The sequence below is a fragment of the Pelodiscus sinensis genome, chromosome 32, assembly GCF_049634645.1.
Source record: "Pelodiscus sinensis isolate JC-2024 chromosome 32, ASM4963464v1, whole genome shotgun sequence".
Taxonomy (NCBI): Eukaryota; Metazoa; Chordata; order Testudines; family Trionychidae; genus Pelodiscus; species Pelodiscus sinensis.
Window position 1 is genome coordinate 9,146,460 of NC_134742.1, and position 1,125,679 is coordinate 10,272,138.

Sequence of the window (1,125,679 nt, forward strand, 5' to 3'; positions counted from 1 at the left end):
GCTAATGTGAAATGGGATGAAAACATCAACAGACGTGAAAATTTTGGTACTAAGTGAGAGATCACTGAATTCAGAATATGATCTTTGACTTTGTGTTAGTCATTCCAAAGGATAAAATGTGAATATTTGGTTGTGTAAGTCAGTAATAAACCTCAAGAATTATCACATTATCAACCTAACTTGTACATGTTGTCTACACTTACAGATAGCACTGATGGGTACACAAGAACTGTTAATAATCGATCCATTGGGTGAAGAGCTGAGCTATGAAAGAAAATTTCTTAGAAACTGGAGGTGAATGCTAAGATTTATGTGTTCAGTGATCCTACGCTGTTGGTATTTAAATAGTTCAGAGTTATGTATCAATAGTGAGAGTATTATATTCCTGTTTGCAGCAAAGAATCTCGTAAAGACCATGTTCTCGTACTGAATGTGCTTACTGATGTCATAGCAGTGAACTTATGTTATTTGAATCTAGATTAATAATTCATATCATTTGTACACGAGGCATTTGAATGATGCATAGATCAGTAGGTGTTATCCATATGGGGCACAGCAAAGCAGGTGATACATTCTGTAGTAGTGACAGATATCTGATATCAAAAGTGATTATGTATGTGTACAGAAGTATGTTTGTATAAAATGAGAAATACGTCATATATATCATTAATTAGAGATAGCTTAAAAAGAATTTACTCAATGTACAGAAAATAAAAGAAAAATACTGAAGATAAAATAGATGTTATAAGGAGTGACATAATTGCTTCCACTAATATTTCAGAAACTTCATCAAAGTAGAAGAGAGACTATCATTATCAAAATGGAAGAGTCAAATTATAAATCGTAAGAGACAAATTGATGGGCACAACTGCGGACCACTCATCATAAAGGTTAGTAACAAAACATTGTCTGTATTGTTTCCTATTTTTGTGTCATTAGCAGAGGTGGTAGTAAATGAAAAAGAATACTGGTTGAACTGCAAAGGCATCCTTGCCAAAGTGTGTGGGCTGTGCTCTGGGACTTCATAATTGCTGTTGCCGTCACAGCATACTCTAATCGATGTTAATTATGACATGTTTTCTAAACAGAAGTCTTGTTAGTTTGCAGAAACGTATTTGAAGCTGAAAAACATCAGTTCTGTGGACATATCAGAGGCGGCAAATAATGAGTTTAGAAGAGACATAGCAATTCTTCTAATGAAGGAGTCAGGTAATTATTTAATCACATGCTCGATGGACTCATTAAGCACATGACAAGGCAATAGGAAGTGTTTAAATAGGTGGTGTAAAACACAGTCAACCTAATACCCCTAAAGTTTGAGAGCACAGGTTTGGGTATGTAATGCTGACCATGCAACAATAATATCAGTAAATACCAAACACCTTAGATTTTGCGAATTGTTACTATTGTTATAAAAGTGTAAGAAATAAACCGGTCTACTTTATATTCAGATGTAGTGGAGTTACAGTTTATAAACAGAAGATAAAAACAAATTAAATAAATAAAAACACATGACTACTTTAAGATTAAAACAGTAACCAATAATGCTGTAGTAGCATGTAGAGTGCTGTTCATTAAATATTTTGCATGTAATTGCTATGTATTTATTTTGCAGAAAGCATAGAAGAATTCTGCATATATTGCAATAGGATAAACTGTGAAAAGAAAAGTGAGGAATGCACTATGGTAAGATAATACGGATGTGTATATATCACATGCCCTAATCTTTTTAATATTATCGAATTTGATACAAACCCGAGAACACTACACGTTTCCAGAGGTGAACAAACTGCGGTACATAGGACACATATGGAATGCGTAAACATTCTGCCTTGACCTAGAGATGACGGTCATGTAATAGCCTCGAACTCTGAACACCCTCCCCTGCCTCATCTGCTCACCTTGCCAAAAGCGTTCTAGCAGTTCTAGGCATAGGGACTGCATTGCACAGCGTAATGGCTTGTTACAGCCATGAAGCACTGCTGCCAGTCCTGTGGCTCAGAGGACAGAGAGCAGGATGGCTGAATAAGGTTTGGAGGTAACACTGGACAGACAGGAAGCAGACCAGAGGTGGTTGGATGGGAGGGAGTTCTGAGTTTTGGAGTCACGGCGTATGATTTCAGAGTGGGCTGAATTGGGGCGGGGAACATATTTTATAAGGAGTCAAAGATTTCCGGACATGTCAATGAATAAAATTTGGAAACCATAATGTGACTCTCATAAAAAATTGTTATCAAACAGCACTGATAGCAACATCTTAGGAAAAGATTACATGAGGAAGGAATGCCATGATTGCGTAGAAAGTATGTGTTACATTATAAGTTGTGTGAGTTATTTTTCTTGTCTGTCACTTACCAAAGCTCCAGTGTGATTCCTGCAAGAGGTGGGCACATATTCCGTGCATTCCGGAAGGAATCAATGCAGAAACGCTAAATGATGAGAAGACAGACTACAAGTGCCAAAAATGTTCATAGTGCAGTTCTACTTCATAAAGATGACAAAATATGTAAACAGATTATGATACTATGAAATAATACATTTTTAAAGTATGAATTATATTTATCAGAATTTGCGTTGTTGTGTATGTATAATGCAAATTAACACGAAATACGGAAGCATCCCCTGAGTGCGTTAGCAAGGAGGTAGCAAATTGAGAGATTTTTCTACCAAAAAACACAGTTCCTCTGAATTTGCAACCAGCCAGCAAAGGTAGCAATTCCTGAGCAGTTGTACCGAATGTCATGTATGTATGACAAACTGTGACGGTCACAAAAACTGAGAGGTTTCACTTTTTGACTATACACCGGATTGCAACTGTCTTATAGGTAATAGGACAGGGATTATGGGGAATAAAGGGTCTAAGATAGATCCAAAAACCCCATTGGGTAAAATGCTGCAGATTTATAGTCAGCCAGGGAAATTGCCAGCAGGTCTTAAGCTCAGGAGGCTGGCAAAGCTCACACACGCGTGGAATGAATATACTTATGTAGAATCAGAATTACAATTCCCAGTTCAAGGTACCTTTCAATTAGAGAAATTAAATTATTTCTGCCAATTGTTTCAGTTTTTCATTTGAGTCCTTTAGGCTAGCCATTATGGATTTCTCTCTTAATTTAGAGGCCTGATCATCCCAGAGATGCCAATAATTCATCTGGGAGGGGTGACTGGACTCTAAGACACCCTTTAAATAAAGGAGAAATCTGACTCCTCTAAAGTTTGTCCACCTCCGTATGTTCCTACAACAAGCGCGCCCAGCAGAATCTACCCATCCATCTCGAAACCCCCAGCTCCGCTGCCAGACCCACCTGAAGATCTATTGGACCTGTGGGTCCCCAATTTCCCGGCTCCCCTTCCCACCGACCTGCCCCAGCATCAGCAAGTATTGCTTACCGATCATTCAGCTGCATCAGCCCAATTTGAATCCCCCGCACATACTCACACCTCTGCAGGGGCAGTGGGGAATGTCAACCTGGCCAATAAAACTTCGGATTGTGAGCACACTCAGAGTCCAGTAATTCTGAAGCGGTCAGAAGTCTCCTCAAAAATGCAGCAGCGGACATTGACAAAAGACTTAAAGGACCTGGGGTTTGTTATAACTAAAATAGATCCCCAAAATAACTCAGTGACTATAAGTAATGAAGTAAATAAGGATGTGATTATTGAAGTTGGACCTAAAAGTTTTCCTGGACTGTTTAAAGAGAATATTAATCTTTTCCCACTAAGACAATTTCCTAATCCAGCAGGGGGTGCCCCAGCACTTAGCCACGTCCCCTGGACACCTAATGACATCATGAATTTTAGACTTACTCTCCCAAAAATGAGAGGATCCTGTGGGCTTGCAAAGGGAGTTGCGCCAGATTTTTGAAGTTTATCAGCCTACCCACAGAGACATGCTACTCTCGGGAATAATGGAACCCCATGAGAAGCAAGCTCTTTACACCCAAGCAAGGCGAGGCCCAGGGGATACTCCTGCCCACCTGGGTGAGCAATGGCCCCAAGATTTGCCAGGAATTCCTGCTACTGCTGCAGAACGTACCAGGCTAGCAAATGACCGTACAGGTCTCCTAAATGCAATTACCGAAATGGTTCCAGTGCAAACTGATTGGTCTAAAGTATATAACTGCAAACAGAAGCCAGATGAAAGCCCTATTGATTTTCAGGCAAGGCTCTTTGCAGCCATGAGGCAGTATAGCACCTTTAACCCAAATGATGCCAATATGCGCACTATGGTAGTAACCACCTTTCTGCAGAATTTAAGACCAGAAATTGGGGACAAGATTATTAATATGATTGGATGGAAAATGGAAACTACTGAGAAAATTTTGGAAGCTGCAACTCAGTTCTTTGACAACTTGCAAATAGAAAAACAAAAGAAAAAGGAACTTAAAAATACCCTAATGGCACTACAAATACAAGATTTACAAGGCCACGGGCAACCAAAAGGTCAGAGGGAAGGCCCAAACAGACCCCGGCGTGGCCCCCAACCTAATGATGTGTGTAATTACTGTGGTGGGTTTGGCCATTGGAAAAATGAATGCCGTAAAAGACGTCATTGGAAAAATGAATGCCGTAAAAGACGACAAACTAGATTTAACCAGGGCCCCAACAGACAGTCCGGACCATCGCCACAAGGACAGAGGTGGCCCAATACTAACCCCTTTCCAGCAGGTGCACCCAACAGAGACTACCCTCCGGAGGACCGACAAAGGAGTAATCCATTCTGACTATGCCAAGAGGTTACTGATAAAACATTGCAATGCTCTGTTACCTTCTGTCTCTTTCTGCTACACCTGATGTCTTAGTTTCATTTTCTGTTAATGGAAACAAACATGAATTTCTAATTGATACTGGTGCCTCTCTTTCCACAAGAAGAGAGGATGAAGCTCCCAGTCTGGCCAGAACTGGAGAAATAGTAAATGCTGTGGGGATGGGGGGAGTAACTATACCCCATGCAATGAGTGAACCGTGTTCCTTAACCATTGGGCTTTTGACAGAGGAACATGCCTTTGTTATCTCCCAGTACGCCTGTAAACTTGATGACTGTGTCTACACTGGGCCACTTATTCCGGAAAATCAGCTGCTTTACCGGAATAAGTTGCGAGCTGTCTACACTGGCCCTTGAATTTCCAGAAAAGCAATGATGATCTACTGTGTAAAAAATCAGCTGCTATTCTGGAAAAACTATGCTGCTCCCGCTCGGGCATAAGTCCTTATTCCGGAACACTGTTCCGGAAATGGGCCAGTGTAGACAGCCCAGTAGTCTTTTCCGGAAAAAAGCCCCGATCGCGAAAATGATCGGGGCTCTTTTCCGGAAAAGCGCGTCTACATTGGCACAGACGCTTTTCCGGAATAAGGGCTTTTCCGGAAAAGCAGCCTGCCAATGTAGACGCTCCTTTTCCGGAAAAACTGAAAACGGAATAGTATTCCGTTTTAAGCAGTTCTGGAAATTCATGCCAGCGTAGACACAGCCGATGGGTAGAGATCTGCTGTGTAAATTGAATGCTACAGTTTATTGTTTCCCTGAAGGGGTCTTTGTTGATATACCTCATAATCGGGCACCAAATTTCCTCATGATGTTAACAGACAGACAAGGTATAGACCCAGACTCCAAACTGGAGAGTGTGGAGCTGGACCAGGTACCAACGTCTTTGTGGGCTTCTCACTCCAATGAAGTTGGGAAACTGTTAACAGCAGAGCCTGTACGGATCAGGTATAAACACGGCCGGCCTTACCCTCGAGTGTCTCAGTACCCCTTGTCCCAGGAAGCGGAGGAGGGCATAGCGCCTGTAATCTCCTCCCTGTTGGAACAAGGAGTGCTCATAAGAACGCAGTCTGTGTGTAATACCCCAATACTTCCGGTCAAAAAGGAGGGGAAATTTGATGATCAAGGGAGACAGATCTATAGATTTGTGCAGGACCCAAGAGCTGTAAATCAGTTTGTTATCCCCAGATTTCCTGTGGTTCCTAATCCGCCGTTAGGGCCAATCTCTCGGGGAGTACCTCCAGCCCAGAGAGCGCTACCGACACCAGGGAACCCCACAGACATAGTACGGGGACCCCACCGCCCCACGCCCCAACACCAATCACAAGGGCTGCCGGCTTTAGGCCGATTAGAACTTGCCGGCAACAAGCAATTCCCGTCTCCCTGCTCTCAGACCGCTGCTCCAGCGACTCCCCCTCCCCCCTCTGGACCAGTAGTGATGACTCGGCATCCTCCCCCTCATATGTTCCTGACCCCCTGCCTCCCCGTACCCGCCCGAGGTATCCCCCACCCAGCGACGAGTTCCAGGGGCTCGTGCTCATCGAGTTCCTGATCCCCAAGAACCGCCCCGCCTGCCCGTGCTGTTCCACCTACAAAGGGCTCACAACCACCACCTCTCTGCACCAACACATCAGGCAACTGCACAAAAAGAAGATGGGCTTCCGCTGTGCCCACTGTGCCAAGCCCTTCCTAGCCTTAGCAGGGTGTAAGGTCCACCAGACACGGTGCCCCGCCCTTCCTAGGGGAACACCTGCCAACTCACCCCCAGACCACAAACCCTCCCCGGACCGCTTAGCTGTGACCTCGCCCCCACCAACCACGCATGTCACTCCAAGCCAGGAGCCCGTTATCCCCCAAGTTCCAAACAGCCACGGGTCCTCCTCTAGCCGCAGTACCGCCATTAGCGGCAGGCCTCCCAGGCCCTCAAGAATTCCCACCTTCCTTCAGCCCCACCAGCGAACCGCAGCCTCCGTCAGCCTCGCCATCCTGTCCCAGACGGTTCGGGAATACATCCGAGGCGTAAGACTCAACGTGGCGGAGAGACGGACCAGCGCCCCTCCGCGGCTCCAGCCCTACTGCCCTCCTTCACGAGACAACACCACCAGGCGCCGACCCGGCCAGAGGGAGGGACCCAGCCCGGCTCGTGGGAGAGACACCGCCAGCAGATCTAGTACTGGACCCGCCGGCGACACCGCTCGCCCGCCTCCTGCTCCAGACCGCAGACCCGCCGCACGCCACGACGACCGGCGCTCTGCTCTGTACGCTCCAGAGCAGCGCCGCGCCACCGCACACGCCTCTCCGACTCCCGACCCAGAGGAACACCGGGCCCCCGCCGCCTCACCCGCCGTACCCAAGACTGCACAACCAGACAGCCAGCGGGTGAGGGGCAACCAAGAATGCACTGCCACCGCCTGGCAGCTCCTCTGGATAGAGGAATTAACGAACACAAACTCCTTTCACGACCTAGAAGACATGGTCAAAAGACTTACGGAGGAGCTAGCAGACCCGATGCCGAACCCGCCATAGACAACGGAAAAGACGATCCCCAGACCGACACGGTAGCTGCCACCCGCCTCCAGCGCTTGTACCGATCCAACCGTCCCAAGGCGATGAGGGAGATCCTCGAGGAACCCTCGCCGTTCTGCGACGTTCCCGTAGACCGCCTGCACGCCTATTTCACCGACATCTTCAACTGCGCGGCATACCCCGAGACCCACCGCCCAGACTGCTTGCCTCGGCTGCCTCGTATTGACTCCGCAGACGACCTGGAGCGTGACTTTACCCCTAAAGAGGTGTTTGCCAGGCTCGCCAGGACCTCCAACACGGCACCAGGGAAGGACGGCATCAGGTACCAGGTGTTCAAGAAACGTGACCCTGGTTGCCTCGTAGTCGCCACAGTCTTCAACCTATGCAAGCGGTTCCGGCGTATCCCCAGCGCCTGGAAGTCGTCCATGACGGTCCTGCTTTACAAGAAGGGCGACAGACAAGACCCCGGGAATTGGAGACCCATCTCCCTCTCCAGCACCATTTACAAACTTTACACCAGCTGCCTCGCCGCGAGACTTACGGACTGGGCGGTAAGCGGAGGCACCATCAGCGCCGCCCAGAAGGGCTTCATGTCCTGCGAGGGGTGCTACGAGCACAACTACGTGCTACAGGCGGCCATCCAGTCAGCCAGACGGCGGCAAAAGCAGTGCGCTATGGCTTGGCTGGACTTCACCAACGCCTTCGGGTCCATCCCCCACCACCTCATCTTCGACACCCTGTGGGAATTCGGCCTTCCGGACTTTTTCCTCCACCTCCTCCAAGACTTATACAGTGACTGCACTACCACCATCCACGCCGAAGAAGGCGAGAGCACCCCCATCCTCCTCAGACGCGGGGTCAAACAGGGCTGCCCCCTCAGCCCCATCGTATTCAACCTGGCCATGGAACCGCTCCTGCGCGCCATGGCGAATAGCCCCACCGGCTTCAATCTATACGGCGAAAAGATCAGCGCCCTGGCCTACGCCGACGACCTCGTCCTCCTGGCCGACAACCCAGAGGGCCTCCGCGTACTCCTGGAGGTCGCAAGCCGTGCGGCCGAATGGATGGGCCTGCGCTTCAACGCCAGGAAGTGCACCTCTCTGCACATCTCCGGCGACGCCGGCGCCCCGGTAAACCCGACGCAGTTCCAGATCCAGGGGGAGCCCATGACCGCCCTGGCCGACGGCGAATCCTACCTGCACTTCGGCACGCCGACCGGCATCCGCGTCCAACAGACCCCGTCGGAAACCATCGACGGGATTCTCGAGGACGCCAAGAAAATAGACTGCTCCCTACTCACCCCTTGGCAGAAAATCGACGCCCTGAACGCTTTCCTCATTCCCCGCATCCCCTTCGCCCTCAGGGGCTCGGCCGTTGCCAAGGGTCCCCTGACCAAGACAGACCGCGCCATCAGGCATCTGGCCCGGAAGTGGCTCTACCTCCCCCAAAGGGCTAGCTCGGACATAATCTACATCTCGCACAGGCAAAGGGGTGCCAACGTTCCACGCATGGGAGACCTGTGCGATATCGCAACCGTGACCCACACCTTCGTCTCCTGACGTGCCCAGACCGCAGAGTGCCGACCATCGCGAACGCTGCCCTGAAAGAGACCGTTGGCAAGCGCGCCGCCAGGGCCCCCGCTCCACAGGACATCGTCGCCTTCCTCAACGGTTCCCTCAAGAACCACCTAGGCAGGCAAGGGGGAGAATTGTCCTCCCTCTGGTCTTGCGCCGCCACCTGGGGAAGAGGATTGGCTGCCGCTGGACCTGGGCGGAGGACCGGGAAAAGATGGGCATCCTGATCCCGCCCATCAACTCCGAACAGAACACGGTCGTCACGCCGCCCGCCCGGAAACTATTGGAGAGGGTCCTGAACTCCACACTCTGCTGCCTCTACGCCGAGAACCTGAAGAGGAAGCCAAACAAGGGCAAGGTTTTCGAGGTATCCAGCAAGTGGGCCGCCAGCAACCACTTCCTTTCCGGGGCGGAGCTTCACCCGCTTCGCCGACTGGCACTTCGTCCACAGGGCCCGCCTCAACTGAGTCCCCCTAAAGAGAGCCGCCTGCGTTGGCGGCCGGGACAAACGGTGCAGACCCTATGGCTACGACGAGACCCTGCCCCACGTCCTCTGCGGCTGTCAAGCACACTCGAGGGCATGGGTACTGTGCCTCAATGCCATCTAGGCCTGCATAGTCAAGGCCCTGCCTCCGACCTCGGGCACCATTACGCAGGACTCCCCCGTCCCGGGCGGAAACAGCCTCCTCCGGCCGGACATCGTCATCACCAACGAGGAGGCGAAAAAGATCATCACGATGGACATGTCCGTCCCCTTCTAGAACCGGTCGGCGGCGTTTCGGGCAGCCCGTCTCGGGAAGATCGTGAAGTACACACCCCTGGCGGACACCCTGAGGGTAAGGGGCTATTCCGTCAAGATCTACACCCTGCTCATGGGGGCACTGGGCTCATGGGACCCGTAGAACGAGCCGGTGCTGGAAGCTTGCGGCATCGGGAAGAGGTACGCCGGCCTCATGAGACGGCTGATGGTCTCAGACACCAGCCGGTGGTCCCGTGATATTTACAGGGAGAACGTCACGGGCCACCTGCCAATACCAGGACACACAGGACAGCTAAACCGCACGGGACAATGGGAAGGTTTTTTTTGTGTGTGTGGGGGTCTCCGGTCCACCTCCTTCCCCCTTCTTTTTCCCCCTCCCACAAGAGTGAGTTCGTGGCCCACCCCTGAGTGCAGTCCACAAACGTGCCAGAGGACAGGGATGAAGAAGAAGAGGACGCCGCGGGACCCGACTGACTCTGGGACTTTGATACTAGTCAGGACTTTACCCCTCGGACTTTGAAACTGGGCCTTGGTGCTTGGACTGCTTCAACTGGCCTTTGAACTGCAACCCCGCTGGCCACAGCGAGTCTAAATGGCTGTCACTTGCTATGGGGGTCCGACAGGGGCCCCTCCAGGGGCAACTAAGCCCGAGGGCCCCTTCCCCCTCCGGCAGCTGCAATAGGAAACCCAGACAGGACAAGGATGTGGCAGAAGAGGAAGCCGTGGGACAAAAAGGACTCTGTCACTTGACACCAGGAGAGAGTTTCTATGGGCGGGGGAGGGGGAGGAGGCGGTGTTGGTTTTTCTACTGCTCCCCCTCTCTCCAAGGGCTAAGCCAAAAAACGCTTCCCATAGCTCCAGAGGACAAGAAAGCGGAAGAAGAGGACGCCGAGGGACAAGCAAGTTTTAAGGACTCAGTGTCATTGGACACCAGGGGAGGGTTTTTTGGGGGGTTTCCATGTCCCCCCCCTTTCTTTTCCCACCCCATGGGGTCTCACACAGATACCTTTCCCCGATAACCTATTGGGGATACTAGAAATAGGGAACACGGTGGGGCGTTCAATCACCCTAACCACGCCAAGAGGGAACGGAGGAAGCATTGGCCTTACCACTATGTGCGGTTCCCAAATACCTACCCACTCACTCAATTGGGACAAAAGCCTGACAAGGGTCAGGCCCCGGGAGAGCCAAAGCTCTGCCCATTCAAAGGGTCTCACGCATATACCTTTCCCCAATAATCCATTGGGGATATTAGTGTAAGGCACACGGTGGGGTGCCCAATCTCCCTAACTTATAGTTCCACCTCTTAAAAACCATTAGGCCTCCTGTCCAGGGAGAGCGCTCCCACCCAACTCCTTACACACTCGACAGCCCTTCACAGTAGAGAGTAAAAACAGCAATATGGAAGCAAGTGTGTGTGTGCGCGTGTATATATCTATATATGTAAAATGGAGCAATAAGTCGTGGCAATTAAGTAAATACAGATAGAAAGGATTTGTATCTGTACAGAAACTGTAAAAAAAAAAAGAAGAAAGTAAAGCTCATTTACACAGTCCACTAAGTACTCTGTAAAAGTTTCAGATACTTCAAATGATTAATGAGCAACTCCCCATCTGATTGGAAGAGTAAAATTGTTCAGCGCAATAGACAAAGCGATGGCCACAACTGCGGAGCACTCATCTTGAAGGTTTTGAATACCAAATTGCCACTATCATTTGTTATGTGTGTGTAATTGAGGGGTGAAAGTAAATGCTGAAGATTACTGGTGTGCACCGCGCCACCATCCTTGCCAAGGTGTGTGGGGTAGGTTGAGCCCTCAGAAAGGGTGGGGTCTTAGGCGGACGGCGTGGGGCTGGGGGGCCAGATTCCCTACGGCAGGGCTGCAGATGCGGGGAGACGTAAAGGGGGCAGCGACGTGAAAGCATAAAGCACTGCCACAGCAGCACTGTTAAGGTCAGCCATGTACGGGCCGGAACCGTGGCCAGTTCTTACCGGCATGCTGGCCCGGCCCACTTTCACTTCGGGTAATTATTATACATTTTCTAAATAGCATTCTTAGTTGGCAGAAGTGTATTTGCAGCAGAAAGACATCAGTTCAGTAGAAACATCACAAGAGGCTAATACTGAGTTTAGAAGACAACTAGCAATTGTTCTAATGAAGGAGTCAGGTAATAACATTCTCCCGTGTACTATAGACTCATTAGGCACATAAGATAACTGTCTGTTACGTAACATAATTCTGGTTATCTTAATACCCCTAAAGTGGGGGGTCTCAAGCGTTTGGTTCTGTAATGGTGACTATTCGTCAATAGTATGTTTAAGTACCAAAAAAATTAGGATGGGGTGAATAGTTGCTATTGATAGACCAGTTAAATAAAATTGGATATTTTTATATCCCGATGCAGTAAAGTAAAACTGTGAGAAAATAGGACACAAGAAAAAATATGTTCAAACCAGTGACTGGATTAAAACATTGGACAATAATTAACTCAGGATTTGCACTGAGCATTAGTCATAACATAATCAGCATATATTGATTTGTTTCAGAAAGCGTGGAGGACTACTGCATATACTGCAGCCTTGTTCGTTGTGAAAAGGAAAGTGAGGATTGCAGGGTGGTAAGAAACACAGAACTGTATCAGAAACGCATGCCATAGCCTGCTTAAGAATCAGGATTCTTGTGAAAATTCCAGTCAGTCAACATTTCCATCATGGTGATAGGCCAGAGGTTAGCAAAGTGCGGTCCACGGGCCACTTCTGGCCTGCAGGACCATTCTACCCGGCTCTTAGGCTCCCGGCCCCTTCCCTTCCCCCAGCCTACGAGCAGCAGATCCAGCACAGGACCAGAACCAACTGGGAGACCCGCCATCACCTCCAGACCGGCTCACCACCACGACTGTAGCAGCATGGACAGCAATGCCTACAACCAACAGAGCCTTCGCCAGTTGGACTACACCCGCCCAGGCTCCAGGTCCATCCCTAACGCTCCCAAAGAAGGCCACACCCCGCCAGCACCCATCAGCACATATGCCCTGCACTCCAGGAGGAACCGATCACGAAATCCCCAAGAGCCCCGTTTGCTCGGCATGGCCCCACATCACCCAGGAGGCACAGAGGGAGCACCAACCTGCCACCTGTGGATTCCCACCTTGCAGCTGCACAGACCCACAACCCACCGCCGCAATCTCCTTGATGCACAGGTGTAGACACATTTAAGAGCCGGTTAGACAGACACCTGTCAGGGAGGATCTTGACTGTGCCTGGTCCTGCCACAAGGGCAGGGGACTAGACTGAATGACCTTTTGAAGTCCCTTCCAGTTCTTGTGTTCTATGATTCTATAACTTGTCAATCTTAGAACCAGCCTCTTGTAATTTCTCCCCCCCCCCCCCCCCACACACACTCAGTTCTACACCTATCACCCAATGGAATATTAATGCATTTTACTTTTCCAACCTACTTCTACTACAGCTTGTGCATCCGGGTGCTTCTATTTTGTAGACAATGGAAATCACATTTGTACATGATTTAACACAATCCAGTTACATGTGTTCATTGTTTGCATGCACTCATCTGGGGCACTGTGTGACTGATCATATGCATCATGTACCCTCAATCCCTGTAACCCTCCCCCAACCCAAGCCTCTCCCAGATCCCCTATTGTTTTTATATATTGTTTCAGGAGCAACACACATGACAAGTGTACATTTCCTTAATAAAATATTTCAATCTGTAGGAATGAGCTACTGGGATCACTTTCTGACTGGCAGGGGTAAGGAACTGCTCTTGTAAGATATTGCTACTGGAGGTAGCCGTTCTAAACAGTCCTTTGTATAGAAAAGCTGCTTATAGGACTGTGCTACTGCTAGCAGTTACTAACATGTCTGACAGTAACAAACTAAGACATTGCTACCAAATGTAGCACAGTCCTACAGGGAGCAGTTACACAGTATGAAGTGTAGTAAACAGCTAGGCTACAGCTACACTGCAGGGTGTCTAGACTGCACGTGCATTCTTGCACAAGTAAATTTACATTATAGGGTCCAAAAACAAAGCTTCTTCCAGAAGAGTTATTCCTCTCCCCATGAGGAATAAGCCCCTTGGTGCAACAGCTCTTCTGCAAGAAGGCAGTGTAGACAGGCAACATAATTTTCTTGCACAAGAAAGCCCTATGGCTCTAATGGCCATCAGAGCTTTCTTGCGCAAGAGAGCGTCCACACTGCCATGGACACTCTTCCGCAAAAGCACATCTCTTGCGCAAGAGCCCATGGCAGTGTGGACACGCTCTTGTGGAAGACCCTTTGCACAAGAACTCTTCTGCAGAACAGTTCTTGCGCAAGAAGCCTGTAGTGTAGACGTAGCTGTATTGTCAAACCCTAATACCAGATCTAGCAAACTTCTGTAGGCTCAGCGCCTGTTATGTTTCAGGCTTCTCTCCCAGGGCTCCAGTTCAGGATTACATGGAATACAGCACACTTCTTGCTTACAACACTGAGGTTTGGTTTTTTGCAGGCATTTTACACCATTGACTCAGTTAGCTTGCTGTCCAAAGCGCTTGCAGACTGCCCCCAATTTGTTATCTGTCATTCACAGCCTTTACAAGTGCACTCTCTAAGCAGGGGTCGGCAACTGTTTTAAAAAAAGAGCCAAACTACATGAAATTTCAGAGCAACTGGTCAACAAAGAGCCATATAAGAATGCTCATTTGCATGACTGAAAATATAGGACTAAATATTATTGATCATTGACATGAGGAATAGCAGCATAAATGAAACATTGTACTCACAGACCATTTCATGGGTCTTCTGCTGTTGGCACCTTTCTGCACATCTCTTTGACATTGACATTGTAACTGGTCAAATCCAGCCTCACTCCTGCAGTCAGCGGTCTTCGGTCAATCTTACGGCAAGGGTTGGACATATGGGGGTGCAGGAGTTTGGATTGGGGTGTACCAGGAGCTCAGGTCAAGGGGGTTGGATGTACGATGGCCTCAGGGCACAGGTTTGGAGTGTTTGGGGGTGCAGGAGTTTTATGGTACTGCATTCAGATGGGGGCTGGGCCCCTATTGGGGGCTTGCTGGCCAGGCATCATTTTTAAATAAAGCAAAATGTTTCAACACTGTGTCTATCTGTGGCGGGGGTAGGAAACCTTTTATTCCAGTTAGGAGCCACTGCCCCATAGGAAAAAAGATATCAGTTGGGGACCATACAAGTGAGCAGCAAAAAACCAAACAACCCCCCCCCCTCCAGAAACCCACAACTCTCACAGAGGTGGTCCCCAATTGAGACACCTCACTCCCCTGATACTCCAGCCTTATGGCCAGTGGAGGTGACAGGGGGAGGAGATTCAAGATTAACTCTTCTGAGGTGCCAAAGTTAGTGGATTTTGGCTTCTGGCTCTGGGGTGGGGGCCAAAAGTAAGGGGCCGGTGTGTGGGACCAGGCTGCCAGTGAGCGAGAGAGGGATGCAGAATCTGGAGGGGAAATAGGGTGCAGGAGCAGTTGTCTGGCCGGGGGCAGTAACAGGGTGTAGGTGGCTGCCTGGATAGGAGGATGGGGTGGGGGGGAGAAAGAGAGAAGTAGGAGGAGCAGGGTGCTCGTGGGAGTCTGCCCAGGTTTGGAGGGCGACCCAGGGTCTGGGGGAGCAGAGGGAGGGAATTGGGGGGCAGAGAACTGGGGAAAGGAAGTTGGGGGGCCAAGGGAGAAGCAAAAGGAGGGGCTGGGGGGGGAGGGGCTGGGGGGCTGGACGCGGGCTGGGGGGGGCTGGGCTGGAGCCGGACACTCACCAGCGAGACGCGCAGCTGGACCCGTTTCTCCGACAAGAGCTGCTTGGCCATGCGCTCCGGGATTAAAAGCCTGAGGGGAGCGCTGATTGGTGTATCTCGCAGCTGCCATTGTCCAGCTTCGGCCAATGGGCTTGGGCTGGGGGCGGGAGCAGTGCGCGTGAAACAAAGGGCCCCGCAGAGGCGGGACACGCGGGGGGGGCGGGGCTGCCTGGGGGCTGCGGCTGCCTCGTGGCCCGATCCAGGCAGCGCGGGGCGTTTTGTCCCGTCCGCTGCTGCGCCTGCGCGGGCTGCCTGCTGCGGGGGCGGGGCGCGAGCTTCGAAATCGCCGCGTCGGGCTCCCGCGCGGGCCCCAGGCTGCCGACCCTGCTCCGAAGCCTCCGTGCGCGGCTTTAGACCCGGGGCGGGGCGGGGCTTTGGGCTGCAGGAGGGGGCGGGGCGCAGGCGGGGCTGTGACCTGGTGCAATGTGGGGAGCAGAGTCTGGGGGCCAGGAGCCGGCTCTGGCTGGGAGCTTCTGACCAGGAGCTGCCTGGAGGAGCAGCCCAACAGCCCCCAGAGGGTTTGGGGCTGGGACCCGAGGCAGGGCTGCACACGCGCAGGAGGCAGGGAGCCTGGCCGAGGCGCCTTTGGACCCCGAGCCGGTGCCGGTGCTGGCAGCTGACCAGATCTGGCAGGTTTGGGAGTCATATCCACCACCCGGACCACATTCCCCCCAGGCAATACTTAGTCCTGTCATAGGTGCAGGGACCTGGCCTAGGAAGTGAAAGTGTAACCGTGTACACCCATAACTGATGAGCCGGGCCCTCCCCCTGGGGTTCCCAGAGGGCATGGGCCCCCCCAGGTATTTTCAGTGGGGTGCAGGAACACAAAAGGCAGGAATCCTTCCCAGGGCTCTTTGGACCACAAGACAGTGCTGGTGGCAGGCCAGATCCTGCACCGCATTTTGTCTCCCACCCCAGTCTAGATAATATTTAGTTCAGTCTTGAGCGTAGGTGTCTGGACTAGAGATGTGAATGTTTAACTGTGTACACTGGTAACCGAGGTGCCCCTCACCACTCAGCTTCAGGTAAGGGCCAGGTGGGGGCACAATGGAGCAGGCGGCAGCAGGCAAGCCCAGGAGTGTCCCAAGCAGAATCAGTCAAGCCAAGCCCAGCAGAGGGGAATCCATCCAGCGCTGAGATGCCCAGGCACTGAGGAGGAGCTATATACAGGAGTGCCAGCCGGCCAGCCAACCAAGTTTTGGCTTCAGGAAGCAACAGCTCTGGCCTGAGCAGTATGCACACCACCTCCCCGCCACACAGACACCCCTACCCCTGTTGCCTGGAAGTTGCTCCTAGGTGACTCTGGCCAGAGCCACATCTCTTGGGCAAGATGAGAGGTGGTTGCTGTGTGGTAGTGACATAGGCCTGGGACATGGATTTTCTGCCTTTTGGCTAAATTCAAGTGAACTATGACACGGGTCAGAGGCATAAGACATCTGGCAACTATCAGGCTATGTCTACACTGCAGGCTTTTTGTGCAAGAGTTCTTGTGCAAAAGGTGTTTCGGAAGAGCGTGTCCACAGTGCCACATGCTTTTGAGCAAGAGCGTCCATGCCAGTGTGGAAGCTGTCTTGCCAAGAAACACCTGTTGCCTGTCTACACTGCCTTCTGTAGAAGAGCTCTTGCTTTCTAGCGCTTTACTGTAAATTTACTTACGCAAGAACACATGTCCAGTGTAGACGCTCTGCAAATTTTTGCACAAAGACTGCAGTGTAGACATAGCTCCAGAGTCATGAACATGCAGAGCTCTCTGAAAGGACTAGCACCTTGAGGATGGTTCTCCAGGACCTTGCCCACTCTGCAGCAGGAGGATGCTGGGAGGAGAGCTCCCCCAATGCTGGACCACCCTGCTGCTCTGGAGATGACTGTCCCAGGAGGAGCTTCCCCCACACTCCAACCAGGAGGTTGCCTGCTGCCCTCCTCACGGTCCAGGAGCCAGAAGCTACTAGCTGCTCTCCCTGCCAGGGAGCAGGACCTGGAAGCCGCCCGCTACTCCAGTAAGGACAGACACCAGAGGAACTGTCCCTCCTGTTCAGCCTGGGACCCGGAATCTGCTTATTGCCCTGGGCTGCCAGAGGAAACCTCCTCTCCCAGCCCCCACAGACCAGGACTGGGATCTTTCCTGCAGCCAGCCTGAACACCTGCCTGATGTGACCTTGTCATTCCCCATGAAGGAGGAGATTTGAGGGGTGGGGTCCTGCACCTCAGGACACGAGTCAGCTACAGGAGGTGACACTGTCAACTGAGGAAGGGGTGACTCTGCCCCTCCCCTCCCCCCAAGCCAACTAATAGATTTATCAGCCCCATGATCAGGAGACCAGCCCCACCTCCAGTATCCCCACTCTGATATGCTTATTAGAAGCACACGGGATCTTTCAGGGGAAAAGGCAAAATGCCTCATTTATTGAAAATACAGTAGAAAGCCACACACACACACACACACACACACGCAATTTCCAGTCTGTTGCTCGCCTTCACTAGTCAGCCAACTCAGTGAAGTACGAGGCTCGGGACCAGGTTCCTTTCAGTCTGGGCTGAGATCCCCACGGAAGTGGCAGACGAACCCGAAGTCTGTGGCAAAGCAGCTTCTTCTCATAGCAGCTTCCTGGCATTGGGACCAGTGGACTTTGCATTACGAGGCTCTAATCAGCCGCTGCTTGGTGAGTGCTTGTTTTCCCAAGTTGTTGTTCTTCTCCCTTATCTGTTGTCCCATCAGGCTGGTTTCGGTCCCCCAGCTTGTCTTGATTGACAACTGCCTGCCTTCCTCCTTCAGGGTCGTCAGTATGCCCCCTTCCCACGTGTCGATGAGGTTCTGGTGTCTTATCGTCCATCTCGGTCCCTTCCTAGAACATCTGGCAACGGCCTTCCTGCTTCCCTCCTAACACACACATTCCTCAGTCACACCACAGGGAGCTTTCATTGACATAGAAACAATATCAGCATTTGAGTAAGGACATCCAGGTACAGTATTAACAGACACTGAGCTTTCTTCACACTATTTTCCTCAGGTCTGAGTTCGAGTACTAATCATAAGGGTCTGACCTTGTCCTTAACATGAGCTACAAAGACAAGCAATTTGCCTAATGCTACACTATTACAACTTAAACATGGCTAAAAATAGAATTTTTGCTACTTTTCACTCCTCAAGAACAATTCTTGAGTGGGTCACACTGTTTCATTGCAACATACTGAGAACCAATTGGAGCATGTGGTTGTCATTTAACAAACAAACATTCTCTTTATCCAACAGCACATTCCCTCAAGGAAAATACACAACAATATTAATACAATTCATAGGGGGTGAAATACAATGGATAACATGCCTTTAGAGACCATCCTGCAGAGACATCACACCAGGCCATTTTTTCAGAGTTAGCAATTCTCAACACATCTGCCTTTGCGTGTAGTCTTTTAAGGACTGGTTTTCCTGTATCCTTCTGGCTCTGCTGCAAAAACTGAGTCACCAGAGTTGGTCAGTAGGTGGTCAGTCCAATCATGCCAATCCAGACCAAGGGAAATAGAGAAATTAACCAAGGTGGCAGTCACAGCGCTCTGTACTCTATTGTTGGTACATAGTAGGTGTGATTGCTGGTATATAACATGCTAGCAATGCATTTTCATTCATTCATTGGTGGCTGGATAATAGTCCCATGTTTCCAAAATTCACATCCTGGGAAAATGTCACACACATTGCCCATTATTAAAAAAAGTGTGTCCCGTTCTCACTCCTCCCAAACACATGTGCCGAATGATGTATCCTGCTACACGGTTCTGTGGGGACAGGTAGGGATAAGCAAGACCCATTTCTGAGGACTCCATTCTGTGCACCCTCCAGTGTCCAATAATTTCTGCTCTTTCCCAGCCCACTTACCTATAATCCCTGGTAGCCAAAAAGATCCCAAGGTCAATTTTGGGAGCGGGCTCACTTTCCATAATTCTGTCCCCACAGACTGTTGGTGAGCAATGTTAACAAATGATTTCATCTAACAACAAATCAGGCCTAACCATGCTAGAGACATATTAGATCCACTCATACTATAACCATTAGACAATGACTTCTCCCATTATTTTAAAAGAAGCGTTAACACTGAGATTTTCAGATATTACCCAGTACATTTCAAGTTGAGTCATGCCAAGCTAACGATTGGCATTTCTGTGCATCCTAAAGCTAAGGAAGTTTTGTTTCCAATTATACAACAGCCAGCTGGTGGTGTTTAGCCACTGCCACATGTTCCATGTGGCTTTTAGGTTTCCCAAACCCACTGAGCCAAGTCCGTATTGGTGTCCATTTGCTTGCGAGTGAGACTTTCTTGAAAGTGGGATCAAGAGCTTTGCTTATTTTTCAATTATCAGTTTTCATTTCCACCAGTAATGGATTTAACAGGACTTTTGTTGAGCTTACTCTGGGTCAAGCCATTTAGGTTTCTGTATTTCAACTGTTCTTTGGAACGGTCTCTGGCCCCAGTTTTGGTACAGCGAGGTCACCACTGGTTATTGAACAATGTCCCACAATTACTATAAGCATGGTACTTGATTTTACATGCCTGTCCCACTCATAGGGGCTACGTCTGGACTACAGGTTTTTGTCGACAGAGGCTATGTCGACAGATACGGTCGAGAAAGAGCATCTAGACTACAGTCAGTTATGTCGACAAACCAAGCTGCTTTTTCAACAGTGTAGACGCTCCCTTTTGAAAAAGCTGTGTGGATGCAATGACAAAAGGCATTATTCCTTGTAGAATGCGGTTTACCGCCGTCGACAGAACGCGGCAGTAGTGTAGATGCAGGTATTGTCTTGTCAACAAAACCCTGTAGTCTAGACACACCCAGGGTGACAACTGGTCGCTCGTATGGTATCTACAGTCTGCCCCTCCTATTAACCCTTTACTGCCTAATGCAGTACGATTTAACAATACACAACAAAGCTAGCGATAAGACAAACACCACACAACAGAAAAACAAACAAAATGGTCTTCGTCGCGACAGTTGATAGATGGGTCTTCTTCAGCTGGTACCAGCTTTTACTGATTTTCTGAAAAACAAAAAGAACATTTTCTACCCCTTTTGGGGAGGGGTGGAGGGTCAGATTTTTTGTAAAAGAAAGGAATATTTCAAGCAATATTTTTGCTGACTCCTGTTTTGCCTGAAGTTACCCTCTTGCTTACATATGTTTGTCCTTAGGCAGGCCAAGTTTCAAGGGCTTCTGCCGTTGAAGGATGTAGAACGAAATATTTCACTGTTTAATTAGTAACCCCATGAGGTGTTGTGCCTCAGTTACCCTCTTATACAGCAGACCAGGTTTGTGGTGCCAAGCTTGAAGATTATTCACAGGTAGTAAAGGAGACGCTTTACTGCTATAGCAGTGGTCCCCAACCTTTTGAGGTTGTCGGGCGCCAGGGGACATGGCCGTTTGCCTGCCGGGCGCCAGGGGGCGGGGCCCCCCCATAGCCGCGCGCCCGGGGCCGGCACTCCCCCCGTCCCGCCGAGTGCCGCGCGCCCGGGGCTCCCCCCGCCGCGCACCCGGTGCCGGCTCTCCCCCCGCCCCGGCCGAGTGCCGCGTGCCCGGCGCTCCCCCCGCCAAGCGCGCTCCCCCCGCAAGCGCCCATGCGCCATGTACCCGGGACCAAGCCAGCCCCGAGCACCTGGCGGGCGCATTGAAATGCCCCCGCGGGTGCCATGGCGCCCGCAGGCACCGTGTTGGGGACCACGGTGCTATAGGGTCTCTCCCCCCCCCCACCCCCCCACTTTCCTTAGCGTTAGGTGTTTCCCAGTTACCATTTTGGAATGCAAAAAAGGTTTTTTCTTCCCAAAAGAGAAGGATATACATCAGGGCTGGCCAACCCATGGCTCAAGATGCATGCGGCTTTTTGGTTAATGAAACGTGGCTCTTGTTTTGAGTGACGTTCCTGGACCGTTCATGGCTGGCTGCTCTGTGCATGTGCCCTCAGGCCTGGAGGGAGAAGTGTGGGGCAGCGGCAGCAGGTCTAGGATCCAGGCATTGGGTTAGAGCAGGGGGCACACCTGGCTCTGGGGAACAGAGGTGGGACTGGGTTACAGCAAGGGGCTGGGAGTGCCTGGCTCTGGGGGTGATGGAGGAGGGAGACTGGGTTAGACTGGGGGGGGGGGGGGGAAGAGGGTTCCTGTCTCTGGGGGGAGAGGAGGAAGATTGGGTTACAGCGAGTGGGGGGGAGGGGGAAGGCAGAGGGGTGAGGCTGAAACACCTAAAACTCTTAAAGCTTCATGGATGCAGAATAAGGCAGCCAACACAGATGTCGTATTTAAATTCCAGGGGAAAAAGAATCAGCAGCCAACAGATTGTAGAATAGTAGGACTGGAAGGGACCTCAAGAGGTCATCCAGTCCAGTCCCCTGCCCTCGCGGCAGGACTAAGTACTGTCTAGACCATCCCTGACAGACATTTATCTAACCTACTCTGAAATATCTCCACAGATGGAGATTCCACAACCTCCCTGGGCAATTTATTCCAGTGTTTAACCACCCTGACTGTTAGGAACTTTTTCCTAACATCCAACCTAAACCTCCCTTGCTGCAGTTTAAGCCCAGTGCTTCTTGTTCTATCCTCAGAGGCCAAGATGAACAAGTTCTCCCTCCTACTTATGACACCCTTTTAGATACCTGAAAATGGCTATCATGTCCCCCCTCAGTCTTCTCTTTTCTATACTAAAGAAACCCAATTCTTTCAGCCTTCCCTCATAGCTCATGTTCTCTAGACCTTTAATCATTCTTGTTGCTCTTCTCTGGACCCTCTCCAATTTCTCAACATCTTTCTTGAAACGTGGTGCCCAGAATGGGACACAATACTCCAACTGAGGCCTAACCAGCAGAGTAGAGCAGAAGAATGACTTCTCATGTTTTGCTCACAACACACCTGTTAATGCATCTCAGAATCATGTTTGCTTTTTTTGTGCAACAGCACCACACTGCTGACTCATTCAGCTTGTGGTCCACTTTAACCCCTAGATCCCTGTCTGCCGTTCTCCTTCCTAGATAGTCGCTTCCCATTCTGTATGTGAGAAACTGATTGTTCCTTCCTAAGTGGAGCACTTTGCATTTGTCTTCATTGACCTTCATCCTGTTTACCTCAGGTCATTTCTCCAATCTGTCCAGATCACTTTGAATTAGGACCCTATACTCCAAAAAAGTTGCAACCCCTCCCGGCTTGGTATCATCTTGAAACTTAATAAGCGTACTTTCTATGCCAATATCTAAACCTCTCATATTTGCAGTCTGGGACAGACCAGAATTTTTAGAACTATACAAAAAAGCCATAATCTTCATAAAAAAAATGAGGAAGCCATATTAGTCATCAACAAGCTGGAGTGAAACAGGAACTTCAAATTGGGCTAATTTACTTCTTAATTCAGTTTCATTAAAAAAACCTCACAGGACATAATAGGGCAGTAGTGTTAAATTTACAGTACATGGTGGGGATTTACGCCCAACTGATGCATAGGCTGATTGTGTCTGATGCCATCAGGTGGTTCTGGGACATTTACACCGAGCAAGTCACGGGCCACCGCCAGTACCGTGACTAGTGACCCACCTAGCCTCCCGGACACCGCGCTCGCCTCGCAACACTGGACCGCCTTACCGCATTAGCACTGGACCTCTGGATGGGGACTCACGGGTGCAGCTTGCACTCTGGACTTGAAAGGACTTACTGTTTTGGTGGTGGTGGCTGTATTTTCTGCTGTGGACTTGGTGGGGCTGCGGGCCACACCTGCAAGGACCTTTACCCCAGGCACATCAAGGATTTTTATTATTTTTATTATTAAAAGGACTGCCCTCTCGTGGACTGGTCAAAAGTCCAATATACTCTTGTCTATTAACTCTAACCACGATTTGTGTATCTGGGGCTAGATGGGTTTCTTACATAGTTACTTAATACCGTTTGCTGTGTAATGTGCTCATGCTCCCTCAGAGCCTGCACCATGAGCTGCACCTGCTCCACGATGGCCTCCCAGAATGGACCAACAAAGCCTAAGACCCTTGTGCTGGAGCTAGCCATCACCAGAGTCAACAGCCGAGACCTGGCTGAAGCCTGCTGCGGAGAAGATCGCTTCCAGGACGACCCCTTCACTCCCACCATTCGCCCGCTGCTCTCAAGAAGGAACAGGATACACTATAGACGCCGGACTTGGGACGCCTGCTGCAATGCTAGACTGGGAATCTGCCTGCTGCCTCCCCAACACCGGACTCTGACCTTGCCTGCCGCCCTGCTGCCTCCTCCGCACCGGACTGGGACCTGAGAGCTGCTCCGCACTCTGCTGCCTTGAGGGGGACAGCCCCCGGTCGATTTCCCCCACTAGACCTGGGCTCTACCTCCTGTTCCACTGCTCCCCCGAACCTGAACCAGGTCCTGAGAGCAAGCCTGCACCCTGGTGCCCCGGTGCAGATGGACTTTTCTGGCCCTGGACTTGACTTGCTGCCCCACCGACCCCCCAGCGCCCGTCTTGGATGAGGGCAACACTCTGCTGCCTGCTGCCCCAGAGAGGTTGAGCGCCTCTGGTCTTTCCCAACTGAACCTGGATCTCACCTGCTGCCCTCCTGCTCCACCGATGCCAGTCCAGACACCGAACTCAGCTGACCATAGCCCCGTGTCCGGGATGAGGAACTGAGCTCTGGATGCTGCCGAGGTACTTACGGCCCCTTTGTACACAAGCTCCCACAGCCACTCCCCAGCGATTCGATGGGTCACCAGCCTGAAGCCCTTTTACCTGGACTTCCCCCATACCCGACCACACCCTCCTCTGCCCGCACTGCTTCCCTTTCCATGGGATGAAGATGCCAGAGGCCCTCAGCAAGCATGTGCGGGCAACGCACAGGAAGAGGATCACCTTCCACTGCGAGCCCTGCCATGCCCTCTTCGACATGCAGAACCGGTGCAAGCGCCACCAGGACTCCGCCTGCAGAGGCCCCCCCGCTTGTGTGGCTCCCACGGTCCCGATCCGCCTGGTCCCAACGATGCCCTTCTCCCCGGAACTCCTGGTGCTGGATGGAGCCATCCCCCTCCCAAGACCGGAGTCCCCCGCTGTGCGGATTGCTGCCATGCCCTGAACCAGCCCTTCAACTGACAGCCCCGAAACACGAGCTCCCCCTGCGCGCTTCAGCCCCATGACAAGCTCCAGCCATGCGCTCCCCACCGCTGCGCCAGGGAATGGCCCGTCCTCGGGGATCCCCACCCTCACTCCTGCTGGCCAGAAGACGCCTCCTTTGCTGATCGTCAAAGACATCTCTGACCGCCTGGACCAACTACTTTCCCACGTCGGGAATGTGACCGGTTCTCGCAAGATCAGCGCTCCCCCGCAAGCAACCGGGCCCAGATCGTCCGCCGGCAGACCCAGCCTCCCTCCCGAGACCGTCGGCAGCCCCACACAACTCCTTTCCATGCACCTCCTCAGCCTCCACAGGGATCCCTGCAAGGACATGAGACGGCGCCGAGACCTGCACCTCCCAAGGCCCCCCCCACCCACCGGCGGAAGACTGGCAGTCACCCCTGTGCTCCCAGGGTACCTGAGCATCCGGGTCCCAGCCCTGGCTCCTTCAACACTGCTACCCCGCCACAGCGCCCAGACAAGCTTCCTACACCTCTGCAAGCTGCTCTGGAGCCCGAGAAGACGTGTTGCGGAGGGGAGATGTGCCCGCGAGTGAACCGCCACCGCCTGGCAACTTCTCTGGCGGGGGGGCTGGCCGCGATCAACTACAACGACGACTTGGTGGCCGCCACAGAACACCAGACAAGACCTGTCCATGGATGCCAACAACGGCCGGAAGCATTGGCAAGGTGTTGCCTGTCGCCCACGACTTCCGGACCGACCCCCAGCACCAGAGCCGGCAGACGAGGTGACGCCGGCTGTCCTGATGACCCAGTTTCTGCCAACCGCCGAAGGGCCACGAGAGAGATCCTGGAGGGATCCCCGACGCACTGCGCCATCCCCTCAGAGGAGTTCCACTCCTCCTTCGCGGCCGTATCTGAGAAGGAACCCCCACCCCCAGGACCAGCCTAGACCAGACTGTCTTCCCCGGCTGCCGACGACCTGGACGGGGACTTCACGCCTCAGGAGGTACAGGCCAGGCTGAGGAGGACCACCAACACAGCCCCAGGGAAGGACGGTATCCGGTACCCCGTCTCAAGCAATATGACCCTGAATGCTTGGTCCTTGCCACCCTCTTCACCATCTTGGGGTGCACCTTCCTCTGCTGCCTCCGAGGGCTCCGATATAACCGGAAGCTCTTTTTTATCCACTAGACGGGCATTCTACAAGACATCTCAGAGCTGCCGGAGTTCTACCAGGAACTCCTCCAGACCTGGAAGCTGTTTTCAGCGACCAGGTCCGTTGTGCGTGCAGGTGGCAGAGTCCTCCCTCTGCGCGCTGGAGGTTGATTCGGGTAGAAGCCACCTCTGGACTATGATGGAGGGACTGGGTGGATCCCCAAGGGCTCGCTCAGCGCATGGGGCTCTCCGCCCCCCAAAACCCTCTGCCCCTACTCCAGGAGGTGAAGGCGGCCTTGCCGCAGACGGCTCTCGACTTCCTGCAGCGGTCCGCGCGAGAGGGTACACCCCGCCTCTTCCTTCCTGCAAACCCTCCATCCCTTCTTATTGGGCCCCTGTTCTGTGGGCCCCCCCTGAACTCCCCAACAGCTGCAAAATCTGCAACCAGTTTGCTTTCGAACCGCGCCTAGAGAACATTTGTACACGTACGAGATCCATACTCTGCATTTCCCCCACCCTGGTATCCCACCCTGATACTAACTGGCAGGACTATTTAAGACCTGTTGAGGGTGGGAGACCCCGATTGGCCAGCGTCTATTCCACCCTAGTTCCACGGCCCATCAGGGACTTTAGTTGGCGGTTCCTCCATGGAGCCGGGAGCACAGGCGTGTACTTGGCGCGGTTCACCCCCATCCTGGACACCTGCCCCTTTTGCGGCAGCAGGGAAAACCTGGCTCATACTCATCTTGAACGCACCAGGCTGCAGCCCCTATTCCAGCTCCTCCAGAACCTCTTATTGAGGTTCTGGCTGCACTTCTCCTCCACACATTTTCATCTATGCACACCCTATCGGTGTCCCCACAAAGTCATGGGACCTCCTCGTCAACCTCCTCCTGGCTTTTGCTAAAGCCACCATATATAACACCAGGGAGAGGATGCTGGACGAGGGGCTTCCCTGAGACTGTGGAGCCTATTTTCGTTCCTTCCTCGTGTCACGTATCCGGGAAGAGTTCCTCTGGGCGGCGTCCACTGGCTCCCTTGACCACTTTGAGGAGCAGTGGGCACTGTCCGGTGTTCTCTGCTCAGTGTCCCCATCTGGTTCCCTTTTTTTGAACCTGTAACCTGCACCCCCCTCCCTTTAGTCATCATTTGTCCCCAATAATCAGTTGAGCCTGGGTCTAATTATTCTTCCCTCAAGGCTGGGGGGTGGGACCTTGAGCTGTGCCCACCCACCTCCCCATGGTCTCAAATAGGTTCTTCATCTGCAAGGGACTGCGGCGCAGCCTCAGAGCCTGGAAGCAGTCCCTGACTGTCTCCTGCACAAGAAGGGTGACCGTGACGACCCTGGCAACTGGAGACCCATTGCGCTAAGCAGCACCCTATACAAACTGTACGCCAGCTGCTTAATGGACAGGATCACAGTGGCGCCGTCAGCTCCTCGCAGGGCTTCCTTTCCTGCGAGGGCTGCTATGAACACAATTTCCTGTTCGAAGGGGCCATTGCGGAGACGAGGAGATCCTAGGGTCAGTGCGCGGTGGCCTGGCTGGACCTGTCGAATGCCTTCGACTCTGTCCCCCACCACCACATCTTCGACATCCTCACGGACTACGAGACCCCGGACGGCTTCCTGACCGTCCTTCGTGACCTCTACGACGATTGCATCAGCGACCGGATCCACGAGTACCCCGAGCCCAGCGCCGACATCCACCACCCAAGAGGTCAGCAAAGAGCACCAAGTTACCATAAGTCGACGAGCAGCCAGTGGCCCCGCCCCACCACCACCTTCCATCGAATCACTCAACGACCTCGACTTTCTCGATCAGTCGCTACAGGGACGACGCCAACCCCGGGAACGAATTGCCACCGCCTGGCAGCTCCACTGGCAGTCGATATTGGCCGAGGCATCATCCTTCCCCGACTTGGAAACTGCCATCGGCGAACTCACAGCCGAACTCTCAGAAGAAGCCCGACCGGCAGGAAGGCAACCAATTACAAGACCCCACCAGGGCCGTAATGCCCCCCACCACGAGGCCAGAACGCACCGAGACCCGCGACAGCACCACGAGAGGAGAGGAGAGACGGAGGAGGAGACGCTGCCCGCCGCAACAACCCAGCCGCCGCTACCCGCCTCCAACACCTCTACAGAGCCAGCCGCCCCAAGGCAATGAGAGAAGTCCTCCAGGAGAGGCCGGACTTCTGCTCCATCCCCGCACCGCAACTCCATGAATACTTCTCCAATGTCTTCGCCCAAAACACCTACACCGCCGCACTACGACCAGACTGCCTGCCCCGACTACCACGAGTTATACCGTCAGAAGCCCTAGAGTCGGACTTTGCCCCCTCAGAGGTATCCGCCCAGCTGATGAGAACTTCCAACACTGCCCCGGGAAAAGATGGCATAAACTACCAGCTCCTGAAGAAGCGTGACCCAGGTTGCCTGGTGCTCACGGCAATCTACAACCAGTGCATGAAGCACCAACGTATCCCCAAAACCTGGAAAGAATCGATGACTGTCCTATCTTACAAAAAAGGGAACAGGAACGATGCGGGTAACTGGAGGCCCATCTCTCTCTCAAGTACCATCTACAAACTGTACACCAGCTGCCTGGCAGCAAGGATTACAAACTGGGCGATGGAAGGAGGGGCCATCAGTACCTCACAAAAAGGCTTCATGTCGTGCGAAGGGTGCTATGAGCACAACTTCATTCTTCAATCAGCCATCCACTCGTCCAGGCGGAACCGCAAGGAGCTAGCGGTGGCCTGGCTCGATCTGACAAACGCATTTGGTTCCATCCCCCATCAACACATCATCTCCACCCTCAAAGAATTCGGCATGCCAGACACCTTCCTGAACCTCCTGAGCGACCTCTACAGGAACTGCTCCACTACCATTAGAGCGGAAACCGGAGAAACTCCCCCCATCCCCATCAAGCGAGGCGTCAGACAGGGATGCCCACTCAGCCCAATCATCTTCAACCTGGCCATGGAACCTCTTCTTCCGGGAATCACTGCCAACCCAGCGGGCTTCACGCTCCATGGCCACAAAATTAACATCCTGGCCTACGCGGACGACCTGGTCCTCCTGGCAGAGTGCACGTCGGGCCTCCAACAACTTCTCGACATTGCTGGCCAAGCAGCAGAGTGGATGGGGCTCTCCTTCAATGAAAAAAAATGCGCCTCCCTCCACACCCTGGGTAATAACGAAGACGCAGTGAGACCCACTCAACTCAAGATCCAAGGACGGCCCATGGTGGCTCTGAAGGAGGGTGAGTCCTACCAACACCTGGGCACGCCAACCGGGGTCAGGGTCCAGCAGACCCCCTCACAGACTCTCGACTCCATCCTTAGCGACGCAAAGAAGCTCGATGACTCCCTGCTGACCCCATGGCAGAAAATTGACGCCCTCAACACCTTCCTCCTACCCCGCATCCCCTTTGCTCTTCGGGGCTCGGCGGTGGCCAAAAGCCCCCTAACCAAAGCAGACAAAGCCATCCGGAGCCTGGTTAAGAAATGGCTCTACCTGCCTCAGCGGGCGGCTACAGACATAATTTACATTCCCTACAGGCAAGGAGGGGCCAATGTCTGTCGCCTGGGAGACCTTTGCGACGTGGCCACCATCACTCACGCATACCGCCTCCTCACGTGCCCGGACAACAGAGTTAGCGCCATCGCCCAGGCAGCAGTAACAGAAACCACCCGCCGGCGCATCACCAGGAACCCCACCCAACAAGACATAGCAACATACCTCAGTGGCTCACTGGAGGCAGAGTTTGGAAGGGAAGGAGGCGACCTCTCCTCCCTCTGGTCCCGCGCCCGTGTAGCCACTCGCCGCCTCAAGAAACGACTCGGCTGCCACTGGAGCTGGGACGAGGCCCGATCCACTCTTGGCTTTGTCATCCCCCACATCGGCTCAGAAAGACGCACCACCATCACCCCACAAACCAGGAAATTCATAGAAAGACTGCTCGAGACGTCCCTGCGCCACCACTACATACACAATCTAAAACAAAAACCAGACCAGGGCAGGGTCTTTGAAGTGAGCAGCCGGTGGGACGCCAGCAACCATTTCATGCAACGAGGCAACTTCACCCGCTTCGCAGACTGGCGCTTCATCCATAGAGCGCGCCTCAACTGCGTCCCCCTCAATGCGGCCATTCGCCACGGGAACCGGGATAAACGCTGCAGGCGGTGCGGAAACTATGACGAGACCCTTCTCCACGTCCTCTGCGGTTGCACGACCCACTCAACAGCCTGGAAACTACGCCACAACGCCATCCAAGCCCGTATAGTAAAGGCGCTCCCCCCAACACTTGGCACGGTGCTCGAGGACGCCGTCATCCCAGGGTCAAACTGCTCCCTCCGTCCGGACATTGTGATTACTCAAGAAGAAACTAAGAAAATCACAATGGTCGAGGTGTCCGTCCCCTTCGAGAACCGGCCAGCTGCACTCCAGGCGGCCCGCTTAAGAAAAATTGCAAAATACTCCGGGCTGGTGGACACTTTGCGGTCACAAGGTTACACGGTGGACCTCTACGTCCTGCTAGTGGGGGCGCTGGGCTCCTGGGACCCCAAAAATGAGGCAACCCTGGAGGCGTGTAACATCGGGAAAAAATACGCTAACCTGATGCGCCGCCTGATGGTTTCAGACACTATCCGGTGGTCCCGGGACATTTACATCGAACATGTCACTGGCCACCGCCAATTCCAACTCCCAGAACCACAGCCCACCTGAACCTCAAGGATCAATTAGAATAGCAATGTGTGCCACCACCCCCCCTCCCCCCCCCCCGTGTGCATGTAGTTATTGAGTGAGTCCAATTGTCTAGGTCCCGCAACCGCCCCCCGTCCCCCGTAACTCTGCCACTACCCCATCCCTACCCTAACTTCCCCTACTAATACCTAATATATACTTAAAAAAAAAAAAAATCCCCCGGGTGTGTAACACGACCTGACCAAGAGGACACGGATGCAGCTGAAGAGGACGCCGTGGGACCCACTCCTGTCTCCGGAAATACTCCCCTGGTAACCAACCTCTTAACCCTTGTGCTTCGTCTCTCGGCGCCGATCCTGGGCCCGTATCGTGCCCCGCCTGGTCAGCCATTACTTTCCACACTCAACTTATCCACCATTTACTTGCTCAGGGGGGTTTCCTATCCCCCCTCCAGGCGGGAGCAACAACGAGGACCAGGATACGGTAATAAGGGAAGCCAAGGGACACGGAAGTCGGGGAACTGAAGGTCTACTATGCTTATGCCTACACATTCTCAACACAGAAACCAGGAGCAGATCGTGGATTACACCCAGGGCATAGGTCTGATTAGTATGGGTGTGTCAGTACCCCCCAACCACTAGACTCCCCGCCCCTACTAACCCCCCTACCCTACCCCCCGGGCCATTCCACAATCCAACTCTTGTCCTGTACATATGGAGGAATGTCTGCGAGTGTGACTGTGTAGGTTTAAGTATGTATGTACGTATGATTGAATTGTACCTCCCCTCCCGCTCCCCAAAATATAGATCGCTAGAACCTCCACCGACTCCAAGTCACAAACTAGGCACGCTTGCCCTCCCACAACGGACAGCCCCCTCAATTGGTCCTATGATCCCCACATTCACTCCCAGGCACACTGACCCTGCGTACGCCCCCACAACCCAACCAATGGTGCGATGCTCACCCTACCGAATCCAAACCCAACCCACTTAAACTACCAGTTCAACCTCAGAATGAGCACCGCCACCAAACCCCCATCCGCTACCCAGATAACCACCCCATTGGCCGTCTACATCCGGGGCCCCACACCCCCCCTTGTTTCCATTCACTTTGGGCTTCTAACTAGCCACACTCCAAACCCCCCCGCCCCAAGCCTCCCCCTCCCTCAGGAACTACCTATTCTTCGCACTCCCCAACGAAAGGCCTAGGTCATCATTCCAAAGGAGGAAGGCACCCCACCAATGGGCCCCCCGGGGGGGCCCAATCGCCCCACCACGGGCCATAAACCCAGGCCCCCAGGGCATAGATCCCCCCTACCACCGTACCTCAAGCCGGCTACCGGATGTACCCATTCTCTCAGTCCTACTTGTTACTCAAAATTGTCTATCACAATTTATGTATTGTTTGTCTTTAAAAATTCTCTAAATAAACGTCAATCTGTTCTTCGTGGGACCACCAGAAGACCCCCCCCAGGACAATTGGATCATCCCTGCACTTTCATCTGGTTGCTGAAACTTCCGCTGCATTGGCTCTGCATTCCCATCAGGCTCCTGCTTCACCTTTGAGATCCTCCGCTGCGCTGGCTCTGCAAGCACCCCCTGCCTTGGCTGAACCCCGGCTTGTGCTCCGCTGCGCTAGCTCTGCAACACAGGCTCCTCGCTACGCCCCGCTGTGCTGGCTCTGCATCTGCTTTGCCCCTGAGACCCTCCGCTGCGCTGGCTCTGCAACCCGGTAAATTGACCTTCCACTCTGGTCAGTTTCACTCCTGTCTATTTGTCTCGGCTCCCTCTGTACCCCAGCGGCCATTACCACGTGGCTGACCCCCCCTCCCGCCCCCCCTCTGCTGCTCCACTTCCCCCATTGTATTGGTTCCTATCTAGTCAATTTCACTCCCGTTCGTTCTATCCCCGCTGGCTCTGCAACCCTTTCCACTCTGGTCAGTTTCACTTCGGTCTATTTCATTCCCGTCCCCCGCTGCGCTGGCTCTGCAACCCCAGTAAGCTAACTTCCCACTCTGGTCAGTTTCACTCCTGTCTATTTGTCTCGGCTCCCTCTGTACCCCAGCGGCCATTGCCACGTGGCTGACCGCCCGCCCCCCCCCCCCCCCGCTGCTCCGCTTCCCCCATTGTATTGGTTCCTATCTAGTCAATTTCACTCCCGTTCGTTCTATCCCCGCTGGCTCTGCAACCCGAGTAAATTAACTTTCCACTCTGGTCAGTTTCACTTCTGTCTATTTCATTCTCGTCCCCCGCTGCGCCTCTGCTGCTCAGCTACCCCCTCCTTTTTGTTCTGGCTTCGCTCTGGAATCGTTGTTTCACTTTCGTCTATCACTGCAACCCACCTCACTACTAAGTTTTACTTTCTGATTTTGTTTCGCTTTTGTCTATTACCATTTGCTTGCGGTTTTTGTCTGCTTATCTCACTCTAGTCAGTTTCATTCTCATCAGTCTTGCTCTCGTCAGTTTCACCCTCGTCTGTTGCACCTTCGCTTCCTGTCCCGCCTGCCTGTGGGTCCCCCAGCCCCGAGCTCCTGACTAAGCCCCCGCTCCGTTTCCCCCGCGGGCGGCTTTATTACCTTCGGTTCCTTCCGTGTCCCGGTGGCCATTGCCACGTGGCCCGCCCCCCCGCCTCCCGTCCCTGCTGCTCAGCCACCCCCCCTCTTTTTTTATTATTATTTATTCTTCTTTGTTGACTTTGCTTGGGGATTTGGTTTCACTTTCGACCGTTACCGCAGCCTCACTTGCTGTTCTTAAACTCTGGTGTGGTTGGGGTCTGTGCTGTTGTGTCTCGCCGGTGCTGCTTCCCGTGGCTGCTGTTGGCTGTTAATGCTCTGTCTTTCTGGGCTAACTGTTGGGAGTGCGCTCTGAGACTAACACTGCTGTCACGGGCGCTCAGTCTCTCCCGCGGGCGGCTTGCTCCTCCTCCCGGCGGCCATTGCCACATGGCCAGCCCCCCGCCCTCCACCGCCTCTGCTGCTCGGCTAACCCCCCTCCTTTCTTCCTTTTTTGGCCTTTGCCTTGGGATCTTTGCTTCACTTTCATCTATTACCATAACCCACATTGCTGCTAAACCTTACTTTCTGATTCTATTTCACTTTCGTCTGTTGCCACTTGTTGCGGTTTCTGTCTGCTTGCTCGCCTGTCTATTGGTCCACATTTCTCTCTCCCCTCCCCTCTGGCCCCTGCCCCTGTACTGATTTTCCTCCGCTTCACACTGACTCTACCTCCTCCCGCCGGTTGGTCCACTGACCCCCTGTCTGACACGGTTGGGGTTTGTGCTGCCGTCTCTCGCTGGTGCTGCTCCCTGTGGCTGCTGTTGGCTGCTGATTCAGGTGTTTTACTGAGCTGACTACTGGGGTTGTGCGTTGGGGCAATCGTTATCGTTGCTAAATATTGTAGTACCTGGCGATTTCTCCAACGCAGACCCCCCTGCCCTCTGAGAGGCCGCCTCCTGACCCCCGGTCCCCTCTGGGACCACCGCAGCCAGAAGCCCCCTGCCCTGTTCCCCTCCCCCCCGGTCGGGTGTCTCTGTGTTCTATCTTTCAGCATGTCGAGACGCCCTGCCAGCCCCGCGAATGCCGCGTCGGGAGACTCCAGCTCCTCCGACTGCTTCCTGTGGCGACCTGTCCGGATGGGAACCAGACGGCACCTGCCAGGCCTGATGCCCAGTGACCTGCCCAGAGCCCGGACACCACCAGATGCCAGAGGGCCCCCCCGAGAGCCGTGCGACGTCCAACACCCCGTGGCCGGAGACTCGATACCATCGTTCCAGCCCCCGCCGGTTCCAGATGCCAGTTCCAGCCCAGCCCGGTGTGGCCCTGCCGCCATGCCACCCGCGGTCCTTTCCTCCCTCCCTTCCTCCGCTGTCGACTGGGCGCTCCCGCTAGACCTGGACAGCAACTTTGCCCCCTGCTTTGCTGGGTCCGGGGTGTCCCCTATTGGAGGGGACACCGACCGATTTAACCATGTCTGGACCCCGCACCAGGAGGAGATCGCCCTGCTAAGCCCCCCCCAAACGCTGCTACCTGTAATTCCTTCCCCACCCTTGACCTGGGACTTAGTCTGCCGGCCCAACACTGCCAGCCCCATCCTGCCTGAGGCCCTGGAGGTGTGGTCATCCTCGTGGCCCCCTCCATCTCCAGTCCCTACCCCTGCCACATTAGGACTACAGCCCCAGTCTCCCCTGAGCTCCAATACCTCCCCCCTACGCTCTGACCCAGGCACCGCCAGCCCGGAACAATCTCCCCGGGCGGCCCAGAGCGACCAGCCATCCCCAACCCACGCTCCCGCTCCTGCCCGCACGGCTACCGCTCCGAGCACGGCTACCACCGCTGTTGCCTCGTATGCCGATGCCGTTAGGGCCAATCTCTCAGGGAGTACCTCCAGCTCAGAGACTGCTACCGACCCCAGGGGACCCCGCAGACATAGCACGGGGACCCCACCGCCCCACGTCCCGACACCAGTCACAAGGGCTGCCGGCTTGAGACCGATTAGAACATGCCGGCAGCAAGCAATTCCCGTCTCACTGCTCTCGGAGCGCTGCTCCAGTGACTCCCCCTCCCCCATCTGGTCAGGTAGTGACGACTCGGCGTCCTCCCCCTCCTATGTTCCTGACCCCCTGCCTCCCCGTACTCGCCCGAGGCGGGAACCCCGTATCCCCCCACCCAGCGACGAGTTCCAGGGGCTCGCGCTTATCAAGTTCCCGATCCCTAAGAATCGCCCCGCCTGCCCATGCTGCTCCACCTACAAGGGGCTCACAACCACCACCTCTCTGCGCCAGCACATCAGGCAAGTGCACAAAAAGAAGGTGGGCTTCCGCTGTGCCCACTGTGCCAAGCCCTTCTTAGCCCTAGCGGGGTGTAAGGTCCACCAGTCACGGTGCCCCGCCCTCCCTAGGGGAACACCTGCCAGCTCACTCCTAGAGCAAGGACCCTCCCCAGACCGCTTAGCCACAACCTCGCCCCCACCAACCACGCCTGCCCCTCCAAGCCAGGAGCCCGTCATCCCCCAAGACCCAAACAGCCACGGGTCCTCTTCTAGCCGCAGTACCGCCGTTAGTGGCAGGCCCCCTAGGCCCTCCAGAATCCCCACCCTCCTCCAGCCCCACCAGCAAACCGCAGCCTCCGTCAGCCTCGCCAACCTGTCCCAGACGGTTCGGGAATACGTCCGAGGCGTGAGACTCAACGTGGCGGAGAGACGGACCAGCGCCCCTCCCCGGCTCCAGCCCTACTGCCCTCCCTCACGAGACAACACCACCAGGTGCCGACCCGGCCAGAGGGAGGGACCCAGCCAGGCTCGTGGAGGAGACATCACCAGCAGTCGCCCTCCTGCCGCCCCCAGTAGTCGCCATAACGCACCCAGATCCGGTACCTCTCGCCCGCCTCCTGTTCCAGACCACAGACCCGCCGCACGCCGCGACGACCCTCGCCCTGCTCTGGACGCCCCAGAGCAGCGCCGCACCACCGTGCACACCCCTCTGACTCCTGCCGCCCCCAGTAGTCGCCACGGCGCACCCAGATCCAGCGCCGGACCCGACGCCGACACCGCTCTCCCGCCTCCTGCTCCAGACCGCAGACCCACCGCACGCCGCGACGACCTGCGCTCTGCTCTGGACGCTCCAGAGCAGCGCCGCGCCACCGCACACGCCTCCCCGACTCCCGACCCAGGGGAACACCGGGCCCCTGCCGCCTCACCCGCCGTACCCGCGACTGCACAACCAGACAGCCAGCGGGTGAGGGGCAACCGAGAGCTCACTGCCACCGCCTGGCAGCTCCTCTGGATAGAGGAACTGAGAGACACAAACTCCTTCCGTGACCTGGAAGACGTGGTCAAAAGATTCACGGAGGAGCTAGCAGAGGGACTCGTGCCCGACGAACAAGCCCCGACCCGTACGCAGCACCCCCGACGCGGACCCCCAGCACCGAGACCTGACACCGAACCCGCCATAAACAGAAGAAACGATCGCCAGACCGACACGGTAGCCACCACCCGCCTCCAGCGCCTGTACCAGTCCAACCGTCCCAAGGCGATAAGGGAGATCCTCGAGGAACCCTCGCCATTCTGCGACGTTCCCGCAGACCGCCTACACGCTTACTTTACCGATGTCTTTGACCGCGCAGCATGCCCCGAGACCCACCGCCCAGACTGCTTGCCCCGGCTGCCTCGTGTCGACTCCGCAGACGACCTGGAGCGTGACTTTACCCCTAAAGAGGTGTTTGCCAGGCTCGCCAGGACCTCCAACACGGCACCGGGGAAAGACGGCATCAGGTACCAGGTGTTCAAGAAGCGTGACCCTGGTTGCCTCGTACTCGCCGCCATCTTCAACCTGTGCAAGCAGTTCCGGCGTATCCCCAGCGCCTGGAAGTCGTCCATGACGGTTCTGCTCTACAAGAAGGGCGACCGGCAAGACCCCGGGAACTGGAGACCCATCTCCCTCTCCAGCACCATTTACAAACTTTACACCAGCTGCCTCGCCGCGAGACTTACGGACTGGGCGGTGAGCGGAGGTGCCATCAGCGCCGCACAGAAGGGCTTCATGTCCTGCGAGGGGTGCTACGAGCACAACTACGTGCTACAGGCGGCCATCCAGTCAGCCAGACGGCGGCAAAAGCAGTGCGCCATGGCTTGGCTGGACCTCTCCAACGCCTTCGGGTCCATCCCCCACCACCTCATCTTCGACACACTGCGGGAATTCGGCCTTCCGGACTTTTTCCTCCACCTACTCAGAGACTTATACAGTGACTGTACCATCACCATCCGCGCCGAAGAAGGCGAGACCGCCCCCATCCTCCTCAGGCGGGGGGTCAAACAGGGCTGCCCCCTCAGCCCCATCGTATTCAACCTGGCCATGGAACCGCTCCTGCGCGCCATGGCGAATAGCCCCGCCGGCTTCAACTTGTACGGCGAAAAGATCAGCGCCCTGGCCTACGCCGACGACCTCATCCTCCTGGCCGACAACCCAGAGGACCTCCGCGTACTCCTGGAGGTCGCCAGCCGTGCGGCCGAATGGATGGGCCTGCGCTTCAACGCCAGGAAGTGCGCCCCTCTGCACATCTCTGGCAACGCCGGCGCCCCGGTACACCCGACGCAGTTCCTGATCCAGGGGGAACCCATGACCACCCTGGCCGACGGCGAATCCTACTTACACCTCAGCACGCCGACCGGCATCCGCGTCCAACAGACCCCGACGGCAACCATCGACGGGATTCTCGAGGACGCCAAAAAGATCGACGGCTCCCTGCTCGCCCCTTGGCAAAAGATCAACACCTTAAACACCTTCCTCATCCCCCGCATCCCCTTCGCTCTCAGGGGCTCTGCTGTCGCCAAGGGGCCACTGAACAAGGCAGACCGCGCCATCCGGCAGCTGGTCCGGAAATGGCTCTACCTTCCCCAAAGGGCCAGCTCCGACATCGTGTACATCTCGCACAGGCAAGGGGGTGCCAACATCCCGCGCATGGAAGACCTGTGCGACATCGCCGTCGTGACACACGCCTTCCGCCTCCTGACCTGCTCAGACCGTAGAGTGCGCACCATCGCGAGCGCCGCCCTGGAAGAGACCATCGGCAAGCGCGCCGCCAGGGCCCCCGCTCCGCAAGACATTGTCGCCTTCCTCAACGGTTCTCTTGAGAACAACCTAGGATGGCAAGGGGGAGAATTGTCCTCCCTCTGGTCCCGTGCCCGCGCCGCCACCCGCCACCTGGGGAAGAGGATCGGCTGTCGCTGGACCTGGGAGGAGGAACGAGGCGAGATGGGCATCCTGATCCCGCGCGGAAACTCCGACCAGAACACGGTCGTCACGCCGCCCGCCCGAAAGATGCTGGAAAGAGTCCTGAAATCCACCCTCCGCTGCCTCTACGCCGCGAACCTGAAAAAGAAACCAGACCAGGGCAAGGTGTTTGAGGTATCCAGCAAGTGGACCGCCAGCAACCACTTCCTTTCCGGGGGGAGCTTCACCCGCTTCGCCGACTGGCACTTCGTTCACAGGGCCCGCCTCAACTGCGTCCCCCTCAACGGAGCCGTCCGCTTCGGCAACCGGGACAAGCGATGCAGACGCTGCGGTTTCGAGAACGAGACCCTGCCCCACGTCCTCTGCGGCTGCGAGACGCACTCCGAGGCCTGGAAACTGCGTCACAACGCCATCCAGGCCCGCGTCGTCAAGGCCCTGCCTCCGACCCTGGGCACCGTCGCGCAGGACTCCGTCGTCCCGGGCACCAACAGCCTCCTCCGTCCGGACATCGTTATCACTAACGAGGAGGCGAAAAAGATCGTCATGGTGGACGTGTCTGTCCCCTTCGAGAACCAGTCTGCGGCGTTCCGGGCGGCCCGTCTGCGAAAGATCGCCAAATACACGCCGCTGGCGGACACCCTGAGGGCGAGAGGGTACACGGTCGAGATCTACGCCCTGCTCGTCGGAGCGCTGGGGTCGTGGGACCCCCAGAACAAACCGGTGCTGGAAGCCTGCGGCATCGGAAGGAGGTACGCCGGCCTCATGAGGCGGCTTATGGTCTCCGACACCATCCGGTGGTCCCGCGACATCTACACCGAGCACGTCACGGGCCACCGCCAGTACCACAACGCGCAGGAACACTGAAGAGCACGGGACTTTGGGAGGGTTTTTTGTGGGGGGTCTCCAGTCCACGTCCTTCCCCCCTCTTTTTCCCTCCCACGAGACTGAGCCTTTGGCCCACCCCCGGGTGCGGTCCACAACCGTGCCAGAGGACAGGGATGCGGAAGAAGACGACGCCGCGGGACCCGACTGACTCTGAGGACTCTTGATACGGAGTCAGGACTTTGCCCCCTTGAACTTGAGACTTTGGAACTGGACCTTTGTTTTTGGACTTTGAAACTTTCTTGGAACTTTGTAACTGGACCTTTTTGGACTTTGATATCGAGTCTGGATTCTACCTCCTTGGACTTTGAGACTCTAAAACCGGACCTTGGTGCTCGGACTATTTCAATGGGCCTCTGGACTACATCCCCCGCTAGCCACAGCGGGACCAGCTGACTGTCGCTCGCCACAGGGATCAACAGGGGCCCCTCTAGGGGCAATTTACCCCCCCCCCCCGAGGGCTCCTCCCCCCCGGCAGGCGCAGCAATGAGGCCAGAGAGGACAAGGACGCGGCGGAAGAGGAAGCCGAGGGACGAAAAAGGACTCTGTCACTTGACACCAGGGGAGGGCTTGTTTGGGGGGTGTTGGCTCTGCTACCGCTCCCCCTCTCTCCCCAAGGACAATGCCTAAAACCGTTCCAGAGGACAAGGGAGCCGAAGAAGAGGACATCGAGGGACAAGGAAGGACTAAGGACTCGGTGTCGTTGGACACCAGGGGAGGGTTTTTTCCAGGGGGTCTCCCATGTTCCCCCTTTTTTCCCTCCCCAGGGGCTGAGTTACAACCGCCCCTCACATGCCCCGAGAGGGAACCAAGGGCCCATCGGCCCTCCCGAAACGTGCAATCCCCAGTGCACACCATTTTCCCCACTCTGTCCATTGGGACACACCCAGGGACCCCTGGGCCCCCCAGCAAAAACCCTGATACGGGTCAGACCCCGGGAGAGCCAAGCTCTGCCCACCCACGGGGTCCCACACACCTATCTCTTCCCCACAACCCATTGGGGATATCGACACAGGGCACGGTAGGGGGTTCACTCACCCTAACCCTACCCAGCCGCAACCCTGACAAGGGTCAGACCCTGGGAGAGCCAAAGCTCTGCCCATCCAAAGGGTCTCTCACATACCTTTCCCCAGCAATCCAGCGGGGATGCTAGACTAGGGCACACGGTGGGGCGCTCCACCTCCCTAAAACTTGCAGCTGCAGCAACTCAAACCCTCCAGATCGCCTATGCAGGGAAAGCGCCCCCACCCAACACCTTATGCGCTACGCAGACCTTCACCAAACCACCTCTTATTCACGTCCAGGGGCCTCCATGCCTCCCCCATTACTACCTCCGGGTTCCTCAACAACAGAACACCGTAACTCCCCCCCCCCATCGTCCCACGGGATCTACGTATACTCTGTACTCCCCACGCCAGGGGCACGACCGGCATCCCGGACGACGGGGATACCCCGCCAGCGGGTCTCACCCTAACCCCAAACCCGACCCCGGACGTACTCATTTGCTTGTAAACCACTAAATGCATGTTTACCGTTTGCTTGTCAAACATTATCTCAAAGTCAATCTGTTCTTATCAGTTTAAGCCGCAGTAGGTTTAATAAAGTTATGAACAGACAGTACACCTGTGTCGGGGGTTCGGTCTTCTCGTCATCTTGCTCTTCTCGGTGCTCGGGTCCCCTGATCGGCATTCGCGTGGCGGTCGCAGCGGACAACGCTGGAAACACGTCCCAACGGTCCCTGAACGCGCACCCAATCCGGGTAAGAAACTGAGCCAGCTCCCCCTTCGGAGCTTCCTCGAGACCCCACTTTCCGCTCCCTGACTTCCCCGGCTCCTTTTTCTCAATCTTCCTCCCTGTCCCAATCTCTCCATACCCCCTCTCCCGCCACTCTGTCTCTTGGCTCAGTTTCTGTTTCTCTCTCTGCACACTAACTCTTGCCCTCCCCCCCCCCCAGAGCTTCTCCCCACAATCTCCCTCTGTCCAGTCTCCACCTTGACTTCCCCACTCCTTGCCATTTTGTTTTCCGGCTCGGCTTCTGTTTCTCCCCAGCCCCTATAACCTCCTTCCAAGCTAGTTCCTGGCCTCCCCAGAGCTCTAACCCTCTGCACTCCTCCCCAGAGTCAGCTCTAGTCCAGACATGTCTCTCCCCCTAGGTTAACCCTTTCCTCTCCCTCACCTGCCCCCCCCCCCCGGACTACCTGCCCAGCGGTTAATGCCACGAGGCCAGCCTCCCCCCCTAAGTGGGATCGGCGGGCCTCTGAGTGACTGCCCCCCCAGTCTTCCCCACTGCTTTAATCTTCCCCTTCTCTTTAATCCACCCTTTCTCACGTTCTCCCGCTTATACTTGACTTCATCCAGGGCTGTTCCCCCAGGCGACTGTAAGCCCGGGCCCCCAAACAGCCCCCCCCCTCGGATCCCCCAATTCCCGCTTTCGCCGGCGGCGGGCCCGTCCCCCACATGGCCGGCCCCCCCCCCGCCGAGTCTCGCAGCTTGCTGCACTGCCGCCGCTTGCCCTGCCCGGTCACCGCCGCTGCTGCGGCGCCACCATGTCTGGGCTCCCCGGGACCTATCCCAGCCCACAGACCGTGCCCCTCGATCCCGGGCCTGTGACCGGCTACCCCTTGGCCCCCCCCCTTCCTGTGCGCCGGCAGCTGGCCCCCCTTCCCCCACGTGGCCAGCCACCCCGCCAAGTCTCGTGGCTTGTTTAACTGCTGCTGTTTTCTCTGTGTGAAAGGAAGGTATTGAGGCCTACTTAGAATATGTCAAATGAGCACCAGTTTAATTGTAAGTGGAAAGGAAAGGCAGCACTCTCAGATACAGGAGATAAAAATAAAAACAAAATTTGATTGGTTGACCAACAATAACCCCGCTTTTAGGGAAGTAAGTAACTCAGACAGCAGTATGCAACAAAGTGCTGATTACCCCAAATGGAGCAGACGAAAGTTTTTTGTAAGGGCAGAATGAGACAACAAAAATCTAACGTCAGCAATTGTCAGGCGAGTGGAGAAGTACCAAAATACCGGAACAGGGTATATAAGGTGGGCTGAAACAGACCACGAGCGGACGGGTTGCGAATCCGAAAAGCCAGGTCTGATCAACCAGGGCTCCCTCCCCGGCGCTGAATCTCGCTGCCGTACATAAGCTCCGAAAGGGGAACAAATAAGCTCCGAAAGGGGAACGAACACCAGTCGTAAGTTGCAACGAAAAATCCAAAGAAAGGAAAAACATAAAGAAAAGAATATCTCCTGAATCTAAGCAATGCTTCTATCTTTCTTAACGTGAGTATTATATAACTGTTAACTCCATAAATTTCTTAAAGGTAACTCAGGAGGGTATATCAGTAGGAGAAGTTGTTATTTCTTGTTATTTTTAACTGTACTGTTTTTCTACTTTTTCTTTGTATATTATATTGTCTTAAAAGAATCAAAAATAATGAATTGATTTAAATGGAAAATTGATTATAAAGTAAATAGAAAAAATAAATAACCTGTTTGACCCTAAAAAGAAGTATTCCTCTCTCTGTGGTTTCAAATCCTTTAAAGAACCAAACCCAGTTACCAAAACGACGTAGACACCGTGACGCACGCCTACCGCCTCCTGACGTGCCCAGATCAAAGGGTAAGCGCCATCGCCCAGGCTGCAGTGAAAGAGACCACCCGTCGTAGCATCGCCAGGGCCCCCAACCAGAAAGACATGGCCACCTACCTCAGCGGCTCGCTAGAAGCGGAATTCGGAAGGGAAGGAGGCGACCTGTCCTCCCTCTGGTCCCGTGCCCGCGTTGCCACCCGCAGTTTAAAGAAGAGACTTGGCTGCCACTGGGTATGGGAGGACGCCCCCCCAGACAGGATGGCTCTGTGCTTTATCTTTCAGCATAATGAGATGCCCTGTTAGCCCCCGGAATGCCACTTCCAGGCACCTCAAGAGACTGTGCAAAGCCCTTCTTAACCCTGGCAGGGTGTAAGGCCCACCAAAGACGGTACCCTGCCCTCCCTATGGGGACACCTCCCCACTCCCCTCCAAACCAAGATACTCCCCCAGATACCTTAGCTGTGACCTTGCCTCCACCAACCACGCCTGATACTCCGAGCCAGGGACCTGATATCACCCAAGGACCAAATAGCCATGGGTCCTCCCCTAGCCGCAGCACCACCACTAACAGCAAGCTTCCCAAACCCTCCAGAATCCCCACCTTCCTCCGGCCCCCCCAGCGAACCGCAGCATCCGTCGGCCTCGCCAACCTGTCTCAGACAGTCCGGGACTATATCCAAGGCATAAGGCGCAACGTGGTAGAGAGACGGACCAGCCCTCCTGCCCTCCCTCACAGGACAACAAAGCCAGGCACCGACCCGACCAGAGAGACAGACCCAGCCCGGCTCCAGGGGGAGACGTCACCAGCAGCCACCCTACTACTGCCCCCAGGAGTCCCCACAGCGCACCCTGATCCAGTACCAGACCCACCATCGACACCGCCCGCCTGATTCCTGCTCAAGACCTCAGACCCGCCGCACACCACGAAGACCTGCGCTATGCTCTGGATGCACCAGAACAGCGCCACACCACCCTACGAACCTCCCCGCGTCCCGATCAGGGGGAACACCGGACTCCCGCCGCCTCACGCGCCGTACCCACAACCGCAGAACCAGACAGCCAGCGGGTGAGGGGCCATCGAGAGCGCACCGCCACCGCGTGGCAGCTCCTCTGGACAGAGGAGTTGACGGACATAAAATCCTTCCAAGATCTGGAAGAAGTGATTAAAAGACTAACGGAGGAGCTGGCAGACGGACTCGCACCTGATGGACGAGACCCAGCCTGTACACAGAATCCCAGCCGCAGACCCCCAGCACCGAGACCCAATACCAAACCCGTCGTCGATGGAAGGGGAGACGCAGACCACCAGACCGACAGGGTAGCTGCCACCGCCTCCAGCGCCTGAACCAGGTTAACAGTCCTAAGGCGATGAGGGAGATAGAGGAACCCTAGCCGTTCTGCGACATTCCCGCAGACCGCCTGCACGCCTACTTCACTAAGGTATTCGAGCAGCGTGCCCCGATACCTGTCACCCAGATTGCTTGCCCCAGCTGCCTCGTGTTGACCCTGCAGATGACCTGGAATGCGACTTTACCCCCAAAGAAGTGTTTGCCGGGCTTGCGAGGACCTCCAACACCGCACCGGGAAAAGACGGCATCAAGTACCGTGGCCAGTTCTTACCGGCATGCTGGCCCGGCCCACTTTCACTTCTGGTAATTATTATACATGTTCTAAATAGCATTCTTAGTTGGCAGAAGTGTATTTGCAGCAGAAAGACATCAGTTCAGTAGAAACATCACAAGAGGCTAATACTGAGTTTAGAAGACAACTAGCAATTGTTCTAATGAAGGAGTCAGGTAATAACATTCTCCCGTGTACTATAGACTCATTAGGCACATAAGATAACTGTCTGTTACTAACATAATTCTGGTTATCTTAATACCCCTGAAGTGGGGGGTCTCAAGCGTTTGGTTCTGTAATGGTGACAATTCATCAATAGTATGTTTAAGTACCAAAAAAATTAGGATGGGGTGAATAGTTGCTATTGATAGACCAGTTAAATAAAATTGGATATTTTTATATCCCGATGCAGTAAAGTAAAACTGTGAGAAAATAGGACACAAGAAAGAAAAAATATGTTCAAACCAGTGACTGGATTAAAACATTGACAATAATTAACTCAGGATTTGCACTGAGCATTAGTCATAACAATCAGCATATATTGATTTGTTTCAGAAAGCGTGGAGGACTACTGCATATACTGCAGCCTTGTTGGTTGTGAAAAGGAAAGTGAGGATTGCAGGGTGGTAAGAAACGCAGAACTGTATCAGAAACGCATGCCATAGCCTGCTTAAGAATCAGGATTCTTGTGAAAATTCCAGTCAGTCAACATTTCCATCATGGTGACAGGCCAGAGGTTAGCAAAGTGCGGTCCACGGGCCAATTCTGGCCTGCAGGACCATTCTACCCGGCTCTTGCGCTCCCGGCCCCTTCCCTTCCCCCAGCCCACGAGCAGCAGATCCAGCACAGGACCAGAACCAACTGGGAGAACCGCCATCACCTCCAGACCGGCTCACCACCACGACTGTAGCAGCATGGACAGCAATGCCTACAACCAACAGAGCCTTCGCCAGTTGGACTACACTCACCCAGGCTCCAGGTCCATCCCTATCGCTCCCAAAGAAGGCCACACCCCGCCAGCACCCAGCAGCACATATGCCCTGCACTCCAGGAGGAACCGATCACGAAATCCCCAAGAGCCCCGTTTGCTCGGCATGGCCCCACATCACCCAGGAGGCACAGAGGAAGCACCAACCTGCCACCTGTGGATTCCCACCTTGCAGCTGCACAGACCCACAACCCACCGCCGCATTCTCCTTGATGCACAGGTGTAGACACATTTAAGAGCCGGTTAGACAGACACCTGTCAGGGAGGATCTTGACTGTGCCTGGTCCTGCCACAAGAGCAGGGGACTGGACTGAATGACCTTTTTAAGTCCCTTCCAGTTCTTGTGTTCTATGATTCTATAACTTGTCAATCTTAGAACCAGCCTCTTGTAAGTTCTCTCCTCCCCCCCACCCCCCACTCAGTTCTACACCTGTCACCCAATGGAATATTAATGCATTTTACTTTTCCAACCTACTTCTACTACAGCTTGTGCATCTGGGTGCTTCTATTTTGTAGACAATGGAAATCACATTTGTACATGATTTAACACAATCCAGTTACATGTGTTAGTTGTTTGCATGCACTCATCTGGGGCACTGTGTGACTGATCATATGCATCATGTACCCTCAATCCCTGTAATCCTCCCCCAACCCAAGCCTCTCCCAGATCCCCTATTGTTTTTATATATTGTTTCAGGAGCAAAACACATGACAAGTGTACATTTCCTTAATAAAATATTTCAATCTGTAGGAATGAGCTACTGGGATCACTTTCTGACTGGCAGGGGTAAGGAACTGCTCTTGTAAGATATTGCTACTGGAGGTAGCAGTTCTAAACAGTCCTTTGTATAGAACAGCTGCTTATAGGACTGTGCTACTGCTAGCAGTTACTAACATGTCTGACAGTAACAAACTGTTATTCTAAGACATTGCTACCAAATGTAGCACAGTCCTACAGGGAGCAGTTACACAGTATGAAGTGTAGTCAACAGCTAGGCTACAGCTACACTGCAGGGTGTCTAGACTGCACGTGCATTCTTGCACAAGTAAATTTACATTATAGGGTCCAAAAACAAATCTTCTTCCAGAAGAGTTATTCCTCTCCCCATGAGGAATAAGCCCCTTGGTGCAACAGCTCTTCTGCAAGAAGGCAGTGTAGACAGGCAACATAATTTTCTTGCACAAGAAAGCCCTATGGCTCAAATGGCCATCAGAGCTTTCTTGCGCAAGAGAGCATCCACACTGCCACGGACACTCTTCCGCAAAAGCACATCTCTTGCGCAAGAGCCCATGGCAGTTCTTGCGCAAGAAGCCTGTAGTGTAGACGTAGCTGTATTGTCAAACCCTAATACCAGATCTAGCAAACTTCTGTAGGCTCAGCGCCTGTTATGTTTCAGGCTTCTCTCCCAGGGCTCCAGTTCAGGATTACATGGAATACAGCACACTTCTTGCTTACAACACTGAGGTTTGGTTTTTTGCAGGCATTTTACACCATTGACTCAGTTAGCTTGCTGTCCAAAGTGCTTGCAGACCGCCCCCAATGTGTTATCGGTCATTCACAGCCTTTACAAGTGCGCTCTCTAAGCAGGGGTCGGCAACTGTTTTAAAAAAAGAGCCAAACTACATGAAATTTCAGAGCAACTGGTCAACAAAGAGCCATAAAAGAATGCTCATTTGCATGACTGAAAATATAGGACTCAATATTATTGATCATTGACATGAGGAATAGCAGCATAAATGAAACATTGTACTCACAGACCATTTCATGGGACTTCTGCTGTTGGCACCTTTTTGCACATCTCTTTGACATTGACATTGTAACTGGTCAAATCCAGCCTCACTCCTGCAGTCAGCGGTCTTCGGTCAATCTTACGGCAAGGGTTGGAGGTATGGGGGTGCAGGAGTTTGGATTGGGGTGTACCAGGAGCTCAGGTCAAGGGGGTTGGATGTACGATGGCCTCAGGACACAGGTTTGGAGCGTTTGGGGGTGCAGGAGTGTTATGGTACTGCATTCAGATGGGGGCTGGGCCCCAACTGGGGGCTTCCTGGCCAGGCATCATTTTTAAATAAAGCAAAATGTTTCAACACTGTGTCTATCTGTGGCAGGGGTAGGAAACCTTTTTTCAGTTAGGAGCCACTGCCCCATAGGAAAAGAGATATCAGTTGGGGACCATACAAGAGAGCAGCAAAAAACAAAACAACCCCCCCCCTCCAGAAACCCACAACTCTCACAGAGGTGGTCCCCAATTAAGACACCTCACTCCCCTGATACTCCAGCCTTATGGCCAGTGGAGGTGACAGGGGGAGGAGATTCAAGATTAACTCTTTGGAGGTTCCAAAGCTAGTGGATTTTGGCTTCTGGCTCTGGGGTGGGGGCCAAAAGTAAGGGGCCGGTGTGTGGGACCAGGCTGCCAGTGAGCGAGAGAGGGATGCAGAATCTGGAGGGGAAATAGGGTGCAGGAGCAGGTGTCTGGCCGGGGGCAGTAACAGGGTGTAGGTGGCTGCCTGGATAGGAGGATGGGGTGGGGGGGAGAAAGAGAGAAGTAGGAGGAGCAGGGTGCTCGTGGGAGTCTGCCCAGGTTTGGAGGGCGACCCAGGGTCTGGGGGAGCAGAGGGAGGGAATTGGGGGGCAGAGAACTGGGGAAAGGAAGTGGGGGGCAAGGGAGAAGCGAAAAGAGGGGCTGGGGGGCTGGACGCGGGCTGGGGGGGGGAGGGGCTGGGGGGCTGGACGCGGGCTGGGGGGGCGGAGGGGAAGGAGCTGGAGCCGGACACTCACCAGCGAGACGCGCAGCTGGACCCGTTTCTCCGACAAGAGCTGCTTGGCCATGCGCTCCGGGATTAAAAGCCTGAGGGCAGCGCTGATTGGTGTATCTCGCAGCTGCCATTGTCCAGCTCCGGCCAATGGGCTTGGGCTGGGGGCGGGAGCAATGCGCGTGAAACAAAGGGCCCCGCAGAGGCGGGACACGCGGGGGGGGGGGGGGGCGGGGCTGCCTGGGGGCTGCGGCTGCCTCGTGGCCCGATCCAGGCAGCGCGGGGCGTTTTGTCCCGTCCGCTGCTGCGCCTGCGCGGGCTGCGCTGGTGCGGGGGCGGGGCGCGAGCTTCGAAATCGCCGCGTCGGGCTCCCGCGCGGGCCCCAGGCTGCCGACCCTGCTCCGAAGCCTCCGTGCGCGGCTTTAGACCCGGGGCGGGGCGGGGCTTTGGGCTGCAGGAGGGGGCGGGGCGCAGGCGGGGCTGTGACCTGGTGCAATGTGGGGAGCAGAGTCTGGGGGCCAGGAGCCGGCTCTGGCTGGGAGCTTCTGACCAGGAGCTGCCTGGAGGAGCAGCCCAACAGCCCCCAGAGGGTTTGGGGCTGGGACCCGAGGCAGGGCTGCACACGCGCAGGAGGCAGGGAGCCTGGCCAAGGCGCGTTTGGACCCCGAGCCGGTGCCGGTGGTGGCAGCTGACCAGATCTGGCAGGTTTGGGAGTCATATCCACCACCCGGACCCCATTCCCCCCAGGCAATACTTAGTCCTGTCACAGGTGCAGAGGCCTGGCCTAGGGAAGTGAAAGTGTAACCGTGTACACCCATAACTGATGAGCCGGGCCCTCCCCCTGGGGTTCCCAGAGGGCATGGGCCCCCCCAGGTATTTTCAGTGGGGTGCAGGAACACAAAAGGCAGGAATCCTTCCCAGGGCTCTCTTTGGACCACAAGACAGTGCTGGTGGCAGGCCAGATCCTGCACCTCATTTTGTCTCCCACCCCAGTCTAGATAATATTTAGTTCAGTCTTGAGCGTAGGCATCTGGACTAGAGATGTGAATGTTTAACTTTGTACACGGGTAATCGAGGAGCCTGGGTTTATTGGTTAACCGTTCTCAGTTATATGCAGACTCCCAGTAAGTGCTTGTAAGCCAGCTTTTTGTGCATATCAGCTCCTAGGGGACAAGAGAAATCCAACTGTTGGGAATCTTTCGGAAAGGGCTAGACCCCGAAATAGAAAAAGATCAAGTGATGGTTAATGAAACAGACCCAGGAAATGACACAGTTGCATGGCAGCTACATGGAGTGTATCCCTAGCTGTGTCTGGAGTGATACGGCGCTAGCAAGAGCTTTGGCACAGGATGCAAAGTGCAGGCTGGGACTAGGATGTGAGATAGCAGGTAATAGAATAGTCAAGTGATCACCTGCATTCTTACCCATTACTCATCTATTCTAAAGTCCCTGGTGTGCTCCAGCCCCATTCCCAGGCTATGTCTACACTCACAGCTTTTCGTGCCAGAAATGTGTAAAGGAGGCTAAGCGTGGAATATTGCTGAACCTCATTTGCATACATAATGAGCCACCATTTTTGCAGAAGAGGCTCTTGCGCCAGAAGGAGCTGTCTACGCTGCTCCTTCTTGCTCTACAAAACCCCCTTGCACAATGCCATTACGCCAGTTACTTCTCAGGAATAACTGCAATGTGCAAAAGGGTTTTTTTTCCCCCCAAGAAGGGTCAATGTAGACAGTTCCTTCTGGCACAAGAAGCCGAGTGTAGACATACCCCCTGAGCACTTGGTTGAGACGGTCTGTGAGTGGAGCCGGTTAAAAACCAGTTTCCCACACAATCTGGCTGCCTACTACCCTCTGCTGCTGCCTCTGATACTTCCAGGAGTGATGCACCTCCCCTCAGGGAATCACTGTGTGGTGCCAAAAAATAGACAAATAATGAAGAAAAAAATAAACTGGCTGCAGGCATCTGCTTGTATGGAGAAAAGGGAAGCAAAGAGAAGAGAAACAGAGCAGGAAAAGAAAGATGGGGAGAAGGACTTCAAAGAACATCAATCTCTGAGAATGGGTGGGTGGGATGCTCCTCGCCACTCAGCTTCAGGTAAGGGCCAAGTGGGGGCACAATGGAGCAGGCAGCAGCAGGCAAGCCCAGGAGCGTCCCAAGCAGAATCAGTCAAGCCAAGCCCAGCAGAGGGGAATCCGGCCAGCACTGAGATGCCCAGGCACTGAGGAGGAGCTTTATACAGGCGTGCCAGCTGGCCAGCCAACCAAGTCCTGGCTTCAGGAAGCAACAGCCCTGGCCGGAGCAGTATGCACACCACCTCCCCCCCTTCTCACACACACACACACAAACACACACACACACACCCCTACCCCTGTTGCCTGGAAGTCGCTTCTGGGTGACTCTGGCCAGAGCCACATCGCTTGGGCAAGATGAGAGGTGGTTGCTGTGTGGTAGTGACATAGGCCTGGGACATGGATTTTCTGCCTTTTGGCTAAATTCAAGTGAACTATGACACGGGTCAGAGGCATAAGACATCTGGCAACTATCAGGCTATGTCTACACTGCAGGCTTTTTGTGCAAGAGTTCTTGTGCAAAAGGTGTTTCGGAAGAGCGTGTCCACAGTGCCACATGCTTTTCAGCAAGAGCGTCCATGCCAGTGTGGAAGCTCTCTTGCGCAAGAAACACCTGTTGCCTGTCTACACTGCCTTCTGTGGAAGAGCTCTTGCTTTCTAGTGCTTTACTGTAAATTTACTTACGCAAGAACACACGTCCAGTGTAGACGCTCTGCAAATTTTTGCACAAAGACTGCAGTGTAGACATAGCGCCAGAGTCATGAACATGCAGAGCTCTCTGAAAGGACCAGCACCTTGAGGATGGTTCTCCACGACCTTGCCCACTCTGCAGCAGGAGGATGCTGAGAGGAGAGCTCCCCCAATGCTCGACCACCCTGCTGCTCTGGAGATGACTGTCCCAGGAGGAGCTTCCCCCACACTCCAACCAGGAGGTTACCTGCTGCCCTCCTCACGGTCCAGGAGCCAGAAGCTACTAGCTGCGCTCCCTGGCAGGGAGCAGGACCTGGAAGCCGCCCGCTACTCCAGTAAGGACAGACACCAGAGGAACTGTCCCTCCTGTTCAGCCTGGTACCCGGAATCTGCTTATTGCCCTGGGCTGCCAGAGGAAACCTCTCCCAGCCCCCACAGACCAGGACTGGGATCTTTCCTGCAGCCAGCCTGAACACGTGCCTGATGTGACCTTGTCATTCCCCATGAAGGAGGAGATTTGAGGGGTGGGGTCCTGCACCTCAGGACACGAGTCAGCTACAGGAGGTGACACTGTCAGCTGAGGAAGGGGTGACTCTGCCCCTCCCCCCAAGGCAACTAATAGATTTATCAGCCCCATGATCAGGAGACCAGCCCCACCTCCAGTATCCCCACTCTGATATGCTTATTAGAAGCACACGGGATCTTTCAGGGGAAAAGGCAAAATGCCTCATTTATTGAAAATACAGTAGAAAGCCACACACACACACACACACACACACACACACACACACACACAATTTCCAGTCTGTTGCTCGCCTTCACTAGTCAGCCAACTCAGTGAAGTACGAGGCTCGGGACCAGGTTCCTTTCAGTCTGGGCTGAGATCCCCATGGAAGTGGCAGACGAACCCGAAGTCTGTGGCAAAGCAGCTTCTTCTCAGAGCAGCTTCCTGGCATTGGGACCAGCGGACTTTGCATCACGAGGCTCTAATCAGCCGCTGCTTGGTGAGTGCTTGTTTTCCCAAGTTGTTGTTGTTCTCCCTTATCTGTTGTCCCATCAGGCTGGTTTCGGTCCCTCAAGCTTGTCTTGATTGACAACTGCCTGCCTTCCTCCTTCAGGGTCGTCAGTATGCCCCCTTCCCACGTGTCGATGAGGTTCTGGTGTCTTATCGTCCATCTCGGTCCCTTCCTAGAACATCTGGCGATGGCCTTCCTGCTTCCCTCCTAACACTCACATTCCTCAGTCACACCACAGGGAGCTTTCATTGACATAGCAACAATATCAGCATTTGAGTAAGGACATCCAGGTACAGTATTAACAGTCACTGAGCTTTCTTCACAATATTTTCCTCAGGTCTGAGTTTGAGTACTAATCATAAGGGTCTGTCCTTGTCCTTAACATGAGCTACAAAGACAAGCAATTTGCCTAATGCTACACTATTACAACTTAAACATGGCTAAAAATAGAATTTTTGCTACTTTTCACTCCTCAAGAACAATTCTTGAGTGGGTCACACTGTTTCATTGCAACATACTGAGAACCAATTGGAGCATGTGGTTGTCATTTAACAAACAAACATTCTCTTTATCCAACAGCACATTCCCTCAAGGAAAATACACAACAATATTAATACAATTCATAGGGGGTGAAATACAATGGATAACATGCCTTTAGAGACCATCCTGCAGAAACATCACACCAGGCCATTTTTCAGAGTTAGCAATTCTCAACACATCTGCCTTTGCGTGTAGTCTTTTAAGGACTGGTTTTCCTGTATCCTTCTGGCTCTGCTGCAAAAACTGAGTCACCAGAGTTGGTCAGTACGTGGTCAGTCCAATCATGCCAATCCAGACCAAGGGAAATAGAGAAATTAACCAAGGTGGCAGTCACAGCGCTCTGTACTCTATTGTTGGTACATAGTAGGTGTGATAGCTGGTATATAACATGCTAGCAATGCATTTTCATTCATTCATTGGTGGCTGGATAATAGTCCCATGTTTCCAAAATTCACATCCTGGGAAAATGTCACACACATTGCCCATTATTAAAAAAAGTGTGTCCCGTTCTCACTCCTCCCAAACACATGTGCCGAATGATGTATCCTGCTACACGGTTCTGTGGGGACAGGTAGGGATAAGCAAGACCCATTTCTGAGGACTCCATTCTGTGCACCCTCCAGTGTCCAATAATTTCTGCTCTTTCCCAGCCCACTTACCTATAATCCCTGGTAGCCAAAAAGATCCCAAGGTCAATTTTGGGAGCGGGCTCACTTTCCATAATTCTGTCCCCACAGACTGTTGGTGAGCAATGTTAACAAATGATTTCATCTAACAACAAATCAGGCCTAACCATGCTAGAGACATATTAGATCCACTCATACTATAACCATTAGACAATGACTTCTCCCATTATTTTAAAAGATGTGTTAACACTGAGATTTTCAGATATTACCCAGTACATTTCAAGTTGAGTCATGCCAAGCTAACGATTGGCATTTCTGTGCATCCTAAAGCTAAGGAAGTTTTGTTTCCAATTATACAACAGCCAGCTGGTGGTGTTTAGCCACTGCCACATGTTCCATGTGGCTTTTAGGTTTCCCAAACCCACTGAGCCAAGTCCGTATTGGTGTCCATTTGCTTGCGAGTGAGACTTTCTTGAAAGTGGGATCAAGAGCTTTGCTTATTTTTTAATTATCAGTTTTCATTTCCACCAGTAATGGATTTAACAGGACTTTTGTTGAGCTTACTCTGGGTCAAGCCATTTAGGTTTCTGTATTTCAACTGTTCTTTGGAACGGTCTCTGGCCCCAGTCTTGGTACAGCGAGGTCACCACTGGTTATTGAACAATGTCCCACAATTACTATAAGCATGGTACTTGATTTTACATGCCTGTCCCACTCATAGGGGCTACGTCTGGACTACAGGTTTGTCGACAGAGGCTATGTCGACAGATACGGTCGAGAAAGAGCATCTAGACTACAGTCAGTTATGTCGACAAACCAAGCTGCTTTTTCAACAGTGTAGACGCTCCCTTTTGAAAAAGCTGTGTGGATGCAATGACAAAAGGCATTATTCCTTGTAGAATGCGGTTTACCGCTGTCGACAGAACACGGCAGTAGTGTAGATGCAGGTATTGTCTTATCAACAAAACCCTGTAGTCTAGACACACCCAGGGTGACAACTGGTCGTTCGTATGGTATCTACAGTCTGCCCCTCCTATTAACACTTTACTGCCTAATGCAGTATGATTTAACAATACACAACAAAGCTAGCGATAAGACAAACACACAACAGAAAAACAAACAAAATAGTCTTCGTCGCGACAGTTGATAGATGAGTCTTCTTCAGCTGGTACCAGCTTTTACTGATTTTCTGAAAAACAAAAAGAACATTTTCTACCCCTTCGAGGGGTGGAGGGTCAGATTTTTTGTAAAAGAAAGGAATATTTCAAGCAATATTTTTGCTGACTCCTGTTTTGCCTGAAGTTACCCTCTTGCTTACATATGTTTGTCCTTAGGCAGGCCAAGTTTCAAGGGCTTCTGCCGTTGAAGGATTTAGAACGAAATATTTCACTGTTGAATTAGTAACCCCATGAGGTGTTGTGCCTCAGTTACCCTCTTATACAGCAGACCAGGTTTGTGGTGCCAAGCTTGAAGATTTTTCACAGGTAGTAACGGAGACGCTTTACTGCTATAGGGTCGTCCCCCCCCCCCCCCCACTTTCCTTAGCCTTAGGTGTTTCCCAGTTACCATTTTGGAATGCAAAAAAGGTTTTTTCTTCCCAAAAGAGAAGGATATACATCAGGGCTGGCCAACCCATGGCTCAAGATGCATGCGGCTCTTTGGTTAATGAAACGCGGCTCTTGTTCTGAGTGATGTACCTGGACTGTTCATGGCTGGCTGCTCTGTGCATGTGCCCTCAGGCCTGGAGGGAGAAGTGGGTGGCAGCGGCAGCAGGTCTAGGATCCAGGCATTGGGTTAGAGCAGGGGGCACACCTGGCTCTGGGGGACAGGAGTGGGACTGGGTTACAGCAAGGGGCTGGGAGTGCCTGGCTCTGGGGGTGATGGAGGAGGGAGACTGGGTTAGACTGCGGGGGGTTCCTGTCTCTGGGGGGAGAGGAGGAAGATTGGGTTACAGCGAGTGGGGGGGGGGAAGGCTGAGGGGTGAGGCTGAAACACCTAAAACTCTTAAAGCTTCATGGATGCAGAATAAGGCAGCCAACACAGATGTCGTATTTAAATTCCAGGGGAAAAAGAATCAGCAGCCAACAGATTGTAGAATAGTAGGACTGGAAGGGACCTCAAGAGGTCATCAAGTCCAGTCCCCTGCCCTCGCGGCAGGACCAAGTACTGTCTAGACCATCCCTGACAGACATTTATCTAACCTACTCTGAAATATCTCCACAGATGGAGATTCCACAGCCTCCCTGGGCAATTTATTCCAGTGTTTAACCACCCTGACTGTTAGGAACTTTCTCCTAACATCCAACCTAAACCTCCCTTGCTGCAGTTCAAGCCCAGTGCTTCTTGTTCTATCCTCAGAGGCCAAGATGAACAATTTCTCCCTCCTGCTTATGACACCCTTTTAGATACCTGAAAACAGCTATCACATCCCCTCTCAGTCTTCTCTTTTCTAACCTAACAAACCAATTCTTTCAGCCTTCCCTCATAGCTCATGTTCTCTAGACCTTTAATCATTCTTGTTGCTCTTCTCTGGACCCTCTCCAATTTCTCCACATCTTTCTTGAAATGTGGTGCCCAGAACGGGACACAATACTCCAACTGAGGCCTAACCAGCAGAGTAGAGCGGAAGAACGACTTCTCGTGTTTTGCTCACAACACACCTGTTAATGCATCTCAGAATCATGTTTGCTTTTTTTGTGCAACAGCACCACACTGCTGACTCATTCAGCTTGTGGTCCACTTTAACCCCTAGATCCCTGTCTGCCGTACTCCTTCCTAGATAGTCGCTTCCCCTTCTGTATGTGAGAAACTGATTGTTCCTTCCTAAGTGGAGCACTTTGCATTTGTCTTCATTGAACTTCATCCTGCTGCTGGTTCCCCTTTTCTGGCCCTGGACTTGACTTGCTGCCCCACTGACCCCCCAGCGCCGGTCTTGGATGAGGGCAACGCTCTGCTGCCTGCTGCCCCAGAGAGATTGGGCGCCGCTGGTCTTTCCCGACTGAACCTGGATCTCACCTGTTGCCCTCCTGCTCCACCGATGCCAGTCCAGACACCGAGCTCAGCTGACCATAGCTCGGTGTGCTGGAGAAGAAACTGAGCTCTGGATGCTGCCGAGGTACCTACGGCCCCTTTGTACACAAGCTCCCACAGCGATGCCCCAGCAATTCGATGGGTCACCAACCTGAAGCCCTTTTACCTGGACTTCCCCATACCCGACCACACCCTCCTCTGCCCGCACTGCTTCCCTTTCCATGGGATGAAGACGCTGGAGGCCCTCAGCAAGCACGTGTGAGCAGCGCACAGGAAGAGGATCGCCTTCCGCTGCGAGCCCTGCCATGCCCTCTTCGACATGCAGAACCGGTGCAAGCGCCACCAGGACTCTGCCTGCAGAGGCCCCCCCGCTTGTGTGGCTCCCACGGTCCCGATCCGCCTGGTCCCAACGATGCCCTTCTCCCCGGAACTCCTGGTGCTGGATGGAGCCATCCCCATCCCAAGACCGGAGTCCCCCGCTGTGCGGATTGCTGCCATGCCCTGAACCAGCCCTTCAACTGACAGCCCCGAAACACGAGCTCCCCCTGCGCGCTTCAGCCCCATGACAAGCTCCAGCCATGCGCTCCCCACCGCTGCGCCAGGGAATGGCCCGTCCTCGGGGATCCCCACCCTCACTCCTGCTGGCCAGAAGACGCCTCCTTCGCTGATTGTCAAAGACATCTCTGACCGCCTGGACCAACTACTGTCCCACGTCGGGAATGTGACCGGTTCTCGCAAGATCAGCGCTCCCCCGCAAGCAACCGGGCCCAGATCGTCCGCCGGCAGACCCAGCCTCCCTCCCGAGACCGTCGGCAGCCCCACACAACTCCTTTCCATGCACCTCCTCAGCCTCCACAGGGATCCCTGCAAGGACATGAGACGGCGCCGAGACCTGCACCTCCCAAGGCCCCCCCCACCCACCGGCGGAAGACTGGCAGTCACCCCTGTGCTCCCAGGGTACCTGAGCATCCGGGTCCCAGCCCTGGCTCCTTCAACACTGCTACCCCGCCACAGCGCCCAGACAAGCTTCCTACACCTCTGCAAGCTGCTCTGGAGCCCAAAAAGACGTGTTGCGGAGGGGAGATGTGCCCGCGAGTGAACCGCCACCGCCTGGCAACTTCTCTGGCGGGGGGGGCTGGCCGCGATCAACTACTACGACGACTTGGTGGCCGCCACAGAGCACCAGACAAGACCTGTCCATGGATGCCAACAACGGCCGGAAGCATTGGCAAGGTGTTGCCTGTCGCCCACGACTTCCGGACCGACCCCCAGCACCAGAGCCGGCAGACGAGGTGACGCCGGCTGTCCTGATGACCCAGTTTCTGCCAACCGCCGAAGGGCCACGAGAGAGATCCTGGAGGGATCCCCGACGCACTGCGCCATCCCCTCAGAGGAGTTCCACTCCTCCTTCGCGGCCGTATCTGAGAAGGAACCCCCACCCCCAGGACCAGCCTAGACCAGACTGTCTTCCCCGGCTGCCGACGACCTGGACGGGGACTTCACGCCTCAGGAGGTACAGGCCAGGCTGAGGAGGACCACCAACACAGCCCCGGGGAAGGACGGTATCCGGTACCCCGTCTCAAGCAATATGACCCTGAATGCTTAGTCCTTGCCACCCTCTTCACCATCTTGGGGTGCACCTTCCTCTGCTGCCTCCGAGGGCTCCGATATAACCGGCAGCTCTTTTTTATCCACTAGACGGGCGTTCTACAAGACATCTCAGAGCTGCCGGAGTTCTACCAGGAACTCCTCCAGACCTGGAAGCTGTTTTCAGTGACCAGGTCCGTTGTGCGTGCAGGTGGCGGAGTCCTCCCTCGGTGCGCTGGAGGTTGATTCAGGTAGAAGCCACCTCTGGACTATGATGGAGGGACTGGGTGGATCCCCAAGGGCTCGCTCAGCGCATGGGGCTCTCTACCCGCCAAAACCCTCTGCCCCTACTCCAGGAGGTGAAGGCGGCCTTGCCGCAGACGGCTCTCGACTTCCTGCAGCGGTCCGTGCGAGAGGGTACATCCCGCCTCTTCCTTCCTGCAAACCCTCCATCCCTTCTTATTGGGCCCCTGTTTTGTGGGCCCCCCCTGGACTCCCTATCTTTGGACCCCCAACAGCTGCAAAATCTGCAACCAGTTTGCTTTCGAACCGCGCCTAGAGAACATCTGTACACGTACGAGATCCATACTCTGCATTTCCCCCACCCTGGTATCCCACCCTGATACTAACTGGCAGGACTATTTAAGACCTGTTGAGGGTGGGAGACCCCGGTTGGCCAGCGTCTATTCCACCCTAGTTCCACGGCCCATCGGGGACGTTAGTTGGCGGTTCCTCCATGGAGCCATGAGCACAGGCGCGTACTTGGCGTGGTTCACCCCCATCCCGGACACCTGCCCCTTTTTCGGCAGCAGGGAAAACCTGACTCATACTCATCTTGAACGCACCAGGCTGCAGCCCCTATTCCAGCTCCTCCAGAACCTCTTATTGAGGTTCTGGCTGCACTTCTCCTCCACACATTTTCATCTATGCACACCCTATCGGTGTCCCCACAAAGTCATGGGACCTCCTCGTCAACCTCCTCCTGGCTTTTGCTAAAGCCACCATATATAACACCAGGGAGAGGATGCTGGACGAGGGGCTTCCCTGAGACTGTGGAGCCTATTTTCGTTCCTTCCTAGTGTCACGTATCCGGGAAGAGTTCCTCTGGGCGGCGTCCACTGGCTCCCTTGACCACTTCGAGGAGCAGTGGGCACTGTCCGGTGTTCTCTGCTCGGTGTCCCCATTTGGTTCCCTTTTTTTGAACCTGTAACCTGCACCCCCCTCCCTTTAGTCATCATTTGTCCCCAATAATCAGTTGAGCCTGGGTCTAATTATTCTTCCCGCAAGGCTGGGGGGTGGGACCTTGAGCTGTGCCCACCCACCTCCCCATGGTCTCAAATAGGCTCTTCATCTGCAAGGGACTGCGGCGCAGCCTCAGAGCCTGGAAGCAGTCCCTGACTGTCTCCTGCACAAGAAGGGTGACCGTGACAACCCTGGCAACTGGAGACCCATTGCGCTAAGCAGCACCCTATACAAACTGTACGCCAGCTGCTTAATGGACAGGATCACGGTGGCGCCGTCAGCTCCTCGCAGGGCTTCCTTTCCTGCGAGGGCTGCTATGAACACAATTTCCTGTTCGAAGGGGCCATTGCGGAGACGAGGAGATCCTAGGGTCAGTGCGCGGTGGCCTGGCTGGACCTGTCGAATGCCTTCGACTCCGTCCCCCACCACCACATCTTCGACATCCTCACGGACTACGAGACCCCGGACGGCTTCCTGACCGTCCTTCGTGACCTCTACGACGATTGCATCAGCGACCGGATCCACGAGGACCCCCTGAGCCCAGCGCCGGCATCCACCGCCCAAGAGGTCAGCAAAGAGCACCAAGTTACCATAAGTCGATGAGCAGCCAGTGGCCCCGCCCCACCACCACCTTCCATCGAATCACTCAACGACCTCGACTTTCTCGATCAGTCGCTACAGGGACGACGCCAACCCCGGGAACGAATTGCCACCGCCTGGCAGCTCCACTGGCAGTCGATATTGGCCGAGGCATCATCCTTCCCCGACTTGGAAACTGCCATCGGCGAACTCACAGCCGAACTCGCAGAAGAAGCCCGACCGGCAGGAACGCAACCAATTACAAGACCCCACCAGGGCCGTAATGCCCCCCACCACGAGGCCAGAACGCACCGAGACCCGCGACAGCACCACGAGAGGAGAGGAGAGAAGGAGGAGGAGACGCTGCCCGCCGCAACAACCCGGCCGCCGCTACCCACCTCCAACACCTCTACAGAGCCAGCCGCCCCAAGGCAATGAGAGAAGTCCTCCAGGAGAGGCCGGACTTCTGCTCCATCCCCGCACCGCAACTCCATGAATACTTCTCCAATGTCTTCGCCCAAAACACCTACACCGCCGCACTACGACCAGACTGCCTGCCCTGACTACCACGAGTTATACCGTCAGAAGCCCTGGAGTCGGACTTTGCCCCCTCAGAGGTATCCGCCCGGCTGATGAGAACTTCCAACACTGCCCCGGGAAAAGATGGCATAAACTACCAGCTCCTGAAGAAGCGTGACCCAGGTTGCCTGGTGCTCACGGCAATCTACAACCAGTGCATGAAGCACCAACGTATCCCCAAAACCTGGAAAGAATCGATGACTGTCCTATCTTACAAAAAAGGGAACAGGAACGATGCGGGTAACTGGAGGCCCATCTCTCTCTCAAGTACCATCTACAAACTGTACACCAGCTGCCTGGCAGCAAGGATTACAAACTGGGCGATGGAAGGAGGGGCCATCAGTACCTCACAAAAAGGATTCATGTCGTGCGAAGGGTGCTATGAGCACAACTTCATTCTTCAATCAGCCATCCACTCATCCAGGCGGAACCGCAAGGAGCTGGCGGTGGCCTGGCTCGACCTGACAAACGCATTTGGTTCCATCCCCCATCAACACATCATCTCCACCCTCAAAGAATTCGGCATGCCAGACACCTTCCTGAACCTCCTGAGCGACCTCTACAGGGACTGCTCCACTACCATTAGAGCAGAAACCGGAGAAACTCCCCCCATCCCCATCAAGCGAGGCGTCAAACAGGGATGTCCAGTCAACCCAATCATATTCAACGTGGCCATGGAACCTCTTCTTCGGGGAATCACTGCCAACCCAGCGGGCTTCACGCTCCATGGCCACAAAATTAACATCCTGGCCTACGCGGACGACCTGGTCCTTCTAGCAGATAGCACGTCTGGCCTCCACCAACTTCTGGACATTGCTTGCCAAGCAGCAGAGTGGATGGGACTCTCCTTTAACGCTAAAAAACGCGCCTCCCTCCACACCTTGGGTAACAGCGATGACCCGGTGAGACCCACTCAATTCGGAATCCAAGGCCGGCCCATGGTGGCCCTGAAGGAAGGTGAGTCATACCAACACCTGGGCACGCCGACTGGGGTCAGGGTCCAGCAGACCCCCTCCCAGACTCTCGACTCCATCCTTAACGATGCAAAGAAACTTGACGACTCCCTACTGGCTCCCTGGCAGAAAATAGATGCCCTCAACACCTTCCTCCTACCCCGCATCCCCTTTGCTCTACGGGGCTCGGTGGTGGCCAAAGGCCCTCTGACCAAGGCAGACAAAGCCATCCAGAGCCTGGTCAAAAAATGGCTCTACCTGCCCCAGCGGGCGGCAACAGACATAATCTACATCCCCTACAGACAAGGAGGGGCCAATGTCTGCCGCCTGGGAGACCTGTGCGACGTGGCCACCATCACCCACGCATACCGCCTCCTCATGTGCCCAGACCACAGAGTAAGCGCCATCGCCCAAGCAGCAGTAATGGAAACCACCTGCCGTCGCATCACCAAAAACCCCACCCAAGAAGACACAGCAACGTACCTCAGTGGTTCACTGGAGGCAGAATTTGGAAGAGAAGGAGGCGACCTATCCTCCCTCTGGTCCCGCGCCCGTGTCGCCACTCGCCGCCTCAAGAAAAGACTCGGCTGCCACTGGAGATGGGAGGAGGCCCGATCCATACTTAGCTTAGTCATCCCCCACATTGGCTCAGAAAGACGCACCACCATCACCCCGCAGACCAGGAAATTCCTAGAAAGACTGCTTAAGATGACCCTTCGCCGCCAATACATAAACAACCTAAAGCAAAAACCAGACCAGGGCAGGGTCTTCGAAGTAAGCAGCCGGTGGGACGCCAGCAACCATTTCCCTACAACGAGGCAACTTCACCCGCTTCGCAGACTGGCGTTTCATCCACAGAGCGTGCCTCTACTGCGTCCCCCTCAACGCGGCCATTCGCCACGGGAACCGAGATAAACGCTGCAGGCGGTGCGGAAACTATGATGAGACCCTACTCCACGTCCTCTGCGGTTGCACAACCCACTCAACGGCCTGGAAACTGCGCCACAACGCCATCCAGGCCCGCATAGTAAAGGCACTTCCCCCGACGCTTGGCACTGTGCTCGAAGATGCCGTCGTCCCACGGACAAACTGCACCAGACATTGTTATAACTAAAGAAGAAACAAAGAAGATCACAATGGTCGAGGTGTCCGTCCCCTTTGAGAACCGGCCAGCTGCACTCCAGGCGGCCCGCTTAAGGAAAATAGCAAAGTACTCCGGGCTGGTGGACACACTACGGTCACAAGGATACACAGTTGACCTCTATGTCCTGCTTGTGGGGGCGCTGGGCTCCTGGGACCCCAAAAATGAGGCAACCTTGGAGGCGTGCAACATTGGGAAAAGATACGCTAACCTGATGCGCCGTCTGATGGTTTCGGACACTATCCGGTGGTCCCGCGACATTTACATTGAACACGTCACAGGCCACCGCCAATTCCAACTCCCAGACCCATAGCCCACCTGAACAGAACGGAATAGAGAGATTAGCGATGTGTGCCGCCATTTCCCCCCCCCCCCCCCCCGTGTGCATGTAATGTGTGAGTGAGTTCAATTGTTTGGGTCCCACAATCCCTCTCCCCCTCTACTACGCCCTTCTTTCCTCCTTAATTCTGCCTTACCTCCGCCCTTACCCTAACTTTCCCTACTAATACTTATTAAAAAAAAAAAAAAAAAAAACCACCTCCCTCCCCCCTCCCCCGGGTGTGTAACACGATCCGACCAGAGGACAAGGATGCAGTGGAAGAGGATGCCGTGGGACCCACCCCTGTCTCTGGAAGTACTCCCTTCGCAACCAACCTCTTAACCCTTGTGCTTCGTCTCTCAGCGCCTATCCTGGGCCCTCAACCTGCCCCGCCTGGTCAGTCATTAACTTTCACACTTAATCCAACCAACTGTTACTCGCTCGGAGGGTACACTACCCCCCCTCCAGGCGGGAGCAACACTGGGGACCAGGATACAGCAATTAGGGAAGCCAAGGGACACAAAGAACGGGGAGCCGAAGATCTGCCATACATAAGCCTACACATACTCAATATAGAAACCAGAAACAGATCGTGGATAACACCCGGGACATAAAATTGATTAGTGTGAGGGTGTCAGTACCCCCCCACCCCAATCACTAGACCCCCCACCCTTACTAACCCCCCCTATCTTATCCCCCTGGGCCCTACCACAGCCCAACTTTTGTCCCGTGCATATGGATGAGTGTCTGCGAGTGTGAACACGTAGGTGTAAGTGTGTGTGTATGGATGAGTTATACCTCCCCCCCCTCTCCCCAAAACATAGATCTCTAGAACCTCCGACCAACTCCAAGACGCAACCTAGGCATGCTTGCCCTCCCAGAACGGGCGACCCACTTAATTGGTCCCCGACCAAGGGTCCCCACATTTGCTCCCATACATATTGACCCCGCAATGTCCCCACAACCTGATTAATGGTGCAACACTCACCTCGCCAAATCTAACACTCAACCCACTTAAACTGCTGGTCCAACTACAGAATGAGCGTCCCCACCAAATCCCCCATCCGCTAACCAGATAACCACCCCACTGACCGACTACATCCGGGGCCCCACACCTCCCCTTTCTATTCACTACGGGCTTAGAACTAGCCACGCTCCAAACCCCCCCGCCACGCGCCTCCCCCTCCCCCGGGAACAACCTACTCTACGCGCTCCGCAACGAAGGGCCTCGGTCATTATTCCAGAGGAGGAAGGCACCCCGCTAGCGGGCCCCCCTGGGGGCCCAAACGCCCCACCATGGGCTGTAAACCCAGGCCCCCAGGGGCTAGATCCCCCCTACCACCGTAACCCAAACCGGCTACCGGATGTACCCATTTACTCAGTCATACTTGTTCCAAAAAGTGTCTACTGTAATATATGTATTGTTTGTCGCTAAACATTCTCTAATAAACGTCAATCTGTTCTTATCAGTTTAAAAAGAAACTGTTATGAATGGATACTACATTTGGGTCAACGGACCGGCTTGTTCCTCGCTGCTTGGCGTTCGCTCCCACCCGTTTGGCGTCAGTGTTGCTGTGACAACGTCCATCCCAGCAGACGGTCCCCATCGGTTCGCGCGCGCCATGGCCTCACGCGGGGTAAGTAGCTCACTTAGCTCCTCTCTCCGGAGCTCCTCCACTCGTTCTTGATTCCTCCGTTCTCTTCCTTTTAATCACCAACTACCTCCTCCTTGCTTACTGTCTTCCCCACCATCTTGCCTTCCTCCTAACCAACGCCCCTCCTTCTCCCCTTCCCGCCCCCATTTTGATTTCCGTCTTTCTCACCATCTTGTTTACCTCCTAGTCCCCAATCCTCCCCCCCCCCTCTCGCCCCCATCTTGATTCCTGTTTCCCCTGCCATCCTGTTCCCTGATTAATTTCAGTCTTCCCTTCCGCCTTCAGTCCCTTCTCTCTCCTTCCTCGGCCTACAGACTCTTTAAAACACCCTGAGACCCGGCGCAGCCCACGGACCGTGCCCTCCGGTCCCGGGCCTCTGATCAGCCACCCCGCGGTCTCTCCTTCCCCCTCCCGTGCGCCAGCGGCTGGCCCCCTCTCCCCCCACGTGGCCAGCCCCCCCCCCCCGCCTAGCCCGGCGGTCTATCCTACTACTGCCACCTGCCCCACTCGATTGGTGTCTGGGCTGCTGCGCCGGGGGGTCTAAACACCCCGATACCCGGCACGGCCCGCGGACTGTGCCCTCCGGTCACACGCCGTTGATCAACCACGGCACAGACTCTCCCTCCCCCCCCCCATGCGGCTCGCTTGATTGCCACGGTTTGCCCTGCCTGACCCCCGCCGCTGCTGCGGTGCAGACGTGGCTCGGCTATCCCTCGGCCCCCCCTATCTCCCCATACGCTGGCAGCTGGCCCCCTTTTCCCCACGTGGCCAGCCTCCCCACCGAGTCCCGCGGCTCATTTTATCTGCTGCCGTTTTCTCTACTCAGTCAGCACCACAGCTGTGGCGACGGCTCATTAGCCCGGTTTCGGTTTCTTTTTTCTTCTACTCTGCCCAACCACTGCTGGAATCACAGCATCAGCGCGACTGAGAGACCGGGGACTCGGCCCCATCCCCGGGCTGTGCCCCCTACCTAGGTCCCCTGACAGGCCCCCCGCGCTCTCCCCCCTCCTCCCTTACACCAGGAAGTGTCCGCTTCCCCCAGCGGCCATCTTCTTTCGTCCCCCCCCCTCCCATCAGGTTTAAATTACTCCCGACCAATCGCCACTGACACCGCCCACCTGCAAGGGCTACAGGTGATTCACCTAGCTCCTCCCTGTCCAGCTCCTCCCTGCTCAACCCTCCCAGAACAGTCTCCCCGGCCAGCACCAGACCCTACCAGCTGCCTGACCGAACTGATCTACTTGGATTTTCCCATTCCCAACCACACCCTCCTGTGCCCAGACTGCTTCCCCTTCCGAGGAGTGAGGACTCTGGGGGCCTTTAGCAAGCACGTAAAGTTGGTGCACCAGAAACAGATCGCCTTCCGCTGCGACCGATGCCACGGCCTCTTTGAATCGCAGAAACGGTGCAAACGACACCAAAACACCACCTGCAAAGGCCCCTGTGCCCGAGTCGTCCCCTCGACCCCGATCCGGCTGGTGCCCACTACGCCGTATAGCAGAAGACAACCAATGCCGGACCATGAGAACCTCGCTCCGGTCAGGAGCACCCCTGCCTCAGAGCCTGCCTCTTCACCATGAACCAGCCCTGCACCTGACAGTCTATCACCAAGGGCCGGCCCTGCATCTGCCAACCCGGAACAGGGATCCAGCCCGGCACCCCGTGCTGTCAGGCCAAGCAACAGCCCATCTCCGGGGTCCCGCACCCCCGACCCTGCCGGTCCTCGGACCTCCCCGCCTCTGATTGTCAGGAACTTGTCCGTACGACTAGACCAGTTCCTGTCCACCGTCAGGAATGCCACCAGTGGTCGCCGGATCGGTGCTCCTCCACGGATCAGCTCACCCCGGTCACCTGTCAGCAGTACCAGCCCCCCTCTCCGGTCCGCCGAGCGGCGTCCGGCACCTGCCTCCGCTGATCCCTCCCTCCCAAGGACCCCGGTGGCCGCCACAGAGAACCCCGAACCGGCCAGGGACCGCACCGGGCCCCCCGTGCCCCAAGATCACTGCCAGCCCGCCGGTCCCAGACGACAACCACGCGCCTCCACTAGCGCCCCCGGGGATGCTGACTCTCTCCGGCGCGCCTGCCCGGTCATCAGCATCCCGCCCCGCTGCCGTCTCCTCTGCACAGAGATCCCGTGCTCCAGCGGCCTCCATGCCTGTCCCTCCTGCAGGAGAGATGAGTTCCCAGCACGGACGGGGCTCCTGCCACGAACGCAACACCACGGCTTGGCAGCAGCTGTGGCTAAGAGAGCTGACATCGATTGACTCCTTCGATGGCCTGGTGACCGTGACGGAGCGCCTAACAGCCGACCTGGCTGCAAGCGGCGGGCCAGATCGCCGCGGTAAATCCCGACCCCCGCGCCGACCCCCGTCACCTGAAACGACTGCCAGCTTCAGGGTGGGGAGACGAGGGGCCGCTGGCCGCCGAGACGACCCGGTCGCCACAACCCGCCTCCAAACGCTCTACCGCACCAACCGCCCAAAGGCCGTGAGGGAGATCCTGGAAGGTGCCCCGTCTCCCTGCACGATCCCGCCCAACGCACTTCACTCGTACTTCACCTCTGTGTTCGCGAAGGAACGTCCCCGAGAGGGGCCCCGCCCGGACTGTATCCCTCAGTTACCGAGGCTAGAAGCCACCAACGACCTGGACAGGGACTTTACTCAGGAGGAGGTCCAGGTACGGTTGTCCAGGACCACCAACACCGCCCCCAGGAGAGACGGCATCCGGTATCTCCAGCTAAAGAGACGTGACCCCGGTTGCTTGGTGCTAGCCGCCCTCTTCACCGCCTGCAAGAGGTTACGGTGCATTCCTGACACCTGGAAAAGTTCGATGACCGTCTTGCTGTACAAGAAGGGAGACTGTACCGATCCGGAAAACTGGAGACCCATCTCGCTGGGCAGCACTTTATACAAACTCTACGCCAGCTGCCTGGCGGCCAGGATCACTGACTGGGCTGTTCACGGTGGCGCCATCAGCTCCACCCAAAAAGGCTTCATGACCTGCGAGGGCTGCTACGAGCGTAACTTTGTGCTCCAGGCAGCCCTCAGAGAGACGAGAAAATCCCGGGGACAATGCGCCATCGCCTGGTTGGACCTCGCAAACGCCTTCGGCTCCGTCCCCCACCAACACATCGCAGACACCCTGACAGACTTTGGGGCCCCGGACACCTTCCTCCGCATCCTCCGGGATCTATACACGGACTGCACCACCACTATCCGCGCCACCACTGGAGAGACCGCACCCGTCGACATCCACTGTGGCGTGAAACAGGGCTGCCCCCTCAGTCCCATCATTTTTAATCTGGCCATGGAACCCATCCTGCGTGCCATCTCCCAGGGCCCGGACGGTCTGGACCTGCACGGCGTAAGGGTCGACGTCCTGGCCTACGCCGACGACCTGGTCCTGATCGCCGATAGCGCGGAGGGGTTGCAGCGGATGCTCCCAATCGCCGGCTGGGCCGCTGAATGGACGGGCCTTCGCTTTAACGCCCGGAAATGTGCCTCCCTCCATGTCGATGGCAGCTTAAGAACCCTCACGAGGCCAACCGCCTTCTCCATTCAAGAACAGCCCATGGCCTGCCTCCAAGAGGGCCAATTTTACCAGCACCTGGGCACCCCGACGGGAATACGGGTCGAGGCCACTCCAACAGACACCCTCCACAAAATCCTGAGGGACGCAGAGCTGCTCGACCAATCTCTGCTCACACCATGGCAGAAAATAGATGCAATTAACACTTTTCTGATCCCCCGCATCTCCTTCACCCTGAGAGGCTCCGCCGTCGCCAAGGTCCCCCTGAACAAAGCTGACAGCGCGATCAGAGCCCTTGTCCGGAAGTGGCTCTACCTGCCTCAGAGGGCCTGCACGGACATTGTCTACATCCCCCACCGGCAGGGAGGCGCCAACGTTCCGCGCTTGGGGGACCTCTGCGACGTGGCCTCCATTACCCACGCCTTCCGCCTCCTGACCTGCCCGGACGTGAGAGTGCGCACCATCGCAGAAAACGCCCTGCGCGTTGTGAGGACGAGGATTGCCAGGGACCCCACCGCTGCAGATATCACCACCTACCTCAGCGGTTCCCTCGAGGGGGACTTCAGGAGGGACGGCGGTGACCTCTCCTTCCTATGGTCTCGGGCCCGCAACGCCACCCGCCGTCTGGGAAAAAGAATTGGCTGCCGCTGGGTCTGGAGCGAGGCCCGTACGGAGCTTAGCGTTGTGCTCCCCCGCATCACCGCACAAGGCCACACCACCGTCACCCCCGCGGCCAGGGCTCTGCTGGAGAGGCTCCTGAAAGGGACCATCCGCCGCCACTATGCAGACGCCCTGGCTAAAAGACCGGACCAGGGTAAGGTGTTCGAAGTGACCAGCAAGCAAGAAGCCAGCAACCACTTTCTCCAGGCTGGCAACTTCACCCGTTTCGCTGACTGGCGCTTCATTCATCGAGCCCGCGTCACTCATTGACTGCACACTCTGCAATTGTTAATCGTACTATATACTGGAGAGGTTTTCTTGTCTCTCTATGATAAACTCCAATATTACTATCCACCCCACAGCGCAACCTGCTCCAGTTCGCCAGATGTGTTTTACTTGTTTACTGTATTATTTTTGGAAACATTCACTCAATAAAACTCGTTTAATCTGTTCTTATCAGTTTAAGATTTCGTGATGAAGACGCCGCCGTGGGATTGATCCTTGCTCCGTGGGACCGCTTGCTTCTGGGGACCGATGGATCCAGCCCTTTTAAAGGCTTTTGCTAGCAGGATCCTGCTAGCAGCCTTTTGACAAGGAACACCGCTGAAGAACCTGCAAGCCTCCGCTTTTTTGCGGGGGTTTAAACCTCTGCAGCGGTTTTTTTTTTTTTTTTTTTTTGCCGGCCGCCTTACAGCTGATTCTAAATCAGCTGTTTAGGCCCGCCCAGGCACGTCTTTTTGAGACTGCCTATTGGCTGGGGCTTCCCTGCTGCCTTAAAGGGACAGCTGCTCCTGCTTCCTGGGACCTGCACCGGACCTGCTGCGCTGACTCTGCAATCCAGGCTCCTCGCTAGGCTCCGCTGCGCTGGGTCTGCATCCCCCTCGGACTCCTGCCTTGCTCCTGAGATCCTCCGCTGCGCTGGCTCTGCAACCCGAGTAAGTTGACCTTCCACTCTGGTCAGTTTCACCCCTGTCTATTTCATTCTTGTACCGCTGCACTGGCTCTGCAACCCGAGTAATTTAACCTTCCACTCTGGTCAGTTTCACTTCTGTCTATTTCATTCTCATCCCCCGCTGCGCTGGCTCTGCAACCGGAGTAAACCAACTTTCCGCTCTGGTCAGTGTCACTCCTGTCTATTTGTCTCGGCTTTCTCTGTGCCCCTGTGACGGGGAAGAAATTCCGCGCGCTGACAGCCCCTCCCCCGGAGAAGCGCCGAGCGGCGCGGGGGAGCGGAGTCCAGGGGAAAGCCCCCAGGGAGGGGAGAGGGGGCGCACAGACGCAGGCGCGGCGGGCGAGGAAGGCAGCAGGACCCAGGAGGAGGAGGGGCCGAGACGCCAGGGGGAGCGGCACGCCCCGTGCGTGCTGGCTCAAAGGGGAAGGGGCCGGAAGGGCCAGAGGCGGCCGGCACTTACCTTCTCTTGGCAGGCAGCCAGGGGAGAGACGCCGGAGGAGCAAGCGGGACGGAGGCGGGGAGCGGGACCCGCGCAGCCCTTGCCCGGGGCATCGGGACCCCTCGGCCGGGGGCACCGAGGAACGGAGCGGCCAGCGGACGGCCGCACACCCAGCGAACGGACGGCCGAGCCCGACGGAGGACCCGTCCCCGTCGCAGAGCCATGAGCGGGATCGGGAGCCGAGGGTCAGCCCGCAGTCCCAGGCTGAGCGGAAGCCCGGGCGGGGCAGCCAACGACCCAGGGCCCGAGCAAAGGGCACCAGCCTCGGGGTGCCGAGACTGCGGGGGGGGGGGGGGTAGAGGCAAAAGGGGCCGGGGGGGCCCGAATCTTGCCACAGCCCCGGCGGCCATTGCCACGTGGCTGACCTCCCGCCCCCCCCCCTCTGCTGCTCCGCTTCTCCCATTGTATTGGTTCCTATCTAGTCAATTTCACTCCCGTCCGTTTTATCCCCGCTGGCTCTGCAACCGGAGTAAACTAACTTTCCACTCTGGTCAGTTTCACTCCTGTCTATTTGTCTCGGCTCTCTCTGTGCCCCGGCGGCCATTGCCACGTGGCTAACCTCCCCGCCCCCCGCTGCTCCGCTTCCCCCATTGTATTGGTTCCTATCTTGTCAATTTCACTCCCGTCCGTTCTATCCCCGCTGGCTCTGCAACCAGAGTAAATTAACTTTCCACCCTAGTCAGCTTCACTTCTGTCTATTTCATTCTCGTCCCCGCTGCGCCTCTGCTGCTCAGCTACCCCCTCCTTTTTGTTCTGGCTTCCCTCTTGAATCGTTGTTTCACTTTCGTCTATCACTGCAACCCACCTCACTACTAAGTTTTACTTTCTGATTTTGTTTCGCTTTTGTCTATTACCATTTGCTTGCGGTTTTTGTCTGCTTATCTCACTCTGGTCAGTTTCATTCTCATCAGTCTTGCTCTCGTCAGTTTCACCCTCGTCTGTTGCTCCTTCGCTTCCTGTCCCACCTGCCTGTGGGTCCCCCAGCCCCGAGCTCCTGACTAAGCCCCCGCTCCGTTTCCCCCGCGGGCGGCTTTATTACCTTCGGTTCCTTCCGTGTCCCGGCGGCCATTGCCACGTGGCCCGCCCCCCCGCCTCCCGCCCCTGCTGCTCAGCCACCCCCCCTCTTTTTTTATTATTATTTATTCTTCTTTGTTGACTTTGCTTGGGGATTTGGTTTCACTTTCGACCGTTACCGCAGCCTCACTTGCTGTTCTTAAACTCTGGTGCGGTTGGGGTCTGTGCTGTTGTGTCTCGCCGGTGCTGCTTCCCGTGGCTGCTGTTTGCTGTTAATGCTGTGTCTTTCTGGGCTAACTGTTGGGAGTGCGCTCTGAGACTAACACTGCTGTCACGGGCGCTCAGTCTCTCCCGCGGGCGGCTTGCTCCTCCTCCCGGCGGCCATTGCCACGTGGCCAGCCCCCCGCCCTCCACCGCCTCTCCTGCTCTGCTAACCCCCCTCCTTTCTTCCTTTTTTGGCCTTTGCCTTGGGATCTTTGCTTCACTTTCATCTATTACCATAACCCACATTGCTGCTAAACCTTACTTTCTGATTCTATTTCACTTTCGTCTGTTGCCACTTGTTGCGGTTTCTGTCTGCTTGCTCGCCTGCCTATTGGTCCACATTTCTCTCTCCCCTCCCCTCTGGCCCCTGCCCCTGTACTGATTTTCCTCCGCTTCACACTGACTCTACCTCCTCCCGCCGGTTGGTCCACAGACCCCCTGTCTGACACGGTTGGGGTTTGTGCTGCCGTCTCTCGCTGGTGCTGCTCCCTGTGGCTGCTGTTGGCTGCTGATTCAGGTGTTTTACTGAGCTGACTACTGGGGTTGTGCGTTGGGGCAATCGTTATCGTTGCTAAATATTGTAGTACCTGGCGATTTCTCCAACGCAGACCCTCCTGGCCCCCTGAGAGGCCGCCTCCTGACCCCCGGTCCCCTCTGGGACCACCGCAGCCAGAAGCCCCCTGCCCTGTTCCCCTCCCCCCCGGTCAGGTGTCTCTGTGTTCTATCTTTCAGTATGTCGAGACGACCTGCCAGCCCCACGAATGCCGCGTCGGGAGACTCCAGCTCCTCCGACTGCTTCCTGTGGCGACCTGTCCGGATGGGAACCAGACGGCACCTGCCAGGACTGATGCCCAGTGACCTGCCCAGAGCCCGGACACCACCAGATGCCAGAGGGGCCCCCCCGAGAGCTGTGCGACGTCCAACACCCCGTGGCCGGAGACTCGATACCATCGTTCCAGCCCCCGCCAGTTCCAGATACCAGTTCCAGCCCGGCCCGGTGTGGCCCTGCCGCCATGCCACGCGCAGTCCTTTCCTCCCTCCCTTCCTCCGCTGTCGACTGGGCGCTCCCACTAGACCTGGACAGCAACTTTGCCCCCTGCTTTGCTGGGTCCGGGGTGTCCCCTATTGGAGGGGACACCGACCGATTTAACCATGTCTGGACCCCGCACCAGGAGGAGATCGCCCTGCTAAGCCCCCCCCAAACGCTGCTACCTGTAATTCCTTCCCCACCCCTGACCTGGGACTTAGTCTGCTGGCCCAACTCTGCCAGCCCCATCCTGCCTGAGGCCCTGGAGGTGTGGTCTCCCTCGTGGCCCCCTCCATCTCCAGTCCCTACCCCTGCCATATTAGGGCTACAGCCCCAGTCTCCCCTGAGCTCCAATACCTCCCCCCTACGCTCTGACCCAGGCACCGCCAGCCCGGAACAATCTCCCCGGGCGGCCCAGAGCGACCAGCCATCCCCAACCCACGCTCCCGCTCCTGCCCGCACGGCTACCGCTCCGAGCACGGCTACCTGCGCTGTCGCCTCGTATGCCGATGCCGTTAGGGCCAATCTCTCAGGGAATACCTCCAGCTCAGGGAGTGCTACCGACCCCAGGGGACCCCGCAGACATAGCACGGGGACCCCACCGCCCCACGTCCCGACACCAGTCACAAGGGCTGCCGGCTTGAGACCGATTAGAACGTGCCGGCAGCAAGCAATTCCCGTCTCACTGCTCTCGGAGCGCTGCTCCAGTGACTCCCCCTCCCCCATCTGGTCAGGTAGTGACGACTCGGCGTCCTCCCCCTCCTATGTTCCTGACCCCCTGCCTCCCCGTACTCGCCCGAGGCGGGAACCCCGTATCCCCCCACCCAGCGACGAGTTCCAGGGGCTCGCGCTTATCGAGTTCCCGATCCCTAAGAATCACCCCGCCTGCCCATGCTGCTCCACCTACAAGGGGCTCACAACCACCACCTCTCTGCGCCAGCACATCAGGCAAGTGCACAAAAAGAAGGTGGGCTTCCGCTGTGCCCACTGTGCCAAGCCTTTCTTAGCCCTAGCGGGGTGTAAGGTCCACCAGTCACGGTGCCCCGCCCTCCCTAGGGGAACACCTGCCAGCTCACCCCTAGAGCAAGAACCCTCCCCGGACCGCTTAGCTGCGACCTCGCCTCCACCAACCACGCATGTCACCCCAAGCCAGGAGCCCGTTATCCCCCAAGACCCAAACAGCCACGGGTCCTCCTCTAGCCGCAGTTCCGCTGTTAGCGGCAGGCCTCCTAGGCCCTCCAGAATCCCCACCCTCCTCCAGCCCCACCAGCGAACCGCAGCCTCCGACAGCCTCGCCAACCTGTCCCCGACGGTTCGGGAATACGTCCGAGGCGTGAGACTCAATGTGGCGGAGAGACGGACCAGCGCCCCTCCACGGCTCCAGCCCTACTGCCCTCCCTCACGAGACAACAACACCAGGTGCCGACCCGGCCAGAGGGAGGGACCCAGCCAGGCTCGTGGAGGAGACAGCACCAGCGGTCGCCCTCCTGCCGCCCCCAGTAGTCGCCATAACGCACCCAGATCCGGTACCTCTCGCCCGCCTCCTGCTCCAGACCACAGACCCGCTGCACGCCGCGACGACCCTCGCCCTGCTCTGGACGCCCCAGAGCAGCGCCGCACCACCGTGCACGCCCCTCTGACTCCTGCCGCCCCCAGTAGTCGCCACGGCGCACCCAGATCCAGCGCCGGACCCGCCGCCGACACCGCTCTCCCGCCTCCTGCTCCAGACCGCAGACCCACCGCACGCCGCGACGACCCGCGCTCGGCTCTGGACGCTCCAGAGCAGCGCCGCACCACCGCACATGCCTCCCCGACTCCCGACCCAGGGGAACACCGGGCCCCTGCCGCCTCACCCGCCGTACCCGAGACTGCACAACCAGACAGCCAGCGGGTGAGGGGCAACCGAGAGCGCACTGCCACCGCCTGGCAGCTCCTCTGGATAGAGGAACTGAGAGACACAAACTCCTTCTGTGACCTGGAAGACGTGGTCAAAAGATTCACGGAGGAGCTAGCAGAGGGACTCGTGCCCGACGAACAAGCCCCGACCCGTACGCAGCACCCCCGACGTGGACCCCCAGCACCGAGACCCGACACCGAACCCGCCATAAACAGAAGAAACGATCGCCAGACCGACACGGTAGCTGCCACCCGCCTCCAGCGCCTGTACCGGTCCAACCGTCCCAAGGCGATGAGGGAGATCCTCGAGGAACCCTCGCCATTCTGCGACGTTCCCGCAGACCGCCTACACGCCTACTTTTCCGATGTCTTTGACCACGCAGCATGCCCAGAGACCCACCGCCCAGACTGCTTGCCCCGGCTGCCCCGTGTCGACTCCGCAGACGACCTGGAGCGTGACTTTACCCCTAAAGAGGTGTTTGCCAGGCTCGCCAGGACCTCCAACACGGCACCGGGGAAAGACGGCATCAGGTACCAGGTGTTCAAGAAGCGTGACCCTGGTTGCCTCGTACTCGCCGCCATCTTCAACCTGTGCAAGCAGTTCCGGCGTATCCCCAGCGCCTGGAAGTCGTCCATGACGGTTCTGCTCTACAAGAAGGGCGACCGGCAAGACCCTGGGAACTGGAGACCCATCTCCCTCTCCAGCACCATTTACAAACTTTACACCAGCTGCCTCGCCGCGAGACTTACGGACTGGGCGGTAAGTGGAGATGCCATCAGCGCCGCACAGAAGGGCTTCATGTCCTGCGAGGGGTGCTACGAGCACAACTACGTGCTACAGGCGGCCATCCAGTCAGCCAGACGGCGGCAAAAGCAGTGTGCCATGGCTTGGCTGGACCTCTCCAACGCCTTCGGGTCCATCCCCCACAACCTCATCTTCGACACACTGTGGGAATTCGGCCTTCCGGACTTTTTCCTCCACCTACTCAGAGACTTATACAGTGACTGTACCACCACCATCCGCGCCGAAGAAGGCGAGACCGCTCCCATCCTCCTCAGGCGTGGGGTCAAACAGGGCTGCCCCCTCAGCCCCATCGTATTCAACCTGGCCATGGAACCGCTCCTGCGTGCCATGGTGAATAGCCCCGCCGGCTTCAACTTGTACGGCGACAAGATCAGCGCCCTGGCCTACGCCGACGACCTTGTCCTCCTGGCCGACAACCCAGAGGGCCTCCGCGTACTCCTGGAGGTCGCCAGCCGCGTGGCCGAATGGATGGGCCTGCGCTTTAACGCCAGGAAGTGCGCCTCTCTGCACATCTCTGGCAACGCCAGCGCCCCGGTACACCCGACGCAGTTCCAGATCCAGGGGGAACCCATGACCACCCTGGCCGACGGCGAATCCTACTTACACCTCGGCACGCCGACCGGCATCTGCGTCCAACAGAGCCCGACGGCAACCATCGACGGGATTCTCGAGGACGCCAAAAAGATTGACGGCTCCCTGCTCGCCCCTTGGCAAAAGATCAACGCATTAAACACTTTCCTCATCCCCCGCATCCCCTTTGCTCTCAGGGGCTCTGCTGTCGCCAAGGGGCCTCTGAACAAGGCAGACCGCGCCATCCGGCAGCTGGTCCGGAAATGGCTCTACCTCCCCCAAAGGGCCAGCTCCGACATCGTGTACATCTCACACAGGCAAGGGGGTGCCAACGTCCCGCGCATGGGAGACCTGTGCGACATCGCTATCGTGACACACGCCTTCAGTCTCCTGACGTGCCCAGACCGTAGAGTGCGCACCATCGCGAGCGCCGCCCTGGAAGAGACCATCGGCAAGCGCGCCGCCAGGGCCCCCGCTCCGCAGGACATCGTCGCCTTCCTCAACGGTTCTCTCGAGAACAACCTAGGACGGCAAGGAGGAGAACTGTCCTCCCTCTGGTCCCGTGCCCGCGCCGCCACCCGGGGAAGAGGATCGGCTGCCGCTGGACCTGGGCAGAGGAACGAGGCGAGATGGGCATCCTGATCCCGCGCGGAAACTCCGACCAGAACACCGTCGTCACGCCGCCCGCCCGTAAGATGCTGGAGAGAGTCCTAAAATCCACCCTCCGCTGCCTCTACGCCGAGAACCTGAAAAAGAAACCAGACCAGGGCAAGGTGTTTGAGGTATCCAGCAAGTGGACCGCCAGCAACCACTTCCTTTCCGGGGGGAGCTTCACCCGCTTCGCCGACTGGCGCTTCGTTCACAGGGCCCGCCTCAACTGCGTCCCCCTCAACGGAGCCGTCCGCTTCGGCAACCGGGACAAGCGATGCAGGCGCTGCGGTTACGAGAACGAGACCCTGCCCCACGTCCTCTGCGGCTGCGAGACGCACTCCGAGGCCTGGAGACTGCGCCACAACGCCATCCAGGCCCGCGTCGTCAAGGCCCTGCCCCCGACCCTGGGCACCGTTGCGGAGGACTCCATCTTCCCGGGCACCAACAGCCTCCTCCGTCCGGACATCGTTATCACTAACGAGGAGGCGAAAAAGATCGTCATGGTGGACGTGTCTGTCCCCTTCGAGAACCGGTCTGCGGCGTTCCGGGTGGCCCGCCTGCGAAAGATCGCCAAATACACGCCGCTGGCGGACACCCTGAGGGCGAGAGGGTACACGGTCGAGATCTACGCCCTGCTCGTCGGAGCGCTGGGGTCGTGGGACCCCCAGAACGAACCGGTGCTGGAAGCCTGCGGCATCGGAAGGAGGTACGCCGGCCTCATGAGGCGGCTTATGGTCTCCGACACCATCCGGTGGTCCCGCGACATCTACACCGAGCACGTCACGGGCCACCGCCAGTACCACAACGCGCAGGAACACTGAAGAGCACGGAACTTTGGGAGGGTTTTTTGTGGGGGGTCTCCAGTCCACGTCCTTCCCCCTTCTTTTTCCCTCCCACGAGACTGAGCCTTTGGCCCACCCCCGGGTGCGGTCCACAACCGTGCCAGAGGACAGGGATGCGGAAGAAGACGACGCCGCGGGACCCGACTGACTCTGAGGACTCTTGATACGGAGTCAGGACTTTGCTCCCTTGAACTTGAGACTTTGGAACTGGACCTTTGTTCTTGGACTTTGAAACTTTCTTGGAATTTTGTAACCGGACCTTTTTTCGACCCTGGATTCTACCTTCTCGGACTTTGAGACTCTGAGACCGGACCTTGGTGCTCGGACTATTTCAATGGGCCTCTGGACTATATGCCCCGCTAGCCACAGCGGGACCAGTTGACTGTCGCTCGCCACAGGGGACAACAGGGGCCCCTCTATGGGCAATTTACCCCCCCCCGGGGGCCCCCATCCCCGGCAGACGCAGCAACGAGGCCAGAGAGGACAAGGACGCGGCGGAAGAGGAAGCCGAGGGACGAAAAAGGACTCGGTGTCACTTGACACCAGGGGAGGGCTTGTTTGGGGGCGCTGGTTCTGCTACCGCTCCCCCTCTCCCCCCAAGGACAATGCCTAAAGACCGTTTCAGAGGACAAGGGAGCTGAAGAAGAGGACGGCGAGGGACATAGAAGGACTAAGAGACTCGGTGTCGTGGGACACCAGGGGAGGGGTTTTTTCCGGGGGGGGTCTCCCACATTCCCCCCTTTTTTCCCTCCCCAGGGGCTAAGTTACAACCGCCCCCCACATACCCTGAAAAGGGAACCAAGGACCCATCGGCCCTCCCGAGACGTGCAATCTCCAGTGCACACCATGTCTCCACTCTGTCCATTGGGACACGCTCAGGGACCCCTGAGCCCCCCAGCAAAAACCCTGACAAGGGTCGGACCACGGGAGAGCCAGGCTCTGCCCACCCACGGGGTCCCGCACACCTATCTCTTCCCCACAACCCATCGGGGATACCAACACAGGGCACGGTAGGGGGTTCACTCACCCTAACCGTGCCCAGCCGCAACCCTGACAAGGGTCGGACCCCGGGAGAGCCAGGCTCTGCCCACCCACGGGGTCCCGCACACCTATCTCTTCCCCACAACCCATCGGGGATACCAACACAAGGCACGGTAGGGGGTTCACTCACCCTACCCGTACCGAGCCGCAACCATGACATGGACCAGACCCTGGGAGAGCCAAAGCTCTGCCCATCCAAAGGGTCTCTCTCATACCTTTCCCCAGCAATCCAGCGGGGATGCTAGACTAGGGCACACGGTGGGGTGCTCCACCTCCCTAAAGTTTACAATTACAGCAACTCAAACCCTTCAGACCCCTATGCAGGGAAAGCGTCCCGACCCAACACCTTATACGCTTCACCGACCTTCACCCAACCACCTCTTATTCACGTCCGGGGGCCTCCACGCCTCCCCCATTACTACCTCCGGGTTCCTCAACAAGAGAACACCGTAACTCCCCCCCATCATCCCACGGGATCTACGTATACTCTGTACTCCCCACGCCAGGGGCACGACCGGCATCCCGGACGACGGGGATACCCCACCAGCGGGTCTCACCCTAACCCCAAACCCGACCCCGGACGTACTCATTTGCTTGTAAGCCACTAAATGCATCTTTACCGTTTGTCAAACATTATCTCAATAAAGTCAATCTGTTCTTATCAGTTTAAGCCGCAGTAGGTTTAATAAAGTTATGAACAGACAGTACACCTGTGTCAGGGGTTCGGTCTTCTCGTCATCTTGCTTTGCTCGGGTCCCCTGATCGGCGTTCGCGTGGCGGTCGCAGCGGACCACCCGGCTGCCGCTACTCGCCTCCAATGCCTCTATAGAGCCAGCCGTCCCAAGGCGATGAGAGAGGTCCTTCAGGAGAACCCAGACTTCTGCTCCATCCCTACCCCACGTCTACATGAATACTTCACAAACGTCTTTGCCCACGACACCCATAACACCACACCCCGCCCAGAGTGCCTACCCCGGCTGCCACGAGTAGCGCTGTCGGAATCCCTGGAGTCGGACTTTGCCCCCTCAGAGATGCTCCAAATCGCCGGCCGGGCCGCCGACTGGACGGGCCTTCGCTTTAACGCCCGGAAATGCGCCTCCCTCCATGTCGACAGCAGCTTAAGAACCCTCACAAGGCCAACCGCCTTCTCCATTCAAGAACAGCCCATGGCCTGCCTCCAAGAGGGCCAATTTTACCAACACCTGGGCACCCCGACGGGAATACGGGTCGAGACCACTCCAACAGACACCCTCCACAAAATCCTGAGGGACGCAGAGCTGCTCGACCGATCTCTGCTCGCACCCTGGCAGAAAATAGACGCAACTCACACCTTCCTGATCCCCCGCATTTCCTTCACCCTGAGAGACTCCGCCGTCGCCAAGGTCCCCCTGAACAAAGCTGACAGCGCAATTAGAGTCCTTGTCCAGAAGTGGCTCTACCTGCCTCAGAGGGCCTGCACGGACATTGTCTACGTCCCCCACCGGCAGGGAGGCGCCAACGTTCCGCGCTTGGGGGACCTCTGCGACGTGGCCTGCATTACCCACGCCTTCCGCCTCCTGACCTGCCCGGATGTGAGTGCGCGCACCATCGCAGAAAACGCCCTGCGTGGTGTAGTAAGGAGGAGGATTGCCAGGGACCCCACCGCTGCAGACATCGCCACCTACCTCAGCGGTTCCCTCGAGGGGGACTTCAGGAGGGACGGCGGTGACCTCTCCTCCCTATGGTCCCGGGCCCGCAACGCCACCCGCCGTCTGGGAAAACGAATTGGCTGCCGCTGGGTCTGGAGCGAGGCCCGTACGGAGCTTAGCGTCATGCTCCCCCGCATCACCGCACAAGGCTACACCACCGTCACCCCCGCGGCCAGGGCTCTGCTGGAGAGGCTCCTGAAAGGGACCATCCGCCGCCACTATACAGACGCCCTGGCTAAAAGACCGGACCAGGGTAAGGTGTTCGAAGTGACCAGCAAGCAAGAAGCCAGCAACCACTTCCTCCGGGCTGGCAACTTCACCTGTTTCGCTGACTGGCGCTTCATTCATAGAGCCCGCCTCAACTGCGTCCCCCTGAACGGCGCCATCCGCCACGGCACCAGGGACACGAGGTGCAGACGGTGCGGATACCCTCTGGAAACACTACCCCACGTGCTTTGCGGCTGCACGACGCATTCAGAGGCCTGGCGGCGGCGTCACAACGCCATTCAGAACCGCCTTGTGAAGGCTCTCCCGCCAGCCCTCGGAGCCGTAACTGTGGACTCCCCTATCCCGGGAACCAATAGCCGCCTGCGACCAGACATCGTGGTCACGGACGAACAGGCCAAGACAATTCTCTTGATTGACGTGACGGTGCCTTTCGAAAACCGCATGACCGCCTTCCGTGTCGCCCGGGAAAAGAAACTCAGCAAATACTCGCAGTTGGCTGACAACCTGCAGTCCCGTGGCTACTCGGTGGCGGTCCATGCCCTGCTGGTGGGTGCTCTGGGCGCCTGGGACCCGGAGAACGATGCGGTGCTGGAGGCCTGCGAGGTCGGCCCTTGCTACACCGGCCTGATGCGCAGGCTGATGGTATCCGACGCCATCAGGTGGTCCAGAGACATTTACACGGAGCACATCACCGGTCACTGCCAGTACAACATCTAACCACCCAGCCCCCCTAACACCTCCAGTACACCCTGCCAGGCCCACTCCCGGACCTGCCCCTGCTCTTTTATCGCTAATCCTTGAACTACTATTAGCCTCCTTGCCCTCTGGCCCTGCCCGGGACCCCTTTCTGCCGCCCATAGGTACGGTCTCCCGTACTAGGCAGGGCCCCAACGAGCGCTATTGTCGCTTCCCTGGCCTTCTCCTACATCTCTCCGTAGTCCAGGTGTTAATACAAATAGGGCCCCCGACAGCTCTTTGGCTGTCTGGTGGTCTCTCTCTACAGGGTTGCCTACTAGATTAGCTCCTTTTTGTTGGCTCCCTTACACGCACGCTCCCCCTCTACACAATTGGGGGTACACTTCTAGCAACCCCCTCAACCCTCGTGGAGGAACACTTAGTCTTCCAAGAGGCCCACATTGACTGCACACCCTGCAATTGTTAATCGTACTGTATGTATCTGGGACTGGAGAGGTTTTCTTGTCTCTCCATGATAACTCCAATATTACTATCCACCCCGCAGCGCAACCTGCTCCAGTTCGCCAGATGTGTTTTACTTGTTTACTTGTTTACTGTATTATATTTGGAAACATCCACTCAATAAAACTCGTTTTATCTGTTCTTATCAGTTTAATAAAAAACTTTTATGAATGGAAACTACACTATGGTCAATGGACTGGCTTCTTCCTTGCTGCGCGGCGGTCACTCCTTCCAGCTCGGCGTCAGGGTTGCCGTGACAACACTCATCTCAACAGACGATCCATTTCGGCTCACGCGCGTTGGGGGGGACACCCCCCCGGTAAGTGACTCACTCAGCTCCTTTCCCCGGAGCTCCCCCGCTCACTCTATTCTGACTCTTCCGTTCACCAACTGCCCTTTGCCCCCATTTTCCCCTCTGTCTTCCCCTCCATGTTGCCTTCTCCTCCTCCTTTCCTTCCAGCCCCCATTTTGAATCCCTTTTTCCCCACCATCTTACTTACCCCCTAGTCCCCAACCCTTCCCCCCTTCCCTTGTCCCCATCTTGATTCTTGTTTCCTCAGCTATCCCGTCCCCTGGTTAATTCCAGCCCTTACTTCTTCCTACAGTCCCTGCTCTCTCCTTTCTCTCCCCGCAGACTTTCCAAAACCCCTCTAGACCAAGCGCGGCCCAGGGACCACGTTTCTTGGTCCCGGGCACCTGGTCGGCTGCCCCGCGGTCCCCCCCCCCCCCCCGTGCGCCGGCGGCTGGCCCCCTCACTCCCCACGTGGCCAGCCCCCCCCCGCCACCTGGCCCAGGGATTTTACTTTCGGCCGCTGCTTGCTTTTCGCGATCGGTAATTAGTTTGGCTGTGGCGCTGGGGGCACGGACCGGGCTCCCCGGTCCCGAGTCCCTGGTTGGCCACCCCGCGGCCTCCCTTTCCCCCTCCCTGTGCCGGCGGCTGGCCTCCTTCTCCCCCACGTGGCCAGAACCCCCCCGCCCCCCCCCCCCCCGCCACCTGGCCTGGGGATCTAGAATTCCGCTGCCGCTTGCCCCACGCGGCCCCCCCCCGTCCCGGGACCCCTGTAGGTAACCCCGCGGTCTCCCCTTCCCCCCCCCCACCCGGGTGCTGGCGGCTGGCCCCCTCTCTCCCCACGTGGCCAGCCCCCCCCCCCCGCCACCTGGCCCAGGGATTTTACTTTCGGCCACTGCTTGCTTTTCGCGATCGGTAATTAGTTTGGCTGTGGCGCTGGGGGCACGGACCGGGCTCCCCGGTCCAGAGTCCCTGGTTGGCCACCCCGCGGCCTCCCTTTCCCCCTCCCTGTGCCGGCGGCTGGCCTCCTTCTCCCCCACGTGGCCAGAACCCCCCCGCCCCCCCCCCCGCCACCTGGCCTGGGGATCTAGAATTCCGCTGCCGCTTGCCCCACGCGGCCCCCCCCCCGTCCCGGGACCCCTGTAGGTAACCCCGCGGTCTCCCCTTCCCCCCCCCCACCCGGGTGCTGGCGGCTGGCCCCCTCTCTCCCCACGTGGCCAGCCCCTCCCCCCGCCCCGCCGCCTAACCAGGGACTTGGCTTCCTGTCGCCGCCAGCCCGGCGTTTCGGCTGCGGCGCCAGGGTGTTTGATCACCCCGGGACACAGTGCGGCCAGCGGACCGGGCCCCCCGGTCCCTGGTCGGCCACCCCGGGGCCTCCCCTCCCCCCCCACATGGTCCGGCGGCTGGCCTCCCCTTCCCCCATGTGGCCAGACCCCCCCCCTCCGCCCAGCCCAGTGAGCTAACTTTCTGCCGCTGCCGGCCCCACGTGAGCGGAGTTTCGGCTGCGGCGCCAGGGTGTCTGGACACCCCGGGACCCGGCACAAACCGCGGACCAGTCCCTCTGGTCCTGGCCCCCGGGACCGTTCACCTCGGGTCCCCCCTTCCACCCCACACGGGCGCTGGCGGCTGGCCCCCTACCCCCCCCCCTCCGGCCAACCCGGCGGTCAATCCTCCAACCGCCCGCCGGCCCCATTCAGAGTCTTGGCCGCGGAGCCGGGGAGTCTAGCTCCCCCGAGACCCGGCGCGGCCCGCGGATCGGACACTCCGGTCCTGGGTCCCTAGTCAATCTCCACGCGGTCTCCCCTCCCCTCCCCCCCCCACGTGCACTGGCGGCTGGCCCCCTCTACCCCCACGTGGCCGGCTTCCCCCCCCTCCACCTCATAGCCCAGTGGCTGGCCCTCCTGCCGCCGCCTGCCCCACCCGTCCGGAATTTCGGCAGCCGTGCGGGGGTGAGTAGCAACCTGAGACCCGGCACGGCCCGTGGACAGTGCCCTCTGGTCCTGGGCCCTTAGTTGGTCGCCCCGGGGTCTCCCCCTCCCCCCCACGCGCGCCGCCGGCTAGTCCCTTCTCCCCCCACGTGGCCAGCCCCCCCCCTCCGCCCAGCCCGGCGGCTCGGCTCCCGGCCGCCGCTTGCCCCGCTCAACTGCCGCTTCGGCCTTTTCGCCGGGGGGTTTAAACCCCCCTAGACCCAGTGCGCCCCGCGGACCGTACTGTCCGGTCCCGGGCCTCTAATTGACCTTCCCGGGATCCCCCCTTCCCCCCCCCGTGCAGGCAACTGGCCCCCCGTCCCCCCCGCCAAGCCCGGCGGTTCTTTTTGCTTTCGTTTCCTCCGGCCGCCGCTAGCCCTTTCCGAGAAGCCCCATCCGAGAGGCCACTCGGTACCTCCTACATCGACTTTCCCCTCCGCAAGGGCCGCCTCCCATGCCCATATTGCTCCACCTTTCGGGGTACATTAACTTGTGTTTGCTGAGGGCTCCCAATGCGCAACATACACCACAAACAAATCGGATTTAGATGCAGAAAATGCAAGGACCGTTTCCACACACAAAAAGCATGTAAACTGCATCAACGCTCCTGCATGCCTCCGGAGCCAGAAGCAGCTGGATCAAGTGGGCCAACATCGTGCGCCGCAGAAGATGCAACTCCAGCTCCCCCACCACCAGAGAAGGGTCTGCCTGACTCAAGACCGCTGCCAGCAGTCCAACAAAACCCACCAAAAGACACGACTCCCCCAACAGAGATCCACCAACTCACCCCAACACCAGAGGCAACCGAGACCACCATACACCACAACTCTCACGCCATCACTCCACACGTGAGTCAACCAGCCGGCCACCCTGCCACCGCTGAGCCCTCATTCACAAAACGTAAGGGCCTTCATCAATGACATCCGCCAACTCGCCTCACCACAACACCAACCTGCACACCAGCCTGTGAGAGCTCACAACCGGTCCCCCACACTAACCCAGGGACAGCCTCCAGGCCGGTTCGCCGCACCCCATGGCTCCATGATTACCACCAGGGCCCAGGTACATGCACCCAACTACTCTTCACCCACCCGCCAAACCCATCACCGCCCTCAGGTACTCACCCACCACAGCGCTGACCCAGGTCGGACCAGGGATGCCCACCAGCCATCAGGGCCCAGCGACCAGATCTATGAGGACATCCCGAGCCCAGACCCAACATCCACTGCACAAGAGGCCAGCAACGTGCAACAAAGTACTGTAAGTGGCACCGCCCCTCTCCCACCCCCCACCGAACCTCTCAACGACCCTGACCTCCTCAACCAGTCACTCCAGGGACGGCGCCAACCCCGGGAACGTACCGCCACCGCCTGGCAGCTCCTCTGGCAATCAACACTGGCAGAGACGGCATCCTTCCCTGATTTGGAATCGGCCATAAGTAAACTCACAGCCAAACTCACAGAGGAAGCCCGACCAGCAGGAACACAACGAACTACAAAAAGACCCCACCAAGACCATAATGCCCCCCCACAGCGAGGCCAGAATACTCCGAGACCCACGACGGCTCCACGTGAAGAGAGAGGAGCCGGAGGAGGGGACGCTGCCCGCCGCAATAACCCGGCTGCTGCTACCCGCCTCCAACGCCTCTACAGATCCAGCTGCCCGAAGGCAATGAGAGAAGTGCTCCAAGAGAAGCCGGACTTCTGCTCCATCCCCGCACCACAACTCCACGATTACTTCTCCAATGTCTTCGACCAAAACATCTACATTCCCGCACCACGACCAGTCTGCCTGCCCCAGCTACCCCGGGTCATGCCATCAGAAGCCCTGGAATCAGCCTTTACTCCCTCAGAGGTATCCGCCCGGCTGTTGAGAACCTCCAACACTGCCCCGGGGAAGGATGGCATAAGCTACCAACTCCTTAAGAAGCACGACCCAGGCTGCCTGGTGCTCACGACAGTCTATAACCTGTGCATGAAACACCAACGTATCCCCAAAACCTGGAAAGAATCAATGACTGTCCTATCCTTCAAAAAAGGGGACAAGACGGATGCGGGCAACTGGAGACCCATCTCCCTCTCAAGCACACTCTACAAGCTGTACACCAGCTGCCTGGCAGCGAGAATTACAAATTGGGCGTTGGAGGGAGGGGCCATCAGTACTTCACAAAAAGGTTTCATGTCACGTGAAGGGTGCTACGAGCACAACTTTATTCTCCAATCAGCCATCCACTCATCCAGGCAGAACCGCAAGGAGCTGGCAGTGGCCTGGCTCGACCTGTCAAATGCATTCGGGTCCATCCCCCACCGGCACATCATCTCCACCCTCCAAGAATTTGGCATGCCAGTCACCTTCCTGAACCTCCTGAGTGACCTCTATAGTGATTGCTCCACAACCATTAGAGCGGAAACCGGAGAAACTCCCCCCATCCCCATCAAGCGAGGCGTCAAACAGGGATGCCCCCTCAGCCCAATCATATTCAACTTGGCCATGGAACCTCTTCTTCGGAGAATCACGGCCAACCCAGCGGGCTTCACGCTCCACGGCCACAAAATCAACATCCTGGCCTACGCGGACGACCTGGTCCTCCTGGCAGAGTGCACGTCGGGCCTCCAACAACTTCTTGACATTGCTGGCCAAGCAGCAGAGTGGATGGGGCTCTCCTTCAATGCGAAAAAATGCACCTCCCTCCACACCTTGGGTAATAACGAAGACGCAGTGAGACCCACTCAACTCAAGATTCAAGGACGGCCCATGGTGGCTCTGAAGGAGGGTGAGTCCTACCAACACCTGGGCACGCCAACCGGGGTCAGGGTCCAGCAGACCCCCTCACAGACTCTCGACTCCATCCTTAGCGACGCAAAGAAGCTCGATGACTCCCTGCTGGCCCCATGGCAGAAAATAGACGCCCTCAACACCTTCCTCCTACCCCGCATCCCCTTTGCTCTTCGGGGCTCGGCGGTGGCCAAAAGCCCCCTAACCAAAGCAGACAAAGCCATCCGGAGCCTGGTTAAGAAATGGCTCTACCTGCCTCAGCGGGCGGCTACAGACATAATTTACATTCCCTACAGGCAAGGAGGGGCCAATGTCTGTCGCCTGGGAGACCTTTGCGACGTGGCCACCATCACTCACGCATACCGCCTCCTCACGTGCCCGGACAACAGAGTTAGCGCCATCGCCCAGGCAGCAGTAACAGAAACCACCCGCCGGCGCATCACCAGGAACCCCACCCAACAAGACATAGCAACATACCTCAGTGGCTCACTGGAGGCAGAGTTTGGAAGGGAAGGAGGCGACCTCTCCTCCCTCTGGTCCCGCGCCCGTGTAGCCACTCGCCGCCTCAAGAAACGACTCGGCTGCCACTGGAGCTGGGACGAGGCCCGATCCACTCTTGGCTTGGTCATCCCCCACATCGGCTCAGAAAGACGCACCACCATCACCCCACAAACCAGGAAATTCATAGAAAGACTGCTCAAGACGTCCCTGCGCCGCCACTACATACACAATCTAAAACAAAAACCAGACCAGGGCAGGGTCTTTGAAGTGAGCAGCCGGTGGGATGCCAGCAACCATTTCCTGCAACGAGGCAACTTCACCCGCTTCGCAGACTGGCGCTTCATCCACAGAGCGCGCCTCAACTGCATCCCCCTCAATGCAGCCATTCGCCACGGGAACCGGGATAAATGCTGCAGGCGGTGCGGAAACTATGACGAGACCCTTCTCCACGTCCTCTGCGGTTGCACGACCCACTCAACAGCCTGGAAACTACGCCACAACGCCATCCAAGCCCATATATTAAAGGCGCTCCCCCCAACACTTGGCACGGTGCTCGAGGACGCCGTCATCCCAGGGTCAAACTGCTCCCTCCGTCCGGACATTGTGATTACTCAAGAAGAAACTAAGAAAATCACAATGGTCGAGGTGTCCGTCCCCTTCGAGAACCGGCCAGCTGCACTCCAGGCGGCCCGCTTAAGAAAAATCGTAAAATACTCCGGGCTGGTGGACACTTTACGGGCGCAAGGTTACACGGTGGACCTCTACGTCCTGCTAGTGGGGGCGCTGGGCTCCTGGGACCCCAAAAATGAGGCAACCCTGGAGGCGTGTAACATCGGGAAAAAATACGCTAACCTGATGCGCCGCCTGATGGTTTCAGACACTATCCGGTGGTCCCGGGACATTTACATCGAACATGTCACTGGCCACCGCCAATTCCAACTCCCAGAACCACAGCCCACCTGAACCTCAAGGATCAATTAGAATAGCAATGTGTGCCACCACCCCCCCTTCCCCCCCCCGTGTGCATGTAGTTATTGAGTGAGTCCAATTGTCTAGGTCCCGCAACCTCCCTCCCCCCCTCTACGCCCCCCGTCCCCCGTAACTCTGCCACTACCCCATCCCTACCCTAACTTCCCCTACTAATACCTAATATATACTTAAAAAAAAAATCCCCCGGGTGTGTAACACGACCTGACCAAGAGGACACGGATGCAGCTGAAGAGGACGCCGCGGGACCCACTCCTGTCTCCGGAAATACTCCCCTGGTAACCAACCTCTTAACCCTTGTGCTTCGTCTCTCGGCGCCGATCCTGGGCCCGTATCCTGCCCCGCCTGGTCAGCCATTACTTTCCACACTCAACTTATCCACCATTTACTTGCTCAGGGGGGTTTCCTATCCCCCCTCCAGGCGGGAGCAACAACGAGGACCAGGATACGGTAATAAGGGAAGCCAAGGGACACGGAAGTCGGGGAACTGAAGGTCTACTATGCTTATGCCTACACATTCTCAACACAGAAACCAGGAGCAGATCGTGGATTACACCCAGGGCATAGGTCTGATTAGTATGGGTGTGTCAGTACCCCCCAACCACTAGACTCCCCGCCCCTACTAACCCCCCTACCCTACCCCCCTGGGCCATTCCACAATCCAACTCTTGTCCCGTACATATGGAGGAATGTCTGCGAGTGTGACTGTGTAGGTTTAAGTATGTATGTATGATTGAATTGTACCTCCCCTCCCGCTCCCCAAAATATAGATCGCTAGAACCTCCACCCGACTCCAAGTCACAAACTAGGCACGCTTGCCCTCCCACAACGGACAGCCCCCTCAATTGGTCCTATGATCCCCACATTCACTCCCAGGCACACTGACCCTGCGTACGCCCCCACAACCCAACCAATGGTGCGATGCTCACCCTACCGAATCCAAACCCAACCCACTTAAACTACCAGTTCAACCTCAGAATGAGCACCGCCACCAAACCCCCATCCACTAACCAGATAACCACCCCATTGGCCGTCTACATCCGGGGCCCCACACCCCCCCTTGTTTCCATTCACTTTGGGCTTCTAACTAGCCACACTCCAAACCCCCCCGCCCCAAGCCTCCCCCTCCCTCAGGAACTACCTATTCTTCGCACTCCCCAACGAAAGGCCTAGGTCATCATTCCAAAGGAGGAAGGCACCCCACCAATGGGCCCCCCGGGGGGCCCAATCGCCCCACCACGGGCCATAAACCCAGGCCCCCAGGGCATAGATTCCCCCCTACCACCGTACCTCAAGCCGGCTACCCGATGTACCCATTCTCTCAGTCCTACTTGTTACTCAAAATTGTCTACCATAATTTATGTATTGTTTGTCTTTAAAAATTCTCTAAATAAACGTCAATCTGTTCTTTGTGGGACCACCAGAAGACCCCCCCAGGACAATTGGATCATCCCTGCACTTTCATCTGGTTGCTGAAACTTCCGCTGCATTGGCTCTGCATTCCCATCAGGCTCCTGCTTCACCTTTGAGATCCTCCGCTGCGCTGGGTCTGCAAGCACCCCCTGCCTTGGCTGAACCCCGGCTTGTGCTCCGCTGCGCTAGCTCTGCAACACAGGCTCCTTGCTACGCCCCGCTGTGCTGGCTCTGCATCTGCTTCGCCCCTGAGACCCTCCGCTGCGCTGGCTCTGCAACGCGGTAAGTTGACCTTCCACTCTGGTCAGTTTCACTTCTGTCTATTTCATTCTCGTCCCCCGCTGTGCCTCTGCTGCTCAGCTACCCCCTCCTTTTTGTTCTGGCTTCGCTCTGGAATCGTTGTTTCACTTTCGTCTATCACTGCAACCCACCTCACTACTAAGTTTTACTTTCTGATTTTGTTTCGCTTTTGTCTATTACCATTTGCTTGCGGTTTTTGTCTGCTTATCTCACTCTAGTCAGTTTCATTCTCATCAGTCTTGCTCTCATCAGTTTCACCCTCGTCTGTTGCACCTTCGCTTCCTGTCCCGCCTGCCTGTGGGTCCCCCAGGCCCGAGCTCCTGCCTAAGCCCCCGCTCCGTTTCCCCCGCAGGCGGCTTTATTACCTTCGGTTCCTTCCGTGTCCCGGTGGCCATTGCCACGTGGCCCGCCCCCCCGCCTCCCGCCCCTGCTGCTCAGCCACCCCCCCTCTTTTTTATTATTATTTATTCTTCTTTGTTGACTTTGCTTGGGGCTTTGGTTTCACTTTCGACCGTTACCGCGGCCTCACTTGCTGTTCTTAAACTCTGGTGCGGTTGGGGTCTGTGCTGTTGTGTCTCGCCGGTGCTGCTTCCCGTGGCTGCTGTTTGCTGTTAATGCTGTGTCTTGCTGGGCTAACTGTTGGGAGTGCGCTCTGAGACTAACATTGCCGTTGCGGGCGCTCAGTCTCTCCCGCGGGCGGCTTGCTCCTCCTCCCGGCGGCCATTGCCACGTGGCCAGCCCCCCGCCCTCCACCGCCTCTCCTGCTCGGCTAACCCCCCTCCTTTCTTCCTTTTTTGGCCTTTGCCTTGGGATCTTTGCTTCACTTTCATCTATTACCATAACCCACATTGCTGCTAAACCTTACTTTCTGATTCTATTTCACTTTCGTCTGTTGCCACTTGTTGCGGTTTCTGTCTTCTTGCTCGCCTGCCTATTGGTCCACATTTCTCTCTCCCCTCCCCTCTGGCCCCTGCCCCTGTACTGATTTTCCTCCGCTTCACACTGACTCTACCTCCTCCCGCCGGTTGGTCCACAGACCCCCTGTCTGACACGGTTGGGGTTTGTGCTGCCGTCTCTCGCTGGTGCTGCTCCCTGTGGCTGCTGTTGGCTGCTGATTCAGGTGTTTTACTGAGCTGACTACTGGGGTTGTGCGTTGGGGCAATCGTTATCGTTGCTAAATATTGTAGTACCTGGCGATTTCTCCAACGCAGACCCTCCTGGCCCTCTGAGAGGCCGCCTCCTGACCCCCGGTCCCCTCTGGGACCACCGCAGCCAGAAGCCCCCTGCCCTGTTCCCCTCCCCCCCGGTCGGGTGTCTCTGTGTTCTATCTTTCAGTATGTCGAGACGCCCTGCCAGCCCCGCGAATGCCGCGTCGGGAGACTCCAGCTCCTCCGACTGCTTCCTGTGGCGACCTGTCCGGATGGGAACCAGACGGCACCTGCCAGGCCTGATGCCCAGTGACCTGCCCAGAGCCCGGACACCACCAGATGCCAGAGGGGCCCCCCCGAGAGCCGTGCGACGTCCAACACCCCGTGGACGGAGACTCGATACCATCGTTCCAGCCCCCGCCGGTTCCAGATGCCAGTTCCAGCCCGGCCCGGTGTGGCCCTGCCGCCATGCCACCCGCAGTCCTTCCCTCCCTCCCTTCCTCCGCTGTCGACTGGGCACTCCCGCTAGACCTGGACAGCAACTTTGCCCCCTGCTTTGCTGGGTCCGGTGTGTCCCCTATTGGAGGGGACACCGACCGATTTAACCATGTCTGGACCCCGCACCAGGAGGAGATCGCCCTGCTAAGCCCCCCCCAAACGCTGCTACCTGTAATTCCTTCCCCACCCCTGACCTGGGACTTAGTCTGCTGGCCCAACTCTGCCAGCCCCATCCTGCCTGAGGCCCTGGAGGTGTGGTCATCCTCGTGGCCCCCTCCATCTCCAGTCCCTACCCCTGCCATATTAGGGCTACAGCCCCAGTCTCCCCTGAGCTCCAATACCTCCCCCCTACGCTCTGACCCAGGCACCGCCAGCCCGGAACAATCTCCCCGGGCGGCCCAGAGCGACCAGCCATCCCCAACCCACGCTCCCGCTCCTGCCCGCACGGCTACCGCTCCGAGCACGGCTACCTGCGCTGTCGTCTCGTATGCCGATGCCGTTAGGGCCAATCTCTCAGGGAGTACCTCCAGCCCAGAGAGTCCTACCGACCCCAGGGGACCCCGCAGACATAGCACGGGGACCCCACCACCCCACGTCCCGACACCAGTCACAAGGGCTGCCGGCTTGAGACCGATTAGAACATGCCGGCAGCAAGCAATTCCCGTCTCACTGCTCTCGGAGCGCTGCTCCAGTGACTCCCCCTCCCCCATCTGGTCAGATAGTGACGACTCGGCGTCCTCCCCCTCCCTAGGGGAACACCTGCCAGCTCACCCCTAGAGCAAGGACCCTCCCCAGACCGCTTAGCCACAACCTCGCCTCCACCAACCACGCCTGCCACTCCAAGCCAGGAGCCCGTTATCCCCCAAGACCTAAACAGCCACGGGTCCTCTTCTAGCCGCAGCACCGCCGTTAGCGGCAGGCCCCCTAGGCCCTCCAGAATCCCCACCCTCCTCCAGCCCCACCAGCGAACCGCAGCCTCCGTCAGCCTCGCCAACCTGTCCCAGACGGTTCGGGAATACGTCCGAGGCGTGAGACTCAACGTGGCGGAGAGACGGACCAGCGCCCCTCCACGGCTCCAGCCCTACTGCCCTCCCTCACGAGACAACAACACCAGGTGCCGACCCGGCCAGAGGGAGGGACCCAGCCAGGCTCGTGGAGGAGACATCACCAGCAGTCGCCCTCCTGCCGCCCCCAGTAGTCGCCATAACGCACCCAGATCCGGTACCTCTCGCCTGCCTCCTGCTCCAGACCACAGACCCGCCGCACGCCGCGACGACCCTCGCCCTGCTCTGGACGCCCCAGAGCAGCGCCGCACCACCGTGCACGCCCCTCTGACTCCTGCCGCCCCCAGTAGTCGCCACGGCGCACCCAGATCCAGCGCCGGACCCGCCGCCGACACCGCTCTCCCGCCTCCTGCTCCAGACCGCAGACCCACCGCACGCCGCGACGACCCGCGCTCGGCTCTGGACGCTCCAGAGCAGCGCCGCACCACTGCACACGCCTCCCCGACTCCCGACCCAGGGGAACACCGGGCCCCTGCCGCCTCACCCGCCGTACCCGAGACTGCTCAACCAGACAGCCAGCGGGTGAGGGGCAACCGAGAGCGCACGGCCACCGCCTGGCAGCTCCTCTGGATAGAGAAACTGAGAGACACAAACTCCTTCCGTGACCTGGAAGACGTGGTCAAAAGATTCACGGAGGAGCTAGCAGAGGGACTCGTGCCCGACGAACAAGCCCCGACCCGTACGCAGCACCCCCGACGTGGACCCCCAGCACCGAGACCCGACACCGAACCCGCCATAAACAACAGGAGAAACGACCGCCAGACCGACACGGTAGCCGCCACCCGCCTCCAGCGCCTGTACCGGTCCAACCGTCCCAAGGCGATGAGGGAGATCCTCGAGGAACCCTCGCCATTCTGCGACGTTCCCGCAGACCGCCTACACACCTACTTTACCGATGTCTTTGACCGCGCAGCATGCCCCGAGACCCACCGCCCAGACTGCTTGCCCCGGCTGCCTCGTGTCGACTCCGCAGACGACCTGGAGCATGACTTTACCCCTAAAGAGGTGTTTGCCAGGCTCACCCGGACCTCCAACACGGCACCGGGGAAGGACGGCATCAGGTACCAGGTGTTCAAGAAGCGTGACCCTGGTTGCCTCGTACTCGCCGCCATCTTCAACCTGTGCAAGCAGTTCCGGCGTATCCCCAGCGCCTGGAAGTCGTCCATGACGGTTCTGCTCTACAAGAAGGGCGACCGGCAAGACCCTGGGAACTGGAGACCCATCTCCCTCTCCAACACCATTTATAAACTTTACACCAGCTGCCTCGCCGCGAGACTTACGGACTGGGCGGTAAGCGGAGGCGCCATCAGCGCCGCCCAGAAGGGCTTCCTGTCCTGCGAGGGGTGCTATGAGCACAACTACGTGCTACAGGCGGCCATCCAGTCAGCCAGACGGCGGCAAAAGCAGTGCGCCATGGCTTGGCTGGACCTCACCAACGCCTTCGGGTCCATCCCCCACCACCTCATCTTCGACACCCTGCGGGAATTCGGCCTTCCGGACTTTTTCCTCCACCTACTCAAAGACCGATACAGTGACTGTACCACCACCATCCGCGCCGAAGAAGGCGAGACCGCCCCCATCCTCCTCAGGCGCGGGGTCAAACAGGGCTGCCCCCTCAGCCCCATCGTATTCAACCTGGCCATAGAACCGCTCCTGCACGCCATGGCGAATAGCCCCGTCAGCTTCAACTTGTACGGTGAAGAGATCAGCGCCCTGGCCTACGCCGACGACCTCGTCCTCCTGGCCGACAACCCAGAGGGCCTCCGCATACTCCTGGAGGTCGCCAGCCGCGCGGCCAAATGGATGGGCCTGCGCTTCAACGCCAGGAAGTGCGCCTCTCTGCACATCTCCGGCGACGCCGGTGCCCCGGTAAACCTGACGCAGTTCCAGATCCAGGGGGAGCCCATGACCGCCCTGGCCGACGGCGAATCCTACTTACACCTCGGCACGCCGACCGGCATCCGCGTCCAACAGACCCCGACGGCAACCATCGACGGGATTCTCGAGGACGCCAAAAAGATCGACGGCTCCCTGCTCGCCCCTTGGCAAAAGATCAACGCCTTGAACACTTTCCTCATCCCCCGCATCCGGTTCGCTCTCAGGGGCTCTGCTGTCGCCTAGGGGCCACTGAACAAGGCAGACCGCGCCATCTGGCAGCTGGTCCGGAAATGGCTCTACCTCCCCCAAAGGGCCAGCTCCGACATCATATACATCTCGCACAGGCAAGGGGGTGCCAACGTCCCGCGCATGGGAGACCTGTGCGACATCGCCGTCGTGACACTCGCCTTCCGCCTCTTGACCTGCCCAGACCGTAGAGTGCGCACCATCGCGAGCGCCGCCCTGGAAGAGACCATCGGCAAGCGCGCCGCCAGGGCCCCCGCTCCGCAAGACATCGTCGCCTTCCTCAATGGTTCTCTCGAGAACAACCTAGGACGGCAAGGGGGAGAGTTGTCCTCCCTCTGGTCCCGCGCCGCCACCCGCCGCCTGGGGAAGAGGATCGGCTGCCGCCGGACCTGGGCGGAGGAACGAGGCGAGATGAGCATCCTGATCCCGTGCAGAAACTCCAACCAGAACACCATCATCGCGCCGCCCACCCGAAAGCTGTTGGAGAGAGTCCTGAAATCCACCCTCCGCGGCCTCTACGCCGAGAACCTGAAAAAGAAACCAGACCAGGGCAAGGTGTTTGAGGCATCCAGCAAGTGGACCTCCAGCAACCACTTCCTTTCCGGGGGGAGCTTCACCCGCTTCGCCGACTGGCGCTTCGTTCACAGGGCCCGCCTCAACTGCGTCCCCCTCAACGGAGCCGTCCGCTTCGGCAACCGGGACAAGCGCTGCAGACGCTGCGGTTACGAGAACGAGACCCTGCCCCACGTCCTCTGCGGCTGCGAGATGCACTCCGAGGCCTGGAAACTGCGCCACAACGCCATCCAGGCTGGGCGGAGGGGGGGGGGGGGGGGTTGGCCACATGGGGGGAGAGGGGGCCAGCCGCCAGCGCACGTGGGGGGTGGAAGGGGAGGCCGCGTGGTGACCCATCAGAGGCCCGGGACCAAAGGGCCCGGTCCACGGTCTGTGCTGGGTCCCAGGGTGTCTAGACACTCCGGCGCCGCAGCCGAACCTCCTATCCCGTGGGGCAGGCGGCGGTAGAAAGCTAAATCACTGGGCTGGGCGGAGGGGGGGGTCTGGCCACGCGGGGGAAGAGGAGGCCAGCCGCCAGCACAAGGGGGGAGGAAGGGGAGGCCGCGGGGTGGCCGACCCAGGACCGGGGGGCCCAGTCCGCGGGCCGCGCCGGTCTCGGGGTGTTCCGGCGCCGCAGCCGAACCGCCGCTCGCGTGGGGCAAGCGGCGGCGGAAAGCTAAATCACCGTGCCAGGTGGCGGGGGGGACTGGCCACGCGGGGGAAGAGGAGGCCAGCCGCCGGCACATGGGAGGGAGGGGGAAGGGGAGGCCGCGGGGTGGCTGACCCGGGACCGGGGGGCCCGGGCCGCGGGCCGCGCCGGTGTCAGGGTGTTCCGGCGCCGCAGCCGAACCGCCGCTCGTGTGGGCCAAGCGGCGGCAGAAAGCTAAATCACTGGGCCAGGCGGCGGGGGGGGGGGCTGGCCACGTGGGGGGGAGGGGGCCAGCCGCCGGCACACGGGAGGGGGAGACCGCGGGGGGGCTTACCATGTTCCCCCCTTTTTTTCCACCCCAGGGGCTGAGTTTAAACCGCCCCCCCATACCCCCAAGAGGGAATCAAGGGAGCATTGGCCCTCCCACAACGTGTGGTTCCCAATACACATTACCTGTCCGCTTGCTCAATTAGGACACCCTCAGGGGCCCCCTGGCCATACTCCCCGTTTTTTGTTTTCCCTGGCCAGGGCCACCCCTGCAAAAACCCTGACATGGGTCAGACCCCGGGGGAGCCAGAGCTCTACCCACCCATGGGGTCTTACACACATACCTCCCCCCGATAACCCACTGGGGACATCAGAACAGGACACGGTGGGGCGTTCGATCACCCTACCCGCGCCAAAAGGGAACGGAGGAAGCATTGGCCTTCCCGCAACTCGCAGTTCCCAATACCCATTACCCACCCACCCACCCACTCCACTGGGACCCAACCCTGACAAGGGACAGGCCCTGGGAGAGCCAAAGCTCTGCCCATCCAAGGGGTCTCTCACATATACCTTTCCCCAGCAATCCTCCAAAAGTATGACATAGAAAAGACATTGCGACATGAGGCTGACATTGAAATGGCTTTAAGGAACATCTCAAAAGCCCAAGAAAGGCAACAGAGACAGTATTCCAAAAGGCACAGGTCAAGATACGGTGACATAAAATTTGATGTTGGGCTATTACTGAATGCTAGGAAGAGAACAAGAAAAGGCGGAGTACTAGAACCGACATATCGTGGACCATACAAAATTACTAGTATTGAGGGGAAGACAGTAAAATTAGAAACCGTGTCAGGAAAAATGTTAGCAACCAAGTACAGCATTGCACATTTAAAACCGTTGAAAGAGCCACTACAATTTCCTCCCAATAGTACAACAGAGGAAAGAATAGTAACTGAAATGACAGTGGGTAACAATGGCACCACAAATCCCTGTGAAAAAATTCAAAAATTGGATGGGCCTGAATCACAGAATTCTCAGGTTCAACTATTGAACTTTATAATAAAGACATCAACAGAAGAAGAGGAGATAGTGGAGGATCTTATCGCAAATGATAAAATGCAGGAGGAATTTGATTTCTGTGACATGATGATGGATGTGAAAGACAAAGAATGGTTTCAGAAAGGTACTTTGTCAACTAAATCACATTTCCAAAACAGTTTTTAAACACAATTGCATGTATCAAGTTTAAGAAAAAAAGAAAGTCTTTCACACCAAAATAAATAAATAAATAAATAAAATCAGAGAAAAAGGGTACTGAAATTTGCTGCAAGTATAGGCAGTCCCCGGGTTACATAGATCCGACTTACATCGGATCCCTACTTAAACAGGGTGAGGCAACCCCGCACTAGCTGCTTCCCCACAGCAGACCAGGGAGACGAGAAGCTAGCGCCCCCCCCCCCCCTCTCCCCTCCCCAGCAGACCAGGGAGACGCGGAGCGGCTTTTCTCAGCAGACACCTCAGCTTGAGAATAAAGGACTGAGGGAAGTGAGGTGTGGGAGAATAAAACTGAGCTCTGGAGAAATGTTTGGCTAGAGTTTCCCCTACAATATGTACCAGTTCTGACTTACATACAAATTCAACTTAAGAACAAACCTACAGTCCCTATCTTGTACGTAACCCGGGGACTGCCTGTAATGGGTTATTTTTTTCTTTCCAGTAAAATTTGCCATGAATGGAAAACAGAAAGAGAGACTGGAGGCCAAAGTGGGAAATTTCAAATTGTATGGCTCTTCTTTTCATTGCCTGAAACCAAGAAGCTGGATATGTGATGAGGTAATCTTAATTAACACTAAAAGTGTATGGAAAGATAAATGTGTAATGTAATATTATTTACAATGTTCCCTTTCTGTCATCATGTGTTTTAGGTTATTGATGCGTATTTCAGCTGTCTAGTCGAGAAATCGGGGGGAAGGTAGGCCACGTAATGTGATACTACATAACTGTCTGAATTGTATCACTTCCTTAACACCAACGGGAATGTAAGACATACTATGGCTTTCACAATATTTTTGAAATAACACTCTACAACTGCCATTGCAAAATTTCAAATGATGTAAATGCAAAATAAGAGGTATTGAAATGCATTTTGAGAATAATATACGCCATGCAATACTTGATCTGTTGATATTTAAACTTGTTAGTCTATAATTATCATGTTGTACATTTGCATAATAAATCTTTGCCCTAATGAATAATGTCTTATATTACGTATGACAATATAAGTTTTTTACTATTCCTTTTTTCCCCCCATGAATGTCGTATATAAACTTTTTGATAACAGTACGGATCCCCTTGTATGGATGTGTATATTACACTCATTAACTATTTTATGTTTTCCCTTCAAAACAGGATAGTGAAGAAAAGACTCAAGAGAAGCTAGACACCACATTTACTTGGTGTCTAAGGATCCCTAAGTAATACTAATTATCGATCACAGAAATAATCTGATAAGTAATCTTAGGTTCTTTATATGCATAAAAGAGTGAATAATGCATTAAGATCTTGGTTGTCTGTCAACAGGTAGAAGCCATCTCTGCAGTTGTCTGCCTAACAGAATCTGTGTGGCAACAACGAGACATGAAATCGAAGGTAAAGATTTACAATATTTCTTACATTGCATGAACAGAGCACATTCGTAATGATGACACTAACCTAAATGTTAAATGACAATGCTATTTTTGATGGGTAGTGCATAAATTAATGTAAATCAGGATACTAAATTAAGATAGTATAATACTCGTGTCATTGTTGGCTTATCTTTCAACTTTTATTTTGAACCTAATTTTTAAAGTTTAATTACAGAGCAGATTTCTTCTTCAGGAGATACTGTTACTTCCTTACAATGCACCAAATCACTGGGTTCTGGCAGTAAGATGATTTCTATTTCACTTCTGTAATATGTGGAATGAAAGTGGTATTAGGTGATAACACAGCTGGGTGGCAGTGGTCTTATGTCCTCAGCTATGGATGTTACGTAAGTTCATTTATGGAAATGAAAGTGGAATGAGAGCGTTGCTATTCTGAGAGCACCGTTTCTTAATGAAAACAAGCTAATGTGAAATGGGATGAAAACATCAACAGACGTGAAAATTTTGGTACTAAGTGAGAGATCACTGAATTCAGAATATGATCTTTGACTTTGTGTTAGTCATTCCAAAGGATAAAATGTGAATATTTGGTTGTGTAAGTCAGTAATAAACCTCAAGAATTATCACATTATCAACCTAACTTGTACATGTTGTCTACACTTACAGATAGCACTGATGGGTACACAAGAACTGTTAATAATCGATCCATTGGGTGAAGAGCTGAGCTATGAAAGAAAATGTCTTAGAAACTGGAGGTGAATGCTAAGATTTATGTGTTCAAAGTGATCCTACGCTGTTGGTGTTTAAATAGTTTAGAGTTATGTATCAATAGTGAGAGTAATATATTCCTGTTTGCAGCAAAGAATCTCGTAAAGACCATGTTCTCGTACTGAATGTGCTTACTGATGTCATAGCAGTGAACTTATGTTATTTGAATCTAGATTAATAATTCATATCATTTGTACACGAGGCGTTTGAATGATGCATAGATCAGTAGGTGTTATCCATATGGGGCACAGCAAAGCAGGTGATATCTATGTCACTACTACAGAATGTATCTGATATCAAAAGTGATTATGTATGTGTACGGAAGTATGTTTGTATAAAATGAGAAATACGTCATATATATCATTAATTAGAGATAGCTTAAAAAGAATTTACTCAATGTACAGAAAATAAAAGAAAAATACTGAAGATAAAATAGATGTTATAAGGAATGACATAATTGCTTCCACTAATATTTCAGAAACTTCATCAAAGTAGAAGAGAGACTATCATTATCAAAATGGAAGAGTCAAATTATAAATCATAAGAGACCAATTGATGGGCACAACTGCGGACCACTCATCATAAAGGTTAGTAACAAAACATTGTCTGTATTGTTTCCTATTTTTGTGTCATTAGCAGAGGTGGTAGTAAATGAAAAAGAATACTGGTTGAACTGCAAAGGCATCCTTGCCAAAGTGTGTGGGCTGTGCTCTGGGACTTCATAATTGCTGTTGCCGTCACAGCATACTCTAATCGATGTTAATTATGACATGTTTTCTAAACAGAAGTCTTGTTAGTTTGCAGAAACGTATTTGAAGCTGAAAAACATCAGTTCTGTGGACATATCAGAGGCGGCAAATAACGAGTTTAGAAGAGACATAGCAATTCTTCTAATGAAGGAGTCAGGTAATTATTTAATCACATGCTCGATGGACTCATTAAGCACATGACAAGGCAATAGGAAGTGTTTAAATAGGTGGTGTAAAACACAGTCAACCTAATACCCCTAAAGTTTGAGAGCACAGGTTTGGGTATGTAATGCTGACCATGCAACAATAATATCAGTAAATACCAAACACCTTAGATTTTGCGAATTGTTACTATTGTTATAAAAGTGTAAGAAATAAACCGGTCTACTTTATATTCAGATGTAGTGGAGTTACAGTTTATAAACAGAAGATAAAAACAAATTAAATAAATAAAAACACATGACTACTTTAAGATTAAACCAGTAACCAATAATGCTGTAGTAGCATGTAGAGTGCTGTTCATTAAATATTTTGCACGTAATTGCTATGTATTTATTTTGCAGAAAGCATAGAAGAATTCTGCATATATTGCAATAGGATAAACTGTGAAAAGAAAAGTGAGGAATGCACTATGGTAAGATAATACGGATGTGTATATATCACATGCCCTAATCTTTTTAATATTATCGAATTTGATAAACCCGATAACACTACACGTTTCCATCATGGTCGTAGTACAGAGGTGAACAAACTGCGGTACATAGGACACATATGGAATGCGTAAACATTCTGCCTTGACCTAGAGATGACGGTCATGTAATAGCCTCGAACTCTGAACACCCTCCCCTGCCTCATCTGCTCACCTTGCCAAAAGCGTTCTAGCAGTTCTAGGCGTAGGGACTGCATTGCACAGCGTAATGGCTTGTTACAGCCATGAAGCACTGCTGCCAGTCCTGCGGCTCAGAGGACAGAGAGCAGGATGGTTGAATAAGGTTTGGAGGCAACACTGGACAGACGGGAAGCAGACCAGAGGTGGTTGGATGGGAGGGAGTTCTGAGTTTTGTAGTCACGGCGTATGATTTCAGAGTGGGCTGAATTGGGGCGGGGAACATATTTTATAAGGAGTCAAAGATTTCCGGACATGTCAATGAATAAAATTTGGAAACCATAATGTGACTCTCTCAAAAAATTGTTATCAAACAGCACTGATAGCAACATCTTAGGAAAAGATTACATGAGGAAGGAATGCCATGATTGCGTAGAAAGTATGTGTTACATTATAAGTTGTGCGAGTTATTTTTCTTGTCTGTCACTTACCAAAGCTCCAGTGAGATTCCTGCAAGAGGTGGGCACATATTCCGTGCATTCCGGAAGGAATCAATGCAGAAACGCTAAATGATGAGAAGACAGACTACAAGTGCCAAAAATGTTCATAGTGCAGTTCTACTTCATAAAGATGACAAAATATGTAAATAGATTATGATACTATGAAATAATAAATTTTTAAAGTATGAATTATATTTATCAGAATTTGCGTTGTTGTGTATATATAATGCAAATTAACACGAAATACGGAAGCATCCCCTGAGTGCGTTAGCAAGGAGGTAGCAAATTGAGAGATTTTTCTACCAAAAAACACAGTCCCTCTGAATTTATGACCCATGGACCACGAGCAAAAGGCAAAACACCAGCATCCCCTGAGTCCGTTAGCAAGGAGGTAGCAAATTGAGAGATTTTTTCTACCAAAAAACACAGTTCCTCTGAATTTGCAACCAGCCAGCAAAGGTAGCAATTCCTGAGCAGTTGTACCGAATGTCATGTATGTATGACAAACTGTGACGGTCACAAACTGAGAGGTTTCACTTTTTGACTATACACCGGATTGCAACTGTCTTATAGGTAATAGGACAGGGATTATGGGGAATAAAGGGTCTAAGATAGATCCAAAAACCCCATTGGGTAAAATGCTGTAGATTTATAGTCAGCCAGGGAAATTGCCAGCAGGTCTTAAGCTCAGGAGGCTGGCAAAGCTCACGCACGCGTGGAATGAATATACTTATGTAGAATCAGAATTACAATTCCCAGTTCAAGGTACCTTTCAATTAGAGAAATTAAATTATTTCTGCCAATTGTTTCAGTTTTTCATTTGAGTCCTTTAGGCTAGCCATTATGGATTTCTCTCTTAATTTAGAGGCCTATTCATCCCAGAGATGCCAATAATTCATCTGGGAGGGGTGACTGGACTCTAAGACACCCTTTAAATAAAGGAGAAATCTGACTCCTCTAAAGTTTGTCCACCTCCGTATGTTCCTACATCAAGCGCGCCCAGCGGAATCTACCCATCCATCTCGAAACCCCCAGCTCCGCTGCCAGACTCACCTGAAGATCTATTGGACCTGTGGGTCCCCAATTTCCCGGCTCCCCTTCCCACCGACCTGCCCCAGCATCAGCAAGTATTGCTTACCAATCATTCAGCTGCATCAGCCCAATTTGAATCCCCCGCACATACTCACACCTCTGCAGGGGCAGTGGGGAATGTCAACCTGGCCAATAAAACTTCGGATTGTGAGCACACTCAGAGTCCAGTAATTCTGAAGCGGTCAGAAGTCTCCTCAAAAATGCTGCAGCGGACAGTGGCAAAAGACTTAAAGGACCTGGGGTCTGTTATAACTAAAATAGATCCCGAAAATAACTCAGTGACTATAAGTAATGAAGTAAATAAGGATGTGATTATTGAAGTTGGACCTAAAAATTTTCCTGGACTGTTTAAAGAGAATATTAATCTTTTCCCACTAAGACATTTCCTAATCCAGCAGGGGGTGCCCTAGCACTTATCCACGTCCCCTGGACACCTAATGACATCATGAATTTTAGACTTACTCTCCCAAAAATGAGAGGATCCTGTGGGCTTGCAAAGGGAGTTGCGCCAGATTTTTGAAGTTTATCAGCCTACCCACAGAGACATGCTACTCTCGGGAATAATGGAACCCCATGAGAAGCAAGCTCTTTACACCCAAGCAAGGCGAGGCCCAGGGGATACTCCTGCCCACCTGGGTGAGCAATGGCCCCAAGAATTGCCAGGAATTCCTGCTACTGCTGCAGAACGTACCGGGCTAGCAAATGACCGTACAGGTCTCCTAAATGCAATTACCAAAATGGTTCCAGTGCAAACTGATTGGTCTAAAGTATATAATTGCAAACAGAAGCCAGATGAAAGCCCTATTGATTTTCAGGCAAGACTCTTTGCAGCCATGAGGCAGTATAGCACCTTTAACCCAAATGATGCCAATATGCGCACTATGGTAGTAACCACCTTTCTGCAGAATTTAAGACCAGAAATTGGGGACAAGATTATTAATATGATTGGATGGAAAATGGAAACTGAGAAAATTTTGGAAGCTGCAACTCAGTTCTTTGACAACTTGCAAATAGAAAAACAAAAGAAAAAGGAACTTAAAAATACCCTAATGGCACTACAAATATAAGATTTACAAGGCCACGGGCAACCAAAAGGTCAGAGGGAAGGCCCTTACAGACCCCGGCGTGGCCCCCAACCTAATGATGTGTGTAATTACTGTGGTGGGTTTGGCCATTGGAAAAATGAATGCCGTACAAGACGACAAAGTAGATTTAACCAGGGCCCCAACAGACAGTGCGGACCATCGCCACAAGGACAGAGGTGGCCCAATACTAACCCCTTTCCAGCAGGTGCACCCAACAGAGACTACCCTCCGGAGGACCGACAAAGGAGTAATCCATTCTGACTATGCCAAGAGGTTACTGATAAAACATTGCAATGCTCTCTCTTACCTTCTGTCTCTTTCTGCTACACCTGATGTCTTTGTTTCCATTAACGGAAAATGAAACAAACATGAATTTCTAATTGATACTGGTGCCTCTCTTTCCACAAGAAGAGAGGATGAAGCTCCCAGTCTGGCCAGAACTGGAGAAATAGTAAATGCTGTGGGGATGGGGGGAGTAACTATACCCCATGCAATGAGTGAACCGTGTTCCTTAACCATTGGGCTTTTGACAGAGGAACATGCCTTTGTTATCTCCCAGTACACCTGTAAACTTGATGGCTGTGTCTACACTGGGCCACTTATTCCGGAAAATCAGCTGCTTTACCGGAATAAGTTGCGAGCTGTCTACACTGGCCCTTGAATTTCCAGAAAAGCAATGATGATCTACTGTAAAAAAATCAGCTGCTATTCTGGAAAAACTATGCTGCTCCCGCTCGGGCATAAGTCCTTATTCCAGAACACTGTTCCGGAAATGGGCCAGTGTAGACAGCCCAGTAGTCTTTTCCAGAAAAAAGCCCCGATTGCGAAAATGATCGGGGCTCTTTTCCGGAAAAGCGCGTCTACATTGGCACAGACGCTTTTCCGGAATAAGGGCTTTTCCGGAAAAGCAGACTGCCAATGTAGACGCTCCTTTTCCGGAAAAACTGAAAACGGAATAGTATTCCGTTTTAAGCAGTTCTGGAAATTCATGCCAGCGTAGACACAGCCGATGGGTAGAGATCTGCTGTGTAAATTGAATGCTACAGTTTATTGTTTCCCTGAAGGGGTCTTTGTTGATATACCTCATAATCGGGCACCAAATTTCCTCATGATGTTAACAGACAGACAAGGTATAGACCCAGACTCCAAACTGGAGAGTGTGGAGCTGGACCAGGTACCAACGTCTTTGTGGGCTTCTCACTCCAATGAAGTTGGGAAACTGTTAACAGCAGAGCCTGTACGGATCAGGTATAAACACGGCCGGCCTTACCCTCGAGTGTCTCAGTACCCCTTGTCCCAGGAAGCGGAGGAGGGCATAGCGCCTGTAATCTCCTCCCTGTTGGAACAAGGAGTGCTCATAAGAACGCAGTCTGTGTGTAATACCCCAATACTTCCGGTCAAAAAGGAGGGGAAATTTGATGATCAAGGGAGACAGATCTATAGATTTGTGCAGGACCCAAGAGCTGTAAATCAGTTTGTTATCCCCAGATTTCCTGTGGTTCCTAATCCGCCGTTAGGGCCAATCTCTCGGGGAGTACCTCCAGCCCAGAGAGCGCTACCGACACCAGGGAACCCCACAGACATAGTACGGGGACCCCACCGCCCCACGCCCCAACACCAATCACAAGGGCTGCCGGCTTTAGGCCGATTAGAACTTGCCGGCAACAAGCAATTCCCGTCTCCCTGCTCTCAGACCGCTGCTCCAGCGACTCCCCCTCCCCCCTCTGGACCGGTAGTGATGACTCGGCATCCTCCCCCTCATATGTTCCTGACCCCCTGCCTCCCCGTACCCGCCCGAGGTATCCCCCACCCAGCGACGAGTTCCAGGGGCTCATGCTCATCGAGTTCCTGATCCCCAAGAACCGCCCCGCCTGCCCGTGCTGTTCCACCTACAAAGGGCTCACAACCACCACCTCTCTGCACCAACACATCAGGCAACTGCACAAAAAGAAGATGGGCTTCCGCTGTGCCCACTGTGCCAAGCCCTTCCTAGCCTTAGCAGGGTGTAAGGTCCACCAGACACGGTGCCCCGCCCTTCCTAGGGGAACACCTGCCAACTCACCCCCAGACCACAAACCCTCCCCGGACCGCTTAGCTGTGACCTCGCCCCCACCAACCACGCATGCCACTCCACGACAGGAGCCCGTTATCCCCCAAGTTCCAAACAGCCACGGGTCCTCCCCTAGCCGCAGTACCGCCGTTAGCGGCAGGCCTCCCAGGCCCTCAAGAATTCCCACCTTCCTTCAGCCCCACCAGCGAACCGCAGCCTCCGTCAGCCTCGCCAACCTGTCCCAGACAGTCTGGGAATACATCCGAGGCGTAAGACGCAACGTGGCGGAGAGACGGAACAGCGCCCCTCCGCGGCTCCAGCCCTACTGCCCTCCTTCACGAGACAACAACACCAGGTGCCGACCCGGCCAGAGGGAGGGACCCAGCCCGGCTCGTGGGAGAGACGCCGCCAGCAGATCTAGTACTGGACCCGCCGCCGACACCGCTCGCCCGCCTCCTGCTCCAGACCGCAGACCCGCGGCACGCCACGACGACCGGCGCTCTGCTCTGTACGCTCCAGAGCAGCGCCGCGCCACCGCACACGCCTCTCCGACTCCCGACCCAGAGGAACACCGGGCCCCCGCCGCCTCACCCGCCGTACCCGAGACTGCACAACCAGACAGCCAGCGGGTGAGGGGCAACCAAGAATGCACTGCCACCGCCTGGCAGCTCCTCTGGATAGAGGAATTAACAAACACAAACTCCTTTCACGACCTAGAAGACATGGTCAAAAGACTTACGGAGGAGCTAGCAGACCCGATGCCGAACCCGCCATAGACAACGGAAAAGACGATCCCCAGACCGACACGGTAGCTGCCACCCGCCTCCAGCGCTTGTACCAATCCAACCGTCCCAAGGCGATGAGGGAGATCCTCGAGGAACCCTCGCCGTTCTGCGACGTTCCCGTAGACCGCCTGCACGCCTATTTCACCGACGTCTTCAACTGCGCGGCATACCCCGAGACCCACCGCCCAGACTGCTTGCCTCGGCTGCCTCGTATTGACTCCGCAGACGACCTGGAGCGTGACTTTACCCCTAAAGAGGTGTTTGCCAGGCTCGCCAGGACCTCCAACACGGCACCAGGGAAGGACGGCATCAGGTACCAGGTGTTCAAGAAACGTGACCCTGGTTGCCTCGTAGTCGCCACAGTCTTCAACCTATGCAAGCGGTTCCGGCGTATCCCCAGCGCCTGGAAGTCGTCCATGACGGTCCTGCTTTACAAGAAGGGCGACAGACAAGACCCCGGGAACTGGAGACCCATCTCCCTCTCCAGCACCATCTATAAACTGTACACCAGCTGCCTCGCCGCAAGACTTACGGACTGGGCGGTAAGCGGAGGCACCATCAGCGCCGCCCAGAAGGGCTTCATGTCCTGCGAGGGGTGCTACGAGCACAACTACGTGCTACAGGCAGCCATCCAGTCAGCCAGACGGCGGCAAAAGCAGTGCGCTATGGCTTGGCTGGACTTCACCAACGCCTTCGGGTCCATCCCCCACCACCTCATCTTCGACACCCTGTGGGAATTCGGCCTTCCGGACTTTTTCCTCCACCTCCTCCAAGACTTATACAGTGACTGCACTACCACCATCCGCGCCGAAGAAGGCGAGAGCACCCCCATCCTCCTCAGACGCGGGGTCAAACAGGGCTGCCCCCTCAGCCCCATCGTATTCAACCTGGCCATGGAACCGCTCCTGCGCGCCATGGCGAATAGCCCCACCGGCTTCAATCTATACGGCGAAAAGATCAGCGCCCTGGCCTACGCCGACGACCTCGTCCTCCTGGCCGACAACCCAGAGGGCCTCCGCGTACTCCTGGAGGTCGCAAGCCGTGCGGCCGAATGGATGGGCCTGCGCTTCAACGCCAGGAAGTGCACCTCTCTGCACATCTCCGGCGACGCCGGCGCCCCGGTAAACCCGACGCAGTTCCAGATCCAGGGGGAGCCCATGACCGCCCTGGCCGACGGCGAATCCTACCTGCACTTCGGCACGCCGACCGGCATCCGCGTCCAACAGACCCCGTCGGAAACCATCGACGGGATTCTCGAGGACGCCAAGAAAATAGACTGCTCCCTACTCACCCCTTGGCAGAAAATCGACGCCCTGAACGCTTTCCTCATTCCCCGCATCCCCTTCGCCCTCAGGGGCTCGGCCGTTGCCAAGGGTCCCCTGACCAAGACAGACCGCGCCATCAGGCATCTGGCCCGGAAGTGGCTCTACCTCCCCCAAAGGGCTAGCTCGGACATAATCTACATCTCGCACAGGCAAAGGGGTGCCAACGTTCCACGCATGGGAGACCTGTGCGATATCGCAACCGTGACCCACACCTTCGTCTCCTGACGTGCCCAGACCGCAGAGTGCCGACCATCGTGAACGCTGCCCTGAAAGAGACCGTTGGCAAGCGCGCCGCCAGGGCCCCCGCTCCACAGGACATCGTCGCCTTCCTCAACGGTTCCCTCAAGAACCACCTAGGCAGGCAAGGGGGAGAATTGTCCTCCCTCTGGTCTTGCGCCGCCACCTGGGGAAGAGGATTGGCTGCCGCTGGACCTGGGCGGAGGACCGGGAAAAGATGGGCATCCTGATCCCGCCCATCAACTCCGAACAGAACACGGTCGTCACGCCGCCCGCCCGGAAACTATTGGAGAGGGTCTTGAACTCCACACTCTGCTGCCTCTACGCCGAGAACCTGAAGAGGAAGCCAAACAAGGGCAAGGTTTTCGAGGTATCCAGCAAGTGGGCCGCCAGCAACCACTTCCTTTCCGGGGCGGAACTTCACCCGCTTCGCCGACTGGCACTTCGTCCACAGGGCCCGCCTCAACTGAGTCCCCCTAAAGAGAGCCGCCTGCGTTGGCGGCCGGGACAAACGGTGCAGACCCTATGGCTACGACGAGACCCTGCCCCACGTCCTCTGCGGCTGTCAAGCACACTCGAGGGCATGGGTACTGTGCCTCAATGCCATGTAGGCCTGCATAGTCAAGGCCCTGCCTCCGACCTTGGGCACCATTACGCAGGACTCCCCCGTCCCGGGCAGAAACAGCCTCCTCCGGCCGGACATCGTCATCACCAACGAGGAGGCGAAAAAGATCATCACGATGGACATGTCCGTCCCCTTCTAGAACCGGTCGGCGGCGTTTCGGGCAGCCCGTCTCGGGAAGATCGTGAAGTACACACCCCTGGCGGACACCCTGAGGGTAAGGGGCTATTCCGTCAAGATCTACACCCTGCTCATGGGGGCACTGGGCTCATGGGACCCGTAGAACGAGCCGGTGCTGGAAGCTTGCGGCATCGGGAAGAGGTACGCCGGCCTCATGAGACGGCTGATGGTCTCAGACACCATCCGGTGGTCCCGTGATATTTACAGGGAGAACGTCACGGGCCACCCGCCAATACCAGGACACACAGGACAGCTAAACCGCACGGGACAATGGGAAGGTTTTTTTTGTGTGTGGGGGGGGGGTCTCCGGTCCACCTCCTTCCCCCTTCTTTTTCCCCCTCCCACAAGACTGAGTTCGTGGCCCACCCCTGAGTGCAGTCCACAAACGTGCCAGAGGACAGGGATGAGGAAGAAGAGGACGCCGCGGGACCCGACTGACTCTGGGACTTTGATACTAGTCAGGACTTTACCCCTCGGACTTTGAAACTGGGCCTTGGTGCTTGGACTGCTTCAACTGGCCTTTGAACTGCAACCCCGCTGGCCACAGCGAGTCTAAATGGCTGTCACTTGCTATGAGGATCCGACAGGGGCCCCTCCAGAGGCAACTTAGCCCGAGGGCCTCTTCCCCCTCTGGCAGCTGCAGTAGGAAACCCAGAGAGGACAAGGATGTGGCAGAAGAGGAAGCCGTGGGACAAAAAGGACTCTGTCACTTGACACCAGGAGAGAGTTTCTATTGGGGGGGGTTGGTTTTTCTACTGCTCCCCCTCTCTCCCCAAGGGCTAAGCCAAAAAACGCTTCCCATAGCTCCAGAGGACAAGAAAGCGGAAGACGAGGACGCCGAGGGACAAGCAAGTTAAGGACTCAGTGTCATTGGACACCAGGGGAGGGTTTTTTGGGGGGGTTTCCATGTTCCCCCCCTTTCTTTTCCCACCCCATGGGGTCTCACAGATACCTTTCCCCGATAATCTATTGGGGATACTAGAAATAGGGTACACGGTGGGGCGTTCAATCACCCTAACCACGCCAAGAGGGAACGGAGGAAGCATTGGCCTTACCGCCATGTGCGGTTCCCAAATACCTACCCACTCACTCAATTGGGACAAAACCCTGACAAGGGTCAGGCCCCGGGAGAGCCAAAGCTCTGCCCATTCAAAGGGTCTCACGCATATACCTTTCCCCAATAATCCATTGGGGATATTAGTGCAAGGCACACGGTGGGGTGCCCAATCTCCCTAACTTATAGTTCCACCTCTTAAAAACCATTAGGCCTCCTGTCCAGGGAGAGCGCTCCCACCCAACTCCTTATACACTCGACAGCCCTTCACAGTAGAGAGTAAAAACAGCAATATGGAAGCAAGTGTGTGTGTGTGCGCGTGTATATATCTATATATGTAAAATGGAGCAATAAGTCATGGCAATTAAGTAAATAGAGATAGAAAGGATTTGTATCTGTACAGAAACTGTAAAAAAGAAGAAAGTAAAGCTCATTTACACAGTCCACTAAGTACTCTGTCAAAGTTTCAGATACTTCAAATGATTAATGAGCAACTCCCCATCTGATTGGAAGAGTAAAATTGTTCAGCGCACTAGACAAAGTGATGGCCACAACTGTGGAGCACTCATCTTGAAGGTTTTGAATACCAAATTGCCACTATCATTTGTTATTTGTGTGTAATTGAGGGGTGAAAGTAAATGCTGAAGATTACTGGTGTGCACCGCGCCACCATCCTTGCCAAGGTGTGTGGGGTAGGTTCTGAGCCCTCAGAAAGGGTGGGGTCTTAGGCGGACGGCGTGGGGCTGGGGGGCCAGATCCCCTACGGCAGGGCTGCAGATGCAGGGAGACGTAAAGGGGGCAGCGACGTGAAAGCATAAAGCACTGCCACAGCAGCACTGTTAGGGTCAGCCATGTACGGGCCGGAACCGTGGCCAGTTCTTACCGGCATGCTGGCCCGGCCCACTTTCACTTCTGGTAATTATTATACATTTTCTAAATAGCATTCTTAGTTGGCAGAAGTGTATTTGCAGCAGAAAGACATCAGTTCAGTAGAAACATCACAAGAGGCTAATACTGAGTTTAGAAGACAACTAGCAATTGTTCTAATGAAGGAGTCAGGTAATAACATTCTCCCGTGTACTATAGACTCATTAGGCACATAAGATAACTGTCTGTTACGTAACATAATTCTGGTTATCTTAATACCCCTAAAGTGGGGGGTCTCAAGCGTTTGGTTCTGTAATGGTGACAATTCATCAATAGTATGTTTAAGTACCAAAAAAATTAGGATGGGGTGAAGAGTTGCTATTGATAGACCAGTTAAATAAAATTGGATATTTTTATATCCCGATGCAGTAAAGTAAAACTGTGAGAAAATAGGACACAAGAAAGAAAAAATATGTTCAAACCAGTGACTGGATTAAAACATTGACAATAATTAACTCAGGATTTGCACTGAGCATTAGTCATAACATAATCAGCATATATTGATTTTTTTCAGAAAGCGTGGAGGACTACTGCATATACTGCAGCCTTGTTGGTTGTGAAAAGGAAAGTGAGGATTGCAGGGTGGTAAGAAACACAGAATTGTATCAGAAACGCATGCCATAGCCTGCTTAAGAATCAGGATTCTTGTGAAAATTCCAGTCAGTCAACATTTCCATCATGGTGATAGGCCAGAGGTTAGCAAAGTGCGGTCCACGGGCCAATTCTGGCCTGCAGGACCATTCTACCCGGCTCTTGCGCTCCCGGCCCCTTCCCTTCCCCCAGCCCACGAGCAGCAGATCCAGCACAGGACCAGAACCAACTGGGAGACCCGCCATCACCTCCAGACCGGCTCACCACCACGACTGTAGCAGCATGGACAGCAATGCCTACAACCAACAGAGCCTTCGCCAGTTGGACTACACTCACCCAGGCTCCAGGTCCATCCCTATCGCTCCCAAAGAAGGCCACACCCCGCCAGCACCCAGCAGCACATATGCCCTGCACTCCAGGAGGAACCGATCACGAAATCCCCAAGAGCCCCGTTTGCTCGGCATGGCCCCACATCACCCAGGAGGCACAGAGGGAGCACCAACCTGCCACCTGTGGATTCCCACCTTGCAGCTGCACAGACCCACAACCCACCGCCGCATTCTCCTTGATGCACAGGTGTAGACACATTTAAGAGCCGGTTAGACAGACACCTGTCAGGGAGGATCTTGACTGTGCCTGGTCCTGCCACAAGAGCAGGGGACTGGACTGAATGACCTTTTTAAGTCCCTTCCAGTTCTTGTGTTCTATGATTCTATAACTTGTCAATCTTAGAACCAGCCTCTTGTAAGTTCTCTCCTCCCCCCCCCCCCCCCCCCACTCAGTTCTACACCTGTCACCCAATGGAATATTAATGCATTTTACTTTTCCAACCTACTTCTACTACAGCTTGTGCATCTGGGTGCTTCTATTTTGTAGACAATGGAAATCACATTTGTACATGATTTAACACAATCCAGTTACATGTGTTAGTTGTTTGCATGCACTCATCTGGGGCACTGTGTGACTTATCATATGCATCATGTACCCTCAATCCCTGTAACCCTCCCCCAACCCAAGCCTCTCCCAGATCCCCTATTGTTTTTATATATTGTTTCAGGAGCAAAACACATGACAAGTGTACATTTCCTTAATAAAATATTTCAATCTGTAGGAATGAGCTACTGGGATCACTTTCTGACTGGCAGGGGTAAGGAACTGCTCTTGTAAGATATTGCTACTGGAGGTAGCAGTTCTAAACAGTCCTTTGTATAGAACAGCTGCTTATAGGACTGTGCTACTGCTAGCAGTTACTAACATGTCTGACAGTAACAAACTGTTATTCTAAGACATTGCTACCAAATGTAGCACAGTCCTACAGGGAGCAGTTACACAGTATGAAGTGTAGTCAACAGCTAGGCTACAGCTACACTGCAGGGTGTCTAGACTGCACGTGCATTCTTGCACAAGTAAATTTACATTATAGGGTCCAAAAACAAATCTTCTTCCAGAAGAGTTATTCCTCTCCCCATGAGGAATAAGCCCCTTGGTGCAACAGCTCTTCTGCAAGAAGGCAGTGTAGACAGGCAACATAATTTTCTTGCACAAGAAAGCCCTATGGCTCAAATGGCCATCAGAGCTTTCTTGCGCAAGAGAGCATCCACACTGCCACGGACACTCTTCCGCAAAAGCACATCTCTTGCGCAAGAGCCCATGGCAGTATGGACACGCTCTTGTGGAAGACCCTTCGCACAAGAACTCTTCTGCAGAACAGTTCTTGCGCAAGAAGCCTGTAGTGTAGACGTAGCTGTATTGTCAAACCCTAATACCAGATCTAGCAAACTTCTGTAGGCTCAGCGCCTGTTATGTTTCAGGCTTCTCTCCCAGGGCTCCAGTTCAGGATTACATGGAATACAGCACACTTCTTGCTTACAACACTGAGGTTTGGTTTTTTGCAGGCATTTTACACCATTGACTCAGTTAGCTTGCTGTCCAAAGTGCTTGCAGACCGCCCCCAATGTGTTATCGGTCATTCACAGCCTTTACAAGTGCGCTCTCTAAGCAGGGGTCGGCAACTGTTTTAAAAAAAGAGCCAAACTACATGAAATTTCAGAGCAACTGGTCAACAAAGAGCCATAAAAGAATGCTCATTTGCATGACTGAAAATATAGGACTAAATATTATTGATCATTGACATGAGGAATAGCAGCATAAATGAAACATTGTACTCACAGACCATTTCATGGGACTTCTGCTGTTGGCACCTTTCTGCACATCTCTTTGACATTGACATCGTAACTGGTCAAATCCAGCCTCACTCCTGCAGTCAGCGGTCTTCGGTCAATCTTACGGCAAGGGTTGGAGATATGGGGGTGCAGGAGTTTGGATTGGGGTGTACCAGGAGCTCAGGTCAAGGGGGTTGGATGTACGATGGCCTCAGGGCACAGGTTTGGAGTGTTTGGGGGTGCAGGAGTGTTATGGTACTGCATTCAGATGGGGGCTGGGCCCCAACTGGGGGCTTGCTGGCCAGGCATCATTTTTAAATAAAGCAAAATGTTTCAACACTGTGTCTATCTGTGGCAGGGGTAGGAAACCTTTTTTCAGTTAGGAGCCACTGCCCCATAGGAAAAAAGATATCAGTTGGGGACCATACAAGTGAGCAGCAAAAAACAAAACAACCCCCCCCCTCCAGAAACCCACAACTCTCACAGAGGTGGTCCCCAATTGAGACACCTCACTCCCCTGATACTCCAGCCTTATGGCCAGTGGAGGTGACAGGGGGAGGAGATTCAAGATTAACTCTTCTGAGGTTCCAAAGTTAGTGGATTTTGGCTTCTGGCTCTGGGGTGGGGGCCAAAAGTAAGGGGCCGGTGTGTGGGACCAGGCTGCCAGTGAGCGAGAGAGGGATGCAGAATCTGGAGGGGAAATAGGGTGCAGGAGCAGTTGTCTGGCCGGGGGCAGTAACAGGGTGTAGGTGGCTGCCTGGATAGGAGGATGGGGGGGGGGGGGGAGAGAGAAGTAGCAGGAGCAGGGTGCTCGTGGGAGTCTGCCCAGGTTTGGAGGGCGACCCAGGGTCTGGGGGAGCAGAGGGAGGGAATTGGGGGGCAGAGAACTGGGGAAAGGAAGTTGGGGGGCAAGGGAGAAGCGAAAGGAGGGGCTGGGGGGCTGGACGCGGGCTGGGGGGGAGGGGCTGGGGGGCTGGACGCGGGCTGGGGGGGAGGGGCTGGGCTGGAGCCGGACACTCACCAGCGAGACGCGCAACTGGACCCGTTTCTCCGACAAGAGCTGCTTGGCCATGCGCTCCGGGATTAAAAGCCTGAGGGGAGCGCTGATTGGTGTGTCTCGCAGCTGCCATTGTCCAGTCCCGCCAATGGGCTTGGGCTGGGGGCGGGAGCAGTGCGCGTGAAACAAAGGGCCCCGCAGAGGCGGGACACGCGGGGGGGCGGGGCTGCCTGGGGGCTGCGGCTGCCTCGTGGCCCGATCCAGGCAGCGCGGGGCGTTTTGTCCCGTCCGCTGCTGCGCCTGCGCGGGCTGCCTGCTGCGGGGGCGGGGCGCGAGCTTCGAAATCGCCGCGTCGGGCTCCCGCGCGGGCCCCAGGCTGCCGACCCTGCTCCGAAGCCTCCGTGCGCGGCTTTAGACCCGGGGCGGGGCGGGGCTTGGAGCTGCAGGAGGGGGCGGGGCGCAGGCGGGGCTGTGACCTGGTGCAATGTGGGGAGCAGAGTCTGGGGGCCAGGAGCCGGCTCTGGCTGGGAGCTTCTGACCAGGAGCTGCCTGGAGGAGCAGCCCAACAGCCCCCAGAGGGTTTGGGGCTGGGACCCGAGGCAGGGCTGCACACGCGCAGGAGGCAGGGAGCCTGGCCAAGGCGCGTTTGGACCCCGAGCCGGTGCCGGTGCTGGCAGCTGACCAGATCTGGCAGGTTTGGGAGTCATATCCACCACCCGGACCCCATTCCCCCCAGGCAATACTTAGTCCTGTCATAGGTGCAGAGGCCTGGCCTAGGAAGTGAAAGTGTAACCGTGTACACCCATAACTGATGAGCCGGGCCCTCCCCCTGGGGTTCCCAGAGGGCATGGGCCCCCCCCAGGTATTTTCAGTGGGGTGTAGGAACACAAAAGGCAGGAATCCTTCCCAGGGCTCTCTTTGGACCACAAGACAGTGCTGGTGGCAGGCCAGATCCTGCACCTCATTTTGTCTCCCACCCCAGTCTAGATAATATTTAGTTGAGTCTTGAGTGTAGGTGTCTGGACTAGAGATGTGAATGTTTAACTGTGTACACGGGTAATCGAGGAGCCTGGGTTTATTGGTTAACCGTTCTCAGTTATATGCAGACTCCCAGTAAGTGCTTGTAAGCCAGCTTTTTGTGCATATCAGCTTCTAGGGGACAAGAGAAATCCAACTGTTGGGAATCTTTCGGAAAGGGCTAGACCCCGAAATAGAAAAAGATCAAGTGATAGTTAATGAAACAGACCCAGGAAATGACACAGTTGCATGGCAGCTACATGGAGTGTATCCCTAGCTGTGTCTGGAGTGATACGGTACTAACAAGAGCTTTGGCACAGGATGCAAAGTGCAGGCTGGGACTAGGATGTGAGATAGCAGGTAATAGAATAGTCAAGTGATCACCTGCATTCTTACCCATTACTCATCTATTCTAAAGTCCCTGGTATGCTCCAGCCCCACTCCCAGGCTCTGTCTACACTCACAGCTTTTTGTGCCAGAAATGTGTAAAGGAGGCTAAGCGTGGAATATCGCTGAACCTCATTTGCATACATAATGAGCCACCATTTTTGCAGAAGAGGCTCTTGCGCCAGAAGGAGCTGTCTACGCTGCCCCTTCTTGCTCTACAAAACCCCCTTGAACAATGCCATTACGCCAGTTACTTCTCAGGAATAACTGCACTGTGCAAAAGGGTTTTTTTTTTTCCCCAAGAAGGGTCAATGTAGACAGTTCCTTCTGGCACAAGAAGCCGTGAGTGTAGACATACCCCCTGAGCACTTGGTTGAGACTGTCTGTGAGTGGAGCCAGTTAAAACCCAGTTTCCCACACAATCTGGCTGCCTACTACCCTCTGCTGCTGCCTCTGATACTTCCAGGAGCGATGCACCTCCCCTCGGGGAATCACTGTGCAATGCCAAAAAATAGACAAATAATGAAGAAAAAAATAAACTGGCTGCAGGCATCTGCTTGTATGGAGAAAAGGGAAGCAAAGAGAAGAAAGAGAAACAGCAGGAGAAGAAAGATGGGGAGAAGGACTTCAAAGAACATCAATCTCTGAGAATGGGTGGGTGGGATGCCCTTCGCCACTCAGCTTCAGGTAAGGGCCAGGTGGGGGCACAATGGAGCAGGCAGCAGCAGGCAACCCCAGGAGTGTCCCAAGCAGAATCAGTCAAGCCAAGCCCAGCAGAGGGGAATCTGGCCAGCGCTGAGATGCCCAGGCACTGAGGAGGAGCTATATACCGGAGTGCCAGCCGGCCAGCCAACCAAGTCCTGGCTTCAGGAAGCAACAGCCCTGGCCTGAGCAGTATGCACACCCCCCCCCCCCCCCACACACACCTCTACCCCTGTTGCCTGGAAGTCGCTCCTGGGTGACTCTGGCCAGAGCCACATCTCTTGGGCAAGATGAGAGGTGGTTGCTGTGTGGTAGTGACATAGGCCTGGGACATGGATTTTCTGCCTTTTGGCTAAATTCAAGTGAACTATGACATGGGTCAGAGGCATAAGACATCTGGCAACTATCAGGCTATGTCTACACTGCAGGCTTTTTGTGCAAGAGTTCTTCTGCAAAAGGTGTTTCGGAAGAGCATGTCCACAGTGCCACATGCTTTTGAGCAAGAGCGTCCATGCCAGTGTGGAAGCTCTCTTGCACAAGAAACATCTGTTGCCTGTCTACACTGCCTTCTGTGGAAGAGCTCTTGCTTTCTAGCGCTTTACTGTAAATTTACTTACGCAAGAACACACGTCCAGTGTAGACGCTCTGCAAATTTTTGCACAAAGACTGCAGTGTAGACATAGCGCCAGAGTCATGAATGTGCAGAGCTCCCTGAAAGGACTAGCACCTTGAGGATGGTTCTCCAGGACCTTGCCCCCACTGCAGCAGGAGGATGCTGGGAGGAGAGCTCCCCCAATGCTGGACCACCCTGCTGCTCTGGAGATGCCTGTCCCAGGAGGAGCTTCCCCCACACTCCAACCAGGAGGTTGCCTGCTGCCCTCCTCACGGTCCAGGAGCCAGAAGCTACTAGCTGCTCTCCCTGCCAGGGAGCAGGACCTGGAAGCCGCCCGCTACTCCAGTAAGAACGGACACCAGAGGAACTGTCCCTCCTGTTCAGACTGGGACCCGGAATCTGCTTATTGCCCTGGGCTGCCAGAGGAAACCTCCTCTCCCAGCCCCCACAAACCAGGACTGGGATCTTTCCTGCAGCCAGCCTGAACACCTGCCTGATGTGACCTTGTCATTCCCCATGAAGGAGGAGATTTGAGGGGTGGGGTCCTGCACCTCAGGACATAAGTCAGCTACAGGAGGTGACACTGTCAACCGAGGAAGGGGTGACTCTGCCCCCCCCCCCCCAGGCAATAGATTTATCAGCCCCATGATCAGGAGACCAGCCCCACCTCCAGTATCCCCACTCTGATATGCTTATTAGAAGCACACGGGATCTTTCAGGGGAAAAGGCAAAATGCCTCATTTATTGAAAATACAGTAGAAAGCCACACACACACACACACACACACACACACACTTTCCAGTCTGTTGCTCGCCTTCACTAGTCAGCCAACTCAGTGAAGTACGAGGCTCGGGACCAGGTTCCTTTCAGTCTGGGCTGAGATCCCCACGGAAGTGGCAGACGAACCCGAAGTCTGTGGCAAAGCAGCTTCTTCTCATAGCAGCTTCCTGGCATTGGGACCAGCAGACTTTGCATTACGAGGCTCTAATCAGCCGCTGCTTGGTGAGTGCTTGTTTTCCCAAGTTGTTGTTCTTCTCCCTTATCTGTTGTCCCATCAAGCTGGTTTCGGTCCCCCCAGCTTGTCTTGATTGACAACTGCCTGCCTTCCTCCTTCAGGGTCGTCAGTATGCCCCCTTCCCACGTGTCGATGAGGTTCTGGTGTCTTATCGTCCATCTCGGTCCCTTCCTAGAACATCTGGCGATGGCCTTCCTGCTTCCCTCCTAACACTCACATTCCTCAGTCACACCACAGGGAGCTTTCATTGACATAGAAACAATATCAGCATTTGAGTAAGAACATCCAGGTACAGTATTAACAGACACTGAGCTTTCTTCACAATATTTTCCTCAGGTCTGAGTTCGAGTACTAATCATAAGGGTCTGTCCTTGTCCTTAACATGAGCTACAAAGACAAGCAATTTGCCTAATGCTACACTATTACAACTTAAAATGGCTAAAAATAGAATATTTGCTACTTTTCACTCCTCAAGAACAATTCTTGAGTGGGTCACACTGTTTCATTGCAACATACTGAGAACCAATTGGAGCATGTGGTTGTCATTTAACAAACAAACATTCTCTTTATCCAACAGCACATTCCCTCAAGGAAAATACACAACAATATTAATACAATTCATAGGGGGTGAAATACAATGGATAACATGCCTTTAGAGACCATCCTGCAGAGACATCACACCAGGCCAATTTTTCAGAGTTAGCAATTCTCAACACATCTGCCTTTCCGTGTAGTCTTTTAAGGACTGGTTTTCCTGTATCCTTCTGGCTCTGCGTCAAAAACTGAGTCACCAGAGTTGGTCAGTAGGTGGTCAGTCCAATCATGCCAATCCAGACCGAAGGAAATAGAGAAATTAACCAAGGTGGCAGTCACAGCGCTCTGTACTCTATTGTTGGTACATAGTAGGTGTGATTGCTGGTATATAACATGCTAGCAATGCATTTTCATTCATTCATTGGTGGCTGGATAATAGTCCCATGTTTCCAAAATTCACATCCTGGGAAAATGTCACACACATTGCCCATTATTAAAAAAAGTGTGTCCCGTTTTCTCACTCCTCCCAAACACATGTGCCGAATGATGTATCCTGCTACACGGTTCTGTGGGGACAGGTAGGGATAAGCAAGACCCATTTCTGAGGACTCCATTCTGTGCACCCTCCAGTGTCCAATAATTTCTGCTTTCCCAGCCCACTTACCTATAATCCCTGGTAGCCAAAAAGATCCCACGGTCAATTTTGGGAGCGGGCTCACTTTTCATAATTCTGTCCCCACAGACTGTTGGTGAGCAATGTTAACAAATGATTTCATCTAACAACAAATCAGGCCTAACCATGCTAGAGACATATTAGATCCACTCATACTATAACCATTAGACAATGACTTTTCCCATTATTTTAAAAGAAGCGTTAACACTGAGATTTTCAGATATTACCCAGTACATTTCAAGTTGAGTCATGCCAAGCTAATGATTGGCATTTCTGTGCATCCTAAAGCTAAGGAAGTTTTGTTTCCAATTATACAACAGCCAGCTGGTGGTGTTTAGCCACTGCCACCTGTTCCATGTGGCTTTTAGGTTTCCCAAACCCACTGAGCCAAGTCCGTATTGGTGTCCATTTTTGCTTGCGAGTGAGACTTTCTTGAAAGTGGGATCAAGAGCTTTGCTTATTTTTCAATTATCAGTTTTCATTTCCACCAGTAATGGATTTAACAGGACTTTTGTTGAGCTTACTCTGGGTCAAGCCATTTAGGTTTCTGTATTTCAACTGTTCTTTGGAACGGTCTCTGGCCCAAGTCTTGGTACAGCGAGGTCACCACTGGTTATTGAACAATATCCCACAATTACTATTAGCATGGTACTTGATTTTACATGCCTGTCCCACTCATAGGGGCTACGTCTGGACTACAGGTTTTTGTCGACAGAGGCTATGTTGACAGATACGGTCGAGAAAGAGCATCTAGACTACAGCCAGTTATGTCGACAAACCAAGCCGCTTTTTCAACAGTGTAGACGCTCCCTTTTGAAAAAGCTGTGTGGATGCAATGACAAAAGGCATTATTCCTTGTAGAATGTGGTTTACCGCCGTCGACAGAACACGGCAGTAGTGTAGATGCAGGTATTGTCTTGTCAACAAAACCCTGTAGTCTAGACACACCCAGGGTGACAACTGGTCGCTCGTATGGTATCTACAGTCTGCCCCTCCTATTAACCCTTTACTGCCTAATGCAGTATGATTTAACAATACACAACAAAGCTTGCGATAAGACAAACACCACACAACAGAAAAACAAACAAAATGGTCTTCGTCGCGACAGTTGATAGATGGGTCTTCTTCAGCTGGTACCAGCTTTTACTGATTTTCTGAAAAACAAAAAGAACATTTTCTACCCCTTTGAGGGGTGGAGGGTCAGATTTTTTGTAAAAGAAAGGAATATTTCAAGCAATATTTTTGCTGACTCCTGTTTTGCCTGAAGTTACCCTCTTGCTTACATATGTTTGTCCTTAGGCAGGCCAAGTTTCAAGGGCTTCTGTCGTTGAAGGATTTAGAACGAAATATTTCACTGTTGAATTAGTGACCCCATGAGGTGTTGTGCCTCAGTTACCCTCTTATACAGCAGACCAGGTTTGTGGTGCCAAGCTTGAAGATTTTTCACAGGTAGTAACGGAGACGCTTTACTGCTATAGGGTGTCCCCTCCCCCCCCCACTTTCCTTAGCGTTAGGTGTTTCCCAGTTACCATTTTGGAATGCAAAAAAAGGTTTTTTCTTCCCAAAAGAGAAGGATATACACATCAGGACTGGCCAACCCATGGCTCAAGATGCATGCGGCTCTTTGGTTAATGAAACGCGGCTCTTGTTCTGAGTGACGTGCCTGGACTGTTCATGGCTGGCTGCTCTGTGCATGTGCCCTCAGGCCTGGAGGGAGAAGGTGGGTGGCAGCGGCAGCAGGTCTAGGATCCAGGCATTGGGTTAGAGCAGGGGGCACACCTGGCTCTGGGGGACAGGAGTGGGACTGGGTTACAGCAAGGGGCTGGGAGTGCCTGGCTCTGGGGGTGATGGAGGAGGGAGACTGGGGAGGGGGGTTCCTGTCTCTGGGGGGAGAGGAGGAAGATTGGGTTACAGCGAGTGGGGGGGGGGGGGGAAGAGGGAAGGCTGAGGGGTGAGGCTGAAACACCTAAAACTCTTAAAGCTTCATGGATGCAGAATAAGGCAGCCAACACAGATGTCGTATTTAAATTCCAGGGGAAAAAAGAATCAGCAGCCAACAGATTGTAGAATAGTAGGACTGGAAGGGACCTCAAGAGGTCATCCAGTCCAGTCCCCTGCCCTCGCGGCAGGACCAAGTACTGTCTAGACCATCCCTGACAGACATTTATCTAACCTACTCTGAAATATCTCCACAGATGGAGATTCCACAACCTCCCCGGGCAATTTATTCCAGTGTTTAACCACCCTGACTGTTAGGAACTTCCTCCTAACATCCAACCTAAACCTCCCTTGCTGCAGTTCAAGCCCAGTGCTTCTTGTTCTATCCTCAGAGGCCAAGATGAACAAGTTCTCCCTCCTACTTATGACAGCCGTTTTCAGGTATCTAAAAGGGTATCATGTCCCCCCCTCAGTCTTCTCTTTTCTAAACTAAACGAACCAATTCTTTCAGCCTTCCCTCATAGCTCATGTTCTCTAGACCTTTAATCATTCTTGTTGCTCTTCTCTGGACCCTCTCCAATTTCTCCACATCTTTCTTGAAATGTGGTGCCCAGAACGGGACACAATACTCCAACTGAGGCCTAACCAGCAGAGTAGAGCGGAAGAACGACTTCTCGTGTTTTGCTCACAACACACCTGTTAATGCATCTCAGAATCATGTTTGCTTTTTTTGCAACAGCATCACACTGCTGACTCATTCAGCTTGTGGTCCACTTTAACCCCTAGATCCCTGTCTGCCGTTCTCCTTCCTCGATAGTCGCTTCCCATTCTGTAGGTGAGAAACTGATTGTTCCTTCCTAAGTGGAGCACTTTGCATTTGTCTTCATTGAACTTCATCCTGCTGCTGGTTCCCCTTTTCTGGCCCTGGACTTGACTTGCTGCCCCACCGACCCCCCAGCGCCGGTCTTGGATGAGGGCAACGCTCTGCTGCCTGCTGCCCCAGAGAGGTTGGGCGCCGCTGGTCTTTCCCGACTGAACCTGGATCTCACCTGCTGCCCTCCTGCTCCACCGATGCCAGTCCAGACACCGAGCTCAGCTAACCATAGCCCCGTGTCCTGGATGAGGAACTGAGCTCTGGATGCTGCCGAGGTACCTACGGCCCCTTTGTACACAAGCTCCCACAGCGATGCCCCAGCAATTCGATGGGTCACCAACCTGAAGCCCTTTTACCTGGACTTCCCCCATACCCGACCACACCCTCCTCTGCCCGCACTGCTTCCCTTTCCGTGGGATGAAGACACCGGAGGCCCTCAGCAAGCATGTGCGGGCAGCGCACAGGAAGAGGATCGCCTTCCGCTGCGAGCCCTGCCATGCCCTCTTCGACACGCAGAACCGGTGCAAGCGCCACCAGGACTCCGCCTGCAGAGGACCCCCCCGCTCGTGTGGCTCCCACGGTCCCGATCCGCCTGGTGCCAACGATGCCCTTCTCCCCGGAACTCCTGGTGCTGGATGGAGCCATCCCCCTCCCAGGACCAGAGTCCCCCGCTGTGCGGATTGCTGCCATGCTGTGAACCAGCCCTTCACCTGACAGCCCCGAAACACGAGCTCCCCCTGCGCGCTTCAGCCCCATGACAAGCTCCAGCCATGCGCTCCCCACCGCTGCGCCAGGGAACGGCCCGTCCTCGGGGATCGCCACCCTCACTCTTGCTGGCCAGAAGACGCCTCCTTCGCTGATCGTCAAAGACATCTCTGACCGCCTGGACCAACTACTTTCCCACGTCGGGAACGTGACCGGTTCTCGCAAGATCAGCGCTCCCCCGCAAGCAACCGGGCCCAGATCGTCCGCCGGCAGACCCAGCCTCCCCCCCGAGACCGTTGGCAGCCCCACACAACACCTTTCCATGCACCTCCTCAGCCTCCACAGGGATCCCTGCAAGGACATGAGACGGCACCGAGACCTGCACTTCCCAAGGCTCCCCCCACCCACCGGCGGAAGACTGGCAGTCACCCCTGTGCTCCCAGAGTACCTGAGCATCCGGGTCCCAGCCCTGGCTCCTTCAACACTGCTACCCCGCCACAGCGCCCAGACAAGCTTCCTACACCTCTGCAAGCTGCTCTGGAGCCCGAAAAGACGTGTTGCGGAGGGGAGATGTGCCCGCGAGTGAACCGCCACCGCCTGGCAACTTCTCTGGCGGGGGGGGCTGGCCGCGATCAACTACTACGACGACTTGGTGGCCGCCACAGAGCACCAGACAAGACCCGTCCATGGATGCCAACAACGGCCGGAAGCATTGCCAAGGTGTTGCCTGTCGCCCACGACTTCCGGACCGACCCCCAGCACCAGAGCCGGCAGACGAGGTAACGCCAGTTTCTGCCAACCGACGAAGGGCCACGAGAGAGATCCTGGAGGGATCCCCGACGCACTGAGCCATCCCCTCAGAGGAGTTCCACTCCTCCTTCGCGGCCGTATCTGAGAAGGAACCCCCACCCCCAGGACCAGCCTAGACCAGACTGTCTTCCCCGGCTGCCGACGACCTGGACTGGGACTTCACGCCTCAGAAGGTACAGGCCAGGCTGAGGAGGACCACCAACACAGCCCCAGGGAAGGACGGTATCCGGTACCCCGTCTCAAGCAATATGAACCTGAATGCTTGGTCCTTGCCACCCTCTTCACCATCTTGGGGTGCACCTTCCTCTGCTGCCTCCGAGGGCTCCGATATAACCGGTAGCTCTTTTTTATCCACTAGACGGGCGTTCTACAAGACGTCTCAGAGCTGCCGGAGTTCTACCAGGAACTCCTCCAGACCTGGAAGCTGTTTTCAGCGACCAGGTCCGTTGTGCGTGCAGGTGGCGGAGTCCTCCCTCGGTGCGCTGGAGGTTGATTCGGGTAGAAGCCACCTCTGGACTATGATGGAGGGACTGGGTGGATCCTCAAGGGCTCGCTCAGCACATGGGGCTCTCCACCCCCCAAAACCCTCTGCCCCTACTTCAGGAGGTGAAGGCGGCCTTGCCGCAGACGGCTCTCCACTTCCTGCAGCGGTCCGTGCAAGAGGGTACACCCCGCCTCTTCCTTCCTGCAAACCCTCCATCCCTTCTTATTGGGCCCCTGTTCTGTGGGCCCCCCCTGGACTCCCCATCTTTGGACCCCCAACAGCTGCAAAATCTGCAACCAGTTTGCTTTCGAACCGCGCCTAGAGAACATCTGTACACGTACAAGATCCATACTCTGCATTTCCCCCACCCTGGTATCCCACCCTGATACTAACTGGCAGGACTATTTAAGACCTGTTGAGGGTGGGAGACCCCGATTGGCCAGCGTCTATTCCACCCTAGTTCCACGGCCCATCGGGGACGTTAGTTGGCGGTTCCTCCATGGAGCCATGAGCACAGGCGTGTACTTGGCGTGGTTCACCCCCATCCCGGACACCTGCCCCTTTTGTGGCAGCAGGGAAAACCTGGTTCATAGTCATCTTGAACGCACCAGGCTGCAGCCCCTATTCCAGCTCCTCCAGAACCTCTTATTGAGGTTCTGGCTGCACTTCTCCTCCACACATTTTCATCTATGCACACCCTATCGGTGTCCCCACAAAGTCATGGGACCTCCTCGTCAACCTCCTCCTGGCTTTTGCTAAAGCCACCATATATAACACCAGGGAGAGGATGCTGGACGAGGAGGTTCCCTGAGACTGTGGAGCCTATTTTCGTTCCTTCCTAGTGTCACGTATCCGGGAAGAGTTCCTCTGGGCGGCGTCCACTGGCTCCCTTGACCACTTTGAGGAGCAGTGGGCACTGTCCGGTGTTCTCTGCTCGGTGTCCCCATCTGGTTCCCTTTTTTTGAACCTGTAACCTGCACCCCCCTCCCTTTAGTCATCATTTGTCCCCAATAATCAGTTGAGCCTGGGTCTAATTATTCTTCCCTCAAGGCTGGGGGGTGGGACCTTGAGCTGTGCCCACCCACTTCCCCATGGTTTCAAATAGGCTCTTCATCTGCAAGGGACTGCGGCGCAGCCTCAGAGCCTGGAAGCGGTCCCTGACTGTCTCCTGCACAAGAAGGGTGACCGTGACAACCCTGGCAACTGGAGACCCATTGCGCTAAGCAGCACCTTATACAAACTGTACGCCAGCTGCTTAATGGACAGGATCACGGTGGCGCCGTCAGCTCCTCGCAGGGCTTCCTTTCCTGCGAGGGCTGCTATGAACACAATTTCCTGTTCGAAGGGGCCATTGCAGAGACGAGGAGATCCTAGGGTCAGTGCGCGGTGGCCTGGCTGGACCTGTCGAATGCCTTCGACTCCGTCCCCCACCACCACATCTTCGACATCCTCACGGACTACGAGACCCCGGACAGCTTCCTGACCGTCCTTCGTGACCTCCACGACGATTGCATCAGCGACCGGATCCACGAGGACCTCCTGAGCCCAGCGCCGGCATCCACCGCCCAAGAGGTCAGCAAAGAGCACCAAGTTACCATAAGTCGACGAGCAGCCAGTGGCCCCGCCCCACCACCACCTTCCATCGAATCACTCAACGACCTTGACTTTCTCGATCAGTCACTACAGGGACGACGCCAACCCCGGGAACGAATTGCCACCGCCTGGCAGCTCCACTGGTAGTCGATATTGGCCGAGGCATCATCCTTCCCCGACTTGGAAACTGCCATCGGCGAACTCACAGCCGAACTCGCAGAAGAAGCCCGACCGGCAGGAACGCAACCAATTACAAGACCCCACCAGGGCCGTAATGCCCCCCACCACAAGGCCAGAACGCACCAAGACCCACGACAGCACCACGAGAGGAGAGGAGAGACGGAGGAGGAGACGCTGCCCGCCGCAACAACCCGGCCGCCGCTACCCGCCTCCAATGCCTCTACAGAGCCAGCCGCCCCAAGGCAATGAGAGAAGTCCTCCAGGAGAGGCCGGACTTCTGCTCCATCCCCGCACCGCAACTCCATGAACACTTCTCCAATGTCTTCGCCCAAAACACCTACACCGCCGCACTATGACCAGACTGCCTGCCCCGACTACCAGGAGTTATACCGTCAGAAGCCCTGGAGTCAGACTTTGCCCCCTCAGAGGTATCCGCCCGGCTGATGAGAACTTCCAACACTGCCCCGGGAAAAATTGGTATAAACTACCAGTTCCTGAAGAAGCGTGACCCAGGTTGCCTGGTGCTCACGGCAATCTACAACCAGTGCATGAAGCACCAACGTATCCCCAAAACCTGGAAAGAATCGATGACTGTCCTATCTTACAAAAAAGGGAACAGGAACGATGCGGGTAACTGGAGGCCCATCTCTCTCTCGAGTACCATCTACAAACTGTACACCAGCTGCCTGGCAGCAAGGATTACAAACTGGGCGATGGAAGGAGGGACCATCAGTACCTCACAAAAAGGCTTCATGTCGTGCGAAGGGTGCTATGAGAACAACTTCATTCTTCAATCAGCCATCCACTCCCGGACCTGCCCCTGCTCTTTTATCGCTAATCCTTGAACTACTATTAGCCTCCTTGCCCCCTGGCCCTGTCCGAGACCCCTCTCTGCCGCCCATAGGTACGGTCTCCCATACTAGGCAGGGCCCCAACGAGCATTACTATCGCTTCCCTGGCCTTATCCTGCATCCCTCCATAGTCCAGGTATTGATACAAATAGGGCCCCCGACAGCTCTTTGGCTGTCTGGTGGTCTCCCTCTACAGGGTTGCTTACTAGATTAGCTCCTTCTTGTTGGCTCCCTTACACGCACGCTCCCCCTCTACACAATTGTGGGAACACATTTTAGCAACCCCTCAGCCCTCATGGAAGAACACTTAGTCTTCCAAAGAGGCTCACATTGACTGCACACTCTGCAATTGTTAATCGTACTATATTTATCTGGAACTGGAGAGGTTTTCTTGTCTCTCTACGATAAACTCCAATATTACTATCCACCCCACAGCGCAACCTGCTCCAGTTCGCCAGATGTGTTTTACTTGTTTACTGTATTATTTTTGGAAACATTCACTCAATAAAACTCGTTTAATCTGTTCTTATCAGTTTAAGATTTCGTGATGAAGACGCCGCCGTGGGATTGATCCTTGCTCCGTGGGACCGCTTGCTTCTGGGGACCGATGGATCCTGCCCTTTTAAGGGCTTTTCCTAGCAGGATCCTGCTAGCAGCCTTTTGACAAGGAACACCGCTGAAGAACCTGCAAGCCTCCGCTTTTTTGCGGGGGTTTAAACCTCTGCAGCGGCTTTTTTTTTTTTTTTTTTTTTTTTTGCCGGCCGCCTTACAGCTGATTCTAAATCAGCTGTTTAGGCCCGCCCAGGCACGTCTTTTTGAGACTGCCTATTGGCTGGGGCTTCCCTGCTGCCTTAAAGGGACAGCTGCTCCTGCTTCCTGGGACCTGCACCGGACCTGCTGCGCTGACTCTGCAACCCAGGCTCCTCGCTAGGCTCCGCTGCGCTGGCTCTGCATCCCCATCGGACTCCTGCCTTGCTCCTGAGATCCTCCGCTGCGCTGGCTCTGCAAGCACCCCGTGCCTGGGCTGAACCCCGGCTTGTGCTCCGCTGCGCTAGCTCTGCAACCCAGGCTCCTCGCTACACCCCGCTGTGCTGGCTCTGCATCTGCTTTGCTCCTGAGACCCTCCGCTGCGCTGGCTCTGCAACCCGAGTAAGTTGATCTTCCACTCTGGTCAGTTTCACTTCTGTCTATTTGTCTCGGCTCCCTCTGTACCCCGGCGGCCATTGCCACGTGGCTGACCTCCCGCCCCCCCCCCTGCTGCTCCGCTTCCCCCATTGTATTGGTTCCTATCTAGTCAATTTCACTCCCGTCCGTTCTATCCCCGCTGGCTCTGCAACCCTTTCCACCCTGCTCAGTTTCACTTCTGTCTTTCATTCTCCTCCCCCGCTGTGCTGGCTCTGCAACCGGAGTAAACCAACTTTCCACTCTGGTCAGTGTCACTCCTGTCTATTTGTCTCGGCTCTCTCTGTGCCCCTGTGACGGGGAAGAAACTCCCCGCACTGGCAGCCCCCCCCCCCCGGAGGAGCGCCGAGCGGCGCAGCGGAGCAGAGCAGCGACGGGGAAGAAATCCCCCGCGCTGACAGCCCCTCCCCCGGAGAAGCGCCGAGCGGTGCGGGGGAGCGGAGCCCAGGGGAAAGCCCCCAGGGAGGGGAAAGGGGGCGCACAGACGCAGGCGCGGCGGGCGAGGAAGGCAGCAGGACCCAGGAGGAGGAGGGGCCGAGACGCCAGAGGGAGCGGCACGCCCCGTGCGTGCCGGCTCAAAAGGGGGAGGGGCCGGAAGGGCCAGAGGCGGCCGGCACTTACCTTCTCTTGGCAGGCAGCCAGGGGAGAGACGCCGGAGGAGCCAGCGGGACGGAGGCGGGGAGCAGGACCCGCGCAGCCCTTGCCCGGGGCATCGGGACCCCTCGGCCCGAATCTTGCCACACTGGTGGAGAATGTGGGCACCCCTATAGCGGGGTGAACCCCCCCCAAAAAACAAAAAAGGGGGGATTGGTTGCGGTGAGGGTAGAGGGCACCATAGGCAGATAGCATGGAGGTGGGAGAGCTGCTGAAGTGGTTGGTGGACAACCAGCAGCAGCAGCAGGTGCAGCAGACACAGCTGATAAAACAGCTCACGGACCAGCAGCAGCTAGCGCGTGAGGTCTTGGAGCAGCAGAAGCAGGGGGGGGCCGGGGCTCCCCCAGGGGGGGCCTCTGGGGCAGCCCTAACCCTACCCCTCAGGCTAGTCAAGATGACGGCCGAGGACGACCCAGAGGCCTTCCTGGTGACGTTCGAAAGGGTGGCCACGGCCGCCCGATGGCCAGAGGAACAGTGGGCTACTCTACTGGCACCCTACCTCACGGGCCCGGCCCAGGGGGCGTATAGGGGTTTAGCCGCACGAGAGGCCCTACAAGGTAAAAGAGGCGATCCTTGACCAAGCGGGGGTCACCCCCGAGACGCACCGGCAAAAATTTCGAGCCGAGAAGTACCGGCCAGGGGAGCGGCCCCGGGTGGTGGTCCAACGCTTGAAAGAGGCCGCCACGCGCTGGCTGGACCCCGAGCGGTGGACTGCAACCCAGGTGGTCGACATGATCGTGTTAGATCAATTCTTACAGATCCTCCCACCCGAAGGACAGACGTGGGTACGGCGCCACCAGCCCACCACCCTCGGAGAAGCGGTCACGATTATGGAGAACTACCTGGCAGCCGAAGGGGAGGAAGCCCAGAGGCAGGGAGCCAAGCCCCAGAAGCGGGATCTCGCAACCTCAGGGCGAGCGCGCCCCACTAGAGGACGGGCAGCAGGGGGCGGCCCGCCCATCCCCTGGGCCCGCTGGGAGGGCGGAGGCAGACCCGCAACGTCAGACAGCCCTGAGGCGACAGTACCAGGCGGGGCCCCACCCAGCCCGGCCGAGCCAGGAAAGCGCGGCGCCTGCTTCGAGTGTGGCCAAGAGGGACATTTCCGGAGAGAGTGCCCCTTCATGGATTGCTCATTTGGCCGGGCCTCCACGGACGAGCAGCGGAACCCGCGTACGGGGCCCCCACGAATCACCCTACCGGTAAGCCTGGATGGGCGGGCGACCTGGGCCTTGGTGGACTCTGGATGCAACCAGACCCTAATACGCGAAGAAGGGGCACCCCGGGGGAAAGAAGGGGGCTCCCCAGTTACCGCCCGGTGCATCCACGGGGAGGTGCGGCGCTACCCCACCCGATGGGTGCAGATCGGGGAGGGGACAAGCCAGACGCGCTGTCGAGTGGCAGTGGCCCCCCGCCTGGCCTACCCTGTAATTCTCGGGCGGGATTGGCCGGGTTTCCGACAAGCTATCCAGCGATGGGGAAGAGCCCCAGAACAGGCGACCCCACCCGGGGCCCGAGGGAGTGGAGACCCGGGCAGGTCAACGGAAGCCCAGGCCGGTGACACCGTGCCACCTGGGGCGTACGGCGAAGGAGAGGACTTCCTGCGGGAACAGAGGGAAGACCGTTTGTTGGCCCACGCGTGGGAGCAGGCCCAGAGGGAGACGACCCCGGGACGTCCGCCCACCCAGAGCCCGCGATTCGAGGTAAGAGCGGACCGGCTGTACCGCGTAGCCTCGCGACCGGGGGAAGGGGGCGAAGACTGGCAGCTGTTAGTGCCGAGGCGGTTCCGGTGGCAAGTGCTCGAACTGGCACACTAACCCCTGGGCGGGCCATTTGGGGGTAGAAAAAACATCCCAGAGGGCCATGCAGCGCTTCTACTGGCCCGGAATTCACCGCGAGGTCAAGGACTTCTGTGCGTCCTGCCCCGAGTGCCAGTGAGCCAGGGGCGGGAAGGTCCCGAGAGCCCCCTTAGTACCGCTGCCCGTGGTAGATACCCCCTTCGAACGGGTGGCGCTGGACCTGGTGGGCCCTTTGGCCCGGTCCAAAAGGGGCAACCAATATATCCTCGTCCTCATTGACTATGCAACCCGCTACCCCGAAGCCGTGCCACTAAGGAACACGAATGCCCCGGGGCTAGCGGCCGAGTTGGTCAAGATCTTCGCCCGGGTGGGCATACCCCGGGAGATCCTGACCGACCAAGGGACGAACGTGTCCGGGCGGGTCATGACGGAGCTATGCAAACTGCTGCGAGTAAAAAAGCTGCGGACCTCTGTCTACCACCCCCAGACCGATGGGCTGGTGGAGCGTTTTAATAGAACACTAAAAACGATGCTGCGGAAATTCGTGGGGATGGATCCCCGGGAGTGGGACTGCTTCCTGCCCGCCCTCCTGTTCGCCATACGGGAGGTACCGCAGGCCTCGACCGGCTTCTCGCCCTTCGAGCTGCTTTACGGCAGGCAACCAAGGGGCATCCTCGACCTCCTGAAGGAGGGGTGGGAGGAGCAAGACTCCCGTGCGAAAGGGACCGTTCACTACATCTTGGAACTGTGCAAGAAGCTACAGGTGTCCGGCGAGCTTGCCCGGAGCAACCTGCGGACGGCACAGGCACGCCAGGCCCGGTGGTACAACCAGGGGGCCCGCGAGCGGACGTTCGCACCAGGCGACCGGGTGTTGCTGCTCCTGCCCGCGGCAGACTCGAAGCTGTTGGCGACCTGGCAGGGCCCCTACGAGGTGCGGCGGCAGGTGGGTCCCGTAGACTACGAAGTCCAGCTGACGGGTAAGCGCAAAAAGACACAGATTTACCACGTGAACCTCCTTAAAAGGTGGAACGCGCGGGAGAGCCTGCTGGCGACCACCCGCCCGGTGGACCCAGAATTGGGGCCCTGTGGTGCAGACCTCAGCCAGCCCAAGGGAGAGCCACGCCTGGGGCCCCGGCTGACCGACCCCCAGAAGGAAGAAATACGCACCCTACTCCGGTCCTTCGCAGCAGTGCTGTCGACACAACCCGTGCGCACGGAGGCGGCGCACCACCACATCCAGACCACGCCAGGGCGGAGGGTGCGGGAACCGCTACGGCCGCTTCCCCAAAAGTTATGGGGGACGGTGCAAGAGGAGGTGAGGAGGATGTTACAGATGGGGGTCATCCAAAAGTCGAAGAGTGAATGGAGAAGTCCGATCGTCTTGGTGCCCAAGCGGGACGGGACGCTACGCTTCTGCATAGACTTCCGCAGGGTCAATGCTATCTCCAAATTCGATGCATACCCTATGCCCCGAACGGAGGAGTTGCTGGAGAGACTGGGGAAAACCCGCTACCTGACCACCCTTGATCTCACCCGGGGGTACTGGCAAATCCCCCTCACGCCGGCGTCCCAGGAAAAGACCGCATTTGCAACCCCCTTCGGACTTGACCACTTTCTGACCATGCCCTTCGGATTAAATGGGGCCACCGCCACGTTCCAGTGGATGATGGACCAGCTCCTGGAGGAGCACCAGGCGTATGCGGCGGCCTATATTGACGACGTGGTCGTGTACAGCACATCCTGGCCGGACCACCTAAGGCACGTCGGTGCGATCCTGGAGACACTAAGAAAAGCCCGGCTGACCGCAAACCCCGGCAAGTGCGCGTTTGCACAAGACGAGGTGGCCTACCTAGGGTACATTGTGGGGAATGGGCAACTGAAGCCCCAAATGGACAAAGTCGAGGCCGGGCGGGACTACCCAGCCCCCACGACGAAAAAACAAGTCCGGCAATTCCTGGGCCTGGCCGGCTATTATAGGAGGTTTATCCCGTGCTTCGCTACAATAGCCGCCCCATTAACGGACCTGACCAAGGGCGGCGCCGCCCAGAGAGTACAGTGGACCCCCCCATGTGAAGAGGCCTTCCAACAACTGAAGAGGGCTCTTACCCGGGCCCTGGTGCTGGCACAATCAGACTTCACAAAACCCTTCCTAGTGCAGACCGACGCCTCTAACGTGGGGCTGGGGCAGTCCTGGCACAGCAGCAAGGCGGAGCCGAGAGGCCTATACTCTACCTGAGTCGCAAGCTGCTGCCGCGAGAACAGATGTACTCCACCATCGAGCGAGAAGCCCTGGCAGTGCGCTGGGCGGTAGAAGCACTCCGCTACTACTTGTTAGGGGGCGAGTTCCAGTTGATAACCGACCATGCACCCTTGCAATGGATGCATAATATGCGAGAGGCTAACCCACGCATAATGCGCTGGGACCTGTTCTTACAACAGTACAAGTTCTCGGTGGCGCATAAGGCAGGGCGGGAGCACGCCAACGCGGACTTCTTATCGCGCTGCGGGGAAGAGGGAATACAGAAGGAAGGGACAGAGGGACAAGGAGGGGAGGGGTGTGACGGGGAAGAAACTCCCTGCACTGGCAGCCCCCCCCCCGGAGGAGCGCCGAGCGGCGCAGCGGAGCAGAGCAGCGACGGGGAAGAAACCCCCCGCGCTGACAGCCCCTCCCCCGGAGAAGCGCCGAGCGGCGCGGGGGAGCGGAGCCCAGGGGAAAGCCCCCAGGGAGGGGAGAGGGGGCGCACAGACGCAGGCGCGGCGGGCGAGGAAGGCAGCAGGACCCAGGAGGAGGAGGGGCCGAGACGCCAGGGGGAGCGGCACGCCCCGTGCCTGCCAGCTCAAAAGGGGGAGGGGCCGGAAGGGCCAGAGGCGGCCGGCACTTACCTTCTCTTGGCAGGCAGCCAGGGGAGAGACGCCGGAGGAGCAAGCGGGACGGAGGCGGGGAGCGGGACCCGCGCAGCCCTTGCCCGGGGCATCGGGACCCCTCGGCCGGGGGCACCGAGGAACGGAGCGGCCAGCGGACGGCCGCACACCCAGCGAACGGACGGCCGAGCCCGACGGAGGACCCGTCCCCGTCGCAGAGCCGTGAGCGGGATCAGGAGCCGAGGGTCAGCCCGCAGTCCCAGGCTGAGCGGAAGCCCGGGCGGGGCAGCCAACGACCCAGGGCCCGAGCAAAGGGCACCAGCCTCGGGGTGCCGAGACTGCGGGGGGGGGGGTAGAGGCAAAAGGGGCCGGGGGGGCCCGAATCTTGCCACAGCCCCGGCGGCCATTGCCACGTGGCTGACCTCCCGCCCCCCCCCCCTCTGCTGCTCCACTTCTCCCATTGTATTGGTTCCTATCTAGTCAATTTCACTCCCATCCATTTTATCCCCGCTGGCTCTGCAACCCGAGTAAGCTAACTTTCCACTCTGGTCAGTTTCACTTCTGTCTATTTCATTCTCGTCCCTGCTGCCTGGTCCCCGCTGCCTGGCTCTGCAACCGGAGTAAACCAACTCTCCACTCTGGTCAGTTTCACTCCTGTCTATTTGTCTCGGCTCTCTCTGTGCCCCCGCGGCCATTGCCACGTGGCTAACCCCCCCCCCCCCGCCGCTGCTCCGCTTCCCCCATTGTATTGGTTCCTATCTAGTCAATTTCACTCCCGTCCGTTCTATCCCCGCTGGCTCTGCAACCCTAATAAGCTAACCTTCCACTCTGGTCAGTTTCACTCCTGTCTATTTGTCTCGGCTCTTTCCGTGCCCCAGCGGCCATTGCCACGTGGCTGACCTCCCTCCCTCCCCCCCCCCCCCCCGCTCCACTTCCCCCATTGTATTGGTTCCTATCTTGTCAATTTCACTCCCGTCCTTCTATCCCCGCTGGCTCTGCAACTGGAGTAAATTAACTTTCCACTCTAGTCAGTTTCACTTCTGTCTATTTCATTCTCGTCCCTGCTGTGCCTCTGTTGCTCAGCTACCCCCTCCTTTTTGTTCTGGCTTTGCTCCTGGATCGTTGTTTCACTTTCGTCTATCACTGCAACCCACCTCACTACTAAGTTTTACTTTCTGATTTTGTTTCGCTTTCGTCTATTGCCATTTGTTTGCGGTTTCTGTCTGCTTATCTCACTCTAGTCAGTTTCATTCTCATCAGTCTTGCTCTCGTCAGTTTCACCCTCGTCTGTTGCACCTTCGCTTCCTGTCCCACCTGCCTGTGGGTCCCCCAGCCCCGGGCTCCTGACTAAGCACCCGCTCCGTTTCCCCCGTGGGCGGCTTTATTACCTTCGGTTCCTTCCGTGTCCCGGCGGCCATTGCCACGTGGCCCGCCCCCCCCGCCTCCCGCCCCTGCTGCTCGGCCACCCCCCCTCTTCTTTATTATTATTTATTCTTCTGTGTTGACTTTGCTTGGGGATTTGGTTTCACTTTCGACCGTTACCGCGGCCTCACTTGCTGTTCTTAAACTCTGGTGCGGTTGGGGTCTGTGCTGTTGTGTCTCGCCGGTGCTGCTTCCCGTGGCTGCTGTTTGCTGTTAATGCTGTGTCTTTCTGGGCTAACTGTTGGGAGTGCGCTCTGAGACTAACATTGCTGTCACGGGCGCTCAGTCTCTCCCGCGGGTGGCTTGTTTCTCCTCCCGGCGGCCATTGCCCCGTGGCCAGCCTCCCGCCCTCCCCCGCCCCTGCTGCTCGGCTAACCCCCCTGTATTTGTTTCTATCTGTCAGTTTCATTCCCGCTATCCTCCTCAGTTTTACAAATCTCACCCCCGACAGTTTCATTTTCGTCTCCTGTCCCGCCTGCCTGTGGTCCATCAGCCCCGGGCGCCTGACTAAGCCCCCGCTCCGTTTCCTTGGCGGGCGGCTCTATTGCTTTCGCCCCGGCGGCCATTACCGCGTGGCCGACCTCCTGCCCTCCCCCGCCTCTGTTGCTCGGCTTCCCCCCCTAGATTCGGTTTGGGTGGCGGTTTTCTTCCTGCGGACGGGGTTTGTGTTGCACGGTCGGGGTTAGTGTTGTTATTTATGCTGTGTCTTGCTGGGTCTGCGTTTTGAGACTGTAGTTATTGCTACAGGCGCTCGGTTCCTCCCGCGGGCGGCTTGTCCCTCCTCCCGGCGGCCATTGCCACGTGGCCAGCCTCCCGCCCTCCCCCGCCCCTGCTGCTCAGCTACTCCCCCTTTTCCTTTTTGGCTTTGCTTTGGGACCTTTGTTTCACTTTCGTCTATTACTGCAACCCACATTACTACTAAGCCTTATTTTCTGATTTTGTTTCGCTTTCGTCTGTTGCCACTTGTTGCGGTTTCTGTCTGCTTGCTCGCCTGTCTATTGCTCCACATTTCTCTCTCCCTTCTCCTCTGGCCCCTGCCCCTGCACTGATTTCCCTTCGTTTCACACTGACTCTACCTCCTCCCGCCGGTTGGTCCACTGACCCCCTGTCTGACACGGTTGGGGTTTGTGCTGCCGTCTCTCGCTGGTGCTGTTCCCTGTAACTGCTATTGGCTGCTGATTCGGTGTTTTACTGAGCTGACTATTGGGGTTGTGCGTTGGAGCGACCGTTATCGTTGCTAAATATTGTAGTCCCTGGCGATTCCTCCAACGCAGACCCCCCCCGGCTTTCTGAGAGGCCGCCTCCCGGCCCCTTGATCTCAAGCTCCCTCTGGGACCACTGCAGCCAGAAGCCCCCTGCCCTGTTCCCCTCCCCCCCGGTCGGGTGTCTCTGTGCTCTCTCTTTCAGTATGTCAAGGAGCCCGCCAGCCGCACGAATGCCACGTCGGATGGGATCCAGACGGCACCCGCCAGGCCTGATGCCCAGCGACCTGCCCAGAGCCCGGACACCACCAGATGCCAGAGGGCCCCCCCCCCCCCCGAGAGCCGTACGACATCCAACACCCCGTGGCCGGAGACTCGCTACCGTCGTTCCAGCCCCCGCCGGTTCCAGATGTCAACCCGCGCTCTGTATCCGGCTCCAGTTCCAGCCCGGCCCGGCGTAGCCCTGCCGCCAAGCCACCCGTGGTCCTTTCCTCCCTCCCTTCCTCCACTCTCGACTGGGCGCTCCCCCTAGACTTAGACAGCAACTCTGCCCCCTGCTTTGCTGGGTCCGGGGTGTCCCCTATTGGAGGGGACACCGAACGATTTAACCGTGTCTGGACCCCGCACCAGGAGGAGATCGCCCTGCTGAGCCCCCCCCAAACGCTGCTACCTGGAATTCCCTCCCCAGCCCTGACCTGGGACTTAGTCTGCTGGCCCAACTCTGCCAGCCCCATCCTGCCTGAGGCCCTGGAGGTGTGGTCATCCTCGTGGCCCCCTCCGTCTCCAGTCTCTACCTCTGCCTTATTAGAACTACAGCCCCAGTCTCCCCTGAGCTCCAATACCTCCCCCCTACGCTCTGACCCAGGCACCGCCAGCCCGGAACAATCTCCCCGGGCGGCCCAGAGCGACCAGCCATCCCCAACCCACGCTCCCGCTCCTGCCCGCACGGCTACCGCTCCGAGCACGGCTACCACCGCTGTCGCCTCGTATGCCGATGCCGTTAGGGCCAATCTCTCAGGGAGTACCTCCAGCTCAGAGAGTGCTACCGACCCCAGGGGACCCCGCAGACATAGCACGGGGACCCCACCGCCCCACGCCCCGACACCAGTCACAAGGGCTGCCGGCTTGAGACCGATTAGAACATGCCGGCAGCACGTAATTCCCGTCTCACTGCTCTCGGAGCGCTGCTCCAGTGACTCCCCCTCCCCCATCTGGTCAGGTAGTGACGACTCGGCGTCCTCCCCCTCCTATGTTCCTGACCCCCTGCCTCCCCGTACTCGCCCGAGGCGGGAACCCCGTATCCCCCCACCCAGCGACGAGTTCCAGGGGCTCACGCTTATCGAGTTCCCGATCCCTAAGAATCACCCCGCCTGCCCATGCTGCTCCACCTACAAGGGGCTCACAACCACCACCTCTCTGCGCCAGCACATCAGGCAAGTGCACAAAAAGAAGGTGGGCTTCCGCTGTGCCCACTGTGCCAAGCCCTTCTTAGCCCTAGCGGGGTGTAAGGTCCACCAGTCACGGTGCCCCGCCCTCCCTAGGGGAACACCTGCCAGCTCACCCCTAGAGCAAGGACCCTCCCCAGACCGCTTAGCCGCGACCTTGCCTCCACCAACCACGCCTGCCACTCCAAGCCAGGAGCCCGTTATCCCCCAAGACCCAAACAGCCACGGGTCCTCTTCTAGCCGCAGCACCGCCATTAGCGGCAGGCCCCCTAGGCCCTCCAGAATCCCCACCCTCCTCCAGCCCCACCAGCGAACCGCAGCCTCCGTCAGCCTCGCTAACCTGTCCCAGACGGTTCGGGAATACGTCCGAGGCGTGAGACTCAACGTGGCGGAGAGACGGACCAGCGCCCCTCCCCGGCTCCAGCCCTACTGCCCTCCCTCACGAGACAACACCACCAGGTGCCGACCCGGCCAGAGGGAGGGACCCAGCCAGGCTCGTGGAGGAGACACCACCAGCAGTCGCCCTCCTGCCGCCCCCAGTAGTCGCCACGGCGCACCCAGATCCAGCGCCAGACCCGCCGCCGACACCGCTCTCCCGCCTCCTGCTCCAGACCGCAGACCCACCGCACGCCACGACGACCCGCGCTCGGCTCTGGACGCTCCAGAGCAGCGCCGCACCACCGCACACGCCTCCCCGACTCCCGACCCAGGGGAACACCGGGCCCCTGCCGCCTCACCCGCCGTACCCGAGACTGCACAACCAGACAGCCAGCGGGTGAGGGGCAACCGAGAGCGCACTGCCACCGCCTGGCAGCTCCTCTGGATAGAGGAACTGAGAGACACAAACTCCTTCCGTGACCTGGAAGACGTGGTCAAAAGATTCACGGAGGAGCTAGCAGAGGGACTCGTGCCCGACGAACAAGCCCCGACCCGTACGCAGCACCCCCGACGCGGACCCCCAGCACCGAGACCCGACACCGAACCCGCCATAAACAACAGAAGAAACGATCGCCAGACCGACACGGTAGCCGCCACCCGCCTCCAGTGCCTGTACCGGTCCAACCGTCCCAAGGCGATGAGGGAGATCCTCGAGGAACCCTCGCCATTCTGCGATGTTCCCGCAGACCGCCTACACACCTACTTTACCGATGTCTTTGACCGCGCAGCATGCCCCGAGACCCACCGCCCAGACTGCTTGCCCCGGCTGCCTCGTGTCGACTCCGCAGACGACCTGGAGCGTGACTTTACCCCTAAAGAGGTGTTTGCCAGGCTCGCCAGGACCTCCAACACGGCACCGGGGAAAGACGGCATCAGGTACCAGGTGTTCAAGAAGCGTGACCCTGGTTGCCTCGTACTCGCCGCCATCTTCAACCTGTGCAAGCAGTTCCGGCGTATCCCCAGCGCCTGGAAGTCGTCCATGACGGTTCTGCTCTACAAGAAGGGCGACCGGCAAGACCCTGGGAACTAGAGACCCATCTCCCTCTCCAGCACCATCTATAAACTTTACACCAGCTGCCTCGCCGCGAGACTTACGGACTGGGCGGTGAGCGGAGGTGCCATCAGCGCCGCACAGAAGGGCTTCATGTCCTGCGAGGGGTGCTACGAGCACAACTACGTGCTACAGGCGGCCATCCAGTCAGCCAGACGGCGGCAAAAGCAGTGCGCCATGGCTTGGCTGGACCTTTCCAACGCCTTCGGGTCCATCCCCCACCACCTCATCTTCGACACACTGCGGGAATTCGGCCTTCCGGACTTTTTCCTCCACCTACTCAGAGACTTATACAGTGACTGTACCACCACCATCCGCGCCGAAGAAGGCGAGACCGCTCCCATCCTCCTCAGGCGTGGGGTCAAACAGGGCTGCCCCCTCAGCCCCATCGTATTCAACCTGGCCATGGAACCGCTCCTGCGCGCCATGGCGAATAACCCCGCCGGCTTCAACTTGTACGGCAAAAAGATCAGCGCCCTGGCCTACGCCGACGACCTCGTCCTCCTGGCCGACAACCCAGAGGGCCTCCGCGTACTCCTGGAGGTCGCCAGCCGCGCGGCCGAATGGATGGGCCTGCGCTTTAACGCCAGGAAGTCCGCCTCTCTGCACATCTCTGGCAACGCCGGCGCCCCGGTACACCCGACGCAGTTCCAGATCCAGGGGGAACCCATGACCACCCTGGCCGACGGCGAATCCTACTTACACCTCGGCACGCCGACCGGCATCCGCGTCCAACAGACCCCGACGGCAACCATCGACGGGATTCTCGAGGACGCCAAAAAGATTGACGGCTCCCTGCTCGCCCCTTGGCAAAAGATCAACGCATTAAACACTTTCCTCATCCCCCGCATCCCCTTTGCTCTCAGGGGCTCTGCTGTCACCAAGGGGCCTCTGAACAAGGCAGACCGCACCATCCGGCAGCTGGTCCGGACATGGCTCTACCTCCCCCAAAGGGCCAGCTCCGACATCGTGTACATCTCACACAGGCAAGGGGTGCCAACGTCCCGCGCATGGGAGACCTGTGCGACATCGCTATCGTGACACACGCCTTCCGTCTCCTGACGTGCCCAGACCGTAGAGTGCGCACCATCGCGAGCGCCGCCCTGGAAGAGACCATCGGCAAGCGCGCCGCCAGGGCCCCCGCTCCGCAGGACATCGTCGCCTTCCTCAACGGTTCTCTCGAGAACAACCTAGGACGGCAAGGGGGAGAACTGTCCTCCCTCTGGTCCCGTGCCCGCGCCGCCACCCGCCGCCTGGGGAACAGGATCGGCTGCCGCTGGACCTGGGCAGAGGAACGAGGCGAGATGGGCATCCTGATCCCGCGCGGAAACTCCGACCAGAACACCGTCGTCACGCCGCCCGCCCGTAAGATGCTGGAGAGAGTCCTAAAATCCACCCTCCGCTGCCTCTACGCCGAGAACCTGAAAAAGAAACCAGACCAGGGCAAGGTGTTTGAGGTATCCAGCAAGTGGACCGCCAGCAACCACTTCCTTTCCGGGGGGAGCTTCACCCGCTTCGCCGACTGGCGCTTCATTCACAGGGCCCGCCTCAACCGCGTCCCCCTCAACGGAGCCGTCCGCTTCGGCAACCGGGACAAGCGATGCAGGCGCTGCGGTTACGAGAACGAGACCCTGCCCCACGTCCTCTGCGGCTGCGAGACGCACTCCGAGGCCTGGAGACTGCGCCAGAACGCCATCCAGGCCCGCGTCGTCAAGGCCCTGCCCCCGACCCTGGGCACCGTTGCGGAGGACTCCATCTTCCCGGGCACCAACAGCCTCCTCCGTCCGGACATCGTTATCACTAACGAGGAGGCGAAAAAGATCGTCATGGTGGACGTGTCTGTCCCCTTCGAGAACCGGTCTGCGGCGTTCCGGGCGGCCCGCCTGCGAAAGATCGCCAAATACACGCTGCTGGCGGACACCCTGAGGGCGAGAGGGTACACGGTCGAGATCTACGCCCTGCTCGTCGGAGCGCTGGGGTCGTGGGACCCCCAGAACGAACCGGTGCTGGAAGCCTGCGGCATCGGAAGGAGGTACGCCGGCCTCATGAGGCGGCTTATGGTCTCCGACACCATCCGGTGGTCCCGCGACATCTACACCGAGCACGTCACGGGCCACCGCCAGTACCACAACGCGCAGGAACACTGAAGAGCACGGAACTTTGGGAGGGTTTTTTGTGGGGGGTCTCCAGTCCACGTCCTTCCCCCTTCTTTTTCCCTCCCACGAGACTGAGCCTTTGGCCCACCCCCGGGTGCGGTCCGCAACCGTGCCAGAGGACAGGGATGCGGAAGAAGACGACGCCGTGGGACCCGACTGACTCTGAGGACTCTTGATACGGAGTCAGGACTTTGCTCCCTTGAACTTGAGACTTTGGAACTGGACCTTTGTTCTTGGACTTTGAAACTTTCTTGGAATTTTGTAACCGGACCTTTTTTCGACCCTGGATTCTACCTTCTCGGACTTTGAGACTCTGAGACCGGACATTGGTGCTCGGACTATTTCAATGGGCCTCTGGACTATATGCCCCGCTAGCCACAGCGGGACCAGTTGACTGTCGCTCGCCACAGGGGACAATAGGGGCCCCTCTATGGGTAGTTTACCCCCCCCCCGGGGACCCTCATCCCCGGCAGACGCAGCAACGAGGCCAGAGAGGACAAGGATGCGGCGGAAGAGGAAGCCGAGGGACGAAAAAGGACTCTGTGTCACTTGACACCAGGGGAGGGCTTGTTTGGGGGCGCTGGTTCTGCTACCGCTCCCCCTCTCCCCCCAAGGACAATGCCTAAAGACTGTTTCAGAGGACAAGGGAGCTGAAGAAGAGGACGGCGAGGAACATAGAAGGACTAAGGACTCGGTGTCGTGGGACACCAGGGGAGGGTTTTTTTCCAGGGGGGTCTCCCACATTCCCCCCTTTTTCCCCTCCCCAGGGGCTAAGTTACAACCGCCCCCCACATACCCTGAAAAGGGAACCAAGGGCCCATCGGCCCTCCCGAGACGTGCAAGCTCCAGTGCACACCATCTCTCCACTCTGTCCATTGGGACACGCTCAGGGACCCCTGAGCCCCCCAGCAAAAACCCTGACAAGGGTCGGACCCCGGGAGAGCCAGGCTCTGCCCACCCACGGGGTCCCGCATACCTATCTCTTCCCCACAACCCATCGGGGATACCAACACAAGGCACAGTAGGGGGTTCACTCACCCTAACCGTGCCCAGCCGCAACCCTGACAAGGGTCGGACCCCGGGAGAGCCGAGCTCTGCCCACCAACGGGGTCCCACGCACCTACCCCTCCCCCACAATCCCATTGGGGATGTCGGCGCAGGACGCGGTAGGGGGTTCACTCACCCTACCCGTACCGAGCCGCAACCATGACATGGACCAGACCCTGGGAGAGCCAAAGCTCTGCCCATCCAAAGGGTCTCTCTCATACCTTTCCCCAGCAATCCAGCGGGGATGCTAGACTAGGGCACACGGTGGGGCGCTCCACCTCCCTAAAGTTTACAATTACAGCAACTCAAACCCTTCAGACCCCTATGCAGGGAAAGCGTCCCCACCCAACACCTTATACGCTTCACCGACCTTCACCCAACCACCTCTTATTCACGTCCGGGGGCCTCCATGCCTCCCCCATTACTACCTCCGGGTTCCTCAACAAGAGAACACCGTAACTCCCCCCCATCGTCCCACGGGATCTACGTATACTCTGTACTCCCCACGCCAGGGGCACGACCGGCATCCCGGACGACGGGGATACCCCACCAGCGGGTCTCACCCTAACCCCAAACCCGACCCCGGACGTACTCATTTGCTTGTAAGCCACTAAATGCATGTTTACCGTTTGTTTGTCAAACATTATCTCAATAAAGTCAATCTGTTCTTATCAGTTTAAGCCACAGTAGGTTTAATAAAGTTATGAACAGACAGTACACCTGTGTCGGGGGTTCGGTCTTCTCGTCATCTTGCTTTGCTCGGTGCTCGGGTCCCCTGATCGGCGTTCGCGTGGCGGTCGCAGCGGACCACCCAGCTGCCGCTACTCGCCTCCAACGCCTCTATAGAGCCAGCCGTCCCAAGGCCATGAGAGAGGTCCTTCAGGAGAACCCAGACTTCTGCTCCATCCCTACCCCACGTCTACATGAATACTTCACAAACGTCTTTGCCGATGACACCCATAACACCACACCCCGCCCAGAGTGCCTACCCCGGCTGCCACGAGTAGCGCTGTCGGAATCCCTGGAGTCGGACTTTGCCCCCTCAGAGATCTACGCTCGACTTAGGAGAACCTCAACCACCGCCCCAGGGAAAGACGGCATCAGCTACCAACTCCTGACAAAGCGTGACCCCGGCTGCCTGGTGCTCACCGACATCTACAACCTGTGCAAGAAGTTCCAACGCACCCCCAAGGTCTGGAAGGAATCCATGACAGTCCTCTCATATAAAAAAGGAGGCAGGGACGACGCAGGTAACTGGAGGCCCATCTCCCTCTCAAGCACCCTCTACAAATTCTACACCAGCTGCCTCGCTGCAAGGATCACAGACTGGGCAATAGAGGGAGGGACCATCAGCACCTCCCAGAAAGGCTTCCTGTCCTGAGAGGGGTGCTATGAGCATAACTTCGTATTGCAATCAGCCGTCCACTCAGCCAGGCGAGACCGTCTGGAGGTCGCCAGCTGCGCGGCCGAATGGATGAGCCTGTGCTTCCATGCCAGGAAGTGCGCCTCCCTGCACGTCTCCGGCGATACCGGCGCCCCGGTAAGGCCGACGCAGTTCCGGATCCAGGGGGAGACCATGACCCCTCTGGCCGACGGTGAGTCTTACCTACACCTCGGCACAGCGACCGGCATCCGCGTCCGACAGACCCCGTCGGAAGCCATCGACAGGATTCTCGAGGACGCCAAGAAAATAGATGGCTCCCTATTCGCCCCCTGGCAGAAAAATCAATGCCCTGAACACTTTCCTCGTTCCCCGCATCCCCTTCGCCCTCAGGGGCTCGGCCGTTGCCAAGGGTCCCCTGACCAAGACAGACCGCGCCATCAGGCATCTGGCCCGGAAGTGGCTCTACCTCCCCCAAAGGGCTAGCTCGGACATAATCTACATCTCGCACAGGCAAGGGGGTGCCAACGTCCCACGCATGGGAGACCCGTGCGATATCGCAACCGTGACCCACACCTTCGTCTCCTGACGTGCCCAGACCGCAGAGTGCCGACCATCGCGAACGCTGCCCTGAAAGAGACCGTCAGCAAGCGTGCCGCCAGGGCCCCCGCTCCACAGGACATCGTCGCCTTCCTCAACGGTTCCCTCAAGAACCACCTAGGCAGGCAAGGGGGAGAATTGTCCTCCCTCTGGTCTTGCGCTGCCACCTGGGGAAGAGGATTGGCTGCCGCTGGACCTGGGCGGAAGAGCGGGAAGAGATGGGCATCCTGATCCCGCGCATCAACTCCGAACAGAACACGGTCGTCACGCCGCCCGCCCGGAAACTATTGGAGAGTGTCCTGAAGTCCACACTCTGCTGCCTCTACGCCGAGAACCTGAAGAGGAAGCCTAAAGCAGCCAGACCAGGGGTAGGTTTTCGAGGTATCCAGCAAGTGGGCCGCCAGAAACCACTTCCTTTCTGGAGCGGAGCTTCACCCGCTTCGCCGACTGGCGCTTCGTCCACAGGGCCCGCCTCAACTGAGTCCCCCTGAAGAGAGCCGCCTGCTTTGGCGGCCGGGACAAACGGTGCAGACCCTGTGGCTACGACGAGACCCTGCCCCACGTCCTCTGCGGCTGTCAAGCACACTCGAGGGCATGGGTACTGTGCCACAATGCCATCCAGGCCTGCATAGTCAAGGCCCTGCCTCCGACCTTGGGCACCGTTACGCAGGACTCCGCCGTCCCGGGCGGAAAAAGCCTCCTCCGGCCGGACATCCTCATCACCAACGAGGAGGCGAAAAAGATCATCACGATGGACATATCCGTCCCCTTCTAGAACCGGTCGGCGGCGTTTCGGGCAGCCCGTCTCAGGAAGATCGTGAAGTACACACCCCTGGAGGACACCCTGAGGGTAAGGGGCTATTCCGTCAAGATCTACACCCTGATCATGGGGGCACTGGGCTCATGGGACCCATAGAACGAGCCGGTGCTGGAAGCTTGCGGCATCGGGAAGAGGTACGCCGGCCTCATGAGACGGCTGATGGTCTCAGACACCATCCGGTGGTCCCGTGATATTTACAGGGAGAACATCACGGGCCACCCGCCAATACCAGGACACACAGGACAGCAAAACCGCACGGGACAATGGGAAGGTATTTTGTGTGTGGGGGGGGGGTCTCCGGTCCACCTCCTTCCCCCTTCTTTTTCCCCTCCCACAAGAGTGAGTTTGTGGCCCACCCCTGAGTGCTGTCCACAAATGTGCCAGAGGACAGAGATGAGGAAGAAGAGGATGCCGCGGGACCCAACTGACTCTGGGACTTTGATACTAGTCAGGACTTTACCCCTCGGACTTTGAAACTGGGCCTTGGTGCTCGGACTGCTTCAACTGGCCTTTGAACTGCAACCCCGCTGGCCACAGCGAGTCTAAATGGCTGTCACTTGCTATGGGGATCCGACAGGGGCCCCTCCAGGGGCAACTTAGCCCGAGGGCCTCTTCCCCCTCCGGCAGCTGCAGTAGGAAACCCAGAGAGGACAAGGATGCGGCAGAAGAGGAAGCCGTGGGACAAAAAGGACTCTGTCACTTGACACCAGGAGAGAGTTTCTATGGGGGGGGGGGGGGGGTTGGTTTTTCTACTGCTCCCCCTCTCTCCCCAAAGGCTAAGCCAAAAAATGCTTCCCATAGCTCCAGAGGACAAGAAAGCGGAAGAAGAGGACGCCGAGGGACAAGCAAGTTTTAAGGACTCAGTGTCATTGGACACCGGGGAGGGTTTTTTTGGGGGGTTTCCATGTTCCCCCCCCCCTTTCTTTTCCCACCCCATGGGGTCTCACACAGATACCTTTCCCCGATAACCTATTGGGGATACTAGAAATAGGGTACACGGTGGGGCATTCAATCACCCTAACCACGCCAAGAGGGAACAGAGGAAGCATTGGCCTTACCGCCATGTGCGGTTCCCAAATACCTACCCACTCACTCAACTGGGACAAAACCCTGACAAGGGTCAGGCCCCAGGAGAGCCAAAGCTCTGCCCATTCAAAGGGTCTCATGCATATACCTTTCCCCAATAATCCATTGGGGATATTAGTGTAAGGCACACGGTGGGGTGCCCAATCTCCCTAACTTACAGTTCCACCTCTTAAAAACCATTAGGCCTCCTGTCCAGGGAGAGCGCTCCCACCCAACTCCTTATACACTCGACAGCCCTTCACAGTAGAGAGTAAAAACAGCAATATGGAAGCAAGTGTGTGTGTGCGCGTGTATACATCTATATATGTAAAATGGAGCAATAAGTCATGGCAATTAAGTAATTAGAGATAGAAAGGATTTGTATCTGTACAGAAACTGTAAAAAAAAAAGAAGAAAGTAAAGCTCATTTACACAGTCCACTAAGTACTCTGTAAAAGTTTCAGATAACTTCAAATGATTAATGAGCAACTCCCCATCTGATTGGAAGAGTAAAATTGTTCAGCGCAATAGACAAAGCGATGGCCACAACTGCGGAGCACTCATCTTGAAGGTTTTGAATACCAAATTGCCACTATCATTTGTTATGTGTGTGTAATTGAGGGGTGAAAGTAAATGCTGAAGATTACTAGTGTGCACCGCGCCACCATCCTTGCCAAGGTGTGTGGGGTAGGTTCTGAGCCCTCAGAAAGGGTGGGGTCTTAGGCGGACGGCGCGGGGCTGGGGGGCCAGATTCCCTACGGCAGGGCTGCAGATGCGGGGAGACGTAAAGGGGGCAGCGACGTGAAAGCATAAAGCACTGCCACAGCAGCACTGTTAGGGTCAGCCATGTACGGGCCGGAACCGTGGCCAGTTCTTACCGGCATGCTGGCCCGGCCCACTTTCACTTCTGGTAATTATTATACATTTTCTAAATAGAAGTGTTAGTTGGCAGAAGTGTATTTGCAGCAGAAAGACATCAGTTCAGTAGAAACATCACAAGAGGCTAATACTGAGTTTAGAAGACAACTAGCAATTGTTCTAATGAAGGAGTCAGGTAATAACATTCTCCCGTGTACTATAGACTCATTAGGCACATAAGATAACTGTCTGTTACTAACATAATTCTGGTTATCTTAATACCCCTAAAGTGGGGGGTCTCAAGCGTTTGGTTCTGTAATGGTGACTATTCATCAATAGTATGTTTAAGTACCAAAAAAAAATTAGGATGGGGTGAATAGTTGCTATTGATAGACCAGTTAAATAAAATTGGATATTTTTATATCCCGATGCAGTAAAGTAAAACTGTGAGAAAATAGGACACAAGAAAGAAAAAATATGTTCAAGCCAGTGACTGGATTAAAACATTGACAATAATTAACTCAGGATTTGCACTGAGCATTAGTCATAACAATCAGCATATATTGATTTGTTTCAGAAAGCGTGGAGGACTACTGCATATACTGCAGCCTTGTTGGTTGTGAAAAGGAAAGTGAGGATTGCAGGTGGTAAGAAACGCAGAACTGTATCAGAAACGCATGCCATAGCCTGCTTAAGAATCAGGATTCTTGTGAAAATTCCAGTCAGTCAACATTTCCATCATGGTGATAGGCCAGAGGTTAGCAAAGTGCGGTCCACGGGCCAATTCTGGCCTGCAGGACCATTCTACCCGGCTCTTGCGCTCCCGGCCCCTTCCCTTCCCCCAGCCTACGAGCAGCAGATCCAGCACAGGACCAGAACCAACTGGGAGAACCGCCATCACCTCCAGACCGGCTCACCACCACGACTGTAGCAGCATGGACAGCAATGCCTACAACCAACAGAGCCTTCGCCAGTTGGACTACACCCGCCCAGGCTCCAGGTCCATCCCTAACGCTCCCAAAGAAGGCCACACCCCACCAGCACCCAGCAGCACATATGCCCTGCACTCCAGGAGGAACCGATCACGAAATCCCCAAGAGCCCCGTTTGCTCGGCATGGCCCCACATCACCCAGGAGGCACAGAGGGAGCACCAACCTGCCACCTGTGGATTCCCACCTTGCAGCTGCACAGACCCACAACCCACCGCCGCATTCTCCTTGATGCACAGGTGTAGACACATTTAAGAGCCGGTTAGACAGACACCTGTCAGGGAGGATCTTGACTGTGCCTGGTCCTGCCACAAGGGCAGGGGACTGGACTGAATGACCTTTTGAAGTCCCTTCCAGTTCTTGTGTTCTATGATTCTATAACTTGTCAATCTTAGAACCAGCCTCTTGTAATTTCTCCCCCCCCCCCCCCCCCCCACACACACACTCAGTTCTACACCTATCACCCAATGGAATATTAATGCATTTTACTTTTCCAACCTACTTCTACTACAGCTTGTGCATCCGGGTGCTTCTATTTTGTAGACAATGGAAATCACATTTGTACATGATTTAACACAATCCAGTGACATGTGTTAGTTGTTTGCATGCACTCATCTGGGGCACTGTGTGACTGATCATATGCATCATGTACCCTCAATCCCTGTAACCCTCCCCCAACCCAAGCCTCTCCCAGATCCCCTATTGTTTTTATATATTGTACATTTGTCATGTGTTTTGCTCCTGAAACATTTCCTTAATAAAATATTTCAATCTGTAGGAATGTGATCCCAGTAGCACTTTTTGATTGGCAGGGGTAAGGAACTACTCCTGTAAGATATTGCTACTGCAGGTAGCAGTTCTAAACACTCCTTTGTATAGAACAGCTGCTTATAGGACTATGCTACTGCTAGCAGTTACTAACCTGTCTGACAGTAACAAACAGTTATTCTAAGACATTGCTACCAAATGTAGCACAGACCTACAGGGAGCAGTTACACAGTATGAAGTGTAGTAAACAGCTAGGCTACAGCTACACTGCAGGGTGTCTAGATTGCACGTGCATTCTTGCACTAGTAAATTTACATTATAGGGTCCAAAAACAAAGCTTCTTCCAGAAGAGTTATTCCTCTCCCCATGAGGAATAAGCCCTTTGGTGCAACAGCTCTTCTGCAAGAAGGCAGTGTAGACAGGCAACATAATTTTCTTGCACAAGAAAGCCCTATGGCTCAAATGGCCATCAGAGCTTTCTTGCGCAAGAGAGCGTCCACACTGCCACGGACACTCTTCCGCAAAAGCACATCTCTTGCGCAAGAGCCCATGGCAGTGTGGACACGCTCTTGTGGAAGACCCTTCGCACAAGAACTCTTCCGCAGAACAGTTCTTGCGCAAGAAGCCTGCAGTGTAGACGTAGCTGTATTGTCAAACCCTAATACCAGATCTAGCAAGCTTCTGTAGGCTCAGCGCCTCTTGTCATGTTTCAGGCTTCTCTCCCAGGGCTCCAGTTCAGAATTACATGGAATACAGCACACTTCTTGCTTACAACACTGAGGTTTGGTTTTTTGCAGGCATTTTACACCGTTGACTCAGTTAGCTTGCCCGCCAAAGCGCTTGCAGACTGCCCCCAATGTGTTATCTGTCATTCACAGCCTTTACAAGTGCACTCTCTAAGCAGGAGTCAGCAACTGTTTCAAAAAAAGAGCCAAACTACATCAAATTTCAGAGCAACTGGTCAACAAAGAGCCATAAAAGAATGCTCATTTGCATGACTGAAAATATAGGACTCAATATTATTGATCATTGACATGAGGAATAGCAGCATAAATGAAACATTGTACTCACAGACCATTTCATGGGACTTCCGCTGTTGCACCTTTTTGCACATCTCTTTGACACTGACATCGTAACTGGTCAAATCCAGCCTCACTCCTGCAGTCAGTTGTCTTCGGTCAATCTTATGGCAAGGGTTGGAGATGGGGGGGTGCAGGAGTTTGGATTGGGGTGTACCAGGAGCTCAGGTCAAGGGGGTTGGATGTACGATGGCCTCAGGGCACAGGTTTGGAGCGTTTGGGCGGGGGGGGGGGGGTTGCAGGAGTGTTATGATACTGCAGTCAGATGGGGGCTGGGCCCCAGTTGGGGCTTGTTGGCCAGGCTTCATTTTTAAATAAAGCAAAATGTTTCAACATCGTGTCTATCTGTGGTAGGGGTAGGAAACCTTTTTTCAGTTAGGAGCCACTGCCCTTTAGGAAAAAAAGAGATCAGTTGGGGACCACACAAGTGAGCAGCAAAGAACAAAACAAAACCAAAAAAATTCCTTCAGAAACCCCCAACCCTCACAGAGGTGGTCCCCAATTGAGACACCTCACTCCCCTGATACTCAAGCCTTATGGCCAGTGGAGGTGACAGGGGGAGGAGGTTCAAGATTAACTCTTCTGAGGTTCCAAAGTTAGTGGGTTTTAGCTCCTGGCTCTGGGTGGGGGCCAAAAGTAAAGGGCCGGTGTGTGGGACCAGGCTGCCAGTGAGCGAGAGAGGGATGCAGAACCTGGAGGGGAAATAGGGAGCAGGAGTAGTTGTCTGGCCGGGGGCAGGAGGAGGAACAGGGTGTGGGTGGCTACCTGGGGGCGGGGGGGGGGGGGAAGAGAGAAAAAGCAGCAGGGGCAGGGTGCTAGTGGGTGTCTGTCCACCTTTGGAGGGTGACCCAGGAAAGGGTCTGGGGGAGCAGAGAGAGAGAGAATTGGGGGGGGGGGGAATCAGAGGACTGGGGAAAGGAAGTGGGGGGAGCAAGGGAGAAGCGGAAGGAAGAGCTGGGGCCGGACACTCACCAGCGAGACGCGCAGCTGGACCCGTTTCTCCGACAGGAGGAGCTTGGCCATGCGCTCCGGGATTAAAAGCCTGAGGGCAGCGCTGATTGGTGCTTCTCGCAGCTTCCATTGTCCAGCTCCGGCCAATGGGCTTGAGCTGGGGGCGGGAGCAGCCGTCAGGGTCCCTCCCCTGCCGGCTCGCAGCTCGCGTGAAACAAAGGGCCCCGCAGAGGCGGGACACGCGGGGGGGCGGGGCTGCCTGGGGGCTGCGGCTGCCTCGTGGCCCGATCCAGGCAGCGCGGGGCGTTTTGTCCCTGCTGCTGCCGCGCCTGCGCGGGCTGCCTGCTGCGGGGGCGGCGCGCGAGCTTCGAAATCGCCACGTCGGGCTCCCGCGCGGGCCCCAGGCTGCCGACCCTGCTCCGAAGCCTCCGTGCGCGGCTTTAGACCCGGGGCGGGGCGGGGCTTTGGGCTGCAGGAGGGGGCGGGGCGCAGGCGGGGCTGTGACCTGGTGCAATGTGGGGAGCAGAGTCTGGGGGCCAGGAGCCGGCTCTGGCTGGGAGCTTCTGACCAGGAGCTGCCTGGAGGAGCAGCCCAACAGCCCCCAGAGGGTTTGGGGCTGGGACCCCAGGCAGGGCTGCACACGCGCAGGAGGCAGGGAGCCTGGCCGAGGCGCGTTTGGACCCCGAGCCAGTGGTGGCCGCTGACCAGATCTGGCAGGTTTGGGAGTCATATCCACCACCCGCACCACATTCCCCCCAGGCAATACTTAGTCCTGTCACAGGTGCAGAGGCCTGGCCTAGGGAAGTGAAAGTGTAACCGTGTACACCCGTAACTGATGAGCCAGCTCCCCCCTCCCCGGGGCTTGCAGAGGGCATGGCCCCTGCCACTGGCTATTTTCAGTGGGGTGCAGGAGAGCAGAAGGCAGGAAGCCTTCCCAAGGCTCCCTTTGGGCCACAAGAGGGTGGTGGTGGCAGGCCAGATCCTGCACCGCATTTTGTCCCCAACCCTTATCTAGATAATATTTAGTTCAGTCTTGAGCGTAGGTGTCTGGACTAGAGATGTGAATATTTAACTGTGTACACGGTAATCGAGGAGCCTGGGTTTATTGGTTAACCGTTCTCAGTTATATGCAGACTCCCAGTATGTGCTTGTCAGCCAGCTTTTTGTGCCTATCAGCTCCTAGGGAACAAGAGAAAACCGACTGTTGGGAACCACTCAGAAAGGGCTAGACGCCGAAATAGAAATAGGTCAATGTAACAGACCCAGGAAATGACACGTTTGCAAGGAAGCTGCATGGGGTGTGTATCTAGCTGTGTCTGGAGTGATACGGCGCTAGCAAGAGCTTTAGAGCAGAATGCAAAGTGACCCTGCAGTGCGAGCTGGGACTAGGATCTGAGAGAGTAGGTAATAGAATAGTCAAGTAACCACCTGCATTCTTATCAGTTACTCCTGTAGAAACTAGAAACCATTTTTACATTTAGCTAGAAGCCATCTTGTATAATAGAAACTGTTTCAGCTTTTTGCTTTTGCACGAAGGCCAGAGTGAACTTTCTATCACCCCATGTGCCAGGCCAAGACGAATGTGTTAATTGGGCTGGTTCAGACAGGAGAGGTACTTCCTGGTACCTGTCCGCCATTTTGTTGATAAGGCTTTGTTTTTCCTAGTTTAATTGATGATTTCTGTAATTGGATGCCCTGACATCAGACTGTTTGGTTAAGGGTATAAAGATACTAGGATTGATTGTATTAGCCAGCCTTACTGGGCCCGGCTCTGCTGGGACCACGTTTGGCTCACTTTGCTTTATTGATCAATATTGCTTAGCTTTGCTTCGACACTCCACTATTCTAAAGTCCCTGGTGTGCTTCAGCCCCACTCCCAGGCTATGTCTACGCTCGCTGCTTACTAATCTATTAGAGTTATTTGAAGGGCTTAACAAACGTGCGGACAAGGGGGATCCAGTAGATATAATATACTTAGATTTTCAGAAAGCCTTTGACAAGGTCCCTCACAAAATGCTCTTGTGTAAATTACATGGCCATGGGATAAGAGGGAAGGTCCTTTCTTGGATTGAGAACTGGTTAAAAGACAGGAAACAAAGGGTAGGAATAAATGGTAAACTTTCCGAATGGAGAGGGGTAACTAGTGGTGTCCCCCAAGGGTCAGTCCTGGGACCAATCCTTTTCAACGTATTCATAAATGATCTGGAGAAAGGGGTAAGCAGTGAGGTAATAAAGTTTGCAGATGATACCAAACTGTTTAGGATAGTCATGACAGAAGCAGACTGTGAGGGACTGACTCCAAGAAGATCTCACCAAACTGAGTGATTGGGCAACAAAATGGCAAATGAAATTTAATGTGGATAAGTGTAAAGGAATGCACATCGGGGAAAATAACCCCAACTATACGTACAGTATGATGGGGCCTAATTTGGCTATGACAAATCAGGAAAGAGATCTTGGAGTTATCGTGGACAGTTCTCTGAAAACTTCCACACAGTGTGCAGCGGCGGTCAAAAAGGCAAATAGGATGCTAGGAATTATTAAGAAAGGGATAGAAAATAAGACCCAGAATATCTTACTGCCCCTATATAAAACTATGGTACGCCCACATCTTGAATACTGTGTACAGATGTGGTCTCCTCACCTCCAAAAAGATATTTTGGCCTTGGAAAGGGTTCAGAAAAGGGCAACTAAAATGATTAGGGGTTTGGAACGGGTCCCATATGAGGAGAGGTTAAAGCAACTGGGACTTTTCAGTTTAGAAAAGAGGAGACTGAGGGGGGATATGATAGAGGTATATAAAATCACGAGTGGTGTGGAGAGGGCCGATAAAGAAAAGTTATTTATTAGTTCCCTAAATAGAAGAACTAGAGGACACCAAATGAAATTAATGGGTAGCAGGTTTAAAACTAATAAAATAAAGTTCTTCTTCACACAGCATGTAGTCAACCTGTGGAACTCCTTGTCAGAGGAAGCTGTGAAGGCTAGGACTATAGTAGAGTTTAAAGAGAAGCTAGATAATTTCATTGAGGTTAGGTCCATAAAAGGCGATTAGCCAGCAGGTAGGAATGGTGTCCTTGGCCTCTGTTTGTCAGAGGCTGGAGAGGGACGGCAGGAAACAAATTGTTTGATCATTGTCTTCTGTCCACCCTCTCTGGGGCACCTGGTGCTGGCCACTGTCGGCAGACAGGATACTTGGCTAGATGGACTTTTGGTCTGACCCAGTACGGCCGTTCTTATGTTCTTATGCTTCTTGCACCAGAAATATGCAAATGAGGCTAAGAGTGGAATATCGCTGAGCCTCATTTGCATGCCTAATGAGCCGCCATTTTTGCAGAAGAGGCTCTTGCGCCAGAAGGAGCTGTCTACACTGCCCCTTCTTGCGCAACAAAAACCCTCTTGCGCAATGCCATTACGCCGATTACTTTTTAGGACGAATGGCATTGCGCAGGAGGGTTTTTGTTGCACAAGAAGGGTGAATGTAGACGCTCCTTCTGGTGCAAGAGCATATTTCTGGTGCAAGAAGCCACGAGTGTAGACATACCCCTAGAGCGCTTGGGGGAGATGGTCCGTGAGTGTAGCCGGTTAAAAACCAGCTTCCCACACAATCTGGCTGCCTACTGCCCTCTGCTGCTGCCTCTATTACAGAGACAGCACCACGGTGTGGCAGCAGCCTCTGCTTTCGGGGCTCCGAGCTCCCTATGGACAGAGGATACTGTGGGGTGCTCACACTCCCATAAGCTGGGGCTTCTGCTACAAAGTAGCCTCTGACTGCAGGGAGCTCAGATTCCCCCTGCAGACAGCCTCTGGTACAGGCAGCAGCAGAGAGGGAGGAGATGGCTACTCATTTACATTCCTAGCTGGGTCCGCAGGATTAAGCAGCACTGGAAGCATGTCACTGAACTGCTGCTCCGGGCACTGAGCAGCCCTGCCCTATTGAGGGAGGAAGTGGCTGCTATTCCTCCCACTGCCCCAGACTGGGACCAGGGGATAGAAGCTTGTTGGGGAGGGTGATAAGGAGACCTCTGAAGTGGTGAGTGGGGGCAGATGTGGGGTGTTCCCCATTTCCTGGCAGAGGGGGCATATCAGGGCTGTGGTCTGAATGGCACCGTGGCCTCTGAAACCTGGACAAGGCAGCCCTTCCCTTGTTGCTAAGATGGATTTGCCTGCTAAATGGGACTAGACCCAATAAAATATTTTGCCTTTCCAAACAGTGCAGTGGCCAGACCTGGTTTTCGGATCTAAAAGAATCTCTGATCCACTTCTATGGCTGTATAAAGCTCCAAAGACATTTTTAAGTACGTGCCACCTGCCAGTTACAGAAGGATGGCTTTTTTAAATCTATTATCGAATGTCCAGGGCGGTTAAAACATTCCCTAATGGGTTTGTGAGAGTTACTCTCGGGATATTCAATAATGGGTTTTGAAATAGCCATCTTTCCACAAAATAATTTTATCACTGGATTACAGAAGGAGGCAGCTGAATTATAGTTAATTTACAAATTCAATATTATAACGAAGGATGTGAAATTTAGTTCAGTCAACTAATTGGCTTGCGTGGGGTCCCGTATTAAGAGCCAGCAGCCTTTTAAAGATCTGAGCGAGTAATCTCTTGGCATCACGTCGACCCATCTGAAGTGTCTCTATGCACAGATCATCCTGCCCTGAAGGTGAAAACCTGATCCGGCCCGGCAGCTCTGCTGCGTTGTTGTAAGCTGCCATCTGTGCTTATCAGTTTAATATGTTCACTGAGAACTTTATATTAAATGGATTTTTGGAGCAGGGGGTCAGAAGAGGAGCTTGCTCCGTCCACTCCGCACGTCGACCTGGTATTGCAGTACTTCCAGGAGCGGTGCACCTCCCCTCGAGGAACCACTGTGCTGTGTCAAAAATAGACAAATAATGAAGAAAAAAATAAACTAAGTGTCTGCAGGCATCTGCTTGCATGGAGAAAAGGGAAGGGAAGAGAGGAAAGAAAAACTGAGCAGGAAAAGAGAGAAAGATGGGGAAAAGGGCTTCAGAAAACATCACTTAATCAATCTCTCTCTCTGGGCCTGGGTGGGTGGGAGGCTTTTCCCTTAGCTAGGGAGGCGCCTTGCCACTCGGCTTCAGGTCAGGGCCGGATGGGGGCACAATGGAGCAGGCAGCAGCAGGCAAGCCCAGGGGTGGCCCGAACAGCATCAGTGAAGCTAAGCCCAGCAGAGGGGAATCTGGCCAGGAGTGCCAGTTGGCCAGCCAACCCAGCCCTGGCTTCAGGAAGCAACAGGGAGGCTGGAGGTGGGCATGAGCGGTATGCACCCCCCAAACACACACGCCTACCCCTGTTGCCTGGAAGTTGCTCCTGGGTGGCCCTGGCCAGAGCCACAGCGCTGTGGCAAGATGAGGGGTGGTCTCTGTGTGGTAGAGACATAGGCCGGGGACATGGATTTTCTGCCTTTTGGCTAAATTCAAGTGAAGTATGACACGGGTCAGAGGCATAAGACGTCTGGCAACTATCAGGCTATGTCTACTCTGCAGGCTTTTTGTGCAAGAGTTCTTGTGCAAACGGTGTTACGGAAGAGCACGTCCACACTGCCATGTGCTTTTGAGCGAGATTGTCCATGGCAGTGTGGACGCTCTCTTGTGCAAGAAACCCCTGTTGCCTGTCTACACTGCCTTCTGTGGAAGAGCTCTTGGGCAAGAGGACTTATTCCTCAAGGGGAGAGGAATGACTCTTGCACAACAAGCCCTGTTTTCCAACAAGTTACTGTAAATTTACTTGCGCAAGAACACGCGTGCAGTGTAGACGCTCTGCTGCAGTGTAGACATACCATCAGTCAGGAATGTGCAGGGCTCCCTGAAAGGACTAGCACCTTGAGGATGGTTCTCCAGGACCTTGTCCACTCTGTGGCAGGAGGATGCCGGGAGGAGAGCTCCCCCAGTGCTGGGCCACCCTGCTGCTCTGGAGATGACGGTCACAGGAGGAGCTTCCCCCGCACTCCAACCAGGAGGTTGCCTGCTGCCCTCCTCACGGTCCAGGAGCCAGAAGCTACTAGCTGCTCTCCCTGCCAGGGAGCAGGACCCAGAAGCTGCCTGCTACTCCAGTAAGGATGGACACCAGAGGAACTGTCCCTCCTGTACAGAATGGGACCCGGAATCTGCTTATTGCCCTGGGCTGCTGGAGGAAACCTTCTCTCCCAGCCCCCACAGACCAGGACTGGGATCTTTCCTGCAGCCAGCCTGAACACCTGCCTGATGTGACCTTGTCATTCCCCATGAAGCAGGAGATAGGCAGGAGGGTCGGGGGAAGAAGGAAGCGGCTTCTCTACCTCGACTTCCCGATCCCACAGGCATCATCCTCTGCCTGGAGCACTTCCCCTTTCAAGGCGTCTGGATCCTTGGAACCCTCAGCAAGCATGTCCAGGGTTGGCCCACAACCAATGGATGGCCTTCTGTGGCAATTGTTGCCATGGGCCCTTTGACACTCACAGGAGGTGCAGGTTCCATCAGTCCGCCTCCTGCAAGAGCAGCTGCTCCATCATCATTGATTCAGCTCATCCCGACTGCATCTCAGGATACGAGTCAGCTACAGGAGGTGACACCGTCAGCCAAAGAAGGGGTGACTCTGCACCTCTCCCCAAGGCAGCTAATCAATTCGGCAGCCCCACCTCCAGGATCCCCACTCGGATATGCTTATTGGAAGCACATGGGATCTTTCAGGGGAAAAGGCAACACTCCTCATTTATTGAAAATACAGTAGAAAGCCCCCTGCCCCCTCCCCACACACAGATGTTCTAATTTCCAGTCTGTTGCTCGCCTTCACTAGTCGGCCAACTCAGTGAAGTACGAGGCTCGGGACCAGGTTCCTTTCAGTCTGGGCTGAGATCCCCACGGAAGTGGCAGACGAACCCGAAGTCTGTGGCAAAGCAGCTTCTTCTCATAGCAGCTTCCTGGCATTGGGATTAGCGGACTTTGCATCACGAGGCTCTAATCAGCCGCTGCTTGGTGAGTGCTTGTTTTCCCAAGTTGTTGTTCTTCTCCCTTATCTGTTGTCCCATCAGGCTGGTTTCAGTCCCTCCAGCTTGTCTTGATTGACAACTGCCTGCCTTCCTCTTTCAGGGTTGTCAGTATGCCCCCTTCCCACGTGTCAATGAGGTTCTGGTGTCTTATCGTCCATCTCGGTCCCTTCCTAGAACAGCTGGCGACGGCCTTCCTGCTTCCCTCCTAACACTCACATTCCTCAGTCACACCACAGGGAACTTTCATTGACATAGAAACAATATCAGCATTTGAGTAAGGACATCCAGGTACAGTATTAACAGACACTGAGCTTTCTTCACAATATTTTCCTCAGGTCTGAGTTCAAGTACTAATCATAAGGGTCTGTCCTTGTTCTTAACATGAGCTACAGAGACAAGCAATTTGCCTAATGCTACACTATTACAACAACTTAAACATGGCTAAAAATAGAATTTTATGCTACATTATCTCCCTTTTCACCCCTCAAGAACAATTCTTGAGTAGGTCACACTTTATACAAGTGCTTCATTGCAACATACTGAGAACCAATTGGAGCGTGTGGTTGTCATTTAACAAACATCCTCCTTATCCAACAGCACTTCCCCCAAGGCAAATACACGACAATATTAATACAATTCATAGGGGGTGAAATACAATAGATAATATGCCTTTAGAGAGATCACACCCAGTGGTTGGCCATTTTTTCAGAGTTAGCAATTCTCAACACATCTGCCTTTGCGTGTAGTATTTCAAGGACAGGTTTTCCTGTATCCTTCTGGCTCTGCTTCAAAAACTGAGTCACCTGAGTTGGTCAGTAGTGGTCAGTCCAATCATGCCAATCCAGACCAAGGGAAATAGAGAAATTAACCAAGGTGGCACTCAGTGCTCTGTACTCTATTCTTGGTACATAGTGGCTACGTCTAGACTGGAAAAGCTTTCCATTAAAAGCATTTGTGGAAAAGAGCGTCTAGATTGGCACGGATGCTTTTCCACAAAAGCACTTCTTGCGGAGAAGCGTCCATGCCAATCTAGACGCCTTTTTGCGCAAAACAAATCTGAGCTGCCTACACTGGCCCTTTTGCCCAAAAGCTTTGTGAAAAAGAACTTTTGCCCAAACAGGAGCAGCATAGTATTTCCGCAAGAAGCACTGATTTCAGACAGTAGGAAGTCAGTGTTCTTGCAGGAATTCAAGCGGCCAGTGTAGACACAGCCAGTAGGTGTGATTGCTGGTATATAACGTACCAGCAATGCATTTTCATTCATTCATTGGTGGCTGGCTAATAGTCCCATCTTTCCAAAATACATTTTCCCAGGATGCGACACACACATTGTCCATTATTTTAAAAAAGTGTGTCACGTTTTCCCACTTGTCCCAAACACATGTGCTGAACGAAGTATCCCTGCTACACGGTTCTGTGGGGACAGGTAGGGATAAGCAAGACCCATTTCTGAGGACTCCATTCTGTGCACCCTCCAGTGTCCAATAATTTCTGCTCTTTCCCAGCCCACTTACCTATAATCCGAGGTAGCCAAAAAGATCCCAAGGTCAATTTTGGGAGCGGGCTCACTTTCCATAGTTCTGTCCCCACAGACTGTTGGTGAGCAATGTTAACAAATGATTTCATCAATTAACAAATCAGGCCTAAGCATGCTAGAGAGACATATTAGATCCACTCATACTAGAAACATGAAACAATGACTTTTCCCATTGTTTTAAAAGACGTGTTAACACTGAGATTTTCAGATATAACCCAGTACATTTCAAGTTCGAGTCATGCCAAGCTAAGGATTGACATTTCCGTTCATCCTAAAGCTAAGGCAGTTAGTCTTGGTACAGGTAACCAGGAACGATCCAGAGAGTTCACCATTGGTTACTGGACAATATCTCACAATTACTGTCAGCGTGGTACTTGATTTTACATGCCTGTCCCACTCATAGGGGCTACGTCTAGACTACAGGCTTTTGTCAACAGGTAGAAAGATCATCTGGACTACAGCCAGTTGTCGAGAACTTTTCCGTTAAAAGCATTTCCAGAAAATCATGCCAATCTAGACATAGCCCTATTGTGGCTTTTCTGCCAGCAGCTCTACAGCTGATCCTAGATCAGCTGTTTAATCCCCGCCCAGGCACGTCTTTTTCGACTGCCTATTGGCTGGGGCTTTCCCTGCCTAAGAAAGCTGTTTCTGCCTTAAGAAACAGTTCCTCTTTTTCACTGGATTTGTTTTTCTGACCTGCTCTTCACCTGGACCCTGCTGAAGACCTGCTCCTGCTGCTCGGGACGTGCTCCACTCCTGCCCTGCAGTCTGCTGGGCCTGGACCTGCTCGGCTCCTGCTCCTCAGGACCCACAGCCTGCTCAGGACCTGCACTGCGCCTGAAGCCTGCTCCTGCCCTCCTGCGTCTGCTTGGGACCTGCAGCCTGCTCGGGAACTGCTCCTGCTCAGGACCACTGAGCGGTAAGTCCTCTGCATCCCCTTCCGGCTCTTCTCTTTCCTCTCATCTCCCCACTCCTCTCTCTGGTTGCTGGACCAGTTCCCCCTTTAATGCCGGGCTATGGGACCCCTCTCCCCAGGTAACTGATCGCACCCCTGGCCAGCCTTAGGTTCCTTTCCACTTCTTGTCCCCATCTTGCACCCCCTTTCTAGTTCTCCTATCTGACCTCCCTTCCCTCCCCTTCCCCTCTTCTCAGCTGTCTGACCTGCTCCTCTTCCCCCCTGACTATGGGACTTCTTCCTCCAGGTGGCTGATCAACACCCCCCCCGCCCCCGCTTGCTTTTCTCCTGGGTGGCGGCCGTTACCATATGGCTGACCTCCCTCCTTCCCCAGCCCTCGTTGCCAGGCAACACACCGCCCCCTCACAGCTGCTCCTTCCTCTACCGTTTCCCCTTTAAAATCGATCCACCACTCAGCTGCTTTCACTTTTTCTCTCTCCATGCTTCTACTTTCGCTTCTGGGAACAGCCTCTGTTCCTAGCTTGGCACCCCTTTCCGTTTCAGTTTGGCTCGGCCATTTTCCTGATCTGCCTCATTCCCTAGCCTTTTACTCTAAGACGGCTCCCTCCCCCCTTCTGTGTGACTGCCTTGGCAGCTTCTCACCCAGGTTTACCAGTTACCCCACAGCTGCTACTGATTTGTCTCCACTCTCCTCCCTAAGGAGCCTGTTTCACTTCCCCCTTCAGGCCCTGTACAACTAGCTTCAGGCGGCTCACCTCCCCAGGTCAGTTTGTTCTTCTGGCCTACTATTACACATGGCTGTCCTCCCCTCCTCCCCCATGCATCGGCTCCTCTCCAGTCAATCTCTCCTTACCTTGCTCTAGCCCCTAAATAGTCCCTTTTCCCAGATCTTTCAGGTTTACTGGGGCTTTTACGTATTTTGTTTATATAGAATATCCCTTCCATTGTTATCTTCTCTTTTCCTTGCTAAGGGTACGTCTAGATTACAGGCTTTTGTCCACAGAAGTTTTGTCGACAGATACTGTCGACAAAGCTTCTGTCGACAAAGAGCGTCTAGACAACATTCAGTCCTGTCCACAAAGCAAGCTGCTTTTTCGACAAAACCCTGTAGTCTAGACACAACCCTAGATGCAATAACACCTTCTGTCGACAGAACTCTGTCGACAAAAGGCGTTATGCCTCGTAAAATGAGGTTTACCAGCGTCGACAAAACTGCTGAGTTCTGTCGACGTTATGTCGACAGAACTCAGCGGTAGTGTAGACGCAGGTATCGTTTTGTCAACAAAAGTCCACTTTTGTCGATAAAACTCTGTAGTCTAGACACACGTCTCTACCTTATTTGATCTTTGATTTTTCCCTTCTTCATGTTAGTTCGTTATTATTTACCTTAACTATTTATTATCTTACTATAATTAAGTTTTGTTGTTAATTGATTTCTTTTGTTCTACTCACTTACAGAATTTTAGTTTATTTTATTATTATTGCGTCCTATCCCCCTTTTCCCCCCCTTTCTCTCCCCCCCCCTTCTTGTTGGTGTTATTGTTTATTAATTGTTATTTTATTTTACTTCATTTTTTTTTCATTTACTGAATCGTTTTATTGTTGTGTCCCATCCTGGTTCTTTTCTCTCCTTTCCTCCCCTCTCCCACTTCTTTCTTTCTCCTCCCCTCCCTGTTCTTGCTGTGGAACAGCAACCCCCTTGGTGACTGGTCCCCCTTTCTTCTGGTCTATTTATTTCCCTTCCCTGCTTATTTATTCTCCTTTCCTTCCTTCTTTCTTCTTCCTCCACCCTTCTCCCTCTCCTTCCCCTACTGAGTTATTTAGGTTTTTTTTCTTTTCTATTTTTGTCATTTCCTACGCTTCCCCCATTCTCAATTTCTCTCTTTCTCCATCCCTTCTTGTCTAAATTTGTCCCATCCCTCTCATTGACACATGCAAATTCCCACCTTTTTCCCCCCCTTTTGGCTCTCTTCCTTCCCCGCTTTCCTCCCCTTCATCCACCGTAGGCCATCCATCAGGCTCCCCTTTTTACCCGGTCCTCCCCCCTTATCTGTCTGCCTGACAGCCCCCCAGCTCTTGACGCGGGGTGACAGCCCCCCTGCTCTTGACACAGGATGGCCCTCCCAGGCACTTGCTTGCTCCATCCTGTCCTCCCCCCCAACGCTTGTCATCTGTGCTCCCCAGTCCAGCGCTCCCGTCCTGCCCCCTGGCACCTACCACCAGGGTTCCTTCCTTCCAGCTCTCACTATCCCCTTGGCATCGCCCTCCCCCCGCAGCACAACCTTCTGCATAGTTATTAATGCCCTGTGCTTGGGGTCCATGCTGATCCTCAGTCCGTCCCCGCCTTTGTGTAGCCGGGCTGTCTACCCCCTAACCTGCTGCTTCCCTTCACTCCTTTTGGCTCCTCGACCTCCTAAGGGGGGCCTACAAGTGAGGTGAGCACTTCCTAGTCCCCCACTCCTCTCCCACTTTTAAACCCAACAGGGAAACCCCCAGTGAACAGAAGCCACCTCCACCCATGTGGTTGACAGTTCCCCCTGCTACAACCCCTTCCCCTTCGGATGGGTGTCTGTGCTCTATTTTCCAGCATAGCACGGCGAGACACCGCCTCCCTGCACTCAAACTCCTCGAGGGACTCCAGCTCCTCTGACTGTGTCCTGTGGAGACACATCTGGGTGGGAATCGGACAATACCCACCAGACCCAGAGACCAGAGGCCGACTTGAAGCCCGGACGTCCCCAGATGCCAGAGGGCCCCCTCGAGATCCGGATGCTTCCCGAAGCCAGAGAGCCGCCAACACCGTTCCTGCCCCAGTCGGTTCCTGATGCTGCCTGCTGCCAGCACCGGATCCAGCTCGGCCCAGGCTGATCCTGCAGCCGCCTAGTTCACGGAGCCGCCCCGCTCTTTGCCCTGCCTGATCTCCCCCCTCAACTGAGCGCTGCCCATAGATGTGGACTGCGACTCTGCCCCCTTCTTCATGGTGTCCGGGGCGATCCCTATTGGAGGGGACCCCCCACGACTAAGCCATGTTTGGACCCCGCATCAGGACGAGTTCGCCTTACTGAGCGCCCCCAGGTCACGGATACCCAAGGTACCATCATCCCCTCTGGTTTGGGACTTGGTTTGCTGGCCTAACGTCACCAGCCCTTCCCTCCCTGAGCCCCTGAACGTGTGGTCACCTTCATGGCTCCTACCATCCTCCAGATCAGCCTCTACCCAACCAGGGTCCCAGCCCCAGTCCCCCCTGAACCCAGAAGCCCGTCCTCTGTCCCCACTTAGTCGTCGCTAGCCCAGAACTCTCTCCCCAGGGGACCCATAATGCCTGGTCTCCCCTGACTGGCGACCCCACACCAGTCCTCACGGCCACCAGCCCGAGCACGGCCACTATTGCTATTCCCTCGTATACCAACGCTATCCAGGCCAAGGCCCCGGAGTCAGCTGCTGGTCCCCAGAGGTCTGCTAACCCCGGGGAGTCTCACAGCCCCAGCACGGCGGCCCCCGCCAAGGTGACCCGAGATCCCAAAATGTCCACCGACTGCAAAATGTCAGCCACCGCGTCCAAAAGGGTTTCGCCTTTGGTCCATAAAACCTCCACAGCCCCACAAGCCTGCTGCTCCTGTGTCAGGGAGCATGCCCCAGCCCCTGCCACCTACCTGAGCGGTTCCCTCAAGGGCGAGTTCGGCCCGTCACCCGGGCAAGCTGATCGGTTGCCGCTGGGTGTGGAGCGAGGAGCGTCGGGAACTCGGCGTCCTGATCCCTCTCATCACTGCGGAAGGGCACGCCATCGTCACCCCGTCCTTCCGGACCCTGCTGATGAGCCTCCTGAAGGGCACCGTCCATCGCCACTACGCAGAGGCCCTGAAGAAGCAGCCAGACCAGGGAAGGTGTTCGATGTCACCAGCTGTTGGGACGCCAGCAACCACTTTCTCCGGGCCGGCAACTTCACCCGTTTCACAGACTGGCACTTCATCCACAGAGCCCGACTCAACTGCATCCCGCTGAATGGACCCATCCGCCACGGGTCCCGCGACAAGTGGTGCAGGCAGTGTTGCTGCCTGCTGGAGACCCTGCCACACATCCTCTGCGGCTGCACGGTGCACTCCATGGCCTGGCAGCGACATCATGATGCAATCCAGGACTGCCTGGTGAAAGTGCTCCTGCCGACCCTCAGATCCGTTGCCATGGACTCACCTATCCCCTGCACTGACAGCCTCATGAGACCAGACGTCGTCGTGACATGCGAGCAGTCCAAGAAGATCCTCATCGTGGACATCACGGTGCCCTTCGAGAACCGCATGGCGGCCTTCTGCGACGCCCGGGCCAAGAAGCTCCAGAAGTACGCCCCACTGGCGGACACCCTGCGGTCCCGAGGCTACTCGGTAGAGGTGCACGCACTGCTGGTGGGGGCTCTGGGAGTCTGGGACCCACTGAACAACGGGGTGCTGGAGGCCTGTGACATCGGTTGCCACTACGACCGACTGATGCTCAGGCCGATGTTGTCCGATGCCATCAGGTGGTCCTGGGACATCTACACTGAGCACGTCTCGGGCCACCACTAGTACCATGGTGAGTGACCGCCTGGCCTCCCGGACGCTGCGCTCACCTCGCGACGCCAGACCGCCAGACCCCATTAGCACTGGACCTCTAGATGGGGAATCACAGGTGCAGCTTGAACTCTGGACTTGAAAGATCTTACTGGTTTGGTGGTGTTGCCTGTACTTTTTGTTGTGTGTTTCTCCCACTTCTCCCCCCCCAACCCCCTGCTTTTGTTCTCTTCATGTTCCTTCTTCCCTTTTATCTTTACGCCTGCTGGAGGCAGTGGCACCACGGAGATCTCCCTAGACTCATTTGCTTTGTTTACGTTGCTCGGGATGTCACTATGGACCTGGCCTCACTGGAGATGAGTGGACTCTGTGACAGAAAGGTTCTACTGTTTTACGGGGTTCTTTTATTTATTTATTCATTTTATTCTTTTTAAAACCTGACTTTCCTATTTATTTTACACTATTACACCTTATTTTATTTTTATTTTTAATCTCTATATTTATTTAATATATTTTATTTTCTCCTTTTTTTTTTCTTTTTCCCTGCTGGAGGCAGAAGATCCAAAGACAGCTTTATGGACTTATATTTTCTTGAACTTATGGGCTTTGTGTATTGCTTTATTGCGGGCTTTCTTCTCTCCTCAGGGACTTGGTGGGGCTGCGAGCCGCACCTGCAAGGACTTTTTCCTCCAGGACCATCAAGGATGCTTTTTTTTAAGGACTCATAGACTGGTCAAAAGGCCGATATACTTTATTGTCTACAAAACTCTAACCACAATTTGGCTGTGTCTACACTGGACCCCTTTTCCAGAAAAGGGATGCAGATGAGACAAGTCGGAATTGCAAATGCAGCGGGGATTTAAATTTTCCCCGCTCCATTTGCATGAACATGGCTGCCACTTTTTTCCGGCTCGGATCTTTCGGAAAATAAAGCCTTTTCTGAAAGGTCCCTTATTCCTCTTAAAACCATCTGCATCCCTTTTCCGGAAAAGGGGTCCAGTGTAGACACAGCCTTTGTGTATCTGGGGCTAGATGGGTTTCCTATATCATTGCTAAATAGCGTTTGCCATATAATGTGTCCACAAACCGGTTCAGGTCCCCCAGATGGGATATATCCTTGGCTGTGTCTACACTGGGCCACTTATTCCGGAAAATCAGCCGCTTTTCCGGAATAAGCTGCAAGCTGTCTACACTGGCCCTTGAATTTCCGGAAAAGCAACGACGCTCTACTATACAAAATCAGCCGCTATTCCGGAAAAACTATTTTGCTCCCGCTCGGGCATAAGTCCTTATTCCGGAACACTGTTCCGGAAAAGGGCCAGTGTAGACAGCCCAGTAGTCTTTTCCGGAAAAAAGCCCCAATTGCGAAAATGGCGACTGGGGCTCTTTTCCGGAAAAGCGCGTCCACATTGGCCACGGACGCTTTTCCGGAAAAAGGGCTTTTCCAGAAAAGCAGCCTGCCAATGTAGACGCTCCTTTTCCGGAAAAACTGAAAACGGAATAGTATTCCATTTTAAGCAGTTCCGGAAGTTCATGCCAGTGTAGACACAGCCCTTGTGTGTTTAAATTTCTTGTGATTCCTGCTGTATTTGAAACATTCCCTTAATAAACTCATTTAATCTGTTCTTATCAGCTGTGCGAGCTTTTTTTATGATCGGTGCAGGGGCTTAAACCCCTGTAGCTGCTTTTTTTCTTTTTGCCGGCCGCTAAACAGCTGATTTTAAATCAGCTGTTCAAGCCCCGCCCAGGCACGTCTTTTCAGACTGCCTATTGGCTGGGGCTTTTTGCTCCTTTAAAGACACAGCTTCCCTTGCCAGTGCACTTGTTTTTTCTACTGATCTCAGTCTTTATGAGGATCTGCCTCTCCTGGACCTGGATCTGCCTCCTACCACTCAGAACCTGCCTCTCCTTCGGACCTGCCTCAGCTTCTGTGGACCTGCCTCTGCTCATTGGGTCCTGCCTCAGCTACAGTGGACCGGCCTCTGCTGATTGGGACCTGACCTGCCTCAGCTACTCAAGATCTGCTTCTGCTGCCCTGGACCTGCTTTTTCTCTGGACCTGCCTCTGCTGTTCCGTACCTGCTCGTGGTGCTCGGGACCTGTTCCTGCTCAAGACCTGCTCTGCAAAGCTTGCCTGCCTGCCTGCCTGCCTGGACGCTGAGCCGGTGAGTCCTCTGCATCCCCCTGTGGCTCTTCCCTTCCCTTTGATCTCCTCACCCCGATCCCTTTCTGGCTCTTCTCTTTCCTCTGATCTCCCCACTCCTCTCCTCCACCTCTGATCCCCCTCTGGCTTCTCTTTCCTCTGATCTCCCCACTCCTCTCCTCCACCCCTGATCCCCCTCTGACTTCTCTTTCCTCTGATCTCCCTGCTCCTCTCCTCCACCCCTGATCCCACTCTGGCTTCTCTTTCCTCTGATCTCCCCGCTCCTCTCCTCCACCCCTGATCCCACTCTGGCTTCTCTTTCCTCTGATCTCCCCGCTCCTCTCCTCCACCCCTGATCCCACTCTGGCTTCTCTTTCCTCTGATCTCCCCGCTCCTCTCCTCCACCCCTGATCCCACTCTGGCTTCTCTTTCCTCTGATCTCCCCGCTCCTCTCCTTCACCCCTGATCCCACTCTGGCTTCTCTTTCCTCTGATCTCCCCGCTCCTCTCCTCCACCCCTGATCCCACTCTGGCTTCTCTTTCCTCTGATCTCCCCGCTCCTCTCCTCCACCCCTGATCCCACTCTGGCTTCTCTTTCCTCTGATCTCCCCACTCCTCTCCTCCACCCCTGATCCCCCTCTGACTTCTCTTTCCTCTGATCTCCCCGCTCCTCTCCTCCACCCCTGATCCCCCTCTGGCTTCTCTTTCCTCTGATCTCCCCGCTCCTCTCCTCCACCCCTGATCCCACTCTGGCTTCTCTTTCCTCTGATCTCCCCGCTCCTCTCCTCCACCCCTGATCCCCCTCTGGCTTCTCTTTCCTCTGATCTCCCCGCTCCTCTCCTCCACCCCTGATCCCCCTCTGGCTTCTCTTTCCTCTGATCTCCCCGCTCCTCTCCTTCACCCCTGATCCCACTCTGGCTTCTCTTTCCTCTGATCTCCCCGCTTCTCTCCTCCACCCCTGATCCCCCTCTGGCTTCTCTTTCCTCTGATCTCCCCGCTCCTCTCCTCCACCCCTGATCCCATTCTGGCTTCTCTTTCCTCTGATCTCCCCGCTCCTCTCCTCCACCCCTGATCCCCCTCTGGCTTCTCTTTCCTCTGATCTCCCCGCTTCTCTCCTCCACCCCGATCCCCCTCAGACTTCTCTTTCCTCTGATCTCCCCGCTTCTCTCCTCCACCCCTGATCCCCCTCTGGCTTCTCTTTCCTCTGATCTCCCCGCTTCTCTCCTCCACCCCGATCCCACTCTGGCTTCTCTTTCCTCTGATCTCCCCGCTCCTCTCCTCCACCCCTGATCCCACTCTGGCTTCTCTTTCCTCTGATCTCCCCGCTCCTCTCCTCCACCCCGATCCCCCTCAGACTTCTCTTTCCTCTGATCTCCCCGCTCCTCTCCTTCACCCCTGATCCCCCTCTGGCTTCTCTTTCCTCTGATCTCCCCGCTCCTCTCCTCCACCCCTGATCCCCCTCTGGCTTCTCTTTCCTCTGATCTCCCCGCTCCTCTCCTTCACCCCTGATCCCCCTCTGGCTTCTCTTTCCTCTGATCTCCCCGCTCCTCTCCTTCACCCCTGATCCCCCTCTGGCTTCTCTTTCCTCTGATCTCCCCGCTCCTCTCCTCCACCCCTGATCCCACTCTGGCTTCTCTTTCCTCTGATCTCCCCGCTCCTCTCCTTCACCCCTGATCCCCCTCTGACTTCTCTTTCCTCTGATCTCCCCGCTCCTCTCCTCCACCCCTGATCCCCCTCTGGCTTCTCTTTCCTCTGATCTCCCCGCTCCTCTCCTTCACCCCTGATCCCCCTCTGGCTTCTCTTTCCTCTGATCTCCCCGCTCCTCTCCTTCACCCCTGATCCCACTCTGGCTTCTCTTTCCTCTGATCTCCCCGCTCCTCTCCTTCACCCCTGATCCCCCTCTGGCTTCTCTTTCCTCTGATCTCCCCGCTTCTCTCCTCCACCCCTGATCCCCCTCTGGCTTCTCTTTCCTCTGATCTCCCCGCTCCTCTTCTCCACCCCGATCCCACTCTGGCTTCTCTTTCCTCTGATCTCCCCGCTCCTCTCCTCCACCCCGATCCCCCTCAGACTTCTCTTTCCTCTGATCTCCGCACTCCTCTCCCTGGTCACCAGACCATTTCCCCCTTTTCTCCTGGGCTATGGGACTCCTTTCCCCCGGTCACTGATTGCTCCCCTGGCCAGCTTGTAGCTCCTTTTCACCTCCTATCCCCATCTTTGCTTCCCTTTCCTGGGCCTTGTATCTCTGATCCCCTCCAACCCTCCTCCTCAGTTGCCTGCCCACCTTTTCTCTTCCCCCTGGCTCTGGGGCTTCTACCTCCAGGTGGATGATTGGCCCCCTGGCTTGCTTTTCTCAAGGACGGTGGCCGTTACCACGTGGCTGACCTCCCTTCTTCTCCCAGCCCCGGTCGCCAGGCAACACACCGCCCCCTCGCAACTGCTCCTTCCCCTACGGTTTCCCCTTTAAAATCGATCCACCACTCAGCTGTCCTACAAAAAAGGAGACAGAGATGACCCAGGCAACTGTATAACTAGCCCCAGGTGGCTGATATCCCCTGCTCAGCTCGTTCCCCTGGCCAGCCATTACCACGTGGCTGGCCTCCCTTCCTACCTCAATCCTTACTGTTTGGCTGTCCGCCCCCCTTATCTGTCCACCTACCTGTCTGCCTGATCGCTCCCCAGCTCTTGATGCGGAGCGGCCCTCCCAGGCACTCACCTGCTTCTTCTTCCCCTTCCCCCCAACCCCTGTGGTCTGTGCCCCCCAGTCCAGCCCCCCCATCCTGCCCCCTGGCATCTGCCACCAGGGTTCCTTCCTTCCAGCTCTCGCTCTCCCCTTTACATCAGCCTCCCACAGCATAACCCTCTGCATCACTATTAATGCCCTGTGCTTTGGGGTCCCTACTGATCCTCAGTCCCCCACCCCCCAGCGCAGCCGCGCTGTCCATCCCCTTATCTGCTGCTTCCCTTCGCCCCTTGCGGCTCCTCGCCCTCCTACAGGGGGCCTACAAGTGAGGTAAGCATTTGTGGGCTTCCTAGTCCCCCACCCCTCTCCCGCCCTTATACCCAACAGGGAAACCCCCAGTGAATAGAGGCCACCCCCCACCCGTGTGGTCGAGAGTTCCCCCTGCTACCACTACTCCTACCTCCCCCATCCCGTTCCCCCTTCCCCCGATTGGGTGTCTCTGCCCTATTTTCCAGCATGGCGAGACACCGTGTGAGCCCCTGGGACTCCGCCTCCCCACTCTCAAGCTACTCAAGGGACTCCAGCTCCTCCTACGGTGTCCCGTGGAGACCCATCCAGACGGGAATCGGATGATACCCACCGGACCCAGTGACTGGAGGCCGACTCAAAGCCCAGACGTTCCCAGATGCCGGAGGGGCCCCCTGAGATCCGGAGGCTGCCCGAAGCCCCGATGCCGGAGAGCCGCTGACACCGTTCCTGCTCCAGCCGCTTCCCGATGCTCCCTGACCTGCTCCCTGCACCAGTCCCGGCTCGGCCCAGGCTGATCCTGCAACCGCCCAGTCCATAGACTGCTTGCCTGGTCTGATCCCCACCCTCAACTGTAGGTGTGGATTGCGACTCTGCCCCCTGCTTCGCGGGGTCTGGGGGGACCCCTGTTGGAGGGGAACCCCCACGACTGAACCACGTTTGGACCCCGCACCAGGAGGAGATCGCACTACTGAGCCCCCCCAGAACACTCCTACCCGAGGTACCGTCGCCCCCTCTGGTCTGGGTCTCGGTTTGCTGGCCCATGGTCACCAGCCCTTCCCTGAGACCCCGAATGTGCAGTCACCCTCAAGTTCAGCCCCTTCCCAACCAGGGCCCCATCACCATTCCCCCCTGAGCCCAGAAACCCCCCCTCCCTGTCCCCACCCAGTCATAGTTAGCCCAGAACTAACTTCCCAGGGGACCCAGAACGCCTGGTCTCCCCTGACCAGCAACCTCACACCCGTCCGCACGGTCACCAGCCCGAGCACGGCCACTTCCGCCGTTGCCTCCTATGCTGACGCTGTCAAGGCCAAGGCCCCTGAGTCACCCGCAAGCCCCCAGAGGGCTGCTAACCCCGGGGAGCCTCACAGCCCTAGAATGGCGGACTCCGCCAAGAAAAGTCCAGATCCCAAAATGGCCGCCGTCTGCAAAATGTCGGCCATCATATCCCAAAAGGTTTTACCGTTGGCCCGTAAATCCTCCACAGCCCCAAAGCCTGTTGCTCTCGTGTCGAGGAGAGCGCCCCAGCCCCCCCCCCCCATAGTTCCTGTATGGCCACTACTCACCCAGCCCAATGACCCCTCCATCTGCGCTCCAGCTTCCAAAGCGGGGGCTGCCAGTTCCTGGCCCAGAGAACCTGCCAGCTGGGAGCGCTCCCCCTCCCTCTCGTCTTTGACCCATATTCCACTGACTCCTCCTCCCCAGCCTGGGCTACTAGCGAGGAATCTTCTTCCTCACCCCCCCTACGTTCCTGAACCCGACCCTTCCTGCAGCCACCCGAGACAGATACCCCGCAACCCTCCCCGCCAGCTTCCCATAACCAGAGGGCCCTCCCCTGACGACCACACAAGCTGCACCCTCTCCCCCACGCACAGCGACACTATGGTAGCCCAACCAGGTGCACCAGCTAGGAGGGCCGAAGATATCATCCTCCTGGACTTCCCCCTCCCAGAGGGATGTCTCCTCTGTCCAGACTGTCCCTCTTTTCGTGGAGCGCTGACTGCGGGAGCCCTAAGCCAGCACGTGCGCACTTACCACCGGAAGCAGATTGGCTACTGCTGCAGATGGTGCAAGGGCCTTTTCCACTTGCAGAAGAACTGTAAAAGACTCCAAAACACATTCCTGGACCCGTCAACCGGCTTGCCCAAGCACGTCGCCCCGGCATGCCCTCGCGGAACCCACCCCAGAGACTCCGCCATCTCCGTCCGGGACTCCTACCCCAAGCAATCCCCCGGGGGCTCGACCGACGCCACCGAGAACCGAGCCCTTCCCCCCCCCCGCCCCCTCCGGAACCAGCCACCAGACCTCCGCCTCCATCACTCTTGCACCCGCTACATGGCCCAGCGCAACCGCCGCTAACCAGACCGAGAGTCACCCTGCCACATCCTCCGGCGCCCCCGAGCTCTCTCTCTCCCAGAACATGAGAGTCTATCTCAGGGATATCTGCCAAGACCTCCCACTGCAGCCACCCCACCGGCCAACAGTAGAGCCCAGCTCGACTCCCCTGCCCACCCAACAGAGGGCCCCTTGCCAGAGTGTCACCGATAGTCACCCCAAGATGTCCAACACCGCCCAACTCCCGTGGCCCTCAAGCGGCAGACCCATCAGCACTTCCACTGGCCCCAAAAGCACCGCTACAGACCCCAAAGCAAAGAAGGGTCCCGCCGCCACTGCCAGACCAGCTTGCTGCCACGACCGCCCCTCCATCGGGGACTCCTCGGTCGCCTGGCAGACCCGCCACCTCTGGACTCTGCCCGCCCCAGCCCCAGCTCCGAGCCTGGTGAAGTCCACCCTCTACCGGCGCCCAGCAATCGGAACCACAAGAGTCCCACCTGCCCAGCAGCTACACCCACCGCTCAAGCAGCACAAAGGCAACACCAGCCCACTACAGAGGCAACACCAGCCCGCCACCCACGCACCCCTATCCCGTGGCCCCATTCCTCTGCGACCCACCGTCGAGCCCCCCCACCTGACCGGAACCCTTTGACCCGGCACAGCTGGGACATCACCGTCCCTGAGAGTGAATGGCTACAGCCTGGCATCTCCGGTGGAAAGAGAATCTGGCCAAGTTAACCACCTTCCCCGCCCTGGAAGCTGCCATCAGCAGGCTGACTGCCGAGCTCGTGGAAGAAGCCCAACCTGACAGAGTCGACCAGAGACGCGGCGTCCGCCCACCCCAAGATCCACCTGTGCCGAGACCTGATGCGGCCCCATGAGAGGGAGGAGGAGGAGACGCCGCCCGCCGAGAGGACCTGGCCGCCGCTGCCTGCCTCCAGCGCCTCTATAGGCCAGCTGTCCCAGGATGATGAGAGAGGTCCTTTGGGAGAACCTGGACTTCTGATCCATCCCCGCCCCAAGATTGCACAGCTACTGCATGGACGTCTTTGACCGTGAACCCCGTAGCATCACGCCCCGCACGGAGTGCCTGCCCCGACTGTCACGAGTCGACCCATCGGACTTCCTGAAGTCAGACTTTGCCCCTTCAGAGGTCCACGCCAGACTTATGAGGACCTCGAACACCACCCCGGGGAAGGACGGCATCGGATAACAGCTGCTAAAAAAGCACGACCCCGGCTGCCTGGTACTCACGCACATATACAACCTATGCAAGAGATTCCAGCGCGTCCCCAGGGCCTAGAAAGAATCGATGACGGTCCTCTCCTACAAAAAAGGAGACAGAGATGACCAGGGCAACTGGAAGCCCATCTCCCTCTTGAGCACCCTCTATTAACTCTACACCAGCTACCTCGCAGCCAGACTCACGAACTGGGCAGTGGAAGGGGGTGCTATCATTATCTCACAAAAAGACTTCATGTCCTGCGCAGGATGCTATGAGCACAATTTCATCCTCCACTCGGCCATCCATTCAGCCAGGAGAGACCGGAAGGAGCTTGCGGCGGCCTGGCTCGACCTCACCAATGCCTTCGGGTCCATATCCTGTCGACCCTAGAGGAGTTCGGCATCCCTGACCCGTTCCTGCAACTGCTCTGAGACCTCTACGGCGGTTTCTCCACCACCATCCAAGCAGAAGGCAGCGAGACGGCCCCCATCGGATGAGGCATGAAGCAGGGCTGTCCCCTCAGCCCGATCATCTTCAACCTGGCCATGGAGCTGCAGCTGTGAGCTGTCACGGCCGACCCTGAAGGCTTTTCCCTGCACGGCCACAAGATCAACGTCCTGGCCTACGCCGATGACTTGGTCCTGCTCATGGACAGCCTGGACGGTCTGCACCGACTCCTAGATATCGCCAGCCGTGCAGCGGAGTGGATGGGCCTGTCCTTCAACGCCAGGAAGTGTGCTTCCCTCCATGCCGTAGGCGACCCTGGAGACCCGGTGAGACACACGCAATTCCAGATCCAGGGTCAGCCCATGGTAGCCCTCAATGAGGGTGAATTCTACCAGAACCTGGCACACCGACTGTAGTCCAGACCATCGAAGCCATCCTGAGAGACGCTAAAAAGCTCGACGACTCCCTGCTGGCGCCCTGGCAAAAGATCGACGCCCTCAACACCTTCCTCCTGCCCTGCGTCTCCTTTGCCATACGGGGCTTGGCCATGGCCAAGGGACCCCTGACCGAGGCCGACAAAACCATCTGTAGCCTAGTCAAGAAATGGCTTTATCTGCCCCAATGTGCCACAATGGACATCATCTATATCCCGCACAGACAAGGAAGCCGTATTCGAGAAGGAATCCTCTCGGGACCAGCCCAGACTAGACTGTCTCTCCTGGCTGCCAAGGGTCGAGGCTGACGACAGCCTGAACGGAGACTTCACGCACCAGGAGGTGCAGGCCAGACTGAGGAGGACCACCAACACAGCCCCGGGAAAGGATGGTATCCGGTACCCCCGTCTCAAGTAATGTGACCCCGGATGCCTGGTCCTCGCCGCCCTCTTCACCATCTGCAAGAGACTGCAGCGCATCCCCGGAGCCTGGAAGCAGTCCCAGACCATCCTCCTGCACAAGAAGGGCGACCGTGACGACCCTGGCAACTGGAGACCCATTGCGCTAAGCAGCACCCTCTACAACCTGTCAACCAGCTGCTTAGTGGCCAGGGTCACGGACTGTATGGTGCACAGTGGCGCCGTCAGCTCCTCGCAGAAGGGCTTCCTTTCCTGCGAGGGCTGCTATGAACACAATTTCCTGCTCCAGGCGGCCATCGTGGAGATGAGGAGATCCCAGGGCCACTTCGCAGTGGCCTGGCTGGACCTGTTGAATGCCTTCGGCTCCATTCCCCCACCAACACATCTTCGATGTCCTCACGGACTTCAGGACCCGGGCGCCCGGGCCAGTGGCACTCTAGGCAACTACCTAGTTCGCCTAGGCTCATGGGCCGCCCCTGCTTCCTGACCATCCGCTGCGACATCTACAACTGCATCGTGACTGTCCACACCGCCGCCGGAGAGACCACACCCATCCACATCTGCCGCACCGCCGCCGGAGAGACCACACCCATCCACATCTGCCGCGGCGTGAGGCAGGGCTGCCCCCTCAGTCCCATCATCTTTGTCCTTGCCATGGAGCTGGGATGGACTGGACCTCTTCGGCGCCAGGATCGACATGCTGGCATACCCTGACCACCAACAGTGCAGAGGGCCTCTAGTGTATGCTCCACGTCACCGGCCAGGCCGCTGAATGGATGGGACTGTGTTTCAATGCAAAGAAATGCACCTCCCTCCATGTCGATGGCGGCCTGAAGACCCTCGCCAAATTCACAGTGTTCTCCGTCCAGGGTCAGCCCATGGTCCCCCTAGAGGAGGGCCAGTTCTACCAACACCTGGGCAGAGTCCCAAAGTTCATCCGCAGGGTTTCACCTCCCAACCTTGGTAGAAACGGGGGTGGGGGGATAGATAGGAGGCACCTTATATGAAACTCCGTCACGCTCCACCACCAGCTGTCTCGTCCCACACCTCTGGACACTCCACTGGGCACCTGCCACCGCTCCACGCCACGCCGCTGATGGCCGCTCCTCATCCGCGGCCGCTTCACGCCACACCGCTGGTTGCCGCTCCTTGCCTGCCACCACTCCACACCACACCACTGGTTGCCACCACTTTACTGGCTGCAATAGGTCTGGCACTCAGCCAAACCAGTGATTTCAACTCTTTAGCCACCAGCTAGACTGCCAAATGAATCCAGCTTTCACTAGACTAGCAAAAGAAAAAACTCCTCAGGGAGTCTGCTTTAAGTCTGTCCTTAAAACAACAGGGGGGAGAGAAGGAGAGAGAAAGGTGTAGGCTGGGCCAGTCTTATAACTCACACCTGCAGGTATGAAGCAGCCTGACTCAAGCCATTTAACCCTTTCCCCCAGCTCAGTCCACTCAACTCTGGAAGGGGGGAGGCTTGTTCTTCCGAGACCTCTTCCCATGATGGTGGTGTCTTTCCTGCAAGCACTGGTGGCATGTTTGACAGTTCCCACATTTAGGGGTAGCATGATTAGTGACCCCCACAACAGTCCCAAATTATATACAATTCTCCACATTCCATTCCAACACTGACCCTCCATCAGCCCTGGCTGAATGGGATTTACATAGCCACACCTCGGATTCTCTCCTGAGCGGTATTTACATGTCAACAGTTAACAGTTAATTACCTTGCAGAGCTAAACAACTGTAGTGGGCACACCCACCCCACCTTTTAGCTGGCTGACAGCAAGCAGCAGTTCAGCCCCTGCTTACATATTTAACTCTTTTTATTTTTTATTTTTGTTTGCCCTATTTTAAATAGTCATAAATAGAATTCTGGCCTCATTTGTTTTAAACCATAACTTGTCCTAAATGTTTTGTATGGTGTGTGTCATGTGACTACTTTTTAATTATTTTTATTTTGTTGCAACAAAAGTCAACATTCTATGGTTTCTATGATACTGCTCTTAGTGCTTAGGGTTAGATACAGAGTGGGCATTTCTGTTGCTTGGCAACCGTATCTTCTAGGAAGTTGGGAGTCATTCCAGCTGTTGCATTCCTGAGAGTTCCAATTATTGTTATTAAGTTACTGGATTTATCTAAAGAAAAAGTTGTTACTTTCTTTTCTCTTTGTTTCTTGTTTTCTTCTGTTTTCAGTTTGTTTTACCTTTGGGAGGTGTCTGTAAAAACGAGGACTTTCCCTAGAGAGGAGGTCAACCGTGAGGACAGCAGAGAGAGAAGAGGAGAAAGCGGGAAGGGCGAAGAGCAGCCTAGGAAAGTGGGAAGACTTGAGCCAAGAGAGATTAACTCTTAAGGTACCTTCAGCAACAGCATATTCAGCAAACTGAAAAAGATCTAAAGAGAAGCATCCCAGGATGTAACAATACTGCTGCAAGAAGGGCACAGGTGCAGCTATGAACGAGGAGCATGGGTCCATCAAAGCAGTTAGGAACCTGCACCCCAGGATGTTATCCTGTCGCTGGGGGGGGAGGGCTGAGGGGGGACTAGTTACCTACTTTTGTAAAACCTGAGTTTGCTCCCCCCGTGTCTCTTGCTTCTGTCTCCATTCCTCGCACATTGTGGGAGCGGGGCTTGGTCCTTCAGATTCATGATGCCCTGTGGCGGGGGAGGGGGGGTTGCCTCAGCGGGAGGTTGTGCTGATGAATGTGGGGGCAAGAGCAGGGCAATGAGGTATAGATGCAGGAACCGGAGGGGGGGAGCTGCTGCAGCACCTCTACATTTTCATGGGTTCCCAGCTGCTTCCACCTCACATCCAGGTTCCCCGCTGTCACCCAGGGCTCTACTCTCAGGCCCATGCCTGCCCCCAGTCTTCGCCCCAGCTCTGTCTGAGTCCCCCCTGCTTGGAGCCCCAGTAAGGCCGAGCAGGTGAGGAGCAGCTGGGCACTGCCCATGTGGGGATGATGGGAAGGGGCTGGACCCTGAGGCTCACGCTGCCTGCACCTGGCTGTCCGGTCCTGGCAATGGGAGCCCAGGGTGGCCCGGTGCAGGAGGCTCTTCTGCACTGCCATTACCTTGTTTGGGGAAACTCAGTGGCTACGTCTAGACTGGCATGATTTTCCGCAGAAGCTTTTAACGGAAAAGTTTTTCCGTTAAAAGCATTTGCGGAAAAGAGCGTCTAGATTGGCATGGACGCTTTTTCGCAAAAGCACTATTTGCGGAAAAGCGTCCGTGCCAATCTAGACACGGTTTTGCGCAAGAAAGCCCCGATTGCCATTTTCGCAATCGGGGCTTTTTTGCGCAAAACAATACTGCGTTGTCTACACTGGCCCTCTTGCGCAAAAGCATTTGCACAAGAGGGCTTTTGCCCGAATGGGAGCAGCATAGCATTTCCGCAAGAACACTGACAATTTTACATGAGATCGTCAGTGTTCTTGCGGAAATTCAAGCGGCCAGTGTAGACAGCTGGCAAGTTTTTCCGCAAAAGCAGCTGCTTTTGCGGAAAAACTTGCCTGTCTAGACGCAGCCCATATGTTCAAGCCTCAATTCTTTGAAATTCCGCGTTATTCACACCATTCACACCCCTGTGATCGAGTCCAGCTCCTGCCTCCTAATGTGCTCTGTGAACTGTTCCAATTCTCTCTTTCATTTAGTTACCCATCCCAGGCAAATACTGTTTGCTCTTTCTCTCTCCTGGGCCCACACTCGTCCCCTTCTGACAGGCCCCAGCCCAGACCCTGGCTTAAGTTTTACCACAGCCTGGCCATTAACATATTGCAGTGGCTACAATACAGCGGAACCTTTTAATCTCTTAATATCTACAGTCACTAGAAAGTATGTATGGTTTGTAACATCTCAGCTCATTCACACTCACTAGACATCCCTTAGCCCTATAGGCCAATGGAAATCAAACATATTTATACTTCTACAGAAAACAATCTCAGAACTGGTGTTATCACATTTGCCTGACACCCAAAAGGTCCTGTGGCAGAGCCAGTCCCCCTCTTTCTCCATTCAATTTCTTTTCTGTTCTCTCCAACCAACTCCCGTCTCACAAGCAGCCCCAGCTTCTCGCCTCGTGTTTCCCTTCCCTGACACTGAAACAGTAAGGCTACGTCTACACTGGCACCCTTTTCCGGAAATGCTTAAAACGGAACAGTTTTCCGTTATAAGTATTTCTGGAAAAAGCGCGTCTACATTGGCAGGATGCTTTTCCGGAAAAGCACTTTTTCCGGAAAAGCGTCCGTGGTCAATGTAGACGCGCTGTTCTGGAAAAAAGCCTGATCGTCATTTTGGCAATCGGGGCTTTTTTGCGGAAAAGACTACTGTGCTGTCTAGACTGGCCCTTTTCCGGAACAGTTTTTCCAGAAAAGGACTTTTGCCCAAACGGGAGCAGCATAGTTTTTCCGGAAAAACACTGACAATTTTACAGTAGATCATCATTGCTTTTCTGGAAAAGCAAGCAGCCAGGCTGTGTCTACACTGGCATGAATTTCCGGAAATGCTTAAAACAGAATAGTTTTCGTTATAAGTATTTCCGGAAAAAGAGCGTCTACATTGGCAGCCTGCTTTTCCGGAAAAGCCCTTTTTCCGGAAAAGCATCTGTGGCCAATGTAGACGCGCTTTTCCGGAAAAGAGCCCCGATCGTCATTTTCACGATCGGGGCTTTTTTCCGGAAAAGACTACTGGGCTGTCTACACTGGCCCTTTTCCGGAACAGTGTTCCGGAATAAGGACTTATGCCCGAGCGGGAGCAGAATAGTTTTTCCGGAATAGCGGCTGATTTTGTACAGTAGAGCGTTGTTGCTTTTCCGGAAATCCAAGGGCCAGTGTAGACAGCTCGCAGCTTATTCCGGAAAAGCGGCTGATTTTCCGGAATAAGTGGCCCAGTGTAGACACAGCCCGGCTATGTCTACACTGGCCCCTTTTCCGGAAGGGGCATGTAAATTTCACTAGTCGTCGTAGGGAAATCCGCGGGGGATTTAAATATCCCCCGCGGCATTTAAATAAAAATGTCCGCCGCTTTTTTCCGGCTTTTAAAAAAGCCGGAAAAGAGCGTCTAGACTGGCCCCGATCCTCCGGAAAAAGTGCCCTTTTCCAGAGGCTCTTATTCTTACTTCAAAGTAAGAATAAGAGCCTCCGGAAAAGGGCACTTTTTCCGGAGGATCGGGGCCAGTCTAGACGCTCTTTTCCGGCTTTTTTAAAAGCCGGAAAAAAGCGGCGGACATTTTTATTTAAATGCCGCGGGGGATATTTAAATCCCCCGCGGATTTCCCTACGACGACTAGTGAAATTTACATGCCCCTTCTGGAAAAGGGGCCAGTGTAGACGTAGCCCCCCAGTGTAGATAGCTGGCAAGTTATTCCGGAAAAGCAGCTGCTTTTCCGGAATAAGTGGCCCAGTGTAGACACAGCCCAGAGGAGGGGATTTCCCTGCCCGTGGAGAGAGAGAATAAATCATAATATGGGTGTTTGCCAGTTTCTTAACAAGTCTAGTAGCTCATTTACAGGCCCAGCATAGAGCCGGAGCTGATGTGGAAGACAGGAAGCTATAGACCAGTGTTTCTCAACCAGTGGTACGAGTACCCTTAGGGATACTCAAGAGAAGTCTGGAGAGTATATCAACACAACTGAAATTGGGAAAAAACTGAATTTTTGTTTTAAGTTTTAAAGCCCTTTATTATTTTTGGACTATTTTTGGACTTTTTATACCCCAAAATGTCATTGCCCACCTGGCTACAATTAAGTTGTTTAAACAAATGTGTGGCAATGGTAGAAAAAAATGTTGTGTGTCTGAAAATTGTAGGTACTGGGGGTACTTATAATTTTTTTTAAAAGGGGGTACTTTTTTTAAAAAAGGGGTACTTTATTTAAAAAGAAAGGTTGAAAAGTACTGCTATAGAGCACTGAAGGAGACCAATCAGTTGGTGAAGGGTTATTTTTTCCACTTTCTTGGCAGGCAAGAAAGAACTGAAGAGAATACAATTCACTTTTGCTCTCTTACAATTTTCTCCTGGGTTCTGTTAAAGCTCAGGAAAAGACTGAGTTGCTCCCAGTCTAAGAATGGAAGTGAAAGCCGGCCACACCTCAGCATAGGGCTTGAACCCATAACCCTGAAATTAAGAGTCTCGGGCTCTGCCAATTGAGCCAGGTGGCATGCAGCACCTTAAAGCCGTGGTCACCAACCAGTAGATCGCAATCTACTGGTAGATCTCGGAGGCTCTAAGAGTAGCTGTTGAGCCCTCTCTGAACTGCACGCCTGCGCAGTACATTTACATTAGATTTCCTCATTTGAGGAGCAGCTACTCACTGAGCAACAGCACAGGTGAGTAGCTGCGAGGAATGGTGGGAATTTTTTTTTAAAGCAGCAGTATAAGGATTGGGGATAGCAAGTGATGGAGAGGAGGAGAATAGAGAGGGCGGAGCTTCAAGGAAGGGGCGGGGCAGTAGATCTTGGCTTGGTCTGTCATTTAAAAAGTGATCTTGGGTGTAAAAAGGTTGGAGACCACTGCCTTAAAGGATACCCTGTCACAAGGTGGAAGGTTTCCCGTGCTCTCAAGTGCCTGACTCAAAGCTCTGTTTTCCCCTCAATGGGATGTTCTGGTCTCTGTGGGGAGCCAGAGTTTTAAATCCCACTCCTCACACACCCACTTGTTTAAACACAAGAAAGAGCCCCATTTCAATCTCTCCTGTAACAGGAGAAGAGCCCCTAGCAGCAAGGGAAATTGGAATAAACACTCTGGCCGCATCTAGACTGGCATGATTTTGTGCAAATACTTTTAACAGAAAAGTTTTTCTGTTAAAAGTATTTCCGCAAAAGAGCGTCTAGATTGGCATGTATGCTTTTGTGCAAAAAGTGCTTTTGCACAAAAGCATCCGTGCCCAGTCTAGACGCGCTTTTGTGCAGGAAAGCTCCGACAGCCATTTTAGCCATCAGGCTTTCTTGCGCAAAAAATTAAGGTGCCTGTCTACACTGGCCCTCTTGCGCAAGTATTCTACTCCAGATGCTAATGAAGCCAGGCCTGCTCATACCCAAATTAGTCATTATCAGACCAATTCTAGTAACGATCCTATTGACATCTAAAATACTGAAACTGCCTAGTTGCATTGTGAGCTGGTTCAAGGAACATCACCCATAACCAGGGGATCAGTCTCTATTGTCTCTCCTCTTTCTCTTTGAACTATCCCTATAAAAACGTCTATCCTTGCCCCAAGAAAAACTGTTCTGATACCTGGACTTAAACTGCATCAGTTCTATTAAGACATCATCATCTCCTGTCTGATCATGCTGGGGGCTTTGTTCTGCTTGTCTCCTGCCCTCTGGACCCCCGGCTACCATCATCATCTGGGAACCCCGATCAGTGCAAGCTCCATGGAGTGGAGTGGTGAGGTCGGTCGGTCGGTCGGTCGGTCTCTCTCTCTCCCCATCCCTCCCTCCCTCCCATCAACTATCTCTCTAAGCATAGCCTCCTGACCCTGCCCTATGTAAACTGTTATATGGTTACCTAACATTTGTAATCAGTTTCAATTTAGATTTAATATTGTAACTGTTAGATTTAATATTGTAACTTTTTTACATCTATTTGTAAGCAGGGGCTGAACTGCTGCTTGCTGTCAGCCAGCTAAAAGGAGGGGTGGGTGTGCCCACTACAGTTGTTTAGCTCTGCAAGGTAATTAACTGTTAACTGTTGACATGTAAATACTGCTCAGGAGAGAATCCGAGGTGTGGCTATGTAAATCCCATTCAGCCAGGGCTGATGGAAGGTCAGTGTTAGAATGGAATGTGGAGAATTGTAAATAATTTGGGACTGTTGTGGGGGTCACTAATCATGCTACCCCTAAATGTGGGAACTGTCAAACATGCCACCAGTGCTTGCAGGAGAGACACCACCATCATGGGAAGAGGTCTCGAAAAAACAAGCCTCCCCCCTTCCAGAGTTGAGTGAATGGAGCTGGGGAAAAGGGTTAAAGGGTTTGAGTCAGCCTGCTGCACACCTGCCAGGTGTGAGCTATAAGGCTGGCCCAGCCTGCACCTTTCCCCCTTTGTTTTAAGGACAGACTTAAAGTAGACTCCCTGAGGAGTCTTTTCTTTTGCTAGTCCAGTGAAAGCTGGATTCATTTGGCAGTCCAGCTGGTGGCTAAAGAGTTGAAATCACTGGTTTGGCTGAGTGCCAGACTTATTGCAGCCAGTGAAGTGTTGGTGACCAGTGGCATAGCATGGAGCGGCGGTGTAGTATAGAGCGATGGCAGGTGAGGACTGGTGACCTGTGGTGTGGAGCGGCAGCAGGCGAGGTGCAGCAGCAGGTGCCCAGTGGAGTGTCCAGAGGCATAGAACGAGACAGCTGGAGACAGCTGGTGGAGCGTGGCGGAGTTTCATATAAGGTGCCCCCTATCTAACCCCCCACTCCCATTTCTACCCAGGTTGGGAGATGAAACCCTGCGGGTGAACTTTGGGACTCTGGGTGGCACTGACCAGGGACAGAGACTTTTGGGGTGTCAGACTTTTTGGACTTCAGGCGATTCTTGGCTGGGGTGGGGGCTTGGCTCATGTTGGGGTGATTCTTGGCTGGGGTGGGGGCTTGGCTCATATTTGGGGTTATGCACTCTGTTTGTGGTGTTGTCCCCAAGTTAATGCCGTATGACTTCTCTCTCTGTTTCATTAAATGTTTCTTTTTACACTCAGACTCAGTGCTTGCGAGTGGGGAAGCATTGCCTCTCAGAGGCACCCAGGGGTGCGTGAATTTCCCAGATTACTGGGTGGGGGCTCAAGTGATTTTCCCAGATTACTGGGTGGGGGCTCGAGCCGGTTCTATGTGAGATGGACCCCAAGATATTGAACCCAGCCCTGGTTACTGCCAGGCCTACCCGGCAGAAGGGTGACATATTCACTACTCAGAAATAAATCACTTTCATTGTTAAGCTGGTTGCTTCTCTCTTCTTCTTTCTCTTTTGCTCACTCTTCCTTAAGGGGTGTTTTGGCTTCCCCATTTGCTCTGCAACAACGCTTCTTGTACCCAAGCTAAAGATCCCTGTAGTGCCCAAAATCCTGTGGGGTTTGCTCATCGTGTGGTTTACCAGTGAATGACTGTGGTGTGAAAGTGGAGATAGGGGGTGCTGAACCTGGGGGCTTATGAGGATGGCAGCTTAAAGTGCTGTTTAATCCAGCCCACGGAGTCCAAAGGCACATGAGGGTGCAGTGTGGCATTGCTGTGAAACCCAGCCAGCTGAGTCCAGGGACATATGAGGGGGTCAGCTTGTGAGTGCTGAGTACCCAGTCCTCTCAGACGTGCTCTGTTAGTGGGTGTGAGTGTCTGTGTGTGTTGCTAAGGTGGGAAGAACCCCATCCTGAGGAACCTAGTTCCTGCAGGAGAACTCCAGTGGGAGGGGGAATTGGCAGCAGGGAGAATTCAGCTCCATATGAGAGCACAAGTAAGCACAAGGGGTATGTCTACACTACAATGTTAGTTCGAACTAACGGATGTTAGTTCGAACTAACATTCATAGGCGCTACACTAGTGCTCCGCTAGTTCGAATTTAAATCGAACTAGCGGAGCGCTTAGTTCGAACTAGGAAAACCTCATTTTACGAGGATTAAGCCTAGTTCGAATTTACTAGTTCAAATTAAGGGGTGTGTAGCCCCGTAATTCGAACTAGTGGGAGGCTAGCCCTCCCCAGGTTTCCCTGGTGGCCACTCTGGCCAACACCAGGGAAACTCTATGCCCCCCTCCTGGCCCCGGACCCCTTAAAGGGGCACGGGCTGGCTACGGTGCCCGTGCCAGGTGCAAGCCTGCCAGCACCCAGTCAGCAGACCCTGCACCTTGCACGGCTCGAGCCAGCCACCCGATGCCCCCCAGCCCTCCAGCCCTCCCCCTCTTCCCGGGACCAGGCTGGCAGCTCCCGGGAGCTTGCCCAGGACCGCAAGAGGTGGGCACCTTCCTGGGCTAGTGCAGACATCGTGGACCTCGTCCACGATCTCCGCACTAGGCACAGGAAAGTGGCCGTCTAGGGCAGGAGAACTGCCAGCCTGGCCACCCAGGAGCAGGAGTGCATGAAAATCAAGGGGGTCCACTGAGACCCCCAACCCTGAGCCCTGAGCTTACAATGGCCGTCCTGGGTCAGACCAAAGGTCCATCTAGCCCAGTAGCCTGTCTGCCGACAGCGGCCAACCCTAGGGAACCTGGAGGGGATGGACCGAAGACAGTGACCAAGCCATTTGTCTCGTGCCATCCCTCTCCAGCCTTCCACAAACTTTGGGCAGGGACACCACTCCTACCCCCTGGCTAAGACTACTCCATGGACCCAACCTCCATGACTAAATCTCACTTCCCTTTAAACTCTGTTCCAGTTCTAGCCTTCACAGCCTCCTGCAGCAAGGAGTTCCACAGGTTAACTATTTGCTTTGTGAACAACAACTTTCTCTTACTAGTTTCAAGCCTGCTAACCATTCCTTTCCTTTGGTGTCCTCTAGTCCTTCTTTATGGAAACTCAGGAAGAACTTTTCTGAATGCACCCTCTCCACCCAACCCCTGCTTTTAGAGACCTCTATCCTGTCCCCCTGTCAGGTTGCTGAATTGGAGGAAAGCAGCCAGATCGCTGCTGCACCCCTAGGTGGGGGTGTTGGCCCCAGAAATTGGTGTGGGGGGAGCCATGTGGGGTATTGAATGGGAGCTTGTTGTTTTCTGATCCTGTGTACACTGTTTATGTGAGTATATAATGTCTGTGTGTGTAGATCTGTAATCTGTGTAGAAACTGAAGATTTCCCTGCATGTGGTTAAGCATTGGGCAGGGCCGAGCCTGTGGAGCCTGTGGACATGCTAATTACCTGTGGAACAATGGTTCTCAATGGGCCAAAGACACACCCAAAGAATGGGGGCTGTCCTGAGAGCAGCCAGCAGGGAAGACAGAGAGGCTGAGGACCAGGTGACCTGCTACATACTGGAAGAGGCCAGGAAGGGGTATAAAGAGGCCATGTGGTCGATGCCATTTTGTTCTGAGCTCAGCACTTCATCCCAGAGGCAGCACTGCAGGGATTGAAGAGCCCGGAAGACCTGTGAACCCATCCTGATTGCAGGATGTGCAATAAGAACTTTTAAACCAGCAGCTGCAACATCTCTGCTAGAGCCTGCATCGAGAACTGGGAGATTCGGTGCATGTAACGTACTGTACTTTAATAACCTTACTCTCATGCTTTTCTTTCTTGTGTTAATAAACCTTTAGTTTTAGATTCTAAAGGATTGGCCCAGCGTGATTTGTGGGTAAGATCCAGAGGGTAAATTGACCAGGGATCTGTGGCTGGTTTCTTGGAACCGGACAGGACTTGTTCGGGGTAGGTGGGATTGGGTGCTAGGACCCCCCACCTGTGTACAGGCCCGGGGCCATCTGGGGCACGGATATTGCTGGGGTGTCGGAGGGGTTTTGCTCGGGAGGCTTCAGGCAGGCTGCTGAAGCGCTCTGTGAGACTGGTTTGTGGCCTGTGTGGAGAGGTCGCCAGTCGGGGGCTGTAAGGAACCCCGGATTTGAGCAATTCGCCCTGAGTGGATGCCCGCAGCTGTGCCCAGACACGGCCCGGTCCGTCACACCCCCCTCCGTCTCCTCTTGTCTAAGCTGAACAGTTCCAGTCTCTGTAGCCTCTCTTCATCTGGGACCTGTTCCCAACCCCTGATCATGTTAGTTGCCCTCCCCTCTCCCAGCCTTTCTCTTCCCCTCTCCCACCTCCTTTTCCCAGTCTCCCCCAGTTTTGTTCAAAAAAGACAGAGTCAATGTTGGAAGAAACGTTATCTTTATTTTGTACATCAGGAAGGGGGGCTAAGGAAGGGTAAGTGGAAGGAGGTGAGGGAGGAATGGGGCACGAGCCCCCGATGGGGAGGACTGGGCTGGCTCTGCGGGCTTCTGGGGGTGGAACCTCTCCTGCAGCCCCCCAATTGCCCACTCTCCCCAGATGGCAGCCTGCGGCAAGTGCAGCCGGGCTGATGGCCAATTGCTGTGATGTGCCCAGTGTGGGCACTCCGGGCACACCAAGCTAGGACTGGTTTTCAAGTGGGGCACCCCTGAGAATTGTCTGTCCGGGGTGGGGGTCGGGACCCTTTAAGCACAGCCCTCGGCTAGCCTGAGACAGCATCTCCATGCTCTAAGTCCTCCTGTGATGCCCTGCCGGCACTGCTTCCGGCCATCCTCAAGCCCTGTTCAGAGTCCACTCAATGTGGACATGCTAGTTCGAATTAGCAAAACGCTAATTCGAACTAGTTTTTAGTTCTAGATGCGTTAGTTCGAATTAGCTTAGTTCAAATTAACTAATTCGAACTAAGTTAGTTCGAACTAACTCTGTAGTGTAGACATACCCAAGCAGCATACTGAGGTAGAATTGTTAACCTTCCCCCAGTCCCATAAGAGTAACCCTGATAAATGAGCATACCGCAGAGTATTGGGCAAATCTGGTAACAAAACAAGACTCTGAGCTAGATAGAAACCTGGTCTGACCCAGTCTGGCAATACTTATTCACACGTTAAAAGATCAGAAGGCGGCCATCATTATCATATTATCTGACCTTCTGTATAACACAGGCCACTGGATTCCCTGAATTAATTCCTGATTGAAATACACTGGATCTTTTAGAAAAAAATCCAATCTTGATTTAAAAGTTGTCAGTGGAGGAGAATCCACCACAGGCCTTGGTAAGTTGTTCCAATGGTCAGCTACCCTCAGGGGCTGTGTCTACACTGGGCCACTTATTCCAGAAAAGCAGCCGCTTTTCCGGAATAACTTGCCAGCTGTCTACACTGGCCACTTGCTTTTCCGGAAAAGCAATGACAATCTACTGTAAAATTGTCAGTGTTTTTCCGGAAAAACTATGCTGCTCCTGTTCGGGCAAAAGTCCTTTTCCGGAAAAACTGTTCCGAAAAAGAGCCAGTGTAGACAGCACAGTAGTCTCTTCCGCAAAAAAGCCCCGATCGCGAAAATGGCAATCGGGGCTTTTTTGCTGAAAAGCACGTCTAGGTTGGCCATGGACGCTTTTCCGGAAAAAGTGCTTTTCCAGAAAAGCATCCTGCCAATGTAGACGCACTTTTTCCGGAAATACTTATAACAGAAAACTGTTCCATTTTAAGCATTTCCGGAAAAGGGTGCCAGTGTAGACGTAGCCTCTCTGTTGCAAATCTGCACCTTATTTCCACTTGGAAAATCAGAAGAACTGAAGAGCTCCAGCACTACCAGGAAACTGAACCCGGATCAACTGCCTGTCAGGCTCCGTGATAATTGCTACACTACTAGGCTGTGTCTAGACTGGCAAGTTTTTCCGCAAAATCATCTGCTTTTGCGGAAAAACTTGCCAGCTGTCTACACTGGCCGCTTGAATTTCCGCAAAAGCACTGACTTCCTACTGTAAGAAATCAGCGCTTTTTGCGAAAATAGTATGCTGCTCCCATTCAGGCAAAACTTTTGCACAGGGCCAGTGTAGACAACTGAGATTTGTTTTCCGCAAAAAAACCCCGATCGCGAAAATGGCGATCGGGGCTTTTTTGCGGAAAAGCGCGTCTAGATTGGCCACAGATGCTTTTCTGCAAAAAGTGCTTTTGCGGAAAAGCATCTGTGCCAGTCTAGACTCTCTGTTCTGCAAATGCTTTTAACGGAAAACTTTTCCGTTAAATGCATTTCCAGAAAATCATGCTAGTCTAGACGTAGCCCAAATGTTCTTGGTTTTACATGGAAATATCCTCTATTTAGAACTAAAATTGCTTAAAACCATTTACACCAGTACATCTTGGGAACCAAATACATGCAACAAATTAAGCAGCACAGTAATGTGATATTGTACCAATAATTAAGAGTAGACAACGCACACAAGATAATTCAGAATTTCATGCAATAGAGGGAGCTATTGTGCTTGATTAACAAGTTTAAAAGCAGTAGGTACAATTTAAGACTAGGAACATAGCTCCCATCTGATGAAGCGGGTCTTACCCAGAAAGCTCCTGATCCTATATATTTGTTAGTCTCCAAGGTGCCACAGGACTATTGGTTGTTCTCATAGCTAGGTGGCTGGTTGGATTGTGGCTCAAGGGAGAGTCACTTTTTCCTCCCGAGGCAGAGCAAGAGATGAGAGGCAGGGCTTGCTGGCTCCTTGCCCAAATCCAGCTGCAGCCAGGGCACCTGGATCTGTGGAGTGCCTGGACATGCCATGTCCCCTGGTCTCAATCCTGCTGTAGCTGAGATCTGCCATGGCCCAGTCACCCTTTCTTGGCCCAAAAGCCCATGACCAGACCTGCCAGGGCAGAGCTCCCCTACCTGGTTTGAACCCAGCCATGGATGGTCTTCCCAGACCCATTTTGCCTCCCCTCCCCCTACACAACAGAGCCTGGGACTGGACCTGACGTGCCTGGGGCACCCCTCTCTGGCATGAATCCATCAGGAACTGGACCTGCTGTGGCTTGGAGAGGGAGGCCTGTCACTAACTTGGGGCCCCAAGAGAAGAGGAACCCCTAGACACTGACCCAGCCCTTGTTTCTGCTGACTTCAACTGGGCGAAGGGTCCGAAGATGACACTAAGGCATCATGCCCTGGTGCAGGGCGCTAGAGTGACAGTGGCCGGCTGGGGGAAGGGCTCTGGATGTTGCCGGCCACCGTACACAAGAAAGTTTCCCGTGCCAGTGGGGGACACGGGCGGCCATTCCCCCCATTTTTGTCACCCTCCCGCACAGGAGAAGAAACCGTCCCCCACGGCCCTCACCTCAGAGGTTCATTTAAAGTGGCACAAACAAGAAAAAGTGTTTTATTTACAGTAAGTAACTAAATCGTGTAAGCAAACAGGAGCGGAGAAGGAGCGTTACAAACCCCACACAGAAAGGTGATCTCCAGCTACCAAGAACAGTTTTCTTAATGGCACAACAACAGGACAACTGTCCAGGAACGAATATACGGAATTAACAGGTTACAGCCTCTAGTTCAGTAACATTTAACCAATCTCTGTCCCCTTCTTCTTTCTTTTGTCCTTTGCTACTCAACATTTTTCTCCCCTTCAGTCCCCAGCCCTGTTTATTTTCCTGCGTCTCTCCCATTCTCCTAACTTCCCTGTTACAGATCATCCCCCTGGACTGCTCCGTTCTGTCCCCCCATTTTATCCCTTCCCCTCTTGCTGCCTCTGGGCTGGTTTCTCTGCCAGGGATACTTTCCTGTCACCTTTTTCTTTTCTGTCTTTCACCCTTCATGTCCCTCTATTATTGTTTTATTTTAATTTGCATTTGTTTTCTTCCTTTTTCTAATTCCGTCTGGTTAAACTTGTCCCGGCCCTGCCTCTCCCAGGGTTGCCAGCCTCAGGAGTTTTTTTTTTAAAGCAGCAGACTGACCCAAAGATGATTTTTAAAGATTTCTGGTCAATCAGCATCCCTTACCCACCCCAGCACTCTGTGTGTGGCAATCCCAGTGTTACCGGATCTCCCACAGCTACAAGGGAAGAAGGTGACTTTGACCTGGTGGCAGGAGCGCTGGCTGGCAGATTGGTATAAATCACTCCCTGCTGCTTCGGAGCATTCAGATTCTCCCCAACCTTCCCAAACCCTGATTGATTCTGTGTCCTGCCCCCGTACTCCAACCGCTGCCTGTACCCCGCCTGGCTGCTAGTTCTGTTCATGTTCAGCCCTCACCTCTGCCCTCAGGAACCCCCTGCTCATCCTGCAGGCCCAGGAGTTCTTCCCTGTCCCCCTCCCATGCCTGGAGCTGCAGGGAGAGAGGGGTAGAAGTGTTCAGGTATGACAGAGATGAGGAGCCAGGGGCTGGGTAGAGAGGAGTCCTCCAGGGTCAGAGACTGGTGTGTGTGTGAGGCTAGAGAGGCTGTTTTCAGGGACTCAGGCGGAGCTGGGATCCCAGCCACACCCAGAACCAGGGTCGGAGTCTCTCCCCAGGGAGGGAGCCCGGCAGGAATGTGAAAATCAAGGTCTTGGCATCAGCATCGACAAATGCGACCTGCCCCCGGTCACAGTCCAGGCAAACTTGGATCCTGCGGGGGGCTCGGGTCAGAGGCAGGTGGGTCTGAGGGTTGGTGAGAGCCAGGAACTCACCCCCCCACAGCTCCACAGCCCAGATCCCCCCCTCAGGGCTAAGGCTGGTCCATCCCTTTCTGCTGATGGAATCTCTGGCCACCCCCACAGCCCAGTATGGCTCACCCCACGACTCCACCTCCCAGCAGTGTCTCCCCACAGTGAACCCCTCACAGCCCAGCACACAGGCCCGACAGTCATATCGCTCAGGGATGTCGGAGAGTTGCTGCTCCGTGTCCCCCCACGTCACGCATTTTCGATTCTCAGACAGGAAAAGCTGGGGATTGGCCGTGTCCGGATCTAGCGTCACATTCGCTGGGGAGAGAGAGAGAATCAGAGCGTGAGGGGCAGAGCTCAGCCCTGGGGGAGGCTGGGGCCATTTCTCACCCTCCCCAGCTGCCTCTGTCCTCCCTGAAACTGAGCCGAGCTGTCACTATGGTTCCTCAGCTTGGGCAATGGGACCCACGTCATCATGACTTTCTCATTTGTTTGCAGAAGCTTCGTCCTCCTGCCCTACACCTCACCCCACCACCCCAGCCCGGGCTGCCTCGTTCCCAGTGTCAGACCCAGCGCCGAAGGCGTTAGCGAGGTGGGAGCAGAGGAGGCAGGTTCCAGTATGAAACCCCAGAGGGAAACTCCCTCCCCTAATGCAGTCTCCACGCCCAGGCCAGAGCACAGCGCGGAAGGTGCAGCGTGGGGGAAGAGCTGCCTAACCCCAGAGAGCAGGGGGTGGTATTGGGTGGGGCAACCCAAGCCCAGAGAAGGGAGGAGCTGCCAGTGTCACAGGGAGGGCATCTCCCCAAGGCAGGGAGCAGCTCCAATGGGACAGCCCAGGGGAAAGGCCAGATGGGGGAGAAGAGTGATGGGGAGCCCCCCACGCCGGGATAAAGCAGAGGGAAGTGGCAGCCCCAGGGCAGAGAGCTCCGGGGGGGGGGCGCTGCTCAGGGAGAGGGTTTCCTGCAGCAGCCCGGGCAGGAACTCAGCCCCACAGCTGGTGTCAGGAGCATTCGTGTGACATCAGCTTGGGATTCCCCCCCAGAGTTACGGAACCTCGGTAGAATGTGGCTGAGGGGGGTTCCCCAGCTGGTGGCCTCACCCCCTCCGTGGCCCCGCCCCATCCTCCTCTTGTGAGTGAGGTCCCGCCTCCTGACCCGGCTGTGAGCCTTAGCCTCAGTGGGGACCCCCTGAGCCTCCACCTGGCCAAGGGTCAGGGTCCAGAGGGCCTGACAGCTGCCCCTAACCCATGTCCCCACTCCCTTGAGTGCACCATCCAGGGCAGGTGGAAGGTCCAGCGCTCAGTGACAGGCAGGGGAGCTCTGGCTTCTGGCTTGGCCAGGGGGCAGGGCCTGAGGAAAGAGGAGCAGGGGTGGGACCACTGGGAGGGGCCAGCACAGGGAAGAGGCTGCTGCCCCAGACAGAGGCTGCCCTTCATGGAAAGGAGCTGATGAGCTGCCCCACTACAAAGCGTGGCCACTGCCTGCAAAGCTCCAGGTCTCCCCAGGACTTGCAGTTCGTGGGGGTCAACGTGGCCCCCAAACTATCCCCATGTTAGCAAATAGGGTGGCCTGGCCATCTCACTTCTTAAAGTGGGCAGGCCTGCCCTCCCCCACCCCACCAGCCCGTCACACCTGATCCAGTGCGCCTGGGTCTCCTCACTAGTCAATGGGTAAGATTTAGGATTATGTGCGCCAGGGTCGCTGTGGGGTTGGTTGGGAACTTTAGCAGCAATCTCAGGAAGCTGCTTGCACAGGAACTTTCTCACCATTTAAAGACAATCTCCAGCTGCAAACTCACCGTGTCTGAATGCTCGCAGGGATCTTCCTCTTGCTCTCTCCAGAGCAGAGGGCAGAGTGTCTGGCAAGGGATCAGAGAGGTGAAAATTTAGGCTCTCGTATTTATAACACCGTCCCCACTCCACACTGCTAGAACTGCGTTTTAGCGATGCCAGAGGAACAGACTGAGACACACACCGGTATTCCGTAAAAGAAGATTTCTGGGTCCTCCCTAAACTACACCTAGGGGGTGAGAGGCTTGAGACTGGAAGAATCCTAGAGTGGGGGCCATGCCCTCAGCCAGCCCCCTTCACCTGCCTGGTGAGTCTCTCTGTTTTCTGGTGTTATGAGAAGCCATCCCCTTCTGGGCACATCCCATTGTCCTGGCACAACCAAACCTTGACCTTGCTTTAAGTGATGGCAAGAGGAAGCTGTGCACCGAATTGGCTGGTTCTAACTCTTACCGTTTAGAAGGGGCTCTGTCACAGGCAGGTTGCAGCTCTAAGAAATGGCCTTTAATTGACAGCTTGTCATTGAAATAATTCAAGGGGTTCAAGAGCCACCAGCTGTGTCTAGACTGGCCAGTTTTTCCGGAAAATCAGCCGCTTTTCCGGAAAAACTTGCCAGCTGTCTACGCTGGCCGCTTGAATTTCCCCAAAAGCACTGACTTCCTACTGTAAGAAATCAGTGCTTTTTGCGGAAACACTATGCTGCTCCCATTCGGGCAAAAGTCCCTTTTGCGCAAAACTTTTGCGCAAAAGGGCCAGTGTAGACAGCTGAGATTTGTTTTCCGCAAAAAAGCCCCGATCGCGAAAATGGCGATGGGGGCTTTTTTGTGGAAAAGCGCGTCTAGATTGGCCACGGATGCTTTTCCGCCAAAAGGGCTTTTGCGGAAAAGCGTCCAGGCCAATCTAGACGCTCTGTTCTGAAAATGCTTTTAACGGAAAACTTTTCCGTTAAAAGCATTTGTGGAAAATCATGCCAGTCTAGACGTAGCCAGGGAGGCAGGGGGCCCAGCTCCTCTGAGAACCAAGCCCTGGGGCCTAATGATCAGAACCCAAAATCTAAACTGTCACTTTCCCCTCCTTGATCCCTTCTAGGTACCTTTGAACTCCCTCAGAGTCTCCGACAGCGCAAGAGTTATCTGGCAGAAACCACTGACTTGGTCTCCCAGTTCTGGAGAAATCTCCTCTGGCTGCTGGAACTGCTCCTGCTCACACCTGGAGCGAAACAATGTCACAGGTTGATACTGCATTGAGTGACCTGGTTCTTAAGTTCTTGCTAGTGAGTAAATGCTCTGGTGGATCTGGATACAGAACCCTCTGCTTCTCCCATGGCCGTACGACGTCCCCCGCAATATCTTTAATAGTCTTACAATCCGGCCTGGAGAGACCATCTCTAGGGACAAAAGGGGAATCGCGTCTCCACGGCCAATTCACTCCTTGGCCTCCAGGCTCCAAGGGACGGGAGGTTCCCAGGGGAAGGGCTGTAGGAATCTGCCCCCTAGGAACTAGACTGAGACACCAGCGCCCCCCTCCCCAGCTCATCCCACACAGCTCTCCAAACAGCCCTCGGGTGGGAAAGACTCTTGATTCCTGCTGCCCCGGGCTGAATGGTGCCCAGTGCCCAACAGGGTCAGGCCCATGTCCCATCCCCACAGTCCTGAGGCAGCCAGTCCCCAGGGAGGTGACAGCTCTAGGAAATACTTGAGATCAGACTGTGCCCCTGATTGGAGAATTCCAGAGTCTGCTGTGTGAGGGCGAGACCCTCCGGCTGAAGTTGGTCAGAGATTTGTGCCCAGCCTGTGACCTTCCCCTCCCGTCTGGCTGGGGAGCCCTGGGGGGATGTGGTGCTCACATCAGCTCCAAGCTCCTCCCCAGTGTTGTGCAGTGGGAGTGAGAAAGAGCCACGTACCTGCTCAAGGTGCTGCTGGCATCCTGCAGGAGAAAGAGAGAAAAGAATCTCAGCCCCATTGGACACACACAGAGGCCCCGGGGAAGGGATTTTGCAAACATGGGGAAGAGAGACCCTGCCCTGGCCCCAGGGCCATGGATTCCCTGAGATAATGGGGCTTTGCCATCTCTACTATCTCTGTGCTTGTAACTCTGCAAAGCACAACAGTCACTGACATGTCAGCAACGCACACGCCGAGTTACACCCTGATCTGACGGCTGGACCCCAGCGCTTGTGATTCAGGAGCCTCCCTTCCCTGTGTGGGGAGCTGGGATGTTTCCCCCTCTGTCTGACCTGCAGGAATTCACTCGCTGGCTTCTGGCATTTCCCTACCAGCTCCCCGATCAGCTCATGGCTGCTATGTCTAGATTACAACGTTTTTTTGGAAAAAGGTACGCCACCCCCGCGCGCTGCATTTTGTGTACCTTTTTCCAATTGTTTTTTCACAAGAGGCTTTTCCAAAATTTAGCCCATCGACACTGGGCCAATTTTCAGAAAAACCTCCTCTTTCGGAAGAACCCTTCTCATGGGAGGAGGAAGACAGGGCTTCCGAAAGAGCGCGTCTTCTCTTTCCCCCGAAAAAGCAGAAGAGCAGATGTGTTCCCTGGACGCGGTGGAGTTTTTTCAGGAAACCCCATAGTCTAGACAGAGCCTGAGATGGGAAATCTGTGAAGAGAGTTTCCTGACCATGTCAGTCTGGAGCCTCACCAGCTTCTCCTCCAGCTTCTTCATCTGGGCCAGCAGGAGTCGCTCGTGTTCCTCCAGGAACTGCTGAAGATGCTGAAACTCCCCCATAATCTTCTGCCTTTGGGTTTCTGTCTGTTTCTGTATGAAAAAAGGGAAAGGGCTGGTCAGGGGCATGGATGGAGCTGAGGGCCCTTTCATGGGGAGCTGAGTGCACAGCAGGGAGAACTTGGAAAATCCTAAAATTTCTGACATTTGACTCAACCCTCTGGGTACAAGGCTCAGGAGTCTCCCAGTTTCCCCTTCCGCTCATGTCCCTCTGAAAGGGACGGTTTCCTGCCCATCATGGGCAGAGTGTTCTGTTATTCATGAGCACTGAGAATTCAGATCCAGAGCAGCAGGAGGCAGGACTCAGCCCCAGCCTGACAGACACACCCAGGAAGGAAAAATAAACAAACCTGTTAATGCACAAAGTAGCCAGACCCAGCCGACAGCCCTTCACAGGGACATTCGGCTCCCTTGGGGAGGATTTCTGGGAAAGTTACAGGGGCTGAACATTAACTCATCCCGACATGGAAGCTCAGGGCCCGTCCACACATGGATCTAACCCAGCAATCCATGATCCAGGAGAAACACAAACAAGCCCGACCTCAGCAAGGCCACACAGGAGTCTGCCTCCTAACACTGCCCTCCCATCGCTGGTCCCTGCCGGTTCATACCCACAGGCACCTACCAGATACTCCTGGTTTCTCTCGTTGCTTTCCATCCCAGCAACTTTTCTCTCTCTTCTCTCAGGGTGGCTACGTCTACATTGCCCACACAGCGTCCACACCTCAAGTGCGTTTTTGCGCAAGAAAATTTACAGTAGAACAGCAGAACAGAGGGCTTTTTGCAGTGTAGATATACCTCTTTCTACAAGGAATAACTCCTTTTTGCACAAGAGTTCTTATGCAAAAAGGTGTGTGTGGACGCTCAACAGGGTTTTTGTGCAAAAAGAGCCTAACAGAAAAAGCACAGGTGCTCTGATGGCCGTTCTGTTAATGGCCATCAGAGCTTTCTTGCGCAAGACCATCCATGCAATGCGGATGCGCTTTTGCACAAATAGTTTTTGCAGAAAATCTCTTCCGCAAAAAATGTCTTGCGCAAAAAGCCCGCAGTGTAGATGTAGCCGTTATATCTACAATGCAGTGCTATTTCAGGATACAAACGGTACCCCAAAATAACTCCCGCATCTTCACAAGCCACCCATTATTTCAAAATATTTTTCAAAATAAAGGGCACACTATTTCGGCATCCCGGTAACCCTCATTCCACGAGGGTTAAGAGATGACTTGAAATAGTGCTTTATTTCGAAATAAAATCGAAATAAGTACACAAATTGCGTATCTTATTTCCAGTTCAGAGAGCAATGTAAACATAACCCCAGTCTACAGCTACACTACTGGCTTTGCAAATGAAGCACGGATTAGCATTTACTGCACTTCATTTGCATAATTTATTCACACCATAAAGATCTAGCACAAAACGGGGGTTTTGCACAAAAAACCCCGTCCACACTGCTTCCTTTTGCATAAAATCCCCTTGCGCAAAAACGGCTTGAATAAATTATGCAAACGAAGCACCGCAAAATGCTAATCTGTGCTTCATTTGCATAGGCACTGTGAGCAAAGTGAGCAGTGTAGATGTAGCCCCAGCGTCTTCAAATAGGCCACAAATTTTTCCTGAGCAAACAGAAATAAGCACCAGGGCAAACAACCATGAGCTGTCTGGAGCCCACTTGTCTGCCTTCAAGCTGCATGGTCCCAGTTTGGTGGGGCTCTGTCCTGTCTGGCAGGGACTCAGCCCTGGATGTGGTTTTATTGAAAAGGAGACAGGAAGAGACTGCAGATGCAGCAGGATGCCTATGTGGGTGGGGACCAGTGGTGGCACCTTCACAAAGTACGATGCAGGTGGGGATTAGGGAGGTAAAAAGAGTTAAAAAAACTAATCATGGAACTGATTAAAATTTAATGTTACAGTATTGTTTTTAACCTGCCGACAGGCAGGGACAGGTAGCAAATGTGGGCTCTCCTGGGATCAAGGCTCTCACGCAGAGACTGCTAGGGGTGGCCACAAAGACTGCCAGCAGGTGGGGACTCCCAGCAGCTGCAGACTGAAATTAGCTGCCAGGGGCCAGTGGGCACTGCCAGGGCATCAGAGAGTTTAACCAGTAACTGGCACCGATATGCATTAGCTCATCAGTTAACCAGTCTGATCCCAGTGGTGCCTGGCATGGCCCTGTGCTGTCTAGAGTAGGGATGTAAGTGACGAGTCGACTATCTGATAAGCAAAAGCTTATTGGATAGTTGACTAGTCCCTTCACAAGACGTTCCCACTCCCTTTGCAGCAAGCGGGGAGGGGGACGGAGCAGGAACTGGTGCTGGGGGGAGATGTCTCCACGGGAGGCAGGGGCGGCAGAGAGGTAGCTGGGACTAGGCCCTTAATACATTGAAAAGGCTAAAGCACAGCCGGGGGCACCCAGGACAGCTGATTCCCAGCTTGCACCGGGTCCTCCCCGCTGCACACCAGCCTGCGGGTGCACAGCCGGGGGAGGACCCTGCGTGAGCTGGGAATCAGCTGCCCTGGCTTGCGCGGGGTCCCTCCTGCTGCGCTTTTGCTTTTTTAATGTATTAAGAGCCGCAGCAGGGTTAGCTCCTGGGCTGGGAGGTAATCCCGCTGCAGCCCCCCGCTTACCAACTAGTCAATTAACAGCCCTAGTCAGGAGCCCTGTTGTGGGTTTTACCCTCATGGAGCAGCCCACGAGTTCAGCACCCCAGCGGGAAACCTCCTCTCCCTGCTGGGCCAGAGGCTTTATCAAGGTCTCTTTCCCTCCTCAGGGCCACATTTCATCACTCTTCAGTGATACTGGCAGGCAGGGGGGGCAGTGTTGCCTAGTGGTTAGGGCCTTGGACTGAGCCCAGAAAGACCAGGATTCTGTGCTCAACTCAATCACTAACATGCTTGGTGACCATAAGCAACCTACTTTCCCTTCCCACCATTTGTCTAATTAGACTGTGATCTGCTCAGGGCAGGGACTGTCCCTTGCTGGGTGCTGTGCAGGGCCCACATGCCATGTGGGGCATGTAAGGTAAATGATGGATTATTACTGCTGTTCATCCAATCAGTAACAGCTTGTAACCTCCCCTTCTCCAGTCTGAAGGCAGTTCACTTGCATAGACTGGCCTGCAGTGCCTGTGTTCTAAACCAGTGTTTCTCAACCCTTAGAAGTCTGGGGGTATGTCAACCCAAGTGAAATTTGGAGAAAACTAAATTTTTGTTTTTAATTTTACAGCACTTTTTTGTACTTTTTACACCAAAAAATGTCATCACCTGCCCAGCTACAATTAAGTTTTTTAAACAAATGTGTGGCAATGGTAGAAAAGCATTTGGTATGTCTGAAAACTGTAGGTACTGGGGGTACTTACAATTTTTTTAAAGGGGGGTACATTTTTAAGGGGTACTTTATAAAAACAAGGTTGAGAAACACTAATCTCGACTCTCTGTTAACACCTTCCCTTGTGTAAAAACCCCTCCTGCCACTAGCAGGGGCTGGGGTTCAGGATTTAGACTCAAGAGAAATGTTTCCCACATCAGGTATCTGTAAAGACTTGATATAAGTTGTCACACAGCCAGAGCATTTATTTTTTACAGCATCTCTCGTACCAGGTAACAGTCAGCAAAATCAGACTGTAATTAAAACCTCAAATTATTTCCCATTAAACTGGACAGCAACTCTGTACCTTGTACGCCTGGGCAGCTTCCTGTATAGGAACCACAGCGTGAGCTCCACGAGCCCGGGACCTGTCATACACCACATATATAGGATCCTCCTCACAGAGAAGCTTCAGAGTCTCCTGGTGTTCACCGCACACCCCGCTCCCTTCTGTGCCCTGCCCTGCCTGCAAAATCAGCCGCTTGGCTATTTCCACTATATTGGCCAGCTGCCTGTTGGGCTGGAGGTGTTTATTCTGTACAGTGTCTCTGCATTGAGGGCAGGAAGCGGCTGTGTTGCGTTCTTCCCAGCACCGGCTGAGGCAGGCCTGGCAGAAATTGTGCCCACACTCCAGAGTGACAGGGGCCGTGAAATAATCCAAGCAGACGGGACACGTCGCTTCTTCCGAGAGACGTTCCACGGGGCTCTCTGTAGCCATGGCTCCCTCTGGGCAGTGTCAAGGGGCTTGTTTCACTTTCCTGAGCTCAGCAATGTAGGGAATAGAGGTGGGGGTTGATGTACCAGCGCTGATGATTAAAAAAAAAAAAGCCTTGCTCACCCACTGCCCATGCCTGGTCCTCCATTGTACACCCTCAAGCAACGTCTACACTACAAATTTTGCCAGAAGAGGCAATGCAAATGAAGCATGGATGAGCATTTTCTCACGCTTCATTTCAATACTCTCTTCCAATTCGTTTCTGCGCTAGGGGGTTTTGCTCAAAAACAAGCCCGTGTGGATGTTTCCTTTTTGCATTAAAAATCCCTTTTTACGCAAAAGTGGCGTGGAGTCCTGTGGCACCATTTTTACGCAAGATCCTTAGGCCTCAAAAACGGAGGTATACTGGTCTTGCGCAGAACGGGGGTTTTGCGCAAAACGGAAACGTCCACACTGCTTGTTTTTGTGCAAAAACGGATCCGAAGAGAGTGTGCATTGCCTCTTCCAGCAAAACTTGTAGCGTAGATGTAGCCTCCGCCAACTGCCCCAGCCAGAACCCCATGCCTCTGTGCCACTCATGCCAGGGCCCCCTCCTCATACTGGCTACGTCTACACTGGCCCCTTTTCCGGAAGGGGCATGTAAATTTCAGCAGTCGTCATAGGGAAATCCGCGGGGGATTTAAATATCCCCCGCGGCATTTAAATAAAAATGTCCGCCGCTTTTTTCCGGCTTTTAAAAAAGCCGGAAAAGAGCGTCTACACTGGCCCCGATCCTCCGGAAAAAGTGCCCTTTTCCGGAGGCTCTTATTCTTACTTCAAAGTGCACTTTTTCCGGAGGATCGGGGCCAGTCTAGACGCTCTTTTCCGGCTTTTAAAAAAGCCGGAAAAAAGCGGCGGACATTTTTATTTAAATGCCGCGGGGGATATTTAAATCCCCCGCGGATTTCCCTACGACGACTGCTGAAATTTACATGCCCCTTCCGGAAAAGGGGCCAGTGTAGACGTAGCCACTGTGTTTAAATCCCTCCCCCGTACTCTCTGGCACATCTCTGTGCATCCCCTTCCCTCCCCTGCCAGGACCCCGCTCCCCTCTCAGGAACCACCAACAGCACCCAGAGAAAAAGGGATGGACACGCGCCCCCCCCCCAACCATTCCACTCTGCCCCCTCCTCCTCCCCAGCCCTAATCTAAATAGTCACAACCCCTCCCCCAACCAGGTGGGGCCGCCCCCCCAGCCAGCTGTTCCAGTCCCCCCAACTCCCCCAACCCCAGCTGCAGCCCCCTCCCATCCCCTCCCCCATGGCCTGTGTGCCCCCCCCCCAACAAATCCCCCCACTGCTGCCCTGCACGTGCCAGGCGAGCAGAGCAAGGGCAGGTAAATGGACGCTGCGCTGCAGCTGCCCCGCTCAAAGCCCAACACCCCCCCCCCTCTACAGGGAGCCAGGCGCAGCCGCGGGGGGCGGGCACCCAGCAGCCGCCGCCCCACGCACAAGGCTGCCCGGGACCTGAGCCTGGGCTCCGCAGCCGCCCACGTGGGTCGGAGCAGGCGCGAGGAGCTGGAGGCCGCCGCAGCCACGAGGCACCAGCGCGAAAAGCCAAACCCGCGCAGGCGCCCTTGCCAGCGACTCGGAGCGGGGGGGGGGCGCGCCCGGCAGCCAATCACGCGCTGCAGAAGGGATCGAACCAACCCGCCACAACCAACCACAGCGAAGGGCAACGCAGACGCCCCGCCCCCCCGGGCAGCCCTAGGCCGCTCCCTGGCGCCGCGCGACGCTGGGAGCCCCCTGGAACGTTCCAGCCCGCAGGGCGCTGGGCCACGTGCCACTTGGGCCCTTGTGTGGGCCCAAGGGGCAGAGTCTGTGGCTAGGCAGGGACAGCCCGGGCGGGGGGGGGGGGGGGGAGGGGTTCCAGGCAGATGTGCAGAGACCCAGACGGGCTCAGCTGGCTGCTCCTTTGGAGCATTTTTTTCCCAGTATTGCTTGAGTCACATTGTCACAATTGCTCAAACATCTGGCCTTCAGCGTTTCTGTCCAGTCGTTTCCCATTTAAAATGTCACAGTTGCAGCACCACCCACTTTCATGATTGTCTCATGGGTCTGGTAAAATTTGTGGTGCCTGCTGAAGCCCCCCGCTCCCGGAAGCCTGTGAGGAGCTGAGACCCTGGACTTGTGTTTTCTAGACAAAGGGGCTACGTCTAGACTGGCATGTTTTTCCGCAAATGCTTTTCACGGAAAAGTTTTCCGTGAAAAGGATGTGTGGAAAAGAGCATCTAGATTGGCACGGACGCTTTTCCGCAAAAGCTTTTGCGGAAAAGCGTCCGTGCCAATCTAGAAGCTCTTTTCTAGATTGCTCTTTTCCGCAAATGCTTTTCACGGAAAACTTTTCCGTGAAAAGCATTTGTGGAAAATCATGCCAGTCTAGACGTAGCTAAGGGGTTTAATCATCCAGATGATCAAATGCACTTCTCCCTCCACCTAACCCTGCCAAACCTCAAGGCCAACACCACAGTCCCGGTGTCTGAGGGAGATGTGCATGTTAGAGCCTCTGCCCCCGGAGTTGTAGCTTTCTGTGCCCAGGGAGCCAGACACTGGAAGGGAAACGAGGAATGACTGCGCTATGAAAGTCAAAGAGGGTGTTGGACACCATAAAGTAGAACAGATTTTAGCTCATTTTTTAATGCAGGGCACCATGGCTCAGCTGGTTAAAGTGCTTGTTGAGTAAACAGGAAATCCTGGGGTCAACTCCCAGTGGTGCCTTGTTGTAGCTTTGGCTCACATTTTCCTATGCCCTTTTGGGAAACAGAAGAGCCCGCCACTGGCCATCCATGGAACTGCTAGTTCGGGAAAAGGCTGTTTGGGGAGGTGCAGTGGAAAGAATGAAACCACAAGCCTGGAGCTGGTGAAGAGGCTGCTGTGACTGGCATTGGCAAGGCAGGGGCTCTGACCGCAATTGCTGGGACAGGAGAGCCAGTGCCAGAAGGGGTTGGAGGGGACTGTGAGGAAGCCCAAGATCAGGGCCACCCCCAGGGCACTAGGACAGCCAGCTCTTCAGTAAGTAAGCAGCAGAACACACTGGCCCCTTGCCCCACAGCTGAGTTCCCCCAGCTGCTTTCCCAGGGCTGTAACCGACCAGCCTGCACTGCTGCCAGCCTGTGTTCAGCCCTGCCAGCGACCTGCCCAGCCACCTCCCTGCCAAGGGCTGCAGATGTGGCTGCAAGGGGTAGAAAGGAGGGACCTGTTTGCCAAGTCAGTGTGCAGTGTGTGCGTTTGGAAGAGAGAATTTCTGTCCCTTCCATTCTTTTCTTATGGAGCCCTAGTGGCCTAAAGGATAAGGCATTGGCCTCCTAAACCAAGGATTCTGGGTTCAAGTCCCACCTGGGGTAGCAAAGCTTATGGTCTTCTTTCAGACAAAAATACACTGTGGGTGCATCTAGACTGGCAAGACTTTGTGCAAAAGTGGCTGCTTTTGCGCAAAAACTTGCCAGCTGTCTACACTGGCCGCTTGAATTTGCGCAAGAATACTGACTTGGTAACGTACAAAATCAGTGCTTCTTGCACAAATACTTTGATGCTTCCACTCAGGGATAAGCCCTCTTGTGCAAGAATACTTGCGCAAGAGGGCCAGCGTAGACAGGCACCTTAATTTTTTGCGCAAGAAAGCTTGATGGCTAAAATGGCCATCGGAGCTTTCTTGCGCAAAAGCACATCTATACTGGGCACGGATGCTTTTGCGCAAAAGCATCCGTACCAATCTAGATGCTCTTTTGCAGAAATACTTTTAACGGAAAAACTTTTCCATTAAAAGCATTTCTGCAAAATCATGCCAGTCTAGACACAGCCCTAGGCTTTCTTTTTCTCATGGGAGATGTTTGAACACCTGGCAAGGATCTGGAAGAAATGCCATGTTCCACAGGGCAGCAGTTGTCTCTAGACCAGTGTTTCCCTATTTTATTTGACCATGGAACCCTTTTAAACTCAAAAGACTTCTGCAGAACTCCTAAAAACAGTCTAATACATGGAACTGAAAAAGTAGACCACAAATAAGTAAGGATGATAATAATAAACAAATGCTAAACAAGGTCATGAGTTCAACATTTAGTTTAATTGCACATATTTTTAAAAAAATCACATTTAATGTGTACAAAAAATAAAGCTCAAAAACTAATGTGCATTATATTGGCAGTTTTCAATGTGAAGAGTGGTTTTTTCTTCTTTTCTTGGCAAATTCTTTTTATACAGGAAGTCCCCGGGTTACGTACAAGATAGGGACTGTAGGTTTGTTCTTAAGTTGAATGTGTATGTAAGTCAGAACTGGTACATATTGTAGGGGAAACTCTAGCCAAACATTTCTCCAGAGCTCAGTTTTATTCTCCCACACCTCACTTCCCTCAGTCCTTTATTCTCAAGCTGAGGTGTCTCAAGCTGGGGGGGCCCAGCAGACCAGGGAGACGTGGAGCAGCTTTTCTCGCCGCGGAGGATGCGGGCGGCGGGACCGCGGCGCGTCTCGGCGGTCTGCTGGGGGGGGGCACAGCTAGTGCGGGGTTGCCTCACCCCGTTTGTAAGTAGGGATCCGATGTAAGTCAGATCCATGTAACCCGGGGACTGCCTGTATTTGGTTTACTGTTGGAAAGTTGGATTTGCATACCTGGTGCGGCATTCAGTCGATTTCTGTATTTTGTTTTTGTTGCTGCATAATTTGCGAACCCAGTGCTGGCGAAGGGTAACATCTGAGGAATTGCACGTCTTGAGAAAGCTGAATATTTTTTACATAAGCCACCCCAAAATGTAATCAGAGAACCTTCTTTAAATTTTTGTATTAATTGGCCGTCTGAAGCAATTTCAATCAGGTTTCCATAATCTTGCCTAGAAAAACCAACTGGCTTTTCTGTTATACTTAATGGATTTTGAATAAAGCCTTTTCCGAAAGATCTCTTATCCCTTATTTTAAGAGGGATAAGGGATCTTTCAGAAAAGGCTTTATTTTCCAAAAGATCCATGTCTAGACTGGCGCTTTTTTCTGGCAAAGCTCCGTGCCGAAAAAAAGCGGCAGCCATTTTTATGCTAATGAAGCGGGGGAGATTTAAATCCCCACTTCATTAGCAATTGCGATACGTCTAATTTGCATCCCTTTTACGAAAAAGGGATGCAGTCTAGATGTAGCCACAGTGTATTGCCTTCTCCCCTGAAAAAGATCCCGTGTGCTTCTTATAAGCATAACACATTTGCCTCCTGCTGCCCTTCCTGTGCCCCACTCAGTCACTGCGCTTCCTGAGAGGCGGGTGCAGAGCCCAGCTCCAGACTGTCTGAGTCTGTAGCTACCTGTGACATAGGGACAGTGGGGGCAGGGGAGGGACACAAGGGAAAAGGGACAGTGGGGCCCAGAGAGGTTCCCCAGCTGCTTGGGGACACTCCCTGCTGCTCAGTGCCCCCCTTTTGGGCAGAGTCCTTTGGCACTGCCTGGGGATGCTGCCGTGTTAGATTGTGTCCAGCCCTGGGACATAGCCCCTTGAACGGCCTCTCCCGGCCGTGCCACCCATCCTAGGCACAAGGTCAATTCAGCCACATCCCCTGGCAGGAGGGAGACACACACAGAAAAACCCTGGGGCTCCTCCTGTCATGAGGTCGTGGGGGGGGGGGGGGACACCAGCCATGCCCTGCCCTTGCTTTCTCTGCCCAGCCTGAGCAGTGCCCATAGAAACGGGATGCCCTCAGGAGAGACCCAGGAGTGGAGGCTGCATGGATTGAATCCAGCCCCCAAACTGGGTCAGGGCTGACATCTACCCAGGGACCTCAGTCCCATCCCACCCCTGGACTCAGGGCCATCCTTAGACATACGCAGAGTACGCAGTCGCATAGGGCACCACACTTTCTGGGGCATCACTCTGCCGGCCCAGCACAGAGGGGAAGCATACGCGTGCGCTCTGCACCGGAGCCAGTAGGGGCGCTGCCGGCTCTTACGGCCCCACCAGAAGACCCCACCGGGCCGAGGGACTCCGGCGAGAAGGCCAGCAAGCTGACCCCGGCTGGAGAAGGGAAGCTGTCAAGCCGTGCCTCGGCAAGAGATGTGCCAAGCGGGGCGCGGGGGAACAGAGCCTCACTAGGGCGGGTCCGGCCGTGTTGTGATGGGCCGGGGCTGCGAGTGCCGAGTGGCCCAGCTCCTGCTCCAGAACCGGCGTGTGTTCTGGGGCCCGGGCTACGGGGACTTCTGGGGCTCAATCGCAGCACACTCCAGCCCTGCAAATGGAAAGGCAGAAGGTAGGAAAGGCAGAAGGTAGGAGAGGCGAGGGGGAGGGGTGGGAGAGGAAGGGGCTTGTGCTGATGGGAGGGAGAAGAGGGGCAGGTCAGGAGAAGAGAGGGGAAGGCACCAAGGAGCAGGGGTGCAGGATAGACTAATGTGGGGGGGGGGCAAGTGGAGACAATGAGGAAAAGGGGAGGAGAGGAGGTGTCAGTGGGAGGGGGACAGGGTGATTCTGGGAGAGGAGAGGGGAAGGGCATTGGGGGCTAGAGGAGGGAGGGAGAGGTGCTGGGAGAAGGCTTAAAAGAAGGGGTGGGCATGAGAAAGGTGGGGATGGAGCAAGTCATGTGTGAGGGCACAGAGGGGCAGGAGGGGCACGGGGCAGAGAGTGGTGAGGGGGTGGGCATCAGGGAAAAAGGGGGCAGGGCAGTAAGGGAAGGGGGAGGCACCAGGAGGGTGCAGGGCTAAGGGAAAGTGCAGGTGCCAGGGGATTCTGGAGGTGAAGCAGAAGGGCAGACACCTTCAGGGGAGGGACCAGCACCAGAGGAGAGAGGCAGGGCAGGTGTGTAGAGGGAAGTGTTAGAAGAGGGGATGAGGAGAGGTAGCTCACACGATCAGAGTGGGGCTATTGGAGGAGTGGGCACAGTGGGGAGAGAAGGGCTGGTGGAGGGGGTCAGGTCTCAGGAAGGCTGAGGGCAGTGAGAAGGGCAGGAGTCAGCACAGTAGAGGAGGGTGGGAGGTTAGGGGCAGCAGGCACCAGGGGAGCTGATGGAGTAAGGGGAGAAGACCTGGCAGCAGAGAGAAAAGGTAGAGGCTTAAAAGATATTTATTAATAACTTGGGTGCCACAGTGACACATCCAAACAAGCCACATGAACTCAGTACTGGTGCACAACACAAAATTCATTTTGCTCATGGGAGGAAACTCTTAGGCTACATCTACACTGGCATGATTTTGCGCAAGAACTCTTTTGCAGAAGAGTTCTTGTGCAAAAACTCTTCCAGAAGAGAGCGTCTACACTGGCATGTGCTTTTGCGCAAGAGCATCCATGCCAGTGTAGACGCTCTCTTGCACAAGAAAGCTCTGATGGCCATTTTAACCATAGGGCTTTCTTGCGCAACAAATTCATATTGCCTGTCTACACTGGTGCTTGTGTAAGAACGCTTGCACAAGAGGGCTTATTCCTGAGTGGGAGCATCAGAGTTCTTGCGCAAGAAACCCTGATTTCATACAGTAGAACGTTAGTGTTCTTGCACAAGAACTCGTGGCCAGTGTAGACAGGCAACAAGTTTTGGCGCAAAAGCGGCCACTTTTGTGCAAGATCACGCCAATGTAGCCCAGCCTGAGCTGGAACACTTCCCCCAGCCGCTCCGCCCCCCGAGTTAATGTCACACACGTGGGCTGTGTCTACACTGGCATGAATTTCCGGAAATGCTTAAAACAGAATAGTTTTCGTTATAAGTATTTCCGGAAAAGAGCATCTACATTGGCCACAGATGCTTTTCCGGAAAAGCCCTTTTTCTGGAAAAGCATCTGTGGCCAATGTAGACGCGCTTTTCCGGAAAAGAGCCCCGATCGTCATTTTCGCGATCGGGGCTTTTTTCCGGAAAAGACTACTGGGCTGTCTACACTGGCCCTTTTCCGGAACAGTGTTCCGGAATAAGGACTTATGCCCGAGCGGGAGCAGCGTAGCTTTTCCGGAATAGCGGCTGATTTTGTACAGTAGAGAGTCATTGCTTTTCCGGAAATTCAATGGCCAGTGTAGACAGCTCGCAGCTTATTCTGGAAAAGCGGCTGATTTTCCGGAATAAGTGGCCCAGTGTAGACACAGCCATTGGCTACATCTACATTGGCATCCCTTTCCGGAAAAGGGATGCTAATGAGACGAGTCGGATTTGCAAATCCGCGGGGGATTTAAATATCCCCCGCGGCATTTGCATTTACATGGCTGTCGCTTTTTTCCGGCTTGGGGATAAGCCGGAGAAAAGCGCCAGTCTAGACGCGATTCTCCGGAAAATAAGCCCTTTTCCGGAGGATTTCTTATTCCTACTTTCAAGTAGGAATCCCCCGCGGATTTGCAATTCCCTCTCGTCTCATTAGCATCCCTTTTCCGGAAAGGGATGCCAATGTAGACATAGCCATTGGGTTAATGCAATTGCAGGATAGTTGCATAAGGGGTGTTTGATGGAGGCCAAACTAATCCCTATTGGTAGGAGGATGGTGAGAATAGTCCTTAGGGGGGGTGTCAGATGACACTTTTTACTTTTGGTCATGTGTCCGTCTTGCCCTGAGAGTGTTGCCTCCAGAGGCGTGGCTAACAGGGGTCAGGGGTGTGGCTAACGGGGGGGGTGTTAAAGAGTACATTTAAAAAAAATTCTTTGGGTGCACACCCTAATGAAATGTGCTGCGCACACCTCTGACAGGAAGCAGTAGAGCAGGCAACAGCAGGGCTGGGTCCCAGAGAGCTGAATGCGCTGCCTGCAGCACTGTCTGAGGGAAGGGATTGGCTGCTGGGGTTTCTGGGAAGGGGAAGGAGTAGGGGTGGAAGAGCAAGTCAGTCACAGGGGCACCAGTTTAATAATCTTGCGAAGGGCACCATAAATCCTAAGGACGGCCCTGCCTGGGCTGCTCCGGATGCAGCTTAATGCTGCTCCAGCCTCTCCTTGCGGCATCCTTCCACTCTGAGGCTACGTCTACACTGGCCCCTTTTCCGAAAGGGGCATGGTAATTTCAGAGATCGTAATAGGGAAATCCGCAGGGGATTTAAATATCCCCCGTGGCATTTAAATAAAAATGTCCGCCGCTTTTTTCCGGCTTTTAGAAAAGCCGGAAAGAGCGTTTACACTGGCCCCGATCCTCCGGAAAAAGCGCCCTTTTCCGGAGGATCTTATTCCTACTTCAAAGTACTTCGTGGAGCAACGGGGTCCGGGAGGTCTTCCGGAGAGGAAGTAGCCCAGGGGAGGGCCATATAAGGGCCCCTCAGTTGGACAGGTTTGGGGAGGACGCCCCTGTCAACCGGACCCGGACCGAAGTGGGTCCGGGTTCTTTAGGGCCCTGGGCTGGGGCCCGGGAGTGAGGGTGGGCCCGGGTCCCCCTCTCTCCTCCCTACCCTGCACCCCCCCCCTCGGCATAACTGAGGAAGGACGAATTATTTCTTATTTCCCATTCCCCGGAAGGGGGAAAGCCCAGGCTGTGTGGGCACTGTCGGAGGGCAGTGGCCTGAACCGGATAGTATCGCCGCCAGCAGAGCCAATTCCCCCAAAGTTGGCGACGAGCGACACTGTGGGGGCGGACCGAACCCCTACAGTGACAACCAGCAGTAAGGGCAACCTATAACATGAATGGACAGTGCTGGGTAGTAATTAATTCTAAGACATTTATTTTAAAAGGCCTCATTTATAACGTCACTACTCCAAATTTCCGCTTTTTCCGGAGGATCGGGGCCAGTGTAGACGCTCTTTTCCGGCTTTTCTAAAAGCCGGAAAAAAGCGGCGGACATTTTTATTTAAATGCCGCGGGGGATATTTAAATCCCCCGCGGATTTCCCTATTACGATCTCTGAAATTACCATGCCCCTTTCGGAAAAGGGGCCAATGTAGACGAGCCCCTCAAATATGATCATGTTATGAAACCGGTGCTAAAGACTATTAATTTTATTCGCTCTAAAGCCCTGTGCCACCGACAGTTTAAACAGTTTCTACTGGACATCCAGGCTGAATACGAAGATGTTTTATATCACAACGATGTAAGATGGCTCAGTCGGGGGTCTGCACTGCAGCGTTTCTACTCTCTCAGAAAGGAAATCGGAGAATTCTTGGAAACAAAGGGACAACCAATGCGAGAACTATCTGATCCTATTTGGCTGGCTGATTTGGGGTTTCTAGTTGAAATAACAAAGCATCTGAATGTACTGAACACGAGTCTTCAGGGGAAAGATGCAGCGGTGAACCAGCTTTATTCACACCTCAAAGCCTTTGGAACAAAGCTGCAACTTTTCATAAGGCAGTTGTCACAAACACAGCCCAATACCATACATTTTTCAGCGTTGCAGGAAATAATGAACAGTTTTCCACAGGACAATATCAGTGCGCAAACGAGCAGGTATGCAGCAGACATCGCATCTCTGCCTGGGGAGTTTAAACGGCGCTTTCAAGATTTTGCAGCTATTGAAAAGAAGATCAGCCTTTTCTCCTCTCCATTTTCTGTTGACCCAGATGATGCTCCAGATCAGCTGCAGCTCGAGCTCATTGAGCTGCATTGTGACAGCGAGTTACGCAGTCATCACCAACAGCTCTCTCTTGTGATCTTTTACTGCCAACTGGATAAGAGTCGGTTTCAAGAGATTTGAACATTGGCTAAGAAAATGCTGAGCTTGTTTGGCTCAACATATATATGTGAGAAGACATTCTCTGCTATGAACTTTAACAAGAACCGCGTGAGGACAAGACTAAGTGACTCTCACCTGCGTGACATTTTGAGCATCACAACCACTACCTTTGAACCAGACCTAGCCTATGTGCTGCAGTCCAGATCTCAGTTTCACCCTTCACATTAGTGCAGGCAAGTTTTTTTTTCAATTGAGATTAATACATTGTAAAATCTCAGTTAATGTCAGTTGGTCTAAATCAGTTATAAATATATTTGGACACACCGTGAAACCTGGGACTGAATCAGAGGTGGTAGCTCTGGGTATGTCTACACTACAAAGTTAGTTCGAACTAACGGACGTTAGTTCGAACTAACTTTAATAGGCGCTACACTAGCGCTCCGCTAGTTCGAATTTGAATCGAACTAGCGGAGCGCTTAGTTCGAACTAGGTAAACCTCATTTTACGAGGATTAAGCCTAGTTCGAACTAGCTAGTTCGAATTAAGGGGTGTGTAGCCCCTTAATTTGAACTAGTGGGAGGCTAGCCCTCCCCAGGTTTCCCTGGTGGCCACTCTGGCCAACACCAGGGAAACTCTATGCCCCCCTCCCGGCCCCGGACCCCTTAAAGGGGCACGGGCTGGCTACGGTGCCCGTGCCAGGTGCAAGCCTGCCAGCACCCAGCCAGCAGACCCTGCACCTGGCACAGCACAGAGCCACCCACCCGATGTCCCCCAGCCCACCCCCTCTTCCCGGGACCAGGCTGGCGGCTCCCGGGAGCTTGCCCTGGACCGCAAGAGGCGGTCACCTTCCTGGGCTAGTGCGGACATCGTGGACCTCGTCCACGATCTCCGCACTAGGCACAGGAAAGTGGCCGTCTAGGGCAGGAGAGCTGCCAGCCTGGCCACCCAAGAGCAGGTGTGCATGAAAATCAAGGGGGTCCACTGAGACCCCCGACCCTGAGCCCTGAGCTTACAATGGACGTCCTGGGTCAGACCAAAGGTCCATCTAGCCCAGTAGCCTGTCTGCCGACAGCGGCCAACACTAGGGACCCTGGAGGGGATGGACCGAAGACAGTGACCAAGCCATTTGTCTCGTGCCATCCCTCTCCAGCCTTCCACAAACTTTGGGCTGGGACACCACTCCTACCCCCTTGCTAAGACTACTCCATGGACCCAACCTCCATGACTTGATCTCACTTCCCTTTAAACTCTGTTCTAGTTGTAGCCTTCACAGCCTCCTGCAGCAAGGAGTTCCACAGGTTGACTATTTGCTTTGGGAAGAACAACAACTTTCTCTTACTAGTTTCAAGCCTGCTACCCAGTCCTTTCCTTTGGTGTCCTCTAGTCCTTCTTTATGGGAACTCAGGAAGAACTTTTCTGAATGCACCCTCTCCACCCAACCCCTGCTTTTAGAGACCTCTATCCTGTCCCCCCTCCGTCTCCTCTTTTCTAAGCTGACCAGTCCCAGTCTCTGTAGCCTCTCTTCATCTGGGACCTGTTCCCAACCCCTGATCATGTTAGTTGCCCTCCCCTCTCCCAGCCTTTCTCTTCCCCTCTCCCACCTCCTTTTCCCAGTCTCCCCCAGTTTTGTTCAATAAAGACAGAGTCAATGTTGGAAGAAACGTTATCTTTATTTTGTACATCAATAAGAAGGGGGGCTAGGGAAGGGTAAGTGGAAGGAGGTGAGGGAGGAATGGGGCACGAGCCCCCGATGGGGAGGACTGGGCTGGCTCTGCGGGCTTCTGGGGGTGGAACCTCTCCTGCAGCCCCCCAATTACCCCCTCTCCCCAGATGGCAGCCTGCGGCAAGTGCAGCTGGGCTGATGGCCGAGTGGTGTGATGTGCCCAGTGTGGGTACTCCGGGCACTCCAAGCCAGAACTTCTTTGCAAGCGGGGCACCCCTTAGAACTGTGTGTCCGGGGTGGGGGTCGGGACCCTTTAAGCGCAGCCCGCGGCTAGCCTGAGACAGCATCTCCACGCTCTAAGTCCTCCTCTTATGCCCTGCCGGCACTGCTTCCAGCCATCCTTAAGCCCTGTTCAGAGTCCACTCAATGTGGACTTGCTAGTTCGAATTAGCAAAACGCTAATTCGAACTAGTTTTTAGTTCTAGACGCGTTAGTTCGAATTAGCTTAGTTCGAATTAACTAATTCGAACTAAGTTAGTTCGAACTAACTTTGTAGTGTAGATGTACCCTCTCCTGCAGATCCAAGGGACTCCAGGGAGAGCCTCGTGGTCTGTCTCCGGGAAGCTGGCACCTGGCCAGCTCGAGTTACCGGTGAAATCGGAAGTTATTTACGCCCTGTCTGCAGCCTACCTTCAACTGCCAGTATGAATAGGTGTGTGTGTGTGTGAATATCATCTTACTGTTAAGAATCGGTGTTAACAAACTAGCTTTAGTGCTGCTGTGTGTGTGTGTGTGTGTGTGTGTGTGTGTGTGTGTGTGTGTGTGTGTGTGTGTGTGTGTGTGAATATCATCTTACTGTTAAGAATCTGTGTTAACAAACTAGCTTTAGTGCTGCTCCAGCTCATGCTTTTTGTCTGGGATATTTCCTTGGCTGGTCCTGGGACCAGCAACTGCTGGTGGGGAAGGGTGATGGGGATTACGATGCTGCTACCAGGGGTAATATCCCCACTGCTGGCTCCTAGGAGGCTGGGTGCAGGACTGGGGCTGCTACATAAAATAGCCAGGCATTCTTTGAAGCATCAAAAATCTGTATAAAAAGCATTGGTTTTTTTGCAAGGGGGGGGGTATGTGCCTGGGTAAAATAGCTGAAGCAAAATGCAGGACAATGTAGCACTTTAAAGACTAACAAGATGGTTTATTAGATGATGAGCTTTCGTGGGCCAGACCCACTTCCTCAGATCAAATAGTGGAAGAAAATAGTCACAACCATATATACCAAAGGATACAATTTTAAAAAATGAACACATATGAAAAGGACAAATCACATTTCAGAACAGGAGGGGAATGCGGGGGGGGGGGGGGGGAGGAAGGAAGGTAACTGTCTGTGAATTGATGATATTAGAGGTGGGGAGAGTGGGATGTTTGTCAGTTAATGGTATTAGAGGTGATAATTGGGGAAGCTATCTTGGTAATGGGTAAGATAGTTTGAGTGTTTGTTCATTCCTTTTTGGAGGGTGTCGAATTTTAACATGAATGACAGTTCAGAGGATTCCCTTTCAAGTGCAGATGTAAAAGGTCTTTGTAGCAGAATGCAGGTGGTTAAGTCATTGAGAGAGTGTCCTTTCTTGTCTGATATCTGTTTTGTGGGCATTAATCCTTTGGCGAAGTGTCTGAGATGTTTGTCCAATGTCCATAGCACACGGACACTTTCGGCACATGATAGCATAGATTATGCAGGAATATGTGTTCTTGATCTTATAACTCACTTGGTTAGGTCCAATAATGGTATCAGCAGAATGATAAAATATTTCCCTGAATCCAGCCTCCGCTGGCAGCTCACTCCCACAGGTCACATAGAGATGAGCTGTTGTTTCTGGGTGCAGGTTTGAGACAGACCCTAAACAAATAAACACAAACAGACAGGCACTCACACGCCTTCCTTTCCTCCCGCCCTGCTGGGGAGGTGGGCATGGGTGGTCAGTAATGTAGGCAAGGGAAGGTACTACCTTCCCCAAACTGCTTACATGACTGACTGCCTAAGGCTGGGGGTGCCACCAGGGAAGACTAGAACAGATGCTGGGGAAGGCAGTCCAGCTTGGCAGCCTGGCCACTGGCAGGGGGTGTGGGGGAGAAATGGGGCTACAGTGGGGCAGCGCAGCTTGGGAGGGCCAGGCCAGGGGCATTATGCTAGCCCCGTCTCTTCATGTGGCCACGCAGGATTGGGCTGGGGGGGGTGGGCGGAGCTTGGCTTCAGGGGAGGGGCCTGGAGTGGAAGAAGCACGGCTGGTTCTTGCCTTCCCCAGCTGGGCTTTCATCTGATGCCCATGGAAGTGGGGCTGGGCTGGACCATTCAGCAAGGAACACAAGACTCCCAGTTGGCCACAACCTGCTTTGGCAGCCAAACCACTGAGCTGTGGTCTCTGTTATCCCCTCTGCTCCTCCCTGTGAGGGGGTTTCCTTCTATCTCCCACGGGGCAGTGCAAGTCTCCCTTTCTGAACCCCAGCTCCTGCCCCCTCTCCCCATATTTGCCCATCCGGCCTTCTCTTTCCCTTCTCTCACAGCCACGCAGGTCCACACTCCCTGCTCCTTTTGGTCCCTGCACAAATTCTGCCCTCCCCTTTCACCTCCCTGCTTTACGCTCCTTTGCCTGCAGGAGGCAGCCTGTGCTCTCAAGCAAAGGCAGCAACGTCAGGGGATGTGACTGAGCACGTTCTGCTCACTGGAGCATGTTCAGTAACAGCAAAGGAGCCAATTCTCATGGGAAGCAGATTCTGATGCACTGTCATTGCCTGTGAGTAGCAGCCAGATTCTCTGTCCCTCCCCCCGACTTCCAGCCTAGGAATGAGGAGCAGGGACCCCACTGCCACCCTCTAAGGTGTGTGCGTGCACGTGCGCACACACACACACACACACGCAAACACGCACACATGCACACGAGCAGGGGGGAGCTCAGACACCGAACGACCAACTGCACAAAATAATCCTAACAAATCAAACTGTGATTTGAGGGCTAATTTCATGATTTCTTTTGGGGAGGGACAGAGGCTGACTCATGAAAAGCCCCACGGGGCCACTGATATGAGGGGCAACTCAGACTGGACCACAGGGCTTCCCCAGCCTGTGCCAAGCTCTGCCCCAGCCTCTGCAGTCACTGACTCCCTCCTTTGCCAGCACAAGAGTGAATCTGGCCCAACCAGCTCCTGCCTCCATCTACACAATGGCTACATCTAGACTAGCATGATTTTCTGGAAATGCTTTTAACGGAAAAGTTTTCCGTTAAAAGCATTTTCGGAACAGAGTGTCTAGATTGGCACGGACGCTTTTCCGCAAAAGCACTTTTTGCGGAAAAGCGTCCGTGCCAACCTAGATGTGCTTTTCCGCAAAAAACCCCGATCGCCATTTTCACGATCAGGGCTTTTTTGTGGAAAACAAATCTCAGCTGTCTACACTGGCCCTTTTGCGCAAAAGTTTTGTGCAAAAGGGACTTTTGCCCGAACAGGAGCAGCACAGTATTTCTGCAAAAAGCACTGATTTCTGACAGTAGGAAGTCAGTGCTTTTGCGGAAATTCAAGCGGCCAGTGTAGACAGCTGGCAAGTTTTTCCGGAAAAGCAGCCGATTTTCCAGAAAAACTGGCCAGTCTAAACACAGCCAATGATTGTGTTTGTATTTCAGTCCGTATGGGACAAGGCCCCATTGTGCTGAGCTCTGCACAGACACCGAGTAAATAGCCCCAAGGAGCTCACAGTGCAAGGCCCTGAGTCTGGCCAGAGTCAAAGTTCCAGTCACGGCAAAGGAACTAATGTGTGTAACGCTGCTTTGCAGGGCAGCCTTAGCAGGGTCTAGGTTAGGAGATGCTGCAACGGGAGAATGAGAGAAACAAACTGGGGACGGGGGAAGAAGAGGAAACAGGAAATCTTACCCACAGACTATTTCTCAATATGGCCATGCGGCTCAGAGACTGTTGATTGCAGGAAACAGAAGTGCAGGAGTTTAGACTTTTATCAAGCCTCTTCAGAAAGAGCTGAGGGCCTGTATCCCTCTGTAATACCTTGAACATTATTGTGTCAGTTAACAGTGATGAATGTCACAGAAAGAAATCTCATTTGTCCTTTTATTCCCTCCAGGAGCCATGGAGAAGAACTGTGGGAGATCTCTGGCATCACGGACAAAGGGTGAGGTGGCAGGGGCTGTTTATATTTAAATTAAGAGAAAATTCCCGTGGAAACATCTTCACTGAAGAAATTCGAACACAAACTCAAAGATACTAATAACTGGAAATACTATCTCCAACCAGCACCCGAACACTGTATCTTAGCCCATACAAGTCACAGATTTTTATTAACATTCTCTGCATGTGTCTGTCCTTCTGTCTTTTTCTGATTCAGAAATAAAACACAGTTCTATAAGTTAAAATATTCAAGGATATTTAAAGCTGAATCCAATAATCACGATGACGTCAGTGCTGGTTGAGTTTTGGTGGCTTTCTTAGTCTGGGCAGATTCTTAATATGGAAGACCAGGGAATTCTCAAGCATGTTTATCTCAGAATGCTGTTGCATGACCAGCGATCATGTGGTTGCCAAAAGCTTTGCTATATGACCACTGCTGATGGACATAAACTGAATAGGCAACTAGGCCAGATTAAGGACTTATCTAGTGATTGATCTGAGAGATGTTCAGTAGGTAAGAAGGTCACTTCTTTTTGGGGTTTGCCATGACAATATGTTCATTCAGAGTGGGGACCTCGTTACAAATACGGCAGCATGAAATCTCATCTTCCTCCCTTGCACCTCCCAGATGTCCCATCATATGAACTGGAGAGAAAAGGGGGGAACCCCTCATATCACACCTACAGGGTGAGACTCCAGGGGGAGATTTTCTTTATCGAAAGAGAAAATTCCCATGGAAACATTGTAGTGAACGTGGAGATAAATTAACCAATCAAACACACTCCTCTAGCAATAAACACGTTAGGCACTGAGGAGATCCCAAGCTAAAGCCACCCAAACAATTCTGATACCAGCCTCACTGCTCAGTTCATGCGCATGATGAGGAGCAGAAACATTCTGGGCTCGTCTACACTGGCCCCTTTTCTGGAAGGGGCATGTAAATTTCATGAGTCGTAGTAGGGAAATGCCACAAAATGTCCACCGCTTTTTTCCGGCTTTTAAAAAAGCCGGAAAAGAGCGTCTACACTGGCCCCGATCCTCCGGAAAAAGCGCCCTTTTCCGGAGGCTCTTATTCCTACTTTGAATGAGTAGAGTGAGTGTGTCTGCCCCTTGGTTCTTCTCCTATATCCTCCCATTCCTTTGGGTTGGGCTCTTTCTGGCCCTTCCCTTCATACCAGTCACATCTTCATGGGTCAAGGAATGGCTTTCCCTCCAGTGAAACCACAGGCTCCATTCCCCTGGGGGTGGGAAGGGGCTACCTCACACAATTCCACCTCTTCCCCGCCTCTCCCAGGACAAGGCAAGGAGGACCAGCTGAGGGATGGGGGGTTCCCAGGGTGGATAAATCTGTTTCCAGCCTCCTCACTGCACCCACCCAGCAGACTCAGTCTCTTTCCTCTAGCTCTCTCTACTGATCTGTTTCTGGGAGTCAGACAGAGGAATCAGGTGTCCACTCCAGGGGCTCCCTGGGATCCAGGATTCCCCAGCTGGAAAGGGGCTGCTGGAAAGTGTGAGAAATGGTCCCAACCTCTCCCAGGCTGAGCGTGGCCCCTAATGCTCTGATTCTCTTTCCCCAGAGAATGTGACTCTGGACCCAGACCCAGCTCATCCTGTTCCTAATTATCCACAGGAGAATTTTTATTGTGATGATCAGCTCTAAAAAGTAATTATTATTATATGTGACATTTGCTGCAGTTCACAACAAACAAACAAACTCCAAGAAGAGTCCCTTCAAAATCCTTATTGCACTCAGGTGATTTGTGTTATGTGGATATTTTCATCTACTGCTGCTGATACTTCTCTTTTGGCAGGAATGTGGCTGTTTCTTTAAGAGATGACTCATTTCCCCATATCAGAACGGTTATTTCCTCTAGTACTTGCTGTTTCAAACTCAGCATTCTCAGCCGAAGGAGAAAAGCGCATGTACCAGTGTGGAACAAAATGGATTTCTTTAAAAACTGTAAGGAAAAGCTACAATAAAATGCTGCAGCTATTTTACAGCTAGACACAGCTGTGCAAATTGATACAATGGAATGAGCACTGGAATATAAACTATCAGTTACTGGATGAGGATTTTGGAAGGCCAGCTCACATCCTAAAGGTCATAAAACTTCTCAAATCAGGTAAGTGAATCTTGACTGCTCGAAAGCCATTGAGAAAAAGGACTTATTGCATCCATAAGGGCCACTGATTTTTTGTACGACTGTTAATAATACAAAGATTAGATAATCCCATGAGAATTTTTGTTACTTTTTACGTTATACGTACATACAAAATACGTTTCAAATACATTTCAAATCATTCTCATAGTGCAACACCATTTTTATAACACTTTGGCTTCGCTGTTCATTTATACTGTTACTGTGTTTTGTTCATGAGCTCTGGGCCAGATCCTACACTCAGTGAAGGCAAAGAAAGATTTGTAACAAAATAACTTCCTGTATTTAGCATAGTGAAAGAAACATTCAGCTGCAAACCCAACTGCTATTACTATAGAGCCCTGCACAGATACAACATTTATCCGCATCCTTATCTGTATCAATGCTGCAAAACTGAGCCCTGGATAGTCACATCAATGGATGCAGATACCTATGGATATAAAACAGATAACTGCAAATATGCAAGGTTCTAGATAAAAAATGTGTATACATATCTGTATCTGTATCTGCAAAAAGGAGCCACAGATATCCACATCTGCAGATGCAGATACCTGCAGCTATAAAGCAGATATCCATGGATTTGCAGGGCTCTAATTGCAGTTTTTTGCCTTTTGCCACTATTTTTCTTGCTTTTTCCTGGGGTGGAGGAGGGTGCACCGAATCCTTTTGTTTTGAAATCCTTAAGGGGAAGTCCAGTTTTATACAGAATCTGTGGGAATCATGAATGTGCTTGCAGTGAAGCAACTGATTTACGTGTATTGTTGAATAGGGATAAACTTAATCGCTGAACTGGGGACAGACACTTCAAAGTGTTTAGACAAGGGGGACATGTCTACACGCTTAATTTGGTGGGGGGAAGAGGTTGTATGTGTCTGTGTGTACTGATCGACAACAGCTGTTGAGTGATCAATTCATTAAACAGAGATCAGCACAAAAGAAATTGGACATATGGCATTAGTTCTATATGCGGTGGTTAACACCTGATCTTGATAACCTAGTGAAAAGAGACGAAGGACAAGCCTTGCTTCTGGTACAGCAGGTCAGGTCCAGGTTTCTCAGCTCTCAACTGAGAGGTGCAAAGGCTAATGCTAAAAGCTTATTGAAGCTAACTTAGTTTACCTAACAGACTGACCTAAATCTAGATTAAACTAAGGGTGCATCTATACTGCACCCTAAACTCGAAATAAGAGATGCTATTTTATTTCGAAATAGCTTATTTTGAAATTTGGCACGTCTGCACGGCTTGTGTAGACTTTCAGTGTAGACGTATCCTAAGAAACTATTAGAAAAAAAAGTTTAAGGACAAAGTTTAGAGACTAATCTCTAACTCCTCCTGTCCTCCTTTTTTTCTCTATCTCTTCTCCTCTTTTCTCCCTAACACAAGCTCCAGGCACCCTGTTTTATACGTATAAGAGCCTCAGCCCTCCCTCTAGCCCCCATTTTAACTTCCTCATCCACAAATTAATGGGGCCACACTTACTCCATAGGCTGGACACATTTAACATGTTTGTACATATTGATGGCATATACATACATATTCATGCTAAAGGCCCATACGCAGTAATTTCTGTGCTGGGGGGTTGCTTTTTTTTGTAAATGTGGACCACAAGGGTGTGAATGTACCACCTCCCATGGTTCCCCAAGTAAGTGTGCTCCGGCTGCCCAGGTTAAGGCAGGAGCAGCATGTTGCTTGAAGCTCCCGCCCCCATGCTCTGACAGGCTGGGGGAAGGCTGGGTCTGATTAGCCCCATCCCTTTCCCCAGGAGCAAGGCCCTGTCTCTTTGTGGCAGCTTTGTGTTCTTGGCCAGTTAGCATTTTCTCTCCTTTCTCAGAATTTGAATGTACTACAAAGGCCACCTTGAATCCAATTTGCACATGCAGCAATGGGCAGATGCCCACTCTGCATGCACAGTAAGGCCACGTGTATGCAACTAAATAAGATAACTGCATAATAGTCATATACACATAGACGTTCGTATGTGCGATGAAGGTGCATTTCTAGCTTCACTTGGCTGCCAGTGCAAAAGTGAAGGGGGGAGGGGAGACTAGAAAGGAAAAGGTAGCTTTTTGTGTCCAAAATCGTTCACAGCATCTAAAACCTTCCATTCTGAATAATTACAACTTGCTTGCCAACAGGGTTATCTTCTAACTGCTCTTTATTTACTTTCAGCAGGCGCCTAATTCACTAAGTAAACATGATAGTTTCTTGGTGGGATATAAAACCCCTGTGTGGACTTGATTATCTGGTTTTTAAAGTAAAATATTGGAGTATAAAAATATTCTATCTTCCTAAAAGGATTATTAGCTCTCTCTTCACTTCACTTGTTAATTAATTTATGCCAGGCTGGTTCATAGGCTGTGTTCTCTCTTCTGTTTTAGCGGCGAGGAGTCCTGTGGCACCTTATAGACTAACCAAAGGGTTGGAGCATAAGCTTTCGTGGGCAAAAACCCACTTCGTCAGATGCATGTGGCGAAGTGGGTTTTGCCCACGAAAGCTTATGCTCCAACACTTCGGTTAGTCTATAAGGTGACATAGGACTCCTCGCCGCTTTTGCAGATTCAGACTAACATGGCTACCTCTCATACTCTTCTGTTTTAGACACTCATGTCCCAATTCTCATTTGTCCCAGCCCTGATCTTGTGGCACGATTGAGGGGGAAAGTAAGCAGAGAATGTAGCTTTCAGCTTTTGTGTTCCCCCTTTATGAAACAACTGGAGGTGTAGCTAGGTCCTAATGTAAATAAGAGCAGTCACAGGGCTGCTCTAACTCATGCATTGCCTTTCAGGGCACTGGGAATTAGAGAACGCCTGAAATGCTGGGATGCAAAGCCTATGGCAGCACTTGGAACGGTATTCCAATTGTAGTTTGCCACTTTCCAGGAAGACCCCTGCATAGAGGCGCAGGACATTTAGCTCAGTGCTTTGAGCATTGGCCTGCTAAACCCAGGGTTGAGTTAAATCCTGAAGGGAGCCATTTAGGGATCTGGGGCAAATCTGTCAGGGATGGTACTTGGTCCTGCCATGGGAACAGGGGACTGGACTCGATGACCTCTCAAGGTCCCTTTCAGTTCTATGAGATAGGAATAAATTGCCCAGGGAGGTTGTGGAATCCCCATCTGTGGAGATATTTAAGAGTAGGTTAGATAAATGTCTATCAGGGATGGTCTAGACAGTATTTGGTCCTGCCATGAGGGCAGGGGGCTGGACTCGATGACCTCTCAAGGTCCCTTCCAGTCCTAATATTCTATGATTCTATGATTCTATCTCCATATATATACATATATAACTGGGAATTAGGTGCCCACATGATCATTCTGTCTGGCCATCCTAGTGTGGCAGTTGGCTTAGTGGCACTAGATGAGGACTCAGGAGAGCTGAGTGCTGTTCCCAGCCATGCCCTGGCCTGCTAAGTGACCTTGAACAAGTCCCATCACGGTTCCGTGCCTCAGTTTCCCCATCTATAAAATAAGGCTAACAATGCTGCCCGTCTCTGTAAAGCACTCAGAGTGGGAGAGATGAGAAAAGTGCTCTATACAAGCAAGGTATTCTTGTAATAATGAGCCAAGAATCACACAGCCAAGGTGAAATCCATTCCTCAGTGTAAGGGCTGTGGGAGACCTTCACAGGAAGCAACAGAATTCCATTGCAGGGCAAATCTGTGTCAGCAAACCTCTTCTAGTGTCAGCCTGGCCTTAGCTGGCAGGCTCTCAGGGACAGGGAAGCTGACAAGCCGTACGTCAAACCAAATGAATTTTGGCCATTAATTTTGTTGGGAACAGGACCTGCACTTGCATCCCTGAAGCACCCTGTGTCCTGGGCTGTAGCAGTGCAGAGAGAAGTGCTGCGGGGCTAGAGGAGAGAGCCAAGGCATTAGGGCAGCTGCACCTCTAAGAGCACAGTCAGGAAGCTGCTCTGTGCTCCCGCGTTGGTCTGTCACCCCGAGAGGAAAAATAAACCCCCCCTACCTCTCTACCTTCTTTATCCTTTGCACACTTGGCAGCTGGCTCACCCCCCTAGCTAACTGTTACCTCCACTGTCCCTCCCTGTGTGGGGGCAAAACTCCCACACAAGGGATGGGAACACCCCGCCCCTATCAAACGGCAGCTCCACCCCCCCACACCTGATTTTTCCCTTCTAGCCCCTCTTCTGTCTCACCCTAAAGTTACTTGACCCCCTCTGAGGCCGGTTAATTCCTGCCCCCTGCTCACACCCTGCCCATCCCCACCTCCTGCTGTGATTTGTCCTGGAACCTCTTTTTAATGCTTGTAAAGAGCCAGAAGCAGTATCTGAATCCATGTGAGGGCAGCAGTCACAGCAGCTCTGACACTGAGCATGCTCCGTTCCAGTGTGCATGCTCAATACACTCTAAGGCTATGTCTAGACTGCATTGCTTTCTTAGGATATCTCGGGAAAGCAACTCTACATCCAAGGAACGTGTCTGCTTTTCGAAAAAAAAAAATCTGAAAAAGCAGGCACGCTCTTTCAGCAGCCTTGCAAATCTCATTCTACAAGGAATAAGGGATGTATCAAAAGAGCACTTTCTTTCAAAATTTTGCTCCGTGTAGATGCTCCAAATTTTGAAAGAGCCTCTTTCAAAAGTAAATCAGAAAAATATATGCAATGTGCATACCACGAATGGCATATCTATTTCCGATTTAACATTGCAGTGTAGACGTAGACTAAGTAGTGAATTCTGACATATAGTTGCTTCTGTTGCTACACCGGTGTAGGGGAGGAGCTGATTCCCCCTCCCTTTCATAGTTCAGTGGACCATGGGGAACCTTGGGGGGGTGGGGTATCCGCAACATTTGCACACACACACACCCTGGCTGTGTCTACATTGGCACCCTTTTCCAGAAAAGGGATGCTAATGAGACAAGTCGGCATTGCAAATCCGCGGGGGATTTAAATATCCCCCGCAGCATTTGCATGAACATGGCTGCCGCTTTTTTCCGGCTCGGGGTTATGCCGGAGAAAAGCGCCAGTCTAGACGCGATCTTTCGGAAAATAAAATAGGAATAAGAGATCTTCCGGAAAAGGGTTTATTTTCCGAAAGATCGCGTCTAGACTGACGCTTTTCTGCGGCATAACCCCGAGCTGGAAAAAAGCAGCAGCCATGTTCATGCAAATGCCGCGGGGGATATTTAAATCCCCCGCGGATTTGCAATTCCGACTTGTTTCATTAGCATCCCTTTTCCGGAAAAGGGTGCCAATGTAGACACAGCCCCTGTGTGTAAGGGCCTGTGATATTGGATCTTTCTCACCTACATTATTTCTATGTTATTTTTGTTCTGCTTGTGGTGTAGTTGTTATATTTGAGGGTATTTTTGGAAGCCCCTATTCCATGAAAAGTCACTGTATCTTATCACCACCTATCCAGGTGAAAGGTTCTAAACATATGCAAGTTGTCTTTTGAGCTCTGTCTACTCAGCAGTGTTAGTTTGAAATAACGGACGTAGGGTTACCAGATGGTTTAAAAGAAATACCGGACACACTTGATCTCAGATGCAGTGGTGGGGTGGGGAAACCGGCTGGGAGGGGAGCAGGGCTGGCCGGGAAGGGGACAGGGGGAGTGGGGCTGGCCAGGGGAGAAGCAAGGGGGAATGGCCAGCGGAAAGCAGGGCTGGCCAGGAGGGGGTCGGGGAGAGCGGGGCTGGCCAGGGGGAACTGGCCGCCAGGAAGCAGAGCTGGCTGGGGAGGGGGAGCAGGACTGTCCAGGGGGGAAAAAACCACTGGGGAATGGGGCTGGCCAGCAGGGGAGCGGGAGGGAGGGAACCAGCCGCCAGGGATCGGGGCAGATCCCGAGGTGCTGCCTGTCCCACGCATGGTCCCGGTGGGGTGCACAAGTGAGTGTGGCCCCGGGGATTCTATCTCGCCCTGCCCCCATGCTCACCCCCCTCCTCTCTACTGCGTAGTTGCGTACTGCCTGGCTGGTAGACACGCTCACGTAGTGTGAACGTATCTCCCAGCCAGGCAGTACGCAACTATGTACTGATACTCATGATACTAATAAAAACTTAATTAACTTAATTTGTTTCCCAGACAGAAAGCTCAAATACTGGACTGTCCAGTTCAAATCCAGATACCTGGCAACCCTAAACTGACATTAACAAAGCCCATGTCTTCACTACAAGAAGTTATTTTGACATAATGTTGACATAACGTCAAACTGGAAGCCTTCTTACTCCGACTCCTGTAACCCTGTGGCGGAGTAAGGGAAGTCGGAGGAAGAGTGCTCTTTCTTGGACTTCCTGCTGTGTAGACAGCAGCAAAAGCCAAAATAAACTATTTCAGCTTAATCTACACAATTGACGTTGCTCAAGTTGCATAGCTTACTTCGGCTTTAGCCCTGATCTGTAGACATGCCCTTGCTTTTGGAGCGAAAGGTCCCAGACATCTGTAAGCTAACTGTGCTATCTGGATGAAAGGTCCCAGACAAATATACTAACTTGCCTTAACAAAAAACAGGACTATGTAGCACTTTAAAGACTAACAAGATGGTTTATTAGGTGATGAGCTTTCGTGGCCAGACCCCCTTCCTCAGATCAAATAGTGGAAGAAAATTGTCACAACCATATATACCAAAGGATACAATCAAATAAAATGAACACGTATGAAAAGGACAAATCAAATTTCAGAACAGAAGGGGGATGGTGGGTGGGGGAAGGTAAATGTCTGTGAGCTAATGATATTAGAGGTGATAATTGGGGAAGCTATCTTTTATCACTTCTAATATCATTAGCTCACAGACATTTACCTTCCCCCCCACCCCATCCCGCTTCTGTTCTGAAATTCGATTTGTCCTTTTCATATGTGTTCATTTTTTTGTAATCGTATTCTTTGGTATATATGGTTGTAACAATTTTCTTCCACTATTTGATCTGAGGAAGTGGGTCTGGTCCATGAAAGCTCATCACCTAATAAGCCATCTTGTTAGTCTTAAAGTGCTACATAGTCCTGTTTTGTGTTCCAGCTACACCAGACTAACACGGCTACATTTCTATCACTAATTTGCCTTAGTTTAACATACAGGATATGTCCTGTGGGTTTCTTACGTTACAGCCAAATTAGTTTGATATAAACCACTATAATAAAACAAATGAGCCATAAGAAAGCATATAGCTACCTATAGGCAAGCAAACAGGTTAGCTCTAGTCTATAGGCTACATTTTAGTCCCAGACACTACAGTCTCTTTGACTCTGGAGGACTCCTGTCTAACCAGCCCTCTGCTTCCTCAACTCTGCAACCCACTCACACTCATCACTCCTCTCTGCAGCCCCAGAGATGGGAGGGGGAGGGGGAAGAACCCCTTGGGTTGCAGGACGGGCTGAGGGGCCCTAAGGGGCAGATATGGGGACTGCACAAGGCAGTGATGTGGGGTTGAGGCAGAACTGACAGGTGGAGGTAGGGGTTGGATGGGGGGCAGAACCAACAGCCAGGCTGGGGACAGGAAAAGGTGCTTCATTTGGCGAAGTGACAAATTTATGGTCAAATACACTGCTTTGCAGGTTATTTGCATAGCAGAATGTTACATGAGACTCTTCCAGCTTGTTGAATTAGCAATTTCTCTCTTGCATATTATTCAAGAACAGAGCACCCTATCCTGTTTTCCGGGGAGATCTGTAACAAATAACTTCTTATATTTTTAATACAGGTAATTAATTTACTGCACAAAACCAGCTGCCGACAGTCTAGTTTTCTGCCTGCTGTCATTGCAGTTTTCAGTCTCCTGACTGTGGGAATGAATTCTTTTGCTTTTGTAAAAAATAAAATCATGCTCAGGATCAATCAGAGCAGAAAACTGCAGCTTGTTCTCTTCCTGAAATCAGTGGGAATGAAGCATGTGCCGAAAGCTGATTGTGTGTTCAAAAATGTCACTGAGTAGGGACTTCAGGCCATACTTAAAAAAAAATTAAAAACGAGTATTCCTGTGACACCTTAGAACAGGGCCACTCAACTTTGGAAGCCCTGGGGGCTGCAAAGATACTCACAGCACATGCAGAGGGCCACAACTTAAGGCTGTGTCTACACTGGGCCACTTATTCCGGAAAAGCAGCTGCTTTTCCGGAATAAGTTGCCAGCTGTCTACACTGGCCTCTTGAATTTCCGGAAAAGCACTGACGATCTACTGTAAGAAATCAGCTGCTTTTCCGGAAAAACTATGCTGCTCCCACTCGGGCAAAAGTCCTTTTTCTGGAAAACTGTTCCGGAAAAGGGCCAGTGTAGACAGCACAGTAGTCTTTTCCGCAAAAAAGCCCCGATGGCGAAAATGGCGATCGGGGCTTTTTTTCCAGAAAAGTGCGTCTACATTGGCCACGGACGCTTTTCCGGAACAAGGGCTTTTCCGGAAAAGCATCCTGCCAATGTAGACGCTCTTTTTCCAGAAATACTTATAATGGAAAACTGTTCCGTTTTAAGCATTTCCGGAAAATCATGCCAGTGTAGACGTAGCCCATAATGTCTTCCTGGTTAAAATGCCATTTAAGGGGCAATAAGAGGAAACTTATAGGAGTTCAGTGATTCAAAAATGGTACTAGTGTGGTGAAATTATATTTTAAGGTTTTGTTTTGTTTCAAATATTTTGCTTATTTTTCAATTTTAACTATGTATTATTGAACAAAAATTAGATTCTAGTTTTTCTTTTTTAATATTTGCTCCCTTTTCTCCTGTAACCCTTCTGGCAGGTAGTGCCTGCAGCAGCTAGGGCTGAGTTCAATATCTAGGGGTTCCTCTCCATCCATCCCAGACAGAATTGGCGTACGCCCCCACCTAGTCACCTCCTCTGGTTGCCTCTGAGGGGCGATGCTCCCCCACTCGCATTCACAGAGTCTGAGTGTAAAAAGAAAACCTTTAATAAAAGGAGGGAAGTAACATGGTATTAATTTGGGAAAATACCACAGAGTTCATAGGCAAAACCACAAGTAAATGTCCCATCCCTAGTAGGCTTGGCAAAGTCCTTTTCCTATCAGGTACTTAAGTCCAGCAATGTAAACCCTGGCTCCCATCCCCCGTCCTGATTTTCCCCTACATGCCCCTTCTGCCTCACTCTAGTGACTTGATCCCCCATGCCAGTAGGGGTGTGTCTAAACGACACGGCTCCGTCGATGGAGCCATGTAGATTAGGCTGATCGGCAAAGGGAAATGAAGCTGTGATTTAAATAATCGCGGCTTCATTTAAATTTACATGGCTGCCGCGCTGAGCTGACAAACAGCTGATCAGCTGTTTGTCGGCTCAGCGCACTAGTCTGGACGCTCCCGCGCCGACCTGAAAGCCCTTTATCGACCTCCCCGTTATGCCTCGTAGGATGAGGTTTACCAGGGAGGTCGATAAAAGGCTTTCATTTCGACAGGGGAGCGTCCAGAATAGCGCGCTGAGCCGACAAACAGCTGATCAGCTGTTTGTCAGCTCAGCGCGGCAGCCATGTAAATTTAAATGAAGCCGCGATTATTTAAATCACAGCTTCATTTCCCTTTGCCGATCAGCCTAATCTACATGGCTCCATCGACGGAGCCATAGGCTGTGTCTAGACTGACCACTTTTTCCGCAAAAGCACTGACGATCTCATGTTTTCCGAAAAAGTTTTGCGCAAAATGGCCAGTGTAGACAGCAGAGATTTCTTTTCCGCAAAAAAACCCCGATCGCGAAAATGGCGATCGGGGCTTTTTTGTGGAAAAGCGCATCTAGATTGGCCACAGACGCTTTTCCGCAAAAAGTGCTTTTGTGGAAAAGCGTCCTGCCAATCTAGACGTGCTTTTCCAAAAATGCTTTTAACGGAAAACTTTTCTGTTAAAAGCATTTCTGGAAAATCATGCCAGTGTAGACATAGCCATGTAGTTTAGACACACCCTAAATGTCTGCCCTCTGCTCAGCCCCTGGCCACCCCATTCCTCCGTTTTGCCCCCTTTTTTCCCTTTTTAATCCCTGTCAAAAGCCGCTAGCAGATGGGCAGGGACTGGACTCGATGACCTCCCTTCCAGTTCTAGTGTTCTGTGATTTTATGATTATGATTATTATAGAAAATGTGGGCAAGATGAAGGGCAGTGGCTTCAGCAGAACTACTGAGCATGCTCACTTACCCTAAAATCTCCCTAAGTAGCCTAGTCTGCTAGGGAGGAGCTCTCTATGAACCAGTTGCCCCAGGGTGCTCCCGGTGGCGCTGTTGCCAGTCCCTGCTTAGGATAGAGGGAAGCTGCTGCCAGACCCAGGGTTTGCAGGGGATGGGGCAGCCACATTTGGGGAGACAGAGAGGGACTGAAGGGGGTGAGAGGACTATGAGAGCCAGGAGGCAGTGAGGGAGGAGCATTCCCCCCCAGTTCAGGTCAGATTCACTAAGGGAAAATTGATTCAAGTCTGGTTCCAATTCAGTTCAAAGTTCTGGTGCTCTGGGTCTGGATCAGTTCTGGAGAGTCCAGCTGGGCGAATGGAATCTGCATCTGCTGGGCTTTCTTTGGGGGGCTGTGGGGCAGCCCAGGGGGGCTCAGGCATGGGGAGGGGTCCCTGGTTACGGTGCAGGCAGAGGAGGCTGGTGTCTGTCTCTGCTCAGGGTACAGAGCCCTAGAGCTGGCTGAGTTTCCTGGGTCAGATGCTGCTGCCTCCGACGTCATGATCTGGGAGCCCAGACTGAGCTCGGAGACGTCTGTAGCAGGGAGACGTTCACTGCAGCCCCTCTGTGCCCACCCTGGGTGGGGACGTCCCCGGTGCCTGTTACTCGCCCCTTGGGGCAGCCCCAGGCTCTGCTGGCATCAGCTCCAGGTGACGGGGAAAGAACTGGGGGACAAAGCTTGGGAGGGGCAGGAAAGTGACTCGGCGAAACCTGCCTCTTCCAGCCTGAGTTTGTGCAGGGGGAGGGGAGTCCTTGTGTGTCTGCGGGTCTCAGAGCTGCTGCCCTTACTGACACTGCCAGGCTCCCACTGGATAACAAATGCCCATGGGCACCGGGCTGGCACCAACGCTCCCAGCAGAGGGGAGAGGGCAGCAGGCAGGAGGCAGGAAGGGGAATGGGGAGACCAGACGGGCAGCAGGAGCAGGAAGTAGGGAGAGAGGGTCCCAGCCCCCCAAACCTGCCCAGACCCATTCACTGTCACCCTGGGCAGACTGATTGGGGCAGGGAAAAGCCAGTTCCTGCCCCTCCCAGTCCCCATGTGAGGGGGGAGGGATGGGCGATGCCCTCAGGGACAATGTGAGGGAATCCTCCAGAGCCGTAGGTTTGGAATTTCTGCTCTTTTCTAGCGTTTGTCTCAGGGACTCTGTCCCAGGGAGGGTGTGAAAGTGCTTAGTGGGCTCAGCCAGTGTTGTAAGTACACAACTGAGGGTTTCCAAGAACCTCTGTCTTCAGGGAGAGAGCTTGGGGCAGCTGCAGAGGAGTAGGGAAGGGGGGACGGAGGGGGACAATTGCCCCCAGGCGCCACACTAGGGGGGTGCCGGGCTGGAGTGAGAGTGAGCACACGCTGCGCAGGCTCACCTGGTATGGACGGCGAGTTATATGGGCATTTCCCCCCCCCCCCCCGGTCCCGGCCCATCCCTGCATGCGCAATGTTCAGTTGGCTCCCCCTTGCCCGCGCACGCTGCCGGCTGCTGCTGCCGCCATGTGCAGTGTTTGCAGGAGAGCGGGGAGGATGCCTGGGCGTGACGTGATGTCTTGGCCCGGGACTTTAAAACTGCTAGGCTCTATGTTCCGCTGTGCAGCCTAGCTCCGGGTTCAGAGTTTGGGGACTTCTGGAGCCCAAGCATAGACTCCTGCCCCGCAAAGTAGAAGGTAAGGGAGGGGGAAAACTAGGGGGAAGGGTTGGGAGAGGAAGGGGATTGTGCGAGGGGAGGGTGAGGAATTGGGGGGCAGCAGGCACCAGGGGAGATGATGGAGCAAGGAGAGGAGACGCGGTAGCAGAGAGAAAAGGGAACGGTTTATAAAATATTTTTAATAACTTGGTATGCTGCCCACGGCCAGTTTGTTTGCACCCCGCAGTGCAGTTTGGGTTTGTGTGGGGATCATCATGTGGCCGGCGAGTTGGAACCAAAACAAAAAAGCAGTCAGTGTAATGATCTTCTGTTGAGATGCGTTTTAGTAGTTAAATTCTTGGACTGTCATTGCTCATGAAAAGTGCTGTCATGGGTAGAAATCGGGTAAATGTTGCATTTTATTAATATCAGCAGAACTGACTTAAATGGGGCCTGTGTGTTGTATAGTCTTGCCTTAATCTTTGTATCCGTGCCTGTCCGTGTGAGAGAAGCTATTTGTATATTTGCTTGCATATGCAACCACACTTAAGTTGAAGCCCTCAGCATGGTCTGTAAGTATCAGTGTGGCCCCTGGGGCTTCCAAAGTTGAGTTGCCCTAGCTCATCCCTGACAGGTGTCTGTCTAACCTGGTCTTAAATATCTCCAGTGATGGAGATTCTGCAATCTCACTAGGCACTTTATTCCAGTGTTTAACCACCCTGACAGGCAGGAAATTTTTCCTAAAGTCCAACCTAAACCCCCTTTGCTGCAATTTAAGCCCTTTGCTTCTCATCCTAACCTCAGAGGCCAAGCAGAACAATTTTTCTTCCTCCTCCTTATGACACTCTTTTAGGGTATGTCTATACTAGCCCCCTTGTTCGAACTAGGGAGGCTCATGTAGGCATTCGAACTTGCAAATGAAGCCCGGGATTTAAATATCCCGCGTTTGATTTACATTTTCCCATCCGGTCGCCATTTTTAAATGCCACTAGTCTGGACTAACTGCCCGCTGCTACACGCGGCAGTTAAACGGTAATTCAAACTAAGTCCTTAGTTCGAATGACCTGTTACACCTCATTCCAAGAGGAGTGACAGGTAATTCGAACTAAGGACTTAGTTCGAATAACCGTTTAACTGCCACGTGTAGCTGCTGGCAGTTAGTCCGGACTAACTTAGAATCATAGAATCATAGAATAATAGGACTGGAAGGGACCTCGAGAGGTCATCGAGTCTAGCCCCCCGCCCTCAAGGCAGGATCAAGCTCCGTCTACACCATCCCTGACAGATGTCTATCTAACCTGTTCTTAAATATCCCCAGAGAGGGAGATTCCACCACCTCCCTTGGCAATTTATTCCAATATTTGACCACCCTGACAGTTAGGAATTTTTTCCTAATGTCCAATCTAAACCTCCCCTGCTGCACTTTAAGCCCATTACTCCTTGTCCTGTCCTCAGAAACCAAGAGGAACAAATTTTCGTCTTCCTCCTTGTGACACCCTTTTAGATATTTGAAAACCGCTATCATGTCCCTTTTCGGTCTTCTCTTTTCCAAAATAAACAAGGACAATTTCTTCAGCCTTGCCTCATATCTCATGTTCTCTAGACCTTTCATCATTTGTGTTGATCTTCTCTGGACTTTCTCCAGTTTCTCCACGTTTCCTGAAATGTAGCGCCCAGAACTGGACATGATACTTCAGCTAGGGCCTAATGTAGATGGCCCATTCCCTGCCTAGGGAACGTGAGACTGGGCAGGTTCATTTCCAGGCCTCCTGTTTATTCTTTTCCTAAGCCAGGAGGGCACAGTAGTTCTGATGGGGGTTCTGCAGGAAGGCAGCCCGCACTGCCCCCTGCCTGAAACCTTGTGCAGGTGTTAAACAGCTGTCCGGCCCACCCTAGAGTTGACTGCATTGCAGCGTGCCTGAAGCAACACAGCACCAGCAATGGACAGGGGAATGGCTCCCGGGCATGGCTTGCTCATGACTGCTTCAGTCTCGTTGGATGGGCCTCAGCCTCTTTCCTTCCACTCCCCCGCTTTGCAATGGGGCTGTAGACTCTGGGGGAGAGGGTGGAGGCAGGCAGAGGTGTCTCCCTGCAGCAGATGTGGACACGTCTCTGTATTAATCATTCTCTCGTTGAAGTTTTTAGCTTTGTAGTGAGTCCTTTTACATAGAAACTTTGTATTACGTCTTGGTAGAATAGTCCTAGGACAAGTGAGGCAGAGACTGTCCCTGTGGGGTGAATGAGGTGGGAATGGAGAAGGCGGAAGGTGAGCACCTCTGGGCAGTTGCAAAGGTTGGAGCGGGGATGGAAGGCAGATCCAAGATCAATGAGCCCTGGGAAGTGGCTCTATTGAAAGGAGACTGGGCCTGTGGATGCCTTGGGGGTCAGCAGCAAGGGCCTGCTTTGGGAAGCCCCCTCTTTGGAGGTGAGTGTGGCAGCATTGAGACACCACCCAGAAGCAGGCAGATACATGGGACGGCTCTCACAGATCTTACACACGCATAAGATGATAGATCTGCAGGAGGGGGGGCAGTGGCGTAGCGAGGGGGCCGGAGGAGTCAGTTGCCCCTGGGCACCATGCTAGGGAGGTGCCAATTTAATCCCATTCTGCTCCTGCCGTCATCCCTCAGCTCATCCCTCACGTGCTCCTACTCTGCCTGCCATGGGCAGCTGGAGCCTCCTCCCTGCCTCTCTACTCCAAGCCCGACCCTCCTCCATCTCCACTGGCAGGTTAGTGCATGCGGGAGCCCGGCCCCAAACTGTAGGGGATGGGGGAAGATGCGGTACAAGTTCCCCTCAGCTGTGCACCATGTTCAGGGCCGTGCCCCATGGCGGCGGGGAGGCGGAGGGCGGGGGAAGGCGCAAATTTGTCCTTTGCCTCCGGGTGCATAACACTCTCGCTACGCCTCTGGGCAGCTGGGGTGTGAAATGGACCCAACCTCCTTTGGAAACCTCTCTGCCTGACAGGATGAAGACTCACGTCTACACTTTGCTCCAGAGGAGACAGGACAGGGAAATGGCTGCGGTGGAGTCGGCTCAGGTAGGGGATTTTGTGGGCAGCTGCAGGGGGGTTATTGTAGAGGGGGAAGGGGCAGGAAATACAGAGGGTGAGGCAGAGAGGGGGCCGGGTGGGATAAACTTGCTGGAACATGCTCAGCGTAGGGCCCGACTGTCTGAACAGGCCCATTGGGGGCAGGGAAGGAACATTCTCCCTGTTCTAAAACTCCCCAGGGACAGAGCTGGGAAAAGTGAGCAGAGTCTCCATTGGTCCATCAGTGGCTATTCGCCAGGATGGGCGGGGAGGGTGTCCCGAGCCTCTGTTTGCCAGAAGCTGGGAAAGGAGATGGAGCCCTTGATGATTCCCTGTTCTGTTCATTCCCTCTGGGGCACCTGCATTGGCCCCTGTGGGCAGACAGGACACTGGGCCAGGGGGGCCTTTGGTCTGACCCAGCCGGGCCGTTCCTATTGTATTTTTCTCACGCTGGAGACAGAGCTCACTAGCCAGAGGCTGCCGTGAAATAGACAGGTGCTGGGATTCCTGTCCCTGTCGCCTCTGCAGAGCTCTGCTCCCCCCTCAGCCTGTGGCTGGCAGGTGGGTGGATGAGAAGACCCAGCCCTGCTCCATCTGCTGGGAGGCACAAGGAGCTCTCTCCCCTCTCTCTTCCCTGGAGCCTTCTGGCCTCTCTGGGCAGGGCAGGGCGGGATTCTGCTCCTCTGGCCTCCTCCTTTGTGACGAGTGGGGCTGTGGCTGGGGGGCTCCTGTTGTTGCAGATGCAGGTGACCTTCGAGGAGGTGGCTGTGTATTTCACCCCGGGGCAGGGGGCGCTGCTGGGCCCCGCTCAGAGAGCCCTCTACAGGGACGTCATGCAGGAGAACTACGAGGCGGTGACCTCGCTGGGTAAGGATTCCCGTCCCCTCAGCTGATCAGCTGTTTGTCGGCTCATCGCGCTAGTCTGGACGCTCCCCTGTCGACATGAGAGCCCTTTATCGACTTCCCCGGTAAACCTCATCCTACGAGGCATAATGGGGAGGTCGATAAAGGGCTTTCTCGTTGGCGCGGGAGCGTCCAGACAAGCGAGCTGAACCGACAAGCAGCAGATCAGCTGTTTGTCGGCTCAGCGCGGCAGCCATTTAAATTTAAATGAAGCCGCGATTATTTAAATTGTGGCTTCATTTCCCTTTGCCGATCAGCCTAATCTACATGGCTCCATCAATGGAGCCATGTAGTTTAGACACACCCAGGGATACAGCGTAGAACAGATTTGTTAGCACAGGAGCCAGGAGCCATCTGTAGAATCCTTCTTGGGGAGATGGGGGCCCAGAGCCAAGGGCCCTGCCCCCCATCTCTGCCCTTCAAGCCAGCAATTCTCACTTCCACCTTCCACAGTTTGTCCCTGGCTGTAGCAGACTCGTCACAAACCTTTGTCCTGCTTCAGAGGCAAAAGGTGTCACCTGCTCAGACACCCCTCCTACGCTCAGGTTACCATGAGCCTGGGCCATTGTGAACATACTGGCCTGGGCATCGTTCCTCATTGGGTCACCCCCAAATTCCCATCCCCATCTAGATAGTGGTGCAGGGCCCAGGGAAGTTGAGGCACACACATGGGATTACTACAGGGCAGTAGAAATCGCATGCAACATAACAAAGGGAACAGAGTGAATACAATCCCCATTTTATCACATCTCCCACCCCATTCCTGCCCAGAGGTCTGCTGCTGTCAAAATGTCTGAGTTACCGCAGTCCCATGTCAGATCAGCGTGACCTCAGGGAATGTGCCATGTGACACATACTCTGCCAAGACTCAATGAGCCTTCACCTTGTCTGATTTCCCCCTTGCACAGGATTCCCCATTCCCAAACCTGACCTGATCGCCCGGCTGGAACGAGGGGAAGAGCCGTGGGTGCCAGATCTCCAGCCCTCCAAAGAAATTGAGATCCTGAGAGGCACTCGCACAGGTGAGGAGTCAGAAAAAACTGACACAGAAACCTTCCAGCGATTGCAGGAAAAAATCTGGGACTCCCAAAAATGAGCCATCAATGACAGCCCTCACTTCTGCCCCATGTCCCCCAAGTAGGGCTGCAGGTGTCATTCTGGCAACTACCTGTCACAACTCCTCAGCCATCATCTCAGCTGTCAGGAGTTTGCTCCCTATGTTTCTTTCCCTGGGGCTATGTCTAGACTGGCCCGATTTTCCGCAAATGCTTTTAATGGAAAAGTTTTTCCATTAAAAGCATTTGTGGAAAAGAGCGTCTAGATAGGCACGGACGCTTTTGAGCAAAAGCAATTTTGCGGAAAAGCGTCCGTGTCAATCTAGACGCAGTTTTGTGCAAGAAAGCCCCGATCACCATTTTCGCCATCGGGGCTTTTTTGCGCAAAACAGTTTTTAGCTGTCTACACTGGCCCTCTTGTCCAAAAGCATTTGTGTAAGAGGGCTTTTCCCCGAGTGGGAGAAGCATAGTATTTGCGCAAGAACACTGACAATCTTAGGTTAGATCGTCAGTGTTCTTGCGCAAATTCAAGCGGCCAATGTAGACAACTGGCAAGTTTTTCCGCAAAAGTGGTTACTTTTGTGGAAAAACTCACCAGTCTAGACTGGGAGTGTTTGGGTCGGGTCTGGATGCAGAATCCAATGTCTCAGTCTCCACAACTATTATTTTGTTGTGCTTTCTGCCTTTGCCATTCCCTTGTCAGTCCTTTCTCCCCAGCACAGACAGTGACTCCTGCTTGGATTCTCCCTGTCTCCCAGCAGGTGCTAGGACAGTGAGGGGGAACAACAAGGCAAATCAACAGCAGGAAGACCCTGGAACTGTAAAACCACAGGGAACATTTTTCAAAGGAGCTGAAGATGATTTTTCCCAGTGTATGGAACAGGGAGAGGCTTGGAGAAAGCAACACAGGGCAGAGAGGCAGCTGGAGAACAACCCAAGCAAGAGAGTGGAGGAATCCCTTGAATTTGGGGGACGATCCAAGGAAACTCCAGGCCAGCAGCCAAATCACAATGGAAAGAAACCCTTTGAATGCTCAGACTGTGGGAAAAGATTCAATGAGAAGTCAGGCCCTATTCTGCCTCAGAGAGGGCACACGGGAGAGAGATTCTGCAAGTGCCTAGAGTGTGGAAAAAGTTTGAACGAGCTGTCATCCCATATTGAACATGAGAATATCCACATGAGAGAGAAATCCCATAAATGCTTTGAGTGTGGGAAAAGCTTCACTTTGAGATCAAACCTTAGTAGACACCAGAAAACCCACAGTGGAGAGCGGCCATATAGATGCTTGGAATGTGGGAAAAGCTTGAGTCAGAGGTCAAACCTTAATGCTCATCAGAGGATCCACACAGGAGTGAGGCCATATAAATGCCATGAGTGTGGGAAAGGTTTCACTGTACGATCAGCCCTTACTGTCCATGAGAGAACCCACACGGGAGAGAGGCCATATAAATGCCAGGAATGTGGGAAAGATTTCACTGGCCAATCAGCCCTTATTGCCCATGAGAGAATCCACACGGGCGAGAGACCATATAAATGCAAAGAGTGTGGGAAAGGTTTCACTGTACAATCAGCCCTGACAGTCCATGAGAGAACCCACACGGGAGAGAGACCATATAAATGCCTTGAGTGTGGGAAGAGCTTCCGTCAGTATTCATACTTTATTGTCCATCAGAGAGTGCACACAGGAGAGAGGCCATATAAATGCAACGAGTGTGGGAAAGGTTTCACTGTCCAATCAGTCCTTACTGTCCATGAGAGAACCCACACGGGAGAGAGACCATTTAAGTGCCTTGACTGTGGGAAAGGTTTCACTGACCAATCAGCCCTTATTGTCCATGAGAGAATCCACACAGGAGAGAGACCGTATAAATGCCTGGACTGTGGGAAAGGCTTCAGGAACTCCTCACACCTTACTAGACATCAGAGAATCCACACAAGTCCTGCGTCAGCAAATCCCCCAAGGAAAAAAACCTCTCAGATTTCATTGTCGTGTAGGTAAAACACTTCTGTTAGAGCTTGGGCACCAGAGACCACTCCACTCCTGAGGGAAATTCTCTCTGTTTCCTGCCTAATTCCCACTCACAGATGAGAGGCATTTGGCTCCCAGAGATCCAGCTATCCAGCGCCGGATCAACTGGTCAATGACCCTCTGGTTCTGCCTGGTCTGAGCAAATGTCAGTGGGCGGAGGGGGGGGGAGAGGAAAACCCCCAATCACCCTTCTACTGGCTACAGCCCTGGCGTCTGAGCTGATGACCTACAAGAGGGAGAAGGAAGAGATGCAAACTCCTCCTGATTAGGGATGTGAGCGACTAGTCAACTAATAAGAGGAGCACAGGGGTATCGTTCAGTCAGGTTCGTTCTCTGTCAGGGTTCCTGGGTCCACTCAAATGGGTTCCTGACTGGTTCTCTACTCCATCAATGATGATAAACTTTCAGCGGTGTGTGTGTGTGTGTGTGCTCCCCTGTCTAACACGTTGACCCTGTGCACGTAAGTCAGCACAGCCGACTCCCAGAGAGCCCGCAGAGACCACAAATCAGATAAAGATCAAAATCACCCGAGCAGGTTTATTGCCAAATGACACACACTTATCATTGTCAGCAGACAGACTCGCTGCTGTGCCGCTACACCTCATGTAAGCTGTGACCATGTGCTAACACTCATTAATGCTGTAGCGCCCGCTCCCAGCATGGTCAGCCGGCGATCACCCTTTGCAGTGCTCTTTTATAGACATGTGCAAACAAATTACATCCCTTCTGACATACCAGGTTGTCATGCTCTGTTACCGGGTTACCACCCCTCACCTTGCAGAAGCAGGGGCTAACTTACTATCCTTCATGCTGTCAACTTATTATCTATCATGCTGTCAATTTTGACCTGGTCCTGAACCTAGGGCAGTATGTACGTTAGTTCTTGGGGAGTCAGTTGGTACCAAAATGTTTCTTATTGAGATATTCTGCTACTCCCCTCTAGCTGGTAGCCTGTACTTGATCCTTGTTACTGGTGTCTCCCTATTGTGGTATTGGTACTGTGATTTGGCCTTTGTGGAACTGCTGATAGCAACACACTCCTACTAGGGCAGGGATGTCCAAACTTTTTTCAAAGAGGGCCAGATTTGATGAAGTGAACATGCGTGAGGGCCGACCATTTTGCCTGACATTCTTTGAACCATTAAAATTGAATGCAAATTAACTATTTTATGCAAAGTTTATTGCAAACGGCATACTTTTCATTTCGTCACATGGGTGACAAATCTAAACAGGTGTTAAATCACTCTGCCTTTCATATCTGAAGGCCAGATGAAAAAAAAATCCAGGAAGCTGAAATATATGTCAGGAACATTGTAAAGTACATTACATATTATTGGTAATAAAGGTTGTCTGTCAACTTTTAAGTTCAAAAAATATGAACAGGAACATAACACCAAGTACTGTATACATGTTGGCTGTGTCTACACTGGCATGAATTTCCGTAAATGCTTAAAATGGAATACTATTCCGTTTTCAATTTTTCCGGAAAAGGAGCGTCTACATTGGCAGGCTGCTTTTCCGGAAAAGCCCTTTTTCCGGAAAAGCGTCTGTGGCCAATGTAGATGCGCTTCTCCGGAAAAGAGCCCCGATCGCCATTTTCGCGATCGGGGCTTTTTTCCGGAAAAGACTACTGGGCTGTCTACACTGGCCCTTTTCCGGAACAGTGTTCCGGAATAAGGACTTATGCCCGAGCGGGAGCAGAATAGTTTTTCCGGAATAGCGGCTGATTTTGTACAGTAGAGCATCGTTGCTTTTCCGGAAATTCAAGGGCCAGTGTAGACAGCTCGCAGCTTATTCCGGAAAAGCGGCTGATTTTGCGGAATAAGTGGCCCAGTGTAGACACACCCATGCTGTTACATCCCTTCCAAAAGGAGAAGAAAATCTTCCTGGCCACTTGTCAGCTAATTTATCTCCTTGCAGGGTCTTTGCCTGCCTTAAATGGTCACAGATCCTAAAACTGGATATTTCTCGTTCACACCTCACACACATTCCACAGGTTTAGACATCCATAAGTCTAAAATAAATCCAGCTTCCTAGCCTTGAATACCAAGCCGTTGCATTGTCTAACATACTAAAGATAACATACCAAGGGCATGATAAAAAAAAAAGCCTAACACAAATTGAAACTAAGAACGCCAAGGTCAGGGAAGAGGAAGAAGCAGAGGAGTGTGTCTGGTCAGCTAAACACCAGGGAAGGGGGAGGGGAGTCGTGTCCGATTGGGAACATCGGCAGCCTCTCCAGTTCCCTCATTCCTCTAACTGGGGAAATGCAGGTGCATACACAGAGTGAGGGAGAGAAAGTGAGTGCGTCCTAATGCTCCCCATGCAATGAGAAAAGAAAATAGACACCAGTGAAGAGGAGGGAGGGGGGTCATGTCCGACTGGTTATACCAGGCTGCGTGCAGGGCAGCAGTTTCTAACTTATTCCCACAAGGAACAGCTCAGGTGTGCGTGTGGGTTAGGGGAGCATTCCTGGACTGCTAAGAAGAGGGAGCTCCTTCTACAGCAGCACTATTTTAAATGCTGATAATGATTGTCTATGAGAGGGGAAAACAACTGTGACGGGCCGGGCCGGGTCTGGGCACAGCTGAGAGCATCCACTCAGAGCAAATTGCTCAAATTCGGGGCTCCTTACTGCCCCTGAATGGAGGCCCTTCCCAAATAGCCCACAAACCAGTCACACCGAGCGCTTCAGCTGCCTACCTGGCCAGCCAGAAGCCTCACGAGCAAAACCCCTCAGATACACCAGCTGTGTCTAGACTGGCAAGTTTTTCCGCAAAATCAGCTGCTTTTGCGGAAAAACTTGCCAGCTGTCTACACTGGCCGCTTGAATTTCTGCAAGAACACTGACTTCCTACTGTAAGAAATCAGTGCTTCTTGCGGAAATACTATGCTGCTCCTGTTCGGGCAAAAGTCCTTTTGCGCAAAGCTTTTGCGCAAAAGGGCCAGTGTAGACAGCTCAGATTTGTTTTGTGCAAAAAAGCCCCGATGGTGAAAATGGCGATTGGGGCTTTTTTTCACAAAAGCGCATCTAGATTGGCACGGACGCTTTTCCACAAAAAGTGCTTTTGCGGAAAAGTGTCCGTGCCAATCTAGATGCTCTTTTCCGCAAATGCTTTTAACGGAAAAGTTTTCCATTAAAAGCATTTGCGGAAAATCATGCCAGTCTAGACGTAGCCACAAGCTCTTCCTATGCCTCAATCAGCCCCGGGCCTAACACACAGGTGAGGGGTTATAGAACCCAATCTCACCTACCCCGAACGGGTTCTTCCTGGTCCCAGGAAACCAGCTACAATTCCCAGGTCAATTTACATTCTGGGGGTGCATCTAGACTTGCCAGCTGTCTACACTGGCCGCTTGAATTTGAGCAAGAACTCTGACGCTTCCACTCGGGAAAAAGCCCTCTTTCCCTTGTGTTCTTGAGCAAGAGGACCAGTGTAGACAAGGAAGGAATTTTTTGCATAAGAAAGCCCCAATGGCGAAAATGGCCACCGGAGCTTTCTTGCGCAAAATTGCATCTATACTGGCCACGGATGCTTTTGCGCAAAAGCACTTTTTGCGCAAAAGCATCTGTGCCAATCTAGACACTTTTGCGGAAATACTTTTAAAGGAAAAACTTTTCTGTTAAAAGTATTTCCACAAAATCATGCCAGTCTAGACGCAGCCTGGATCTTACCCACAAGATCACACTGAGCCAATCCTTTAGAATCTAAAATCTAAAGGTTTTATTATTAAAAGAAAGAAAAGCATGAGAGTAAGGTTGTTAAAGGATAATATATTACATGCATCAAATCACCCAGTTCTCAATACAGGCTCGTAGCAGAGATGTTATAAACTGCTATGTTAAAAGTCTCTGGTGTATATCCTGTGTCAGGATGGGTCCACGGTTCTTTCCGCCTCGTTGTTCCCTACAAGGCTGCATCTGGGATTCGGAGCAAACTGAAGACCAAGATGGAGTCTGCCACATGGCATTTTATATCCATCCCCAGTCTCTTCCAAGCTGGAGAGGGTCACATGGTCAGTGGCCAGGTGTGTGTTTGGCAATTAGAGATCCATTGTCCCTGGAGCCTCGCTCATTAGCACATCCATTGGCTGAGCATTCCTCACCCATTGCTCCACCCCAGTCAGAGAAGTTTCCAGCATCCATACAGAGTACATGTTTATAATTTCACATACAGACATTATACAATTACATGAATAGCATATGCAGAATCAGTAGAAGGTAAGCTTTTGTATGACACCTCACATGGCCCCCCTTGTATACACTTTTGGGGCAAACAACCCCCCCCCATGGGTGCAGCAGTAATCTTCGTTGCTCCCCTTAAAATCCAGTAATGTGACAATAACCCCGAGGAGAGCGCTGAGCGGCCTCACTCCTAGCCCTCTTGGCGGGAAAGCTGAGGGGAGTGGAACTCTCGCCAAGGCAGAAAAATCTGGTTAGATCCAGTTCTCCAACTGTCCTGGAATGTTCCAGAGGGAGAGGGCAAAGCCCAAGATGGAGCCCTGGGGGTCTAAGGTGACCGACTCCATTTTGTTTTACATAAAAATCACTGTCTGAATATTAAAAGCATGAACATATAATCGTAAACATAAAACACAATTATATATTCCGAAAGAATCACTAACACATCTCCATGTGAGCTGGCATTGGGAAAAATAAAAAATTTGCCATGGGACTGTGAACTTAGCAAGGAGGGCAGTATCACTAAGGGTGAACGATTAGATTATTAGTCTCAGAGGGGAAGCTGTGTGAGTCTGTATCTGCAAAAACAGCCAGGAGTCCTGTGACACCTGAAAGACTAGCAGATTTAGTTGGGCATGAGCTTTCAGGGGTTGTGGGACTGAGACACGGTTGGGGCCTGCCTACACAACAGGACCACAGTGCATTTGTAAACTGCTGCCCCCCCTCCGCCCCATGCTGTTCAGAGCCTCTAGATAACACAGCTGCTGAGTGTGTGTTCTGCATAATAAACATCTCAGGAATTATGCTGCAACCTGCAGATCAGCAGATATGCCATGGTTGGTTTGCCTATAAAGGACATGGATAGGTGACTTGCTCATGTGACAGACTCCATTGTGGGAGGTACCTTCACACAGGGAAATGATGAATTTCGCTCCAAGTGGACAAGATTTTAAAAGGGGCTCTAGGGGTTCCTCCATTTGTCTTCACTCCTGCTCTTCACTTCATATGTATTTGCTATGAGCAAAAGATCAGGAAGGATTTGTTGACCCATCCTAACATGGGATGTACTCCAGAGACTTTTAAGCTAGCAGTTTATTACATCTCTGCTAAGAGCTTGCTGGGGACTGGGCAGAGGATTTACCCCAGAGAGAGGTTCAAAGTCACTCAGCCAGCTGGGCTGGGGCATGCTGGGAGTTCAGCTCTTGTGAACACTGAACCTAGCTGGGTTTTGTGGAAAATCTGCCCCAAGGATGTTTTTCTGCAGGGCACCCACAGCTAGCTGGGACTAGCACCCGAGTCGTTGCCTGGGGCATGGGTTAGGAGCTTTCCTGCTACCAGCACCCAAGCTAGATTATCTGCACACAGTGCCTTCACACCCTCCCCCCAACACAGCAGAGACACCCCCTGAGCAAGCAGAGCCGAGGCAGGGGAAGGTCAGTGGAAAGCCAGGCAGAGCACTGCGACTTCACAGCCTCTGCTGCCATCGTGTGGCTACCTCACACCAGTCACCTGCTGCTGTTCCTGTGATCTTCCTTGGCCTTGTCTGTAGCTGGTGTGGATGAACCCATGGGACAAAATGTCTGTTCTGGTTCCCCTGTCTTTTATAGTGAGATCCCCACAGAGGGTGTAGGGTGAGAGGAGGATGCTGGCTGGTCATTGGGAACCAGTGTTCCCTAACATTTTCTGTCTTTGGGCGGGTTGAATTTTCCTATGTGCAACACCAATATTAAAGTAGTGATAGAAATGTAGCCGTGTTAGTCTGGTGTAGCTGAAACAAAAAACAGGACTATGTAGCACTTTAAAGACTAACAAGATGGTTTATTAGGTGATGACCTTTTGTGGGTCAGACCCACTTCCTCAGATCAAATATCCCCCTTCTGTTCTGAAATTTGATTTGTCCTTTTCATATGTGTTCATTTTTTTAAATTGTATCCTTTGGTATATATGGTTGTGACAATTTTCTTCCATTATTTGCAATTTTCTTCCACTATTAGTCTTTATGCTTAAGAACTTTGTGGCTGCGTCTAGATTGGCATGATTTTCCGCAAATGCTTTTAACGGAAAAGTTTTCCGTTAAAAGCATTTTTCAGAACAGGGCGTCTAGATTGGCCTGGACGCTTTTCCGCAAAAGCACTTTTTGTGAAAAAGCATTCGTGCCAATCTAGACGCGCTTTTCCGCAAAAAAGCCCCGATGGCCATTTTCACCATCGGGGCTTTTTTGCGCAAAACAAATCTGGGCTGTCTACACTGGCCCTTTTGCGCAAAAGTTTTGCACAAAAGGGACTTTTGCCTGACCGGGAGCAGCATAGTATTTCCGCAAGAAGCACTGATTTCTTACAGTAGGAAGTCAGTGCTTTTGTGGAAATTCAAGCCGCCAGTGTAGACAGCTGGCAAGTTTGTCTGGAAAAGCAGCTGATTTTCCAGAAAAACTGACCAGTCTAGACACAGCCCTGGAGACGAGAGGGTCCCCATGTGTTCTGGGGTAAAAGTATGGCTTCTAGGCCCTTTGGCCAAGATCAAGTGTTCTGAGCCTGTTGGTCAAGATCACCCTGCACACAAGTGAGAAGCAAAAAAAAAAAAAACCCTTCTCTGATATGGCCTCCAATTAAGCAGCAGAAAGATCCCCCCTCCCCAACACACACATACACATACACATTCCCTTCACACATCAGAGCTTTGGGGGGGGGGCAGAGTAGTAGATTTTGTTTGCTCCAGCCCTGCAGAGGGGGATTGAGCACCACCACATTCTCCCCAATGCTGGGGAAAAGCCCCAATTCTTGGGGGGAGGGGAGGCTGGATCCAGGCAAGCCGGGGGCTGCATCTGGCCCCCAGGCCTTAGGTTCCCCACCCTGCACTAAATCAAATGCCAGAACTTCAATCTCTAATGTTACTTGAGTGCTTGAAATGGGGCCATTTCTTGTGGTAAAATAAGTGAGGCTATGTCTATGCTGCAGGCTTTTTGTGCAAGAACAGGTGTTCTTGCGCAAAAACTTGCAGAGCATCTACATTGCACGCGTGTTCCTGCACAAGTAAATTTACAGTAAAGCATCGGAAAACAGGGCTTCTTGCACAAGAGTTATTCCTCTCCCCACGAGGAATAAGCCCTCTTGCGCAAGAGCTTTTCCACAAGGAGGCAGTATAGACAGGCAACAGGGGTTTCTTGCGCAAGAAAGCCCTATGGCTAAAATGGCCATCGGAACTTTCTTGCACAACAGAGCATCCACACTGCAACCTATGGGGGGCGCCTGATGCAGTACCCCTTACCACCTTAATCAGGCGCACCCCCCCATAGGTTGGCACCCCCGGGCAGCTGCTTGGCTAGCCCTCCCCCCCTTAATCCAGCCCTGCTTGTACTTAATTACTTTTACTTACTATCAAGCCCAGTGTAAACAATTATTACCTGGGGAAGCCATCAGCATGCACATTCCCCCTTTCATTGTTAAAGGTGACTTACCTAATTCTTTGGGGTTTGATCCCATTTAGGGAGTGGAATCCCAGGAAGCTGGGCCGAAAACTGCCCTCGCCTTGGACCTGAAGAGACTTGGGGTGTGTGCTGCTTCTTGGGGGGCAGGGATCTCAGCTCCGGGCATTGGCCGGGGGAGGGAGCTGGCACAGCAGGACCGAGTGGTCAGAAGGCCCAGAGAGTGGGAAGGTGAGAGGCAGTGGCTGTGTCAGCACCCCAGGAGGCACCCCCGAGGAGTCGTCTGTGACCTCAACCTGTCACAGGTACCTCTACACAGCAGTGTTATTTTGGAATAACTGATGTTATTCCGAACCAACATATACGGGCGCGTCTACACAGCAAGTCTTTATTTCAACATAATGTCAAGCTGGAGGACTTCTTACTCTTGAGTTCTGTGTCCCTCATTTCACAAGGGCTATGTCTAGACTGCATCCCTTTTTTGGAAAAGGGATGCAAATTAGACGTATCGCAATTGCTAATGAAGCGGGGATTTAAATCTCCCCCGCTTCATTAGCATAAAAATGGCTGCCGCTTTTTTTCGGCACGGAGCTTTGCCGGAAAAAAGCGCCAGTTTAGATGCGGGTCTTTTGGAAAATAAAGCCTTTTCCGAAAGATCCTTTATTCCTTATATTTTAAGAGGGATAAGGGATCTTTCGGAAAAGGCTTTATTTTCCGAAAGATCCATGTCTACACTGGCACTTTTTTCCGGCAAAGCTCCGTGCCGAAAAAAAGCGGCAGCCATTTTTATGCTAATGAAGCGGGGGAGATTTAAATCCCCGCTTCATTAGCAATTGCGATACGTCTAATTTGCATCCCTTGTACGAAAAAGGGATGCAGTCTAGACATAGCCAAGGAGTAAGGGAAGGTGAAGGAAGTGTGTTCTTCTGTCAACTTCCTGCTGCGTAGACAGCACCAAAAGCCCAGTTAAGCTATTTTGACCTAAGTTACACAATTGACGTAGCTGAAGTTCCATAGCCTAATTTGGCTTTTAATCTGCAGGGTAGATGTACCCTTAGGGTAGGTCTACACTGCAGAGAAGAATTGCTCATTCAAACTGAGAGGAACACTCTGGTCAATGCCGGTAGTCCTGCTCCCACGAGGATTAAGGGAGATCGAAAGAAGAGCGTTTCTCCCTTTGACTTCCTCGGGGCCTGTCTCCACTGCTCCTATCCTCTGCAGCAGGCAGCAAACATCCCAACCCCACAAAAACCATTTGATGGGAGACTCGTTTGCCAATTGGCACCATTGATAGGCCAGGCCTGGGCACACCCGGGGGTCTCACCCCATGGGGGAGGGGCAGCAGCCAGTGTCTCCTGAAGGGTGATGGGAAAATTCCCCCCCCCCCTCCACTCCTCACTGTCTGGCTTCTGTCCCCCGTGGCAAGGCAGCTGGGGGAGGGGAGCTGGAGGGCTGCTCCTCAAATTGGACGTCTGTCGCATGACTGGTCCCTCCTTCCCCAAGCAGAACCCAAGGACATAAAAGTTCCCCCCTGAGAACAGTGGTGAGGAGCCTGCAAGTCTTTCACTATAACAGGGGCTATATTGTACTTAGATTTCCAGAAAGCCCTTGACAAGGTCCCTCACCAAAGGCTCTTAAGTTAAGCAAGTTGTCATGGGATAAGAGGGAAGGTCCTTTCATGGATGTATAACTAGTTAAAAGACAGGACACAAAGGGCAGGAATAAATGGAAGTTTTCAGAGGGCAGAGAGGTAACTAGTGGGGTTCCCTAATGGTCTACCCTGGGACCCATCCTATTCAACTTATTTATAAATGATCTAGAGAAAGGGGTAAATAGTGAGGTGGCAAAATTTGCAGATGATACCGAAGTGCTCAAGATAGTTAAGACCAAAGCAGACTGTGAAGAGCTTCAAAAAGATCTCACCAAAATGATTGGGCCACAAAATGGTAAATGAAATTTAATGTTGATAAATGTAAAGTAATGCACATTGGAAAAAATAATCCCAGCTACACATACACTATGATGGGGACTAATTTGGCTACAACTACTCAAGAGAGAGATCTTGGAGTCATTGTGGATAGTTCTCTGAAAATATCTACTCAGTGTGCAGCGGCAGTCAAAAAAGCAAAATGTTAGGAATCATTTAAAAAGGCATAGAGAATAAGACAGAAAATATCTTATTGCCTCTGTATAAAACCATGGTACGTCCACATCTTGAATACTGCATACAAATGTGGTCACCTCATCTCAAAAAAGATATATTGGCTTTGGAAAAGGTTCAGAAAGGGGCAACAAACATGATTAGGGGTTTGAAACAGGTCCCATATTAAGAGAGATTAAAAAATCTTGGACTTTTCAGCTCAGAAAAGAGCAGACTAAGGGGGGATATGATAGAGGTCTATAACAATGATTTGTATGGAAAAAGTGAATAAGGAAAAGTTATTTACTTATTCCCATAATATAAGAACTAAAGGTCACCAAATTAAATTAATAGGCAGCAGGTTTAAAACAAACAGAAGGAAGTTTTTCTTCACTCAGTGCACAGTCAATCTGTGGAACTCCTTGCCAGAGGACGTGGTGAAGGCTAGGACTTTAACAGGGTTCAAAAAAGAGCTAGATAAATACATGTAGGTTAGGTCCATCAATGGCTACTAGCCAGGTTGGGTACGAATGGTATCCCTAGCCTCTGTTCCTCTGGAGGAGGGTGATGGGGGAGGGATCACGTGAGGATTACCTGTTGCGTTCCCTCTCTCTGGGGCATCTGGTATTGGCCAGTCAGCAGACAGGATACTGGGCTAGATGGACCTTTGGTCTGACCCAATATGGCCATTCTTATGTTCATGGAATGGCCCAAGCCCCGGCCTCCAGGAGAGGGGCTCCCGAGCAGCAGCCATGAGATGGTGGGAGCCAGTTAATGCAAAACAAAGGATACCAGGAGTGGGAGAAACTAAATTCTGTTTTATTTTTCCAAAGGAGGAATAAAGACAGGCTCCTGTCCCCGTCCCCACCCCGCTCAGCCTGGCACTTTGCACCCCCAGCTCAACCCCCCCTAGGCACCTGCCTGAAAGCAGCATTCGGACATGGGGGGCTGAAAAGTGGAGAGAATTCCTGGGGCTCCAACACAAAAGGAAACACTCTGGGTGCGTCTGTTGAGATAACAGCCCTGTGGCCAGGCTGCAGCTGGCTCGGCTCGGCTCGGGTTGGGGGATTACAAATCTGCAGCCAAGGCCACCTCTAGGGGGGCACAGTGTCGGGGCAACCACCAACGTATTGCTCCCCATCTTCTCCAGCTCTGCCCCCTCCTGGCCCCACTGCTGAGAGATACTGACCATTGTCTTTGCTCAAACCACACACAGAGCTTATGGCAAAGGCTAGAACATGGCTAAAATACAAGGAAAATTCTGGCAGATCATCATTTGTATTGTGCTGTCCGCACGTCTAACTAACAGAGATCAAAGTGTGCGACCCACCGGCCTACACACAGAATGAAAAATGCAGGATACAAGGTGGGCTGTTAAACACTCTCACACCCATAGGCTACGTCTACACTGGCACCCTTTTCCGGAAATGCTTAAAACGGAACAGTTTTCCGTTATAAGTATTTCCGGAAAAAGCACGTCTACATTGGCAGGATGCTTTTCCGGAAAAGCGTCTGTGCCAATGTAGATGCGCTTTTCCGCAAAAAAGCCCCGATTGTCATTTTCGCGATCGGGGCTTTTTTGCGGAAAACACTACTGTGCTGTCTACACTGGCCCTTTTCCGGAACAGTTTTCCGGAAAAGGACTTTTGCCCGAAGGGGAGCAGCATAGTTTTTCAGGAAAAACACTGACAATTTTACATTAGATCGTCAGTGCTTTTCTGGAAATTCAAGGGGCCAGTGTAGACAGCTGGCAAGTTATTCCGGAAAAGCGGCTGATTTTCCGGAATAAGTGGCCAGTGTAGACACAGCCATAGAGTGAAAAATAAGTGAATGTTTTAAGCCTCAAAAGCAGGGGGGGGAACTTACCCATTTTCTTCTGAAGTGGCTAAGTTCATTACGTGACTGTGTTAGTGTCAAAAGTTCTCTATGTCATTATACCAAAAGAATAATAATAAAAAAAAGCCCCCAACTTCCCAAAAACAAACAATCTGAAGTAGCCGAGAAAAGCCCAGCAGCAATTGTACCCAGAGATGGAACCAGGCCTGTGAGATGGGACTGATCACATTGTGCTGGGAGGTTCACTGGGATTTCGTTGCCCACGCCCAGGTCTGTGACACTTTCTCTTGCAGCCCTCAGGAGCCTGACTCAGGATACACACTGGGATTCCTGAGCATGGAGAGCCCAGGCCACCACGGGCAGTGACCCTTGGGGAAGTGCGGCACCAGAACAGGGAGAGGATAAAACTTTCCATGGTGGGAATAGAGGTTCCTGTGTCTAAGGTGGAAGGTGCTAGTGATGGAGGAAGGAGGGAAGTCGCACACTCACCCATCCCCCTCCAATGGCACTGGATGGGAAAATGACATTTCACTGTCCAATTGTTTTAGCATCTCGTGAGTTCTGGCCCATCAGGCAGGAAATGGACAAACACTAAGGCTACGTCTATATTGGCAAGATTTTGTGCAAATACCCTTTAACGCAAGAGTTTTTGCATTAGAGTATTTGAGTAAGTGAGCGTCTACACTGGCATGTGCCTTTGCACAAGAGATGTGCTTTAGCGCAAAAGCATCCGTGCCAGCGTAGATGCTCTCTTGTGCAAGAAAGCTCTGATGGCCATTTTAGCCATCAGGCTTTCTTGAGCAAGAAATTCTTGTTGCCTGTCTACACTGGCCTCTTGCGCAAGAACAGTTGCACAAGAGGGCTTAACCTTGAGCGGGAGCGTCAGAGTATTTGCGCAAGAAGCACTGATTTTGTACATTAGCACATCAGTGTTCTTGAGCATGACCTCACAGCCAGTGTAGACTGGTGGCAAGATTTTGCGCAAAAGCAACTGCTTTTGAGCAAAATCCTGCCAATGTAGACACAGCCTAAATGCTTTTCTGCACAGCCTGGAGTCATGTGAGAGTGTCTGGGGAGGAGCCAATCAGGCCCCACAGGGCACTCGGGGCCTAGAAATCCCTCTAAGTGGGGAGCAGGACACAGCTGCTGCTCAGGGGCAGTTTAGGGTCCCAGGGATGCACTGGCCAATCCCAACCACATTTCCCACCACAGAGACACGCTCTAAGGCGGATGCTGCAGAGGCAGAGGTGGGGGGTTCTGCCTCGCACAAAAAGCCTTGTAGGAATCACCCCTCTCCCTGGTGCTGTCTGACTGCAGGAGGCGGCAGGGAGAAAGCAGAGAAGGCATCCCCCCCACCCCTCTTGTTCTCTCTGCCTTTCTATCGCATATTCATCAAACGCTCAATAGCCCAGGACCGAAATCCCCCAGCTCCCCAGCCCCAGCTCCTCTCTCCCCAGGCAGGGCCTGTCAATGCAGGGAGCTGCTCTATACCAGCCGCCCATTGTGCCGTTACCAGGACAGATGTGGATACACACTGTATATCTGCACAGGGCTCTGAGGGTAAGAGCCCAGCTGGCCACTGTGAGGAACTGTGGTATGGACCCTCCAGCTGCCCAGGAAAGATAAAGGGCCTCCTGTAGCTCCCGACCTCACTTTCACCATGCCCAGACTGTGGCTCAGAGCCACCCCTGTTACTAGAGGGGGATCTGGCAGAGCCAGACGGGAAACTGTGGGAGCTGCCTCCACCCTAACTGCCCTGTTATGGGACAGAGCCCTGCAACGCTGCATGTATCTCCTGACTTCTGCAGAGAAATTTGCGGCTGTGGACACACATTTTCATATCTGCACAGAGTTCCAGCCCGTTTCCTCCACAAACCCTCCTCCGGGCCTCTCAGTATTTGGTCTCTCAGATTCCAGTGTCCCTTTGGGATTTGAAGAGAGGATTTAAGCAGCCTTTCTGCACATACCCTTTCCAGAGAACAGTTTCAGGGCAGTGGGGGAGCCCAGTCAAGGGGAGATGGAAGATGAGGCGTGAGGACAGGTGTCCAGAGGGAAAGTGCAGCCTGGTCCTTCTCATAATGTCCATGTCAGGGGGATGCCAGCTTGGGTCCCCCCCAGCCTGGGGTCTGCTCAGACCAGGCAGAGCCAGAAGGTCGTTGACCAGTTGATTGTTGGGTGCTGCTGTCTTCTCACCCCAGCGCTGGACAGCTGGACCCCTGGGAGCCAAATGCCTCTCATCTGTGTGTGGGAATTAGGCAGGGAACAGAGAGAATTTCCCTTGGGAGTGGAGTGGTCGCCGGTGCCCAAGCGCTAATAGAAGTGGTTTACACGCCAGCTAATGAACACTGAGAAGTTTTTTCCCTCGGGGATTTTCTGATTCAGGACTTGTGTGGATTCTCTGATGTCTTGTACGGTGTGAGGCGTGCCGGAAGCTTTTCCCACAGTCAAGGCATTTATACGGTTTCTCCCCGGTGTGAGTTCTCTCATGACCAACGAGAGCTGATTGTTCAGTGAAACTTTTCCCACATTCGTGACATTTACATGGTCTCTCTCCTGTGTGGATTCTCTCATGTCTAATGAGGGCTGATCGCTCTGTGAAATATTTCCCACAGTCAAGACATTTATATGGTCTCTCCCCTGTATGGATTCTCTCATGGGCGGTAAGGGCTGATCGCTGAGTGAAACCTTTCCCACATTCGTGGCATTTATATGGTCTCTCTCCTGTGTGAATTCTCTCATGGGAAGTAAGGGCTGATCGCTGAGTGAAATCTTTCCCACATTTGAGGCATTTATATGGTCTCTCTCCTGTGTGGGTTCTTTCATGGACAGTAAGGGCTGACTTCTCAGTGAAACCTTTCCCACACTCATGGCATTTATATAGGCTCTCTCCCGTGTGGGTTCTTTCATGGACAACAAGAGCTGATCGGTGAGTGAAATCTTTCCCACACTCATAGCATTTATATGGCCTCTCTCCTGTGTGCAGTCGCTGATGAACAATAAGGTATGAGCTCTGATTGAAGCTTTTCCCACAGTCAAAGCACTTATATGGTTTCTCTCCCGTGTGCGTTCTCTCATGTCTAATGAGGGTGGATTGCTCAGTGAAACCTTTCCCACAATTGTGGCATTTATATGGTCTCTCTCCTGTGTGCACTCTCTGATGAATATTAAGGTATGAGCTCTGACTGAAGGTTTTCCCACATTCGGAGCATCTATAAGGCCTCTCTCCAGTGTGGGTTCTCTCATGTTTAACAAGGGCAGATTGCTCAGTGAAACCTTTCCCACATTCATGGCATTTGTATGGCCGCTCTCCTGTGTGGAGTCTCTGATGTACAATAAGGCTTGACCGCTGACTGAAGCTTTTCCCACATTCCAAGCATCTATAAGGCCTCTCGTCTGTGTGCGTTTTCTGATGTCTATTAAGGACTGATCTCAAAGCGAAGCTTTTACCACATTCAAAGCATTTATGGGATCTCTCCCCCATGTGGAAAATCTCATGTTCAATACGGGATGACAGTTCAATCAAATTTTTTCCACACTTCAGGCACTTGTAGAGTCTCTCTCCTGTGTGCCCTCTCTGGGGCAGAGTAAGGTCAGACTTCTCACTGAATCTTTTCCTGCAGTCTGAGCATTCACAGGATTTCTTTCCATTGTCATCTGTCTGCTGGGCTGGAATGTCCTTGGGATCGTCGGATCCTCCCCCACATTTAATGGCTTCCTCCCCTTTCATACTTGGATTGTTCTCTAGCTGCCTCTCTGTCCTGTGTCGATTTCCCCAGGCTTCCCCCTGTTCTACACACTGGGAAAAATGCCCTTCAGCTCCACTCAAGAATGTTCTCTGTGGTTCTCCAGTTCCAGGATCTTCCTGCTGTTGATTGTCCTCCTTGTTCTCCCCCACTGTCCTAGCACCTGTTGGGAGAGAGAGAATCCAGGCAGGAGTCACTGTCTGTGCTGGAGAGAAATGACTAACAGGGGAATGGCAAAGACGGAAAGCACAACACGATAATAGTTCTGGAGATTAGACATTAGATTCTACCTCCACACCCACCCAAACACTCCCAGGGAAGGAAACATAGGGAGGAAGCTCCCGACAGCTGACAGGATGGCTGGGGAGTTCTGACAAGTACTTGCCAGGGTGATATCTGCCTCTCTACTTGGGAGATATGGGGCAGAAGTGAGGGTTCTCTCTCACTGATCATTTTTGAAGTCCCAGCTTTTTCCTGCATGCGCCGCAAAGTTTCTGTCAGTTTCCCTGACTCCTCACCTGTGCGGGTGCCTCTCAGGATCTCCAATTTTTTGGAGGGCTGGAGATCTGGGACCCACGGTTCTTCCCCTCGATCCAGTTGGGTGATCAGGTCAGGTTTGGGTATGGAGAATCCTGCACAGAGGTGAGATCAGGCAACGTGAAGGCACATGGAATCTGGGCAGAGTATGTGTCGCAAGGAACTATCTCTGAGCACAATCTCATCCTACATCAGACTGTGGTAACATAGACATCTTGGCTGTGTCTACACTGGCCACTTATTCCGGAAAATCAGCTGCTTTTCCGGAATAACTTGCCAGCTGTCTACACTGGCCCCTTGAATTTCCGGAAAAGCACTGACGATCTACTGTAAGAAATCAGCCGCTTTTCCGGAAATACTATGCTGCTCCCATTCGGGCAAAAGTCCTTTTCCAGAAAACTGTTCCGGAAAAGGGTCAATGTAGATAGCACAGTAGTGTTTTCCGCAAAAAAGCCCCGATGGCGAAAATGGCGATCGGGGCTTTTTTGCAGAAAAGGGCGTCTAGATTGGCCATGAACGCCTTTCCGGAAAAAGTGCTTTTGCGGAAAAGCATCCTGCCAATGTAGACGCGCTTTTTCTAGAAATACTTATAACGGAAAACTGTTCCGTTTTAAGCATTTCCGGAAAAGGGTGCCAGTGTAGACGTAGCCCTTGAGAGCAACAGAGTTCTGGGGCAGAATGGGGTGGGGGATATGACAAAGATGGGATTAGACTCATAAAATCCTAGGGCTGGATGAGACCTCAGAAGGTCATTGAGTCCCACCCTTTGACCAAAGCAGAACCAACCCCAATCATCCCCAACCCCAATCATCAACCCTAACCATCCCCATCAGGACTTTGTCAACCCAGGACTTAAAACCTCTAGGGATAGAGATTCCAACACCTCCCTAGGGAATCCATCCCAGTACTTCACCACCCTCCTAGGGAAATAGTTTTGCCAAATATCCACCCTAGGCTTCCCCCACTGTAACTTGAGACCATTGCTCCTCATTCTGCCACCTGTCACTACTGAGAACAGCCTCTCTCCATCCTCTTTGGAATCCCCTTCAGGAAGTTGAAGGCTGCTATCAAATCCCCCCTCACTCTTCTCTTCTGCAGACTAAATAAGCCCAAATACCTCAGCTTCTCCTTGTAGATCATGTGCTCCAGCCCCCTCATCATTTTCGCTGCCTTCCACCAGACCAGCATTGCTTAAAGTGTGTGCCGCGAGCCAGTCGGAGGTGTGCTGCGGAGATATGGTGACCATACGTCCCTTTTTTCCGGGACAGTCACGGATTTAAAGACACCCAGTGCTAGTGCGGCACAGCAGCAACTCCCAGCCTCCGCCCAGCAAGTAAGCGGCTCCCTTATTGCTTTGCGCAGGCAGCCAGGGCCACTGCCAGTGGCATACAGCGTCCTGAGCTCCAAGCTCCCATGCAGCAAGCACCATTGTGCGGCAAGCTCCCTGCCCCCACCGCAGGGCCTTTCCCTCCCGCTGCAGGACTGCCTCCGCCATGCGCCGCCAGCCCAGCCTCCTCCACCCGCAAGCGGCCGCCACCCGGGGCCAGAGGGGGAGGAGTGCAGGTTGGGGGTCAAACCCGGCAAGCCGCTTCTGGGAGCTCCCACCGGAGTCCTGGCAGAGACCGCGCAGAGCCCAGCTGGAGCGCTGCAGAGCGGGAAACGTTCGGGCTCTGCCAGTGCGCTCTGTGCATGGCCCTTTCTCCCCCTACCCCTTCCCACTCCACTGGGAGAGCAGCAGTGCATGGACCTGCTTGCTCTGCTGCGCTCTGCAAGCCAGATTTGGGAGGGTGGGGGCTTTCTCCCCTGCCCACCCCCATGCTCCTCCTAATGGGAGCCAAAACAGGTGCAGAGACTGGAATGTGGCACTAACCCAGCTCCAGGCCCGGCAAGCAGTCCTGCCTTGGAAGCAGCTGGAGCCAGGGCTGCGGGGACTTCTGGGGCCCGACTACAGACTCCAGCCCCGCAAACTGGAAGGCAAAAGGTGGTGGAGGGGCTCAGAGAGAACTAAGGGGAAGGAGGGTGGGAGCGGAAGGGGCTTGTGCTGAGAAGAAAGGGACAGGGTGGAGGAGAGACAAATGCCAGGGGGCCAAGTAGAGACAATGAGGAAAAGGGCAGGAGGAGGGAGGGGAAGTGTCAGCGAGGGTGGAGGGGACAGGGTGATGCTGGGAGAAGAGAGGGGAAGGACACTGGGGGCAAGAGGAAGCAAGGGGAGTGGGAGGTGCTAGGAGAAGGGTTGAAAGGAGGGGTGGGCATGAGGAAGACCGGGGATAGAGCCATGTGTGAGGGCACAGAGGGGCATGAGAGGAACTGGGGCAGAAGGTGGTGAGGGGATGGGCATCAGGGAGAAAGGGAGCAGGGGCAGTGAGGGAAGGAGGAGCGTGCAGGGGTAAGGGAAGGTGCAGGTGCCAAGGGATTCTGGGGGTGAAGCAGAAGGGCAGACACCTGCAGGGGAGAGACCAGCACCAGAGAAGAGAAGGTTCGGTGGAGGCCAAACTCATCCCCTATGGGTAGGAGGATGGTGGGAAAAGTTCTTAGGGGGAGTTACTTTTACTTTTGATCATGTGTCCATCTTGACCCCGAGAGTCAGGGGCATAGTAAACAGAGGAGAGAACAGAGTTCAAATGGCAGCTTTTGGGGGGGGGGCACAACAAGAATCCTTGGTGTTCCCCATAAAAAATTGTTTGGTGTTCCTCGGTCTTAAAAAGTTTAGGAAACACTGCACTAAACCATATCATTTCTGTACCAAGGGGCCCACAACTGGACACAATACTCCAGATGTGGCCTCACCAGTGCCAAAAAAGGGGAATAATCATTTCTCTAGATCTGCTGGCAATGCTCCTCTTAATGCACCCTAATATGTCATTAGCCTTCTTGGCTACAAGGACACACTGTTGACTCCTATCCAGCTTCTCATTCACTATAATCTCCAGGTCTTTTTCTGCCAAACTGCTGCTTAGCCAGTCAGCCCCGAGCTTGTAACAATCGAGCCACTGATCATTACCTGTTGAGCCCTACAATCTAGCCAGCTTTCTATCTACTTTACAGTCTGTTTATCCAATCCATATTCCCTTAACTTACTGGCAAGAATTGTGTGGGAGACAAATCAAAAGCTTTGCTCAAGTCAAGGTACAAGTACAGGCAGTCCCCGGGTTACGTACAAGATAGGGACTGTAGCTTTGTTCTTAAGTTGAATTTGTATGTAAGTCGGAACTGGTACATATTGTAGGGGAAACTCTAGCCAAACATTTCTCCAGAGCTCAGTTTTATTCTCCCACACCTCACTTCCCTCAGTCCTTTATTCTCAAGCTGAGGTGTCTGCTGAGAAAAGCCGCTCCGCATCTCTCTGGTCTGCTGGGGGAGGGGGAGCGCTAGCTTCGAGTCTCCCTGGTCTGCTGGGGGGAAGCAGCTAGTACGGGGTTGCCTCACCCAGTTTGTAAGTAGGGATCCGATGTAAGTCGGATCCATGTGACCCGGGGACTGCCTGTATCAGCAATAAAGCAGTCAGCTACTCTGTCCATTCCTGCGTCTCCTGTTTTTTCTTTCTCATCTGGCATCACAAACAGGATTCCGGGGGAGAGTTGTGCCTGACCACCACTTCTCCATGGATTACATGGGTACGTCTGACAAGTTGTTTACTACAACAACTGTTAGTTATTTTATTGTCAAGTTGGTGGGGAAATAGTGGGGACCTTATGAGTGTCCCTCCAGGAAACATCCGGATTGGCTGGCCATTCAGGGATGGATAGAATCCTCTCCTGTGTGCAAAACTTCTCAGGAGAAGGAGGAGGCTGTGATGGTGCCGGCTCCGTGTGAGGATCTGTCTGGCTTGTGGGAGGAAGTTACTAACTTTAGAACTAAAGTAGAAACTCTGCATTAAATTGCTGAAGAGCAACACACTGTTAACCGTCAAGAGTGTTCCGGGAGCCAAAATGGCTGAGAACTGTATGGATGATTTTTGATTGTCTTCAGTCTGAGAACCTGACCTTGAAGGGTCAAGCAGGCGTCTTAAGGCAAAATTCCTTTTTCCCTCTCCCCCTCTTTCCAGGAGAGACACAAAAACATGAGGCATTTGAAAATTTTTAAGAACAGGACCAGGAGATGTGGGGGCTATTTGAAAGAACCACTCTCCTTGCTAAATTGGTAATGAAACAAGCCCATGTCCATGGAAGGGGATCATTCAGCAAGAGAAAAAAGTACCAGGCCCAGACAAGCTGGCACACAACAGATGTAAAAACTGGCAGAGGGAGGGCATAGTGAGAGGAATAAGGAAAAGAATACAGGCATAGGGAATTCAGATCCCTGTGAATGGTGGTAACTTGGTATGGCGATATACTGGAAGGCTGTGTCTAGACTAGCAAGTTTTTCCGGAAAATCAGCCACTTTTCCGGAAAAACTTGCCAGCTGTCTACACTGGCCGCTTGAATTTCCAGAAAAGCAATGACGATCTCATGTAAAATCATCAGTGCTTTTCCGGAAATACTATGCTGCTCCCGTTCGGGCAAAAGTCTTTTTCCGAAAGACTTGTGCACAAAAAGGCCAGGGTAGACAGCACAGTACTGTTTTCCGCAAAAAAGCCCAGATCACGAAAATGGCGATCGGGGCTTTTTTGTGGAAAAGCGCGTCTAGATTGGCCACAGACGCTTTTCCACAAAAAGTGCTTTTCCGGCAAAGCGTCCTGCCAATCTAGACACGCTTTTCCGAAAATGCTTTTAACGGAAAACTTTTCCGTTAAAAGCATTTCCGGAAAATCATGCCAGTGTAGACGTAGCCGAAGTGTCATTTTGGGAGAGTAAGCAAGTGATTTAAGGAAAAAGAACAAGAAGTTAACTCTGCAGAGTCTGGGAGGGAACCTAGCAGTTGAATGTTGGGTAAATGCTATTGAGGGAAATTGTTATAGGAAAAAAATTCTTGGTTTCTCTGAAGCCATTCTGATGGAAAAATGGGCTTTTCCCAAAAGAAATGTCTGTAAATAATCCAGGCAAGGATACAATCTGAGGGGGGAGAGAGGTTGTGTGTGTGTGTGTGTGTGTGTGTGTGTGTGTGTGTGTGTGTGTACACAAAATTGTAGTGTAAATATGTAAGAGTTTTAGAATTTACCCAACAATCATGATTTGAAAAATTCTGTGAGGAAGGTTTGAAATAAATTGTTTTTTGTTTGGATTTTAATAAGGCCATTTCATTTGAAGCTGTGAAACTGACAAGACGCTTCTTGCCATTGTTGGGACTAAAAGAGTGACTGTAAAAAACAATTCAAAATGGAGGCCGTGAACTTTTGACCTGAGGACTCCATTTTGGTCAAAATGCCTGTCAGCAGCAGCGGACTTTGAGCTGGGCTGGCTCTCACCAGCCAGAATTGGTTTTTCCCACCCCATCACCTCAGAGTTCTGTGCCATGGGTGAGGTGAAGGGGCGGGGGGGCTTTTCCATCTATGCTCCTGTCAGCACCGTACCGCCATACCGACTGTGACGAGGGAAGGGGACGATATACCAGCAGTGATCCACCACCGTAAAAGCTCCCCACTGGGATCTCCCTAGAGTTCTTTCCTGAGAGCTTCAAACTAGCTCAAGGACAGACGGTTTCAGACCTCGGCTGCACGGCACCATTGGCACCTCCCAATGCAAAGGGGGTTTATTTCAGTTCTTTCCTATCATCTCTTCCTTTCTTCCTGGCCAAAGTGGGTTTCTGGGTATAGGCTTCATGGCTCTTTGATGAAATCTGTGCACTGTTATAGTTATTGCTGGTTAGGGATGCTTACTATGGTTTGTGTTATTGTTTGATTCTGATTTGAATTCCCCGTTTTCCCACTTATTGTAATTTTAATCCCTTAATACATTTGCGGGTGCATCTAGATTGTCAGCTGTCTAAACCGGCCACGAGTTCTTGAGCAAGAACACTGACGATCTAATGTAAGATAGTCAGTGTTCTTGCACAAGAACTCTGACTCTCCTGCTTGGGAAAAGCGCTCTTGCGCAAGAGGGCAGTGTAGACAGGGACAGGAATTTTTTGTGCAAGAAAGCCCCGATGGCGAAAATGGCCGCCGGAGCATTCTTACGCAAGAGACCGTCTCCACTGGCACAGATCCTTTTGCGCAAAAGCATCCGTGCCAGTGTAGATGCTCTTTTGCGCAAATACTTTTGACAGAAAAACTTTTCCGTTAAAAGTATTTGTGCAAAATAATGGCAGTGTAGCCATGTTACTTTATTTAGAGAGTCCTTCTTTATTATTTCCATATCACACTGGGAAGGTGCACTGAGGGATTACTCCAGCACCCTGGTGACAGATATGGGATAAGGGTGCCTGCACTCTCTTAAACAGGATAAAGGGGTTACCTTTTGATTTCTATGTTCCTAAAGTTGCCTTTGTCTCCTGGGTAACATCATGCACAAGTAACTAGTGTTGCTTGGCTTTTGGTATTTAGCATTTAATCTTGAAAGTACCTCAGTGTATACAGATCAATAACTTTTTATAAACCAAGTTGTGGCTATTACAAGGGGCAGCCAAAACCAGGAGAATGGAGAGAGATTCTGGATTTCTTGTTTCTTGGTAAAATAGCGAATAAGAGCCATAGTAAAAGAATTAAGGAAAAACGGCAATATTAGAAACATTGAGCCTTAAGGTAGCTCTGAATAACCAGCCTATCATTTTGATAATAGTACATGAAAACTCTGTGAGTACAAAAGAAAAAGTTACACCTCATGTAAAAATTGATATGCCTAATGTAACGTTATAGAAGTTAAACTCTAATTGGAATGTGCATTTTCCTATAACACATGCAGGCTGTGTCTAGACTGGCAAGTTTTTCTGAAAAATCAGCCGCTTTTCCGGAAAAACTTGCCAGCTGTCTACACTGGCCGCTTGAATTTCCGCAAAAGCACTGATGATCTCATGTAAGATTGTCAGTGCTTTTCCGGAAATACTATGCTGCTCCTTTTTCCAAAAGACTTTTGTGCAAAAGGGCCAGTGTAGACAGCATAGTACTGTTTTCCGCAAAAAAGCTTTTTTGCAAAAAACCACGTCTAGATTGGCCACGGACGCTTTTCCGCAAAAAGTGCTTTTGCGGAAAAGCATCTTGCCAATCTAGATGCACTTTTCCAAAAATGCTTTTAACGGAAAATGTTTCCATTAAAAGCATTTCCGGAAAATCATGCCAGTATAGACGTAGCCGCAATGTATATTGCAGAAGGGGTAAAATAAATGCTACTTCACATCTTATTAGGGCTCCAAAAAAGAGCCACAATGGTCGGTGTTTTCTTTTTCAGCGTACTTACTGTTGTGGGAGCAAGAATCGAAAGCGAAAAGTAACCAGAACTCTGGCAGTTAATTGTGTCCCTTTTTAAGACAGAGTCTAGGAATTGCTGATAACTTTGAATCCAAAAGCAAGCCAGAAAGTATCTGTGTGAATGCAGATTGCCTGGCTGACGCGGAAGGGTGAGAACTGCCCATAAGGAACAGCACAAAGAGGTTGTGGGTGGTTAATATACCTGGTCATTTAGCTAGGCTCATACTGTAACCCTCCGGAGGGGAAGGTAGCAGGGGAAGTCAAACGGAGAATAAGGGGGGCAGGTTAACCAATCTCTTTTGGACTAAAGGGAAATGCATGCTACTTAAACCTCTTCCTCTCCCTACACCTCCACCTCAGGCCAAATTCTCAGTTACACACCTATCACCTTGGTGGTCCACCCTTCCCCAAAGGCCCGTGGTTTTTCATGCATTGGGTTTGCAAAATATCTATCACTCAGACTGTTTGGTATCTTGTACATTTCAAAGGTTCAGGTGCCGCAAGGAGCATGGGGCCAGCGGGGAAAGCCGTTTCCCGCTGTGCCTCTACCTGCCCTGCCTGTAGAGACAGTGCTGGGAGGAACTGGCTTTTAAGCCGGATCCCCCCAGCACCGGCTCCTGCTCCCCCCCTTGCTGCCCCTCTCTGATAGAGGAAGCAAAGGGGGGAAGCAGCTAGTCGCATCCCAAGTCAACTGTCTGATAAGCTTCTGCTTATCGGATAGTCGACTATTTCCTTACATCCTCACCTGCTGGTCCCTCCTGGGCTCTTCCACTGATACCTCCGGCCAAGGCACAACATGGGCAAGGTGGTGGGGAAGCACACTGAGACCTTGGCTGTGCGAAGAGCAGCACCATTGTCATGTCCCTCAACCTGCTTCCCCTGGGAGGGGGCATGGAGGGGACAGTCTCTCACACAGGAGCCAGGATTATTGGGGCTCATACTCCTGACATTGAGGGACCCTGAACCGGCCCAAACCCAATGCAACTGCTCCAGATCAACCCAGCTTCTGATACCCGCGGGGACAGGAATCCTTACCCAGCCAGCTCACGGCCTCATAATTCTCCTGCATCACAGCCCAATAGAGGGCTCTCTGACCCGGGTCCAGCAGAGCCCATTCCTCCTCAGAGAAATACACAGCCACCTCCTCGAAGCTCACCGGCTCCACCACAGCCATTTCTTTTCCCTGGCTCTGCAGGCCGTGGGCTGAGCTTGAGCAAGACATGGGTGTTCTGCAGCCTGTCGGGGGAAGAAAGGCAATTGGGGACATGTCAGAAGGAGCTTTAATCCCGTCTACACCCTCCATTCTCCCCAGACTCTGTCCCTGGTGACACACGTTCTAGACTCGGCCATTTTGGGCAAATGGTGAGTCTCAATATTCCATAAACAGCAGACACAGGTTAGATCCCAAATCCATATTCATTTCTTTCAATACCTGGCTTGAGTTTCAATATTCCTGTGCCTGCAATAATGGGATTCAGTTCTGAGCACCCAGTGTTTCTGATAAACAAGCTGCATATTCACCTGCCTGAATATGGGTTTAGGTACAAGAGTTCTGACACCAACCCAGGAAATCTGTCACCCTTGATACCAGGGGATTGGAAATAAAATTCCACAGGAAATGGAAGTACAGTAAAACCTGCATTATCCGGAACTTAATCTTTCGGAAAACTGTAGAAACCAGCTAATCTCTGATGTTGGGAAAAGCAAAAAAAAAAAAAAAAAAAAAAAAAAGGAATTACCTGGGGGAGGGGTGAATGGCAGCTGGAAGCAAGCATCTCAGCTCCCTCCACAGCTCCTGGCACCCCCGGCAGGCCAGCCCCTCCCGCCCCCCCAGCAGGTCACCCCCACCATCTCCGCCTCCCAGCTTCCACCCCCCCCATCACCAGGCTGCATCCCGCCCCCTCTGCGGCTCATGGCCACCCCAGCAGGCCACATCCCGGCCCCCACATAGGCCCCGCACGGCTCTCCCTGCCCTCAGATAGCCAGAATTTTTAGGTAACCCTAATCCTCGGGCGTGCCGGATAACACAAGTTTTACTGTACAACAATGTAGAATGAAAAAATGCAGTAGAGACAGGAAACACTACTCAAGAAACATGAGGCCATGGGATGTGGAAACTGCTACCCCAGAACATCCCCAGGGATCCCTGGCCTTTTGCACAATGCTGCCTAGGACAGCTCCATGCACACGGATCACATGGTCAGTGGTGACTCCCCCCCAAACACTTCTCTCACATGGGTGAGGTGACCGATCGACCTCACCCTTCCTGGCTGGTGCTCTCCTCCCTCCTTGGCTGCCTGGGCGGGAGGGCACACTCCCCTCTCCTGGCACCTGGGATCACACCTCCCTGGGGCAACACATAGGCAGGGCTACACCCCGCAGGGGGAGATGGCGGAGCAGGGGGCTACAGGGCATGAAGAGGCAAGAGCAGGGAGAGGGCAGCAAGAGCGGGAGGATGCAAAGGGCCGATGTGTCGGCAGCAGTGGGAACAAGTCACCGGCTGCCGCCTGGCACCTTCTCCCACTGATCAGCCATTGCTGCTAGCAACACAGTCAGTGGCAGACAGAAACGGGATGGGTGGAGGGCCCTGCTGGCTGATGCTGAGACCCAGCAGAGGCTGCGCTGATGGACAAGTTGGGGGAGCGGCCGCTGGACCCTCCACTCCCTGCTGATTGGCAGGTGGCTGGCAAGCAGGGATGTGGCAGCAGCAGGACGCGCCAGCGCTGATGGGAAGGAAAACAGAAAATACGGGACAATTGGCCTGTTTTTAAGAAAAAGTCAGGACCCTGCAGCAGGGCTTAAATCCAGCCCTGTCCCTTTAAACCCAGGACAGCTGCTCGCCCTAACTTGGGTGCTGGGGAAGAGGCAAAACAGCAGCTCTCACAGGAAGCCCCCAGACACTAAATATAACCCCCTTTTGCAGCCCCCCACCTGGCAGTGGGAAAAACCCTTTGCCTCCCTCTCCCATATTTTTGCAAACACTGCAAATGCTCCCCCCACCGGCGTATTTTTTTTCTGGCAGTGCCCAGATTCTGTTCTTAATCCCGTTGCCTGTCCTGATTGTGTCCTTTGGCCCCTCTCTTGGGAACTTTTTTTGGATTGGGGGCCACTGACACAGAAAAACCAGACAGGGCCTGCACACAAGTGAGAAACAAACAAAAACACCCTCACTGATGTGGCCCCTGACAGAGAAGCAGAAAGACACTCCCCACATTCCCCTAGCGGGCCCAGCTTGGTAGATTTTGTGCGCGCCATCTCCACGGGGATTGGCAGGGGCTACAAAGCCAGTGCAGCCAATGCTAGGGGGAGGGTCCCTGAGACTCGGGGGCTGGATCCAGGCCAATCAAGGGCTCCCACCCCTGCTTTATAATGTGAGACAGTCAGGTTAAGCAGACGAAAGAAGATCAGGAATTCTTTAGACCCTAAACCCAGGCCTGGCCACAGCAGTGTTTGCAAGAGGCTTGTAACTCAACCATTTCCCTGCATCCAGCCCCTTTACCAGGCGAATCCACCTGACCCAGCAGGGAAGAGCTGCCTTGGCCAGGCCCTGGGGGACACTGGGCCATTCAGATCCCAGCCCTGGGAAGCGGCCCTGAGATGCCCCATCCTGGAAATGGGAAACACCCACATCTGCCCCACTGGCCACAATACTGCAAGTGGCTCTTTCCCCTCCGCTTCCATCCCCTCTGCCCCTCCCTAGCCCGGGTTCCCCTCTGCCCCCGTGTGAACCCCCCGCGCCCCGCACGCACCGGGCTGTAGAAACACGAGCAGCTGGTCTCAGCGTTCGCTCCTCAGGGCGCGCTGCGCAGGCGTCCCCGAACGGAGCATGCGCAGTAGCCGGAGCTGAGGCGGTCACTCTGGAACGCTGGGGACAGCTGGCCCCGCACATGTAGCTCCGTGGGCTGCCTGCGCTGGGCCCCGCCTCTCTGGCACTAGCCCTGCCCGGCCTGAGTGTGCGGCTGCAGGAGCTAGAGGGTTAACCCTCCCCCCTCCCACAGGCTCTGCCCCCTGCTCCGGGGCTGGGCTGGATCTGAGCTGCAGGTGAGGGGCGAGCCCCGGGCAAAGGGCCGGGCAGGGAAATGACCTCCCGCCCCCCCGCCCCTCCTCGCCCCAGCGCTGTTCCCGAGGGTGGGTGGGGGGTGCGAGTCCCAGCGTTGTTCCCCCTCCCCCCGGTGCGCTTGCAGGAGCCGAGCCAGGTCCGGAAAAACCGGTTCTGGGCTCTGCCTGGGGCACGTGCTGCCCTGGGGAGCTGGGGCAGGGGGACCCCACGAAGTGCCCCCTGGCATCCTGCTCTGCCCTGACAGCTGGAGCCCGCAGGGGCACTGACAGGCTGGGCTGCAGGGTTCAGTCCGACGGGGCTCGCCCCGGGGTGTGTCTGTAGCCGGGCGATCCGGGATGTTCTCCCCCCACCCCCAGCTGCTGTGGCAGAGAGACGCTGTGGCCCAGCCCTCTGCTGCCTGTGGCTCAATCCCAGGAGCTTTCTGTCCATAGTTAGTAATTAGGTGGCAAAATGCAAACTCTGGGGCCAAGGGAACGGGTTCCCCCCCAAACATGGAGCAGCGACCCCCCGGAGTCATTTGTACTGAGCTTGTGGGGCTCACAAGGGGAGCGAAACGGGAGGGGCTGGAGCAGGAGTCTGTGGCCACACCAGGTCCTGCCCAGGGAAACTGGACAGTGAAGGAGCGAGTGGCTCCCTGTCACCCCATTCTTCACTCCATCAGGGCCAGCAAAACCCCCTGTCGGGGGCTGGCCAGCCCTGCCTTAGCAGCTCCGAGACACTAGTCCCAAAACAGGCTCTTGGCTCTGATCTTCATTAAAGACGGGGCAAATCACATTTTTCAGCAGCATGTCAGTTTTATTGGGTGTAAAGGGGAACAGAACATGTGAAACATGAGGGCTGTGTCTACACTGGCCACTTATTCCGGAAAATCAGCCGCTTTTCCGGAATAACTTGCCAGCTGTCTACACTGGCCCCTTGAATTTCCGGAAAAGCACTGACGATCTACTGTAAAATCATCAGTGCTTTTCCAGAAAAACTATGCTGCTCCCGTTCGGGCAAAAGTCTTTTTCCGAAAAACTTTTGTGCAAAAGGGCCAGTGTAGACAGCAGAGATTTTTCTGCAAAAAAGCCCCGATCGCGAAAATGGCGATCGGGGCTTTTTTGCGGAAAAGTGCGTCTAGATTGGCCACGGACGCTTTTCCGCAAAAAGTACTTTTGCGGAAAAGCGTCCTGCCAATCTAGATGCGCTTTTCAGAAAATGCTTTTAACGGAAAACTTTTCCGTTAAAAGCATTTCTGGAAAATCATGCCAGTGTAGACGTAGCCTGTGGGTGTGAAAGTTTTTAACGTGGGTTTTTCTTTGAAGTAGGAATAAGAGATCCTCCGGAAAAGGCCTTTTTTCCGGAGGATTGGGGCCAGTGTAGACGCTCTTTTCCGGCTTTTCTAAAAGCCGGAAAAAAGCGGCGGACATTTTTATTTAAATGCCGCGGGGGATATTTAAATCCCCCGCGCATTTCCCTATTATGACCTGTCAAATTAGCATGCCCCTTTCGGAAAAGGGGCCAATGTAGACGTAGCCAGAGTGTTTCCTTTTGTGTTGGAGCCTCAGGATTCTCTTCACTTTTCAGCCCCCCATGTCTGAATGCTGCTCTCTGGGGGGTGTTGGGCTGGGGATGCAAAGTGCCAGGGTGACCGGGGTGAGTGTGGGGACAGGAATCTTTGTTCCTCCTTTGCAAAAATAAAACAGAATTTAGTTTCTCCCACTCCTGGTGTCCTTTGTTTTGCATGAAGTGGCTCCCACCATCACATGGCTGCTGCTGGGGATCCCCAGTGAGGGGCCCCTCTCCTGGAGGCCAGGGCTTGGGCTGTTCCATATAGGAAACCCCCTCTGGGCAAGGAGCAGAGGTGTTGCTGCGGTGTCCCTTAGAACATGCAGCTAACTGGTCTGCTCGCCCAGGGGGCAGCAGCCTGGGGCTTGTGGCACTTCCTCAGACCTGCTGGGGAAGAAACCCGGACTAAGGGTGGGCTGGAGCAGTATTGCTTTTTGGAGTTGTTTATTGGTACAGATTCTTAAGAGTAAAGTGATACTCACACACCCACCCATCACATGCATGCTGGCAGTTTGGAGGCAGGCTGCAAGTGCAATGTAAATGACTTTTGATTTTGCTGGTGGCTGGAGTGCTGGCTAGGCATCAGCTTCCTGGAGACTCAACCATGAGGTTCCTTGGGAGATCCCTTCGGATCTGCAGGAGGCTTTACTTTCTCTGGGCCGGTCCTGGGTGTCTGCTGTGATGTTACATCTTGTCCGAGAGAGAGAGATTTTCTGGGCGCGTCTCTATTAATTTATCTGCTTGCAGGGTCTTTGTCTGCCTTAAAAGGTCACAGATCCTAAACTGCCTTTGATTGGGTATTTCCTCATTCACTCTTCACACACATGCCATAGGTTATGTACGTATTCATTAGCAACGTGGTTTCTAGGCAAAACTGGGCCTCATGACCTTGAGTACATGAAATTGCATTGTGCTAAAGATAACATACCAAAGGCATGATAAAAAGCTTAACATAAATTATAACTAAGAAAGCCAAGGTCAGGGAAAAAGGGAAAAGCAGAGGAGTATGTCCAGTTAACTAGTCGCCAGTGGAGAGGAAGGAAAGGGGTGTCGTGCCCAACTGGTTACAGGGCCCCTTCCTCTCTTGGGTGGGAACAAAGGCTCAGAACAAGGGTCTCCCATCTCTCCCTGTGAGCTGGGCCATGGCTTGGCAGAAATCTCCCCCAGGGACTCGCAGGCTTGAGAGATGTTTTTGGTGAATCATTTTGTAAATGTCAATTGATCTACACGATTTCCTCAAGTGGTGGGTTTGAAGCTTTTGTTTAAAAAATGTCTTTATTCAAATGTTAACAGTTGTAAGGAATTGGAGGGGGGGGGGAGGCTGTCAGCCAGTGGGGAGCCACGGATAATGGTTTACTGACAGTCGATACCGTCACTCACAAAGCTTTACAGCCATAGATCAATGGAACTATAGAGAGTTGCTTTTGCGCAAAATCTTGTCAGTCTAGACGCAGCCACAGAGTTCACGCAAGCCCACGAGTAAACATCCCAGCTCAGGTAGGTTGGGCAACAGGGCTGGCCTTAGTGAGGTGGCCGCCTCAGGTGCCAGACTGGCGGGGGGAGGCACCACTAGGACCCAGTGTGTAGAAAATTATGTCTGCTGCTGGCCCACGCAAAAGGTTACGGGGGCGTCACTTGAGCTCCCCACCTCAGGTGCCAAAATGTTGTGGGCCAGCCCTGTTGGACAATGTCCTTGTCCTCTCCGGCTTTCAAGCCCAGCAACGTAAGCGGCCCATTCACATGCCCAACCTTTCTCTGCACCCTGCTCAGAATCACAGCCCTTGGTCAGGGCAGACCAGAGTTCAGAGGTGACCTGCAGAGTTCACCTCCCATTCTGAGGGAGTAAGAGACATCTCACTAGTGCCGCTGGTCACTCACCATCCATCTGCTCACCACTCTCTGGTGCCTTCATTGCCCCCTGGTGGCTGCTCATCACATTTGGCGTGTGGTGGCTTTGGGCCAAACCTAGAGATTTCTTGTGTGAGGCCGCACGCCTTAGAGGGAACTATGATGGGCTGTGTCTACACTGGCATGAATTTCCGGAAATGCTTAAAACAGAATAGTTTTCGTTATAAGTATTTCTGGAAAAAGAGCATCTACATTGGCAGGCTGCTTTTCCGGAAAAGCCCTTTTTCCAGAAAAGCATCTGTGGCCAATGTAGACGCGCTTTTCCGGAAAAGAGCCCCGATCGCCATTTTTGCGATCGGGGCTTTTTTGCGGAAAAGACTACTGTGCTGTCTACACTGGCCCTTTTCCGGAACAGTGTTCCGGAATAAGGACTTATGCCCGAGCGGGAGCAGAGTAGCTTTTCCGGAATATCGGCTGATTTTGTACAGTAGAGCGTCGTTGCTTTTCCGGAAATTCAAGGGCCAGTGTAGACAGCTCGCAGCTTATTCCGGAAAAGCGGCTGATTTTCCAGAATAAGTGGCCCAGTGTAGACACAGCCAAAATGATGTGGGATGCTCAGATCTTTTGGAAATCAACTGTATGTATCTGAATGAGTGGAGGGCAGTTCACCCCCACCCCCACATTACTATAGACATTGATGGTGTGGAACTAGCCTAGGGAAGCTGGTTTATCCTCTGCTTCCCTGGGGAGCGAAGCCATTCACTGGCCATTTGGACAGAAGGAAGGACTTGTGTAACTCTTGCCAGTGGCAGGGGAGAGTGTATTTCTCCACCCGAAAGGAAGCTGGTTCTGTTTATGGGCGGATGTTGGAAGCTCGGGGTTTAATATCACATCTGCAGATTATACTTTGCAGAAGATTTGTGGGAGTGAGAAACACAGCAGGCGCCTGAGGCACCAAGACAGACTGTGGTTGGAGCAGTCAGTGAGGCATCCTGGAGAAAATGGAGACAGCTGGAGACTCAAAAAAAAAAAAAAAAGACTCCCAGGTGCATTCTGCACCACTGCACATGCACAGAATTAATGTCCAGGGGGTATGAACAGTGTCGCTGGCCTTTGTTTGTGGAAGGCTGGAGATGGATGGCACGAGACAAATGGCTTGCTCAGTGTCTTCGGTCCATCCCCACCGGGGTAGCTGGTGTTGGCCACTGCCGGCAGACAGGCTTCTGGGCTAGATGGACCTTCGGTCTGACCCAGTACAGCCATTCTTATGTTCTAAGCTCAGGGCTCAGGGTCGGGGGTCTCACTGGACCACCTTGATTTTCATGCAAACCTGCTCCTGGGTTAGCATGTGGCCTTTGGTGGCCAGGCTGGCAGCTATCCTGCTCTAGACGGCCACTTTCCTGTGCCTAGTGTGGAGGTTGTGGACGTTGGAGGCCTCCCCCCAAACCTGGATGAGGTCCACGATCTCTGCACTGGACCAGGCGGGTGCCTGCCTCTTGCGGCCCCGGGCAGGCTCCTGGGAACCGCCAGCCTGGTCCCGGGAAGAGGTGGAGGGCTGGGTGGCAGCAGGTGGCTAGCTCGTGCCGTGCCAGGTGCAGTGTCTGCTGGCTGGGTGCTGGCAGGCTTGCACCTGGCACAGGCACCATAGCCAGACCATGCCCCTTTAAGGGCTCCAGGGCCGGGAGTGGGGCAGAAGAGTTTCCCTGGTTGTGCCCAGAGTGGCCACCAGAACAAGCTGGGAATGGCTAGCCTCCCGCTAGTTTGAATTAAGTGGCTCCACAGCCCTTAATTCAAACTACTTAATTCGAACTAGGCGTTAGTCCTCGTAGAATGAGGTTTACCTAGTTCGAATTAAGCGCTCCGCTAGTTCGAATTAAGTTCAAACTAGCGGTTTGCATGTGTAGCGCCTATCAAAGTTAATTCGAACTAATGGCTGTTAGTTCGAATTAACTTTGTAGTGTAGACATACCCTCTGTTCCCTGCCTAATTCCCACACACAGATGAGTGGCATTTGGCTTCCAGAGATCCAGCTGTCCAGCGCTGGGGTGAGGAGACAGCAGCACCAAACAATTAACTGGTCATCAGCCCTCTGCCTCTTCCTGGTCTGAGCAAACCCCAAGCTGGGGGAGAAAACCCCAGACAGCCCTCCCACAGGCTGCAGCCCTGACTGCTGAGCTGCTGGGCCACAGGGAGGAGAAGGAAGAGACTCAAACTCCTGCAGGTGCTCCCTGTGCCTCCTTCAAGTTCCCCCTCTCCCTTCCTGTCCCAGCTGGGATCCCCCCGACATGGACATTATGAGAAGGACACTTGGGCCAGGCCTTACTTTGTCTCAGGACACCTGTCCTCATGTCCCATCTTGCATCACCCATTGGCTGGGCTCCCCCACTGCCCTGGAGCTATTCCCTGGAAGGGGCACATGCAGAAAAGCTGCTAAATCCTCCCCTGCTGAAATCCCACAGTGACACTGGGATCTGTTCGACAAAATACTGAGAGACGAGGAGGAGGGTTTGTGGAGGAAACTGGGGCTGGAACTCTGCACAGATACAAAAAAATGGGTCCACTTCCGCAAAACTTCTCTGCAGAACTCTGGAGCCACATGCAGAGTTGCAGGGCTCTGCCCTAAAACAAGGCAGGTAGGTGGAGGCAGCTCCCACAGCTGCCTGTGTTGCTCTCCTAGATCCCCCTCTAGTCATACGGGTGGTTCAGAGCCACAGTCTGGGCATGGTGAAAGTGAGGCAGAGAGCAGCAGGCAGCCCTTTATCTTCCCTGGGATGAGGCCCCAAGCAGCCCCACCCCACCCCACCCCCGGGCAGGTGGAGGGGCCATACCACAATTCCTCACAGCACCCAACTGGGCTCTTAGGCTACGTCGACATTGGCAAGATTTTGTGCAAATATTTTGCACAAGAGAGCATCTACACTGGCACGTGCTTTTGCACAAAATTATCCATGCCAGTGTAGACGCTCTCTTGCGCAAGAAAGCTCCGATGGCCATTTTAGCCATCGGGCTTTCTTGCGCAAGAAATTCATGTTGCCTGTCTACACTGGTCTCTTGCACAAGAACAGTTGCACAAGAGGGCTTATTCCTGAGCGGGAGCATCGTAGTTCTTGCGCAAGATGCACTGATTTCACACATGAGAACATCAGTGTTCTTGCGCAAGAACTCGCGGCCAGTGTAGACAGGCAGCACATTTTTGCGCAAAAGCGGGTGCTTTTGTGCAAAATCATGCCAATGTAGACACAGCCTTAGGGTATGTCTAGACTGCATCCCTCTGCCAACAGAGGGATGCAGATCAGACAGGTCGACATTACAAATGAGGCAGGGATTTAAATATCCCGTGCCTAATTTGCATTAAAATGGCCGCCGCGTTTTGCCAACTCAGCACTTTGTCGGCAAAATGCGACAGTCTAGAGGGGGATCTGTCAAGAAAGAAAGCCTTTTTCAACAGATCCTGTAAACCTCCTTGCTGGAGGCATAAGGGATCTCTGCCTCAGAGGTTCTCTCTGTGGTGGGAAACGTGGTTGGGACTGGCCAGTGCATCCCTGGGACCCGCCACCAGATTTCCTAGTGTAAACTGCCCCTGAGCAGCGGCTGTGTCCTGCTCCCCACTTAGCAGAGTGATTGCTAGGCCCCGAGTGCCCTGTGAGGCCTGATTGGCTCCTCCCCAGACACTCTCACATGACTCCAGGCCGTGCAGAAAAGCATTTAGTGTTTGTCCATTTCCTGCCTGATGGGCCAGAACTCACGAGATGCTCAAACAGTGGGACAGAGAAATGTCATTTCCCCATCCAGTGCCATTGGAGAGGGATGGGTGATTCTGTGGCTTCCTCCATCGCCAGCAGCACCCTCCGCCCTAGACACAGGAACCTTTGTTCCAGCCATGGAAAGTTTTATCCTTTCCCTGTTCTGCCACTGCACCTTCCCAAGAGTCACTGCCCATAGCGGCCTGGCTTCTCCATGCTCAGGAATCCCAGTGTGGTTCCTGTGATTCTAAGTCAGGGTCCTGAGGGCTGCAGGAGAAAGTGTCACAGACCTGGGCGTGGGCAGGGAAATCCAATGAACCTTGCAGTACAGTGTGACCAGTCCTGTCTCAGCCCTGGTTCCATCTCTGGGTACAATTGCTGCTGGGCTTTTCTGGGCTACTTCAGATTGTTTGTTCTTGGGAAGTTGGGGACCCAGCCTCCATGACTTTATCTAACTTTTCTTTAAACTCTGTTATAGTTCTTCACAGCCTCCTGTGGCAAGGAGTTCCACAGGTTGACTATTTGCTTTGTGAAGAAGAACTTTCACTTATTAGTTTGAAGCCTGCTACCTATTCATTTCTTTTGGTGTCCTCTAGTCCTTCTATTATGGGAACTAATGAAGAACTTTTCTTTATGCACCCTCTTCACACTACTCATGATTTTATAGACCTCTATCATATCCCCACTAAGTCTCCTCTTTTCCAAACTGAAAAGTCCCAGTCACTTTAGCCTCTCCTCATATGGGACCCGTTCCAAACCCCTAATCATTTTAGTTGCCCTTTTCAGAACCCTTTCCAAGGCCAAAATATCTTTTCGGGGATGAGGAGATCACATCTGTACACAGTACTGAAGATGTGGGCGTACCATAGTTTTATACTTCCCCATCTACTTCTTCCCCTGGCTTCCCCCTTTCAGCTCCCTCCTCCCAGGTTTCCCCCTCCCCTCTCCCACCTTCTCTCTTCCCCTCGCCCACCTCCTTTTCCCAGTCTCCCCAGAGGTTAATCCCCCCTACCACCTCCAGTTTTGTTAAACAAAGAGAGTTTCTATTTTTGAACACACATGTCCTTTATTTTTTACATCAGGAAGGGGGGTTAGGGAGGGGTAAGTGGAAGGAGGTGAGGGAGGAATGGGACAGGAGCCCCCGATGGGGAGGACTGGAGTGGCTCTGTGGGCTCCTTGGGGTGGAAGCTCTCCTGCAGGGTCTCCTGGATCCTGACATCCCCCCCGATTGACCCCCTCCCTGGATGGCAGCCTGCAGCAAGTGCAGCCGGGCTGATGGCCGAGTGCTGTGATATGCCGAGTGAGGGCATTCAGGGCACTCCAAGACAGGACTGCTTTGCTGTCCCTCATCGAGGTAGACAAGCAAGCAGGGAACCCTGAGAACTGTCTGTCTGGGGTGGGGGTCGGGTCCCTTTAAGCACAGCCCTCAGCTTGCCTGAGACAGCAGCTCCACACTCTAAGTCCTAACCTGATGCCCTGCCGGCACTGGTTCCAGCCAGCCTTTACTTCGGTTCAGGGTCCACTCAGTGTGGACATGCTAGTTCAAATTAGCAAAACACTAATTCGAATTAGTTTTTAGTTCTAGATGCACTAGTTCAAATTAGCTTAGTTCGAATTAACTAATTCGAATTAAGTTAGTTCAAATTAGTGCTGTAGTGTAGACATACCCAGAGAGAATTTCCCTCGGGAGTGGAGTGGTCGCTGGTGCCCAAGCGCTAATAGAAGTGTTTTACACGCCAGCTAATGAACTCTGACAGGTTTCTTCCCCGGGGGATTTGCTGATTCAGGACCTGTGTGGATTCTCTGATGTCTTGTACGGTGTGAGGCGTGCCGGAAGCTTTTCCCACAGTAAAGGCATTTATATGGTCTCTCCCCGGTGTGGAGTCTCTTATGTCCATTGAGGGCTGATGCCTCAGGGAAGCTTTTCCCACATTCATGGCATTTGTATGGTCTCTCTCCTGTGTGGATTCTCTCATGTCTAATGAGGGCTGATCGCTCAGTGAAATATTTCCCACAGTCAAGACATTTATATGGTCTTTCCCCACTGTGGATTCTCACGTGGGCAGAAAGCGCTGATCGCCGAGTGAAACCTTTCCCACATTCATGGCATTCATGTGGTCTCTCTCCTGTGTGGATTCTCTCATGGGCAGTAAGGGCTGATTTCTGAGTGAAATATTTTCCACATTCATGGCACTTATAGGGGCTCTCTCCTTTGTGGGTTCTCTCATGGGCACAAAGGGCTGACCATCGAGGGAAACCTTTCCCACATTCATGGCATTTATATGGTCTCTCTCCTGTGTGGGTTCTCTCATGGACAGTAAGGGCTGACCGCCAAGTGAAATCTTTCCCACACTCATGGCATTTATATGGTCTTTCTCCTGTGTGGGTTATTTCATGGACAGTAAGGGCTGACCGCCAAGTGAAATCTTTCCTACACTCATAGCATTTATACGGACTCTCTCCCATGTGGGTTCTCTCATGGGCAGTAAGGGCGGATCGGTGAGTGAAATCTTTCCCACACTCATAGCATTTATATGGTCTCTCTCCTGTGTGCAGTCTCTGATGAATAATAAGGTGTGAGCTCTGACTGAAGCCTTTCCCACATTCAAAGCACTTATATGGTTTCTCTCCTGTGTGGGTTCTCTTATGTCTAATGAGGGTAGATTGCTGAGTGAAACCTTTCCCACACTCATGGCATTTATATGGTCTCTCTCCTGTGTGCACTCTCTGATGAATATTAAGGTATGAGCTCTGATTGAAGGTTTTCTCACATTTCGAGCATCTATATGGCCGCTCTCCAGTGTGGGTTTTCTGATGTCTATTAAGGACTGATCTCAAAGTGAAGCTTTTCCCACACTCTAAGCATTTATGGGATTTCTCTCCCATGGGGACAATCTCATGTTCAATACGGGATGACAGTTCAATCAAACTTTTTCCACACTTCAGGCACTTGCAGAGTCTCTCTCCTGTGTGCCCTTTCTGGGGCAGAGTAAGGTCAGACTTCTCACTGAATCTTTTCCCGCAGTCTGAGCATTCAGAGGGTTTCTTTCCATTGTTATCTGTTTGCTGGGCTGGAGTTTCCTTGGGATCCTCGGATCTTCTTCCACATTCAATGGATTCCTCTGCTTTCCTGCTTGGATTGTTCTCCAGTTGATTCTCTGCACTATGTCGATTTCCCCAGGCTTTCACCCGTTCTACACACTGGGAAAAATCCCCTTCAGCTCCTCTCAAAAATGTTCCCTGTGGTTCTACACTTCCGGGATCTTCCTGCTGTCGATTGTCCTCCTTGTTCTCCCTCACTGTCCTAGCACCTGCTGGAAGAGAGAGAATACAGGCAGGAGTCGCTTTCTGTGCTGGGGAGAAAGGACCAACAGGGGAATGGCAAAGGCAGAAAGCACAACACAATAATAGTTGGAGAGACTGAGGCATTGAATTCTGTCTCCACACCCCACGCAAACACTCTCATGGGAAACGTAGGGAGCAAACTCCTGACAGCTGACAGGATGGCTGGGGAGTTGTGGCAGGTATTTGCCAGGGTGATACCTGACCCCCTACCTGGGAGACATGGGGCGGAAGTGAGGGCTCTCACTCACTGCTCATTTTGGGAGTCCCAGCTTTTTCCTGCACTTGCTGGAAGGTTTCTGTGCCAGTTTCCCCAACTCTTTACCTGTGGGGTTGCCTCTCAGGATCTCCATTTCTTTGCAGGGCTGGAGATCTGGGACCAGCCAGGCAATCAGATCAGTTTTGGGAATGGGGAATCCTGCATAGGGATGAGATCAGGCAATGAGAAAGCACATGGAATCTGGGCAAAGTATGTGACACAAATCTCTCTAGTTCTTTGTGACACAGAGTATGTGTCACAAAGAACAATCTCCAACCTCAGTCTGATCCTACATGGGTCTGTGGTAACTCAGACATCCTGAGAGCAGCAGACTTTTGGGGCAGAATGGGGTGGGGGATGTGACAAAGTTGGGATTAAAATCATGGAATCAGAGGCTGAAAGAGACCTTAGAAGGTCATTGAGTCCCACTCTATGCCCAAAGCAGGACTAACCCCAGCTAAATCATCCCAGTCAGAAGTCTTGGTTTCTTTGTAGCCATTCTGATGGAAAAATGGGGCCTTTTCCAAAGAAATATCTGTAAATAAATCAGGCAGGCAGACAATCTGATGTTTATGTATATGTATGTTTATATATGAAAATATAGTGTAAATATGTAAGGCTACGTCTACAACTGGCGCGTTTTCATGGAAAACTCTTTTGCGGAAGAGTTCTTCTGCAAAAACTCTTCCAGAAGAGAGCATCTACACTGGCATATGCTTTTGCACAAGAGATGTGCTTTTGCACAAGAGCATCCTTGCCAAAGTAGACACTCTCTTGCGCAAGAAAGCTCTGATGGACATTTTAATCATAGGGCTTTATTGCGCAAGAAATTCATGTTGTCTGTCTACACTGGCCTCTTCTGGAAGAGCTCTTGCGCAAGAGGGCTTCTTCCTGAGCAGGAGCATCAGAGTTCTCACGCAAGAAGTCCTGATTTTATACTCTAGAACGTCAGTTTACTTGCACAAGAACATGCGGCCAGTGTAGACAGGCAGCAAGTTTTTGCACAAGAGCGGCCGCTTTTGTGCAAGAACGCGCCAGTGTAGACACAACCTCTGGGTTTTAGAATGCAACCAATGATCAAGATTTGTAAAATTCTGTTCTGAAGGTTTTAAAGGAATTGGTTTGTGTTTGGTTTTTAATAAGGCCATTTCATTTGAAATTGTGAAACTGACAAGACATTTCTTGCCATTGGGACTAAAAGACTGAATGTAAAAACCATTCAAAATGGAGGCTGTGAACTTTTGACCTGAGGACTCCATTTTGGTCAAAATGCCTGTCAGCAGCAGAGGACGCTGCGCTGGGCTGGCTCTCACCAGCCAGAATTGGTTGTTTCCCACCCGAGCGGAACAGTCCATCACCTCAGAGTTCCATACCACAGAAAGGATTTAAGGACCCGCGCAGCAGCTGCGAGTGTGGTCTTTTCCATCTACTCTCCTGTCAGTACCGGACCACCATACTGGCTGTGACGAGGGATGGGGAAGATATTCCACCAGTGATTAGGGTTGCCAGATGGTTGAAACAAAAATACCGAACACCCGCCCCCCCCCAAAAAAAAACCGGGAAAAAAATTCTTTTGAAGGGAAAAAATGGGGGGAGACCAAAGTTGTTGAGCAAAAAAAAAAGGACTCCAAGGACTTCTTAAGCCAAAAAAAAATTAAAATAAAACAGCATTAAAACAGCATGTCCCCTTTAAGAGTGAGTGCAGGGATAGGAACAGAGGAGAAGATGAGCACTAGGACCCCGGGGAAAGCATTGCTTCCCCTAGGTGTTTTAGCCGGAAACCATTTTGTGTCAGCAATCTTGGGGAACCAGGTGAGCATGGGGGCTGGGGGTGTTGGGAGCCGGGGAAGGGTTTGGGGGGAAGCCAGGTGCCCGGCATTTTTGCCTCCTGGCCGGGGAAAAATTCAGAAAATACCGGACATTCTAGGTGTCCGGTATTCTCTGAATTTTTTTACCGGACAGGAGCCGAAAGTACTGGACTGTGAATACCGGACACCTGGCAACCCTACCAGTGATCCACCACTGTAAAAACTCCCCACTGGGATCTCCCTGGAGTTCCTCTCTGTGAGCTTCAAACTAGACGGTCCCAGACCTCGGCTACACAGCACCATTGGCACCTCCCAATATAAAAGGAGTTTATCTCATTTGGTTCTTTCCTATCATCTCTTCCATTCTTCCTGGCCAAAGTAGGTATCTAGGCCGAGGCTTCATGCTTCTCTGATGAAATCCCTGCACTGTTATATAGTTATTGCTGGTTAAGGATACTTACTATGGTTTGTGTTATTGTTTGATTCTGATCTGAATTCCCCATTTTCCCACTTATTGTAATTTTAATCCCTTAATACATTTGTTAACTTACCTAGAGTGTTCTTTATTATTTCCACATCACACTGGGAAGGTGCACTGACAAATTACTCCAGCATGCTGGTGATAGATATGGGAAAAGGGTGCCTGCATCCTCCTTAAACAGGGGCTACCCTGATAGAGGGGTCATCTTTTTCCTCAAGTTGCCTTTGTCCCCTGAGTAACACCACACACAGGTGTTAGGACAAAGCCTTGTTTTCCTATGCTGGGCTCCAAGGCAAGTTGCCTGACTATGATAACAGTCCAGCGGCAACAAGACCTTGAGGGTTTTTTTCTTGAAACTCTCGCTGAGTTGTTAAAACTGTAACTCCCTCCTGGATTCTCACAGGTTTACAAGAAGCAGTTTTGTCTCTGCTCTGTCTTTCCTTATCTACAGAACCAGTTCACCCCGGCTTTTCTCCCCCCTTACCCTGCCCCCAATATCCTTGTGCAGAGATCCATTCCTTCTTGAACAAAGTACCGATAAAGTAGTTGTAGCTGGTATAATGATATGCATAACGTATATAACTGATAATATAAGACTTGTACTCCTGATCATTCTTTGGAAACTGCTGTTAAGTCCTCCCCAATGCATTGCTAATAAAATTGCTTAGTATTATCTGTGGGTGGCTGAATTTGTGGGAAAAGAATTCTTTTACTTAACACAGGTAATTAGTGTTGCTTGGCTTTTAGTATTTAGCATTTAATCTTTAAAGTACCTCAATGTATACAGTTCAATATCTTTTTATAAACCAAGTGGTGGCCGTTACAAGGGGCAGCCAGAACCAGGAGAATGGAGAGAGATTCTGGATTTCTTGTTTCTTGGTAAAATAGCAATTAAGAGCCGTAATAAAAGAATTAAGGAAAAACAGCAAAGTTAGAAACACTGAGCCTTAAGGTAGCTCTGAGTAACAAGGCTATCATTTTCATAATAATACCTTATGTAAAAATTGATATGGCTAATGTAATGTTATAGAAGTTAAACTCTAAAAGGAATGTGCATTTTCCTATAATACATGCAGGCTGTGTCTAGACTGGCCAGTTTTTCCGGAAAATCAGCCACTTTTCCGGAAAAACTTGCCAGCTGTCTACACTGGCCACTTGAATTTCCGCAAAAGCACTGACGATTTCATGTAAGATTGTCAGTGTTCTTGTGGAAATACTATGCTGCTCCCGTTCGGGCAAAAATTTTGCGCAAAAGGGCCAGTTTTGTTTTCCGCAAAACAAAAACAAAGCTCAGATTTGTTTTCCGCAAAAAAGCCTCAATCACAAAAATGGCGATCAGGGCTTTTTTGCAGAAAAGCGCGTCTAGATTGGCACGGACGCTTTTCCGCAAAAAATGCTTTTGCGCAAAAGCGTCCGTGGTAATCTAGACACTCTGTTCCGAAAATGCTTTTAACGGAAAACTTTTCCGTTAAAAGTATTTCCGGAAAATCATGCCAGTCTAGACGTAGCCGCAATGTATATTGCAGAAGGGGTAAAAGAAATGCTACCTAACATCTTATCAGGGCTCCAGAAAAGAGCCAAAATGGTTTGTGTTTTCTTTTTCAGAGTACTTAGTGTTGTGGGAGCAAGACTCGAAATTGAAAAGTAAACAGAACGCTAGCAGTAAATTGTGCCCCTTTTTAAGACAAAGTCTAGGAGTTGCTGATAACTTTGAATCCAAAAGCAAGCCAGAAAGTATCTGTGTGAATGCAGATTGCCTGGTGAGTGGGGAAGGGTAAGAACAGCATAAAGAGTTTATGGGTGATTAATATACCTGATCAACTAGCTGGGCTCATATTGTAACCCTTTGGAGGGGAGGGTGGCAGGGGGAGTCAAACCTTAGAATACGCGGGGGCAGGTTAACCCTAAGTAAAAAACAAAAATGTGTATTCAGATGTAAAAGGGGTTTGTTTATATGCACAGTATTCCTGCCTTTTAATTTACCCAAACCCCCAGGATAACTTATGCATACATTTTCATTTAAACTATGCAAGCATTTCAGGAAGGCATTGAATACACTGGTCTCAAAGATAAATTGTCTAATAAAAGCCATGGTAAACACCCACTTAGAAAAGATATGATGCTAATGGTCCTGTTTAACCCTGAGATAAATGTAATGTTCATAAGTAGCCGTGCAACAATGTACAATGTGTATGATTTTCTTTTAGAAAAGGAAAAGTCTTTAAAGCATTCTGGAGTGGTAGTTAGAAACACAGCAGCTGTGTCTAGACTGGCAAGTTTTTCCACAAAATCATCTGCTTTTGCGGAAAAACTTGCCAGCTGTCTACACTGGCCGCTTGAATTTCCGCAAAAGCACTGACGATCTCTTGTAAAATCATCAGTGCTTTTCCGGAAAAGCTATGCTGCTCCTGTTCGGGCAAAAGTCTTTTTCCGAAAGACTTTTGCACAAAAGGGCCAGTGTAGACAGCACAGTAGTGTTTTCCACAAAAAAGCCCCAATCGTGAAAAAGGCGATCGGGGCTTTTTTGCTGAAAACCGCGTCTCGATTGGCCATGGATGCTTTTCTGCAAAAAGTGCTTTTGCGGAAAAGCATCCGTGCCAATCTAGACGCTCTGTTCCGAAAATGCTTTTAATGGAAAACTTTTCCGTTAAAAGCATTTCCGGACAATCATGCCAGTCTAGACGTAGCCATCTTGTCTGCAGTATAAGAAGGAAACTGAGGTACACCACCTTACTAATTTAATGATTTTACAGGAGGATAATTAACCCTAAACCAGGTGTGGCCCACTAGCCTGAGAATGCACATTGCCCACAGTCCCTATCAGGTGCCTCCTCTCCCATCTCCAGTATCTTTTGCCCACCAGCAGCCCCACCGATCAGCACCTCCTCTTCCTTCCCCACACTGTCTGCCCCCTGCAATCAGCTTTTTCATGGCACTCAGGAGGCAGTGTGGGGGAGGGAAGGGGCGAGGGTACCATACGCTTGGAGGAGGAGGTGGAGCCAGGAGTAGAGCACTGGAAAATTGGCACCTGTAGTTGCAGCCCCAGAGTCAGTGCCTGAGCAAGGAGCCGCATGTTAACTTCAGAAGAGCCACTCGTGGCTCCAGAGCCACAGGTTGGCCACCCCTTCCCTAAACCCTTAAGGGGAAGAAGCCATTGAAACTTGCCCTACTTACAGAACAAACGTACAGATAAGTATTGGGGTAACTGCAGGCAAATAAAGGAACCAGCAAGAATTTGTGTAAAAGAAAGGAGTATTTTAAGATAGAATGCACCACCCACAAGGGGGTAGAAACTGTTCTTTTTGTCTCTTCCAAAAATCAGAAAGAGCTAGTACCCACTGAAGAACCACGGAAAATAACCCGGATCTATTGTCACGACAAAGACCGTTTCATGTTGATCTTGTGGTGTTTCTCTCGTGGCTAGCCCTGGTGTGCATTGTGTTTGAAAAAAGAGGGGATAGTGCATTAGGCAGAAAAACTAATACGCATTTTAGGTAGATATACAGAAATCAATATTGCAGAAAGGGCATTGGATGGGAATTTCACCCACCCTCTGGATTCCCCTGAATTCTGCTGTTATGTTACCCTCTTTTTAGAGGGCAGATCACACTACTCCCTTTAGGAATAAAGGAAAATGCATGCTAATTCAACCTCTTCATCTCCCTACACCTCCATCTCAGGCTAAATGGTCAGTTACACACCCATCTCCATGATGGTTTTTCATGCATTGGGTTTGCAAAATATCTATCACTCAGAGGCTACGTCTAGACTGGCATGAATTTCCGAAAATGCTCTTAACGGAAAAGTTTTCCGTTAAAAGCATTTTCGGAAAAGCACGTCTAGGTTGGCAGGATGCTTTTCCGCAAAAGCACTTTTTGCAGAAAAGCATCCGTGGCCAATCTAGACGTGGTTTTCCACAAAAAAGCCCCGATCGCCATTTTTGCGATCGGGGCTTTTTTGTGGAAAACACTACTGTGCTGTCTACCCTTGCCCTTTCGCGCAAAAGTCTTTCGGAAAAAGACTTTTGCCCGAACAGGAGCAGCATAGTATTTCCGGAAAAGCACTGATGATTTTACATGAGATCGTCAGTGCTTTTCCGGAAATTCAAGCGGCCAGTGTAGACAGCTGGCAAGTTTTTCCGGAAAAACTGCTGATTTTCCAGAAAAACTTGCCAATCTAGACACAGCCAGACTGTTTGTTATCTTGGGAAATCCCCCACTGGCCCCGTGCTCCCTGCGGGGCTTCCTAAAGCAGAAGCTCATGCCGTTTCCCGCTGTGCCTCTCCCTGCCCTGCCCTCTGCAGAGATGGAGCTGGGGGATTCCCCAGCTCCTGCTCCCCACCATTGCTGCCTCTCTCTGATAGAGGCAGCAATGGGGGTGGGGAAGCGACTAGTCGTATCAGTAGTCGATTATCCCATAAGCTTCTGCTTATCACATAGTCGACAAGTTGCTCACATCCCCACCTGCCGTTCCTGTCTAGGCCCTTCCATTGACACCTCCGGCTAAGGCACAACATGGGCAAGATGGTGGGGAAGCATATTGAGACTTCGGGTATGGGAAGAGCAGCACCATTGCTATGGGTCATGGAGGGAACAGTCTCACAGAGGAGCCAGGGTTATTGGGACTGATATTCCTGACATTGGGGGCAGGGGGCAATGAGGGACCCTGAACCAAACCCAGCTCAGATGCTCCAGAGCCCACCCAGACTCTCATACCCGCGGGGACAGGAATCCTTACCCAGCCAGCTCACAGCCTCGTAATTCTCCTGCATCACATCCCAGTAGAGGGCTCTTTCACCGGGGTCCAGCAGAGCCAATTCCTCCTCAGAGAAATACACAGCCACCTCCAGAAAGCTCACCGGCTCCACCACAGCCATTTCCTGTCCCTGGCTCTGCAGGCCATGGGCTGTGCTAGAGCAAGACATGGGTGTTCTGCAGCCTGTCGGGGGGAGAAAGGCAATTGGAGACATGTTAGAAGGGGCTTTAATCCTTCCCACACCCCCATTCTCCCCAGACTCTGTCCCTGGTGACACACGTTAGACTCAGCCATTATGGCCAAATGCTGGAGTCTAGAGAGTCCACAAACAGCGCACACAAGTTAGAACCCAAATCCACATTCATTTCTCTCAATACCTGGCTTGAGTTTCAACATTTGTGTTCCTGCAACAATGCAATTCGGTTCTGAGCACCCAGGCTGTGTCTACACTGGCCCCTTGAATTTCTGGCAAAGCACTGACGATCTCATGTAAAATCATCAGTGCTTTTCCGGAAACACTATGTTGCTCCCGTTCGGGCAAAAGCCCTTTCCCGGAAAACTGTTCCGGAAACGGGTCAGTGTAGACAGCACAGTAGTCTTTTCCGCAAAAAAAGCCCCGATCGCAAAAATGACGATCAGGGATTTTTTGCGGAAAAGCGCGTCTACATTGGCAAGGACGCTTTTCCGGAAAAAGTGCTTTTCCGGAAAAGCATCCTGCCAATGTAGACACGCTTTTTCCAGAAATACATATAACGGAAAGCTGTTCCATTTTAAGCATTTCCAGAAAATCATGCCAGTGTAGACGTAGCCCCAGTGTTTCTGATATACAAGCCACATAGTCACCTGCCTGAATATGGGTTTAGGAGCAAAAGCACTGACACCAACTCAGGAAATCTGTCTCCCTTGATACCAGGGGATCGGAAAGAATAAAATTCCACAGGAAATGGAAGTACTATACAACAATGTAGAATGAAAGAATGCAGAACAGACGAGAAAAGCTACCTTAGAAACATGGGGCCATAGGATGCAGAAACTGCCAGCACAGAACATCCCCAGGGTTCCCTGGCCTTTCGCATAATGCTGCCTAGAACAGCTCCGTGCACATGGATCACATGATCAGTGGTGAACACCCTCCCCCTGTACACCTCTCTCACACAGGTGAGGTGACCGATTGACCTGACTCTCCCTGGTTCGCGCTCGCCTCCCTCCTTGCCTGATTGGCCCGAGGACACACTACCCCCTCCTGGCACCTGGGATCACATCTCCCTGGGAAAACACATGGGCAGGGCCGTGCCCCGCAGGGGGAGATGGAGGAGCAGGGGGGGCTACGGGACATGAAGGGACAGAGGAGGGAGAGGGCAGCCAGCGGGGGGGGATGCAAAGGGCTAATGGGGGGCAGCAGAGGGACCAAGTCAATGGCTGCCACCTGGCACCTGCCCCCCCTGACCAGCCATTGCTGCTGCAGTGTGGTTAGTGCCAGACAGGAATGAGATGGGGGGCCCTGCTGGCTGACGCTAACACACAGCAAATGCTGCACTGATGGACAAGTTGGTGGAGCGACCACCGGAGCGCCCCACTCTATGCTGGTAGGTGGGCGGCTGGCGAGAGCAGACCTGGCAGCAGCAGGACCCACCAGCGCTGATGGGCAGGGGGACAGAACATAAGGAACAATTTGCCTGTTTTTAAGATAGTCAGGACACCTTCAGCAGGGCTTAAATCCAGCCCTGTCCTTTTAAACCCCAGGATGTCTGCTCGCCCTAACTCAGGTGAGGGGAAGGAGACAAAACAGCAGCTCCCTCAGGCAGTCCCCAGCCTCTGAACCTAATCCCCTTTGGTAGCATCCAGCCTCTGAAGTAGGGAAGAGGCGCCTTTTCCAGGCACCGGCCACCCACCCAGCCCAGGCATGTGGGCACTGTGCTCCCCCCCCTCCCTCCTGCCCCCATCCTGGCAGTGGGGAAAACACTCTGCCCCCCTCCCTCTTGTTTTTACAAACAGTGCACATGCTCCTTCTCCCCCCCCCCCTCGGTTGTGGGGTTTGGGTTTTTTTTTTGGCAGTGCCCAGATTCTGTTCTTAACCTTGTTGCCTGTCCCAATTTTGCCCTTTGGCCCCTAACTTGTTCCTGCAGCCAGCTGTGAGACACCCCCTCTCCCCACCCGTGTGGTCATTTTAGCCCCTGCACAGACTTTGCTGCCATGCGATTTCATGAATCAATTTCCCTCCATGAACAAACCTAGGAGTGGGGAACTTTTTTGGGTTGAGAGCCACTGACCTACAGAAAAATCAGTCGGGGCCCATACACAAGGGGGAAAAAACAATCTTATCCTAACTGAGAAGCAGAAAGACACGTCCCACATTCTCCACCCACCAGAGACTGGGGGGGCCGAGGAGACAGACTAGTCAAGTTTGTATGTTCCAGCCCCCAGGGATTGGCAGAGGGGGTAAAAAGTCAGTGCAACCTCCCCAATGCTGGGGGTGGGGCACTTAAACCTTGGGGGCTGGATCCAGGCAAGCCAAGTGGCCCCAGGGTCGTAGGTTCCCCAGCCCTGAGCACCCGCCCTGAGATGCCCCATCCTGGAAATGGAAAACACCCACATCTGCCCCACTGGCCAAAATACTGCAGATCGCTCCTTCCCCTCCGCTTCCATCCCCTCTGCCCCTCCCTAGCCCGGGTTCCCGTCTACCACCGAGCGACACCCCTCCCCACCCGTGCGCTCAGCTTAGCCCCTGAACAACCCACCCCCAGCCCCGCACGCACCGGGCTATAGCAACACGACCAGCTGGTCGAAGAGTTCGCTCCTTAGGGCGCGCTGCGCAGGCGCCCCCCCTGTGCGGAGCATGCGCAGTAGCCGGGGCTGAGGCCACTGCCCTCAGTCTGCGCGCAGGCGGGCAGGGGCTGGAACGCTGGGTGCAGCTGGTCTCGCGCGCTGCTGCCCCGGGCTCGGTCCGGCTGCGGCTGAGCGGGGCCCCGGCGGAGCCTGCAGCAGCAGCGTGTGAGCGGGCAGCCCCGCCCTGGGATGCGGGCGGGAGAGACGGAGCCTCCAGCCCCGCCCCCCAGCAGCGCCCGGCGCGGGGAGTCACAGGCTCCTGCCCCCGCCCCGCTCCTCAGGGGCTGCCCCGTGCACCGCAGCCTGCGCTGGGCCCCGCGGCTCCAGGGAGCTAAGGGGTTAACCCCCCCCCCCCAACACACACAACAGGCTCCGCCCCCTGCTCGGGGATGGGGCGGAGATTGGGGCTGAGCCCCGGGCAAAGCTCCGGGCAGGGAAGTGACCCCCCCCCCCCCGCCCCAGCCCCTCGTCTCCCAGTGCTTTTCCCGGGGGCGGGAGCGAGTCCCAGCGCTATTGTCCACCTTCCCCCCAGCTCTGCCCCCCTCCTCCCCAGGCCCTGCGGGAGGTGAGCCAAACCTGGGAGAGCAGCCGGGCCGGTTTTAAAAGTCCCCCCCCCCCCCCCCCGGGCTCAACTAATTCCATGCGACAAATAAATAAACATTAGTAAACTAGAAACTTTTTTTTAATTTGGAGGAGAGGGTGCGCATAATTCATATTTTGCCCTGGGTGCAAAAATACCTAGTTAGGGCCCTTCCCGCCCTGAAATTCTCTCACGGGAGCCGGTCATCTGCAGTCTGTGGATGCTTTCCCACCAGTCAAGGCTGGCTTCCTGACCCCAAAAACAGCATCTCATGGTGGGAAACTGCTCCAGGAACAGCTCTGTTGCCATTGCTGGATGCCATACAACAAAGCCATCCAGCTCTGAGAGCTGAAATAAGACCTTTGGGGTCATCCCCCAGTGTGCTGATCAAGCCACTAACACCCACCTTCCTGCTGTCTGAGGCTCCCCATCATCCTGTCCTGCTGGGCCAGAAGCTCTGGTCTCCCCTGGCTAAAGCACAGAGTTCTGGTTACTGCCCCTTGCAGGCTACGTCTACACTGGGATAATTTTCCGAAAATGCTTTTAACAGAAAAGTTTTCCGTTAAAAGCATTTTCGGAAAAGCGCGTCTAGATTGGCAGGACGCTTTTCCGCAAAAGTACTTTTTGTGGAAAAGTGTCCGTGGCCAATCTAGACGCGGTTTTCCGCAAAAAAGCCCCGATCGCCATTTTGTTCCAACAGGCCAATTGTTGGAAAAGCCTTGTTAGGAAGAAAAGTGGAAAAAGATATGCAAATTGCTACTTGCAATTTGTGTATCTTTTTCTGATAGAACTATGTAGTCTAGACACAGCCTAAGAAACTTGTTACATGCAAATTCTTACCCTATACAGCTGTTTTTCTCTCAGGTAAAAAACTTCAAGTCAGAATTGATCTTCACTTTGGCCTGCAGTCTACAGCTTTTTCAGAGTTCTTTGGTGTCAGGTGTCCTCAGAGTAGACCAGGCAGTTCCAAAGGCCAGTTGAACACAAAGGACTGATGGCTTCAATAGACTTTCCCTCTGGGTGGGAACCCTTTGTTCAGCATCCCTCATCCCCATGGAAAACAGGTTCAAGATGGATTCCAGCACTAGGTGGCATGGTCACATATCTTTCTAGGACCAACCATAGTTTGGGCTTACAGAACTACCATGACCATGCACAGGTCGTTGGTTTGAGCACAGCTGGCCAGAGGAAAGTGGCACTTTGAAGTGGGAAAATGCCACTTTTCTCTAGCCACTGGCTGCCCAATGCTCCTCTGAAGCCTTCCAGCCCACGTTCATGCGGTTGGCCGCCACCTGGTGAGTGGCAGCTGCCCATGGACTGGGAAGAGCAGCCTGCTGCAGCTGCTTGCAGCGGCGGGAGGGAGACAGTGACTGGATACGATAGACTATTTCTTAGTAAATAAATCAAAAAACTTAGGTAATATGGAAAATTTGAGAAAAGAATACGAGGTTGGAAGTTGAAAGCAATTTAGATGTCTTCATGAGTCCCATTTTCTGAGGATGAAGAAAAATAGGACCACAGAAATGAGAAATTGGTTGATGTTTTGGGAAACCACTAAGACAGTCTCCTGTTATACTTCCAAATTTTTCCCTGAATATAGTAAAGGCATATTAGGGTTCATTAGGAGGAGCATTTCCAGCAGATCCAGAGAAGAGATTATTCCCCTTTATTTGGCACTGGTGAGGCCACATCTGGACTACGTCTACACTGGCATGATTTTCCAAAAATGCTTTTAACGGAAAACGTTTCCGTTAAAAGCATTTTCAGAAAAGCATAGTATTTCCGGAAAAGCACTTATGATTTTACAGGAGATCGTCAGTGGTTTTCCGGAAATTCAAGCAGCAAGTGTAGACAGCTGATTTTGCGGAAGAACTTGCCAGTCTAAACACAGCTCTGGAGTATTGCATCCAGTTCCGGGTCCCGCACTATAGAAAGGATGTGGACTCATTAGAGAGGGTCCAGTGGAGAGCAACCAAAATGATTAGGAGGCTGGAGCACATGATCTATGAGGAGAGGCTGAGGGATTTGGGCTTAATGGCTAGACTGGCCAGTTTTTCCGGAAAATCAGCCGCTTTTCCGGAAAAACTTGCCAGCTCTCTACACTGTCCACTTGAATTTCTGCAAAAGCACTGACTTCCTACTGTAAGAAATCAGTGCTTCTTGTGGAAATACTATGTTGCTCCCATTAAGGCAAAAGTCCCTTTTGCGCAAAGCTTTTGCGCAAAAGGGCCAGTGTAGACAGCTCAGATTTGTTTTGCGCAAAAAAGCCCTGATCGCAAAAATGGCGATCGGGGCTTTTTTGAAGAAAAGCACATCTAGATTGGCACAGACGCTTTTCCGCAAAAAGTGCTTTTGCGGAAAAGCATCCGTGCCAATCTAGACAGTCTGTTCCGAAAATTCTTTTAACGGAAAACTTGTCTGTTAATAGCATTTCTGGAAAATCATGCCAGTCTAGATGCAGCCATTTAGTCTACAGAAGAGAAGAATGAGGGGGGATTTGATAACAGCCTTCAACTTCCCGAAGGGAGGTTCCAGAAAGGATGGGGAGAGGCTGTTCTCAGTAGTGACAGATGGCAGAACAAGAAGCAATGGTCTCAAGTTACAGTAGGGAAGTTCTAGGCTGGATATTAGGAAAAAGTATTTCACATAAGAGGGTGAGGAAGTACTGGGATGGGATACATAGTGAGGTGTTGGAATCTCCACCCCTAGAGGTTTTAAGTCCTGGCTTGAGATGATTTAGATAAGATTGGTCCTGCTTTGGGCAGGGGGCTGGACTCGATGACCACCTGAGGTCTCTTCCAGCCCTAGGATTCTATGACTCTATGAAAACAAACATTTGTCGACGAACACTCTAATTGGAGAAATGTTGCAGGAGACAGTGCTGATCATGAAAATTCCAAAGCTCATATTAATGCCATGTGTAAGTTTGTTTAACAATGTAAAGTATCCAGTAGAATTGATTCTGCATTATCAGCTCAGTTTGAGGAGTGTTCTTAGTGTGGGAAAGTGCCGAGACATATTGTTGCCACAGTAACACTGCTGTCTTCTTTGGAACTACTTCTGAGAGGATATGATGAGTCATCACTGTCAAATCGAAAAGATAATTTTTTAACTTGCCTTTAATATCTTCGTGAATTTCACAATTTTCTCAATGAACGTTTGAAAAATTACCAGTATTGCGGCTCAGGGAAGACCAAATTCTTAATGCACCAAGCCTACAATGAATTCCTTACTATAATGGAAGAGCAGCTCAGAAACCAATTCACTCATGGGCTACGTCTAGACTGGCATGATTTTCCGGAAATGCTTTTAACGGAAAAGTTTTCCATTAAAAGCATTTTCGGAACAGAGCGTCTAGATTGGCACGGACGCTTTTCCGCAAAAGCACTTCAAAAAGCCATTTTCGCGATCGGGGCTTTTTTGTGGAAAACAAATCTGAGCTGTCTACACTGGCCCTTTTCCGCAAAAGTTTTGCCGTGAAGTAAAGGATGCCAACTATTCTAGAATAGTTGATTCAACACCAGATGTGAGTCATGCAGATCAATTAACATTAATTTTAAGATTTGTGACCAACCATAGTGAAGTTGTAGGTTAATTTTTTCATAAAATGATAGATACGTGTTGAATCAACTAGAGAACATGAGTTCATCCAGGGGTCACACTGATACTTACAGAACAGGCTGAAGGCCTCAAATTAAGTGTGGTTGCAGGTGCAATCAAATATATCCAAATAGTTTCTCTCACACTGAGGCTACGTCTACACTGGCATGATTTTCCGAAAATGCTTTCAATGGAAAAGTTTTCTGTTAAAAGCATTTTCGGAAAAGCACATCTAGATTGGCAGGATGCTTTTCTGCAAAAGCACTTTTTGCGGAAAAGTGTCCGTGGCCAATCCAGACGCGATTTTCCGCAAAAAAGCCCCGATGGCCATTTTCGAGATCGGAGCGTTTTTGTGGAAAACAGTACTGTGCTCTCTACACTGGCCCTTTTACGCAAAAGTCTTTCAGAAAAAGACTTTTGCCTGAACGGGAGCAGCATAGTATTTCCGCAAGAACACTGATGAACTTACATGAGATCGTCAGTGTTCTTGCAGAAATTCAAGCAGCCAGTGTAGACAACTGGCAAGTTTTTCCCCAAAATCATCTGATTTTGTGGAAAAACTTGCCAGTCTAGACACAGCCTGACAGGCATGAATACAAAGATTAAGGCAAGACGACACAACACACAGGCCCCATAAAGTCAGTTCTGCTGAAATTTATAAAATGCAATATTTATCCAATTTCTACCCATGTGACAGCACTTTTCATGAGCAATGACAGTCCAAGGCTGTGTCTAGACTGGCCAGTTTTTCTGGAAAATCAGCCGCTTTTCCGGAAAAACTTGCTTTAAACGGAAAACTTTTCTGTTAAAAGTATTTCTGGAAAATCATGCCAGTCTAGACGTGACTCTTGCGTCCGGAGGAACGCAGCTGCGCTAATGGAGGCTAAAGGCTGCTACGGAAGCAGCGAGGGCCAGAGGGAGGCAGCGGGGGCTACCCGAAGCATCCCACCCACCCCGCTCCAAAGATTGAATGTTGTTCTTGTTGTTGTTCAAAGTCGTGCCAGCCCTTCCGCCCCCCCCCAGGCAGCCGTCCCCTTTCCACTCCCTTCCCCTTCCCAGCGCTCACCCCACTATTGGGCACCCGGGGAAAGCAGGGCACCAGCCATGCCAGACCCACGGAAAGCGACACGCGCGGTGCCACAGAGCTACCCCTCGCGCACGCGTGGCACCGGCCTCTCATCACCCGTCTGCTCTTTCAAACCGTCCTGTGATCCCCGAGGGGAAGTGCACCGCTCCCGGAAGTACTGCAATACCGGGCCGATGCGCGGAGCGGACGGAGCAAGCTCCCGTGCCCGGCCCCCGCGGCAAAAAAATCCCTTTCACACACGCCGTTTTCACATGGAAAACGTACCAGCGGTCAAACTGGGAAGAACAGACACTACACTTGATCTTAGCCTACAAGAGGCCGAGAAGCGATACCCGGCCTCGGCTCCCGAGCTCCGGCTCAGCCCTCGGCCTCGCCTCTGACAGCGCGGAGACCGCCCGGCAGCGGCGAGCCGCCCCTCGCCGCTCGCTGCGGCGCCCCGGCGGCCCGGCTCGGCGGCCACGGCTCCCGGCAGCGACTCCCGCCCGCCAGGCGCCGGGAACGCGCGCCGGCCACGCTCGCCGCCGGCCCCTGGGGGTGGGGAGCCGGCGCCGCTCTCCCCGTCGGGGCCGGCTCGGCTGGCAGGCCGGCGCGCCACATCTGCATAGCCCCGCCTCCTGCTCCGCCCCTCGCCCGGCGCCTCCCAAGGACCCGGCTGACGCTCCTTCCGCCTGCCCTGACGGGACGAGACCCCGTCCCTCCCTCCCCTCCTCCACCCGCGTGGCTCCTGGCTGCTCTCGGTCTCCCCGCCTCCTTTTGCCCGCCCGAAACCCCGCCTCCCCCGGCCGCTGGGCCTCTCTGCCTCCTTCCGCCTGCCTCGACTCCCCGCCCCTCCGCTTCTCTCGGCCGGAGAGAAGAAGGAGGAGGGGCCAGGGCCCCCTGCAGTCTTGGGTCCGGAGGAGCGCGGCGGCGCTAACGGAGGCCGAAGGCTTGCAAAGGAAAAAGCGCCTGCCCGCTGCCCCGGAGGCGGCGAGGGCCAGAGGCAAGCCACAAAAAAATCGGCGGAGCCCCGGGCCCGCTCCGCTACCCGCAGCATCCCGCCCAGCCCGCTCCCAGGATTGATTTTGGTGGTGGTGGTGGTGGTGGTTGTTCTTACGGTGGTTTAAGTAGCGCCAGCCCGCTCCCTCCCCGCCTCCTTCTCTGACTCCCTCCGCCTCCCCAGGCAGCCGCCCCCTTTCCCCTCCCGTCCCCTTCGGAGCGCTCACCCCGCTATCGGGCAGCCGGTCAAGCTCTTCGGAAAAGCAGGGCACTGGCCGGGCCGGCCCCACGGAAAGCGACACGCGCGGTGCCACACAGCTACCCCTCGCGCACGCGTGGCACCGGCCTCTCGTCACCCGTCTGCTCTTTCAAACCGTCCTGTGATCCCCGAGGGGAAGTGCACCGCTCCCGGAAGTACTGCAATACCGGGCCGATGCGCGGAGCGGACGGAGCAAGCTCCCGTGCCCGGCCCCCGCGGCAAAAAAATCCCTTTCACACACGCCGTTTTCACATGGAAAACGTACCAGCGGTCAAACTGGGAAGAACAGACACTACACTTGATCTTAGCCTACAAGAGGCCGAGAAGCGATACCCGGCCTCGGCTCCCGAGCTCCGGCTCAGCCCTCGGCCTCGCCTCTGACAGCGCGGAGACCGCCCGGCAGCGGCGAGCCGCCCCTCGCCGCTCGCTGCGGCGCCCCGGCGGCCCGGCTCGGCGGCCACGGCTCCCGGCAGCGACTCCCGCCCGCCAGGCGCCGGGAACGCGCGCCGGCCACGCTCGCCGCCGGCCCCTGGGGGTGGGGAGCCGGCGCCGCTCTCCCCGTCGGGGCCGGCTCGGCTGGCAGGCCGGCGCGCCACATCTGCATAGCCCCGCCTCCTGCTCCGCCCCTCGCCCGGCGCCTCCCAAGGACCCGGCTGACGCTCCTTCCGCCTGCCCTGACGGGACGAGACCCCGTCCCTCCCTCCCCTCCTCCACCCGCGTGGCTCCTGGCTGCTCTCGGTCTCCCCGCCTCCTTTTGCCCGCCCGAAACCCCGCCTCCCCCGGCCGCTGGGCCTCTCTGCCTCCTTCCGCCTGCCTCGACTCCCCGCCCCTCCGCTTCTCTCGGCCGGAGAGAAGAAGGAGGAGGGGCCAGGGCCCCCTGCAGTCTTGGGTCCGGAGGAGCGCGGCGGCGCTAACGGAGGCCGAAGGCTTGCAAAGGAAAAAGCGCCTGCCCGCTGCCCCGGAGGCGGCGAGGGCCAGAGGCAAGCCACAAAAAAATCGGCGGAGCCCCGGGCCCGCTCCGCTACCCGCAGCATCCCGCCCAGCCCGCTCCCAGGATTGATTTTGGTGGTGGTGGTGGTGGTGGTTGTTCTTACGGTGGTTTAAGTAGCGCCAGCCCGCTCCCTCCCCGCCTCCTTCTCTGACTCCCTCCGCCTCCCCAGGCAGCCGCCCCCTTTCCCCTCCCGTCCCCTTCGGAGCGCTCACCCCGCTATCGGGCAGCCGGTCAAGCTCTTCGGAAAAGCAGGGCACTGGCCGGGCCGGCCCCACGGAAAGCGACACGCGCGGTGCCACACAGCTACCCCTCGCGCACGCGTGGCACCGGCCTCTCATCACCCGTCTGCTCTTTCAAACCGTCCTGTGATCCCCGAGGGGAAGTGCACCGCTCCCGGAAGTACTGCAATACCGGGCCGATGCGCGGAGCGGACGGAGCAAGCTCCCGTGCCCGGCCCCCGCGGCAAAAAAATCCCTTTCACACACGCCGTTTTCACATGGAAAACGTACCAGCGGTCAAACTGGGAAGAACAGACACTACACTTGATCTTAGCCTACAAGAGGCCGAGAAGCGATACCCGGCCTCGGCTCCCGAGCTCCGGCTCAGCCCTCGGCCTCGCCTCTGACAGCGCGGAGACCGCCCGGCAGCGGCGAGCCGCCCCTCGCCGCTCGCTGCGGCGCCCCGGCGGCCCGGCTCGGCGGCCACGGCTCCCGGCAGCGACTCCCGCCCGCCAGGCGCCGGGAACGCGCGCCGGCCACGCTCGCCGCCGGCCCCTGGGGGTGGGGAGCCGGCGCCGCTCTCCCCGTCGGGGCCGGCTCGGCTGGCAGGCCGGCGCGCCACATCTGCATAGCCCCGCCTCCTGCTCCGCCCCTCGCCCGGCGCCTCCCAAGGACCCGGCTGACGCTCCTTCCGCCTGCCCTGACGGGACGAGACCCCGTCCCTCCCTCCCCTCCTCCACCCGCGTGGCTCCTGGCTGCTCTCGGTCTCCCCGCCTCCTTTTGCCCGCCCGAAACCCCGCCTCCCCCGGCCGCTGGGCCTCTCTGCCTCCTTCCGCCTGCCTCGACTCCCCGCCCCTCCGCTTCTCTCGGCCGGAGAGAAGAAGGAGGAGGGGCCAGGGCCCCCTGCAGTCTTGGGTCCGGAGGAGCGCGGCGGCGCTAACGGAGGCCGAAGGCTTGCAAAGGAAAAAGCGCCTGCCCGCTGCCCCGGAGGCGGCGAGGGCCAGAGGCAAGCCACAAAAAAATCGGCGGAGCCCCGGGCCCGCTCCGCTACCCGCAGCATCCCGCCCAGCCCGCTCCCAGGATTGATTTTGGTGGTGGTGGTGGTGGTGGTTGTTCTTACGGTGGTTTAAGTAGCGCCAGCCCGCTCCCTCCCCGCCTCCTTCTCTGACTCCCTCCGCCTCCCCAGGCAGCCGCCCCCTTTCCCCTCCCGTCCCCTTCGGAGCGCTCACCCCGCTATCGGGCAGCCGGTCAAGCTCTTCGGAAAAGCAGGGCACTGGCCGGGCCGGCCCCACGGAAAGCGACACGCGCGGTGCCACACAGCTACCCCTCGCGCACGCGTGGCACCGGCCTCTCGTCACCCGTCTGCTCTTTCAAACCGTCCTGTGATCCCCGAGGGGAAGTGCACCGCTCCCGGAAGTACTGCAATACCGGGCCGATGCGCGGAGCGGACGGAGCAAGCTCCCGTGCCCGGCCCCCGCGGCAAAAAAATCCCTTTCACACACGCCGTTTTCACATGGAAAACGTACCAGCGGTCAAACTGGGAAGAACAGACACTACACTTGATCTTAGCCTACAAGAGGCCGAGAAGCGATACCCGGCCTCGGCTCCCGAGCTCCGGCTCAGCCCTCGGCCTCGCCTCTGACAGCGCGGAGACCGCCCGGCAGCGGCGAGCCGCCCCTCGCCGCTCGCTGCGGCGCCCCGGCGGCCCGGCTCGGCGGCCACGGCTCCCGGCAGCGACTCCCGCCCGCCAGGCGCCGGGAACGCGCGCCGGCCACGCTCGCCGCCGGCCCCTGGGGGTGGGGAGCCGGCGCCGCTCTCCCCGTCGGGGCCGGCTCGGCTGGCAGGCCGGCGCGCCACATCTGCATAGCCCCGCCTCCTGCTCCGCCCCTCGCCCGGCGCCTCCCAAGGACCCGGCTGACGCTCCTTCCGCCTGCCCTGACGGGACGAGACCCCGTCCCTCCCTCCCCTCCTCCACCCGCGTGGCTCCTGGCTGCTCTCGGTCTCCCCGCCTCCTTTTGCCCGCCCGAAACCCCGCCTCCCCCGGCCGCTGGGCCTCTCTGCCTCCTTCCGCCTGCCTCGACTCCCCGCCCCTCCGCTTCTCTCGGCCGGAGAAAGGAGGAGGGGCCAGGGCCCCCTGCAGTCTTGGGTCCGGAGGAGCGCGGCGGCGCTAACGGAGGCCGAAGGCTTGCAAAGGAAAAAGCGCCTGCCCGCTGCCCCGGAGGCGGCGAGGGCCAGAGGCAAGCCACAAAAAAATCGGCGGAGCCCCGGGCCCGCTCCGCTACCCGCAGCATCCCGCCCAGCCCGCTCCCAGGATTGATTTTGGTGGTGGTGGTGGTGGTGGTTGTTCTTACGGTGGTTTAAGTAGCGCCAGCCCGCTCCCTCCCCGCCTCCTTCTCTGACTCCCTCCGCCTCCCCAGGCAGCCGCCCCCTTTCCCCTCCCGTCCCCTTCGGAGCGCTCACCCCGCTATCGGGCAGCCGGTCAAGCTCTTCGGAAAAGCAGGGCACTGGCCGGGCCGGCCCCACGGAAAGCGACACGCGCGGTGCCACACAGCTACCCCTCGCGCACGCGTGGCACCGGCCTCTCATCACCCGTCTGCTCTTTCAAACCGTCCTGTGATCCCCGAGGGGAAGTGCACCGCTCCCGGAAGTACTGCAATACCGGGCCGATGCGCGGAGCGGACGGAGCAAGCTCCCGTGCCCGGCCCCCGCGGCAAAAAAATCCCTTTCACACACGCCGTTTTCACATGGAAAACGTACCAGCGGTCAAACTGGGAAGAACAGACACTACACTTGATCTTAGCCTACAAGAGGCCGAGAAGCGATACCCGGCCTCGGCTCCCGAGCTCCGGCTCAGCCCTCGGCCTCGCCTCTGACAGCGCGGAGACCGCCCGGCAGCGGCGAGCCGCCCCTCGCCGCTCGCTGCGGCGCCCCGGCGGCCCGGCTCGGCGGCCACGGCTCCCGGCAGCGACTCCCGCCCGCCAGGCGCCGGGAACGCGCGCCGGACACGCTCGCCGCCGGCCCCTGGGGGTGGGGACCCGGCGCCGCTCTCCCCGTCGGGGCCGGCTCGGCTGGCAGGCCGGCGCGCCACATCTGCATAGCCCCGCCTCCTGCTCCGCCCCTCGCCCGGCGCCTCCCAAGGACCCGGCTGACGCTCCTTCCGCCTGCCCTGACGGGACGAGACCCCGTCCCTCCCTCCCCTCCTCCACCCGCGTGGCTCCTGGCTGCTCTCGGTCTCCCCGCCTCCTTTTGCCCGCCCGAAACCCCGCCTCCCCCGGCCCCTGGGCCTCTCTGCCTCCTTCCGCCTGCCTCGACTCCCCGCCCCTCCGCTTCTCTCGGCCGGAGAAAGGAGGAGGGGCCAGGGCCCCCTGCAATCTTGGGTCCGGAGGAGCGCGGCGGCGCTAACGGAGGCCGAAGGCTTGCAAAGGAAAAAGCGCCTGCCCGCTGCCCCGGAGGCGGCGAGGGCCAGAGGCAAGCCACAAAAAAATCGGCGGAGCCCCGGGCCCGCTCCGCTACCCGCAGCATCCCGCCCAGCCCGCTCCCAGGATTGATTTTGGTGGTGGTGGTGGTGGTGGTTGCTCTTACGGTGGTTTAAGTAGCGCCAGCCCGCTCCCTCCCCGCCTCCTTCTCTGACTCCCTCCGCCTCCCCAGGCAGCCGCCCCCTTTCCTCTCCCGTCCCCTTCGGAGCGCTCACCCCGCTATCGGGCAGCCGGTCAAGCTCTTCGGAAAAGCAGGGCACTGGCCGGGCCGGCCCCACGGAAAGCGACACGCGCGGTGCCACACAGCTACCCCTCGCGCACGCGTGGCACCGGCCTCTCGTCACCCGTCTGCTCTTTCAAACCGTCCTGTGATCCCCGAGGGGAAGTGCACCGCTCCCGGAAGTACTGCAATACCGGGCCGATGCGCGGAGCGGACGGAGCAAGCTCCCGTGCCCGGCCCCCGCGGCAAAAAAATCCCTTTCACACACGCCGTTTTCACATGGAAAACGTACCAGCGGTCAAACTGGGAAGAACAGACACTACACTTGATCTTAGCCTACAAGAGGCCGAGAAGCGATACCCGGCCTCGGCTCTCGAGCTCCGGCTCAGCCCTCGGCCTCGCCTCTGAAAACGCGGAGACCGCCCGGCAGCGGCGAGCCGCCGCTCGCTGCGGCGCCCCGGCGGCCCGGCTCGGCGGCCACGGCTCCCGGCAGCGACTCCCGCCCGCCAGGCGCCGGGAACGCGCGCCGGCCACGCTCGCCGCCGGCCCCTGGGGGTGGGGAGCCGGCGCCGCTCTCCCCGTCGGGGCCGGCTCGGCTGGCAGGCCGGCGCGCCACATCTGCATAGCCCCGCCTCCTGCTCCGCCCCTCGCCCGGCGCCTCCCAAGGACCCGGCTGACGCTCCTTCCGCCTGCCCTGACGGGACGAGACCCCGTCCCTCCCTCCCCTCCTCCACCCGCGTGGCTCCTGGCTGCTCTCGGTCTCCCCGCCTCCTTTTGCCCGCCCGAAACCCCGCCTCCCCCGGCCGCTGGGCCTCTCTGCCTCCTTCCGCCTGCCTCGACTCCCCGCCCCTCCGCTTCTCTCGGCCGGAGAAAGGAGGAGGGGCCAGGGCCCCCTGCAGTCTTGGGTCCGGAGGAGCGCGGCGGCGCTAACGGAGGCCGAAGGCTTGCAAAGGAAAAAGCGCCTGCCCGCTGCCCCGGAGGCGGCGAGGGCCAGAGGCAAGCCACAAAAAAATCGGCGGAGCCCCGGGCCCGCTCCGCTACCCGCAGCATCCCGACCAGCCCGCTCCCAGGATTGATTTTGGTGGTGGTGGTGGTGGTGGTTGTTCTTACGGTGGTTTAAGTAGCGCCAGCCCGCTCCCTCCCCGCCTCCTTCTCTGACTCCCTCCGCCTCCCCAGGCAGCCGCCCCCTTTCCCCTCCCGTCCCCTTCGGAGCGCTCACCCGGCTATCGGGCAGCCGGTAAAGCTCTTCGGAAAAGCAGGGCACTGGCCGGGCCGGCCCCACGGAAAGCGACACGCGCGGTGCCACACAGCTACCCCTCGCGCACGCGTGGCACCGGCCTCTCATCACCCGTCTGCTCTTTCAAACCGTCCTGTTATCCCCTAGGAGAAGTGCACCGCTCCCGGAAGTACTGCAATACCGGGCCGATGCGCGGAGCGGACGGAGCAAGCTCCCGTGCCCGGCCCCCGCGGCAAAAAAATCCCTTTCACACACGCCGTTTTCACATGGAAAACGTACCAGCGGTCAAACTGGGAAGAACAGACACTACACTTGATCTTAGCCTACAAGAGGCCGAGAAGCGATACCCGGCCTCGGCTCCCGAGCTCCGGCTCAGCCCTCGGCCTCGCCTCTGACAGCGCGGAGACCGCCCGGCAGCGGCGAGCCGCCCCTCGCCGCTCGCTGCGGCGCCCCGGCGGCCCGGCTCGGCGGCCACGGCTCCCGGCAGCGACTCCCGCCCGCCAGGCGCCGGGAACGCGCGCCGGCCACGCTCGCCGCCGGCCCCTGGGGGTGGGGAGCCGGCGCCGCTCTCCCCGTCGGGGCCGGCTCGGCTGGCAGGCCGGCGCGCCACATCTGCATAGCCCCGCCTCCTGCTCCGCCCCTCGCCCGGCGCCTCCCAAGGACCCGGCTGACGCTCCTTCCGCCTGCCCTGACGGGACGAGACCCCGTCCCTCCCTCCCCTCCTCCACCCGCGTGGCTCCTGGCTGCTCTCGGTCTCCCCGCCTCCTTTTGCCCGCCCGAAACCCCGCCTCCCCCGGCCGCTGGGCCTCTCTGCCTCCTTCCGCCTGCCTCGACTCCCCGCCCCTCCGCTTCTCTCGGCCGGAGAAAGGAGGAGGGGCCAGGGCCCCCTGCAGTCTTGGGTCCGGAGGAGCGCGGCGGCGCTAACGGAGGCCGAAGGCTTGCAAAGGAAAAAGCGCCTGCCCGCTGCCCCGGAGGCGGCGAGGGCCAGAGGCAAGCCACAAAAAAATCGGCGGAGCCCCGGGCCCGCTCCGCTACCCGCAGCATCCCGCCCAGCCCGCTCCCAGGATTGATTTTGGTGGTGGTGGTGGTGGTGGTTGTTCTTACGGTGGTTTAAGTAGCGCCAGCCCGCTCCCTCCCCGCCTCCTTCTCTGACTCCCTCCGCCTCCCCAGGCAGCCGCCCCCTTTCCCCTCCCGTCCCCTTCGGAGCGCTCACCCCGCTATCGGGCAGCCGGTCAAGCTCTTCGGAAAAGCAGGGCACTGGCCGGGCCGGCCCCACGGAAAGCGACACGCGCGGTGCCACACAGCTACCCCTCGCGCACGCGTGGCACCGGCCTCTCATCACCCGTCTGCTCTTTCAAACCGTCCTGTGATCCCCGAGGAGAAGTGCACCGCTCCCGGAAGTACTGCAATACCGGGCCGATGCGCGGAGCGGACGGAGCAAGCTCCCGTGCCCGGCCCCCGCGGCAAAAAAATCCCTTTCACACACGCCGTTTTCACATGGAAAACGTACCAGCGGTCAAACTGGGAAGAACAGACACTACACTTGATCTTAGCCTACAAGAGGCCGAGAAGCGATACCCGGCCTCGGCTCCCGAGCTCCGGCTCAGCCCTCGGCCTCGCCTCTGACAGCGCGGAGACCGCCCGGCAGCGGCGAGCCGCCCCTCGCCGCTCGCTGCGGCGCCCCGGCGGCCCGGCTCGGCGGCCACGGCTCCCGGCAGCGACTCCCGCCCGCCAGGCGCCGGGAACGCGCGCCGGCCACGCTCGCCGCCGGCCCCTGGGGGTGGGGAGCCGGCGCCGCTCTCCCCGTCGGGGCCGGCTCGGCTGGCAGGCCGGCGCGCCACATCTGCATAGCCCCGCCTCCTGCTCCGCCCCTCGCCCGGCGCCTCCCAAGGACCCGGCTGACGCTCCTTCCGCCTGCCCTGACGGGACGAGACCCCGTCCCTCCCTCCCCTCCTCCACCCGCGTGGCTCCTGGCTGCTCTCGGTCTCCCCGCCTCCTTTTGCCCGCCCGAAACCCCGCCTCCCCCGGCCGCTGGGCCTCTCTGCCTCCTTCCGCCTGCCTCGACTCCCCGCCCCTCCGCTTCTCTCGGCCGGAGAAAGGAGGAGGGGCCAGGGCCCCCTGCAGTCTTGGGTCCGGAGGAGCGCGGCGGCGCTAACGGAGGCCGAAGGCTTGCAAAGGAAAAAGCGCCTGCCCGCTGCCCCGGAGGCGGCGAGGGCCAGAGGCAAGCCACAAAAAAATCGGCGGGGCCCCGGGCCCGCTCCGCTACCCGCAGCATCCCGCCCAGCCCGCTCCCAGGATTGATTTTGGTGGTGGTGGTGGTGGTGGTTGTTCCTACGGTGGTTTAAGTAGCGCCAGCCCGCTCCCTCCCCGCCTCCTTCTCTGACTCCCTCCGCCTCCCCAGGCAGCCGCCCCCTTTCCCCTCCCGTCCCCTTCGGAGCGCTCACCCCGCTATCGGGCAGCCGGTCAAGCTCTTCGGAAAAGCAGGGCACTGGCCGGGCCGGCCCCACGGAAAGCGACACGCGCGGTGCCACACAGCTACCCCTCGCGCACGCGTGGCACCGGCCTCTCGTCACCCGTCTGCTCTTTCAAACCGTCCTGTGATCCCCGAGGGGAAGTGCACCGCTCCCGGAAGTACTGCAATACCGGGCCGATGCGCGGAGCGGACGGAGCAAGCTCCCGTGCCCGGCCCCCGCGGCAAAAAAATCCCTTTCACACACGCCGTTTTCACATGGAAAACGTACCAGCGGTCAAACTGGGAAGAACAGACACTACACTTGATCTTAGCTTACAAGAGGCCGAGAAGCGATACCCGGCCTCGGCTCTCGAGCTCCGGCTCAGCCCTCGGCCTCGCCTCTGACAGCGCGGAGACCGCCCGGCAGCGGCGAGCCGCCCCTCGCCGCTCGCTGCGGCGCCCCGGCGGCCCGGCTCGGCGGCCACGGCTCCCGGCAGCGACTCCCGCCCGCCAGGCGCCGGGAACGCGCGCCGGCCACGCTCGCCGCCGGCCCCTGGGGGTGGGGAGCCGGCGCCGCTCTCCCCGTCGGGGCCGGCTCGGCTGGCAGGCCGGCGCGCCACATCTGCATAGCCCCGCCTCCTGCTCCGCCCCTCGCCCGGCGCCTCCCAAGGACCCGGCTGACGCTCCTTCCGCCTGCCCTGACGGGACGAGACCCCGTCCCTCCCTCCCCTCCTCCACCCGCGTGGCTCCTGGCTGCTCTCGGTCTCCCCGCCTCCTTTTGCCCGCCCGAAACCCCGCCTCCCCCGGCCGCTGGGCCTCTCTGCCTCCTTCCGCCTGCCTCGACTCCCCGCCCCTCCGCTTCTCTCGGCCGGAGAAAGGAGGAGGGGCCAGGGCCCCCTGCAATCTTGGGTCCGGAGGAGCGCGGCGGCGCTAACGGAGGCCGAAGGCTTGCAAAGGAAAAAGCGCCTGCCCGCTGCCCCGGAGGCGGCGAGGGCCAGAGGCAAGCCACAAAAAAATCGGCGGAGCCCCGGGCCCGCTCCGCTACCCGCAGCATCCCGCCCAGCCCGCTCCCAGGATTGGTTTTGGTGGTGGTGGTGGTGGTGGTTGTTCTTACGGTGGTTTAAGTAGCGCCAGCCCGCTCCCTCCCCGCCTCCTTCTCTGACTCCCTCCGCCTCCCCAGGCAGCCGCCCCCTTTCCCCTCCCGTCCCCTTCGGAGCGCTCACCCCGCTATTGGGCAGCCGGTCAAGCTCTTCGGAAAAGCAGGGCACTGGCCGGGCCGGCCCCACGGAAAGCGACACGCGCGGTGCCACAGAGCTACCCCTCGCGCACGCGTGGCACCGGCCTCTCGTCACCCGTCTGCTCTTTCAAACCGTCCTGTGATCCCCGAGGGGAAGTGCACCGCTCCCGGAAGTACTGCAATACCGGGCCGATGCGCGGAGCGGACGGAGCAAGCTCCCGTGCCCGGCCCCCGCGGCAAAAAAATCCCTTTCACACACGCCGTTTTCACATGGAAAACGTACCAGCGGTCAAACTGGGAAGAACAGACACTACACTTGATCTTAGCCTACAAGAGGCCGAGAAGCGATACCCGGCCTCGGCTCCCGAGCTCCGGCTCAGCACTCGGCCTCGCCTCTGAAAGCGCGGAGACCGCCCGGCAGCGGCGAGCCGCCCCTCGCCGCCCGCTGCGGCGCCCCGGCGGCCCGGCTCGGCGGCCACGGCTCCCGGCAGCGACTCCCGCCCGCCAGGCGCCGGGAACGCGCGCCGGCCACGCTCGCCGCCGGCCCCTGGGGGTGGGGAGCCGGCGCCGCTCTCCCCGTCGGGGCCGGCTCGGCTGGCAGGCCGGCGCGCCACATCTGCATAGCCCCGCCTCCTGCTCCGCCCCTCGCCCGGCGCCTCCCAAGGACCCGGCTGACGCTCCTTCCGCCTGCCCTGACGGGACGAGACCCCGTCCCTCCCTCCCCTCCTCCACCCGCGTGGCTCCTGGCTGCTCTCGGTCTCCCCGCCTCCTTTTGCCCGCCCGAAACCCCGCCTGCCTCGACTCCCCGCCCCTCCGCTTCTCTCGGCCGGAGAGAAGAAGGAGGAGGGGCCAGGGCCCCCTGCAGTCTTGGGTCCGGAGGAGCGCGGCGGCGCTAACGGAGGCCGAAGGCTTGCAAAGGAAAAAGCGCCTGCCCGCTGCCCCGGAGGCGGCGAGGGCCAGAGGCAAAAAGTGAAACCTCTCTGTTTTTGTGACCGTCACAGTTTCTGTCATACATACATGACGTTCGGTACAACTCCTCAGGAATTGCTACTTTTGCTGGCTGGTTGCAAATTCAGAGGAACTGTGTTTTTTGGTAGACAAATCTCTCAATTTGCTACCTCCTGGCTAACCGACTCAGGGGATGCTGGAGTTTTGCCTTGGGTGGGGGCCTTTTGCTCCTGGTCCATGGGTCACAAATTCAGAGGAACTGTGTTTTTTGGTAGCAAAATCTCTCAATTTGCTATCTCCCCTCTAAGGACTCAGGGGATGCTGGTGTTTTGCCTTGGGCGGGGGGCCTTTTGCTCCTTGTCCATGGGTCATAAATTCAGAGGAACTGTGTTTTTTGGTAGAAAAATCTCTCAATTTGCTACCTCCTTGGTAACGGATTCAGGGGATCTGGGTGTTTTGCCTTGGGCGGGGCCTTTTGCTCCTGGTCCATGGGTTACAAATTCAGAGGGACTGGGGATTTTGGTCGAAAAATCTCTCAATTTGCTACCTCCTTTGTTTTTTGGTCGAAAAATCTCTCAATTTGCTACCTCCTTGCTCACGGACTCAGGGGATGCGGGTGTTTTGCCTTGGGCGGGGCCTTTTGCTCCTGGTCCATGGGTTACAAATTCAGAGGGACTGGGGTTTTTGGTCCTCAAAACATTTCCCTGAGAATTGTTCAAAAGAGGAAATAGTTAGTGAATTTGAAAATAGGAAAATCAATCCATATAACAGTCAGGTCAATTAGAAAATATGAGATGAATATTGCATACATATAAGCAAGGTCAAACAATATTAACATGGCCTGATTGTCAAGCCACTGACAACACAGACATAAATTAAGTTAAGGACCATGCACAATTCTCCAGAATTGATGTGTAACCAAAAAAGGATGTAGTCCATCAATGATGATCTAATGTTTTTTGAGAGTGATATTACCTAGAAACTTGGTTATAGTCATTGCTTGACAAATAATAGAAAACATGACTTGACAGACAAAAAGGGACTGGCCCCCACAAGAAAAAAAATGTACTTAAAGCTAATTAATTCCGAGTAATAATAAGAACAGTATTTGCAAATACATTAGTAATAAAATATGCTCCCTGTTATCAATGCATGCATTATAATCTTCAACTTTCTGCCCTATTTTTCCATGTCTCCTCCCATTGCTCCAGAAGCTACCCTATAAAATGCTGCCTCCTAACCCCTAAAACTCATAGTTCATAAAGCAGATGAATGAACAATAAAACAATTCTGTATGAATATTGGACAAGTAAACGTACCTTCCATAATGATGTGTGTAGTACAGGAAAGTTTTTGTGTGTTGAAAATATATGTGGAACAGATACTGTAGAAAAAGTATTATGGATGTGAATTAAAAGAAATAAGTAGAACATTTGGGCTACGTCTACACTGGCCCCTTTTCCGGAAGGGGCATGTAAATTTCATGAGTCGTCGTAGGGAAATCCGCGGGGGATTTAAATATCCCCCGCGGCATTTAAATAAAAATGTCCGCCGCTTTTTTCCGGCTTTTAAAAAAGCCGGAAAAGAGCGTCTACACTGGCCCCGATCCTCCGGAAAAAGCGCCCTTTTCCGGAGGCTCTTATTCCTACTTCAAAGTAGGAATAAGATCCTCCGGAAAAGGGCTTTTTTTCCGGAGGATCGGGGCCAGTGTAGACGCTCTTTTCCGGCTTTTTTAAAAGCCGGAAAAAAGCGGCGGACATTTTTATTTAAATGCCGCGGGGGATATTTAAATCCCCCGCGGATTTCCCTATTACGGCTTCTGAAATTTACATGCCCCTTCCGGAAAAGGGGCCAGTGTAGACGTAGCCTTGGGGTGTGACTAGACTACAGGGTTTTGTCGACAAAAGTGGACTTTTGTCAACAAAACTATACCTGCGTCCACACTGCCTTTGAGTTATGTCGACATAACGTCGACAAAACTCAGCAGTTTTGTCGACATATGTGAACCTCATTCTACGAGGAATAATGCCTTTTATCGACAGAGTTCTGTCGATAGAAGGCATTATTGCATCTACATTGTCCTTTGCGTCCACACTGTTATGTCGACAAAACGGCTTGCTTTGTTGACAGAACTGGATGTAGTCTAGACGCTCTTTGTCGACAGAAGCTTTGTCGACAGTATCTGTCGACAAAAATTCTGGTGACAAAACCCTGTAGTCTAGACATACCCATACATATGAGTATGACTTGATACTCAATACTGCATTTAAAGAATCAGTTAACAAAAATGTTAATTGTCAAAAATAATATATTGTAACTAGATTATAGAGAAAATTGTATATCACTGTAATGGATGTGAGGTTCTGCACAAAATTGGTCCCTGTTACAGATATGGTACTGGGGTGAGTTAGCAATTCTATCAATTCTACACAGCCATTAATTCGAACTAGTTAATTCGAACTAGGCGTTAGTCCTCGTAGAATGAAGTTTACCTAGTTCGAATTAAGCGCTCCGCTAGTTCTAATTAAGTTCGAACTAGCAGATCGCGTGTGTAGCGCCTCTCTGAGTTAATTCGAATTAACGTCTCTTAGTTAGGGTACGTCTACACTACAAAGTTATTTCTCAGACTTAATTTTCCCAGAGAGAAGGTCAGTGTTCTTGTGCAAATACTCAAGGCCAGATAAGAAAAGGGGCAAGATTTTCTGAAAGAGGGGATGATTTGGAGCAAAATATTGCCAAGCTAGACACTGCTAATTTTTTTAAAATTTTTATTAGAACTGTGAAAAGCTCAAAAGAAAATAAAAATGCACTAGAAGGCACACAGTGGGATATCACACGGTATGAGGAATGCAAGGGAAGTTATTTCTGTTCATCACAAGTCACAGGCCCCATCTCAGGACCTGGCTGTAGTGCGGACATGATGTGGCTCAGACACGTGCTCTGTCGCTGGAAAAATCCTCTCATGTTGCAGCTGTACTCTTGCCTGGGGGAATCTCAATACACTAGGACCACTGCCCAGTGTCCCCCTGAATGAAACTGGCTCCAGATGGTTCCAGCTCCACCCCTATGACTCATCTCCAGTTTCACTGTTCCTTAGAAATGATTCTAATCTGCGTCTAGTTCACAGGGATGATTGTCTGGCCACCCTGGCTCTGGTTGTTGCAGCTTTGAATACAGCACAAGTCTGCTCTGTGGCCTGCTTCTGTGACTCTGCTACGAACACTGACATGCTTCCTGTGCTGATTTTGTGGCACCTGTGTCTCTGGCCCTGCTCAGATCCACAGCTCAGCTCTGAGAAATGCTCTATGTAGGGTTCCCAGGTGTACAGTTTTGAACACACAGGCAGTCAGTCCATTATTTTAACTTTCTATTTTCGAAAACAATTTATAAAGTATTATTGATTCAATAGCACTGTCTTTAGCATGTGATCAGGACGATGGAATGTCCATTGTGACGTAATGGGAAGTGTGCGCAGTATTGGTGAAAATATCTGGCAAGACTAGCTCTATGCTAAGCTGGGGCCAAATGTGTCTGAACAAGGGTAATCAAGCACACATAGAGGACAGGAAACTAAGGGCATCCTTGCTCCCTGATTAGCCTGACCACCCTGTTAATGTGGATAGCCTAGACGATTGGACTCTAACCGTTTTTCAAGGGGACTGTCAGTATCAAGGCAATGATTTCAGATTCAACCCTCCACTTTCTGTTGGTGTTGTGAAATAGCCAAGCCAAACACCACAAATGAGTTTTATTAAGGGAAATACAATGGCACTCTGGCAGCAGGCACAGTAACACAGATGGGTCTGGACCCTCGCCTGTTATCAAGGCTTGGTATTGTGGACAGTGGACTGGTGAGGTGGTGAGAAGTGAAGGGGGGATGTGCAGTGGGGGAGATAGATCTATGGGTGTTAGTGCACTGTGAAGCGTGGGGGGTCTGAGGAGCACTGCAGTTGTGCTGGTGGGAATATGGGGGGAACTGAACAGTTAATGAATATTGGCGGGGGATAATGGGGGGGCACAGGGCATAGCCGTCTGTGGGAGGGCAATAGGCATAGTAATTTGTGGGGGTCTCTGGGTGCTGTGGCATTGGGTCTAGGGGGCTAGAGGGGTGCTAGGCAGGGTAGCACAGTGCGGCATGGGCCTGCCCACAATAAGAAGAAGCATGATGGCATCAGCTCAGTGCCAGGAGGGCTACTGTATGTCAGTTTGTAAGCAGTGCCCTTGTACGAGGCTGGGTGGAGCAGGGCTGTACCTGCGGTGATATAATAATAAGAAATTAGCAGTAGGGATATATTACCGACCACCTGACCAGGACAGCGATACTGACATAGAAATGCTGAGGGAGATTAGAGAGGCTACCAAAATAGAGCTCTCTATAATAATGGGGGATTTTAATTACCCCCATATTGACTGGATACATGTCACCTCAGGAAGAGAAGCGGAGATAAAATTTCTCAATGGCTTAAATGACTGCTTCTTGGAGCAGCTAGTGCAGGAACCCACAAGGGGAGAGGCAATTCTCGATTTAGTCCTGAGTGGAGTGCAGGATCAGGTCCAGGATATAACCGTTACAGGACCGCTTGGGAATAGTGACCATAATATAATAACATTCAACATTCCTGTGGTGGGAAGAACACCTCAGCAGTCCAGCACCCTGGCATTTAATTTCAAAAAGGGGAATTACGCAAAAATGAGGAGGTTAGTTAAACAGAAATTAAAAGGCACAGTGACTAGAGCCAAATCCCTGAAAGCTGCATGGAAACTTTTTAAAGACACCATAATAGAGGCCCAACTTAAATGTATACCCCAAATTAAAAAACATAGCAAGAGACCTAAAAAAGAGTCCCCGTGGCTTAACCACCATGTAAAAGAAGCAGTGAGGGACAAAAAGGTATCTTTTAAGAAGTGGAAGTCCAATCCTAGTGAGATAAATAGAAAGGAACATAAACACTGTCAAATCAAGTGTAAACATGTAATAAGAAAAGCAAAAAAAGATTTTGAGGAACAGCTAGCCAAAAACTCAAAAAGAAATAACAAAATGTTTTTTAAGTACATTAGAAGCAGGAAGCCTGCTAAAAAGCCTGTGGGTCCCCTAGATGATTGAGCTATAAAAGGAGCAATCAAGGACGATAAAGCCACTGCGGAGAAACTAAATGATTTCTTTGCTTCAGTCTTCACCGCTGAGGACATTTGGGAGATTCCTGAATCTGCACCATCCTTTGTGGGTGATGAATCGGAGGAACTGTCCCGGACTGAAGTGTCATTAGAGGAGGTTTTGGAACAAATAGAAAAACTTAATGTTAACAAATCTCCGGGACCGGATGGCATTCATCCAAGGGTTCTAAAAGAACTTAAATGGGAAATTGCTGAGCTATGATCTGTGGTTTGTAACCTATCCTTTAAATCGGCTTCCGTACCTAATGACTGGAAGGTAGCCAACGTGACACCAATATTTAAAAAGGGCTGTAGAGGCAATCCTGGCAATTACAGACCGGTAAGTCTAACTTCAGTACCGGGCAAATTAGTCGAAACAATAGTAAAGAATAAAATTGTGAAGCATGTAGAAGAACATAATTTGTTGGACAAAAGTCAACATGGTTTCTGTAAAGGGAAATCCTGTCTTACTAATCTGTTAGAGTTCTTTGAAGGGGTTAACAAACATGCGGACAAGGGGGATCCAGTAGATATAGTATACTTGGATTATAGTATACTTGTGTAAATTACATGGCCATGGGATAAGAGGGAAGGTCCTTTCTTGGATTGAGAACTGGTTAAAAGACAGGAAACAAAGGGTAGGAATAAATGGTAAATTTTCAGATTGGAGAGGGGTAACTAGTGGTGTACCCCAAGGGTCAGTCCTGGGACCAATCCTTTTCAACTTATTCATAAATGATCTGGAGAAAGGGGTAAGCAGTGAGGTAGTAAAGTTTGCAGATGATACAAAACTGTTTAGGATAGTCAAGACAGAAGCAGACTGTGAGGGACTCCAAGAAGATCTCACCAAACTGAGTGATTGGGCAACAAAATGGCAAATGAAATTTAATGTGGATAAGTGTAAAGTAATGCACATCGGGAAAAATAACCCCAACTATACGTACAGTATGATGGGGGCTAATTTGGCTACGACAAATCAGGAAAGAGATCTTGGAGTTATTGTGGACAGTTCTCTGAAAACTTCCACACAGAGTGCAGCGGCGGTCAAAAAGGCAAATAGGATGCTAGGAATTATTAGGAAAGGGATAGAAAATAAGACCCAGAATATCTTACTGCCCCTGTATAAAACTATGGTACGCCCACATCTTGAATACTGTGTACAGATGTGGTCTCCTCACCTCAAAAAAGATATTTTGGCCTTGGAAAGGGTTCAGAAAAGGGCAACTAAAATGATTAGGGGTTTGGAACGGGTCCCATTTGAGGAGAGGCTAAAGAGACTGGGACTTTTCAGTTTAGAAAAAGAGGAGACTGAGGGGGGATATGATAGAGGTCTATAAAATCATGAGTGGTGTCGAGAGGGCTGATAAAGAAAAGTTATTTATTAGTTCCCATAATAGAAGAACTAGAGGACACCAAATGAAATTAATGGGTAGCAGGTTTAAAACTAATACAAGGAAGTTCTTCTTCACACAGCATGTTGTCAACCTGTGGAACTCCTTGCCAGAGGAGGCTGTGAAGGCTAGGACTATAATAGAGTTTAAAGAGAAGCTGGATAAATTCATGGAGGTTAGGTCCATAAAAGGCTATTAGCCAGGGGATAAAATGGTGTCCTTGGCCTCTGTTTGTCAGAGGCTGGAGAGGGATGGCAGGAGACAAATTGCTTGATCATTGTCTTCGGTCCATCCTCTCTGGGGCACCTGGTGCTGGCCACTGTCGGTAGACAGGCTACTGGGCGAGATGGACCTTTGGTCTGACCCAGTACGGCCGTTCTTATGTTCTTATGATATGACACATTGACCCTGGACAGACAGTCGCTATGAGGCAGTGGTCACCAACCAGTAGATAGGGATATACTGGTAGATCTTGTATCCTCTGTCAGGTGATCCTGACTGGTGTGGGCAAGAGGATATCAAGTGCCAGCACTTAAATGCCCCTCCCCCCACTGCTGTGGATATCCTGCACTTTGCCTTGCAGGTGATACCACGCCTGGGAGTCTGCTGCTTTGTGTGCACGGCAGGGGAGGAAAAAGAGGGGTGCTGATGTCAGGGTTCAACATATACCATTCTGTATCCTTTCAACATAGGACCAGGGATGGAGTTTTCTTGCAGCTTTAGGAAGTGTTACAGGGCAAGGCCATGGGTGAGCCTGCCTTAGGCACACTCCACCACCATCTAGGAGTCACCAGCAGTGACAAAATGGAGCATACATCACTAACTCCTACCCCTGGCATGAACCCAGTCCTATATCCAAGCCCTTATCATTGCTCTGAGCACCCATGCATCCAAATACCCTGCCAAAGCCTGCACCTAGAACACCACAGTAAATGCATGCTCCAAGAGCTGATCAGAGCCCTTCTCACACTCCAGATCCCTTAAGCAAAGACCAGAGCATGCATACCCAACCATCTGTCCCAGGCTGATGAAAGAGACTGAGGATGGGCAAGAGAGGAAGGATAGAGGGTGCAGGATCTGGGACTTGGAGAAGGGGTAAGAAGGAAGCTGGAAAAGGGTATTTATATATAAGGTACATATTGGATTGCACTTTCAAAATGTTGGAGCCCCCTGCTCTGAGCTCTCTGACCCATGTCCCCATTGACTACGGGAGGAATCACTAAAATTTCACTTGGCCATGTTGGCGAGGAGTCCTGTGGCACCTTATAGACGAACTGAAGATAGTGCCACAGGACTCCTCAACGATTCTTCATATTCAGACTAACACGGCTACCCCTCCGATACTTGCCCATGTTTGGTGATGAGGATCTGGGATGGAGTTTGGGTGCATGAGGGGTGCTTGCTAGGGGGAGTTTGGGGGACAGGTGCGGGATCTGCCATGGGTCAGGGGATTGCAGTACAGGAGAGGGTGTGGATGGGAGGGACTTTAGCATATCAGCATAGTACACAAGAGAAAGGAGATGCAGTGACTTCTGATAGAGAAACAAAGAGAAAACTATTAAATACTAAAAAAGTGAGAGGCAGAGTTTGAGACAGGAACTGTATGTAGAATATTTCACACTTGTACACATACAGAGGAACGGTGGTGTCTAAGCATTGACCGTCTAGGAATTGGGAGGCCTGTGCCTTTAAGAACTCAAGCCCAGGAGCCCGCCCCCTGCTCGGGGGCTGACAGGCAGCGTCCAGGGAAAATAAAGAAAAAAAAGACTTTGCCCCTGGAAAACTGATATTTACAAGGACATCAGGTGGCTTGTCCTGCTGGGTGACTGTTCCCACCTCTCCCCCTCCGTAAACGGGGGTTTAGTCCGCGCACAGGGTCTGGCAGTGTCCCCCCAGCCCGGGCTTAACCAAGGCTACCACCCCCCACCCCCCTGATTTTTCAAATTTTGCCCCTCTTCTGCAGCTAAAAAAAGAAGATCGATGCCTCCAGCCGGTAAATTTCTGCCCCATGCTCAGAACCTGACACACACACCCCTGCAATTTGCCCCCCTTCATCATTTTAAACACCTCCAAAGAGGAGGAAGCAAAGCTGAGGAGGCAGTGAGGGCAGAGAGAGGGCAGCGGCTACAGCGAGGGATACTGAGTTTGCTCAGTTCGGGTGCGCATGCTCAGTGCACCCAAAGTCACAAATTCTGAGAAGTTAGTGTTTCGGTTGCAGTGTAGCGACAGAAAGTGTAACTCTCCGTTTTTGCGACCATTGCAGTTTTTGTCATGCATACATGGAATTCGGTGCTACTGCTCAGGAATTGCTACCTTTGCTACTGGTCCACGTGTTGCAAATTCAGAGGGACTAGGTATTGTTGTCAAAAACACTCACAATTTGCTCCCTTCTTGATAACGGACTCAGGGGATAACGGACTCAAGGGATGCTGGTGTTTTGCCTTGGGAGGGAGCCTTTTGCTCCTGGTCCATGGGTTGCACATTCAGAGGGAATGGGCATCGTGGTCCAAAACACTCACAATTTGCTCCCTGCTTGATAACAGACTGAGGGGATGCTGGTGTTTTGCCTTGGGAGGGGGCCTTTTGCTCCTGGTCCATGGGTTGCACATTCATAGGGACTGGGTATTGTGGTAAAAAACACTCACAATTTGCTCCCTGCTTGATAACGGACTCAGGGGATAACGGACTCAAGGGATGTTGGTGTTTTGCCTTGGGAGGGGGCCTTTTGCTCCTGGTCCATGGGTTGCAAATTACGAGGGACTGGGTATTGTGATCGAAAACACTCACAATTCGCTTCTTGTACCGGATCTTTCCCCACCCCCTACAGTTTGAGGCTGGGCTCCCCTATGCACTAACCTGCCAGTCGAGATGGAGGAGGGTTGGGCTCGGAGCAGAGAGGCAGGGAGGAGGCTCCAGGTGCCGGTGGCAGGCGGAGTAGGAGCACGTGAGCTCAGGGACGACGGGGGGGGGGGGGGGGACGGACAGAATGGGATTAAATTGGCAACTCCATAGCATGGTGACTAGGGACAACTGACCCCTCCAGTCCCCTCATTACACCACTGCCCTCTCGCGTGCATATCTATTCTCTTATGCATGTACAAGTCTGTGAGAGCCATCCCATGAATCTGCAGTTAGTGTCTGTGGCGCCTGCTTCTGGGTGGTGTCTCAATGCTGTCACATTCACTTCCAAAGAGGGGGGCTTCCCAAAGCAGGCCCTTGCTGCTGACCCCCAAGGCATCCACAGGTCCAGTCTCCTTTCAATGGGCCCACTTCCCAGGGCTTATTGATCTCGGATCTGGCTTCCATCCCCTCTCCAACCTTTGCAACTGCCCAGAGGTGCTCACCTTCTGCCTTATCCATTCCCACCTCATTCACCCCACAGGGACAGTCTCTGCCTCTGTCCTAGGGACTATTCTACCAAGATGTAATACAAAGTTTCCATGTAAAAGGACTCAATACAAAGCTAAAAACTTCAATGAGAAAATGAACAATACAGAGACGTGTCTACATCTGCTGCAGGGAGACACCTCTGCCTGCCTCCAGCCCTCTCCCCCAGAGTCTACAGCCCCACTGAAAAGCGGGGGAGGGGAAGAAAAGAGGCTGAGGCCCATCCAACAGGACTGAAGCAGTCATGAGCAAGCCATGCCACGGAGCCATTGGCTGGTCCATTGCTGGTGCTGTGATGCTTCAGGCACGCTGAAAAGCAGTCACCTCTAGGATGGGCTGGACAGCTGTTTAACACCTGGGCTACGTCTAGACTGGCATGATTTTCCGGAAATGCTTTTAACGGAAAAGTTTTCCATTAAAAGCATTTTCGGAAAAGAGCATCTAGATTGGCAGGATGCTTTTCCGCAAAAGCACTTTTTGCGGAAAAGCGTCCGTGGCCAATCTAGATGCGCTTTTCCACAAAAAAGCCCCAATCGCCATTTTCGCAGTTGGGGCTTTTTTGCGGAAAACAAATCTCTGCTTTCTACACTGGCCCTTTTGCGCAAAAGTTTTTCGGAAAAAGACTTTTGCCTGAATAGGAGCAGCATAGTGTTTCCGCAAAAACACTGGCCATCTTACATGAGATGCTTTTGCGGAAATTCAAGCAGCCAGTGTAGACAGCTGGCAAGTTTTTCCGGAAAAGCAACTGCTTTTCCAGAAAAAGTGGCCAGTCTAGACACAGCCCTGCAGTCTCAGGGCAGGCAGGGGACAGTGCAGGCTGCCTTCCTGCAGGGCCTCCATCAGAATTACTGTGCCCTCCTGGCTTAGGAAAAGAATAAACAGGAGGACTGGAAATTAACCCACCCAGTTGCACGTCCCCTAGGCAGGGAATGAGCCATCTATATTAGGCCCCAGCTGGAGTATCATGTCTAGTTCTGGGTGCCTCATTTCAGGAAACGTGGAGAAACTGGAGAAAGTCCAAAGAAGATCAACACAAATGATGAAAGGTCTAGAGAACATGAGATATGAGGCAAGGCTGAAGAAATTGGCCTTATTTACCTTGGAAAAGAGAAGACCGAAAAGGGACGAGAGCAGCTTTCAAGTATCTATGGGTATGTCTACGCTAGCCCCCTAGTTCGAACTACGGAGGCTAATGTAGGCATTCGAAGTTGCAAATGAAGCCCAGGATTTAAATATCCCGGACTTCATTTGCATCTTCCTGGGCGCCACCATTTTTAAATGTCCCTTAGTCCGAACTCCGTGCCTGCGGCTACATGCGGCACAGAATAGGTAGTTCAAATTAGGATCTCTAATTCGAACTACCGTTACTCCTTGTGGAATGAGGACATTAGGATGAGACCCCACCCCCCGGTGTGGATCCTGGCTGCTCTCGGTCTCCCTGCCTCCTTTTGCATTAGGTACGCAAACGAGGCATGGCTATATTCATCCCTGCGCCTCATTTGCATCTTTTCTTGAGCAACAACAATGCACAGTGTAGACATAGCCATTGGGTTTTGTCTTATTTGGTTTCCCTTTCCCCTGCTTCACTCCTCATTGGTGGGGAGGAGGCTGTTCTCTAGTCCTGGTGGTGGGAAGTCATCACAAAGAAATAGGACAGGCAGATGCTCTGAGAGTGATCCCCACTGGTGACCAAAGCCATCCCTGGGCCATTTAGGGAAAGAACTTTCACTATTCCACCCTTCAGAATCTCAGTGCTGACTGGCTGAGCTGGGGAGGCCAGTCACAGGGAGGAGACTCAGGACTTTGTGATTCTCTTTAAGGCCCAGCAAATGAGCCAGAACCCACCAACCAGCACAAGCAGGTGATTCCTCCTGTGGAGGCTAGGTTGTGCTTCAGTCTCTCACTTCCCTGTTCTCCTGATTATCCAGATTTTTGATGATCTGATCTGGCCCCATCTCAACTCAATGTGACCAATGGGGCTCTGTTGTGTAACAGCTAAAACAGCCAACTGTATTAATATCTTATTCTGTATAAGGGGTCTTTTGGCCCTTCACTAAAACTCACCATGGGGGTGGGGGAGGATTGGTTAAACAGCCCCTAGCCCAACAGGAAGGGGAAGGGTCAATAGGACAGTCTCCAGGGTGTAATGGGGAGAGGCCAATACTCCAGGTCAACTTGATTGACAGGGTAGGAAGGCTAATGAGAGCCTGGAGCAGGGAGGATCCTATTGCACACAAGCTGCAATTGCCAGGATCAGAGCAGGGCTGAGCTAGGGTGAAAGCAGACACTGTAGATGAGCTGGGGAGCAAAGCTGGGCCAGCCAGAGAGAGGCAGAAAGCAGCAGGACAGGGCTGGGTACAAGGCTGCAGAAGCAGCCCAGACAGCTCACCTGTGCTGGGAGCAGGCTGCAGCCACTAGAGCAAGGAGAATCAATCCAGGGGGCTGGAGGCAGACCAGCATCAGTGCCATGGCAGAGTGGAGCTAGAGCAGTTCAGAGGCAAATGTGGTGAGTAGCTGGGGAGAGTGAGGGGTCCTTGTGCTCAGAGTCTGGGACAGAGAGCCCCACCAGTCCAAAGGCCTGGCAGGCCACACTTGGAGGGGATCATTACCCCTTTGGGGGGAGGGGGAACTAACACTGAGGAGAGTCCTACTACCTAGCCCCTGTGGCCACTGCTAGAGCAATTGTCTGTCCTGCAGCATAGCCGAACACTGGGAGGGAGGCCTGGGACACACGAGGAACAGACTGAACTTCCCTTACATTTCAGAGATGCATGGGTGTGATGTCCCCAAGCCACAGAACAGGGCTGTGTGTTTTCTTTTAGCCTCTCATTTTCCCTTATTTTCTTAATTGCTGATTAATAAATGGCCCTTGCTTTGAGCTGTAGGTCGCCATAGAATCATAGAACTGGAAGGGAATTGGGAACATCCTCATGGCAGGACCCAGCACCATCTATGCCATCCCTGACAGGTGAATGTCTAATCTCCTCTTAAATATCTCCAGTGATAGTGTCAAGGCTGTTCCCCACTCTGGCACTCTGAGTGCAGAAGATGGGGGCCCGCAAGAGACTTTAAAAATACCATGCCTCTATAGGCTTCTGCTTAAAAGCTCCCCAAGGTCACAGATTCCCTGGCCTTGGGAGCTAGGCTGCCACCACCAAGTGCAAACTCATTTTTTCTTGAACCCAGGAAGCAGCATTTGGAACTAATTCCAGAGGGGTACCCCAAGCTCTTCCACCACAAGAGACCTCGGGGAGAGGGGAGGGGAGAAAAGAAAACCTACAGTCTCCAATTGCCAAAAACGGAGAGGTCAGCTTACACACGCAGACCTCCTATTACCTTCCAGGACACAAGAATCAAAATCAACTTTAAAAAAGTTATTTTATTAACAAAACAAAAAGACATACTTGATTGCTAGATGTTTGAAAGTAACCAAGAAAAGAACAAATTACAAACACAGAGAAATTCATTCCTGGGATTGAGTTTATGGTTACAGTGCATGGGGGGGAGGGGGGAGACAGGGCGAGGCACATGGATTTAACACAGAGTTTAACCAAATAACAAAACAAAGAAAATAACCTATATATCTATCTACTTACATACCCGTGCTTCTAGGTCCAGTCCATTTCCATGCCTCGTATTCTTTATAGGCATGGTAGTTCTCCCTGGTTCAATTCATCTGGTTTCCCCAGCTCCTGGCTTAAAATTCACACACAGAAAAACAGCAGGCAGGTATCTTTTCCAATTCAAGTTCCAATTCACACCACTGTCAGAAGAGGGCGCTGTGATCCGATTGATCAAGCCATATCACAATACACATTTTGTTCTGTGAACGCTGAACTAAAGAGACTTCCATGGTACCTTAAACATACCTTTAGCAAGTTTTATTGCAAACAATTCAGGAGCAGTTTTAAAAGCCCTATATGTAGACACATTTAATACTAAGCAATTAAAACTGCATTAAAAGATATCAAAAGGCATCAAGCATTAAAAGCAATATTTAAATAGAATAATTAATCTAAATCTAATCCCTAACCCAATTTAACAGCCTAATTGTTAATTCAGCACACGCGCATACACACACACACACACTCCATTCATCCTTTGGGGCTGGCCAGACCCCAGGTAATGTTGATTAATTTGGTTGAGGCAGAAGTCCGACGCACATGTCACCCTAATATGATGAATTGATGGTTTCCAACTCGTGGGACAAAATGGTGTGGTATATAACCCCTCGGGGGAGGGGAAATCAGTCCATGTGGAATAATATCTATTGGTTACACAGTCCGGGTTGGGTGATGTCCATAAGTTGCAACCCCCCTCCCCCCACCACCTTCTGCAGATGTTCTCACAACTGATCTTGGAGCATCCTGCATACACCACCCAATTTTGCTTGCCTCACCACAAGTTATAAACAATAGAATGTCCTTGATTAGGTCTCTCCTTTGTTACCCCTTCTCTGGAACATTGCCTCCTTCTGTATTGTTTTGTCTCCTCAGCACACATAGTCTTTTCTTCTTACACAGTTCTCTTCTCAAAGTTGTAAACAAGACCATAAACCTTTGGGGTTCTTGCTTGGACCTCAGCATGGCCTCGCTTCAGCTCATTTACTGTTAATTCACTCACACTACCCATGATTTGTGACACCATGTGTGACCAGCCTCCCAGCCCCAGCTTTTTAGAGCAGACCTAGCCCAGCTCTCTCCTGAAGCAAGAAGCCTTTAGCAAGGAACGGGGCTGTTAAACCCCTTGGCTTCCAGGAGTTGCACGCACAGGCTGGGCAGGGACACATATGCACATCTCCTGCCCCACACCCCAGGAGGAAGTCAGGGTACGTCTACACTACAACATTAATTCAAACTAACTTAGTTTGAATTAGTTAATTCGAACTAAGCTAATTCGAACTAATGGATCCAAACTAAAAAACTAGTTCGAATTAGCTACACACCCCTTAATTCGAACTAGCTAGTTCGAACTAGGCTTAATCCTCATAAAATGAGGGTTTCCTAGTTCGAACTAAGCGCTCCATTAGTTTGATTTAAATTCGAACTAACGGAGCGCTAGTGTAGTGCCTATGAAAGTTAGTTCGAACTAACGTCTGTTAGTTCGAACTAACTTTGTAGTGTAGACATACCCTTAGAGAGTTGCTGCAGCCTGCAGCTGCGTGTCAGAGGCTGGATACACAGCATGAGCTCCTGACTGCATGAGGGGGAGGGGTGAGCCTGAGCTCCCACCCCATATACCACAGGAATTCAGGTCGCATGCTGCTTGTGGCACATGTGCTGAGGACTGCCGACCTGTTAGTGGGTTTCTCCCTTGTGTGGATTCTCCAATGTCTAATAAGATTTGAGCTGCCCCCACCCCAGTCATTGCAACTGAAGGGTTTCTCTCTCGTGTATGTTCTCTTATTTTTTTACAAAGTCTGACCTGTGTTTGAAGCCTTTCCTACAATCAGAGTGGTGGCTCTCTTGTACGTATTATTTGTTGGATAGTAGGCAGGAGCACCAAATGAAGCTTTTCCCACAATCAGAGCGGATGAAGGGTTTCTCCTATGTGGGTTCTCTTATGCCTAACAAGATTTGAACGCAGACTGAAGCTTTTCTTACAGTCAGGGCAAGTGAACGGCTTTTCCCCTGTGTGGGTTCTCCAATGAGTAACAAGATGTGATCTCTGATTGAAGCTTTTCCCACAGACTGTGCAACTGAAGGGTTTCTCCCCTGTGTGGGTTCTCCTATGTGTCACAAGATCTGAACTTTGACGGTAGGTTTTCCCACAGTCAGAGCAAGTGAAGGGTTTCTCCCCTTTGTGGGTTCTCCTATGGGTAACAAGGTCTGAACTCTTACTGTAGCTTTTCCCACAGTCAGGGCAGTCAAAGGGTTTCTCTCCTTTGTGGCTTCTCTGATGTTTATTAAGGTGTGAGCGGCAACTGTATCTCTTCCCACAGTCAGAGCAGCTGAATGGTTTGTCCCCTGTGTGGGTTCTCGTGTGTCTAACAAGATTTGAGCGCAGACTGAAGCTTTTCCCACAGTCTGAGCAGCTGAAGGGTTTCTCTCCTGTGTGGGTTCTCCTATGTAAAATAAGTTGTGAACTCCTATCGAAGCTTTTCCCACAGTCAGAGCAGCTGAAGGGTTTCTCCCCTGTGTGGTCTCTCCTATGTTTAACAAGGTCTGAGCTCTCTCTGAAGCTTTTCCCACAATCAGAGCAGACAAAAGCTTTTTCCTCTTGGTGGCTTCTCCAATGTACATTAAGGTGTGAGCGGCAACTGTATCTCTTCCCACAGTCAGAGCAGCTGAAGGGTTTCTCCCCTGTGTGGGTTCTCCTATGTCTAACAAGATTTGAGCGCAGACTGAAGCTTTTCCCACAATCTGAGCAGCTGAAGGGTTTCTCTCCTGTGTGGGTTCTACTATGTAAAATAAGTTGTGAACTCTTATTGAAGCTTTTCCCACAGTCAGAGCAGTTGAAGAGTTTCTCTCCTATGTGGTCTGTCTTATGTTTAACAAGGTCTAAGCTCTCATTTAAACTTTTACCGCAGTCAGGGCAGTCAAAGGGTTTCTCCATTTTGTGGCTTCTCCAATGTACATTAAGGTGTGAGCTGCAACTGTAGCTTTTCCCACAGTCAGAGCAGATGTAGGGTTTTTCCCCTGTGTGGGTTCTCGTATGTCTAACAAGATTTGAGCGCAGACTGAAGCTTTTCCCACAGTCTGAACAGTTGAATGGTTTCTCTCCTGTGTGGGTTCTCTTATGTATAACAAGTTTTGAACGCCTACTGAAGCTTTTCCCACAGTCAGAGCAGTTGAAGGGTTTCTCCTCTGTGTGAGCTCTCTTATGTTTAACAAGGTCTGAGTTCTCACTAAAGCTTTTCCCACAGTCAAGGCAGTCATAGGGTTTCTCCCCTTTGTGGCTTGTCCAATATGTATTAAGATGTGAGCTGCAACTGTAGCTTTTCCCACAGTCAGAGCAATGGAAAGGTGTCTCCTCCGTGTGGGTTCTCCTGTGTCTAACAAGATTTGAGTGTAGACTGAAGCTTTTCCCGCAGTCAGAGCAGCTGAAAGGTTTCTCTCCTGTGTGTGTTCTCCTATGGGTAATAAGGTGTGATCTCTGATAAAATCTTTTTGTGCAGTCAGAGCAGCTGAAGGGTTTCTCCCCTGTGTGGATTCTTCTGTGAATAACAAGGTATGACCTGCAACTGTAGCTTTTCCCGCAGTCAGAGCAGTTGAAAGGTTTCTTTACTGTGTGGGTTCTCCTATTTATAACAAGGGCTGAACTCTTATTGAAGGTTTTCCCACCATCAGAGTAGTTATGGGGTATCTCTATTGTATGTATTATCTGATGGTTAGTAAGGTATGAGCCCTGACTGAAGCTTTCCCCACAGTCAGAGTATTGGAAGTGCTTTTCTTCTGTGTGGGTTCTTTCATGTTCAATAAGAGTTGCACAGTCACTGCAAGTGGAGGATGGCTGTTGATGGGGGATTTTCTGTTCCAGAAACCACTGACTTCTTTTTTCCCCTCTGCTCTTGTGACTGAATTTATTCTGTCCCTCTCCTGGATAATTTCCCTGCTGCCATTCACAGCTCTCTTTCTGCTCAGAACTCTGGGAAACATATCCTTCAGATCTTCCTAGTAATAGCCCAAATGGAGCCACTTGCTCTGGTTCTTCTTGCTGAAGACTCTCCTCATTGTTCTCACTCAGCATCCCATCACCTGTTGGGACAGAGAGAAAATCCAGGCAGGAGTCACTCTCAGTACTTAGCTAAAGGAAAACTCTGAAAATGGATTAGAAAAGGGGGAACACACCCAAATAATGGCTGGAAAGGTTTAATAATCATGAGCTGAGTTAAATTCTCCTTCCTCAACTCCTCTCCAGAGGGGAGGACCCAGCCTTCCCCTCACCCTCTGGAGCTGAAGACAGGCTGAAGGTCTGTGTGGGTTCTCCTGTGTTCATTAGAGTTAATAAAAATATACAAGAGACACCTACTATGAGGACACAGAAATTTCTGAGTCAGTTTAGCTGATTTCTCACCTGTGTGGGTGTCGTTAATGATCTCCCCTTCCACATAGCCGTGGAGATCTGGGATCCACAGCTCCTCCCTTTGCTTCACCCAGGAGATCACATGAGTTTTGAAGACTGGAAATCCTGTATGGGGATCAATTAATCAAGTGCTGATCTTGTTTATTAAGGTCTGTGCCATTACTATTTCCAGAGCCAGAATCCGAGTTGCTCACCCAGAGAGGTTCCTTACCAACTTTGCAGAGACTGGGCTCTGGATGGTACAAGATCTCATGACACACTCACTTGCAGGAATGGTGCATGACCTCTGCTTGACAAATTCCCCTGCTGATTCTCTGGGGGAGCCGAGCTCTCTGCTACACCTTGTAGGGTACACCTAAATCTCCCTCATGGCCCATTTCATCCCTCCATCCCAGGGCAGGAGAGGAATACACTGCTCAGAAGGGGAGCTCTAGTGAGGGCTTGCAGGTCTGACACCCAAACCCACAAGCAGGGCTCATACTGCAGCAGCCACATGGGAGATAACAGGAATTTGGGAGAGGAAGGACCCCACAGAGTTCTAGCTCCCAAAGAGCTCTGTCCACAAAACTGCTGGCTGGAGGGCTTCACTCGCCCTGCTCTTTGGCTCAGATGCTCTACTTGAAACAGGAGGAGACAGAGGAAGTTGTTTGAGCAGCTAAGTGAATCCTCAGGTAGCTCTTTCAGACCTTGCCTAGGTTCCAGACTCCTGGCCCTGACTGCCTGTACCTGCATGGGCCCTGCCAGCTGCTCACAATAGCTGGTGGTCATGGCGGTGTTGGGCTGTGCTGCTTCTCCAGGGTGTGTGGTTGTTGCTACAGCTGAGCTCCTCTTCTGCTGCCTGGGTTCTACTCTGCCAGCAGCAGCAGCCTCTTTGTGTTCCCCAACCTCCTTCTCATGGCCAGCCTGGCCTACCATTAGTTCCCTGCTCACAAGCACAGAATCTATCATTCGCTTTTTCCTGTCCTGAGAGCACATTCCTCACACCTTCAGCCAGACCCATTCTCCCAACCTGATTTAGTGCTGGGAAGATCCACCTGTGACGTTATAGGATTAAAACATGACCACGTAGGTCACTGTGGTACATTGCAACAAACCTCATGCAAAGTGGTACGAATGGGAACATTCTGATGTGGTGACTGATTATCCTGTTGGTAAGGGGACATCATTTTTCTGACTCACATTATGAATATGGATCTGTATTTCAGATATGGCGGCTGCTGTGGAAACCTGTATTTCAGATATGGTGGCTGCTGTGGAAACACCCACAATGTAGTTTCCATCCAATCCACCCAGCACACAGTGAGTGAAGCATTCAGATTGATGGTCCAGCAACAAAACCCATGGGCCATGGAAATCTCATCCCTACTGGCAGGGCTTGACAAATGGCGGCAAAATCTACTCGCTAGCCCTGCACCGCGCATGACCCGCATTGCGCACGTGTGCGCCTCCGGTGACGGGGTGACCAACTGAAACCTACTTGCCATGGGCGAGTAGGGAAAACGCTCTGGAAGACACGGTGCACGTGGTGTGCACACCTAATTCGAACAGACATGAGCAACCACTCGAAGAAAAAACCTACTTGCCATGGGCGAGTAGAAACAGCGATTTGTCGAGCCCTGCCCACTGGACAGACTTTTCCATGGATCTTTCAGACAGATGGTGGATGACGCCTGCCAGGGCTCATCACAGCAGGCAAGGAAATGTGACGCTAACTTCATCTGGCCCCTGTGCTTTTCAGCTTGCAATGTTAGGGGCTTTGTTTGGAACAATGAGTCCCCTCCACCTATGCTCCCTGTAAGCTACACACATGTGTGGCCATGAAGGAGAGAGTCACACACTGCCCAGCTGATCAGTAGAGTGTGAACAGCTGGCAGCATGTGCATAGGAGCCCTTCCCCCGCCTTGCACTTTCCTGCAGCTGCTCCCTCCTGCCAGCTGTGTAGCGTCTGTGTGTGTTTGGGGGGGGGGGGTTGCTGACGTCAGAGTGGCCCCTACCTCTGTACCCCAACTCCACAAAACAGGGCAAAGGGGACACAGCCTGGCTCAGGAGAAGTCCGAGCTGCTGCAGTCTGAACAGTGACGGCTGGCCTTTCCTATAGATGAGTGCTCTGCTTGTGGGATGTCCCCAGCAACCAGGTCACACAATCTGTCTGTCACAACCACACATTCTGAGCCTCACACAAACACGCTCCCCCTTCCCCTGCTTATATATCCCATCTGCACTGAGCAGGGGAGAGGAGACTACAGGGCTCAGGGACAGGGCAGGATAGCTTGCAGTGTCTTAAAGAGACAGCCCATGGGATTTCTCAGTAGGAGCTTGCCATGAACTCACCAGAGGGTCTAATGAGCCAGTACCATTGTCGAGGTGGGACATGTCTTGCTGTACCTGTGCCAGGGAGCTGGGACACTACTATCCTGCTCCTTCACCAATAAACCTGGCCAAGCACCTTAGCCCCTGTGTCTTTCTTTAGCAACAACCCTGATGCTAAAGGTGACTAAAGCCAACAGGTAAGTGAAAAACATGAAGACCTGGGAACTGGCCAGAAATGGGAGGGAACATGGGCTATAATAGCAGAGATAAAGGAGGGAGAAGGGCAAAACCAAAAATCAGTATCTTACATGTCTATATATAAATGCAAGGAATATAGAAAATAAGCAGGAAGAACATGAAGTACTAATAAATAAACACAACTATGACAGTTGATATCACAGAGTCTTGGAGGGATAATATACACAATTGGAATATTGGTAAAGAAGGGTACAGTTAGTTTAGGAAGGATAGGCAGAGGAAAAAGGGAGGAGGTGTTGCCTTATATATTGAAAATGTTTACACTTGGACTGAGGTTGAGATAGACATGGCAATGGAGAAGGCAGAACTGGAAGAATGACTTCTCATGTCTTGCTCACAACACTCCTCTTAACACATCCCAGAATCATGTTTGCTTTTTTTGCAACAGGGTCACACTACTGGCTCATATTTAGCTCGTCGTCTACAATGACCCTGTGACGGCGCGTTGGGGATCCCCTGACTCCTGCACCCCCGTAGCGGCACGAACAGACTCCACCAGCCAGTAGAATAGAGGGAGTTTATTGCTTCTCCAGGATACAGCACAGCAGAGATGTAATCTGGTTACAGGACCAGGCCTAGGATGCCTCAACCCCCCTTGAGATGGGGGAGACTGGGCTCCTAAATCTCAGCCCCCTAATTTAGGCTGTTTCGTCCATGATTCCAGACAGAAACTAAAACTCTCTTCCAGCCCTGCCCCCCCAGCCAGGTGCTGGTCTCCGCCTTCTTCTCTTTGTCTCTCCCCCTGGGAGGCTGAGCCTGGGTGTCTGGGATAATACACATTTGGGAGAGTCAGTGAGAATCTCACATCACAGTCCAGGAGGACCCCGGGTCATAGAGCAGACAGCATCCCACTATGCCACAGACCCATAAATCCCTTCTGCAGTACTCCTTCCTTGACAGTCACTTCCCATTCTCTGTGTGAAACTGATTAGTCCTTCCTGAATGGAGTACTTTGCATTTGTTCTTATTAAACTTCATCCTATTTACCTCAGACCATTTCTCTAGTTTGTCCTGATCATTTTGATTTATGACCCTATCCTCCAAAGCATTTGCAACCCCTCCCAACTTGGTATCATCTGCAAACTTAATAAGCGTACTCTCTATGTTAATATCTAAATCATTGATTAAGATATTGAACAGAACCTGTCCCAAAACAGACCCCTGTGGAACCCCACTTGTTATGTCCTTCCAGCATGATTCTGAACCATTAGTAACTACTCTCTGAGAACTGTTATCCAGCCAGTTATGCACCCACCTTATAGTAGCCCCATCTAGGTTGTATTTCCCTAATTTACTGATAACAAGGTCACGTGAGACCATGTCAAATGCTTTACTAAAGACTAGTTATACCACGTCCACTGCTTCTTCCTTATCCACAAGACTTGTTATCCTATCAAAGAAAGCTATCAGATTGGTATGGCATGATTTCTTCTTTACAAATCCATGCAAGCTGTTACCTATCACCTTATTATCTTCCAGATATTTGCAGATGAATTCCTTAATTACTTGTTCCATTATCTTCCCTGGCAGGTATCAAACTTGTAAATGAAATTAAGTTCTGCAGCTTCACTTTCAAGCTGGTTTTTGGAATTGGCTTGCAATAATATGGTAACTTTGGATATGTCTACACTACCACCCTAGTTCAAACTAGGGTGGTAATGTAGGCATACCGCACTTGCAAATGAAGCCCGGGATTTGAATTTCCCGGGCTTCATTTGCATAAGCCGGCCGGCTTGTTCGAACCCCGTGCTGTGCGGCTACACACGGCACGGGCTAGATAGTGCGGAATGGCTTGCTAGTTCGAAATATTTAGCCCGTGCCGCGTGTAGCCGCGTGGCACGGGGTTCGAACAAGCCGGCATTTAAAAATGGCGCCGGCCGGCTTATGCAAGTGCGGTATGCCTACATTACCCGGGCTTCATTTGCAAGTGCGGTATGCCTACATTACCACCCTAGTTCGAACTAGGGTGGTAGTGTAGACATACCCAAAGTTACCATATTATTGCAAGCCAATTCCAAAAACCAGCTTGAAAGTGAAGCTGCAGAACTTAATTTCATTTACAAGTTTGATATCTCCAATACAGGTTTAAACAAAGACCTTAACTGGATTACCCACTACATTCCACATCATAATGTCATAAACAGCCAAGCACCAGGTACTTTAAGTGTACTTAGAACCCACTATCAGCTTCATTTAGCATGGACATGCTAACTGACTTTTTTTCTCCCTTCTCTTTCCCTCCACATACCCTCTCTCTCTGTCTGCTACTTACTTTGCAACCTGGACCCCTTAACTCCATTCATCCGAAGAAATGGATTGTGCCCGTGAAAGTTCATGATACCATCTACGTATTTTTTTGTAAGTCTCTAAGGTGCTGCAGGACTATTCATCATTTACGGTTTTTTTGTTGTCCCTCAAACTACTTCCCCTGGGAGAGGGTGCGGAGGGGACAGACTCTCACACAGGAGCCAGGATTATTGGGGCTGATGCCCCCCAGTGTCAGGAGTAAGGGGCAATGAGGGACTCTGAACCAAACCCAACCCAGCTGCTTCAGAGCCCACCCAGCTTTTGATACCCGAGAGGACAGGAATCCTTACCCAGCCAGCTCACAGCCTCATAATTCTCCCGCATCACATCCCAGTAGAGGGCTCTCTGACCTGGGTCCAGCAGAGCCCATTCCTCCTCAGAGAAATACACAGCCACCTCCTCGAAGGTCACCAGCTCCACTGCAGCCATTTCCTTTCCTTGGTTCTGCAGGCCATGGGCTGCGCTGGAGCAAGACATGCGTGTTTTGCAACCTGTAGGAGGGAGAAGGGCAATTACAGACATTTCAGAAGGGGTTTTAATCCTTTCCAGACCCCCACTCCTCCCAGACTCTGTCCCTCTTGACACATATGCTAGACCAATGATTCCCAACCTTTTTCATGGAGGAACCCTAAAAGAATTTTTCATATCCCGAGGAACACCCCCACCTACGAAAACATTTGCTTGGCCAGAAAAAGTTGACAGCAGGGAGCGCAATTCAATTACTGCTAAATTATTGTCAAGAAAATGTATTTGTAAAGAGCTGTTATTTATATGTGTGTGTGTCTGTCTGTCTGTGTGTGTGTGTGTGTGTGTGTGTGCGCGCGCATGAGCTTACATTGTAAGAAATATATTTTTTATTTATTTATTCCACGATTTCTCACGGAACCCCTGACGATGGTCTGCACGGAACCCTGGCTGGGAAACGCTGTGCTAGACTTTGCCATTCTGGGTAAATGTATGAGTCTAGATATTACATCAGAGACCGGTAATAATTTTTGGTGGGGGGTCACTCCAAGTCAAGGGCCACACTTTGCTGCGGAAGAAGTGTGGGATCTAGCATGGAGGTTGGGTGCAGAAGGGCGCATGGGGTAAGGGATTGGGGTGCAGGAGAGGGTGTGCTGTCTGAGAGGGAGTTTGGCTGAAGGATGGGGTTGTGGCCTGGGTCAGGGGATTGGTGTGAAGGGTCAGGGAGGAGGTGAGTGGAGGAGAGGATTCTGGCCTGGAGGAGGGATACAGGTGGGAATACAGAGTCTGGGAGGAAGTTATGACTTGGGGCGGGGGGGAGAGGTGCAAAGGGTTTGGATGGTGACCTGGGGGAGGGACTTGGGATGTCAGAGGGGCTGGTGTGCCAGAGGCAGATTCTAGCTGTGAAGTGCTAACCTAAGCATCTTCCAGACAGCAGCCTTGCAGCACCCCCAAGGCAGGCTGGGCTCCCTGCCTGCTGCAGCCCCAGATTGCTTGAAAATGAAGGGTGTTTCCTCCAGGTGGCTCTCACCTCCAGGAGGAGGAAGAGGCTTGGGCTGCCCCCATGCTCCAGAATAATCTTTCAGCTCCTATTGGTTGGTTGTTTATGGCCACCAGGAGCTCAGTATTGGATTGGAGGTGGAGGAGATCACATAAAGTCTCCCCCTCCCTCCAGTGCAGACAGACGTATGGAATAGCCCTGTACTTAAAATAGCTGCTACTGTGTGCCCGAGGGTCCTGGTAGGGGGGGGTCCGCGGGCTGGCACACTGGCCCTGGATCCCAGAAAAACCTCCCAGCTCCCACCGGCCAGTTTCCAGGCAATAGGAGTACTGGGTATGTCTACACTACAGCGCTAGTTCGAACTAACTTAGTTCGAATTAGTTAATTCGAACTAAGCTAATTCGAACTAACGCGTCTAGAACTAAAAACTAGTTCAAATTAGCGTTTTGCTAATTCGAACTAGCAAGTCCACATTGAGTGGACTCTGAACAGGGCTTAAGGATGGCCAGAAGCAGTGCCGGCAGGGCATCAGAGGAGGACTTAGAGCGTGGAGATGCTGTCTCAGGCTAGCCGAGGGCTGCGCTTAAAGGGTCCCGACCCCCACCCCGGACAGACAGTTCTCAGGGGTGCCCCGCTTGCAAAGAAGTTCTGGCTTGGAGTGCCCGGAGTACCCACACTGGGCACATCACACCACTCGGCCATCAGCCCGGCTGCACTTGCCGCAGGCTGCCATCTGGGGAGAGGGGGTAATCGGGGGGCTGCAGGAGAGCTTCCACCCCCAGAAGCCCGCAGAGCCAGCCCAGTCCTCCCCATCGGGGGCTCGTACCCCATTCCTCCCTCACCTCCTTCCACTTACCCTTCCCTAGCCCCCCTTCTTATTGATGTAGAAAATAAAGATAACGTTTCTTCCAACATTGACTCTGTCTTTATTGAACAAAACTGGGGGAGACTGGGAAAAGGAGGTGGGAGAGGGGAAGAGAAAGGCTGGGAGAGGGGAGGGCAAGTAACATGATCAGGGGTTGGGAACAGGTCCCAGATGAAGAGAGGCTACAGAGACTGGGACTGGTCAGCTTAGAAAAGAGGAGACGGAGGGGGGACAGGATAGAGGTCTCTAAAAGCAGGGGTTGGGTGGGGAGGGTGCATTCAGAAAAGTTCTTCATGAGTTCCCATAAAGAAGGACTAGAGGACACCAAAGGAAAGGAATGGGTAGCAGGCTTGAAACTAGTAAGAGAAAGTTGTTGTTCTTCCCAAAGCAAATAGTTAACCTGCGGAACTCCTTGCTGCAGGAGGCTGTGAAGGCTACAACTAGAACAGAGTTTAAAGGGAAGTGAGATCAAGTCATGGAGGTTGGGTCCATGGAGTAGTCTTAGCCAGGGGGTAGGAGTGGTGTCCCAGCCCAAAGTTTGTGGAAGGCTGGAGAGGGATGGCACGAGACAAATGGCTTGGTCACTGTCTTCGGTCCATCCCCTCCAGGGTCCCTAGGGTTGGCCGCTGTCGGCAGACAGGCTACTGGGCTAGATGGACCTTTGGTCTGACCCAGGACGGCCATTGTAAGCTCAGGGTCGGGGGTCTCAGTGGACCCCCTTGACTTTCATGCACACCTGCTCCTGGGTGGCCAGGCTGGCAGCTCTCCTGCCCTAGCCAGCCACTTTCCTGTGCCTAGTGCGGAGATCGTGGACGAGGTCCACGATGTCCGCACTAGCCCAGGAAGGTGCCCGCCTCTTGCGGTCCAGGGCAAGCTCCCGGGAGCCGCCAGCCTGGTCCCGGGAAGAGGGGGTGGGCTGGGGGACATCGGGTGGGTGGCTCTGTGCCGTGCCAGGTGCAGGGTCTGCTGGCTGGGTGCTGGCAGGCTTGCACCTGGCACGGGCACCGTAGCCAGCCCGTACCCTTTTAAGGGGTCCGGGGCCAGGAGGGGGGCATAGAGTTTCCCTGGTGTTGGCCAGAGTGGCCACCAGGGAAACCTGGGGAGGGCTAGCCTCCCACTAGTTCGAACTAAGGGGCTACACACCCCTTAATTCGAACTAGTAAGTTCGAACTAGGCTTAATCCTCGTAAAATGAGGTTTTCCTAGTTCAAACTAAGCGCTCCGCTAGTTCGATTCAAATTCGAACTAGCGGAGCGCTAGTGTAGCAGCTATGAATGTTAGTTCGAACTAACGTCCGTTAGTTCGAACTAACATTGTAGTGTAGACATACCCTGAGAGATTTTGCTGAGGGATGGGCTGAGGCAGCACATGAGCCTAGTACACTCCTCCTTCTACAATAAACCTGGCTAAGCGCCTTAGCCCCTGAACAGAGCCCTGTGTCTTTCTCTAGTGACAACCCTGAGCTGTGCTGCATGGGCAAGCCGCTCGCTCTGTCAGTGCAGCTGGCATCAGAGATCCAGAAAAAGCCACCATGATCAGCTGTAATGGTGCTCTGTGGCACTAGCAGCGATTCATACGGCACTGCAGCTGCTACAGTAAGCAAAGATTATCAGTCACAGCAACACCTGGGATCTCCAGTGTAAAGCACAAGAACATAACACTAGCCATAATGGGTCAGAACAAAGGTCCAGCTAGCCCTGTATCCTGTCTTCCATCAGCAGCCAATGCCAGATAACCCAGAGGGAGTGAACAGAACAGGAAATCTTCAAGTGATCCCTCTCCTGTCATCCATTTGCAGCTTCTGAGAAATAGAGGCTGTGTACACCCTTCCTACCCATGCTGGCTAATGTTCATTGATGGACCAATCCTCCATGAATGTATCTAGTTCTTTTTTGAACCCTGTTAAAGTCCTGGTCTTCACAATACCCTTTGGTAAGGAGTTCCACAGGTGACTGGACTCCAGTGTGCTACCTGGGTGCTTATATGGCACAGAGCATCATCCATATTTAATGTATTTATCCTTCCCCTGTCCTGTGAAACAGGGACATACTATAATAGCTATTGCAAAGACAGGGGACTGAGCCATAGGCAGTGTAAGTGACTTGTCGAGGGTCTCACTGGAAGTCTGTGTCAGGTCAGGGAATTAAATGCAAGTCTCCAGATACCACACGCAGTGTCTGAAAAGCAGGAAGAGCTCCGCTCACGTTTAGTTATTACACAGCTACCCCCACAGAACACTCGCATAGCGGGAACTGCCTCATCTACCCTCCCTCAGCCCCAGCACCCAGCCCCTCTCACAGGCAGGAACTGGCAAGTCACAGAGATCAGCCACAGGCAGGAAAGGACTCCAGGAACCACATCCTCCATCCAGGGGCTCAGCCCACTGGCACAAGAGGTATCCTACAGGCACTAACAGCAGCCATAACCAGCCCCAGAACTCTGGTATCTGCCGTTCCTGCCTGGGCCCTTCCACTGACATCTCTGTCCAAGTTACAACATGGGCAAAATGGTGGGGAAGTACATTGAGACCTTGGCTGTGGGAAGAGCAGCACCATTGTTATGTCCCTCAACCTGCTTCCCCTGGGATGAGGTGTGGAGGGGACAGTCTCTCACACAGGAGCCATATTACTGGGGCTGATAGTGCCCTCTACCCCGCAAGATCAGGTGTGAGGGACCCTGAACCAAACCCAACCCAGCCACTCCAGAGCCCACCCAGCCCCTGATATCCAAGGGGACAGGAATCCTTACCCAGCCAGCTCACAGCCTCGTAATTCTCCTGCATCACATTCCAGTAGAGGGCTCTCTGGCCTGGGTCTAGCAGAGCCCATTCCTCCACAGAGAAATACACAGCCACCTCCTTGAAAGTCACTGGCTCCGCCACAGCTATTTCCTGTCCCTGGCTTTGCAGGCCATGGGCTGAACTGGAGCAAGACATGGGTGTTCTGCAGCTTGTCAGTAGGGAGAGAAGGGCAATTGGAGACATTTCAGAAGAGGTTTTAATCCTTTCCACACCCCATTCTCCTCAGACTGTCCTGGTGACACACATGCTAGACTCTGCCATTTTGGGCAAATGCTGAGTCTCAACATTGCATAAACAACACACAAGTTAGATTCCAAATCCACATTCATTTCTCGAGGAATACCTGTGCCGATCAAGAAAGGCTTCTTTGTCGACGCGGCGCGTCCAGACTGCCCCGATCTGCCGACAAACAGCTGATCGGCAGAGCGGGGCAGCCATTTAAATTTAAATGAAGCTGCGATTATTTTAATCGCGGCTTCATTTCCCTCTGCCGATCTGTCTAATCTACATGCCTCCGTCGATGGAGGCATGTAGTTTAGACGTACCCTTATTGTGCCTGTAACAATGGGATTCGGTTCCAAGCACTCAGTGTTTCTGATAAACAAGCCACTTATTCAAGCGTCTGAACATGGATGTAGGTGGCTAAGTTTAGGCTCCTGTAGTTAAAGCCCCTAAATCTTCCTCAATTGTAGCACAGACCTAGGCCCAGGCTAAACCAAAGGACACTTTATAAACCCTCTCCACCACAGAGATTTAGTAAAGTCAATGGGACCCTTCAGATGCTTATTTTTAAACACGTGTGGTGAGTGTTTGCAGGATGAGATCCTACATCTCATAGATTCACAGTGTCCAAAGGGAACATTGGTCATGTAGTCTGAGCCCTCTGCGGGACATGCCATTACATTTAGTCCAGTTACCCAGGCACAAAGCTCTATTTCCCCAAGGCATATTTTCTAGAGAGTCGCCCAGTGTTGATTTGAAGACATCAAGAGATGGTGAATCCACCACTTCCTTTAGCCATTTGATTTAGAGACTAATCATCTTCCCTATCAAACCTCTGTGCCTGCTTTCTAGCCTGAAATTGTCTGGCTTCAGTTTCCAGTTATTGGTTCTCACTGAGCTATATCCACTAGACTGAGGAGCCCTTGGGGATCCAGCAGTTTCTCACCATGCACAGACTAATCCAGTGGGAGCCAGCCAGCTCTCAGACTTTCACCCTATTTATTGTTTGAAACCAAACCCCATATGGAAACTGAACTGACTGAGCAGTGAAATCTCTGAGATTGAAGGTGCTGTTCATTGTGTGCTTTAACTTCACACCTTTAGCATCACACCTCAGAGACAGCCCCTTCATGCTGCTTCTCCATAATATGCACTCAGACAGGGAGCTGCTGACATTCAGATGCAAAGACCTGTCATGGCAAAGCAGCAGCGTTAGCCCCACAATCTGCCTCAGAGCTCTTAAATAATAATGTTTCATTGTGCATCTGAGACAGCATTAGAGTCTGCAACCTCATTGCTAAGCAAGTGTGTGTTTTACAGACATGGGCGAACATGCATTAGTCGTTCCCCTGCAGAAAGAAGGGGGCAGCCACCTTGGGTGAGCTCAGCACCATGCCCCAGACCAGGGGCAGGCCTCTGTGGGCTGAATCCAGCCCACCAAGCGGGTTGATCTACCCCACGGAGGCCCTGCCATTCCTCCACCCACAGGCCAATCAGGGCTTAGGGACAGCAGAGGAACTCTAAGCGCTATGGGCTGGAGGGCAGAGAGCAAGACATTTTGTGCAATTCTCCCTGCCCCCCGGCCACTCAAGGTCTGGGGACAGGAGAAAAGCAAGCAGAGTCTTCTCCCGCCCTGCAAGGAATACACAGAGCTTAGAAGCGTCACGTGCTCTTGGCAGGGGAAGAGAAAACTTTGCGTGCTCTCCCTGTTCCTAAGCCCTAATTAGCCTGCATGTGGGAGAGCACGTGAAGTCTCCTCCTGCCCTGCAAGGGTCTCAGCACTGACAGTCAACCACCAGCTGCTGCTCAGCTGGCAGGTGACTAAGCGTGGCGCTCCCTTGCAGGGTGGGGGCAGGGAGCGAGAGACTGTGTGTGATCCCCCTCCCTCAGGCACTGATTGATTTGGAGACAAGGAGGGTGTCAAGCCACAGAGCCAGGGCCCAACAGGGTTGTGGATTCGCTTAAAGACAGAGTTGATTAGGGATAGATAGTGGCTTTTATTAATCTTACTACGTCACTACTATTACAGGCTTAATACTGGCAAATAGTTACACAGCTACTGCAAACTAATACAAATCTCAGCATAGGAAAAGCAATGCATATAAGACTAATTGGCACTTACAAATGCTTACACCCGTTTAGTCTGCAGGAAGTCCCGTTCCGGTCACCTCACACCTGGCCGCAGTGGACATGACTCCAGCTAGAGATTCAGGATACCCTTCAAGATCTAGGTCCCTGTTGAGACACAGTGGACTTTTGTTGACAAAACTATACCTGCGTCTACACTACCGCCGCGCTCTGTCGACATAACGTCGTCAGAACTCAGCAGTTTTGTCAACGGCAGTAAACCTCATTCGACGAGGAATAACGTCGTTTGTTGACAGAGTTCTGTTGACAGAAGGCGTTATTTTATCAACACTTTTCTTTGTATCTACACTCTCAGGTTGACAAAGCGGCTTGCTTTGTCTATAGAACTGGATGTAGCAGCTGTGGGATGGTGAACCCGGAGGATAAATGCGGCTTCTGGTGCCTCTGTCAACAAAAGCCTGTAGTCTAGACGTAACCTTAGGGTATGTCTACACTACAGCGCTAGTTCGAACTAACTTAGTTCGAATTAGTTAATTCGAACTAAGCTAATTCGAACTAACGCGTCTAGAACTAAAAACTAGTTTGAATTAGCGTTTTGCTAATTCAAACTAGCAAGTCCACATTGAGTGGACTCTGAACAGGGCTTAAGGATGGCCGGAAGCAGTGCCGGCAGGGCATCAGAGGAGGACTTAGAGCGTGGAGATGCTGTCTCAGGCTAGCCGAGGGCTGCACTTAAAGGGTCCCGACCCCCACCCCGGACAGACAGTTCTCAGGGGTGCCCCGCTTGCAAAGAAGTTCTGGCTTGGATTGCCCGGAGTACCCACATTGGGCACATCACACCACTCGGCCATCAGCCCGGCTGCACTTGCCGCAGGCTGCCATCTGGGGAGAGGGGGCAATCGGGGGGCTGCAGGAGAGCTTCCACCCCCAGAAGCCCGCAGAGCCAGCCCAGTCCTCCCCATCGGGGGCTCGTACCCCATTCCTCCCTCACCTCCTTCCACTTACCCTTCCCTAGCCCCCCTTCTTATTGATGTACAAAATAAAGATAACGTTTCTTCCAACATTGACTCTGTCTTTATTGAACAAAACTGGGGGAGACTGGGAAAAGGAGGTGGGAGAGGGGAAGAGAAAGGCTGGGAGAGGGGAGGGCAACTAACATGATCAGGGGTTGGGAACAGGTCCCAGATGAAGAGAGGCTACAGAGACTGGGACTGGTCAGCTTAGAAAAGAGGAGACGGAGGGGGGACAGGATAGAGGTCTCTAAAAGCAGGGGTTGGGTGGGGAGGGTGCATTCAGAAAAGTTCTTCCTGAGTTCCCATAAAGAAGGACTAGAGGACACCAAAGGAAAGGAATGGGTAGCAGGCTTGAAACTAGTCAGAGAAAGTTGTTGTTGTTCACAAAGCAAATAGTTAACCTGCGGAACTCCTTGCTGCAGGAGGCTGTGAAGGCTACAACTAGAACAGAGTTTAAAGGGACGTGAGATCAAGTCATGGAGGTTGGGTCCATGGAGTAGTCTTAGCCAATGGGGTAGGAGTGGTGTCCCAGCCCAAAGTTTGTGGAAGGCTGGAGAGGGATGGCACGAGACAAATGGCTTGGTCACTGTCTTCGGTCCATCCCCTCCAGGGTCCCTAGGGTTGGCCGCTGTCGGCAGACAGGCTACTGGGCTAGATGGACCTTTGGTCTGACCCAGGACGGCCATTGTAAGCTCAGGGTCGGGGGTCTCAGTGGACCCCCTTGACTTTCATGCACACCTGCTCCTGGGTGGCCAGGCTGGCAGCTCTCCTGCCCTAGCCAGCCACTTTCCTGTGCCTAGTGCGGAGATCGTGGACGAGGTCCACGATGTCCGCACTAGCCCAGGAAGGTGCCCGCCTCTTGCGGTCCAGGGCAAGCTCCCGGGAGCCGCCAGCCTGGTCCCGGGAAGAGGGGGTGGGCTGGAGGACATCGGGTGGGTGGCTCTGTGCCGTGCCAGGTGCAGGGTCTGCTGGCTGGGTGCTGGCAGGCTTGCACCTGGCACGGGCACCGTAGCCAGCCCGTGCCCCTTTAAGGGGTCCGGGGCCGGGAGGGGGGCATAGAGTTTCCCTGGTGTTGGCCAGAGTGGCCACCAGGGAAACCTGGGGAGGGCTAGCCTCCCACTAGTTCGAATTAAGGGGCTACACACCCCTTAATTCGAACTAGTAAGTTCGAACTAGGCTTAAGCCTCGTAAAATGAGGTTTTCCTAGTTCAAACTAAGCGCTCCGCTAGTTTGATTCAAATTCGAACTAGCGGAGCGCTAGTGTAGCGGCTATGAATGTTAGTTCGAACTAACGTCCGTTAATTCGAACTAACATTGTAGTGTAGACATACCCTTACAGACTAACTCGGTTACCCCCTCTGAAGCTTATAAAAAAAGGCTGAGAAACCTTTGGGCAAGCAGGAGTTTTGGTAAAAATATATCAGACATGTGCACACAGTGCCTGCTCTACCTCAGCTGGTGCTGGATAATCAGAGCCTCAATTCTAAAGGAGTTGGCATTACTGAGGTGATAGATTCCCCCCAAGTTTTGTTGTGGATTTTCCAAAAAAAATGCTGATGTTTTCTATAGGTCACCCACATCTCCCAGTCATAGCAACCATGTTAATCCCAACTCTCTTTCTCACCTAAGAGCAGCCCAGATCTGTGTGTTTCTTAGGGGTCAATGGCCCCCAAGACGCAGGAATCACAAATTTGGCCCCACGCGGCTTGCTCTGGGGAGCTACATTTCCCAGGCATGTGGGATGGTGAGCCTGGAGGATAAATGTGGCTTCTGGTGCCTCTGTGTGCGGGTCCCACCCAGAGCGCTGGGGCTTCAAGCTCTGTGGTTACTACGGTCTCATGTGTCTCTTGGAGACTTTCTGCCTGGCCCTGGGCCAGCAGCTGGAGCAGCTCCACAGATGCCAGCCCCGCACACTGGAAGGCAGAAGGGGAAGGGGGGGGGAGGAAGGGGCTTGTGCTGAGAGAAGGGGGGGCAGGTGAGGAGAAGAAAGAGAGTTGTATTACAGTTCATGATTGTTTGCAAATAATTTGTTCGAACAATATGGAATACATATATCCTAATATTTATATTGCTCTTAGGATACTTCTAACTAGTCCAGTGACAGTAGCTTCAGCAGAGAGAAATTTCTCTAAACTGAAACTAATAAAGAATTACTTAAGATCTACTATGAGCCAGGAGCATTTTGTAGGTCTTTCGATTATATCGATTGAAAATCACCTGTGTAAAGAAATGGAATTTAACGACATAATTGAAGAATGTGCTGCCAAAAGAGCTAGACAGCTATAATAGACTTAAATACAAATGAAACATTTTAATTATTAATGCAGAATTTTGTTTAAGAATGAATTACAAGATAATTAAAATAAAAATTGTCCAACTAAATTAAGTTTCTATCAAATTTACCCAATTCAAATTTAATATGAAAATAGCCTTCAATTTGCACATTTGAGGCCTTTTTTCTATTTTTCCTCCAAAGGGGGGGGGAATATGAAATTGTGCTGCCCTGAGCCCCGCAAAACTCTCATCCGCCCCTGCTCACTGGTGCTCCAGCCTCAGATAGTAGAGGGGGCAACAAGCCTTGGAGACCCTCCCCCAGATGGCTGGAGTGCCAACACTGAGTTGCCCTGTTGTAGGGGGCAGGAGGGAGTTCAGGGCATCCCAGCCTGCGGACCGTACACCCTCCATACCTGCCTTACATAATTCAATTAGGCAGCTTCAGTACTGTACTTTGGATACAGTAGAGAAGTGCTTCCTAGAATTAGCCTGATTACTTATTGATCTGGGTGTGTGTAGGAAAGGGGTCATTAGCAGCATCTGGAGCAGGGATTTCCCATCAAGCTGTGCTTCCCTGCTTTCTACACTGGCACCCTTTTCTGGAAATGCTTAAAATGGAACAGTTTTCCGTTATAAGTATTTCCGGAAAAAGCGCGTCTACATTGGCAGGATGCTTTTCCGGAAAAGAACTTTTTCCGGAAAAGCGTCCATGGCCAATGTAGATGCGCTTTTCCGGAAAAAAGCCCCGATCGCCATTTTCACGATCAGGGCTTTTTTGCGGAAAAGACTACTGTGCTGTCTACAATTGGCCCTTTTCCCAGAACAGTTTTTCCAGAAATGACTTTTGCCCGAACGGGAGCAGCATAGTTTTTCCAGAAAAACACTGACAATTTTACAGTAGATCATCATTGCTTTTCCGGAATAGCAAGCGGCCAGTGTAGACAGCTGGCAAGTTATTCCGGAAAAGCGGCTGCTTTTCTGGAATAAGTGGCCCAGTGTAGACACAGCCTATATGAATGGAGTGATGCGCATTAGGCTAGGGGAGGTTTCAGGGGGGTTTAGGTGTGTCTTTCCCAATGTCTACGTATCCACTTTGGTTCAAGCAGAGACTGGGAGCAGGGCAGTGGGAAGGTTTTTCATTAGCCTGCGTGCATGGACAGCATGCCCTCCCGAATGCAGAGCTATAACAATAAAAACAAGAGGCAGCAAGCGCTGTCAGACAATCACAGAAAGAATTCCCACGGACTCCCGTGGTTTTGAGCATTAGCTATTAAAACAAAAGCAACCACCGCAGCGACCGGCCTTGAAGTAACATTTGCAAAGGCGCAAAGCTACAATGAAAAGGGGTTGCAGGGAGGGGCGTGCAAATCAGCGACAGCGGACAACACAAACTTGTGAAATGTGATGAGACTTCACGTCCTCGGTTTAGCCCCCCCCCCCCCTCTTTTTTCCCCCATTGTTAACGCTTTTAAAATGCAGTCAGGAAAAAAAAGAAAAAAAACTTCGACATTGCAAGGGCAGAGCTAAGGGCAGGGGCATCTGCAGTCCAACTTGAGGATGCTCAGTGCGTCTGATTGGCGTAAATTATACAGAAGCGGGTTTAAGCAAATTTTAAAAGCCCCCCCCCCCCTTTGATTGGTGCCTCGCTCCCACGGGGGTGACTATTTTCACCCTTCCTGCAGCCGCTTCACACCCCCTCCTCTGTGTAGCCCCCCTCCCTCCCCCTTCTAGGAACAGAGCAAAAACTCCATGGAGTGGGCAGGGCGCAGGGCTTCAGCCGAGCTACTGCGCATGCTCCGTGCCCTCCTAAGTAGCGCAACCGCCACAGGTAGCCGCTTTCTACAAACCTGCTGCCCGCGCGCTTCACCTGCAGCCCCGCCCGTCTGAGCTAAGCCCTGGCGCCGGCCCCGGACCGGAGTCCCTGAGCCGCTGCGCACGCGCGGCCTGACCCGCTAGTCACTCCTTACCCCGGCTCAGGCCCCGCCAACTGCGCTGCGATTGGCCCCCGGGCCGAGCCCGCGCGCGCGCGCGGGAAGAAGGCGGTTGCGGGGCCGCCGCCGCCGCCGCGCGCGCTCTGAGGCGCGAATTCTGAGGGAGCCGTTGGGGCGGTTACTCGCCGCGCTGCGGCTGCTGCTTCCGCTTCCGGGCGGCGCCGGGGGCCGCAGGAGGAATCGGAGGAGCCGAGGTGAGGTGGGGAGGCGCGGCGCCTGCGGGGGCGGGGGGCAGGTGACGTGTCGGGGCGGGGCAGATACATCGCTGCAGGCGGCGCGGGGGGGAGGTTTGGCCCTGGGCCCGCTTCCTAGACCTGTTCCCCAGGGACAAGGCAGCGCATCCCTGCTGGATAAGATGGATTCGCCTGCTAAACGGGACTGGATGCAGGGAATTATTGTAGCTACAAACGCTGCGCTGGCCAGGCGTGGTTTATGGGTCTAAAAGAATCCCGGATCCTCTTCTGAGTCTGCATAAAGACATTTGCAAATGTGTCCCACCTGGGGGTTGTAGAAGGATGGCTACGTAAAATCCATTATTAAGTGTCCGGGGGGATTAGCACGTTCCCTGATGGGTTTGTGTGTGGGACTCCCTGGACAGTCAATAATGGACTTAAAAGTAGCCACCCTTCCGCAAAAAAGTTGTATCACCCGACTACGTAAGGAGACAGCCGAATGGGAGTTAGTTCGCAAACTCAGGAGTATAGTTTGTTGTGATAGAGAGTTAAGACCAAAGCAGACTGTGAAGAACTTCAAAAAGATCTCCCACAGAACGGCACATGAACTTTAATGTGGATAAATGTAAAGTAATGCACATTGGACAAAATAACTCCAACTATCCGTACACTGTGGCTACGTCTACGCTGGCATGATTTTCCAGAAATGCTTATAACGGAAAAGTTTTCCGTTATAAGCATTTTCGGAAAAAGCGTGTCTACATTGGCAGGATGCTTTTCCACAAAAGCACTTTTTTGCGGAAAAGCATCCGTGCCAATCTGGTGCTTTTTTTGTGCTTTTCCACAAAAAAGCTCCGATCGTCATTTTCGCAATCGAGGCTTTTTTGCGGAAAAGAAATCTCTGCTGTCTACATTGGCCCTTTTCCGGAACAGTTTTCTGGAAAAGGACTTTTGCCCGAACGGGAGCAGCATAGTTTTTCCGGAAAAACACTGACAATTTTACAGTAGATCGTCATTGCTTTTCTGGAAATTCAAGGGGCCAGTGTAGACAGCTGGCAAGTTATTCCGGAAAAGCACCTGATTTTCTGGAATAACTTGCTAGTGTAGACACAGCCATAGATGGGGGCTAATTTAGCTACAGCGAATCAGGAAAGAGATCTTGGAGTCATCATGGATAGTCCTTTGAAGATGTCCATGCAGTGTGTAGCGGCAGTCAAAAAAGCAAACAGGATGTTAAGAATCCTTAAAAAAGGGATAGAGAATAAGATGGAGAACGTCTTATTGCGCTTATATATATCCAGGGTACACCCATATCTTGAATACTGTGCACAGATGTGGTCGCCTCATCTCAAAAAAGATATACTGGCATTAGAAAAGGTTCAGAGAAGGGCAATTAAAATGATCAGGGGTTTGGAACGAGTCCCATGTGAGGAGAGATGAAAGAGACTGACTTTTCAGCTTGGAAAAGAGGAGATTAAGGCTATGTCTACACTCGTGGCTTCTTGCACGAGTAATATGCAAATGAGGCTGTGTGGAATATTGCCGTGCCTCATTTGCATACCTAATGAGCCACCATTTTTTTCAGAAGAGGCTCTTGCGCAAGAAGGAGCATCTACACTGCCCTTTCTTGCACAAGAAAAACCCTCTTGCACAATGCTGTTACACCTCTTTCTTTTCAGTTACTTACTTCATGCCTGAGAAGGTTGTGAAGGCTAGGACTATAACAGGGTTTAAAAGGGAACTAGATAAATTCATGGTGGTAAGTCCATTAGTGGCTATTAGCCAGGATGAGTAAGAAATGGTGTCCCTAGCCTTTGTGTTTGTCAGAGGGTGGAGATGGATGGCAGGAGAGGGATTGCTTGATCATTACCTGTTCAGTTCACTCCCTCAGGGGCATCTTACATTGGCTACTGTCGGTAGACGGGATACTGGGCTGGATGGACATTTGGTCTGACCCAGTATGGCCATTCTTATGTTCTTATATTATTGACTCACATGTGAAGTTAAAACAAAAGACAGGACTACGTAGCACTTTAAAGACTAACAAGATGGTTTATTAGGTGATGAGCTTTCGTGGGCCAGACCCATTTCCTCAGATCAAATTGTGGAAGAAAATTGGCATGACCATATATATATACCAAAGGAATACAATTCAAAAAAGTGAACATATGTAAAAAGGACATTTCAGAACAGAGGGGGGATAAGGGGGGAGGTTAATGTCTGTGAGCTAATGATATTAGAGGTGATAATTGGTGAAGCGTTAAACATTGTTATTAATAGCAGGAGAGCTCTAATAGGGTACATCTAGACAAGGGGCTATTATGTTACCCGAAATAGCTAACCCCCATCTTTTAAATGTGCCTATCTCAAAATAGCTTTTGAAATAAAGGGTATGCAAGTTACTGCACCTTAAATCTGACAGTTTTCAGTGTTCAGTCTGTTCAGCTTAAATATGGTGTTTTAAAAAAATAAACTGAAAGCTGACTGGCTTCCACTGTATCAATCTGTTCATGGACAGAAACTGCTGCATCCCCAAGGGCTCTTCAGTCTAGCGGAACATGGTTCAGTAAGAACAAATAACTGGAAGTTGAAATCAGACAATTTCAGGCTAGAAAGGAAGCATAAATGTTTGATAGGGAAGAGGATTAGCAGCTGAATCAAATGATCGAAGAAGTGGTGGATACTCCATGTCTTGAAGTCTTCAGAGCAAAACTTGAAGGCTACGTCTACACTGGCATGATTTTCTGCAAATGCTTTTAACGGAAAAGTTTTCCGTTAAAAGCATTTTTGGAAAATCGTGTCTAGATTGGCAGGACGCTTTTCCGCAAAAGCACTTTTTGCAGAAAAGCGTCCGTGGCCAATCTAGACGCGCTTTTCCACAAAAAAGCCCCGATCACCATTTTAGCCATCGGGGCTTTTTTGCGGAAAACAGCACTGTGCTGTCTACACTGGCCCTCTTGTGCAAATGATTTGCGCAAAAGGGCTTTTGCCCGAACCGCAGCAGCACGGTATTTCCGCAAGAACACTGTGGATCTTGCATGAGATTGTCAGTGTTCTTGTGGAAATTCAAGCGGCCAGTGTAGACAGCTGGCAAGTTTTTCCGCAAAAATCAGATGATTTTGCGGAAAAACTTGCCAGACTAGACACAGCCGAAGATTTTCTAGAAAATGTGCTTTAGGGAATTAAAGCTTTGGGTAAAGAGATTAAATACAATGGCTTGTGTATCTCATTCTGTAAACATTCAGCAAGTGTGTTTAATTTCAAGCATCTGAATGGTTCCCTTGACTTCACTAAATCTCCCTTGTGCAGAGTGTTTATTAAATTTGTCGGTTTAATCCTTCAAAGAAGTCCTAGGTCTGGGCTGCAATTAAATGCAAGAAGATTTAGGGGCTTTAACTACAGGAGCCTAACTTAGACACCTACATCCATGTTGAGCCAGTGAATACGCAGCTGCTTTATTGGAAACACTGGGTGTTCAGAACCAAATCCCATTATTCCAGATGCAGGAATGTTGAAACTCAAGGCATGTATTGAGAGAAGTGAATACAGATTTGGGATCTAACTTGTGTGTGCTGTTTACAAAATGTCTAGACTCAAGTATTTGCCCAAAAAGGCAGGGTCAAGCATGTATGTCTACAAGACAGAATCTGGGGAGAATGGGGTTATGGAAAGGATTAAAACCCTTTCTGAAATGTCTCCAATTGCTCTTCTCCCCCTACTGACAGGCTGCAGAACACCCATGTCTTGCTCCAGCTGAGCACAGGGCCTGCAGAGCCACTGACAGGAAATGGCTGTTTCGAAGCCAGTGAGCTTTCTGGAGGTGTCTGTGTATTTCTCTGAGGAGGAATGGGCTCTGCTGGACCTGGGTCAGAGAGCCCTCTACAGGGATGTGATGCAGGAAAATTTTGAGGCTGTGAACTGGTTGGGTAAGGATTCCTGTCCCCGTGGGTATCAGAGGCTGGGTGGGCTCTGAAGCAGCTGGGCTGGGTTTGGTCCAGGGTCCCTCAGTACTCGCTACCCCCCACCCTCCAATATCAGGAGTATCAGCCCCAATAATCCTGCCTGCTGTGTGACAGACTGTTCCCTCCAAGCCCCCTCCCAGGGGAAGCAGGTTTAGGTACATAATAGTGGTGCTGCTCTTCCCAAAGCCAAGGTCTCAGTGAGCTTCCCCACCATCTTGCCCATCTTGTGCCTTGGATAGAGGTGTCAGTGGAAGGACCCAGGCAGGAATGGCAGTTACTAGAGTTCTGGCTGCTGTTAGTGCTTGCAGGGTACCCCTTGTGTCACTGTGCTGGGCCCTCGGACGTATAATGTGGTACCTGAAGTCATTCCCTGCCTGTGGCTGATCTCTGTGATGTGCTGGTTTCTATCCATGAGAGGGGCTGGGTGTTGGGGCGGTGGGAGGCTGGTTGAGTCAATTTATGCTCTGCAGTCATTCTGTGAGGATAGCTTTGTAGTAGCTAAACGTGAGCAGAGTTCTTGCGTTTCAGGCACTGCACATGGTGTATAGAGACTTGTAGTTAATTCCCTGTCCTGACACACAATTCCTGGGAGACCCTGGGCAAGTCACTTAGACTGTTATGGCTCAGTCCCCTGTCTCTGCAACAGCTATTACAGTGTTTCCCTGTTTCACAGTACTGGGGAAGGATAAATATATTAAAATTGTGAGATGCTGAGTGCCATATAAGCACCCTGGTAGCACACTAGTGTCCTGTCACCTGTGGAATGCCTTGCCAGAGGATGTTGTGAAGACCAGGACTTGAACAGGGTTCAAAAAATAACTAAATAAATTCATGCTGGGTAGGCCCATGAATGGCTATTAGCCAGGATGGATACGAATGGTATCCCTAGCTTCTGTTTCTCAGAAGCTGGAAATGGATGACAGGAGAGGGATTATTTGATGATTACCTGTTCTGTTCACTCCCTCTGGGGCATCTTGCATTGGCGACTGTCAGACCCACTACAGCCAGTCTTAGGTTCTTATCCTTTACACCGGAGAACCCAGGTGCTGCTATGACTGATAATCTTTGCTTCCCATAGTGGCTGCAGTGCCATATGAATTGCTGCTAGTGCCACAGAGCTTCACTGCTCCTCGGGGTGACTTTTTCTGGAGCTCTGATGCCAACTACACTGGCAGAGAGTGCAGCCTGCCCATGCCACAGGGTTGTCTCTAAGGAAAGACACAGGCTCCTTTCTGGAGCTAAGGTGGACGGCCGGGTTTATTGTAGAAGGAGCAGGATACTAGGTTTGTGCTGCCCCTGCTCCCCTAGCATAATCTCTCAAATCTTATTGGTTGGAAACCAGCCCATGGGAGCCGAGAGATTTTGCTGGGCACCAGGGGTAGTATGCCAACCTGCCAAGTCACTGGATCCAGCCCATGGACCACCTCACCCCAGGACCCTCAGGCATGGAGTAGCCGCTGTTTAAGCACAAGGGTTCTGCATGTGCCTCTCTGCACTAGAGGGAGGGGGAGGTTTCATGTGATCTCCCCCTCTCCCAGTCCAATCCTCAGCTCTTATTGGCCGTAAACAACCATCCAGTAGAAGCTGGAAAGATAGACCTGGGAGATGGGGGCAGCGCATGCCTCTTCCCCGTTCCGGAGCTAAGAGCCTCGTGGAGGGAACACCCTGTTGTACTTAAAAGAAGTACTCGGGATCTTTTTCAGGGGGATAAGGCAACACGCCACATTTATTGATCACACAGAATAATTAACAGTTATCATATGCATATGATATATATATATGTCACTCATGCACTCACACACACACACACACACAAGCACACTCCGTCTTGCTGTTGTTACCAACAAGTTGCTCCCCTTAACTGCACTGGCCAGGTGAGTTAGATGGGGGAGGGGTGGAGCCGGGCTTCTGCCGATCCGGATCGATGCTCCGATGGTGACAAGACGAAACCCGGGGTCCTCTGCAAGACACCTCACTTTTATAGCATCCCTCTCATATGCAAATCTTTCCTAGATTCAAACTCTGGGTCTGTGTCCGTTGGTCCCTTTGTGCTGCAGAGAGGGTGTTTTCCAAAGAAGGTGCCTGCTTCTAATCCCCAAGGCCGTCAATATGTCTGGTCTTCTTTCTTCAGCCCACTTGACACCTTGGGTCTGGCTTCCAGCCCCCTTCAACTGTTGTAGCTGTCTGGAGGTGCTTGGCTCCCAAGTCTTACTCATTCACACCTCATTCATTCAACAGGGCAATTAATTACAGAGTGGGGGAAAGAGAGTGGGGGAAAATCTTATTCTGCTACAAGTTTTCTATATAGGGCTCTAATACAAAGTTACAAGGTTATATAGATTAATACAAAGTTTCAAGGTTCTATGGATTAATATAAAGTTACAAGGTTATATAGAGAGGCACAATGTCAAGTCATATGCAGCAATATATAATACATAGATTTATATGAAGCAATATATAATACATAGATTTATCTACAACCCTGCATTTTCAAGTGGTCTGGGGCTGCAGCAGGCAGGGAGCACAGCCTGCCTTGGGGGTGCTGCAGTACTTCTGGCTGGGTGATGCTTAGATAAGTGCCTGCCAGCCAGAGCCTGCCTCTGGTACCCCAACCCCTCCTGCACCTCAAGTCCTTCCCCCAGGTCACCGTCAAAATCCTCTGCACCCTCCTCCCCAAGTCACAACTCCCTCTCAGATCCTGTACCTCCACCTGCACCCCTACTCCAACCAGAATCCTCTCCTGCACCCATATTCCCTTCCCGACCCTATACCTCAATCCTCTGACCCAGGTCACAACCCTCTCCCTCAGACCTCACACCATATCCTGCATTCCAGTGCCTTTACCCCATGCGCCCTTCGGCACCCAACCTCCATCCTAAACCTCATATCCCCTCCACAGAAAAGTGTGGCCCATGACCACTTTGCAAAATCTTGGAATGGGCGCCCTATCACAAGTTATTGCCCACCCCATATGTAATATCTGAACTCAAGCATTTGTCCAAAATGGCAGTCTATCACATGTGTCAACGAGGACAGAGTCTGATGAGAATAGGTTGTGGAAAGGATGAAACCTTCTTCTGAAATGTCTCCAATTGCCCTTCTCCCCGTCACAGGCTGCAGAACACCCATGTCTTTCTCCAGCTCAGCCCACGGCCTGCAGAGCCAGGGAAAGGAAATGGCTGTGGCAGAGCCAGTGACCTTCGAGGAGGTGGCTGTGTATTTCTCTGAGGAGGAATGGGCTCTGCTGGACCCGGGTCAGAGAGCCCTCTACTGGGATGTGATGCAGGAGAATTATGAGGCTGTGAGCTGGCTGGGTAAGGATTTCTGTCCCCTCGGGTATCAGAAGCTGGGTGGGCTCTGGAGCAGCTCAGTTGGCTTTGGTTCAGGGTACCTCATTGTTCCCTGCTCCCATAATGTCAGGAGTATCAGCCCCAATAATCCTGGTTCCTGTGTATGAGACTGTCCCCTTCCCGTACCCTCTGAGGGGAAGCAGGTTCAGGGACATAACAGTGGTGCTGCTCTTCCCTCAGCCAAAGTCTCAATGTGCTTCCCCACCATCTTGGCCATGTTTGTGCCAGCAGGATACCCCTTGTGCCAGTGTGCTGAGCCCCTTGAAAGAAGATGCAGTTTCCAGAGTCCTTCCTTATTTGTGGCTGGTTCCTGGCAGTGAAAGAGGCTGAGTGCTGGGGCGGAGGGAGGGTGGTAGGGTGAATGAGGCAATTCACTCTCTGCCACCATTCTGTGTGGGTAGCTCTGTAGTAGATAAATGTGAGGAGAGCTCTTCTTGCTTTTCTTGCAGTGCTCTCAATATTAGGAGACTTATGTTGAATTACCTGCCCTGCCACAGATTTTTTTGTGTGACCATGGTCAAGTTCCTCATGCTCCTTGTGCCCCACTCCCATGTCTTTTCAATAGCTAGTATAGAATGTCCAAGTTTCACAGGGCTGAGGAAGGATAAATACATTAAATAGGGGAAATCTTCAGCTCCATATAAGCGCCCCAATAGTACAGTAGTGGAGAACTTCAACTATTCCCATATTTACTGGGTACGTGTCACCTCAGGACACGATGTAGAGATAAAATTTCTTAACACCTTATGTGACTGCTTCTTGCAGTAGCTAGTTCTGGAATCCACAAGAGGAGAGGCAATTCTTGATTTAGTCCTATGTGGAGCACAGGATCTGGTCCAAGAGGTAAATACAACTGGTCTGCTTGGAAATAGTGATCATAATATAATAAAATTTAACATCCCGGTGGTGGGAAAAACGCCTCAGCAGCCCAACACTGTGGCTTTTAATTTCAGAAAGGGGAACTACTGATACACAAAAATAAGGAGGTTAATTAACAGAAATTAAAAGGTACAATGCCATAACTAAATTCCCTGCAAGGTGCATGGAAACTTGTCAAAGACACCATAATAGAGGCCCAACTTAAATGTATACCCCAAATTAAAAAACAGAGTAAAAGAATGAAAAAAGCTCCACAATGGGCTAGCAGCCAAGTAAATGAAACAGCAAGAGATAGAAAGGCATCATTTAAAAAGTGGAAGTTAAATCCTAGTGAGGAAAATAGAAGAGAGAATAAACTCAGTCACGTTCAGTGTAAAATATAACAAGGAAAACCAGAATGAGTTTGAAGAACAGCTAGCCAAAAACTCAAAGTAATAGCAAAATGTTTTTGGAAGCAGGAAGCTTTTGGGCCACTGGATGATCGAGATGCTAATGGAGCACTCAAAGATGATAAGGTCATTGTGGAGAAACTCTATACATTCTTTGCTTTAGTAATCATGAGTCAGGACATGAAGGAGATTCCCAAATCTGAGCTATTCTTTTTAGGTGACAAAATTGAGGAATTGTCCCGGATTGAAGTGTCGTTAGAGTATGTTTTGTAACAAACTGCTAAACATAATAGTAAAAAGAACCATCTGGCATTTGTTAGGTGAGAGAAAAGATAAGGCTGCAGGGGTCCCCTAACAATACTGAACCCTCTGTTTGAGTCCTGTGACAGCCAGCGTTTATTGTCTGGTGGCGTGTTTTAATTTATCAAAGGACCCAGATTAGGTGAACCAAACAATAATCAATTAAGGGTAAATTTACAAAATAGAAGATTCAAGGGGTAATAATAATAAGACCCAAAACCCACAAGGAAAAGGAAAATTTTGGCTGAGTCCAATTGCTCTGGTAAGTATAATAAGAAAAGTTTATAGCAACCTTCTTGATAGTTCCCAGACAGTTGCTCAGGACTTCAGATCTCGCAGCTCACCGAGAGCTTTGAGAGAGGAGCACTGAGGAGAGCCCTCATAGTCCTCTTCTGTTCTGATGGTAAGTAGTTGTCAGGGTGGCTTGCGATGGTCTTAAGTGGAGTCTTCCGTATGGCTGCAGCAGCTGTCTTGTTCTGAAGTGCAATGATCTGTAAGGAAAACCCCGCACACCTTGCCTCTAAGATGAGCAGCCCCGAACTGCCTGGCTGTTGGCCTTTTATGCCCTCTAAGGTGGGAGATCCCTGCTAGGGAGACTCCGCCCCTGCAGAGTCTGCCCCTGCTAGGGAGACCCTGTATGAAGTACTTCTGAGGTAAATCCAGTTTAAACTGGAATTTGTTTACCTGTTTTCTGCCAAAGGCGGGGAAATCATGATCTGATAGACCCAAGGCATGTGGGTTGTCTTTCATTTTTTTTACAAAATGGATGACAATTCATATTGATTTTAACAGGGATACCCTATAATATCAAACAATACAAACCAAACATTTAACTATTTACGATTTTACTCTTAACACATTCACCCAAGAGTTCTGAAAAAACTCAGATGTGAAATTGTGGAACTATTCACTCTGATTTGTAATCTATCCTTGAAATCGTTTTCTGTACCTCAAGACTGGAAGATAGCTAATGTGTCACCTATATTTAAAAAGGACTCTAAAGGTGATCCTGACAGTTATAGACCAGTAAGTCTAATGCCAGAATTGGACAAGTTGGTTGAAACTATAGTTAAAAATAGAATTGTCAGACACATAAATGAATATCATTTGTTGGGGAAAAGTCAACATGGTTTCTGTAAAGGGAAATCGTGCCTTAGTAATCTACTAGAGTTCTTTGAGAAGGGTCAACAAGCATGTGGACAAGGGGAATCAAGTGGATATAGTGTACTTAGATTTCCAGAAAGCCTTTGACAAGAACCCTCAGAAAAGGCTCTTAAGTAAAGTAAGTTGTCATGGACTAAGAGGGATTGATAACTGGTTATAAGACAAGAAACAAACAGTAGGAGTAAGCCATCAGCTCCCACAATGAAAAGCGGTAACTAGTGTAATGCACACTGGAAAAAATAATCCCAACATTACAGACATAACAATGGGAACTAATTTAGCACTCTGAAGAGAGAGATTTTGGAGTCATTGTGGATAGTTTTCTGAAACATCCACTCAATGTGAAGAAGCAATCAAAAATGCAAGCAGAATGTTAGGAATCATTAAAAAAGGAAATAGAGAAAATGACAGAGAATATTGTATTGCCTCTAAAGAAATACATGGTATGCCCACAGCTTGAATATTGCATACAGCCATGGTAGTCTTATCTCAAAAAAGATATTTTGGCATTGGAAAAGATTCAGAAAAGGGCAACAAAAATGATTAGGAACAGATATGGGGAAAGTGAATAAGGAAAAGTTATATTCTATATGTTATCATAAGTAGTAGGGGGTTACTGAATGAAATTAATGGCTAGAGGTTTTAAACACAAGGAAGTTTTTCTTCACACAGAGCATGGTCAACCTGTGGAACTCCTTGCTATTGGATATTGTGAAAACCAGGACTTGAACAAGGTTCAAAAAAGAACTAGATACATCCATGGAGATTAGGTCCATCCAATACTTATTAGCCAGGATGGGTAGGAAAGGTGTTCCTAGCTGCTGTTTGTCAGACACTAGAAATGGGTGACAAGAGAGGGATCACTTGATGATTCCCTGTTCTGTTGACTCCCTCTGGATCATCTGGCATTGGCCACTGTCAGAAGACAGGACACTGGGCTAGATGGATCATTGGTCTGACCCAGTCTGGCCATTCTTATGTTATGTCTCATGCAACCTCTGAAGTGTTTTTTTTTTTCTCTCCAATCATGATACTTTCAATTATCCAATGTTGCTTTGTCAGGATTTAATGTTGGTTACTGACACTGAACAGGAGGTTTAGAATAATATGTCCTTGTCCTACAGTGATATGTGGCCACCGTTACCAGAGTAAAGCCAAGATTTCGGGCAGGTTGCTGTCATCCTGGGCAAAGGGGAGGGGATATGGCTACATGGGAGAAAGGGTGCTGTGGAAACTCCATTGTCTGATTTAATGCATCAGAGCGAGGGTAGTCAAAACTCATCTTCACTTTTCTTGTTGATGAAGCAACTCCGAGATTGGGGTGAGGAGCTAGTATTAATTACCACCTGATTGTTGGTGTTATTCTTGGCATATTTCAGACCTTGTAACTATGTGATATGGAAGGAAAAATGTGGCACCCCCACTATTTACCAGTGTTAAAATTATACAGTAAACAGGAATTCTCTGCACTTCTAGGCCAACAGGTCTGTCACCTCCTATCAGCAGGGAGAGAGGAAGCACTTGTGTTTGGCCAACGTGCTTTTCAGTTGACAGCTGTTGGACATCTGCTGGGAGATGCTTGGATTAAGATGTAGTTTCATGGAAGGCAGATAGATCCAAAGCAGAGAGGTGCAGAGGGCTGAGGGGATTCTACATTAGCAGAATTTAATGCAGGATCTGACTTGGGTTTTTTATTTTTGTTTTTTTTATTTTGTTTTGTTTTGTTGTTATAAAGCATTCAGGATGCCTTTGTAGAGATGTGTTAATAATCTGTGCTCTTCTTCACGTTCTGAGGAGGCTATTGAGTACTTTTAGAGAGTCCAGATGAAGCTGCAGTGAGGCCTTAACAAGTGCAGGATCAGGTTCTAAATGGCCAGCAAGTCAACAAACTGAACAAACACTTGGCTCTTTCTGCTACAGTTACCTTCTGGGGCAACACTCAACAATACCAGGTGAAAAGAAATAGTTCTGTGGTAGTGTTGTGACTGCTGTTGCTTTCAGAAGTTGTGTTCATGCTGGCTACTCTCTCTCAGGCTTTGTCTACACGTACAAGCTTAGAACATTGCCATGGCAGCACTTTAATGCGACAGAGTAAACATGACAAGAGCGCTGGGAGAGAGCTCCCCCAGGGCTGTAGACAAAACACCCCTAGGAAGGGAGTAGTTCACAGGACTGGAAGCGCATTTACATTACTGCACTGTGACTTGCTGCATGCACAGAATCCATGGTGAGTAGCAATGCTGAGCATCAAATCCTCAGGGCCTGAAGGTTCTGTTTCTCCAGCAGCAGGGAGCTCACAGCACACCTCTGTGAGAGGAGGAGCCACATGCTGCCCAGGGGCTCTGCCCAGATCGTGGCAAAGCCTGGGTCAAGGAATTCCCTGAACATCGGTAGAGCTGCATGCTCAGCTATCGGTGCCTCCAGATTGGTTAGTGGGCATCACACAGAGCCCTTCTGAGAGTTTGGCCATAGTGAGAGGAAGCTCTAGCTGGTCTCAGGCACCCATGCTGACCACCAGTCCTACATCCCACAGGGCTGCTCAGAGATTGGTCAATCCAAAGAGAAAAGGCTGGTGTAGAAAATTCTTGCCCTTTATCTTGTCTGCTCTAGAGCCATAAGGGCGGCGCTGTCCTCTGCTAGGAGACAGGTGACTTTTCTCTTCCTCTTCTCCAAAGCACACAAGAAGCAGGAGTCTCAATGCATTCCATACATAACTAGACAAACATAACAAGGGCTCAGTCCAGGACCCAAAGTGCTTCCCATTTCTCCTAGCACTCACTGAAGAGGCCCAGAAGGTCAGAACTGGGAGCCACGTATCTTTCAATCCCCATAGCTTGATTAGACAACAAGGAAGCCAGGCCATTGCCACGTGCACTCACCTGTTATTGCTGCTGGGCTTAAAAACTGGCATCTAGCTTCCTTGGCCAGCCACATGGGGCAGAACATCTGGCAGATTGGTCAACTAGTTAGGAGGCAGGAGTGCTGGGCAGGTGTATAGTCGACTACTCATTGACATCCTTACCTCAGACAACTTCATCTGCCTCCTTCTGGTTCAAGTAGAGCCTCCGAGCCAATGAGCAGGGTGAGCTGAGTCCCCAAGCCAGAAGCTTTGTGCACAGAGCCCTTGGGGACCTAGAGCCCTGCTGGCTCTTTTCTCTCCAAGTTCTAGTGACCTGCCATGTGTCAGCTGCAGTCTGAGCCCTGCCTGTGGGCCTCAGTGTCAGACCTGCCAGCCCTCACTAGAGCTCACTTGAGCAGTGTGTGCCTGTCCGGGGAAGGAAGCAGCCACGAGGGAGACTTAGTTATACCCTTTATCAGAGGGGTAGCCGTGTTAGTCTGGATCTCCAAACACGACAAGTAGTCCTGTAGCACCTTATAGACTAACGGATGTATTGGAGCATCAGCTTTTGTGGACAAAGACCTACTTCATCAGATGCATGCATCTGACGAAGTGGATCTTTGCCCACGAAAGCTTATGCTCCAATACATCTGTTAGTCTATAAGGTGCTACAGGACTCCTTGTCACTTTTAGTTATACCCTAGAGTGTGCAGCAAGGTGTTCAGTTCCCCTGGGGAACTGGCTGCATCTTAGTCTGGGGGATGCAACTTTATTGCAGGTGAGTCTGTCCTGGGATCTTGTAGCATCCGCAGCCCGGTCTCTGAGATGTGGGGAAGGAGCCTCTCTGGGCGGGCAACTCATCCTGGGTCTGGAAGTAGTAATGGCATACACCTTAATTAACAATATCAGCGCTTTGTTAATTGCTCCTCGAGCAGGATTTCCAGTCTCCAAAGCTCATGTGATCTCCTCGGTGGAGCGAGGGGAGGAACTGCAGATCCCAGATCTCCAGAGCTATGAGAAAGGGAAGATCATCAGCGATATCCACATAGGTGAGCAATCAGCTAAACTAACTCAGAAAACAATTTATGTCCCCTTACAGCAGGTGTCGCTTGTGTATTTTCATCAAGTCTACCTGGCTCTTCAGCCTGTCTTCAATTCCAGTTAAAGAGTGAGGGTGAAGGTTGGGTTCTCTCCTCTAGGGAAGGGTTATGGGGGAGGAGGATGAACTCAGCTCATGAATATTCAACCTTTCCAGCCATTCTTTGGGTGCTCCCCCTTTTCTGTTCCCCTTTCAGAGTTTTCCTTTCATCTCAGTACAGTAAATGACTCCAGTCTAATTTCTCTCTGTGTCCCAGCAGGTGATGGGCCGGTGAGAGAGAACAATGAGGAGAGCCTTCAGCAGGAAGGACCAGAGCATGTGGCTCCATGTGGGATGTTACTGGGAAAATCCGAAGGGAATGCTTCCCAGAGTCCTGAGCAGGGAGAAACCTGTCAGAGTCTGCATAGCCCAGAAACGCAGCAGGGAAACCATCCAGAGAAGGGACAGGGTAAATCCAGTCATAGGAGCAGAAGGGTGGAAAGAAACACAGTAAACTTTCAACAGAAAATCCCCCATCAACAGGCACCCTACGCTTACAGTGACTGTGCAACTCCTGTTGAGCATCAAAGAATCCATGAAGGAGAGAAGCCCTTCAAGTGCGCTGACTGTGGGAAAAGCTTTGGTAAGAGGTCAGATCTTGTTAGACACAGAAGAATTCACACAGGAGAGAAACCCTTTAGCTGCTCTGACTGTGGGAAAAACTTCAGTGAGAGTTCACACCTTGTTAGACATAGGAGAACTCATGCAGGAGAGAAGCCCTTCCAATGCTCTGATTGTGGGAAAAGCTTCAGTCAGAGGTCAGACCTTGTTAGACATAGGAAAATCCACACAGGAGAGAAGCCCTTTGGCTGTTCTGACTGTGGGAAAAACTTCAGTGAGAGCTCACAGCTTGTTAGACATAGGAGAAACCACACAGGAGAGAAACCCTTCAACTGCTCTTACTGTGGGAAAAGTTTCAGGGAGAAGTCAGACCTTGTTAAACATTGGAGAACCCACACAGGAGAGAAACCTTACAACTGCTCAGACTGCGGGAAAAGCTTCAGTCAACGCTCAAATCTTGTTAAACATAGGAGAATCCACATACAGGTAAATTGCTCTCAATGTGGGAAAAGCTTGAGTCGGGGCTCATATGTTAACTATCATCATACAATTTACGCAGGAGCATCATACAATGAAATCATATAGCATTATCACTGAAAGGGACCTTGAGCGGTCATCAGGTGCAGTGCCGTGTCCTCACGGCAGGTCCAAGCACCATCTGTCATCCCTGACAGATGTCTAAGTTGCTCTTAGGTATCTCCCGTAATAAAGATTCTGCAACGTCCCTAATTTATTCCTGTGTTTAACTACCCTGACAGGAAGTTTCTCCTTATGTCCAACCTAATCCTCCCTTGCAATTTAAGCCCCTTGCTGCTGCTTCTATCATCAGAGGTCAAGGAGAAACATCTTTTCCCCTCTTTCTTGTAGCATCCTTTTAGGTACTTTAAAATTACTATCATGTCTCATTTCAGTCTTCTCTTTCCAAACTAAACAAATCGAATTCTTTCAGTCCTCCCTCATAGGTCTCCTAGACCTTTAGTCATTTTTGTTGCTCTTCTATGGACCCTCTCTAATTCCTCCACATCTTTCTTGAAATCTGGCACCCCAAACTGGACACATTACTGCAGTTGAAGACTAATCAGCACACAGTTGAGTGGAAAGATTATTTCTCATTTCTTGCTCACAACTTTCCTGCTAATGCCACCCTATAACTTGTCTGACTCTGGGAAAGGATTATTTCAGAGCTCAGACCTTGATAGACATAGAAGAATCCACACAGGAGAGAAACCCCATAACCTAAGTTCCCTTTAAGCCATATGGCCATATGACCATGCAGTAGGCTATTTAGTGCCATGCAAGCACTTAGTGTTGTGGTGGGGAGAGATGCTTCTACCCACTGGTCTCAACACTGGCCCAGACCTGCAATGGCAGATGGACAGTTATCTATCTCATGGCCCCAGCCCCAGAGCTGCTATGGCAGGGAGGAGCATCTGAGGTAGGGGGAGAGAGCTGATAGGAGTCTTCTCTCTCCAAGTAGCCGTTCAGTGGCCTTCATCTCAAATTCCTCCTTCCTTGCCTCACCCCAGAGATCACCCCCCCCCAGATAGAGCCCTCACCCCTCCACACCTCAAACCTGTACCTCAGCCCTGTGCCCCTGACCCCACCCCAGAACCAGCTCCCACACCTCTGTTCCCCAACTTTTTGCCCCAGCCCTGAGCCTCCTCACAATCCAAGCCCTTGAACCCCACTTCTACCATATGAACTTTGTTCTGTGCACGAATATTGAGATGATGTTACACATTCCCTGCATATTGGTTCCTCTAACAAAACTCATTCTGCACATGTGTGGGAAAAAATAGATGGAAAACTGTGTATTACTGCTCTGGCTGTGAGAAATGCTTTAGTGAATGCTCACTCAGTATTGCACATGAGAAGTTCACACAAGGCAGAACCCTTATTACTGCATAGACTGTGGGCAAAGGTTCAGCGGAGCTGATACCTCATTGATCATCTGTCAGAAGAGAAAGGTGACAGCTGTATTTTGGATAGCACAGTGTCTTGCTCCCTGCCCTCCAGTACACGGCGCTTAGAGTTAACCACTAGGATTGACTCTAAGGCTACGTCTACACTGGCCCCTTTTCCAGAAGGGGCATGTTAATTTCAGCTATCGTAGTAGGGAAATCCGCGGGGGATTTAAATATCCCCCGCAGCATTTAAATAAAAATGTCCGCCGCTTTTTTCCGGCTTTTAGAAAAGCCGGAAAAGAGCGTCTACACTGGCCCCGATCCTCCGGAAAAAGCGCCCTTTTCCGGAGGCTCTTATTCCTACTTCAAAGTAGGAATAAAGTAGGAATAAGAGCCTCCGGAAAAGGGCGCTTTTTCCGGAGGATCGGGGCCAGTGTAGACGCTCTTTTCCGGCTTTTCTAAAAGCCGGAAAAAAGCGGCGGACATTTTTATTTAAATGCCGCGGGGGATATTTAAATCCCCCGCGGATTTCCCTACTACGATAGCTGAAATTAACATGCCCCTTCCGGAAAAGGGGCCAGTGTAGACGAGCCCTAAGAGTAGTATATTCCTCTGTCCCTAGGCCCTCATTGGCCTGGGGCTGAAGGAGCAGCAGGGCTTCCATGGGCTGGATCAACCTGTTTGGTGGTCCAGATTTGGTCCACAGAGGCCCTTTTGCCCACCCAGGTCTGGGGCACTATCATCCTCTGGCAATTTACTGGTCAAGAGTTGCATTTCACACCCTCTAGTCCAGTGGGTAGCAAATTCAGAGGCATGAGTTTAGACTAGGGATGTTAAATTTAATTTAATCAACTAATGGATGGATTTTCCATCAACTAGTCAATTAGTCCATAAGCAGGGCAGCTACAGCAGAGTTACCACCTGCCCCCAGTGCAAATTGGGAATTAGCTATCCCATCTCAGGCTGGGTCCAGCCATGTGGCGTGGAGGGAGTAGCAAACCTCAGAGCCCCTCCCCCAGATGGCTGGAGTGCCAATGCTGAGTTGCCCTGTTGCAGGGGCCAGGTGGGAGTCCAGAGCATCCCAGCCTGTGTGCCGTACAGTTCCCATCCCTGCCCTACAGGGACCTCATAATCCAGTTAGGCAGCTTCAGTATTTTGGATACCCTAGAGGACTTTTTCCTAGAATTAGCCTGATTCATTATTGGTCTGGGTGTGTGTAGGCAAGGGGTCATTAGTAGCATCTGGAGCAGGGTTTTCCCATCAGACTGTGCTTCCCTAGTTTGTGTCCCAGCCTTCAATGTGGTTCTGGTGTTGGACTTTCTGTTCTCCATTCTGTATACAAATGTGCTACATCTACACTACAGGCTTTCTGCACAAGAACAGTTGTTGTGCAAAAACTTGCAGAGTGTCTACACTGCACACGTGTTCTTGCACAAGTAAATTTACAGTAAAGCATCCGAAAACAGGGCTTCTTGCGCAAGAGTTATTCCTCTCCTCACGAGGAATAAGCCCTCTTGCGCAAGAGCTCTTACACAAGAAGGCAGTGTAGAAAGGCAACATGAATTTCTTGTGCAAGAAGCCTCTATGGTTAAAATGGCCATCAGAGCTTTCTTGCGGAAGAGAGCGTCCACACTGCCATGGATGCTCTTGTGCAAAAGCACATGGCATTGTGGATGTGCTCTTGTGGAAGATTTTTTGCGCAAGAACTCTTCCGCAAAACAGTTCGGCTATGTCTACGCTGGCACACTTTTCCGGAAATGCTTAAAACGGAACAGTTTTCCATTATAAGTATTTCCGGAAAAAGCGCGTCTACATTGGCAGGATGCTTTTCCAGAAAAGCGCTTTTTCTGGAAAAGCATCCGTGGCCAATGTAGACGCGCTTTTCCGGAAAAAAGCCCAATCATCATTTTCGCGATCGGGGCTTTTTTGCGGAAAAGACTACTGTGCTGTTTACACTGGCCCTTTTCCGGAACAGTTTTTCCGGAAAAGGACTTTTGCCCGAATGGGAGCAGCATAGTTTTTCCGGAAAAACACTGACAATTTTACAGTAGATCGTCATTGCTTTTCCGGAAAAGAAAGTGGCCAGTGTAAACAGCTGGCAAGTTATTCCGGAAAAGCTGCTGCTTTTCCGGAATAAGTGGCCCAGTGTAGACACAGCCTTCTTGCGCAAAAAGCCTGCAGTGTAGATGTAGCCATGGAGTGATGCACATGAGGCTAGGGCAGGTTTCAGGAGGGTTTAGCAGTGTCTTCCCTCATAGCTGCTGATCTGCTTTGTTTCAAACAGGCTATGTCTAGACTGCAAGCCTCTTTCGAAAGAGGCTCTTTTGAAAGATACTTTTGAAAGAGCCTCTTTCGAAAGAGAGCATCTAAACTGCACGTGGAACTTTCGAAAGAGCAAGCTGCTTTTTCGAAAGAAAGCACCCAGTGAGTCTGGATGCTCTCTTTCGAAGAAGCCCTATTTACATTCAAGAACGCCTTCTTTCGAAAGAAGCACTTTCGAAAGAAGACGTTCTTCCTCGTGAAATGAGGTTTACCGCCGTCGAAAGAAAAGCCGCGTTCTTTCGATTTAATTTTGAAAGAACGCGGCTGCAGTCTAGACCCAGGTGAAGTTTTTTCGGAAAAAGGCTACTTTTCCCGAAAAAACCCCTGAGTCTGGACACAGCCACAGAGACTGGGAGTAGGGCAGTGGAAGGTTTTTCCATTTGAAGGGCTTTGGTTTAAACAGAGATTTGGGGGGGGGGGGGGGAAGTAGAGGAAAGGTTTTTCATGAGTCTGAGCGCCTGCATATTATGCCCTACAGAGTCTTGGGCAATAACAGTAAAAATAAAAGGGCTGTAAGAGACTCTCAGAAAAAATTCCCATTGACTTAAGTGTTTTTGAGCATTAACTGTCAAAACAAATGCAAATAATACAGTGACAGGCATTGAAGTAAGAGAAGTAACATTTGCAAAGGAGCAAAGCTGCAGTGGAAACGGGCTGCAGTGACGGGAGGGCAATTCAGCGATTTCGGAGCAGCAGACAACACAAAGGTGTGAAATGCGGCGAGACTTCATGTCCTCTCGTTAGCCCTCTTTTCCGATCGCTCTCCCTTTTAAAATGCAGTCTCCCAAAAACTTCAGCACAGAGCGGGCTGGGCCGTCTGCAGCCGAGCTACGGCGCATACTCAGCGCCCCGCACTCCTTAAGTAGCCCAGCGTGGCAGGGAGCCGCTCGCTACAAACCCGCGGGCCTGCAGGGGGGAGCTGCGCTGCGGGACCAGCTGGGGGAGCAGCCACGGACAGGCTCCCCCCCCACTCCCTGCGGGGACCTGGCAGCGCAGACAGCAGGGCCCCGCCCCCCGGCACGTGGGTGCGCTCCCCCCATGTTGTTACTCGCGCTGCAAATGCCCCCCCCCGGGGTCAGTCTTATTCTGGAGGGGCCGGGGCCGCCCCCAACTGTGACCCCGCCAGCTTGGCGCGGCCCCTGCACAGACACTGCCCCTGCCCCTGCCCCAGGGAGGAGCCCACGGGGGCTGCTCTGGCCCGGGGCGCGGCCCGAATCCGGTCAGAACTAAGCCCCGGCGCTGGCTCCGGAACCGGAGTCCCTGAGCCACTGCGCACGCGCAGTCTGAGCCCCGCTGCCCGGGCCAGCGTTCCCGTCGCGAGGCGCTCATTCTGAGGGAGCCGTTGATACAGTTACTCGCCGCGCAGCTGCTTCCGCTTCCGGGCAGCGCCGGTGGCGGGGCGGCAGGAGGTATCGGAGGAGCCGAGGTGAGATGGAGGAGCGAAGGGGGGCGGGGCAGGTGACGTCTCAGCTGGGGGGAGGGGAGGTTTTGCCCTCGGACCCAAATCAGTGGCTGCCTGGGGGGGGGGTCCAGAGATCACGTGACACCGACCCCAGCCTGGTGACGCGGGGGGGGGGGGATTTCCCTGGCTCAGGCTTCGGGTCAGACCCGCCCTGCCAGCCCAGCCCGGGGGGGGGGGGGGAGCTGGTGCAGAGGGGGGCGAGGATGGGAGGGTCTGCGGGGGGGGGGGCGCAGCGGTGCGTTTGGGGAGGATTGTGGGGTGGAGGCGCGGGGGGGGGGGTGCAGGATGCGGGGGGGGGAGCAGGCGGTTGGGGGGATGGAGAGTTGGGGGGGGGCAGGTGCTGGCTCTGGCTGGGCGGTTCTGCCCTGGAGCCGCCTGGGGGAGCAGCCCAACAGCCCCCTGAGGGTTTTGAGCTGTGACCTGAGGCCGGGCTGCAGGAAGCGGGACAGAGGCTGTTCGGGCCAGGAGACCGTGGTGGTGGGGGACCGGATCGGGCAGTGTGGACGCCCAGATCCACCCACCGGACCCCCAATCTAGATAATACTCCTGTCATGAGCGCGGGGGCCCGGTCTAGGGTGAAAGTGTAACTGTGTACGCGCATAACTGATGAGCCTGGGCTAACCCCTTCATGGTTACAGAAGCTTCAGGGGGGAGCCGAGTAAGTCTGTACAGGATAAACTTAAAAAAACAAACACTGGTCTGGTGGCACTTTATAGACTAACAAAACATGTAGATGGTATCATGAGCTTTCGAGGGTACAGCCCACTTCTTCAGATGATGGGAGTTTTGAGTTTAGGGTGTACACACCCAAAATAAATAGGGGAAGGGGAAGGGTGGGAAACAAGGAGCAGAGGTTATGAAAATATCATAAGGAAAAACAGGAAGGCAGATCAGTAAGCACCTGGCTATGCGGATGCTTCCGTTACGGGACTCCCTGCGTGCTTCCCAGCCAGTGGGAGCTGTGAGATTGTGCTGGAGGCAGGGAAGTGCACAAAGTCCTGCGCCTTCCTTAGGGTTTGCAGTGCACAGGATATGGCCCCCGCAACTGACAGCTTTGAGAGACAGGAAGCCTACCCAAGACTACTTTGGGGTGCAAGACTGAGGTGGTGGCAGGCCAGATCTGAAAATTTTACGGGCCAGATCCAGCACATGAACCTAATTTTGTCCCTCTGGTCTTGATAATACTTAGTTGAGGCTTGAGCGCAAGGACCTGGATTAGAGATGTGAACGTTTAACTGTGCACACAGGGAACCGATGAGCTTGGGATCATTGGTTAACCTCCACAGTTACAGGCAGGCATCCAGGCATAAGTTGTTGGGAACCATTTGGAAAGGGTTAGACATGGAAACAGAAATCGGTTAACTGATGTTTAATGAAACAGACCCAGGCAAATAACACAGTTCCAAGCCAGCTGCACGGGGTGTATCTCTAGCTGTGTTTGGGGTCATACGGCATTAACAGGAGCTTTGGAGCAGAGCCCAAAGCAACCCCACAAGACAGGCTGGGCCATGAGACTAGGCAGTGCTGGAAGTGCATTGCTGCAGCTGCGGCTTCAGGAAACCGGCCAAGACAGGCCACTGAATAGCCCTCCCCTGCAGAGGTAAGGAATTCACTGCTGTTCCTCTTGCCGCTCCAGTCTCTCTGCCAATGGGACCTGCAGTAGGTGGCCCAGCGGTCCTGGGGAGACTCTCATGTCATTCCCTGCGGCGTGTCCCTGGGTGCTTGGTAGGGTACAGGTCAGGGCTGTGGCTGGGCTTACACTATTACTTAATTAAATACTTTTTAAAATCTTTAGCCTGGAGTGTCTCCTACTGGCAAAGAGGGCTATGTGGCAGCTCTTGCTATGGTGCAGCTCTGCTGCTGTAAGTTCTGAAGTGTAGAATTATCCTGCCTAGTTCCCTGAAACTGAGTGAAGCAACAGGCCAAAAGGGCATAAGTTATTAGGAACCATTTGGAAAGGGTTAGACCTGGAAACAGAAAGTGGTCAAGTGATGTTTAATGAAACAGATCCCAGCAAATAACACAGTTGCAAGGCAGCTGTACGTGCTGTATCTCTAGCTGTGTCTGGGGTGATACGGCATTATCAGGAGCTTTGGAGCAGGGCCTAAACTGACCCTGCAAGACAGACTGGGACCACAAGATTAGGTGATGCTAGAAGTGCATTGCTGCAGCTGTGGCTCTGGGCAGTGGACCAGGACAGGCCACTGAGTAGCCCTCCCCTGCAGAGATAGGGAGATAGTTGCTGTTGCTCTTGCCACTCCGGTCTCTGTGCAGATGGGACCGGCACAAGCTGCCCCAGAAGGACCAGGACCATGTCCTGGGGAGTCTCTCAGGTCATTCCCTGCAGCATGTCCCTGGGTGCTTGGTAGGGAACAGGTCAGGGCTGTGGCTGGGCTCCGGCAGCAGACGGTTAACACTGCGCTCCCAGCCTGCGCTGTTGGTTACTCCGGGAAGGGAAGTTGCTCAGGCTGCTCCACAGATTCGAGGCTCAGTTTTTCTGTCACACACTGCTGCCCACTCCATGTGGTGCTGGGAGCTGGGGCTGACCCATGGCTGCTCCCCATTGGGTATTTGCAGGTGGCCAAGGAGAGCCTTTCCCCGGCTCTGGGCATCCCCAGGCTCTGCCCATCCCAGCTCCAGAGTGGCAGCCTGCGGGTGAGGGCGAAGGGTTGGACTGGGCAAGGGCAGTCCCCTGCAAACTGGGCAGCTTAGCCCATGGGTTGCTTCTCCTGCTTCCTCTGCCTCAGATGACACACCACTCCCGGCTGCTCTGGGCAAATCAAGGGTGTGCAGGGGCCAAACGATCACACAGGTGGGTCACATGTGCCTTGCTGAACCTGCTCCTCTTGCACCCACTTCCCGCTTGAGGACTGGGGGCAAATTATGAGGAGGCTGTTTCTGTGGAGGAGCCTAACTGACCACACAGGCAGTGAGTGGGGGAGACACAGAGCTGGCGGCAGGACCAGGAGACGTGCCAAAGGGCAAAACTAGAGCAGGCAGCTGGGTATACCTGCAAATGAGCCTGCCAGCCATTGGCAGAGGGAAAAATTGGGGATAGTGAGGGGCAGAGAGGATGGAAGCATTGAGGGAGGAAAGGTTGGGAACCCTCTGCAGAGCTTGCAAATATGAAGTGTAGGGCAGACATAGCAGGTATCTCAGCGCCTGCTTCCTAGACCTGTAATCTGAAAGGCACTTTGTTCCCCAGGGACTACACAATGCAGCTCTTCCCTGCTTCATAAGGTGGATTCACCTGCTAAACAGGACTGGATTCAGTGAATTATTTTATATACAGCCTCTTTCAAACACTGTCATGGCCAGACTTGGTTTTAGGATCTAAAAGAATCCCTGATCCTCTTCTGTGTCTGCATAAAGACATTTGCAAATGTGTTCCACCTGAGTTGTAGAAGGATGGTGTCCAATGAACAGTCAGTAGTCCCTGCTGCTTGAGTCTATTTATTACGTTTCTCCACCACAATCAACAAGTTTATACACGAGGTGCTCCCGCTACGCAACTGGGTACACCTTACAACAGGCAGTCTTGGATCGCTGCCGATACCTGGACTCGGACGGCAAGTTAGGGGGACCCGGGCCCGCCCACTCTTCCGAGTCCCGGCCCAGGGCCCTAAGGCAGGGAAACTTGCTCCTTGTACTAGTGGATGGGGTTGTTACCCCTAAAAGCACCCACTTACGGGCTTCACGACCCTGGACCACTCCCTATCTCTACTGTCTGTGCCTGTCTTCCCCTTCCGTAAGGACAAGACTCTCCTCCATCTGGCACGAAAGGAGCTCTAACTTCCCCCTTCCGGCACGTTTTCCCTCCACCCGGTCCCCTCCCGCTTTTATATCCCCCATTTGTCTGTCCCCCATCCCGCTTAGCCTGTCTCCACCTGCCCCATTGGTGCATGTTACGTCATCACGCTGTGCCTGCCGATGATGTCCATACTCTGCGTCCGGCTCGCCGGCGTGTCCAGCAGCATCTGTGCGTGCGCCGGCATCTCGGCTCCATCTGTTTCCTTGGCCGGGGATTGTATGCCGGTCCCCGTTGCCTCCTGATCACTGTCCCTGCCGGTTTGGCCCCCCTTCTCAAGCTGCTCGTGCCTGGGGTTCGTGTGGGGTTGCTGCACCCCGTCACAGATGTGGATATAAAATCCATTATTGAATGTCCAGGGAGATTAGAATATTCCCTGATGGATTTGTGTGCGTTGAGCCTTGGTCATTCAATAATGGACATAAAATAATGAACAGCCACCCTTCCGCAAAAAAGTTGTATCACCGGATTCCAGAAGGAGACAGCTGAATTGGAGTTAGTTTACAAACTCAATATTATATTATTGACTCACATGTGAAATTAAACATTGTTATTAATAGCAGGAGAGCTCTGATACAGTACGTCTAGACAAGGGGCTATTTTGAATCCCGAAATAGCTACCCCACATCTTTTAAACGCACCCGTTATTTCAAAATATTTCCCCTTCCCAGAGCTGAGCGCCACCAGGAACAGCCTGAAGTTTTAAGCAGTCTGGGACTACAGCTAGCAGGGAGCCCAGCCTGCCTTGCGGGTGCTGCGGGGCTGCTGGCCAGGCCATGCTTAAGTAAGCACCTTCCAGCCAGAGACTGCCTCTGGCACACCAAGCCTAACTGCACCTTAACTTTCTCCCCCAGGTCACCATCCAAACCCTCTACATCCCCTGTCCCAAGTCACAACTCCCTCCCACATCCTGTACCCCACCTATACTCTTTCTCATGGCCCCAATCCTCTCCTGCACCCATACCTCCTCCCTGACCCTGTACCTATATCCCTTGACCCTGGTCACAGCCCCCTCCTTCAGCCAAATTCCCTCTCAGACCACACACCCTCTCCTGAACTCCTGTGCCTTACCCTGTGTGTCCTTCTGCACCCAATCTCCATTCTAGACCTCCTACCCCCTCCACAGAAAAGTCTGGCCCTTGACCTCTTTGAAAAATCTTGGAGTGGCCCCCACCAAAAATTATTGCCTGCCCCATATGTAATATCTGGACTCAAGAATTTGGCCAAAATGGCAGAATTTAGCATGTGTGTCAACAGGACAGAGTCTGGGGAGAATGGGTTATGGAAAGAATTAAACTTCCTTCTGAAATGTCTCTAATTGCCCTTCTCCCCCAACAGGCTGCAGAACCCCCATGTCTTGCTCCAGCTTAGCCCATGGCCTGCAGAACCAAGGACAGGAAATGGCTGTGGCGGAGCTGGTGAGCTTCGAGGAGGTGGCTGTGTATTTCTCTGAGGAGGAATGGGCTCTGCTGGACCCGGGTCAGAGAGCCCTCTACTGGGATGTGATGCAGGACAATTATGAGGCTGTGAGCTGGCTGGGTAAGGATTTCTGTCCCGTGAGTATCAGAAGCTAGGTGGGATCTGGAGCAGCTGGGTTGGGTTTGGTTCAGAGTCCCTCATTGCCACACCCTGCTCCCCAGAGCTCCCAGTGTTAGGAGTATCTGCCCCAGTAATCTGGCTCCTGTGTGAGAGACTGTCCCCTCCCCATAGCCTCCCAGAGGAAGCAGGTTCAGGATATAACAATGGTGCTGCTCTTCCACAGCCAAGGTCTCAGTGTGCTTCCCCACCATCTTGCCTATATTTGTGCCAGCAGGATACCTCTTGTGCCAGTGTGCGGAGCCCCTTGAAAGAGAGTGCAGTTTCCGGAGTTCTTCCTTCCCTGTGGCTTATTTCTATCACATGCTGGTTCCTGGCAGTGAAAGAGGCTGGATGCTGTGGCTCAGGGATAGCGGATGAGGCAGTTCATGTTCATGTTCTGTGAGCTTTCTGTGGGGCTAAATGTGAGGAGAGCTTTTCTTACATTGCAGGCAGTGCACTTGATTTTAGGAGACTTACGTTCAGATACCTGCCCCGCACAGATTTTTTGTGTGACCTTGTTCAAGTTACTCGTGCTCTCTGTGCCCGACACCCATATTTTTTCAATAGCTAGTATTGTATGTCCATGCTTCACAGGGCGGATGATGGATACGTATATTAAATAGGGGAGATCCTCAGCTCCATATAAGTGCCTCAATAGCACTGTGGGTTCCTAATTTACACCAGAGATCGCAGATGCCACTGTAACTGATAATCTTTGCTTCCTGTAGTGGCTGCAGTACTCTATGAATTGCTGCTAGTGCCACAAAGCATCATTATGGCTGCTCAGCATGGCTCTTTCTGGAGCTCTGATGCCATCTACATTGGCAGAGTGTGTGGCTTGCCCATGCAGCACAGCTCAGGGTCATTGCTCATGAAAGACACAGGTTCCATTCTTCAGGTGTATAGTGGCTAGTCTGAGAGCCATTGTTCATTGAGTCGTGCTAATTAGAACAGCTATTCATTGAACTCAATGTGCAGAAGCAGTTAAAAAAGCAAACAGAATATGAGCAATCATTAAAAAGGGGATAGAGAAAAAGACGGAGAATAGCGTATTGCCTCTGAATAAATGCATGGTATGACCACATCTTGAATACTGCATACAGACATGTTTGTCTCATCTCAAAAAAAGATATATTAGCATTGGAAAAGATTCAGAAAAGGGCAACAAAAATTATTAGGGACAAGTATGGGGAGTTATTGAATGAAATGAACAGGTAGAGGTTTTAAACAAAAGGAAGTTTTTCTTCACACAGAGCACAGTCAACCTGTGGAACTTCTTGCCAGAGGATAGTGTCAAAACCAGGACTTGAGCAAGGTTCAAAAAAGAACTAGATATATCCATGGAGGTTAGGTCGATCAATATTTATTAGCAAGGATAGGTAGAAAGGGTGTCCCTAGCCTCTGTTTGTCAGACATTAGAAATGGGTGACAGGAGAGGGATCAATCAGTTGATGATTACCTGTTCTATTCATTCCCTCTGGGTCATCTGGCATTGGCCACTGTGGGTAGACAGGACACTGAGCTAGATGAATCTTTGGTCTGACCCAGTCTGGCCATTCTTATGTTATGTCACATACAACCTGTGGAGAGGTATTTTCTCCTATCATGTTGCTTTCAATTATCCAGTGTTGCTTTGTCAGGATTGAATGTTGGTTACTGGACTCTAAACAGCAGGTTAGTTATAACATGTGCCTCAAGATGCATTCTTACTGACGCACGTCACAGAACACACCTCTACCATCTCCTTGTCCTAATAGTGATATCTGGCCACTGTTACCAGAGTAAAGCTAGCATTTCGGTCAGGTTGCTGGCATTCTGGGCAAAGGGGGAGGAGATGAGGCTACATGGGAGAAAGGGTGCTGTGGAAACTCCACTGTCTGATTTAATGCATCAGAGTGAAGTCAGTCCAAGCTCATCTTCCTTTTTTTTTTTTTTTTTTTGGTTGAGGAAACACCTCCAAGGCGAGGTGAGGAGCTGGTGTTAATTACCACCTGATTGTTGGTGTAATTCCTGGCATATTTCAGACTTTGTGACTGTGATGTGGAAGGAGGAATGTGGCGCCCCCAGTATTTTCCCACTGTTAGAATTATACAACAAACAGGAATTCTCAGCAATTCTAGGCCAACAGGTCTGTCATTTTCTATCAGCAGGGACAGAGGAAGCACTTGTGTTTGGCCAAGGTACTTTTCAGTTGACACCTGGTGGACATCTTCCAGGAAATGCTCAAAAGTCTGGGCTAAGATGTAGTTTGATTGGAGGCACGCAGATCCAGAGCAGAGAGGTGTAGAGGGATGAGGGGATTCTGCATTAGCAGAATTTAATGTAGAATCTGACTCTTATTTTAATGTTTGTGTTAATAATCTGTGCTCTTCCTCACGTTCTGAGGAGGTTATTGAGTTCTTTTAGAGAGTGCAGATGAGGCTGCAGTGAGGCCTTAAGTGCAGGATCAGGCTCTAAACAGCCAGCAAGTCAACAAACTGAACAAACACTTGGATCTTTGCTGCAGTTAGCTTCTGGGTGTGGAAACCATTTCATATTTAGCTAGAAGCCATTTTGTATAACAGAAGCCATTTAAGTCTCCTGCTTCTGCACGTATACTAGAGAGTGAACTCTCCTTCACCCCATGTAAGAAAGGCCAGAAGGATGAGCTATTGGAATGTGTTAATTGAGCTGTTTTGAGAGGGAGCTCTCACTCCCTGTTACCTGTTCCTTCTTGCTGATAACAGTTTTTCTCTTCTAAGTTTAATTGATGATTTCTGTAATTGGATGCCCCGATGTCAGACTTGTTTGGTTAAGGGTATAAATAAACTAGGATTGATTTGTATTAGCATCCTTAGTGGGCCCGGCACTGCTGGGGTCACGTTTGGCTCACTTTGTGCCTTATTGATCAATAAAGCTTTTTGTTAGCCGCCTAAACACAGAGAAGTCTTTTGCTTCGACATGGGTGACACTCAACAATGCCAGGTGAACAGAAATAGCTCTGTGGTGGTGGTGTGACTGCTGTTTCTTTCAGAATTTGCTTTCATGCTGGTTACTCTCTCTTAGGTTTTGTCTTCACGTATAAGTTTAGAGTAGTGCCGCAGGAACACTGTACCACAGCAGTGTGGGCATGACAAGAGTGCTGGGAGAAAGCTCTCCCAGGGCTGTACACACACCACCTTCAGAAGAGGAGTAGCTCACAGCACTGGGAGAACATTTACACTGATGTTTCACAGCTCTGTGACTCGCTGTGCACACAGAGTCCATGCTGAGTAGTGATGCTGAGCACCAATTCATCAGGGCCTGGAGGTCCCATTTCTCCAGCAGCAGGTGTGCACAGCCACCTCTGTAACAGGAGGAGCTGCACTGGCTCTGCCCAGATCATGGCGAGGCCTGGGTCAAGGAAATCTCAGAACATGGGAAGAGCTGCATGCTCAGCCATCTGTGCCTGCAGATTGGTTTCTGGGTGTCTGGCTCGTGAGTCTTGCCCACGTGCTCAGGGTTCAGCTGATCTCCATATTTGGGGTCGGGAAGGAATTTTCCTCCAGGGTAGACTGGCAGAGGCCCTGGCGGTTTTTCGCCTTCCTCTGTAGCATGGGGCACGGATCACTAGTGGGAGGATTCTCTGCAACTTGGGGTCTTTGAACCATCGTTTCAAGGACTTCAATATCTGAGATATAGGTGAGAGGATTATTCTAGCAGTGGGTGGGTGAGATTCTGTGGCCTGCATTGTGCAGGTCAGACTAGATGACCAAAATGGTCCCTTCTGACCTTAAAGTCTATGAGTTAGTGGGCATCACACAGAGCCCTTCTGAGAGCTTGGCCAGAGTGGGAGGAAGCTCTAGCTGGGCTCAGGCAACCGTGATGACCACCTGGCCTCCATCCCACAGGGCCTTTCAGAGATGGGTGAATGTGGAGAGAAAAGGCGGGTGTAGAAAATTCTTGCCCTTTATCTTGTCTGCTCTAGGGCCATAAGAGCGGCAGTGTCCTCTGCTAGGAAAAAGGTGACACTTCTCTTCCTCTTCTCCACAGCAAACAAGAAACAAGAGCCACAACACATCCCCTGAAGTGGTTCGATCCATCACTAGAAAAAAGCAACATGAACTCAGTCCAGGACCCAAAGTGCTTCCCATTTCTCCCAGCACTCACTGAGAAGGCAGACACAATCAGAATTGGGAGCCATGTGTCTTTCAACCTCTATGGCTTGATTAGGCAAGGGGACACCCAGGCCATAGCCACGTACACTCAGCTGTTGTTGCTGCTAGGCTTGAAAGCTGGCCTTCGAGCGTCCTTGGCCAGCCAAGCAAGGCAGAGCATCTGACAGCTTGGTCAACTAGTGAGGGGGCAGAAGTGCTGAGAGGGTGCAGCTGCAGGGCCCTATTGCTGTCCCTGGTCCCCTGGAGTAGTCTCAGCAGGACAGTCTGACACATGCCTTCCCTGATCATCCCCATCTCTGAGCCGAGGGAAAGATGTGCCTCTACTCTGGCCAGGATGCCACAAAGCCAACATCTTCCTACAGGGTATTCTTACAATGCCAGCAACCTGACCTGAGCTGCTCAGCTAGGAGGGGGTGTCAGTGTTAGGGATCCATGAAATCTTAGTGGTCACATGACTGTTCCATTGTCCCTGAGGGCAGCGTTGGCAGCCAGTTCCCTCCTGACCCAACTCCTGGAGAGCCCCCTGCCACCTCATGCTGCTGACTCTCCATCAGAGTTTAAATACCAGTTCCACATGCAGACCAGCTGCCTGCCATCTCTCGCTGCTTCCTTGGATACTATGGCAGCAGCCCCTGTCTGTGTGGGGCTCCCTGTGGACAGAGGTTGCTGTGTGGGATGCATAGCAACCTCTGTTTGCAGGGAGCTTCAGCCTGCCTCATAGAGTGGCTGCTTCGTGGTAGCCTCCTCTGGTCCCCTCTTACAAGAGGCAGCAAGAGGGAGGGTGAGAATGTGAATAGTCAACAAGGCTTATTGGTTAATCATGTAGTTGACCACGTGTTGATATCCCCTAACTCAGACAACTTCCTCTGCCTCCTTCTGGTTCAAGTAGAGCCTCTGAGCCAAACAGCAGGGGAGCCAAGCGCCCCAGCCAGAAGCTTTGTGCACAGAGCCCTTGGGGACCTAGAGCTCTGCTGGGTCTTTTCTCTCCAAGTCCTAGTGACCTGCCAGGTAGCACCTGCAGTCTGAGCCCTGTCTGCGGGCCTCAGTGTCAGATATGGAAGCCCTCACTAGAGCTCACCTGAACAGTGTGTGCCTGGCCTGGCCTGGAATGGGGAGATGGAACAAGCCGTGAAGGAGACTTAGTTATACCCTAGTGTGTGCAGCAGGTGTTCAGTTCCCCCAGGGAATTGGCTGCGTCTCAATCTGGGGGAATGCACCTTTATTGCGGGAGAGTCTGTCCTGGTATCTTGTAGCATCGGCAGCCCAGACTCTGAAAGATGGGCAAGGAGCCTCTCTGGGTGAGCAACTCAGATCCTGGGTCTGGCAGTAGTAATGGCACAGATCTTAATGAACAACATCAGCACTTTGTTAATTTGCTTCCCCGAGCAGGATTTCCAGTCTCCAAAGCTCATGTGATCTCCTGGGTGGAGCGAGGGGAGGAGCTGTGGATCTCAGATCTCTATGGCTGGGTGGAAGGGGAGATCATCAGTGACACTCACACAGGTGAGCAATCAGCTAAACTGACTCAGAAACTAATTTCTGTCCCCTCATAGCAGGTGTCACTTGTGCAGTTTCATCAAGTCTACCTGCCCCTTCAGCCTGTCCTCAACCTTAGTCAGAGGGAGGGAGTGAAGGTTGGATTCTTCCCTCCGGAGAAGGGTTGTGATGAAGGAGGATGAACTCAGCTCATGATTAGTGAACCTTTCCAGCCATTCTTTGGATGTGCTCCTTCTTTTCTGTTATAGAATCATATAATCATAGAATACTAGGAATGGAAGGGACCTCGAGAGGTCATCGAATCCAGTCCTTTGCCCTCATGGCAGGACCAAATACTGTCTAGACCAGTGGTCCCCAACCTTTTGGGGCTGCCGGGTGCCTGGGGGCAGGGCCGCTCACTTTTGCGCGTATGGGGGTGGGGCCACCCACAGGCCACGTGACTGGGGGCGGGGCCAAGTATGCGCCGCACGCCTGAGGCCGGCAGCGGCATGTGCAGGGGCTGCCCAGGTTCCGCGCACCCGGGGGCGGGGCCAGGGCCAGCGCCAGGGCCGGCAAAGGCACGCGCAGCACACCCAGAGGCGGGGACAGGGACAGGGCCGGCAAGGGCACGCGCAGCGCACCCGGGGCCGGCCATGCACCCGGGGCTGGCACCTGCCGCACACCCGGAGGTGGGGCCAGCCCAGGTTGTTCCGTGGGCGCACGTAAAGGGCCCGGCGGGCGCCATGGCGCCCGCGGGCACCAGGTTGGGGACCACGGGTCTACACCATCCCTGATAGACATTTATTTCACCTACTCTTAAATATCTCCAGAGATTCCACAACCTCCCTGGGCAATTTATTCCAGTGTTTGACCACCCTGACTGTTAGGAACTTTTTCCTAATGTCCACCCTAAACCTCCCTTGCTGCAGTTTAACCCATTGTTTCTTGTCCTATCCTCAGAGGCCAAGATGAATAAGTTTTCTCCCTCCTCCTTATGACACCCTTTTAGATATGTTCCCCTTTCAGAGTTTTCTCTTCTGCTCAGTACAGAGAATGACTCCTGGATTCTCTCTGTGTCCCAGCAGGTGATCAGATGCTGAGTGAGAACAATGAGGAGAGACTTCAGCAGGAAGGACCTGAGCAAGTGGATCCATGTGGAATATTACTGGGAAGATTTGAATGGCATGTTTCCCAGAGTCCTAATCAGAGAGAAACCTGTCAGAGTCTGCATAGCCAAGAAATGCAACAGGGAAACCATCGAGAGAAGGGACAGGGTAAATCCAGTCACAGGACCAGAAGGGTGAAAAGAAACACAGCAACCTTTCAACAGAAAATCCCCCATCAACAGGCATCCTATGCTTATAGTGACTGTGCAACTCCTATTGAGCATCAAAGAATCCACGAAGGAGAGAAGCCCTTCAAATGCTCTGAATGTGGGAAAAGCTTCGGTAAGAGGTCAGACCTTGTTAGACACTGGAGAATTCACACAGGAGAGAAACCTTTCAACTGCTCTGACTGTGGGAAAAGCTTCAGTAAGCGGTCAGTCCTTGTTAGACACAAGAGAATTCACACAGGAGAGAAACCCTTCAGCTGCTCTGACTGTGGGAAAAACTTCAGTGAGAGCTCACACCTTGTTAGACATAGGAGAACTCATGCAGGAGAGAAGCTCTTCAAATGCTCTGACTGTGGGAAAACCTTCAGGGAGAGTCCAAACCTTGTCAGACATAGGCGAACCCACACAGGAGAAAAACCTTACAGCTGCTCAGACTGTGGGAAAAACTTCAGTGAGAGTTCAAGCCTTATTAGACATAGGAGAATTCACACAGGAGAGAAACCTTACAACTGCTTAGCCTGTGGGAAAAACTTCAGTCAGAGCTCAACTCTTGTTAAACATAAGAGGATCCACATGGGGTAAATTGCTTTCACGGTGGAAAAGTTTGAGTTGGGGCTCAAATCTTAACAACCATCACACAATCCACGCAGGAGAATCATAGAATCATGAATCAATTTATAGAACACTAGCACTGAAACAGACCTTGAGAGGTCATCAAGTGCAGTTCTGTGCCCTCACAGTTGTACCAAGCACCATCTATCATCCCTGACAGATGTCTTTCTAACTTGCTCTTAGATATCTGCAATGTTAGAGATTCTGCAACCTCCCTAGGCAATTTATCCTAGGCTGTGTCTACACTGGCCGCTTGAATTTCCTCAAAAGCACTGACGATCTCATGTAAGATTGTCAGTGCTTTTGCGGAAATACTATGCTGCTCCCGTTCGGGCAAAAGTCTTTTTCCGAAAAACTTTTGTGCAAAAGGGCCAGTGTAGACAGCAGAGATTTGTTTTCCGCAAAAAAGCCCCAATCGCGAAAATGGCGATCGGGGCTTTTTTGCGGAAAAGCGCGTCTAGATTGGCCACGGACGCTTTTCCGCAAAAAGTGCTTTTGCAGAAAAGCGTCCTGCCAATCTAGACACGCTTTTCCGAAAATGCTTTTAACGGAAAACTTTTCCATTAAAAGCATTTCTGGAAAATCATGCCAGTGTAGACGTAGCCCTAATGTTTAAGCACCCTGACAGAAAGTTGTTCCTTATGTCCAACCTAAGCCTCCCTTGCTGCAATTTAAATCCCTTGCTGCTTCTCCTATCGTCAGAGGTCAAGCAGAAACATTTTTTCCCACTTTCTTGTAGCATCCTTTTAGGTACTTGAAAATTGCTATCATTTCCCCTTTGTCTTCTCTTTTCCAAACTGATTGGCTTCGGGGTAGGGGAGCAGCAGGGCTTCCGTGGGCTGGATCAATCTGCTTGGCAGGCCTGATTTTGCCCGCGCAGGCCCTTTTGCCCACCCCAGTCTGGGGCATGGTGCTGACCTCACCCAAGGTGGCTGCCCCTTCTGTTTCTGCAGGGGCACAGCTAATGCACATTCATCCATGTGTGTAAAACGCACATTCACTGGGCAATGAGATTATAATGCTGACTCAGAGGCACAATTAAACATTATTATTATTACTATTTTAAGAGCTCTGATGCCGATTGTGGGGCTAACCCCAATGTGTTAGCATTCACAGCCTTTATAAGAGCACTCTATGCAGAGAGGTGGCTGGTGAGGAGGGACCCGGTCCCTCAGTGATAACTGTTATCCTTCTGCTCCAGTGCCTGTGCCAGGGTTTTGACACTATCACCCTCTGGCAACTTCCTGGTCAAGAGGTGCATAACTTGACTATGTTAGTCACTAATGTCCTTTTTCAAAACACAACAGTTTTATCACCAGCTGCTAAAGGGCACTACGACACCACACCCCTGTCGGTGGATGTGGGGACCGGACCTGTACCTGAGTTTAATAAAAATATGTTGGAAAAAAATTAGTTGGAATCAGAAAAAATGCTATGGACACACCAATGCAAAGTCTAGACCAGGGGTGGGCAATAATATTTGGTGGGGGGGGGGGCGCACTTTTCTGTGCATGGGTGCAGGGTCTAGGATAGAGGTTGAGCACAGAAGGATGCCTGGGGTAAGCTACTGGGGTGCAGGAGATGGTGTGAGGTCTGAGAGGGAGTTGGGGCAAAGGAGGTGGTTGTCACCTGGGATAGGGGTACAAGGCCAGGGAGGAGGTATGGGTGCAGGAGTGTGTCCTGGCCTGGGAGAGGGGCACTAGGAGGAGGTGCAAAGTCTGGGAGGGAGCTATGACCTGGGAGAAGCGGAAAAGGGGATGTAGACTACAGAGGATGTAGGTGGTGACTTGGAGCAAGAGCTCTTCCAGAAGAGGCCAGTGTAGACAGACAACATGAATTTCTTGCGCAATAAAGCCCTATGGTTAAAATGGCCATCAGAGCTTTCTTGCGCAAGAGAGCGTCTACACTGGCACGGATGCTCTTGTGCAAAAGCACAAGCCAGTGTAGACGCTCCCTTCTGGAAGAGTTTTTGCAGAACTCTTCTGCAAAAGAGTTTTTGCATGAGAACGTGCCAGTGTAGACGTAGCCTTAATCTATAACGTGCCACAGGATTTTTCGTTGTTTATGCAGATCCAGGCTACCCCTCTGATAAAAGCTACAGTCACGGTGTAACACGTACTGCAGCCTGTTCTGCTTTATACTGCAGAGCTTGCAGGGCATTTGGCTGCCCTGGAGCAGGGTTAAGAGCTGTAAACTGGTGCACACTGGGGGGCTACATAATAAGTGTGTGCCGACTCCTGTAACTGTGGGCTCCTCTCCTCATGCTGGGGGCAATGTGGGCTCAGCAGCCTGACCTTTATACTACAGAGCATGCAGCACAGGATCCGGCCCACGAAACTCCGGATCCCCTGCAGCAGGATGAGACATGCTGGTGTTCCAGCCACGCACGGTAAAGGAGGCAACAAACCTTGGAGCCCCTTCCCCAGATGGCTGGAGCACCAATGCTGAGTTGCCCTGTTGCAGGAGGGAGTCCACAACATCCCAGCCTGCGGGTCGTACACTCTCCATCCCTGCCTTACAGGGATCTCATAATTCAATTAGGCAGCTTCAGTATTTTGGATACTGTAGAGGACTTTTTCCTAGAATTGACCTGATTAATTATTGCTCTGGGTCGTGTGTAGGCAAGGGGTCGTTAGCAGCATAAGGAGTAGGGATTTCCCATCAAACTCTGCTTCCCTGCTTTCCGTGTCCCAGCCTTCAATATGGTTGTAGTGTTGGACTTTCTGTTCTCCATTCTGTATACGAATGGAGTGATGCACAGGAGGCTAGGGGGATTTAGGTGCGTCTGCTGATCAGCTTTGGTTCAAGCAGAGATTGGGGGGCGGCAGTGCGAAGGTTTTTCATTAGTGTGCGTGCATGGATATTATGCCCTCCAGAATGCGGGGCTATAACAACAAAAATAAAAGGCAGCAAGTGCTGTAAGGGAATCACAGAAAATTGCCATTGACTTAAGTGGTTTTGAGCATTAGCTATTAAAACAAACGCAAATAGTACAGTGACAGGCAGTGAAGTAACAAATAACATTTGCAAAGGAGCAAAGCTGCAATGAAATTGGGCTGCAGTGACGGGAGGGCAATTCAGCGATTCCGGAGCAGCAGACAACACAAGTGCGTGAAATGCGATAAGAATTCATGTTCTCTCGTTAGCTCCCTTTTCCCATCGTTAACCCTTTTAAAATTCAGTCAGCAAAAAACGTCTACCTCAGGGCTACTCAACTTTGGAAGCCCCGGGGACCACAATGATTTTCACAGCACAACACAGCCGAGGGTTGCAACTTAGAACATAACATAAGAACGGCCGTACTGGGTCAGACCAAAGGTCCTTCTAGCCCAGTATCCTGTCTGCCGACAGTGGCCAGCACCAGGTGCCCCAGAGAGGGAGGACCGAAGACAATGATCAAGCGATTTGTCTCTTGCCATCTCTCTCCAGCCTCTGACAAACAGAGGCCAAGGACACCATTTTATCCCCTGGCTCCATGAAATTATCTAGCTTCTCTTTAAACTCTATTATAGTCCTAGCCTTCACAGCCTCCTCTGGCAAGGAGTTCCACCAGTTGACGCTGTGTGAAGAACTTTCGCGTATTCGTTTTAAACCTGCTACCCATTCATTTCATTTGGTGTCCTCTAGTTCTTCTATTTAGGGAGCTAATAAATAACTTTTCTTTATCGGCCCTCTCCACACCACTCATGCTTTTCTAGACCTCTATCCTATCCCCCCTCAGTCTCCTTTTCTAAACTGAACTTAAGTGTGGTTGCATGCACATAGCTTCTTTCACACGGATGGGCATGAATGCAAAGGGTAAGGCAAGATTGCAGACGCTGCAGGCCCTCATGGAAGTCAGCGCTGCTGCTATCAATCCAATGCAAGATGCACCCCACTGCCACCCCTTTTAATGAGCAACGGCAGCCCAGGAATGTCAGGACTAAAACGCACCGCAGCAGACGACCACTGACTAGTTTTTTGTTTGAGCTCCCACCCGCGGGCGGCGTGTTGAGTATCCCTGGACTCTACAGAGAACCCACCGGGAGCAGGGCTGGGGGGGGGGGGGGGTCTGCAGCCGAGCTACTGCCCCCCCCCCCCCAGCAGCACAGTCTGGCAGGGAGCCGCTCTCCGCACACCCTGCTCCCGGCACGTGGGTACCGCCCCCCCCCTAGGGAAACCCCCTCCCCGTGTTGCTCCCCGCGCTGCAAACGCCCCCGCCCCGCCCGCCCGGGTGTGTCCTGCACAGACTCGCCCGCTCGCGAGCGCGGCCCGGCTCCGGGGAGCTCCCGGTCTGAGCGAAGCCCCGGCGCGGATCCGGGAACGGAGTCATTGCGCACGCGCGGTCTGACCCCCCTCCCCCTCCCATTCGTTTCCGCCTTGGGGCGCGGGTGCGGAGCGGCCGTTGGTACCGTTACTCGCCGCGCGGCAGCAGGAATCGGAGCAGGTGAGGCGGCGGGCGGGGGGGGGGTCTCGGCAGGTGACGTGTCAGCTCGGGGGAGGGGCCGATAAATGGCTTGGGAGAGAGCAGTGGGGGGAAGGTTTTGTCCTGGGACCCAAATCACGGCGGGGGGGTGTCTAGAGATCACGTGACACCGACCCCAGCCTGGGGACGCGGGGCCGTTCCCAGGGGTGGGGGGAGGGTTGCCCGGGCTTCGGGTCAGACCCGCCCTGGGAGGGGGGATTGTGACGTAGAGCAGGGGGCGGGGCTCAGGGGTGGGTTTAGAAATGGATCAGGGGAGGATTGTGACGTAGCGCAGGGGGCGGGGCTCAGGGGTGGGTTTAGAAATGGATCAGGGGAGGATTGTGACGTAGAGCAGGGGGCGGGGCTCAGGGGTGGGTTTAGAAATGGATCAGGGGAGGATTGTGACGTAGCGCAGGGGGCGGGGCTCAGGGGTGGGTTTAGAAATGGATCAGGGGAGGATTGTGACGTAGAGCAGGGGGCGGGGCTCGGGGTGGGTTTAGAAATGGATCAGGGGAGGACTGTGATGTGCGCAGGGCACGGGGGGGGGGGGGGCAGGGGATTGGGGGGAGCCGCTTCCTAGAGCTATAGTCTGAAAGGCGCTTTGCTCCACAGGGCCTGCACAAGGCAGCTCTTCTCGGCTTGATAAGATGGATCCACCTGCTAAACAGGACTGGATTCAGTGAATTATTTTAGATACAGCCTCTTTCAAACACTGCGCTGGCCAGACATGGTTTTAGGGCCTAAAAGAATCCCTGATCCTCGTCTGTGCCTTCATAAACACGTGTCCACCTGGGGGTTGTAGAGGGATGGTTGCATAAAATCCATTGCTGCATGTCCAGGGAGATTAGAATATTCCCTGATGGGTTGGTGTGTGTGTAACCCCCTGGACAATCAATAATGGACATAAAATAAGAGACAGCCACCCTTCTGCAAAAAAGTTGTATCGCCGGAGTCCAGAAGGAGACAGCTGAATTGGAGTTAGTTTACAAACTCAGTATTATATTATTGACTCCCATGTGAAGTAAACATTGCTATTAATAGCAGGAGAGCTCTGATAGGGTACGTCTAGACAAGGGGCTATTTTGAATCCCGAAATAGCTACCCCACATCTTTTAAACGCACCCGTTATTTCAAAATATTTCCCCTTCCCAGAGCTGAGCTCCACCAGGAACAGCCTGAAGTTTCAAGCGGTTTGCGGCTGCAGCAGGCAGGGAACCCAGCCTGCCTTGTGGGTGCTGCAGGGCTGTTGGCTGGGCCGTGCTTAAGTAAGCACCTCCCAGCCAGAGCCTGCCTCTGGCACCCCAAGCCTTCTTGCACCTCAACTCTTTCCCCAAGGTCACCATCCAAACCCTCTACACTCCTCTATCCCAAGTCACAACTCCCTCCCACATCCTGTACCCCACCTATACCCTTCCTCATCACCCCAATCCTCTCCTGCACCCATACCTCCTCCCTGACCCTGAAACTCTGTCCCCTGACCGTATGTCTCATAGACTTTAAGGTCAGAAGGGACCATTATGACCATCTATCCTCTGCCCCTGGTCACAGCACCCTCCTTGAGCCAAACTCCCTCTCAGATCCCATACTGTCTCCTGCACTCCTGTGCCTTACCCTGTGCGCCCTTCTGCACCCAATCTCCATCCTAGACCTCATACCCCCTCCACAGAAAAGTCTGGCCCTTGACCACTTTGAAAAATCTTGGAGTGGCCCCCCCCCCACCAAAAATCATTGCCTGCCCCATATGTAATATCTGGACTCAAGCATTTGCCCAAAATGGCAGAGTTTAGCAGGTGTGTCACCAGGGACAGTCTGGGGAAAATGGGGGTGTGGAAAGAATTAAAGCTCCTTCTGAAAGGTCTCCAATTGCTCTTCTCCCCACAACAGGCTGCAGAACAGCCATGTCTTGCTCCAGCTCAGTCCACAGCCAGCAGAGCCAGGGAATAGAAATGGCTGTAGCGGAGTCGGTGACCTTCGAGGAGGTGGCTGTCCATTTCACTGACGAGGAATGGGCTCTGCTGGACCTGGGTCAGAGAACCCTCTACTGGGATGTGATGCAGGAGAATTATGAGGCTGTGAGCTGGCTGGGTAAGGATTCCTGTCCCCGCGGGTATCAGAAGCAGGGTGGGCTCTGGGGCAGCTGTGTTGGTTTTGATTCAGGGTCCCTCATTGCCTCTTCCACCCCCCCACTTCCAGGCTCCCAATATCAGGCGTATCAGTCCCAGTAATCTGGCTCCTGTGTGAGAGACTGTCCCCTCCCCATAGCCTCCCAGAGGAAGCAGGTTCAGGAACATAACAGTGGTGCTGCTCTTCCACAGTCAAGGTCTTAATGTGATTCTCCCCATCTTGCCTATATTTGTGTCAGCAGGATACCCCTTGTGCCAGTGTGCTGAGCCCCTTGAAAGAAGATGCAGTTTTCGGAGTCCTTCCTTGCCTCTGGTTTATTTCTGTCACATGCTGGTTCCTGGCAGTGAAAGAGGGTGGGTGCTGGGGCTGAGGGAGGGTGGATGAGGCAGTTCACATTTTGCGAGCGTTCTGTCAGGTAGCTCTGTAGTAGATAAATGTGAGGAGAGCTCTTCTTGCATTGGAGGCAGTGCACTTGATTTTAGGAGACTTATGTTCAGTTATTTGCCCTGCCACAGATTTTTGTGTGTGACCTTGGTCAAGTTCCTCATGCTCTTCTTGCCTCACTCTCATGTCTTTTCAGTAGCTAGTATCGTATGTCCATGTTTCACAGGGCTGGGGAAGGATACATATATTAAATAGGGGAGATCCTCAATTCCATATAAGTGCCCCAATAGCACAGAGGGGTCCTTATTTTTACCAGAGTTCCCAGGTGTTGCTGTGACTGATAATCTTTGCTTCCTGTCGTGGCTGCAGTGCTCCATGAATTGCTGCTAGCGCCACAGAGTGTCATTGTGGCTGCTCAGGGCTGCTCTTTCTGGAGCTCTTGTGCCAGGTACAGTGGCGTAGCATGTGGCTTGCCCATGGAGCACAGCTCAGGGTCATCACATAAGAAGGTTGCAGTTTCCATTCAGGTGCTAAGGAGCTTGGCCAGGTTTCCTGTCCAAGGAGCAGGGTGCCAGTGTCCCAGCTACCAGGGCACAGGTAAAGTAAGATGTATCCCACGCAGAAAATGGTACCAGTTCAGCCAGCAACCAGAACACTGCCTCTCCTGTGACTTCCCCTTTCATATGTTGCCACAAAGTGCACATTAAGCCCCATGTTTTTCTACCCCTTAACCTTGTACCTGCTTATTGGAACAAAATATCCATATCCATTATTCACTCATCCCTCTGATTTGCACAAGGGTCAGTGTGTATCTCTGCCATCTCTTAGGAGTGTGTGTTTGTAAGCACTGCAAGATTGGTGTGTTGTGGATCCTCTTTTCCTGTAGAATGTGCTGATGTGGTTGTCTGGTAACTAGTGAGCTACCATTCTGCCAAGGCCTGGCCTGTTCTGGTTCCCTGCCTTTGGTTAATACCATTATACTGAGGGCTTCAGGAAGGCTTGACTATAATAGAGTTTAAAGAGAAGCTAGATAATTTCATGGAGGTTAGGTCCATACAAGGCGATTAGCCAGGGGATAAAATGGTGTCCTTGGCCTCTGTTTGTCAAAGGCTGGAGAGGGATGGCAGGAGACAAATTCCTTGATCACTGTCTTCGGTCCACCCTCTCTGGGGCACCTGGTGCTGGCCACTGTCGGCAGACAGGATACTGGGCTAGATGGACCTTTGGTCTGACCCAGTACGGCCATTCTTATGTTCTTATGTAAGGCTTCCCTTCCACTCCTTGTTGTCCTTTTACAGGACGGTATTTACACATCATTCCAGAAAAGCATGATGCGAAAGTATGCACTGGGTAACTACTGTTTCTTGGGCATTCTGCTTTACCCACCCAGACATTCATGCCTCATGTGTCTAGTGGTCTCCGCCTTGTCTCATGTCCCCATAGAATCTCCGTGGATAGTAATTCCATGCTGTAAATATAAGAATATGGTGTGATGGACTGGGCCAGGTCTGGGCACTGCTGAGGACATCCGTTCAGGGCGAATTGCAGAAAACCAGGATTGCCTATAACCCTCGATTGGAGACCTTTCCCAAATAGGCCGGAAAGCAGTCACATAGTGCACACGAGCAAAACCCCTCAGACATCCTAGCTCTCCCTGTGCCACAATCAGCCCTGGGCCTTATACCCAGATGTGATGTTATAAAACCCGATCTCACCAACTCCGAACATCCTCCTGGTCCCAAACAACCAGCCACAATCCCCGGTCAATTTACACTTGGAGATCTTACCCACAGGAGCATGCTGAGCCAATCCTTTAGAATCTAAAATGTAAAGGTTTATTAATAGAAAGAACAGGTTGAGAGTTGGATTGTTTTAGCAGAGATGTTACAAACTGCTAGCTTAGAAGTCTCTGGCGTACATCCTGTAGCAGGATGGGTCAGCAATCCATCCCGTCTCTCTGTCCCTAGCAAGGTTGCATCTGGAAGCTGGGACAAGACTGAAGACAAGATGGAGATGGTGTCATGGGAATTTTATATTCCTGGTGTCTCCCAGACCGAACCTGGTCACATGAACAAATGAGCTATCTCTGTTTCAAATGCAAGTATCCATTATGCACTGGCTAGTCCTCAGGCTTTCCAATGCATTCTTCAGGTTTATATTGGCTGGTCTGAGAGCCATTGTTCATTGAGTAGTGCTAATTAGCACAGCTATTCATTGAACAATCCTTGCTCACAATAGGTAGTCCAGGCCCATCGCTCGCTCCCAGACAGAGAATATTTATAATACAAGAACAGAGCCCATATTCATAACTTCACATATAAAAATCTTACAAGTACATGAGTAGCAGACATAGAGTAAGTAGAGCAAAAGCTTCCATTTGACACTTCACATGGCCCACTTGGTACAGAATTTGGGGCAAACACCACCTGTAGGTGCAACAGTGATCTGTCTGCTCACTTTAAAATCCAATAACGTGATATATGGCAGTAGGAATATATTACTGACCATGTGTCCAGGATAATTAAATTGACTATGAAATGCTAAGGGACATTAGAGAGGCTATAAAAATTTAAAAAAATAGTGGGGAACTTCAACAATTTCCATATTTACTGGGTACACATTGGCTCAGGACAGGATGCAGAGATAAAGTTTCTTGACACCTTAAGTAACTGTTTCTTAGAGTATCCACAACAGGAGAGGCAATTCTTGACATAGTCCTACGTGGAGCCCAGGATCTGGACCAAGAGGTAAATACAACTTGTCTGATTGGAAATAGTGATAATAATATACAAAAAATTAACATTCCTGTGGTGGGAAAAACACCTCAGCAGCCCAACACGATGGCTTTTAGTTTCAGAAAGGGGAACCACACAAAAATAAGGAGGTTAGTTAAACAGAAATTAAAAGGTACAATGCCAAAAGTAAATTCCCTGCAAGCTGCATGGAGATTTTTGAAAGACACCATTACAGAGGTCTAACTTAAATGTGTACCCTAAATTCAAAACCACAGTAACAGAAAGAAAAAAGTGCCACCATGGGTTGGTTAACAACCAAGTAAAAGAAGCAGCAAGGGATAGAAGGGCATCGTTGAAAAAGTGGAAGTTAAATGCTAGTGAGGAAAATAGAAAAGAGCATAAACTCTGGTCAAATGAAGTGTAAAAATATAATAAGGAAAGCCAAAAGGAGTTTGAAGAACAGCCAGCCAAAACTCAAAAAGTAATAGCAAAATGTTTTTCTGAGTACATTGGAAGCAGGAAGCCTGTTGAAAATCCAGTGGAGCACTGGATAATCGAGATGCTAAAGGAGCTCTCAAAGACAATAAGGTCATTACGAAGAAACTATATTAATTCTTTGCTTCGGTCTTACTGATAAACATAACAGTAAGAAGAACCAGCTGGCATTCACCCAAGAGTTCTGAAAGAACTCAAATGTGAAATTGTGGAAATATTAACGGTGGTTTGTAACCTATCCTTGAATCATCTTCTGTACCTCAGTGATAGAGATGTAGCCGTGTTAGTCTGGTGTAGCTGAAACAAAATACAGGACTATGTAGCACTTTAAAGACTAACAAGATGGCTTATTAGATGATGAGCTTTCGTGGGCCAGACCCACTTCCTCAGATCAAATAATGGAAGAAAATAGTCACAATGGTTGTGACTATTTTCTTCCATTATTTGATCTGAGGAAGTGGGTCTGGCCCACGAAAGCTCATCATCTAATAAACCATCTTGTTAGTCTTTAAAGTGCTACATAGTCCTGTATTTTGTTTCTTCTGTACCTCATGACTGGAAGATAGCTCATGTGTCATCTATATTTAAAAAGGGCTGTAAAGGTGATCCTGGCAGTTATAGACCAGTAAGTCTAATGTCAGAACTGGGCAAATTAGTTGAAACTATAGTTAAGAATAGAATTGTCAGACACATAGATTAATATAATTTGTTGGGGAAAGTCAACTTGGTTTCTGTAAAGGGAAATCATGCCTTACTAATCTACTAGAGTTCTTTGAGAAGGGTCAACAAGCATGTGGACAAGGGGAATCAAGTGGATATAGTGTACTTAGATTTCCAGAAAGCCTTTGACAAGGTCCCTCACAAAAGGCTCTTAGGTAAAGTAAATTGTCATGGGATAAGAGGAATTATTAACTGGCTAAAAGACAAGAAACAATGGGTAGGAATAAACTGTCATTTCCCACAATGTAGAGAAGTAACTAGGGTAGTCCCTCAGGGGTCCACACCAGGCCAGGCTTAATAAACTTATTTGTAAACAATCTTGAAAAAGAAGTGAACAGTGAGGTGGCAAAATTTACAGATGATACTGCTCAATATAGTTAAAAACAAAGCAGACTGTGAAGATCTTCAAAAGGATTTCACAAAACTAGGCAATTGGATAAGAAAATGGCAAATAAATGTTAATGCTGATCAATGCAAAGTAATGCACACTGGAAAAAAATAATCCCAACAATACAGACATAACAATGGGAACTAATTTAGCTCTCTGAAGAGAAGATTGGAGTCCTTGTGTATAGCGCTCAGAAAATATCCACTCAATGTGCAGAAGCAGTCAAAAAAGCAAACAGGATGTTAGCAATCATTAAAAAGGGGATAAACAAAAAGACAGAGATTAGCGTATTGCCTCTAAATAAACACATGGTATGCCCACATCTTGAATACTGCTTACAGACATGGTCATCTTATCTCAAAAAAGATATATTGGCAATGGAAAAGGTTCAGAAAAGGGCAAGAACATTCCCCATACCTGTCACTAATCATTTTTATAAGTAGTAGGGAGTTACTGAATGAAATGAACAGGTAGAGGATTTAAACAAAAGGACATTTTTCTTCACACAGCACAGCCAACCTGTGGAACTCCTTGCCAGAGGATGTTGTGAAAACCAGGACTTGAACAAGGTTCAAAAGAGAACTAGATATATCCATGGAGCTTAGGTCCATCAATACTTGTTAGCCAGGATAGGTAAGAAGGGTGTCCCTAACCCCTGTTTGTCAAACGCTGGAAATGGATGACAGGAGAGGGATCACTTGATGATTCCCTGTTCTGTTGACTCCCTCTGGGTCATCTGGCATTGGCCACTGTTGGAAAACAGGATACTGGGCTAGATGGATCTTTGGTCTGGCCATTCTTATGTTATGTCACATACAACCTGTGGAGAGGTATTTTCTCCAATCATGTTGCTTTCAGTTATCCAGTGTTGCTTTTTCAGGATTGATTGATGGTTACTGGACACTGAACAGGAGGTTTAGAATAATGTCCTTGTCCTACAGTGATATGTGGCCACCGTTGCCAGAGTAAAGCCAACATTTTGGGCACGCTGCTGGCATCCTGGGCAAGTGGAGAGGAGATGTGGCTACGTGGCTCCACTGTCTGATTTAATGCATCAGAGAGAGGTCAGTCCACACTCATCTTCCCTTTTTTTGTTGTTGAAGCAGCTCTGAGGCTGGGGTGAGGAGCTGGTGTTACTTAGCACCTGATTGTTGGTGTTATTCCTGGCATATTTCAGACTTTGTAACTGTGTGATGTGGAAGGAGGAATGTGGCGCCCCCACTATTTTCCACTGTTAGAATTATACAGTAAACAAGAATTCTATGCCGTTCAAGGCCAACAGGTCTGTCACCTCCTATCAGCAGGGACAGAGGAAGCATTTGTGTTTGGCCAAGGTGCTTTTCAGTTGACAGCTGGTGGACGTGCCAGGAAATGCTCAAAAGCCTGGGCTAAGATGTAGTTTGATTGGAGGCAGACAGATCCAGAGCAGAGAGGTGCAGAGGGCTGAGGGATTCTACATTAACAGAACTTAATGCAGGATCTGACTTTTTTTTTAATATTAGTGTTAATAATCTGTGCGCTTCCTCGTGTTCTGAGAAGGTTATTGAGTTCTTTTAGAGGATGCAGATGAGGCTGCAGTGAGGCCTTAACAAATGCAGGATCAGGCTCTAAATGACCATCAAGTCAACACACTGAACAAACACTTGGATCTTTCTGTTGCAGTTACCTTCTGGGTGACACAGAGCAATGCCAGTTGAAAAGGAATAGCTCTGTGGTGGTGTTGTGGCTGCTGTTGCTTTCAGAGGTTGCTTTCATGCTGGTTACTCTCTCTCAGGTTTTGTCTACATGTACAAGCTTAGATCGGTGCTATGGCAGCACTTAAACGTGGCAGTGTGGGCATGACCAGAGCGCTGGGAAAGAGCTCTCGCTGGGCTGTAGCCAAACCACCTTCAGCAAGGCAGTAGCTCACAGGCCTGGGAGAACATTTACACTGATGCTTCACAGCGCTGTTACTTGCTGTGCCCATATATTCCATGCTGAGTAGTGACGCTGAGCACCAGATCCAAAGGGCCTGGAGGTCCCATTTCTCCAGCAGCAGAGTGCGCATAGCTGCCTCTGTGACAGGAAGAGCTGTATAATCTCTGCCAAGATCATAGCAAAGCCTGGGTCAAGGAAATCCCCGTGACTGCAGATTGGTTAGTGGGCATCACACAGAGCCCTTCTGAGAGCTTGGCCAGAGTGAGAGGAAGCTCTCGATGGTCTCAGACACCCATGCTGACAACCAGGCCAGCACCCCGTCAGGCCGCTCAGAGATTGGTAAGTTCAGAGAGAAAAGGCGGTTGTAGAAAATTCTTGCCCTTTATTTTGTCTGCTCTAGAGCCATAAGGGCGGCGCTGTCCTCTGCTAGGAGACAGGTGACTTTTCTCTTCCTCTTCTCCAAAGCACACAAGAAGCAGGAGCCACAACCCATCCTGTGAAGTGGTTCAATCCATCACTAGACGAAACAACATGGGCTCAGTCAGAACCCAAAGTGCTCCCCATTTCTCCCAGCACTCACTGTGGAGTCAGAGACAATCAGAATTGGGAGCCACGTATCTTTCAACCTCCATGGCTCGGTTAGGCAAGGGGACAGCCAGGCCATGGCCACGTACACTCAACTATTATTGCTGCTCGGCTTGAAAATTGGCCTTCCAGTGTCCTTGACCAACTAGGCAGGGCAGAGCATCTGACAGCTCATTAGGGGGCAATAGTGCTGCGCAGGTCCCTATTGCTGTCCCTGGGCCCCTGGAGTAGTCTCAGCAGGACAGCCTGACACATGCCTTGCCTGATCATCCCCATCTCTGAGCCGAGGGAAAGATGTGCCTCTACTCTGCCCAGGCCGGCCAGCCTCCCAGAAGGACTCCACAAAGCCAACATCCTCCAACGGGGTATTCTTACGATGCCAGCAAGCCGGCCTGAGCTCCTTAGCGAGGAGGGGGTGTCAGTGTTAGGGATGCATGAAATCTTAGTGGTCACATGACTGTTTGATCATCCCTGAGGGCAGCATTGGCAGTCAGTTCCCTCCTGACCCAACTCCTGGAGAGCCCACGGCCATCCTGTGCTGCTGCCTCTCTGTTTGAGTTTAAAAACCAGTTCCCCATGCAGACCGCCTGCCTACCATCCCTCACTGCTGCCTGGGATACGATGGCAGCAGCCCCTGTCTGTGTGGGGTCCCAGCTCCCTGTGGACAAAGGTTGCTGAGTGGGATGCATAGCAACCTGTTTGCAGGAAGCTTCGGCCTGCTGCAGAGAGTGGCTGCTTTGTGGCAGCCTCTTCTGGTCCCCTCCTACAGAGGCAGCAAGGGGGAGAGGCAGAATGTGACTAGTCGATAAGACTTATTGGTTAATCATGTAGTTGACCACGTGTTGATATCCCCTAACTCAGACAACTTCCTCTGCCTCCTTCTGGTTCAAGTAGAGCCTCTGAGCCAAAGAGCAGGGGAGCCGAGCCCCCCAGCTAGAAGCTTAGTGCACAGAGTGCTTGGGGACCTAGAGCTTTGTTGGGTCTTTTCTCTCCAAGTCCTAGTGACCTGCCAGGTAGCACCTGCAGTCTCAGCCCTGTCTGCGGGCCTCAGTGTCAGATATGGAAGCCCTCACTAGAGCTCACTTGAACAGTGTGTGCCTGGCCTGGAATGGGGAGATGGAACAAGCCGTGAAGGAGACTTAGTTATACCCTAGTGTGTGCAGCAGGGTGTTCAGTTCCCCAGGGAATTGGCTGCGTCTCAATCTGGGGGGATGCACCTTTATTGCGGGTGAGTCTGTCCTGGTATCTTGTAGCATCTGTAGCCCAGTTTCTGAAAGGTGTGGAAGGAGCCTCTCTGGGTGGGCAACTCAGATACTGGGTCTGGCAGTAGTAATGGCACAGATTTAATGAACAACATCAGCACTTTGTTAATTGCTTCCCCGACCAGGATTTCCAGTCTCCAAAGCTCATGTGATCTCCTGGGTGGAGCAAGGGGAGGAGCTGTGGATCCCAGATCTCTATGGCTGTGTGCAAGGGGAGATCATCAGTGACACTCACACAGGTGAGCAATCAGCTAAACTGACTCAGAAACTAATTTCTGTCCCCTCATAGCAGGTGTCACTTGTGCATTTTCATCAAGTCTACCTGCCCCTTCAGCCTGTCCTCAACACTAGTCAGAGGCAGGGAGTGAAGGTTGGGTTCTTCCCTCTGGAGCAGGGTTGTGATGAAGAAGGAGGATGAACTCAACTCATGATCCAGCCATTCTTTGGGTGTGCTCCCCCTTTTCTGTTCCCCTTTTAGAGTTTTCTTTTCAGCTCAGTTCAGAGAATGACTCCTGGATTCTCTCTCTGTCCCAGCAGGTGATGGGACAATAAGTGAGAACAATGAAGAGAGACTTCAGCAGGAAGGACCGGAGCAAGTGGATCCATGTGGAATATTACTGGGAAGATTTGAATGGCATGTTTCCCAGAGTCCTGATCAGGGAGAAACCTGTCAGAGTCAGCATAGCCCAGAAATGCAGCAGGGAAACCATCCAAGGAAGGGACAGGGTAAATCCAGTCACAGGAGCAGAAGGGTGGAAAGAAACACAGCAACCGTTCAACAGAAAATCTCTCATCAACTGGTACCCTATGCTTATAGTGACCATGCAACTCCTATTGAGCATCAAAGAATCCACGAAATAGAGAAGCTCTTCAAATGCTTTGACTGTGGGAAAAGCTTCAATAAGTGGTCAGAGCTTGTTAGACACAGAAGAATTCACACAGGAGAGAAACCCTTCAGCTGCTCTGACTGTGGGAAAAATTTCAGTGAGAGTTCACACCTTGTGAGACATAGGAAAACTCATGCAGAAGAGAAGCCCTTCATTTGCTCTGACTGTGGGAAAAGTTTCAGTGAAAACTCACTCCTCCTTAGACATCGGAGAACTCACGCAGGAGAGAAACCTTTCAAATGTTCTGAATGTGGGAAAAGCTTCATTCAGAGGTCAGATCTTGTTAAACATTGGAGAATCCACACAGGAGAGAAACCTTACAACTGCTCACACTGTGGAAAAAACTTCAGTCGGAGCTCACAGCTTGTTAGACATAGGAGAACTCACACAGGAGAGAAACCTTTCAAATGCTCTGACTGTGGGAAAAGCTTCACGGAGAGGTCAGACCTTGTTAAGCATTGGAGAACCCACACCGGAGAGAAACCTTACAGCTGCTCAGACTGTGGGAAAAACTTTAGTCAGCGCTCAAATCTTGTTAAACATAGGAGAATTCACATAGAGGTGAATTGCTCTGAAAGTGGGAAAAGCTTGAGTCGGGGCTCAAATCTTAACAATCATCATACAATCCACACAGGAGAATCTTAGAATCATAAAATCAAATCCTAGAACACTAGCACTGAAAGGGACCTGGAGAGGTCATCAGGTGTAGTCCCATGCCTTGATGGCAGGTCCATTCACCATCTGCCATCCCTGACATATCTTTTTAACTTGCTCTTAGATATCTGCAATGTTAGAGATTCTGCAACCTACCCAGGCAATTTATTCCAGAGTTTAACCACCCTGACAGGAAATTTTTCCTTATGTCCAACCTAATCCTCCCTTGCTGCAATTTAAGCCCTTCGCTGCTGCTTCTATTGTCAGAGGTCAAGGGGAAACATTTTTTTCCCCTCTTCCTTGTAGCATCCTTTTAGGGACTTGAATGCAGACAGACATCTCCTGTCCATAATGCACATAATCACACATTAATCTCAGGAAGCACTTGAGTCCAACTCCACTGTAGGCTGTGCCCCCAGCTCCATCTGTTTACCAAAACACCCACCCTGATTTGCCTCTTTCCTCTAGCACGTCCTTAACAGCACTGAACTAGGGAGCTACGTCTACACTGGCACCCTTTTCCGGAAATGCTTAAAACGGAACAGTTCAGGATGCTTTTGTCCGTGGCCAATGTAGACGCGCTTTTCCGGAAAAAAGCCCCGATCGTCATTTTCGCAATTGGGGCTTTTTTGCGGAAAAGACTACTGTGCTGTCTACACTGGCCCTTTTCTGGAACAGTTTTTCCGGAAAAGGACTTTTGCCCGAACGGGAGCAGCATAGTTTTTCTGGAAAAACACTGACAATTTTACAGTAGATCGTCATTGCTTTTCCGGAAAAGCAAGCGGCCAGTGTAGACAGCTGGCAAGTTATTCCGGAAAAGCAGCTGATTTTCTGGAATAACATGCCAGTGTAGACACAGCCTCAGATGGGGGCTAATTTAGCTACAGCGAATCAGGAAAGAGATCTTGGAGTAATCATGGATAGTCCTTTGAAGATGTCCATGCAGTGTGTAGCGGCAGTCAAAAAAGCAAACAGGATGTTAAGAATCCTTAAAAAAGGGATAGAGAATAAGATGGAGAACGTCTTATTGCCCTTATATATATCCAGGGTACGCCCATATCTTGAATACTGTGCACAGATGTGGTCGCCTCATCTCAAAGAAGATATACTGGCATTAGAAAAGGTTCAGAGAAGGGCAATTAAAATGATCAGGGGTTTGGAACGAGTCCCATGTGAGGAGAGATGAAAGAGACTGACTTTTCAGCTTGGAAAAGAGGAGATTAAGGCTATGTCTACACTTGTGGCTTCTTGCATGAGTAATATTCAAATGAGGCTAAGTGTGGAATATTGCCGTGTGTAGACACAGCCGGGATGTAAAGGTGATAAGCAAAAGCTTATAGGTTAATGCTATAGACTACATGTATTTCCCTCTTCCCCTCTCTCTGCCAGTAAATTTTTTAGCAGGCTGGCCAGCAGCCTAGCTCAGTCCTGGCTTCTGACGGGTCTGGGACCTACTCCTGCTGTGGCTCTGCATTTAAAGTGTCTTAGGAGCTGGGTGGGCAGGCGGCCTGATTTAATCATGGCTCACACTAGGTCTGAGATCCACCCCCATTTCAGCTCTGCATTTCAAGTGTATTAAGAGCCAGGAGGGCAGCCTAGCTCAGTTCTGGTTTGCACCGGGTCTGACCCTTCCCCCCCAACAGGGACTGCTGCCAACCCGCGCTGCTGCCTCTTCCTCAGCACAGGGCAACAGGCAGCCAGTCTGCGAGGGAAGCAGGCACCCCTCTTTGCCTCTGATACACTGGCTGCTGGCCCTGCTCCCAGGTCTATAGAAGAGTCGACTAACCAATAAAATTTCATTAGGTTACTTGACTATTCAATTAACTGATAGTTAACCCTACACTGAACAGTTGATCTGCAGGAGATAGAAAGCTTCGGTTGCGGGGGAAGAGGGGAGAGAAGCTCATTTGTGACGCCCAATGGTGCAGAGGAGGGCGAGGGAAATGGGGCAGGAGCTGATCCATGGGGCTGCCGGTGGGTCCCATCGTTTTTTTTCTAAGAATGCAGTAACCCCATGGTATCCACAGTGTCCAAGTCTGTCACTAAGCAATGGATGCAGGCTCACACTGCAAAGGCCTGGATCCAGAAAGTATGGTGAACAATTCCGTAACTTTCTGCAGAGCTGATTTGTCAGAGAAGGACCTGGGGGTTACAGTGGGTGAGAAGCTGCATATAAGCCAGCAGGGTGCCCTTGTAGCCAAGAAGGCTAATGGCATATTAGGGTGAATTAGGAGAAGCACTGCTCACAGCATGGTTCCCTCTAAGGTGTGTGGCTGTGCGGCTGCACACACAACATTCTCCCGCGCTCCTTCGCAGAGCCAGGCAGCAGTGCTCACTTCCCTGTTGGAATGTGAGTGGTGCGGCAGGTTCCTGCTCCAGCCACACAGCTGCCTCAGTGTCCTGCAGCTGGAGAAGGGCAGAGAACTTACCGCACAAGCCGCTGCCTGAGGTAGCTGCAGGAATTAGCCATGCCAAGGATTCTCGGTGCAGGGGCTTCCTGGTGCAGGTTAAGGGGAAAGCGATCGCTGCTCCCACCACTAAGCAGCCCAGCCCCCGTGCATTCCCAGTGCCACCTGAGCTCTCCTGCGGGGCACTATGCTCTCGCTGCCCCGGAAGCATCCGTGTCCTTAGGGCCCTGGGCTGGGGTCTGTGAGAGGGGGCGGGCCTGGACCCCCCTCTCCCCACGGTCGGCGAGTGACCTGTTTACACCCAAGAAGCTGCCGGGTAAAACCACCCACCGCAGGCTGCCGGAGCTTCAGCTTAAATAATGTGTCCCTTGCAAACAGTATGTCCCGTGTGCATGTCAGGGAAACGGGTGCTGCAAGGACAGAGACCCGAGGGTTGTACATGAAGGACGTGCTATGTACTGACCAGGGCTTTGAGCGAATCCCATCCCCCGTGTTACAGGCACAGGTGCCTCCTAGGTGTGCCATCAGGTCATGCTGAGCTGGGAGCATGATTTTTGTGCAGGGGCCTGATCCCAGGTGCAGCTTGTGGAGTCTGGAGGGGCTGGGAAGAAGATCCTCTGTACCTCCCCTGCAAACCCCCTGTCTTCACTTCCAGCAACTACAGGATGAACTTGGCCCAGCAGGCTCACACTGGTTTACAGTGATAGCTCAAGTCCAAGCTATGGTGATGGGGTCAAAGGGCAATTCACCATCTCCAGAGACAGTCCCAACAACCCGCTGTACCTGCCACTGACCGCTGTCACTGTGCCAGAGCTACAGTGGTTCTAGGCCCGTCAGTGTCAATACAACCCAGGCTGCACACTGCCCATGACTGCTGGGACATGGGAAGCGCTGGTCCCGAACAAGTCAAAGGCAAAACTCCCTTGGGCTCCCCAGTGGGGCTTGAACTCCTGCCCCCAGGGAGGCAGAGAACAGCGCTGGGTTTGTGGGGCAGAATGGACCATGTGGGGGGGGGGGGAGACTGTCAGTTCTCTCTGGAGCACAGTGAGTTGCAGAGAACCCAGAAAGAGTTTACAGTGGAGGGGGGTTACCCCTTAACCCAGCTCCCCAAGGCACCTGTGCCAATCCCAGCCGCTTGGCATGCACTACTGAAAGACACCCTAGCCCTGCTTGCACTCAGCAGCCACTCACTTGCTGGGCCACTGCGCACGAGAGGTTATTTCCCGCTCACATCAAGCACATTCTCAACTCAGTTTCCCCTCTAAATCCCAGCTTGCCTTGGAGCTCCGGGGTTACCCTGCATGATCCTTGACTGTTCAGCTTGGCCTGATACTCCTTCCTTTTAGCACTGTGGGGGCAAAAGGAAGAACGTGGCAGTTGCAGGTACAGGGACAAAACATGAGGGCATCAGGAAGCAGTGAGAAACACAACCTCAGCCCTGCATCTCTAGCCAGGTTGGTATGTTCCATGGCCCCAGCACATCCCAGACACCCCACAGAGCCGGGCAGACAAGAAACCCAACTCCAGTGGGCATCAGACACCCAGCAGAAGGCACAAAATTCTCTTTTGGTCAGCCTGAGAACAAGGAAGCCACAGCACACCAAGGCTATGTCTACAATGGTGGGTTCTTGCGCAAAACCATCTTGTGCAAGAACTCTTGTGCAAGAACATGTCCACACTGCCATGTGCTTTTGCGCAAGAGCATCCATGGCAGTGTGGACGCGCTCTTGTGCAATAAAGCTCTAATGGCCATTTTAGCCATAGGGTTTTCTTGAGCAAGAAACCCCTGCTGCGTGTTTACGGGAGGGCTTACACTTGTTAGAAAAGAGTGTAGCGCTTGCACAAGAAGCCCTGTCTTCCAACACCATACTGTAAATCTTCTTGCAGGCAGTGTGGATGCTGTGCAGGTTCTTGTGCGAGAACGGCCATTCTCGCGCAAGAACCCACCAGTGTAGACATAGCCCAAGTGTGAGGGCTTTGCAGCAACCAGCACAGCCCCAGCAGGTCCAACTGAGATGTTAAGTCAAATTGCAGGATTCAAGAGCCCTGAGTGTTGCCTTTTACACCACCTATAGCTGGTGGCTTTGGTGGGCTCCTGTGATTAAGTTCTCAGGCTGGCCCCCTGCTCTCCTGACTTCCCTCCAGCTGTCCCATCTCAGTGGTTTTTTTTTTTTTTTACATACCAGATCTGGTAGAAGGCCGTATGCCAGTCTTTCCCCCGCTCTCCATGCACAGTTCGCTGCCTCCAACCAAACGCTGAAAAGGCTCCTCTGCTTTTCCCTGGCCCCTTTGCGGCTAAAAGGAAAGAGGCCCATGGCCAGGCTGAGGAGCCTGGGGAAAGCAGGAGGTAGGAGGAGCCCCAGGTTGGAGTCCAGTTCCCCTTTCCTCCTCTGGGCACCTTGAGCGGGGGCAGCTAGTGCTGACAACTCCAAGGAAAGGCTTAAAAGCTACAGCACAAGAGGAGGGCAGGGCCATGCCTATGTGTGGTTGCAGACAGCCCCCAGGGACTCCTGGCTGGGCCGCTCCCCACCCTCTGGCTTGCGAAATGCTGAGCAAAGGCCACACACTAACCAGCATATGGGCTGCAGGTGGCTGCTGATGCTCTGTGCCCCACATGAGAAGATGGTAGGAAAGCAGGGCCAGGGCCACGCTCTTGTCAGGCACTCAAAGGCTACGTCTAGACTGGCATGATTTGCCGCAAATGCTTTTAACGGAAAAATTTTCCGTTAAAAGCATTTTTGGAAAAGAGTGTCTAAATTGGCACGGATGCTTTTCCGCAAAAGCACTTTTTGCGGAAAAGCATCTGTGCCAATCTAGACGCGCTTTTCTGCAAAAAAGCCCCTTTCGCCATTTTCACGATCGGGGCTTTTTTGCAGAAAACAAATCTGAGCTGTCTACACTAGCCTTTTTGCGCAAAAGGACTTTTGCCTGAACGGCAGCAGCACAGTATTTCCGCAAGACGCACTGATTTCAGACAGTAGGAAGTCAGTGTTCTTGTGGAAATTCAAGTGGCCAGTGTAGACCACTGGCAAGTTTTTCCGCAAAAGCAGCTGCTTTTGTGGAAAAACTTGCCAGTCTAGACACAACCCCAGAGCTCTAGACATGCTATTAAATAAGCCCCCTCAAGCACAGGGGCCCATTTGGGAGAGAGAAACTGCCCCACACACTAGGCCGGCCTCTGCTTTCTCTCTTTGGCAGGGCCAGAATGGTAAAGGCTCCAGTGGGAGCAGCCAGGGCTCAGGCCTGCCCAGCGACTCTTTCCTAGAGCCCAGCTGGAACCAGACCAATGCGCAGAGGAGCCAAGAGGAGGTTTCCAGCCTGAAGACAGCACAGGCAGACAAAGCAAAGCCTCAGCTTCTTCCTGCTCAGCCCATAGGGAGTCTCAGTGTGGCCCACAGACCCTTTGTTTGCCATTGCCCACGCACAGGGTGGCCAGATTCCACAACACTTACAGGCCCCACAGGAGGGGCTGGTTTGATACTTTTAACCCCACAGTCCAGCAACGAGTCAGTCCCCCCCCCCCCCCCTTGCAAAACGCCCTCTGGGCAGCCAGCAACAGGGTAGAAAAAAAGAACATCCATAATTGTCAGAGAGTAGAGGTGGTAAAGTGGCAGTAGCATTTTTACCCATTATACTTCTGGAAAAGAGCAGCCCCAGAAGGCAGCTTGACTTTCCATTTCTCCTCCCCACTCTTCACTTCCTTGTCTGGGGGCGGGGGCCAGGAGGAAGAAGGGTGCAAGCACAGCTCCCTATTGTGCACAAACATGTAGCCCCTGCGGGTAGCCCTGGCTTTCTTCCCTTGTCCTGGGCCCCTTTGGCCACTTTCAAGAGGTTGCCTCTTCTGTAAAAAGCTCTTCAGGGAGCAGCTAGGTAAAGTCACTCTGGAGCAGTGGTCCCCAACGCGGTGCCTGCGGGCACCATGGCACCCGCCGGGCCATTTATGTGCTCCCGTGGAGCAATCTGGGCTGGCCCCAGACCGGGAGTGCGGCAGGTGCCAGACCCGGGCGCATGGGCGGCTCGTGCCCCAGGGCCATGGCGCGTGCCGGTGCCGGCCCCGGGCATGCCACACATGCCGGTGCCGGCCTGTGCCCCAGGTGCGTGGCACATGCCGGTGCCGGCCCCGGGTGTGCGGCGCATGCTTGGCCCTGCCCCCAATCACATGGCCTGTGAGCGGCCCCGCCTCCCATGCGCCTGGGAGCCCCAAAACATTGGGGACCACTGCTCTGGAGGAATTTGATCCCACAGCTCGTTGAGTGATTGGTCTGGCTCAAACTAACCACCATAGCGTAAAAGTCCCATCTGCTTGAGAAACACTGGTCTAGACAGCTGCTGCCCTCTGGAACATGTCATTTCTTGGGGATCTTTGCCAAGTGTTCAAACATCTTCCATGGTGAAAAGAAAGCCAAAGTTTATATACAACTGATAGGAAGGAGACAACTTTTTACCCTAGGTGGGACTTGAACTCACAATCATTGGCTTAGGAGGCTAATGACTTATCCATTGGGCCACTTGGACCACACAAGGAGAAAACAGGAGGGCCAGAAATTCTCTCTCCAAAAGGCACATTCCTCACATTCTCTTGGCAGACATGGCTCCTCCTCTCTGCGGCTTGCAGCTACATCTGCAGCCCCTGGCAGGGAGGTGGCTGGGCAGGTTGCCGGCAGGGGCTGGCAGCAGTGCAGCCTGGTCGGCTGCAGCTCTGAGAGAGCAGCTGGGGGAGCTCGGCTGTGGGGCAATGGGCCAGTGTGTTCTGCTTGAAAGTAGGAATAAGGGATCTTCCAGAAAAGGCTTTATTTTCCAAAAGATCCCGTCTAGACTGGCGCTTTTCTCCGGCAAAGCCCCAAGCCAGAAAAAAGCGGCAGCCTTGTTCATGCAAATGCCACAGGGGATATTTAAATCCCCCGTGGCATTTGCAATTCCGACTGGTCTCATTAGCATCCCTTTTCCGGAAAAGGGTGCCAATGTAAACACAGCCCTGGGGAATGGATCCCACAACCACTCCCATGCAAAGAAAAGGCACTACCACTTGAGCTATCTCCCCTGCAGCAGTGATGCTTTTCTGACCACCCATCTTGTCCCAGAGACCACTATGTCCCTGCAACTGCCTGTGGCTCCTCTCTGAAAGGGTCATTTGTGAGCTACTTTGCTGTAGACCAGCTAGCTCAGCTGGCCAGCATGTGGTGCCGATAATGCCAAGGTGGTGGGTTCATGCTCCTTGCTGGGCACTGGATGCTTTGGGCAAGGATAGGGTAATAATTCAAAATGACCTGGAGAAATGGACTGAGGTAAATAGGATGAAGTTTAATAAAGACAAATGCAAAGTGCTCCACTTAAGAAGGAACAATCAGTTTCATACATACAGAATGGGAAGGAGTATGGCAGAAAGGGATCTAGGGGTTATATTGGACCACAAGTTGAATACGAGTCAGCAGTGTGATGCTGTTGCAAAGAAAGCAAACATGATTCTGGGATGCACTAACAAATGTTGTGAGCATGACACGAGAAGTCATTCTTCTGCTCTGCTCTGTGCTGGTTAGGCCTCAGTTGGAGTAGAGTCCAGTTCTGGGCACCGCATTTCAAGAAAGATGTGGAGAAATTGGAGAGGGTCCAGAGAAGAGCAACGAAAATGATTAAAGGTCTAGAGAACCTGACCTATGAGGGAAGACTGAAGGAATTGAGTGTGTTTAGTTTAGAAAAGAGAAGATTGAAGGGGGGACATGACAGCAGTTTTCAGATATCTAAAAGGGTGTCATAAGGAGGGAGAAAACTTGTTCATCTTAGCCTCTGAGGATAGAACAAGAAGAAATGGGCTTAAACTGCAGCAAGGGAGGTTTAGGTTAAACATTAGGAAAAAGTTCCTAATTGTCAGGGTAGTCAGACACTGGAATAAATTGCCCAGGGAGGTTGTGAAATCTCCATCTCTGGAGATATTTAAGAGTAGGTTAAATAAATGTCTATCAGGGATGGTCTAGACAGCATTTGGTCCTGCCATGAGGGCAGGGGACTGGACTCGATGACCTCTCGAGGTCCCTTCCAGTCCTAGTATTCTATGATTCTATGAATTTGAAAAGTTAAATGGGCTCAACTTAAGACTTCAGGGTCAACATACAAACATCTTAATCCTCTCAGACAAAATGAAAGTGTCTGTCAAGAACATAATATGGGAAAATTACATTGCCCTTGGTAATGTGAAAATGTTCCCCTCTCTAGCTGAATTTGTCAGTGATAATGATTTGGACTTAAAGAGATATTTGGACTCAAAGAGATATTAACAACAAGATCTGAAGAGTTCCCAGACAAGAAGCTAGGTTGGATTCGAAATCCATTTATCTTCATAATCAGTTACAAGGATTCAGAACTGAGTATGAAGGAAAATGAAAAATTTGTTGATTTATCAGACAAAACTCTGCATGCTATGTTTAAAACTTCAATGTGCGATCAATTTTGGATATCTGTGCAAAACAAATACCTGGAATTATAAAAAAAAAAAAAAAAGCAATGTTTTCTCTACTTCCCTTCACCTTGACCTACTTGTATGAATCTGCTTTTTTGGCTTTCGCTGGGATAAAAACGAAACGTTAGTCCAGACTAAGTGTGGAGGCAGATCTAAGAGTGGCAGTTTCAAATATAAATCTGAAAATGGAAATAACAACATCTAAGATCCAAGCTCAAGTTTCTCACTAATTTTTGTCTTTCTTTCTTGTCTTTTTTTGTATATTGTTATTTTTGTCCTTTTTTCTTTTATATTTAAGCCAGATATTACTCATTACAAAATTCAGTAGTAATTTCTCAATTGATGAGGAACCAGATCATATAAGACTTTCGCCGTTGTCATTTCTTCCGATGACTGAATCAACACATTCATCTCCGAAGAAAGAATTTATTCATTCATATTCTACATTGCTCATATTATTTAGCCTTTTTTATGTTAGTTTGACTAAAATAAATGTAAAAAATGTCGTCTTTGTTTTTACATTTCAAAAACAAACTATTCAAGACATTTCACATAAATAAAATATCCATAACCTTCTGAGTTGGTTTGGCCCATGCACACAACCTCCATTTTCCTTTATTTACTATGGAAAATTAGTTCTTGATTTACGCGTTTTTGTTTTGAGCAAAGTTTTTCAGGAATACATCTATCACGTAAATTGAGAAATGACTTATGTAAAAATACTTATATAGTATAAATACGTCTATTCATATAAAATAATGTAATAAAATTTAAAAATAAAATATGTATACTCATATGAAAAGTTTTATTTATTATTACTTCCTATAACTAGTTTTAAAACATGTTTGACATGCCTGGTGTTAATTCTGAGAATTATTAGCGACAAGTAAAAATTATTTTTTCTAGGAAAGTTTGAAATACGTATGTAATGCCATTTTAACAAAAAATTTTACTTTCTAACTTAAAAAAGGGGTGACGGTTAACAGAAGGCGACGGATAAAGGGTGCAGAAAATCAAGGTTCTATTATATATGTATTACATTTAGGTACGAAAGTTAGCAAGAAATGTCTCAAATTATCTCAGGGGTTGCAACACGAGTGCAATAAAATATGGGGGTCACGGTTGAAAAAAGGTTGTACACCACTGAGCTAATGCATCTGCACAGTAAGTGGGGCTTTTTTCCAATAACAATTTGAAATTATGTATAATTATATAGAATTATATATAATTTCAAAATGTTATGGAAGAAAGCCCTACTTAACATCTGACTCTTCCTAAGAACTGAAGTTCTCTCCCCAGTAGAGGTATTCTCTGTAGGGCTACATCTACACTGCATATTTCTGAATAAGCAATTTCAGGAGAAATATTCTGAAGTAGCTTATACATCATTTCAGATTATTATGGAAGAAAGCCCCATTTACTGTGCAGATGTATTAGCTTCTGCTCTGTGACACAGCTCTCCCCACACAGCTCTCCTTGCCAGCCCCCCAGTCCCAACTCCTTGCGGCAGCAGCTGCCTGCCAGCCCCACGGCTCCAACTCTCGGTGGCAGCAGCTGCCTGCCAGCCCCATGGCCCCAACTCCTGGCAGCAGCAACTGCTTGCCAGCCCCACGGCCTTAACTCCCTGTGGCAGCAGCTGCCCACCAGCCCCAGGGCCCAAACTGCCAGCAGCAGCAGCCGACCGCCAGCCCCACAACCCCAATCCCAGGCAGCACTAGCTGCCCACCATATGGCCTTGGTCCTGGCGGCAGCCACCTCCCAACACAGCTCCAGCCCCAGAGGCAGCCACGCCACTCACTTCCAGGAAGATAAGTGCTGCTGTATGGCTCTGAAAAGGACGTGAGCAGGCTCAGAATTTTTTGTGCATGGCCACGCAGGTGTGCACCTTAGAGGAAACACCATGAAATTTCAAATTAAAATATCTAAAATATTTAGACTGGACATTAAGAAAAACTTCCTGTCAGAATGGGTAAATACTAAAATAAATTGAAACACTGAAATAAATTCTAATTATTTCTAAAAGCATTAGTGTGATCATGCTGAAACAAAAGGATTCTTTTGATCTTTTTCCTATGACATCAGATACAGACAAAAGCAGTTTGTCTGATATATCTTTATTGAGGGCCTAGAAGACTGTTCCTCCCTGCTAAGTAGAGAAAGGTGGCTGGCAGAATTATAGCTGCTTAACATTTGTTTTTAGACCACCCATGAAGCACATTACATAACCCTTTATAAAACTCTGCAGTCTACATGTGATAGTAGTTTTCAAGTCCCTAGAAGGATGTTACAAGGAGAAGGGAGAAAAATTATTCTCAACCTCTAATGATACGACAAGAAGCAATGGGCTTAAATTGCAGCAAAAGAAGTTTAGGTTAGACATTAGGAAAAACTTCCTAACCATCAGGGTGGTTAAACACTGGAATAAAGTGCCTAGGGAAATTGTGGAATCCCTATCACTGGAGATATTTATGAGCAGGTTAGACAGACATCTATGAGGGATGATGAAGATGGTGCTTGGTCCTGCTGTGATGACAGGAAAGAGGATGTGATAACCTCTCAATGTCCCTTTCCATTCTAGTGTTCTATGGTTTAATGAGTCTATGATTCTCCTGTGTGAACTGTATGATGATTGTTAAGAGTTGAGTGCTGACAAGCTTTTCCCACTATTGGAGCAATCAAAGAGCTTCTCCCCTGTGTGGATTCTCCTATGTCTAAGAAGGTCTGACCTCACACTGAAGCTTTTTCCACAGTCAGAGCAATCAAAGGGCTTCTCCCCTGTGTGGATTCTCCTATGTCTAAGAAGGTCTGACTTCTCACTGAAGCTTTTCCCACAATCACAGCAGATGAAACGTTTCTCTCCTGTGTGGGTTCTCTGATGTCTAATGAGATGTGAACTCCTACTGAAGCTTTTCCCACAGTCAGAGCAGCTAAAAGGTTTCTCCCCTGCATGGGTTCTCTCATGACTAAGAAGACTTGAGCGCCTACTGAAGTTTTTCCCACACTCAATGCAGCTGAAGGGTTTCTCCCCAGTGTGGATTCTCTTATGACTTAGAAGACTGGAGCGCCTCCCAAAGGTTTTCCCACAGTCAGAGCAGCTGAAAGGTTTCTCTCCTGTGTGGATTCTCCTATGCCTAAGAATGTCTGGTTTGTCACTGAAGCTTTTCCCACAGTCACAGCAGATGAAACATTTCTCTCCTGTGTGGGTTCTCTGATGTCTAACGAGATGTGAACTCCTCCTGAAGCTTTTCCCACAGTTAGAGCAGTAAAAGGGTTTCTTTCCTGTGTGGATTCTCCTATGTCTAACAAGATATGTGGTCCTACTGAAGCTTTTCCCACAGTCAGAGCAATGGAAGGGCTTCTCCACTGTGTGGATTTTCCTGTGTCTAACAAGGTATGACCTCTCACTGAAGCTTTTCCCACAGTCAGAACAGCTGTAGGGTTTCTCTCCTGTGTGGATTCGGTGATGTTTAATTAGGTCTGAGCTCTGACTGAAGCATTTCCCACAGTCGGAGCATTTGAAGGGCTTCTCTCCTGTGTAGGTTCTTTGATGGTCAATAAGAGTTGGACAGTCACGGTAAGCACAGGGAGCTTGTTGATGGGGGATTTCCTGTTGAACAGTTGCTGTGTTTCTTTTCACCCCTCTGCTCCTATGACTGGATTTACCCTGTGCCTTCTCTGGATGGTTTTCCTGCTGCCTTTGTGGGCTATGCTGACTCTTACAGGTCTCTCCCTGCTCAGGATTCTGGGAAATATGCCCTTCAGATCTTCCCAGTACCATCCCACATGGATCCACTTGCTCCAGTCCTTCCTGCTGAAGACTCTCCTCATTGTTCTGACTCAGCGTCCCATCACCTGCTGGGACAGAGAGAGAATCCTGACAAGAATAATTCTCTGTGCTGAGCTGAAAGGAAAACTTTGAAGGGGGAATAGAAAAAGGGGCGCACACCCAAATAATGGCTGGAAAGGTTAAACCACCATGAGCTGAGTTCAATCTCCACCATGAGCTGAGTTCATCCTCCTTCTCCATAACTCTTTCCCAAAGGACAGAACCTAACCTCCTCCCACACCATTTGACTGGATTTGAAGACAGGCTGAAGGGTCAGTTAGACTAGATGAAAATGCACAAGTGACACCTTCTATGAGGACACAGAAATTGGTTTCTGAGTCGGTTTAACTGATTGCTCACCTGTGTGGCTATTGCTGATGATCTCCCCTTCCTCACAGCACTGGAGATCCAGCTCCTCTCCTTGCCCCATCCAGGAGATCACATTAGCTCTAGAGACTGGAAATCCTGCTCGGAGAGCAATAAACCATGTGCTGATCTTGTTCATTAAAGTCCATGTCATTACTACTTCTAGACCCAGGATCTGACTTACCCACCCAGAAAGGCTTCTTCTCTATCTTGCAGAGACTGGGCTCTGGCTGGTTCAAGATCCCAGGACATACTCAGGTGCATTAGCCCTGCTTGGGAGAGCTGAGCCCTCTGCTGCACTCTCTTGGGTACAACTATGTCTCCCTCCTGGCCTGTTCCATCCCGCCATCCCAGGCCAGGACAGGAAACCACTGCTCAGGAGGCAAGCTCTAGTGAGGGCTTGCAGGTCTGACACTGAAGCCCACAGGCAGGGCTCAGACTGCAGCTGCCACATGGCAGGTCACTAGGAATTGGAGGAAAAGGACCCAGTAGGGTTCTAGCTCCCCAAGGGCTCTGTCCATAAAGCCCCATGCTGGAGGACTTGGCTCAACCTGCTCTTTGGCTCAGATGGTCTACTTGTACTGAAAGGAGGCAGAGCAAGTTGAACAGCTAAGTGAATCCTTGGAGGAAGTGTTTCAGACACTTCCTATTTTCCAGACTCCTGTCCCTAAGTGTCTGTACCTGCATGAGCCCTGCCAGCTGCCCACAATAAATGCTGATCCCATAGCTGGCCATGGCAGCATTTGGCTGTAATGTTTCTCTGGGGTGTGTGTTTGCTGCTGCAGCTGAGCTCAACCTTTGCTGCTTTGGTTCTACTCTCAGCAGCAGCCACCCTCTTTGTGTGGTTTTCCAAACTTCCTCTAGTGGCCACCCTAGCCTGCCATTTGCTGCTCCCCTTGGCTACACAGAATCTACCATTCACATTTTCACATCTGGTGGGCACATTCTTACACCTTTAGCCAGACCCCATCTTGGACCATCATATAGTGCTGGGAAGATCCCCCTGTGACGTTATAGGATTAAAATATGACCCTGTAGGTCACTGTGCTACCACTGTTACACAGTTGCAACAAACCTTGTGTAAATTATGTCCTGTATGGTGTCAATGGGAACATTCTGATGTGGTGACTATGCTTATCCTGTCTGTACGGGGACATCATTTTTGTACCTCAAGTTATGAGTATGGACCATGCACCTGTATTTTAAATATGGTCGCTGTTGTGGAAACACCCACAAAGTAGTTTCTATTCAATCCAGCCAGCACATTGTCAGTGGAACATTCAGATTGAAGATCCATTAACAAAACCCATGGAAATCTCATCATCAACGGACGGACTTTCCCATGGACTTTTCAGCCAGACGGTGGGCAATGCCTGGCATGGCTCATCAGAGCAGACAAGGGCATGACCAGTTCATGTCACACTAAACTCCATCTGGTCCCTGTGCTTTTCAGCTCACAATGCTGGGGGTTATGTTTGGAACAATGAGTTCTCCTCCACATATGCTCCCTGTAAGCTGTGCACACATGCGGCCACGCAGGAGAGATTCACACAACGCACAGCCGGCAGCATGTGCTCAGGTTCCCCTCACCCACTTTGCACCATTCTGCAGCTGCTCCCGGGAGGGACCCTCCTGCTAGCTGTGTCGAGTGTCTGTGTGTGGAGGGGGCGGTGGGAAGGAGGGCAGTGCAGATGCCAGGGTGTCCCCTTGCACCTGTACCATAACTCCGCAGAGCAGAGGGGGGACAGCCTGGCTCATGAAAACTCAGAGCTGGTGCAGTCTGAATGGTGACAGCCTGACTTACTTACAAAGGCAGTGCTCTGCTTGTGAGATGTCCCCAGCAGCCAGCTCACATAGTCTGTTTCGTCTCTAACACACACACACACACACACACACACACACACACACTCGTGTCACATACACACTCTCCCACTTCTCCTGTTCTCGTACCACATCAGCACAGGTACTCAGGAACAGAGCAGGACAGCTTGCAGTGTCTTAGAGAGACAGTGCATGACGTTTCCCTGAAACTCACTCAGCAGTAGCCACCACACACACACACACACACACACACACACACCCTGTCACTCACCAATAAATCCACTGTGTCACACTTGCACACACAGGGAGTGTCCCACACACGGTGCCACCCACCAACCCACACACTATCTCTCTCTCTCTCACACATTGTCTTATTCACACTCACCTCACAGCACGTAATTGTATTATTGTTGTTGTTAAAACTTGGCACTGCCTACAATGCATTTATAGAGTCTTTGTCATTTTATTCTTTCCAAGTGCGTACATTTATGTTCTGACACCTTCAGCCAAGGCATAACAGAGCAAGATGGTGGGGAAACACACTGAGACCTTGGCTGTGGGAAGAGCAGCACCACTGTTATGTCCCTTAGCCTGCTTCCCCTGAGAGGGAGCATTGGCCAGGGTGGGGGGAAGATGACAGTCTCCCATGATTATTGGAGGTGATACTCCTGACATTGGGCAGAAGTGGGGGGCAAGGAGGTACCCTGAATCAAACTCAACCCAGCTCCTCCAGAGCCCACCCAGCCTCCAATACACATGGGGATAGGAACCCTTACCCAGCCAGCTCACAGCCTCATAATTCTCCTGCATCACATCCCTGTAGAGAGCTCTCTGACCTGGGTCCAGCAGAGCCCATTCCTCCTCAGAGAAATACACAGCCACCTCCTCGAAGCTCACCGGCTCCGCCACAGCCATTTCCTTTCCCTGCCTCTGCAGGTCATGGGCTGGAGCAAGACATGGGTGTTCTGCAGCCTGTCAGGGGGAGAAGAGCAATTGGAGACATTTCAGAAAGGGCTTTAATCCTTTTCACACCCTCATTCTCTCCAGACTTTTTCCCTGGTGACACACAGTAGACTTGGACATTTTGGGCAAATGCTTGAGTCTATATATTCCATAAAACACACACACAAGTTAGATCCCAAATCTATATAATTTTCTCTTAATATATGGCTCTGAGGTTCAATATTACTCTATCTGCAACAATGGGATTAGGTTCTGAGCACCCAGTGTTTCTTGTAAAGAAGCTGCATATTCATGTCTGAATAGGGATAGAGATGCAGCCATGTTAGTCTGGTCTAGCTGTAACAAAAGACAAAGATAGCTTCCCCAATTATCATCCCTAATGTCATTACCTCACAGACACTAACCTTCCCCCTTCATCCCTCCTCTGTTCTAAAATCTGATTCGTCAATTTTATATGTGTTCCCTTTTTTTTGATTGTATCACTTCGGTATATATGGTCGTGCCAATTTTCTTCCACATATTGATCTGAGGAAGTGGGTCTGGCCCATGAAAGCTCATCGCCTAATAAACCATCTTGTTAGTCTTTAAAGTGCTACATAGTCCTGTCCTTAATATGGATGTAGGTGTCTAAACTTAAGCCTCTAAAACGTCCTCCATTGAACGGCAGCACAGATCTAGAACCTCTCATCAGGGCTAAACCGACACTTTATAAACCCTCTCCACAAGAGAGATTTAGTGAAGTCAAGGGGACCATTCAGATGCTTGAAATTAAACATACATGCTGAATGTTTACATCATTAGATCCTAAGATTCATGGATTCACAGGATCATTATTTCATGTCCCTAGTCTCATCTGTGTCACAAGCCATTGTATCTCATCTCATTACCTCAGGACATATCTTTATTTCCCCAAAGCATATTTTGTAGAAAATGTCATCAAGTATTGCTTTGAAGACAGCAAGAGATGGATGTTACATTGTGGTTATCTGGCTAATTGTGTAGTCGATATTTGTATCAACAACACAATCAGTCGATAAAGGATTGCTCAGCTGAGCCACAGCAGAGGTAGCTCCCGGAACTGGGACTGAGCAGTCCTGGCTCGCGCTGGCTCCAGAAATCACCCACGCTACTTTCTATGATTTAAATGTAGTAGGAGTTGCCAGGCTCTTACTACATTTAAAATGCAGAAGTGCAACTTCCGAGACCTGTGTGAGCTGGGACTGCTCAGACTCAGCTTGCACCCAGTCCAGCAGCCTCTGTTTGAGGTGGCCAGGGCTGGCTGTGGCCAGAGGCTGCTGCTGGAACGGCCAGCCCCCACTGCTATGAACAGTGGCTGGTTGGTGGCAGCAGCCTCTGTTTGTGGGGGGGAGGGAGCAGCTCTCCACTGAGATACCCTCCTCTATCCCCAGCCCCGCTGCCTCTGATAGAGGCAGCAAGGGGTGGGCAGGAGGCATAGCGGATATGGTGCTAGGGGGAACCAGCTTTTAAGCCTGCTCCCCCCAGCACTGGGTCCTGTTCCCTCCTTGCTGCCTCTCATACGGAGGCAGCAAGGAGTGGGGGAAGTGAATAGTTGAGTACTACTAACATCCCTAGAATCCACCACTTCTTTGATCATTTGTTTCAGCAGCTAATCATCTTCTCTATCAAACATTTGTGCCTCCTTTATTATCTGAAATTGTCTGGCTTCAGCTTTCAGTTATTTGCTCATACAGAGACATTTTCCACTAGACTGAAGAGCCCTTGGGGATTCAGCAGACTGATACAGTGGAAGCCTATTTTTTAAAAACAATATATTTAAACTGAACAGAAAGAACATTGAAATCTCTCATATTTAAGGTGCTGTGACTTGTATGCTTTAACTTCACAACTTTAGCATTATGCCACGCAGACAAGCCCTTCATAAGGGAATGGAACAGTGGTAGGAGGGTAAAAACCTGTTCATTCCTTTAGTTTCAAATGTTTTAACTGCTTTTTGACAATATCTACATATATGGGGGCTGCAGACATTCAGACACAAGTACTTATGATAGCAAAATAGTACTGCTAGCCTCACAATCCATATCAGAGCTCTTCTGCTATTAATAATGAATTTTAATGTCACATCTGAGTCAGTGGTATAATATTGAATTTGTAAATTAACTCCAATTCAGCTGTCTCCTTCTGCAATCCAGTGATATAGCTTTTTTGCGGAAGGGTGGCTACTTTTAAATCCAGTACTGAATGTCTAGGGAAGTTAAAACATTCCCTACTGAGTCTGTGTGTTACACTCTACAACCCCCAGGTGGTACACATTTGCAAGCACCTTAGAAATGTTATGCAGACACAGAACCTGATCAACGATTCTTTTAGATCTTACAACCATGTTTGGCCATTACAGTGTTTGGAAGAGGCTGTATCTAAAATATTTCACTGAATCCATCTTATCAAGCAGGGAAGAGCTGCCTTGTCCAGTCCCTGAGGGACACTGTACCATTCAGATAACAGGCCTAGGAAGGGGGACCTGAGATTCACCCCACATCTGCCCCAAACTCCAACACTGCAGAGCCCACTTCCATCCCAGGGTTTCCCCTCTGCCACTGGCTGGCAAAGCCCATATCCTGTTCTAAACTCCGCTGCTTACCCCGATTTTGCCCTTTCGCCCCTCACCTGACCCTGCAGCCAGCTGTGTAACCCACCTATGTGCTCAGTTTGACCCCTGCACAGACTCTCCCATCTGATTTGCCCAGAGCAGCTAGGAGTGGGGTGGCACCCAGGGGTAGGGGAAGCAGAAAGCAGCAGCACATGGGCTCAGCAGCCCTGGTTTGCAGACGGCTGCTCTGGCCCTGCCCTGCAACAAATGGTGCCACTGCCTGGACCAGTCCTTTGCCCAGGGCTTGCCACCCCCCACCAGCAGGCTGGGGCAGGCAGGGCCTGAGGATGCCCAGAGCTGGCTCTAACCCTTTGCCAGGCACAGTGAAGTACTAGGGGAGGGCTCTCCTTGGCTGCTTGTGGCTCAGCCCGGGCTCCCAGCACCGTATGGAGGAGGCAGCAGCATGTGACTGAGAAATCCAGCCCCAAATCTGTGGAGCAACCTGATCAACTTCCCATCCCCGAACAACCAGCAGAGGGGGCTGGGAATGCAGCATTAACCCTCCACTGCCAGGGCCCAGCCACAGCCCCCCTACATGCCACCCAGCCCCCAGGTACATGCTGCAGGGACTGACCCAAGAGAATTCCTTGCCAGCAGGAGAGCGTTAAGGCTAAGGATGGTAAAATACGTTTAAGTAATTGTGTAACTGCTGAAAACTTCAGAGGCTACATGGGAGTGTGAGAGGTGGCTCCCAAGGAGATGGTGCATGCAGGGAGCTGGCATATAACCATGACGTCCCGTTTTACCAATAAGCCCAGGCTCATTGGCTACCTGTGCATACGGTTACATTTGCACATTCCTAGGCTAGGTCCCTGCATTCGTGGCAGGATTAAATATTATCTAGACGGGGGGGGGGGGGGGGGGGGGAGAGAAATGGGGTTTGTATGGTGGATCCGGCGCCCCCAACTTCTAGATCCAGTCCACCGACACTACAGTCCCGTGGCCCAAACAGCCTACGCCGGACTTCCTGCCTCCTGCAGCCCTGCCTCAGGTCACAGCCCCAAACCCGCAGGGGGCTGTTGGGCTGCTCTCCTAGGCGGCTCCAGGCCAGACGTTCCCAGCCAGAGCCAGCACCTGGCCCCCCCATACTCTCCATCTCCCCAGCCACCTCCTTCCCCCCCCCCAGGTCACAGCCTCCCCCACCCCCAGACCCCTCCTCTCCTGCACCCCCTTGCTCCTCCACGCCAGAATCCTCCCCTGAACCCATCCCCAAACCCACCCCAGGGCCTTGCGCCCCCCCACACCCCACATCACAAACCTCACCCCAGCTCCCTCCTGAGCCACGTCATAGACCCCCCCCCCACCCCGGGTCCCTCCTGCGCCCCGCCCCCCTGCGCCACGTCATAGACCCCACCCCGGCTCCCTCCTGTGCCACGTCATAGACCCCCACCCCAGGTCCCTCCTGTGCCACGTCATAGACCCCCACCCCAGGTCCCTCCTGCACCCCGCCCCCCTGCGCCACGTCATAGACTCCACCCCGGCTCCCTCCTGTGCCACGTCATAGACCCCCACCCCAGCTCCCTCCTGTGCCACGTCATAGACCCCCCCGCCCCGGCTCCCCCCTGCGCCCCGCCCCCCTGCGCCACGTCATAGACCCTACCCCGGCTCCCTCCTGTGCCACGTCATAGACCCCCCCCGCCCCGGCTCCCCCCTGCGCCCCGCCCCCCTGCGCCACGTCATAGACCCCCACCCCGGCTCCCTCCTGTGCCACGTCATAGACCCCCCCCCCGCCCCGGCTCCCCCCTGCGCCCCGCCCCCCTGCGCCACGTCATAGACCCCCACCCCGGCTCCCTCCTGTGCCACGTCATAGACCCCCCCGCCCCGGCTCCCCCCTGCGCCCCGCCCCCCTGCGCCACGTCATAGACCCCACCCCGGCTCCCTCCTGCGCCACGTCATAGACCCCACCCCGGGTCCCTCCTGCGCCACGTCATAGACCCCCCCCACCCCGGGTCCCTCCTGCGCCACGTCATAGACCCCCCCCCACCCCGGCTCCCTCCCCAACCCCGCTCCCATTCATCCCCCCCCCCACGCAGCTAGTGATTTGGGTCTCCAGGCAGAACCCCCCCCCCACACGCGATTTTTCTGACGCGTCAGCAGCCCCGCCCATCCCCGCCTCACCTCGGCTCCTCAGATTTTTCCTGCCCTCCCTTCCGACCTCCCCCTCCCACCCTGCGCTGCCCGGAAGCGGAAGCAGCTCTGCGCAGCGAGTAACGGCAACAACGGCTCCCTCAGAATTCCGGGCCGCAAAGGCGCGCAGGCGCAGTGATCGCAGCCGAGGGACGGGGGGGGGGGAAGAGGCTACCGCCTCCCTTTGCCCGCGCGTCGCGTCAGACGCCCCTGCGTGCCCCGCCCAGGGGGCCAATCGCCAGGCGGGACGGGGGAGAAGACGCGCTGAAAACCCTGCCGGGGCGGTGCGGAATGGGAGTGGGGCGGGGGCTTGGACCGCGCGTGCGCAGCGGGTCAGGGTCTCCGTTCCCTGGGCCGGCGCCAGGGCTTAGCTCAGACCGCGAGCTCCCCGGGCCAAGGGGCTGCATTGACAGCGCCCGTGACGTTCCCGGCTTCTGGGTGGGCAGTGCCCACGTGCTGGGAGGCGGGGCCGAGAGCTGGCGGGTCTTAGCGCTGCCAGGTCCCCGCGCGCCGCAGGCAGTGGGGGGGGGGGGGTCCACTGGCTGCTCCCCTCGCTGCCCCCCCCCACTGACCTTCCTGCAGCAGCAATGGCTGGTCCGTGGGGACAGGTGGCAGGAGGCAGCCATTGATTTGTTTCTTCTGCTGCTCCCCCTCGGCTGTCCTTTGCATCCTCCCCCCCCCTTGCCCCCGCCGCCCTGTTCTGCCCCTTCGTGCCCCGCACCCCCCCCCCCTTGCTCCTGCTAGGGTTGCCAGATGGTTTCAACAAAAATACCAGACACACTTGACATTGCATCACGATCCACATTACCTCTTATTTAGAAAATACATTTAGGGTGCTCTAGACTGGCATGATTTTCCGCAAATGCTTGTAACGGAAAAGTTTTCCGTTAAAAGCATTTTTGGAAAAGCGCGTCTAGATTGGCAGGACACTTCTCGACAAAAGCACTTTTTGCGGAAAAGCGTCCGTGGCCAATCTAGACGCGCTTTTCTGCAAAAAAGCCCCGATCGTCATTTTCGCGATCGGGGCTTTTTTTGCGGAAAACAAATCTCTACTGTCTACACTGGCCCTTTTGCACAAACGTTTTTCCGAAAAAGACTTTTGCCCGAACGGGAGCAGCATAGTATTTCTGCAAAAGCACTGACCATCTTACACGAGATGGTCAGTGCTTTTGCGGAAATTCAAGCGGCCAGTGTAGACAGCTGGCAAGTTTTTCCACAAAAGCGACTGCTTTTCCAGAAAAAGTGGCTCAGCTCCCCTTGCTCTGGGTTTTCTCTGCAGTGCACTGGAGAGAGAAACCCCTGAGCCAGTGACAGACTGATCTGGGTGCTGGCGAATGACGGGTGATGTAATAAACAGACCCATCTACAATGACTGCCAGCCACATGTACAGGGGGAGGGGGCTTTAGCCAAGGAAGCAGCAACTCTGACGAAGATTTGGGACTGAAGGTGGCTAATCAAATGAACATGTTTCCAGTGCTGTGACCAAAAAGGGCGAGGTGATGCCACAATACACTAGCCCAGGGACCTTTAGATCTTCAGTCTTAACACTCTCCCAATTGAGTTAATTTGGCAGTAGCCATAAAAAGACATTTCTAGCCTATGATTCTCTGTCTGGGAGGTTTGGCAGCTGTACCACACACAAAGGATGCCGTTGTGTAGTGCCCAGGAAGGCAAGACTAGCATTTTCCTGCCACCCACAGTTTGACTTGCTTCCTTCCTTCTTCCTAACTTAGGCTGTCTACACCGGCTGCGAATTCTTGCGCAAGAACACTGACATTCTAATGTGTGAAATCAGTGCTTCTTGGGCAAGAACTATGATGCTCCCGCTCTAGGATAAGCCCTCTTGCGTAAGGATTCTTGCGCAAGAGTGCCAGTGTAGATAGCAACGTTAATTTCTTGCGCAAGGAAGCCTAATGGCTAAAATGGCCATCGGAGCTTTCTTGCGCAAAACTGCGTCTAGACTGGCCACGGATGCTTTTGCACAAAAGCCCTTTTTGCGCAAAAGCATCCTTGCCAATCTAGACGTGCTTTTGCGGAAATACTTTGAACGGAAAAACTTTTCCGTTAAAAGTATTTCCGCAAAATCATGCCGGTCTAGACGCAGCCAAAGGGTTAATGGCAGTACGGGACCTTCAATAGAAGGGGCGGTGGAGGGACTTGGCCTTGACCGGAAGCAGCCACAGTTCAAGTGCTGGTAGCCCCCCACATTTAGGGCAGTTGCACCACTCCTGGGCTATGTCTACACTCCCGGCCGTTCTTGCGCAAGAATCCACAGAGCGTCCACACTGCCCGCCCGCTCTTGTGTAAGAAACTTTACAGTACGGCATGGTAAGAGAGGGCTTCTTGCGCAAGAGCTACACTCTTTTTAAACAGGTGTAAGCCCTCTTATGCAGGAGCTCTTGCACAAGAGGGCAGTGTGGATGCTCGGCAGGGATTTCTTGCGCAAGAAAGCCCTATGGCTAAAATGGCCATCAGAGCTTTCTTGCGCAAGAGAGCATCCACATTGCTGTGGGTGCTCTTGTGCAAAAGTACAGCTCGCACATGGCAGTGTGGATGTTTTCTTGCGTAAGACTTCTTGCACAAGAACCCTTGCACAAGCCCTGGTGGAACCTCAGGACATCCCAGAGGGCAGAGGGAGGCCAGTGGAAGGTGACAGGGTGGAACAGCAAGTGACTGGCCATGTGGCCACAGAGATGGCAGAAAGGGGATTTCCCCCTACATGTACAGGAGGGGGCGTGAACTCTGCAGCTACATCTCTGCCTTCAGCTACCTGAAAGGGCTTCCAATGAGGACGGACCCAGGCTATTTTCTGAGCTGTCAGATGACGGAACGAGGAGCAATGCTCTTGAGTTGCAGGGTTTTCTGGCCCACACCGTACCTGTCACTCCAGAGCAAAGCAGCCCCTAAGAGCAGGGCTGAGCCATTGGGTGCTGGACACTTGGCAGCAGGAGCTTAGAGTTTGCCTGAGACCTCAAGGACCCAGCGTGAGGCCCCTGCCCTGGCCCCAACCCCGCTGCAGCCTTAACCCAGCTATGACTGGGGTATCCCTGCCGAACCCCAGCCCAGTTTCAGTATGTGCATATGTATGGTATGTGCCATGCTCTTCCTCTGCTGGACCCCATTCTGCTGTGGTCCAGGCCTGCCGCAAGCAGGGCACATCTCCCTGGCTGAACCAAACCCGTGCCTGAACCTGCCAGGCCCTGGGCTCCCCTACCCAGTTCAAACCCAGCCACCCCTATACCTATTGTGCCACCCCTCCTTCTATCGCACCCCGGCCATGGGCCCAGCCTGCTGCAGTGGGGACATCCCTCCCCAGCCTGGGACCAGACCTGCCACAACTCCTTCCTGGCCAAACCCAGCCCCTGCCGGTACCTGCTGTGGGTAGGAGAGGGAGGCCTGACCTGTGGCCCCAGCAGAAGAGGAATCCCTCGATATTGACCCAGCCCTTGTAGCTGCCAACTCCAGCACATTAATCCACAGCCACACACAGGCTTGCACTGAAACAACAGATGGGAGCCAACCCCACTGAGTTACTACAGTGACACCATGTGTGCAGAGGCACCTCGGATTAGCTGTGTCTTGCCGAACAGCTCACCTATCACCCGGGGCCGGCTGGGCTCCAGGGGCTCCCTGGGGTAAGATCAGAGGCCGCTGGTGTGTGGTAGAGAAAAGGCATGAAACGGGCAGCGACTCACCAAGCAGCAGCCCTTGAGCGGACGGGGGATTTCATGGTCAGTCCAGCTTTGGGACTTTGCAGGCTGAGGGTCACAGCCCAGCCCCTTCAAAATACCCACTAAGAGGTAAAAGGATTTTAGGTTTATATATTTTTTTTAAATCGCACAGACAGAAGGGGAAGTAACAAGCCTCCCCATCCCCCAGCCCATTCCAGCTGCCCCCGTTTCTTCCTGTCATTTTGTCTCCCTGAGCCAGTCCAGAGCCCATAACCACAGTGGGGCTTGTGCTGCTGGGGGGAAATATGAGCCAGGGGTTCCTGCTGGGTTTGTCTGACTCTAGGGGAGGCACATTGGCTCGGAGAGCAGGGACACTGGGGACGGCTCAGCACAGAGCTGCACATGCTGAAATCCCCAGTGAGCAGCGACCTGCTTCTCTGCACAAGCTCTGAGCCGCTGGGCTCCCTGCAAATGTTCCTACCTGCATGTTTGCTGCCGTGGGGCTAGATCCCGACACAGGGGCTCTGTCTAGACTGGCAAGTTTTTCCGCAAAATCATCTGCTTTGGCGGAAAAACTTGCCAGCTGTCTACACTGGCCGCTTGAATTTCCAAAAGAACACTGACTTCCTACTGTCTGAAATCAGTACTTCTTGTGGAAATACTATGCTGCTCCCGTTCGGGCAAAAGTCCTTTTGCTCAAAGTTTTTGTGCAAAAAGGCCAGTGTAGACAGCTCAGATTTGTTTGGCGAAAAAAAGCCCCGATCGCGAAAATGGCCATCGGGGCTTTTTTGCGGAAAAGCGCGTCTAGATTGGCCACGGACGCTTTTCCACAAAAAGTGCTTTGACGGAAAAGCGTCCGTGCCAATCTAGATGCTCCTTTCTGCAAATGCTTTTAACGGAAAACTTTTCTGTTAAAAGCATTTGCAGAAAATCATGCCAGTCTAGACGTAGCCAGGTGGTACCCTGGCTCCTTTGGCCTCAGCCGCCAGCCAGTGTCTTGGGCCTCGCTCGGTTCTGCCACTGGCAGGAGACACAGATTATAGGAGTCGGGGGGTTTCTTTGATGCAAACTTTATTACTTACAAACAACACTGGCACATTTCTGTGCCCTGAACAGGGTAGAAACAAATGCAAGTCAGCAACTTCCCAAACAGGTTGTCTCCTCCATATCCAAGTGACACTGTCTGACCCAGGATCCCCACAGTCCACCCACCTCTAGTGTCAGAAGAATTCGTGACGTCAGCTTGGGATCCGCCCCCCCGCCCACAGAGTTCCAGAACCTCGGTAGAATTCTACGGTAGAATGTGGCTGAGGCCGGAGACTGTGTGGCCTCACGCCCTCCTCCTCTCGTAAGTGAGGTCCTGCCTGTGACCCATCTGCGAGCCTTGGCCGTTATGGGGTCCCTCTGGCCCTCCACCTGGCTTAGGCCAAGCTCCAGATGGCCTCAGAGCAGCCGCCAGCCCATGTCCCCACTCCTTGGAGTGCACCACTCAGGTGGCGTGGCCAGGGCTCTTCAGGGTAACCTGAGCTCAATGGCGGGGACTTCTGGCTTGGCCAGGGCCTTGGGGGGAAAAAGGAGCAGGGGTGGGGTCCCTGGGAGGGGCCAGCACCGGGAAGAGTCTGGTGCCCTCGGCAGGAGCTGCACTGATCAGCTGCCCCACCACAAAGTGCAGCCATCCCCCCGCCCTCCCCCCAGCAAGGATCATAGCTGTAGGGTCAACACGGCATCTACTCCCAAACTATCCCCATGTGAAGACATAGAAAGGCCTGGCCATCCCATTTCTTCAAGTGGGCAGGTCATGTCTCCCGGGCCTCAATCCCGAGCCCTTGGGTCTCCTCACTGGCCAGTGGGTTAGATTTAGGGCCGTGGGCACCGTGGGCGCTGTCAGTTGGGTTGGTAACTTCAGCTACAATTTCAGGAAAAAAGTTTTAACTGGAATCTTCTCCTCATTTAAAGACAATCTCCACTGGAAACCTCACCCCGTCTGAACGTTCCGAGGGAATTTCCTCTTGCTCCTTCCAGTGCAGAGGGCAGAGTGTCTGGGTGGGAGGAAAGGATCAGAGAGGTGAGATTTAAGGCTCTTGTAACAGGGTCGCCACTTCACACTGCTAGAACTGCGTTAATTATGGTAGGCCAACAAAGACAGAAAGAGAGAGAGAGAGAGAGACAGACAGACAGACAGACAGAAGGGCTACGTCTAGACTGGTATGATTTTCCGGAAATGCTTTTAACGGAAAAGTTTTCCGTTAAAAGCATTTCCGGAAAATCATGCCAGTCTGGACGTAGCCCCCATTTTCGCGATCGGGGCTTTTTTGCACAAAACAAATATCAGCTGTCTACACTGGCCCTTTTGCGCAAAAGTTTTGTGCAAAAGGGACTTTTGCCCGAACAGGAGCAGCACAGTATTTCTGCAAAAAGCACTGATTTCTTACAGTAGGAAGTCAGTGCTTTTGCAGAAATTCAAGCGGCCAATGTAGACAGCTGGCAAGTTTTTCCGGAAAAGCGACTGATTTTCCGGAAAAAGTGGCCAGTTGAGACACAGCCAGAGAGAGAGACACACACACGCATGTATTTAATAACCAAAGATTCCTGGGTCCTTTGTGCAATATTCTAGACTAGAAGAATTACCCGGTGTAGCTCAGGTCCTTAACTCTTCGTTTTTGTGAAGTTTTTTTAGATGCAATGAAAACATTCCTGGTCCATTTGAATCATTGCTCTGGGGTGGTGCTGTGCATGAGGGGTTCAGTATGGAGGCTGGCCTGGAGGGAGAGGACAACCCCAGCCCCCTCTCACTGCAGGAGCTTTGAGCCAGGAGAGAAGCCCCTCTCCATGGCCGCTGCCGCCTCGGTCCAGCCGGAGCGAGGAAACAGCAAACTATGCACTTTCTTCCTGCTCCCTGATGAGGGGGAACAGCCAGAAATGTTCCTGTACAAGTCGGGGGTACGGGGAGTTTGAGCCTGGTCCTCCCTAAATTGCACTGGGATGGTGGCAGTCTCGGGTTTAGAACGCTCCTGGAGTGGGGGCCATGCCCTCAGCCAGCCCCCTTCACCTGCCTGGTGAGTCTCTCTGTTTTCTGGTGTTATGAGAAGCCATCCCCTTCTGGGCACATCCCATTGTCCTGGCACAACCAAACCCTGACCGTACTTGAAGTGATGACAAGAGGAAGCTGTGCACCGAATTGGCTGGTTCTAGCTCTTACCGTTTAGAAGGGGCTCTGTCACAGGCTGGGTGCAGGTCTAAGAAATGGCCTTTAATTGACGGCTTGTCGTTCAAGTCATTCAAGAGCCGCCATGTATGGAGGGCAAAGGAGTTGGTAGCCCGCCCTAAAGTTTGAACCCCTACATTTCATGCTTGAGATCTGCTTAAAACACAAACCCTCCAGAGGCAGCTCTGAGCTGTCACAGAGTTCAGGACTTCCAGCTTCACCTTTGGGGCAGGGGGCTTGTTTATAAACAAAGGGAGGCAGGGGGCCCAGACCCTCTGAGAACCAAGCCCTGGGGCCTAAAGGTCAGCACCCAAACTAGACTGTCACTTCCCCCTCCTCGATCCCTTCTAGGTACCTTTGAATTCCCTCAGACTCTCCAACAGCGCAGTAATTTTATGGGAGAAACCACTGACGCGCTCGTCCAGGTCAGGAGGAATCTCCACCGGCTGCTGGAACTGCCCCGTCTCACACCTGGAGAGAAACAATGTCACATGGTGACACTGCATTGAGTGACTCAGTTATTAAGTCACTTCAGTCTCATTTCTCAGATGGACCCGGAGCTGGGATCCCTTTCTCCCATGGCTGTGACATGTTCCCCTCAACAGACCTATTAAGATCCTTAAAATCTGGCCCGGAGAGACCGGTTCTGGGGACAAAAGGGAAATTGAGACTCCACAGTCAATCCACTCCTTGGCCTCCAGACTCAGCGGAACAGGAGGTTCCCAGGTGAGGGGCTGTAGGAATCTGCCCCCTAGGATCCAAACTGAGACACCAGCGCCCCCCTCCCCAGCTCATTCCACACAGCTCTCCAAACAGCCCTCGGGTGGGAAAGACTCTTGATTCCTGCTGCCCTGGGCTGAACGGTGCCCAGTGCCCAGCAGTGACAGGCCCGTGTTCCACCCCCACACACAGTCCGGAGGCAGCCAGTCCCCAGGGAAGCGACAGCTCTAGGAAACTCCTGAGGTCAGACTGTGCCTCTGAATGGAGAATTCCAGAGTCTGCTGTGCCAGGGTGAGACCCTCAGGTTGAAGTTGATCAGGGAGATTTGTGGCCAGCCTGTGCCCTTCCTCCTCACATCTGGCTGTAGAGCCGTGGGGGGATGTGGTGCTCACATCAGCTCCAAGCTCCTTCCCAGAGTTGGGCAGCGTGAGGGGGGTGAGGGAGCCACCTACCTGCTCAAGGTGCTTCTGGCATCCTGCAGGAGAGAAACAAAAACAATTTCAGCCCCATCAGACACACAAAGGATTTACAAATATGTGATCACCTGAGCGAATGGGGCTTGGCCATCTCTACTATCCCTGTGCCTGTAGCTCTGCAAAGCACAACAGTCACTCACATGTCAGCAATGCACACGCCGAGTTACACCCAGATCTGACGGCTGTGACCCTAGTGTTTGTGATTCAGGAGCCTCCCTTCCCTGTGCGTGGAGCTGGGATGTTTCTCCCTCAGTCTCACCTGCAGGAATTCACACGCTGGCTGCTGACACTTCCCCTCCAGCTCCCCGATCAGCTCGTTGAGACGGGAAATCTGTGCGGAGAGTTTCCTGACTGTGTCAGCCTGGAGCTTCAGAACCTCCTCGTCCAGTTTCTTCAGCTGGGCCAGCAGGAGTCGCTGTTGTTCCTTCAGGAACTGCCGCAGCTGCTGAAATTCGGCCACGACCTTCTGCCACTCGGCTTGTGTCTGGTTCTGGATGGAAACAGGGAAAGGGCTGCTCAGGGGCATGGATGGAGCCCGGGGCCCTTTCTTGGGGAGCTGAGTGCGCAGCAGGGACAACTTGGAAACCCTCCAATTTCTGACATTTGACTCAACCCCCTGGGTTCAAGGCAGAGGAGTCTCCCAGCTTCTCCTTCGGCCCCTGTGTCCCTCTGAAAGGGACAGTTCCCTGACTGTCATGGGCAGAGTGTTCTGTTTTTCACGGGCACTGGGAATTCAGACCCAGAGCAGCAGGAGGCAGGACTCAGCCCCAGCCTGACAGAGACAGCAAGGCAGAAAACAGAAACAAACCTGTTAAAGCACAAAGCAGTCAGACCCAGCCGACAGCCCTTCACAGGGACATTCGGCTCCCTGGGGGAGGATTTCTGGGAAAGTCACAGGGGCTGCACATTAACTCATCCCGACATGGAAGCTCAGGGCCCGTCCACACATGGATCTAACCCAGCAATCCATCATCCAGGAGAAACACAAACAAGCCCGACCTCAGCAAGGCCACAGAGGAGTCTGCCTCCTAACCCTGCCCTCCCATTGCCCGTCCCTGCCAGGCTGTGTCTAGACTGGCAAGTTTTTCCGCAAAATCATCTGATGTTGCAGAAAAACTTGCCAGCTGTCTACTCTGGCCGCTTGAATTTCCGCAAGAACACTGACGATCTCATGGAAGATCGTCAGCGTTCTTGCAGACATACTGTGCTGCTTCCGTTCAGTTAAAAGCCCTCTTGTGTAAATCATTTGCGCAAGAGGGCCAGTGTAGACAGCACAGTGCTGTTTTGCGCAAGAAAGCCCCGATGGCTAAAATGGCGATCGGGGCTTTTTTGCAGAAAACTGCGTCTAGATTGGCCACGGACGCTTTTCCGCAAAAAGTGCTTTTGTGGAAAAGCGTCCTGCCAATCTAGACGTGCTTTTCCGAAAATGCTTTTAACGGAAAACTTTTCCGTTAAAGGCATTTCCGCAAAATCATGCCAGTGTAGATGTAGCCCCAGTGTATACCCACAGGCACCTACCAGATACTCCTGGCTTCTCCCCTCTCCCGTCGCTTTGAATCCCAGCAGCTTTTCTCTTTCTTCTCTGAGAGTCTTCAAATGGGCCTCAAACTTTTTCTAAGCAAACAGAAATAAACACCAGGGCAAACTCTATGAGATGTTGGGAGCCCGTTTGTCTGCCTTGAAGCTGCACTGCCCCAGTTTTGTGAGGCTCTGCCCCTGTTCAGAAGGGACTCAGCCCTGGATGTGGCTTTGTCCACTGAAAAAGCAACAGGAGGAGACTGCGGATGCAGCAGGACACCTGTGAGAGTCGGGGGAGGGAGGATTGGTGGTGGAAAATTCATAAAGAATGATGCAGGTGGGCATTAGGGAGGTAAAAAGGGTTTAAAATACTAATCATGTACCCAATTACAGTTTAATTAGTTACAATATTTTTCAACCTGCCCACAGGCATTGGTCGGTAGAGGATGTGGGCACGGTTCTCGCACAGGGACTGCCGGGAGTGGCTACGAGGGCTGCTGGCAGGTGGGGACTCCAGCAGCTGCGGATTGACATTAGCAGCCAGGGGCCAGTGGGCACTGCCGGGGCAGCAGGGAGTTTTCCTGGTGACTGGCACCGATAAGCATTAGCTCATCAGTTAACCAGTTTGAACTCTTGCGCTAACCCAGTCTGATCCCAGTGGTACCTGGCATGACCCTGCACTGCGTGGTGCCCAATTGTGGGTGGACTCAAGGCGCTCGGGGTCCCACACTGCGTCCATCCCACTGATCGCCTCTAGCGCCGGCTGCAATGTCCAAGTTTGACCCCTCGTGGCGCAACCCAGGAGTTTAGCGTCACAGTGTGAAACCTCCTTTGTGTGCTGGGCCTGGGGCTTTATCATGGCATCTTTCCCCCCTAAGGGCTACGCTTCATCACTGTTCAGTGATGCTGAGGGGAGTGCAACCTAGTGGTTAGGGCCTTAGACTGACCCTGGAGAGACCGGTGTTCTGCGCTAAACTCAATTGCTGACGTGCTTGGTGACCACAAGCAACTTGCTGCCCCATTTTCCCTTCCCACTGTTTGTCTAACTGGACTGTGACCTGCTCAGGGCAGGGACCATCCCTTGCTGGGTGCTGTGCAGGGCCCAGATGCCATGTGGGTCCTGTAAGGCATATGATGGATTATTACTGCTGTTCATCCAATCAGTAACAGCTTGTAACCTCCCCTTCTCCAGTCGGAGGGCAGCTCACTTGCATAGACTGGCCTGCAGCATCTGTGAGCTAAACTCTCTGTTAACATCTTCCCTTGTGTAAAAACCCCTCCTGTCACCTGTGAGGGCTGGGTCTCAGGATTTAGATCGCCAGAGAAATCTGTAAAGACTTGATGTAAGTTACCACACAGCCAGAGCATTTATTTTTTTACAGCATCTCTCGTACCAGGAAGGCTTCACAGACCTGTGTCACACCTGTGCCAGGTAACAGTCAGTGAAATGAGCCTGTAATTAAAACCCCAAGTTATTTCCCATTACACTGGACTCTGTACCTTGTACTTCTGGGCAGCTTCCTGTATGAGTACCACCGTGTGAGCATGGTGAACCTGGGATCTGTCGCACACCACACAGATGGGGGTTTGATCTTCCTCACAAAATAGTTTCAGCGCCTCCTGGTGCTCCCCACACACCCCATCCCCTTCTGCTCCCTGCGCTGCCTGCAAACTCAACCGCTTGGCTATCTCAACTATGTTTGCCAGCTGCCTGCTGGGCCAGAGGCATCTCTGTTGCACGGTTTTTCTGCACTGAGGGCAGGAGGTGGCTGTGTCTGGATCCTCCCAGTGCCGGCTGATGCAGGCCTGGCAGAAACTGTGCCCACACTCCAGAGTGACAGGAGCTGTGAAATACTCCAGGCATATGGGACATGTCACTTCAGTCTGGAGACTTTTCACGGGACTCTCTGCGGCCATGGCTTCTTCTCGGCTGGGTCACAAGGTTACTTTAATTTTCCCGAGTTCAGCAATGATGGGGCAGGTCCGAAGAGGGTGAGGGGCAGGAGGTGATGTACCAGCACTGATTAAAAAAATCAAAATTAAAAGCCGAAAAACCCCAAAGCCTTGCTCACCCATTGCCCATGCCAAGGCCCCCTGCTCATCCTGTGCTCAAATCCCTTCTTCCCACACACTCTGTAGTCCTCTCTCACAGCATCCCTGTGTGCCCCCTCCATCCAGCTCCCCTCTCAGCCACCCCCCACCTCAGCCCAGTGTGAGCCTCAGGAAGCAGCAACAGCCAAAGCAACAGGGGCTGAATTTTCATAAATTCCACACTGCCACCACGGCGCTTCCAAGGGGCAGCGCTGCATGGAGCCCGGGATCAGCTAGGGACTCCCGCTCCTCCCAGGCTCCGTGCAGCGCTGCCCCGTGGAAACGCCGCTGCAGCATTTCAAAGGGGAGGCACCTGATGAATCCGGATTCAATTTTTTTAATGGCAGGATTAAAATTTTTAATCGCCTGACGGTCCTAATCTAAATGTAACGTCCCTAGTCACAACCCCTCCCCCCAACCTGGGGGGCCTCCCCCCCACAAGCCAGCTGTGCCAGTCCCCCCCCCAACTTCCCCAAGCTGAGCTGCAGACCCTCAGCCCTGCCGCTCCCTGTCCCCCCCCGCAGCCTGTGACCCCGTCACCCCCCCCCCCGCACGTGCCAGGTGAGCAGGGCAAGGGCAGGTCAATGGATCCTGAGCTGCTGCAGCTACTGCCCCCCCCCCAAACTCCAACCCGCCCCCCCCCCCGCAGGGACCCGGGCGCGCGGGAGCGGGGGGGGGGGCGGGCACCCAGCAGCCGCCACCCCGCGCCCAAGGCGGCCCCGGACCTGAGCCCGGGGACTCCGCAGCCGCCACGTGGGTCGCAGCGAGCACGAGGAGCGGAGGCCGCAGGAGCCACGAGCGCCAAAGCCGAAGCCGCGCAGGCTCGGAGCGGGCGGCGGCCAATCAGGCGCCGCAGAAGGCATCGAACCCGCCCGCCCGCCAACCACAGCGAGGGGCTACGCAGAAGCCCCGCCCCCCCGGGCAGCCCCAGGCCGCTCCCTGGCGCCGCGCGAAGCTGGGAGTCTCCCCCCCCCCCTTCTCTGGAACGTTGCAGCCCGCAGGGCGCTGGCCCACGTGCTGGGCGCGTCCCCCATCGGGAGGCTCCCAAGGGGCAGAGTCTGTGGCTAAGCAGGGACAGCGCGGGCCGAGGGGGAGGGGGGGTTGCAGGCAGATGTGCAGAGACCCAGACGGGCTCAGCTGGCTGCTCCTTTGGAGCATTTTTTTCCCAGTATTGCTTGAGTCACATTGTCACAATTGCTCAAACATCTGGCCTTCAGCGTTTCTGTCCAGTTGTTTCCCATTTAAAATGCCACAGTTGCGGCCTCACCAACTTTCTGGTGGGTCTAAAGATATTTGTGGGGTCTGTCGAAGCCCCGGCTGCTGGAAGGAGCGGAGACCCTCAGCTTGTGGTTTCTAGCTAAAGGGAGTCTCCAGATATCTTTTTTGCAGGGAAAAAAACTATTTTTTTCACCCCAGGGCAGTCTAAAGTGCAGAGATACCAAAGAGCAAGTAAGAGATTAGCAATATCTACCAGCCCTTGTAATTAAAACTCATGATTTGGGAGGTAGGCCAGTCTTACAATATTTAAATACCTGGTGTCAGCTGTATGGTGCCAGGGAGAATTCAGACCTTAATCCGTAGAGTGGAAGAACAGGGCTCTACTGTACCCTCTCTCCCAGCATTTGTAATGACTCCAAGTGATAGGACACCTCATATTACATACACACTGCTGCTAGCAACATTCGGGGGCTATGTCCATACTGCATCCCTGGTCCGCAAAAGCCTATGCAAATGAAGTGTGGATTAGCATATTGCTATGCTTCATTTGCATAATTAATTAGTTTTTTGTGTGTGCAAAAACCCCCCTCTTGTGCAAGAGCCATTCTTCCTGAAAAAATGAGGAACAGCTCTTGTGCAAGAGGGGTTTTTTTGCGCAAAAAGGCACTGTGTAGATGGTGCCTTTTTGCGCAAAAACCTCTCCTAATTAATTATGCAAATGAAGTACAGCAATATGCTAACCCATGCTTCATTTGCATAGGACTTTGTGGGAGGGAGCTCTTGCACAAGAAGGCAGTGTGGACGCGTGGCAGAAGTTTCTTTGAAAGTAGGAATAAGGGATGTTCCGGAAAAGGGCTTATTTTCCGGAAAATCGCGTCTACGCTGGCGCTTTTCTCCGTCAAAACCCCGAGCCGGAAAAAAGCGGCAGCCATGTAAATGCAAATGCCGCGGGGGATATTTAAATCCCCCGCGGATTTGCAATTCCGAAGTGTGTCATTAGCATCCCTTTTCCGGAAAGGGGTGCCAATGTAGACACAGCCACTATGTCTACACTGGCAGGTTCTTGCGCAAAAACATCTTGTGCAAGAGTTCCTGCGCAAGAACACTCGCACAAGAACACGTCCACACTGCCATGTGCTTTTGCACAGAGCATCCATGGCAGTATGGATGCTCTCTTGTGCAAGAAAGCTCTGATGGACATTTTAGCCATAGGGCTTTCTTGTGCAAGAAACTTCTGCCACACGTCCACACTGCCTTCTTGCGCATGAGCTCCTGTGCGAGAGGGCTTACACCTGTTAAAAAAGAGCATAGCTCTTGCACAAGAAGCCCTCTCTTCCGATCCCATATTGTAAATTTTCAGCTATGTCTACAGTGGCAGCTTTTTGCACAAGAAGTCTTGTGCAAGAGCACATCCACACTGCCATATGCAAGCTGTGCTTTTGCGCAAGAGTGCCCATGGCAGTGTGGACACTTTCTTGCGCAAGAAGCTTCTGATGGCCATTTTAGCCATAGAGCTTTCTCATGCAAAAAACCCTGCTGCACGTCAACACTGCCTTCTTCTGCAAAAGCAGTGTAGACATAGACTTCTTGCACAAGAGCAGGCAGTGTGGATGCTCTGCAGAAGAACAGCCATTCTTGCATAAGAACCTGCCAGTGTAGATAAAGCCTCCCTTATCCCTGCACCTTCGGGGAGGGGAGGGTCTTCCCCCTTCCCTCACACCTCTCCTCCAGCCTCCTTGCTTTTTCTCCCTGCAGCTCATTTGATGTCACTTTATTCTAATCAGTCAGGGTGTGAAACTCCAGACTGATGGTGAGTTTGAAAGTCAGGACTTCTGGGTCCTGTTCCTAGCGCTGCCCCTGACTGGCTGTGTGACGTCAGATAAGGCCCTTTGCTTTTCTCAGCCTTGGTTTCTCCCGGTCAATTGGGTGTAACAATCCTTCCTTACCTGCCCTATGGCGGGGGAGCTGTGAGAATCTGTGGCTATATCTACACAGCTTCCCTCCCACAAAGTCCTATGCAAATGAAGCATGGGTTAGCATATTGCCGCGCTTCATTTGCATAATTAATTAGGAGAGGTTTTTGCACAAAAAGGCACCATCTACACAGTGCCTTTTTGCGCAAAAAAACCCTCTTGCACAAGAACTGTTCCTCATTTTTTCAGGAAGAATGGCTCTTGCACAAGAGGGGGGTTTTGGCACACACAAAAAAACTAATTAATTATGCAAATGAAGCATAGCAATATGCTAATCCACACTTCATTTGCATAGGCTTTTGCGGACGAGGGATGCAGTATGGACATAGCCCCCGAATGTTGCTAGCAGTAGTGTGTATGTAATATGAGATGTCCTATCACTTGGAATAGTGATAGAAATGTATCACTTGAAGTCATTACAAATGCTGGGAGAGAGGGTACAGTAGAGCCCTGTTCTTCCACTCTACGGATTAAGGTCTGAATTCTTCCTGGCACCATACAGCTAACACCAGGTATTTAAATATTGTAAGACTGGCCTACCTCCCAAATCATGAGTTTTAATTACAAGGGCTGGTAGATATTGCTAATCTCTTACTTGTTCTTTGGTATCTCTGCACTTTAGACTGCCCTGGGGTGAAAAAAATAGTTTTTTTTCCTTGCAAAAAAGATATCTGGAGACTCCCTTTAGCTAGAAACCACAAGCTGAGGGTCTCCGCTCCTCCCAAGCTTCCAGGAGCCGGGGCTTCGACAGACCCCACAAATATCTTTAGCCCCACCAGAAAGTTGGTGAGGCCGCAACTGTGACATTTTAAATGGGAAACAACTGGACAGAAACGCTGAAGGCCAGATGTTTGAGCAATTGTGACAATGTGACTCAAGCAATACTGGGAAAAAATGCTCCAAAAGAGCAGCCAGCTGAGCCCGTCTGGGTCTCTGCACATCTGCCTGCAACCCCCCCCCCCCCCCTCGGCCCGCGCTGTCCCTGCTTAGCCACAGACTCTGCCCCTTGGGAGCCTCCCGATGGGGGACGCGCCCAGCACGTGGGCCAGCGCCCTGCGGGCTGCAACGTTCCAGAGAAGGGGGGGGGGGGAGACTCCCAGCTTCGCGCGGCGCCAGGGCGCGGCCTGGGGCTGCCCGGGGGGGCGGGGCTTCTGCGTAGCCCCTCGCTGTGGTTGGCGGGCGGGCGGGTTCGATGCCTTCTGCGGCGCCTGATTGGCCGCCGCCCGCTCCGAGCCTGCGCGGCTTCGGCTTTGGCGCTCGTGGCTCCTGCGGCCTCCGCTCCTCGTGCTCGCTGCGACCCACGTGGCGGCTGCGGAGTCCCCGGGCTCAGGTCCGGGGCCGCCTTGGGCGCGGGGTGGCGGCTGCTGGGTGCCCGCCCCCTCCCCCCTCCCACGCGCCCGGGTCCCTGCGTGGGAGGGGGGGGGTTGGAGTTTGGGGGGGGGCAGTAGCTGCAGCAGCTCAGGATCCATTGACCAGCTCCTGCCCTGCTCGCCTGGCACGTGCAGGGGGGGGGAGACGGGGTCACAGGCTGTGGGGGGGGGACAGAGAGCGGCAGGGCTGAGGGTCTGCAGCTCAGCTTGGGGAAGTTGGGGGGGGACTGGCTCAGCTGGCTTGTGGGGGGGAGGCCCCCCAGGTTGGGGGGAGGGGTTGTGACTAGTTAAATTTAGATTAGGACCGTCAAGCGATTAAAAATTTTAATCCTGCCATTAATAAAATTGAATCCCGATTCATCAGGTGCCTCCCCTTTGAAATGCTGCAGCGGCGTTTCCACGGGGCAGCGCTGCACGGAGCCTGGGAGGAGCGGGAGTCCCTAGCTGACCCCACGGGGGCTCCATGCAGCGCTGCCCCTTGGAAGCGCCGTGGTGGCAGTGTGGAATTTATGAAAATTCAGCCCCTGTTGCTTTGGCTGTTGCTGCTTCCTGAGGCTCACACTGGGCTGAGGTGGGGGGTGGCTGAGAGGGGAGCTGGATGGAGGGGGCACACAGGGATGCTGTGAGAGAGGACACAGAGGGATTTGAGCACAGGATGAGCAGGGGGCCCTGGCATGGGCAATGGGTGAGCAAGGCTTTGGGGTTTTTCGGCTTTTAATTTTGATTTTTTTAATCAGTGCTGGTACATCACCTCCTGCCCCTCACCCTCTTCGGACCTGCCCCATCATTGCTGAACTCGGGAAAATTAAAGTAACCTTGTGACCCAGCCCAGAAGAAGCCATGGCCGCAGAGAGTCCCGTGAAAAGTCTCCAGACTGAAGTGACATGTCCCATATGCCTGGAGTATTTCACAGCCCCTGTCACTCTGGAATGTGGGCACAGTTTCTGCCAGGCCTGCATCAGCCGGCACTGGGAGGATCCAGACACAGCCGCCTCCTGCCCTCAGTGCAGAAAAACCGTGCAACAGAGATGCCTCTGGCCCAACAGGCAGCTGGCAAACATCGTAGAGATAGCCAAGCGGCTGAGTTTGCAGGCAGTGCAGGGAGCAGAAGGGGATGGGGCATGTGGGGAGCACCAGGAGGCGCTGAAACTATTTTGTGAGGAAGATCAAACCCCCATCTGTGTGGTGTGCAACAAATCCCAGGTTCACCATGCTAACACGGTGGTGCTCATACAGGAGTGGTGCCCAGCTGCCCAGGAGTACAAGGTACAGAGTTGCTGTTCAATGTAATGGGAAATAACTTGGGGTTTTAATTACAGGCTCATTTCACTGACTGTTACCTGGCACAGGTGTGACACAGGTCTGTGAAGCCTTCCTGGTAGGAGAGATGCTGTAAAAAAATAAACGCTCTGGCTGTGTGGCAACTTACATCAAGTCTTTACAGATTTCTCTGGCGGTCTAAATCCTGAGACCCAGCCCTCACAGGTGTCAGGAGGAGTTTTTACACAAGGGAAGATGTTAACAGAGAGTTTAGCTCACAGATGCTGCAGGCCAGTCTATGCAAGTGAGCTGCCCTCCGACTGGAGAAGGGGTGGTTACAAGCTGTTACTGACTGGATGAACAGCAGTAATAATCCATCATATGCCTTACAGGACCCACATGGCATCTGGGCCCTGCACAGCACCCAGCAAGGGACGGTCCCTGCCCTGAGCAGGTCACAGTCCAGTTAGACAAACAGTGGGAAGGGAAAGTGGGGCAGCAAGTTGCTCGTGGTCACCAAGCACGTCAGCACTTGAGTTTAGCGCAGAACACCGGTCTCTCCAGGGTCAGTCTAAGGCCCTAACCACTAGGTTGCACTCCCCTCGCCCCTCAGCATCACTGAACAGTGATGAAGCGTGGCCCTTAGGGGGGAAAGATGCCATGATAAAGCCCCAGGCTAAGCAGGGAGAGGAGGTTTCCCCCTGTGATGCTGAGCTCCTGGGCTGCTCCATGAGGGGTCAAACTCAGACGTTGCAGCCGGCACTAGAGGCAATCAGTGGGCTGGATGCTGGGGGGGACCCCGAGTGCCTTGAGTCCACCCACAATTGGGCACCAGGCAGTGCAGGGTCATGCCAGGTACCACTGGGATCAGACTGGGTTAGCGCAAGAGTTCAAACTGGTTAACTGATGAGCTAATGCTTATCGGTGCCAGTCACCAGGAAAACTCCCTGCTGCCCCGGCTGTGCCCACTGGCCCCTGGCAGCTAATGTCAATCCGCAGCTGCTGGAGTCCCCACCTGCCAGCCGCCCTTGTAGCCACTCCCGGCAGTCCCTGTGCGAGAACCGTGCCCACATCCTCTGCTGACCAATGCCTGTGGGCAGGTTGAAAAATATTGTAACTAATTAAATTGTAATTGGGTACATGATTAGTATTTTAAACCCTTTTTACCTCCCTAATGCCCACCTGCATCATTCTTTATGAATTTTCCACCACCAATCCTCCCTCCCCCGACTCTCACAGGTGTCCTGCTGCATCCGCAGTCTCCTCCTGTTGCTTTTTCAATGGAGAAAGCCACGTCCAGGGCTGCGTCCCTACTGGACAGGGACAGACCCCCACCAAACTGGGAGGCTGTGTCTACACTGGGCCACTTATTTCCAGTATAAGCTGCGAGCTGTCTACACTGGCCACTTGAATTTCCGGAAAAGCAGTGACGATTTACTGTAAGAAATCTGCTGCTTTTCCGGAAGAACTATGCTGTTCCCGCTCGGGCAAAAGTCCTTTTTCCGGAAAACTGTTCCAGAAACGGGCCAGTGTAGACAGCACAGTAGTCTTTTCCGGAAAAAAGCCCCGATCGCGAAAATGACGATCGGGGCTTTTTTCCGGAAAAGTGTGTCTACATTGGCCACAGACACTTTTCCGGAAAAAGGGCTTTTCCGGAAAAGCAGCCTGCCAGTGTAGACGCTCTTTTTCCGGAAATACTTATAACGGAAAAGTGTTCCGTTTTAAGCATTTCCGGAAATTCATGCCAGTGTAGACACAGCCGGACTGTGCAGCTTCAAGGCAGACAAACAGGCTCCCAACATCTCATAGAGTTTCCCCTGGTGTTCATTTCTGTTTGCTCAGGAAAAGTTTGAGGCCCATTTGAAGACTCTCAGAGAAGAAAGAGAAAAGCTGCTGGGATGGAAAGCGACCGGAGAGGGGAGAAGCCAGGAGTATCTGGTAGGTGCCTGTGGGTATACACTGAGGCTACGTCTACACTGGCATGATTTTCCGGAAATGCTTTTAACGGAACAGTTTTCCGTTAAAAGCATTTTCGGAAAAGCACGTCTAGATTGGCAGGACGCTTTTCCACAAAAGCACTTTTTGCGGAAAAGCGTCCGTGGCCAATCTAGACGCAGTTTTCCTCAAAAAAGCCGTGATCGCCATTTTAGCCATCGGGGCTTTCTTGCGCAAAACAGTACTGTGCTGTCTACACTGGCCCTCTTACGCAAATGATTTGCGCAAGAGGGCTTTTCACTGAACGGAAGCAGCACAGTATTTCTGCAAGAACGCTGACGATCTTCCATGAGATCGTCAGTGTTCTTGCGGAAATTCAAGCGGCCAGAGTAGACAGCTGGCAAGTTTTTCTGCAAAATCAGATGATTTTGCGGAAAAACTTGCCAGTCTAGACACAGCGTGGCAGGGACGGGCAATGGGAGGGCAGGGTTAGGAGGCAGACTCCTCTGTGGCCTTGCTGAGGTCGGGCTTGTTTGTGTTTCTCCTGGATCATGGATTGCTGGGTTACATCCATGTGTGGACGGGCCCTGAGCTTCCATGTCGGGATGAGTTAATGTGCAGCCCCTGTGACTTTCTCAGAAAACCTCCCCAAGGGAGCCGAATGTCCCTGTGAAGGGCTGTCGGCTGAGTCTGGTCACTTCGTGCTTTAACAGGTTTGTTTCTGTTTTCTGCCTTGCTCTCTCTGTCAGGCTGGGGCTGAGTCCTGCCTCCTGCTGCTCTGGGTCTGAATTCCCAGTGCCCGTGAAAAACAGAACACTCTGCCCATGACAGTCAGGGAACTGTCCCTTTCAGAGGGACACAGGGGCCGAAGGAGAAGCTGGGAGACTCCTCTGCCTTGAACCCAGGGGGTTGAGTCAAATGTCAGAAATTTGAGGGTTTCCAAGTTGTCCCTGCTGCGCACTCAGCTCCCCAAGAAAGGGCCCCGGGCTCCATCCATGCCCCTGAGCAGCCCTTTCCCTGTTTCCATCCAGAAACTGACACAAGCCGAGTGGCAGAAGGTCGTGGCCGAATTTCAGCAGCTGCGGCAGTTCCTGGAGGAACAACAGCGACTCCTGCTGGCTGAGCTAGAGAAACTGGAGGAGGATATTGTGAAGCTCCAGGCTGACACAGTCAGGAAACTCTCCGCACAGATTTCCGGTCTCAGCGAGCTGATCGGGGAGCTGGAGGGGAAGTGTCAGCAGCCAGCGTGTGAATTCCTGCAGGTGAGACTGAGGGAGAAACATCCCAGCTCCACGCACAGGGAAGGGAGGCTCCTGAATCACAAACACTAGGGTCACAGCCGTCAGATCTGGGTGTAACTGGGCGAGTGCATTGCTGACATGTGAGTGACTGTTGTGCTTTGCAGAGCTACAGGCACAGGGATAGTAGAGATGGCCAAGCCCCATTCGCTCAGGTGATCACATATTTGTAAATCCTTTGTGTGTCTGATGGGGCTGAAATTTTTTTTCTTTCTCTCCTGCAGGATGCCAGAAGCACCTTGAGCAGGTAGGTGGCTCCCTCACCCCCCTCACGCTGCCCAACTCTGGGAAGGAGCTTGGAGCTGATGTGAGCACCACATCCCCCCACGGCTCTACAGCCAGATGTGAGGAGGAAGGGCACAGGCTGGCCACAAATCTCCCTGATCAGCTTCAACCTGAGGGTCTCACCCTGGCACAGCAGACTCTGGAATTCTCCATTCAGAGGCACAGTCTGACCTCAGGAGTTTCCTAGAGCTGTCGCCTCCCTGGGGACTGGCTCCCTGGGGACTGTGGGGGTGGAACACGGGCCTGTCACTGCTGGGCGTTGGGCACCGTTCAGCCCAGGGCAGCAGGAATCAAGAGTCTTTCCCACCCGAGGGCTGTTTGGAGAGCTGTGTGGAATGAGCTGGGGAGGGGGGCGCTGGTGTCTCAGTTTGAGTCCTAGGGGGCAGATTCCTACAGCCCCTCACCTGGGAACCTCCTGTCCCGCTGAGTCTGGAGGCCAAGGAGTGGATTGACTGTGGAGTCTCAATTTCCCTTTTGTCCCCAGAACCGGTCTCTCCGGGCCAGATTTTAAGGATCTTAATAGGTCTGTTGAGGGGAACATGTCACAGCCATGGGAGAAAGGGATCCCAGCTCCGGGTCCATCTGAGAAATGAGACTGAAGTGACTTAATAACTGAGTCACTCAATGCAGTGTCACCATGTGACATTGTTTCTCTCCAGGTGTGAGACGGGGCAGTTCCAGCAGCCGGTGGAGATTCCTCCTGACCTGGACGAGCGCGTCAGTGGTTTCTCCCATAAAATTACTGCGCTGTTGGAGAGTCTGAGGGAATTCAAAGGTACCTAGAAGGGATCGAGGAGGGGGAAGTGACAGTCTAGTTTGGGTGCTGACCTTTAGGCCCCAGGGCTTGGTTCTCAGAGGGTCTGGGCCCCCTGCCTCCCTCTGTTTATAAACAAGCCCCCTGCCCCAAAGGTGAAGCTGGAAGTCCTGAACTCTGTGACAGCTCAGAGCTGCCTCTGGAGGGTTTGTGTTTTAAGCAGATCTCAAGCATGAAATGTAGGGGTTCAAACTTTAGGGCGGGCTACCAACTCCTTTGCCCTCCATACATGGCGGCTCTTGAATGACTTGAACGACAAGCCGTCAATTAAAGGCCATTTCTTAGACCTGCACCCAGCCTGTGACAGAGCCCCTTCTAAACGGTAAGAGCTAGAACCAGCCAATTCGGTGCACAGCTTCCTCTTGTCATCACTTCAAGTACGGTCAGGGTTTGGTTGTGCCAGGACAATGGGATGTGCCCAGAAGGGGATGGCTTCTCATAACACCAGAAAACAGAGAGACTCACCAGGCAGGTGAAGGGGGCTGGCTGAGGGCATGGCCCCCACTCCAGGAGCGTTCCAAACCCGAGACTGCCACCATCCCAGTGCAATTTAGGGAGGACCAGGCTCAAGCTCCCCGTATCCCCGACTTGTACAGGAACATTTCTGGCTGTTCCCCCTCATCAGGGAGCAGGGAGAAAGTGCATAGTTTGCTGTTTCCTCGCTCTGGCTGGACCTGCCCCAACTGGGGGATGTGCACCGAGGCGGCAGCGGCCATGGAGAGGGGCTTCTCCCCTGGCTCAAAGCTGCAGTGAGAGGGGGCTGGGGTTGTCCTCTCCCTCCAGGCCAGCCTCCATACTGAACCCCTCATGCACAGCACCACCCCAGAGCAATGATTCAAATGGACCAGGAATGTTTTCATTGCATCTAAAAAAACTTCACAAAAACGAAGAGTTAAGGACCTGAGCTACACCGGGTAATTCTTCTAGTCTAGAATATTGCACAAAGGACCCAGGAATCTTTGGTTATTAAATACGTGCGTGTGTGTGTCTCTCTCTCTGGCTGTGTCTCAACTGGCCACTTTTTCCGGAAAATCAGTCGCTTTTCCGGAAAAACTTGCCAGCTGTCTACATTGGCCGCTTGAATTTCTGCAAAAGCACTGACTTTCTACTGTAAGAAATCAGTGCTTTTTGCAGAAATACTGTGCTGCTCCTGTTCGGGCAAAAGTCCCTTTTCCACAAAACTTTTGCGCAAAAGGGCCAGTGTAGACAGCTGAGATTTGTTTTGTGCAAAAAAGCCCCGATCGTGAAAATGGGGGCTACGTCTAGACTGGCATGATTTTCCGGAAATGCTTTTAACGGAAAAGTTTTCCGTTAAAAGCATTTCCGGAAAATCATACCAGTCTAGACGTAGCCCTTGTCTGTCTCTCTTTCTGTCTTTGTTGGCCTACCATAATTAACGCAGTTCTAGCAGTGTGAAGTGGCGACCCTGTTACAAGAGCCTGTAATCTCACCTCTCTGATCCTTTCCTCCCACCCAGACACTCTGCCCTCTGCACTGGAAGGAGCAAGAGAAAATTCCCTAGGAACGTTCAGACGGGGTGAGGTTTCCAGTGGAGATTGTCTTTAAATGAGGAGAAGATTCCAGTTAAAACTTTTTTTCTGAGATTGTAGCTGAAGTTACCAACCCAACTGACAGCACCCACGGTGCCCACGGCCCTAAATCTAACCCACTGGCCAGTGAGGAGACCCAAGGGCTCGGGATAGAGGCCCGGGAGACATGACCTGCCCACTTGAAGAAATGGGATGGCCAGGCCTTTCTATGTCTTCACATGGGGATAGTTTGGGAGTAGATGCCGTGTTGACCCTACAGCTATGATCCTTGCTGGGGGGAGGGCGGGGGGATGGCTGCACTTTGTGGTGGGGCAGCTGATCAGTGCAGCTCCTGCCGAGGGCACCAGACTCTTCCCGGTGCTGGCCCCTCCCAGGGACCCCACCCCTGCTCCTTTTTCCCCCCAAGGCCCTGGCCAAGCCAGAAGTCCCCGCCATTGAGCTCAGGTTACCCTGAAGAGCCCTGGCCACGCCACCTGAGTGGTGCACTCCAAGGAGTTGGGACATGGGCTGGCGGCTGCTCTGAGGCCATCTGGAGCTTGGCCTAAGCCAGGTGGAGGGCCAGAGGGACCCCATAACGGCCACGGCTCGCAGATGGGTCACAGGCAGGACCTCACTTACGAGAGAAGGAGGGGGTGAGGCAACACAGTCTCCGGCCTCGGCCACATTCTACCGCAGAATTCTACCGAGGTTCTGGAACTCTGTGGGTGGGGGGGGAAGGGGCGGATCCCAAGCTGACGTCACGAATTCTCCTGACACTAGAGGTGGGTGGACTGTGGGGATCCTGGGTCAGACAGTATCACTTGGATATGGAGGAAACAACCTGTTTGGGAAGTTGCTGACTTGCATTTGTTTCTACCCTGTTCAGGGCACAGAAATGTGCCAGTGTTGTTTGTAAGTAATAAAGTTTGCATCAAAGAAACCCCCCGACTCCTATAATCTGTGTCTCCTGCCAGTGGCAGAACCGAGCGAGGCCCAAGACACTGGCTGGCGGCTGAGGCCAAAGGAGCCAGGGTACCACCTGGCTACGTCTAGACTGGCATGATTTTCCGCAAATGCTTTTAACAGAAAAGTTTTCCGTTAAAAGCATTTGCAGAAAAGAGCATCTAGATTGGCACGGACGCTTTTCCGCAAAAAAGCCCCGATGGCCATTTTCGCGATCGGGGCTTTTTTGCGCCAAACAAATCTGAGCTGTCTACACTGGCCTTTTTGCACAAAAGCTTTGAGCAAAAGGACTTTTGCCCGAACGAGAGCAGCATAGTATTTCCACAAGAAACACTGACTTCAGACAGTAGGATGTCAGTGCTCTTGCGGAAATTCAAGCTGCCAGTGTAGACAGCTGGCAAGTTTTTGCGCAAAAGCAGTCGTTTTTGCGCAAAATCTTGCCAGTCTAGACGCACCCTAAAACTCTGCTTCCTGCTCACTGTTTTCCATCCCCTTCCCCCCATAACTCATCCTTACAGTCATTGAAAAGTGTTAAGGCAGCGCCTCTTTATAGTCATGGTGCCTTCTCCCCCCTGGTCCTGCCTCCCTCCCCTTCACTCAGCTCTCAGGCTATGGCTACACTGCAGGGGTTTTTTTGCAGAAGAGGATATGAAAATCACACTCTCATTTGCAGATCTTCTTCCAGTTCTTTTTGCGGAAGAGGTTTTGCCAATAAAAAGCTCTGTGTAAGCGTGGCCATTTGTAGGGGAAAAAAAACCCTTTTTCGCAAGAACCTATACACCTCGATTTTCAAGGACTAAGCCGTCTTGCAAAAAAAGGGGGGTTTTCCAACAAATGGCCCTGTCTATATAAAGTTTTGTATCAGCAAAACTCTTCCACAGAAAGAATCGGAAGATATGCAAATGAGAGTGCAATTTGCATACCCTCTTCTGCAAAAAAACAGCCCTGTAGCCGTAACCTCAGTGATTTGTGCTGGCAGGGAGGGAGCCTCACTGCTAGTGCAGATGGGGCAGTTTCTTGCAACAGAGACATGTCCCAAAGCAGGACTGATGGTTAGACCCACATTGAGTGATCAGCTCTGTCATAAGACAATGGAGCTTCAGACAGTGCCTGTAACCTTTAAGAAGAACCCCCGGCCACCACCGCCAGGTACCAACACTGCTCTCTACCCTCTCTGGGCTCTACCTGGAGCTGTTTAGAGTCAAGCCTTGGTGGTGTCTGCCTATTGACCCTGGAGAAAAGCAGTAGAGGCATTCTAATGGTGCAACTGGTCAACCCATAGTACTTTTTGAGCAATACTCTGCAGAAATATGTTGGGGTTATGAGTTCAAGTCTCACTTAGAACCTGGCTTTCATTAACCCAATGGTTTTGCCTATACACTTGGGCTATGTCTACACTGGCGTGATCTTGCACAAAAACTCTTTAGTGCAAGAGTTCTTGCGTTAAAGTAGTTGCACAAGAGAGCGTCTACACTGGCATGTGCTTTTGCGCAAGAGCGTCCGTGCCAATGTAGACGCTCTCTTGCGCAAGAAAGCTCCGATGGCCATTTTAACCATAGGGCTTTCTTGCGCAAGAAATGAATGTTACCTGTCTACACAGGCCTTTTCTAGAAGAGCTCTTGCACAAGAGGGCTTATTCCTGAGCGGGAGCATCAGAGTTCTGGTGCAAGAAGCCCTGATTTCATACATTAGAACGTCAGTTTACTTGCGCAAGAACACGTGGCCAGTGTAGACAGGCAGCAAGTTTTTGCGCAAGAGCAGCCGCTTTTGCGTGAGATCGCGCCAGTGTAGACACAGCCTTGGCTTACAGAAGCTGAAATTCCAGCCCAGAGGTCATGGAGGGAAAGAGGAGTTAAAATGCTCCCTTCAGTGCTTATCTCCTCACCAAAGTGTCTGTCAAAATCCACAAATCTACCCTCCTGTCTTCCCCCACCTGCTCCTGTGCCAGGATCTCTCAGGCAGAACCAAGAGTCCTGCCCAGCCATTGCTTCCTAGAGCCTGAGTCCCTCTGACGCATGTTCATTCTGTGCTCCACAGACCCTCCTTTCTAAAGGTTCAAGTCTGCATTGGGGAGGGAGAATTATCGAGCATTGCTCACAGAACAGTGGGGGGGGGGGGGGGGTGCTGACCTGCCCCCCTGCTGGAGATTGCCAGGGATGAGACAATTTGGGGCCCTTTTGTCTCCTCCTGCCCTTCCCTGTGCACCCCTCAACCCTTGTCCTTCCTGCCAGGGGAGATGCAGAGACCAGCTCCAGACTTTCTCGGTCACAACATATGTAGCTGCCTCTGCAATGTTGATAATACTTATGCATGATCACTTGGGGAAGGCAGATTCCTCCCTCTTTAAGTAGTCAGGGGGCCTCCCTCCCCCACATTTCTTCCTCCCTCCACTCAGCTCTCACCGCTGGGTGATTGGTGCTGTGGGGAATCAATGACTCAATTAGAGGGCATATCCGGGAGGGACTGTGCTGTGAGCTGTGGGATCTGGCTGGTGCCTTGCTGGGATTTATGAGTTGCTGTGGGGAGACTCATGCATCTAGCTGGGGGGGTAAGGGCTCCACCTGGAGTTGTGTTGAGAGACAGCACCTGGAGGGGGCTGCTTGTGGTCACCGCCAAGGCATTGTGAGAGTTCGTGACCCGCTGGGGAATCCAGGGGGTGCAGTGGTATCAGGTGACCCCCTGGGGTTCCCATCACAGAGAGTGGCTTTTTCATTCCCTTGCTGAGAAAGGGCAAGAGAGGAAGGGAAAGCCAGCGGGGGCCATGGGTAGGCAGAAGCTCACACTCTCTGCCTGTACTGTGGAGACCAAGACAGAAAACTTGTATCACACAAAGATGCCACCCAGAAACAAAGAGCACATCACTGAACATGGACAAATGCCAAAGCCCAGAATTGAACCAGGAACTTTCTGAGCTTCACTGCAATACTCCCCTCACTGAGCTACTTTGGTGTTTACAACCAAACCCTTTTAGCCTATAATTCATAGTGGCTGCGTCTAGACTGGCATGATTTTCCGCAAATGCTTTTAACGGAAAAGTTTTTCTGTTAAAAGCATTTGCGGAAAAGCATCCGTGCCAATCTAGACACGGTTTTGTGCAAGAAAGCCCTGATTGCCATGTTCACCATCGGGGCTTTTTTGCGCAAAACAGTTTTCAGCTGTCTACACTGGCCCTTTTGTGCAAAAGCATTTCCAGAAAAGGGCTTTTGCCCAAACGGGAACGTCAAAGCATTTGCGCAAGCAGCACTGATTTCGGAGAGTAGAACGTCAGTGCTTTTGCGCAAAATCAAGTGGCCAGTGTAGACAGCTGGCAAGTTTTTCCGCAAAAACAGCTGCTTTTGTGGAAAAACTTGCCAGTCTAGACGCAGCCAGTGTGACTTGCTTCCTCAGCCCATTCCTGCCTTATGTCCCAGGCTGGCCTAATAGCTGAAGTGGACGGGGCCCAGCAGTGTGGGGAGAAATTTTGGTGGCTAGACCTTAGTATCAACAGACCTGGTGCTACTTCCCTGCCATCCCAGCCCCATTGTGCCCCTCATTCCTGACCCACAGCCCCCTGCTACATGCCGGGGTACCTCCTAGTTCCGTGTCAACCTGGCTTCTGCCCACCATGGCAAGGCAGCCAGGGGGAGGGAAGCTGGAGGGTTGCTCCTCACACTGTTGTGCGATTGGTGTCCTCCTTCTCCAAGCAGAGTCCAGAGGGCACAAAAGTTCACACCCCGAGAGCAGTGGTGAGTCGCCTGCAGCTGGCAGGCAGCCCATCAGGGCAATCTGAGTGCAGCCACCAGCCATTGTGTGGTGTTGCCTGAAACTCCCAGTGACCCTGGTTTCCCTGTTCCCAGCCAATGGGAGCTGTGGGAAGTGGCGGCCAGCCCGGCCCTGCGGCCTCTTTGCTTTCTATAGTTACATCCATCTAGAGCTATAAAGCTTTGTGAGTTGTTGACTCGAGTCTCATGACTTGAACTTGAGTCCAACTTAAGTCGCCTAGGTGACTCGACTTGAGTTCATTGTTTGTGACTTGAGACTCGACTTGAGACTTGCTAATTTTGTTAAATTGACTTGCTGATAAAATTGTCCAAAAATGCCGATATTGATGGCTTGTACAAAAGTGACTTGACATTTTTAAAATTAAGACTTGAGACTCGACTTGGGACTTGACTCGAAAGTGACTTTAGGGACTCGAGACTCGACTTGGACTTGACAATGACAACTTGAAGACAAGACTGGTATCGATTGTCAGTAAATCATTATTTGTTCCTCCCCATTGGCTAACAGCCACCCCTTCCCACTAATTCCTTACACCTGTGAACATCTGAATAGAGAAAAATGTTAAACAAAAGCTTCAAACCCACCACTTGAGGAAATCGTTTAAATCCATCGACATTCACAAAATGCTGCCCAACAAACATCTCTCCAGCCTGCGAGTCTCTGGGAGAGATTTCTGCCAAGCCCTGGCCCAGCTCACTGGTCAAAGCTCCCCTGAGAGACGGGAGACCCTTGCTCAGAGCCGTGTCCCCACCCAAGAGAGGAAGGAGAAATGAACTCTGAGCTGCTGCCTCCTGGGTGAGCAGACGAGTGCGCTGAATGTTCTCAGGGACACCATAGCAACACCCTTGCTTCCCCCACACAGGGGAATTCCTGCATGGAATGGCCCAAGCCGTGACCTCCAGGAGAGAGGGTCCCAGTTGGGGTTCCCCAGCAGCAGCCATGTGATGGTGGGAGCCCATTAATGCAAAACAAAGGACACCAGGAGTGGGAGAAACGAACAATCTGCTTTATTTACGAAGGAGGAACAAAGAGACTCCTGTCCCCACCCCTGACCTCGCTCAGCCTGGCACTTTGCACCCCCCAGCCCAAACATCCTCCAGGCACCTGCCAGGGAGCAGCATTCAAACATGGGTGGCTGCCAAGTGGCGAGAATCCCTGAGACAGTGGTTCCTAACCTTTTTTTATACTGTGAACAGGCAAACCCATTCACAAACTTTTGGCAGACGGGTAACATTTTCTTTGCAGATTTGCATGTTCATTATGTGAATAATGAATATGCAAATATTCTATTAAAATGTTACCTGCCTGCCAAACCACTCACCCACTGACCCCATCTTGTCACTGCACATCCTTCTACTTCCAACCCCAGAACCTCTGACCCCATATCCAGCCATCCTTGGTACTCTGTGTCTCTGTATTAATAAACCTGCCAAGCCCATCATCTGATACCCTCTGTATCCCACTAACCCCATTACCTCACAAGTCCGTCTTGCCAAGCCTGTCACATCATTGCCCACCGTCTCCCACTTCCCAACATTCCCTGCTGTCAACTTCCTTTTGTCACCCACCTCTGTCTTGCCTGGAGCCTGTCCTGCATCCACTGTCACTACAAACCTCGGCACACTGTGTCCCAGCGACCCCGACTTAAATTGACAACCTCCCATTTCCCCAGATTGTGCCCCACAACTCCCGGTTCTCCCTGATCCTGCCCCATTACCCTGGTGCCCCTTACTCCACAAACGCCATCACTGCCTGTTGTGCCAAACCCTGATCCTGCCTCTGCCTGTTCCACAAGCTCTGACACCACTTAAGATGCTCAGACGCCCTCAGATCAGCTGCCCCTTGAGACAGAAGCATGAGGTGCGCTGTGACTGATTCATAACCACTGACCCACTGTAACCCACCCCTCTTGCCCTTTGACCTCTAACCCCACCCTCCCTCAGCCCTAGCCCCCCCTTAAACGCTAGCCCTAGCCCACCTCCTTGCTCCCCAGTGCCTAACACCCTTTGACCCCCACCTATGCCCCATGCACTTTGCCCCTTTAACCTCTGACCCCTACAGCCCATACCAATACACTTTTGCCCTGTGATCCTACCACACTCTCACTCAACACGCCCTTTGCACCCACCCCCGCACTACCCAAAATGAGGTTGTCCCCTATAGGGAGCATGGCTGTTACTTCCATGCAAGCAGGGGGAGCGGCTGTTGGCAGTGTGCACTCTCCCTCCTCCTTCATGCGCCCTCCCCCCCCCGCCAAGTGCATCTCACGGCTCCCTGGGTAGAAGCGGTCTGGAGTGTGGATTCTCTACTGGGCCACCATCTTACCTGGGGGGAAGGGAGGGAAGTACCTCTTGCTCCACTTCTTCCTGCCACCGTTTCAGCTCCAGTCCTGCTGCCAGGCAAAATCACCTGCCACGGCTGCTGGAGTTGAAGCTGACCGCTGTTAGGCGGCTCAGGTGGCTGGGGTGAGCCCCATCCCCAGAATCACTGAGAACAGACAGATTAAGCTGACAGCAGCCATGCTATGGCAGCCAGCGGTTTGTGGCCTGGCACAGGCCCTCAGACTGGTGGTTAGGAACCGCTGCTTTACACACTAACTCAGTGGTTCTTAACCACTTTGGCACTGTTACCCCTTAAGCTTAGTCAAGAAACCAAAATTATACCCCCTCCTTTTAAAAATGGCAATTAACAAAAAGAAAATTAAGCTTAATCATTTTTATTGTATTTTGTGATTTTATACATGATGTTGAACTAAACTGAATATCTATTGTATTTTAAAACTATTATCCTCTGAAAGATGCCAAATTACCCCTTGAGGGGTAATTACCCCCAGATTAAGAACCACTGCACTAACTAATGAAATCTGAGAGGTTTCTTCTTGAGGGATTTGCTGGTGCAGGACGGGTTTGGATTCTCTGATGTCTAACAAGTTGTGAGGTGCACCTAAACCTTTTCCCAGAGTCAAGGCATCTGTATCGTCTCTCTCCTGTATGGGTTCTCTCATGGACAGTAAGGGCTGATTGCTCAGTGAAAACTTTCCCTCACTCACAGCATTTATATGGTCCCTTCCCCCTGCATGCACTCTCTGATGTCTAATAAGATTTGAGGTTTGCCTGAAGCTTTTCCCACAGTCAAGGCATTTATATGGTCTCTCTCCTGTATGCAGTCTCTGATGGATAATAAGATGCGAACTTTGACTGAAGCTTTTTCCACAGTCGAAGCACTTATATGGTTTCTCTCCTGTATGGGTTCTCTCATGGAGAGTAAGCTCTGATCGCTGAGTAAAGCCTTTCCCACATTCATGGCATTTATATGGTCTCTCTCCCGTGTGGGTTCTCTCATGGACTGTAAGGGCTGATTGTATAATGAAATCTTTCCCACACTCACGGCATTTATATGGTCTCTCTCCTGTGTGCAGTCTTTGATGAATAATAAGGTGTGAGCGCCCAATGAAGCTTTCCCCACAGTCAAAGCACTTATATGGTTTCTCTCCCGTGTGGGTTCTCTCATGAATACTGAGGGCTGATCGCTGAGTGAAACATTTCCCACATTCATGGCATTTATACGGTCTCTCTCCCGTGTGAGTTCTCTCATGGAGAGTAAGGGTTGATTGTGTAATGAAACCTTTCCCACACTCATGGCATTTATATGGTCTCTCTCCCGTGTGAGTTCTCTCATGGACAGTAAGGGCCGATTGCCAAGTGAAACCTTTCCCACATTCGTGGCATTTATATGGCCTCTCTCCTGTGTGGGTTCTCTCATGTCTAATAAGGGCTGACTGCTGAATAAAACCTTTCCCACACTCATGGCATTTATATGGCCTCTCTCCTGTGTGGATTCTCTGATGTACAATAAGGTGTGACCGCTGACTGAAGTGTTTCCCACATTCCAAGCATCTATACGGCTTTTCTCCTGAGTGGATTCTCTGATGTATAATAAGGTGTGACCTCTGACTGAAACTCTTCTCACATTCCAAGCATCTATATGGCCTTTCTCCAGAGTGGGTTCTCTCATGTATAATAAGGTGCGATCTCAAAGTGAAGCTTTTCCCGCAGTCAAAGCACTTATGGGATTTCTCTTCCATGGGGACAATCTCATGTTCAATACAGGATGAAAGTTCAATCAAACTTTTTTCACACTCCAGACACTTGCAGAGTCTTGCTCCCGTGTGATCTCTCTGGGGCAGAATAAGGCCTGACTTCTCACTGAATCTTTTCCCACAGTCTGAGCATTCATAGGGTTTCTTTCCATTGTAATGTATCTGCTGGGCTGGAGGTTCCTTAGGATCCTTGGATCGTTCCCCACATTCAATGGATTCCTCTGCTTTCCTGCTTGGATTGTTCTCCAGTTGCCTCTCTGCCCTGTGTCGATTTCCCCATGTTTCCCCCTGTTCTACACACTGGGAAAAATCCCCTTCGGCTCCTTCCAAAAATGTTCCCTGTGGTTCTACAGTTCCAGGACCTTCCTGTGGTCGATTCTCCTCATTGTTCTCCCTCACTATCTCATCACCTGCTGGGAGAGAGAGAATCCAGGCAGAAGTCACTGTCTGTGCTGGGGACAAAGGACCAACAAGGGAATGGCAAAGACAGAAAGCACAACACAATAATAGTTTGGGAGACAGATATTGGATTCTGTATCAACATTCCCCCCCAACACTCCCAGGGAAGGAAATGTAGGGAGGAACCTCCTACTAGCTGACAGGATGGCAAGGGAGCTGTAGCAAGTATTTGCCAGGATGATACCTGCAGCTCTGCCTGGGAGACACAGGGCAGAACTGAGCACTCGCTGGAAGGTTTCTGTGTCAGTTTCCCTGACTACTCACTTGTACAGGTGCCTCTCAAGATCTCAGTTTCTTTGCAGGGCTGGAGATCTGGGACCCACGGCTCTTCCCCTTGTTCCAGCTGGGCAATCAGGTTAGGTTTGGGAATGGAGAATCCTGCACAGGGGTGAAATCAGGCAAGGTGAAGGCACATGGAGTCTGGGCAGAGTATGTGTCACAAGGAACATTCCCTGAGCACAATCTGATTCTACATGGGACTGTGGTAACACCGACATCTTGAGAGCAGCAGACTTCTCGGGTGGAAGGGGGTAAGGGATGTCACTAAATTGGGATTCTATTCATTCTGGTTACTTTGTTATGTGATTTCTATTGGCCTGCAGTAACCCCCTGTGTACTTTTGTTTCCCTGGGTGCCGCACCACTATCTAGATGGGGATGGGACTTTGGGAGTGACTCACTGAGGGAGGATGCCCAGGTCTGCACATTCACAATGGCCCAGGCTCATGGTAATCTGAGCCTGGAAGGGGTGTGTGACCAGGTGACATCTTTTGCCCGGGAAGGTAGACAAAGGCTTGAGACGGGGCTGGCTGTACCAGGGACAAGCTGTCGAGGGTGAAAGTGAGTCTTGCAGGCTTGAGGGCAGAGATGGTGGAGCAGGGCCCTTGGCTGTGGGCTCCCTTCTCCCCATGAAGGACTCCTGTTCTAAAAAGTCTGCTCTATGCTGTGTCCCTGTGTCACGGCATTTCAGGGGTCCCCGACCCTGCACCCCCATCTGCAGCCAGATGTGACTCGCAGCCAGCAGGTAGAACAGAAAGTTGTATTGGTTCACAGGGACACAGTGTAGCATAGGATCAATGTTAACAGGGCCCCCGAGAGCAGGCAGCATTATTCCTCAGGGTGGGATGGAAAGGGGCTTCTGGGCCTTCACGCCCCTTTTATTGCTCTAAGCCTCATCTCTCATCCTAGCTCAGCCGAGACTGACCCTTCTCCCAGGTCCTACCCACCAGCCTGGAATCAGTCCTGCCTATCCTTCCCAGCCTCGGTTGTTACCTCCTGTGTCTGACCCTCAGATATCTGGGCCCAATACACATCTGGAATGAGTCATCCTCAGCCTCTCCCGCCTCATGCGGAGAGTGCTGCAAGGGGGTGGAGGGGAGAACTGAGGTACACGTATACACACAATACAGCGAAGAGTCAATGTAACAGCACCTCCACTACATCACATCCTGTGAACTAATAAGCCTTGTGTTCCACCTGCTGGCTGAGAGTCACGTCTGGCTGTGGATGGCGGTGCAGGGCCTGGTGACTCCCCACCCCTCGGTGACACAGGGTGTTGTCATGCCCTCATTAGGAGATTTAATGATCTGTGGGCTTTGGGGAGCTTGCTGCGTATTTCCAAGCCTGCAGAATCTAGAGCCCTCCCCATGGATGGAGCCAGTCCCAAGAAGGTAGGAGAATGGTGTGTGTAGGAGAAATAATATAGGCAGGACCGTACCCTGCTTTCGGCCCCGTGAAAGCAGGGGAGACAGCGATGAATTAGTATGTCTGTTAGGTGTCTGACTCCCCTGTTCCCCAGAAGGGGGGCATGGTGATGAAAGTGTCTCTCACACGGGGGCTGTGGGCCCCACTCCCCAACAGAGCAGATGCAGAAATGTCGGCCCCAGGGCTTTGATAGCTGAGGGCACAGGAATCCTTACCCAGCGAGGCCACAGTCTCGTAGTTCTCCTGCATGACGTCCCTGTAGAGGGCTCTCTGAGCGGGGTCCAGCAGCGCCCCCTGCCCCGGGGTGAAATACACAGCCACCTCCTCGAAGGTCACCCGCATCTGCAACAACAGGGACTCCCCACTCAGTGCCTGCCGCCCAGGTCACAATCCCACTACTCACAATGAAGGAGACCCTGAGGAGCATAATCTGGCACCTCTGGGCAGGGCAGAATGAGAAGGCTCCAGGGAAGAGAGAGGGGAGAGAGCTCCTTGTGCCTCCCAGCAAATGAAGCAGGGCAGGGTCTTCTCATTCACCCACCTGCCAGCCACAGGCTGAGGGGGGAGCAGAGCTCTCCATATGCAACAGGGACAGGAATCCCAGCACCTGCATATTTCATGGCAGCCTCTGGCTAGTGAGCTCTGTCTCCAGCGTGAGAAAACAACAATGGGACCGGCCAGACTGGGTCAGACCAAAGGTCCATCTAGCCCAGTGTCCTGTCTTCCAACAGTGGCCAATGCAGGTGCCCCAGAGGGCACCAAAACAGGGAATCACCAAGTGCTCCATCCCCATCACCCATTCCCAGCTTCTGGCAAACAGAGGCTCATGACACCCTCCTTGCTCATCCTGGCTAGTAGCCATTGATGGACCAATGGAGAGTCTGGTCAGTTTCCGCAGCCCTGTCCATGGGGTGTTTCCTCTTACAGAAATGGGAGAACATTCACCCTCCTTCCCAATGGGCCTGTTCAGACAATCAGGCCCCAGGCTGAGCAAGTCCCAGCAGATTTATTCCACCCTGCCCCACCTTGTGTACTTCCTGCCTCTTCCCCTCTACAATAACGCCCCTGAAACTCCCCACAAAATCTCCTACCTGAGCTAGCTCCACCACAGCCATTTCCCTGCCCTGTCTCCTGTAGGATGGGACAATCTGGAGCAAAGTGTGGATGTGAGTCTTCAGCCCGTCAGGGTGAGAGGGGCAACTGGGGAGGTTTCCAAAGGGGGTTCGGTCCATTTCACAGCTCAATTCCCTCAGGCTCCCTCCCTGCAGACAGATGCTCTAGGCTCCACCATGCTGGGAAAACCGTCAGTTTTACAACACTTCTGTAGCTAATGACTGGAAGATAGCTACTGTGATGTCAATATTTAAAAAGAGCTCTAGAGGTGATCCTGGCAATTACAGACCAGGAAGTCTAATGTCAATTCTGGGCAAACTATAGTAAAGAATAAAATTGTCAGACATGTAGATAAACATAATTTGTGGGGGAAAAGTCAGCATGGTTTCTGTAAAGGGAAATCATGCCTTACTAATCTACTAGGGTACGTCTACACTACAGCGCTAGTTCGAACTAACTTAGTTCGAATTAGTTAATTCGAACTAAGCTAGTTCGAACTAACGCGTCTAGAACTAAAAACTAGTTCGAACTAGCGTTTTGCTAGTTCGAACTAGTAAGTCCACATTGAGTGGACTCTGAACAGGGCTTAAGGATGGCCGGAAGCAGTGCCGGCAGGGCATAAAAGGAGGACTTAGAGCATGGAGATGCTGTCTCAGGCTAGCCGAGGGCTGCGCTTAAAGGGTCCCGACCCCCACCCCGGACACACAGTTCTAAGGGGTGCCCCGCTTCCAAAGAAGTTCTGGCTTGGAGTGCCCTGAGTGCCCACACTGGGCACATCACACCACTCGGCCATCAGCCCAGCTGCACTTGCCGCAGGCTGCCATCTGGGGAGAGGGAGTAATTGGGGGGCTGCAGGAGAGCTTCCACCCCCAGAAGCCCGCAGAGCCAGCCCAGTCCTCCCCATCGGGGGCTCGTACCCCATTCCTCCCTCACCTCCTTCCACTTACCCTTCCCTAGCCCCTCTTCTTATTGATGTACAAAATAAAGATAACGTTTCTTCCAACATTGACTCTGTCTTTATTGAAAAAAACTGGGGGACACTGGGAAAAGGAGGTGGGAGAGGGGAAGAGAAAGGCTGGGAGAGGGGAGGGCAACTAACATGATCAGGGGTTGGGAACAGGTCCCAGATGAAGAAAGGCTACAGAGACTGGGACTGTTCAGCTTAGAAAAGAGGAGACGGAGGGGGGACAGGATAGAGGTCTCTAAAAGCAGGGGTTGGGTGGAGAGGGTGCATTCAGAAAAGTTCTTCCTGAGTTCCCATAAAGAAGGACTAGAGGACACCAAAGGAAAGGAATGGGTAGCAGGCTTGAAACTAGTAAGAGAAAGTTGTTGTTGTTGACAAAGCAAATAGTTAACCTGTGGAACTTCTTGCTGCAGGAGGCTGTGAAGGCTACAACTAGAACAGAGTTGAAAGGGAAGTGAGATAAAGTGATGGAGGTTGGGTCCATGGAGTCCTATTAGCCAGAGGGTAGGAGTGGTGTCCCTGCCCAAAGTTTGTGGAAGGCTGGAGAGGGATGGCACGAGACAAATGGCTTGGTCATTGTCTTCGGTCCATCCCCTCCAGGGTCCCTAGGGTTGGCCGCTGTTGGCAGACAGGCTACTGGGCTAGATGGACCTTTGGTCTGACCCAGTACGGCCATTGTAAGCTCAGGGCTCAGTGTCGGGGGTCTCAGTGGACCCCCTTGATTTTCATGCACACCTGGTCCTGGGTGGCCAGGCTGGCAGCTCTCCTGCCCTAGACAGCCACTTTCCTGTGCCTAGTGCGGAGATCGTGGACGAGGTCCACGATGTCCGCACTAGCCCAGGAAGGTGCCCGCCTCTTGCGGTCCAGGGCAAGCTCCCGGGAGCCGCCAGCCTGGTCCCGGCAAGAGGGGGTGGGCTGGGGGGCATCGGGTGGGTGGCTCTGTGCCGTGCCAGGTGCAGGGTCTGCTAGCTGGGTGCTGGCAGGCTTGCACCTGGCACGGGCACCGTAGCCAGCCCGTGCCCCTTTAAGGGGTCCGGGGCCGGGAGGGGGGCATAGAGTTTCCCTGGTGTTGGCCAGAGTGGCCACCAGGGAAACCTGGGGAGGGCTAGCCTCCCACTAGTTCGAACTAAAGGGCTACACAGCCCTTAGTTCGAACTAGCTAGTTCGAACTAGGCGTTAGTCCTCGTAAAATGAGGTTTACCTAGTTCGAACTAAGCGCTCCGCTAGTTCGATTCAAATTCGAACTAGCGGAGCGCTAGTGTAGCACCTATTAAAGTTAGTTCGAACTAACGTCCGTTAGTTCGAACTAACTTTGTAGTGTAGACATACCCCCAGGGTGCATCTACACTGCACCGTAACTCAAAATACGATGCACAATTTGAGCTACACAAATTGCTTGACAAATAAGTGAATCTACTCGCCTATGGCGAGTAGATTTCAGCCGGTCACTCTGTTTATTGGCGGTGCACGCATGCGCAATGCGGGTCTTGCACATGCGCAGTGCGGGGCTGGTGAGTAGATTTCGCCACAGTTTGTCAAGCCCTGCTTATTTCAATGCTATTTCGAAACAGCTTATTTTAGTCATTTGGCGCGGTCTACAAAGCACCAAATCTCAAATAAAGGACTAGTCCAAAACGTCCCTTACTCCTCGCAGTATGAGGTTTACAGAGATGTCAGAATAGCAACCCCGAAATAATGAGCTTGCTGTGAAGACACAGGAGAGCTCTTTTGGGATATTACCAAAATAGCATTGCAGTGTAGACGTACCCCTCTACAGTTCTTTGAGGGGGGGCGTCAACAAACACGTGGACAAGGGGGATCCAGTGAATATAGTGTACTTAGATTTCCAGAAAGCCTTTGACAAGGTCCCTCACCAAAGGCTCTTAAGTAAAGTTAGTTATTATGGGATGAGAGGGAAGATCCTCTTCTGGATTGATAACTGGTTAAAAAGAAATAAAGAATAGGAATAAATGGTATTTTTTCAGAATGGAGAATGGTAATTAGTGGTGTCCCCCAAGGGTGGGTACTGGAACCAATCCTGTTTAACCTATTTATAAATGACCTGGAAAAAGGGGTAAACAACGTGGCAAAATTTGCAGATGATACCAAACTGCTCAAGATAGTTAAGACCAAAGCAGACTGTGAAGAGCTTAAAAAAGATCTCATCAAACTAAGTGATTGGGCAACAAAACGGCAAAGGAAATGTTGCCATATAATGTTAATAAATGTTAAGTAATGCACATTGGAAAAAATAATCCCAACTACACATACAATATGATGGGGACTAATTTAGCTACAACTACTCGATTATCTTGAAGTCATTGTGGATAGCTCTCTGAAAACATCCACTCAATGTGCAGCAGCTGTCAAAAGTGCAAACAATGTTAGGAATAATTAAAAAAGGGACAGAAAATAAAATAGAGAAAATCTTATTGCCCCTGTATAAAACCATGGTATGCCCACATTGTGAATACTGCGTCCAGAAGTGGTTGTCTCATCTCAAAAAGATATACAGGCATTGGAAAAGGTTCACGAAAGGGCAAAAAAATGATTAGGGGTTTGGAATGGGTCCTCCATGAAGAGAGATTAAAAGGACTTGGACTTTTCAGCTTAGAAAAGAGGAGACTAAGGGGAATATGATAGAGGTCTATAAAAACATGACTGGTGTGGAAACAGTGAATAAGGAAAAATTATTTACTTATTCCTATAATATAAGAACTAGGGGTCACCAAATCAAATTAATAGGTAGCAGGTTTTCTTCACACAGCACACAGTCAACCTGTGGAACTCCTTGCCAGAGGATGATGTGAAGACCAGGAATTTAACAGGGTTCAAAAAGAGCTAGATAAGTTCATGGAGAATAGGGCCATCAATGGCTATTAGCCAGGATGGGTAGGAATGGTGTCCCTAGCCTCTGTTGGTCAGAGGCTGGAAATGGTTGACAGGAGAGGTATCACGTGATGTTTACCTGTTCTGTTCACTCCCTCGGGGCATCTGGCAGTGGCCACTGGGCTAGATGGACCTTTGGTCTGACCCAGTGTGGCCGTTCTTATATTCTTAACACAGACTTGGCCCCTCTCACCATTTGCCCAGCTGGACTTGCCAGAACTGAACCAGACCCAGAGAACCAGGGTTTTTACCCGAATTGGAACCATACTTAAGAAAGGGGGGGGGAGCTTTCTCAATCCATCTGATCTGGGACAATCTGCAGGACAATAATAGTTTTGCACTTTTACAAATGTTATTACTAGGGGGTTGTGCTCCCTGCTGGCTACGCTCACTAACCGAACTCCCCTTTCTCTGGGGATAGGTGTCTGGCCAGGGGGGAGAGGGCAGGAGCAGGCTGGGAGTATAGGGTCTTGGCAGAAAGGGTAAGGGGGCTGGGTGTGCGTGATTTTGGCTTGGGGGGGGAGGTATGTGAGCATAGTGAGAGTCAGGGTCTCAGAGCAGGGGGTAAGGGGGTGGAGTGGGCCTAGGCAAGGCAGTTACTGAGGGCTGGGGGTGCAGGGTCTTGGCTTGGGGAGGTAGGGGCCACTTACTTGCTTTTGTGCAGCTCCCAGCACCGTAACTCGGGCACCGCCTACCACTGCTTTTTCAAATCTAGCTAATTTTTGTTGCATTAATTGCGTGAGTTAGTTGATTAATTGAGAACCTTCATTTTCATGCCATTCAATACGTTGAGAGTTTGCCCTCACCTGCCGTGCTGGCTGTGTTCACTTTTGGTCACCCTACCTCCAAAAAGATGAAGCAGATGTGGAGACATTTGCAAGCCAGGCCAAGAAAATGTTTAGAGACCCAGAAGGGTTTTGTGTGAAGAGAGACTGAACAAACTGGGACTGCATCATGCTGCCAGCAGACAGCCCCTGGGGCATGCCAATGTTATACATTTCAATGAATAAGCGGGTACACATCGGGGCTCGGATGGCGGAGGGGACCTATCATGGCCCAGGGGGATGAGGTTGGACTTGGATGGCAGAAGGGACCAGGTGACAGCAGCTCCTCCCCAGCAGTGCAGCCCCCCTGGGGTGTGAAGCAGGAGCTGGAGTAGCCCATGCCTGTAGGGGACAGCGCCGCGGCTGGCCACAGCAAGCAGCTGGGGGTAGAAGCAGCATGTGGAAGCTGATGACATCATTCTGTCATCCATCAGGAAGAATTTTTTTTATATATATATATATATATATATATATATATATATATATATATAGAGAGAGAGAGAGAGAGAGAGAGAGAGAGAGAGAGAGAGATATCTCTGAACACTGGATCATTTATCTGTATTATCATTGTGCAATACGCATCATGGCATTACTTGTTTTCATTTTAATACCAAAAGCTCAAAACCATTTAAGTACACAGTAGAGATGGAAGGGACCTCAAGAGATCATGAAGTCCAGTCCCCTGCCCTCATGGCAGTTCAAGCTCTGTCTAACCTACTTTTAAATATCTCCAGCGAGGGAGACTCTACAACCTCTCTAGGCAATTTATTCCAGTGTTTAACCACCATGAGAAGGTAGGAGGTTTTTTCTGACGTCCAATCTAAACCTCCCGTGTTGCAATTAAAGCCCACTGTTTCTTGTCCTGTCCTCAGAGAACAATTTTTCTCCTTCTTCCTTGTAACACTCTTTTAGATACTTGAAAACAGCTATCAGTCTTCTCTTTGTTAAACTAACCAAGCCCAATTCTTTCAGTCTTCCCTCACAGGTCATGTTTTCTACACCTTTAATCATTTTTGTTGCTCTTCTCTGGCCCTTCTGCACATCTCTCTTGAAATGTGGAGCCCAGAATTGGATACAATACTCCAACTGAGGCCTAAACGGAACAGAGTAGAGCGGAAGAATGACTTCTCCTGTCTTGCTCACAACACTCCTGTTAATGCATCCCACAATCATGTTTGCTTTTTTTGCAATAGCGTCACACTGTTGACTCATATTTAGCTTGTGGTCCACTATGACCCCTAGATCCCTTTCTGTAAGACTCCTTCCTAAACAGATGCTTCCCATTCTGCACGTGTGAAACTTATTGTTCCTTCCTAAGCTGAGTATTTTGCATTTGTCCTTATTAAACTTCATCCTATTTACCTCAGACCATTTCTCCATTTCGTCCAGATCATTTTGAATTATGACCTTATCCTCCAAACCACTTGCAACTTGGTATAATCTGCAAACTTTATAAGCATACTCTCTATGCCGTCATCTAAATAATTGATGAAGCTACTGAACAGAATCGGTCCCAAAACAGACCCCTGTGGAACCCCACTTGTTATACCCTTCCAGCATGACTGTGAACCATTAACAACTACTCTCTGAGAACGGTTATCCAGCCAGTTATGCGCCCTCCCCTTATAGTAGCCCCATTAGGTTGTATTGCCCGAGTTTACAGATAAGGTCACCTGAGACGGTATCAAATGCCTTACTAAAGTTTAGGTATGCACATCCACCTCTTCTCCCTTATCCACAAGACTTGTTATCTTATCAAAGAAAGCTATCAGATTGGTTTCACATGATTTGTTCTTTACAAACCCATATTTAACTTCACATTTGAGTCAATGTTATAGTATTGAATTTGTAAATTAACTCCAATTCAGCTGTCTCCTTCTGTAATCTGGTGAGAAAATACTTTTAAATCTATCATTGAAAGTCCAGGGAGTAACCCAGATAAATCCATTAGGAAATGTTTTAACCTCCCTGGTAGGGATGTAAGCGACTAATCGACTATCTGATAAGCAAAAGCTTATTGGATAGTCGACACACTGTTGACTAGTCACTTCCCCCCCCTTACTGCCTCTATCAGAAAGAGATAGGGAACGGGGGGAGCGGGGAAGGGAGGGAGAGGACGGGGTGCTGGGGGAGCCGGCTTAAAAGCCGGTTCCCTCCAGCTCCATAGGAGGGGCGCAGTGGTAACGTTCCACTTTTGAGTTGTACAGGAGTCCTCACTGGGCAAGAATCCTCATGCGGTATTCTTTGAAGTTTAGCAACAGTCCAGCCAGCTCTTGCTACATTTCAATGAGGAAGTGCCCTTGTTGACTAATCAAATAGTCGATGGAAATTCTATCGACTATTCAATTCGTTGATTAATCGAATTTTAACATCCCTACTCCCTGGACATTCAATAATGGATTTAAAAGGAGCCATCCTTGTACAACCCCAAGTGGGACACGTTGGCAAACACCTTGGAAGCTTTATGCAGACAGAGAACCTGATCAGGGATTCTTTGAGACCCTAAAACCATGTCTGGCTAGGACAGTGTATGGAAGGGGCTGTATCTAAAATAATCCAGTGACTCTAGTCCCGTTTAGCAGGCAAATCCATTTTATTAAGCAGGGAAGATCTGCCTTGTCCAGTCCCTGGGGAACATGGTGCCATTCAGATTACAGGCCTAGAAAGTGGCCCCGATATGTACCCTTGGAAATAAGAAACACTCCACATCTGCCCCGTACTCCATTTTCGCAAGCACTGCAGAGGGCTCCCTGCTCCCCACCGAAATAACTTCCATCCCCTCCCTAACTTGGGGTTTCCCCTCTGCCACTGGCTGGTTGGACTGATGCCCTGTTCTAAACCTCACTGCCTGCCCTGATTTTGCCATTTGGCCCGTCCTGGCCCTGCAGCCAGCTGTGTGATCCACTCATGTGGTCAGTTTGGCCCCTGCACAGACTCCCTCCTCTCCTTCACAATCTGCCCAGAGCAATTTGGGAGTGGGGTGTCTCCTGGGAGCAGGGGAAGCAACACGTGGGCTGAGGTGCCCCAGTTTGCAGGGGGCTCCTCAGGCCCTGCACCACAGCAGATGGTGCCACTGCCCAGCCCAGCCCTTTGCCCAGGGCTTGCCCCTCACCTGCAGGCTACAGCTCTGAAGTGGGGTGGGCAGACTCTAGGGCTCCAGCCCCTGGTCAGGCACAGCAGGGTGCTGGGGAAGAGTTCTCCTTGGCCACCTGCACACACCCCAGAGGGAGTGGCCATGACTCAGCCAGGGTATCCCGTGCCGCATGGTGTGGGCAACAGCGTGACAGAGAAACCCAGCCCCGAACCTGTGGAACAACCTGAGCAACTTCCCCTCTAAGAGCAACCTGCAGCACGCACCGGGAGTGCAGCATTAACCCTCCACTGCCAGAGCCCAACCACAGCCCCCACCTGCTCTTCACCCAGCACCACACTGCACGGACTGACCTGAGACACTCCCAAGGACATGGTCCTGGCCCTCCTGGGTGGCTTTTGTGGGTCCCAGCGGGACCAAGTCTGGGGCAGTGGAAGGAACAGCAGCCACTTCCCTCTGTCTACAGGGCAGGGCTGTTCAGTGCCTGGCCCAGGACCCGAAGCAGCAGCTGTAGTGATGCACTTCCAGCTACAGTCCCAGCCTACAGTCCCAGCCCGCGCTATGGGGTCTCTTTGGGTCCAGCTCCAAAGCTCCTGCTAGCACTGTATCATCCCAGACATACCATCCCAGAGATATACCCCATGCAGCTGCCTTATTTCCCTGGGTCTGTTTCATTAAACATCACTCAACCTGTTTCTGTTTCAGTGTCTAACTCTTTCCGAATGGTTCTCAGCAATTTGTTCCCTTTTGGGCAGTCACTGCACTCAGTTTCAGGGAGCTAGCCAGGATGATTCTAGACTTCGGACCTTATAGCAGCAGAGCTGTGCCACTGTAAGACCTCCCACGTAGCCCTCTTTGCTAGCAGGAGACAGTCAAGGCTAGAGATGTTAAAATGCGTGTAAGTAATCGTGTAACTGCTGAAAATTTCAGCAGCTACTCAGTTACATACGGGGGCAGGGAACCGGCTTAAAAGCGCATACCGGGAGTCTGTGTGAAACTGCAATGGTTAATCAATGAGCCCAGGCTCGTCAGTAACCCATGTACACAGTTAAACATTCACATCTCTAGTGCAGGCGCCTGCACTCAAAACTGAATTAAGTATTATCTAGACCGCAGGTGCAAAATGCAGTGTGTGAGCTGGATCCAGCCTGCAAAACCACTGGATATAGCCCACTGCCACCACCGTCGTACAACCCAAGGAGAGCCTTGGGGAGGCTTCCTGCGCTCCTGCATGCTTCTCAAAGCGACCAGCTGCAGGGGCCATATCCTCTGTGAACTGCAAGCCCTGGAGGGGAGGCACAGGGCTCTAAGCATCACCCTGTCCCCAGCACAATCTCACCCCATTGGCTGGGAAGCACGCAGGGAGCCCTGTACCAGGAGCATGCATGTAACCATGAAGGTTAACCGATGAGCCTGCGCACGGTTACACTTTCATATCCCTATTCCAAGCCCTTGCGCTTATGACAGGAATAAATATTATCTAGATCGGGGGGGGGGGGGGGGGGGGGGGGAGATGTGATCCATGTGGTGGATCTGGCCGGCAAAAATCCAGTATGCCACCATACCCACCCAAACAGAGCCTCAGCCAGGCTTCCTGCCTTCTGTGCTCCTGTAGTTCTACCTCAGCTCACAACCCAGAGCCCTCAGGGGGCTGTGGGGCTGCTCCCCCAGGCAGCTCCAGGCCAGAATCTCCCCCAGCCAGAGATAGCACCTGCCCCCCCCCCCCCGACTCTACATCCCCCCCAACCACCTGCTCCCCCCCCCCCCCCCGCCAGGTCACACCCCCTCCCCTCCCCACTCCACGTCAGAATCCTCCCCTGAAACATCCTCAAACCCACCCCGGGCCTTGCGCCCCGCCCCCCAGCCCCACGTCACAATCCCCCCTCCCAGCCCCGCCCCCCTTCGCTCCCATTCATCCCCCCTCCCGACAGGCAGACAGGGGCGAGTCTGACCCACAGCCCGGGCAGGGCGGGGCCCGGGAAATTCTCTCCTCCCCCCCCCCGCGTTGGAACGGCCCCGCCCCCCAGCCCCACGTCACAATCCCCCCTCCCAGCCCCGCCCCCCTTCGCTCCCATTCATCCCCCCTCCCGACAGGCAGACAGGGGCGGGTCTGACCCGCAGCCCGGGCAGGGCGGGGCCCGGGAAATTCTCTCCTCCCCCCCCCCCCCGCGTTGGAACGGCCCCGCCCCCCAGCCCCACGTCACAATCCCCCCTCCCAGCCCCGCCCCCCTTCGCTCCCATTCATCCCCCTCCCGACAGGCAGACAGGGGCGGGTCTGACCCGCAGCCTGGGCAGGGCGGGGCCCGGGAAATTCTCTCCTCCCCGCCCCCCCCCCGTGGGAACGGCCCCACCCCCGCGCATCACCAGGCCCCACCCCCGCGCATCACGTGATCTCTGATCTCCCTCTCCCCCCCCCCGGGTGTGTCACCAGGAGCCTCCACCCCGCCCCCCCCCAGTGATTTGGGTCCCATTGCAAAACCTCCCCCCCCCCAGCGATTTATCTCACCGCCCCCCCCAGATTAGCCACGTCACCTGCCCCGCCCCCCGCAACCGCCCCTGCCCCCAGGCGCCTCCCCGCCTCACCTCGGCTCCTCCGATTCCTCCCCGCCCCTCTCCCCGGCGCTGCCCGGAAGCGGAAGCAGCCGCGCCGCGAGTAACGGTACTAACGGCTCCCGCAGGCTGCGCGGCGCATGCGCAATGTCAGACGCTGTGGCGGCCCCCGCCCAGGGCTCAATCGCAGAGGGGTGGGCGGGGCCGGGCCCGGGGCAGAGGAGGGACGCACCGAAAACCCGTCCGGGTCGGTGCGGAACGGGGGCGGGGCCAGACCGCGCGTGCGCAGCGGATCAGTGACTCCGGTCCGGGGCCTGCGCCAGGGCTTAGCTCAGACCGGGAGCTGCCCTGGCCAGGGGCTGCTGCGCCTCCCGGAGCCGGGCCGCGGGCTGCAGGTGAGGGGCGCGCCCCGGACAAAGGGCCGGGCTGCGGGGGGCGGGGCCGGAGCAGCCCCTGCAAACCTGGGCGCGCGGCCCCTCTGCTGCTCCCCCCCCCCCCCGCCGGGCACCTCGCGGGGGGGGCTTGTGCAGGGGCCGCGCGGGGAGGGGCATGTAGTTGGGGGCGGGGCTGAGAGGGGGGGCACCTGCCCCCTCCCCCGGGGTCCAGGCTGAGTCCCCGGCACGTTCCACGTCAGCCCGAGCCCCGCAGAGGCGCTGCCGCCTCGGTCCGGGGGGGGGGGGGGGGCGTGTCATTGTCCTGGGGGGGGGGGGGTGTCTGCTCACAGCCCCCGTGGGCTGGCTTTTCCCTTAGCTCCCCGCCAGCTCAGGAGCAGGGCAGCGTCTGGGACGGGGCTGGGTGCAGGAGGGGTGCAGGCTCTGGGCAGGGGCAGAGATGGGGGGGTGCAGGCTCGGGGGGGGTGCAGGCTCGGGGGGGGTGCAGGCTCGGGGGTGGTGCAGGCTCTGGGCAGGGGCAGAGATGGGGGGTGAAGGCTCTGGGCAGGGGCAGAGATGGGGGGTGCAGGCTCTGGGCAGGGGCAGAGATGGGGAGGTGCAGGCTCTGGGCAGGGGCAGAGATGGGGGGGTGCAGGCTCTGGGGGGGGTGCAGGCTCTGGGGGGGGTGCAGGCTCTGGGGGGGGTGCAGGCTCGGGGGGGGTGCAGGCTCTGGGCAGGGGCAGAGATGGGGGGTGCAGGCTCTGGGCAGGGGCAGAGATGGGGGGTGCAGGCTCTGGGCAGGGGCAGAGATGGGGGGGTGCAGGCTCTGGGGGGGGTGCAGGCTCTGGGGGGGGTGCAGGCTCTGGGGGGGGTGCAGGCTCTGGGGGGGGTGCAGGCTCTGGGCAGGGGCAGAGATGGGGGGTGCAGGCTCTGGGCAGGGGCAGAGATGGGGAGGTGCAGGCTCTGGGCAGGGGCAGAGATGGGGGGGTGCAGGCTCTGGGCAGGGGCAGAGATGGGGGGGTGCAGGCTCTGGGCAGGGGCAGAGATGGGGGGGTGCAGGCTCGGGGCAGGGGCAGAGATGGGGGGTGCAGGCTCGGGGGTGGTGCAGGCTCTGGGCAGGGGCAGAGATGGGGGGGTGCAGGCTCTGGGCAGGGGCAGAGATGGGGGGGTGCAGGCTCTGGGCAGGGGCAGAGATGGGGGGGTGCAGGCTCTGGGCAGGGGCAGAGATGGGGGTGCAGGCTCTGGGGGGGTGCAGGCTCTGGCAGGGGCAGAGATGGGGGGTGCAGGCTCTGGGGGGGTGCAGGCTCTGGGCAGGGGCAGAGATGGGGGGGTGCAGGCTCTGGGCAGGGGCAGAGATGGGGGGTGCAGGCTCTGGGCAGGGGCAGAGATGGGGGGGTGCAGGCTCTGGGCAGGGGCAGAGATGGGGGGGTGCAGGCTCTGGGGGGGTGCAGGCTCTGGGCAGGGGCAGAGATGGGGGGTGCAGGCTCTGGGGGGGGTGCAGGCTCTGGGCAGGGGCAGAGATGGGGGTGCAGGCTCTGGGGGGGGTGCAGGCTCTGGGCAGGAGCAGAGATGGGGGGTGCAGGCTCTGGGCAGGGGCAGAGATGGGGGTTGCAGGCTCTGGGAGGGCATTTGGGTGCAGGAGAGGAGAGGTGCTGAGCTCTGGAAGGGCATGTGTGTGTGGGAGGGGGTCGGGGTGCAGACTGGGACAGAGTCGGGGTGCAGGCTGTGGGCTAGGGCAGGGGTAGGGTGCAGGAGAGGGGGAGGAGTATGGATGCTTACCTAGTTCACCCCCTCTTTAGGAGCAGTTCCGAGGCATGGAGAGGGATGGGGGGGGGGCGGTCTCCATGCGCAGCTGCTTGCAGGTACAATCTCGGCTGCTCCCATTAGCCACTCGGGCTGGGGGCTGTGCAAGAAGACCCCCTCCCCTCCCTCCATGGGGCTGCAGGGATGTGCCAGCAGCTGCGCACTGAGAGAGCAGGCAGGAAGCTGCTCTAACCCTGCTGCGCTGCTGCTGGTGGTGGCAGAAGTCCCTGGGCCATTTAAAATCACCTGGGGGTGGCAGGTGGAGTTGTGAGGGGTGCAGCGGGTTGGAGAGGCCCAGCCCTGAACTTCGCTGGAGCCAGGCCCCAAGCCAGGAGTGTTCTTGGAGCCTGGACACCAGGGGCCTGTAGAACTTATCACCTCTGATTATCAGACCAATGCTGCATGAGCATGGGGAGGCACCAGGTCATTGCCCTGGCAGGTAACCACTCCCCCCCCTCTCCCCCCACACACAATTCCCCACTTCATCACAGGGGTGCTTTGACAAACACCTGAAATACGCAAAACTGAGAACTAAAGTGTCCCTGGCCTCTGCCAGAACCTGGGAATTGACAACGGGATGGATCATTTGATGATTCCCTGTTGTATTAATTCCCTCTGGGACACCTGGCATTGGCCACTGGGCTAGATAGACCTTTGGTCTGACCTGGCCATTCCTATGTTCATGAGATGCATAAAGTCGTTAATATTGGCAATGTTTTTGACACCGATCTCCAAAAAGCCAGAGCAGCCTTGGTGCGTGTCGGAGGCAGGCTTTTGGATTATCAGTTCCAGCTGAAATAAGTTTTTGGCCTGTGAATTTAATATCCCTGGACTTGGAGGGAGCAGGCTTTTATCATTAGATGCTAGTGAACCTCGATTTCCCTGTATACTCAGAAACCAAAGAAAAAATATTTCCATTCATCATAATTGGAAGTTTTACTTATATACACACAGAAAGAACGAGGCTGTTTGAGAACTTATGAGCACTAAATCTCAGTGTCTACTGTCATTGAATAATTATTGTCTGATCCAAATTTTGCCTGACTCTCCCCCTCTGTGCGTCTGTAACTAGATGCATATAAAATACTCAAATGCTAATTTTATCTTTCAACTTTAATTAGACATTAAACACAATGAATTCTGCACAAGCCTCAATCTCGCTCCCAGGCCACACACAGTTCTGGAAGCTGACCAGTACTGCCGGGTGGATTCTGGGTCCATGTGATGCTCCAAGGATCCTTCACGCCAGCCCATGGGCCAATGCCATGGCCAGAGCATGGGACCTTTTTTTTTTTCACCAAAGCTTCCATGGCTGAAATATTTCCTGTTGTCTTTTTTCCAATCCAGCAAACTGCCTGAGTCAGCTCCAGGAAAGGGAACAGCTAGGTGTTGCTGGAGACAGGGCAGAGCCTGAGCTCAGGAAATCGGAAGTGACCCCGTTCTCCAGCCCGGAGGCAGCCATGGCCTCAGAGAGCCCAGTGGAAAGTCTCCGGGAAGAAGCAACGTGTCCCCTCTGTCTGCAGTATTTTAAGGACCCGGTGATCACAGACTGCGGGCACAATTTCTGCCGGGCCTGCCTCAGCCGGTGCTGGGAGGGGCCCGGCCCAGCTGCCTCCTGCCCGCAGTGCGGAGATCCTGTGCAGCAGGGACCCCTCCGGCCCAACAGGCTATTGGTAAACGTGGTGGAAATAGCCAAGCGACTGAGTTTGCAGGCAGCAAAGGATGTAGGAGGGGGCGGAGTATGCGGGGAGCACCAGGAGGTGCTGAAGCTGTTCTGTAAGGAGGATCAAACCCCCATCTGTGTGGTGTGTGACAGATCCCAGGCTCACCACGCTCACACGGTGGTTCCCATACAGGAAGCTGTCCAGCAGTACAAGGTAGGGAACTGTTGCTCAGTGTAATGGGTAATAACTTTGGATTTTAATTACGGGCTAAATTCACTGACTGTTACCTAGCACAGGTGTGACTCATCAGTCAGCTCTGTAAAGCTTCTTGGTACGGGAGATGTTGTAACTAAATAAGGCTGCGTCTAGACTGGCATGGTTTTCCGCAAATGCTTTTAACGGAAAAGTTTTTCCGTTAAAAGCATTCGCAGAAAAGAGCGCCTAGATTGGCACGGACGCTTTTGCGCAAAAGCACTTTTTGTGGAAAAGCATCCGTGCCAATCTAGATGTGGTTTTGCGCAAGAAAGCCCCGATCGCCATTTTTGCCATTGGGGCTTTTTTGCACAAAACAGTTTTTACCTGTCTACACTGGCCCTCTTGCGCAAAAACATTTGCGCAAGAGGGCTTTTTCCCGAGCGGGAGCAGCATAGTACAGGCAGTCCCCGGGTTACGTACAAGATAGGGACTGTAGGTTTGTTCTTAAGTTGAATTTGTATGTAAGTCGGAACTGGTACATATTGTAGGGGAAACTCTAGCCAAACATTTCTCCAGAGCTCAGTTTTATTCTCCCACACCTCACTTCCCTCAGTCCTTTATTCTCAAGCTGAGGTGTCTGCTGAGAAAAGCCGCTCCACGTCTCCCTGGTCTGCTGGGGGGAAGCAGCTAGTGCGGGGTTGCCTCACCCTGTTTGTAAGCAGGGATCCGATGTAGGTCAGATCCATGTAACCCGGGGACTGCCTGTATTTGTGCAAGAACACTGACAATATTACATTAGATCGTCAGTGTTCTTGCGCAAATTCAAGCGGCCAGTGTAGACAGCAGGCAAGTTTTTCTACAAAAGCAATTGCTTTTGCGGAAAAACTTGCCAGTCTAGACACAGCCTAAATGTTCTGGCTGAGTGGCAACAGAGGCAAAATATCTAGTCTTTAAAGATATCGGATGTGGGAAAGTTTTCTCAGGAATTCTGAACCCTTTCCAACCTCGGTTTCCAACCGGGGAAATGAGGGAACTTTTTACATAACAGAAGATGCTAACAATTAGTGAAGTGTAAATCACGAGACTTGCCGGCTGATGTTTGTGACTGCAGACGGGAAGTTACAAGCTGTCGTTTTTAACAGAATAATGTTGAATGGGACCGATTATTTTTATTTGCATCACAGTAGCCCTTACAGGCCCCTGCACAAATCACAGTGAGGGATCATCCCTGCCCTGTGCAGTGCACTGCTTCCAGGAGCTGTACCAGAGACTGGGGCAGTGGGTACCTGGCCAGAGGGTGTTGCTGCTGACAGGGTTTAGGACGCCTCTCCCCTCCCCCCCCCCCATTAGACAAGCAGATTTATATAACGAATGATGGGGATGTCACTGACCCTCCTGGAACACAGGACATGCCCGCGCCTGCCTGGCCGGGCCCAACCTCACCTGTATTGGGCAGCCTCCGTGGCCTGTTCCTGCCTTAGTCAGACCATCCCTGCCTACATCATTCTGTGTGGAGGGGCCTTCCTCACACCCCTACTCCCGAATCCTCACCTTCACAGATGTCCTGCTGCAGCCTCAGTGTCCTCTTGTCTCTTTTGCACCAGACAAAGCCACGTCCAAGGCTGAGTCCCCACCAGACAGGGACAGAGCCCCACCAAACTGGGACTGTGCAGCTCACACCAGACGAATGGGGTTTGCCTGAGTGCTGAAACTAGCTCTGTCGAACCAGTGCAGCCTTCAGGGCTGAAATCCCAGCCCATATTTACACCTTGCTTACCTCTGGGATTTGTCATTTTTATTAAACCGTCTCAAACACAGGTTTATTGATACACCCCTATGTGACTCTAGTATCCGGTTATGCACAGCCCCATTAATCCATTCACAAGTACTAACAAAGAATGGGGATGATTGAAATCTCTTTGGAATTAGAAAAGTTACCAACTCCGGTTCATGTACAAGTCGGACTATGACATACTCCCAGTCTCCATTAATAACATTTCATCTCTTCGGTGGCCCTGATCTCACACAGAGATTAGAACCAACAGATGTCTTGTTTGTTGGTGGGGAAAAAATGCCCCGTTCCACACACCCCTCTCAGCCCTTACAGGGAAGCCTCCCAACTCATGTCTGTTTCTTCAGGGAAAATTTCAGGCCCGTTTGAAGACTCTGAAGGAAGAGAGAGAAAAGCTGCTGGGATGGAAAGCAACAGGAGAGGGGAAAAACCTGGAGTATCTGGTAGGTGCCTGTGGGTATAACTGGCAAGGACTGGCAGTAGGAATGTAATAGTGTAGTCCAGTGTTTCTCAAACTGGGGGGGTCGCGAGCAACTTACAGGAGGGTCGCAGCTGGATCCGTATTTTTATGCAAAAATTTGTCTCTTTCTGGCATCTCAGTTGCCAGGCATCCGGTTTTCACCCGGACCCCTGCCGCATCTGGTGGAGGCGGGGGAGTGAGGAGTGCCGCAGAGTCTAGAGACGCTAGGGGGGTGCCGGGCTGGGTGGGAGCGGAGTGCATGGTGCTCTGTGGCTCACGTGACCGGCAGCTGGCCACGTGATGCCTCCCCTACAAGCTGTGAGCTAAGGCAACTGGGCTGGGCGGCAGGAGCACCACTTTAAAAGTAAGATTGCTCCTCCGTGTCTGCCTCGGGGAGAGGGGATTGCACTGGGATTGGGGGAGGGCTAAGGGGGCCTGGGTCTGAGTTTGGGAGCTACTGGGGGGGGGGGCTGGGTCTGAGGCAGGGGAAAATGTACTGGGATGGGGGGGGGGAGCGCCTGGAGAGCCTGGCTCTGAGGCAGGGGTGAGTGCATTGGGATGGGGAGACTGGGGAGCATGGCTTAGGGGGAGGGGTGGGTGAATTGGTGGTTAGCGTGCAGTCCCAAACTGGACAAAGTGGTGCAACTTTTGCTTAACAACTTTGGCTCTCACCCCCCCCCCCCCCCAACCTTTTTTTTTGGCTTAACAATTTTGGAGCAGTGGGGGGGGGGGTCATTCATTTAGCATTTTAGGGGGGCGCGGTATCACGAAGTTTGAGAACCCCTGGTGTAGTCGATTAACCAGTAAGCAAAAGCTTATAGATGAATGCTATAGACTACATGCATGCTCTCCCCCCGGCCCGCCAGTCAATTTTCTAGCAGGCTGGCCAGCAATGGGTCTGGGACCTACTCCCACTGCGGCTCTGTATTTAAAGTGTATTAGGAGCCAGGCAGGTAGTCCAGCTTATGCCAGGCCCGGGAGCTCAGACTTCCCCCCCCACCCAGACAGGGGCTGTTGCCACTCTGGGGCAACAGGCAGCAGTTGGTCCACGAGGGAAGGTGGTTTTTAAAAGGCTCCCTTGACAGACCAGCTTCCACCTGGTACCCCGCATGATACAGAGGCAGCTCCAGTCCACTGAAGCTGGAGCGCACTGGCTGCCGGCCCCACCCTTGGGGACTATAGGATGACAGTGGACTAACCAATAAGAATTCATGAGGTTGCTCGACTAATCAGTTATCGGATATTTAACATCCCTAACTGTCAGGGGGAGGGCCGTTTGGAGGCAGACTCCTGTGTGGCCTTGGGAAAGGTGGGCGAGGGAGTTTCTCCAAGACCATGGATTGCTGGGTTAGATCCATGTGTGGACCGGTCCTGAGCTTTCATGTCAGGGGATGAGTTAATGTCCAGCCCTTGTGGTTTTCCCAGAAATCCTCCCCCAGGGAGCTGAATGTCCCTGTGAAGGGCTGTCGGCTGAGTCTGGCCATTTCATGAATTAACAGATTTGTTTCTGTCCTCTCCCCCACCCCCACCCCAGTGTCTTTCTCAGGGTGGGGCTGAGTCCTGCCTCCTGCTCTGCGTCTGAATTCCCAGCGCCCATGAATAACAAAACATGCTGCTTATGACAGGCAGGGAACTGTCCCTTTCAGAGGAACAAAGGGGAAGTTGGGAGAGCCTCCTCTGCCTTGTACCCATAGACCAGAAATCTGAGGATTCACAAAGAAGTTGTCCCTGCTGCGCACTCAGCTGCCCATGAAAGGGCCCCGGGCTCCATCCATGCCCTTTGACCGGCCTTTTCCCTGTTTTCATCCAGAAACAGACACAAGCCGAGAGGCAGAAGATCGTGGTCGAGTTTCAGCAGCTGCGGCAGTTCCTGGAGGAACAAGAGCGACTCCTGCTGGCTGAGCTAGAGAAACTGGAGGAAGAGCTTGTGAGGCTCCAGACTGACAACGTCAGTAAACTCTCCGCACAGATTTCCCGTCTCAGCGAGCTGATCCGGGAGCTGGAGGGGACGTGTCAGAAGCCAGCGAGTGAATTCCTGCAGGTGAGACTGAGGGAGAAACATCCCTTCCCTGTGTGTAGAGCTGGGAGGCTCCTGAACCACAAGCGCTGGGGTCCAGCCATCAGATCTGGGTGTAACTCGGCGTGTGCGTTGCTGACATGAGTGACCATTGTGCTTTGCAGAGTGACAGGCACAGAAATATTAGAGATGGCAAAGCCCCATTCGCTCAGGGCCTCTCTTTCCCCACGTTTGCAAAATCCCTTTCCTGGGGCCCCTGTGTGTGTCCGATGGGGCTGAGATTCTTTTCTCTTTCTCCTGCAGGATGCCAGCAGCACCTTGAGCAGGTACGTGGCTCTTTCTCACTCCCGCTCCCGGGAAACAGCTTGGAGCTGATGTGAGCACCACATCCTCCCCAGGACTCTACACCCAGATATGAAGGGAAGGGCACAGGCTGCGCACAGACCTCCCTGATCAACTTCAGCCTGAGGGTCTCGCCCATACACAGAAGTCTATGGAATTCTCCATTCAGTGGCAGAGACTCAGTGCTTTTTCTTGAGACGGTACTTGTCCGGTACGCAGTACCGGCACCTCCAGTCAGAGCTCAACAACTTTTCCCCTGGAGTACCGGCACCTTTATTTATTTATATATAAATATAAAAAGCACTGCACTGTCTGACCTCAGGTGTTTCCTAGAGCTGTCACTTCCCTGGGGACTGGCTACCTCAGGACTGTGCAGGTTGAACATGGGCCTGTCACTGCTGGGCACTGGGCACCATTCAGCCCAGGGCAGCAGGGATCCAGAATCTTTCCCACCCAAGGGCTGTTTGGAGACCTGTGTGGAATGAGCTGGGGAAGGGGACAGCTGGTGTCTCAGTCTAATTGCTAGTGGGCAGATTTCTACAGCCCTTCACTTGGGAACCTCCTGTCCCTCTGAGCAAAATCCCTTCCCGGGGGTCCTTGTATGTGTCTGATGGGAGCGAGTTGGCTGTGGAGTCTCAGTTCCCCTTTCGTGCCCAGAGCTGGTCTCTCTAGGCCAGATGTGAAGAACAATTGGACCTGTGAGGGGAATGTTGTTGGGCTATGCGGGACCTGCTGCTGGGCTGGGAGAAGCAGAAAGATTCTAGCTCCAGGCCCACTGGAGCAGCGATTTACTAACCGGAACTTTAGAACCGAGTCACAGACATGACACGGTTTCTCTCCAGGTGTGAGACGGGGCAGTTCCAGCCGCCAGAGGAGATTTCTCCTGACCTGGACGAGCGCGTCAGTGGTTTCTCCCAGATAACTCTTGCGCTGTCGGAGACGCTGAGGGAGTTCAAAGGTACCTAGAAGGGATGGAGGAGGGGAAAGTCAGTGAAGCGTCTGAGGCCACGGAAAGAGAATGATTCTGGCTAATTGGCTCATAATTCGATTCTGCTTCTGTTTAATTGTGGGGGTGAGAATGGCGCACACTTGGGATCCAAGACGCTCGGGTTTTTTATTCAACCCCTTATTTGTTTCAAACTCAAGCTTTGCCATTACAGTGCCTGTTAGTAAGGAATGACAGACACACAGAAAGAAACACTGCCCAGTTACCTGCTCCCGGGGCATAGGTGGGCCATGATGCATGTTTCCAATGCTGCTCTGACTACCCCTTACGTCTGACATTGTCACATGAGGGCGCTGTTGCAAGGGTGATCAGTCCATACAACAGTCCCATAGGCCGGGCTTACACACAACAGTGAATTCATAGCAGACAAAATATGCCTTTAACAAACGTTATTGCAAGCAATTAAGAAGCTGTTCAAAGCCAAGTCTTAAATCTAGTAGTTAGCAATTAGAAAGCAGGCCAAAAGCAGTACTTAACTTGAATAGTTAAGTCTAATTCTTAACCCACAATTTTGGCGCACAGTCTCACAAGCTCATTCATGCACCACTCACCCTCCGGGGCTGGCCAAACCCAAGGTAATGTTGGTTAATTTGGTTAAGCCAAGAGTCCAATGTGCATGTCACCCCAATATGCCAAATCGATGGACTTTGACCCGTAGGGCGAATTGGTGTGGTATCTATCCCCTCAGAGGAGGGGAATCAGTCCATGTGGAGTGATGTTCATTGCTTGCACACTCTTGCACACAGTCCGGGTGGGGTGACGTCCGTTGGTTGCGCGCACACCCCCTCCTGCGGGTGTGCTCACAACTGATCTTGGAGCACCCTGCTTACACCACCCAATTCTGCTTGCCCAGCCATGAGCGATAAGCACCAGACTGTCCCTGGTTACTCCCTTGTCCTCTTATCTGGGAACTCTGCCTCCTTGTGTGCAATTTTGTCTTCTCACCGCGCACACAGTTCTTTTCTCAACAAGATAAACAAGTCCATAATTCACCAGGGCACTGACTCGGACCCTAGTATGGCCTCTCTTCAGCTCACTTACTGCTAATTCACTCATGCCAACCATTCACACGGCCCATGATTCGTGACAACATGTTAGGCGCAGCTAGATTATATGCTGATCAGTTCTGTTCCAAACACCTTTGTGTACTATGAACAGTACTTGTTTATCTTGTCTAACTCATGCTGCACTCACATGAATGTTTAAATTATCAGAGCTTTTGTTGTGCAAGCAATTTTCAAGTTATTTTCTCTTCCATTTCATTCATTACCATTCAACACAGTTTTGGGGCAGTAGTTCTTTCCCAGATGAATTTCCATCAAATACGTCGTCTTTAATTGTTTTGAGATTTGTTTCTTTATCTGGTGAGAGTGGGGGCTATTAGGGACAGGGTCTCCTTCTGAACAGGTTGGTGTGACACTCTTTTAATGTAAGTGACTTTCATCTAATGGCTGCCGTTTTTTTGTCTGGCTGCGGATGAAGGCTTTTAGGCCTTCCAATATGGCTACAGAACAAGGCCTTCTCCTTACTCTAGCAACTGCAGGCGAGGGATGTTTCTGAGGACAGGACAAGGAGTAATGGGCTTAAAGTGCAGCAGGGGAGGTTTAGATTGGACATTAGGAAAAAATTCCTAACTGTCAGGGTGGTCAAATATTGGAATAAATTGCCAAGGGAGGTGGTGGAATCTCCCTCTCTGGAGCTATTTAAGAACAGGTTAGATAGACATCTGTCAGGGATGGTGTAGACGGAGCTTGGTCCTGCCTTGAGGGCGGGGGGCTGGACTCGATGACCTCTCGAGGTCCCTTCCAGTCCTATGATTCTATGATTCTATGATGTTAAATATCGGTTAATTAAATAGTCGATTAACCTCATGAATTCTTATCAGTTACTCAACTATTATAAAGTCCCTTGGGGGCAGGGCCGGCAGCCAATGTGCTCCCGCCCCACTTCCAAGGAGCCCCCAGTTACTCTGCATTGCTGCCTCTGTATCAGAGGCAGCAATGTGAGGTACCAGGCGGGAGCTGGTCCACGAGCGGAGCCAGTTTAAAAACCTGTTCCCCTCGCAGACTGACTGCTTGTTGCCCTGTGATGCTGCCTCTGATACAGAGGCAGCAGTGCAGGGCAGCAGCAGCAGCCCCTGTCCAGGATGGGGTCTCAGCTCCCAAATCCAGTGTGAGTCGGAACTGAGCTGGGCAGAGCCACAGCAGAGGTAAGTCCTGGTCCGGTCACGAGCCAGGCTGCTGACCAGCCTGCTAAAAAATTTACTGGTGCGTGGGGAGGAATGCGAGTAGCCTATAGCATTAACCTGAAAGCTTTTGCTAATTGGTTAATCGAGTACGCTATTACATCCCTACTGCAGGTCCAAGGCGTAAACAGACCCCACGGCTCCCAGTTAGAGCCAGGACTTTGCAAACTCTGAACCTCCTGTTAGTGTCAAAGGGACCGAAGTGGGAAAAGTTACTTTGAAACCAAAGTCTGTGCAGGATCAGGGTCTAGGTTACGACAAAGGCAGTGAGTGTACGAGACAAACCCAGTGGATTTTAAAGGGTGGGAGGGGATGAGGAGGGAACAATTAGTTCTCACTTAGTTTGTCTGTGCTGGGGTGAGTGTGAGGCTGCAGGGATGTTGGTTCCACTGCTGGTGCCTGAGTGGGAGGGAAACAGAAGGTTTCAGACCTTTTCATATTCAACACCTGAGTGTGTCTCTGTCTGGTCTCTGTTACAATTAAATCCCAGCTCTGTGTGATCACAATGCAAACCTGAAATCTCCCCTCTCCTCTCCTCCCCCCTCCAGACACACTGCCGTCTGCACTGGAGGCCCAAAGAGGGGAACCCCGAGGAGTGCACGGACTGGGTGAGTTGCCTTGGAGACATATGTCTCCCTTGGAGCCAGACCTGCTGGCCACTTGCGGGATGCAGCGCGTTGTCTCAGGACAGGCAGGCACAAGGCAGGCGGCCGAAGCACCACTGACCCCAGGAGCCAGCCATGTAAGCAAGATCCACACACTCTCCTGCCCCAGTCTCCTCCAGCACAGGGGCCACCTCCTGCACCCCAAGCTCATCATTCCGGGCCCCAGACCATAGCCCCAGTACAGCGCCCAGCCCAGAGCTCCTCCCCAAAACTGGAGCCCCCTCTTACATCCTGGAGCCCTCACCCCCTCTAACAACCCAACTCCCTGCCTCAGCTTGGTCTCTGGTATTCCAAAACCCTCAGCCTCCCCCGCCAGCCTGGAGCCCCACCCTAAAGCCCACATCCCTAACCAGAGCCCCCTCACCCTCCTGCCCCTGCCTGGAGCTCAACCATTCAGAGCCCAACCCCCATTTAGAGCCCTTGCCTCAACCACTCGGCCCCACCCCCACCACACATTTTCCATGGGTGGAAAGACTTTTGTTCTGTGATAACCTCACCTCCATATTGGTGCAGAGAACAGTCACGGACATAAAAATTAGAGGGAACACTAGCCACGTGCCCCCATTTTTTAACAAGGGCATAGTTTGGGGGCAGGCGGCCATGTTGCCTCTCCAAACAGCTAGGGCTGTCAACGTGTAGACGACTACACAATTAACCGATAAGCCTAAGTCATCCTGTCGTCTATACACATTCCCCTGTATCAGGGGCAGCAAGTGGTAGGGAGGTGGAAGCCGGTGCCCATGGGGAGCCAGCTTAAAGCCAGCCTTCCTAGAGCATTGGATTTGCCTGCCCGCCTCCCACCTCTGCACTGCTGCCTCTGTTAGAGGCAGCAACACGAAGAGTGGGGGGGGGCAGGTGGGAGCCCGTATGCATGGGGAGTCGGCTTTGAAACCAGATCTCCACACATGCCGGTTTTGCGGACCTGCCTGCCCTCCTCTTTTTCCTTCCTATACAGGGATCAGGGAGAAGGAGAGGATCAGGATCCAGTGGTTACACAACTATTCAATTACACGGTATCTGACATCCCTACAAACAGCAGGCCTGGAACTTTGCAGGCAGTGACTGTCCTTTGTAGTGGGGCAGCTGATCATAGACCCAGAGACTCACAGAATCTAGAATCATTGAATACTAGAACCAGAAGGGACCTCGAGAGGTCATCAAGTTCAGTCCCCTGCCCTCCTGGCAGGACCAAGCACTGTCTAGAGCTTCCCTGATGTTTATCTAGCCTGCTTTTAAATATCCCCAGTGATGGAGATTCCACAACCTCCCTAGGCAATTTATTTCAGTGTTTAACCACCCTGACAGGAAGCTTTTCCTAGTGTCCAGCCTAAACCTCCTTTGCTGCAATTTAAGCCCATTGCTTCTTGTCCTATCCTTAGAGGTCAAGCAGAACAATTTTTCTCCCTCCTCCTTGTAACACCCTTTTAAGTACTGGAAAGCTGCTATCATGTCCCCTCTCAGTCTTCTCCTTTCCAAACGAAACCAGCCCAATTCCTTCAGCCTTCCCGCATAGCTCATGTTTTCAGGATCTTTAATCATTTTTGTTGCTCTTCTCTGGACCCTCTCCAGTTTCTCTACATCTTTCTTGAAATGTGATGCCCAGAACTGGACACAATACTCCAACTGAGGCTTGATCCGCGCAGAGTAGAGCGGAAGAATGACTTCTGGTGTCTTGCTCACAACATTCCTGTTCATGCATCCCACAATCATGTTTGTTTTTTTTGCATCAGTGTCACACCGTTGACTCATATTTAGCTTGTGATCCACTATGACCCCTAGATCCCTTTCTACAGTACTCCTTCCTAGACAGTCGCTTCCCCTTCTGTGTGTGTGAAAGTGATTGTTCCTTCCTAAGTGGAGCACTTCGCACTTGTCCTTATTAAACTTCATCCTATTTACCTCAGATAATTTCTCCAGTTTGTCCAGATAATTTTAAATTATGACCCTGTCCTCCAAAGCAGTTGCAACCCCTCCCTGCTTGGTAATATCTGCAGACTTTATAAGCGTACTCTTTATGCCATCATTTAAATCGTTGATGAAGATATTGAATAGAACCGGTCCCAAAACAGACCCCTGCGGAATCCCACTTGTTATGCCGTTCCAGCATGGCTATGAACCATTAATAACTACTTTCTGAGTATGGTTATCCAGCCAGTTATGCACCCACCTTATAGTAGCCCCATCTAGGTTGTATTTCCCTAGTTTATTGATAAGAAGGTCATGTGAGACTATATAAAATGCTTTACTAAATCTAGGTATACCATATCCACCATCCCCCTTTATCCACAAGACTTGTTATCCTATCAAAGAAAGCTATCACATTGCTATGCCATGATTTGTTGTTTACAAATCCATGCTGGCTGTTACCTATCACCTTATTATCTTCCAGATGTTGGCAGATGAGTTCCTTAATTACTTGCTTCATTATCTTTTCTAACGGAGAAGTTAAGAGGACTGGTCCTGAGTTTCTTGGATTGTTCTTATTTTTCTTTTTTAGATGGGCACTGTATTTGCCCTTTTCCTGTCTTCTGGGCTCTCTTCTGACTTCGATGACTTTTCAAAGATGCTAGCTAAATACCTCCTCTATCAGGTCCTTGAGTATTCTAGAATCTGTTTCATCAGACCCTGGTGACCTGAAGACATCTAACGTCTCTAAGTGATTTTTAACTTTGATTTTCTTTTTCAATAGCAAGGGGTTCCTCGCCATCCATCGAACACAGAACTGACTCGAGCCCCCACTCAGTAACCTGGGAAATTCACACACCACCCCTGGGCCCCTCTGAGAGGCAATGCTTCCCCCTCGCAATAACAGAGACTTTTAATAAAAAGGGAGGAAAGTAACATGGACCGAGTTCATAACCAAATCACAAGTCAATATCTCATCCCGAGTAGGCTGGGCATTGTCCCTTGCCTCTCACGTTCTTAAGTCCAGCAACGTAAGCATCCCCTTCACATCCTCAACCCCTGTCTGCACCCCTCTCACAGTCGCTGCCCTTGGTCAGGACAGGCAAGGAGTTCACCTCCCATCCTGAGTGTGGAGGAGGGAGGGAAGTATCTGATGCACTCCGTTGGTCATTTGCCTTCCACCTGCTCGCTGATCTCTGCTGCCACCCTTCCCGCCGCTCGTCGTGCCTCTCCCTCCCTCCCTGTTGGCTGCTTGGCACATCATCCGCTGGCTTGTGTTAGATTTGGCTCTGGGCCAAACTTAGTGATTTCAGCTCTTGTCCCAGAGCACAGTCCAGCCACAAGAAAGTCCAGCGTCCACGGGAGTAAATTTAAAATAACGAGACTCCTGATGGAGTCTGTTCTACTTTTATAATTAGAACAGGGGGGAGAAACAGGTTGAACCAGTCTTACCACTCACACCTGGAGGGCATGCAGCCTGCTGATTCAGAGCCCTGCCCTCCCCTCCCCCAATTAACTTCACAGAACTTCAGCAGGGGAACCCATGTCCATCCGAGGCTCTTTACACGGACAATCTATCTTCTTTGAACTGCGTTAAACACAGTCTGACTTTTCTGCATCCCCACAATAACTGCAAGGATTGCTGATCATATCTCACAATTCCTGCATTTAGCGTTAACACAGTTTGTGACTCCACAACAGCCAAATTGGTTACCATGGGCAAAACACCACTATAACAGTTGTATATCTAGCAGGCCTAAGCAAACTGAGTGAACTGTATTTACATGCACACGCCCAGAATCTCATTCTTTAAACAGAGCGTGTTTCCCTCTTTTGTGCCAGGTTAAGCACAGACTGTCGTCTTTTGTATTTCCCCCAATAATTAGACATTGCAATTAGTATTAGCATAATTTGTGACCCAACACCAGCCAAGTTGATTGCAACGAGCAAAACACCATTGTAACAGCTGAATATCTAACACAGCGGTTCTCAAACTTTTTGGGCTCCGGAGACCTTTACATGCGTAAAAATGTATGCGGAGCCCCAGGGGTCCACTGATTGTATGTGTTGTACCTATCGATGTTTGTCAACCTCGCAGACCCCTGGAGATGTCTCTGGAGCACAGTTTGAGAAACACTGATCTACCACATCTAAACAAAGCTGGAGCAAACTGTATTTACATACACTCACCCAGGATTTCTTTCCCTTTCCAACTGACAGTAATGCAGTGTTTCTCTCAAAGGGAAACCACGAAACCACTTGGATAAACCTGTAACTGGCTGTGCCAGTTTGTTTAGTTACGAGCGTCGCGGCTGCAGAGCGTCCTGGCTCCCATTAGCTCCATTTCACCGTTTGCCACCAAGGGGAGCTAAGGGAAGCGGCGTGGCCAGGCAAAGGCCAATGTTAAACACTGACTGGTGTGGCTGGGTTTCACCCACAAAGTATTGACCACCGTTTGCCTAGATTTCCAAACTGTCTCTAGACACTCAGGACTAGGGACCAGGAAGCGGGGAGGAAACTAATAAGAGTTTTTTACATGCGCACAACGTGTTACACGTTCCCTCAAGCACTGCATGTCGGATGTTTTAGGGCATTCTGTCTCCTGTCCGTGTAGCAGCACAGATAGAGGCACTGCGGGGGTCTAGCAGTGAGAACCAATAAATTAGGACAGCTTCACCTTTAAGAACACAGCCAGGAAGCTGCCCTGTACTCAAACACAGCACCTAGAGAGGGGCAATAAAAACCCCTCTCTGCCACCCACCTCTGCTCTTTTGCACACTCAGCAGGTGGCTCATCCCACTGGGGTAACTCTTACCCCCTATGCCCCTCTCTGTGTGGGGACAAAAACCCTGTACAGGGATTGGCTGCGTCCCCCCTAGCCAAGCTGAACCCCAGCTCCTCCCCTCTTCCTGATTTTTTTCCCTCTATCCCCCTTCTGCCTCACATTAAAGTGGCTTGATCCTCCCCCCCCCCCCCCCCCCCCCCCGGCCAGTAATTTTATGCCCGCTGCTCGGCTCTCGCCACCCCCTTTCCTCCGTTTTGCCCCCTTTCGCCCATTTTAACCCCTGTAAAAAGCCACCCGCAGAAAGTGTGGGCAAGGCTAAGGGCAGTGGCTTCAGCAGAGCTACTGAGCATGCTCAGTGCATCTGGTTTGAGTAAGTTTAAAAAAAAAATTGGGAGAATACAAAAGTCCCCCTGTCACAGCCACTCTGACTGGTGCCTCATTCCCACTGGGTTGACTGTTCTTACCTCTTCTGTCCTGCCTGTGCTGGGGCTTTGCCCTCTGTGTCTCTCCGGCCACGGAGTTTATCTGCCGCACCTCCCCCCCACCCGCCCTGATTTTGTCCCAGCACCGATTCTAGCCCTGCCTGCAGCCGCTTCACCCCCCTGCCCAGCCAATTTTCATCCCCCTCCTCCGTGTAGCCCCTTTTCCTTTTAACTCCATGTAATATGTAGTCATATACATAGTAAGGGCAGCACAAAGGGCAGGAGCTTCAACAGAGCTACTGAGCATGCTCAGTAACCCTACGTTTTTCCTAGGTGGGACAGCCCTATAGGGAGCGGCTCTGTACAAACCAATAGCTCATCCCTTTGCCCGGGGCTTGCCTCTCACCTGCAGGCCACTCTGTGTCCAAACTAGCGGCTCAGCCCAGGCTCCTGGGCTATGTCTGCACTGGCGGCTTATTGCGCACAAACATTTTGTGCAAGAAAACGTCCACGCTGCCATGTGCACGCTGTGCTTTTGCGCAAGAGCGCCCACGGCAGTGTGGACGCCCTCTTGCGCAAGAAATCCCTGCGTCCACACTGCCCCCTTGCGCCAGAGCTCCAGCGCAAGAGGGCTTACACCTGTTAGAAAAGAGCGTAGCGCTTGCGCAAGGAGCCGTCTCTTACCGCGCCGTACCGTAAATTTCCTTGCGCAAGAGCGGGCGGGCAGTGTAGACGCTCTGCGGATTCTTGCGCAATAACCCGCCTGTGTAGACATAGCCCAGGGGCCCCACGGAGGCAGCAGCAGCGTGTGACTGGGCTGCCCCACCCCGATCTGCGGAGCAGCCACGGGGCAGAACCTGTAGGAGGGAGGAGGGGGGGTTAACCCCTTACCTCCTGGGAGCTGTACACCTAGGCTGGACAGGGGCAGCCCCAGGCATGTGGAACCCAGCACAGGCTGTGATGCCCATGACAGCCCCTGGGGAGTGGGCAGGCAGGTGCAGGAGTTAGCAACTTTTTGGGCCGGGCGCTGCTGTGGGGTAGGGTGGGCAGGGCTGGAAGCTCCGTCTCTCCTACTCGCACCCCAGGGTAGGGTGGTCTGGTCATACGGTGCTGCTACCCCCATTGGGAGGGCTGGAGGAGCGGGGAGGGGTGCACTGAAAATCCGGCCGGTAAGGTGGGGGAGGGGGATCAGTCCACATGTGTGACGTGTTTGGGTGACTGCAGTCCTGGGCCAGCTCCAGGGCTTAGCTCAGATTGAGAGCTGCGTGGTCAAGTAGCAGCCCTGCAGGGTTGGACTCCCCGGGGCTCTCCCAGAGCCTGACCAGGTCCTTTTGCACTGCAGCTTGCCGGTGAGGGGCGAGCCCCGAGCAAAGGGCTGGGCCAGGCAGCGGCAACATCTGCTATGGGACGGGGCTGGAGCAGGGGCTACTCGACCTGTGTGCTACTGCCCCAGCACTCCCTGTAGCTGCAGCCCACTCGGGACTTGGGGCAAATCGCAGGTGGAGGTGTCTGTGCAGGGGCCAAACCGACCACACGGGTGGTGGGGTCACACAGCTGGTGGCAGGCCCAGGAGTGGGGCCAAAGGCAAATCAGGGCAGGCAGCGGGGTTAAAAACCGGATCTGGCCCTGCCAGCCAGTGGCAGAGGGGAAACCCACAGTATTGATGGAGGGGGGGAGAGGAAGCCAATTGCAGTGCTCACGAACATGGCCAATGGGGGCGGATGTGGGTGTTTCCTCATTTCCAAGCTGGGGTATCTCAGAGCCGCTTCCCAGGGCAGTGATTCACATGGCCCGATATCCCCCAGGGACTGGCCAAGGCAGCTCTTCCCTGCCGGATAAGGTAGATTCCCCTGCTAAAAGGGCTGTTCGTGGAGAGGAGCTGCTGGATCCCTAAGGGCTCTTCAGACCAGTGCAGTGGTTCTCAAAGTGCTGCCGTCATGGCTTGAGCTCAGCCCTCTCTGCTCCCCCACCTAGCGGGGAGCCCACGCTGCCGCTCGAGCCTCATGCTCCGTGCGTAGCGGCAAGGCTGCAGCACCAGCTCCGGCTTCCAGCTCGGAGGGCGTGCGGGGAGGGGGTGCAGAAAGCAAATTCAGCCCCCCTCGCTCCCCCATGGGCTGCGAAGCTATAGGTGGAGGAGCGCCGCCCCACCCCTCCAGCCATGGGAAACTCCCACCTAGGTCCCACCAAACTCAGTCGCCATGGTAACAGCAGTGCATCCCTCAGGTACTCCTGCAGGGCAGGCAGCAGGTTGGGCTGCTCGGGGCCCAGCCGGGTGGGTTGGGCGGTCGTGGTGCGCGAGTGTCTGGTGCCCTCCCCTTTCCCCAGCAGCAGGTTGGGCCGTGCCAGGGGGCAGCACTGGGGTTGCGGAGCCCACACACAGGACACAGGTGGGGGCGTGAGGCCCTTTGGGGTTTTGCACCCACTGGGACTCGGTCCGGGTAGCCAAACGGCCTCAGCGCCCACCTATGAGACTCTGCCCCCCTCTGGGCTGGATGCCTCGCCTCTCCACACTGTGTCCAGTTTCCCTCCCCCAGGGACACCCCATCTCCCTGAACCCGATCAGCTACTCCCGAATCCCAGTAAATCTGGTCTGTGGGAAGCCCTGAACCTTAGTCCTACCTGTCCCTTTCCCTCGCCCTGTGGGGCCGGAGCGCCAGAGGAATGAGGTGTCTTGGTTGGGAGGTTTTGGAGGTGTTGTTTTGCTTCTCCCTTGAGTCATTCCCAACTAATTTTTCTGGGGGCCAGTGGCCCCTGACACACAGAAGATTCCCCAACCCTGCCATAAATAAAACATGGAAATCTTTTGTGTTGGACATCAATTAATATTTTACTTTATTTGAAATGTTTGATAAACTTAACATGAGAAAGTTAAAGCACTTAGTCTGTTTAATAATTTAAATTGCGGCAGCACTAGCAAGATGGCGCTGGTGTAATTAAGTAATTAATGGTGAGTTTCTATTCGCAACGGGTGGTCGGCGGACAGGTTTCCATTGAGCCAGGTGGTCAATGGGCCAAAAAGTTTGAGAACCACTGGTCTAAGTGGTATGGCTCAGTGAGAACTAATGACTGAAAGCAGAAGCCAGACAATTTCAGGCTAGAGAGGAGGCACAAATGTTTGATAGGGAAGATGATTAACCCCTGCAACAAATGGCCAAAGGACGTGATGGATTCTCCATCTCTTGAGAAGTTTAGACACCTCCATCCATGTTCAGGCAGCAGAATAAATAGCTGCTTTAGATAAAACACTGGGCGTTCAGAACTGAATCCCCTTGTTTCAGGTGCAGGAATGTTGAAACTCAAGCCAGGTATTCAGGTAAATGAATGTGGTTTTGGGGTCTAACTTGTGTGTGCTTTTTATGGAATATCTAGACTCAAGCATTTGGCCAAAATGGCCGGGTCTAGCACAGGGGTCGGCAACCTACACTATGGCTGTCTTGGCTGCCCCATGTGCCGGAGCTGGAGCAGGGCTGGGGTGCGGATGGCCCTACTGGGACAGCTGCACCGTTGCCCCAGTTCCAGCATCGGCATGGTGGCTGCCCAGTTGCTCCCAGGGTGGGCTGTGTGGCAGGCGGCTCGCACCATGTGCTGGAACTGGGGCCAGGTAGGATCCCATCTGGCCACAGCATTCCGATCCTGGGGCAGAACCTGCAGTCTGGCCCCCATCTAGCCACAGAAAGGACTGGCAGCAACCCTTCCCCCCCCCCCCCACTGTGGCACGGCTAGGAGGGGACATAACCCTGACTCCCGCACCCCCACATCAGCAGCCCCCTGCCATAAGATTAACAGAAGACAGCCCGAATGTCTGCATGAAGCTGGATTTGTCCAGTTATGATGTAAACTTCAAAGAAACGTGCGAAAAGATGCAGCAGCAGAAGTCCCGTTAAATAAAGTCCGTGAGAACAATGTTTCATTGACGCTACTATCAATCATCATGTCAGTTATCAATCCTATTACGTTGTATATTTTCAGTTCATGCCAAAGGGCATTCTTATACGGCTCTGTGTTGACCACTTGCTCTGAATTTCGATGTAGTTTGGCTCCTTAGTTTGAAAAGGTTGCCGGCCCCTGTTCTAGCAGGTGTGTCACCAGGAACAGAGTCTGGAGAGAATGGGTGGTGGAAAGGATTAAAGCCCTTTCTGAAATGTCTCCCATTGCTCTTCTCCCCCCGACAGGTTGCAGAACGCCCATGTCTTGCTCCAGCTCAGCCCATGGCCAGCACAGCCAGGGACAGGAAATGGCTGTGGCGGAGCTGGTGAGCTTCGAGGAGGTGGCTGTGTATTTCTCAGAGGAGGAATGGGCTCTGGTGGACCCGGATCAGAGAGCCCTCTACTGGGATGTGATGCAGGAGAATTATGAGGCTGTGAGCTGCCTTGGTAAGGATCCTTGTCCCCTCGGGTATCAGGAGCTGGGTGGGCTCTGGAGCAGCTGGGTTTGGTTCAGTTCAGGGTCTAACGAAACTACCTAAACTTTACCCTACTTACAGAAAATGAAGAATGGTGTCTTGGAGAGAGAGAGAGAGAGACATGCTTGTCCCTCTCTGTAGCTGCAGAGGACTCTCTCACAGAGACAAAAGGAGAAAGGAAAAAATCCAAATTCCTTTGTCCCAGTTTGAAAGCCCCACCTACATTCCTACCGGTCACTCCACCTGGCTAGGTGTAGTTAACCCCTTAAATCCCAGGCTGCTGGCTAACCCTCATAATCATGACAGACACCATAAAAGGGGCCCAACTTAAATTGAATGCCCCAAAATAATAAAACATAGTGGCTGTATCTAGACTGGCCAGTTTTTCCGGAAAATCAGCCGCTTTTCCGGAAAAACTTGCCAGCTGTCTACACTGGCCGCTTGAATTTCCACAAAAGCACTGACTTTCTACTGTAAGAAATCAGTGCTTTTTGCGGAAATACTGTGCTGCTCCCATTCGAGCAAAAGTCTTTTTCTGAAAGACTTTTGCGCGAAAGGGCCAGTGTAGACAGCAGAGATTTCTTTTCTGCAAAAAAGCCCCGATCCCGAAAATGGCGATTGGGGCTTTTTTGCGGAAAAGCGCGTCTAGATTGGCCACGGACGCTTTTCCGCAAAAAGTGCTTTTGCGGAAAAGCGTCCTGACAATCTAGACGCTCTTTTCCGAAAATGCTTTTAATGGAAAACTTTTCCGTTAAAAGCATTTCCGGAAAGTCATGCCAGTCTAGACGTAGCCAGTAAGGGAACCAAAAAAGTGCCTCTGTGGGTTAACTACCAAGTAAAAGAAGCCGTGAGATAAAAAAGGCATTGTTTAAAAGCGAAAGTTAAACACTAGTGAGGAAAATAGAAAAAAGCATAAAGTCTCTCAAATTAAGTGTAAATATATAATAAGGAAAGCCAAAAAGAAGTTTGAAGAACAGCTAGCCAAAAACTCGGAGCAGGAAACCTGCTAAACAACCAGTGGGGCCCCTGGATGGTCAAGATGCTAATGGAGCACTCAAAGACGATAAGGCCATTGCAGAGAAACTAAATGAATTCTTTACTTCGGCCTTCACAGCTGAGAATGTGAGGGAGATTCCCAAACCAGAGCTGTTATTTTTAGGTGACAAATCTGAGGAATTGTCCCAGATTGAGGTGTCGTTAGAGGAGCTTTTGGAACAAATTGATAAACTTTACAGTAACAAGTCACTGAGATGAGATGGCTTTCACAGAAGAGTTCTGTAAGAACTCAGCTGTGAAATTATGGAACTATTAACTGTGGTTTGTAACCTATTCTTTAGCTATTTTCCAGTCATTAGGTACAGAAAGGCTGCGTCTAGATTGGCATGATTTTCTAGAAATGCTTTTAACTGAAAAGTTTTCCGCTAAAAGCATTTTTGGAATAGAGCGTCTAGATTGGCACGGACACTCTTCCGCAAAAGCACATTTTGCGGAAAAGCGTCCGTGCCAATCTAGACGCGCTTTTGCGCAAAAAAGCCCTGATCGCCATTTTCGCGATCCGGGGCTTTTTTGCGAAAAACATATCTGAATTGTCTACACTGGCCCTTTCGCGCAAAAGCTTTGCGCAGAAGGGACTTTTGCCTGAACGGGAGCAGAATAGTATTTCCGCAAGAAGCACTGATTTCTTATATGAGCTCATCAGTGTCCTTGCAGAAATTCAAGCGGCCAGTGTAGACAGCTGGCAAGTTTTTCCGGAAAAGCAGCTGATTTTCTGGAAAAACTGGCCAGTCTAGACACAGCCAAGATGATTTAATGTGACTCCTATATTTACAAAGGGCTCTAAAGGTGATCCTGGCAATTACAGACTGGTAATTCTAATGTCAGTACTGGGCAAAGTAGTTGAAACTATAGTTAAGAATAGAATTGTCAGACATATAGATGAACATTATTTGTTGGGGAGAAGTCAACATGGTTTCTGTAAAGGAAAATCATGCCTTACTAATCTGCTAGAGTTCTTTGATGGGGTCAGCAAGTATGTGGACAAGAGGCATGAAGTGGATATAGTGTACTTAGATTTCCAGAAAGCCTTTGATAAGGTCCCTCACCAAAGGCCCTTAAGTAAAGTAAGTTGTCATGGCATATATTGGCATTGGGAAAAATAATCCCAACTATACATACATAAAATATTTGACTCGTGCTTTTATTAATGTTTGAGTCTCTATGTGTGTGTTCCTCCTCTCTATAAACTTTTAGCTGGTTATGTCCCTCTGAGGTCTCATATTTTAAATTTTATTATATATTTGTATTTTTTGTTTGTTCTTGTAAGCCACCTTGAATATTTTAAATAGAAAGGCGGGGTAAAAATATTTAAATAAATAAAATAAATACAATATGATGGGGAGTAATTGAGCTACAATTACTCAAGAGAGATCTTGGAGTCATTGTGGCTAGCTCTCTGAAAACATCCACTCAATGTGCAGTGGCAGTCAAAAAAGCAAACAATGTTACAGCTCATTAAAAAAGGGATAGAAGATAAGATAGAGAATAGCCTGTTGCCTCTGTAAAACCATGGTATGCCCACATCTTGAATATTGCATACAGATGTGGTTGCCTTATCTCAAAAAGATATATTGGCATTGGAAAAGGTTCAGAAAAAGGCAACAAAAATGATTAGGTCCTGTATGAAGAGAGATTTAAAAAGACTGGGACATTTCAATTTAGAAAAGAGTAGACAAGGGGGGGGGAGATGATAGGTATGGAGAAAGTGAATAAGGAAAAGTTATTTACTATGGCTATGGCTATGTCTAGACTACAAACCTCTTTCGATAAAGAGCATCTAGACTACAACCAATACTTTCGAAAAAGCAAGCCGCTTTTTCGAAAGAGAGCACCCAGGCAGTCTGGATGCTCTTTCAAAAAAAGCAGTTTGCATTACATAGCGCCTTTTTTTCGAAAGAGCACTTTCTAAAAAAGGCGCTATTCCTTGTAAAATGAGGTTTTCCACGGTCGATAAAACTGCTGCGTTTTTTTCAATTTACTTTCGAAAGAACGTGGCAGCAACTAGACGCAAGGGAAGTTTTTTCGAAAAAGTCACTTTTTTCGAAAAAACCCTGTAGTCTAGACACACCCTATATGTTGTTATAAGAAGCAGAGGTCACTAAATGAAATTAAGAGATAGAGGTTTTTAAACAAAAGGAAGACTTTTCACGTAGTGCACAGTCAACCTGTGGAACTCCTTGCCAGAGGATGTTGTGAAAACCAAGACTTTAACAGGATTTAAAAAAAACTAGATAAATCCATGGAGGATAGGTCCATCAATACTTATTAATCAGGATGGGTAGGAACAGTGTCCTTAGCCTCTATTTCTCAGAAACTGGGAATGGGCGATAGGGGAAGAATCATCACTTGATGATTCCCTGTTCTATTCACTTCATCTGGGGCAACTTGTATTAGTCACTGTTGGAAGACAGGTTGCTGTGCCAGATGGATGTTTGGTCTGAACCAGTATGACCGTTCTTATGTTACTTCTGGAGAGGATTTTTCCCACTTCAAGTTGTTTTCAGTTATCCAATGTTGCTTTGTCAGGATTGAATGTTGGTTACGGGACACTAAACAGGAGGTTTGGAATAACACGTGCCTCATGCTACAGTCTTACTGACCCACTCACAGAACACACCCCCTGCCATCCCCTCGTCCTCCAGTGATATGTGGCCACCGTTACCAGAATAAAGCCCACATTTTGGGCTGGATTGCTGACATCCTGGGCAGTGCAGGAAGGGATGTGGCTACATGGGAGGCGGGGTGCTGTGGAAACTCCGTTGTCTGATTTAATGCATTAGAGTGAGGGTAATCGAAGTTCATCTTCCCTTTTCCTGTTGCAGAGGCAACTCTGAGGCCGGGGTGAGGAGCTGGTGTCCCCCGATTGTCGATACTATTCCTGGCATATTTCCGACCTTGTAACTATGATGGGGAAGGAGGAATGGGGCGCCTCCACTATTTTCCAGTGTTAGAATTATAGAGCAGTGAATACCCTGCAGTCCTAGGCCAACAGGTCTGTCCCCTCCTATCAGCAGGCACAGAGGAAGCACTTGTGTTTGGCCAAGGTGCGTTTCAGTTGACAGCTGACAGACATCTGCCCGGCGATGTTAGAAAGCCTGGACTAAAAGGTAGTTTGATGGGAGGGAGACCGATCCAGAGCGGAGAGGTACAAAGGTCTGAGGGGATTCTACATGAGCAGAACTTAATGCAGGATCTGACTTGGATTTTTTTTAATGTAAAGTATTCAGGTTGCCTTTGCAGAGACGTGTTAATAATCTGCACTCTTCCTCGCCGTTCTGAGGAGGCTATTGAGTATTTTTAGAGAGTGCAGATGAGGCTGCAGTGAGGCCTTAACAAGCACAGGATCAGGCTCTAAACTGCTGGCAAGTCCACACAGTGAACAAACTGAATAAACACTTTGATCTTTCTGCTGCAGTGTCCGTCTGGGTGGCACCCAGCAATGCCAGGCGAAAAGGAATAGCTCTGTGGTGGTGTTGTGACTGCGGTTGCTTTAAGAAGTTGCGTTCGTGCTGGTTACTCTCTCAGATTTTGTCTACACAAGCAAGCTTAGAGCGGTGCCGAGGTAGCCCTGTACCACAGCAGTGCGGGCATGACAAGAGCGCTGGGAGAGAGCTCTCTCCCAGGGCTGTAGACAAACCACCTCCAGGAGGGGAGTAGCTGGGAGCGCATTTACCCTGCTGCTTCACAGCGCTGTGACTTGCTGCGCCCATAGAGTCCATGCTGAGTCGCGACCCTGAGCACCAAATCCTCGGGGCCTGGAGGCTCCACTTCTCCAGCAGCAGGGTGCGCGCCCGTGACAGGAGAAGCCGCACGCTGCCCAGGGACGCTGCCCAGTTCATAGCGAGGCCTGTGTCAAGGACATCCCAAAACATGCAGTAGAACTGTATGATGAGCTGTTGGTGCCTGCAGATGGGTTAGTGGGCATCACACAGAGCCCTTCTGAGAGCTTGGCCAGAGTGGAAGGAAGCTTTAGCCGGTCTCCAGCAACCCATGCTGACCACCAGGCCTGCATCCCACAGGGCCACTCACAGATTGGTCAGTCCGGAGAGGAAAGGCTGGTGTAGAAAATTCTCGCCCTTTATCTCGTCTGCTCTAGAGCCATAAGGGCAGCGCTGTCCTCTGCTAGGAGATGGGACTTTTCTCTTTCTCTTCTCCAAAGCACACAAGAAGCAGGAGCCACAACACATCCCGTCCAGTGGTTCCATCCATAACTAGACAAAAACAACATGAGCTCAGAGTTCCTTCAGGACCCACAGTTCTTCCCATTTCTCCCAGCGCTCACTGCAGATTCAGAGACAATGAGGATCGGGAACCACATATCTTTCAACCGCTGTGGCTTGATTAGGCAACGAGGCAGCCAGGTCATGGCCATATGCACTCGGCTTTTGTTGCTGCTTGGCCTAAAAACTGGCGTTCTAGCTTCCTCAGCCAGTCTGGGCAGGTCACAGGCAGCCTGGCTCGGTTATTAGGGGGCAGGAGTGCTGGGTACATGCAGCTGCAGACACACTGCAAAAGTGGTGGTTATTTTTCCATACGATATACCCTACTAGCAGCAAAGGTAAACCTCTGTCTCATCACACGGGCTAACCAGAAGTCAGAAATGCAGCTTCCTTAAATATTCCAGTCCTTGTTTCAACACCCAGATGCTAGAGTTAATGAGGAGTGGTGTGTTACAACCAGTTTCATTAACAAAGGGATTTTCCTGATTCCAAAGGACCAGCCATGTACCCACTCCAATAAATAACTCAGATCTTACCCCTGAATCACACTTAAGCTAATTTTCTCTGCAGTCTATGACTGTGTCTAGACTGGCAAGTTTTTCCGGAAAATCAGCCGCTTTTCCGGAAAAACTTGCCAGCTGTCTACACTGGCCGCTTGAATTTCCGGAAAAGCACTGACGATCTCATGTAAGATTGTCAGTGCTTTTCCGGAAATACTATGCTGCTCCCGTTCGGGCAAAAGTCTTTTTACAAAAGACTTTTGCGCCAAACGGCCAGTGTAGACAGCACAGTACTATTTTCCACAAAAAAGCCCCGATTGCAAAAATGGCGATCGGGGCTTTTTTGCAGAAAAACGCGTCTAGTTTGGCCACGGATGCTTTTCCGCAAAAAGTGCTTTTCCGTTAAAAGCATTTCCGGAAAATCATGCCAGTGTAGACGTAGCCTATAGGTTTATTTGCATGAGAAGAGAAAAAGGTGAGAATTACAACTGGGGAAAGCAATCAAATAATCAAACATTGCAACATTCTGAGATCAGGTTTGAATCGATGATGGAATAAACTGCTGGCTTATTAAGTGTCTGGTTGCTTCCAAAAGATTGGACAGTTCTCTGTCCTGTGGTTAGAATGATCTCATTAGGATATGTCTATAGTCCGGAGATCAGAACAAGGAAGAGGCCAAATGGAGTTGTTTCATTAGCCTTTTAGAGCTCTCTGGCATGTGGATAGCAGGGTTTCCTCTTTGGCTGTGTCTACACTGGGCCACTTATTCCGGAAAATCAGCCGCTTTTCTGGTATAAGCTGCGAGCTGTCTACACTAGCCCTTGAATTTCCGGAAAAGCAACGACGCTCTACTGTACAAAATCAGCCGCTATTCCGGAAAAACTATTCTGCTCCCGCTCGGGCATAAGTCCTTATTCTGGAACACTGTTCCGGAAAAGGGCCAGTGTAGACAACCCAGTAGTCTTTTCCGGAAAAAAGCCCCGATCGCGAAAATGGCGATCGGTGCTCTTTTCTGGAAAAGCGCGTCTACATTGGCCACAGACGCTTTTCCGGAAAAAGGGCTTTTCCGGAAAAGCAGCCTGCCAATGTAGACGCTCCTTTTCCGGAAAAACTGAAAACGGAATAGTATTCCGTTTTAAGCAGTTCCGGAAAAAGGTGCCAGTGTAGACACAGCCTTTTTTTTTTCCCATCCATGTGTGGAATGCATGTTGTTGTGTGCACTGATGCATGTGCTCTTGTGCATCACCAGTAGAAACTCACCATCGTGTGCATAACACAGAGACTGTGTGTGCATGTGTGAGAGAGAGAGAGAGATGCACCAGTGTATACGGCAGGGGTGGCCAACCCGCAGCTCACAAGCTGCATGCGGCTCTTCAAAGGAAAAGTTGCGGCTCCTGCACCCGTGGCTGTTCTTCATTCCCCTGCTCTGTCCTTTTGTCCTTGTCTGGTCAGGGCGCTGCTTGGGGCAGGGAGATAGAATCATAGGACTGGAAGGGACCTCAAGAGGTCATCGAGTCCAGCTCCCCGCCCTCAAGGCAGGACCAAGGACCAAGATCTGATGCTGCAGCCAGTGGAAGCCTGCTTTGGCCACACATGGCTCTTAAAGGGTCAGCGTTTTGTTTTTTCTCAACAACTTTCCGACCGATGGAAGCCTGCTTGGGCTACATGCAGCTGTTAAAGGGGCAGCGTGTGTGTGTGTGTGTGTGTGTGTGGAGGGGGGGTTGTGGGTTTTTTTTTTTTTTTTTTTGCTCAACAGCTTCTTTCCCTCGGCTCTTCGCACTGTATCCACCACTATTTTGGCTCTTTGTCTGTGACAGGTTGGCCATCCCTGGTGTATGGGTTTGGGTTATTCAGGCTGAGTATGGGTGAGAGAGACAGAGACTCTGTGTGTGTTTGCAGAAACTTACTGGGTAAGTTTCCGAGAAACCCCATGCACTGTCTCTTTAAGACACTGCAAGCTGCCCCAGAGCCCTGTAGTCTCTCCTCACCCACTCTGTGCAGATGGGGCACGTGAGCAGGGAAAGGGGGAGAATATGTGTGAGACACAGGGTGTGTGTTTGTGTGTGACACAGGCCCCTGTCTATGTGGGGTCCCAGCTCCCTGTAGACTGAGGTTGCTGAGCGGGATGCATAGCAGCCTCTGTTTGCAGGGACCTTCGGCCTGGTGCACATAGAGGCTGCTTCGTGGCAGCCTCCTCTGGTCCCCTCCTACAGAAGCAGCAAGGAGGAGGGGGAGAATGTGAATAGTTGACAAGGCTTATTGGTTAATCGTGTAGTTGACCACGTGTTGATATCCCCTAGTTCAGACAATTTCCTCTGCCTCCTTCGGGTTCAAGTAGAGCCTCTGAGCCAAAGAGCAGGGCAAGCTGAGCTCCCCAGCCAGTAGGGTTGCCAGGTGTCCGGTCTTCACTCGGACAGTCTGGTTTTCACCACCATTGTACATGGCCGGTATTTTCTGTTTTTCTCAGATGGAAGGCAGGTGGGGATTTAAAGGCGCAGCAATCTTTTTTTTTTTTTTTTTCCCCTCAACCAATTTTTTTTCCCTCCATGTTTGGTATTTTGTTGTAAAGTATCTGGCAACCCTACCAGCCAGAAGCTTTGTGGACAGAGCCCTTGGGGACCCAGAGCTCTGTTGGGTTCTTTCTCTCCAAGTCAGCTTCCTCACTAGAGCTCCCCTAAGGAGTGTGGGCCTGGCCTGGCCTGAGTTGGGGGGATGGAACGGGCCATGAGGAAGATGTAGTTGTACCTTAAGAGTGCAGCAGAGCACTCAGGTCCCCTAGGGAATAAGCTGGGCCATTCCTGAGGCAGGGGAGATGGACCTTTATTGCAGGTGAGCGTGTCTTGTGATCCCAGAGCCCAGTCTCTACAAAGTGGGGGAGTGGGGAGCGTCTCTGGGTGGGTGACTCAGATCCTGGCTCTGGAAGCAGTAATGGCTTAATGGACAAGATCAGCACTTGCTTAATTGCTCCCCCACGCCCCCAGCAGGATTTCCAGACTCCAGCGCTCATGGGATCTCCTGGGTGGAGCGAGGGGAGGAGCTGCAGATCCCTGATCTCCAGGGCCGTGAGGAAGAGGAGATCATCAGCGACAGCCACACAGGTGAGTAATCAGCTAAACTGACTCAGAAACCAGCTTCCTTCTTCTTAGTGGGTGTCCCTTGTACATTTTCATCAACTCTAATTGACCCATCAGCCTGTACTTAACTCCAGTCAGAGGGTATGAGGAAGGTTGAGTTTCCCCCTCTGGAGAAAGGTTGTGGGGAAGGAGAATGAACTCAGTTGATGATTAGTGAACCTTTCCAGCCATTATTTGGGCGTACTCTCCTTTTTCTGTTCCCCCTTCAAAGTTTTCTTTTCAACTCAGCACAGAGAATGACTCTAGTCTGGATTCTCTCTCTATCCCAGCAGGTGATGGGACGGTGAGTGAGAACAATGAGGAGTCTCTTCAGCAGGAAGGACCGGAGCAAGTGGCTCCAAGTGAAATGCCATTGGGAATATCTGAAGGGCATGTTTCTCAGAGTCCTGAGCAGGGAGAGACCTGTGAGAGTCAGCATAGCCCTGAAAGACAGCAGGGAAACCATCCAGAAGAGGGACAGGGTGAATTCAGTTATATGAGCAGAAGTGTGGAAAGAAACACAGAAACCACTGAACAGAAAATCCCCCTTCAACAAGCACCCTACACTTGCAGTGATTATGCAACTCTTATTGAACATGAAAGAACCCACACAGGAGAGAAGCCCTTCAGATCCTCTGACGGTGGGAGATGCTTCAGTCAGAGCTCAGACCTTATTAAACATCATAGAATCCACACAGGAGAGAAACCCTTCAGCTGTTCTGAGTGTGGGAAAAGCTTCAGTCAGAGGTCAGACCTTGTTAGACATAGGAAAATCCACACAGGAGAGAAACCCTTCAACTGCTTTGACTGTGGGAAAAGCTTCAGTGAGAGTTCAGATCTTGTTAAACATAGGAGAATCCACACAGGGGAGAAACCCTTTTACTGCTCTGACTGTGGGAAAAGCTTCAGCACGAACTCACATCTTGTCCGACATCAGAGAACCCACACAGGAGAGAAACGTTTCAACTGCTCTGACTGTGGGAAAAGTTTCTTTGAGAGCTCAGACCTTATTACACATAGGAGAATCCACACCAGAGAGAAACCCTTTTACTGCTCTGAATGTGGGAGAAGCTTCAGTCAGAGGTCAGACCTTGTTAGACATAGCAGAATCCACACAGGAGAGAAACCTTACAGTTGCTCTGACTGTGGGAAAAGCTTCAGTCAGCGGTCAGATCTCGTTAGACATAGGAGAATCCACACCGGGGAGAAACCTTTCAGCTGCTCCGACTGTGGGAGAAGGTTCAGTGAGAGCTCATTCCTTGTTAAACATAGGAGAATCCACACCGGGGAGAAACCTTTTTACTGCTCTGACTGTGGGAAAAGCTTCAGTAGGAACTCACATCTTGTCAGACATAAGAGAACCCACACAAGAGAGAGATGTTTCAGGTGCTCTATCTGTGGGAGTAGCTTCAGTACGAGATCACTCCTTGTTAGACATAGGAGAATCCACACTGAGGCAAAAAACTTTGTCAGGGCTGTTCCCCACTCTGGCACTCAGAGTGCAGATGGTGAGGGTCCACAAGAGAGCTTCAAAACCTTGCTTCTACAGGCTCTGGTTAAAAAAATCTCCAACCAGAATAATAATACACAGATTTTGGGGAATCCCTGTCACAATCAAGTGCTTTTTCCCTAAAAATCAGGTGTGAACACTTGAAATCACCCCCAAGGTACTCCAAGCTCTTTTGCTGCAAAAGAGCTTGAAAAATAAAAGGAAAAACAAGTTGCAGTCTCTGGTAGCTGACCCCTCAGTGAGAGGCATGTAGATACACACAGACAGACCTTCCAACACACATGAAACAAATAATCACCTTAAAATAAGTTGTTTTTATTACAAAACAAAAGATAAACTTGATAAAGCATACTTGGTTGCTAGATATTACAGAACTACTAAGGAAAACAAATTTAAAAACAGAGAATTTCTAGGAACAATGCTTAGATGGTAATTGGAGGAGGGAAGGCATAGACTCTTACAAAGCAGTTGAAACCAAACCACAAAATAAAGAAAAATTATCCTGAACACAATTGGATTCACTTTTCCCTTTTTACTGACTTCTACTTTTCTCTTTGTTCAGAAAACTCCAAATTCCTTGGAGACATGGAAGGTCCTGCCTGGGTTTAAATAATTCTGTGTCTTTCAATTCCTGGTTTATCTTTCCCACACAAGGAATACAGGCAAGGAACCTATGTCAATTCAGATTTCAACACTCTATCTTGATTGGTTTTCCTGGCCCAGAAAATGCTCCAGGAGTGATGAAAAAATGTGAAATACAAGTACAGAGCCCATATTCATAACTTCAAGTACAAAAATGATACATATATATGTACAAAAATTCTTCTAAAACAAAAGTGGAATTGATTAACAAATTCATGGTCCGTTTTTTTTGTCAGTGTTGTGGTCAGATTATTTTTAAAACCGTGAACTTCACTATTTCAGATCATGAAATTTCAATGTGTTGTACTTGTAGGGGTCCTGACCAAAAAAGGAATTTTGGGGTTGGGGGGGGTGTCACAAGGTTATTGTTGTGGGGGGGAGGTTGGTATTGCTACCATTTTGTGCTGCCTAGAGTGGGGTGCTGCAGTCAGAGCTGGGCACCTGACCAACATGTAGGTATCAACGACAGGAAAGCTTTCACGTGTTAATTACATTGTATTATGAATGTGGATGGTTCCATTTATTAGGATCAATGATGTAAGATTATGCAGGAAGTCATATGAGTTATATTGTCCTCAAATCAGTCCTATTTAAATATGGCAATTTGGCACTGTGAGAAAGCTGGTGCAACCTATCACCTCCAGTTAAAGAGAAGAACCTAGAAGATTTAAACAAAACCTTTCTGTCTGGCAAGGACCCACTTATCAGTAATTGGGTTTATGAAATTCTCATTTTTTTGTTACTATGTTTCCCATCTCTCTATTGTTTCTCTGTATTGCCTCTGTCTGGTTCTTTGATTGTTTCTGTCTGCCGTATAATTAATTTTGCTGAGTGTAAACCAATTAAGGGGGTGGGATATAATTGGTTAGATTATTATACTACAGTAGGGGAAGGCTGGCTAATTCAATTTCAGTAGAATGATTAGTTAAGTAAATATAACTGTATACATTGGGTCAAGCAGGAAATGGGTGGGAAAGAGCAAGGGGGAGGGGAAAAAAGGAAAGGAAATTGGATTTGTGCTTGCTGGAGGCTAACACCAATAAACATTGAATTGTTTGTGTCTCTGGACTTCGGGTATTGCTATTCTCTGCTTAGTGATGTGAGAAGGACCAGGGAAGTGGGAGGATGAAGGGAAAAGCCCTCTAAGGGTATGTCTACACAGCATTATTACTTCGGAATAACAAAGTGCACGTCTACACTACATTTCAACATAATGTTGAGCTGGGAGGATTCTTTACTCTGATTCCTGTAACCCTCATTTTATGAGTAAGGGAAGTCGAAAGAAGAGTGTTCTTCCTTCGACTTCCTGCTGTGTAGAAGCGCCAAAAGCCGAATTAAGCTATTTCGACTTCAGTTACGCAATTAACATAGCTGAAGTTGTGTAACTTAATTCAGCTTTTGTCCTGCAGTGTAATGGATTCCTGGGGGCTTGACACCCAATCTTGTCATCACTTAGGACAGAAGCAAGGATGTTTGCACTCTGGGATGCTCTCTCTCTATTCGATGCTACCCTGGCACACTGGAGTTGGCAAGAACAAATCTTGTCAAACCGACCTGACAGCTTGCTTTGACAGGGTAACAAGTCTTGTGGATAGTTGACAAGCAGTAGACATATCTCTAGATTTGAGTGAGGCATTCAATATAATGTATTTACTGGGAGGGTGGTGAAGCACTGGGATGGGTTTCCTAGGGAGGGATGGAATCTCCATCCCTAGAGATGTTTAAGTCCCTGCTTGACAAAGCCCTGGCTGGGATGATTTAGTTGGGGTTGGTCTTGCTTTTAGCAGGGGATTGGACTCAGTGACTCCTGAGGTCTCTTCCAGCTCTATGATTCTATGACCAGCTCATTAACAAACTAGGGAAATACAACTTTGAGGAGCTACTGTGAGGGTGCATAATGGGCTAGAATACCCATTCCCAGAGAGTAGGTTAAGCACTGGAATGAATTGTCTTGTATGGGGGAAAATCAAATAACTCCAATTGTGTCTAAGGGAGGACACTGGAGGAAATCAAAACTCTCTAAAAGAAAACTGCTGTAAGGGTTAAAAGTTTTCCAGACCTCTCTCCCTGTATCAGAGTGAAATCATCTAAACTCTAATCAAAGACCTTTACAATGCCTATCTCAAGTTCATGGATACTCCTAGTCTGTCACAAATTGTCATGTAAACTCTTATCTTTGTCACAGTTTGCCTACTCACTCAGGTTCTCATGTGCCTTGGTTCTGTAAAACTTACTTCTAGCACTCCTGGGCTACGTCTACACTGGCCCCTTCTCCGGAAGAGGCATGCTAATTTAGAACTTTGGAATAGGGAAATCCGCGGGGGATTTAAATATCCCCCGCGGGATTTAAATAAACATGGCCGCCGCTTTTTTTCCGGCTTGGGGAAAAGCCGGAAAAAAGCGTCTAGACTGGCGCGATCCTCCGGAATAAAGCCCTTTTCCGGAGGATCTCTTATTCCTACTTGCAAGAGATCCTCCGGAAAAGGGCTTTATTCTGGAGGATCGTGCCAGTCTAGATGCTTTTTTCCGGCTTTTCCCCAAGCCGGAAAAAAAGCGGCGGCCATGTTTATTTAAATCCCGCGGGGGATATTTAAATCCCCCGCGGATTTCCCTATTCCAAAGTTCTAAATTAGCATGCCTCTTCCGGAGAAGGGGCCAGTGTAGACGTAGCCCTGGTGTGAACAGAAACCTCTCAGAGTACTTCTGCTGAGACTTTGATATGTTAAAGAAAACAATCAACAACTAAACTGTCTGAACATACTGTATAAAGAATCCCTGAAACTGTCTCTCTTGGGTAGCTGTCAGCCTGCATGCATGCATAACAAAGTTTTCCTTCTAGATTTCTCTCCTGCCTCACTGCTTTGACCTCCAGCCTTGGACCTTTCTGGGGACTCTGTACCCCAGGGGAACGAGATTTCCCCCACATTTGTGCAATGGTGAAATCTTCATCGGTGGAGATTTTTAAGAGGAGATTAGACAAACAGCTGTCAGGGATTGTCTACATTAGGGGTAGAAAAGCGCGTCTAGATTGGCATGGATGCTTTTGTGCAGAAAGTGCTTTTGCGCAAAAGCATCCGTGGCCAGTCTAGATGCGATTTTGCGCAAAAAAGCCCCGGTCACCATTTTAGCCATCAGGGCTTTTTTGTGCAAAACAGTTCTTCCCTGACTACACTGGCCCTCTTGCACAAGTATTCTTGCGCAAGAGGGCTTTTTCCCGAGCAGGAGCTGTTTTTCCACAAAAACTCTGTAGTATAGACATAGCCTCAGGGTGGTTAAACATTAGAATAAATAAATTGCCTAGGGAGGTTGTGGAATCTCCATCACTGGAGATTATTTAAGATTATTTAAGAGCAGGTTAGACAGACATCTCTCAGGGGTATGATACAGATGGTGCTTGCTCCTGCTATGAGGGCAGGGGACTGGACTTGATGACTTCTCAAGGTCCTTTCCAGTTCTAGTGTTCTATGATTAAGGAGGGCAGTTCCTGCTCCGGAGCAGCACCCCAAACCTGTCCCTATTACAAGCAGCTCGATCACATCCTTGGGGGGGGCAGTCCCTCCTCACCCCATGTCGTGGACTTGGGAGTCAGAACACCCATCATGGCCCACCTGGAGGGCAGTACCTGGGATATCGAGGAGGAGGAGGTGCCAAGTGAGGCCAGCACCATACTGAGGGATGTCAGCCCTGGCCTAAAGTGGCGTCCCAGGACGTCTCCCAGGCACCAACTGAGGCAGGGGAAGGCTCATCAGGTGAGTGCCACCTTTTCCCTACACACACAGGGAGGAAGTGGTGGGAGGCCAGGGGCTGTTGGGTGCGCCCCGCTCAGCCTTCTCTACCTGGGGATTCCACAGCAGCCCATGCGCACGGAGCACCTGTCCACCGCGCACATCCCCAGGAGCCGGCCACAGAGGACTCTTGTGCTCCTGCTCACAGGGAACTGCCTTACCCCTGACCCTGGGGTGGGACGGGACGGCCTCCCACCGCATGCCCCACTGTGGGGGGGGGATACAGTCATGGACACACGCACAGCGGTGCCCCACACACCACATGGTCTTGCCTGCACTCCTGGGGCAGCACCCGCTCCCGGGTTAGCGCGGCGGAGGACATGGAGCCCCGGCATGGGAACCTAGTCAGCGGAAGTAAGTGGAGGGGACCTCAGCAACACCCTCCCCTGCCGCTCACACATGCCTCCTCCCAAACCCCCTGCCCCCCTCTCTGTGGGACGCCACCACTGCCAGACCCTGTGTGTGTGCAGCACGGAGGATAGCTGAGCCACTCTGTTTCCCCACACACACACAAGCTCCCCGCCTGGCTGGCATCTTCCCATGCCTGCTTGTCCCCAGAGAATCGATGTCCCTGCAGGAAAGTGATAGTGTTCCTGCAGGAAGGGCCTGCTGTCATTTTAAACAGTTGTCTGATCATGCATGTTCTCTTGCTGCGGCATTATATTTTTGCACCACAGCTGAAAGAACTCAGTGAAAAAGAACCCACCAGCAATGCTAAAATAAACTTTCTTCATTGTTAACCATCAAAAAGCAAACAAGGTGGAGAGTAGGTGCTAAACTTGCTGCAGAACATGAACACTCGAGCTCCTCTTGTATTCAGTGAAAGCTTCACGAATCTTACAAATACCCGGAAGGAATCAGCTGCTCCCTTTCCTCAGGACTCAATGGCTACGTCTAGACTGGCATGATTTTCCGCAAATGCTTTTAACGGAAAAGTTTTGCGGAAAAGAGTGTCTAGATTGGTACGGACACTTTTGTGCAAAAAAGCCCCGATCGCCATTTTAGCCATTGGGGCTTTTCTGTGCAAAACAGTACTGTGCTGTCTACACTGGCCCTCTTGTGCAAATGATTTGCGCAAGAGGGCTTTTGACCGAACGGGAGCAGCATAGTATTTCCGCAAGAACACTGAGAATTTTACATGAGATCGTCAGTGTTCTTGCGGAAATTCAAGCGGCCAATGTAGACAGCTGGCAAGTTTTTCCGCAAAAGCAGCTGATTTTGCGGAAAAACTGTCCAGTCTAGACACAGCCTAAAGGTTTATTAATAAAAGAAAGAAAAGCATGAGAGTAAGGTTGTTAAGGAGAATACATTACATGCATCAAATCACCAAGTTCTCGATGCAGGCTCGTTGCAGAGATGTTATAAACTGCTATCTTAAAAGTTTCTGGTGTACATCCTATGTCAGGATGGGTCCACAGTTCTTCCCAGCTCATTGTTCCCTGCAAGGCTGCATCTGGGATAAGGAGCTGAACTCAAGACAAAAATGGAGTCTGCCACATGGCATTTTATATCCATCCCTGGTCTCTTCCAAGCTGGAGTACGTCACATGGGCCAGGGACCTATCCTTGTGTCCCAAGCCAGCAATCATTATTCTGGCTGGTCTGCAGGCATCCAGATTCATTCCTTAGGTGTGTCTTTGGCACCAGAGATCTATTGTTCCTGGAGCCTTGCTAATTAGCATAGCCATTGAATGAACTTTCCTGGCACATTGTCCTGCCTCAGACAGAGAATTTTCCAGCATCAGCACAGAGTATATATTTATAACTCCCCATACAGACATTATACAAGTACATGAATCTAATATATAAAAGAGAATATTTGTAAGTTTGTTCGCTAATAACTTGGACACTTTGGCTGTGTCTAGACTGGCATGATTTTCCGCAAATGCTTTTAACGGAAAAGTTTTTCCGTTAAAAGCATTTGCGGAAAAGAGCGTCTAAATTGGCATGGATGCTTTTGCGCAAAAGCACTTTTTCCGGAAAAGCGTCTGTGCCAATCTAGACGTGGTTTTGCGCAAGAAAGCCCCGATCGCCATTTTCGCCATCGGGGCTTTTTTTGCGCAAAACAGTTTTTACCTGTCTACACTGGCCCTCTTCCACAAAAGCATTTGTGCAAGAGGGCTTATCCATGAGCGGGAGCATCATAGTATTTGCACAAGAACACTGACAATCTTACATTAGATCGTCAGTGTTCTTGCGCAAATTCAAAGTGGCCAGTGTAGACAGCTGGCAAGTTTTTCTGCAAAAGCAGGCGCTTTTGCAGAAAATCTTGCCAGTCTAGACTCAGCCTATAAGCGCTACCAGAACCAAACTTTGCATGGGATAACCTTTCATCCAGGAGAAGGTTTTAAGGTACTTTTGGATCCGATCGGGCCCGATCTCAAGCTGTAAAAATAAAAATTAACCTGCCACGCTGCAGGGGCCAGCCCGCCCACCCTAGGTCCTGTGCCTGCCTGCGGCCCCCAGCGCCATCTGGGACTTGCCCCCTCCCACCCACGAGGTTACATAAGTGATCCCCCCCCGCCGGCACACAGTGCCCCGACCCCTACGCGCACAACGGCTCAGGTACCCACCCTGCCTCCTTCTGCGTATAGCCTCCCTTCCACCCGGGGTCACTTCCCACCTGCCACCTCCCCCCCCCCCCGCCCGGGGAAGAGGCAGATCTATATTTTAATTCTATAGAAATCAGTGCAACTTTTCTACCATTCAAAAAAAGATAATGGACTACTGTTTTTCTAAAGTTTGTTCCTCCGGTTTCCTGGGTAACACCAGGTAACTCCAGCTAGTAGTGTATACAGAATCAGTAGAACATACGCTTTCATGTGACACCTCACATGATCCCCTTTGTACAGACTTTTGAGGCAACCTCTATAATGCTAAAGGTGTGAGGTTAAAGCACACAACATCCAGCACCTTCACTCTCAAAGATTTCACTGCTCAGTCAGTCCAGTTTAAATATGGGTTGGTTTAAAACTATAAATAGGTCCAATAATGTGATCTTTAGAATCCAGCTAATCCTGTAGCTGTGGGAGAGCCGGTGACTCTGGGATCATCACACACAGAGTGCGGGGGCGGGGAAGGGATGCAGATGGACCCAAAACTAAAAAATCATCCTTAGGTCAGTCTCATTCGAGGTTTGGTTTGTGTTTTAAATTCCTGAGGTGGCAGCCCTGGGGGAGGCAGGACCAGGGTGGGTTTAACCAGAGAGAATTAGAAGAGGGAAGAAGAAAAATGCAAATAAAATAAAACAGCAATAAAGGGAGAGTCCTGGAGAAATGTGGTTTATGAAAGCTCTTTCTCCGCTCCTGTCACTTTCCTGCTGCCCAGCTACTTCCTATCAATAAAACAATTTTCATCTTCTTCATTCCACTTTCATGTCCCAGCTGCAGTTTTTGGGGTCAGAAACCTGGGATTTGCTCCCTGTCTGGGCTGTGTTCCCCCCCAGGGAATATCCCACCTCTAGGAGGGGAGTTTGGCGTTTACTGTGATGCATCACTGCCCAGCCTGAGCTCTGTCTTTGTCCTGTAATCAGGGCCGGACGGAGCCATTCCGGTGCCCTGGGCAGACAGTTTAATTGCGCCCCAGGTTGGGGGAGGGCGCATGCGTGACCCCATCCCCGCCCGGCGCGTGGGGGAGGGTGCGTGGAGCTGGCGGCAGCAGGACGGATGTGCCCAGCCCGGCTACCGCCGCTGGCGTGCAGTCCGGGGTGGGCCCCACGGTGGCGGGAGGGAAGGGCACTGCTGGCCCCCGCTGCAGGTTGGCCTCTGGGAGGTGGGCGCACGGTGCGTCCCTTACAGCTGCCATCAGGCGCCCCCCATAGGTTGGCGCCCCGGGCAGCTGCCTGGCTAGCCCATGCCTCAATCCAGCCCTGCGGTATACTATTTCCGCAAGAACACTGACAATCTTACATGAGATCGTCAGTGCTTTTGCGGAAATTCAAGCGGCTAGTGTAGACAGCTGGCAAGTTTTTCCAGAAAAGCGGCTGATTTTCCGGAAAAACTGGCCAGTCTAGACACAGCCAATAAGTCAGGCTGGGGTGGAGAAGTGATTGAACATTGGGAGGGGAGGAAGAGATGCTTTAGGGGTTCTCACTGTGCGTGGGGGGGGGGGAGCAGGGATGAGGTTTCCATGTCCCTCCTTCAGCAGAACTGTGAAGGTTTCTTTCTGTTTGCTGCTCTTGTGAACGTTGGGGGAGATTTCGCTGTGGGTAAGGTACTGGGAACTCCCTAACTCCCCAGAGTGCATCAGCGCCCCACACGAGTGACCCCTCCAACCCTGCTTATCGTCTATGATCTCCTGGGCACTGGGGTGCTGTCTCAGCTCTCGGCTCAGCTCCAGCTCAGGGTGGGAAAACTCTAGGGGGGGTTGTGCTCCCAAACAGCCTGGAGGGACACAGCAAGGAGCGGTGATCCCCATCTCCCATTCCAACTGGCCCTGGGTGTTGGGCCAGACAAGGGAAGGTGCAGGGGGAGCCCCTCACCAGGAATGGAGAGAAGCCATCTAGGAAGGAGGCTAGTTGCCCATGACCCCCATACACCTCTGTACAACCGTCTCTAGACGAGGGGGGCTCTGTGTGTGGGGGACAGACTGGCAGTTAGGGAAGTGGGGCAAGAGCTGGCAGAGGGGGGCACCCTCGTGGGGACAGACTGGCAATTAGTCAGGGATATGGGGCAGGGGCCGGAAAAGGGGGGGCTCTGTCTGTGGGGCATAGACTGGCCATCAGGGACGTGGGGGAGAGGCTGGAAGAAGGGGCACAGACTGGCAGTTAGTCAGTGATGTGTGGGGGGGCTGGTAGGTGGGGGCACTTAGGTTTACCATCCATCTGGTTTTTCCCGGACATGTCCTCCTTTTCAGTCCTTAAATCTCCATCCAGCCAGGATTTTTAAATATCTAAAAATGTCCAGGATTTTACCCTGCTCCTTGAGTGAACCAGCTGCTGGCGGGGATGCTGCGGGAGTGGCTCAGCACGAGTCCAACAGCACCACCCTGCACCTGGCCGTGCAGTACAGGTGAGGAGCCGCCAAGCTCTGCTCCCTGGGGGCTAAAGCCTGCTCCGGGACTCACCCCACGGGGCAGAGAGGGGCGGAGTTGGGCTAGGAGGGGGAATAGGCTGCGTGGGAGGTGCATGAGGGGTGGGGGGTCCAGGGTGGGTTACCAGGAGCAGGGGACACAGGGTGGGCTACTGGGGGAGGGGGGGCTCAGGGCAGGGCATGAGGGGCAGTGGGCTCAGGACAGGGGGCTCAGGATGGGGCATGAGACTTGGTCCGGGTTACCAGGGGCAGGGCCCCTGATGGGTTACTGGGGAAGGGTGCTCGGGGCTGGTTACCGGGGGGCGGGGGGTTGTCTTGGGGCAGGTTACCAGGGGCAGGGGGCTCAGGGCAGGTTACCAGAGGAGGGAGGCTCTGGACGGGTTACCGGGAGAGGGGGGGGGCTCCGGGGGGGCTACAGGGTTAGGGGACTTGGGGTGGTTTACCAGGGCCAGGTTACTAGGGGTGGGGGGCTTTCAGCCTCGTTCCCTTCAGCCCCACGAGCCCCCTGCAGCGCCCCCCCCAGTGCAACCCCTCTCCCCGCCCATCCTCCTTCAGCCCCCCTCCTGCGTCCACACACGCTGCTGCCGCCTCCGCGGGGACCGAGCCCGAAGCAGCAGCGCGCGGAGCCAGCTGCCCCCAGCGTTCCAGCTCCTGCCAGGCCCGCGCCTGCGCGCAAGGTGAGGGCAGCCGCTTCAGCCGCGGCTACTGCGCATGCTCCGCTCGGGGGGGCCCTCTGCAGCGCGCGCCCGAAGGAGCGAACTGTGGGACCAGCTGATCGTGTCGCTGCAGCTCGGTGCGTGCGGGGCGGGCGCTGGAGCCAAATTGGCTGCACGGGTGCGGCGGCGGGAGGGGGGAGTGACACGGGGCAGAGGGGAGCCCGGCCTAGGGAGGGGCAGAGGGGTTGGAAGTGGGGGGTGGAGCCACGTGCGGAGTTTGCAAAACCGGCCAGTGGGGCAGAAGTGGGTGTTTCCCGTTTCCAGGATGGGGCATCTCAGGGCCGCTTCCCAGGGCTGGGATCTGAGTGGCCCAATGTCCCCCAGGGCCTGGCCAAGGCAGCTCTTCCCTGCTGGGTGAGGCGGATTCATCTGCTACAGGGGCTGGCTGCAGGGGAATGGTTTAGAACCAGCCCCTTGCAAACACTGCCATGGCCAGAGCTGGTTCTAGTGTCTGAAGAATCCCTGCTCCGCTCCTGTGTCTGCTTAAAGCTGACTGGCTCACACTATATGCCTGGGTATGACCCCTGAGGCTCAGGGACTGCCCCCTCGCCCTCCCAAATTGAGAGGCTTGCCCTGGCTTTCTAGCTTCTCTGAAGGGCCGGATCACACAAAAATCTGCTAGGCTGGGCCCATCTAGGCTCTGGTATGTGAAGAGTGTCTTTCTGCTTCTCAGGGGCTATGTCAGGGAGGGTTTTTTTTTGTTTGTTTCTCACTTGTGTGTGGCCTCCAACTGATGTTTCTGTGGGTCAGTGGCCCCTGACCCAAAAAAGCTTCCCCACCCCTAAGTTTGTTCATCGAGGGAAACTGATGCATAAAATTGCAAGGGAGCACAGTCTGTGCAGGGGCCAAACCGACTGCAGGGCTGGGGAGATCACACAGCTGGCAGCAGGGCCAAGAGAGGGGCAAAATCGGGACAGGCAACAGGATTAAGAACACAATCTGGGCACTGCCAGAAAAAATCCCCAAATGGGGGAGCATTTGCAGGGTTTGTAAAAATATGGGAGAGTGGGGCAGAGGGTTTTTTCCCACTGCCAGGATGGGGTGGGTAGCACCCACTTCCCAAGTTTGTGTGTGGCTGGCCAGTGCCTGGAGAAGACGCCTCTTCCCTACCTGAGAGGCTGGATGCTGCCAAAGGGGATTAGATTCCGTGACTGGGGGCTGCCAAAGGGGATTAGGTTCAGTGGCTGGGGGCTCCCTCTGTGAGCTGTTGTTTTGTCTTCCTTGTACCCGAGTTAGCATGAGCAGATGTCCCGGGTTTAAAGGGACAGGGCTGGATTTAAACCCTGCTGCAGGGGTCCTGACTTTTTCTTAAAAACAGGCAAATTATCCCATATTTTCTGTGTCTCTCCCCATCGGTGCTGGCGGGTCCTGATGCTGCCAGATCCCTGCTTGCCAGCCGCCTGCCCACCAGCAGGGCGTGGGGGATCCAGTTGCTACTATCAGCCAGCAGGTCCCCACTTCCGTTGCGTTTCTGTCCAGCACTGACTGTGCTGCCAGCAGCAATGGCTGGTCGGTGAGAGTAGGTGCCAGGCGGCAGCTGGTGACTTGTTCCCTCTGCTGCCCACCCCATCGGCCCTTTGCATCCTTCCCCCTCTTGCTGTCCCCTCCCTGCTCTGCCCCTTCATGCCCCGTAGCTCCCTGCTCCTCCATATCCACCTGCGGAGTGTGACCCTGCCCATATGCTGCTTCAGGAAGATGAGATCCCAGGTACCTGGAGAAGGGAGTGTGTCCTCGGGGCCCAGTCAGGTGAGGAGGGAGGAGAGCACCAGCCACCAAGGGTCAGGTTGATCGGTCACGTCACACATGTGAGAGAGGTGTAAGGGGTGGGAGGGGGAGTATATGTGTCCCCCACTGCCTTATGGACCCTAAAGCCTTAAAGATAAGAAGGCTCCAGCTACATAGTAATTATGTTTAACAGGGATTTGATGTTAACTTGAACCTTTGTAATGCTCAGTGCTGATTGATTGCTGTGGAGCTCACTTGAAGATGAATAATTTTACCAGGTGTCCGGTATGCAACATAGGGAAATACGGTCACCTGAGCCCTGGTACCTTTTCACATCACCGACCACTTGGATAGATTTTGGTCGCTGAATATTTACTACGGGCCTGGTTATTAAATGTGGAAGCACCGAGTTACTGTTGAAAATAATTTTGTTCTTAAACTTACTACAAATCCATATTTCTATATGTAATTCCCCATCCTGCAAACACTGAAGTACACACTTTAATTTTCTAATCCTTTATGTATTGCATATATAAATATTTGGCTTTTTACTCGTGTGTTTATATTTCAGTTTAATGGTTTTTTATGTCAGCTACATCTAGTGTTAGTCCATTCCACTGTTGCTCTTCACTCTGACAATCCTATTGTTCTGTGTTGCCAAAATCCAGGGTTTTAAATGAATTCTCTCTTTCTTTGCAAGGGTCCAGGGCATAATGCTGACCTCATCAGAGGTGGCTCTTTCCTGGCTGTGTCTAGACTGGCCAGTTTTTCCGGAAAATCAGCCGCTTTTCCGGAAAAATTTGCCAGCTGTCTACACTGGCCGCTTGAATTTCCTCAAAAGCACTGACTTCCTACTGTAAGAAATCAGTGCTTCTTGTGGAAATACTATTCTGCTCCCGTTCAGGCAACAGTCCCTTTTGCGCAAAGCTCAGATTTGTTTTCCGCAAAAAAGCCCCGATCGCAAAAATGGCGATCGGGGCTTTTTTGCGGAAAAGTGCATCTAGATTGGCACAGACGCTTTTCCGCAAAAAGTGCTTTTGTGGAAAAGCATCCGTGCCAATCTAGACGCTCTGTTCCGAAAATGCTTTTAATGGAAAACTTTTCCGTTAAAAGCATTTCCAGAAAATCATGCCAATCTATACACAGCCTGGCTGTGTCTACACTGGCATGAATTTCCGGAAATGCTTAAAACGGAATACTATTCCGTTTTCAGTTTTTCTGGAAAAGGAGCGTTTACATTGGCAGGCTGCTTTTCCGGAAAAGCCCTTTTTCCGGAAAAGCGTCCATGGTCAATGTAGACGCGCTTTTCCGGAAAAGAGCCCCGATCGCCATTTTCGCGATCGGGGCTTTTTTCCGGAAAAGACTACGGGGCTGTGTACACTGGCCCTTTTCCGGAACAGTGTTCCAGAATAAGGACTTATGCCCGAGCGGGAGCAGAATAGTTTTTCCGGAATAGTGGCTGATTTTGTACAGTAGAGCGTCGTTGCTTTTCCGGAAATTCAAGGGCCAGTGTAGACAGCTCGCAGCTTATTCCGGAAAAGCGACTGATTTTCCGGAATAAGTGGCCCAGTGTAGACACAGCCCCTCTGTGTCTCTGCAGGGGAATAGCTAATGCATGTTCATCCATGTCTATAAAACACATGTTTGCTTAGCAGCACCCTGGATCACGCCACTTCCCATGGCTCCCTTTGGCTCCAAATGGCGAACCTCAGCCAATGGGAGCCACAAGGCTCCATGGCTGGGGAGCCGGTAAGTAAACAAACAGGTGCGGCCCATTAGCAGCTTTCTCAGAGTGGGCCTGTGGACTATTTTGAGAAACTGGTCTATGGGCTATAATGCTAAATGTGTGAGGTTAAAGCACGCAACGTCCAGCACCTTCACTCTCAAAGATTTCACTGCTCAGTCAGTCCAGATTAAATATGGGTTGGTTTAAAACTATAAATAGGTCGAAAGGCTGAGAGCTGAGTGGTTCTCACTGTGTAAGTCTGTTCATGGGGAGAAACTGCTGGATCTCCAAGGGCTCTTCAGTCTAGTGGTTATGGCTCAGTGTGAACCAATAGCTGAAAGCTGAAGCCAAACAATTTCAGGCTAGAAAGGAGGCACAAACGTTTGATAGGGAAGATGGTTAGCCACTGACACAAATGGCCAAAGTGTTCTCTGTGATTCTCCATCTCTTGATGTCTTCAACTTAACACTGGGCGCCCTTATAAAAAATACGTTTTGGGGAAACAGAGCTTTGTGCCTGGGTAACTGGGCTAAGTGTAATCCTTGTGACACAGACGAGGTCAGACGACATAACTCACGTTCCCCTTGGATACTGTGGCTCTATGAATTTTAGGATCTCATCCTGCAAACACTCACCACCAGGGCTCTCCGAACCGCGGTGAGCCCCGCTTGCCAGCCGCGCTGTCTGGCCATCTGCACATGCGCAGATCACCCGAACCCCGCTCTTCCGGGTTGCAATCTACTCTCCACAGGCAAGTAGATTGCATTATTTGTTGAGCCCTGCTCACCACTCGTTTAAAAATAAATATCTGAATAATATTAATATGGAGATATACCTACCTCATAAAACTGGAAGGGACCTTGAGGGATCATCGAGTCAAGTCCCCTGCCCTCATGGCAGGACTAAGTACCATCCCAATCTTCACTAAATCTCTATTGTGGAGTGTTTTTATAAAGTCTCTGTTGGTTTAGTCCTGAGAAGAGGGCCTACGTCTGTGCTGCAAATAAATGGAGGAAAAGTAGGTGCGTTAGGTGTAGGAACCTAAATTTAGACACCTACATTCGTGTTCAGGCAGCAGAATAACAGACTTGTTTATCGGAAACTCTGTGCTCAGAACTGAATCTCATTGTTGCAGATGCAGGAATGTTGAAACTCAAGCCAGGCACTGAGAGAAATGAATATGGATATTGAATCTAACTTGTGTGCGCTGTTTATGGACTATCTAGACTCAAGCATTTGCCCAAAATGTCCGAGTCTAGCATGTGTGTCACCAGGGACAGAGTCTGGGCAGAATAGGGGTGTGGAAAGGGTTAAAGCCCCTTTTGAAATGTCTCCAATTGCCTTTCTCCCCCCGACAGGCTGCAGAACACCCATGCCTTGCTCCAGCTCAGCCCACAGCCTGCAGAGCCAGGGACAGGAAATGACTGTGACGGAGCCAGTGACTTTCGAGGAGGTGGTTGTGTATTTCTCTGAGGAGGAATGGGCTCTGCTGGACCCGGGTCAGAGAGCCCTCTACCGGGATGTGATGCAGGAGAACTATGAGGCTGTGAGCTGGCTGGGTAAGGATTCCTATTCCTGTGGGTATCAGAAGCTGGTGGGCTCTGGAGCAGCTGGGTGGGGTTTGGTTCAAGTTCCCTCATTGCCCCCTACTCGCCAATGTCAGGAGTGTGAGCTCCAATAATCTTGGCTCCTGTTTGAGAGACTTTCCCCTCCATGCTCCCTCCCAGGGGAGGCAGTTTGAGAGGCATAGCAATGGTGCTGCTCTTCGCACAGCCAAGGTCTCAATGTGCTTCCCCACCATCTTGCCCATGTTGTGCCTTGGCCGGAGGTGTCTGTGGAAGGGCCCAGGCAGGAACGGCAGGTACCAGAGTTGTGGGGCTGGGTCCGGCTGCTGTTAGTGCCTACAGGGTCCCTTTGTGCCAGTGGGATGAGCCCCTGGAAGGAGGGTGTGGTTCCCAGAGTCTTTCACTTCCTGTGGCTGATTTGTGTGATGTGCTGGTTCCTGCCAGTGAGAGGGGCTGAGGGAGGGTGGAGGAGGCAGTTCATGTTCTGCAAGCATTCTGTGGGGGAAGCTGCGTAGTAGATCAACGTGAACAGAGCTCTTCTTGCCTTGCAGGCACAGGGTCTGGGTTTCCTTTGAAAACTCCGGCTTTATTCTTTCTTGGGCTCACTTGCCTCTCTGTGCAATGGAGAGAATCACTTCATCTGTCTTGTCTTTTTATAGTGAAATATCTTTGGGTAAGGGGCATTTTGTCTTCCCATGTGAATGTCTGGCTTCAGAGACTTGCATTCAGTTTCCTGTCCTGCTACAGACTTCCTCTGTGATCTTGGTCAAGTCACTTCATAGAATCACAGAATCATAGAATAATAGGACTGGAAGGGACCTCGAGAGGTCATCGAGTCCAGCCCCCCGCCCTCAAGGCAGGATCAAGCTCCGTCTACTTCGACTGACTGTGTCCAGCCCCCTGTCTCATGCAATGGCTATTATAAGTTTCAAAGGGATAGCTGCGTTAGTCTGTACGTAACTGAAAAAAATTTAAAAACAACAAATAGTCCTGCATCACTTTAGAGACTGACAAAAATGTAGATGGTATCATGAGCTTTCGTGGGCACAACCCACTTTTTCAGACGAATGGAGTTAAGGGGTCCAGGTTTCAAATAAAAAGCAGAGAAAGGGAGTGGATGGGGAGGGAAAGAGAAGAAAAAAAAGTAAAATATTTTGAATTACAGCAGTGGTCCCCAACGCAGTGCCCACGGGCGCCATGATGCCCACTGGGCCATTTCTGTGCACCCGCTGAGTGATCGGGGCTGGCCCTGCCCTCGGGCGCGCAGTGCAGGGGTGGCGCCAGCCCTTGGGCGCACGGCACGAGGGCGGCCCCGCCCCCGGGTGCCCGGCGCATGAGTGGCCCCGCCCCCGGGCGCCCGGCAGCCCTAAAAGGTTGGGGACCACTGAATTAGAGTGTCATGCTAAATGAAGCTTAAAGAGTGGGTTCTAAGTACTCCTAAGTACCCGGTGCTTGGCTTTTTATGTCCACATTAGGAAGTGGAATGTAGTGGGTAATCCAGTTAATGTTTTTGTTTAAACCTCTACTGCAGGTATCAAACTAGTAAATTAAATTAATTCTGCAGCTTCCCTTTCAAGCTGTTTTTTAAAATTGGCTTGTAATAATATGTTAACTTTGAGATCCATTAACGAGTGTCTCATATCACAGGGAGACATGGCTGCAGAAGGCTAAATATATTACATAGGGGAGTCACTCTGCTCTATAAAAGCACCCCGATAGCGCAGTGAGGAACTGCTTTACACTGGAGATCCTAGCTGCTGCTATGACTGATAATGGTTGCGTCCCATAGCGGCTTCAGTGCAGTATGAATTGCTGCTAGCGCCACAGAGCGTCATTACAGCTGTTCTGGGTGGTTCTTTCTGGGGCTCTGATGCCAGCTGCACTGGCAAAGTGTGCGGTCTGCCCATGCAGCACAGCTCAGTGTTGTTGCTAAAGAAAGACACAGTGGCTGTGTCTACACTGGCCACTTATTCCAGAAAATCAGCCGCTTTTCCGGAATAACTTGCCAGCTGTCTACACTGGCCGCTTGAATTTCTGGAAAAGCACTGACGATCTAATGTAAAATCATCAGTGCTTTTCCAGAAAAACTATGCTGCTCCCGTTCGGGAAAAAGTCCTTTTCCAGAAAACTGTTCCGGAAAAGGGCCAGTGTAGACAGCACAGATTTCTTTTCCGCAAAAAAGCCCCGATCGTGAAAATGACGATCGGGGCTTTTTTGCGGAAATACGCGTCTACATTGGCACGCACGCTTTTCCGGAAAAAGTGCTTTTCCGGAAAAGCATCCTGCCAATGTAGACGCGCTTTTTCCAGAAATACTTATAACGGAAAACTGTTCTGTTTTAAGCATTTCCGAAAAATGGTGCCAGTGTAGACGTAGCCGGGCTGTGTTCAGGAGCCAAAGCACTCAGCCAGGTTTACTGTCAAAGGAGCAGGGTACTAGCCTTTCAAAAGACCTTCACCACACTTCTCGGACAGACGACGGTGGTGTTGCACACAATTCTGACAACCTTGGGCCAGGCAGTCTGAGAGATTAACCGCTCCCTACCCCCCAGTGGATGAGGGAAGTAGTAGAAAAAGAGGACCAAGCGATGCTACAACTCGGAGTCATTCAACAATCGAAAAGTGAGTGGCAAAGTCCCGTAGTGCTCATGCTGCAGCCTGACGGGAGAGTACGATTCTGTATGGATTTCAGGAAGGTAAATACCATATCCAAGTTCGACGACTACCCAGTGCCCCGAACCAAAGAACTCCTAGATTGACTGGGAATGGCTAACTACATTACAACCCTCAATTTGACAAAGGAGCATTGGCAAATCCCCCTGGATCCAGATTCCCTGTAGAAGACTGCCTTCACCAACCCCGTGTGGACTATTCCATTTTGTGTGGATGTCCTTCAGCCTTCATGGTGCCCCCATAACATTCCGGCGCATGATGCATTGCCTTCTGACACCTCGATGATGTTGTCATTTAGAGCCAGCACTGGGAAGAACATCTCCTCCAAGTGGCAGCCGTCCTTCGAACTCTTCGGGACGTGGGTCTCACTGCCCACCTGAAGAAGTGCCAGGTTGGGTGGCAAGAGACCACCTGCCTTGGATACTGGTTGGGATGTGGTCCTGTGCACCTCCTTATAGAGAAAGTCCACGCCATACAAAGCTACCCCGTGCCCACGACAAAGTGGAAGGTGCATCAGTTCCTGGGCCTACCTGGATATTATCGCCACTTCGTTCCCTCTGTTTGCGGCCATCACCGCACCCCTCACTGCCCTCTTACCAAAGACAGTCCACAACGCATATGCTGGTCACCGGAATGTGAAGCAGTGTTCCAGACTCTTAAGGATTGCCTGTGCCGTGAACCCGTGCTATTCAGCCCTAACTTTGACCACCCTTTAGTTGTACAAACCGATACCTCAGAAGCATTCCTCAGGTGTGTATTGGCCTCTCTGAGAGCCATTGTCCATGAAGCAGTGCTAGTTAGCCCAGCTATTCACTGAATTATCATTCCTCACAATAGACAGTCCAGGCCCATTGCTCCCTTCCAGACAGAGAGGCTGTGTCTAGACTGGCCACTTTTTCCGGAAAAGCAGCTGCTTTTCCGGAAAAACTTGCCAGCTGTCTACACTGGCCGCTTGAATTTCCAGAAAAGCACTGACGATCTCATGTAAGATCGTCAGTGATTTTCTGGAAATACTATGCTGCTCCCGTTTGGGCAAAAGTCTTTTTCCGAAAGACTTTTGCGCAAAAGGGCCAGTGTAGACAGCACAGTACTGTTTTCCGCAAAAAAGCCCCTATCGCGAAAATGGTAGATCGGGGCTTTTTTGCGGAAAAGTGCGTCTAGATTGGCCACGGATGCTTTTCCGCAAAAAGTGCTTTTCCGGAAAAGCGTCCTGCCAATCTAGACGCGCTTTTCCGAAAATGCTTTTAACGGAAAACTTTTCCATTAAAAGCATTTTCGGAAAATCATGCCAGTCTTGACGTAGCCAGAGTGTTTATAGTACAAGAACAGAGCCCATATTCATAATGTCATATACAAAAATCATACAAGTACATGACTAGCAAATATAGAATCAGTAGAGCATAAGCTTCTATTTGACACCTCACATGGCTCACTTTGTATAGAATTTGGGGGCAAATACCACCCGTGGGTGCAACAGTGATTTGTCTGCTCACTTTACAATCCAATAATATGACATCTGGTCATGTTGTTTGGATGCCAGACCAAACAGGTGCTACTTTCTCAGCTGAAAGGACACCATAATGTGGGAGGACAATGGAAGCGTTATAAGGACTTGCTAAAGGATAACTTAAAGAAGTGCAACATTGACATTGACACTTGGAAGACACTCGCCCAGGATTGCTCAAAATGGAGACGTCTCCTACACAATGGCTCCCTTCCTTTTGAATTTGCCCCCCAACATGCTGAAGAAAAGAAGAGGTGCAGGAGGGAGGAGAGACTGGCTTCTAGTCAAGATCAACAACCTCCTACTGTACTTGGAAACATCTGTCCTCATTGTAATAGAACTTGTGGTTCAAGGATTGGCCTTATCAGCCACCTGAGGGTCCATAACTCGCATGGAAGATGATCAGACTCAGCAGTCATTCAGATTTCCATTGCCATCATACTTGGCAAGCGCACTGGGGTCCATCCAGACCTGCCAGCCTTAGTTCAGAAGGTCAATGATATTGGAGACACCAGCCAACACCAGCCTCTGGGGCACCCAAGGAACCTCCACCTCTTGTGCCACAAGATGATGGTTGTGCAAGAGGAATTCAGGCAGGACGTCTCCACCCTTTGGGACATGGGGCAGTTCTGGTTGCAGAGACCAGCTCTCAGGAGCTGAGGAGATCTCTGAAGCTTGCATAGATTTTGGAGGTGACATCTCAGAGGGAGGACAGCAAGCTGCTAATCATATCAGAAAACTGTGGGGCACAGGAGGCAGATGTAAGACCATAAGACTATGAAAGTAACCCTGTGGGATTCCACTACTTTCCCCTCTTTATTCTTTAAGTTGTTGGCAAGTCCACATAGTTAACAAACACTTGGATCTTTCTGTTGCAGTGACCTTCTGGGTGGCACAGAGCAATGCCAGGTGAAAAGAAATAGCTCTGTGGTGTTATTGCAACTGCGGTTGCTTTAAGAAGTTGCTTTCATGCTGGTTACTCTCTCTCTTAAGTTTTGTCTACATGTACAAGCTGCTTTAATGCAGCAGGGTAGTCATGACAAGAGCCCTGGGAGAGAGGTCTCCCCATGCTCTAGATCATAGGTTCCCAAACTGGGGGGTGCGCCCCCTGGGGGGGCATGAAGAAATTCCGGGGGGGGGGCATGAGGTGACCCAACCCCCGTCAACCCCCACCCCAAGCAAGAGCTTCCCCCCCCATTAATCCCCCCTTCAAGAAAGAGCCCAGTCCATCCAGTAAAGAAATTCAGAAAATACCGGACATGTGAAATGGCTCGGGCGTCCGCCGGAATACGTACAGTTCGGGCTGGCTGGGGCAGGAGGAGGATGGAGCATCCCGGGCAGACTTCAAAATGGCCACCTTAAAAGGGCAAGCCTGCTCTGCTCTTAAAAGGGCAACTTTTTTTTTTGGTCAACAACTGTTCCCCTGGCGTGCTGGTACCTTTTTTTTTTTTAACACTGGTCCTGGGAATTAAAGGGGCCGTGACTGTTTTTCGGCCCGGTCAGTTCCTTTTTTGGTGGGGGGGCGGGGGGGTCAACAAGTTTTTCAACTATTTTTGTGTGTGTGTGTGTGTGTGTGTGTGTGTGTGTGTGTGTGTGTGTGTGTGTTTCAAAAATCAAAAGTTTGGGAACCACTGCTCTAGATAAACCACCTCCAGGAGGGGAGTAGCTCACAGAGCTGGGAGCACATTTACACTGATGTTTCACAGCGCTGTGACTTGCTGCGCTCATAGAGTCCATGCTGAGCACCAATTCCTCAGGGCCTGGAGGTCCCACTCGTCCAGCAGCAGGGTGCACACAGCTGCCTCCGTGACAGAAGCCGCCTGCTGCCCAGGGACTCTGCCCACCTCATGGCAAGGACATCCCAGAACATGCGGTAGAGCTGCATGATCAGCCATCAGTGCCTGCAGATTGGTTAGTGGCATCACATAGAGCCCTTTGGAGGCCTTGGCCAGAGTAGGAGGAAGCTCTAGCTGGCCTCAGGCATCCATGCTGACCACCAGGCTTGCAACCTATAGGGCCGCTCAGAGATTGGTCAGTCTAGAGAGAAAAGGCTGGTGTAGAAAACTCTCACCCTTATCTGCCTAGAGCCATGAGTGCGGAGACAGGTGACTTAATTTCTCTTCCTTTTCTCTAAAGCACATAAGAAGCAGGAGCCACAACACGTCCCCTCAAGTGGTTCCATCCATCTCTAGACTAAAGCAACTAGGATCCAGTGTTTGTCCAGGACCCCAGGTTCTTCCCATTTCTCCCAGCACTCATTGCGGAGGCAGAGACAGTCGGGATTGGGAGCCACATATCTTTCAACCTCCATGCCTTGATTAGGCAGCCAGGCCATGGCCATGTGAACTCAGCTACTGTTGCTGCTGGGCTTAAAAATTGACCTTCTAGCTTCTTCAGCCAGGCAGGCAGGGCAGGTCACAGGCAGCCTGGCTTACTCGTAAGGGGGCAGAAGTGCTGGGCAGCTGCAGGACACTATTGCTGACACCGGTCCCTTGGGGTAGTCTCAGCAGCACAGTACAGCACACACCTTCCCCGCTCCTCCCCATCTCTGAGCTGAGCGAAAGATGTGCCTCTATCCTTGCCAAGTCAGCCCACCTCCCAGAAGGACTCCACAAAGCCAACATTCTCTTACAGGGTATTCTTACAATGCTAGCAAGGTGGCCTGAGCTGCTCAGCTAAGAGGGGGTGTCACTGTTAGGGATGCATGAAATCTTAGTGGTTACACACCTATTCAATAGCCCCGGAGGGTGGGGATGGCAGCCACTGCCCTCCTGGCCCCAGTCCTGGGGAGCCCCCTGCCACTCTGTGCTGCTGCCTCTCTGTATCAGAGTTTAGAAAACAATTTAAAAACCAGTTCCCCATGCAGACAAGCTGCCTCCCATACCTCTCTGCTGCCTCCCATACAGAGGCAGTAGTGTGGGGTGGTGGCAGCCCTTGTCTGCCTGAGGTCTCAGCTCCCTATGGTCAGAGATTGCTCCATGGGATAGATAGCAGCCTCTGTATGCAGGGAGCTTGGGTCCATCTTCACAGCAGCCTCCCCTGGTCCTCTCCCACAGAGGCAGAAATGGGGGGCATGGGAGTATGAATAGTTGGCAAGATTAACCAATAAGCCCAGGCTCAGACAACTTCCTCTGCCTCCTTCTGGTTCAAGTAGAGCATTTGAGGCAAAAAGCAGGGCGAGCTGAGCCCCCCAGACAGGAGCTTTGTGGACCTAGAGCCCTTCTGGATTCTTTCTCGCCAGGTTCTAGTGAGCTGCCGTGTGGCAGCTGCAGTCTGAGCCCTGCCTATGGGCCTGCATAGCAGACCTGCAAGCCCTCGCTAGAGCTCCCTTTCTAAGCAGTGTGTTCCTGGCCTGGGATGGGGGGATGGAACAAGCCATGAGAGAGACTGTTGTACCCCAGAGAGTGCAGCAGAGCGCTCAGCTCCCCTGAGAAATAAGGTAGGCCAATCCTCAGGCATCTTTATTGTAGGTGAGTGTGTCCTGGAATCTTCTACCATCCAGAGCCAAGTCTCTGCCAGGCGGGGAAGAAGCCTCTTTGGGTGGGCGACTCAGATCCTGACTCTGGAAATAGTAATGATACAGACCTTAATGAACAAAGTCAGCACTTGGTTAATTGCTCCCCACACAGGATTTCCAATTTCCGATGCTCATGTGATTTCCTGGGTGGCGCTAGAGAAAGAGCTGTGGATACCAGGTTTCCAGGGCTCTGAAGAAGGGGAGATCATCAGAAACACCCACACAGGTGAGCAATCAGCTAAATTATCTCAGAAATTAATTTCTGTCTCCTCCGTAGCACATGGCTTGTGAATTTTCATCAAGTCTAACTGCACCTTCAGTCTGCATCTTCAGTCAACTCCAGTCACAGGGTGTGGGGGAAGGTCAGGTTCTCTCCTCTAGGGAAAGGTTATGGGGAAGGAGAATGAACTCAGCTCATGGTTATTCAACCTTTCCAGCCACTATCTGGGCATGTACCCCCTTTTCCATTCCCTTTTCAGAGTTTTCCTTTCAGTTCAGCTCAGCTCAGGGAATTACTCCTGTCTGGTTTCTCTCTCTGTCCCAGCAGGTAATGAAATGCTGATTGAGAACAATGAAGAAAATCTTCAGCAGGAAGGACCAGAACAAGTGGCTCCATGTGGAATATTGGGAAGATCTGAAGGGCATGTTTCTCAGAGTCCTGAGCATGGAGAGTGCTATGAGAGTCAGCACAGCCCAGAAAGGGAGCAGGGAAACCATCCAGAGAATGGACAGGGTAAATCCAGTCACAGGAGCAGAAGGGTGAAAAGAAACACAGAAACCGTTCAACAGAAAATACCTCATCAAAAAGCCCCCTACACTTACAGTGACCGTGCAGCTCTTGAGCATCACAGAAACCACACAAGAGAGAAACCCTTCAAATCACCTGACTCTGAGAAAAGCTTCAGTCAGAGCTCAGACCTAATTAAACATCAGAGAATTCACGCGGGGGAGAAATCTTACGTCTGCTCTGACTGCGGGAAAAGCTTCCATAGGAGCTCACATCTTATTAGTCATGAGAGAATTCACACAGGAGAGAAACCCTTCAACTGCTCTGACTGTGGGAAAAGCTTCAGGGAGAGGTCAGCCCTTGTTAAACATAGCAGAATCCACACAGGGGAGAAACACTTCATCTGCTCTGACTGTGGGAAGAGCTTCACTCAGAGTTCAGACCTCGTTAGACATAGGAGAATTCACACAGGGGAGAAACCCTTTAGTTGCTCTGACTGTGGGAAAAGCTTCTGTGACAGCTCAGACCTTTTTAAACATAGCAGAGTCCACACAGGAGAGAAACCCTTCAGCTGCTCTGACTGTGGGAGAAAATTCAGTAGGCGTTCAAGGCTTATTAGTCATGAGAGAATCCACACAAGGGAGAAACCCTTCAGCTGTTCTGACTGTGGGAAAACCTTCAGTGAGAACTCACTCCTTGTTGGACATAGGAGAATACATACAGGAGAGAAACCATTCAGCTGCTCTGACTGTGGGAAAAAATTCAGTACACGCTCAAGTCTTATGAGTCATGAGAAAATCCACACAGAGGAGAAACCCTTCAGCTGCTCTGACTGTGGGAAAAGCTTCAGGGAGAGTTCAGACCTTATTAAACATAGCAGAATCCACACAGGAGAAAAGCCCTTTAACTGCTCTGAGTGTGGGAAAAGCTTCAGTAGGCAGTCACATCTTAATAGTCATGAGAGAATCCACACAGGAGAGAAACCCTTCATCTGCTCTGACTGTGGGAAAAAATTCAGTACGGGCTCAAGCCTTATTAGTCATGAGAGAATCCACACAGGAGAGAAACCTTTCAACTGCTCTCACTGTGGGAAACGCTTCAGTACGAGCTCACATCTTGTTAATCATGAGAGAATCCACACTGGAGAGAAACCCTTCAAGTGCTCTGACTGTGGGAAAAGCTTCAGTAGGAGCTCACTCCTTGTTGGACATAGGAGAATCCACACTGGAGAGAAACCCTTTTACTGCTCTGATTGTGGGAAAAGCTTCAGTCAGAGTTCAGACCTTGTTAGACATAGGAGAATCCACACAGGGGAGAAACCCTTTAGCTGCTCTGACTGTGGGAAAAGTTTCAGGGAGAGCTCACTCCTTGTTGGACATAGGAGAATCCACACTGGAGAGAAGCCCTTTTACTGCTCTGAGTGTGGGAAAAGCTTCAGTAGGAGCTCACATCTTATTAGTCATGAGAAAATCCACACCGGAGAGAAACCCTTCAACTGCTCTGACTGTGGGAAAAGTTTCAGGGAGAGGTCAGCTCTTGTTAAACATAGTAGAATCCACACAGGGAAGAAACCCTTCAACTGCTCTGACTGTGGGAAAAATTTCAGTCAGAGTTCAGACCTCATTAGGCATAGGAGAATCCACACAGGAGAGAAACCCTTCAGCTGCTCGGACTGTGGGAAAAACTTCAGTACTCGCTCAGGCCTTATGAGTCATGAGAGAATCCACACAGGAGAGAAACCTTTCAACTGCTCTCACTGTGGGAAACGCTTCAGTACGAGCTCACATCTTTTTAGTCATGAGAGAATCCACACTGGAGAGAAACCCTTCAAGTGCTCTGACTGTGGAAAAAGCTTCAGTAGGAGTTCACTCCTTGTTGGACATAGGAGAATCCACACTGGAGAGAAGCCCTTTTACTGCTCTGACTGCGGGAAAAGCTTTAGTAGGAGCTCACATCTTATTAGTCATGAGAAAATCCACACAGGAGAGAAACCCTTCAACTGCTCTGACTGTGGGAAAAGTTTCAGGGAGAGATCAGCCCTTGCTAAACATAGCAGAATCCACACAGGGGAGAAATCCTTCAACTGCTCTGACTGTGGGAAAAGCTTTAGTGACACCTCGGAGCTTTTTAAACATAGCAGAATCCATACAGGGGAACAACCCTTCAGCTGCTCTGACTGTGGGAAAAATTCAGTAGGCGTTCAGTCCTTATTAGTCATGTGAGAATCCACAGAAGAGAAACCCTTTAACTTCTCTGACTGTGAAAAAAGCTTCAGTAGGAGTTGAAATCTTGTTAGTAATGGAAGAATACACATAGGGGAGAAACCATTTGATTGCTCTGACTGTGGGAAAAGCTTGAGTCAGTGCTCAAATCTTAAAAATAATACAGTCCCATTATACAGTCTACACAGGAGAATCATAAAATCAGATCATAGCACACTAGAATTGGAAGGGACCTTGAGAGGTCATTAAGTCCACTCCTGCCCTCAAAGCATGTGTAAGTACATTCTATCATCCCTGATACATGTCTGTCTAACTTGCTCTTAGATTTCTCTAATGATGGAGTTTCCGCAACCTTCCTAGGAAATGTATTTCAGTGTTTAACCACCCTGACTGTTAGGAAGCTTTTCCTGATGTCCAGCCTGAACCTCCCTTGCTGCAATTTATGCCCATTGTTGCTTTTTCTATCATCAGAGGACAAGGAGTACAATTTTTTTCCATCCTCTTTGTAACATTCTTTTAGGTACTTGAAAACTGCTATCATATCCCCTTTAATTCTTCTCTTTTCCAAACTAAAGAAACCCAATTATTTCAGTCCTCCCTCACAGGTCATGTCTTCTAGACCTTTAATAATTGTTGTTGCTTTTCTGTGGATCCTCTCTTTTCTCAATATCTTGCTTGAAAGCTTATGCCCAGAATTGAACACAATACTCTAATTGAGGCCTAATAAGCAGAGTTGAGCAGAAGAATTACATCTCATGTCTTGCTTACAACATTCCTGTTAATACAACCCCATAACTTCTCTGACTGCAGGAAAAGGTTAATTCAGAGCTCAGACCTTGTTAGACATAGGCGAAACCACACAAGCGAGAAACTCTATAACCTAAGTTCTCTTTAAGCTGCATGGCCATATGGTGGGAATAGATCCCTTTATCAACTGGTCTCAATGCCTGCCCAAACCTGCTATGGCCAATGAACATTTGTTTATCCCACAGCCACTGCCCCAGAGCTGCCATGGCAAGGATCTTCTCTCTCCCCTCTGCTCACAGCAGCACCTGAGCTGGGGAAGAGAGAGGTGGTTGGAGTCTTTTCTCCCCAATGCAGCCCTTCAGTGGCTTGCCCCTCAAATCCCTCCATCTTTGGTCCACCCCTCAACAGCTGGAGCCCTCACCCCTCCACAGTTTAAATCTCTGTCTCAACCCTTAGCCCCTTAGCCCAGATACATCCCTGGGGCAGGTCGTGTTGGCTGGTCCCAGGGTGGGCGGAGGTGTGAGAAGGACTCAATCCCCCAATCCTGTGCTTCCAAGCAAATGCCCTCTCCCCTAGGCCACTCCAGAACCCTCCCTACCTTCAGGGTGACCCCTCCCATGCTCCAAACCCCTTGGCCCAAGACCAGAGCTTGCACCCCAACCTGCCCGGTGAAAGTGAAAGAGATTTGGGGAGGAAGGGATGGAGTTTGCAGGGTGAGGCCTTGGAGAAGGAGTGGAGCAGGGAAAGGGCTTCAGAGAAGGGGGGAAGGAAGCTGGACATGGGTATTTGGGTTTGAGGTAGAGCTTGCATTTCACTTAAATTGAAAATGTGATCTCGTGGGTAAAACGGTTGGAGACCCCTGCCTTAGATCTTACGCAAAAGAACATGCTGTGCCAATCTTTAGAATTGAACATCAAAAGGCTTATTAATGATGAAAGAAAGAAACTGTTGAGAGTAAAATTGTTAAAGGAAACAAATTAAATACACCAATTACAATGTTCCTGAGCCTTGTAGCAGAGATGAAGTAAACTGCTTTCTCAAATGTCTCTGGAATACATCCTTTGAATACATCAGTGTTTTCCGGCTCAATTTATAGCAAAGATGCTCCTGAAGTGATGAGCTGGAATGAAGTCAGGAATGAAATCAAAGATGGATGAACCTCTAGGACCCTCTTTATACCCTTGTCCGTGTGGAGAGAATTCTATTGTTCTCCTTGTGTGAAAGTACCTCCCAAAATAGTTTGTCACATGAGCAAGTCACCCGTCCATGCATGACTCTGTTCTTTTTAGACAAGCAGCCATGACTTAAATGAGCGTCTAAAAATACACAGCAAAGTCTTCAGCTCTGGATTGGCACCATTTGAGGTGCATTGTCAGTCAAGTATTGCTATTCATTTGACTAGCAACCCTTTCACTATAGGTGAGTGAAACTTGCTGATAATCTCCCAGAAAAAAACATATGAGTACAGAGTCAATACTCATAACTTCAACTACAAAAATGGTACATGCATATGAGGGGTATAAACAATTAGGGAATCATAAGCTTTCTGTAGATATCTCACTTGAACCACTTTTCACACTATTTGGTGAAAGCATGAGACAGTGGGTGCAACAATGCTATGTATGTCCATAATGTCCCATAATGTCATGCCTATGAATTGCCAAGGGTAGGAAAAGCCTCTGTTGGAGGTCAGTCTTTGTCCATCAGAGAATCCATAGAAGGAAGAAACCTTTAAATGCCCTGAATTTGGGAAAAAGTTAGTATGCTGGGGTGTACTAGCCCTGCACTGGGGAAGCTAGCCTAACCAGGCTCCCCTGGTTGAAGGAGTCCTGTCCCCACAGCCTTGCTGGGCATGCTCGGACTGCAGCCCTGGTGTAAAGGTCTGGAGAGAGGCTCAGTCTGGACTGGCTACTAAGGAGGAAGGAGGTACTTCCTGAGCTCCTGGAGGCGAGCCACCAGTGGGACCACACCTGTGTACCAGCCAGTGAGACACCAGAGCAGGGGTCGGCATCCTTTTCAAACTACATCAAAATTCAGAACAAGTGGTCAACAAAGAGCCATATAAGAATGCCCATTTGCATGACTGAAAGTATACAATGTAACATTGATAATTGACAATGATTATAGCATAAATGAAACATACTCACAGACTTTATTTAATGGGACTTCTGCTGCTGCAGTTTTTCACATATTTATTTGGGCTACGTCTACACTGGCATGATTTTCCGGAAATGCTTTTAACGGAAAAGTTTTCCGTTAAAAGCATTTTCGGAAAAGCGCATCTAGATTTGCAGGACGCTTTTCCGCAAAAGCACTTTTTGCGGAAAAGCGTCCATGGCCAATCTAGACACGCTTTTCCGCAAAAAAGCCCCGATCGCCATTTTCGCGATCGGGGCTTTTTTGCGGAAAAGAAATCTCTGCAGTCTACACTGGCCCTTTTGCGCAAAAGTCTTTCGGAAAAAGACTTTTACCCGAACGGGAGCAGCATAGTATTTCTGCAAAAGCACTGACAATCTTACATGAGATCGTCAGTGCTTTTGCGGAAATTCAAGCGGCCAGTGTAGACAGCTGGCAAGTTTTTCCGCAAAAGCAGATGATTTTGCGGAAAAACTTGCCAGTCTAGACACAGCCTTGATGTTTACATCATAACTGGTCAAATCCAACTTCATGCAGGCATTCAGGCTGTCTTCTGTCAATCTTATGGCAGGGGCTGGGAGTGCAGGAGTCTGGGTTGGGGTGTACACGGGGCTCAGGTCAGGAGATTGGGGTGTATGTTGGACTCAGGGCACAAGACAGATGAGTGGAGGTGAGGAGTGTTATGGCAAGAGACTGGAGATGTGGGGGCATGAGGGGCTCAAGGCCAGGGGTTCAGATGTATGATGGGCTCAGGGTTGGTGTGTGGGGTGCAGGAATGTTGTTATGCTGTGGTCAGATGCGTGCTGGGCCCTAATTGGGGGCTTGTTGGCCTGGCTTCATTTTTTAATAAAGTAAAATATTATGTCCAACACAAAAAGTTGCAACATTGTCTTGATTTATGGCAGGAGTGGGGAACCTTTTTTGGGTTGGGGGCCACTGACCCACAGAAAAATCAGTTGGGCACCACATAAGTGAGAAGCAAAGAAAACCCCAGCCCTCCTCCCAACCCTCACTCCCCTGGTGCTCCAGACCCATAGTGGGGGGCAGGACAGGGAGGACTGAAGTTCAAGGCCTCAGGTCTGATTTACTCCTCTGGGGTTCCCAGGTTAGTGGATTTTGTGGCCCTTCCCCCCAGTCTCTGGGATGAAGCAAAAAATGTGGGCTTAAGTGTGCAGGTCAGGGCTACTACAGAATGGAATAGGGATGGAATTGCAGGATCTGGGTAGGAGGAGATGGAGTGTAGAAGTGGGATGGGAGTGCAAAGACTGGCATGGGGGCAGGAGTGGTCTCAGGGCTGGCTGCCTGGCCAGGGGGCAGGAGCAGAGCTGGGGGCTAGGTGCCTGGCCAGGGCGTGTCTGGGCAGAGGGTTTCTGGCCAGGGAGCTTGAGACAGGAAGATTCTGGGCTGGGGGTGTCAGGCCAGGGGGTGAGTGAGAGCATTGGGGTTTGGGCATGAGAGTAAGGGGGCACTTACTAGTTTTCATGTCATGTGGTAGGCACCACCTCCTGCTGCTCCCATTCTCTGGAAGCCTCCAGGAAGGTTTCTCAGGGGACAAAAAAGGCCGATGCACACAGAGCTATTTTGGCTGCTTGTTTCCCACATGCTGAGGGCAAGAAAAGAGCAGTGCACTGAGACATTTCATTGCTCTGCTTATTCTCTGCACACTGGTTTGGGGCTGTCTCCCTCCCTGCAGGAAGCCGGTGCTGGCTTTCCTCTTTTTCAGAGAGCCCTAAAGCTGTAGCACCAGAACTAGCTCCCTGCTGTCGAGAGAATGCGGGGGGGCTGAATTGGGCTCCAAAAGAGCCATACTTGGCTTGCGAGCCATAGATTGCTGACCCCTGCATCAGAGACATGGCCGAAGAACTGGAGGAAGGACCCTGGAAGGAGTCAGGAGGAGACCGGTAGGAAGTAGTCCAGGGCAGGAGATTGTATCCTGTGGAGCTCAGCATGTTGCAGTAGGATTCCTGCTGAGCCAGCAGAGAACCAAGCCACTGTTAATAGGGCCCTGGACTGGGACCTGGTGGAGTAGGCTGGGCCTGTGTCCCCCTACCTCTTCCTTGATCCCAAACTGGTGGGGCCTGCACCCATTGTTAAAGACTCTGGCTCCTAGGCCGCACTGACCCAGTGGGAGGGACATTTATTAAAGAGTCTGGCTATTAGGCATCACTGCCTGTGTAAGGGATCTTTATTAAAGACTCTGGCTGTTAGGCCACGCTTCCCCAGTGGGAGGAGGATGTGCATATAAGGGACATGGCAGCTCCCCCTAGGAGAGGGACAAATACATCACCCCACAACCATCAGTGAGAGCTCAGCCCCTAATAAACCTCAGGGATGCTTTTGGAGAGTTCCCCAAGTGCAGGAAAGCCTTCTAGTGCACCTCATCCCTTCTGAGATCTAAGTGCATCCACCCAGGATACACACCATAAAAGTGTGCTGGCTAGGGATGGGCCAAGAGAATACAATTCTTCCTTATTCCTATAGATCTCAAGAGTCTGCCTCATCTACATTGTTTTAAAGCTTTCCTCCTTAGCTGTAAGGCCCAGAAGTATAGAGAACTTTTTTTAAATGAAAGCTGAGATTCCTACATAATCAACTGACTCCAGGCCTTTAGAAAAACACCAAGGCTACGTCTAGACTGGCAAGATTTTGCACAAAAGCGGCTGCTTTTGCTCAAAAACTTGCCAGCTGTCTACACTGGCCGCTTGAATTTGCGCAAGAACACTGACGATCTAATGTAAGATTGTCAGTGTTCTTGCGCAAATACACTGACGCTCCCGCTCGGGGGGGAAAAGCCCTCTTGTGCAAATGTTTTTGCAAAAGAGGGCCAGTGTAGACAGGGAAGAACTGTTTTGTGCAAAAAAGGCCCAATGGCGAAAATGGCGATCGGGGCTTTCTTGCGCAAAATCGCGTCTAGACTGGCCACGGATGCTTTTGCGCAAAAGCACTTTTTGCACAAAGGCCCCCATGCCAATCTAGATGCTTTTTTGCAGAAATACCTTTAACAGACTTCCCCCTTTCTGGCAATTTGCCCCAGGCTCTGAGCAGGCTGCACGCACAGGAGGTGCAGGGGCACCAGTTTGCAGGGGTTGCTCTGGCCTTGCCCCGCAGCAGATGATGCTTCTGCCTGGCCCAGCCCTTTGCCCAGGGTTTGCCCCCCACCTGCAGGCTGCGGTGCTGGAGCGGGCAGAGCCTGGGGATGCCCAGAGCTGGCTTCAGACCCTGGCCAGGTACAGCAGGACACTAGGGAAGGGTTCTATCCACCCTTGCACTCACCCTGTGGGGAGCAGCCCTGGCTCCTGGAACTGTATGGAGGGGACAGCAGCGTGTGACACACAAATCCAGCCCTGAATCTGCAGAGCAGCCTGGGCAGCTTCCCCTACCAGAGTGACCAGCTGTGCGGGCTGGGAGTGCAGTGTTAACTCTGCTGCCAGAGCCCTGCCACAACTGCCTTCCCACCCAGCACCCTGGGACACCCCCTGGGGACTGACCTGAGAGATTCCCCAGGAGGAGGTCCAGGCCCGGCTGGGGTGGCTTTTGCTGGTCACAGTCTGGGGCAGCAGCAGGAATAGCAGCTGTTTGCCTCCCTCTACAGGGCAGGGCTGCTCAGTGCCCGGCGAAGCAGCTGCAGGTGCTTAATCACCAGCTAGGGATGTAAATGAGTAGCTGAGTACATAATTAACCAATAAGCCTAAGCTTATTGGTTAGTTTTCTAAACCACTCGCATCCCCCCCTTCCCCATTGCCTCTGTATCGAAGGCAGCAAGCTGGGGGAAAGAGAAGCCCATGTTGGGGGAGCTGATGCAGCGGCAGCAGTGCTGAGTGACAGGGGACTCCCAGGGAGTGAGGCCAGAGTCCACTGGCTGCCGGCTACGCCCCAGGGACCATAGAATAATTGAGTAACTGATAAGAATTAATTGGAATTACACGACTATTCTATTACCTGCCATCTAAAGTCCCTACTCCCAGCCTGTGCTGCAGGGTCACTTGGGGTCATGCTCCAAAGCTCCTGCTGGTGCCGTATCATCCCAGACACAGAGATACACCCCGTGCAGCAACTGTGATATTTGCCTGGGTCTGTTTCATTAAACATGATTCAACCTGTTTCTGTCTCAATGTCTAACCCTTTCCAAATAGTTCCCAGCAGTCTGCTCCCTTTTGGACTGTTGCTGCACTCAGTTTCAGAGAACTAAGCAGGATGATTCTACACTTCGAACCTTACAGCAGCAGAGCTGTGCCATAGTAAGATCTCCCATGTAGTCTCCTGTTTGCCAGCAGGAGACAGTCCAGGCTAAGCATGTTAAAATGCGTTTAAGTAATTATGTCACTGCTGAAAATGTCAGCAGCTACACACAGTTATGAGGGCAGGCAGCTCCCTAGGAGCTGGTGGGCAGAGGGAACAGGCTTAAAAGCACATACTGGGAGTCTGGGTGTGTCTAGACTGGCAAGTTTTTGCGCAAAAGTGGCCGATTTTGCACAAAAACTTGCCAGCTGTCTACACTGGCCGCTTGAATTTGTGCAAGAACACTGACGATCTAATGTAAGATTGTCAGTGTTCTTGCGCAAATACACTGATGCTCCCGCTCGGGAAAAAGCCGTCTTGCGCAAATGTTTTTGTGCAAGAGGGCCAGTGTAGACAGGTAAAAACTGTTTTGCGCAAAAAAGCCCTGATGGCGAGAGCACTTTTTGTGCAAAAGCATCCGTGCCAATCTAGACACTCTTTTCCGCAAATGCTTTTAATGGAAAAACTTTTCCGTTAAAATCATTTGTGGAAAATCATGCCAGTCTAGACGCAGCCTATGTGGAATTGTTAAGGTTAACCAATGAGCACAGGTTGGTCAATTACCCATGTGCACAGTTAAACATTCTCTGCACTCAAGGGGGACAAAATGCAGTCTGGGAGCTGGATCTGGCCCACCACCATCCTGTGGCCCAAAGGGAGCCTTTGGCAGGCTTTATGCCTTCTGTACTCCTGCATGGCACTCAAAGCAGACAGCTGCGGGGGCCATATACTCTGAGCTCCACAAGCCCTGGGGGAGGGGGGGAATGGGACGGGACAGACAACAGGGAGGATGGTCAGGTGCAGGGCTTTGAGCATTGCCCTGCCCCCAGCACAATCTCACAGCTCCCATTGGCTGGAAAGCATGTGGGGAGCTCTGTACCAGGAACATGCATATAAACATGAAGGTTAATCTTACCTGCATACATGGTTACACTTTCACATCCCTAGTCCAGGCCCTGCACTCACAACAGGGGTAAATATTATCTAGACTGGGGGGGGGGGGGGGGACAAAATGTGGTCTGTGGGATGGATCTGACCCTCCAAACTACCAAATCCGGACTTCCAGCATAAGAACATAAGAATGGCTGTACTGGGTCAGACCAAAGGTCCATCTAGCCCAGTAGCCTGTCTGCCGACAGTGGCCAGCACCAAGTACCCTGGAGGGGGTGGACCGAAAACAATGATCAAGCGATTTGTCTCAAGCCATCCATCTCCAGCTTCTGACAGAGGCCAGGGACACCATTCCTACCCCCTGGCTAATTGCCTTTTATGGACTTAACGTCCGTGAATTTATCTAGCCTCTCTTTAAACTCTGTTATAGTCCTAGCCTTCACAGCCTCCTCTGGCAAGGAGTTCCACAGGTTGAGACCACCACAGTCTCGTGGCCCAAACAGAGCCTCAAGCCTCAGCCTCCACCTGCAGCAGGTACCAGCCCAAAATCCTCAGGGGGCTGTGGGGCTGCTCCCCTAGGCGGCTCCGGACAGAAGCTCCCAGCTAGAGCCAGCACCTGGCCCCCCCCCAGACTCTCCATCCCCCCAACCACCTGCTCCCCCTCCTGCACCAGGTCACAGCCCCTCTTCTGCCCCCACATGTCAGAATCCTCCCCTGAACCAGCCCCAAACCCACTGCTGGGCCTTGTGCCACATCACAGGCCCCCCTCCAAACCCCGCCCTCTACCTCACGTCATAGGCCCCGCCTATCCCCGCCCCCTACCCCACGTCACAGCCCCTCCCAGACCCACCCCTACCCACGTCACAGGCCCCGCCTATCCCCGCCCCCTACCCCACGTCACAGCCCCCTCCCAGCCCCCGCCCCCTACCTCACGTCACAGCCCCGCCCCCTACCTTACGTCACAGCCCCCTCCCAGCCCCCGCCCCCTACCTCACGTCACAGGCCCCGCCTACCCCCGCACTCCCTCCTTTGCGCCCCAATCACCTGCCCATTCATATTAGCCCCGCCCCGCCGCGTCACCAGGCGGCTGTCAGTGTCACGTGATCCCCGCCCGCCCTTCACCCAGTGATTTGGGTCCCAGGGCAAAATCGGCCCCCCCCCCCGCAGCGATTTATCTGCGCCGGCCTCAGCCTCCCAACTTAGCGCCCTGACACGTCTCCTGCCCCCCCCCCCCCGGCTCCTCCGATTCCTCCCGCCCCGCCTCATCTCGCGGCTGCCACGGAAGTGGAAGCAGCGGCGCAGCCAGTAACGGCATTAACGGTTCCCTCACAAACTCGCGCTGTGCGGCGCGCGCGGCGCATGCGCAGTAACCGCGGCCGAACTGGGGACAGCCTCCCCCTCTGCCCAGCGCGCGGGCTCAGACGTAGCTGCGGGCTCCGCCCACCGGCCAATCGCAGCGGGGCCCTGGGGCAGGGGCAAGGAGTGTGAGTGGAGGGCGGCGCGCGCGGGGTGGTCGCGCTGAAAACCCGGCCGGAATGTGGGAGACGGAGCGGGCTGGTCGCTGCGCACGCGCAGTCCGGATCAGCGTCTCCGGTCTCGGGCCAGCGCCAGGGCTTAGCCCAGCCCGGGAGCTCCGCGGTGAGGCGCCCTGGCGGGGGGGGCGGGGAGCTTCTGTATTTGCTAATCCCTCAGGGTTGCCCTGTCTGGACTTTCAACAAAGAGGAGGCCCCTGGGGGTGTATCTGTATCAGTATCCACCAACCCCCCTGGTATTACTATGGGCTAGACCAGTGTTTCCCCAAACTTTTTTTTTTTTTTTTTTTTTAAATAAAGTACCCCTTAAAAAAAAAAAAAAAAGTAGTCCCAGTGCCTACAGTTTTCAGACACACACAGCCAGGATGGGTGGGAATGGTGTCCCTAGCCTCTGTCAGAGGTTGGAAATGGATGACAGGGGAGGGATCACTTGATGATTCCCTGTTCTGTTCACTCCTTCTGGGGCATCTGGCCTTGGCCACCGTGAGAAGCCCGGACAAGTTCTTCCCATTTCTCCCAGCGCTCAGGCTATGTCTAGACTGCAAGCCTCTTTCGAAAGACAGCGTCTAGACTGCACGTTGAACTTTCGAAAAAGCGGCTTGCTTTGTCGAAAGAAAGCATCCAGTGAGTCTGGATGCTCTCTTTCGAAGAAGCCCTATTTACATTGAAGAACGCCTTCTTTCGAAAGAGGAACTTTCGAAAGAAGGCGTTCTTCCTCGTGAAATGAGGTTTACCGCCATCGAAAGAAAAGCCGCGTTCTTTCGATTTAATTTCGAAAGAACGCGGCTTGAGTCTGGACGCAGGGGTAGTTTTTTCGGAAAAAGGCTACTTTTCCCGAAAAAACCCCTGAGTCTGGACACAGCCTCAGTGTGGACACAGAGATAATCAGGATTAGGAGCCACGTATCTTTCAACTGCATGACTTTATTAGGGCAGGGCAGGTCAGCAGGCAGCCTGGCTCACTCGTTAGGAGGCAGGAGTGCTGGGCAGGTGCAGCTGCAGGGCCCTATTGCTGCCCCTCTTCCCCCACACCTTCCGCACTCCTCCTCATCTCTGAGCCAACGGAATGATGTGCCTCTACCCTAGCCAGGCCAACCAACCTCCCAGAAGGACTCCACAAAGCTAACATCCTCCTACAGGGTATTCTTACAATGCCAGAAAGCCAGCCTGAGCTGCTCTCAGCTAGGAGGGGGCATCACTGTGCCTCTGTGGGTCACAACCGGGAATACCAAATTCAGGACAGATTTCTGACAGATGGGGCAGGCACAAACCAAAACTGGTGGTGGTTCTCCCATAAGATATACCCTGCCAGCAACAAAAGTAAACTTCCGCCTCATGACACTGGCTAACCAGAAGTCAGAAAGGCAACCTCCTTAAGTATTCCAGTCCTTAAGAAACACAGGCTGGGCTGCTCCTCAGGCAGGTGTGATGCACTTTACTGCAGGTGCATGTGATGAGCTCTTGTATCATTCAGAGTCCAGTTCTTGTACCATCCAGAGCCCAGTCCCTGCAAAGTAGGGAAGGAGCCTCTCTAGGTGGGTGACCTAGATCATGAGTCTGGAAGTAGCACAGACCTTAATGAACAAGATCAGCACTTGGATAATTGTTCCCCTCCCAGGATTTCCAGTCTCTTGGGTGCAGCGAGAGGAGGAGCTGTGGATCCCAGATCTCCAGGGCTGTGAGGAAGGGGAGAGATTCAATGACACCCACACAGGTGAGCAATCAGTTAAAATATCTTAGAAATAAATTTCTGTCTCCTTCTAGCAGATGTCACTTGTGCATTTTCATGAAGACTGTGTTGGGATATTTCAGAGTTAACAGGGGTTTAGGAAGATCTGCAACACTGGTGAGAGTCTGACTAAGACATGCATTGTCCTTGCTAAACTGTAGGCATATTTTCATTTTTTGTGAGGCTTTCTCCTTCTTTGCTGCTTGGCGAAATAGATAAGGGTACTGTTATACTAAATTGCAACTTGATAAACTCACCCATTGTTAACAGGGCCACATTGTATCCCCTGCATGTTCTCACTTTCTGTACAACTTATTATCAGGGTCACAGCGCCTTCCCCATCCCTGAAGCACTTCATCTGCCCCTCCCCGCACTGCTGCTCATCTCCTGCCCTTTGCCTTGGAGCTGCCCCTCCCTCTGGGGAGCCTCCTGCTTTCTGTGCAGGGCAGGGGAGGGCGAGGAGGGTGCTGATGTCAGGGTGTCCCCTCCTACTCTGTATCCTATCTCCACAAAGCAGAGAGGGGGCACAACAGGACTTGTGATGGAGTTTACTGGCTCCTTTAGGGAGTGGGCCAGGGCTAGGGAAGGAGTGAGCCTGCTTTAGCCCCACTGCACCACCAACCAGGAGCCACCAGCAGTGCTCAGCTGGAGCCAACATCCCAAACTACTACGCCAGTCTTGAACTCCTTCCTGCACCCCAAACCCTGGCCCTAGCCCGAAACACCCCTGTATTGAAATGCCATTCCAGAGCCTGCACCTAGAACCCCCTCCTACATCCCAACTGCCTGCTCGAAGAGCAGCTCAGAGCCCCTCTCATACTCCAGATCCCTTAATCCAAGACCAGAGCCTGCACCCCAACCCTTTGCCCTAGCCTGCTGAAAGTGAGTGAGGATGGGCAAGAGAGGGAGGATGGAGTGAGCAGGGGGGTGGGGCCTTGGGGAAGATCCAAGAAAGAGGCAGGACAAGGGTATTTATCTTTGAGGTACATCTTGGATTGCATTTAAATTCAAAAGTGGTCTTGTGCTCAAAAAGGTTGGAGACCCCTGTACTGAAGTGTATAAAGGAGTCTAGTTGTTGTCAAATCGTGACGACCCGGAATGGTGTGTTGGGGGTCAGAGGTAAACGTGTGTCTGCAATAAAGTGGTCTGTTTATTCTGTCTGCTTCTGAGTCTCCTGTTCCTTCTTCCAAAAGTCTAACTGATCCTTCAGTCTCTTTTTAACTCCAGTCATAGAGTGTGGGGGAAGGTTGGATTCTCTCCTCTGGGGAAGGGTTGTGAGGAAGAAGGATGAATTCAGGTCATGATTATTCAACCTTTCCAGCCATTGTTTGTGTGTGCGCCCCCTTTTCTGTTCTCCTTTCACAGTTTTGCATTCAGCTCAGCACAGAATCTGGTTTTGCATTTCACAGTTTTGCATTCAGCTCAGCACAGAATCCAGAACTCCTATCTGGATTCTCTCTCTATCTCAGTAGGTGATGGGACGCTGAGTGAGAACAATGAGGAGAGTCTTCAGCAGGAAGGACCTGAGCAACTGGCTCTACATGGGATGTTCCTAGGAAGATCTGAAGGGCTTGTTTCCCAGAGATCTAAGCAGGGAAAGACCTGTGAGAGTCAGTGTAGCCCAGAAAGGCAGCAAGGAAACCATCCAGAGAAGGGACAGGGTAAATCTAGTCACAGGAGCAGAAGGGTGAAAAGAAGCACAGAAACTATTCAACAGAAAATGCCCCATCAACAAGCACCCTACACTAACAGTGACTGTGCTACTCTTATTGAACATCAAAGAACCCATGTGGTAGAGAAACCCTTCAACTGCTGTGATTGTGGGAAAAGCTTCAGTAAGAGGTCAGATCTTGATAGACATAGGAGAATCCACACCGGGGAGAAACCCTTTCACTGCTTAGACTGTGGGAAAAGTTTCAGTCAGCGCTCAAATCTTGATAAGCACAGGAGAATCCATACAAGGGAGAAACCCTTTTACTGCGCCGATTGTGGGGATAGCTTCAGTCAGCAATCACATCTTGTTAGGCATCAGAGAACCCACACAGGAGATAACAGTCCCTTCAGCTGTTCTGACTCTGGGAAATGCTTCAGTTGTCTCTCGCACGTTACTGACCATCAGATAATACATACAAGAGAGACACCCCATAACAGCTCTGAATGCGAGAAACTCTTATTGAACTTCAAAGAACCCACACAGGAGAGAAACCCTTCAAATGGTCTGACTGTGGGAAAAGCTTCAGTGAAAGGTCAGACCTTACAACTTAATATTATTGATAATTGACATGATGATTAATAATAGTATATATGGAACATTGTACTCTCAGGCTTTATTTAATGAGACTTCTTCTGCTGCATCTTTGCCTTGCTCAACAATGTGCAGAATTGGCAAAACTGCACAAATAGGCTAACATGAAGAAATTGAAGCACAGTGATGATCTGATTCTGCAAACTTGAAAAGAACATCCTGTCACATACACTACCATTCAGACAGTCTTGCACTACAAATGAGATAATGTGGAGATCCATATCTATCCACAAATGCATACAAGTCTGTCCACTCCTTTTGGAAATTTCAATATTCATCATCTCTCTTTTTTCCTTCCTTTTTTACTATTGGGGGGCCACAGAATTCACCATCATATGTGATGATGGAAAGATTTCTCAACCAAATAAAAAGAGAATATGCACAACCCCCAATGAGGGGAGAGGATGGATGGTTGTTATAATGAAGTTAAAGGTGAAATAGACAAAAAGAGACCATCTTGACATGTGCATTCATGCATTTTTTAATTAACTTTTCCCTTTAATTTAAAAATTACATATTTTGGGAATAACAAAAGAGCTATATTTGATTCCCTACTGAGCCATATTTGGCTCTAGAGCCATAGGTTGCAGATCCCTGATAGAGGCCTGTCTAACCAGCTCTTAAATATCTCCAAGGATGAAGATTCCACAATGTCACTGGGCAATTTATTTCATTCTTTAACCTACCTGACAGGAAGTTTTTCCTAATGTCCAACCTGAAACTCCTTTGCTGCAGTTTAAGCCCATTGCTTCTTGTCCTATCGTGAGAGGGCAAGAAGAATAATTTTTCTCCCTCCTCCTTGTAAGACCCTTTTAGGGTTTTGAAACCTGCTTTCATGTCTCCTCTCAGTTTTCTCTTTTCCAAATTAAACACACCCAGTTCTTTCAGTCTTCCCTCATAGGTCTGACGAAGTGGGTCTTTGCCCACGAAAGCTTATGTTCCTACACTTCAGTTAGTCTATAAGGTGCCACAGGACTCCTCGCCGCTTTTGCAGATCCAGACTAACACAGCTACCCCTCTGATACTTGACCTCATAGATCATGTCTTCTAGACCTATAATCATTTTTGTTGCTCTTCTCTGGACCTTCTCCAATTTCTCCACATCTTTCTTGAAATGTGGTGCCCAAACTGGACACAGTAATCTAACTGAGGCCTAATCAGTGCAGAATAGAACAGAAGAATTACGCCTCTTGTCTTTCTCACAACATTCCTGTAAATGCAACCCTATAACTTCTCTGACTTCAGGAAAACTTCAGTCAGAATTCAGACCTTGTTAGACATTGGAGAATCCACACAGGAAAAACACTCTATAACCTAAGTTCCCTTTAAGCTGTGTGGCCATGTGGTTGTGTAGCAGCCTGTTAAACGTTATGCAAGCACTTAGAGCTGTGGTTCCACTGCCTTTCAGCCATCAGGTCTGCCTGGGAAGGGAGGCAGGAATGGGACAAAGTAGCAAGTCAAGCTGAGGGAGGCAGGCAAAATTAATCTTGCCTCGCAGGGCTACAGGCAATAGCTTCTTACCCAGAAACAGGAGTGCAGTTGTCAAAGCAGCTCAGTTGGGCGAGTATTAGACTGAAGATTTAAAGGTCCCCGGTTCAATCCCAGGCTTTGGCAGAAAGCTGCAAAACATCAATTTGCTCCAAACTCTCAAGGGAAGTGGGGCGCTTCCCAGTGCAGACCATATGCTTTGACCCAAAACTCACTGCTGCAGTAGGCTTGTGATATTTGGTGTGTCAACTTAGAATACAGAACAGCTTCTCCTGTCCTTAAAGCCTGCAAACTCTGTGGGCAGCCTTGGAAGTTTCCTGATTAGGAATGGCAGAGGGGAAACAGCAGAAACATCCAAAGGGGTTGCCAGGAGCAGGTCATTAGCCCTGTAAGGCAGAGGTAGGTGTGGCAATGACATCACAAGGGCCTTTTACAACTCCTCAGCTTATTGGTTAAAGGCGGTTGGGAGGTTGTGACCTCACAAAGTCCATGAGCATGAGCATGGCCAAGTGGGACAGGCTGCAGGGCAGGGGTCATCTGAGAGACATGCTCCTCCCGCATGGCTTTGTTGCAGGGAGTCTCCTTGAGCAACAAAAGACAGAGAGAATTCAGGGTCGTGAACGTGAGCACAAGGAGGAGTCTCTTTGGAGTGTTCTCCTTTCCCATGACTAACTGAGCTAGAAGGCAGACATTCTTGTGGAGCAGGTAAGAGCCTCCGAGAGGTTTGGTACCAATAAAGCCTCATCCACCTAGTGCAAAACATGGGAAACACTAAGTTAAAATGGGAGATTATTTTCTCCTATGTCTAACGAAGAACGATTAGCTTCACAATTGGTATCAGAGCTGTCATAGTATCAAGAATGATGTTTAACTTCACATCTGAGTCAGTGTTATAGTCTGTGTCTTCAGTCCTAAGAAATGTCTTTTTTACCAATGACTAACTAGCACTAGCTATTCTCCTGTAGAAACACAAGGGCTACGTCTACACTGGCACCCTTTTCCGGAAATGCTTAAAACAGAACAGTTTTCCGTTATAAGTAATTCCGGAAAAAGAGTGTCTACATTGGCAGGATGCTTTTCCGGAAAAGTCCTTTTTCTGGAAAAGCGTCCGTGGCCAATGTAGACGCGCTTTTCCGGAAAAGACTACTGGGCTGTCTACACTGGCCCTTTTCCGGAACAGTTTTCTGGAAAAAGGACTTTTGCCCGAGTGGGAGTAGCACAGTTTTTCTGGAAAAACACTGACAATTTTACAGTAGATCGTCAGTGCTTTTCCGGAAATTCGAGGAGCCAGTGTAGACAGTTCGCAGCTTATTCCAGAAAAGCGGCTGCTTTTCCGGAATAAGTGGCCCGGTATAGACACAGCGAAGCAGAAAAGCCAAATCTGGCCTGGTCAGCACTATGCTAGAGACCCAACCAATGCAGAGAAGGAGTATTCATTTTAAAAATCCTGGATTTTGGCAACATAGAAACGTAGCATTGTCGGAAGGAAGAACACCATTGGACTGTATCATATACTTAGCCTACATACAAATCTATGACATTAAAACGACAAGTAAGTAGAAAACCTGACATTTATCTATGCAATACATAAAACAACAGAAGAGTATAGTGTGTCATTCAGTGTTTGTAGGATGGGGAAAATACTGACAGAAGGATTTTTAATAAGTTTTAAATTACAAAACATTTTCCCAAAGTATCTCAGTGCTTTCACATTTACAATTCTGGCCCAGAGTCTTTAGGATCCAAAATCTACCCAAATGATGACCTGTAACAAAGCACTCAGGTGCTGGGTAAAGAAACAAAACAACAGCTGACAAAGGCCGTCTCCATGGGAGGATGACATGAAATCAAAGAAGTTTTGAGACCAACTCAGTAAATCTGTCAACCTGGATATCACATGGACCCAAAGAACAAAACTGTGAAGCTGCAGTACAGACAGGAAGTGCTATATTAGAAACACTGGGCCAGGGGACTGCTGAAAGTGCCAGCTACAGAGTGTTTTCAATGATTTCTTGGAATTAAAAATACACACATTGTATTTGCCCTTTCGCTCCTCTCCTGACCCTGCCACCAGCTGTGTGACACAGACTCCTCCCTGAGATTTGCCCCAAAATGGGCTGCAGGCACATGGGGAGCAGGGGCAGCAGCACATAGGTAAGCAGCCCTGGTTTGCAGGGGACTGCTTCAACCCTGCACCGTAGCAGGCAGTGCTGCTGCCTGGCCCAGGCCCTTTGACCAGGGCTCACCCCAGCTCTAGGGCTGGGGTGCCAGTTTCTTTTCTGGCAATCCCAATGAGGTGCTATCAGGAACAGAGGGATCAGAACAAGGGCTGGAGGAGACTGACCCATGAAAAAGGCACTGAGCCCCAGACAGACACAGCTCAGAGCTCTGGGGGAAATTCTGAGCTCCCAGCAGAACTACGCACTGGCATTTAAAGCAGCGACTCTGCTGGAGACCTGGAGGGGAGCAAAGGGCCCAGCTCTAATGCCAAGGGAGTTAAAGATCACAGAACAACGTACAGACCTGCCAGCCGCACTGCAGCGCCTTCAAATTCTCATTCACACGGAATGACACGGTGCAAAGAGGATCGTGCGGTGCTGGGGGGAAGGGAGGCAAAGAAGCGGGGAGCAAAGGAAAGTGCTGCTTCTGCAAAGGAAACTTGTATCCTCCCCCTCCCATCTTCCCTCTGCTCCAGCCTCGCTCCCCTCTGCCCCATGATCCCCCCCAGCCTGATCCTCCTGCATCGCCCCATCCCCCCTTCGATCCTCCCCCCCCCAACCTCTTCACCCCCTCCTGCCCCGACATCACTGTGCCCCCAATGCCCTCTGGCGCTCACTCCCCCCCCCCGCCACCGGGCTGTAGCGACACGAGCAGCTGGCCTCAGAGTTCCCACTAAGGAGGCGCAATGCGCGGGCGCCCCAGAACGGAGCATGCGCAGTAGCCACGGCTGAGGCGGCTGCCCTCTCTCTGCGCGCAGAGGCTGGAACGCTGGGAGCAGCTGGCCGCTCGCGCTGCTGCCCCGGGCTCGGTCCAGCTGCGGCTGGGTCCCAGCGCCCTGCGGAGGCGGGAGCAGCGTGTGAGCGGGCAGCCCCGTCCCTGGGTGCAGGCGGGAGAGACGGAGCCTCCAGCCCCGCAGCAGTGCCCGGCGTGGGGAGTCGCTGACTCCCGCCCTGCTCCCCGGGGGCTGCCCTGGGCACCGCAGCCTGCTCTAGGTCCCGCGTCCCTGGGGCTGCTCCTGCCCGGCCTGGGCGCGCGGCTCCCGCTCCGCTCCCTGCTCCGGGAGGGAGCTGGGCTGAGCTGCCGGTGAAGGACGAGCCCGGGCCAAGGGTCATGCAGGGAAGCGATTCTGCTCCCCCCGTCTGCCCCCCTGCCCGGTTCTGCCCCCGGAGTGCCTGCAGGAGCCAAGCCAGCCCCGGGAGAGCAGCCGGGACGGGGCTCCAGTCTCCCAGGGGAACCGGGGCAGAGCCTGGCAGGGGCAGCAGGAGCCACCCGTGGGGATGGGGGTCCCGGCTTCCAGCCTTCCACAGCCCCCTTCCCTGCAGTCTCGGGGCAGGGACTGGCCTGGGACAAGGTGAGGGGCAGGGAGAGGAAAAGTCAGTCTTGGGCTCTGCTGCTGGGGCATGGGCTTCCCTTGGGATGGGGCAGGGGGGATCCTGTTCTGCTCTCACAGCTGGAGGCTGCAGGGGCACTGACAGGCTGGGCTGCCGCGTTCAGTCCGACGGGGCCTTTCCCTGGGTTTAGCCTGTGCCCCGGGGTGAGCCTGTAGGCAGGGCGGCGTGAGAGGGGCTGGGAAGTTTTGTCCCCCTCTCCCCTCCCCGGCTGCTGTGGCAGAGATGTGCTGTGGCCCAGCCCCCTGCTGCCCAGGCTGGTGGCACAATCCAAGGAGGTTTCTGTCCATAGTAACTAGGGGGCGAAATGCAAACTCGGGCCAAGGCAACAGGTTCCCCCCAAACAGGGAGCCAGCTGCTGTTGGTCTGTTGGGGGCACCCAAAGCGAGTTCACAGCCAGTGTCACAATGAGGCAGCCAGGGGGGCACAGAGCGACTCTGGTAACTGGGGAGGGATGCGGCAAGGCTGGAGGGGCAAGAGCATCCGACAGACAGAAAAGGGCAGGGGTCAGCTCAAAGCTGAGTGGATCACTGGGAAGTGCTGCCCCCTGGCCCAGCCTCTGAGCCGAGAAGCAGGGAGCCCAGGGGGGGCCACATAATCACAGGGGCAGGGTTGGGGCCAGAAGGCTCCGTGGCAGTTAGGGGAACAGCAATGGGGGAGGACCTGGGGGGAGGGGGCGGCAGCTGGGAGAGGCAAAGAAGAGCTGTCTCAGTGGGGGAGGTGGCTCTGCCCTTCCCCACCTGTGGCCCAGCTGCACCTTGTGGCTGGCACAGAACGGGCATGTGCCTGCCCAGGCTCTGGCTGTGTCTGAGTGAGGGGGCCATTTGTCCTGAGCTTGTGGGGCCCGAGGGGAAGGGAACGTGAGAGCTGGAGTAGGCGTCTGTGGTCACTCGGGGTCCTGCCCAGAGAAATCATAGAATCATAGAATCATAGAACTGGAAGGGACCTCAAGAGGTCATCGAGTCCAGCCCCCCGCCCTCAAGGCAGGATCAAGCTCCGTCTACACCATCCCTGACAGATGTCTATCTAACCTGTTCTTAAATATCTCCAGAGAGGGAGATTCTACCACCTCCCTTGGCAATTTATTCCAATGTTTGACCACCCTGACAGTTAGGAATTTTTTCCTAATGTCCAATCTAAACCTCCCCTGCTGCACTTTAAGCCCATTACTCCTTGTCCTGTCCTCAGAAACCAAGAGGAACAAATTTTCTCCTTCCTCCTTGTGACACCCTTTTAGATATTTGAAAACCGCTATCATGTCCCCCCTTAATGGGCCAGTGAAGGAGAGAACAGACAGCTCCTTGGGGTGGGGGTGGCCCCCTATCACCCTTATTCTCTACCCCATCTGGGGCAGTGAAACAGCCTGTCGGGGGCTGGCCAGCCCTGCCTTAGCTGCTGGGAGACACCAGTCCCCAAACAGGCTCCTGGCTCTGATGTTCATTAATGACGGGGCGAGTCACATTCCTCAGCAGCAGGTTGGTTTTATTGGGTGTAAAGGGGAACATCTGATTGTGAAACACGAGGGCTACGTCTACATTGGCAAGATTTTGCACAAATACTTTTAATGCAAGAGTTTTTGCGTTAAAGCAGGGGTCTCCAAACTGCGGCCCGCGGGCCGGATGCGGCCCGCGAGGCCCTCTCATCCGGCCCGTGGAGACCTTTTTGTCTACGGAAAAAAATTACGGAAATTTACGTGTATCCTGCCAAGATCAGCCGCCACTTACGTGGACGTTATGTTTTTACCGAATTAAAATAGAGGCACGCAGTAGTGCGTTATGTTTTCCAACCGATCATTACATTGCAAAACCTTATTCGCTGCTTACTTTTTCTACTTCCGTTCACAGTCAATGAGATGATATAACGCCATCTTATATATAAAGCAAATGACCTCCTTAGGGACAAGTTCAAAATAGGACTGGTGGGTTTTTACCAGTTTTTGCCCAAGGAAGACTTTCCTAATGTCAAAACTTTTGCATCAAGGTACCTTTCAATCTTTGGAACAACATACCTGTGTGAACAAACATTTTCAAGAATGAAATACGTGAAGAACAATTTGAGAACAAACTTGTCCGATGATAATCTCAGGTCACTGTTGATGTTAGGGACAACAAATCTAAAGCCAGAAATGTCTGCTATTTTGGCATCCAGGAAACAATTTCACCATTCACACTAATACAGGTGTTCATGTGTAGTGTATCAATGTGTTATTAAATAATAACTGAATAAAATAATATTAAATAAATAATTAAAAACAACATCCATGTTTTGATTGTTTTTTATTTGGACCTCAAGTGTGTAGTCGGCCCCCGAACTGCTGTTTGATAGTTAATGTGGCCCTCGGGCTGAAAAGTTTGGAGACCCCTGCGTTAAAGTATTTGCGCAAGAGAGCGTCTACACTGGCATGTGCCTTTGCGCAAAAGCATCCGTGCCAGTGTAGACGCTCTATTGCACAGGAAAGCTCTGATGGCCATTTTAGCCATCGGGCTTTCTTGCGCAAGTAATTCATGTTGCCTGTCTACACTGGCCTCTTGCGCAAGAACAGTTGCGCAAAAGGGCTTATTCCTGAGCAGGAGCATCATAGTTCTTGTGCAAGAAGCCCTGATTTCACACATTAGAACGTCAGTGTTCTTGCACAAGAGCTCCCCGCCAGTGTAGACAGGCAGCATGTTTTTGCGCAAAAGCAGGCGCTTTTGCGCAAAATCATGCCAATGTACACATAGTCGAGGGGTAAATGGAGGGCGGGGGGCTTAATCCCTCTCCCCCTTCAGTCTCCCAACAAGGAGAATGACTCAGGGCAACAGCTTTCCTCCAAAAAGGGCGACAGTGCTGCAATGCAAAGCTGTGAGGAAAAAAAAACCCAAACCCAAGAGTATTTCTCTCAATAACTGACAATGACCTTGGGACAGAGCCAACCCGGAGATGTGACCTCAGAGTCAATGGCGAACGAGATGCAAAGGGGCAACCGATCTGTTCTCAGCCATGAGGGGAGAGTTGGTCCCTGAGGGGAGAGATGGGTTTAGCGCCCCTCCCCCGCTCCGGGGCAAGAGTCCCCCGCCCCTCCCCCAACGAGATGTGGCTGCAGACAGGGACTAGGGAACCCACAGCTGGTGAGGATTTTCCACTGGTATTTGGGGATTAGACAGGCAGCCTCACAGTCTGAGGCGATTTTCTATCAGTCCCCAGCCCCGAGAGAGAAGGGAAGGAGCTGAAGGGGGTTTTACATCTAATTTGGTCATTCAGTGGGAAACAGGGAAAATCACGGAGGCTGTGTCTAGACTGGCAAGTTTTTCCGCAAAATCAGATGATTTTTCGGAAAAACTTGCCAGCTGTCTACACTGGCTGCTTGAATTTCTGCAAGGACACTGACGATCTCATGTAAGATCGTCAGTGTTCTTGCAGAAATACTGTGTTGCTCCCGTTCGGGCAAAAGCTCTCTTGCGCAAATCATTTGCGCAAGAGGGCCAGTGTAGACAGCACAGTACTGTTTTGTGCAAAAAAGCCCCGATGGCGAAAATGGCAATCGGGGCTTTTTGGTGGAAAACCGTGTCTAGATTGGCCACGGATGCTTTTCCACAAAAAGTGCTTTTGCGGAAAAGCATCCTGCCAATCTAGATGTGCTTTTCCGAAAATGCTTTTAACGGAAAACTTTTCCGTTAAAAGCATTTTCGGAAAATCATGCCAGTGTAGACGTAGCCTGGGGGTTTGGTTGGTATTTGGTTATCAGAGAGAAAAGGGCGAAATCCAGAGGAATTTTTCATCCATACCCAGTCATGAAGTGGGATGTGCTATGTCCCCGGCCCTGCCATTAATGCAGGGAGCCCAGCAGGGAGCCGCATTACAGTGGATGGGGAGGGGCTGGCGGTGTTCGCTGTAAGCTGCCTGCTTGGGTAGCCCTCCCCCACCGCAGGAGAGATTCAAATGCTGCCCAGCTGATGAGCAGAGCACCCACAGCTCTCCACAGCTGGAATCAGGTGTTTCTGCTGGTGGTGCACATCTGCATATTCCTCAATGCACTTAAAATTTATTCCACACATGGATGGAAAAAAAAAGTGAGGGAATATTGGCTGTAACTCTCTGACCATAAGGGAGGCTGGGCAGGGAACAGGCCTCTGCAGGTTGGGGATTGGCGCTTTGTTTACATTACTGAATTAGTGACATAAGGCAGCTCACATCAACCTAATTATGTCAGTGCTAATCCTACAGCCAGGGCTGTCCTTCGGGAGGGGAGGGGGGGAGCAGCACTGGGTCTAGGACAACCCTGCCCCCAGTGCAGAGATGTCTTTTGAGCCAGGTTAAGCACAGACTCTCTCTCCTATATTCCCACAATAATTACCCTGCAATTAGTGCTAGCCCAATTTGTGGCCTGACGCCAGGCAGTTTGATGACAATGAGCAAAGCACCGCGCTGTCGGCAGGACATTTCACACACCTAAGCATAGCAGGAGCAAACTGTATTTCCATAGACACACCCAGGGTGTCTCCCCACTCCCAGCTCGCTGCGAGGGACACAGTCCTAAGTTTATTTTCAATCCCCTGTGGTGAGTGTGATTGGCTCCTGGTTGTTGAATTTGCTTTAACAGAAACCAGGGGCTGTGCCCCCTGCTGGTTGGCGCTTGCCAACCTGCCGTTGCGGGACTTGGCTCTGGTTTTGACATGGCCCGTGTGGGACTGAGTGGAGCAGCGGGGCCTGGAGAACAGGTCCCTCTCTCAGCCCTGGGAGCAGCCCAGCCAGGCCCCACTAGGGCACACGGGCCGGCTGGGTGAGAGTGGAGCTGGGCCTGGTGCTGCCCCGGCTGTTTTCCCTCTGACTGGCGAGAGACCCCCAGGCTGGTCACGGCCCTGTGAGCTCTGCCTGTGGCCCAGCCCCCACCCCGCTCCCCTGTCTGGCTTTGGGGGGGGCAGGACTTAGGGTCGAGGAGGGAGACCGATAAATACCCTTGTGTGTCTGCAACGGTGAGGAGGTGACGTCGCCGCATCTGGCACCCGAGTGCCGAGCTGGAACGGAGAATCTGGGATTTCCAGAAGGGTGTGATGGGATTCCTGGGAACGGCGGGGAGGGGGACTGCAGCTGGGGGTTCATCTTTCATTGTATTGGGGTGGGGGAGGGGCTGCTCCCTGACCACGCCTCTCCCTGGGTTATTGTCAGTGCCGGTGTGTTCATATCCCCATGGACCAGAGCCGCACTCAGAGCCCTGCATCCCAGCTAAGAGGGCCCCGATCCTGGGAGATCCCCTGGAGTCCCAGCACCCCTGGCTGCTCAGAGCAAGGCCCCAGGGGCGGGGGGGAAGCTTGGAGCTACCAGGATAGTTCATTAGCACAGATGTGTGCCCAGGGCCGCCTCCGGCTCTGTCACCACCCAGCCGAACAAGGGGGCTGGTGCTCTCAGCTGTGCTGGTTGTTCACAAGTGTCCTGTGTTTCACTTACTCTATGACTTGTGGCTTGATGCTCCAGGCCTGGGATGCTGCACTGGGAGCGGGGGGGGGGGGGGGGTGACTGTGGAGGGCTGTGGGGCTGGGCTGTGACGGTCTCTGTGCTGGAGGGAGGCACCCAGTGAGGGAGCTGAGGGTTCACTTACCAGCGGTATTTGTGCTGCTCAGTTAAAACCTGTTAATTTGGCCTGCAGGGAAACGCAGCCCACAGGGCGTGGAAAGGGCCATCTGAATTCCCTGTGACACCCCAGTGACTGTTCCTGAGGAGCGGCTGGCGGGTTTCTGAGCTGGGGAAAACTGCTCTGAGCAGAAAGGCAGGTTCCCATAGAGACGTGAATGGCTGAGAACAGGCGTGTGGCATGATGGTATCCCCCCCCCAGTCCCTGTAGCCTCCCCCTCTTGCTGTGCAAGGTAAGAGTCTCCCTCCAGCCCAGCCTGCACGGGCCGAGGGGCAGGGGGAGATTTCTGGAGAATGCTGGGAGCTGGTTGCCATGGAAGACGTCACAGACTCAGGGATGTTCCTGTGCACCTGGGCCCCAGAGTCTAAGTCCCTTGGGCCAGATGCTTTGAGCTAGGTATGTGCCCAGTGAGTCACACCGGTGCCTAGCAGGCCTTTCAGAAGCCCCACAGAAGCTTGGGCCCCTAACTCCCATTGGTGCCCATAGGAGTTGGGCACCTCCCCTGTTCTGGTATGTGTGGCATCCCAGGGGCCTGTGTGGCTGGGTGTGGAAATGCCAGTGAGAAGCTGGCTCCTTGGCCTAACTCTCCAGGGTGGCTCTCGCAGCACGGGGCAGAGCTGGGACGTTAGCCCTGGGCATGCCCCTGCCAGTGATGGGTTTTTCTCTTCCCTTTCAGAGGCGCTGGCTGCAGAGAGAGATGAGGATCCCAGGGCACTGCCCTAGGGCCAGGCACGGCATGTGTACAGAGGGTATGTCTACACTATGGGATAAAGATGAATTAAGATACACAACTTCACCTATGTTAATTTCGTAGCTGAAGTCAAAGTACCGTAAGTCAACTTTTGGTGCTGTCCATAATGCATGAAGTTGAAGGGAGAACACTCTTCCTTTGACTTCCCTTCCTCTTCGTTGAAGCAGGACCACCGGCATCAACCAGAGTACCCCTCTCATTTCAAATGAGCAGGTCTTCACTAGACCCGCTAATTCAAACCCCAAGATTGACTGCGGGAGCTTCGATCATCTCTATAGTGTAGACATACCCAGACAGGGCCATAGGGAAAGCACAGATAGCTATCCTGCTTTGCTGTCCTCTACTTTTGCACAGGTTACTGGGCAATTTTCTCTTGTTCTGGTGACAGGAATGCAGAAGTGAAGCTGTCTCCCAGAATGACAGTGGAATGAAGGAGAAAGGGGTTGGGAACCAAGTAATTTTCAGATGAAAAGAACTAAACAATTATCACAATTCAGAATTGGGAAAAGCAATCAGTTAGAAATGCTTCTCAAATAACTGGAAATGAACTCAGAGATGGGTGTGTTTATGGTTATAATGAGACTACCCTTAGCTAACTGAGACTGAAAATATACATGACAGGATGTCTCAAAATAAACATTTAAATAATCAAAAATGACAGAAGGAAACCATTAAATAGTCCAAGAAGGCCTATTCAAATGAGGCACCAGATTTAAAAAAGGGAAATAAAGAGAGTGATCCAATGTAGGAATATTTAACTAAAAATTGAAATTCTGTAATACAAAGTTAAAACAATTTGGTTAACTGTTTTGAGTGGAGTAGTGTTATAAAGGTGGGCCTAGAATTCCAAAACTTATGCTCTAACCACAATTATATTCATTTATTTTTCATGACATACAAACCACATCCATAGGTTGTTGTAACTCAAATGAATTATCTAAGCATTAACAATTGACTTCAACAGCTAAACGTAAAGAACTAGCTCTGGCCATCATTTCATAGTTACATTGATGTCAGCTGTCTTGCATCACTATAATTCTGCATGAGTCTACATTGAAATTGGGCTTCCAGCTATGTAAGCAGCCAATTACAGGAACATAGTAACACCATCTCCTTGAGCCAGGGTGACCTAGTGTGGTCAATGCAGGAGGAGCATAGACACCGTTTGACCTATGTCAATGCTAATAGTCCTCCAGCAGCTGCCCCTCTCTAGTCATCATTGTGAACTCCGCTGCCCAGGGATCATGGAGACCAGAAGCCCCCCACAACCACTTACCCACCCCACATATTTTTGAAATACTTTTTTCAGATTGCCCAGCTTGGCAAGCACCCCTAGCAGCGCTCCTGTGTTGCATGTGCCAATTACATGTGCTAGACATGTGCTGGTACGGAATAAACAGGGGGCTTTGAACATTGGCCTGGCCCCCTGCGCTGCAATTCTTCTTGGGGCCTGCAAATACCAGAGGGTTCTTCACCCTGTGTGTAGAGCGGTCATGACACTGGTGCAGAGCTGTGCAGGCTCCATGCTGTTGGCAGAGAGAGGAGAGTGAAACTGCTCTGGGGGTAAGTAGAAGCAGCACTGACAACTGTGGCCAAGTTTGCATCCATACAACGGTTCTACTAACAGCAGCCGCTTTCTGTCACTGTAACTTGCATTGACCAGTTTGTAACATGAACATGGACCTTACCTCAGATAACCAAGTATAAATTCATTGGAGTAACTTGGTTAAAACTATAGTTTGATTTGATCATAAAACTTCTGAACAAAAACATGAAATTGAACACAACTAGATGGACTGGGTATGATGAGCGAGTTCATATCAGTGCCAACGTAACAAATTCTAGACAAATCACTAATCCTTCTCGGACTTTGTCTTAGGTAGGCAGCATTCTTAGGCTAAGCAAAATCTGTAAATAGCATTCAGTCCTATGATCACTACAGCCTGAAAAACAGCAGCATGTAGATGCGTCTCTAGCTGAAAATGGTTAGAACACACACAAAAGGTGGGTAAATGAATCCCCAATTCTTCCTGGTTCAAAGCAAGAAAGTCACAAATACACCATTGTCCTGGCTCAGTGCCCAGAGCCAAGCCAGAGCCTCGCAATGACAATCTGAGCCATCTCAGCACCTGTGTGTATCCATTGAGCTAAGGAAGGGGTCAGGGATTCACAAAGGTTCTCAGGTGCTCCTGTGATTATAACACTTCCACTCCAGAGCCAACTCTACTGTCAGCTCTTGAGCTCACTTACCATCTATACCAAGGGTTGGAAACCTTTCAGAAGTGCCATGCCAAGATTTAACTTATTTACTTCTATTTACAGATCTATGTGCCAAGGGGAAGGAAGAGGCAGCGGCAGGTTAGGGCAGGCTGGGTACTGTGACCATATTGTTACAATGGGGTCAGATGCAAACCCTGTCACCCATTCCAGTTTGTGTGAAGAATTTTCCCCAACCTGCGGCAGTTGGAAAGCTGTATTACTTTTCCCATTTCTAGCGTTCTTCTTTTGTACCATTTGGAAAAAAAGGTTTTTTTCATAGCATCATAGAACACTAGAACTGGAAGGGACCTCGAGAGGTCATTGAGTTCAGTCCCCTGCCCTTACGGCAGGACCAAGCACCATCTAGATGATCCCTGATAAATGTTTGTCTAACCAGCTCTTAAAAAGCTCTAATAACGGAGATTCCACAACTTCTCTATGCAATTTATTCCAGTGTTTAACCACCCTGACAGTTAGGAAATAAAACATCCAACCTAAATCTCTCTTGCTGCAATTTAAGCCTATTGCTTCTTGTCCTATCATCAGAGGGTCAGGAGAATTAAATTTTCTCCCTCCTCTTTGTAACTTATTTTAGGGTATGTCTAGACTACGTTGCTATTTCAGGCATCCCTGTAATCCTTGTTCCACAAAGGTTAAGGGATTTGTTGGAATAATGCCTTATTTTGAAATTTAGGCATGGAGGAGACTTGAACGGGACTCCACATCCTAGTCCCCACTGCAAGGTCAGGCAGTCTCTCAAAACATCTACTAGGCAGGGCCCTATTGTCAGCAGATAATTTCACTTCTGTGGTTCATGAATAGGGAGAACAGATATATGCCTATTTGCATTAAAGGGGCGAGGCTTAAGACAGATTCCTCTTGTTAGCATGCCACACTGGCTAGCTTACTTGGCTCCCTATGTGATGGGCGGGGATTTGGGACTGCTTTCTAAGACACCTATTCCTCCTCTGTCATGATATAATGGGGTTGGACACATAACTCAGTCTTTGTGGATCCCACTGCTGTTTCTCTAATATTCTAGATAACCAAGAGTTAGGCATTTGCAACACTCAATGTCATAAAGTTTAAGTCTTTTGATGGATTCCAGCCTAAAAAGGCTGTCAGGGATGAATGAGAAATCAATGGGTTTAGGTGTGTAACATCAAATGCAAATGAAATGACTGAACAGAAAATATTCAGATTTCTCAACAAGTTATAATCAAGTCCTGTTATAATATGGGAAACTTATCTCAACTTCTCACTGTCCATGGCTCTGTTCTTGGAGGACATTTCATACCCTGGTTGAATAACGATGCACATCCTCATTACATGTCTGTGGAGCCATGCCCTACCCTCAGAGATGTGTAGGAATAATGAAAAATGTTACTCTCTTGCCCCATCCCCAGCCAGCACACTTTTACGGTGTGCGTACTCAGTGGATGTTCTTACATCTCATGAGGGATGAGCTGCACTAGGAGGCTTTAGAGCACCCTTTCCTGTAGATTCTCTATGGGTTATTAAGGGCTGAGCTCTCTCAGAACGTTTTCCAAATCTGGGGCATTTAAAGGGTTCTTCCCTCTGTGGATTCTTGCGTGGGCAGTAAGTACCTCAGGGCTCCTCAAATCCCCACACAACACAAGGATAGCCATGTAAGCCAGCCAGTGTGGAATGCTGATGAGAGTGGTCTAGCCTAAGATCTCCAACGAATGCTTTTCCTGACCTTGACAATTCATAAGGTCTCAGCCTGTGGGCTTTTGGATATGACAGAATGTGTGAGCACTGCCCTGCACCTGTAGGTTCCCTCTTCTTTTGGGATTCTCTGATGTTCAATAAAGCTTGAGCGCCCATGAAAACTTTTCCCACAGTCAGAGCAGTTGAAAGGTTTTTCACCTTGTATTAATTGTACAATGCCTGTTACGATTTGAGAACTAACTGAAGGTTTTGCCACAGACAGACCACTTGAAGGGGTTTCTCTCCCATTTGGATTTTCCTATGTTGCATACGGTATGACCTCTGACAAACTTTCCCCATATCGGAGCAGTTACGCAGTTTCTGTGTTGTGTGGGTTCTTCTATGTCCAACAAAGTCTGAGCGTCAACTCAACATTTACCCACAGTCAGAACAATTAGAAGGCTTCTCACTCATGTGGGTTCTCTGATGTTCAAAAACATATCAGCTCTCACTGAATCTTTCCTCAGTCACAGCAGTTACGGAGTTTCTCTCCTGTGTGGACTGTAGGATGCCTGCCAAGATTTGAGTGTCAACTGAACCTTTTCCCACAGTCAGAGCAGTTGAAGGGTTTCTCTTCTGTTTTCCTAAGGTTTAATCAGATTTTCATTTGGATGGAAGCTTTTCCCGCATTCAGAACAATTAAAGGGCTTCTCTGCTGCGTGGATTCTACTATGTCTAACAAGGTCTGACCTCTGATTGAACCTTTTCCCACAGTCAGAGCAGCTGAAGGGCCTTTCTCCTGTGTGGATCCTCCAATGTCTAACAAGGTCTGACCTGAGATTGAACCTTTTCCCACATTCAGAACAATTAAATGGTCTCTCTCCTGTGTGGATTCTACTATGTCTAACTAGGTCTGACCTCTGACTGAACCTTTTCCCGCAGTCAGAGCAGCTGAAGGGTTTCTCACCTGTGTGGCTTCTTCTATGTGTAACAAAATCTGATCTAAGATTGAACCTTTGCCCACAGTCAGAGCAGTTAAAGGGTGTCTCTCCTGTGTGGATTGTACGATGGATTTTAAGACTTGAGCGCCGAATGAAGCTTTCCCCACAGTCAGAGCAGCTGAAGGGCTTCTCTCCGGTATGGGTTCTCTGATGATCAACAAGACTTGCACGCCGATGAAAGCTTTTCCCACAGACAGAGCAGTTATAGGCTGTCTCACTTGTATGTAGTACCTGATGTTGAATAAGATGTGAGCGCCGACTGAAGCTTTTCCCACAGGCAGAGCAGTTAAAGGGCTTCTCTCCTGTGTGGATTCTATGATGAATGTTAAGATTTGAGCGCCGATTAAAGCTTTTCCCACAGGCAGTGCACATAAAGGGTTTCTCTCCTGTGTGGATTCTGTAATGAATGTTAAGATTTGAGCGCTGACTGAAGCTTTTTCCACAGGCAGAGCAGTTGAAGGGTTTCTCTACTTTATGGTTTATCAGCCAATCAGGTGTTACTGAATACCAATGTAAACTTTTCCGACAGTCAGGGCAGTCACAGATTTTCTCAGACAAATTGAAGGGTTTCTCACCTGAATGGATTTTCTGGTGTAAAATGAAGAACTGTCCACATTGGAAACTTTTTCCGCAGTCACTGCAAGTGTAGGGTCCCTCTTGATGGGGGATTTGCTGTGGAATGGTTTCTGGTTTCACCCCTCTGCTCCAATGACTGGATTGACCCTGTCCCTCCACTGCATGGTTTCCCGGCTGCCTTTCTGGTCTATGCTGACTCTCATAGATCTCTCCCTGCTCAGGACTTTGAGAAACATGGCCTTCAGATCTTCCCAGGAACATCCCATGTGGAGCCACTTGCTCCAGTCCTTCCTGATGAAGGCTCTCCTCATTGCTCTCACTCAGTGTCCTGTCACCTGCTGGGAAAGAGAAAGACAGGAGTCATTCTCTGTGCTGAGCTGAAATGACAACAGGAAAAGGGGGAGAAAACACCTAAACAACTGCTGGGTAGGTTGAAATTGCTACAGCTCTCCCCCATCCTTCATGAAAATTGGCTTATGAAAATGAATTTTCATAAAACATCTTTGAGACAGGCATAATAGAATATGTAACATTTAAAAAGTTACTGCCGTATCTGTTTCTGCTATTTTTCGTGCCTGTATCATTCTTGTATGTGAAGTTAGATGCATGAAGTGTGCATCTAGTTTTAAGTATAAATGTGCTAATGAGGACCCTTAGTGATAAGTTAGGAACTTAGTGACTCAGCCCTCAAACCAACCACCAATGATGGTTTCATTTTTACTGTAAGCCCAAACTGTGGTTGATCTTGAAAGTCACATGACCGTGCCACCTGGTACTGGAAACCATCTTGAATCAAATACTTTTCCATGGGGATGAGAAGCATGAACAAAGGATTCTGACCCTGGGGGAAGTCTATGTAAGGAAAGGAAAGCAATCAGGTCTTTGTCTTCAGCTAGCCTAAGAAACTACCTCACCCACCGTAAGAAGATGCACATGAAGAAACCTGAAAACACAGAACTCTAAAGAACTCTGAAAAGCTATAGATCTAGACCAGAATAAAGATCAGCTGTGGGACTTGACGCATTTTACTTGAGATAAGAACTGTTTAGAGTAAGAATGTGCATGTAATAAGTTTCTTAGAGGATTAGAATTAGCTGGTGTATATTGTTTAAATTAGTAATTTACTTTGATCTGTCTGTTTTCATTTGCAATCACTTAAATCTTACTTTTTACATGTAATACTTTTGTTTATCGTCAGGCCCAGTGTAAATAATTGTTATCTGGAAGGGGTGACCACTGCGTATCTATCTTTCATGCAAAAGGAGGTGAATTTATGAGCTTTCTCTGTGTAACACTTTTACACAGGGTAAAACTGATTCATATGGGGTTTTGGTCATTTTTGGGGATTGGTTTTCTGGGTGCTGAAGCCTTATAGCTGAGCCCTACTAGAGCAGATCTGGTTCAGTGTCTGTGTCCCTCAGCTGGGAGGCAGTAACCCCAATTCTGTGCTTTGGCTGGGGGAGACCTGTGCTTCTGGCCCAGCAGGACAGGGTGGTGAGGAGCCCCTGTGGGCAGGAAAGCGGGCACTGGTGACTTTATCAGTACACTGCGGGACAACCCCAAGTGGATTTCTATGATCTAACCCTTCACAGAAATATCATGAGCTGATTTCACCCTCCTCCCTCACAACCCTTCCCCAGACAGAATCCATCATTCCAGTCAAATATAGGCAAACAAGTGAAGTGTGTTCCCTTCTGCTTGATAAAAGCAGCCAAGCTAGCAAGCCACAAACGGGTTTTGGCAGCAACCACAGCATAACCAAGTTGGGGGAGGGGAGCAGGAGTTGGGTGCCACAGAAAGGCCCTCACGTCCTTCCGGAGATCCCTTTTGCAATTGCTGAGAAGCTTGTCTATGTGCCCTCAGGATGTGTCTGTCTGGGCCCCAGGAAATGCAAACTCTGAAAAATCTCATCTGGCTGGCTGATGGTTGAAAGATAACCTCTTGCCTGACCTTTAGGGCTGCTCACGTAACAAGTTTTCTTTGAATAAACAGGGGCAAACAGTTAGAGGTAATTGAACCCTTTGGCAGGGGCTCTTTAGGGACTCCCCCTCTGGATTGACCTTGCAGTCTCCACCAGCAGCAGCAAGACTGGCCACTGGGAAACTGCTGCTGGGTCACTCGAGAGCCACACCCAATTTCAGGAATTATTGTAGTTTGAGGGCATTTCACTAACCTGTTACAGATGAGTGTAAGTGCTTGAGATTAAGTAACATGAAGGTTTAAGTGAGAGCTCTTATGTGGTCATGTTTGTGCCAGCCAGCTATCAGTCTGACGGCCATGTCTCGCTGGATTTACTTCCTGACACCACTTCACACAGAGTAAAGATATTGAGATCTTTGGGTTAAAGGAACCACAGGTAAACTCCCCTCCCCCACCTCTCACTGGAGTTGAAGACAGGCTGAAGTGTCAGTCAGACTGGATGAAAATGCACAAGTGAAACCTGCTATGAGGACACAGAAATTGGTTTCTGAGTCAGTTTAATCGATTGCTCACCTGTCTGGGTGTCACTGATGATCTCCCATTTCACAGAGCCCTGGAGATCTGGGATCCGCAGCTCCTCCCCTTGCTCCACCCAGGAGATCACATGAACTTTGGAGACTGGAAATCCTGCTCAGGGGAGCAATTAATAAAGTGCTGATCTTGTTCATTAAGGTCTGTGCCATTACTACTTCTAGAGCCAGGATCTGAGTCATGCATCCAGAGAGGCTCCTTTCCCACCTTGCAGATTGTACAAGATCTCATGACACACTCACCTGCAAGTAAAGGTGCATCCCCCAGACTCGGGAGTTGCCCTGCTTATTCCCCAGGGGAGCTGAACTCTCTGCTGCATTCTCTAGGGTACAACTAAGTCTCCCTCAGGGCCTGTTCCTTGCCCCCCACATCCCAGGGCGGGACAGGAACACACTGCTCAGGAGATGAGCTCTGGTGAGGGCTTGCAGGTCTGACACTGAGACCCCAGGCAGGTCTCAGACGGCAGCTGCCACATGGCAGGTCATTAGGGCTATGTCTACACTCACAACTTCTTGCGGAAGAAATATGCAAATGAAGCTAAGTGTGGAATATCTCTGAGCCTCAGTTGCATACCTAATGAACCGCCATTTTTGCAGAAGAGGCTTTTGTGCCAGAAGGAGCTGTCTACACTGCCTCTTCTTCCACAAGAAAACCCCTCTTGTGTAATGCCGTTATTCCTGAAAATAATCGGCATAATGGCATTGCGCAAGAGGGGTTTTCTTGCGCAAGAAGGGGCAGTGTAGACAGCTCCTTCTGGAGCAAAAGCCTCTTTTGCAAAAAAAAAAAAAAAAGGCAGCTCATAAGGTATGCAAATGAGGCTCGACAATATTCCACACTTAGCCTTATTTGCAGATTTCTGCCACAAGAAGCCGCGAGTGTAGACATAGCCTAGGAGTTGGAGAGAAAGAACCCAGCAGAGCTCTAGCTCCCCAAGGGATCTGTGCACAAAGCTCTTGGCTGCGAGCTCAGCTTGCCCTGCTCTTTGGTGCTGATGCTCGATTTGGACCAGGAGGCAAAGGAAGTTCTCTGAGCAGCTAAGGAAATCTTTGGTGGCTGTTTCCGACCCTACCTATGCTCCACACTCCAGCCAGCCACTATCACCTGCCTCATGATTCTGTCCCTTTTCTGTATGATTTGTTGAGACACAATCCAATTCCAGGAATATCCCATTTTCTTGGCTCAACCAAAATCGGACCTTGCTTTAAGTTATGATAAGAGGAAGCTGCATATTACATTTGGTGGTCCTAGCTTTTACCCTTTAAGAAGTGTTCTTGAACTGATACAGGCACATAGACAGACTCTCTTAAATATACAGTAGATAAAAGATCTCTGTATATCATCTATTGCAATTATTTTGAGCCTGTCTCTCATAATTCACTTTATTGTATTAAGTTTGTTTATGTTCATTAGTCAGAGACAGTCCCCTGGTAATATCCAGGCAATCCCTACAGAGCCAGCAGTCACCTTTTACACATGTGGGCCAGCTACACTGATAAGAACATAAGAATGGCCATACTGGGTCAGACCAAAGGTCCATCCAGCCCAGTATCCTGTCTGGGTCAATGCTAGGTGCCCCAGAGGGACTGAATCAAATAGGTAATGATCAAGAGATCTCTCTCTCCCCTGCCATCCATCTCCACCCTCTGACAAGCAGAGGCTAGGGACACCATTCCTTACCCATCCTGGCTAATAGCCATTAATGGGCTTAACCACCATGAATTTATCTAGTTCTCTTCTAAATCCTGTTACAGTCCCAGCCTTCACAACCTCCTCCAGCAAGGAGTTCCACAGGTTGACAGTGTGCTGTGTGAAGAACTTGTATTTGTTTTAAACTGGCTGCCCATTAATTTCATTTGGTGGCCCCTAGTTCTTATATTATAGGAACAAGTAAATAACTTTTCCTTATTCACTTTCTCCACACTACTCATGATTTTACATATCTCTATCATATCCCCCCTTAGTCTTCTCTTTTCCAGGCTGAAAAGTCCTAGTCTCTTTAATCTCTCCTCATAGGGGACCTGTTTCAAACCCTTAATCATTTTAGTTGCCCTTCTCTGAACCTTTTCTAATGCCAGTACATCTTTTTTTGAGATGAGGACAACACATCTGTATGCAGCATTCAAGATGTGGGTGTACCATGGATTTATATAAGGGCAATAAGATATTCTCCGTCTTATTCTCTATCCCTTTTTTAATGATTCCTAACATCCTGTTTGTTTTTTAGACTGCTGCTGCACACTGCATGGATGTCTTCAGAGAACTATCCACGAAGACGCCAAGATCTCTTTCCTGATTAGTTTTAGCTAATCAGTTCATGGTTATAGACAAACTAATACTGAAAATCTTGGGTCCAAATTTTTCTGCTAACGTAAGTGAGTTGCCCAGGGTCTCTCAGAAAGGCAGTGTCAGTGCAGGAAATTGAACATAGGTCTCCCAAGTGCACGGCTTAAAACACAAGAAGAGCTCTCCTCATGCTTATCTACTATAAAGCTACCCCCACAGAAGCCTTGCACAGTGTGAACTGCCTCGTCCACCCTCCCTCAGCCCCAGAACCCAGCCTCTCTCACGGGCAGGAACCAGCATGTCATAGAGATCAGTCACAGCGAGAAAAGAACTCCAGGAATTGCACCCTCCTTCCAGGGGCTCAGCCCACTGGCACAAGGAGGACCCTGCAGGCACTAAGAGCAGCTGGACCCAGCCCCACAACTCTGGTGCCTGCCGTTCCTGCCTGGGCTCTTCCACTGACACCTGCCGTCAAGGCACAACATGGGCAAGATGGTGGGGAAGCACATGGACACCTTGGCTACGTCTACACTGGCCCCTTTTCCGAAAGGGGCATGCTAATTTGACAGGTCGTAATAGGGAAATCCGCGGGGGATTTAAATATCCCCCGCGACATTTAAATAAAAATGTCCGCCGCTTTTTTCCGGCTTTTAGAAAAGCCGGAAAAGAGCGTCTACACTGGCCCCGATCCTCCGGAAAAAAGCCCTTTTCCGGAGGATCTCTTATTCCTACTTTGAATTTGAATTATTATATCTCCTTTGAAGTAGGAATAAGAGATCCTCCGGAAAAGGGCTTTTTTCCGGAGGATCGGGGCCAGTGTAGACGCTCTTTTCCGGCTTTTCTAAAAGCCGGAAAAAAGCGGCGGACATTTTTATTTAAATGCCGCGGGGGATATTTAAATCCCCCGCGGATTTCCCTATTACGACCTGTCAAATTAGCATGCCCCTTTCGGAAAAGGGGCCAGTGTAGACGTAGCCCTTGGGTGTGGGAAGAGCAGCACAATTGTTATGTCTCTGAACCTACCTCCCCTTGGAGGCAGGCATAAAGGGAACAGTTCTCACACAGGAGCCAGAATTATTGGGACTGATACTCATGACATTGGAGGTCAGCGAGCAATGAGAGACTCTGAACTTAACCCAATCCAGCTGCTCCAGAGCCCACCCAGCTTCTGATACCTGAGGGGACAGGAATCCTTACCCAGCCAGCTCACAGCCTCGTAATTCTCCTGCATCACATCCCAGTAGAGGGCTCTCTGACCCGGGTCCAAGAGAGCCCATTCCTCTTCAGAGAAATACACAGCCACCTCCTCGAAGGTCACTGGTTCTGCCACAGCCATTTCCTTTCCCTGGTACTTCAGGATATGGGCTGAGCTGGAGCAAGACATGGGTGTTCTGCAGCCTGTCAGGGGGAGAAGGGCAATTGGAGACATTTTAAAGGGGGCTTTAATTCTTCTCACCACACCCCCATTCCCCCAGACTCTTTCCCTGTTGACACATATGCTGGACTCTGCCATTCAGGGCAAATGCTTGAGTCTCGATATTCCATAAACAACACACACAAGCTAGATCCGAAATCCATATTCATTTTCTCAATACCTGGCTTTAGTTTCAACATTCCTGTACCAGCAACAATGAGATTCATTTCTGAGCACCCAGTGTTTCTGATAATCAAGCTGCATATTTACCTGCCTGAACATCGATGTAGGTGTCTAAATTTAGGCTCCTATATTTAAAGTCTCCAGTCTTCCTCCATTTATTTACAGTGCAGACCTAGGCCCTCTCATCAGGATTAAATCAACAGAGATTAAGTAAAGTCAAGGGGACCATTCTGATCCTTAAAATTAAATGCAAATGCTGAATGTTTACAAGATGAGATCCTAAGATTCATAGATTCACAAGATCAGAAGGGATCAATATTTCATGTACTCTGGTCTCATCTGTCACAAGCCATTGTATTTAACCCAATTGCCCCCGTAACAAACCTGGATTTCCTCAAAGCATATTTCCTAGAAAACCATCTATTTCCTTTAGTTTTAAATGTTTTAACTGCTGTTCCATAACAGCTTCACATGAGGGGCTACAGACATTCAGACACAAATACCTGTGACAGCAAAGTAGCACTATTAGCCCCACAATTGGTATCAGAACTGTCATGCTATTAATAATAATGTTTAACTTCACATCTGAGTCAGCGCAATAGACTGTTCCCTCAGCAACCAAACAGCACTAGCTAGCCTCCTGTAGAAACAAGTGGAAAAGTCAAATCTGGCCATGTAAGCACTATGCTAGAGACTCAACCTATGCAGAGAAGGATTATTCATTTTAAAAATCCTGGATTTTGGCAACTCAGAACAGTAACATTGTCAGAACAACAACAGTGAAGTGTATAACAACAGATATAGCCTGTATACAAATCGGTGTATACAGTTCATCGTGTAATTAGAACTATAAATGAGTAGAAAGCCCAACATTTGTTTATGCAATACATAAAGTAATAAAAAAGTACAGTGTGTACTTCAGTTTTGGCAGGATGGGGAATTAATGACAGAAAGAAGGATTTTAATATTTTTCAATTATAAAATAAGGATGTTAAATTTAGTTTAATCATCTAATCGACTAGTCGATGGATTTTCCATTGACTAGTCAGTCAGTCAGTCAATAAGTGGGGAGCCGCCGTGGGGTTAGCATCTGGTTCCAGGAGCTAACCGCATTGCAGGCAGGACAACTGATTCCTGGCTTGCACTGGATCCCCCTGCTGCACATCAGCCTTTTAAATGTATTAAGAGCTGGCAGGCTCTTAATACATTTAAAAAGCAGAGGCACAGCATCTAGGACTGGGCACAAGCCAGGAATCAGCTAATTCCTGGCTTGGGCCCAGTCCCTGCTACCCCCTTGTCCCCTGCGGATACGGTGCTGGGGAGAACTGGCTTTTAAGCCATCTTTTCCCAGCACCGGCTCCTGCTCCCCTACGGGAGGAGGCGAATGGTTGAGGGACTAAGTCACCTATCTGATAAGTTTTTGCTTATCAGATTGACTACTAGTCGCTTACACCCCTATTATAAAAGAGTATCTCGGTGCTTTCACATTGACAAATCTGGCCTATAGTGAGTATTTGGGATGCAAGATCTATCCAAGTGGTGACCTGTGACAAAGCCTTAAGGTGCTGGGTAGAGAACCAAAACAACAGCTAATAAAGGCTGCCCCCATTGGAGGAGGAAAGGAAACTGAAGGAGTTTTGAGACCAAGCCAGGAAATCTGTCAACCTGGATATCACATGGACCCAAGGAACACAAATCAGAAGCTACAGTACAGACAGGAGGTGGTATATTAGAAACAAACGGCCAGGGGACTGCTGAAACTGTCAGCTACAGAGTGTTTTCAATGATTTCTTGGTATTAAAAATACACACAAGGATGTCTAACAAGAGCTCTGTGCACACTGTTAGGGAACACTCAGAAGCGTAGCTATGTTAGTCTGTAACTGTAAAAACAATGAGCAGCTCTGTGGCAGCTTAGAGACTAACACATTTATTAAGTCATGGCAGGGCCCTGATCCTGTTCTAAACCCACTGCCTGCCTGTTATCCCCTTTGGTCCCTCTCCTGGCCCTGTAGACAGCTGTTCAACCCATCCCTGTGGTGGGTTTGGCCCCTGCACAGACTTACCCCCCGCACCTGCAGTTTGCCGCAAGCAGCCAGGAGCAGGTGTCAACCTGGAGTCCAGGGGGAGCAAGGACAGCAGCACATGGCTCTGATGGTGTCCCTTCCCAGCCCAACCCCTTGCCTGGGGCTTGGCCCTCACTTGCAGGTTGTGTCCCCAGAGCTGGGGCAGGATCCAGCCTTCAGCCAGGTGCAGTGGTGTGCTGAAGAAGGGCTCTCCCCGTCCATCCACCCGCACCCCTCCCCACAGGGAGTAGCACGGGTCAGGCAACAACATGTGACCAGCCCCAGTTCTGTGGAGCAGCCAGAGCAACTTCCTCTCCCAGAGGAACAGGCAGTGCAGGCTAAGAGCACAGGGTTAACCCCTTCGATGTCAGAACCCCGCCACAGCCCCTATGCTCCCTACCTGGTACCCAGGGACACCCTGGGGGACTGACCCAAGATAGACTCCCTGCGACATGGCCTGGTCCTGCTAGGGTGGCTTGTGCAGGTCCCACTTGGAGGAATAGCAGCTGCTTCTCTACCTCTGCAGTGCCTTGAGCAGCAGCTGCAGTGATGCACTTCTGGCACTGCCTAACCCTGCGGTCCCAGCCTGCCCTGCCGGGTCACTTTGGTTCCTCATCCAAAGCTCCTGCTAGTGCCATGTCACCCCAGATATACCTAGAAATACACCCTGTGCAGCTGCCTTGCAACTGTGTCATTTGCCTGGGTCTGTTTCATTAAACATCACTCAAACTTTTTCTATTTAAAAGTCTAACCCTTTCCAAATGGTTCCCAAGAATCAGTTCCTTTTGGATGGTCACTGCACTCAGAACAGATGGTTTCAGGGAGCTGATTCTGGGGCTGTTTCTGCACTTCAGACCTTACAGCAGCAGAGCCATGCCATAGTAAGATCTCACACGTAGCCCTCTCTGCCAGTTTGATCAGTCCAGGCACCAGCACTCATGAAAAGAAATATTATCTAGACCGAAGGAAGAAGAGGGCAAAGTGAAGCCAAACCACCAGATCTGGCCCAACACCACCATCCCATGGTGCAGCTTGAGCCTTGGGCTAGCTCCCTGCCTTCCTTGCACTTGCACACCACTCAAAGTGGCTGGCTACAGGGGCCATGTGTTCTGTGTGCTGAGAGCCCCTCGGGGTGGGCTTTGTGCACTGCCAGTGCTCCCAGCACAACCTCATAGCTTCCATTATGGACGTTAAATATTGGTTAATTGAACAGTCGATTAACCTCATGAATTCTTATTGGTTAGTGGACTATTCTATTGTCCCCAGGAAGCCCCTGTCCAAGGGGGAGGGCGGCGCTACGGGACCAACCCAGCAGCACCCCAGCTGCTTTGCCCCAAGCCACGGGATTCAGCCGCTGCTGAAACTGACCAGCAGCATCAGTTTCACCAGCAGGCTGAATCCGGACACCTGGGGCAGAGCAGCTGGGGTGCTGCGGGGTTGGTCTCATAGCACTGCCCCTCGGCGCTGCGGGACCAACCAGGCAGGACCCCAGCTGCTCTGCCCCAGGGGTCCCCAAGTCAGCCGCTGCTGAAACAGATCAGCGGCTGATTCCAGGAAGCCCCGGGCTGAGCAGCTCTGCCCCGGGCTTCCTGGAATCAGCCGCTGATCTGTTTCAGCAGCGGCTGAATCGGGGACCCCTGGGGCAGAGAAGCTGGGGTCCTGCCGGGTTGGTCCTGCAGCGCCGTCCTTTGGTGCTGCGGGACCAACCCGGCAGCACTCCAGCTGCTCTGCCCCAGGCGTCCCCAAGAGCAGCTGGGGTGCTGCCGGGTTGGTCCCGCAGCCCCAAGGGGCAGCGCTACGAGACCAACCCAGCAGCACCCCAGCTGCTCTGTCCCAGGCGTCCCCAAGAGCAGCTGGAGTGCTGCTGGGTTGGTGCCGTAGCGCCACCCCTCGGCGCTGCGGGACCAACCCGGCAGCACCCCAGCTGCTCTATTGCAGGCATCCCCGATTCAGCTGCTGCTGAAACTGACCAGCAGCGGCTGAATCAGGGACGCCTGGGGCAGAGTGGGACTATCGTAAGGGGGGGCTATGAGAGGTCTGGGGTGGCATTCCCTCCCACCCCACTCCAGACCCCTCATAGCCCCCCCTTCTGATAGTCCGGCATATCTGAAAATCCGGCACCCCCTGGGTCCTAAAGGTGCCGAATTATCGGAAGTTTACTGTACAGTATATTAAAAATGTACATGCTTGGACTGAGGTGGAGATAGATGTAGAAGACAGATGTGTTGAGTGTCTCTGGGGTAGGTTAAAAGGGGTAAAAAGCAAGGGTGATGTCATGCTATGGGGCCACGACAGACCTCCTACCCAGATAGAAGAGGTGAATGAGGCTTTTTCCAAACAACTAAGAAAATCATCCAAAGCACAGGATTTGGTGTTGATGGGGGACTTCAATTATTCAGACATATGTTGGGAAACTAACACAGTGGGGCACAGACTATCCAATAAGTTCTAGGACTGCATTGAAGACAATTTTTTATTTCAGAAGGTTGAAAAAGCTACTGGGGAAAAGCTGTTCTAGATTTGATTTTAACAAATAGGGAGGAACTGGTTGAGAATTTGAAAGCGGAAGACAGCTTGGGTGAAAGTGATCATAAAATTATAGTGTTCATGATTCTAAGGAATGGTAGAAAGGAGAACAGCAAAATAGAGACAACTGATTTCAGGAAGGCAGATTTTGGTAAACTCAGAGAGCTCATAGGTAAGGTCCCATGGGAAGCAAGACTAAGAGGAAAAACTACTGAAGACAGTTGGCAGTTTTTCAAAGAGACATTATTAAGGGCCCAAAAGCAAGCTATTCTCCTGTGTAGGAAAGATAGAAAGTATGGCAAAAGACCGCCTTGGCTTAATCAGGAGATCTTGCATGATCTCAAAATCAAAAATGAATCATATAAAAAGTGGAAATCAGGACAAATTACAAAGGATGAATATATGCAAACAATACAGGTATGCAGGGACAAGATTAGAAAGGCAAAGGCAAAAAATGAGCTCAAACTAACTAGAGAAATTATGGGTAACATAAGACATTTGATAAATATACTAGAAGCAAGAGGAAGACCAAGGACAGGGTGAAACAATCATGAGGAGGGAGAAACAATAACAGGAAACTTGGGAATGGCAGAGGTGCTTAATGACTTCTTTGTTTCGGTCTTCATAAAGAAGTCTGGTGATGAAGGAATGCCTAACATAGTGAATGCTAGTGGGAAAGGGTAGAATTAGAAAATAAATTAAAAAAAGAACACGTTAAAAATTACTTAGAAAACTTAGAAGTCCTCAGGGTCTGATGAAATGCATCCTAGAATATTCAAAGAGCTGACAGAGGAGGTATCTGAGACCTTAACTATCATCTTTGAAAAATCATGGAAGACAGGAGAGATTTCAGAAGACTGGAAAAGGGCAAATATTGTTAGTGCCCGTCTATAAAAAGGGAAGTAAGAACAATCCAGGAAACTGCAGACCAGTCAGTTTAACTTCTGTGCCAGGAAAGATAATGGAGCAAGTAATTAAGGAATTCATCTGCAAACATCTGGAAGAAAATAAGGTGATAGGTAACAACCAGGATGGATTTGTAAAGAACAAAACATGTCAAACCAATCTGACAGCTTTCTTTGATAGGATAACAAGTCTTGTGGATAAGGGAGAAGCGGTGGACATGGTATACTAGACTTTAATAAGGCATTTGATAATGGTCTTGCATCATCTTATCAATAATCCAGGCAAATGCAACTTAGATGGGGCTACTATAAGGTGGGTGCGAAACTGGCTGGATAACCATTCTCAGAGAGTAGTTATTAATGGTTCACAATCATGCTGTAAGGACATAACAAGTGGGGTTTCGCAGGGGTCTGTTTTGGGACCGGTTCTGTTCAATATCTTCATTAACAATTTAGATATTGGCATAGAAAGTACGCTTATTAAGTTTGCAGATGATACCAAGCTGGGAGGAGGGGGGTGTTGCAACTGCTTTGGAGGACAAGGTCATAATTCAAAATAATCTGGACAAACTGGAGAAATAGTCTGAGGTAAATAGGATGAAGTTTAATAAAGACAAATGCAAAATACCCCACTTAGGAAGGAACAATCAGTTTTATACATACAGAATGGGAAGAAACTGTCTAGGAAGGAGTACTGCAGAAAGGGATCTAGGAGTCATAGTGGACCACAAGCTAAATATGAGTCAACAGTGTGATGCTGTTGCAAAAAAAGCAAGCATGATTGTGGGATGCAAGAAGAGGAGTGTTGTGAGCAAGACAGGAGAAGTCATTCTTCCGCTTTACTCTGCACTGATTAGGCCTCAACTGGAGTATTGGGTCCAGTTCTGGGCACCACATTTCAGGAATGATGTGGAGAAATTGGAGAAGGTCCGGAGAAGAGCAACGAGAATGATTAAAGGTCTAGAGAACATGAGCTATGAGGGAAGACTGAAAGAACTGGGTTTGTTTAGTTTAGAAAATAGAAGACTGAGAGGAGACATGATAGTGGTTTTCAAGTACCTAAAAGAGCGTTGCAAGGAGGAGGGAGAAAAATTGTTTCCGCGGCCTCTGAGGATAGGACAAGAAGGAATGGGCTTAAACTGCAGCAAGGGAGGTTTAGGTTGGACATTAGGGGTGTGTCTAGACTACAGGGTTTTGTCAACAAAAGTGGATTTTTGTTGACAAAACTATACCTGCGTCTACACTACTGCCGAGTTCTGTTGACATAACGTCGACAGAACTCAGCAATTTTGTCGACGGCGGTAAACCTCATTCTGCGAGGAATAATGCCTTTTGTCGACAGAGTTCTGTTGACAGGTGTTATTGCATCTACACTGTCCTTTGCGTCTACACTCTCATGTTGACAAAGTGGCTTGCTTTGTCAACAGAACTGGATGTAGTCTAGATGCTCTTTGTCGACAGAGGCTTTGTCGACAGTATCTGTCGACAAAAGCCTGTAGTCTAGACGTACCCTTGGAAAAACTTCCCAACTGTCAGGGTAGTGAAACACTGGAATAAATTGCCTAGGGAGGCTGTAGAATTTCCATCATTGGAGCTATTTAAGAGCAGGTTAGACAGACATCTATCAGGGATGGTCTAGACCAGTGTTTCTCAACCAGTGGTATGAATACCTTTGGGGTACTTGAGAGAAGTCTAGGGAGTATGTCAATGCAACTGAAATGTGGAGAAAACTGAATTTTTGTCTTAGGTTTTACAGCTTTTTATTATTTTTGTATTTTTTACACCCAAAAATGTCATCACCCGCCCAGCTACGATTAAGTTGTTTAAACAAATGTGTTGCAATGGTAGAAAAATATTTTGCATGTTTGATACTGGGGGTACTTTATATAGATAGATAGATATAGACAGATATATATATTTTGAAAAAGGGGTACTTTATAAAAAAAAGATTGAGAAACGCTGGTCTAGACTGTGCTTGGTCCTGCCATGAGAGCAGGGGACTGGACTTGATGATCTCTCAAGGTCCCTTCCAGTTGTAGTGTTCTATGATTCTGATTTCAACACAGGATGGGCATGAGTACAAAGATTAAGGCAAGACTACACAACACAGCCCCCATTTAAGTCAGTTGTGCTGATATTAATAAAATGCAATACTTACCCGATTCCCACCCACATGACAGAACTTTTACTGAGCAATGACAGTGCAGGAATTCATCTACTAAAATGCATATCAACAGAAGACCATTATATTGACTTGCTGATGTGAAGCATGTGGCCAGTGGAAGCCTGTTCAAAGGATCCCACCTACGGGGAGCGTGTGGAGCCCTGCATAAACCAACACACAGCCTGTGGGGCGGTTTGGAGTAGCCCTGACCAAGAATAGGCCACCATTTTGTTTTCCCGGTTTTGCCTGATGTAAACGCAGTGGGGGAAGTGGACCAGTGCTTTAAATTAAAGGGGCCACAACAAAATGTGCTCGGTGTATGTGCGTGTGGGGGAAGGCGTTTTTCCTCAATAAAAATTTTCCCCAGCCCTGGGGTGTTGCGAATTAAAAAAGGCTGAACACCACAGGTCTACACCAGTGTTTCTCAACCTTTTTTAAAAATAAAGTACCCCTTAAAAAAAATTAGAAGGATCCACAGTACCTAGTTTCCAGACACACCATTTTTCCCCCCCTACCATTGCAACACATTTGTTGAAACAATTTAATTGTAGCCAGGTAGGTGATGCCATTTTTAGGTGTAAAAAGTACAAAAATAATGAAGCGCCGTAAATCTTCTGCCCCACACGTCTGTCACGTGCCCCTAAGGGTACCGGTACCACCGGTTGAAAAACACTGATCCAGACCATCCCTGACACGGGTCTGTCCAAGCGGCTCTGAAATCACTCCAGTGATGGAGACTCCACAACCCCCCTCGGCAATTTATTCCGGTGTTTCCCCACCGGGACAGACGGGAAGTTTTTTTTTTTCCTCACTATCCCACCTAAACCTCCCTGGCTGCAGTTTCAGCCCATTGTCCCGCAAAGCACGAGACCAGGCCGCACATTGTTCAACGAGGCTGCCCCCCCCAGGGGTGTGACAAAGAGCCCCCCCCCCCGCCAAGCCCAGGGCAAAAATCACCCTCCCCCCCGGTTACCCCCCCCCCCCCCAGCGATTTATCTGCCCCGGCCTCAGCCCCTCCCCCCACAGACTCCCCTTAGCGCCCCGCCATCTTACCCGTCACCTGCCCCGTCGAACCGCCCACCCCCCCCTCACCTCAGCGCCTCCGACTGCTCGCGCCCTCGCCCGTCCAACCGGCGCTCCCCGCCAGCAGCCGCGCGCGCGCGCGCGCCGAGTAACGGCACCAACGGACTCCCTCCGAATCCGCGTCGCGCGGCGCATGCGCAGTTGCCGCGACGGCGGGCGGGCGCTGAGTCAGGGGGTAGTGCGACGCTGCCGAGTCGCAGCGGGGGCCCGGCGCGCGGGGCAGGGAGGGACTGGCGGGGAGGCGCCGAAAACCCGGCGGGGAGGCAAGATGCGGAAGGGGGACAGACTGCGCGTGCGCAGCGAGGCAGCGCCGTCCCGGTCGGGAGAGCCAGCGCCGGGGCTTAGCTCAGACCGGGAGCTGCCTGGCTCTGCGCAAAGCAGGCTCCAGGCGACCCCCCCCCCTCCCCCGCGGGGAGTGAGGGGTCCCCGCCCCCAGGGCGCGGCGCGCGGCAGCCTGTGCGCGGGGCGGAGGGAGGTGGCTGTAGCCCTCGGGGCTTGCAGGGGGCGGAGCAGCCACGTGGGGGGGGGGGTTGTGGGAGCCAGAGGGCAGTGAGGGGGGGGCACATAGGGGTGGGGGGGAGCTGGGCCAGGGGGACACTGCGGCTGCGTCTACACTGGCACCCTTTTCCAGAAAGGCTGAAAACGGAAAACTTTTCCGTTAAAAGCATTTTCGGAAAAAGCGCGTCTAGATTGGCACAGATGCTTTTCCGGAAACGCACTTTTTGCGGAAAAGCGTCCGTGCTGATGTAGACGCGCTTTTCCGCAAAAAAAAAAAGCCCCGATCGTCATTTTCGCAATCGGGGCTTTTTGGCGGGAAAGAAATCTGGGCTGTCTACACTGGCCCTTTTCCGGAACAGTTTTCCGGAAAAGGACTTTTGCCTGAACGGGAGCAGCATAATTTTTCCGGAAAAACACTGACGATTTTACATGAGATCGTCAGTGCTTTTCTGGCAATTCAAGGGGCCAGTGTAGACAGCTGGCAAGTTTTTTCGGAAAAGCGGCTGATTTTCCGGAATAAGTGGCCAGTGTAGACACAGCCTCTCGGTGTGTGTGTGTGGAGGGGGGGGGGGGGGTAGGAAAAAAAGAGCAGCAGCTGTGAGGGAGCCTAGAAGCTTGACTTGATGGGTTGTTAACTTCTGGGGCCAGGGGACCCCCCCTTTCCCCTCCCACTCCACTCCTCTCCCATCTGCCTCCCTGTGCCTGGGGGGGGGGCGTCTCCCCACTGCAGAGTAGGCTGTGCTGGGAACACTCTCCTGGGCCTTTTGGGTGGCTTGTTTTGTTTTGCGGTGAGACCAGAGCTGGTTTGCTTCTGTTTCCTCTCAGCCCTGAACTTCAAGCCTTGCTGAAACTTCCTCCTCCAGCAGATGGTCCCGGATCAGACCTTTTTTGCTTTGTAAAGTCTGGTTCCAGTTCAGTTAAAAACCCTAGTGCTCTGGTTCAGTGTTGGTGGGTCCAGCTGGGCGAATGGAATCCACCACTACTGAGCTGTCCCCAGGGCCTGCAGGGTGACCCCAGGGGGCTCGGGCATGTGGGGAGGGGTCCCTGGTTACTGCAAAAGCAGAGGTGACTGGTGTCTGGGGCTTTGCACCCATGGAGACGTGGTCTTGGCGCCATGGACTGGACTCCTGTGGGACCCTATCCCCTGCAAGGCTGGACACCCTGGGGTTACCTACCTGCCCACCCCTGCTTTGCTGTGCTGCACCCAGCCTTCCTCTCCCTCCATTTCCCTGAACTCCACCCCAGAAACCTGGACCCCATCCCTATTCCCAGGAGCACCCTGCCTCCCATCTCCATGAACCACAGCCATTCTTACCCCAGTTTTAGCCCCAGGCACTCCTTGCCCCGACCAGACACTCTACCTCCAGCCTGCTCCTGCATTCTGCCCCCTGACCAGACACCCTATTCCCAATCTGCTTCTGCACCCTACCTCCCACCAGACCTTGCACCCTCATCCCTTTCTGCATCCCACCTCCCATCCAGATCCTGCATCCCATCCCTATCCCACTCACTGGCAACCCTATCCTGCACACTGAACCCCTCATTTTTGTCCCCACCCCAGAGGCTAAGAGGGTCTGTAAAACCCATTAACTCTGGAACCCCAGAAAAGTAAATCTGGCCTATGGGAAGCCCTGAGCCTCAGGTCTCTCTGACCTTTTCCCTCGCCCCATGGGGCTGGAACGCTGGAGGAATGAGGTGTCTCAGTTGGGGGCCACATCAGTGAGAGTTGGGGGTTTTGGGAGGAGTTTTTTTTGCTTCTTGTGTGTGAACCCCGACACAAAAAAGGTTCCCCCCACCTTCCATAAATAAAGAAAACATTGAAACCTTGTGTGTTAGACATAAATTAATATTTTATTTTCTTTAAAATGAAGTTTGATAAGCTAACATGAGAATGTTAAAGCTCTTGATCTGTTTAATAATTTAAATTAAACTGTTCTCTCTAGATGCAGTGCTACCAAAATGGCTTGGACGTTATGTACTTAATGGAGCGTTTTCTTTAGCAACTGTTGGTACACGGAAAGGTTAACATTGAGCCAGGGAATCCATGGGCCAAAAGGTTTGAGAACCACTGCTGTAGACCTCTAGGCTAAAAGAGGGATTTGAGGGGTGCACTGGGGCACTGTCACTAGGACATGGCCTCATAATCCTTTTCAGAGTTGCAGCTTACTGGGATACCGTTCTCCATTCCAGGGGTGTGGCTTTGGGCGAGGGCTAAGACCTAACACATGGCTCTGGGAAGCCTGCTTTGTTTGCATGTATCCAGCTTCCCAAAGGATCCAAATCATTCTGTGTCACTATCCTGCCCTCAGCCTTATTTACCTGTCTGCTCATATCTTGTCATCCATACACGTTGCCAGCTGGGATTTTATATTTGCTTCAGGTTCACTGAACAATTAGTTCCTAGACCTTCTTCAGAGCTCCTTATAGCCCAGTGGGAAAAGGCCTCCAGCCTCTGTTACACAGGCCGTGTCTACACTGGCATGATTTTGTGCAAATACATTTAATGGAAAAGTTTTTCCATTAAGAGTATTTGAGCAAAAGAGCATCTACACTGGCACGGACACTTTTGTGCAAAAGATATCTTTTGCGCAAAAGCATCCGTGCCAGTGTAGACGCTCTCTTGTGCAAGAAATTAATGTGGCTGTTGACACTGGCCCTCTTGCGCAAGAATACTTGCGCAAGAGGACTTATCCCTGAGTGGGAGCGTCGGAATATTTGCGCAAGGACCACTGATTTTGTACATTACAAAGTCAGTGTTCTTGCGTCAAGTATCAGAGGGGTAGCCGTGTTAGTCTGAATCTGCAGAAGCGATGAGGAGTCCTGTGGCACCTTATAGACTAACTGAAGTGTAGGAGCATAAGCTTTCGTGGGCAAAGACCCACTTCGTCAGACATGCATCTGACGAAGTGGGTCTTTGCCCACGAAAGCTTATGCTCCTACACTTCAGTTAGTCTATAAGGTGCCACAGGACTCCTCATCGCTTCTGCAGTGTTCTTGCGCAAATTCTCGCAGCCAGTGTAGACAGGCAGCAAGATTTTGCACAAAAGCAAGCGCTTTTGTGCAAAATCTTGCCAATGTAGATGCAGCCAGAGACTATAGTGCAGAACACACACTTTGGATCTGTGTTATCCAGAAGCATGTGGAGCTGGGGGCGTGTCAGCAGCTTATAAATGCCTCACTGTTTGGTTCATGCTCATGATTAGGAACAGAAACAGTGTTACTGTCCTGGGTTCTGTGATGCTTTCATGTGCATGTTGCATATTAAATCCATAGGAATGAGTGGAGTGAGGTGTGTCTGCCCCTTGGTTCTTCTCCAGCATCCTCCCATTCCCTTGGGTTGGGCTCTTTCTGGCCTTTCCCTTCATGCTGGTCATGTCTTTACAGGCTCCATTCCCCCGGGGGCAGGGAGGGGCTACCTCACACAATGCCACCTCCTCCTCCTTACTCTCTGGCCTGGAATGTGCTATTCCCCAATGCTACCTCTTCCCCGCCTCTCCCAGGACAAGGCAGGGAGGACCAGCTGGGGGAAGGGGGATTCCCAGGGTGGTTAAATCTCTTTCCAGCCTCCTGGCAAAACCCTCCCAGCAGAATCAGTCTCTTTCCTCTGTCTCTCTACTCATCTGTTTCTGGAAGTCAAACAGAGGACGTAGTCAGGCATCCACTCCAGTATCTTCCTGGTATCCAGGATTTCCCAGCCAGAAAGGAGCTGCTGGAAAGTGTGAGAAATGGTCCCAGTTTGGCCCCTCACACTCTGATTCTCTCTTTCACCAGAGAATGTGACTGGTGACACGGCTCATCCTGTTCCTGCTTATCCATGGGAGAACTTTTATTGTCATGATCAGCTGTAAAAATTAGTTGTTTTTACGTGTGACATTTACTGCAGTTCACAAAAATAAACAAACAAAAGATCCCCAAGAAGAGTCCCTTCAAAATCCTTACTGCACTTAGGCAATTTGTGTTACACGGACGTTTTCCTCTGCTGCTACTGACACTTCTCTTTTAGCAGGAATGTGGCTGTTCCTTTAAGAGAAGTCTCATTTCCCCATATCAAAACGGTTGATATGACAACTTCACATTTCCTCTAGTACTTGCTGTTTCAAACTCAGCCATTCTTAGCCAAGGCGAAAAGCACATGTACCAGTGTGGAACAAAAAGGATTTATTTAAAACTGTAAGGAAAAGCTACAATAAAACACTGCAGCTATTTTACAGCTAGACTCAGCTGTGCAAATTGATACAATGAAATGGGCGTTGGAATATAAACTATCAGTTACCAGATGAAGGCCAGGGCACATCTTAAAGATCATAAAACTTCTCAAATCAGGTAAGTGAATCTTGACTGCTTGAAAGCCATGGAACTAAAGGACTTATAGCATCCTTAAGAGCCACTGATTTTTTATTTGCACAGCGTTAATAATACAAAGATTTGATAATCTCTTGAGACTTTATTTTACTTTTTATGCTACATGTACATACAAAATAAATTTCAGATCACTTTCCTATCTGTAACACCATTTTTACAGCTCTTTGACTTAGCCATGCATTTATACAGTTTTTTGTGCTTGGTTCAAGAGCATTGGGCCAGCTCCCACCCTCAGTGAAGGCAAAGGAAGATTTGTAATAAAATAATTTCCTGTATTTAACATACTGAAAGAAACATACAGCTGCTAAGCCAACTGCCATCACTATAGTTAGAGCCCTGCGCAGATAAAAAATGTATTCAGATCCTCGTTTGCATCTGCAAAATTGAGGCACAGACATCTACATCCATGGATGTAGATATCTGCAGCCATAAAGTGGTTATCCACAGATTTGCTGGGCTCTAATTATAGTTTCCTGCCTATTGCCACTATTTTTCTTGCTTTTCCTTGGGACTGGGGAGGGAGCACCAAATCTTCTTGCTCTGAAAGCCTTACGGGGGAAAAGTCCAGTTATATGCAGAATCAAATAGAAAAGAGCCTTCTTTCTTCATTTTAAAATCCGTGGGAATCATGAATGTGCCTGCAGTGAAGCGACTGTTTTACTTAATCAGATGGACTTAATCGCTGAACTGGGGGTCAGAAACAAGGAGGACGTGTCTACACACTTAACTCAGTGTGGGGTTTGTGCATGTCTGTGTGCACTGATTGGCACCAGCTATTGAGTGATCGATTCATCAAACATGGATGAATGGTGCACTGGGTGAAGGTCTATGTTGGTGCTTCCCCCCCATTACCTCTGACCCTTGGGGACTCTCTGGGTTCCCCTCCCATCATCTCTGGTCCCAGCTGCCTCCCCTGAGAGTGTAATTTAAAAGAGGTACCAGAGCTCAGTCCTGGCATCAGAAATTAAGCTAATAGTGGATTGCATCTTGCCAGAGCTCAGAGCTCTCCCTCTGGCCACTCCTGACTACCAGGGGCACCATTTTGGATTTTATAGCGGTTGGGGGGAGGGGGGTTCTTCACTGTGATTCCAAGGACTGCTTAGGCACCTGAAAACTCTAGGGCTGTGTCTACACTGGGCCACTTATTCCGGAAAATCAGCCGCTTTTCCGGAATAAGCTGCGAGCTGTCTACACTGGCCCTTGAATTTCCGGAAAAGCAACGATGCTCTACTGTACAAAATCAGCCGCTATTCTGGAAAAACTATTCTGCTCCCGCTCGGGCATAAGTCCTTATTCCGGAACACTGTTCCGGAAAAGGGCCAGTGTAGACAGCCCAGGAATCTTTTACGGAAAAAAGCACCGATCGCGAAAATGGCGATCGGGGCTCTTTTCCGGAAAAGCGCGTCTACATAGGCCACAGATGCTTTTCCAGAAAAAGGGCTTTTCTGGAAAAGCAGCCTGCCAATGTAGATGCTCCTTTTCCGGAAAAACTGAAAACGGAATAGTATTCCGTTTTAAGCATTTCCGGAAATTCATGCCAGTGTAGACGTAGCTTAGTTGTGCTTGCGCTTTTTTTTTTTTTTTTTTTAAAAGCATATTATAATTTAGCTGACAGGAGCACTGTATCTAGCTGTTATTGACAGAAATAAAAATGCTCCAAATTCACATAGAAATTTAAAAATTTAATGTAATTGGAATTTGTATCTATCAGGAGACAGTACAGCAAGATGTTCCCAATTCCAAGCCTTGAGGTATCCATTCTGTAGCTTTAACCCAGGTATCAGAGACACAAGTTTGAGGCTTTGCAGACTCTCTTTAGAAGCGGTAAATACATTTAAATATAATCTGCTTGCTTTCCCTAACAGACACACTCTGTGTTACTGCTGTTATCAATTCCACTAGAACCATATTTACTTGATTTGAATATACATCAGGTTATTCCCTCTGTTATTAAGAAAGGAAATTTATTTTCTAATTATTTTGGTATTTATGTTTATGGACCACAATAATGTACGTGACTCATTAACATTACACTACATCATTATGATCATACTTGGAATTGCATTTATTTTCATAAGAATTTTAAGTTATTTTACAAATATAACTAAAAATCAAATTTGAAAGTTAGCAATTTTCATCTGCAGAGTGTGTAAACTAATGTGTTTAGCTTTTTTTTTAAAACTGGCTCTGGCTCCGGCTCCGGCTCCGGCCCCGGCCCCGGCCCCGGCTCCGGCTCCGGCCCCGGCCCGCCTCTCTTTCTCTTTTCACTGGCTTCCTCCCAGCTTTTATAGCTCTGAGTTAATGAGGCCTGGTGGGTATTAGGTTGTCAAAGGGTTATTGACACAGCCCCATCCATTCCTCTTGATTGGGACTGGAGTTATGGGAGCTGATTAATAACAAACAATTGGAGGAAACTGAGGCAGACAGATTAAGGGTGTATCCCAGAAGAACTAAGGGGACTAAACCAGTGTTTAGTTTCTCAACCTTTGTTTATAAAGTACTTAAAAAAAAAAGAATGATCAAGTACTCCCTTTTAAAAAAAAATAAGTACCCCCAGTACCAGTTTTCAGACACACACAATTTTTTTTCTACTATTGCAACACATTTGTTTAAGCAACTTAATCGTAGCCGAGCGGGCAATGAAATTTTTGGGTGTAAAAAGTACAAAAATAATAAAGCGCTGTAAAACTTAAAACAAAAATTCAGTTTTCTCCCAAGTTTCAGTTGTGCTGAAGTGCCCCCCTGGACTTCTCTCAAGTACCCCTAAGAGTACTCGTACCACTGGTTGAGAAACACTGGATTAAACAACTTGAATCCTAAAAGTTCTGAGATATGCGGCCTTTCTGGTGTCTCTAAGTCTTTCTGATGGCTTATGTGAACTTATAAGTGAGCTTCTCCTGGCACCATGAGGGCAGGTCACTGAGCTCCGTGCTGCTGCTTATCTTCTTGGTACATCTGTCCAGGAAAGGGGAAAACAAACCTCTAAGTCAAACCACAGTACAAACCAAGAAACTGGGACCGCTGCCAAGAAACAGCCATGGGAAATAAAGATTTCTGTGCTCTAAGACAGTCAGCTAAGTCAGAGACCAAGTCAGGCACAGCCTCTGCTCTCTAACTCTGATTCTTTCACTGTTGCCTCCAAAGGGTCTAAAATGTCTGGAATCTCTAGACATTCCTGTCTCACGCTCCTCAAAGAGCCTGTAGCCTGATTTAAAGATGGTAAATACGATTAGTTTGGGTTACAGACTCGCCAATTGAACTAATCAGAAGATAATAGGGTTCTTGTCCCAGAATCAGGCTGCACAGAATATCCCAGGGACTTTCAGGGGGTATTAAGGGGGGTTCACACGGAGACAAAATAATTTTAAAACTTTATTAAAATATATGGAATTGAAATGAAATAGTAATTTGAGTAGTAAAGTAAATCAGGGTTACAAATGCAGCGTTATTAGTCTAAGATACATATAGAATTATTTCTATAGGTGGTGATTAACATCCGATCTTGATAAGCTGGAGACAAGAGACTAAGGATGAGCCTTCCCTCTGGTACAACAGGTCAGGCCCAGGTTTCTCAGTTCTTGACTGAGAGGTGCAAAAGCTAATGCTAAAAGATTATTGAAGCTAACTTAGTTTACCTAACAGACTGACCTAAATCTAGATTAAACTAAGAGACTATTAGGAAAAAAAAAGTTTAGGGACAAAGTTGAGAGACTAATTTTTAGGGCCATGTCTACACTGTACGGCCATCAGAGCACCTGTGTTTTTTCCCAGGCTCCAGCTGGAGCATCCACATCTGCCTTTTTGCACAATAGCTGTAGCGCAAAAGGGAGTTATGCCTCGTAGAAGGAGGTTTCCCTGCATCGGCAAGTGCCCTCTCTTCTGCCATTTTACTGCAGATTTACTTGTGCAAAATTGGCCATTTTTGCACAAAAACCTTGCGGTGTAGACGCAGCCTAAGGGTACATCTACACAGTGCAGCTATTTCCTTCCCTCCCCCCTCCCACTACGTAGGCGGCTTCCTTGGCGCTTTGCTGGCGGGCATCTGGGATGGAGCATTCTCCGCTGTCGCCCGCCAAGCCCCTGCCACCCCGCCACCCACTGCGGCTGCCCCAACACTACACCTCATGCTCCCCTCCCCGCAGGACTGTCTCTGCTGTGCAGGGCCCCAAGTCCAGATGCGCCACTGCCTCCTCCTCCACCTGCAGGCAGCCGCTTGTTCCTTGTTACAGTGGCTGCCATGGCCAGGGGGTGAGGTGGGGGGATGCTGGGCGGATGTGAGACAAAACCCAGGCAGAGCAGCAGTCACCTGAGTCCCAGGAGGGGCTGCACGGAGCCTGGCTGGGGTGCCGCGGGGTGCCCTGGCCTGGGCTCCTCGGGTGCACTCTGAGCACTGCTGCTGTCTCTCCCCCCACTGCGTGTGGGGTGCTGTGCTTGGGGTGGTGTGTTTGTGGGGGAGGGATTCCTGTCACTATACCCAAGCATGCAGGGGGTGGAGGTATCTGGCCATGCTAAGGGGATCCCCAATGGGGGGGTCCCAAAGGCTACAGGGGTGCAGGGACCTGACCATGCTAAGAGAATCCACAACGGGGTCCCCATCACTGCACAGGGTGGTCTGTCCATGCTAAGGGGGTCCCTGAAGGGGGGTGTTGAGCTCAATCCCCCTACCCACCCTGTTGGGGGAATGGCAGTGCGATGTCTGGAAGGTTTCCCAGCTGCAAGGGGGTCTGAAGTCAGGTGAGCATCCCCCCATGATGCTGAGCAATTTAGTGGAGCTCAGGGGGTTATGTATGTATTTATTTATTTATTTATTTTTAATTGGACTATAAAAGATCATGGAACAAAATCAGTCCCCACAATCTAAGACTGAAAGATGTTTTGAATCTGTTACTAGAGAACATTCCCCAGAGCGTTGTATTGAGAGAGATGCCACATTCTCTCTGTCTAGGATAATGAAAAGTTACCTGAGTGCCAGTAAATTAAGTGACCTACCTTTTATCTCTAATTTAAATGAAAAGTGTGGTAATGGGTTAACTGAACACATGGGAACGGACTTGCTGGGCCCCCGTGGACAGAAGGGATGGGACAGTCAGTCCTTAGCGCTGCCCAGATCACACTATGTGGCACTCCAGTGGTGAATTGCAGAGCCTGGGGTTCTGGCTACTGCCACAGTAGTTAGCAGCAATTGCTGGGACCCCCGGCCCATTTGCCTCCTTTGCCCGTGACCCCTGTCGGCAGGTGAACTTGTACATTAATGGGAATATTTTGAAAAGCACTCAAAAGATTTAGAAAAATTAATTCTATGGCAAATCAATGTGGTTTATGCCACCACGTTTTTATGTGCTTTTAAAATTTCCTCCCTAAAATGTTCCATCCATGTGCGGACTCTGGAGTGAACCAGATGAATTTCTGAGAGAGGTCAAATCAATGAACAATAAAAATGATAGCATGTCAGTGTCTGACTAAACAACTCATTTTACCATAGTAATACAGGAAACCCGTGACTTCCGACTGCCCGAGTTACGACCCCCTGCACTTACAACCATTTTTGTAAGTGCGGAAGGGGATAAACCCTCCCAACTTACATCCTTGGCCGGCATTTATGACGGCACGCAGCGACTATTGTAAATGAGGGTTCGCGTTATGACACTCCCGACTTGCGATGCTTCCCCAGGAACCAACCGTGTCGCAAGTCAGGGGCCGCCTGTACCTTCCCATTGTTAATTGCCTTTCCTCTTATTTCTAATTAAATTTTATGGAGTTTTGAATAAAAAGACCAATCAAGCCAGAGTCTGGTACAAAGAGAATGTTCAAAATAAGTAACACAAGTAATGACCAAGTAAAATGACAAGCCCATGATACAAAATAATGACACTCTGACTCAATATCAAACAGCAAGGAAGAAACTGAAAAGAAAAATCCTAAAGGAAAAGAATCCGGAGAAAGTTGCACTCCAACAGCTAATGCCACCGATACTTACGAGCTACCTGACCACGGAAATAGCCTTTAAAATGTTTTCATGACTCTGCAGATGATACTTTCAAATATTGCCAGGTCAACGAGCTGCATGTAACCCTTCAGGAGAGAAGACGCCATGGAAGATCACCACTTCAGCAGAATTATTAGAACCAAGGTGTCAAATTCTGCTCTTGCTTGCAGCCAGAAAAATTTGGATTTCATTTATAGGGCGGACTTCAGAGTGGTTGAACCTGCGCAATTCCAAAGGGCCTGAATTAGACCTGGGATGAACACGTTAGTTGACCCTTCTGGGCACAAAAGAATTGCTTTCTAGAAGACCACCTCCCACCGTCCCCACTCATATACACCCCCCGCCCTTCCTTCTATACATAAATATTCCATTTATAGTGAAATCTCCAGATTACATATTGGCTGTGTCTAGGCTGGCCAGGTTTTCCGGAAAATCAGCTGCTTTTCTGGAAAAACTTGCCAGCTGTCTACACTGGCCGCTTGAATTTCCGCAAGAACACTGACTTCCTACTGTCTGAAATCAGTGCTTCTTGCGGAAATACTATGCTGCTCCCGTTCGGGCAAAAGTCCCTTTTGCGCAAAAGTTTTGTGCAAAAGGGCCAGTGTAGACAGCTAAGATTTGTTTTGCGCAAAAATGGCGATCGGGGCTTTTTTGCGCAAAAGCGCGTCTAGATTGGCCACGGATGCTTTTCTGCAAAAAGTGCTTTTGCGGAAAAAGCGTCCGTGCCAATCTAGACGCTCTGGTCCGAAAATGCTTTTAACGGAAAACTTTTCTGTTAAAAACGTTTCTGGAAAATCATGCCAGTCTAGACGTAGCCGATATCCAGTTCTACTGATGATTCCCTCACCTCTGGGAAAGGGTTAAAGTATTTGAATGAGTCCTAGTTCTGGGTGATTATGTGTCTTTCTACAAATCCAAAGCATGGAAACATACTTACTACAGCCGGAGCAGCGCCTGCTGCTTGCTTGTGGTTCCTCTGGCCCTGGCTGCCGGAGCAACCACTTGCCACTCATCACATGGCCCCGGATCAGCCCTGTCTGCCGCCCCCGACCATGTGGCTCCGGCCACCAGAGCAGCTGCCAGCTGCCTGTAACATGGCTCCATTTCCCTGCCCCGGCTGGGACAGAGGCAGCAGCCGCTGCCAGTCATGTGGCTCACAGCTCCAGCACTGGGGAAGGGCTGAAGCTCTGGCCAGGGCCATGTGCTACTTCTGGAACATGGAAGCCGCCTGCAACTTGGCCCCGCCGCTGAGCAGCCATTGCGCGGCCCTGCTGAAGAGGTGGGCGGGCCTCAAATTCTTGGTTTTCCCCCTGCACAGGCGTGCACCTCGGAGGGAACATGGGGGACGAGGTGCACAACTGAGGGCTTTCCCTGCATGGCACGGCCCTACAGTGTCTGTCGGCAGGGAGGCAGCCTGGGGGAACTGGGCTGTGAAATGGACCGAACCTCCTTTGGAAACCTCCCCAATCGTCCCTCTCGCCCTGACAGGCTGAAGACTCACGTCCGCGCTTTGCTCCAGAGCGTCCCATCTTGCAGGAGACAGGGCGGGGAAATGGCTGCGGTGGAGCCGGCTCAGGTAGGGGATTTTGTGGGCAGCTGCAGGGGGGTTATTGTAGAGGGGGAAGGGGCAGGAAATACAGAGGGTGAGGCAGGGAGGGGGCCGAGTGGGATAAACCTGCTGGGACATGCTCAGCCTAGGGCCTGACTGTCTAAACAGGCCCATTGGGGGCAGGGAGGGAACGTTCTCCCTGTTCTAAAACTCCCTAGGGACAGGGCGGGGAAAACTGAGCAGAGTCTCCATTGGTTCATCAGTGGCTATTCGCCAGGATGGGCGGGGAGGGTGTCCCGAGCCTCTGTTTGCCAGAAGCTAGGAATGGGCGACGGGGGTGGATCACTCGGTGGTTCCCTGTTCTGTTCATTCCCTCTGGGGCACCTGCATTGGCCCCTGTGGGCAGACAGGACACTGGGCCAGGGGGGCCTTTGGTCTGACCCAGCCGGGCCGTTCCTATTGTATTTTTCTCACGCTGGAGACAGAGCTCACTAGCCAGAGGCTGCCGTGAAATAGGCGGGTGCTGGGATTCCTGTCCCTGTCGCCTCTGCAGAGCTCTGCTCCCCCCTCAGCCTGTGGCTGGCAGGTGGGTGGATGAGAAGACCCAGCCCTGCTCCATCTGCTGGGAGGCACAAGGAGCTCTCTCCCCTCTCTCTTCCCTGGAGCCTTCTGGCCTCTCTGGGCAGAGCAGGGCGGGATTCTGCTCCTCTGGCCTCCTCCTTTGTGACGAGTGGGGCTGTGGCTGGGGGGACTCTTGTTGTTGCAGATGCGGGTGACCTTCGAGGAGGTGGCTGTGTATTTCACCCAGGGGCAGGGGGCGCTGCTGGGCCCCGCTCAGAGAGCCCTCTACAGGGACGTCATGCAGGAGAACTACGAAGCGGTGACCTCACTGGGTAAGGATTCCCGTCCCCTCAGCTAGGAAAGCCACGGGGCCAACATTTCTGTATCTGCTCAGTTAAATTAGAGGGAAGTGGGGCCCTCAGCCCCTGTGTGAGAGACACTTTTATCCCCCTGCCTCCTTCCGGGGAACAGAGGAGACAGACACCTAAGGGACGTGTAATTTACCCCATCTCTCCAGCTTTCAGTGGCCAGAACCAGGATACTGTCCAACCTCTATTATTTCTCCTACACACATGGTTCATTGGCCTTCTTGGGACTGGCTTCAGCTGTGGGGAGGGCTCCAGATTCCTCATGCTTGGAAATGGGCAGAAATTTACCCCCAGGCTACATCTACACTGCAGGCTTCTTGCACAAAAACTGTTTTTCCCAAGTGCTTTTGCGTGAGAGAGTCCATGGCAGTGTGGATGCTCTCTTGCACAAGAAAGCTCTGATCATCATTTTAGCCATAGGGGTTTCTTGCACAAGAAACCCCTGGTGCCCGTCCACACTGGCTTCTTGTGCAAGAGGGTTTATTCCTCGAAGGGAGAGGAATAACTCTTGCGCAAGAAGCCCTCTTTTCCGGCACCGTACTGTAAATTTACTTGCGCAGTGTAGAAACTCCGCAAGTTTTTGCGCAAGAATGGCCATTCTTGCACAAGAAGCCTGCAGTGTAGACATAGCTCTCGAGATGTGTGTGTGTCAGCAAGTTCCCCAGAACCCATAGATCATTAAAACTCCTAGGCTGTGTCTAGACTGGCATGATTTTCCGGAAATGCTTTTAACGGAAAAGTTTTCCGTTAAAAGCATTTTCGGAACAGAGCATCTAGATTGGCACGGACACTTTTCCACAAAAGCACTTTTTGCGGAAAAGCGTCCGTGGCAAATCTAGACGCGTTTTCCGCAAAAAAGCCCCGATCATGAAAATGGCGATCGGGGCTTTTTTGCGGAAAACAAATCTGGGCTGTCTACACTGGCCTTTTTGCGCAAAAGCTTAGTTCGAATTAACTTTGATAGGGGCTACACATACAAACCGCTAGTTCGAATTTAAATCAAACTAGTGGAGCACTTAATTCGAACTAGGTAAACCTCATTCTACAAGGAGTAAAGCCTAGTTCGAATTAAGTAGTTCGAATTAAGGGCTGTGTAGCCACTTAATTCGAACTAGTTGGAGGCTAGCCCTTCCCAGCTTGCCCTGGTGGCCACTCTTGGCCAAACCTGGGAAACTTTTCTGCCCCCTTCCCGGCCCCAGAGCCCTTAAAGGGGCACGGTCTGGCTACGGTGCTTGTGCCAGTTGCAAGCCTGCCAGCACCCAGCCAGCAGACCCTGCACCTGGCACGGCATGAGCCAGGCACCTGCTGCCACCCAGCCCTCCGCCTCTTCCCAGGACCAGGCTGGCGGCTCCCAGGAGCCTGCCCGGGGCCGCAAGAGGCAGGCACCCGCCTGGTCTAGTGCGGAGATTGTGGACCTCATCGAGGTTTGGGGGGAGGCCTCCAACGTCCACGATCTCCGCACTAGCCACAGGAATGCAGCCATCCACAGCTGCATGGCTGACAGCCTGGCCACCAGAGGCCATATGTGAACCCAGGAGCAGGTTTGCATGAAAATCAAGTTGGTCCAGTGAGACCCCCGACCCTGAGCCCTGAGCTTAGAACATAAGAATATAAGAACGGCCATACTGGGTCAGACCAAAGGTCCATTTAGCCCAGTAGCCTGTCTGCCGACAGCGGCCAACACCAGGTACCCCGGAGGGGATGGACCGAAGACAATGACCAAGCAATTTTTCCCGTGCCATCCATCTCCAGCCTTCCACAAACAGAGGCCAGGGACACCATTCCTACCCCCTGGCTAATAGCACTCCATGGACCCAACCTCCATGAATTTATCTAACTTCTCTTTAAACTCTGTTATAGTTCTAGCCTTCACAGCCTCCTGTGTCAAGGAGTTCCACAGGTTGACTATGTGCTGTGTGAAGAAGAACTTTCGCTTATTAGTTTTAAACTTGCTCCCCATTAATTTCATCCGGTGTCCTCTAGTCCTTATATTATGGGAACTAATGAATAACTTTTCTTTATTCACCCTCTCCACACCACTCATGATTTTATAGACCTCTATCATATCCCCCCTGAGTCTCCTCTTTTCTAAGCTGAAAAGTCCCAGTATCTTTAGACTCTCTTCATATATGACCTGTTCCAAACCCCTGATCATTTTAGTTGCCCTTTTCTGAACCCTTTCCAAGGCCAAAATATCTTTTTTTGAGTTTAGGAGACCACATCTGTACACAATACTGAAGATATGGCGTACCATAGCTTTATACTTCCCCTCCTCCTTCTTCCCCTGGCTTCCCTCTTCCAGCTCCCTCCTCCCAGGTTTCCCCCTCCCCTCTCCCACCCTCTCTCTTCCCCTCTCCCACCTCCTTGTCCCAGTCTCCCCAGAGGTTAATCCCCCTCCCCCCAGTTTTGTTAACTAAAGACAAAAAGGGGGAGGGATAGCTCAGTGGTTTGAGCATTAGCCTGCTAAACCCAGGGTTGTGAATTTAATCCTTGTGGAGGCCATTTGGGGCAAAAATTTGTCAGGGGTGGTACTTGGTCCTGCTGTGAAGGCAGGGGACTGGACTTGATGACCTTTCAAGGTCCCTTCCAGTTGTAGGAGATAGGCAATCTCCATTAATTTATTTATAAGAGAATTTCTATTTTTGAACACATGTCCTTTATTTTTTACATCAGGAAGGGGGGCTAGGGAGGGGTAAGTGGAAGGAGGTGAGGGAGGAATGGGGTACGAGCCCCCGATGGGGAGGACTGGGGTGGCTCTGCAGGCTCCTCGGGGTGGAAGCTCTCCTGCAAGGCCTCCTGGATCCTGACAGCCCCCCGATTGACATCCCCGGATGGCAGCCTGCGGCAAATGCAGCCGTACTGATGGCTGAGTGCTGTGATGTGCCGAGTGCGGGCACTCAGGGCACTCCAAGACAGGACTGCTTCGCTGTACCTCATCGAGGTAGACAAGCAAGCAGGGAACCCTGAGAACTGTCTGTCCGGGGTGGGGGTGGGGTCCCTTTAAGCACAGCCCTCGGTTAGCCTGAGACAGCAGCGCCACACTCTAAGTCCTAACCTGATGCCCTGCCGGCACTGGTTCCGGCCAGTCTTAACTTCGGTTCAGGGTCCGCTCAATGTGGACATGCTATTTCGAGTTAGCAAAATGCTAATTCGAATTAATTTTTTGTTCTAGATGCACTAATTGGAATTAGCTTAGTTTGAATTAACTAATTCGAACTAAGTTAGTTCGAATTAGCGCTGTAGTGTAGACATACCCTCAGCTACTATAGTCCCATGTAGGATCAGATTGTGCTCAGGGAATGTTCCGTGTGACACATACTCTGCCCAGACTCCATGTGCCTTCACTTTGCCTGATTTCACCCCTGTGCAGGATTCCCCATTCCTAAACCTGACCTGATCGCCCGGCTGGAACGAGGGGAAGAGCCGTGGGTCCCAGATCCCCAGCCCTCCAAAGATATGGGGATCTTGAAAGCCACCTGCACAGGTGAGGAGTCAGGGGAGCTGACACAGAAACCTTCCAGTGTGTGCAGGGAAAACCTGGGAGTCCCAAAAATGAGCCGAGAGTGAGAGCCCTCACTTCTGCCCCATATCCCCCAGGTAGGGCTGCAGGTATAATCCTGACAAATACCTGTCACAACTTCCCAGACATCCTGTTAGCTGTCAGGAGTTTCCTCCCTACGATTCCTTCCCTGGGAGTGCTTGGGTGGGGTGTGGAGGCAGAATCCAATGTCTCAGTTTCCTGAACTATTATTGTGTTGTGCTTTCTGCCTTTGCCATTCCCCTCTTGGTCCTTTCTCCCCAGCACAGACAGTGACTCCTGCCTGGATTCTCTCTCTCCCAGCAGGTGATAGGGCAGTGAGGGAGAACAATGAGGAGAATCGACCACAGGAAGGTCCTGGAACTGTAGAATCACAAGGAACATTTTTGGAAGGAGCTGAAGGGGATTTTTCCCAGTGTGTAGAACAGGGGGAAGCCTGGGGAAATCGACACAGGGCAGAGAGGCAACTGGAGAACAATCCAAGCAGGAAAGCAGAGGAATCCATTGAATGTTTGGGAGGATCCAACGATCCTAAGGAAACTTCAGCCCAGCAGACACCTCTCAATGGAAAAAAATCCTATGAATGCTCAGACTGTGGGAAAAGATTCCGTGAGAAGTCAGGCCTTATTCTGCCCCAGAGAGGGCTCACGGGAAAGAGGCTCTGCAAATGCCTGGAGTGTGGAAAAAGTGTGACTGAACGGTCATCCCATACTGAACATGAGAGTGTCCACATGGGAGAGAAATCCCATACATGCCTTGAGGGTGGGAAAAGCTTCGCTTTGAGTTCGCACCTTAGCAGACATCAGAAAATCCACACAAAAGAGCGGCCCTATAGCTGCTTGGAATGTGGGAAAAACTTCAGTCAGAGGTCAAACCTCATTAGACACGAGAAAATCCACACAGGAGTGAGGCCATATAAATGCCATGAGTGTGGGAAAGGTTTCATTGAGCGATCAACCCTTATTGTCCATGGGAGAACCCACACAGGAGAGAAGCCATATAAGTGCTTGGATTGTGGGGAAAGCTTCAGTCAGACTTCACATCTTATTATCCATCAAAGACTGCACACAGGAGAGAGACCATATAAATGCCATGAGTGTGGGAAAGATTTCAATCAGCGATCAGCCCTTACTCTCCATGAGCGAACCCATACGGGCGAGAGACCATATAAATGCCACGAGTGTGGGAAAGGTTTCATTGACCGATCAACCCTTACTGTCCATGAAAGAACCCACACAGGAGAGAGACCATATAAATGCCATGAGTGTGGGAAAGGTTTCACTCAGCGATCAGACCTTACTGACCATGAGAGAACCCACACAGGAGAAAGACCATATAAATGCCATGAATGTGGGAAAAGTTTCACCATGCGATCAGCACTTACTATCCACAAGAGAACCCACACGGGAGAGAAACCATATAAGTGCTTGGATTGTGGGAAAAGCTTCAGTCAGAGTTCATACCTTATTATCCATCAGAGGGTGCACACAGGAGAGAGACCATATAAATGCCATGAGTGTGGGAAAGGTTTCACTCAAGGATCAGCCCTTACTGTCCATGAGAGAACCCACACGGGAGAGAGACCATATACATGCCCTGATTGTGGGAAAGGTTTCGCTGAGCTCTCATTGGTCATGAGAGAATCCACACAGGAGAGAGACCGTATAAATGCCTTGATTGTGGGAAAAGCTTCAGGTACACTTCAAATCTTACTAGACATCAGAAAATCCACACAAGTCCTGCATCAGCAAATACCCCAGGGAAAAAACTTTTCAGATTTCATTAGCTGGTGTGTAAAACACTTCTATTAGCGCTTGGGCACCAGAGACTCCTCCACACCCAAGAGAAATTCTCTTAGTGCCCTTCCTAATTCCCACACACAGATGAGTGGCATTTGACTCCCAGGGATCCAGCTGTCCAGCGCTAGGGTGAGGGCACAGCAGGACCCAACAATTAACTGGTCAGTGACCCACTGGCTCTGCCTGGTCTGAGCAAACCTCAATTGCCCCTTCTGCCAGCTGCAGCCAGAGCTGCTGGGCCGGAGGGGGGAGAATGAAGAGACACAAACTCCTCCAGATGCTCCCTGTGCCTGCCTCAAGTTCCCCCTCTCCCGTCCCATCCCATTTTTGAAAGAGATCATCTAGACAGCCACGTGACTTTCGAAAAAGCGATCCACTTTTTCTAAAGAGAGCACACAGGAAATCTGGACGCTTTCTTTCGAAAAAGCCCTGTTTGTGTTCAAAAGTGTCTTTTTTCAAAAGAGCTCTTTTGAAAAAAAGGCGTTCTTCATCGTAAAAGGAGGTTCACCACTATCAAAAAACCCACCATGTTCTTTCGATTTAATTTCAAAAGAATGCGATGACAGTCTAGACTCAGGTGAAGTTTTTAAAAAAAAAAACCCTGTAGTCTAGACGTACCCTCAGAGGGGCCTCGAAGTCTGCTTCTCAGTTCAGGAAAAGGGTCTAAGATAATAGCTAGATGGTTACTCCCCACAGATACCAACACAGGGTCAGGAAAATGTCGAGATTGATACATGAGTGATGGAGATGGTCTAATCAGATCATGAGGCACAAGGTGATTTGTGGTAGCATGGCAACATCAGAGGGCAACACATCAGCAGTGATGTATTTGTAACTGTATATAAGGTGGTGTCTTGGGGTACAGTCTTTGAATGGCCTAGGGAGGCAATGAAAGTGTTTCCTTGTTTTGAGCCATTTCATTGTTACGGGGTACAAATACATAGTGGCTCAGTAGAGTCTATTAACAACTATTAATGTACAGTACTTCGCTTCACAATAAACTTAGCCTGGCACCTTCAATCCTTATCTGATTTGTGGTCTGTGGGGGCTCTCCTGGATCCTGCTGTGAAGACTAAGTGCATTAATATACACCGCACACATCACGGAGGACCCAAGCAAGCAGCCTTCTGGTTATCAACATCAACTCGATGTCGTGAGGACACCGCGACAGTGGATCCTGGCCCCTGCTAACTAACATGAGCAATGACAGCTCCCTTCCCGGGGAAGGGGGAGGGTCCATACCACAGTTCCTCACAGCAGCCAGCTGGGCTTTTACGCTCAGAGCCCTGTGCAGATATAAAATGTGTATCCACATCTGTCCTGGTAACTGCACGAAGGGCAGCGGGTACAGAGCGGCTCCTTGTGGCTTGGCAGGCCCTGCCTGGGGAGGGAATGGCTGGGGAGCAGGAGGATTTGGGCGCCGGGGAATATGGGATAAAAAAACAGAGAGAACGTGGGGGGGGGATGCCTGCTCTGCCTTATCCCTGCCCCCTGTAGTCAGACAGCGCCGAGGAGGGGGGGTGATTTCCACACAGCCTTTTGTGGGAGGTCCAGAGACCATACCTCTGCCTCTGCAGCATGCACCTCAGAGGGCGCCTCTGTGGCAGGAAACGTGGTGGGGATTGGCCATCGCGTCTCTGGAACCCTCCACCAGATTTCAGTGTCCTGCTCCTTCCCTGTTAGCAGAGTGATTGCTAGTCCCCCGAGGGCGCCGATTGGCTCCTTCCCAAACATTCTCACATGACTCTAGGCCACTTTTATTGCTTGTCCATTTCCTTCCTGATGGAAGGAACTCACTAGCTGCTAAAACAGTGGGACAGTGAAACGTGGTTTTCCCATCCAGTGCCATTGGATGAGGATGGGTGAGTCTGCGGCTTCCCGCCTTCCTCCATGACCCTCACCCTCCACCCTTGGCACAGGAACCTCTGGCTCCGCATGGAGAGTTTTATCCTCTCCCCATTCTATTGCTGCACTTCCCCAAGGTTTACTGAGCACAACGGCATGGGATCTCTGTGCTCAGGAATCCCAGAGCGATTTCTGTGATCTACAGGAAGGAGGTGGGCAGCTCTTGGTGGAGAAAGAACAGGTTAAAAACAATTTAGAAAACTATTTAGAAAAGCTAGACATACCCAAATCCATGGGTCTGGATTTAATGCATCTGAGGGTACTGAGGGAGTTGGAAGATGTCATTGCAGAGCCTTTGGCCATTATCTTTAAAAACTCGTGGAGCTGGGGAGAGGTCCCGGATGATTGGAAAAAGACAAATGCAGTGCCCATCTTTTAAAAAAGGGAAGAAGGACAATCCAGGGAACAATAGACCAGTCAACCTCACCTCAGTCCCTGGAAAAATCATGGAGAGAATCCTCAAGGAATCCATTTTTAAACACTTGGAAGAGGGGAAAGTGATCAGGAATAGTCAACATGGATTCACCAAGAGCAAGTCGTGCCTGACCAATTTGATTAGCTTCTATTATGAGGTAACTGGCTCTGTGGACATGGGGAAGTCGGTGGATGTGATATACCTTGATTTTAGCAAAGCTTTTGATACGGTTTCCCACAATATTCTTGCTAGCAAGTGAAGGAAGTATGGATTGGATAAATGGACTGTAAGGGGGATAGGAAGCTGGCTAGATTGTTGGGCCCAACAGGTCGTGATTAACGTCTTAGTGGTCAGTTTCAAGCAGAGTGCCCCAAGGATCAGTTCTAGGGCTAGTTTTGTTCAACGTCTTTATTAATTACCTGGATGAGGGCATGGATTGCACCCTCAGCAAGTTTGCAGATGACACTAAGCTAGGGGCTGAGGTAGATATGCTAAAGGGTAGGGATAGGGTCTAGAGTGAGACAGACAAATTGGAGGACTAGGCCAAAAGAAATCTGATGAGCTACAACAAAGACAAGTGCAGAGTCCTGCACTTGGTACAGAAGAATCCCAAGCATAGTTACAGACTGGCTAAGAAGCAGTTGGACAGAAAAGGATCTGGGGATTACTGTGGATGAGATGCTGAATATGAGTCAACAGTGTTCCCTTGTAGCCAAGAAGGCTAATGGCATATTGGGTTGCATTAGGAGGAGCATTGCCAGCAGATCTAGAGAAGTGATTATTCCCTTCTATTCAGCACTGGTGAGGCCAGTTCTGGGCCCCCCCCCACTCTAGAAAGGATGTGGATACATTGGAGAGGGTCCAGCGGAGGGCAACCAAAATGATTAGGGGGCTGGAGCATATGACTATGAGGAGAGGCTGAGGGATTTGGGTTTGTTTAGTCTGCAGAAGAGAAGAGTGAGGGGGGATTTGATAGCAGCCTTCAACTTCCTGAAGGGAGGTTCCAAAGAGGATGGAGAGAGGCTGTTCTCAGTGGTGATAGATGGCAGAACAAGGAGCAATGGTCTCAAGATACAGTGGGGGAGGTCTAGGTTGGATATTAGGGAAAACTATTTCCCTAGGAGGGTGGTGAAGCACTGGAATGGGTTCCCTAGGGAGGGGGTGGAATCTCCATCCCTAGAGGTTTTTAAGTCCTGGCTTGACAAAGCCCTGGCTGGGATGATTGAGTGGGGTTGGTGCTGCTTTGGACAGGGGGTGGAACTGGATGACTTCCTGAGGTCTCTTCTAGCCCTAGGATTCTATGATCGTAAGTCATACTCCTGAGGGCTGCAGGAGAAAGTGTCACAGGTCTGAGCGTGGGCAGGGCAATCCCAATGAACCTCCCAGCACAGTGTGATCGGTCCAATCTCACAACCCCGGTTTCATCTCTGGGTGCAATTGCTGCTGGGCTTTTCTGGGCTATTCCAGATCATTTGTTCATGGGAACCCGGGGGATGTTTTTTCTTTTAGTATAATGATGTAACTTTTGTAACAGAGGGTGCATCTACACTCCACTGTTTTTCCGGAATAACGGCTGTTATTCCGGAAAAAAACAACACTAGCATCCACACAGCAATAGCGTTATTTTGAAAGAAAAGCAAAATAATGGAGGGCTTTTTCTGATGTTGGTAAACCTCATTCCATGAGGAATAAGGAAGGCCTTTTCTGAAAAATCTTTTTCAGAAAAATCTTTTTCAGAAGAGGGTGCGTGTGGATGCTTCACTACTGCTATGTCAAAATAGCTCCCCACCAGGGCCATATTCTAAAGTTATTCCTCCCCAGTGCCTCCTGGGGCTCTAAATTCACATCCACATTAGGGGAGCCTGCCTTGGACTAATTTTGAGGCTTCCCTGTAGTGTGGATGCTCTATTTTGAAATAAGCTATTCCAGAAGATAGCTTCTGGAATAGCTTATTTCTAAACAAGGTTGCAGTGTAGACATACCCCGACACAGTCAAGTAATGAGGTGAGAAGTAAAGCAGGTTTAACCACTTCAGAAGAAAATGGGTAATTTTATTTCTCTGCTTTTGAGCCTTAACAGATTCCCTAATGTATCACTCTATATAGATGTGAAAGTGTTTTACAGCCCATCCTGTATTGTGGGTTTTCTCTCTCTGTGAAAGTTGTTGGGTCGCACAGATTGATAGCAATTTAGTTAGACGTGCAGACATCACAACACAAATGCTCACTTGCCAGAATTTTCATTGTATTTTAACCATGTTCTAGCCTTTTCTATAAGTGTAACCCTTCTGCCAGGCCCAGTAAATAGCAGCAAGGGCTGGGTTCTGTATCTAGGGGTCTCCTCCCAACAAGGTAATACAACACCGGCTCGAGCCCCCACCCAGTGACCTGGGAAATCTTACATACACCTCTGGGTGCCTCAAAAGAGGCAATTCTTCCCCTCTGGCAAGCACAGAGCCTCAGTATAGTAGCAAACCTTTAATAACATGAGGTAACCAACATCAGCATTAAATTGGGGAAACACCAGAACTCAGCATTAAATTGGGGAAACACCAGAACTGGGATTTACAGACCAAACATGAGCGAAGGCCCTCCCCCAGCCACAAATCCCCCCAAAGTCCCAAAAGTCCAACACCCCAAAAGTCTCTGTCCTGTCAGTGCCGCCCGGCAGGGTTTCGATACACCTTACGTGGTCCGGTGCCCGATCCGCCACACTCCACCTGTCAGCAGCCTCCACTGTCCTGGCTCCCTCTACTGTCCTGGCTCCGCCAGCCATGGTCCAAGCCCCTGCCCAGGTCCAAGCCCCTGCCCAGGTCCTGTCCTGGCTCCCTCTACTGTCCTGGCTCCGCCAGCCATGGTCCAAGCTCCTGCCCAGGTCCTCCCCCTGCTGTCAGCCACTCTGTCCACCCCGCCAGCTGCATCTGCTGTCCACCCGCCCCCGCAGGTCACCTGCAGGTCACCCCCACCAGCTGCATCTGTCCAACTGCACCAGGCAAACCACTCCGCTGTCCACATGCACTGCGCTGCTCCACAGCAAAGTTAATTCCACAATTCATAACTAGACTCCTAACAGAATCTAAATTAACTCTGATATTCCACAGTGGAAAGAAGAGGAGGTACAACCAATGTCGTATATGCCTTCAAACAGAACCACCCCACCCCACCCCACCCCACCCCACCCCCCAGGAACAAAAACCTGTCTCCAACCTCATTCAATTTGACTGGGTTTGGAACCCATGCCCCTTGTCTAGCGAGTGCTACTTAGGTTATGGCGAATCCCTCGGTCATAAACAGTTCCACCATTCCATTGACCTTGATTCGCCTAATCAGGGTAACAACACTTTTATCCCCCCTGCCTCAATAACAGAGAGACTGGGGATCCCACAGTGGCCAAAGTGACCATTTGGGCTGCTGTGAGCACATACTAGACAGGGTGGGTGTGTCTATGCAAATTGGGCTCAGCCCCTGAAGTCTCTTTGTACCACTTGCCACAGTTCACCACCAGATGTCAGGATAGAGTTTACCCTGACCCTGCTTACATCAGCAATGACAATGGTCAGTATCTCTCAGCTGTGGGGGCAGGAGGGGGCAGAGCAGGGGAATATGAAGGGCATCAGGATTACTATGACACTGTGCCCCCCCTAGGGATGGGCCTGGCTGCAGGTTTCTAATCTCCCAACCCAAGCCCTGGAGGCCAGATATAGTTGAGCTGGGCCAGCTGCAGCCTGGCCCCAGGGCTGTTATCTAAGGGCAGACAAAACCAGACCGTTTCCTTTTGTGTTGGAGCCTCAGGGATTCTCTTCACTTTTTACCCCACCCATGTCTAAATGCTGCTTACTGACAAGTGCCTGGGGATGTTTGGGCTGGGGGTGCAGAATGTCAGGCTGAGTGGGGTGGGGGTGGGGACAGGGGCCTGTCTTTGTTTCTCCTTTGCAAAAATAAAGCAGATTTTTAGTTTCTCCCACTTCTGGGCTATGTCTACACTACGGCTGTGTCTACATTGGCAAGGCACAATGCAGTCGCTTTTGTGCAAAATCTTGCCACCTGTCTACACTGGCCGCGAGTATTTGCGCAAGAACACTGATGTTGTAATGTACAAAATCAGGGCTTCTTCCACAAATACTCTGATGCTCCCGCTCAGGGATAAGCCCTCTTGCGCAAGTATTCTTGCGCAAGAGGCCAGTGTAGACAGGCAATGTTAATTTCTTGCGCAAGAAAGCTCGATGACTAAAATGGCCATCGGAGCTTTCTTGTGCAAGAGAGCATCTACACTGGCACGGATGCTTTTGTGCAAAAGCACATGCCAGTGTAGACGCTCTCTTGCGCAAATACTTTTAACAGAAAAACTTTTCCGTTAAAAGTATTTACGCAAAATCATGCCAGTCTAGACGCAGCCTACATACTTTGTCGGAAGAGGCAATGCAGAAGAAGCACTGATTAGCATTTCCTTGCACTTCATTTGCATCATCTATTCCGATCCGTTTTTGTGCAAGAGGTTTTTGCACAAAAACAAGCAGTGCGGACGTGGCCTAAGGATCTTATGCAAGAAGGGGTTTTTTGTGTGCAAAATGGACGTGTCCACACTGCTTGTTTTTGCACAAAATCCTCTTGTGCAAAAATAGATCGGACTAGATGATGAAAATCATGCACAAGAAAATGCTAATCAGCGCTTAATTTGCATTGCTTCTTCCAACAAAACATGTAGGCTGCATCTAGACTGGCAAGTTTTTCCACAAAAGCGGCTGCTTTTGCACATAAACTTGCCAGCTGTCTACACTGGCCACTTGAATTTGCACAAGAACACTGACGATCTCATGTAAGATTGTCAGTGTTCTTCTGCAAATACAATGCTGCTCCCGTTCGGGAAAAAGCCCTCTTGCGCAAATGTATTTGCGCAAGAGGGCCAGTGTAGACAGCTAAAAACTGTTTTGCTCAAAAAAGCCCCGATGGCGAAAATGGGGATCGTTTCTTTCTTGCGCAAAACCGCGTCTAGATTGGCACGGACGCTTTTCCGCAAAAAGTGCTTTTACGCAAAAGCGTCCATGCCAATCTAGACGCTCTTTTCCGCAAATGGTTTTAACGGAAAAACTTTTCCGTTAAAAGCATTTGCAGAAAATCATGCCAGTCTAGACGTAGCCGTAGTGTAAACATAGCCCTGGTATCCTTTATTTTGCATTAACTGGCTCCCTTCATCACGTGGCTGCTGCTGGGGATCCCCAGCTGGGGACCCCTCTCCTGGAGGCTGGGGCTTGAGCTGTTCCATGCAGGAAACCCCCTCCGAGGAGGAAGCAGGAGTGTTGCTGTGGTGTCCCTGAGAACATTCAGCCCACTTATCTGCTCGACCAGGGGACCAAGGTCTCGTTTCCCCTTCTCGCAGGTGGGGACACGGCTCTGAGGAAGGGTCTCTCGTCTCTTAGGGGAGCTTTGACCAGTGAGCTGGGCCAGGGCTTGGCAGAAATCTCTCCCAGAGACTTGCAGGCTGGAGAGATGTTTGTTGGGCAGCATTTTGTGAATGTCGATGGATTTAAACGATTTCCTCAAGTGGTGGGTTTGAAGCTTTGGTTTAAAATTTTTCTCTGTTCAGATGTTCACAGTTTTAAGGAATTAGTGTGTGTGTGTGGGGGGGGGGGAACGGGGGGGGGGCGGGTGAGAGAGAGGCTGTCAGCCAAGGAGGAGCAACAAATAATGATTTACCGGCAGTCGATACTGTCACTCACAAAGCTTTATAGCACTAGGTGGATGTAACTAGAGAGAGCAAAGGGGCCGCAGGGCCGGGCTGGCTGCCCTTTCCCACAGCTCCCATTGGCCAGGAACAGGGAACCACAGCCAATGGGAGCTGCGGGGGCGGTGCCTGCGGTTGGACAACACCAGCACAAGGCCTGGCAGCTGCACTCACATTGCCCCCTTTTTTGATTTTTGAGAAACCCTCACTCCGCTCCCCCCAATAGCAAAACTTGTTGAGCAAACCCCCCCCCCCCCCCAAATCTGGGCTCTTTCTTGGGGCTGGGGCTCGTTGCCTCATGCCTCCCCAGGGATTTCTCCCCACCCCCCACTCCCAGTTTGGGAACCTATGTGCTTGGGGAAGGAGGCACCAGTCATGCGACAGCCTCCCGGTGTGAGGAGCAACCCTCCAGCTCCCCTCCCCTGGCTGCCTTGCCATGATGAGAGAAGCCAGGCAGGGAGGAGTGGGGGTAATTTCCCATCACTCTTCAGCGGACACAGGCTGCTGGCCCTCCCCCACAAGGCCTGACCTGGCCTTTCAATGGCGCCGATTGGCCACGGGCTAAATAAGTCTCCCATCAAACAGTTTCTGTGGGGCTGAGACATGTGCTGCCTGCTGCAGAGGGCAAAAATGGTGGGGATAGGCCTGGTGGGGGGGGCGGAGTTGCTCAGGTGGGGAAGTGCCTGCTACACCTTTGGGTACGGCTAGACCATGGGGGGAGTTTCGGGACCCAAAAAACTCTGTCGCGTCCAGGGAACATGTTTGCTCTTGTGCTTTTTTTTTTTTTTTTTTTTGCGGAAGAGCAAACACGCTCTTTTGGAAGCCCCTGTATTCCTTGTTCTATGAGGAAGAAGGGGGCTTTCAAAAGAGGGTTTTTCTGCCCGAATGTCGGAAAAGCCTCTTCCAACAAAAGAATCGGAAAAAGGTGCACAAAATGCGGCACACCTTTTTCCGACAAAAACTTGTAATCTAGCCGTACCCTTTAAGAGGCAGTGGCTCACTCCACACGATCTCCAGCCGGCTCCTTTGGGGTGAGGTATTGGCATGGTGATCATCTTTTCCAAACCAAAAAATGGGGACATATGGTATAAGGGCCTTACTATCAATCAAATGACAATCACACACCCTGATCCCATTAGCCATGCCCCCTGGCCCTCTTAGGCCATGCCTACCCCTGCCACAATTCGTCCCCCCCCCGGGCAGTACTTCTGGGGTCAAGATGGACACATGACCGAACGTAAAGGACACTATGGGCAGGATATGTGTGGTAGTGTTGTGCACAGGGACAGGATGTGTAATTAGGCTCTAGTGGCACAACCGGGCATAACGGGGCCTGGCCGTGGCACTGTGTGCAGGGGCAATAGGTGTGTGGTGGCACCGGTAGTGCCGTGTGTAGGGGCAGGGGGCGTGTGGGTACAAGGGCCATCGTGGGGAGCTGGTGCTGTCTCCTGGCTGCAGGGCTCTGCCTACAAACTGGGCCAGTGCCAGCGGCTTGGAGCGGATGGCCCCATTCTCCCACCTGGCCTGGCGGCAACTCCTGACACCAGCTGCAGGTGGGAGCTAAGAAATGCAGAGCCAGGACAGGGGGCTGAGCGCCTGATGCTCCGGAGTGCTCGAGGCCAGGTGGGATGTGCACCTACCTGCATTGCCTCGTGGCGGGCTTGTCTCCTCCTTTTTGTCACTGCGGATGCGCTGCTGCCCATTAATCATTCACCAGCCAGAATTAGCACCGCTTGGCTCTGCCGTGGCAGCCTCCTCCCGCCTTTGCCAGCCTCACGCAGGAGAACTTGGCATGGCTCCACCAGGAAGCTGAGCCAGGTGGACAGCCAGTGCCTGCTGCTCTGAGCCCGCAGGAGGGGAGGGAAGGGCCGGGCAGAGGATGCTCCCACTAATAGCCATAGCGGAACTTTCCTTCATGAATGTATCTAGTTCTTTTTTGAACTATGTTACAGTCTTGGCCCTTCACGACATCCCTCGGCAAAGAGTTGGGGGCCCCCCTCTCTAGGGGAGACTCCCCTAGCAAGACAGGACTGGCCCGGGATGGGAACCGTTCAGCAGGGTTGGGGAGCTGGGGAAAACCTGTGGGGAAAGGGTTAGGGTTAGGGTTAGGGTTAGGGTTATCTGGGAATCTTCTGCCGCCAGGAGCCGCCCGGCTATTGGAAGCACTCCCGGAATCCAGCCACTGGCCCGAGAGTTTCGGCAGGGGATAGGACGGTCTCATGCACACTCAGCTTCTGGTCCTCAGCTTCTCTTCAGGGGTGTAGCCTGCCATGCTGAGCCCCATCTCCTGCTTCACCCCATGCCCCAGGGAGCCTCATACCACTCCACACCCCTGGGAGCCTCACGCCACTCACCGCACTCAACAGTCGTACCATCACTGCCGCCGGGCCCACCCTGCCTGGCCACCACGGGGGAAGGTCTGGGCTGGGGCAGACGCTCCCCAGCCATGCCAGGGACTTTAGTTGGGGGCCCGCAGTCTGTGGCAAAGGGCCACCAGGCTCTGTTGAGCTGGGGTGTGGGCTGAAACATGAGGTTGCCAAGGATAGGAAACTGCAACGGGTGCTTTCCGGTGGCGTCTCCGCCACGCAGGTTCCCTGCTGCTCATGGAGCGGTGCGCAGCACTAATGCTGCAGGTGGTCTCTCGGTACTTCCTGTTTCTTGTGGGAGGGGGAACAGCCGCGCACAGCTGGTTCCAGCAGCGTTTCAAGACTCCGGGGTTTGTGAGACATTTCAGTGCTTGATGGGGACACCGGGACAGACTTAAAATCAGGATTGTCCTGGGAAATCCAGGACTCGTGGTCCATGTAGGTACAGTAATTCCTCATTTAACATGGTAGATATGTTTCAGAAAATGATCGTGCTAAGTGAAAACGTGTTACGCGGGGTCAATTTTCCCATTGAAAAGAATGGAAAAGGTGGGGGTTGCGTTACAAGCGCACGCGCGCTCGCAGCTCCAGCCTGGTTGTTAGCAGCTGGGATTGGGACATAAGGTTGGGGGAGAAAGGGGACTGGGTTATAGCAGGGAGGGGAGGTGTTTGGCTCTGGAGAAGGGAAGGGAAGGACAGGGGAGGGGGCTAGCAGCCGTTGGCTGGGTTTCCCCAGCTAGCCAGTCATCAGCAGCTGCGCAGGGCTTCCTCTGTCTCCTTACAAAGCTGCAGAGGTTTGCCGCTCGCCGTGCAGTTCCCCGGTGACCCCCTCTGGACAAATACCTTGCGTCTTGCCAGAGGGGGTCACCGGGGAATGGCGCTGCGAGCAGCAAACCTCTGCCATTTTTCAGGGAGGCAGGGGAAGCCTCACGCAGCTGCCCACCACTGGCCGGCCCTAGGGGAAATCGTGTTATTGCAGGGACGGGGTCGTGTTGTTTGAAAAGTGTTCTCTAAAAAAAAAAAAAAAATCGTGCCATGGCAAAAATGCATTAAGTGGGCACATGTTAAGTGAGGAATTACTGTATTGATCCTACTGTCTCACGCACACTAAACAAGTGCTCCCAAACCTGAGCTAATTCCACCACACAGGAACAAGCCTCCTGACCCACCCACCATGTTCCAGAGGTCACAAAGTCTGTGCAGCTGCCAGAGGCTCCTTTCTGAAAGGGCCATGTGTGAACATGCTCTCATGCTGTGGCTTGATTAGCTGCTAGTGCTAATAATGCCATGGTCATAGGTTCAAGCCCTATACTGGACAGTTGGGATGGTGACCTGTCTGCCTTCAGCTGGCTGCTATGGCCAGGGCAGAAGAAACAGGCTGCTTTGCAAAAAGCAGGCCAGAGATCTGGTAGGAGGAGGCTCCAACATGTAGAGAGAATATTCAAGGGAGGTGCCTCATGTACATGACCCTGAATTCTCTGGCAGATCTCAAGAAGGAGACTCCCTGTAGCAAAGCCATGAGGAATCTCTGAGATTAACCCGTCCCACCTGGCTGCCATCTTGGACTTCCTGTGAGGTCACCATCTCCTTTAGCCAATAAGCTGAGTTGCTGCAAAAGGCCTTGTGATGTCACAGACACATCCACATCCACCCCTGCTCTCCAGGCTAATGTCCTGCCCTTGGCAGACCCTTTGCATGTTTTGGCTGCTTTCAGGGATGAAAGTAACCCCCCACTTTTTTTTTTTTACAAGTACTCTCATATTGGATACTCCCCTTGGGTGGGAGGAGGCTCAAGTCAAGAAGTTGTGGGGTAGTTGTGATGTGACAGTATCTGTAAGAAATTGAAGTGTGGAGAGGAATGTGGGAAGTTCGGGGCAGGGAGTTGGGGAGTTTGTGTGGGGGGCTTGGGGTGGGGGTGAGGATGTGAGAGGGTACAGAAGTCAGGGCAGGGAATTGGATGGCATTGGGGCTGGAGTTGTGTCTGTGTTAGGGTCCAGGATCTCAGCTCCCTCTACTCTGGGCTCCCTGAGGCCTTTTAACAAACCAAGAGCTTTCTCTGCAGCGCGCTGAGGAGAGAAACCCCTGAGCCAGTGACACGGACTGACCTGGGTGCGGGCGAACGAGGCGTGCTTTAATAAAGCTACATGTAAATAGATCCATTTAGCAACAACTGCACCAGCCACATGTACAGGGGAGGGGGTTTAGTCAAGGAAGCAGTGACTCAGAGAAAGGTTTGAGAGTGACTGTGGCTAATCAGATGCACAAGTTTCCAGTGCTGGGCTGTGACCAAAACAGGTGATGTGAACTGCCATGTCACAGGGAAAAGAAAGTGCCCTACTGCACCAAAGCCTGGGATTGAACCAGGGCCTTTAGGCGAACATCTCCCAGCTGAGCTACTTCAGCTTTTGCCCTAGAATTCTCTGTCCAGGGTGTCTGGCAGCTATGCCACACAAGAAGGATGTTGCCATGTACTGCCCAGGAAAGGAAGACTAGCATTTCCCTACCACTCACTGGTTGGTTGTGTAGCTGTTGCCTTAGGTATAGGAACTGTTTGGGAGAGCAAGCAACACGAGTCAGAGGCTAGGTCAGTGGTCCCTAACCTTTCGGGAATGCTGGACGCACGGGGGCGGGGCCACTCACGTGCTGGGCATCCGGGGGCGGGGCCGCACAGGCGCTGGGCACCCGGGGGCGGGGCCGCCCATACGCTGTGTGCCCAGTGCCGGTGACACCCATGCGCTGCACTCCCGGGCTGGTGCCGCTCCTGTGCCGCACACCCAGGAGCCGGCATCACCCATGTGCTGCGCGCCTGAGGCCAGCGCCGCTTCTGCGCCGCACGCCCAGGACGGGGTCGCCGCCGTGTACCCGGGGACAGCGCCACGCCTGTGCCACGCACCCGGGGACAGCGCCACGCCTGTGCCGCGCACCCGGGGACGGCACCAATCCTGTGCCACGCACCCGGGGACGGCACCACGCCTGTGCCGCGCACCCAAGGGCCGGCACCACCCATACGTCGTGTGCCCGGTGCTGGCACAGCTCTTGCGCTGTGCACCCGGGGGCAGGGCTGCCCATTCACTGCGCGTCCAGGGGTCGGCACCGCCCATGCACCACGTGCCCGGGGGTGAGGCTGGCCCCGATCACTCAGCGGGCAAACAGAAATGGCCCGACGGGTGCCATGGTGCCCACAGGCACTGCGTTGGGGACCACTGGGCTAGGTCTTTTGTGGTCTTGCTCCCCTTGCATCCATAAAGATTCTTCAACAACAGTCATGTGAAAAGAACCCAATGTTCTTTCTTCCTTTCTAGGAAGAGGCAGAGGCCACTGGACGTGCTTAGCCCTAGGGCTTCTCTGCCTGTGAAAAGAAGAACCAAGAACACTCCTGCCACTGGAGAACATGGGCATCAATCCCACTGCCTCTTGCATGCTAAGCAAGCGCTCTGTCACTTGAGCTAATTTCCCTATGGAGAAGTAGCTATTCTGACCCACCCATCTTGTTCCAGAGCTCACAACGTCCCTCTGGCTGCCCATGGCTTCCTTCCAAAAGGCAATTTGTGAACCTCTTTGCTGTGGGGTAAATAGCTCAGTTTGCCTTAGACCTCAGGGACTTAGCATGAGGCGTCATCCCAGGCAGCTCTCTGAAAGGAGCAGAAGGCGATGGGGAGTGCGTGGAGAATATCTCAGGGGGAGCATCTACACTGCACCCTTAACTCGAAATAAGCTACACGATTTGAGCTATGCGACTTGTGTAGCTTATTTCGATTGTCTTTCAAAACAGCTTATTTCATAATTTGGAGCGGTCTACACAGTGCCAAATTTAAAAATAAAACACTAATCCAAAATGTCCCTTAATCCGTGTGAAACGAGGTTTACAGGGACATCAGAATAGCAAGTCCAAAATAACGGGCTTTCTGTGAAGACACGCGATAGCTATTCCAGGATACTCCAGTATCCCAAAGTAGCACTGCAGCATAGATGTACCCAGGGGTTGGGTAGCTGTGTTGCCCTTGTTAGGGGATGTGGTCAAAACACAGGTCATGCTGTGAGCAAGATTTCAACATGCACAGGGAAACCCTATTGGATTTCTAGTCCCACACCTTGATCACTCGGGCATGAGCTCAGCACTGCCCCAAGGCCAGGGAAAGCGGTCAATAATCCAGTGCCCAGGCCTGAAGTCACCTGGCACACAGAATTCTAACAGCAAACCTGGCTCCCAGAGCACATGGGGAGTTTGGGGTCTGACTGCTGAGCTGCGGGGGTAAGCATCAAACCAGCTCCCTTCTGTGGGGCCTGTAATTGTTGCCGTCCCTGCTGTACAGAGAGGGACATGGAGACAGTGAGAAGTTAGCTGAGCAGGCTAAGATCACCCAGTGAGTTAGAGCCCAGCTCTGGCCCCCATCTCCCTGCTAACCCATCAACGTAATGATTTCTTTGCTGTCATGGGACTGTTTGAATTGGCCTCTCTTCTTTATAACCAGGGCTAAGCCAGGATAGAGTGTCAGGCAGGAGAACATGACCTGGACCCTGCATTTCTCATCACTTCAGAGACACTTGTTAGTAGAAAAATAAATCATATTCAAATGACTATGGGATTTGGTCCTGCCTAGAGCAGGGGGCTGGACTTGACCTTCTGAGGTCTCTTCCAGCTCTAGGACTATAGATTATGAAACTTCTGTTGTGGTTACTCTGGAAACTTCCCACAGACCTTCCCTCTGAGCCTGGAATTATAATGAATTGGATCACTCTGATTTGTTTCAGTTTGATGTTAACATCTATTGCAAGTAAACAGTCAGAGCCTGTCACGTCTGAAAGGCACAGACTTGTGCCTCAGTTTCCCTACCCGGTTCCCTTCTCTGTATCTTTCCTGCACTGAAGGAGACTTGGAAGAAAATGATTTTGTTAGCACCAGTAACCAAGTCTGATATGCAGGTCAGGAAACATGTCCTCCCTTTTTCACATCAGAAAATAATTAGTTTTTCCCCATTCATCATTATTTATTTTATTGTTGCATTTTCCTCTGAATTTCTTGCCTGTGACAATGCTGAATGGAAAAGCCTTGCTGGGCTGCCACCCACTTGTGTGGCACTTGCCCTGACACTTACAGGCAAGCTAACCTGGATGAAGCAGCAGTCTGTAGCAGGCCTTTGATAGCTCAGCTGTAGCAGGTGCTCTGCAAGGGATCCTTAGGGGGCTAGTTTGACTCTGGCTAGAAGGAGAGCCTCTTTTTTTCCTCCTCTGGGCTGAGGCAGGGCAACCAAAGAGAGGAAAGGCTTGCTGGCCCGTAGGTGGAGCAGTAGGACAGACGACATCCTTCCAGGAAGGGTTGGAGTAAGAGTTTTATATTTGCATTTCAGGTTTAATAATGTAATGTAACACATTTAACAGGTTACCAATTAAGCCCTTTAGTTAAATATATATTACTTTGTTTTAAGGTTTAGAAGTGAGACACAGGATTTTGGTATTGTGTCTATGTTAATGAGATTAGAAATATTGAAGGCCCGGACCTTTAGTGTGAATTGTTTTGATTATAAGATTTAGTAGGGCAATTTACAATGCTGTTTGCTTTGCTCAATATAAAACTCTGCTGTTTGTATCTCTGTGTGAATGAGATAAGGTGTGAAAATCGTTAGAGACAGATGGTCAAGAGAGAAGGGGAAGAATGTGGGGTGAAGACAGACTGTGAAAGAGACTTGTCAGCGTCAGAAAAATCAGAAGAGTGCATCATGATTAAGGAAGGGGCAAGACTGACGGCTCTAAAGATGAAGGCATCCCTAAAAATAACTGATTAACAATCCAGGACAGGATGGCCTCTCGGAGATGTCTGGAATATCAACATCAAAAGATAACAGTAACCGGTCACAGACCGACACAGCAAAATCCATAGAGGAAAGGATTATAAAAGCAGCGAGCTTTGCAATGGGACTTCGGGTTTGTCTTGCCACCAACTCCAGGAGAGCATTGGATTGCAAACGACAAAGTGATCGATCTGGCGGGTCACTAGATTGATCCAGACTCTGGACTGGTAACTATAACATCGTCTGGTGGGACTGTGTGTATGGTGTTTGTGTGTGTGAGTGACTGAAAAGCATATGCTACTGTTGTATTCTCAAATGCGGTGTACTGCCTTTTCCCCTATAAAAGGATCTCATGTGCTTTGTTTAAGCATAACAGAAGCACAGCTGAGCTCTCCAGAGAAGGGCCAAACAGGCTCAGGGAGAAAGGCTTCTGTCAAAGCTTAGGATAGGGTTAGAGCCTTTAGAGCTTCAGTCTATTGCTTTCCCAACTGAGCTACTTCAGCAGCTGCTCCCTAGGCTTTGGGACCACCAGTTCTCAATGGGGGATGTTTTTTCTCAGCAGCAGCGCACAAGAGAGAAGCTATTGCAAGTGGCCCTCCAAGGCAAGAGGAGTTTTCCCTGCTTCCCTCATTTCTTTGCCGCTTCCCTGACTCAATGCTGGTTGAAAATGACTGCGGCTCCTGGGGGGGCCGGGGCGGGGGGGGGGAGGGGGGAAGAAAGGAGGAGGAGGAGGAGGAGGAGGGAGAATGGGCAACAAGACCCAGCTGGCAAACTTCCTCCTTCCCCTCCAGTTTTAAAACAGAAACAGAGCCCTGCAGCCACATTTCTGCACAATGCATGGGGCTGCAGGACAAATTGGGGAGCCTGCCTGGGGTTCCCTGCTGCTTCTGGGGGCCAGATCTGGTGGCTTGGTGGGCCGGATTTGGGCTGAAGGCCATATTTAGCCCAGGCCTGTTATAGGGTTTCTCTCCTGTGTGGATTCTCTTATGTTTAACAAGTTCTGAGCTCTGAATGAAACTTGCTGCAGTCCAAGAAGTGAATGCAACCCTATAACAGGAATGTTGTGAGCAAGACACGAGAAGTTATTCTTCCACTCTACTCTGTGCTGGTTAAGCCTCAGTTGGAGTATTGTGTCCAGTTTGGGCACCACATCTTGAGAAAGATGTGGAGAAATTCGAGAAGGTCCAGAGAAGAGTAACAAAAAACTAGAAGACCTGACCTGTGAGGGGAGACTGAAAGAATTGGGTTTGTCTAATTTGGAAAAGAGAAGACTGAGAGGGGACATGATAGCAGGTTTCAAGTCACTAAAAGGGTCTTACAAAGAGGAGAGACAAAAATTGTTCTCCCTGGCCTCTGATGATATGAGAAGAAGCAGTGGACTTAAACTGCAGCAAGGGAGATTTAAGCTGCACAACAGGAAAAACTTCTAAATGTTTAGAGTGGTTAAACACTTGCATAGGGAGATTGTGGAATCTCCATTAGAGGTATTTAAGAGCAGGTTAGATAGACATCTATCATAGATGATCTTGATGGTACGTGGTCCTGCTATGAGGGCAGGAGAGTGACCTTGATTATCTCTTGAGGTCTTTTTCAGTTCTTGTGTTCTATGAGTCTATAGTTCTCCTGTGTGGATTGTAAGGATGTTAAATTTAGATTAATAAACTAATCAAATAGTTGATGCAATTTGCATCGACTATTAGTTTAGTTTCTAAGGCAGAGGTTCCCTTATCAATGTAGCAAGAGCTCTACCAGCTCTTGCTACATTTCAAAGGCGGAAGTGCTGCAGGGAGCACAGTGACAGCAGGGGACTGCTTGAATCCCCCGTTTGCTCCTGCTCCCCCGGCATTTCTGCTTTTGAAATGTACCAGGAGCCCTGCTCTTGCTACATTTCAAAGAGGGAAGCACCACCAGTTCCCCACTGCACCCCTGCCTCTCCTCCATGGAGACGGTGCTGGGGGAGGAGGGGAGAACAGGCTTCTAAGCTGGCTTTTAAGTCTGATAGAGGCAGAAAGGGGGAGAGTGACTAGTTGAATTGACTATCCAATAAACATATGCTTATTGGATAGCTGACTAGTCACCCACATTCCTAATCTGAACACAGATACAAGTCCCCCCCCACCCCAGTCCGCATTCAAAGGATTTCTTTTGTGAGATTTTCCTATGTCTAACAAGATGTGAGGTCCTACTGCAGCCTTTCCCATAATAAGAGCAATCAAAGGATTTCTCTCCTGTGTGGATTCTATGATATTCAGTTAGGGCTGAGCTCTGACTTAAGCATTAGCCTGAGTCAGAGCAGATGAAGGGCTTCCAACTCAGTCTGGTTTCTCTCCTGACTTATAAAACTTGAGCGCCTACTGAAGTTTCCCCCACAGTTAGAGCAGCTGAAAGGTTTTTTTTCTGTGTGGATTCTCCTATGTTTAACCAAGTCTGACTTGTCCCTGAAGCTCTTCCCACAGTCACCACAGCTGAAGGGTTTCTCCCCTGTGTGGATTCTCCTATGCCTAACAAGGCTTGACCTCTGACTGAAGCTTTTCCCACACTCAGAGCAGTTGAAAGGTCTCTCTCCTGTGTGGATTTTTCTATGTTTAATAAGATATGAGGAACTACTGAAGCTTTTCCCACAGTCAGAGCAGCTAAAGAATTTCTCCCCGGTTTGGACTCTCCAATGCCTAACAAGGTCTGACCTCTGACTGAAGCTTTTCCCACAGTCTGAGCAGGAGAAGGGTTTCTCTCCTGTGTGGATTCTCTGATGCCTAACAAGATGTGCGTTGCTATTGAAGCTTTTCCCACAGTGAGAGCAGTTGAAAGGCTTCTCTCCAGTGTGAATTCTCTGATGTTTAATCAGGGTTGAGTTCTGACTGAAGCTTCTCCCACAGTCAGAGCACCTGAAGGGTTTCACTCCCCTGTGGATTCTCCTGTGTGAGACAAGGTATGACCTCTTACTGAAGCTTTTCCCACAGTCAGAGCAGCTGTAGGGTTTCTCTCCTATGTGGATTCTATGATGTTCAATTAGGTCTGAGCTCTGACCTAAGCATTTTGCAGCATCAGAACAGCTGAAGGGTTTGTCTCCTATGCGGATTCTCCTATGTCTAACAAGTTCTGAATGCTCACTGAAGCTTTTCCTGCAGTCAGAGCAATTGAAAGATTTTTCTCTTGTGTGGCCTCTCTTATGTCTAATGAGATTTGAGTGCTGACTGAAGCTTTTCCCACACTCAGAGCAGCTGAAATGTTTCTCATCTGTGTGAGTTCTCTGATGTCTGTAAAGATGTGAGTTCCATCTGAAGCTTTTCCCACAGTCGGAGCAGTTGAAGGGTTTCACTCCTCTTTGGATTCCCCTGTGTGTACCAAGGTCTGAACTGTCACTCAAGCTTTTCCCAAGGTCAGAGCAGTTAAAATGTTTATCGTATGTGTGAGTTCTCTGATGTCTCAAAAGATGTGAGTTCCAACTGAAGCTTTTCCCACAGTCAGAGCAGTAAAAAGGTTTATCCCGTGTGTGGATTCTGCTGTGTCTTTCAAGTTCCGACCTCTCCCTGAACCTTTTCCCACAGTCAGAGCAGTTGAAGGGTTTCTCTCTGTGGATTCTATGATGCTCAATAAGAGTTGCACAGTCACTGCAAGTATAGGGGGCTTGTTGATGAGGGATTTTCTGTTGAATGGTTTCTGTGTTTCTTTCCAGCCTTCTGCTCCTGTGACTGGATTTACCCTGTCCCTTCTCTGGATGGTTTCTCTGCTCCCTTTCTGGCTTATGACTCTCCCAGGTCTCTCCGTGCTCAGGACTCTGAGAAACATGCCCTTCAGATCTTCCCAGTAACATCCCACGTGGAGCCACTTGCTCAGGTCCTTCCTGCTGAAGATGCTCCCCATTGTTCTCACTCGGCGTCCCATCACCTGCTGGGACACAGAGAGAAATCAGATCTAAATCAGTCCTGAACTTAAAGGAAAACTCTGAAAGGGGAATAGAAAAGGGGGAACACACCCAAATAATGGCAGGAAAGTTTGAATATTCATGAGCCGAGTTCATCTTTCCCCATAACTGTTTCTCGAAGGGGAGAACCCAGCCGTTCCCCTCCCCCACCCTCTGACTGGAGCTGAAGACAGGCTGAAGGGGCAGTTAGACTTGATGAAAATGCAAAGTAACACCTGCTATGAAGACACAAAAATTGGTTTCTGAGTCAGTTTAGCGGATTGCTCACCTATGTGAGTGTCACTGATGATTTCCCTTTCCACACAACCTTGGAGATCTGGGATCTGCAGCTTGTCTGCTTGCTCCACCCAGGAGATCACATGAGCTTTGGAAACTGGAAATCCTGCTCAGGGAGTAATAAACCAAATGTTGACCTTGTTCATTAAGGTCTCTGCCATTACTATTTCCAGACCAAGGATCTGAGTTGCCCACCCAGAGAGGCACCTTCCCCACCTTGCAGAGACTGGGCTCTGGCTGGTACAAGGTTCCAGGACACACTCACCTGCAGTAAAGGTGCATCTCTCCTGCCTTGGGAATGGCCCAACTCTGCTGCACTCTCTAGCGTTCAACTAAGTCTCCCTCATGGTGCATTCCAACCCCCCACCATCCCAGGGCAGGACAGGAACACACTGCTCAGGAGGTGAGCTCTAGCGAGGGCTGCAAAGTTTGACACTGGGGCTCACAGGCAGGGCTCGGGCTGCAGTTGCCATATGGCAGGTCACTAGAACTTGGAGAAAAAGAACTCAGCAAGGCTCTAGTTCCGCAAGGGCTCTGTCCACAAACCTCCTAACCAAGGGGCTCAGCTCACCCTGCTCTTTGGCTCAGATCATAATCATAGAATCACAGAACCAAAGAGCTGGAAGAGACCTTAGAAGGCCATCAAGTCCAGCCCCCTGCCCAAGGGAGGACCAATCCCAATTAAATCAACCTAGCCAGGGCTTTGTCAAGCCGAGATTTACACACCTCTAGGAATGGAGACTCCACTACTTCCCTAGGGAACCCATTCCAGTGCTTCCCCACCCTCCCAGTGAAATAGTTTTTCCTAATATCCAACCTAGACCTCCTCCACTGCAACTTGAGACCATTGCTCCTTGTTCTGCCATCCCTCACTACTGAGAACAGCCTCCCTCCATCCTCTTTGGAACCTCCCTTCAGGAAGCTGAAGGCTGCTATAAAATCCCCCCTCACTCTTCACTTCTGCATACTAAATAGACCCAGCTCCCTCAGCCTCTTCTCATAGGTCAGATACTCCAGCCCCCTAATCATTTTGGTTGCCCTCCGCCGGACCCTCTCCAATACATCCACAACCTTCCTGTAGTTGGGGGCCCAGAACTGTACACAGTACTCCAGATGTGGCCTCACCAGAGCCAAGTAATGCTCTACTAAAGCCAGAAGGAGGCAGAGGAAGTGGTCTGAGCAGGAAAGTGAATCCTTGGTTCACACTCCTGCCTATGCTCCACACTCCCGACCCTGACTGCCTGTCCCTGCCAGCTGACCACAAGAGCTGCTGCTTGTGAGCTACTGCCCACAAGATCTGGCCATTGTAGCATTTGGCTGTGCAGCTTTTCTGGTGTGTGTGGCTGTTGCTGCAGCCGACCTTTCCCTCTGCTGCTTCAGTTCTCCTCCGCAGCCTCTTTGTGTGGATTCCCCACCTTCCTCTTGCAGCCAGCCTGGCCTGCCATTTGTTGCCCTCATTGGCTACACAGAATCTACCATTCATACTCTCCCATCTGGTGGGCACATTCCTCACATCTTCAGCTAGACCCCATCTTGGACCATCATCTAGTGTTGGGCCATGGAAATCTCATCCTCACCCAACGGACTTTCCCAGGGACTTTTCAGCCAGACGGTGGCTAACGCCTGCCATGGCTCATTCGAGCAGGCCAGGGCATGTGACCAGTGCATGTGACACTAGACTCCATCTGGGCCCTGTGCTTTCAGCTTGCAGTGCTGGGGATTCTGCTTGGAAAAATGAGCTCCCCTCCACCTGTGCGGCCATGTGGGAGAGATTCACATGTTGCCCAGAGCATCAGCAGAGCACACACAGCTGGCAGCATGTACTTAGGTGCCCCTCCCGCACCTTGCGCCATCCTGCCACTGCTCCTGGGAGGGATCCTCCTACTAGCTGTGTAGAGTGAATGAGGGGGAATGCTGAAGTCTAGGTGTCCCCCTCTCCCTGTTCCTCAACTCTACAGAGCAGGGCAGAGGGGCCACAGCCTGGCTCAGGAGTTCTGAACGGTGACGGACGGCCTTTCTGACACTGGCAGTGCTCTGCTTGTGAGATTTCCCTAGCAGACAGCTCACAAGGCCTGTCTCCCTCTCACCGCAACACACTGTGGCTATGTCTACACTGCAGGCTTCTTGTGCAATAACTGCTGTGCACAAGAGTTCTTGCGCAAAAGGTCTTGAGCAAGAACATATCCACACTGCCGTGTGCTTTTACGCATGAGCGTCCATGGCAGTGTGGACGCTCTCTTCCACAAGAAAGCTCTGATGGCCATTTTAGCCACAGGGGTTTCTTGCGCAAGAAACCCCTGTTGCCTGTCCACACTGCCTTCTTGCGTAAGAGCTCTTGTGCAAGAGGGCTTATTCCTCATGGAGAGAGGAATAACTCTTGCACAAGAAGCCCTCTGTTCCAACACCTTCCTGTAAATTTACTTGCGCAAGAACACACGTGCAGTGTAGACCCTGCAGGTTTTTGCACAAGAACGGCCGTGCTTGCGCAAGAAGCCTGCAGTGTAGACATAGCTTGTGTGTCACATGCATTGTCCCCTTTTCTCTGCTCATGTACCCCATCTGTGCTGGGAGGCAAGGTAACAAGGCTCAGGGACAGAGCAAGGCAACTTTAAGGTGCCTATAAGGAGCTCAGTATCTCCCCTAATTAATATATTTATCCTTCCCCAGCCCTGTGACACAGAAACATACTGTAACAGCTATTGCAGAGATAGAGGACAGGACACAGACAGTCTAAGTGACTTGACCAAGGTCACGCAGGAAGTCTGTGCACATTGAGACATTGGGTGTGAGACGAGCAACACCCGTTATGTACCTCAAGCTGCGTTCCTTGGGAGGGGGTGTTGAGGGGACAATCTCTCAGCAGTGTTCCCTCTACGTTTTTCCAACCATGGGCAGAGGGAGTTTTGGCTTGTGCACCAATATTGAGGTCACATGCGCTGATCTGGAGGTGTGCCACCAGGGCACCCCCTTTATTAACACGCAGAAGCTCCCCGCTCCCTTCATGCATCAGGCCCTGTTCCCGGCCACCAGAGCAAACACAACCCAATCCATCCATTCCCAGCCCCAGTCTCCAGAACAGGTCCCGGCCCCATGGCAGCCCTGGCTACCTTAGCAGAGCCCTCATCATACCGTCTCAATGAGCCCTACCCATCAGCGCAGCTGCCTGCTACAAGAGGGCTCTCCAGAGGAGGTGGGGGTGAGGGGAAAAGGTTTGTGTGTGGCTGTGCAGGTGCACGCCTTAGCAGGAACCATGCCTCTCACACAGGAGCCAGGATTACTGGGGTGGATTCTCCTGACATAGGAGGGCATGGGGCATGGAGGGACCCTGAACCAAATCCAACCCAGCAGCTCCAGAGTTCACCCACCTCTGATACCCAAGAGGACAGGAATCCTTACCCAGCCAGCTCACAGCCTCATAATTCTCCTGCATCACATCCCAGTAGAGGGCTCTCTGACCTGGGTCCAGCAGAGCCCATTCCTCCTCAGAGAAATACACAGCCACCTCCTCAAAGCTCACCGGCTCTGCCACAGCCACTTCCTTACCCTGGCTCTGCTGGCCATGGGCTGAGCTGGGACAAGACATGGGTGTTCTGCAGCCTGTTAGGGGGAGAAGAACAATTGGAGACATGTCAGAAGGGGCTTTAATCCTTTCCACCACCCATTCTCTCCAGACTCTCTCCCTGGTGATACACATGTTGGACTTTGCCATTTTGGGCAAATGCTTGAGTCTCAATATTCCATAAACAGCACACACAAGTTAGAGCCTAAATGTATATTCATTTCTCTCAGTACCTGACCTGAGTTTCAATATTACCTCTGCTTGCAACTGCATCAGAGTGTCCAGTGTTTCTGATGAACAAGCCCTTTGTTCTGCTGCCCAAATATGGATGGAGTGTCTTAAAATTTTGGCTCCTGTGGTTAAAGCCCCTAGTCTTCCTCCATTTATTATACAGCACAGTCCTAGTCCCTCTCATCAGGACTAAATTGACAACATTTATAAAACCTCTCCACAACAGATACTAAGTGAAGTTAATACCATTGTTCAGATGCTGATTATTAAACATGAGTGGTGAACGTTTGCAGGATGAGATCCGAAAGTAACTGAAGGGATCATTAGTCACGTAGTCTGACCTCCTCTGTGGCAGAAGCCACTCCTTATAACCCAGCTACCCAGGCACAAAGCTCTATTTCCCAAAAGCATATTTTCTAGAAGTTCACCCAGTGCTTTGAAGACATCAAGCGATGGAGAATCCACCACTTCTTTTGTGCCTGCTTTCTAGACTGAAATTGTCTGGCTTCAGCTTTGGTTCTCACTGAGTTGTATCCACTAGACTCAAGAGCCCTCGGGGATCCAGCAGTTTTTCTCCATGAACAGACTGATACATAGGGTGAAAGGCAGAGAGGTGACTGGCTGCCAATTTCGTGTTTTAATCCAGTGTCTCAACCTTTTTTTTTTTAAATAAAGAGCCCCTTTAAAAAAAAATTATAAGTACCCCCAGTACCTACAGTTTTCAGATACACACATTTGTTTAAACAACTTAATCATAGCTGTCCGGGCGATGAAACTTTTGGGTTTAGAAGCACAAAAAAAAAATCAAAGCACTGTAAAACTTAAAACAAAAATTCAGTTCTCTCCAAATTTCAGTTGTGCTGACATATACTCGAGAGAAGTCGGGGGTCCCTAAGGGTACCCGTACCACTGGTTGCGAAACACGGTTTTAAACCAACCCATACTGAAACTGACTGGTGGAGCAGTGAAATCTGAGATTGAAGGCGCTGTAGGTCAGGTGCTTTAACTTCACACCTTTAGCATCATACCCTGGAGACAACCCCTTAATGCTGCTTGTCCATAACATCCACATAAGCAGGGAAGTGCCAACATTCAGATGCAAAGACCTGTCACAGGAAAGCAACAGCTTTAGCCCCACAATCCGCATCAGAGCTCTTAAGATGGTAATAATAATATTTCACTGTGCATCTCAGTCAGTGTTAGTCTGTAAACTCATTGCTCAGCGAATGGGTGTTTTACAGACATGGATGAACATGTATTAGCTGTTCCCCTGCAGAAACACAGGAGCAGATCCACCTCTGGTGAGGTCAGCACCATGCTCCAGACAAGGGTGGGAAATAATTTTCATAAGGGGGCCACGTAATGAATATTAGTATGTGGTCATGGGGCGGATCCCTTCTGCCCAGATTCTTCCAGGGGCTCAGCACACTGACACAAGTGGTATCCTGCAGGCACTAACAGCAGTTAGACCCAGAACTCTGGTACCTGCTGTTCCTGCCTCAGCCCCTTCCACTGACACCTCCAGCTAAGGCACAAACATGGGCGAAATGGTGGGGAAGTACATTGAGACCTTAGGTGTGGGAAGAGCAGCACCATTGTTATGTCCCTCCACCTGCTTCCTGTGGGAGGGGGCTTGGAGGGGACAGTCTCTCACCAGTGTTCCCTCTAAGATTTTTCCAAACATGAGCAGAGTGAGTTTTGGCTTGTGCACCAATATTGAGGTCACATGTGCTGGTTTGGATGTGTGCCACCATGGCACCCAATTTATTAACACACACACACACACACACACACACACACACACACACACTCCCAGCTGCTGGAGCAGAAATTCTCCTTCTCCCATCATGCCACATTTCCAGCCCCAATCTTCAGAATAGGCCCCAGTCCACCTACCACGTAGCAGCCCCGGCCACCATAACAGGACTCATTCCCACTGCAACACGGCCGAGCCAGGTCCCAGTTCCCTGCCCCAGCAGCACCCTCACCACCCCGTCTCAGCAGACCCTACCCACTGGAGCAGCCACCTGCTTAGCAAGTGCTGCTGTGCAGCTCTGCAAAGGAGGTGAGCAGAAGAAGAAATTTTTGTATGCAGCTGCACAGGCACGCACCTTAGCAGGAACTACGCATCTCACACACAGGCCAGGATTATTGGAGCTGATACTCCTGACATTGGAGGGCAGGGGGCAAGGAGGGACACTGAACTGAACCCAACCCAGATGCTCTGGAGCCCACCTACCCTCTGATATCCATGGGAACAGGAATCCTTACCCAGCCAGCTTACAGCCTCATAATTCTCCTGCATCACGTCCCAGTAGAGGGCTCTCTGACCCGGGTCCAGCAGAGCCCATTCCTCCTCAGAGAAATACACAACCACTTCCTTTAAGTTCACCGGCTCCGCCACAGCCATTTCCTTTCCCTGGCTTTGCAGGCCGTGGGCTGAGCTGGAGCAAGACATGGGTGTTCTGCAGCCTGTTGAGGGGGAAAAAAAAACCAAACAATTGGAGACATGTCAGAAGGGGCTTTAATCCTTTCCACACACCCCATTCTCCCCAGATTCTCTCCCTGGTGACACACATGCTAGACTCGGCCATTTTGGGCAAATGCTTGAGTCTCAATATTCCATAAACAGCGCACACAAGTTAGAGCCTAAATCTATATTCATTTCTCTCTATACCTGGCCTGAGTTTCAATATTACTGTGCCTGCAACTGCATCAGAGTGTCCAGTATTTCTGATAAACAAGCCACTTGTTCTGCTGCCCAAATATGGATGGAGTGTCTTAAATTCAGTCTCCTGTGGTTAAAACCCCTAGTCTTCCTTCATTTATTTTATAGCACAGTCCTAGACTAAATTGGACTAAATTGACAGAGAATTTCTAAAACTTCTTCACAACAGACACTAGGGCTATGTCTACATTGTGCTCTCTTGTGCAAGAACATATGTAAATGAGGCGAAGCGGTGAATATCTCTGTGCCTCATTTGCATACTTAATGAGTTGCCATTTTTGCATAAGGGGCTTTTGCACAAGAAGGAGCAGTTTAGACTGATCCTTCTTATGCAAAAATAGCAACTCATTAAGTATGCAAATGAGGCACAGCAATAGTCATCACCACGCCTCATTTGCATACGTTCTTGCGCAAGAGACCGCAATGTAGATGTAGCTTAAGTGAAGTTAGTATCACTGTTCAGATGCTGATTATTAAACGTGTGGTGAATGTTTGCAGGATGAGATCCGAAAATTCACAGATTGACAGTATCTGAAGGGATCATTAGTCATGTAGTCTGATCTCCTCTGTTGCAGAAGCCACTCCCTATAACCTAGTTACCCAGGCACAAAGCTCTATTTCCCCAAAGCATAGGTCGCCTAGTGTTGATTTGAAGACATCAACAGATGGGCTGTGTCTAGACTGGCCAGTTTTTCCAGAAAAATCAGCCACTTTCCTGGAAAAACTTGCCAGCTGTCTACACTGGCCGCTTGAATTTCTGCAAAAGCACTGATGATCTCATGTAAGATTGTCAGTGTTTTTGCGGAAATACTATGCTGCTCCCATTTGGGCAAAAGTCCTTTTGCGCAAATGTTTTGCGCAAAAGGGCCAGTGTAGACAGCCCAGATTTGTTTTCCAAAAAAAAGCCCGATTGCCATTTTCACAATCGGGGCTTTTTTGCGGAAAAGAGCGTCTAGATTGGCACGGACGCTTTTCCGCAAAAAGTGCTTTTGCAGAAAAGCGTCCGTGCCAATCTAGACGCTCTGTTCTGAAAATGCTTTTAACGGAAAACTTTTCTGTTAAAAGCATTTCCAGAAAATCATGCCAGTCTAATCGTAGCCATGGAAAATCCACCAATTCCTTTGGCCATTTGTTTCAGTGGCTGATCATCTTCCCTATCAAATGTTTGTGACTTCTGTCTAGCCTGAAATTGTCTGGCTTCAGCTTTCACTTCTTGGTTCTCACTGAGTCATGTCCACTAGCCCAAACATCCCTTGGAGATCCAGCAATTTCTTTCCATGAACAGATTGATACAGCGGAAGCCAGTCTGCTCCCAGTCTTTCAGCCTAATTATGGTTTTAAACCAACACCATACTGAACCTGAACTAACTAAAACAGTGAAATCTCTGAGATTGAAGGTACTGTACATTATGTGCTTTAACTTCACATCTTCAGCATCATAACCTGGAGACAATTCCTCAATGCTGCTTCTCAGTAAAATCCACACAAGCAGGGAGCTGCCAACATTCAGATGCAAATATCTGTCATGGGATACCAACAGCTTTAGTGCCACAATCCGCATCAGAGCTCTTAAAATAGTAATAATGTTTCATTGTGCATCTCAGCATTATAGTCTGTGAACTCATTGCTCAGTGAATATGTGTTGTATAGACATGGATGAACATGCAGTAGCTGTTCCGCTGCAGAAACATGGGGGGGGGGGGAAGACACCTCTGGTGAGGTCAGCACCATGCCCCAGACAAGGGGTGGGCAATAATTTTCACCGGGGGGGGGGGGGGAAGGGGCACAATGAATTTTGGTACATGGTCATGGGCAGTTCCACGCCTGGAAGGGAAGGGACCTTGGGCAGAAGGCTTGGGTCTGTGAACTAGCTTCTCCCCAGAGTCGTATGGGCCACAGGCTTTGAATTAAAAACACAGCAAAGGGTTCACAGCTCCTGAATCTGCTGCTACTATGTCACCTGGCCACCACCAGGGACTGCTGTGGCTATTAAAATGGCTCCAGCCTCTGCCAAGGTAGTGCCATGACTGAGCCATTTAAACAGCATTCTGCTTCCCGAGGCACCCCTTGGAAATTCAGTGGCAGGGGGCAGCAGGATATAAACAGGAAGCAGCCAGATGCAGTCCATAAGCTGGATTAAAGTACTAGGTGGGCTGGTTCCGGGCCTGGAGTCACATCTTGCCCCGCCCTGTCCCAGACCAGACCCTTGCAAAAAAAAAAAAATCATTTTAAAAACCCTGGATTTTGGCACTACAGAACAGTAGGATTGTCAGAGTGAAGAGCTCCATTAGAATGTATTGTAACAACAGATGTAGCACACAGAGAAACTGTGACACTGAAACGTGTACTCAGAAGTACAAGTAAAACACCTAATATTTATATATGCAATAAAGTAATAGAAAAATCAAGTATGTACCTCAGTTTTTTCAGGATGGGGAATTACCTACAGAAATAAGGATTTTGTGATAAGTTTGCAAGTACCAAATTATTTTCAACAGTATCTTGGTGCGGTCACATTTAATAATCTGCCCGATAGGGACTATTCAGGAAGCAAAACGTAGCCAAGTGGCTGGCGACGTGAAAAAGCACTAGTGCTTAGGGCGACTGTAGTTCCCTTTGCTGAACACCGGACACCTGGGCTATGTCTACACTGACGGGTTCTTCTGCAAGAACATCTTGTGCAAGGGTTCTTGTGCAAGAATACATCCACACTACCATGTGCTTTTGCGCAAGAGCATCCATGGCAGTGTGGACGCTCTCTTGCGCAAGAAAGCTCTGCTGGCCATTTTAGCCTGAGGGCTTTCTTTCGCAAGAAACCCCTGCCGCGCGTCCACACTGCCGTCTTGTGCAAGAGGGCTTACACTTAGGCTGTGTCTACCCCGGTGCCATCTTGCACATAAGCAACTGCTCTTGCGCAAAAACTTGCTGCCGGTCTACACTGGCCACGTGTTCTTGTGCAAGTAAACTGACGTAGTAATATATGAAATCAGGGCTTCTTGTGCTAGAACTGATGCTCCCGCTCAGGAAGAAGCCCTTTTGCACAACTGTTCTTGCGCAAGAGGCCAGTGCAGACAGGCAACATGAATTACTTGCGCAAGAAAGCCCTATGGTTAAAATGGCCATCAGCTCTCTTGCGCAAGAGAGCGTCTACCCTGGCAAGGATGCTCTTGCGCAAAAGCACATGCCAGTGTAGACGCTTTCTTGCGCAACTACTTTAACACAAGAACTCTTGCGCTAAAGAGTTTTTGCGCAAGATCACGCCAGTGTAGATGTAGCCTTGTTAGAAAGGAGCGTAGCTCTTGCGCAAGAAGCCCTGTCTTCCGACGCCGTGCTGTAAAACTTCTAGCGCAAGAGCAGGTGGGCCACATGGATGCTCTGCGGGTTCTTGCGCAAGAACCCACCAGTGTAAACCGTATCTCTGGTGAAATGATCCATAGTCAAGGAGCTCAAGGAGAATCCATAAGCCCTGAGCAGCACAAAGGTCCACATTAGCATCAAATCCCTGGGAAACGTAAGCACGGTGCAGCTGGCGCCGTCGGCTGTGTCTACACTGGCCACTTATTCTGGAAAATCAGCCGCTTTTCCGGAATAACTTGCCAGCTGTCTACACTGGCCCCTTGAATTTCCGGAAAAGCACTGACGATCTAATGTAAAATCATCAGTGCTTTTCTGGAAAAACTATGCTGCTCCCGTTCGGGCAAAAGTCCTTTTCTGGAAAACTGTTCCGGAAAAGGGCCAGTGTAGACAGCAGAGATTTCTCTTCCGGAAAAAAGCCCCGATCGCGAAAATGACAACCGGGGCTTTTTGCGGAAAAGCGCGTCTACATTGGCCACGGACGCTTTTCCAGGAAAAGCGCTTTTCCGGAAAAGCATCCGTGCCAACGTAGACGCGCTTTTTTCAAAAATGCTTTTAACGGAAAAGTTTTCCGTTATAAGCATTTCCGGGAAATCATGCTAGTGTAGACGTAGCCTTCCTGTGTCTAAGGCGGGGGGGGGGGGAGCCTCCCCAACAGGGCGGAGGGGGGGGGGGGAGAGGAGGATGCAAAGGGCCGGGGGGGGGGGTGCAGAGGGAACAAGGCAGCGCGGTCAGTGCCGGGAGGAGGATAGGGGGGGGGGTGCGGGGCCAGCGCGGGGGGGGGAACAGCCACTGGACCCCCCCCCCCCAACACTCACTCACGCTCCCTCCGGGCGGGGCTGGCGCGCGCGGAGGGGGAAGGGGGGAAGGGAGCAACAAACGGAACAATTTGGCCGTTTGTGAGAAGGGGGCGGGGCCTTGCAGCCGGGCTCCAACCCAGCCCCGCCCCCTTCCCCCGAGGCGCTGCTCGGCCCGCCTGGGCCGCCTCACCTGCAACCTGGGGCCCGGCTCCGGGGAGCTGCTGGTCCGAGCGAAGCCCCGGCGCTAGGATCAGGAGCGGAGGCCATGAGCCGCTGCGCACGCGCGTTCTAGCTCTTTCCCCCCCCCCCGCGGGTTTTTCAGCGCGTCCTCCTCGTCACGCCCCCTCGCTCAGGCCCCGCCCACCCCGCCGCGCGTGACACCCGGGTTGGAGTCCGCAGCAACGTTTGACTCCGTGCCGCGGTCCCTGCGCATGCGCCACGTGTCCTGGGGCGCGCGTTCCGAGGGAGCCGTTGTGGCCGTTTCTCGTCGTGCGGCTGCTTCCGTGGAGTGGGGGGAGGGGTAGGAGGAATCAGAGGAGGTGAGGCGGATGCGAGGGGGGGGGGCGACTCGTTGCAGAGGGGGGGGTAGATGACGTTTCAGGTGGGGGGGCGGGAAGAGGGGTGGAGGCTGGAGCAGATATTTCACTGCGGGGGGGGGGGGGGTTGGAGGTTTTGCCCTGGAACCCAAATCACTGGCTGCGTGGGGTGGGGGGGGGCAGCTCCTTGTCCCCCACGTGGGGCGGGGCAGATATTCACCCTCCACCTGCTCAGCCCTTTGGGCTGCACAGACAGAGCACAGAACCCAGGGCTTCTTGCACCAGAAATATGCAAATGAGGCGAAGTGGAATATTCCCGAGCCTCATTTGCATACCTAATGAGCTGTCATTTTTGCCGAAGAGGCTCTTGGGCCGTCTACGCTGCCCCTTCTGGCGCAAGAACAACCCTCTTGTGCAATGCCGGTCTTCCCGAAAAGTAATCGGCGTAGCGGCATGGCGCAAGAAGGGGCAGTGTAGACAGCTCCTTCTGGCGCAAGAGCCTCTTCTGCAAAAATGATGGCTCATTAGGTATGCAAATGAGGCGTGGCGATATTCCATGCTTGGCCTTATTTGCATATTTCTGGCGCAAGAAGCCACGAGTGTAGACATAGCCTAATAGTCTCCCCTCATCCCAGGTTTCTAGGGGCTGAGGCTTTAACAAACCTGCCAATTATTGTTAAGACTCATTACACCAGGGCTACTCAGCCTTGGGGGGGGTTGCACAATGATGCTCACTACATGCCAAGGGCCGCAACTTGCATGGTTGCATAGACATGCAAATATATATGCAAATAGTTTCTTTCACACTGACAGGCATGCACACAAAGCACTTCCCACAGTGCCCCGGCGCTCCTGGCATCTCCTCCTTGGGGGCAGGAAACACCAACACCCATCTGTTCCAGCCAGCCTGCCCTCCTGCTTGCCTCTTTCCATGCTCACACCGCCTGGGAGACACTTCCCCACTGTGGAGTGTGTTCCCAGTGGAGGCCACGTTCAAAGGATCCTACCTGCAGGCTGCGTGTTGAGCACTGTGTAAACCCAAACTGCACCGTGGGCTGCAAACAAACAGGCCACACCTTGAGTAGTCCTACACAGCCTTAGTGTCTGTGACAATCCAGCCTTTGAAATATTGACACCAGCTTAACCAAGGCTTTGGCCTGTGAATTTCACATCCTTAGGTTTGGAAGGATTAGACTTTATCTGCAAATGCCACTAAATGTCAATGTCACTCTCCACACATCAACCATGAAAAAATACTCCCATTGATAGTAATTAAAATGTACCAAGGGGCACAGTAAGAACAATGCTACATGAGAATTTACTACACTTTGATTTACAAATATTCACTTTGCTTATCTTGACATTTGGGGTATGTCTAGACATACAAGGAGGTTTCCAGGATCTGTTGAAAAAGGCTTTCTTTCTTGACAGATCCCCTGCTAGATTGCCACTTTTTGTCAACAAAGTGCTGAGTCAGCAAAACGCAGTGGTCATTTTAATGCAAATTAGGCACAGGATATTTAAATCCCTGCCTCATTTGCAATGTTGACCTGCCTAATCTGCATCTCTCTGCCGACAGAAGGATGCAGTCTAGACATACCCTTGCTGTGGACAATCTGTAGGTGAAGGATTATAAAGCTTTGACTTTTTGAATCTGACCTTACTCTCCTTCAATAATTATTGTCTGATCAAAACAGTGTGGCTACGTCTACACTGTAGGCTTCTTGCACAAGAGTTCTTGTGCAAAAGGTCTTGTGCAAGAGTGCGTCCGCACTGCCACGTGCTTTTGCGCAAGAGCGTCAATGGCAGTGTGGACCCTCTCTTGCGCAAGAAAGCTCTGATGGCCATTGAAGTCATAGGAGTTTCTTGCGCAAGAAACCCCTGTTGCCCATCACACTGCCTTCTTGCACAAGAGCTCATGCTCAAGAGGGCTTATTCCTTGTGGGGAGAAGAATAACTCTTGCACAAGAAGCCCTCTGTTCCGATGCTGTACTGTAAATTTACTTGTGCAAGAATGCACGTGCAGTGTAGAGGCTCTGCAAGTTTTTGCGGAAGAATGGTTGTTCTTGTGCAAGAAACCTGCAGTGTAGACATAGCCTGTCTGATTCCCCCCCCCCCCATGATTTCTCACCAATTAGAAAATGCAAACGGATGAAATGTGTATTAAATGCTAAAAACTCATTTTTTTGTGCAACTGTGAACATTTAAATGAAGAATAAGTATAAAAATTGCTTAAAATAATTACCTGGAAATATTATGTATTTATAAAAAACAGCATTCTGCCAGCCTGAATGTCACTGCTTACCCAGCCCCTGCAGGCTCATGTGAGGGGGTGGGGGCTGCAGGGACACTCCCCACCAGTACAGGGGCTGATGGCAGGGACAGTGCCCTCGTGGGATATTTCTCACTAAAGCCTCCAGGGCTGCAGCCTTGCAAACAGCCTGAGTCAGCCCCAGGAAAGGAAACAGACAGTTGTTGCTGGGCGCAGGGCAGGAAATTGAAACTGACCATGTGAGTTCCCCAGTCCAAAGGGAGCCATGGCTACAGGGAGCCCCGTGGAAAGTCTCAGGGAGGAAGCGACATGTACCCTGTGCCTGGAGTATTTTAAGGACCCAGTGATCACAGACTGTGGGCATAATTTCTGCCGGGCCTGCATCAGACGGTACTGGGATGGAGCCAGCCTGGCCGCTTTCTGCCCGCAGTGCGGAGACTCTGTGCAGCAGGGACTCCTACGGCCCAACAGGCCGCTGGCCAATGTGGTGGCAATAGCCCAGCAGCTGAGCCTGCAGGCAGCGCAGGGTGCAGTAGGGGCTGGGATGTGTGAGGAGCACCAGGAGTCGCTGAAGCTGTTCTGCGAGGAGGATCAAGCCCCCATCTGTCTGATCTGCAGAGAGGCCCGGGCTCACCGCGCTCACATGGTGCTCCCCATAGAAGAGGCTGCCTGGGAGTACAAGGTAGGGAAGTGCTGTCCAATCGAATTGGGCTAATTTTGGATTTTAGTTAAAGGCTAATGTCACTGTTCCCTGGCCCAATGTGACTCATCAGTCACCTCTGTGAAGCCCTCCTGGTAGGGGAGATGCTGTAACAAAAGAAATGCTCTGGTCAGGTGGCAACAGAGGTAAAATATCAAATCTTTAAAGGTACCAGATGCAGGAAACTGAGATGCTGAACCCTTTTCAAACCCAGCTCCCACTGGTGAAAGGAGGGAGCTTTTTATACAAGGGAAGGTGCTAACCATCAGTGAGGTGTAAATCACAAGGGCTGTCTACACTGGCCGCTTGAATTTCTGCAAGAACACTGACGATCTCATGTAAGAAATCAGCGCTTCTTGCGGAAATACTATGCTGCATCTGTTCAGGCAAAAGTCCCTTTTGCGCAAAACTTTTGCGCAAAAGGGCCAGTGTAGACAGCTCAGATTTGTTTTGCGCAAAAAAGCCCCGATGGCAAAAATGGATCATGGCTTTTTTGCACAAAAGCGCATCTAGATTGGCACGGACGCTTTTCCGCAAAAAGTGCTTTTGCAGAAAAACGTCCATGCCAATCTAGACACTCTTTTCCACAAATGCTTTTAACGGAAAACTTTTCCGTTAAAAGCATTTCTGGAAAATCATGCCAGTCTAGACGTAGCCAAGGATTTCCGGACAATCTCTGTGACTGAAGATGGATAAGTTAAAATCTCTAGTTTTTAATAGAATAATGTTTAACAGAATTCATCATTTTTATTTCCATCACAGTAGCCCTTCCAGGCCCCAAATGCGATCTGGACTCTACAGTGTCCAGTGAGGGATAATTCCTGCCCTGAGCTAGACTAAAGGTGTGAAGGGAAACGAAGGCATAAAGCAGTGAAGGAAGTTGCCTAGGATCACATTAGAGCTGAGGTCTTCCTGAACCCAGTCCAGGTCCCTAACCAATAGACCAGCGATTGCCAACCTTTTTAAGAAAAAGATCACTTTTTTAATTTAAGAGCAATCCAGGATCAACCTCAGACCTAAATATCCTTGCCCCACCTCCTTTGTGCCCCTTCTGGGAGGCCCTACCTCTGCTCACTCCATCCTTCCTTCCTCCCTCCCTCCCCCATTCTCCCTCCCTTTCACCTGGCAGGGGCAGAGGGTTGGGACACAGGGTCTGGTCTTGGGCTAAGGGATTTTGAGTGTGAGAGGGGCTCTGAGCTGAGTCTAGGGCAGGCAGTTGAAGTGTAGGAGGGGGCTAAGGGTACAAGCTCTCTAAGGGAGTTTGGGACCAAAGGGCTCAGGGCTAGGACAGGGTCTTGGGGTGTTGGAGGAGGTTCATGACTGGGACAGGGGCTCGGGATTCTGGCTCCAGCTGGATACAGCTTACCTCAGGTGGCTTCTGGGTGGTGGTGCAGTGGGGATAAGACAGGCTCACCCCTGTCCTGGCCTTGCACCACTCTCAAAAGCAGCCAGCACACTCCTTCCATCCCAAGCCCTGTGCCCCCCATCAGTTCTGTGAAGATAGAATACAGGGTGAGAGGGGGCACCCTGACATCAGCGCTCCCTCTTCTCCCTTCTCTGCTCTGCACAGCATGCAGGAGGCTCCTGGGGAGCGGGGGAGAGGACAGCTCTAAGGCAAAGGGCAGGAGATGCGCAGCAGTGGGGAAAGGGGCAGCTGAAGTGTGCTTGATAGCCTCTTGGCCAACCAGTCATGATCACCTGTCAGAGGCTCCAAGATTTACTAGTAGATCTTGATCTACTGGTTGGTGATCACTGCAATAGGCCATGGTGCTACCTCAGCATCAGCCAAACAGTGATGAATCATGGCCATTAGGAGGGAAAGAAGTGTTGATAAAGCCCTCAGGCCCAGCAGGGAGAGGAGGTTTCCCATTGGGATGTTGATCTCCTGGGCTGTTGCATGCGGGGTTAAACTCAGATGCTGCGGCCTGTGGTGCTAGTGAGTATGTGGGCAAGGACGAGCCAATGTGGTTCTGTTGGTCCCACCAGGCAGCCTTTGGGAATTTCCCAGCATCAGCCGTACCAGGGACTGGGACAATGGATACCTGCCCAGAAGGCATTGCCAGTGTAAGTGTTTAGAACAGCACTTGGCAAGACCCAACCATACTTAACAGAAATCAGCTTGTTTAATTGCGAGGGGAGGGTTTGTTACTGAGGCATTCCCAGAATACAAGACAGCCCCACGTCTGCCTGCCTGGGCCCACCAGCATCCTTATTGGTTGGCCTTTGTCATTGCACCCCCACCAACATCAATCTGCAGTGAATAGCCACCTCCACTTCCCCACCCTCACAGGTGTCCTTCTGCATCTTCAGTCTCCTCCTGTCTCTTTTTCGCCAGATAAAGCCATGTCCAGTGCTGAGTCCTTACTGAAAGGGGACAGAACTCCGCAAATTGGGACTCTGCTGCTTAAAACCACACACATTGCCTCCCTGCATTTCATGTGGATTTCCTTGGTGCCTAGACGAGCTCTGTCCAACCACTGCAATTTAAACTCTCTCAAATATGGGTATATTGGTTACTCCATGGGACTCCAGTGCCCTGTTGCACACTGTACCAATAAACAATCCATAAATACCAATAAAGCTTGGTGATAATGGAGATCTGTTTGCAGTTACTAAAATAACTGAACCTGAATGGGTAACAAGTCAGTCTATGGCACACTCCCAGTGACCATTAATAAGATTTCATCTTCTTGGGGACCCTGATGTCACAAAGTGATTGGGAGGAACAGTATCATGGGTTTTTGTAGAACTGGATGTTTTTCCACTCCCCTCATACTCACAGTGAAACTTCCCGACTCATGTCTGTTTCTTCAGAAAAAAATTGAGGCTCATTTGGTCATTGTGAGAGAAGAAAGAGAAAAGCTGCTAGGATGGAAAGCGGCTGGAGAGAGGAGAAGCCAAGAGTATCTGGTAGGTGCCTGTGGGTATGAACTGGCAGGGACTGGCAGTGGGAGTCCTCCCTCCTGCTGCTCTGGGTATGAATTCCCAGCACCCATGAATAACAGAACACGCTGCCCATGACAGGCGGGGGACCATCCCTTTCAGAGGGACACGGGGCCAAAGGGGAAACTGGGAGAGACTCCTTTGCCTTGTACCCACAGGTCAGAAATCTGAGGGTTTCCAAGTTCTCCCTGTTGCTTACTTAGCTCTCCATGAAAGGGCCCCGGGCTACATCCATGCCCCTACCAGCCCTTTCCCTGTTTTCATACAGAAACAGACACAAGCCAAGAGGCAGAGGATTATGGCTGAGTTTCAGCAGCTGCGGCAGTTCCTGGAGGTTCAAGAGCGACTGCTGCTGGCCCAACTGGAGAAGCTGGACGAGGAGGTTGGGAGGCGTCAGACTGACACTGTCAGCAAACTCTCTGCACAGATTTCCTATCTCTGTGAGCTGATCAGTGAGCTGGAGGGGAAGTGTCAGAAGCCAGCAAGTGAATTCCTGCAGGTGAGACTGAGGGAGAAACATCCCAGCTCATAAGAACATAAGAATGGCCATACTGTGTCAGACCAAAGATCCATCTAGCCCAGTAACCAGTCTGCCGACAGTGGCCAATACCAGATGCTCCAGAGGGAGGGTTCACGACAGGTAATCCTCACATGATCCCTCTCCTGTCACCCATTTCCAGACAGAGGCTAGGGACACCATTCCTACCCATCCTGGCTAATAGCCATTGATGGACCTAACCTCCATGAATCTATCTAGCTCTTTTTTGAACCCTGTTAAAGTCCTAATCTTTACAACATTCTCTAGCAAGGAGTTCCACAGGTTGACTGCGCTGAGTAAAGAAAAATTTCCTTTTGTTTGTTTTAAACCTACTGCCTATTCATTTCATTTGGTGACCCCTAGTTCTTATATTGTGGGAATAAGTAAATAACTTTTCCTTATTCATTTTTTCCACACCAGTCATGATTTTATAGACCTCTGTCATGTCCCCTCTTTCTCTCCTCATTTCTAAGATGAAAAGTCCATTCCAAAACACTAATCATTTTTGTTGCCCTTTTCTGAACCTTTTCCAATGCCAATATATCATTTTTGAGATGAGGCGACCACATCTGTATGCAGTATTCAAGATGTAGGCGTGACATGGTTTTATACAGAGGCAATAAGATATTCTCTGTGTTATTCTCTATCCCTTTTTTAACGATTCCTATCATTTTATTTGCTTTTTTGACTGCTTCTGCACAGAGTGGATGTTTTCAGAGAACTATCCACAATGACTCCAGGATTTTTTTCTTCAGTAGTTGTAGCCAAATAAGTCTCCATCATATTGCATGTATAGTTGGGATCATTACATTTATCAACATTACATTTCATTTGCCATTTTGTTGCCCAATCACTTAGTTTGGTGAGATCTTTTTGAAGCCCTTCACACTCTGCTTTGGTCTTAACTGTCTTGAGCAGTTTGGTATCATCTACAAATTTTGCCACCTGACTGTTTACCCTTTTCTCTAGATCATTTATAAATAAGTTGAATAGAATTGGTCCCAGAACATACTCTTGGGCTACATCTACACTGCAGGCTTCTTGCTCAAGAACTTTTGCACAAGGACTCTTGTGGAAAAAGTTCTTGCGCAAGAGGGCGACGCACTGCTATGTGCTTTTGCGGAAGAGATGTGCTTTTGAGCAAGAGTGTCCATGGCAGTATGGATGCTCTCTTGCACAAGAAACCCCTGTTGCCTGTCCACACGTGCCTTTTTGCACAAGAGCTCTTGCGCAAAAAGGCTTATTCCTCATAGAAAGAGGAATAACTCTTGCGCAAAAAGCTCTGTGTTCTTACGATTAACTGTACTTTTTCTTGCACAAGACTGGGGGGAGGGATAGCTCAGTGGTTTGACCCTTGGCCTGCTAAACCCAAGGTTGTGAGTTTAATCCTTGCAGAGGCCATTTGGGGCAAAAATTTGTCAGGGGTGGTACTTGGTCCTGCTATGAAGGCAGGGGATGGGACTTGATGACCTTTCAAGGTCCATTCTAGGAGATAGGTGATCTCCATTAATTTTTTTTTTAATGCACTTGTAGTGTGGCTGCTCGACTGACCTTGTAGTGTAGTTTCCCTTTCTGAAATTCAGTGCCACAGTGTTGGGCTGCTGAGGTGTTTTTCCCACCTCAGGGATGTTAAATTTTATTATATTATGATCACTATTTCCAAGTGCTTCAGTTATATTTACCTCTTGGACCAGATCCTGTGCTCCACTTACGACTAAATCAAGAATTACCTCTTCCCTTGTGGGTTCCCCGCACAGGGAAAGGAGGCTCCTGCACTATAAGCGCTGGAGTATAGCTGTCAGATCTCCGTGTAACTTTGGTGTGTGCATTGCTGACATGTGAGGACTGTTGTGCTTTGCAGAGTTACAGACACAGAGATAGTAGAGATGGGCAAAGCCCCATTAACTGAGGGCCTCTCTTCCCCATGGTTGCAAAATTCCTTCTCTGGGATCCCATGTGTGTGTCTGATGGTGCTGAGGTTCTTTTCTCTCTCCCTCCTCTAGGATGTCAGAAGCTACTTGAGCAGGTGCGTGGCTCCCTCACTCCCCTCACACTGCGCTATGTTGGGAAAGAGCTTGGAGTTGACGTTAGCACCACATCTCCCCAGGGCTTTACAGGCAGATGTGAGGGGACGGTCACAGGCTGGGCACAAATCTCTCTGACCAACTTCAACCTGAGGGTCTCATCCTTGCATAGAAGACTCTGGAATTTTCCATTGAGGGGCATAGTCTGATCTCAAATATTTCCTAGAGCTGTCACTTCCCTAGGGACTAGCTGCCTCTGGACTGTGGGCGTGGAACATGGGCCTGTCCCTGCTGGGCACTGGGCACCATTCAGCCTAGGACAGCAGGGGTCAAGAGTCTTTCCCACTCATGAGGTCTATGGAGACCTGTGTGGCATGAGCTGGGGACGGGGGAGCTGGTGTCTCAGTCTTGTTCCAGGTGGGCAGATTCCCACAGCACTTCACCTGGGAACCTGCTGTCCCTCAGAGCCTGGAGACCAAAGAGTGAATTGGCCATGGACACTCAATTCCACCTCTGTCCCTAGAGCTAGTCTCTCCAGGCTGGATTTCAGGAATATTAATGGGTCCTTTCAGGGAAAGGTTGCATGCCCATGGGCTGTTCTGCACATGCTCTCGGGCTGGGAGAAGCAGAAAAATTTGAACTCTAGGCCCATTAGAGCAGCGACTCACTAGCCAGAACTTATGAACTGTGTCACTTGATGCAGCATCAGCCTGTGACATTGTTTCTCTCCAGGTGTGAGACGGGGCAGTTCCAGCCACCAGAGGAGATTTTTCCTGACCTGGACGAGCAAATCAGTGGTTTCTGCCAGAAAAGTCTTGCGCTGTCGGAGACGCTGAGAGAGTTCAAAGGTACCTAGAAGGGATGGAGGAGGGGAAAATGAGCGAAGCATCTGAGACCACGGAAAGAGAATGATGCTGGTCATTTGGTTCACAGTTAGATTAAGCTTCTATTTAAGTGTGAGGTGAGAATGGCTCATCCTTGGGATCTAAGACACTTGGGTTGATTAATGGAACCCATATTGGTTCCAAAAGCAGGCTTTGTAATTACAGTGCCTGTTAGTAAGGAATGACAGACACACAGAAAGAAACACCACCTGCTCCTGGGGCATAGGTGGGTCAAGATGCATTTCTCCTATGATGCTTTGACTACCTTTTACCGAGTCTGACACATTATGCGCAGCCAAATTATGCACTGGTTCGTTCTGGAGGAGGGACAGAGGCGTGTCCCTGAGAGAGCTGGGGCTAGGAAGGGCAAGGGATGAGGCAGGAGAAGGAGGGACAGAGGGACATGGGCTGAATAAAGCTAGGCCTCTGGCTCTTGGCTCCCTGGCCTAGGCACACTAGGTCACTGTAACCGGGATGTGACTCCAGCTGGCGTTAGAACTGCTTGAACCTGTGCCAAGCTCTGCCCTGGCCCTCGCAGCCACTGACCTGCGGGGTCACAAATGGCCTCCTTGCCCTGGTTGGACCGGCACAGGGTGAATCTGGACCATGTAGCCAACCTGCCCCTGCCTCAATTTCCTCTGGATAAAATGATTTTTATCCTTATTCCTGCTGCTCCCTGTAGTGACGCTGAGTTACTTTGGTGCCAAAGTCTGTGCAGGCCTGGATCTAGGTCACGACAAAGGCAGTAAGTGAACGAGACAAACCCACTGGCGTCTGAAGGGTGGGAGGGGATGAGGAGGGAAAAATTAATTCTCACTGTCTGCTTGTCTGTGCTGGGGTGAGTGTGAGGCTGCAGGGATGTTGGTTCCATTTCTGGTGCCTGAGTGGGAGGGAAACAGAAGGTTTCAGACCTTTTCATATTAAACACCTGAGTGTGGCTCTGTCTGGTCTCTGTTACAATTAAATCCCAGCTCTGTGTGATCACAATGCAAACCTGAAATCTCCCCTCTCCTCTCCTCCCCCCTCCAGACACACTGCCATCTGCACTGGAGGTCCAAAGAGGGGAACCTCGAGGAGCGTACAAACCAGGTGAGTTGCCTCAGAGCCTCATATTATTCCGCCCCGCCCCGCTGAGCCAGGCTTGCTGGCCACTTCGAGGTGCAGCGCATTGCCCCAGTTCAGGGAGGCACCAGACAGCTGGCCTTAGCACTGCTGACCAGAAGCCAGCCATGTAAGTGAGATCCACAAACTCCCCCCACCCCGAGCCTCCTCCAGCCCAGGGGCCACCTCCTGCACCCCAAACTTCTCAATCTGGGCCCCAGCCCAAAGCCTAGAGCCCCAGTCCAGAGCCCATCCCCCCATCGTAGGGCACTTTGCCAAAACTGGAGCCCCCTCTTGCATCCCAACCCCTCATCTCCAGGGCTACCCCAGAGCCCTCACCCCCTCCAGCATCCCAATCCTCTGCCCCAGCTTTCAGTCTCCTTTGGTAGTCTAATACCCTCAGCCAAGGTGAGTAACTTCCTCCTCCCTCTAAGCTGCACGACTCACGGATGGGAGCCAAAACAAAAAAGTAGTCAATATAATGGTCTTCAGTTGATATGAGCTTTTAGTAGTTACATTCCTGGACTGTCATTGCTCATGAAAAGTGCTGTCATATGGGTGGCAATCAGGTAAATATTGCATTTTATTAATATCAGCAGGACCGACTAAATGGGGCCTGTGTGTTGTGTAGTCTTGTCTTAATCTTCGTATTCATGCCCATCAGTGTGAAAGAAGCTATTTGCATATATTTGCGTATATTTGCATATACATGCAACCACACTTAAGTTGCAGCCCTCAGCATGTGCTGTGAGTATCATTATGGCCCCTGGGGCTTCCAAAGTTGAGTAGCCCTGCTCTGCCCTAAGACGCAATATTTACACTCAGACTCAGTGCTTCTGAATGGGGAACAAAAGAAAACTTTGATTAAAAGGGAAAGGAACTGAGCACTGATTTAGGGAAACACCACATCCCCATTCCAAACTGTGTGGCCAGAAGCAACCCCCAACCCACAGTTCACCAGCAGTGTCCCCATCACTACCCTGACAGCCGCTCAGTGTGCCTCTCCCTCGCCCCCCTGCTGCATGCTCATCATGCTGCCGCTTTGCTGGCCACCTGGTACATCTGCTGGCTTGTGGTGGATTTGGCTCTAGGCTAAACTTAGCGATCTCAGCTCTTGGCCCAGCCACAAGAAATTCCAGCATCCACCTGAGTAAATTTTTAAAAATAAAGAGACTTCTTATGGAGTTTGTTCTAGTTTTATCATTAGAACAGGGAGGAGAAACAGGTTGAACCAGTCTTACAGTTCACACCTGGAGGGCATGTAGCCTGCTGATTGAGTCCTGCCCTCTCCCAGTTCACAGAGTTTTGGCAGGGGAACCCTGGGTCATGGAGGTTCTTTACACTGCCAGTCTCTGTCCTTAGAATTGAATTAAACACGGTCTGACTATTCTGCATCCTCACAATAACTGCAAGGATTGCTGATCATATCTCACAGTTCCTGCATTTAATGTTAACACAGTTTGTGACCCCACAACAGCCAAACTGGTTAACATAGGCAAAACACCACTGTAACAGTTGAATATCTAGCAGGCCTAAGCAAACTGAGTGAACTGTATTTACATGTGCATGTCCAGAATCTCATTCTTTAACTTGAGAGTGTTTCCTGCCACAGCTTGAGCTCAGCCCCCCACCTCCTCTGCTGCTGCTTGAGCCTCGCAGTTGGTGCGTAGCTGCAAGGCTGCAGCGCCAGCTCCAGCTTCTGAGTTGTAGGTCACTGGTCAGGAATGCAGAAAGCAAACCCATACCCCCTCCTCCCCTTCATGGGCTGCAAAGCTACAGGTGGACAAGTGCCGTTCCTCCCTCCCCCTTCCATCACTGGGTTTCTGCCTCACCTGGGTCCCTCTGAACTCCTGGTAACAGTGGCACTTCCCTCAGTTACTCCCACAGGGCAGGCAGCAGGTTGGGTTGCTCAGGGTCTGGCTGGCTGGGTTGGGCTCTTGTGGTTTTGTGAGTGGCTGGTGCCCTCCCCCTTCCCTGGCAGCAGGATAGGCTGTGCCTTGCCCAGCGGCTGTGGGAGGAAGTAGCACTGGAGCTGAGGAGCCTACATGTGCAGGATGTACACATGTCTAGAACGAAGGCTAGAACGAAGGCACAAATGTTTGATGGGGAAGAGGATTAGCCACTGGAACAAATGGCCAAAGGAGGTGGTGGATTCTCCATCTCTTGATGTCTTCAAATCAACACTGAGCGACTTTCTAGAAAACATGCTTTGGGGAAATAGAGCTTTGTGCCTGGGTAACTGGCCTAAGTGTAATTGCTTGTGCCATAGAAGAGGTCAGACTACATGACGAATGTTTCCTTTGCACACTGTGAGTCTATGAATTTTAGGCTCTCATCCTGCAAACACTCACCAGACATGTTCAATAATCTGAATGTTCCCCTTGGCTTCACTAAATCTCTGTTGTGGAGAGGGATTATAAAGAATAAATGCATAAAGACTAGGAGTGTTAAATAAAGCAGCTGAAATTTAGACACCTACATCCATATTTGGACAGCAGTATAAATGGCTGGTTTATCAGAAGCACTGGGTGCTCAGAACTGAATCCCATTGTTGCAGGTGCGAGAATGTTGAAACTCAAGCCCGGTATTGAGAGACATGAATGTGGATTTGGGATCTAACTTGTGTGCCCTGTTTATGGAGTATCTAGACTCAAGGATTTTCCCAAAATGGCAGAGTCTGGTACAGGATCAGCAAGCTCTGGCTCGCGAGCCAAATATGGCTCTCTTGGTCATTTTTGTTTGCCCGGTGGGCCAGAGCTTGAGTTGGGCTGCAGTGCAGACAGCTCTACTGGGACACCTGCATTGTTATCCCAGTTCACATTCCAGCATGGTGGCTGCCCAGCTGCTCCGGGGAGGGCCGTGTGGCAGGTAGCTTGCTCCGTGTGCTGGGGCTGGGGCTGCAGCTGTGATGCAGCTGCTCTTGTGACAGCCTGGTCAACAAGTCCCAATTGGGGGTTCCCATCTAGCCACAGAAATGGCTTCTAGCAACCTCCCCCCTCCTGCTGCGGCACAGGTAGGAAGGGAGACCATGATCCAGCTGTGGCGATTCTGGCCTGGGCCCTTGTCCAGCCATTGCTGCCTGGGTGCAGCAGCCCAGCCAGGTAAGATAATGTGGCCCCAGAGCCCCCCCCACATAATCTATTTCTAACCCCCAGAGTCCTGCCTTGCCTCCTGTACCCCCACACACTCCCCACCCTGTGCCTCAAGCTCATCATACACCTGAACCCCCAGACCTGAGCCCCTCATACACTCCAACCATGACTTCTACGCCCCCACATCCCCAGCCCCCTACCATACGACTGAAAGAAGTCAGCCTGAATGCCTGCATGTAAACTTCAAAGAAATGTGCAAAAACATGGCGCAGCAGAAGTCCCATTAACTAGAGTCTGTGAGAACAATGTTTCATTTATGCTATTCTTAATCATCATGTCAATGATCAATAATATTGTTGTATATTTTGAGTGATGCAAATGAGCATGCTTATATGGCTCTTTGTTGACCACTTGTTCTGCATTTTGATGTAGTTTGACTCTGGTTAGAAAAAGTTGTCGACCCCTGTTCTAATATGCGTGTCAAGAGGAACAGAGTCTGGGGAGAATGGGGGTATGGAAAAGATTAAAGCCCCTTCTGACATGTTTCAAATCGTCCTTCTACCCCTGCTGACAGGCTGCAGAGCATCCATGTCTTGCTCAGTTCAACCTATGGCCTGCAAAGGCAGGGTAAGGAAATGGCTTTGGCGGAGGTGGTGAGTTTTGAGGAAGTGGCTGTGTATTTCTCAGAGGAGGAATGGGTTCTGGTGGAGCCGGGCCAGAGCGCCCTCTACTGGGATGTGATGCAAGAGAATTATGAGGCTGTGAGCTGGCTGGGTAAGGATTCCTGTCCCCTCGGGTATCAGAAGTTGGTTGGGCTCTGGAGCAGCTGGGTTGGGTTTGGTTCAGAGTCCCTCCTTGTCCCTTGTCCCACAATGTCAGGACAAGGCATAATCCTGGCTCCTATGTGAGAGACCTCCCCCCTCCCCCGGGGAAGCAGGTTGAGGGACATAACAATGGTGCTGCTCTTAGAATCCTACGGCTGGAAGAGACCTTAGAAGGTCATCAAGTCCAGTCCCCTGCCCAAGGCAGGACCAACCCCAACTAAATCATCCCAGCCAGGGCTTTGTCAAGCCAGGACTTAAAAACCTCTAGGGATGGTGATTCCAGTGCTCCCCCACCCTCCTAGTGAAATAGTTTTTCTTAATATCCAACCTAGACCTCCTCCACTGCAACTTGAGACCATTGCTCCTTGTTCTGCCATCCGTCACTACTAAGGACAGCCTCTTTTGGAACTTCCTTTCTGGAACTTGAAGGCTGCTATTTAATACCCCCTTAGACTTCTCTTCTCACAGTTAGGGTTTCAATGTGCTCCCCTATCATCTTGCCCATGTTGACTTTGGCCGGAAGTGTCAGTGGAAGGCACCAGGCAGGAACGGCAGGTATCAGAGTTGTGGGTCTGGGTCTGGCTGCTATTGGTGCCTGCAGGGTACCCTTGTGCCAGTGTGCTGGGCCCCTGGAAGGAGGGTGCGGTTTCCAGAGTCCTTTCCTGCCTGTGGCTGATCTCTGTGCCATCCTGGTTCCTGCCAGTGAGAGGGGCTGGGTGCTGAGGGATGGTGGATGAGGCAGTTCGTGCTCTGCGAGCGTTCTGTTGGGGTAGCTTTGTGGTAGATAAATGTGAGGAGAGCTCTTCTTGGGTTTCAGGCACTGCACTTAGTGTCGGTAGACTTGTGTTCAATTCCAGCCCTCACACAGACTTTTTGTGAAATCTTGGTCAAGTCACTTAGACTGCCTGTGCCCTGGTTTCTTGTCTTTTCAATAGCTGTTATAGTATGTCCCTGGTTCACAGGCTGGCGGGAGGTTAAATACATTGAATAGGGGAGATGCTCTACTCCACATAAGCACCTTGATAGCGCAGTGGGGTCCTGATTGATACCAGAGATCCCAGGTGTTGCTGTGGCTGATAATCTTTGCTCCCCATAGTGGCTGCTGTGCCATTTGAATGGCGGCTAGTGCCACAGAACATCGTTACAGCTGCTCAGGGCGGCTGTTTCTGGAGCCCTGACGCCTGCTGCACTGGCAGAGTGTGCAGCTTGCTCATGCAGCACAGCTCAAGGTCATTGCTAAAGAAAGACACAGGCTCCATTTGTGGGCTAAGGCGCTCATCCAGGTCTATTGGCGAAGAACCCCGGTACTAGTGTTCCAGCTCTCTGGGCACATGTACAGTGAGACATATCCCAGCCCAACAATGGTACTGGCTCAGCCAGAAACCAGAGTGCTGCCCCTCAGCCAGCGTGAACATGCCCCTCCTGTGACTTCCTGTCAGGGCTGTTCCCCACTCTGACACTCTAAGTGCAGAAGGTGGGGGTCTGCAAAAGACCTTAAATATCTTGCCTCTATAGGCTCTGCTTACAAAAACTCCTCAAAGTCACTGATGCACTGGCTCTGGAAGAGAGACTGCCACCATCAAGTGATTTTATCCTTGAAAACCAGGAAGAAACAGTTGAATTTCTTCCCAACGGGTACCCCAAGTTCTTTTTCCAAAAGAGAGCTTGAAAAAAGAAAACACAGGAAACAAACGCCAATTCAGATAGCTGGCCTGTCAGTCTAGGCAGGTACCCACACAGGCCTTCTGTTTCTTTCCAGGACACAAGAATCAAATCATCTCCTTAAAAAGGGTGATTTTTATTAACAAAACAAAAGATATACTTGATAAAGCATATGTGGTTGCTAGGTGTGTGGGCTTTAGCTTAAGTATGGTGATGGGGTGGGGAGAGGAAAGATGTGGATTTCACACAGAGTTTTAACCAAACACAAAACAAAGAAAAATACCTGGATTGCAACTAAATATACATTTTTTTCCTTAGGGTACGTCTAGACTACCGCGTTTTGTCGACAAAGCAAGCCGCTTTGTCGACAGAACTCCGTAGTCTGGACGCAGTGTTACAGGCAATAACACCTTCTGTCGACAGAGTTCTGTCGACAGAAAGTGTTATGCCTCGTAAAATGAGGTATACCAGCGTCGACAAAACCGCGGAGTTCTTTCGACGTTATGTCGACAGAACTCCGCGGTAGTGTAGACGCTGGTATTGTTTTGTCGACAAAAGTCCACTTTTGTCGACAAAACTAGGTAGTCTAGACACACCCTTAGTTACTCACTATCTCTTCACATGTCCATTTCCATGCCCCAAATTCCTTGGAGGCATGGTAGTCCCACCTGGATTTGAAAAATCATATCCCCTCAGCTTCTGGTTCAAAAATCACACAAAGAGAAAGGGCAGATGGGATTTAAATTTCAGCACTGTATCCCATTGGTTCTTTTGGCCCCTTGCCAACACCCTTAGCTGCTTGAGTTTAACTCTTTAGGCACTGAGGCTACGTCTAGACTGCAAGCTTCTTTCGAAAGAAGTTTTTTTGGAAGAGATCTTCTGAAACAACTTCTTTCAAAAGAGAGTGTCTGCACTGCAAAAGCGTATCGAAAAAATGACCTGCTTTTTCGAAAGATAGCGTTCACATTGATTGGATGCTATCTCGCATTTAAGTAGGGATTACTGTGGATGGACTGGCCCCTAGGGCACCTGTGCTTTTTCCTGGAGACTTCTTTAAACAAACAAACAAACCCTCTTCTCTGTCCATACATATATTTTTCCGAAAGAGCTCTTTCAGAAAAAGGCTTCTTCCTTGTAGAAAGAAGTTCGCCAATGTTGGAAAAACCCCTCTGTTCTTTCAGCTTTATGTTGAAAGAATGCAATATCAGTGTGGATGTAAGTGAAGGGTTGTTTTTTTTGTTTTTTTTTGAAAAACAGCTGTTTTTCCAAAAAGACTCTGCAGTGTAGATACAACCTAAGTCAGGGCTACTCAACTTTGGAAGCCCCAGGGGCCATAATGATACTCACGGCACATGCTGAGAGCTGCAACTTAAATGTGCATTGCAAATATATATGCAAATAGCTTTTTTCATACTGACAGGCATGAATACAAAGCTTAAGGCAAGACTGCACAACACGCAGACCCCATTTAAGTCAGTTCTGCTGAAATTAATAAAATGCAATATTTACCTGATTTCCACCCATAGACAGCTCTTTTAATGAGCAATGACAGTCCAGGAATTTAACTACTAAAACTCATATCAACAGAAGACCATTATATGAACTCCCTTTTTGTTTTGGCCCCCACCCGTGAGAGCCACATAAACCCAAAGGCTACGTCTACACTGGCCCCTTTTCCGGAAGGGGCATGTAAATTTCACCAGTCGTCGTAGGGAAATCCGCGGGGGATTTAAATATCCCCCGCGGCATTTAAATAAAAATGTCCGCCGCTTTTTTCCGGCTTTTAAAAAAGCCGGAAAAGAGCGTCTACACTGGCCCCGATCCTCCGGAAAAAGCGCCCTTTTCCGGAGGCTCTTATTCCTACTTCGAAGGCTCTTATTCCTACTTTTCCGGAGGATCGGGGCCAGTGTAGACGCTCTTTTCCGGCTTTTTTAAAAGCCGGAAAAAAGCGGCGGACATTTTTATTTAAATGCCGCGGGGGATATTTAAATCCCCCGCGGATTTCCCTACGACGACTGGTGAAATTTACATGCCCCTTCCGGAAAAGGGGCCAGTGTAGACGTAGCCAAACTGCACTGCGGGCTGCAAACAAACAGGCCATGGGCTACAATACGGGCCGTGTGTTAAGTAGTCCTGCCCTGAGTCCTGGCCAGCATTACTCCTATCCATCACACTTGAACATTGCGCTTCGTGTGTTGTTATCCCTTATCCTTATCCTGTACCTTCCCATTGAAATAAAACATCTGTATCCATTATCCCCTCATCTCCTGCTTTGCACAAGGATCAGTGTGTTCCTCTGCCATCTCTTAGGAGTGCGTTTGCAGGTATTGCAGAGATCAGTGTGTTTTGTATCCTCTTTCCCAGTCGAATGTGCTGACTTGGTTAGCTGGTACCTAGTGATCTACCCTACTGCCAAGGCCCGTCTTGTTGTGGTTCCCAGGCATTGGTTAATACTGTGATTCTGAGGGCTCCAGCAAGGCCTCCCTTCCACTCTTTGTGATTTTTCGGGCGGTGTTTACTCGTCATCCCAGAAAAGCATGAACTGAAAATATGCACAGGGCTAAACACTGCATCCTGGCCATTTTGCTTAATCTCTCCAGACATTCATGCCCCATGTGTCCCGTTGTCTTCACATTGTCTCATACAAGCCTTGGACAGTTTCTCCCCCTCCCCCCCATCAAGTTGTTTTCAATTATCCAGTGTTGCTTTGTCAAATTGAGTGTTGATGACTGGACACTGAACAGGATGGTTTGGAATAACATGGGCCTCAAGATGCAATTGTACTGACCCAAGTCACAGAACACACCCCTGCCATGCTCTTGTCCTGCAGTGATAGGACTGTCTTTACCAGAGTGAGACGGATGCCGACAAGGAGGCCTGAAGACTTGTGGGACCATATGTGGGCAGAGAGTCAATACAAATGAGAAGGCAAATTGAGTGTTTGAAGTAAGAATAAGAGCCTCCGGAAAAAGGCACTTTTTCCGGAGGATCGGGGCCAGTCTAGACGCTCTTTTCCGGCTTTTTTAAAAGCCGGAAAAAAGCGGCGGACATTTTTATTTAAATGCCGCGGGGGATATTTAAATCCCCCACGGATTTCCCTACGACGACTGCTGAAATTTACATGCCCCTTCCGGAAAAGGGGCCAGTGTAGACGTAGCCAGCGTGACACATGCCTTCTCTACTCCTCCACATCTCTGAGCCGAGGGAAAGATGTGTCTCTATCCTCGCTAGGCCAGCCCACCTCCCAGAAGGACTCCACAAACCCAACATCCTCCTGCAGGGTTGTATTACAGGAAGGATGCTGCTCAGCTAGGAGGGATGTCACTGTGGGTCACAACCGGGAATACCAAATTCAGGACAGATTGCCAAGAAATAGATTAGGCATACCCCAATACTGGTGGTGGTTCTCCCATGTGATATACTCCATTAACAACAAAAGTACATGTCTATCTCATCACCCAGAGAAGTCAGAAATGCAGCCTCCTTAATATTCCAGTTCTTGTTTCAACACCCAGACACAAGACTTAATGAGGAGTGGTGAGTTAAAACCAGTTTCATGAACCAAAGGATTCTGCTCATTCCAAAGGACCAGCCACGTACCCAAGTCAATAAAATAACTCAGATCTTACCTCAAAATCACACGTTTGCCAATTCTATTTGCTGGCTAAAAGTTTATTTGTAAGTGAAGAGAAAGAGGTGAGAATTACAATTGAGATAAGCAATCAAATACAGACACACATTGGAATGTTCTTGCATCAGTTTTAAACCAGTGATGGACTAAACCGCTGGTTTGTTAAGTTTCTGGTTGTTTTCAGAAGATTGGACAGTTTTCTGTCCTGTGGTTAGAATGCTCCCATTAGCGTATGTCCATAGTCCGGAGATCAGAGCAGAGGAGAGGTCAAATGGAGTTGTTTCACCAGCCTTTTATAGCTTTCTGGCATGTGGACAGCAGGGTTCCCTCTATTTTTTTCCATCCATGCGTGGGAATATGTGTTGTGCACTGACGTGCTCTTGTGCACCATCAGTAGAATAAAAAAACTAGATTTAATACATATTTTGAAAAGTCACCTTTGTGTGTGTGAAACAGACTCTGTGTGTGTGTGTGTGTGTGTGTGTGTGTGTGTGTGTGTGTGTGTGTGTGTGTGAGAGAGAGAGAGAGAGAGAGACTCAGGGTATGTTCATAGGTGACTCAGGCTGTGTGTGTGAGAGAGGGAAAGAGACTGTGTGCGTGCTGGCTGCTGCTGAGAAAGTTACTGGGAACCCCACACTCTGTGGCTTTGTCTACACTGCAGGGTTTTTGTGCAAGAAGCTTTTTGCGGAGGAGATCTTCCGCAAAAACTTCTTGAACAAAAGCGTGTCCATACCTCAAAAGCACATCTCAAAAGCAATGTGCTTTTGCGCAAGAGAGCGTCCACACCGCATGGATGTTCTTGTGCAAGAAAGTTCTGATGGCCATTCTGTGAATGGCCATCAGAGCACCTGTGCTTTTTTTGCAAGAAACTCCTGCGGAGTGTCCACACCTGCCTTTTTGCGCAAGAGCTGTAGCGCAAAAAGGAGTTATTCCTCGTGGAGAGAGGAATAAATATACCAGCAAAAGCCCTCTGTCCTGTCAATTTACTGGGGGTTTTTTGTTTTGTTTTTTGAGCAAAAACGTGCTTAAGGTATAGACATTCCCCCAGTTTTTGTGCAAAAACCTTGTAATGTAGACATAGCCTATCTCTTTAAGACACTGCAAGCTGTCCTGCTCTGTCCCTGAGGCCTGTAGTCTCCCCCTTCCCTGCTCTGTGCAGATGGGGTACATGAGCAAGGGAGGGGGAGTGTGTGTGTGACATTGGGGGGTGTGTGTCACTATGTGTCTGTGCGTGTCACAGAGTGGTGTGTGTGTGTGAGAGAGAAAGAGAGAGAGAGTGTGTGAGCTGGCTGCTGGGGATATCATCTTAAAACCCTAGCACTGCTTGTGTAAGAAAGGCAGGCTGTCACCGTTCAGACACAGCGGCAACCATATTTGAAATATAGGTGTATGGTCCATATTCATAACTTGAAGTACAAAAATGATGCACATTTACAAATAGGATAATCATAGTCACCACATCAGAATGTTTCCATTGACTCCATACTCGACAAGTGTTGCACAAGATTTGTTGCAACTGTGTAACAGTGGTAGCACAATAACCTACATGGTCATATTTTAATCCTATAACATCACAGAGGGATCTTCCCAGCACTAAGTGGCAGTCGGAGAAGGGGTCTGGCTAAAAACATGAGGAATGCAAAGATGCAAAAATGTGAATGGCAGATTATGTGCAGCCGAAGGGAGGGAGCAAACGGCAGGCTGGGCTGGCCACCAGAGGAAAGTTGGGGAACCACACAAAGATGCTGTTGCTGCTGGCAGCATAGAACTGAGGCAGCCAATGGGAAGCTCAGCTGCAGCAACAACCACACACCCCAGAGAAGCAGCACAGCCAAATGTCACCATGGCCAGCTGTGGGAGCAGCAGCTGTTCTGCACAGCTGGCAGGGCCCACCCCGGCACAGGCAGTTGGGGTCAGGAGTGTGGAGCTTAGGGATTGTCTGAAGCAGCAAGTCAAGGATTTACCTCACTGCTCAGACAACTTCCTCTACTGCCTTCTGGGTCAAATAGAGCATCGGAGCCAAAGAGCAGGGCAAGCCAAGTTCCCCATCCAGGAGCTTTCTGGGCAGAGCCCTTGAGGAGCTAGAGTTCTGCTGGGTCCTTTCTTTCTAAGTCCTAGTGACCTGCCATATGGCTACTGCAATCTCAGCCCTGCCTGTGGGCTTCCGTGTCAGACCTGCAAGCCCCCACTGGAGCTCCCCTTCTGAGCAATGTGTTTCTGTCCTGCCCTAGGATGGCACGGGGGATTGGTAGGTGGGTGGAACAGGTCATGAGAGAGACTGAGGCTACATCTAGACTGTGGGGCTTTTTTGAAAAAAATATGCAAATTGCAAACCGCAAATTGCGTATCTTTTCCCTCTTTTTTCAGAAGAGGCTTGTCCAAAATTTTGCCCATCTACATGGGACTAAATTTTGGAAAAACCTCCTCTTTTGGAATATCCCTTATTTTCTCAGCAAGAGGAATACAGGGATGTTGAAAGAATACTCCCACTTTTTAGGAAACTGTTCCAAAAAAGTGGACACATTCGCTGGACACGGCAGAGTTTTTCCAGTATACTTCTGGTATCCCGGAAAAACTCTACAGTCTAGACTCTACAGACTGAGTTGTACACTAGAGCAGTGGTTCTCATCCATGGGTCATATGGCTCCCCAGGGGCCACACCCTACCTCTAGGGGGTCACATGGAAAAAACAGAACATTAGGTAAATTATATACCTTTTTTTCCAACTAACAGCGGCTATCGGGGGGGGACCACAGAGGTAAATGAGGCTCAGAAGGGGGCGATGAGTAAAAAAAGGTTGAGAACCAGTGGTACGAGTACCCTGAGGGGTATTCCAGAGAAGTCTGGGGGGTACGTCAACACAACTGAAATGTGGAGAAAACTGAATTTTAGATTTAAGTTTTACAGTGTTTTATAATTTTTGTACTTTTTACACCCAAAAATGTCATCACCCGCCCGGTTACGATTAAGTTGTTTAAATGAATTTGTTGCAATGGTAGAAAAAAAATTTATGTGTCTGAAAACTGTAGGTACTGGGGGTAAAAAATGTTTGTTTTGAAAAATGGGTATTTTATTAAAAAAAAAAAAGGTGGAGAAACACTGCTCAAGAGCATGCAGCAGGGTGCTCAGCTCCCCCCAAGGAATAAACTGGGCCATTCCCGAAGCAGGGGGGATGTACCTTTACTGCAGGTGAGTGTGTCATGGGATCTGATATCATCCAGAGCCTCGTCTCTGCAAGGTGGGCAAGGAGCTACTCTGGGTGGGTGACTCATATTCTTGCTCTGGAAGTAGTAATGGCACAGACCTTAATGAACAAGATCTGCACTTTGTTAATTGCTCTTCATGCAGGATTTCTAGTTTCTAAAGCTCATGCGATCTCCTGGGTGGAGCAAAGGGAGGAGCTGTGGATCCCAGCTTTCCAGGGCTATGAGGAAGGGGAGATCATCAGCAATACCCACACAGGTGAGCAATCAGCTAAACTGACTCAGAAACCAATTTCTGTGTCCTCATAGCAAATGTCTCTTGTGCATTTTCATCATGTCAAACTGACCATTCGGCCTGTCTTCAATGTCATTTGGGAGGGCGTGGGGCGTGAAGGCTGGGTTCTCTCCTTAGAAAAGGGTTGTGAGGAAGAAGGATGAACTCAGCTCATGATTATTCATCCTTTCCAGCTATTATTTGGATATGTTCCCCTTTCAGAGTTTTCCTTTCAGCTCAGCACAGAGAATGATTCCTGGATTCTCTTTCCAGCAGGTGATGGGACACTGAGTGAGAACAATGGGGAGTGTTTTCAGCAGGAAGGACCAGAGCGAGTGGCTCCACATGGGATGTTACTGGGAAGATCTGAAGGGCATATTTCTCAGAGTCCTGAGCACGGAGAGACCTGGGAGAGTCAGCATAACCTAGAAAGGGAGCAGGGAAACCATCCAGAGGAAGGACAGGGTAAATCCAGTCATTGGAGCAGAAGTATGGAAAGAAACACACAAAACGTTCAACAGAAAATGGCCCATCAGCAAGCACCCTCCACTTGCAGTGACTGTGCAACTCTTATTGAGCATCAAAGAACCCACACAGGAGAAAAACCCTTCAGCTGCTTTGATTGTGGGAAAAGCTTCAGTCAGAAGTCAGACCTTGTTAGACATAAGAGAATCCACACAGGAGAGAAACCTTACAGCTGCTCTGTGTGTGGGAAAAGCTTTTGTGGGAGCTCAGGCCTTATTAGACATAGGAGAATCCACACAGGAGAGAAACCCTTCCACTGCTCTGACTGTGGTAAAAGCTTCAGTTGCAGCTCACACCTTATTACGCATTGGAGATGCCACACAGGGGAGAAACCCTTTCATTGCTTTGACTGTGGGAAAAGCTTCAGTCAGAGCTCAGACCTTGTTTCCCATCGGAGAATTCACACAGGGGAGAAACCCTTCAGCTGCACTGACTGTGGGAAAAGCTTCAGTCAGAGTGCACATCTTGTTAGACATAAGAGAACCCACACAGGTGAGAAACCCTTCAGCTGCTCTGACTGTGAGAAAAGCTACAGGCAGAAGACAGACCTTATTAAACATAGGAGAATCCACACAGTGGAAAAACCGTGTAACCTGAGTTCCCTTTAAACCAGTGGTTCCCAAACCTTTCGGCATCATGTCCCCTTTTTTATTTTTGAGAAACCCTCATGCCTCTCCACCTCTTCTTTACCATCATCAAACCCCCCTTTTAACAAAAAATTAAATTCATAATTTAAAATAAAAAATAAACACAAAAACGGATGTGGCCCCAACTGACACATCTCCCTCCCCTGACATCCCAGCCTCATGGGGGGAAGGTAGGTAGGACTGAGGTTCAATGCCTCAGGCCAGATTAACTCTTCTTGAGTTCCAGGGTTAGTGGAATTTGTGGGCCCCTCTACACTCTGAGGTGGGGCCAAAAATGAGGGATTCAGTGTGCGGGACAGGGGATCCAGTATTGCAGTGAGTGGGATAGGACTGGGATGCAGAATCTGGGTGGAAAATAGGGTACAGGAACAAGTTGGGGGTAGGTGACTGGCCAGGAGGGAGGGGCAGGTGGTGTCTGGGCAGGGTGCTGGATGGGGTCTGACCAGGGGGCAGGAGCTGGGTGCAGGTGGGGCCCTGAGCAGGGGCCAGTATGCTGGTGGGGCCCCAGGATGGGGCAGGTGGGAGTCTGGCTAGGGGGTAGGGTGCTGGTGGGTCCCTGGCCAGAGTACTTGTGGGGGTCTGGGTGGTGGAGGGCAGGCTACTCGCAAGGATCTGGGCAGGGGGCAAGCTACTCATTGGGGTCTGGGCAGGCAGGAGGGGACAGGAACAGCTTGGCTGGTACCTGAGGGTTCCACAGCTGTGCGCCAAGTCCAGGTCTCAGGAAGTGCGTGTGTTGCTTTCCCCCTCCCCAAACAGCCAGCGCATTTTCTGAAAAGCTGGGTCTGTTTTTCTTCCCTCTGCTGCTTGCCTGTGCGGGAAGGATGGGGGGAGTAGGAGTCCCAGGACTGCGCCAGCTCCAATTTCTCAGGCAGCATGCGCCCTGCTCCTCCGCTCCCCATGGCAGCTGCATGCTGCCTCAGCAGTTGGAGCTGGCATGGTCCCGGTACTCCCTCCCCCCTACTCCTTTTCCCCGTGCAGGCAGGAAGTAGGGGAAAGAAGTCCCCGGCGGCATGACAGACCTGGCATTTCAGGAAGCGTGTCAGCTGTTTGGGGGAAGGGAAGCAGCACACGTGCTTACTGAGATGCCGGCCCTGGCGTGCAGTTGTGGGACTTGCCCCCCATGCCACAAGAAGCTGGTGCTACCTCCATTTTTGCAGGAGGTAGCGCCAGTGCAGGCTCTTTTTTGGGGTGGGGGAGAATGATGGGGGGGGGCTGGGTCACCTCACATCCCACTTGGAATTTCTTCATGTGCCCCCTCCCTCTCCCCCCCAGTTTGGAAACTATTGCTTTAAGCTGTGTGGACACATGTCTGTGCTGCAGCCTATTCAATGCAGTATAAGCACTTAGAGCCATGGTAGGGAGAAATGCCTCTACCCATTGGTCTCAACCCCAGCTCACAACTGCCATGGGCAAAGGGCAGTTGACTATCCCACAGCCCCAGGCCTGCAGCTGCCATTGCAGGGAAAGGTGTCCCTCCCCCTTCCCCCCATCGCAGCAGCATCAGAGCTGGGGAAGAGGGAGCTGGTTGGGAGTCGTCTGTCCCGAATGTAGCCTTTCAGTGGCCTACACTTCACATCCCTCCATTCTTGAGCTCAGCCCCCAGCTGGAGCCCTCAAACCCTCAGACCTCTATCTCAGCACTGAGACCCTTATCCCCAGCCTCACCCCACAGTTAGCCTTCACTCCCCGGCTCTTTGCCCCAGCCCTGAGCCTCCTTTCGACATCCAAACCCCTGAGTCCCATTCCTACTTAGTTCTGTGTACCAATATGGAGATGGTGTGTCACACATTCTTTCCATATTGGTGCCCCTAACAAAATTCATTTTGCACATGTGTGGGAAAAATTGAATAGAACACTGTGTATAACTGCCCTGAGTGTGAAAAAAGCTTCAGTGAGAGGTCAGACCTTGTTAGACATAGGAGAATCCATACTGGAGAGAAACCCTTCAGTTTCTCCTGTGCCACAACCAATACTACCGCACCGTACACAGATGAAGGTTATGAAAACCAATCTCACCAAATCTAAACAGGTTCTCATGATCCCAAATAATCTGCCACATTTCCAGGACAATGTATACCTTAGATGCTACCTAAAAGAGCACGCTGTGCCAATTCTTTAGAATCTAAAATCAAAAGATTTATTAATAATGAAGAAAAAATTTTGAGAGTAAAATTGTTAAAGGAAACAAATTAAATACACTAAGGCTACGTCTAGACTACACCCCTCTGCTGGCAGAGGAATGTAAAGTACACGTTTTGAAAGTGCAAATGAAGCAGGGATTTAAATATCCTGTACTTCATTTGCATAATTGCATCATGGTGCTGTTTTGAACAAGCACCATTTCGAAAGTAAAACTGGTTTAGATGCAGTTCTTTTGAAAACGGGGTGCTTTTTTGAAAGATCCTGTACTCATTTTTTGAGGAATACAGGATCTTTTGAAAATGCATCCTGTTTTTGAAAGAACCACATCTAAACCACGGTTTTACTTTTGAAATGGCACTTGTTCGAAACAGCGCCACGATGCCGTTATGCAAATGAAGCATGGGATATTTAAATCTCCGCTTCAGTTGCACTTTTGAAACATCTAATTTACATCCCTCTGCCGACAGAGGGGTGTAATCTAGATGTAGCCTAATTGCAATGTTCCTGGTGCAGGCTTATAGCAGAGATGGAGTAAGCTGCTATCTTAAATATTTTTAGAGCACGTCATTTGTTAGGGTGGGTCATCAGACCTTTTGGCTCAATTCATAGCAAAGATGCCCCTAAAGTAACGAGGTGGAATGAAGACAGAAATGGAAACAAAGATGGAGGAACTCACAGGCCCCTCTTTATACCCTTGCTCATGTGGAGGGTGTGACGGGGTACAGTCACAGATGACCCCTTCAGGGTGCCTCCCAGAGTGCTGATACAGCCACTTCCACTTGCCTTCCTGCTCTCGGGCTCCTCACTGCCCAGTCCTACTGGGCTAGCTCCACTGCTCTCCCCCAGCCAAGGCCCTGAGCTGAGGTCTCTGCCCCCCTGAGAAGCAGTATAGACAGTGAACCTCTTCAGGTCCTAGGCAATTACAGTTTAGGGCACAGCTTCCAGGGATGACCCCAAATGGGATCAAACCCTGAAGAATTAGGTAAGCCACCTTTTACAATGTAAGGGGGAATGTGTACACTGATTGCTCCCCTAGGTAACAGTTGTTTACACTGGGTTTGATAGAAAATAAAAGTGATTTTATTAAGTATAAGCAGTAGGGTTTAAGTGGTAATAAGTGAGAACAGGCAGAGCAAAGTAGGTTACAAAACGAAACAAAACGCTTGGTTAATTCTACACTGGCACCTCAGTACAAACTCTTCAAACTCACCCTAAAACCTCTTTTCCAGCTGCTCCTCCAAAACAGGCTGTCCCTCCACCCTGGTGTCTTCAGCTTCTTCCTTCAGGTGCTGCCCAGCCAAAAGACCAAGGCCCCAGCTTTCCTATTCTTTTTTAAAGATTTGAGGCCACTCCCTACCAACCACTGCTTAGACTTAAGGACAAAAGAGATTGTTTAACAGTTGCTCATCAAGACTTTGAGAGTGACACCTTCCATGCCCCTTCTTCACACATTTGAAACCCACAAAGCATTCCCCACTCTGTCTAATTTTATACACAAAAAGGATACATACATCTTGGGTGTGTCTAGACTGGCAAGACTGTCTAGACTGGCAAGATTTTGCACATAAACTTGCTAGCTGTCTACACTTGCCGCTTGAATTTGTGCAAGAACACTGATGTTCTAATGTAAGAATTCAGTGCTTCTTGCACAAATACTTTGATGCTCCCGCTCAGGGATAAGCCCTCTTGCGCAAGAATACTTGTGCAAGAGGGCCAGTGTAGACAGGCACCTTAATTTTTTGCGCAAGAAAGCTCCATGGCTAAAATGGCCATTGGAGCTATCTTGTGCAAAAGTGCGTCTATACTGGGCACAGATGCTTTTGCACAAAAGCATCCGTGCCAATCTAGATGCTCTTTTGCGGAAATACTTTTAACTGCAAAACTTTTCCGTTAAAAGTATTTCCGCAAAATCATGCCAGTCTAGATGCAGCCCATAAGACTGGACATACTGGGTCAGACCAAAGGTCCATCTAGCCCAGCATCCTGTCTGCTGGCTTTGGTCAATACCAGATGTCCCAGAGGCAGGGGTCACAACAGGTAATCCTCACTGTCACCCACCTCCAGAGAAACAGGCTAGGGGCACCATTTCTAACCATCCTGGTCCTAACCTTCATGAATCTAGCTAGCTCTTTTTTGAACTTTGTTAAAGTTCTAGCCTTCAGTATATCCTCTGGCAAGGAGTCCCACAGGTTGACGTGTGATGAGTGAAGAAAAACTTCCTTTTGTTTGTTTTAAACAAAATCCAAGGAAGGTGGTGGGCTGGGTCCTCAGGTGGCATGCTAGATAAGGTTTATATCTCCAGAGCCAGGGGTGGTGGGTTCAAGTCATGCCAGCCCCAGAACTGCCAGACACTCTTCTCTACCCTCCCAGGCCTGGAGCAGGTGCCCAGCTGAGGGGGGGCAAGATAAGGCCCCTGGTGTTAGTAGTGGGGAGGGGGCAGGTCCTCCAGCAGCCTCGTGGATAAGGCCAGGGCTGGCTTTAGGCCAATTCCCTGGAATGGGGCCCTGGGCACCTGGCATATGCACAGTGCCATCCTGAACAACTGGCACATGCTCCCCAATTATGCAGCATTGTCCTGGGTTCCCTGCTGCCTCCCAGGGACCCAGCACATCCCAGTTAATGATTGGGTGAGGGTGAAAAATTCCCTTGGATTTTGCCCTCTTCTCGCTGATAACCCAGTATCAACCAAACTCCACTGATTTCCCCATTTCCAATTGAATGGCCAAAGTCAAAGTAAAATCCCCTTCAGCTCATGATCCAGGGGACAAGCAAGGGCCTGTTGCTGGCTGCAGGAGTCAACCTCGCTGGCAGTGGCAGGGGAGGCAGAGTGACCTCTGATGAGAGGATTATTCATAGGTGAGAGGATTATTCTAAGAGGGGTGGGCGAGATTCTGTGGCCTGCACTGTGCAGGGGGTCAGACTAGATGATCATAATGGTCCCTTCTGACCTTAAAGTCTATAAGTCTATGAGTCTATGAGATGTCCCAGGCAGAGGGGGGATGATCAGGGATAAGGTGGGAAGTGTCTCCCAGCCTTCAATCTGGAGTCACAACCCAGCTCTATAACTACCCCCCTGGCCCTTACCCTGGGATCCAGCGCCCAGTTTTGCCTGCAGGGTGTGGAAGGCCCCTTGGCTCTTGCCTCTCCCTGTGGTGTCCCTACACAGGGATGGGCCCGAGGGTCTGGTGTTATCACTCCTCCTCTCCCCTGGGGGTGTAGCTCCTTCCCCATGGGCTTAGTCATCTCCCAAGCCTGGGGCACTGGCAGGGAGCCAATCTCTGCCCCGGGGTGGGAGCTGGAGTCACCAATACGAGAGCAACACTGGTAACCTGCGACTCCTCAGGTTTGCCTGAGACCTGGAACCAGCAGCAGAGAGAGAGGTGAGAATTCCCACCACAGAGCCCCCAGAGCAGGGATCAGGAATGTACCCAGCCCCTCCCCACAGTCCTGGCTCTGCCCCAGCTTTTCCACAGAGCAGTGTCCTTCCGACTCCCCTTGGCTGCTCTGTCCCACGTGCCCCAGCTGGGCTGCAGGGAGACACTTACCTTGTGCAGCAATAGGGGAAATCTACAGGGGCAAGGACAGTGGGGGCGGCACCTTCACTCCATGCGCCTGTTCTCAGCCACTCACGTCTCTATGGGAACCTGCCTTTCTGCTCAGAGCAGCTTCCCTGGGCTCAGAACCTTGCCAGCCCCTCCCCAGGAACAGTCACTGGGTGTCTCAGGAAATCCAGCTGGGCCTTTCCAGGCCCTGTGGACTGCGTTTCTGTGCAGGCAGGTGTGACTGAATTTAAGTGAGCAGCACAAATACCCCTGGCAAGTGAACCCCCAGCTCCCTTGCTGGGCGCCTCCCCCCAGCACAGAGATGGTCACAGCCCAGCCCCTCAGTCACCCCCTAATTCCCAGTGCAGAATCCCAGGCTCCGGTTCCAGACCTGGACATCAAGCTGCAAGTCAGAGAGTGAGCAAAACAGAGGACAAAAAGACACAGGAAGTAATTTTTCCACTCTACTCAGCACTGATGGGCTGTGCCTACACTGGGCCACCTATTCCGGAAAAGCAGCTGCTTTTCCGGAATAACTTGCCAGCTGTCTACACTGGCCCCTTGAATGTCCAGAAAAGCACTGATGATCTAGTGTAAGAAATCAGCTGCTTTTCCGGAAATACTATGCTGCTCCCGTTCGGGCAAAAGTCCTTTTTCCGGAAAACTGTTCCGGAAAAGGGCCAGTGTAGACAGCCCAGTAGTGTTTTCCGCAAAAAAGCCCCAATCGCGAAAATGACGATCGGGGCTTTTTTTGTGGAAAAGCGTGTCTACATTGGCCACGGATGCTTTTCCGGAAAAGCATCCTGCCAATGTAGACGCTCTTTTTCCGGAAATACTTATAACGGAAAACTGTGCCGTTCTAAGCATTTCCGGAAAATCATGCCAGTGTAGACGTAGCCATGGAGTACTGTGTCCAGTTCTGGGCAGCAACGCTTCAGAAAAGATGTGGACAAATTAGAAAGTCCAGCAGAGAGCAATTAAAATGATGACAGGTCTAGAAAACATCACTTACACAGAAAGATTGAAAATAAATTGGGTTTGTTTAGTGTGGAGAAGAGTGAGGGGAACACGAGAACAGTTTTCAGGGATGTAAAAGTTTGTTATAAAGAAGAGAGTGATAAGTTGCTTTCCTTAACCATGGAGGACAGAACAAGGAATAATGTGCTTAAGTTCCAGCAAGGGAGACTTGGTTTAGACATTAGCAAAAACTGTCAGGGGAGTTTGGAGGTGAAAGTAAGCAGTAAGCAGGTCACCCTGGTACGCAGTGCTGACAAGAACTGGCTGAGCTGTAGCAAAAGCCTGCAGGGAGCTATTTGAAGAGCTGGCAGAGATTAGGTTGCAATAGGTCTGTACTTGTAAGAAATGTTAACCCATTTTCACTGCTGGGGTAGGTTAACAGTAGAAGAAGTTACCTAGGGAGGTTGTGGAATCTCCCATAGGTTAGACCAGGGGTGGCCAACCCATTCTGGGCAAAGAGACAAGATAGCAGTGGATCCAGCGCCAAGAGCCAGGACAAAGTTGTTGAGGGGGGAAAAAAAAGTTCCACCCCTTTAAGAAAATGCATTTTGAGGCTTTTTGGCCACAACAGGCTCCCACCGCCATCTTTAATTCTACATCTTTCATGACTGTGCCAGACAGCTCCCCTGCCCAGGTCAGCACAGGGAGCCGGGAGGAGAGAGCCATTTTTCGGGTTGTGGGGGCAACTTACGAGTCACAGGGTGGGGGAGAGAGCTGCATGCAGCTCGTGAGCCTCAGGTTGGCCACAGCTGGGTTCGACAAACACCCTTCAAGGACAGGTTAGATAATACTAATCCTACCTTGGTTCAGGGCACGGAACTGGATGTCCTATTGAGGTCCTCCAATCAGGGAGGAGCTTATTAAAAGAATCAGTAAGGAAAAGGCTTGTTGGAACAGCCCATATAAAAAGGGCTGCTCAGCAGAACAGAGGGCAGTCTCTCCCTGGGATGCAAGGGAGAAGGACTGGCTGTACTGCTGGCAGGGGAGCAATAGGATGCTCTAATCTGAGGACGGAGTAGGTCTAGACTACGGTTTTGTTGAGAAAAAGCTATGGATTTTTCGAAAGATCCCTTATGCCTCATTTTAAGAGGGATAAGAGATCTTTCAGAAAAGGCTTTATTTTCCGAAAGATCCGTGTCTAGACTGACGCTTTTTTCCGGCAAAGCTCCAAGCCAGAAAAAAGCGGCAGCCATTTTTTTGCTAATGAAGTAGGGGGAGATTTAAATCCCCACTTCATTTGCAATTGCGATATGTCTAATTTGCATCCCTTTTACGAAAAAGGGATGCAGTCTAGACACAGCCTTAATGAGTGAGCTCGGAGACAGGGCTGGCTTTAGGCTGATTTGCCCAATTCCCCCGAATCGGGTCCCGTGCCTAAAAGGGCCCCATGCCCTAAAGCCAGAGGGCTCTGTGCCCTAAACCCAGAAGTGTGCCAGGTGCACTGGCGTGCCGGGCGTGCTGCAGGAGGGGGCGTCGGCCCTGGAGGAGGAGCGTGGCTGCTTCTGTGCGCTGCAGGAGGTGGAGTCGGCCTGTGAGTTTGGCTGGAAAGTGGGACTCTGCCCTGTTGCTGGGGATTTAAAGGGGCTGTGAGTTGTTTCTTTGTGTGTTGGGTTGTTTTGGGGTTTTTTTTTTTTTTTTTTTTGCTCAACCTGCACTTCCTAAATCTGGCCCTGCTTGGAGTGCCCCCAGCCTTGCTCTGAGGCAGTGAGTGTAAGTGATGTGAAGGTTAAAGAGGCTCAAAGGCTTGTGTCAGACTTCTGGGAAGAGGCATGCAGACCTCCCACATCCGAAAGGAGAATAGATTAAAGGCCTGAGCCCTAGAATTCCCAGGGCTGTATACAGTGACTAGACTCTGCCCAGTGCCAGCTGGCTCAGAAGCACATGGGACCCAGCAATTCAGTTGGCTCACAACAGACTAGTGACTGTACAAGGGCTCGCTAGGGCGCCATATAGCATTTAGGGCTCCCAGGCTGTGTCTAGACTACATGGCTCCATCGATGGAGTCATGTAGATTAGACAGATAGGCAAAGGCAAATGAAGCCGCGATTTAAATGATCGCGGCTTCATTTAAATGTACATGGCTGCAGCGCAGAGCCGACAAACAGCTGATGAGCTGTTTGTCCGCTCAGCGCGCTAGTCTGGACACTTCCCTGCCGACATCAAAGCCCTTTGTCGGCAGCCCCGTTATTCCTCGTGGGATGAGGTTTACCGGGGCTGCCGACAAAGGGCTTTGATGTTGGCAGGGGAGCGTCCAGACTAGCGCGCTGAGCAGACAAACAGCTCATCAGCTGTTTGTCGGCTCAGTGCGGCAGCCATGTAAATGTAAATGAAGCCGCGATCATTTAAATCGCGGCTTCATTTGCCTTTGCCAGAAAAACAAATCTACATGGCTCCGTCGACGGAGCCATGTAGTTTAGACGTACCCCCATTGACTGAAATCCTAGGGAACGTCTACACAGCAGCGTTATTTCGGAATAACAAAGAGCGTGTCTATACAGCAAGCCGTTATTTCAAAATATTGTCAAGCTGGAGGTCGTCTTATTCCAACTCCTGTGACCCTCATTTCACGAGGAGTAAGAGAAGTTGGAGGAAGAGTGCTCTTAAAAGCCAAATTAAGCTATTTCTACTTCAGCTATGCAATTGACGTGGCAGAAGTTGTGTATCTCAATTGGATGTTCACCCTGCTGTGTAGATGTGCCCCTAGAGACCACTTCTGCGCAGCTTGCATTGGTGTATCTGGGAAAGGGCAGCTAAGTAGCTTCACCCGTGTCTCAACAGAAATGAAAATATCAGCAGTTCAATGGTGAGCAATGCACCTGGAATTGATAAGTGACTTTATGGCAAAGTGTCTCTGCTTTATTTCCTGAAAGTCTAATGTTCACAGCCTGTCCCCTTCCCAGCTGCCAGCTGATTTCAGCTACAGCAGTGGCAAACTCAGCTTGCAGAACCGGTTTTTTTTTTCATGTGACCTCAGTTAGGCTGTAAGAAAATTAGCTCAGGAATATGAAACAATGAAAGGAAACTAATAAAACAGAACATACACTTTATGCAGGGATGCGACAGAGATTCCTCTCCATCTCCAGCTCTCTCAAATGATCTGAAATCACCCTGGACTCCCCCAGTGTCCTTTCCAAAGGCTGGAGTCCCCTTGGGCTCATTAAGGGACGACAATGGCAGTGAATCCATGGCTGTCCTGGGACGGAGCGCAGAAATGACTGAGCACTGTGTCCTCCCATCAGGGCCAGCCAGCTCTGCTGGCCCACATTTGCTGTGGCCCCAAATCCTCCCTAGTGCATGGGGGTTACAACTGGTGCGCTCCCCTGAGCAGCACCAAAGCGCGTGCGGCCCCCGAAAAGTGCCAGGGTGGTGGGAAAGGCTCTGCTGCCTCCTTCGACCTTTCACCCCTGTGCAGAGGTTGGTCACCCTCTGGCCCAAGGCACTGCAGATTCAGGGGCAGATTCCATCTCACCTGCAGCTTGTATTGCAGGGGGGGGGGGGCGGGCTTTTAGCTCTTTCTCCCACTTCTGAAAGAGAAAGTTCCGCATGGGTTAGTTAGCTGGGGCAGGGGCCAGGCTGGCTGAAGGCAGGGAGGGCAAAGTGGATACTGAAGTTAGGGCAGCGTGATGGGTCCTCCAGTAGCCTGGTGTGTAAAGCATCAACCTGGGGTGGTGGGTTTCGAGCTCCCTCTCCCCCAGGCTGGCTGAAGGCAGGGAGGAGGGTAAGGTGCCTGCTGAAAGGGTTAGAATCCGACTTTTGCCAGCCCCAAGGGCGAGTGCAGCCCCTGCTAGGGACCCTAGCAGGTTGGAGAGAGTGGAGTCAGAGACCGTCCACCCTCCTGCTTGCGCAGGGTCTATCGAGGAACGTAAAGGGCCCCCATCACTTTGCAGGCATGGAAACATTTGTCTGTATGAACCAGTGGTGGATGGAGCCTCCCCAATCAATGGTGATGCCTCTTCCTTTGCCCACGGAGGGCAGATTCAACCTACATCCCCTCCCCGCCAACCCTTTGCACCAGGCTGGGTTTTGGGTCATGGTATGGAGGTGGGAGGGCGCAGCTGTGAGTGGTTCGACTCCTCAAGTCACCAGGAGCCAGACCAAGCCCTATGGGACAGAAAACACCCTTATGGTGTTTCTGTGAGGGTCATTGTACCCATGAACCCCTGCTAAAGCCATCACTGGTGCAAGCTTCTTCTCCTGTGCCTCTCTCATGCCTCGTTCTTTATAAACCACCAGATGGGGGCTCTGCCGTGAGCCAGACACCAGCAACCACTTGCTGTTTGAAGGGCTGGACAACAGGCAGCTGAAGAGATGTGCACGTTGCGAGGCCTGGCAGAGAATGTAAATTCCTCCAGCCCATCTAATGAGCTTTGGAATGATCGTGGCCTCAGGGCAGGTCATAGAGCTCCAAGTGGGGAACATCCCCAAGCCGTTTCCTTCCCATGCCCCCATACCCCCCTGCCCCTGAGCTGTGCCGCTCCCATCAGACCAGATGACTGCAGAGCTGCTGAGGTCCATGGCCACAGATTAAGCCAGGAGCATCAGCAGTAAAAGATACAAACTTAATCCAACTACAGCCTGACAAGTGTTGTATCCCTGGCTCTGCCATCAAAACAGACATGCACAGACTGCCCCATCAAAATGGGATTAACTTTCTATTGTCTTAGGATGCCAAAAGGTCTGGAAATCAAAGGCTGATGGGAAAACAACTCAACAAAACTCCAAGACAGAGCTGTAGTCCGCCTACTAGGAGAGTAATGCCTTGGAGATTGATCATCTGGGGTACGATTTAACAAGTCTAGTAAGGACCCACTAAATCAACTGCTGATTGTGCCCCCATTGATTGCAGTTCTCCACCAGGTCACGAGGAGTAAGGGAAATCAATGAGAAAGTTTCTTCTGCCAACCTCTCAGGATGGGAACACTGAAGATTCAACCTAAGGTAAGTCGACGACAGCTATGCTATTTCACAGTGTTTGTATGTGTGACTGAAATACCTACACTTTTGTAATGTCGTTCTCTGTATGGAATTGAATATCAGGTGTGCCATCACGCAATGAAAGTCTGTACTGCACTCCATGGCTACAAAGCGCCTTCACTGCTTGCAAGTCAGAGTTCAGGGAATAAATGTTCTCCAGTTTACACTGTCCAAAGGACAGGGGAATTTGGCCCAAAGACAGGCCCAAAAGTAGGAATGAGATCCTCCGGAAAAGGGCTTTTTTTCCGGAGGATCGGGACCAGTGTAGACGCTCTTTTCCGGCTTTTCTAAAAGCCGGAAAAAAGCGGTGGACATTTTTATTTAAATGCCACGGGGGATATTTAAATCCCCCGCGGATTTCCCTATTACGACCTGGAAAATTAGCATGCCCCTTTCGGAAAAGGGGCCAATGTAGACGTAGCCTTAGGGTTACTTGAGAGAAGTCCGAGAGGATATCAACACAACTGAAATTTGGAGAAAATTCAATTTTTGTTTTAAATTTTACAGCACTTTATTATTTTTGTACTTTTTACACCTCAAAATTTCATCACCTACCTGGCTACGATTGAGCTGTTTAAACAAATGAGTTGCAATGGTAGAAAAAAATGTTGTGTCTGAAAGCTGTAGGTACTGGGGGTACTTATTTATTTTAAAGGGAGTACTTATAATTTTTTTTAAAGGGGTACTTTATATATAAAGGTTGAGAAACACGGTTCTATAGCATTTATATTTACCGCAATTTCCAAAGCATCTGTAACCCTGACTTTCTGTGTGAGTTTACTTTAGAGTAACCTCTGGGGAGGGTGCGTTACAAACACCCCCCTTTGATGGCTGACCCACAGGGTTTATGAGGTTTTAAGTTGTGAACTTTACAAACTGATTCCAGATCCATCCGCCGAGACTTATGCTGTGTTGTAGGATCCCCCATTCAATTCCCAGTGAATGTTGGTGGATTAGCCAGGTACTCCCTGTGGAGTAGGGGGTATGCTCTCCCCTCCGGGCTTACAGCAATCAGTACATCAGATTTGTTTATACTCTTCCCCCTGTCTCCAGTGCACCTGTTCTCCCATCCCTCCTCTATCCCTTCGGGTTCTATTTCCTTTTCCCTCTCCATCCCCCTCTTACTCTCATTCAGTTTCACTTTCCTATTTGCTTCCCTCTCCCCTGCCCCCTCATTTCCTGCTTTTTCTTCTCCATCTATGGCTGGGAATAACTCAGGCCCCTCCCACTGTCAGCACAAGGCTGTGCCTGGCAGAGCAAAGGGCAGGGGGAAGAGACACAGACACGCACCCAGCTACCATGGCCTCCGCAGCGACAGCAGGGGACATACACGATGATGCCATGTGCTCTATGTGCCTGGGGTACCTGACCGAGCCGGTGACTCTAGCGTGTGGGCACAACTTCTGCCGAGCCTGCCTCACCCAGCACCGTGAGCAACGGGGAACAGGGACACCCCCGACCTGTCCCCAGTGCAGGGCTCCATTCTGGCACGGGGAGTTCAAACTCAACACCCAGCTGAACAACATTGTACAAAAGCTCCAGCAGCTGGGGCCCAAGCCAGAGAAAGGGCAAACGGAGGGTCTGTGTGAGAGACACCTGGAACGCCTCAAATTCTTCTGTGAGGACGATGGAGAAGCCATTTGTTTGGAGTGTGAGAAATCCCAGGACCACAAGTCTCACGCGGTGGTGCCTATCAAGGAGGCTGTCCAGGAGTACAAGGTAGGAAACTTTTTTGACTTTGCCTAATTAAATCCCTTAAGGACACCAGGTTCACTCCCCTCGCAATACAATGACAAATATTCATGCCTGTCAGCTTAGAGTGAGGCAGCTAGAGGAAAGGGACTGGTTTTCAGACAGGTGAGTTCTGGGGGTTGTGGGCAATGGGAAAAGATCCAGACTTTTTTTTTTGGCCCAGTGCTGCACGTTCAGTACATAAGATCGGCCACATTGGGTCAGACCAAATGTCCATCTAGCACAGTGTCCTGTCTGCCGACGGTGCCCAATGCCAGGTGCCCCAGAGAGAGGGAGCGTAATAGGGAATCCTCATGTGATCCCTCCCTTGTCACCCATTTCCAGACAAACAGAGGCCAGGGGTACCATCCTTACCCATCCTGGCTAATAGCCATTGATGGACCTAATTTCCATGAATCTATCTAGCACTTTTTTGAATCCTGTTAAAGTCCTGGCCTTCACCACATCAAATACCTAATAGAGAGAACAGGGCTGGCTGCTCTTTGTACACCTGTAACATGTCTGCCAGGAGGAGTGGGCCATAAAAAAGGCCACGTTTGATATTTTGTGGTTTCCTTTTCAGCAGTACAACACAGATCCACTTTGTGTCTCCCTTGTGTAACCTGCGTAAATTCCCCCCCCTCCCCCACGCACACACACCCCTGGGTACCCCTGCTCTGCCCCAGACCCCATCCTAGTCCACGTCTTTCCCCAAGGCCATCACTTCCTTCCCCATTTTTGCCTTCGCTCCTGAACTTGCCCCACCTTCATTCTGCCCTCTCCTCTCCCCTCCCACCACACACAGTGCCTGCTGCATGCCACTGAACAGCTGATCTGCGGCAGGCAGGAGGCGCTGGCAGGAAGGGGGAGGAGTTGATCAGGGAGCTGCTGGTGGGAGCTGAGCACCTTCTATTTTTCCAGGGTTGCTCCAGCCCTGGAGCACCCACCGAGTTGGTGCCTCTGGTAGAAAAGGAACTTTCAGCGAAAGGAGGGAAATCACCCGGCATTAATTAAGGAAAATGCTGCAAGTAGCATTCATAGAGATAAAACTGTGAGCAAAACAGTTAGGTCTCAGGGAAATTAATTTTAGCAGACAGAAGACAGTAAATACATAGAGGCTACATCTAGATTGCATCCCTTTTTTGGAAAAGAGATGCAAATTAGACGTATCGCAATTGCTAATGAGGCGGGGATTTAAATCTCCGTTTCATTAGCATAAAAATGGCTGCCGCTTTTTTCGGCATGGAGCTTTGCCAGAAAAAAGTGCCAGTCTAGATGCAGATCTTTAGGAAACGATCTCTTAAAATAAGGGATAAAGGATCTTTCGGAAAAGGCTTTATTTTCCGAAAGATCTGCGTCTAGACTGGCGCTTTTTTCCGGCAAAGCTCCGTGCCGAAAAAAAGCGGCAGCCATTTTATGCTAATGAAGTGGGGGGGATTTAAATCTCCACTTCATTCGCAATTGCGATACGTCTAATTTGCATCCCTTGTACGAAAAAGGGATGCAGTCTAGACGTAGCCAGACAGTGTAAGCTGTAAACAGTTTTACACAAGCAATTTATTACGCTACCCATCAGGGATGATTGCGAAGCTTGCTTAAGGTGATGGAGTCAGAGGGTGTTCCTGCCTTCCCCATCTTAATCTTCATGGGGGTGTGGCACCCAAACCCCTGCTTAGCGAGGGCAGTTCAGCTGAAGGTGACCCCTTTTGTGACGTGGCGGGGATTGTGTTCACTCTGTTTGGCTGTATGTGATTCCTGCTGTCCTGTGTTGCTCGGTTGTAACCCCGTGAGTGTGCCTCAGTTTCTCTGAGCACTGCACTGGAACTTGGCTGGGGATGAGAATGTTGGGTATGTCTCTCAGTGAGGGGGAGGCTGCCCCATCTTCACACGTACACAACAATGGCTCAGGCTCTTTTGTAGCCTGAACTTAGGTGGGGGGGAGCAACCAGGTGACACCTTGCCCTGGGAATCAGAACAAAGGAGGGGGCGGGGCTGCCTGCAGGGCTGGGACCTGTTGCTGGGTGTGTGAATTACTCTGGGCTGGAGGAGGATGCAGGGAGAGGGCCCAGGGCCCTGTCTCTGGGCCCCCCTCTCCCCAAGTGGGATGGTGATGGTGGCTCCTGGTTCCTGTGCTAACACGTCTGTGGTCCGCTGTGTCCCTGTGAACCAACAACCCTGCTGCCTGAGGGGCATGTCTGGCTGTGGATGGGGGTGCAGGGCTCAGTGCCCCCCCCCATACTCCGTGACACCCATCAGTCAGGGCAGACTAAGTGCTGCTCTGGTGCCTTTTGCTTTCATTATCCCTGCATTCAATACTGAAGGGATTTGCAATCCAGCACCCAGGGTCAGCCTTAGGGAAAATGATGCCCTGAGTGAACTTATATTTTGACACTCCCCCCCCCCCCCGATTCCTCTTAGCATTGTGGCCTCCATTTCCCTTAGCCCCCACGAGTTCCCCAATCTCTGCACCCGCCTCCTGTGCCGCTTTTGCCATTAACTCCCACCTCTCCTGCCCCCTGACTCCCACACTGTGCCCCCACATCTCTCACCCCTGCATTTTGACACGTTTATCCCAACCTCTGCACAGTGCCACCTTCACCCCCAACCCCTGCAGTCCTGATCCCAGTCCTGCATTGCTAGTGTGCCTGCCACACTGCCTCCCTTCCCAGTGCCCGGCAACTCCATGCCCAGTGGCCCCTCATGCCCCAGAGGTCCCCACCGTAGATTGGTGTGCCCAGCCGTCTCCCATGCACAGACCTCCCCGTAGCCCAGCGCCCCAGTCCTGGACCCCCCACAACTGCCCCGCATGCTATATTCCTGAGGACATTCAGCACCAAAAGAAAGTTACAAATTCTGTGCGCAATATTTTAAAATTCTGTCGAATTCCGCAAATTATTTGTCCACACGTGAATGTGGAGGTTCCAGCATGGCAGGGGCAAGCAGAGGCCACTGGCTGCATGCTGCATGGGTGGGAAATGACACTGCAGCCTTCCACTTCCCCACTAGGATAGGGACTTAGCAGTGAGATACGTCTGGGTGTCGGCAAGGGGCCACAGGGGAGCGATTTACAGGCTGGCTCAGAAGGATGATCCCAAATCCACTTGAATGATACAAAAGAAATAGCGGATGCCAATGGCTAAGTCCAGTCCTCACTCAGTCCTGGCCTGGCACCCCTCTGTCACCTCCCACATGGCCTTTGTATTTCTTTCTAAGCTTGAAAAGCAAAGAGGTGCGTGGGGGATGTACAGCTTGATAGACAAAGGAATTCTACTGAGGCCCCAGGGCTTTTTTTTCCCCTGCCCTTATTTACACACCTGCTTTCTACAGATGGCTTAATGGGATTGTACTGGCCAGCACACCGTTTCAACAGTGGGGCAGGAGCCAGACACCAGCCACATGCCTCATTTGAACTGTGGCTTTCGTTTTGAGACCTTTGAGGTTGTTTTTAAAGGTCTTTCCTGGGGCAAGGAAGAACGGGCTGCATTCTCGCTCTCACTCAATCCCACTCAACTCTGCATGGTTTAGGACTCACCCTCATTCAAAATGCCACCAGCTGGAGACACAGCCCTGGATGCACGAGGGGAAAAAAAGTCTCTTTTCCCCAATCAAAGTTTTCAGCTACTCCTGCCTTGTCAAGAGCACGTTCATCTTCCTCCCCAGATAAGACATCACAGCCTCCCTTGCATTCTGCAGCCCTGATTGCTGCTTTTTCTGCTCCAGAGCCATTTGTCCCCCACCCCACTTTTGTTCTAGTGTCAGTTTCCTTAAAACAAAACAAAACAACAACAACAACAACTACAAAAACCCCACGAGCAATCTCCTTACAGACTAACAAAAATACATATACAAGCAGTCCCCGGGTTACATGGATCCGACTTACATCGGATCCCTACTTACAAACGGGGTGAGGTAACCCCGCACTAGCTGCTTCCCCCCAGCAGACCAGGGAGACGCAAAGCTAGCGCTCCCCTCCAGCAGACCAGGGAGAGGCAAAGCTAGCGCCCCCCCCAGCAGACCAGGGAGATGCGGAGCGGCTTTTCTCAGCAGACACCTCAGCTTGAGAATAAAGGACTGAGGGAAGTGAGGTGTGGGAGAATAAAACTGAGCTCTGGAGAAATGTTTGGCTACAGTTTCCCCTACAATATGTACCAGTTCCGACTTACATACAAATTCAACTTAAGAACAAAGCTACAGTCCCTATCTTGTACGTAACCCGGGGACTGCCTGTATAGCATCCTGGGCTTTCGTGGACAAAACCCACTTCCTTGACACAGGCATACTGATAATCAAGGGCAGGCGTAAACACCATCTTCTCTTATTTTCCTTTTGCTTTCACCCTTTCCCAGCCAGGCCGTGTGTGTACCTCCCTCCCCCAGCCCTCCTCTGCTGCTGATCCCTGCTGGGGAAGGGAAAAGAGGACAAAGTCCAAAGGGGATCTTTGGCTTTAATTTCAGAGCAGAGAGAGGCAAAGTGAAAACGAGACTTGAGAGATTGCAGGGAGTTGCCGGCAGGCAGGGCAGATGGGCAGAAGAGGGGTGAGGGGCAGGTGCAGTGTGGGGCAGCTCGGCAAAGCTGCTCTCCCCTGGGGGGTACCAGCCTGCTCCCCAGGAAGCTCTAGCACAATTGTTTGCAGCTAACTCACTGACAATGAATGCCCCCCCCTACACACCTGGTCTTTTCCCTTCCCAGCTTGCCTCCCCCAGAATCATCCCTAGTCCTGTTTCTCCTCTGCTCCACTCCCTGATGTCCTGTCCCCCAGATCTAACCCTGCCAGAGCTCAGCTCCCCCCATCTTTCCAGCCTCCAGGGCTACATCTGGATTGCATCCCTTTTTCGTAAAAGGGATGCAAATTAGACATATTGCAATTGCTAATGAAGCGGGGATTTAAATCCCCCCCCCTTCATTAGCATAAAAATGGCTGCCGCTTTTTTTCGGCACAGAGCTTTGCCGGAAAAAACCGCCAGTCTAGATGCGGATCTTTCAGAAAATAAACCCTTTTCCGAAAGATCCCTTATCCCTCTTAAAATGAGGGATGAGGGATCTTTCGGAAAAGGCTTTATTTTCCGCAAGATCCAAGTCTAGCAAAGCTCCGCGCTGAAAAAAAGCAGCAGCCACTTTTATGCTAATGAAGGGGGGGGAGATTTAAATCCTCGCTTCATTAGCAATTGCGATACGTCTAATTTGCATCCCTTTTACGAAAAAGGGGTGCAATCTAGACGTAGCCCAGGTGTCCCTACTGCTCTGTTCCCAGATTTGCCTGGCTCCCCCTGCTCACCCACATGCAATGCTCCTGGCCCCAGATGGCCCCACCCAGAGATGGAGCAACACAGGCAGGGAAAGGGGGGGGGCGGCTGGGTGGAGCTGGGGGCCTCAACCAGCCAGCTTAGGCGTAAGTGAGCAGAAGGGACTGGGTGGAGGGACGCTTGCTGGCCCAGCTCACAGCAGGGGCTGGAGAGGAGTCTGTGTGGCAGCCCGCACAGGGAAGCCTAAGACCCCTTGTGGCACCCTGTCCATGCACCTGTTAGCCCAGTCCTAAGGCCGGCGGGGCCAGCACCCATCAACGCTGATCACTTTGGCAACACCGCTCTGTCTGCTAGGCACTCAGGCAGAGTGGGTTTGGTCATGTACATACACTGTGGTCTGAATCCTACCCTCATCCCAGCTGGCTGCTAGGGGAGAGCTCATTCAGACCAAATTAACACGTCAGTGGCCATAAACCCAGTGCAGGTTCCTACATCCCCCCTTCTCCTCTTTCTCTTGCCAAATCCTGATCTGTGCTCCTCCTTCAGCTTCAGATCTTTCCGGGCAGCAGCCCTGCTTCGCCCGTACAGCTCCTGCAGCCCTTAGCCCAGACAAAGTTAGTAGGAAGTGGTGTGGACTTTCCGCTAAGATACACCGCAGCTACGTCTGCACTACGAGTTTTCTCAGCAAAAAATATGCAAACGAGGGACTCATTTGCATGAGTCATGATCCTATTTGCATATTTTCTGCTGATCCGTTTTTGCGCTGTGGTTTGGGGGCAAAAACAAGCAGCGTGTACATTTTCTTTTTGCGCAAAAATGCCTTTTTCCGCAAGATCCTTATGTGCCCCAAAAAGGAGGTATGCCGATCTTGCGGAAAAAGGGGGGTTGGCGCAAAAAGAAAACATGCACACTGCTTGTTTTTGCCCCAAAACTCCAGTGCAAAAACGGATCAGCAGAAAATATGCAAATGAGATCACAACTCATGCAAACGAGACCCTCCTTTGCGTATTTTTTGCTGAGAAAACTCGCAGTGTAGGCGTAGCCCATGTGTTTTACACCAATTTTCTGGCAAAGCGGCAGCTAGCTGTGTGCTACTATGGCTGGGTTTTGGCAGCCTGGATGGGACAACATTATTCTGGAAACACATTAAAGAAATATGACAGTGCTGTGGCACTTTTCCGGAAAAACTTGCCAGCGTCCGTGCCAATCTAGAAATATCTGAGGCTGTGTCTGGGCTAGAGAGTGCGGATCTGGGGACGAGACACTGCCGAGGTTCCCTGTTACTCTGTGGATGTTACTCCAGGGGCTGACATTTGAAATACAGATGCACCGCCAATGTGGATATCTTCAAGTAGAAATATGATACATGCACACAAGTCATATAAACAGACTCAGCAAATCATAAGCTTTCTATAGACACCTCACTTGACCCACTTTGTACAAAATTTGGTGCAAGCATAGAACAGTGGTTGCAACAATGATCTGTCCATTCATATTACAATCCAATTACATCACCATAGTACTCTCCGCCTGTCGGACAGCCAGATTAATGGCTGCTTATTGCCCATGATGCTCTGCAGGTGAAACTCCAGGAGGCCCTGGGGCCTCTGAGGAAGGAGCTGGAGGAGGCCTGGATGCTGATTTCTAAAGAGGAGGAGAAAATTATGGACTGGAAGGTGGGTGTCTGGGTTTATTCCTCCCTGAGCCCTTCCCCCTGTAGTGCATCTGGGAATGAAGGGGCTGTAAAGCTCCAGGATGAGGTTATATACCTACTTGGGTTGTTTGCTCCATTGCAGAGGCTTGGTGCCAGCCATGGGCATGGCATGGCTCCGGAATTTGGGGAGACTAGATGTGAGTGCCAAAACCTCCCCAGCACCTGGATTATCACCGTGCCCACTGCTCCACCCCCATTTGGCTTCCTGTCCCTGAGACTCTGCCCATGCTCCACCCTTGCTCTGCCCCATGGCCCACTCCTGCTCAGCCCCCTTTCCTGAGGCCCCCCACTCAACAGTCACCATTGTAGCTCTCTTGTCTCCCTCACCCCGTATCCTGAGAACCTCTCGCCTGTTGCTTGCTTCCTTCTGCCCTCTGCAGGGATGGATTAACCACTAGACTCAGTCTAGTAAAGTTGCAGCTTTCACAGAATCCTAGAATTGGAAGGGACCTTGAGAGGTCATCGAGTCCAGTCCCCTGCCCTCATGGCAGGACCAAGCACTGTCTAGATCAGGGTTTCCCAAATTATGGGTGACAACCCAAATATGGGTCGCTATTACATTTCAAAAGGGTTGCCACAGGTGGCTCCGCCCCCCCCTTTTTTGAATTGCCTTGGGTCACCAAGTCTTCCTGAATTGTCAAAATGGATCCCCATCTGGAAAAGGTTGGGGAACCGCTGGTCTCTAGACCATCCCTGACAGGTGTCTGTCTAACCTACTCTTAAATATCTCCAGTGATGGAGATTCCACAACCCCCGTAGGCAATTTATTCCTGTGTTTAACCCCCCTGACAGGCAGAAAGTTTTTCCTGATGTCCAACCTAAACCTCCCTTGCTGCAATGTAAGCCCGTTGCTTCTTGTCCTGTCCTCAGAGGCCAGGGAGAACAAATTTTCTCCCTCCACCTTATAACAACCTTTTAGATACTTGAAAATTGCCATCATGTCCCCTCTCAGTCTTCTCTTTTCTCAACTAAACAAGCTGGCTGTGTCTAGACTGGCCAGTTTTTCTGGAAAATCAGCCGCTTTTCCGGAAAAACTTGCCAGCTGTCTACAGTGGCCGCTTGAATTTCCGCAAAAGCACTGACGATCTCATGTGAGATTGTCAGTGTGTTTGCGGAAATACTATGCTGCTCCCGTTCGGGCAAAAGTCCTTTTGCACAAAACTTTTGCACAAAAGGGCCAGTGTAGACAGCTGAGATTTGTTTTCCGCAAAAAAGCCCCGATCGCAAAAATGGCAATCAGGGCTGTTTTGCGGAAAAGCGTGTCTAAATTGGCACGGGCGCTTTTCCGCAAAAAGTGCTTTTGCGCAAAAGCGTCCGTGCCAATCTAGACACTCTGTTCCGAAAATGCTTTTAGCGGAAAACTTTTTCGTTAAAAGCATTTCCGGAAAATCATGCCAGTCTAGACACAGCCGCCCAGTTCTTTTAGTCTTCCCTCATAGATCATGTTTTCTAGACCTTTAATAATTTTCGTTGCTCTTCTTTAGGCCCTCCTTTGTTTTTAGGCCCTACTGGTCAGGCAGCAGGAGTGACGGGCCCAGGTGAGGGCGAGTGAGCTTGCTCACAGTCCTCCTGGAGCACTTTTGCCATCAGGAAAGGCAAAGCAGCCTCCTGTAGCCTGGAAGGACCTTAGCCAGCCCCCTGCTGCTCCCATTTCCTCCTGTCTGCGTCTCACTGGCTACATCTAAACTACACCCCTCTGTCAGCAGAGGAATGTAAATGAAGCACTTTTGAAAGTGCAAATGAAGCGGGGATTTAAATATCCCGTGCTTCATTTGCATAATTGCGTCATGGCGCTGTTTCAAACAAGTGCCATTTTGAAACTGAAAACGCAGTTTAGACACGGATTTTTCGACAATGGGGCGCCTTTTTGAAAGATCCTGTAAGCCTCATTTTTTGAGGAGTACAGGATCTTTCAAAAAGGCGCCCCATTGTCAAAAAAAGTGTCTAAACTGCGGTTTCAGTTTAGAAATGGCGCTTGTTCGAAACAGCACCATGACGTGATTATGCAAATGAAGCACGGGATATTTAAATCCCTGCTTCATTTACATCTCTCTGCCGACAGGGGGGTGTAGTTTGGACATAGCCCCAGTATGGTAGGACATTGCCGGTGACTGGATACTAAGGGTGCGTCTAGACTGGTAAGATTTTGTGCAAAAGCTTCCCTGCTGTCTACACTGCTGCTTGAATTTGCGCAAGAGCACTGACTTTGTAATGTACAAAATCAGTGTTTCTTGCGCAAATACTTTCACGCTCCCACTTGGGAAAAAGCCCTCTTGCACAAGAATACTTGCTCAAGAGGGCCAGTGTAGACAGGGAAGAATTGTTTTGTGCAAAAAAGCCCCTATGGCTAAAATGGCAACTGGGGCTTTCTTGTGCAAAATTGCATCTAGACTGGCCACAGATGCTTTTGCACAAAAGCACTTTTTGCGCTAAAGCATCCTTGCCAATCTAGACGCACTTTTGCGGAAATACTTTTAACGGAAAAACTTTTCCGTTAAAAGTATTTCCGCAAAATCATACCAGTCTAGACGCAGCCTAAGAATCTGGTTACCATGGGATCTGTGCCATCCATGGGCAGGCATTGCCTCCATCACCACTACCCCGGCTTTCCTCACCCCCGATTTCTCTGGAACTCTGTTGCCTCTTGGGCACTAGTGCCTGTACCATCATCAGATAGTGCTCGGTACCATCATCCTTTGTGTGTGCTGGGTCCATTTCTGGACAATTGGTGATTGCTTGTGGGGCTCCTCTGAGAGGCAGTAGTGCCTGACTCACAAGCACAGAGTCTGAGTGTGGAAAAAGAAACTTTTAATACAAGGTGAGGGAAGTAACATGGCATTAATTTGGGAAAACACCACAGACAGTTCACAACCAGACCCATGAGTGAACATCCCAGCCCGAGTGGGTTGAGCGGTGTTCTTTTCCCCTCAGCTTCTTATGTCCAGCAATGAAAGGGTACGTCTAGACTACAGGCTTTTGTCGACAGAGGCTTTGTCAACAAATACTGTCGACAAAGCTTCTGTCGACAAAGAGCGTCTAGACTACATCCAGTTCTGTTGACAAAGCAAGGCGCTTTGTCAACATGAGAGTGTAGACTCAAAGGACAGTGTAGATGCAATAACGCCTTCTGTCGACAGAAGTCTGTCGACAAAAGGCGTTATTCCTCGTAGAATGAGGTTTACCAGCGTCGACAAAACTGCTGAGTTTTGTTGACGTTATGTCGATAGAACTCAGCGATAGTGTAGACACAGGTATAGTTTTGTCGACAAAAGTCCACTTTTGTCGACAAAATCCTGTAGTCTAGACACACCCTAAATGTCCCCAACCCATCTCTGCACCCCACTCCCAGTCGCTGCCCTTGGGTTCAGAGGTGCAACCACAGCATTCACTTCTCACCTGGGTGTGGCGGGGAGAGAGAGACATTTTATTTGCCAAAATTGGCAGCTCAGCCTACTGCTGCCCCGCTGGCTGTCAGTCACCATCCACCTCTTGGTTGTGACCTATTCACATGCATTCCTTAGTAGTTCTCAGCTTTTTTGCCACAGCTGGACAGAAACTGCCTCATCTCAAGTGATTTCACCTCCCAGTGATTTTAGCTCTTAGGAGACAGGGCAGAAACACAGCTCTACTACAACTAAAATAACAAAGAGGCTCTCAGTGAAGCCTATGTAGCTCTATTCTTTGAATAGTGGGAACAATATGTTAAATAAATGTAGGAGTACCCCTGGGAAGGCTACCTGCCACCTTTCTTACACTCACAACCGAGTCCCTGCTTAGCAAGCTCCTTTCTGCTAAGCATGAGCCTTTTCCTTTGGAATGGGTTAAGCACACTGCTGCTTTTCTGTATTCCCACAATAATTACATATTGGCAACCATATTCCACTACTCCTGCATTCAGTGCTAACGTAATTTGTAATCCAACAGCAGCTAAGTTGATTACAATGAGAAAAAAATGACTCCAGCTGCTGAATATCTAGCAAATCTAACCAAAGCAGGAACAAACCGTGTTTACAGAGACACACCCAGGCTGTGTCTACACTGGGCCACTTATTCCGGAAAATCAGCCGCTTTTCCGGAATAAGCTGCGAGCTGTCTATACGGGCCCTTGAATTTCCGGAAAAGCAACGATGCTCTACTGTACAAAATCAGCCGCTATTCCGGAAAAACTATTCTGCTCCCGCTCGGGCATAAGTCCTTATTCCGGAACACTGTTCCGGAAAAGGGCCAGTGTAGACAGCCCAGTAGTCTTTTCCGGAAAAGCGCGTCTACATTGGCCACAGATGCTTTTCCAGAAAAAGGGCTTTTCCGGAAAAACTGAAAACGGAATAGTATTCCGTTTTAAGCAGTTCCGGAAATTCATGCCAGTGTAGACACAGCCCCAGGGTCTCTCCCCTCTTCCAGCTCGCTGTCAGAGAACCATTCCTTCAAATCTTGCTTATATCACATTTCCCAAAGAAGTAAATATCCTTACAAACCTGTTACTCATTTCACATTCCCTGCTTCATAGACAGAGGCCCAGTCTGTAACTCAACATTTGGCTTGCGTTTTCCCTGCCTTTTTCCTATTTTTCTTTCTTCAGAGGAAAGTGAAGCAGAAGCACGAGACGATTACCCGTGAATTCAACAAACTGCACATGCTGCTGAGAGAGGAGGAGCAGCTGCTTCTGCAGAGGCTGGAGGAGGAAGAGAGGGAAACTTTGCAGAGGCTACAGGAAAATGTCTCCAAACTCTCCCAGCAAAGCTCCTCTCTGCAGCAGCTGATCGCAGAGATCGAGGGGAAGTGTCAGCAGCCGGTTACGGAGCTGCTAAAGGTGGGACAGCATCAAAACTCGGCATCCAGCCAGAATTATAGCGCAGATCCATGTTCGGTGGGCTACTGACAGATAAAACATCAGGCTAAAGGTGCCATCAGTTCCAAAATATTGCAGTTCATGTCAGAGGGGAATTCTGGCCATGGAGATCCAGAAAGGCCCTGGGAGAGTAAATGGATGATACAGAAATGATAAAGAGCTAACTCCATCCCTGCTGTGACTTGAACTCAACACAGTCACTAAACACAGATACTGATGGTCCCTAGACGGTAGAAGCATTCAGCCAAATCCCCATCTCACTTACATATAATGAAACTAGTGTTAATGCAAAATGGTGTAGGAGGGTTGATGAAACTGATTAATTCAAAATTGTGTAGGAGGGTTGATGCCCAGAGTGGGAAATGCTCCATTTTAGGCACATGGTGGTAATACAGAACATCAATTCTCTTTCTTCTTTCAGGATGTGAAAAACACATTGAGCAGGTGCGTGTCCCATTTTCATCGCGCTTGTATTCTTGGGGATGGCTCTGCGGTGAGGCATGCACAGAGCTGTGGAGTTATGATGGGATTTTTTTTCTTCATAGGAGTCAGAATGTGAAACTCCAGGAACCAGAAACTGTTTCTACTGACCTGAAGAAGGAGTATGACATTTTCCTTGATATGAAGGAACTGCTGAAGAGGTTCAGAGGTGAGCTCTGGTTGAGGTTTTGTGTTGCTCTTTCAGATCTCTGGGGTGGGGGAGCACATTAATAAGCCCCATGCTGGAGTTCAGAGCTACTGAGCACGGAGCTGCTTGGTGGACGGGGGCGGGGGGCCACCCCTCCCCCAGCTGCAGCCACTCCCTGCCAGGTTCAGAGAAATGTGTCTTTTCCAGCCAGTGCCTGCACCTTCAAAAGGCAGGACTCTTTCTGAGCCCCTGACTGGACTGGGGCCAGGCCAGGGGAGCAGACTGAACAGGGGTGTTAAGGCAAAAGAGGGGCTGGGTGGGTGCAAGCATTGGGGTGGTAAGGTGTGGGTGGGGAGTTTGTTTGGAGTGTCCTGACTCCCATCTGGGCTGCAGCGAGAGTCACACACTCTCACTGGTGCAAGGGAGAGACACAGGTTCCTCTCCTGGGCTGAAGATGGAGGGAGAGGGAAGTAGGCTCCATGGTGGGTGCCCAACATTTCTTGCGGGTTATGCTGGAAAGCTGGAGCATGTGGTTCCATGGGAGATGGGGTGCTGGGGAAACTCCATGGTCTCATTAATGCATCAGAGGGAGCTCCATCGAAGTACATCTTCCCTTTTCTTGTTGAGACTGGAGTGAGGAGGGTTTGGTATTAATTACAAACTGATCGGTGACATAATTACAAGACCTGAAATATGCCAGAAAAAAGAGGGAAGGAATAATGAATGTCCTGCTATTTTCCACTGTTAGAATTGTAGCGCAAACAGAAAACAGGAGAGGGATCATGTATGGATTCCCTGTTCTGTTCATTCCCTCTGGGGCATCTAGCATTGGCCATTGTCGGCAGACCGGATACTGGGCTAGATGGACCTTTGGTCCAATCCCGTAGGGCAGTTCTTATGTTCTTCTTATGTTTCTATATTCTAAAACAGTGCATCTTTGCAGTTCTAGACCAAAATATTTTTCCTCTAGTATCAGGAAGGAAAAATAAAGAGCTTGCTTTTGGCCATGTTGAGTTTGTTAACAGGTGGCCAACTTCCCAGAGATGTTAGAAAGCCTGGGCTAAAATTGAGTTTGTTTGGAGGGAGACAGATCCAGAGCAGAGAAGTAAAGAGGGCCGAAAGATTCTGCATTAGCAGATCTTCGTGCAGGATATAACTTCACTTGTACTGGAATTTTTTTCTTTTGTAAAACAGTTAGGCTATAGATAAGGATTTAGGCTTTAATGATTTAATACTGGAACAAAAGCATGTGGGTAGCCTAGCTCATGATATTTGCATGATTATATTTAAAACAATGTTTACATAGGTGTTAATGGCTCAAGGTAAGAAATAAAAGGATTATTTTAACAAAATTCTTTTGGAGTGTTGTGGATATCCAAAAACTCTGATCTTAATCATTTTTTAAAATCTTGCGTTACTAATTAATAGATGGTCAATTGCTAAAACTGGAAGAATTTTACTATAGATCCTCATAAAATGAGGTTTACAGGATCTTTTGAAAAAGGGTTTTATTTTTGAAAGATCCCCATCTAAACTGCCATTTTTCTATCGAAAAGCCCTGTTTTGAAAAAAAAACCATGGCCTCCATTATGCAAATGAAGCATGGGAAATTTAAATCCCGGCTTCATTTGCAATTTCGAAGAGTCCAATTCACATCCCTTTTTTGAAAAAAGGGATGTAGTCTAGACGCTTCAGTGTGGGAGGGGCCGCCACCGACCTACCCTTAGCAACAAACCAAGCACACATGGCCTCAAAGTAGCAGAGATTCCCTGGTGCCTGTCCCCTTCCCACCCCGCCCCCCCCCCCGGCTCCTGCCCCTGCCCCTGCCTCTGTCCTCATCCTCACCCCTCCCCTTCTTCTAACTCCATTTTTGTTCCTCTGGGCCCCAGCCTTTCTGCCCCTTACTTTACCTCATTGGCTCAGGACCCTGCTGTCCACTCACCTCTGCTGCTCACCCCCCTCTCACCTGCCCCAGTCCTCCAAACATCCCCTGCATCTGGAGCCCACCCACCATTTCACACCCTTTACCTCTGGCTTCCAGTACTAGCTTTTACCTCTCTCTTTCCCTGGCACCTGCCTTTTCCTTCATCCTTGTGGTCACCTATCCTCTTGCCCCACTCTGAACCACAGGATTAATTCCCTCTGATCCCAGGGACCCGCCCCTGCCCCCTGGCACTGACTCTGTGACTCTCTCCCCAGCGGATGTGACTCTGGATCCAGACACAGCTCATCCCAAACTCATCCTGTCTGAAGATCGGAAACGTGTGATGCTTGGAGACACGCGCCAGACTCTGCCTGACACGCCTGAGAGATTTGATCTTTGTGTCTTTGTCCTGGGCGCCGAGGGGTTCACAGGCAGGAGGCGTTACTGGGAGGTGGAGGTGGGAAACAAGACAAGATGGGCTTTGGGGGTCTGTAGGGAATCCGTGAGCAGGAAGGGTCCGGTCACACTCACACCTGAGGATGGATACTGGTCTATGTGTCTGACGGACGGTGAATACAAGGCCTGCACCTCCTCCACTCTGACCCCTCTCTCCCTGAGCACCAAGCCTGGCTGGGTGGGGATTTTCCTTGACTATGAGGTGGGGGAGGTCTCATTTTACAATGCGACTGATGGGTCCCATCTCTGCAGTGTCAGTGGCACCTTCTCCGGGATGCTCCGCCCTTTCTTCAGTCCTGGTCGCAATGCTGGGGGTACAAACACAGCTCCCCTGACCATCTGCCCGGCCCCAGCCCAGGTTGGAGGGAATCTCAGCCCATGACAGTGACCCCCATGGTACAGACCAACCCTTCCCATTGCTGTGGCTCTTCCCACCTCCCAGTGGTGGGGCTTGTTACCATGGAGATGGTATAAAGGCGATCATCTGCCTGCTCCCATCTCTTTCCCTCTCAGTTCCTAGCCTCAGGCCTGTGAGTTTGTGGAGGGAAGAGGCAAAGAGAAAGGAGGGGGGGCTGGGAGGGGGAAATCAGCTGCTGGACTTTGTGGGGACCGATGTTGAGGTGGGGAGGGAGTTTCAGCAGCAGGAGGGGAAGAGGCCTGCTCACAAGAGGAAGCCTGGGGAGGGGGTATAATGAGCATGAGAGGAGAGAGGCCTCAAACAGGAAGAGCTCCTGGCAGAAATGACAGAGGAGGAGAGCATCTCGACATTTCCTGTCAGAAAGATCCCATTGAAATGATGTGTATGTACTGTGGTTTCTTAACTACACACTGGCTGTGTCTACATTGGCGCGATCTTGCGCAAAAGTGGCCACTTTTGCACCAAAACTGGCCACTTTTGCGCCAAAACTTGCTGCCTGTCTACACTGGCAGGGAGTTCTTGCGCAAGAACAATGACATCAGGGCTTCTTGTGCAAGAACTAGGATGCTCCCACTCAGGAATAAGCCCCTTTGCGCAACTGTTCTTGTGCAAGAGGCCTGTGTAGACAGGTGGTTCCTCACTACCCTGCACTTGCAAGCACCACCACCTCGCCAATCTCATGAGCTGAAATTCCCAGCCAATGGGAGCAGCGGAGGAAAAGCCTGCGGGTGAACACTTCCCTGTGCTGCCATTCCCCCAACTGGGGGTGAGGGAGAACAGCAGTCCACAAAATCGCTTCCTCCCCCTGCCAGGTAGCAAGGGCCATACAGCAGCCTTAGCATCAGCTTCCCGCTGCATGGTCCCTGAGCCTCATAAGCCAGATCAAGGGAAGCCAGGGATCTTGGGCCCTAGGTTCCCCACCCCGGCATTACACCCTGGCTGTGTCTAGACTGGCCAGTTTTTCCGGAAAATCAGCCGCTTTTCTGGAAAAACTTGCCAGCTGTCTACACTGGCCGCTTGAATTTCCGCAAAAGCACTGACTTCCTACTGTAAGAAATCAGTGCTTTTTGCGGAAATACTATGCTGCTCCTGTTCAGGCAAAAGTCCCTTTTGCGCGAAACTTTTGCGCAAAAGGGCCAGTGTAGACAGCTCAGATTTGTTTTGCGCAAAAAAGCCCCGATCGCGAAAATGGCGATCGGGGCTTTTTTGCGCAAAGTGCGTCTAGATTGTTCACGGATGCTTTTCCGCAAAAAGTGCTTTTGCGGAAAAGCATCCGTGCCAATCTAGATGCTCTTTTTCGAAAATGCTTTTAATGGAAAACTTTTCCGTTAAAAGCATTTCCGGAAAATCATGCCAGTCTAGACGTAGCCCCTAGGTGGTGTGGTCACCACACACCCAGACTCCAGCCCTAGTGCTTGGGCAGCCAGACAGGACAGTTGCTACCTGTGATGGGGTGGACTAGTCCCTGACCCCTCCCTACTGGAGGCCTTGTGGTTGCTCCAGAAAAAAGGGCAGTAGAGAGGTCCTCCAAACAGGCTAGAGTGGCTGCAGGGGAAGCAGCCATTCAGGGGCCAGGAGGGCCATATAAAAGGATCTGCAGAACAGAGCAGAAGTTAGTTGCCAGGAGTGAAGCCTGGGTGATGGGAAAAGTAGTAGTTCTACAGACAGCTTAGAGTGGAGAGCTCACAGCAACCAGAACAGAGCCCTGAGGTGAGGGTACAGCTGGTGCAGGGCTGCGGGGAAGTGGGCCAGGGAATTAGAGCAGCTGTGGAACAGTCATAGCATACAGCTGCTATCTACAAGGTCCCTGTGCTGGAGCTCAGAGCAGAGAGTGGGACTGGGGACCTTAACCCCTATCAGCCATTGGGGGAAGTGGTCTGAACACTGAGACATCCTGGGGGGAACGGGGGAATTGGACTAGAGTGGCCCATATAAAGGCAAAGATTTAAAGACATAGTCTCCAATGAAGAGCCCTGGGGCACCACTCTCATCTGGAACAGGGACACACTGATTTTCTTGTAAAGTTTTATTTCAAGGTGAATGCTTTCTCTGTGTACATGTTCTTTGGGTGGCGTGTGTAATGAAAAGGAATATAATTAAAATTTAGTGCAGGATCAGTCCCCTCATTTATTACCTAAAGTTAATTGGAGTTTTAGCATTAGCTTCAATGGGCCACAGTTACATTCACTGGGTTTTTTCTTTTTTTCATATAAAATTTCTGTTTTCATAGTCACTGTGAAATGCATTCTTCTCTTATATGACACATTTCAGTAAGTTTACACTATTAGAACTATAGGCAATAATTCACTTTTGTTTTTGACAAATGTTATCCAGGTTATTTTCAAAGAGCAATAACAATCTACACATTTTGAGCAATGACTTCTGTGTTTAATAATTGTTAACATCTAATTGTCCCAGAATAAATATTGGCTTGATAAAAGCCATTAAGGCTTTTGCAGATGTCTTATGCAGACATGTTTTATTTACAGTAGATGTATGCCTTGTAAATCACTCTAGTTAAGAAACTAATTTTATGTCATATCTCCACCTGCTCCGATTAGCAGAGGGGAAATGTTACCACTTTTGGGAATGATTAGAATGATCATTCTTAGAATGATTCCCTTGCAGTGTCCCACCAGTTCCATCAAAGTCCTCAGAAAGACATCAAGAAACTGTCAAAGCAAGACTGGCACTGATTGATGTGGCACCATTTCAATTTTTATGAAAATATATTTTTCAATATGAATATGGATAACTCAGTTATGCTTTATGCAAACTGGGGCATATGACATGGCACTCAAGCGCTTGTAACCCCCCTGAATGCAGTCAAAACATTCTTGTCAAAGTATGACCCAAATTGAGGCTATTTAAGCAGAATAAACCACACTTAACAATGCATAGGTCTTGTCAAAGGTAAGATAGGACATTTTGAGCTATGTGGCTAACTTTCATGAAAGCTTTTGAAAGCCTGTCCACACACAATCAATAGAGATCAAGTTTCATGTACATGAATCAGATCACGTATAAAAATTTAATTGCATAAATGGGAACAATAAATGTAACAGGACAAATAATGTTAAATAAAAAAAAATCCAAGGGGCGTCAAGCATGAGAAGTTAAGTTTTTGGAATATTATGAATTTAAAACAGACTATCTGCAACTCCCTTTACCAGCTGTATTGGTGTTTACAAGGCTGACATTTTCCTTAAAACATGTAGATGGTATCATGAGCTTCTGTGGGCACAACCCACTTCTTCAGATGAATGGAATTATTAAAGGTCCAGTTTCTAAATAAAAAATGATAAAAACTGGATAAAAAACTGAATAAAAATTTTATTTCTAAATAAAAATGGGAAACTGGACCTTTAATAACTCCATTCATCTGAAGAAGTAGGCTGTGCCCACAAAAGTTTATGATACCATCTATGTGTTTTTTTAGTCTCTAAGGGTATGTCTAGACTACATGGCTCCGTCGACGGAGCCATGTAGATGAGTTTACTAGACATAGGAAAATGAAGCGGCGATTTAAATAATCACCGCTTCATTTACATTAAAATGGCCACCGCGTTGTGCAGATCAGCTGTTTGGTGGCACAGCGGGGAAGTCTGGATGAGCTGCGGTCGACAAGGGAAGCCTTTGTCAACAGTATTCCTCGTGAAATCACCACTTCATTTTCCTCCATCGATGGAGCCACGTAGTCTAGACATACCCTAAGGTGCTGCAAGACTATTTGTTGTTTAAGTTTTTCCAGTTACAGACTAACTTGGCTACCCCTCTAAAGCTTTTGAATATTTGCCTTAGTGCTCCTTGGCTACGTCTAGACTGCCATGATTTTCTGGAAATGCTTTTAACGGAAAAGTTTTCCGTTAAAAGCATTTTTGGAAAAGAGCATCTAGATTGGCACGGACGCTTTTCCACAAAAGCACTTTTTGCGGGAAAGCATCCATGCTAATCTAGACGCGCTTTTGCCCCGATCGCTTTTGCGCAAAACAGCACTGTGCTGTCTACACTGGCCCTCTTGTGCAAATGATTTGCGCAAGAGGGCTTTTGCCTGAATGGGAGCAGCACAGTATTTCCCGCAAGAACACTGACAATCTTACATGAGATCGTCAGTGTTCTTGCGGAAATTCAAGCGGCCAGTGTAGACAGCTGGCAAGTTTTTCTGCAAAAGCAGCTGATTTTGCAGAAAAACTGGCCAGTCTAGACACAGCCCTTGTGAGTAACACACTTGGCTGTAATTCAGAAGAAGCTGCAAGAAATACTAAAGCCATGGGGACAGACACATTTCTTTAGCATGCTGATCACTGGCAGGGGATCTATTTGAAACAAAATGACTGTAGAGGTTGCTTTAGTTTCCTTAGTCCCTCTCAACATGTAGGCTAGTCTGCACTAATGGACTGATGTGGCTGACAAACAAAAGGCATGAGATGGAGACAAATCGACATTTCCTTAGGGAGGAGAGGCAGTGAAGAATGATCTGCATCACAGTATCCCAATGGGCCTCACCTTCTTCATTCTATAAGGAAGAAGGAATCTTCTGAAAGAGGGGGATTTTCCAAAATTTGGCTCAGTGTAGACGGGCCAAATTTTGGAAAAGCCTCTTCTGAAAAAAAAAAAATTTGGAAAAAGCTTTGCGTAGCTTTCTCTGCCTCCCCCCCGCCCCACCCCCAACCTGCCAAAAAAAAAAGCTGTAGTGTAGACCTCGCCTAATAGTCTCAGCTATACCTTAACCAATCATTCTAGTGAAATTTAACTAGCCAATCATCACATATTATAGCATGATTATCTAATCAGGTATATCCCATTACCATTTATACCCAGAAACATTAATTATACATCAGACAGAAACAATCAAAGAATCAGACAAAGGCAATACAGAGAAACAATAGAGAGGTGGGGAGCATGACAACAAAATTAAAAAAGAAATGAGAATTTCATAGTCCCAAATACTGATAAGTTATCCTAAACTCATGAACATAAGAACGGCCACACTGGGTCAAACCAATGGTCCATCTAGCCCAGAATCCTGTCAGCCGACAGTGGCCAATACCAGATGCCCCAGAGGGAGTGAACGCAACCGGTAATCCTCAGATTATCCCTCTCCTGTTACCCATTTCCAGACAAGAATCAAGTTGGTCCTTGCCAGACGGAAAGTATCAGCCTCATTTTTCTTTAAATCTTCTAGGCTCTTCCCTACATCTGGAGGTGATTGACTAGATGGCCTTTCTCATAGCCCCAAATTGCCATATTTCATTGGGAGAGGTCTGGAATGTGTCAGGACGTGACTGCATGTTTCCCAGCTTATGGCTGTCTCTGCTGCTTAGGCAAAGGCCTCAGACTGTCTCATACAGGCAGACTGTGGTTTGTTCCTTTGTTTTAATGCCCTGTAATTAGCAAAATGGTAAGAATCTAAAGAACAGGCCTTCCAAGCCCTAACATCTCATGAGGGATGAGGAGCACTAAGGCTTTCCCACATGCAGAATACTCTTCCCCAGAGCTTCTCTGAGGTTTATTAGGGGCTGAGCTCTCACGGAAATGTCCCAAATTCAGGGCGTTTAAAGAGTTCTTCCCTGTATGGAATCTCTGGAGGACAAGGACTGATCCCCCACAGAGGCTTTCCATGCCCTTAGCAATTCATAGGTGTGACGTTATCGGATGTTATGAACATATATAACATTGTTGCAACCATTGTTATATGCTTGCACCAAATCTTCTGCAAAGTGGGCCTAGTGAGATGACTTCAGAAACCTTATGATTTGTTGATTCTGTTTGTGACGGGGAGGTCAGAGGAGACCCCTTGGGGGTGCCTCCCAGAGGGCTGACAAGGCCACTGACGCTCACCTTCCTGCTCTTTGGAAGTCTCACCACTCGGTCCTGCTGGGCCCACAGCCAAGGCACCGAGCTGAGATCACTGCCCCCTTAGGAGCAAGTACAGACACTGAGGGTACATCTAGACTGCTTTCCTCTTCAGAAAGAGGAAATGCAAATTAAGCACTGATTAGCATATTCTCTCACTTCATTTGCATATTCTCTTCCGACCCTTTTTGCAGAAGGGATTTTTCACCAAAAAAAAGCAGTCTAGAGGTGGCTTTTTCATGAAAAAAAACCCCTTTTTTTGAAAGAACTCATAAACCTCATTTTTTGAGGAATACGGGTTCTTTCAATAAAGGGTTTTTTTTTTTTTTTTTGCAAAAAAGCCGCATCTAGACTGCATTTTTTGGAGAAAAACCTCTTCTGCAAAAAGGGTCGGAAGAGGATATGCAAATGAAGTGTCACATATGCTAATCAGAGCTTCATTTGCATTTCCTCTTTCGAAAGAGGAAAGCGGTCTAGATGTACCCTGCATCCCTTCAGGTCCAAGTAAAATGAATTTTAGGGCCCAGCTTTCCGGGATACCACTCCCCAGATCAGAACCCCAAATGAATAATTTAGGTAAGCCCTCTTTAACAATGTAAGAGGGAATGTACACACTGATTGCTCCCCTAGGTAATAATTATTTACACTGGGTTTGATAGAAAATAAAAGTGATTTTATCAAGTACAAGCAGTAGGATTTAAGTGGTTATAAATGAAAACAGGCAAAGTAGATTACAAACTCAAAATAACAGAAAACGCTTAGCTAATTCTACACTGAAACCTCAGTACAAACTTGTTACAGTTTCATTACAAACTCACCCTTAACTGTTTCTTTTCCAGACCAGCCTTCAAACCAGGGAAGCCTCCTTTTCCCTGAGGCCTTTGGTTCATTCCCCTGGGTGTGCCAAACAAAGACCCCCAACTCCTAATTTCCTATTGTTTTTAGTGATTCCCTTTTTGCGAGCGAAGTCACCTGGCCAATTGGGGTTGACATGTGATATCCCCAGACCAACCAGTGCTAAGACTTACAGGATAAAAGACATTTTTTAACAGCTGGTCATCAAGGCATTGAAGGTAACACCTGTGATGGCTTTCGTTCATACATTTAAAAACCATAAAGCATTCCACACTCCATATGTCTAATTTTACACACAAGAATGATACATACATCAAAATAAGACAAACAGATCGAGCGGATTGAGACATGAAGATTGATAGGTTACATGAAGCCATTTCTCCAAAGCATCTTTGAGTTATGCATATTTGTGTGAAACTCCATTTCATAAAGCATGAGGGGGGAGATCCAACACACTGTTCACACTTCTCATAAACATGTATCATTTTTGTATTTGAAGTTATGAGTATGAGGTTTGCCAGGTGTCCGATAGTGAACCGGACAGTCCAGTGTTTGGACTTTGTGTCCAGTAAACAAATAGAGAAAATGGCGGACATATAAATGTCTGATATTTTCTAATTAAGGAAGTTTTTCTGCTTTTCCCAGGCCTGACTCAGTGCCCGACAAAAGCCTGCTAGGAACACATGGCAATTAAAGGGGCCGTGACTGCATTTCAGCCCAACCTCCCACATCCCCACTCTCCAGCGCTTTTTTTTTTTAATCTGGTATTTTTTTTTAAACCATCTGGCAACCCTAATGGCTATGTACTTGTATTTCACATGTTTGCTTGGAGCTTATGAACAAGGTTCACTCAGCTATCATGAAAGCGTCACTAGTCAAATGAATAGCAGTACTTGTCTGACAATCCACCTCAATCTACAGTTGGAGACTTTGCTGTATACCTTAACACCAGCATGTAAGCCATGGCTGTTGGCCTAAAAAGGATTGAGTTATGCATGGACAGTTGATTTGCTCATGTGATAAACTCCATTTTGGGAAGTACTTTCACATAAGGGCTGTGTCTACACTGGGCCACTTATTCTGGAAAAGCAGCCGCTTTTCCAGAATAACTTGCCAGCTGTCTACACTGGCCCCTTGAATTTCCGGAAAAGCACTGACGATCTACTGTAAAATTATCAGTGTTTTTCCGGAAAAACTATGTTGTTCCTGTTGGGCCAAAGTCCTTTTCTGGAAAAACTGTTCCGGAAAAGGGCCAGTGTAGACAGCACAGTAGTCTTTTCTGCAAAAAAAAAGCCCCGATCGCGAAAATGACGATTGGGGCTTTTTTGCGGAAAAGCGCGTCTACATTGGCCACGGACGCTTTTCCGGAAAAAGTGCTTTTCCGGAAAAGCATCCTGCCAATGTAGACGCACTTTTTCCGGAAATACTTATAACGGAAAACTGTTCCATTTTAAGCATTTCCGGAAAAGGGTGCCAGTGTAGACATAGCCAAGGAGAACAATGGATTTCCCTCCACCTGGGCAAGGGTACAAAGAGAGCCCTAGAGGCTCCTATGATTTTATCTTCATTCCATTTCATCACTTCAGGAGCATCTTTGCTATGAATTGAGTCCAAAAGGACTTATGACCCAGCCTAACAAAGGACGTATCCCAGAAATGTTTAAGATAGTTTATTCTACTTCTGCTACAAGCCTGCACCAGGATCTTTGTAATTGGTTTATGTAATTTGTTTCTATTCATAACCTCTCATCTGTGCATGGTGTGATGCTGGTTGTGGCACAGGAGAAGCTAACATGTCTAAGGGGATTGCTTGTGTGTATTCTTGCAGCAAACAGCACTCTTTATGATTGGTTTGGTGTGCAGTATAGTGGAGGATCCTCCCCATCTTGGGCTGTCAATAGCTCTGTCTTGACCCTCTCAGCAGTGCCCCCAGAAAAGCTGCTATATTACAATAGGGTGTCTCTCATCTTTAGGTTGTTCAATATAATAGAAAGTATGAGCAATGACAAACTTCTGCTTGAATAATATGTCACATTTCTCACCTGACATATTCAATGAAGTATCAGCTTCAGTGTAACGTTTGGCTAGCCAGAGCAGATGTAGGGTTTCTCGCCTGTGTGTGTTCTTTAGTGAATGATATTTGAGGTACAACTGAAGCTTTACCCCCATTCAAAACAGTCAAAAACAGGGGTGAAGAACCTTTTTGGAGTTAGGGGCCACTAACCCACCAAGATATTAGTCAGGGGATGAACAAAAGTGAGAAGCACACACACAAAAACCTGCTTGCCCAGCTGTGGCCACCCCTTCCTCCCTAAAGGAATCCCTTCAGGGAAGGGGTTTCCCTTCCCGCCAGGGACTCCCCTCTCCTCCTTCCCTCCTGGGCCCTGCATGCCTCCATAATAGCTCCAGCCCTCTGCAGCTGCCGCGTGTGTGTGTGTGTGTGTGTGGGGGGGGGGGGGTAGTAAGCACAGAAACAATGGAGCTCTTGTTTATTCAGGAGCTTCGGCACAGAGCTTTCCCACCTCAAGCCCACTATCCTGAGCATCTCTTCCATGTGTAGGAGAGGAACTGGAAGTGTCCGGCCCATGCTACAGGAGAGGCTGGGGGAAAATTTTAAAACAGCCACAGGGACCCCCTGCTGCATTTCATGGCTGCTGGACTCTCCCCCATCCCTTCAAGAGTCAGATTAAATTGTTTGACAGGCTGGACAGTCCCCACCCACAATCAAAGGGTTTCCCTCCTCCAGCTATGGATTCTCTGATGTGTAATTAGGTTTGCGTTCTGACTGAAGCTTTTCCCACACTCAGGGCAGCTGTAGGGTTTCTCCCCAGTGTGGGTTCTGAGATGATTAACAAGATGCGAGCGCTGACTGAAGCTTTTCCCACAGTCAGAGCAGTCAAAGGGTTTCTCCCCTGTGTGGATTCTCTTATGTCTAACAAGTTGTGAGCTCCCGCGGAAGGTTTTCCCACACACAGAGCAGTTGAAGGGCTTCTCGCCTGTGTGGATTCTCTGATGACTAATAAGACTTGACTGCCGCGGGAAGCTTTTCCCACAGTCAGAGCAGGCAAACGCAGTCTTCTCTATGTGGATCCTCTGATGTTTAATCAGCTGTGGGCTCCCACAAAAGCTTTTCCCACACTCAGAGCAGTTAAAGGGCTTCTCTTCAGTGTGGATTCTCCTATGTCTAACAAGGTGTGAGCTCCTAGTGAAACTTTTCCCACAGTCCGAACAATCAAAAGCGTTCTCCCTTGTGTGGATTCTCCTGTGTCTAAGAAGTTGTGTGCTCCCACAGAAGCTTTTCCCACAATCAGCGCAGTTAAAGGTCTTCTCTCCTACGCAAATTCTCTGATGACTAATTAGACCGGAGTGCCTACTGAAGCTTTTCCCACAGTCAGAGCAGTCAAACGGTTTCTCCCCTGTGTGGACTCTCTGGTGTGTCACCAGGTGGGCGTTCTGACTGAAGCTTTTCCCACAGTTAGAGCAGCTAAAGGGCTTCTCTCCTTTGTGGATTCTTCTGTGTCTAACAAGGTGTGATCTCTGACGGAAGCTTTTCCCACAATCAGAGCAGTTATGTGGTTTCTCCCGTGTATGTATTATTTGATGGCTAGTAAGGCCTGAGCGCCAACTAAAGCATTTCCCACAGTCGGAGCATTTGAAAGGCTTCTCTCCTGTGTGGGCTCTTTGATGTTCTATAAGAGTTGCAAGCGGAGAGAAGCTTTTCCTGCTGTCAGAGCAGTTGAAACTTTCCTCTCCTGAGTGAATTTTCTGGTGTAAAAAAAGGATCATTTTCAATCTGAAGCCTTTTCCACATTTATCGCAAGTGTAGGGTCCCTCTGGATGGGGAATTTTCTGTTGAATAGCTTTTGTATTTCTTTTCACCCCTCTGCTCCTGTGAGTGGATTTACCCTGTCCCTCCACTGCACAATTTCCCTGCTGCTGTCGTAGGCTATGCTGACTCTCACGGGTCTTGTCAGGACTCTGAGAAACATGCTCTTCAGATCTTCCCAGAAACATGCCATGTGGAGTCATTCGCTCCAGTCCTTCCTGCTGAAGACTCTCCCCCTTGTTCTCACTCGCCATCCCATCACCTGCTGGGATGGAGAAAATACAGAGAATGACTCCTGTCTGGATTCTGAGCTGAAAGGAAAACTCTGAAAGGGGAAGAGAAAAGGGGGAACATACCCAAATAATGACTGGAAAGGTGAATAATCATGAGCTGAGTTCATCCTTTTCCTCCACAGCCCTTCCCCAGAGGAGAGACCCCATCCCTTCCCCCTCCTGCCCTCTGACTGGAGCTGAAGACAGGCTGAAGTGCATTTTCATCAAGGCTCACTGACACAAGCAACACCTCGTATGAGGACACAGAAATTGCTTTCTGAGTCAGTTTAGTGGATTGCTCACCGTTGTGGATGTGTCTGATGATTTCTCCTTCCTCAAAGCCCTGGAGCCCTGGGATCCACAGCTCCTCCCCTCGCTCAACCCAGGAAATCACATCAGCTTTGGAGATTGGAAATCCTGCTCAGGAAGCAATTAATCAAGTTCTGATCTTGTTCATTAAGATCTGTGCCATTACTACTTCCAGACCCAGCATCTCAATCACTCACCTGGAGAGGCTCCTTCCCCCTCTTGCAGAGACTGAGCTCCGGCTGGTACAAGATTCCAGGACACACACATCTGCAGCAAAGATGCATCCCTCCACATACACCCCAACCTTGGGAATGGCCCCGTTTATTCCCCAGGGGAGCCGAGCGCTCTGCTACACTATCTAGGGCAGTGTTTTCCATTTTTATTTGGCCACAGAACCCTTTAAAACTCGAAAGAATTTTGCAGAACTCCTAATAACAGTCTAATATATGGAGCTGAAAAAACAGACCACAAATAAGTAAGTATAATAATAAACAAATGCTAAATAAGGTCATGAGATCAATATTTAGATTTAAAAACAAAAAATCGCAAACAGTAGAGTCTCGATTATCCAACCTAAATGGGACCAGAGGATGGTCGGATAAAGGAAATGTCAGATAATACGGAAAATTCTTTTAATACAGTAATTAATTTTATAAATTTGAACTTTGTAATACCTTGAGAGGTCCAGTTCTAAACCTCCTGAATCTGCTGCCTTGACCAGCCCTTGTATTTCTCCCCAACCGGGAGTAAGATCCAGGGCTCTGCCTTGCGGCGGGAGCACAGCCTTTGCCATGCACCACTCCATGTCCCCTAGCGATGACGTGACGCAGGCAAGGTGCTTGCTGCTTTCCTCAGAAACAGGAAAAACAGGGGAAAAAAGCTACTTTGCTGATGGTGAATTCTTCAGCCACAAGAGGGAGCTGCAGACCTGCCAACCAGATCTCCCGCCCAGCCCTGGAACAGGGAAAAGGGAAAACAAGGCCATTGTCCAGTCTCCCTGGAGCCCCTTGCCATGATGTGATGGGCGGTACGTTGGATAACACGGCATGTCGGATAAACGAAGGTCAGATAATTGAGACTTTACTGTAATATTAATTTTTTAAAAATCATAACATGTTATTGTAATGGAATTTTCTCCTGGAACCCTTATTTTCACTTTGCTGAACCCAGGGTTCTGTGGAACACCATTTGGGAAACAGTGCTCTAGGGTACAACTCAGTCGCCCCTGTGGCCTGTTCCATCCCCCCTTCCTAGGGTAGGACAGGAACACACTGCTCAGGATATGAGCTCTAGTGAGGTCTTGCAGGTCTGACACCAAGACCCACAAGCAGGGCTCAGACTGCTGCTGCCACATAGCAGGTCACGAGGACTTGGAGAGAAAGCCTGTGTTGGCTGTTCAGCTGCTCTCGTGGGGCAGGGGGGGCTTGTAGTCCCCAGGTGAATGCCCTATCCCCTAGGTCACTCAGTAACCCACCCCATCTCTTTATCTTCTGGGCATCCCTTATCCTGCCGAGCCAGCTCTTGCTCTAGGACAGCTCTAGCTCCCCAAGGGCTCTGTGCGCAAAGCTCCTGGCTGGGGGGCTCGGCTCGCCCGGTTCTTTGGCTCAGATTCCCTTCTTGGTCCAGGAGGCGGTAGAGGAAGTTGTCTGAACGGTGAGATGAATCCTTGGCTGGACATGTCAGACCCTACCTATGCTGTAGACCAGTGTTTCCCAATTTTATTTTGGCCACGGAACCCCTAGTTGCCTAAAATTAAAATAAATAAATAAATAAATAAAAAAGGCCTCTCGGCCATGGCTCTGTCTCTAACAGAACCCTTCGCGGATCCCCAGGGTTCCCCAGACCACCAATTGGAAAACACTGCTCTAGACTCCTGACCCTGACTGCATGTGTGGGCCCTGCCAGCTGCTCACAATAGCTGCCGCTCCCGTGGCTGGCCATGGCAGCATTGGGCTGTGCTGCTTCTCCAGGGTGTGTGGCTGTTACTGCAGCTGAGTTCCCCCTCTGCTGCCTCGGTTCTACTCTGCCAGCAGCAGCAGCAGCCTTGTTGTGTGGTTCCCCAACCTTACTCTCATGGCCAGCCTGGCCTGCCATTTGTTGCCCCTTCCCTGATGTTTGTCCTTTGCACTTGTGGGTTGGGTTGGTCGATTTGGTGACTGGTCCTCATCTGCAATCCCATTTCCTTAGAGAGGAAATGCTTTAGTTAATTATGCTAATTAAATCAGTGAGCAATAATTTTTTATTTTGGGGGGAGGGGGAGGGGCACGCCAAGAATTTGGGAAGTGATCAAGGGCTGCACTCTTCCATTATATTAATGGAGGGTGTGGGGGCCTGGGATCGAGGTTGGGTGCAGAAAAGGAGCTTGGGGTAAGGGATTGGGATGTGGGGTCTGTGAGGGAGTTTTGGTGAAGTAGGGGATCATGACCTGGGCCAGGAATGCAGGAAGGGGTGCAGGAATTTGGGCTGTGACCAAGGATAGTAGATGGGGGTGCAACGTCCGAGAGGAGGGATGTAGGAGGGGATGCAATATCTGGGAAGGTGCTATTAACAGGTAGGTCAAAACCAGCCAATAGGAGCTACTGGGGGCAGGGGCAGCATGAGAAGCCTGTGTCTCCTCTCTCCAGGCTCTCAGCATTCAGAAACACACACACGGGGTCCTGCACCCAGCTTTCCTGAGTGCTGAGCAGGTGCAGGGCAGGCAGGGAGCCAGCAGAGGCTCTTGTGGCCAGATCCGGCTCACAGATCATCTTTTGCCCAGCCCTGGAGTAGAGGCTGGAGCAAGCTTCTCCACTTATAGGAGGCGGCAGCAGCAGTAGCCGCAGGCCGTGTTTTGGGCCCCGTGTAAACCCAAACCGCACTGACGGCCGCAAACAAATGGGCCAAGTATTGAGTAGCCTTGCCTTAGAGGGAAAAATGGATTGGAAGATACACATAATGGCTGTGCTACATGGGCAAGCCACATGCTCTGTCAGTGCCGCTGGCATCAGAGCCCCGGAAAGAGCTGCCCTGAGCAGCCTTAATGACGCTCTGTGGCACTAGCAGCGATTCAAACAGCACTGCAGCTGCTACAGCAAGCGAAGATTATCAGTTACAGCACCACCTGGGATCTCCAGTGTCAATCAAGACTCCATGGTGCTCTTGGGGTGCTTATATGGAGTTGAGCACCTCCCCTATGTAATATATGTACCCTTCGCCAGCCCTGTGAAAGAAGGACACACTGTAATAGCTATTACAGAGACAGGGGACTGAGCCATAGGAAGTCTAAGTGACTTGCCAAGGGTCTCACTGGAAGTCTGTGTCAGGGCAGGGAATTAAAAGCAAGTCTCCAGACACCACGTGCAATGCCTGAAACGCAAGAGAAGCTCTGCTCACGTTAATCTACTACAGAGCTGCCCCCCATAGAATGCCAGCAGTGCATGAAGTGCCACATCCACCCTCTCAGCCCCCACACGCAGGCCCTCTCACTGGCAGGGGGGATGTCACACAGATCAGCCACAGTCAGGAAAGGACTCAGGGAACCGCATCCTTCTTCCAGCAGCTGAGCCCACTGGCACAAGGGGGATCCTGCAGGCACTAACAGCAGCTGAACCCAACCTCAGAACTCTGGTACCTGCTGTTCCTGCCTGGGGCCTTCCACTGACACCTCCGGCTGAGGCACAACATGGGCAAGATGCTGGGGAAGCACATTGAGACCTTGGCTGTGCACCATTTTTATGTCCCTGAACCTACTTCCCCAGGAAGGGGCATGGAGGGGACAGTCTCTCACACAGGAGCCAGGATTATTGGGGCTCATACTCCTGACATTGGGGGCAGAGGGTAATGAGGGACCCTGAACCAAACCCAACCCAGCTGCTTCAGAACCCACCCAGCTCCTGATACCCGAGGGGACAGGAATCCTTACCCAGCCAGCTCACAGCCTCATAATTCTCCTGCATCACATCCCAGTAGAGGGCTCTCTGGCCCGGGTCCAGCAGAGCCCATTCCTCCTCAGAGAAATACACAGCCACCTCCTCGAAGCTCACCGGCTCCTCCACAGCCATTTCCTGTCCCTGGCTCTGCAGGCAGGAGGCTGAGCTGGAGCAAGACATGGGTGTTCCTGTCAGAGGAGAAGGACAATTGGAGACATTTCAGAAGGGGCTTTAATCTTTTCCACCCCTCATTCTTCCCAGAATCCATCCCTGGTGACACACATGCTAGACTCTGCCATTCTGGGCAAATGCTTGAGTCTAGATAGTCTATACACGGCACTCATAAGTTAGATCCCAAATCCACATTCATTTCTCTCAATACCTGCCTTGAGTTTCAACATTCCTGGGCCTGCAACAGTAGAATTCAGTTCTCAGTGCCCAGTGTTTTCATTAAACAAGACACTTATTCTGCTGCCTGAACATGGATGTGGGTGTCTAAACATAGGCCCCTAGTCTTCCTCCATTTGTTTGTAGCACAAACTTTGGTTCTTTCTTCAGGACTAAAGTGACATTTTATAAACTCTCTTCAAAACACAGTTTAAAATACATTAATACAACTATTCAGATGCTTATTGTTAAACACATGTGGTCTACGTCTACACTGGCCCCTTTTCTGAAAGGGGCATGCTAATTTTAAACTTCAGAATAGGGAAATCCGCGGGGGATTTAAATATCCCCCGCAGGATTTAAATAAAGCTGTCCGCCGCTTTTTTCCGGCTTGTAGATTAGACGCTTTTTTCCGGCTTATCTACAAGCCGGAAAAAAGCGGCAGACATCTTTATTTAAATCCCGCGGGGGATATTTAAATCCCCCGCGGATTTCCCTATTCTGAAGTTTAAAATTAGCATGCTCCTTTCGGAAAAGGGGCCAGTGTAGACGTAGCCGGTGGACTGTTTGCAGGAGGAGGTCCTAAAATTCATTGCTGAAACAAAAGACAGGACTATGCAGCACTTTAAAGACTAAGTGCTGCATAGTCCTGTCTTTTGTTTCAGCAAGACCAGACTAACAGGGCTACATCTCTATTACTATTCTAAAATTCATGGATTGACAGTGTCTAAAGGGATCATTAGTCATGTACTCTGACCTCTTCTGTGGCACAGGCCAGTTCACTTAGCCCAGCTACCCAGGCACAAGGCTCTATTTCTCCAAAGTATGTTTTCTAGAAAGTCGTCCAGTGTTGGTTTTAAGACATCAAGAGATGGAGAATCCACCTCTTCCTTTGGCCATTTGTTTCAGTGGCTAATCATTTTCCCCATCAAACATTTGTGCCTCCTTTCTAGTCTGAAATTGTCTGGCTCCAGCTTTCAATTATTGGTTCTCGCTGAGCTGTATCCACTAGACTGCAGTTCCCCCCGTCCCCCATATACAGACGGATACAGTGGGAGCCAGTCAGCTCTCTGCCTACTTATTGTTTGAAAACAACTCCATATTTAAGCTGAACTGACTGAGATTGAAGGTGCTGTACTTTGTGTGCTTCTATTTCACACCTTTAGCATTGTACCCCATAGACAGACCCTTAATGCTGCTTCTCCATAACATGCACACAGACAGGGAGCTGCCGACATTCAGATGTAAATAAATACCTGTCATGGCAAAGCAGCAAGGTTAGCCTCACAATCTGCATCAAAGCAGTAACAATAAGTAACAATAATGTTTCACTGTGCATCTGAGTCAGCATTATAGTCTGTGACCTCATTGCTCAGCAAATCTGTTTTCAGACATGAATAAACATGCATTAGTTGTTACCCTGCAGAAACATAAGAAACATAAGAGGGAGCCACTTTTGGTGGTCAGAACTAGCCCCCCCAGACCATTGCCAAAAAAAAAAAATGCATTTTTTAAAACCCCTGGAGTTTGGCAACACAGAGTAGTAGGACTGTCCAAGTGAAGAGCACCATTGGAATGTATTGTAACAGTAGGATGTGTCTAGACTGGCAATTTTTTCCGCAAAATCTGATTTTGCAGAAAAACTTGCCAGCTGTCTACACTGGCCCCTTGAATTTCCGGAAAAGCACTGACGATCTCATGTAAAATCATCAGTGCTTTTCCGGAAATACTATGCTGCTCCCGTTCGGGCAAAAGTCTTTTTCCAAAAGACTTTTGCACAAAAGGGCCAGTGTAGACAGCACAGTACTGTTTTCCGCAAAAAAGCCCCGATCGCGAAAATGGCGATCGGGGCTTTTTTGCGGAAAACCGCATCTAGATTGGCTTTTGCAGAAAAGCATCCTGCCAACCTAGATGCGATTTTTCTGAAAATGCTTTTAATGGAAAACTTTTCCATTAAAAGCATTTTTGGAAAATCATGCCAGTCTAGACTTAGCCTAAATGTAGCACACATAGAAACGATAACGCTGAAATATGATATTAGAAGTACAAATATTTCAGTAAAATTCTGAATATTTATATATGCAATGAAGTAATAAGACTGAAGTGTTCGCAGAACAGGGGATTACTTACAGAAATGCAGATTTTTCTAATAAGTTTGCAAGTACCAAATTATTTTCACAAGTCTCTCCGTGTGGACACATTTAATTATCTGCCCTGCAGTGAATATTCACAGGGAGCAAAATCTACCCCCACTGGCCGGCGATGTGAAAAAGCACTAGGGCTTAGGGTGACCGTATTTCCCGCTGCTGAACACTGGATACCTGCGCTACATCTACATTAGAACGTCAGTGTTCTTGCGCAAGAACTGCTCGCCAGTGTAGACAGGCAGCATGTTTTTGCGCAAAATCATGCCAATATAGACACAGCCCTGGGCTACGTCTACATTGTCATGATTTTGCGCAAAAACATGCTGCCTGTCTACACTGGTGAGGACTTATTGCGCAAGAACACTGACGTTCTAATGTGTGAAATCAGGGCTTCTTGCGCAAGAACTATGATGCTCCCACTCAAGAATAAGCCCTCTTGCACAACTGTCCTCGCACATGAGGCCAGTGTAGACAGGCAACATGAGTTTCTTGTGCAAGAAAGCCCTATGGCTAAAATGGCCGTCGGAGCTTTCTTGCGCAAGAGAGCGTCTACACTGGGATGTAGAATAGTGATAGAAAATGTAGCCATGTTAGTCTGGTGTAGCTGAATCAAAAACCAGGACTATGTAGGACTTTATGCCTGAGTTTGAATAAAGAATCTAATTACCTTACCCATTACAAAGATAGCTTCCCCAATTATCACTTCTAATATCATTAGCTCACAGACATTTACCTTCCCCCCTCCATCCCCCTTCTGTTCTGAAATTTGATTTGTCCTTTTCCTACGTGTTCTTTTTTTTTTTTAATTGTATCCTTTGTTATATATGGTTGTGACAATTTTCTTCCACTATTTGTTCTGAGGAAGTGGGTCTGGCCCACAAAAGCTCATCACCTAATAAACCATCTTGTTAGTCTTCTAAAGTGCTACATAGTCCTGTTTTTTGATTCAGCTATACTGGGAGGGATGCTCTTGCGCAAAGGCGCCTCTCTTGGGCAAAGGCACATGCCAGTGTAGACACTCTCTTGTGCAAATACTGTAAGGCAAGGGGGGAGGGATAGCTCAGTGGTTTGAGCATTGGCCTGTTAAACCCTGGGTTGTGAGTTCAATCCTTGCAGACACTATTTGGGGCAAAAAATTTGTCAGGGATGGTACTTGGTCCTGCTGTGAAGGCAGGAGACTGGACTCCATGACCTTGCAAGGTCCCTTCCAGTTCTAAGAGACAAGCAATCTCCATTAGTTTTAAAATTTAATTTAAACTCTTGCATTCAAGAGTATTCACCGCACAAGCTCAGGCCAGTGTAGACGTAGCCCTGGTGAAATGACCTCGATTCCCGCTGAGCTCATGAGGCTCCATCAGCCCGGCGCAGCGCAAAGGTCCCAATTAGCATCCAATCCCCGTGGGACATAGTGACGGTGCAGCCGGCGCCCTCGGGTCTCGCAGGCTTCAGGCTTCACACGGCGAAGGGCACCCCCCCACCCACCCACCCACCCACGCGTGGGGCGCCCCGGCTGGGGCTCTGCTCGTTCCCCGCGCCCGGCACCTGGGATCAGTCTCCCCGGGGCAGCGCGCGCGCCGGGCACGAGATGCGGTCAGGGCTGAGTCGCGGGCTGAGTCGCGGGACTAGCTAGAGGAGCAGCCACTGCCGCTCCCCCCCCCTCACTGCAGGCGGGTGGTTTAGCCCCTGCACAGCCCCCCCCCGCTCCGCGCGGTGTTTGCCTTTGCCCGGGGCGCGCGCGCCTCACCTGCCAGCCGCGGCCCGGCTCCCCGAGCGCTCGCGGGCTGCGCTAACGTCCTGGCGCTGGAATCCGAACGGGAGTCACCGACCTGCTGCGCAGGCGCGGCTTTACCGCCCCCTGCTCCTCCCATTCTGTAGCATCCCGCCCGCCTTTTCAGCGCGTCCTCCCGCCAGTCACCCACCCCCGCGCTGCGATTGGCCCCTGGGCGGAGCCCGTCTGGGTCCGCGCGCCCAGCCTAGGGAGGCGGGAGCGCTCCCTCCCGCCCCGTCGCGGTCATTGCGCAGGCGCCGCGCGTCCTGTGGCGCGAATTCTGAGGGAGCCGTTGTTGCCGTTACTCGACGCGCGGCTGTTGGCGGAGGAGCAGAGAGGAGGCCGGGCGGTGCCTGAGGGCTGGGAGCAAGGGGAGAGGGCAGTCGGTGGGGAGAAGCGAGTGCGAGGGGGGCAGGTATGGGGGCGTGGCAGGCGACCTCTCAGATGGAGGGGAGGCGGGGCAGATAATCTCTGAGGGGGGGTGTGGGCGACAGCGGGGGAGGGGGAGTTTTGCCTTGGGACCCAAATCACGTGTGTGTGTGTGTGTGTGTGTGTGTGTGTGTGTGTGTGTGTGTGTTGGGGGAGGGGCGGCTCCTTGTCACACACATGCGGGGGGGGAGGGGAGCATATTAAAAACCAGCCTGGTTGCACAATGTGCGCGTGGCCCGTTCTTGTGCTTCGGGGGACCGGGGCTGAAACTGCGGCTGGGGACGTTTCGGTTGGACAATAGAGAAAACATCCTGCCTGTCCAGGTTGTTAAACACTGGAATAAATTGCCCAGGGAGATTGTGGAATCGCTATCTCTGGAGATATTTAAGGGCGGGTTGGACAGACACCCTGTCAGGGATGGTCTAGACCAGTGTTTCTCAACTTTTTTTTTTAAATAAAGTACTCCCTTTTTTAAAAAAAAATTATACGTACCCCTAGTATCTACAGTTTTCAGACACACACAACTTTTTTCTATCATTAACACATTTGTTTAAACAACTTAATCATAGCCGGACAGGCGATGAAATTTTTGGGCGTTGAAAGTACAAAAATAATAAAGCACTGTAAAACTGAAAACAAACATTCAGTTTCCTTCAAATTTCAGTTGTGTTGATGTACCCCTCAGACTTCTCTTGAGTACCCCTGGCCTTAGGCCGATTCAACCTATTCCCCCGAATCGGGCCCCACGCCCTACAGCCGCGATCCCCAACCGGTCGATCGATCACAAGGCCTCGACCAGTGGATTGCAAGGTGTTCAGGGCCCCCCATCCCCTATTCTCCCCCTACCCCTGAGAAGTCCCACTACCTACCCCCAGTGTAGTGCCGGCTTCCCCGGGGTGAACGGAAGTCTTTTCTGCAGCTTTGTGCCACTTCCAGGGATTCCAGAAGTACACTGGCTACACCCCTCCCACAGCTCTGTAGCGTGCCGGGCATGCAGCAGGGGGTGTCGGCCCCAGTGGAGGTGCGTGGTGCTGGCGACTTCCCTGCAGTACTGTGATGGCAGGACTCAAGAGGGGTGAGACAAGTGCAGGGATTTTGTCTGTGCTGTGGGAGGGGGTTTGGCCCCAAGGCAGACGCGGGAGGGGGGTTTGGCCCCGGGGCAGGCACAAGTGGGGGTTTGGCCCCAGGGCATGCGGGAGGGAGATTTGGCCCTGGGGCAGGTGCAGGACTGTGAGAGGGGTTTGGGATGTGCCGCGGGGGGGGGGGGGGGGTGTTGGACGGCTTCCCTCTGAGGGAATGGCGGAGGGTGGAAAGAATCCTGGGATGAGGCTGTGCAGGGCACTCTCTGCCCCCATTCCCCTCCTTTTCCCTCTCCCCAGCTGCAGAAACCTGTTCCCACTGGCCCCCTGTTCCCTCTCCCCAGTCTCAAAAACCTCTCCCCAGTACTATGTCCCCTGTTCCCACCAACACAGTTGGGGCCACACAAGTGATGCTTTGCGGAGGGGGGGGGATGGAGGAGGGTTTTTTTTGCATCTCACTTGTGTGGTCCCAACTGACTTTTCTTTGGGTCAGTGTCCCCTGACTCAAAACAGGTTATCTGCCCTTCTCAGAAATAAAGACAATGCAGAAATGTTTTGTTTGACATAGTATTTTATTTAAAATGAAGCCTGGGCAACAAACCCCCAATTGGGGCCAAGCCCCCATCAGTCCACAGCATCATTGCACTCCCCTTTCCCCCAGCCCCTACATCTGAAAATCAGTTGTACAACTATCAAAACAAATTATTTTCTTAATATGAAAGTGAAAATCTATAATTAATATTCTTTTAGAATGTGGTGACTTCTATCAATATGGGAAAGAGATCAAGAGACAGTGGTAGAAAGTACCCAAGTGGGAGTAAGAAAAAAGCCATATACAAGGCAAAGGCAGTTGAAACACAGAAGCAAAAGGGTGCTTTAAACAAGTATCTTAGCAGACCTGTTTCTACTGTTAAGCCAGAAGAGCTCAGTGAAGATGCAGATATGGTTGAAAATTCTCCAGTAGAACATACGACACAGACAGAGAACAATGGCAGTGATGAAGATCTGAAAAAAACTGTCAAGACAGTCAAGGTGAAGAGAAGACTACAAAAAGGGTTGTAACTGAAGATACTGAGGGTCAAGAATGCGTTTCTGATAATAAAGATGCGAGTGGTTTAGATCCAGAGAAGAAAGGCAACTTCAACTCTGCTGACCAAATAGAAATACCTGATGATCCTGCAACTTGGCCATAATACATTAGCCAGCATATCAGGGAGTATTTAGTAAAACAAGGGCCGCCTAAAATTATTGTAGAAGATTTCCCTAAAAATAAGATTGGGAAACACGTTTCAAAGTTTCACTGCAAAAGGAAACTTTCAAATGATGAAATTGTAGCTCATCCATGGGTGATATACTCGGTGTCAGCCGACAAGATCTTTTGTTATTACTGTAAGATTTTTTTGCTCTAATGTGAAAGTTCATTAGCATCTAATGGTTTTAATGACTGGTCTAATATTCATACAAGATTGGCCGAGCACGAAAACTCAAAAGGACATTTACAAGCTATGCTTAGTTGCTGCAACCTTCAGCAATGTTTATCTGCTGAAAAAACCATTGACTCAATACAACAAAAACTTATTGACCAAGAAGCAAAACGCTGGTATCAAGTTTTTGAGAGACTAGTCACTGTTGTTCAGTTGCTAGCAGAACGAAACTTATCATTTCATGGGTCTGATGAATGGCTGGGAATGGACGTTTTCTTGGAGTTATTGAATTACTGGGAAAGTTTGACCCAGTGATGCATGAACATTTACGAAGAATCAAGAAGACAGAAATACATGACCATTATTTAGGAAAAAACATTCAAAACGAACTTATTAGTATTGTAGGGAATGCTGTTAAACATGAATAATAGCTCAAATTAAGGCTGCTAAGTATTTTGCTATTATACTGGACTGCACTTCTGACTTTAATCATTAAGAACAAATGTCACTGACAATTAGGTATGTGGCTGATGGTGTATCACCAAATATTCCGGCAGGAGTATATGAACATTTCATTAAGTTTGTAGTAGTAGAATGCAGCACAGATGAATATTTGTACAATATCCTTTTAAGGGAACTCAAACACCAGGGATTGGTCATTGCAAATATCTGTGGGCAGGGCTATGACAACAGTGCAGATGTGAAGGGGAACATATCAGGTGTAAAAAGCACAACTTTTGAAAACAAACCCAAGAGCTTTTTTTACACCATGTGCGTGTCACAACTATAATCTCATTTTGGGCCAAAACATGTCCAGATGCAATGAGTTTCTTTGGAGTCTTGCAGCGTATTTATATCCTTTTTTTCTGCATCTACTAAAAGATGGACTATTTTTAGAAAACATGTTACTGGCCTTTCTGTAAAGCCTTTTTGCGAAACACGATGGGAATGTAGAATGCAAAATGTCAAAGCTCTGCGGTACCAAGCAGGGGAGTTTTATGATGCACTCGTAGAGGTAGCAGAAACAATTGATGATGGTGAAGCAAAAAGTGAAGCTGAGTCGCTGGCTATTCAAATGAAGGATTATAAGTTTTTGGTTTCACTAGTTTTCTGGCATGATTTACTTTTTCAAGTGAATTTTGTGAGCAAAGAGCTACAGAGTGATACAATGGATATTTCTGCAGGAATTTCTTCATTCGAAAAGCTTTGTAACTGGTTAAAAACATACAGAGAGAAGGGTTTTCAAGAAGTGTTAATTGGTGCCAAAGATCTAGATGTGACTCCAGTATTCCAGACTAAACACTTGTGCAAATGAAAAAAACAATTTGAGTACGAGTCTGCAGACAAGCCTTTTTCTGATCTAAAAGAAGTTTACAGAGTGCAATGCTTCAATCAAGTGTTAGACAAAGCTTTACAGTCACTTGAACCAACGTTTGAACAGTTACAGAAGCATGTGAGTTTATTTGGATTTTTATGCAAATTCAAAAATCTTCCCAAGGACACCATGTGAAAATCTGCTGCAGATCTGGAACTTGCATTGACAGATGTGAAACTAGTGCAGGAAAACGAACAAGTTTCAACTGTAAAATCAGTTGACATAAATGGCTACATGCTTTGTGAAGAGCTGGAAGTGTTAAAGCCAATTCTTCCTTCTGATTTTAACCCCCCCTAAAAATACTTCAATTTCTTGCATATAATAATCGATCAACAGCATTTCCAAATTTATTTATAGCAATTCGAATCTTACTGACTATTCCGGTAACTGTAGCCTCAGGAGAGAGGAGCTTCTCAAAGCTAAATCTTATTAAAACATATCTGCGATCAACAATGCAGGAAGACCGATTAAACAGTTTGGCAGTCATGTCAATTGAATGCGAAGTAATGAAGAGCTTAGAGTTAGGCAATATACTGAAAGATTTTGCTAAACAGCAAGCAAGGAAGATAAAGTTTTAAAAACATATAGGTGAGGTGTACAATAAAGTCCCTCTTATTCAACTTGATATTTATAATATATGACGCAATGTACCGAAACTTTTGTGTGGTATGTGTGGGGTTTTTTTTTTTTTTTTTTTTTTTTTGCTCAACAAAATATCCTGGGGGCCGGGGCCCCGTCAAAACTGTTCGAATTGGGCCCTGCACTTCTTAAAGCCGGCCCTGGCCAGCAGCTCTGGTTCCCTGGGCAGATCACTCTGGTTCTCAATGCACCCTGCGTCAGTTTGTCTTTTGTGCTCCGTTCCAGGCAGCACTTTTACAACAGCCCAGTTACATAAACCTACATAGGAGGTGACTATGAGTAAGCTCTTCTCAGCCACAGGCACAGCCAGGATCTCTCCCCTCCAGGGACAATCTAGACAACCTGCTAGATCCAAGACCCACCTGTTAACAGTAACACACTCTAGCTGCAACACAACAGCTCCTGGCCAGGAAAAGGCTCCACACCAGCAGCCTGGCTCCTCTCTCCAAAATGGAGCCTAGCCTAACTCCCCTTTAAACCTGGGACGCTGCTCGCCCTGACTAGTGTTCTGGGCAGGAGGCAAAACTTGGCAGCTTACAAAAGCAGCCCCCAGCCACCGAATCTAACTCCCTTTGGAGAGGCAGGGTGCTCCAGGCACTGCCCCACCCAGCCCTGGCAAGTGGGCACTGCCCTCCCACCCCCCCAGCCTGGCGCTGAGGAAACCCTCTGCCCCTCCCTCCTTTGTTGTTTCATGTGCTGCAAAGCTCCTCCCCTCCCCCCATCCCACTGGGTTCAGTTTTATCCCGGAGGGGCTGGATCTGCAGCACGGCTCTGGGAGGCAGCAGCAGCCAGGCCTGGCCCCGGAAGCCCAACCCTCATGAGCTGGGGCTTGGCCAGGCAGCTCCCGGTCTGAGCTAAGCCCTGATGCTGGCCCGTGACCGGAGTCACTGACCTTCGCATGCACAGTCGTCATCCCCCCCTCCAATTCTGCACCATCCTGGCCAGGTTTTCAATACATCCCATAACCCCTGTCAGCTGGGCACAGTCCCAGGGCAGCCCCTTCCTGGCTTTGGCTGCTGCTTTGTGTGCCTGTGGGACTCATGGTGCTGTGATCTGGTGTAAATGAAGTTTCACTCCACATCACGGGTTGTGGCTTTGCTGACCCCTATTGCTTGTAACGCTGGGGTCACAGTGTGCAGTAGCGGGGGGCAATTTCTGCTTCATGTTCTTATCCATAAATCCTCCTGGATGTGATCAGCAAGAGTCATTAGCAATTAATGCTCATTAACATCCCATGGGATCCAAGTGCCCCCCCATGCTCACACATGCTGGGCGCTCGTTGGAAGGTTGTAGGGGACGATCCTGTGTCTGCTGCTGGGGAGGGGGGGGGGCCTGTGCCCTGCTTTTTGCTGTGGGGTTGGTCCCTGCAGGCCTGGCTGAAGGTGGCTGCCACCAGATTCCTCCCCAGGCCTTTGCTCCACCCGTGGGGCCCGTACCTGGCAAATGCCACCAGGTGGCAGCAGGGCAGAGAGAAGTGCTGTGGGCTCTGGCAGAAGGAGTCAAGGCATTAGGACAGCTGGACCTTTCATAGCCCAGCTGGGAAGCTGCCCTCTGCCCTGCCCAGCGCCCTGGGCGGGGAAATAAAAATCCCTCTGCCCCCCACCTGCCTTTGCACACTCAGCAGGGGGCTCATCCACTGGGACAACTGTTACCCCCTCTGCCCCTACCTGTGTGGGGCAAACTTCCTCACAAGCACTGGCAGCCTCTCCCTCCTGAGCCAAATCCCAGCTCCTACCTCCTTCCTGATTTTCCCCTCCACCCACAGTTCTGCCTCACCCTGCAGTCACTTGCTCTCCCCAGCCTAGTAATTTTCTGCCCCCTGCTCAGACCCTGCCTGTCCAGTACTTGATTTGCCACCTGAACCCCTTATTAATACTTGTCAAGAGCCCAAAACAGCATCCGGACCCACCTAAGGGCAGAATGAGGGAAACAGCAACAGCAGCTGGAAGGAGAGGTCAGGGTGAAGGTGGGGGTGAGGATGCTGGCTCTCAGAGGGGGGGTCATGTCTGGGATGGATGCAGGCTCAGCGAGGGGGCTTAGTGCAGAGAGAGGAGTTCAGGCTGCTGGGGTGTGTGTGTGCATTGCAGCCCTGTATATGGTGGCTTGTCAGCAGAGGTGCACAAGGGGGGGGGGGGTCTTTCTGCCACAGGGATTGCCAGCTGTCTGGTGGCAGAAACTAGTGTACCGTGGAGGGTACGTGAAGAGAATAGCTGAGAAATCCTCAGGGCACAGGGCAGGAGCGGTGTTATTGCTCCAGGCTGGTGTGGTTTGTGTGTAGCAGACTTCAGTGTCTGAGCGGTGCCTCCTGTTCCTGGGCTGGACTCAGTCTGCTGCTGTCCCACAGTGCCCATGTGCTCTGACCCCCCTGTTTCTGTAGCTCTGCTAAAAGAAAGACACTCTGTGTGTTACTGGCTGCTGGGACCCGGCCTGACAGGCCGCAGGGGTGACGCTGTCAGACACACACAGGGAGCTGGGGATCACAGGCATCACAGGCTGGGAGGCGATGGATGCTGGCCTCCCAACCGTGGAATTGCAATGGCAGGTGGGGCGAGGACAGGACAGGACTAGTCCTGAAGTGTAGACAGCGATGGTTGCTGGATGCAGCAGAGAAGGGGGAGGGGCTAGGAAATTGCTCTTTGCAGCAACAGCCTCAGCAGACAAGAGCAACACAAGGTCACATTTCTCAAGGCAGCAAAACCAGTGACCCAGGCATTGGGGGGAAGAGACCCTGGAGTTTAGCTGTGAGTGGTGACGGGAGGGGTGGTACGTTAGTGACACCGTCCAGAAAGAACCAGCCAGATTGAGCCAGAGCTGAAGTGTGAGGACCAGAGAAAGGTCTCGGTGGAAGGTGGCGACCAGTGGAAGGGTCTGAGGGAGACGCAGGACATAGAAACGTTCCCACCTGCACATCTGCTGCCCTAGAGCTAGATTCCGACCCTGGTTCCTTTGGCCTCAGCTGCCAGCCAGTGTCTGGGCCTTGCTTGGTTCTGCCATTGGCAGGAGAGACTGATTGTAGGAGTCGGATGTTTCTTTGGTGCAAATTTTATTATTTACAAACAACATCCACACATTCCTGTGCCCTGAACAGGGTAGAAAAACAGCAGCTGGCAGGTCCCTTACTCAGAGCTTCATGTCTGTTTGTAGGGAACGTCTGTGTCCTGCCAGGCTCCCACTCACAGCTGCTGCTCCTGGCCTCTGCCTCACGCACACCCCAAGCTGCAAGCCAGTCCCCCGCCTGCACCAGGGAAACCCTCTGAGGCCTGCTTCACACTTACACTTAGATCAGCGGAGCAATGTCACTCAGGGCTGTGAAATATTTTGTGCTGTGATTTCCCCAGCTACATGGACCTAACTTCAGTGCAGTCAGTGGAATTCTGCCAGTGACTTGACTACAGCCTGTCAGAAAGGTGGGTTAACTAGAGTGACAGACAATCCATTTCTGTCTATTCAGGCAGCATATATACCAGGGGTGGGCACTCATTTTTTCCCTGAGGCCACTTCAAAAATTTTTGAAGTAGCCCCGGGCCACCACAGAAGGGGCGGGGCCTAAACAGGAAGGGGGACCTAAATGGGAAGGGGCAGGGCTGATTGGTCTGGGGTGGAGGAGCCTCTTTACCCCCCCTCCACCTATGCCCTGGAAGAGACTTGGCATGCTCCCCCATCCCCAAGCCAATCAGGGTCTGGGGGCAGGGGAGCATGGGAAGCCTTCTCCCGCCCTGCGAGGAGCACATGGCACTTAGCAGGGCATTGCTCCAGGTCATAGGATGGACAGGGGCTACAGAAGCCCATTTTTTTTCATTCCTACTGGGCTTCCCCAACCTGTCTCAGTGACACTGTTTGACCCAGGATCCCAAGTCCTCCTGCATCATAGAAGACAGCAGCAAACAGGCGACCTGAGATGAGATCGACATCTCTGCCTTGCTCCCTCAATGCTCTGTAGGGTTGGATATAAACCTGAAGCCACCTCGGGGGTCATAGAAGCTGCATGACAAAGTCCACAGGAATTGATCACAGAGCCTGGGCTATCTGAGGCTAGAGCGTCTGATCTCCGGGTCCCTAGTAGGATGTTCTTTTCCCTCACTCCTGCCCTCTTGCTATCTAAGGGCACAGGCTGAGCCAGGCTCTTCGCCCCACCCAGAGCCAGGGTTGGATTCTCTCCCCAGGGAGGGAGCCGGGTGGGAAAGTGAAGATCGGGGCCTCGTCACCAGCATCGATAAATGTCACCTGCCCCTGGTCACAGTCCAGACAAACCCGGGCCCTGCTGGGGGCCCGGCTCAGGGTCAGGAGGGTCTCTTTAGGTGAGGTGAGAGCCCAAAACTGACTCAACACATACCCCACAGCCCAGACACCACCCTCAGGGCTGAGGCTGATTTCTCCCTTCCGACTCACAGACTCTCTGGCCACCCCCACTGCCCAGTATCCCCCACCTCCCACCTCCACCTCCCAGCTGTGTCTCCCTGAGGTGAATCCCTCACAGACCAGCACACAGAGCTTAGTATCAAATCTCTCAGGGGTGTCGGGGAGTGGCTGCCGTGTCTGTTCCCATCTCACACCTTTCCCATCCTCAGACAGGACGAGCTGGGGATGAGCCGTGTCTGGATCCAGAGTCAGAGTTGCTGGGGAGAGAGAATCAGAGCGTGAGGGGCAGAGCTAGCCCTGGCGGGTGGGGAGCAGCTGGGGCCATTTCTCACCCTCCCCAGCAGCCCTGTTGTGGCTGGGACAGGCCTGGGTCCTGGGCCCTGAGACTGAGTGGAGCTGTCACTGCAGTTCTTCAGCCTGGGCAATGGGACCCCACTTCATAAGTGTCCCATGTGTCTGCAGAGGCTTTGGCCTCCCCCCCACCCCCCAGCTCAGGCTGCTCCATTCCCAGTGTCAGACCCAGCGTGGAAGGTTTGCGTGAGGTCAGAGCAGAGGAGGCAGGTACCAGCTTCAGACCCCAGACGCAAATGCCCTCCCCTAATGCAGCCTCCACTTCCAGGCCAGTGCGCAGAGGGGGAGGTGCAGCGCGGGGGAAGAGCCGCCTAACCCTAGAGAGCAGGGGGTGGTATTGGATGGGGCAGCCCAGAGAGAAGGGAGGAGCTGCCAGTGTCACAGGGAGGGCGTCTCCCCAAGGCAGGGAGTAGCTCCAAGAAGAGAGCCCAGCCCTGCCATGGGGGAAGGCCAGCTGGGGGAGAAGAGCAATGGGCTGGAGGTTGGAGTGTACAACCCCTGTGTTTGGCGCTGGGGGTTTTGGAACACTGGAGGGGGCGGCCAGTGGAGGGAGGGGGTTGTGGTGCTGGAGGGGGTGAGGGCTCTGGGGGAGCCCTGGGGATGAGGGGGTTGGGATGCTAGAGGGGGCTCCAGGTTTGGGAGGCGCTCTGGGCTGGAGGTTGGAGTGTACAAAGGGGGATGGGTTCTGGATGGAGCTGTGGGGGCTTTGGGGTGGGGCCTGGGATGAAGGGATTGGGGTGCAGAAGGTAGCTCCAGGGTTCACAGGAGGGCTGGGAGGGGAGGGGGTGGTGCAGGTACATGGGGGCTCTGGTTTAGCTGGCTGGCTCCTGGTCAGCAGTGCTAAGGCCGGTTGCTTGGTGCCTGCCTGTTGTGAGGCATCATGCTGTGCTCTGGAAGTGGCCAGCAGGTCTGGCTCTAGCGGGGGGGGGTGGGGGGGGGGGTGGGGGGGGGGGGGGAAACAGGAAGGGAGCACGAGTCTGAGACACACTGCCCACAGCTCTTGCTCGCAGGCATCCTCCCCCCAAGCGCCCATTGGCCAATGGCAGCGTGGGGCCAACGCTCAAGGTAGGGGAGCGTCCAGAGCCCAGTGACCTCCCGCCGAGGAGCCAGAGCTGCTCTGGGCTACTTCCCTGCCAGCCCCGGCACAGAGCTGTCACTGGAGATGTTTTCACTGGAATTCTCTCACAATGTAACAGCCAACTCCTTCTGCCAACTCGCCCGGTCGGTGCGCTCCCAGGGGTTCCCCTCCGCGTGTCTCCAGTGCAGAGGGCAGAGTGGCTGGTGGGGGAAGGCGAAAAGGGGAGATTGCCTGCAAAGCTCCAGGCCTGCCCAAGGCCAGCAGCTTGTGCAGTCAACATGGCCTCTGCCCTCAAACTATTCCCATATTAAGAAGTAAGGGGGCCTGGTCATCACATCTTTTGAAGTGGGCAGGCCAGGGCCCCCGGTTCCCCTGATCAAGGACCCTGGGTTAGGTTTAGGGCTGTACATGCCACAGTCGCTGTGGATTTGGTTGGTAACTTTGGCTACAATGTTAGGAAGATGCTTTCACTGGAATTTTCTCATCATTTATAGACAATCTCCACCTGCAACCTCACCCTGTCTCAATGCTCCTAGGGATTTTCCTCTTGCTCCCTCCAGTGCAGACGGCAGAGAGTCTGGCAGGGGAAAGGATAAGAGAGGTTAGATTTCAGGCTCTCGTATTTATAGCAGCCCCCCCGCCGCCCCTGAACAGCTAGAACTGCATTTAAATTATGACAGAGCCAACCGAGACAAACTCAGCTACTTAATATGAAAAGGTCTGAAACCTGCTATTTCTCATTCCGGTATCTCCCAATGGAACCAACATCTCTGCCGCCTCACACCCCTCCCAGGAGAGACAAGCCACGAGTGAGATTTAATTCTCTCTCCTCATCCCCTCCCACCCTTCGGACTTGGGTTTCTCTCATTCACTTAGTTTCTTTAGTCCTCACCTAGGCCCAGATCCTGAAAAGACTTTGGCATCAAAGTAAATTTTCCCCACTTTGGGCTTTTCCCCACTAACGGGATGCTCAGAGTTTGAAAAATCCCGGGTCTGGTTACGAGCTGCGAGGCTATTTAATCAGCATCTCGGCAGCGAGCCACTTGACGGGGGCCTCGTCTTCCACAGGCACAAATACGAACAGCAAGAATTCATTTTATTCCTGGGGAAACTGAGGCAGGGGCAGGTTGGCTCCATGGGCCAGATTCACCCTGTACCGGCCCAGGCAGGGTGGGGAGGCCCATTGTGACCCCGCTGTTCAGCGGCTGCTAGGGCTGGTGCAGAGCGTGGCTCAGGCTCAGAGTCACATCCCGGTTACAATGGCCCCATGTGCCAGGAAGCAGAGAGCCAGAGGTCCAGCTCTACACCAGCCATGTCCCTCTGTCCCTCCCCTCTCCCCCTCGCCCCAGCCCCATCCAATCCCCAGCCCTCTCAGGGACACGTCTCTGTCCCTCCCCCCCCCCCCATCTCCAACTCTTTCAGGGTCACAGCTTGGGCCTGGAGTTGCTGGGGAAAAGGCACAAGAGGTTCCTGTACTGGAGGGATCCCCCACCCTGGGGGAGGGGCTTTCTCCTTCCCTGCAGCCCATTGGCCCAGACTAGCTGCCAGAGGGGATCAGAGCTCAGTGAAGGGCCAGGCCCAGATTTAACAAGGGATTTCCATTTAGGGTCGAGTGGTAGGGTTGCCAGGTGTCCGGTTTTGAGCCGGACAGACCAGTATTTGAGCTTCCTGTTCAGGAAACAAATTGAGAAAATAGAAATGTCCGGTATTTTCTAAATAAGAGATAATGTCGTTTGTGATGTCACGTCAAGTGTGTCCGGAATTTTTGTTGAAACCATCTGGCCACCCTATCTCGCTGTGGGGTGTGAGCCTTTAGGCCCCTGGGCCTGGTTCTGAGGGGCTGGACCCTTGCAGCTCCCACTGACTCCACCTGCAGCTATGGAGGCTGCACAGCCCTGGAACACTCACCCTGACGCTCTCTGGTTGGGGGAATAGACATGCAAGGGCTCCACATGAAGGGACTGGGTAAATTTGGCCCTGAATACTGTGATCATTGGTAAGTCAGGAATTTATATGAACCATCCTGATGCTTGGGCCCTGCTCCATCTGCTCCACTTCTCTGTTTTGTCCTCGTTACCACCATACATATTGAGAATTGCTACAAAGGTTATTTTTTTATTTATAAGTTTGGAGAAACTGAGAAAGGGTGGCCAGATTGTTTCAACAAAAATACCGGACACACTTGACGTGACATCACAATCTACATTACATCTTATTTAGAAAATACCGGACATTTCTATTTTCTCAATTTGTTTCCCGAACAGAAAGCTCAACTACTGGACTGTCCAGTTCAAAACCGGACACCTGGCAACCCTAAACTGAGATTGTGTTTTTGTATTGACTGGCTCGGCTTTGGCCTGGTGAGCAGTGCGCTTGGCATAAGGGAATTGGTGCCTTAAGTGCCCTTGTTATTAAGTGCTGTGTTCCTAAGTTACTCGGTGGGATACAGATTTTTTTGATCACATAAGGTGCTTACAGACAACAGACCCCCAATGTGTACTTCCAAGGAGTAGTGAGCAAAGTCCAGAGACCCCCCAGGTGGAGAAGTGAGCTATGCACATCCACCTGTGATAGGTGGAAATGAACAAATCAGAAAAGAGAATGACTTGAAAATTGTTTGGACAGCAAAAGCCCTGGCAATTTAAAAGTTCATGTGCGTGCAGTGCATGAGTTATAGACGATACTTGCTCAGTGAGGAGGGAGAAGCAGTAACAGGAAACTTGGAAATGGCGGAGATGCTCAATGACTTCTTTGTTTCGGTCTTCACCGAGAAGTCTGGAGGTGTGCCTAATGTAGTGAATACAAGCAGAGAGAGGGCAAATTTAGAAGATAGGATACACAAAGAACAAGTTAAAAAAATCACTTAGGAAAGTTAGATGTCAGCAAGTCACCAGGTCCTGATGAAATGCATCCCAGGATACTCAAGGAGCTGATAGAGGAGGTATCTGAGCCTTTAGCTATGATCTTTGAAAAATTATGGAAGACAGGGGAGATTCCAGAAGACTGGAAAAGGGCAAATATTGTGCCCATCTATAAAAAGGGGAATAAGAACAACCCAGGAAACTACAGACCGGTCAGTTTAACGTCTGTCCCAGGGAAGATAATGGAGCAGGTAATTAAGGAAATCATATGCAAACACTTGGAAGGTAATAAAGTGATAGGGAATAGCCAGCATGGGTTTGTGAAGAACAAGTCATGCCAAACTAATCCGATAGCTTTCTTTGATAGGATAACGAGCCTTGTGGATAAGGGAGAAGCGGTGGATGTCCTGTCCCTAGACTTTAGTAAGGCATTTGATACGGTCTCGCATGATATTCTTATTGATAAACTAGGCAAATATAACTTAGATAGGGCCACGATAAGGTGGGTGCATAATTGGCTGGATAACCGTAGTCAGAGAGTTATTGTTAACGGTGCTAAATCCTGCTGGAAAGGGATAACAAGTGGAGTTCCGCAAGGGTCTGTTTTGGGACCCGTACTGTTCAATATCTTCATCAATGATGTAGATATTGGGATAGAGAGTACGCTTATTAAGTTTGCAGATGATACCAAACTGGGTGGGGTTGCAACTTCTTTGGAGGATAGGGACATAATTCAAAATGACCGTAGCAAGTTAGAGAAATGGTCAGAGGTAAACAGGATGAGGTTTAATAAAGAGAAATGCAAAGTGCTCCACTTAGGAAGGAACAATCAGTTCCATACATACAAGATGGGAAGCGACTGTCTAGGAAGGAGCATGGCGGAAAGGGATCTAGGGGTCATAGTGGACTACAAGTTGAATATAAGTCAGTGTGATGCTGTTGCAAAAAAAGCAAATATGATTCTAGGTTGTATCAACAGGTGTGTTGTAAGCAAAACTCGTGAAGTCATTCTGCCGCTCTACTCTGCACTAGTTAGGCCTCAGCTGGAGTACTGTGTCCAGTTCTGGGCGCCACATTTCAAGAAAGATGTGGAGAAATTGGAAAGGGTACAGAGAAGAGCGACAAGAATGATTAAAGGTCTAGAGAACATGACCTATGAAGCCAGGCTTCGTGAACTGGGCTTGTTTAGATTGGAAAAAAGAAGATTAAGGGGGGACATGTTAGTGGTTTTCAAATATCTAAAAGGGTGTCACAAGGAGGAAGGAGAAAATTTGTTCCTCTTGGTTTCTGAGGACAGGACAAGGAGTAATGGGCTTAAAGTGCAGCAAGGGAGGTTTAGATTGGACATTAGGAAAAAATTCCTAACTGTCAGAGTGGTCAAATATTGGAATAAATTGCCAAGGGAGGTGGTGGAATCTCCCTCTCTGGAGATATTTAAGAACAGGTTAGATAGACATCTGTCAGGGATGGTGTAGACGGAGCTTGGTCCTGCCTTGAGGGCGGGGGGCTGGACTCGATGACCTCTCGAGGTCCCTTCCAGTCCTATGATTCTATGATTCATAACACGCAAAGGTGTTTGGAACAGAACTAATCAGTATATAATCTGGCTGTACGTAACATGTCAGACATTGTAAGGGGTAGTTGGATCATCACTGGAGAAATGCAGTATGATCCACCTATGCCCCGGAAGAAGATAACTAGGCAGTGTTTGTGTTCATTTCTCACTCTAACAGGCACTGCAATGGTGAAAAATGATTTTTGGAACAAATAAGGGGTTAAATTAATCAAACTGAATGTCTTTGACCCTAAGTCTGTGCCGTTCTCACCACGCCTCAGTCCCTTCTAGGTACCTTTGAACTTCCTCAGTGTCTCCAACAGCGCAAAAGTTTTCTGGGAGAAACCACTGACTCGCTTGTCCAGCTCAGAAGAAATCTCCTCTGGCAGCTGGAACTGCCCCGTCTCACACCTGAAGAGAAACAATGTCACAGGATTACACTGCATTGAGTGACTCGGCTCTTAAATTCTTGCTAGTCAGTAGCTGCTCTAATGTGCCTAAGATTTAGAATTCCTCCAATTCTCCCAGCCGGAGAGCAGGAGCATCACTGCCCATAGCCATGCAACACTCCTCTCAAAAGTCCCATTAATATTCTTGAAATCCAGCCCGGAGAGACCAGCTCTGGGGACAAAAGGGGAATTGAGTTTCCATGGGCAATTCATTCCTTGGCCTCCAGGCTCTGAGGGACAGGATGTTCCTAGGTGAAAGGCTGTAGGAATCTGCCCACTAGGGACTAGACTGAGACACCAGCGCCCCCTCCCCAGCTCATGCCACACAGGTCTCCAAACAGCCCTGGGATGGGAAAGTCTCTTGATTCCTGCTGCCCTGGGCTGAATGGTGCCCAGTGCCCAGTAGTGACAGGCCCATGTTCCACCCCCACAGTCCGGAGGCAGCCAGTCCCCAGCGACAGCTCTAGGAAACACCTGAGGTCAGACTGTGCCCCTGAATGGAGAACTGCTGTGCCAGGGTGAGACCCTCAGGTTGAAGTTGATCAGGGAGATTTGTGGCCAGCCTGTGACCTTCCCCCTCACATCTGGCTGTAGAGCCCTGGGGGGATGTGGTGCGCACATCAGCTCCAAGCTCCTCCCCAGCATTGTGCAGTGCGATGGTGGTGAGAGAACCACGTACCTGCTCAAGGTGCTTCTCGCATCCTGCAGGAGAGAGAGAAGAAAATCTCAGCCTCATCGGACACACACAGGGGCTTGAGAAGGGATTTTGCAAACATGGGGAAGAGAGACCCTGCCCTGGCCCCTGAGCGAATGCAGCTTGGCCATCTCTAATACCTGTGTGCTTTTAACTCTGCCAAGCAACAACAGTCACTCGTGTGTCAGCAATTCACACGCCGAGTTACACCCAGATCTGACAATGTGACCCTACTGCTTGTGATTCAAGTACCTCCCTTTCCTCTGTGGGGATATGAGATGCTTCCAGGTCCTGGAGCACAGAGTCAGAGTTTCTCACTGTGTTTCTCCCTCAGTCTCACCTGCAGGAAAATCATGCCAGTGTAGACGTAGCCTCTAAGGCTGCTCTGGCTCAGGGTAAAGGAGCTGCCGTGTCACCCATGCTCATGATTTTAAAATGAGTCTTATGATAATTGGGGCTTTAACAAACCCACCAGCCTCTGGAAGCCTGTGATAAGGTGAGACCCTTGGGTTTTGTTTCTTAAGCAAAGAAAGTTTCCCCATTTTTTTATATTAAAAAAAATCCCTGTAAAAATTGTGATCTGAGTGCAGCCTAATGGTCTGAGAAGGCAGAGGGTGAATAGAAATAACCCAACATTTATTATTTTACTAGCTGGAGTTACCCAGCATTGCTTGGTCCTGCCCCCTCACCCAGATCTCCCCCAACCAGCTCTGCTTCCCACCAGCTGCCCTCCCTCAATCTCTCCTGGCCAGCCCCGCTGTCCACAACCCCTCCCCCGACCAGCTCTGCTTCCCGCTGGCTGCCGCTCCTCCCCGATCTCCCCCGGCCAGCCCTGCTCCCCCCGCCCCCGCCAGCTCTGCTTCCCACTGGCCGCTGCCCCTCCCCGATCTCCCCCGGCCAGCCCCGCTGCCCCCAGCCCTCCCCCCCCCGACCAGCTCTGCTTCCCACCAGCAACCCTTCCCCTGATCTCCCCTGGCCAGCCCCGTTGCCCCCAGCACTCCCCCCCGACCAGCTCTGCTTCCCACCAGCAACCCTTCCCCTGATCTCCCCTGGCCAGCCCCGCTGCCCCCAGCACTCCCCCCGACCAGCTCTGCTTCCCACCAGCAACCCTTCCCCTGATCTCCCCCAGCCAGCCCCGTTGCCCCCCCCCCCCCCCCTTCCTCCTGGCCAGCCCCGCTCCCCTCCCGGCCGATTCCTCCCCCAGCGCAGCGGGTTATTTTTTATTTTTACAGTTTGAGATTGGGCCCGATCAGGTCCAAAATACCTTAAAACCTTCTCCTGGAGGAAAGGTTATCCCATGGTAAGTTTGGTTGCGGTAGCTCTTCTAGTGTCCAAGTTATTAGAGCACAAACATACCAACATTCTCCTTTATATATTAGATTTGAAGTCTTGTGGTTTTCATTTCAGGGGTCCTGACTCAGGAGCTTTAGAAGTTCGGTGCTGCCCGGGCTGAGAGAATTCAGGCCTTAACTCTGTTTCTGCTGCCCATGGAAAGCCACCAGATCCAATGCCATCGGTTATAAAACCAGACCAGTTAAGAGAAAGGGAAAAAGAGAGGGCAGGGCATGGGGTGGGGAGGTGCATGGAGCTGGCTGTGGGGCCAACCAGCAAACAAGCACAACGCCCTGGATTGCGGTTGAACGAAAGAGAGAATTGAGAATCTTCGTTTTTTCTGTAGTAAGCCTTCAGCGCCTTTGCTGGAGCAGCCCGGCCTGAGAACATGGACTGATCAGCATGGCCTGCGTCACGTCATCCAAACCCAGGAGTTTGGCTGGAGGACACAAGGGCTATGTCTACACTCGCCGCTTCTTGCGCGAGTAATATGCAAATGAGGCTAAGCGTGGAATATCGCCGAGCCTCATTTGCATACCTAATGAGCCGCCATTTTTTTTTCAGAAGAGGCTCTTGCACCAGAAGGAGCATCTACACTGCCCCTTCTTGTGCAAGAAAACCCCTCTTGCGCAACGCCGTTCTTCCTCAAAAGTAATAGGTGTAACGGCATTGTGCAAGAGGGTTTTTCTCGTGCAAGAAGGGGCAGTGTAGATGCTCTTTCTTGCGCAAGAGCCTCTTCTGAAAAAAATGGTGGCTTATTAGGTATGCAAATGAGGCTCGGCGATATTCCATGCTGAGCCTCATTTGCATATTACTCGCGCAAGAAGCCGCGAGTGTCGACCTAGCCAAGAGGTGTTTGCTTCTCAAACACGGACACGCTGGGCGTTTCCCGCATTACTTTCTGTGCATTCTGAGTTTGCTCTGCTCACGCCCCCAAACTGCTCTGCCCAGCCAGGAGAGCGAGAAAGTGGCCGTGGTTCAGGTAAGCGCTGAGATTGTCACGGAATCGCGGGAGCTGCGGCGTTAGGAGAAACACCAGCTAGGGACAGAGCCTGGGTGAAGCCAGCAAAGTCTGGGACAGCCCCAGGGGGATGTGTTGGGGATGAGATGGGGACAGGAACAGCGGCACTGCTGACTGCAGGTCCTTATCTGGCCCCCTGCCTGAGCCCCTCCCGCCTGCCAGTGAGCTCAGCCTCAGGCCGGGGTCCAATAAATCAGCTGTGTGAGTTCAGACAGAGCAGGCCACTGAGCCTGGCTCTGCTCAGGTTAACTTAGCGCCTTCGCCTCTCCCTCTGTAGGGACCCAAACCTCCCCCTCCCCGGCTCCCTGCCTCGTGGGGAACTGAAGGAAAACCAGCGGGGTGGGCATAGGGGAGGGGCTGTGGGCAGATAACTCTCCTCCCTTGCCCAGCAGCTCCTGGGTTTCGATGACGTGACGCGGGCCATGCAGATCAGGCAATGACCTTCCTTTCTTCCAGGAGCACTTCCCTGTGGTTGTACAAATGAGAAAGTGCTACTGCCCAAGGGGGGAGCTTCAGGGACTGGGGGCGGCCAGTGTCAGCTGCTGTTTTGCTTCTGCCCAGCGCCCCAGTGAGGCCAAGGAGCACCCCGGGTGGAAGGGGCGGGGCTGGATTTAAACCCTGCTGCAGGGTCCTGCCCGGTTCTCAGAACAGGCAAATTGTCCCGTGTTTTCGGTCTCCCCGCAACAGCGCTGGCAGATCCTGTTGCTGCCAAATTCCCGCTCGCCAGCTGTGAGTGGGGGCTGGGGGGGGGGACAGTGGCTGCTCCCCCAGCTGGTCTGTTAGTGCAGCCTCTGCTGCGTGTCAGCATCCGCCAGCAGCCCCCCCCCCCCATCCTGTTTCTTTCCGGCACTGACTACACTGCAGCAGCAATGGCTGGTCCGTGCGAGCTCTGTTGACCCCCCCATCCCATTGTCCCTTTGCATCCTCCCTCCCCTTGCTGCCCCCGCCCTGCTCTGCCCCTTCATGCCCCGCAGCCCCCCTGCTCCTCCATTGCCTTGCCCACATGTTGCCTCATGGAGATGCGATCCCAGGCACCAGGAGAGGGGAGTGTGTCCTGGGGCCCAGTCTGGCAAGCAGGGAGGAGCGCCCCAGCCAGCTCATTTGGTCACCTCACCCGTGTGAGCAGTGCACCGGGGTGTGTGCGGGTCCCTCTGCCATGTGAGCTGGGAGCCCCGCGCCTGGCTGCTCGGAGCCTGCGCCTGGCCCCGGGACGCTGGGAGGGCGGGGCAGGGCGCAGCATGGCACTAGGAAGACGGGTGGGCGCCTGGCCCCAGCGCAGGGCAGCCCCGGCTGGTGACGCTGAGCCTGGCGGGGCATGCCATGGCCATGGTGGCTGCTCCCGGCTGCTGACTCAGGGTATGTCTACACTACCCCGCTAGTTCGAACTAGGAGGGTAATGGAGGCATACCGCACTTGCAAATGAAGCCCGGGATTTGAATTTCCCGGGCTTCATTTGCATAAGCGGGGAGCCGCCATTTTTAAATCCCCGCTGGTTCGAACCCCGTGTAGCGCACAGCCCCACCCCCACGCAGAACAGACCGGCGCGGAGGGGCCCTTTGTGGTGCAGGAGCTGCGAGCCGGCAATTTGTGCAGTTGACGCCTTTTTTCTATTTTTTTGTCCATAGCGGCGCCTGGAGAAATTGTGCGGCCTTGGACCCCGCAAAACTCTTATCCGCCCCTGCCTGCTGGGACACCATCTTCTCTTCTCCCCCCGCCTCCCGCCTGGATCCCCGTGTCTGGCTCTCGACACAGTCCTCCCTCCCGCTACTCTCTGGGCCCTGTAACCTCCCCACCACACACACACACACCTGCCCAGGAACCCAGCCCCCTTGTGCTGTGTCCTGACAACTTCACCCCTGCCTGGGACCCAGGGGATTCTCCCTCCCCCTTCGTCTGAGGAAGGGGAACTCTGGTGTTTGCAGTGCCCGTGTCCCCAAATCCCTCCCTGCACAAAAAAAGGGGGGGGATTTTTTTGCTTGGGGCGGCAAAAAACCTAGAGCCGGCCCTGTCTATACATACTCAGCAGGGCCAGTGGACAGGCTGCTTGGGCTGTGCTGAAGGTCCAGGAAGGGAGTGAAAAGATGCAGGTTTTTTTGAGGGGTGGGGGACTCCTCCCTCCTCCCCCCAATCTCCATCCCTGTTGGCAGATCACCTGGGCCTGGGTCAGGACCCACCTTTGGGTGGAAACCCCGCCCTGGGGAGAACTGCCTGGATACAGCTACCTTGTTCTTTCCCCTCTGGCACGTGCACCCTCCCCCAGCTGTTAACATTGCCACTGGGCAGCATTGGGGCAGAGTTAGCCCTTTACGGGCAGACGGAAGCAAAACGGGCATTGGGTGTCAGGCTGACAAGTCAGGACGTGGGAGCAGGCGTGTACCCTGTTCTGGGTGGAGTTAAAGCTCCCTTGACATAGCTGGGAGGAGGCATCTTCACTTAGCACAGCCGGAAGGAGGTTTCACCTAGAACAAGCCGAGAGGGTCTGAGCTGAGGAATTAGTGCCAGGTAGGCACAGGACTAGGCTACTGCTCGGAGGAGGGGCATGTGAGCTGGGAGCAACGCAGCCCAGACATGGAGGCAGAGCAGGAAAACTGCGTGAGTCCATGAGCATGAGCGACAAGGAGTCCTGTGGCACCTTATAGACTAAGGCTGTGTCTACACTGGCGCGATCTCGCACAAAAGCGGCCGCTCTTGCGCAAAAGCTTGCTGCCTGTCTACACTGGTCACGTGTTCTTGTGCAGGTAAATTGACGTTCTACTGTATAAAATCAGGGCGTCTTGCGCGAGAACTCTGACGCTCCCACTCAGGAAGAAGCCCTCTTGCTCAAGAGCTCTTCTGGAAGATGGCAGTAAAGACAGGAAACATGAATTTCTTGTGCAAGAAAGCCCTATGGTTAAAATGGCCATCGGAGCTTTCTTGTGCGAGAGAGCATCCACACTGGCACGGATGGTCTTGCGCAAAAGCACATCTCTTGTGCTAAGGCACATGCCAGTGTAGACGCTCTCTTCTGGAAGGGTTCTTGCGCAAGAACTCTTCCGCAAAAGAGTTTTTGCATGAGAACGCGCCAGTGTAGACGTAGCCTATCAGATGTACAGGAGCATGAGCTTTCGTGGGCAAAGACCCGCTTCGTCAGATGCCCGTGAGCAGGGTGTGTCTCGGACGCACTGGAGGCTTGGAGCCGAGAGCGGGGAGGCGGTTCTGTTATTGGTTCCTGCTTGTGTCCAGTGAAGCAGACGCGTGTATGTTCCTTGTAAATAAACAAGATTGCCTCAGTGGAAATGGCAGACTCCTCTGGCCTCCATCTCCCCGAACACCCCCAGGGCCCAGACAGCAGCAGCTTTATCGTGTAGCTTCATTGCATGTCTATCAAATGCACCTGGCTTGGAACCCAAACTCACTGGCATCAGGCGTGCAGGGCTCAGCTGGAAAGTCCTGGCTTCCTGTTCCCTCCCTGGAATCAGTTGCTCTAAATGCAGGTTCCTGATTCCCTGCTCACTAATGCCGAGGGGAAATGGCAGGGCTGGGAGGAGCAAGGTAAATGTGGGCCTAAGGGTTGAGTGACATGGGTACAGCGGGGGGGGGGGGCTCCCTTTACACACAGTAATCGCCCTCTGGACATCATTAAACACCCAGCCAGGGGCACCACTCAGAGTTTATTACAGGGATCTACCAGGCAGAAGCTTACAGGGAATGGGATGAAGAGAGCAGAGGCACTGCAGGGACTAGAGAGGGTCTGGAGCTCCATGCCTGGGCTTATATTGTTGCCCTTCTCCGTGGCGCTGGCTCCCGGGGAGGAAGAGCTTGCCCCGCCAGCCTTAGCACACGTCTGTTGGCTTCACCAGGATGAAGGAGGCCTTGCACTCCCCACTGCTGCAGAACCCGGCCCAGTAGATGTAGCCTTTCGCATTCAGCAGCACGTTCTGGCACTTGTCGTACCACCAGCCTCCATAGCTACTTGCGCAGTTCCCGCTGGCTTGGTCCTGGTCACGATCGTGCGTGCTAAACTTCATGTTGTCGTGTATGCCCCCCTTGCCGGTGTGATAGGTGGTGAGATAGTCGTCGGCATCCCCCAGGTATCTGCCCAGCCGCAGCGGGTACCCGCTGGCCTCATCCTCCACGCGGAAGATGTCGTACTCCGCAGAGCGGGTGGTGTTGGATTTGTCCACCACGACAAAGCGGACCTTGTAGGTGTTCTGATGGGTGAGCAGGAACAGGTACTCGTTGCCCATCCAGTAATCGTTCTGCACATTCCCGAAGCCGTACTTGTAGGTGCTCCAGGACTCCAGCCAGGTGATCTCTGTATTATGAGAATTTCTCTGCACCACGGTCCAGCCTTTGCCTTCGGTGTCCATGTCGCACCACACCACCTGCGGGGGAGAGCCTGCTGGCTGGATGACATAGATCCCGCTAGGGCTGTCTAGGGGGATGCAGCTGCAGTCCCTGGGGAACCCTGAAATGCCACAGACAGTGGGGTTAAGGGGCGGTTGAAAGAGAGAGCCAGGGGGTTCCGAGACAGACCCTGAGTATTTCCCAATTCTACAGGCTCTGCCCTGGCCACAGCATCCGGCTCCAGCTGGCAACCTTTGTTTTGTGTGAAATGAGTTTCTTTCCCTGCTGGTTCTGAAGAAATCCTCCCAAAGATGAGTCGGGGGTAAGCCCGGGCCCTGTCCCCTCCTGGAGTCTGTGCTGCGGGGGGAATCGATCCAGCTGGGGCTGCTCCCCCCATCTCCATACAGACTGAATTGGGAAACCGACACGGGCCGGGGTAAATGGGGTTGGCAAAGAGCGGAAGGGAGACTGGCACCAGACGGCCCTTGGCATCCAGTCTGCTCAAAACACCCTGCTCTCGCCGGCGCCTTGGAAACTTCCAGCCAACGTCCTGTTGCGGGGCTTGGAGGGGTGCCCAGAACTGTCTGGGTACAACGAGAACACCGTGGTAATAACGGCCCCGCCCCTCCCCACGGTCCTCCCTTGAGCCTGAGTCCCCAGCTCCCCTTCCCCCCCAGATCAGCCTCCCTGTGTGCCCCCCCACCCAGCCCCTTTATGTGCCCCTCACGTCTGGCCCCTCCCCGTAGCTGAGCTGAGGAGGAGAAGCTGCTGAGCACTACAGGGGGCTGCCAGTGGGGCCGGCTGAGACCCCTGCCTTCCTGGGCAAGCCCCTGGGCAGCCCCCCCCCCCGAGCACTACTAGCCCCAGGTAGCTCCATGTGCAGCCTCCTCTCTGCTCAGGTTATCAGCTGGTCCGCGGTGGGGGGAGGTGGGGCCAAGGCAGGGTGAGGTTTGAGCAGCCCAGAGCCCAGGGGACGCTGATGCCTGTGCCCTCTGTCACAGAGGAGGCTCTGGAGAGCCAGGGGACTCCTCGGTCAGGCCGCTTTAGTGTAGGGGGGGGGTTACACTTGGTCCTTGATGGTGAAACTGAAGCGTAGCAATCGGCCAGTCGGGGGATTGCACCCTGGTCCCTACAGCGGCTCTGCCCTGAGCTGGTTCTTCCGCCCCTCCAGGCTCACAAAGCGAAGCAACAAGCAGCAGCTCCCACACCCCAGCTGGCCCGTTCCCAGGGGCTGGAGGCCTCCTGAGGGGATGGGCCTGCTGCACGGGGAGGACTCCGCTTCTCTTGGGGCCCTGCGCTGGCGGAGAGTGGCTAGACGGCACGTTCCATGGACACGTGAATGCAGGGATTGCACACGGGCCAGGCCGACATTAGAGGCTTTTTTCACTAAAGAAGAACGTGCTCCGCACTTTGCGTAGCTTTTTCCGATTGCTTTTCCAGAAGAGGCTTTGCCGCCATTTGGCCCCGTTTAAAACAGGACCAAATGGCGGAAAAGCCTCCTCTTTCGGCGGAGCCCTTACGCCTCCTAGAACGAGGTGCACAGGGCTCCCCGAAAGAGCCTTTGCTCTTTGGCAAAAAAAAGCAGAAGAGCAAACGTGTTCTCTGGATGCAGCGGAGTTTTTCCAGGATACCTCTGATATCCCAGGAAAACTCGCAGTTAAGATGTCCCCTGGGAGGGGGGAGAGGAGCATAATCAGGCCCACGGGACCCTGATCTTGAATGTGGCTGATGCTAGGTGCTCGCCGCTTGGTCCTCTACTCACCTTTCTTGTCTTTTAGGGCCCCAGTGCCCTGCATGGGGGCTGTGCAAAGCAGTGTCAGCACCGACAGCATCAAGAGACGCAGGAGTGAGTTGGGCTGGAACCCTGCAAGGAACAGAAACCACTGGACATGAGACAAGGGGAGAGTTTTCCGAGTGCCTAAATCCTACTAAACGTTAAGAGGACTTAGGCACATAAGTGACTCAGCCAATTTGAAAATGTTACTCAGAGATTTAAGGCAGCGCAGGAGGTGGCTGGATGGTCAAAAGGACCCAGCATGGTGGCTCGGCAACCCAGAGAGGGGGCCGAGCTGCTCTTCACTTCACCCGCCCACAGCTCTGCCACTCTTGAGTCTCTGCAGCTCCCGGCACTGAGCCCGGCCTCCTGATTGAATAGAAAACTCTTACTCAAGGCCTGCGTTGGCAAAGGGCCCCCTGCTTTCCCAGCTCCTTGGCTCCCCGCAAGGCCTCCCTTGCCCAGTGTGAAACCAAACGAATTCCCCAGGTCCCAGAGAACGGCTGCCCCCAGACAGCAGCAGAGATGTGCCAGACAGAGCCATGAGCATCACACTGGTCTTGTTCCCGCCAGTCCCTGACCTCTCTGCTGCCAGTCTACCCTGCTCCAGGGGGTGACGCACGGGAGCTGCTCTCGCCTGGTGTCCAGCTGCCATGGTAGGATGTGTCTGTCCTGCTTCTCAAATGGTAGACGGGGCAGTAACGCGGGTGGCTTGCTTATGGCTTGTGACTCCAGAACAGAGGTGAAGCAGAGACACCCGAGGCAGGTTCTCCAGACCCCCCGTGGCCGGAGCAGTGTGTTGTCTGCTTCATTCGTGTTTGGATAAAGCTTCCTGTGGGGAGGAGGAGGGGGGGGGGGGTACGTGTGCACCTGGACATAGGTGGCAAGTGACATGGGTTGGAGCTGCTCAGGCACCATGAACATTGAGGGCTCCACTCCAACAACTACAACCCAGCTTGAGAGTCACTGTGATGAATTCGGAAGCTGGAGCAGCCGGGCCTTGCTGTAGAGAGTTTGTTTATAAACAGAGGCGGAGGATTAAGGTACCAAAAGGCTTATCGTTAAAGTGAACTAAGGCTCATGAGCTGGTCCTTAAAGCATCGTCAGGTTCTCCAGTCAAAGGATAAGAACCTAAGGGTGGGGGAATAGAGGAGTTTTGTTGGGCAGTTTAGAGGCAGAGTTTGAGAGGGGCTAGATACACTTAACACTTTACATTCTTTAAACGTCTTTAAAATAAAACCAAAACCACCTGATTTAAAAATAAACATCAAGAAAGGACAAGCTCTAGGAGAACAAAGAGGATGTAGGCAGAAGCCCAGCATCAGGGGAAACTTTTGGGAAAGGGGGAGCCTATACAGGAAGGATGGGCTCCACATAAACCGAAATAGAACCAGATTGCTGGCACTTAAAATTTAAAAAGTTGTAGAGCAGTTTTTAAACAAAGGTCTTGGGGAAAGTCGACTGGTGCAGAGGGCACATGGATCAGACAGAGACATTCTGTAGAGGAGAGTCTATAAATGGAGACTGTCTATGTCCTAGTACAGAGGAGAAGATGGAAGAGAAGATCTGGGTGAATCATGTGAGAAACAGTCAAATGAAAAGAGTCCCGTTCAATCCCATCATGTAATCACAGACAGAGAAATAGTGACAAGTTTTTAAAGTGCTTATACACAAACACGGTGGCTGTGTCTACACTGGCCACTTATTCCGGAAAATCAGCCGCTTTTCCGGAATAACTTGCGAGCTGTCTACACTGGCCCTTTGAATTTCCAGAAAAGCACTGACGATCTACTGTAAGCCGCTTTTCCGGAAATACTATGCTGCTCCCATTTGGGCAAAAGTCCTTTTTCCGGAAAACTGTTCCAGAAAAGGGCCAGGCCCAGCTGCGCGCGGCACTTTGATCCAGCTGGCTGGGGGCTGGGCCTGGCGGCCCCCGCAGCATGGGGCTCACGAATGACAAAGCTTGTGCATCCCTGGCGTACAAGGCACATGGGAAAATACGGTTACGGTAGAAACGCGTCTTCATAGACATATTTCATTAGAAACACCTTATTTGTGGTGACAAAACCTGAACTCTCAGGAAATGTCCCAGCCCAAATCAGTCTGAGAAGCTGCCATCAGTGTCAGGTTTCATTGCGAGAGAGGTGAGTAGCCCCAGGTGAAGGGCTGAGGTTTTTGGAGGAGAAAGATTTCAGTGAGTCTCACAAGCCAGAACTAAAATGTTTTGATTGAAGTGAAATAACAGTCTGGGGTCAACCAGCCTTCAAAATACGCTCCCCATTTCTTGACTCTGCGAAAATGACGATCGGGGCTTTTTTGCGGAAAAGCGCGTCTACATTGGCATGGACGCTTTTCCGGAAAAAGTGCTTTTTCCGGAAATACTTATAATGGAAAACTATTCCATTTTAAGCATTTCCGGAAAATCATGCCAGTGTAGACGTAGCCGGTAAGTATAAATAATAAGATGAGTAAACTAGAGTGCCTCGTATTGAAATAACAGGTCTCTCAGAAACTGGATGGAATGAGGATAATCAACGGGATGAAGTAATAACCAGGGTATGAAATATATTGGAAGGACAGAACAGGTTGTGCTGGCGGGGGAGTGACACTACATGTGAAAGAAAGCATCGTATCAAATGAAGTAAAAACCTTAACGGAACTAATTGTACCATTGGATCTTTATGGATACTAATTCCATGCTCTAACAATAAGACTATTGCAGTAGGGATATATTACTGACTCAACTGACGAGGACGGGGATAGTGACTGTAAAATGCTCAGGGAGATTAGAGAGAGACCATAAAAATAAAAATCCTCAATAATAGTGGGGGAGTTCAACTACCCCCTATAGAGATCTTAAAAGACTGCTTCTTGGACAAGCTGGTTCTGGGACACACGAGAGGTGAGGCAGTTCTTGACTTGGTCCTAAGTGGAGCGCAGGACCTGGTCCAGGAGGTTACTGTAGCTGGACTGCTTGGAAATACTGACCCAATTATAATTAATATAATTATATTTTCCCCCCTGTGGTGGGAAAAACATCACAGAAGCCCAACACTGCGGCGTTTAATTTCAGAAAGGGGAAGTACACAGAAAGGAGGAGGTTAGTTAAACAAATTTAAAGGTACAGTGCCAGAAGTGAAATTCTTGCCAGCTGCATGGAAACTTTTGAAAGATGCTATAATAGCTGCTCAATTTAAATGTATGCCCCAAATTTAAAAAACAACAAAAACACAGTAAGGGGACCAAAAATGTGCCATTGGGGCTTACGAGCCAAGTAAAAGAAACAGCGAGAGGTAAAAAGGCATCATTTAAAAAGCAGAAGTTCAATCCTCGTGAGGAAAATAGAAAGGAGCATAAGCTCTGTCAAATAAAGTGTAAAAATGTAATTAGGAAGGCCAAAAACTATCTGAAGAGCAGCTAACCAAAAACTCAAAAAGTAATCTCTGTCTCTCCGGGGTAGGCACGGGGAGAGCCGGGGCTATGGCTCTGTGGCCTCAGCCTTCCCCAGCCACCAGGCTCAGATCTACCTCAAACCCAAATCCCCTTGCCCCACTTCCTTCCCGCCCCTTCTTCGAGGCCCTGCCGCTGCTCCAGCCCTTCTCGGAGGCCTCCCCCTGCTCACTCCATCCCCCTTTCTCCCCAAATCTCTTTTGCTTTCACCAAGCTGGGGTAGGAGGTGAGGGTGCAGGCTCTGGTCTTCAGCCAAGGAGTTTAGAGTGTGGGAGGCTCCGGGCTTAGCCCAGGGTGGGGGATGGGGTGCGAGCTCTGGGAGTTTGGCTGCAGGGGGACTCACGTCTGGGGCAGGAGGTTGGGAGGAGGTTCAGGGCTGGGACGGGTTCAGGAAGGAGGCCCTGGCTGGGCTCTGTTTGACTGAGATGGCTGCTGGGTGGTGGAGCAGTGGGGCTAAGGCAGCCTTACTCCTGGCCTGGCCCTGCACTGCTCCTGAAAACAGCCGGCACGTACAGCAACGGCTCCATAGTGCCATGTGCTGCCCCGCATCTACAGGTACTGAGCCCACAGCTGCTACTGACCACGGTTCCACATTATTGACCAAGGGGAGCTGCAGGAGCCGTGTCTGCAGGCAAGGACAGCGTGTGGAGACCCCCGGCTCTGCCTCTCTCAGGGGCTGCAGGGAGATGCCAGCCACTTCCAGGAGCAGCAATTAGCACTGGGATAATTAATCCAGCTGCAACAGGTTTGGCATTTTAGAACTCACTCCTCCAAGAATTAAATCGAAGCATAAGAGCAAAATGAAAATGAGGAAACGCACCCACCAGTCAAAACCCCCAAATAAAACACTTTGCAAGCAGTAACAGTAGTAACAATGATCCCCAGGTATGTGCTGGGTGGGGAGATGGGCGAGGGACAGTGTGTGTGTGTGTGTGAGAATGTCAGATGCACACGGTGTGTGAGAGTGACAGAGATTTGCACTGACAAGCTCCCTCCACCCCCTTCTCTCTGAGCGGAGACAGGGTGCAGGAGTGGGGGGAGCAGGGACACCCTGACAGCAATGCCCCGTCTCTTCTCCTTCCCACACCCTGCACAGCAAGCAGGAGGCTCCCAGGAGACTGGGCTTAACTCAGGGGTCCTGACTTCTACCTGTGACCATGGGGAACTCATTACACTGCTCTGTGCCTTAGTTTCCCCTTTTGTAAAATAGTGCTTATGTTAGATCCTTTTTATTCTAAAGTACTTGGGCCACAATCCCCGAGGGGACTTGGGGCAGGGAGGGACGATTCCTGCCTAGGGTCCAGCAGCAAGCTGAGGAGGGGACCCCCACAAGGCTCTTGGTATACCATGGTCTGGGGGGGACACTCTGTACCAGCCAGGGGTCACTGCCAGACTTGTCGCTAGCCTGGCTTACCCTGCAGCATGCGCTTGCTGGGGGAAATGCTGCTCCGTTTCAAAGAAGCAGCAGCGTGTACCTCACTGTGCCGGTCCCTTGGGCCTTGGCCTGTAGGCCTGTGGAAGCAGAGGGTGCACCAGGGTTCCCCTCCCTCCCATGCACCTGTCGGAACTGGGGAGCGGAGCTGAGAAGAGCGCAGGCTGCCCACTCCGTGCCAATAGCTGCTGCCTCTGGGCAGGTTCCCGAAGGCTCCTGGAGCCCCGGAGGAGAATGCACTTGCCCACCGCACCTCCCCATGTGCCAACACCGCCTGCAGCTCTGGCCTCGTCCCCAGGTTCCGGCCCCCCGGGAAGTGCCGGGCATCTCAGTAAAACTCACCCATCCCGAGGCTGCAGCTGAGCGGAGTTAGCAATCGGCCGTGTCCTGTGTCCACCTCCGAAAGCGGAGCTGGGATGCCCTCCCTTTATGCAGAGAGCACCACCCCACACCCAGCTTCTCTTGCTGCTCCAACTGCTGGCGCCCAGCCTGGCCTGTGGGCCGGGGGAGCCCCCCTGGCACGCCTGCCCCTTCTGTATTTACTGCAGATACCAGCTCGCTTGGGCTCCCCCATTCCCAGGAATGCCAGGATTTCGGAAAACAGGCCGGGGTCAGCCAAGGATGAATGTCTCGGCAGGACTCAGCGGCGTACCGCTGCCTTTCGGACACAGAGAGCACGAGAGGGAGAAGATGAAGCCAGTGGAGATGGTGGGGATGGGGGCTGTGCAGTACGTGATTGGGAATGTGACACTTGTGCCAGGCGATTAGAAGCAGCAAGATTCAGGGTCTAAGGGCTCCTCTTAGCATTGCGAACCAGAACCAGCTGGAAACCTCTCTCCCCGAGACCTGGGGAACTAACCCCCACACGCTAAGAGGCGGCTCCCCCCTCAGAGGCCCTCGCATGCGAGGAGGAGAGAAATGCAGTGTCGGGGGGGGGGGGACACCCTGCGTTGGACTGAAAGTTCTGGGACCTGTGAGTGCAAAGCCCCCCCTGCAGTGTACAGCGCAGCAGATTTTTGCCTCAGTTTCCCACCTCGAGGTGAGACAGTCCAAATATCCCTTTGGTGCACCCTCCCCTTTCCCTCAGCGCGCCCCACACCTGGTTCACTGGCCAAGTTCAGCCGAGTGTCCAAGAGTAGAGGGCATGTGGGCGGGTTCAGCTTCTGGCCCCAGGAGAGAAGGGGCAGGCCAGGGGGCCTCTGCTCAGCCTTGCTGCTGCCCCATGCTGCCACCTCTGCCTTCAGCTGCTATGCCGCGCTCTGTGGGGCCTCTGGCCTGGAGTGAGTCCAGCTCCCTGGAAACCCCCTTGTGCTGTTTGCTCCACTGCACCCCCCATGCCACCAGCTCAGAGTTGGCAAATGTCATTGCGGAGTCTTTGGCCATGACCTTTGAAAAGTCGTGGAGATCGGGAGAGATCCCGGATGACTGGAAAAAGGCAAACGTAGTGGCCATCTTCAAAAACGGGAAGAAGGACGATCCAGGGAACTACAGGCTGGTCAGTCTTACCTCGGTTCCTGGAAAAGTCATGGAAGGGATCCTTAAGGAATCCATTTTGAGGCACTTGGAAGAGAGGAAAGTGATCAGGAATAGTCAGCATGGATTCACAAAGGGCAAGTTGTGCCTGACTAATCTGATTAGCTTCTATGAAGAGGTAACTGGCTCGGTGAACGTGGGAAAGTCAGTGGATGTGATATACCTTGACTTTAGCAAGGCTTTTGATACGGTCTCCCACAATATTCTTGCCAGCAAGTTAAGGGAATGTGGATTGGATAAATGGACGGTAAGATGGATAGAAAGCTGGCGAGATGGCCGGGCCCAGCGGGTAGTGATCAACGGCTCGATGTCAGGGTGGTGGTCAGTTTCTAGCGGAGTGCCCCAAGGTTCGGTTCTTGGACCGGTTTTGTTTAATATCTTTATTAATGACCTAGATGAGGGGATGGATTGCGCCCTCAGCAAGTTTGCAGATGACACTAAGCTAGGGGGAGAGGTAGATATGCTTGAGGGCAGAGATAGGGTCCAGAGTGACTTAGACAAATTGGAGGATTCGGCAAAAAAGAAATCTGATGAGGTTCAAAAAGGAGACGTGCAGTGTCCTACATGTGAGATGGAAGAATCCCAAGCATTGTTACAGGCTGGGGACCAACTGGCTAAGTAGCAGTTCTGCAGAAAAGGACCTGGGGGTTACAGTGGATGAGAAGCTGGATATGAGTCAACAGTGTGCTCTTGTAGCCAAGAAGGCTAGTGGCATATTAGGTTGCACTAAGAGGAGCATTGCCAGCAGAACTAGAGATGTGATTATTCCCCTTTATTCGGCTCTGGTGAGGCCACATCTGGAGTATTGTGTCCAGTTCTGGGCCATCCAGTACAAAAAGGATGTGGACGCATTGGAGGGGGTCCAGTGGAGGGCAACCAAAATGATGAGGGGGCTGGAGCATATGACCTATGAGGAGAGGCGGAAGGAGTTGAGGCTGTTTAGTCTGCAGAAGCGAAGAGTGAGGGGGGATTTGATAGCAGCCTTCAACTTCCTGAAGGGAGGTTCCAAAGAGGATGGAGAGAGGCTGTTCTCAGTGGTGACAGATGGCAGAACAAGGAGCAATGGGCTCAAGTTGTGGTGGGAGAGGTCCAGGTTGGAGATTAGCAAAAACTATTTTACTAGGAGGGTGGTGAAGCCCTGGGATGGGTTCCCTAGGGAAGTGGTGGAGTCTCCATCCCTAGAGGTGTTTAAGTCTCGGCTTGACAAAGCCCTGGCTGGGTTGATTTAATTGGGATTGGTCCTGCCTTGAGCTGGTCCCTGCCAAGCTGCAGCCTTGCCACTAGAGCCAGGAGGGTGCCACAGGTCACAGGGGAAATGGCCCAGGGAACAGAAGGCAGTGGAGGGAAGTAGAGGGGCAGGACAAGGCTGCTGCCCGAGAGACCCTGTGTCAGGGCCATAGTAGTGGGTGGGCCTGCCCCCACCCCTTTTCCCCCTTGTACTGTGTCTAGCCACCATTGCTGCGTGGCCTGGAAGGATCGTGGCTTGCCCCTGAGGTCAGGGGCTAGACTGAGGCTGCCGTTGGCCACGGTGGCAGCCTGCTGATGCCCCCTGGGAAGGAGCGAGAGACGATTGGGGTGGGCACTGCTGATGGGTTTGCTCCACTGCAGTGTCCTGAAGGGGACGTAGTGGTCTGGGAGAGATGCGGGTCTGGAACTGGAGCGAGGAGGGGAAACGGCAGCCGGAAGGCGGGGCCCTGCGGATGAAAGGATGAATTCCCAGATCTGCCGGCAGGAGGTGCTGTGGTGCTGAGTCCCACCCCATGACAAGAGGATTAAACTAGATTTGTTTAGCAACTGACAAAGTTTCTGCTCCATGTCATCGCCTTCTGCTGATTCAGCACCTTTGCCTGCTGCCCCGGGTGTGTGTCCCGCTGGCTTTTACATAAGGGCTGTGTCTAGACTGGCCAGTTTTTCCAGAAAATCAGCCGCTTTTCCGGACAAACTTGCCAGCTGTCTACACTGGCCGCTTGAATTTCCGCAAAAGCACTGACGATCTCATGTAAGATTGTCAGTGTTCTTGCAGAAATACTATGCTGCTCCCGTTCGGGCAAAAGTCCTTTTGCGCAAAACTTTTGCGCAAAGGGGCCAGTGTAGACAGCTCAGATTTGTTTTCCGCAAAAAAGCCCCGATTGCTTTTGTGGGAAAGCATCCTGCCAATCTAGACGCTCTGTTTCGAAAATGCTTTTAACGGAAAACTTTTCCGTTAAAAGCATTTCCGGAAAATCATGCCAGTCTAGACACAGCCAAGGTGCATAAGAGCGAGTGCAAACCCAGGAGAGTGCTTATGAGTTACGGCTGAGTTGTTGGAGGTGCTCCCAGGCAGGCGGGGTCCTGGCTGGGACCGAGAGCGCAGAAGCTAGTCCACTAGCAGGAACAGCTCCGCCCTGTCCGCACGCCTTGTGACCGTCCAGCCAGCATGTCACACGCCACTCAAATGTGCGACAAGGGGAGGCCTGGATTTCCTTGCATGTCAATCACGTTTGCCTGGCGTGATGTGCAATGAACATTTGATCATTTGGAGACCAAGTTTGGGGGGCGGGGAGGGGGGGAGAACCCAGACCCACTCAAGCAGGCCCAGACCCACTCAAGCAGGGATTGAAGGGTGGAGGGAGAGATGCATTTTCCTATCTAGAAGTCAATGCCCATAAAGCATGGGGGGGAGGGGTGGCAGCTGCAGCACCTCACTGCCCTGCCTCCCACCTTTCCTCTGTACTGTAACGTGCAGCCCACAGTTGGCTCCACTGGCATCTCTGACTCCCAGCAGCACCCAGGCGAGCCGTGTCCGCCCTGCCCTGCCCTGCCGGTTCCCCCATAGGGAATGGTTCCAGGGAAGAGCCTTATCTGGGGGGAGGCTGTACCAGGCCCACCCGGCCAGGCAGGCTCCCAGGTGCTCTGCAGGGGCCGATAAGGCTGCTTAGCCCAGCTTCCCTCCAGACACCTGACAGCTCCACCCCAGGGCAGTATCCCCAGAGCGCTGCAGGGCGGGGGCTGGGGAGGAACAGCGCCTGCCCCCCCCGTACAGCAGGTGCTATAAGTGCCAACCCCATTCTGCCTCTGCTAGACGCCTCTCTACCGATCCGGGGACAGACGTGCCGTGGGCAGGGATGGGTAAGGGCCGCCTCGGTGAGTCAGGGCCCGTGGGGCGGAGCTGGGCCCTGCTGCTCCGCTCTAGGGCCGGGAACGTGGGGGTGGGAAGCTGGGATTAGAACCCACCAGCAGATGTGGGGCTGGAACCCAGCGTGGGGCGCTCCCCTCCCCCCGGGGCGGCGAGGAGCAGAGATGCCTGGCCTGAAAATTACGCAGCCTCCGGCTGAGCCTCTGGGGCAGACACAGCAACTCGCTCCGGGGCCCGGACAGTCTGCAGAGCTGCCTCCTCTGCGGCCCGTTCAGTCCCGACCCCCCCGTGGCGCGGCCCAGCAGCGGAACGCGGGCGCAGTGACTGGCAGGGGGACAGCGACCGGGGGGGCCTTGGGGGTGGAGGGAGCAGCAGTGACACGTGCGCCAAGCGCCCTAGAGAGGTGGGGCAGGACGCCGGGCGGCTGCCCTGCGGGTCACTATCTGGCAGGACAGAGCTGGAGGGGCTCCCTGCACGGTGCCTGCTGCTGCAGCTTGGCCATGGGCCCCCAGAGCCACTAGCCCAGCTGGTGAGTGTCAGGGCTGGCGCCTGCCTGCTGCCAGCAGCCCCCGATTCCCTGAAATCCTGGCCGCCCTCCCCGTACCTTCCTGGGGCCCTGAGTGCCCCTGGCCAGCCCCCTCCCCCGACCTTCCTGGGGCCCTGAGTGCCCCTGGCCAGTCCTCTCCCCCGACCTTCCTGGGGCCCTGAGTGCCCCTGGCCAGTCCCCTCCCCCGACCTTCCTGGGGCCCTGAGTGCCCCTGGCCAGCCCCCTCCCCCGACCTTCCTGGGGCTCTGAGTGCCCCTGGCCAGTCCCCTCCCCCGACCTTCCTGGGGCCCTGAGTGCCCCTGGCCAGCCCCCTCCCCCGACCTTCCTGGGGCTCTGAGTGCCCCTGGCCAGTCCCCTCCCCCGACCTTCCTGGGGCCCTGAGTGCCCCTGGCCAGTCCCCTCCCCCGACCTTCCTGGGGCCCTGAGTGCCCCTGGCCAGCCCCCTCCCCCGACCTTCCTGGGGCTCTGAGTGCCCCTGGCCAGTCCCCCCCCCCGACCTCCCTGGGGCCCTGAGTGCCCCTGGCCAGTCCCCTCCCCCGACCTTCCTGGGGCTCTGAGTGCCCCTGGCCAGTCCCCTCCCCCGACCTTCCTGGGGCCCTGAGTGCCCCTGGCCAGTCCCCTCCCCCGACCTTCCTGGGGCCCTGAGTGCCCACCCAGGACCCTGTTCCCTGAAGCTCTCAGTGCCCACACAACCCTCAGTCCGCCTCCCCCCCTCCAATGTTTTCTCTAATTTTCTGCATCCATGTGTGGAATAATTTTGATGTGCACCCAGGCCTGTGCGGATGTGCACCAGGAGTAGAAACACATGCTGTGTGCGCTCTGCCCGTCGGCTGGGCAGCGTTGGAATCTCTCCTGGGTGGCTACCGAAGTGCTCAGCCTACAGCGAACACTGGCCTGGACCCTGCCCCCGGCCTGCCCCCCGGCTCTCGGTTCCCACCTCGCCTCTGCTCAGAGCCCTGCTCCCCAGGGCCTTAGTGCCCACCCAGCCATGGTCCCCATTTTCTCTTTTCCCCCCACTCTTCCCCTCTGCTCCAGTAGTGCCCCTGGCATAGGGGGTCTCTGTGGGGCAAGCGGCTGGGAACATTTCTCCAGGGTAAATCCCAAGCTCACGTGGGCCTCTCCCCCTTGTGGTGTCTGTCCCAATGGGGCCAATTCCTGGCGTCTCCTCTGTGCCCGAGGGCAGGGACAGCGGTGCCAGCTTGTGTGGGAGCCAGTTCTGGATCGCACCAGCCCGTGGCAGCGGGAATTGGGAGCCTGGCTCCTCGGGGGCAGGTTTGCGTTCCCAGCGTCTCCCCCGCTCTTCCCTTTTGCAGCTGCCTGGATCCCTCGTCTCCTGCTCCTCGCCAGCCTCTTGGCCCTGCCAGCCCCGGGGCTGGCCCTGGAAATACACAACGGGAACATCTTCAAGGGACCCACCCACAGACTCAGGAACCACCCAAGGGCCCTGATGGCAGGTGAGTTCTACCTGCGCCTCCGGCCCTCTCAGCCGCCACAGGGGTCCCTGCCGGGCCTGGGGGCCCAGCACAGCTCCGCTTGGCTGCCATTACGCGGGGCTGAAGCCACTGGAGGAAATGACACTCCGAGCCGTGGGCGTTCGAGGAGGGAGGCAGGTGGTGGCCCAGGGGGCTGGGTGGTGGCAGAGCAGGGAGAAGGCAGAGGGTGCTGGCTGCCTCGGGCCACAGAGGTGCATGGGGAAGGGGGGCAGGTGAACACAGCCCTAGGGAGAAGGTGGCAGACGGGAGGAGGCGGGAGTGCCCTGGCAGCACGGCGACGGGCGCTGTGGTAACACCCAGCTTGAGCTGGGCAGGGCCAGGCACGGCTGCGTGGGAAGGAGGCTGCTGCAGAGCCAGGGACAGGACTGGAAGCTGCAGGCTGGTGAGTGCAGAGCCAGGGGCATGGCTGGGGAGTTGGGAGGCTGCATTTGGCCCGTGCTGGAAGGGAGCAGAGCCAGGGAGGTGGGAGGGGGGAGGGTGCAGAAAGGGAAGCGGAGGCACCACTAACACGTTCCACCGCGGCCCCAGGGAGACTGGCAATGGGCGCTAAGGAGCCCTCCCATCACCCAGCTCTCCCCGTTCCTGCCCCTGCACACGAGGGCGAAGGAAACCCACGGCAGCGCAGAGACAGTGACCTGCAGCTACCGGAAGGCTACGGTACGTGTCTCCCGGGCTGGCCCTCCACACGCCCTGCAGAAATGAGCCACTCGGGCAGCCTCTGTCTGAGGGGAGGGGCAAGGTGCCCACGCCTGGCCCCAGGGGAATCCCAGGCATCTCACAGGCCCCTAGGAGCAAAGAAGCGGGTGGCAGATTTTAGGTTGTGAGGGAGGTGGCTGGCAGTGGCTGGGTCGCCAGCACCCGCTGCCCCAGGGATGGAGCTGGTCCACAGGGGGGAGGAGAAGCTTTGGCTGTGAATTGTGTGTGTGGGATGGGCCCATGTCACAGGTTTGTACGGGCCTAAAGAAATGATGCTTGGGTGCTGGCTGGGAGCACACTGGGACGTCTCTCCCTCTGCTGCAGGTGTGGGGAGGTCACGGCGAAATGCTTGGCAAGATTATTTGAGAGTTATGCGGGGAGGGGAGGAGGGGGGGGGGCTTGTGTTGTCCAGTGCACAGGCCAATGTTAAAGAGCTCTTGGCCCAGCCGTGAGCTGAGGCTGGACTGGACCTGCTGCTGTAAGATACATTTGCCCAAAGCCATGCGGTGCTGTTGGCCTGCAGTGTCCAGCACATTGTAAACACCTCTAAGAAAGCCCCTGCAGGTCATGCAGCCGGGTCTGATTGTCTTCCAGGATACACACAAAGGGTATGTCTACACTAGGCCCCCAGTTCGCAGTAGGGAGGCTAATGTCGGCATTCAAAGTTGCAAATCAAGCCCGGGATTTAAATATCCTGCCCTTGATTTGCATCTTCCTGGCCGGTTGCCATTTTTGAAATTTACAAGTCCAGCCTAACTGCCTGCATCTACATGCGGCAGGGACCCGGTAGTTCGAAATAAAGCCCTTGTTCGAACTACGTGTTAAACCTCATTCCAGGAGGAATAACAGGTAATTCGAACGAGGGCTTTAATTCAAACTACCACGTCCCTGTTGCGTGTACACGTGGGCAGTTAGTCTGGACTTGTAAATTTCAAAAAATGGCGACCGGCCAGGAAGATACAAATCAAATGCAGGATATTTAAATCCCGGGCTTGATTTGCAACTTCAAATGCCTACGTTAGCCTCTCTAGTTCGAACTAGGAGGCTAGTGTAGACATTGTTGCAGCGTTTTGAAAATGTTCTTGCAAAGGGCTGGCGTGTCAGAGCAGACACTAGGGTCGGAGATGCTCTGGAGGGGCCCGTTCTCACTGGCTCAGGATGGGATGAGCAAAGCAGGGTGAGCTCCAGCAAACTCTTCCTTGTGCACAGCCTTTCCCAGGGACTGCAGCGAGATTACCTGGAACAGGGTCAGTGGTGTCTTCATTATCCAGCCCGCCGGACTCCACCAGATCGTTGTTTCCTGTGACTTGAACAGCACCAGTGAAGGCTGGACAGTCCTCCAGAGAAACCGGCACAACACACAGCTCACCTGGTCCGAATCGTGGAGCACCTACAAATATGGCTTTGGCGACGTGCACAGTGACTACTGGCTGGGGATGGAGTACATCTATCAGATCACCAAGCAGAAAGTCTACCAGGTCAGGTTCATCATCCACGATTCCTCTGGCACCATGAAATACGCAGACTACAACCTCTTCAGTCTGGAAGATGAGTCCAAAGGCTACCGGCTGCGTCTGGGCTCCTACTCGGGGACTGCAGGGGACGCCATGACTTCAAACAGTGCTAGTTCTGTGCATGACAACATGAAGTTCACCACGAAGGACCTGGATCAGGACACTTACAGCGGGAACTGTGCGTCTAGCTATGGCGGGGGTTGGTGGTACTCGGCGTGTTATTCTGCTCGACTGAATGTCAAAGGGAGCATCACTTGGGGCAGTTTGTGTTCCGGGAACTGCCAAGCCTCTGCCATCCTCATCAAACCAGCTTCTTACTGCTAGTTGCCCCTTCCCCACCCTGCAGTCTGCAGCGAGGCCAGGCCTTGCTCCCCGAAAGGAGGGAAAGGGTTAGCCTGGGGCACAGCCAAACATCACCCCCATGGGCGCGGGGGGAGAAGTATCATGGTTCATATTTATCCAAAATAGGGCAACTTTCTCTTTTCTTTTCCTCTTCATACTTTGTAAGCTCTTCTCTGCTGGGCCTTGTGCTTTGCGTTGGCTGGATTTAGTTATAGTCACAATCAGAGCAACCCTTTGCAAAGCTGCCCCGGGGAGAGGAAACGCGCTTAGCCCCACGGGGCGCTGCAGTGTGTCCGGGCAGTGTGCCGTTCCGGAGCTCACTGGCCTGGAGGGATCCAGACGCACAGAAGGAGTTTGACAGACACACGCGCGCTGCTGCTCGGTCGGCATTAAAGCGTCAGAATAAAAAGGCATTTTGAAAAAGCGGGGGCCTGGTTCTCGTCCCACGTCCTCTCTGCTGTGCTCCCTGGGCAGCAGAGTGTGTAGAACCCAGCCCAGTGTTTGCAGCCTTCCTGCCTCGGGGGAGTTGGTCTCCCAGACCTGGCTGGGCTAGTCACCCCCAGACTTTGGCTCCCGCAGATTCCTCGAGGGGAATTTCCTGCAGTGACCTAGCAGGATTTTGGAGCCAGGCCTGCCCGTCTGGAGACATCTGGGTAGGTGTAACCCAGGACTGAGGGGCCCTTTAATAAGGTGCCCAGAAGCCAGTAGGTCTTAGTACAAAGCTAAGTGGTAGCAGACAATTTTCTGTTGGCTTCAGTGGGCTTTGGATCAGGCCCCTACTGCACGGCTGCTGCCTTTCCCCGTCGCTCCGGGCTCCCGTCCGCGTTGGGCCTTTCTAAGGGGCCGAGGTGCTGAGGCTCGTCTCTCGTCTGACTGCTTCCGCGCAAATTCCTTTGGGGGCCACTTCTCCTGGGCAACCCCTGGCTCCGAGCCCCTGGCCGGGAGCTGAGCAGAGTCCGACCAGAGGAGGGGAAGAGGCAGGAGCCTCGGGGGAGCCGCTGAGCCCAAGAGTCAGTTTTGGCTGGTGCTGGTGACAGGTCCCTGTGGTGCCGAGTGCCGGGCGGATGAAAAGCTCTTAGCATGAGTCGGGGTGAACCTAGGACGGGGGGAGGCAAGTCCCCAGCCCCACCCGTTCTGCCTGAGACCCTGCCCCTGCCACCTAGGGCCCCTCCATAGCTGGGCAGCCCTCCTCCCCGAACATGGGCTGACAGTGGCTTGCCCCCCAGAGCACGTGGGGCCTGTGGTTCTACCCCTCCGGAGCACCCCAACCCGCCTGCCCCAGCCTGGAAACCCCTCCCACACCCGACCTCCCTGCACTCCACCTGCCCCCCAGAATCCTGCTCTGATCCCCACCATACACGCCAAGCCCCTCATCTCTGGCCCCACTCCAGAGCCTGGATTCCCAGGTGGAGCCCTCAACCCCTGCATCCCATGCCTGGTCCCAGTCCAGAGCCCCGGCCTGCACCCCCAACGTCTAATCCCTGGCCCCACTCCAGAGCCCACGCCCCAGTCCACAGCTCTCCCTCCCTCCTGCATCCCAACCGTCTGCCCTGGGCCACGGACGCGTAGTGAGGGTGGGGGAGAGTGAGGGATGGTGTGGGGGGCAGGGCAAGGGGAGGAGCAGGGGTGATGAGTTTGGTGCCATTCGAAAGTTGGGGTCATTTCTGAGAGCAGGGGACGAGGATGAAGGTGGGTCGTGTCGTGTGGTCCCTGCAGAGAAGCAACTTGCCAAGCAAGTTCCCAAACGCCCTCAAGAGAGCCCCGAGCATTAGACGTGGGGCCATAAGACGTATCCTGCAGCTTCTCTTCTCTGCAGCAGCGGCCCCGGGACTTCATGCAGGGCCGGACTAAGGGGTGGGCTAGCCGGGCAGCTGCCCAGGGCACCAACCTACGGGGGGCGCCCGGCTCCCGGCAGGCTGCAGCGGCCACCCGGGGCGGGGGCTGTGTTAACCCCCGCAGCACCTGCCAGCAGCGCCCTTCCCCCCGTGGCGCGTGCACCCAGAGGCAGGGCCATGCGCCCCGAGGGCGGCGCCGCGCACCTGGGACCCAGGGTGCCAAAATGGCTCGGGCCGGCCCTGTCTTCATGGGCAAGGAGAATTCAATTTGCTCAGGCCAGACCCTCTCCTCACGCAGTCCAAGGCCGTGTCTACACCCCACAGTGTTGTCCCCTCGCGGCAGCTTTCAGCAGCCTCGCCACAGGGAGCGCACGTTGCATTGCACCTCCTGTGGCTGGAGCGCCCCTGCTCCCCACCTAAAGCCCCTTGGCGAGAGGTGCGGCGCTTAGGGCAGCATCGGCCACATCTTCACTTCCCGGGAGATCAGTGCAGCCGCTGGGACTAGGAGCTCTGCCCATGGTCAGGGATGAGGCGGCCGGTCGCTATGAATTCCCTCGCACGCCCAGCAGCTCCGGCTCGGCGGCTTTGTTTGCTGGAGGCTGTGGCCTGTGGGCGGATCCAGCTGCGCTGTGCTCTGCCCCCCAGCCAGGGGCTGCAGGGGGACTCCAGGGCTGCTCCGCGAGCCGAGGGGCTCTGACCTCCACCTTGCTGGGTGGCAGCTGGCCCCTCCGGCGGGCTCTGCCCGCATACAGCAGGGGCAGCGTTCGGCTCCGCTCTTCCGGACAAAAGGGACCCGTGGCCTCGGGCGCCCGTCAGAATCCCTCCCCTCCCCACCCAGAGGGGTTCTAGCCACCACCCAAGAATGATGCAAACTCCTGCTCTCTGCCCACTAGCTTTATCCAGGCCGCGTCCCCCTCCTGCCCCCTCGCAAACATCAGCGCAGTCAGGGTGACCCCTCCCCAGCCGGTGGCCGGGCTTTGCCCGGGGCATTCCCAAGGGGGCGCTCTCAAAAATAGGGGCCCCACGCACAGAACTGGGTCTCCTTGTACCCAGCATCCCAGCCCTCTCCCCTGCTCTCCAGGGGATGCAGCAGAGAACATGGTGCTATTTAAACCAGGTGCCGCCTTGCTCCTTTAGCTCCTCCCCTCTCCCGTCATGGGTGCCCTCGGAGCGCTCACGGTTCCCCCCCCTCGTCAGCTTCAGGGCTGGCACCTTCCACCTGCCTCCAAGTCCCTGGGCGGGTGGAGGCCAGAGTGGGCTCAGCTGATCCTTGTGGTCCCAATGCAGCAGCTTCGCTTCCGGTGTCCAGACCGACTGTCTCGATCCGTTCACCGATTTGCGATGCCTCTGCCTGGGCCAGGTAGAACCGGGCAGGGGGTGTCCTCCCACTGGAGCCCCTCCTCAGCTCCGGGCTTGGGAGCCCTCCGGCTCACCTCGCTGGCCAGGCAGAGCTTTCCTAGAAACCAGACAGGCTTCCGCAAGGGCTGGGCTTGGGTAAAGAGAGACGTTTCCCCCTACGAATGCAGCTGGAACCTTCCACTCCCCTCCAGTCATCTGGTGCACAAATCCTGGACCATCTTCTGCGGCTAAAGCAGTGAGGACTTTCGCTTAGTGAGTGCGATGAGCGCGCCGACCTGAGATATTGGCTTTTCGTCCCCCTAGGCAGGGTGCCTGGGCTTTCCCCTATGCACCGGTCCAAGGAATCCCGACAGACTCATTGCACATCGCTGCCAGTCAGCTGCATGCCACCCTCCTGGCCCTTAAACTTAGTTTTCCCTTCTCTTTTGGGGCCCCCTCTGTAAGCTCTGGCACTCTGGTCTGTGCATCATTTAGCAACCAGAAGAGTCACCTGGTGTTGCCTGGGTCCTCAGGGCAGGAGGCTGGTGGTGCAGGAGTCAGGGCAGGGACTTGGGGAGGTGGGGAGGACAGGGCAGGGTGGGGGGCATGAGGCTGAGGAGGAGTCATGGTGAGAGACTGAGGGGGGAGGGACTCGGGGTAGGGGGTCCGGGGGCCCATCTGGCAGGGCTTTCTCTCTCCCCCAACCCTCTCTGCTAGCAGGGGCCTTCTCTCTGACACCTTCCATGGGGGAGGGGGGCTTCTGTCTCCTCCCAGCTCTCCCACTTCTCTCTCCCCAGCCCCCCTGGCTGGCAGGACTTTCTCTCCCCCCTGTCCGGCAGGGGCCTTCTCTCTCCCCTCTGGCCCCCAGCGCCTGTCCCCAGAGTAGGGCTGGGCCCCATGCCTGAGGGCAGCGGGTGGGGGTGGGGTCAGCGGGCACCAGGGGCTTGCACTGCCCCAAGGATGGGGAGATAAGCTCAGAGCTATAGGGGGGCCCAGAGAGCAGCTCCCCCGGGCTCAGCCTGGCGGCTGCTGCTGCATCTGTTCCCTGCCCGGTCTCCTGGCTCCCTGCAGACTGCGGGGGGGGGGGGGGGGGAGAGGAGCTGGCGCTGGGGTAACCAGAGCCCCCCCCCAAGGCTCTCGGGCCTCTCTCCCAGCCTGGCTGCAGGGGGATCTGGGGACAGACGGGGGGGAGCAGCCCCCGGACCCAGCTGTGCTGAGACGGGCGGCGGCCGCTTGCAGGGAGCTGGAATTCTTGACTCCCCGGGGGCGGGCGCCGCTGGGCTGGAGAAGGCAGCGCAGAAAACCCGGCCGGGGTGGTGCGGAATGGGGGGGGGGGGGTCGGACCGCGCATGCGCAGCGGGTCAGGGACTCCGGTTCTAGCCCAGCGCCAGGGCTTAGCTCAGACCGGGAGCTCCCCGGGGCAGGGGATGCTGCGCCTCCCGGAGCCGGCCCACGGGCTGCAAGTGGGGGGCGCGCCCCGGGCAAAGGGGCGGAGCAGCCCCCCCGCACACCGAGGGGCGTGACCCCTGTGCTGCTCCCCCCCGCCTCTCGCAGAGGGGGAGGAGTCTGTGCAGGGGCCGCGCCTACTGCGCGTGGGGTCACACAGCTGGGGGGCAGGAGCAGGATCTAGGGCTGGTGGTTTGTAGAAAGCTGCTACCTATGAGATTGTGCTACTTAGGGGGCCCTCAGCATGCGCAGTAGCTCTGCTGAAGCCCCTGCCCTTCGCCCTGCCCGCTCCATGGGTAAGTTTTTGCTGACTTCTTCTTAAAAGGGGTGGGTTAAAAAAAAACAAAAAAGGAGGGAAAGGGTTACACGTGGGGGGCTGAAGCGGCTGCAGACAGGGTTAGGATCAGTCCTGGGGCAAATGTAGGGCTGATGGGGGAGAGGAACAGCTGGGAAGGGGAAAGCCCCCGCAAAAGCAGGGCAGAAGGGGTGAAAACAGGCACCCCCGTGGGAATGAGGCAGCAATCACAGGGGGGCTTTTTAATGTGCTTAAACCTGCTTTTTATGAATTCAAATCAGACTCACTGAGCATGCTCAGTAGGGCTGCTGACGCCTTTGCCCTTCTCTTTTCCCTTACCCTGTAGAAGTTTTTTGCTCAGGACATTTGAAAAGGGTTAATGATGGGGAAAGGGGGCGAACGAGAAGACATGACGTCCGCTCACACCTTTGTGTTGTCTGCTGCCCGTGGATCACCGAATTGCCGCTCATTTGCATTGCAGCGTTGCACCTTTGCAAATGTTATTTCTGTTACTTGAATTGCTCTGTGCCATGCCTGTCGCTGTCACGTGTGTTTCTGTTTTCATAGCTACTGTTCCACAACACTTCAGTCCATGGCAATTCTTTCTGTGACTCTCTCCTAGCACTTGCTGCCTTTTATTTTTACTGTGCTGCTCCCAGTAGCAGTTTCTTACAGGAGCAGTTCTTCGTTCCTGCAACTGCCACCAGTAGCACCTTCCTACAGGGAGCAGCTCTGTACCCGGACCTGTTTGGAACTGATCCCTGTAGGATTGTGCTACTGCTGGTAGCAGTTTCTTACAGGAGCACTTCCTTATGATCGTATAAATGAGAAAGTGCTACCGGCAGTACCTTGCCACAAGGGAGCAGCTCTCTACATACCTCTGGCCCCACCAGGATAAAACTGATCCTGGCGGTGTGTGTGTGCGTGCATTTGCAGCACATGTAACAACATGGGGAGCAGAGGTTTCCCCACTGCCAGGCTGGGGGGCAGCCCCATGTGCCGGGGGGTGGGGGGCGATGCCAGTGCCGGGAGCAGGCACCGCATCCCTGCCCAAGGGGGGAGATTCAGGGACTGGGGGCAGCCAGTGTGAGCTGCTGTTTTGCTTCTGCCCAGCGCCCCAGTGAGGCCAAGGAGCACCCCGGGTGGAAGGGGCGGGGCTGGATTTAAACCCTGCTGCAGGGTCCTGCCCGGTTCTCAAAACAGGCAAATTGTCCCGTGTTTTCTGTCTCTCCACAACAGCGCTGGCAGGTCTTGTTGCTGCCAGATTCCCGCTTGCCGACCCACCAGCTGCGAGTGGGGGGGGGGGGGCGCCAGTGGCTGTTCCTCAGTTGATCCGTTAGTGCAGCCGCTGCTGCATGTCAGTGTCAGCCAGCAGGTCCCTCTCCCCCCAATCCTGTTTCCATCTGGCACATGGACTTTCATGCAAATGGGTTTTCTTATACCGCTCTTTGTTGACCGCTTGTTCTGAATTTTGATGTAGTTTGGCTCTTGGGTTTGAAAAGGTTCTGGACCCCTGGTTTATAAAGGCTCTGTTGGTTTAGTCCCGGTGAGAGGGCTTAGGTCTATGCTGCAGAGAAAGGGAGGGGCTTTAAACACAGGAGCCGAAACATAATGCACTGTCCTCCGTATTCAGACAGCAGAATAAGTGGCTGGTTTATCAGAAACACTGGGCGCACAGAACTGAATCTCATTGTTGCAGGTGCAGTAATGTTGAAACTCAAGCCAGGCACTGAGAGAAATGAATGTGGATTTGGGATCTAACTTGTGTGTGTTGTTTATGGACTCTCTAGACTCAAGCATTTGCCCAGAATGGCCGAGTCTAGCATGTGTGTCACCAGGAACAGAGTCTGGGCAGAATGGGGGTGTGGAAAGGATTAAAGCTCCTTCTGAAATGTCTCCAATTACCCTTCTCCCCCAACAGGCTGCAGAACACCCATGTCTTGCTCCAGCTCAGCCCACGGCCTGCAGAGCCAGGGACAGGAAATGGCTGTGGTGGAGCCGGTGAGCTTCGAGGAGGTGGCTGTGTATTTCTCTGAGGAGGAATGGGCTCTGCTGGACCCGGGTCAGAGAGGCCTCTACTGGGATGTGATGCAGGAGAACTATGAGGCTGTGAGCTGGCTGGGTAAGGATTCCTGTCCCCTTGGGTATTAGAAGCTGGGTGGGCTCTGGAGCAGGTGGGTTGGGTTTGGTTCAGGGTCCCTCATTTCCCTTCCCCTCCCCCTGTTGTCAGGAGTAACAGCCCCAATAATCCTGGCTTCTGAGTGAGAGACTGTTCCCTAGATGTCCCCCTCCTAGGGGAAGCAGGTTCAGGGACATAACAATGGTGCTGCTCTTCCCACACCCCAGGTCTCAATGTGCTTCCCCACCATCTTGCCCATGTTGTGCCTTGGTCAGAGGTTTCAATGGAAGGGCCCAGAGAGGAATGACAAGTACCAGAGTTGGGGGGGGCTGGCTGCAGTTAGTGCCTGTCGGATCCCCCTTGTGCCAGTGGGCTGAGCCCCTGGAAGGAGGGAGCGATTCCTGGAGTCCTTTCCTGACCGTGGCTGATCTGTGTGACATGCCATTTCCTTCCAGTGAGAGAGGCTGGGGCTGAGGGAGGGTGGATGAATAACTAGTTATCTCTCTCCATTCTGAAAACTGACCATTTATTCCTACCCTTTGTTAACTGGTTAAAAGACAGGAGGACAATGAAAGGACATTCCCTCTTTCCTCGTGATAACTTACTTACGGGCCTTGGGTGAGGGGCCTTGTAAAATGCTTTCTGGAAATCTAAGTTTGCTATGTCCTCTGGATCCTCCTTGTCCACATGCATGTTGACCCTCTCAAAGAACTCTAGTAAATCAGTGAAGTGTGATTTCCCTATACAAAAACCATGTTGACATTTCCCCCAACAAATTGTGTTTATCTATGTGTCTGAAAATCCTATTCTTTACTATAGTTTCAACTAATTTGCCCAGTATTGATGTTAGATATGCCCAGTGGTTGCTCCCCAGGTAACAATCATTTACACTTGGCTTGATAATAAAGAAAAGTGGTTTCATTAAGTATAAAAAGTAAGACTTAAGCGGTTGTAAGTGAAAACAGTCAGATCAAAGCAAACTGCTAATTTAAACAACATACACCAGCTAATTCTGATCCACTAAAACTTGTTACATGCAAATTTTTACCTTGAACCATTCTATCTCAGTTAAAATACTTCACGTTACAGAGTTGATCTTAACTCTGACCTGGGTCTACTCAACAGCTTTTCAGAGTTCTTCAGGATTCTGTGTTTTCACGTTTCTTCATGTTTATCCTCGTATGGTGGATGAGGCAGTTTCTAAGGCCAGCTGAAGACAAAGCCCTGATCACTTTCCTTTCCTTATATAGATTTCCCCCAGGTCACACTCCTCAACCCCATGGAAAAGTATGAGATTCAAGTTGGATTCCAGTACCAGGTGGCATGGTCATGTGACTTTGTAGGCTCAACCACAGTTTGAGCTTACAGGGAAAAAGGAGCCATCATTGGTGGTTGAGGGCTGAGTCACTAAGTTCCTAACATATCACTAATGGCCCTCATTAGCACATTTAGAACTATAAACATGCTTACACTTCATATGTCTAACTTCACATACAAAAGTGATACATGCACAAAGATAGTACATACATGTTCAAGAGACTGTAACTTTAAAAATGGTATATTACATATCCTGTTATGCCTGTCTTGAAGATGCATTATGAAAATTCATATTCATAATCTGGTGTTCATGAAGCATGTGGGGGGCTGTGACAGTAGTTGTTTGTGTGTTTTCTCCCCCTTTTCCTGTTGCCCTTTCAGCTCAGCACAGAGAATGACTTCGGTCTGGTTTCTGTCTTTCCCAGCAGGTGATGGGATGCTGAGTGAGAACAATGAGGGGAGCCTTCATCAGGAAGGACCGGAACAAGTTGCTCCATGTGAAATCTTATTGGGAAGATCTGAAGGGCATGTTTCTCAGAGTCCTGAGCAGGGAGAGACCTCTGAGTGTCAGCGGAGCCCAGAAAGGCAGCAGGGAAACCATACAGTGGAGGGACAGGGTAAATCTAGTCACAGGAGCAGAAGGATGAAAAGATACAAAGAAACTGTTCAACAGAAAACCCCCCATCAAGTGTTACCCTACGCTTGCAGTGACTGTGGGAAATGTTTCCAATGTAGAAAGGTCCTCATTTTACACCAGAGAATCCACTCTGATAAGAACCCCTTCAGCTTGTCTGACTATAGGAATAACTTCAGTCAGAACTCAAATCTTATTACCCATCAAGGAAAGCATCCAACTGAGAAAATCTGTGACTGTCCTGCTTGTGGGAAAAGCTTACATTGGAAATCCGGTGTTACTGATCACCAGAGAAACCACAGAATAAAGCAATCCTTCATCTGCTCTGACTGTGGGAAGAGCTTCACTTGGCGCTCAGGCCTTGATAGACATAGGAGAATCCACACAGGAGAGAAACCCTTTCACTGCTCTGCCTGCAGGAAAAGCTTCAGTCAGCGCTCAGGTCTTGTTAGACACAGGAGAATCCACACTGGAGAGAAACCCTTTCACTGCTCTACCTGCAGGAAAAGCTTCAGTCAGCGCTCAGAACTTATTCAACATCAGGAACTACATACAAGCAATACGCCATGTAACAGCTCTGACAGTGGGAAAAGCTCCCATCAGCACTCAAGAATCCGCACAAGAGAGAAACCATTCAACTGCTCTGTGTGTGGGAAAAGCTTCAGACAGAACTCAAACCTGATTAAACATCAGAGAATCCACACAAGCGAGAAATCCTTCAACTGCTTTGTCTGTGGGAAAAGCTTCAGTAGTAGATCACGTCTCAGTAGACATCAGAGAATCCACACAGGAGAGAAGCACTTTAACTGCTCTGACTGTGGGAAAAGCTTCCATCAGCGTTCAAGTCTCCTTGATCATCAGAGGACCCACACAGGGGAGAAACCCTTCAGTTGCTCTAACTGTGGGAAAAGCTTCAGTCAGAATTCAAACCTGATTAAACATCAGAGAATCCACACCAGTTGGAAACCCTTCAGCTGCTCTGACTGTGGGAAAAGATTCACTAGAAATGCACATCTCATTAGACATCAGAGAATCCACACAGGAGAGAAACCCTTCAACTGCTGTGACTGTGGGAAAACTTTCAGGCAGATGTCACACCTTCTTAGACATAGAAGAATCCATACAGTAGAGAAAACTAGTAAGTGCCCTGTAGCTGACAGAGTTAATTTCCTTGCCTATCATGTTAATAATAATATTGTGTTGATTCAGATTAATTAATGAATATATTAATGGGTAGAGTTAGTACAGAAGTAATAGTTAAGAGCTGTAATGCAAGAAATCTGTAAAAGGTCATTATGTAACAGGAAAGGAAATCTGTAATAGGTCATTTGCAAGATAAGCGGAAGCTAACGTTTGCACATTTCCATGGTTGAGATACAGGTCTCACTCAGACACGAGTCATAGCTTATTCATAGCTTCCCTGGACTGAAGGGGGTGGGGGTTAGGACATATGTCTAGGACCTTTCACCCAGATAGCAAAGATGACTTACATAAGTTTGGAAAGTGATAGGAAAAATATCCTCAGACTCAGCAGCTGCATCATTACATGGAAAGTCCCAAAATAACTGGTTCAGGCCAAGTTGAGATCCATGATACATTGTCCTATAGGGAAAAGGACACTTCAACATTAGAAATGTTCCCTACTGAATATGCATCAAACATATCAATGTCAGAGCAACATATTATAAAAGTGGCATTCCATCATAGGGGTAGGAGGAGAAAAAGATGTAGCCCTTGGAAGGTGCCAGAATCATGGCCCTTGGTGATCATGGGGAAGGTGATGGGTTAACACCTAAGATTGTTCTAGAAGGAATGATGTAAATATAGGGTAAGGAAATATGGATGCTCACTCTCTATACACAGAAATTGGGGTGTTTGTGACTGTGCTAACTGTATTAATAAACTATATTTGTAAATATACAAGAGTTCCTATATTGTGAGTGTTGCAACTGTGCACATCAGGGTTCCCAAGCTTAGAATAATTGAATTCTGGGCCTGATCCTAGGACACAGGACTTGTCTGTCCTAAAGGTGGTAATTAAAAATTGACACACAATCTTAGATCAGGCAACAGCACTCACTGAGGAAAAAGGTTCAATCAGAGTTCTTCAACATCAGAGAACCCACATGGGAGAGAAGCCTTTTAATTGCTCTGTGGGAAAATGGGCTTCAATTGCAGCAAGGGAGGTTTAGGTTGGACATTAGGAAAAACTTCCTAATTGTCAGGGAGGTTAAATACTGCAATAAGTTGCCTACGGTGGTTGTGGAATCTCCATCACTGGAGATATTTAAGAACAGGTGAGACAAACATCTGTCATGGATGATCTAGATGGTGCTTGGCCCTTCCATGAGGGCAGGGGACTGGACTTAATGACCTCTCAATGTCTCTTCCAGTTCTAATGTTCTATGATGCTATGAAAAAAAATGGTTACTTATCTCATAACTGTTGCTCTTCAAGGTGTGTTGCTTATGTCCATTCCACTTATGAGTGCATGCACTGCATGCACTAGTTCTGGAAGCTTTTTACCCTTATCAATTCCTGTTGTTCCAGCTGGGGAGCCCCCTGGAGTGGTGGCGGTGTAACTGCACATATATTCCCCTGCTGGCCCCCCACTCCCTCAGTTCCTTCTTGCCAACATTCCGATGAAGGGGAGGTGGGCGGGGAAGATGTGAGCTCAACGAACTCCTGGGCTGCCAGAAAAGTATCTGGCATTGACAGCTGTGGGACCTCCTCCATGGACAGGTCCTGGGTCTCTGGGCTGCGCACCTGCACCGATGGCATACCAGAGATGAAGCCTCAGCCTCCCCCCCATGACATGTCCCTTGGTCCCATCACGAGGGCGATCTCCCTCTTTGCGCACTCGGTGCCAGGGACTGGGATCGGTGCCTCGGCACCGGCCGGTGCTTCCAATGCCAAAAAGTGCTTTGATGCGGGTCCAGTGTCTTGGATCAGCCCCGGTACGCTCCTCGCTGATGGTGCCAACTCCATTAGGAGTAACTTGAGCCTAGAGTCCCATTCTCTCTCAGTCCTTAGCTTAAAGGACTGACAGATCTTACACGAGTCCATCAAATTGCTTTCCCCCAGGCACTTTAGGCTGTCCCTGTGTGGGTCACCACAGGACATAGGCTTCGAGCACCGCAGGCAGGGTTTAAACCCTGGGGTCCTGGCATGCTCCCTCCTCCCCCTCATGGAGGGGGAACAATGGGAATGAACTATCTACTAACTATTTTAGTTTGGGAAAGAGAAGACTGAGAGGGGACATGATAGCGGCTTTCAGGTATCTAAACGGGTGTCACAAGGAGGAGGGAGAAAAATTGTTCTTCCTGGCTTCTGAGGATAGAACAAGAAGCTTAAATTGCAGCAAGGGAGGTTTAGGTTGGACATTAGGAAAAAATTCCTAACTGTCAGGTACTTAAACACTGGAATAAATTGCCTAGGGAGGTTGTGGAATCTCCATCTCTGCAGATATTTAAGAGCAGGTTAGATAAATGTCTATCAGGGATGGTCTAGACAGTGCTGGGTCCTGTCACGAAGGCCGGGGACTGGACTCGATGACATCTCGAGGTCCCTTCCAGTCCTAGTATTCTATAATTGTATTCTAACAACAAAAACCTCAGTAACTACACTAAGGAACTATTTACATGAGATAAGAGTGCTAAGGGCACACTTGCGATTCCAAGTTAAGCGTTCCAGCAACCGTCATGGTGGTCAGAAGGAACTGAGGGGGTGGGGGGTCAGCAGGGGAATATATGGGCGGTCATACTGGCACCACTCCAGAGGGCTCCTCGGCTGGACCAATGGGTACTGCTAAGGGTACAAAGTTTCCAGAACCCGTGCACGCAGCACGCACACACCTAAGTGGAATGGGTGTAAGCAGGCACGCAAAGAAGAAAGATCTTTATTCCAAATGGTATGAAAGAAAAGTGCTAGAAATGGGAAAAGTAGCACAGCTTTCCAATCGCTGCATATTGGGGAAAATTCTTATTCGCGTAGCAGGCAGCTGCTTTGGTGGGTGGGGCTGGCTGAGTTGGTGTGGTGAGGGGGCTGCTGGGGTGGGGGGCTGGGACCTGCTGTGGCTGTGTGGCAGTGGGGAGACCTGCTCAGGTGGTCGGGGCTACCATATGGTTGGGTGGGGAGGGTCAGGGCCATTCTGGCGGTTGGGGCTCGGAACAGGACCTGCCACATGGTGGGGTGGGGGGGGTCAGGGCCTGTTCTGGCGGTTGGGGCTCAGAACAGGACCTGCCACATGTGGGGGTGGGGGGCTTGGCTGCTCCAGCAGTCAGGAACAGGACCTGCCGCATGCTGGGGCCAGAGGGAGGGGGGTTGTTCTGGCAACTGGGAATGTGTGTGATAATAAATTGGGTGCCATGGTGGCATACATACAAACCAGCACACGTGACCTCACTATTGGTGCACAAGGCAAAACTCACTCTGCTCATGGTTAGAAAACCTTAGAGGGAACACTGGTGACAGGGTTTGGATGTGACTCCATTGTAACAAACACTGACTTGCTGATTTAAACAGCCTGCTTCCCCATCTTGGGTAAATGTTCTAGCCCCTGCACTCAAAGCTGGGAGGGAACTCTCTCCTTCCACCCTCTCCCAGGCTCTTTGCAGTAGCAGAAGTAGCCTCTGGTAAGACCTGACAGCCTGGGCCTCTACCGGCCTTCCCTGGGCTTGTAAATTGCACTGGGGCTTGAGGGACAACCAAGGCCTGGGTGCCTATAGGGAACTGCTGATTGTGGCCTGAAACCTGTCCTTTAACTTTCTGAAATAGCTGTCGGGAGCATGGCTAACATGATGCCAATTTTTAAAAAAAGGATCCAGTGGCAATCCCTGTTTTTCCCTGTGGGGCAGCCAACCTTCAGTACCAGGAAAGTGGGTGACCATAGTCAAGTACAGAATTACCCTCCAGAGATGCACATGATTTTTCAGAGAGGAATCAACAATACTTTCTGTAAAGAGAAACCATGCCGTACCAATCTATTAGAATTCTTTGAGAGGGTCAATAAATATGTGGATAAGAACAATCCAGTGGATATATAATACCTAGACTTTCAGAAAGCCTTTGACGAGGTCCTTTACTGAAGGCTTTTAAGCAGTGTAAGTTATCATGGTTGTGTGGGAGCATTAAACCTAACATTGCTGCAGTTAACTGCAGTGTCCCCTCTAACATTTTTTGTCCTTGGGCAGACTGAATTTTCTTTTTGGAGGGTTGAATTTTCTTATTTGCACCACCAATATTGAAGTAGTGTGTTGATGTATATCACCAATACAAACAAAACACAAGGGTGTGTGTTTGTATACACACACACACTGTATATATATATAAACTATATTTTAAGCAGTCCATATATGTGGAATAAAATATATTAAAAAAAGATGCCTGTGACTAGTTGCTGTGAGGTACTCTTAGGCTTTGTCTACATTGCAGGGTTTTTGCACAAGAAGCTTTTTGCAGAAGAGATCTTCCACAAAAACTTCTTGCATCAAAGTGCGTCCACACCTCAAAAGTGCATTGCAAAAGCGATGTGCTTTTACGCAAGAGAGCGTCCACACTGCATGGATGCTCTTGTGCAAGGAAGCTCTGATGGCCATTAGCAGAATGGCCATCAGAGCACCTGTGCTTTTTCTGATAGGCTCTTTTTGTGTAAGAAACCCCTGCGGAGCATCCTCATATGCCTTTTTGTGCAAGAGCTAAAGTTATGCTTTGTGGGGAGAGGAATAACTCTACCATCAAACGCCCCCTGTCCTGTCGAGGTACTGTATTTTTTGTGTGTGCAAAAACATGCTTGAGGTGTGGCCACTCTGCCCGTTTTTTCACAAAAACCTCGTAGTGTAGACATAGCTTTAGTGACTACAAAAGTGCTGTACAAAGGTGGGAACTAGTCTTCTTCCACTGAAGGAAGGGTAGAAGCCACAGAACAAATTATTGCCTCCTCTGAGCTAAGAGAGTTGTTCCCAGAAATTTTCTCTGCATTTTAATTTGTTTTAGTTGCTCTGTAACACTTAGCAATCAAGTAAGCTTTATCAAGTATATCTTTTGTTTTGTTAATAAAATCATTTTTTTAAGGTGATGATTTGGTTCTTTTGTTCTGGAAAGTAACAGGGGGTCTCTGTGTGTCCACCTGCCCAGACTCATCCATCAGCTACCAGAGAAGGCAGCCTGTTTTCTCTGTTTTTTTCAAGCTCTTTTGGGGTAAAAGAGCGAAGGGTACCCCTCTGGGAGGAATTCAAGTGTCCCCCCTCCCTGTTTTTTTTTTTTAGGGTAAATCACTTGATGTTGGTAGGGTTTTTTTCCTCAGAGCCAGTGCATCTGTGACTCTGGGGAGTTTGGTAAGTAAAGCCTATAGTGCAGTCATTCTTTATCCCTTGAGGGGTAAGTTATCCCCAGGTTATTTGGCATATTTCAAGGGGTAGTGAGCTGGTCAGCTACACATATTTCTGATAGAGTAATAACAGCAAAGAAAATATGTCTTAATTATATTATTAAATAGAACTAATCCAAAGTAATGACATCAGAAAATCTGTTTAATTTACTTTATTTAACAATATTTTATTATTGTTCCTTCTGAGGTGATGTAGTGCAGTGGCCACACCTCAAGCATGTTTTTGCACACACAAAAAAAATACAGTAGAGGCAGTCCCCGGGTTACGTACAAGATAGGGACTGTAGGTTTGTTCTTAAGTTGAATTTGTATGTAAGTCGGAACTGGTACATATTGTAGGGGAAACTCTAGCCAAACATTTCTCCAGAGCTCAGTTTTATTCTCCCACACCTCACTTCCCTCAATCCTTTTTTCTCAAGCTGAGGTGTCTGCTGAGAAAAGCTGCTCCGCGTCTCCCTAGTCTGCTGGGGGGAAGCAGCTAGTGCGGGGTTGCCTCGCCCCGTTTGTAAGTAGGGATCCGATGTAAGTCGGATCCATGTAACCCGGGGACTGCCTGTACATCGACAGGACAGGGGACGTTTGATGGTAGAGTTATTCCTCTCCCCGCAAAGCATAGCTTTAGCTCTTGCACAAAAAGGCATATTGTTAAATAAAGTAAATTAAACAGATTTTCTGATGTCATTACTTTGGATTAGTTCTATTTAATAATATAATTAAGACATATTTTCTTTGCTGTTATTACTCTATCAGAAAAATTATAAGTACCCCCACTACCTAGAGTTTTCAGACATACAGATTTTTTTTTTCAACCATTACAACACATTTGTTTCCACAACTTAATTGTAGCCGGGTGGGCGATGGCATTTTTGGGTGTACAAAGTAAAAAATAAAAATAAAGGGGTTTAAAACTTAAAACAACAATTTTCTCCAAATTTCAATTGTTGACGTGTTCCCCCCCCCCCCCGACTTTGCTCAAGTACCCCTAAGGGTACTGGTACCACTGGTTGAGGAACACTGCTGTAGTAGGAGTCATGCAGGAAAAGAGCGAGGGGTACCCCTGGGGGAGGAATTCAAGTGTCCCCCCCCTCCCTGTTTTTATTTAGGGTAAGTCACTTGACACCCTGGCAGAACCTGGCCATGGGCTACTTACCAAATACTTGGGAGCCCCCCCCCCCCCCCCCCAGGGCTGACAGGGGCATGTCTGACTCTCAGGCAGGGAAATCCCCTCTACGTCACCAGGCTGGTCATGTGACCTCTGATCCCCCCCTCTACGTCACCAGGCTGGTCATGTGACCCCTGCCCCCCCCCCCCCCCCGGCCAGTGATTTGGGTCCCAGGGCAAAACCTCCCCCCCGCGATTGATCTGCCTCGGCCTCAGCACTCCCCCCCCCATCTGCCACGTGACCTGCCCCGTTCCCACGTCAGCCGAGCTCTCCCGCCCCCGGCGCCTCCCCTGAGTCCTCCCGCCTCCCTACTGGACCGCCCAGGCCGCGGGGCGCATGCGCAGTGACCGAGGCGGGCCTCCCTCTGCGCACGCGCGGAGAGCGAGGCTGCAGCGGGGACTGAGCCGGGGCAGGGAGGGGGAAAGAAGCGCGCGGAAAACCCGGCCGGGGCGAGGCGGAATGGAAGGGGGAGCGGGGTTAGACCGACCGCGCGTGCGCAGCGGGTCAGGGACTGCGGAGGCGGCCCAGCGCCAGGGCTTAGCTCAGACCGGGAGATTCCCCAGGCCCGGAGCTGCCGCCGCCACCTCCCGGAGCCGGGCCGCAGGTGAGGCGGGGGGAGCGGAGCGCGCGCCGAGGGGGGAGGGGCCGGGTTGGAGCCCGGCTGCGGGGCCCCGCCCTCTTCTCACCAACCGGCAAATTGCACCGTTTTCTGCTCCCCCCCCCCCCCCCAGCGCTGGCGGGTCCCGCGCGCCCGCAGGGAGGGGGGGGGCAGTGGCTGCTCCCCCCGCCCCAGCTGGTCCCTCGGGGAGAGTGAGTGGGGGGGAGGGGCTGCTATTCCCCCCCCCCCCGCAGCGCGGTCTCCCCGCGTGTCAGCGCCCGCCCCCTTCTTGCCTTGATTTCCCCACCGGGCTGCAGCCTCATAACACTCCCGCCCCCCCATCCTGCGCCCCACATCTCCCTGCCCCCCTCATCCTCCTGCCCCCCACAGCTCCCTGCCCCCCTCATCCTCCTGCCCCCCCTCATCCTCCTGCCCCCCACAGCTCCCTGCCCCCCTCATCCTCCTGCCCCCCCCACAGCTCCCTCCCCCCCTCATCCTCCTGCCCCCCCACAGCTCCCTGCCCCCCCCACAGCTCCCTCCCCCCCTCATCCTCCTGCCCCCCCCACAGCTCCCTGCCCCCCCCACAGCTCCCTCCCCCCTCATCCTCCTGCCCCCCCCACAGCTCCCTGCCCCCCCCACAGCTCCCTCCCCCCCTCATCCTCCTGCCCCCCTCATCCTCCTGCCCCCCTCATCCTCCTGCCCCCCACAGCTCCCTGCCCCCCTCATCCTCCTGCCCCCCCTCATCCTCCTGCCCCCCCTCATCCTCCTGCCCCCCCACAGCTCCCTGCCCCCCCACAGCTCCCTGCCCCCCTCATCCTCCTGCTCCCCCTCATCCTCCTGCCCCCCACAGCTCCCTGCTCCCCCTCATCCTCCTGCTCCCCCTCATCCTCCTGCTCCCCCTCATCCTCCTGCCCCCCACAGCTCCCTGCTCCCCCTCATCCTCCTGCCCCCCACAGCTCCCTGCTCCCCCTCATCCTCCTGCCCCCCACAGCTCCCTGCTCCCCCTCATCCTCCTGCTCCCCCTCATCCTCCTGCCCCCCACAGCTCCCTGCCCCCCCTCATCCTCCTGCCCCCACAGCTCCCTGCCCCCCTCATCCTCCTGCCCCCCACAGCTCCCTGCCCCCCTCATCCTCCTGCCCCCCCACAGCTCCCTGCCTACCTATTCCCTCATCCTCCTGCCCCCCCACAGCTCACTGCACCCCCACATCTCCCTGCCCCCCACAGCTCCCTGCCCCCCCACATCTCCCTGCCTACCTATTCCCTTATCCTCCTGCCCCCCACATCCTCCTGCCCCCCACATCTCCCTGCCTACCTATTCCCACATCCTCCTGCCCCCCTCATCCTCCTGCCCCCCCACATCTCCCTGCCCCCCACATCTCCCTGCCTACCTATTCCCTTATCCTCCTGCCCCCCCACATCCTCCTGCCCCCCACATCTCCCTGCCTGCCTATTCCCTCATCCTCCTGCCCCCCACATCCTCCTGCCCCCCACATCTCCCTGCCTGCCTATTCCCTCATCCTCCTGCCCCCCACATCCTTCTGCCCCCCACATCTCCCTGCCTGCCTATTCCCTCATCTCCCTGCCCCCCCACATCTCCCTGCCCCCCCACATCTCCCTGCCTGCCCATTCCTTCATCCTCCTGCCCCCCATCTCCCTGCCTACCTATTCCCACATCCTCCTGCCCCCACATCCTCCTGCCCCCCCACATCTCCCTGCCTACCTATTCCCTCATCCTCCTGCCCCCCACATTCTGCTGTCCACTCCTGCTTCCCCACATCCTTCTGCATCCCTGTTTCCCCACATCCTCCTGCCCCTCCACATCTCCCTGCCTACCTATTCCTACATCCTCCTGCCCCCCACATCCTCCTGTCCACCCCCGCTTCCCCACATCCTCCTGCCCCCAACATCCTCCTGTCCACCCCTGCTTCTCCACATCCTCCTGTCCACCCCCACTTCCCCACATCTGCCTAACCACCCCCACATCTCTACATCCTCCTGTCCCCCAATCCCTGTATTCTCCTGCACCCCCACATACTCCTGCACCCCCCTACCCGCTGCCGTAGTACGACTGACAGAAGGCTGCTGTAGTCCCCTTACTAAAGGGGCCTCTGACTTTTTCTGGGAGGGTCCTGTGTGCTGCAATCTAGCCCTAGAGAGTACAGCTCCCCTGAGCCCTTGAGGAAACTAGGAAGAGAGGGCTGGTCTGAGCTTGTCCAGGCATGTTGAGAGAAGGGCTCAGCGGTCTGGGATTCTCCATTTTGGGGAGACGGGAGCCAGGCAGCTGTGGAAGATCCATATATCCAGTCCGGGAGCTATTGTGTTGCAGCTTCAGCCTGTGACTAGGAGTCTGTGGGTGCCTGGATCTAACGGGCTGCTGATTGCCCTAGAGGGGAGAGACTCTGGCTGTGCCTGTAGCTGAGGGGGACTACACAAAAACCAGCACACAGGAGGGGACTGTAAGTAAATGGGCTCTTTGAGAAATTGGTGCCTGGGCCAGACCTCAGAGATATAGACTAACTCTGGGTCCAAAGAGAGGCACAGTGAACCAGGGCTGCTGGCATTTGGTGGAGCCTGCTCCAGTGGCAGAGGGATTTTGCAGCTGGCTGGTCAGCTTGGACTAACACACACAGCGCTACCTCCACTCCAGCTGCAGATCTTCAAGTGCACCTGTGCAAGTGTCTGGGACTCTGAGTCCAGAGTAGTGCACGCTCTGGGATGGGATAAATGGTGGCAGTGCAAATGCCAGATAGATACATTCCTATTATTTGCGTGTACTTTGTTAATTTTATTCACAGTTAATCTGTAAAAACCTTGTTTCTTTAAGTTGTTAAGTAAAGGTGTGTTAAGTCTAATGTAATCAGTTAGATGTATATTATTTATAATTGTTGTCCTGGAGTTAGATCCAGATTATTGCTGGAATAATTTTATTCCTGGAGGCTTCCAAGGCACACCATTAAGTGTGTAGAGGGCCAGCCAGGTGGAGGCACTGCCGTTGTATATTCTTTATGAGCCAGGGGGTGAACAGGGAATTCCCAGTTAGACAGCATCACCACTGCGATACCCAGGCCCACCTGTGTGTGTGAGACCTACTCCTGAGTAACCCAGGGAGGAAAAAGAGGGTTACACAGCCTTAAAAAATAATAAAGGCTGTGTCTACACTGGGCCACTTATTCCGGAAAATCAGCCGCTTTTCCGGAATAAGCTGCGAGCTGTCTACACTGGCCCTTGAATTTCCGGAAAAGCAATGATGCTCTACTGTACAAAATCAGCCGCTATTCCGGAAAAACTATTCTGCTCCCGCTCGGGCATAAGTCCTTATTCCGGAACACTGTTCCGGAAAAGGGCCAGTGTAGACAGCCCAGTAGTCTTTTCTGGAAAAAAGCCCCGATCGCGAAAATGGCGATCGGGGCTCTTTTCTGGAAAAGCGCATCTACATTGGCCACAGACGCTTTTCCGGAAAAAGGGCTTTTCCGGAAAAGCAGCCTGCCAATGTAGACGCTCCTTTTCCGGAAAAACTGAAAACGGAATAGTATTCCGTTTTAAGCAGTTCCGGAAATTCATGCCAGTGTAGACACAGCCAAATAGTTTAGTAGCGTCTTAAAGACTAGCAAAACATGTAGATGGTATCATGAGCTTTCGTGGGCACAACCCACTTGAATGCCTGCAGGAAGCTGGATGTGACTCATTAGGGTGTAAATTTCGAAGCAACGTGCGAAAAGGTTCAGCAGCAAAAGTCCCATTAAATAAAGTCTGCAAGAATAGTGTTTCATGACATTGTTATTAATCATCATGTCAGTGATCAGAAACGCTACCTTGTGTATTTTCAGTCATGCAAATGTGCGTTCTGATACAGCTTTCGGTTGACCACTTGTTCTGAATTTGGGTGTAATTTGGCTCTTTGGTTTGAAAAGGTTGCCGACCCCTTGGTTTGAAAGTGTTGGTTTAGTCCTGATGAGAAGGCCTGGGTCTATGCTGCAGAGAAAGGGAGGGGGTTTAAACACAGAAGCCTAAACATAACGCACTGTCATCCATATTCAGATAGCAGAATAAGTGGCTTGTTTATTGGACACACTGGGCGCACAGAACTGAATCCCATTGTGGCAAGTGCAGAAATGTTGAAACTCAAGCCAGGTACTGAGATAAGTGAATATGGATTTGGGATCTAACTTGTGTGTGTTGTTTATGGACTCTCTAGACTCAAGCATTTGCCCGAAATGGCTGAGTCTAGTATGTGTCACCAGGGACAGAGTCTGGGGAGAATGGGGGGTGTGGGAAGGACTAAAGCCCTTCTGAAATGTCTCCTATTACCCTTCTCCCCATGACAGGCTGCAGAACACCTACGTCTTGCTTCAGCTCAGCCCACGGCCAGCAGAGCCAGGGAAAGGAAATGGCTGTGGCGGAGCCGGTGACCTTCAAGGAGGTGGCTGTGTATTTCTCTGGGGAGGAATGGGCGCTGCTGGACCCAAGTCAGAGAGCCCTCTACTGGGATGTGATGCAGGAGAATTATGAGGCCGTGAGCTGTCTGGGTAAGGGTTCCTGTCCCCATGGGTATCAAGCTGGGTGGCATCTGGAGCAGCCGGGTTGGGTCTGGTTCAGGGTCCCTCATTGGCCCCTGCTCCCAATGTCAGGACCGAGGTGACCTATGTGTGTCAACTAGGACAGAGTCTGGGGAGAATAGTGGTGTGGAAAGGATTAAAACTCCTTCTGAAATGTCCTCATTTCCCCCTTTCCCCCGACAGGTGGCAGAACACCCATGTCTTTCTCCAGCACAGCCCATGGCTTGCAGAGCCAGGGAAAGAAAATGTCTGTGACGGAGCCAGTGACTTTCGAGGAGGTGGCTGTGTATTTCTCTGGGGAGGAATGGGCTCTGCTGGACCTGGGCCAGAGAGCCTTCTACTGGGATGTGATGCAGGAGAATTACGAGGCTGTGAGCTGGCTGGGTAAGGATTCCTGCCCCCTCAGGTATCTGAAATTGGGTGGGATCTGGAGCAGCCGATGTGGGTCTGGTTCAGGGTCCCTCATTGCCCCCTGCTCCCACTGTCAGGAGTATCAGCCCCAATAATCAAGGCTCCTGTGTGAGAGTCTGTCCCCTCGACGCCCCCTCTCAGAGGCAGCCCATTCAGGGACATAACAATGCTGCTCTTCCCATAGCTAAGGTCTCAATGTACTTCCCCACCATCTTTCCCCATGTTCTGTCAGTGGAAGGGCCAAGGCAGGAATGGCAGGTTCCAGTGGTATGGGGCTCGGCCTGGCTGCTGTTAGCACAAGTGGTGTACCCCTTGTGCCAGTGGGCTGAGACCGTGGAAGGAGGGTGCTATTTCCGGAGTCCTTTCTGGCTGTGGCTTATCTGTGTGACATGCTGGTACCTGCCAGTGAGAGAGGCTGGGGCTGAGGGAGAGTGGATGAGAGAGAGTTCACGTCCTGCGAGCTTTCTTTGGGGTTATCTGCATACTAAATAAAAGTGAGGAGAGCTCTTCTTGCATTTCAGGCATTGTATTTGGTGTTGGGATACTTACAGTTAATTCCCTGCCCTGACACAGACTTCCTGTGAGATCCTGGGCAAGTTACTTAAACTGTCTATGCCTCAGTCCCCTGGCTCTGCAGTAGCTATTATTCTTTGTCCCTGTTTCACAGTGTGATGCTTATCAGAAGCTCACGGGATCTTTTTCAGGGGAAAAGGTAATATGCTGTATTTACTGAGAATACAGTAGGAAAAAAGTTACCATATACTTTATAAAGACAAACACACACACAGTCTGCAGCTAGCAGAATTATAGTTGCTTAACATTCATTGTCACACTACTCATTACGCACATTACATAAAACATTATAAAAACCATTGTCCCCATTTTGACCCCCCAGAAACAATTCATGAGTGGTCACCATTTAAATTCTCTAATTGCTTCAAGACTATGTGCTGAGTCATGATTTGAGCTTATGTCTTCAATGTGAGATACAGGTTTTTTTTCATGCAACAGCACGTACAACACATTAGAACCAACATAACAATCAACACTGCCAATGAAACACTGATGGGATAGCTATATTTAGAACTGCGGATTCCTGAACAATACCATCCCATTGATGAATACTTATTTCTTTAGCTTCATTTGAAATGTTGCAGATTTCGCACCCTTGATGTAAAACCTGCCAAACCTGCATTAGTTAGTTGGCTAATTTGTTTGTTTGTTTTTATAAATCCCATTATATAGCACTGTTCAACTCCTAACAATAAACCAACATTAATAACATCATCAGCCAATATACTGACATATTTATCCTTTTGTACTGGACAATATACAAGTTCAGTTCTGCTGAATGTGATCACATTACACATATATTGCTAAACGGGGGTTAAAGAAATACCCATTTTGTCAAACAATGGATTTTAATTCAGCAATGCAGGCACAGCTTCTTTTATCATTGTGTACCTTAGTTATGCTACCTGATTGGCCAAACACCTATTTTTTAACAACTGAATTCCCACAGGTACTAATGGACAGATAGTAATACTTAGACTGGGGTGAACAATTACTTATGAAACCATTTGATCTTTATTTAGAGTTTACCCTTTTTTATTTTATTTTTTTAAACCGTGCCATTAATTATTTTCCCCCTTCTGTAACTTTTTTTTCCCACAAAAACTTATATACTTTTTTCTTCTTGCAATTGCCAAACTGGCAATACTTCAGAAAATAATAGTTGTTTCATTCCTTATTTGACAATTGTACACTGATGGGCTTTCCCAATTCTTGCATTTTAGCTGTAACATGGCTTAACTTGTTTTTCAATATCTCTATCCAGCACTATCAACTCGTCTAGTTTTACCTAAAACAGTTTCCAATGTACTTCCTGGAACCCTTTCTTTTCACTTTTTCTGGCTGCTGCTCCTGGCTGCCAAACAAATTTAATAACCTTTAATTGAGTTATGCCTTCATGGGTCCTTTACTGTAGTATCCCTACCAGTAATTAAGGAAGGTGTTCTAATAGCCTTCCTCTTCTAACGTCCAATTTTATACACTATCCAGGTGCATTTAGCTGGGCTTGCAAGCTGGGAGTTGATTTTAAACAGTCCATTTAACACCAATTCTTCTAAGTAACGAATGTTTCCACATGTTTATACTTTTCTTTACTCCTTTAACCTTGTGCTTCATGCATGTTTTGCCTTTACATGTGCCTTTATCACCCTTGCATGTCTTCCTATTATAAAGACTGGCATTTCTTGACCATTGCTCTTCTGAGACACTAATTCTTGTAAATACATTCCAAAATGCGTATTATTCCTTCTCTGCCTAATGCAGTGTTGTTTTTAACACAATACACAACAGTGCTAGCAATGAGACAAATACCTTAAAACAAACACAGTTTTTGTTGCAACATTAGATCCATGGTATTTTAGGTTGTTTTTCAACTGGTACCAGTTCTTTCTGATGATCTGATAGACAAAAAGAACATTTTCCTGTCCCTTTGGGGGGGGGGGGGGGTGGCACATTATTGCTTAAAATACTCCTTTCTTTTATAAATATCCTTGTTGATTCCTCTGCTTTTCCTGGAATTATTCTCATACTTGTGTACCTATGTTTTTGTTCCATAGCCAGGCCAGGTTTTAATGGCTTCTTTAAAGGTTTAGGGTGAAATATTTTTTTCTTTCCTTAGCATTAGGTGTTTCTCAATTACCATTCTAGCATGCTTAAAAGATTTTTTTTTTTCCCCAAAAGAGAATCATATACATTGATCCAGGATCACTTATTAACATTATATTTATTCCAGTGTTAAATAGTAAGATTAGCATCAAATCAAAAGTAGGTGTTTATAAATAGCTTGTTATATACCATACCTTTTATTTGGACAATTTACTTTTAAGGACAGTGTGTGTTAATATCCTTTCGAAATCTTTGCATAGGTTTAAATTTACTTACATTTTTGGAGTTGGGGTTAATTAAAAGATGGGGTATCATGCATACAAGCCAGACCCTCTTGTTTCTCTCTTCAGATTTCAGCACTGTGTATACGCAGGTTTTTTTGTTTTGCTTGGGGTCAAATTATTCCCTTTTACTCTCAAGTTTGACTCTCTTTTACCTTTTTTTCTGGATTGGAGGGGCAAAATTTGAGCCTAGTTGGCTTGCTGACAAGGTATGGTCATTATGGGCAGTTTTTGCCTTCCCCTATTAGCTATTGGTCTCCCCCAGCCAAGGGCACCGCAGACACTGAATCAGTTCAGCTCCAGGAGGGCTCAGCTGTAAGACTTCAGTAGCCAGGAAACCAACTCCCAAAAGTGACCAACACCCCCAAATTAATCTCTTACCATGTAAAAATGCTACACAGAGAAAGCTCATAAGTTCACCTGCTTTTCCATAAAAGAGGTAAGAACGTAACATAAGAATATAAGAACAGACAGACAGGGTCAGAGCAAAGGGCCATCTAGCTCAGTGTCCTGTCTGCTGACAGTGGCCAATGCCAGATGCCCCAGAGGGAGTGAACAGAACAAGGAATCATGAAGTAATCCTTTTCCTGTCATCCAACTTCCAGCCTCTGACAAACAGAGGCTGGGGACGCTGTTCCTACCCATCCTGGCTAATAAATATTGATAGACCTAACCTCTATGAATTTCTCTGATTCTTCTTTGAATCCTGTTATAGTTCTAGTCTTCACAACACTCTCTGACAAGGAGTTCCATTGGTTGATTGTGCATTGTATGAAGAAAATCTTCCTTTTGTTTGTTTTTTAAACCTGCTACCTATTAATTTCATTTGATGACCCTAGTTCTTTTGTTATGGGAACAATTAAATAACATTTTCTTCTTCACTTTCTCCATTTCCTGTCATGATTTTATAGACCTCTATCATATCTTCCCATAGTCTCCGCTTTTCTAAGCTGAAAAGTCCCATTCTTTTTAATGTCTCTTCATATAGCACCCATTTCAAACCCCTAATCATTTTACCCTTTTTGGAACCTTTTCCAATGCCAATATATATATATATTTGGGATGAGGTGCCCGTGTCTGTATTAAGTATTCAAATGTGAGCTTACCATGGATTTATATAGAGGTAATAAGATATTCTTCGTCTTTTCCTTTTGTAATGATTACTAAGATGGATTGTTTGCTTTTTTTGACTGTTGATCTACATTGAGTGGATGTTTTCAGAGAATTATCCACAGTGACTCTAAGATCTCTCTTGAGTGGTTATAGCTAAATTAGCCCGCATCATTTTGTATGTGTATTTGGGATTATTCTTTCCAATTATATTTGCATTTCTCAACATGAAAATTCATTTGCCTTTTTCTTGGCCAGTCACCTAGTTTAGTGACATCCTTTTGATTTTTTTCACAGTCTGCTTTGGTCTTAACTGTCTTGATCAGTTTAGTATTAGCTACAGATTTTGCTGCCTCACAGTTTACACCTTTCTCCAACATCTCTGAAAAGGATCTGAATAGGATTGGTCCCAGTGTGGACCCTAGGGGGACACCACTAGTTACCTCTCTCCTTTCTGAAAACCAATTGTTTATTCCTACCCTTTGTTAACTGGCTAAAAGACAGGAGGACAATAAGAGAACATTCCCTCTTACCTCATGATAACTAACTTTAAGAGCCTTTGGTGAGGGGCCTTGCCAGATGTTTTCTGGAAATCTCTGGATCCTCCTTGTCCACATGCATGTTGACATGAGTAGTACGGCATGATTTTCCTTTACAGAAACCATGTTGCCTTTCCCCCAACAAATTATGTTCATGTGTGTCTGACAATCCTATTCTTTAATACAGTTTCAACTAATTTGACCATTATATATACACAATGGTTGCTCCCCAGGTAATAATTACTTACACTTAGCTTGATAATAAACAAAAGTGGTTTCATTAAGTTTAAAAAGAAAGACTTACGTGATTGTACATAGAAACAGTCAGATCAAAGTAAATTACTAATTTAAACAACATACACCAGCTAGTTCTGATCCACTAAGAAATTTGCTACATGTGTTTTTTTTTTTTTAACTTAAACAACTTTTATCTCAGGTAACATACTCCAAGTCACAGAGTTGATGTTAATTCTGGCCTGGGTATGCAGCTTTTCAGAATTCTTCAGAATTATTTGTTTTCAGGTTTCTTTCTGTGCATCCTCTTATGGTGGGCAAGGCACTTTCTCAGGCCAGCTGAAGACAAGGACCTGATTGCTTTGCTTATATAGACTTCCCCCAGGTCATGCTCCTCAACCCCATGGAAAAGTATGAGATTCAAGATGGATTCCAGTACTAAGTGATATGGTCATGTGACTTTGTAGGCCCTTGTTAGCACATTTAGCACTATAAACATACTTATACTTAACATGTTTAATTTTACATACAAGAATGATACATGTACAAGGATAGGACATGCAAGTTCAACAGACTGTAACTTTTAAAATGGTATATTACATATCCTGTTAGGCCTGTCTGGAATATGCTTTATGAAAATTCATATTCATAAGCCAGTTTTTAAAGCATGGGGGGCCTGTGACAGCAGTTGTTTATGTGTTTTCTCCTGCTTTTCCTGTTGCCCGTTCAGCTCAGCACAGAGAATGACTTCGGTCTGGTTTCTGTCTTTCCCAGCAGGTGATGGGATGCTGAGTGAGAACAATGAGGGGAGCCTTCATCAGGAAGGACCGGAACAAGTTGCTCCATGTGAAATCTTATTGGGAAGATCTGAAGGGCATGTTTCTCAGAGTCCTGAGCAAGGAGAGACCTTTGGGAGTCAGTGTAGCCCAGAGGGGCAGCAGGGAAACCAGGGACAGGATCATCAAGGAATGCATCCAACTGACAAAATCAGTGACTTTCCTGCTTGTGTGAAAACCTTACGTTACAAATCTGGAGTTATTGCACCCCAGCGGAGCCACCGAACAAAGCAGCCCTTCATCTGCCCTGAGTGTGGGAAGAGCTTCACTTGGCGCTCAGGCCTTGATAGACACAGAAGAGTCCACACAAGACAAAAACCTTTTCACTGCTCTTCCTGCAGGAAAAGCTTCAGTCAGCGCTCAGACCTTATTCAACATCAGGCAGTACATACAAGTGAGACGCCATATAACAGCTCTTACAGTGGGAAAAGCTCCCATCAGCACTCAAGCCTTAATGATCACCAGAGAATCCACACAGGAGAGAAACCATTCAGCTGCTCTCAGTGTGGGAAAAATTTCAGACGGAAGTCAGCCCTGATTAAACATCAGAAAATCCACATGGGGGAGAAACCTTTCAGCTGCTCTGACTGTGGGAAAAGCTTCAGTAGTAGATTCCATCTCATTAGACATCAGAGAATCCACACAGGAGAAAAGCCGTTTAGCTGCTCTGAGTGTGGGAAAAGCTTCAGACAGAAGTCAGCCCTGATTGAACATCAGAGAATCCACACAGGAGAGAAGCCATTTAGCTGCTCTGAGTGTGGGAAAAGCTTCAGATGGAAGTCAGCCCTGATTGAACATCAGAGAACCCACACAGGAGAGAGACCCTTCAGCTGTTCTGACTGTGGGAAAAGCTTCAGTAGCAGATTCCATCTCCTTAGACATCAGAGTATCCACACAGGTTGGAAACCCTTCAACAGCTCTGACTGCAGCTGCCTCGGTAAGTACTTCCTGGCCACAGCCTGCCTCTGGCACCACAGCCTCTCCCTCTACCCAACTCTGTGCCCCTGGTCACCACATCCTCCTGCCCCAGGTTATCACCCAAACCTTCTGGGTCCCTTCCCCTCAGTCACAACCAGGGTTCCCTCTGAGTTTTTCCATCTGAGCGCGGGGTGAGTTTGGTCTTGTGTGCCAATATTGAGGTTACGTTCACTTGTTTGGATGCGTGCCCCTGTGGGCACACAAATAGAGACATAAGATATATTTTTTTAAAATGTGATGCAAGAATACTAAACAAGGGCTAATTAACAAGGTGCATGACTTTCAATGTTCTTTTAATATGAAATCAAATAAGAAGAATATTAATACTTGCGAATTGTCAGTAGCTAATTGGTATCCTGGGAGCAGATGGGCAGCCATCACATGGCCCTGGCTGCAGTTCCAGCACTTCATTCTGTAATGGGGTACAATCAGATTTAAACTAAGATGAGTATATAGGGGCATTAACTTTCCAATTTCTTAGCTACTGTCAGAGTTTATCTTTTTGGGCATATTCCCACCATGCTACAGTATCTGAATTTCATTTTCTCACTAATGTCACTTTGCCATCCACCTAGCCAGGCCATTCCTTTGGTCGGACTGTAACAGCTTATCCTTTGAACATATTATCTGTGGCGATTCTCCGTTAGTTTTCTTGTAGATCATGGGGCAGAGAGGGGCAAACTAGTGTATTTGTTGAATCACATTTTCACTCTCTATTTGTCTACAGCTGTGACAGAAGTTGCATCGACAGACTTTTGCACATACCGTCAATTAACCACAAGTGCTTACTGAGATTTGAAAATCCATTTTTGTTCAGGTCATGTAGATCCTCATCTGAATTGTGCCCACAGATATCCCCAGTCGTGGGGGCACTGATCTTTTATTAGACAAATCTGACAACCACTTTTTACTGAAAAGAACCCCAAAAGTCCATTAAACCTGATACTCTCTCTCTTTCTGTTATTTAACTCTTCAGTTCATCTCCACAGTGCTCCAGTCTCTGTTATGCTTATAAGAAGCATACGGGGGCGGGGGGAGGCAATACAGCGTGTTTATTGAGAATACATTAGAGAAATACTTAGCATATGCTTTATTAAAATCAACACACTGACAAGTCCTACAGATGGTGCATAGTTACAAGTCAGTTGTGCCTCAAGTCAGTCTTAGTGGCCAGGCAAATCTGACTGAGTGAGGAGTCGGGGTCTTTTGAACATGATTCGAGGCTCCTTTGAGGCTTGGCTTGCCATGGCACTGTGGTCCTGCAAGAGTTTCCCTTCTTATATATGAAAATTCCCATTGGAGTCTATGGGTTTTGCAGTGTCATGCTGCAGCCATCCACCCTTAGGAGGTGTTAATCTGTGTTCCTTTGATGGTGATCGTCAGGTTTCCTATCGTTGTGTCTCACTCTTGGGGGAGGGGTGTCTTTGCCTGTCTCCAAGGTTCATCAATGCTGCTAATTCAATTCAGCCTCAAGACACTATGCATGCTTCGTTGTTATCTTCAAAGTTTCCACTTCTTGATCACTTGGGCATCTGTGATGGCTTTCACTCACACACACCCTGCGCTCACACCAAACAACTATATGCTGTGTCTACACTGGCCACTTATTCCGGAAAATCAGCCGCTTTTCCGGAATAACTTGCCAGCTGTCTACACTGGCTCCTTGAATTTCCGGAAAATCACTGACGATCTACTGTAAAATCATCAGTGCTTTTCCTGAAAAACTATGCTGCTCCCATTCGGGCAAAAGTCCTTTTCCGGAAAACTGTTCCGGAAAAAGGCCAGTGTAGACAGCACAGTAGTGTTTTCCGCAAAAAAGCCCCGATCGCGAAAATGATGATTGGGGCTTTTTTGTGGAAAAGTGCGTCTAGATTGACCATGGACGCTTTTCTGGAAAAAGTGCTTTTCCGGAAAAGCATCCTGCCAATGTAGACGTGCTTTTTCCGGAAATACTTATAACGGAAAGCTGTTCCGTTTTAAGCATTTCCGGAAAAGGGTGCCAGTGTAGACGTAGCCAACATGTTTAACTTTACATATAAGAGTGATACATGCACAAAGATAGGACATACAAGTTCAACAGACTGTAACTTTAAAAATGGTATATTGCATATCCTGTTAGGCCTGTCTGGAACATGCTTTATGAAAATTCATATTCATAAGCCAGTTTTCATAAAGCATGGGGGGCCTGCGACAGCAGTTGTTTGTGTTTTTTCTCCCGCTTTTCCTGTTCCCCGTTCAGCTCAGCACAGAGAATGACTTTGCTCTGGTTTCTGTCTCTGTCCCAGCAGGTGATGGGAAGCTGAGTGAGAACAATAAGGAGAGTCTTCATCAGGAAGGACCGGAACAAGTGACTCCACATGAAATGTTGGGAAGATCTGAAGGGCATGTTTCTCAGAGTCCTGAGCAGGGAGAGACCTCTGAGAGTCAGCGTAGCCCAGAAAGAAAGCAGGGAAACCAGGGACAGGACCATCAAGGAATGCAGCCAGCTGAGGAAATCTGTGACTGTCCTGCTTGTGTGAAAACCTTACGTTACAAATCTGGTGTTATTGCACCCCAGCGAAGCCACCGAACAAAGCAGCCCTTCATCTGTCCTGAGTGTGGGAAGAGCTTCACTTGGCGCTCAGGCTTTGAAAGACACAAGAGAGTCCACACAGGAGAGAAACCCTTTCAGTGCTCTTCCTGCAGGAAAAGCTTCAGTCGGCACTCAGGTCTTGTTAGACACAGGAGACGCCACACAAGAGAGAAATCCTTTCAGTGCTCGACCTGCAGGAAAAGCTGCACTCGGCACTCAGGCCTTATTCAGCATCAGGCAATACATACCAGTGAGATGCCATGTAACAGCTCTGACAGTGATAAAGGCCCCCATCAGCACTCAGGCCTTATTGATCATCAGCGAACCGATGCAAGAGAGAAACCATTTAGCTGCTCTGTGTGTGGGAAAAGTTTCAGGCATAACTCAGGCCTCATTGATCATCAAAGAATCCACACAGGTGAGAAACCCTTCTGCTGCTCTGACTGTGGGAAAAGCTTCATTAGAAGATCACAGCTCCTTAGCCATCAGAGACTCCACACAGGAAAGACACCATTTAGCTGCTCTGCATGTGGGAAAAGCTTTTATCGGCGCTCATGTCTTCTTACTCATCAGAGGACCCACACAGGGGAGAAACCCTTCAGCTGTTCTAGCTGTGGGAAAAGCTTCAGTCAGAGCTCACGCCTGGCTCAACATCAGAGAATCCACACAGGTTGGAAACCCTTCAACTGCTCTGACTGTGGGAAAAAATTCACTTCAAACGCACATCTCGTTAGGCATCAGAGAACCCACACAGGAGAGAGACCCTTCAGCTGCTCTGACTGTGGGAAAAGTTACAAGCAGAAGACCGACCTTATTAAACATAGGAGAATCCACACTGGAGAGAAACCTAATAAGTCCTCTGTACCTGACAAAGTTAAGTTTCTTGCCTATCTTTTTGATGATAGTATTGTGTTGATTGAGATTGATTAATAAATATATTAATGTGTAGTTAGTATAGAAGTAATAAAGAGCTGTAAGGCATGAAATCTGCAAAAGATCATTCTGTAACAGGTCATTTGCAAGATCAGCTGAAGCTAAGGTTAGCACATTTCCATGATTGACACATGGGTCACAGCTTATTCATAGCTTCTCTGGGCTTAAGTGCGGAAGGGGACTTGTGTGGGACCTTTCAACCAGATAGCAAAGATGGCTTGCGTATGTTTGGAAAGTGATAGGAAAAATACCCTCAGACTCAGGAGATGCATGATTACATGGAAAGGTCTAAAGCAACTGGTTCAGCCCAGGTTGAGTTGGACACAGCATGTGTTAGATGACCATCAAAGGCCCATAGTAAGGAATGGATGTACGTGGTAATAAATTGAGCTTGAGCCATTGACCTGTAAGAAAAGGACACTTCAATATCAGAAACATTCCCTACTGACTATGCATCAAACCTATCAATGTCAGTGTAATATATACAAGTGGCATCCTAACCTAGAGGCATGAAGAGAAAAAGATTTGTTTTGCGCAAAAAAGCCCCGATCATGAAAATGGCGATCGGGGCTTTTTTGTGCAAAAGCGCGTCTAGATTTTGCAGAAAAGCATCCATGCCAAAGTGCTTTTGCGGAAAAGCGTCCATACCAATCTAGGAGCTCTTTTCCGCAAATGCTTTTAATGGAAAACTTTTCTGTTAAAAGCATTTGTGGAAAATCATGCCAGTCTAGACGTAGCCCTGATGTTTAAAACTGAATCTCTGATGAAATTTCTGAGGCATTCAAATCACTGTCATATTTAAAACTTAAATCTACTGATGCTTTTTGTAGATTAGCAGTATCCATTTTAACAAAAGAAATGACTGAAAAAAAAATCCTGCTTCAATTCTTAAATTTAAATTCAATACATGGCTCTCACTCCTGGTTAAAATAGTTATCTTGAAAATTGGAAACATGTTTAAGGGATCTCCACATTGACTTCATAAAGGAAACAGGTAGGTGCCTTTTCTGGGAGACCACTGGAGGACTGGACCCAGCCCCTGTTCCCCAACCTGGCACCTGCTGCTGGTGTTGCAGGGTAGAAGTGGGTGCCTGGTAGCTCCTGGGCCTGGGGGGATTTGCACTCTCTACCCCCAGCTTTGGGGGCAGGTGCTTTGTCTGTGAGGCCACTGTTCATCCCTGAATGCCTTATCCTGTAGCCCTTTAGACTGGTACCTCTGCAGTCAGGCAGCATGTGGGGCTGGCAGGATTTGAATTTACCGCCCCTTGTTCCAAGGGTAGGCCCCTTGTCTTCAAGGCTGTCAGCAGACCAGATCTACCATGCCACCTTGCTCAGCTGCCTTTTTTCTACCTACTATTGACCTGGCTCCTGGGGGTTCCCATGCATCTCACCCTGCTCCCCCAGATGCCATATCCTGCCCAGTTTCAGCCTGGCACCCATTGGAGTCTAGGGAAGATGGAGGTGGGTGCCCAGCAGCTTCTGGACCTGGGGTCAGATTTGAACCCACCACTCCCAGCTCCAGGTGGCATGTTCATGAGGCCACCAGAGAATGCAGCCCACCACCCCAACTTCCCTGGATGCCCTTATTCTACCCACCTTCAGCCTGGCACCTGCTACACTCCTGACAGGGTGGAGGTTGGGGCCAGGCAGCTCCCAGGATTCAAGAACACCACCCCAGGCTTCTGAGGGAGGCGCCTTATCTGTGAGGCCATGGGAGGATCCAGCACACACACACACTGACCCGCTGCCTTATGCTACCCACCTTTAACCTGCCCTCTGGCTCCAGCCCTTGGAATGTGAAGCAGGGTACCTGGAAGCTCTTGTGGGACCCAGCCCACTTCCTGGATGCCTTATTCTGCCCCCCCACCTTCAGCTTGGCACCCGCTGAAGCCCTTGGTGAGAGTGGGGACCCCAAAAGAAGGTCACTGCACTGGAGTGGGCTCCCTGAGAAAGGGCTGTCTTCACTGCCTCTGGACTTCCCAGGAGTGCACTGCTGCACGAGAGATGGGGGGTCCTGCTCTGGGACCAAGAGGGGAGCACAACCTGTGAGGTGTGACAGGAAGCTTTGTCTGTGAGGGCACCAGAGGACCCGCCCCTCCCTACCACACCTGCGGTGGCCTTATCCTCCCCACCTTCAGCCTGGCACCTCTTCCAGCAGCCCTGGGAAGGTGGTGACCAGCAGCTTGCTGGATTTGAGCTCACCCCCTCCAGCTCCAGAGATAGAAGCCTTATCCATTAGAGGACCCAGCCCTCCACCCCGCCTTTCCCAGATGCCTTATCCCACCCACCCTCAGCCTGGTGCGGCCTTGGCAGGGTGGTGATGGGTGCCCTGTGGCTGGGGTGATTTGAGCCCACCACTCCCACCACCAAAGAGTGAAGCCGTATCTGTCAGGCCACCGGAGGATCCAGCCCACTACCCCTCCTTTCTCTGATGCCTTTATCCTGCCCCCCAGCCTGGCACAGTGGAGGTTGGTGCCTAGCAGCTCAGGGGGGCTGGCAGGATTTGAAGCCACCACCCCTGGCAGAGGAGGCTGGCACCTTATCTATCAAACCACCCAAGGATCTAGCCCTTCTGTTCTGGATGTATCCTTGTGCCTGTGACCTCAGCCACCTGCCAGTGTCTGGGGCCTCACTCAGGTCTGCCAGTGGCAGGAGACACGGATTGTCAGAGTCAGGGGTTTCTTTGGTGCAAAGTTTATTATTTATAAACAACATCCGCAGATTCCTGTCTTCTGAATATGGGAGAAAGGCAACTCCTGGAAGTTTCTTCACACGGCGCTTCACCTCCGCTTTCCAGGAAACCCTGGGCCTGAAGCCAGCTGTGTCTCAGGCTCTTGCCAGATCACATGCACAACTATTTCCCTTGGCTCTCTGCCTCACACACACAAGCTGCCAACTGGTCTCTCTCTCCCTGTGTCCCCAGCCAGCTCCAGGGAAACCCTTCTGAGACCTACTCCACTCTTACACTTAGATCAACCTCGCAGCATCACTCAGGGCTGTGAAAAAACTTGTCGTAATTGTCACAGCTAGATCGACCTGACACCCCGCGCAGACAGTGGAATTCTGGTGTTGACTTGGCTACAGCTGCACAGAGAGATGGGTTAATTAGAACAGTGGGGGGAAAAATCATTTCTGTCAGTGTAGGAGATGTAAATGCCTGTCACTCATTTCTAGTGGCTATTGGGATGGATGTGCACTCCCGTCTTCCCCGGGTCTCCCTCTCCCAGCCTTATGGCTGGGGCTGAGCCTTCAATGTCCTCCCAAATAAAAGGTTCTTCCAAACCCAAAGGACCAGCCACACACCCAGGTCACTATGGGTGTGTCTAGACGACAGGGTTTTGTCAACAAAAGTGGACTTTTGTTGACAAAACTATAGCTGCGTCTACACTACCACCGCGTTATGTCGACAGTAAGTCGACAGAACGCAGCAGTTTTGTCGACAGCGGTAAACCTTTTACGAGGAATAACGCCTTTGTTGACAGAGTTCTGCTGACAAAAGGTAAGTGTGGACGCAGGGACCCAGTTCTGTTGACAAAGAAGAAGCCGGAAAAGCATCCGTGCCAATGTAGACGCGCTTTTCCGCAAAAAAGCCCCAATTGTCATTTTCACGATCAGGGCTTTTTTGCGGAAAAGAAATCTGTGCTGTCTACACTGGCCCTTTTCCAGAACAGTTTTCCAGAAAAGGACTTTTGCCCGAACGGGAGCAGCATAGTTTTCTGGAAAAGCACTGATGATTTTACAGTAGATCGTCAGTGCTTTTCCGGAAATTCAAGGGGCCAGTGTAGACAGCTGGCAAGTTCTTCTGGAAAAGCGGCTGATTTTCCGGAATAAGTGGCCAGTGTAGACACAGCCATTAAGTTTGAAGATGATACAAGCTGGGAGGGGTTGCAAGTGCTTTGGAGGACAGGGTCATAATTCAAAAATATCTGGACAAATGAGAAATGGACTGAGGTAAATAGAATGAAGTTTAATAAGGACAAATGCAAAGTTCTCCACTTAGGAAGGAATGATCAGTTTCACACCTAGGCTGTGTCTACACTGGGCCACTTCTTCCGGAAAATCAGCCGCTTTTCCGGAATAAGCTGCGAGCTGTCTACACTGGCCCTTGAATTTCCGGAAAAGCAACGATGCTCTACTGTACAAAATCAGCCACTATTCCGGAAAAACTATTCTGCTTCCGCTCGGGCATAAGTCCTTATTCTGGAACACTGTTCCGGAAAAGGGCCAGTATAGACAGCCCAGTAGTCTTTTCCAGAAAAAAGCCCGATCGCGAAAATGGCGATCAGGACTCTTTTCCGGAAAAGCGCGTCTACATTGGCCACAGACGCTTTTCTGGAAAAAGGGCTTTTCTGGAAAAGCATTCTGCCAATGTAGACGCTCCTTTTCCGGAAAAACTGAAAACAGAATAGTATTCCGTTTTAAGCATTTCTGGAAATTCATGCCAGTGTAGACACAGCCATACAGAATGGGAAGTGGCTGTCTAGGAAGGAGTACGGCAGAAAGGGATCTACGGGTCATAGGGGACCGCAAACTAAATATGCTTTAGCATTGTGGCACTGTTGCAAAAAAAGCAAATATGTTCTAGGATGCCTTAACAGGAGTGTTGTGAGCAAGACCTGAGAAGCCATTCTTCCACGCTACTCTGCGCTGATTAGGCCTCAAAAAGCTGTGGAGAAACTGGAGACGGTCCAGAGAAGAGCAACCAAAATGATTAAAGGTCCAAAAAAATGGGCTATGTGGCAAGGCTGAAGGAATTGGGCTTGTATAGTTTTGAAAAGAAGACTGAGAGGGGCCATGATAGTGGTTTTCAGGTATCGAAAAGGGTATCACAGGGAGGCGGGATGGAAATTGTTCTCCTTGCCCTCTGAGGACAGGACAAGAAGCAGTGAGCTTGAACTGCTGCAAGGAAGGGATAGATTGGACATTAGGAAAAACCTCCTGCCCGTCAAAGTGGTTAAACATCGGAATAAATTCCCTGCGGAGGTTGTGGAATCTCCATCTCTGGAGACATTTAAGAGCAGGCTAGGGATGATCTAGAGTTTCTAGGCAGTGCTTGGTCTCGCCATGAGGGCAGGGGACTGGACTCGATGACCTCTCAAGGCCCCTTCTAAGGTCCAGTGTTCTACGATTCTCTGAGAGGCCACAGCCACACGCTGGCTACGTCTAGACTGGCATGATTTTCCGGAAATGCTTTTAACGGAAAAGTTTTCCGTTAAAAGCATTTTTGGAAAAGAGCGTCTAGATTGGTACGGACGCTTTTCTACAAAAGCACTTTTTGCGGAAAAGGGTCCGTGCCAATCTAGATGCGCTTTTCTGCAAAAAAGCCCCGATCGCCATTTTCGCGATCGGGGCTTTTTTGCGGAAAACAAATCTCAGCTGTCTAACACTGGCCCTTTTGCGCAGAAGTTTCGCACAAAAGGGACTTTTGCCCGAACGGGAGCAGCATAGTATTTCCGCAAAAAGCACTGATTTCTTACAGTAGGAAGTCAGTGCTTTTGCAGAAATTCAAGCAGCCAGTGTAGACAGCTGTCAAGTTTTTCCGAAAAAGCGGCTGATTTTCCGGAAAAACTGGCCAGTGTAGACACAGCCACAGAGTTGGCATGAAACCATAACTGGGGGGAGCTAACCCCACTGAGTGCCATCCGTGACACTGGGTGAGCGGAGGAGCCTTGGTTTGGTTGCGCTTTCTGAACATCCAGCCACTGGCCTGAGGCCAGCAGAGTAACAGCGGTGGAGATCAGTGGGATCTGGTGTGTGCTACGCGACGAGGCATAAAACGTGAGAACCACGTTGTTAAGCTTGAGCTGACAGGTGATTTTACAGCCACTGTTATCAGCTTTATGGCTTTGCAGCGTAAGGATCACACAGCCCGACACATGTACAACAACAGCTGAGAGTTGGAAAGAAGAATATTAATTGTAAACATCATGAAGCTCCAGACACAGAAGGGAAAGTAACAATCTTACCCACCCTGTGGCTTCCTGCCATTTTGGGCCAATCCTGAGCCCATAATCACCATGTGGGCTCAGGGAAGTGGCAGGACTCGGGAGGGTGGGGGTGGAAGAATCCAGGCAGTAATCAATGAGGCCCCCTGACAATCCACCCCACTACCCCCAGCTGCTTTATCCTGCCCACCTTCAGCCTGGCACCAGGTGTAGTGTTGGCAGGGTAGAGGTGGGTGCCTAGCAGCTCTTAGGGATGGAAAGAGTTGAACCCACTCCCCCCACGCCTTACACTCTAGTGCTTTATTCACGAGGCCACTGGAGGACCCAGCCTACTACCTCCACCTTCCCTGGATGCCTTATCCTGCCCACCTTTTTAATCACAGGGAGTGAGGGTGCTGGAGTGAGAGTAGGGGCTGGGAGCTGTGTGTGTGTGGGGTAAAGATGAGAGGTGCGGGGTGCAAGGTGGGGGGTTGAGTAGGTGGTGGGACTTAGTGCAGAGGGGGGTGTAGGAATCAGGGCAGGGGTGGTGGGGGCTCAGGGCAGGGGGCTGGGAGGTCTGGGGGGCGCTTATCAGGGCTGCCTGCGGTGGCAAAGATGGTGTTTCTCTGGGCGGGGAGCGGGGGGACAGTTTCTGGAGCCTCCTGGCACCTCCTCTGCAGGAAGGGGGCCGATGGAGGTTTCCACCTGCTCTGTTGCGTGTCTCCTCTGGGAGGCAGTGGTGTCTGGCCCTCTTCCCGTGTGTCCTGGGGTGGGGGGATGCTGGTCTGCGATTCCCACTCGACCCCTGCTATGTCTCCTGGAGTTGGAATGGGGCTCCTGCATCCCTCCAGCGTCTCTTGGAGGGGGGAGGAGGCTGCCAGGCTGAGGTTCACGGCCCCCCCCAGTTTGTCCTGAGGGTGATGGGGTGGCCAGGCTGTGATTTGCAGCCACCCAGCATGTCCTGGGATAGGTGGGGGGCCACCGGGCTGTGGTTTGAACCCCCCGGCATGTCCAGGATTGTGAGGGGTCTCCCCTCTCATGTTCTGGGGAAGGGCTGGAGCGGGGGCTGGGGCCATGTGGTGGCTGCCTGGCAGCCCCGGGGGTGGGCCCACATGACAGGTGGTGCTTGGACTGTGGTGAATCTGCTCCTCAGGCTGCACCACAGCCCAGACCCCAGAAGCAGCTGCACCAGGGTTCAGCTTCAGCTCCGCCCTGGGAGCAGCTGGGCAAGCATGACACAGCCCACATGGCAAGTAACATTTTAGTGGGGACGCAGGGCAATGTCGCCTCGATTTTTTTCCATCCATGTGCGGAATAAATTTTATGTGCACTGAGGCATGTACGAATGTGCACCACCAACAGAAATAAAACCCTGGGTGTGAGCACTCTGTTAATCAGGTGGGTGGCATTTGAATCTCTTTTTCATTTGAATCACTCAAGTGCACAGCTTACGGGCAATATCGGTGGAAGGAGAAAGGGTGCACCTCCTGAGTGCTACGGCAAGTCACCTGTGTTCACTTCGACATCAGCATCCCTCTGTGGGGATGAGCTTGCAGATGTAGGGGCCATGTGTCTAAGGGGTGGACAGCCAGTCTTGGTAGCACTCACAGCTGTAGTTTGAGAGAGAATATGGGGGTTTCTTTTTAAGCATTTCTGTTTATTTATTAAATAAACTGTTCCCAGATGCACAGAAGAAAGGGTTTTCAGAATTTTTACTTTTTTCTCAATGTAAATTTTCACAGTTGTGGAAAATTAGCGGGGGGTCAGACAAGGGTTGTGTCAGGCCATTATTACTTCACGACTGGGGACCCTGACATTCAGAAAGTTTAAACTTTGCAACCATTCAAATCCAGATCGGGAACATCGCATGTCAAAACAAACACAGTAACTCTCCTTAAATCAAACGCCAATGAGTTTTCTTGTGTCTCCCTGCATTATGATGACCATAGAAGGAAATAATCGTTAGAAAAGAACAAGCGACCCAAAAGCAGAAGGAATAATGAGGCTTGTTTATTGCAGATACTTGTTCCGCCTCGGACCCCCAAAATCTTGATCCATGTGAACAACAAATTAAACACAGGTTCACCTTTTTATCTTAGCTATTATGTAAATACACTTACGAATTATATCACCTCTTAAACCCTAATTTAGTAATGTGCACACTCATATAATCCGTAATCATTACCATGAGATTAATAGAATTATACCCGTCCCTGTTTACTCTTTTACAGCTTTTGAGTGGCTGTCGGCCGTTCTCACATCATAAAACTCCTTAAATCAGAAATTTACAAGGAGGAAAGACTCTGTGACCCTGAATGTGAGCGTCAGCGCACATAAGGAGTGGATAAGGGGGGAAGAAAGATAGCGTTGCTAACACCCAGAGCATGCATTAAAAGATACAGCTACGTGCATCCCCATCTTGAGCCGGCAGGGAAGGAGGGATCAAAACAAGTCTGTAAATCAGCAAAAGCAGAGCCTGTATGGGCCGCGCTCCGTTACCATGGTCACAGCTACCGAGGTCCCTTAGTTACCCTTACACCCCCCAACAATAACGTTTCACTGGTTTGCAGGTATGCAACAAAACCCACATTTCTCACCTGCTACTGATCAAATCCAGCCCTTGCCAGCCTAGTGCTCTTCAATTCACAGCATGGACGGTGGGTGAATGAGTCGTTGAAGTCGGCAAACCCCCAGCCACCCCTCTCCTGCCCACACCCTGCCTCAACGGCACCCAGAGCAACTCACCTCACAGCCATCTCCATCCTCCATGTGCCCCAAGCCCCACAGTACCACCAGCCTCAGTGTACAGGGCAGGAAGCATGGTAGAAGCTCCACCCCGACCCCGTGCCCAGCAGGCAGACAAAATATGGACCCCACCCACCCCCAACAGTGTCGCCATCATGAAGGAATGGGGGGGGGGGAACTGGTCACAGGCAGGAGGCTGACTGGGGACAGAGTGGGGGTAGGGACACATCAGACGGTTTGAGAATGCTCAGCCTATACCGCCCCCCACCCACGCTTCACAGGCTAAACACTTTGTTAATCTGGAGTCATCATTTCACAGGCCTGATTCACATCTGCTCTTCCTCAGTGTAAACGGGTCTTAGTGCCAGCAGCGTCGCCGCCTCTCTTGGTTTCCTCCCACGGCTCCTTCCCTTTGGTGTGTTAAGGCCCCAGGAAGCATGGGATGAGGCGAGACCCTCAACTTCATTTTCCAAGCAGTACAAGTTTCTAGCTCTCTCGGCTGCCGAGAAAAATCTGGGACAAAGTGCCCCAAGTGCCGCCTACCGGTCCGAGCAGCCACAAGGGAAAGAGAAACGATCTCACGCTTATGATCAGCGCCGTTCCCCCTCGCAAGCCTTTGTCACACCGTTTGATTGCTGGTGTCCCATCAGCACTGATGAATGTCACCTGGTCCCGGGCACAGTTCAGGCAAACCCAGATCCTGCTGGGGGCCTGGAGTTGCAGCGGGCGCCAGGCTAAAGGTGGGTAGAATAAGATGGGTAATAAATTTGGTGGAGAATGTGGGCAGCCTAAGGTCATATGAACCAGCCCCACTGCATGGCATGGAGTCCAGTCCCCATGGGGGCAGGGGACTAGACTCCATGACCTCTCGAGGTCCCTTCCAGTCCTAGTGTTCTGTGATTCTATGATTCTCTAAAGCTAGAAGAGCCGACTTCAGAGTGCCCAAGGAGCTATTCCCTACTAGGGATGTTAAATGTCGGTTAATGGAATAGTCGAGTAACCTCACGAATTCTTATCGGTTAGCCGTCTGTTCTATTGTCTTTGGAGGCGGGCCCAGCAGCCAGTGCACTCCAGCCTTACTCCTGAGGATCCCCCTTGCCACTCAGCAATGCTGCCTCTGTCTCAGAAGCAGCAGCACAGGGTAGCAGGCAGGAGCTGGTCCACGGGGGAGCCTGTTTAAAAACCAGCTCCCTTCACAGACCGGCTGCCTGACGCCCCTGCTGCGACCTCTGATAAAGAGGCAGCAGCCCCTGTCTGGGGTGGGACGTCTGAGCGCCCGGACTCAGTGTGAGCTGGAACTGAGCCAGGCTGCCTGCCTGCCTGCCCGCCCGGGTCCTAATACACTTTAAATGCAGAGCCGCAACGGGGGTAGGTCCCGGATCCAGTGTGAGCCAAGACTGAGCCAGGCTGCTAGCCAGCTTCCTAAAAAATTTACTGGTGGGGAGTGAGGGAGGGAAATGTGTGTTGTCTTTAGCATTAACCGATAAGTTTTTGCTTATCGGTTAATTGGTTCATCAACTACATTATTACATCCCTTTCCCCCACCTTGCTTGTCTCAAGGACACAGTCTGAGGAAGGATCCCAGCCACACCGAGAGCCAGGGTGGTTTCTGTGACGCTGTCTGAAACAGGATCCTCAGGGTCTCCCTGGACCATAGAGGACCAAAGGCTGCACGATCCCCTGGGCCATGAGATCCGATTCTCAGCCTCGCTCACTCAGTGCTCTCTGGGGTTGGACAGGCCAGAGGCTGCCCAGAGCTGAGGCCGGCAGCCACCTGCAGGGTCCTAGAGAGGACATGCTAGGCAGTGTACAGGAGGAGCTCATAAACATCTTCGTTGTGTGAGGCTACAGAGACTGATTTCAGGGCCCATCGTGGGATGATTTTCCCTGCTCCTTTGCCCCCGTCTCAGGGACAGAGGGTGAGCTGGGATCTCGGGCCCACCCGGAACCAGGGTCGGATTCTCTGCCCAGAGACAGAGCCCGCTGGGAAAGTGAAAATCGGGGTCTTGTCAGCAGCATTGAAAAAGGTCACCTGCCGCTGGTAACAGTCCAGACAAACCCGGATCCTGTGGAGGGCCTGGCTCAGTGGCAGAGTAGTGGCAGTGGAGGAGAGGGCACAGAACTGATCCCCCCACAACTCCACAGCCCAGACCTTCCCCTCAGGCCTACAGCTGGTCCATCCCTTCCTATTTATAGACTCTCTGGCCACCCCCACAGCCCAGTGCCGCCCATCCTCCACCTCCACCACCCAGCAATGTCTCCCCGAGGTGAATCCCTCACGGCCCAGCATGCAGAGCTCGGAGTCAAATCTCTCATGGGTGGTGGGAAGTTGCTGCCGCATGTCTCCCCGCCTCACACTCTTCCCATCCTCCGACAGGACGAGGTCGGGATGGGCCATGTCTGGATCCAGAGTCACGCTGGCTGGGGAGAGAGAATCAGAGCGTGAGGGGCAGAGCTCAGCCCAGGGGGAGGCTGGGGCCATTTCTCACCCTCCCCAGCAGCCCTGCTCTGCCTGGGACAAGTCTGGATCCCAAGGAGCTGCCTTTGTCCTGGGCCCTTGAGGCTGAGCTGAGTAGTCACGGCAGTTCCTCAACCTGGGTAATAGTAACCCCACTTTAGTAGTTTCTTATTTCCCCGCCCAGGGGAAATTCAGCTCCCAGCTCTCCCTGTTGGGGCTGCTCCTCTCCCGGTAGCGGAGATACCGTATGCACCGTTTGAGTGGGGTGAGAGTTCTCCTCAGGGATTTAAGTTGGGATTTGCCTAAGGCAGGAGGGATCAGGCCCTAAGGCTAGAGAAAGACCATGGAGAAGAATTCCAAGGAGGCTACGGTGGCTGCAGAGAAACCAGCCAATCACAGGCTATGGAGGTCTATAAGAAGACGTTGCAGGACCAGAGACAGCTCCATGTCCCTGGAGCCCTGAGCATCAGAGGAACTCCCCATATCCATAGAATCATAGAATCATAGAATACTAGGACTGGAAGGGACCTCGAGAGGTCATCGAGTCCAGTCCCCTGCCCCCAAGGCAGGGCCAAATACTGTCTAGACCATCCCTGACAGACATTTATCTAACTTACTCTTAAATATCTCCAGAGATGGGGATTCTACAACCTCCCTGGGCAATTTATTCCAGTGTTTAACTACTCTGACAGTTAGGAACTTTTTCCTAATGTCCAACCTAAACCTCCCTTGCTGCAGTTTAAGTCCATTGCTTCTTGTTCTATCCTCAGAGGCCAAGATGAACAAGTTTTCTCCCTCTTCCTTATGACACCCTTTTAGATACCTGAAAACGGCTATCATGCCCCCCCTCAGTCCTCTCCTTTCTAAACTAAAAAACCCAATTCTTTCAGCCTTCCTTCATAGGTTCTCTAGACCTTTCATCATTCTTGTTGCTCTTCTCTGGACCCTCTCCAATTTCTCCACATCTTTCTTGAAATGCGGCACCCAGAACTGGACACAGTACTCCAGCCGAATGTCTCCCAGCTCCACTCTCCACACTGTACCACGGGAGGTGTCCTCACACCTGCACCTTGTTACTCCTGCTCAGTTTCTCCCCTTTCCATCTTTCATTCAATCGATCTGGCCTCTAATTATGACCCAACCAGCCAGAGCCCTTTCCCTCCTACAGCCTCAGAGGCTCACCCCAATTTCCCCTCTCAGTTCCTTCGTCCTCCCTTGGAGTCTCCATTGGAGCGACAGTTTTCCGGCAAAACTAACGTGTCAGTCTCAAGCCCAGCTCTGGAGGAAGCTCCACAGGCTGCTGGATCGTCCCCGTCTCTCAGCTGGAGAGAAAGAATGTCACAATGTGAGACTGCATTGAGTGACCCTTGATGATTTGTGCTCAGTGTACGTTGCTGCTCCCATGGGATGGAGTTAGGATCCCTCTGCTTCTGCCAGCCTGAGAACAGGTGGACCACAAGCTCTGCCAGCCCAGTCTTCCCTCTGCAGCTCCAGCTGATATTGTGCAGCTCCCGTCTGCAGCTGGGGATGAAGCACAGAGTCTCTGGGCTTGTTGGCCTCCAGGCTCCAAAGGACGGGAGGTTCCCAGGGGAAGGGCTGTAGGAATCTGCCCACCAGGGACTAGACTGAGACACCAGCTCCCCTCTCTCCTGCTCATTCCACGCAGGTCTCCGAACAGCCCTCGGGTGGGAAATAGGGATGAAAAGGACTAGTCGATTGTCCAATATGCAAATGCTAATTGGATAGCTGAAAGGATAGTTGACTAGTCACTTCCCCACCCCCTTGCTGCTTCTATCAGAAAGAGGCAGTGGGGGTGCGGGGGAGAAGAGGGGAGTACTTAAAAGTGGCAGCACCCTGTCCATGGCCAAGCCAGGGGTCAGAGCCCAGGTCCCTCCATCTGCCCAGAGTGGGTGTGGTACCCAAGAGCAACCTCATAAGAACATCAGAATGGCCGTACTGGGTCAGACCAAAGGTCCAACTAGCCCAGTAGCCTGTCTGCCCACAGTGGCCAGCATCAGGTGTCCCAGAGAGGGTGGACCGAAGACAATGATCAAGCAATTTGTCCCCTGCCATCCTTCTCCAGCCTCTGACAGACAAAGGCCAAGGACTCCATTTTATCCCCTGGCTAATAGCCTTTTATGGACCTAACCTCCATGAAATTATCTAGCTTCTCTTTAAACTCTATTATAGTCCTAGCCTTCACAGCCTCCTCTGGAAAGGAGTTCCACAGGTTGACTACACGCTGTGTGAAGAGGAACTTTCTTTTATTAGTTTTAAACCTGCTACCTCAGTCCATGTCCTTGCCTCCCAGGCTCCCTGTCCTGGTGAGGGGAGGGTCTGACGGCGCAGCTCTTAGTGCGGCCTGGCTGTGGCACTTTGGCCCCCAGGTCCAACCCCCAGGCCAGGCTGGAAGCAGAGAGCCTGAGGGGTGGGGGCGCAGGCAGGGGGCTGCCCCATGGCAGGTGGAGGGGCTGCAGCTCCCCACAGATGCCCCAGGTCCCTGGGTTCGCCGGGCAGGGCTGCAACCAAGCAGCCTGGTCAGGGGGGCAAACCTGGGCTGAAGTGCAGGAGGCCAAGACCTTGTTCCCTCCATTCCTGGCCTGGCAGCAGCAGGGACACGGCATCCTTCAGCCCCAGGTGCCAGGAATGTGCCTACTAGAGCGTTCGAGCGCCCAGCTCTCCCTGGGGAGCAGTGTGGGGCTGGCTGGCTGGGGCAGCACAAGCACCAGGGCTCCCTGTACTTGCTCAGCGGAGGCGCCCACTGGGGACAGATTTAGGTGGAACCAGAGATCAGGGAGAAAATCTGGGAAAGGAGGCAATTCCGGGGCTCGGAGAGCCAGAGTCTGAACAAGGACGTACAGAATTAACCTGCATCCAGAGTGGGTCCTACCTTGTATGTCTGGGCAGCCTCATCCTGGGGGTGTTAAGGACTAGTGGATGAGTCGACTAGCCGATAAGCAAATGCTTATCAGATAGTCAGTCAACTAGAGTTGACCCCCCCGCCCTTGCTGCCTCTATCAGGTAGAGTACTTCAAAATGGCAGCATCACACCGCTGAGCAGCGCTGCCGTGTGTGGAGCTTGGGGCCAGCTGGGGTCTCCTCAGCTGATCCCGGGTGCCTCTGAAAGGCTGCAGGGAGCCCGGGATCAGCTGGGGAGTCCCCCGCTGACCCCGGCTCCGCGTGGCATTGCAAATTGGCAGCACAGCACGGAGCCCCGGGTCAGCGGCAGACTCTGAGTCCCCCACTGGCCCCGGGCTCCATGCTGGTGCTGCCGCTTTGAAATGCACAGGAGCCCCTGCTGGGGACTCGTGTACATTTCATAGCTGGCACCCGCATGCAATCCGGGGTCAGCGGGACTTCCCATTGGCCCCGGGCTGCACACCGAATTCTGCATTCCTCCTTTGAAATGTGCAACAGCCCCCGCGGGGACTCTTGTACATTTCAAAGCAGGAACGTGGAAGTGCCTATCGACTCGTCGAGTAGTCGTTAAAAATTCCATCGACTACTCGACTAGTCAATTAACCTTACCTTAACATCCTTACCTCGTCCGGGACCAGCGCCGGGTGAGATCTGAGCTCGGGGGTCTCCAGAAAACCACACCCACAGCTTCCCTGTCCTCCCAGAAACGACCCAGAGTCTCTTTGCCTGGTTTGTGCTCCCACTGTCTGAGTTCTGCCAGGATATTTCAGCCGGAGGAGCAGCGGAAGTTCTGGCCTGTGCTCTGCCAGGTACTTCAAGCCGAAAGGTGATTTTTATAGCCGCTGTTCTCAGCTTTACAGCTTTGCAGCCGAAAGATCACAGCCCAGCCCCTTCAAACAGCAGATAAGAGCTGGGGAAATGATGTTAGTTTCAAACATCGTAAAACTCCGTAGACAGAAGTGAAAGTAATAATGCTACCCATCCCCCACCTGCCATGTGACGGGGTTGCGGTCACAGAGGACCCCTTGGGGGTGTTTCCCAATGGACAAAGCCACTAACACTCACTTTCGTGCTCTCTAGGGCTTCTCACCTCCCTGTCTAGCTGGGCCAGATCTCATGGCCTTCCCTCAGCCAGGGCACGGAACTGAAATCACCGCCCACCCCGAAAAAGCAATACCGACATTGAATCCATTCAGGTCTAAGGAGAATATAATTTCAGGCATAGCATCCGGGAAACCCTCCCCCACCCCCCAAAAGGGATCAGAACCCCAAATGAATTATTTAGATAAGCCCCCTTTAACAATGAAAGGGGGAATGTACACTCTGACTCCTCCCCCAGGTAACAATTATTTACACTGGGCTTGACAGTAAATAAAAGTGATTTTATGAAGTGCAAGTGGTAGGATGTAAGTGGCAGAGCAAAGAAACTTGCAAATTTAAAATAAGATGCATGGCTAGTTCCAACACACTAAAGCTTATTGCAAACATACCTTAAAACCATTCTGTATTATAAGCAGTCCAAAGGAAATGAAAATGAAGGGAGGTACTTTGTTTTTGTAGTCTTAACATTTTTTTGCATAGACCACTTAAAAATTGCGGAGGGTCTTGGTGGACCATTTAATGATCTTTGCAAATATTGTTTGTACCATGAACTAACTAGTCTGAAGTGTCAGAGGGGTAGCCATGTTGGTCTGTAAGGGCATGTCTACACAGCAGGGCTAAAGCCGAAATAAGCGACACAACTTGAGCAATGTCAATTGCGTAGCTGAAGTCGAAAGAGCTTATTTCGGCTTTTGGTGCTGTCTATCCAGTAGGAAGTCCAAGAAAGAGCTCGCTTCCTCTGACATCCCTTACTCCTCGTAAAATGAGGGTCACAGGAGTTGGAGGAAGAAGTCCTCCAGCTCGATATTATGTCAAAACGACGGCTTGCGATGTAGATGCAGACTATGTTATTTCGAAATAACAGCCGTTATGTCAAAATAACGCTGCTGTGTAGACATAGCCTAGGTGATAAAACTTAAAAAACAATGAATGTTCCTGCAGCACCGGAGAGACTAACAAAAAATGTAGCTGATATCATGAGCTTTCATGGGAACAGCTCACTTCCTCAGATGAATGGAGTTTAAGGGGTCCAGAGTTACAAATAAATAGCAGAAAAGGAGAGGATGGGGAGGGAAAGAGAAGGGGGAAAAAACTCGTTAATTAGAGTGTCTGTGCTAAATGAGGCCAATAGAGTGGGCTGAAGTGCCCGATGATTAACTTTTGATGTCATTAGGGCATTGAACATAGCGACCCATCCAAGTGAAGTCTTTGTTCAGACCTTGATTAAAGGTGTCAGATTTGCATAAGAAGGCAGCATTCGAACCAAGGGACTGAGGGATCCTTCCGATGATTTGGAGGGAATAAGGAGAGATTTGACTTGTGCCAGCTGTTTATTCCATCACTGCTACAAGCCTGGACCAAGGACTTTGCAATTGTGGCATGCATTTGGTTTCTTTGACCAGTTCTAACTCCCACCTCTACTTCTTTCTTTTATGAATTAACCTTTAGATTTTAGATACTAAGGGATTGCCGCTACATGGTTTGGGGGCGGGGGTGTGTGTGTGTAAAATCTGAGTTATATAGTAGCCTGGGCATGTGGCTGGCCCTTTGGGTTTGGAAGAACCTTTTATTTGATGAGACTGGTTTTCATAACGACTGGTCCCTACAGGCAGTGTTCCTGGTGGTAATATAAATCAGTGTTTCTCAACCTTTTTTTACAAAGTACCCCTTTAAAAAAATATTATAAGTACCTCCAGTACCTAGAGTTTTCAGACACTCACTTTTTTTTCTACCATTACAACGCATTTGTTTAACCAACTTAATCGTAGCCGGGCGGGTGATGACATTTTTGGGTGTAAAAAGTACAAAACTAATAAAGTGCTGGAAAACTGAAAACAAAAATTCAGTTTCCTCCAAATTTCAGGTGTGTTGACGTCCCCCCCCCTCCCCGACAGACTTCTCTCAAGTATCCCTAAGGGTCCCCGTACCACTAGTTGAGAAACACTGATATAAAGGACCTGGAGTATCTGAGAGAACCACTTGTAAGACTCCTCGTTAGCCAGTGTGGCAAAATAGAAGTTCTCTGTGTGACTGCTTTGCTGTGTCCTGTAAGAGGAGGATCACCAGCCTCAGGCTGTGGCTGCCCAATTTCTCAGCAGTTGGTCCTGAGTTAAATATTCTCAGTCGTGTCCCACCACAGCGCACCTGTTTGTAAAAGGGATGGATATGGGATTAATGAATTGGGGTTCCGGGAGGAAGTTGGAGACTCTGCCCCAGCTGCAATGCTGGGAGAGGGAGAACCAGGAAAGAGGGTCCATCCATCCCAATAGCCACTAGAATGGAGTGGCCAGAATTTACAGCTCCTACACTGACCGAATTGATTTTTCTACCGTTCTAATTAACTCACCTCTCTGCACAGCTGTAGCCAAGTCAACGTCAGAATTCCATTGTCTGCATCGGAGTCAGGTTGATTTAGCTGTGACAAACAGGGCACAAGTTTTTCCACAGCCCCGAGCGACACCGCGAGGTTAATCTAAGTGTAAGTGTGGAGCAGGCCTCAGAGGGGTTTCCCTGGAGCTGGCTGGGGACACAGGGACTGAGGGACTGGCTGGTGGCTTGGGTGTGCGAGGCAGAGAGCCAAGGGAAGTAGTTCTGCGTGTGATCCTGGCACGAGGCTGAGAGACAGCTGGCTTCAGGCCCAGGGTTTCCTGGAAAGCGGAGGTGAAGCGCTGCGTGAAAAGACTTCCAGGAGTTTCCTCTCTACCATATTCAGAAGACAGGAATTGTTGGATTTTTTTTGCAAATAATAAAGTTTGCACCAAGGAAACTCCCCGACTCCTGCAATTAGTGTCTCCTGCCAGTGGCATAACCGAGCGAGGCCCCAGACACTGAGGCCAAAGGCTCCAGGGTACCACCTGCATTGGGATCCAGCCAATGGCAGCAAACATGCAGGTGGGAACGTTTGCAGGGAGCCCGGCGGCCCAGAGCCTGTGCAGAGACGCAGGTCGCTGCTCACTGGGGATTTCAGCATGTGCAGCTCTGTGTGCCGAGCCGCCCCCAGTGTCCCTGCTCGCCGAGCCGACGCACCTCCCCCAGAGTCAGACAAACCCCACTGGAGCCCTGACTCATATTCCCCCCAGCAGCACCAGCCCCACTGGGATGGGCTCAGGACTGGCCCAAGGAGACAAAATGGGAGGAGGAGACTGGGGCAGCTGGGATGGGGTACGTGGGAAGTGGGGGATGGGTAGGATTCACTTCTGTCTATGGAGTTTTCCAATGTTTAAAACTAGTCCTCTCTCCAGCTCTTAGCTGCTGTTTGAAGGGGCCGGGCTGGGCTCTTTAACCTGCAACGTCATAAAGCTGAGACTATTGGCCCTAAAATCCCCCTTCAGCTCCAAGTTTACTCCTCACTAAGACCTTGCTCCCAGCTGCCTCTGACCTTCACCCTAGGAGCCCCCGGAGCCCGTGGCTGGAAGTTCAGCAAGACACAGCCAAGGTAACACAATCAGTGTTACTGGCATCGCTCAGTGTGGTTAGCTCCCCCCTTCCCTCCCCCCCGCCCGTTGTGGTTTCACACCACGACTGGGTGTGGCTCTGGCCACTCACCTCACTGGGAGTTCAGAAGAATGACCTGTTGGATTGTAGGCACATGGACACAGCCCCTGGGAGGAGGGGTTCCCAGCTTGGTACCAGTGTGCCCCCCCCCCCACCCCAGAAAACACCTGGCCAATAGCCGTGATGTTGTAGCAGCAAGGGGGCAGTTTGCGCAAGCTTCTGGGATACAAACTAGGGATGTCATAGTGCAGTCGATTAATCGATAAGTAAAAGCGTATCCGTTAATGCTATAGACTACACGCATTTCTTCCCCTCGCCCTGCCAGTACATTTTTCAGCAGGCTGGCCAGCAGCTGGGTCTGAGTCTAGGACCTGTTCCCCACTGCGGCTCTGCTTTTAAAGTGTATTAGGAGCCAGGCGGGCAGGTAACTCTGCACAGTTCCTGCTCTCGCTGGGTCTGGGAACTCAGACCCTACCCCTTGGACAGGGGCTGCTGCCATCCCATGCTGCTGCCTCTGGTTCAGAAGAATCAGTGTGGGACAGCAGGCAGCCTGTCTGCAAGGGGGGCTGGTTTTTAAGCTGGCTGCCTTCATGGACCAGCTCCCACCTGGCGTCCCACGCTGCTGCCTCTGTATCAGAGGCAGCAGCGGTGAGTGCTAGGGGGCTCCTCCAGTTTGGGGCTGGATCACACTGGCTGCCAGCCCCACCCACACGGATTATAGAATAATCAAATAACTGATAAAAATTCGTGAGGTTAATCAACTTTTCAGTTAACTGATATTTAACATACCTAATACAATCTAGCCTGACCACTGCTGTATAGACAAACCCTGAGTTTAAGCTTTAATATTTGTGCTTATAATTGCTACCAGGGGATTTGAACCTGGGTCCTTTAGAACCTAATGCAGATATCTCAACTGCTTGAACTACAAAGACAAATGACTCTTAGCACAGACTGTAGAGCTCCCTTGTTCTTAACTCTTGCTCTTCCCAGTCTAAGTGCCTCCTTTTTTGAGGAATAAGGATCTTGCGCAAAAAGCGGGTTGAGGGCAAAAAAGAAACATCGACGCTGCTTGTTTTTGTGCAAAAACAGATTGGAAGAAATTACACAAATGAAGTGGGAGAAAATGCTAATCTGCTCTTCATTTGCATTGCCTCTTCTGGCAAAACCTGTAGGCTACGTCTAGACGGGCATGATTTTCCGGAAATGCTTTTAACGGAAAAGTTTTCCGTTAAAAGCATTTTCGGAAAAGAGCATCTAGATTGGCACGGGCGCTTTTTCGCAAAAGCACTTTTTGTGGAAAAGCATCCGTGGCCAATCTAGACGCGGTTTTCCGCAAAAAAGCCCCGATCGCCATTTTCACCACTGGGGCTTTTTTTGCGGAAAACAAATCTGAGCTGTCTACACTGGCCCTTTTGCGCAAAAGTTTTGTGCAAAAGGGACTTTTGCCCGAACGGGAGCAGCATAGTATTTCCGCAAAAAGCACTGATTTCTTACAGTAGGAAGTCAGTGCTTTTGCGGAAATTCAAGCGGCCAGTGTAGACAGCTGGCAAGTTTTTCTGGAAAAGCGGCTGATTTTCCGGAAAAACTGGCCAGTCTAGACACAGCCGTAGTGTAGACATAGCCATGGTGTGTGGGTTACATTTGTTTGTTTCCTCCCCTCCCCCGCCCCACTTTTCCCTTCTCTCCCTCTCTGCTCCTTTACACTCTGCTGCTCCCCATCCCTCGCTTATGTAACTCCCGCTTCATCCTGTTACGTTTCTCCAGCGCCTCTTTCTGGACCCTCCTTTCCCTTCCGCACCTGGGCAGCTGATATGACACCCGTCCCCCCATCAGCAAAGCCATTTCTGAAACACAGAGAACAACAGTCCAGAGTTCAAAGCAGCGTTGACAGAAGCGGCTCCTGTATGGGGACTCCAAGAGAAAACCAAATGCCCCCTGGTAGCGGACGGAACAAGCGGACACGGCTTCTGCCGTTCCCTGTTGAACTATCCTGGCAAAACTCAGCCAGCGGGAGCGCCAACCAGGCAAAGAGACGCTGAGTCATTTCTGCGAGGGGGATGGGGAAGCCGTGTGCGCCCGTTGACTGTATTTCAACCCTTTCTACGTCTCCTCAGCCTGCCCCATGGCGCCGCCCAGTCGCCCTTTGTGGACGGGAATTGTCTCCCAGTGCCACATGGTGGGGCTGTTCCCATGCACGGGGAGCTCAGAGCATCCTGCCGGGTGGGATAGGCTCTGAGCTTTGCCACTGGCCAGGGCGCTGCCTTCAGGGAGCAGACACAGCGTGGAGGGCTCTGCCTCCAGGCCTCTGGCAGCCTGGGGTTTGCTGTTCCCTGAGGAGAGGGGCTGGGCTTTGGGAGGCTGGGCGTCCCTTGACTCCTGCTGTGATATTCAGTGTAAGAGGCCCTCTGTCACAGAGGCAGGCTGACCTGGTGTCCAGGCAGCTTGGGGTAGCCGGGGAGGGACAGTCTATGAGACCAGGGAAAGGCTGTTGCGGCGTCGGAGGAGGTGACGTATGATCACAGGTCACTGAGATCAAAGCACAGATCTCCCAGCCAGTGGGGGGTGCCCTGCCCCAACTAGTCCCCCTCCCCTCCCAGCTGGGACTTGGGCTCTGGGACCCCTGCAGGCCAGCCTGGCAGCGACGTGCACAGATCAGCCAATACAGGGGGACCTATGTCTGCTAGATGCTTCCACGTAGCCCAAGTTCCAGCCCCTGAGCTGCAGCTGGAAGAGCCGCCAGACAGACACCCGACGGGAGAGGGACCCCCGGCCGTGCCGTGCTGCGTGGTGCATTGTGACACAGCGTCACTGGGGGGATGGAAATGACTGAGCTCAGCTTCTTGCCCGGCTCCTGCCACACACTAGAGCAGAGCAGAGCAGCCCCCAGGGGTAGGGCTGAGCTGTGGGGCACCGGGCAAGTGGCAGGGGCTGAGACCTCAGGGATCTCTCTGACAGGTGCAGAAGGGGATGGGGAGGGTGTGGAGAGTGTCTCAGGGGTTCTGTAGCCCTGTGGCCAAAAATGCAGAGCTTGCTGTGAGCAGGACTTGAACCTGCGCAGGGACACCCTATTGGATTTCAAGTCCAACGCCTTAACCACTCGGCCATCACAGCTATGAGTAGACTAGGGCCCCAGGATCAGGGAAACTGCCCCAGGTCACACAGCAAAATGAGGGCAGGGCCAGAGAGAAAAGCCAACAATTCTCAGGCTCGCTCTCACCAGCAGACAATAAACCCTCCAGAGGCAGGGACAGAACCCGGGGAATTGAGCGGGTGGGAACGTTTAAGTTGCAACAGTTTCTATCAGGCAATCCCAAGAGAATTAAACAGGTTTGATTTTTGACACCCTGAATCTGCGTGGATGAAATTTCTTTGCAAAAATATTTTGTTTTCCACAGCCAGGTTGTTACCTGCCCTTAAATTGTCTCGCCGCACCCAGAGAGGAGACGCTTTCCCTCAGTCACTAGAAAAGACGCCACAGGCTGGGCTGAGGAGTTGCTGCTCTTAGGGTAGGTCTAGACTGCATTGCTATTGCGGGATGCCGGAAGTATCCCGGAATCGTAACGCCACGTTTTTAAATGCGCCCGCTATTTCCCGAAATAACAGGCACGCTAGTCTGGTGTCCCTGTAACCCTCGTTCCACAAGGGTCAAGGGATTTGTCAGAATAGTGCCTTATATATGTCTACACCGTGCCACATTTCAAAATAAGCTCTTTGATTTAGACTCCGCATAAGCTACGCAATTTGTGCAGCGCAAATTGCATAGCTTATTCCGACCGAAGGGTGCTGTCTAGAGGCGCCCTTAATGACTTAAACAGAATAAAATGCCAATACAATTGGCTGTTCCGGCTACTACTCAGCAGAGCCGGGATGGTCACATCGAATTGGGAAGGGTCAGATCAGATTATTAAAAATCCAGATAATGCAAAAGTGAGAGGCTGCAGCGCCATCTAGTGGCCACAGGCGGAATCGCCTGCTTCTGGCCTTGGGTGGTGTTTGGGGGGTTCATATGGAAAGTTGCGCAATGGAAAGGTGGAACAGGGCTCTACTGTACCCTCCCCCCCAGCATCTGTACTAGCTCCAGGTGATAGGGCATCTCACACTACATATTGCTGCTAGTGACACCCTCACAGGGCTCCTCACAGCTCCCCAGCCACACCCCTGCCTTGAGGCAGATAGCAAAGGATAGTTACACCCAACCCACAGAGGGGAAAACCCAAGCCGAGAAAGGCAAAAGGCACAGACTGTCAGGGGCAGTGCTGGGAATAGGACCCAGAAGCCCTGACTTTCAAACTCACCATCAATCTGGAGCAGAGTTTCCCCATTTTATTTGGCCACGGAACCCTTTTAAACTCGAAGGAATTTTGCGGCACCCCTCATAACAGTCTAATATATGGAGCTGAAAAAGTAGACCACAAAGAAGGAAGGATAATAATAAACAAATGCTAAACAAGGTCATGAGATCAACATTTAGTTTAATTGCCCATATTTAAAAACAAAAATCACATCATGTTAATTATTATTATTTTTTAAATCATAAAATGTTGTTGTAATGGAATTTTCTCGCGGAACCCTTATTGTCACTTCGTGGATCCCTGGGGTTCCATGGAACACCATTTGGGAAACACTGAGGCTGTGTCTACACTGGCAAGTTTTTCCGGAAAATCAGCCGCTTTTCCGGAAAAACTTGCCAGCTGTCTACACTGGCCGCTTGAATTTCCGGAAAAGCACTGACGATCTCATGTAAAATCATCAGTGCTTTTCCGGAAATATTATGCTGCTCCCGTTCGGGCAAAAGTCTTTTTCCAAAAGGGCCAGTGTAGACAGAACAGTACCATTTTCCGCAAAAAAGCCCCGATCGCGAAAATGGCGATCAGAGTTTTTGTGCAGAAAACCGCATCTAGATTTTGTGCTTTTGTGGAAAAGCATCCTGCCAATCTAGACGCGCTTTTCCGAAAATGCTTTTAAGGGAAAACTTTTCCGTTAAAAGCATTTCCGGAAAATCATGCCAGTCTAGACGTAGCCCATGAGTCTCTGCTCTGCCAACTGAGCTTATCTAGGGGCTTCAGGTTGGCCAGTCCACAAAGGTCAGTAGCTCAGTGGGTTGTCAGGTGCGAAAGGATCCCCAATTGAAACTGAACAAACACGCTTCATCTCATTCTTCACAACTTCCCCTTTCTGCACTACTTCTTCTCCTGCTGCTGGCCTTCCCTCCACCTCCTGGCACGACACAACATGCCTGGGCAAGCTAGAGACCTCAGACCTGTCACCTCTTAGCCCACGGAGCGTCCATACCTCAAAGGCGCTTTTGCACAAGTAAATGAACAGTAAAACGGCAGAAGGGAGGGCTTTTTCCAGCATAGTGAAACTCCTTTTAGGAGGCATAACTCCTTTTTGCGCTACAGCTATTGCGCAAAAAGGCAGGTGTGGACGTGCCAGAGGGAAAAAGCACAGGTGCTCTGTGAATGGCCATCAGGGCTTTCTTGCACAAGAGAGTCCGTGCAGTGTGGACGCTCTCGTGCGCAAAAGCACATGGCTTTTGCGATGCGCTTTGAGGTGTGGACGTGCTCTTGCACAAGAAGTTTTTGTGCAAAAATTCATGCGCAGAAGGCTTCTTGTGCAAGAAGCACGTAATGTAGACGTAGCCTTGGAGGCTTGTGCCTTGGCCTCCTCTGCCCCTGGCAGCCGGCTGTTCTCACTGGCCTCCTGTGCGCTGCTTGCCAAAGGAGACAGTAAGGCAGGAACGGGGGGGAAAGCAAGTCCTGCTGAGGAAACTGCTTAGGCTTAAGCCTCAAGGCCCAGCACAAAACCTTCAGCCGCCTGTGTCGCTCGCCTCCGCACAAACTTAAAGGGAGAAACACACGAGCCAGGCTGGGTCTAAGCTGCCTCTCTCCTCCTGCCCTGTTGGCTGCGCAAACCAGTCTCATGCCTCAGCAAGGAAGCGCAGCAGCATCCTATCTGCTCTGGGGAGCAAGCGACTAGACAGTGCCTCTGCTCCTACCAGGGTGTCTGTGGGTCCCTGCCTTTGGTTACTCAGCAAAAAGCTGGAGATTCAAGCCCACCACTAGGAGGCAGTGATGTTCAGTTTGTGCTTCTCAATGCCTCCTGGGCCCTGCTAGGAGCCTTACACAGATTATTAGGGGCCCTGACCTGAAGTTCAGTAAGGGCAAATGGAGATGGGGACACTTAGGATGTGTCTACACAACAAAGTTATTTCGGAATAATGGACGTTATTCCAAACTAACTCCGTGAGAGGCTTCACAGCCACAGCGTTATTTCGAAATAACAGCTTATTCTGACTTCTGTAAACCTCATTCTACGACGCATAACGCCTCTTCCGAAATAAGGCGTGTGTAGACACGCCACTTCTGCTCATTCAAAATAGCCCCTCACCAGGGCCATTCGAAGTTATTCCTCATGGGGCTCAAAATTGAGATAGCTCATCTACAGAAAGGAAGCCTGCCTCGGACTAATTTTGAGGCTTTCCCTGCAATCTAGATCAGTGGTCCCCAACCTTTAGAGGCTCCCGGGCGCCCGGGGGTTGGACCACTCACGCGCCGGGCGCCTGGGGGCGGGGCCGTGCGTCCGGGGGCACGCCAGGGGACTGGGATGCCCTTGCACCCGGCGCTGGCCCCGGGGCTGGGGCCGCCCATGCGCCGCGCACCCGGCACCGGTGCGTGTCGCGCGCCTGGGACCAGTGCCTCCTGTGCGCCGCAGACGGGGCCGACCCAGGTTGTCAGCACACACAAATGCCCCGGCGGCTGCCATGGCGCCCGCGGGCACTGCGTTGGGGACCACTGGTCTAGATGTGCAATTTCAAAATAAGTTATTTCAGAATAAGTATTCCGGAAGCGCTTATTCTGAAATAACTGTGCAGTGCAGACCCAGCCTAAGGGCTAGCGTTATTTCAAAATAACTTAGTCCACGTCTACATAGCACATAGTTATTTTGAAATAACGTCTAACTACGGTCACGCTGGAGAACTTCTTACTCCGATTCCTCTAGCCCTCATTGTACGAGGAGTAAGGGAAGTTGGAGGAAGAGCGCTCTGTTTCGAAATAAGTGCTGTGTAGATGCTCCCAATTTCTAAATGAGCTATAATTGATGTGGCTCAATTTGCATAGCTTATTTCGAGTTAAACCTTTCTGTGTAGATGCACTCTTAGAGTATGTCTATGCTGTGGAGCTATTTCAGGATACTGGAAGTATCCCAAACCAGCTATTTCACATCTTTTGAACACGCCTACTATTTTGAAATAATGGGTGTGCTATTCCGGTGTCCCTGTAATCCTCATTCCATGAGGGTTAAGGGACATTTCAGACTAGCGCTTTATTTCGAAATTTGGCACCCTCACTTTTCTGATCCAAAGTCAGACACCTTCTCCTTTAGGCCACATAGTCTGGGTAGGCAGGGCTCTCCAAGCGCGTGTCTTAGGCATCTGCAGAGGTGTGTTCAGAGCAATGTCGCCCTCCCTCCTGCCAGCTGGAAACAGAAGCAACAGGGGCTGGTTGAGTTTTCAGCGAGGAAGAGAGCTGCAGAGATGGGGCAGGAGGGAGGGTCCTGAGAGGCAAAATAGCTGAAGGGAAACAAGGCTAGAGATTGAGGAGGGTCAAGATTGTGTCTCACATTTGGCAGGAGGGCAAAGACTCACCCTGGGGCATTTAAAGACAAGGAAACCAAAACCGTTGCTTACTAAGGCCTGGCAGCAAACCAGCCAACATGTCACCAGCAGGTCCCACCGAGATCTGAACTCAGAGTGCAGGAGTCAAAGCCCTGAGTATGGCCCATTACACCAGCAGTTCCCAACATACCCTTAGGGAGCAGTCAACCCAGGCAACACCAGGTGACTCTTCTGGTTGCTAAATGATGCACAGACCAGAGTGCCAGAGCTTACAGAGGGGGCCCCAAAAGAGAAGGGAAAACTAAGTTTAAGGGCCAGGAGGGTGGCATGCAGCTGACTGGCAGCGATGTGCAATGAGTCTGTCGGGATTCCTTGGACCGGTGCATAAGGGAAAGCCCAGGCACCCTGCCTAGGGGGACGAAAAGCCAATATCTCAGGTCGGCGCGCTCATCGCACTCACTAAGCGAAAGTCCTCACTGCTTTAGCTGCAGAAGATGGTCCAGGATTTGTGCACCAGATGACTGGAGGGGAGTGGAAGGTTCCAGCTGCATTCGTAGGGGGAAACGTCTCTCTTTAGCCAAGCCCAGCCCTTGCTGAAGCCTGTCTGGTTCCTAGGAAAGCTCTGCCTGGCCAGCAAGGTGAGCCGGAGGGCTCCCAGGCCCAGAGCTGAGGAGGGGCTCCAGTGGGAGGACACCCCCTGCCCGGTTCTACCTGGCCCAGGCAGAGGCATCGCAAATCGGTGAGCGGATCAAGACAGTCGGTCTGGACACCAGATGTGAAGCTGCTGCATTGGGACCACAAGGATCAGCTGAGTCCACTCTGGCCTCCCCCACCAAAACTCGGAGGCAGGTGGAAGGTGCCAGCCCTGAAGCTGACGAGGGGGGGGAACCGTGAGCGCTCCGAGGGCACCCATGACGGGACAGGGGAGGAGCTAAAGGAGCAAGGCGGCGCCTGGTTTAAATAGCACCATGTTCTCTGCTGCATCCCCTGGAGAGCAGGGGGAGAGGGCTGGGACGCTGGGTACAAGGAGACCCAGTTCTGTGTTTGGGGCCCCTATTTTTGAGAGCGCCCCCTTGGGAATGCCCCGGGCAAAGCCTGGCCACCGGCTGGGGAGGGGTCACCCTGACTGCGCTGAGGGGAGGGATTCTGACGGGCGCCCGAGGCCACGGGTCCCTTTTGTCCGGAAGAGCGGAGCCCAACGCTGTCCCTGCTGTATGCGGGCAGAGCCCGCCGGAGGGGCCAGCTGCCACCCAGCAAGGTGGAGGTCAGAGCCCCTCCGCTCGCGGAGCAGCCCTGGAGTCCCCCTGCAGCCCCTGGCTGGGGGGCAGAGCACAGCGCAGCTGGATCCGCCCACAGGCCACAGCCTCCAGCAAACAAAGCCGCCGAGCCGGAGCTGCTGGGCGTGCGAGGGAATTCATAGTGACCGGCCGCCTCGTCCCTGACCATGGGCAGAGCTCCCAGTCCCAGCGGCTGCACTGATCTCCCGGGAAGTGAAGATGTGGCCGATGCTGCCCTAAGCGCCGCACCTCTCGCCAAGGGGCTTTAGGTGGGGAGCAGGGACGCTCCAGCCACAGGGGGTGCAATGCAACGTGCGCACCCTGTGGCGAGGCTGCTGAAAGCTTCCGCGAGGGGACAACACTGTGGGGTGTAGACAGGGCCTTGGACTGCGTGAGGAGAGGGTCTGGCCTGAGCAAATTGAATTCTCCTTGCCCATGAAGACAGGGCCGGCCAGAGCCATTTTGGCACCCTGGGTCCCAGGTGCGCGGCGCCGCCCTCGGGGCGCACGGCCCTGCCTCTGGGTGCACGGGCCACGGGGGGAAGGGCGCTGCTGGCCGGTGCTGCGGGGGTTAACACAGGCCCCGCCCCGGGTGGCCGCTGCAGCCTGCCGGGAGCCGGGCACCACCCATAGGTTGGTGCCTTGGGCAGCTGCCCGGCTAGCCCACCCCTTAGTCCGGCCCTGCATGAAGTCACGGGGCCGCTGCTGCAGAGAAGAGAAGCTGCAGGATACGTCTTATGGCCCCACGTCTAATGCTCGGGGCTCTCTTGAGGGCGTTTGGGAACTTGCTTGGCAAGTTGCTTCTCTGCAGGGACCACACGACACGACCCACCTTCATCCTCGTCCCCTGCTCTCAGAAATGACCCCAACTTTCGAATGGCACCAAACTCATCACCCCTGCTCCATCCCTTGCCCTGCCCCCCACACCTTCCCTCACTCTCCTCCACCCTCACTAAGCGTCCGTGACCCAGGGCAGACGGTTGGGATGCAGGAGGGAGGGAGAGCTGTGGAGTGGGGTGTGGGCTCTGGAGTGGGGCCAGGGATTAGACATTGGGGGTGAGGACGGGCCTCTGGACTGGGACCAGGCATGGGATGCAGGGGTTGAGGGCTCCACCTGGGAATCCAGGCTCTGGAGTGGGGCCAGAGACGAGGGGCTTGGCGTGTATGGTGGGGATCAGAGCAGGATTCTGGGGGGCAGGTGGAGTGCAGGGAGGTCGGGTGTGGGAGGGGTTTCCAGGCTGGGGCAGGCGGGTTGGGGTGCTCCGGAGGGGTAGAACCACAGGCCCCACATGCTCTGGGGGGCAAGCCACTGTCAGCCCATGTTCGGGGAGGAGGGCTGCCCAGCTATGGAGGGGCCCTAGGTGGCAGGGGCAGGGTCTCAGGCAGAACGGGTGGGGCTGGGGACTTGCCTCCCCCCGTCCTAGGGTCACCCCGACTCATGCTAAGAGCTTTTCATCCGCCCGGCACTCGGCACCACAGGGACCTGTCACCAGCACCAGCCAAAACTGACTCTTGGGCTCAGCGGCTCCCCCGAGGCTCCTGCCTCTTCCCCTCCTCTGGTCGGACTCTGCTCTGCTCCCGGCCAGGGGCTCGGAGCCAGGGGTTGCCCAGGAGAAGTGGCCCCCAAAGGAATTTGCGCGGAAGCAGTCAGACGAGAGACGAGCCTCAGCACCTCAGCCCCTTAGAAAGGCCCAACGTGGACGGGAGCCCGGAGCGACGGGGAAAGGCAGCAGCCGTGCAGTAGGGGCCTGATCCAAAGCCCACTGAAGCCAACAGAAAATTGTCTGCTACCACTTAGCTTTGTACTAAGACCTACTGGCTTCTGGGCACCTTATTAAAGGGCCCCTCAGTCCTGGGTTACACCTACCCAGATGTCTCCAGGCCTGGCTCCAAAATCCTGCTAGGTCACTGCAGAAAATTCCCCTCGAGGAATCTGTGGGAGCCAAAGTCTGGGGGTGACTAGCCCAGCCAGGTCTGGGAGACCAACTCCCCCGAGGCAGGAAGGCTGCAAACACTGGGCTGGGTTCTACACACTCTGCTGCCCAGGGAGCACAGCAGAGAGGACGTGGGACGAGAACCAGGCCCCCACTTTTTCAAAATGCCTTTTTATTCTGACGCTTTAATGCCGACCGAGCAGCAGCGCGCGTGTGTCTGTCAAACTCCTTCTGTGCGTCTGGATCCCTCCAGGCCAGTGAGCTCCGGAACGGCACACTGCCCAGACAACACTGCAGCGCCCCGTGGGGCTAAGCGCGTTTCCTCTCCCCGGGGCAGCTTTGCAAAGGATTGCTCTGATTGTGACTATAACTAAATCCAGCCAACGCAAAGCACAAGGCCCAGCAGAGAAGAGCTTACAAAGTATGAAGAGGAAAAGAAAAGAGAAAGTTGCCTCATTCTGGATAAATATGAACCATGATACTTCTCCCCCCGCGCCCATGGGGGTGATGTTTGGCTGTGCCCCAGGCTATAACCCTTTCCCTCCTTTCGGGGAGCAAGGCCTGGCCTCGCTGCAGACTGCAGGGTGGGGAAGGGGCAATTAGCAGTAAGAAGCTGGTTTGATGAGGATGGCAGAGGCTTGGCAGTTCCCGGAACACAAACTGCCCCAAGTGATGCTCCCTTTGACATTCAGTCGAGCAGAATAACAACCCGAGTACCACCAACCCCCGCCATAGCTAGACGCACAGTTCCCGCTGTAAGTGTCCTGATCCAGGTCCTTCGTGGTGAACTTCATGTTGTCATGCACAGAACTAGCACTGTTTGAAGTCATGGCGTCCCCTGCAGTCCCCGAGTAGGAGCCCAGACGCAGCCGGTAGCCTTTGGACTCATCTTCCAGACTGAAGAGGTTGTAGTCTGCGTATTTCATGGTGCCAGAGGAATCGTGGATGATGAACCTGACCTGGTAGACTTTCTGCTTGGTGATCTGATAGATGTACTCCATCCCCAGCCAGTAGTCACTGTGCACGTCGCCAAAGCCATATTTGTAGGTGCTCCACGATTCGGACCAGGTGAGCTGTGTGTTGTGCCGGTTTCTCTGGAGGACTGTCCAGCCTTCACTGGTGCTGTTCAAGTCACAGGAAACAACGATCTGGTGGAGTCCGGCGGGCTGGATAATGAAGACACCACTGACCCTGTTCCAGGTAATCTCGCTGCAGTCCCTGGGAAAGGCTGTGCACAAGGAAGAGTTTGCTGGAGCTCACCCTGCTTTGCTCATCCCATCCTGGGCCAGTGAGAACGGGCCGCTCCGGAGCATCTCCGACCCTAGTGTCTGCTCTGACATGCCAGCCCTTTGCAAGCACATTTTCAAAACGCTGCAACAATGTCTACACTAGCTTCCTAGTTTGAACTACGGAGGCTAATGTAGGCATTTGAAGTTGCAAATCAAGCCCGGGATTTAAATATCCCGCGCTTGATTTGCATCTTCCCGGATGGTTGCCACTTTTTTGAAATGTACAAGTCCAGACTAACTGCCCACGTATACACGCGGCAGGTACCCGGTATTTTGAGTTAAAGCCCCAGTTCGAATTCCCTGTTATTCCTCCTGGAATGAGGTTTAACACGTAGTTCGAACGAGGGCTTTATTTCGAACTACCGGGTCCCTGCCGCATGTAGATGCAGGCAGTTAGGCTGGACTTGTAAATTTAAAAAAATGGCGACCGGCCATGAAGATGCAAATCAAGGGCAGGATATTTAAATCCCGGGCTTGATTTGCAACTTGGAATGCCGACATTAGCCTCCCTACTGCGAACTTGGGGTCTAGTGTAGACATACCCTTTGTGTGTATCCTGGAAGACAATCAGACCCGGCTGCATGACCTGCAGGGGCTTTCTTAGAGGTGTTTACAATGTGCTGGACACTGCAGGCCAACAGCACCGTATGGCTTGGGGCAAATGTATCTTACAGCATCAGGTCCAGTCCAGCCTCAGCTCACGGCTGGGCCAAGAGCTCTTTAACATTGGCCTGTGCACTGGACAAGACAAGCGCCCCCCCCTCCTTCTTCCCCCCCTGCATAACTCTCAAATAATCTTGCCAAGCATTTTGCCGCGACCTCCCCACACCTGCAGCAGAGGGAGAGACGGCCCAGTGTGCTCCCAGCCAGCACCCAAGCATCGTTTCTTTAGGCCCGTACAAACCTGTGACATGGGCCCATCCCACACACACAATTCGCAGCCAAAGCTTCTCCTCCCCCCTGTGGACCAGCTCCATCCCTGGGGCACCGGGTGCTGGCGACCCAGCCACTGCCAGCCACCTCCCTCACAACCTAAAATCTGCCACCCGCTTCTTTGCTCCTCGGGGCCTGTGTGATGCCTGGGATTCCCCTGGGGCCAGGCGTGAGCACACCGCCCCGGCACCTTGCCCCTCCCCTCAGACAGAGGCTGCCCGAGTGGCTCATTTCTGCAGGGCGTGTGGAGGGCCAGCCCGGGAGACACGTACCGTAGCCTTCCGGTAGCTGCAGGTCACTGTCTCTGCGCTGCCGCGAGTTTCCTTCGCCCTCGTATGCAGGGGCAGGAACGGGGAGAGCTGGGTGATGGGAGGGTTCCTTAGCGCCCATTGCCAGTCTCCCTGGGGCCGCGGTGGAACGTGTTAGTGGTGCCTCCGCTTCCCTTTCTGCACCCTCCCCCCTCCCACCTCCCTGGCTCTGCTCCCTTCCAGCACGGGCCAAATGCAGCCTCCCAACTCCCCAGCCATGCCCCTGGCTCTGCACTCACCAGCCTGCAGCTTCCAGTCCTGTCCCTGGCTCTGCAGCAGCCTCCTTCCCACGCAGCCGTGCCTGGCCCTGCCCAGCTCAAGCTGGGTGTTACCACAGCGCCCGTCGCCGTGCTGCCAGGGCACTCCCGCCTCCTCCCGTCTGCCACCTTCTCCCTAGGGCTGTGTTCACCTGCCCCCCTTCCCCATGCACCTCTGTGGCCCGAGGCAGCCAGCACCCTCTGCCTTCTCCCTGATCTGCCACCACCCAGCCCCCTGGGCCACCACCTGCCTCCCTCCTCGAACGCCCGCGGCTCGGAGTGTCATTTCCTCCAGTGGCTTCAGCCCCACGTAATGGCAGCCAAGCGGAGCTGTGCTGGGCCCCCAGGCCTGGCAGGGACCCCTGTGGCGGCTGAGAGGGCCGGAGGCGCAGGTAGAACTCACCTGCCATCAGGGCCCTTGGGTGGTTCCTGAGTCTGTGGGTGGGTCCCTTGAAGATGTTCCCATTGTGTATTTCCAGGGCCAGCCCCGGGCCTGGCAGGGCCAAGAGGCTGGCGAGGAGCAGGAGACGAGGGATCCAGGCAGCTGCAAAAGGGGAGAGCGGGGGAGACGCTGGGAACGCAAACCTGCCCCCGAGGAGCCAGGCTCCCAATTCCCGCTGCCATGGGCCGGTGCGATCCAGAGCTGGCTCCCACACAAGCTGGCACCGCTGCCCCTGCCCCTCGGGCACAGAGGAGACGCCAGGAATTGGCCCCATTGGGACAGACACCACAAGGGGGATAGGCCCAGGCGAGCTTGGGATTTACCCTGGAGAAATGCTCCAGCCGCTTGCCCCACAGAGACCCCCTATGCCAGGGGCACTACTGGAGCAGAGGGGAAGAGTGGGGGGGAAAGAGAAAATGGGGACCATGGCTGGGTGGGCACTAAGGCCCTGGGGAGCAGGGCTCTGAGCAGAGGCGAGGTGGGAACCGAGAGCCGGGGGGCAGGCCGGGGGCAGGGTCCAGGCCAGTGTTCGCTGTAGGCGGAGCACTTCGGTAGCCACCCAGGAGAGATTCCAATGCTGCCCAGCCGACGGGCAGAGCGCACACAGCATGTGTTTCTACTCCTGGTGCACATCCGCACAGGCCTGGGTGCACATCAAAATTATTCCACACATGGATGCAGAAAATTAGAGGAAACATTGGGGGTGGGCGACTGAGGGTTGTGTGGGCACTGAGAGCTTCAGGGAACAGGGTCCTGGGTGGGCACTCAGGGCCCCAGGAAGGTTGGGGGAGGGGACTGGCCAGGGGCACTCAGGGCCCCAGGAAGGTCGGGGGAGGGGACTGGCCAGGGGCACTCAGGGCCCCAGGAAGGTCGGGGGAGGGGACTGGCCAGGGGCACTCAGGGCCCCAGGAAGGTCGGGGGAGGGGACTGGCCAGGGGCACTCAGGGCCCCAGGAAGGTCGGGGGAGGGGACTGGCCAGGGGCACTCAGGGCCCCAGGGAGGTCGGGGGAGGGGACTGGCCAGGGACACTCAGGGCCCCAGGAAGGTCGGGGGAGGGGACTGGCCAGGGGCACTCAGGGCCCCAGGAAGGTCGGGGGAGGGGACTGGCCAGGGGCACTCAGGGCCCCAGGAAGGTACGGGGAGGGCGGCCAGGATTTCAGGGAATCGGGGGCTGCTGGCAGCAGGCAGGCGCCAGCCCTGACACTCACCAGCTGGGCTAGTGGCTCTGGGGGCCCATGGCCAAGCTGCAGCAGCAGGCACCGTGCAGGGAGCCCCTCCAGCTCTGTCCTGCCAGACAGTGACCCGCAGGGCAGCCGCCCGGCGTCCTGCCCCACCTCTCTAGGGCGCTTGGCGCACGTGTCACTGCTGCTCCCTCCACCCCCAAGGCCCCCCCCCCCGGTCGCTGTCCCCCTGCCAGTCACTGCGCCCGCGTTCCGCTGCTGGGCCGCGCCACGGGGGGGTCGGGACTGAACGGGCCGCAGAGGAGGCAGCTCTGCAGACTGTCCGGGCCCCGGAGCGAGTTGCTGTGTCTGCCCCAGAGGCTCAGCTGGAGGGTGCGTAATTTTCAGGCCAGGCATCTCTGCTCCTCGCCGCCCCGGGGGGAGGGGAGCGCCCCAGGCTGGGTTCCAGCCCCACATCTGCTGGTGGGTTCTAATCCCAGCGTCCCACCCCCACGTCCCCGGCCCTAGAGCGGAGCAGCAGGGCCCAGCTCCGCCCCACAGGCCCTGACTCACCGAGGCGGCCCTTACCCATCCCTGCCCACGGCACGTCTGTCCCCGGATCGGTAGAGAGGCGTCTAGAGGCAGAATGGGGTTGGCACTTATAGCACCTGCTGTACGGGGGGGGCAGGCGCTGTTCCTCCCCAGCCCCCGCCCTGCAGCGCTCTGGGGATACTGCCCTGCGGTGGAGCTGTCAGGTGTCTGGAGGGAAGCTGGGCTAAGCAGCCTTATCAGCCCCTGCAGAGCACCTGGGAGCCTGCCTGGCCGGGTGGGCCTGGTACAGCCTCCCCCCAGATAAGGCTCTTCCCTGGAACCATTCCCTATGGGGGAACCGGCAGGGCAGGGCAGGGCGGACACGGCTCGCCTGGGTGCTGCTGGGAGTCAGAGATGCCAGTGGAGCCAACCGGGGGGTGCACGTTACAGTACAGAGGAAAGGTGGGAGGCAGGGCAGTGAGGTGCTGCAGCTGCCACCCCTCCCCCCCCCCCCATGCTTTATGGGCATTGACTTCTAGATAGGAAAATGCATCTCTCCCTCCACCCTTCAATCCCTGCTTGAGTGGGTCTGGGCCTGCTTGAGTGGGTCTGGGTTCTCTGCCCCCCTCCCCCCAAACTTGGTCTCCAAATGATCAAATGTTCATTGCACATCACGCCAGGCAAACGTGATTGACATGCAAGGAAATCCAGGCCTCCCCTTGTCGCACATTTGAGTGGCGTGTGACATGCTGGCAGGCTGGACGGTCACAAGGCGTGCGGACAGGGCGGAGCTGTTCCCGCTAGTGGACTAGCTTCTGCGCTCTCGGTCCCAGCCAGGACCCTGCCTGCCTGGGAACACCTCCAACAACTCACCCGTAACTCACAAGCACTCTCCCGGGTTTGTGCTCGCTCTTATGCACCTTGGCTGTGTCTACACTGGCATGATTTTCCGGAAATGCTTTTAACGGAAAAGTTTTCCGTTAAAAGCATTTTTGGAACAGAGCGTCTAGATTGGCAGGACGCTTTTCCGCAAAAGCACTTTTTACGGAAAAGCGTCCTTGCCAATCTAGACGCGCTTTTCCGCAAAAAAAGCCCCGATCCACATTTTCGCCATCGGGGCTATTTTGCGGAAAACAAATCTGGGCTGTCTACACTGGCCCCTTTGCGCAAAAGTTTTGCGCAAAAGGACTTTTGCCCGAACGGGAGCAGCATAGTATTTCCGCAGGAACACTGACAATCTTACATGAGATCGTCAGTGCTTTTGCGGAAATTCAAGTGACCAGTGCAGACAGCTGGCAAGTTTTTCCGGAAAAGCGGCTGATTTTCTGGAAAAACTGGCCAGTCTAGACACAGCCCTTATGTAAAAGCCAGCGGGACACACACCCGGGGCAGCAGGCAAAGGTGCTGAATCAGCAGAAGGCGATGACATGGAGCAGAGACTTTGGCAGTTGCTAAACAAATCTAGTTTAATCCTCTTGTCATGGGGTGGGACTCAGCACCACAGCACCTCCTGCCGGCAGATCTGGGGATTCATCCTTTCATCCGCAGGGCCCCGCCTTCCGGCTGCCGTTTCCCCTCCTCGCTCCAGTTCCAGACCCGCATCTCTCCCAGACCACTGTGTCCCCTTCAGGACACTGCAGTGGAGCAAACCCATCAGCAGTGCCCACCCCAATCGTCTCTCGCTCCTTCCCAGGGGGCATCAGCAGGCTGCCACCGTGGCCAACGGCAGCCTCAGTCTAGCCCCTGACCTCAGGGGCAAGCCACGATCCTTCCAGGCCACGCAGCAATGGTGGCTAGACACAGTACAAGGGGGAAAAGGGGTGGGGGCAGGCCCACCCACTACTATGGCCCTGACACAGGGTCTCTCGGGCAGCAGCCTTGTCCTGCCCCTCTACTTCCCTCCACTGCCTTCTGTTCCTGGGCCACTTCCCCTGTGACCCGTGGCACCCTCCTGGCTCTAGTGGCAAGGCCGCAGCGTGGCAGGGACCAGCTCAAGGCAGGACCAATCCCAATTAAATCAACCCAGCCAGGGCTTTGTCAAGCCGAGACTTAAACACCTCTAGGGATGGAGACTCCACCACTTCCCTAGGGAACCCATCCCAGGACTTCACCACCCTCCTAGTAAAATAGTTTTTTCTAATATCCAACCTGGACCTCTCCCACCAGAACTTGAGACCATTGCTCCTTGTTCTGCCATCTGTCACTACTGGGAACAGCCTCTCTCCATCCTCTTTGGAACCTCCCTTCAAGAAGCTGAAGGCTGCTATCAAATCCCCCCTCACTCTTCGCTTCTGCAGACTAAACAGACCCAACTCCCTCAGCCTCTCCTCATAAGTCATATGCTCCAGCCCCCTCATCATTTTGGTTGCCCTCCACTGGAGCCTCTCCAATGCGTCCACAACCTTTTTGTAGTGGATGGCCCAGAACTGGACACAATACTTCAGATGTGGCCTCACCAGAGCCGAATAAAGGGGAATAATGACATCTCTGGATCTGCTGGCAGTGCTCTTCTTAGTGCAATCTAATATGCCACTAGCCTTCTTGGCTACAAGGGCACACTGTTGACTCATATGCAGCTTCTCATCCACTGTAACCCCCAGGTCCTTTTCTGCAGAATTACTACTTAGCTGGTTGACCCCCAGCCTGTAACAATGCTTGGGATTCTTCCGTCCCAAGTGCAGGACTCTACACTTGTCCTTGTTGAACCTTGTCGGATTTCTTGTGGCCCAATCCTCCAATTTGTCTAAGTCACTCTGGACCCCATCTCTGCCCTCAAGTGTATCTACCTCTCCCCTTAGCTTAGTGTCATCTGCAAGCTTGCTGAGGGTGCAATCCATGCCCTCATCCAGGTCATTAATAAAGATATTAAACAAAACTGGTCCTAGAACTGAACCTTGGGGCATTCCACTAGAAACCGACCACCATCCTGACATCGAGCCGTTGATCACTACCCACTGGGCCCGGCCATCTCGCCAGCTTTCTATCCATCTTACCGTCCAATTTATCCAATCCACATTCCCTTAACTTGCTGGCAAGAATATTGTGGGAGACCGTATCAAAAGCCTTGCTAAAGTCAAGGTATATAACATCCACTGACTTTCCCACGTTCACCGAGCCAGTTACCTCATCATAGAAGCTAATCAGATTGGTCAGGCACAACTTGCCCTTTGTGAATCCATCCTGACTATTCCTGATCACTTTCCTCTCTTCCAAGTGCCTCAAAATGGATTCCTTAAGGATCCCTTCCATGATTTTTCCAGGAACCGAGGTAAGACTGACCGGCCTATAGTTCCCTGGATCGTCCTTCTTCCCGTTTTTGCAGATGGCCACTACGTTTGCCTTTTTCCAGTCATCCGGGATCTCTCCCGATCTCCACGACTTTTCAAAGGTCATGGCCAAAGGCTCTGCAATGACATTTGCCAGCTCTGAGCTGGTGGCATGGGGGCTGCAGTGGAGCAAACAGCACAAGGGGGTTTCCAGGGAGCTGGACTCACTCCAGGCCAGAGGCCCCACAGAGCGCGGCATAGCAGCTGAAGGCAGAGGTGGCAGCATGGGGCAGCAGCAAGGCTGAGCAGAGGCCCCCTGGCCTGCCCCTTCTCTCCTGGGGACAGAAGCTGAACCCGCCCAAATGCCCTCTACTCTTGGACACTCGGCTGAACTTGGCCAGTGAACCAGGTGTGGGGCGCGCTGAGGGAAAGGGGAGGGTGCACCAAAGGGATATTTGGTCTTTGGACTGTCTCACCTCGAGGTGGGAAACTGAGGCAGAAATCTGCTGCGCCGTACACTGCAGGGGGGGCTTTGCACTCACAGGACCCAGAACTTTCAGTCCAACGCAGGGTGTCCCCCCCCCCCGACACTGCATTTCTCTCCTCCTCGCAGGCGAGGGCCTCTGAGGGGGGAGCCGCCTCTTAGCGTGTGGGGGTTAGTTCCCCAGGTCTCGGGGAGAGAGGTTTCCAGCTGGTTCTGGTTCGCAATGCTAAGAGGAGCCCTTAGACCCTGAATCTTGCTGCTTCTAATCGCCTGGCACAAGTGTCACATTCCTAATCACGTACTGCACAGCCCCCATCCCCACCATCTCCACTGGCTTCATCTTCTCCCTCTCGTGCTCTCTGTGTCCGAAAGGCAGCGGTACGCCGCTGAGTCCTGCCGAGACATTCATCCTTGGCTGACCCCGGCCTGTTTTCCGAAATCCTGGCATTCCTGGGAATGGGGGAGCCCAAGCGAGCTGGTATCTGCAGTAAATACAGAAGGGGCAGGCGTGCCAGGGGGGCTCCCCCGGCCCACAGGCCAGGCTGGGCGCCAGCAGTTGGAGCAGCAAGAGAAGCTGGGTGTGGGGTGGTGCTCTCTGCATAAAGGGAGGGCATCCCAGCTCCGCTTTCGGAGGTGGACACAGGACACGGCCGATTGCTAACTCCGCTCAGCTGCAGCCTCGGGATGGGTGAGTTTTACTGAGATGCCCGGCACTTTAGAAACGTGGGGCCGGAACCTGGGGACGAGGCCAGAGCTGTAGGCGGTGTTGGCACGTGGGGAGGTGCGGTGGGCAAGTGCATTCTCCTCCGGGGCTCCAGGAGCCTTCAGGACCATGCTCAGAGGCAGCAGCTATTGGCACGGAGTGGGCAGCCTGCGCTCTTCTCAGCTCCGCTCCCCAGTTCCGACAGGTGCATGGGGGGGAGGGGAACCCTGGTTCACCCTCTGCTTCCACAGGCCTACAGGCCAAGGCCCAAGGGACCGGCACAGTGAGGTACACGCTGCTGCTTCTTTGAAACGGAGCAGCATTTCCCCCTGCAAGCGCATGCTGCAGGGTAAGCCAGGCTAGCGACAAGTCTGGCAGTGACCCCTGGCTGGTACAGAGTGTCCCCCCCAGACCATGGTATACCAAGAGCCTTGTGGGGGTCCCCTCCTCAGCTTGCTGCTGGACCCTAGGCAGGAATCGTCCCTCCCTGCCCCAAGTCCCCTCGGGGATTGTGGCCCAAGTACTTTAGAATAAAAAGGATCTAACATAAGCACTATTTTACAAAAGGGGAAACTAAGGCACAGAGCATGGTCACAGGTAGAACTCAGGCCCTCTGAGTTAAGCCCAGTCTCCCTCCCACCAGACCGCAATGATTACTCGGTGCCAATGGCTGCTAGAGGGCAGAATCAAGAAATGGGGAGCGTGTTTTGAAGGCGGGTTGACCCCAGACTGTTATTTCACTTCAGTCAAAACATTTTAGTCCTGGCTTGTGAGACTCACTGAAATCTTTCTCCTCCAAAAGCCTCAGCCCTTCGCCTGCCGGGGGCGACTCAGCTCTCTCGCAATGAAACCTGACACTGATGGCAGCTTCTCAGAACGATTTGGGCTGGGACATTTCCTGAGAGTTCTAATGAAATATGTCTATGAAGACGTGTTTCTACCGTAACCGTGTTTTTCCATGTGCCATGTACGCCAGGGATGCACAACCTTTTTTCATTCGTGAGCCGCACGCCGGGGGGCCCCCGGCCGGCTGGATCAAAATGCCACGACCCACAGGTTACGCACCACTGATGTACCCTGCTCTCTCTCTCTCTCTTTCTCTTTTTAATTCATTTCCATCATGATTTCTGTCATGGTTACTGGCAGGCCTTAGCTGTTGACTTTCTCTCTTGGCAACACCGCACTGAAACAGGCTTGACAGCGAGCACTGAAAACATTCTCTGCAGCAGCGGTCACCAACCAGTCGATCGGGATCTACCGATAGATCTTGGAGCCTCTGACAGGGGATCCTGACTGGTCTGGCCAGGAAGCTACCGAGTGCTGGCACTTCAGTGGCCTCTCCACCCACTGTCATGATGTTCCTGCCCCCTGCCTTGGAGCTGCCCCCCTGGGAGCCTCCTGCTTGCTGTGCAGGGTGTGGGAGGGAGAAGAGACGGGGCGCTGCTGTCAGGGTGTCCCTGCCTCCCCCCACTCCTGCACCTTGTCTCCAGTCAGAGAGAAGGGGGTGGAGGGAGCTTGTCAGTGTAAATCTCTGTCACTCTCACACACTGTGCCCGTCTGACATTCTCACACACACACACTTTCCCTCGCCCATCTCCCCACCCAGCACATATCTAGGGATCATTGTCACTACTTTTACTGCTTGCAAAGTGTTTTATTTGGGGGTTTTGACTGGTGGGTGCGTTTCCTCATTTTCATTTTGCTCTTATGCTTCGATTTAATTCTTGGAGGAGTTCTAAAATGCCAAACCTGTTGCAGCTGGATTAATTATCCCGGTGCTAATTGCTGCTCCTGGAAGTGGCTGGCATCTCCCTGCAGCCCCTGAGAGAGGGAGAGCCGGGGGTCTCCACACGCTGTCCTTGCCTGCAGACACGGCTCCTGCAGCTCCCCTTGGTCAAGAACGTGGAACCGTGGTCAGTAGCAGCTGTGGGCTCAGTACCTGTAGATGCGGGGCAGCACATGGCACTATGGAGCCATTGCTGTACGTGCCGGCTGTTTTCAGGAGCAGTGCAGGGCCAGGCCAGGAGTAAGCTTCCTTAGCCCCACTGCTCCACCACCCAGCAGCCATCTCAATCAAACAGAGCCCAGCCAGGGCCTCCTTCCTGAACCCCTGTCTGAGCCCTGAACCTCCTCCCAGCCTCCTGCCCCAGACGTGAGTCGCCCTGCAGCCAAACTCCCAGAGCTCGCACCCCATCCCCCACCCTGGGCTGAACCCAGAGCCCCTCCCACACTCTAAACTCTTTGGCTGAAGATCAAAGCCTGCACCCTCTCTCCCTCCCCCAGCTTGGTGAAAGCAAATGAGATTTGGGGAGAAAGGGGGATGGAGTGAGCAGGGTGAGGCCTCCGAGAAGGGGTGGAGCAGCGGCAGGGCCTCAAAGAAGGGGCAGGAAGGAAGAGGGGCAAGGGGATTTGGGTTTGAGGTAGATCTTACATTGCACTTAAATTGAAAAAGTGATCTGGTGCTTAAAAAGGTTGGAGATCCCTGCTGCACACACATTCGTTACCTCGTGGACCTAAATAAGAGACTGGGGCAAATCTCCTAACCTCTCCCACTATGCAAGTGAATGGCTGAGATTCTGCAGTTCATTCCCCTACTTTCCAGCTGGCTGGGTTGCTGAGAACAACAAGGAATGTCTCTCTAGAAACAACCCCGACCCATATATGGGCAGAGGCAGCAGGTTTGCAGGGCTGCGTCTAGCCTGGCATGATTTTCCGCAAATGCTTTTCACGGAAAAGTTTTCCGTGAAAAGCATTTGCGGATAAGAGCATCTAGATTGGCATCTAGATCTTTTTTGCGGAAAAGAGTCCGTGGCCAATCTAGACACGCTTTTGTGCAAAAAAGCCCCGATCGCCATTTTCGCCATCGGGGCTTTTTTGCGCAAAACAAATCTGAGCTGTCGACACTGGCCCTTGTGTGCAAAAGCTTTTGTGCAAAGGACTTTTGCCCGAACGGGAGCAGCATAGTATTTCCGCAAAAAGCACTGATTATCTTACATGAGATCATCAGTGTTCTTGTGCAAATTCAAGCGGCCAGTGTAGACAGCTGGCAAGTTTTTCAGCAAACGCAGCTGCCTTTGCAGAAAAACTTGCCAGTCTAGACACAGTCCAGGGTTTTTGCGCGAGAAGCTTTTTGCAGAAGAGATCTCTCGCAAAAACTTCGTGCCAAAAGCGTGTCCACACCGCAAAAGCACATCGCAAAAGCAATGTGCTTTTGCGCAAGAGAGCATCCACACTGCATGCACACTCTTGTGCAAGAAAGTTCTGATGCCCATTAACAGAATGGCCATTGGAGCACCTGTGCTTTTTCTGATAGGCTCTTTCTGCCCAAGAAACCCCTGTTAGGCGTCCACACACACCTTTTTGTGCAAGAACTCTTGTGCAAAAAGGCGTTATGCCTTGTAGAAAAAGCCCTACACTGGCAAAAGCCCTCTGTTCTGCCGTTTCACTATACATTTTCTTGCGCAAAAACACGCTTGAGGTGTGGATGCTCCGCGGGTTTTTGCACAAACACAGCTGTTTTTGCACAAAAGCCCTGTAGTGTAGACACAGCCCTAGGGCTTTATTATACCTACTAGGGGGCTGCGCCTCCTACTTGTTACATGTGTCAACCCCCTCTCTGGGGGTGGGGGAATCCTGGGAAGGGCCAGACTGCAGCATCCCTGGCCTTTCTCTCCTTCCCACCACCCCTGGCTGCCCTGGCCTTTTCTCTCTGCCCCTCCCCCTCCCCCCGCGGCCTTGCCCACATCTGCGCCAACCACAACCATTTCCCTCCCCACCCCCAGAGAGAGAGAGATTACTTTTTGAGTTTTTGGTTAGCTGCTCTTCAGATAGTTTTTGGCCTTCCTAATTACATTTTTACACTTTATTTGACAGAATTTATGCTCCTTTCTATTTTCCTCACGAGGATTTAACGTCTGCTTTTTAAATGATGCCTTTTTACCTCTCGCTGTTTCTTTTACTTGGCTAGTAAGTGGCACTTTTTGGGTTCCCTTACTGTGTTTTTGTTGTTTTTTAAATTTGGGGCATACATTTAAATTGAGCAGCTATTATAGCATCTTTCAAAAGTTTCCATGCAGCTTGCAGGGATTTCACTTCTGGCACTGTACCTTTAAATTTGTTTAACTAACCTCCTCCTTTCTGTGTAGTTCCCCTTTCTGAAATTAAACGCCGCAGTGTTGGGCTTCTGTGATGTTTTTCCCACCACAGGGAGGAAAAATATAATTATATTAACTATATTGTGGTCAGTTTTTCCAAGCAGTCCGGCTACAGTAACCTCCTGGACCAGATCCTGCGCTCCACTTAGGACCAAATCAAGAAATGCCTCGCCTCTCGTGTGTTCCAGAACCAGCTTGTCCAAGAAGCAGTCTTTTAAGATCTCTATAGGGGGTAGTTGAACTCCCCCACTATTATTGAGGATTTTTATTTTTATGGTCTCTCTCTAATCTCCCTGAGCATTTTATAGTCATTATCCCCGTCCTGGTCAGTTGGGTCAGTAATATATCCCTACTGCAATAGTCTTATTGTTAGAGCATGGAATTAGTATCCATAAAGATCCGATGGCACGATTAGTTCCCTTAAGGTTTTTACTTCATTTGATACGATGCTTTCTTTCACATGTAGTGTCACTCCCCCACCAGCACAACCTGTTCTGTCCTTCCAATATATTTCATACCCTGGTTATTACTTCATCCCGTTGATTATCCTCGTTCCACCAAGATTCTGTGAGACCTGTTATTTCAATATGAGGCACTCTAGTTTACTCATCTTATTATTTATACATGTAGGCTGCGTCTAGACTGGCAAGTTTTTCCACAAATGCAGCTGCTTTTGCGGAAAAACTTGCCAGCTGTCTACACTGGCCGCTTGAATTTGCGCAAGAACACTGCGCAAACTAAACAACTAAACAAGCCCAGTTCATGAAGCCTGGCTTCATAGGTCATGTTCTCTAAACCTTTAATCATTCTTGTCGCTCTTCTCTGTACCCTTTCCAATTTCTCCACATCTTTCTTGAAATGTGGCGCCCAGAACTGGACACAGTACTCCAGCTGAGGCCTAACTAGTGCAGAGTAGAGCGGCAGAATGACTTCACGAGTTTTGCTTACAACACACCTGTTGATACAACCTAGAATCATATTTGCTTTTTTTGCAACAGCATCACACTGTTGACTCATATTCAACTTGTGGTCCACTATGACCCCTAGATCCCTTTCCGCCATGCTCCTTCCCAGACAGTCGCTTCCCATCTTGTATGTATGGAACTGATTGTTCCTTCCTAAGTGGAGCACTTTGCATTTCTCTTTATTAAACCTCATCCTGTTTACCTCTGACCATTTCTCTAACTTGCTAAGGTCATTTTGAATTATGTCCCTATCCTCCAAAGAAGTTGCAACCCCACCCAGTTTGGTATCATCTGCAAACTTAATAAGCGTACTCTCTATCCCAATATCTACATCATTGATGAAGATATTGAACAGTACGGGTCCCAAAACAGACCCTTGAGTAAATCCACTTGTTATCCCTTTCCAGCAGGATTTAGAACCGTTAACAACAACTCTCTGACTACGGTTATCCAGCCAATTATGCACCCACCTTATCGTGGCCCTATCTAAGTTATATTTGCCTAGTTTATCAATAAGAATATCATGCGAGACCGTATCAAATGCCTTACTAAAGTCTAGGTATATGACATCCACCGCTTCTCCCTTATCCACAAGGCTCCTTATCCTATCAAAGAAAGCTATCAGATTAGTTTGACATGACTTGTTCTTCACAAACCCATGCTGGCTATTCCCTATTACTTTATTACCTTCCAAGTGTTTGCATATGATTTCCTTAATTACCTGCTCCATTATCTTCCCTGGGACAGACGTTAAACTGACCGGTCTGTAGTTTCCTGGGTTGTTCTTATTCCCCTTTTTATAGATGGGCACAATATTTGCCCTTTTCCAGTCTTCTGGAATCTCCCCTGTCTTCCATAATTTTTCAAAGATCATAGCGAAAGGCTCAGATACCTCCTCTATCAGCTCCTTGAGTATCCTGGGATGCATTTCATCAGGACCTGGTGACTTGCTGACATCTAACTTTCCTAAGTGATTTTTAACTTGTTCTTTGTGTATCCTGTCTTCTAAACTTACCCTCTCTCTGCTTGTATTCACTACGTTAGGCACACCTCCAGACTTCTTGGTGAAACAAAGAAGTCATTGAGCATCTCTGCCATTTCCAAGTTTCCTGTTACTGCTTCTCCCTCCTCACTAAGCAGTGGGCCTACCCTGTCCTTGGTCTTCCTCTTGGTTTTAATGTATTTTTAAAAGGTCTTCTTGTTTCCCTTTATGCCTGTAGCTAGTTTGATCTCATTTTGTGCCTTTGCCTTTCTAATCTTGCCCCTGCATTCCCGTGTTGCTTGCCTATATTCATCCTTCGTTATTTGTCCTAGTTTCCATTTTTTATAGGACTCCTTTTTTATTTTGAGATCATGCAAGATCTCCTTGTTAAGCCAAGCTGGTCTTTTGCCATATTTTCTGTCTTTCCTACACAGCGGAATTGTTTGCTTTTGGGCCCTTAACAACGTCCCTTTGAAATACTTCCAATTCTCCTCAGTTGTTTTTCCCTTCAGTCTTACTTCCCATGGGACCTTACCTACAAGATCTCTGAGCTTATCAAAATCTGCCTTCCTGAAATCCATTACCTCAATTGTCAATTACCTAACCCTTGTCTCATGTCCAGTGGTTTCTGTTCCTTGCAGGGTTCCAGCCCAACTCACTCCTGCGTCTCTTGATGCTGTCGGTGCTGATACTGCTTTGCACAGCCCCCATGCAGGGCACTGGGGCCCTAAAAGACAAGAAAGGTGAGTAGAGGACCAAGCGGTGAGCATCTAGCATCAGCCACATTCAAGATCAGGGTCTCGTGGGCCTGATTATGCTCCTCTCCCCCCTCCCAGGGGACATTTTAACTGCGAGTTTTCCCGGGATACCAGAGGTATCCTGGAAAAAATCCGCCGCATCCAGGGAACACGTTTGCTCTTCTGCTTTTTTTTGCCAAAGAGCAAAGGCTCTTTCGGGGAGCCCTGTGCACCTCGTTCTAGGAGGCGTAAGGGCTCCGCCGAAAGAGGAGGCTTTTCCTCCATTTGGCCCTGTTTTAAACGGGGCCAAATGGCAGCAAAGCCTCTTCTGGAAAAGCAATCGGAAAAAGCTACGCAAACTGCGGAGCACGTTCTTCTTTAGTGAAAAAAGCCTCTAATGTCGGCCTGGCCCGTGTTCAATCCCTGCATTCACGTGTCCATGGAACGTGCCGTCTAGCCACCCTCCGCCAGCGCAGGGCCCCAAGAGAAGCGGAGTCCTCCCCGTGCAGCAGGCCCATCCCCTTTGGAGGCCTCCAGCCCCTGGGAACGGGCCAGCTGGGGTGTGGGAGCTGCTGCTTGTTGCTTCGCTTTGTGAGCCTGGAGGGGCGGAAGAACCAGCTCAGGGCAGAGCCGCTGTAGGGACCAGGGTGCAATCCCCCGACTGGCCGATTGCTACGCTTCAGTTTCACCATCAAGGACCAAGTGTAACCCCCCCCCTACACTAAAGCGGCCTGACCAAGGAGTCCCCTGGCTCTCCAGAGCCGCCTCTGTGACAGAGGGCACAGGCATCAGCGTCCCCTGGGCTCTGGGCTGCTCAAACCTCACCCTGCCTTGGCCCCACCTCCCCCCGCCGCGGACCAGCTGATAACCTGAGCAGAGAGGAGGCTGCACATGGAGCTACCTGGGGCTAGTAGTGCTCTGGGGGGGAGGGGGGCTGCCCAGAGGCTTGCCCAGGAAGGCAGGGGTCTCAGCCGGCCCCACTGGCAGCCCCCTGTAGTGCTCAGCAGCTCCTCCTCCTCAGCTCAGCTACGGGGAGGGGCCAGACGTGAGGGGCACATAAAGGGGCTGGGTGGGGGGGGCACACAGGGAGGCTGACCTGGGGGGGAAGGGGAGCTGGGGACTCAGGCCCAAGGGAGGACCGTGGGGAGGGGCGGGGCCGTTATTACCACGGTGTTCTCGTTGTACCCAGCCAGTTCTGGGCACCCCTCCAAGCCCCGCAACAGGACGTTGGCTGGAAGTTTCCAAGGCGCCGGAGAGAGCAGGGTGTTTTGAGCAGACTGGATGCCAAGGGCCGTCTGGTGCCAGTCTCCCTTCTGCTCTTTGCCAGCCCCATTTACCCCGGCCCGTGTCGGTTTCCCAATTCAGTCTGCATGGAGATGGGGGGAGCAGCCCCAGCTGGAGCGATTCCCCCCGCAGCACAGACTCCAGGAGGGGACAGGGCCGGGGCTTACCCCCGACTCCTCTTTGGGAGGATTTCTTCAGAACCAGCAGGGGAAGAAACTCATTTCACACAAAACAAAGGTTGCCAGCTGGAGCCGGATGCTGTGGCCAGGGCAGAGCCTGTAGAATTGGGAAATACTCAGGGTCTGTCTCGGAACCCCCTGGCTCTCTCTTTCAACCGCCCCTTAACCCCACTGTCTGTGGCATTTCAGGGTTCCCCAGGGACTGCAGCTGCATCCCCCTAGACAGCCCCAGTGGGATCTATGTCATCCAGCCGGCAGGCTCTCCCCCGCAGGTGGTGTGGTGCGACATGGACACCGAAGGCAAAGGCTGGACCATGGTGCAGAGAAATTCTCATAATACAGAGATCACCTGGCGGGAGTCCTGGAGCACCTACAAGTACGGCTTCGGGAATGTGCAGAACGATTACTGGATGGGCAACGAGTACCTGTTCCTGCTCACCCATCAGAACACCTACAAGGTCCGCTTTGTCGTGGTGGACAAATCCAACACCACCCGCTCTGCGGAGTACGACATCTTCCGCGTGGAGGATGAGGCCAGCGGGTACCCGCTGCGGCTGGGCAGATACCTGGGGGATGCCGACGACTATCTCACCACCTATCACGCCGGCAAGGGGGGCATACACGACAACATGAAGTTTAGCACGCACGATCGTGACCAGGACCAAGCCAGCGGGAACTGCGCAAGTAGCTATGGAGGCTGGTGGTACGACAAGTGCCAGAACGTGCTGCTGAATGCGAAAGGCTACATCTACTGGGCCGGGTTCTGCAGCAGTGGGGAGTGCAAGGCCTCCTTCATCCTGGTGAAGCCAACAGACGTGTGCTAAGGCTGGCGGGGCAAGCTCTTCCTCCCCGGGAGCCAGCGCCACGGAGAAGGGCAACAATATGAGCCCAGGCACGGAGCTCCGGCCCCTCTCCAGTCCCTGCAGTGCCTCTGCTCTCTTCATCCCATTCCCTGTAAGCTTCTGCCTGGTAGATCCCTGTAATAAACTCTGAGTGGTGCCCCTGGCTGGGTGTTTAATGATGTCCAGAGGGCAATTACTGTGTGTAAAGGGAGCCCCCCCCCCCGCTGTACCCATGTCACTCAACCCTTAGGCCCACATTTACCTTGCTCCTCCCAGCCCTGCCATTTCCCCTCGGCATTAGTGAGCAGGGAATCAGGAACCTGCATTTAGAGCAACTGATTCCAGGGAGGGAACAGGAAGCCAGGACTTTCCAGCTGAGCCCTGCACGCCTGATGCCAGTGAGTTTGGGTTCCAAGCCAGGTGCATTTGGTAGACATGCAATGAAGCTACACGATAAAGCTGCTGCTGCCTGGGCCCTGGGGGTGTTCGGGGAGATGGAGGCCAGAGGAGTCTGCCATTCCCACTGAGGCAATCTTGTTTATTTACAAGGAACATACACGCGTCTGCTTCACTGGACACAAGCAGGAACCAATAACAGAACCGCCTCCCCGCTCTCGGCTCCAAGCCTCCAGTGCGTCCGAGACACACCCTGCTCACGGGCATCTGACGAAGCGGGTCTTTGCCCACGAAAGCTCATGCTCCTGTACATCTGATAGACTACGTCTACACTGGCGCGTTCTCATGCAAAAACTCTTTTGCGGAAGAGTTCTTGCGCAAGAACCCTTCCAGAAGAGAGCGTCCACACTGGCATGTGCCTTAGCACAAGAGATGTGCTTTTGCGCAAGACCGTCTGTGCCAGTATAGACACTCTCTCGCACAAGAAAGCTCCGATGGCCATTTTAACCATCAGGCTTTCTTGTGCAAGAAATTCGTGTTGCCTGTTTACACTGGCCTCTTCCAGAAGAGCTCTTGCACAAGAGGGCTTATTCGTGAGCGGGAGCATCAGCGTTCTCGCACAAGATGCCCTAATTTCATACACTAGAACGTCAGTTTACTTGCACAACAACACGCGGCCAGTGTAGACAGGCAGCAAGTTTTTGCGCAAGAGCAGCCGCTTTTGTGCGAGATCGCGCCAGTGTAGACACAGCCTTAGTCTATAAGGTGCCACAGGACTCCTCGTCCCTCATGCTCATGGACTCACGCAGTTTTCCTGCTCTGCCTCCATGTCTGGGCTGCGTTGCTCCCAGCTCACATGCCCCTCCTCCGAGCAGTAGCCTAGTCCTGTGCCTACCTGGCACTAGTTCCTCAGCTCAGACCCTCTCGGCTTGTTCTAGGCGAAACCTCCTTCCGGCTGTGCTAAATGAAGATGCCTCCTCCCAGCTATGTCAAGGGAGCTTTAACTCCACCCAGAACAGGGTACACGCCTGCTCCCACGTCCTGACTTGTCAGCCTGACACCCAATGCCCGTTTTGCTTCCGTCTGCCCGTAAAGGGCTAACTCTGCCCCAATGCTGCCCACTGGCAATGTTAACAGCTGGGGGAGGGTGCACGTGCCAGAGGGGAAAGAACAAGGTAGCTGTATTCAGGCAGTTCTCCCCAGGGCGGGGTTTCCAAACTGTGGGCTGCAGCCCAAAGGTGGGTCCTGACACAGGCCCAGGTGATCTGCCAACAGGGATGGAGATTGGGGGGAGGAGGGAGGAGTCCCCCACCCCTCAAAAAAACCTGCATCTTTTCACTCCCTTCCTGGACCTTCAGCACAGCCCAAGCAGCCTGTCCACTGGCCCTGCTGAGTATGTATAGGGAGGCTCCATTGGGCCATTTGCATGGGGGAGGTAGAAGCCAGCAGCACCCACGCAGGGCAGGGCCTTGGGTGAAAGGGGTACATAAGAACATAAGAATGGCCATACTGGGTCAGACCAAAGGTCCATCTAGCCCAGTAGCCTGTCTGCCAACAGTGGCCAGCGCCAGGTGCCCCGGAGGGGGTGGACCGAAGACAATGATCAAGCGATTTGTCTCCTGCCATCCATCTCCAGCCTCTGATAAACAGAGGCCAGGGACACCAATACTATCCCCTGGCTAATAGTCTTTTATGGACCTAACCTCCATGAATTTATCTAGCTTCTCTTTAAACTCTGTTATAGCCCTAGCCTTCACAGCCTCCTCTGGCAAGGAGTTCCACAGGTTGACTACACGCTGTGTGAAGAAGAACTTTCGCGTATTAGTTTTAAACCTGCTACCCATTAATTTCATTTGGTGTCCTCTATTTCTTCTATTATGGGAACTAATAAATAACTTTTCTTTATTCACCCTCTCCACACCACTCATGATTTTATAGACCTCTATCATATCCCCTCTTAGTCTCCTCTTTTCTAAACTGAAAAGTCCCAGTCGCTTTAGCCTCTCTTCATATGGGACCCGTTCTAAACCCCTAATCGTTTCAGTTGCCCTTTTCTGAACCCTTTCCAAGGCCAAAATATCTTTTTTGAGGTGAGGAGACCACATCTGTACACAGTACTCAAGATGTGGGCGTACCATAGTTTTATACAGGGGCAGTAAGATATTCTGTGTTTTATTTTCTATCCCTTTCTTAATAATTCCTATCATCCTATTTGCCTTTTTGATCACCGGTGCACACTGTGTGGATATTTTCAGAGAACTGTCCACGATAACTCCAAGATCTCTTTCCTGATTTGTCGTAGCCAAATTAGCCTCCATCATATTATACGTATAGTTGGGGTTATTTTTTCCAACGTGCGTTACTTTACACGTATCCACATTAAACTTCATTTGCCATTTTGTTGCCCAATCACTCAGTTTGGTGAGATCTTTTTCAAGTTCTTCACAGTCTGCTTCTGTCTTGACTATCTTAATCAGTTTGGTATCATCTGCAAACTTTACTACCTCACTGCTTGCCCCTTTCTCCAGATCATTTATGAATAAATTGACTAGGATTGGTCCTAGGACGGACCCTTGGGGGACACTGGGTAGAGTTGGGGTAGCTCGCCTCCCCAAACCATGGGGTCACCCACTGCCCCGCTAGTGTAATCCCAACCAGATCTCAGCTAAGGCCATAGAGCAAACTCATACTCTCTGGCTACGTCTACACTGGCACCCTTTTCCGGAAATGCTTAAAACGGAAAACTTTTCCGTTATAAGCATTTTCAGAAAAAGCGCCTCTACATTGGCAGGATGCTTTTCCAGAAAAGCACTTTTTGCGGAAAAGCGTCCGTGCCAATCTAGACGCGCTTTTCCGTAAAAAAGCTCCGATCGCCATTTTCGCAATCGGGGCTTTTTTGCAGAAAAGAAATCTGGGCTGTCTACACTGGCCCTTTTCCGGAACAGTTTTCTGGAAAAGGACTTTTGCCCAAACGGGAGCAGCATAGTTTTTCCAGAAAAACACTGACGATTTTACACTAGATCATCAGTGCTTTGCCAGAAATTCAAGGGGCCAGTGTAGACAGCTGGCAAGTTATTCCGGAAAAGTGGCTGATTTTCCGGAGTAAGTGGCCAGTGTAGACACAGCCTCTCTGTAAGTGGTCTACATGCCGCTTCATGGGACAGTGCCCCACACCCAGTAGGTATGTGGTTCACTAACATTTACAGTGCCTGCCCTATGGGGGAGGCAGGTGCTACTCCCTTGCCCCCACCCTGAGGCACTCTGGGAATGCTGCCCTGCTATGGAGCTGTCAGCTGACTGGAGCTGGAATTTGTCTGGAGGGAAGCTCTGCTAAGGAGCCTTATCAGCCCCAGCAGAGTACCTGGGAGCCTGCCTCGCCGGGCGGGCCTGATACAGCCTCCCCCCAGATAAGGCCCTTCCCCTGGAATGACTCCCTGCAAGGGAACCTAGGGCAGCCAAGGAATGTTGCTCAGCCACGGCCCCTGCCACTGTGACACGAGCAGGTCAAATGAGAATCGTGATTGGCCCCTTCCAGGCGTGGGTATGGTGTGGCGGTGCTAGTACCCCTGGTACTAGCTCTCAGAGGCATTTTCCATCTGGAACACACACCTCTGCAAGACCGTGTGCACTGCCCCACGCAGCTTCCTCAGCCCCACGTTGCTCTCAGGGAGCCGCACACCCATGTGGGTTACCCGTGTCACAGCAAGCAGAAAATTCTCTGCGACCCGGGGAAGCTCCCCGCAGGTTAATCCCCTTCCTTGTCCAGATATTCCAGAGCCACGTCCCCAGGACAGCCTATTTCCCCTGTCACTGTACGTGGTCTCACAAAGTGTGGGGGAGTCACCGGGCCCTGCACTCCCATCCGTTGTCAGACGTGTCTCTCTAAACTAGTAGAACAGAAGGTTTATCGGTTCACAGGGACCCAGCGGAGCACAGACGTGTTGTTACAGGAGCCAGGAGCATTCAGTACAATCCATCTTGGGGAGAGGGAGCCCCAGAGCCAGGCTCCTCAAGCCAGCTAGACTCCCCTTTCCCTCAGCCAGCCTCAAAAACTAAACTCACACAACTCGCAACTGGTCCCAACCCTCTAGGCAACCCCACCCCCTCCTTAGTTCAGAGAGTTACTACAGAACAACGCAGGACAGTCGAATCACATACAAATCAACAAGGCAAACCCACAGAGTGAATACAGTGACCGGGACGGCCCATGGACGTAGGCAACCTCGGTAGTTGCCTAGGGCGCCGCATTTAACGCGGCGCGCAAAGATGACGTCACGCCATTGAGGGCTATGGAGGCGGGGGTGCCGATCGCGCATTCCGCCTAGGGCGCCAGATGCCGGCAGCTCTCCTCGAGCCGCTCCTGACAGTGACGACAAGAGTGACTAGCATCCCCATTGTGTCACACCTGATCCCCATCATCTCAACTCAATACACTTCGGCTGTGTCTAGACTGGCCATTTTTTCCAGAAAATCAGCAGCTTTTCCGGAAAAACTTGCCAGCTGTCTACACTGGACGCTTGAATTTCCACAAAAGCACTGACTTCCTACAGCAAGAAATCAGTGCTTTTTGCGGAAATACTATGCTGCTCCCGTTCGGGCAAAAGTCTTTTTCCGAAAGACTTTTGCGCAAAAGGGCCAGTGTAGACAGCCAAGATTTCTTTTCCGCAAAAAAGCCCCGATCGCGAAAATGGCAATCAGGGCTTTTTTGTGGAAAAGCGCGTCTAGATTGGCCATGGATGCTTTTCCACAAAAATTGCTTTTGAGGAAAAGCGTCCATGACAATCTAGACGCTCTTGTCCGAAAATGTTTTTAACGGAAAACTTTTCCGTTAAAAGCATTTCCGGAAAATCATGCCAGTCTACACGTAGCCTTCCACTGCCAGCAGCTACCAGATCAGTCATCTGTTGGTTAATCCCCAAAGCGCAAGGATTTCGGTTGTTGGAAGGGGACACTAGGAAACAGGAACGATCATTTTAAATCCTGCTCATTCTGTTCTTGAGTAAATCTTTGGCTGCTTGAAAACATCCCTGTCCGATTACAGCGAGCGCAGCCGCAACTGTAGTCGGCACAGAGCCCGCGACAGTGTGAAGCTGCTGGAGGGAGAGAGGCAGCAGGACAGCTCCTGAGCCCACCTGATGTCCCTCTGGATGAAGCACAGAATGGATTTACACGTGGGCTGTGTCTACACTGCACCCCTTTTCCGTAAAAGGGATGCAGATTAGACACAGCGCAATTGCAAATGAAGCGGGGATTTAAATCCCCCCTGCTTCATTTGCATAAACATGGCTGCCCTTTTTTCCGGCTTGGGGATTTGCCGGAAAAAAGCGCCAGTGTAGATGGGGATCTTTCAGAAAATAAAGTCTTTTCCGAAAGATCCCTTATTCCTTATTTTAAGAGGAATAAGGGATCTTTCGGAAAAGGCTTTATTTTCCGAAAGATGCCCGTCTACACTGGTGCTTTTTTCTGGCAAAGCCCCGAGCCGGAAAAAAGCGGAAGCCATGTTTATGCAAATGAAGCGGGGGGGATTTAAATCCCCGCTTCATTTGCAATTGCGATGCGTCTAATCTGTATCCCTTTTACGGAAAAGGGGTGCAGTCTAGACACAGCCGTGGAAGGCGGTATAAGGCTGCAGTTCTGGAGTCAGGGCAGAGATATGGGGGACTCTTGGTAAGGGGTAGGGGTTAAGATGTGTGGACATGGGGCTGGAAGGTTTGTGGGGGCAGCTCAGAGCAGAAGGTGATAGAGAGAGGGCAGTAGGGTGGATTCAGGGCACAGGGTCTGATGGGGGGGCTCAGGGTAGGGAGGTGGGGGAGCAGGAGTCAGGGCAGGAGGTAGAGGGTGCAGAACTCAGGAGGGAGCTGGAAGAGGTGACGGGGCTTACAAGGGTGACAGTGCTGTGCTGACGACTCCTCCCGGGGGGACAGAACTTTGCTTTCCTGGGGCTCCCCGCGCCCTCCCCCCTCCTCGCAGGACGGCATCGCAGAGGTAAGTTGCTGGGGTGTAACAGCCCCTGCTGCTCAGGCAGCTCACACGCCAGCTGTTTGGGGAGGGGGAGTGCAGTTGCACACTTCCCAGAGGTGCTGCAGGATTGCCAGGTACTGGTCCCAGCTGCCCCTGTCCCCTGCCCAGACCCCCCACAAGTACCCTGTCCCCTGCCCCCACCAACACTGTCACCAGCACCCAGCACCACCCTGACCCTGTCCCCAGCACCCTGCCACCCACTGCAGCACCCAGCACCACCCTGTCCCTGGCTCCAGCACCCTGCCACCCACTGCAGCACCCAGCACCACCCTGTCCCTGGCTCCAGCACCCTGCCACCCACTGCAGCACCCAGCACCACCCTGTCCCTGGCTCCAGCACCCTGCCACCCACCGTAGCACGCAGCACCACCCTGTCCCTGTCCCCAGCACCCTGCCACCCACTGCAGCACCCAGCACCACCCTGTCCCTGGCTCCAGCACCCTGCCACCCACTGCAGCACCCAGCACCACCCTGACCCTGTCCCCAGCACCCTGCCACCCACTGCAGCACCCAGCACCACCCTGTCCCTGGCTCCTGCACCCTGCCACCCAGTGCAGCACCCAGCACCATCCTGTCCCTGGCTCCAGCACCCTGCCACCCACTGCAGCACCGAGCACCACCCTGACCCTGTCCCCAGCACCCTGCCACCCACCGTAGCACCCAGCACCACCCTGTCCCCAGACCCAGCACCCTGCCACCCACTGCAGCACCCAGCACCACCCTGTCCCTGTCCCCAGCACTCTGCCACCCACCGTAGCACCCAGCACCACCCTGTCCCCGGACCTAGCACCCTGCCATCCACTGCAGCACCCAGCACCACCCTGTCCCTGGCTCCAGCACCCTGCCAGCTGTACCAGCATCCTTGGGATTGCATTAGTGAGGCTTGGGGGGGGGATGGTTTTTTTGGCATCTCACTTGTGTGGACCCAACTGACTTTTCTGTGGGTCAGTGACCTTTGACTCAAAACAGGTTCCCTGCCCCTCTCCTATATAAAGACAATGCTAAAACCTTTTGAGTGTGACATAATATTTTATTTAAAAATGAACCCTGGCCAACATCTCCCCAATTGGGGCCAAAGCCCCGTCTCACTGCAGCATCATAACACTCCTGCACCACCTGACCCCAAATCTGAGCCTCTCATACACTGGAACCCCCTAGGGTCTCCCTAGCTGAGGGGGGCAGGAGTTAAAAGGGGCAGGTGGGGAGGCAGTGAGGGGATGGAGGCAGGGCGAGGGACGGGGAAGGACGAGGGAGGAAGGTGTCCGGTTTGGGACTGGAAACACTTGGCCCAAAAGGGATCCTGGAGGCACCAGGCAGCACCGCTGGCCGGGCTGTTGAATGTCTGGTTTGCAGCTCCACAGGCTCCCTGCCAGCCCCTGCGCAGCCTGCCAGCATGTCTGACTCTTAGTATTGGGGAGGCTGGGGTGGGGGGGCCATGTGCTATCCCACCCCCTGCCCACATGTGTGGCTCCCATTGGTTGGGTCAGGGCAGGGGAAGAACCACTCCTGGGAAGCACAGGGAGCAGGGCTGGCCATTGACCAGGCTCCTCAGGTGTGGGGAGCAGATGGGGATTGGATAGGGGGTCCTGGAGGGCAGGGGACAGGAGCGAGGGATAGGGGATGGGCCAGGCCATGCCTGGCTTGTGGGGGGAACGTCACAGCCTCCTCCAGCTTTCCCTACCTGTCCCACAACACAGTTTCTGTTCCCAGTGTGGCCCTCAGACCAAAAAGTTTGCCAACCCCTGAACTAGCACCACCCCAGCGTTCAGAAGGCTCATCTCCATCCCACCCCCACCGCATCCCACCTCCTGCCCCATCCCCCTCACTGCGTCCCTGCCCATCCCACCTCTTGCCTCCATTCTCTTCACTGCATCCCTCTCCATCCCACCTCCTGCCCTACCCCCCTCACTGCGTTCCTGCCTGTCCCCGCACTTGGAGACAGGGATACCCAGAACTTGAACTCCTGGGTGCCAGCAACGGGGCGACAGGTGCATGTGCCATGGCTTGTGTCCCATCACACAAGGAGCCCAAGAAGGGGACCAGATAGCAGCGGGGGAGGAGTGCCTCACACCATCCTCAGCAGCCACCTGCAGAGCTCTGAGTGGGGCTAGTTCAGGGGTGGGCAAACTCCCGGCTTGTGAACCACATCAGGCACAGAAACTGTATGGAGGGCTGGGTAGGGAAGGCTCAGGGAGGCTGGTCCCCTCCCCAAAGAGTCAGGCGTGGCCTGGCCCCCCACCCTCTAGCCAATCCCCCCTGCACCCGACCCTCTGACATCCCCAACTCTTAGTGAACCCCTCTACTCCAAGGTCCCTGACTGCCCCTTTGGGACCCCAGCCTGCTCTTCCACCTGCCATGCCCTGTGATCACCACCTCTGGCCTCTGCTTCCTAGCCAACCCTGCCATTCCCCTCTCCTTGACCACCACCCATGGGAATCCCACTTCCTGTCTACACCTCCACTCCCTGACCCTGAACCACCCCCCAGAATCCCCTCCCTCCTATTTTTGTGGACTGGGGACCTTGGTCCCAAACTTGACACCTGGTCATCCTAGTCAGTGCAGGGTGATCTCCCCACGTCACGGTCACTATTGGCTGGATAAGGCCTTGCAGCTGTTCTCATGGCTGCCCGGCTGACGCCTGGACATGCCACGGATCCTGGGTTGCTGACCGCTGTTCCTGGGGAGCCACTGGCTGGAACATCCTACCGAGGTCCCAAGAATGTGGCGGTCTCAGTCGTGACTTAACCTGGTTATAGAGGTCTCCCAAAAAGCGAGTCCTGGCAGAACATCAAGCTGCTGGGCCCAAGCACTCCTTTGTCTTACAGATTTATGTTTAAAAATAATGTTTAATTTGCCTAACTTTGTGCTCAAGGAAAAATCAGGCTGACATGCTGTTTGCCATGGTTTGCCCAAAGCCAGTCACTTTCCAGCTCCTGCAGCAGAGCCTGCTTTGGAGTTTGGCTTTGGGTTTGTGCATCTCTTTGAACCACAAATCCAGGTTGATTGGAACCTTAAAAAGCCTGCCTGGCTGAGTAATCCACTCTGGATAGGACCTGCTGTGCTGGGTGCCACTGCAGCTTCATGGGAAAAGTGGACTGTATTAATGCCACAGTAAGATTAAAGAAAGAAAAAGGTGATTCTCGTGACCACACGGAGTCTCAGTACCAGAGCACCTGGGAAGTGAGAACAAGCCCTTTGCCTCATAGCAAAGAATCAGGCACGATCTTTATGAAACTCGTGGTATTCAGTGCTGAATTTTTAACAAGAAGCCCCTTTCTCCCTAGTGTTCATTTGGCATCAGTGTTTCATATGCAGCCTACTCTATGCTTTTGCACACAGCACACTACTTCAATCCAATACTGTGCAGCACCTGGAGAATTTGCTGGAGGCAAAGGGCTGTGTAGACCAGTGGTTTTCAAACTACAGTAGTAGTGTGATGGGGTGTGGTCACAGAAGAGGGGTGCTTAGTGGAGTGCTGACAAAGCCACTGACACTCACCTCCTTGCTCTCTGGAGCATCTCACCACCCTGTCTTGCTGGACCGGCTCAGCTGGTCTCCCCCAGCCAAGGCACAGAACTGAGATCACTGCCCCCTTGCAGGGCACTACAGACACTGAAACTCTTCGGGTCCAGAGAAAATTCAATTTTGGGCTCTGCTTCCAGGAAAACCACTCCCCCAAAGGGATCAGAACATGAGCTTTCTGGGTAAGACCCACTTCATCAGATGAGAGCTGTATTTATAGCCTTACATTGTTGCTACTGCTTTTAAACTTGTTAATCAAGCACAATGGCCCCCTCTGTTGTCTGAAATTCTGAATTACCATCTACTGTGTGCATTGGCTGCTCTTAATTATTGGTCCATCATTACTGTGCATCTTAATTACTCTTAATTATTGGTACAGTCGCTCATTACTGCACATATTAATTTTTTGTATGTATTTGGTTCCCAAGATGTACTGGTGTAAATGGTTTTAGACTATTTTTATTGCTAAATAGAGGATATTTCAGTATAAAACCAGGAACATTGGCAGTGTAGCAATTAGCATGGAGCCTGACAGATAGTTGATCAGGGTTCAGTTTCCAGTCAGTGCTGTAGCTCTTCAGTTCTTCTGATTTTCCAACTGGAAATAAGGGGCAGATCTGCAATAGTGAGGGTAGTTGACCATTGGAACAACTCACCAAGGCCTGTGGTGGATTCTCCTTCACAGACAATTTTAAAATCAAGATTGGATTTTTTCTAAAAGATCCCGTCTACTTCAAACAGGAATTACTTCAGGGTGTCTAGTGGCCTGTGTTATGTGGAAGGTCGGACAATATGATAATGTGGTCCCTTCTGGGCTATGTCTACGCTCACGGCTTCTTGAGTCAGAAGTATGCAAATGAGGCTAAGTGTGGAATATCGCCGAGCCTCATTTGCATACCTTATGAGCCGTCATTTTTGCAGAAGAGGTTCTTGCACCAGAAGGAGCTGTCTACACTGCTCCTTCTTGCGCAAGAAAACCCCTCTTGCACAATGCCATTATGCCAATTATTTTCAGGAATAACGGCATTGCAAAAGAGGAGTTTTCTTGCGCAAGAAGGGGCAGTGTAGACAGCTCCTTCTGGCGCAAGAGCCTCTTCTTCAAAAATGGCGGCTTATTAGGTATGCAAATGAGGCTCGGCGATATTCCACGCTTAGCCTCATTTGCATACTTCTGAGGCAAGAAGCCGCGAGTGTAGACATAGCCCTGGTCTTTTAATCTGTGAATAGAAGTATTGCCAGACTGAGTCAAACCAGAGTTCCATCTAGCCCCGTGTCTTGTTTCTAACACTCATGAGTTCCAGATGTTTCAGAGGGACATGCAGAAAAAAAATCCTAGTCAACAATGATGTAATCACTTGTCCATGGGAGAAGTTGCTGTCCTAACCCTCATCTGTTAGAGAATGGCTCATGCCTCAGAGCAGGAACTTTTATAGCCCTGCCAAACTTTTGTGTTTTCTTAATCCTTAACACTGCAAATTGGAATGTATGGCTATTCTTGTGTTATGTCTCATACAACCGCTGGAGACTTCTTTCCCCCAATCAAATTGTTTTCAGTCCTCCAATGTTGCTGTGTCAGGAGATTGAGTGTTGGTTACTGGACGCTGAACAGGATGGTTTGGAATAACACGTGCTTCACGATGCAATTGTAGTGACCCAAGTCCCAGGACACACCGCCTGCCATGTCCTCGTCCTGCAGTGATATGCGGCCTTCTTTACCAGAGTGAGGAGGCCACAGACGAGGAGGCCTGAAGACTTGTGGGGCCATATGTGGCCAGTGAGTCAATACAAATGTGAAGGCAAAAGAGCAGGAAGTGTCTCAGCAAGGGGTTCTGGGGGAGTCCGAAAAGGGGCTGTAACCCTGGCACACTTCGGATACAGACAAGCCTGGATCCTAGGTTGCCCTCTTGCCCAGAACAAACAAGGGCCAGGGAAGGCTGAAAACTGAGTCAGCACCATGCCCGTGCTCCATGACAGAGCCCAGCCAACTCCAATTCCTGGCGGGCCATAGAATGAAGGTGGAACACAGGTAGGCCCCCCAGAGCTCCTCATCCTGAGGAGGCGGCAGCACATCCAGTCAGCATGTGTCTGGTCAGGACACAAGTCGAAGGGAACGATTCGGGGCAATGTGAGTGTGCAGAGCTTCTCTGGGGATGGGACGGAGATTCTCAACAGGAGTCAGCTGAAATGGGCGGTTCAGAGTGATGGGTAGGAGCTGATGCAACAGGGCCCTGACATCCCACTGTGGAGGATATGTCGGGTCAACAGTGCTATATACTGAGCAAGCAGACTAGGATCCATCCAGTCCTGCCACCCATGTTCCGGACTAAGGTCACTGACTTTGGTGACACCAGCCAAGACCAGCCTCTGGGGCACCCAAGGAACCTTCAACCCTGTGCCACAAGATGGGGGTTGTGCAAGAGGAGTTCAGGCAGGAGGTCTCCACTCTCAGGACATGGAGTAGATCTGGTTGCAGAGACCAGCTCTCAGGAGCTGAGGAGATCTCTGTAGTTCTCAGAGGCTACATCTACACAATGAATTTTATCGGCAAAAAGTATGCTAATAAGAGACTCATTTGCATGAATCACAATCTCATTTGCATATTTTCTGTTGATCTGTTTTTGCACTAGGGGATTTTGCGCAAAAACAAGCAGTGTGTGGACATTTTCTTTTTGTGTAAAAACCCCTTTTTCCACAAGATCGGTATGTCTCCTTTTTTTGAGGCGTAAGGATCTTGTGCCAGAGATTTTGGAGGATGCATTGCTGAGGGAGGGCAGCAAGCTGCTCATTGTATCAGAAAACTGGGGGGCACTGGAGGCAGACATAAGACCACAAGACTATCAAAGTGGCTCTGGGGTATTCCACTACTTGCCTCTCTCCATTCTGCAACTGCTCATTTATTCTTCATTTTCCTTTCCCTTTCCATAGAAATCCCTCTGATCCACAGCAGAACGGTGAGTCTCCCACTGCTCTAGATAAAACACCTCCAGGAGGAGAGTAGTTCACAGTGCTGGGATTGCGTTTACATTGGCGCTTTACATCGCTGTGATTTGCTATGCCCATAGAGTCCACACTGAGTAGCAAGGCTAAGCACCAATTCCTCAGAGCACCGAGGTCCAACTTCGCCAGCAGCAGGGTGCGTAGAGACCACCTCCATGATAGGAAGGAGCCAAACGCTGCCCCATGGCTCCTTCCAACACATGGCACGGTCTGGGGCAAGGACATCCCAGAACATGCAGTGAAGAGGCATGCTCAGCCATCAGTGCCTGCAAATTGATTAGTTGGCATCACATAGAGCCCTTCTGAGGGCTTGGCCAGAGTGGGAGGAAGCTGTAGCCAGTCTCAGGCACCTATGCTGACCATTAGGTGAGCATCTCATAGGGTCGCTCAGGGTACGTCTACACTACAACGTTAATTTGAACTAAGCTAATTCGAACTAACGCATCTAGAACTAAAAACTAGTTCGAATTAGCGTTTTGCTAATTCGAACTAGCGCGTCCACATTAAGTGGACCCTGAACCAGGCTTAAGGATGGCCGGAAGCAGTGCCGGCAGGGCATCAGAGGAGGACTTAGAGCGTGGAGATGCTGTCTCAGGCTAGCCGAGGGCTGTGCTTAAAGGGTCCCGACCCCCACCCCGGACAGACAGTTCTCAGGGTGCCCCGCTTGCAAAGCAGTCCTGGCTTGGATTGCCCGGAGTACCCACACTGGGCACATCACAACACTCGGCCATCAGACTGGCTGCACTCGACGCAGGCTGTCATCTGGGGAGAGGGGGCAATTGGGGGGCTGCAGGAGAGCTTCCACCCCCAGAAGCCCGCAGAGCCAGCCCAGTCCTCCCCATCGGGGGCGCGTACCCCATTCCTCCCTCACTTCCTTCCACTTACCCTTCCCTAGCCCCTCTTCTTGATGTACAAAATAAAGGACAATTGTGTTCAAAAATGGAATCTGTCTTTATTGAACAAAACTGGGGGAGACTGGGAAAAGGAGGTGGGAGAGGAGAAGAGAGAGGCTGGGAGAAGGGAGGGCAACTAAAATGATCAGGGGCTGGGAACAGGTCCCATATGAAGAGAGGCTAAAGAGATTGGGACTTTTCATCTTAGAAAAGAGGAGACGGAGGGGGGACAGGATAGAGGTCTCTAAAAGCAGGAGTTGTGTGGAGACGGTGCATACAGAAAAGTTCTTCATTAGTTCCCATAAAGAAGGACTAGAGGACACCAAAGGAAAGGACTGGGTAGCAGGCTTCAAACTAGTAACAGAAAGTTGTTTTTCACAAAGCAAAGAGTCAACCTGTGGAACTCCTTGCTGCAGGAGGCTGTGAAGGCTAGAACTAGAACAGAGTTTAAAGGGACGTGAGATCAAGTCATGGAGGTTGGGTCCATGGAGTGCTATTAGCCAGGGGGTAGGAGTGGTGTCCCTGCCCAAGGTTTGTGGAAGGCTGGAGATGGATGGCACGAGACAAATGGCTTGGTCACTGTCTTCGGTCCATCCCCTCCAGGGTCCCTAGGGTTGGCCGCTGTTGGCAGACAGGCTACTGGGCTAGATGGACCTTTGGTCTGACCCAGTACGGCCATTGTAAGCTCAGGGCTCAGGGTCGGGGGTCTCAGTGGACCACCTTGATTTTCATGCACACCTGCTCCTGGGTGGCCAGGCTGGCAGCTCTCCTGACCTAGCCGGCCACTTTCCTGTGCCTAGTGCGGAGGTCGTGGACGAGGTCCACAATGTCCGCACTAGCCCAGGCGGGTGCCCGCCTCTTGTGGTCCCGGGCAAGCTCCCGGGAGCCGCCAGCCTGGTCCCGGGAAGAGGGGGAGGGCTGGGGGGCATCGGGTGGGTGGCTCGATCCGTGCCAGGTGCAGGGTCTGCTGGCTGGGTGCTGGCAGGCTTGCACCTGGCACGGTCACCGTAGCCAGCCCGTGCCCCTTTAAGGGGGCCGGGGCCGGGAGGGGGGCAGACGAGTTTCCCTGGTGTTGGCCTGAGTGGCCACCAGGGAAACCTGGGGAGGGCTAGCCTCCCACTAGTTCGAATTAAGGGTCTACACAGCCCTCAATTTGAACTAGTAAGTTCGAACTAGGCTTAATCCTCGTGGAATGAGGATTACCTAGTTTGAACTAAGCGCTCCATTAGTTCGAATTAAGTTCGAACTAACGGAGCTCTAGTGTAGCGCCTATGAAAGTTAGTTCGAACTAACATCTGTTAGTTTGAACTAACTTTGTAGTGTAGACATAACCTCAGAAACTGGTCAATTCAGAGAGAAAAAGCTGGTGTAGAAAAATCTTGCCTTTTACCTCATCTGCTCTAGAGCCAGAAGAGCAGCATTGTCCTCTTCTAGGAGACAGGTGACTTTCTTTAATCTTTCTCCCAGCTTGGTATCATCTGCAAACTTAATAAGTGTACTCTCTATGTTAATATCTAAATCATTGATGCAGATATTGAACAGAACTGGTTCCAAAATAGATCCCTGAGAAATCCCACTTGTTATGCCATTCCAACATGATGAATCACTAATAACTACTCTCTGAAAACGGTTATCAAGCCAGTTATGCACCCAACTTCTAGTAGTCCCATCTAAGTTGTATTTGCCTAGTTTACTGATAAGATCATAGAACACGAGAATTGGAAGGGACCGTGAGATGTCATCGAATCCAGTCCCCTGCTCTCATGGCAGGACCGAGGACCATCTAGACCATCCCTGATAAGATGTCTATCTAACTTGCTCTTAAATATCTCCTGACATGGAGATCCACAACCTCCCTAGGCAACTTATTCCAGTATTTAACCACTCTGACAGGAAGTTTTTCCTAATGTCCAACTTAAACCTCCCTTGCTGCAGTTTAAGCCCATTGCTTCTTGTCCTATCCTCAGAGGCTAAGGAGATCATGCGAGACTATATCAAATGCCTTACTAAAGTCCATCATTTCTCCCTTATCTACAAGACTTGTTATCCTATCAAAAAAGCTATCAGATTGGTTTGACATGATTTGTTCTTTACAAATCCATACTGGCTGTTACCTATCACCTTATTTTCTTCCAGATATTTGCAGATCAATTCCTTAATTACTTGCTCTACAATCTTTCCTGGCACAGAAGTTAAACTGACTGGTCTGTAAATTCCTGGCTTGTTCTTATTTCCTTCTTTATAGATGGGCACTATATCTGGAATCTCTCCTGACTTCCATGATTTTTCAAAGATGTAGCTAAAGGCTCAGATACCTCCTCTATCAGCTCCTTGAGTATTCTAGAATGCATTTCATCAGGCCCTGGTGACTTGAAGACATCTAACTTTTCTAAGTGATCTTTAACGTGTTCTTTTTTTATTTTATCTTGTAAACCTATCACATTCCCTCTAGCATTCACTATGTAAGGCATTCCTTCATCAGACTTCTTGGTGAAGACCGAATGGCACCTCTGCCATTTCCAAGTCTCCTGTTATTGTTTCTCCCTCCTCACTGTGCAATGGGCCTGCCCTGTCCTTGGTCTTCCTCTTGCTTCTAATATATTTATAGAATGTCATCTTGTTTCCCTTTATGCCTGTAGCTAGTCTGAGCTCATTTTGTGCCTTTGTTATTCTAATCTTGCCCCTGCATACCTGTATTGTTTGCTTGTATTCATCCTTTGTAACCTGTCCTAGTTTCCACTTTTTATATCATGCAAGATCTCCTGGTTAAGCCAAGGCAGTCTTTTGCCATACTTTCTATCCTCTCTCGCAGCAGAATAGCTTGTGTTGAGCCCTTAATGTCCCTTTGAAAAATTGCCAACTCTCTTCAGTTGCTTTTCCTCTTAGTCTTGCTTCCCATGGGACCTTACCTACCAGGTCTCTGGGTTTACCAAAATCTGCCTTCCTGAAATCCATTGACTCTATTTTGCTGTTCTCCCTTCTATCATTCCTTAGAATCATGAACTTTATGATTTCATGGGGGTGCAGGAATCAGGGCATTTAAAAGTTTTGTCCCTGTGTGGATTTTCTAGTGAACAACAAAGACTGACCTCTAACAGAGGCTTTCCCTGCCCTGGGCAAATTCATAGGTGTGATGTTATCAGACATTATGGACATGCATAACATTGTTGCAACCACTATCATATGCTTGCACCAAATCTTATGCAAAGTGGGTCAAGTGAGATGGCTACAGAAAGATTATGATTCCCTGACTGTTTATACCGCTCATATGTGTCTATCATTTTTGTACTCAAAGGTATGAGTATTGGCTCTGTACCTGTATTTCATGTTTGTTTCTTGGAAATTATCAACAAGTTTCACACACCTATAGTGAAAAGGTTGCTAGTCAAACAAATAGCAATACAATGCATCTAAAGTGGTGCTAATCCACAGCTGAAGACTTCATTGTGTACCTTCACGCCAGCATGTAAGCCATGGGTGCTTGCCTAAAAAGGACCGAGTCACAAATGGACAGGTGACTTGCTCATCTGCAAAATCCATTTTGGGAGGTACTTTCATACAAGGAGAACAATGGAATTCCTTCCACATGGACAAGGGTATAAAGAGGGCCCTAGAGGTTCATCCATCTTTGTTTTCATTCCAGACTTCATTCCAGCTCATCACTTCAGGAGCATCTTTGCTATGAAAGGACTGATGTATTCAAAGGATGCATTCCAAAAGTGTTTAAGATAGTTTATTCCATCTCTGTCACAAGCCTGCACCAGGAACATTATAAATGGTGTATTTAACTCGTGTCCTTTAACAATTTTACTCTCAACATTTTCTTTCTTTATTAATAAGCCCTTTGATTTTAGATTCTAAAGGATTGGCACAGTGTGTTCTTTCAGGTACGATCTAAGGTATAAATTGACCTGGAAATGTGGCTGGCCCTTTGGGATAAGGAGAACCTGTTCAGATCTGGTGAGATTGGTTTTCATAACCTCGCCTCTGTGTATTGTGTGGTAGTGGTTCAGACACAGGAGAAGCTGTTGTGTCTAAGAGGATTGTTTGTGTATCTTCTTGTTGGCCACTGTGGCAAACAGAAGTGCTCTCTGACTGATTTGGTGTACTTTATCATGGAGAACCACCAGACTTGGGCTGTAAGTAGCCCTCTCTTTAAGCAATTTGACCTTCTGAGCAGTGGCCCCAGAAACCTTTTATATCACTGTTAAGGTCTCTCATATCTTTAGATTCTTGGCTGTGATACAATGCGTGACAATGACTAAAGCTTTCTTTGCTTGAACTACAGCATTTACCTCTCTCTTCTGAGATGTTAAAGGAAGTATGCACTCCGAATGAACCTTTGAGCATAGTCTGAGCAATTATATGGGCTCTGTCTTGTGTGAACTTCTGATGTGCAATAAGGTGTAAGCATTTACTGAAGCTTTTCCCAGTCACAGCAGCTGAGGAGTTTCTCTCCTGTGTGGATTCTCCTATGCCTAACAAGGCCTGCCCTCTCTCTGAAACTTTTCTCACAGTCAGAGCAATTGTACACAGTGTTCCACCTAATTTTTCCCTACATGTGTGCAGAATGAATTTTGTTACAGGCACCAATATGGAGGGGATATGCGACATCTTCATATTGGCACACAGAACAAAGTTCAGGTGGTAGAAGTGGGGCTCAAGGGCTTGGATTGTGCAAAGGTGGCTCAGGGCTGGGACAGAGTTTGGGAGCAAGGGTGGGAGGGCTGGCTCTGAGGTGGGACTGGTGAGGAGGGGCTCAGGGGTGAGAGAGGCTTGAGCTGTGGAGGAGTGAGGGCTTCAGCTGCCGGTGTGATTTCTGGGACGGGCCAAGGATGGAAGGGTTATGGGGCAAGCCAAAGAAGGCTATACTGAGGAGAAAAAACTCCCACCAGTTTTCTCCACCCCATCTCAGGTGTTGCTGTGGAAGGGGAGGGAGGAAATAAGTACTTCTCCCTGCAATGGCAGATGTGGGGCTGCGGGATAGGCCACTGGAGATCTGGCCCAGTACTGAGACCAGTGGGTAGAGGCATCTCTCCCCACCATAGCCCCAAATACTTGCATGGCACTTAATCGGCTGCTGCATGGCCAATTGGTCACCAAGCTTAAAGAGAACAAAGGCTATAGGGTTTCTCTCCTGTGTGGATTCTCCTATGTCCTATGTTTAACAAGGAGTGATGTCGTATTGAAGCTTTTCAGTCAGAGCAGTTGAAGGGTTTCTCACCAGTGTGAATTCTCCTATGTCTAACAAGGGTCGACTTCTCCCTGAAGCTTTTCTCACAGGCGGAGCAGTAAAAGGGTTTCTCCCCTGTGTGGATTCTGCTGTGTTTATCAAGGGTTGACCTCTCCCTGAAGCTTTTCCCACAGGCAGAGCAGTTGAAGGGTTTCTCCCCTGTGTGGATTCTGCTGTGTTTAACAAGGGCTGACGTCTCCCTGAAGCTTTTCCCACAGGCAGAGCAGTTGAAGGGTTTCTCTCCCGTGTGGATCCTCTCATGACTAGTAAGATGTGAACGCCTATGGAAGCTTTTTCCACAGTCAGAGCAGTAAAAGGGTTTCTCCCCTGTGTGGATTCTGCTGTGTTTAACAAGATCTGACCTGTGTCTGAAGTTTTTCCCACAGTCAGAGCAGTTGAAGGGTTTCTCCCCTGTGTGAATTCTGCTGTGTTTAACAAGGGCTGATGTCTCCCTGAAGTTTTTCCCACAGTCAGAGCAGTTGAAGGGTTTCTCTCCTGTGTGGATTCTCTCATGACTAATAAGATGTGAGCTCCTCCTGAAGCTTTTCCCACAGTAACAGCAGAAAAAGGGCTTCTCCGCGTGGATTTTCCTATGTCCAGCAAGGAGTGAGCTTGCACTGAAGCTTTTCCCAAAGTCAAAGCCAGTGAAGGGATTCTCACTTGCATGGGTTCTTCGATGTTCAATAGGAGTTGCAGTGTCACTGTAAGTGTAGGGTGCTTGTTGATGGGGAATTTTCTGTTGCATAGCTTCTGTATTTCTTTTTAGCCTTTTGCTCCTGTGACTAGATTTACCCTGTCCCTTCCCTGGATGGTTTCCCTGTTGCCTTTCTGGGCTATACTGACCCTCACCGGTTTCTCTCTGCTCAGATCTCTGAGGACCATGTCCTTTGGAGCTTGCCAATAACATTCCATGTTGAGTCACTTGCTCTGGTCCTTTGTGATGACTCTCCTCATTGATCTCACTCAGTGTCACATCACCTGCTGGGCTAGAGAGAGAATCCCGACAGGAGTCATTCTCTGCACTGAGCTGAAAGGAAAACTCTGAAAGGGGAAAAGAAATGGGGGAAAACACCCATTAACGGCTGGAAAGGCTGAATAATCATGAGCTGAGTTTATCCTCCTTCCTCACAACTCTTCCCCAGGAGGACAGAGTCCAACTCCCACCCCACACCCTCTGACTGGAGTTGAAGACAGGCCAATGGGTCAGTGAGACTTGATAAAAATGTACGAGACACCCTTTAGGATGACACAGAAATTGGTTTCTGACTCAGTTTAGTTGATTGCTCTCCTCTCTCTCAGAGCGCTTGATATCCGGGATCCACAGCTCCTTCTCTCGCTCCACCCAGGAGATCACATGAGCTTTGGAGACCGGAAATCCTGCTCGGGGAGCAATTAACCAAGTGTTGATCTTGTTCATTAAGGTCTCTGCCATTACTACTTCCACAGCCAGGATCGGAGTCGCCCATCCAGAGAGGTTCCTTCCCCACCTTGCAGGGACTAGGCTCTGGATGGTACAAGATCCCACAATACACCCACCTTCAGTAAAGGTGCATCCCCCCGCCTCAGGAATGACCCAGCTGATTCTCAGCGGGAGCTGAACTTTCTACTGCACTTTCCTAGGTACAACTAAGTCTCCCTCATAGCCCATTCCATCCCCCCATCCCAGGGCAGGACAGAAGATGAGCTCTAGTGAGGGCCGTGGGTCTGACACTGAGTCCCACATGCAAGGCTCAGACTGCAGCTGCCACATGGCAGGTCACTACAACTTGGAGAGAAAGGACCCCAAGGGATATGTCCACAAAGTTCCTGTCTGGGGGACTCAGCTCACCCTGCTCTTTGATTGGATGGTTGACTTGTCCAAGCTAGAAATGTCAATGAGTAGTTGACTTCATGATTAACGACAAGCCTAGGCATATCAGCTAATCTTGTTAAGTATTCACCAGCCCTGTCCCAGGGACCATCAAATAGTTGTGGAACTGCTAAGATTTCTTACATCCTTAACAGTGACCTGCCCGTTCTAGAACAGCAGCTCAGGCCGGTTTGCTGGCGATGTAAGAATACCCTGTAGGAGGATGTTGTCTTTGTGGAGTCCTTCCGGGAGGGTGGCTAGGCTGGCGACAGTAGAGGCACATCTTTTCCTCAGCTCAGAGATGGGGAGGAGCAGGGAAGGCATGTGTCATGCTGCCCTGCTGAGACTACCTCAGGGGCCCAAGGTCAGCAGTAGGGCCCTGCAGCTGAACCTGCCCAATACTCCTAAGTCACTCTAAGTAACCTGCCCTGGGCTTCCAAAGGAAGTCTGCGGCAGGGCAGGGAATTCAACACAAGTGTCCCGACACCAAGTACAGCACCTGAAGTTCAAAAAGAGCTCATTTCACAATTAATAACAGAGGCACTAACCCTCAGTCCCTACACCCAGCCCCTTTCACTGACAGGAACCAACAGCCACAGCCAGAAAAGACTTCGGGAACTGCACCCTCCTTCCAGGGGCTCAGCCCACTGGCACAAGGGTACCCTGTAGGCACTAACAGCAGCAGGACCCAGACCCACAACTCTGGTACCTGCCGTTCCTGCCTGGGCCCTTCCACTGACACCTCCGGCCAAGGCACAACATGGGCAAGATGGTGGGGAAGCACATTGAGACTTTTGGTATGGGAAAAACAGCACCATTGTTATGTCCTTGAACCTGTTTCCCCCAGAAGGGCCTTGAAAGGGACAGTCTCTCACACAAGAGTCAGGATTATTGGGGCTGATACTCCTGACAATGGAGGGCAGGGGGCAATGAGGGACCCTGAACAAAACCCAACTCAGATGCTCCAGAGCCCACCCAATTTCTGATATCCAAGGGAACAGGAATCCTTACCCAGCCAGCTCACAGCCTCATAATTGTCCTGCATCACATCCCAGTAGAGGACTCTCTCACCCGGGTCCAGCAGAGCCCATTCCTCCTCAGAGAAATACACAGCCACCTCCTCGAAGGTCACAGGCTCCGTCACAACCATTTCTTTTCCCCAGCTCTGCAGGCCGTGGGCTGAGCTGGAGCAAGGCATGGGTATTCTGCAATCTGTAAAGGGGAGAAGGGCAAATGGAGACATTTCAGAAGGGGCTTTAATCCTTTCCACACCTCCATTCTCCCCAGACTCTCTCCCTAGTGACACACATGCTAGCCTCTGCCATTCTGGGCAAATGCTGGGTCTAGATCCATAAACGGCACACACAAATTATATCCCAAATTTATATTAATTTCTCTCAGTACCTGGCTTGAGTTTCAACATTACTGAGCCTGAAAGAATAGGATTCAGTTCTGAGTGCTAGGGATGTAATAGTGTAGCTGATTAATTGATAAGCAAAAGCTTATAGGTTCATTCTATAGATTAAACACATTTCCCCACCCCCTACCTGCCAGTAAATTTCTTAGCAGGCTGGCCAGCAGCCCAGATCAGTCCTGTCTCACGCCAGGTGAGGGACCTACCCCCGCTGCGGCTCTGCATTTAAAGTGTATTAAGTGTATCAAGAGCTGGGCAGGCAGGCAGGGTCTGGGTGCTCAGACACCCCCTAAACAGGAGTTTCTGCCACCCCATGCTGGTGCCTCTATCTGGTTTTTAAACTGGCTGCCCTCGAGGACCAGCTCTTGCCTAGTACCCTGCGCTGCTGCCTCATGAAGTGGCAGGGAGCTCCTTGGAAGTGGGGCTGGAGAGCACTGGCTGCTGGCCCCACCCCCAGGGACTACAGAATAGTTGAGTAACCAATAAGAATTCATGACATTACTTGACTATTCAGTTAACCAATATTTAACATCCCTATCCACAACACAGAGTAAAAGAAGTTAATACAACTATTCAGATGCTTATTGTCAAACGTGTGGTGAGCGTTTGTAAGATGAGATTCTAAAATTCATGGATTCATGGGATCAGAAGAGATCCTTAGTCATGCAATCTGACCTTCTCTGTGGCACAAGCCATTACACTTAACCCAGTTACCTAGGCACAAAGCTCTATTTCCCCAAAGCATGTTTTCCAGAAAGTCGTCCAATGTTGATTTGAAAACATCAAGGGTACGTCTACACTGGCCCCTTTTCCGAAAGGGGCATGCTAATTTTAAACTTCGTAATAGGGAAATCCGCGGGGGATTTAAATATCCCCCACGGGATTTAAATAAAGATGTCCGCCACTTTTTTCCGGCTTGTAGAAAAGCCGGAAAAGAGCGTCTAGACTGGCCCGATCCTCCGGAATAAAGCCCTATTCCGGAGGATCTCTTATTCCTATAGGGCTTTATTCCGGAGGATCGGGCCAGTCTAGACGCTCTTTTCCGGCTTTTCTACAAGCCGGAAAAAAGCGGCGGACATCTTTATTTAAATCCCGCGGGGGATATTTAAATCCCCCGCGGATTTCCCTATTACGAAGTTTAAAATTAGCATGCCCCTTTCGGAAAAGGGGCCAGTGTAGACGTAGCCCAAGAGATGGAGAATCCACCACCTCTTTTGGCCTTTTGTTTCAGCGGCTACTCCTCTTCCCTATCAAATAAACATCTGTGCCTCCTTTCTAGCCTGAAATTGTCTGGCTTCAGCTTTCAGTTATTGATTTTCACAGAGCCATTATCCACTAGACCAGGGGTGGGCAAGAGGCATCTGGCAGGCCGGATGCTGCCCACCAAACTGCCAGATCCAGCCCAGGGCTGTCTCGCCAGCACACTTATTACAGAGCAGCTGCAGCCACTTTAAACATCAGGCTGCTAATTGCTCTGCAAGCTGGGCAGGAAAGAGAAAAGTTTGTGCGCTGTACCCGCCCCCTAGAAAAATCTCCAAGCTCCCATTGGCCAGTTTCCAGCCAATAGGCGCTGAGACATTTTGCTGAAGGCGGGGCAGTGAATTACTCTTCCTCACCCACTCCCTCCCTGTGTTGGAGGAGAGCCACATGGAGTATCCCCCCTCCTCCTCCCCACACACACAGGCAGGGGAGCCTGTTTCAGGTTCATGCAGAGTTGCTGGCTGGGAGATACCTAGGTAAGCGCCTCCTAACCAGAGCCTGCTTTGACATGGACAGGACTGTGCTCCGCAGGGGGATATGGAGGAGCAGAGGGCTACTGGACATGAAGGGGCAGAGCAGGGAGAGGACAGCAAGTGGTAGGTCCTGCTGCTGAGGATGCAAAGGGCCAACGGGCGGGCAGCAGAGGGAACAAGCCACCGGCTGCCACCTGGCACCTGCACACATTGACCAGCCGTTGCTGCTGGTAGCACAGTCAGTCCGGACAGAAATGGGACAGGGGAATGGAGGCTCTGCTGACTGACAGAGGACTCCGAGCAGCACCCAGCAGAGGCTACGCTGATGGACCAGCAAGGGGACCAGACACTCTCTGTCCACAGGTTTCCCACCCTTGCTTCATAGTGTGAGCCAGTCAGCTTTAAGCAGACACAGAAACCAATCAGGGATTCTTTAGACCCTAAAACCAGGTCTGACCATGACAGTGTTTGGAAGGGGCTGTATCTAAAACATTTCACTGCATCTATGCCCTTTAACAGGTGAATCCACCTGACCCAGCAGGGAAGAGCTGCCTTGGCCAGTCCCTGGGAGACACTGTGCCATTCAGATGACAGCCCTGGGAAACGGCCCTGAGATGCTCCCCCCTGGAAATGGGGAACATCCCACATCTGCCCCACTCACCATTTTTGCAAACAGTGAAGATGCCTCCTTCCCCCTGACACTTCCATCCCCTCTGCCCCTCCCTCTCCTGGGTTTCCCTCTGTAGGGGAGCCTCGACAACGCTGTCTTAACCAGAATAATAATGTCTCCATTGTCCAGCCCTGCCTTAACCGGACTAGTGATGGCTGCCTTGACCAAAGTGCAGCTTCTAACAAAGCAAACTCAGACCTGATTCAAGCCTAGTGCAAGTAGGCATGTAAGCCAGGCTTGGGGAGGAGGGGTGCATCAGGAGTGCCTTAAACAACAGTGTGTAGGGAGTATTGGTATAGTGAAACCATGCCAAGAATACTGGGAGAAACCTGGTACTGGTACATAACATTTCTAATATGTGAAAATCACTGATGCAGCCATAGAACTACCAATCAAGTATAGTATAGTTTGAATAGCAGGATGTGTCCCAAATACGGGCATATACAATACATAATCAATTGGTAGATTTTACTAGAACAACCAGGTCTCGCTTTGCTAGAAAAGGAGGTGTAAAAAAGATAGTCAGTGGAAGGGATTGGGTAAAGGGTCCCCACTATCTTGCTTGCTGCAACTAGAAGCTGTGCCTGTTCCTACCCACAGATGCACTGTGGACGCCTCTGCGCATAGGGAAACAATGAGGCCACGACCTCCCATCTGACAACTGTACGGTCTTAGCAGTGGAACTGTGTGTGATTTATAGAGCTAAGTATCCGTATATCCCTATCCTGAAAATTAAGTATCTTGTGTATTGTCCTAGGTAAGGTGTTATATTATTGTCTGTGATAACTATCCTGTGTATTGAAATAGATCTGTGTAACTTTGCACTGCTTTCCTTTACTACTCTAAGCATAATAAAGTTAACAAGAGTCTAGCTGAGGTGTTTTTTACTGGCTCCTCTCGTATCCAAAAGCCAAACCACACAACACCCTCCACCCCTGTGTGACCTCTCCACGCCAGCACAGGCAGTTTGGTTCCTGAAGAGTCCCCCTGCCCCATCCCACTCCAGCCCGTCCCACATACTGGGCTGTAGTGACATGAGCAGCTGGCCTCAGAGTTCACTCCTTAGGGTGTGCTGCACAGGCGCCCCCGAGCAAAGCATGCACAGAAGCCGCGGCTGAGGCTCCTGCCCTCATTCTGTGTGAGATAGGGATGGGGTGCAGGATGTGAGGTCTAGGTGGGAGGTAGGGTGCAGAAGCAGGCTGGGAATAAGGTGTCTGGCTGGGGCGGAGGGAGCAAGAGCAAGGGAGAACGCAGTGTGTGGCCGGGAGGGAGGGTGCAAGAGCAATGGTGGATGCTGGAGCAGGGTGGGGGTAGGTGTTTGGCCAGGGGTGGGGTGGCGGGGAGATACAGGAGCAAGGGAGAGTGCAGGAGCAAGAGCGGATGCAGTAGCAGGCATGGGGTAAGGTGTCTGGCCAGGAGGGAAGGTACAGAGCAGGGGTGGCCAATAACTTTTGATGGGGAGGCCACTCCAAGAATTTGGTAATTGATAGAGGATCATGCTTTTCCATTATTAATGGAGGAGGTGCAGGGGTTTGGGATGGAGGCTGGGTGCAGAAGAGGGCTTGGGGTGTGGGATCTGGGAGGATATTTGAGTGAAGGAGAAGATTGAGCCCTGAGGCAATGGAGTGGAGTGAGGTCCAAGGGCTGGGAGAGGAGTGTGACCTAGGGTAGGGGCGCAGGGGTTTGGGCTGTGACCAGGAATTGCAGATTGGGGTGCAGTGTCTGGGAGGGGGTTGTAACCTGAGATAGGGCATAGGAGGAGATGCAGTGTCTGGGAAGGTGCATGGGGGCTGCAGCAGGGGTGCAAAACATTTGGGTTACATGGGGTAAGGGGCAGAGGGTTAGGGGAGGGAGGGTCTGGGGTGCCACTGACAGTCTCTGGCTGGGAGACTTTACCTGGCTCCCAGCCAGCAGCACAGCAGGTTCCTTAGCCAGGGTCCCTGCCTTCTAGCCCCAGTACCTGCTCAGGGGAGCTGCTGGAGCCATATATACTATTTGGAACCTAAAGCTGTAAGCCCCAGGGAGATGAGGAAGGAGATTCACTTTCCACGCTGCCTGTCCTACAAACAGGCAGCGGCTATTGGCCAAAACCAGCCGATGGGAACTACTGGGTGTGGGGGCAGCATGAGAAGCCTGTCTCCCCTCCTCCAGACTCTCAGCATTCAAAAACACACATGTGGCCTTGCAGCAGCTTTCCTGAGTGCCAAGCAGGGGCAGGGCAGGCAGGGACCCGGCTGAGGCTCTCGCCAGACCTGGCTGCTTGGTGGACCAGATCTGGCCCACAGATCATCTTTTGCCCAGCCCTGGTGTTGGAGCAAGCTGGGTGTGTGGGGGTATGGGCGGAGTAAGGGAATGCAGGATCTGGGTATGAGGGGAGCTGCTTACCTCGCTCCACATCCTCGTGAGTCCCAAACAAAGTCTCCTGCTGATCCCATTGGCTGCAACTCCAGTCAATGAGAGCAGCAGAGAAAGCCTGACATTAGCAGGAGCTCCCTCCACAAGCTGGGCAGGACAGAGGCGAGAAACACAGCATGGAGCTGTGTGTTCTGGTCTCTCTTTACACTGCCTCCCCCCTCCCCTGCGGGAAAGCCCTTGATTATGCTGCTGTTCTGGGCTGGGCTCTCTTTACACTCCCTCCCGCCACCCTGGGGGAAAGCCCTTGATTATGCTGCCCTTCCTCCAGGTGAGCTAGGCAGGAGGGAGGCAAGAAATGCAGCTTGGAGCCACTTGTTCTGGTCTCTTTCTCTTTTGAAGCGGTCTGGTGGGGTCGGGGCTTGGCGGACATGAGGCTAAAGTGCCAGCACAGGCTCTCCCCTGTGGGGGAGAAGGGTGGGGGGGATTAGCTCTTTCCGTGAACCACCTGGGAGGTGGCTACGGACCACTAGTGGTCTGCAGACCACACTTTGAGAATCACTGTATTAAAGGATTGGTGATGGGTCATGATTTAGGCCCAGCCTTACAATTTCCAATGTGCAGATGAACTCCTGTGGCTACACAGAGCAACACTGTGTACGAAACGACCATGTTGATGAAATTTGCAAATAAAATTAGGAGGATTTGTGAACACCACTGAGAGGAATAATGCAAAGAGATGCAAAGAGGCTGGAAATATGAATGGAAAATAAAATAAGATTCACCTTGGAGGAGAGCAGCAACTGCATTTGTGGAATAATAATCTAAAAGTCAGATATTCAACCTGGGATAAAAACCCAAAGAGCTGTAATGCGGCATGAGATTTTTTTTAGAGAAGGTAGTGGAGAATAAACTAGACATGAGTTTGCCATGGAAAAAAAGGGCAATTTGATCTTGGGCTGAAGATAACACATCACAGACCATGGAAGTAATAATCCTTCAGTAAATGGCTCTGGTACAATAGCAACTTTGGCATTTAATTATGCGACCACATTACCTAAAAAGATAGCGACAGTCTGAAAATGTTTTAGGGAAGACTCAGTAAAAATAACTGAGTCTTGCAGGACCAATTAGTGAACAGAGGTATATAAGAACGGCCATACCGGCTAGACCAAAGGTCCATCTAGCCCAGTATCCTATCTTCCAATAGTGGCCAATGCCAGGTGCCCCAGAAGGAATAAACAGAACGGCTGTGTCTACACTGGCCAGTTATTCCGGAAAATCAGCCGCTTTTCCGGAATAACTTGCCAGCTGTCTACACTAGCCCCTTGAATGCCTGGAAAAGCACTGACAATCTAATGTAAAATCATCAGTGCTTTTCTGGAAATACTATGCTACTCCCGTTCGGGCAAAAGTCCTTTTTCCGGAAAACTGTTCTGGAAAAGGGCCAGTCTAGACAGCCCAGATTTCTTTTCCGCAAAAAAGCCCCGATCGCGAAAATGACGAGCGGGGCTTTTTTGCGGAAAATTGGCACGGACGCTTTTCCGCAAAAAGCGCTTTTCCGGAAAAGCATCCTACCAATGTAGACGCGCTTTTTCCGAAAATGCTTAGAACGGAAAAGTTTTCCGTTCTAAGCATTTCCCGAAAATCATGCCAGTGTAGACCAACAGGTTATCATCAAGTGAGCATTTCCCCCTCCCAGTAACCACTGATTTGGGTCCCAGGGAAAAACCTCCCTCCCCGTACTGCCCCCCAGAGATTTATCTTCCCCGGCCTCAGCCCCCCCACGACTCCCCTTAGTCCCCCCTCCCGACCTGACATGTCACCTGCCCCTGCCCAGCGATTTATCTGCCCCTCCCCCGGTCTCAGCGCCCTCCCTCACAGCCCCCCTCCCCCCCACTCACTCACCTGCCTCCGCCTCGCCTCACCTCGGCCCCTCTGCCCCCTCCCGTTCCACGGAAGCAGCCGCGCGCGGCGAGTAACGGCACCAACGGACTCTCCCTCAGCAACCGCCCCCCTCAGGGCGCGCGGCGAGTAACGGCACCAACGGACTCTCCCTCAGCAACCGCCCCCCTCAGGGCGCGCGGCTCACGCGCGGGGGGGGGGGCGGGGCAATGCTGGAGGGCGGAGTCAGACGCGGCTGCGGGCTCCGCCCAGGGGGCCAATCGCGGCGGGGCCTGAGCCGGGGCAGGGCGCGGCTGGCGGGGGACGCGCAGAAAACCCGGCCAGGGCGTTCCGGAACGGGGGGGGGGGGGGAAAGGAGGGCTCACACCGCGCGTGCGCAGCGGGTCGGTGACTCCGTTCTCGAGCCAGCGCCGGGGCTTAGCTCAGACCGGGAGCTCCCCAGGCCAGGGGCTGCTGCTGCTGCTACTGCCGCCTCTCGGAGCCGGGCCGCGCCGCAGGCTGCAGGTGAGAGGGCGCGCCCTGCGCAAAGGGGCGGGTCCAGCTGCTGCTGCCGCCAGATCCCGCGGGGGTCCCGTGGCTGCTCCCCCAGCTGGTCCCGCAGCGCCCGCCCACAGGTCCCCACCCCGCACGGACCACGCTGCAGCAGCAGTGGCTGGTCCCTGACGGGCAGGTGCCAGTCGGTGACTTGCTCCCTCTGCTGACCCCCTCCCCCCGCCCTTTGCATCCCCCCCCCTTGCTGCCCCCCGCCCTGCTCTGCTTCTTCATGGCCTGCACCCCCCCCCCCTGCATCTCCCACTGGGGTGGCCCTGCCCATGTGCTGCCCCAGGGAGATGTGATGCCAGGAGAGGGGAGTGTGAGAGAGGTGTAAGGGGTGGTGTGTTGTGTCCCCCCCTCTCCCTTTTGAACCCTAAAGCCTTCAAGAGAAGAAGGGTCCAGCTGCACCGTCATTGGCAAGATTTATTTTGTGCAAAAGCTCGCTAGCTGTCTACAGTTGGCGGCTTGAATTTGCGCAAGAGCACTGACTTGGTAATGTACAAAATCGGTGCTTCTTGCGCAAATACTTTCACGCTCCCGCTCGGGGAAAAAGCCCTCTTGCCCCGATGGCTAAAATGGCGATCGGAGCTTTCTTGCGCAAAATCGCGTCTAGACTGGCCACGGATGCTTTTACGCAAAAGCACTTTTTGCGCAAAAGCATCCATGCCAATCTAGAGGCGCTTTTGCGGAAATACTTTTAACGGAAAAACTTTTCCGTTAAAAGTATTTCTGCAAAATCATGCCAGTCTAGACGCAGTCTCCCCTGCTTCATTAGCATAAAAATGGCTGCCGCTTTTTTCCCGCACGGAGCTTTGTTGGAAAAAAGCGCCAGTCTAGATGCTGATCTTGCGGAAAATAAAGCCTTTTCTGAAAGATCCCTTATTTCATAGAGGGATAAGGGATCTTTCGGAAAAGGCTTTATTTTCCACAAGATCAGTGTCTAGACTGGCACTTTTTTCCAACAAAGCTCCTTACGGAAAAAAATCGGCAGCCATTTTTATGCTAATGAAGCGGGGGAGATTTAAATCCCCTCTTCATTAGCAATTGCGATACGTCTAATTTACATCCCTTTTATGAAAAAGGGATGTAGTCTAGATGTAACCATTATGTTTCACAGGCATTTGATGTTAATTTGAACCTTTGTCCTGCTCAGTTCTGCTTGATTGTGGCTGAGCTCACTTGAGTACCAGTAGTTTTGCCAGGTGTCTGGTATTCAGCATAGGGAAATATGGTCATTCTAACCCTAGGCTGTGTCCACATTGCATGCTTCTTGTGCAGGAACAGCTGTTCTTGTGCAAAAGCTTACTGGCTGTCTACACTGCACGAGCGTTCTTGCACAAGTAAATTTACAGTATTGTCGGAACACAGGGCTTCTTCCCGAAGAGTTATTCCTCTCCCTATGAGGAATAAGTCCTCTTGTGCAAGAGCTCTTCTGCAAGAGGGCAGTGTAGACAGGCAACATGAATTTCTTGCGCAAGAAGCCCCTATGGTTAAAATGGCCATCAGAGCCTTCTTGCGCAAGAGAGCGTCCACACTGCTATGGATGCTCTTGCACAAAACCACATGGCAGTGTGGACACGCTCTTGTGGAAGATTTTTTGCACAAGAACTCTTCCGCAAACCAGTTCTTGCACTTCCGCAAACCAGTTTTTGCACAAGAAGCCTGCAGTGTAGATGTAGCACCTGTGTTTTTTCACATCACCGGCTACTTGGATAGATTTTGCTTCCTGAATATGCACTACAGGCCGGATTTTTAAATGTGAGAGCACTGAGATACTTTCGAAAATAATTTTGTACCTGAAAACTTATTACAAAATCCATATTTCTATAATAATTCTTCATTCTGCAAGCACTGAGGTACACACTTGAATTTTCTATTACTTTATTGCATATGTAAACATTAGGATTTTTTCTCATATTTGTACTTCTAATCACATATTTCAGCATCATCATTTCTGTGAACGCTACATCTATTATTACAATACATTCCAATGGTGCTTTTCACTCTGATAGTCCTACTGTTCTGTGTTGCCAAAATCCAGAGATTTTAAAATGAATTCTCTCTTTTTTGCAAACGTCCAGAGCACAGTGCTGACCTCACCAGAGGTGACTCTTCACTGCGTCTCTGCAGGGGAACAGCTAATGCATGTTCATCAATGTCTGTAAACCCCACATTTGTTTAGCAGCGGCCTGGGTCATGCTGCTTCCCGCCACTCCTCTTGTCTGAGGAACTGTCCCAGATTGAGGTGTCATTAGAGGTTTTGGAACAAATGGATTAACTTAACAGTAACAAGACACTGGGACCGGCTGGGATTCACCCAAGAGTTCTGAAAGAACTCATATGTAAAATGACAGAACTATTAACTGTGGTTTGTAACTTGTCCTTTAAATTAGCTTCTGTACCTAATGACTAGAAGATAGCTAATGTGAGGCCAATATTTTAAAAGGCCTCTAGAGATGATCTTGGTAATTACAGACTGGTAAGTCTAACATCAGTATCGGGCAAATTATTTGAAACTGTAGTAAAGAACAAAGTTGTCAGACACATAGATGAACATAATTTGTTGGGGAAAAGTCAACAAAAGGAAGTTTTTCTTCACACAGCGTACATTCAACCTGTGGAACTCCTTGCCAAAGGATGTTGTAAAGACAAGGGCTTTAACAGGGTTTAAAAAAAGGGTAGATAAATTCATGGCGGTTAGGTCCATCAATGGCTATTAACCAGGATGGGTAGGAATGGTATCCGTACCCTCTGTTTGTCTGGAAATGGATGACAGGAGAGGGATCGCATGATGATTACCTGTTGCGTTCATTCTCTCTGGGGCAGCTGGCAATGGCCAAAGTCAGTAGACAGGAACCTGGGCAAAACTTATGTTCTGATCCCATGAATTTTAGGATCTCATCTTGCAAACACTCAGCACACGTTTAATAATAAGCATCTGAATAGTCATATTAACTTCATTTAATCTCTGCTGTGGAAAGGGTTTATATAGTCTCTGTGAAATGAAAGAACCAAGGTCTGTGCTGCTAATAAATGGATGAAAACGAGAGTTTTTAAATAAAGCAGCCTAAATGCAGGCAGATGAATATGTGGCTGGCTTATCAGAAACACTGGGTGCTCAGAACCAAATCCCATTGTTACAGGTGCAGGAATGTTGAAACTCAAGCCAAGTACTGAGAGAAAGGAATATGGATTTGGGATCCAACTTGTGTCTGCTGTTTATGGAATATCTAGATTCAAGCATTTGCCCACAATGGCTGAGTTCACCATGTGTGTCACCAGAGACAGAGTCTGGGGAGAATGGGAGTGTGGAAAGGATTAAAGCCCCTTTTAAAATGTCTCCAATTGCCTTTCTCCCCCTGACAGGCTGCAGAACACCCACACCTACAGCCTGTAGAGCCAGGGACAGGAAATGGCTGTGGCGGAGCCGGTGACCTTCGAGGAGGTGGCTGTGTATTTCTCTGAGGAGGAATGGGCCCTGCTGGACCCGGGTCAGAGAGCCCTCTATTGGGATGTGATGCAGGAGAATTATGAGACTGTGAGCTGGCTGGGTAAGGATTTCTGTCCTCTCGAGTACCAGAAGCTGGTGGGCTCTGGAGCAGCTGGGTTGGGTTTGGTTCAGAGTCCCTCATTGTTCCCTGCCCCCCAATGTCAGGAGTATGAACCCTAATAACCCTGGCTCCTGGGTGAGAGACTGTCCCCTCCATATCCCCTCCCAGGGGAAGCAGGTTGAGGGACATGACAATGGTGCTGCTCTTCCCACACCCAAGATCTCAATGTGCTTCCCCACCATCTTGCCCCTGTTCTGCCTTGGCTGGAGGTATCTGTGGAAGGGCCCAGACAAGAACAGCAGGTACCAGAGTTGTGGGTCTGGATCTGGCTGCTGTTAGTGCCTGCAGGGTACCCTTTGGGCTAAGGATGTAAAAATGCAGTTACTTTCCTAATTGAGTAGTCGATAGTTCTTTTTTGTATCAACTCGACTACTCAATTAGTCGATAAGGTTAGGCAGTTACAGTGGTCAGTCTGGCTCGCGCTGGGTCCCCGCATAACCTCCCCCACTGTCCCTCTGCATCGTGTTGGACAGGGGAGCCAGCTTGCGAAGAATCTTACAATGCAGAGCCACAGTAGGGGGAAGTTATTCTGACAGGTGAGAGACCCGCAGGGCCAGGGACTGTCCTAATATTGCACAGCTGCAGCGGGGGTTGAGGGGAATGCGGCTTGTCGATAGGGCTAACCGATAAGTTCACATCCCTACCTTGTGCCAGTGGGCTGAACCTCTGGGAGAAGGGCGCAGCAGGCTCCGCGCGGCCCTCCTGTTGCTCAGTGAAACGCTCTTCCTCAGCCGGGAGGAGCCCCTGCCCAGTGCTAGTTGGGTGAGATGCAGGGCAGGTCACACCTCTGCCAACAGCTACGGCAGGAGGGGAGGCACTGGGAGGTGTTCTCTGGCCCCCAGACTTTCTCTCCTCTCACCTCATTACACCAGCAGCCTACAGGGACACGCTAAGTGCCTCCCTTCTGCATGCAAGCCCTTTGAGTCCCCCACAAGTCCCCCACTTTGTCACAAGTGTATGCCGGGGAGTGGGCCCTGCAGCGAGGCAGAGGCCTTGCACAAGGAGGGTATGTCTAAACTACATGGCTCCGTCGACGGAGCCATGTAGATTTGTTTGTTCGGCAAAGGGAAATGAAGCCGCGATTTAAATAATCGCGGCTTCATTTAAATTTACATGGCTGCCGTGCTGAGCCGACAAACAGCTGATTAGCTGTTTGTCGGCTCAGCACGCTAGTCTGGACGCTCCCCTGTCGAAATGAAAGCCTTTTATCGACATCCCTGGTAAACCTCATCCTACGAGGCATAACGGGGATGTCGATAAAGGGCTTTCAGGTCGGCACGGGAGCATCCAGACTAAGGCGCTGAACCGACAAACAGCTGATCAGCTGTTTGTCGGCTCAGCGTGGCAGCCATGTAAATTTAAATGAAGCCGCGATTATTTTAATCGCGGCTTCATTTCCCTTTGCCTACAGCCCTCATCTACATGGCTCCATTGATGCATCCGAGCCAAAGAGCAGGGCGAGCTGAGTCCCCCCCAGCCAGAAGCTTTGTGGACGGAGCCCTTGGGGAGCTAGAGCTCTGCCGGGTCCTTCCTCTCCAAGTCCTAGTGACCTGCCATGTGGCAGCTGCAGTCTGAGCCCTGCCTGTGGGTCTCAGCGTCAGACCTGCAAGTCCACACTAGAGCTCCCCGGCTGAGCAGTGTGTTCCTGTCCTGCCCTGGGATTGTGGGGGAGATGGAACGGGCCATGAGGGAGACTGAGTTGTACCCTAGAGTGTGCAGCAGAGAGCTCAGCTCCCCCAGCGAATCAGCGGGGTCATTCCTGAGTCAGGGGGGGATGCACCGTTACTGCAGGTGGGTGTATGGTGGGATCTTGTACCATTCAGAGCCCCGTCTCTGCAAGGTGGGGAAGGAGCCTTTCTGGGTGGGCGACTTAGGTTTTAGCTCTGGCAGTAGTAATGGCACAGAAGTTAATGAACAAGATCAGCACTTGGTTAATTGCTCCCCTGAGCAGGATTTCCAGTCTCCAAAGCTCATGGGATCTCCTGGGTGGAGCGAGGGGAGGAGCTGCAGATCCCAGATCTCCATGGCTGTGAGGAAGGGCAGATCATCAGCGACACCCACACGGGTGAGTAATCAGTTAAACAGACTCAGAAACCAATGTCTGTGTCCTCATAGCAGGTGGCACATGGGCATTTTTGTCAAGTCTAACTGCCCTTTCAGCCTGTCTTCAAATCCAGTCAGAGTGGGGGCGGGGAAAGGCTGGGTCCTCGTTTTGGGAAAAGGATGTGAGGAAGGAGGATGAATTCAGCTCATGATTATTCAACCTTTCCAGCCATTATTTGGCTGTGTTCCCTATTTTCTCTTCCCCTTTCAGAGTTTTCCTTTCAGCCCAGCATAGAGAACGACACTTGTCTGGATTCTTTGTCTATCCCAGCAGGTGATGGGACAGTGAGTGAGACCAATGGGGAGAGTCCTCAGCAGGAAGGACCAGAACAAGTGGCTCCACGTGGGATGTTATTGGGAAGCTCTGAAGGGCATGTTTCTCAGAAACCTGAGCAAGGAGAAACCTGTGAGAGTCAATGTAGCCTAGAAAAGCAGCAGCAAAACCATGCAGGGGCAGGACAGAGTAAATCCAGTCACAGGAGCAGAGGAGTGAAAAGAAACAACGAAACTGTTCAACAGAAAATCCCCCATCAAGAGGCACCCTACACTTGCAGTGACTGTGGGAAAGTCTTCCAATGGAGACAGGCTCTGATTGTACACCAGAGAATCCACACAGGAGAGAAGCCGTTCATCTGCTCTGACTGTGGGAAAAGCTTCTGTCATAGTTCAAACCTGATTACACATAAGAGAATCCACACTGGAGAGAAACCTTTCAACTGCTCTGACTGTGGGAAAAACTTCAGTCAGAGGACAGACTTTGTTAGGCACAGGAGAATTCACACAGGAGAGAAGCCGTACAACTGCTCTGACTGTGGGAAACACTTCAGTCAGAACAGATACCTGATAGCACATCAGAGAATCCACACAGGAGAAAAACCCTTTGATTGCTCTGAGTGTGGAAAAAGCTTCAGACAGAGGTCAGATCTTGTTCGGCATAGGAGAACCCACACAGGAGAGAAACCCTTCACATGCTCTGACTGTGGGAAAAGCTTCAGTGGGAATGGATACCTGGTTATACATCAAAGAACCCACACAGGAGAGAAACCCTTTGACTGTTCTGATTGTGGGAAAAGCTTCACTCTGAATGCACACCTGGTTATACATCAGAGAACCCACACTGGGGAGAAACCCTTTTGCTGCTCTGACTGTGGGAAGAGCTTCACTGGGCGCTCAGATCTTGTTAGTCATCAGAGAACCCACACAGGGGAGAAACCGTACAACTGCTCTCACTGTGGGAAACGCTTCTGTCAGCGTGCAAACTTAATTAAACATCAAAGAATCCACACAGGGGAGAAACCTTTTAACTGCTCTGACTGTGGGAAAAGCTTCAGTCAGCACTCACATCTTATTAATCATCAGAGAACTCACACAGGGGAGAAACCCTACAACTGCTCTGACTGTGGCAAAAGTTTCAGTCAGAACGCACACCTGATTAAACATCAGCAGGTTCACACAGGGGAGAAACCCTTCAACTCGTCTGTCTGTGGCCAAGCCATCAGGCAGAACAAAACCCTCACTGAACATCGAAGAACCAACACAGGAGAAAACCCTATGACCTGAGTTCCTTTTTAAGTTGCATGGCCATGTGGCCAGGTAGCAGCCTATTAATTGTTACACCAGCACTTAGGGCTGTGACATGGAGAGATGCCTCTCTCCACTGGTCTCAACCCCAGCCCAGAGCTGCCATGGCCAGGGGACTGTCAGCTGTCCCATGCCCCCTGCTTCAGAGCTGCCATGGCAGAGAGAGATGCCCCTCTCCCATCTCCCATTCACAGCAGCACCTGGGCTGGGGAAGAGAGAGCTGCTGGGAGTCTTCTCTCCCTACTTTAGACTGTCAATGGTCTGCACCTCAACCCCCTTATGATTGGCCATTCAAGGTCCCACACTCCCAACTGGAGCCCTCACACCCATAGGCTATGTTTATACTCGCAGCTTCTTGTGGCAGAAATATGCAAATGAGGCTGTGTGGAATATCGCCGAGCCTCATTTGCATTCTTAATGAGCCACCATTTTTTTTCAGAAGAGGCTCTTGCGCAAGAAGGAGCGTCTACACTGCCCCTTCTTGCGCAAGAAAAACCCTCTTGCGCAATGCCGTTACACCTATTACTTTTCAGGACTACATTGCAGGAAGTCAAAGGAAAAGCATTCTTCCTTCGATTTCCCTTACTCCTCATGAAATGAGGGTTATTGGCAGTGACAAGTGCCCGCTCAGTTCAAATTAATTGTCTTAGGGTGTGTCTACATTGCATTCCTCCTTTGAGAGAGGAATACAAATGCAGACAAGCGAAATTGCAAATGAAGTGCGGATTTGAATTTCCCATGCTTCATTTGTATAATCATGGACTGTCGCTTTTCCAAAATAGCCTATTTCAAGAAAGCAAACACGGTCCACAGGGGATTATTTTGAAAAGAAACTCTTCCTTCGAAATAACCCTTAAACCTCATTTTTTATGGAGAAAGGGTTATTTCGAAGGAAGGGTTTCTTTTCGAAATAACCCCGCATGCACTGCGTTTTTCTCGAAATACACTATTTTAGAAAAGCAGCCAGCTGCAATTATGCAAATGAAGCACAGGAAATTTAAATCTACGCTTCATTTGCAGTTTCACTTGTCTGCATTTGCATTCCTCTCCCGAAGGAGGGATGCAATGTAGTTAGTTAATGCCTATTACGCCCGCTGGCGTGTAGGGTTGCAATGAAGGTTCTCCATTTTTGTCTGTCTTTGGCCATTAATGCAATGTAGACATTCCCTTAATCTGTAATTCAAACCATAGAAGATTGACAGTGGCAGCTTCAATCTTCCTCTGTCGTGTAGATGTATCCACACAAAGCAGAAGTGTGCTGGTTAGGGATGGACCAAGAGAATACAATTCTCCCTACAAATCTCAGCGTCCGGTATGCCTGCATTGGCCATGTAGTGAGAACATGCACGATTATTAAAGTAGGGAATGAAACATCCGTCCAAAAATAGAGCCATGCAGAGCAACGGGCTGAGATAAGATTCTCACATTATGACGGGACTTGAATATGACTTGTTGGGAAATCTGAATGTTTTATGCTCAGTCACTTCATGTACATTTGATGTTACATACCTAAGCCCATCGTTTTCTTGTCTGCTGTGATTTCTCATTCACCTCTGCTATTTTTTTTGTGACACTGAGTACTGCAGATGCCCCTTTTTTTGTTTGTAGAATCTCTGAAAAGTGGCAGTGGGATCAGTAAAGACTGAATTATGTGACAATGTTCCTTATTAAATGCATGAGGAGGGATACGTGCCTTAGAATTGGATCTCTAAATCTCCGCACATTACATGGGGAGCCATTTAAATTAGCCAGTGTGGCATGACCCTTTTATGGAAATAGGTGCATAAGACTTCTTCCAACTCATGAATTGTAGAAGCGAAATGATTCTCTGACAACAGGGATGTTTTCAGAGGCTGCCTAACTCTGCAATGTGGGAATCTTCTTTAGAACATTTTGGCTGGTGGTCAGGATACTCAGCCAGGATGTATAAGACCATTTCAAGTCCTCCCTCCTGTAATTAAGCCCAAGGCTGTGTCTACACTGGTGCGATCTTGCGCTAAAGCGGCCGCTCTTGCACAAAAACTTGATGCCTGTCTACACTGGCTGTATGTTCCTGCGCAAGTAAACTGACATTCTAATGTATAAAATCAGGGCTTCTTGCACCAGAATGCTGACACTCCCACTTAGGAAGAAGCCCTCTTGTGCAAGAGCTCTTCCAGAAATGGCCAGTGTAGACAGGCAACATGAATTTCTTGCGCAAGAAAGCCCTATGGTTAAAATGGTCATCAGAGCTTTCTTGCACAAGAGAGTGACTACACTGGCATAGATGCTCTTGCACAAAAGCACATGCCACTGTAGATGCTCTCTTCTGGAAGAGCTTTTGCAGAAGAACTCTTCCGCAAAAGAGTTTTTGCGAGAGAACGCGCCAGTGTAAGACCTAGCCCAAGGGTTTAGAACAGAGATCTGCCACCCCTCAGGCAAGTACCCAAGCCTCACAGCTATCAGCTAATCTGATGTGGGTTCCTCAATCTGTGCCAGTGAAGTCGTTCCACTGTGTATAAATCTCAAGAGTCGTTAGGGGTGGACAGAGAGGGAAATGCCCATATTTGACTGGTGTTTAGGGCACTGTGATGGGCTGGACTAGGCCCCAACACTCCCTACAGGAGGCCAGCAGCCTTACTGCACCACAGCAAGGCTATGTCTATACTTACGGCTTCTTGCACAACTATGGCCATTCTTGCGCAAGAATCCACACAACGTCTACACTGCCCGCCCGCTCTTGCGCAAGGAAATTTACAGTACGGCATGGTAAGAGAGGGCTTCTTGCACAAGAGCTACACTCTTTTTTAACAGGTGTAAGTCCTCTTGCGCAGGAGCTCTTGCTCAAAAGTGCAGTGTGGATGCTCGGCAGAGATGGTCGTTGGAGCTTTCTTGTGCAAGAGAGCATTCACACGGCTATGGGAGCTCTTGCGCAAAAGCACAGTGTGCACATGGCAGTATAGACGTTTTCTTGCACAAGACTTCTTGCACAAGAACCCTTGCGCAAGATGTTCATGTGCAAGAAGCCGCGAGTGTAGACATAGCCTAAGAGGAGTGGAGAAGAGGTCCTCCAGGCACTATAGAGTGGCTATCTCTGCAGCAGCCAATCAGGACCCAGCAGAGGGGTATAAAAGGGGCTGCTTTCGAAAGAGCACTTTCGAAAAAAGGCGTTCTTCCTCGTGAAATGAGGAGTACCACCATCGAAAGAAAAGCCGCGTTCTTTCGATTTAATTTCGAAAGAACGCGGCTGTAGTCTAGACGCAGGTGAAGTTTTTTCAAAAAAAGGCTACTTTTTTCGAAAAAAACCTGCAGTCTAGACACAGCCACAGCACCTGCAAGAGGCTCAGTTACACGGAGCTTGGCAGCTGCTTTGTGCACCACGTGTGAGCAGGAAAATCACTTTGAACTAACGCCTGCAAGCAGGCCATGTGAATGCCCCTGCCCAGCGCAGCCAGACCCATGGAGAAATGCCCTTGGGCCCAGGGCAATACTTCCTTGCGCTCTTCCCATGGACACTTGCTCAATGCCCTCCCCACCTTGTGGGACCCAGAGCCAGTAGCCAGCCTGAGCCGAGACCCGCGCACGGTGATTTTACAGCCCACGGCCCAGCCTCAGGAGCCCACGGCACTGTCTGCACTGCCCGTGGCACACCCAGGCCCCTGGCTAACAGCCCAGCTCAGCTGGCTCCGGCTCGTGGGCTGGGGCGGCAGGGCTAGGAAATGGCCATGCAGCTCTACCGGCCTGAGCCCAGGCCCTGAGCCCTCCAGGGGGGAGGGGGACTCTGAGCCCAGGCTCCAGCCTGAGCCCAAATGTCTCCCTGCAGTTTGTAGCCCCAAAGGATGAGCCCAGGCCCCCAAGGCAAAGAGCCCAGGCCAGGCGGCCATAGGGCCGTTAGCTCAGCACAGGCCTGGTTAGAGCAGAGATTAGGGCTGCCAGATGGTTTCAACAAAAATACCGGACACACTTGATAAAAATTTGTCAACCAAAAAATATATATACATGCTATGGGAAGTTTATTGCCCGAGGATTCAGACAGGGCAGAAGGCAGCGAGGGAGGATCACTGTCAGCCGACGGTCGTGTGTGTGTGTGTGTGTGTGTGTGTGTGTGACCGAGAAAAGGTTTAACTTCTGTGACTTTACCACTAGGACCGGGGTCCCGTAGCGGAGGGCAGCCAACAGGCTGACACATGCCCCAGAGTTTATAGGAAGAGCTTATTACATCTCAGATTTCAGCTGCTAGGATACAGGATCCCTTCGCAGCAGACAGTCTAGGGAAGACTGAGAGATGCCCCAACGGATCTGCCACCTGGGAGTGGTACGATCCAAAACGCCCAAGCTCTTCCTATACCTGTCCCTTATGACCTGCTGAAGTTCTTTTAAATTGTGCTTGGTTCTGTTACAGCAACTGAAGGAGTCAGGTTAAAACTTAAACAGTTTCAGGTTTATTAAAGAAGCTTATAAATCATATGGTTACAATGGCTATTGCTCTATTTCTTAACTGCTAGCAAATACAGATCTTAAAAATGGTTACAAAGAAAATAAAGATAGAAAATAGAAATAATGGTACCAAGTGACAGCTTAATCTTTAAAGAGCTCTAAGTCTATGTGTACACTTAAGACAAAGGACCACATCCAGGTACAATTTTTACCCCCTTCTGTGCCTCTCGACTCCAGTGTGTCAGGCCAGGGCAGGTCCCTTAATTCCTAGGAAAGACGAATACGAGGTGGGTGTCCCCGTGGAACCTCGGGAGGTCAAACACCTAACCCGACCAGCAGATAGATGGTAGATTGACACTCAAAGTGAGTGTGCTGCTGGACCCATCTTTTTACCCAATAGGGGCCCGTATCCTCTTTCTTATCTAAAATGCCAAATTGTACTGGTCCGTCTTTATGACGCCAGTTCTTACAAGCAAGTTTCAACTTAATTTACACTTGCAAGAGAGATAACTAAATTGTGAGTACTGGACATTTTTTTTACTGGGCGAGAGATTCCTCCCCCCGCGGATGGCTGTGTGTTCGTATCAATATGGGTTTCAGTCAAGGGCACTCCTCGGCAGCCTCTTGGTCAGCAATTGGCATATCTCTGTTTACAGCCATTCACGGTCACAGCAGCAGCCTGCATATCCGGGCCTTCTGTTCAAGGCTTTTACTGCTCTGTGTGCCCTGTATGCTTCAGGCAAGCAAAAATGGGTGTGACGGGGGGTTCCTGTCTGGCTACAATCACTCAGGGGCAAATCATGCACCTGGTACCCAGCATGGCTAGGCTCGGTTCCCTGCTCTGGCCCCCCATTATAAGAGACACACTCGTGCGCTGTGTTTTACACTCGGCCTTAGGGAGCAACATCCGACGGTCCCTCCCCACGGGCTGTGCAGCGCCCGGGCGGTGGGATCCTGAGGATGCTCTCACCGACGGGAGGAGAGAGGTGACCTCACGTCCCTCGAGATCATCCTGTGGCTCTGTTTTGGGGGTTCACGCATAGAAAGCCCCCGCCTCCCACCCTCTCATTTTTCAGAGGGCTTGGGGTCAGAGGGCTGGAGGCAGGAGTCTTTGGCAGGAGAACGGGGCAGGAAGAGGAAGCTAAAGCAGGAAGCTAAGTCACCTGCACCTCGGGCTCAGCATCACCCCCGGCCTGCCCTTGGGTTCCGCTTCTCCCTTCAGCGGGACACGGTGGGGGCCTGGCTCACAGCCCCACTGAGCCCTGCACAGAACGAGGTGGACTGGCCTCACCAGCCACCAAGCCTCTACTGCCTGCAAGGTTTGTGTCTGAGCCCAGATTAGTTTCCTCTTGCTGTGTCTCTGGCACAGTAACACACACGGCGCTGTCCTCCACTCTCAGGCTGTCCGTGCACAGGTAGAAATTGGCACCGTCCTTGGAAGCTGTGAATCGGCCCTGGAGGGTGGGAGAATAATACTCGCTCTGCCCTGGCTTACTTAATTAGAAAATACCGGACATTTATACAGCTGGTATTTTCTCAATTTGTTTCCCGGACAGAAAGCTCAAAAACCTGACGGTCCTGTTCAAAACAGGATACCTGGCAACCCTAGTAGTGATCCTCTGGCCTGTCTGGGAAGGTCGACACATGAAGTACTGGGGCGTTTTTATTGCTTCACTGGTGATGGAGGTAGAAACAAGCAATTGAAATCTCCGTCCATCTGACCATGGGCCTTTTCTCCTCATGACCGTCTGAAGCCTTGCTCTTGAGCCAGAGCCAGACAGGACATGGACAGTTATGTCCTCAGGTCCCAAACCAGCCCCACTGAAATAAGACAATTTGGGGTTGGGGGCAAGGCGATCCAAGCTATCATCTCCAGACGAAGGAGAGAGCCAAGAAGATTTCTGTCTGACAAGAACTCACCTATCAACACTTGTAGTTGTGAAATGCTCATTTCTTTACTGTTTTTTTTCTGTATGGTCCCCACTTCTCTGTTGTTTATCTGTATGGCCTATGGCTGGTTCTTTGATTGTTTTGGCTTCCTGGATAATTAATTTTGCGGGTTAAAACTAATTAAGGAGGTGGGCTATGTTTAGTTAGGTAATTGTGTTATGTTAGGACTGGTGAGTTAATTTCTGTGAAATGATCGGTTAAGGTGGAGCTGAGATTATTCCTTGGGGGCAAACAGGAACTAAGTTGGGACAAAAACTATGTCTAGACTGCAGAGTTCTATCAGAAAAACATACACAAATCGTGAACCTCAATTTGCGTCTCTTTTTCAGCTTTATTTCCGAAAGAGGCTTTTCCAAAATTTGGCCTGTCTACACAGGACCAAATTTCAGAAAAACCTCCTCTTACGGAACATCCCTTATTCCTCATACAATGAGGAATACAGGGATGCTGAAAGAACGTGTCTGCTTTTATGGAAACTGTTCCGAAAAAGCAGAAGCATTCCTTGGATGAAGCAGAGCTTTTCCAGGGTAGCCAAAAGGAAGAAGGAAGTTGGAATTGTACTTGCTGGAACCTCACCCAGTAAACATTGAATTATCTGCACCTGTAGACTTCTGCTAGTGTGGGTCTCTGTTTAGGTGAGAAGAACCAGGAGGCAAGAGGCACCAGCACTCTAACAATGCACTCTTAGGGCACGTCTACACAGCAGGGCTGTGTCTACATTGGCAAGTTATTCCGGAAAATCAGCCGCTTTTCTGGAAAAACTTGCCAGCTGTCTACACTGGCCGCTTGAATTTCCGCAAAAGCACTGACAATCTAATGTAAAATCATCAGTGCTTTTCCAGAAAAACTATGCTGCTCCCGTTCGGGCAAAAGTCTTTTTCCAGAAAACTGTTCCAGAAAAGGGCCAGTGTAGACAGCACAGTACTGTTTTCCGCAAAAAAGCCCCGATCGCGAAAATGACGATCAGGGCTTTTTTGCGGAAAAGCGTGTCTAGATTGGCCACGGGCGCTTTTCCGCAAAAAGTGCTTTTCCGTAAAAGCGTCCTGCCAATCTAGATGTGCTTTTCTGAAAATGCTTTTAACGGAAAACTTTTCCGTTAAAAGCATTTCCGGAAAATCATGCCAGTGTAGACGTAGCCCAGGGCTAAAGCCAAAATAAGCTATGCAACTTGAGCTACGTCAATTGTGTAGCTTAAGTCGAAATAGCTTAACTCAGCTTTTGGCTCTGTCTGCACAGCAGGAAGTCCGAGAAAAAGCACTCTTCCTTCAACTTCCCTTACACCTTGTAAAATGAGGTTAATAGGAGTCAGAGTAAGAAGTCCTCCAGCTCACCGTTATTTCAACATTATGTGGGAATAACTGCTTATAGCGTTAGTCCGAAATAACGGTGCTGTGTGGACATTGCCTAAGGACAAAGCCAAGCCAGGCCGAGTAGAACTGGAATGAGCCGCCCCAGGGGTGTTCACTGGAGGGTTGAGCATCTCCAATATGCAGGTTCAAAACTGTCCCATCTGCCTCCCAGTCTGGGGACCCCCATCCATACTGCTGTAGGTGCCAGTATTGCACCATATGGTGAAATCAGAACAGAGACAGATATTGTCAGTAAAGGCTCATCTCTGAAACCCTCTGGCTGCTGGGCCTTCCTCCCTTGCCCCACTGATGCTCCACAAGCATCTTCTCATTGCAGAGAACATTGCAAGACAGACTGTGACTAGCCTACCCATCTCTGGGCACCCAGGGGATGTTTGGAGTTTTGTTAACAACACTGAGCTTTGTACAAATAGCACAGGGAACATTTTGAAAAGCCAAAACCTTCTCACTCTGGGGCTATGTCTACATTGGCGAGTCTTGCACAAGAACATCTTGCACAAGGGTTCTTGTGCAAGAACTCTTGCTCAAGAACATGTCCACGCGGCCATGTGCTTTTGCACAAGAGCATCCATAGCAGTGTGGACGCTCTCTTGCACAAGAAAGCTCTGATAGCCATTTTAGCCATAGAGCTTTCTTGCACAAGAAACCCCTGCCGTGCGTCCACACTGCCCTCTTGCGCAAGAGCTCTTGCACAAGAGAGCTTACACTTGTTAGAAAAGAGCGTTGCTCTTGTGCAAGAAGCCCTCTCTTCCCACGCTTTACTGTAAATATTCTTGCACAAGAGCGAGCGGGCAGTGTGGACGCTCTACGGAAGAATGGCTGTTCTTGCACAAGAACCCGCCAGTGTAGACATAGCCTGGGTGTCTCTGGCCAGCCAGTGAGTGGCACAAAGTTTCCCAGCAGCACTGACTTTGAGTTGTTTAAAAAAAGACATTTAGGCTGTGTCTACACTGGCCAGTTATTCCGGAAAATCAGCCGCTTTTCCAGAATAACTTGCCAGCTGTCTACACTGGCCGCTTGAATTACTGGAAAAGCACTGATGATATAATGTAAAATCATCAGTGCTTTTCCAGAAAAACTATGCTGCTCCCATTCAGGCAAAAGTCTTTTTCCGGAAAACTGTTCCGGAAAAGGGCCAGTGTAGACAGCTGAGATTTCTTTTCCGCAAAAAAGCCCCAATTACAAAAATGACGATCGGGGCTTTTTTGCGGAAAAGCACGTCTAGATTGGCACGGACACTTTTCCGCAAAAAGTGCTTTTCCGGAAAAGCATCCTGCCAATCTAGATGCGCTTTTTCCGAAAATACTTCTAACAGAAAACTTTTCAGTTAAAAGCATTTCCAGGAAATCATGCCAGTGTAGACGTAGCCTTATAGTTCAAATGAAGTAGCCAACTGGTTAAAGTGTGGGATTGCTAATCCATTGTGTTCTGGATGCATGAGTTTGAATCCTACCCTCTTTGGTGTTTGCAGTCATTTCCCTTGCTTTTCACAGAGCTCTCTTCAGTTCAGTGACTGCCCCTTTCTGTAATGCTGCCTGCCCATAAACCCCTTCACACTGTCCTTGAGAAAGGTGAAGAACTCCACAGAGACACCGGCAGATATGACCCTCAATTCTTTCTGCCGGGGAAACATCAAAAAGCAGACTCCAGGCAGCCACGCTGTGGAGCTCTCTTGGAGATTGCCCCTGTCCCACCTGGATGTTGTCACAAACGCTCTGTGAGGTCACTGCCTCCCAAACCACCTTCAACCAATGAGCTGAGGTGCTGCAAAAGGCCTTTGTGATGTCATGTGGCCTTGCAAGGCTCATGGCCAGCCCCTTGGCATGCTTGAGCTGCTCCCCCTGTGTCACCCCCACTCAGGGCTGTAGTAAGTTGAGGTCAGTAACATGGAGTCAGCAGGCCTAAATAGAGGCCTATAACATGAAAACAGCAACAGGCCTGCAATCTAGTGAGCAAGACTTTGGTTCAGTAACAGGAGCCAAGAAAGAGGCCCTATTGATAACTGTGTGATTGTGTAAGTTAGGTCGAGCATGGAAGGACACAGGGAGGCACTGGGTACAGACTGTAAGCCAAAGGGGAGTAATGGAACATCTTAATAAGAAATGTCTTGGTACAAAAACTCTCTAAAAACTAATGCACATACCAACCTAGGTTCAGGACCAGGTCGGAATTGACAGCATGAAGGATAGTAAGTAAGTCCCCCTTCCATAAGGTGAGGGGTGGTAACTAGGCAACAGAGGGTGGTAACCTGGTGCGTAAAGAAATGATGTAAGTTGTTTGTACCTGTCTATAAAAGGACACCGCAGAGGGTGCTCTCCGGCCGACCTTGGGGGGGGGGGTGCACTAGGCGCCTGAACGGCAGGTGTCATTGCCTAAACTTACAGAGTGCACAGTAGCTTAACTTTGACTAACTGCTGTTAATATCTGTTATATGGCAATAGGCCTGCCCGGTGTTGGTACCTTGTCAACGCGGGCCATAGTGCCCAGTGGTGTAACATTGTACTGATCTCTGTTACCAACTGGTAGAGCTTCGCATTTGACAATAAACCTGCTCGATTGATTTCAAACCTTGCCTGCATCTGTCGTTTCTGGGGCCTCTCAGAGATCTCCTGTGTTGACCCAAGTGCACAGGGTCTAACACTCTAGATAAAGGGAGTACCCATTGTTACGCACGCAGCCGAAAGTTTAACAACGGAGTAGAGGTCCTGTCAGGAGCGCGCCAGGACAACCCTGACCAGACGACGCTGACACTGACAGTCCAGACCACCAAAGGTTCTGGGGCTAGGGAACATCACAGGCTGCTCAAGGTGCCACATGCAATCTGCAGACTTTAAGGCCAGAAGTGACAGTTAGATCCTCTAATCTGACCCCTCCCTGCATATCAGCAGCCTCCTGTGTGGCACAGCAGGTTTGCACCGAAGCACACCCCAGAAAGGCATCTGATCTGCATTGCCAGCCAGCCAGAGGAGAAGAAAGCACCACGCCCCTTGGTGTTGTCTGGGACCATAAACTAGAATAGTTTTACAGACCCTCTTTTGCAGCAGGCACTGTGGCTTACCTGGCTAATGCACCTCCCTAGTGAACAGGAGATCCTTGGTTCAACTCCCAGTAGTGCCTGGTTGTAGCCTTTGCTCACATTTTCCTGTGTTCATCTGGGACACAGAAGAGGCCTCCCCTGGCCACCTGTGTTACTGCTGGTTCAGGAAAAGGCTGATTGGAGAGGAGCAGTGGAAAGAAGGAAATCACAAGCCTGGAGCGGGTGAAGAGGATGCTAGGACTGGCACTGGCAAGGCAGGGCTCTGACTGCAATTGCTGGGACAGGAGAGACAGTGATACATGCCCTTGTGTGATCCCCTGGGGATGTCAGCACCCTGAGAGTGCTGCTCCTGCAAAAATGAAGTTTTTCACCTCCCTGGTGATGGGCAATGGGAGCAGCTGGGAGAAAAGTCCCAGAGAGCAGCCCCATGGCTAAGCTGGCCAAGGCACCAGCCAGGTAGGGTGGAGGTGAGGGATGCAGCACCCAGTGGTGCCTGACTAATGTGTCTGCTCTTCCCACCAGCCCTCGATATATAGCTGGAGTTGGCTTGTTTCTGTTGAGCTTGGCGGTGTCTTTATAGTGGGAGTACGTGGACAGCAAAGAGCAGGAGTACTGCACATGGGTGGGGGTGCCCTCTGGGTTCCATTTAGTGAGTCTCAGCTAGACTCACTAAATCAAACTCCGGAAGATCAATCACAGCAGCGGTGATCTTCCCTGGAGTGAAGAGGTGGCCTAAGGGTGCAATGAGATGCAGACACTACCAGCCCTGCTGCTGGTATACTCACAGGCTACGTCTACACTGGCATGATTTTCCAAAAATGCTTTTAACAGAAAAGTTTTCTGTTAAAAGCATTTTCGGAAAAATCACATTTAGATTGGCAGGATGCTTTTCCGCAAAAGCACTTTTTGCGGAAAAGCGTCCGTGGCCAATCTAGACGCAGTTTTCCGCAAAAAAAGCCCCGATCACCATTTTCGCGAATGGGGCTTTTTTGCGGAAAACAGTACTGTGCTGTTTACACTGGCCCTCTTGCGCAAATGATTTGCGCAAGAGGGCTTTTGCCCGAACGGGAGCAGCACAGTATTTCCGCAAGAACACTGACGCTCTTGCATGAAATCGTCAGTGTTCTTGCGGAAATTCAAGCGGCCAGTGTAGACAGCTGGCAAGTTTTTCCGCAAAAATCATCTGATTTTGCGGAAAATCTTGCCAGTCTAGACACAGCCACAGAGACTCTGCTGCTGATTGTGAAATAGAAGCACATTTTATTTAAACAGCTGCCGTATGAAAGCACCTGACAGTCACACGGATTAATGAATGATCTGTGTTAAAGGCCGGTTGCCTTTAATTAGAGCCCCAATGTATGTTGTGAGCACAGAGGAATATGCCCCAGGCAGGCTGATAAAGGTGCCTGGTGTGTTTTTGTAACAGGCTCCTGCCCACTTCCAGTTGATTTTTTAGTCCCATATCATGGCAATTCCTCCCCACCCCAGGCAATACAAACTAGTTCATTCCTCCCCCGCTAGATGTAGTTCTTATTCTTCTGCCACAGCACAGCCCATGGAGACCAAGGACCTGCCCGTGGGCTTTTAGATCACACCCTTGTTTAACGGATGGAAATAGAAACCAGACGCAGAGCAGGTTTGAACTGGTTTCGGCTGAGGGACAGGTTTGCCTGGTTTATGTGCATTCGTGGCACAGAGAAACATTAAGGGTTTGCAGCCATTTTCAGAATCCTCAAACAATGGAAATCTAGAATGTGACAAAACTGGAAAAGCAAATGTTTCCATTAAAGGTACTAATTTTTAAAAGGAGGAACTTGGATTTGAACCAAGGACTGTTAGATTTGCAAGCAAATACTCTACCACTGAGCTATACCCACAGAGCTGATATACTGCTGACTCACGGATCTTCAGGAAGCTCCATTTCTATTTCCAGACCAGAGGGATTCAAAATGAGGTTTGTTTAAACTTTAAATGTGCAGGTAAATGCCCTGGCTTGGACACCCACCCGCAATGTTTCTCCCTCTCACAGACCTGCCGCCTCTCCAGGAGGTAGATGAACTGCAGGTCCAGTACAGGACAGCTCTCTGCCAGCATGGGCAGCAGCCAATGTACCAAATATCGCTGCGTCTGATCCAATCTTGGGGACTGGGCAGTAACAAAAGAGTTTTGTATAAGACACATCTCAAGTAGGATGGACCAGCACTGACCCCAGATTCTGATTGGTCCTAACACGGGATTTGTCCTGAAAGCAGCAGAGCTGGGGCAGGACAGAGAGACATGAAGCAGCTGGAGGGAAGCCAGGAGTGCGAAGGGCCAGCTTGAGAGCTGAGAATCACAGGTGCCCACCAAAGGCACCAGCTGTAGGTCCCATGGTGTAAGGGTCAGGGCTCAGAACTCTGGCTCCTGCAATCTGTGTTTAAATCTCCATAGGACGTGCTGGTTTGCTGCAAAACCCTCACACCATGTACTTTGGCTTCCTTGTCCTGAGGTTCACCAAAGTGCATTTTATGCCACCTGCTGGGTGTCAGATGCCCAATGGAGCTCGGTCTCTTGTCTGGCTGGCTCAGGCATTGTCTACACTGCAGAGTTTTTGCTCCCAAACTGGCGGAGCGTCCACACCTCAAGCACATTTTTGCGTAAGAAAATGTACAGTGAATCAACAGAACAGAGGGGCTACGTTTACACTGGCATGATTTTCCGAAAATGCTTTTATCGGAAAACTTTTCCATTAAAAGCATTTTCGGAAAAGCGCATCTAGATTGGCAGGACGCTTTTCTGCAAAAGCATATTTTACAGAAAAGCGTCCGTGCCAATCTAGACCCGGTTTTCCACAAAAAAGCCCTGGTCGCCATTTTCGCGATCGGGGCTTTTTATGCGGAAAACAAATCTCATCTGTCTACACTGGCCCTTTTGTGCAAAAAGGAACTTTTGCCCGAATGGGAGCAGCATAGTATTTCCGGAAAAGCACTGACGATCTTACATGAGATCGTCAGTGCTTTTGCGGAAATTCAAGCGGCCAGTGTAGACAGCTGGCAAGTTTTTCCGCAAAATCAGATGATTTTGCGGAAAAACTTGCCAGTCTAGACACAGTCAGGGGGTTTTTCCGTATGGATATTCCTCTTTCTCTGAGGAATAACTCCTTTTTGCGCAGGAGCTCTTGTGCAAAAAGGTGTGTGTGGACAGGAAACGGGGTGGGGATGGGGTTGCACAAAAACAGCCAATCAGAAGAAGCACAGGTGCCTGGTGGCCATTCTGTGAATGACAATCAGAGCTTTCTTGCGAGAACACGTCCATGCAGTCTGGACGCTCTCTTGCACAAAAGCGCCTCGCTTTTTCAGTGCGCTTTTGTAGTGTGGAGACACTCTTGTGCAAGACGTTTTTGTGGAAGATCTCTTCTGCAAAAACTTCTTGCGCAAGAAGCCTGCAGTGTAGACGCAGCCTCAGTGGGGTAGCTGTGATAGGCTGGGGCTGTCACAGCTGCAGGACAGGTCACCCACATGGCCCCTGAGCTCAGCCCATGCTGGAGGCAGCCAGACAGTGTGAGCGGGCCAGAGGGGGGACACACGTATATTTGGGGAAGGGCCCTGAGTCCTGGCTCCCAGCCACACATCTTGGCACAAAGACCAAGGATCAGTGGAAGGAGAAGATGCTTCTAGCAGAGCTCTCGTCTTGCTTGCCAATGCTTCCATTGGGTTGACCTGATGGCCCAAACTCTTGTAGCCATAAGAGGGCAGGCTCTCCAGCCCACGCTGCTTCTGTCACAGTCAGGAGTGGATCAGCCCCCCTGGGTGAGTGGCAGGAGGCACCATCCCAGGTATCTGTCTGAAAGGAGCAGAAAGGGAGGGGGAGTACGTGGAGAGGGTCTCGGGGGCTGAGTTGCTCTGGTTAGGGCTGTGGCCAAAACACCAGCCTCGCTGTGAGCAGGATTTGAACCTGCGCAGGGACACCCTATTGGATTTCAAGTCCAACGCCTTAACCACTCGGCCATCACAGCTGAATAAGGCCCCGGGACTAGGGAAACTGGTCAATAATCCACGTGTGTGGACATCACCTGCCACACAGAATTCTAACAGCTCCCAGAGCACAGAGGGTGTTCGGGGGGTTCATTGCTGGGCTGTGGGGTGAAGCATCAAACCGGCTCCCTCCTGTGCGGCCTGTGAGTGTTGCAGAATCTGGTCACCTTGTGCCTGTGGCAACAGCCACACTGAGACCCTCTCCCCCCCTACCCCAATGAGCTGCCTGGACCTTGGCCGTGAAGCAGGAAGGGGCTGCAGCCGGCCAGGGAGCCCCCGGGCACCTGCGATTGCCGGCTTGGAAGTAAAAGGCAAGGCTGTGAGAGACGAGGCCCCTTGTCCCCTCCCCCATCCTGAGGCAACAGGGCTTCCTCGTCCCCTTTGAGCTTGTGCGGAGGTGGGCGACACGGGCCCAGCTGAAGGTTTTGCACTGGGGCTTGCACCCGAGCTGTCTGCCTCAGTGGGACTTGCTTCTTCCCCTCCATTCCTGCTTTACTCCCCCTCCTTTGGCAAGCAGTGCATAGGAGACAGCTGGACGAGCCGGCCTCCAAGGACAGAAGAGCCCGAGGCACAAGCTTCAAGCAGTGACAGGCCTGAGGCCCCTAGCTTGCCCAGGCTCTCACCAAGGGGCTTTCTGTGGTGCTAGGAGGTGGCGGGAATGCCAGACCAAGGCCAGTGGGAGACGGAGCAGCGCCTGCCAGGGCAGAAAGGGGAGCTGCAAAGAACAAGACACAGTGTTTCTGCCCGGTTTGGATCGAGGGTCCTTTTGCATGTGAAGCCCACGTGTTAACCCACTGTGTGGGTGGGTTTTTCTGCCCCTCCCCTAGGATGCCACCCACACAGGTGGCATTTGCCCTGACACTTGCAGATGGGCCAACCTGCACAAAACTGCAGCCCCTCGATGCCCTTCTGTGGCTCAGCCGGCAGAGTGGAGGCCTTGAATGGCTGTTTAACAAGAGAGCCTTCTGTGGCTGATTTGATTCCTGCTTAAAGGAGAAATTCTTTTTTCCTCCCCTGGCAGAGCAAGAGAGGGCTTACTGGGTCCCAGGTGGAGCAGCAAGGCAGACAAGGCCAATCTGGGACACCCTTCTGTGCTTTGGAGCCAAACAGGGGCTCAGCGTCAGGAAGAAAAACATCTGCCAAAGCCCGGGATTGAACCAGGGACCTTTAGATCTTCAGTCTAACGCTCTCCCAACTGAGCTACTTTGGCAGCTTTGATTACAGCTACTTCCACTTCTCAGAGAAGTTTTTCTCAGCCGTAGCACAAAAGCAAGAAGCTACTGCGAGTGGCCCACAAAGCAATACGAGATTTGCCTGCCTCCCTCATCTTGACTCTCTACTTTCCCCATTCCTGCCTCCTTTCCCACTGTCCCACTGGCTAAAAGGGACTGCGGCCGCCTGTGGCAGGGAAGTAGATGGGCAGCGAGACCCTAGTGGTAAGAGGACCCAGCCTTCTCTTTGCCACTTGGCCCTGGGTCCTACCTGCCAAACATTCACCCTGGTGAGGCGATTGGAAGTAAAAGGGGCATTTTCACACATACCTCCCTCCATGTCCTCTGGGATGGAATTCCAGCTTCTATAAACCAAATGTGTGGGTAAAGCCATTGGGATATTGAGAAATCAGGAGTCTAGGTAAGGCTTGAACTCCCAACCTCAGCATATGTCATCAGGGTGCTGTCTTACAAAGGCTGCATGTTAATCAGTTGCACCAGCAAGGTAGCTTCCCTACCAGGGCCCATCAGTGAGAGCTGAGTGAAGTAGAGGGAGGCAGGAACGGGGTGGGGAGAGAAGGCTCCATGACCATGTAAAAAGGACAGGTTCTGCCTTCACACTTTTTAATGTCCATAAGGGTGAGTAACGGTGTGAAGGGGGCGGAAAGCAGTGAGCAGGAGGCAGAGTTTTGGGTTTAGAGGCAACACTGCAGGGACGTGGCCTTGAGTGGAAGCAACTAGAGGTCCGGTGCTGGTGACCCCCCACATTTAGGGAGGTTCAGCTTCCCCTGGTAGGATCTTAAGACATCCCAGGAGATGTGACAAGGTGGAAAGGCAAGTGATGGGTAATGTGGCCATACAGTGAAGGGAGAAAGGAGCTTACCCCCTCCCCATATGCAAGGTTCAGGGGTGAATTCAGCAGATCCATCTCTGCCTTCAGCTACCCGAGAGGGGTTCTAAAAAGGATGGAGCCAGGCTATTCTCTGAGGGCACGTCTACACCCATGTTTCTCAACCTTTTTTTATACAGCACCCCTTTTTCAAAAAGAATTATGAGTCCCCCCAGTACCTACAGTTTTCAGACACACACATTTTGTTCTCCCATTGCAACACATTTGTTTAAACAACTTAATCTCAGCCAGACGGGGGATGACATTTTTGGGTGTAAAAAGTACAACAATAATAAAGCGCTGTAAAACTTAAAACAAAAATTCAGTTTTCTCCAAATTTCAGTTGTGTTGACTTCCCCCCTCTCCTCAAGACTTCTCTTGAGTGCCCCTAAGGGTACTCGTACCTCTGGTTGAGAACCACTGGTCTGTACTACAGCGTTATTTGGAAATAACTCACGTTATTTCGAAATAACAAGGGGAGTGGCCACACAGCAAGCCCATGATTTTGAAATAACGGGCTTCTTATTTCAAAGTATGAAGCCCTCATTTCACGAGGAATCAGGCCTCTTTCAAAATAGCAGTCGTGTGGCGGCTCCAGTGCTGCCATTTTGAAATAGCTCCTTCCCAGAGCCATTCAAAGTAATTGCTCCCCAATGCTTCCTGGGGCGCTCAATTGAGGTATCCCTGCCACATTAAGGGAGCCTGCCTCGCACTCATTTCAAGGCTCCCCGGTAGTGGGGACGTGCTGTTTCGAAATAGTTATTTAGGGAGTTGTTAGTCCAAAATAACATATTTGGAAAAAAAACCCTGTACAGTGTTTCTCAACCAGTGGTATCCTTAGGAGTACCCGAGAGAAGTCTGGGAGGGTATGTCAACACAACTGAAATTTGGAGGAAACCGAATTTTTGTTTTAAGATTTACAGCCCTTTATTATTTTTGTGCTTTTTATTATACCCAAAAATGTCATCTCCCGCCCGCCTACGATTAAGTTGTTTAGACAAATGTGTTGCAGTGGTAGAAAAAAAATGTGTGTGTCTGAAAACTGTAATTACTGGGGGTACTTATCTATCTATCTATCTATCTATCTATCTATCTATCTATCTATATATTGGAAAAAGGGGTACTTTATAAAAAAAAGTTGAGAAACACTAGAATAGGCAACCCCTTGAACGTGGCCAATTGGGCCCAGGACAAGGGAAGAAAGACAGGGCTGGCCCCCCAGGAGCTACAAATCTCGGTGCAAATAAAGAAAAAAATGCTTAAAAAGAAATAGCAATATTATCCAGCAAACTACCACAATGAGTACTGCCAAGAGTCACACAGCCCCTGCACCTGTGGGCTCATCCCCACAGGGAGGTGCTGATGACCAGGCGAAGCCACTGTGACCATAGGTGACTCCTGGTAGCACTCAGGAGATGCACCCCCCTCCACCAAAACCAGTGTTCCCTGTAAGGTGTGTGCTTGGGCGGCTGCCAAGCTCATTAGCAGAGTGCGCACGGTGAGGGTTGTTGGTTTTTTTTTCTCCTGGTGGTGGCCATTTGCACGTGCCTCGGTGCACATCAAATAATTATTCTGCATATGGATAAAATAAGTGTGCGTGGATGGGAAAATTAGAGGCGAACTTGCCCTGTATCCCCACCAAAATTTGAATTGCTTCCCTGCCCCTTTGGTGCCCTTTATGCACCCCTCCTGCACAGGCACTGGGCACCCCCCTGTCAGTGACTCCCCACCCTGAGTGGCACATTTCTCCCCAAAACCTCCAGCGCTCCAGTTTCAGACGGGGAAGCCTTGTTACTCTGTTTCAGCCAGAACAAGGACGCGTCCCGTGAACTTACAGATCTAACCAATGTATCTGGGTCTAAGCTTCCCTGGGCCAAATAAAATGTGAGCCTTTAGGTGCCCCAGGGATCTAGTGTTACCACGGGGCACCTCCCAGCTCCGCAAACAGCCTCCGTCAGTTGCAGGAAGGGAGAGGCCCCCTTGCTACAACAGGTGTGGCAAAGTCCTGAACTCAAGAAAGTGAAACTAGCCCCGTTCCCCAGCCCAGAGGCAGCCATGGCTGCAGAGAGCCCCATGGAAAGTCTCCGGGAGGAAGCCACCTGTCCCATCTGCCTGGAATATTTCACAGCCCCTGTCACTCTGGAGTGTGGGCACAATTTTTGCCAGATCTGCATCAGCCAGTACTGGGAGGGAGCCGGCCCCACCGCCTCCTGCCCTCAGTGCAGAGCAACCGTGCCACAGAGACCCCTCCGGCCCAACAGGCAGCTGGCAAACGTGGTAGAAATAGCCCGGAGGCTGAGTTTGCAGGACGCAGGTGGGGCCGGGGTGTGCAGGGAGCACCAGGAGGTGCTGAAGCTGTTCTGTGAAGAGGATCAAACCCCCATCTGCGTGGTGTGCGACAGGTCCCGGGCTCACCGCGCTCACACGGTGGTTCCTGTAGAGGAGGCTGCCCAGGAGTACAAGGTAGGGGACTGCTGCTCGGTCTAATGCAGAGCGACCCAACATGCGACCTGTTTATTTGCGGCCCACGGTGCGGTTTGGGTTTACACAGGGTTCAACACGCGGCCTGCAGGTAGGATCCTTTGAACTTGGCCTCCACTGGGAACACGCTCCACAGCTGGAACAGGTACAAAGAAGGGCCACTAGGATGAGCCGAGGAATGGAAAACCTGTCTTATGAAAGGAGACTCAGGGAGCTTGGCTTGTTTACTTTAACCAAAAGAAGGCTAAGGGGGGGGGGACATGATTGTACTTTTTAAATATATTAGAGGGATAAATACCAGGGAGGGAGAGGAATTATTTAAGTTTAATACCAATGTGGACACAAGAACAAATGGATATAAGCTGGCTAGTAGGAAGTTTAGACTTGAGATTAGACGAAGGTTTCTAACCATTAGAGGAGTGAGGTTCTGGAACGGCCTTCCAAGGGAAGTAGTGGGGGCAAAAGATCTATCTGGTTTCAAGATTAAACTAGATGGGTTTATGAAGGGGATGGTTTGATGAGATAACATGATCTTGGTAGCTAATTGGCCATTCATTATCAGTGGGAAATAGGTCAATGGAGGGATGATAGGAGTTAATGGGTGTCTGGCTGATGAGTCTTGCCCACATGCTCAGGGTTTAGCTGATCGCCATATTTGGGGTTGGGAAGGAATTTTCCTCCAGGATAGATTGGCAGAGGCCCTGGAGGTTTTTCACCTTCCTCTGTAGCATGGGGCGCAGATCACAGCTGGAGGATTCGCTGCATCTTGGGGTCTTCAAAGTATTTGAAGGCTTCAATATCTGAGATCTAGGTGAGAGGATTATTCTAGGAGGGGTGGGTGAGATTTTGTGGCCTGCACTGTGCAGGGGGTCAGACTAGATGATCATAATGGTCCCTTCTGACCTTAAAGTCTATGAGTCTATGAAGTGGGGCGAGCACTGAAAGATGCAAAGGGATGGGCTGACTGGAACAGACAGTGACAGGGTGTCGGCATTTCTAGCCCCTAGGGAGGAGGTGCCGGGAGCGCCAGGACAATGTGGGAAGTGCTTTCTATTCATGCCCCTCAGTGTGAATGAAGCTATTTGCATACATTTGCATACATATTTGCATATCTATGCAACCACACTTAAGTTGTGGCCCTCGGCATGTGCTGTGAGTATCCTTGTGGACCCTTGGGGCTTCCAAAGTTGAGTAGCTCTTGTCTAACAGGTAAAAACAATGAGAAGTCCTGTGGCATCTTATAGACTAACAGATTTATTGGAGCATAAGCTTTTGTGGGCAAAGACCCACTTCGTCAGATCTGTTAGTCTAGAAGGTGCCACAGGACTGCTCGCTGTTTTTGCAAATTCAGACTAACACAGCTACCCCTCTGATACTTGTGTAATGGATAATAACTTTGCATTTGATGGACAGATCTGACTGCATCATTCAGCCGTGTGCAGCCTTCTTTGCAGGAAAGTCGCTACACAAATGAATGATACCCGAGCCTGGCCAGAAAAAGGCAGCAGAGGAAGTTTTTAAGCTTGTCTGATGTGGGAAAGTTTTCTCTGAGCTGCTGAATCCTTTTCAAACCCGGTTCCCAGCAGTGACCGGTGGCAACTGTCTGCAGACCGGGAGCTGTGAAATGATCAGCGAGGTTTGACTGACAAGGGCTGCAGGCCAGTCTGTGAGGCTATGTCTACACTGCAGCGCTATTTCGGGATACCGGAGTGTCCCAAAATAGCTTTCCCCCATCTCCACAGCAAGACCGTTATTTCAAAATAAAACAGGCTCGCTATTCCGACATCCCTGTAACCATCCTTCATGAGGAGCAAGGGACATTTCCAATTAGCAGGTTATTTCTAAATTTGGTGCAGTGTAGACAGTGCCAAATTATGAAATAAGCTATTTCAAAATAAATGACACAATTCATGTAGCTCACCACCCCAAGGTGCCTTATCCTGCTGATCTTCAGCCCAGTGTAACACCACCCTGGAGTTGGGGGGATTTGAACTCATGAGCCTTAGTGGTAGAATCCAGCATCTTACCTGTGATGCTACTGGAAGACTCAAACTTCTAGCCTTACCTGCTTTGTCCTGCTTTCCTTAAGCCTGGCACTCGCTGCAGCCCTGGCAGGGTAGAGGTGGGAGCCAGGTAGCTCCCAGGGCTGGCAGGTAGTCTACATTGGTGCAATCTTGCGCAAAAGCAGTTGCTTTTGCACAAAAGCTTGCTGCCTGTCTATCCTGGCTGCGAGTTCTTGTGCAAGAGCACTGACGTTCTAATGTATGAAATCAGGGCTTCTTGCACAAGAACTATGATGCTCCCGCTCAGGAATAAGCCCTTTTGCTCAACTGTTCTTGCGCAAGAGGCCAGTGTAGACAGGCAACATGAATTTCTTGTGCAAGAAAGCCCGATGGTTAAAATGGCCATCGGAGCTTTCTTGCACAAGAGAGCATCTACACTGGCATGGATTCATGGATGCTCTTGCACAAAAGCACATCTCTTGTGCAAAGGCACATGCCAGTGTAGACGCTCTCTTCTGGAAGAGTTTTTGCACAAGAACTCCTCTGCAAAAGAGTTCTTGTGCAAGATCATGCCAGTGTAGACGTAGCCTGAGAGAGCTGCCTGCAGGCTGGAGAAGGGGAAGCTGTTCTCAAGGGTGTCACAGTGTTTATTGTCGTTGTTGACATCCCAGCAGCCCCTACATGCCCCAGATGAGATCTGACCTCAGTTGTGGGGCCCCCTGCATAAAACCCAGTGAGGGACAATTCCTGCCCTGAGCCATTTACACTCTAACTGGACAAGAGAGACAAAGGGTGGGAGGAGAAACTGAGGCACAGTGAGAGGAAGTGACTTGTCCAAGCCCACTCAGCAGTCAGTGGCAGAGCTGGGTACACCTCCCCAATTTTCCAAGGCCAAAAGCCAGTGTCCTAACCACTAGGCCACGCTGCCCCATTAGCAGCACTGAGTAGTGATGGAGTGCAGCCCTTAGGCGGGAAAGACGCCGTGATAACAGCCCAGGCCCAGCAGGGAGAAGAGGTTTCCGACTGGGATGCTGAGCTCCTGGGCTGCTCCATGAGGCGCTAAACTCAGATGCTGCAGCTGGCACTAGAGGAGGTCGCTGCAGCCGGCACTAGAGGAGGTCGCTGGGCTGGATGCTGGGTGGGACCCCCGACTGCCTTGAGTCTGCCAACAACAGGGCTCCAGGCAGTGCTGGGCCATGCCAGGTACCACTGGGATCCGACTGGGTTGGAGCAAAATTAACCCCGGGCCGGAACTGCCCAGTGCCAGTCTGATCTGCGCGAGTGGCCACGGACCAGCCAACGTGGTTTCGTTAGCCCCACCAGGCAGCCTTTGGGAATCTCCCAGAATGCACTGCTGCCAGGAGCTGTACCGGGGATGGAGCGGCGGTCCCGAGGGTGTTGTCCTAAACCTTTTTAGTGGCAGCGCTGGGGCAATCCCCAACTGTGCTTAACAGAACTGCTCAATTAGGGGAGTCACTGACCAGTCCCCAGAACACAGGACAGGCCCAGGCCCACCCTCACCCGTATCGGTCGGCCTCAGAGCACCTGTCCCTGCCTTTGTGAGACCGTCCCCACCTGCATCTTTCTGCATGGAGGGGCCACTCCTCCCTCCTGACCCCCTCCCTCACCGGCGTCCTGCTGCATCCTCGGCCTCCTCCTGCCTTTTTGCACTGGACAAAACCGTGTCCAGGGCTGAGTCCCTGCCGGACAGGGACAGAGCCCCACCCAGCTGGCACTGTGCAGATTAAAGCCAGACAAACTGCATCTGCACGGCTGCAAACAGAGTATGGGAGAGGGGAAAGGTTCTGGGGGTCCCAGGACTCCAGCTGCCACCGTTACCACAGTGGTTCCGGACGGGGCTCTGGGCCCTTTACATCACCACAGGAAAGTGTTCAGGGGGGCAGTGAGGACTGGATGCCCCCAGCCCTGCCCCTTCCACCCGAGGCCCCGTCCGGTCAGGGATTGTGGAGCTGCTCTTCCCACCTCCCAGCCCCCACCTGCCAGTGCCACTTTGCACAGGTGCCATGCAACACTGTCCGCTTGGCTGAGCCTCCCTGTATCTCACAGCTCCCTGTATCTCAGGGCTCCCTGTATCTCATGGCTTCCTGTCTCTCACAGCTCCCTGTATCTCATGGCTTCCTGTATCTCCCTGTATCTTGTGGAGTTTGCCTTGATGCTTAGACCAGCTCTATCCAACCCGTGCAGCCCTCAGGGCCTGAATTCCCAACCCATGTTTAAACCTTGGTGGCTTCTGGGAAGTGTGTCGCGTAGGGATTTAAATCTTCTCAAACACCAAAATGTGCATCTAGACTACACTCCTCTTTCGACAGAGGAATGCAAAAGAGGGAAATCGAAAATGCAAAAGAAGCACTGATTTACAAATCTCACGCTTCGTGTGCATAATCTCTTCTGATCACTTTTTTGGAAGAGATTTTTTTTGGAAAAAAAAAAAAAAAAGCAGTCGAAACGGGGTTCTTTCGGGGAAAAAAAAAAACCTTTTTCAAAAGACTCCTGTAAACCTCATTTTTTTTCAGGAATAAGGGTTCTTTCGAAAAAGGGTTGGGTTTTTTTCCAAAAGAACCCCGTCTAGACGCCTTTTTTTTTTTTTAAATCTGAAAAAGAGATCGGAAGAGATTGTGGAAATGAAGAGCGAGATTTGTAAACCAGCACTTCATTTGCATTTTCGATTTCCCTCATTTGCATTCCTCTTTCAAAAGAGGAATGTAGTCTAGACAAGTGTTTCGCAACCTTTTTTTATAAAGTACCCCTTTTTAAAAAAAAAAATTTTTTTTAAAGTACCCCCAGTACCTACAGTTTTCAGACACACAATTTTTTTTTCTACCATTGCAGCACATTTGTTTAAACAACTTACCATATTTTAGTGCATATCACCTGCTGGTTATATGCGTTTTTACAAACCCCGCAACTCCCCCGTGGGGTATACTCAGGTGCGGGATATACAAAAATTTTTAAACTCACCTGGTGAGTTCCTGCACAGCCTCCGAGTGGGGGAGCGCTCACCCCCCTTGTTCCTACACAGCCACAGGAACCAGGGGAGTGAGCGCTCCCCGCCCAGTGGCTGGAGGCTGACGGCTGTGCAGGAACTGGGAGATGAGAACTCCCCTGTCCCTTCCTGTGGCTGCGCAGGAACCGGGGGGATAAGCGCTCCTCCGCCCGGAGGCTGGAGGAACCGGGGCAGTGAGTGCCTGCAGGAACCAGGGGGCATTAGGCTGGCTAATTCCCCCCCCACACACACACACCCCGGCACCGTAAATTAGTGAATATCCCCCCCGGCACAGAAAAGTCTTGTAAACCCTGCTGGTTATACTCGTGCATGGGGTATACAAGATTTTTTTTACTCCATTTGGAAAAATCGCGGGGTATATTCGGGTGCGGGGCATATTCAGGTGCGGGATATATTTGCTAAAATACGGTAATTGTAGCCGGGCAGGTGATGAAATTTTTGGGGTGTAAAAATTACAAAAATAATAAAGCACTGTAAAACTTAACACAAAAATTCAGTTTTCTCCACATTTCAGTTGTGCTGACGTACCCCTTTAGACTTCTCTCGCGTACCTCTAAGGGTATTCGTACCATGGTTAAAAAACAGTGGTCTAGATGCACCCCAATTCACCCCCAGTATGATCCACAGCCTGTTGCATGCTGTGCCACTAATCAGTTCACTGATACCCATAAAGCTGGGTGATAATTGAGATCGCTCTCTAATTAGACCCGTCTAAAAAGACTCTGAATTGGTAACAGATCAGATGATGTCACACTCAGGGGCGGCCTGTGAGCCTAGGCAAACTAGGCAGTTGCCTAGGGCGCCGCCGGCCCCGGCGCCCCATGATGATGTCACGGGGCGCCAGGGGTGCCCCCTGATTACGTCACAGCCATTGACGGCCGTGCAGGCGGGGACGCCGATTGCACCTTCTGCCTGGGGCACCAGCTGCCGCAGCTGGCCTCAGGCTGCTCCTGGCCACAGCCCCTGTCTCCATTAATAAGGTTTCATCTCCTTGGTGGGCCCGGCTGTCACACAGCGACTGGGACCAACACTCACTTTGGCTTTGCATGGAAAAATGCCCCGTTCCTCACTCCTCCCCACGAAACCTCCCCACTCATGTCTGTTTCTTCAGGAGAAATGTCAGGCCCGTTTGAAGACTCTGAGGGAGGAGAGAGAAAAGCTACTGGGATGGAAAGCGACAGGAGAGAGGAGAAGCCAGGAGTATCTGGTAGGTGCCTGTGGTTATGAAGGGGCTGGGGCAGACAGGGGGAGGGCCGTTTGGAGGCAGACTCCTGTGTGGCCTTGGGAAAAGTGGGAGAGTGAGTTTCTCCAAGACCATGGATTGCTGGGTTAGATCCACGTGTGGACAGGCCCTCAGCTGAGTTAATGTGACTTTCCCAGAAATCATCCCTCAGGGAGCTGAATGGTCCCGTGAAGGGCTGTCGGCTGGGTCTGGCCACTTGGTGCACTAACTTTTTTGTTTCTTTTTTGTCCCCTGGCATCTCTGCCAGGCTGGGGCTGAGTCCTGCCTCCTGCTGCTCTGGTTGTGAATTCCTACAACCCATGAATAACAAAACACGCTGCCCACGATGGGCAGGGAACCGTCCCTTTCAGAGGGACCCAGGGGCCGAAGGGGAAGCTCGAGAGATTCCTCTGCCTTGTTCCCACAGAGTAGAGTCAAATGTCAGAAATTTGAGGGTTTTCCAAGAAGTTGTCCCTGCTGCGCACTCAGCTCCCCATGAAAGGGCCCCGGGCTCCATTCATGCCCCTGACCAGCCCTTTCCTTGTTTTCATCCAGAAACAGACACAAGCCGAGAGGCAGAGGATTGTGGCCGAGTTTCAGCAGCTGCGGCAGTTCCTGGAGGTTCAAGAGCGACTCCTGCTGGCCCAGCTGGAGAAGCTGGACGAGGAGATTGTGAGGCTCCAGGCTGACAATGTCCGGAAACTCTCCGCGCAGATTTCCTGTCTCAGCCAGCTGATCGGGGAGCTGGAGGGGAAGTGTCAGCAGCCAGCGTGTGAATTCCTGCAGGTGAGACTGAGGGAGAAACATCCCAGCTCCACGCACAGGGAAGGGAGGCTCCTGAATCACAAGCGCTGGGGTCACAGCCGTCAGATCTGGGTGTAACTGGGCGTGTGCATTGCTGACATGTGAGTGACTGTTGTGCTTTGCAGAGCTACAGGCACAGAGATATTAGAGATGGCAAAGCCCCATTCGCTCAGGGGAATCACAGATTTGTGAAATCCCTTCTCTAGCCCCTGTGTGTGTCCGATGGGGCTGAGATTCTTTTTTTTCTCTCTCTCCCCTCCAGGATGCCAGAAGTGCTTTGAGCAGGTAGGTGGCTCCCTCACCCCCCTCACGCTGCCCAACTCTGGGAAGGAGCTTGGAGCTGATGTGAGCACCACATCCCCCCAGGGCTCTACAGCCAGATGTGAAGGGAAGGGCACAGGCTGGGCACAAACCTCCATGGTCAATTTCAGCCCGAGGGTCTCACGCTGGCACAGCAGACTCTGGAATTCTCCATTCAGGGGCACAGTCTGACCTCAAGTGTTTCCTAGAGCTGTCGCCTCCCTGGGGACTGGCTGCCTCCCGACTGTGTGTGGGGGTGGAACATGGGCCTGTCACTGCTGGGCGTTGGGCACCGTTCAGCCTAAGGCAGTAAGGGTCAAGAGTCTTTCCCGCCCAAGGGCTGTTTGGAGACCTGTGTGGCATGAGCTGGGGAGGGGGGAGCTGGTGTCTCAGTCTTGTTCCGAGCGGGCAGATTCCCACAGCCCTTCCCCTGGGAACCTCCTGTTCCTCAGCGCCTGGAGGCCCACACGTGAGCTGGCCGTGGAGTCTCAATTCCCCTTTTGTCCCCAGAGCTGATCTCCCCAGGCCAGATTTCAAGAATATTAAGGCTACGTCTAGATTGGCAAGATTTAGAGCAAATACTCTAAACGCAAGAGTTTTTGCGTTTGAGTATTTGAGTAAGAGAGTGTCTACACTGGCATGTGCCTTTGCGCGAAAGATTTGCTTTTGTGCAAAAGCATCCGTGCCAGTGTAGACGCTCTCTTGGGCAAGAAAGCTCTGACGGCCATTTTAACCATCAGGCTTTCTTGCGCAAGAACTTGATGTTACCTGTCTACACTGGCGTCTTGCGCAAGAACACTTGCACAAGAGGACTTATCCCTGAGCAGGAGCGTCAGAGTATTTGCGCAAGAAGCCCTGATTTCATACAGTAGAACGTCAGTGTTCTTGCACAAATACTCGTGGCCAGTGTAGACAGGCGGCAAGATTTTGCGCAAAATCATGCCAATGTAGACACAGCGTAAGAAATCCGTTGAGGGGAAGATTGAATGGCCAGGGGAGAAGCACAGAGATTCTAACTCCAAGCCCATGAGAGCAGTGACTCGGTAGCCAGAACTGAAGAAGTGAGTCACTCAGTGCAGTATCACCCTGTGACATTGTTTCTCTCCAGGTGTGAGACAGGGCAGTTCCAGCAGCCCGAGGAGATTTCTCTTGAGCTGGAAAAACGAATCGGTGGTTTCTCCCAGAAAGCTACTGCCCTGTCGGAGAGTCTGAGGGAGTTCAAAGGTACCTAGAAGGGATCAAGGAGGAGAAAGTGACCGTTTAGATTTTGAGGGCTGCCCTTTAGGCCCCAGGGCTTGGTTCTCAGAGCGGCTGGGCCCCCTGCCTGGAAGTAGCCCATACTCTGGCACAGTTCAGAGCTGCCTCTGGAACCAAGGCTGCCTCTGTTTTAAGCAGCCCTCAAGCATGACGTCAGGGGTTCCAACTTTAGGGTGGGCTACTGACTCCTCTGCTCTCCATACATGGATTGAATGACTTGAACGACAAGCCGTCAATGAAAGGCCATTTCTTAGACCTGCACCCAGCCTGTCACAGAGCCCCTTCTAAACAGTAAGAGCTAGGACCAGCCAGTTCGGAGCACAGCTTCCTCTTGCCACCCCTTAAAGCAAGGTCAGGGTTTGGTTGTGCCAGGACAATGGGATGTGCCCAGAATGGGATTGTTTCTCAGAAAACCAGAAAACAAAGCAAATCACCAGGCAGGTGTAGGGGGCTGTCTGAGGGCATGGCCCCCAGGACTGTTCCAAACCCAAGCCTCCTACCACCTAGGTACAATTTAGGGAAGACCAGGAGCTGCAGAAGCCATGGAGAGAGGCTTCTTGCCTGGCCCCAAGTGGCTGCAGTGAGAGATGGCTGGGGTTGTCTGGGGCATCCTGCCTGCTTAACCCCTCACCCCCAGCCTCAGCCCCCAAGCAATGATTTAAATGAACCATAAGAACATAAGAAGGGTCAGACCAAAGGTCCATCCAGCCCAGTATCCTGTCTGCCAATAGTGGCCAATGCCAGGTACCCCAGAGGAAGTGACCTGAACAGGTAATGATCAAGCGATCTATCTCCTGCTATCCATCTCCACCCTCTGGCAAACAGAGGCTAGGGGCACCATTCCTTACCCATCCTGGCTAATAGCCATTACTGGACTTAACCTCCATGAATTTATCTAGCTCTTTTTTAAACCCTGTTATAGTCCTGGCCTTCACAGCCTCCTCAGGCAAGGAGTTCCACAGGTTGACTGTGCGCTGTGTGAAGAAGAACTTCCTTTTATTTGTTTTAAACCTGCTGCCCATTCATTTCATTTGGTGACCCCTAGTTTTTATATTTCAGGAATAAGTAAATAACTTTTCCTTGTTCACTTTCTCCACACCATGTACGTTTTCATTTTATTTCAATAATAAACCCACAACAATGAATTGAGTTAAGGAGTTGAGTGGCACTGGCTAAATCTTCTAGTCTAGACTATCGCACAAGAGACCCAGAAATCTTCTATTATTAAATACCGGTGTTTGTCTCAGTGGCTACGTCTAGACTGGCATGATTTTCTGGAAATGCTTTTAATGGAAAAGTTTTCCATTAAAAGCATTTTCGGAAAAGCGCGTCTAGATTGGCCATGGACACTTTTCCGCAAAAGCACTTTTTGCGGAAAAGCGTCCGTGGCTAATCTAGACGCACTTTTCCGCAAGAAAGCCCCGATCACCATTTTCGCAATCGGGACTTTTTTGCGGAAAACAAATCTCAGCTGTCTACACTGGGACTTTTGCGCAAAAGCTTTGCGCAAGAGGGACTTTTGCCCGAACGGGAGCAGCATAGTATTTCCACAAAAAGCACTGATTTCTTACAGTAGGAAGTCAGTGCTTTCGTGGAAATTCAAGTAGCCAGTGTAGACAGCTGGCAAGTTTTTCCGGAAAAGCGGCTGATTTTCCGGAAAAACTGGCCAGTCTAGACACAGCCAGCCTGTTCTGTCATAGTTTAAATGCAGTCTGTGTGGAGGGGGATGCTGTTATAAATATGAGAGCCTGAAATCTCACCTCCTTTTTATCCTTTTGCCCACCAGACACTCTGCCATTTGCCCTGGAGGGAGCAAGAGGAAAATCCCTAGGAGCATTCAGACAGGGTGAGACTTCAAGTGGAGATTAAATTAAATATTTAAATGTCTTTAAAAGAAGAGAAAATTCCAGTGAAAGCATTTTCCTGAGACTGTAGCTAAAGTTACCAACCAAACCCACAGCGACCGTGCCACGCTCAGCCCTGAAACTAACCCACTGACCAGTGAGGAGACCCAGAGGCACATGTGACCAGGGGGCCTGTGGCCTGCCCATTTTAAGAAGTGGCCTTCCTACATCTTAACATGAGGATAGTCTGGGGACTGTGACCCCACAAGCTGCAAGCCCTGGGCGGGGCTGGAGCTTTGCAGACAGGGGCTGCGCTTTGTGGTGGGGCATCTGATCAGCTCTCTCCCCCACCCCCTGCCCTCAATGAAATACAGCCCCTGCCTGGGGCAGAGGCAGCCTCTTCCCTGTGCTGGTCCCTCCCAGTGGTCTCACCTCTGCGCCTCTTCCTCCCAGGCCTTGGCCAGGCTGGAAGGCAGAGCTGGTCTGGTCCCCATTGAGCCTGGGCAGCTTTGAAGAGCCCTGGACCCTCCACCTGCCCTGGGCAGGCACTTCAGGGAGCAGGCATGTGGGCTGGGGGCTGCTCTCAAGGCCCCTGGATCTTGACCCAGGCCAGGTAGAGAGTCAGAGTCTCTCCACAGCAGCCAAGGCTCCCAGTCTGGCCAAGGGGTGGGGCCTCAGTCGCAAGAAAAGTGGGGCAGAGCCATGGAAGATCATGGGCTCTGGAGCCTCGTATCCTCCCCCCCCCCGCAACACACACCCACCCATCACATATGACCAAGATTCCAGAACTCCCGGGGGGACCCCTAGCTGATGTGACCAAGATTCCAGAACTCCCGGGGGGGAATCCCCAGCTGATGTGACCAAGATTCCGGAACTCCCAGGGGGATCCCCAGCTGATGTGATACACACACATTCCTGACACCCACGTTGGGGCTGAGTTCCTGCCCAGGCGGCTGCACCGATACCCGCTCCCCGAGTAGCACCCGCCCCAAGCTCTGCACACAAGCGAGGAAACGGATGAAGTGGGTCCAACTCCACCAGGTGAGGCACTGCAGTGACAGCTCGGCTCAGCCTCAGGGGCCGAGGGCGGAGGCAGCTCCTGGGAACCCAGGCCCGTCCCAGCCACAACAGGGCTGCTGGGGTGGGTGAGAAATGGCCCCAGCATCTCCCTGGGCTGAGCTTGGCCCCTCACACTCTGATTCTCTCCCCGCAGTGACTGTGACTCTGGATCCAGACACGGCTCATCCTGACCTCGTCCTGTCCGGGGATCGGAAAGGTGTGAGGCAGGCGGACACACGGAAGCCACGGCCCAAGAACCCTGAGAGATTTGACTCTGAGCTCTGTGTGCTGGGCTGTGAGAGATTCACCTCGGGGAGACATTGCTGGGAGGTGGAGGTGGGGAATGGGGGATACTGGGCTGTGGGGGTGGCCAGAGAGTCTGTGAACAGGAAGGGACAGATCAGTCTTACCCCAGAGGGGGGGATCTGGGCCGTGCGGCTGTGTGGGGAGCATTTCCTGGCTCTCGCCTCCCCTGCAACCTCCCTACCCCTGAGCCGGGCCCCCAGCAGGATCCGGGTTTGCCTGGACTGTGACCGGGGGCAGGTGACATTTATAAATGCTGGTGACGAGGCCCCGATCTTCACTTTCCCACCCGGCTCCCTCCTGGGGGAGAGAATCCGCCCCTGGTTCCGGGTGGGGCTGGGATCCCCGCTCCAACTGTGTCCCTGAGACTCCCAGGGGGCACTCTGGCCTCACACACCCCAGTCTCTGTCTCGTCTCCCTGTGCACTGGCTGTCTTGCTGTCTCGGTGACGACCCTGGAGGCAGCTGCAGGTCTCAGCTCTGGGCAGCCTCTGGCCTTTCCCACCCCAGAAAGCACCGAGCCACAGGGGCAGATGTGGGGCCAGGCAGCTGTGGGGTGGCAGAGCCACGGCTAATTACAGTTCATCTTCAAGTTTGACACAATCAACTCAGGATTAAACAAAGACTGTGAATGGCTCGCTAACTACAAAAGCAGCTTCTCCTCTCTTGGAATTCACACTTCCAGGTCAGCTACTAGAAGTGGGCCTCATCCTCCCTGATTGGATCCACCTCATCTCCAGCCTGATCCTGGCCTTCATATTTATACCTGCCTCTGGAAATTTCCACTACATGCATGTGATGAAGTGGGTCTTTGCCCACGAAAGCTTATGCCCCAACACTACAGTTAGTCTATAAGGTGCCACAGGACTCGTCTCCACTTTAGCTAATGAATTGGGGTTTGGGGAGAAGCTGAAGGCTCTGCACCCGCAGGGCGCCTGGAAGAGGGAGACCCGGGGATCAGGGATTATGCATTCACTCCGATACCACAGTAGAAATGAGGGGCTAACGCAGACCCCATAGAAAGGGCTTTCCCATCTGCGCAGTAAATCTGCCTCTGGGAGAGGCCGTAATTAAAGTTTTCACAGCTGGGAGGAATGTCGCCAGGCCAACCTAATTTTCATATGTCAACCGGGACACAGGAAGAATAAAGCCGTACGCCTACGCTCCAGTCGCTACTAGAGCACAGGGCTCCCTGCCCACACAAAGGTGGGGCTCTGGGAAAGGGAGCTGCCGGCTGCTTTTTGTTTCTACCCTGTTCAGGGCACAGGAATGTGCCGACGTTGTTTGTAAATAATAAAGTTTGCACCAAAGAAACCCCCCCGACGCCTACAATTAATGTCTCCTGCCAGTGGCAGAACCGAGCGAGGCCCCAAAGACTGGCTGGGGGTTGAGGCCAAAGGTGCCAGGGTACTTCCTGTGTCGGGATCTAGCCCCACGGCAGCAAACGTGTAGGTAGGAACATTTGCAGAGAGCCCGGCGGCTCAGAACCTGGGCCGAGAAGCAGGTCGCGGCTCACTGGGGATTTCAGCATGTGCAGCTCTGTGTGCCGAGCCGACCCCAACGTCCCTGCTCTCCAAGCCAACGCGCCTCCCCCAGAGTCACACAAACCCCAACATGGAGCCCTGGCTTGTATTTCCCCCCAGCAGCACCAGCCCCACTGGGGTTATAGGCTCAGGACTGGCCCGAGGAGACAAAATGGCAGGAGGAGATGGGGGCAGCTGGAATGCGGGGGGGATGGGTCAGATTGTTATTCCCCCTTCTGCATATGGAGGGTTACAAATTTAAACCTAGAACCCTTTTAGCTCTTAGGGAGTGTTTTTCAAGGGGCTGGGCTGTGACCCTCAGCGTACGTCTAGACTGGCATGTTTTTCCGGGATACCTGCCAGTCTCACCTGCCATTGCTTGACATGCCCAGAGGAGGAAGGTGGGTCAGGCTCTAGTCTGTGACTCTGCCCTGACTATTAAGTCTGGCTCTGCTGCTCCTTCCTGGAAACAGCCTGGGGGCAAGAGGAAGAGCCTGGCAACAGCCGATACAGGAACCAAACGTGTGGGCATCAGATGAAGCAGTGCAAGACACAAACTCATCCCCCCTCAATCTCTAGCCAGGCTGTTAAAGACGAGGACCCCAACATACAGCAGCCACCCCACAGAACCAGCTGGGCCAAACAGCTAACTCTATTGGGCATCAGTCACCCAAGAGAGGGGAAAAACCTCACTCTGGGGCATTTAAGGAAGCCGAGCATTTTGGTTACCCAGGGTTTGCCTCTAAACTTCTCCCCAGAAGATCCCACTCAGATCTGTACTCCGATAGCAGGATTCAATGCCCTGAGTACAGCCCCTTACACCATGGGACCCACAAGCATGTCATTCTCTGGGCCCCTGTGACTCTTGGCTGGTAGATTTACCATGTACACTTCTTGCTGCCCTTCCTCTCAGGGCACTCCCTCCTGGCCCCATCTCTGCAGCTCTCCTGCCGACGAGCATGTGCCTGGCCTGGGGTGGGAATTGGACACAGCCAGCTTTTGCAGCCCTGCCTGAGTCGCCACAGTCTTGGGTAGCAGCTTGCAAGGGTGGCAGATGGGTAGGAATTTTGGTGGTGCCCTGAATGCCCATCTGCACTTGAAAGGGAATCCTCTGAACTGTCATTCATGTTAAAATTCGACACTTTCCAAAAAGGACTCAACAAACACTTGAACTATCTCACCCATTACCAAGATAGTTTCCCCAATTATCACCTCTAATACCATTAACTCACAAACATCCCACTCTCCCTACCTCTAATATCATCAATTCACAGACACTTACCTTCCTTCCTTCCCCCCCCCCCCCCCGCATCCCCCTCCTGTTCTGCAATGTGATTTGTCCTTTTCATATGTGTTCATTTTTTTTTAATTGTATCCTTTGGTATATATGGTTGTGACTACTTTCTTCCACTATTTGATCTGAGGAAGTGGGTCTGGCCCACGAAAGCTCATCATCTAATAAACCATCTTGTTAGTCTTTAAAGTGCTACATTGTCCTGCATTTTGCTGAATGCCCAGAGCCTCTGTTGTACTTAAAAGAAGTACTCGGGATCTTTTTCAGAGGGATAAGGCAACATGCCACATTTATTGATCACACATAGAATAATCAATACTTATCATATGCATATGATACATCACACTCATGCACTCTCTCACACACACACAAGCACTCTCCATCTTGTTGTTACCAAAAGTTGCTCCTCCTAACTGCACTGGCCAGGTGAGTTAGATGGGGGAGAGGGTGGAGCCGGGCTTCTGCCGATCCGGATCGATGCTCCCATTTTGACAAGACGAAAAACCCTCTGCAAGATGCCTCCTATTTATCCCTCTCCTGCAGCCAGTTAGTCATCAACTGGCCTTTCTTAATGCTGCTTCAAAGAGAGTTCTTCCAAGGGCTGGCACTTGCTGCTTGACTCCCAAGGCATCTGTATGTCCAGTCTCCTTAATGAGCTCACTTTTCGGGTATTGTCTTGGGTCTGGCTCCCAGACCTTCTCCACCCTTGCAACTGCTGCTGGAGGTGCTCCCCTTTCATTCTCCATTCACGCCTCATTCATTTCAACAGGGCAATCAAGGAAAGGGGAGAGCTCAAAAGACATTTTTTTTTTCTTACAAGATCTATATATCTTAATACAAAGTTCAAGGAGAAATGTTCCAGAGATTCTATAAGAACACTTAACAAAGATAGATCTAAAAGGACAAGATCTTAATACAAAATATAATATTACAGGGATTTATCCACACCTCCACCCCTCCCACCACTGGCCTAGTAATGGCAGCATTGATTGATGCGAGAAAATCCCTGTGAACAGGGTGGAATCTGCTGAACAACTTTTGCAGCTTTCTTTTTACTTTGGTTAGAGAGCTGGGCAGAGAGATGAGCGGTTAATTTTTCACAGTTCGAATGCAGTATGATTGGATCAGTAGGATCCTAGAACCCTAGAACTGGAAGGGACCTCGGGTGGTCATCAAGTCCAGTCCCCTGCCCTCATGGCAGGGCCAAACACAGTCTAGACCAGGGCTACTCAACATGCGGCCTGTGGCTCGTTTCTTTGCAGCCTGCAGTGCAGTTTGGGTTTACAGTGCAGTTTGGGTTGATATGTGTTTAGTAGTTCAATTTCTGGACGGTTGTGAAGCCAAAACAAAAATGTAGTCAATAGAATGGTCTTCCATTGACATGCGGTTTAGTAGTTAAATTCCTGGACTGTCATTGCTCATGAAAAGTGATGTCATATGGGTGGAAATTGGGGAAATATTGCATGTTCTTAATATCAGCAGAACTGACTTAAATGGGGCCTGTGTTGTGTCGTCTTGCCTTAATCTTTGTATTCATGCTCATCAGTGTGAAAGAAGCTACTTGCATGTACACTTAAGTTGCAGCCCTCAGCATGTGCTGTATTATTGTGGCCCCTGGGGCTTCCAAAGTTGAGTAGCCCTGATCTAGACCATCCCTAACAGGCATCTATCTAACCACCTCGTAAATAACTCCAGTAATGGAGATCCCACAACCTCCCTAGGCAATTTATTCCAGCGTTTCACCATCCTGACAGTTAGGAACTTTTTCCTAATGTCCAACCTAAACCTCCCTTGCTGCAATTTAAGCCCATTGCTCCTTGTCCTATCATCAGAGGCCAAGGAGAACAATTTTTCTCCATCCTCCTTGTGACACCCTTTTAGATACTCAAAAACTGCTATTATGTCCCCTCTCAGTCTTCTCCTTTCCAAACTAAACAAGCCCTATTCTTTCAGTCTTCCTTCATAGGACATGTTTTCTAGACCTTTAATAATTTTTGTTGCTCTTTTCTGAACCTCCAATTTTTCCATGTCTTTCTTGAAATGTGGTGCCAAGAACTGGACACAATACTCCAATTCAAGCCTAATCAGCACAGAATAAAGCGGAAGAATGACTTCTCGCATCTTGAGTAATTGCACATATAATTAGCACCCGTCTTTTCACTGGCAGAACAGCAGAAACTATGGATGTTCCACCAGACCCTACATTTGGAATGTTTCTTTGTCCTGATGAGTTTGGTAAATATACTGTTTACAATCTCATTGGGTGAATAGGATTATTTTGGAATGATGGTGACAAGTTCTGTAATGCAGCAATCTTCTAAGTGCTTTTACACAGTTAGAAATACCTTGAGAATGGAAGATTAAAACACTTAATTTACGGTGCTTCTACACTACAGGGCTTAACTTGAAATAAGCTGCACAAATTGAGCTACGTCAATTGTGTGCCTTATTTTGAAATAGCTTATTTCGAAATAGGGAGCATCTACACAGCACTTATTTCAAAATAGAGCACTCTTCCTCTGAGTTCCCTGAGTACAATAAGATTTACAGGAATCAGAGTTAAGAAGTCCTCAAGCTTGACAGTATTTTGATACTATTTTGAAATAATGGCCTGCTGTGTAGATGCGGACTAAATTTGGAATAGCACTAGTTATTTTGAAATAGTATGGCAGTGTATACGTACCCTTAATGACACTAACATCTTTTAGTCTGTAATTTAAGGTGGACACTACGTATATAAAAATCGTAGTCTCGGGAGGCAGGCACAGCTCAGGCTGAACAGCAAGGGAAGCAGAAAGGGAGTGTGTAAAGCAGAGGGTCTGGCTAAGTAAAATATTCAAATACGTTTCTTGACACAGACAAATACCCTGTGGGAAATGAAAATCCAGCCAGAGCGAAACCAGCAGAGAGGGGCAGGAAGCTGCAACAAGTTCAAAAACAGGAAATGAGGAGGAATTTGACAAACAAATAGTTCAGTGTGTGAATACAAACCTCAAGACATTCTTAAGGACTGTGTCTACACTGGCCAGTTATTCCGGAAAATCAGCCGCTTTTCCGGAATAACTTGCCAGCTGTCTACACTGGCTGCTTGAATTTCTGGAAAAGCACTGACGATCTAATGTAAAATCATCAGTGCTTTTCCGGAAAAACGATGCTGCTCCCGTTCAGGCAAAAGTCTTTTTCCGGAAAACTGTTCCGGAAAAGGGCCAGTGCAGACAGCAGAGATTTCTTTTCCACAAAAAAGCCCCGATCGCGAAAATAACGATCGGGGCTTTCTTGCAGAAAAGCGCGTCTAGATTGGCACGGACGCTTTTCCGCAAAAAGTGCTTTTCCGGAAAAGCATCCTGCCAATCTAGACGCGCTTTTTCCGAAAATGCTTTTAATGGAAAACTTTTCCATTAAAAGCATTTCCGGAAAATCATGCCAGCGTAGACGTAGCCTACATATGCCAGGAGCAGGCAGCTGGCAATATAATTGGTGGCTCTTTGCCTCACTGGAGCAATTAAGACAAATCAGACCCCTTGCTGTAAAGGAATGAGTTTCTGTGCATCAGTCTCCAGCCCAGGAGATGGAGGGGAGAGGTCTCCCTGGGACCAGCTTGTTTTGTGGCAATCCCAAAGAGGTGTTATCAGTATGTGAGGGGTCAGAACAGGGACTGGAGGAGACTGACCTATGGGAAAGAAAAAAGGCCCAGAAAGACACAGCTCTGAGCTGGGGGGAAATACTGAATGAGGGTCTGAGCTGCCAGCAGAAATAAGAACTGGCATTAAAAGCAGCATTAAAGGCAGCGACTCTGCTGGAGACCTAGAGGGGAGCAAATGTCCCAGGTCTACTGGCCAGGGAGATACAGATTGCTGAGCAAGGTACAGACCTGCCAGCCGCACTGCAGCGCCTGCAAACGGGCTGCGATTCTCACTCGCACGGAATGACACGGTGCAAAGAGGATCGTGCGGTGCTGGGGGGAAGGGAGGCAAAGAAGCGGGGAGCAAAGGAAAGTGCTGCTTCTGCAAAGGAAACGTGTATCCCTCCCCCTCCCATCTTCCCTCTGCTCCAGTCTCGCTCCCCTCAGCCCCACGATCCCCCCCCAGCCTCATCCCCCTGCATCGCAGCCCCCGCCCCGCACACACGGGGCTGCAGCAACACGAGCAGCTGGTCTCAGAGTTCGCGCCTCAGGGCTCGCTGCGCAGGCGGCCCCCACCCCCAGCAGCAGAGCATGCGCAGTAGCCACCGCTGAGGCGGCTGCCCTCACTCTGTGCGCAGGCGCAGTCGGGCGTAGCGTTGCGCGCAAGCTGCTTCCGAATTCCCTAGGGAGGGTGGTCTGGGCATGCTCAGTAAGAGCTGCTGCCCTCACTCTGCCTTTAGGTGGATTCAAACGCTGCTCCTGGCTCTTTGCAAGCCTTAACAAGGGGCAAATCACAGCAGGGGGATGGGCAGGCTATGAGCAGGAATTTATCTACCCTGGGGGGAGGTCAATTTACTTTATAGTGGGGCACAACGGAGGCCGAAAGGGAAAAATCAGGCGGGGGGGGGGGGGGGTTGTGTGATTGGAGCTGGGGGGAGACAGTGGCAGCCCCTATGCGGGGGTTTTGCCCCCACATAGGGAGGGGCAAAGAGGGTAGCAATTACCCAAAGGGGGTCAGTCCCCTGCCAAGTGTGCAAATCTGGGAGAGGGGGGCAGAGAGGGGTTTTTATTTCCCCTTTCAGGGAGGCGCGTGTCTGAGCACAGGGCAGCTTCCCGTTTGCTCTTAAAGGTACAGCTGCCCTAATGCCTTAAAACCATCTTGTTAGTCTTTAAAGTGCTACATAGTCCTGTATTTTGCTAATGCCTTGTGTCTCCCTGCTAGCCCCTCCCTCTCTTCACTGCTACAAAACATGGGTCAAAATGCTTGTAAGCAGCTGTGAGGGAGCATAATAGAAATAACATTTGTAAAGGAGTATTGAAATGGGCTAGAAGGATGGGAATGCATTTCAGGGAATCACTGCAAGACAAATATTGAACTGTGATGAGTCTTCATGTATTAACTGATTAGAGACTTTTAAATCCTCAGAGGCTTCGTCTAGATTGGCATGATTTTCCAGAAATGCTTTTAACGGAAAAGTTTTCCGTTAAAAGCATTTTTAGAAAAGAGCGTCTAGATTGGCACGGACGCTTTTCCACAAAAGCACTTTTTGCGGAAAAGTGCCCGTGCCAATCTAGACGCGCTTTTCCGCAAAAAAGCCTCAATCTTCATTTTCGCGATCGGGGCTTTTTTGCGGAAAACACTACTGTGCTGTCTACACTGGCCCTTTTCCGGAACAGTTTTCTGGAAAAAGACTTTTGCCCAAATGGGAGCAGCATAGTTTTTCCGGAAAAGCACTGATGATTTTACATTAGATCATAAGTGCTTTTCTGGAAATTCAAGCGGCCAGTGTAGACAGCTGGCAAGTTTTTCCGGAAAAGCGGCTGATTTTCCGGAATAACTTGCCAGTGTAGACACAGCCCGGGTGCTTACAGCATTTTGCCCCATCTACTGTAGCAGTGCAGAAAAGCCGGGATGTGGGGGCCCATTTTTCTCTTCCAGCCCCAGCTCTGGCCCACCCTAAAGTTAATTGATAACCCTGCCCCAGGCTGGAAAATTCCTGCCCATGCGACTTGCCGCCCCTTGTTAATGCTTGTAAAGAGCCGGGAGCAGCGTGCGAATCCACGTAAGGGCAGACTGAGGGCAGCAGCATCAGTAGCTCCTACTGAGCATGCTCAGAACGCTCTAGGCATGGAATGCTGAGAGGCAGCTGAGGCTGGAACGTTGGGTGCAGCTGGCGCCGCACACGAGGCTCTGCGCGCTACCTGCCCCGGTCCGGTCCCGCTGCGCTTGGGCGCCAAGGAGGCGGTGGCAGCGTATGACCGGGAAGCCCAGCCCCGGGGTGAGGGAGGGAGAGACGGAGCCTCCAGCCCCGCCCCGCAGCAGCGCCTAGCGCGGGGAGTCACTGGCTCCTGCCCCAGCCCGTGCTCGCCCCGCTCTTCAGGGGTTGCTCCGTGCACCGCAGCCTGCGCTGCGCTTCGCGTCCCTGAGGCTGCCCCTGCCCGTCCTGGACCTGCGACTCCCAGGAGCTAAGGGGTTAACACACCCCACGCCACAGGCTCCGCCCCCTGCTCCGCAGATCGGGGCGGGGCTGCCCGGTCACACGCTGCGTCGGGCGCTGGGGCTCGGGCTGAGCCGCAGGCTGCAGGTGAGGGGCGGGGGCTGCTGCCCTGCCGGTGTGTGCCCTGAAGGGATGGGACGATGCAGGGGGAGAAGGCTGGGGACGCGGGGGGGGAGCGAGGCTGGAGCGGAGAGAAGATGTGAGGCGGGGGATTCATGTTTCCTTTACCGAAGCTGAATTTTCCTTTGCTCCCCGCTTCTTCGCCTCCCTTCCCCTCCGTCCCTGCACGATCCTTTTTGCACCGAATCATTCTGTATGAGAGAGAATCGCAGCCCGTTTGCAGGCGCTGCGGAAAGCTGACAGGTCTGTACCTTGCTCAATAATCTGTACCTCCTTAGCCAAGGCAACTCCTCCCTGCAGGATAAGGTGGATTCGCCTGCTAAAGGGCTGGATGCAGGAAAATGTTTTAGATACAACCCCTTGCAAACACTGCCATGGCCAGGCCTGGTTGTTAGCGTCTAAAAGAATCGCTGATCCACTCTGAGTCTGCTTAAAGCTTCAGGGAGGTTTGCAAATGCGTCCTACCTGCTGTGCTCATTGCCCAAATTGCAGGGCCTTGCTCCTAAAACGTTTTGTTCCTTGAAGGCATTTACTTTTTAAACAGTTGTTGTTATTACTCTGAGCACTGGGTCAGACTAATGGTCCATCCAGCCCAGTATCTTTTCTGCTAACAATGGCCAATACCAGATGCCCCAGAGTGAGGGAACACGACAGGTAATCCTCATGTGACCCTTCCCCTGTCACCCATTTCAGGCTAGGAAAACCATTCCTACCCATCCTGGCTAACAGCCATTGATGGACCTAACCTCCATGAATCTATCTAGCTCTTTTTTGAACCCTGTTAAAGTCCCAGTCTTCTTCATATCCTCTGGCAAGGAGTTCCATAGATTGTGCGCTGAGTGAAGAAAAACTTCCTTTTGTTTGTTTTAAACCTGCTGCCTGTGGAGGCAGGAAAAGGGAATAAGGGAATTTGTGTGCAGCCATCTTGGTCTTGTTAACAAGAGAGCAAGAGTCAGGCTAAGTCTGTGGCCTGACAACGCGAGATCTGTAATTAGACGCTGCCTTCGCCTCTCGCCTCCATACGGAGATAAGGATAGAACGCTGACTCTGGTAGGGACCTTGAGATAAGGAGCATCTGGGTGGAACTAAATAACTGTTAGCCATTGGTGTTTGTAATGGGAAGGAGACTAATTGCTATTGTTATTATATCTAATAGACAGTATATAAACTGCTTCATAATTGCTTGTATTCGAAGATCTGCCTCGGAGGGGGGGGGAGCTTCCCCCCTGTCCAAACCAGTTTTTCCCTTGCTGCAGCTCGTAATAAAACTGCCTCTGGCTACTTGTTGCTTACAAACTCAGAGTGAGGACAATGTTTTCTTCCACATGCCTATTAATTTCATTTGGTGACCTCCCAGTTCTGGGAATAAGTAAATGTTGCGTTTTACTCTTTTATTATTTTATTTATTTCATATATAAATGTTGGGTTTTCTACTCATTTGTTTATACATCTAATTTCATATTTTAAAGTCACACATTTTGATATAGGCTATTGCTGTAGTCTATTGTTATGACACACAACACTGGTCTTCTTCCTTCTGACCATCCTACTATTCTGGGTTTTTTAAAATCGGTAACTCTTTGCTGGTGGGCAACTCTGGCACAGTGCTGACTTGGCAATATCTGGCTTTTCCCCTTGTATTTTTACAGGAGAATAGCCAGTGTTCATTAGTCACTGGTAGAACAGATATTTTCTTACCTCTGAGGACACAGACTATAATACTGACTCAGATGTGCAATTAAACATTATTCTTAACAGCATGACAGCTTTGATACCGATTGAGGAACTAATACTACTACTTTGCTGTCCCATGTATTTGCATCTGAATGTCTGGCCAAAGGAAGTGGTGGATTTTCCATCGCTTGGTGTTTTCAAATCAACACTGGACAGGCTTTGTACTAAATGTGCTTCGGGGAATACAGGTTTGTTCCTTAGTGACTGGATTAAATACAATGGCTTGTCACACAGATAAGGCCAGAATACATGATCTAACGATCCCTCCTGATCCTGTGAACCTTCGGATCTCCTCCTCTAAACATCCACTAGATCATGGGTTCCCAAAGTGGAGGGCATGAAGAAATTCCGGGGGCGGGGGGGCGCAAGGCGACCCAGCCCCCCCTTTAAATCCCTCCCCTAAGTTTTGTTGCTATTTTTGTTTTTCCACTCTGGTCAGTTCCTTTTTTTTTTTTTCTCTCTCAACAAGTTTTGCTGTTATTGAGGGGCGGGGCGTGAGGGTTTTTTCAAAAATAAAAAGGGGGCGTGATACCAAAAAGTTTGGGAACCACTGCACTAGATGCACTTAATTTTAAGCATCTGAATGGTCCCCTTGACTTCACTTAATTTCAGCTAATTTAGTCCTGCTGTGAACGCCTAGGTCTATTCTGTAAATAAATAGAGGAAGACTAAGGGCTTTTAATATAGCAGCCTGCATTCAGACATCAATATCCATATTCAGGCAGCAGAATGTGTGGCTTGTTTCTTGGAAACGCTCGGTATTCAGAACTGAATCCCATTCTTGCAGGCACAGGAATGTTGAAACTCAAGCCAGCTACTGAGAGAAATGAATGTGGATTTGGGATCTCGCTTGTGTGCGATGCTTATGGAATATCGAGACTCAAGCATTTGCCTAAAATGGCTGAGTTCACCGTGTGTGTCATCAGGGACAGAGTCTGGGCAGAATGCAGGTGGGGGTGGAGGGGGGAGGATTAAAGCTCCTTCTGACATGTCTCCAATTACCCTTCTCCCCCAACAGGCTGCAGAACACCCATGTCTTGCTCCAGCTCAGCCCACGGCCTGCAGAGCCAGGGACAGGAAATGGCTGTGACGGAGTCGGTGACCTTCGAGGAGGTGGCTGTGTATTTCTCTGAGGAGGAATGGGCTCTGCTGGACCCGGGTCAGAGAGCCCTCTACTGGGATGTGATGCAGGAGAATTATGAGGCTGTGAGCTGGCTGGGTAAGGATTCCTGTCCCTTCGGGTATCAGAGCCTGGGTGGGCTCTGGAGCTGCTGGGTTGAGTTTGGTTCAGGGTCCCTCATTGTCCCCTGCCCCCGATGTCAGGAGTATGAGCCCCAATGATCCTGAGTCCTGTGTGAGAGACTGTCCCCTCCATGCCCTCTCCCAGGGGACACAGGTTGAGGGACATGACAATGGTGCTGCTCTTCCCACACCCAAGGTCTCAATGTGCTTCCCCACCATCTTGCCCGTGTTGTGCTTTGGCCGGAGGTGTCAGTGGAAGGGCCCGAGCAGGAACGGCAGGTACCAGAGATCTGGGACTGGGTGCAGCTGCTGTTAGTGCCTTCAGAGTCCCCTCGTGCCAGTGGGCTGAGCCCCTGGAAGGAGGATGCGGTTCCCTGCGTCCTTTCCCGGCCTGTGGCTGATTTGTGACTTGCTGGTTCCTGCCAGAAAGGGGCTGGATGCTGGGGCTGAAGGAGAGTGGATGAGGCTGTTCACGTTCTGGGAGCGTTATGTTGGGGTAGTACATGTGAGAAGAGTTTTTCTTGCATTTCAGGCACTGCACTTGGCATCAGGAGACTTATGTTCGATTCCCTGCTCTGCCATAGACTTCCTGTGTGACCTTGGTCAAGTCCCTTAGCCTGTCTGTGCCCTGGTCCCATGTCTTTTCAATAGCTATTATAGTATGTCCGTGGTTCACAGGGCAGGGGAAGGATACGTACATTGAACAGGGGAGATGTTCTGTTCCATATAAGCACCCCAATAGCACAGTGGGGTACTGATTTACTCTGGAGATCCCAGGTGCTGCTGTGACTGATCATCTTTGCTCCCCATAGCGGCTGCAGTGCCGTGTGAATTGCTGCTAGCGCCACAGAGCATCGTTACGGCGGCTCTTTCTGGGGCTCTGATGCCAGCGGCACTGGCAGAGCGTGCGGCTTGCCCATGCAGCACAGCTCAGGGTGGTTGCTAAAGACAGACTCAGGCTCCGTTTGGGGGCTATGGTGCTCGGCCAGGTTTATTGTCGAAGGAGCCGGGTCCTAAGTGTCCCAGCTCTCAGGCACAGGTACAGTGAGACACATCCCGTCCCAGCTCAGTGGTGAGCTCGCAGCAAGCGGCTAGTGAGAAAAACCCTGTTGAAGACATTACCAGCTGTCCTGCTCTGTCTGGGATCCCTATTGTCTCCCCTCCCCCATTCTGCGTAGATGGGGCACATGGGCAGGGGTAGGGGGAGAGTGTGAGAGTGAGGGACAGGCCATGTGAGCTGGCTGCTGGGGACATCTGACACGCAGAGCACTGCCCGTGTGAGAGAGTCGGGCCATCGCTGTTCAGACTGCAGCAGCCTGGAGTTCTCCTGAGCCAGGCCATGTCCCCTCTGCCCTGGTCTGTGGAGTTGAGGTACAGGGCTAGACGGACACCCTGACATCAGCACTGCCCTCCCCCCCCCCCCGGCCCTCCCCCACTCTGCACAGGTGGCAGGAGAATCCTCCCCGGAGCAGCTGCAGGATGGTGCAGATTAGGGGGAAGGGCCCATGAGCACATGCTGACGTCTCTGCTGATCTGCTGGGTGGCGCGTGAATCTCTCCTGCATGGCCGCACGTTTGCGCAGCTTACTGGGGGCACCGGTGTTCCAAGCAAAGCCCCCACCACTGTAAGCCGAAAAGCACAGGGGCCAGGTGGAGTTTAGCGTCACATGAGCTGGCCACGTGCCCTTGCCTGCTCTGACGAGTCATGGCATTGCCCACCGTCTGGCTGAAAAGTCCATGGGAAAGTCCGTCCATTGGATGAGATTTCCATGCTGTGACGGCAAGTCGGGGAGCCCCCGACTCTGCACCTCCCTTCGCAGCCAGATGTGACTCTCCGCCAGCAGACGAGTAAAAAGGATTTATTGCTTCTCCGAGATACAGCACAGGCTCGATGTAGGAGCTAGGGCAGACAGCCTTAGTCCTCTTGGGGGAAGGGGTTTACAGGCCCCTGAACCCTCCTGTACTGGACGTAGTCTGCTTTCTCCATGCTTCCCCCAGACAAGAATGCTCCTTCTCCCAGCCACCGGACCCTCACTCCCCCCAGGCAGCCACCCCCCTTCCTTTGTTCAAACTCTTTCCTCTGGCCGGTGTGAAGCAGCTGGACCGTTGCCCATGTGTCACAGACACACACAGTCTGCCAGCCAGCATAGGGCAGTAGGGATCACACACAGCAACCAGTCAATGCAAAACCAGAGTGAATTCAGGGTCACAAGAGTGGATAGCACTCCCCCGCCCCCACACACACCACCACTACATCACACCTGGCTCATGAGTTTTGTTGAAGGACCCTCAATCTGAATATTCCACTGACAATGTGCTGGCTGGATTGGATAGAAACTACTTTGTGGATGTTTCCGCAACAGCAGCCATATTTGAAATACAGGGCCATGGACCGTGCTCATAACGTGAGGTACAAAAACGATGCCCACGTACAGACAGGATAAGCAGAGTCACCACATCACACCGTTGACACTGCACTTGACACACTTTGCACAAGCTTTGTTGCGATTGTGTAACAGTGGTATCAACAGCAGCCTGCATGGTCATTTTTGAATCCTATTATCATAGAGGGGGGTCTTCCCAGCGCTACCGGAAAGTCCGAGAAGGGGTCAGGCTGAAGGCATGAGGAACATGCTCACGAGATGCAAAAAATGGTAGATTTTGTGCAGCCAAAGGGAGGGAACAAGTGGCAGGCCGGGCTGGCCACAAGAGGAAGGTTGGGGAACCACATAATGACGCTGCTGCTGCTGGCAGAGTAGAACCAAAGCAGCAGAAGGGGAACTCAGCTGCAGCCATGGCCAGCTGTGGGAGCAGCAGCTGTTGTGGGCAGCTGGCAGGGTCCAGCCAGCCTCTGGCAGCCAGGGATCAGGAAGAGGAATGTAGGCGGGGTCTGAAGCAGCCACCCAAGGGTTCACCTCACTGCTCAGACAACTTCTTCTGCCTCCTCCTGGCTCAAGTAGAGCATCTGAGCCAAAGAGCCAGGCAAGCTGAGCCCCCCAGCCGGGGGATTTGTGTACAGAGCGGTTGGGGAGTTAGAGCCCTGCTGGGTCCTTTTGCTCCAAGTCCTAGTGACCTGCCGTGTGGCAGCTGCAGTCTGAGCCCGGCCTGTGGGCCTCAGTGTCAGACCTGCCAGCCCTCACTAGAGCTCCCCTGCTGAGCAGTGTGTTCCTGTCCTGCCCTGGGATGGGGGGATGGAACAGGCCATGAGGGAGACTGTTGTACCCTAGAGAGTGCAGCAGAGTTTTCAGCTTCCCCCTGGCGAATAAGTTCGGCCCATTCCTGAGGCACGGGGGGATGCACCTTTACTGCAGGTGAGTGTGTCCTGGGATCAACCAGAGCCCAGTTTCTGGGAGGTGGGAAAGGAGCCTTTCTGGGCGGATGACTCCGATCTTGGCTCTGGAAGCAGTAATGGCAAGGACCTTAATGGACAAGGTCAGCACTTGGTTAATTGCTCCCTGAGCAGGATTTCCAGTCTCCAAAGCTCATGGGATCTCTTGGGTGGAGCGAGGGGAGGAGCTGGGGACCCAGATCTGCAGGGCTCTGAGGAAGGGGAGAGCATCAGCGACACCCACACAGGTGAGCCATCAGCTAAACTGACTTAGAAACCAATGTGTGTCCTCATGGCAGGTGTCACTTGTGCATTTTCATCAAGTCTCACTGACCTTTCAGTCGGAGGATGGGATGGAAGACTGGGTACTCTCCTTTTGGGAGGGGTTATGAGGAAGGAGGATGAACTCAGCTCATGATTATTCAACTTTCCCAGCCATTATCTGAGTGTGATCCCTGTTTTTTATTCCCCTTTCAGAGTTTTCCTTTCAGCCCAGCATAGAGAATGACTCCAGTCTGGATTCTCTCTCTATCCCAGCAGGTGATGGGACGGTGAGTGAGAACAACAAGGAGAGACTTCAGCAGGAAGGACCGGAGCAAGTGGCTCTACATGGGATGGTACTGGGAAGATCTGAAGGGCATGTTTCCCAGAGTCCTGAACAGGAAGACACCTGTGAGAGTCAGCGTATCCCAGAAAGGCAGCAGGGAAACCATGCGGTGGAGAGACAGGGTAAATCCAGTCACAGGAGTAGAGGAGTGAAAAGAACCAGAAAAGCCATTCGACAGAAAATACCCAATCAAGAGAGACCCTACACTTGCAGTAAATGTGGGAAAAGCTTCAAACTGAAAGCAGTCCTTTTTTTGCACCAGAAAATCCACTCAGGAGAGAAACATTTCAACTGCTCTTACTGTGGGAAAAGCTTTGGTCAACTTGGTACTGTTATTGAACATCAAAGAACCCACACAGGAGAAAAGCCCCTAAAATGCTCTGACTGTGGGAAATGCTTTAGTCGACGCTCGTGCCTTACTGACCATCAGAAAATACATACAGGAGAGACACCCCATAATTGCTCTGACTGTGGGAAAAGCTTCAGTCAGAGGTCACACCTTATTAGGCATAGGAGAAGCCACACAGGGGAGAAACCTTTCAATTGCTCTGACTGTGGGAAAAGTTTCAGGCAGAAATCGCACCTGGTTGTACATCAAAGAATCCACACAGGAGAGAAGCCCTTCAGATGCCCCAACTGTTGGAAATGCTTTAGTCGACGCTCATGCCTTACTGAGCACCAGAAAATGCATACAGGAGAGACACCCCATAACTGCTCTGACTGTGGGAAAAGCTTCAGTCAGAAGTCACACCTTGTTAGACATAGGAGAATCCACACAGGAGAGAAGCTCTTCAACTGCTCTGACTGTGGGAAAAGCTTCAGTCAGAGCTCACACCTGGTTTTACATCAGAGAGTCCACACAGGGGAGAAGCCTTTCAGATGCACTGACTGTGGGAAAAGCTTCAGTGGGCACTCGAGTCTTATTAGTCATCAGCGAACCCACACAGGAGAGAAACCTTTCAACTGCTCTGACTGTGAGAAAAGTTTCAGGAGGAGCTCGCTCCTTATTAGACACAGGCGAATTCACACGGGAGAGAAGCCCTTTGACTGCTCTGATTGTGGGAAAAGCTTCAGTGGGCGCTCAAGTCTTCTTATTCATCAGCGAATCCACACTGGAGAGAAACCCTACAGCTGCTCTGAGTGTGGGAAAAGCTTCAGTAGACGTTCAAGTCTTAATATTCATCACAGAACCCACACAGGAGAGAAGCCCTTCAACTGTTCTGACTGCAGGAAAAGCTTCAGTCAGAGGTCAGAGCTTGTTAGACATTGGAAAATCCACACAGGAGAGAAGCCCTTCAACTGCTCTGACTGTGGGAAAAGCTTCCGTGGGAGTTCACACCTTGTTACACACAGGAGAATCCACACAGGGGAGAAGCCCTTTGACTGCTCTGACTGTGGGAAAAGCTTCAGTCAGCACTCACATCTTATTAATCATCAGAGAACCCACACAGGGGAGAAACCCTTCAGTTGCTCTGACTGTGGGAAGAACTTCAGTCAGAACACACACCTAATTAAACATCAGAGAATCCACACAGGGGAGCAACCCTTCAGCTGCTCTGACTGTGGGAAAAGCTTCAGTGGTCCCTCAAGTCTCATTATTCATCAGAGAATCCACACAGGAGAGAAACCTTATAATTGCGCTGAATGCGGGAAAAGCTTCAGTCAGAACTCATATCTTGTTAGACATCGGAGAATCCACACAGGGGAGAAACCCTTCAGTTGCCCTGACTGTGGGAAAAGCTTCAGTGAGAGCCCAAACCTTGTTAGACACAGGAGAATCCACACAGCAGAGAAACCTTATAACTGCTCTGACTGTGGGAAAAGTTTCAGTTGTCGATCAAATCTTTACAATCATTGTACAGTCCACAAGAGCAGAAACCCTGTAACTGCTCTGAGTGTGGGGAAAGTATCATTCAGAGCTCAGACCTTGTTAGACATAGGAGAATCCACACAGGAAAGAGACCCTTCAGCTGCTCTGACTGTGGGAAAACCTTCAGTCGGAACACAAACCTCATTGACCATCAAAGAATCAACATAGGACAGAAACCCTGTAACCTAAGTTCCCTTTTAGCTACGTGGCCATATGAATGTGCAGCAGCCTATTAAGTGACATGCAAGCACTTAGGGCTGTAGTGGGGAGAGATTCCTCTACCCGCTGGTCTCAACCCTGGTCCGGTCCTGCCACAGCTAGGGTACAGTCAGCTATCCTGCAGCCCCAGTAGTACCCCTTCCCCCAGAATAGCAGCTGTCCTGGGAGTGACATAGCTGGTGGCAGTCTTCTCTCCCTGATGTAGCCTTCCGTGGTCTGCACCTCAAATCCCTCATCCTCGGCCTATCCCACAGCCCACACTCCCAAATGGAGACTTGTCCCCACCTCACATCTCAGCCCCCTCTCTCAGCCCTGAGTCCCTCAACCCCAGCCCTACCCTACATCCTCCTGTTCCCCAGTCCTGAGCCCCTTTCCCAAAATCCAACCCCTGAGAATGCCCACCACATTATTTTTGTTCTGTACATCAGTGTGGAGATGATGTGCCCATAAAAAAATTAATTCCACAGGTGTGTCGGGAAAATTGTATGAAACACTGTTTAACTGCTGTGCCTGTGGGAAAAGTTTGTCAGGGCTGATACGCCCTTGAACATCTCGAGAGAGAAACATGACAGATGTTTAAGTAGAAAATACTTTAGTCAGTGCCCCTACGTTCTAGCACATTGGATAACCCAACGGTGAGAGGAACCCTGTGAATTGCCAAGGACAGGAAAAGCCTCTGTGGGAGGTCAGTCCTTGTTGGCCACCGGAGAATCCACACAGGAAAGAACTCTTTAAATGCCCTGAATTTGGGAACTGTTCAGTGAAAGCTCAGCCCTTACTAAACCTCCGAGAACCCATGGGAAAGGGTGCCATGAGCGTGGGAAAGCCTTCTAGCACAGCTCATCTTTGCTGAGATGTAAGGGCATTCACCCAGGAGTGTGCTGGGTAGGGATGGGCCGAGAGATTACAATTCTTCCTTCCCACAAATCCCAGAGGCGGCATTGGCTGTGCAGTGAGGACAACAGACATGCCCACAGTGGAGTGGTAGTTAGGGCATTTGCTCTAAAGACAAAGCCCTAAACCCTGTCCCAAGGAAGATTCCAGCTGTGAAAAAGTTCACAGCGGTTTAGAAAATGAGCTGTTATTGCTGAAATTCCTTAGAGGAATTCTCTATGCTGCAGGAAAGTTGGACCTATCACCACGAGGCTCCTCAGATCAGTCAGAGCCGCCCTTGTGCATGACTAGATCTGTGAGGAAAGGCTGTGAAGGAAGCTGCCTTTGTTACAACATGCCCCGTCCACCCCCCCAGGAATACTCTTTCCCTGAAGGCCTCACACTCACACTGAGCTCTGTCCAACTAGGTGTCCTTACCCACAGGAATGTTGGGGGCACTCACTCCAGAGGCTGGTGTGCTGGGACATGTGGGTGACATGGACACACATAACGGCTTTAGCTCATTCTTACAGCTGTCATTTCTGCCCTGACCAGTCACGTCTTTCCCTTCAACCCCGTACAACCCATAGGGCTGGTCTGCTTGCTGGCCTGTCAGTCTCTCGCTGTGGGTTTCTATAGCTAAGCAGGGTTACAAGGAAAGAGGGGAAGGTCGAGTTCCCTGTAATTTATCTCCCGGGCTGTCGGAGGCACCGTGTCCAGCTGGTTCCTTAGGGACATGCAGTTACCCAGTTGGGGGTGGCAGTTTGGGCTCTGCCCCTTTTCCCATTAAATCACAGCTGTGACATTCCCCATGCTGGTCCTTTCAGTGCCTTTGGGATGCTGAGAGTTTCCAGAATCGGGACTCTTTGGGTCCATTGGCTCCATGTCTGCACAGAGCTCAGTACTACAAGGCCCTTGCCAGGGCCAGGGCTCCCCTACCTGGTTTGAACCCAGCCACTGCTAGTTTTCCCACACCTACTGCATCCCCCATCCCCACCCAGGGCTGGACTTGGCATGGCTGGGGCACACCTCTCCGGCCTGAACACAGCCTGGGATTGGACCTGGAGGTGGCCTGACACTGCCCCTAGACACGGACCCAGCCATTGTTGCTGCTGACTGCAACTGGGAGAAGAGTCCAAAGGTGAAACTAACCCTCCAAACCCTGATTAATTAATTCTGTGTCCTGCCACCCCCACCTCTGCCTGTCCCCAGCCTGACTGTTAGTTCATTCCCCACCTCTGCCCCTCAGGGTCACTCTGTTCCTTCTGCAGTCCCAGGTGTTATTCCCTCCTCCCTGTCCCATGCCTGGGGCTGCAGGAAGGGAGGAATTTGCCATATCATAGAAATGAGGGGTAGGGTCTGGGTACAGGGGAGTCCTCCAAGATCATTGGGGGGCGGGGGAATGAGACTGGTTTCAGGGACACAGGCTGAGCTGGGATTCTGGCCCCCTCCAGAGCCAGGGTCAAAGTCTCTCCCCGGGGAGGGAGCCCAGCGGGAAAGTGAATATTGGGGCCTTGTCATCAGCCTCAATAAATGTCACCTGCCCCTGGTCACAGTCCAGACAAACCTAGATCCTGCTGGGGGCTAGGCTCAGGGGTAGGAGGGTGGCCAGGGAGGTTAGAGCCCAGAACTGACACACACACACACACACAACCACTGCACAGCCCAAATCCCCCCTTATGGCTATGGCTGATCCTTCCCTTCCTGCTCCCAGACTCTCTGGCCACCCCCACATCCCAGGGTACCCCATCCTCTACTTCCCAGCAGTGTCTGTCCAAGATGAATTTCTCATGGCCCAGCACACAGGGCACAGAGTAAAATCTCTCAGGGATGCCAGAGAATTGCTATTCTGTCTCTCCCCATCTCACACTTTTCCAATGCTCCGACAGGACGAGCTGGGGATGAGCCGTGTCTAGATCCAGAGTCACATTCGCTGAGGGGAGAGAATCAGTGTGAGGGGCAGAGCTCAGCCCCAGAGGGGGGTTTGCGGGAGTGAGGAATGGAAAGTGGGGGGCATGGCCAGTGTTCCCTCTAATTTTTATGTCCATGCCTTTTGTTCTGTGCACCAGTATGGAGGTGCGGTATCACAGACCAGACGTCATGCCATCCATGGAAAGCATGTGGCGGGGGTGGGGCTAAGGGGTTGGGGTAAGGGCTCTAAATGGGGGTTTGGCTGTAAATGGGCACTCCAGGCTGGAGCAGGTAGGTGGGGTGCAGGAGGGTGTGAGGGCGCTGCTGTGGGCATTGGCTTCGGGGTGGCGCTGGGGGGGGGTGAGGTGTTTCGGATGCAGCAGAGGGCTCCAGCTTGTGGGGGTGAAGCTGAGAGCTTTGGCATATGGGGGGGGCTGCAAGCTGAGGCAGGGAGTTGGGGTGTTGTAGGGGGTGAAGGGCTTGGGGTAGTCAGCCCTGGGGATGAGGGGTTTGGGATGCAAGAGGGGGCTCCAGTTTTGGGGAAGGGCTCCAGACTGGGGCTGTGGGCTTAGGGGTGGGGTGTGGGATGAAGAATCGGGTGCAGGAGGTGGTCCCTGACCTGGAGGAGACGCAGAGTGTGTGTGTGTGGGGGGGGGGGGTTAATGGATCTCCTTGACATGGCTGGCTCCTAGTCAGCAGTGCTCAGGCCAGCTGCCTGATGCCGCCCTGTCCTGCGGCACGGCGCCGTGTTCTGCCTGGGGCCATAAGGTCCAGCCCCAAGGGGGACACGAGGCATCCTCACGCAGTCGGTGCGCTCCTAGGGATTCCCCTCTTCGTGCCTCCAGTGCAGATGGCAGAGTGCCTGGAGGGGGGAGCTTAAGAATGGTGAGATCTCAGGTTTACATTGTGAAATCCTCCCCCCTCTACACACACAAACACACACCCCCTCCCCAACCCCACCCCATTCCCAGCCCTCTCAAGGGACACGCCTGGGGCCTGCAGCTGCTGGGGAAGAGACACACGAGACTCCTGTGCTGGAGGGAGCCCTCGCTGTGGGGAAGGGGTTTTCACCTTCCCTGAAACCCACAGGACCAGAGCACCGGGTTGGGCTGGGCCCAGTGCTAACAAATGACCTTTAATTCAAGGTTTCGATTTTGGGTGCCAACCTTCAGGCCCCAGAGCCTGGCTCTCAGTAGGGCTGTGAAAGGTTAACTGCTAAGCATCACCCTAACTAGGTAGTACGTGCGGGTTCTGGTTAACCAGTAACCGGTGGGGGCTGGAGCAGCTCCCCCTCCCTACCGTGGGCAAGGGACTGTTCCTGGGCCCAGTGTGGACAGGGACTGCTCTAATGGGGGCTGGGAGCCAGCAGCCCCTCAAATTGGGGGACTGCTCCAGCTGGGATGGAGCAGTCGCCAGCCCAGATCCCACTTAAGTCAGTTAACTGGTTAAATGTCAGGTTAACTTAACGGTTAACCAGTTAGCTGATGCTGTGGGATTTTGCATCCCTCGTTCTCAGCGGGGCTGGGCCCTGCAGCTGCCACTAACTCCACCAGTGGCTATGGAGGCTGCACAGCTCTGGAGCACCCACCCCGCAGCGCTCTGGTTGGGGGAGAGACACACCGGGGGGTCCCACATGAAGGAATTTTGCTAAAGTTGGGTCTGAATCTTGTGACCATTGGTAAGTCATCGATTTGAGTGAGCCATCCTGACAGCTGTTCTGCTCTTCTCTGCTTTGAGAAGGGGTACAAGTGTCATTTATTCATACATTTGGGGAAACCAAGATTGTGCGTTTGTGTTGACTGACTCGGCTTTGGCCTGGTGAGCAGGTTGCTTGATATAAGAGAAATGTTTCCTTCATCTCACCTTGTTATGAAGTGCCCTGTTCCTAAGTTGCTCTGTGGGACAAAGGGATTCTTTGACCACAGAAGGGCTTACACACAACAGACACCCAGAGTATCCTCCCAAGGAGCAGTGAGCAAAGTCTAGAGGCCACCCCATGCAGAGAAGTGCCCTGTGTACATCCTGCGTACATCCACCTGTGCTGGGTGGTACTGAACCATCTCATTTGCATATTTTATCCGCAAGATCCTTATGCCCCAAAAAAGGAGGTATACCGATCTTGCGGCTAAAGGGGGTTTTGCGCAAAAACCCCTAGCCAAAAACAGATTGGCAGGAAATATGCAAATGAGGTCACGACTCATGCAAATGAGTCTTTAATTAGCATATTTTTTGCCGAGAAAACTTGTAGTGTAGACGTTGCCTAATGGAAAAGAGAGAGAGAAGCTGCTGAGGTTAAAGGTAACCCGTGAGGCAAGAAGCCAGGAGTATCTAGTACAGTGTTTCAGTGCCACGGAGAACAGAATTCAAAATGGCCACCCTTAAAGGGGCAGGTGACTTTTTTTTTTCTCCTCAGTAACTTTCCCCCTGACATTTTTTTTTTTTTTTTTTTTTTGCTCAACAAAATATCCTTTGTGTTCCTCATAAAAAAACTTCTCCTGAACTAGGATTATTTCCCAGGAGACACGGACACATCCAGTCAAGGAATATTGGGACCCAAGTTGTAAAGAAAAAGGCCTCCTTGGGGTCAAAATGTAGAGTCAAGTAGCAGGCTGTGAAAGCTTGCAGGTTTTGAACCCCAGTCAGGGGGATACCGACACCTTTGCCAGGTCCCTTAGCACTGCCCAGACGGGCGCTCCAGCGGCGATGTAAAGGTCCAGGTGCCACTTCTGCCACACTTTGTCTCTCCAGTCAGTAGGTCTGACCCCAGTGCACAGATCTCAAGCCATCAGCTCTGCAGAATATGCAGGGGAGGGCTAGTGGAACTCTGGCTCAGCTTCTGATTGGACCACGCATTTGGATGCATGGTATTTGGGTACACTTTTAAGGGGTCCTGGGAGGTAGTACAAACCACTGAACAAGCTTCTGGTCTCCTCATGGATCGGGCCCTGATTGTGGCTTGGTCCTGGTGTTATTAGGTTCGACCTGTAGCATGGCTATCTGACTCCAACTCCAGCTTGACTCTGACTCTAGTTCTGCCTCCACGCACGGATTCTGGTTCAGCCTTTGTCATGACTCCTCATCTAGATTTTGGCCATACCCCTTAGACCTGGACTACACTAGGACCTTAGTCAGAAATTAGCCCCCCCAAGGTTGATTTTGTAAGCGACGCACCCATGCTACCAAGCCCGTTATTCCGGAATAAGGGGCCACCAAATTCAAATTTTGTAGTCACGGCTGCTCCTTCAGGCCTCTGCTGCTGTTCCCTGCCAGCCTCCCTCCTTCCCACAGCCCAAGCATGGAGTCCGGCGCTGGTGGCAGCCATGAACTCCACCCCCATCCTGTGCTGCTGCACCACCTGGGCAGAGCTGCCTGGACCTGCAGGTACCAGAGCCCAGGGCCAGCCTGCACAGAGCCGGCTCGGGGATGTGGCCCATGCCGGAAGCCTGGAGACAGTGGAAATTAAGCACCAGGTAAATGCCAAGAACCTTTCATTGAACCAACTTCCGTTAATGGCTCGGGCAAACTTTCAAGCCGTCACAGAGCTCTTCCTTGGGTATGGGAAAGGTGACCGTCACACCTAAATACAAGGAGGGACTGATTGTTAAGTATAAGGAGTTCACATATGGGCTACGTCTACACTGGCATGATTTTCCGGAAATGCTTTTAACGGAAAAGTTTTCCGTTAAAAGCATTTTCGGAAAATCACGTCTAGATTGGCAGGACGCGTTTCCGCAAAAGCACTTGTTGCAGAAAAGCGTCCATGGCCAATCTAGACACACTTGTCTGCAAAAAAGCCCCGATCGCCATTTTCGCCATCGGGGCTTTTTTGCAGAAAACAAATCTCAGCTGTCTACACTGGCCCTTTTGCGCAAAAGTTTTGCGCAAAAGGGACTTTTGCCCGCATGGGAGCAGCATAGTATTTCCGCAAAAAGCACTGATTTCTTACAGTAGGAAGTCAGTGCTTTTGCGGAAATTCAAGCGGCCAGTGTAGACAGCTGGCAAGTTTTTCCGGAAAAGCGGCTGATTTTCCAGAAAAACTGGCCAGTCTAGACACAGCCCTGGTGTAGGATAGTGGCTCAAATTATATCTCTTTCTGGAGTTCTCATAGTGAATATGGAGCTGAGTGTGCGGGGTCTCAGCTTGGAGGGGTGAGGATGGAGCACCAGCGTGGGATCCCAGCATGGCCCCAACCACCCTGCCAGGACCCTGCATGCCCAGACCCCTCACTCACACCCCCCCAAGACTCTGCGCCCCCAGCCTCCTCATTCATCCCTTCCACCGAGACCCCGCACCTCCAGCCAGCTCCTGCAACTTCCCCCCAGCTAGACACCTACCCCCAGAAAGAGGGGGCTTGGCAAGTCGAGCAAGCAGGGAGCACAGCCCCATAATAATAAATAACACTTTTCTGCACTCTCTCAGCAATCCAGGGAAGGGGGTACCGGACACACGGTGACCATGAGAGCCCCTGCTCTGCCCCCATGCCCAGACCATCTCATCTTCCTGCCTGCAGGCTGCCGTGGGAAAGGAAAGTTGCACTCTTCCAGCAAGGGGGGGGGGCCCGAACACACGGTGAGCATGAGAATCTCTGCCTTGTCTCCATGCCACTCTGGACCCCTTTTGCAAGTACAGACCCTTGCCTGGCTGCAGCCGCTGTGTCTCACGTGTTTTCCAAGCAGAAGCAATGGCACGAGGCCCCGACCTGTTCCTCACCATGCCCGCCACTAAATTGAGTCCAGCTGCTGCCCTGAGATCTCTGTGCTGTATTTGCTGCATATCGAGCTCTTCAAGGATATTTTTTGCCTATTGCATTGGACAAACATTCTCTTATGGTAAGAGATTCGATTCTGCATTCTGCAGCGTATCTTCGCTAAAGTCTGCCCTTCGCTTTTCTTTTTTTTGGTCACAGCAGATGCAACAGCGAGCCTGTTGCCTGCTCCCCTGGCAAGATCTGACAGCAAAAATGTAATCGGGTGACAGTCTCGAAGCTTCAGAGGTGGAGCCAAGTTAGTCTGTACCAGGAAAAACTTAAATAACAATTAGTCTAGTAGCCTCTTAGGCGACAAGATTCTTTCAAAAGAAAGAAAAAGCTTCCTTTGAAAGATCGTCCAGACAGCAACCAGTATTTTTGAAAAAGGGAGCCGCTTTTTCGAAAGAGCACTCAGGCAGTCTGGATGCTCTCTTTCGAAAAAGCCCTGTGTGTGTTCAATAACACCTTTTTTCGAAAGAGCACTTTTGAAAAAAGGTGTTATTCCTCTGTGACGTAGTGGGGGTACCTTGCTGGTTTCTATGCTTGGGCTGTGGTAACCCCCACTGGCTGCTGTCTGTACCACGGCCCAGCAGGACAGGGGATGAGTCATTATGCAAAGAGGGTCTCTCAACCTGTCTGACCAGCTACCCCCCAGGGAGAGAAACAAAGGAAGGTGAAATGCTGCCTCTGGCTGGGGGGCAGGGCTGGAAGAGAGTGAGTTAGTTTCTGTCTGGAAAGCAGGGGAGGAGGAGCTGGGGAGGGCGCTGGGATTGTAGGCCCAGCCACCCCCCATCTCAAGGGGGGGCACCGAGGCCTCTTAGCCCCAGTTCCTGTAACCAGATGACATCTGTGCTGTGCTGTATCCTGGAGAAGCAATAAACTCCCCCTATCCTACTGGCTGGTGGAGTCTGTTCGTGCCATTTCGGGGGTGCAGGAGACGGGAAAACCCCAACGCGCCGTCACATCCTCATAAAATGTTTTCCACGATCGAAAAAACTGCCGCGTTCTTTAGATTTAATTTCGAAAGATTGTAATACGTCACTTGTCCGTGCTCTCCCTCCCCCAAGACCCCTCCAAGACATACCATAGCATGAGGTGCAAAGTATTTGCAATTATTACTACCGCACTTTGCAGCTGAAGAGGGTCCATGCTTGCCTTGCTACAGCATCTGCTCAGATAACCAGGGGGGAAAGGGTGTGACAAAAGGGTGTGAAAACAGTCATTGCTTTCAGGTGGGGTGAGGGGGGCGGGGAGGAGAAGGGAAGAAATGAGAGCATTATGGGATGCTGACAACCAGGGCTGGTCCTAACCAATTGACGGCCTCGGGCAATTGTAAGGTTGCCAGATGGTTGCCATAAAAATGTGTATAGCAAAAACGACCGGCTAAAAAGGCTAACGGCAAATTTTGGTACATTAGTAGGAGCATTGCCAGCAGATGTAGGGAAGGGATGCCGCATCTGGAGGTGGTGAATCAGAGAATCAAACAACACTAGAAATAGAATGGTCCTCAAGAGGTCATCAAGGCCAGTCCCCTGTCCTCAGGGCAGGAGCAAGCTACATTTAGATCGTCCCTGATGTCTATCCAATCTGCTCTTAAAATATCTCCAGTGATGGAGATTCCACAGCCTCCCTAGGCAATTTCTTCCAGTGTTTAACCTCCCTGGCAGTTAGGAAGTTTTTCCTAATGTCCAGCTTAAACCTCCCTTGCTGCAATTTATGCCCATTGTTTTCTGTCCTATCATCAGAGGCCAAGGTGAAGCATGGGAATGGTTTACCTAGGGAGATGGTGGAGGTTTTTAAGTTCTGGCTTGACAAAGCCCTGGCTGGGATGATTTAGTTGGGATGGGTCCTGGATTTAGCAGGGGATTGGACTTGATAACTCCTGAGGTCTCTTCCAACCCTATGATTACGATTCTATGATTCACACATATGACACAGTTGCTATTGTGTGCAGGGCTGGATTAAGGGGGGGGGTTAGGCGGGCAGCTGCCCGGGGCGCCAACCTATGGGGGATGCCTGATGGCAGCTGTAAGGGGTGCCGCGTGCCCAAGGCTGGGGGCCGCGTGGCGCCCCTTAGAGCTGCCATCAGGCACCACATGCCCGGGGGCTGCACGGTGCCCTTTAGAGCTGCAATCAGGCGCCACGTGCCCAAGTGCAGCTGTAAGGTGCGCAGCGCACCGGGCAGCAGGGCCACACATACTCTGTGCATCCGGGAGCGGAGCCATGCATGTGTTGCGCACCCGCTGCCCAGGGCGCAGGAGTGGCTCAAGCCAGCCCTGATTGTGTGGGGCAACTTGTGATGCCATTAACCTGTGTGACTGATAGCTATGCTGGCCAGCACTCGGTGACTAAAGGGTTAAGCTGAGGTAGCAATGGGTGTTGGCAAGGTGTGTAAAAGCCTAGATCTTGATGCTCTTGGAAGAACAGTCTCTGCTGGCCAGCACCAGCAGGACTTCTTTGGGAACCACAACATGAAACACAAAGAAAAGGCCATCGACAACGCACTAAGCTGCATGGAGAAAGCTAAGCAGCTTTCACTAAAAATAGCCAAACTGCAAGATTGTTCTCCCCAGGTTCCAATCATCGAATGACGGACTTTGGAAACACAAAGCCCAACACCAACAAGAACATCGCTCTTTGGCACTCACTGCTAGAATTGGAAAGAAATATCCCCCCACGTGCTCAGTCTTCATGAAGAGCTGCCAGACATCGCTCAAGCAGCCAAAGCAACCATGGATGAGTTTAGACAAAGAAACAAACATCTTGAGGAGTGGACTGAGGCTGTGTAACAAAAAATAATGGACATTTTAAAATTACACATTCCTGATAAAGAGATTGCACTGCAGTACTTACATGATGTGGAATGAAAAATACTATTTCTTTTCTTTATCCCATTCACAGTGCAAATATTAGTAATAAAGAAATATAAAATGAGCCGTATATGCTTTCTGTTCTTTGCTGTAATAAAATTAATGTATTTGAACGTGTAAAAAAAATAATATTTGAGAAATTTCACTTCATATTCTCTTGGTTCACAACACAATTCATTGGGATTAAATTTTCTAACTATGATCAATTTTTGAGATAATCGTGTGAGTTTTCTGCAATAAATCAACAGCATTACTATCCTCCGTCAAACTTCTGTCAATTTTTTAGCAAGTTTACATATCAAAATCCTAAGCCTGTCTACTGTGGAAAGCCTTCAAATACCATCTAAACTCTTGTCTAACAAGTTTCTAAAGGCTGAATCTGAGTTAATTATCCTCCACGCGTCTCACTCTTTTTGACTATGTCAGAAAAGCTTAGATCCTATGTCAATTCTCCCATGTTTAATGAAGTGTGATCTCCATGTGCCCCTTTTCCACAGTCCAAACATTTATGGGATCTCTTTTCCAAGCAGACTACATGATGTGTTACAATATATGATCTCTGTGTGAAAATTTTTACAAAGTCGAGGCACTTAGGGAGTTTCGCACTTGTTTGAATTCTCTGACATAGAAGAAAGATCGGATCAGTTTGTAAAATTTTTACCACAACCTAAGCACTTACAGACTCTCTCTCCAGTGTAAACAGCCTGATGTTGAGAAGGGCTGAACTGTTTCAGACACCGTTCCCGCAGGCCAAGCACTCACGCAATCTCCTGTGTGGAGTAACTGATATTTCATAATATATGACGAAGGCATGAGTCTTTTCCCACAGTCCAAACACATATGGGCTTCCTGGTCTGCATGGATTGCCTGATGCTTACGACAACTTGACGTCCCTATGAAATTTTTCTCACAGCCCAGTCACAGCATCTCTCTCCTGTGTGGATTGCTTGATGTTTAACGAGGTTTGACCTCTTTATGAAACTTTTCCCACAGTCTAAGCACTGATGGGGTCTCTCTCCTGTGTGGATTCTCTGATGTGAAGTGAGCGCTGACTTCCGTAAGAATCTTTTCCCACATTCTAAGCAGTTATGGGGTCTCTCTGCTGTGTGGATTTTCTGATGCGAAACGAGGGCTGACCTCCATATGAAACATTTTCCACAGTCCAAGCACTGATGGGGTCGGTCTCCTCTATGGATTGCCTGATGTTTACTCAGGTCTGCTCTATGTATGAAGTTTTTCCCACAGTCTAAGCACTTATGGGGTCTCTTTCCTGTGTGGATTGCCTGATGTTTCACAAGCTCAGACTTGCGTTTGAAACTTTTCCCACATTCTAAGCATACATGGGGTCTCTCTCCAGTGTGGACTGCCTGATGTGAAACTAGGAATGATCTCCATAGAAAACTTTTTCCACAGTCCAAGCACTTATGGGATCTCTCTGCGGTGTGGATTTTTTTATGTGAAACAAAGGCTGACCTCCATTTGAAACTTTTTCCACAATCTAAACACTCATGGGGTCTGTCTTCCCGGTGGGTTGCTTGATGATTCATGAGGTCTGATCTTTGTATGAAACTTTTCCCACAGTCTAAGCACTTATGGGGTCTCTCTCCTGTGTGGATTTTCTGATGTAAAACAAGGGAGGACCTCCATATGAAACCTTTCCCACAATCTAAACATTTATGGGGCCTGTCTCCTGTGTGCATTGCCTGGTGTTTAATCAGGGCTGACATCTCTAAGAAACTTTTACCACAGTCTAAGCACTTATGATGTCTATCTGTGTGACTTCTCTGATGCACAATCAGGGCAGGCTTCCAATTCAAATCGTTTCCTCCCTCAGGGCACTGAGAGCCTCTCTCTTCACTTTGGCTTCTCCCATCAGTATTAAGATCTGAGCTGTTATTGACGCTTTCCTCGCGGTCCAAACAATCAAGGGGTTTCTTTCCAGTATCTACTTTCTGAATTGTAATAAGCTCTGGGCTCACAATAAATCCCTTCCCATAACTGAACCATTCCTGGTGTTTCTCTTCCTTGGGGTTTGTCTGCTGGGCTGTTGGATGCTTGTGTCCTTCCCCACATTGAATAGATTTGTCCATTTGTTCACATGGGAGGTTTCCCAGCAGCCTCTCCGGCCTGGGCCAGTTTCCCCAGGCCTCTCCCTGTTCCAAGCACTGGGAAACATTCCCTTCAGCTCTTCCCACAAAGGTAGCCTGCGGTTCCATCTCCTCAGGAATTTCCTGCTTTTGATTCCCCTCTTGATTCTCACTCGCTGTCTCATCACCTGTTGGGAGAGAGAGAAAATCCAGGCAGGAGTCATTGAGCTGGGGAGAAAGAGGAACAGCACCAAGGGAAAACACTGAAATTGCACAGACTGAAACATGGGAAGGAAACTCCTGCAGCTAACAGGACTGCTGGAAAACCGTGAGCAATGTCAGCTGACCACACCCTGCCCTGCATGGGAGGATGCCAGATGATACGTCAGTCCTCACCTGTGTGGGTGCCTCTCCGGATCTCTCTTTCCTCCGCGGCCTGGAGGTCGGGCACCCAGGGCTCTTCCCCTCGTTCCAGCCGGGCAATCAGCTCAGGTTTGGGAACAGGAAACCCTGCACAGGGGGTGAAATCAGAGCAGATCAGGGTGCATGGAGGGTGGGGAGAGCGTCAGTCCCAAGGGACATTCCGTGAGTGGAACCTGTTCCCGGGCTCTGCTGGGGAATGGGCAACCCAAGAGGACGGGAACATGGTCACTGAGCCCCCTGAGGAGAGGCAGACGTGTGGGGAGGTGAGAGGAATTGTGACGCCCTCCCTAGATGTTCCCAAAATCTGAGAAGTCTGGGGCCCTTGCTGACACTCACAGCTCTGCAGTTACACCCCTGCTTGTTTCTAAACCTCGCAAATTCAGAGCCCTCCCCACAGCTGGAGCGCATCTCAAGGAAGGAAGGGAACAGGGATTCTGGGTGCGAGTGAGAAATAACACAGACAGGAGAATACATGCTCCCACCCTCCGCCTTGAAATCTAGAGGGGCCGGGTGGGGATGATTTAGCACGTCCATTAGGGTTTGACACCCTGGTCTCACTGCACAGGGTGCGGAGATGCAAGTCGCTCTCCCCCGGCAGCTGTGCCCATGGAACCCATTCCTGTCCAGGCCACCTGAGCAGGGAAGAACCTGCCCCGTGTCGGACACGCAGACCCCACGGCTCCTAATCCCCGAGGGGCCGGGACGCCCTTACCCAGCGAGGTCACCGCCTCGTAGTTCTCCTGCATGACGTCCCTGTAGAGGGCTCTCTGAGCGGGGCCCAGCAGCGCCCCCTGCCCCTGGGTGAAATACACAGCCACCTCCTCGAAGTTCACCCGCATCTGCAACAACAAGAGTCCCTCACCCACTGCCTGCAGCCCCAGCCACCATCTCAGTCGTCACAGGGAAAAAACACTGAAGCTCTGGGAAGACTGGAGAGGTAGAATCCCATCCCCAGCCTGTTTATAGCAGCCAGGAGGCTTCAGGCCAGGGCTGGCAATCTATGGGTCACGAGCCAGATATGGCTCTTATGAAGCTTGAGCCCTGCTCCTCCTTACTTCCCCCCACAGCAGGGAGCCAGTGCTGCTGCTACAGCCGTACGGCCCTCTGCAAACTTGGAACGTCAGCACTGGTCCTGCGGGGGCGAGAGAAGGGGAGAAGGCCCAGAGCCTTCCCACCGGATCTGGCGTGCGGGGAACAAATGGAGCAAAAAAAGTCTCGCTGCGCTGCTTTTTTCCTTCCCTCGCCATGCAGGAAACAAGCACCAAAAACGGCTCCAGGTGCACTGGCCTTTTTCGTCCCTCAGGAACCACTTTGCTGGAGTCTTCCCCTGCGAATCCTTCCTGGAGGCTTCCGGGGAATGGGAGCAGCAGGCAGCGTGTTACTGGTTTTCATGCTGCATGGCAGATACTGTGTAAGTGCCTCTCCCACCCCCTCATCGCCAGACCCCCAAGCCCCTCACTCATCCCCTCCCCCACACCAGATGCCCCCTCCCCAGGAATCCCCCCCGATGGATTTTTCTGTGGGCCCTCGACTCACAAAAGGTTCCTCCCTCCTGCCATAACTCAAGACAATGTTGAAACCTTTTGTGATGGACATAATATTTTCCTGTATGAAAAAATGAAGCCTGGTCAACAAGACTGCAATTGGGGCCCAGACCCCATCTGGCCCACTCCCCCCTCCCCAACCCTGATCCCAGCATACACCTGAACCCCTCATACTGCCACATCCCCAGACTTCTGCCATAACAGTCCTACATGCTCCCACACCCCAACCATGTGCCCTGAATCCATCATACACCCCAATCTCCTGGCCTGAGCCCCTCGTACACTCCAACCCAGACTCCTGCACCCCCACATCACCAGCTCCCTGCCATAAGATTGACAGAAGATACCCTGAATGCCTGCATGAAGCTGGATTTGACCCGTTACGATAAAAACTTCAAAGAAATGTGTGAAAAAATGCAGCAGCAGAAATTCCATTACATAAAGTCTGTGAGTGCAATGTTTCCTTTCTGCTATTATTAATCATCAGGTCAATTATCAATCATATTAAATCATATTTTCGGATATTCTTCTCCCGCTCTATATTGACCACTTGCTCTAAATGTTGATGTTGTTTGGCTCTTTGGTTTGTAAAGGTTGCAGACCCCTGATTCAGAGGAAGGGCAGAGAGATCCCCCTCCCCCTCAGCAGACAGAGGGCAGGGCCTTCTCCCTGGCCACACACCTGCTAGCCAGAGGCTGAGGCGGAAGCCGAGCTCTGAGCCACAGGCAGGGACAGGAATCCCGGCAGCTTCCCTTTGTGTTTCCCAGCAACCTCTGGCTGGGGGCTCAGATCACAGCATTGGGAGTCTGGGACATTCTCCCAGCCCTGCCCAGGGGGGCTGGGGCCTGGATTAGAAATGGGGGCGCGATCACACCCTGCCCATGGACCTGCTCAGCAGCTTTATCCCACCCTGTCTCCTCCCTCCCCCCGCCCAGCAGCTCCCTGAACCCCCTACCTGAGCGGGCTCCATCCCGGCCATTGCCCGGCCCCGGCCCCTGGCAGACGGGCGCTCTGGAGCGAACTCTCGACGTGTCTCCTCGGCGGGTCGGGCGAGAGGGTCGATGGGGGAGGCGTCAGAAGGGGCCCGAGTCCCTGTCGCCCCCCGAGTCCCCCCAGGCCCTGCCCCTGCAGACACGCGCTGGGACTCTCTGGCTCTGCCCTGTGGGAAGAAACCCAGTGAGTCTGTTACCCCCCCGGCCCGGCCCCTCCCGCTAGAAGAAAACCCAGCGAGCCCCTTTGAGCCTCCCGCAGCAGCATCTCTGAGCCCCGCGCTGGGGAAAGAGCCGCCTCCTGCCCCAGCCGGGCGCTGCTCGGGCCCGGGGGGGGGGGGGGGGGCTGTGAGTGGGGCCGGGAAGCAAGGAGGGGTAACGTGACCCCAGCTTCCTCCCAGGTGTGACCCTCGAGCACCGCCCAGGTTGGGGGCGGGCGGCAGCGGGGACTCGCAGCCAGCTCCGCCGGGAGCAGCCCGGGGCCAACCCCTCCCCCTGCAGCCCGGGGGCACCGGGGCGCCGCTCCCGGGGGGTCTCTCTTACCTGCCCCCCAAGCGCTGCCCGCCCTGGGGCAGGGGCTGGGCCGGGCCGGGCTGGGGGCGCTGCCCGGGGAGAGGCTCCTGGGGAGGGAGCAGCGGGACTGGCCCGGCCGGAGATTCCCCCTCCCGGCTGCAGCCCGGGCTCCGGGGCCCCGCAGCAGCCCCCGCCGGGGCTCGGGGATCCGGCCCGGAGCCTGGCCCCAGAGTCCCCGCGAGCAGCGGCGGCGAGTCGCTTCCTGCGGCCGGGCCGGAGCCAGCGATCGCTCCCCCCGCGCCTGCTGCTGCTGCTGCTGCTGCTGGGTCCTAGCGAGACACCCGCCATCCGCGCTGCGCTGCGCCCCTGGGCCTGGCTCTGCCCCACTCACAGACCCCTCGGGAGCAGCCAGACTGGGGGGATGTTCGGTGGCCGCAGAGTGGGGCAGCCCCGCCCGCTGGGGGCCGCTCGGGCAGGAGTTTCTCAAATTATGAGTCACCTTTAGGAGACGCCAGGGGGGAAGTAACTTCCCTTCCTTACCGGTTCTGCCCCATCGCAACCCCCCTCGGGAGGGCCTGAGAGCAGGGGGGGCAATAAAACCGAACCTGTAAGAACTTGTGGGGTGGAGCCCGGGGGACTCAGGGCAGAGGGTTGGGGTGTGTGAGGGCAGGGGGTTAAGTTGGGGGTACAGGAGGCAGGCCAGGGGAATGGGAGTGTGTGGGGGGGTGCAGGAGGAAGGGCAGGGGAATGGGAGTGTGTGGGGGGTGCAGGAGGCAGGGGGATGGGAGTGTGTGGGGGGGTGCAGGAGGCAGGGCAGGGGAATGGGAGTGTGTGGGGGGGTGCAGGAGGCAGGGCAGGGGGATGGGAGTGTGGGGGGTGCAGGAGGCAGGGCAGGGGAATGGGAGTGTGGGGGAGGTGCAAGAGGCAGGACAGGGGATGGGAGTGTGGGGGGTGCAGGAGGCAGGGCAGGGGAATGGGAGTGTGTGGGGGGTGCAGGAGGCAGGGCAGGGGAATGGGAGTGTGGGGGGTGCAGGAGGCAGGGCAGAGGGATGGGAGTGTGGGGGGTGCAGAAGGCAGGGCAGGGGAATGGGAGTGTGTGGGGGGTGCAGGAGGCAGGGCAGGGGAATGGGAGTGTGGGGGGTGCCGGAGGCAGGGGAGGGGAATGGGAGTGTGTGGGGGGTGCAGGAGGCAGGGCAGGGGAATGGGAGTGTGGGGGGTGCTGGAGGCAGGGGAGGGGAATGGGAATGTGTGGGGGGGTGCAGGAGGCAGGGCAGGAGAATGGGAGTGTGGGGGGGTGCAGGAGGCAGGGCAGGGGAATGGGAATGTGTGTGGGGGGTGCAGGAGGCAGGGCAGGGGAATGGGAGTGTGTGGGGGTGGTGCAAGAGGCAGGGCAGGGGAATGGGAGTGTGTGGGGCAGGTTGCAGGAGGCAGGGCAGGGGAATGGGAGTGTGTGGGGGGTGCAGGAGGCAGGGCAGGGGAATGGGAGTGTGTGGGGGTGTGTGCAGGAGGCAGGATTGGAGAGTGTGAGGGACTCAGGGCAGGGGATTAGATTGTGGGGCAGGTTGCAGGAGGCAGGGCAGGGACCTGGGGGTAGGGAGGAGAGTGAGGGGGCTCTGGGGCCATGTACACTTGCCGGGACTGGGCTGCTGGGCAGCCGTGGCTGGACAGGGGCCACACCAGGACGGCCATGGTTGATTCTGCCTCCCCTCCGTCTGCTGCAGCAGAAGAGGGGCCAGGGCCGGGATGCCCCACCCAGATGGGGCTGCTGCCAGCCTGTCCTGCAGCAGATGGGGGCCAGCTTGCAGGGCCCACACCGGGATGGGGGCCAGGCCACCACAGCCGGACAGAGGTTGATTCTGCCTCCCCCAACCATGGCAGGAGCAAGGCCGGGCTGCTGCCAGCTCCCCTCACTGCCAGACCACGGGGCTGCCCCGGGACTGGGCTTTCGTGGGCGGGTCAGGTGCCACGCCTGCCCCTTCCTTTAAATGGCCTGCTCTGGGTCAAACACCCCTTGCCGGAGCCACCCACCAGGGCACACCCCCTTACTGTCCCCGCTGGGAGAAACCAATCCATAGGCCCAGAGCTAAGCTGGGAAGTGGACCCAAGTCCTCACGCCCCCTCCCTTCACCCAGAGCCTGCCTCTCCTCCGGGACTCGCCTTCCCCTCTCCCTTGCGGCAAAATCCTTGTCCCCCTCCCCCCCCCCACAGCTGGGGCCAGGAGTCCTGAGAGGCTCCCCCCCCCCCCCCCACCTTGCTGTGATCACTCAGGACAGGGGCTAGAGCAAGGCTCAGCCCCCTATGGCTCACGGCTCACTTAGGAGCCAACTCGTGGTCAGCCCCCCACACTCCTGCCCCCCTCCCCCCCCGCAATGGGGGACCCACGGTGGCACAAGATTGGAGCCAGCACCGGCTTCCTGCAGAGGGTGGGGGAAGCCCGGAGCTTGGCCAGGTTTTAAAATAATATTTTAATGTAGGACATCTAGGCAGCGTCTCTCCTCGGCGGACAGGAAGGCCGAGATCGCCGGGGGGTACCGCGTCCGGCTGCCCCGTGTGGTGGTCAAGGGGAGGCACATGGAGCGCGCTGGGGCTGGGTGGAGAGGGCACAGGAGCAGGTCAGGGTGGCTACCAATGTGGGTCCAGGTGACGGAGGGCACAGGGGTGCCACTGCTCTTCACCACCGCCAGGACCTCCAACTGGCAGGTGAAGAGCAGCTGGAGGGAGGGGCACACACTCAGCCGGGCGCTGCAGGTCAGCTCCTCTGCAAGGCAGAAGAGGGCTGAGCCGGGTGTGGGGGGGGGGGAGCCTGCAGTACCCACTCCAGGAGGGACTCAGGACTTCCCTCATCTCTGGGGCCTGAGAGTAGGAGCAGGTAGGTGGGTTCAGCCCACGGCTTCCACTGCGCAGGAGGTCAATGTCTGGGGGGGGGGAGGTTAATGGCTGAAGTGGGGGGGGTTAGCAGCCATGAGGCTTAATGGCTGAGGTGTGGGGCGTTAGCAGCCAAGGGGGTTGATGGCTGAGGTGGGGGAGGATAGCGGCCATGGGGCTTAATGGCTGGAGGGGGGGGGGGGGTTAGTGGCCATGGGACTTAATGGCTGAGGTGAGGGGGGGTAGCGGCTGAGGGGGTTAATGGCTGGGGGGGGTTAGCGGCCATGGGGCTTAATGGCTGAGGTGAGGGGAGGGGTAGCGGCTGAGGGGGTTAATGGCTGGGGGGGGGGGTTAGCGGCCATGGGGCTTAATGGCTGAGGTGAGGGGAGGGGTAGCGGCTGAGGGGGTTGATGGCTGAGGTGAGGGGAGGGGTAGCGGCTGAGGGGGTTGATGGCTGAGGTGGAGGGGTTAGTGGCCGAGAGCAGTGGTCTCCAACCTTTTTAAGCATGAGATCACTTTTAAATTCAATCCAGGATCCACCTGAAACCCAAACACCCTGGCCCCACCACCTTCCTGCCCCTTCTCCAAGGCCCTGCCCCTGCTCACTCCATCCTCCCCCATCCTCACTCACTTTTATCAGGCTGGGGGGCAGAGGTCTGAAGTGCAGGGGAGGGGGAGGGGGACTGATCTTGGGCTAAAGGATTTGGAGTGTGGGAGGGCTTCTGAGGTGAGCCCGGGGCAGAGAATTGGGGTGCAGGGGGCAGGCTCTGGGAGGGAGTTGGGGTGCAGGCGGCAGGCTCTGGGAGGGAGTTTGGGTGCAGGGAGATTCAGGGCTAGGGCAGGGGGTTGGGGTGCAGGAGGGGTTCAGGGCTGGAGTTTGGAATGCTGGCTCCAGCTGGGCACTGCTCGGCACAGATGTTTTCTGGGTGGTGGGGCAGGGGACTAAGGCAGGCTCACCCCTTCCCTGGCCCTGCACCACTCCCAAAAGCAGCCAGCAAACTCCCTCCATCCCTGTCCCTGCTCTGCTCTGTGAAGATGGGGTACAGGGTGGAGGGAGGGGCACCCTGATCTCAACACTCCCTCTCTTCTTCTTGTGCCCTGCACAGCAAGCAAGAGGCTCCCGGGGGTGGGGGGCAGCTCCAAGGCAGAGGGCAGGAGCAGTGCTGAGAGGGGCAGCTGAAGTACTGGCACTTGACAGCCTCCCGGCCAAACCAGTCAGGATCCCCTGTCAGAGGCTCCAAGGTCTACCAGTAGATCCCGGTTGACTGGTTGGTGGCCACTGGCCTAGGGGGTTAATGGCTGAGGTGGAGGGGTGGGAGGTTTGAACGGCTGAGGGGGCAGGGGTTAGTGGCCAACAGAGTTAATTGCTGAGGTGGGGAGGGGGGCTTAGTGGCCAAGGGGGATAATGGCTATGGTGGGGGGTTAGCAGCTGGGGCAGGGCTAAGACGGTGGTGGAGGATCCAGTTTTGGGGAGAAGGAGCAGCTGGATTTCCTGAAGGAGCATCACATGTGGTTCTTCCAGCACTTCCTGCAGACCCTGCCACTGATCAGACACCCACCCGAACTCTGCTCCTGCCCTCTCCCCCCTGGCCAGATACCCACCTGAATCCTGCCCACCAGCACCCTGCTCCTGCCCCCTTCCCTTTGGCCAAACATACACTAGCATCCTGCTCCTGCCTCCTCCCCTCTGACCAGACACCCACCAGCACCCTGCTCCTGACCCCTCCCCCTGGCCACACACACACCCGAACCCTGCTCCTTCTCCCTTCCCGCTGGCCGGACACCCACCCTGCTCCTGCTCCCTTTCCCGGGCCAGACACCCACCTGAACCCTGCTTCTCCTCCCTCCCCACTGGCCAGACACCCACCTGAACCCTGCTCCTCCTCCCTTCCCGCTGGCCAGACACCCAGCAGCACCCTGCTCCTGACCCCTCCCCCTGGCCACACACACACCCGAACCCTGCTCCTCCTCCCTCCCCCCTGGCCAGACACCCACCCAAACCCTGCTCCTCCTCCCTCCCCGCTGGCCAGACACCCACCCAAACCCTGCGCTCTCCCTCCGAGCCAGACAAGCCCATGATTGGGTCCCAGATCCCATCTGGCCGCAGCATCCTAACACTCCTGCACCCCCCCACACATCCCAACCCTAACTCCATCACACACCTGAGCTTTCTGTCCTGAGCCCCTCCTGCAAATTCCCAGACTTGCTCTGTCAAATTCCCAGACTTTAAGACCAGAAGGGACCATCATGAGCATTGGGCCCAGGGATTCTCGGGAGCAAATTTTTGGTGGCTTCAGAGTCTGGCCAGCACCTCCCGCTGGGGGGGCCATTAAAACACTTAATTACCTAAAGGAGAACCCAATAAAAATATGCACATGGGGAAAGGGTCCCAGTATCACAGGGAACGTTCCTGCTTTACACACGACCCCAGAGGAATACAATAACAGAAGAATCCGGGTCCTCACGTCCATGGAATTTCCCTTGGAACTTGCCCTCCATATGAATCTCTCCTCACACCCCGATCACTCATGGAGTCTCCCTCCTATGGGGAGTCTCTGAGGAGTTACAAGATTTCATCTTAATGTGAAACTTTTCCCACAGTCCATAAACATAGGGTTCTCCCTCCTCTATGGAGTCCTTGATCTTTATGAAGCTCCAACTTCCATATGAAACTCGTTGCCCAGATGAAGCGCTGATGAGGTCTCTCTCCTGTGTGGATGGCCTGATGACCAAGAAGGGTTGAGCGCTACATGAAGCTTTTCCAGTTGCAGCTCTTAAGGGATCTTTCTCCTGTGTGGATTTTCTGATGTGAAACCAGTGCTGAGCTTTGTATGAATTTTTTTTCCCCACTGTCAAAGCACTTATGAGGTGGTTCTCCTGTGTGCGTTGCCTGTTGTTTAAGAACGTCGGACCTCCATGTGAAAGGTTTTCCATGGCTTAACACTTATCTTTTCTGTCTCCCATGTGGGTTAACCGATGGTGGATGAGGTCTGACCTCCTTATGAAACATTTCCCACAGTCTAAGCACTGATGGGGTCTTTCTCCACTATGGATTTTCTGATGTAACACAAGGTCTGGCTTCCTTATGAAACTTTTCCCACATTCCAGGCATTTGTGAGGTCTTTCTCCCGTGTGGATTTTCTGATGTGTTAAAAGGGCTGACTTCACTGTGAAACTCTTCCCACACTCTAAGCACTTATGAGGTCTTTCTCCTGTGTGGATTACCAGATGCTGAATAAGCTCGGACTTTCTTTTGAAACTTTTCCCACACTCTAAGCACTTATGGGGTCTTTCTCCTGAGTGGATTACCAGATGTTGAATAACTGCTGACTTCCTTATGAAACTTTTTCCACAATATAAGCACTTATGGGGTTTCTCTCCCATGTGCAATTTCATATGTATAAGAAGTCCTGATCTCTGTCGGAAACTTTTCCCACAGTCTAAGCACTTGTGGGGTCTTTCTCCTGTGTGGACTGTCAGATGTCGATTGAGGTATGACTTATGGATGAATGTTTTTCCACAGACTAAACATTGATGGGGTCTCTCTCCTGTATGACTTGCCTGATGTTTAACAAGGTCAAATCTCCATTTGAAAGCTTTTCCACACTCCAAGCACTTATGGGGTCTCTCTCCTGTGTGGACGGCCTGATGTTTAACAAGGTTTCTCTTCCTTTTGAAACTTCTTCCACACTCCAAGCACTTATGGGGTCTCTCTCCTGTGTGCACTGCCTGGTGGTTAACAAGTTTACGTTTTGAAATGAAAGCTTTTCCACACTCCAAACACTTATGGGATTTCTCTCCTGTGTGGACTGTCTGATGAGAAAGAAGAGATGACCTCTCTGTGAAACTTTTTCCGCACTCCAAGCATTTATGGGATCTCTCTCCTGTGTGGACAGCCTGATGTTTAATGAGATCTGACCTCTGTATGAAACTTTTCCCACAGTCTACGCACTTATGGGGTCTGTCCCCTGTATGGATTTTCAGATGTAAAACAAGGGAATAACTCCGTGTGAAACTTTTCCCACAGTCTAAGCACTGATGGGGTCTGTCTCCTTTGTGGATTTTCTCATGTGAAACAAGGGTGTATTTCCATTTGAAACTTTTCCCACAGTCTAAGCACTTATAGGGTCTCTTTCCAGTGCGCACTGCTTGAGGTTTAAGGAGGACCGACCTCTGCTGGAAACTGTTCCCACAATCTGATCTCTTATGGGGACAGCTCTTTCCTCTATGGACAGCTTGGTGTTTAAACAGGGCTGACCTTCTTTTGAAACACTTCCCACACTCTATACACTTACTGGGTCTTTCTCCTGTGTGGTTTGTCTCAGGTGTAATCAGCGCTGACTTCCAGTTCAAACGATTCCCTCCTTCAAGGAACTGATATCCTTGCCTTCCCATTTGGCTTTTCCTGTCAATATTAAGATCCAAGCTGTTATTCACACCTTCCCCATGGTCTGAGCATTGCAGGGGTTTCTCTCCAGCACCTACTGTCTGCATTGTAATAAGCTCTGGGCTCACAATAAATCCCTTCCCATAAATGAGCCATTCCTGGTGTTTCTCTTCCTTGAGGTTTGCCTGCTGGTCTGTGGGATGCTTACGTCCTTCTCCGCATTTAACAGATTCATCCATATGCTCACTTGGGTGGTGTCTCAGGAGCCTCTCTGGCCTGGGCCAGTTTCCCCAGGCTTCTCGCTGTTCCAAGCACTGGGAAACATTCCCTTCAGCTCTTCCCACAAAGGTCGCCTGCGGTTCCATTTGCCCAGAAACTTCCTGCTGTTGATTCTCTTCCTCCTTTACATTTATTGTCACATCACCTGCTGGGAGAGAGAGACAATCCAAGCAGGAGTCATTGAGCTGGGGAGAAAGAGGAACAGCACCATGGGAAAACCCAACACACTGAAATAGCACAGACCAAGCAATTACATTATCCCACTTCTTCACATACAACCACTCACAAGGACGGAAATTAACAGTACGTCTGTGTCTAGACTGCATCACTTTTCCGTAAAGGGATGCAGATTAGACACAGCGCAATTGCAAATGAAGTGGGGATTTAAATCTCCCCCGCTTCATTTGCATGCACATGGCTGCCACTTTTTTCCGGCTCGGGGCTTTGCCGGCAAAAAGCGCCAGTCTAGATGGGGATCTTTCGGAAACTAAAGCCTTTTCCGAAAGATCCTTTCTTCCTCTTAAAATCAGGAATAAGGGATCTTTCGGAAAAGGCTTCAGTTTCCGAAAGATCCCCGTCTAGACTGGTGCTGTTTACCGGCAAATCCCCGAGCCGGAAAAAGCGGCAGCCATGTTCATGCAAATGAAGTAGGGGGAGATTTAAATCCCCGCTTCATTTGCAATTGCGCTGTGTCTAATCTGCATCCCTTTTATGGAAAAGGGATGCAGTCTAGACACAGCCTTCTGGTGGGAAACTGAGCAATGTCAACTGAGTACACCCTGCTCTGTGTGAGAACAGGAAGTACCGAGGGCAATTAGTGATACCTCATTTTTGGGTTGTTAGCTTTCTTCTTCATTCACCAGCTGGTTTCTGTGTCATTTCTCACCTGTGTGGTAGCCTCTTGGGATCTCTCTTTCCTCGTCAGCCTGGAGGTCGGGCATCCAGGGCTCTTCCCCTCGTTCCAGCCGGGTGATCAGCTCAGGTTTGCGAACAGAAAACCCTGTGCAGGGGGTGAAATCAGAGCAGATCAGGGCTCATGGAGGGTGGGGAGAGAGTGGAATCTGTCCCTGGGCTCTGCTGGGGAATGTGCAATCCAAGAGGACGGGAACATGGTCACTGAGCCCCCTGGGGAGAGGCAGACGTGTGGGGAGGTGAGAGGAATTGTGACGCCCTCCCTAGGAGTTCCCAGGACCTGGGCAGTCTGGGGTCCTTGCTGACACTCACAGCTCTGTAGTTACACTCTTGCCTATTTCTAAACCTGCAGAGCCCAGAGCTTTCCCTACAGCTGGAGTTTGTCCCAAGGAGGGAGGGGAACAGGGATTCTGGATGTGAGTGAGGAACAACACAGCCAGGAGGATACATGGCCCCTCCGCCTTGAAATCTAGAGGGGCCGGGTGGGGATGATTTAGCACGTCCATTAGGGTTTGACACCCTGATCTCACTGCACAGGGCACGGAGATGCAAGTCACTCTCCCCCGGCAGCTGTGCCCATGGAACCCATTCCTGTCCAGGACACCTGAGCAGGGAAGAACCTGACCCGTGTCGGACACGCAGACCCCACGGCTCCTAATCCCCGAGGGGCCAGGACGCCCTTACCCAGCGAGGTCACCGCCTCGTAGTTCTCCTGCATGACGTCCCTGTAGAGGGCTCTCTGAGCGGGGCCCAGCAGCGCCCCCTGCCCCTGGGTGAAATACACAGCCACCTCCTCGAAGGTCACCCGCATCTGCAACAACAAGAGTCCCTCACCCACTGCCTGCAGCCCCAGCCACCATCCCCGTCATCACGGGGGGAAAACACTGAAGCTCTGGGAAGGCTGGAGAAGTAGAATCCCATCCCCAGCCTGTTTCCAGCAGCCAAGAGGCTTTGGGGGATGGGCAGAGAAATCCTCGTCCTCGTCCCCCTCAGAAGACGGAGAAGGGCAGGGCCTTCTGATGGCCACACACCTACTAGACCAAGGGGTCGGCAACCTTTTCAAACCAAAGAGCCAAACTACATCAAAATTCGGACCATGTGGTCCACACACAATCCATATAAGAATGCAGGAGTCAGTGCGGGTTTGGGTGTGGGGGGGGGCTCACGGCAGAGTGTGGGGGCTGCCGGAGTTGGGTCAGGGAGCTCAGGGCAAGGGGTTGAATATATGAGCAGGCTCGGGGCAGGAGGTACAGATGGCAGGTGTCAGGACAACAATGGGGGGGAGGGCAAAGGCAGGAGGCGGGGGTGCATGCCCAGGACGGCTGGCTTCTGGTTTAGAAATGGAATTTATCCCACCCTGTTTCCTCCCTGTCCCTCCCTCCCTCCGCCCAGCAGCTTCCTGAAACCCCCTACCTGAGCGGGCTCCATCCCGGCCATTGCCCGGCCCTGGCCCCTGGCAGACGGGCGCTCTGGAGCGAACTCTCGACGTGTCTCCTCGGCCTGTCGGGGTGATAGGGGAGGTGTCAGAAGGGGCTGGGTCCATTTTGCATCCCAAATCCCCCCCCCCCCCCAACACACACATGACTCTTTAGAGCCTCCCAGTAAGAGAATCTCTGAGCCAAAGGGTAGAAAAAGAGCAGAATCCCAGAAGCCACTTCCCCATCCTGCCAAGTGCGCTGTGTCCAGCAAGGCCTTTCCTCTCAGCGCCTGCAGGGATGGATCAGGGCAAGGTGGGAGCTTCCCTCCCTCCCTTGTTGCTCCCAGCACCATCTCTGCCGGGGAAGGGGGCAGTGGAGTAGCGGGAACCAGGCATAACCCTGGAATCAGCTGAGTCCCAGGTCACGCCCAGTCTCAGACACTGCACCTCTGCTCTTTTAAAGCTGTCCTGGGCTCACAGCGGGTCCCCGGCGCTGCCCACCAGTCTTTAAAATGTATTGAGACTGAGCCAACAGCTCTTCATATATTTAAAAGGCAGAGGTGCAGCAGGGTTAGCTCCCCGGGGCTGGGGGCCAGGAGCTAGCCCCGTTGCAGCTCCCTCCCTCATTGACTAATCGACAAGTCGATGGAAATTCCGTCGACTAGTTGATTAAACTAAATTTAACATCCCTAGCTAGAAGCGGGTGAGGCTCCTGTTTTGGGACGCAGCCGGGGGAGCCCAGGGCTGGGGAGGGCCCAGTTGGGATGGGACTGATTTTGGTGCCGACAAGATCTGTTCTGTGCCGTGTCCCCGGCCACTCCCCTCCCCGCCTTCTGTTTTCCCAGCCCGCCAACCCCGGGGCTACCGAGGTGGGAGCCTGGCCTGTGGGAGGGGCGTGTGAGGCTTCCCCGGGGGTCCTGTCCAGATGGATTTCCAGAAGGGAGCTTGCGATGTGAACAGAGTGCTGGACGCTCCGAGCTCAGACCTAGGGAACTTCTGGCCCGGGGGAGAGGGAGCCCGAAGGGGACACCCCCACACTGTTTTGCCTGGCTCCATTCAGAGCGGGCCCAGGGCACTGTGCCTGGGACTCTGTGGCCCAGGGTTGTCGGACACCCCCGGGTCCTGCCGAAGCGCCGTTGCCTCCCCTAGCAGGGGAGTCAATGGGGGCGCTTTGTTCCCTCTCTTTCTGGGTGCTTTGGAAAAAGCTGGGCCCCGCAGGGGACCTAGATGCAACAGGCCAGTGTGTGCCAAGCCCCGGGCACACGTGTGTGTTGCACAGACCAGGCCTGGCACCTTTGTGAGCATCCCAGGCACAGACTCGCTGCCCTGCCCCTCGGCTCGTGGGGCAGCCGCGACAGCCCCTGCGGCCTTTGTGGGTCGCACTGTCCTGCCAGCACCTCTGCTGCTCCCCCGCCTGATTGGGCCCTAGAGACCCCCCCTCAACCCAGGCCCCCTTCCCCGCCTGATTGTGTCTCAGGGATGCCCCCGCTGGGCCGGCCAGTTTGGCCCCCGCCCCCAGGGGCGCTGCTCGGGCCCAGGAGGAGGCTGCGGGCGGGGCCAGGAGCACAAATCAGCAGTGGGGAGGGGGGGGGGAAGGGCAGCAGGTGGTAACGTGACCCCGGCTCCCCGCCCCAGATGTGGCCCCCTCCTCCCGCCCAGGCTGGGGGCTGGCGGCAGCTGCCCCGGGCCCGGGCGGGGACTCGCAGCCAGCTCCGCCGGGAGCAGCCCGGGGCCAACCCCTCCCCCTGCAGCCCGGGGGCACCGGGGCGCCGCTCCCGGGGGGTCTCTCTTACCTGCCCCCCAAGCGCTGCCCGCCCTGGGGCAGGGGCTGGGCCGGGCCGGGCTGGGGGCGCTGCCCGGGGAGAGGCTCCTGGGGAGGGAGCAGCGGGACTGGCCCGGCCGGAGATTCCCCCTCCCGGCTGCAGCCCGGGCTCCGGGGCCCCGCAGCAGCCCCCGCCGGGGCTCGGGGATCCGGCCCGGAGCCTGGCCCCAGAGTCCCCGCGAGCAGCGGCGGCGAGTCGCTTCCTGCGGCCGGGCCGGAGCCAGCGATCGCTCCCCCCGCGCCTGCTGCTGCTGCTGCTGCTGGGTCCTAGCGAGACACCCGCCATCCGCGCTGCGCCCCACTGAGCTTTGCCTTGCTGGACCTGGCTCTGTTGTGGGGGCCTCGGAGGGGACGAGGCGGGGCCCAGGATTCCAGGGGGCTCGAACTCCTGGCTTGCTGGGGTCACTTGCACATGGGCTAACGTGTCCCCACCCCCACCGACTCCTTCTGCGCCAGCCCCTTCCCTGCCCCCAGCTTACATTCGATGCTGTGTATTAAACTATGGGGGGGGGGGGGACAATAAGGAAAATGGGAACTGTTGTAGGGGTGGGGAAGCTAAGTCGCAGGGGCTGGATGCAGTCTCTGACTCCCCTGTTCCCCCCCCCCCCACACACACAGCCCCCCCCATGAGGCTGGAGCACACAATATCCACTGGCCTGAGCCTATCAGGCTATGCTGTGTGAGCGGTGATGGGGCCCATACACAGTAATTTCGGGGGGTGGGGTGCTTTTTTTTGTAAATGTGGACCACTAAGCTGCGAGTGCTCTCTCCCCCTGCCCCTCACATGGTTCCCCAAATAACCCTGCTCTGGCCTGCTGGAGAAGGTTGGGGCTGATTTCCCTACACACACCAAGAACAGGATCCAGCCCTGACCTCACTCCTAGGGGGAAGGGGGAATCCACTCCAGCCTTCCCCTGGCCAGCCACAGCACACTTACCTGGGGGATCATAGCAGGGGGGTTTGTTTCCACACTTACCCCGCATACAGGCCTTATATATCAAGCATACATCTCTGGGTTCCTTTGTCTTTTACATAGAAACATTCATCCCTTTCTTGTCAATTTTGATCCTCACACACACAAATATCCCACATTTTCATGGGCCACACACGGAAACACGTCAGTGGTTTTCCATTGTTGGTGTTCTTTATATCCGCAGGAATGATGATCAGTGGCATATGTCATTCATTTTTTTGTTAGCTGGATTCCTAATGGTACCACTGGATAGATATCAAGGATTACGCTAGGGCAGGGGTGGGGAACCTCAGGCCCAGGGGCCGGATGCAGCCCTCCCAGCTTGCCTGGATCTGGCCCCCGATGCCCCAGCCTGGCCCCCTCCCCCGCAGCATTTGGGAGCCCACCCACCTGACCCTCTGCCACAGCACAGAGCGTCTAGATTGGCACGGACGCTTTTCCGCAAAAAGTGCTTTCGCGCAAAAGCGTCCGTGCCAATCTAGACGCTTTTTTCCACAAATGCTTTTAACGGAAAAACTTTTCCATTAAAAGCATTTGCAGAAAATCATGCCAGTCTAGATGTAGCCCCACAGTCCTGCCTGTGTACCTGTCCTGACACATGGAACTGGAAGCATTTCAGAGAACGCTACCATGGAGGTCATGGACTACAATCTATTACCTTGCCTGCCAAATTTGGTCTTCAGGACCTCTCTCCTATCCTTCCCTATGTCACTGCTACCCACCTGTACTGTGACCAACGGCTCCTCCCCAGCGCTACCCAAAAGTCTAGCTAGATACGCAACCTTCATGCCAGAGTAGTCATCATGTAGTTCACCAGGACATCGCAAACCCAGCTGTCTATGTTTCTAATGCGTGACTCCCCCATTACTAACACCTGCCTTTTTGTAAAAACTGGAGTTCCATCCCCCAGAGAGGAGAGGATATCACAACATCCTCTGGAAGGAGGGGATCAACTATGGGATCGTTTCCCTCTGCTCCACTTGCATCTTCCCCTTCCTCAAGACTTTCACCCTCCTCAAAGGCTGTCTGGCCGGAGATTGGACCATTCTATTGTTTCCCAGAACATCTCAGCTATGTCCTTCTCTTCCTCCCTTGGCTCTATCTGGTGGAATCCTCCCTCGTCTCTCTTCCCAACTCCCCCACCTGATGGCTTTCCCTCTCTCCGTGTTCCCCATCCCCTTGAGGAGAGAGCCCCACCTCCTTGAACATGGCTGAGCTCCGCCCTCAAAAAGAAAAACATCCCAAAGCCAACAAACACCCTCATTCTTCAAGCAGTCTGAGCTGCCCGAAAACAAGCTGACAGGCACTGTGTGGACTGACACTGATGATGCAAAAGTGTGTAAAAGCCTAGATCTCAATGGCCTTGAAAGGACATTCTCAGCTTACCAGAGACAGCAGGACATCTTTGGGAACCACAACACCAAACAGAAAGAAGATGCCATCGAGGACACACTGAGCTCCAGAGAAAAAGTCAAGCAGCTTTCGCTAACAAATGGCCAGAGGGCTCAGAACTGCAATCTTTTTCTCCCCAGGCTGCAGTGATCCAACGGTGACATCCAACGTGCCGAGTTCACAAGGGGGCCTGCCGTAAGTTGTGCAAGATCAGCTCCTGAAAGTTGTTCCTGTCAGCAAAGGCCACAAATCCCCTTCCTTCACGAAGAAGTTTGTGGAGCAAGTCACAGAATTTAAGCCCAAAACTGAATCAATCCCAGCTGGTTCAACAGAGGTGATTCTGAGTTGTGAAGCGGTTGTTGGAGGTGGCTCTGGCCTTTAGAACTGACATCAACAAATGGCAGCGCCGTTTGGTTTAAAATCATTAGCCTACACAAGATGGCTACGTCTAGACTGGCATGATTTTCTGCAAATGCTTTTAACGGAAAAGTTTTCCGTTAAAAGCATTTTCGGAAAAGCGCGTCTAGATTGGCACGGACGCTTTTCCACATAAGCACTTTTTGCGGAAAAGCGTCCGTGGCCAATCTAGAGGCACTTTTGCACAAAAAAGCCCCGATCACCATTTTCGCAAAACATTTGCGGAAAACAAATCTCAGCTGTCTACACTGGCCCTTTCTAAACAGCCAGACATGGCCCTGCCCATACTCCGCCGACTGTAGGCATTCTGGAGGCAGAGGGTTGCTGCCCCCGGTGCCCGCCTTCCCAGTGCGCAGGGGCTGGGGAGGCCAGGCCTGGCCATGTGGCAAGTCCTTCTCCCTCCCACGGTGTTCTGGGGCTGGAGAGGCTGGGCTGGGCCAGGCCATGTGGTACAGCACGCCCTGCCTCCTCCCTCCTCCCTCCTCCCTCCTCCGGTGCATGAATGGCTTGGCTGGGCTGCGCAGTGCACCTTATACCAGACTTGAGGAGGCTGCGGCAAGCGCACGCGGCTCCCCTCCTCGTGGTTGGAAGGGGGGAGCATGTGTGTAGCACGCTGCCCCACCTCTCATGGGCGGGGAAGAGGCGAGGCATAGCAGAAGGGGCAGGGCTGAACATGGGGCCGGGGTCTAGACTTCCCCAACCCTGTGTTACCCACCAGCTCTGTGATTATTGGGGAACCAGAACATGGTCACCTGTCAGCCTTGTGCTCTTGGGGAGTCAGGGAGTGGCACTCATGGAAAACCATTCCCCTCCCTCAGGCCTCTGCTAGAATCAAAGACAAAGCAAAGAAAAGGCCGGGGAAGACACACCTAAACTGCTTCAGACAAGGGTGATACAATTAAGGAAACACCCCAGCCTCATTTACATTAAGGATGGAACAGAGGGACATCTCATTAGCATACAGAATGGAGAGCAGCTCTTCCAAGCCAGGAACCGCACTGAACTATGGGACACCGAAAGCAGAGAAGCACTGCCTGATGGGAAATCCCTGCTCCAGATGCTAATGAACCTAGGCCTGCTCACACCCAAATTAGTCATTATCAGACCAATTCTAGTAACGATCCTATTGACATCCAAAATACTGAAACTGCCAAGTTGCATTGTGAGCTCGTTCAAGGAACATCACCCATAACCAGGTGTGATCAGTCTCTATTGTCTCTCCTCTTTCTCTTTGAACTATCTCTATAAAACTCCTATCCTTGCCCCAAGAAAACTGTTCTGATACCTGGACTTAAACTGCATCAGTTCCATTGAGACTTCTTCATCTCCTGTCTGATCGTGCTGGGGGCTCTGTCCTGCTTTTCTCCTGCCCTCTGGACCCCCGGCTACCGTCATCATCTGGGAACCCCGATCAGTGCAAGCTCCGTGGAGTGGTGAGGTCTCTCTCTCTCTCTCTCTCTTTCTCTCTCTCTCAACTATCTCTCTAAGCATAGCCTCCTGACCCTGCCCTGTGTAAACTGTTATATGGTTACCTAACATTTGTAAGCAGCTTCAATTTAGATTTAATATTGTAATTGTTAGATTTAATATTGTAACTGTTTGATATCTATTCACTACTCAGAAATAAATCACTTTCATTGTTAAACTGGTTGCTTCTCTCTCTTTCTTTCTCTTTTGCTCACTCTTCCTTAAGGGGTGTTGTTTTGGCTTCCCCATTCGCTCTGCAACAACGCTTCTTGTACCCAAGCAAAAGATCCCTGTAGTGCCCAAAATCCTGTGGGGTTTGCTCATCGTGTGGTTTACCTGTGAATGACTGTGGTGTGAAAGTGGGGATAAGGGGTGCTGAACCTGGGGGCTTATGAGGATGGCAGCTTAAAGTGCTGTTTAATCCAGCCCACGGAGTCCAAAGGCACATGAGGGTGCAGTGTGGCATTGCTGTGAAACCCAGCCAGCTGAGTCCAGGGACATATGAGGGGGTCAGCTTGTGAGTGCTGAGTACCCAGTCCTCTCAGACGTGCTCTGATTAGTGGGTGTGAGTGTCTGTGTGTGTTGCTAAGGTGGGAAGAACCCCATCCTGAGGAACCTAGTTCCTGCAGGAGAGCTCCAGTGGGAGGGGGAATTGGCAGCAGGGAGAATTCAGCTCCATATGAGAGCCCAAGTAAGCACCAACAGCACACTGATAGAACTGTTAACCTTCCCCCAGTCCCATAAGGGTAACCCTGATAAATGAGCATACCCCAGAGTATTGGGCAAATCTGGTAACACCTGCCTTCACTGACCGCCCATGGACAAGAACATCACTCTTCGGAACTTTCTCACTACTAGAATTGAAAAGAAATAATGCCAAGTCCTCAGTCTTCATGAGCAGCTGGGAAGCATCCTTCAACCAGCCAACATAATCATGACAGAGTCAGACAAAGAAACAAACATCTTGAGTGCACAGAGGCTGTATAACAAAATAATCGACATTTCAAAATTACACATTAAGATAAAGACATTGCACTGCAGCACTTACATGAGGTGAAATGAAAAATATTATTTCTTTTATCCATCCTGTTTACAGGGCAAGTATTAATAAACAAATAAAGTGATCCCTGTACACTTTCTGTTCTTTGCTGTAATACAAATCAATGTATATGAACACATAGAAAAACAACCAAACTATTTGAGAAACTTCAATTAATATTCTATTGTTTAACAATGTGCTTCCTTGAGGTTAAATTCTCTATGATCAATTTTTGAGCTGATCATGCGAGTTATCTGCAAATAACAGCATTACTATCTTCTGCCAATTTTTTTACAAGTTTACATGTCAAAATGTTGCGTCTATGTTATGTGGAATGTCTCCAAATACCATTTGAACTCTTAACAAGTTTCTAAAGGTTGAATCTGAGTCAATGACCCTCCAAGCTTCTTAACCCTTTTAGACCATGTGTCCGAAAAGTTTAGATTTAGTGTCAATTCTCCCATGTGTAATGAAGTGTGATCTCTGGGTGCCCCTTTTCTAAGGTCCAAGCACTTACGGGGTCTCTTCCAAGTATGGATTCTGTGATGTAAAACACAGGCTGATCTGATTTTGTATCTTTTCCCACACTCCAAGCACTTAGGTCGCTTTCCTGTGCAGATTACCTGATGTGTTACAATATATGATCTTTGTGTTACGATTTTTCAGCAGTTGAAGCAGCAGTTAGGGAACCTCACACCTGTGTGAATTCTCTGATGTAGAACAAAGGTCAAATCAGATTCTGAAATGTATCCCACAGTCTCAGCACTTACAGGCTCTCTCTCCAGTGTGGACAGCCTGATGTTGAGACGGGCTGACCTATTTCTGAAACTGTTCCCACAGCCCAAGCACTCAGAGTCAAACTCCTGCGTGGAGTGACTGATATTTCACAAGATCTGAGCTAGGCATGAAACTTTTCCCGCAGTCGAAGCACACATGCAGTTTCCCTTGTGTATGGATTGCCTGATGCTTATGACAGCTTCACCTCCCTATGAAACTTTCCTCATAGCCCAGTCACTCACGGGTTGTCTCTCCCATGTGGAAACATAAATACTTGATATTTCTGCGAAATTTATGGTATTCCCTTATCTGTGGAGTGCCTGATGTCTACAAAGCTCTGATCTCCATATGAAAATCTTTTCACAGTTAGAGCACTTACAGGATCTCAGTCCTATATAGATTGCATGATGAGATTGCATGTCTGACCTCCATAAAAAGTTTATTCCACAGTTCAAGCACTTAAACGGTCTCTTTCCTCTGTGCATTTTCTTACATGAAAAAAGGGCTGACCTCTGTATGACATTTTTTCCTACAGTCTGAGTATGGAGTGTCTCTCTCTTCTGGATTAACTGTTGTTCATCAATGTTGGACCCAATATGAATTTTTTCCACTGTGGATTGCCTGATGTTTAATCAAGTCTTATATATTGTATGAAACTTTCCCCAGTCTGAGCACTCATGGGATCTTTCTCCTGCACCCATTTTCAGATGTGAAACAACTGACCTTCATATAAAACATTTTCCACAGTTTAAACACTTACGTAGTCTCTTTCCTGTGTGGATACGCTGGTGCTTAAAAAGATCGTACCTCCGTATGAAACTTTTCCCACAGTCCATGCACTTATGGGGTCGCTCTCCTGTGTGGATTGCTTGATGTTTAACAAGGTCATATCTGACTATGAAACTTTTCCCACATTCTAAACACTTATGGGGTCGCTCTCCTGTGTGGATTGCCTGATGTTTAATGAGGTTTGACCTCTTTGTGAAACTTTTCCCACAATCTAAGCACTTATGGGGTCTCTCTCCTGTGTGGATTTTTTGATGTGAAACAAGGGCTGACTTCCGTATAAATCTTTTACCACATTCTAAGCATTTATGGGGTCTCTCTGCTCTGTGGATTTTCTGATGAGAAACAAGGGCTGATCTCCATATAAAACATTTTCCACAGACCAAACACTTATGGGGTCTCTCTCCTGTGTGGATTGCCTGATGTTTACTGAGGTCTGATCTATGTATGAAACTTTTCCCACATTCTAAGCACTTATGGGGTCTCTCTCCTGTGTGGACTGCCTGATGTTTAACAAGCTCGGATCTACGTTTGAAACTTTTCCCACACTCTAAGCACTTATAGGGTCTCTCTCCAGTGTGAACAGCCTGATGTGAAACAAGGAATGATCTCCACAGGAAACTTTTACCACACTCTAAACACTTATGGGGTCTGTCTCCTGTGTGACTCTCCTGATGTTTACTGAGATCTGATCTCTGTATGAAACTTTCTCCACAGTCTAAGCACTTATGGGGTCTCTCTCCTGTGTGGACTGCCTGATGAAAAACAAGGTTCAATCTCCGTTTGAAAGTTTTCCCACAGTCTAAACACTTATGGGGTCTGTGTCCTGAGTGCCTTGTCTGATGTTTAATGAGGTCTGACCTCTGTATGAAACTTTTTCCACAGTCTAAACACTTATAGGGTTTGTCGCCTGTGTGAATTGCCTGATGTTTAATGAGGTTTGACCTCTTTGTGAAACTGTTCCCACAATCTAAGCACTTATGGGGTCTCTCCCCAGTATGGATTTTCTGATGTGAAACAAGGGTTGACAGCCTTATGAAGCTTTTACCACATTCTGAGCACTTGTGGGGTCTCTCTCCTGTGTGTATTTTTTTATGTGAAAGAAGGGCTGACCTCCATTTGAAACTTTTTCCACAATCTAAACATTCATGGGGTCTGTCTTCCCTGTGGGTTGCCTGATGATTCATGAGGTCTGATCTCTGTATGAAACTTTTCCCACAGTCTAAGCATTTATGGGGTCTCTCTCCTGTGTGGATTTTCTGATGTAAAACAAGGGAGGACCTCCATATGAAACTTTTCCCACAATCTAAACACTTATGGGGCTTGTCTCCTGTGTGCATCGCCTGGTGTTTAATCAAAGCTGACTTCTCTCTGAAACTTTTACCACATTGTAGGCACTTATGGGGTCTCCCTGAGTGATTTGTCTCCTGCCCAATCAGAGCAGACTTCCAATTCGAAGAGATCGCACCTTCGAGGCACCGAGAACCTCTCTCTCTCATTTGGCTTCTCCTAAGAGTATTAAGATCAGAATTGTTAATGACACTTTCCCCATCATCGAAGCATTCAAGGGGTTTCTCTCCAGTACCAACTGTTGTAATTGAAATAAGCTCTGGGCTCACAATATATCCCTTCCCATAACCGAGCCATTCATCATATTTTTCTTCTTTGGGTTTTGTTTGGTGGGAGGTGGGATACGCGTGTCCTTCCCCACATGTAACAGATTCATCTCTTTGCTCACTTGAGTGATGTCCAAGCAGCCTCTTGGGCCTGTGCCAATTTCCCCAGGCTTCTCCCTGTTCCAAGCACTGGGAAACATTCCCTTCAGCTCTTCCCACTAAGGTCACCTGCGGTTCCATTTTTCCAGGATCTTCCTGCTGTTGATTCTCTTCTTCATTCTCATTCCCTGTCTCACCACCTGCTGGAAGAGAGACAATCCAGGCAGGAGTCACTAAGGTGGGGAGAAAGAGGAACAGCACCAAGGGAAAACCCAACACATTGAATTTGCACAGAACAAGCAACTGGATTCTATCTTCAGCTAACAGGACTGGGGGAAAACCAGGAGCAATATCAGCTGACTGCAGCCAGCCCTGTGTGAGGAGGCAGAACTCAGGGCAATTGCTGAGTTCTTGGGATTATTCCCAATATTTCCTGCATTCACCAGCTGATTTCTGTGTGAGTCACCAGCTGATGGGAGGATGCCAGATGATGCGTCAGTCCTCACCTGTGTGGGTGCCTCTCAGGATCTCTCTTTCCTCCCCGTCCAGGAGGTCAGGCACCCAGGGCTCTTCCCCTTGTTCCAGCCGGGCGATCAGCTCAGGTTTGGGAACAGGAAACCCTGCGCAGGGTGAAATCAGAGCAGATCAGGGCACATGGAGGGTGGGGAGAGCGTCTGTCCAAGGGTCGTTCTATGAGTGGGACCACAGCACGCTTGATAGGCTTAGGCGAGTGGCTCTCCTGGGGAACGTATAATCCAAGAGACTGGGAACATGGTCACTGAGCCCGAGGAGAGGCAGACGTGTGGGGAGGTGCGAGGAATTGTGACGCCCTCCCTAGGTGTTCCCAAAATCTGAGAAGTCTGGGGCCCTTGCTGACCAGCGGCGGATATAGGGCAGGGTGAGCGGGGCGGCTGGCCTGGGCCATGCAAAACTCTCATCCGCCCCTATTGCTGACACACACAGCTCTGCAGGCCTATTTCTAAACCTGCAGAGCCCAGAGCCCTCCCCATGGCTGGAGCTCGTCCCAAGGAGGGAGGGGAACAGAGATTCTGGGTGGGAGTGAGAAACAACACAGACAGGAAGATACATGGCCCCTCCGCCTTGAAATCTAGAGGGGCCGGGTGGGGATGATTTAGCACGTCCATTAGGGTTTGACATCCTGGTCTCACTACACAGGATGGGGAGATGCAAGTCGCTCTCCCCCGGCAGCTGTGCCCATGGAACCCATTCCTGTCCAGGCCACCTGAGCAGGGAAGAACCTGACCCGTGTCGGACACGCAGACCCCACGGCTCCTAATCCCCGAGGGGCCGGGACGCCCTTACCCAGCGAGGTCACCGCCTCGTAGTTCTCCTGCATGACGTCCCTGTAGAGGGCTCTCTGAGCGGGGCCCAGCAGCGCCCCCTGCCCCTGGGTGAAATACACAGCCACCTCCTCGAAGGTCACCCGCATCTGCAACAACAAGAGTCCCTCACCCACTGCCTGCAGCCCCAGCCACAATCCCAGTCGTTATGGGGAAAAAAAACACTGACGCTCTGGGTGGTTGATGTAAAATCCCATCCCCATCTGTTTAGAGCAGCCAGGAGGCTTCAGGGGATGTGCAGAGAGATCCTCGTCCCCCTCCCCCTCAGCAGACAGAGGGCAGGGCCTTTTCCCTGGGCACACACCTGCTAGCCAGAGGCTGAGGCGGAAGCCGAGCTCTGAGCCACAGGCAGGGACAGGAATCCCGGCAGCTTCCCTTTGTGTTTCCCAGCAACCCCTGGCTGGGGGCTCAGGTCTCAGCGTTGGGAGTCTGGGCCATTTTCACAGAAATGGGGGCGCAGTCACCCCCTGCCCATGGACCTGCTCAGAAACTCAGCAGCTTCATCCCACCCTGTCTCCTCCCTCCCCACGCCCAGCAGCTCCCTGAACCCCCTACCTGAGCGGGCTCCATCCCGGCCATTGCCCAGCGAGAGGGGAGATGGGGGAGGTGCCAGAAGGGGCCTGAGTCCCTGTCGCACCCCGAGTCCCCCCAGGCCCTGCCCCTGCAGACACACGCTGGGACTCTCTGGCTCTGCCCTGTGGGAAGAAACCCAGTGAGTTTGTTACCCCCCCGGCCCGGCCCCTCCCGCCAGAACAAAACCCACCGAGCCCCTTTAACCCCCCTTTCCCCGTCTCCCGGAGCAGCATCTCTGAGGTCCGGGCAGGGAAAGAGCCACCTTCTCTGCTCCCCCAACCCGCCCAGTCGCGGGCGGGGCCGGAATCACAAAAAGCAGCACCTGGGGGGCAATGGGGCGTAATGTGACCCGGCTCCACCCCCAGGGGTGTCCCTCCCTCGCATCCAGCCGGGGGGCGGGCGGCAGCTGCCCCGGGCCCGGGCGGGGACTCGCAGCCAGCTCCGCCGGGAGCAGACCGGGGCCAACCCCTCCCCCTGCAGCCCGGGGGCACCGGGGCGCCGCTCCCGGGGGGTCTCTCTTACCTGCCCCCCAAGCGCTGCCCGCCCTGGGGCAGAGGCTGGGCCGGGCAGGGCCTGGCCGGGCTGGGGGCGCTGCCCGGGGAGAGGCTCCTGGGGAGGGAGCAGCGGGACTGGCCCGGCCGGAGATTCCCCCTCCCGGCTGCAGCCCGGGCTCCGGGGCCCCGCAGCAGCCCCCGCCGGGGCTCGGGGATCCGGCCCGGAGCCTGGCCCCAGAGTCCCCGCGAGCAGCGGCGGCGAGTCGCTTCCTGCGGCCGGGCCGGAGCCAGCGATCGCTCCCCCCGCGCCTGCTGCTGCTGCTGCTGCTGGGTCCTAGCGAGACACCCGCCATCCGCGCTGCGCTGCGCCCCTGGGCCTGGCTCTGCCCCGCTCACAGACCCCTCGGGAGCAGCCCGCTCGGGGGCGTCCGTGTCAAACTATTTGCGGCCAGCACCTCCCGCCGGGGGCCGCTCTGACATTTCTTCTTTAAATATTTAATTCGATTTAGGACAAACTAACATGCCCAGAGGCAAGTGGGAGAATCATCCCGCTATTACCAGGAACTTTCCTGGCTCATGCACTAGCCCGGTGGAACTGGCTTGCAGAGGGATCTGACTCCTCCCTCTCTCTCTCCTCACCCAGTGTGTGCCCCTCCTCCAGCCTCGCCTTCCTCTCTCCTGTGTGGCAGAGTCCTTGTCACATCAACAAGGCTGGGCCTAGGAATCTTGAAGGGCTGCTCCCATCTCAGAACAGGAGCTAGAGCATCTCCCCTCTGGGGTACTTTCTCCCTGACCTTTGCAGAGCTTTTTCCTTTGCGGTGTTGAAAAACAGTTTTTGCTTTGTCCATAACACATGCGGATAGTGTTGGGCAGACGGTAAGAGATTAGGTTCTGCCTTCTACAATGTATCTTCTGTAACGTCTGCCCTTCACTTTTTTTTTTTAACAGTAGGTGCAAGGGTGAATCTATTGCCTGTTCTCACAGATCCTCCAGCTGCCCGGCTGGCACGGAGTGGAAGGTGACAAAAAATGCATGACGTGGCCAGGGCACCATGAGGATGAGCAGTGCAGCCGGAGATGTGAGCGGAGCCTGAGGAGAGGAATTTGTGCATGGAAAAGGAAGCCAAGACCGAGGAGGAGATATGGGGGCTTGTGGGGTGGGAAACAGAGATACTGATACACCTGGTAGATGCACAGAAGTATATGGAGCCCAGAGCCTCCCTCCGACCTGTGCTGAACAACCTGCCCTCCTCACCAGCATCCTTAGATTCCCCTGCACAGGTGCCCTAGAATATGGGGAGTCAAGAGCAGCCTTCCCCTCAACTCCCAGGAATGTCTCCCAGAACAGAAAGCTGTGCTTCCCACATCTATGATTGCTGAACTGAGGGACTGTAATAGACCACTTGCCCTTGCTCCCCCCCCCCCCCACTCCACCCCACAAACCTCCCGCCCTGAACTTTTCTCCTGTCTCTGCTTCCTTGTGTTCCCTAAATAAAACATGCATGTCTGAAAACATCCACTCAGTGGGCAGCAGCAGTCAAAAAAGCAAATAGAATGTTAAAAAAGGATAGAAAATAAAACCAAGAATATCTTATTGCCTCTGTATACAACCATGGTAGGCCCACATCTTGAATGCTGTGTACAGATGTGGTCGCCTCATCTCAAAAAAGGTATCTTGGCATTGGAAAAGGTTCAGAGAAGGGCAACAAAAATGTTAAGGGATTTGGAACAGGACCCATTTGAAGAGAGATTAAAAAGACTTGGACTTTTCAGCTTAGAAAAGAGGAGACTAAGGGAGGATATGATAAAAGGTCTATAAAATCATGACTAGTGTGGAAAAAGTGAATAAGGAAAAGTGATTTACTTATTCCTATAATATAAGAACTAGGGGTCACCACATGAAATGAATAGGCAGCAAGTTTAAAACAAACAAAAGGAAGTTTTTCTTCACTCAGTGCACAGTTAAACTGTGGAACTCCTTGCCAGAGGATGTTGTGAAGAGTAGGGCTTTAACAGGGTTCAAAAAAGAGCTAGATAGATTCATGGAGGTTAGGTCCATCAATGGCTATTAGCCAGGAATGGGTAGGAATGGTGTCCCTAGCCTCTGTTTCTCTGGAGGTGGGTGATGGGAGGGATCATGTGAGGATTCCCTGTTGTGTTCCCTCCCTCTGGGGCATCTGGCATTGGCCACTATTGGCAGACAGGAAACTGAGCTGGATGGACCATTGGTCTGACCCAGTATGGCCGCTCTTACGATTTCTCAACAACAGTATCTTTATTTCTTGTGTTTATGGGCAGAGCACTCTCAATGCAGGGAACACCTCAATGCAGGGAACACCTGCTAAGAGCAACAAACCTGCCTGTCATATCACCGCCTGGCCACCCACCAAACTGTTGATCCAAGTTTCTCTGATTTGTAGGGCTCTCCTTACCGCCCTGGAGTCTGGCTGCTCTTAATTAGCAGCAAGACAATCTGCCTCGACACCCCTCCAGCATAAATTCCTCCCCCCTTACTTTCACAGATATTAAGGAGCACACACAAGGCTGCCACAACTATGGGGATGTTGCTTCTGGTGAGGTCTAACCTAGTCATTAAACGGCAGAACCTTCCCTTTAAACACCCAAAAGCAGCTTCTACCACCATTCTGCTCATTACAACCGTCCAGGCTACCTGTGTACAGTTTCGTGAGCCATGGTAGCAAGGGTTCGGCTGGATCATTATTGGCATTTCAACAACTCTGATTGTAATTTTCTGGCCTGGGAAGGAAGGTTCAATTTGCAGCTTGCAGAAGAAGCAGTAGTTTTTAAAGGTTCGTGTGTCATGCCTCTCTGTCTGTCCCCTAATATTGGTGAAATGGCTCTTGTGATCCACCAGCACCTGCAACACCATCAAGTAGCACATACTCCTTTTGGTTTATGTCCTCTTTGGCAAGGTGGTTAGATGCCAAGCGTTCCATCTATTAATCTTCCAGAGTTAGGGAACCCTATGGCAGCAAAGCCTCCACTATGTCCCGTGGAGTTTCCCAGAGTCGCTATCCTTTGAAGCAAGAGGATATTGAATTGCCTTGGCTATTTGGATCACAGCAGCCCCCGCTATAGATTCACCCGCTAGGTATTGATAGCCAGCTGACTAGTAGCTGTCTGCACTTGCTAGCTTCCATAGAGCTATTACCCCTCGCTTCTCAAAGATCTTTCGAAAGAGGATATGCAAAGTCCATATTAATTTGCATATAGGCTGCCCCTGACTTGCGATGCGATTGGCTCTGGGGATCACATTGCAAATCAGGGACATCGTAACTCAAGACCACATTTATGATAGGCATCATACACCGTCGTAAATTCAGGGCCTAGGACGTAAGTTGGGGGATTTCGGCCCCTTCCGCACTTACAGAAAAGATCGTAAGTGCGGGGGGTCGTAAATTGGGCCATCGTAAAGTGGGGGCCTCCTGTATCTTCTTCCAATCACTTTTTCAGAAGAGGATCTTTCGAAAATGAAAGTAGTCTAGATGTGTTTTTTTTTCAGGAAAAAAAAAAACCCTTTTTCGAAAAAAACACTCTTCCTAAAAAAAGGAGTTTTACGCAGTTCTTTCAAAAAAGGGTGTTTTTTAAAAAAAACATGTCTAGACTACTTTCATTTTCGAAAGAGCCTCTTTTGAAAAAGTGATCAGAAGATATGCAAATTAGTGCCAAATTTGCATACCTCCTTTCAAAAGAAAAATGTCGTCTAGATGTATCCTCAGAGCAGGTCTCCTTCTGGTATTGCTGCACTTCTGGGTAGGGGAAACCAATTCACAAAGTTCTGTGACAGTGGCCTTGCACGTGTGAAAATTCTGCAGTCACAGCTGATTGGCCGCTAGCTGCATTGCTACGTGGCCCTGCCACTCTGTGCTTGTCTCACAGGACCAGAATCGGTGTTCCATCGGGTCAACAAGATCGACTCCTCCGGCAGCTGCAAGTGGCTCCACTCAAGTGTTACATATATGTCTGTGTTCGTGGCCTCCTCGTGTCCTTCCTCACGCCTGCAGCTCCAGGTAGGCTCAAGACATACCCCAGCAAAAGGATGAGGTGTTTGCACTTCGGGGTCCATGCTTGCCCTGCTATGGCATCTGTACAGATAAGCAGGGGAAAAGCAGTACAAACAGATTATTTGCTTGTCCTTTCAAGTGGCAGGAAGGGAGGAGACAAGTGCATTATGGGACGCTGTTGACATGTACCCAGAATCATAGAATCATAGAGCTGGAAGAGACCTCAGGAGGTCATCAAGTCCAGTCCCCTGCCCAAGGCAGGACCAACCCCAACTACATCAACCCAGCCAGGACTTCGTCAAGCTGAGACTTAAAAAGAGATTCCACCACCTCCCTAGGTAATCCATTCCAGTGTTTCACCACCCTCCTCGTGAAATAGTTTTTCCTAATCTCCAACCTAGACCTCCCCCACTATAACTTGAGACCATTGCTCCTTGTTCTGCCATCCGGCACTACTGTGAACAGCCTTTCTCCAGCCTTTTTGGAACCTCCCTTCAGGAAGTTGAAGGCTGCTATCAAATCCCCCCTCACTCTTCTCTTCTGCAGACTAAACAAACCCAACTCCCTCAGCCTCTCCTCATAGGTCATGCACTCCTGCCCCCTAATCATTTCGGTCATCCTCCACTGGACCCTCTCCAATGAGTCCACATCCTTTCTATAATGGGGGGCCCAGAACTGGACACAATACTCCAGGGGTGTGTCTAGACTACATGCCTCCTTCGACGGAGGCATGTAGATTAGCCAGATCGGAAGAGGGAAATGAAGCCGCGATTAAAATAATCGCGGCTTCATTTAAATTTAAATGGCTGCCCCGATCTGCCGATCAGCTGTTTGTCGGCAGATCGGGGGAGTCTGGACGCGATGCCCCGACAAAGAAGCCTTTCTTCATCGACACAGGTAAGCCTGGTTTCACGAGGCTTACCTGTGTCGATGAAGAAAGGCTTCTTTGTCGGGGCATCGCGTCCAGACTCCCCCGATCTGCCGACAAACAGCTGATCGGCAGATCGGGGCAGCCATTTAAATTTAAATGAAGCCGCGATTATTTTAATCGCGGCTTCATTTCCCTCTTCCGATCTGGCTAATCTACATGCCTCCGTCGAAGGAGGCATGTAGTCTAGACACACCCCAAATGTGGCCTCACCAGAGCCAAATAAAGGGGAATAAACACTTCTCTGGATCTGCTGGCAGTGCTCCTCTTAATGCAAACTAATATGCCATTAGCCTTCTTGGCTACCAGGGCACACTGTTGACTCATATCCAGCTTCTCATCCACTGTAACCCCCAGGTCCTTTTCTGCAGAACTGCTACTTAGCCATTCAGTCCCCAGCCTGTAACAATACTTGGGATTCTTCCATCCCAAGTGCAGGACTCTACACTTGTCCTTGTTGAACCTCATCAGATTTCTTTTGGCCCAATCCTCTGATCTGTCCAGGTCACTCTGGACCCTATCCCTGCCCTCCAGCGTATCTACCTCTCCCCCTACCTTAGTGTCATCTGCAAGCTTGCTGAGGGTGCAATCCATCTTCTCATCCAGGTCATTAATAAAGATGTTGAACAAAACTGATTCAAGAACAGATCCTTGGGGTACTCTGCTAGAAACCAACTGCCAACCTGACATGGAGCTGTTGATCACTACCCATTGGGCCCGATAGTCTAGCCAGCTTTCTATCCATCTTACAGTCCATTTATCCAATTCATATTCCCTTAACTTGCTGGCAAGAATATTGTGAGAGACCATATCAAAAGCTTTGCTAAAGTCAAGGTATATCACATCCACTGACTTTCCCATATCTACAGAGCCAGGTACCTCATCATAGAAGCTAATCAGATTGGTCAGGCACAACTTGCCCTTTGTGAATCCATGTTGACTATTCCTGATCACCTTCCCCACTTCCAAATACTTCAGAATGGATTCCTTGAGGATCCTCTCCATGAGGTAAGGCTGACAGGTCTGGAGTTCTCTGGATTGTCCTTCTTCCCTTTTTTACAGATGGCACTACATTTGCCTTTTTCCAATCTTCCGGGATCTCTCCCAATTGCCACGAGTTTTCAAAGATAATGGCCAAAGGCTCCGCAATTACACTAGCCATCTCCCTCAGTACCCTCGGATGCATTAAATCCGGGCCCATGGATTTGTGTATGTTTAGCTTTTCTAAATAGTTCCTAACTTGTTCTTTCCCCACCAAGGGCTGTCCACCTCCTTCCCATACTGTGTTGCCTAATGCATTTGTCTCGGAGCTGACCACTGCGTTAGTTTTGTCCCATTGGGCACTAGGAGCCGTACCCAGAATGCAAAAGGGTGGCAGAAACTGTAGGATAGCTACTCACAGTGAATCTCTCTCAAAATCAACGGCAACCCCCGGTAGGAGGATGCGCAACGTGGAATTCTTGTACACAGTGGGGACATACACGCCCTTGACTTTACAAAACCGGTTGCTAAAAAAAAATCGACCTTAATAAATTTGACCTAGTGCCTTTGAGTCTGGCTTCTGTCAGGCTACATCTAGACTGCAGGCTTCTTTCGGAAGCAGCTTTTTTCAGAAGAGATCTTCCAGAAAAACGTCTTCCAAAAGAGAGCATCCACACTGCCAAAGTGCATCAAAAAAGCAATCTGCTTTTTCAAAAGAGACTGAATGGACGTTCTCTTGCATGTAAGCGATGGATGGAATTGCCACCAGGGCACCTGTGCTTTTTCCTCTTTCCTCTTCTTCAGAAAGAACTCCCTTTTCCCCGTCCACACGTGCCTTTTTGTGAAAGTGCTGTTTCACAAAAAGGCTTCCCCCTCGTAGAATGAGGATTACCAACACCGGAAAAATCTCTCTGTTCTTTGGATTTTCTTGAGGAAGAACCCAATTGTAGTGTGGACGTTCCTCAAGTTTTGTTGGAAAAACAGCTGTTTTTCCGACAAAACTTTGTAGTGTAGAGATACCCTTAGACTCACAGACTTTAAAGTCAGAAGGGACCATTGAGAGTACTGAGCCTTCATGGCCAAATTATTGGTGACTTCAGTGTGGCCAGCACCTCTCATTGTGGGCCAGTCTGACGCTTCAATTCATGAAACAGAAACTAATAACAATTTAAGGGGGGAAAGGGGGAAAGGTTAAAGGAGACACCAGCCTTTCTCCCTCCTGACTGTATCTCACTGATCGCTGCAAGGACCAGGCTGTAACGTCCTTCCCCATTCCCTTGTCTGCCTCTGGGAGCATAAATCTAGCCCTCACATCAGCGTTTGTGCTGATGGAGACGGATCACGGTCATTGTTCAAAGAAAAAAATCAGTCACACGGGGGAGAGAAAGGTTCAAATGAAATTGAAAAGGACTGTTCTGGCAAATGAACATTTTGTCACATTAATCTCATATCCAAGTACGGGACCAAATAACTTTTGGGGACAGAGAAAAACCCCAAATTCAGGACAGGCCATAAAACAATTTCACATTCATAAAATGACATCCCAGAGAATCGGAAGACTCTAAATCCAGGGCTGGATCTGACTCGTGATTTGGACGTGAGAAAGGTTTTAGCATCATCCTAAAATAACCAAAACAAAGCAGCCAGCGTCACTTCTACACAGGATTTGGTCTAGCCTAGAAAAAAACTGGAAACAGTTCTGCCAAGAAGTGGGAAAAGGGCTTTAATTCGGACAGATCAAAAGGTGCCCTCTGGTTCATTGGGATACCCTTCAAGGTCTGGGACACTTTTCTCTCCCGACCTCTGGAGTCACAGATATCCCAACTGTGATAGTTAATCCAGGAGAACCAGGGACATGTAGTGACTCTTTGGGAGGGGAAGGGGTAGACCGGGAACATGCTAAAATTCTGCAGAGCTGGTACAGAGGCCTCAGTCTTACCCCATTGCCATGAAATAGCACAGACACTAAAACCCCACCTTTTACTGTCCCTGCTCTGCCCCTTTTAGGATCTGTGCAATCCTGGCCCATAAGAGAGGAAAGGTACAAACCCTAATGACTTTTCAGCAGTAGTGTGAGAATATCTGGGAATGAGACAATCCGACCCCAAAGGGGGAAATCAGTTTCACTCACAGTCAGCCCATTGATTGCCCCTGATGTAAAGCCACCCAGCTTTGGCCTCCCTCCCAGACAGCCCACTTAAACAAGATGGAGTTACTGAAAATTTGGTTCGTCATATTAGGAATTCTACCAATGCCAAAAGATTAGATATATTAACCACCAACATGGGCGTTGGGTGAAAGCTCCTTCTGCCTGAGGCCCCGGGTTCTTAACAAGGGGCTCAGAGCTGGGGGTTGCAGGGTGCAGGAATCAGGGCTGGGGAGTGAAGAGGAGCTCGGGGCAGGGGGTCCGATCTGATGGGGCTTTATCTCCGCCACCCCGAATGGCGGGACCATCTGTCTCCCCTGAGCCTCTCCAGCTGCCAAGGGCCTTCTATCTCCCGCCAGCACTCCTAGACACAGTGTGGGAGAAAAATCAAATAACTCCAATTGTGTCTAAAGGGGGGACTGTGCAGGAAATCAAAACTCTCTAAAGAAAACTGCTGTAAGGGTTAAAAGTTTTCCAGACCTCTCTCCCTGTAACAGAGAGAAATCAAATTAACTCTAATCAAGACCCTTACAATGCCTCCCATCTCAAGTTCATGGATATTCCTAGTCTGTCACAATTTGTCATGTAAACCCTTATCTTTGTCACAGTTTGCCTTGTAGACTCCTCCACTCCACATTCTCATATGGCTTTGTTCTGTAAAACTTACTTCTAGCACTCCTGGGGTGAACAGAAGTCTCAGAGTGCTCCTGCTGAGACTTTGATATGTTAAAGAAAAACAATCCACAACTGAGCTGTCTGAACTTACTGTATAAAGATTCCCTGAATCTGTCTGTCAGGGCTGCTGCTTCACTCTTCGAAGTGACAGCCTGCATGCATGCATCATAAAGTTTTCCCTTCTAGGTTTCTCTCCTGCCTCACTGATTTGACCTCCGGCCTCGGACCCTTCTGGGGGCTCTGTACCCCAGGGGAGCGAGATTTCCCCCTCAACAGCACCCCCAGCTCCCTGGCCACTAGGGATCTTCTGTCCCCTCCCTCCCTCGCCTAGGCCTCCCAGCTACTAGGGGGCTTATCTCCCCCCAAGGCACTGAGGTAGGGGGTTACTTACTTGGTCTGTTGGCAGGCAAGATGGCAGAGCCCCACTCCCACTAGCTCAATGTTTCCCAATTGGTGCTCCGCGGAACCCTGGGGTTCTGTGAAGCGAAAACAAGGGTTCCGCGAACAGCTGGCACTCCCCCGCCCCCTCTTAAAGAGACAGCTGGTGGTAGGGCTTTTTTCTTTTTTTTTGCTTGAGGAAACGCAGCGGGTGCCTTTTTTTTTTTTTTTCAGGCAGCCCTAGGGGTTCTGTGGCCAAATAAAATTGGGAAACACTGCACTAGCCATTCGCTTGCTGCTTCAGCTCTCCCCACTGGCCACACTGCAGTATAGCTCTGCCCTGCACGCGCTGCCCCCAGTGGCCAGTTGGAGTATTGTGTCCCTCCTTCCTTTCCACGTTATGGAAAACAGTTCCATTCCTGGCACATCCCAAATTCTTGGCACAACCAACCCCTGACCTTGCTTATACTTTCATGATAAAGAGATTGCAGTACAGCACTTAGATGAGGGGAGCTGCAGAACACTAATTTTCTCTCTCACACTTACAGTGCAAAAACAAAAGACAGGACTATGCAGCACAGTGCAAATATTTGTAATAAACATAAACTCAGACCTGTGCACTTTCTATTCCTTCCTGTAATACAATCACTATATTTGAAAACATAGAAAGGCATCCAAAAACATTTAACGCATTTTAATTGGTATCCTATCGTTTAACAATGAGATTCATTGAGCTCAAGTTTTTTAATCCCCATTGATTCTTTGAGGTAATCGCGTGAGTTAACTGGGATTAACCAACTGTGCTATCTTTTTCCTTTTTTTTTTTAACAATACGGCTGTGTCTACAATGGCCACTTATTCCGGAAAATCAGCTGCTTTTCCGGAATAACTTGCCAGCTGTCTACACTGGCCCCTTGCATTTCCGGAAAAGCACTGACGGTCTAATGTAAAATCGTCAGTGTTTTTCCGGAAAAACTATGCTGCTCTCGTTTGGGCAAAAGTCCTTTTCCAGAAAACTGTTCCGGAAAAGGGCCAGTGTAGACAGCCTAGATTTCTTTTCCGCAAAAAAGCCCCGATTGCGAAAATGGCGATCGGGGCTTTTTTGCGGAAAAGTGCATCTACATTGGCACGGACGCTTTTCCGCAAAAAGTGCTTTTCCAGAAAAGCATCCTGCCAATCTAGACGCGCTTTTTTCGAAAATGCTTATAACGGAAAAGTTTTCCGTTTTAAGCATTTCTGGGAAAGGGTGCCAGTGTAGATGTAGCCTACACTGCCATGGATGCTCTTGCGCAAAAGCACATGGCAGTGTGGATGTGTTCTTGCACAAGAACCCTTACACCAATGTAGACATAGCCACAGGGTCCCGGTCTTGTGTGGACTGACTGAGTTTACATCTCAAAGCTCAAGTCAATCTAATGAGGAATCAATCTCTCAGAGGAGGAGCCATGTTGCTCTCAGTCTGCAAAAACAATGAGTCCTGTGGCAGCTTAGATCTCTTCAGGTGCATCTACACTGCAGGGCTTAACTCGAAATAAGCTATTCAAATTGAGCTACGTCAATTGTGTAGCTTATTTCGAAACAGGGAGTGTCAACACAGCACTTTTTTCGAAACTGAGCACTTTTCCTCTGACCTCCCTTACTCCTTGTACAATGAGGGTTACAGGAGTCAGAGTAAGAAGTCCTCCACTCTGACAGTATTTTGACACTATTTCGAAACAACGGCCTGCTGTGTAGACATGGACTAAGTTATTTCAGAATAGCACTAATTATTTCAAACTACTGTTGCAATGTAGACTTCAGTCTTTAAGATGCCACAGGACTCCTCTTTCATACTGTGGACTGGTTTAACGACGTGTGATCTGTTTGAAACTTTAGCTTCAGACCAAGCACTTAGCGGATCTCTCTTAAAGGTGGACTGTCTGATATAAAACAAGGGCTCATCTGTTTTTCAAATGTTTACCAAACCCCAAGCACTCACAGGCTATGTCTACACTGCCTACCCGCTCTTGTGCAAGATTTACAGTAAAGCGTGGGAAGAGAGGGATTCTTGTGCAAGAGCTACGCTCTTTTCTAACAAATGTAAGCCCTCTTTCTTGCGCAAGGGGTGCCTTGCGCAAAAAAGCCCTATGGCCATCAGAGCTTTCTTGTGCAAGAGAGAGTCCACACTGCCATGGATGCTCTTGCGCAAAAGCACATGGCAGTGTGGATGTGTTCTTGCACAAGAACCCTTACGCCAATGTAGACATAGCCACAGGGTCCCGGTCTTGTGTGGACTGACTGAGATTTAAGAAGCCTTGTTCTCCGTATGAAACTTTTCTCAAAGTGTAATCATTCATGGGGGAATTCTCCTGTGTGGATTGCTTGATGCCTAAGAAGGACGGACCTCCATTTGAAACTTTTTCCACACTCTAAGCACTGATGGGGTCTGTCTCCTGAGTGGACTGCCTGATGGTTAACAAGTTTAGACCTCCACAAGAAACTCTTTCCACACTCTAAGCACTGATGGGGTCTCTCTCCTGTATGGATTTTCTCATGTGAAACAAGGGCTGATCTCCACTTGAAACTTTTCCCGCAGCTTAAGCACTTATGCGGTCTCTCTCCTGTGTGGACTGCCTGATGGCTAACAAGGTCGGGTCTCCGAAGAAAACATTTTCCACACTCTAAGCACTGATGGGGTCTCTCTCCTGTATGGATTCTCTGATGTGAAACAAGGGCTGACCTCCATGTGTAAGTTTTCCCACACTCTAAACACCTATGAGCTCTCTCTCCTGTGTGGACAGCCTGATGTTTAACAAGAACGGACCGCTGCAGGAAACTTTTTCCACAATCTAAACACTTATGGGGTTTGACTTCCCTGTGGGTTGCTTGATGATTCATGAGGTCTGATCTCCGTATGAAACTTTTCCCACAGTCTAAGCATTTATGGGGTCTCTCTCCTGTGTGGATTTTCAGATGTACAACAAGAGAGGACCTCCATATGAAACTTTTTCCACAAATTAAACATTTATGGGGCCTGTCCCCTGTGTGTACTGCCTGGTGTGTAATCAGAGCTGACTTCTCTCTGAAACTTTTACCACAGTGTAAGCACTTATGAGGGCTCACTGTGTGACTTCTCTCATGCACCGTCAAGGAAGACTTCCAATTCAAACAGTTCCCACCCTCAAGGCACAGAGAGCCTCTCTCTCTCATTGGGCTTCTCCTAAGAGTATTAAGATCAGAGCTGTTAATGACACTTTCTCCATCATCCAAGCATTCAAGGGGTTTCTCTCCAGTACCAACTGTTGTAATTGAAATAAGCTCTGGGCTCACAATAAATCCCTTCCCATAACCGAGCCATTCATCATATTTTTCTTCTTTGGAGTTTGTTTGGTGGGCGGTGGGATACTTGTGTCCTTCCCCACATTTCACAGATTCATCCTTTGCATGGTTTCCCAGCAGCCTCTTGGGCCTGTACCAGTTTCCCCAGGCTTCTCCCTGTTCCAAGCACTGGGAAACATTCCCTTCAGCTCTTCCCACAAAGGTCGCCTGCGGTTCCATTTTTCCAGGATCTTCCTGCTGTTGATTCCCCTCTTCATTCTCACATCCTGTCTCACCACCTGCTGGAAGAGAGACAATCCAGGTAGGAGTCACTGAGATGGGGAGAAAGAGGAACAGCATAAAGGGAAAACCCAATACGCTGAAGTTGCACAGAACAAGCAACTGGATTCTGTCTTCAGCTAAGAACACTGGTGGTAAACTGTGAGCACTATCAGCTGACTACACCCTGCCCTGCATCAGAGGAGGCAGAACTTTTAGGAAACTCAACATTTTCCTTTATTCACCAGCTGGTTTCTGAGCCAACCCTCACCTGTGCAGGTGCCTCTCGGGGTCTCTCTTTCTTCCCCGTCCTGGAGGTCGGGAACCCAGGGCTCTTCCCCTCGTTCCAGCTGGGTGATCAGCTCAGGTTTGGGAATGAGAAACCCTGCACAGGGGGTGAAATCAGAGCAGATCAAGGCACAGGGAGGGTGGGGAGAGCGTCAGTCCCAAGGGACATTCCGTGAGTGGAACCTGTCCCCGGGCTCTGCTGGGGAATGTGCCACCCAAGAGGACGGGGACATGGTCACTGAGCCCCCTGGGGAGAGGCAGACGTGTGAGGAGGGGAGAGGAATTGTGACGCCCTCCCTAGGAGTTCCCAGGATCTGGGCAGACTGGGGCCCTTGCTGACACTCACAGCTCTGCAGTTACACTCTTGCCTATTTCTAAACTTGCCTTCTCCACGACTGGAGCTCTTCCCAAGGAGGGAGGGGAACAGGGATTCTGCGTGTGAGTGAGAAACAACCCAGACAAGAGGATACATGGCCCCTCAGCCTTGAAATCTACAGGGGTCAGGTGGGGATGATTTAGCACGTCTATTCGAGTTTGACACTCTGGTCTCACTGCACAGGATGGGGAGATGCAAGTCGCTCTCCCCCAGCAGCTGTGCCCATGGAACCCATTCCTGTCCAGGCCACCTGAGCAGGGAAGATCCTGGCCTGTGTCGGACACGCAGACCCCACGGCTCCTAATCCCCGAGGGGCCAGGACGCCCTTACCCAGCGAGGTCACCGCCTCGTAGTTCTCCTGCATGACGTCCCTGTAGAGGGCTCTCTGAGCGGGGCCCAGCAGCGCCCCCTGCCCCTGGGTGAAATACACAGCCACCTCCTCGAAGGTCACCCGCATCTGCAACAACAAGAGTCCCTCACCCACTGCCTGCAGCCCCAGCCACAACACCCATCCTCAGCCTGTTTAAAGCAGCCAGGAGGCTTCCGGAGATGGGCCCAGAGATCTTTGTCCCCCTCCCCCTCAGCAGACAGAGGGCAGGGCCTTCTCCCTGGCCACACACCTGCTAGCCAGAGGCTGAGGCGGAAGCCGAGCTCTGAGCCACAGGCAGGGACGGGAATCCCGGCAGCTTCCCTTTGTGTTTCCCAGCAACCTCTGGCTGGGGGCTCAGGTCCCAGCATTGGGAGTCTGGGACATTTTCACAGCCCTGTCACGGGAGGTCTGGGGCCTGGGTTAGAAATGGGGGCGCGGTCACACCCTGCCCATGGGCCTGCTCAGAAACTCAGCAGCTTCATCCCACCCTGTCTCCTCCCTGCCCCCACCGAGCAGCCCCCTTAACCCCCTACCTGAGCGGGCTCCATCCCGGCCATTGCCCGGCCCCGGCCCCTGGCAGACGGGCGCTCTGGAGCGAACTCTCGACGTGTCTCCTCGGCCTGTCGGGTAAGAGGGGCGATGGGGGAGGTGTCAGAAGGGGCCTGAGTCCCTGTCGCCCCCTGAGTCCCCCCAGGCCCTGCCGCCGCAGACACGCGCTGGGACTCTCTGGGTTGGCCCTGTGGGAAGAAACCCAGTGAGTCTGTTACCCCCCCGGCCCGGCCCCTCCCCCTAGAACAAAACCCACCGAGCCCCTTTGAACCCCCCGCAGCAGCATCTCTGAGCCGCTTCCAGCCACGGGCGGGCGCTGCTCGGGTCCGGAGGTGCGGCCGGGAGCGCAAAGCAGTAGCTGGAGGAGTAACTAGGGGGTAACGTGACACCCCCTCCCCGGGTGTCCCTCCCTTACGTCCAGCCTGGGGGCGGGCCCGGGCGGGGACTCGCAGTCAGCTCCGCCGGGAGCAGCCCGGGGCCAACCCCTCCCCCTGCAGCCCGGGGGCACCGGGGCGCCGCTCCCGGGGGGTCTCTCTTACCTGCCCCCCAAGCGCTGCCCGCCCTGGGGCAGGGGCTGGGCCGGGCCGGGCTGGGGGCGCTGCCCGGGGAGAGGCTCCTGGGGAGGGAGCAGCGGGACTGGCCCGGCCGGAGATTCCCCCTCCCGGCTGCAGCCCGGGCTCCGGGGCCCCGCAGCAGCCCCCGCCGGGGCTCGGGGATCCGGCCCGGAGCCTGGCCCCAGAGTCCCCGCGAGCAGCGGCGGCGAGTCGCTTCCTGCGGCCGGGCCGGAGCCAGCGATCGCTCCCCCCGCGCCTGCTGCTGCTGCTGCTGCTGGGTCCTAGCGAGACACCCGCCATCCGCGCTGCGCTGCGCCCCTGGGCCTGGCTCTGCCCCGCTCACAGACCCCGCGGGAGCAGCCAGCCCGGGGGGATGTTTGGTGGCCGCAGAGTGGGGCAGCTCCGCCCCCTAGGGGCCGCTTTGACAGGAGTTTCTGAAACCTTTAGGATAATCCAGTAACTATGCCCAGAGCTCAGCGGGGAAATCGTCTCTCTCTTGTGTAGCTTTCCTGGCTTTTACACTGTTAATGGATTTGCCCATCACTCTGGGGTATGCTCTTTTATTAGGGCTACTCTTATGACGCTGGCGGAGGTGAAACATTCTAGCCCTGGGCTGCTTGAGCTCTCATATGGAGCTGAATTCTCCCTGCTTCCAATTCCTTCCTGATCCTAACGAAGCTCTCCTGTGGGAACTGTTCCTCAAGATGGGGTTCTTCCCACCTTAGAAACACAAGGACGCTTACCCCCACTAACAGAGCCCATCTGAGAGGACTGGGTACTCAGCACTCACAAGCTGACCCTTCATAGGTCTCTGGACTCACCAGGCTGGGTTTAACAGCAACACTACGCTGAACCCCCACATGCCTTTGGACTCAGTGGGCAGGATTTAACAGCCCTTTCAGCTGCCATCCTCATATACCCCCCAGGTTCAGCACCTCCCTATCCCCACTTTCACACCACCGTCATTCTGCTGGTAAACCACGTGATGAGCAAACCCCGCGGGATTTTTGGGCACTACACGGATCTTTAGCTTGGGCACAAGAAGCGATGTGGCAGAGCGAATAGGGAAGCCAAAACAACACCCCCCCAAGAGAGCGAGCGAGAAAGGAAAAGAGAGAGAAGCAACCAGCTTAACAATGAAAGTTATTTATTTCTGGGTAGAGAATATATATATATGGGGAGCCAAACACGCAAAACAGTTACAATATTAAATCTAAATTGAAACTGATTACAAATGTTAGGGCTAGCAAGCTATATAACAGTTTACATAGGGCAGGGTCAGGAAGCTATACCTAGAGGCTTTGTCTAGACTGGCAAGTTTTTCCACAAAATCATCTGATTTTGCGGAAACACTTGCCAGCTGTCTACACTGGCCGCTTGAATTTCCGGAAAAGCACTGACGATCTCGTGTAAGATTGTCAGTGCTTTTGCAGAAATACTATGCTGCTCCCGTTCAGGCAAAAGTCTTTTTCCGAAAGACTTTTGCGCAAGAGGGCCAGTGTAGACAGCATAGTACAGTTTTCCGCAAAAAAGCCCCAATCGCGAAAATGGCGATCGGGACTTTTTTGCAGAAAACCGCGTCTAGATTGGCCACGGATGCTTTTCCGCAAAAAGTGCTTTTGTGGAAAAGCATCCTGCCAATCTAGATGTGATTTTTCTGAAAATGCTTTTAACGGAAAACTTTTCCGTTAAAAGCATTTTTGGAAAATCATGCCAGTGTAGACGTAGCCAGAGAGAGATAGTGGGGGCGGACGGGGAGACAGACAGATTTCAACACTCCATGGAGCTTGCACTGATCGGGGTTCCCAGATGGTGATGGTAGCCAAGGGTCCAGAGGGCAGGAGACAAGCAGAGCAAAGCCCCCAGCATGATCAGGCAGGAGATGAAGAAGTCTCAATTGAACTGATGGGCTGTGTCTACACTGGCATGAATTTCCGGAACTGCTTAAAACGGAATACTATTCCGTTTTCAGTTTTTCCGGAAATGGAGCGTCTACATTGGCAGGCTGGTTTTCCGGAAAAGCCCTTTTTCCAGAAAAGCGTCTGTGGCCAATGTAGACGCGCTTTTCCGGAAAAGAGCCCTGATCGCCATTTTCGCGATCGGGGTTTTTTTCCGGAAAAGACTACTGGGCTGTCTACACTGGCCCTTTTCCGGAACAGTGTTCCGGAATAAGGACTTATGCCCGAGTGGGAGCAGAATAGTTTTTCCGGAATAGCGGCTGATTTTGTACAGTAGAGCATCGTTGCTTTTCCGGAAATTCAAGGGCCAGTGTAGACAGCTCGCAGCTTATTCCGGAAAAGCGGCTGATTTTCCGGAATAAGTGGCCCAGTGTAGACACAGCCATGCAGTTTAAATCCAGGTATCAGAACAGTTTTTCTAGGGCAAGGGTAGGAGTTTTTGTAGGGACAGGACAATAGTTTGAGGGGAACACTGGATTTGTTTATAGGTAAACAGAGGTGAGACAATAGAGACTGGTCACCTGGCTATTGGTGATGTTCCTTGAATGAGCTCACAATAGGCAGTTTCAGGATTTTGGATATCAATAGGATCCATTACTAGAATTGGTCTGATAATGACTAATTTGAGGGTGAGCAGGCCTAGGTCCATTAGCATCTGGAGCAGACATTTCCCATGAGGCAGCACTTCTCTGCTTTCGATATCCCATAGTTCAGTGTGGTTTCTGCTTTGGAAGAGCTGTTCTCTATTCTGTCTGCTAATGGAGATGTCTCTCTGTTCTATCTTCAATGCCGATGAGGCTGAGACGTTTCCCTAATCCTATGACCCTTGTCTGGAGTTTAGCTGTGTCTTCCCCCGCCTTTTCCTTGCTTTGTCTGTGATTCAAGCAAAGGCCTGGGGGAGAGGGGATTGTTTTCCATGAGTATCACTCCCTGGCTCTCCAAGACCATAGGGCTGACACGTGGCCATGCTTTGGTTCCCCAAGATCACAGGGCTGGTAGGTAAATCATGCTCTCATTTGCATATCTTCAAAAAATGAGGGTTATAGGACCTTGCGAAAAGGGTTTTTTCTGACTAATGGCCCTGTCTACACGGGGCTTTTGATCGGCAAAACCTCTTCTGCAAAAAGGATCAGCAGAAGATATGCAAATGAGAACACAAATTGCATATCTTCCGCAGAAAAAAAACGGCAGAGTAGACATAACCTTTAAGTACAACCCCTGGGAAGCCCCAGTGAGGTAGGACAGAAACAGGGCCCCGGTGGCTGCAGGCAAGAGCTAAGCCCAAGCCCTGTAGCATCAGGGCTGGAGAAGAGCCAGTTGGAGGGAGGGGAAGTGTCCTCTGAGACTGGTTGCAGGGGATCTCCTCATATCCGGCAAATCCCCTCATTCGGGACGGATTGGCTCCTGAGAGTGCTGGACCAAGAAGATGCAACCTGTAGTGTCTTGCTCACAGCACTCCTGCTAATGCATCCCAGATTGATGTTTGGGTTTTTTTTTCCTTCAATAGTGTCACACTGTTGGCTCATATCTACCTTGTGGTCCACTATGACCCTGATATCCCTTTCTGCAGGACTCCTTCCTCGACAATCACTTCCCCTTCTGTATGTGTGAAATGGATTGCTCCTCCCTAAGTGGAGTAGTTTGCATTTGTCCTCATGAAACTTCATCCTATTTACCTCAGACCATTGCTCCAGTTTGTCTAGATCAGTGGTTCCCAAACTTTTCGGCATCACGCCCCCTTTTTGCTTTTTGAGAAACCCCCCGTACCTCCCCCCCAATAGCATCAAAACTTATTGAACCAAAAAAAAAAAAAAAAAAAAAAAAAAAAAACCCAAAGGAACTAACCAGGACCGAAAAACAAAAATAGCAGCAAAACTTAGGAAGGGGAATTGAAAGGGGCAGGGGGTTGGGTCACCTCCCCTCCCCCCCCCCCTGAAATTTTTTCATGCCCCCCAGTTTGGGAACCCATGGTCTAGATCATTGTGAATTATGACCCACTCCACCAGAGCACTCGCCACCCCTCCCAGCTTGGTTTCATCCACAAACTTTATTACGATTGAGCTAAACAAAGAAACAAACTGTTTGATGAGGGGACTGAGCCTGGGTAACAAATAATCGACGCTTTTAAATGATACTTTCATGATAAAGATTGCAATACAGTACTTCTATGAGGTGGACTCCAAAACACTAATTTTCTTTCTCATGTTTATGCAGAGGGATCCTCCGAAGGGACCTGCTGAAGGTAGGGCAGTGGAATAGGATCTCAAGGGAACTCAGGGCTAGGACATCAGCCTCTAGAACATAGGGTGGTGGGCTCGATTTGCCCCCCCCCCCCCACACACACACACCCAGGCAGTGACTGGGCCTCCAACACCAGCTGTCCCAGGGATGGAGTTTTTTTTCAGCAGGCGATATGCAAATTGTGCTCTCATTTGCATATCTTCAAAAAATGAGGGTTATGGGATCTTGCAAAAAAGGTTTTTCTGACTAATGGCCCAGTCTACACTGGGATTTTTATGGGCAAAACATCTTCCGCAAAAAGGATCCACAGAAGATATGCAAATGAGAGCACAATTTGCACATCTTCTGCCAAAAAATACCGGCCGTGTAGACATAGCCTTATCCTGCTTTCCAGTATTAGGAAAGCAGGATAAGGGACCCCCTGAAGATAGGGAGATAAATATTTCTAATCAACAAAGTATAAACTGAGTATTGTGCACCTTCTATTCCTTGCTGTAAGACCATCAATATATTTGAAAACACAGAAAAACATCCGAAAACATTTAACATATTTCAATTGGTATTCCATCGTTTAACAACGTGCTTCATTGAGATCGAGGTTTTTTTAATCCCAATTGATTCTTTGAGTTATTTGCGTGAGTTAACTGCAATTGACCAATAGCGCTGCTATCTTCTGCCATTTTTTTAACAATACAAGTTGACATCTCAAAGCTCAAGTCAATCTAATGGGGACTCTCTTGGAGAGAGAGTCATGTTGGTCTCGATATGCAAAACTAACAAGGAGTCCTGTGGCAGCTTAGATCTCTTAGTCTTTAAAATGCCACAGGACTCCTCATTAAGGAGGAATGATTTAACGATGTGTGATCTGTGTGAAACTTTAGCCACAAACCAAGCACTTACCCAAAGATAGACTATCTGATATAACACAAGGGCTGATCTGTTTTTTAAACGTTTACCAAAGCCCAAACACGCACAGGGCCCCAGTCTTGTGTGGGCTGATGGATGTATAAGAAGCCTTGTTCTCTGTATGAAACTTTCGGAAGTCATTCTGCCGCTCTACTCTGCACTAGTTAGGCCTCAGCTGGAGTACTGTGTCCAGTTCTGGGCGCCACATTTCAAGAAAGATGTGGAGAAATTGGAAAGGGTACAGAGAAGAGCGACAAGAATGATTAAAGGTCTAGAGAACATGACCTATGAAGCCAGGCTTCATGAACTGGGCTTGTTTAGTTTGGAAAAAAGAAGATTAAGGGGGGACATGATAGCGGTTTTCAAGTATCTAAAAGGGTGTCACAAGGAGGAAGGAGAAAATTTGTTCCTCTTGGTTTCTGAGGACAGGACAAGGAGTAATGGGCTTAAAGTGCAGCAGGGGAGGTTTAGATTGGACATTAAGAAAAAATTCCTAACTGTCAGGGTGGTCAAATATTGGAATAAATTGCCAAGGGAGGTGGTGGAATCTCCCTCTCTGGAGATATTTAAGAACAGGTTAGATAGACATCTGTCAGGGATGGTATAGGTGGAACTTGGTCCTGCCTTGAGGGCGGGGGGCTGGACTCGATGACCTCTTGAGGTCCCTTCCAGTCCTATTATTCTATGATTCTATGATTCCTGGGGGCACTCTCCTGTGTGGACTGCTTGATGCCTAAGAAGTACGGGCCTCCATTTGAAACTTTTTCCACACTCTAAGCACTGATGGGGTCTGTCTCCTGAGTGGACTGCCTGATGGTTAACAAGTTTAGACCTCCACAAGAAACTCTTTCCACACTCTAAGCACTGATGGGGTCTCTCTCCTGTATGGATTTTCTCATGTGAAACAAGGGCTGACCTCCACTTGAAACTTTTCCCGCAGCTTAAGCATTTATGCGGTCTCTCTTCTGTGTGGACTGCCTGATGGCTAACAAGGTCGGGCCTCCGAAGAAAACATTTTCCACAGTCTGAGCACTTATGGCATCTCTCTCCTGTGTGGATTCTCTGATGTGAAACAAGGGCTGACCTCCATGTGAAACTTTTCCCACAGTCAAAACACTTATGGGCTCTCTCTCCAGTGTGGATGGCCTGATGTTTAATAAGTACAGACTGCCGCAGGAAACTTTTCCCACAATCTAAACACTTATGGGGTTTGTCTCCTGTGTGGATGGCCTGATGTTTAACAAGCTCTGACCTCTGTATGAAACTTTTTCCACAGTCCAAGCACTTATGCGGTCTCTCTCCTGTGTGGACTGCCTGATGGCTAACAAGGTCAGATTTCCATCTGAAACTTTTTCCACAGTCTAAGCACTTATAGGGTCTCTCCCCAGTATGGATTATCTGATGTTTAACAAGCTCTGACTTCTGTATGAAAGTTTTCCCACAGATTAAGCATTTGTGGGGTCTCTCCCCAGTATGGATTATCTGATGTTTAACAAGCTCTGACTTCTGTATGAAACTTTTTCCACAGTCTAAGCACTTATGGGGTCTGTCTCCTATGTGGATTCTCTGGTGTGCAACAAGGACTGACCTCCATGTGAAACTTTTCCCACAGTCTAAGCATTTATGAGGTCTTTCTCCTGTGTGGATTCTTTGGTGTGCGACAAGTACTGACCTCCATATGAAACTTTTTCCACAGTCTAAACATTTATGGGGTTTGTCTCCCGTGTGAACTGTCTGATGTGAAACAAGGGCTGACTTCCGTATAAAACTTTTGCCACACTCTGAGCACATATGGGGTCTCTCTCCCGAGTGGATTGCCTGATGTGAAACAAGATGTGACTTCTGTATGAAACTTTTCCCACATTCTGAGCACTGATGGGGTCTCTCTCCTCTCTGGCTTCTCTCATATTCCCCAGGATGTTCCAGCTGTTGATTCTCACTCACGGTCTCCTCACCTGCTAGGAGAGAGAGACACAATCCAGGCAGGAGTCACTGAGCTGGGGAGAAGGCACCAACAGAAAACCCAACACACTGAAATTGCAAATTAAGAGCAATTGGCTTGTGCCTCCACTTCTCCCACAAACAATGACGGGAAAGGAAACATGGGAAGAAAACTAACATGAGGAGTGGAAAGCAATGTTCCAGAAGTGGGGAACTTCTTTTTGGATCTGGGGCCATTAACTCAAATTAAAATCAGTCAGGGACTGCACACAAATTAGAAGCACAAAAACCCCAAATCAAAACAAAAATACCCCCCCCCCAATAACCCACACAAAAGCCCTCATTGAGATGGCTCCCAATTGAGGAGAAAGAAACCCCCCACATTTCCCTCCCACACCAGAGGCTTGGGGGGGCTCAGATTAGTAGATTGTGTGTTCCAGCCCTGAAGAGAGACAGTGGAGGGACTGGAGTGCCTGTCGGCTCCCCAATGCTCGATGGGGGGGGCACTGAACCTCAGGAGCCAGTTCCAGGCAAGCTGGGGGCATTCTATTGTTAGTTGGGCAGCATATGAATTTTTCTTGAGTGGCCCCATAAGCACACAGCTTACAAGGAAAATTGATGGACAGGCATGAGCAGTTTCTGCTGACTACACCATGCCCTGCGTGAGAAGAGTCAAAACTCACACCCCATTATTGGGGTTCTCAGCTTTTTCCTTCATTCCCCAATTGGTTTCTGTTTGAGTCCTCACCTGTGCGGGTGCCTCTCAGGATCTGTCTTTCCTCCCCGGCATGGAGGTCGGGTACCCAGGGCTCTTCCCCTCGTTCCAGCCGGGCGATCAACTCAGGTTTGGGAACAGGAAACCCTGCGCAGGGGGTGAAATCAGAGCAGATCAGGGCGCATGGAGGGTGGGGAGAGCATCTGTCCAAAGAGACATTCTGTGCGTGGAACTTGTCCCCAGACCCTTCTGGGGAATGTGCCACCCAAGAGGACGGGAACATGGTCACTGAGCCCCTGGGGAGAGGCAGGCGTGTGGGGAGGTGAGAGGAATTGTGACGCCCTCACTAGGAGTTCCCAGGATCTGGGCAGTCTGGGGCCCTTGCTGACACTCACAGCTCTGCAGTTACACCCCTGCCTGTTTCTAAACCTGCAGAGCCCAGAGCCCTCCCCACGGCTGGAGCTCGTCCCAAGGAGGGAGGTGAACAGGGATTCTGGGTGCGGGTGAGAAACAACACAGACAGGAGGATACATGGTCCCCCCGTCTTGAAATCTAGAGGGGTCGGGTGGGGATGATTTAGCACGTCCATTAGGGTTTGACACCCTGGTCTCACTGCACAGGGTGCGGAGATGCAAGTCGCTCTCCCCCGGCAGCTGTGCTCAGGGAACCCATTCCTGTCCAGGCCACCTGAGCTGGGAAGAACCTGACCCGTGTCGGACACGCAGACCCCACGGCTCCTAATCCCCGAGGGGCCAGGACGCCCTTACCCAGCGAGGTCACCGCCTCGTAGTTCTCCTGCATGACGTCCCTGTAGAGGGCTCTCTGAGCGGGGCCCAGCAGCGCCCCCTGCCCCTGGGTGAAATACACAGCCACCTCCTCGAAGGTCACCCGCATCTGCAACAACAAGAGTCCCTCACCGACCAGCCATAATCCCTGTAAAATCCTATCCCCAGCCTGTTTAGAGCAGCCAGGAGGCTTCAGGGGATGTGCAGAGAGATCCTCCCCTGCCTCCCCCTCAGCAGACAGAGGGCAGGGCCTTCTCCCTGGCCACACACCTGCTAGCCAGAGGCTGAGGCGGAAGCCGAGCTCTGAGCCACAGGCAGGGACAGGAATCCCGGCAGCTTCCCTTTGTGTTTCCCAGCAACCTCTGGCTGGGGGCTCAGGTCACAGTATTGGGAGTCTGGGACATTTTCCCACCCTGTCTCCTCCCTTCCCCGCCCAGCAGCTCCCTGAACCCCCTACCTGAGCGGGCTCCATCCCGGCCATTGCCCGGCCCCGGCCCCGGCCCCTGGCAGACGGGCGCTCTGGAGCGAACTCTCGACGTGTCTCCTCGGCCGGTCGGGCGAGAGGGGCGATGGGGGAGGTGTCAGAAGGGGCCTAAGTCCCTGTCGCCCCCCGAGTCCCTCCAGGCCCTGCCCCCGCAGACACGCGCTGGGACTCTCTGGCTCTGCCCTGTGGGAAGAAACCCAGTGAGTTTGTCACACACACCCCCGGCCCGGCCCGCCAGGACAACCCCCCGACAGCAGCATCACTGAGCCTCACGACGGGAAAAGAGCCACCTCCTGCCTCCGCCCCCAGACGGGCGCAGCTAGGGCTCGGAGGGAGGCTGTGGGCGGAGCAGCAGGAGCCTCCACCCGCTTCCCCCGCCCGGCCCCGGAGCACAAAGCAGCAGCTGCGGGGCGGGTAAATGTGACCCCGGCTGCACCCCCCACCCTGCCCTGCCCCGCCCCGGCGGGCGGCAGCTGCCCCGGGCCCGGGCGGGGACTCGCAGCCAGCTCCGTCGGGAGCAGCCCGGGGCCAACCCCTCCCCCTGCAGCCCGGGGGCACCGGGGCGCCGCTCCCGGGGGGTCTCTCTTACCTGCCCCCCAAGCGCTGCCCGCCCTGGGGCAGGGGCTGGGCCGGGCCGGGCTGGGGGCGCTGCCCGGGGAGAGGCTCCTGGGGAGGGAGCAGCGGGACTGGCCCGGCCGGAGATTCCCCCTCCCGGCTGCAGCCCGGGCTCCGGGGCCCCGCAGCAGCCCCCGCCGGGGCTCGGGGATCCGGCCCGGAGCCTGGCCCCAGAGTCCCCGCGAGCAGCGGCGGCGAGTCGCTTCCTGCGGCCGGGCCGGAGCCAGCGATCGCTCCCCCCGCGCCTGCTGCTGCTGCTGCTGCTGCTGGGTCCTAGCGAGACACCCGCCATCCGCGCTGCGCTGCGCCCCTGGGCCTGGCTCTGCCCCGCTCACAGACCCCTCGGGAGCGGGAGGCGCAGTTTCGGGGCCTAAGGCGGGGCCGAGGGTTCCAGGGGGCTCGAAGTCCAGACTGGTTGTGATCACGTAGACAGGGGCTAAGGTCCCCACCCGCACCAGCTCCCTCTGTGCCAGCCCCTTCCCCGCCCAGAGCTTAGACTAAACTTATGAAAAAAAAACGTACGGAAAATGGGAAGGGCTGCAGGGGCGGGGAAGCTAGTCCCAGGGGCTGGATCCTTTGACTGGGCCCACAAAGGTGTGATGTGCCAGAGGGTCATTCGTGGACACCTCAGTTACAGGGTTTTTTTGCTTTTGTTTGGGTTTTTGGGGGGGAGGGTTGTTTTTTCTTTCTTTTTGCTTCTCACTTGTGTGCAGCCCCCAACTGATTTTTCTGTGGGTCGGTGGTCCATGACCCAAAAAAGCTTCCCCACTCTCCTGGTTAAAGGAAATACTTAGCCCCACTGTTTACTCCCTCTGGATCGTCTGGTGTTGACCAAGGTTGGCAGACAGGACACTGGGCTAGATAGACCTTTGGCCTGACCCAATACGGCCTGCACTCTGTGGGCACCCGGGAAGCACAAACAGCATCTCCGGGATGTAAAGGGTTAGAGCTGGCTTTATGCACAATCTAAGCAAGCTACCGCTGCAGGGTGGGGAATCTCATTTCTCGTGGCCAGATGTGGCCCCTGGTTTTCCTGGACCCGGCCACCAAATTCAGGGCTACCCCCAGCATTGGGGAGCCAGCCTCTCTCCCCCCACCACAGGCAGGAGCACACAAAATCTACTAGGCTGGGCCACCCCAGGTTCTGATGTGCGAGGGGAATGTGGGGAGCATCTTTCTCCTCAGTTGGGTTGGGATTTGGTTTCTTGCTTCTCACATGTGGGTAGCCCCTGACCCAAAACAGGTTCCCCACTCCTGCCTTAGGGCCTCGGATTTCGAGGGGCCTCTAAACTCAAAATAAATAAATATATAAATACATTTTAAAAAAATACATTTTACTTCTGGGCACTGCCATGGGGCCACTTCAACTTGAAGGAGTTTAGGGCCTCAGCAGGTTTTAATCCTGCCCTGTAAAGGCAGTTCTCACTGGCTACGTCTACACTGGCCCCTTTTCCGGAAGGGGCATGTAAATTTCACCAGTCGTCGTAGGGAAATCCGCGGGGGATTTAAATATCCCCTGCGGCATTTAAATAAAAATGTCCGCCGCTTTTTTCCAGCTTTTAAAAAAGCCGGAAAAGAGCGTCTACACTGGCCCCGATCCTCCGGAAAAAGCACCCTTTTCCGGAGGCTCTTATTCCTACTTCAAAGTAGGAATAAGACCCTCCGGAAAAGGGCATTTTTTCCGGAGGATCGGGGCCAGTGTAGACGCTCTTTTCCGGCTTTTTTAAAAGCCGGAAAAAAGCGGCGGACATTTTTATTTAAATGCCGCGGGGGATATTTAAATCCCCCGCGGATTTCCCTACGACGACTGGTGAAATTTACATGCCCCTTCCGGAAAAGGGGCCAGTGTAGACGTAGCCACTCTGTTTCGCATGTGTCCCAGGAGTTGTGTCTGGCCCTGGGGCTGCTGAAGGGACACTGCAGGTCAGATAGGTGGGCTACGTCTAGACTGGCATGATTTTCCGGAAATGTTTTTAACGGAAAAGTTTTCCGTTAAAAGCATTTTTGGAAAAGAGCCTCTAGATTGGCACGGGTGCTTTTCCACAAAAGCATCTTTTGCGGAAAAGCATCCATGGCCAATCTAGACGCGCTTTTCCGCAAAAAAGCCCCGATCGCCATTTTCGTGATCGGGGCTTTTTTGCGGAAAACAAATCTCAGCTGTCTACACTGGCCCTTTCGCGCAAAAGGGATTTTTGCCTGAACAGGAGCAGCATAATATTTCCGCAAGAAGCACTGATTTCTTACAGTAGGAAGTCAGTGCTTTTGCGGAAATTCAAGCGGCCAGTGTAGACAGCTGGCAAGTTTTTCCGGAAAAGCGGCTGATTTTCCGGAAAAACTGGCCAGTCTAGACACAGCTGTGGTGTTTTAACACGGTCCCAGAGAACAACTAAGGGGATGTGCTGCCTGTTGAATGTAGAGATGAAGATTTTATTGGCTCTGTGGTGATTTCATGAATATTGGTCTGTCTCATAGGAAGAAATTAGCATAGACTAGCCAATGCTGTTGTGTTAAATGTTAATTTTTATATTGCTTGTTGTTGGTATTTGTAGTTAATCGGGAGCCTCAATGTAGTAGCTCCCTTAGAAATCTAACAGTTGCACCCTTCTTTGCATTTTGTCAGATCTGCAAGAACAACAACTTAGTAGAGTTCTAGGTACTAAAGTTTACACTGCTTTAATTTTGAGTGTACCTATGTAGGAACATGAGAATGGCCACGCTGAGTCAGAACAAAGGTCCACCTAGCCCAGTGTCCTGTCTCCCAAAAGTGTCCAATACCAGATGCCCCAGAGGGATTGAACAGAAGTGATCTGTTACCTGTCACCCATTCCCAGCTCTGATAAACAGAGGCTAGCAGACACCATCCCTGCCCATCTTGGCTAATAGCAATCGATGGACTTTGAATGTATCTAGCTCTTTTTTGAACTCTGTTAAAGTCCTGGCTTTCACAACATCCTCTGGCAAGGAGTTCCACAGGCCGACTCTGCATTGGCCTCAGTACAGATCCCTGTGGGACACCAATTACCTCTCTCCATTGTGAAAACTGACCATTAATTCCTGTTCTTTGTTCCTTATCTTTTAGCCAGTTACCTGGCCAGGAGAGGACCTTCCCTCTTATCCCATGACAGTCACTGTGCTTGCAAGCCTTTGCTGAGAGACCTTATCAAAGGCTTTCTAGAAATCTAGGTATACTACATACACTGGATCCTCCTGGTCCACATGCTTGCTGACCCTTTCAAAGAACTCTAGTAGATTGGTGAGGCACGATTTCCCTTTACAAACATCATATTGACTCTCCCCCCCCAACACATTAAGTTAGTGTGTGTGTGTGTGTGTGTGTGTGTGTGTGTGTGTGTGTGTGTGTGTGTGTGTTTCCCAGCAGCATGTAGGAAATGGCCCAAGCCATCCTGAGCTAGGTGGAGGATTCAGTCAGCTGACACTCTGCCTAGGAAGCAGGGTAAACCAATGTAGGTGGGGCTGCCTAGAAGCTGTAAGCAGTTGCCGGGTGTGTGTGTTAGTTTTCTGCTGGCTGAGGGCGAGGTGCGTCTAGCTGCCCTGGCCCTCCCTCTTCCCAAGATGAATTTTAATTCCCATATGAAGAGAGATTAAAATTCTTGGGCTTTTCAGCTTAGAAAAGAGAAGACTAAGGGAGGATAGGATAGAGGTCTATAAAATCATGACTGGTGTAGAAAAAGTGAATAAGGAAAAGTGATTTACTTATTCCCACAATATAAAAACTAGGGCAGTGGTCTCCAACCTTTTTATGCTCAAGATCACTTTTCAATTGTCAGAACAAGCCAAGATCTACCGCCCCATCCTTCCCCCAAGACCACACCCCTTTCCTGAAGCCTCTCTGTTCTCCTCCTCTCCATCACTTACTATCCCCTGCCCTTATTCTCTCTCAGGGTACGGCTACACTGTCTCTTTTTTTTATTCTTCTGTAGGAAGAGGTTTTTCCAACTTTTGGCCTGTGCGGACCGGGCCAAATGTCAGAAAAACCCCTTCTTTCGGAAGCCCCCTTATTCCTTGCGGAACAAGGAATACAGGGGTTACCGAAAGTGCATGTTTGCTCTTCCGCTAAAAAAAGCGGAAGAACAAATGCGTCTCTGGACGCGGAAGTGTTTTTCTGGGACACCTCTGGAATCCTGGAAAAACTCCTGTGCTGTGTCAGCCGCTTTTCCGGAATAATTTGCCAGCTGTCTACACTGGCCCCTTGAATTTCCGGAAAAGCAATGACGATCTAATGTAAAATTGTCAGTGTTTTTCCGGAATAACTATGCTGCTCCCGTTCGGGCAAAAGTCCTTTTCCAGAAAACTGTTCTGGAAAAGGGCCAGTGTAGACAGCACAGTAGTGTTTTCCACAAAAAAAGCCCCGATCGCGAAAATGACGATCGGGGCTTTTTTGCAGAAAACCGCATCTACATTGGCACGGACGCTTTTCCGGAAAAAGTGCTTTTCCGGAAAAGCATCCTGCCAATGTAGACGCACTTTTTCCGGAAATACTTATAGCGGAAAACTGTTCCGTTTTAAGCATTTCCGGAAAAGGGTGCCAGTGTAGACATAGCCCTGCAGTCTAGCCGTACCCTCACTGGGTTGAGACAGGATGTGTTGGCTCTGGGGTGGGAATGAGGGATTTGGGTGTGGAAAGGGGTGCGAGGTGCAAGCTCTGGGAAGGAGTGTGGATGCAGGAGGAGGTGGAGAAGGGGACGCTGGCTCAGGGAGGGGGCTCCAGGCTGGGGAGTGTTGGGGTCAGGTGGAGGGTTGGGATACTGAGCAAGCCACAGACTTGTGGATGTGAGGGTGCAGGAGTTTGGGTTGAGGTATGTGAGGGGCTCAGTGCAGGGAGTATGATGGGCTCAGGACACAGGTTTGCGGTGTGTGGATGGTGTAGAAGTGTTGTGGCAGAAGTCTGAGGATGTGGGGGTGTAGGAGTTTGGGGATGTGAGAGGCTCAGGGCAGGGGGTTCCAGTGTATGACAGGCTCAGATCTAGGGCCTGTGTGTGCGTGTGTGTGTGTGCAGGAGTGTTATGATGCTGCAGCCAGATGGGGGTTTGTTGGCCAGGCTTCATTTTTAAATAAAGTGTGAAACACAAAAAGATTCAGCATTGTTTTTATTTATGAGAAGGGCTGGGAACCTGTTTCGAGTCAGGGGTCACTGACCCATAGAAAAGTCAGTTGGGGCCCCACAAGTGAGAGGCAAAAAAAAAAAAAAATCCTCCAACCCCCGCCCCCCAAGTCTCACTAATGTGGCCCCAACTGTGCTGGTGGGAGCAGGGGACATGGTACTGGGGAAGGGTGCTAGTGGATGCTGAAGTGGGGACAGGGTGCTAGTGGGGGCAGATTGCCAGTGGGGCCAGCGGCCAGGGTGCTGGGGCAGGGTGCTAGTGGGTGCTGGGGCAGGGGACACGGTTCTGCGGCAAGGGACAGGGTTCCAGTGGGCGTGGGGGCAGGGGACAGGGTTCTGCCACAGGGGACAGAGTGCCAGTGGGAACAGAGGGCAGGGAATCCTCGGCACGTGCCTTCCCCCTCCCACTCCCACCCCCAACTCCCCAAAGGAGGGAAGCTCTGGCAAGTGCCTTCTCTGGGGACTCCTAACCCCTCTCCTCCTTCTCCCCAGGAGGGAAGCCCCAGCACGTGCCTCCCACTGGGACTCCTCCCTCCTCCCCCGCAGAGGGGGAAGCCCCAGCGCACATCTTCCCCTGGGACTCCTACCTCCTCCTCCCATGCAGCAAGTCCCCAGCACGCCACAGACTGGAGGAGGGGAGCAGGGAGTGCACTTCCGGAAAGCCCGGAAGGGGCATGCAGCTGCTGGACTTCTGTCCACCCTGCGGGAAGCCGGCACAACCTCCTTCTTGGGGGTGGGGAGAATTGGGGGGGCCCTGAATGCCTCACAATTGACTGGTTGAGCCCTCCCAATCGACCAGTGAATCGCGATCGACGGGTTGGTGACCACGGAACTAGGGGTTACCAAATGAAATTAATAGGCAGCAGGTTTAAAACAAACAAAAGGGAGTTTTTCTTTACTCAGTGCACAGTCAACCTGTGGAACTCCTTGCCAGAGGATGCAGTGAAAGCTAGAACTTTAACAGGGTTCAAAAAAGAGCGAGATAGATTCATGAAGATTAGGTCCATCAATGGCTATTAACCAGGATGGGTAGGAATGATGTCCCTAGCCTCTGTTTGTTTGGAAATGGGTGACACGAGAGGGATCACGTGAGGATTACCTGTTGGGCATCAGGCATTGGCCACTGTCAGCAGACAGGATACTGGGCTAGATGGTCTGTCCCAGTCTGTCTGTTCTTATGTTCTTAAGCTTCCTGAACAGAAGGCCAGAGGGCTCAGAACTGCAATATTCCACTCTCCGGGCTGCAGTGATCAAATGATGAAATCCAACATGCAGTGTTAACCAGGGATGTAAAAAAGGACCTGCTATAAGATATTCTAGAGCAGCTCCTGAAATTCGTTCCTGAGAATAGGAACACTGGGCGTCTTGAGGAGCATAAACATGAATTGGATCACATGGCCAAGGCTGGCAAGTTCCTCTTCAAAATCAGCAGGAGAAATCGCTGTCAAAGGCTGCAATCCCCTTCCTTCACAAAGAAGTTTGCTGAGTGAGTTGAAGGTGGCTCTGGCCTTTGGAATCCACAAGAACGAAGGCCAGAGAGGCAATGCCTTTTGGTTTAAAATCCCCAGCCTACACAAGGTTACAGACACAGAGTCCAGTATTGACAAAAACATCACTCCTTGGCACTAATATCCCCACATCCTCGGTCTTCATGAAGAGCTGGGAGACATCCCTTGAGCAGCCAAAGGAACCATGGAGATGGACCAAGAAACAAGCATCCTGAAGGAGTGCACTGAGGCTGTGTAACAAAAATAATGGATATTTTAAAATGACACATTCATGACAAAAAGATTGCACTGCTGTACTTATATGAGGTGAATTTAAAAGACACGATTTCTTTTGCTTATCCTGTTTACAGTGTAAATATTAGTAATAAATACAAATGTGAGCCCTGCACCCTTTCTGTTCTTTGCTGTAATAGAAATCAATGTATTTGAACACATAAAGAAAACGAACCAAAATATCTGAATTCCAATTCGTATTCTATTGCGTAACAATGCAATTCATTGGGATTTAAATTCTCTAACTATGATCAATTTTTGAGCTAATCATGTGAATGATCTTGCAATTAATCAACAGCATTGCAATCTTCTGCCAATTTTTTAACAAGTTTTAATGTCAAAATTTTGCATCTGTCTACCGTGGAATGTCTTCAAATACCATTTGAACTCCTGTTTAACAAGTTTCTAAAGGTTGAGTCTGAGTCAATTATCCTCCAAGCTTCTTACCCCTTTTTGACCATGTCAGAAAGTTTAGATTTAGTGTTGTTTCTTCCTGGTTTAATGATCTCTGGGTGCCTCTTTTCCAGTCGAAGCACTTATGGGCTGCATCTAGATTGGCATGATTTTGTGCAAAAGCGGCTGCTTTTGTGCAAAATCTTGCCACATGTCTACACTGGCCGTGAGTATTTGCACAAGAACACTGACTTTGTAATGTACAAAATCAGTGGTTCTTGCGCAAATACTTCAACGCTCCCGCTCAGGGATAAACCCTCTTGTGCAAGTATTCTTGCGCAAGAGGGCCAGTGTAGACAGCTACATTAATTTCTTGCGCAAGAAAGCCCGATGGCTAAAATGGACATTGGAGCTTTCTTGCGCAAGAGAATGTCTACACTGGTATGGATGCTTTTGCAAATCTTTTGCGCGAAGGCACATGCCAGTATAGATGCTCTCTTGCGCAAATATTTTTAACGGAAAAACATTTCCGTTAAAACTATTTGCACAAAATCTTACCAGTCTAGACGCAGCCATGGAGTCTCTCCCACGTATGGATTCATTGATAAAAAACACGGGCCGATCTGATTTTGTAACTTTTCCCACACTCCAAGCACTGAGGAAGTCTCCTTCCTGTGCAGATTACCTGCTGTGTTACAATATATGATCTTTGTGTGACATTTTTTTCAAAAGTCGAAGCAGTTAGGGAGTCTCACACTAGTGTGAATTTTCTGCTGTAAAACAAAGGTCAGATCAGTTTTTGAAATGTATCCCACAGTCTAAGCACTTACAGGTTCTCTCTCCAGTGTGGACAGCCTGATGTTGAGAAGGGCTGACCCGTTTCTGAAACTGTTCCCACAGCCCAAGCGTTCTCAGGCAATGTCTACATTTGTGGCTTCTTGCACAAGTAATATGCAAATAAGGCTAAGCGTGGAATATCGCCGAGCCTCATTTGCATACCTAATGAGCCACTTTTTTTTTTCCAGAAGAGGCTCTTGCCTAAGAAGGAGCGTCTACACTGCCCCTTCTTGCACAAGAAAAACCCTCTTGCACAATGCCGTTACACCTATTACTTTTCAGGAAGAACGGCATTGCGCAAGAGGGTTTTTCTTGTGCAAGAAGGGGCAGTGTAGATGCTCTTTCTTGTGCAAGAGCCTCTTCTGAAAAAAATGGTGGCTCATTAGGTATGCAAATGAGGCTCAGCAATATTCCACGCTTAGCCTCATTTGTATATTACTCGCGCAAGAAGCTGCAAGTGTAGACATAGCCTCAGAGTCAAACTCTTGCGTAGAGTGACTGATATTTCACAAGACCTGACCTAGGCATGAAGCTTTACTCACAGGCCAAGCCCATTTGGGTTTTCCCATGTGTGGATTGCCTGACGCTTACGACAGCGTGACGTCCCTATGAAAGTTTCCCCACAGCCCAGTCACTCACAGGTTCTCTGCCCCATGTGGAAACTTTGTTTGGTATTTGTGTGAAACTTATGTGGAGTGCCTGGTGTTTATACAGCTCTGATCTTCATATGACAATTTGCTTATGGAATCTCAATCCTTTTTGGCTCACTTGATGAGAAACACAGTCTGACCTCCATATAAAGCTTTATTTCACTGTCCAAACACTTAAAGGGTCTCGATCCTCTGCACATTTTCTCATGTAAAAAAAGGGCTGGGCTCAGTATGATTTTTTTCCCTACAGTCTGAGTATTTATGCGGTGTCTCTTCTTTATCGATTAGCTGTTTTTTTTATCAAGGTCAGGCCTCCATATGAATTTTTTTCAGTTTAACACTTATGGTTTCTCATTTGTGGATTTCCTGATGCTTAATCAAGTTTTATATATTGTATACAACTTTCACTACAGTCTTAGCACTTATAGGATCTTTCTCCTGTATCCATTGTCTGATATGAAATGACGACTGACCTTCATATGGAACATTTCCCACAGTTTAAAGTCTTCTGTAGTCTCTTTCCTGCGTGGATACCCTGATGCTTAAAAAGATCGTACCTCCGTATGAAACTTTTCCCACAGTCTATGCACTTGTGCAGTCGCTCTCCTGTGTGGATTGCTTGATGCTTAACAAGGTTATACCTGACAATGAAACTTTTTCCACATTCTAAACACTTATAGGGTCTGTCTCCTGTGTGAATTGCCTGATGTTTAATAAGGTTTGACCTCTGTATGAAACTTTTCCCACAGTCTACGCACTTATGGGGGCTTTCTCCTGTGTGGATTTTTTGATGTGAAACAAGGGCTGACTTCCGTATAAATCTTTTACCACATTCTAAGCATTTATGGGGTCTCTCTGCCCTGTGGATTTTCTGATGAGAAACAAGGGCTGATCTCCATATAAAACATTTTCCACACACCAAACACTTATGGGGTCTGTCTCCTGTGTGGACTGCCTGATGTTTACTGAGGTCTGATTTATGTATGAAGCTTTTCCCACAGTCTAAGCACTTATGGGGTCTCTCTCCTGTGTGGACTGCCTGATGTTTAACAAGCTCAGATCTGCGTTTGAAACTTTTCCCACACTCTAAGCACTTATGCGGTCTCTCTCCTGTGTGAACAGCCTGATGTGAAACAAGGAATGATCTCCACAGGAAACTTTTACCACACTCTAAACACTTATGGGGTCTGTCTCCTGAGTGTCTCTCCTGATGTTTATTGAGGTCTGACCTTTGTATAAAACTTTCTCCACAGTCTAAACATTTATGGGGTCTCTCTCCTGTGTGGACTGCATGATGAAAAACAAGGTTCAATCTCCGTTCAAAAGCTTTCCCACAGTATAAGCACTTATGAGGGCTGTATCCTAAGTGTCTTCTCTGATGTTTAATGAGGTCTGACCTCTGTATGAAACTTTTTCCACAGTCTAAGCATTTATGGGGTCTGTCTCCTGTATGAATCGCCTGATGTTTAATGAGGTTTGACCTCTTTGTAAAACTGTTCCCACAATCTAAGCACTTATGGGGTCTCTCCCCAGTGTGGATTTTCTGATGAGAAACAAGGGTTGACAGCCTTATGAAGCTTTTACCACATTCTGAGCACTTGTGGGGTCTCTCTCCAGTGTGTATTTTTTTATGTGAAAGAAGGGCTGACCTCCATTTGAAACTTTTTCCACAGTCTAAACACGCGTGGGGTCTGTCTTGCCTGTGGGTTGCTTGATGATTCATGAGGTCTGATCTCTGTATGAAGCTTTTACCACATTCTGAGCACTTGTGGGGTCTCTCTCCTGTGTGGATTTTCTGATGTAAAACAAGGGAGGACCTCCATATGAAACTTTTCCCACAATCTAAACACTTATGGGGCCTGTCTCCTGTGTGCATCGCCTGGTGTTTAATCATGGCTGACTTCTCTCTGAAACTTTTACCACATTCTAAGCACTTATGGGGTCTCCCTGTGTGACTTGTCTCCTGCCCAACCAGGGTAGATTTCTGATTCAAAGACTTTCCACCCTCAAGGCACCGAGAGCCTCTCTCCCCACTTTGGCTTTTCTCATTAGCATTAAGATCTGATTTGTTATTGATGCTTTCCCCATGGTCCAAGCATTTAAGGGGTTTCGCTCCAGTACCTACTGTATGAATGGTAATAAGATTTGGGCTCAGAATAAGTCCATTCCCATAACTGAGCCATTCATCATATTTCTCTTCTTTGGGGTTTCTCTGCTGGGCTGCGGGATGCTTGTGTCCTTCCCCACTTTTAATAGATTCATCCCTTTGTTCACATGGGAGGTTTCCCAGCAGCCTCTTCAGCCTTGGCCAGTTTCCCCAGGCTTCTCCCTGTTCCAAGCACTGGGAAACATTCCTTTCAGTTTTTCCCACAAAGGTCGCCTGCGGTTCCATTTCCCCAGGAACTTCCTGCTGTTGATTCCCCTCTTCATTCTCAGTCTCTGTCTCATCACCTGCTGGGGGAGAGAGACAATTCAGGCAGAAATCACTGAGCTGGAGAGAAAGAGGAACAGCACCAAGGGAAAACCCAACACACTGAAGTTGCACAGACCAGATATTTGGATTGTCCCTCCGCTTCCCACACAAACATTCACAGGGAAGGGAACATGGGAAGGACACTCCTGCAAGTAACAGGACCGGTAGAAAACCTTGAGTAAAATCATCTGACTACATTCTGCCCTGCATGGAAGGAGGAAGTACGGAGGGCAATTACTGATACTTCGTTTTTGGGATTCTTAACTTTTTCCTTCATTCAGCAGCTGTTTTCTGTCAGTCCTTACCTCTGCAGGTGTGTCTCAGCATCTCTCTCCCCCCCCCGGCCTGCATGTCAAGCATCCAGGGCTCATCCCCTTGTTCCAGCCGGGCGATCAGCTCAGGTTTGGGAACGGGAAACCCTGCACGGGGGGTGAAATCAGAGTAGATCAGGGTGCATGGAGGGAGTCCGTCCCAAGGGACATTCCGGGAGTGGAACCTGTCCCCGGGCTCTGCTGGGGAATGTGCAACCCAAGAGGACGGGAACATGGTCACTGAGCCCTCTGAGGAAAGGCCAACATTTAGGAAGATGAGAAGAATTGTGACGCCCTCCCTAGGAGTTCCCAGGATCTGGGCAGTCTGGGGCCCTTGCTGACACTCACAGCTCTGCAGTTACATCCCTGCCTATTTCTAAACCTGCAGAGCCCAGAGCCCTCCCCACGGCTGGAGCTTGTCCCAAGGAGGGAAGGGAACAGGGATTCTGGATGTGAGTGAGAAACAACACAGACAGGAGGATACATGGTCCCTCCGCCTTGAAATCTAAAGGAGTGGGGTGGGGATAATTTAGCACGTCCATTAGGGTTTGACACCCTGGTCTCACTGCACAGGGTGCGGAGATGCAAGTCGCTCTCCCCCGGCAGCTGTGCCCATGGAACCCATTCCTGTCCAGGCCACCTGAGCAGGGAAGAACCTGACCCGTGTCGGACACGCAGACCCCACGGCTCCTAATCCCCGAGGGGCCAGGACGCCCTTACCCAGCGAGGTCACCGCCTCGTAGTTCTCCTGCATGACGTCCCTGTAGAGGGCTCTCTGAGCGGGGCCCAGCAGTGCCCCCTGCCCCTGGGTGAAATACACAGCCACCTCCTCGAAGGTCACCCGCATCTGAAACAACAAGAGTCCCTCACCCACTGCCTGTGGCCCCAGCCACCATCCCGCTGAAACTTGGGGAGGGCGGAAGAAGTAGAATCCCATCCCCAGCCTGTTTAGAGCAGCCAGGAGGCTTCAGGGGATGGGCAGAAAGACCCTCATCAGACGGAGAAGGGCAGGACCTTCACACTGACCACTCCCCTACTAGACCGGGAATAGGTCAGATTCTTCTGGCAGGCCACATCCAGATCTGACCCATGGGACTCTCTGGCATGCAGCCCGCACTGGACTGCTCCCTGTGCCCCTCTACTCTGGAGGAGGGCGGGGCTTGCAGTGTTGGCCCTGCCCCCAGCCCAATCCTCAGCTGCTATTGGCTGAAAGCAAGCAGCCAATAGGAAGTGACTCCAGCTCCTATTGGCCAGAAACAACGAGCCAATAGGACCAAAGGTTGGGGGGGAGGAGGGAGGCAGTATAAGCTTCACTCTGGGCCAGGTGGAAGGAACAGCTGGGTTACGTCTAGACTGGCATGATTTTCCGCAAATGCTTTTAACGGAAAAGTTTTCCGTTAAAAGCTATTGCGGAAAAGAGCGTCTAGAGTGGGACGGACGCTTTTCCGCAAAAGCACTTTTTGCGGAAAAGCGTCCGTGGCCAATCTAGACGCGCTTTTCCGCAAAAAAGCCCCGATCGCCATTTTCGCCATCGGGGCTTTTTTGTGCAAAACAAATCTCTGCTGTCTACATTGGCCCTTTTGCGCAAAAGTTTTGCACAAAAAGAACTTTTGCCCGAATGGGAGCAGCATAGTATTTCCGCAAGGAGCACTGATTTCAGACAGTACGAAGTCAGTGTTCTTGTGGAAATTCAAGTGGCCTGTGTAGACAGCTGGCAAGTTTTTCCGCAAAAGCAGCTGATTTTGTGGAAAAACTTGCCAGTCTAAATGCAGCCCTGCAGTTTTAAGTAGACTGGGGCTGGAGCAGGCAGAGACTCTGCCTTGGGGTGGGTGTTGCAGGGCTGCTGACCAGGAGACACTTAGATAAGTGTCTTCAAGCCAGAGCCTGCCTCTCATGTCCCCCAGCTTCTTATAGGACACCACCAAATTCTCTGCACCCTCTTTCCCCAGGTTACAACTCCCTCCCAGACTCTGTACCCCCTTCTACACCCCTCCGCCAGGCCAGAATCCTTCCCTGCCTCCACACTCCCACCCTGACCTACACCCCCAACTCCTTCCTTCAGCCGAACTCCCTTTCAGACCTCACACTGTCTCCTGCATCCCAGTACCGTACCCCATGTGCCCTTCTGTGCCCAATCTCCATCCTAGACCCTCCACAGACAAGTGCAGCCCTTGGGCATTTTCCAAAATCTTGGAGTGTCCCTCCCCACCAAAAACTATTGTTCACCCCTGTACTAGCCAGAGGCTGAGGCGGAAGCCGAGCTCTGAGCCACAGGCAGGGACGGGAATCCCGGCAGCTTCCCTTTGTGTTTCCCAGCAACCTCTGGCTGGGGGCTCAGGTCACAGCATTGGGAGTCTGGGCCATTTTCACAGCCCTGCCCAAGGGGGGCTGGGGCCTGGGTTAGAAATGGGGGCGCGGTCACACCCTGCCCATGGGCCTGCTCAGAAACTCAGCAGCTTCATCCCACCCTGTCTCCTCCCTCCCCCGCCCAGCAGCTCCCTGAACCCCCCTACCTGAGCGGGCTCCATCCCGGCCATCGCCCGGCCCCGGCCCCTGGCAGACGGGCGCTCTGGAGCGAACTCTCGACGTGTCTCCTCGGCCTGTCGGGCGAGAGGGGCGATGGGGGAGGTGTCAGAAGGGGCCTGAGTCCCTGTCGCCCCCCGAGTCCCCCCAGGCCCTGCCCCTGCAGACACGCGCTGGGACTCTCTGGCTCGGCCCTGTGGGAAGAAACCCAGTGAGTTTGTTCCCCCCCCGGCCCGGCCCCTCCCGCTAGAAGAAAACCCACCGAGCCCCTTTGAATCCCCCGCAGCAGCATCTCTGAGCCCCGCTGGGGAAAGAGCCGAGCCAAGGAGCCATTCTGGACTGTGGGCCCCGCAGTATCGTCACCCCCACTAGTGCCCCTCCCCCACTCCAGCAGGGTGATGCTTCCGCAGAGGCAGCAAGTGGCTTTTCCCCTCTCAGCTCCTCCCGGGGTCCCCGCAGAGTCGGGCTGCAGGGATGGAGCCGGGCAGGGCTGGTGGCAGCTGCCCCGGGCCCGGGCGGGGACTCGCAGCCAGCTCCGCCGGGAGCAGCCCGGGGCCAACCCCTCCCCCTGCAGCCCGGGGGCACCGGGGCGCCGCTCCCGGGGGGTCTCTCTTACCTGCCCCCCAAGCGCTGCCCGCCCTGGGGCAGAGGCTGGGCCGGGCTGGGCCGGGCCGGGCTGGGGGCGCTGCCCGGGGAGAGGCTCCTGGGGAGGGAGCAGCGGGACTGGCCCGGCCGGAGATTCCCCCTCCCGGCTGCAGCCCGGGCTCCGGGGCCCCGCAGCAGCCCCCGCCGGGGCTCGGGGATCCGGCCCGGAGCCTGGCCCCAGAGTCCCCGCGAGCAGCGGCGGCGAGTCGCTTCCTGCGGCCGGGCCGGAGCCAGCGATCGCTCCCCCCGCGCCTGCTGCTGCTGCTGCTGCTGCTGGGTCCTAGCGAGACACCCTTCAAGTTTTTCTTTGGTGCGGAATATTGTGGGGGTGGCCGTGTGTTAGCAGGGCAACCTTAGGGGACTTATCGGCCGGTTCCTGAAACTCGGGGAGGGAGAGGAACTGGCTGCCGCCCAGTACCACACTAAAGAGAAAGGTCAGTGAGAAACCAGACCCTGAGACTCAGTGTCCAGGGGGTAATAGGCACAGGGCAGGGCTGTAGGTCAGCCAGCTAGACAGGGAGGGCAGGCTAATGAGGGGATTCCGAGGTCAGAGGTCCCATCCTCCATGTGAGCTGGATTTGTCTGGCTCAGATAGAGTGGGGCAGAGTTAAGGAGAAATTAGGTGTCCAAGCTGCGCTGGGCAGCAAAGCCAGTCCAGCCTTGGAGACCCAGAGAGCAGATCCAAGCTGGGAGCAGGGCTGCCCTCACAGAGCCAGACAGACCTCCAGGCATCTGGCCTTTCCACTTCTGCACCTTGCCTAAGAGCACCACCTGCTGGACACCGTCAGCCACATTCACCAGCCAGCCACAGGCGGTGGCTGCAGCTGCACCAACAGAGGAAGGGAAAATACAGGACAATTCCCTCCCCCTCCCCTTTTTTTTTGAAAATGGGACACCTGGAAAAAGGTTTAAATAAGGGACTATCCTGTTAAAAATGGAACAGATGGTCAAGCAAGCTTTTCCTTTTTGTTTTAACCTCCTACCTATTCATTTAATTGGCTGAGCCCTAATTTTTGTGTTATGGGAAGGAGTAAGATGTGGTACACCAGCTCCCGAAATGCGTTCAGGAGAAAAGCGATACAGGCCTCTGGGAGGAGAATAAACACGAATGAGATTGCATGGGTGTGACTGGCAGGTTCCTCTTTGAAATGAGCAGGAGAAATCGCTGGCAGCAAAGGCTGCAACCCCCTTCCTTCAAAAAAACTCCGGTGATCTGAAGAAGAAAGCTCACGATACATGTTTTGTTAGTCCTATAAAGTGCTACCAGATCAGTTTTTGTTTTGTAAGTTTATCTTCAAAAACAAGTTTGTGGAGCGAGTCACAGACATTAAACCCAAGACTGAATAATCGGAGCCGGCTCAAAAGAGGCATTGCAGACTAACTGCCTGAAGAAGGTGTTGGAGGTGGCTGTGGCCTTTGGAAAGCACAGGAACTAAGGCCAGAGAGGCAGCACCTTTTGTTTGAAAATCCCCATCCTACACAAAGTTGGAAACACAAAGGCCAACACTGAGCAGAACACCTCTCTTTGGCGCTAAACCCGCTACTAGTTGAGAAGAAATATCCCCAAGTCCTCAGTCTTCATGAGGAGCTGTGAGACATCTCTCAACAGTCAAAGTAACCAATACTCAGCTAGGCAAATGCTTGAAGAGCAGACGGAGCGTGTGTAGCAAAAAGAATGTCAGTTTTTAAGGTCGACTTCCGTGATAAAGCAATTACACTACAGTATTTCTATGAGCTGAATTGAAGAATACCATTTTTATCACGTTTCCAGTGCAAATATTTGCAATAAAAGTAACATAAAATGAGCACTCCTTACTTTGTTCTTTGCCGCTATAGAAATGAATATATTTGAAAACACGGAAAAACATCTCATTGGTATTCGACTGTTTAACAGTGTGATTCATTGAGTTCAATTTTTGTTTATATAATAATACATTTTTCAGAGTTCATTGCGCGAATTAACTGTGAGTAATCAATAGCGCAATCTTCTTCCAATTTTTGTAACAGTAAGACTTACATGTCAAACTTCTAGTCTATTGATCATGGAATGGAATGGGTTGAAATACCATTTACACACTTTTCTAACATGTCTTTAAATGCTGAATCACCTACAAGGTTCTTAACCATTTTGACCGTGTGTCACAGAATTTTAGGTCCTGTGGGAATTTCCCTATGTTTAGTGCCGTGTGATCTCTGTAAGCAATCGCATTTAGCCTTAGTGCAAGCACTCACAAGCTCCCCTTCCTACCTGTCTGATGCTGAAGATTTGACCTCTCTATGAAAGTTTTCTCACAGTCCAGTCACATGTGGGGTAACTCCCCTGTGTGGACGGCTTCATGTTTCAGAAACTCTGAGCTCCATAAAAAAACATTTCCACCGTCTAAGCATTGACGGGGCCTGTCTCCTGTGTGGACTGCCTTATGTTTAAAAAGGCCTGACTTCCATTTGAAACATTTCCCACAGTCTGAACACTTATGGGGTCTCTCTCCGGTGTGAACTGCCTGATGATTAACAAGATCGGGCCTCCGTATAAAACATTTCCCACAGTCCAAACACTGATGGGGTCTCTCTCCTGTGTGGATTTTCTGATGTGAAACAAGCCCGGACCTCCATTTAAAACTTTTCCCACAATCTAAACACTTATGGGGTCTCTCTCCGGTGTGCACTCCCTGATGGCTAACAAGGTCAGGCCTCCGTATAAAACTTTTCCCACAGTCTAAGCACTTATGGGGTCTCTCTCCTGTGTGGATTCTCTGATGGGAAACGAGGGCTGACTTCCATTTGAAACTTTTATCACAGTCTAAGCACTGATGAGGCCTCTCTACAGTGTGGATTTTCTGGTGTGAAACAAGGGCTGACCTCCATATAAAACTTTTCCCACAGTCTAAACACTTATGGGGTCTACCTCCTGTGTGAAGTGCCTGATGCGAAGCAAGAGTTGATCTCCATTTGAAAGTTTTCCCGCAGTATGAACACTTATGAGGTCTCTCTCCTGTTTGGACAGCCTGATGGCTAACAAGGTCAGACTTCCGTATGAAACTCCTTCCACAGTCTAAGCACTTATGGGGTCTCTCCCCAGTGTGTACAGCCTCATGTAAAACAAGGGCTGACCGCTTTATGAAACTTTTTGAACAGATTGAGCACTTATATGGTCTGTCTCCTGTGTGCACTGCCTGATGTAAAACAAGGTCTGACCTCCATATGAAACTTTTTCCACAGTCTAAACACTTATGGGGCCTCTCTCCAGTGTGTATTGCCTGATGTAAAACAAGGGCTGACTTCCATATGAAACTTTTCCCACATTCTAAACATTTATGGGGTCTGTCTCCCGTATAGATTCTCTGATGTGAAACAAGAGCTGACTTCCATTTGAAAGTTTTCCCACAGTCTAAACACTTATGGGGCCTATCTCCTGTGTGTATTGCCTGATGTCTAACAAGGTCGGACCGCCATATAAAACTTTTCCCACAGTCTAAACACTTATGGTCTGTCTCTCCTGTGTGTACTGCCTGATGAAAAACAAGGGTGGATCTTCGTTTGAAACTTTTTCCACAATCTAAGCACTTATGGGGTCTCTCTCCAGTGTGGATTTTCTGATGGGAAACAAGGCCTGACTTCCATTTGAAACCTTTCCCACAGTCTAAGCACATATGGGTTCTCTCTCCTGTGTGGATTTTCTGATGTGAAACTAGGGCTGACCTCTGCATGAAACTTTTCCCACAGGCTAAGCATTTATGGGGTCTCTTTCCTGCGTGGCTTGTGTCATGCACATTCAGGGCTGATTTCCAATTCAAATGGTTCCCTCCCTCAAGGTTTTGAGAGCCTTTCTCTCCTATTTGGCTTCTCCCATGAGCATGAAGATCTGAGCTGTTATTGACTCTTTCCCCATGGTCCAAATATTGAAGTGGTTTCTCTCCGGTATCTACTGTCTCAATTGTAATTAGCTCTGGGCTCAGAATAAATCCCTTCATATAACCAAGCCATTCATGGTGTTGCATTTCTTTGGGATTTGTCTGCTGGGCTGTGACATCTCTGTGCTCTTCCCCACATCTAATAGATTCATTCGTTTGCTCACTTGGGTGGTTTCTCAGCAGCCTCTCCGACCTGAGCCAATTTCCCCAGGCTTCTCCCTGTTCCAAACACTGGGAAACATTCTCTCCAACACTTCCCACAAAGGTCGCCTGCGGTTCCATTTCCCCAGGAACTTCCTGCTGTTGATTCACCTCTTCAGTCTCACTCGTGGTCTCATCACCTGCTGGGAGAGAGACAATCCAGGCAGGAGTCACTGACCTGGGGAGAAAGAGGAACAGCACCAAGGGAAAACCCAACAAACTGAAGTTGCTCAGACCCAGCATTTGGATTGTCTTTCCTCATCCCACAAAAACACTCATAGGGGAGGAAAAATGGGAAGGAAACTCCTGCAGCTAAGAGGCCTGGTGGAAAACTGTGAGCAATATCAGCTGACCACACCCTGCCCTGCGTCAGAGGAGGCAAAATTCAGAGAAATTACTGATACCACATTTTTAGTGTCCTCAACGTTTTCTTTCATTCGCCAGCTTCCTTCTGTGTTACTAACCGGTGCAGGTGCCTCTTGTTATCTCGCTCTCCGCCCTGGCCTGGACGTCGGGCACCCAGGGCTCTTCCCCTCGTTCCAACTGCGCGATCAGCTCAGGTTTGGGAACGGAAAACCCTGCGCAGGGGGTGAAATCAAAGCAGATCAAGACGCATGGATGTTAGGGAGATCGTCTGTCTCAAGGGACATTCTGTGAGTGGAACCTGTCCCCGGGCTCTGCCAGGGACTGTGCAATCCAAGAGGATGGGAACATGGTCACTGAGCCTCCTGGGGAGAGGCAGACTCTGAGGCCCTCGCTGACATTCACAGCTCCGCAATGAAACCCCTGCCTATTTCTAAGCCTGTGGCACCAAAATCCTTCCCCACGGCTGGAGCTCATCCCTAGGAGGGAGGGAAACAGAGATTCTGGGTGCGAGTGAGAAACAACACAGACAGGAGGATACATGGCCCCTCCGCCTTGAAATCTAGAGGGGCCGGGTGGGGATGATTTAGCACGTCCATTAGGGTTTGACACCCTGGTCTCACTGCACAGGATGGGGAGATGCAAGTCGCTCTCCCCCGGCAGCTGTGCCCATGGAACCCATTCCTGTCCAGGCCACCTGAGCAGGGAAGAACCTGACCCGTGTCGGACACGCAGACCCCACGGCTCCTAATCCCCGAGGGGCCAGGACGCCCTTACCCAGCGAGGTCACCGCCTCGTAGTTCTCCTGCATGACGTCCCTGTAGAGGGCTCTCTGAGCGGGGCCCAGCAGCGCCCCCTGCCCCGGGGTGAAATACACAGCCACCTCCTCGAAGGTCACCCGCATCTGCAACAACAAGAGTCCCTCACCGACCAGCCATAATCCCTGTAAAATCCCATCCCCAGCCTGTTTAGAGCAGCCAGGAGGCTTCAGGGGATGGAAAGAGAGATCCTCCTCCCCCTCCCCCTCAGCAGACAGAGGGCAGGGCCTTCTCTCTGGCCACACACCTGCTAGCCAGAGGCTGAGGCGCAAGCCGAGCTCTGAGCCACGGGCAGGGACAGGAATCCCGGCAGCTTCCCTTTGTGTTTCCCAGCAACCTCTGGCTGGGGGCTCAGGTCACAGCATTGGGAGACTGGGATATTTTTCCAGCCCCGCCCAGGGGGTCTGGGTTAGAAATGAGGGCGCAGTCACCCCCTCCCCCCCGTCTATTGGCCTGCTCAGAAACTCAGCAGCTTTATCCCTCCCTGTCTCCTCCTTGCCCCTTCCTCCCCCCGCCCAGGAGCTCCCTGAGCCCCCTACCTGAGCGGGCTCCATCCCGGCCATTGCCCGGCCCCGGCCCTGGCCCCTGGCAGACGGGCGCTCTGGAGCAAACTCTAGATGTGTCTCCTCAATTTGTGGGGTGAGGGGGGAGGTGTCAGAAGTCTCTGTGACCCCCCTCAATTCCCCTCAGACCCTGCCCCCACAGACACGCGCTGGGACTCTCTGGCTCTGCCCTGTGGGAAGAAACCCAGTGAGTTTGTTACCCCCCCGGCCCGTCCCCTCCCGCTAGAACAAAACCCACCGAGCCCCTTTGAGCCCCGTGCTGGGAAAAGAGCAGAATTGAAGCCTATTTGGGCTGTGGTCCCCAGTGTCCTGTCACCCCCCCGCTCGCCTAACCCCTTCCCCACCCAAGCAGGGGGTGTTTTCCCAGCCAGCCCAGAGTCTCCACTGGTGCGGAGGTGGGAACGTGGCCCCTGGGAGGAGCGTGTGAGGCTTCCCCAAGAGTCTTGACCATGTAGACTCCCTGCCGTGGGGAGAGGGAGCCCCAACGGGAGACACGCCCTACACCCAAGTTTTGCCTGGCTCCATTCAGAGCGGGTCCAGGGCACCGCAACTGGGACTCTGTGACCCAGCGCTGTAGGACACCCCCGTGCCCTGGCCAAGCGCCGGTTGCTTCCCCTAGCAGGTGAGTGAAGAGGTGGGGAGGAGGAGCCAGGTGATTTGCGTCTAATGAAAACATCCCTGTCAGCTTTGGATACAAACACAGAGACTATCCAGTAGCTGCTTCCCCACCTTTCTGGATGCTTTGGAACAAGCTGGAGACACCACAGGCCAGTGTGTGCCAAGCCCCGGGCACACGTGTGTGTTGCACAGACCGGGCCTGGCACCTTTGTGAGCATCCCAGGCACAGACTCACTGCCCTGCCCGTCGGCTCGTGGGGCAGCCGCGACAGGCCCCTGCGGCCTTTGTGGGTCGCACTGTCCTGCCAGCGCCTCTGCTGCTCCCCCGCCTGATTGGGCCCTAGAGACCCCCCCTCAACCCAGGCCCCCTTCCCCGCCTGATTGTGTCTCAGGGATGCCCCCGCTGGGTCGGCCAGTTTGGCTCCTGCTCCCGCCCCCAGGCCCAGGGGGAAGCGGGGGGGGGGGGGGGGGGAGGGGCAGCAGATCGCGCTGAGCAGCAGCCTCCGCCCCCCGCGCGGCCCGGGAGGACAAAGCGGGGGGCGGGCAGCGCGTGGTAACGTGACCCTGGCTCCCCCCCCCCCCCCAGGTGTGGGTCCTCCACCCCGCCCAGGCGGGCGGCAGCTGCCCTGGGGCCGGGCCGGGAGCAGCCCGGGGCCAACCCCTCCTCCTGCAGCCCGGGGGCAGCTCCCGGGGGGTCTCTCTTACCTGCCCCCCAAGCGCTGCCCGCCCTGGGGCAGGGGCTGGGCCGGGCAGGGCCTGGCCGGGCTGGGGGCGCTGCCCGGGGAGAGGCTCCTGGGGAGGGAGCAGCGGGACTGGCCCGGCCGGAGATTCCCCCTCCCGGCTGCAGCCCGGGCTCCGGGGCCCCGCAGCAGCCCCCGCCGGGGCTCGGGGATCCGGCCCGGAGCCTGGCCCCAGAGTCCCCGCGAGCAGCGGCGGCGAGTCGCTTCCTGCGGCCGGGCCGGAGCCAGCGATCGCTCCCCCCGCGCCTGCTGCTGCTGCTGCTGGGTCCTAGCGGGAAACCCACCTCCCTGAGATTCTGTCAGGGAACATCAACCCTGCAACGCTCTTAGGAGTACGATGAACTAGCTATCCTGCCTTTTTCCAGCAAGCCCATTATTTCGGGCTTGCTATTCCGACATCCCTGTACATCTCATTCCAGGAGGAGTGAGGGACGTGTGGAATAGCTCATTATTTCAAAATCTGATGCGGTGTAGACTACCTCAAATTTCAAAAATAAACTATTTTGGAATAGCTTTGAAAGAAGATACACAACGGCTAAGTCTACACGGGCATGATTTTCCAGAAATGCTTTTAATGGAAAAGTTTTCCGTTAAAAGCATTTTAGGAAAAGCGCGTCTAGATTGGCAGGACGCTTTTCCGGAAAAGCACTTTCCAATCTAGACGTGCTTTTCCGCAAAAAGCCCCAATCGCCATTTTCGGGATCGGGGCTTTTTTGCGGAAAACAGTCCTGTGCTGTCTACTCTGGCCCTTTTGCGCAAAAGTCTTTCGGAAAAAGACTTTTGCCCGAACGGAGCAGCATAGTATTTCCGGAAAAGCACCGATGATTTTACAGTAGATCGTCAGTGCTTTTCCGGAAATTCAAGTGGCCAGTGTAGACAGCTGGCAAGTTTTTCCGGAAAAGCGGCTGATTTTCCAGAAAAACTTGCCAGTCTAGACGCAGCCAACTAGTGTAGCTTGCATTGCATTTCTTATTCTGAGTTATGGCCCACTGTAGACGCAACCTCATGCACAGCAGTGGGGAGCCAGGGCTGGGTGCAGAGAGCAGCTGGGAAGAGCAAACAGGGACTCAGGGAAAAGGGCCCAACAAAAGCAGTTCCCGTGCCCCTCCCCAGGCCAAGAGGTGTTGCAGGCCAGCCTGGGATCCAGGGAACCTAATCCCCGTCGGGGGAGAGGGCCACCGAGGGCCTGAGGGTGTGTGGCCCCCACCCCAGCACACGTCTGATCTTGCAGCCCCGCCAGGCCCGGAAGCCAGTGCTGAATTTATGCACAAGCCAAGTCAATGGCAGCTCAGGGCCTCAGATTATGAGGGGCCGCTCAATAAGAAAAAAGACTCCGTTTCATTTTGGGGTACTTCTAAGGGGCCTCTTCACCTTGACACAGCGTAGGGCCTCAGCATGTCTGAATCTGGCCCTGCCGGATGCTGTTTGTGGTTTTCCCAGGGCTCAAGGGATCCCAATAAGAGTGAGGTTCGGGTCCCCTAGGAATCCTGGGCCTAGCTTTGCTGACTTAAGGGGACTGTGCCGCACAGGAGGCGGGAGCAGTCCTCAGGGTCAGACAGATCTCTGGGGAAAGAGGATGGGAGCAAGGACTCAGATCTTTTCCAGAGCCATTTCCACCAGAGTGGGGTACAGGGTGGGAAAGTTCCCCACAGCGGAGCACCATCCCCCTCCTTACCTCTGTGCATACGTATTGCTTTCTCCAGAGGGGAATTTCATTATTTTAGGGAAAAGTGTCCCAGCAGCACTCGGGGAGGAGGGACGGGGGTTCTGGGATTTCTACAGGAGGGTCTGAGTTCTGACAGTTCCCAAGTACAATGAAGGTTACAGGAGTCAGAGTAAGAAGTCCTCCAACTTGGCAGTGTTTTGACATTATTCCGAAATAACTGCCTGCTGTGTTGACCCAGACTAAGTTATTTTGAAATAAAGTTGCTGTGTAGATGCACCCTCCCAGTACTAAAAGAAAAGGGAAAGGGCCCGTGTGAAACCCAGAGCCTGAGACTAATAAAGAGGCGGGAACAGTGCTCCAAGGTGCCTTATTGACAGAGCAGTGAGCCTATCAGGGAAGCAGGAGGCCAAGGTGCTGTTGTCCTCTGTGTGAGCTGGAGGGGGCCGGGTCGGCATAGGGCAGGAGGCACTGAGGCCAGGGCAGAGCTGGGAGCAGAGCAGCCCCAGCCAGAAGCAGAGAAGCGCAGCCCAGGGAGCTGGGGCTGGAGCAGTCCCGAGCCGGTTGCATTGAGTAACTGAGAGGGATGGGGGGACTCTGGACAACGGGCTTAAAGTAGGGAGACACCTCTAGCCATCCAGCCAACAGCCCTTGCATGCTGGAGAGGCAGGGGATCATAAACCACACAGGAGCCACTAACACCCTGGGAAGAAAGGTCCTGTTACTTGGAGCCTGAGGGACTGTGACCACCACCAGACCAGGTGTCTGACCCGCAACACAAGCCAGGGCCTGGCCCAGACAGCTGACTAGGGGAGGAACAGCCGGTGACCTGCCCTTCCATGCTAGAGGCGGCTGTGATACCCCCTCCCTTGGTGTGAGGCGATGGGTTTTCCTTTGCCCTTTCCCATTGGTTTCTGATATGTTTGTAGCAGTGGCTTTTTGATAAATAACAAAGAGTCTAGTACAGGGCTACTCAACACGCAGCCCATGGGCCGTATGCGGCCCGCGGCCCGTTTGTTTGCAGCCCGCGGTGCGGTTCGGATTTATGCAGGGCTCAACACGCAGCCTGCAGGTGGGAGCCAAAACGAAAAAGTAGTCAATATAATGATCTTCTGATGCTATGTGTTTTAGTAGTTACAGTAAACTTCTGAAAATCCGGCACCTTTAGGACCCAGGGGGTGCCAGATTATCAGATATGCCGGACTATCAGAAGGGGGGGCTATGAGGGGTCTGGAGTGGGGTGGGAGGAGATGCCACCCCAGACCCCTCATAGCCCCCCCTTACGATAGTCCGGCTCTGCCCCAGGCGTCCCTGATTCAGCTGCTGCTGGTGAGTTTCAGCAGCAGCTGAATCGGGGATGCCTGCAATAGAGCAGCTGGGGTGCTGCCGGGTTGGTCCCGCAGCACCGAGGGGCGGCGCTATGGCACCAACCCAGCAGCACTCCAGCTGCTCTTGGGGACGCCTGGGACAGAACAGCTGGGGTACTGCCCTGTTGGTCCCGTAGCGCTGCCCCTCGGGGCTGCGGGACCAACCCGGCAGCACCCCAGCTGCTCTGCCCCAGGGGTCCCCAAGTCAGCCGCTGCTGAAACAGATCAGCAGCTGATTCCAGGAAGCCCCGGGCAGAGCAGCTCTGCCCCGGGCTTCCTGGAATCAGCCGCTGATCTGTTTCAGCAGTGGCTGAATCGGGGACCCCTGGGGCAGAGCAGGTAGGGTCCTGCCGGGTTGGTCCCACAGCGCCGTCCTTTGGCGCTGCGGGACCAACCCGGCAGCACTCCAGCTGCTCTGCCCCAGGCGTCCCCAAGAGCAGCTGGGGTGCTGCCGGGTTGGTCCCGCAGCCCCGAGGGGCAGTGCTACGAGACCAACGTGGCAGCACCCCAGCTGCTCTGCTCCCGGCTTCCCCGATTCAGCTGCTGGTCAGTTTCAGCAGCAGCTGAATGGGGGAAGCCTGTTCGGCTGCCCCAGCACTTCTGGGTTCCTGATGGTGCCGGACCATCAGGAGTCCCGGAGCATTGGATGCCGGACTAATGGAGTTTTACTGTACATTCCCGGACTGTCATTGCTCATTAAAAGTGCTGTCCTAGAGGTGGAAATGGGGTAACGATTGCATTTTATTAATAGCAGCAGAACTGACTTAAATGGGGCCTGCATGTGGTGTAGTCTTGCCTTAATCTTTATATTCATGCCCGTCAGTGTGAAAGAAACTATTTGCATATATATTTGCATGTCTATGCAACCACACTTAAGTTGTGGCCCTCCGGACGTGCTGTGAGTGTCATTGTAGCCCCCCGGGCTTCCAAAGTTGAGAGGCCCTGGTCTAGTGGTACCTTAAAATCTAAGAAAGCATTATACTCCAGTCATCTGAAGAAGTGGGTTTTGCCCACGAAAGCTCATGATACCATCTACATGGTTTGTTAGTTGTTAAGGGGCTACTGTTTGTTGTTTTGGACTAACTCTGCTACCCCTCTGAAGCTGTTTAATACACGGCGTTTATTCTGAACTGAAGACCATGGGAAGGGGTGGGGGCAGGGAGAAAGTACCCCAGAGGGGAGATGCTCTAGCCCCTGTTCTGAGATGGGGGCAGCCCCTCAAAACCCCTGAGCCCAGCCGTGTTGGCGTGACAAGGACTTTGTCAGGAAGGGAAGTCCTGGAGGAGAGGCAGGCTCTGGATGAAGGAAGTGGGAGGGAGGACTCGGATCCTTCTGTAACCCACCTCTGGGCGTATTGACTGGCTTCACCTCCCGGCCCCCCTTCCATCCTAGCTCCGGGCTGGCTGCGTCTGTGAGCGGGGCAGAGCCAGGCCCAGGGGGCGCAGCGCAGCGCGGATGGCGGGTGTCTCGCTAGGACCCAGCAGCAGCAGCAGCAGCAGGCGCGGGGGGAGCGATCGCTGGCTCCGGCCCGGCCGCAGGAAGCGACTCGCCGCCGCTGCTCGCGGGGACTCTGGGGCCAGGCTCCGGGCCGGATCCCCGAGCCCCGGCGGGGGCTGCTGCGGGGCCCCGGAGCCCGGGCTGCAGCCGGGAGGGGGAATCTCCGGCCGGGCCAGTCCCGCTGCTCCCTCCCCAGGAGCCTCTCCCCGGGCAGCGCCCCCAGCCCGGCCAGGCCCTGCCCGGCCCAGCCCCTGCCCCAGGGCGGGCAGCGCTTGGGGGGCAGGTAAGAGAGACCCCCCGGGAGCGGCGCCCCGGTGCCCCCGGGCTGCAGGGGGAGGGGTTGGCCCCGGGCTGCTCCCGGCGGAGCTGGCTGCGAGTCCCCGCCCGGGCCCGGGCCCCAGCCTGGGCGGGGCGAGGGAGCCACACCTGGGGCTGGGGGGCAGAGGGGCTTTTTCTCATGCCTGTGGCAGGCTCTAGCTCCCATGTCCCAGGGCCATGTGCTTAAATGCGCGGGGCCTGGACAGGGCCACTCTGCAGTGTTCCCTCTGGTTGTGCCCATGTGGGGAATGAATTTTGTTTTGCGCACCAAGGTGCAGGCAAGGAGGGACCCCCCCCCCATCCATACTGGTGCAAAGGACGAAACTCATTCTACATACGAAGGGTGTGTGGTGGGGATGGGACCAAGGTGTGGAAGAGGACTCAAAGCTTGCACAGAGGTGAGTGCTCCGTTTTTGGGGTGCAGGCTGTGGGATGGGGCTGGGGATCAAAGAAATCATAGCACACTCGAACTAGAAGGGACCTCGAGAGGTCATCAAGTCCAGTCCCCTGCCCTCATGGCAGGACCAAGCACTATCTAGACCAGTGTTTCTCAACCAGTGGTATGAGTACCCTTTGGGGTACTTGAGAGAAGTCCGGGGAGTACATCAACACAACTGAAATTTGGAGAAAACGGAGCTTTTGTTTGAAGTTTTACAGCGCTTTATTATTTTTGTACTTTTTACACCCAAAAATTTCATCACTTGCCCAGCTGTGATTAAGCTGTTTAAACGAATGTGTTGCAATGGTAGAAAAAAATTGTGTGTCTGAAAACTGTAGCTAGTGGGGGTACTTATAATTTTTTTAAAGGGGGTACTTTATAACAAAAGATTGAGGAACACTGAGTTAGACCATTCCTGGTAGATGTCTGTTCAACCTGCTCTTAAATATCTCCAGGGATGGAGATTCCACAACCCCCCTAGGCAATTTATTCCTGTGTTTGACCACCCTAACAGTCAGGAAGTTTTTCCGATTGTCCAACCTAAACCTCCCTTGCTGCTGTTTAAGCCCATTGCTTCTTGTCCTATCCTCAGAGGCCAAGGAAAACAATTCTCCCCCCCCCCATGACACCCTTTCAGGGATGAGAGTTTTGGGGTACCATGCTGCCCTAGGGAGAGGGCACTTCCTCCATTGCACTTTCACTGCAGCAGTTTGGGGCCAGGTAGGAGCCACACTTACCGAAACCTTGGAGTGGCCTCCCGCATCAGAAATGATTGTCCATCCCGCCTTAGTGTGGTGTTATTTTGTCTCTCTATTTGGCACCCTTGTACTCTTTCTCATGCCCATTTATGCCCAGAACTTGGTTCCCAAATACTCACTCATGGCCTGAAGTTTCAAGGTTGGAAGCACCTGGGTATGTCCCTATGCCCTAAATGCCTTGTCGTGTCCGGCATAACATGATTTTCAAAAGGATGTTTCAATGATCTGTTTCTATTGAATAGCGATATGCCACCCCTAGGTACCTTGGCAGCCGCAAGAATTTCAGTCCCAGAAGCTGTGCCCCCAAATAGGAACAAAGTCAGTTAGTTTATTTTATTACCTTTCTGTGTCTGAGCCTTCTTGCTTTTACTGCCACCCTGCCCGACGGAGCCATCCATCTAGAATAGTTGTACGATCCTGGAACATTTGCTGCCGTTGGGCACTTCTAAGAACATGTGGTCCCCCTCCATCACTTGCAATTCAAAATTCATTTGAAAATCTTGATTCTGTAAGTAAATCCCTATTCTGCATGCACTGAAGTGCCCACTTGGCTTTTCTATGGCTTCATTATGGCACGCCTTGCTGTAGGTATTTCTACCGCAGTCTTTACACCGCTAATTGCCTATCTTAAGTAGGGGTGTACAATTTCGATTAACTGGCTAATCGAATAGTCGATGCACTTTGCGTTAGGTATTCGATTAGTCGACAAGGACGCCTCTGCCTTTAAAGAAGAGCAGCAGCCCCGGGGTTGTTGCTACGCTTAAGGCAAAAGCGCTGCAGGGAGCAAAGGGTGCTGCATTTCAAAGCGGCAGTGCCACAAGGAGCTTGGGGTCTGGCCCTAGGCTCCATGTGGCACTGCCGCTTTGAAGCACCCATACCGCTTCCCCCCACGCCTTGCTGCCTCTGTCTGATAGAGGCAGCAAAGCGGGGGAGCAACTAGTCATTCACCTCCCTAATCTTAAATTCACGGCCTTTTCTTTGCCTCCGTTGATTGTGGCAACACATTTCAAGGATGTTCTCGATTTCAGCAAATGTTCTGATCCGTGTTGCCAGCACGCCCAGGGGGTGGAGTTTGGGGTGGCTTTTCTGGCTCCCATCCCCCGTGTGGGGGCTGAGGCTTAGGCTGGACTTGGCTCTGCTGGCTTCCCTTCCTAGTCCCCTTATGTAGTTAACTGGGTTCCTTCCTAGCAGGGCAGAGCCAGAGAGTCCCAGCGCGTGTCTGCAGGGGCAGAGCCTTCGGGGGGGGGACAGGGACTTAAGCCCCTTCTGACACCTCCCCCATCGCCCCTTTCTCTCCCAACAGGCTGAGGAGACACGTCGAGAGTTCGCTGCAGAGCACCCGACTGCCAGGGGCCGGGGCCGGGCGATGGCCGGGATGGAGCCCGCTCAGGTAGGGGGTTCAGGGAGCTGCTGGGTGCGGGAGGGAGGAGACAGGGTGGGATAAACCTGCTGAGTTTCTGAGCAGGCCCGTGGGCAGGGTGCGACCGCACCCCCATTTCTAACCAGACCACCCTGGGCAGGGCTGTGAAAATGTCTCAGACTCCCAATGCTGAGACCTGAGCCCCCAGCCAGAGGTTGCTGGGAAACACAAAGGGAAGCTGCCGGGATTCCTGTCCCTGCCTGTGGCTCAGAGCTCGGCTTCCACCTCAGCCTCTGGCTAGCAGGTGTGTGGCCAGGGAGAAGGCCCTGCCCTCTGTCTGCTGGGGGAGAAAGGGGATCTCTCTGCCCATCCCCTGAAGCCTCGTGGCTGCTCTAAACAGGCTGGGGGTGGGATTCTACTTTAACCACCCAGAGCATCAGTGGTTTTTTCCCATAACAACTGGGATGGTGGCTGGGGCTGCAGGCAGTGGGTGAGGGACTCTTGTTGTTGCAGATGCGGGTGACCTTCGAGGAGGTGGCTGTGTATTTCACCCCGGGGCAGGGGGCGCTGCTGGGCCCCGCTCAGAGAGCCCTCTACAGGGACGTCATGCAGGAGAACTACGAGGCGGTGACCTCGCTGGGTAAGGGCGTCCTGGCCCCTCGGGGATTAGGAGCCGTGGGGTCTGCGTGTCCGACACGGGGCAGGTTCTTCCCTGCTCAGGTGGCCTGGACAGGAATGGGTTCCATGGGCACAGCTGCCGGGGGAGAGCGACTTGCATCTCCGCACCCTGTGCAGTGAGACCAGGGTGTCAAACCCTAATGGACGTGCTAAATCATCCCCACCCGGCCCCTCTAGATTTCAAGGCGGAGGGGCCATGTATCCTCCTGTCTGTGTTGTTCCTCACTCGCACCCAGAATCCATGTTCCCCTCCCTCCTTGCGACGCGCTCCAGCCATGGGGAGGGGTCGGGGCTCTGCAGGTTTAGAAACAGGCAGGGGTGTAACTGCAGAGCTGTGTGTGTCAGCAAGGGCCCCAGACTGCCCAGATCCTGGGAACTCCTAGGGAGGGCGTCACAATTCCTCTCACCTCCCCACACGTCTGCCTCTCCCCAGGGGGCTCAGTGACCATGTTCCCGTCCTCTTGGGTTGCACATTCCCCAGCAGAGCCCGGGGACAGGTTCCACTCACGGAATGTCCCTTGGGACAGACGCTCTCCCCACCCTCCCCGCGTCCTGATCTGCTCTGATTTCACCCCCTGCGCAGGGTTTCCCGTTCCCAAACCTGAGCTGATCGCCCGGCTGGAACGAGGGGAAGAGCCCTGGGTGCCCGACCTCCAGGCCGGGGAGGAAAGAGAGATCCTGAGAGGCACCTACAGAGGTGAGGACTGACACACAAAATATTGGGTGAATGAAGGAAAAATTTGAGAACCTCAAAAATGAGGTGTTGGTAATTGACCTTGTTCCTTCCTCTTCTCATAGTTTCCCACCAGGCCTGTTACCTGCAGTAGTTCCCTTCCCATGTTTCCTTCCCCATGAGTGTTTGTGTGGGACATGGAGGAACAATCCAAATATTTGGTCTGTGCAACTTCAGTGTGTTGGGTTCACCATTGGTGCTGTTCCTCTTTCTCCCCAGCTCAATGACTCCTGCCTGAATTGTCTCTCTTTCACAGCAGGTGTTCAGACAGTGCATATAAAGGAGGAAGAGTCTCAAGATGAGGAAGATTCAGGGGAGATGGAACCGCAGGCGACCTTTGTGGGAAGAGCTGAAGGGAATGTTTCCCAGTGCCTGGAACAGGGAGACGCCTGGGGAAACTGGCCCAGACCGGAGAGGCTTCTGGGACATTACTCAACTGAGCAAATGGATGAATCTGTTAAATGCGGAGAAGGACACAAGGATCCCACCGCCCAGCAGACAAACCTCAAGGAAGAGAAACACCAGGAATGGCTCGGTTATGGGAAGGGATTTTTTGTGAGCCCAGAGCTTATTACAATGCAGACAGTGGATACCGGTGAGTAACCCCGTCAACGCTTGGACTGTGGGGAAAGCATCAATAACAGCTCCGATGTTAATACTCACGGAAGAGAGGGGCTGTCAATGCCTTGAGGGCGGGAACTGTTTGACTTGGAAGTCAGTCCTCATTGTGCATGAGACATGTCACAGAGAGAGACCTCATAAGTGCTTAGACTGGGGTGAAACTTTCAGAGAGATGTCAGCCCCGGTTAAACACCAGGCCATGCACACAGGAGAGAAACCCTGTCTGTGTTTAGATTGTGATGAAAGTTTCATGTGGAGGTCGCTCCTTGTTGTACATCTGAAATCCACACAGGAAAGAGACCCCATAAGTGCTCAGATCATGCACAATTCGAGTGTTGGTATAGAAGGGTATAGCTGGCTCAGGACGCATAGGGTATAAATGGGCTTAAACTGCAGCAAGAGACGGTTAACATGGACGTGAGGGAAAGCTTCCTACCTGTCAGGGTGGTTAAACACTGGAATAAATTGCCTAGGGAGGTTGTGGAATCTCCATCCCTGGAGATATTTAAGAGCAGGTTAGACAGACATCTCTCAGGGATGATCTAGACAGTGCTTGGTCCTGCCGTGCGGGCAGGGGGCTAGACTCGATGACCTCTCGAGGTTCCTTCCAGTTCTAGTGTTCTCTGACTTTATATAGAATCTCCTCCCCCACCAGTGGTGTGTCAGCAGTCGTGTGTGTGAGAGAGACAGAGACCACCCTGGCCTGCAGAGGAAGAGAGAGAGAGAGAGAGAGAGAGAGAGTGTGTGAGTGTGAGAGAGAGAGAGAGAGAGATCACCCTGTTGTGTGTGTATATGTGTGAATAACAAAATCATTTTACCAATCACTGTTTCCACTCAAATTTTGCCTTAATCTCTCATATCCACACTCATTGCATGTTTTGAACTTCTTCATATTTAAGAAAATTGCAGCCCGCAAAAAAAACCCCGGAATTCCCATGTAAGGGCCTGTCTTGAGTAAAAATACCTTGCAAGTCTATTACGAGTCCACTGTCAAGGACATGATCAGAAAACAACTCGTCCACACCTAATAAACTCTCTGTGGGCAAAAGGTTCAAGGCAACCTCAAAATCTAAAGAAAGCTCAGGTGCTACATAGATTCAAAATCCCAGTTCCTTTCCCGTCTAACCTTGGAGGTGCCCCGAGTCCAAACTTTGGCAGATAAAGTTCTCAAGTACCTACATTTGTGCAACTGCACCTCCAGCACGCCAGCCCTTTGCCCTGAACCCCCGCCCCCCCCCCCCACTCTACAAGGACGTCATGTGGGAGAACTACGAGGCGGTGACCTCGCTGGGTAAGGGCGTCCCGACCCCTCGGGGATTAGGAGCCGTGGGGTCTGCGTGTCCGACACGGGTCAGGATCTTCCCTGCTCAGGTGGCCTGGACAGGAATGGGTTCCATGGGCACAGCTGCCGGGGGAGAGCGACTTGCATCTCCGCACCCTGTGCAGTGAGACCAGGGTGTCAAACCCTAATGGACGTGCTAAATCATCCCCACCCGGCCCCTCTAGATTTCAAGGCAGAGGGGCCATGTATCCTCCTGTCTGTGTTGTTTCTCACTCACACCTAGAATCCCTGTTCCCCTCCCTCCTTGGGCCAAGCTCCAGCCATGGGGAGGGCTCTGGGCTCTGCAGGTTTAGAAACAGGCAGGGGTGTAACTGCAGAGCTGTGAGTGTCAGCAAGGGCCCCAGACTGCCCAGATCCTGGGAACTCCTAGGGAGGGCGTCTCAATTCCTCTCACCTCCCCACACGTCTGCCTCTTCCCAGGGGGCTCAGTGACCATGTTCCCGTCCTCTTGGATTGCACATTCCCCAGCAGAGCCCGGGGACAGGTTCCACTCACGGAATGTCCCTTGGGACAGACGCTCTCCCCACCCTCCCTGCACCCTGATCTGCTCTGATTTCACCCCCTGTGCAGGGTTTCCCTTTCCCAAACCTGAGCTGATCGCCCGGCTGGAACGAGGGGAAGAGCCCTGGGTGCCCGACCTCCAGGCCGGGGAGGAAAGAGAGATCCCAACAGGCACTTGCACAGGTGAGGACTGACGCACAAATCATCAGATGAATGAAAGAAAAATTTGAGAACCGCAAAAAGGAGGTGTTAGTAATTGCCCTCAGTCCTCCCTCTTCTCTCGCAGGGCTGGGTGTGGTCAGCAGATAGTGCTCATAGTTTCCCACCAGGCCTGTTACCTGCAGTAGTTTCCTTCCCCAAGACTGTTTGTGGGGGAAACGGAGGAACAATCCAGATATTTGGTCTGTGCAACTTCAGTGTGTTGGGTTCACCTTTGGTGCTGTTCCTCTTTCTCCCCAGCTCAATGACTCCAGCCTGAATTGTGTCTCTTTCCCTGCAGGTGTTGAGATTGTGTATATAAAGGAGGAGGAAGAGACTCAATATGAGGAAGATCCTGGGGAAATGGAACCGCAGGCGACCTTTGTGGGAAGAGCTGAAGGGAATGTGTCCCAGTGCTTGGGACAGGGAGAAGCCTGGGGAAACTGGCCCAGGCCGGAGATGCTGCTGGAAAACCACCCAAGTGAGCAAATGGACGAATGTCTTAAATGTGGGGAAGGACACAAACATCCCACAGCCCAGCAGACAAACCCCAAGGAAGAGGAGCGCCATGAAGGGCTCGGTTCTGGGAAGGGAGCTTATTACAATTCAGACAGCCCATTATGGCTTGCGAGTGAGAGATCTGAATATGGCTCTTCTGGGGTTCACTTGAGGGTACAGGCTGGCGTGGCGCATACAAAGAATTGTTCTTCCTCCCACCTCCTCGACCGCACTGACCTTCCTTGCACCTGGGAGGGAAGCAGTCGCTGGTGCTGGGCTTTGACAGGGGATCAGGGCTGTGTGGCGGGCGGCTGGTGGAGCTCAGCTGCTTTGCGGCAATTTCCCTTCGCACCGCAGTGCTGGTTAAAGACCTGTTGTGGGGATGAGGCTCCCTGGGCACAGCGCTGCCAGAAGTGACCAGCTGCCTGTGTCCCCCTGTGATGACGTGTTGGGGTTCCCCCAACACTGCCTCCCCCCCCCCCACCCATAGCAGCAAGAACAGACTCCGCCAGCCAGTAGAATAGAGGGGGTTTATTGCTTCTCCAGGATCCAGCACAGCAGAGACGTGATGTGTCTACAGGAGTTTGGGCCAGGATGTCTCAGACCCCGTGAGATGGGGTCCCTGGGCCCCTAGATTCCAACCCTCTCCTTAGACTGGTTCCTTCATGATTCCAGCCCAAGACTGCCCCTTCCCCCGAACACTCACTTCCCCAGTTCCCTCGCTGCCCCAACTCCTCTGACCGGTTGGGTCTTTGTCTAGGTGACTTAGGCAGCTCACCTGCTGAGCAGTGCTCCCAGGCCAGTAGGGTTCATCCACAGCCCACAACCCGAGCACAGCAACCAGCAAGGTGCTGACACTACATCACAACATGTGGGTGAGTCAGTGGGATTCACACCTCGCAACGCAGGGGGAAACCAGCTTTCAGAGCTGACAGCACCCCCACTACGCCACCCCCACCCCAAGACAGTCCCATCTCCTCCTTCTGCAGTTGTGTGTGTGTGTGTGTGTGAGAGAGAGATAGCGAGAGAGAGATGGTTGGGGACGGGGCAGAGAGGTAGAGAGAGAGAGATGGTTCGGGGGGGAGGGAGAGAGAGTGTGTGTGTGTGTGTGTGTGTGTGTGAGAGAGAGAGAGAGAGAGAGAGAGATAACGAGAGAGAGATGGTTGGGGACGGGGCAGAGAGAGAGAGATGGTTCGGGGGGGAGGGAGAGAGAGAGAGAGAGAGTGTGTGTGTGTGAGAGAGAGAGAGAGAGAGATAACGAGAGAGATGGTTGGGGAGGGGGGAGAGAGGTAGAGAGAGAGAGATGGTTCGGGGGGGGAGGGAGAGAGAGAGAGAGTGTGTGTGTGTGTGTGTGAGTGAGTGAGATCACACTGGCTTGCCATGCGTGTATGTACACGTGTGAATAACAAAACCATTTTACCAATCACTGTTTCCACTCAAATTTTTCATAAACCTCTCTTATGCACACTTGTTGCCTGACTGTGTTGAGCTCCTTCATATTTAAAAAAAATTGCGGCTCACATTTACAAAACAAATAGGCCCCTCCCCTCAAAATTCCCGCCTACGGGTCTGTCTTGAGCAAAAATATGACTTGCACGGTCTATGATGAGTCCACCGTTAAGGACATCATCAGAAAACAACTCGTCCACACCTAATAAACGCTCTGTGGGCAAAATGTACAAGACAACTTCAAAATCTAAAGGAAGCTTAAGTGCTACATCCCTTCAAAATCCCAATTTGTTGCCTGTCTAACCTTGAAGGTGCCAGGAGTCCAAACTTTAGCAGATAAAGTCCTCAAGTACCTAAATTAGTAGACCTGCACCTCCCGCACTCCAAAACTTTGCTTTGAACCCCTCATACTCCAGCCCCACACTTGAATTTCATATAGGTATTATTATATCATATATTCCTCTCCCTCCCTCCCCATAAGGCTGCAAGGTGGCAGGTTGTGATAGGACAGTACCTTAAAACATTTAAGTTACTTTCACCCCTGCCTTTAAAATTGTTCATTTTAACAACCATCCATCCTCCCCACTCATTGAGGGTTGTGCATATTCAATGTTTATTTGCTTGGTTGAGAAATCTTTCGTGATGCTGTACTATTCTCTGACCCCCTAACAGTGAGAATGGCGAAGAGGAAGAGAGATGACGAGTACCGAAATTTTCAAAAGGAGTGGACAGACTTGTATGCATTTGTGGATATGTCTGGCTCTCCCCAGTGTCTCATTTGCAGTAAGCGACTGTGCGCAAACAAAAAATGGAATTTAGAGCGACATTTCATGACAAAACATGCAGCATTTGCTACTAATTACCCCGAGGGTGACGCGCGAAAACAAGCCTGTGAGGAGCTGCAGCGGAAAATGAACATTGGACCCAACAATCTGCTGGCATTGTCAAAAAAAGGTGGAAGTTTAAATGCCGCAAGTTTTGCCGGCTCATACAGCATTATTCGAGAGGGGAAGCCTTTCACTTATGGGGATTATGTGAAGAGATGCATGCTAAAAATTGGCCACGAACTGTTTGATGAGTTTCACAACAAGGACAAAATATTACAGAAAATTCAAGATCTGCCATTATCGGCAAAAACGGTCCACGACAGAGCTTTGAAAATGGCCCATCAAATTGAGAAGGAACAAATGCAAAAGCTGAGGACAGCTGCTTATTTTTCGTTTGCTTTGGACGAGACAACCGACATATGTGACGTTAATCAGTTGTGTATTCTGGGGCGATATATTTGTGGAGATACTGTGCACGAAGAAATGATTGCAATACTACCAGTGAAAAACCAAAGGAGGGGGGAAGACATCCTCAAGACGGTGATGGACTTTGTAAACGAGAGAGAAATACCGTTGGATAATCTTGTGTCTGTGTGTACGGATGGTGCACCTAGCATGGATGGCAAGTACGGGCAATTCCTTCCTCTTTTGTCACAACAGCTGAACCGCCCGCTTTTGAACTTTCATTGCATTGTGCACCAGGAGGCACTTTGTGCGCAATCTTGTGGAACTGATCTCAGAAATGTAATGAGGCTGGTTGTTCGTATTGTCAACTGGATTCTTGCCCGCACCCTTAATCACCATCAGTTTCAGTCACTGCTTGAGGAAGTGAATTCCGAGTACCCTGATCTACTCATGCACAGCAACGTTCGCTGGTTATCTCGTGGCAAAGTTTTGTCTCGTTTTGCCTCCTGCATTAACGAGATTAAGTCCTTTTTGGATATGAAGGGTGTCAAGCACCCCGAGCTTTCAGACTGCGACTGGTTGCTCAAGTTTTACTATCTGGTCGACATTACCCGTCATTTGAATGACTTGAACCATAAGCTCCGAGGGCGAGGAAATACAGTCCTGACTCTGCAGCAGGCAGTCTTTGGATTTGAGTCAAAATTGACTGTCTTCCTCAAAGATATTGAGACAGGCAGACTCGCCCATTTCGAAAGATTACGAATGTTCCGTGACTCGTATCAGAGAGAGAATCCAAACAACAGCCTTGATTTGCAGCAGATTGCCGGGTTTGTTTCTGAGCTCCTGACGGCATTTAAGTCTCGTTTTGTTGACTTACGCAAACACACTGCTCTGTTTAAGTTTATGATTCGTCCACATAAAGCGTCCGTTGAAGAACTGGATTTGACCGTCATTCCAGGCATCTCAGTCAGCGATTTGGAAATGGAAATGGCCGATTTCAAGGAGTCGGATGTCTGGGTGGAAAAATTTGTCCAGCTGAACTCTAATTTGGAACATCTTGCTCGACAACGTGCAGAATTGGCAAAACTGCACAAATGGGCTGACCTGAAGAAATTGGAACAAGATGATAATCTGATTCTGCAAACTTGGAAAGAACTTCCTGTCACGTTCCACAACATGCAGAATGTCAGCATGGCCTTACTTTCACTGTTTGGCTCTACCTACATGTGTGAGCAGGCTTTCTCTTATTTCAATCACATCAAAGGTACTTTGCGCTCAAGACTGACAGAGGACAGCCTGAATGCCTGCATGAAGCTGAAATTGACCAGTTACGATGTCAACTTCAAAGCAATGTGTGAAAAGATGCAGCAGCAGAAGTCCCATTAAATAAAGTGTGCGAGAACAATGTTTCTCTGATGCTGCTATTAATCATCATGAGGGAGGCTGTGGAATCTCTATCTCTGGAGATATTTAAGAGCAGGTTAGATAGACATCTATCAGGGATGGTCTAATTGGTACTGGGTCCTGCCATGAGGGCAGGGGACTGGACTTGATGACCTCTCGAGGTCCCTTCCAGTTCTAGTGTGCTATGATCGTATCATTCCAATTATCTATATTACATTGTATATTTTGAGTCCTGCAAATGGGCTTTCTTATACAGCGCTTTGTTGACCACTTGTTCTAAATGTTGAGGTAGTTTGGCTCTTGGGTTTGAAAAGGTCGCCAACCCCTGGCTTAGACTGTGGGAAAGGTTTCATACAGAAATTAGACCTCATGAATCAAGCGACCCACAGGGAAGACAGACCTTGTAAGTGTTCCGATTGTGGAAGTTTCAAATGGAGGTCAGCCCTTGTTTCATACTGGAACATTGTGACGGGGCAGAAACGTCCTGCACTCTGACCCCGCCGATAGCCACTTGTCTGGCGGCGCCGGGGGCGGAATACCACCGGTGCTGCAGCTGCTCGCTTGCCACCGCACTGGCACACCCCTGCGCGCACCCTGGGAGCCGGAGCATCGCAGGGGCGGGGCGACATCGGATTGTAGCATACGCCATCAACCCAGAAGGGGGCGGGCCCCTAGAGCAGGACGCCGGCCGGGCGATTTAAGCCCGCACCAGTGCGAGGGTAAAGGGGGGGAAAAGGAGGTGAGAGACTCCCCGAATGGGACCCATAGCAGATGGGACCCAAGGCAAGGAGGTGAGGAGAGAGGAGTCACCCCTTGAGGGAGGGGGTGCTGGCGGTGACACCGGCCGCGGAGAGAGGAAGTAGCCCAGGGCGGGCAAAGAGCCCGTGGGCTGGTGCGTTACGGCGGGACGCCCCGCCAGCTGGACCGGACTGCAGCAGAATCTGTGTTCTTAGGTTCCTGAGCTGGGGTCCGTGAGAGGGGGTGGGCCCGGACCCCCCTCTCTCCGTGGTGCATCCAGGGCGAACGCTAGGCGGAGCAGACAGCGCTGTTACAAAGCGGGTGCCCGAAGGCCAAAGACTAGATCGAACTTGGATGCGAGAGGACGCCAGGTGTGGTAGGGGGAACATGAGGACGTGCGCCAGGAAGGACGACGGGGGGGGGGAGTACACGTTTGTGCACGTTTACGATCATCCACACAGGAGAGAACGCATATGTGCTTAGACTGTAGGAAACCTTTCACACAGAAATTGCACATTTTTTTTCACCAGGCATTCCATACTGGAGAGAGACTCCATGGGTCTTAGAGTGTCGAAAAAGTTTCAAACGCAGATCCGAGCTTGTTAAACATCAGGCAATCCACACAGGAGACAGACCCCATATGTGTTTAGACTGTGGAAAAATTTTCATATGTAGGTCAGCCCTTGTTTCACATTAGAAAATCCACGCAGCAGAGAGACCCTATCAATGCTTAGAATATTGTAAAAGATTTATACGGAATTGAGCCCTTGTTTAACATCATAAAATGCACACAGGAGAGAGACTCAATTAGGGCTTAGACTGTGGGAAAAGCTTCATATTGAGATCCGACTTTGTTAAATATCAAGCAATCAACACACGAGAGAGATGCCATAAGTGCTCAGACTGTGGAAAATGTTTCATACGGAGATACAGTCTTTTTAAACATCAGGCTATCCACATGGAAGAGAGACGACCTAAGTGTTTAAACTGGAAAAGATTCATATGGAGATCAGTGATTGTTTTACATCAGAAAGGGTGCATCTACACTACAGGGCTTAACTCGAAATAAGCTATGCAAATTGAGCTATGTAAATTGTGTCGCTTATTTTGAAATAGGGAGCATCTACATAGCGCTTATTTTGAAATAAAGCACTCCTCCTCCAACGTCCCTTATTCCTCATGCATTGAGGATTACAGGAGTCAGGATTTTGACACTATTTCAGAATAACTGCCTGCTGGATAGACGTGGACTAAGCTATTTCGGAATAGCGCTAGTTATTTTGGAATAGTGTTGCAGTGTAGACGTAGCCAAAGTGCACACGGGAGAAAGATCCCGTAAGTGCTAAAACTGTGGTGAAAGTTTCATACCATGTGAGACTTCATTAAACATCAGGCAATCTACAGAGAAGAGAGAAACCATAATGTTAAGCTGTGGAAAGAATTTCACATGAAGATCTGAGATTGTTAAACAACAGGCCATCTGTACAAGAGAGATACTTCATAAATGCTCAGACTGCAGGAAAAAAATTCATACAGAGGTCAGCCCTTTTTTCTTATGATAATATATACAGAGGACAAAGACACTATAAATGCTTAGAGCGAGGAATAAGATTTATACGGAAGTCAGACTGTTTCACATCAGGTGATCCAGATAGGACTGAGATCCCATAAGTGCTCTGACTTGTAAAAAAAAAAAAAGTTTCATATGGAGATCGAAGCTGTATAAACATTAAGCACTCCACAGATGAGTGAGACCCCATAAGTTATAAGTTTCTCGCAAATATCAAATCTTACATTGAAGTTTCCATATTGGAGAGACAACCCATAAGTGACTGGGTTATGAGGAAAATCAAGCTGTCATAAGCATCAGGCAATCCAAACTCAAGGGAAACTGCATATGTGCTTGGACTGTGGGAAAAGTGTCATGCCTAGCTCAGATCTTGTGAAATATCAGTCACTCAACACAAGAGTTTGATCCCGTGAGTGCTTGGGCTATGGGGAAGGTTTCAGAAACTGTTCAGTGCTTTTCAACATCACTCTGGAGAGAGCCTGTAAATGTTTAGACTGTGGGATACATTTTAGAAACTGATCCAACCTTTGTTCTGCATCAGAGAATTCACGCAAATGTGAGACTCCGTAACTGCCTTGACTTTGTAATAATTTTCACACAGAGATCATATATTATAACACATCAGGTAATCTGCATGGAAGAGAGACCCCATAAGGGCTTGGAGTGTGGCAAAAGCTACAAAATTAGATCATCCCATGTTTTACATCACAGAATCCATACTTGCGAGAGACTCCATAAATGCTTAGACTGGAAAAGAGGCACGAAGAGATCACTCCTCATTAAACTTGGGAGAACTGACACTGGAGCTACACCTTTTTGACCATGTGTCAGAAAAGTTTAAGAGGATAATTGACTTAGATTCAACCTTTAGAAACTTGGTAAACAAGATTTCAAATGGTATTTGAAGACAATTCCACGGTAGATAGAAGCAAAAATTTGACATGAAAACGTGTTAAAAAATTGGCAGAAGATAGCAATGCTGTTGATTAATTGCAGATCATTCGCATGATTAGCTCAAAAATTGATCATAGAGAATTTAATCCCAATAAATCGCATTGTTACACAATAGAATATGAATTGGAAATCAAATATTCTGGTTGTTTTTCTGAATGTTCAAATACATTCATTTGCATTACAGCAAAGAACAGAAGGGGTACAGGGCTCACATTTGTATTTCTTTATAAACATCAAGTACTCCTCAGAGGACAGACACACCATAATTTTTTGGACTGTGGGAAAATCTTCACAGAAAGATGAAATCTTGTAACACATCAGAGTTTCCACGTGGGGGAAGAGACTCCAGGAGTGATTAGATTGCGAGGAAAGTTACACAGAGGTTAAGTTTGAGGCAAACTTAGTTATTTTTTTAATCTCTTGATAGCCCTAGAAAATAGTCATTGTAGTAATCTGTGTTTACCTATTTCTTGTTCTTATGCAGGAAAGTATTTTGTTACTTCAGAAATGAAAAGAAAATATTAACCATTAGGATAATCTTGGGTGTAATGACATCATCTTACTCAGTGCTTTTTTTATGATGATACTTCACCTCCTGTCAGAGCTTACCTGGAAAGAACGGATCATACCAGCACCTCCGTATGCAAATATCTGACTTGGCTGCATGACTTAAAGGGGCCGCATCTCTTAAAAGGGCAATGCCGGCGTCCCCCTGACTTTTTTTTTTCTCAACAACTTTTCCCATGGAGTACCGGCACTTTTTTTTTTTTTAACAAAAAAAGCACTGATCTTACCATATATTTTAGAAATGTGTGTCTGTCTGTCCATCCATCTGTAAGCCTGAGTGTGTGAGAACTCGGAAACAGTGTGAACTAGGACCACCAAATTTGGTATGCTGCTTCCTCTTATCACTTAAAGCAAGGTCAGGGGTCGGCTGTGTCAGGACAATGGGATGTGCCTGGAATTTGATTGTTTCTCATACCATGGAAAGGAAGGGGTGTAGTGGGGGGAAGTTATTCTCCAGAATGACCACCGGGGGGCACAAAGTGACCAAAGATGGGGACCAGGAAAGTAAAACCCCATTGGGCCAGCAGAGGGCAGAAATGCAGAACGGGGCAGTTATCTCCTCGATATTTCTGAGAGTGTCTGTCTGTCCCCATGTTGGGGGACATGCAACCCTCCTCTGGCTGTCCCCTGTGAAGCTGCAGCGGCCATTAACAGGTGCTTCTCACCTGACCCCAAAAGCAGGCACTTGCTGCTGACTCCCAAGCCGTCCATAGGTCCAGCGCTCTTTCAATGAGGCCACCTCACAGGTCCCGTTGTTCTTCTCTGTTCTTGGATCTGGCTCCCACCCTTCTCCAACTATTGCAAGTGCAAGGAGGTGCTTGTCTTTCCTGCCTTATCCATTCACACCTCGTTCACTCAAGAGGACAATCAATTAAGCAAAAGGGGGTACAAAGTTTGCAAGATATAAGGTTTCTGTGTAAAAAGACTTAATACAAAGTGTGTTCTATATGAAAGTATATGAAGTTTCTATATAAAAGGACTTAAAACAACAAACTACAGACTTAGTACAATACTAAAAGGACCTGATACAAAGTTAAAATAAAAAAAATTCAATGAGAAAATGATTAATACAAAGATTAATTAGACGTATTTATAGTTGCATTGGGATGGGGAGGCTGGCGTGCCTGGCTCTGGGGGAGGGGAGGGTGCATTGGAGGTACTTATAATTTTTTAAAAAATGGTACTTTATAACAAAAGGAAAAACTTTAAAAAAATAGTAGCACTTTAAAGACTAACAAAACATGTATTGTAGATGGTATCATGAGCTTTCGTGGGCAAAACCCACTTCCGCCTCTTATGTAGTTTATCGCTGTGCGATGGTATGAAAAACAATTAGGTAAACTAGGTAAGTAACTAGGCAGTTAGGAAGCATTACAGATTGCTTACAATAAATTTGATACACTCAAAATCTTCTTTACCTTTTTATTTATTAAAGCAATGAGTTACTCATTTGCTATAACGGTGGTTTTAAATGCTTGATTGAAATATAGTGATTAAATTCATAGTTAGTTTGTATAACATTTATTTCTCTCCTGTTTTATAAAACTTACATATTTTAAGAATTTGACATTTTTTATGTAAAAGACATGAACCGAATGAGAATGGGATATGAACAAATTAAAGAGAAAAAATTATTTAACAGAATGTAAACCACAAAACTTTATAATTTATATGTCTGTAGTTAGTAAAAGGTGAAAGATGTATGCGATCTGAAGAGAAACCAAAGTAAAATAAGTAATTCATTAAACAATAAATATCCTAAGAGGTGGATTATTTACAGTGGTGTAGCGAGGGGGGGAGAGTTGCCCCCAGGTGCCACACTACAAGGGCACCAGTATAGTCCCCCTCCACTCCCCGTCATCCCTCTGCTCACCTGCTCCTCCTCTGCCTGCCCCCACTGGCTGGAGCTGCCTCCTCCCCCCCTGTCTGCCCCCAGTCCAACCCCCCTCTACCTCTGCCAAAGCGGGTTAGTGTGTGTAAGGCCCAGCCCTAAACTGGAGAGGGTTGGGTAAGACTCAGTACAAGCTCCCCCATTCCTCCCAGGGTCGGGCTCAGCCATGCGCCGGGTTTGGGGCTCTGCCATGCGGTGGCGGTGGGGTGTGTGTGCAAATTTTGCCTTCGCCCTGGGGCGCATAACACCCTCGCTACGCCTCTGTGCCAGAGCCTGGGTGGTAACACTGCTGGGGCAGCCTTGCCGCCAGCTGACGGGGAGAGGGGCTGCTGTTGTGTCCTGAGTGGGGAGTACAGCCCCATCCTGGGCTGTCATGCAGGCTCCACAGGCTGCAGCCCTCTCTCTGCTCCCACCTCAGCAAGGTTCCTGCAAGTCCCAAGCATTCTGGGTGTGTGTGTGGGGGGGGTCACCTCGGAAACACCCACGGGCTCCTGAGACCCAAGTCCCCCTGCCCCGGCCACCTCCCAGCGTTCACCCGGTGCCTGGTCCACATCCCCTTGGGCTTCCTGTTCCTCCTCCGGCCGGTCTGGTTCCCCTCTGCCCGAACAGCCACAGAGCAGCAGGAGCCACCCGAGCATCCCCTGCCCTCGGCTGTCTCTTGCCCTGAGCTGACCACTGCTGGGTCTCGCACCCCCAGCCCATGTGCGGGTGTCCCTGGTGGCTTTGCTGCTGCTGGAGCTGGCTGGGCACCAAGAAACTCTCCTAAGTTTTGCCAAGGAGCTCGCAGTCCCATAGTTACATCGGAATCCTCATTTATTTCTCCCTAGGGCTGTGTCTAGACTGCAGGGTTTTTTCGAAAAAAGTAGCCTTTTTTCGAAAAACCTTCACCTGCGTCTAGACTACAGCCGTGTTCTTTCGAAATTAAATCGAAAGAACGCGGCTTTTCTTTCGCCGGCGGTACTCTTCATTTCACAAGGAAGAACGCCTTTTTTCGAAAGTGCTCTTTCGAAAAAAGGCGTTCTTGAATGCAAACAGGGCTTTTTCGAAAGAGAGCATCCAGACTGCCTAAGTGCTCTTTTGAAAAAGCGGCTTGCTTTTTCGAAAGTACTGCTTGCAGTCTAGACGCTCTTTTTCGAAAGAGGCTTTTTCGAAAGTATCTTTTGAAAAAGCCTCTTTCGAAAGAGGCTTGCAGTCTAGACGTAGCCTAGGTAATAAGTCCACTGGAGCGACATGTGACGTGTATGTTTGGTTGAATTTTTTGCAGCCTCTCTGCTGGCGACTTGGGTGGCTAGCTTGGGAACTGTCAGAGCCCACACCCTCCTGTAGAAATGCCAGAACCCCCCGTCCCTCCTCCCCCAGAGTCGCCGGGACACTTTTTCCTAAAATACTGAAATTGCCTTACACGTGCACAGAGGTGCTCTGGCGGGGGAACTTTCCTGCCCTGTACCCCACTCTGGTGGAAATGGCTGAGGACAAGATCTGAGTCCTGGCTCCGTCTTTCTTTCCCCAGAGATCTGTCTGACCCCGTGGGGCAGAGTCCCCTTAAATCAGCAAAGCTGGGTCCAGGATTCCTAGGGGGACCCAAACTTCAGTCTTGTTGGGATCCCTTGGGCCCTGGGGAAAACACAAACCGGGATTCAGACATGCTGAGGCCCCAAGCTGTGTCAAGGTGAAGAGGCCCCTTAGAAGTACCCCAAAATGAAACCCAGTCTTTTTTTTTATTTTTTTATTGAGCAGCCCCTTATCATCTTCAGCCCCTGAGCTGCCCTTGTCTTGGCTTATGCGTGCGGGGCTGCAGGTCAGACATGTGCTGGGGTGGGGGCCACACGCCCTCTGGTCCTGGGGGGCAGGGCCCTTCTTCCCAGCATGCCTAGGGGATGATGTTCCCTGAATCCCAGTCTGGCCTGCAATGCCTCCCGGCTGGGGGGGGAGCTGCTTGTGCCGGGCCCTTTGCCTTGAGTCCCCGCACCCGAGCTGCTCTCTGCTCCCACCCCCGGCTCCTCCAGCTCCCCACGCTGCGTGGGACAGCCCCAGCCCGGCACATCGCAGCGCGGCGGGTGTCTCGCTAGGACCCAGCAGCAGGAGCTGGAGGGAAGCGATCGCTGGCTCCGGCCCGGCCGCAGGAAGGAAGCGAGGCGGGCAGCGCTTGGGGGGCAGGTAAGAGAGACCCCCCGGGAGCGGCGCCCCGGTGCCCCCGGGCTGCAGGGGGAGGGGTTGGCCCCGGACTGCTCCCAGCCTGGGCGGGGGAGGGGGCCCAGGGGCACAATCAGGCGGGGGGGGGGGGGGCGCAGAGGCGCTAGGACGGACCCAGCAGCTGCAAGCCGGCTCCATCCTGCCCAGGGCTGGCGGTTCGAGACAGCGCCCCGCGCGGTACAAATCGCCCCCCAGCCCGGGGCCCGGGCGGCAGGGAGGGAGGGGGGGGGGAGAAAAGTGGCCCCGGCTGGGCCGAGCCCCGCTTGTCCCGGAGGCGTGTGGGGGGGGAGGGAGGGAGTCCCCGGGCCCTGCACCCCCCGTGCGCTGCACCCCCGTGCGCAGCCCCGGGGACTCGCAGGCAGAACAGAAGGGTTGTTGGTTCATAGGGACAGAGCACAGCACAGACCTGTTTGCACAGGAGGGTCAGTACCACCCATGTTGGGGAGAAGGGGGCCCAGAGAAAGCCCCCCCCATCCTAAGCCAGCTGAGACCCCCCCCCCCATACACACACAAAATACAGGACTATGCAGCACTTTAAAGACTAACAAGATGGTTTATTAGGTGAGGAGCTTTCGTGGGCCAGACCCACTTCCTCAGATCAAATAGTGGAAGAAAATTGTCACCACCATAGATACCAAAGGATACAATTTAAAAAAATGAACACACATGAAAAGGACAAATCAATTAGGTTTAAACGAAGACATTAATGATCTTACCCATTACAAAGATAGCTTCCCCAATTATCACCTCTAATATCATTAGCTCACAGACATTTACCTCCCCCCCTCCCCCCGCATCCCCCTTCTGTTCTGAAATGTGATTTGTCCTTTTCATGTGTGTTCATTTTTTTAAATTGTATCCTTTGGTATCTATGGTGGTGACAATTTTCTTCCACTATTTGATCTGAGGAAGTGGGTCTGGCCCACGAAAGCTCATCACCTAATAAACCATCTTGTTAGTCTTTAAAGTGCTATATAGTCCAGTTTTTTGTCCCAGCTACACCACACACACACACATGGCCCAGCCCTGCAGGCGGTCCTCCCTCTTCCTTTGTCCAGTTTCACACACACACACACACGGCCCAGCCCTGGAGGCGGTCCTCCCTCACACACACACACACACACACACACGGCCCAGCCCTGGAGGCAGTCCTCCCTCACACACACACACACACACACACACACACACACACACACACACACACACACACCCATGGCCCAGCCCTGCAGGCGGTCCACACACACACACACACACACACACACGGCCCAGCCCTGCAGGCGGTCCTCCCTCTCACACACACACACACACACACACACACACACACACACACACACACATGGCCCAGCCCTGCAGGCAGTCCTCCCTCTTCCTTTGTCCAGCTTCCCAGGGCAAAAAGGTGGCACCTGGTTGCACCCCTTCCCCCCATCCAAGGTTACAAGAGAGCCTGGGTCATTGGGTACGGGGGAGGCTGCCCCAGCCTAGCACACCCAAAATTCTCATCCCCCCTGCGGGCACGGGTGCAGTGCCCAGGGAAACTGAGGCACATGCGGAGTGACTGCAGGACAGAAGAAATCAGAGGCGAGCGAACAGAGCAAATCCAGGCCCTGCTTCGTCACACAGATGCCAAAATAAAGTGTGGGGTGGGAAGAGGGATAGAGGGACTTTCCCCCGAACCTTTGTCAGCCCCTTCACTCCCATTTCCCAGGGCTGTGGCCATAAAGGGCTGCCAGCTCTGCTTCCGGGGAGGAGGCTGCTCTCACAGCCAAGCTGCCTCCCGGGGAGCAGGGCAGAGTTTAACTGATCCCAGTCACCGATTAGCATCAGCTTATTGGTTAACCGGTTAAACTCGAACATCCCTAGTGCATGCTGCCCTATGGAGAGGGGACGTCCTCCCGTTCTCGCTCACCGCAGCCGTTGGGGGCCAGGTGGGAGGCGACTCTCCAGGGATGCCACAGCCTAGCACGGATGCACGTAGGAAAATGCAGCCCCTGACTCCTTACCAAAATCTTGGAATGGCCCCCTTCAGTCCAACGTTATTGCCCACTCCTGCCTTCGCGGATGGTTGTTTTGTCTTTCTATCCCACGCCAGTGTGCTTTTTCTCATGCCCCATCTGTGAATAGCACTGAGTTCCCAAATATTCACTCATGGCCAGAAGTTTCACGGTTGGAGGCACCTGGATACTTTTTAAGACGCCGCTGGCAACCTAAATACTCTGACACACCTGTTGCTAAATGCCTTTTAGGCTACGTCTACACTACATAGGGTGTGTCTAGACTACAGAGTTTTGTCAACAAAAGTGGACTTTTGTCGACAAAACTGTACCAGCGTCTACACTACCGCTGAGTTCTGTCGACATAACGTCGACAGAACTCAGCAGTTTTGTCGACGCTGGTAAACCTCATTTTACGAGGCATAACGCCTTCTGTTGACAGAGTTTCTGTCGACAGAAGGTGTTATTGAATGTAAACTGTCCTTTGCGTCTACACTACCATGTCGACAAAGCAGCTTGCTTTGTCGACAGAACTCAATGTAGTCTAGACGCTCTTTGTCGACAGAAGTTTTGTCGACAGTATCTGTCGACAAAACTTCTGTCGACAGAAGCCTGTAGTCTAGACGTACCCATAGATATTTCGGAACAAGCTATTCCGGAATAGTTATTCCAAAATAGCTTATGTTGAAATAGCATGTCTACTCTGCAGGGAAGCCTCAAAATTAGTCTGAGGCAGGCTTCCCTAATATAGACGTGCTATCTCCATTTAGAGCCTCAGGAGGAATAAGTTAGAATAGCCCTCGTGAGGGGCTATTTCGAAATAGCAGAATTGGAGTGTCTACACACGCCCTATTTCAGAATAGCTATTTTGGAAGAGGCGTTATTCTTCCTAGAATAAGGTTTACAGGAATTGGAATAAGCCATCCGTTATTTCAAAATGATTTTGAAATAATGGAATTGCTGTGTAGACACTCGCAAAGTTATTTCGGAATAATGGCCGTTATTCCGAAATAACTTGGCTGTGTAGATGCACCCATAGGGTGTGTCTAGACTACCTAGTTTTGTCGACAAAAGTGGACTTTTGTCGACAAAACTATACCAGCGTCTACACTACCGCTGAGTTCTGTCAACATAACATCGCCAGAACTCAGCAGTTTTGTCGACGCTGGTAAACCTCATTTTACGAGGCATAACACCTTCTGTCAACAGAACTCTGTCGACAGAAGGTGTTATTGCCTGTAACATTGCGTCCAGACTACGGAGTTCTGTCGACAAAGTACGCTTATTAAGTTTGCAGATGATACCAAACTGGGTGGGGTTGCGACTTCTTTGGAGGATAGGGACATAATTCAAAATGACCTTAGCAAGTTAGAGAAATGGTCAGAGGTAAACAGGATGAGGTTTAATAAAGAGAAATGCAAAGTGCTCCACTTAGGAAGGAACAATCAGTTCCATACATACAAGATGGGAAGCGACTGTCTAGGAAGGAGCATGGCGGAAAGGGATCTAGGGGTCATAGTGGACCACAAGTTGAATATGAGTCAACAGTGTGATGCTGTTGCAAAAAAAGCAAATATGATTCTAGGTTGTATCAACAGGTGTGTTGTAAGCAAAACTCGTGAAGTCATTCTGCCGCTCTACTCTGCACTAGTTAGGCCTCAGCTGGAGTACTGTGTCCAGTTCTGGGCGCCACATTTCAAGAAAGATGTGGAGAAATTGGAAAGGGTACAGAGAAGAGCGACAAGAATGATTAAAGGTCTAGAGAACATGACCTATGAAGCTAGGCTTCATGAACTGGGCTTGTTTAGTTTGGAAAAAAGAAGATTAAGGGGGGACATGATAGCGGTTTTCAAATATCTAAAAGGGTGTCACAAGGAGGAAGGAGAAAATTTGTTCCTCTTGGTTTCTGAGGACAGGACAAGGAGTAATGGGCTTAAAGTGCAGCAGGGGAGGTTTAGATTGGACATTAGGAAAAAATTCCTAACTGTCAGGGTGGTCAAATATTGGAATAAATTGCCAAGGGAGGTGGTGGAATCTCCCTCTCTGGAGATATTTAAGAACAGGTTAGATAGACATCTGTCAGGGATGGTGTAGACGGAGCTTGGTCCTGCCTTGAGGGCGGGGGGCTGGACTCGATGACCTCTCGAGGTCCCTTCCAGTCCTATGATTCTATGATTCTATGATTCTATGTAGCTTCATAGTTTTATGGCTGCCCCCTTCCAAAGGAAAATGCAGGACAATGTAGCACTTTAAAGACTAACAAGATGGTTTATTAGATGATGAGCTTTTATGGGCCAGACCCACTTCCTCAGATCAAATAGTGGAAGAAAGTAGTCACAACCATAGATACCAAAGGATACAATTAAAAAAATGAACACATATGAAAAAGGACAAATCACATTGCAGAACAGGAGGGGGATGCGGGGGGGGGGGGGGGAAGGAAGGAAGGTAAGTGTCTGTGAATTGATGATATTAGAGGTAGGGAGAGTGGGATGTTTGTGAGTTAATGGTATTAGAGGTGATAATTGGGGAAACTATCTTGGTAATGGGTGAGATAGTTCAAGTGTTTGTTGAGTCCTTTTTGGAAAGTGTTGAATTTTAACACGAATGACAGTTCAGAGGATTCCCTTTCAAGTGCAGATGTAAAAGGTCTTTGTAGCAGAATGTAGGTGGTTAAGTCATCGAGAGAGTGTCCTTTCTGGTTAAAGTGGCAAGAAACTGTTTTTTCTTTGTGATCTTGTCTGATATCTGTTTTGTGGGCATTAATCCTTTGGCGAAGTGTCTGAGATGTTTGTCCAATGTACATAGCAGACGGACACATAGGACTTCCAAAGGATCCACATAACTACAGTGGTTGTACAATCCCGTAACATGCGATGCCGTGTGGCACTTCCGAGACCATGTGATTCCCCATCACCACTTGCAATACAAACTGGATGTTAAAACCTTATGGCTGTCTGCAAATCCCCAATTCTGCGCACGCTGAAGTGCCCGCTTGGCTTTTCTGTCACTGCTTTTAGTGCACGCCTGGATGGTCACAGCCTTCCCTTCAGGCTGCATTGTTGCTTGCGATGCATTTCGGGGATGTTCTTGATTCTCGCAAGCGGACCGACGTGTATGGCCAGAGTCTAATACGTTCGAAAAGGAATCGCTCCGTTTCCCCTTTGCATTCGTGAGGCCGGGGGACACAGGGCTGACCTCACCCTTTTCCTTTATGTTTTTGCAGTGGGATACCTAATGCATGATGTTTACCCCCTGGTAACTGAGCTGTGAGTTTGTCCCAGCTGGAGAGGGTTTCGAGGGTGTCTGTGAGTCCCAGAGCTGCTGCCCCAGCCCGGTTCAAAGCCGTGTCAGAGGCTGATACACCCAGGGAGAGCCAAGGCCTATGTCCATGGGACACTCGCCCTGGCTCCCTGGGAAGAGGGAGAATGCTGAAAAGGGGCAGGGGAGGGACTGGAAGGGGCAGCAGGAGCAACAGGCGAGGAGGGAGCCAGGCCAGGCCGGGGGGGTAACAAACTCACTGGGTTTCTTCCCACAGGGCAGAGCCCAAGAGTCCCAGCGCGTGTCTGTGGGGGCAGGGCCTGGCGGGACTCGGGGGGCGGCAGGGACTCAAGCCCCTTCTGACACCTCCCCCATCACCCCTCTCGCCCGACAGGCCCAGGAGACACGTCGAGAGTTCGCTCCAGAGCGCCCGTCTGCCAGGGGCCGGGTAATGGCCAGGATGGAGCCCGCTCAGGTAGGGGGTTTCTAGGCAGAGGGAGGGAGGAGAAAGGGTGGGATGAAGCTGCTGAGTTTCTGAGCAGGCCCATGGGCAGGGTGTGACCACGCCCCCATTTCTAACCCAGGCCCCAGCCCGCCTGGGCAGGGCTGTGAAAATGGCCCAGACTCCCAATGCTTAGACCTGAGCCCCCAGCCAGAGGTTGCTGGGAAACACAAAGGGAAGCTGCCGGGATTCCTGTCCCTGCCTGTGGCTCAGAGCTCGGCTTCCGCCTCAGCCTCTGGCTAGCAGGTGTGTGGCCAGGGAGAAGGCCCTGCCCTCTGTCTGCTGAGGGGGAGGGGGAGGGGGATCTCTCTGCCCATCCCCTGAAGCCTCCTGGCTGCTCTAAACAGGCTGGGGGTGGGATTCTACATCAACCACCCAGAGCGTCAGTGTTTTTTTTCCCCATAACAACTGGGATGGTGGCTGGGGCCGCAGGCAGTGGGTGAGGGACTCTTGTTGTTGCAGATGCGGGTGACCTTCGAGGAGGTGGCTGTGTATTTCACCCAGGGGCAGGGGGCGCTGCTGGGCCCCGCTCAGAGAGCCCTCTACAGGGACGTCATGCAGGAGAACTACGAGGCGGTGACCTCGCTGGGTAAGGGCGTCCTGGCCCCTCGGGGATTAGGAGCCGTGGGGTCTGTGTGTCCGACACGGGTCAGGTTCTTCCCTGCTCAGGTGGCCTGGACAGGAATGGGTTCCATGGGCACAGCTGATGCGGGAGAGCGACTTGCATCTCCGCACCCTGTGCAGTGAGACCAGGGTGTCAAACCCTAATGGACGTGCTAAATCATCCCCACCCGGCCCCTCTAGATTTCAAGGCGGAGGGGCCATGTATCCTCCTGTCTGGGTTGTTCCTCACTCGCACCCAGAATCCCTGTTCCCCTCCCTCCTTGGGATGAGCTTCAGCCGTGGGGAGGGCTCTGCAGGTTTAGAAACAGGCAGGGGTGTAACTGCAGAGCTGTGAGTGTCAGCAAGGGCCCCAGACTGCCCAGATCCTGGGAACTCCTAGGGAGGGCGTCACAATTCCTCTCACCTCCCTGCACACCTGCCTCTCCCCAGGGGGCTCAGTGACCATGTTCCCGTCCTCTTGGGTTGCACATTCCCCAGCAGAGCCCGGGGACAGGTTCCACTCACGGAATGTCCCTTGGGACAGACGCTCTCCCCACCCTCCATGCACCCTGATCTGCTCTGATTTCACCCCCTGCGCAGGGTTTCCCAGTCCCAAACCTGAGCTGATCGCCCGGCTGGAACGAGGGGAAGAGCCCTGGGTGCCCGACCGCCAGGCCGGGGAGGAAAGAGAGATCCTGAGAGGCACCCGCACAGGTGAGGACTCACACAGCATCCGGCATCTTCCCATGCAAGGCAGGGTGTGGTCAGCAGATATTGCTCACGGTTTTTCAGCAGTCCTGGTAGCTGCAGGAGTTTCCTTCCCTGTGAGTGGTTGTGGGGATCACGGAGGCACAAGCCAAATGTTCAGTCTGTGCAACCCCAGTGTGTTGGGTTTTCTCTTGGTGCTGTTCCTCTTTCTCCCCAGCTCAATGATTCCTGCCTGGATTTTCTGTCTCTCCCTGCAGGTGATGGGATAGTGAGTGAGAATGAAGAGGGGAATCAGCAGCAGGAAATTCCTGGGGAAACGGAACCGCAGGCGACCTTTGTGGGAAGAGCTGAAGGGAATGTTTCCCAGTGCTTGGAACAGGGAGAAGCCTGGGGAAATTGGAGCAGGCTGGAGAGGCTGCTGGGAAACCACCCAAGTGAGCAAATGGATGATTCTATTAAATGTGGGGAAGGACACAAACATCCCACAGCCCCGCAGACAAACCTCAAGGAAGAGAAACACCAGGAATGGCTCAGTTATGGGAAGGGATTTATTGTGAGCCCAGAGCTTATTACAATGCAGACAGTAGGTACTGTAGAGAAATCACTTCTGTGCTTGGACCATGGGGAAAGCATCAATAACAGCTCAGATCTTAATACTGACAGGGGAAGCCAAATGGGAGTGAGAGGCTCCCAGTGCCCTGACAGAGGGACGTCCTTGAATTGGAACCCAGCCCTGAGTATACATGAGACAAGCCATTCAGAAGAGAGACCCTATAAATGTTTAAACTGTGGAAAAAGTTTCATATACAGGTCATATCTTGTTATCCATCAAAGAATCCACACAGGAGACAGACCCCATAAATGCTTAGACTGTGGGAAAAGTTTCATACAAAGGTCAGACCTCACTAAACATCAGGCAGTGCACACAGGAGAGAGACCCCATAAGTGCTTAGACTGTGGGAGAAGTTACATACAGAGGTCAATTCTTGTTCAACATCAGAAAATCCACACTGGAGACAGACCCCATAAGTGCTTAGATTGTGGGAAATCTTTTATACGGAAGTCATATCTTGTTACTCATCAGAAAATCCATACAGGAGAGAAATCCAATAAGTGTTTAGACTGCGGCAAAAGTTTCCTACAGCGGTCAAGCCTTGTTCTACATCAGAAAATCCACACGGGAGACAGACCCCATAAGTGCTTAGACTGCGGAAAAAGTTTCATACAAAGGTCACAGCTTACTAATCATCAGGCAATCCACACAGGAGAGAAATCCAATAATTGCTTAGACTGTGGCAAAAGATTCCGACAGAAGTCAAGCCTTATTCGACATCAGAAAATCCACACTGGGGACAGACCCCATAATTGTTTAGACTGTGGGAAAAGTTTCATAGAGAGGTCACAGCTTGTAGCACATGAGAAAGTCCACAGCGGGAACAGACCACATAAGTGCTTAGATTGTGGGAAAAGTTTTATACAGAGGTCACACCTTACTAAACATGAGGCCATCCACACAGGAGAGAAACCCCATAAGTGCTTAGACTGTGGCAAACGTTTCAGGGAGAGGTCATTCCTCATGAAACATCAAGCAATCCACACAGGAGAGAAATCTTATAATTGCTTAGATTGTGGAAAATGTTTCATACAGAGGTCAAGCCTTATTGGACATCGGAAAATACACACAGGAAACAGACCCCATGAGTGCTCAGACTGTGGGAAAAGTTTCATATGGCGGTCACATCTTGTTGCACATCAGAAAATCCACAGAGGGGACAGATCCTATCAGTGCTTAGACTGTGGAAAAAGTTTCATACAGAGTTCACACCTTACGAAACATCAGGCAATTCACACAGGAGAGAGGCCCCATAAGTGCTTGGACTGTGGGAAAAGTTACATACATAAGTCAGGCCTTGTTCAACATCAGAAAATCCACACAGGCGGGAGACCCCATCAGTGCTCTGACTGTGGAAAAAGTTTTATATACAGGTCAGTCCTTCTTCGTCATCAGGCAATTCACAGAGGCGAGCGCTCCCAGAAGTGCTTGGACTGTGGAGAAAATTTCATACAGAGGTCAGACCTCATTAAACATCAGGATATCCACATAGGACACAAAAACTATAAGTGTTAAACTTAAAAAAAATCATGGTGAACTCAGATGTTGTTAAACAACAGGAAAACCTGTTTAAGGAGAGACACCCCATGAGTGTCTAGACTGCTGGAAATGTTTCAGATGGAGGTCAGAGGTTTGGAAACAGCAAGCACTCCACAGAGGACAGAGACTGCATAATTTTTTGGACTGTGGGACAATGTTCACCAGAAGATCAAGTCTGGTAATACATCAGGGGTTCTGCATAGGAGAGAAGACCCCAAGAGTGATTGGACCATGAAGAATGTTTTACACAGAGGTCAAGTGTGAACCTGTGAGCGCTCGCTTGGGCTGAGGGAAAGGTTTCAGAAACAGATCAGCCCTTCTCCACATTAGGCTGTCCACACTGAAGAGAGAATCTGTAAGTGCTTAAACTGTGGGATAAATTTGAGAATCTCTGTTTTACATGAGAGAATTCACACAACTGTGAGACCCCTTTAGTGCCTAGAGTGTGAGAAATGTTCCTCACAGAGATCATCTACTGTAACACATCAGGTAATCCACATGGGAAAGAGACTTTATAAACCCCTGGGCTATGGGAAAAGATACAAATCAACTCAGCTCTTGTTTTACATCAAAGAATCCATACTTGAGAAAGACCTTATGAATGCTTAGACTTTGGCAAATATTGCACCAATAGCTCTCACTTTATTAAAAAATGGAAATTCACATGCAATCTAAACTTTTGTGACCCATGGTCCAAAAGGGTTGAGAACCTGGGAGGCTAATTGACCTGGATTCAAACTTTAGAGACATGTCCATCAAGTGTGTATTTGAAGCCATTGCGTGGGAGATGGACTAGAACTTTTAAATATAAACTTGTCTTTTTAAAAAATTGGGAAAAGATATTAGCGCTGTTGATTACTTGCTGCTAAGTCACATGATTAACTCAAAAATTGATCATAGTTAGAAAACAATCTCAGTGAATCACATTGTTATATACAGTAGAATACAAGTTGAAATTTCTCCAATATTTTTGGGTGTTTTTCTGTGTCTTTAGATAAATTTAATTCTATTGCACCATAGCAAACAAAGTGTACAATACTCACTTTATATTATTATTGCAAATATTTGCACTGTAAATGTGTTAAAAATAGTATTTCTGAGTTCACCTCACACACGTCCTGTCGTGCAAACTCCTTGTCATGAAAGTTTAATTTAGAAATGTTGATTATTTTCGTTAGACAGCCTCCATCCACTCTTGAAGCTGTTTATTCTTTCTCTAGCTGAGTCACGGTTGCTTTGGCTGCTTGAGGACTGTCTCTCAGCTCTTCATGAAGACTGAGGACTTGGGGATATTTCTTTTCCACTCTAGTAGTGAGAGAGCATCAAAGGTCACTGCTAGACTCTGGCTACGTCTAGACAGGCAGGATTTGCCGGAAATGCTTTTAACGGAAAAGTTTTCCGTTAAAAGCATTTTCGGAAAAGAGCGTCTAGATTGGCATGGACGCTTTTCCACAAAAGCACTTTTGCACAAAAGCATCTGTGGCCAATCTAGATGCGCTTTTGCGCAAAAAAGCCCCGGTCACCATTTTTGCGATCGAGGCTTTTTTGCGCAAAACAAATCTGAGCTGTCTACACTGGCCCTTTTGCACAAAAGCTTTGCGCAAAAGGACTTTTGCCCGAACAGGGGCAGCATAGTTTTTCCACAAGAAGCACTGATTTCAGACAGTAGGAAGTCAGTGTTCTTGTGGAAATTCAAGCAGCCAGTGTAGACAGCTGGCAAGTTTTTCCACAAAAGCAGCTGCTTTTGCGGAAAAACTTCCCAGTCTAGACACAGCCTCTGTGTCCGCAACCTTGTGTAGGCTGGGGATTTTAAACCAAAAGGCACTGCCTCTCTGGCCTTTGTTCATGTCCTTTCCAAAGGCCAGAGCCAGCTCCGACAACTGCTTCAGGCAGATACACCAAAGCCCCTCCTTTGGGCCAGCTCAGGTTGATCCCATCTTGGATTTAACGTCTGTAAGTCGTTCCGCAAACTTCTTTGTGAAGGAAGGGGATTACGGCCTTTTGCTGACAGCAATTTCTCCTGCTCGTTTCAAAGAGGAACCTGCCAGCTTTGGCTATACAATTTCAGTCGTGTTTAGTTTCCTGTAAGAGACCAGTATCGCTCTTCTCAAGAACGAACTTCGGGAGCTGGTCTAGCACGTCTTTGGGCAGGTCCTCTTGTTCGTCCCTTGCTCAAATTGCACATTGGATTCCATCGTTTGATCATTGCAGCCCGGAGAGGAGACTAGTGCTGTTCTGAGCCCTCTGGCCATCAGTTAGCAATAGCTCCTTGGCTTTGTTTGGAATACGGTGGCCTCTTCCTGCTGTTTGGCATTATTGTTCCCAAAGATGTCCTGCTGTCTCTGGTAAGCAGAGAATGTTCTTTCAAGGTCATCAAGATGTGGGATTTCACACACTTTGCATCATCAGTGTCAGTCCACATCGCTGAGAATTTCTGCTGGACAGTAGAATGGTCCTACACCCGGGTGAGACAGCCGTGGTGCTGTTGAGGAAAGTGACAGTCTCAGGGAAGGAGACTGTCCAGGTGGTGCAGAAGGATACATTCCTATAGTTGAAACCCTCTTTTCAGACTACTTTTATGGTCTCGTGCACTGACAATACCTCTGCAGGGGAAGGAACGCCTACTATTAGAAAGGGACAGGTAATGGGGGATGCATAAGTACGTAAGAACTGCCATACTGGGTCAGTTTAGCCCTTTATCCTGTCTGCTGACTGTGGCCAATACTAGATGCCCCAGAGGGAGGGAACACAACAGGTAATCCTCATGTGATCCCTCTCCTGTCATCCATTTCCAGATACTCTCTTTAGAAACGTAGATAGATGAGTTTGCAATGATCAGAAGAACCGCCTGGTCACTTACCTGTCCGGTGTGAGGGTTGCAGATCTCTCAAGACATCTAGATAGATACAGCTGGTCTCTGACTTACGACCACCTCCACTTACGACCATCCGCACTTCACGACCAAAGCAGTCGTAAATGCAGTCCCCGAGTTACGAACGCGATCCGCGCTTAAGAACAGCGTAGTCGCCATGTAACCCAATGGGATCCGAGTTACGAACACTTCGAGTTACGGCCAAGTGTTTGGTCCGTAACTCGTTTGTAACTCGGGGACCGGCTGTATATATGTAGTGCTGGGGAGGAGCCCCAGCTGGGGTATGTGTAAAGGTACCAATGATATAAGGAGGGATAGAAGAGACCAAAGTTAGTCTGCTACGTAAGAGCTTGTAGTCCAGGACCACCATGGTAATGTTCTCTGAAATGCTTCTAGTTCCCCACTGTTAGTCATTAATTTGGAATAAATATATAATTGTGTTGCATGTTTATGACTCTACGTTAACAATTTCAATGTTAAAATCGTGATTTTGTGTAAAACAAAATGGCGTTAGTCCCTTTTGATGCCTGGGCTCCATCTTGGGCGTTGCCCTCTCCCTCTGGAACATTCTGGGACCGTTGGGGATCTGGTTCAAACCAGATTTTCCCGCCTTGGTGACAATTCCGCTCCCCTCAGCTTTCCCGCCAAGAGGGCTATATAAGACTGTGAGTGACGCTAGTCACTACTGTCCAGCCCAGAGGCAGCAAGAGTGTGGGTCTTCTCTGAGACTCATCCCGCACATCAGCGCCTGTGAGGAGAAAAAGGAAGAGACGTCCCACCCTTTATCCACCACCAAACACCATCCACTCACCTGCATCCCTGAATCACCTGGGCTACGTCTAGACTGGCATGATTTTCCAGAAATGCTTTTAACAGAAAAGTTTTCTGTTAAAAGCATTTTCAGAACAGAGTGTCTAGATTGGCAGAGACGCTTTTCCGCAAAAGCAATTTTTGCGGAAAAGTGTCCGTGGCCAATCTAGACGCGCTTTTCCGCAAAAAAAGCCCCAATCGCCATTTTCGCGATCGGGGCTTTTTTGGCGGAAAACAAATCTCAACAGTCTACACTGGCCCTTTTACACAAAAATTTTGCACAAAAGGGACTTTGCCCGAACAGGAGCAGCATACTATTTCTGCAAAAAGCTCTGATTTCTTACAGTAGGAAGTCAGTGCTTTTGCGGAAATTCAAGCGGCCAGTGTAGACAGCTGGCAAGTTTTTCTGGAAAAGCGGCTGATTTTCCGGAAAAACTGGCCAGTCTAGATACAGCCCTGCCATTCTGTGCTCTCCCTGAATAACATGGTGGGACTCCTCACTGTCCTTCCCACAAGGGTCCTGTGCATCATTCAAGTAGCAGTCACCATTAGTCACTTTGTATAGTGATCTCCTCGCCTTGACTTCTCTGACAGAGATAGAGTTTACCAAGCTGGGTCTGGGCTTCAAGCCCACTAAATAGGTTACTGTATCACGTGGATCACTATTTTCTTTGTTGCTTTCCTTGCCTGCATGTTACCTCTCTGCTCCAAGTTCCCTGATTTTCTATTGTTCCCTACTAAATTTTATCTTGGTTTGCTTTATGCACAGCCTCCTCTTTATTTAGGGAATGGAAGTGGGTTATAAAACACTGGGTAACCCACAGGTGAGAGACCCTGGATCCGAGGAACAGGGCTGTAACTTTCTGCACAGAAAAATCAGTCAGACGTCTCACATCCACACACCTTATTAATCTTTAAAAACATTTCTCGGTGCTAACAACGCGCATGGGAGGTAGTTAGGCAGAACTAGAGGGTGTCAATGTGCGGATTAGATGATGGTGTAGGGAAGGGGGGGATTAGGTTTATTAGGAACTTGGGAAACTTGTAGGGAAGGGGAAGGAGGGCTCCCAAATCAAAATGGAACCAGATTCCTGGAACTTAAAACGTCAACGGTCATAGAGCAGTTTTCAAACTAAGGGTTGCGGGAATGCCAGCGTGGCTTGGACAGTTTCATGTCTTAGGGATTAATAGAGATTCTCTATGTGCTAGTAAGGACGCGAGGATAATAGGTGATAAAATATGGATGAGCTCTGGTGTGACACAGGCAGATGAAAAAGAGTCCCATTCAGTTCTATCTTGGCACACAGCTAAAAGGTGACAAGTTTAAAAAGTGCTTAGTCTAAGTAATAAGATGGGTGTTTCTCAACCTCTTTTCATAAAGTACCCTTTTTTTAAAAAAAATTATAAGCACCTCTAGAAGTATATCCCAGTACCTACAGTTTTTAGACACACACCATTTTTTTTTACCATTGCAACACATTTGTTTAAACAACTTAACGGTAGCCGTGCAGGCGATGAAATTTTTGGTTGCAAAAAGTACAAAAATAATAAAGTGCTGTAAAACCTAAACAACCAAATTTCACAGCCAAATTTCAGTTGTGTTGACATACTTTCCAGACTTCTCTTGAGTACACCTAAGGGTACTGGTACCACTGGTTGAGAAACACTGCACTAAAGCATGTATTATAGAATGAGGATATTGATCTAATAGGCATTACAGAGACTTGGTGGCATGAGGATAATCAGAGGGACTCAGTGATACCAGGGTACAAATTGGAAGTATTCAAATACATATTGGAAGGACAAAACAGGCCATGCTGGTGGGGGCGTGGCAGGATATGTGAAAAGAAAACCTAGGATCAAATGAAAGTCTGAGACAAAAGAATCAGGTGCCAAGAGTTTTTATAGACATTTCTGCAGCCTCTCCACACCACGCAGCCCTTGGGTGAACAAGAGGTGTTCGAATCTCCTTGTTAGTCCGTAACTAAAAAAAACTTACAAAACAACAATGGTTCTGTAGCACTTTTGAGCCTAACAAAATATATACTGTAAATAGTATCGTGAACTTTCAGAAGTGGGTTTTGCTCATGAAAGCTCATGATACTGTTTATATAGTGATAGAAATGTAGCCGTGTTAGTCTGGTGTAGCTGAAACAAAATACAGGACTATGTAGCACTTTAAAGACTAACAAGATGGTTTATTAGATGATGAGCTTTCGTGGGCCAGACCCACTTCCTCAGATCAAATATTTGATCTGAGGAAGTGGGTCTGGCCCACGAAAGCTCATCATCTAATAAACCATCTTGTTAGTCTTTAAAGTGCAACATAGTCCTGTATTTTGTTTCAGATACTGTTTATATATTTTGTTAGTTTCTAAGGTGCTACAGGACCAATAGGCTTTCAAATTAACCTTCTATTTCCTAAACATCACAGGGAATTCAACTACATGGAGTCACATAATTATCCATAATGCAGTTCTCAGTTTACCACAAACATAAAGAGACATATGCACACACAAAACTTGCAGATTTACCCAGTGTTGTTTGGTCGTTAACACAAATACGTTTTTTTCCCCATTCTAATCATTGTTCTTGGATGGGGTGAGAATGGGGGGGGGGGTTCAGTGTGCAGGCTGCCCAGGAGAGAAAGGACTACGCCAGCCCTCTCCCGCTGCAACAGTTGGGGCCAGATGAGAAACGCCTGTCCATGGCTGCCACAGCTGAAGCAGGCAAGTCAGGGGAGGGGTGCATGTCCCTCAGCGGGGGGGGAGGGGGGGCAGACAGACACACAGACAAATTCTCTGAAATACAGTGTGGATAACTGTCCCTTTCTGTGCCCCTGCCCTCTGTGGTCCAATGGGGTTATAGCTGTCCCAGTACCCATTTCTGGACTAATGCTGCCCTCCTGTGGTCATTCTGCAGTATAGTTCCCTCCTACCCCACCCCTCCCTTTCCATTTTAAGAAACAATTGAATTCCAAGCATATCCCATCATCCTGACACAACCCAACCCCCGATTTCACTTTAAGTTACGATAAGAGGAAGCGGCACACCAACTATGGTGATCCTAGCTCTTACCATTTAGGAGGCGTTTGTTGAAGCAACAAAAAAATGCTCCTCTCTGTTTAGGCAGCTAACAAACAGCTTTATTAATTAATAAAGCACAGCATGAGCCAAACGTGGTCCCAGCAAAGCCGGGCCCAGTAAGGCTGCCTAATACAATCAATCCTAGTATCTTTATACCCTTGACCAAACAGCCTGACGTCAGGGTATCCAATTACAGAAGTCATCAATTAAGCTAGGAAAAATAAAGCCTTGTCAACAAGATGGCGGATAGGTACGAGGGAGTACCTCTCCTGTCCAAACCAGCCCAATTAACACATTCCAATAGCACATCTGTCTTGGCCTGGCACATGGGGTGATAGAAAGTTCACTCTGGTCTACGTGCTTGAAAGAAAAGCTGAAATGGTTTCTGTTATACAAGATGGCTTCTAGCTAAATATGAAAATGGTTTCTACAGCTTCTACACGTTCTTGAACAGACTCACACACAGATGGACAGACAGACACTTCTAAAATATATAATCAGCTGATATCCTTACACCCCAGATTAGTCTAATAGTTAATATGTTCTTTTCATTTCTGAATTAACAAAAGGTATTCCTGCCTAGGAACAAGATACAGGTAAACACAGGTAAAACTGCAAAGACTATTTTCAAGGCCAATCAAGGGATTAAAAAAATCAGTTGTGATTAATCTTAAATTTTAGAAATATGTGTTGGTTATATGTTACTCCCTGCTAATTTTCCTTTACCTCCATTTTTTAAAATCGAGGGAGTGAGTTTTAGAATCATAGAATCATAGAATCATAGGACTGAAAGGGACCTCGAGAGGTCATCGAGTCCAGCCCCCCGCCCTCAAGGCAGGACCAAGCTCCGTCTACACCATCCCTGACAGATGTCTATCTAACCTGTTCTTAAATATCTCCAGAGAGGGAGATTCCACCACCTCCCTTGGCAATTTATTCCAATATTTGACCACCCTGACAGTTAGGAATTTTTTCCTAATGTCCAATCTAAACCTCCCCTGCTGCACTTTAAGCCCATTACTCCTTGTCCTGTCCTCAGAAACCAAGAGGAACAAATTTTCGCCTTCCTCCTTGTGACACCCTTTTAGATATTTGAAAACCGCTATCATGTCCCCCCTTAATCTTCTTTTTTCCAAACTAAACAAGCCCAGTTCATGAAGCCTGGCTTCATAGGTCATGTTCTCTAAACCTTTAATCATTCTTGTCGCTCTTCTCTGTACCCTTTCCAATTTCTCCACATCTTTCTTGAAATGTGGTGCCCAGAACTGGACACAGTACTCCAGCTGAGGCCTAACTAGTGCAGAGTAGAGCGGCAGAATGACTTCACGAGTTTTGCTTACAACACACCTGTTGATACAACCTAGAATCATATTTCCTTTTTTGGCAACAGCATCACACTGTTGACTCATATTCGACTTGTGGTCCACTATGACCCCTAGATCCCTTTCCGCCATGCTCCTTCCTAGACAGTCGCTTCCCATCTTGTATGTATGGAACTGATTGTTCCTTCCTAAGTGGAGCACTTTGCATTTCTCTTTATTAAACCTCATCCTGTTTACCTCTGACCATTTCTCTAACTTGCTAAGGTCATTTTGAATTATGTCCCTATCCTCCAAAGAAGTTGCAACCCCACCCAGTTTGGTATCATCTGCAAACTTAATAAGCATGGAATGCGCAGCATGGAATGGGATATGGGTCCTATTGAGGACGAAGGAACATCCGAGAAGAAAGGAAGCAGCAGCACATCGTAGAAAAGCTGTAGGAAACAATCATCATATTATAACAGGTTTGCCACGTAGTCATCATACACTGCAGCCCTACTTCCAACTCCGGCAGCCATCAACTCTCTAGCCCAGTGGTTCCCAGACTTTTCGGCATCACGCCCCCTTTTTGATTTTTGAAAAGCCCTCACACTCCACACACCCTGAAAAAAAACCAATAGCAGCAAAACTGGTTGAGCAAAAAAAAGGAACTGACGGAGGCAGCAAAACCTGATGGGGGGAAAAGAGGCTGAGTCGCCTCACGCCCCCCCTGGAATTTCTTCACGCCTCCCCCTCCTTCCCACAGTTTGGGAATCCATGATTGCAAACTAGTATCATTTGTGGCAGGGCAGATTCTGCCAACCTTGAGAACAGCCACAGTTTCTCTTTGCCAAGAAACCCATTCCGGCCACCATTTATTACTGGTGTTGGGTAGCAGCACAAGTCTTTAAGAAAAACAGCTTGTTATTCAAACATTGCAGGTATAGGTATGTGTGTGTGGGGGGGGGAGGGGGATGATGTCTTTTTACCTTATCTGTAACTGATGGCATGTTACACTACATTGGCACTTAGGGTCAGCCATAAATATAAGGCTGCTTAGGTGGAAGTTCTGATTTAATGGCTCCTTTTATTCTTTGGGACTGGCAAGGGGCTGTTTTAATATTCTTTCTTCCATAACATTTAATATCTATCTATCGATATGATACTGGGGGGTGCCACAGTGGACATGCACACAGGACCTCAATCTTGGTGCATGAAACAAAACTCACCCTGCTCATGGATGGAAAAATCTTAGAGGGAACACTGAGTCTCACCCCATTGGAATGAAATAGCACAGACGCTAAAACCCCACCTTTTACTGTCCCTGCTCTGCCCATTTTAGGATCTGTGGCATTCTGGCCCAGAAGGGAGAAAATATACAAACCCTAATGGCTTTTCAGCAGGGCCAGCTGAGTAGTGTGAGAATATCTGGGGATAAGACAATCCAGCCCCAAGGGGGGAAAATCCGATTCACCCACAGTCTGCCCATTGATTGCCCCTGCTACAAAGTCACCCAGCCTTGGTCTCCCTCACAGACAGCCCAATTAAACATGATGGAGTTACTGAATATCTTGTTCATCATCTAAAACAAGATGATTTACCAGTCCTGAAGGATCAGACACATCCACCCACCAAGTTAAAGAATAATTCAGCTCTTACCCAAATACACTCTTACAGCACATTCTTATTAACTCAACTAAGGTTTATTGCAGAGAGAAAAGAGTGTTGGCTACAAGATCATTGTACACAGAGACGGGAACAGAGTCCGTAGGGTCAGCTGCACTGTGCAGATGTTGCTGTCGAATTACCAGGAGCTCTTTTCAGAATCGTCTCCTCAGGTGACTGTTCAGTGTCCAATATCCGGGACAATATCCAATAAAGAAAACACAGTGTCTTGCCATTTCAACCAGAAAGGACATTGTCTCAACGACTTAACTACCTGCATCCTGCTTCAAAGACCTTTTAAATCTGCACTTGAAAGGGAATCCTCTGAACTGGCATTCATGCTAAAATTCGACACTTTACGCGTGGGTCTCAACAAACACTCTAGTTATCTTACCCATTACAAAGATAGCTTCCCCAATTATCACCTCTAATATCATTAGCTCACAGACATTTACCTCCCCCCCCCACATCCCCCTTCTGTTCCGAAATTTGATTTGTCCTTTTCATATGTGTTCATTTTTTTAAATTGTATCCTTTGGTATATATGGTTGTGACTATTTTCTTCCACTATTTGATCTGAGGAAGTGGGTCTGGCCCATGAAAGCTCATCATCTAATAAACCATCTTGTGAGTCTTTAAAGTGCTACATAGTCCTGTATTTTGCAATATCCGGGTGTGATGCAGTGGGCTGTTTGGGCTGGGGGTGACCCCTACTGGCCGGTATCTGTAGCACTGGCCAGCAGGACGGCTGCCTAAGGTCACGTAGGCAAAGACCCAACCTGTCCGACTGGTTGAGGAAGGGACGGTACAAAGGAAGGGAGGTTTCAGGGGAAGGGGCAGCTGCTGACCGAGAAACATGAAGAAAACAGCCTAAACTGAGGGATGAGAGTCAGGGGGAGGGGGCAATGGACCCCCTAACCCAAGGGGTCTGAGACATCCTGCCCTGACTCCTGAAACCACATCACGTCTATGCTGTGCTCTATCCCGGAGAAGCAATAAACCCTTGGGCTGTGTCTAGACTGGCCAGTTTTTCCGGAAAAGCAGCCGTTTTTCCGGAAAAACTTGCCAGCTGTCTACACTGGCCGTTTGAATTTCCGCAAAAGCACTGACGATCTCATGTAAGATTGTCAATGCTTTTGCGGAAATACTATGCTGCTCCCTTTCGGGCAAAAGTCTTTTTCCGAAAAACTTTTGTGCAAAAGGGCCAGTGTAGACAGCAGAGATTAGTTTTCTGCAAAAAAGCCCTGATCGCGAAAATGGCGATCGGGGCTTTTTTGCGGAAAAGCGCATCTAGATTGGCCACGGACGCTGTGCTTTTGCGGAAAAGCGTCCTGCCAATCTAGACGCGCTTTTCCGAAAATGCTTTTAACGGAAAACTTTTCCGTTAAAAGCATTTCCGGAAAATCATGCCAGTGTAGACGTAGCCTTGGAGTCTGTTCTTGCTGCTATGGGGCTGCAGGATGAGGGGGAACCCCGACTCGCCATCACACCGGGCAGTTCAGACGAGAGGGGAGAGTTTAGTCTTACAGCCCCGATTCCCACCAAATAAAGCTAGAGAAGGTCTGAGATAAAAGGATCAGGTACCGAGAGTTTGTATAGACTTTTTTGCAGCCTCTCAACACCACACAATCCTCAGGTGAACAACAGGTGTTGGAAGTAACCTTCTATTCCCATCACAGGGAATTCGACTACATGGATTCCCATCATGATCCCTAAAGCAGGTCATACGCAGGTTACCACCAACTTTAAAGAGAGATATGTACATACAGTGACATCATCACACCTAAGTATAATCTAAATGTTAATATTTCCTTTTGATTTGTGAATTAACAAAATACATTCCGAGACAGCAACAAAATATAGGTAAAGAGGGATTACTACAACTGCTATCTTCTAGGGCTGGCAAGTGATTAAAAAATGAACTATGAATTATATATTTGTTAAAAAATAATCAAATACCATCTATTTAAATATTCTTGGATGTCTATGCATTTTCAAATGTACTGCTTTCAGTTGCAACACAGCATACCAAGTACAATGATCACTTTATAGTGACGTTTTGCTAGGTATGGCTCGGGGTCTTGAAGGGCAAAACGCTGGGTGTGCTGAAGGGATGTTACAAGGTGGGTAATTCGCTCATCGTGTAGTTGATAGAATTTTTATCAACCACACGATCAGTCGGTAAGGGAGGAAGCGCTCAGTCCCAGCTCACGCTGGGCCCAGGAGCTACTGCTGCTGCGGCTCTGCAGCTTAAATGCAGTAAGAGCAGGGTGGGCAGGTAAGCTGCCCTGCACCCCCACACCCACGCTGATGCTTCTGATGCCTCTCCCCAGCACCGGCTCCTGCTCCCCCCCTTGCTGACTGATGCAGCATCAGCAAGGAGGGAGGCAATGCAAGTAGTCGAGCAGTCGACTAGATTAACAAGATTAATTTTTAGTTGACTACTCACTCACATCCATAGTGTACAAGAGTCAAAGTTGGGGGGGGGGGGGTGAGGAGCAGCCCTCCCACTTGTGTGAATTCCCTGATGTAAAACAAAAGACTGATCCGTTTCAGAAATATATCCCACAGTCTAAGCACTTCCAGGGTCTTTCTCCAGTGTGGACGGCGTAACGTTGAGAAAGGCTGAGCTCTTTCTGAAACCTTTCCCACAGCCCAAGCACTCCTAAGGTCAAACTCTGGCGTGGAATGACTGACATTTAAAAAAATCTGCCCTCCCAATGAAACTTTCCCACAGTCCAAACACTCATGGGGTCTCTCTCCTCTCTGAAGTGCTCGTTTTCAAACCTCTGAGCTCCGGATCAAACGTCTCAAACAGATGAACTCTCTCTCCTATGTGGACGCCCTGATGGACTAAGAAGGGCTGAGCGCTACATAAAACTTTTTCCAGTCGAAGCACTTTTGTGATCTTCCTCCTGTGTGGACTACATCATGTTTGACAAGGGTTGCTGATATTTTTATGAAACTTTTTCCAGTCTAAGCACTGATGGGGTCTCTCTCCCCTGTGGATTTTCTCATGTGAAACAAAGGCTCACTTCCATATGAAACTGTTTTGCATAGTCAAAGCAATTATGAGCTGTCTCTCCCGTGTGCATTGCCTGTTGTTTAAGAATGTCAGTTCTCCATATGAAAGATTTTCCACAACTTAACACTTATCGTTTCCCTCTCCTCTGTGGATTAATTGATGTTTATTGAGATCTGACCTCCTTATGAAACCTCTTCCACAGTCTAAGCACTGATGGGGTCTCTCCCCCGTGTGGATTTTCTGATGTGAAACAAAGGCTCACTTCCATATGAAACTGTTTTGCATAGTCAAAGCAATTATGAGCTGTCTCTCCCGTGTGCATTGCCTGTTGTTTAAGAATGTCAGTTCTCCATATGAAAGATTTTCCACAACTTAACACTTATCGTTTCCCTCTCCTCTGTGGATTAATTGATGTTTATTGAGATCTGACCTCCTTATGAAACCTCTTCCACAGTCTAAGCACTGATGGGGTCTCTCCCCTGTGTGGATTTTCTGATGTGAAACAAGGCCAGACTTCCATTTGAAACTTTTCCCACAGTCCAAGCATTTATGAGGTCTTTCTCCTGTGTGGATTGGCTGATGTGTAAAAAGGGCTGCCCTTTGCGTGAAACTTTTTCCACAGTCTAAGCACTTGTGAGGTCTTTCTCCTGTGTGGATACCCTGATGTTGAATAAGTTCTGGCTTCCTTTTGAAACTTTTTCCACAATCTAAGCACTTATGGGGTCTCTCTCCTGTGTGGACTTTCTGATGTAAAACAAGGGCTGACCTCTGTGTGAAACTTTTCCCACAGATTAAGCACTGATGGGGTCTCTCTCCTGTGTGGGTTGCCAAATGTTGAGTTAGGTTTGACCTATGTGTAAAACTTTTTCCACAATGGAAGCACCGGTGGGGTCTTTCTCCTGTATGAATTGGCTGATGGTTAACAAGGTCAGATCTACGTATGAAACTTTTTCCACAGTCTGAGCACTTATACGGTCTATCTTCTGTGTGGATTGCCTGATGCTTAACAAAGTCGAATCGCCGTTTGAAAGTTTTTCCACATTCCAAGCACTTGTGCGGTCTCTCGGCTGTGTGGATTTTCTGATGTGACACAAGGGCAGAGAGTGACCTGAAACATTTCCCACACTCTACGCACTTGTGAGATCCCTCTCCTGTGTGGATTCCTTGATGGTAAACAAGGTCTATCTTCCGTATGAAACTTTTCCCACACTCTAAGCACTTATGGGGTCTCTCTCCTGTGTGGGTAGCCTGATGGTAAACAAGATCGAGTCTCCTTATAAAATTTCTTCCACAGTCTAAGCATTTATGGGGTCTCTTTCCTGTGTGGATTGCCTGATGTGCAACAAGAGAGGTCTTCCATATGAAATCTTTGCCACAATATAAGCACTTATGAGGTCTCTCTCCAGTGTGGATTGCCTGATGAGAAAGAAGGTTTGACCTGCCTGTGAAACTTTTCCCACATTCCAAGCATTTATGGGATCTCTCTCCTGTGTGCATGGCCCGATGTTTAACGAGGTCTGATCTCTGTATGTAACTTTTCCCACAGTCTAAGCACTTATGGGGTCTCTCTCCTGTGTGGATTTTCAGATGTACAACAAGGGACGACCTCTGTGTGAAATTTTTTCCACAGATTAAGCACTGATGGGGTTTCTCTCCTGTGTGGATTGCCTGATGTGCAACAAGAGTTGATTTGCATTTGAAACTTTTCCCACAATCTAAACACTTATGGGGTCTGTTTCCACCGTGGGCTGCCTGATGTTTAACAAAGAGTGACCTCTTCAGGAAACTTTTTCCACAGTCTAAGCAGTTGTGGGGTCTCTTCCCTGTGTGGACTACCAGATGATTAACAAGGGCTGACTTTCTTTTGAACGTTTTCCCACAATCTACGCACTTATGGGGTCTTTCTTCTGTGTGGCTTGTTTCTCGTGTCTTCAGGGCCGACGTCCAAATCAAACTGTTGCCTCCCTCAGGACACTGAGAGCCTCTCTCTACTATTTGGCTTCCACCATCAGTAGTAAGATCTGAGCTGTTATTGATGTCTTCCCCACTGTCCAAGCACTGAGGGTTTTTTTCTCCATTATCTACTGTCTGCACTGTAATAAGCTCTGGGCTCACAATAAATCCCTTCCCAAAATTGCGCCATTCCTGGTGTTTCTCTTCCTTGGGGTTTGTCTGCGGGGCTGTGGGATGCTTGTGTCCTTCCCCACATTTAACAGATTCATCCATTTCCTCACTTGTGTGGTTCCCCAGGAGCCTCTCCGACCTGTGCCAGTTTCCCCTGACCTCTCCCTGTTCCAAGCACTGGGAAACATTCCCTTCTGCTCTTCCCACAAAGGCCGCCTGCGGTTCCATTTCCCCAGAAGCTTCCTTTGGTTGGTTCCTCTCTTCATTCTCACTCCCTGTCCCATCACCTGCTGGGAGAGAGACAATCCAGGCAAAAGTCATTTAGCTGGGTAGACAGAGGAACAGCACCAAGGGAAAACCCAACACACTGATGTTGCTCAGACCCAGCATTTGGCTTGTCCCTCTGCTTCCCCACAAGCACTCACAGGGAAACTCCTGCACCTAACAAGATTGGTGGAAAACCGTGAGCAATATCAGCTGACCACACCCTGCCCTACATGTAAGGATGCCAGATGCTGTGTGAGTCCTCACCTGTGCGGGTGCCTCTCAGGATCTCTCTTTCATCCCTGGCCTGGAGGTCGGGCTCCCAGGGCTCTTCCCCTCGTTCCAGCCGGGCGATCAGCTCAGGTTTGGGAACGGGAAACCCTGCGCAGGGGGTGAAATCAGAGCAGGTCAGGGCGCATGGAGGGTGGGGAGAGCATCTGTCCCAAGGGACATTCCGTGAGTGGAACCTGTCCCCGGGCTCTGCTGGGGAATGTGCAACCCAAGAGGACGGGAACATGGTCACTGAGCCCCCTGGGGAGAGGGAGAGGTGTGGGGAGGTGAGAGGAATTGTGACGCCCTCCCTAGGAGTTCCCAGGATCTGGGCAGTCTGGGGCCCTTGCTGACACTCACAGCTCTGCAGTTACACCCCTGCCTGTTTCTAAACCTGCAGAGCCCAGAGCTGGACGGAGGGGAACAGGGATTCTGGGTGCGAGTGAAAAACAACACAGACAGGAGAATACATGCCCCCCCCACCCGCGCCTTGAAATCTAGAGGGGCCGGGTGGGGATGATTTAGCACGTCCATTAGGGTTTGACACCCTGGTCTCACTGCACAGGGTGCGGAGATGCAAGTCGCTCTCCCCCGGCAGCTGTGCCCATGGAACCCATTCCTGTCCAGGCCACCTGAGCAGGGAAGAACCTGACCCGTGTCGGACACGCAGACCCCACGGCTCCTAATCCCCGAGGGGCCAGGACGCCCTTACCCAGCGAGGTCACCGCCTCGTAGTTCTCCTGCATGACGTCCCTGTAGAGGGCTCTCTGAGCGGGGCCCAGCAGCGCCCCCTGCCCCGGGGTGAAATACACAGCCACCTCCTCGAAGGTCACCCGCATCTGCAACAACAAGAGTCCCTCACCCACTGCCTGCAGCCCCAGCCACCATCCCAGTCGTCACGGGGAAAAATAACTCTGAGAGCGCGGGAGAAGTAGAATCCCATCCCCAGCCTGTTTCCAGCAGCCAGGAGGCTTCAGGGGATGGGCACAGAGATCCTCGTCCTCCTCCCCCTCGGCAGACAGAGGGCAGGGCCTTTTCCCTACTAGCTAGCCAGAGGCAGAGGCAGAAGCCGAGCTCTGAGCCACGGGCAGGGACAGGAATCCCGGCAGCTTCCCTTTGTGTTTCCCAGCAACCTCTGGCTGGATGCTCAGGTCACAGTATTGGGGCTGGGGCCTGGGTTAGAAATGGGGGCGCGGTCACACCCTGCCCATGGGCCTGCTCAGAAACTCAGCAGCTTCATCCCACCCTGTCTCCTCCCTGCCCCGCCCAGCAGCTCCCTGAACCCCCTACCTGAGCGGGCTCCATCCCGGCCATTGCCCGGCCCCTGGCAGACGGGCGCTCGGGAGCGAACTCTCGACGTGTCTCCTCAGCCGGTCGGGCGAGAGGGGCGATGGGGGAGGTGTCAGAAGGGGCCTGAGTCCCTGTCGCCCCCCGAGTCCCCCCAGGCCCTGCCCCTGCAGACACGCGCTGGGACTCTCTGGCTCTGCCTGCTGGGAGGAAACCCAGTGAGTCTGTTCCCCTTCTGTCCCGGCCCCTCCCACTAGCACAAAACCTACCAAGCCCCTTTGAACCCCCCATAGCAGCATCTCTGAGCCCTGCGCTGGGGAAAGAGCCAAATCAAAGGAGCCATTTTGGGTTGTGCCCCCCCCCCCGCAGTGTTGTGTCTCTGCATGTAGTGCCCCCTCCCACACTCAGGCAGGGTGATGCTTCTGCAGAGGCAGCAAGTGGCTTTTCCTCTCTCAGCTCCTCCCGGGGTCCCCGCAGAGTCAGGCTGCCCAGGGGCTGCAGGGATGGAGCTGGGCAGGGCTGGGAGCCGGGAGCTTCCCTCCTGGGTTGTTGCTCCTGCTGCCCCTTCCAGCCCCTCCCCTGCCCCTTTTCATCATCCTCCCTCTCCAGGGGAGCCATGGTGAGTGTCCCACGGACATGAGCCTTGGCTCTCACTGGGCACATCAGCCGGTGGTCAGCAGGGATGGTCCGCCAGTCCCTGAAAGGCCCCTTTGCGCAGTGTCACGCTCCTGCCCGGCCCCAGCTCTTTCCCCAGGTCTCTCCATCAGCTGTAGGCTCCGGCGCTGATGCCGGCAGATCCCGGGGCTGGTTCCAGCCCCTGCGCAAAGCGCCCCCGGGGCCGGTCTCAGAGGTGTGTGGCAAAGAGGGAATGTTCTAAATGTTTCTTTGAGCACGGTGTGTGCCTCAGTTTCCCCAGGGGTTAGTCACATGCCAAGGGAGCTGGGATCCGGGTGTGAGATTATGGTGGGCACCCCCTAGAGGGCAGGTGGGACTCCAGAGCAGCGGACTTGACCCATAGAAGGGCGATGCGCTGCAGCCCGGCTAGCGGTGCCCGGAGTCCGTCTTCTGCAAAGGAGCCGGCCCAAGGGTTTGGGGAACAAAGCTAGAGAGGAGGCCTCAGGCCAGGTGACCTGTTTGCCCCGGAAGAAGACAAAGCACAGGGGGAGGGGCAGTGACTGAGTCTGGGAGCGGGTGAGGCTCCTGTTTTTTTGGGATACAGCAGGGAGAGCCCAGGGCTGGGGAGGCCCCAAGCGGGACGGGCCTGACTTCGGTGCTGACAAGATCTGTTCTGTGCCCTGTCCACGGTCACCCTCCCGCCTTCTGTTTTCCCAGCCAGCCCAGAGTCACCCCGGAGCTGCCAAGGTGGGAGCCTGGCCCCTGGGAGGGGGTGTGCGAGGCTTCCCCGGGGGTCCCGACCACATTGACTCCCTGCCGTGGGGAGAAGGAGCCCCAAGGGGACACCCCCCCCCCACTCACGTTTTGCCTGGCTCCATTCAGAGCAGGCCCAGGGCACCGCAACTGGGACTCTGTGGCCCAGGGCTGTCACACACCCCCATGTCCTGCCCAAGCGCCGGTTGCCTCCGCTAGCAGGAGGAGGGGCCATGTCAGGTTTCACGGAGGTGTGGGGCAGTCACACCCCCATCCGCAGCCAGACGTGCCCTGTAGGACAGAAGGTTTGTTGGTTCACAGGGATGCAGCGGAGCACAGACATGTTAGCACAGGAACCAGGAGCGGCGGTACCATCCACGTCGGGTAGAAGGAGGCCCAGAGCCTGAAACCGCCCCGTACCCTAAGCCGGCCGAGACCCCGTCACACAGTCAGCAATGGGGCCCAGCCCTGCAGGCAGATCCGCCTCTTCCTTTGTTCAGTTTCCCCGGCAAAAGGTGTCACCTGGTTGCCCCCCCCCCCCCATCTAAGCTCTGTAGGGAAGCCCGTATGGCCCTGCTGGGACACTAATAATAAAACAATGTCTGCCTTGACCATAGTATGGATCTCTAACCAGCAAAACCCAGGCCTGTCTCAAGTCTGGTGCTCATAAGCAAGCAGGCCAGGTAGGGGGTTGGGAGAGGGGAGACGCTACAGCAGGGTACGGTGAGACCTCGCCAAGGAGACCGGGAGGAACCTTGAGCTGGTACTTCTATTTCTGATAAGCAAAAATTCCAGATACAGCCATCAAACTAAAAAAAACAACAAATTGTCTGGTAAGCACTTTATAGACCAGCGTTTCTCAACCTATTTTTATAAGTACCCCTTAAAAAAAAACAACAGATAAGTACCACCTTATTAAATATAAATTATATATATATATAAAAAAGCAGGGCTCATCAAATCAGTGAATCTACTTGCCCACGTTGAGTAGATTTCAGCCGGTCGCCCCATTCACTGGCGGCGCGCACATGTGCAATGCGGGTCTTGTGCATGCACAGTGCAGGGCTGGCGAGTAGGTTTCGCTGCTCTTTGTCAAGCCCTGTATATAAATATCTCCAGTACCTCGTTTTCAGACACACAACATTTTTTTCTACCATTGCAACACATTTATTTAAACAACTTAATCGTAGACGGACAGGCGATGGAACTTTTTGGGTGTAGAAAGCACAAAAATAAGAAAGCGCTGTAAAACTTAAAACAAAAATTCCGTTTTCTCCAAATGTCAGTTGTGTTGAATTATCCCCCAGACGTCTCTCGAGTACCCCTAAGGGTACTTGTACCACTGGTCGAGAAACACTGTTATAGACTAACAAAAACATGTGGATGGTATCATGAGCTTTCGTGGGCACAGCCCACTTCTGCAGATGACCGGAGTTTTGAGTTTAGGATGTCCAGACCGAAAATAAATAGGGGAGAAGGGGGAAGGAAAAAAAATGAAAGGTGGCAGGAAACAAGAAGCAGAGGGTATGTAAATCTCAAAGGGAAAATCAAACAGGCAAAACTGGTAATCTATAAGCACCTAAAGATTGGATCATTAAAAGAAGCAGATAACGATCATAGGATAGCAACTAGAGAGGAAGAGCACTCACACAAAAATCTACACAGACAAACCCTTGTTGTGCCAATAGCTCTTTGTGTAGATTTTTGCCCTTCTTCTCTAACTGCTATCCTATGATCCTTATCTGCTTCTTTTAACTACCGTATTTTCCAGCGTATAGGGCGACTGGGCGTATAAGACGACCCCCTCATTTTTTAATTAAAAGATAGGGTTTCATCTTATACCCCAGCGCCCCTCCGCCTCCTTTGCTCCCGGTGTCCCTGGTCTGCTGGAGACGGTCCCCAGCAGACCAGAGGCACTGGGAGCAAAGCCGCAGCAGCTTTGCAAAGCCTCGGGGGAAGCCGGCGGGGGGGCAGCCCAGGCGCGCCTGGGATGTATACCCAGCGTACAAGATGACCCCCGATTTTTGGGGGATGTTTTTTAACATCAAAAGTCGTCTTGTACGCCGGAATATACAGTATCACATTTTTAGGTGCTTATAGATTACCAGTTTTGCCTGTCTGATTTTCCCTTTGAGATTTACATACCCTCTGCTTCTTGTTTCCCGCCACCTTTCATTTTTTTTCCTTCCCCCCTATTTATTTTGGGTCTGGACATTATAAACTCAAAACTCCAGTCATTTGAAGAAGTGAGCTGTGCTCATGATACCATCTGCATGTTTTGTTAGTCTATAAAGTGCTACCAGACTATCTGTTGTTTTTTAAGTTAGTCTCTACAGGATAAACTCGGCTACCCCCTGAAGCCATAAAACTGTTAACCACAGACATAGTTTTGCAACATCCTGAGTAACAGGATGTACCCCAAATAAGGGCATTGGGCATTTTAGGTACCTTACACAATACATAATCAATTGGTAAATATTATTAGAACAACCAAGACTCGCTTTGCTATGAAATGGGATTAGAAAGAAGAATCGATGGGAGGTAGTGAGCAAGATTGACCCTCAGGTCCTACTCATAACTAGAAGCAAACAGACCCTTCACATTGGCTAAGAACCGTCAGACCAAAGGTCCATCTAGCCCAGCATCCTGTCTGCCAACAGCGGCCAATGCCAGGTGCCCCAGAGGGAGAGAACACAACAGGTAATCCTCACGTGATCCTTCTCCTGTCACCCATTTCCAGACAAACAGAGGCTAGGGACACCATTCCTACCCATCCTGGCTAATAGCCATTGATTGAGCTAACCTCCATGAATCTATCTAGCTCTTTTTTGAACCCTGTTAAAGTCCTACATCCTTTAGCAAGGAGTTCCACAGGTTGACTGTGCGCTGAGTGTAGAAAAACTTCCTTTTGTTTGTTTTAAACCTGCTGCTTATTCATTTCATTTGGTGACCCCTAGTTCTAATATTGTGGGAATAAGTAATTAACTTTTCCTTATCCACTTTTTCCACCCCACTCATGATTTTATAGATCTCTATCATATCCCCCCTTAGTCTCCGATTTTCTAAGCTGAAAAGTCCAAGTCTTTTTAATCTCTCTTTATACGGGGCCTGTTTCAAACTCCTAATCATTTTTGTTGCCCTTTTCTTGATCCTTTTCCAATGCCAATATTATCTTTTTTGAGATGAGGCAACCACATCTGCACACAGTATTCAAGATGTGGGCGTACCATGGTTTTACATAGAGGCAATAAGATATTTTCTGTCTTATTCTCTATCCCTTTTTTAATGATTCCTAACACCCTGTATGCTTTTTTGACTGCCACTGCACATCTAGCGGATGTTTTCAAAGAACTATCCACAATGACTCCAAGGTCTCTCTCTTGAGTAGTTTAATCTCAAATGACTCATGGAATTCCAACGTGTGGGAGTCAAAGGAATCCCAAACCTCCTACCTGGTACTGTTGGTGGCATACGGGTGAAGTGTAAGTGACCTAGGCTTAATTAATATAATAAATCTTCTATTAATTGCTACTGTATTGTTTTGTGCTGTACTAATTGTTTTAGAATGTATAGTATTTAAGGTTTAAATTGTCTAGTCATTGTTTTTAAGGCTTGTAAAATTTAAACAACTATATTAACCGCTTAAAGCATGCAATAAATAAGAAAGTGGTTAAGTTTCTCTGGAGTGTCCTGGTTTCCCTCAGAACTAAAATAAATCCAACCACATGATGGCCTCAGGTTATAAGAGAGCCTGAGCCATGGTTTAGTTGCATCTCTGGGGCCTGGAGCAGCCTCCTCTCAGTGAGAGTCACACCCATCACTCCCATCCCAGCCGGGCATGGGTGCAGTGCCCAGGGAAACTGAGGCATGCACACAGCCTGAGAGCAGCGCAGAACAGTAGAAATCACATGCAACAGAACAAAGCAAACAGAGACAGGGCAATCCCCAGGCGGTCACATCAGAAGACTTGCCTCCAACGGAAACATCCCAGGCAGGTTGGGGAACACAGAACATGTCTAGTAACAGCCCCGCCCCCTCCCTCTTTCTGGTTGCAGATGCGGCGCGCCCATCTCTGTCCCCCTCCCTTTTCGTTTCCGGTCCTTTCGGGTATCTGAGGAAGTGACTTGCACCCCAGAAGCGCTTATGCCTGAATAAACTCGCGAGTCTTTCAAGCGCCACTGAGAAGAGGGCAGAGGGGCTAAGTTCCCTCTCAACGGCAGGGCTGCCCAGAGACCTCTTCAGCCCCACACTGGGGCTTTGGGCGGTGGCAAGAAGAGTTTTCTGCCCCTAAGTCCTGGAGGTGAGAGGTGCCTCTCCCCCCCCCCCCCCCCAGCTCTTCACCGCCCCCTTCTCTGCCCTAGCCCTGAGCCTGCCCTCTTCAATGCATCAGGGATAACTCAGTGGTTTCAGCATTAGCCTGCTAACCCCAGGGTTGCAAGTTCAATCCTTGAGGGGAACCATTTGGGGCAACTCTGTCAGGGATGGTACCTGGGCCTGCTGTGAGGGCAGGAGACTGGACTCAATGACCTCCCAAGGTCCCTTCCAGCTCTGTGAACTAGGTATCGCTCCATAGATTATTAATAAAAGTTACCCACTGCCAGCCCCACACTGCTGCCTCGGTATCAGAGGCAGGGAGGGGGAACAGAGGGTTCAGGCAGGAGCACCCCCCCTCTTCCCAGTAATTGTTGGATCCGCTGAAAATCTCACTGGGTTCATGGTAGCCCAAAACAGCCTATTTTAACATCCCTGGTGCCCCCCCACCAGGCGGGGGGGAGGCTGCGGGCGGGGGGGGGGGAGCAGACCGCGCTGATCAGCAGCCTCCGCCCCCCCCCAGCACAAAGCAGCGGGGGGGCGGAGGGGGGAGTAACATAACCCCGGCTCCCGGCTCCCTCCCAGGTGTGGGCGCCCGCCCAGGCTGCAGGGACTCGCAGCCAGCTCCGCCGGGAGCAGCCCGGGGGCACCGGGGCGCCGCTCCCGGGGGGTCTCTCTTACCTGCCCCCCAAGCGCTGCCCGCCCTGGGGCAGGGGCTGGGCCGGGCTGGGCTGGGGGCGCTGCCCGGGGAGAGGCTCCTGGGGAGGGAGCAGCGGGACTGGCCCGGCCGGGGGAGTCTCTCTCGCCTGCTCCCCAAGCGCTGCCCGCAGCCTCTTCCTTCCTGCTGCCGGGCCTGACCCGCGATCGCTTCCCCCAGCTGCTCCTCCTCCTCGCCTGCTGCTGCTGGGTCCTAGCGAGGCCCCCCTCGCCCTGCGCTTCCCCTCCCTGCCTGTGTCGGGCTCACAGACTCCTCCCGGCCCAGGGCTCCTCACCACTAAATGTCTGGTGGCCCCAGCACCTCCCGCTGGGGCCCGCTTGGACCCTTCTCCTCAATTCCCTGGAGGGGAAAGGACTCAACATGCCCAGAGCTGAGCCCAGAACTGGCCCCTCTATTGCGGGTAAATTCCCTGGCTTCCCCCTCCCCTGAGTGCCCCATAATCCCTGGAGACAAACTGGGCTGAGGCCTTAACACGTGTGAGAGCCTTCAAGCTTCCACATGGAGGGGGGCTTTTACTGACCCCGACCACCAGGGCCACCTCTCTGATAGCCTCTCTGGAATGAACAGGTCACTCACATCCTGGTCCGGGTGTGTCCCAGGCCTTGAGAGACTAGCTGGGAATGAGGCAATCCGGCCCCAAGGGTACGCTGACCCGCCGTCCTGAATTTCCCGGGAGAGTCCCGATTTTTAATGTCCTGTCCCGCTGTCCCGTGTAGCACTGAAATGTCCCGGAAAGTCCCCAGACTCCAAACGCAGTTAGAAGCTTAGTTGGGATCGAGGACGGAGGGGGCGGAAAAGCAGCGCACGGCTTAGCTGGGCTGGCAGAGGAGGGGGCTTGGAAAAGCAGCATGCGTGTAGCCAAGTGTGCCCTTGTAGCCAAGAAGACATATTAAGGTGCATTAGGAGGAGCACTGCCAGCAGATCTAGAGACGTGATTATTCCCCTTTATTCGGCTCTGGTGAGGCCACATCTGGAGTATTGTGTCCAGTTCTGGGCCCCCCACTATAGAAGGGATGTGGATGCACAGGAAAGGGTCCAGCAGAGGCCGACCAAAATGATGAGGGGGTGGAGCACATGACCTATGAGGAGAGGCTGAGGGATTTGGGTTTGTTTAGTCTGCAGAAGAGAAGAGTGAGGGGGGATTTGATAGCAGCCTTCAACTTCCTGAAGGGAGGTTCCAAAGAGGATGGAGAGAGGCTGTTCTCAGTGGTGATAGATGGCAGAACAAGGAGTAATGGTCTCAAGTTACAGTGGGGGAGGTCTAGGTAGGACATTAGGAAAAACTATTTCCCTAGGAGGGTGGTGAAGCACTGGAATGGGTTCCCTAGGGAGGTGATGGAATCTCCATCCCTAGAGGTTTTTAAGCCTTGGCTGGGTTGATTTAGTTGGGATTGGTCCTGCCTAGAGCAGGGGGCTGGACTTGATGACTTCCTGAGGTCTCTTCCAGCTCTATGATTCTATGCAGAATGGGTTGGCAGGAGGGGTGGGATAAGGAACTGACATAGCGCTCAGCTGGGCTTTGGAGGAAAGGGGGAGCCAGGAAGCCCAATATGGGGGCTGAAATGACCTCCCCTGGTCAGGAAAAATCCCTCATCTGGGACCAGTCAGGTCCAGAGGGTACTGGACCAGGGAGGTCGAACCCCGGCCCTAAGTCTGCTCTTGCACTCTCCCTCTTGGCCAGACACCCTACCCCCCAGTCCACATCTGCACCCTCCCCCTTGGCCAGACACCCTCCCACCTGGCCAGGCATCCTATCCCCCGTCCACTCCTTAGCCACCATTGCTCCTGCACCCTCCCTTGCTCTTGCTCCCAACTGCTCCTTCCCCCTGGCCAGACATCCTACTCCCAGCCTGTTTCTGCACCCTACCTCCCATTCAGATCTCACAACCTCTCCATCTTCTGCCCTCCACCTCCTTCCCAGATCCTGCATCACATCCCTATCCCACTCATTTGGCAGCCCTGTCACACACACGGAACCCCTCACTGTTGTCCTTACCCCAGAACCTAACAAAAATAAAATCCACCAGAAAAATAAATTGGACCTATGGAAAGACCTGAACCTCAGTCTTCCCTGTTCCTTCCCCTCGCACCTTGGGGCTGGAATGCCAGAGGAGTGAGGTATCTCAATTGGGAGCTATCTCAGTCAGGACTGGGTATTTTGGGAGCAGTTCTTTTCCTTCTCACTTGTGAGATCCCCAACTTATTTTTCTGTGGATCAATGGCCCCTGACCCAAAAATATCATTGAAACATTGAAAGTTTTTGTGTTGGACATAAATTCAAATTTTATTTTCTTTAAAATGAAGTTTGATAAACTAATATGAGAAAGTTAAAATGCTTTATCTTTTAAATAATTTAAATTAAGCCATTCTCCCTAGCTGCAGCACGAGAAAAATGGCTCAGGTGTAATTATGTAATTAACAGTGAGTTTCCATGAGCAACTGGGGGTCCATGGAAAGGTTTACATTGAGTCAGGTGGCCCAGAGGCCAAAAAGGTTGAGAATCACTGAAATAGAGGTACCCCTGGCTTCTCCCCCCGAGAGACCTCCCTAGACTCCCTGCTGCTCCAGAAGAGATGACAGAGAGATCGCCTCTGTTACCACTGGCGTTGAAATCACCGTGTCACTCCAGTGTAGTTGATGGACAGACTTTTTGTGAGTCTTCCTCATCCAAGCACTGGATGATTTAAACAATGTGTTTAGATACCACGTGAAAAAACTTGGCGCATTTACAGCGAGGCAGGAGATATGAAACAAAAGACAGGACTATGCAGCACTTTAAAGACTAACAAGATGGTTTATTAGGTAATGAGCTTTCCTGGGCCAGACCCACTTCCTCAGATCAATTTGTGGAAGAAAATTGGCACGACCATATACACCAAAGTGATACAATCAAAAAAAAATGAACACATATAAAATTGACAAATCAGATTTTAGAACAGAGGGGGAGGGGAAGGGGGAAGGTTAGTGTCTGTGAGGTAATGACATTAGGGTGATAATTGGGGAAGCTATCTTTGTAATGGGTGAGATAATTAGCATCTTTGTTAAGACCCATACGTAAAGTGTCAAATTTAAGCATTAATTTCTGAGTTACTCTGACATACAAAGTGAATCTTGCACTAAAGACCCCACGCCCAGTGAGAGAAAGTGAAGATGTCAGTTCAAGTCAGTTCAAAGTCTCTCCAATTTTCTTCAAAGATCACCTATACCAGGCAGTGGGGCTTTGATTAGTCCCTTAGAGTATGTCTACACTAGCCCCTTAGTTCGAACTAGGGTGGCTAATGTAGGCATTCGAACTTGCAAATGAAGCCCGGGATTTAAATATCCCAGGCTTCATTTGCATGTTCCCGGGTGGGCGCCATTTTTAAATCCCCTTAGTTCGAACTGACTGCCCGCGGCTACACGCGGCAGTCAGAAATTAATCCGAACTAAGGAGTTAGTTCGGATTAACTTCTGACAGCTGCGTGTAGCCACGAGCAGTCAGTTCAAACTAAGGGGATTTAAAAATGGCACCCACCCAGGAACATACAAATGAAGCCTGGGATATTTAAATCCCGGGCTTCATTTGCAAGTTCGAATGCCTACATTAGCCACCCTAGTTCGAACTAAGGGGCTAGTGTAGACATACCCTTATATTTTTGAAGGGTGACTAAATATTAACTGGATCTTCTTGGGCAGTGGTCACCAACCAGTAGATCGGGATCTACTGCTTAGATCTTGGAACCTTTGACAGGTGATCCTGAGAGGTTTGGCCGGAAGGCTATCAAGTGCTAGCCCTTCATCTGCTCCTCTCAGCACTTCCATGCTGCTCCTGCCCTCTGCCTTGGAGGTACCCCTCACCCCTGGATGCCCCCTGCTTGCTGTGCAGGGCATGGGAAGAAGAGGGGGGGGTGCTGATGTCAGGGTGCCCACCCTCCATCCTGTACCCTATCTCCACAGAGCAGAAGGGGCAGGTATGGAGAGAGTTTGCTGGCTGTTTTGGGGAGTGTTGCAGGGCCAGTGTAGGTAGACGCAAGCCTGCCTTAGCCCCCTGCACCACCACCCAGAAGTCAGCTGTGGTAAGCGATGCCCAGCTGGATCCTGCATTCCAAACCCCGGCCCCAGTCCTGAACCCCTCCTGCACCCCAAACCTCTGCCCCCAGCCTGATAAAAGTGAGTGAGGAGGGGGAGTGAGGATGGAGTAAGCAGGGGGAAGGCCTCAGAGAAGGGGTGGGAAGGAGATGGGGCAAGGGTGTTTGGGTTTGAGGTAGATCCTGGATTGCACTTAAATTCAAAAAGTGATCTTATGCTTAAAAAGGTTGGAGACCACTGTTCTTGGGTAATATCAACAGTTTGCTTTGAGCCCAATCCTAGCTTAAAATTTAAATTGGATCAGGCACTTTGTAAGCAGGTTGGGAAGTGGTCTCATTTGGCAATTATTATTCAGTATTATTTACATAATATAGGTATTGCCATTTTGGTATTGACATATACATTTCTCAGTAGCTTTACATATAAAATAGCCCAGCCCCATTGATCTCCATGGGCAATGTACCTTACAAGCAGTGGTGGGAAGGGTTAGTAACATGGTCTTCATTCTGTAATTGTCATGGTTAGTTCAATATTGTCATTCTGGGCTGTGGAAACGGGGCATTTGATGGTTTTGCAGTAACTTCCAAAAATGCAGTTGTAGTTTATCTCAGGGTAAGTCTAGACTACGTTTTATTTTTGAAAGATATGCAAATTCGGCGTTCTTTTGCATATCTTCTTCCGCTCGCTTTTTCAAAAGCAGGTTTTTTCGAAAGTGAAAGTCATCTGGACGCGGTTTTTTCAGGAAAAAACCCTTTTTCGAAAAACCACGTAAACCTCCTTTTTTTTTAGCAAGAGTGTTTCTTTCAAAAAAAGGGTTTTTTTAAATAATAATGAAAAAAAAGCACCCAGGCTACTTTCAATTTTGAAAAACCCGCTTTCAAAAAAGGGATCGGAAGACAATATGCAAATTAGCATCACATTTGCATATCTCCTTTCAAACATAAAACATCGTCTAGATCCATGGTCACCAACCAGTAGATCGCGATCTACCGGTAGATCTCGGAGGCTCTAAGAGTAGCTCTTGAGCCCTCTTTGAACTGTGCGCCTGCACAGTACCTTTACATTAGATTTCCTCATTTGAGGAGCAGCTACTCACCGAGCAACAGCACAGGTGAGTAGCTGCGAGGAATGGCGGGAATTTTTTTTTTAAAGTAGCAGTATAAGGATTGGGGATAGCAAGAGATGGAGAGGAGCAGGAGAGGGCGGGACTTCAAGGAAGGGGCGGGGTGGTAGATCTTGGCTTGGTCTGTCATTTAAAAAGTGATCTTGGGTGTAAAAAAGTTGGAGACCACTGGTCTAGATGTACCCTCATTACGCATGTAAATTCTCATTCATCAGTTAACCGGTTAATGTTAGGTCACACTGGGGCTGCTACCAGCTCCCATCCACCTCCGAACCATCCCCTCTCCCGACAGACTCCCCACGGTCTGGACACTGGTGCAGTCCCTGCTTGCGGGTTCTCCACAGACAGGGGCAGCTCTGGACAAGACCAACCTTTGACTGCAATGGGGCTGGAGCAGCTCCTGCCCACAGCAGATGGGGAGCTGCTCCGGCCCCCCTCTGATTACCAGTTAATAGGAACCAGTAAGCATCATCCGTTAAGAGGACTAAGGAAGTTGTCCCATGAAATTGTGGGATAGTTCTGGATGATTCCCAGGCCCTGAGTCAAATGGGACAGCATCAACACTGCTAAATAATAGGTCTCGGATCCCGAATGTCATCTTGAATCAAAGTTGGACCCCTAGTGCGACAGTATCATGGGACCCTAGCTCTGGGGCCTGGGTTAATGCAATTGCAGTTTAGTTTCATGGGGAGGCTCCTATAGTGCCCAAACCCATCCCTATTGGTAGAGGACGGTCGTTGGAGTTCTTAGAGGGGGTTAAAAGACACGCTTTTGGTCATGTGTCCATCTTGACCCCAGAAGTACTACCCCACGGGTGGGACTTCCTGTGGCAGGTGGATGGGACCCAAGGGGTCAGGAACACGGGGACCCAAGGTGTCAGGGAGCGGAGCTAATGTGTCCCTATTTTTGGTTCAGAAAATATGGTCACCCTATCCAAGGGTGGAAAATCCCACTTGCCCACAGTCTGCCTATTAATTGCTCCTGCTGTAAAGCCACCCAGCCTTGTTCTCCCTCCCAGACAGCCCAGTTCCAGGCGATGGAGTTCTAAAGATTTTTATCAAACCCAAAGGATCAGACACATCCACCCACCACGTTATGAATTCTTACAGCCAATTATAATCAACTCCACCCAGATTTATTTCAAAGAGAAAAGAGAGTATTGGTTACAGGATCCTTGTACGTACAGACAGGAACCGAGTCGGTCGGTCACTTGCACGGTGAAGATCTTGCTTTAGAGTTGCCAGCAGCCCTCCGTTTTCAGAACCATCTCCTTAGGTGACAATTCAGTGACCAAATATCTGCACAGTCCAGATGGGACTGAAGAGTTCAGTCTTACAGCTCCAACTCCTCCTCCCCCTTCCCAAAATAAAACTGGAGAAGGTCTGGTATAACTCTTGATCCTTTTTTTTGTAGACATTTCTGCAGCCTTTCAACACCAGGCATCCTTTGGGTGACCAAAGGCGTTCGAATTAACCTTCTATTTCCTACATATCACAGGGAATTCAACTACATGGATTCCCATCATGATCCCTAAAGCAGTTCATAGGCAGGTCACCACAAACGGGAAAGAGAGAAATGTATATACAATGACATCACTACACCCAAGTATAATCTAAATCTTAATATTTCCTTTTGATTTGTGAATTAACCAAAAATATTGTTAGACAGCAACAAGGTATAAGTAAATAAAGGATGACTACAATTCCTATCTTTTATGGCTGGCAAATGATTATAAACTAACTATGAATTATTTGTCTGCTAAAAAATAATAGAATACCATCCATTTTACATATTTATGGATGTTTCTATACATTTTCAAATGTATTGATTTCAATTGCAACACAGAAGTACAATGATCTCTTTATATTTATCATTTCCCACATTCCTAACACTCATGGGGTCTCTCTCCTCTTTGAACTGCTAGTTTACAAAGCTCTGAGCTCCAGTTCAAATATTTCCCGCAGATGAAGTATTGATGAGTTCTCTCTCCAATGTGGATGACCTGATGACGAAGAAGAGCGCTAAATGAAACTTTATCCAGTCGAAGTACATTTGTGGTCTCCCTCCTCTGTGAACTACATGATGTTTGACAAGGCTTGCTGATCTTTTTATGAAACTTTTCCCAGTCTGAGCACTGATGGGGTCTCTCTCTTGTGTGGACTTTCTAATGTGAAACAAGAGCTGACTTCCATGTGAATTTTTTGTCATGCATCTCTCATGTATTCATTGCCTGTTGTTTAAAAATGTCAGTTCTCCACATGAAAGATTTTCCACATCTTAACATTAATCCTTTCTGTCTCTTGTGTGGATTAATTCGTGTTTATTGAGGTCTGACCTCCTTACAAACCCCACTCCACAGTCTAAGCACTTGTGGGGTCTTTCTCCAGTCTGGATTCTCTGATGTTGAATAAGTTCTGGCTTCCTTTTGAAACTTTTTCCACAGTCTAAGCACTTATAAGGGTCTCTCCCCTGTGTGGACTTTCTGATGTAAACAAGGACTGACCTCTGTGTGAAACTTTTCCCACAGATTAAGCACAGATGGGGTCTCTCTCCTGTATGGATTGCCAGAGGTTGAGTTAGGCTTGACCTATGTGTAAAACTTTTTCCACAATCAAAGCAATTATGGGGTCTCTCTCCTGTCTGAATTGACTGATAAGAAAGAAGGTTTGACCTCCCTGAGAAACATTTCCCACATTCTAAGCATTTATGGGGTCCCTCTCCTGTGTGGATTGCCTCATGATTAAGAAACTCAAATCTCCGTTTGAAACTTTTTCAACATTCCAAGCACTGATGCGGTCTCTCGGCTGTGTGGATTTTCTGATGTGACACAAGGGCAGATAGTGGCTTGAAACATTTCCCACACTCTACGCATTTGTGAGATCCCTCTCCTGTGTGGATTCCTTGATGGTAAACAAGGTCAATCCTCCGTATAAAACTTTTCCCACAATCTAAGCACTTATGGGGTCTCTCTCCTGTGTGGGTTGCCTGATGGTAAACAAGGTCGAGTCTCCTTATGAAATTTCTTCCACAGTCTAAACATTTATGGGGTCTCTTTCCCGTATGGATTGCCTGATGTGCAACAAGAGAGGTCTTCCATAAGAAAGCTTTCCCACAATATAAGCACTTATGGGGTTTCTCTCCAGTGTGGATTGTCTGATGAGAAAGAAGGTTTGACCTGACTTTAAAACTTTTCCCACATTCTAAGCATTTATGGGGTCTCTCTCCTGTGTGGACGGCCCAATGTTTAACGAGGTCTGATCTCTGTATGTAACTTTTCCCACAATCGAAGCACTTATGGGGTCTTTCTCCTGTGTGGATTTTCAGATGCACAACAAGAACTGATTTGCATTTGAAACTTTTCCCACAATCTAAGCACTTATGGGGTCTGTCTCCACGGTGAGTTGCCTGATGTCTAAGAAGGAGTGACCTCTTCAGGAAACTTTTTCCACATTCCAAGCAGTTATGGGGTCTCTTACCTGTGTGGACTACTAGATGATTAACAAGAGATGACTTTCTCTTGAAACATTTCCCACAATCTAAGCACTTATGGGGTCTTTCTTCTGTGTGGCTTGTTTCTTGTGTCATCAGGGCTGACGTCCAGTTCAAGCTGTTCCTTCCCTCAAGGCACTGAGAACCATTCTCTCCAATTTGGCTTCTCCCGCTAGTATTAAGACCAGAGCGGTTATTGATGCTTTCCCCAAGGTCCACGCACTGAAGTGATTTCTCTCGACTACCTACTGTCTGCACTTTAATAAGCTCTGGGCTCACAATAAATCCCTTCCCATAACTGAGCCATTTATGGTGTTTCTCTTCCTTGAGGTTTGGCTGCTGGGCTGTGGGATCCTTCTGTCCTTCCCCACATTTAATAGATGCATCTATTTGCTCACTTCGGTGGTCTCCCAGCAGCCTCTCCAGCCTGCGCCAAATTCCCCAGGCTTCTCCCTGTTCCAAGCACTGGGAAACATTCCCTTCAGCTCGTCCCACAAAAGTCGCCTGCGGTTCCATCTCCCCAGGAACCTCCTGCTCTTGATTCCCCTCTTCATTCTCACTCGCAGTCTCATCATCTGCTGGGAGAGAGAGAATCCAGGCAGGAGTCACTGAGTTGGGGAGAAAGAGGAACAGCATCAAGGCTATGTCTAGACTACATGGTTTACCAGAGCGGTCAACAAAGGCTTCCCTTGTCAACCGTGGCATGTCTAGACTGCCCCGCTGTGCCGGATCAGCTGATCGTTGGCACAGCGTGGCGGCCATGTTTATTTTAATGAAGCGGGAATTATTTAAATCCCTGCTTCTTTGCCTATGCCGAATAAACTATTTTACATGGCTCTGTCGACGGAGCAATGTAGTCTAGACATAGCCCAAGGGAAAACCCAACACACTGAAGTTGCACAGAAAAAGCAATTGGGTTCTCCCTCCGCTTCTCACGCAACCACTCACAGGGAAGGAAACATGGGAAGGAAACTCCAGCAGCTACCAGGACTGGTGGAAAACCGTGAGCAATGTCTGCTGACCACACCCTGCCCTGCATGGGAGGATGCCAAATGCTCTGTCAGTCCTCACCTGTACAGGTGCCTCTCAGGGTCTCTCTTTCCTTCCCGGCCTGGCGGTCGGGCACCCAGGGCTCTTCCCCTCTTTCCAGCCGGGTGATCAGCTCAGGTTTGGGAACGGGAAACCCTGCGCAGGGGGTGAAATCAGAGCAGGTCAGGGTGCAGGGAGGGTGGGGAGAGCGTCTGTCCCAAGGGACATTCCGTGAGTGGAACCTGTCCCCGGGCTCTGCTGGGGAATGTGCAACCCAAGAGGACGGGAACATGGTCACTGAGCCCCCTGGGGAGAGGCAGACGTGCGGGGAGGTGAGAGGAATTATGACGCCCTCTCTAGGAGTTCCCAGGATCTGGGCAGTCTGGGGCCCTTGCTGACACTCACAGCTCTGCAGTTACACCCCTGCCTGTTTCTAAACCTGCAGAACTCAAAAGCCGGAGGGAGGGGAACAGGGATTCTGGGTGCGAGTGAGGAACAACACAGACAGGAGGATACATGGCCCCTCCGCCTTGAAATCTAGAGGGGCCGGGTGGGGATGATTTAGCACGTCCATTAGGGTTTGACACCCTGGTCTCACTGCACAGGGTGCGGAGATGCAAGTCGCTCTCCCCCGGCAGCTGTGCCCATGGAACCCATTCCTGTCCAGGCCACCGGACACGCAGACCCCACGGCTCCTAATCCCCGAGGGGCCAGGACGCCCTTACCCAGCGAGGTCACCGCCTCGTAGTTCTCCTGCATGACGTCCCTGTAGAGGGCTCTCTGAGCGGGGCCCAGCAGCGCCCCCTGCCCCGGGGTGAAATACACAGCCACCTCCTCGAAGGTCACCCGCATCTGCAACAACAAGAGTCCCTCACCCACTGCCTGCAGCCCCAGCCACAATCCCAGTCATCATGGGGAAAAATAACTCTGGGAGGGCGGGAGAAGTAGAATCCCATCCCCAGCTTGTTTCCAGCAGCCAGGAGGCTTCAGGGGATGGGCAGAGAGATCCTCCCACTCCTCCCCCTCAGCAGACAGAGGGCAGGGCCTTCTCCCTACTATCTAGCCAGAGACTGAGGCGGAAGCCGAGCTCCGTGCTCAGGTCACAGCATTGGGAGTCTGGGACATTTTCCCAGAGCTGCCCGGGGGGGGCTGAGGCCTGAGTCAGAAATGGGGGCGCGGTCACATGCTGCTCATGGGTCTGCTCAGCTCAGAAACTCAGCAGCTTCCTCCCACCCTGTCTCCTCCCTCCCCCTGCCCAGCAGCTCCCTGACCCCCCTACCTGAGCGGGCTCCATCCCGGCCATTGCCCGGCCCCGGCCCCTAACAGACAGGCGCTCTGGAGAAAATTCTTGACGTGTCCTCTTGGCCTGTCGGGGCGATGGGGAAAGTGTCAGAAAGGGCCTGAGTTCCTGTCACCTCTTGACTCTCCCAAGCCCCAGCCCCCGCATTCACGCGCTGGGACTCTCTGGCTATTTCTACACTGCAGGAATTTGTGGGCGGAGGCAATGCAAATGAAGCGTTCATTTGCATTTCTCACCCTCTCATTTGCATACTTTCTTCCGATGCGTTTTGCAGAAGAGTTTTTTGCGCAGAAACCCGAAGTGTAGACGGGGCCATGTGGCGCCAAAAAATCCTTTTGCGCAAGAACCCTTATTCCTAAAAAAAAAAGCAGGCATACAGGATCTTATGCAAAAGGGGTTTTTGCCCCATCTACACGGTGGTTTTTTCCTGCAAAAACCTCGTCCACAGGATGGATCGGTAGAGACTATGCAAATGATGGGAAATGCTAATGAGCGCTTCATTTGCATTGCCTCTGCCGACAAATTCCTGCACTGTAGACGTAGCCTCTGGCTGTGCCCTGCTGGGGAGAAACCCAGTTAGATTGTTACCCCTCGGCCCGGCCCCTCCCGCTAGAACAAATCCTGCTTAGACCCTTTGAACCCCCCCCTCCCGCCCCGGCAGCAGCTTCTCTGAGCCCCACGCGGGGGAAAGAGCCGAATCCAAGGAGCCATTTTGGGCTGTTGCCTCCAGTCTTCTGCTATTGCAGCTTGTGCTGCACTTCACGCAGCAGTTTCTACCGCCCAGTCCCGGCAGGAACCCAACCCCCAGCTCCTTTGCAAGACCCTCCTCGGATCTCTGCGGGCGCGGCTCATGCAGCTGGATCCTGCCCGCCCTCCCCTGGACCCGGTGCCCTGCCGCCTCTGGACACCAGTGCCGACTGGTGGGACCGGATCGTCATGGAGCGGTGGGGAGACCAGCAATGGCTCCAGAACTTCAGGATGTGAAAGGACACCTCTCTGGAGCTCTGTGAGCGGCTTGCCCCTGCCCTCAGGCGACAGGACACTCATAGGAGACCCGCCACCCGCTGGCCTCAGCAGACTCCTCCACCTCCTCATCTCTCTGCCCGGTGAGGACAACGACGGGCATCTCGAGCTCGGAGTCCAGAACTGGCGGGGGTGGGGAGGAGACTGCCCGGCCCCCTCAGGATTCGGTCCAGCTCTTGTAAATAAGGGCAGGTGTCAGGTTCTGCCCCGGAGCGAGAGCTGCCCTCCCTGGCCCGGGCATATGCCTGGCGGACCTCTTTGACCTTCAGCCGCACCTGCGCCCGCGTGCGGATGTACCCCTTGTTGGCCAGGCTCTCGGCCATCCGCCCATAGACATCCGCATTCCTCCATCTGGTGCAGAGATCCCGGAGATGGGTCTCATCACCCCCAACCTCAAGAAGGGCCAGGATCTCCGCACCAGACCAGGAAGGTGCCTGTCTTTTTTGGCCCTCGGCAGGCTTCTGGGAGCTGTCTGACTGCCCCCTGGCAGCACTGGGAGGGAGCAGCAGACTGGCTCATTTTGGGGGGAAAAGCGAGGCAGGGGCAGCTGCAGGGTTGGATCAGAGCTGCCAGGACCTCCTGCGTGGCACAAACAAATTCAACTGAGGCTGCAGCTTTAAGGGCTCCGGGAGGGGGGAAGAGGGGCAGGAATAGAGTTTGGCTGAGTGTGGATAGAGCGGCCAGCAAGGCACCCTGGGAAGGGCGGGAGGCCCCTTATTTTGAAAGAACAGCTGTTGCCCTGTTGACACAGCCCCTATTCCGAAACAGCGTTGTTATTTCTAGATTGAGGTTTACAGAATGTGCAAGGATTTCGGAATAACGGAATTGCTGTGTAGGTGCGCGCGTAGTTATTTCGGGATAACGTTGCTGTGGAGACGCACCTCAAGGGAGCCACGGGCCTTCACTGACTACGGCAGCAGCTCTGGGACTCACAGACACCCTGGGAAACCCTCCCCAGCTGGGACCAACTTGTCCGCCGGTCCCCGAAAGGGACCTTTGAGCAGTGTTACTCTCCTGCCTGGCCCCGGCCCTTTCCCCAGGTCTCTCCATCACCTGTAGGCTCTGGCGCTGATGCCAGCAGAGCCTGGGGCTGGTTCCTGCCACTGCACAAACTGCCCCCGGGGCCGGTCTTAGTGGGGTATGATGAAGCGGGCACATTCTCTTAGCACGGTGTGTGCCTCAGTTTCCCCAGGGGCGACTCACGTGCCATGGGGCTGGGATCCGGATGTGAGATTGTTGTGGGCAGCTCCCAGAGGACGGGTGTGACCACAAAGCGGTTGCCTGGGCACAGAAAATGGGCAACACGCTGCCCCCGGCTAGGGTTGCCCAGAGCCCATCTTCTGCAACGAGCCGGCCCAAGGGGTTGGGGAACAAAGGCAGAGGGGAGGCCTCAGGCCAGGTGATCGGTTTGCTCAGGAAGCAGACAAAGCACGTTAACAGGGGCAATGACAGGCAGGGAGCGGGTGAGTCTTCTGGTTTTTTGGGACTCAGCAGGGGGAGCCCAGGACTGGGAAGGCCCCAAGCAGGACGGGGCGGAATGGGCCTGATTTCAGTGCTGAGAAGATCTGTTCTGCGCTGTCTTCCCCAGCCACCTCCTCTGCCTTCTGTTTTCCCAGCCGGCCCAGAGTCACCCCAGCGCTGCCAAGGTGGGAGCCTGGCCCCTGGGAGGGGCGTGGGAGGCTTCCCCGTGGGTCCCAACCACATTGACTCCCTGCCATGGGGAGAGGGAGCCCCAAGGGGACACCCCCCCCACTCACGTTTTGCCTGGCTCCATTCAGAGCGGGCCCAGGGCACCGCACCTGGGACTCTGTGGCCCAGGCCTGTCGGACACCCCCGTGTCCTGTCCAAGCGCCGGTTGCCTCCGCTAGCAGGTGAATGGAAAAGGAGGGACCATGTCAGGTGTCACGGAGGTGTGGGGGAGTCACTGACCCCTGCACCCCCATCCTCACCAGACGTGCCCCTCAGGCAGCAGGGCTATTGGTTCGCAGCAGAGCACAGACGTGTTAGCACAGGAAGCAGGAGCCGTCAGCACCATCCATGTTGGGGAGAAGTGGGCTCAGAGCCAGGGCCTGCCCCGTATCCTAAGCCAGCTGAGGCCCCCCACACACACACACTCAGCAACCAGGCCCAGTCCTGCAGGCAGCCCCGCCTCCTCCTTTGTCCAGCTTCCCTGCCAAAAAAGTGTCACCTGGTTGCCCCCCCACCTAGGCTCAGGTTACAAGAGAGCCTGAGCCAATGTGTAGGTGCCTCCTTGCCACCTGGGGCAGCCTCCCGGCAGTGAGAGTCACACCCAACACTCCCATCCCCAGCCGAGCACCGGGGCAGTGCCCAGGGAAACTGAGGCACGTGCGCAGAATGCGAGCAGCACAGGACAGAAAAAAATCACACGCAAGAGAACAAAGCAAACAGAGGGAGGGCAAACCCCCCCCCCCGGCGGTCACAGCAGGGGACACATCCCAGGAAGGGTGGGACCCCCAGAAACAGGCCCCACTGCCTCTTTCTGATTGTGGGTGCTGCGCTCCCCATCTCTGTCCCCTCCCTTTTCACTTCTGGGCCCTTCGGGCATCTGAGGAAGTGACTTGTACCCCAGGAGCGCTTATGCCCGAATAAACTCCTGAGTTTTTCAAGCGCCACTGAGAAGAGGGGAGGGGGGGGGCGAGGTGCCCTCTAACCTGCAGGGCTGCGCAGAGGCCTCTTCAGCCCCACACAGGGGCTCAGGGCGGTGGCAAGGAGAGTTCCCTGCCCCTAAGCCCCAGACCCGCCATGGGGGGGAGAGGCGCCTCTGCCCCAGCCCCGAGTCCCCCAGGGATGACTCAGTGCAACCCTGGAAATGTGACACCCCCTCCCCCGCACGCTGCTGCCTCTGTATCAGAAGCAGCAGTGCAGGATGGGGGGGGGGGGTTGCAGGCAGGAGCCCCCCCCTCCCCCGTGTCATTGTTGGACCCGCTGAACATTTCACTGGCTTCATGGTAACCCAAATCAGCCCATTTTAATCTCCCTAGTGCCCCCTCCCCCGTCCCAAGAGGGCGCTGCTGGGGGGGGGGTGAGCAGATCGCGCTGATCAGCAGCCTCCCCCCCCCGGGCGGCTCGGAGCCGGGAGCACAAAGCAGTAGCTGGGGGGGGGCATAATGTGACCCCAGCTCCTCCCCCCCCCCGCAGGTGTGGGCCCCCCCGCCCAGGCTGGGGGCGGGCGGCAGCTGCCCCGGGACGGGCGGGGACTCGCAGCCAGCTCCGCCGGGAGCAGCCCGGGGCCAACCCCTCCCCCTGCAGCCCGGGGGCACCGGGGCGCCGCTCCCGGGGGGTCTCTCTTACCTGCCCCCCAAGCGCTGCCCGCCCTGGGGCAGGGCCTGGCCGGGCTGGGGGCGCTGCCCGGGGAGAGGCTCCTGGGGAGGGAGCAGCGGGACTGGCCCGGCCGGGGGAGTCTCTCTCGCCTGCTCCCCAAGCGCTGCCCGCAGCCTCTTCCTTCCTGCTGCCGGGCCTGACCCGCGATCGCTTCCCCCAGCTGCTCCTCCTCCTCGCCTGCTGCTGCTGGGTCCTAGCGAGGCCCCCCTCGCCCTGCGCTTCCCCTCCCTGCCTGTGTCGGGCTCACAGACGCCTCCCGGCCCAGGGCTCCTCACCACTAAATGTTTGGTGGCCTCAGAGGGCGGCCAGCACCTCCCGCTGGGGCCCGCTTGGACCCTTCTCCTCAATTCCCTGGAGGGGAAAGGACTCAACATGCCCAGAACTGGTCCCTCTATTGCGGGTAAATTCCCTGGCTTCCCACTCCCCTGAGTGCCCCATAATCCCTGGAGACAAACCGGGCTGCAGCCCAGGTGAGGTTTTAGCAGGGGCCACCCAACCAGTCAATCCGGATCTACTGGTGGATCTTGGAGCCTCCCACAGGTGATCCTGACTGGTTTGCCCAAGAGGTTTTCAAGCCCAGCTCTTCAGCTGCCCCTCCCCAGACTGCTGGGCATCTCCTGCCCTTTGCCTGGGAGCTGTCCCCGCTGGAGCGTCGGCTTTCTGGGCAGGGGGGGGAGAAGAGGGGTGCCCCCCTCTCCCAACCTGTATCCTATCTCTGCAGAGCAGACAGGGGGCACAGCAGGACTTGGGGTGGAGTTTGCTGGCTGCTTTTGGGAGTGGTGCAGGGCCAGGACAAGGGGTGAGCCTGCCTAGCCCCACGCCACCACCACCCAGAAGCCACTGGAGATAAGCAGGGCCCAGCTGATGCCCACATACCAAAACGCTACCCCAGCCATGGACTCCCTTCTGCATCCAAAGCCCCTGCCCTGTCCCTGAGCACCCTGCATCCAAATGCCCCTCCCCCCCAGAGCCGGCACCTACAACCCCCTCCAAAAAGCCTGTCCCAAGCTCAGCTGCCTGCCTCTCTCACACTCCAAATTCCTTAATCCAAGACCAGAGCCGGCACCCCAACCCCCTGCTTGGTGAAAGTGAGGGAGGAAGGGAGGATGGAATGAGTAGAGGCGGGGCCTTGGAGAAGGGACAGGAAGGAGGCAGAGTCAGGATATTTGGGTTTCAGGTAGATCTTGGATTGCACTTCAATTCAAAAAGTGATCTCGTGCTTTAAAAGACTGGAGACATCTGCCTGAACACATCTGAGAGTCCTCAAGTTCCCCAGGGCTCCTGGACCTTTTACTGACACAGACTGCTAAGACCACCTCCTGGTGTGTCCCACGCCTTGGGAGACTATCTGGGAATGAGAGACTTCGGCCCCGAAGAGGGAAATCCCACTGCTTACAATCAGCCCATTGATTGCCCCTGCTGTAAAGCCACCCAGCCTTGGCCTCCATCCCAGATAAACACGATGGCTGTGTCTACACTGGCCAGTTATTCCTGAAAATCAGCCGCTTTTCCGGAATAACTTGCCAGCTGTCTACACTGGCCCCTTGAATTTCTGGAAAAGCACTGACGATCTAATGTAAAATCATCAGTGCTTTTCCGGAAAAACTATGTTGCTCCCATTCGGGCAAAAGTCTTTTTCCGGAACACTGTTCCAGAAAAGGGCCAGTGTAGACAGCACAGTAGTGTTTTCCGCAAAAAAGCCCCAATCGTGAAAATGACGATTGGGGCTTTTTTACGGAAAAGCGCGTCTAGATTGACCACGGACGCTTTTCCGGAAAAAGTTCTTTTCCGGAAAAGCATCCTGCCAATGTAGACGCGCTTTTTCCGGAAATACTTTTAATGGAAAACTGTTCCGTTTTAAGCATTTCTGGAAAAGGGTGCCAGTGTAGACGTAGCCTGAGACACTGCTTTTCTGCCCAACTACCTCTCCTTATGCATCGAACTGGAAGCATTTCAGAAAACTCTACCATGGATGCTCTGTGACTCATGAGGGAAGACTGAAAGAATTGGGCTTGTTTAGTTTAGGAAAGAGAAGATTGAGAGGGGACATGAGAGCAGTTTTCAAATATCTAAAAGGGTGTTACATGAAGGAGGGAGAAAAATTGTTCTCCTTGGCCTCTGAGGATAGGACAAGGAGCAAGGGGCTTAAACTGCAGCGAGGGAGGTATTGGTTGGACATTAGGAAAAACTTCCTTTCTGTCCGGTGGTGAAACACTGGAATAAATTGCCTAGGGGGGTTGTGGAATCTCCATCCCTGGAGATATTTAAGAGCAAGTTAGACAGACACCTGTCAGGGATTATCTAGATGGTGGTTGGTCCTGCTGTGAGGGCAGGCGACTGGACTTGATGACCTCTTGAGGACCATTCCAGTTCTAACATTCTATGATTCTACATTATCTTACACTAGCTGCCTAATTTTCGTCTCCAGGGTCTGTCTCCTATCATTCCCCATGTCTTTGGTACCTACATACAACATGACCACCAAACTCCTTCCCTGCACTACACATAAGTCTGTCTAGATGTCTTCTGAGATCTGCAAGCTCTGCAACAGGCCGAGAAGTCACCATGTGGTTCTACCTCAGCTATGTTCCTAATGATCGAATTCTCAATGACAAATACTTGTCTCTTCCAAAAACTGGAGTTCCCTTACCCCGAGAGATATCCTCCATGCGAAAGGAGACCACCATGTCATCTGGAAGGAGAGTTTTCACTCTGAAATCATTTCCCTCTCCTCCAGTTGGAAGTTCTCCTTCCTTGAGGAGAATGAATTTTTTAAAATCACAATTAATTTTTTTAAGTTAATTGCGCAAGTTAATGGTGATTAATCAACAGCACTAGTATCTTCTTCCAATTTTTTAACAATATGGCTACGTCTACACTGGCATGATTTTCCGGAAATGCTTTTAACAGAAAAGTTTTCAGTTAAAAGTATTTTCGGAAAAAGCGCGTCTAGATTGGCAGGATGCTTTTCCGGAAAAGCACTTTTTGTGGAAAAGCGTCCGTGCCAATCTAGACGCGCTTTTCCACAAAAAAGCCCCGATCGTCATTTTCACGATCGGGGCTTTTTTGTAGAAAAGAAATCTGTGCTGTCTACACTGGCCCTTTTCCGGAACAGTTTTCCGGAAAAAGACTTTTACCCAAACGGGAGCAGCATAGTTTTTCCGGAAAAGCACTGATGAATTTACATTAGATCATCAGTGCTTTTCCGGAAATTCAAGGGGCCAGTGTAGAGAGCTGGCAAATTATTCCGGAAAAGTGGCTGATTTTCCGGAATAAGTGGCCAGTGTAGACACAGCCCATGACTTCACATTTCAAAGTTCTAGACTATATAAATGTGGAACACCAGAAACACCCCTACCTACTCTGCTTTTAAAGGTTAAATCTGGATCAGTTAAACTGGAAGTAACACTTCTCAATCATGTGTCACAGAAGTCTAGATCCTATGTGAATTCTCTCACATTTAATGAAGTGTGATCTCTGTGTGCAACTTTAGCCACAATACAAGCACATTCACGGAGTCCCACTCGAGTGTGGACTGACTGATGCTGAAAACAGCATGATCAACGAATGAAACTTTTCTCACAGTCCGGTCACACATGGGGTAACTCTCCTGTGTGAATTACTTGATGTTTAACAAGGGCTGACCTCCATAGGAAATTTTTCCCACAGTCTAAGCGCTTACGGGGTCTCTCTCCTGTATGGATTGCCTGATGGCCAGTAAGGTCATGTCTCCATTTAAAGCTTTTTCCGCACTCTATGCACTGATGAGGTCTCTCTCCTGTGTGGATTCTCTGATGTGAAACAAGGCCTGATTTCCATTTGAAGCTTTTCCCACAATCTAAGCAATTATGGGTTTTTGCTCCTGTGTGGACTGCCTGGTGATTAACAAGGTCGGGCCTCCGTATAAAACTTTCTCCACAGTCTACACACTGATGGGGTCTTTCTCCTGTGTGAATTCTCTGATGTGAAACAAGGGCTGACCTCCATTTGAAACTTTTATCACAATCTAAGCACTTATGGGGTGAACCTCCTGTGTGGATTGCCTGATGTGAAACTAGGGTTGACCTCCATATGAAACTTTTTCCACAGTCTAAGCAATTTTGGGGTTTCTCTTCAACTTGATCTGCCTGATGGTTAACAAGTTGAGACTGCTGTATAAAATTCTTTTCGCAGTCCAAGCATTTATGAGGTCTCTCTCCGGTGTGTATTGCCTGATGCAAATCAAGGGCTGACCTCTTTATGAAACTTTTCCCACAGATTAAGCACTTATGGGGTTTCTCTCCTGTGTGGATTGCCTGATGTTTAACAAGCTCTGACCTCTGTATGAAACTTTTTCCACAGTCTAAACACTTATGTGGTCTCTCTCCTGTGTGGATTCTCTGATGTCTAAAAAGGGCTGACTTCCATTTGAAACTTTTCTCACAGTCTAAACACTTGTGAGGTCTCTCTCCTTTGTGGATAGGCTGATGTTTAACAAGGTCAGACTTCCATATAAAACTCTTTCCACAGTCTAAGCACTTGTGTGGTGTGTTTCCTGTGTGGATTGCCTGATGAAAAACAAGGTGGGATCTCCCTTTAAAACTTTTTCCACAATCTAAGCACTTATGGGATCTCTCTCCTGTGTGGATTTTCTGATGTGCGACAAGCACGGACTTCCATTTAAAACTTTTTCCACAGTCTAGGCACTTATGGGGTCTCTCTCCTCTGTGGACGGCCTGATGACTAACAAGGTCGTGCCTCCGTATAAAACTTTTTCCACAGTCTGAGCACTTATGGGGTCTCTCTCCCGTGTGGATTCTCTGATGTGAAACAAGGGATGACTTCCATTTGAAACTTTTATCACAGACGAAGCACAGATGGGGTCTGTCTCCCATGTGGACTTTCTGATGGGAAACAAGGGCAGACCTCCATAGGAAACATTTTCCACAGTCTAAGCATTTATAAGGTCTCTCTCCTATATGGGTTGTCTCAGGTATACTCCAGGGTATCTTGCAATTCAAGCAGTTCCCTTCCTCAAGGCACTCATACCCTTTCTCACCCATTTGGCTTCTCTCATGAGTATTAAGATCTGAGCTGTTATTCACACTTTCTCCACAATCCAAACATTGAAGGGGTTTCTCTCCAGCACCTACTGTCTGCACTGTAATAAGCTCAGGGCTCACAATAAATTCCTTCCCATAACTGAGCCATTCCTGGTGTTTCTCTTCCTTGGGGTTTGTCTGCTGGGCTGAGGGATCCTTGTGTCCTTCCCCACATTTAACAGATTTGTCCATTTGCTCACTTTGATGGTGCCCCAGCAGCCTCTCCGGCCTGGGCCAGTTTCCCCAGGTTTCTCCCAGTCCCAAGCACTGGGAAACATTCCCTTCAGCTCTTCCCACAAAGGTTGCCTGCGGTTCCATCTCCCCAGGAATTTCCTGCTGATTCCCCTCTTCATTCTCAGTGGCTTTCCCATCGCCTGCTGGGAGAGAGACAATCCCGGGAGGAGTCATTGAGCTGGGGAGAAAAAGCGGCAGCACCAAGAGAAAACCCAACACACTGAAGTTGCACAAAACGAGCAATTGGATTGTCCCTCCGCTTCCCACACAACCATTCACACGGAAAGAAACATGGGAAGGAAATTCCTGTCTGCTGCTACACCCTGCCCTGCATGAGAGAAGGAAGAAGCGAAGGCTACGACCGATACCGAACTGGGGGGTGGTTCTCAAGTTTTTCCTTAATTTGCCAAATGCTGTGTCAATCCTCACCTGTGCAGGTGCCTCTTGGGATCTCTCTTTCCTCCCTGGCCTGGCGGTCGGGCACCCAGGGCTCTTCCCCTCGTTCCAGCCGGGCGATCAGCTCAGGTTTGGGAACGGGAAACCCTGCACAGGGGGTGAAATCAGAGCAGATCAGGGTGCAGGGAGGGTGGGGAGAGCAGCTGTCCCAAAGGACATTCCGTGCGTGGAACCTGTCCCCGGGCTCTGCTGGGGAATGTGCAACCCAAGAGGACGGGAACATGGTCACTGAGCCACCTGGGGGGAGGCAGGCGTGTGGGGAGGTGAGAGGAATTGTGTGGAGGATCCGGGCAGTCTGGGGCCTTTGTTGACACTCACAGCTCTGCAGTCAAACCCCTGCCTATTTCTAAACCTGCAGAGCCCAGAGCCCTCCACGGCTGGAGCACTTCCCAGGAGGGAGGGGAACAGGGATTCTGGATGAGAGTGAGAAACAACCCAGACAGGAGGACACATGGCCCCCTCCACCTTGAAATCTAGAGGGGCCGGGTGGGGATGATTTAGCACGTCCATTAGGGTTTGACACCCTGGTCTCACTGCACAGGGTACGGAGATGCAAGTCGCTCTCCCCCGGCAGCTGTGCCCATGGAACCCATTCCTGTCCAGGCCACCTGAGCAGGGAAGAACCTGACCCGTGTCGGACACGCAGACCCCACGGCTCCTAATCCCCGAGGGGCCGGGACGCTCTTACCCAGCGAGGTCACCGCCTCGTAGTTCTCCTGCATGACGTCCCTGTAGAGGGCTCTCTGAGCGGGGCCCAGCAGCGCCCCCTGCCCCGGGGTGAAATACACAGCCACCTCCTCGAAGGTCACCCGCATCTGCAACAACAAGAGTCCCTCACCCACTGCCTGTGGCCTCAGACACAATCCCAGTCGTTTCGGGGAAAAACCTCTGACGCTCTGGGTGGTTAAAGTAGAATCCCACCCCCAGCCTGTTTAGAGCAGCCAGGAGGCTTCAGGGGATGTGCAGAGAGATCCCCCTCCCCCTCAGCAGACAGAGGGCAGGGCCTTCTCCCTGGCCACACACCTGCTAGCCAGAGGCTGAGGCGGAAGCTGAGCTCTGAGCCACAGGCAGGGACAGGAAACACGGCAGCTTCCCATAGGCTGTGTCTACATTGGCAAGATTTTGCGCAAAATCTTGCCGCCTGTCTGCACTGGCCGCGAGTTCTTGCGCAAGAACACTGACGTTCTAATGTACGAAATCAGGGCTTCTTGCGCAAATGTTCTGACGCTCCCGTTCAGGGATAAGCCCTTTTGTGGAAGTATTGTTGCGCAAGATGCCCGTGCAGACAGGCAACGTTAATTTCTTGCGCAAGAAAGCCCGATGGCTAAAATGGCCATCGGAGCTTCCTTGCGCAAGAGAGCGTCTACACGGGCACGGATGCTTTTGCACAAAAGCACATGCCAGTGTAGACGCTCTCTTGTGCGAATACTTTTAACAGAAAAACTCTTCCCTTAAAAGTATTTGCGCAAAATCATGCCAGTGTAGATGTAGCCTTTGTGTTTCCCAGCAACCTCTGGCTGGGGGCTCAGGTCCCAGCATTGGGAGTCTGGGCCATTTTCAGAGCCCTGCCCAGAGGGGTCTGGGTTAGAAATGGGGGCGTGGTCACACCCTGCCCATGGGCCTGCTCAGAAACTCAGCAGCTTCATCCCACCCTGTCTCATCCCTCCCCTGCCCAGCAGCTCCCTGAACCCCCTACCTGAGCGGGCTCCATCCCGGCCATTGCCCGGCCCCTGGCAGACAGGTGCTCTGCCTGTCGGGCAAGAGGGGCGATGGGGGAGGTGTCAGAAGGGGCCTGAGTCCCTGTCGCCCCCCGAGTCTCCCCAGGCCCTGCCCCTGCAGACACGCGCTGGGACTCTCTGGCTCTGCCCTGTGGGAAGAAACCCAGTGAGCTTGTTACACCCCCGGCCTGGCCCCTCCCGCCAGAACAAAACCCACCGAGCCCCTTTGAACTCCCCCGCAGCAGCATCTCTGAGCTCTGCGCTGGGGAAAGAGCAGACTTGAAGGAGCCATTTTGGGCTGTGGCTCCCCAGTGTCGTGTCACCCGCGCTAGTGCCCTCTCCCCCAGCCCAGTAGCTTGGTGCTTGGTGGCTTTTCCTCTCTCAGCTCCTCCTTGGGTCCCCGCAGAGTCAGGCTGCCCAGGGGCTGCAGGGACGGAGCCGGGCAGGGCTGGGAGCTTCCCACCCTCATTTGTTGCTCCTGCTGCCATTTGTAGCCTCGTGGGCTAATTTGCCCTGGTATTTAGTGTGACAGCAGCCCAGCTTCATTATAGTCACTGCTACATTTTATTTTACTGTCTTGGATTCAGCAGCCATGCAAGTCACCTATGGTCTGTGTTTGCGGAAATAGAGATGCACATTACCTGCCACACAAAGTTGGGGTATTTGGGACTATGCTAAAGTATAAATGAACCTTTTTACTATGCATTTTAGCCAGGTGTGTCTGTCTGTCGGCAAGGCCGTTTGTTCAAGACGTCCTCCTACACCGTAAGAGCGAGGACCGCCAATTTGCTAGGCCACTTCCTCTTCTTCTAATGCATGGTCAGGGTTTGGTTGTGCCAGGACAACAGGATGCGGGAGCAATTTGATTGTTTCACAAGAAGGCGCAGGGATGGAGAGGGCCGCTCTGCAGTGTTCCCTCTGGTTGCACCCATGTGAGGAATGAATTTTGTTCTGCGCACCAAGGTGCAGGGGAGGAAGGACCCACACAGCCATGCTGGTGCACAGAACAAAATGTGTTCCACATACGCAGGGTGTGTAGCAGGGATGGGACCAAAGTGTGGGACAGGACTCCACATTGGGGCAGAGATGAGAGTTCTATTTGGGGGGGGGCGAGCTCTGGCGTGGGGCTCGGGAAAAGGGGTTCTGGGTGCAGGCTGCTCCATAGGAGAGAGAACAGACAACCCCCACCCGCTCTCACCACATCAGCTTGGGGCCAGGTGAGAAGCACCTGTTGGGGGGCGCGGCAGCAGGCACAGCCAGGGAAAGGGGGCTGGAGGGGGGAAGACAGAGTACATAGCTATCCCTTTCTCCATTCCTGCCCCCTGGAGTTAGAGCTGTCCTGGCCCCTTTGCTGCCCCCCGGTGGTTATTCTGTAGTACAACAGTCCCTCTTACCAGAGCCCTCCTTTCATGGGGTACGCTCCAAAGGCTCAGACACAAAAAGGTAAGAAAAGAAAAACTTTCCAACCCCTCCCCAACCCTGGGCCCATGGGCTTGCACTTGCTCTGGAGCGGCTCCTCTAACCTGGCCCCAAGCTGCTGCAGGTGGGAGAGGGCTGCCTGTCTCTCTCCCTAGGGCAGCCTGTATACCAAACCCCTCCTCCCCAGCCCCACCCCGAGGCCTGGACCCCCAACTAGAGCTCTCACCTCTGCCCCAATATGCTGCACCCTGCGAATGTGAAATGAATTTTGTTCTGGGCACCAGCCTGGATGTGGGGGACCCTCCTCCCCTGCACCTTGGTGCGCAGAACAAAATTCATTCCTCACATGGGCACAACCCGGGCGGAGACTCGCAGCCAGCTCCGCCGGGAGCAGCCCGGGGCCAACCCCTCCCCCTGCAGCCCGGGGGCACCGGGGCGCCGCTCCCGGGGGGTCTCTCTTACCTGCCCCCCAAGCGCTGCCCGCCCTGGGGCAGGGGCTGGGCCGGGCAGGGCCGGGCCGGGCTGGGGGCGCTGCCCGGGGAGAGGCTCCTGGGGAGGGAGCAGCGGGACTGGCCCGGCCGGAGAGTCCCCCTCCCGGCTGCAGCCCGGGCTCCGGGGCCCCGCAGCAGCCCCCGCCGGGGCTCGGGGATCCGGCCCGGAGCCTGGCCCCAGAGTCCCCGCGAGCAGCGGCGGCGAGTCGCTTCCTGCGGCCGAGCCGGAGCCAGCGATCGCTCCCCCCGCGCCTGCTGCTGCTGCTGCTGCTGCTGGGTCCTAGCGAGGCACCCGCCATCCGCGCTGCGCTGCGCCCCTGGGCCTGGCTCTGCCCCGCTCACAGACCCCTCGGGAGCAGCCCTCCCTCCTTTCCCTAGAGACCTGCCTGACTTGGAGGACTGCCCCTCCCCCTCCTCTGTGGGGCAGAAGCCTCCTCAGGCAGCAAAGATTCCTAGGGGCCTCGCACCCCAATCTTGCCACCACTTTGTCATGGGGCTAAGGTGTCCCCACTCCCGGGTGCTTCTTTCCACTCCTAGCACTTCCCTGAGCTCTCCCCTGCTGGTTGCACACACTTCACGATCCAGCCGATGTAGTAAAGAGCAACTAATGAAAAAATAGGGAAAAAATAGGAAGGCACAGGCCAAGGTAGGTGAAGGACTTACGATCACAAGTCCAGTGGGACTGTGCTGCGGCCGGATGACTGTGTACCAGTTCGTAACCAGATGCCGGGGTGTAATAAAATACAGGACAAGTGACAGTTGAGTCCTACATTCTAGTTGCTCACAACAATCCCAAACTGCCTGTTTACACCAACCTCACCCGGGAGGGTTGTAGAGAGCAGGGCCTAGAGACCAGCTAAATTGCACTCAGAGCAGTCAGGGACCCTGGGAGGCACAGATCATCCTCCTCTGAGGAGACTAAAAGAATTGAAAAATGGTTCTAGTCCCTTAAACTGACTACAGAGGGAAACAGAGTGCAGCAAACCCAAACCAAAAAGGGTGCCTCTGCACAGCACCCGAAACTCAAAATAAGTTACACACTTTGTGCTACGCAAACTGCATATCTTATTTTGAATGTGCTTATTTTGAAATGTGGCGCATCTACTCAGCACCAAATTTCGAAATAATGCAGTATTTCATCCCATAATCCTTGTGCTACGAGTTTTACAGGGATGGTGAAATAGTGTGCCCGCTATTTAAAAAAATATTTTGCAATAACAGGCGGCCTGTGTAGATGTCGGGTAGCTATTCCAGGATACCTCTGGTATCCTGAAATAGCTGTGCAATGTAGATGTGCCCAAAGAAAATAACAAAATCCTTCCAACTCACCCAGAATTATCCATGGACAGGGAAAGAGAAAATGTGGGTAAACTAAACTGCTCAGGATAGTTAAAAACAAAGCAGACTGTGAAGAGCTTCAAAAAGATCTCACCAAACTAAGTGATTGGTCAACAAAATGGCAAAGTAATGCACATTGGAAAAAATAATCCCACCTATACAATATGATGCGGACTAATTTAGCTATAACTACTCAAGAGAGATGTTGGAGTCATTATGGATAGTTGTCTCAAAACATCCACTCAGTGCCACACAATAGCAGTCAAAAAAGCAAACAGAATATTAGGAGTCAGTAAAAAAGGGATAGAGAATAAGACAGAATATCTTATTGCCTCCATATAAAACCATGGTACACACACATCTTGAATATTGCATACAGACCTGGTCGCCTCATCTCAAAAAAGATATATCAGCACTGGAAAAAGTTCAGAGAAGGGCAACAAAAAATGATTAGGAGTTTGGAATGGGTCCCATAGGAAGAGAGATTAAAAAGACTTGGACTTTTCAGGTTAGAAAATAGGAGACTAAGGGGGGATATGGTGGAGGTCTATAAAATCATGGCTGGTGTGGAAAAAGTGACTAAGGAAAAGTTATTTATGTGTTCCCATAATATAAGAACTAGGGGCCACCAAATGAAATTAATAGGTAGCAGGTTTAAAACAAACAAAAGGAAGTTTTTCTTCATGCAGCGCACAGTCAACCTGTGGAACTCCTTGCCAGAGGATGTGGTGAAGACTAGGACTTTAACAGGGTTCAAAAAAGAGCTAGATACATTCATGGAGGTTAGATCCATCAATGGCTATTAGCCAGGATGAGTAGAAATGGATGACAAGAGAGGGATCACATGATGATTCTCTCCCTCTGGGACATCTGGCATTGGCCACTGTTGGCAGACAGGATACTGGGCTGGATGGACCATTGGTTATCTTATGATAATGAACCACTAGTCTCAAGAAGGTCCCAGAGAATTATTCAGGGCACACTGCCTGTAACATTTAGCGATGCCACTGCTATCGGTTGTATGTAACACTTTAATGACGGCTAGCATGCCTAACAGGAAGAAGCAGACACAGAATGTTAGATGCTCTTTTGTTAATTGTTATTGTGTTTTTTATGGCGTGATGATAAGATATGTTGTTAATATGGCACCTGGATGTACTGATGTAAATATTGTGGCTGTGGCAGTATTTTAGCAATGTGAATGGAAGATGATTATTGGCCCCTTACTGAAACTCCATAGTTAGGGGTGGGGGGGGGGGGGGATGGCTGACTAGCACCCAGTACCTAAAGGAAAGGGAAAAGTTGATGACAAATCAGGATTTTGAGCCTGGCAGTCCCCAGGGGCAAGGATGAAGGCCCATTGGTCCAGGTCAGCTGGATTGACAGGGCGGTCTGGCGAATGAGGGGAGTAGGATTCTGTCTTCCATATACGCTGGATTTGCCTGGTTCAGACAGTGAGGGGCAGAGTTAAGGGGAAATTAGGCATCGAAGCTGAACTAGGCAGCAGAGCCAGGCCAGCCAGAGAGAGTCAGGGACACAGCCCAGACAGCAGACCCTGGGTTGGGAGCAGAGCTGCAGTCCCAGAGGGGTGGAGAAGCAGTCCAGGGAGTTGGTGGCAGAGAGGGGAGTTGGAGCAGTGGAACAAGGATTGGGAAAGGCGGGGAGGGGGACCTCAGCACAGGGGGAGACCCCCCCAGCCAAGGCCAGACCGAGAAGGGGGAGGCACCAGGGCTGGGATGGGTGAGGGACAGGCTGGGAACAGGCCAGAGATGTTGTTTCTGCTTCCCCGGATTCCACCGCCTCACGAGGGGCTGAGCATTTTCCTTCTCCGGTTTCCCCTTATGTCTCCACGAGCTGCTGTGTTCAGACCTGGCGCTGACTGTGAATCCGAGCTCTGGGCAGTGGGCAGGGACAGTCACTGCCTGGGATCGTGGCACTAGGACCCAGCAGCGCGGGGGGAAGCGATCGCAGGGGTCGCTCAATCCCCGGCCGCAGGAAGCGACTCGCCGCCGCTGCTCGCGGGGACTCTGGGGCCAGGCTCCGGGCCGGATCCCCGAGCCCCGGCGGGGGCTGCTGCGGGGCCCCGGAGCCCGGGCTGCAGCCGGGAGGGGGAATCTCCGGCCGGGCCAGTCCCGCTGCTCCCTCCCCAGGAGCCTCTCCCCGGGCAGCGCCCCCAGCCCGGCCCGGCCCAGCCCCTGCCCCAGGGCGGGCAGCGCTTGGGGGGCAGGTAAGAGAGACCCCCCCCCAGTCCGTGCGGCTGGGACGGAGGCTGCTGCTCAGAGCGATCTACTGCCCCGCCCCGCCCGCAGCCTCCCCCTCCTCCCCCCATGGGCACAAGAACAGCCCTGGGGAGGGCTCCAGGCATCGCTAGCTGGGGTGCAGCGCTTCGGGGAGTCTGGGTGCGTAGGCAGCCGCTCTGCTGTCTCATCTGCCCTCGGAGGGGGCGGGGGCCCACAATCATCTCACCGCCAGATCCCAGACCCCTCGGCCCGTGAGTAACCCCCTGGGGAAACTGAGGCACGGGCCGTGTCAGAGAAACACGAAGAACGTTCCGCTTCATCACACGCCTCTGAGAGCGGCCCCTGGGGGGGGGGGCACTTTGTGCAGTGGCTGGGAACCAGCCCCCGGCTCTGCCAGCATCAGAGCCTACTGGTGATGGAGAGACCTGGGGGGAAAACTGGAAAAGCGGCTCTGCCCAAAGGGCCGTTTTAGGGACTGGCGGACGAATTGGTCCCAGGTGGGGAGGGTTTCCCAGTGTGTCTGTGAGTCTCAGAGCTGCTGCCCCGGGCAGGGACCCGGCCTGGTTCGAAGCCGCGCCAGGGTCTGATGTGCCCAAGGAGAGCCAAGGCCCATGTCCATGGGACACTCACCATGGCTACCCTGGAAAGAGAGGATGATGAAAAGGGGCAGGAGAGGGACTGGAAGGGGCAGCAGGAGGACGGAGGCTCCCAGCTCCCATGCCCGGCTCCATCCCTGCAGCCCCTGGGCAGCCTGCGGGAACCCCGGGAGGAGGTGAGAGAGGAAAAGCCACCAAGCACTACCCTACTGGGCTGGGGGAGAGGGCACTAGCGCGGGTGACACAACACTGGGGGGCCAGAGCCCAAAATGGCTCCTTCAATTCGGCTCTTTCCCCAGCGCGGGGCTCAGAGATGCTGCTGCGGGGGGTTCACAAGGGCTCGGTGTTGCTCACTGTGTTTCTTCCCAGCACGGCCAAGCCAGAGAGACCCAGCGCGTGTCTGCAGGGGCAGGGCCTGGAGAACTCGGGGGGCGACAGAGACTCAGGCTCCTTCTGACACCTCCCCCATCGCCCCTCTCGCCCGACCCGCCGAGGAGACACGTCGAGAGTTCGCTCCAGAGCGCCCGTCTGCCAGGGGCCGGGGCCGGTCAATGGCCGGGATGGAGCCCGCTCAGGTAGGGGGTTCAGGGAGCTGCTGGGCGGGGAAGGGAGGAGACAGGGTGGGAAAATGGCCCAGACTCCCAATGCTGTGACCTGAGCCCCCAGCCAGAGGTTGCTGGGAAACACAAAGGGAAGCTGCCGGGATTCCTGTCCCTGCCTGTGGCTCAGAGCTCGGCTTCCGCCTCAGCCTCTGGCTAGCAGGTGTGTGGCCAGGGAGAAGGCCCTGCCCTCTGTCTGCTGAGGGGGAGGGGGAGGGGGATCTCTCTGCACATCCCCTGAAGCCTCTTGCCTGCTGGAAACAGGCTGGGGATGGGATTCTACTTCTCCCGCCCTCTCAGAGTTATTTTTCCCCGTAACGACTGGGATTGTGGCTGGGGCCGCAGGCAGTGGGTGAGGGACTCTTGTTGTTGCAGATGCGGGTGACCTTCGAGGAGGTGGCTGTGTATTTCACCCCGGGGCAGGGGGCGCTGCTGGGCCCCGCTCAGAGAGCCCTCTACAGGGACGTCATGCAGGAGAACTACGAGGCGGTGACCTCGCTGGGTAAGGGCGTCCTGGCCCCTCGGGGATTAGGAGCCGTGGGGTCTGCGTGTCCGACACGGGTCAGGTTCTTCCGCGGTGGGTTAGGTTGGAGGGGAATGGGTTCCATGGGCACAGCTGCCCTGTGAGAGACGTGTGTGTCTTGGCACTCTCTCCGATGGGTCGGGTGTCAAACATTAAAGGACATTCTAAGCCCTTCTCCCTGCCTCCAGCTTTCAAAGGAACAGAAGTCTTTCATTTCCGTGTCTCTATTGACAGCCATTCACACTCCCAAGCTGTGGGGAGGGTTCTTGGGTTTGCAGGTTTAGAAATAGGCAGGGGTGTAACTGCAGAGCTGTGAGTGTCAGCAAGGGCCCCAGACTGCCCCGATCCTGGGAACCCTGAGAAAGCAGGTAAAAATTCTCCTTCATTCCCTACATGTCTGCCTCTCTCAAGGGGGCTCATTGACCATGGATGGCACATTCCCCAGCAGAGCCCGGGGACAGGTTCCACTCACGGAATGTCCCTTGGGGCAGACGCTCTCCCCACCCTCCCTGCGCCCTGATCTGCTCTGATTTCACCCTCTGCGCAGGGTTTCCAAGTCCCAAACCTGAGCTGATCGCCCGGCTGGAACGAGGGGAAGAGCCCTGGGTGCCCGACCTCCAGGCCGGGGAGGAAAGAGAGATCCTGAGAGGCTCCCGCACAGGTGAGGACTGACACAGTGACCATCTGACAAATGAATGAAAAAGTTCAGGATTCCAAACATGAGGGATCAGTAATTGCCCTTGGTTCTTCCTTCTCTCACGCAGGGCAGGGTATAGTCAGCTGATATTGCTCAAAGTTTTCCACCAGGCCTGTTACTTGCTGGAGTTTCCTTCCCATGTTTCCTTTCCTGTGAGTGGGTGTGTGGGAAGTGGAGGGACAATCCAATCATTCAATCTATGCAACTCCAGTGCGGTGGGTTCTCCTTGGATGCTGTTCCTCTTTCTCCCCAGCTCAGTAACTCCTGCCCAGATTGTGTTTCTCCCAGCAGGTGATGAGAGTGCGAATGAGAAACAGGAGGAGAATCAACAGGAAGATCATGGGGTATATGAACCTGAGGGAGTCTTTGTGGGAAGAGCTGAAGAGAATGTTTCCCAGTGCTTGGAACAGGGAGAAGCCTGGGGGAATTGGCTCAGGTCGGAGAGGCTGCTGGGAAACCGCCAAAGTGAGCCTATGGCTGAGTCTATTAAATGTGGGGAAGGACACAAGCATCCCGCAGCCCAGCAGACAAACCCCAAAGAAGAGAAGCATCATGAATGTCTCGGTTATGGGAAAAGATTCATTCTGAGACCACAGTTGGTTATTAATCAGACAATGAGTACTGGAGAGAAACCATTTCAGTGCTTGGACTGTGGGGAAAGCTTCGGTGACCGTTCAGATCTTAGTAACAATGGAAGAAGTTACATGGTACAGAAACCGTATCAATGCCTGGAGGGCAAGAACTGTTTGGATTGGAAGTCAGCACATGAGAGAAGCCACTCACGCGAGAGACCCCACAAGTGCTTAGACTGTGGGAAATGTTTCATACAGAGGTCACACTTGGTTTCACATCAGGCCATCCACACAGGAGAGAGACCCCATAAATGCTTAGACTGTGGAAAAAGTTTTATACGGAAGTCTGACCTTGTTAACCATCAGGCCGTCCACACAGGAGAGAGACCCCATAAATGCCTTCACTGTGGGAAAACTTTCAAATGGAGGTCAGCCTTTGTTTCACATCAGGCAATTCACACAGGAGATAGACCCCATCAGTGTTTAGCGTGTGGAAAAAAGTTCTTATGGAGGTCAGCCCTTCTTTCGCATCAGAAAATCCACACAGGCGAGAGACCCCACAAGTGCTTAGACTGTGGTAAAAGTTTCAAAGGGAAGTCAGACCTTTTTTCACATCAGAGAATCCACAAAGGAGAGAGACCCCATCAGTGCTCAGACTGTGGAAAAAATTTTATATACAGGTCTGAGCTTGTTAAACACCAGGCAATCCACACAGGAGACAGACCCCATAAGTGTTCAGTCTGTGGGAAAAGGTTCATACGGAGGTCAGCCCTTGTCTTACATCAGGCAGTTCACACTGGGGAGAAACCCCATAAGTGCTTAAAATGCAGAAAAAGTTTCATACGGAAGTCAGACCTTGTTAACCATCAGGCAGTCCACACAGGGGAGAGACCCCATAAGTGCTCAGTCTGTGGGAAAAGGTTCATAGGCAGGCCACACCTTGCTTCACATCAGGTAGTCCACACAGGGGATAGAATCCATAAATGTTTAGACTGTGGAAAAAGCTTTATAAGAAGCTCTGATCTCATTAAACATCAGGCCGTCCACACAGGAGAGAGACCTCATAAGTGCTTAGAGTGTGGGAAAAGTTTCAAATGGAGATCAGCCCTTTTTTCACATCAGGTCATACACACAGGGGAGAGACCTCATCAGTGCTCTGACTGTGGAAAAAGTTTTATACGGAGGTCTGATCTTGTTAGCCATAAGGCTGTCCACACTGGAGAGAGACCCCATACGTGCTTAGTTTGTGGGAAAAGTTTCAAATGGAGGTCAGGCCTTTTTTCCCATGAGAAAATCCACACAGGAGAGAGGCCCCATCAGTGCGTAGATTGTGGGAAAAGTTTCATATGGAGGTCTAAACTTGTTAAACATCAGGCCGTCCACACAGGAGAGAGACCCCATAAGTGTTTTGACAGTGGAAAGAGTTTCATATGGAGCTCGAGTTTCTTAAACATCAAGGAGAGCACACAGTAGAGATTCCCCATGTGTGCCTGGACTTTGAGTAATATTTCATGGAGAGGTCAGGCCTTCTTCAGCTCCAGTCAATTTTCACTGCAGCGGGACCCCGTCAGTGTTTCTGTTGCCAACGTGACACACAGAGATCATGTTATCAAACATGGAAGAATTCAAACAAGGATCTTAACTTCTGTGACACATGGTCAAAGCGCGTTATGAAACTTCCAAGCTAATTAACCCCGATTATCCTTTAGAAACATGTTAGAGCAGTGTGTATTGGAAGCCACTGAATGTTTGCTAGATTAGAACTTTGAAATGTAAATTTGTATTGCTAAAAAATTGGAGGAAGATAGTAGTGCTGTTGATTAATGACATTTAAGTCACATGATCCACTTGAAAAATTAATCACCATTATAGAAATTGAACTCAGTGAATCGCATTGTTCCATAATAGAACAGCAATTGAAATGTATTAAATGTTTTGGGGTGTTTTCCTTTATTTTCAAATACATGGATTGCTGTTATTGCAAAGAATCGAAAATGCACAGTGCTCACGTCATAATATTTTATTGCACTGGAAACATAAGCAAAAGAAATAGTACTTTTCTATTTACCTCACACATACGGTAGTGTAATCTCTGTCTCACAGCAGTATAACTGTAAGATGTAGATTATTTTTGTTATATACCCTCAGGCTGCTCCTCCAGGTGTTTGTGTCCTTCATGTCATGATTACTTTGGCTACTTGAGGGATATCTCAAAATTCTTTATGAAGACTGAATACTTGGGGATATTTCTTCTCAACTCTAGTAGTGAGATAGTGCCTAAGGCTATGTCTACACTGTGGGATTTTTCCTGGACCAAATGGCGGAAAAGCCTCTTCCGGAAAAGCAATGGGAAAAAGCTACGCAAATTGCAGAGCACCATTTGTATTCCTTTTTCCAATAAAAACCTGTAGGCTGCATCTAGACTGGCAAACTTGTCAGCTGTCTACACTGGCCGCTTGAATTTGCGCAAGAACACTGACGATCTAATGTAAGATTGTCAGTGTTCTTGCGCAATACTATGATGCTCCCACTCGGGAAAAAGCCCTCTTGCGCAAATGCTTTTGCGCAAGAGGGCCAGTGTAGACAAGTAAAAACTGTTTTGCGCAAAAAAGCCCCGATGGTGGAAATGGCGATCGGGGCTTTCTTGCGCAAAACCGCGTCCTAGATTGGCACGGACGCTTTTCCACAAAAAGTGCTTTTGCGCAAAAGCGTCTGTGCCAATCTAGATGCTCTTTTCCACAAATGCTTTTAACGGAAAATCTTTTCCGTTAAAAGCATATGCGGAAAATCATGGCAGTCTAGACGCAGCCATAGTGTAAACCTGTAAGAGTGATGTTCTTCTCAGTGTTGGGCTTTGTGCCTGCAACCTTGTGTAAGCTGGGGATTTCAAACCAAAAGGCGCTGCCTCTCTGGCCTTAGTTTATGTCTTTTCCAAAGGGCAGAGCTACCTCCAACAGCTTCATAGACTCACAGACTTTAAGGTCAGAAGGGACCATTATGATCATCCAGTCTGACCCCCTGCACAGTGCAGGCCACAGAATCTCACCCACTCCTCTTAGAATAATCCTCTTACCTATAGCTCAGATATTGAAGCCTTCAAATACTTTGAAAGCCCCAAGATGCAGAGAATCCTCCAGCTGTGATCTGCGCCCCATGCTACAGAGGAAGGCGAAAAACCTCCAGGGCCTCAGCCAATCTACCCTGGAGGAAAATTCCTTCCTGACCCCAAATATGGCGATCAGCTAAACCCTGAGCATGTGGGCAAGACTCACCAGCCAGATACCCAGAATGTTCTCTATAGTAACTCCTATCATCCCTGCATTGACCTATTTCCCACTGATAATGAATGGTCAATTAGTTACCAAGATCATGTTATCTCATCAAACCATCCCCTTATCATAGAATCATAGAACTGGAAGAGACCCCAGAAGGTCATCAAGTCCAGCCCCCTGCTCTAGGCAGGACCCATCCCAACTAAATCAACCCAGCCAGGGCTTTGTCAAGCTGAGACTTAAACACCTCTAGGGATGGAGACTCCACTGTTTGGAGAAGCTGCATCAATGCTGAAGTTTTGAAAAGTAGAAGGAAATGTTACTGGACACCAAATGGACTCGAGCCCTTATTTGTAAAAACATAGCAAATTATAGGAATTTATAGGGAGGAAGAAAATAATTCACTCAATCTTCCTATTTAAAAAAAAATTTACTAAAAAAAAATTAAACAGAAAATTGTAAGAATCCTTTTCCTAAGAAATCCAAAATAAAAATAAATCTGCACCTCCTAGGCTGTCTGACTGCTCTGGGCTCAGTGTTTTAGCTGGTCCCTAAGCACTGCTCTCTCCTGACCTTCTTGGGCTGCGTCTAGACTGGCAAGTTTTTCCGCAAAAGCAGCTGCTTTTGCGGAAAAACTTGCCAGCTGTCTACACTGTCCGCTTGAATTTCTGCAAGAACACTGACGATCTCATGTAAGATTGTCAGTGTTCTTGCGGAAATGCTATGCTGCTCCCGTTCGGGCAAAAGCCCTCTGGCGCAAATGCTTTTGAGCAAGAGGGCCAGTGTAGACAACACGGTATTGTTTTGCGCAAAAAAGCCCTGATCGCGAAAATGGCAATCGGGGCTTTCTTGTGCAAAACCGCGTCTAGATTGGCACGGACGCTTTTCCACGAGAAGAGCTTTTGCGGAAAAGCGTCCATGCCAATCTAGACTCTCTTTTCCACAAATGCGTTTAATGGAAAAACTTTTCCGTTAAAAGCATTTGCGGAAAATCATGCCAGTCTAGACGTAGCCTTGGTGTCTCAGAGTCAGCCGGGGATGTGGCTGCAGCCTGCCCTGGCTCTGAAGGTCTGGAGAGCCAACCAGCAGCCAGGATGCAGAGAGGCTGCGGCACCCCTGACCAGCAAGGCCCTGCCTGCAGCTGAGCCACTAACCCAGCAGAGGACTTGCCTGCCCAATGGTTGGGTATCCCAGGCTGGGAGACTCTAGGGGAGCATGGGTGGGGCAAATGAAGCAATTTGGGAAAGCAAGGCCTCCCCCTGCCTAGGATACTCCCCACCCATGCATTAGCTGTGACCCCTCCCCCTCAGTGAGGTGATAGGTTTTCCTAGAACTTTATTGGTTTCTGATATTTTAGCAGCTGCTGTTTAATTAATGTCAAGTATTAGAGGAGGTAGCCATGTTAGTCTGAATCTGCAGAAGCGACGAGGATCTTATAGACTAACAGATTTATTGGAGCACCTCCACATCAGAAGTGGGCCTCATCCTCCCTGGCTGAATTGACCTCGTTATCTCCAGCCTTACTTGTGATTGCTACGCTTTTCTTATGCCTGTATATTTAGACCTGCCTCTGGAATGTCCACGACATGCCTCTGACAAAGTGGGGCTTTGCCCACAAAAGCGAATGCGCCAATAAATCTGTTAGGCCGTGTCTACACTGGCACGATCGTGCGCAAAAGCGGCCGCTCTTGTGCAAAAACTTGCTGCCTGTCTACACTGGCCGCGTGTTCGTGTGCAAGTAAACTGACGTTCTAATGTCTGAAATCCGGGCTTCTTGCGCCAGGACTCTGACGCTCCCGCTCAGGAATAAGCCCTTTTGCGCAACTGTTCTTGCACAAGAGGCCAGTGTAGACAGGCAACATGAATTTCTTGTGCAAGAAAGCCCTATGGTTAAAATGGGGGGGCGGGGGGGGGGAGGAAGGAAGGTAAGTGTCTGTGAATTGATGATATTAGAGGTGGGGAGAGTGGGATGTCTGTGAGCTAATGGTATTAGAGGTGATAATTGGGGAAGCTATCTTGGTAATGGGTAAGATAGTTTGAGTGTTTGTTGAGTCCTTTTTGGAAAGTGTCGAATTTTAACATGAATGACAGTTCAGAGGATTCCCTTTCAAGGATCCCCACCCCCGCATCCCCCTCCTGTTGTGAAATGTGATTTGTCCTTTTCATATGTGTTCATTTTTTTAATTGTATCCTTTGGTATATATGGTTGTGACTATTTTCTTCCACTATTTGATCTGAGGAAGTGGGTCTGGCCCAGGAAAGCTCATCACCTAATAAACCATCTTGTTAGTCTTTAAAGTGCTACATTGTCCTGCATTTTGCTTCAGCTACCCCAGACTAACACGGCTACATTTCTATCACTCTTCTGTAAAAGCACCTGCCAATGTAGACGCTCTCTTCTGGAAGAGTTCTTGCACAAGAAGCTGCCAGTGTAGACGTAGCCTTAGTCTACAAGATGCCACAGGACTCCTCGTCGCTTTTGTTTAATTAATGGCACTTGTTCCGAACTGGAGATTATGCAGGGGGCAGAGAAAAAGTTCCCCAGAGTGGAGATACTCTAGCCCCTGTTTTGATTTAGGGGATCCCCTCAGGACTCAGCCCTGTGGGGGTGACAAGGACTTTGCCACATAGGAGAGAGCTGGAGGAGAGGCAGGCCCTGGGTGAGGGGAGGGAGAGGGAGGAGTCAGATCCCTCTGCAAGCCAGTTCCACCGGGCTAGTGCATGAGCCAGGAAAGTTCCCCACAAAAGCAGGATGATTCTCCCACTTGCCCGGGGACATGTTGGTTTGTCCTAAAGGGAATTAAAAATTTAAGGAAGAAATGTCAGAGCGGCCCCCGGCGGGAGGTGCTGGCCGCAAATAGTTTGAAACTGACGCCCCCGAGCTGGCTGCTCCCGAGGGGTCTGTGAGCGGGGCAGAGCCAGGCCCAGGGGCGCAGCGCAGCGCGGATGGCGGGTGTCTCGCTAGGACCCAGCAGCAGCAGGCGCGGGGGGAGCGATCGCTGGCTCCGGCCCGGCCGCAGGAAGCGACTCGCCGCCGCTGCTCGCGGGGACTCTGGGGCCAGGCTCCGGGCCGGATCCCCGAGCCCCGGCGGGGGCTGCTGCGGGGCCCCGGAGCCCGGGCTGCAGCCGGGAGGGGGAATCTCCGGCCGGGCCAGTCCCGCTGCTCCCTCCCCAGGAGCCTCTCCCCGGGCAGCGCCCCCAGCCCGGCCCGGCCCAGCCCCTGCCCCAGGGCGGGCAGCGCTTGGGGGGCAGGTAAGAGAGACCCCCCGGGAGCGGCGCCCCGGTGCCCCCGGGCTGCAGGGGGAGGGGTTGGCCCCGGGCTGGGCGGGGCAGCTGCAGTGGTTGTAAAAATAGGGTTGTAGAGGGGTTTTCCCTTTCCCAGGCTCTTAGCTCCCATTTCCCTCCAGGCCCGGTGCATGGCAGGGCCGCGCGCCCCGCCTGTGTCAGATGTTCCTGAGCCATAGAATTGCCCCCCCCCCCCCGTTAGTGTTTGAAACAATCCGGATCTCCGCTCATGTGTCTGCATAACCCCCCCCCCCCCCCATCTCCTGCGCGCTTCACCCACGTGTCTGAACCCCTGGCCCTGGTCCCTTTGCTTCCCGTCCTCATCCCCTGTGTGGAATTTCACACCTTTCCCAGGAGTTACCTGTCAAAATGTGATTCTTGTGACTCTCTGCTTCAACTTCATTGAGGTTTGAGGGAGGATCCTCGTGTCATGGAATTAATATGCCAATGGCAAATAATCATGGAAAATATGAATAGTTGCTACTAGCTTCCAACCACATCTGGCAGGGGGCCTAGGGTAGCTTTCCTGTTTCTAGTGTCATGGCCTCACCAGGGCTACGTCTAGACTGGCAGGATTTTCCCGAAATGCTTGTAACGGAAAAGTTTTCCGTTAAAAGCATTTTCGGAAAAGAGCGTCTAGATTGGCACGGACGCTTTTCCGCAAAAGCGCTTTTCCGGAAAAGCGTCTGTGGCCAATCTAGACGCATTTTTGTGCAAAAAAGCCCCGATTGCCATTTTCACGATCGGGGCTTTTTTGCGCAAAACAAATCTTAGCTGTCTACTCTGGCCCTTTTGCGCAAAACTTTTGCACAAAAGGGACTTTTGCCCGACCGGGAGCAGCATAGTATTTCCGCAAAAAGCACTGATTTCTTACCGTAGGAAGTCAGTGCTTTTGCGGAAATTCAAGCGGCCAGTGTAGACAGCTGGCCAGTTTTTCCGGAAAAGCAGCTGATTTTCCGGAAAAACTAGCCAGTCTAGACACAGCCCAGGGGTATGGATCCATTGCTGCAAATGCTCACGGAGTAACAGAAACAATTGTTTTTTGAAATATGAGTCGGGACTAATTGCAAGGTTCAATAATCGAACGCCAACTGAAATGTGTTACGTATTTTTGGAGAGATTTTTCTGCCTTTTCAAATCTGTTGATTTTTATTTCAAGACGTATGTAAAGGAATGGCGTTCTGTTATTGTCTAACCGCACAATTGCATGATGAATTGAGAATGAATCGCAGTGCAGTTTTTTTTCCAGCCCTGGTTGTAATTTGAGTTCCGTGCTGACTGAGTTCATGGGCTTGTCTCAAAAAGCCTTCGTTTTCCTTTGACCCACCAAAAGGGACTGTCGTCTTAGGGGATCCAGGATCCATAACTACAACACTTGCAAGTTACAGAATTGTGCAGTGCCATTGGGCACTTCTGGGAACATGCAATTCCCCACTGCCGCTTGCAACTGAAAGCTGATAACAATTTATTTCTGTACGTAAAACTCCGCCCTGCACACACTGAAGTGCCCACCTTACGTTTCTGTATTGCATGTATCCGTGTTGATTTTTCTACCACATTGTTTATACCACTCATTGCCTACCGTAAGTTCCCAGCATTTTGTGCGTGTTGTGATGCATTTTGTGGATGGTTTTCGGCCCTCAGCACTGCCCAGACCGTGGCAGGCACCTCCCCTCAGCCCTCAAAGCCGAGCGGAGCGGGCGACCCAACACTTCGGCAGCCACTCAAAGGGGCCCTGGGGAATAGAAATGGTCAGGAGCCCTGGGTCCTTTTGAATTGCCAGATCCAAGGGTAACTGCTCCCTTTGCCTCCCCTGTCGGGATGTCTTTTCCTGCCACTTTCCAAGCGCCTGGGAATCATGGCTTCCACTGGTAGCTGCCCCTTTCCCAAAGCAAGCTGGCTGGGGCTTGAGGACCAGCATCCAGCAACATAGAAGCAAGCTGTTTGCGGGTCAGTTTGTTTGTGTGAAGCAGCAGCACCAGGTCGGGGTGGAGTGGAATAGGATTTGCACCTCACTTCTCTTCCTTAGATGAGGAAGCCTGCGAAACAACTGGTGGGACTGCTGGACAATTGAGATGCCAAAGGAGCACTCAAACGTGATAAGCTCGTAGCGGAGAAACTAAAAACTTTCTTTGCTTTGGTCTTCAAGGCTGAGGATGTGAGGGAGAGTCCCATCCCTGCGCCATTCCTTTTAGGTGATAAATCTGAGGAATTGCCCCCAGATTGAGGCGTCTGTAGAGGAGATTTTGGAACAAATTGCTAAACGAAACAGTAACGAGTCATCGGGACCAGCTGGCATTCACCCAGGAGTTCTGAAGGAACTCAAATGTGAAATTGTGGAGCTACTAACTGTGGTTTGTAGCCTGTCCTTTAAATCAGCTTCCGTACCTACTGATGGGAAGATAGCTCATGTGACACGAATCTTGAAAAATGGCTCTAGAGGTGATCCTGGCAATGACAGACCAGTAAGTCTAATGTCAGTACCAGGCAAATTAGTTGAAACCGTAGTAAAGAATAAAATTGCCAGATACATAGTTACTATAGAGTTACTATAGAGAACTTTCTGGGTGTCTGGCTGGTGAGTCTTGCCCACATGCTCAGGGTTTAGCTGATCTCCATATTTGGGGTCGGGAAGGAATTTTCCTCCAGGGTAGATTGGCAGAGGCCTTGGAGGTTTTTCGCCTTCCTCTGTAGCATGGGGCACAGATCACAGCTGGAGGACTCTCTGCATCTTGGGGCCTTCTAAGTATTTGAAGGCTTCAATATCTGAGATATAGGTGAGAGGATTATTCTAAGAGGGGTGGGTGAGATTCTGTGGCCTGCACTGTGCAGGGGGTCAAACTAGATGATCATAATGGTCCCTTCTGACCTTAAAGTCTGTGAGTCTGTGTGTGATAGCTGAATATAATTTGTTGGGGGAAAGTCAACATTGATTCTGTAAAGGGAAATCATGCCTTACTAATCTACTAGAGCTCTTTGAGGGGGTTAGCAAGCATGTGGAAAGGGGGATCCTGTGGTTATAATGTATTTAGATTTCCAAAAAGCCTTTGACAGGGTCCCTCACCAAACGCTCCTAAGTAAAGTTAGTTGTCCTGGGATAAGAGGGAAGGTCCTCTCACGGACTGATAACTGGTTAAAAGACAGAAAACAAAGGGTAGGAATAAATTGTCAGTTTTCAGAGTGGAGAGAGGTAACTAGTTTCCTCCAGGGGTCCGCACTGTGACCAATCCTGGTCAACTTATTTATAAATGATTTGGAGAAAGGAGTAAACAGTGAGGGGGCAAAATTTGCAGATGATACTAAACTGCTCAAGATAGTTAAGACCAAAGCAGACTGGGAAGAGCTTCAAAAGCATCTCACACAAGTACGTGATGGGGCAACATTTGACAAATGAACTTTGGCAAATGAACTTTAATGTTGATAAATGCAAAGGGATGCACATTGGAAAAAATAATCCCAACTATTCATATAGAATGATGGGGACTAAATTAGCCTAATGAGATCAAAGGCCCATTGCAAAGGGGCAGTCATTGGTTCTCCCAGGGAAAGGGAGGAGGATGAAAAGGAGCAAGGCAGAGACTGGAAAGGGTCAGCTCCCAGCCCTCCCCGGCTCCGTCCCTGCAGCCCCTGGGCAGCCTGACTCTGCGGGAACCCTGGGAGGAGCTGAGAGAGGAAAAGCCACTTGCTGCCTCTGCGAAAGCACCGCCCTGCTTTGAGGAAGGGAGAAAACCAAAGGAGGTGGATCTACACTGGAAACACTCCAAAGTGGCTCTTTTGATTCTGCTCTTTTTCTAGCATTCAGCTCTGAGAGGCTGTTACTGGGAGCATGTAAAAGTTCCCCCTCGTGCGTTCTGTTCTGCTGGGAGATGCTTAGGTGGTACAAAGCTAACTGCGGTTTTTTTCCCCATCCTGGCTGAATCCAAAGTGTCTGCAGGGGACCTGGGGGGACTCGGGGTGCTACAGGGACTCAAGCCCCTTCTGACACCTCCCCGCTCCCCCCTCTTGTCCGACAGGCCAAGGAGACACGTCGAGAGTTCACTCCTGAGCACCCGTCTGCCAGGAGCCAGGGCCAGGCAATGGCCGGGATGGAGCCCGCTCAGGTAGGGGGTTTCAGGGAGCTGCTGGGCGGGGGAAGGTAGAGGCTGGGAGGAGAGTGTGTGATAAACCTAATGATTATCTGAGCAGGCCTATTAGTGGAGAGTGGGGAAGGGACAGGAGAGAGGCGTTCCCCTATTTCCCAAAAAGGACATAAACCCCCTGGGTGGGACTGGAAATATTTTTCAGGCTCCCTGTGCCAGAGCCTGATCCCACTGGGCAGAGGCTACTGTGAAATACAAAGGGAAGATGTCGGGATTCTTGTCCCCGGCTCAGAGCTCTGCTTCCCGTAGCAGCCAGTGGCTGGCAATTGTGTGGGAATGAGGCGTCCCTGCCCAGCTACTCTCGTCCTCCTGGAGCTTCTGAGATGTTTGTTTGTTTCTTCCTTTTCTGTCTGATGTGTGGGATGGTGGCTGGGGCCGCAGGCAGTGGGTGAGGGACTCTTGTTGTTGCAGATGCGGGTGACCTTCGAGGAGGTGGCTGTGTATTTCACCCAGGGGCAGGGGGCGCTGCTGGGCCCCGCTCAGAGAGCCCTCTACAGGGACGTCATGCAGGAGAACTACGAGGCGGTGACCTCGCTGGGTAAGGGCGTCCTGGCCCCTCGGGGATTAGGAGCCGTGGGGTCTGCGCGTCCGACACGGGTCAGGTTCTTCCCTGCTCAGGTGGCCTGGACAGGAATGGGTTCCATGGGCACAGCTGCCGGGGGAGAGCGACTTGCATCTCCGCACCCTGTGCAGTGAGACCAGGGTGTCAAAGCCTAATGGATGTGCTAGCTCATCCCCATCCCTGCAGCTTTCAAGGGGGAGGAGACACATATTCTCCTGTCTGTGTTGTTTCTCATTTGCAACCAGAATCTCTATTCATCACTCTCCTTGGGACTAGCTCCAGTCGTGGGGAAGTCTGCACAGGGAGCAGGGTTTTAACTCTTAAGCTGTACATGCATCAACAAAGCCACGAGAGTGCATGGATCCTGGGAACTCCTAGTGAGGATGTAACAGTTCCTCTCACCTCCCTACACGTCTGCCTCTCCCCAGGGGGCTCAGTGACCATGTTCCCGTCCTCTTGGGTTGCACATTCCCCAGCAGAGCCCGGGGACAGGTTCCACTCACGGAATGTCCCTTGGGACAGACGCTCTCCCCACCCTCCCTGCACCCTGATCTGTTCTGATTTCACCCCCTGTGCAGGGTTTCCTGTTCCCAAACCTGAGCTGATCGCCCGGCTGGAACGAGGGGAAGAGCCCTGGGTGCCCGACCTCCAGGCCGGGGAGGAAAGAGAGATCCTGAGAGGCACCCGCACAGGTGAGGACTCACACAGAAACCAGGTGTTAGATGAAGGAAAAAGTTGAGAATCCCAAAAATGTGGTGTGGGTAAGTGTCTTGGGTTCTGCCTCCTCTCCTGCGGGGCAAGACTGCAGTCAGCAGATATTGCTCTCCGTTTTCCACTCATCCCCTTAGCAGCATGAGTTTTCTTCCCCGCTTTCCTTCCCTGTGAGTGTTTGCATGGGAAGTGGAGGCAGAATCGAGTCGCTTAGTCTGTGCAACTTCAGTGTGTTGAGTTTTCCCTCTTTCTCTTGCACACTGTGACAGCTCTTGGAATTCTCTCTCTCTTTCTCCTGGCAGGTGATGAGAGAATGCGTGCGGAACTGGGGGAAAATATTCCTAAGGAAGATCCTGGGCAAGTGGAATCACAGGACACCTTTGTGGGAAGAACTGAATGGCATTTTTCCCAGTGCATGGAACAGGGAGAAGCCTGGGGAGATTGGCACAGGTCGGAGAGGCTGCTGGGAAAACACCCACGAAAGAAAGAGGATGAATCTGTTCCACGTGCGGAAGAAGATGAGGTTCCCACAGCCCAGAACATAAATCCAAAAAAAGAGAAACACTACTACTGCCTCCACTGTGGGAAAGGCTTCATTCTGAGATCCCGCCTTGTGAAACACCAGAGAATCCATGCTGGAGAGAAACCCCTTCAATGCTTGGCCGCTGGGGGAAGCATCAATATTTGTTCAGAATCGACTAACCCTGCGAGAAGCTACTCGAGAAAGAAACCCTATCAATGCCTTGAATGCGGGAAATGTTTGAATTGGAAGTCAGCCCTAATGGCACATCAGAAAAACCACAAAGGAGAAAGACCCCATAAGTGCTTAGACTGTGGAAAAAGTTTCCTATGGCAGTCACGCCTTGTTCTACACCAGGCAGTCCACACAGTTGAGAGACCCTATAATTGCTTGGAGTGCGGAAAAAGTTTCAAAACCAGATCGGCTCATATTTTACATCAGAGGATCCACACAGCGCCGAGACCCCATAAATGCTTAGATTGTGGGAAAAAATTTATGCAGAGGTCAGATCTTTTTAAACATCAGGCCATCCACACAGGAGAGAGACTCTGTAAGTGCTTTCACTGTGGGAAAAGTTTCGCACGGAGGTCGGACCTTGTTAAACATCAGAGAATCCATACAGAAGAAAGGCCCCATAGTTGCTTGGGCTGTGGGAAAAGTTTCAAACGGAGAGCAGATCTTGTTAATCATCAAACAGTCCACACAGGAGAAAGACCCCATACGTGCTCCCACTGTGGAAAAAATTTCACACGCAGATCAGTCCTCATTAAACATCAGGCAATTCACACAGGCGATACACCCCACACGTGCTTGGACTGTGGAAAAAGGTTTTTTTGGAAGTCAGAGCTTGTTAAACATCTGAGAAGCCACACAGGAGAGAGACCCCATAAGTGCTTGGACTGTGGGAAAACATTCACAGAGAAATCGAACCTCATTAAGCATCAGCGAATCCACACAGGAGAGAGACCCCATAGATGTTTAGACTGTGGGAAAAGTTTCATACAAAGGTCAGACCTTGTTAGACATCAAACGATCCACACAGGAGAAAGACCCCATAAGTGCTTACACTGTGGAAAAGATTTCACATGCAGACCATACCTTATTAAACATCAGGCAACTCACACAGGAGACACACCCCATATGTGCTTGGACTGTGGAAAAAGTTTTTTTTGGAAGTCAGACCTCATTAAACACTTGAGACTCCACACAGGAGAGAGACCCCACACTTGTTTGGTCTGCGGGAAAAGTTTCAAGTGGAAGTCAGCCCTTGTTTCACATGAGAGAATCCACACAGGGGAGAGACCCCATCAGTGCTTAGACTGTGGAAAAAATTTCACACGTAGATCATACCTTATTAAACATCAGGCAACTCACACAGGAGATGCACCCCACAAATGCTTGGACTGTGGAAAAAGGTTTTTTTGGCAGTCAGACCTCATTAGACATCGGAGAGTCCACACAGGAGAGAGATCTCACAAGTGTTTAGACTGTGGGAAATGTTTTAAATGGAGATCAGCCCTTGTTCGACATCAGACAATCCACAGTAGAGAGATACCCCATAAATGCTTACAGTGTGGAAAAAAATTCACATGCAAGTCAAATTTCATAAAACATTGGGCAATCCACACAAGAGGGAGTCCCCATAAGTGCTTGGTCTGTGGAAAAAGTTTTAAAAATAGATCAGCCCTTGTTTTACATCAGAGGAGCCACACAGGACAGAGACCCTATAAGTGCTTAGACTGTGGGAAAAGTTTCATTCAGAGGTTGGATCTGCTTAAGCATCAGGCCATCCACACAGGAGAGAGATCTCACAGATGCTTGGACTGCGGGAAAAGTTTCAGACAGAGGTCAGATCTTGTTACTCATCAGACTATCCACACAGGAGATAAACCCCATAAGTGCTTACACTGTGGAAAAAAATTCACACGCCTGTCAAACCTCATTAAACATCAGGCAGTTCACACAGGAGTTATGCCCCATAATTGCTTGGACTGTGGAAGAAGGTTTGTTTGGAAGTCGGACCTCATTAAACATCTGAGACTCCACATAGGAGAGAAACCCCATAAGTGTGTGTTCTGTGGCAAAACATTCACAGAGAAATCAAACCTCATTAAACATTGGCGAATCCACACAGGAGAGAGATCCTATAGTTGCACGGATTGTGGGAAAAGTTTCATACGGAGATCAGACCTTCTTAGACATCAGACAATCCACACAGGAGAGAAACCCCATAAATGCGTATACTGTGGGAAAAATTTCACACGCAGGTCAAACTTCATTAAACATCAGGCAATCCACACAGGAGAGAGACCCCATAAGTGCTTAGACTGTGGAAATACTTTTATATGGAAGTCAGACCTCGTTAAACATCTGAGAATCCACACAGGAGAGAGACCCCATGAGCACTTGGGCAGTGGGAAAACTTTCACAGAGAAATCAAACCTTATTAAGCATCAAAGAATCCACACAAGCGAGAGGCCCCATAAATGCTTAGACTGTGGGAAAAGTTTCATACGGCAGTCAGATGTTGTTAGACATCAGAGAATCCATACTGGAGAGAGACCCCATAAGTGCTTGGCCTGTGGGAAAAGTTTCACATGCAAATCTCACCTCTATAAACATGGGAGAATCCACACAGGAGAGAGACCTCATAAATGCTTGGACTGTGAAAAAAGTTTTATATGGAAGTCAGCCCTTACTTTGCATCAGAGAATCCATACAAGAGAGAGATCCCAAATGTGACTGCACTGTGGGAAAAGTTTCATACAGAGATCACACCTCCTTAAACATGGGAGTAGTCACACATCTAAACTTCTGTGACTCAGAGACAAGAAAGTGGTAAGCAACTTGCAGGCAAATTAGCTCAGATTCTACAGTTAGAGACATGTTGGATAAAGTTGTAAATGGCAGTTGGGGCATTGCTAGGTCAGATAATCTTGAGCTGAGAAATATAAACTTGTATTGTTAAAGAATTTGAAGAAGATGGTATCTCTAGTTGTCTGTGTTTTCCTGTCATAGAATGAGAGGACTGGAACGGACCTTGAGACATCATCCAAGCACTATCTTGTATAGCAGGGCTACGCAGCTTTGGAAGCCCCAAGGGCCACAGTGATATTCACAGCACATACTGAGGGCCACAACTTAAAAGTAATTGCATATACATGCAAATATATATGCAAATAGCTTCTTTCATAAAATGCTCTGCTACTCCCAGCACCTCCTCCTGGGAGAGGCGGGGAGGGCTAGAAACACCAACACCCTGTACCTGTTTGTTCCAGCTGGCCTGTCTGCTTGCATCTTTCAATGTTCACCTCACCTGGGAGATGCCTCGCCATTCTGAAGCATGTTCCCAGTGGAGACCGTGTTCAAAGGAAACAGCACTACGGGATACAAACAAGCGGGCTGCGTGTTGAGTAGCCTGTTGTAGACCATCCCTGACAGATGTTTTTCTAACCTGCCCTACAAAAACTCCAATGACGGAGATTCCACAACCTCCCTAGGCAATTTATGCCTGTGCTTAATCACCCTGATAGGTACTTTTTGCTAATGTCCAACCTAAACCTCCCTTGCTGCAATTTAAGCCCATGGCTTCTTATCCTGTCCTCAGAGGTTAAGAAGAACATTTATTTTCCCCCCTCCTCCTTATAACAACCTTTTATGTACTTGAAAACTGCTATTATGCCTGTCTCAGTCTTCTCTTTTCCAGACTATAAAAACCCAATTATTTCAGCCTTTCTTCATAGGTGATTTTTAGACCTTTAATCAATTTTGTTACACTTCTCTGGATTTTCTCCAGTTTGTCCACATCGCTCCTGAAACATAGCACCCAAATCTGCACACAGTACTCCAGCTGAAGCCTAATCTATGCCAGTTCTTTCTTGAAGCACTCCTGCTAGTACAACCCAGAATGATGTTGGGTTTTTTTCTGAAACCAGTCTCTCACTGTTGATTCATATTCTGCTTGTGGTCCACTATGATCCCAGATCCTTTTCCACAATATTGCTTCCTAGCCAGTCACTTCCCATTTGGCATATGCGAAATTGATCGTTCCTCCCTAAGTGGAGCACTTTGCATTTGTCCTTATTAAACTTCATCCTCGTTACCTCAGACCATTTCTGCAGATTGACCAGACCATTCTAAATGATAATCCAAAGTACTCGCCATCCCGCTCAGCTTGGTATCATCCGCGAACTTTATAAATATACTGTCCATACCATCGTCTAAATCAGTGGTTCTCAGTCGTGGACCATAGGGCTCTCCAGGGCCACGCCCTACCTCTAGGGGGCCACATGGAAAAAACGGAACATTAAGTAAATTATGTACCTTTTTTTCCAACTCACAGCGGCTATGAGGGGGGCCACAGAGGTAAACGAGGCTCAGAAGGAGGTGATGAGCAAAAAAAGGTTGAGAAACACTGGTCTAAATCATTGATGAAAATAGTCAACAGAGCAGGCCCCAAAACTGAGCCCTGCAGAACCCTACTTGTTATGCCCTTCCAGCATGACTGTAAGTCATTGATAACTACTCTCTGGGCATAGTTATCCAGCCAGTTATGCTCCCACCTTATAGTAGCCCCATCTAGGTTGTATTTCCCTAGTTTGTTAATGAGAGGATCATACAACACTTTATCAAATGGTTTACTAAATTCTAGGTATACCACACCTACAGATTCTCCCTTATGCTTGAGGCGTGTTATCCTATCAGAAAAAGCCATCAGATAGGTTTGACATTCGTTCTTTACAAATCCATGTTGGCTGTCACCTATCACATCTTCCAGATGTTTATAGATGAATGCCTTAATTATTTTCTACATTATCTTTCTTAGTATAGACGTTAAGCTGTGACTGGTCTGTAGTTTCCTGGGTTTTCCTTATTTCTCTTTTTATAGACAGGCACTATATTTGCCTTTTTCCAGCTTTCTGGAATCTCTCCTGACTTCCATGACTTTTTCAAAGATAATAGCTAATGGCTCAGATAGCTCCTCAGTTAGCTCCCTGGGTATTCTAGGATACATTTCATGAAGCCCTGGGGACTTGAAAATATTTAACTTGTCTAAATAATTTTTAACTTGTTCTTTTCTATTTTTACTTCTGAACCTACATCCTTTTTGTTGAAGCAAAAGCCTCACTCAGTTTACGCAGCTAAACAGACAGTTTTATTGGCCAATAAAAGCAAAGTGAGCCAAATGTGGTCCCAGTAGAGCCGGGCCCAGTGAGGCTGGCTAATACAACCAATCCTAGTGTCTTTATATCCTTGACCAAACAGCCTGACGTCAGGGCATCCAATTACAGAAGTCATCAATTAAGCTAGGAAAAATAAAGCCTTGTCAACAAGATGGTGGACAGGTACAAGGGAGTACCTCTCCTGTCTAAACCAGCCCAAGAAACACATTCCAATAGCACATCTGTCTTGGCCTGGCACATGGGGTGATAGAAAGTTCATTCTAGTCTACGTGCAAAGGCAAAAAAGCTGAAATGGTTTCTGTTATACAAGATGGCTTCTAGCTAAACATAAAATGGTTTCTACATTTTCTTCAGCATTCACTACTATAGGCATCCCATCACCACCCACCTTCTTGGTGAAATCCGACATGAAGAAGTCATTAAGACTCTTGAATTTCCACATGTTCTGATTTGGGTTTTTCCTCTCCATTGAGTAATGGTCTTAACTTGTCCTTGGTCCTCCTCTTGCTTCTGATGTATTTTTAGAATGTTTTCTTATTACTCTTCATGTCTGTAGCTAGTTTGAGCTCGTTTTTGGTTTTGCCCCGAGATAGTTTTGTTATTTGTAGTCATCCTTTGTAATTTGACCACCTTGCTACTTTTTGTAGGACTCCTTTTTTATTTTTAGATTACTCAAGTTCTCCTGGATAAGGCAGGGTGGCTTCTTTCCATACTTTTTATGTTTCCTATACAGGGGAATAGTTTCCTCTTGTTCCCTTAATAATGTCTGTTTGAAAAACTACTGACCGTCTTCAGTTGTTTTTCCTCTTAGCCTTGCGTCCCCTGGAGTCTTTACCTACCAGCTCCCTGAGTTTGCTAAAGTCTGCCTTCTTGAAATCTATTATCTTTATTTCGCTGTTCTCCCTCTTACCATTCTTTAGAATCATTAACTCTGTTCCTTTCATGATCACTTTCACCCATGCTGCCTTCCACTTTCAAATTCTCTACCGGCTCCTCTCTGTTTGTTAAATCGAATCTAGAGCAGCCTCCCCTCAGTAGCGTACTCCACCTTCTGGAATAAAGAATTGTCTCCAACACATTCCAAGAACGTGTTGGAGAATCTGTGCCCTGCTGTGTTAGTTTCCCAACAGATGTCTGGATGAAGTCCCCCATCATTCATAAGTCCTGTACTTTTGGATGATTTTTGTTAGTTATTCAAAAAAAGCCACATCTGCCTCCTCTTCTTGGTTAGGTGGCCTGTAGTAGACACCTACCATGACATCCCCCCAAGAGTGGCGTGAGGCCGGCTGCGGCAGCTGGCACCGCAGGCGGAAGGTGAGATTGGCTCCTCTGCCTGCATGGCCGTCAATGGCCATGATGTCATCATTGGGTGCCCAGGCCGGCGGCACCCTAGGCAACTGCCTAGGCTCACAGGCCGCCCCTGCACCCCCCTTGAATTTTATACCCCTTTTATCCTTACCCAGCTTTCGTTTTCACTGCGAGTTCTTCTGGCAGAAAATATGCTAACGAGAGACTCATTAGCATAAGTCACAATCTCATTAGCATATTCGCTGCTGTTTAGCAGAAAATATGCTAATGAGATCGTGACTTATGCTAATGAGTCCCTCGTTAGCATATTTTCTGCCGGAAGAACTCTCAGTGAAGATGAAGCCCCAGAGACTTTCAACAAGTCCTGTCTCCTATTTCCATCTTAACCTTAGACCAAATGTATACATTTTTAATACATAAGACAGAATCTACTCTGATTTTTAAGTTGATGAAACACAAGGCTTATCTCCACTAAACCGCAGATCCATGCTGCAGCTATCTATTTAGTGTGTCTGCTTAGACGTGATAGATCAATCTCAGAGTGCCATCAATGCTGGTATTCCTTACAGCCTGCAAGACACCATAGTAAAGACGCTGACTTCAGCTATGGTATTTGAGTAGCTGAAGTGACGTAGATTAGTTCAATGGTGGGGATAAGTGTAGACTAGGTGACCGTGTGAAACCAGGAACACTTTGCCTTTTTTTACAGAGCTGTGTTACATTTGCTCAGCGAGTGAATCCTAAACACTCATTTAAAATACACACAACCCAATCACTTTGTTATACTTCCCTTTGTCTTTTCAGTGCTGTCATTTGTTCTGCAGTTCTGCTTGCTCTGTGTTGCTTTATTTTTTATTTTTTTTACTGTTTTCTATGTGTGAAGTATTACATTGAGTTGATGTCCCTTAGAAATTGCACAAGCCTGTGCGAATGCCTTTTAATCTCCTTCCAGCATCAGAAAATATTGTACAGACGACCCTCGCACTTCCAACCTATGACAGTTCTCCAGGAACCAATTAAGTCAAGTTGTCATAAGTCAAACCCTTATTTCCCATAGGCGCAATGATATAAATGGGGGTTCTGTTCCTGGCCCGCTTTGCCTCCTGGGAGTTGTAGTCCTCAGTACACCGGGTCCAAAGCCAGTGGCGTGGCACAAGCTGCGCCCAGAGCTGGCTGGGACTACAGGCGACTGGCTGACCCTGTGGCTTGCTGTGTAGGTGGGCTTCAGAGGGTGGGCTGGAGTAGAGCGTTCCTAAATGGGGGGGGAGGTCATACATTGGGGGTCTCCTGTATTAACGTTCATGATGAGAGCGTGACTATTTCTAGTTGACTCGTGGATTTGTTTAGCATCTTAAAATTGAGCTCTGTGTGCAGATGATATGCATGCAACAGAGAGATTTGTGAAGTGCAAATCTTCACAGCATGCTAGTGTTTTGGCAAATGCTTCATTTTTTGAGGGAAGCTTTCCCTTAAGATGTAATAGTCTATTTATGGTAGGAGGTGCAGTTTATTAAATTGGACCTTGGGTGCATATTTTTATGCTTTTACTTAAAGACCATTTCTTTCTTCCTATAGCTGATTTGAGTATATAACACTTTGGCATGTTTTATAGCTTGAGGTCTTAGAAAAGCTGATAAAATTTACTCCAAAGACTGTTTATTTTATTTGATTTCATATTCAATATCTTAAACAGAGTACCTTGTTAATTACGCCTTGTTTTAATATTCCTCTTCCATGTCTAGGCACTATTAAAAAATATGTCTTGAGGCATTTTGTTTGTACTGGTGGCGCATAGCCACACATTATCTCAATATTGGTGTACATACCAAAATTCAGTCCGCACAAGGATGGAAAAAATTACAGGGAACGCTGGTCATTGTGTTTATTTACTAGTATTTTGAATTCTTCCTGCTTCTTTCCCATACATCTCACATTAGTAGAGACAGACCTCTAAGATACTGATTTGATTTTGCCCCCCAGATTTGTATTGTCTCTCCTTGATACCTGCTATTTCAGCCCATGCTCCCTCCCCCTCAATTTCTGACCAGTCTCCTTGGTCTGGGGTGGGCCTTTGGATGATGGGGTTGGGGCACAGGAAGATGCTCCAGATATGGGACGAAGGGGTTTGGCATGTGGGATGGGGGCTTGTGGTAGGAGATTGGGGTTTGGTCTCAACAGGACCTAGGGGGAGGGAGGGGTTCAGGGCAGGGGGTTGGGTGTGGAACACTTACCTGGAGCAGCGCCTGTTGGAGGTAGGGGGACAGGTAACTGCATAGCCTGTGCGGCCCTGCTGAAGGAACCGTGTGCTGCAGCTCCCATTGGCTGCAATTCCTGGCCAATGGGAGCTGCAGGGGTGGAGCTGTAACAATATGGCTTTTCTGTAGCTGTGTTAGAAGGCCCGTGCTAGTCCTGAACCAAAGCCGCCTTCTGTAGCCAGACTGAAGAGTAGCAGCCATTACTGTAAGGCCTGGAGTCACATACTCACAGTTCCATCTAAATTGTATTACAAAGTGTCACACCAGGCTGTGAGGAGGGACTTTGCTCTGATAGCTCCCCCACTGTCATCAGATAAAGAAACAGATCTCAAGCTGGGTAAAACTATCTGGCAAGAAAGTGCTTATCAATAGAGGATGTTGTGGAATCCTCATTCTATGAGCATTGTCACTACACGTTCCTATTGTTTGACTGTGTGATCTCTGTCTGGTGTGTAACTCTTTCTGTCTGCAGTATAATTAATTTTGCTAGGTGTAAATCAATTATGATGGTGGGATATGATTGGTTAGGTAATTTTGTTATGATTGGTTAGTAAAATTATACTAAAATAATTGGTTCAGGTAGAGCTAAGCAAGACTCGGGTTTCATTATATAAACTGGGGTTCAAGAAGGAAAAGAGGAAGATCATCAGGAGTAATAGAAGGAAGAAAAGGCTGGAAGAGGACCTGGAGGAGGGTGAAGACCTGGAAAAGAAGAACTTCCCTCTGAGAGACAACCTAAGACCAGAGAGACTGATATTGCCTGGCCAACAGGGGAAGTCTGCCTGCCTGTATCAGGGTTGGTGAGCATGACACTGTGAGCTTAGCACGTGCATTCTGCTTGTTTGAGAATTGTCAATAAATAGAGGATAAGGACTTTACTGTGTGAGGCTCTTTCAAGTGGCTAAAGATCCTGCCAACCTGCGGGTTGTTACACCCCGAGCCCTAGGAATTGGGTAAGGGTGGGTGTGTAAATTCACAGGGCTGCACTTTGAGCCCTAAGAACTGGGTAAAGGTGTGTGTCCCTACAGCCGTGGTCACCAACCAGTAGATCGCGATCTACCGGTAGATCTCAGAGGCTCTAAGAGTAGCTCTTGAGCCCTCTCTGAACTGCGCGCCTGCGCAGTACATTTACATTAGATTTCCTCATTTGAGGAGCAGCTACTCACCGAGCAACAGCACAGGTGAGTAGCTGCGAGGAATGGTGGGAATTTTTTTTTTTAAGTAGCAGTATAAGGATTGGGGATAGCAAGTGATGGAGAGGAGGAGAATAGAGAGGGAGGGGCTTCAAGGAAGGGGCGGGGCGGTAGATCTTGGCTTGGTCTGTCATTTAAAAAGTGATCTTGAGTGTAAAAAGGTTGGAGACCACTGCCCAACAGTGTGGAAGAGAGAGAGAAATTTGTGCGGGTAACAGAGCTTCCTGGCTCCAGGGAGTGGGAGGGATGGCTGCACTCACCTGCCAAGATAAGGAAGCCCCACCCAGAAACCCCCTCCTACACCTACCCTCTTGCCTGAATCCATAACCCCTTTCCTGGAACTGGAACCCTTCCTTTTGGGGCCCACCCTGCAGCCCCACAAAATCTAATAGCCCTGAACCTCGAGAAGAGGCCATCCGGCCCTGTTTGAGACTCACAACGGAGAAAGAGGACAGGAGCCCAATGTCCAGGCCTCAGTGTGAGCTGGAGTGGGCAGGAGATGCTAAGGAGAGAGCAAGCTAGAGAGTGATGCATTGAGCAGCTGGGGAGAGCAAAGGGGACCCTGAGCAAATGGGCTTGCAGGCTGGACTGGAGGCAGATCATCACCCCTATGGGGCAGTGGGGGAGGAGTTCAATGCTGGTTACAAAGGTCCTGGTGCTTAGTGCAGGAGGGTGTGTGGACAGGCATCCGCAGAGCAAAGGCCGTACCCACTGCATCGCTGCAGGACCAGGGCATGAGGCCTGGGGTGTGCGAGGAGCAGACTGTGAATTGTTCTTCCATTCTAGAGATGCAGATTTGATGTCCCCGTGCCACGGAGCGGTGGGATGTTTTCGCCTTTTTTCTTTTTTTACGTAGTTATGAGTTGCTGTTTAATAAATGGCATGTGTTCTGAGCACCATGCAATGGGCAGGGAAGTGTCCAAAGCGAAGCGAGCACCTCACCGTAATCACAAGATTGGGGGGAGGGTCGAGCTCACTGGGAATGATCAGACATCCCTTGTCGGGCAAAACTTTTGTCACCCCTGCTTGGATTCCGATGTTCAAACATATTTTGCAGTGTCTCAGGGTCACCTTTCGGCCAGGTGGAGCCAGCAGCAGCCAGGGCTGGGTTCAATAGCTAGGACTTCCTTTCCATTGATGCCCCACAGAACTGGCTTGAGCCTTGACTCAGTAACTGGGGAAATTCACATACCACTCCTGGGATCCACCTGCCACCTTCTGGCCACGTGCCACACCCCTTCACCAGCCACGTGCCACGCCCCTTCACCAGCCACATGCCACGCCCCTCCACCTGCCACCTACTGGCCACGTGCCACGCCCCTCCTCCAGCCATCTACTGGCCATGTGCCACTCACCTCCACCAACCACTTACTGGTCACATGCCCCATGCTTCCTCCAGATACCTACTGACCACATCCCATGCCCCTCAATCAGCCACTTACTGGCCATGTGCCCTACCCTCCACCAGCCTCCTATTGGCCACGTGCCATGCCCCTCCAGCAGCCACCTATTGGCGATTTGCCATGCCCCTCCACCAGCCACCTACTGGCCACATGCCACATCCCTCCACAAGCCACCTACTGGCCCCGTGCCATGTCTAGTACGTGACTGATGGAGGGACATGGCATGGGGCCAGTAGGTAGCTTGTGGAGGTGTGTGGCACATGGCTAGTAGATGGCTGGTGGAGAGGCATGGCACATGGCCAGTAGGTGGCTGATGGAGGGGCCTGACCTGTGGCTAGTAAGTGACTGGAGGAGGGGTGGGGTACATGGCCAGTAGATGGCTGGTGGGAGGGCATTGTACATGTCTAGTAAGTGACTGATGGAGGGACATGTACAATGCCCTCCCATCAGCCACCTACTGGCTATGTGCCATGCCTCTCCACCAGCCACCTACAGGCCACATGCCACACCCCTCCACAAGCCACCTACTGGCCACGTGCCGTGCCCCTCCACTAGATGCCTCCTGGCCATGTGCCATGCCCCTCCTCCAGGTGCCCTACTGGCTCTTTGCCCCTCTCCTCCACCAACCACCTACTGGCCAGTTGCTGAAATGTTTTCAGGTGCCCCATTTAATATTGATGATTTCAGCTGGGGAGCCACAGTGCTAGAGCACACTGGGCAGCCTCTTGCATCCAAGCCACTGTCCCAAGTAGATTGAATACTTACACCTCAGAACCAGCAAGTCCAGCTGTGCAGGGTGGGACCAGGCTCACAAGGGAGTTTAAATGAACTCTTCCACTGCACAGCGGGGAGGTCCCGGCGCTTCTTCTGCGGAACCCGTCACACTTTGAGCGTTGCCAAGTCTGTGGGACCCTCCTTGGCATCTGCCCCAACCACTGGCTTCTCTGGGCACAACAGATGCCCCCCGCCCCGCCCCTAGCCCTGGAGGGGTCCAGTGTAGACCAGGCACTGACAACCTAGGAGTGAGCCTGGGGCTCTGTTCACTGTGGTGCGGGGGGGGGGGGGGGACTGACCCACAACAGCGGTAAGAAGGAGCTGTGTTGGCTGCCCCACTGCCCACTCAGGTCTGGCTTAGGTTGGCCCCCATATCAGGCAGGGCGGGAGGCACGCGGCCGACATGGAGCGAGAGGTGCTGCGAGCTGGCCCGTGCCTGGGCTGAGGGTGAGTGGATGAGGCCGTAAGCTCATGCCTCACGTCACAGAGGCGTCCACTCGGTTTTGCCCCCCCAGTGGCCTCCTTTCTGATGGGCAGGGGGGCGTCACTTGGGGCCCAAACTGAGTGGACAGAGGCAGGTGAGTGGCAGGGAGCTGCAGCGGGCGCCCCGTGGGGGATCCAGGCAGCAGAGGGGATCTCTGGGTGTGGAGGGGGCAGACACGAGGGGACCCACAAGGGAGGGGCAGAGGGCCGGGGCCAAGCTCCGGCAGCGCCATGGGGCAAGGGGGCAGAGCCGGTAGCTGGGCCCAGACCTGGCAGCCAGTGAGTAGGGCTTGTCCCGGCTCCCAGCGCCCCCTGGTGGTCTCGGGGTCTCCCTGGGACAAGCCCCATAGAAACCCCCCTTCTGCCCCTCCCCGGGATCTGGGCGTTTCCTTTCCCTCTCCAGCCGCCCGCCCCTGACCCTCCGTCTTCGCTGCAGGCTGCGCCCAGAGCGCCGCGTCCAGGGGAGAAGCAGCCGCCAGGGGGCAGGGTGTGGGGCAGGAGGGGGGCTCAAGGAAAGTGGCGTCTCGCTAGGACCCAGCAGCAGCAGCAGCAGCAGGCGCGGGGGGAGCGATCGCTGGCTCCGGCCCGGCCGCAGGAAGCGACTCGCCGCCGCTGCTCGCGGGGACTCTGGGGCCAGGCTCCGGGCCGGATCCCCGAGCCCCGGCGGGGGCTGCTGCGGGGCCCCGGAGCCCGGGCTGCAGCCGGGAGGGGGAATCTCCGGCCGGGCCAGTCCCGCTGCTCCCTCCCCAGGAGCCTCTCCCCGGGCAGCGCCCCCAGCCCGGCCAGGCCCTGCCCGGCCCAGCCCCTGCCCCAGGGCGGGCAGCGCTTGGGGGGCAGGTAAGAGAGACCCCCCGGGAGCGGCGCCCCGGTGCCCCCGGGCTGCAGGGGGAGGGGTTGGCCCCGGGCTGCTCCCGGCGGAGCTGGCTGCGAGTCCCCGCCCGGGCCCGGGGCAGCTGCCGCCAGCCTGGAGGGTCCGGGGGCAGCGACACGTGGAGGGAGGAAGGGGGCAGGGATTGCGCCGAAGGGAGGATGGGGCGATGCAGGAGCAGGGCGGGATTATGGGGCTGGGGGGAGGAGGCTGGAGTGGAGGGACTCTGGGAGGAAAAGGGGGTGTGTGTGGGGGGGGGGGAGGCTGAGAGAGGGGGGAACTGGGTGGCCGGGAGCACGAGGTGGGTTTGTGGGGTAACAGCATCACTCCTGGCCCCACTTCGCTCTGCTTCACCAGCGCCTGGCACGGGGGAGGGGGGAAGTAGAAGTTTGGGGGGAAGGGGTAGATCAGGGGCGGGGGCAGAACAGGGCTGGAGGGGGTGGGTGGAGCCTGGGGCAGAAGTGGGGGGGTTGTCCCTGGCCCAGCCCCTCACTAGGGTGCCCCCCACCTGGAGGCAGGCAGAGGCGTGGGGATGGATATATTGGCAGTGGGGTGCCAGGATAAGGGTGGGGGCAGGGCAGTGGCACCCAGTAACCATGGGGGGGGGGGTTGGCTTTAGAAATGGTCACACCCACAGTGGGGGATGGGCAGGGGGACGGTCCCTCCCGAATTTGGCCCGGACGGTAGAGTTCCACCCCCTGGCGAATGGCTCCGAAGCTGTATTTGTTATGCATTCCCTGGGCAGGGCTGAGATGAGCAGTGAGGCTCCGCCCCTTTCCCCAGGCCCCGCCTCCGGTCCAGGCCAGAAGGTAAATCTGGGTCATCATAAGCCGGAGTGGGGAGCCCTGACTGCTTTGAGGAGCCTCAGACTCCTCTCTCCTCTTGCTCGGGGCAGGCCCATAGGCCAGGGGATGCTCTGGGACATCACAGCCCGACTCGTGGCGGGGCTCCTGCCCGTGTGCCGCTTGTGCCTTTTGAGATGATGGTCGCTCTAGGGATACGGGAGACTTCCTCTGAAGGGCTGAGAATTTACAAAACAAATATCCACCCAGAACCCCTCCCCCTGCTCCCACTTTCCTATTTGCATTTAAAGACCATCTCTGATGCCTGGGTTCAGTGTCCAGCCAGAGCAGGGGTGGGCAGAATACAGCCCTCCAGCTAGATTTGGCCTCCCACGTATTTTCCTCTGTCCTGCCATGACCCTCTGCGCTGGGGTCTGGAGGAAAATATCCCATGATGCAGCAGGGCGCTCAGGCAGCCTGCCGTGGCCCCAGCCACACTGCACCAGGAAATGCCACGGCTGGAGGCTGCTCTCCAGCGTGTCTCATGCATGCTCCTTGGTTGATGGGGGCCGCAGTTCTCCTCACCCTCAGCCCTTTTGTCACAGTTCCCTTTGGCTGGAAAGCAGCCCATGGGAGCTTCAGGGGTGGTGCTAGTGGGCAGGGTGCAGTGCTGCCCCTCTTCCCCCAGGGGGCGCACAGACAGGCTCACCCCAGCAGCTGGCAGTGTGAGGCCAGCATGGCACCTAAGCTACTGGCCTGAGTGGCCCACTATGCCGCTGGTAACCCTGCAAGCCAAGCCCTGCCCCAGGTCACAACCAGCTTCTTCACCCAAACTCCGTCAAGGCCCCATTCCTCATTAATATAACAGAAAAGTGCGGCCTGTGACCAATATTCTTGGAGCGGCCCCCTCCTTGCAAAAATTGCCCACCCCGACTCAGAGTCACTGCAAGCCACAAAGAGGGGATATTGGGGTTTGGTTTGGTTCAGTGGCGGTCAGTGTGTTCGGTTCGGGTTCTAGACACCCCAAAATGGTTCTGTTAGCAGGCAGTGCCCCAGAAGTGGGTTGGGAGGGAGCCCAGTGGCTTGCTTCAGCGAAGAATTGAATTTGGGGCATGGGGGTCTGCTTCAGGAGGGACAACAGAAGGCTGGAGCTGCGGGGACGAGAGAGAGGAGGCTCGTCTAAGGGGAACAAGAATTGAGCAGCCTTTTTCCTTGAGCTGGAAGAGTTATTGTTAATTTCTGGGACCAGAGAACCCCCTCTCCCCATGTCTTCTGTCCCAGCTCCCTCCCTCATCCTGCGGGCTACCCCTTCTCTTCTTCTGCTGGGGCAATCACATGTCTGGCAGGGATGTGAAAATCTAACCATGTAAACAGTTAACATTCACAGCTACACGCAGGTTCCCGGTATGCATGAGGAGCTGGTTTAAAAGCCGGCTCCCCGCACACTGGCTCCCAGGGAGCCATCAGCTGTCCCATGCTACTTCCTTTCATACAGAGGCAACAGCAGGAGGCAGGGGAGTGAGGAAAGCAGGAACCTGTATGCAGGGGGAGCTGGCTTAAAAGCCGGCTCCCTGTTCACACCGGCTTCCAGGGAGCCATCTGCTGCCCCATGCTGCTGCCTTTGATACAGAGGCAGTTGGGGGGGAGAGGGGGAAGCGGGGGAGGGCAAGCAGGAGCTGGTATGTAGGGAGAGCTGGTTTAAAAGTGTGTAACTGCTGAAATGTTCAGCGGCTACATGGTTTCTTAAGTACACACATTTTAACATTCCTGCTGCCTAGTAGGGATGTAACCTGGTAACCGGTCAGCCTCACCCTTCCTGGGAGATGCTAAGTGGTTAACTGGTGCCTGGCCCAGCTGGAGCAATGGGGTGGGCGGGTTAGCTGGTTAAACCCATGATTTAACCGGTTCCCGTTTTAAATGGGGTTTTACATCCCTACTGCCCTGGTGTTATTTTGTTGTCTTGTTTTACAATGGAGGGAAGAGCAGAGCAGGTGTTTAATTTGATTGTATCAATTAGGGAGCGGAAAATGTGCTCCCTAATTGAGCATTTCCCCTCCCCCGAGTTGGGTACCACCTCAGGCTGACTCAGATCAAAATGAGGCTTCCAGTCTGGTTTGCAGCTGCAGTAAAAAAATTCCGGGTCAGTCTGGTTCTCTGGTTTTGCTCTGGTGCGAGGCCGGGGGAGCAAATGAAACTCCCAGCTGCTGAACCGTCTCTGGGATCTTGCCAGGACAGCCCAGACAGGCTCAGTCCTGAGGGGGGGGATGCTTCAGGAGGATGCAGGGGCCAGGGCGGCCAGTGGGTTTTAACGGGGGTCCTCGTGCGAGCCGCAGGGAGCGCCCCATCCCCAGCACTCCCGGCATTCCTCAAGGGAAGGGGCAGAAGCCAAAAAGAGGCAGGGTGGGAGCTTGGGGGGAAGGATGGGCTGGGATCGGATCACACGCTGCTGCCGGAGCGGGGCCTCCCTCTAATCTCCAGGCCACCTGGACCCCGTGTCCCCATGAAGCCTGGGGCCCCCCCAAAGCGCAAAGCCTAGGGCAGTTGCCCTAGCCCAGCGGTTTTCAAACTAGGGGGTCTGACCCAGGCCTGGGGGGTGGAATGTTGGGCGCTGGGTCTCCTTGCTGCAGGGGGATCAGGTGAGTAGAGGGGGTGCTAAGGCAGCTCCCTGTCTGGCTTGGCACCGCAGACTGTGCTGCGCCCCAGAAGCAGCCGGCAACAGGCCCGGCTCCTAGGTGATGGGACCGTGGAGACCCTGCTGCAGGCTGCTTCTGGGACCCAGCAGGGTCTGCGGTGCCAGGAGAGGCAGGAAGCTGCCTTAGCCCCCCGCTTCCCGGGAGCCGTTCGAGGTAAGCCCCTCTATCTAGCGTGTAGTCGACCTGTGGAACTCCTTGCCAGAGGAGGCTGTGAAGGCTAGGACTATAACAGAGTTTAAAGAGAAGCTAGATAATTTCATGGAGGTTAGGTCCATAAAAAGCTGTTAGCCAGGGGATAAAATAGTGTCCTTGGCCTGTTTGTCAGAGGCTGGAGAGAGATGGTAGGAGACAAATCGCTTGATCATTGTCTTCGGTCCTCCCTCTCTGGGGCACCTGGTGCTGGCCACTGTCGGCAGACAGGATACTGGGCTAGATGGACCTTCGGTCTGACCCAGTACGGCCGTTCTTATGTTCTCCTGCCCCAGCCCCGACCCCCGCTCCAAAGCTGGAGGCCACCCCAAAACTCCCCTCCTCAGTCCCACCCTGATCCCAACTCTAGTTCCATTATGTTGGGGGAAAGGAAGGGACCATTATACTGGGTCGCGGCATCAATGATTTTCTTCAACTGGGTGATGAGAAAAAAAAGTTTGAAAACTGCTGGTCTGGTCAGTCCTGGGGGGGGAGCTCTGAAAACAGAAACCTAACCATTGGCGGAAGGGGACCCAGGTTCTTGAATCCCGGTGGTGCAGGGAGCGCCAGGGGCCCTATAACTTGCCACGTATGGATGTTAGCGCCATAGATCTCCTTGGGACAGGTCCCCTCCCCACCCCCCGCCGGCTCTGCATAGGGAGAGACTTTTACTAAGGTCCTTTCTGTGCCCAGCTCCTAAGCCGGAGCCTGCAGGGGAGGGGAGAGCCCTGGAGGAAAGGGCTGGTGCCGGGCGGGGAAGTGACTCTTCCCAAAGGGGGCCCCTTTCAGGGATTTGCAGGTGAGTTTGCACCGGAGGAGGAGTCTCCCCATGTGTCTCCGGGGGTCCCAGAGCTGCTGCCCTCGGGGACAGAGCCAGGGTCCCGCCGGAGAGCCAGCGCCTGTGGGAACAGACCAGTCCCCCATTCTGTGAGGCAGAGGGAAGGAGACAGGAAGGGGAAGGGTGAAAGTGAAAGGGTGGCAGGAGCAAAAGGTGCTGAGGGAGGTTCCCAGCTCCCAGCCCTGCCTGGAAACATCCCTGCATCCCCTTGGAGAACCTGACTCTGCTGGGAACAATGGGAGGAGCTGCGGGAGGGAACGCCGGATCCTGGCCCGGCTGAGTCCCCGCGCTGCTGGGGGGAAGGGCTGCCCAATGTCAGGGGACCCCCCAAAGTGGCTCCTTAGCTTCTGCTCTTTTCTTTGTTGTAGAGACTCCATCCCTGGGGGCGTTTCAAAGTGCCTGAGGACTGGCTGGCTGACAGGTCCGTGTTGCGATATGAGGGTTTTCCCAGCCGGACAAGAGTCCAGACCATGTGTTCAGGGGCAGGGACTCGGGGGGAGACAGGGACTCAGGCCCCTTCTGACACCTCCCCCATCGCTCCTCTCTCCCGACAGGCCCAGGAGACACATCGAGAGTTCGCTCTAGAGCGCCCGTCTGCCAGGGGCCGGGGCCAAGCAATGGCCGGGATGGAGCCAGCTCAGGTAGGGGGTTCAGGGAGCTGCGGGGGGGCAACTCCTGTAAAGGGGGAGAGGCAGGAAACGCACAGGTTGAGGCATGTAGGGGACAGGGTCTGAGAAACCTGCTGGGACACATTGAACCTGGGAATGATTTTCTCAAAAACAGCCCGTGGGTGGGGGAAGGGATAATTTCCCCCATTTCTGAACCAGGAACCATCCCCTAAAAACTGCCCAGACTCCCACTGCAGAAGTCTGACCCCACGGGGCTGCTGGGAAACACAGAGGGAAGCTGCCGGGATTCCTGTCCCCGTCCCTGGCTCAGAGCTCGGCTTCCCGCCTCAGCCCGTGGCTGGCAAGCGTGTGGGGAACAAGAAGACCCTGCCCTGCCTGCTGGGGGCACAAGGAGCTCTCCCCTTCTCCCAAACCTGCAACCTCCTGGCTGCTCTGAGCAGGGTGTGGGGGGGATTCTACTTTTCTGGACCATGACTAGCAGGATGGTGGCTGGGGCCGCAGGCAGTGGGTGAGGGACTCTTGTTGTTGCAGATGCGGGTGACCTTCGAGGAGGTGGCTGTGTATTTCACCCAGGGGCAGGGGGCGCTGCTGGGCCCCGCTCAGAGAGCCCTCTACAGGGACGTCATGCAGGAGAACTACGAGGCGGTGACCTCGCTGGGTAAGGGCGTCCCGTCCTCTTGGTTATTGGAAGTAGTGGGGCTTGCGTGTCTGAATCCGGTCAGTCGGATTGGGAGCAGGGGTCCCGGGGTAGGTCTACACTGCAGGCTTTTTGTGCAAGAACAGCTGCTCTTGTGCAAAAACTTGCCAGGTGTCTACACTGCATGCGTGTTCTTGCACACGTAAATTGATAATATAGCGTTGGAAAAAAGGGCTTCTTCCGGAAGAGTTATTCCTCTCCCCACAAGGAATAAGCCCTCTTGCGCAAGAGCTCTTCCACAAGAGGGCAGAGTAGACAGGCAACATGAATTTCTTGCGCAAGAAGCCCCTATGGTTAAAATGGCCATCAGAGCTTTCGTGAGCAAGAGATGCTCTTGTGCAAAAGCACATGGCAGTGTGGACTTGCTCTTGTGGATGATTTTTTGCACAAGAACTCTTCAGCAAAACTGTTCTTGCACAAAAAGCCTGCAGTGTAGACATAGCCTCAGGGTCCACAACTCTTGCATGGGAGAAACTTGCCTCTTCCTGCTCCGTTTGAGGGATCGGGGAGTCAGAAATTGGCAGGGGTTTAATCCCTGAGCTCTGTGTGTGTCAGCAAGTCCCCCAGAGCACACTCTGCCCTGAGACCTTGTAGTGTGGGTATAACAACCCTCTCTTCTCCCAACCCCAGATGTCTGTTGCTCCCCAGGGATCCGAGTTACCATAATCCCGTTTACGGTCAGGTTAAAGTCAGGGAATGTTCCTAGTGACAGATACTCTCCCAAAACTCCGTGTGCCCCGACCGTGCTTGATTTCAACCCCCCTGTGCAGGATTCCCCATTCCCAAGCCTGAGCTGATCACCCGGCTGGAACATGGGGAAGAGCCATGGGTCCCGGACCTCCAGGCCGACAAGGAAATGGAGAGCCTGAAAGGTACCCACACAGGTGAGAAGTCAGTGAAACAGAGACAGAAATATCTGGTTAGTGAAGGGAGAAGCCGGGATTCCCTAAATGGGCTGTGAGCGAGAGCCCCCAGTTCTGCCCCACTTCACCACATCCTCTGGCAAGGAGTTCCGCCAGTTGATAGTGCCCTGCAAGTCAGGGCTCCAGTCAGCAGGCATTGTAGCATCAAGGCAAAGATCAGTCACAGCTTCCCATCCATCCTGTGAGCTGGCAGGAATTTCCAAGAATTTCAGTCAAAAAAGCAAACAGAACATTAGGAATCATTTAAAAAGGGATAGAGAATAAGAGACCATCTTATTGCTTCTCTCTAAAACCATGGTACGCCCACACCTTGAACACTGCGTACAGATGATGTCACCTCAGCTGAAAAAAGCTACATTGGCATTGGAAAAGGTTCGGAAAAGGGCAACAAAAACGATTAGGGGGTTAGAACGGTTCCCATATGACGAGAGATTAAAAAGACTTGGATTTTTCAGCTTAGAAAAGAGGAGACTAAGGGGGGGGGGATAGGATAGAGGTCTATAAAATCATGACTGGTGTGGAAAAAGTGAATAAGGAAAAGTGATTTACTTATTCCCACAATATAAGAACTAGGGATCATCAAATGAAATGAATAGGCAGCAGGTTTAAAACAAACAAAAGGAAGTTTTTCTTCATGCAGGGCACTATCAACTGGCGGAACTCCTTGCCAGAGGATGCGGTGAAGACTTGCACTTTTAACAGGGTTCAAAAAAGAGCTAGATCAGTTCATGGAGGTTAGATCCATCAATGGCTATTAGCCAAGATAGGTAGGAATGGTTTCCCTAGCCTCTATTTGTCTGGAAATGGATGACAGGAGAGGGATCATGTGATAATTACTTGTTGTGTTCCCTCCCTCTGGGGCATCTGGCATTGGCCACTGTCAGCAGACAGGATCCTGGGCTAGATGGACCTTTGGTCTGACCCAGGATGGTCGTTCTTATGTTCCTCATTGACTTTCCTTCCCTGGGAGTGTTTGGGTGGGATGTGGAGGCAAAATCCAATTTCTCATCCTCCCCAACAGTTATTGTGTAGTACGTTACCCCTGTGTTATTCTGCTTTCTGTCTTCCCTCCTCCCCCCGGCACAGGCAGTGACTCCTGTCTGGGTTTTCTCTCTCCCAGGAGGTGATGGGATAGAGAGTGAGAACACGGAGGAAAGTCAGCAGCAGGAAGGTCCTGGGAAAGTTGAACTGAAGGAAAAGTATTTGGGAAGAGCGGAAGGGAATTTTCCCCAGAACTGGGAAGAGGGGAATGCCTGGGGAGATCGACACAGGTCAAAGATGCAGCTGAGAAACTATCCCAGGAAGAAACTGGATGAATCCATTCAATGTGCTGGAGGATGTGTGGATGCCAATGAAACCACAGTCAAGCAGAAAAGTCCCAATGAAGAGAAACCCTACAAATGCCTTAACAATGGGAACAGATTGTGTTTCAGTGCAAAACGTACTACAAGTAGGAAACCCCGCACAGGACAGACATGCTATAAATGCTTAGACTGTGGGAGAAGCTTCAGCAAGAAGTCTTCTCTCGTTCTACACCAAAGAGTGCACAAAGGAGTGAAAACCTGTAAATGCCTTCAGTGTGGGAAAAGTTTTAGTCAGAGATCACACCTTATTGCACATCAGAAACTGCACAAAGGAGGGAGACCCCACAGATGCCTTGAATCTGGAAAACGTTTTAGCAAAAATGTATCCCTCATTAATCATGGGGAAATCCATACGGGAGAAAAATCTTATAAATGCCTTGAGTGCGGGAAAAGTTTCAGTCTGAAATCAACCCTTAATAGACATAAGAAAACCCATTCAGGAGAGAAACCCTATGCATGTTTGGACTGTGGGAAAATTTTCAGTCAGCGCTCAAACCTTAGTCAACATAGGAGAATCCACACAGGAGAAAGACCGTATAAATGCCTTGAGTGTGGGAAAACATTTGGTCAGAGCTCGTATCTTATTAAACATAGGAGAATCCACACAGGAGAGCGACCCCATAAGTGCCTTGAGTGTGGGAAAACTTTCATTCGTGACTCACATCTTACTAAGCATAGGAAAATCCACACAGGTGACAAACCCTATGAATGTATCATCTGTGGGAAAAGTTTCATTGAGAGAACAAAACTTACTAGACATCAGGCAGTCCACACAGGAGAGAGACCTCATAAGTGCTTGGACTGTGGGAAAAGCTTCACTCTGAAGTCCCATCTTACTATACACCAGAGGCTGCACACAGGCGAGAGGCCCTTTAAATGCCTTGAGTGTGGGAAAAGCTTTAATCAGAGCTCCAATCTTATCACACATCAGCGAACCCACACAGGAGAGAGACCTAACAAATGCCTTGAGTGTGGAAAGACTTTTAAGCACAGTTCATCCCTTATTAATCATAGGAGAGTCCACACAGGAGAGAGACCTTATAAATGCCTTGCGTGTGGAAAAAGTTTTATGGAGAGTTCATCCTTTACTAAACATGGGAGAATCCACACAGGAGAAAGACCTTATAAATGCCTAGAATGTGGGAAAAGTTTTGTGGAAAGTTCATCTCTTACTAAGCATGGGAGAATCCACACAGGAAAAAGACCCTATAAATGCCTGGAGTGTGGGAAAAGTTTCTGTTTGAAATCAACCCTTAATTCACATCAGAGATCCCACACAGAAGAGAAACCCCATAAATGCGTGGAGTGTGGGAAAACTTTCAGTTGGCGCTCGACACTCCTTAAACATCAGAGAATTCATAAGGATAAGAAGCCACAGAAATAGCTTGACTGCAGGAAAAGATTCAGTTTGCCTTTACCCATCAGTGACAAACTTAACGGACAGACCATGAATGTAGGGAAAATTTGTTCGGTGCTCCCAGAGTATCAGACACCCACAAATCCATGCAGGGAAGTGATCTCGGAGAGAATTCTCAGTGTGGAAAATGCTCCAAGTGGAGCTCACACCATATGGGACATCAGAGACTTCCCCTGCAATGCAGGGAAATTCTCTCAGGGACCTGACTAGGGCTGGCCATGGTGATAGACCCATCCCCTCGTTCCCACGCACATCAGGGGCATGGGGCTCCTGCGGATCCAGCAGCAGCTGGACAATGACTCTGTGGCTCTGCCTGCTCTCAGCAAATCCCCATCAGCCCCTCCTCCCTGCTGCAGCCCTAGTTGCTGAGCTGCTGAGGTGGGGGAAGTGAGAGAAATTCCTCCAGATGTTCCCTCTGCCTGGCTGAAGTCCGCCCCCTCCATCTCCCTCTCCCTTCCCTGCCAGGATGCCCCTGCCATGGAGATGAGGAGAAGGACACTGGGGCCAGGGCTCAGCTTCACTCTGGACACTTGTCCCCATCCCCTGTTTTCCACCATCCACTGTGTTTGACTTTCCTACTGACCTGGGGCTGTTCCCTGCAGGGGGAGTGTCCCTAGGTCTAGTAACTCCTCTCCTACCTGAATCTCTTAGGATGCTGGGATCTGGGGGAGTCAAATATTATGGGACCAGGGCGATAGGTTCTGGGGAGGAAACGGGAGTGAATGATGGGGGCTAGGAGAGCTGGCAGCTGGGGCTATTGAGTATTTGGGGATCAAGGAATAAGAGGCAAGGGAGAGCACAGGGGGAGCAAAATGCTGCTTCTTCTCCCTCTGCCCCCTAGGCATTCTGAGAGCACCACTGAGAGGGGCTGATTCCCACGAGGCCTTTGGTGGGAGGCTTGGAGATCCCACCGCTGCCTCCACCAGCATCAGTCTCCGAGCGGGTGTCGGGTAGGAAATGCAGCACTCTGATCCCTATGCCAGATGTTCTTGGGTAAACATCGTGAGAATTTCGCATACAAAACTAACATTTTTGTCATGGATAGTTTTAGTGAAACTCACGGACAGGTCATGGGCCATGAAGAAAAATGCATGGAACGCCAAGACCCATCTGTGATTTTTACTAATAAAATACAGGACAAAATGGGTAGGGGGTAGGCTCCACAGCTCATCTTTGCTGTCCTGTGACAGCTGAGCAGCTGGATGGGCCCGGCAGTGAACTCTCGGGACATGTTCGATATGGGGGGGTTCCTCAGAGCCCCCCCACCATCTCTGCCATCTGGGAACTGTGGTGTACCCCTGCAGTAACTCAGAGCTCTGGGGCGCATCTGTCAGCTGCAGTGTGTGGCGCAGGTACTCGAAGTTGCCAATAGCTGAAGTTTCCGAGGTCTTTGGAAGTTACAGCTTCCGTGCCTTCGGCGAGGGGGTAGGAAAGTTGTAGCCTTCCTGATGTGGTCTGACTGTCTCTGATTAGCAGAGTGATCGTTAATCCTTGAGTTCCCCCTTTGGGGTCAAGGAACCCCCGCAGATAGTCTCACATTTCTCCAGGTCTGCTGAAAAGCGTTGAGTGTTTGTAGCTTTTCTCCCTTATGGGCAAGAATTCTTAGAATCGTAGAACACCAGAACTGGAAGAGACCTTGAGAGGTCATTGAGTCCAGTCTCCTGCTCTCAGAGCCGGACCAAGCATCATCTAGACCATCCCTGAGTGGTGTCTGTCCAGCCTGCTCTTAAATATCTCCAGTGATGGAGATTCCACAACCCCCCTAGGCAATTTATTGTAGTGCAGTGTTTCTTAAACTTTTTAAGACTGAGGAACACCAAACAATTTTTTTATGCGAAAAACCAAGGATTTTTGGTTGAGAGAGAAAAACAAAAGGATGTCGGGGCGGGGGGGAGAGGGTGTGTGTGTGGGAGGGGAGTTATTGAGGGGAAAAAAGTACTGCAGTATTCTGTGTTGCGGTGACAGAAACTCTCTTTGCTCCACTCACCCCACACTGATCCCTCTGGTGATGAATCCCCACGCGCCCCATGTTCACCAGTTGTGTATGATTGTGAAATATTGTGCACAAGGCATGCCTGGTGAGAAACCATTGGAAAACGCATGATCTGCTGCATACTATGCCAACAAAATGTCAAAGGGTGAGATTTGATTGTATGTTGCTGAGCACCTATCCTCCACAGGCCCTGATGATACTAAAGGGAGGGAGGGATGGAAGCTGTCAAGCGGGGGGGGGGGTGTTGCATTGTGGGTGTGGTGGGGGTAAAAATGAGTTGAGGGCTTTGTTAGTTGCTGTCAGCCAGCACCTAGTGGTGCGACCCCTTCCCAGGGCTGGGTGGATGGGTTCTGACAGCAATCCATCAGCTGTGAATGCCAAGGAATGGACCAATCAGAGGTGTTTCTGAGCTGTAGAGCCTCTGTAAACCCCCCCCCCCCCCCCCCCCCCCCCCCAAGATTTGCTGTGGTGGGAAAACCTCGCTGACAGGATTAAAAAAAATAATTAAAAAGAAGCTCTGTCCAGGGAAACGTGGTGGTAAAGTTTGTTGCTGAAATATGTTGTAATTCTGGGGAAAACTAAGTCTTCAGAAACGATGAAGGACTGACAGTTGGTGTTCGATAACTACAGTCTGAGCGTCCCTCTGCAACAGGAAGGAGGCGGTTACATAAGAACAGCCACATTGGGTCAGACCAAAGGTCCATCTAGCCCAGTATCCTGTCTGCCGACAGTGGCCAATACCAGATGCCCCAGAGGGAGGGAACACAACAGGGAGTCCTCACACGTGATCCCTCCCCGGTCACCCAAAGAAATTTACAATTCATCAAAAGAACAGGGTGGACCTCACTGATGAAGTTGCCTGACCTCATGAATCAGTGAAGACTTTTCGGCTACGTCTACACTGGCATGATTTTCCGAAAATGCTTTTAACGGAAAAGTTTTCCGTTAAAAGCATTTTCGGAAAAGCGCGTCTAGATTGGCAGGATGCTTTTCCGCAAAAGCACTTTTTGCGGAAAAGTGTCCGTGGCCAATCTAGACGCGGTTTTCCGCAAAAAAGCCCCGATCGCCATTTTCGCCATCGGGGCTTTTTTGCGGAAAACAGTACTATGCTGTTTACACTGGCCCTCTTGCGCAAATGATTTGTGCAAGAGGGCTTTTGCCCGAACGGGAGCAGCACAGTATTTCCGCAAGAACACGGACGCTCTTACATGAGATCGTCAGTGTTCTTACGGAAATTCAAGCGGCCAGTGTAGACAGCTGGCAAGTTTTTCTGCAAAGTCAGATGATTTTGCGGAAAAACTTGCCAGTCTAGACACAGCCTTCTGGTATAAAGAGGATGAGGAGGGGGAGTTCTCTGGCTATCTCTATCCCCTCATCTCGTCTCAGCACAGCAAAATCACTTGAAAGACAATAGATCGCTGAGTTGGGGGGGAGTGGTCCTATCTGGAAGGCTTTCCAAAGAGTTTGGGTCACAAAAATTGGGTGAGAGAAACCCTTTTGCTTGTGAGGGTACATCTGTGTGCCAAATCTAAGTGGACCTATATGAGGTTGATTTACAGCTGCTACAGTAATTCCGGTGGTCAAAGTACTGCAGGGGGTACCTCTTGATGGTGCTGCAGGCACTGGTGGATTCACCAATGTCCGTGTGGAATGGTTGGGAAGGGTGCATGATGTGCATAGCTTTAGAAACTCCCGCCTCTGCAGAAAGATGTGCACGGGAACTTTTACCAGACTGGAAAATCGGAATCGGATCCTCAGCAACCCAGCCTATCCCCTTGCTCTCATGGCAGCCTGGACTGCAGTACGGGCGCAATTCAGCTGCAGGCTGACCAAGAGTAGGATGGTGCTTGAGTGTGCTTGGAGGTGTTTAAAAGGAAGGTTTAGGATCTGCTGGTTAGGTTGGACCTCAGAAAAGGCAATATTCCCTTTGTGGTGTCAGCCTGTTGTGTGTTCCATAATCTTTGAGAGCACAAGAGGAAAAGTTATCTGGCAGGGGGGGTGTCTGCGGAGGGGGTGGGGTGCTGCAGCACAGCACCTAAGCAGAGATTTTGAGCAGCCAGGCACCAGGGCGATAAGGGGGGCAGTGCAAATCAGAGAGGCTTTGGAAGAAAGTTTTATAAATGGTCCATTTTGAGAGTGATTCACTTTGCTCTCAACAAGGTGCCCCGTATTCAGTGGGTTTGCCTGCAATCCCCCACCTCCTGCGCTATAAGCAATAAAGAAGCTGCTGCTCAGAGACTGTGCGTTTTTATTTAGGGAAGACAGCAAGGGCAGAAAAGAAGTCCATGGAGGGACCTGAAAGGGGAGGATCAGAAACACGAGGACAGACTTTTGCCTCCCAAGGCCCTGGAGGTTGAGGCTGTGTCTAGACTGGCAAGTTTTTCCGCAAAATCAGATGATTTTGCGGAAAAACTTGCCAGCTGTCTACACTGGCCACTTGAATTTCCGGAAAAGCACTGACAATCTCATGTAAAATCATCAGTGCTTTTCCGGAAATACTATGCTGCTCCCGTTCAGGCAAAAGTCTTTTTCCGAAAGACTTTTGCGCAAAAGGGCCAGTGTAGACAGCATAGTACTGTTTTCCGCAAAAAAGCCCCAATTGCAAAAATGGCGCTCGGGGCTTTTTTGCGGAAAACCGTGTCTAGATTGGCCACGGATGCTTTTCTGCAAAAAGTGCTTTTGCGGAAAAGCATCCTGCCAATCTAGACGCGCTTTTCCGGAAAGGCTTTTAACAGAAAACTTTTCCGTTAAAAGCATTTCCGGAAAATCACGCCAGTGTAGACGTAGCCACTCCAGAAATCTCGCGAAAAGGATCAAAGCGTCCTTATCTGAGAGCTTCATAAAGATGTTCAGGGAAGATTCCAGCTTTGTCTGCAGACCTGTTAACAAGCTGTTCCAGGCCCCCTGCACTGTGTAAGCACAGAGCAAGCCATGCAATCACACCCAATTGCCCTAACCTGCCTGTAGCAAGAAAAAAATGGTGTACTCATGGGAAGTGCCCTTCCCTGGGATTGGTGCTTGACCGTGAGATGTTCCGGGAGGAGGGGACTGGCTCCAAAGTTCTTTCCCTCTTGCAGGCTCTAGTGGGATGATGAAAAGTTCTTGGCTCTCACTGCTTGTTGGCTGGCCATTCTCCTCCTCCCCTTCTGCCACCACGTGGTCCTCTATGCTGCTGCCCAGAGTGTCTTCATCAGACTCCATGGTCTAGCTTGGGAAGCTGGTCGGGTCCCCCCTCTGCCCCATAGAATCTTATGCAGCTGGTTGTGGAAACAGCATGTTTGTGGCAATGCATCAGATCATCTGTTTGCCTCCATTGTCTTGTGGTAGGACTGCCTCAGCTGCTTTCTTTCAACTTGGCACTGCTGGGCATCCCTGGAGTATCCTTTGGCCACCGGGCAGTTTGTGGAAGATTGGCATTTCTTTTGCTGTTTTGGAGCACAGAGAGAATACAATCCTCTCCCCACACCTCTATGAGGTCCAAGATCTCCTGCACCCTCCATGCTGGTGCTCTTCGGTGCCCCTGGGAACTAGGACTTGAAGTCATGGAACTCTTGGAACTCCTTGCCAGAGGATGTGGTGAAGACTAGGACTTTAACAGGGCTCAAAAAAGAGCTAGATAGAGTCATGCAGGTTAGGTCCATCAATGGCTATTAGCCAGGATGGGCAGGAATGGTGTCCCTAGCCTCTGTTTGTCTGGAAATGGGTGACAGGGGAGGGATCATGTGAGGATTACCTGTTGTGTTCCCTCCCTTTAGAGGGCACCTGGCATTGGCCATTGTCAGCAGACAGGATACTGGGCTAGATGGACCTTAGGTCTGACCCAGTGTGGCCGTTCTTATGTTCTTACGGCCATGTGTGCTGCTTAGTTACTATAGAGAACTTTCTGGGTGTCTGGCTGGTGAGTCTTGCCCACATGCTCAGGGTTTAGCTGATCGCCATATTTGGGGTCAGGAAGGAATTTTCCTCCAGGGTAGATTGGCAGAGACCCTGGAGGTTTTTCGCCTTCCTCTGTAGCATGGGGCAAAGATCACAGCTGGAGGATTCTCTGCATCTTGGGGCCTTCAAAGTATTTGAGTGCTCAGAGAGGGGCACTGTGGGATGCCTCCCGGAGGCCAAAAACCTCTCCTATAGACAACCACCTAACCTCAAGATGATTCTTACCAACCACCACAGGACATACCACACTAATACCAACCTTGGTACCTTCCCTTGCAACAAACCCCGTTGCCAGCTTTGTCCACATATTCATTCTGCTGATACCATTATTGGACCTAACCAAGTGAGTTATAAGATCAAGAACACATATTCCTGCGCATCCAGAAATATAATCTATGCTATCATGTGCCGAAAGTGTCCGTCTGCTATGTACATTGGACAAACATCTCAGACACTTCGCCAAAGGATTAATGCCCACAAAACAGATATCAGACAAGATCACAAAGAGAAAACAGTTTCTTGCCATTTTAACCAGAAAGGACACTCTCTCAATGACTTAACCACCTGCATTCTGCTACAAAGACCTTTTACATCTGCACTTGAAAGGGAATCCTCTGAACTGTCATTCATGTTAAAATTCGACACTTTCCAACAAGGACTTAACAAACATTTGAACTATCTCACCCATTACCAAGATAGTTTCCCCAATTATCACCTCTAATACCATTAACTCACAAACATCCCACTCTCCCTACCTCTAATACAATCAATTCACAGACACTTACCTTCCTTCCTCCCCCCCCCCCTTCATCCCCCTCCTGTTCTGCAATGTGATTTGTCCTTTTCATATTTGTTCATTTTTTTTAATTGTATCCTTTGGTATATATGGTTGTGACTACTTTCTTCCACTATTTGATCTGAGGAAGTGGGTCTGGCCCACGAAAGCTCATCATCTAATAAACCATCTTGTTAGTCTTTAAAGTGCTACATTGTCCTGCATTTTGCTTCAACTACCCCAGACTAACACGGCTACATTTCTATCACTATTCAACATCCAAGTACACTGCTGCAAATTCGATGAAGCTGTCACAAGAGGGCGCTGCTGCTGCTCGGGTAATTAAGCCATGCAAGCAGAGCTTCTGACGGTGTATTATAACTGGCTCAAAGAACAAGAGACCCACAGCAGACAATCTACCTTTAACAAGTTTATTGCAAGCAATCAGTTCAGGAGCAAATTTTAAAAGCACTATATATATATATATGTATATTTAGTACTTAAACAATTAAAACAACTGTGAAAGACATTAAAAGGCATTACAAGCATAAAAAGGCATTACAAGCAATAATTGAATGGAATATTTAACAATCTAAATCTAATTCTTAACCCAATTTAGCAGCCTAATTCTTAATCCAATTTAACACACACACACTCACCTTCTGGGGCTGGCCAGACCCCAGGTAATGTTGGTTAATTTGGTTGAGGCAGAAGTCTGACATGCACGTCTCCCCAATATGTCCCCAATGGACTCCAACTCATGGGGCAAAATGGTGTGGTTTATATCCCCTCCACAGGGGCCAGTCCGGTGGGATGTCATCTACTGATTGCACACAGCCCAGGTGGGGTGATGTCCATTAGTCACACCCGCTTCTTTAACTGGTGTGTCCATGACCGATCCAAAAACACCCGGTTTTGCATCACCCAATTTTGCTTGTCTCACCACGAGTGAGAACCAATGGTCTGTCCTTGGTTAGATTCTTCCCTTGTTACTTTTTCTTATCTGGCAAGGCTGGAAACGCTGCCTTAGCACATATACACAGGTCTTTTATTTCACACAGTCCTTTTTCTGAAAGTTGTAAACAAGTCCCATAATCCTCCGGGGCTATTGCCTGCCCCTCAGCATGGCCTCTCTTCAGTTCACTTATTGTTGATTCACTCATGCTACCCAGTCACACGACCCACGATTTGTGACAAAGCGAGATTAAAAAACTGCATCCCTCACCGTGAAAGGCAGACGTTCTGCCACTGAGTTTACGCTACCCTCCAGGTCGATGGAACAGGCTTGGTGATATGTTCATTGTTTAGAAAATTGCTTTTATAAGGCTAAATTCAGTCTCAACTCCTGGTGCAGACCAGGCCTTGCAGAGGGGTGACCTGGAGGGGAACATAAGAACATAAGAACGGCCGTATTGGGTCAGACCAAAGGTCCATCTAGCCCAGTATCCTGTCTACCGACAGTGGCCAGCACCAGGTGCCCCAGAGAGGGTGGACCGAAGACAGTGATCAAGCGATTTGTCTCCTGCCATCCCTCTCCAGCCTCTGACAAACAGAGGCCAAGGACACCATTTTATCTCCTGGCTAATAGCCTTTTATGGACCTAACCTCCATGAATTTATCCAGCTTCAATTTAAACTCTATTATAGTCCTAGCCTTCACAGCCTCCTCTGGCAAGGAGTTCCACAGGTTGACTACACGCTGTGTGAAGAAGAACTTTCTAGTCGCTAGTTGAGAGGCTGTGAAAAATGTGCACATGCAAATACCACTTTTCACAGCAGCAGCCTAATTCACAGCTAGCAGTCACCCAATTCTGATGTGGAGGTGTCTGTGGGCCTCTCACTGATACTTAGTGGGAGAGGGGCAGCTTGCTTGGCCCTCTCCCAGTACCAAAAGAAAGGGGAAGGGCCCTGAGAAATCAAGATCTTGAAACTGATTAAGGGGCGGGGCCAAAGCTCCAGATCAGCCTGATTGACAGGGCGGGGGAGGGGGGCAGAGGATGAGGGAGTCAGGAGCCTGGAGTTACACCCTGGGGAGGACTGGTCCAGTGCAGGGTGGGAGGTGCTGAGGACAGGGCAGAGCACCCGGGCATGGTGACCCCCCCCCCCGGCTGCAATGGGCTCCCCCACTCCTAGACCTTCCTCCTGTGCCCCCTTTGCCATTAACCCCTTCCTCTCCTGCCCCCTAACTCCGACACTGTGCCCCTAACCCGGGGTGGGCAATAATTTTTGGTGGGAGGGCTACTCCAAGATTTTGGAAAGTAGTTGAGGGCCACACGCGTCCATGATGTTAGTGGAGATACAAGGTCTGGGATGGAGGTTGGGTGCAGAGGGCAGCTTGGGGTGAGGGACTGGGATGCAGGAGGGGGACTGGAGTCTGGGAGGGAGTTGGGATGAAGGAGGCAGTTGTGACCTAGGGCAGGGAACTGGGGTGCAGGGATTTGGGATGTGACCTACCGTTAGGAGGGTATTTTGATCTGGGGCAGGAGACTGGGGTGCAGTGGGGGGCACCTGATGGCAGCTGTAAGGGGTGCGCGGCATCCCTTATAGCTGCCATCAGGCGCTGCGTGCCCGGCTCCCGGCGGGCTGCAGTGGCAGCCCGGGGCGGGGGCTGCGTTAACCCCTGCAGTGCCCTTCTCCCTGTGGCCATAGGGCCCTGCACAGCTAGATGCAGCCTGTCCAGACAGCCCTGAGCTGCACGCCAATGGCAGTGGCTGGGCAGCGCATGTGCCGCTCGTCCGCCTGCCTGCGCCCCCCCAGGGGCAGGCCAGCACATGCGCCATGCACCCGGGGCTGTGCCACCCGCCCGAGGCGTCAAAATGGCTCAGGCCGGCCCTGAGAGGGGGTATGGGTGTAAGAAGGGGACAGGAGGTTTGGGTACGTTTAGTGGGCAGGGCGGTGGCAGAGGGTTGGGGCAGGAAAGGGCTGCAGCGTCCGAAGCAGGCTGCGGCCAAGAGACTTATTTGTCAGCTGTCAAACTAGCCTGCCTGCCTACAGAGCTTAAAATGTTTCCCTACCTGCCTGGCCATGTGCTTCATGAATATGTGCGGAGGGGGGTGGTTCTTCTTAACTGCCTGTTATTCCAACAAGCAACTCGCATTGGCTGGTTTCTGGCAGAAACCGGCCAATGGGAATGTGCAAGGGGGTGGAGCGGATTCTAAAACTCCCTCCCCCCCCCCGCCCCTTCAGTTTTAAAACCGAAAGGGAGTCCTACAGCCACTTTTTTACCAGGCGCGCTGGGTTGTGGGGCAAGCCAGGGACCTGCCTGAGGCTCTCTGCTGCCTCCGTGGACCGGATCCAGTGGCTTGGTGGGCCGGATGCAGCCCACAGGCTGTATTTTGCCCAGGCCTGTCCTAACCCCAACACTGTGTCACCTTCACCCCAACCCCTGCACTTCCCTCCCACCGGCACCCCCATCTCCAGCCCTGTGTTGCTGGTGTACTTACCGCATTGCGTCCCTGCTCAGGATCACCCGACACCCTATACCAGTGGTTCTCAAACTTTTTGGCCTGAGGGCCACCTGGCTCAATGCAAACCTTTCCGCGGACCACCCGTTGCTAATGGAAACTCGCAGTTAATGACATAATTTCACCCAAGCCATTTTGCTAGAGCTGCAGCTAGGGAGAATGATTTAATTTAACCAGTAAGAAAATAAATATTCATTTAGCTTATTAAACAGCCTAAGGGCTTTCACGTTCTCATATTATTTTATCAAACTTCATTTTAAATAAAGTACATAAGATCGGCCACACTGGGTCAGACCAAAGATCCATCCAGCCCAGTATCCTGTCTGCCGACAGTGGCCAAGGCCAGGTGCCCCAGAGGGAGTGAACCAAACAGGAAATGATCAAGCGATCTCTCTCCCGCCCTCCATCTCCACCCTCTGACAAACAGAGACTAGGGACCCCATTCCTTACCCATCCTGGCTAATAGACATTAATGGACCTAACCTCCATGAATGTATCTAGCTCTCTTTTAAACCCTGCTATAGTTCTAGCCTTCACAACTTCCTCAAGCAAGGAGTTCCACAGGTTGACTGTACGCTATGTGAAGAACTTTCTTTTATTTGTTTTAAACCTGCTGTCCATTAATTTCATTTGGCGACCCTAGTTCTTATATTATGAGCACAAGTAAATAATTTTTCCTTATTTACTTTCTCCACACCACTCATGATTTTATAAACCTCTATCATACCCCCCTTAGTCTCCTCTTTTCCAAGCTGAAAAGTCCTAGTCTCTTTAATCTCTCCTCATATGGGACCTGTTCCAAACCCCTAATAATTTTAGTTGCCCTTTTCTGAACCCTTTCCAAGGCCAAAATATCTTTTTTGAGGTGAGGAGACCACATCTATACTCAGTATTCAAGATGTGGGCGTACCATGGATTTATATAAGGGCAATATGATATTCTCTGTAGAGTATTAATTTACATCCAACACAAAAAGTTTCAATGTTTTCTTTATTTATGGCAGGGGTGGGGAACCTTTTCTGGGTCGGGGAAGCCACTGAGCCACACAAAAAATCAGTTGGGGACCACACAAGTGAGAAGCAGAAAAGCCTCCTCCAAAAACCCCTAACCCTACTGATGGGGCCCCCAACTGAGACACCTCACTGCTCTGAGGTTCCAGACCCACTGAGGGAGGGGAAGGGGGAGGGACAGGGAGGACTGAGGTTCAGGGTTTCCCATAGGCCAGATTTATTCTTGTGGGGATCCAGGGTGAGTGGATTTTTTGTAGCCCCCCTAAAACTCTGGGGATGGGACAAAAATGGAGGGGTTCAGTGTGCAGTACAGGGCTGCCAGCGAGAGGAACGAGGGAGCAGGATCTGGGCAGGAGGTGCATTGCATGAGGGGGTGAGGTCTGGATGGGAGGAAGGGTGCAGGAGCAAGGGAAGGTGCAGTGTGTAGTCAGGAGGAAGAGTGCAGAAGCAGGCTGGGGGTAGGGTGTCTGGCCAGGGGGGAGGATGCAGGAGCAGGCTGGGGGTAGGGTGTCTGGCCAGGGGGGAGGATGCAGAAGCAGGCTGCGGGGAGGGTGTCTGGCCAGGGGGGAGGATGCAGGAGTAGGCTGGGGGTAGGGTGTCTGGCCAAGGGGGAGGATGCAGGAGTAGGCTGGGGGTAGGGTGTCTGGCCAAGGGGGAGGATGCAGGAGCAGGCTGGGGGTAGGGTGTCTGGCCAGGGGGGAGGATGCAGGAGCAGGCTGGGGGTAGGGTGTCTGGCCAGGGGGGAGGATGCAGGAGTAAGCTGGGGGTAGGGTGTCTGGCCAGGGGGGAGGATGCAGGAGTAAGCTGGGGGTAGGGTGTCTGGCCAGGGGGGAGGATGCAGAAGCAGGCTGGGGGTAGGGTGTCTGGCTAGGGGGGAGGATGTAGGAGTAGGCTGGGGGTAGGGTGTCTGGCCAGGGGGGAGGATGCAGGAGTAGGCTGGGGGTAGGGTGTCTGGCCAGGGGGGAGGATGCAGAAGCAGGCTGGGGGTAGGGTGTCTGGCCAGGGGGGAGGATGCAGAAGCAGGCTGGGGGTAGGGTGTCTGGCCAGGGGGGAGGATGCAGGAGTAGGCTGGGGGTAGGGTGTCTGGCCAGGGGGAGGATGCAGGAGTAGGCTGGGGGTAGGGTGTCTGGCCAGGGGGGAGGATGCAGAAGCAGGCTGGGGGTAGGGTGTCTGGCTAGGGGGGAGGATGTAGGAGTAGGCTGGGGGTAGGGTGTCTGGCCAGGGGGAGGATGCAGGAGTAGGCGGGGGGTAGGGTGTCTGGCCAGGGGGAGGATGCAGGAGTAGGCGGGGGGTAGGGTGTCTGGCCAGGGGGGAGGATGCAGAAGCAGGCTGGGGGTAGGGTGTCTGGCTAGGGGGGAGGATGTAGGAGTAGGCTGGGGATAGGGTGTCTGGCCAGGGGGGAGGATGCAGGAGCAGGCTGGGGGTAGGGTGTCTGACCGGGGTGGGAGGGTGCAGGAGCAGGTTGGGGTGCGGGGGTCCCGGCAGAGTCGTGGTGCATGAGTGGGCTGGAGGTGCAGGGGTCTGGTCATGAGGGGATGGGGGGACACTTACTTGCCTTTGTACCAGTGCCGGTCCCAGTCACTGCATCCCGCTGCTCCCCTTGGCCAGCTTCCTGCTGGGGGGAAGGAGAGAAAGCCACAAGCCCTGCTGTGTGATCTCACTCCTGGGGAAGAAGCACCGCCCCTCACCCTCTCCTGGCTGCGGGAACAGCAGCACGGCTCAGGGCTTTCTCTCCCCCACCCCGCCAGTGGGAAGCCAGTGCTGGAGCTCCAACCCTGCAAGGGAGGCGGGAGGGTGAGGCCCCAGCACCCTGGGCCTAGGCAGGAAGCAGGAAAAGCTGTCCAGCAGGAAAAAGGAGCCAAAGGAGAGGGCCGGGGTCAGAACCCTTTGCGGTGCCCCCCTGGCTGCCGCACCCTAGGCCTAGGCCCCGATTTTGATGCAGGGGCTGTTGCTGGGAAGAAGGATCCTGCCACCACGGCCTCCCTGCACCACAGCCAGGGCTGGCCAGGAAGCTGGGGACAGTCTGTGACTTGCCCTTCCATTGCAGAGATGCGGTTTGTGGTTCCTGCCTGCCTGCAGAGCAAGGCAAGGTGTTTCCTTTCACCTGCCCCATGTTTGCCTTCATTTTCTTGTATTAGTTGCCGTTGAATATATGGTACGTGTTCTGATCCAGGAAGCATCCAGGGCAGAGACGGTAGCTGGAGTAGGGACACATTAGAACCACGAGTCGCCAACCTTTTCGAGCATGAGAGCGCTTTTTGAATTGAAGTGCAATTCAAGTTCTACCTCAAAAAAGGTTGCCAGGTGGTTTAACCAAAAATACCAAATGCCCCCCCCCGTGTTCAAACAAAACAAAACAAAACAAAAAACAAACCACTGGGGAAAAAATCCTGTTGAGAAAAAATAAAAAGGAGGAGACAAAAGAAAAGTCGTTGAGCAAAAAAAAAAAAAAAAAAAAAAAAGATAAAAAACAGCATGGCCCCTTTAAGAAAGGCCTTTTTGGCTTTTTGACAGCGGCCATCTTCTTTTTCTGCTCAGAGTCAGAAGAAAGCTCCCCTGCGGAACCAGGTAAGTGGGGGGTAGGGAGGTCTGGGGGAGGGGAGCCCCAGGGGGCTAGGCCCAGTTGCTGAATGTATGTAGGGTTGCCAGATGTCCAGTATTTTTGCCTCCTGGCAGAGAAAAAAAATCAGAAAATACCAGACATTTTAGGTTTCTGGTATTTTCTGAATGTTTTTACCAGACAGGAGGTGAAAATACTGGACTGTCCGGGTCAATACCAGACACCTGGCAACCCTAACCTCAAACCCAAAACACCCTGACCCCAACTCTTTCCCACCCCTTCTCGGAGGCCACGCCCCTGCTCTCTCTATCCTTCCTCCCCCACTTTTATCAGGCTGGGGGGAGGGGAATATGGACTCTGATCTTGGGCTAAAGCAGTGGTTTCCAACCTTTTTACACCCAAGATCACTTTTTAAATCTCAGAACAGGCAAAGATCTACCGCCCCGCCCCTTCCTTAAAGCCCTGCCCCTTTCTTGGAGCCCCGCCCTTTCTATTCTCCTCCTGTCCATCACTTGCTCTCCCCAGCCCTTACTTACACACTCTGATAAACAGTTTATTTTTAAATGATGCGATACATACAATTAAAATCAGGCGTTTATAGTTATGAAATAAATGGTCTGTTTTTTATTCATGCTATTTGAATCTAAAATGAAGCATTGATAAGTATACATTTTGTGGGGACAGAGTTCTGCGGCTGGGGGCAGGGGAGAGGGAACAGGGTGCTGGGAGGGCAGAGGACAGGGTTCTGCAGCAGGGGAGAGGGAACAGGGTGCTGGGAGAGCAGAGGACAGGATTCTGCAGCAGGGGACAGAGTGTCAGTGGGGACAGGGTTCGGGGAGTGGGGACGGGAATGGGGACAGAGTTCTGTGGCTGGGGAGTGGGGGTCGGGGAGTGGGGGGCCACTGGAGGCAGAGAGTCCCCTGCATCTCCCTCCTCCCAGCATTCTCCCCCCACCCCAGGGAAACCACCGGGTGCCTGCGCGGATGGCGGGTGTCTCGCTAGGACCCAGCAGCAGCAGCAGCAGCAGGCGCGGGGGGAGCGATCGCTGGCTCCGGCCCGGCCGCAGGAAGCGACTCGCCGCCGCTGCTCGCGGGGACTCTGGGGCCAGGCTCCGGGCCGGATCCCCGAGCCCCGGCGGGGGCTGCTGCGGGGCCCCGGAGCCCGGGCTGCAGCCGGGAGGGGGAATCTCCGGCCGGGCCAGTCCCGCTGCTCCCTCCCCAGGAGCCTCTCCCCGGGCAGCGCCCCCAGCCCGGCCCGGCCCAGCCCCTGCCCCAGGGCGGGCAGCGCTTGGGGGGCAGGTAAGAGAGACCCCCCGGGAGCGGCGCCCCGGTGCCCCCGGGCTGCAGGGGGAGGGGTTGGCCCCGGGCTGCTCCCGGCGGAGCTGGCTGCGAGTCCCCGCCCGGGCCCGGGGCAGCTGCCGCCCGCCCCATGGATTTGGGGGCGGGGAGGAGCAGCCCGGCCGCGCTGGGGGCTCAGACTCTTCTGGTCCAGCAGGGGAACCGGCGGGAATTTCCCACGTGGCCGGGGCAGCCCGAGGCTCTGCCCGCCCCAGCCCCGCAGCCGGTGTTGGGGGGAGCCGGAGGAAGGCGCCTGGGGCCGGGCAGGAAAGCGGCTCTGCCCCCAGGGCTCTTTCAGGGACCGGCGGACGAGTTGGTGCCAGCTGGGGGCCCTCGCCTGGAGAGGGGGGAGGATGAAAAGGGGGCAGGGGAGGGACTGGAAGGGGCAGCAGGAGCAAGAAGTGAAGAGGGAGGCTCCTAGCTCCGCCCAGACCCATCCCTGAGCTGCCTGACTCTCTGGGGGACCCCAGGAGGAGGTGAGGGAGGATTATAGGGCTGCCAGCTGGTTTAACCAAAAATACCAAACACACCCCCCCCCCCAAAAAAAAACCAACACTGGGGAAAAAAAATCTGAGGATTAAAAAAAGGAGCTCACAGCTGTTGGGTGAAAAAAATAGGATTCCCCTGAGAGTTATTAAGCAAATAAGAATAATAAAAAAAAATTAAAAACCGTGGCTCCTTTAAGAGGCTGCCATCAGCTGGCAGCCATCTTATGTCTGCCTCTTCTGGGCCAGACAGCTCCCCTGCATCCCCTACAGAACCAGGTAAGGCTGGACCCAGTTGCTGAGTGTGTCCAGGTGACACGTTTCAGGTGTCCGGGATTTCCGGAATGTTTTTACCGGACAGGAGGCGAAAATACCGAACTGCCCAGGTCAATACGGGATACCTGGCAACTAGGGTTGCCAGATGGTTGGAACAAAAATACTGACCCCCCCCCCCACTCCACCCCCGGAAAAAAAAACCCACTGGGGAAAAAATTCTGTTGAAGAGAGGGGGAAAAAAGGGGAGACCAAAGTTGTTGAGAAAAAACCCTCCAAGGACTTACTAGCCCCCCCCCCCAAAAAAAAAGCATGTCCCCTTTAAGAGTGAGTGCAGGGATAGGAATAGGGGAGTAACTGATCACTAAGACCCAGGGAAGCCTTGCTTCTCCTAGTCCTTTTGGCCGGCAGCCATTTTGTGCAGGCAGCCTTGGGGAACCAGGTAAACATGGGGTTGGGGGAAAGGGAAGGACTCCGGGGGGAGGCCGGATGCTGAGTGTGTGCAGGGTTGCCAGGCGCCCGGCATTTTCACCTCCTGGCCGGGGAAAAATTCAGAAAATACCGGACATCTCAGGTGTCCGGTATTCTCTGAATTTTTTTTACCAGACAGGAGCCGAAAATACCAGGCTGTCTGGGTGAATACCGGACACCTGGCAACCCTACTGACAACCCTAGAGAGGAAAAGCCACTTGCTGCCGCTGCTGACACACCCTGATACTTATGGGGAAGAGGGAGCTTGAGGGGGTTACCCCCTTTATTTGGCTCTGGTGAGGCCACATCTGGAGTATTATGTCCAGTTGTGGGCCCTCCACTATAGAAAGGATGTGGATGCGTTGGAGAGGGTCCAGTGGAGAGTGACCAAAATGATTAGGGGACTGGAGTATCTGACCTCTGAAGAGAGGCTGAGGGAGCTGGGTCTATTTAGTCTGCAGAAGTGAAGAGTGAGGGGGGATTTGATAGCAGCCTTCAACTTCCTGAAGGGAGATTCCAAAGAGGATGGAGAGAGGCTGTTCTCAGTAGTGACGGATGGCAGAACAAGGAGCAATAGTCTCAAGTTGTAGTGGGGGAGGACTAGGTTGGATATTAGGAACAACTATTTCACGAGAAGGGTGGTGAAGCACTGGAATGGGTTCCCTAGGGAGGAGGTAGGATCTCCATCCCTAGAGGTTTTTAAGTCTCGACTTGACAAAGCCCTGGCTGGGTTGATTTAGTTGGGATTGGTCCTGCCTTGGGCAGGCGGCTGGACTTGATGACCTCCTGAGGTCTCTTCCAGCTCTCTGATTCCCCACCCCCTCCTCCTCCTACCCATACTGGCTGCTTCGAATCTGTTTCTTTTTTGGCTTGCCAGAAGAGTTTTAAAACCTCCCCACTGGGTTTACTCCTGCTGAGAGGGTCCCTGCCAGGGTGGTAATCAGCTAATCTTTTTTCTCACCACAGTGCACTCCTGAGCTCTGTCTGCAGGGAGAGATGCTGGGAGGAATCAGGGTGTGAAATGGTTTCACACCCTGCCTGACAACCACCTGGCACTGACAGGCTGAGGAACCTGGTCCACGTTTTGCTTGTCTTCAGATCATCCTGTCTTCTCAGGGCCGGGCAATGGCCGGGATGGAGCCAGCTCAGGTAGGGAGTTTCCAGGAGCTGTTGGGCAGGAGGAGGAAGGAGACAGGGTGGGACAAACCCGCAGATTTTATGAGCAGGCACATTGAGGGGCCAAGGTAGGAGTGGGGCACATGACCCCTCATTTTTCACACAGGACACAACCCCTTGGGCAAGGCTGGGAAAACGGAGCAGGGTCCCATATCCGGCATCTGACCCCACTGGCCAGAGGCTGCTGAGATGCTGTCTGGGTTCCCGTCCTCCACCCGTTTCAGAAGTCTGCTCTCTGTATCAGCCTGTGGCAGGCAGGCATGTGACCCTGCCTTCCTCTGGGCTGGGAGGGACAATTTGCTCTCATCTCCTCCCATCCCCTGTAGACTCCTGGCTGCATTCAGGTGGGACTTGGCGACCCTGCCACCCTCAGAGAGCTTGAAATAATATTTTTTCTATCCCGTGAGAAGCAGGAATGTGGCTGGGGCCGCAGGCGGTGGGTGAGGGACTCTTGTTGTTGCAGATGCGGGTGACCTTCGAGGAGGTGGCTGTGTATTTCACCCAGGGGCAGGGGGCGCTGCTGGGCCCCGCTCAGAGAGCCCTCTACAGGGACGTCATGCAGGAGAACTACGAGGCGGTGACCTCGCTGGGTAAGGGCGTCCTGGCCCCTCGGGGATTAGGAGCCGTGGGGTCTGCGTGTCCGACACGGGTCAGGTTCTTCCCTGCTCAGGTGGCCTGGACAGGAATGGGTTCCATGGGCACAGCTGCTGGGGGAGAGCAACTTGTGTCTTTGTACCCTTTCCAATCGGTCAAAAATAATGGTCATGCTAAACTCTCTCCTCCCCTCCATTTCAGTTCTGTCTGTATTGATTGCCATTCACACACACAATCCTGATTTACCTTTTTTTGGAACTAGCTCCAGCTATGGGGCAGGCTCTGAGCTCTGCAGGTTTAGATATAGGCAGGGGTTTACCTGCGGAGCTGAGTGTCAGCAAGGGCCCCAGACTGCCCATATCCTGGGAACTCCTACTGAGGGCGTCTCAGTTCCTCTCACCTCCCTACACGTCTGCCTCTCCCCAGAAGATTCAGTGACCATGTTCCCGTTGTCTTGGATTGCACATTCCCCAGCAGAGCCCGGGGACAGGTTCCACTCACGGAATGTCCCTTGGGACAGACGCTCTCCCCACCCTCCATGCGCCCTGACCTGCTCTGATTTCACCCCCTGCACAGGCTTTCCCGTTCCCAAACCTGAGCTGATTGCCCAGCTGGAACGAGGGGAAGAGCCCTGGGTGCCTGACCTCCAGGCCGGGGAGGAAAGACAGATCCTGAGAGGCACCTGCACAGGTGAGCACTGTCACAGAAACCAGCGGGTGGACGAAGGAAAAAGTTGAGAATCCCAATAATGTAGTGTGAGTAAGTGTTTTGCCTCCTTTCACACAGGGCAGGGTGATAATCGCTTATGGTTTTCCAGCAGTCAGTAGATAATCGCTTACGATTTCCCACCACTCCTGTCAGCTGCAGGAGTTTCCTTCCCAACTTTTCTTTCCTTGTGAGTGTTTGTGTGGGAATTGGAGGCAGAATCCAGTAGCTCAGTCTATGCAAATTCACTGCCTTTGGACTTTCCTTGTGCTGTTCCTCTGTCTCCTCTGCACAATAACTCCTGTCTAGATTAGGGACATGAAAGGTTTTCCAGTTAACCATTGAGGGTTAGAACAACCCCTGTCCACAGCATTCCCATGTGTGCTGTAGGCAGGGCCTGCTTCGGCCACACTGGAGTGTCCCTGTCTCCGCCTGCTTCCCCTTCAGTCAGGAACCAGATAAACAACACAATTAATTGGGTAGCCATGGAATTTTAAATCCCTAATCTAGATTGTCTGTTTCTCTCTCCCAGCAGGTGATGAGACAGTGAGTGAGAATGAAGAGGGGCATCAACAGCAGGGAGAACCACAGAGCACATTTGTGGGAAAAGCTGAAGGGAATGTCACTCAGTGCTTGGAAGAGGGAGAAGCCTGGGGAAACTGGCCCAGGCCGGAGAGGCTGCTGGGAAATGACCCACAGAAGAAAGAGGATGAATCGATTCCATGGGGGGCAGAAGATGCGGTTCCCCCAAATCAGGAAAAAAGTCCAACAGGACAAAAATGCTACTACTGCCTTCATTGTGGGAAGGGCTTCAGTGAGAGATCCCACCTTGTCACACACCAGACCATCCACTCTGGAGAGAAACCCTTTCAGTGTTTGGCCCCTGGGAAAATCTTCAGTAATCACTCAGATCTTAATAACCCAGGAGGAAGCCACGCAGGAGAGAAACCCGACAGGTGCCTCCAGTGCTGGAACTGTTTCATTTGGAAGTCAGGCCTAATTTCACATCCGGCAGTCGACAGAGAAGAGCGACTGCATAAGTGCTTGGAATGTGGGAAAAGTTTCATAGACAAGTCACACCTTATTAAACATCAGGCCATGCACACATTAGAGAGACTCTTTAAATGCTTGAAGTGCGGGAAAAGTTTCATAGATAAGTCACACCTTGTTAAACATCAGGCCACCCACACATTAGAGAGACTCTTTAAATGTTTGAAGTGCGGGAAAAGTTTCATAGACAAGTCATACCTTGTTAAACATCAGGCCACCCACACATTAGAGAGACTCTTTAAATGCGTGGATTGCGGGAAAAGTTTCATTGACAAGTCAGACCTTGTTAAACATCAGTCCACCCACATATTAGAGAAACTCTTTAAATGCTTGGATTGCGGGAAATATTTCAGAGACAGACCAGCCTTTCTTACCCATCAGGCAATCCATGCAGAGGAGAGACACCACAAGTGCTTAGACTGTGAGAAAAGCTTCATACGGAGATCAGATCTTGTTGATCATCAGGTAATTCACAGAGGAGGAAAATCCCAGAAATGCGTGGAGGGTGAGGAAAGTTTTGTACAGAGGTCAAACATTGTTATACATCAAATAATTAACACGAGAGTGCCACCCTATAAGTGCTCTTACTGTTTGAAAGGTTTCATAGAAAAGTTGGATTTTATTAAACATCAGGCCATCCACACAGGAGAGAAACCCTACAAATGTTCAGACTGTGGGAAAAGTTTCAGATGGAGGTCACACCTTCTTAATCATCAACCAGTTCACACAGGAGAGCGACCCTATAAGTGCTCTTACTGTGGGAAAGGTTTCATGCAGAAGTCGGTCCTTAGTGACCATCAGAGAGTCCACACAGGAGAGCGACCCCACAAATGTTTGGACTGTGGAAAAAGCTTCATATGGAGGTCAGGCTTTGTTAGACATCAAGCAGTTCACACAAGAAAGCAACCTTATAAGTGCTTACAATGTGGGAAAGGTTTCATCCAGAGGTCAGACCTTATTAAACATCAAGTCATTCATACAGGAGAGAGACCCTACAAGTGTTCGGACTGTGGGAAAAGTTTCAGATGGAGGTCATACCTTCTTGAACATAAGGTAGTTCACACAGGAGAGCTACCCCATAAGTGCTCTTACTGTGGGAAAGGTTACACACGGAAGGCGTCCCTTAATGACCATCAGAGAGTCCACATGGGAGAGCGACGCCGCCACAAATGTTTGGACTGTGGGAAAAGTTTCAGATGGAGTTCAGGCCTCGTTAAACATCGAGCAGCTCACGCAGGAGAGCGACCCTCTAAGTGCTTACACTGTGGGAAAGGTTTCGTACGCACGTCAGATCAGGCCATCCACACGGGAGAGGGACCCCATAAATGCTTGGAAAGTGGGAAAAGATTGAGAAACAGATTTGCTCTTCTGTCCCATCAGGTGACCCATTCTGGAAAGAGAACCCACGAGTGCTTACACTGCGGAAAAAGTTTCACTCGCAGGTCAGACCTTGTTAGACATCAGGGCATCCACACTGGGGACAGACCTCATACATGCTCAGACTGTGGGAAAAGTTTTATTGATAGGTCAGACCTTGTTAAACATGAGGCCATCCACAGAAGAGCCAGACCCCATACGTGCTTGGACTGCCAGAAATGTTTCATCGATAGGTCAGACCTTATTGAACATCGGGCAGTACACACTGGAGAGAGACCCCATGAGTGCTTAGATCATGGCACTGTTTAGGAGACCCACGGCGGCTGCTCTGGATCTCCCTGTATCTTGTCCCCCGAACTCACATGGCTTTTAACTACAACACAACCTGAGCGTGTGGTATGTGATGAATTCAGAAGCTGGGAGCGGCACAGCCTTTGTGGCAGGGAGTGGGTTGATGAAGAGAGGCAGGGTGATTAAGCTTACAGAAGAATTGTCATTAAGATTAACTAAGGATCGTTAGATGCTCAAGAAAACGAAGATGATCATGAGCCAGTGTGGCTAGGCTGCTGTTATGTAGAACGGAGACGTATCCACCTTCTGCTGTAACCCACTAGACACCTGTCTCCTCTCAGAGCTGAGAGAAGCCAGGAGTCTGGACCGGGAGGGTCTCTGCAGAGTTAGTAGGAAACTAAGAACACACATTTAATTTTTAAAAACTCACCCAGTGACCTTTAAGTGACTTGCCACATGATATCAGCACGTGTTTGTGTTAAGAGTGGAGTGGATCTCATGTTTGTTTAATGTTTTTTCTTGTATATAGAAATTAGATTTATCTTCCAAATATCTAGTGTTCGTATGTGACTTACTAGCCCTTGGAAAGAGATGATGGTGTGGGGGGTATTTGTGAGACAAGTTTGTTCCCCCATTCCATCCCCCGCCCCTCCAGATTTACTGCTTAGCTTCTACTGAGCATGCTCAGTAACACTGCAGGGCTGTGTCTACACTGGCCACTTATTCCAGAAAAGCAGTCGTTTTTCCGGAATAACTTGCCAGCTGTCTACACTGGCAGTTTGCTTTTCCGGAAAAGAAATGACTATCTAATGTAAAATCATCATTGTTTTTCCGGAAAAACTATGCTGCTCCCATTCGGGCAAAAGTCCTTTTCTGGAAAAACTGTTCCGGAAAAGGGCCAGTGTAGACAGCACAGTAGTCTTTTCCGCAAAAAGCCCCAATCGCGAAAATGAAGATCGGGGCTTTTTTGTGGAAAAGCGTGTCTACATTGGCCATGGACACTTTTCCGGAAAAAGAGCTTTTCCGGAAAAGCATCCTGCCAATGTAGATGCGCTTTTTCCGGAAATACTTATAACGGAAAACTGTTCCGTTTTAAGCATTTCCAGAAAAGGGTGCCAGTGTAGACGTAGTCCAGAAGTTGTTGCCCTCACTCTGCCCTTCCCTACTATCACCACACCCACCACTTGCCCTCCCCCTACCAAAATCTGAAATGGCCCCTTGCCCCCATGGACCGGAGGTGGGTTATTAAACTGAAACAGAGCGACCTGAAAAAAACGACTTCTTCCCAGTCCTAAGGCTTTGGTGCTCACTTGGGTTTCCCCCAGAACAGGAGGCTTGGGGATGGTCAATTCTTTTCCAGGTGCCTCTCTGCAGGGATCTAAAGAGAACTATGAGAGATGTCAGCCGAGCAGGGGGTAAAGAGGAGATGTGGGCTATAGCCTGGTAGATGAGCCTGGGAATCTCCTGTCTACAACGCAAAGAACATAAGAACGGCCATAGTGAGTCAGACCAAAGGTCCATCTAGCCCAGTGTCCTGTCTACGGACAGTGGTCAATACCAAGTGCCCCAGAGGGAGTGAACAGAACGGAATCAAGTGATCCCTCTCCTGTCATCCATTTTCAGTGTCTCAAATAAAGGCTGAGGTCACCATTCTTACCCATCCTGGCTAATAGCCATTGATAGACTTAACCTCTATGATTTTTTCTAGTTCCCTTTTGAACCCTAGTGAAGTCCTGATCTTCGCAACATCCTCTGGCAAGGAGTTCTACAGGTTGACTAGTGCTGCATGAAGAAAATCTTCCTTCTGTTTGTTTTAAACCTATTACCTGTTCATTTCATTGGGTGACTCCTAGGCTACGGCTACACTGGCCCCTTTTCCGAAAGGGGCATGCTAATTTTCAACTTCAGAATAGGGAAATCCGCGGGGGATTTAAATATCCCCCGCGGGATTTAAATAAAGATGTCCGCCGCTTTTTTCTGGCTTGGGGAAAAGCCGGAAAAAAGCGTCTAGACTGGCCCGATCCTCTGGAATAAAGCCCTATTCCGGAGGATCTCTTATTCCTACTTCAAAGTAGGAATAAGAGATCCTCCGGAATAGGGCTTTATTCCGGAGGATCGGGCCAGTGTAGACGCTTTTTTCCGGCTTGGGGAAAAGCCGGAAAAAAGCGGCGGACATCTTTATTTAAATCCCGCGGGGGATATTTAAATCCCCCGTGGATTTCCCTATTCTGAAGTTGAAAATTAGCATGCCCCTTTCGGAAAAGGGGCCAGTGTAGACGTAGCCCTAGTTCTTATGTGATGGGAACAAGTAAATAACTTTTCCATATTCACTTTCTCCACACCTGTCATGCGTTTATAAACCTCTATCATATCCCCCCCCTTCCACCTTCGTTTCCCCTTTTCTGAGTTGAAAAGTCCCAGTCTTTTTAATCTCTCTGTTCCAAACCCCTAATCATTTTTGTTGCCCTTTTCTGGACCTTTTCCAATGCCACTATATCTTTTTTGAGATGAGGCAACAATATCTGTATGCAGTATTCAAGATATGGGAGTACCATGGTTTTATATAGAGGCAATAAGATATTTTCTGTTTTATTCTCTATCCCTTTTTTAATGATTCCTACCAGTCTGTTAAACTCGGCCTTAACCAGTTTGTTTGTGCCTTCAGATCAAGGTGTTGTCCCATAACCACTGCTTGGTCTTCCTAAGGCTACTCTGTAGATGACTAACCAAATGATTTTGCATCTAATCTCACAAGGGCCCTGATGGAGTCATTGTTCTGGGTTTGGCCCCAGCTTTGTCATGTGTTTGTCTTTACAGCAGTGCCGGCATCTTCCCTAGGGGATTTTCTCAGCTGGAACCTTTTTTGAGTTGGGGAACCACTGAGCCAGAGAAAAATCAGGGGCCACGCTCAGAGGAGAAGCAAAAATAAAAGCAATCCTCCCTGACTTGGCCTCCAAGTGAGGAGAGGGGGAAAAAAACCCACACAGATGAGGTCCCCAATGAAGAAGCAGGAAAAAAACCCATTCACCTCACTTCCCTGAAGCTGCACCCTCAGACCTTAGGAGGATGGGAGGTAGTCGATTTTGTAGGGTCTCCTGGGCTCTGGAGTGAGGACAAAAATGAGGGGTTAGTGGATGGGGGGGAGCTGCCAGGGAGCATGCTGGTGTGGGGATGTGGAGTCTGGGCGGGGGGGGGGGGGCAGGAGTGAGATTGGGGTCCAGATGGGAGGCAGGGTGCTGGAGTGGGTAGTGCTGGGGGGGTGCCTTCACTGATGTGGCCCCCAACTGAGAAGCAGAAAGACCCCATATTGCCCACGCATACATGAGAGCCCGGGGGTCGGGGGGCAAAAACAGATTTTGTGTGATCCATCCCTGGGAGTGGTTGGGGGAGGGGGAGCTGAAGCGCTATCGCGGGCTCCCCAGTGCTGCTGAGGGGAGCCCAGAGGCCAGATCCAGGCAAGCCAGGGGCCGCATCCGGCCCCTGCCCTGAGGTTCCCCACCTCTGGTTTACATGGACTATGAAGAGCAAGTGGCATTTTATGAATATGAAGACCCTGAGCCTGATGTTCAATGGTTCTTTGGCTGAGAAAATCTCTTTTCTCTCTGACCTCTTTGATGCCTGAGATCACTTTTTAAATTTCAGGGTAATCCAGGATCTACCCCGCCCCTTTCTGGAGGTCCTGCCCCTTCTCTGAGGCTCCGCCTACCCCAGCCCTCCCTCCCCATCATTTCCTCTCCCCCACCCTCAATCCTTTTCACTGAGCTGTGGCATGGAGCATGGGTTCTGTGGTGGGCTGAGGGGTTTGGGAGGAGGAAGAGGTGAGGGGTGCATGCTCTAGGAGGGAATTGGGGTGCAGGAGGGGCTTCCAGGCTGCAGCAGTATTGGGGTGCAGCACTGTGACATCCCCTTACAGCTGTTTGTGAGTCTCCCTTGTCCTCTCCCTCCTTTCACCTTCCCCATTTTTTCTTTATTTTGTTTTCATTATTTGCTATTTCATATATTGTACTTGTTCTGCAATGGGCAGGAAAGAGGCTGGAACGGGGACAGGACCACGGAGTGGGGACACCCTCGCCTCTGTCCTGACTGATGCCAAGTCTGGGGGGTTGAGCCCCACAAAAATCACGGGCCCAGCCTTTCTGGGATTATTGTGGAAGTGGCGACCTCAAAGTCAGGCAGGCACTGGATGAAGGGACAAGGGGAGAGGACTCAGATCCCTCTGCAAACCAATTCCTCCCGGTTAGAGCATGAGGCAAGACAGTTCCCCACAACAGAGGGACCCTGCCCCCCACTTTCCTCTGGGCGTATTTATGGGTCTGTTCTAAAGTTACTCACATAATTAAGGAAAAGTTTCCGAGCGGCCCCAGCGGGCGGGGCTGCCCCACTCTGAGGCCACCAAACATCCCCCCAGTCTGGCTGCTCCCGAGGGGTCTGTGAGCGGGGCAGAGCCAGGCCCAGGGGCGCAGCGCAGCGCGGATGGCGGGTGTCTCGCTAGGACCCAGCAGCAGCAGCAGCAGCAGGCGCGGGGGGAGCGATCGCTGGCTCCGGCCCGGCCGCAGGAAGCGACTCGCCGCCGCTGCTCGCGGGGACTCTGGGGCCAGGCTCCGGGCCGGATCCCCGAGCCCCGGCGGGGGCTGCTGCGGGGCCCCGGAGCCCGGGCTGCAGCCGGGAGGGGGAATCTCCGGCCGGGCCAGTCCCGCTGCTCCCTCCCCAGGAGCCTCTCCCCGGGCAGCGCCCCCAGCCCGGCCCGGCCCAGCCCCTGCCCCAGGGCGGGCAGCGCTTGGGGGGCAGGTAAGAGAGACCCCCCGGGAGCGGCGCCCCGGTGCCCCCGGGCTGCAGGGGGAGGGGTTGGCCCCGGGCTGCTCCCGGCGGAGCTGGCTGCGAGTCCCCGCCCGGGCCCGGGGCAGCTGCCGCCCGCCCCATGGATTTGGGGGCGGGGAGGAGCAGCCCGGCCGCGCTGGGGGCTCAGACTCTTCTGGTCCAGCAGGGGAACCGGCGGGAATTTCCCACGTGGCCGGGGCAGCCCGAGGCTCTGCCCGCCCCAGCCCCGCAGCCGGTGTTGGGGGGAGGCGGAGGAAGGCGCCTGGGGCCGGGCAGGAAAGCGGCTCTGCCCCCAGGGCTCTTTCAGGGACCGGCGGACGAGTTGGTGCCAGCTGGGGGCCCTCCCCTGGAGAGGGGGGAGGATGAAAAGGGGGCAGGGGAGGGACTGGAAGGGGCAGCAGGAGCAAGAAGTGAGGAGGGAGGCTCCTAGCTCCGCCCAGACCCATCCCTGGGCCGCCTGACTCTCCGGGGATCCTGGGAAGTGGTGAGAAAGGAAAAGCCACTTGCTGCTCCTGCTGACACAGCCCTACTTAGGGGGAAGAGGGAAGTTAGAGGGGGGTTACACTAGAGTGTGGGGCAAGACCCCCCCCCCCCTCCCAACACCAGCTCCGGCTTCAATTCTGCACCTTTTTTGGCTTGTCAGGAGAGTTTTAAAATATCCCTGGTAGGTTTAGTTCTGCTGGGTGGTAATAAACTAATTTTTTTTTCTCACCACAGCCCAGTCCTGAGCTCTGTCTGTAAGGAGACAGCTTGGGAGGAATCGGGGTGTGAAATGGACTCACACCCTGCCTGACACCCGCCTGGCCCTGACGTTGGTGTCCACGTTTCACTGGTCTTACATAACCTAAGAACATAAGAACGGCCGTACTAGGTCACACCAAAGTCCAACTAGCCCAGTAGCCTGTCTGCCAGCAGTGGCCTGCTCCAGATGCCCCAGGGGGGGTGGACCGAGGACGGTGATCAAGCAATTTGTCTTGTGCAATCCATCCCCAGCCTCTGACAGAGGCCAGGGACACCATTTCTATCCCCTGGCTAATAGACTGGTTTATGGACCTAACCTCCATGAAATTAACTAGCTTCTCTTTAAACTCTGTTATAGTCCTAGCCTTCACCTCCTCCTCTGGCAAGGAGTTCCACAGGGTGACTACACACTATGTGAAGAAGAACTTTCTTTTATTAGTTTTAAACCTGCTACCCATTAATTTCATTTGGTGTCCTCTAGTTCTTCTATTATGGGAACTAATACATAACTATTTTTTTATTCATCCTCTCCACACCACTCATGATTTTATAGACCTCTATCATATCCCCCCTTAGTCTCCTCTTTTCTAAACTGAAAAGTCCGAGTCGCTTTAGTCTCTTCATATGGGACCTGTTCCAATCCCCTAATCTTTTTAGTTGCCCTTTTCTGAACCCTTTCCAAGGCCAAAATATATTTTTGAGGTGTGGAGATCACATCTGTACACAGTATTCAGGATGTGGGCGTACCATAGTTTTATACAGGGGCAGTAAGATATTCTGAGTCTTATTTTCTATCCCTTTCTTAATAATTCCTACCATTCTATTTGCCTTGTCTTCAGATTATCCCGTCTTCTCAGGGCTGGGCAATGGCCGGGATGGAGCCAGTTCAGGTAGGGGGTTTCCAGGAGTTGCTGGGCGGGAGGAGGGAAGAGACAGGGTGGGATAAAGCTGCTGAGTTTCTGAGCAGCCCCATCGGGGCAAAGGTAGGAGTGGGGCACATCCCTCCTTATTTTTTACACAGGACACAACCCCCCTGGGCAAGGCTGGGAAAACGGAGCAGGGTCCCATGTCCGGCATCTGACCCCACTGGGTGCTGAGAAATACCCTGGGAAGCTGCCTGGGATCCTGTCCTTCTACCGTTTCAGAAGTTTGCTCTCTGTATCAGCCTGTGGCGGGCAGGCATGTGACCCTGCCTTCCTCTGTCGGTGGGAAGGGACAATTTGCTCTCATCTCCTCCCACCCCCTGAAGACTCCTGGCTGCTCTGTCAGCATTGGGGTGGGATTTGGCTACTCTGCCACCGTCAGAGAGCTTGAAGTAATTTTTTTTCCATCACATGATTAGCAGGATTGTGGCTGGGGCTGAGCGGGGGGACTCTTGTGGTTGCAGATGCGGGTGACCTTCGAGGAGGTGGCTGTGTATTTCACCCAGGGGCAGGGGGCGCTGCTGGGCCCCGCTCAGAGAGCCCTCTACAGGGACGTCATGCAGGAGAACTACGAGGCGGTGACCTCGCTGGGTAAGGGCGTCCTGGCCCGTCGGGGATTAGGAGCCGTGGGGTCTGCGTGTCTGACACGGGTCAGGTTCTTCCCTGCTCAGGTGGCCTGGACAGGAATGGGTTCCATGGGCACAGCTGCCGGGGGAGAGCGACTTGTGTCTTTGTACCCTTTCCAATGGGTCAAAAATAATGGACATGCTAAACTTTCCCCTCCTCTCTCCTCCCTTCCAAGTTTCTGTCTGTCTGTATCGATTGCCATTCACACGCACAATCCTGATTTACCTTCCATTTTGGAACCAGCTCCAGCTATAGGGCAGGCTCTGAGCTCTTCAGGTTTAGAAACAGGCAGGGGTTTGACTGCAGAGCTGTTTGTGTCAGCAAGGGCCCCAGACTGCCCAGATCCTGAGAACTCCTAGTGAGGGCGTCACAATTCCTCTCACCTCCCCACACGTCTGCCTCTCCCCAGGGGGCTCAGTGACCATGTTTCCGTCCTCTTGGGTTGCACATTCCCCAGCAGAGCCCGGGGACAGGTTCCACGCACGGAATGTCCCTTGGGACAGACGCTCTCCCCACCCTCCCCGTGCCCTGATCTGCTCTGATTTCACCCCCTGCGCAGGGTTTCCCGTTCCCAAACCTGAGCTGATCGCCCGGCTGGAACGAGGGGAAGAGCCCTGGGTGCCCGACTTCCAGGCTGGCGAAGAAAGAGAGATCCTGAGAGGTACCTGCACAGGTGAGGACTGACATAGTGACCATCTGATGGAGAAAGGAAAAAGTTGAGATTACCAATAATGTACTGTGAGTAAGTGTTCTGCCTCCTTTTACACAGTGCAGGGTGATAATCGCTTACGTTTCCCACCAGTCCTGATAGCTGCAGGAGTTTTCTTCCCAACTCTTCTTTCTCTGTGAGTGTTTGTGTGGGAATTGGAGGCAGAATCCAGTAGCTCAGTCTATTCCAGTGTTTCTTAAACTGTGTTCCTTCAGCTGGAGGTGTGCTGCAGAGAACAGAATTCAAAATGGCTGTCCTTAAAGCGGCAGGCGACCTTTTTTTTGTCGATAATTTCCCCCAACCTTTTTTACTTTTTTTTTTTTTTTTTGCTGAACCAGAAATCCTTGGTGTTCCTCATACAAAAAAATTATTATCTGGTGATCCTCAGTTTAAAAAAGATTAAGAAACACTGGTTGGTTCCAAATCACTGTGTTGGGTTTCCCCCTCCATGCTGTTCCTCTCTCTCCCCCCCAGCACAATAACTCCTGTCTAGATTAGGGACATGAAAGGTTTTCCAGTTAACCAATGAGGGCTAGAGCAACCCCTGTCCACAGCATTCCCGTGCATGCTACAGGCAGGGGCTGCTCCGGCCAGACTGAAGCGTTCCCTTCCTCGCCCGCTTCCCCTTCAGTCAGGAGCTGGTTAAATAACACATTTCACTGGATAACCAGTTAACTGGCATTTTAAATCCCTAATCTAGATTTTCTGTCTTTCTCTCTCCCAGCAGGTGGTGAGAGAGTGCGTGTAAAGGAGGAAGAGGATCCCCATCACGAAGTTGAGATCATGCATGTAAAGGTGGAAGAGACTCAATATGAGGACATTCCTGGAGAGATAGAACCGCAGGCGACCTTTGTGAGAAGAGCTGAAGGGAATGTTTCCCAGTGCTTGGAACAGGGAGAAGCCTGGGGAAACTGGCCCAGACCAGAGGGGCTACTGGGAAACCTCCCAGTGAAGAAAGAAGATGAATCTATTCCATGTGGGGCAGGAGATGAGGTTCTCCCATCCCAGGACACAAATCCAAAGGAAGAGAAACATTATTACTGCCTCCACTGTGGGAAAGGCTTCAGTGAGAGATCCCACCTTATCACACACCAGACAATCCACTCTGGAGAGAAACCCCTTCGATGCTTGGCCCCTGCGAAAATCTTCAGTAATCCTTCAGATTTTAATAACCCAGGAGGAAGTCACGCAGGAGAGAAACCCAACAGGTGCCTCGGGTGCTGGACCTGTTTCATTTGGAAGTCAGGCCTAATTTCACATCAGGCAGTCGACATAGAAGAGCAACTGCATAAGTGCTTGGATTGCGGGAAAAGCTTCATAGACAACTCAGACCTTGTAAAACATCAGGCCATCCACATATCAGAGAGACTCTTTAAATGTTTGGAGTGCGGGAAAAGTTTCATTGAGAAGTCAGACCTTGTTAAACATCAGGCCATCCACATATTAGAGAGACTCTTTAAATGCTTGGACTGCGGGAAATGTTTCAGAGACAGACCAGCCTTTCTTACCCATCAGGCAATCCATGCAGAGGAGAGACACCACAAGTGCTTAGACGGTGAGAAAAGCTTCATACAGAGGTCAGAGCTTGTGGATCATCAGGCAGTTCACAGAGGGAGATCCCAGAAGTGCATGGACTCTGAGACAACTTTTCCACGGAGGTCAAACCTTGTTAGGTATCAACCAGTTCACGCAGGAGAGCTACCCCATAAGTGCTTTTACTGTGGGAAAGGTTTCACACGGAAGTCGTTCCTTAATGACCATCAGAGAGTCCACACAGGAGAGCGGCCCCACAAATGTTTGGACTGTGGGAAAAGTTTCAGATGGAGTTCAGGCCTAGTTAAACATCGAGCAGCTCACACAGGAGAGCGACCCTGTAAGTGCTTACACTGTGGGAAAGGTTTCGTATACAGGTCGGATCTTATTAAACATCAAGCCATCCACACGGGAGAGGGACCCCATAAATGCTTGGAAAGTGGGAAAAGATTCAGAAACAGATTTGCCCTTCTGTCCCAGCAGGTGACCCATGCTGGAAAGAAAACCCACGAGTGCTTACACTGTGGAAAAAGTTTCACTCGCAGGTCAGACCTTGTTAGACATCAGGGCAGCCACACTGGGGACAGACCTCATCAATGCTCAGACTGTGGGAAAAGTTTCATCCATAGGTCAGACCTTGTTAGACATCAGGCCATCCACAGAAGAGCCAGACCCCATACATGTTTGGACTGCCCAAAAAGTTTCATAAATAGATCGGACCTTCTTGAACATCGAGCAACACACACTGGAGAGAGACCCCATGAGTGCTTAGATCATGGCATTGTTTAGGAAACTCTTGGCAGGTGCTCTGGATTTCCCTGAATGTTTTCCCTCAAACTGAGACAAGGCTTTTAACTACAACACAACCTGAGCATGTGGGATGTGATGAATTCAGAAGCTGGGAGCAGCACAGCCTTTGTGGCAGGAAGTGTATTGATGAAGAGAGGCGGGGTGATTAAACTTACAGAAGAATTGTCCTTAAGATTAACTAAGGATCATTAGATGCTCAAGAAAACGAAGATGATCATGAGCCAGTTTGGCTAGTCTGCTGTTACATAGAACGGAGACGTATCCACCTTCTGCTGTAACCCACTAGACACCTGTCTCCTCCCAGAGCTGAGAGAAGCCAGGAGTCCGGACCGGGAGGGTCTCTCTGCAGAGTTAGTAGGAAACTAAGAACATACATTTAATTTTTGAAACCTCACCCAGTGTCCTTTAAGTGACTTGCCACATAATGTCAGCACATATTTGTGTTAGAACGGAGTGGATCTCATGGTTATTTAATGTTTTTTCTTGTATATACGGATTAGATACATCTGCCAAAAATCCAGTGTTTGTATGTGCCTTACTAGCCCTTGGAAAGAGATGATGGCGTGGGGGGTATTTGTGAGACAAGTTTGCTCCTACCCTCCAGATTTGCTGCTTGGCTGCTACTGAGCATGCTCAGTAACACTGCAGAAGCTGCTATCCGTCCCCCCTCCCTCCCTGCGCCCACTCTGCCCTTCCCTACTATTACCACTTGCCCACTCTCTACTAAAATCTGAAATGGCGCCTTGCCCCCATGGACAGGAGGTGGGTTATTAAACTGAAGCAGAGCGACCTGAAAAAAGGATCTTGACTTCTTCCCAGCCCTAAGGCTTTGGTGCTCGCTTGGGTTCCCTCCCCAAAACAAGGGGTTTAGAGATGGTGGATTCTTTTTCGGGCGCCTCCCTGCAGGGATCTAAAGAGAACTACGAGAGATGTCAGCTGATCAGAGGAAAGGAGGGGATGTGGGCTGGTGCCAGGTAGATGAGACTAGAAATCTCCTGTCTACAACGCAAAGAACATAAGAACGGCCATAGTGAGTCAGACCAAAGGGCCATCTAGCCCAGTGTCCTGTCTGCTGACAGTGGCCAAGGCCAGGTGCCCCAGAGGGAGTGAACAGAACAGGGAATCCTCACATGATCCGTCCCCTATCATCCATTTCCAACCTCTGACAATCAGAGGCAAGGGACACCATTCCTACCCATGCTGGCTAATAAGTACAGATGGACCTAACCTCCATGAATGTATCTAGTAAAAGTCCTGGTCTTCACAACATCCTCTGGCAAGGAGTTCCACAGGTTGACTGAGTGCTGCATGAAGAAAAACTTCCTTTTGTTTGTTTTAAACCTATTACCTGTTCATTTCATTGGTTGACTCCTAGTTCTTATGTGATGGGA

The 1,125,679-nt window shown here is 51.8% G+C and overlaps 39 protein-coding genes, 1 long non-coding RNA gene, 13 other non-coding genes and 6 pseudogenes across 91 annotated transcripts; 26 read left to right on the plus strand and 33 right to left on the minus strand.

Moving 5' to 3' along the window:
• Positions 1-8,115: 8,115 nt before the first annotated feature.
• Positions 8,116-9,623, plus strand: LOC142823088 (uncharacterized protein T26G10.4-like; annotated as a pseudogene).
• Positions 9,624-33,904: 24,281 nt separating this feature from the next.
• LOC142823228 (uncharacterized) lies at positions 33,905-41,175 on the plus strand. The gene has a single exon (XM_075913858.1). It carries the CDS (start codon positions 33,934-33,936, stop codon positions 38,974-38,976), a length of 5,043 nt encoding a protein of 1,680 aa, XP_075769973.1. The 5' UTR covers positions 33,905-33,933; the 3' UTR covers positions 38,977-41,175.
• A 27,756-nt stretch (positions 41,176-68,931) lies between these two features.
• On the minus strand, positions 68,932-70,012 carry LOC142823256 (uncharacterized). The gene is made up of 2 exons (XM_075914098.1): positions 69,183-70,012; positions 68,932-69,103 (listed from the first exon to the last, which is right to left on the minus strand). The coding sequence occupies exons 1-2, from the start codon at positions 70,010-70,012 to the stop codon at positions 68,932-68,934; spliced, it is 1,002 nt and encodes a 333-aa protein (XP_075770213.1).
• Positions 70,013-78,810: 8,798 nt separating this feature from the next.
• LOC142823243 (uncharacterized protein T26G10.4-like) lies at positions 78,811-81,246 on the plus strand. The gene has a single exon (XM_075914033.1). The coding sequence runs from the start codon at positions 78,886-78,888 to the stop codon at positions 80,350-80,352; it is 1,467 nt and encodes a 488-aa protein (XP_075770148.1). The 5' UTR covers positions 78,811-78,885; the 3' UTR covers positions 80,353-81,246.
• Positions 81,247-95,546: 14,300 nt separating this feature from the next.
• LOC142823261 (uncharacterized) lies at positions 95,547-97,585 on the plus strand. The gene is made up of 3 exons (XM_075914115.1): positions 95,547-96,549; positions 97,084-97,199; positions 97,292-97,585. Exons 1-3 carry the CDS (start codon positions 96,003-96,005, stop codon positions 97,340-97,342), a joined length of 714 nt encoding a protein of 237 aa, XP_075770230.1. The 5' UTR covers positions 95,547-96,002; the 3' UTR covers positions 97,343-97,585.
• A 57,214-nt stretch (positions 97,586-154,799) lies between these two features.
• On the plus strand, positions 154,800-154,969 carry LOC112544546 (U2 spliceosomal RNA; annotated as a pseudogene).
• A 33,587-nt stretch (positions 154,970-188,556) lies between these two features.
• Positions 188,557-198,684, minus strand: LOC112544545 (zinc finger protein RFP-like). The gene is made up of 6 exons (XM_025180931.2): positions 198,024-198,684; positions 194,269-194,385; positions 193,522-193,544; positions 192,712-192,827; positions 191,630-191,689; positions 188,557-190,150 (listed from the first exon to the last, which is right to left on the minus strand). Exons 1-6 carry the CDS (start codon positions 198,432-198,434, stop codon positions 189,636-189,638), a joined length of 1,242 nt encoding a protein of 413 aa, XP_025036716.2. The 5' UTR covers positions 198,435-198,684; the 3' UTR covers positions 188,557-189,635.
• Positions 198,685-216,694: 18,010 nt separating this feature from the next.
• On the plus strand, positions 216,695-238,673 carry LOC102448580 (uncharacterized). Of its 4 annotated transcripts, none has more exons than XM_075914001.1 (5): positions 216,695-216,948; positions 231,618-231,741; positions 232,473-232,599; positions 233,544-233,657; positions 234,449-238,673. In XM_075914001.1, exons 2-5 carry the CDS (start codon positions 231,670-231,672, stop codon positions 235,687-235,689), a joined length of 1,554 nt encoding a protein of 517 aa, XP_075770116.1. In that variant the 5' UTR covers positions 216,695-216,948; positions 231,618-231,669; the 3' UTR covers positions 235,690-238,673. The 4 variants fall into 4 exon arrangements, with proteins under 4 accessions (XP_075770116.1, XP_075770115.1, XP_075770113.1 ...); XM_075914000.1 differs by having other exon boundaries at positions 231,669-231,741; XM_075913998.1 differs by lacking the exons at positions 216,695-216,948; positions 231,618-231,741 and having other exon boundaries at positions 231,812-232,599.
• Positions 238,674-244,781: 6,108 nt separating this feature from the next.
• LOC102448349 (uncharacterized) lies at positions 244,782-336,464 on the minus strand. Its single transcript, XM_075913379.1, has 9 exons — positions 336,334-336,464; positions 331,114-331,226; positions 328,718-328,917; positions 323,931-324,131; positions 271,799-273,371; positions 268,284-268,354; positions 259,894-260,094; positions 251,561-251,674; positions 244,782-251,205 (listed from the first exon to the last, which is right to left on the minus strand). Exons 3-9 carry the CDS (start codon positions 328,902-328,904, stop codon positions 249,635-249,637), a joined length of 3,918 nt encoding a protein of 1,305 aa, XP_075769494.1. The 5' UTR covers positions 328,905-328,917; positions 331,114-331,226; positions 336,334-336,464; the 3' UTR covers positions 244,782-249,634.
• Positions 288,928-289,125, minus strand: LOC142823306 (U2 spliceosomal RNA). Its single transcript, XR_012898571.1, has one exon. It is a non-coding gene; the product is annotated as a U2 spliceosomal RNA (small nuclear RNA).
• On the minus strand, positions 290,163-290,360 carry LOC142823307 (U2 spliceosomal RNA). The gene has a single exon (XR_012898572.1). It is a non-coding gene; the product is annotated as a U2 spliceosomal RNA (small nuclear RNA).
• LOC142823308 (U2 spliceosomal RNA) lies at positions 291,398-291,595 on the minus strand. The gene has a single exon (XR_012898573.1). It is a non-coding gene; the product is annotated as a U2 spliceosomal RNA (small nuclear RNA).
• LOC142823299 (U2 spliceosomal RNA) lies at positions 292,633-292,830 on the minus strand. The gene has a single exon (XR_012898564.1). It is a non-coding gene; the product is annotated as a U2 spliceosomal RNA (small nuclear RNA).
• LOC142823300 (U2 spliceosomal RNA) lies at positions 293,864-294,061 on the minus strand. Its single transcript, XR_012898565.1, has one exon. It is a non-coding gene; the product is annotated as a U2 spliceosomal RNA (small nuclear RNA).
• On the minus strand, positions 295,095-295,292 carry LOC142823301 (U2 spliceosomal RNA). The gene has a single exon (XR_012898566.1). It is a non-coding gene; the product is annotated as a U2 spliceosomal RNA (small nuclear RNA).
• LOC142823298 (U2 spliceosomal RNA) lies at positions 296,319-296,516 on the minus strand. Its single transcript, XR_012898563.1, has one exon. It is a non-coding gene; the product is annotated as a U2 spliceosomal RNA (small nuclear RNA).
• LOC142823305 (U2 spliceosomal RNA) lies at positions 297,550-297,747 on the minus strand. The gene has a single exon (XR_012898570.1). It is a non-coding gene; the product is annotated as a U2 spliceosomal RNA (small nuclear RNA).
• On the minus strand, positions 298,781-298,978 carry LOC142823303 (U2 spliceosomal RNA). The gene has a single exon (XR_012898568.1). It is a non-coding gene; the product is annotated as a U2 spliceosomal RNA (small nuclear RNA).
• On the minus strand, positions 300,012-300,209 carry LOC142823302 (U2 spliceosomal RNA). Its single transcript, XR_012898567.1, has one exon. It is a non-coding gene; the product is annotated as a U2 spliceosomal RNA (small nuclear RNA).
• On the minus strand, positions 314,100-322,895 carry LOC142823234 (uncharacterized). The gene is given in 3 exon segments (XM_075913911.1): positions 314,100-316,281; positions 316,283-318,437; positions 318,757-322,895. Coding segments are annotated over 2 exon segments (2,214 nt in total). The 5' UTR covers positions 318,430-318,437; positions 318,757-322,895; the 3' UTR covers positions 314,100-316,214.
• On the plus strand, positions 336,398-371,172 carry LOC106732380 (uncharacterized). The gene is made up of 10 exons (XM_075913380.1): positions 336,398-336,551; positions 340,256-340,456; positions 343,606-343,806; positions 350,349-350,462; positions 350,769-351,696; positions 351,980-351,990; positions 356,627-356,764; positions 361,947-362,147; positions 367,712-367,825; positions 368,881-371,172. The coding sequence occupies exons 2-10, from the start codon at positions 340,318-340,320 to the stop codon at positions 369,711-369,713; spliced, it is 2,679 nt and encodes an 892-aa protein (XP_075769495.1). The 5' UTR covers positions 336,398-336,551; positions 340,256-340,317; the 3' UTR covers positions 369,714-371,172.
• Positions 371,173-374,055: 2,883 nt separating this feature from the next.
• Positions 374,056-387,939, plus strand: LOC112546675 (uncharacterized). 3 transcript variants are annotated; one of them, XM_075914080.1, is made up of 5 exons: positions 374,091-374,169; positions 374,800-375,246; positions 376,072-376,272; positions 384,923-385,036; positions 385,332-387,939. In XM_075914080.1, exons 3-5 carry the CDS (start codon positions 376,086-376,088, stop codon positions 386,327-386,329), a joined length of 1,299 nt encoding a protein of 432 aa, XP_075770195.1. In that variant the 5' UTR covers positions 374,091-374,169; positions 374,800-375,246; positions 376,072-376,085; the 3' UTR covers positions 386,330-387,939. The 3 variants fall into 3 exon arrangements, with proteins under 3 accessions (XP_075770194.1, XP_075770196.1, XP_075770195.1); XM_075914079.1 differs by lacking the exon at positions 374,800-375,246 and having other exon boundaries at positions 374,056-374,169; XM_075914081.1 differs by lacking the exon at positions 374,800-375,246 and having other exon boundaries at positions 374,056-374,169; positions 385,335-387,939.
• Positions 387,940-395,260: 7,321 nt separating this feature from the next.
• LOC102452245 (uncharacterized) lies at positions 395,261-900,981 on the minus strand. The gene is given in 8 exon segments (XM_075914136.1): positions 395,261-397,838; positions 397,840-398,788; positions 438,071-438,083; positions 438,086-439,533; positions 439,844-439,957; positions 441,498-441,624; positions 899,856-900,059; positions 900,433-900,981. Coding segments are annotated over 8 exon segments (3,213 nt in total). The 5' UTR covers positions 900,751-900,981; the 3' UTR covers positions 395,261-397,798.
• Positions 412,042-419,475, minus strand: LOC142818173 (zinc finger protein RFP-like). The gene is made up of 7 exons (XM_075914101.1): positions 419,340-419,475; positions 418,024-418,543; positions 416,524-416,619; positions 415,265-415,495; positions 414,982-415,004; positions 414,165-414,280; positions 412,042-412,643 (listed from the first exon to the last, which is right to left on the minus strand). Exons 2-7 carry the CDS (start codon positions 418,438-418,440, stop codon positions 412,555-412,557), a joined length of 972 nt encoding a protein of 323 aa, XP_075770216.1. The 5' UTR covers positions 418,441-418,543; positions 419,340-419,475; the 3' UTR covers positions 412,042-412,554.
• LOC106731695 (zinc finger protein RFP-like) lies at positions 422,989-430,983 on the plus strand. 2 transcript variants are annotated; one of them, XM_075914099.1, is made up of 7 exons: positions 422,989-423,135; positions 423,913-424,441; positions 426,278-426,373; positions 427,402-427,632; positions 427,893-427,915; positions 428,613-428,728; positions 430,245-430,983. In XM_075914099.1, exons 2-7 carry the CDS (start codon positions 424,016-424,018, stop codon positions 430,331-430,333), a joined length of 981 nt encoding a protein of 326 aa, XP_075770214.1. In that variant the 5' UTR covers positions 422,989-423,135; positions 423,913-424,015; the 3' UTR covers positions 430,334-430,983. The 2 variants fall into 2 exon arrangements, with proteins under 2 accessions (XP_075770214.1, XP_075770215.1); XM_075914100.1 differs by lacking the exon at positions 422,989-423,135 and having other exon boundaries at positions 423,773-424,441.
• LOC102452498 (uncharacterized) lies at positions 454,803-514,776 on the plus strand. Its single transcript, XM_075914134.1, is given in 11 exon segments — positions 454,803-455,326; positions 456,235-456,764; positions 458,886-458,981; positions 460,809-461,039; positions 461,319-461,341; positions 462,200-462,315; positions 465,157-465,216; positions 474,558-474,758; positions 483,545-483,661; positions 483,967-485,130; positions 508,930-514,776. Coding segments are annotated over 11 exon segments (4,911 nt in total). The 5' UTR covers positions 454,803-455,289; the 3' UTR covers positions 511,266-514,776.
• LOC102451997 (uncharacterized) lies at positions 536,953-556,919 on the minus strand (annotated as a pseudogene).
• LOC102463934 (uncharacterized) lies at positions 560,364-576,822 on the plus strand. Its single transcript, XM_075913966.1, is given in 6 exon segments — positions 560,364-561,549; positions 569,063-569,150; positions 569,890-570,016; positions 573,423-573,536; positions 573,855-575,210; positions 575,213-576,822. Coding segments are annotated over 6 exon segments (1,896 nt in total). The 5' UTR covers positions 560,364-561,502; the 3' UTR covers positions 575,377-576,822.
• On the minus strand, positions 586,820-679,371 carry LOC102443700 (uncharacterized). 10 transcript variants are annotated; one of them, XM_075913924.1, is made up of 7 exons: positions 606,649-606,767; positions 604,721-604,747; positions 603,711-603,824; positions 601,848-602,048; positions 599,183-599,383; positions 595,779-595,892; positions 586,823-595,476 (listed from the first exon to the last, which is right to left on the minus strand). In XM_075913924.1, exons 4-7 carry the CDS (start codon positions 602,032-602,034, stop codon positions 593,873-593,875), a joined length of 2,106 nt encoding a protein of 701 aa, XP_075770039.1. In that variant the 5' UTR covers positions 602,035-602,048; positions 603,711-603,824; positions 604,721-604,747; positions 606,649-606,767; the 3' UTR covers positions 586,823-593,872. The 10 variants fall into 10 exon arrangements, with proteins under 10 accessions (XP_075770043.1, XP_075770044.1, XP_075770042.1 ...); XM_075913926.1 differs by lacking the exon at positions 603,711-603,824 and having other exon boundaries at positions 586,822-595,476; XM_075913925.1 differs by lacking the exon at positions 606,649-606,767 and having other exon boundaries at positions 604,721-605,171.
• LOC102444088 (tripartite motif-containing protein 10-like) lies at positions 607,107-631,672 on the plus strand. Of its 2 annotated transcripts, none has more exons than XM_075913963.1 (8): positions 607,107-609,948; positions 612,781-612,876; positions 613,178-613,408; positions 615,451-615,473; positions 616,204-616,319; positions 617,385-617,444; positions 630,014-630,127; positions 630,419-631,672. In XM_075913963.1, exons 1-8 carry the CDS (start codon positions 609,532-609,534, stop codon positions 631,273-631,275), a joined length of 1,914 nt encoding a protein of 637 aa, XP_075770078.1. In that variant the 5' UTR covers positions 607,107-609,531; the 3' UTR covers positions 631,276-631,672. The 2 variants fall into 2 exon arrangements, with proteins under 2 accessions (XP_075770078.1, XP_075770079.1); XM_075913964.1 differs by having other exon boundaries at positions 609,519-609,948; positions 630,416-631,373.
• On the plus strand, positions 643,671-659,962 carry LOC106731265 (E3 ubiquitin-protein ligase TRIM39-like). Its single transcript, XM_014573187.3, has 6 exons — positions 643,671-644,707; positions 651,543-651,638; positions 656,256-656,486; positions 656,947-656,969; positions 657,071-657,174; positions 659,353-659,962. The coding sequence occupies exons 1-6, from the start codon at positions 643,973-643,975 to the stop codon at positions 659,913-659,915; spliced, it is 1,752 nt and encodes a 583-aa protein (XP_014428673.3). The 5' UTR covers positions 643,671-643,972; the 3' UTR covers positions 659,916-659,962.
• On the minus strand, positions 668,307-675,090 carry LOC102463681 (uncharacterized). 3 transcript variants are annotated; one of them, XM_075914014.1, is made up of 3 exons: positions 674,970-675,090; positions 671,743-673,250; positions 668,307-670,752 (listed from the first exon to the last, which is right to left on the minus strand). In XM_075914014.1, exon 3 carries the CDS (start codon positions 670,739-670,741, stop codon positions 669,386-669,388), a length of 1,356 nt encoding a protein of 451 aa, XP_075770129.1. In that variant the 5' UTR covers positions 670,742-670,752; positions 671,743-673,250; positions 674,970-675,090; the 3' UTR covers positions 668,307-669,385. The 3 variants fall into 3 exon arrangements, with proteins under 3 accessions (XP_075770129.1, XP_075770128.1, XP_075770127.1); XM_075914013.1 differs by lacking the exons at positions 671,743-673,250; positions 674,970-675,090 and adding exons at positions 671,063-671,176; positions 671,266-671,724 and having other exon boundaries at positions 668,307-670,749; XM_075914012.1 differs by lacking the exons at positions 671,743-673,250; positions 674,970-675,090 and adding exons at positions 671,063-671,176; positions 671,266-671,724.
• LOC142823271 (uncharacterized) lies at positions 679,482-684,235 on the plus strand. The gene is made up of 3 exons (XR_012898542.1): positions 679,482-679,627; positions 680,627-680,782; positions 681,537-684,235. It is a non-coding gene; the product is annotated as an uncharacterized LOC142823271 (long non-coding RNA).
• On the minus strand, positions 701,556-709,368 carry LOC142823259 (fibrinogen-like protein 1-like protein). Its single transcript, XM_075914112.1, has 3 exons — positions 709,249-709,368; positions 704,013-704,114; positions 701,556-702,371 (listed from the first exon to the last, which is right to left on the minus strand). Exons 1-3 carry the CDS (start codon positions 709,250-709,252, stop codon positions 701,737-701,739), a joined length of 741 nt encoding a protein of 246 aa, XP_075770227.1. The 5' UTR covers positions 709,253-709,368; the 3' UTR covers positions 701,556-701,736.
• Positions 713,249-718,676, plus strand: LOC112543688 (fibrinogen-like protein 1-like protein). Of its 3 annotated transcripts, none has more exons than XM_075914104.1 (4): positions 713,249-713,562; positions 715,415-715,555; positions 716,165-716,251; positions 717,500-718,676. In XM_075914104.1, the coding sequence occupies exons 1-4, from the start codon at positions 713,544-713,546 to the stop codon at positions 718,126-718,128; spliced, it is 876 nt and encodes a 291-aa protein (XP_075770219.1). In that variant the 5' UTR covers positions 713,249-713,543; the 3' UTR covers positions 718,129-718,676. The 3 variants fall into 3 exon arrangements, with proteins under 3 accessions (XP_075770219.1, XP_075770217.1, XP_075770218.1); XM_075914102.1 differs by having other exon boundaries at positions 713,266-713,562; positions 716,123-716,251; positions 717,500-718,667; XM_075914103.1 differs by having other exon boundaries at positions 713,267-713,547; positions 716,123-716,251; positions 717,500-718,666.
• On the plus strand, positions 722,748-750,938 carry LOC102455931 (uncharacterized). Its single transcript, XM_075913346.1, has 8 exons — positions 722,748-723,061; positions 724,982-725,182; positions 726,922-728,346; positions 734,976-735,284; positions 739,604-739,804; positions 740,018-740,218; positions 745,860-746,858; positions 749,185-750,938. The coding sequence occupies exons 1-8, from the start codon at positions 723,010-723,012 to the stop codon at positions 750,399-750,401; spliced, it is 4,605 nt and encodes a 1,534-aa protein (XP_075769461.1). The 5' UTR covers positions 722,748-723,009; the 3' UTR covers positions 750,402-750,938.
• On the minus strand, positions 772,079-772,160 carry TRNAS-UGA (transfer RNA serine (anticodon UGA)). The gene has a single exon. It is a non-coding gene; the product is annotated as a tRNA-Ser (tRNA).
• LOC142818175 (fibrinogen-like protein 1-like protein) lies at positions 779,901-785,173 on the minus strand. 3 transcript variants are annotated; one of them, XM_075914095.1, is made up of 4 exons: positions 784,840-785,173; positions 783,068-783,208; positions 782,372-782,500; positions 779,907-781,105 (listed from the first exon to the last, which is right to left on the minus strand). In XM_075914095.1, exons 1-4 carry the CDS (start codon positions 784,856-784,858, stop codon positions 780,477-780,479), a joined length of 918 nt encoding a protein of 305 aa, XP_075770210.1. In that variant the 5' UTR covers positions 784,859-785,173; the 3' UTR covers positions 779,907-780,476. The 3 variants fall into 3 exon arrangements, with proteins under 3 accessions (XP_075770209.1, XP_075770208.1, XP_075770210.1); XM_075914094.1 differs by lacking the exon at positions 784,840-785,173 and having other exon boundaries at positions 779,901-781,105; positions 782,372-782,458; positions 783,068-783,768; XM_075914093.1 differs by lacking the exon at positions 784,840-785,173 and having other exon boundaries at positions 779,904-781,105; positions 783,068-783,764.
• LOC102456347 (fibrinogen-like protein 1-like protein) lies at positions 789,114-798,574 on the plus strand. The gene is made up of 3 exons (XM_075914113.1): positions 789,114-789,235; positions 795,993-796,094; positions 797,741-798,574. The coding sequence occupies exons 1-3, from the start codon at positions 789,232-789,234 to the stop codon at positions 798,373-798,375; spliced, it is 741 nt and encodes a 246-aa protein (XP_075770228.1). The 5' UTR covers positions 789,114-789,231; the 3' UTR covers positions 798,376-798,574.
• LOC102455446 (uncharacterized) lies at positions 815,939-827,573 on the minus strand. Its single transcript, XM_075914084.1, has 3 exons — positions 827,381-827,573; positions 820,315-820,515; positions 815,939-818,495 (listed from the first exon to the last, which is right to left on the minus strand). The coding sequence occupies exons 2-3, from the start codon at positions 820,499-820,501 to the stop codon at positions 817,417-817,419; spliced, it is 1,266 nt and encodes a 421-aa protein (XP_075770199.1). The 5' UTR covers positions 820,502-820,515; positions 827,381-827,573; the 3' UTR covers positions 815,939-817,416.
• On the plus strand, positions 827,751-886,130 carry LOC102455228 (uncharacterized). Its single transcript, XM_075913347.1, is given in 8 exon segments — positions 827,751-827,881; positions 831,278-831,462; positions 833,474-833,587; positions 833,897-835,183; positions 875,531-875,689; positions 878,199-878,399; positions 882,227-884,224; positions 884,227-886,130. Coding segments are annotated over 7 exon segments (4,134 nt in total). The 5' UTR covers positions 827,751-827,881; positions 831,278-831,323; the 3' UTR covers positions 884,463-886,130.
• Positions 849,892-849,973, minus strand: TRNAS-UGA (transfer RNA serine (anticodon UGA)). The gene has a single exon. It is a non-coding gene; the product is annotated as a tRNA-Ser (tRNA).
• On the minus strand, positions 851,130-851,202 carry TRNAF-GAA (transfer RNA phenylalanine (anticodon GAA)). Its single transcript has one exon. It is a non-coding gene; the product is annotated as a tRNA-Phe (tRNA).
• On the plus strand, positions 853,979-868,642 carry LOC102454365 (zinc finger protein RFP-like). Its single transcript, XM_075914139.1, has 7 exons — positions 853,979-854,555; positions 860,713-860,808; positions 861,379-861,609; positions 861,890-861,912; positions 863,036-863,151; positions 864,971-865,030; positions 866,242-868,642. The coding sequence occupies exons 1-7, from the start codon at positions 854,148-854,150 to the stop codon at positions 866,754-866,756; spliced, it is 1,449 nt and encodes a 482-aa protein (XP_075770254.1). The 5' UTR covers positions 853,979-854,147; the 3' UTR covers positions 866,757-868,642.
• On the minus strand, positions 894,922-898,813 carry LOC142823236 (uncharacterized; annotated as a pseudogene).
• Positions 900,982-904,563: 3,582 nt separating the features above from the next.
• On the minus strand, positions 904,564-912,364 carry LOC102458521 (uncharacterized). The gene is given in 6 exon segments (XM_075913868.1): positions 904,564-906,207; positions 906,210-908,081; positions 908,820-908,933; positions 909,530-909,656; positions 910,259-910,345; positions 912,056-912,364. Coding segments are annotated over 5 exon segments (2,331 nt in total). The 5' UTR covers positions 910,283-910,345; positions 912,056-912,364; the 3' UTR covers positions 904,564-906,013.
• Positions 912,365-917,387: 5,023 nt separating this feature from the next.
• On the minus strand, positions 917,388-918,350 carry LOC142823090 (uncharacterized; annotated as a pseudogene).
• Positions 918,351-918,571: 221 nt separating this feature from the next.
• On the minus strand, positions 918,572-923,110 carry LOC142823232 (uncharacterized). The gene is made up of 4 exons (XM_075913906.1): positions 922,567-923,110; positions 921,974-922,100; positions 921,157-921,270; positions 918,572-920,853 (listed from the first exon to the last, which is right to left on the minus strand). The coding sequence occupies exons 1-4, from the start codon at positions 922,588-922,590 to the stop codon at positions 918,875-918,877; spliced, it is 2,244 nt and encodes a 747-aa protein (XP_075770021.1). The 5' UTR covers positions 922,591-923,110; the 3' UTR covers positions 918,572-918,874.
• A 9,676-nt stretch (positions 923,111-932,786) lies between these two features.
• LOC106731312 (zinc finger protein 792-like) lies at positions 932,787-937,655 on the minus strand. Of its 2 annotated transcripts, none has more exons than XM_075914017.1 (4): positions 937,354-937,655; positions 936,781-936,907; positions 936,058-936,171; positions 932,787-935,806 (listed from the first exon to the last, which is right to left on the minus strand). In XM_075914017.1, exons 1-4 carry the CDS (start codon positions 937,375-937,377, stop codon positions 934,539-934,541), a joined length of 1,533 nt encoding a protein of 510 aa, XP_075770132.1. In that variant the 5' UTR covers positions 937,378-937,655; the 3' UTR covers positions 932,787-934,538. The 2 variants fall into 2 exon arrangements, with proteins under 2 accessions (XP_075770132.1, XP_075770131.1); XM_075914016.1 differs by having other exon boundaries at positions 932,787-935,809.
• Positions 937,656-941,909: 4,254 nt separating this feature from the next.
• Positions 941,910-948,028, minus strand: LOC106731863 (uncharacterized). Of its 3 annotated transcripts, XM_075914019.1 has the most exons (5): positions 947,543-948,028; positions 946,927-947,136; positions 946,452-946,578; positions 945,718-945,831; positions 941,910-944,986 (listed from the first exon to the last, which is right to left on the minus strand). In XM_075914019.1, the coding sequence occupies exons 2-5, from the start codon at positions 946,948-946,950 to the stop codon at positions 943,719-943,721; spliced, it is 1,533 nt and encodes a 510-aa protein (XP_075770134.1). In that variant the 5' UTR covers positions 946,951-947,136; positions 947,543-948,028; the 3' UTR covers positions 941,910-943,718. The 3 variants fall into 3 exon arrangements, with proteins under 3 accessions (XP_075770134.1, XP_075770133.1, XP_075770135.1); XM_075914018.1 differs by having other exon boundaries at positions 946,927-948,028; XM_075914020.1 differs by having other exon boundaries at positions 941,910-944,983; positions 946,927-948,027.
• Positions 948,029-952,036: 4,008 nt separating this feature from the next.
• On the minus strand, positions 952,037-1,041,141 carry LOC106731862 (zinc finger protein 251-like). 5 transcript variants are annotated; one of them, XM_075913905.1, is made up of 5 exons: positions 1,036,794-1,041,141; positions 959,856-959,982; positions 959,130-959,243; positions 958,477-958,805; positions 952,037-954,428 (listed from the first exon to the last, which is right to left on the minus strand). In XM_075913905.1, exons 1-5 carry the CDS (start codon positions 1,036,815-1,036,817, stop codon positions 954,303-954,305), a joined length of 720 nt encoding a protein of 239 aa, XP_075770020.1. In that variant the 5' UTR covers positions 1,036,818-1,041,141; the 3' UTR covers positions 952,037-954,302. The 5 variants fall into 5 exon arrangements, with proteins under 5 accessions (XP_075770020.1, XP_075770016.1, XP_075770015.1 ...); XM_075913900.1 differs by lacking the exons at positions 952,037-954,428; positions 958,477-958,805; positions 959,130-959,243; positions 959,856-959,982 and adding exons at positions 964,040-966,588; positions 1,035,557-1,035,670; positions 1,036,240-1,036,366 and having other exon boundaries at positions 1,036,794-1,036,880; positions 1,039,595-1,040,828; XM_075913904.1 differs by lacking the exons at positions 952,037-954,428; positions 958,477-958,805; positions 959,130-959,243; positions 959,856-959,982; positions 1,036,794-1,041,141 and adding exons at positions 964,040-966,555; positions 966,880-966,993; positions 967,556-967,682; positions 968,136-968,329; positions 969,482-969,781.
• On the plus strand, positions 974,348-985,575 carry LOC102456871 (protein FAM200C-like). Its single transcript, XM_075913864.1, has 8 exons — positions 974,348-974,759; positions 976,862-976,948; positions 977,432-977,558; positions 978,180-978,293; positions 978,586-978,924; positions 980,863-980,976; positions 981,293-981,472; positions 983,611-985,575. Exons 1-8 carry the CDS (start codon positions 974,526-974,528, stop codon positions 985,554-985,556), a joined length of 3,141 nt encoding a protein of 1,046 aa, XP_075769979.1. The 5' UTR covers positions 974,348-974,525; the 3' UTR covers positions 985,557-985,575.
• Positions 993,184-1,002,914, plus strand: LOC142818205 (uncharacterized). 2 transcript variants are annotated; one of them, XM_075913886.1, is made up of 5 exons: positions 993,184-993,451; positions 999,134-999,214; positions 999,704-999,830; positions 1,000,445-1,000,558; positions 1,000,810-1,002,914. In XM_075913886.1, exons 2-5 carry the CDS (start codon positions 999,191-999,193, stop codon positions 1,002,678-1,002,680), a joined length of 2,136 nt encoding a protein of 711 aa, XP_075770001.1. In that variant the 5' UTR covers positions 993,184-993,451; positions 999,134-999,190; the 3' UTR covers positions 1,002,681-1,002,914. The 2 variants fall into 2 exon arrangements, with proteins under 2 accessions (XP_075770001.1, XP_075770000.1); XM_075913885.1 differs by lacking the exon at positions 993,184-993,451 and having other exon boundaries at positions 997,921-999,214.
• Positions 1,014,382-1,050,816, minus strand: LOC102456205 (uncharacterized; annotated as a pseudogene).
• Positions 1,050,817-1,054,137: 3,321 nt separating this feature from the next.
• LOC102457952 (uncharacterized) lies at positions 1,054,138-1,059,138 on the plus strand. Its single transcript, XM_075913898.1, is given in 5 exon segments — positions 1,054,138-1,055,327; positions 1,055,727-1,055,853; positions 1,056,422-1,056,535; positions 1,056,860-1,058,581; positions 1,058,584-1,059,138. Coding segments are annotated over 5 exon segments (2,334 nt in total). The 5' UTR covers positions 1,054,138-1,055,021; the 3' UTR covers positions 1,058,649-1,059,138.
• LOC102457527 (uncharacterized) lies at positions 1,055,227-1,079,254 on the plus strand. The gene is given in 5 exon segments (XM_075913863.1): positions 1,055,227-1,055,327; positions 1,068,251-1,068,377; positions 1,068,980-1,069,093; positions 1,069,415-1,072,284; positions 1,072,286-1,079,254. Coding segments are annotated over 5 exon segments (3,324 nt in total). The 5' UTR covers positions 1,055,227-1,055,303; the 3' UTR covers positions 1,072,475-1,079,254.
• Positions 1,079,255-1,083,567: 4,313 nt separating this feature from the next.
• LOC102443530 (uncharacterized) lies at positions 1,083,568-1,094,511 on the plus strand. Of its 3 annotated transcripts, none has more exons than XM_075913896.1 (5): positions 1,083,568-1,083,908; positions 1,087,970-1,088,242; positions 1,088,762-1,088,888; positions 1,089,698-1,089,811; positions 1,090,971-1,094,511. In XM_075913896.1, exons 1-5 carry the CDS (start codon positions 1,083,696-1,083,698, stop codon positions 1,092,596-1,092,598), a joined length of 2,355 nt encoding a protein of 784 aa, XP_075770011.1. In that variant the 5' UTR covers positions 1,083,568-1,083,695; the 3' UTR covers positions 1,092,599-1,094,511. The 3 variants fall into 3 exon arrangements, with proteins under 3 accessions (XP_075770011.1, XP_075770012.1, XP_006134212.2); XM_075913897.1 differs by having other exon boundaries at positions 1,083,571-1,083,908; positions 1,088,156-1,088,242; XM_006134150.4 differs by having other exon boundaries at positions 1,083,573-1,088,022; positions 1,088,156-1,088,242.
• Positions 1,094,512-1,107,332: 12,821 nt separating this feature from the next.
• Positions 1,107,333-1,114,679, plus strand: LOC102444016 (uncharacterized). 3 transcript variants are annotated; one of them, XM_075913884.1, is made up of 5 exons: positions 1,107,333-1,107,666; positions 1,109,901-1,110,083; positions 1,110,574-1,110,700; positions 1,111,281-1,111,394; positions 1,111,942-1,114,679. In XM_075913884.1, exons 2-5 carry the CDS (start codon positions 1,110,060-1,110,062, stop codon positions 1,114,143-1,114,145), a joined length of 2,469 nt encoding a protein of 822 aa, XP_075769999.1. In that variant the 5' UTR covers positions 1,107,333-1,107,666; positions 1,109,901-1,110,059; the 3' UTR covers positions 1,114,146-1,114,679. The 3 variants fall into 3 exon arrangements, with proteins under 3 accessions (XP_075769999.1, XP_075769997.1, XP_075769998.1); XM_075913882.1 differs by having other exon boundaries at positions 1,109,901-1,110,700; XM_075913883.1 differs by having other exon boundaries at positions 1,109,901-1,110,700; positions 1,111,945-1,114,679.
• Positions 1,114,680-1,118,025: 3,346 nt separating this feature from the next.
• On the plus strand, positions 1,118,026-1,124,804 carry LOC142823235 (uncharacterized). 5 transcript variants are annotated; one of them, XM_075913917.1, is made up of 6 exons: positions 1,118,026-1,118,915; positions 1,120,526-1,120,576; positions 1,121,074-1,121,200; positions 1,121,796-1,121,909; positions 1,122,006-1,122,081; positions 1,122,670-1,122,812. In XM_075913917.1, the coding sequence occupies exons 1-6, from the start codon at positions 1,118,601-1,118,603 to the stop codon at positions 1,122,677-1,122,679; spliced, it is 693 nt and encodes a 230-aa protein (XP_075770032.1). In that variant the 5' UTR covers positions 1,118,026-1,118,600; the 3' UTR covers positions 1,122,680-1,122,812. The 5 variants fall into 5 exon arrangements, with proteins under 5 accessions (XP_075770032.1, XP_075770027.1, XP_075770028.1 ...); XM_075913912.1 differs by lacking the exon at positions 1,122,006-1,122,081 and having other exon boundaries at positions 1,118,064-1,118,915; positions 1,122,670-1,124,804; XM_075913913.1 differs by lacking the exon at positions 1,122,006-1,122,081 and having other exon boundaries at positions 1,118,064-1,118,915; positions 1,122,673-1,124,804.
• Positions 1,124,805-1,125,679: the final 875 nt, after the last annotated feature.

What these genes read in the sequence shown, in the direction of transcription:
- LOC142823228 (XM_075913858.1), top strand. Translation starts at nt 33,934, where the DNA reads ATGTCGAGACGCCCTGCCAGCCCCGCGAATGCCGCGTCGGGAGACTCC.
- LOC142823256 (XM_075914098.1), bottom strand. Translation starts at nt 70,012, where the DNA reads ATGGGAGAAGCGGAGCAGCAGAGGGGGGGGGGCGGGAGGTCAGCCACG. An exon ending in GAAACTGACCAGAGTGGAAG is followed by an intron (nt 69,104 to 69,182) that starts GTTAAATTACTC and finishes CCAGAGTGGAAG; the next exon opens with GTCAACTTACTCGGGTTGCA.
- LOC142823243 (XM_075914033.1), top strand. Translation starts at nt 78,886, where the DNA reads ATGGCCTGCCTCCAAGAGGGCCAATTTTACCAACACCTGGGCACCCCG.
- LOC142823261 (XM_075914115.1), top strand. Translation starts at nt 96,003, where the DNA reads ATGGCTTTAAGGAACATCTCAAAAGCCCAAGAAAGGCAACAGAGACAG. An exon ending in CAAAGAATGGTTTCAGAAAG is followed by an intron (nt 96,550 to 97,083) that starts GTACTTTGTCAA and finishes TTTTCTTTCCAG; the next exon opens with TAAAATTTGCCATGAATGGA. An exon ending in GAAGCTGGATATGTGATGAG is followed by an intron (nt 97,200 to 97,291) that starts GTAATCTTAATT and finishes CATGTGTTTTAG; the next exon opens with GTTATTGATGCGTATTTCAG.
- LOC112544545 (XM_025180931.2), bottom strand. Translation starts at nt 198,434, where the DNA reads ATGGCTACAGAGAGCCCCGTGGAACGTCTCTCGGAAGAAGCGACGTGT. An exon ending in AAGCTGCCCAGGCGTACAAG is followed by an intron (nt 194,386 to 198,023) that starts GTACAGAGTTGC and finishes TTTTTCATACAG; the next exon opens with AAACAGACAGAAACCCAAAG. An exon ending in GCCAGCAGCACCTTGAGCAG is followed by an intron (nt 192,828 to 193,521) that starts GTACGTGGCTCT and finishes GTTTCGCTCCAG; the next exon opens with GTGTGAGCAGGAGCAGTTCC.
- LOC102448580 (XM_075913998.1), top strand. Translation starts at nt 232,302, where the DNA reads ATGAGAAGACCCAGCCCTGCTCCATCTGCTGGGAGGCACAAGGAGCTC. An exon ending in CGAGGCGGTGACCTCGCTGG is followed by an intron (nt 232,600 to 233,543) that starts GTAAGGATTCCC and finishes CCCCTTGCACAG; the next exon opens with GATTCCCCATTCCCAAACCT. An exon ending in CCTGAGAGGCACTCGCACAG is followed by an intron (nt 233,658 to 234,448) that starts GTGAGGAGTCAG and finishes CCTGTCTCCCAG; the next exon opens with CAGGTGCTAGGACAGTGAGG.
- LOC102448349 (XM_075913379.1), bottom strand. Translation starts at nt 328,904, where the DNA reads ATGTCTTGCTCCAGTTCAGCCCATGGCCTGCAAAGCCAGGGACAGGAA. An exon ending in TGAGGCTGTGAGCTGGCTGG is followed by an intron (nt 273,372 to 323,930) that starts GTAAGGATTCCT and finishes TCTCTCTTCCAG; the next exon opens with CAGGTGCTAGGACAGTGAGG. An exon ending in AAACCTGTCAGAGTTCATTA is followed by an intron (nt 268,355 to 271,798) that starts GCTGGCGTGTAA and finishes TCCTCACCCCAG; the next exon opens with CGCTGGACAGCTGGATCTCT.
- LOC106732380 (XM_075913380.1), top strand. Translation starts at nt 340,318, where the DNA reads ATGGCTGTTTCGAAGCCAGTGAGCTTTCTGGAGGTGTCTGTGTATTTC. An exon ending in CATCAGCGATATCCACATAG is followed by an intron (nt 350,463 to 350,768) that starts GTGAGCAATCAG and finishes TCTGTGTCCCAG; the next exon opens with CAGGTGATGGGCCGGTGAGA. An exon ending in CATCAGTGACACTCACACAG is followed by an intron (nt 367,826 to 368,880) that starts GTGAGCAATCAG and finishes TCTGTGTCCCAG; the next exon opens with CAGGTGATCAGATGCTGAGT.
- LOC112546675 (XM_075914079.1), top strand. Translation starts at nt 376,086, where the DNA reads ATGTCTTGCTCCAGCTCAGTCCACAGCCAGCAGAGCCAGGGAATAGAA. An exon ending in TGAGGCTGTGAGCTGGCTGG is followed by an intron (nt 376,273 to 384,922) that starts GTAAGGATTCCT and finishes TTCCCCGACCAG; the next exon opens with GATTTCCAGTCTCCAAAGCT. An exon ending in CATCAGTGACACTCACACAG is followed by an intron (nt 385,037 to 385,331) that starts GTGAGCAATCAG and finishes TCTCTGTCCCAG; the next exon opens with CAGGTGATGGGACAATAAGT.
- LOC142818173 (XM_075914101.1), bottom strand. Translation starts at nt 418,440, where the DNA reads ATGGCCGCAGAGAGTCCCGTGAAAAGTCTCCAGACTGAAGTGACATGT. An exon ending in CAGCGTGTGAATTCCTGCAG is followed by an intron (nt 415,005 to 415,264) that starts GTGAGACTGAGG and finishes TCTCTCCTGCAG; the next exon opens with GATGCCAGAAGCACCTTGAG. An exon ending in GCCAGAAGCACCTTGAGCAG is followed by an intron (nt 414,281 to 414,981) that starts GTAGGTGGCTCC and finishes GTTTCTCTCCAG; the next exon opens with GTGTGAGACGGGGCAGTTCC.
- LOC106731695 (XM_075914099.1), top strand. Translation starts at nt 424,016, where the DNA reads ATGGCCGCAGAGAGTCCCGTGAAAAGTCTCCAGACTGAAGTGACATGT. An exon ending in CAGCTGCCCAGGAGTACAAG is followed by an intron (nt 424,442 to 426,277) that starts GTACAGAGTTGC and finishes CTGTTTGCTCAG; the next exon opens with GAAAAGTTTGAGGCCCATTT. An exon ending in GCCAGAAGCACCTTGAGCAG is followed by an intron (nt 427,916 to 428,612) that starts GTAGGTGGCTCC and finishes GTTTCTCTCCAG; the next exon opens with GTGTGAGACGGGGCAGTTCC.
- LOC102444088 (XM_075913964.1), top strand. Translation starts at nt 609,532, where the DNA reads ATGGCTACAGGGAGCCCCGTGGAAAGTCTCAGGGAGGAAGCGACATGT. An exon ending in GGAGAAGCCAAGAGTATCTG is followed by an intron (nt 612,877 to 613,177) that starts GTAGGTGCCTGT and finishes GTTTTCATACAG; the next exon opens with AAACAGACACAAGCCAAGAG. An exon ending in CATCAGCAATACCCACACAG is followed by an intron (nt 630,128 to 630,415) that starts GTGAGCAATCAG and finishes TTCTCTTTCCAG; the next exon opens with CAGGTGATGGGACACTGAGT.
- LOC106731265 (XM_014573187.3), top strand. Translation starts at nt 643,973, where the DNA reads ATGCTCTCCCCTCCGGGCTTACAGCAATCAGTACATCAGATTTGTTTA. An exon ending in CGGTTACGGAGCTGCTAAAG is followed by an intron (nt 656,487 to 656,946) that starts GTGGGACAGCAT and finishes TTCTTCTTTCAG; the next exon opens with GATGTGAAAAACACATTGAG. An exon ending in ACTGCTGAAGAGGTTCAGAG is followed by an intron (nt 657,175 to 659,352) that starts GTGAGCTCTGGT and finishes CTCTCTCCCCAG; the next exon opens with CGGATGTGACTCTGGATCCA.
- LOC102463681 (XM_075914012.1), bottom strand. Translation starts at nt 671,362, where the DNA reads ATGTGGAGGGATGCATCTTTGCTGCAGATGTGTGTGTCCTGGAATCTT. An exon ending in GGGGGAAGGAGCCTCTCCAG is followed by an intron (nt 671,177 to 671,265) that starts GTGAGTGATTGA and finishes CTTCCTGAGCAG; the next exon opens with GATTTCCAATCTCCAAAGCT. An exon ending in CATCAGACACATCCACAACG is followed by an intron (nt 670,753 to 671,062) that starts GTGAGCAATCCA and finishes TCTCCATCCCAG; the next exon opens with CAGGTGATGGGATGGCGAGT.
- LOC102443700 (XM_075913920.1), bottom strand. An exon ending in TGAGGCTGTGAGCTGGCTGG is followed by an intron (nt 599,384 to 674,969) that starts GTAAGGATTCCT and finishes TCCCCCTAACAG; the next exon opens with GCTGCAGAACACCCATGTCT. An exon ending in CATCAGTGACACTCACATAG is followed by an intron (nt 595,477 to 595,778) that starts GTGAGCAATCCG and finishes TCTGTGTCCCAG; the next exon opens with CAGGTGATGGGACGCCGAGT.
- LOC142823259 (XM_075914112.1), bottom strand. An exon ending in GGCCCTAAAAGACAAGAAAG is followed by an intron (nt 702,372 to 704,012) that starts GTGAGTAGAGGA and finishes GTGGCATTTCAG; the next exon opens with GGTTCCCCAGGGACTGCAGC.
- LOC112543688 (XM_075914102.1), top strand. An exon ending in CCCAAGGGCCCTGATGGCAG is followed by an intron (nt 715,556 to 716,122) that starts GTGAGTTCTACC and finishes CCGCGGCCCCAG; the next exon opens with GGAGACTGGCAATGGGCGCT. An exon ending in GCAGCTACCGGAAGGCTACG is followed by an intron (nt 716,252 to 717,499) that starts GTACGTGTCTCC and finishes CCTTGTGCACAG; the next exon opens with CCTTTCCCAGGGACTGCAGC.
- LOC102455931 (XM_075913346.1), top strand. Translation starts at nt 723,010, where the DNA reads ATGCGCAGTAGCTCTGCTGAAGCCCCTGCCCTTCGCCCTGCCCGCTCC. An exon ending in TGTGTTGATTCAGATTAATT is followed by an intron (nt 728,347 to 734,975) that starts AATGAATATATT and finishes GCCTCCCCTGAG; the next exon opens with TCCTCCCGCCTCCCTACTGG. An exon ending in TGAGGCCGTGAGCTGTCTGG is followed by an intron (nt 739,805 to 740,017) that starts GTAAGGGTTCCT and finishes TTCCCCCGACAG; the next exon opens with GTGGCAGAACACCCATGTCT.
- LOC142818175 (XM_075914093.1), bottom strand. Translation starts at nt 783,380, where the DNA reads ATGGGGCCAATTCCTGGCGTCTCCTCTGTGCCCGAGGGGCAGGGGCAG. An exon ending in CCCAAGGGCCCTGATGGCAG is followed by an intron (nt 782,501 to 783,067) that starts GTGAGTTCTACC and finishes CCGCGGCCCCAG; the next exon opens with GGAGACTGGCAATGGGCGCT. An exon ending in GCAGCTACCGGAAGGCTACG is followed by an intron (nt 781,106 to 782,371) that starts GTACGTGTCTCC and finishes CCTTGTGCACAG; the next exon opens with CCTTTCCCAGGGACTGCAGC.
- LOC102456347 (XM_075914113.1), top strand. An exon ending in GGCCCTAAAAGACAAGAAAG is followed by an intron (nt 796,095 to 797,740) that starts GTGAGTAGAGGA and finishes GTGGCATTTCAG; the next exon opens with GGTTCCCCAGGGACTGCAGC.
- LOC102455446 (XM_075914084.1), bottom strand. Translation starts at nt 820,501, where the DNA reads ATGCCTTGCTCCAGCTCAGCCCACGGCCTGCAGAGCTGGGGAAAAGAA. An exon ending in TGAGGCTGTGAGCTGGCTGG is followed by an intron (nt 818,496 to 820,314) that starts GTAAGGATTCCT and finishes TTCCCCTTTCAG; the next exon opens with AGTTTTCCTTTCAGCTCAGT.
- LOC102454365 (XM_075914139.1), top strand. Translation starts at nt 854,148, where the DNA reads ATGGCTGCAGAGAGCCCCATGGAAAGTCTCCGGGAGGAAGCCACCTGT. An exon ending in GGAGAAGCCAGGAGTATCTG is followed by an intron (nt 860,809 to 861,378) that starts GTAGGTGCCTGT and finishes GTTTTCATCCAG; the next exon opens with AAACAGACACAAGCCGAGAG. An exon ending in GAGTCTGAGGGAGTTCAAAG is followed by an intron (nt 863,152 to 864,970) that starts GTACCTAGAAGG and finishes TTTGCCCACCAG; the next exon opens with ACACTCTGCCATTTGCCCTG.
- LOC142823232 (XM_075913906.1), bottom strand. Translation starts at nt 922,590, where the DNA reads ATGGCCGGGATGGAGCCCGCTCAG. An exon ending in CCGGGATGGAGCCCGCTCAG is followed by an intron (nt 922,101 to 922,566) that starts GTAGGGGGTTCA and finishes TTGTTGTTGCAG; the next exon opens with ATGCGGGTGACCTTCGAGGA. An exon ending in CGAGGCGGTGACCTCGCTGG is followed by an intron (nt 921,271 to 921,973) that starts GTAAGGGCGTCC and finishes CACCCTGCGCAG; the next exon opens with GGTTTCCTGTTCCCAAACCT.
- LOC106731312 (XM_075914016.1), bottom strand. Translation starts at nt 937,377, where the DNA reads ATGGCCGGGATGGAGCCCGCTCAG. An exon ending in CCGGGATGGAGCCCGCTCAG is followed by an intron (nt 936,908 to 937,353) that starts GTAGGGGGTTAA and finishes TTGTTGTTGCAG; the next exon opens with ATGCGGGTGACCTTCGAGGA. An exon ending in CCCGAGAGGCACCTGCACAG is followed by an intron (nt 935,810 to 936,057) that starts GTGAGGGTTGGC and finishes TCTCTCTTCCAG; the next exon opens with CAGGTGGTGAGACAGGATGT.
- LOC106731863 (XM_075914019.1), bottom strand. Translation starts at nt 946,950, where the DNA reads ATGGCCGGGATGGAGCCCGCTCAG. An exon ending in CCGGGATGGAGCCCGCTCAG is followed by an intron (nt 946,579 to 946,926) that starts GTAGGGGGTTCA and finishes TTGTTGTTGCAG; the next exon opens with ATGCGGGTGACCTTCGAGGA. An exon ending in CCTGAGAGGCACCCGCACAG is followed by an intron (nt 944,987 to 945,717) that starts GTGAGGACTCAA and finishes TCTCTCTCCTAG; the next exon opens with CAGGTGAGGAGACCGTGAGT.
- LOC102456871 (XM_075913864.1), top strand. Translation starts at nt 974,526, where the DNA reads ATGTCCCAGGGCCATGTGCTTAAATGCGCGGGGCCTGGACAGGGCCAC. An exon ending in AATGCAGACAGTGGATACCG is followed by an intron (nt 978,925 to 980,862) that starts GTGAGTAACCCC and finishes CCCCCTGTGCAG; the next exon opens with GGTTTCCCTTTCCCAAACCT. An exon ending in GCTGCTGGAAAACCACCCAA is followed by an intron (nt 981,473 to 983,610) that starts GTGAGCAAATGG and finishes ACCCCCTAACAG; the next exon opens with TGAGAATGGCGAAGAGGAAG.
- LOC142818205 (XM_075913885.1), top strand. Translation starts at nt 998,864, where the DNA reads ATGTCCATGGGACACTCGCCCTGGCTCCCTGGGAAGAGGGAGAATGCT. An exon ending in CCAGGATGGAGCCCGCTCAG is followed by an intron (nt 999,215 to 999,703) that starts GTAGGGGGTTTC and finishes TTGTTGTTGCAG; the next exon opens with ATGCGGGTGACCTTCGAGGA. An exon ending in CGAGGCGGTGACCTCGCTGG is followed by an intron (nt 999,831 to 1,000,444) that starts GTAAGGGCGTCC and finishes CCCCCTGCGCAG; the next exon opens with GGTTTCCCAGTCCCAAACCT.
- LOC106731862 (XM_075913900.1), bottom strand. Translation starts at nt 1,036,817, where the DNA reads ATGGCCGGGATGGAGCCCGCTCAG. An exon ending in CGAGGCGGTGACCTCGCTGG is followed by an intron (nt 1,035,671 to 1,036,239) that starts GTAAGGGCGTCC and finishes CCCCCTGCGCAG; the next exon opens with GGTTTCCCGTTCCCAAACCT. An exon ending in CCTGAGAGGCACCTGTACAG is followed by an intron (nt 966,589 to 1,035,556) that starts GTGAGGACTGAC and finishes TCCCCAGGTCAG; the next exon opens with TGACTCCTGCCTGGATTGTC.
- LOC102443530 (XM_075913896.1), top strand. Translation starts at nt 1,083,696, where the DNA reads ATGGGGGGGGGGGTTGGCTTTAGAAATGGTCACACCCACAGTGGGGGA. An exon ending in CCTCCGGTCCAGGCCAGAAG is followed by an intron (nt 1,083,909 to 1,087,969) that starts GTAAATCTGGGT and finishes TCTTTGTTGTAG; the next exon opens with AGACTCCATCCCTGGGGGCG. An exon ending in CCTGAAAGGTACCCACACAG is followed by an intron (nt 1,089,812 to 1,090,970) that starts GTGAGAAGTCAG and finishes TCTCTCTCCCAG; the next exon opens with GAGGTGATGGGATAGAGAGT.
- LOC102444016 (XM_075913882.1), top strand. Translation starts at nt 1,110,526, where the DNA reads ATGTGGCTGGGGCCGCAGGCGGTGGGTGAGGGACTCTTGTTGTTGCAG. An exon ending in CGAGGCGGTGACCTCGCTGG is followed by an intron (nt 1,110,701 to 1,111,280) that starts GTAAGGGCGTCC and finishes CCCCCTGCACAG; the next exon opens with GCTTTCCCGTTCCCAAACCT. An exon ending in CCTGAGAGGCACCTGCACAG is followed by an intron (nt 1,111,395 to 1,111,941) that starts GTGAGCACTGTC and finishes TCTCTCTCCCAG; the next exon opens with CAGGTGATGAGACAGTGAGT.
- LOC142823235 (XM_075913912.1), top strand. Translation starts at nt 1,118,601, where the DNA reads ATGGCGGGTGTCTCGCTAGGACCCAGCAGCAGCAGCAGCAGCAGGCGC. An exon ending in GGGCAGCGCTTGGGGGGCAG is followed by an intron (nt 1,118,916 to 1,120,525) that starts GTAAGAGAGACC and finishes CCTTGTCTTCAG; the next exon opens with ATTATCCCGTCTTCTCAGGG. An exon ending in CCTGAGAGGTACCTGCACAG is followed by an intron (nt 1,121,910 to 1,122,669) that starts GTGAGGACTGAC and finishes TCTCTCTCCCAG; the next exon opens with CAGGTGGTGAGAGAGTGCGT.